This window comes from Microtus pennsylvanicus, chromosome 15 (assembly GCF_037038515.1).
Source record: "Microtus pennsylvanicus isolate mMicPen1 chromosome 15, mMicPen1.hap1, whole genome shotgun sequence".
NCBI classification, from domain to species: Eukaryota; Metazoa; Chordata; class Mammalia; order Rodentia; family Cricetidae; genus Microtus; species Microtus pennsylvanicus.
The window spans coordinates 19144629-20298061 of record NC_134593.1 but is presented as its reverse complement, the minus strand read 5'-3'; the positions used below and the strand labels follow the sequence as shown (position 1 = coordinate 20298061).

At 44.4% G+C, this 1153433-nt stretch overlaps 9 protein-coding genes and 3 pseudogenes across 33 annotated transcripts; 6 read left to right on the top strand and 6 right to left on the bottom strand.

The window, feature by feature from the left end:
* Window positions 1-35869: 35869 nt before the first annotated feature.
* Window positions 35870-38639, bottom strand: Amer2 (APC membrane recruitment protein 2). 2 transcript variants are annotated; one of them, XM_075948971.1, is made up of 2 exons: window positions 37865-38639; window positions 35870-37486 (listed from the first exon to the last, which is right to left on the bottom strand). In XM_075948971.1, the coding sequence occupies exons 1-2, from the start codon at window positions 38637-38639 to the stop codon at window positions 36618-36620; spliced, it is 1644 nt and encodes a 547-aa protein (XP_075805086.1). In that variant the 3' UTR covers window positions 35870-36617. The 2 variants fall into 2 exon arrangements, with proteins under 2 accessions (XP_075805086.1, XP_075805085.1); XM_075948970.1 differs by having other exon boundaries at window positions 36477-38639.
* A 56635-nt stretch (window positions 38640-95274) lies between these two features.
* On the bottom strand, window positions 95275-134733 carry Mtmr6 (myotubularin related protein 6). Of its 2 annotated transcripts, XM_075950329.1 has the most exons (15): window positions 134583-134733; window positions 119800-119916; window positions 117282-117444; window positions 114765-114922; window positions 111466-111594; window positions 107303-107437; window positions 106190-106303; window positions 104866-104998; window positions 103920-104029; window positions 103444-103569; window positions 101076-101125; window positions 100512-100712; window positions 99193-99324; window positions 98435-98561; window positions 95275-97373 (listed from the first exon to the last, which is right to left on the bottom strand). In XM_075950329.1, exons 1-15 carry the CDS (start codon window positions 134604-134606, stop codon window positions 97125-97127), a joined length of 1968 nt encoding a protein of 655 aa, XP_075806444.1. In that variant the 5' UTR covers window positions 134607-134733; the 3' UTR covers window positions 95275-97124. The 2 variants fall into 2 exon arrangements, with proteins under 2 accessions (XP_075806444.1, XP_075806442.1); XM_075950327.1 differs by lacking the exon at window positions 106190-106303.
* A 10880-nt stretch (window positions 134734-145613) lies between these two features.
* On the top strand, window positions 145614-178258 carry Nup58 (nucleoporin 58). 2 transcript variants are annotated; one of them, XM_075950054.1, is made up of 15 exons: window positions 145614-145874; window positions 149182-149324; window positions 151190-151339; window positions 151821-151958; window positions 152799-152909; window positions 156037-156061; window positions 157313-157378; window positions 158120-158294; window positions 161913-161992; window positions 163758-163876; window positions 164262-164344; window positions 167590-167791; window positions 173089-173187; window positions 174738-174833; window positions 176226-178258. In XM_075950054.1, the coding sequence occupies exons 1-15, from the start codon at window positions 145768-145770 to the stop codon at window positions 176393-176395; spliced, it is 1764 nt and encodes a 587-aa protein (XP_075806169.1). In that variant the 5' UTR covers window positions 145614-145767; the 3' UTR covers window positions 176396-178258. The 2 variants fall into 2 exon arrangements, with proteins under 2 accessions (XP_075806169.1, XP_075806170.1); XM_075950055.1 differs by having other exon boundaries at window positions 145623-145874; window positions 173089-173136.
* A 14956-nt stretch (window positions 178259-193214) lies between these two features.
* LOC142835985 (pumilio homolog 3 pseudogene) lies at window positions 193215-195282 on the top strand (annotated as a pseudogene).
* A 36929-nt stretch (window positions 195283-232211) lies between these two features.
* Atp8a2 (ATPase phospholipid transporting 8A2) lies at window positions 232212-774712 on the top strand. Of its 4 annotated transcripts, none has more exons than XM_075950134.1 (37): window positions 232212-232562; window positions 314394-314538; window positions 355770-355869; window positions 356472-356570; window positions 357384-357429; window positions 358006-358046; window positions 363099-363172; window positions 364655-364724; window positions 366956-367083; window positions 368483-368594; window positions 373571-373736; window positions 376546-376673; window positions 377416-377493; window positions 382869-382957; window positions 383201-383245; window positions 386165-386240; window positions 388648-388753; window positions 389415-389497; window positions 391625-391674; window positions 393291-393360; window positions 395600-395684; window positions 396922-397061; window positions 400365-400503; window positions 408640-408704; window positions 483488-483660; window positions 545070-545253; window positions 548642-548752; window positions 599236-599310; window positions 606674-606796; window positions 609154-609232; window positions 626397-626458; window positions 626648-626704; window positions 628456-628563; window positions 712457-712545; window positions 719656-719760; window positions 758247-758338; window positions 767555-774712. In XM_075950134.1, exons 1-37 carry the CDS (start codon window positions 232487-232489, stop codon window positions 767650-767652), a joined length of 3567 nt encoding a protein of 1188 aa, XP_075806249.1. In that variant the 5' UTR covers window positions 232212-232486; the 3' UTR covers window positions 767653-774712. The 4 variants fall into 4 exon arrangements, with proteins under 4 accessions (XP_075806249.1, XP_075806246.1, XP_075806247.1 ...); XM_075950131.1 differs by having other exon boundaries at window positions 232335-232496; XM_075950132.1 differs by lacking the exon at window positions 232212-232562 and adding an exon at window positions 314114-314263.
* LOC142835618 (eukaryotic translation initiation factor 4B pseudogene) lies at window positions 771223-773173 on the bottom strand (annotated as a pseudogene).
* Window positions 774713-784234: 9522 nt separating the features above from the next.
* Window positions 784235-790715, bottom strand: Shisa2 (shisa family member 2). Its single transcript, XM_075949780.1, has 2 exons — window positions 789630-790715; window positions 784235-786170 (listed from the first exon to the last, which is right to left on the bottom strand). The coding sequence occupies exons 1-2, from the start codon at window positions 789961-789963 to the stop codon at window positions 785617-785619; spliced, it is 888 nt and encodes a 295-aa protein (XP_075805895.1). The 5' UTR covers window positions 789964-790715; the 3' UTR covers window positions 784235-785616.
* Window positions 790716-794228: 3513 nt separating this feature from the next.
* On the top strand, window positions 794229-794791 carry LOC142835617 (small ribosomal subunit protein uS4-like; annotated as a pseudogene).
* Window positions 794792-821789: 26998 nt separating this feature from the next.
* Window positions 821790-848348, top strand: Cdadc1 (cytidine and dCMP deaminase domain containing 1). Of its 4 annotated transcripts, none has more exons than XR_012907985.1 (11): window positions 821790-822000; window positions 823138-823235; window positions 826135-826209; window positions 828652-828829; window positions 831125-831694; window positions 836517-836566; window positions 838339-838508; window positions 839908-840097; window positions 844128-844188; window positions 845080-845263; window positions 847925-848348. XR_012907985.1 is itself a non-coding variant. In XM_075949930.1 (11 exons), exons 1-11 carry the CDS (start codon window positions 821937-821939, stop codon window positions 847934-847936), a joined length of 1575 nt encoding a protein of 524 aa, XP_075806045.1. In that variant the 5' UTR covers window positions 821790-821936; the 3' UTR covers window positions 847937-848348. The 4 variants fall into 4 exon arrangements, 3 of the variants coding, with proteins under 3 accessions (XP_075806045.1, XP_075806046.1, XP_075806047.1); XM_075949930.1 differs by lacking the exon at window positions 845080-845263 and adding an exon at window positions 847500-847606; XM_075949931.1 differs by lacking the exon at window positions 845080-845263.
* A 22793-nt stretch (window positions 848349-871141) lies between these two features.
* Window positions 871142-976400, bottom strand: Cab39l (calcium binding protein 39 like). 6 transcript variants are annotated; one of them, XM_075949925.1, is made up of 12 exons: window positions 976280-976400; window positions 965265-965403; window positions 964013-964112; window positions 936204-936398; window positions 924300-924441; window positions 921040-921204; window positions 909843-909961; window positions 900211-900379; window positions 892192-892251; window positions 890106-890171; window positions 881284-881427; window positions 871142-872139 (listed from the first exon to the last, which is right to left on the bottom strand). In XM_075949925.1, the coding sequence occupies exons 5-12, from the start codon at window positions 924408-924410 to the stop codon at window positions 871960-871962; spliced, it is 1014 nt and encodes a 337-aa protein (XP_075806040.1). In that variant the 5' UTR covers window positions 924411-924441; window positions 936204-936398; window positions 964013-964112; window positions 965265-965403; window positions 976280-976400; the 3' UTR covers window positions 871142-871959. The 6 variants fall into 6 exon arrangements, with proteins under 6 accessions (XP_075806040.1, XP_075806039.1, XP_075806041.1 ...); XM_075949924.1 differs by having other exon boundaries at window positions 964013-964082; XM_075949926.1 differs by lacking the exon at window positions 936204-936398.
* Window positions 976401-976479: 79 nt separating this feature from the next.
* Window positions 976480-1040308, top strand: Setdb2 (SET domain bifurcated histone lysine methyltransferase 2). Of its 5 annotated transcripts, XM_075949922.1 has the most exons (24): window positions 976480-976770; window positions 977528-977733; window positions 979300-979633; window positions 983014-983139; window positions 984419-984478; window positions 987828-987921; window positions 995294-995854; window positions 997799-997915; window positions 1000219-1000388; window positions 1001423-1001621; window positions 1002429-1002528; window positions 1003056-1003146; window positions 1005716-1006053; window positions 1009391-1009479; window positions 1010909-1010996; window positions 1020146-1020265; window positions 1024291-1024398; window positions 1030734-1030867; window positions 1032797-1032846; window positions 1033912-1033979; window positions 1034915-1034978; window positions 1035551-1035682; window positions 1037438-1037509; window positions 1039644-1040308. In XM_075949922.1, the coding sequence occupies exons 3-24, from the start codon at window positions 979618-979620 to the stop codon at window positions 1039823-1039825; spliced, it is 2979 nt and encodes a 992-aa protein (XP_075806037.1). In that variant the 5' UTR covers window positions 976480-976770; window positions 977528-977733; window positions 979300-979617; the 3' UTR covers window positions 1039826-1040308. The 5 variants fall into 5 exon arrangements, with proteins under 5 accessions (XP_075806037.1, XP_075806033.1, XP_075806034.1 ...); XM_075949918.1 differs by lacking the exons at window positions 1020146-1020265; window positions 1024291-1024398; window positions 1030734-1030867; ... (4 more) ...; window positions 1037438-1037509; window positions 1039644-1040308 and adding an exon at window positions 983884-983898 and having other exon boundaries at window positions 1010909-1011839; XM_075949919.1 differs by lacking the exons at window positions 977528-977733; window positions 1020146-1020265; window positions 1024291-1024398; ... (5 more) ...; window positions 1037438-1037509; window positions 1039644-1040308 and adding an exon at window positions 983884-983898 and having other exon boundaries at window positions 1010909-1011839.
* Window positions 1040309-1042270: 1962 nt separating this feature from the next.
* Rcbtb1 (RCC1 and BTB domain containing protein 1) lies at window positions 1042271-1085357 on the bottom strand. 7 transcript variants are annotated; one of them, XM_075950161.1, is made up of 14 exons: window positions 1085223-1085357; window positions 1084231-1084378; window positions 1073041-1073109; window positions 1072758-1072927; window positions 1072305-1072455; window positions 1068201-1068367; window positions 1063499-1063657; window positions 1061078-1061185; window positions 1060570-1060712; window positions 1058915-1059105; window positions 1057478-1057604; window positions 1052878-1053029; window positions 1052118-1052248; window positions 1042271-1044525 (listed from the first exon to the last, which is right to left on the bottom strand). In XM_075950161.1, exons 4-14 carry the CDS (start codon window positions 1072881-1072883, stop codon window positions 1044385-1044387), a joined length of 1596 nt encoding a protein of 531 aa, XP_075806276.1. In that variant the 5' UTR covers window positions 1072884-1072927; window positions 1073041-1073109; window positions 1084231-1084378; window positions 1085223-1085357; the 3' UTR covers window positions 1042271-1044384. The 7 variants fall into 7 exon arrangements, with proteins under 7 accessions (XP_075806276.1, XP_075806277.1, XP_075806280.1 ...); XM_075950162.1 differs by lacking the exon at window positions 1085223-1085357 and adding an exon at window positions 1084960-1085156; XM_075950165.1 differs by lacking the exon at window positions 1085223-1085357 and adding an exon at window positions 1084960-1085156 and having other exon boundaries at window positions 1072758-1072924.
* Between the last annotated feature and the right edge of the window lie 68076 nt (window positions 1085358-1153433).

The following is a 1153433-nucleotide window of genomic DNA, read 5'->3' as shown; positions in this document are numbered from 1 at the left end:
CTGCAGGCCGCGGTGAAGTGCCGGCTGAAGTCCAACGTGGTTCCTTAGAAACAAGGCAGGGTAAAGAACTTCAGGAGAGAATCCGAAGGTGCCTCAGGGTTGGAGGGCTTGCCTCTTCATGGATTTGATTCCCAGTACACACAGAACACAGTAAAAATGACGGGATCCCTATGACCTCAGAAAAAGTAAACAGGTTTTTAAAAGAGACAACAGGGAAGAAGGAAGGAGGACGGGAAGGGGAGGTGTGGGGGACTGGGAGGAATGGGGGTGGTGGGATGGGATGGGATGGGAAGGAAGAGTAGAAAACTAGTCTTAAGGAAAAGAGGCATATTAAGTGCATGCATATTTTAGTCTCAGTTTCTCTGAATTGTGTCTTAAGTTTGGGAACAGGAAGATAGACAATCCATCTCTGAGAAATCTTTGACTGTGAGTGAATTGCTCCTGTATACCTTTGGCTTTATTGCAGGAATGCCAGCACCTTAAGGCACTCCTTGCTATAGAGGAACCTGCCTGACTCCATTTTGAAGGCAGGAGCCTTTATACTGAATTGTTAAAAAATAAGTTTCTATTTACTGAATTGTTCTCTGTTTCCTGAAGCCTGACCTTCTCCAACCTATGTCCTTGACTTGTTTTTGAGAATACCCTAACCTTCCCTGAACCCTTCCTAATCACATGGTGACCACATGATAATTTTTTAAATATTTTTTTCTATATTTCCTTATTGCTCCCTTGTCTCTGTTTTATAAAACTATTCGTGATTTTATTTCTTAAAATGGGCCCAGGATTCACTACTGCCCTCCCACTTAGGAGGCAGTCTCTGGCCAGTTCTTCGGTGTACCCCAATAAAAAAAATCAAGCTTGCTTCAAATTTGGCTCAAACTGTGGTAATGGTCTTATTCTCACTGTTGGGATTAGCATTTTCTGGAGCTCCAGGAAGATTCAGACCACCTATCCAAATCCTAAACCCAGACTTTCCCTCTAGAACTTGGGGTTGAGGGGACCTGGGGGAGCTGCCTTAGGAGGCATGTACCTTGAGAGGTTCCAAGGCTCAGAGACTGCCTTTGGTGTGCTGGGAAAAGCAGCAAGCATCTTCGTGGGCCTCCTGGTGAGTTATAGTGGGCTTCCATTTTGTGGGATCCCTAGATGGGATGTGGATGGGGTGTTCCTGTCCAGGACAAAAAGTGGAACGCCGTACTGCCCACCTGAGATTATTGGTGTGTTTTTATGTCCTGTTTGTCTGGTACATCTTGTCTTTGAATTATTTTGTTTCTGTTCTCTTTCTGTCTTTTATACTTTCTGTGTTAACTGGTTTATTTTGGACTTGGGGAAACCGAACTGATCAACAGTAAAGGTAACAAGGCTAGAGAGTCTAACCACCCTCTAACCTGTGTTCTGAAGAATTCTGATAAACTTGATCTCCCTAGAGTTAAGGAGGATTATGATTATCCTATTACCAAGTGTCACCTCTGAACATTCTGTGAAACTGAGTGGCCCACATTCAGGGGTGGCTGGCACCCTGGGGGACTTAGATTCTCAGATATCCTGGGCAATGTTAATGCCACCCTCAGTGAGCCCAGACACCCAGATCAGATTGGATACCTCTTGCCTTGGGCTAAAGCAGCTTCCATCCTGACCCCTTGAATGATGGCCTGTGCAGTCTGCAAGAGGCAAGGTGGCCAAACCCTGGCTGTTGGCAGATGGAACCTTCGAGGGCCTGTAGCAGAAACCAAAAGACCCCCCTCCCACACTGCCTACCTAAGTTCTGCCCTATCAAAAGGCCAAGGCAGTTTCTTTACTCATTAACCAATGAAAACAACACAAACAGAAGGACCTCCTACACCCTAGATGATTTATTATTGACTACTAAAGATGAGGAGGATTGTTTGAGAGCCACCAGGGACTTTTGGAAACTCTAACCCAGTTAGGCTATAGAGTTTCTAAAAAAAAGAAAGAAAGAAAGAAAGAAAGGCCAAATTTGTTCACCCCAGGTTAATGACTTGGGATATGGTCTGAGAGAAGGGAAAAGACTGTTGTCCCGGGCCTGCATGGCAGCCCATAGTGCAAATCCCAACTCCAACCACCCAGAAACAAGTTAGGGAGTGTCTGGGAGCTGTTGGATATAGCCATCTTTGAATACCTGGGTTTGCTGAAATTCTCGAACCCCCGTACTCTGCTATAACGTCCCATTGGAATGAACTGAGGACCATGAACAGCACCGTTAAGAACTTAAAAGAGGCCCTGGTACAGGTCCATGCATTAACTCTCCCTGTTATTTCCAAGCCCTTTCATCTTTACATCCATGAAAGAAAGAGCATTACCAAGGGAGTCCTGACTCAGACCCTGGGTCCCTGGAAAAGGTTGATAGTTTCCATCTTAAAGAGATTGGATCCTGTAGCCTTTGGCTGTCCCCCCTTTTTTTAATTTAATTCAATGTTATTTTTTTTAATAAAAATTTCTGCCTCCTCCCCGCCTCCCTTTTCCCTCCCCCTTCCCCCACTCCCCACTACCCTCCCCTCCCTCACCAGTCCAAAGAGCAGTCAGGGTTCCCTGCCCTTGTGGGCAGTCCAAGGTCCTCCCCGCTCCATCCAGGTCTAGGAAGGTGAGCATCCAAACAGGCTAGGCTCCCACAAAGCCAGTACATGCAGTAGGATCAAAACCCAGTGCCATTGTCCTTGGCTTCTCAGCAGCCCACATTGTCCGCCACGTTCAGAGAGTCCGGTTTTATCCCATGCTTTTTCAGTCCCAGTCCAGCTTGCCTTGGTGAGCTCCCAATAGATCAGCCCCACTGTCTCAGTGGGTGGGTGACCCCATCGCGGTCTTGACTTCCTTGCTCATGTTCTCCCTCCTTCTGTTCCTCATTTGGACCTTGGGAGCTCAGCCCATTGCTCCAATGTGGGTCTCTGTCTCTATCTCCATTCACCGACCCCCTTTTTAATGAGCCATCACAGCCACTGCGATTCTTTTTTTTTAATTTATTTATTTATCAAAGATTGCTGCCTCTTCCCCACCGCCGCCTCCCATTTCCCTCCCCCTCCCCCAGTCAAGTCCCCCTCCCTCATCAGCCCAAAGAGCAATCAGGGTTCTCTGCCCTGTGGGAAGTCCAAGGACCACCCACCTCCATCCAGGTCTAGTAAGGTGAGCATCCAAACTGCCTAGGCTCCCACAAAGCCAGTACGTGCAGTAAAATGGATGGAAATAGAAAACACTATCCTGAGTGAGGTAAGCCAGACCCAAAATGAGGAACATGGGATGTACTCACTCATATTTGGTTTCTAGCCATAAATAAAGGACATTGAGCCTATAATTCGTGATCCTAGAGAAGCTAAATAAGAAGGAGAACCCAAAGAAAAACATAGAGGGATCTTCCTGAATATTAGCCGCTGCGATTCTTATAAAAGAAGCTGACAAGGTCACGTTGGGACAGATTCTAACTATAACAGCTTCACACACTGTGGAAGCCCTGCTGAGAGATAGATGCCATCAAATGCCCATCTGGCACAGTACAAAACCCTTCTTTTAGGTTAGGACAGACTGACTTTTGATAAATCTTTGGCCATTAATCCCACCATCTTGCTACTGGATGATGACCCTGAGGAGCCCTTCAAGGGCTCTCCAGAGATGCTGGACGTCAACCTAACCTGACAGACATTCCTTTCACTACCAGAGATGCAGATCTCTATATGGGTGGCAGCAGCTTTATTCAAGAAGGAACCAGGTCTGCAGGGTGGCAGTGGTTGTAGGCCAGAAGGAGGTCATTTGGGCACAAGCCTTGTCGAGGAGCACATCTGCCCAGAGGGCAGAAATAATTGCTCTGACACCGGCTTTAAGATGGACTGAGGAAAAGAAGGTGAACATCTACACAGACAGCCAATATGCGTTCGCCATGGCTCATGTTCACGGACAGATATATAAACAGAGGGGCTTACTCACCTCAGAGGGAAAGACTATTAAAAATCAGTATGAAATTGTCCAGTTCACGGAGGCCACCTAACTATTACCTGAACGGGTCATTATTCATTAGCCAGGACCCCAAAAAGACAAAAGCCCCCACACTCAAGATAACAACCAGGCAGATTGCCAAAGAGGTTGCTCTAGGGGAACCCAAACCCCAGATGGTTCTGGAACTATTCGCTACCCCAGAGCCCCAACTCTGCCTCAGTGAAGATGTTCCAGAGTACGATGCCACAGAGATCAAGTCATCTTGTGACTTGGAGGCTCAGCAGAGCTGCAATGCATGGTGCATCTTGCCTGATAGAAGAAGTTAGCAAAGCTGACTAACTGCCTTGTGTCACGCCATGCGCTTGTCAACTGAAGATCTCAGAACTCATTTCTCATGTCTGGCCACCTGGACACCCAGAAAAACTCCAGAGCATTTCCTGTGCCCAGGTAAAGGTGAAGAATGATATACTTCATCCAGGTCAATGGAGTCAGGCACAGAACCCTGTGAACTTTGGGAAATAAAGTTTACTAAACTCAAGCCCGACTGGATGGCTACAAATATCGGCTGGTCTTGTCAATACTGTCACAGGTTGAGTAGAGGCCTTTCCATCCTGAATGGGAATGACCCAAGTGGTAGCTAAGAAACTAATAAAGGAAATTATGCCCAGATTTGGCCTCCCCATATCTCTGGGATCCAACAATGCTCAGGCCTTCATGGCCAGGTTATCTCAAGCACACTCTAAGGCTCTTAACATAAATTGGAAAATTCGTTGTGTGTGTCATCCTCAGAGTTCAGGAAAGGTAGAGAGGATGAATAGAACTTTAGAGATTTGAACTAGATACACTCTTGAGACTGGTGCTAATGGGGTTGACCTCTTGTCTTGCACCATTCTCAGAGTCTGATGTACCCCTATCAAGAAAAATTCAACCTATATAAAATAGTCTCTGGGCGACCACCTCCCACGATCTCTCTGGTACATGCTAGACTGTTATCAGATTGCCCCACTCCAATATCTGGGTCCTTCTAAGGATTGCAACTAACTTTGGGTAAGATTCTCCCTAAGGTCCAGGCTGCTTGGCCTGTTGGGTACCACCCACCTGATCTCCCATTCCAGCCTGGAGATGCTGTATTAGTCTGCTGCTTCAAAACTGACTGGCTTGAACCTAGATGGAAAGGACCTTATGTTGTGTTTCTCCGGACTCCTACTGCTGTTAAAGTCACTGGTATTTTCTGTCTGGTTCATCACTGACATCTCAAGAAGGCAACTAAGGAACCCAAACAAGAGGAGCCCAGTCCCCAGAGGTGGAAAGTGATTGAAAAATGACCATTAAAAATCAAACCATCTGAGGTTTGACTGTCTAATGTAACTTTGTTCTTGCTGTTAGAATTTGCATCATGATTGTCCTACGGGTAACAGTATTGTTTTCAGCCTATGGAAACAGAACCTAAACGCATCTTGACATGGGAAATAAGAGGCACCCCTATCATAGGAAACACCCTGATATTGTCTTTCCATGCAAAAGATCACTTTTATCCACCAGGGCCCATAGTTTGGACAAATAATCTTTAGCCAGGAGAATGGAGGATACTTGGGATGGACTAATCTAAATGTCCAATCTCCACATAATAACACAGACTTCAGCAAAACCAAATATTCTTTAAAGGGTTCTGATAATGGAAATCACAGGTGTTCTAAGATAAGAAGGGGGGGAAGACTCATTAATCACTTCAATTGAATTTAACATGCCCAGAGTAACCCTGTCTGTAACAATAATGTGGAATATAATGCCTGGGTCCATCTAGCACTAAAAAGCCAACAAGAAATTTGTATGTAATTGGAGTTTCTTATGAAAATTATACAAGATAAGAGGGGACAAAATGGAACAATGCCCCACTAATATTTTAAAAGCTGCAGCTGATAAGCTGTGGCTGATGTTCCTGTTGATAATATCTTTTTCCTCCACTGTCTCTGTTTTGATTGCACAAATGCCCTTCTTATTGTGATTCCACTTCTTATCACGCCCTCCCCTTTGGTAAACCATTACTCTTAGGATGGACATGTTTCTGTGAAAATAATACTTATTCTGCACTCCCAGCAGGATGTAAGGGCTTGTGCGGCATAGGATGTGTTACACCCATTTTACTCAGCCAATCTTTACAATCTCTTAGTAGAATTACAAGAGCTCTCCTGAGACGTCCTTAAAATCTGTTAAATTCCACTATAGTTGCTGCTACCACAGCCTTTCTGCTACTAATATCACAGCAAAAAATATTAGCTGTAATTAATCAAGAAACGGGAGAACCGAGAGCAACTGTTCTTCAGAATAGAGCTACCGTAGATTATCTGTTACTTAAACATAATCTTGGTTGTCAGCAATTTACTGGAAGGTGCTGTTTTAGTATCTCTTGATTTCTCTCATATTATTGACAACCAAACTGATGATCTACGTAAAGAAACAGACAAAGTATCTCAAATAAATTTAGACTGGCCAGTATGGCTAAAATGTTCCCCCCCTTACTGGCCCTTCAATATTATTTCTACTAATTACCATAATTGGGCCCGCCCTGTGCCTGCCAATATGTCCCTAACTTGATCACCCACCAGATAATTCCAGAATCATCACTGCTCAATGATATTATTAAGACATCTCCCTATCAAAGATTTGACAGGGAAACATAAGTCAAGGGGTGGGGGGGATGAGGAACTTGCCCGGCTCCATTTTGAAGGCAGGGGCCGTTAGGCTGTTGTGTTGAAATTAAGTTATTGTTTACTGAGTTGTTCTTTGTTTCCTGGAACCTGACTTTCCCTAACCCATGCCCTTGACTTGTTTTTGAGACTACCCTAACCCTCCCTGCCCCTCCCTGAGCCTTCCTAATCACATGGTGATCACATGATTTTCTTTTAGGTTGTTTTTTTTTTTTTCCTGTATTCCCTTTTCTGTATTGCCCCCACTGTCCCTCTTCTGTAAAACTATTTGGGCTTTTACTATAAAAAAGGGGCCCAAGAAATGGATTCACTGCTGCTCTCTTTAACCTGAGTTAGGAGGCAGTCTCTGGACAGCTCTTGGGTGCTTCAAGTTTGGCTCAAATCGTGGTAGTGGTCTTATTCTCGCCGTTGGGGCTAACAGTATTTCATAAAGTCTTATCCAAACTGAAAAGATCCTTCCATTCAGAACCCTCTTGTTTTTAAGTCACCCTCCTTTGAACACACTCTAGAGTGAAGCCCCTGCAGCAAAATCGCCCATAAACATCAATCACTGTGCTGGCTAGTTTATGTCAACTTGACACAAACTAAAGTCATCTGAGAGGAGGGAGTCTCAACTGAGTAAATATCTCCATAATATCCAGCTGTAGGGTGTTTTCTTAATTAGTGATTGATGGGGGAAGGCCCAGCCCATTGTGGGTGGTGCTATCCCTGGGCTGGTGGGCCTGGGTTTTATTAAAAAAAAAAAAGCAGAATGAGCAATCCAGTAAGCAGTACTCCTCCATGACTTATGGAGGTTCCTGCCCTGTTTGAGTTTCTGTCCTGAATTCCTTTAAAAATGAGCAGTGATATGTAAGTGTAAATCAAACAAAACTTTTCCTCTATAATTGTATTTTTGTCATGGCTTTTGCAGCAATAGAAACCCCAACTAACACAATCACTAAGTCAGTCAGTGGTCCAAACAAGAGCACAGCAGAGGATAGCTCCTCTAATTAGAACAAGTGTTTTCGTGCCTTGCACAAGTTCATAAGACCAAAGAGAATGCTTTAGATCTCACACTTACCACCATTATCATTATCATCACCACCATCAACATCATCATCATTACCACCATCAACAACATCATCATCACCATCAACATCATCATCAATACCATCAACATCATCATCATCACCACCATCAACATCATCATCATCATCATCATCAACATCATCACCATCACCACCATCAACATCATCATCACCACCATCAACATCATCATCAATACCATCAACATCATCATCATCACCATCAACATCATCATCAATACCATCAACATCATCATCATCACCATCACCATCATCATCATCATCACCATCAACATCATCATCAATACCATCAACATCATCATCATCACCATCAACATCATCATCATCACCACCATCAACATCATCACCATCACCACCATCAACAGCATCATCATCACCACCATCAACATCATTATCATCAATACCATCAACAGCATCATCAATACCATCAACATCATCATCAATACCATCAACAGCATCATCATCACCACCATCAACATCATCAACATCATCACCATCACCACTATCAACAGCATCATCATCACCACCATCAACAGCATCATCATCACCACCATCAACATCATTATCATCACCATCATCAACATCATCATTATCATCACCACCATCAACATCATCATCATCAACATCATCATCACCATCAACATCATCATCAATACCATCAACAGCATCATCATCATCACCATCAACAGCATCATCATCACCACCATCAACATCATCACCACCATCAACATCATCATCATCACCACCATCAACATCATTATCATCAATACCATCAACATCATCATCATTACCACAGTCAACATCATCACTATTATCCTCACCATAATCATCATTCTATAACCTAGGCTCCCTTGGAACCCATTATATCACCTACAATGACCTCAAACTTGCAGCAATCCTTCCTCCTCAGAGTCCTGATCCTAAAATAACAGTTGTGAGGTAACACATCTGACTAATAATACTAATCACATATTATTTGAAGAATAGCAGTTTACCAGTACTTTATTAGCTATCAGGATGAGGTCAAACAGAGCCAATCTGATAGATATGTACATCTTCACATCCACATTCATATAACACCACCATAAAGACATATTCTCCATTGAGCAAGGATTTGTTTATAGTTGTCATGGGAGCCTAAGTATATAGGAAAATGCTAGTATATGTTCTAATACCTAGTTTACACATGTGTGTGTGCACGCATAACACGCACACATACACACATATGTGCGCACACACTTGAATCAATATCAGACTCTTTTCTTTGAGTACAAATTGTTGCTGATTAATCTTTGATTCTCCCTTTTTGGAGTACACAGTCACTAGTGCCTGGTCATACTTCTTAATGGCACATAGAGAGTGTGTGCCATATGCTTGTTCTTGGCTCTTCAACTTGACTCCTGCTTAGAGACTCATGGTCTGCCTAATGCGGGGGATGGGTGTCACTTTCTGTTTCTGCCCCAGGACTTGAGTGTCCAAGACCAGACTGGAGCCAGCCTTTGATACTCCTTTACTTTATATGTTTTGAACTTTAGTACCCGAGAATGACAACACTCCTCTGAGCTCTTCTGAACGTGACCCCTCTGGGCCTCTTTGAACATGATACTTGACCTCGAACTTTTCCTTAGTGCCAATGGTTGACACTGGAGCCCAAATGGTCTCTGATTTGCTGAGGTCCAATCTACAGCTCTTTGTATGCTGGTGGGAAGAAATACTTGTTCAGTCACGGCCACACAGGTTTTTTACAAGTTACATCCTTGTTTATTTTGTGTGGGGGGAAAGCACGTGCATCTCATGACACACCTGTGGAGGTCAGAGGGCAGCTTTTTGGGATTCGGTTCTCTCCTTCCACCGCGTGAGTCCCAGGGATTGAACTCAGGCCATCTGGTTTGGCACCAAGCCCATTTACCCACCAACCCCCTGTATTTGGAATTTTGAATGTGGTTCTTTTCCTGAACAGTCTGATCCTCTCTTGATGCCAGGCGGTGGCAGCAGCAGCAGCAGCAGCAGCAGCCACAGCTCCCAGCCAGAGCCACGTTCACAAGCACACAGCTGCTGTTTAGAATCCGCTGTGTGGCTGAGATAGGTAGGGCGCTCCACAGGTTTTGAAAACTCAATGCAATTTTGACTTGGGATACTTCTATCCTAGAGTGGGTTTGCAGGATGTAGCCTTCACTGTAAGTCAAAGAGTTTGCCTCAGAACGTACTCAGTTGCATGTCTGAACATGGCAGTAGAGCCAGGGACAGGCTACATAATATGTTCTTTTAGTAGCCCCAAAGTAGACTTCATCTGAAGTGATAGGCACAGCAGCGCTCATGTGTCCTGCTTTTCTTTCTTCTGAAGAATTCCATACCCTTCTGAGAACATGCCTTAGCCAACGTTGTGTCTTCTCAGACACCAGAGGAATCCTGGGGAACTGCATAAGATCCAGGCATATAGAGGAGCTCATTTCTCCTAGAGCCTGGCTTTGGAAGGGTGGGGGGGACTTTGCAGACTCTCATTGCTCCCCTGCATGTGACATCCCCATGTTCAGTGGAGACCCTGAGGACAGAGACTGTCCAGACTGGCTCCTCTTCTTTGGTAGGGACTGTGATAGAGGGAGTAGACGCCTTTGCTCGTCACGCATGCCTAGTGGACTGTGAGCTCCCCTCTGCTGCTAACTCCTTTCTGGGTCGTGGGAAAGCTGTGTCTCTTCTCTGAACTTTGGTCCCTGGCAGAGGAAATCACCTACCCAGCATTAAGAGGAGGAGGTGGGTCACTGAGATAGACACTGAAAGTTTCAAACAGCCTGCCTTCCCAGGACACCCTGGTCAGCCACCTAGAGGTGAGGAGCCCTGCCACATAGTCCCACCACACAACTTCCCCATCCGTGTGGACCACACCCTCTAGGTCTGTGAGCCCCAGTGTTCGTCCTCTCTCAAGCTACTGGTTGGGGAATTCAGTTGCAATGATGAGGTAAGTACCTGACACGGGGTGATGATGGGAAATGAATATTTCACTCGATGTTTCATGAGGAGTCTATACGGAGGACTCCCAGCACCCAACACTCAGAAGAAGCTGTGAATTTCCTCACTAGACACCTTAGTTCTTCCAGGGTTTTCCTCACCATGATCAACCTCATGTCTTCTGCTTCCCTTGCAGTAGAAAATGTAAAGATCTCACCAGATGCACCCCCCAGAAATCAAGTCCCTGCCCTCAGCTTTGTGCCCGGCACAGACATGGACTGAAAATGCAGTCAGCTTGGACCTAAAGCTTTTCAGTTTGTTCTGACTACGTCTCTCTGGTACTTTCCTCAGAGATAAAGAAAAACAGAGAGATAAACGAAACAAGATAGTCCCCCAAGTAAAAAGGAAGAAGTCCCTCTTATTTCTAGATCTCCGGGGCCTCTGATTCTAAGGTCTTACTCGTTCAGTCCCCTCTATATGCTACTCCTGGCCTGTAAGAGATGGTTGGTGTTTCTATCCCATCATGCCTTGGGACGAGGTTAACAGGAACAATGGAAGTGTGTGGTCAGCAGCTCCCGGCTGCCATAGGAAGTGAGCCAGAGCACGTAGGCTGGGCAGTCCTCTGAGCAATCAAAAAAGTGCCCTGGCTTCCTCATGGAATAAAACCCTCCACCACAGACTCCATTCCCACCTAAAGTGTGCCTCCTTCTCCAGAACTGTGCCTGCCACCATGCTCCCCACTACGCTGGGTATGGACTTACCCTCTGAAACTGTAAGCATCTCCCAGTTAATACTTTCTTCTGTAAGTTGCCTTGGTCATGGTGTCTCTTGACAGCAACAGAAAAGTAACTGACACAATGCATGTTTCCATCCTCAGTGGGCTGTGGTTGGGACCCAGAACCTGACATAGCAGAGTGACAACCTCCTCTTGGTTGCTCTGGACCAGCTGAGGGTGAGCTTCCAGTCCCCACCGGATTGATGTCATTATGAGGGTTAGCCTCGTGTCTTCCTCAGAAGTTGGCTCCTCTTTCCTGCTGGGATCTCCAACCATCATTGTTTTTCTCAGGTAAGAGAGAACAAGCCAGTGCTCATCACCTGGGAGCCTTTTGCTAAGCCTCCAACTCCTATGGGAGGCTTGGGGATGCCTACAGACAATTTTGGCTTTTACAGTTGGGTGGAGGTGCTAATGGACAGAGGTCAAGGATGCTGGCTGAACTCCCACGGTGAACAGGACAGACCACCATGGCAGAGGATCCCCACTTTGAAATGATGACAGGACTGAGTTGAAACCCCTCAACTGAACCTAGTGGGTCTTTGGTTTTCATCTATGTCTTGAATGTATATGTTCATAGATAATATGTTTTTATTAAGTGGGTAAAGCTGTCAGAGGTATGCTGTAGGAAGTCTTACAGCCAGTGGTTACCCGCCCACTGGGGTGTGGCCTCTTATACTATATATGCCAATGTAGAGCATGCCTCTGGCCTCTTTTCTGGCTATGGGATTCGGCTTCTCATCTCCGTTCAAACAGAGGATTCTGATTTGTGAGTCTACCCCTAAATAAATAACCATCTATTTCTCAGTTTTGAGCTAGTGTGGGATTTCTTCTAAGCGTCCTTCTTCAGAGGCAGCTGTGTGAAGGGTGTCCCCAAGGACAAATTCTCTGGGGGAAAATACCAGTCATTATCAAGGAAGTAGGTTCTGAGATGATCGTCCATCTGTTTACTGGTTGTCTGCCTGTGGTGGTGGGGAAGGAACCCAGGGTCTTGGGGACATTAGGGAAGCACATTACACTGAGCTACATTCCTAGCCCTGGATTTTTTTTCTATCTTTTCCTTCCTTCCTCCCTCCTTTTCTCCCTCCCTCCCTCTCTGTCTTTCTCTCTTTTTTCTTTTCTTTTCTTTTTCTTTGACAGGATTTCTCTGTGTAGCTTCTACCTCCTCTCCTCAAGTCCTGGGATTACAGATGTGTCCCACCACGCTGGAAGGTTCCCTCGTCTTTTAAATCCTGCAATGTGATTTGGACAGTAAGGATAAACACCAGGCTGGGAGTGTAAAGCCACAGGCCTATTCCTGCAGACCCAATGACCTCCAGTCTCTGTCCACCAGCTGAGCCATCTGCCCATACCCAGTATACTTTGAAAATGCATGAGATGAAGTCATACTGAGAGTGACTAGAATTTGGAGAGCAAGCAAATCTATACATTAGAAAACAACTTAAGCAGGGTTTTAAAATTCATTTCGTTTTTAACTTCAGCGTTCAACAAGCCAGAAATCGGCAGTGGTAATAGCCATACATAGTGTTAGATCACTCAAGAAAAATTTCTAGTTGGCTCATTTTTTTTTCTTTAAACATCTTTTGCAAGAATCAATTTTACTCTGTCAAGTCATGAAATAATTGCGAGAGCAATTTGTGTATAAACAGAGTCTAGGTAGAAGAGTAGAGCATGGGTGAAAAGCACTTACGATACCTCCTGCATTGTAGGACATGGAGCTTTCTTAATAGTGAAAGAAAAAAAATGACATTTATAATGAAGTGAAGTTGTGATTAAAGAGGGAAAAGACGTCAACGGAACACAAAAGGTTCATCGGCACAAGACGCTTAAAAGTCCTATTCATTCAAAGCCATTGAGAGACTTAGATCCCAAAATACCACTAAAGGACTAGTCACTCCCCGCAATTCTTAGCTGAGCATGTGGGATACAATAAGTGCTGTTCGTCACTGTCAGCAGTGGGGGTAATTTGCATACGATTTACATACAATCTTTCAGCGGGCAGATTAAGGCATTCACAAGTCTAATCTTTTCTCTAACAGGGGATCCATGGACAAGTGGCTGGTTTTCACTGTGTCCCACTGACATCAGCTCTTGCCCCTGCCTCTAACCACTGGATATTAGGGTGCTCAGAGATTGTCCTTTGGAGCTGTGTATTACGATTCTGATCAGGAACAGGAGACTTGCCAGTATTTGATCTTGATCACCGCACTTGGCAGTGGTCAGAGAAGAGAGGGCTGGGTTTGGTTCTTCACTGGGAAATACCAATGTTAAGAAACTATAACGCACATTATTTATGAAAGAGAACCATGCCCCGCCGTGAATTAATGTCAGTGTAGAATTCTCTAATGGACACAATTGATTTGATGAGCTTATCTTACCCCGTATATTCTTGCTATAATCATCTACTTATGTACTCCTTGATTCATTTATTCTGCTTCCCACAAATGATTCTGGGAGGAACTCATGTACATCCAATATATTAGCTGCTGGGCGAGTCCTTTTAGGGTCAATCTCTTGTGCTTGTAGGGAGTAGAAGAGAGAGAGAGAGGGGAGAGAGAGAGAGAGAGAGAGAGAGAGAGAAAACGGCTGCCTCTTTAGATGACTGGCAGTGCACCTGCAAAGTTGTGTTTGTTTCAAGTAAGATCTCCAAAACAGCTGTGCTGACAGAGCCGCTAGCGGCATCGATACGGCTCCCTATTTCCATCGTGTTGGAATTCACTGGAAGACAAGAAATCACTCTAAGTTGGTTTTTTTCAGCTCTCGCTCACCATGTATTCATTATTCCCTTGAAACTTGTAGCCACTGACACACACACACACACACACACACACACACACACACACAGGTCCTTTTAACCTAGTTGCCAAACCAACTACCATCACATTGAGTTTCACACAATTCACAGCTGCGGAACAGCTAAGGAGGGGTTAAAGCGTTTCACAATTCAAAGGGGTTGATACATAGTATACTCTGTACTGGACTGTGGCAAAAGTCAGGGCACAGACTGGACGCATCTTGCTCACATTGGGGAGCCTCAAAATCAAGCACCAAGAAGGAATTGGCATGTGGTACATACGGAGGACTGGATTGGGGAAGACGTTTATGCTCCAGTACATACATTGCTGGCAGATGCATTGCTGGTAGATTCGTTGCTGGCATATACACTGTTAAAGGGCAGCATTACAACCACTCTGCGTTTATAGATCTTAAAGACTTTGATCTGTGATTCTACAACTGGGCCGCTCTCCGAACCCAAACAGGGCTGGGAAGCTGCTGTCGACTTGGCGGTTTGAAGGCAATTATGAACGTAAGGCAGACATAAGAAAGAGGAACCTGATTTGCAGCTCAGCTTTTGCCTTATTTGATTGCTGTTTAAATATTTGCCAGCCCGGACTTGACTAAGTCTGGGCTGCTGTGATTGGCTGAGACTTGGACATTTGTTACAAGAGTCTACTCCTAAACCAGGCTGTTGGTTAAGGCTCATACAAAGTAAGATTAGAGTATAAGTAAGGATCTAAATTCGGAAGCATCCTCAGGCCTAAACTCAGTGAGACTCAGCAATGTCATTTTAAAATATATGTAGCACACATACATGAACACATGTACTTACCTGTATGTTCAGATGACTCATTTTGGTTGTCAGCTGGACTACATCTAAAATCAATTCAAACCCACGCACCTGGCACACCTGTCGTTTGATGTGGGAAGACTCCTAACGCTGGTGTCAGCCCACATTAAAGGTCACAGAAGAAGGAAGCTCTTGCCTGCTTGCCCTCCCTCTCACTGTATTGTATCTACAGTGTTTCTGTAGTGCTGCTAAGGCATTTCTTGACTGGTATTAGAGCCTACTTCTCCTGGATCCCAACATATGCTGAAAACCAGCTGAGCCATCCAGCACTGTGCACTGAACAGCTACTTGATTCTCGGCCTATCGTTCGGGAGACAGCCATTGTAGGACCAACCAGACTATAACCCATAAGCCGTCTACTTAAACTCCCTTGAAATATGCTTTTTCTGTCCATTGCATCCTCTAGAGGAGCCTCGCTAACGCAATGCACAGATGGAAAGGATGCATGACTTCAGGACAGGGTATCCCTGGAATGCAGTAAAGACAGGGACATGGTGGCCGTGCCATTGACCTCTAGATGGGTATGTTAGGCACTGGACCTGTAAGATTCTCCTCAACTGAGCTTAGAAACAAGTATGAGAACCAACTACTCACGTTCTAGTCTTGAGCACGGGAGCCAGATACCTATTATATCCTTCTACAGACTTTTCAGTGTATGGAACTATTTAAAGTTTAAATGTGAAAACTTAAAGTGATACAAAAGGAAGCTTGAGGACTGATTTTTTTGTTGTCCTCTTGATTCTGTAAACCAACGGTTCTCAACCTTTATAAACACTCTTCCTGTTGTGGTGACACCCCCACCCCGCAACCGTAGAATTATTTCGTTGCTGCTTCATTACTGTTACCTTGCTACTATTATGAATTGTAATGTAAATATTCTCTATGCAGGATATCTGATATGAGACCCCCCCCCCAGAGGGGTCATGACCCACAAGTTGAGAGCAGCTGCATAAGAAGAATGTGGAGCAAGCTGCTGCTCTTGTAGAAAAATTGCTCTCCTAGCCACATAGGGAAGAGCCTGTCCTAGGAAACTGCAACCAAATCTCTCCTGAGATAGATGCTACAATCTACTGCACATTTTAGAACACATGCAAATAAATACCGGCTTTCAGAATATAAGCTAAAGTGTTGCTCTTCTTGTTACTGTAACACACAGCTGACTCCATCACTACACTCAGAGGTCCTGTTCCCAGATGCTGTTCTGTGGGATTATTGGACACTACTGACCTGTTTCTCCAGGTTCAGGGGTCCCTCCGACTCAAATACAGATTTGTAAAGAAGATGCTTGTCCTTACTGCAGAAAATGAACACCAAAAACAGAGGCTGGGAGGAGGGGGGATGGAGATCAGAAACCAAGGGACACCGCTGCTGTTATTAAGAATGTCCATGGGGAGCAACGTAAAATTAAAATAGAGAGAGGATTTGGGGCAGATCACGTGCCAGCCCCCACAGCCATCTCTTTCAAAGGTTGGCTCAGATGAATATGATTAACCCGAACACACCAAATCCGAGAAGGGTTTGGACTCTCGCTCTCCCATTAAGGCCCTAGCCACGCTAAGTGATCCTTCCAAGGGACTCTTTGGAGTCCATTCACCTGCGTGAGAAGCTGCAGGTGGTGTCTGCTCTGCTCCCCACAAGTTCAGGCTCTCCTGTTGAACCTTCCCTTCTAGTTAGGCTTTGGAGGGCAGTGGGTCTATTTCTACTAACGTTTCTGCTCTCTCCACTCACACCCCAGGGCTGGCTACTGAGTGCTTTTAAAGATAAAAATTAAAAGGCCTCCAAAATGGTGCTGATGGACTCAATCACGTGTCTGTACTATCTACGCTGAAGGCCCTCCAGCTGTATTTAAGCATCTCCTCCTCCTGTAGGTCTTCCTGGGGCCTTTTCAAACTGTGTGGCATCCTAAGTTCTCCCACACACACTAAGAACCCAGGCATCCCTTGTTCAGATGCTGGCAGCTTGCATTATTCCCTTGCCTTCTCCACATCTTCTTGGGGTTCTAGGAAAATGGTTAGTGTGTGACCTAGCACAGGACTGAGGGGTGGAACTTGTAAACAGGTCTTGCTCAGTCACTGAGGGAAATCCCAGCCCAGACTGACTCAAAGGCGATTATATGTCCCAAAAGCTGTCTCATAAGAACAATAAAAATCCCTGCTTTCCACTTTGATGTAGTATAGGTCTTTGCCTGATCCCTAAGACGAAATCTTATTTCTAACTGTTCTGTAGTCTCCCCTTATCCACAGATCCTTGAAACCACAAGTAGTAATGGACACTGTATAAAGTTTAATTTAAAATTTAAGAAGGGCATGTTGGACTAAGTCGGTAACAAGCCCAGCACCTCAGGAGGCTGAGGCAGGAGGATTGCCACTGTTAGAGGTCATCCTGGACTGCATAATAAGAACCTGTCTCAAGCCAAACTGTCAAATAAGTAGATAAAAAAAATAAAATTTAGGTGCAGTAAAGAATAAGCAAAAACTAGCAACATAAAAATAATTATTATAATATGTTATATTAAAGTTTAATGAAAGTGTTGAATTGTTTCTGGGACATACTGTTTGATATTTTCAGACCACAAACTGAAGCTTTGGAAAGCCACACTACCGGGGAGAAGGGACTGCTGTACTTGATCTTCAAAGGTTGAGTTAGCGTTGGCCAGGGACTGGGCAGTAGGCCTGACAGCTAAAGCCAATGCCAACAGGGACAAGGTCCGGAAGCATTATTGCCGCGGTGGGGCACCATGCTGAACTAGCCCTGGCCTCTTCTGCCCTGCAGAAAGCAGCGACTTCCCATCCAGCTAGTCAAGCAGCTCGCTCTACAGGGAAAATGGAAACCCCCTGGGACCAGGTCCTCAGCCTTCCTCTGCTGCTGCCCCCGCCTACCCACGCCCTCAATGACTGGGATATCATAAAAACTTCCCTTTCTCCTGCCAGCAGAGACCTCACTACCTCTGCCCTGGATCCTGCATCCTGCCCTTCCCTGGAGCTTGGCCTTGTCGGTCATCCCTCTTCCTTTAACTTGAGTCTTTCCTGCTCAAGAATGTATCTTTATCCTCAACATATAAAAGGAGGGGAGGAGAAGAGGAAGAAGGGGAAGGCTTCCCTTCTTCCAGAAAACCAGTCCCCTCCTCCCCAGCCTCCTATGCCCTCCAGAATGCTGCTCTGTGCAAATGCAGTCTCTGCTTGTTCTTTCTCGCCATCCGCTCAACTCCCCAGCCTGCTGCAATTAGGATTCAGCCCCTCCGTTTTGTCCAAATTTGCCAAGTGCAATAGCCTACTTTCAGCGCTGTCCTGTCTTTCACAGTTGGCCTGGCAGGCAGCCCCCTCCCGGATCTCACCGCTCCAGCTCAGTGGCTCTTCCTTTGCTTTCCTTCCCTCCAGCCTCTTTCAGATCACAAAGCCTGTTGACATGCTGGCAGAATCCACCCTTGGTTTCCCTAGAAACAACCAGTTTGTATGGGGCTGGTCCAGATCCACAGCAACAGACTGCAGCATCCCGGAAAGAAAGGAGGTTTGTATAGTAGTAAGCAGGGTGGAATTATCCAAAATCCAACCCACACAGCAGAACTGGCCAGCATCCGCCCAGGGAGAAAGCTTTTGAAGCAGAAACTGCCACCCAGCTGTTGACATAGAAAAGCTGTCTCTCTGGAGTTCGTGGGTCCGTATCCATCAACTCCACATGTAAGAGGTTTCCTGATTTTCTTAAGTAGCCATCTACCTGAAACCCCCTTAGTCTCACCCCGAGGCCCAGCTTCAAAAGAGCGTAGAGAGATGTTTCCACCTTTCCAACCCCTTCTGTTAGCTTGTGCCTCCATGCGATCAAATTTCTTGTCATACACAATGTACAGGAAGAAGTGTTCATTTGGGCTCATGATTTCAGAGGTTTCTTTTCAGTTCATCGTGGCAAAACAGCCCAGTTTGTGATTGCAGGGGAGTGTAGGGGACGCTGTTCACATTATGGAGAACTAAAAAGTAGAAAGCAAGGCAGGAAGTAGTCAGATAATATAACCCCCCAAGGACCCACCCCCGAGTGCCCTCTTCAATAGTCTCAGAATGTCCAAAGTAGGATTCACCACTTAGTAATCAGCCGTCTGAACAGAAGCCCGAAGAGGAGGCGCATTTCAAATGTGAACCCTAACACTTTGCCCCATGAAGGGTTGTAAACATCCATTGGCTGTACAGCCTCATGCGTGGCTTAGTTACGTTATCCCAGCAAGCCCAGCTTCAGGGAAGAAGGTTTATTACCTGAGGTAGAGTTCACCATGACCCGGAAGTCCTGGCAGCAGGAGTGCGAGAGAGCCAGTCACAGCGTGCCCACAGTCCAGCTGCAGAGAACCACATCTGGAATTCAGCAGCTCTTCTCCTTCGTGCAGAGATGAGGGCCCCGAGCTAGGGAATAGTGCTGCCCGCTGCCAGGGTGGGTCTTCCCCCTTCATTTAACCCAGTCCAGACAGTTCCTCCCCGTCGTGAGCAGAGCCTAGAGGTGTGTCTCCTGGGTGATTTCAGATCCCATTGGCCATCAAAAGTGACCATCGTATTTGTAGACAAAATTCAGAGACCAAGGCTCAAGAACTAAGTTTCAAATGCTAATGTCCCAAGGGCATGAGGAAGGAGGGTTTATATAAGTACCGGAAAGCACATGCGAGATCACCTTTTCTTTCTTTCTCTTTAAGAAAGGTTTAATTTTATTGTGTATTGTTTGTATGTTTTGCCTGCATGCAGGTCTATGCACCATGTGTGTGACTGGTGCCCTCGGAGGCCAAAAGAGGGCATGAGATCCTATAGAACTGGAATTATAAATGGCTGTGAGCCACCCTGTGTGTGCTGGGAAAGGAACCCAGGCCCTCCAGAAGAGCACCCAGTGCTCTTAGAGCCTGAGCTATCTCCCCAGCCCTGAGATCATTTACAGCAGGGAAGTTAGTCATTGGCCCAGACAGGCAGAAACTCTGAGAATGATGCTGGCTTTAGGAAGGTTGAGTGTGTGAGCAATGGGTTTTTCTGTCTAGACCCTCTTTTCCCTTCCCAGGCCTGCTCACCTGCTTTCCCTCCGCGTCCGACTCCCACTGCAAGACTAGGATAGCAGTTCCCAGTTATATTCTGATCAGCCCACAACACCAGCAAGCATAGGTCCCTTCCCCCAAATATTCCTTGCACAGAGGGATGTCTCCCTCTCAAGTGGGCTCGGTGGGTTGCTTCAGTGGAGATTCTCAATGCTGTAAGACATTGGTAAAAGATTCCGCCTCCTGTCGACAGGAAGCTTTACTCTTTAGAGGCAGAAGGTGAGAGCCTTGAAACACAGCAAAAAGTGTACGCAGCAAACGCACATCCAGCTGCAGTCATGGCTGTTCTACTCACCGCTGTGCACAGTGCTTGCGGTGGGCACTGCAGTCGGTCTGTGTCCATGGTCGTCACCACGTGGACTTTGCCACAGCCTTCTGAGGACTACGGCAGATCCATTCAGTTCCATTGCAGTCTTGTAATGAGTTGCCTGGTTGGTCACTTTTTATTTTTTAGAAAGTTAATTGTGAGGTGGCCTGTGGCTAGACACGTGACTTAGCAAGTGTCATTGCATGTTCTTTAGGTTGTGTCCCGTAATTTAGGAAGAACAAATACCAGACAGACGTTGTGGTTAACGCCTCTAATCCTAGTACTTGGGAGGCTGAGGCAGGATTGTGGTGAGTTAGAGACTACGCTATAGAGTGACATTCTGTCTCAAAACAAAGAAAATCCCCAAAGGAAGAACAGAATAGGAAGTCCCTAGGAAGAACGCAATGTGTCCTACCTATAAAGTTTAAGGAGGAAACAGGTTCATACAAATGGATGATAAAATATGGAAAACCACTTTGCAAACCTTTCGAATATTTGTTAACTGTTGAAATCAGGCTTAAAGAACCAAGCAGATCTCTTCTTTCCTTCTTCATGAAAGTTCTAAGGAGGGCAATGAGTTTTGAACTCAGCTGGATTCTTTGATGTTGAGCTTTTACAGTGGAGCACTCTGCTCTGTGCTTCTCAGACGTTTCAGAGTACCGGCCACACGCCAGCAGAGTGGTTCCGAGTGTGGTCCAGACCCCAGACGTCAGAGACTCGGTGAGGCTGCCACATCTCCATCGACAAACCAAGCCCTCTCCATCTCAGTGCTGGCTCAATGCTAGCTGCAGAGACCCCCTCCTTGGATGTCTCCAATACAGACACCTTAACCAGCCCAACCTCCCTGTCCTGGCTAGAAGCAGAAGAAGGATTTCAAGCATTGCCCTTCCCAGGCCTAAAGTCAGCTGTATTTCCCTTCCCAGCCTTGAAGGCAGCCCCAAGTGTTTCCTTCCTAGCCCTGCAGGAAGTCCCAGGTGTTCCCTTCTGAGCTTGCTGGCAGCCCAAGATGCTCCTTTCTTTCCCAACCCACAGGAAATATCAGATGCTCCTTCCCCAGCCCTGCAGGTAGTTCGAGATGTTTATTTCACTGTTTTGCTAGCCTCAGGGTACCCTGCATAAAATGGGATTAGGTAGCCCTCTAGCCCCTTGGTAGGCCATCTCTGTAGCTGTCCCGGTGAGTGCTGTGTAACCGTTTCTAGAGTCAGTTTCCGGGACACACCCTTGAGAAATCTCCAGTTAAAGCAGTAAATAGGAAGTGGAAAGAGGGCTCTACACCCCCCTTGGTTTGTCTGTTTTTACATCCAGACCAAATTTCCCCTCCCTCCTCTCCTCCCATTCCTTTCTCCCACCTCCACTCCCCACCCAATACTAGTCCACTTCTCTTCAGGAAAGGCAGGGTTCCCATGTCTCTCAACCAGATGGCTACATATCTAAGAGCACTTGTTGACCTGGAGGAGGACCTGGAGAACCCCAGTTTGTCTCCCATGGACCCATCTCTGGGCCCCAGCACCCACACCAGGTAGCTCGCCACTGTTTGTGATTCTAGTTCCAGGGGAATCTTATACCCACCTCTGGTCTCCTCGGGCACCTGCATACACATGGTGCATACACATGGTGCACACACATTCAATCGGGCACACACACACATACACATGAAAAAGAATAAATAAATCTTTTTCGAAAGCTGTAAATCTGAATTAGAAATAAAATTCTTTAAGGGTTCAGAGAGATTCCAGCCTCACAGGATAGCCAGGAAACAAGCATCACTGTAGAGCAGTTGGGCATGCAACCTATGAGAAAATGACATCTATTCTTATTTATATTATGACAAAAATAAAAATGGTGCTGCTGTCTATGGGTCTGATAAAGTTAAGCTTTTCTGTGTCCTTAAATGCTGCAGTCCAACCCTGGCGTTTGTATTAATTCTCTGACCAACTGGCTGCAGGTTTGGGGCTTCTCAGACCCTCTGTCCAGCCTTGAGAATTCCCCAGAATGACTGAGAGAGCTCTAAGGGAACTACATATGCTACTGCACTTCCTGTAAAGGACACATGTGTGATACAGCCAGATGAAGAGACGCATGGGGGGAGTCCCCCCTGGACACTCTCAGGGGGGATGGCACATAAGCCCGGGATGCTGGAACGCTCCCCAAGCTCAGGTGAGATTTTATGGAGATTTTGGTGAGCGGGCAAGGGGCATTACGTCACCTACCATGTGTTCGGTGGTATTTCACTTTCGGTTACTGTAACAAATACTGGAGATACATCAGCTTATGATGAGAAGGAGGTGAGATCTGGCTTATAGTTCTGTAGGCTTCAGGCCATGACTGGGTGACCCCACTGCTTTGGGGTCTGTGGGGTGGCAGCTCATGGTAGCAGAGCATGGCTGAGAAATCTACAGAGAGGCAAATAGGGGCACAGTCCCAATTTCCCCTCAAGGTCTGCCTCCCCGTGATCTCATCCCTTCCCATTATGCCCTCCTACCTGTTAAAGGCTCCACCACCTAGCTGTGGCATCATGGTTGAGGCCCATGCCTAACACAAGGGCCTTTGGGAGACACTGAACTCAATCCATACCTTCTTCCCTCCCCTGGAGTTTGGAGGTCAAGAGGTCAAGCTGATGATGTTTGGCCCAAGCCCCACCCTCTGATCCCACAGACAGCCTTTCCGGCCATAACCAGCTTTATCCTAAATCGCCACTTGTGAACTCAGTGTGACTTCAGGGCACACCAGAAGCATGGAGATGCTCCCGAGACATTCTAAAGCCTTGCGGACTCTCGCTCAGAAAGCAGAAACAAAGACCAGACAAACACTTTATTCTGCCAAAATCCCCAAGAGAGTATCAGTTTATAACCATAAGACAAAAAGGCAGATAAAGCTGCAATGGTAATATGAAGCAAATGGTCGATTAAAATGTGCCAGCCCTTGAGCAGGGAGCTCTCAGGCCTTTTATCGTCACTTAAAGATCTACAGGCTGGCAAGTACCACTATCCGAAGGCCAGTTTATTCTTGAACCAAACACTGAACTCGTACTTGCTGGCCAGTAGGACGGTACACCTGTTATAGAAAAGCAGAAATCCCTTCGTACCCCACAAAGGCACATAACAGTGGACATGGTCAACACGTTGGGCCTCTAGCATATCTGAGAGGCTGAGAAAGCAAGATGAGACACCAGGCTCCTGAAATTCAGTCCCTCGGGTCAGATCAGGAGCTGGGAGCTTGTTAAAAACACATCGCTGTCTGGGAAGGCGCACAAGACTTGGGACTAGGAGAAACTGGTGTATCCTGGGAAACACTGAGGTGCCAGCAGCTGACAGAGAAAGGTGACAAGGCAGTCGCTATAAGCTCGCCTGCCCACTTGGGAAGACCAGGTATCCAGCATGCGGACCATTTGCTTGGAAGTGCTTCCATGTAAAATAACCACGTGTGCCTTCCTGTTTCTGCCTGGCTGTGTCCTGACAGATGTGCAGTGCCAGACGAATTTATGTTGTTCCGAATGTCTGACCGCTTAGTATGCAAGAATAGCTATCTTTTCCTAGGGAAGCCTTACTCTCCAGATACAGAAGAGAATCCTCACTAAACTTTCAACAAATGGGGCTAGGGAAATAGCTCCATCAGCAATGTTCTGGCCTTATAAACACGAGGACCTCAAGGACCCACATTTTAAAAAGAAGAAAAGAAAGAGAGAGAAAAGAAAAGAAAAGAAAAGAGAAGAAAAGAAAAGAAAGGCTAGGCGTGGTGGTCGGCACTGGGAAGGTGGAGACAGGCAGATCCCTGGGGCTCACTGACCAGCCAGTCTGACCTGCTTGGCAATCTCTTGGCCAGTGAGACACCTATCTCAAAACAAACAGACAAAAGGTAGACACTGCGCGGGGAATGACACCCTCCATTGTCCTCCAGGTTCCATGTACACTTTCACATGCATGTGCTTCCACACATCACACACGTGCACACACACACACACACACACGAACACGCACAGTTCTGAAGAAATGCACCCTTCTAAGTCACATACTTTACAATTCTGTCTTCAAAATCGTGTGACTCTTTCAGCCAATGGAATCTTACCGTTGTAGTGACAGTATTTTTCCTTTCCTTACGCTAAACAATAGTGCAGCCTTTTAGATTTAGATGACATTGAAGCAACTGCTGCTTAAAAGTGCTATGAGACAAAGCATTTAATGTTTAAAGCGACTCACTGTCCTGAGAGGGCGTGCCTGTCAGAACACGGGAAGAACAAGGCAGCAGGTGGAGCTCTTTAAGGTGAATTCCAATAGGGTTTTTAAATGGAAAGTTATCTTTCCATTCCTGGAGTTAGCCCAACCTGGTTATGATGCAGTGTTAGCTTTACAGACAATTCAGTTCCATTTTTTTCTTTTCTTTTTAAATCTTCTTGTTTGTGTGTGTGTGCGCACGCGCGTGTGCACAGACCATCATGCGTACATTCATGTTCAGGTGTGTGGGTAAGGTGCGCGCGCCTGCCACAGAGCACGTATAGAGTTCAGACACACTTTGGATGTCAGCCCTTCCTTTCCACTGTGAGCCTCTTGTTTACTGGTTTGTGTCACAGGGTACCGTGGCCCTCTGGCCTCCAGGCATCCCCAGTCTCCACCTCCTGTTTCACCATAGCAGCACTGGGATGATGGACATGTACCAGCATGTCCGGCTTTGTATGTGCATGTATGCAAGTGCATGCACTTGGAATTTTTTTATCTAATCTTATTTTAAAATCTATTTACTTAACTATGACCAACCTCCATTAGTCTTTATCTCCCCACGGCCATCTCATTCTGAATTCTGTATCTTTCCTTTTTCTTTCTTTAAAAATATGTTTTTTTCCAAGACTGATCCACATATGAACTCACAGAGACTGTGACAGCATGCACAGGGCCTGCAAGGGTCTGCACCAGATGGGGTCTCAGCTGAGAGTGAAGGGGGACACATGGCCCCACCCCTAACCCGGAGCTGTCTCTAATTGATAACCATTTGCAAAGGGAAAACTGGTTTTCTCCAATGGCATCTCACTGGGTATATTAGCCACACTAAGAGGGCGGTCCCATGCCCTGCAGAAAATGACCAGAACAAAAAAACCCTCAACAGTAGTTTTGTAGAGTTTTTCTCTTATATGATTTGTTTGGTCATTTTTTTTTTGTTTTGTTTTACTGCCCTTTGCTTGTATATTATGGTTTCAGATTCTATTGGTATTTTTTTTAACAGATTTTGCTTTGTGTTGTGTGTTTCTTTGTCCCTTTGTATGTTTTTCTGCTTTTTATTTCTTTTGTTTGCCTGTTTGTTTTCTAAAGAGAGAGAGAGAAAGGATGTAGAGGGCCTGGGAGGAGTTGGGGAGGGCAAAGAGTGATCAGAATATATTATATGACAAAATTGTTTTAATTAAAAATAATTTGTGGCAAAATTTCTTTTCAAAGACTGATTTATTTTTATTTTATGGGCATTTTTCCTGCATGTATGTCTGGGCACCATGAGCCTGCCTGTGCCTTCAGAGCCAGAAGACGGTGTCAGATTCTCTGGAACTGGACTTACAGATGGCAGTGAGCTGCCGCGTGAGTGCTGGGAACTGAATTCAGGTCCTTTAGATGTCAGTGCTCTTGACCGTGAGACGTCTCCAGCCGCTCTTTTCTTGATCAACGTTGTTAGGTGTTTTTGTCATTTTGACTAAAGTATCTGTTTTTGTTTTATTATTTTCTGTTGTTATAAATAGCTTGACCCTAAAACTTTTATTCACTTTCTGTCTGTGTGCGTGTGCTTGAATGTATGCATTACTGCACATGCATGTGGGTTCTGAAGAGAATATTGGCTTCCCCCAGAGCTTGAGTTACAGGCAGTTGTACCCTGCCTGGTGTGAAAGCTGGGAACTGAACCCAGGTCCTCTGAAACAGTAGCAAGGGCGTCTAACCACTGAACCATCTCGCCAGTTTCGCCCTGGCATTTCTCATATGCCTATGAGTTTACGCGGTCATTCTTTCTCTAGCTGGTCTGCCAGGCTGGCCTTGAACTCTGGTGATCCTCCTGCCTCGGTACCCTGAGTGCTGGGGTGACAATGTGAGTTAATGGGCCCAGCCTGAATCTGTCTCCTGCCTGCTCCGAGCTGTCATGAAATAGTACTTTAACTATGTACAGGTGTGTTGTATTTGTTTAATCATGTCAAGATGTGTTGCTCTTTCACCTTGTCTGCTAAGGCATCTGATTGGTCTAATAAAAAACTGAACATCCAATAGGTAGACAGGAGAATAGATAGGACTGGCAGGCAGTCCTATCTATTCTCCTGTCAGAATAAGACTGAGGAGGAAGCTAGAATCCAGAGAGGAGAGAATGGGGGAGAGAGGGAGAGAGAGAGAGAGAGAGAGAGAGAGAGAGAGAGAGAGAGAGAGAGAGAGAGAGAGAGAGAGAGAGAGAGAGCCACCCAGGGCCAGTCAGGCAGGCAGCTGCCAGCCAGTCAGACCCTGAAGAAGCAGGAAAAGCAGGACATACAGAGTGAAAGACGGGTAAAAAGCTCTGAGGCAAAATGTAGATGAAGGGAAACAGGTTCAAATAAGTTTTAAGAGCTAGTGGGACAAGCATCAGATAAGGCTGAACATTCATAATTGTAATAAATATCCGGGTCTTGGTTTGGGAGCTGGTTGGCAGTCAACTGCTACACTGAGCAACACTCCTGCACACACTACTGTCCTGGGAGGCTGTTCACCAGGAAGCTCTCACACTACTGTCCTGGGAGGCTGTTTACCAGGAAGCTCTCACACTACTGTCCTGGGAGGCTGTTCACCAGGAAGCTCTCACACTAGAGTAGATGTTGGCCATGCTCATAGATCTCTAGACATGCGAGCTAAGTGAACTTCTCTATAAACTGCCCAGCTCTAGACATCTCGTTACAACAACAGACACCGGATGGAGAGATGTGTATCGCTGACTTCACTGCTGGTTTCAGCACTTGCGAGTCTAACCTTCGCCATTAGATTCCTCCCTGTCCTTCCAAATTAGAACAAAGGCTGAGAGGAAGGGGAGGGGCTGAAGGAAGGGGAGGGGCTGAAGGAAGGGGAGGGGCTGAAGGAAGGCCTGGGATGCTCATAAACCTGCTGTCCACTATTATTGCTCTTCCGTGATATCTGCACTGCGAGCAATCAGATTCGCCTTGCAGATTACTTCTGCATCACGTTCTGCAGATAAGCATGAACTTTTCTTGTCCTTTAAGAAATTATAAGACTCCCTGGTCCAAAAAAGCTTTTTTTAAAGGAGACATACTTCAAAACAACATTCATGGCCTTCCAGTTTTATCTTCCAAACACGAAACGCTACGACTTCATTTTTCTTCACTCAGCTTCTGTGAACTTGAACGTGTAATACACAGGAACTGGAAATCTGCCACCAAACACGACGTACACAGAAAACAGCTCCGGAAAGACACCTGTGACCTTAATTTGACTGTTACCTAAGAGTCGCACAGATTAGCTGGTCTCACAGGGGATTACAGGCAGGGAGAGTTCCCCAGCAAAGGGCTCGGGAGCCAGGGCCGGATAACAAGCGCACTTTCAAAAGGCAGCTGCCTAAAGCAAACACTCTTCCGTTGTTTACAAAGTGTGGGAAGAAATGTAGGTCTCCTATTGGTCTTTACACTTCAGTAACACATACAAAACATACATTACACACACACACACACACAAACCATACATTTCACCGCAAATCACACATCACCACACATACCACAGGCATATGACACACACAGAGGTACATTATAGATGTGCACACACATACACAGATCACACATATGTGTGATCACTCACGTGCCCTCACGTAAACGCGCACACACATTCCTCAGTGTCATTAATACACGTTCTAAAAATTTAAAAGTCTAGGGGAAAGAAAAAAAAATGATCCTGGAAAAATAACAGCCAACAGATTTTGCTTTAACTGCAAAGGAGCAACAGAATTTATTGGCGGGATTTAAACACAACAGTTAACGTGACAACGTTGTATTTTCAGTGTAAGGTGAATGGAAGCAGAGAGTGCGTTAGTCCAACCTGTTTACATTTGTTAAAAGAGTGGCTATCAAAACCAGCAACATGCACAATAGTACATATGCACAAAATGGAAGTATATCAACAAATATACAAAATATTCAAAATAAAAATATTTACAGGTTTAAAAATATAAACATCGATTCATATATCCCATTAGACCATTGCAGTAGCGAAGGATAAAGGACCCTATCGGTGTTTAGAACCCTTCTTTGAAGTAGGTTTAGAAAGCATAGAGTTCTTTCTAGGAGACTAACTTTTTTGATGTTTTTCAGAGGATTAACATTCTATTATAAAAATAATATATATAAGCCTACCAATTCCTAGCCATTTTCCTCCTGTGCACAAAAGTGATGCAGCCAAGCCCTGTCCTCAGAGGCTCTCCCGCCAGGAAGGCCCTTCCATGAGGAAGGCTGTTCTGCCGGGAGTTTCTGCTTGGATTTCCTTAGTCACCGTTGCCCAACATCACACTGAGATGCTGCCTGGGGATCAGACAATCTGAAGCTCATCAGGGGCATGCTGGGCCGCTGATGACAAATGACAACCACAGGGCTTCTACGTCAGAGTCATTCTCTCTGACATTCTGCTGGAATCCACCGCTAGCTATCAATCAGATGAGCTCCGCTAAATTTATTCTGGAAGCAGTGAAAACGGTCAGCAGTTCTTTACTAGGCAGTTAAGAGCTCTCGTTAATGCCACCTGGCTTCCGAGGCCGCGTCACAGATACCAGCGTTGTACACGCCGTACACAGTGACGATGCTGCATTTGCCCCCCCCCCCCCGTGCCCCTGTGCTTCGGGGCCACATATGTTCTAGTATTTCTACTTTAGTTTATTAAATGATCCAGATATGAAGATCTCTGAGAAGGTTGGATGCATCTCAAAGACCCAGGCACCACAACTGCATCCGAAATGTGTGTTCTCATATCCAGCAGAAAGTTAATTATTACATACAACTCCTGACTCCTCCTAGCTTACAGTTCAACAGGGTCAGAAGGACCAGCATCGATTTTCCCACTGTGTCCCGTTACACTGACCAAAGGCAGGTAGCATATATACGAGTAAAATAATCCTTTTAGTTGTGATATTGATGCAATTTCAAACTGATTTCCCCTAAACACTGAGAAAGGCATCCCCCCTGGGATCAGAGAGAAAGAAAACAAGGCTTATGGATTCCCCACTGACATTGCTTTTCTGCCTTAATTATTGGCAAAACAGAGATAAGATTATACAGTCCATAAGTACAATCTAAATAACTGGGGACTATGACCCCCAGTTTTAACTGACCTTGATAGGAAAACGTTTGCTCGTCCCTGAATCAACCTTTTGGACACTAACATAGATTTTTATGAAGGCCATCAATGGCTATTTAAAAAACCAAGTCCGGTTTTACATGAAAGAATCATTTAAATGACTTCCACCATCATAAAAATGGAGTTTGAATCTTATAGTTGAGAACATCAATCAGTTTCTAACTTAAAATGAGTAATTCGAAGCCGGGCGTTGGTGGCGCACGCCTTTAATCCCAGCACTCGGGAGGCAGAGGCAGGTGGATCTCTGTGAGTTCGAGGCCAGCCTGGTCTACAAGAGCTAGTTCCAGGACAGGAACCAAAAGCTACGGAGAAACCCTGTCTCAAAAAATCCAAAGAAAAAAAAAAAAACCGAGTAATTCGAAAGGGGTGTGACAGCCGAACAAAGATCTCGAATTAAAGCCAGAGCTGTGGGGTCAGGTTCAAAGGCTACCCGTTACTCCATGTGTGACTCAGGCCTCAGTGATCCTCAACCTCCTCAAGAATCAGTTTCTTCGTCTGGAAAATGGAGCCCAAACAAGTATTACATAGTTCTTGTGAGCTATCGAGACAAGGGTGTAAAGCAAAGTAGAGAGTTTCCTTTCTAACACTATAGGAAGCCCAGCCTATGGACAATCGTAGAATTAACCACAAAATGATCGGATGTGCTCAGTAAGTACCAGTTGAGTGCATTAATGAGTCTGGAAAGGTAGATGGAGGTTCCAGGGCCACTGGGGAAACAGAACGGATGACTTGTGATGGTAGGTGCTTGCATCTAGAATACAGATTTGAACCGGGGCAAAGGGCATTCAGCTGCTTCCCATTTAAGAAGACAACAGACAGGCAGTTGACAGTGGAGAAGCTGGGCCCTTGTGTGCTGACGTTAGAGGTGTAAAACGCCGCACCTGCCATGGGAAACACACCATGAGGGAAGTCCTCAGAGGCTTAAAATTAAAATTACTGTGTGGTCCATCAATTCCACTTTGGGGTATTTATCTGAAAGGCTTGAGGTGAAGATCTTGAAAACCTATTTCCATTCTCATGTACAGTGGGACATTATCCACAGTCGCCAAGATAGTATCATGTCCATTGACAGGTGACTGGAAAAATAAAAGACAGTATCCAGGCAGCACAACGGGATCAGCATCCAGAAAGAGAGAAGCCCTGAACATGAGACAAGGTGGGCAAGATGTCTGGGAGACATTACACTCAGTGAAGCCGTGAGTCACACAAGCGTCAAATCTACCAGATCCTACTGCTCTGAGGTATTGAAAACAGTCCGATTCCTAGAATCAGAGAGCAGAATGGTGGTTAGCAGGGTTGGAGGAGGGGGCATGGCTGATCAGTGAGCAAGAAAAAGCTCCTTACTCCTGCGTGTGGAAACTCTAGAGGCCTGCTCTAAGTGGTGTGCCTGTAGTCACGTGTACTGGATTGTACACGTAAAAACTGAAGAAGGCAGACTTCATGTTGAATGTTCTTACTACAATGAAAGGAACACAGATTACTCAAGGCAAAGCGACTTTAGGCTTAAGGTAGGAAAGCAAGTGAGGCGTGCCTGGAATGGCCAAAATCTTATTGGGGAAGAGGTGTTGCCATGACAACAGAAGAGCCTTGTGTCTGTACTTTCCATGCTAATCCCTGGAAGGAGAGGGTGCTCCAAAGAGAAGGAAGCCAGTTGTTTGTTTTTGGGGCACAGAGGAACAAGGAGCTACAGGCTCCCCTGTATGTGACCCATGCACCAATGTCTTAGACACAAAGCTAATTTTATGAGCTTGGATGTGAGCTAGCTTTTCCTGTTAGAAGTGAAGTGAGGTCAGTAACGTCAGCAGCTCTTAGCTCCTGTGTTACTACATAGGACACTAAACAGTTACAGCTCTGCCTCAGAGACTAGGGAAAGAGGAGGAGGAGGAGGAGAAAGAGGAGGAGGAGGAGAAGAAGAAGAGAGAGAGAGAGAGAGAGAGAGAGAGAGAGAGAGAGAGAGAGAGATCAATGAAAGGGTCAGAATGTCTGAATCAAAGTCCCATCAGGGAGACAATGTCACTTCATACAGCTGTTAAGAAAGTGGAGTTACTCAGTGCTCCCAGGAGCACTGGCACACAGAGGCAAGGGCTGGGCCACTAGAAGCTTTCGTATGACTTGATTTACCACCATTCTGCTCCAACATACAAACTATAAGCAATAAGTACAAATGCAAAACATGCAAAGATGAGATGGGTCAAATGAAAGTGTTTTAAAGAATATGGAAGAAAATCCAATAACAGCACAGCAACATGTAAGCCCCCAACTGGACTGGATTTTTTAAATTGTTAGACACGGTGACTATCCTGGAAATATGCTTTGGATTGTATTCAAGTCAATACCATAAAAGCTGCCGTCTGTCAGCTGGAGGCTTTGTGATGCTTTAACCTTCCCTGTTTCCATTCAGGAAAGAACTCCTCTCCCTAATTCAATTCCAAACCACCTCTCTAGGGCTTCATCTCTCTGCAGGCAGAGCAATCGCTTCTTTTATAGGTGGCTTTTGTTGCAGCAAACTGTTTCTCTTGAACCATCACCAGAATAGAAGGGCCAGAGAAGCGCTCTAGAACTGACAGCCACTGAAAGTCTTGAGAGCAAAGACCCAAGTGACACAATCAACGACCACTCTGAGGACACACTAAGCACCCTGAGGTCCTCCTGAGCAGGCCCACTTATGCCACACAGCAACTAAGGGACACTCTGCTAAGACCTTGTTCGTCCCTCGCTGGTTCATCAATGTTTTTGTATAGCGAGTCAAAATGTCTAAGGTTGAATTTACACAGATAATTGAGTTCTTTTTTAGTGGGCCCCAAAAGGGTAGGACCAAGGTAAGCTGAGGTGTTTGGATTCTCTTATGCTGAGCCTTCTTACTGGCCATCCTGGTGACAAGGAAAGGCAACGGAAAAATTCTTGTGTTAATTTTTTTTGACACTCATGAGGGAAGCAGAGTGTAGATGACTCTTTATGTCTTAGTAGGGGCCCAGCACAGAGAGCCCAGTCCTCACACTCCCATTGAAAGAAAGACATTGACAATGACTGAAAAAGCAAGGATCAAAACATGCTAACATGGTCCAGAAGGCCAACAGCATATGATAGTCTCATGATCCCAAACATGCTAACATGGCCCAGAAGGCCAACAACATGTTATAGTCTCACGATCCCAAACATGCTAACATGGCCCAGAAGGCCAACAACATGTTATAGTCTCATGATCCCAAACATGCTAACATGGCCCAGAAGGCCAACAACATGGGGAGTGTGATATTGTCACTACCCCAGGGTGGCAGATAACTATAATGAAAACAGGAGAAATAAAATCACTTGAGTCAAAATCTTTAGGTAACGCTCTCAATAAAGACCTCCCTAGACAGATCAGAGAGGGGAAGAGGGAAAGTCTTAGAAAGTTTGGCCAAAGAAATCTTAACCCTGATAGAGCCTTTGACTTCAACAACTGAGTCATCAAAGGGCTCTTTGTATATTAATTTCAATAAGTGAAGAACTGAGACAAGAGAGCAAGCCCTCTAAGCTGAGCAAGACGTTGTCTGCACGGATGAAACACTGAATTTGCATGACGGTAGGCAGGTAAGTTTTGTGCAAAAATGCATCTCAAAGTCCTGATGGTCTGCCTTGCATTGTTGGTACGTGAAGTCATAAAAATTCCTTTCCTCTAGTGATTATTGGAGATGCTGTGGTAAATGAAATGTCTCCCACTCTGTGACGGAGGAGAATAAGAGCCTCCACTGCCAGCAGAGCCATGGCAGGACTAAATTGGCTTTAAGTAGTGTGTGCGTGGTGTGTGTGTGTGTGTGTGTGTGTGTGTTGTAGATATTAAAGATACTTGTGCAGAGCCATTAAACAGACAAATTCCTGCCCCACAATTGATTTGGGTGATTTGGGGCACTCTTTACCAAAGAGTGCCAACCCAATAGACCTTAGAACTATACATACCAAGAAATCCCCATGTGCTCATGTCTGACCTTTCTCTAAAAAAGTAAGCAAAGAAATCTGTCAAATTCTCAGAAGACTATTAGATAACACATTTACAAACAGTCGCATGTAAATCTAGAAATTTCTTTCAAACACAGATAAGACAAAGTAACCCTTGGCCCAAGAAAGCAACTCTGACCCCTACTCTGCATTTGGAGAAAGCTGACCACTGTGCTACCTGCTAACGACTGAGAACATTTAGTTCATTGTCAAGTCCTTTACTGGACTGGCAGAGTGTTGGTCTTAAACGTACAGGATAAAGGGGAAAAATCAGGGGCCGGGGGAAGTGTGGCAAAAAGAATTTTATAAATCTTTTAGGTCTTTTGTAACTGGTCAATTGCCAGGGGAAATTAAGGTAAATATTGCTAAACTTTTCCTTAACTTCTAAAGCGAGGATGCTGTAGAGGGTGATTGCAGATAAACCCCCAAGCTGGGAAGGCTTGAAGGAGTGGCTTCCAGGGCCTCAGCAACCACCTGCCATTCCTCTGACAACCGCTGAGCCCGCTCTTCACACGCTACCTTTCCTGCACAGCTGAACAAGCGCAAACAAAACCCAGCCATGGAGAGTGCAAGGTGAACTTAATCTTTGTAGGGAAAAGCACAAGGAGAAAGTTCCTTTGTTTTCCCGCTTACAGTATAATTTATATCCTCTCTGGTTCTAGGGGGAAGCAAACGTATTTTGGAGGCTATACATTTCTATCAATACTAATCAAATTTAAAGTTTGTTTTTTCTCAAGGGCAAGGTGACTTTCAAAATATTGTCAAATCCCCAACTATTCTGAGATGTCTTCTGTGTGGTAGTTTTTATCCAGATGGATTCCTGAGCATGTCTAAGATGCTTGTATGGTTTCTGAGAATGAGGCCAACGCTGAGAGTGATGCGCACGTGGAGGGTCTCATCTCTAGACACAGGGACATTAAAACTTAACGCATTGCTTGGCGATAGCATCAAGGACCTGAGACAACACAGTAAAAGTCAGTAATCTAACTCAGGGGTGCAGCAGACCTCTGCCCCCTCTTCTAAGGGAGTCGCCACAAACTGAAAACGGGAACAGGTTCCTTTATGCCTCATCAAGTCTTCCTTGATGTCCACTTACGTTTGCTTCCTTCATACTATTAAAATAAGTTTTTATATATTTAGCTTCTTTTCTTCTTTTACAAAATAGAACTAAAATCTTAAAACACAAAATAGCAGACCTTTCCTTAGGCATCTCTCTGGAACTCGAGTTACACTGTGCTCATCTCATTCACACACATGCAGGGTCACTGGGCTATGTTCCATCTTCCTGATGGACCGTAGCACCTCTGGGAGAAGCTCCAGCCCTTTGAGTCAAATGCATCTCCAGAGGACATCAGTTTAATCATCAGACACTAAGAGCATTCGAGGAAACCCTTCACTATATTGTTCAAACTGCCAACGCACTGGCGTTTCAGCCTAAATATTAGAAAGTACATATTGAATCAAACCACTTCTCAAAAATAATTTAGTAGAATTACTTAGGCCTGGCAGTGTCACAGGAAGCACACAGCTGTCTCAGGCACAGGTTTATACAGCAGAAGCCAAATAAATAGTTTCAAACTTGTATTTTCTATTACTTCTTCATATGTTCATTGTGCACTTCCTAACCTTGGGGAAATGGTTGGATTCAACATTTGATAAGTAAGGTAAAATCTCTGGTTTGGGCTGAGAAATGGACTGTTAACCAAGGCCAGGCAATGCATTGTTCAAGGGCATCAGTAACATACATACATACATATATACATGTATATATATGTATATATATAGCATATCTATATAGATATATATGCAAATAACCCTCCTAAATCAGAAGTATCCCTGCCCCAGGCCAGAGTGCATAAAGAATCACAATGGTTTGTCATCATATCCCAGCTATAAGACCAGACTCTAAATTCTACATCATTGACGAGTTGTAAAATGTTAACCGTGAGGCAAACTGTTAAAATATGCATTACCTACAGGTAAGAAGGTTGAAGTTCACACATGACAAAATACTGGGTATTTAGCATTTAGTGAGATCATTCCCTGATCCTCATTTTTGCACCAAGAGGAAGGAATAAATCCAAAAATCAAAAACAAGCAAACAAACAAAAAAACCACATAAACTAATCATTAGCTTTTTATTTCTCCTCAGACAAGTGATCTGAACCAGCCAAACTAGAATCTTTCTGCTTTCGTAGAGACAGATCTTTACCTATTTGTGTATCTGGCAACTGGACGTTGTGAGGTTCTCTGCAGCCAGCATGCCCCTCCTTCCATCACATAACTACAGGGATCTTTGAGCTTTGCAGGTATTTCCCACACAGTGATAAGCAAAAGGTTTTTTTTTTTTCCTTTTTTCCTGGAAAGAGAGGCAAGAATCCTGTTGTTAAGTGATTCCTCAAGGCCCTCTTAACTCTAGAACAACCTGATATCCTAGTGTGATATTTTCACTAGATTTGGTTAAATTCTGTTGTTTAGGGATTCCTCAAGGCCCTCTTGACTCTAGAATAGCCTGATATCCTGGTGTGATATTTTCACTAGATTTGGTTAAATCTTATTTTCTGCACTTCTGAGTGATCCACGAGTTAAAAAGAAAAGGAAAAAAAAACATTTTTTTTAAGTTTAAAAGAGAAAGGAAAGTGCTAGAAAAGAATCCTCAGGAACTTATCTGAACTCCAGGTGTAACATTCCCTTCCCAGGGTGTCCTACCCCTGTCTCCAACAAAGACTGCTAGGGCATGTGGAGAAGGGTGGGTCCTAAATTGTTTGCTTTGGGCAAAGCGAGCTTCCTTCAGTGGTTTCCGAGGGAGTGCTGTATTCCTTAACACATGGCCCATCCATCCTCCTTGGCCTTGGAGACCTCACAACTTTTTGGCACTGTCATGGCATGCTGCTGCCCTGATGGTGGTCCCAGCCAAACCCCGGTTGCTGACCCTGCGGACCAGCACTTTGGAAACGGGGATTTTTGTTCTGGGCATCTCACTCCTGGCTGGTTGCTGGTGCACCACAGGATGGCTGGACGGAAGGTTGGAGAGATGTTTGATGCTAATAGGGATTTTAGAGTCCTTCAGCAAGCTGCCTGGTGTTCTCAGTGGACAGGTGATGGTGCCTGGAGACACCGGCTTTAGCCGGGACAAGCAGGGTGGGTCCTCCGTGGCAGGAACAGCAGCTGAGCTTCCTTCGGGTTCAGTGTAGAGATCATAGAGAGCATCGCCACTGTCGCTATCCCTGGGAATGACGGCCTTCTTACTGCTGCTGGCGCTATCTTCTTCTGGACCAGGAGTGGTGGAGTCCCAGTAGCCCTCGTCGCTGTTAGGGACGCCTTCTTGATGCTCCTTCTCGGGGTGCTTGGGCTCCTCCTTCTGCTGAGGATCAATGGGGATCTTGTGGAGCCTCCTGCGCTTGACAGAAGACACGTCCTTGGCTACTTCCCCGCACCGAACATCATTGGAGGTCTCAGGGGCCAGCTTGGTGTCTGAAGCAGTGGCCGCCTTCGCGGCGCCCTCTTGGGGCCCTTGTCCTTGGTCCTCGGTCTGGGACAACATGTCCCAGAATTCCGGGAGATAGGTGTCGTCCACCTCATCTGGGCTGGCCATCTCCTCCCCTCCTCCTTGGTAGGCCACCTCGCTGGGGTTCTTTTTAGAGAGCACTGGCTTGCCTGGCCCGGGGGCATGCTTGTCACAGCTGGGACCTGCCTCTTCTTCTGGGTCTGCAATAATATCTCCACAGCCTGTAAGAGAGTCAAAGCTTTTCAGTGAAGTCACGTCAGAAAACATCAAACAAATACGATCTGCCGACGGGTCTGAGGGTGGATCAACAGAGGAAGGGTCAGGGACGGCAGACGCCCGGCCGCTGCCACCTTCGGAGTCGACAAGGGGGACGGTCTTTATTGGAACGTCACCTGTCCTGGAAGCATCCTCGGCCGCCTGGACCTCACCAGCTCCCGACTCGAGGGCTGCCCCGGGCTTCTCCGCGCGCCAATGCCCCTCGGCGTCCTCTCCCCGGGCGCTTTGGTCGCCAAGGCCGGCGGGGCTCGCGGCCTCGAGGCAGGTCCGCGCCGGGGCGCGCTCGGCGGACGCGGGCGCCTGCTCTCCCCCTTCGGGCTCACCTGCTGCGTGTCGCGGGGCGTCCTGGCCCGGGCTGTCCGGGCGGCGCGCGGTTCGGGGCGGCTCCTCCTTGACGCACTCCAGGCTGGCGGTGAGCGAGCCGGGCAGGACTAGGCTGCCCGGGCCCGCCGCGCGCGCCGCCTTCTCCTCCTCCTCCTTGCCGCGCTTGTCCCTCCGGTGCCAGCGCATGCTGCTGAAGATCCCTTTCAGCCCCCTCTTTTGTTTGCCGCCAGCCTTGCTCGCCTCGGCAGGGTCCCCCTTGCCGGTCTCCGATCGCCCGTTCTTTTTCAGCAGGGAGAAGAAGCTGTGGGACTTGGCCACCGAGCTGCTGGCCAGGGAGCCCAGGCCAGGCCCGGCGGCTTTGGGGGGTCCGGGGTTTGGCCGGGCCCCACCGTGATCGCCTCCGCCGGGCGGCTCCTCCTTCTTGCTGCCCTCCAGCACCAGTACCTCCGCTAGTCCGTCGTGGGTCCTGCTTCTCACCATCCCCGTCGGCCCCGCGCTCTTCCCATCCCCTTTGTTTTTGACCCGAAAAATGCTGGGCATGGTGCCCCCCGATTTCCTCTTCTTGAATAACTTGAACGCAGCCTTATTGATCTTCCCCGACGGCGGCTCTGCGGCGGGCGTCTCCGCGGCGCACTCACAATGCGAGTCCATGTCTGCGGCGAGGGCCCCGGCCTGCTCCTGCCTCCTGCAGACCCCCGCGCGCGCGCCGCCGCCGCCGCCGCGCTCGCTGACAGCCGCGCCGCCGCCGCCGCCGCGGCTCCTGCCCGTCTCCATGGAAACCGAGCGGGATCAGCGGCTGTCGTCAGCCGTAGGCTCGCGCCAGGCCACTGTCACCCGCGTTCTAAATCAACCTGAGCGGCTCTCGTTGCTGCTGCTGCTGCTGCAGCTGCTGCTGCTGCTGCGCCGTGGCTGCTGCGACTGCGGCGGTCGAAGCGCACAGACCCGACTATCTCCACTCCTGCCGAGGGCTTATATAATACCCTGGGCGCCGCATAGGTTTTTTTGTAGCAAGAGCCCTCGTCAGAGACTTGAGCTGAAAGGAAAAACAAAATGAAATTCGCAGTTATGGGACTTCGGATCCCAGTGCCTCGACTCTCAGGTTCCTGCTCTAGCCTAGCTTTTTCTGGGAGTCCAGTTTCAGACATCAACACATGTTCGCCCACGCCCCAAAAGAACAAGTCCATTTCCTTTTATCATCTATCTCAGAATCCATGCAGCCTCCTGTCTCTCTCGGGTCCTTCACATAGGTCTTAGCGTGTGATCTTTAAGCCCAGAAAGAGCCATGCCAATCTGTCCACGCCTGTGTCGGATCCTGTGCTAAGTGTGTCCTCCGGGTTGATGCTGCATTCGGATCGTGTGGATCTGATTCCCGTTACAGAAGCAACAGTCAGATGGCGGTTAGCAGCTCTCAGTAACGAAAGTGTAGTAACAGTCCCTGGTCCTTGGGAAATCCTGAAGCTTTTATCCCACACTCCAGTGACATAGGGCTGAAGTCACAGAAGTCACTGTCCAGCCTACAGTTGGTCACAATAGAATAAGCAGACTGAGAGCTGAACTTGGAAGGCTCTGGTTTCCCTACAAGTGGGCCTTGGAGGCCTGGGTTCTACCTTCCTCTTCCATTCAGGGGTGTGGTAAGTATGTCTGTCCCTGCTGTGCCCACCCTTGCCCTGGATCCAAACACCCCGGGACCCACTTGCCATCCTCCCCAATGGCACAAGAAAAAAAAACAAAACAGACAGGCGTCTAGAATCAAAGAAAACTCATTGCAGAGAACAACCCTGTCTGGGGAACTTTCCTGTGTTCTGACTTTGAAGATGTCGGATAATATTGTAACTTTTCTTAATCAAGGGCTTATCAGCAAAATAGGGAGGGATTTGGAAAAATATTTTTATAATGTTTAATAACGTTATTCTTAAATGTTATTTGCTTATAAATACTATTTACATATGTATACAAGCGCCAGTCTTTCCTACTTCTCTTATACTTATTTTCTACGGGTTATTTATATTAAACAGATTCTGTTGTCGGCCATGGCAGCTTCCATGGTTCACGTCTAGGCTGTGGAGTTCAGAGCAGTACACTGCCCTTCCTCATTTTGGTAAAAATGCTTGAAACTGAGATTGGGTTCAATGGAGCTTTCTGCTCTGAGTTCTAACCCCACCAGCTCTCTCCACTTGGTAACAGAACCCTCCATGAACAGGGATGTGAGACAGACTTTTCTCATTATCGCTTTTTAAAATATGATATTTCTTTTCAAAATACTTCTTTTATAGTGTGTTTGGGCACACATGTGCCACAGCAAAGGACAACGTACGGGAGTTGTCATCTTCTACCAGATGGGTCCCAACAATCAGCTTGCCTGGCATGGTGGAAAGGACTTTACCTACTGAGTTATCTCATTGACCCATTTCCTGATATTCTAACTGCCCATGTGACAGGGTGGAAAAGAGCCCTATTTGCCATGCAAAAGATGAGGTATATTATAAAGAGAAAGCCATTTGCTATTTCTTTGAAAGCTTTTGCAGGACAATTGGAAGTCTGTCTCGGTTCTTTACACACACACACACACACACACACACACACACACACACACACACACATCATGCTGGCTAGATATATGGGTTACTATATAGGTAACTATGTCAGTCTAAAACTGTTTCAGACCACGACCGGGAAGAACAAGCAGTCTAGAAAAATCATAGGTCTCTGAGCCTAAGAGTTGGAATAGGTGGCCTGCTTATTCAGTGGAGCGCTGTCCACTACCCAGACAGGCCAAATGTAACTCATCTACATAAGAATTCTTCAATCCCCAGGGAGAAAACTGACCAAGGACACTGGGACAGCTACCGTTCCTTTGGGAGGTAGATACTTAAAGAGAAAGGGACAAAGCAGCCTTCAGTGCAGGGAAGGCGTCTTGGTGCCAAGTCATCTACCTGTAGAGGAAGGAAACTGGGCACTTAGAGCCATCTGCTAGGTCTGTGCAGCCAACAGGCACGGCGAGCTCCAGACTGACTGAGGGCGACCCAGGTGGGAGAGAGCAGCTTACAAGGCATTCATGAAAACCACCACACAGGTTGGACAGAGGGCAGGGGCAGCAGGTTGGCCTGGGGGTTAGGGTTAGAGGCATACTGTTGAGTGGCAGAATAAAGAACCAGGGCTAGCAATCTAGGCAAAGATTTCTACAGACCTGAAACTGCACTTTGCTCTTCATAGCCAAGAGATGGGCAACAGCCAGGTCTGGTGGTGCAGGCCTAGAAACTCAGAGTCTGAGTCTGAGTCAGGAGGACTGAAGGTTGAAGGCCTGACTGGGCTTTAGAGAGGGGTCAAGACCAGCCCTGGGCAATGTAATGAGACCCCGTCTCTACATGAAAAGTCAGAAGAGGCTCAGGATATAACTAGGAGAGTTTTCTAGTTTGCGAAAGGCCCTAAAAATCAATCCCTAGGCTCACCACCTTCACAAAGTGGGGCCAGAGACCATATTTGTGCAAAACAGAAGTATTTTTCAAAAGACAAACAAGAGATGCAAGATGATTTTACCAGAAGCACCCCAGTTTTTTTTTCTAAATTGTATCTCCTTTCATTACTTCCCTCTGTGGAGATTTGATTTCGAGAGGGAAGTTGGAGAGGATGAAGAGAGGGACTGAGGGAAACGGCCGAGCAGCACAGCTGCTCCAAAACAAGGAGGGTCTCCACAAATGGACGAGCCGCAGACTTTAACAGAAAACCAGTGTGAGCGGGACACGGGAGGATTCAAATTGAGTTGGAACTTTTCTCTTTGAACGGGGGCACTCAGAACAAGAAAAAAAAGTCGAGAGAAACAACCTTCGCCATCTCGCATCATCACGGCTGCTATCATTATTTCCTTATGGAGTGTTGTCTACACAGCCGAGGCCCTGTCCCTGTCCTAAGCTTGCCAAGTGGAATTTTCTGTCCGGTGAACCCCAAAGAGCACCACATGTAAAGGGCTGGCTGAAGGTTCCCCTCAAAGTCCCCGTGGATGACGCTGGGAGACGCTGAAGGTCAGAATTTAGGATGGAAGAGCTCACTGGTTCTATGTTCAGCAGGCCTCGAGTCTTTAAAGTATTTAACCAAGGAGGTTTGGGAATGATTCCTATATTAGAACCAGCACTGGCCACCTGAAGACCAGTTGGCCAGTCTGGATCCCACCCTAGATGGAAATGCCCAGCTTCTGTTCTTGTTGGTTCTTGCCTGTGATGCTTCTCCAAGGTGTGCTCTTGAAGTGGTCATCCCGATGAGAATCAAAGGTCCAGCCTAAAGTATTTGTGTGGGACAGTATCAACAGTGTCCATATGCCCAAGGCCAGAATATCACCTGGATCCAGTCCTCATGGTTTTGTACCTGAATCAACAGTATAAGTGAGCCAATACAAATAGAAGCTCTTCTCTACAGTTCTAGTGGGCACCCAGGGGACACAGGCCAGGCATCCGGTGACAGGTCTGGCTTTTCTAGCAGCTGCAGTCTGTTTCCAGGGGCTACCATAGCAGATGACCACAAGCCTAGAGACTTAAAGACATCAGGGCTCTATCATCCTATAGTTCTAGAGGTCAGCAGTACAAACTCAAGGTGGCGGTAGGGTTAGCTGTGACTGTCAATCCCAGAAGAGACTGTCCTATGCCTATATCCTGGCCCTGGTTATTGTTCAAATTCTTGTGATCCCTTGGTAAATTCACACCGAACATGGGCTCCTCCAGTATAAAGTTCCTCTGGAAGATACCTGGTCTGTGGATGGCCTTTCTGGATATATCAGCAATGTGTCACCATGGCCAGCCCGAGTAAACACAAAGAAAATGGTGATGACTAAGAGGAGCAGGTGTTTCTGTACACCGTGAGAGCCATAAGGTGCCCCAGGACTACCCAGGAGAACCATAAGTGGGTATGAGAGCTCCCACACGGTGGGGAGACTAGAACAGGGACATACTGATGGCAGCTCTGCCAGGGGTCCTGTTCATGTGCCTAAGCCTGAAAAAGACCTCACAGAATCCCCAGCAGTCTGTTCTTCCCTTTGCTCCTGCTCTGTTTCGTCAGAGACGCTCCCAGAAAAGATTCCTTCTTAGAATGCAGGGTGGGATGGGGTCCCTTCAGCTGTCAGCTCCAAGGCAAGGCCAAAATCCGAGCAAATGAGGTCAGATAGCAGAGGGTGTGCGGACAGGATGCCAGGGCTCTGGCTGCAAGCAACAGTGGTAGAAGGCAGTCACGCGGACTGTGGAAGTCAAGAAGTCAGGTGATCCCGATGGAGGCAAGGAGAAAGCCTGACAGGAGAGTCCACCATCAGCCAGGAGCTGGGGAGCGAGGCTGGAAGGGGCTGCGGAGCTAGGCTCTATACAGTGGAATGAAGAAAGCTCTGCAGAGTCTACGCCCTTGCTCCTTGGGGTACATTGGCTCATTTCAGGAAAACTCTCCTCTAGCCCCACTTCTGACAAAGCCAGCATTACCCAGAGGCTCGATTCAACCCACTCAGCAGATATTCAAGCATGGACCACTCAGAGGGAATAGAGGAGGCCCTCTGTTCAGGCTCCTCACCTTCCACCACAGCATCCAGCCATTACAGCAAGTGGCTCTGACATCCCAATGACAATCCTGAGAGCCTTCTGCAGTTCCTGCCCCCTTTCTCAGTCAGTGGCAGAACCCCCCTGCTCTGGAGTCTCCGAGTTTAGAGAGAGAGAGCATCTCCGTCATCTTTTGGAGCTCACCAGGGCGGAGGATGCAGAACAGAGCCCTTCTTAAGGACCCTCAGCTGGGCTCTTACTATCTTCCTATGAAGCAGGTTCACAACATACAGGAATGGAGTTGTATGTGGCAGGGGGCAGGGGGGATTCTGAACATTCAGCCAATACCGCATACCAGCTTCCTTCCATTTACAAATGCTCAGAGAAGCAGACCTAATGCCACAGTTAAGTGAAGCAACCACATGTGTGCACCTGCTCCAGACACCTTACACATACAAAGAGAGCACACACCACACGCGCACGCAGATACACACACACACACACACACACACACACACACCAACCTCCAAAAGCTAAGTCTCATCTTTTTCCTGCACCTCTGTCTACTTGCTCCAGTGAATACCCCAGTCCTGGTCCATCACCGAACCCCAACATACAACAATAGCATAGGTCCCAACTACTATAAGCATGTTCCCTGAATACGTTCTTGTTTTGCTTTTATGTACTCTGCATCCGACTCCTGGAACACGTCATCTCACCTCTGAAACTAGCGATTTTCTATGTACCCCACGTGGCAGTTGGGACCACAGTTATCCTGTGTCCCTCCCAAGTCTTGCAAATTTCTGTGATAGGTCACATATGGAGAGAGCATTTTCTGCATAGTGTCAGTCAGCTTGGTCACTTCCCGCAAACTGATTCTGACTGGACTGAGCTGGTGGCTGGCAGGGCTGCTATCAAATGGCCCTATCACTTCCATTAGGGGCTGATGGATAATCTTCAGGGTAGTGAGCGCTACCAGTATTGTCACATGGGAGGTGGGTTACTTCCCTTGGTCATTTGATATGTTATGTAGGGTTTCGGTAGCTTGTGTGTCAGATACAGCCCCAAGTCACAGGCGTCAAGCCAGCAGAGGCCCGTTTCTTACTTTTTTGGTTCATGCATATTAATATAGCAAAATACTGCAGACTGAGTTGTTGGCCATTGCATTTATGATCTTATTTGTATTTATTTATATCTCCTCTCTTTTATTAATAATAATAATATTTTATAGTATTAGGTCATGACTGAATCACCCCCAAGGGCCATCACCTTGGGGTCTAGCATTTAAGTCCCAGAGTTTGAGGAGTATACAAACATTCAGACCACAACACTCACCTCCCTGTTCTAGACAGGGCTACAAAGAGAGGGATGGAAATGCGTTCTGACCCAGTCATATACCAAAGTCCAGGGAGGGAGCACATAAGGCCAGACCCTGATAGACATCCCACTCTCCCTCTCCTCAGCAGACATACTTTCTTTTATTCTTCATGGGCCTCAAAACCTATTCAGTCTCTACCACCTGCTGAAAGCAAAGGAAACACCCCCCGAAAAAACACATGTTCTAAGCTTCCAGATAAATATTTTGTCTCCACCTCCTGTAGTCACTGGCTTTTAGGCAACCATGCGTACATATATAATATTTTTTCTTTTCTTTCTTTTTTCTTTTTTCCTTCTTCCTTCCTTCATTTATTTATTTTTTTTATCCAGCAGTGTTGAGGATCAAACCAAGAACCTTGCACATGCTCAGCAAACTCTGTAACTCTGACCTTAGCCACTTAAAAAAAAAAAAAACAGAGTCTTGTGTAGCCCAGGCTAGTCTCGGACTTTATATGTATTCCTCTGGAATAACCTTAAACTTCTGGTACTCCTGCCCCTGCCTCCCAAAGTCTAAGCTTAGGCATTTTGGGAACTGACATCAGGGCACCAGGCCCACTAGGCAAGTTCTCTGCTGAGCCTGCTGACAGCTAACACTTGTGATATGTGGGTCACGGAGATGGCTTCCTGATGAAGTGTGGTCGATACTCGATCTAAAAACAGCCCCCAACCTTTTCCTAAGGAGACCTACTTGAGACTCCTTCTCCTGTGCCACACCCTTGGCCCCGTTATAAAGGAAGCTGTTCTCTTTTTCCAAAGTCATTGGCTCCATGGTTAACCTGACACAGGCCTGGCTTAGGAATTCCACGCCCAGCTTGGCTCTTCAGTGTCAGTTTGCCTTTTGGAGAGGAATATTTTGGGTTAAAGGAAATACACTTAGTACCTGTATGAAACAAGCTAAATTTAACGCCTGGCTGTGGTTTACAACCACCCCCAGGGTATGCTGGGAAGGGCTTCCATCTAGTCCATTCATTCCAGCAGCATGCTGGGTGCTGCTCTTCACAGAAGAGTGCAGAAGACGCCTGCCCTTGGCAGCACTGGGACCCTGGCCCAGGTGAGGCAACATGTAACCCTCCAGCTCATTAGGCTGGCCGTGCCTTTGTTCCTTCATCAGACGCTAGGTCAGGAAAACCAGGCTCAGCGGCCTGGGTGTTGTGGTGTTATTTTGTCTCCTTGAGGGTGGGGGTAGGGGTTGGACTCTGTTTTGCTCCACAATGGGTTAATCCCCAAATAGCCAGGCTTCCTTCTGTCCCACATCCTAACCACCTACTGGGTACTCTGGGGTAAGACCCTGATCTGGATTTGCCGGTCTTTCTTTTGTGCTTCTCTTGCGTCTGCCCCAGCAAGCTTACTTTTTTCAAAAGACAGAAATCTCAGCAGATGCATTCACTCTGGGTTTCATCCTGGGCTCATACCAGCGAGCTCATTAGCTGAGTTAACTGGGGTCTTTTTTTTTCCCCCTTCATTTTAGTTGGTAGCAGAAACCAGGATCATGTGCTCCCCCTAGAAGCCCTCAGTCTGCTATGTTTGGGGGGATAGCGACTCAAATTTCCCCTAAGCAGGAGAGCTATGCTTTCTGGGCTAGCTTTTTTCTTATAAGTGTCTGTTTGTATTTAGCAGAAGACTGAAGCTCCAGCAGGAAATTTGTAGGTCAGCTGTACTTCACACTGGAAAAAAAAGAAAAAAAAAAAAAAAGCAACTCCAGCCAAAAAGAACAGCAAAGCTATGGGCCGGGGCTTCTTGGAGTGTCCCGTCTGATTACCCAATTGTTACGGCCTAGATTAGGAAGGATTAAGCCCGGAGGTTGCACAGATGGAGAGCACTATTAAAATACCCCATGTGGGGCTTCAGAGTAAGTAGTGGTAACCACCTGTCCCCATTTTGTAGATCAGTCTGTCCTCATTTAGAGCCCTAAGACCATTGGCTTTGGTGCCCATGTCTGGAGAAACTGAATCACACAGGGCCAGCCCTGTCTGGCCTTGCAGCTCTGCCCTCCTGGCCTCTTGCTGTCTCTCCCCATGCCCTAGATTAGGGTGGAAGAAGAGCACCCTGCTGAATTCCATGGGACTTTGGGGTTATCTCCCAAGGCCCTGGGGAACAGATCTGGGCATGTTATGAGACTCTAAAAGACGGGGAGTTTTCAACTCCCGCCCTGTTTTGCTTTTATTAGCTGTTAAACAGTTGGTGATCCTTTCACTGAGTGTCAGGAATGGGGGCTTCATCCGAGCTATGGAGTTGCGACTTCAGAAGCAGGCAAGAGGAACGTGCTCCTTGAGACCTTGTTCCTTTTCAACCCCACACACTGGGAGAAGGGGAGGCAGGCACACCAGCCTGGGTCTGTTATCCACCTTGACTTTATAGGGAGAACAATGTAGAAGGGTCTGTTCAATAACTGAAAATGCACAGGCCCTCCCCACTTCCAAGTCTTTCATCTTCTAGAGGCTGACACTACCCATTCATGATCAAGTGTGCTCAAGAAAACTGACTCCACCACTACCTCCAGGCATAGCTCTTTCTATGTTTGCTGATTCCACCAGAAATGTTTGGTAATTGAGATAAGTGTTGGTCAGTCTTCACAGCTTCCTCCCTTAGTGGTTTGAATAAGAATGGCCCCCACAGGCTCATATATTGGAATTCTTAGTCACCAGGGAGTGACATTATTTGAAAAGATTAGAAGGATTAGGAGGTGTGTTCCTGGGTGTGTAGTTTGAGGTTTCAAAGGCTCATACCAACTGCAGTAATCTCTCCACTTATGGATCAGCCACGGTGATACTGGACCAAGCCTCTGAAATTGTAAGCAAGCCCCCAACTAAATGCTTTCTTTCTTTTTTTTTTTTATAAGAGTTGCCTTGACCGTGGTGTCTCTTCACAGCAATAGGACAGTGGCTAAGGCAGTCCTGGTTCTAAGCAGATTGGGTGACATATGTAGGCCAGGGCTGTTCTGGGTAATTCTCCTGTGTTCGTTCAACCACACAGTAGTCACGGGAGACTGGATTTCCTATTTCACAGATGAGGAAATCAGCACACAGAAACTATATGCTTTGTCCAAGAATGAAGGTCTAGGAAGCGGCAGATTAGAGGGCTCCACAGCCTCTCTTCAGAATCACTGGCCACGGACTTCCAAGGTTCACCGGTCAGACTGTCCCTTACACAGGCATAGTCTGGTCTAAAATTCAGAGAGATGGCTCTGGCATCTTCCCAGCATTAAGGAAGATCTTACTGCTACATCACAACATGGCAAAGTAGGACAAACAAGAGCCTGGGTCGCTCCTTCCTCTTGTGAAATCTCTAATGTCATTATGGGGCACCAGTCCCACATCTCATCTAAGTATTTCTCAAGGCTCCTGTTGTGAGAAGCCTCTCTGGAGCAGACATAAACAATGTCATAATGTCCCAGCTACTATCTAGGATTTCACCAGAGCTCATCCTAGGGGTTTACTCCCAGAACATGAATGAAGAGTTACTCACAGAAGCCTGGGTAATCCTAGAGCAACCAGACCACAAAGTCTTCCCAGCGTTGATGATGGCTTCCCCCAAATTTACATAGATGGAGCCCCTTCATCTAACTTCCCCCTGCTTACAGACTCTAGCACCTCCAGAGATCTCAGAGGCCATATGCAGCAAGGACAGAATCACATACAAGTGTCCCGGAGAGTGGCTGGACCCTCAGATGAGGATTCAGACTTCATCATGTTCTCCCTCTATGAGGGAACATCAACTGTCCGTGGTCCTGCTTCCGATGGCGGCTTCCAAGCAGGCACAGCTGACCTGATAATGATGGCAGGTGCTTTGCTTGAAGGACCACATTCAACAATAGCGCCACAATAGCCTACATTACGGAAGACCTCTCTTCACATTAAGATCATTCAGGGATCTGCAACTTTTGCAAACTAATAAGGATGATTGTGCAGGTCTAGATTCACCAACCTTGCTGTACATGAGAGACACGTTTTCATACCTTGCTATACTGGATAGTTTTTGTCATTCTGATATAAGCTAGAATCATCTGGGGAAAGAAACCTCAACTGAGAAAAATGCCTCTGTAAGATTGCCTTAGGCAAGTCTGTGGGGGCGTTTCTTGATTACTGGTTGATGTGGGGTGATGTACCCAGTTTACTATGGACAGTGTCACCCATGAGCGGGTGATCCTGTGTTGTATGAGAAAGCCGACTGAGCAAACCATGAGGAGCAAGCCAGTAAGCAGCACCCCTCCAAAGGCCTCTGTCTGCATCAGCTTCTGCCTCCAGGTTTCTGCCTTGAGTTTGTGCCCTGATTTCCCCCAGTAATAGACCATGATGTACACATGTAAGTCAAATAAACCCTTTCCTCCCCAAATGGCTGCTGGTCATGTTTCATCACAGCAGTAGTGGTCCTAAGACACCTGTCTCAGGAGCACGGTGACAAACAAAGCCAGTCCCAGACTCTCAGATGTCAAAATGTGTTATCTTCCTTTCCCTGTGTGCCACCCATGATCCTGGTAGTAATGGTAGGATTAGGGTTGTCTGAATGCCCCCCCCCCCAGAACTCTGGGTTTCTGGGGATGACAAACTGTGGCTTCCACCCATTTCCAGCCCTCCCAGCTCTCCAGAGACTGGCTTCCTTGGGGGCAGCCGCCAATCCGTCAGTATCTCTTTGAACTTGATCCTCTTACGAATCTGGGTCAGACATAACATCATAGTGACAGGGGCTATCCACACTTTTCTGCTGCCTTGTCTAACATGGTGTGGCAAGCCCGAGTTCCAGCAGAGGAGTCCAAGCTACTCACTGTAATTCTAATCTCTGCCACTAGGGGCACCTTGCTAGCGAATGTGAAACATTACGGGTCACAAAGGGCATTGTAGTGACTACAAAGGGATCCCGCACAGTAAGCCAACTATCTGCTAGACTATAGACCCACACTTGCTTGATGACATTCGGGAGTTCACCTGGCACATCCCTTCATAAAGCTTGTGCCATCTGACCATATGGTTCTGAAGTCCAAAGAACTAATCCAAACACAACGTGTTATTTAAATGAGACGTGTTGGACGTTCGTGGCACTCAGAGCAACTCTCCGAAGCCTGGAACTATCGGCCTGACACCCGCTGAGGCAGGCCTTTCCTGTGCTCTGATTAACACGCCCTATTTCTCTAAACCACAATTGATGAAAAATGCATATCCTCTGCATTAGCTTTGTAGATAGCAGAGGGCTTCCTTCTCCGGGCTCTTTCTGCTCTGCCGCGCCCTGCTCAGGGCCACTCTGTTTTCTGTTGCCTTCCGGTTTCTCATGATGCGGTGATGGACGGTGGTGGTGCGGTTCCACAAAGGGCCTGGGACTGTGTTTTTCAGCTCCATCTCCCTCCCCCCTCTGGCTCACAGTTCCCTGGAGCAACTAACAAATTAGTCCCCGTGCTTCTCCCCAGAGCTTTTCTTATTTTTTTTTCCCAAAAGCTAAGTTTTGCCCTAAAAGGAATTCTTTTGTCAGTTACTAATAATATACATTTCCCCCCTGCATTATCGTATGAAGAATTTTTTTGTGACATGGGAAAATGCTTATGATAACATGAGCTAAGCAGGAAACAAGTGAGGCCATCTTAAAGCTATCCCCGATATAGTCTTAACTATGGAAAAACAAAGTGCTTCAAAGGGAATTTAAGCCAAACGTCGCAGGGTGATTTTTGTTGTCCTGTTTACACACTGCTACTTCCCAGGCCTTCAGTAGTCATGTAGATATTTGCAGCCAAGGTATCTGGGAGAATTATATTACCATTTAGGAAAACAAAACCAAAGCAAAACGAAATTAAAAATTCTTAAAAATCAAGAAGTGGGCTACAGACAGTGTGGGAAAGGTGGGCGTGGCTCCCTTCCCTCTCCAGGAGCAGACACTCCTGCCCCAGCTGACACCCTTTCTTCTTCTGATTAACCCAAGCCCATTGTCCCAGATGTAAATAACACACCACAGTGCAGTTGACAGACATGGATTCAGGAAAACGTGAGAGAGGGGCTCCTTTTTCTGTCCGAAGCAGTTTCCCTGGACTTTCAGAGGAAGCCTTGGAGCTACACAAACCTTAAAGCGTCTGCATGTTTTCAAAGCTCTTCACGATAGACACAGAGCTTGAAGACAGACAGAGAAAACCTCTCCCTTCTCTTCCTTTCTCCAACAACATGCCGGGATGGAAAATGGTCTTCCCAATAGCAGTGAGCCAGAACTTTCTCAGAAATGGTGTGTGCAGACGCTGTTCTGTAGCGTCTTTAAACCATCATGGGAGGTCCGTTATCCTAACACGCAGGATGGATTTCTTTCCTGCATTTGTGAAAATGATGCTGCTGTGTCATTCCAAATGGGTGGAATTCCTCTTGTTTGTAAATGGGGAATTGTATTTACATGGGGCTGACCCATCAACTCCTCTCGTTCTCATGGGATGCTGGAGACACAGGTGCTGCTCACTCTCCTTCATCTGCCAGCAGAAGCAACACAGTGGGAGGGGAGCAAGAATCTTCATAGAGCATTGGAGCATTCCCCTGAAGCAGGGCATCCTGGCTAGTCTAATATGTCAGCTTGATATGAGCTAGAGTTATACGAAAGGAGGGAACCTCAGTTGAGAAAATGGCTCCATAAGATCAGGCTGTAGGCAAGCCAGTAGGGCATTTTTCCTCTGTTTCTTTTTTTTTCTTGTTTGTTTTTGTTTTTCAATACAGGGTTTCTCTATAGCTTTGGAACCTATCCTGGAACTGGAACTCGCTCTGCAGACCAAGCTAGCCTCGAACTCACAGAGATCTGCCTGTCTCTACCACCAGAGTGCTGGGATTAAAGGTGTGTACCACCACAGCTTGGCTAGGGCATTTTCTTAATTAGTGATTGATAGAGGAGGGCCCAGCCCATTGTGGGTGGGGCCATCCCTGAGCTGGTGGTCCTGGGTTCTATAACAAAGCAGGCTGAGCAAGCCACAAGGAACAAGCCAGTAAGCAGCACCTCTTCATGGCCTCTGCATCAGTTCCTGCCTTCAGGTTCCTGCCTTGTTTGGGTTTTTGTCCTGACTTCCTTCAGTGATGAACAGCAATGTGGAAGTGTAAACCGAACAAACTCAAGTTGCGGTAGTCATGGTGTTTCATCACAGCAATAGTAACCTTAACTAAGACAGGGGTGGTCCACAGACATACACCTCACAGGAGAAAGAGGGATGGGGGGCGTGTTCTGAGAGCACAGAGAGGGATTGTACAAAGGAAGTGGGAAGGATCCAGAAAGAAGTTCCTATTTGGGAAGATCCTTACCCCAACTAGGCTTCACAGGTAAACACGTTGCAGGTGGGAACCAGATACCAGAGCAATGTCGGGAGATTTGTGACTTCTTCACCAGCAATCCCAATTTCTTATACACTGTGATGGGAATGCAGATAGTGTCAAAACACTTCATCTCCCTTCCCAACCAGGTTACGACTTCCTCTACAGAAGCTCTAGAAGGCTCTAAACAGAGGCAACAACAACTGATTTAGCCTTTAAGAAGGTTACTTGACTGCCATGGAGGGAGTGGAGTTGGGGCATAGAGTATATATAAAGGGAGCCATTAGGGTCTGTTTTGGTGACCTGGGGACAGCTCGTGCAGGTGGCAGCATCAGAGGCAGTGGCATGCCTGCGGACCTTGTTCTCCGCCTCATCACTAGTGACAGCTCTGCCTAACATTCAGCCTGTCAATAGAGCCATTTAGAGAGCGCCATGTGACCCCTGTGATTGCCTCTTTGACATTTGTTCATTAATATTCAAAACTGCTTACGGAGCCCAGTGGAATAAAACACAGTGCATGTTCCAAGTCAGGAGTCTGGAAGTGTACTTATGATTCCAGACCCGTGGGGGACTGAGAAGGAAAGATCGCAAGTCCCTAGCTAGCCTGGGCTACAGAGCTTACAAAACCTAGCATGGAAAATTTTTACTATGACTAGATACAAGGAGGGACAATCCAGAGGACACGCAGAGGGACTTGAGTTCCTGTAGGTGTGATGACCATGGGGGCTTCCTAAGAGCAGCCTCACAACACTGAGCCATTGACAAAGGAGTCTTGCTGAGCTACTGTGGGAACCAGGCCTTCCTAGACCCAGCACTGGCATTGGCATGTGAGACAAGATGGGAGGACAAAGGGAGGACGTGTGTTCTGAAGTTGTGTGTGACACTTTGGGTTGTGAGGGAAGACACAGAACCAGGCTCTACATGGAAAGCCCAAGCACAGATCCAGGCATGTGAAGGAAGCTATAATTAATAGTAGGTACATCTCTCTCTGGGGACGAAGGAGAGGGAGCTAAAGGATGCTGGGAGTCGGTGGCTAGGACAACCAGGGGTCTATTTGTTTCTGACTGATTTTCAGCTGCATCACATCCACAAGAGTAGATGTGCCCTGGAAACATGCGGAAACGCTCTCCTAACTCAGGAAGGCAGAGAGAGCCGACTTCCAAATATTCTCCTTAGAGATAGCAGTCAAAGCAATGGAAAAGCATGGACTCTGGAGAATGCCGGAGAACCAACCAACAGAGACAGAAGGAGAGGGTGTGCAGGGCTCTGCTAGGACAGAGCTTACAGCTGAGAGCTAGAGGAAGAAGGAAATGCGGGGGAGTTGTCCAGAGGAAGCTCATGCCGCTGCTCGGTAGACCTCAAAAGTGCCAGGGACCTGCTGCTGCCTTGACAGCACAGTTGGTTTAAGGGTGTTGCAGATGGCCTGTGCCTTACCTGTCTGGATAAACTGTTACTTCCCTAGACAAGGTGTTGCCCAATAACCGAATCTGCTGTTGCTGAGAACAATCTTCCTTGGGTATTTGTGTTTCTGCACCAAGTTTATGTGCATCTTCATCACCCAGTGTGGCACCAGACCGCAGTTCTGCACCTTCAGGTTTCCAGAACTCTGTGACTAGTGTTTATGTCTTCATGACTGAGCATCTCAAAGACATTTGATGATGATGTAGTCCTAGGCTGATGTGCCTTTTGGAAGTCTTTGGTTAGCAATAGTACATCTCTTTCCACGGTGGCTATTTCTGTGAGCTCCATCATACTGTCTGTGAAGATCTAGGAGAGAAGAAAGGTCCTCGCCTGGTAATAACCCTCTCATCTGTGCACAGGTGTGCATCACCACGATGACAACAATGTAGACTGTAATTACGGTTCAGACAGAAAGCCAGGCTGGCTGTCAAATTGCCCAGGGTCAGAGATAGACCGATGGCCCGCTGTTGGGTTTTGAAATGCTTAATACCTTTGAACAAGGAGCTTTGCGTTTGTGTTTTCCACGAGACACAGAGCTCAGCACATGTCCAAGTTATAGCAGAGAAGGTCAGTGGGGGGTCTCGCCTGGAAATAATGTTTTAAGTGGCTACATAGGGCCATGGAAGCTGGGACCATAGGACATAACCCCAGGGGCTTTCTAAAGTCCTCCTGGAGGTCAGCCTTGGAAGGGCAAGGACTCAGCCACATTGGTTCAGGGGGCATCTCCTTTGACGCCTGGATCTGGGCAACAGCTGCTGGCCCTGTTCAGCTGACAATTTTAGTTGAAAAAAAAATCTAATTTGGAGCTCTCTAATGAAGCTAATGGAGTCAGCTCACTTTAATCTGCTCTGGGTCCAGCTCGGTCTAGTCCTAGATGAATAGGTAATTATAACTCCACGGCACATGTATCCACATGTCTCCCTTTTCATTAGGATGTCTGAGCCAGGCAACAAAGTGTGTGTGTGTGTGTGTGTGTGTGTGTTTCCTTCAAAACCTGTGGCAAAGAGAATGAGTGACTTTCCTTAACCAAACTCAGCGTCTGAAATACAAAAACTGCAACACCTTGAAGCTAAATCACTCACAGTCCCATTTTTACAGCCTCGGGCTGGCTACCAAAAACAATGCAAGCCATTCCTTATTCTGCATGGTCCTGTCTGATGCTTATTTCAGTGGATGCTTATGGATTAGAAACACTGCCATCTGGAGCTGTCCCCCTGAAACAAGCTCCAGTTAGTGAAGTTCACACCGGTCCATCCCCTCCTCTTCTAACCTCGCACTCCGCAATGCTTCTAACCAGGGAACCCTTTGCACAGTTAGGTGGAAGCTGATATAACTGACAGACCTGGAGGTTTTCATGAAGCTGTATAAAGAATTCAAAACCAGAAGAGAAAAACAAACAAACAGAAAAAGGCAGCAGTTTTTCTTCCACTATTATATTGATACTCCTTGTCAAACAGGCCTTGTTTACAATCCATCGGGAACATTTTCAATACCCATGATGATGTCTGTGACAGAGCCCAAATGTGAAATGAGACCATTGTAGCCACAGATGTGCTGCTCGGGGCTGGACTGGGCTCCTGAAAGAGGGAGGCCCATCAGCCGGGCCACAATGCCCTGCTCTGTGCTGTCTACCGCAGTCCAGATGGAGAGCTGCTCACTGGAGCTCTGAAGCCCTCAGCAGAGAAAAGTCTGGGGAGAGAGGAGGGAAGGGCCATTGCATTTTCATAGATGCATTGGGTTTAAGTTGAGGCAGACAGGGAGCCCTTGACTGTGGCCAGTCTCTGGTTGTGAACGGGCCATGCTTGGTTTCCTATGTAACCATGTCTTCTGGAGGCTGCAGATGCCTCCGTCCTATATAAATAAGCTAGCGTCTTTAAGAGTTAGATGAGCCTGGGTTAAGTGTGACTCTTGAGTACCATTTCTTACTCCTGTTTTAATTTGAGGTTAGAATGGGATCAGTCCCGAAAACAAGCACAAATCTCACGCCTTCATAATCTCCCAGCAGGAATATGGCACCATTATGAGAACCCATGCCACCAGGCACTGTCTATCTTCTGGAATTAACAGAAAAATCACATAGTAATTTATAAGGAATCTGTCTATAAGCAAGCATCCCGTCTCATTTTTATTCCTTACTTATTGTCTGCATTCATGACTGGATTAAAATTTCTACAAGAGAGACAGAACCTGTCTGTATCCTTTATGTCCTATAGTACCCAGCAAGCACTACATAGCTCCTCCAGTCACCTGTTGAATGTATAACTACATGGATGATCATAGTTTATTTGAGGCAGGATTCCCAACCTTATATTACAACTATACATTATTATATATGTCTTTAATATATATATATCATATAAAAGTTATACTAATTGACAGACAGCAGCACCAACATTCACTCAGTCAACAAATATAGTTGTGCTTCAATATCTTGGTGGGTAATTAGTTCTACAACCTTCTTTGGATACCAAAAATCATGGGTGTTGTAGTCGTTAAAGAAAACTGTGTAGAATTTGCAAAACAAAGTCAAAAATGTGTATTTTCTAATCATCTTTAAGGCTGCTCTAGATGACATACTATGTAATAAAAGTGCTGTAAAAATGGATTTTATACTAAATTGTTTACTAAATAAAGAAAGAAAAAGGCTTTGCCTGCCGAGTGCAGATGGAATTTTGAAGAACATTTTTGGTCTGTGGCTGGTTGAATCGCAGCTACAGAACCCACCAGGGTCTTCACCGGGAGCCAGGAGGACAAAGCAATGGGTTAGGTCATTTCCTTTGCCGTGACAAAATACGCAGGAAAAGGTACCTTCCTCGTCCAGCGTCTACGGCTGCACTGCTTCTTCACCACGGTGAGATGAGGCAGGGAGATGTGCTGGGGTAAAGCTGTTCACCTTGTGGGTAAAGGTGCAGAGGCAGACAGGTTAGATCCAGATATACCCTACAGTAATTTGTTAAAAATTAAAATCACATCATTCTAGCAAACTAGAAATACAGGATGACTTCTTTAACTTGGTTAGAAAAAAAAACTACAAAACACCCACAGACAACATATCTAATGTGTGATCAATGACGGGAAATTAAGATCTTTCATGGCAACGTCAGAGGTGTGATGAGGGTCTTCTATGAAGAAAATGTGAGAAAACGGATAAAAAAAAAACCTCTAGTACTAATAAGTGATTATAGCGAATCACAAGATGAAAGGGTAAGATGTGAGAACCAGCTATGGTCCGTATGCCAGTAGCAAAAAAAGTGGAATCTGATATTAAAAACATAATGCAATTGATATTGTATCCTAAAAAATCTAATTCATATACATGTATGTATTTTATAAATATGTAAACACACATACACACACATGTATGATCTCTGTTAGATAAAAAACTGTTGAGAAAAATCAAAGAAGAATGGAATAATGGAGTCAGAATAAATCTTTCCATGGGGTTTTGAGAGATGGTTCTGCCATCTCTCAAACCTCTTATAGAGGACCCAGATTTGGCTCCCAGCACCTACAGGGTGGCTCACAATCATCTGTAGCTCCAATTCCAGGAGATTGGACCCCTTCTTCTGAGCACCCCCCCAAGCACCATGCATACACATACATGCAGACAAAACACTCAAACACATAAAATAAAGTGGACCTTCTATAATCCACAGGTAATTAAGGCATATTAACCATCCTAACAGATATAAACAATGTTGACAGTAGGGTGAGTTGCATGCTGGGTAGGTGTGGGAGACCACAGTTTTGAATCCATTCCATCTTGACTAAAGGTCAGAGTTCAAACCTATTCTTGCTCCTCAAGCACAAAGAACAGGATGTTTGACCAACCAAAAGTGTGGCTATTGGACATCTCGCTACTCAAAGACCCGACAACAGGATGTTTGACTTAGGGCGTAGTTACTAGATGTCCTTGAGATGTGAGGAGGTAATTACACTTGTTTGTTCCTTGTATCAGGGGAGGGAAAGCTTTTGCCCTCCTTTTTCAATTGGGGTCTCTAAGGACTATGAGTAATAAACTTGAGGCTGTTACAGTATTCACTAGAAGCCCTCCCGACTCTATCTTCTGCTTCTTGTCTGTTTCCTCAATCATCAGTCCTCCTTTCAGGAAGGTGTGAACAAGTCAGCCAGTCCCGACAGATAAGGAAGGAGATCTCTGTGTCTCCAGCTGAATTCTGCCTTGGACCTAAAGCTACTATTAAAAAAAAAATAAAGTCTATTAAAACATTGCTCAAAAAAAGCCAGGCATGGTGGTGCACGCCTTTAACCAGGGTAAAGGGCACCATGGTTCCGGCTCCAGCACGGTTCACTTCTTCACCAGTCCTTGCCCTTGTGTCCTTTTGCGCAGGGTTCAGGTTGGTGACGTCACTGAGGACCCCTAAGTGACTTCGCTGAGCAGGTCTTTGTTAACCCCAACAAGAAGCTTCTTGGTCATAGTGAACCCCTCGGAGTCCTCAGCCTAAAAAGCGGAGTCTCTGCCTGCTTGCTTGAGTTACTGACAGTCCTACCCAGTGCAAGTTTAAGATTTATCTCCAGCTGAGCAAGTTTCCAGTTCAGAGAAATTCTGGGCAGTGCCAGGCTCCCAGTGTTCTGGCAGGACGACAGCCTTTGCTCCACAGAGTGCTCCTGTTAGGCTGATGGATGCCCCTTGTTCTGGCAAAGCCCTAGCAGTGGTTGCCAATATGTGTCAACCCGGCCAAGGCAGAGTTCCCGGGTTACAGCCTCCAACTCTGCCCCAGATCGCAGCGCCCCCATCCCTGCCCCAGATTACAGTACCACCCCTGCCCCACAACACAGCGACCCCACCCCTACCCCACGTCACAGTGGCCCCACCCCTGCCCCACGTCACAGTGTCCCTACCCCTGCCCCACGTCACAGCGCCCCAACCCTGCCCCACGTCACAGCGACCCCACCTCTGCCCCACATCACAGTGCCCCCACCCCTGCCCCACGTCACAGCGCCCCCAACCCTGCCCCACAACACAGCGACCCCACCTCTGCCCCACATCACAGTGCCCCCACCCCTGCTCCACGTCACAGCACCCCTGCCCCACGTCACAGCGCCCCCAACCCTGCCCCACAACACAGCGACCCCACCTCTGCCCCACCCCTGCCCCACAACACAGCGACCCCACCCCTGCCCCACGTCACAGTGCCCACACCCCTGCCCCACGTCACAGCACCCCTGCCCCAGTCACAGCGCCCCCACCCCTGCCCCACATCACAGTGCCTACACCCCTGCCCCAGATTACAGCGCCTCCACCCCTGCCTCACATCACAGCGACCCCACCCCAGCCCCACAACACAGTGCCCTCACCCCTGCCCCACATCACAGCACCCCCACCCCTCCCCCACATCACAGTGCTTACACTTCTGCCCCACATCACAGTGCCCTCACCCTTGCCCCACAACACAGTGCCTACACCCCTGTCCCACATCACAGTGCTTACACCCCTGCCCCACATCACAGTGCCTACACCCCTGCCCCAGATTACAGCACCCCCACCCCTCCCCCACGTCACAGTGCCTACACCTCTTCCCCGTCTAAGCCTTTGCCCCCTGTGCTTTCCACTGTCTAAAGTCCACTGTCCACTGTGGTCTAAATGCATTCAATGAAAACCCAGAGCTGGGAGAGCTGGGAGCTGCAGCCACATGCCTTCTGAAAGCTGGTAAAAAAAAAAAAAAAAAAAAAAAACCTTTAAGAGTTCTGCTCTATCCTGCCTGGACCATGAATCATCTCTCATCTGGTTTGTCCACACCATGTATGCTACCTGCCCATTAGTCACTTGGTGGCTATCTCTGTTTGCAGACAGGCTGTCACAGTGCCTCAGGGCTTATGCTCAAGTAACTTACTTTACTTAATAATAGCCCAAAGAACAAAAGTAGAGATGTTGGCAGTTGTACTACAATATATTGATGAAACTGTCCTACGTATTATTACTTATTGTTATCAATTTCTTACTGTGCCTAGTTTACAAAGTAAATTTTAATGCTGCTGTGTATGGGAAAAATTGCAATACACATAAAGCCCAGGTCCACTTAATGTCTTAGGCGCCATTGGAGATGTTGGAATGTGGGCCCTGAGGGTGGCAGAAGACGGATGCCTTTAATGACGAGATTATTGTTATTGGTTAAACTGACATTAAAGTTATTAGACTCGGGCTAGGGAGGTGGCTCAGTCAATATGGTGCTTTAACATAAGCTTGAGAACCCAAGCTTGATCCCAGGTATTAACAAACCAGGCACTGCGGCACACACTTGTAATTCCAGCACTGGGGAGGTGGACACAGCAGGATTCCTGGGGCTCAATGGCCAGCCAGCCTAGCCCATCAGCAAACCTCAGGCTGATGAAAGACCCAGCCTCAGAAAACAAGAGGGGTTGCTGACACATGACACCTGAGTTGCACCTGCACACGTGTTCACACACATCATCAGACCTCACTCAGGGCAGTCCTTCAGAAAGCACACACAGCCCCAAAGAAGGATTCTTCTACCACAGTTGGCCGCCAGCCTTGAGCTTCACGTCCATCCTTGCCGGGACCTGCCACAGCCCGTTTGCCTTGCACGACCTGAATTTGTGAGCTCCCACAATGGCACGAGCCACTCTCTTGTTTGTTTTCATGACAGAGTCTCAATATATAGCTCCAGCTGTTCTGGAATTCATTATGTAGACCAGGCTGACTTGGACCTCACAGAGATCTGCCTGCCTCTGCCTGCTGCTTACTGGGATTAAAGGTGTGGGCCACTACACCTGGCTATGAGTCGATCTCTTGAGGTACATTTGTGTATATACAAATGTGTGCCCTCTTGGAGAATCAAGATTGACTGGAGCCTCTGGTTAAAGAACTCTGCTGAGCGTGACTTGCAACGCCAGCCCAATTGCAGAGCTGGGCAGGTGGCTCCAGTTCTTCCTTGGGGAACATGACTCCCAAACCACCCTGCCTGCTATAACTTGTTACAGAGGCAATAGGGAACACAGTCCAGTCTGGTGGGAAACAGCACCACTGTAGGGTGAGGTGGGAGAGGCATAGGTGTCCCATCTGGGAGGAGAAGCAGAGAGGTGGCGATAGGGACTTCAGTCTCCCCAGGCTCCTAGGCACCTTCTGCCATCCCTACCCACTGCAGTGCTCACAGGATGGGCACAAAACAGAAGGGCATTCTAAAAGGCTTGAAAAGAAAAAGAAGGAGGAAGAAAAGAGAGGGAGAAGGGAAGGAGGAAGGAAAGAAAAGAGGGAGGTAGGAAATTATGTGGCCACATGTGTCAAAAGACAAGAACAGCATGAGCGGAAAAGCAAGGTTTGTTCGCCAGCCATGCTCTGCTTTGTTGTTTCGCAAATACTGTGAAATTTGTCAGAATAAAAATGAAGCCACATCTGCTCGCAAAGAAAAGAGTCTCACTGGGTAGACTCCCACAGACAGCAGCAGATACCGGCACAAAATGATTCCAAAGGGGTTTGGGTAGACTTTTTGCTTGCAAAGAAAAGCTTAGTTTCTCCAATGGAGTCTCACTGGGTAGACAAACTGCACTCCAGGGCAGAATCCCATGGACAGCAGCAGATACCAGCACAAAATGAATTCCAGTGGGATTCATGTACACTTTTCATCTCATGTCCCTTTGGGCATTTTTTGGTTTACTTGGGTTTTTTTTTTCTGTTGTTTGTGTTTTTATGGGTTTTATTTGTGTGTATCTCTCTCTCTCTCTCTCTCTCTCTCTCTCTCTCTCTCTCTCTCTGTTCTTAATTGAAATAGAATTACATCACTTCCCCCTTCATTCCCTCCCTCCATCCCTTCCCAGCTACCCTCCTTTAACCCCTTCCCATGTCCTCCTCCCACTCTCAGGTTTTTTTTTCATTATTGTTACATACATGTATTTACAAATATATCTGTTTATATACACATATAAATACAACTGGTGGCTGAGTCTGTTTTGTTGTATGTATATGATTTTAGCTGCAGTGGACAACGGTAAAGGGATCATGGGAAAGGTTAGTTCTCCCTTTCTCAGTGGTCATTAGTTGACTGTATTTCTTTGCAAATGAGAGGACCCCACAAAATTTTCCTCCTCCCGTGTTAACATATCCATCTATTGTGAGGTACCCACCAGAGTAGATTACTTGGAAACAGGTTTAAACCAATAGAAAGTCTTTTAGTGGGCAGGCAACTACTCTGGGTGTTTAAACCAATAGAAAGTCTTTATTAGTGGGTAGGCTCTGGGTGATCAGGATCCCAGTGTAGCCCCAAGCCTTTCTCAGGATGAGCTTTAAAAAAAAAAAAAAAACGCATCCTGGGTCAACACACCTCAGTGAGCCAGAAGCAGAACTACAGAAACAAAAAAGCAAGGTTAGCACTTTTAGAGGCTTGCCCAGATCTGTGAACTTTGATGGATTAGGTCTCTGTTCTCATTTTGGCAGGTGGTGCTGCCTATATTCTGGTTTCCAAGACTTGAATGGTGTGTCCATCTTGGTGTCTGCTGTGCTAAGGTCTGGGAGTGTGCATTGCTCCTGGTCTTGTTTGTGCAAACAATTCTAGCAGAGACTGTTTCACAGCACACTGCCTGGTATTCTGGCTCTTACATCTTCCTGCCCCCTTTTCTGTCATGTTCCCTGAGCCTCAGGTGTAGGAGCTGTTGTGTAGATGTAGCTGTTGGACTTGGGTTTCCCACAGTCTGTTGATCTCTGTATTGTGTCTAGTTGTTTCTCTGGGGTGGTCTCCATTTGCTGTAGAGAGAGACTTCTTTGATGAAGTTTGGTAGCTACTGAGAAGTTTTTTGCCCTCCCCCCCCCATAGATTTCTCTGCCAATGCAGAAAACCAGATCAAGACTAATTGAAAAAGCCTGAGAGCAGATTTATTTGAGCAAAGCAACTCCCAGGCAAATTCTCCAGTCCCAGAGATTGAGGCAGGAGAAGCCACGCCCACAAACAAAAACAGCAAGACTTTATAGGTTGTAGGCAAGGGGTGGTGACTTGTCCATCACAAGTTGGGTTTGTGCCCAAGTATGTTCAAAAGCTGAGTGCTTTAGGTGGGGTCTTGGGTATCTGGCAACCACCTGACTTGGAACAAATGCTACAGTATTTACTCCTTCCAAATTCATTGACTTTGGAGACCGTTCTGTGTTTTTATTTATATCAACAGTGATAGTATTTATTTACTGTTGTAAAATGGCACCATGTATGTAGCAGTGAGATTTCATTGCAAAAAAGAAAAAAAAAACAGTAACAAAGAATCCCAAATCTTAGTGGATTTCAACCAAAAACCTTTATCCCTCATAGCCTTGCTTCTTTTTGAAGATATGTTTTTTCACATGGAAGTATTCCTGACACCCACAGCTCCTTTAAAAGCCTGGTAGAGTCCCTCGGTAAAAATCAGATTCAACTTCAGCTTTATGGGAAGAAGCAAGCAAAACCACAGCGTCTAATGGAGGCCAGACATGTGGTTAGTCCTCCTTTTCTTTTCCTACTCAGTGCAATCCAGTGTTAATTATTCTAAAAGGTTGACTGTTAACCCAGGCATTCTCAGGATTCCAGTGTCTCCTGGGCTGAGTTCATGTGTAATCACCGGCAATGACAGCCCGTGCTGTCTCACTGGGACCATCAATCCCACAGGGTGGAAGCCCTGCTGCAGACATCAGTGTAGTTATCAGTGTGTGCTCCCACTGACCCTTGGTCAGCTGCAGAATTTTGGGGCCCACTCTCAACTGTTATTCTGAACTCATTATCCTTGGATAATTTCTTGTACTCCATACCTTCGTAGTGTTCTACAAGACAAGACTCCTCTGGGTTCCAGAGAAGACAATGCCCAGCTCTATCACCCCACTGGGTGAACCTGCGTTAGCATGGCATTTTAATATGTGAGCTCTCTTACTTCCTTTCCATTATAGCCCATCCGGGTACACACGTTGCAAACAAAAACCCTCCAGGATACATATTTAGTTCATTTTCCCAGAGCTAGATGTGAATTAGGGTAGGTCCCTCGACTCTCGTCTGCTGGAAGTCTTTCCACCAGTGTCTCGTTTTTGTAATTAAACCTGTCCATTTTCATTGAAGTTCAAAGCTCTAGATTGATTTGTAGGGAACTGCTTCTTCGTGTAGAGTTGGCCTTTAAATAACATTTTTCACTAGGAAGAGTCAGGCCTCCTGGGAGAAACAACTCATGAAAGATTTGGGGCAGGAAGTCTACAGGGGGAGCCCAAGGCATCTTGAGCAAGACAACAAAGAAGTCATAAAGAGGATTTAAACTCCATGGGACCCAAATTAGAAGCACACTGTAGAGTGAACTGCTTAAGCACCTTAAAAACAAAACAAAACAAAAACAAAAAGATAGATGGCTGTCAGATTATGTGAGCTGCTTTTCTTACGTGCTCTTGGGCTAACAGTTTGAGAGGATTCAGTTCACCTTGGTAAAGTAGCAGAAAGAAGTGACTGATGACTCTCAGTCTGCAGTTAGAAATGAAGAGGGGCTGAGCTATTAAACCTCAAGGCTAGTCTACAGTGAGCACTTCTTTCAGCCAGGCTCCACCACCTCAAGGTTCCACAGTCTTCAAAAAAATGACGCTGCTGTTAGGATTCAGACATTATGCTGGTCCCTGTCACCTGGCAGGATGAACCCAGGCAGCACCCTGGCCAGTCCAGGGTCCTGTGGTTTCTGCTTCACTACATAGTCTGTATGCAGGTGCAAAGGTCCCTTTAAGAGACAAGCTCCACTCACTCCCATTCTGTCTCTCTCTCTCTCTCTCTCTCTCTCTCTCTCTCTCTCTCTCTCTCTCTCTCTTCCAATAGCCTTCCTTCTCACGTAAACTCTATCTGATAGCATATCTCTCCCTCCCCCATCATGGGCTCTCACGTACCACATGGCTCCTTGACCTGCCAAAATCCACCCCGCACCATTTGCAACAGTTACTAGCTGTGGGCCAAGTACATACACAAGCCTATGGGAAGCATTTCAAGGCAACAGCCAAGACATGAGTGCTTAGGGTACAAGGTACTGTGAGGCCACACAGGCTGCACCCCACTCCTGCTGCTACCACGCAATGCAGGCTGACTCCTGCTGAGGGGCCAAACAGACTGCTCTCAGAGCACCTCGGTATTCAGCAGGAGAGCCAGCCTCTTAGGGTCCCTGATGGGGACACATTTTCACGAAGACTCTCTCCCTGCCTAAAGCAATCAGATGACTGAGTTTCTTCGTTTGGGGCACTGAAGAGTTACATGAGATCATGTCTGGACACTTATTGTTTTTTCAGCTTTAGTTTGCCACAGCTCAATTTTGAGCCTGAACCAATAATAATGTGTTTCAGGTAGTGATGTATTTTCTAGTCTGAATTCCCAAATGCTGCAATTGCTGGTGTTGCCATTAGTGAACAATGTGTGTCTGGAGACAAAAATAAATTCATGTATGGGCTCATTTATTGCACACATGTGATAGGTACCTATAGATGGGCCTTCCAGCCTTTCAGGTCTCCTGGTGGGGGGAAAGCTGGGAAACCTGAGGACAAGTGAGTGGCGACAAAGACACTAAAAAGATGTTCTGTGGCTTGGAGAAGAGGGGAATAGAGAAGCCCAGCTGTGCTTGAATAAGAATGTCCTCCATAGGCTCATATTCTTGAATGCTTGCTCTAATTGGCACTGCTTGAGAAAGATTAGAAGGTGTGGCCTTGTTGGAGTAGGTGTGGCTTTACTGAAGGAAGTGTGTCACGGGGTGGGCTTTGGGGTTTCTAATACTCAAACCAGGTCCAGTATCTCTCTCTTCCTGCTGTCTAGGGGTCCCAGATGTAGGGCGCTCAACTACTTCTCCAGCACTGTTCTGCCTACGTGCTGCCTGCCAAGTTCTCTATGATGATAATGGACTAAAACTCTGAAACTGTAAGCCACCTCAATTAAATGCTTTCTCATATAAGAGTGGCGGTGGTCATGGTGTCTCTTCATGGCAATAGAACGCTGACCAAGATACCAGTCCATCCCCCACTGGAGACAGAAGGGAAGTGCAGGAACCATACAGTGCAGTAGAGCATAATAACATTTATTAAAAATTTATGAACTAGCCGGGCGGTGGTGGCGCACGCCTTTAATCCCAGCACTCGGGAGGCAGAGGCAGGTGGATCTCTGGGAGTTCGAGACCAGCCTGGTCTACAGAGCTAGTTCCAGGACAGACTCCAAAACTACATAGAAACCCTGTCTCAAAAAACCAAAAAAAAAAAATTTATGAACTACACCTGAAATTTTCCATTTGCATGACCAGGCTTTGGTTGATTGGATAACTGAAACTTCCAGAAAAACGGGGACTGTAGAACAGTACAATTACGCTATACTTCTGCACTCAGGGGAGAAGGGATGGGATGGTAGATGGTGTCCTCGTTCACTTCTGTCGCTTTGATGCAACACTAGCTCAAACTTACTTGCGAAGGAGAGGGTTTGTTTTAGCTTACAGACGAGAGTCCAGCACAGAGGGAAGCCAGAGCAGAAGATTAAGGCAGGGACTGGAAGCAGGAATCACAACCGAGGTCATGAAGGAGTGCCGCTTACTGACTGCTCCCCCAGGTTTGCTGAGTTAGCTTCCTTTTACCACCCTGGACTGCCTGCCCAGGGATGGCACCGCCCACAGTGGGCTTGGCCCTCCTACATCAATTAACAATTAGCAAAATGTGCTACTAACATACCCATAGCCCAGTCTCATGGAAGCAGCTCCTTAAAATGCCTATGTGATTGCGGCATTTCTAATCAGCTGCCCACCTGAGGTCTTCAGGCTTCTGCATTGCCCATCTCTCTGGGTATCCTAAGAAGCAGTGACATCTCTGGTTTCCACATGTTGGCCACAGGACCTTGGGCCAAATCCTCAGTGCCTTCCAAATGTTCCTTCTTTTGAACCATAGGCTCAGGCTAGCCCATCCCTGGGCTGTGAGGAAGGGCAAAGGAGAGGGATTGTGGGGTACTCCACACACCAGGAAGCTCTGCCCTGCTATAAAATGTAACCCTTCCCTCCTGAGGGGAAGGTTTTCTGGCTTTCTCTGACAGCTGGTGTATCACTGTGTGCCGCAGGGTGGTCTGGAGAATTGGACCCATGCAAGAGTGTCATATGGCTTTTTCTGTTCTCCCTCAGGCTTCTCTCCGGCAGTGTTCCGAGTCCAGAGAAGCAGAGCAGGAGGCAGATTCTACCTGCAGTGGCTCTCAGCAGAAGCCCTGGCTCGCCCGAATACATGTCCTGCTCGCACCAAGCTCTGGCCAGAGAGCACTGGTGTGACTGATAGAATATTTCCCGAGCAGCGTTTCTTCACATCTCCGTATAAAATAATATTTATGGAGTATTTTAAGCTTTTTGGTTGAAAGTGAAACATGAGGGTCATAAATATAGCATGGAGCTCATTAGGCAGGTCCCAGGCTGCAGAAAATTGGTCTGTAGCTCCAGGCTCCATTCATCACACTGTGGCTATCCTGACACCCATAGAGTCCCCTGCACGGGGTGATGATTGAAGATGACATTTCTCTTGGAAGCACAGAAGCACAGCTTACTGCTGATATGAGAAGATTTCTGGGTACAGGAGAACCTGTGGAAAGGTTTGGGGGTGTTATCCTGGACACAAACTGTGCGTTCGGAAAACTCAGCATGCAGGAGCAGGTCCCACATGTCCTCCTTCCACACACAGAGACAGTCTCTGCTTTCTTCACAGTTCAGCTGCTTGTGCTCAGAAAACCCCAGGACTTGAAGGGAGGCAGGGTGAAGTTAAAAATGTGCCAGGATTTAGCCAACCCAGTCAGATGGAGTCACCTCAGTTTTACCTTCAGTGTGTGCTCAGTCGGTTCATGGAAAATGCCCGAGGCCTCTCTGAGGTGTCCCCCCCTCCCCCTCCTGCCCTTCCAGTTCAGTGTCTTTGCAGGGAAAGGCATGGAACACCCAGCTTCCCATCCTTTGCTATGACAAAATACCCGAGACAAACCATGTAACAGGAGGAAGGCTTTATTTGGGAGCACAGTTTCAGAGGTCTCAATCTGCAGTCAATGGGGCGGGAGGCAGCCCACCATGATGGGCAATGCATGCTAGAGGAAGCTGCTCACTTTATTGTAACCAGGAAGTAAAAGAAAGAGGATGGGTGGAGTCTCAATACTCCCTTCAAGGATACACCCCCAATGTCCTAACTTCCTGCAATTTAGCTCCACATCCTAAAGGCTCAAGTATGTCCCAATAGTGCCATAGCCTGGAGTGTTAGCTTTCAATATAGGGACCTTTTGGGGACATTCTAGACCCACACCATAGCTCATGAAAGCACATAGTGCTGGGGAAACTGCTCCCTCCCCACCGCAGTCTTCCAGAGAGCCCCCAGTGGTGACTTCAACATAGCAACTGCGATGGTGGCCAACCCCAGATCCACCACAAAGTGGTGCATAGACTGGAAAGGGAATGAGGAGTTCATACGCACACAGGACTCCTCGTAACTGTCATCCCGCTTGGCTTGTGTGAGCAGTCCTTCCTCCGCTCACAGGGCACTCCAGGTCCCTCACACACTACAACCAAGGAATCAGCACTCCCTTAGAGTGCCACCATCACCTCACAGTATCCCAGAAGGACCACTTTAGAACTAGTGGCAGTTACAAGGATGGCGTCAAAGAAGACATATATGTGTGGCAGCAAACCTGCCGGGGAAAGCAGTTACAGCAGGTGACATAGCCAGCGAGTTTTCAAAGACAACTCCACAACTAGGAGCAAACAGCAAATGCTAAAAGTCCCTGTCCTGGTTGCAATGATCGGTTTCCCCTCAGGAAGGAGGCCAGCCATTGTTTCACAAGTAAAAGGATATGAAGAGGAGCTCAGATGCCAGCCTGCAAGACGCCTTCCTCAATCCCAGAGATGTGGGGACAGCTAGCCTGGCAGAATAAGGCATACTGTTTCTTCTACGCTCCCCTGACTGGGGGCTTATGCTCTCAGTACTAGCTCCCACACACCCACTGCTGCCTGAGCCCAGCGGATGCTCCTTCTAGCCAGTGGCCACTGTCCTGCTGCACTGGAAATGGTCCTTTAGATAGTTTCCCCGGGCCAGAAGGAGGAGACTGCCTTGGGTAAACAGAGAGCAGAGACTTGGAGGACCATGACCGCCCTTCCCCCTTATTTGTGACCACATAAGGATGAAGACTCCAACTTGGACCACATTAGCTGATTTCTTTGAGTCGTCTTTCCCAGGAGACCTGTTATTTCTACCATGTGCTGTTGACTAGGAAGTCACTAAGGCCAGCCTGGACTCCACTCTAAAAATATAGGTGGCTGTTATGGCCAAGAAGGGAAGGAATAGAAACCAGTGTCTGAGGGACAAGCTACCCCTCTGCTGCTACTTTTTCTAGAGCCACTGACTTCTTCCAGACCTACATTCAAATCTTCACACTTGGAAATTTTTTAATAGTAGATGCATTTCTGACCTGGCCTTGTTTTCCATGACTATCACAGGATACCCAAGACTGGGTAGTTTATAAACAATAGAGGGTGTTTTTGCACGTGGTTCAGGAAGTCTATGACCATGGTGCTGGAATCCAGGGAGGGTCATCTTAACGTACCACAGCATGGTGGAGGCCATCATCTGGTGAGACAGGGAAACACGTTGGCTTGGGGCTTCCTCTTCTTATGCAGCCACATTGCCATCTCCAGAGCATCACTTTCACTGTCTCATCTCGTCTCAACCATCTCCCAAAGGCCCCACTGCCCAAACCATCAACATATGAATTTGGAAATTAAGTTTCCAAAGGATGGATTTAATGCACACATTTACAGTGTAGCCATTTGCAATCGGAAATAGCGTCAATGATGAAAGCTTGAAGACGGGACTATTAAAACCAGTGAGATTATGCTGGTAACTGTTTCCTCCAAAACTGAAACATTTTGCAAAGAAGCTCTTTAAGCATGGAGATAAACAACTCAAAATAGCTTTAGGAAGTCCCTGAAACTGACAAGATTCACTAGGTCCCTCCCTCCTAGAGTAAACAATAAAGCTAAGAGTCACTCTTAGACAAACCAAGATGCTAAGAAGACTAAAAAAAACAGACCAGCTGCCTAAAAGAAGTAGAAAGCAGTAGAGTTGCTTGCAAGAAGTTTAGTTCAACTGAGCCACTTGGAAAGGGAGTTCTCCAACCTGTAGAGCTGCCTGCAGGCTGTGCATTGCACTCCAGGTTTATGGTCTTTGTGAGCTATGTTGGCTTGGGTTTTGGTGACGCTGCTGTCTTTGAGCCATTTCTGTTTCTGTGAGCATCCCCAATAAAATTTATTGGTTCACCAAGCTGGGCTTAGGTGATACGGTACTTTGATTTGTTATGGGCTCCCTATATGAGGTGAGTAGACTTCGTGTGTGTGTGTGTGTGTGTCCACAGGTAAGTTTTATCATACAACAGATGATAACTCTTTACTATCCAAAATATAAAACAAAGAAACAAAATGTTAGTTTTTACCAATATAAATAAAGAATGGTCAGGTAAGAGCTGAGGTGAGTGTGCCTTACAAAAGAATCCCAGACTGCTCATGTGCCCACTCTCTCTACAAAGAAATGCGTTCTCACTGCCCCAAGTCACTCAACAGTGGAAACACCTCGCCATCACTGTTCCAGCCCAGTGACCGCCATCAGCACTGACAATGAGTCCCGCTGGTTGCATGAACCCTGACATGGCACGATGAGAGACGAGTTCTGCCTTCTGTGGGCTTCCTCCCAAAAACTCTAGTCTCAATGGGAGTAAAGTATAGGGGAAGCTTAGCAGAAGCAGTTCCTATGAAAACCCTGGACACTCCTCCTCGAAGTTATAAAGGCCATAAAACAAGGACAGATGGGAATTGTCACAGAGGATGAGGCCATGGAACTTGGACAGGCTCCTGAAATGTGAACAACAGGTAAGGACCAATGACATCCGAATAAAGCACATGTTTTAGTGAACAGCAATAGGCTGACGCTGTGACATAAATACTATAGGATGTAAGATAGTAGCCCTCAGTGGTAGCATATACTTACAATTCCACAGGACATCAAGGGGAGAACAGAATCAGGAGTTCACGGCCAGTCTAGGCTATATATAACTTCTGTCAACCCTCCTCCCAAAAGCCACAAAAATTCTAATAGTGGGGAATGAGGGATAGAGGACACGGATTCTCTAAGACACATTTACAGTTGTCTTATAAACCTGACTATCCAAAATCAAAAGTTTACCTGAGGAGTGGAATTATAGCTCTATGGTAGAACACTTGCCTGGCCTTCCTCAGCACTGGGGGTGGGGAGATAAAAAGTCAAGCAGGGGCCAGGGAGACGGTTTGAAGGGTAAAACACTTGCTGTACAAGTGTGAGGGCTGGAGTTTGGGTCCCCAGAACCCCCTTGTAATCCTAGCCTGAGGAGGCAAAGAAGCAGCTAGACTGCTAATCCTGGGTTTAGCAAGAGACCCTGCCTCAGTATATAAGGTGGGAAGCTGTAGAAGACACCAGTCTAGTCTCCACATGCATGAGCACACATGCACACACACTTGAACTCATATGCATGCGCATCACATGGTATTGAAGCTAAAATAATAAGTATAATTTATAGGAGGCCAAGGAATAGAAAATGGGCATGTGCCACCTGGCTCTCTCAAGATGGCACAAACGAAATCAAATGTACTTAATGTCTTTAGCAAACCTTAATTACCTCTGACTTGGGATTCGGGATTGTGAAATTATCAAGTCCTGTATGTGGGGTCATTAATTATGAAAGATTAACTAGACAGTTATCTGATTTAAATCTGTAGTTCACAGCTTGCTCCCTTTTCTCCTGGGAAATCAGTCCTAAGTTGCATTGGCAAGAACAGCAAGGGAACTGGAGTTACCCGGTCCTCCCTGCAGGATGATAACTGTATTCATGAGCGAGATGGTAATATTGAGTCCTCTCTGCTGCGGTGCCATTTAGCACACCCCTGGCAGGACTGTTGCCAGAGACGAGGATTTGCCTCGCCAGAGTTTCGGCTCCCAACATGTTGGAGAAGATCGTGCTGGGAATGCTGGGAGATGGTCCACACAGTTTCACTCAGCTTTGCCAAGGAGGTTGCCTGCTTCCAGCCCATGGCATTTGAGTGGCCGTTCAGAGAGAGGCCAACCTGAGCACAATGCCGGCCCTGCTCTTCAAGACTGACCCGGTAGCCATGGAGCTCCTGTCCCAGGCCAATCGTGCTGTGTGAAGGCCGTTATGTACTGCTTCCTGCTGTTTAATTTCCCATGGCAGCCTCCTTCGGTAGTCTGGGATAAAGGCATGCAGAGTGGTAATAGCTCAGTCTTGGTCCTGTATTTGCTGGTGTCTTCCAAAGAGGACAGAGATCTTTTTCATCATTCTCTAGTACAGCACTGAAGAGAAAGGCTTCATATATGGGTCCATATAGGGGAGGGGGTTTAGATTTCATTTCACAAACTCCAGGAACTTTTTAAAAGGTTCAGACATGCAAGGACTCTGTGTTGAGGAACTTCAGAGACCTGCCAGGAACTGGGACAATGTTTATTGATTCTGTCATTGCCCTTTACAAATTTTAATGACATGGTAGAAAACTGGGATCAAAAGAAAAAAAATCCCCATAGTCTTTGTCTCCTGAGAGGGTTTGAGCAGCTTACATGAGACCCCACCATACACAGGATCTAGATCTGAGGATGAAAACAGGGGCCTCTGGGCAATGGGAAGCATCTTCCCACTTACCCAATCAATGGACATGTACTTGGTGCTAACAATGTTCTGCATAGGCACTGTTATGAGCCATGAATTCTAATGAGCTGCAAGCTTCCAGACACAGCTCAGCTCTGCAAGGAGGCAGGAGACAAAACACAAGCTGAGAAAACCAACCTGTCATAAGTGTTGTTAACTTGACCTGTGACCAGGCAGCAGGAACGTCAAAGCAAACTCCTTATGTATTCAGATTTTTACATCATCTGTGAAGTGATTTAAGAACGAATTCCTGAGGGATAGGCAGATGGCTTGGTGTTAAGAGTGTTTCTTGTTCTTTCAGGGGACCAGAGTTCAGTTTCCAGCACACCCATCAGGCAATTTATAAATACCGGTAATTCCAGTTCCAGGGGATCCGATGCTCTCTTGTGGCCTCTGCAGTAACTTACACTCAAGTGTGCCTATGCACATGCACACACACACATATACACACACATACACACAGACACACACAAAGAATTAAAATAAAGAACTTAATGTCAACATGAATGATTGGCCAACATGAACAGTTGACCATGTAGATGCCTGAAAAGACAGTGCCTTGACAGCTCCGTGGCCTCCAGTTCATTTCTCTTCTTCCTTCTTTAGAATTCTGAATGTCTCATCTGTCTCCTTGCTCTATCTTCTTAGAGAGACTCTAAAACCTAATCTGAGATTTAAGGTTCAGAGGACTCCCAAAGTCTATCTTAATGAGGGCAATGACACTTTTCTAGCTTTAATCTAAGCACTACTAACTTCCCCGTAGATCTTTAGTGTTGGCCTCATGAGGCCCCGTGTAACTTCCTGAGCCTAACTTGAGTTTGGAGAGGAGTGATTCAGCACAGCCTGACCTAGGTCCACCTCTCCCCAGCCGCCACTGACGTGACAGGATATTATTGGCCCTTATTCCTCACTCCACCTTACCCCATCCCAAGACTCCAACCCACTCCCTCAGCCCTATATAAGATCCTGCCCTGATGCAATAAAGTGAGATTCTGTTTTGACAGACTCCCAGGTCAGTGTGTGTTGAAGAACCCGGCACGTTAGTATATGCTAAATAAAATAAAATTACATGGATAATTTGAACAAAAAATTAAAAATAGAATAAAGTAAGATGTGTTGTCCTGAAGCATAGCAAATAGGATTAATCAGACTGGACAGCAGCATTCCACTGCTCCAAATAAGTTCGTTAAGCAATCAACAACCATAATCAAAGAAAGAGTATTATAATAGCAAAATATAGAGAGACAACATGCTCACGTGCAGAAGAATCATCCATGAGGGAATGTACTTAGCAGCCTGATCCCCATACACAGACAGCTACCACATTGTTCTTCATTTCAGCAGAACCTGCCAAAACTTCATCACGGTCTGAGATCAGCAGCCTATAGCATACCTGGAATCTGAATCCACTGGCTGGAAGAGGACCTCAAAGACAGAAGTCACCTTTCTTTCATTTTATCTTGTGTGTATGTGTGTGTACTCGTTCACGTGTGTGCAGGCACATGGAAGCACGTGGAGGTGGGGACAGCCTCAGCTGTTCGTCCTCGGGCACCATCCACCTTGTCCTTGGTCTGGAGCCAGTCTAGTAGGCTACGCTGGCCGACCAGAGACCTCCACGGATCCTCGATTCTCTGCCTCTCCAACACTGGGATTCTAAGTGCACCCCCATGCCTGGCTTTGTAAGATTCTGACCCTTGTGCTTACAAGGCAAGTGCTCCACTGTTGAGCCATCACTTCACCCCCAAACCCTCTTTAAGGAAAAAGATGTGTCAGCTCTGTGCTGCTGTGACACAATCCCTTAAACGGCTGAAGTGGAGGTGAGGGATGTTCCGACTCACACTCTAGGCGCTGCCGCCACGGTCAGCTGGCTCTGCTGCTGCGGCCTTGAGTGGGGCAGGGCACTATGGAAGGACATAGCAGAGGATGAAGCTCACCTTAAGGCAGCCACAGGTGTGAGGAGCCGACTTCCAGCACTGTCTTCCAGGCACACCCCCGGGAACCTGCTTCCTTCCTGCTAGGCTGCAGGCCTGAAATTTCCATCACTTCCAGGGACCAAATTTTCAACAGATGCCAGCACTGCAGGGAGGTGCTCAGACAGCATCCTTCTGCTCCCTCGGTGGGTGCAGCTCTTTCTGAGCGGCAGTAACTGCTACTGCAGAGGCGAGGATATTGAGCTCATGATTTCCTAGGTGCCTTTGCCCAGAAAGTAGAGTCGCTGCCTGGCCCTTTTGATTCCTTTCCATTCCACAGCTTCCTATGATGCATTTCCTGCCAGAGCTCAATGAACCCTTGATTTCTTTTTCCAAAAAGGAACACTTAATGGTCTTAAATTATTCAGCTTGCCCAATTGCTATCGACTTCTAAGGTAATTCTCTTTCCGGCTAATTCTTTTCCCAATTATGCTTTTTTCCAAAGCATAAAGATGTTGCTGTGTGCTATTTCCCCCCAACACCCGCCTTAGCTGGCTATTGCCTTTCAGATTAGTTTTTAGCAGATAAATAACAACTCTGTGGGTTGCCATCATGTGACAAGTTACCCAGAGGAGGAAAGAGACGGAACCAGATCCCCTGGCAATAATCTTCTCTTGATGGGGCGGCTGTAGTTTTCAGTCATGATAAACTATTTGTTTCTAAGTAAAGAAGGGGGCAGTTGGCATGGGGCTACACAAACCACTTTCAGATCTATGTCTCCCATTCAGGATCTTTGCTGAGTCTTGACCGGATGAAATGCTTTTTAAATTGATGGTCAGCGTCTCTTGGGTAGATGATAATGCTGGCGGCCCATTCTCCTTCTAAGTGGTTTTAATAATTCTGTGTTTATCACTTTTTGGCATCTAATTGTACAGCTCAGAACTTCGGGCAACAGCAAATATTGATACTGAAGTCCTGGGCCTTGCTTTTTGATTTTCATAGAAATACTTGTGTTTGCTGGGTGGTGGTGGTGCATGCCTTTAATCCCAGCACTTGGGAGGCAGAAACAGGTGGATCTCTAGGAGTTTGAGGCTAGCCTGGTCTGCAGAGGGAGTTTCAGGATAGTCAGGACTGTTAAACAGAGAAACCCTTTTTGGAAGCCAACACACACACACACACACACACACACACACACACAAGTTCTTTGCAGAAATGCCCCTTTCTAGCCTTAGAACTTTCAGATTTTTTCCAGTCCTAATGAGACAAGAACCCTAAATTTCCTAAGTATCTCTCTAGAATCTAATAAAGTAAAATTTATCCTTTCAAAATAATTGACTTGTGACTATACTTTCAAATAGCAATTCCTTTATCGCTGTAGTAGGTCCTACATGATCACAGTCAATTGTCTATTACTCTCAATATCACTGCACATTGCTTTGTCTCTATGTCTAGAGGTGGGGTGGGCTATCGTTCTGCCTTGGAGAACTTGTCTTAGGGGTTTAATTGTCCAATGCTGGCTGAGTTTGCTGATCCCAATGCCATGGGAAACTGGCAAAGTCCCATTCTGAACTTGCTTGATGCTAGACAGCAACCACAGGTGAGTGTGGCTGTCGTCCCAGAGGCCATAGATAAGATCTCTGACCAAGGAAGGAGCAAAGACTTAAGGGAAGCCCACTTGGCAAGATTGGCGATGAGCATTCCTTGGCTAGGAAAACCCCATAGTGCCATGGTTCCCAAGCCAGAGCAAACATGGCAGGTTAAAGAACAAAAGAAAGGCTGGCAGTGACAAAGGATGCAAAGAGGCACAGTGGAAACACAGGGCCTCCAGGGTGTGGACTGCAGGCTAGACATATCTAAGGGAACAGAAGGATTGTGTGCTGGAAGCACACTCTGTGATCAGCGGAAGTCACTTGGAGTTGTGGAGCAGAAACGTATTGCCCACCATTCTGGAGGTCGGACACCCAGTAAATCCCATGTTCGGCCTCTGTTTCTTCTAGCCGGCAGGTCCCTTGTGCCCACACATGGTGGAGGGGAAGGGGCCATGGCATTCGCCTGAGCTGCTTGCTAGTGAACTATCCAGGTCATAAGGGCAGACCCACTCGGTTTAACGAGCTCCCAAAGGCTGTGCTCACCTCCTCATGCCTCCCACGAAAGCACATTAGTCCTGACACCTGAAGACTTGTCGGGAGACAGGAGAACGGGGAGAGCAGGCGTCTGTGGCAGTCCCTGTCTTGGGAAGTTACGGTCTTGTCCTTCTCTTGTTAGCTCAGTTGTCATTTCAGATGTTCTGAAACTTTACCTGACTTGTGGTCGTCTCCTGGGACTCTATTTCTGGTTCATTTTTCAAGAATTCAATGGTGATGTTTTTAACCCTGAAGTTGTTCTCTCTCTCTTTCTGCTTTTCCTTATTTCTGATCTTACGTTTAGCTCACTTACTCATTGCTTTCCTTAAAACACAGATTTCCACGTATCCCACAAACCTGAAAGGCAGTAGAGCCTTAATTTCAGCAAACATCAGCAGTATTCTGTGTCTTGGTCTCGCATCAATGACTCGCATTTATTTCAGGTCAAGGTTCAACAGAAACAATTGCCATCTTCTTTAACCTGCTTACGTTTGAGAAACTCCCCACAATAAAAACAGAACTCTACCTTCAATAAAAATATCAAATATTTTGCTAGCTTCCGCTGTGCTAGGATAAAGGTCCAGATAGCCAGAGCCCAGGGACAGCAAGAGCCACGGCCACGCGCTGTGGAGATGAGGTGCCTGGAAGCTGGAGGCCAACATGCTGTGAAACAGGGCCAACCAAGCACACCAAGAGTTCTGAATGAGTGTGGTGGTTTGAATGAGTAGTGCTATTAGGAGGTGCTGCTTGTTGGAGAAAGTGTGTCACTGGGAACTGTGTCACTCGAGCCAGGCCTAGTGTTTCACTGTCTTCTCCTGCTTCCCGCCAATCTGGATGTAGAACTCTCAGCTACCTCTCCAGCACCATGTCTTTCTGCCATGACCATAATGAACTAAACCTCTGAACTGTAAGCCAGCCCCAGTTAAACGGTTTGCTTATGAAGAGTTGCCAGGGTCATGGTGTCTCTTCACGGCAATAGAAAACCTAACTAAGACCATGAGCCAGATACAAGGAGCAGCGGACCCGAGTCCTCAGAGTGGAGGCGAGGAGCAGATGCTTAGGTGTTCCTTCCAGTGCCATTTCCGTTCTCAATGAACAGAGAAGGAAGCCTGTCCCCTTGCCAAGCAGGGAAGAAGCTGGAGACCTGAGGAAGAATGTCTATGGCAGGCACTGAGAAGAGGCTGACGGCTTCCGAGCTCAGCGCCTTTTGAGATTTCTCCGCCTTTGCAAACATCCCCAGCATTTGAATATTTTCATAGCAGTAAAATCCTTACCACACATGTGTGGATTTTCTTTGGAGAATTCTAAAATAAGAGGTAAAAAAAAAAAAACCTGCATAGAACTCTGGTGCCAGCCCTTAGGCCCGCTATAGAACCCCCTAGTAGCTGAGAGAGTCACAGAACCCCCAGACGGTCTAGCTTGGGCAGACATGCTGAGCAGGTGATGAGGGCTGAGCCTGAGTGACCCCATAGAGATTGGGCCTTGTATGCCTGAGACTTCGGTGTAGTTTCATCTTCTGTGAGAATAATTTAGCTTAATTTGATTTCAAATCGCTTGAGTGTCACTGTCATGGACATATAGGTGGGGATCATAAGATGGAGATAGCCTCCCATATATCCCCTTAAGTCCCTAAGAACTTGTGAAGCCTATTCCACATACCCACTTGTCTCCTGCCTCCCAGTGAACTGAACCCACATTTTTAGTGTACCCTCATCAGGAATCTCTATTGCCCTCTATTGTCTAAATGCTTATCTATTTTTCACTTTTGGAAACTATATTTTTATGAGTATGGGAGTTTTTGCCTGATCTGAAGAGGGCATCTTGTCCCCCTGACCTGGAGTTACAGATTGCTGTGAGCCACCATGTTTGTGTTGGGAATTGAACTAGGATCCTCTGGGAGAGAAGCGCGGGCTCTTAACCACTGATCCATCTCTCCAGCCCCCTAAATACACTCTTAATCCAATGTGTAAGTTAGAAGAGGTTTATAAGTACTTCAGATGACTGAAAGCGGACTTTTCCTGTTTAAACAGAAGCCTTACCGGGCTCTGCCGCTGGCCTGCATGGCCCTGGCTACACATCCACGCTTTAGTGTGGAGTTGGTTATTGCTCCACTATTAAAGGTGTAGAAGAGGAAAGTGTGATGGTATGCATCTGTGATTCCAAATCAGGAGGATGAGACAGGAGGACCGTGAGTTTGAGGTCAGCCTGAGCTACTTCCTACAGGGCAAGACCTTGTCTCAAAAGCAACAGGAAAAATGAGGAAAGACGTTCTCCACAGGATCCCCCATGATGTTAAGTCTCCATGGCAAGAAATTATTCATGAATTGGCTCTACCAACATCCAGTCAATAATATAATTGTAAAGGAAATTCAGGTGATTATAAAACGTATAATTATAGAAATGAAGTAAATTAAAAGTCAAACCTATGAACTGAAATCTACAGAATAGATTGAGGCTAACTATACACTAAGGACCCAGGTTCTAGCTCTAGCACCAATGTACAAGCTGGGCATGGAGGAGCATGCTTGTAACCTCGGCTCGGGGAGTTGGAGGCAGAAGGATTCCTGGTGCTCGCTGACTCCAGTTCATCTTAATCAGTGAGCCTTGTGTCCTGGAGAGAGGCCCTGTCTCTAAAAACATGGCAGAAGGCTCCAGAGGAACAGCACCCAAAGTTAACCTCGGGCAAGACACACAGACACACACACACTCGCGTGTGCACACACACGCATGTACACACATGCACAAGTGCATGAGCGTACAGCAATTCAAACAGATGAGAACCAATTATTTGTGACTTTAGTTTCATCAGAGCACATACAAATTCAAACCCAAGGGCAGAAAACGCAGCTTTCAGGGGGAAATGAAGTGACCAGAGGAAGCTAAGTGTGGCTTAATTGTAGACGCACAGCAAAACAGCCTATAATTCAGAAGCTGATTCTTCCCCCAGTGACCTGTAAGTTATGAAGTTACCCGTCAGATACTAAGATCTCTGATGCCTTTCAATGCCCTTCACATGTCCATGGTTGCTCTCCCTTCCAAATCTCTTGTCTTGACTTCCTGGACAACTCCTAACTCATTGTCCACTGTGTCTTAGGCTGCTGAGTGACATCACGCATGTGCACACGCCTGTTCTGGTGGACTACATGTTCAGGCAAGCATACTGATAGATTAAAAGCATTGCCTGTGTTCTACTGAAGATGTTCTAAAAAAACGTGGGCAAGAGAAGGGACCACAGAGACGCCAGCATCTCTTACTCACTGTCTTGCCCATCACTCTTTCTGTCTGGGGTTCGCTTCTCATCAGTGCCCCCTCCCACCCTGTTTCTCCCACATAGCCTCTTGGGTGAGGCCATGCCCCTCTATGTACACACAACCTTCCCTTCCTCCTAAGCCCAAGGAGTGGTTTTTCTGTCCCATCCCTCAGTTTCCACCACACAACATTACTTAGCCTCAGTAACTTGATTGTAGCACCTGCTGATTCTCCTGGCCACCCGGGCACCTCTTGTCCTGCCTTTTATATGCCATCGGGTGTGCTAAGTTTGGGTTGAAGCTGATACTTTAGGTACCTCGTGAACTTCAACCTAACATTCCGTCATGTAAAGACTGTAACCTACTCTTGTATGAAGCTGTTGAGTCAGTCAAAGCCTCCAACCGCTCGACAAACTCAGTGAAGGTAGCACAGAGGGACAACCTCACTTCTCTTTCCTGTTTGTTACTTCTTTCTGTCTGACTATAAACATAACCTGCCTACATGTGAGGTGGCGTGCTCTGAACTGCATTTGGGTTTGAATTACCGCCATTTCTATAATCTCAGATGTAACCAGTTAAGATCTTTAAAATTAGATTTGTTGACATCTTTTTTTAAAGCAGGTGTCATACTCGTTTCTTCTTGTGATTTAGTACCTGGCATGGGTGTCTGGGGCTACAAAGATGAAAGAAGCCTCAAGTCCTTGTCTTTAAAGAGCGGTCAACTCATGGTGAGAAACATCTTTTTACATGCCTGCATTATGTGCTGTTAGTCGGCTCTTCATTGCTGTGATGAAATACCTGAGACAGACATTTGCTGTAAATATCAAATATAGGTCAAAAGCAATCTTACAAAATGAATATCCGTGAATGTTGAAAGCAGCATTCTGGTACTGCTTAATAGTGTTTGTCATCTGTGAGAATTGGGGTTGGTTAGGGTGAGTGACTTAATCTCTTATTTTAAAAATATCTGTTGAAGATTGCTGTGAAGCTTTCCTCATTCTTCCCCCAATGTGATGCTTTCTGTGCTATCCAACAAAAGAGAAAGCCAAGCCTTTGTGAGGGGCAGGGGCAGGTTCACAAGACATCCCTCAGGCAGGCACAGATTCGGATCCATACAACAGACAGACAAGGGTGATGAGAGACACAGAGAGGGTAAAGTAGGGAATTCAAATCAGGGCCCATTCTCCGTTAAACAAACCAAGAGAAAGTGTTTTGATTCCTTTATGTGATACTGCTGCATTGTTGGTGACCACGCGTTTATTACTAGTAAATGCGAATGGACACAGGAAGGATGGGCATGGACATCTCATACCCGCTTCAAGGGAATGCCCCACCTCTTAAACACTTCTCCATTTTCTAACAGTGGCCAAGTACTTAACACACGTGCCTTTGGGAACACTGTATTACAGTGTAATGAAGCTCTAGGTTTATATGAACCCCATTGTCTTGAGGCAAAATAGAAAAGATTCACAGAAGTTAGTTAAAAAGAAGGCCAAGTGGGGCACAGTAAGGACATGGGTTACACGGCAAAGCCAACCCACTTCCCTACATTCAGACAGACGTCTTTAACTCACACCCACACTGCTGAACAGGTGGGCTCTTTGCTGGCTTCCTATCCAGCTTGCCCCTCTTGCCTTTTTTTTCACAAAGGTGGACTACAAGCTTTATTTGAGCCCTTGTTTTTTGGAAGACAAAACTGAGTAATAAGACTATAGCAATACAGATCTTTTTTTTAAATGAGTTGGGGATGTGGCTCAGCTAATAGCAAGTTTGCCTAGCATGACCAAGGCCCTAGGTCTGATCCACATATAACCAGGCATAGTAATACATGCCTGTTTCCATGTGTATTTCCATCACTTGAGGGGTGGAGGCAGGAGGATCAGAAGTTCATAGTCAACTCTATCTATACAGAAAGATTGAAGCCAGCCTGGGATAGCAAAGACACTATAAAAAGGGGGGGTACTTTCTTAGAAATAAGCAGTAAATACATAAATAAATCAGTGATAAAGAAATAGAAGTGAAATGTAGAAAAACAGGGAGTTTGGGAGCACAGTCAACCACCAACAAATGTAGGAAGAGCTGTAGCTGTGTAATGGTTGGTGCCTAGTGAAGTCAGGCACCTTGTACATTCGGGAATCACAAAACTGCTGGGCAAAGCCCTCTCTTTTGAGCTCCACATCCTTGAGTACACTCCTACAGCCAACACTGTTGATTTCCACACTTTGCCTGCACCTCCGTGAGAAGTGGAGCCCAGGGTCAGCCCCTGCGCACACTGCGCTCTGGCAGCTTGAGTCCTTATCTTGGGTGATCATGTGACCATCCCCAAGAGCTATCTGTCTTCTTCCCTACCCTCGTATCAACTTGGTCCCTAAGTTCCTTTGTCTCTTTGGTCCCCACAACCACCACAATACCCTCCTTCCTCCTTTCCCTACTGGACATTGGGTACAAAGTGTTACTTTCGTGTTGTGTGGTCTCACTTCCCCTCTGACACCTGCTGTCCAGTCAGAACCCCTTTCCTCCCTCCCCTAGAGCTGAGAATGAGTAGAACCTGGAAGGCTGGAGTTGCTATGGCAGCAAGAATAGGGGAGCCAGGAGGAAGAAGATGGAGTAGTGCTGTGGGACAATGGTTTGAACCCTGTCAATTGTATTTTAATAAAATGCTGTTCGGCCAGTAGCTAGGCAGGAAGTATAGGTGGGACAACAAGGCAGGAAACAGAGGTGGGGTGACGAGAACAGGAGAATTCTGGGACGAGGAAAGCTCATTCTGCAGTTGTGACCCAGCCTCAGAGGAAGCAGGATGTGACTGCCTCGCCAAAAAAGGTACCAAGCCTCGTGGCTAACTCAGACAAGAATGATGGGCTAATATAAGTTATAAGAACTAGCTAATAAGAAGACTGAGCTAATGGGCCAATCAGTTTATAACTAATGTAGACCTCTGTGTGATTTCTTTGGGACTTAACGACTACGGGAACCGGGTGGGACAGAAAGCTCAGGGAAGCGGCTTGACAATCCGCCTCTCAGCAGTTTAAATCCACGTGGGCGCCAAGTGAAGGCAGAGATATCGGGTGCTTAAAAGAAATCTCACACTGGCTCAGAACTGAGAGATAGACAGTTATTTATTTAGGGGAAAAACTTAAAAATCAGGATTCTCTGCTTGAACGATGGATGAAGATCGGATCCAAAACAAGCCAAAGGAGCAAACAGGAACAAGACGGGTGGAGAGAAGAAGAGGCAGGACACCATGCACTTGGGCATCGCGGTAAATAGTCTATGAGGCCACGCCCCAGGAGGCGGGTAAACCTTCCTGCAGCAGTAATGTGCACCCAACATCACTACCACAGGTCTAAAAGCAGTGGGGGCTGGGCTGGATCCCCATTTCTAAATTGTTTACATCCAGTATATGCTGAAGCAACAGAAAGTTGCCCACAGCGGCCTCTCTGCATTCCTTACTGAAGGTGAGCCAGGAGAACATTTACTCACTGCCCCAATCGTTCCTGAGGAGGTTAAACATCCTAGAGTTCTAAGCTGGGTTAGGACTCTGAAGAACACTGTGGTGGTTTGAAAGAAAATGCCCCCCAAAAGGAGTGGCACTATTAGGAGGTATGGTTGGAGGAAGTGTGTCATTGTGGAGGTAAGCTTTAAGGTCTCATATATGCTCAAGCCATGCCCAGTGAGACAGACCACTTCCTGTTACCTGTAAGAACTCTCAGCTCCTTCTCCAGGACCATGTCTGCCTGCGTGCCACCATGTCCCACCATGATGATGGACTAAACCACTGTGAGCAACCACAGTCAAATGCTTTCCTTTATAAGAGTTGCTGTGGTCATGGTGTCTCTTCACAGCAATAGAAAGCCTAACTAAGACACACACCCAGGGTGGAGAACACGAAGTTTGAGTCACGCCTTTGATTAAAGCTTCGGTGTGGGTGTGCCCGAGCTGCAGAAGTGCCCACTGCTGGGAAAGTGACAGAGGTGTAGTGTAGGAGAGTTTCCTGGTGCCTGTAGCCATTCTTGAATAACTATTCAGAGTCTTAATATTATAAATGTTCGGCCCATAGCTCAGGCTTGCTATTAGCTAACTCTTATATTTAAATTAACCCATATTTCTTATCTATACTCTGCTACATGGCGTGGTATAGTGGTGTAGTTTCACTACTTAATGGTCAGCTTGCTTCTCCCTGTGTCTGCCGGAGACTCCAGACTCCACCCCTCCTCTTCCCAGCATTCTCTCTGTGTCAGGCTGTCTAACCCTATCTCTTCCTGCTCAGCTATTGGCCAATCAGCGTTTTATTAACAAGGAGAGCACATATTTACATATTTACAGTGTGCAAATATTGTTCCACAGCCATGTAAGAGGTACATACCTGTCAATCTAATTCACAACTATTCAAAATGTCTTCCTAAAGTGCAAAGCTCTGTGACACGTGCACACATTATTTAAAATCCTTCAGCTCAATGAGACTTACAACCCAGCTCCCACACCCTGCAGAGGAAAGGCCACAGAATATGGCTACCCCCTTGTGCCTGATTTCATCACCACCTCCCACCCCATCACCGTGATGATCTCAGCTGTCCGAGCACCTAAAGTGCAGTGGACTGGCATGGTCTATCTCAGTCCTTTGTGCTCATCCACCTCTCCCTCTTAAATGTTCCTCGTCTTCAATGAGTGGATTCCTACCTACCTAGTCCAGCTGCAGCTGTACCCCTACAACCTCCCTGATTCCTATCACATGTCCTCCCCTGGCTCACAGGGAGTGCTCCCTCCTGGGTCTCTATGGAAACCATCACGAGTAAATGTGACAGACAGGGCTGGAGAGATGGCTCAGAGGTTAAGAGCATTGCCTGCTCTACCAAAGGTCCTGAGTTCAATTCCCAGCAACCACATGGTGGCTCACAACCATCTGTAATGGGGTCTGGTGCCCTCTTCTGGCCTGCAGGCATACACACGGACAGAATATTGTATATATAATTAATAAATAAATAAATATAAAAAATGTGACAGACAGATCCCATGTACGGCTTCATTGTATTATATGCTATCTCATGAGACTGTAGGGCAGAGATCACAATGTTCTATTTGTTTTTCTATGTTTAGTCCTTACACAATATCTGAACCATAGGTCATTCACTAAGTAGTCTTTAAGAATGACGCATGAGTCGGTCACTTGTTCAGGTGCTTTGCTGCGTGTTTAACGCACACGCCACTTTACAGTGTGGAGGACATAGAGGTGTGTTCAGATAACATGCACCAGAAGCCAGTGTGCAGCAAAGGCATTAAATGCACAAGGAGGTGGCTTTAAATAACCAGGGTTCCTCTCCATTCGCCCTGCTCATCTTTTCCTTTTATATTTTACCCATTAAATTACAGTTCTGGAAGGGCAACTGCTATAAATTTTATTAGCTCAAATCAAAACCCCAGGAACTCAAAATGGAATGCTAAATGAGAGGCTTTGATGTCAGAGGCCCTGGGAAAGGGTAAGGGAGAAAATGGAAGAGCAAAAAAAAAAAAAAAAAAAAAAATTGGGTCAAAACAGTCAATGGGAAAAATTGAGAAAACAGCCAAACCTAAGCTTTTTGCAAAGAGGAAACCTCTTCTCTAGCAGCTGCATAGGAAGGAGGAACATGAAACATTTATTAACGCTGCACATTTTCAGAACCACTTGGCAAAGCACCACGTGGCCTGCCTCCTAGTGCTGAGGCCCTGCTGGCTGCTTCAGAGTGCACAGGCTTGCTAAGGGCCAGCTCCTATGTCAGACAGCACAGGGACCTGTAGCAATGTTAAGACATCTCCATTATCCAGTATTTCCTTGGTGTCTGTGGTCAACATTCACATTTTAAAGTTCCAATTCATTTCCAATTATATAAGGCACTAAGATATATGGATTAAGTACTTGCCTGCAATTATGAGGGAAGGAAGGGAGTATTAAAAGAGCAATTCTAGTGAGCTGAAAAAGTCCAGGCTAGTTAAGAATTAAAAGAATAATGTTTGGTGTGCATCCATATTTTAACATGGTTCTCTTTAATTCCTTCTCCTTTAACTTCATTTTAAATTAGGGATAAATGACCCTGAGATGTCTGGAGTCATTTTATCCATCCTCCTAGCCATTTATCATCTCTCCAATCCCCTTCCTTACCTACACACCTCATCCATACATCCATACATCCACACACCCACTTAGCAACCCATCCATTCATCCACCACGTATTCTCCCATCCATCCATCCATCCATCCACCCAGCAACTCATCCATTCCTCCACCCACTCATCTTCCTATCCAATATCCATCCATCCATCCATCCATCCATCCATCCATCTGTTCGTCCATTCATCTGTCCATCCATCCATATCCCACCCATCCATCCATCTTTTCATCCATCCATATCCCATCCATCCATCCATATCCCATCCATCCATCCATCCATATCCCATCCATCCATATCCCATCCATCCATATCCCATCCATCCATCCATACCCCATCCATCCATCCATCCATATCCCATCCATCCATCCATATCCCATCCATCCATCCATCTGTTCGTCCATTCATCTATCCATCCATCCATCCATCCATCCATCCATATCCCATCCATCCATCCATATCCCATCCATCCATACATACACCATCCATCCATCCATCCATATCCCATCCATCCATCGTTATCCCATCCATCCATCCATATCCCATCCATCCATCCATATCCCATCCATCCATCCATATCCCATCCATCCATCCATATCCCATCCATCCATCCATCCATATCCCATCCATCCATCCATATCCCATCCATCCATCCATATCCCATCCATCCATCCATCCATATCCCATCCATCCATATCCCATCCATCCATCCATACCCCATCCATCCATCCATCCATATCCCATCCATCCATATCCCATCCATCCATATCTCATCCATCCATCCATATCCCACCCATCCATCCATATCCCATCCATCCATCCATATCCCATCCATCCATCCATCTGTTCGTCCATTCATCTATCCATCCATCCATATCCCATCCATCCATCCATCCATCTGTTCGTCCATTCATCTATCCATCCATCCATATCCCATCCATCCATCCATATCCCATCCATCCATCCATCCATCCATATCCCATCCATCCATCCATCCATCCATCCATCTGTTCGTCCATTCATCTATCCATCCATCCATATCCCATCCATCCATCCATATCCCATCCATCCATCCATATCCCATCCATCCATCCATCCATCCATATCCCATCCATCCATCCATATCCCATCCATCCATCCATATCCCATCCATCCATCCATCCATATCCCATCCATCCATATCCCATCCATCCATCCATACCCCATCCATCCATCCATCCATCCATCCATATCCCATCCATCCATATCCCATCCATCCATATCTCATCCATCCATCCATATCCCACCCATCCATCCATATCCCATCCATCCATCCATATCCCATCCATCCATCCATCTGTTCGTCCATTCATCTATCCATCCATCCATATCCCATCCATCCATCCATATCCCATCCATCCATCCATCCATCCATCCATATCCCATCCATCCATCCATCTGTTCGTCCATTCATCTATCCATCCATCCATATCCCATCCATCCATCCATATCCCATCCATCCATCCATCTGTTCGTCCATTCATCTATCCATCCATCCATATCCCATCCATCCATCCATATCCCATCCATCCATCCATATCCCATCCATCCATCCATATCCCATCCATCCATCCATCTGTTCGTCCATTCATCTATCCATCCATCCATATCCCATCCATCCATCCATATCCCATCCATCCATCCATCCATATCCCATCCATCCATCCATCTGTTCGTCCATTCATCTATCCATCCATCCATATCCCATCCATCCATCCATATCCCATCCATCCATCCATATCCCATCCATCCATCCATATCCCATCCATCCATCCATCCATATCCCATCCATCCATCCATATCCCATCCATCCATATCCCATCCATCCATCCATATCCCATCCATCCATCCATATCCCATCCATCCATCCATATCCCATCCATCCATCCATCTGTTCGTCCATTCATCTATCCATCCATCCATATCCCATCCATCCATATCCCACCCATCCATCCATCCATATCCCATCCATCCACCCATCCATCCATCCATCCATCCATCCATCCATCCACTCACCTGTCCATCCATTCATCCTTGAGATCCGCTATGAGTATGGATCTACTGTTGAATACTAGGCATTGTGTTTAATCCATGAATAAAAAAATCCTTCCCAACATAAAAAAAATTTATGTTATAACTCAGGACAAAACAAAATTCCCTCATGAAGTATCTTTTTTTTCCATATCCAGTCTCCAGGACATACTCAGTCAAGTTTTCTGTTTTGATGGTCTTTAATATAATCATAGTGGGAAAGTTACACGGGTAAGTAAAGGCATGCTTTTCTTCCCATATTCATCCTATCTGCTCATCTCCATGGATTACAGAACCATAGGAAGTTTATTTCTGTGTCTACTACTTACTGCTGGAACTGATTTTACCCAACAGTGAGGACATGAAGAAGTCCTGCTTATGATGTTTAATTCTGATTGTCAACTAGGAGCAAGTAATTGTCACTAAGGATACAAGCATCTGGGAGTGACTGTGAGGGGTTCTTCTTCCTCTTCCTTCTCCTCTTTCTCTTCTATGTGTGTGGTGGGGAGCGTAAATTAGGTCAACTGAAATGGGATGATACACCCCAAATGCCTTGTGATGTGGACTGTGTCCCCTGGAACTGTGATCCAAACAAACCTTCTCTTCTTACCCAGATTGTTTTTGTTAAGTATTTTGCCAAAGCAATGAGACAATTGACTGCTATCCTAGTCTTAAAATGAAATGACCACTAGGTGGCATTTGAGATTGTTAGTAACTTTCTGCCTAGTTGAGTTTCTCCGGTTTTCCAGGGTTCTGCCTGCCCCAGCTCCCGGTCTGCCCACCAGGGCTGCACACTCGGATACTTAGACCGCAATCTTATTCTAAGATGTCCGGGAAATTGTACACACTTCCTTAGCTTAATTCCCTACTGTAAACTGGGGAGTTCCGGATCCCCTCTCTAATTGAGGTCTCTTCCCCAACACCAGCTTCATAACCCAAGTGTTATAAAATAGCCCCTCCTGGGGGGGGGCGGATGTCGCCAACACCACACACCTGAAACCGGAACCCCCTCAACCTGTACTGATCTGCTTAGGCAGCCCTGGCCTCACTACTGATTTTTCCTGTGCTTATGCCTGGGTCCAAACATTTAAGTCTGGTCACTGTCTCTCTCAGTGACGACCATCTCCAGCTCCTAACTGAAACCAAGGACAAGTCCTGCTCCCGTAGCTTTAGTCCTCCATTTCAGCCCCAATTTTTAGAGGCCATACAGCTCAGCAGTGCTCCCCACTTTCTGTGCAGCTGAAGGTACCCAAACATGTAGATCTCAACGGTATCGATCAGGTGCACTAAGGGCTACTTTTGTCTGCGTCAAATCAACTGAAACCTCCCGCCTTTCGCTTAGTTCTGTGCAAGAGTCTGATGGATGACCTTTGACCTCAGGGGCCGGAACCTTTACCCTTAAAGCACACTAACACAGCCATTTAAGAAACAAACAAAAAAAGAAACCATGCTCCTCTGAAGACCCAGAAACTTTGCACATTGGCACAACCCTGCACCGCTGACCTCTCTTATCCCTGTGCTTCAGACAGTCCGTCCTGATGCTTCTTCCTGCTTCCTGTAAACATTCCTGCCACCATAGGGCTCACAACAAAAGATGACAAGTCACCTGTGGACCTCTCGAAGTGCTGAGCTGAAGACCCGTGCCAACATTCAGACCAAGTGATTTGGGACTGGGCTCAAGAGTTTCCATTTTAACAATACATCTAAGTATTAGTATACAGCTAAGGCAGCTGATCAGGAACCATCTTCTGAAAGTCACGGCGATAACTGGCTCCCCTCCCAGCCACCTGACACATGTAGTACTAGTAAGGTAGTTTTGTGATTTTGAAATATCAAATACCAGCACCAAATATGATCATGTGAATCAAATGTACCAGACAGCTGACCTCAACCCGCTGAAGTTGCTGCGGAGACCAACGGTGGTGGAGGGTAGGACACTCTATATTCCTGGTGACAGGATTAGGATTAGCTCTTGTTCCAGGATATCATACACTGCATTGTTTTCTGCTGTAAATGAGCAAGAGCCAAACTTTTCACTGGCATTCCCACTGCAGTGACCTGACTCAAATCGTTGGCCCGGGTTGGATGGCTCCCAGCATCTTCCCCCACCCTGTTTCATCCCTATGACGGCTCGTGTGAACACCTTCTGACCCACTTACCACCATCATCTCTTATATTTCATATTTCACCCCTTCTTGTGCTTTCTCCTCTAACTGTTCCTGGTTCAGTGAGAGACCTGTCTCAAAAACCAATGTGGGGAAAACAACCAGAGAGAACAGATATTGACCTCTGGCCCCTCCACATATACACATACACGCGTGTGTGTGCACATATACATGCAAGTGCACACTCACACAAACACACTCACATATGCATTCATATATGCAGACACACACACACACACACACACACAGAGGCTGATTTCCTTCTTTCCATTATCAGAAAAAGGAAAGAACAGTTTGCTCCTAGGAAGAAGCTTCACGGAGGGAGGGGACAGGAACGTTTGGGCTGGATGGAAGTGACGGCTGTGAAAGCAGCCAACACTTGCATATATTTGGACAGAATTTCATTAAAGAACAAAGCCTTACGGAATTGTTCAGAGGAAGCCTCTAGATCCACTCAAGGGCAATCTGGAATCAGTAGAACACGATGAATAACCCCAAAAGAAACGCAAGAAGTGTGAGAGAGACATGTGGTCAGGTATGACGCCACACTCCTGTCAGCCTGGTACATGGGAGTGAGGCCAGCCTGGCCTACAGAGAGGAACCTTGACCCAAGAACAAAACAAAACAAAATCAAGCAACACCCCTTCTCCTTTCCTGTGAGCTCCACTGCCTTCAGCTGACGTGGGAAGACGTCACCGCTCCACACCAATTCCGTGTACACGGAAACGGGCACTGAAAAAAGACGAAGTTTAGCATGGGCGAGTCATCTCAATGAAGCTGTTTGCCATTAGAGATGGAGGGCACCCAGCTTAGAGGCACAGATGCCCATCCATGTCAGCAGGGCACAATAGTGAACCAGCGGATTCCCCGTCAAGCCAACGGCCCCATCTTTATTAAATGTTTTTCCCACTTCTGTGACAAATAACTGGTAAAAGGAACTTAATGGAGAGTGTGTTTGGGCTGACAGCCTGAGGAGACAGCTTACCATGGTGGTAAAGCGTGGGGCAGCTGGCAGGAGCTTGTGGTGGCTGCTTGCTGACATCTCAATGGAACAGAAAACAAAACTTCCATGCCCAGTTTCCAGTTTCAGCTTGATTTTCCTGTCCTGCAACCAAGGCATGTGGTACCTTCAGCAGTAGGTTTTGCTGCTGGTTCTGAGAGCCAATTGACTGTATTGTTTTGGATGCTTCAGGGGCCACTCTGACCAACTCCCAGGGAGGCAGCCCACCCTTGGCACTGGGGTTTTCATTGAATAAACTATGGCTTCTGGGAGCAGCTTTTTTGTTTGCTTTTTGTTTTTGTTTGTTGGTTTGTTTTTTGGTGTGTGTGTGTGTGTGTGTGTGTGTGTATGTGTGTGTGTGTGTGTTTGGAGACAGGGTTTCTCTGTGTAACAGCTGGATTGATCTGGACCTAGCTCTTGTAGACCGCACTGGTCTCAAACTCACAGACACCTGCCTGCCCCTGCCTCCTGAGTGCTGGGATTAAAGATGTGCACCACCACCATCCTGCTTCTGGGAGTAGCTTTATCCACTGACAAAGGTACAGTTACCCTTTTTCAATTTTTTTGTGTTTCCTCCTTTATGATCTGATTAGCTTATCAAGAATCAGATTTGTGGCTTTTTCATACACCATTAGTTTTGATTCTCCCTCATCCCCACTTTCCGCCCTAGCCTTTCCGTCTCCAGGATTCTCCTTTCCCCTTTCATCTGTCATTGTCCACTACCCTCCCCACACTAAAGAATCTTTCCCCCTTCTCATGTGCCCCTTTCTTCTTTCCTGAGCTCCAGACACTCACTCCTACAGAAATATGCACATACGTAATTGACTCAGGCATATTCCTAGCTAGCTCCTACATCTTAAATTAACCATTTCTATTAATCTCTGTATCACCACGAGGCTGTGGCCTACCGGTAAGGTTCTGGCATCTTTCTCCTTTGGCAGATATATGGTGTCTGCTTTGACTCTGCCTTCTTTCTCCCTGCATTCAGTTTGGTTTTCCCACCTAGCTCTACTCTGCCCTGCCATAGGCCAAAGCAGCTTCTTTATTAACCAATGGCAATAAAACATATTCATGGAATATAGAGGGGAACCCCACATCACACATAGAAAAGAAGCTAGGGTCCAGAAAGGAGAAAGAACATGTGCTGTTGTCTTACAGAGCCTAAACTACTTTACTTACTGTATTTTCCAGTTCCATTCATTTTCATCCATTCATATGCTACCTCTGTCTTTACTATTGTGTAGACCAGCAATACCAAGAATATACAAGTATCTCTGTAGTAGGATATATAGAAAGAAAAGCACTCTGCCAACTGAACCACATCCTCAGAAACTTGTTCTGATTGAAGACACTAAGGACACATGGAAGCCAAATTCAACATGTTCTTTCTTGAGACATGGTCTTATGTAGCTCATGTTGGCCTCAAATGCGCTATGCTCTTCTGGGTTCCGTCTCCTGAGTGCATGGGATCAGCATTTTATTCTTGAAGGAGCTCAGGAAAAAAGCACTACCAACCGTCTTTGCACCTATGACCTATGGTTGAGACTGCTTCAAAATGGGGTGGGGTGGGTGGCAAAGAAAGCCCCGAGACCCTGAGAGAAGAGGTAAAATCAGACCACACAGCCTTGATAAAAACAACTGTGTCACCCTTTTTGTTTTATTTTGGTTTGTTTTGGTTGTTGAGTTTGTTTCATTTTTTTTTTTGAAACAGGATTTCCTTATGTAGCCCATGCTGGCCTTGAGTTCAAAATCCACCTGTCTCTGTCTCAAGAGGGTTGTGACTGCAGGTTTCTACCACCATGCCTGGCTGTACGGGGCTCTGGCATATGGACAAAAACAAATGCTACAGAAGATTCCAGAATTACATAGAAGTGATGTATTGTGAACAAGAAGATAGTTAATTAAAAATCAGTCATTTTGGAAAAAAAAGTTTGGATCCATTCTTCTTTGTATATACAAAAACAAAGTCTATCTAGATCAACCAGATACTTGAAAATATTAAATACGTGAAGCAATGACACTCCTTCAGCAAGGAGCACACGAGAATGTAGTTGGGGTTCTAAATGTCATCCCCTGGTTACAAGGGTTGAAGCCTCATTGGAGTCACAGTTGGTTTCCTATTCACAATAGCAGGCCACTTCACCGGGTGTCACAAAACTGTCACAGCTGGAAGGTGAGCGGTCCCCAGCTGGTGTCGCTGTTTTGGGAGTTTGTAGAACACTGTGGGTATAGAGTATAGTTGGCAGACCTTGGGCAGTAGGAGCAAGGCTAACAAACTATAGTCGGCCCTGTTCCTGCCAGCTGGAGATGTCTCACTCATGAATTAGCTGCTTCACACTCCTGCCACAGCCACAAGGTGCGGAATTCTGCCGTGCCTTCCCCACCGGAACTCACTGCATTTTCTCAGACCGTGAAACAAAATAAGTCCTTCCTCTCTCAAGTCGCTTCTTCAAGTATTTTATCAGAGCGGCAAGAAAAAAATGATGATTTTCCAACTTTGTCCTTTTGTTTGAGTATGCGTCTATGTGTGCATGCCATGTGTTTGTGGGTACCTGGGGGAGAACTAGACGGGAGAGTCAGAACCCCTGGAGCTGTTGTGAGCCATCCAACATGGGTTGCTGGAAACTGAACACATCTCCAGTCCTAACACTGCTAACAGTGCTAACTCCAACACACATTCCTATCCAATGCTTACCGCTCCCGAGTCCCAGCATAAACCCATGGATGAGATGGGGACTTGAGAGTCTGTCTCCTGAACCCCACTGCTGCTGTGCGCGGGGACATTTCACTTTCCTGGGAACACTAGGTTTCCCGTTTTCAGATCTCAAGCACGCGATGTACAGTCTTTAACTGCTCTAGGCTGTAGGTTGTCTTTCTTCCAGACAGACTTCCTAAAGTTTAAGAGTTGCATACATACCTGAGTTGTGCTAACACTCAGACTTATACATGAAAAAATAAAGACAATAATTAAGATTTGGCCAATAAAAATGTGAAATGATGTCCGTAAAAGTTGTTGGGTGAGGGGGTCTTACCTTTTTTTGAAATATGACACTGTCATCTACATATATGGTGGGCTATGGTCATACCTACCCTGGAGATATGAGGTCCGCAGGGAGCAGAACATACCTAAATGGTTATGTGGGTAACTCAGGAATGCTGATGTGCAGAAAATTTTCATAAAAAGAGAGGCTCCTCCCATATCTGTCTCATCAGATAAACAGTGACAGAGGGAAGGAGGGAGAGGAGATCATGCCATCTCTTTTCTCATGGTTCCCCACATTGCTTCCCACCCAGAAAACTGGTTCCTAACACTTCTAGCAAAGCTGCCCATTTCTTGGCCCATGATTTCCTCTCTACACTGGCCCGCAAACCCATCTCTGGGACAGTTCACCTTGAATGGGTCTACTTGGTGGACCCCACCTTCCCCCTGCAAGCAGGCAGTGGCACAGAACACACACCAGTGACGAAGGGACTTCCCACAACGGTCCACTGAACTTGTCCACCACTCACCTAGGTTAATTATTCAGAAAGCATTTTAGTATTTGCAAGGCACTTATTAACAACCTTTGGAAAATGAAATGCTAAAAACTTTACTATGATGGTAAGGTAATATTGTATATGACTCTTTGTCTAAGTGAAGAAGACAACACTAAAACCTGGTGCCACGTGTCTTGTTTAGACTTGCTTGGATGTACACGATTTCAGAGCTGACCATTTGCAATTGAATAACCATTTCCTGGGCTCACCCCTGCGACAGACTGAGTCTCCCTCTCTCAGCAATCGTTAGTTTCCTGGAGCTCTGTGTCAATGCAATCCTGTGAGATGTTCCCATCCACGCTGCCAAGCCAGCTGTGCTGTCATGGTTCAGGTCTTGTTTACACGACCACATAGTTACGGTATGATAGGTGTAGCTTGTGCCATTTCTAAGCACCACTCTCAGAGCCGATGTCCTGGTCCCCTGGCTCTTCCAACTCTTACACTCTCTCTCTTTTTTTTTTAAAGATTTATTTATTTATTATGTATACAACATTCTGTCCCCATGTATGCCTGCACGCCAGAAGAGGGCGACAGATCTCATTACAGATGGTTGTGAGCCACCCTGTGGTTGCTGGGAATTGAACTCAGGACCTCTGGAAGAGCAGCCAGCACTCTTAACCACTGAGCCATCTCTCCAGCCCTCTTACGCTCTTTCTGTGCACCCCACTTCTGCTTTGTTCCTTAGGCCTCACATCTGGGGCTGTGCTGCAGCTGTGTTGATGGGGACTGGACACCCCATGGTCAGTTGTTGATTTCTGTTATGGCCTCCCTCTGCTACACAGAGAAAAGTTTCCTTCATGAGGGATGAGGGAGAAACGCATTAGATCTGCGGGCAAACGACAAGCACTCAGCACGCAGCCAAGAATCATGCTGGTTTAGTAACATAACGGTACTGGGCTCTCCTCTAAGACCCTCACTTGCTTTTTCCCAAAAGAAAAACATTCAAAGTAAAACATGAACATTTAATTGCTTTTAAATAATACATGAAATAATTTACATGCTATACATCCCAAAACACAATGAACATAAATCCAATTTTATAAGACATTCACACAGACTTTTGCCAACATATGCCCTGTACATCACCCAGGATGTTATCTGTGTGTGAGCACACAAACACGTATGTGTATGTGAAGCTGGAGATTAGCATAATGAACCAAAATGATGACTATAGGAAGTCTGCCATAGAGGAGTCTAAAACCACAACCTGGTAGAACCAAGGCACAAAAGCTTCCTGTTGTGGCCACAGAGATTAAGTTTCCTTTCCCAATGTCTAAACACCATTAATTATATGTTATATTTTTATAGTACATTTCTGTTACTTTTTAAAATGCAGTGTTTTTATTACATAGATTTTACAGAAGTGAATTGTAAAAATAAACAGGACTAGAGAAAAATCACATACAATAAAGCTTTCTTTTCCTTCAAAAACAGATACATATGTTCAAAATTAATACAAGAAATATTATAGATACAGGTGTAATCAGGAGATATGTATGATAACTTATGTAGACTTCTTAGTGCCCTTGAACTGTACCTCATGTCTTCCATGGTATTAGACTGTTTTAAAGCCAGCTGGTAATACTGTCAATTGGAGGTGATTTTTGGAAAAGATGCGTACGCCCTAGTGCACAGAATAAACAATGACTGTAACAAAAGAAAACAAACCCTTCCCAGAGCTAAAGCTCCTTTTGTTGGCCATTAACTGGCTCCCCTCAGTGCTCCCTTTCTGTTCCGTCTATATTTTAAGAGAAAAGAAACATATTCCACATAAAAATGATTGCTTCAAAACTCACATAACCAAGCAAAGTCCCCCACTACCAGTCCGCCCCTTTTGACCTCACCTGGAAGTTCACAGGCAGGTACATGACAGGGAAATGCTCTAGGAGATCAGGCAGTTCAGAATGTAGTTAGTACTCAGAACACGTTAGAGCTTTGCCACTTTAAACGTACAGTTATCAAAGGATTAAAGCCAACCACGAAGCAAGAATTAAGAGAATGCAGTAATCCGAAAGCAAATGCCAAACGTGCTTTACTAGTCTAAGAAATCAGTCCTCTAAGCTGTAAATAATGAACTGTCAGCTGCAGCTCGAACCAATGACAACCAGAACAAAGCCCTCGGAGGCCTTAGCGCTGAACATGGGTGGGCTTGGCCAATTGCGAACTACCAGAGTCTAGGCTCTCTATGTAGGAGCGCCGCCGCAGCTTGCGACCGTCAGGGAATGAGAGTGCAGTTCTTTTCATGAAGTAAGGCTGACTAAGGAGAAATCAGACATCTTGTCCATGGCTGTAACACCAAAAGAAAAAGCTGAGAATTTACTTTAAGGCTGTCTCAGAAGTACTTCTCATGGCACTTCGATGTTAAAATGTCACTATGTGGCAAAACACACAAAGAGTCACACATCTCAGACCTGAAAGCACATGCCGCGCCAGTCATCCAGGGGTCACACTGTCAGGTCTGTTTTCTCAGTTAAATCACACTTAAGGAAAGCTGCTTGAGCTTGGTTGTAATTAAGATCTGAATCAACAGCCTGTCACTCACTGGTGTACCCTGTAAACCATTTTCAGTAAGTGCGCCCAATACCACCCACTTCCCACAGAAATGAATATCGCTCTTACTACAAATGGCACTTAGCTGACTTATTCTTCTCAAGAGCAGTCATGATCCCTTTCTCAACTATTCACCTGCTGTTAAGCCCCATAGTCATTCAAGAAATCCCCCTGCCACGTGTACAGAGCATCATCCTCCAGCGACACATTTCTTACACGACAGTCAGTCCAGGCAACACTGAAGGGGTCTAACAAGTCATTCTTGCCACACCATACTCCAAGCTGACGACACCAGGCTCCGACTTGGAGAACTCCTCGGGGTAGTCACAGTACCGATTATCCGCTGGGCTGCTGCCCTCTATAGCGCGAAGCGTGTCGTTCACCGGGAGCAGGCTCTGCTCTTTCAGACACAGGGAGGTTTTGAGGGCAGGCGATTCAGGGTGAACGCCAAGCAGCAAGTCCTTCGTTAGGATGCCATTTTTGCACTGCGTAATTTTCTAAGACAGAACATGGAGAAAACATTAGTAACTGCAGATACTAGGTGATCAGTCTAGGTTAAATGAAGAAAATCTGCTTCTGCAAATGTTCCCCTTGTACATGAGACACAATTATAAACTCAGCAACTAAAAATCCCAATAGTTTAAAATGTATCAAAGAAAATTTGTCAAAGGAAACTTCATTAACTTTTTACATTTGTCAACTGAGTCAACCAGATTTGACTGGAAAGATCGCTAGGTTTTCACATGCCGGAAGCACAAATATACTTAAGTTTAACAAGCAATCATTTCATAAGGACTCGGATGTAGAAGACATGCTCAACCTGAAGTCACTATAACACAACAATGATCACACATTATTCAGCTAAGGGTTCTGCTGATCATGACAAGATTCCCAGAGGGTGTCCCTCACTAAGGGCCGCAAAGTGACCTTTGGGAGGTCACACAATCTTCTTACATTTTCTTTTTCTTTTTTTAAACATAAGATTTAAAGTGCCCTTTGGCAGGGCATCACACTCTCCAAATCAACTATCTCCAGACAATTGTCTCATGTTGTCTGTCTTGCCCCTCCTCGCTTTAACACTAACATGTCCCTACAGCTGCCTCAGTGGCAGACAGGACAGTTCCCCAAACAGAAACAACTGCCGAGCACTTAAACATATATATGTGTATATGTATAATTTGTTCATTTAGTTAATATATGATGGCAGAGAAATGATTATAGGAAAATCTTATCATGGAGCAAGATTTAATACACACATGTAACAGAGCATAAAGATAACAATAGTAAGGTAGAAAAGAGAACAGGCCAGACAAAGTTATTTTCATTAAACTGAGCAGAGAATTAGTGCCTCATATATAAGGAACCCTGACAAATCATAACAAAAAAAAAAGGCAAACAGGCCAAGAGAAAGTGAGACAATTTGGAAGTTTATTCTCAACAGAAAGAAGTAAAATGTCCAATTAACTTTCTTCATCTGCAATTGAGGAAACCCAAAATGGAAGACACCTTCATGCAGTACATTAAACAAATGTTTTATTAGACAACCCAAAATACTTACAGCTTCTAGGTCTTTAATGTCTTCCTCTAACTGCTTGTTTTGCTCATTCATATTCATAATTATATTCAATACAGACTGTCGAGGATGGAGCGTCCGATCAAACTGGTGGTACATGTTTCTCCAAAACCTTTAAGACAAAGAAGTTTTTACCAAACACCATTGGATGGAATAGTGAGCTCTGAGGCTCTCAGCACAGCCGAGTGGGAACAGCTCACATGGCCTGTTCTGAGCTCTATAAACAACTGAAAGTAACTCACACACAGTAACGATGCTTCAGTCTGATTAGGACATGCTGTACCCAGGTTCTAAAATAACACACTGTTTATAAATATACACTGTTTGTTCATTAAAATCAAGAGAACAATGTAAAAGCATGGGAATGCTATCTTCATTTGGTCATACAACAATCACATTGCACCCCATAAATATGCTTAATTAATGTAATAGTTTTAGGGGCTGGAGAGATGGCTCCATAGTGAAAAGCAGTGGCTGTTCTTCCAGAGGCCCTGGGTTAAGTTCCCAGCACCCACACAGAAGCGCACAACTATCTGTAATTCCAGTTACGGGGAATCTGATGCCCTCTTCTGGCTTCCATAGGCTACACACACACACACACACACACACACACACACACAGTACAGATACCCACACAGGCAAAATACTCATGCAAATAATAATAATAAAATAAATACTGTTTAAAGTCCCTAAAATTTGTTTTAGAAAAACCACATATAAATGCTTCAAAGGTGCCAACTTACTTAAAATTGAAAGAAACCGTATTTGGCTCCAAGACTGTCAGTCTCTCAGATTTGGAACTGTAGAGAGGATTTAAGTACTTCTGTCTGTCATCCAAAAGAAAGGGCCACAGGGAGTAAGTCTTCTCCTTCAACCTTTGAGAACAAGGACAACAAAGAAGTCTCACCAGGTGCACAGCATGCCGCTAATTCCACAGATGAGGCTGTGGCTTCCAGTGACTTCCAGCTGTAGACTAATTGCTCCTGTCTGAGCTCTCCTTTCCCTGTGTTTTCTTTCTCATTTGTGACTACGTGTAATAGATGTGTCCTGAGCACAACACAGGTCAAGCACTGTTTCTCACCCTTGTTCATATGGGGATTCTTCTCATGCACCAGGACTGCCCAGCCCCACCATGTCCACTCAGGGATTCTTCTCACACACCAGGAATGCCCGGCCCCACCGCAGGGCACTGATGCAGCTGCTCCCCCTTGTTCTCATAACCCCATGCTGGGCCATGAGAGCTATTACACAGGACAGAAACACACTTCAGGGGAAGAATTTGAAATGCCAGTTACATGCTTGTCTAAAGCACACAGACAGCTGGCTGCAGAGGAGGCATCTACACAGCAGGTGAGCCTTACAGATGCTACAGGCATGTACCAGTGCCATGTGCCCTAAGATGTATGTTATAAGAACGACTACTGAGAAATATCCATTGTTATATCCCTCTTCTCATTGTTTGAGGATGTTTGGTACCAACTGAGAAGGTTTTCCTAAAATAGATTTTTGTACCCCAAGAAAAGTCAGCTGGCCAATTATAAAACGCAAAGCTAATTGCTCATCTCTGCACAATGCACTCATCTCTTACTCCCTGCACACCTTTAGAATTTCCCATGTCTCCTCGGTTCTGCTGTCAGCTCTCCTGGAAGTGTGGGCATGTGTCTGTCTTCCACCTACAACCAGGGCCGGCCCCTCTCTATGTCACTCGGGAGATCTAGATTCACTGTTACTGTAATAAATCTAAACTCCAAATCCAAACCCAAAACACAGTCTTGTTAGGAAAGATCACGCATGTAGGCAGTGAGATTTACTGAGCTGGCTACATATCCTACATGCACTCTTTTGGATACTATTATTCTTCAAAATATATTTCAAAATGTATTTTTCCTATTACCTGGGAAGACATTAGTAGGGTACTTTAACTTCAAAACCATATACAATAAACTCTGAAGAAAACTCAGTCTTGTCTGAAACTGTCGAGGCCTTTCATTCTGCAGCCATGACCAGGGTGGGCTGACTTGGGGCGTGCAGGAGGAAGAGGCCCATTTTATCATCCACTTACTTGAGTTCCTCTCTTTCCTTTTGACAGTTCCCAATGAAGTTCCCGAACTGGCATGAATGAACATGCTCGTGGATCTGAAGGAGAAACGCTTCGTTGAACTCAAAGGCTTGTGGGAACTGCTCAGTCAGATGCCACACACACTCCAAGAACTGAGTAAACACCGGGGAGACTTCCTTCGGGTCACCGTCCAAATGGCCACACCTAGCCCCCGCAGAGAGCACATGCTTTTAAAAATGCCTCTGAAAGACGTTCACTACTTAGGTATTGCCAATGTAAACACACAACACTAATACATACATTGCACATGATACAGACATATAAAAGTCCACTTGTAACCATCATTTTAGTGCACATCTGTAACCACTGCAGGAGGACCAGAAGTACAAGGACAGCATTGCTACAAGACTGTCTCAGAAAAAAACTCAATGGCCATGAGAACTAACAGAGACGCTACATCTGGCTTCATTCAATTCATAGCTACAGTTCTCGCACCACAGAGATGCAAAAATTCCCAAGAAAAGGGACACAGTGGTACAATTTTGCAAAGACAGAACTGCCACTCACCTCTCTGAAAATTTATGCCCAAACGATATCCAGTCTTTTTCTATTAAAACCTAGTGAGAGAGAGCAAGAGCAACTATATGATTATATGTAAAAAAATGTTGTGACAAGTCTGCTAAGAACAGAAATAAAAAGATAAAATACTACTGGTAAAAACATGGCCAGACCATAGACTGGAGTAAGGGCTACAGGAGAGTGAAGATCCACATGAAGTGGGCTCAGGACAGACTATTCCTGTTGTATTTAAGAGCACACCTGGTAGGGCAGAATTACATTTTTGTACCTATAAATTGATACCAAAAGGGCTAGGAAAAGCCAGGTGTGATCCAGCACTCAGAGGCTCAGGTAGGAGAACAGAGAACAAGACCAGTCAGGGCTTTATAGGGAAACCCTGTCCTCAAATAGAGTTTGGGCTGGGAGAGGGGAACTAGGAGAATGGAAACTAAAGCTCTAATAATGGCCAACTCTGAGTAGTACAGGGGGATGGGTGTTTTAAGCCATTTGGCTTATTTGCACATTGTTTACATAAATGTAAGAAAATAAAGAGCAAGACTCTATCTCTTGGAAAACAAAGCAAAGTCAATAAAAGTGACAGCCTTTACTCAGATCCCAGAGCTGATGTCCATACCTGGCTGAACTACACACTTGAGTCTTTATGTCATGGATTCTCTACTGAATAATCCCACCAAAATAAGAGCTCTTCCCTTTTTTTTTTTTTTTGAACCAGCTTCTTAATATGAAACCTAGGTTGGCCTGAACGCTCCATCCTCCTGTCTGAGCTTCTGAAATGCAGGAACTAAACATACACACCACCACAGCCAGTGAGGGAACACATCTCTAGTGTGTCCAGTCAGATCTGAAGCAACCTCTTAGACTCTCATCACACAGCCACCAAGCACGCTCTTGTCAAGATGGTCATCTTTTTTAGCATTGCCAATGTTGTCTTAAATCCATTTAACATAGCAAACTGGTCACTGATGCAGCTTCTCAAGCACATTCCCAGCTCTATCAGGGATGGCTTTATCACCTCCACCCTGTGACTGTGGGTGGGAATATGGATGTCACACCGGGCCTCCGCCATCCTATGCATTCTAACTTGGTATTCTCTCGAGCCTGCTGCTCTCCTTAGCTTGGAAACCTAGGCGAGGACTCCGTTCCTCCAGTCTCATTAATCCATGGCTGCACTGGTCCTCCTTTGCCATGTCCCCTGAGCCCATCACCTCCGTCTACTTGTGTGTGTTCTGCTGCCTTACTTTCAATTCTCCCTCTTCAGTGGGCCTAACAGCTGCTATCCTGGACCCCCAGCCTCCATCCCACTCCCTTCTGACTTCAAGATGCCAAGGTAACTTTTTACAGAGCATCTATCTCTCATCAAGCAACTGTAGCTTTTTTGTATTATTTAAAGTACATATCCCAGCATCCTCTTCTTCAGACTCTCGCCCTACAATTCCTGGGTACTAGGCTTACTCTCACACTCCCTCACGCATACCTATATCTCCTAAAGGTGCTCTGCTGTGCTCCTGGTCATTTCTTACACAGCTTCATCCAATTGTCACTTATATTCGCAAAGTAAGCTTAATTGTATTGTTATTAGCACCACTTCCATGTAGTTTCCCATTTCCAGTTAGCTTGTTATTTCCATCTGATTCAGTATGATAGCTGAGCCAAATAACAGTGTTGACCCTTGTCACAGGACACTATTTAATAATTATAAGCTTAGAAACTTCTCTAATGTCCTGTCACACACTCACCATGTATTTCTATGTAAATTTTTGTTTTGGTTTTAGACAAGGTTTCAGGTAGCTCAGGCTGGTCTCAAACTGATAACACAGTAAAGGATGACCGTGAACTCCTGACACTCCTGTCTTCATTCCCGAATGCTATGCTTGTAGGCCTACCTTAATACAGCTGGCTTAAATGTAAAATTTGAAAGTAAATCTAATCAAATACAAAACAGAGGATAAAATCCTTACTAGAAGAAGACTGTTCAACTAGAAATTCGGTTTCACAGAAAAAATGACCCCGTGGTGTTTCCCTTATCATCACGGTAATGTAAATAAACATGTGGGGGAAAAGATCAACAGTTTTGCTGGTAACAATTTAGGATGGTGGTGGTGGCGGGGAGACGGGGACGATGCATACCAACCCTAGATCTGAAGTGTTTTGCCAAAAAATGTGGCACAAATGGAGATCAGTCTAAGCGCAGGTCCTCTGCCATAGAAGCGCTGACACCAAGGGCCCCAGGATCTTTAACCAGAGCTGTCCTTTGCAGGGTCAACTGCCCAGCAGCATCTCCCAGCTGTACGACCTTAGTATAAAACTGTCTTTGAATATTGCCAAGCATCCCCTGGGCAGATGGATAAGTCCTCACCATGAATCCTTCCATCGTCCTGTAGTAAGGCTCCAACAAAAGCGAACCCAGGGAACAAACTTGGGAAGTCCGATCCCAGCCATCTGAACAGTGCACCAGCACGCTCGCATTTTCAACCACTATTGCCTGAGGGGAAACGACACGTTCAGAGTCCTGTAAAACACCCTTCACACAAATCTGCAAGGCTTGGACTGAAACCACACCAGAAGGTATACATTATAAAGAAGAGCTGGCCCTGCAATGACACTGTGGCCACAGCAATTAAAACGACAAAAAGCAAACGAACAAAATGTTGTTTCTAAGTACTTGGGGATTGTAAACCTCTGTATTAGGTACCACTTCAAACTGAAGTGAATTCTATTAAAAAGGTGAAGAAGAGCGAGCAGAGGTTGTTTGAGCAGAACAAACCTCTATACCAAGGCTAAGTCCATTCCTTCCCAAACATGACAAACCCCAAACCAATGAAAGACAGTTACCTTGGCTAAGAAGATTGCAGCATCCAAAACAGCCTTGATATGGCGAAGCCATCCCGAGCTCTCCAAACCAGAGTAGAAATCGTTGACAGACAGTCCCTTGTTGCCATTCACTATGAAACAGGGAGCAAGGTGTTCAATTAGGATGGGGCTAGAGCTCCCATTCATCCTTTCGGGATATCTCAAGGGGAGTGAAGTGGAGAAAATGCAAATAAATGAAAAGTGCTTTAGAGGCTGAATAACACTTTGGGGGACATTTTTCAGTCCCTAGGTGGAAAAGCAATGTTCAATCACCTTAAAAATCGTAGTGCAAATGTTTCAATGTTTTTAATTACATCATAACTAGGATGTGCTGAATATTCAATGATCTCTAACAACAGCGATTTGTAAAACTATTAGAACCATGCAGATAGAGCAGCTATCACCCAATGGGGCCACTGAGCACCTGAAATGTGGCTAGGCCAAAGTAAGCTATAAGTATAAAAACATTACTGCTTTCTAGGACTCGATGACAAGGAAAGATGGCGTTGGCTGTGGCTGTGCAGACCTAGAATCCCAACACCTGAGACGCTGAAGCAAGAGGACCAGGACTTCAAGGCAAGCCTTGGCTACAGAATGAGTTCACGGAAACCTTGAATCAAATAAAACCCTTCTCAAAAAGATATGAGCAAGCAACTGAGTGAGAAAGAGAGAGAGGGAGGGAGAAGGGGGAGATGGAGAAAGAGAAGGGGAGGAAAGAAGGAAGAGGGAGGGGAGAGAGACTAATCTACCAGTTTTTATACTGACTAGATACTAAAATAATACTTTTACCATCTTAAGTATATTATCAGCATCAATCCCATGTTCTCTTGACTTTAGGAGTGTGACTGACAGAGAATCCAGAGCCCTATGTGACCACCACTGTATTTCTGTCTCACAAAGTTTTCTAAAAGGTGTACAACAATCATACCTTCTAGTAATTTCTGAAGACTGGATCTCATGACATGAATATTTTCTATTCCAACAAACTGAAATCTAATATTAGAATAGTTGTCTTCATTTTCATAACCTTTTCCGGCTGCTCTGTTAGCCATTGCATTCAGCTAAAATTCAAAATTTTAGAAATTTACAATCAAATTATTTTTATCTTTAGTTTATCAAAAACACTAAATCACACATTTTAGGCAGGAGAGCATTTAAACAAACTCATCAAAATTGAGTTAGCTACTACTTTTTAACAAACAAAACTGCCACATCCCCAGCAGTGACAAAGGGCAGTGTGGGGGGAAATGTGGCTGCCAGAAGAAAAGTCTAGTCCAGCAGACTTGCCAACTCAGGAGACAATTCATCTACATTCTCATCAGCTTTCCATGTTCCCATAACAACTCAGAATTGGAACGGAAGGAATGGTTCCTGGAGAGCTCGGATTGCAGAATCAGACTGTGAGCTCAAAGCACAGGTGCCCTGAGAGCCAGATGTGGACTATGGCGCCATGCCATGAAGCTTGCACATGGAGACTCATCGCTGTGCTGTGTGCAGCATCACCCACAGTCTGGCACAGCTCCGAGAATCGTGCCTCTCATAAACTGGTCTCTAGAGGAAAAACAGACTGTTGACTCATCGGAGACCTTTAGGGTACGGCTTGCTGGCTTCTGTCGTACAATATGTTACTATAATTAGCATTCTTTTCATAGGAGTATGAAGAAATAAAATGATCTAAACTGGCTGAAACTAATTTTTCATTAAGTGAATGGGCCTTGGGTTGGTAACAAGTACAGGGAATTGGACCCACTGACTCATGAGTTACCAGCATCTATGGTTGAAGTGAAATTTAAAATGTTTCCACATCATCACTAATTAATTTTAATGTAGAAAAGCAAGTGAAAAAAATGAGTATTTTCTGTATCAATGACAATTAGATAAATAAAAACTATTAGGTCTTAAGCTGCAAATCAAAGTAGGACTTCATCTTCAAAATGTACATATTATAGTCATCTTTTATATCTAACATCGCCTAAAGTTTGGTTCATTAAATTATAAGCCTACAGTAACAAGGGAACACAGTTTTTCTTATGAGACATTACCAGCTCTTGAGTCCTCAGAAAGTCTTTTATACTTAACAAAAGATTATCAATACCAACGTCTAATTGTTAATACTTTCTAATTTACTCGCGCTATCCTCATCATCCCTAGTCCCACGGGCTTGGGTGAGGCTGCACAGCGTGAGTGTCACTGGGAAACAACGTGTCCCTTCCACAGTCTGCCTAAAGTCGCTCGAGGTCTACAGTGCTCACTCGCTTTCTCTCATCGCTTTCTCTTATTTTCTCATCATTCCAGATCTTTGAAGAGATCCTCACTATAATTCTGCCAATGTCCTTTTGTGTATCCCACCAGCTCTGCATGCGATGCTATAACAGAAATCAGAATAAAGTTAGCTGTCACTGCTGAAGACTGCAATCACTCTAATTTCACGGTCCTATGAGAATCAGCTCTCTACTGCGCAGAGAAGCACAGACTCAGACTCGGTCTCAGTAATAAGAATTTAGCCTCGTACCACAGATGCCAGGAGAGCAGCAATTTCCTGTTCATTACAGTTCTCTAGTTCAGTGTTTCCTACATTAAATAATTTTTCCTCGAGTTTTTAATCTTTCAAATTATGGCCAAATTATTTTAATACTGAGTGTTTTGTCAATCGACAGTTTTAGTAACAAAGGGAGTAACCAGCTGGGGTTGGTGGCACATGCCTACATGTCTATAACTCCGGCATTTGGGAGTGGAGGCAGAATGACCACAATCCTTAGCTACACAGTACAAATGTACAGAGACCTTGTCTCAAAAAAAACAAAACAAAACCAAAAACAACAACAAAAAAAAACCCTAAAACAATAACAACAACCAAAAAAAAAGAAGAAGAAGAAGAAGAAGAAAACTAGGGGGAGAGTAGTATGTAGTATTAAGATAAGACTTAAAACATCTTCAAGAGTTCCATATGTGGCAGGGCGTGGTAGTACACATCTTTAATCCCAGCACTTGGGAGGCAGAGACAGAAGATCTCTGTGAGTTAGGTCAGCCTGGTCTACATAATGAGTTCTAGGACAGTCAGAGCTACATAGTGATAGCTTCTCATGAAAAAACAAAAGCAGAAACAAAACAGAATTCCATATAGGTATGTACAGATATGTGTGTGTGCGTGTGTGTATTTCAGGAGACAGAAGAAATCATGACTTAGGGCATTAAGAACTGAGAACTGGTCTCCTAATTAGTATTCTTCAGAAGATTGATTTTCTTCATAACATTAGTCTCTGTTAATTTAAAACTACAATTCAAGTATCTCTGGGCACAAATATTTATTCCCATCAACTAAAGACATAAACAATAAAGATAAGAGACTGCACTTGGATACATACCTTGGGCCTGGTATCCACAACATACATGTAATGGTTTCCTGAGTTGGCTGCACTAATGGCTTTAAGCAACTTCTCATCCTCCACGCACCTGGCACTGAAGCCTGACAATGGCTGGCTACATCGACAAATGGCAGCCTAATTTTAAAAAGACAAACCAGATTATACAGAGACTTTTAGAAGTTTTGAAAAAGGCCTGAAGTGTGAAAAACAAACACACTATATATTTTAAAGTCAGCAAGAAAATAAGAAGGCATTAACTTTTGAATACCTGTCAGAATCTAGGTGTTGTCTACATTTCCTTTGGTGTTTGAATGAAAGAGGCTCCCACAGACTCACAGGGAGTGGCATTATTAGAGGTGTGGCCTTGGAGAAAGTGTGTCACTGAGCTTTGAGGGTTTAGATACTCAAGCCAGGCTCAATGTCATACTCTCTTCCCATTGCCTACTGATCTGGATGCAGAACTCTCAGCTCCTTCTCCAGCACCATGTCTTCCTGCATGCCACCATGTTTCCCACCATGACAATAATGGACTAAACCTCTGAACCTGTAGGCCAGCCCCAATTAAATGCTGTCCTATATAAGAGTAGCAGTGGTTATGGTGTCTCTTTACAGCAATAAACCTCTAGGGCACTTCCCAATATTCTCTTCTCCTAAGAAAACTAAATGTTTCCATACCTAGTTTGTACACACACACACACCAAATTAAAAACACCATGGCCCCAAGAAGCAGCACTTGGCCAACTGTCTATCAAGGAAGAAACACCTGTATTCCAGGGGTCCTATGAGCTACAAATAACTTTCAGCTCAAGTTCAAGTAAAGAAGATGGGCTAGCAATACATATGGAACAGAAAATTCTAAGATGCTGCTGGGAATACTATGAGTGCTGGGCACTGAACTCAAGTCCTCTGAATGAGCAGGAAGCCCTCTTAATCATGAGCCATCTATTCTGCCCTTAAAGGAACTTTTAAATTAAGAACATCTCGGGCTGGAGAGATGACTCAGCAGGTCAGAGCACCTACTTTTCTTCCAGAGGACCAGGTTTTGGTTCCCAGCACCTGCACAGAGACTCATAACCTTTTGAAACTCCAGTTCCAGGGGATCCAATGGGCACCAGGCACACACGTGGTGCACAGACATACTTCCAGGGGATCCAATAGGTACCAGGCATGTACCTGGTGCACAGACATACATTCAAGAAAAGCACCTATACATATAAATAAGAATTAAAGTATAAATTAACAACATCTGAAATTTTATTTCCCTACTAAAAATCAGAAAGCTTCTTATAAGGTGAGGCATAAAGATGAGGAAAGATGATCTAAGAGGAGGCATATCTATAAAAAAACCAGTGGTTTGTCTTTTACTATATTTTACTTCCTTAAAAAAACTAAAACATTTAGAAGCATATATCTTTCTTCACTATTCTCCACATCCCTATCAGCTTAACTCTACAGAAACACTCCAATAGAGTAGCATTGGGGGAAAGTGTTACAAGTACATATCTGTATATTTTTCTTGCACACACAAAATACTATCATAAAAACTACAATGACAGAAGAAATGAGGACTGTGATGTTGTTTTTAATGTTCTCCCCTATCTTCTGACAATACACAACTTTTAGTCAGTTTCCTGTTGTCTAATGTGGTGTCCTAGCTCTCTGAGCATAAACAGGCTTCTTGTTGGGTTTTTTTTTTTTTGAGACAGGGTTTCTCCGTAGCTTTTTGGTTCCTGTCCTGGAACTAGCTCTTGTAGACCAGGCTGGCCTCACAGAGATCCGCCTGCCTCTGCCTCCCGAGTGCTGGGATTAAAGGCGTGCACCACCACCACCCGGCCTTGTTGTTGTTTTAAAAGAACATTCTACATGCCTTTTACCCCTAGCCTCTATTACTAAGTCAACCCACTGATTATTTTTAGCATCTGTCCAATAAACAATGTGCTCTAAAAGGGTGTGCCCAAGAAACTCCCTATGGCTTAAGGTACTAGAAGTAAGTTAGAAACTTGTTTAAAAATTTACCTGAGCAAAGTTCTATGAAATACAAGGCCTATGAAGCCACCAGGACAATCAAGGACAAAGAAATTCCAACAGAGGTGTGGTGGCATTTGGGGCAACAGCAGACTGACAACATGCAACTGGTCTGGCAGAGGAAGTGCCTGCTACAGGAAGGAGCTCGGGAATCGAGCAGCAAGGCAAGGTCATAGCTGACAGCTGCTGGAGCAGAGTGTAGCTCAAAAGACAAGCAGCTAAACACACATAAAGAGGAGCTGTGACTTCCAGATCTTCCCTTGCTGAACACAAAGTTTAGTCTACAAAGAGGATTAACTTCACGATTGGACCCAGCAATGGAAGAGAACGAAGCCTTGAACTTCTCTAACAAGAGGATAACATATAGTCTACCCAGCAGAATGTGGGCTCGCACCACACTGCAACTGTGGCACCACACGAAGGCCTTTGGCTGATCCACCAGCAAAAGCACACTGAGAGGAAGGCAAATGCACAGAAGAAAAATAAAAAGTGCAAAGGCTTCAGACTCCTAACAGAATATGAGGAGAGGCACACAAAATTCCATAAACACACACACACAAAGCCTGTCTGCTTGAGAGCTGTTGACATCAAATCAGAAAACAGGAAATAAACTAAAGAAATTCAGAAAAGGGAAAGAACAAGAAATAAAGAACCTGAGAGTTAGACGAGAATACAGTTAAACTCTTCCAGAAAACAGAAAGATATGGAAAGCAGGAGGAAACCTATAGAAATGGAGGCTTACACTGGAAGCCTGTCAACTTTAAAAACCAAAACTACAAAGAAAATGAACAGAGAAAAGAAAATGTTGCAGAGACGGAAGTGTCTTCTCCAAGCTGAGATCAGAGTTTCTGAGTTGTCTGTAAATGACATGCACATGCTTCTCTGTTGTAATTCATTTAACGTCACAAAGAGAAGCCACACCATGACACCATGCAACCATGTTCTCAAATAGGTCTACTGGAAGAGGAGAGAGAACGGGGCAAAGAAGCGGGGTGGGGGGAGAACGGACCACACATACCAGTTCCTGGGGACAAGAGTGGTGGAGGACAGAGAGAGAGGGAGAGAGAGAGAGAGAGAGAGACAGAGACAGAGACAGAGAGACAGAAACAGAGAAAGAGAGAAACAGAGAAAGAGGGGAAAGTAGCAAATGTGCACAGGGGTGCTCTTAGTGGCAGCAGCTGAGGATATAACCTGTCAGGCCCGTACAGATGCCTGAATACTAACAACATCACGATGAAATTCCTGAACCCAGGAAAAAAACCTTCTGGGTGGGGAGGGGAATGTGTATAAAAGTGTGTTTACAAAGGCTTGGGAGTCAGAAATGGCAAGGTACTCAACCCACCCGTGTAGAAGCTGCCTCTGAACCTCAGCCATCAGCAAAGCCTGCTTTCTGAGCTTGAGAAGATGCACACAAGACACATTTAACACAGCACGTAAGCTGGGAAGGTAAGTTCCCAAGGGGTGAGGATGAAGCTCAGGGCAGAGCAGGGGACCCTGGGTTCCAGTATCAACAATAGGTGTGACCAGACACACAACATGAGCAAACCCTGCCATCACAGCAGTGTGGAGATGCTCCTCTACCTGCTCCTCACCAAATCTTCCCATGGGAAGGGCTCACACTGTTCAGACAGAGCCCAGATGCCCTGGGTTCCCCTCCTGCTTTCAGTGCCTGCCTTGGCTCAAGCAAGCGATTCATTTTCTCTAAGTACACACAGGACTAAAGGAAAACTACAGAAAAGAAACAGACCTATCTATTCATTGGCCCCATTATTAAAGAATTTCTGGAAGAGAAAGGTAGGAAAGGAGAATTTCAGGGGAATTTTCTTATAAAACTTCAAAAACAATAGTGAAAAGTTAGCATGTTTCTGTTAGCAACAGTTTAATGACAAACTTGTGAAGTAAAAGCTAGCATTCACTGCCCGGTGTGGTAGCATATGCCTTTAATTCCAGCACTCAGGAGGCAAAGGCAGGCAGATCTTATGAGTTCGAGGCCTGCTTAGTCTACATGGTGAGTTCTAGAACAGCTAGAGTTACATAGTGAAACTCTTATCTCAAACAAACAATAAGTTAATATTCTTCTGAATACTTACAGCATTACCTGAGTTCACTGCACTTACAAAGTTAGAGAAGTCTCTTACCTCAGTGCCCTGCCGGCAGTAGGACAGGACCGGAAGTCTGCCCTTGCTCCGAAAGTTGGAACTGCCCATGATCATTGGCGGGGTGGCTGTTTTTGGAACATACAGCTCTCTTGGGTAAGTCTCACAGACCTGGAAATATCAAATGAGAGTACTTAACTCCAACTGGAAACCGTGAGGACAGTGGAAGCAGATGGCTTACTGTAGATCTTGAGCTCTCCTCCATCCATCCGTGTGCAGTCCCCAGGGCGCATGCCTTCTGCTGTGGCCCCCCTCACTCTGTGCCCACATTCTCAGGAAGCTAAGCAGACCCTGGTGGAACACCCTGCTTTCCTCCCTCCTATGAACCCACTCATGCCTCCAGCCCATTCCAAAGTGTCAGCTCCCAATACCTAGAAACACATTTTACCTGCACCACCAGTGACCACACCTACCAGGCAGCACACAGTGATCACATTCTCCTAAGAACCAGAGAGGAAACAGTAACCAAGGAACAAAAGACCCACCCAAGAAAGACAAAACCAGACATCAGCACCTAGAATTACAATCACCCCAAAACTAAATGGCTAGATGTCAGAGTGAAAGCAACGCTACCAGAAGGCTGTGAGTATTCCAACACCGATGAAGCACAGGAGAAAGACCTTGAAACAGTCTCTGAATATAGTAGAAGTCTTCTAAGAGGAAATGAGTAAATAAATCCCTTAAAGAAATCTATGAACACACACACACACACACACACACAAAACCCACTAGAAATAAATAAATAAAACTGATCAAGACCTCAAGGTGGAAATAGAATTAATAAGGAAAACCCAAACTTAGAGAAGTGTGGAAATGAAAAATTCAGGAATTCAAACAGGAACATCAGAGGCCAGTTTCAGCACCAGAATACAAGAGATGAAAGAGAGAATCTCAGACATTGAAAACATGGTAGAAGAAATGGATACATTGGTCAAAGAATATGTTAGCTAAAGAAACTCCTGCACAAAATATCTAGGAAACCTGGGACACTATGAAAAGACCAAATTTAGGAACAGAAGAAACCCAGATAAAGGGCACAGAAAATACTTTCAACAACATCCTGGAAGAAAATTTCCCTCACCTAAAGGAATGCCTATTAAAGCACAAGAGGCCTACAGAACAGCAAACAGACTAGACTAGAGCAGAAGGTCCCCTCAGCATACATTAATCAAAGCACTAAATATACAGAACAAAGAAAGAATATTAAAAACTGCAAGGGAAAAAGAGCAAGTAACACATAAAGACAGATCTATTAGAATTACATCTGACTTCTCAATGAAGATTCTAAAAGCTACTAGAACCTGGACAGATATTCTGCAGACTCTAAGAGACCACAGATGCAAGCCCAGACTACTATACCCAGCAAAGCTTTAAGTCACCATAGATGGAGAAAATTAGACATTTCATAATAAAACCAAATATAAGCAATATTTATCTATAAATCCACTCATACTAAAGGTGCTAGAAGGAAAACTCCAACCTAAAGAGGCTAACCACACCCAAGAAGACACAGGAATAAATAATCCCAGACTAGCAAAATCAAGAGGGGAAGTGCGCACATGCTTACAATCACACATGCATGTATAAGCATGCATGTGTGCGCGCACACACACACACACACAAAAGCCCCACCACCACCATTAAAATGGCAGGAAACAAAAATCATTGGTCACTGATATCTCTCAATATCAAAGGTCTCACTTCCCCAATAAAAATACACAGACTAACAGAATGGATGGGAAAACAGGATCCATTCTTCTGCTGCATCCAAGAAACACACTTCAACATCAAGGATTTATCGCCTCAGTAAGGGAAAAAAAATAGAAAAAGATATTCCAAGAAAATAAACCTAAGAAGAAAGCAGTGTAGCCATCTTAACATCTGGCAAAATAGACTTCAAACCAAAACTAATCAGAAGAGAAAGGGAAGGACACTACATACTCATCAAAGGAAAATCGCACCAAGAGAACATTGCAATTATTAACATCTACGCACCAAACACAAGGGCACCCACGTCCATAAAAGAAAGACTATATCTTAAATCACATATTGACCCCCACACACTGAGAGTGGGAAACTTCAATATCCTACTCTTACAAGTAGACCGGTCATCCAGACAAAAACTGAACAGAGAAATGCCGGAGCTGATGGACACTATAAACCAAATGAACCTCACGGATATTTCCAGAACATTTCATCCTCACACAAACAAACATGTCTTTTTCTTTGCATCTCAAATTTCTCTAAACTTGACCACATACTCCAACACAAAGCCAAGTCTCAACAATACAGGAAAATTGAAATAATACCTTGCACCCTATCTAACCACCATGAATTAAAGCTGGATATCAAGAACAGAAATAACTGAAAGCTTGCAAACTCATGAAAACTGAACAACTCATGACCTAATATGAGTCAAGAAAGAAATTAGACCTTCTAGAATTGAATGCAAATAATATACAATATACCCAAACTTACAGGTGTTGCACAATATTTGACCACACTATGAACCCCAAGATTATGTTATTTACTGGAAAAACCTGCCTCTAGCTGCAGTGTGGCCCAGCTCTAGTACACATCTTTAATCCAAGAGCTTTCTGCTTATGGTAAACAAAATTAAATAAAATCAATCATAGGTCAAGAGGCAGAGCAAACGACCAGTTGACAGGAAGTAGTCAGAGAGAGTGAGAGAGAGTCAGGAAGACGGATAGATGCACAGGAAGTAGTAGGGAGGGACTTTGAGTTTGGCAGTCCTTTTTGGTTTGGGGCAACAGAGAAGGAAGATCAGATGGCTGCTTGCTCTGCCTTTCTGAGATAGCAGGTTTTCACCCCAGCATTTGGCCCTTCAGTCTTTATTGGTAAAATGAAGGACAGAGACATAGTTAAAACAACATTCATCTCTCTAAATGGAAGCGGCCAGGCGGTGGCTGCAGTGGCTCAGTCAGCAGCTGAGGCAGAGGTAAGATCGGGTGTAGCGGCTGTGCCTCAGACATAAAACAACATATGGGACCCAATGAAGGAAGTTCTAAGAGGCAAGTTCATAGCACTGTCTACATAAAATACTGGCGAGGTTAAAAAATTAGACAAAAACCATGAGGCTAAGTTTAAAAAAAATCCAAAAAACTTCAAGACATTTAAAGAAGTGACAGCAGCACACTGTTCAGATGGCTGGAGCCCTGCCGCATGCTACCCGCTGGAACTATGTCTTGACCTGCCCCAGAGGCTGGCTTACCTTGTACTCTCGGTTGGCATCAGACAGTCTGCCCCAGAGGCTGGCTTACCTTGTACTCTCGGTTGGCATCAGACAGTTTCCAGTTCTCATTGGGCACGCCCATCCTCTCATATTCCTTAGCAAGGTCAATGACCTGCCAACCCTTCAGTCGTTCAGAATCATTTTGTTTGGGATTATAAGAGAATGCATAGAGATCTTCATATTTTGCTATAAAACAATAAAAATCAATACAATGTAATTTATAAGGCAGTAGACTACTAATTTCCAGGATTTTTCCCTCCTATTTTTTTCTTTAGAATTTTCAACAAAGAGGAGGCTAAGACATGTACATATCTGAATTTAATATTTTCTGAGTTCCATAAAACCAATGACTATAGCTAAAGACATATGTATAGACCCAAGATTTATGTCATAGCAAAAGGTGTCATCAAAGTTAAATCTTCTATTGCATGCTTTTCTTTTTTCTTTAATATTAAATTTGTAAAGCAAAAATAGACACATCTTACTCATCCTTTTCCCCAAATGCAATGGAAACAAAATGCCATAACAAAAAACTAGGAATGGCCAGGTGTAGTACCCGCCTAAAGCCCAGCATGCACAAGACCCAGGAGGACTCTGCTTGACAGCAGCCTAGACCACACAGTGAGCGCACATCTAAGAAAGACAGGGAAGGGTCAAACAGTAACTAACAGGATGGAGACGGCAGAGAATAGGAAACTGCATTACACATTGTTCCCAATTACTCTAACGTGTATGGCTGTTCTGTTTGCACCTAAGTATGTGCAACACTTGTTCCTGGTACCTGTGCAGGCCAGAAGAGGGCATCAGATCCTCTGGAACTGGAATTACTGATGGTTGTGAACCATCTTGTGGGTGCTGGGAATCAAACTCAGGACCTCTGGAGGAGCAGACAGTGCTCTTAACCACAGAATCATCTCCTCCAGCCCCAGAATCACCCAGTCTTATAGGTCAGTAGAGACCCAAACCAGTAAGGCCATCGGCACATAGCTATCTCTGTTATATACATATACCTTGATTCCACTAGGACAATGGAATGTATCAGGCTCTGTGTGCTCAGAGAGAACATGGACCTGCTCCTAGGTCATTCATGAGGGCCTCCATCTAAACTGAAATCCATGCTAACAAGTAATCCAAGTCATGCTGGGGGCAGAAGTGTGGGGCCCACAGAAGGGGGTCTGCTCTGCCTTGACTGGAGGTCAGAGAGCTTAAGCCTACTCTTGTTCTTTCAGAGTCATTGAGAAGAAGTCTGACGTAAGGAGCGGCTACAAACAAGATATCCTGACCTAGGGTGTGGTTACTTGGTGTTTTGGATATTAAGATGGTCCATAGAGGTGGATCTGCTCTACCTTGACTAAAGGTCAGAGAATTCAAGTCTATTCCTTCAAGGATATGACAGAGATTTGAGCCAGGAAGTAGCTGCCTACAGAATACTTGGTCTAACTGGTTATTACATATCCTGCCTAACAGAATACTTAAACTAAAGGATATAGTTGCTTGATATTTCAAGTACTGAAGCAAGAAATTGTTTCATTTGTCCTTTGTGTCATGTTAAATCAGTCTTCTGCCTTCTTCCCCGCCCCCTTTCTGGATTGGAGTGTATGGAGAATAAATGCGGACTTATTCGGTATTCACTGGATAGCTCTCCTGGTACTATCCTATGTCTCTGCATTCCTTTTGTATCTCTGTCGTTCCTCCCTAATTTTTCTAATCCAGTCGCCCCTACCCTGGAAGGTGCAAGCCCTGTCAAGGCTGGACCCCAACATAGACACCTTCAGAGTCCTAGGCCTGGGTAATGGTAAGATTCATTTTTAGGGCTTCTATCCTTCCCAGCCCTCCATCTACTAAGACGGGATTCACTCTTGTCTCTGATACATCTACCACCCTCGCCACTGCTGCTAGAGGACCATGACCTTCTGGTACCTTCCATTTAGTAATACCGCTTTCATTAATAGAGAACACCCACATTTAAAACACAAGAGAGCAGCTAGGGAGGTAGGCTGGTCAGTAAAGTGCTTTCTATGAAAACAAGAAGACCTGAGTTCAATCCCCAGTGTCCAGGTGAAAGGCCAGGTGTGATAGCACATGGCTGGAACCCCAGTGCTGGAAAGGTGGAGCTTGCAGCAAGCCAGCTTCACCTAGGCTGGCAAGTCCCAGGTCCCAAATGACTGTCTCAAACAACAAAGCAATGGCTCCTAAGTAAAGGCACTGGACCCTGGCCTCCATACACACAAGCACACATGTGCCGGCACATAGGCACACACATGAAGTGCTAATATAATCTAATAATGTAATCTAAAGTAACATCAGGCCATACTATATAAAAGTCTTCCCTTAACATTGTTCCTTCATTGGACACCATTCTTACAGTTCAAAGCAATTGTTTCTGTTATTTCTAAACCATTGTGGGGTATTTCTAGACCACTGAGGGGGTTGACAGTACATACAACCTAACTATAATGTAACGATAAAATAATAGTACCTTAAAGTACGCTGGAAACCCCATCTCAGTTGAGATTGAGAGCTTGGCTCTCTAAGAAGCACATACCTTGTTTTGACAGTTGCAGCAGAGAGTTATAGATATCATGGCAATCTCTTTCCCTGGGAACGATGAAATGCACAATCCTGAAGTTTTTGCACTGGATCACGAGTGGGCATCCAGAAGTGGTGAGAGCAAGTTTCTCCACAGAGGCAATATGGTGGTGTAGTATCTACGGCACAAACACCCGCGTCATCAACACACAAAGCACTGACACATGCTCTTCTCCCGAGTGCATACATGTGAATGTTCCAATGACACCTCAAATGCTATGTGCTATCATACTTAACACATTTCGATGACTTGATGCCTGAGCCAAGACTAGGTTGTCATTTTTGCTAGTTTTTTTTTTTCCATGTCAGTATATGCTGGCTGGATGAGGAGCTGGGACACAGCTCAGCAGCAGAATGCCTACCTGGCATGCACAAGGTCCTGGTTTCCAGCCCAAGCACCTCAAAAATTTTAATTAATTAATGTTTACCAAGTGTAGGAATAAAAAAGTCTCACTATAGACTATGGCTTGATGGCATTTTGAAAACATAAGATCATCTCCACTGCTACTGACACTCTGTTTGCTACTAAGAAATTTTACTCTTTCTTAATACCATTCCTAGCCACTTAAACATTTAAAGAAAAATTCCTGGAGAAGAGGTTTTAGGTTCCTGAACGATAAAAACTCAGTCACAGAAGAGCTCCAGCAGTTCTAAATGCACCTTAAAATGCAGCAAAGGCTGCAGCAGCAAACTGCACCCTGCTGAGTAGGTTTTGTTTTGTATCTGCTCGTCCTCAGTTGAAAGGTGAGGGAAGGATGACTTAAGTATGGTTTTATAATGCTAACATTACCAGTTATATTAACTGTACATATTAAACCTAAGGCTCACATGCAGAATAAGCACACATAAGTAATCAAGGAAAGCTTGAAAGCGCCTTAATGAGATACCGTGTCCATGGAAACTGCACAAATGGCTCACACACAGAGAGCTCACACTCAGGAACTAGCTCTACTAACACTTGCACAGAGTTGCTCATAACCATCTGACAGTGCCGTCTCCACAGGGAACTAGGGACAAGAACCTACAAGATATATGATGTAAAGAGAATATTGTATCATCATTAGGATCCCAGCTAAGATCCCAGATCATTTCAGGAGAGCGACAAAGGGGCCTGACATCATGTGAGTGTAAAGGAAGCCTATCTGTACTGACAGAAAGAGGGCCCAGTGTCAGAAAGGCTGCTTCTAGGACCTCAGTGCTCCTGCTACACAGACCCCAGGAGAGACCAATGGGCTACGACAGTGAAGGCAGGAGAGACAGAGGAGAGGGGAGCAGCAGCATCTCTTCACTGTCCCTCAATCTGCTAACTCTTTATCTTACTCACTGCACTCACGCGTCAACGATAACCAACTCTACAAGAGAAAACAAGAGCCTGCGTACTCTGAGCTGTACTGCAGGTGTGTGTGGTTCCCTGGGAGGCAGACACGACATCTCATCTCAGTTCTGCTGCTCAGAAAAGGCTAAGGATAGCTGGGATTTACTGAGCTGCTACTTTAACAGATGCTTTGCCTATTTTCTCTTATTTAACATTCACAAAAGTGTTCCATGATGAGTGACAGATACTGCGCCCTTCACAGAGAGGTGTCAAGCAGAAACACTCGGTCTGCCATTCCCTTCCCTTCTCTCCTTGCAATCTTCCATCTTCACCAAGATATCAAAAATGTCAGGACAATGCTGGTGCACACCTTTAATCCCAGCACTCGGGAGACAAAGGCAGGCAGATCTCTGTGAATTCCAGGCCAGCCTGGTTTACAGAGCAATTTCCAGGACACGCTCCAAAGCTACACAGAAAAACCCTGTCTTGAAAAACCAAAAAGAAAAAAAAAAAGTCAGGAACCTGTATATATATATAATTTATATAATATTCTGCAATGTTTAGTTACTGTATTTAATTACTATACTTAAATATTTAACACTGTAAACATCATTTTGTAATGTTTAGTTACTTCCCCCTCCTGAGGCTGACCGCCAATGTCCATCTATCAAAGAACTGAAATCCAGCAATCAAAAGCCCCTTTGACCCTAAAAAATAAATCTCCTAGTTGTAATTTGGCATTAAAATGCTATAGAATATGCTATATAATCCATATGATTATTAATGTGCACAAACATTACCTAGACTTCTAAAAAAACTAAAGGAAGAAAGAGGTATTTTTTACAGATGTTAAAAAAGTCTAATATTCTACACAATTCCATATTACAAATGACATAAATGACCTATAAAAGGGAGGCAGAAGTCACTTGAGAAGAAAAAATTTGATCTGTGAGTGGTAGCACAGGCCTGTAATCCCAGCTCTCCAGAAGATGACAGACTGCAAATTCAAGGACAGCCAGGGCCATTTAGCAAGACCCTGTCCAAAAGCAAAACTAACAAAAAAAAAAAAAAAACTGGTTAAGATAAATAACGGGTGATTAAACAGCCGTTAGCCCATTGTTACTGCGACAGCAGACAGTCCTGCTAAGGTCCACCTTACCCAGGTTTCTTTCTGCTGAGTGTCAATAAACAACAGATGTGTGGCCGTAAGATACAGGGTTCCCGTCAGTGACTTGTTGTTGGTACTAAACCGGTCAAGTAACTTCACTTGTTCAACCTAAGAAAGAAAAAGATGTTATTTTTCATTTCAAATATAATTATTTTTATTTCTGTTGCTGACCAAAACACTGACCAAAAGCAACATAGGGGAGAAACAGGTTTATTTGGCTTATAGTTCTAGGTCAAAGTTCACCACTGAGGGAAATCAGGGCAGAAACCTGAAGCAGAAGCCACAGAGAAACGCTGCTGGCTGGCTTGCTCGCATGCTCCCAGGCTGACTTAGCTGGCTTGCTTACACAGCCCAATACCATCTGCCCAAGGAATGGTGCTGCCCACAGTGTGCTGGGCCCTTCTACATCAATTAACAATCAAGACTCAAAGACATGACCACAGAGCCATCTCATCCTGGCAATTCCTCCATGTGGATGACCCTACTCTATGCAAAGTGGATAATCAGGCTCACCAGGACAGTAGCTGAAGGGCTCTAGTAGGCCTGAGCACGGCAAACAGGGCTCTGGCAGGCCTTGCCCTTCCCCCATTTCCTCTGCCTTGCTAAACCATTAGATAACATTTCTAAAGCTGGCCACCAAGGTCCATTCCCTCATTTGGCCACTTCCTTCTACTGAGGCTGACCACCAAGGTCCAGCAATCAAAGTATTGAAATCCAGCAGTCAAAAGCCCCCTTTTGACAACCCTAATTAACATGTCCAATTAAAATGAACTAACTCATCCAAACACAGGGTTTCCCCGTTTAACTTTATAAATTGCCATTTGCCTATATCTGTCTCTTCTCTAATCACAGGCAGTCCTTTGTCCCTCTGGGACAAATATCCCTGCCCTCTTCCCCTTGCTCCCTCTTCTTCTATCTCCTGTCTTTGTCTCTTATTCCCTGTCCTCTGGCTCTCTGAAGCAAATAAATCTCCTTTGTGCTGAGAACTTGGTCTTGGGGTGTCTTGTCCCAACTCTGAGGTCCTTTCAGCAATATAAATGAAATTTTTCTAAGCCCAGAAACAGCATGCAACATTATGGCTTTTTCCTCCTCTTTGTCCCCAAACACAAGAAGTTAGTTGATTAATATTCAGGGTAAAATTTCATCTGTCCTTGGAAGAACACAAAAAAGTCACAAGCAACACAGGTAATATTTAGATGCCAATGCAAACCAGGGAAGGTTTTAAGAAACAACAACACTAATATACAAGGAGTGTGCATTGTGTGAGCAAAGTACTTTTCACATCTAAAAGCCCATTTTACTGTATGCGTTGCCAAGGAGAGTACCTAGTATCTGTTGTGCAGCAGTTTCCTCCAAGATTGAAACATTCCCATTCTCCTTAATCAAGAAGGCAAACAACTCAAAAGAGCTTCAGGAAGTCCCTGAAACTGACCAGATTCACTAAGCCCCTCCCTTCCAGAGTAAGCAATAAAGTTGCTGAGAGTCACTCTTCAGACAAGTCAAGCTACAAAGCAGACTCTGTGCCCAGATCCTCTGCCTGAAAGAAGTAGAGACTAGAAACCAGCTCAAAAAGGTTTAGATCAACTAAACCGCTTAGAAGGGACACTCTCAGCTGGGCAGTGGTGGCACACACCTTTAATCCCAGCACTGAGAAGCAGAGACAGGCAGATCTCTATGAGCTTGAGGTCAGCCCAGTCTACAAAGCAACTACAGAGCAAGTTCCAGGACAGGCAAGGCTACACAGAGAAACCCTGTCTCAAAAACAAAAAACGGGTACTCTCCAACCTGTTGAGCTGCCTGCAGGTTGTGCAGTGTGTTCCAAGTACCAACTTTTATGTAGTGTGACCAGTGTTGGGTTGGGCTGTTGGTGTGGGAGGTCCTTCTGTATATGTGTTACTTTTATTGGTTAATGAATAAAGAATCTGCCTTGGCCTGTGATAGGGTAGAATAGAGCTAGGAGGGGAAAACTAAACTGAATGCTGGGAGAAGAAGGCAGAGTCCAGAGATGCCATGTAGCCACTGCTGCGAACAGACATGCCGGAACCTTGCCAGTAAGCCACAGCCAGGTGGCAATACACAAATGAATAGAAATGGGTAAAATTAAGATGTAAGAGTTAGCCAATAAGAAGCTAGAGCGAATGAGCCAAGCAGTGATTTAATTAATACAGTTGCTGTGTGGTTATTTCAGGGCTGAGCAGCCGGGAACAAACCTCCTACAACAGGTTTGGTGATGCAGTTGTCTTGGAGCCATGTATGACGTTGTGAGTAATCCTTCACTTACATTGCTGTAAGCAACTCAATAAAACTCATAGTTCACCAAGTTGGACTTCGGTGGTATCCTGTACTTTGGTCTGTTGTGGGCTCCCTATCTGAGCTGAGTAGAGATGTATGTAATGTCTCCTCAGGAAGTTTTGTCACACGACACTATCTAATTATATAAAGTTCTAGAAGTATACGACTGGGCAAATTAAACCAAGAAACCACTGTTTGCAAGCTCCAGCTTATGCTCTATATTCTCCCTGCTGCACAGACATGGCTGCTGTGCAGCCAGCTCTGGCTCTTGCTCTCCTACAAGACTCTCTTCCATTCAGTCCAGTGACAAGCCCTATCCTAGACTCACCAATGCCCTACCACCAAAAGTAACTCTTACTTAGAAAGTTAATTTGTTACTTATGTCACCTTGTCTCTTTGCTCAGTTCTCTGACACAAACTATCCTAAGTTGCATTGGCTTCCTATGGTATCCAGGATGCTGAGATCCACAATATGTTATACAGGAGTATAACAGCATTCATGTCTATTCATACTGGTGTACACACACACACATACACACATACAGAGCTGCTATAGGAGTGCAGAGTGGAATTGGGACTAGTCAGAAGACTATAGCTTTAAAATTTAATGCCATCCATTTTATAGGAAAAACATATAAAAATAAGTGTTTAATGTCCAGCTCTGTCACAGGAGGTGACCAGAGAGCTCACCATTATATCATTAATTCTATACTTCCCTGACATGTTTACTGTTCTCCTACCAGCTGAAGAACAATACACTCCCGTTATAAAGTGATTAATCAATAGCCACCACTCAGAAGGCTGATCACCTCACCCTTCTTCACTCTCTATAATTTTCTTCCATGGAGAATGAGTACTTATAATACCACTGTTCAAATGAGTCAAAATTTCAATGTAATTAAAAATGTTTAATAGAAGACTTTATTTGTGTGATTAAGACAATAAACTTATTGTGGATACTTCCCACTGGAAACTGAGAGATATGATCTAATGCAACTCAGGTCTGACAGTGGATCTGACATATAACAAGTGATCATTTTACATAGACTCTCAAGAACACAGGAAAGCCAGGTGTGGCGGTGCCCTGGAGCGGCTGAGGAAGGAGGATCAGGGGTTTAAGACCAATGCATGGGGAGGGGGTGGTAAGAAAGTTTTGTGCTCATGAAGATTTCTCCTAAAGGTCAACATTTCTTTAATTGTCTAGGCCATTTATTTCTCAAGTAAAAATATGTGTAGTGATATTTCATTTGTTTTTTAATAAATAAAGCTTGCCTGGAGTTCAAAGAGTAAAACAGCCGCACTGATCAGTCTTACAGACCAGGCAGTGGTGACACATCCCTTTAATCCCAGTAGCCACACTAGTTTGCCAAAGAAACCGGGCGGTAGTGGTGTACACCTTTAATCCCAGCCCTAGAGAGGAATATAAAATGGGAGGAGACAGCTCTCAGGCCCAGTCTCATTCTGAGATTTCTGGAGGCAGGATCGCCATTTCAGACTGAGGTAGAGGTAAGAGCCAGTGGCTGGCTGTTTTGCTCTTCTGACCTTCAAGCTAAACCCCAATTTCTGTCTCTGGGCTTTTATTAATCATGCTATCAATATGGCTTCATTTTATCACACTGAAAACTGAAACTTTAATTTATATACCTTTAAAGACAAACATTCCTCTCCAACTCTCAAGAGCTGGCTGAAAAGGGACAAAGCCAGCAAACAAGACCAGACCACAGTGGGCTCTCAGGGCAGGCTTTCTCTTACCTCCCTTCCTTTCACAAGAGCGGTACTGAACACACATGGAGCTAAAAAGTATCAACACCACTGGGAAGATCAATGACTGGAGTACTTCAAAGAGCTCCTCAGAGAAAATAAAACAGGGTTTTAAAGGGTGTGGCTATGAGCAAACAGGAAGTCTGCTTTAAAAGGAAGCCCATGTGAAGCTAAGGACAGAAATGCTTCTCTAACTCCAGCCTTAAACTGTCATTTTTTTTCATATTTGGTGCAATTTCTGCAAAGCTTGTCTGTAAGGGAGACAATCCCAGTTTCCACTCCAGTTTTAACTACCGATCCCTCGCAGCTCTGCATTCCCAGTACAGACTAATACATCCTACGCTGTGCTGTGCTGGCCTCCTGCAGTGCTGGAGACAGGGAAGTGCTGCATGTGTCTCTATGGAAACTAGTGCACATCAACAGCCAGTTTCAAATTGAGGGAAGAAGAAAGATAGGAAGCATCTTATTCACCCAGATGAAGATTACACCTACTATTCACTATTACTTTTGATCGCAGGCTCATTCTCCTTTTTGGAGGGTACAGGAATAGTTTTGCTACGTAGCCAAGGTTACATTGGACCTTTCCATCTTCTTGATGCAAACTCCTGAGACCTGGGATTGAGGCATTACAGGCACACCTTGCCTTGAGCAGCTAAGGGTCTATTTTCCATATGAATCTTATCCATTACAATTATATTACAATATATTATCACTATATCATTATATATCCCCAAGCTCTGACTGAACTCTCCGAGTTCTTACTGTTTGCTATACATGTAAAAATATTTCCTTGCTGGGCAGTGATGGCACACACCTTTAATCCCAGCACTCAGGAGGCAGACACAGGCAGATGTCTTTGAGTTCGAGGCCAGTCTGGTCTACAGAGTAAGTCCCAAGACAGGTCCATAGCTACAGAAAAACCCTGTCTCAAAAACAAAACAAAACAAAAAAAGAATATTTATTTCCTGACATAGTAGTATGATAAATTCTTGCCATCCATTATTTTCATTTTCACAAGCCCAGTAGGGACTTACTACCGACACACAACTAGCAGCAGCTAGCTGCTAACCAGGACAGATGTTCCAACCTTGTGTGGGTTCACTCCTGAACTACAACACTTGGCCTGGCATTATGTTGTCTGCACTTGAACATCTTAGGAGTCACAAATCGCTGATTCCCCTCCCTCCCCTCACAAACACAACCCTAATTCTGCATTTCACATGTGACTTATGTTATGCCATCCTCGTCAAGTTGCCAGCACTGGAAATCACCCTACTGACTTCCTGACTCATCCATCACCCACTCAAGCTCTGCTCCTCCCACCAATATCAGAGTACTGACAGAGCTAAGATGACCGTCTGTTCCAGTGCCCGTCTTTTCCACTAAAATTGGAAAGTATCTCAGTGCCTCCTTTTTCCTTCTGAGTTCCTCCAAAAGGCTAGAATAGTGTTTGATACAATGAAAGTTTACTGACCTAGATGAACTGCCACTGAGAACTTACTTCTCATAAGGGAAAACCAAATGGAAGATGTAACACAACACCTGATGATGGAAGTCACAAAATAATCCCACACCAGTTCAGAATTATGAATAATAAAAGGGTTTTTATTTAAGGGGAAAACTTATAGATCACTGTCCTAGACAACAGTCCTCTGCACCAACAGGAGTCAAGTCTAGCAGCCAGAAGCAGGAGCCGAAAGCAAGAGAGCAGGCACATGCTTTACAACTGCTTTTAGAGTATCAAAAACCACGCCCAAGTGGGCTGGTACCTTAAAGGCTATTGGCTCAAGGAGTAGAATGTACTCCCACAGCACCTCCACCTTTTGTTTAAATAAGAGAGTTCTAAACCCAATACAAAACTATATACACTAGGAACAGATATCAAGTATAATTAGAATTACAACCAGCATAAACAATATTAAGCAAGGAGCATATGTTAAATGTTTTAATAAACATTCGATCCTAAGGAGTCTAAGTCTTGTATAGGAAATGGCTTGGCTAGATCTTAAGAGGGTAGTAATTATGACTATCTTATCTTCAACCCCATTGAAGGCCTAGAAAGGAGATAATATTACTTCAGCAGGCAGGAAGTATAACCCTGCAGCTTCCAAAGCAAGCAGTATATGACGGAGACAATTGGCTACCTGAGCAATCACCCAAATTCTCATTTGCAACTGGCATGGACACAGCACAAATATGATAGCAATAATCTGGAAAATGCCCTAGCAAAGATAGTCATTGTACAAGACAGCCACAGCAGCCGTCTGGCTGATGGCAATTCCGGAGCAGCCACTACAGCCACAGTGATCCCAAAGTCTCTCTCAGCTGGGGCAGCTCCACCAGGCCGGGCACCACTGGGCTGGGGCAATACGCCTCCCACCACTGCTAGGGGAGCTGAAGAGATTGCTCAGTGGTTAAGAGCACTGGCTGCTCTTCCAGAGGTCCTGAGTTCAATTCCCAGTAACCATATGGTGGCGCACAACCATCCATAATGAAATCTGGTGCCCTCTTCTGGCCTGCAGGCAGACATGCAGGCAGAACACTGTATACATAGTAAGTAATTCTTTAAACATACACACAGACATATGTCCCTGAACATGTGCATAGATACACAGTATTAAAGAAAGGGTACTTAATGGGTCTCTCAGTAAAAATCTATTGGCTATGAACTCAAGGCTAACCCATCTGGGTCTCATTCCCTAGCCTGGAACACAAAAGCAACTATTACTAAGGGAGGAACAGGTTATATAGTGAATGCCAAGTATTATACCCTGGGTGTCCTACAAATAGAGGCAATAAAATAAATGAAAGAAACCTTTGCAAAATTACAACAGTTATCTGGTAAGGCAGCCTGTGGCCTGCATGTCCTCGTTTTACCTATCTAAGCTCAAAAAGAGAAAGGAAAAGTGTACATGGTGTTTAAGGAGCAAATTCAGGGGCCGGCAAGTAAAGGTGCTTGCATCTCTCCAGACATGCCCAGCTGAAGCCAATTCCTAGGCCCACACGTGGTGGAAGGAGCGAACTGGCACAAGTTGTTCTTTGACCTTCACACACGTGCCATGGCAAATGTGTACCACAGCACATATTCCTCATCCTACCCTCCCCACACACAAAATAATTTGTTTTTAAAAAGCAAATTTAGTACTTAATTAATTAGGCTATAATGTAGAGCAAACAGAACTGTCGATGGAGGAGCCACAGCAGTGTTGTATCTGATGGAGGAACACAAACCGGCTTTTAAGTGCCCCAGTGTCAACAGGGAGGGGAAATGCTGGGCCGGGCGGAGTAACCATCAGAGACTAAGGAACTGCAGGTGTGGATGAGGGCGACAATCGGGCCTGAAGTAAGCAGAGCAGAGAGTCTAATAATTCTGGTCTAACAGCAAAACTGATGTCAGGAAGGAGAAACTGAAGAACCCTGTTTATTCATTAGTGTCTCCTTTCAGTTTGTCAGAATGGGCACCGAGAAGGGAAAGCGAGTCAGAGAACAGCCAGTCTTGAGAACAGTTGATGATGGAGTTAATCGCTACCTTAGTAAGGGCCAGGTTACGTTCAGACCAGGGACTACAACGGTGAAAATAATGACATAACCAGCAGGTTCTACAGCATCATGGCATACAGATGTTACAAATGGAGACATTTACTCTGAAGTTAAGCCAAAACATTTACTTTCTGCTTAAAGTTATAGAGAATATAAGAGTGGTTTGTGGGAAACACACTCATCATTCTGTCCTTTGCTGCAAATCAGCCTCCAAAAGACAGAAGTGCACCATTTTCTCTGCTATAATCATCAGCATACAAATGACAAGCCAGACTAGGGCCCAGATACTCCTTTCCATTTCCCTGCCCTGCGAGGAAGTACCCAGCTCTTCTTTCGGGTGCCTAAAGGTACCTGTTTTGGAAGCAACTACAACTATTTTAGGTCACTACCACTGAAGCATCATAAAAACAGCGTCAGGACCCTTAGAAAGCAAAAAGTAAGTGGGGAAAAGGTAAAGGCAAAAGAATGAAAAAGTAATGGGGCAAGGAGAAAGAAACTGGAAGGTGTGGTCACTTTGTCCAGAGGTGATAAGTGCCAGCCACGTTACTTAACTGAACTGTTGCCAACTACAGGCTAAGGGCCTAGAGGAGAAATTTAAACTTAGCTGACACTGGAGATAAAAACACAGGCCATCACAAACAGAAAATTATAGTATAAGAAGTTCAGACCCTGTTCTTCCTTCTCTGCGAGGGGAAGGGACCAAGGGCCTCCTTCGACCAAACTTCTGCAACCAAGAACTGTGGCTACTCTTAGCTATGCTACACTGTGGGCGATGGCTCGGTGCACAGACCACAGTTAGCTACTGGGAGGACTCGGCTTCCTCCCTCCAGCCAGACCGCTCCTAAGACATTCAGACTGTTCCACAGACATCCTATGCAGAACTAGCTGTAGGAAAGGAAGAGGACATTACACTGGTGTGTATGCAGCAGACATTAAGTGAGGCACCGCCTCTTCGATTCTGTGTCCTCAGTTGCTAGGACATCTGGCAGCGAAAATTACCAGTAAAGCAATTACAGACTTCATAAGACAGGAAAGAGCAGTCTCGGATCATAAGTCCAGTGGGGACTTTTCAGTTCTATTTCACTTGCTCTTCTGCAGTGTTGAGCACAGAACTTCCTATCTCAGAGAGAAAGCGAAGGTTTATAGAGGTGGCTCCATGGGTAAAGTCACTTGCTGCCAAGCCTGATGACCAGAGTTCAAATCTCAGGACTCAAGGATGAAGAGAAGGGTAGAAGAGACATCTCCTGAAAGTTGTCCTTTGACTTCTATACATACACTGCAGCGCGCATGTCCCTGTCTGTCTCTCCCTCTCTCTCTCACACACAAAACTTTAAAAAGTTAAAAAGGTTTTACAGTAGCTTGCCCTCCCCCAATTTTAACACTCTATAGAAACCTCCTTTACTGATCCCGCTCTGGCTTCCTCACTAACTAGTTCTTAGCTACAAGGCTGGCAAAGGGAAACGTTGCTGCCTCTGCTGCCTGCCCCCCACCTCCCCCTTCCGACTGATTTCTGTTGTCCATCCCACAGCGCCCTGGTAACCTCCAGAGTCCCTGCTTGCTTCATTTGCTCTCCCACATTTTCCACCACCTATCGCAGCGTAGACCCGATCCATCAATTCTATTTATTGTTGTCTTTCCTGATTCAAAATACATTTTCTCAGAGCAGCTTTTGTCTGTGCAGTTCGCTGCCATCGGCCTTGTTTCCTAGTGTGTAGGACAGTGCCTGGCCGGAGCAGACGGCAGAGAGGGGCACAAAGAAGGGAGTTAGGGCAAGGATGGAGCTCTCCGGCCATCTCACTCACAGGTGAGGTGGCTCCTCCACCTCAGCGCCCTGACTTTGGCATGCACCTGTCTGCGGGCCCCTGGACCCTAACACTCCTCTTTTCTACGGAGTCTCAAAGGGTACTCTTACACACTCTCCATGATTACAGAGATCCACACTGCTTCTCTCCCTCAGCCTCTCCCCTCACTCAACAACCTCACTGCCTAGCTGCTCTCATACATCTCTCGGTCTCCACCCCTACTCAGCTGCCCTGCCCCCACCGTCTAACCTCTTCACCGGGTAACTATTCTGTTACGCAGGTGACTGTGGTGATGAGAGAGGCCTTGTAAGAAAGACCTGGCTGGCAGAACCCAGCTCCTATCAGCAACCAGTGAGCCAATAATTCTCAGTCAGCTGATACAGGATGAGTTAATCTGACAAACTGCAGGTTTCTCACCTGTAACATGGGATAGCACTAAAGACAGACAAAATGGTGTCCTGCTTGGGGCAAATGTTCAAATGTGTCTCAAAATCTAAGATCTCAGGGGCTGGAGAACTGGCTTGGGGGTTAAGAGCACTTGTGGCCCCTACAGAGGACCTAGGCTTTGGTTCCCAGCACTCACACAGTTGCCCACACTCATCCCTAACTCCCGTTCAAAGACATGACCTCTGTGGGCACCAGGCATGCGCGTGGAACACATACACCTATGCAGGCAAAGCACTCACACACATAAAAATAAATCTTTAAACACAACTGGGGACTAGAGAGATGGGCCATGGGTAAGGGCATTGTTGCTCTTATAGATGACCCAGGGTCAGTGCCCATTACCCACATGACATTTCACAACCATCAGTAACTCCAGTTCCAAGGAATCCAACCCTCTTGGCCTCCTTGGGCACCAAGCATACACATGGTGCACAAATATATACGTGGGCAAGCATTCACACGTAAAAGAAATAAATCTATTTTTTTTACTGTGCTATACATTTTTCTCTGCTCCCCTCTCTCCTTCTACTCTCTCCTGTGACCCCCACACTATATTTAGGAAGGCCATGAATTTGGGAGTATGGGGCAAAGGAGGAATTGGAGGGGGATGAAAGAAGTTGGAGGGAAGGGCAAAGCTTATGTAAACAAATACAGTACTTATGTATGAGGTTCTCAAAAAAACATTTTATTAGATTGATTTTTTTACGTTTCCAGGAGGTGTTAACTAATCACATTCCGGATTGCCCCTCATCCCTGCCAGTAGTCATTTCCCAATCTGGAGCCTCTAGCTGAGACTTGCAGAGGAAGGTACTTGCTAATCGGGATTCTAGATCTAAGCCTTCCATTAAGGTTCACTGTGTTTCCTTCGGCCAGCCTTGACTTCTTCATTTGGTAAATAGGTGTGGCTGTCACATAATTAGCATCGGTACAGCACCAGTAATAAAGTGCAATTGGATGGTGCCACAAAACTAAAATAAAAAATAAATCTAATAAAAAGAAACTTAAGGTTGCACGGCTGGGTAGATAGCTCAGTGGGTAAGAGCAATTGTTCTGCAAGCACAAGTAACTGAGCACAAGACTCTTAGTCTCAGGGTTGTCGGTTCGAGCCCCATGTGGGCACCATTTTGTAAACAGACTGCTCTTTTGTTGCCAACCCAGACCCGAAAAATAACACAAAAACTATATTAATTACAACACTGCTTAGCCTGTTAGCTCAGGCTTCTTACTAACTCTTACATCTTAAATTAACCCATTTCTCTTTACCTGTGTGTATCGGCATGAGGCTATGGCTTATTGGTGAGAGTCCAGCGTCTGACTTCTTCAGCAGCTACATGATGTCTCCCTGATTCCGCCTACTCTTTCTCTACATCTCTGTTCAGATTTCCTGCCTGGCCTTGCTCTGCTAAGCCATTGGCTAAAACAGCTTTATTCATCAACCAATAAAAGCAACACATATACAAGACATCCCACATCAGTTTGAATTTCCAGCACCCACTTAAAAAGTTGCACGGTCATGCGTGACTGTGGCCCCAGCCTTAGGGGAGCCAGACAGGAGACCAAAGGAGCTCAGCCAGCCTGTCTGAAAGGTTGAGCTTCTGGTTCAGTGAGAGACACTGTTTCGAGGCAAATGTGACGAAAATAGGGCAAGATACTTAACACTGAATTTTGGAGCTAGTAAATTATTTAATTAGTACTCAGCTAAAAAACTAATCTCTAAAGCAGACCACAAAGCAAATAATAACTCTAAATGATGAAAAAACAAGAATATAAAACTACTACTTATTATAAATTTAAAAAGGAAATCCTTTTAGCCATTATTTCCTAAGTGAATACTAATTTAACAATTTTATTAAAACTATTCATTCTGGGAAAAGCACACCTAGCTTTTGAAATGAGGCATCAGTTTAAACTCTGACCGCCGTACTGTATGTGGCTAACCTGGCAGGTCGTCCATACTCACCAATGTCTTCCTTCTCTACAAATGGAGATTCTAAAACCACTGCCAGCGTCCATTCTTAAATCAGTGACTGTCCTAGTTCCATTTCTGTCACTGTGATAAAATACTCTGGCATAAAGCAAGGGTTGACTTGACTTAAAATTCCAGGTCACAACCCACCATTGTCGGGAAGTCACAGGAGCAGGGGCTTGAGAGTCAAGAGCAGAGAGAAAATAAATGCACGAAAGCTGTCCCCTTACTTTCTCTACTTTATACATTCAGAACCCAGACCACAAAATGCTGCTACCCACATCAGGATGGACCTCTACCCCAACCCAATTAAGAAAAAAAATCAATTAGGAAAAAACAAAACCTCTCACAAGCATGTTCTCAAGCCAACATGATCTAGGCAGTCCCTCATGTTCTCAAGCCAGTGCGATCCAGGCAGTCCCTCATCGGGATATGCGTGTTCCCAGGCCAACGTGACCCAGGCAATCCCTCACTGGAACAAGCATGTTCCCAGGCCAACATGATCCAGGCAGTCCCTCATTGGGCCTCCCTCCCCAAGTGATTCTATACTGTGGCATGTTGATAATTAAAAGGAACCACCACAGTCATAATATCTAATGAATTAACATATTTGTGAAATGTCAACATTGGGGAATTATGACAATATTACATAACTGTGTCCACTGATATAATTACCAACAAAAGGTAACTATAACTTTTCAAAAACAGCTGTTAAACAACATAAAACATCACTAAACAGTCATACAGCATTATAGCCAATTAAAAATGTTTATTACTTTTCCTTGGGGTGGGGCAGGGTGGGCAAGCACAGGCCATGTGTGGAGGTCAAAGGGCCACTTTCAGACATCGGTTCTCTCCTTCCACCACGTGGGTTCTGGAGAACCAGTTCAGGTTATCAGGTTTGGGGGCAGGCGCCTTTTCCCACTGAGCTATCTTGACGGCTCTACAAACAATTTCAGACCATGCTAACTAAACTACGCAGCAGAGTTGAAAACAGCAATCTATTTCCAGCTTTGAAATACAATTTTTTTGTAGCAAATTAAATATGTCTAGATGAAAAATACACATAACAAAAACAAAAATGTTGGCTATGTTTAAAGCAATCGTGTAAGAATATGCTCTTTTTCCAAACAAGGACTTACGGTAATGGTATGGTCTATATGATATATACACAGTATCAGGCTACATGGCGAGATTCGTGTTGATCTTGCTGTGGTCTGCCTAGTGTCAGTCAAGTGTGTACACACTAGTACCTAGCAAACCTCTGTTCCACTGTAGTCCACATACACCCACTTAAGATTATTCCAGAGAAGTGACTGGATGCCACAACAATCACACACAGTCACAAAGGAGCTCCCCTGAGAAGCAACTTCAGTAGGAAACCAGCCGAAAAGCTCTTAGCTTTTAAAAAGACCTTAAAGGACCCTTTTCCAAACACCAGCAAAAGCAGCCTACCTAACGCCAGCATGGGCCAGCCATGAAAAGTCAGGCTTAATCAAGAACAGTCTTCAAGATCATAAAAGCTCCAGTTACACACACACACACACACACACACACACACACACACACACACCCCAAAGCCAGAGATATTTATCAATCATAAGCTGAAGGAGGCCATTTCTTAAATAATAAAGCGAATCATTGAGATTTTTTCACCAGTGTTGACTCTCGCCATTCACTTAGGGATAGGGCGTGTTCTGCTCAGTGGATTCAGTGTGCTTTCACTGTGTGTGTGTGCGTGTGTGTGTGTGTGTGTGTGTGTGTGTGTGTGTGATTCATAGCAGCAAGCAAATGAGAGCTGCAATGAGGTTCAAAGAGTAGAAGGCAGTTTCTGCGCCAACAGCTGCTAGAGCCCTATGACAGGGACAAGAACTGGTTCTCATGCCCACTGATCCCTTCCCTACCTTAGAGCCTTCTACTGGGTATCTAATCACCCTCCCGTTTCAAATTTTAAATGTCAGCAACTTAACCTCCCCAATTATTTTATTTTCCTTCTCCTTAAAGAAAAAAAAAGTCTTGGAAAAGGATTGAATTTTCAGCATTTCCAATTTTACTATAAACTGGTTAGGCAAACTCCAAAATAAGTCCTAACAACAGTCCGTGTTATGTTATCCACAACATAGAGAGCTGCGAAATGTTTTGCAGAACAGTGAAGATAATTCAGCTTGTTCCCAAATGACCGGTAACTTTAAGACCTTTAGGACAGGTAGCAAGTGACTGGTATGGCTTTGGCAAAGCCAGGAGAGCTAATTTTCCCATCTTAAAATGATATTCAAACCTATTGATCTCCGTTTCTGCTTTGGTCCCTTATGAAGCTGGAGTTTGGCTAACACATTGTTGGTAACAGTCCGGTGTCATTTCAGCTTTCAAACTTAAAACAAAAATCATTTTTAAAAATCGTTCATTCTCTAAATTTCTTTCACACAGAAAAATGAAGCACGGACTTGACAAGCTCAGTTACGGGGAAATTCCATGGACCTTTTACAATATGACACAGCCTTTCCCCTTCTGCATAACTGCTGTCAAGCTGGCTCCCGACACTTAGGACAATGCCTAAAGTTGGAAGCACAGAAGTACCAGATCTAAGTGACTGGCGGACTGGAAAAGTGAGCGGGCTTGGATGCTCTAACATTAGCACCCCGAATGAGCGGGCGAGGTACGTAAGCTAGAGTATGGCCAGTTCATCCGGCACATGATGCAGGAGCCACCCGGCCTGGGGCGAGCCAGTCGGCGATCGGCCGAAACCCCAAAGTAAAAAGCAGCCCCGATCTTGCCCAAGAGAGTGGAGCTCCCTGGGCTGCCACCGTCCGTCGACTCCCCAAGCACCTCCGCCAAGGCGCCTGCGCCGTCCTCACGGCCTCCGCACCCCCAAACTGCCGGCCCGCAGCTGAGGCCCCGCACGCCTAAACTGCCCGCCCGCCTCCGCCGGATGGGCCCCGGCGGCCGCGAGGATCTCCGCCGGCTACCTTGGTCGTCCGGATGTGCTCCATCACGGGGCGACGCCCGCAGGCAGCAGGCTTCAGGAGCGCACCATCGGGAGAGAAACGGGGCGGTGACAGCCACCGGCAGGAACTCCCTCAACCCGCCAGCGTCAGCCAGCTCGCCGGCGGCGACCACTGCGCAGGCGTCGTCCGCGAGCGCTGTCGCCTAGAAACACTTCCGCAAACCCCAACCACCGAGGGGATCCTGGCTGCGAGCAGAGCGTCTCCAACAGAGATGGGCGCTGGCAGGGTCGCACCCGTGGCAGATTTTACAGCGCCCTCCCTGGTGGAGGACTGACATTGCCAAGGCCGACCCTTGTTCAGCCAGTCAAAGACCAACAAAGCTGGGTCCCTAAGGGGCTAGAAGACATTTCTAGTTTTGAAGATCTGTCCGAAATGAATTGGCCAGTGAGGGAGAGACTGGGTGTTTCTGAACTCCATTACCATGCCAGTTTAAATCACATTTAGAAACCCACGGGGCACTGGGCTGGTGTAATGAACTATTAAAATCTATTATGGTTATTAGTATTAAATCTGAGTACATTTTATTTGATCTCTGTTGCCAAGAGTTAGGATATAACGCTTAGAGGTTTGTAGGCACGTCTGTGCTTTGACTTAAGATGCTACATGAATGCCTTTTTTTTTTATTTGAAAGACATTTTTTTCAGGGCTGGAGAGATGGTTTATCAGTGAAGTTTGTATTGGAAACTTTCCTGATGTTTTGCTTTCCCGTAAATAAGCAAAGGTAGCTGGGGATAAACAGTTTAACTTCCTAATAGTTGTAGACCCTTGCTCCTCTGGCTGCCTTCTGCAAAAGACTCTTCAATTAAACCAATGCTTTTAAAACTGTGCCAAAGCAACACAGAGAAACCCTGTCTCTAAAAAACATAACAAAACAAAACAAAAAAACTGTGCATGGGTGGGGATTAGCTGACCAAAACTTAATTAAAAACCAAATATGCAGTGAATTCGAAGGATACAATTGTTTCTGGCATTACTTCTCTTTGTGGACTTCGTTCATGCCAGTAACCACGGGTGCAGTGCCCCTGCTCAGATTTCATCTCTATATGTTAGGAACTGAAGTGTTTTCACCGTTTGTACAAAATGTTCTGCTCTTACAGAAACAGTGATTTAACGACAGAAGGCAAAAACTATCATATTTTCCTGTTATTGTTCTTTAGTACTGTCAAATTAGTGTATCTTTTGTTTGAGCTGTGTTAGAAAAACATACCCATCTCTCTTTGAGTTCTTAATAAGTAGTTACAACAAATGTATCCAAAAGAATTATTTTAAGAAACAATTTATGCTCAGGTGTATTGGGGCATGCCTTTAATCCCAGCGCTCCAAAGGCAGAGGCAGGTGATTTTCTTTAAGTCTCAGGCCACCCTGACCCACACAGTGAGACTGTAAAGAGCAAACAAAAATATGTTCAGCAAATGTCTGATTTGTACACCCCCCCCCCGCGCCGTTAACACTGCCATTTTCTATGCAGACTTTTTAAAATCCCTTTTTAAAAGTCGCTAGCACATCATTGGGCAAATGCCCAGATGCTGAATTCAGCATTATCTTTTCTTCTCCTTTCCCGTTCTTCATTTCACCATCGTCATCTCCCTTTAAAATGCATTGATTGCTATGTGGACATTGATAGTGCAGTAAGTCAGTGCTGCTGCGGGCAGCATCCTCTGAGCTTAAGAGCTAACATCTTCATCAGGGCAGCTGTGATGCTTGCACGCTCAGGCCTGTTGACAAGCCCTCAATGGAGGAAGGAGCGAGGAGGGTCATGGGCCCATGAGATTCCAGCCAGTCCCTCCAGTACTTCCCGTTGTCATTTGTCGTATGTTTCTGCCCCAATTGCACATGGTCTCAAGTCTCCAAACATGCTGGAATATGTAGTGTGTGAAGGTTCACTGACAGAGGGACTTCATCTGTGCATCTGGGGAAGTAGGAGGCGAGAGCTGCTGGGAACATGAGAAGCAGCATTGGGGTCGTCCATGCTCTGTAATTCGCTAACTGGTTTGTCAGGTTAGACTTTGGTGGAATCACACTCGGGTTTGTTGGTGGTGTCCTGTAAAGAAGAGGCAGACATTTGTTTATGTCTCCCCAGAGAAAGAGTTCCTCAAACAGTTAAAAATAAATTAAATGGGGCCGGAAAGGTAGCTCAGCAATTAAGAGAACTGGTTGCTGTTCCAGAGGACCCTGGTTCAATTCCCAGCACCCACATGGCAGCTCACAACCATCTCTCACTCCAGTTCCTAGGGATTTAATACCCTCTTCTGACCCTCACAGGCATGTGGGTACACACATACATGCAGGCAAAACACCAGCATACATAAATGTATAATATATTTTTTTGAGATAGGGTTTCTCTGTGGCTTTGGGGCTAAGGGGCCCTACTTCTAGGCTCATCCCAGAACTGTGACAATTACACAGCTTTGCATGCCAGTACCTGAAGCCTGCATGGAAACTTAACTCTTAGTGGAACCTGCCTGTGGAGGCTTTCACCAAGTTGTGCTCAGCTATCAGACACTGAGGGCTACCCAGGCTGTCAGAAGACCAGCTTGTTCCTGCTCACTCCAAGATCTGCACAGGTCTATGGTGAAATAACCTTTTTGTACACTGTGAAGATGTGTCTTTGCCAAGGCGCCTTCTGATTGATTTAATAAAGAGCTGAATGGTCAAAAGGGCAGGAGGTTAGGTGGTACTTCCAGGCAGCAGAGGGCAGAGAGAGAGAGAGAGAGAGAGAGAGAGAGAGAGAGAGAGAGAGAATAAATCTAGGCCGAAGAGAGCTGCCAGAGGACATGAAAACAGGAAATGCAAAAGAGGTAAAAAGACGTGAGGCAAAATGTAAATTAATATAAATGGGTTAATTTAAGTTATAAGAACTAACAGGACAAGCCTAAGTCATAGGCCAAGCTTTCATAATTAATAAGTCTCCATGTTTTTTTGTGAGTTGGCCGCCCAGAGAAAAATCTGTCTGCACAGATCAATTTAAGGGACCCAGCCAGTTGGTCCAAAACACTTGCATTTCAGTTTGAGAAGCAATTCTACTACCCCTAGGATTTACTTCAAAGAAATAAGACACTGTAGTTTTATTTGAAACCAATTCCTCATTTCCTCATAACTGCAGTGCATTCATTCAAACGTTAGGGTAGACATCCATTAAAACTGACCCTGGGAGCCGGGCAGTGGTGACGCACGCCTTTAATCCCAGCACTCGGGAGGCAGAGCAGGCGGATCTCTGTGAGCTCGAGGCCAGCCTGGTCTACAAGAGCTAGTTCTCCAAAAGCTATGGAGAAACCCTGTCTCGAAAATCAAAAAAACAAAAACAAAAAATAAACCAAAAAACAAAAAACTGACCCTGTGGAGGATGGGCAGGGGGGATGTGTAGTGGGGGAATGAGAGAGTGGGGGGTGGGCTGGGGCTGGAGAGGTGATTGGTGGCTTAGCAGATAAAAGCACTCGCCGCTGTAAAGCAGAACTCAGCTTTCAGCACCCACATCAAAGTCAGATGTGGTAAACCAAAAGCTGAGGGCAGATGAAGACAGGATAGCCAAGGTCTGCTGACCACCAGCCTCACTGAAAAGCACCACCTTCAAGTCCAGTGATAAATCTTACCTCAGAGGAACAAGGTAAAAGTGATAGAGGTGGTCACCTGATGCCTGCCTCTGGCCTCTGTGTATGCATCCCCCCCCCACACACACACATTTCATACACATAAACTCTCTCTCAACCGGCGATGATGTATTTCTACAGGAACAAAAAGCTAGCCACAGTACAGCAAATTCAACGAGACCATAAAATAGTTTGTAGGGGTTACAAGCAGAGCCACGGGCAACTTTTGTAATTCCTCTGACACCATTTAGGAGTGTTTTCTTTCCATGGGAGGTAAAATCTGAAGGTGTTTTTGTTGTCTTGGCTGGGGGTTTGAACATAATACCACTGACATCTAGTGGATCCAAGCCAGCTGCAGTGTGCCAGAGAAGCCCACACAACAAAGTCCTCCTTCCTGCCCTAGAGGGCACCAGTGGAGAGGTGGAGAAGGCTGCTCCATGCCCTTCAAGACTTCTAACTCAGCAGCTTCACATTCGTAGTTAGAAAGTGGTACTTTTAGGTGGCTCAATGTGGAAAGCACTTGCAACAAAAATTTAACAATCCGAGTTCAATCCCCAGAACCTCTATACATGTCCTGTGGCGCGTGCACACACACACACACACACACACACACACACACACACACACACACTGCTCTGCAAAGAATGGAAATGAGAAGAGTACAGAAAGGCAAATTCCACTGCATAACACATAGCAAGACTCCTACAAGGGAACTTTCATGTCGTTTTGATTCAATCTCTTATCTGCTTTTCACCCCCCTCCCCCTCTTATTTCATGACAGTTCCCATTCTCTCTCTTCCAAATGATCAGGCAGTAATCCTGATGTTAGCTAATGTCTGCTGTGATTATAAGGTGACAGGAGGGCTGGAGAGATGGCTCAGAGGTTAAGAGCACTGGCTAACTTTCCATAGGTCCTAGGTTCAATTCCCAGCAACCACATGATGGCTCACAACCATCTGTCATGAGATCTGGTGCCCTCTTCTGGCCTGCAGGCATATGTGCAGATAAAACACTATATACTACATAATAAATAAATAAACTTTTTAAAAAAATTAGGTGACAGAAAGGACACTAAGTATCATTTCAGTGTTATAGGGCAAGTGCTGTGACATCTCTTATTTCAAAGATGACAAAGCTGAAATACAATGAAGTAAGTTGTCTGATATGACAGAGTAGAAAAAGCCAAGAGTCATGGCAGAAAGCCAGACAGCCTGACTCCAAAGCCTGTGTTCTTATAAAACATTCTATATTGACTTGCTTTTCAAAACCCCTATTAAAGTTCCATCTATTGGTAATATGAGAAGCCAGAAAATCATTCTGCTTAAAACAAAGCTCAAGTAATGGAAAACAGAAACTCAAATTCCATGAAGCACTGAGTAACTGGTGAGATAGTAAGAACGTGTATATAGACATCTGAAGGGATGTGTGTGTCCTCAGAGGCGAGCAGGACACTGACGTTGATGCCGCAGGAAGACCAATTCAGTCAGGCCAGTTGACTGTTTCGATACTCTCCCAGCACGCCCAGTTAAAAGCCCGAGTGCAGGGCCCAATTTAGACGGGAATCTAATGGGAGAGCCACCTACATAAAGCCATAGTCAGAGAGACACTCAGACAATGCAATGCCCTGAAGAAGGAAATCTACCTGGGCACTGAGACAGGGAAATGCCTGACATTACAACATGACAATGTCACGAGACAGATTTACATCCTGGATTCATTTCCAGTTACCCAAGAACTGAAAATCAAGTTCTTTAGAGGTAAATGGAGTTTAAATGGGCCGGGGTTAATTGCACCTCAAGACCTTATTGTAGCAAACACAAATCCTTCCTGGTAGAAAATGCCTCTTGTAGTAGGAGAGAGAGCGGGCCTGCTTTTCGTCCTGGCCACCCGGCTAGCTTACACCCGGCACCATTCTGTAACAGGAGGAGCGGGCTGTGTCCCTCTGCCTGGCTAGCTTAACCCCCAAAATAACCACACAGAAATTGTATTCATTAAATTACTGCCTGGCAGGGCTGGAGAGATGGCTCAGTGGTTAAGAGCATTGCCTGCTTTTCCAAAGGTCCTGAGTTTAATTCCCGGCAACCACATGGTGGCTCACAACCATCTGTAATGGGGTCTGGTGCCCTCTTCTGACCTGCAGACATACACACAGCGGAATATTGTATACATAATAACTAAGTAACTAACTAAATAAATAAATAGAAAATATATTTATATAAAAAATTACTGCCTGGCCCATTATCTCTAGCCTCTTGTTGGCTAACTCTCACATCTTGCTTTAACCTATTTCTAATAATTTGTGTATTACCACAAGGTCATGGTTTACTGGGAAAGATTCTAACCAGCGTCAGTCTCGGGTAGGAAAACCATGGTGTCTGCCTCACTGTCCTCCTTCCCAGAATTCTGTTCTGTCTTCTCCTCCTACCTGAGTTCCACGCTATCAACTAGGCCAAGGCAGTTTCTTTAATAACCAATGAAAGCAACACAAATACAGGAGGACCTCCTACACCAGCGTTTGTAATGAGCCTCAAATAATTCTTATAATTAATCTCCTAAGGAATTTAAATTAAAACCACAGCAAAGTATCATAGGAGGAAAAGATCTTGAAGTAGGAGCAACATGATGACAAAAAGAGATTATATAACGATCAGGCTTAGCTTACTAAAATAATATGCTAGATATGTATAAGAAAATAAAAGACAATAGAAATATGTGTACTTAGACCATCCTTGGAGAAGGCCTTATTGCTTACACCAGACTAGGTTCTGTGTGACCTTGACCTAGGGAGCTATGAACGAACGCCACTCTCTAGGTAGAGCACAAAGGACACACCCCACCCAAGTCTAGTTTGGGCAGCCAACAAATTCATTGGGCTTACTTTCAGGAACAGGCTGAGGGCGGTTATGAGCACAACACAGCTGCACACTGAAGTCTTAGCTCAGTACAGGGAGTGACGTCTCCACAAGTGTGTAGATGTCGTGCCCGCTTCACATGGTGTATCTTTACACACTACACACTCCAGCACCTCCTGACACCACCTGCTGCCGGAGCAGAACTACTACGAATGGGAAGTGTCAACAGAGACAGGACTTTTTAAGTTTGTTGTTCCTGGTAGCATGCCATAGGTAATACCTCTGATCAAACATTCCAGGTTGTTTTTTGTCTATGCCCTGAGTCTCTGTGGAATATGGGGCAACTTATCACTGTAGAATAACTGGACTTCGCCATACACCAAACAAGAATATATGAAAATTTTATTAAGTTGAAAGAATAATTTTCTTGTTAACTTGGAGGGCTCATCTGAGAGCACAGCTTTTCTTCTTTTTCTATTTCTTTTCCTTCTCCTTCTGCAAAACCTTTTATTCGAGTTAGGTTGAAATTTTTAGTAAACTTTGAATTTTAAAGTTATAGATTTACAGATTACTGAGTGTAGTTGTTTTTTGTTTGTTTGTTTTCTTTTGGGGGGCCTGCCACCCAGCTCACAAAGAAATACATGAAGACTTATCTCTACTTATGAATGCACGGCCTTGGCTTGACTTGTTTCTAGCCAGCTTTTCTAACTTAAATTATTCTATTTCTCTTTAACTACAGTTTGCCCCTGGGCTTTTTAACTTTCTTTATTTATATCTTTTTCTTTCCTTCTTACCCCATGGCTGACTGTGTGGCTGTGTGGCTGGTCCCTGGCGACTTCCTCTCCTTTTCCTTTTCTTGATCTTCCCTTTCTTTTCCCCAGATTTCTCCTATGTATTCTTTCTGCCTGTCAGTCTTGCCAATCCTTTCTCCTGCCTAGATCCTGGCCAGTCAGCTCTTTATTAGACCAGTCAGGTGTTTTAGACAGGCAACGCAACTCAGCTTCACAGAGTTAAACAAATGTAGATAAAAGAATGCAACACATCTTTGCATCATTTAAACAAATATTCCACAGCACAAAAGAAAGTAGCACATCTTAAACTAATATTCCACAACAACTGTTCCAATATGCCCACAGCCAGTTTTTCTAACCATGAACTTGTTTGTCTCTACTATATTTTAACATAATCAACCCTTCCCACTGACTTCATGTGTCCTAAATGCCAGACATGTTGCTCTTGCTAATTTTATGTTGGTATCTTCAAGCTTTGGAAAGAGTACATTTGAGAATTAAGAGACTATCTTTCTATAAAAATTTGGACTCATCTTTAAAGTTTTTTTTTCAGTCAAAAGGAAATATTCTCAATTTAAGACAGCTGTCCCACTCCCCTACCCTCTAGCTATGATGTTCTCTAGAATTTAAACACATAATAACTATTTGTTTTCTCCATTTCAGCAGCTATGATTTTTCCCTGTACCAGTTCACATCCCTTTTCTTTAAAAAAAATCATTTCTATTATCACTTTTGTTTCAAGTGCTATTTACTTTTCCTCTAACATAAATTTTTATTCATTCTTTGATAATTTCATACATGTAGATAACGTGTTTAGGTCATACTACCCCCATTCCACGTTCAACTCCTTCGACATCCTCCACCACCACATGCTCCCCCCAACTTTACAGCGTCTTTTCACAGTTCAGTGAGTCCCATCAGCACTTTCCTTGTGTGCATGTGTAGACCACACACTGGAGCACGGGTGCTCTTATAGAGGGCGCCTCTCTGAAGAAAACAGACCCTTCTACCCCAGAAATTATCAACTGCCAAAGCTCCCTAGCTAGGAGCAGGACTTCACGAGCCCTTCTCTCACCTGCACCGGCATTTTGGCTGCTTGATCTTGTGTAGGTCTTGTGTGGCTAACCATATCCACTGAGTGTAATGGATCTTACCTCTCTAGAAGGCAACCTTCCTAAACCCATCTTTTATCTTCTTTTAAGATGTTCTCTGAGCTACGTGTGTGTGTGTGTGTGTGGGATAATATAAATATCTTATTTAGGAGTATGCATTCCAACACCACTCATTTTCTCCACTCTGCTAGCTGCGGGTCTATGCTAATTTCTGTCTGCTGCAAAATTAAGCCTCTCTGATGAGGATCGAGTGCTGCACTAATCTTTGAATATACAACTAGGCATTAGAAGGCAGTTTGTTCTGATACTATGCCTGGTTAGCAACATAATATCAGATTATCCTCTTGGCCAACCATGGGTTCTTGGCCAGTTTTACAGTGCCAGGCATGAGTTCCATCTATGGATTGCATGTCAAATTCAAGCAAAAGGGGACTGGTTACCCTATATCCTTCATGCCACTACTGCACCAATAGAGGTATCTTACCAGGTTAGTTCTTGTAGCTTGCACGGTTCACTGCTGAGAAACTGTTGATTTTTCTCACTTAGTAGACTCCAAAGCACCTTCTGGGCACTATGTACACTAGCCGGCAGGGAGGAAATTTTCAGGTCAGTACCTGCTTTATCCCTTCATATTCTGTGATCTAAGTGTGTGTGTGTGTGTGTGTGTGTGTGTGTGTGTGTGTGTGTGTGTGTGATATCTTCTCCGACAGGGTCTTACCACTAGTTCTGGTGAGTAACCATGAGAAAATGGCAATAGCCCTTTTTGTTTTAGTAGTCTATGGGACCCCTTTTTCAAGGCATAGATGGTATGTTAGTATGCTTGGGCTACTGTAACTAAATGTGTTCTTACAAATGCAATATACCAGAGTGGTAAAATACTTGCTTCTCACTGCTTTGGAGTTTGAAAGACTAAGATCAAGGTGCCCACAGACTGAGTTCCTGCAAATGGTCTTACTCCTACCTTTCGGAAAGCCCCTCCCAAGGTGGAGAGCTCTGTAATCTTAGAGGGTACTAATCTCATCATACGCAAAACACACCTTCTGATGTCATCTAACTTTAATCACCTACCAAAGGGAAATGATGAGGAACAGTGCGTTAACATTGTAAGTGAAGGGACACTAGCCCACTGGAGCACGTGGCTCTGGCTCGCCTTGCCCTTCTCTCCCTCTGCCTTGCTAAAAACCCTTATATTATTACATTTGGAAAGCTAGCCGTAAAGTCTGTTTCCTTATCTGGTCACTTCCTCCTTCTAAGGCTGACCACCAAGGTCTAGTTATCAAAGTACTGAAGTCCAGCAATCAAAGCCCTGGTTGGCTCATCTAATTAACATGTCCAATTAAAATTAAAATTAAACAGCTCATCCTAACCCGGTGTTTCCCCTTTTACCTTAATAAACCGCCATTTTTCTATGGGCCATGCTGTCTCCTCTCTGTTCAGAGCCAGTTCTTTGTCCCACTCCAGAACAAATATTCCTGCCCCTCTCCCTTATGCCTTTTCCCTTCTCCCTTGTCCTCCTTATTGTCTTTGTCTCTTGTTTCCTGTCCTCTGTCCCACTAGGACAAATAAATGTTTGTGCTGGTATCTTGGTTTTGGTGTATCCTTAGCCTATATACCCTTACAATAAGTATTTGGGGGACAGGATAGGATTATACTATGGATTTGGATGATGCCCTAATTCAGTCCACTGCAGGTCGCAATGCCCAACACAAAAGAAGGGCTAAATCACGGTTGAGTTGTAAGAAAGGAAGTTTCAAGAATTTGTCATATAGAGGGCACTGAATGCTAGATCTAGAGGCCTGTGAGCTTTTGTTCAGAGCACGACCATGGTAGATTGTGCTTTTGAATAAATCTGAGGGATGGGATGGGATCAACTTGGTTGAACGTGACCCTGCAGGTAGGCAAAGCATTTGCAGGAACAACACGCCAACTTCCCCAACTTCCGATGGAGAGCTAAGAGCCACTTCATGATGGCGGCGCCTCTAGACCACCTCTAGGAAGCTTTCCTTGGTGCTCACGTTACACCAGGTCCCCGAACATTCTCTTAGACAGTACGTTTCTGTTGTTGTATTTTCCACTTTGCAGTTCCTCCAGTAAATAGCCTAAGGTGTGGGAAAACCACGCGACCATGAAGCAGCCACTCGGGATGGTCCCCAAGAATGGCAAACGCCACACCCCCAGAGTGGCAGCGGAGACAGGGAGTGCAACGCCGCTCGAGAGCCCCTCCGGAGGCACACCGTGCACGAGTGTGGGAGCATCGGGAGAGGATCTGGCCGGAAGCGTGTGTGAATTAAAACCCGTGGGTTTCCGGACCATCAGAAAACACACACCCTTTTATATGGGGTGCAATGACACCCAACGAAACCCAGATATCCCCTTGAAGGAAATATGAGGGGATGACCAAGATCCTTTCCAATTCTCCGTAAAGAAACAGCCCTTGGGGGTCTTTATTCAGGAAGTGAGGCACAAAGTACCGCGAGAATCTCTTGAGCAGTCGGCACTCCGGTGTTTATCTCTTCAAGAGAGTAGGCGGGGCGCCCAGCCGGGCAGCCAGACGCTAGCACCACCTCCAATCCTGTCCCAGGGTTCCTTGCGTGGAGGGTGCGCTTCCGGTTCTTTCGGCGCGCGCGGACGGCGGCGCGCATGTGGCTCCGCCTCCTCCGGTCTCGCCGCGCAGCTGCAGGGGTTGAACTTCCCGCCTGGTTCCTACTGGGCCACGGCGATGCTGCAGGTCGTGGCGCGGCAGTGAGGGGACAGAAGCGTCCCAGGTCTCCAGCGTTGTTGACGGCGTCGCGCCCAGGGCCGCCATGTCCACGGGGTTCTCCTTTGGGTCCGGAGCGCTGGGCTCCACCACCGTCGCCCCCGGAGGGACCGGCACGGGCAGCGGGTTCTCCTTTGGGACCGGCACGTCTAGGTAACCGTGTTAACAAGTCTTCAATGGCCTGTTGCTTCCCCGCGTGGCTCGGCTTGTCGAGCTCTGCCTCCAGGCTGCCTGGCTGCCCTGCCAACCCCGCAGCGGGCCGGCGACGGCGGGGTTGGGGACCTGTGATGCCAGGGCTCTGCGGTCCCCAGCCGCGCGGAGGCCCGACTGCGGGAGGCGGCCTGGCATCGCGCCTACGCCTTCGCGACACCTCGGTCTCAGGAGTGAAACGGGTGTCGAATGAATGACAGCTTGTTGCTGGCTTTTCGGAGTAGAAAAATAGGAGGGGCTAAGTAAACATTTTCCCTTGATAAGATTTCATTAGTGTTTACGATTACGGTGCATTTTGAATTTGTGATTATTTTTGTTTCACGAGATTTTCAAGTCTTTGTGCCACAGAGGAACCAATCCAGTCTTTTTAAGCCTTTATAGCACTTATTAGTAGTAATTTTGTACCGTATGCATAACATCCTAAAGAATCTTGTATTATAACCATCAACATTATTGTTTCCTTTCACTACAAGCTTAAGTAGTACATTCATCAGTTTGTGTAATATATTCAGGTCAAGTGACAGATGCATAGCTAGGGATTTCAGACGGCCATTTCAATGAAGGAGCTACAGGTTAAAATGCAAGTCTTTGATAAAATCAGGAGCTGTGTACTTGAAGGACGGGGTATCACCTGAAGCATAATGATAATGCGGATGTAGACTAAAATGGCTAGGGACTTAATATCCCAAGAAAGCTCATTTTTTCCCCATCCCATATTAGATACAGAAGATCAAAAAGAACAGTACTATCAGATATGCCTTCTTGTACTACCTGTGTGCTGTCCGGACACAACCCACTGTATGCTATATTGTCTTTTTTTTTAAACTTTCACTTTTTTCTTGTTTGATTAATTGGCTTTAGGTTTGTCTTTTTAATGGTGTATCTCACTTAGTTCTTTCTTATTGTTATTGTTTATTGTGTGTGTGTGTATGTATGTGTGTATGTTTTGCCTGCTTCTGTGCACCATGCATGTACATTGCCCTCAGGGGCCAGAAGAGAGTGTCAGATTCTCCCCAGGCCTGGAGTTAATGCCCACTGTTGAGCTCCCACGTTTTAAATTTAATGTGTGTGTGTGTGTGTAAGTGTAAGTGTGTAAGTCAGACCGTGCTTGCTACAGATCAGAGGCTGTGTTAAGTCATCTTGTGCGGGTGCTGAGACAAGAAGCACTTTACCTTGCTTTTTTTACACTGCCCCATCTCTCTAGCTCTACTTGGTTTTAATTGTAGTCAATAGTATGTTTTACAAATACTGGTTTCGAGCCGGTGGACGACCAGCAAAATGGAGTGCTCCTGCTACTGAACTCAATCCCGAGTTCCAGCTCTTCAAGAAGCTCCTCTGTCACTGCGAACCACTCATTAGAATTCATCTGCTACTTCAGCTTCCGTATTGAATTGCAGCTTTCCCCCTTGGGCTCCTAAAAGTGTGCTGAAAGCTGAATGACTCAACTGACTGGGATTGATGGTTTCTGGACTTCAGTAACTTGGAGTGATTAATATTCTGACCAGGACTGTGATTGTCTTAATTTAGCTAGCCAATAGTATTTTCGTTGAGTAGGAGCTGTCTTGGGGGTTGGTTGCACCTGAGGCTTTGTGCTTGGTAGGTGAGCCTCCACTCCTGAGGCTCCACTCCCTGCCTCTTTTTAGGGTTTTCAAACAAGTATTCTGCATTCAGCTGAAGGTGTTACCCATGTGCTCCATTACTGAACTGTATCCCCAACATCCTTTTTTATTTCATGGTAATCTGAGATATCCAGGTTGACCTTGAACTCACTCTCTGTAGCTCTGATAGGCCTTGATTTGGCAACTTTTGAGACTCTCTGAGTTGCCTAGGCTAGCCTCAAACTTGTAATTCTTTAATTCTCAGCTTCCTGAATAACTGTTTGCAAGCATGTTAGCACGCTTGGCATGATTTTGGTTTTCTGAAAGGGCAGAATTAGAAGTAATGAATATATAACGTGAGTAGTAAGATTGTAGCATGAATAATAAAACCCAGAGACAGGTATTGGGGTTCAACCTGAAGATCCGAAAAGCAAAGCAGTCAGCCGCTGTCTCTTACCTCCTCTACCTCAGACCGAAATGGCGGTCCCACCTCCACAAATCTTCAGAATGAGACTGAGCTGAGACCTGTCTTTTCCTGTCTTATATTCATTCCTCTTTAGTGCTGGGATTAAAAGCGTGTGCCACCATCTCCCAGCCTCTATGATTAACTAGTGCGGCTACTGGGATTAAAGGTGTGTGCCACCACTGCCTGGTCTGTATGGCTGTTTTACTCTCTGAACTTCAGGCCAGCTTTATTTATTAAAATGCAAATGAAATATCACTACATAAAATTTCCGATTGTGTTTTATGTGTTTTATATATAATCTATTAATTTCCTACATGATTTTCAAGGTGTCAGATTGTTGAAACTTTTTATTTTCATAACCCCCTCCCCCCATGGATAGCAAACACGGGCCTCTGAGGCTTGCTATGAACAATTAAGAAGTTTTGAACTTCCCATTCCCTGTTTTTACCATCTGTTCTTTATTCAGGTTTCCAGAAGTCTGTCCAGTTTCTTCTGTGAATACAATCTTGACAGAGGACATGGTACTTACTATAGCAGTGATGGGGTAGCAGTGGAGAGACCTAGAATATTGGACTGTGTGTCTTTCCACATGTGTGTTCTCACAACAGCTATGTGAGCAGCTGTTGAACTGTTGTACTTAAGTGTGAACTGTATTTAGGTAGTTCAAAGGAAAAAACAATCATTTCTGGCAATTTCAAGTATTCTAGGGTTCAGATTAAAAACTTCAGAGCCACATGTTTGTGACCCTGCTGCTGATTGTCTTACAATCCAGTCCTCATTGCTGAAGTAGTGAAGTGGAAGGGTCACGTGCTCCCTGCTGCATAGTACCTCAAGCCACACAGTTTTCTTAAGACGTGGTCTCATTAAGCTGCCCGGACTGACCTTGCACTCACTCTGTGGTCCAGCCGTGAAGTTGTGATTCCTTTGCTTTAGACTCCTAAAGAGCTAACAGGTTCAGGTGTGTTTCCATATTGTATTATTTAAGATTAACTTTAGATTTGGCTTGTTTTTAAGGAGAAAAGGGAGGTATTTGAACTTGTTAGGAATATTCTTTTTAATATCTTTTGGATCAAGATGTTATGAGATAAAACAATTCTAAGCAGTTGTTTTTTTTTTTTTTTATTTTTTCCAAAGTAAATACTAGCCTTCATAGCCTTTTTGTTTTGTTTTGTTTTTTATAAACAAGCACACCCTCTGTGGGACTCAACTTTGGAACTCTCGGGAGCTCTGCCACCCCGGCATCTACATCTGCTTCTACCAGTGGTTTTGGAACAGGACTCTTCGGAGCTAAGCCTTCCACTGGCTTCACTCTAGGAGGAACAAGTTCAGGTAAGGTGGATAGTTTTGTTCTCCGGGGTAAATGAGGTATTTCTTTCCTGCTTTCCACCTCTCTTTAAGAGGCCGTCACTGATTGTAGAGCTCTAAAAAGAAGGAAAGATTTGGAGGATTGGGTGAAGGAGCAGCTCTAGACAAGCACTTGAAAGTAGCAAGTGTGAATCAGGATGATTCTTGTAGTAGATTATATAATGCAGTATATTTTTCTTCTTTAGTAAAGATTGCTTAAGGCACTTTTACCTATTTGTTTTAATTTTTGCTATTAAACCAGTTGTTTTAGCAGAAAAATGTCATTCTTGAAAATTTCTGATACTCATTTGAGTGACTAGATGCTTCAGATAGCTGTTTCCGTATTTACCTTTAATTTCTTATCTTCAGAACCTCTTGCTTTCAGGTGCTGCCTTTCATTGGTTCTTCAGTGTGTGGAGCCCAGGAAACGAGACAGCAGCAGGAATACCAACCAGTGATCATGATGAGCTAGTTCTCAGTCTAGGGTTCCCCTCGGAATAGCACCCCCCCATACCCTCCACACCTGCCCTTAACTTTGTTATAACTAATACTTGTTTACATTTTATTCTCTTTTTAATCAAATTATACACAGCTTGTTTTATCAGAACCATTGCCCTAGAAGAAATGTTTGTGTTTGTTGCTAGAAAACACATAATTAATCTTATTAGAAGCATGTTAGTTTCTGAAGGTGGGGTCTAGAAGGAAGCTATTGTCATTGGTCATTCGATTTTATCTGTTTGTTTCAGGGAGTAGCAGCTACAACCATAAAATTAATTCTGGGTAAGAATTTTTGAGAAGAGATCAAACTCTGGATTTCTAGTGAATTGAATAACTTTTCTCCTCTCATCTAGTATTTCAGAGTAGGAGCAAGGAAAATAATTATAAAGAATTTTTTTGGATCCCACATAATTGTTTTTCAAAACCTTTTCAGTATTTGAGTATATATAAAAAAAAACAATGCTGGTATACCGTGCCTTTTTCAGTTACAGAAGAATTTTAAGCATACATGGCTTTTGATGTGGAGGTTTATGTCACACTATATTTCCAGGTATATGACTTTAGAGGGAAAAGTACCAGACTAGGGGAGAGGATTAGGATTAAGCTCTGGTTGCATCTCTGAAAAGCTTTGCGTTGTTAATTGTCCTATCCTATCTTGGAGCAAAGCTTTTTGTTATCTCTAATATTATAGAGTTATTGGACTTGGGACATAGCTCAGTGAAAGAGCACTTGCTCATTTGCATGTGTGCGTGGGAGGCTTAATCCTTGCTGCTGTCAAAATGAAAAAAAAATACATTAATGAAAATTTTGGATTGTCTTCCCCCTTGAAGACATGGTAGTTTCTTAGCGATAAGCTTAAGGGAATGTGAACAACTAGAGTGTCAGCCTGTCTTCAGGCTGGGTAGCAGCAGATAATGGGTGGCTACAAAATAGAAAGAGTGAAGGGATGTTAAAGCCCAGTGTGGTGTATGTCTGTAGTCCAAACACTCAGGAAGATCACAGGTTGAATACCAGTGTGGGCTATTCTGTGACTCCTCAGGCTATCCTGGAACCCACTCTGTAGACCAGGCTGGTCTAGAACTCACAAGAGATCTGCCTGCCTCTACCTTCAGAGTGTTGGGACCAAAGGTGTGTGCCACCACACCCATCTTGCGTTTCTTTTCCAAAGGACCATCTTTTTTTATATTCAGCATAATTTAGTCCCAACTTAAGTCTTTTGTTTCATACCTAAAATCCTTTTATCCTATTTATGATAGAGAAAAGGATCACAGACATAAGGATACTAATTAAAACCAGCCTAATATCTATATGGTTGAGGTAAAATGAGATTTTGTTTTTGTTTTTTAAAACAGGAACACCAGCTACTACATCTGCATCTACAACAGGCTTCAGTTTAGGATTTAGTAAACCTGCAGCATCTGCCACACCATTTACCCTGCCTGGCACTTCTACCTCAGCGAGTGGGCTCACTCTTTCATCTGCTCTCACATCCACTCCAGCAGGTGAGACAGAATGGGAAGAAAGTTGAATTAGAAGAAAATTACATTAAAATTTTATCCAGTTAGAGAACATCAGTAACCATTTATATTAAACATAATATCAGGCAGGGGAGATGGTTCAATGGGTAAAGTGTTCATTGTACAAGCATAAAAAAATTTAAAAACAAGCATTCTTTGGAAATTTTCTAATTGGATTAGTTAGCAATTTTGTCTTACTGAACTATTGGCTTTTTAGAGCCAGGTTTAGTGGTCCACACCTAATGATTTGGGAGGATGCTTCAGTAGGATGTGGAGTTCAAGGCAAGGTTTGCCTATGTAATAAGACTTTATGTGGAGTATTTCCAAAGCTTTCTTGAGCAAGTGGTTTCCCCAAAGATTCAGCTGTGTCAACGGGATTCTGTTTTTGAGAATGTACTGTTTTTCTGTGGTGTTAAGTGCTATTTCTATATGAAGGCTTCTTCTTCTCTCTCTCTTTTATTCTCAGCATCCACAGGATTTACTCTAAATAACTTGGGAACAACACCAGCCACAACTACAACAGCATCAACAGGGCTTTCCTTAGGGGGAGCCTTAGCTGGTTTGGGAGGCTCACTTTTCCAGAGTGCAAACACAGCAACATCGGGTAATTGATTGTATTTTTTTCCAGAATAGTGAATACTTGTATTTAAATTTACTTTATTTTAGCTTGTTAAAAAGAACACTTTTTAAAGATAATCTATTTTTCCTTAAGTATGAAAACCAAAATAATGGTTTTCCCATGTAAGGGAACATCTTGGCCATGTTTTAGAATAGTTGTCCTTTGTCCCCAGTGAGCCTGTTTAAGGAAATATTCAGAAAGCATCCTCAGAAATTTGTCTTTTAAATGAATGTCAACTAAGTCTTGGGCAGGGGATGTGGCTCAGTGGTGAAATTTGCTTAGTTGGAGTTATAAGAAAGGCTTACATCCTCACTTCATGTGGTATAGCCAGGTAAGCCTGACTTTTAAGCGTGGTTTTCTTTCAGGAAGTCTAGAGAGGGCATTTTTGAGAGTAAGTAAAGCTTTCCTGCTACTTGAAGACATTGTGTAATTATTTCACATAGGAATGTAATTTCAGGAATTTCTGGTTAATGGTTCATGAATTAGAAAAGGTTTATATTATATTTGTTTAAATTACAAAACTTGAAAATATATCATGGGAAACAAATTTTGTAGAAAAAGTTAAGTAAAAATTACCTATATCAAATTAGATATAGTTGGGCCCTTTGATAGTGAAAGATCCCCAACTTCCAAACTAAATATATTGTTAAATCTAGCAAGATTATCAATATTTACCCAAATTCTTTGCTACAGAGTTGTTTCATGTTATCTTCCTAAAACAGATAGTAAGAAAATTTGTATCTTAAAGTATTGAGTCTTTGGTCAGTAACAGGGGATTCTTTTAAAGTCAGGAAAGTTGATAAGTGGTATTTGGTTCATTTACAGGCCTTGGACAGAATGCTTTAAGCTTATCTTTGGGAACTACGGCACCTGTTTCAACTGCAGGCAATGAAGGCCTTGGTGGTATAGATTTTAGCACCTCCTCAGATAAAAAGAGTGAGTGATGTTACTCCAGTTTCCTGTAATGACAGCACTGTGAAGACGCTTCCTCAGTTTCCTGCCTGAAAGATCACTAGCTGTATAGCCATTAGTACCTTTAAATTTGTTTATATTATCATCCATATTTCACAGTTTTGAGCATAACGTACTGGCTTTTGTGAATAGTTTAAATTTGCATGTGTATATGTCTTACATAGCTACAGTAATGTGAATGTCAGTGCTTATTTATAAATCAAGATCATGATCAGTGTGTTTTGTAATCTACTCTTACTCAGCTAACATTGGAAATACTTATGTCAGCAATTTTAGTTGATTTTTTTTTTAAACTCTGAAGAGAGGAGTAAGAGAAATGTACATCTTTATTTCCTTTCTTTCCTGATCCCTCCCCATTGTCCTACTTTTATCCTGTGTCTGCGCTGGAGTAGAACAAAGATGATGTGAGAATAAGTACCCATAGTCACATGTACCACCTTCCCTTTCCCTTCGTTGGAATTGTCTGTTAGGAGTAGTTTGTTAAATCACAGGATGTTTTCCCCCTTTTTCTGTTATGTGTATATGTGTGTGTATTGGAAAATGTAAAGGCTCACAGAGTTCAGAAAAAGAATCAGATCCCCTGGAGCTGGAACCACTGACACGGGCTCTAGTAACCTAACTGGGGTTCTGTGTGAGAGCAGTATGTGATCGTAGTCCACTTGTGCTGGTTAGTTTTGTCAGTTGAGAAAATGACCCCCTTAGATTGGCCATGGGCAAGTCTGCTAGGTATTTTCTTGATTGTTGGTTGATACAGGAGGGCCCAGCTTACTGTGCACTGGGCTGGTGGTCCTGGGATCTCCAAAATAAACCGTTTCCCCCATTGTTGCTCCCATTGTTGATTTTGGTTGATTTTTTTTTTTTATCACAACAGTAGAAGCCTAAATAAGATACCATTGATTGTGTCTCCAGCCCCGGGTGTCTCTTTTTGTCTAGTAGCTATAGCAGTTAGCTCTGGACTTATATCGATGGGATTTAGCCAAATGGAGGAAGAATAGTAGGAAATAAAGAAGAGGCAACATGGAGTAAGACTTTGCCCTTCTGGAGAATTAACAGAGGACAATATAGGCACAGGCATCAAATGTCAGAAGTTATTAATGACTTTTTATACCACATTGAGTTTTGTAATTAAACTGGAGGGTTTTGATGGTTTGTTTTAAGATTTCAGAATATTTCTTACTGTTCATTTTAGTCAAGAGATGAAACCAGCCTAGATATCAGCAGATGAATGGACAAAAAGAAAAGGTGGCATATTCACAGTGCAGTTGGGTTCAGTTGTAAAGAAGAAGGAAATGATGATACTAGAGCAGAATTAGGTGATCCTGGAGATCATGTTAAACAGATAACCCAGATATCCCTTGATTCCCTCCTGCTTCCCCTCTCGTGTAGGGGGTGGTGGTCATGAAAGGAGAAGAGGACTAAGGTCTAAAGGAATGGGGGAGCAGGAGCAAAAAATAATCAAATGTGTATGCCATGGAAGCAGGAGTGGGAAGTGTTTGAGGGGAAGAAAGGGACCACTGCGACGAGAGATGGGGAGTGAGGAAATAAAGCAAGTTTAGTGATAGATGTGTGTGGAAAATAAAAGGGAGTGAAGGGTAGAGGATGAAGAACATTTGGCTGCGTGAAAAGTAGCAAGCCAAAGACTGCAAGAGTAGGATAGGAATGTTTGTAAGTATATTTACTGAGGCAAAGTGGGTGGACGGATAGGGCCTATGATAATGTAGCCCTTTTTACATGTTGTATGTAGAGAATTATAGCGCAAAAGTAAAGTATCAAAGAAGCAGCACATGATCAATTACTATTCTATTGCTGTGCTATAACACTGACCAAGGCAGCATCCAGAAGAGTTTATTTGGTTTACAGCTCCAGAAGGGTAATAGTGTATGTAACAGAGCAGAGATGGTCGGTGGCAGGCAGCTGGAACAGCACTTGAGAGCCCATATCAGGAACAGCAAACAGGAAGTGGGGAGAACAAACTGGGAATGGCGTTTGGCTTTTGAAAGCTGAGCCTGCCCCTGGTGACACACCTTTCCAGCAAGGCCACATATCCTAATCCTACTCAAAAAGCCCCACAAACTGGGATCCAAGTATTCAAATTCCCTAGTTGATGGAGGACATCTCAACTCAGACCACCATAGTACATCAGTTTTAAGAAAATGTGCTATTTGGGTTAAAAAAAATTAAATTCTTATTTTTATTATCTTGTCTCATCAAATCTTATACATCATTTATAGAAAAGGAAGGTTCCAAATTCAGAAACGTTGAGCTGTGAATGATAATGATGACCTAATCCATATTCTCATGGTAAAATAAACATGAGTAGTCATATGGAAGAACTAAGTCAGAACTCATCTGTATGTAAAGATAAGTGACATTACAAAGTAGAGGACTTGATTTTTGCATGTGTTCTCATATTTTAACATCCCTGAAATCAATATGTGTCTTATAGATCCAATTTTAGAAACAGATGAATGAAATGTGATATGTCTGAATCAAAAATACACTTAATATTGAATAGCTTGACAGTAATGTATGACTCACAGGCACGAGCAGTTCACAAATGTAGGAAGCGTATTTATATAAAGAACATTTGAAAAAGTGTTTCCCTCATTACTGCTGTAAGAGAAAGGTAGATTGGCATTTAGGAATGATGCCCGTTGCTGAGAGTGAAATGTGTTCTGTGTTTGGGCAGATGGAAATGTACATGGACACAGTTAGCTGTCTTCAAGGATTGACAGAATGTTTTATTGAATTGTTTCAGGTTGGAGGCTTTAGGGCATCGATACTGGGGATGGTGGTATTTAAATGTCTAGAGTTAAATTGATGGACAGAGACATTAAAAACTGTCCATGCAGGAAACTTTTTTGAAAAGTTTCTTCTTGAGGGAAGTGGAAGCAGCTGAGCTCTGTAATGTGTTTGTTTGGTGTCAGATCACCATCATCATACTGTGTTCTTCTTCCGAGTTTAGGACAGGGAAAATCACATTGCATGATGTTAAAATACGTGTGTTTGTATTTTATTTAATTTCTGTCCATTTAGAACTTGGAATGTGTTAATGTATTGTTAAATGACCTATTTTTACATTTTTATCTAGGTGATAAAACAGGAACAAGGCCAGAGTAAGTTTAAAATTTGACTTTAAAATATTTTAATTACATTTTATTTGTTGGCAGATTGTATAGAAAGAAGTAAATTATTACAAAGTATGCATTTAGAAGGCAAAAATTAGTGTCTACCAAAAATGATAAATATATGTTTGGGAAAACCTGAAATGTCAGATATATATAGAATATAAATATAGAATATAAAGCCGTTTTTCTTTTTTTGGAAAAGGTAGTTGACATTTCCCAAATAATACAAATACTTTAGTTTTAGCCTTCTCAGTATTGAGTATTGAGCCCAGGGCTTTGTGCTTGCTAAGTGTGGGCTGCACTACTGAGTTATTCCTGCAGCTCTTACACTATTGGTTTTCCACCCACAAATTACTATGCCAGTACCATTTTACTCCCTCGTGTCTTCAGCCAAGATCATGCCTTCCATATGCATTATGTGCATGTCTGGAATATGATCACTGCTTTACTCTCCAGTCACTGAATCTCTTTATTGCCAATTACCCACCCAGCTTGTGTTCTGTCAGTCATTGTGAGGACATGTCAGGTCCACTTCTCAGAAATGTGCATTGCTCTAACCTGTTAAGGTCAAGTATCCATGATACCAGAAGTGTTTCAGATTTTGGGTATTTGTATAGATTAACAAGTTGAACATCTATCTCTAACCCCAAATTCAAAGCTGTAAAAGTTTTGAATGAAGCGCCTGAGAGAGATTGGGGGTTCTAGCCAGCATTGTAAAATGACTTTCTTAGAGTGTGCCAACCTTTATTCTCTGTGTTATTTGTAATTAAGTAAGTAGGCTGTATTTTCCCATTTCAGAGAAGGTTATAAAGTACTAAACTATGTTGAGTACCTTGTGAAAAATGCTGTAGGTTTTCTTTAATTAATATCTTTCTGTTTTTTTAATTGAATATCAGTCATAGAATCTTTGAATAAGTAGAAACATAGTTCAACATTTCATTCAGTCTAGTATTTTCTGATTTTTTTCAGGCATTTATTTAAATATTTGTAAGGATATTTATGATGGACACCAGTCTTTAGTAACAAATGTTGGTGTCAGATAAATTAATAAAATTATTTACAAGTCAGCAAAATTATTTTCTTTATAAAGACTTTGAAATCAAAGAAAATATTAGTAGATAACATTGTTATATTTTCATTTCTTAATATAGAAAAACACAACTCTTTGTCAGTTCTTAGAATCTGCATAGTAGTGATGCATTTGTGGATGGCATTAATGTAGGTGTGACTCTTTCTTAGGGATAGTAAAGCACTGAAAGACGAGAATCTGCCTCCTGTCATCTGTCAGGATGTTGAAAATCTCCAGTAAGTACCAAGTGTAAATAGATAAATAAAACTGGAAAATTCTTGGGTACATTTTAGGGAAAACATCTTTGTGGTAACTATTTTGTGGGCTGGGCCTTCCCACATTAATTAAAGAGAGAGAGAGAAAGAGAGAGAGAGAGAGAGACAGAGACAGAGACAGAGACAGAGACACCAACCCAACAGACTTGTCTACAGGACAATCCAATGGAGGCAATTCCTTAATTGAGGATCCTCTTCTCTTTATAAGTGTCTCTAGTTTGTGTCAAGCTTGTAAAAATTAGCAGGCACACACACAAATAATGTTGAAAAAAATTTAAGGGGAAAAGTAAGGATTATAACTCTTAAGTATCACGCTGTTAAAAAGTGTGAATTGTAGTTTTGAACATTAGACTTTTGACCAACTTATTTTAAATGTACTTCTTTTTCTCTAGGGAAAAAAACTTTTTTTTTAAATTTTGGTTTCTTTTAATTTTTATTTATTTTTTTGCTTAAACTATTCTTCTGGAGATTTACTTCACATGTATGAATATTTTGCCTGTCTGTATGCCTGCATTGTGTGTGTGCCTGGTGTCTGCTGGAAGAGGACCTTGGACTGGAGTTAGAGCTAGTTGTGGGCTGAGTGTGAGAATAGCATATTGCTCTTCCCGGCAGAGCTGTCTACATGTATATCATCTTCCTCCCTTCCCCAGCTCTAGCCCCATCCCCATTCCTGTCGCTTGTTGTGTTCTTTTGTTCTTTTAGGAAATTTGTCAAAGAACAAAAACAAGTCCAAGAAGAAATTAGTCGAATGTCTTCCAAAGCGATGCTTAAAGTCCAGGAAGACATCAAGGCTCTGAAACAGCTTCTGTCGCTGGCTGCCAGTGGGCTGCAGAGGAATACCCTCAATATTGACAAACTGAAGTTGGAAACAGCTCAGGTATGCCAGTCATCAGCCGTATTACTGTGTGCATTTGGTTTGATTTTTTTTCACCCCGAAATAAGAGTTTACTTAAGTATAGAGTTTGATGTGTACACACTAATAAGAAAACTAGAGCATTTATAAAACTTTAAATTGCTATTTAAAGTTATATATGTGCTCGATACATATGTGTAACAATATCCTAAATAGCTTATACTCTTTTTAGTGTAGGTTAGTGTTTATGTCAGCCATTTGGGGTAGATACTGTTGTCCTTATGCAATTAGGTACACAAAGAACTTTGTTAAGAGGCTGAGGAGCATTCCCTGCTAGTCTTAGCCTTAACCATGAGCTCACATAGAAGCTTCTTGCTGAGATTATATGACAAAGGAGGAAAATAACTGGACAGAAAGTGTTTTCTCTCGTTAGTTATTAGATTAAAAACTGGTGGTTATCTGCTAGTCTTGGTTAAACTCACCTGAGAATAACAGTGGGACTAATGTCATCTGTCACTTGAGCTTACCGAATTTTTCCACCTGTGGCATCATATAGATAATACAGTTAAGTGGTTCTTCTCTACACCATGGAAGAACAGTGATAATATATGACTGACTTGTGTTTTAAGTATTGTAATTAGAAAGTCATCTTTTCCTGTTGTCTTGACTGAGTTTTGGTAAGTCTCGTGTGATGACTTTTTACTGTAGACTTATCAATGCTGTGCTCTTCAGAAGTGAAGTGATAGAATTTTCACATGGATTATGTAGTATCTCATTAAGTCATGTCATTAGAATAGTTGTTTTAAACTATGATATTTGCTGGACAGTGGACGCGCATGCCTTTAATCCCAGCACCTGGAAGACATGGGCAGGCAGATCTCTGAGTTCAAGGCCAGCCTGGTCTACAAGAGTGAGTTCTAGGACATCCAGGACTACACAAACTATGATGTTTAAAAAGAATTGGAAAACTTTGTTTTCTGTTCTCAGATTCCCATATTCTAGTCTTTTCATTAAATATGAATGCAGTATTCCTTTGTGTTTTTTTCTTAGTCACGTTTCCTTTACCATTAGGTACTTTTAAGGAAAAACAATGTTAATTATGCTTTAGAAGAGTGAATATTTAGGCATTGATTAAACATAAAATCATATGAAACTGAATATTGTATGTAAAATACATGAGTTTACATATGTTTATAAAAAGTTTTAATTAGCCAATAATGGAGGTAGCAAACTAAGGCCACCTGTATTAGCCAAGGTTTTCTATAGGAAATATAGAACACACATAGACACAGACACACACACATCCATATACTTGTTCCATAAATGTATATGTAGAGAGAGAGTAAGAAAGGAGATTTATTAGAATGACTTACAAACTGTGGTCTAGCTTGTCCAATAATGGCTGTTTACCTACTAGAGATCCAAGAATCTAGTGGTTGTTAAGTCTATAAAGCTGGATGTCTCAGTATATACTGGAATCTTCAAAGAGAGCCCTCCTAGGAAATAAAGGGATTGTTCAGTAAAGGGTGACAGACCAAAATCTGATGGATACAAAGACTCATAAATACTTTGTTTATTCTTGTTTTTGGCAGAGTAACTCAAGAGTTGAAGTAGGTTCTCTTGATGGCAGGAGATGCCAGATGGTTTTAGGTGCTATGTTGTTGGGTTTAGTTGTCATAGCATTCAGTGAACTCTGTTTTAAAAATCTATATTTTTCAGGGACTTTGGGTTTTAGGGACCAAAGGACTAATTCTGCTAAAACAACAACAAAATCCAAACAAACAAAACTTAAATAAATGAAACATTATATGTTAGGGCACAAAGGGCTTAAGTCGACACTTTTACCTTGAGTCTCATGTGTGATATGTTTGAATCTTGAAGGTTTTAAGTGTTGCAAGGGCTTGTGCAGGACAGAGAAGGGGCCTGGAGTGTGACATGGGTGTGAAGACCTACTGGCAGCTCATTGCTGCAGTGCCTGTCCAGGGCCTTGCTGTGGTGGCAGGAGTCCAGGGGTAAAAAGGCAGGAGGTTGAGTCAGGGGAATCAGGAGCTGAAGCTTGTCTGGGTTACTGTTTAGAGCTTTGTCTTAAAAACAAACAAAAAGGTCAGGCCGTGGTGGTGCACACCTTTAATCCCACCACTTGGAGACAGGTGGAACTCTGTGAGTTCAAGGCCACTTGGTCTACAGGGCGAGTTCCAGGACAGACTTCAAAACTACAGAGAAACCCTGTCTCGAAAAACCAAAAAAAAATTTTTTTAAATAAATAAAAAATAAAATAAAAGAAAGAAAGAAAAGGAAATCAAAAAGTAAAATGGTACAGAGAGCCAGTTAGACTTAATAGTTTGGTAGTTTAATAAGGTAAAAAAGTTACTATTGGGAGCATAAATTTAAGGTACTTATGTTAAAAAATAAGTTAAATGATGTAAGTAGCTGGGTAGTGGTGGCATAAGCCTTTAATCCCAGCACTTGGGAGACAGAGACAGGTGGATATCTGAGCGTTTCCGGCCAACCTAGTCTATAGAGGGGAATTCCAGGACAGCTGGGCCGGGGTTACACAAGGAAATATTGTGTAGAAAAACTACCAACCAACCAAACAAACAAAAAACCACCTTGCAAAAGGAAAAGACAAAGGAAAAAAGAAAACAGTGGAATGACAAGTGTGTGGGTATAAAGTGTTAAAACAGAATATTACTCCTAAGGACTCATGGGATAGGCATTCAGATGACAATGTGAGCAGGAGGAGAGGACCAGTATTCAGCTCTCAGGCTTCCTACATACTGTATTAGGCAAGTGAAGTCTATGTAGACCCACTTCCTCATTTAAGAAGAGAAGCAGCTAGCCGGGCGGTGGTGGCGCATGCCTTTAATCCCAGCACTTGGGAGGCAGAGGCAAGCGGATCTCTGTGAGTTCGAGACCAGCCTGGTCTACAAGAGCTAGTTCCAGGACAGGTTCCAAAACCACAGAGAAACCCTGTCTCGAAAAAACCAAAAAACAATGGCAATGGGTTTCTGATCCTACTGCACGCACTGGCTTTGTGGGAGCCTAGGCAGTTTGGATGCTCACCTTACTAGACCTGGATGGAGGTGAAGGTTCCTTGGACTTCCCACAGGACAGGGAACCCTGATTGCTTTTCGGGCTGGGGGGAGACTTAATTGGGGGAGGGGGAGGGAAATGGGAGGCGGTGGCGGGGAAGAGACAGAAATCTTTAATAAATAAATAAATTAAAAAAAAAAAAAAGAGAAGCAGCTGTGCTAAGGTCTGCTACCCGGATGGGAATCCCCGCTGGTACTGCCCGGCCTCTGCTTGCTTCTGCCTGTTTGCCTTTCCTACATTTGCTCCTGGAGGCTCTAAAACAGTACCATACTTCTTTTACTGTGGATGAATTCATTTTTATCAGTTTACAGAATTTCATGCATAGTTCTTCAAAAAGAATTTCAATAAAATTTATTGAAAGTTTAATTTGTCTTCTTTAGAAAGAGTTTTCAGCAATATGTATAGCAGCTTGTTCTATTCCATTTTTAAAGCATGTCTATCCAATTGTTTGACATCTCAGTCCAGAAATGGTTTGTATGCTAGCCTAACTCTTACCCATGCTTTTTTGTTTGTTTCCTATATGTGTTTAAAAAATCTCTTCTGTATTAGGAGTTAAAGAATGCTGAGATAGCTTTAAGAACCCAGAAAACACCTCCTGGACTTCAACATGAAAATACAGCTCCTGCTGAGTAAGTTATTGGGTCTTTTTTTTTTTAATGAAAGTTTTTCATTTAAGCAGAGCAATAATCACACACAGAATTTTGAGAAGGCTTAACTTGAATCTTTATTTTGATTTCTCCTAATTATCCTAAGAGGCTAGTTTATTTCTGGCTCACTGCAAAGAAAGGCTAAGTAAGATCTGAATTTCCAGCCGTCTTTGCTAAGATAGCAGCATGAAGTAGTCCACATGCTCACCTTGGTCCTGTGCTACCCCATCTTTCAGTCTGTGACTTCTAGTCTTCATAACCTTGGAGTTCACAGAAGCTGGTCAGAGTGTGTGTGGGGGTGTGCATGTGTGCCTGTGTGCGTGTGATTCTTGCCCCTGTACTTTTCCACTTTTTACTTTTCCTTCAGAAAGTTATTTTAGAATTGCAGAAAATTTCAACAACAGAAATTTCCTATGTACCTTATCCAAATTCCCTACTTCCTAAATTTATCTTGTGTATTTTGTTTTTATATTCTGTATGTTTACATCCCTCCCCCAACACCTTGCATTATTTGCAAACATAATAGTTTAACTGTGAATTTCTAAAAAAATAAGGATAATTGCTTATATTATGCTATAGTTACTCAAGTTGAGGCAATAACTGTGATACTGATCTTACTCAGATTAACATGACATGCATCCATAATGATTTCATCTTGCCTTTTTCATACCAAAAACAGAGTTCATGTTGCCAAAAGCTTTCATTCTTCCTGTCCCCCTTTCCTCTTTTTCCCTCTCCCCTCCCCTCTGTCCCATTTTCCTGGCAAGTAAGTGCTTTATCACTAAACTGCCCTTCTATCTGTTACCCATTTCTTACCCCCCCAAAAAAAAATACAAATTTCCTTTATTATTCTAAAAGCTGTTAAGTACTTTATTGTAAAATTTAGTGATAGCCACACTTTAATTTTAAACTTTACACTTTCAGAGAACTTATAAAAATAGTAGTACAAAGAATTTGCATAAATTCCTTATTTCGTTGTCACCAATATTAACATATTGTAGAACTATAAAACTAACTTTGATAAAATGATTTTTTTGTTTGATTTTGGTTTTTGTGTTTTCCGAGATAGGGTTTCTGTGTGTAGCACTGGCTGTCCTGGAACTCTCTCTGTAGACCAGGCTGGCCTAAATTTAGAGTTCCACCTGCCTTTGCCTCCCAAGTGCTAGGATTAAAGGTGTGCACCACCACTACCCAGCTATAAAATGTTTGTAACTAAAACAACTTATTAGAATTTTACTGATTCCTCTCCTCCCCACCTAAGCTTCTGTTGTGGAGTTATATTGCATTTATTTGTAGTTTCCTTAATCTCTACCTGTCTGTAATAGTTAAGTTCTAGCTTGTGTTGGATGACCTTGCTGTTTCTAAAGACTGTGAAGTCACTTTGTGTAATTTGTCCTCCGTGATTGGAATAGTGATACATCAATAATGTTTAGTGCTTGGGAGTTGCTTCAGTGCTATCTGTGAATTATATCTTCATCCTAAACTGAAAGCCCCACTTAAAAGAGGACAATTACTACTTACTTTTTTTTTTTTTTGCTTTTTCAAGACAGGGTTTTTCTGTGGTTTTGGAGCCTGTCCTGGAACTAGCTCTTGTAGACCAGGCTGGTCTCGAACTCACAGAGATCTGCCTGCCTCTGCCTCCCAAGTGCTGGGATTAAAGGCGTGCGCCACCACCACCTGGCCTACTTACTTTTTTTTTAAGTATAAAGGAAACAATGTTTTAAATATTTGATCTAACTTTTTATAGCTACTTCAGAGTCTTGGTTCAGCAGTTTGAAGTACAGCTTCAGCAGTACAGGCAGCAGATTGAAGAACTAGAAAATCATCTTGCCACTCAAGCAAACAATTCGCATATAACCCCTCAAGGTAATATCCCTACCATGGCAGATTTTGAGGGCACCATTATGTTTATTGGTGGGTGGTTAAACTTGGATAGTAGACATGCATACAACTCCTAGTGCTTGTCCTAAGCTGCTTTGAGAAAATTTCCTAGAAAGTTTTTGGTAAGTCTTGGTTCCCTGGAAATTTACAACGCTTTTATTGAAAGTCATTGCTGTGGTAACGGGGGTGGGGGGCTTGGGGTGGGGAGCCTTTCCAGGTCACTGATGAAAACGGCCTTCTCTCAGGCTTAGTCTACTGTCTTCTGTAGTTGTAGAAGAACATTGATAGAGTCTTTTCTAAAACTAGGACTGAGTAGTAGAAAAACAAAATAAAAATTATTACATATTTGTTTCATAATTTTCTCTTATAGATTTATCAATGGCTATGCAGAAAATTTATCAAACGTTTGTAGCTTTAGCTGCACAGCTCCAGTCTATTCATGAAAATGTCAAGGTAAGTGTTCATTGTCAGTTCACCATCTGCGTATGTAGATGCCAATATTTACCTGGTAACGTTGCCGTGCTTATTCAGGAACAGCTCAAATGATGTGTAAGTAAAAAGGCCAGTACTACTCTAACTCATGATCATACCCAAACACATTCATTAATAAAAACTGAAAAGAAAGAAAAAAGCTTTAAATTAGTACCTTGGGAATAATTTCGATATCAATGCCCATTTTCCCTCATTACTATTTTTGATAATTTACAGTGATTGTGTGTTCGTGTGATGCCTGTGTAACCACAATTCAGGTTTCCATCTCTTTCCCAGTATAAATAGCACTATAGAAAACAAACATCCATAGTGGCAAATTCGTTTTTATGCTGACCTAGTCTAATTGTGTTTTATTAATATTTATTTATCATAAAGCTAAAGAAAACTTGCTTAAAATTCCTTCTAAGTAGAGGAAATCTTCTTACCAAATAATATATTTGTTTAAGTACCGTATATTGAATAATGTAAATGAAGTAATTTTTCACTGAGTATTTTGATCTTTATGTAATAATGCTAATTTTAAATTTTATTTATGTACAGACCAGACAGATGGCCCTCTTTTGATTTAAGTGAAACATAAAATAAAGTACACTTTTCTTATTTGCAGCTAATTAAACAAATATAAGTTTTTAGTTACCTATACTACAGAAAAACCTTGAAAATTCAAAGAAACTAAACCTGAATCTAAGTAAATTACATGAACATGTTCATTGAGTATGATCATATCTGCTTGCTTTGTGATAATGGAGTTTTTTTTAAAGTTAACTTTTAAAATGGGTCATTTTAAAGTTTTTAGCACTTGTGAACAGATTGGAAACAAAAGCATTTTTAATTTAAGTTTAATTTCTGAATGAAGGTTATAAGATTCTTTAAAATCTCATCACTATAACAAATGTTGCTTTAAGATTTTAAACTGATAAAAATGATTTTGTGTTGAGGTATGTGATGATATTAAAATTAGTTTATCATGAATGTTTCTAAAACAAACAAAATAGTAGAATGGGTGCCTAGGTTCCTCTGCTTCCCCTCAGCCATCACCAGAACCTGATTGTTTGATAATTATGCCACTCTCAGAGCTTTTGCTTCTTTGATTATTTTAAATTTTTTTTAGAAGTTATTTTTATGTGTATGAGTGTTTGCGTGCATATGTGTGCACCATGTCTGTGCCTATGGAGACTGGAAGAGGGAGTTACCTCCCCCTCCCCCGGAACTGGAGTTAGAACTGGTTGTGAGCTAATAAGTTGCACAAGTCAGCCTTGAGCTCCCTCTACATCCCAGGCAAGCCTTTAGTTAGTTATATCCTGCTTATCCTCTAGAGTATCTGGTATTGTAGACCTTTGATGCTAGGCCTCGTCACAAAGTTGTCTGCAATGGACTTCCTCCCCTCTGGTTTGAAAAATAACCTTTTTAGTAATGAGACCAGAAAATGGCTGATACTGCCATAAATAGATATTTGAATAGCCTGTTTTCTTTAATCTGTTTTCTATTTGAGTCAGTGTCTTGTATATCGCTAAATAGGCCTGGAGCTCCTGTTGCAGCTCCCCTAGTTGTTTCCAAGAACTAAAGATTTTACTCTGATCAGATTCGTTATGTGTCTTAGGGTTTCTATTGGGGTGATAAACACCATGACCAAAAGCAACTTGGGGAGGAAAGGATTGATTTCCTCTTATAAATCTCTGGTCACACTCATTACTTAGGAAAGTCAGGATAAGAACTGAAGCAGAAGCCATACAGGAGTCTTGCTTACCAGCTTGCTTCTTATTGCTCGCTCATACAACTCGGGATCACCTGGCCCGGGTTAGCACCACTCATAATGGCCTAAGTCCTCTCACATCAATAACTAATTAAGAAAATACTTGATAGACTTGGCAATAAGTCAGTTTTCTGAAGGCATGCTCTAATTTGAGAGTCCATCTTTCCAACTGAGTCTAGCTTGTGTCTTGATAATTAACAACTATCTAGGAAAGTATGTTACCATTTATCTTCAGCTGAAGTAGTAAGTGAGCTAAACATAGAAGCTCTATATTTGTTCATATTTGCAAATCTCACAAGAAATTGTCCAGCACACCCCAGTGACATTAACAAAGTGGGAAGTTTGAGAATTCATCATATAATCCGTGACTGGTGTTAGGTATGTGGTTGGTCCCTCCCCCCCCCATGTTTTTGTAGTCTTAGGCCATTATTTCTCAATGGAAGTTGTACTATATGTGGGAATGTATATGAAACGCAGGGAAAGTAAGAATGGATTTGAAGACAATAATGAGATTCCTTCACCTGCTGCTAATGCCACATTTCTTAATATTCAGTTCTTAGCAGGTCCACTTTGGTCCTTTATAACAGTAGTGAAGCTTGGAACTGGAGTATTAAAAATGGACAGCCACACAAAGGGATGATAATAACTTTAAGTTCTATAAGTAATAGTAAAATTTTAAGTGTGTTTCTGGTAGTGGTAAAGAGCTTAATGTTTAAGAAAGGTAAGAAATATTAAAACTCTACCTCTCTTTAGATCTATATAACTAAGTTACATCTGTAATAAAAATGTTTAATAATTAATGTGAAATAGGGTTAGTGGCTATAATGGGGCTTTATATTGCATTAGGTAACTTGGTAATTTTTTTTACCCTGGAGTTGTAAAACTCAAATCTTAGGGGTGAGAAGGAAGACTTAGGTATAAAGGCTTACATCTCCATTGTGTAATAATAGATTAGAATTAACAAAGTTGAAGCTCTGCTTAGACCCTCAGCCTTTCTGTGCTAAAGGTGTAAAATCTTGCTTTATCATGTGGTTCCCACTCATTTAAAAATGTTTACTTAACTGGTATATATTTAGTACTTCCATCTAAAAGTTATAAAAAAAAACTGGTTGCTTAAGGGGAAAGTTAGGTGATAAACTATAGTATCTATTTAAATATTCTGCTTGCCTATAATTTTAGCCTATGAAGCCATAATATTTTAGGTGGAATATTCTAAAGATTCGTGACAGCAGTAACAAGCATTGTTCACGGTAGTGCTAGCGCTCTCAAGCCCCACCCTTGTCTTGTCAGTGTCAGTGGGTCAGTTAGTAGTTTTATTTGTAGCTCACCTGGAGCTGGAATGTCTAATATGGCCATTGCCTTGGACTTTTGACAGCTTATTTCATATGAATACATATTCTCAACCTAGAACCTAATTTTTTTTCCCTCCCTCCACTCCTTTTTTTTTTTTTAGGTGCTTAAAGAACAGTACCTTAGCTACAGAAAAATGTTTTTGGGTGATGCAGTAGATGTGTTTGAAGCCAGGAGAACAGAAGCCAAGAAGTGGCAGAATGCACCCAGAGTTACTACTGGACCTACTCCTTTCAGCACCATGCCAAATGCAGCAGCCGTTGCCATGGCTGCAACACTTACACAGCAGCAACAGCCTGCTACAGGTCTGAACGCATTCAAGTTATAGCTTCTTACTGTTCAAATGCAGAGAACATTATGTGCATTTTTATAAGTCTTCCTTTTGTGTGAGCACTGACAAAATTTCTATCAATAGTTGTTCTAATACAAATCTAAAAATTGTGGTAGACACAATTATAAACACACCTGAAACAAAAGGCAGGGTAGTCTAGCAATAATTATACATCAGATGTTGAATATTGTGAATTTAGTTACTGTTATTTGCTGTATTGCTATAGATGCCCTTTAGAACATAGTGTTTCACTGCTGAATTATATTTAAGAAAACATTAGATTCTCAAGTTGTGATTGTATCCTTTATTGGTTTAAACTCAGAGGTAATCCCACCCATACGTTGTGTTTTTTAATGATAATAATAGATGGTGCATTCTTACTCTCATACGTATTGATTGCAGAGTACTTGTATTCTGGATGCAGTATCTTTCTGTTGACTGTTGGTGTATTGAAGGTCAGTAGGTTCATTTGGATGTTATTTGACTTGAAACAAAATAACAGGTTCTCTATAGGAGTCCAAACCAGAGTTAAAAAAGATGCATGCTAGGGTTTTTATAACTCCAGCATGGACTGAACAGTAGCAAGATTAGGAAGAAGGTTTGAGATGGATTGTACATTATGTAGACCTTAGTGGTTGAACACCATTTGTAGTGTTTATGAGGTGTGATTCCTTGGTGATTTATTTGGAATTTTGGAAGTTGCTTAGTTGCCTTATTCTTGGTAGTTTTGTTTTTTTTTTTTTAAATTAGGTTTCATGTTTGACATAGAAAGTGCAGTCTTAATAGTTTAACTTTTTTCCCTTGGTCATTTACAGATTTTTGAGTGAGGCTTACTTATTCTGTAGTATATGTCTTTCCGACAAATTCTGTATAATCCAGTAAATTGCAATATTAAAAAGTGAAAACCAAACAAAATCCATGTTTGGGTTACATTCAGGCCACCTATACTAAAGAAGCATGCTCTAGTTACTGTCTTCATATTTGAATGACAGCATTGACCCTCCATCAGTAAAGAGTTGTTGATGGACTTAGTCCAAACCCTCCACATTCCATCCCTGCATCTGTGTAAATGGTGGCTCCCATGAGCACTATCTAGTAGCTCTCTAGCTAGCTGGAATATAGACTTCTGTGGACAGATTGTGGGGAGTCTTTGCTCTATAGTAGGATTTTTCATTTTCACTATTTAAACAGCTAATAAGTCACAATTAGTCCTAAGATAGGTCAGAGAAATGTGATCTGGATAAGTGTTAATAAATTATAGTTTATTTTCAAGAGAATAAACAAAGCTTGAGAAAAGTGAACTGTCCAAACTCTTGTGCTTTAAGTTAATCTCTTCTATGGTAAATAGCTAAATATGAAGCAAAATCACTTGTCAAAGGGCTTTGTTTTTTTTTTTTTTTATAGACTAGAGTTTCTCTGTGAACCCCTGGCTATCCTAAAACCAGAGATCTGTCTGCCTCTTTCTCCAGAGTGCAGAGATTAAAGTCATGTGCTACCATGCCTGGCTTTTTTTTTAATCGTGTAGACTATAATCTCGATGTTTGTAGGGCGCAGGCATGAAGACAAATGCTTATTCTATAAATGAATGTCTCCTATGAGGGAGGTTTGTGGAATGCAAAGGTAGTCAGTGCAAGAAAGGCCTTGGCTTTGTGTCATTTAAAGAATATTTGTTTAACCTTGCAAAAATTATTGGGAGCTTTTGCTCATGCGCTTTAATTTTGCCTGTACTTTTACCAGGCTTTGCCCTCCCCACACCCCACATCCTCCCACCAGGGGCAATAACTGCTTTTAGTGTGTCCTTGTAGTTTTTAGGGTGTATATAAGACTTTCTAGTTAGGTAGCGGGAATTGGAATTTATCAACCTCAGAAATATTACAGTATGTACTTTGGAGTTGTATCAAGTTGTTGAACTATTGATAAATAACAGTGCTTACAATGATACCTTCTGTTTCTTTCCCTTTTTTATTTTTTCCCTAAAAGCTTCTCCCAGGTTCTGTAGTCACTCTATAACCCTCCCATTACAAATGCTTGTTTAGTTCTTCTTAGGACGCTGGATTGTGGCGGTTAGGAGTTTTGTTAGGTCCATGGGTAATGGTGTTATCAACTGCATCCCATTTAGTAAAGCCCTGTTATGTTTTGTTTTGTATCCAGGGAGGCACTCCTGTGCAGTACTTTTCATGAAATCCTTCTAAGTCCCAATTTAAAACAACTTGCATAATGTTTTTATACACAATCGTTACTGTATAGATGTATTAAAGTATTTGCTTCATTTACATATGGATTCTTGATTTAATTGGTGTGAACAGGGACACAAGGACGATAGCTTTTCTTAGATTGTTGCCTCTTTTTGAAGGTAGCTTTTTTTTTTTCTTTCTAGAAGGTGGAAAGGTGGACTTAATTTTAAATGACTTGCTGGGTTTTGTTTTGTGGTTTTTTTTGTTTGTTTGTTTGGTGGTGGTTCTGGGATTGAAGCCAGGACCTTATTTATATATGCTAATAAACACATACTCTACTACTGAACTCCTCCCCAACCCTTCATTCTTTTTAAATGAAAACAAATATACATTTGGGCTTAGGCATGTTCAATTTGTGGCTGTTTGCTATGAAGGCTGAGTTCATAAAAACCCAATCAGCTATTCATGCATAAGATAAGCATCAATGCATGAACAAGTTCATGTACACTCGCCCACAAATGCTCCTCAAACCTCCCAAAAAACTTAGTAGATTTTATATTGGGATTTTCAATATGAACTTGATTTAGGATGGATTTTTTTCAGATATTGAGGTTGAATTTTGTTGTTGTGTTTTCACACTTAAATGTTGTTGATGTTTACATAAGACTTTTCTCGTGTGACTTAGCTGCTGCTTTTACGGAGAGCTGAGGTGTTTGTGAGGATTCCTGCTTTCTGACTCTAGGTGAAGGTTTGGACATTTAAGGTGTAGAGTTAAATCAGAAATGTTAAGTATTTCATCTTAGTTTCTTATGGATTTGTGATTTTGTTTTAGTAACCAAAGGAACATTCCCCATTAGAAGTAACAAGAATAAATTTTTCTTACCAGGGGAAGACATTTTTGTTATTTTAAAAGGTAACTTATGAGCAATGTTGGTAGTTACACTAGACATTTTTTGTGACTATGGAAAATTATAAGAAATTCTAGCACTTTAGCTATAAATGGAAGTTTTACATTAAATAAGGTAATATTTATTCTAGAAAATACGGATTACAGTGCAAACCTGATTTTGTTGTGTGAATTTATCATGGAAACTTTTGTAAAATGTTTCTTTACATGGAAATTTCACTCTAGGCAATCATTGGTTTATATTTATTGATTTGATTTCACTTGTGAAACTAAGAGCCTCTCATTGAATGACTATTCAGATTTCAAAGTGACTTGAATTGTTTACATAGCTTCTACCTGAAGGATTTAGAATCTGTTTTCAGATAGTGAAACTAATATATATATATATTATGGCCAGAGTATCATATGTTAACACTTTGGCGTGGGAGATAAGTCATCATAAGCTTTTACTACTTAAAATGTTATACATTTGCCTACTAGTTTTATAAATGATGTTGCCTTCAGAATTTGTATGAAGGTAGAAACTCAAACTATCTCGCATCTATTGTGCAATGGGAGTCTGTCACTGTTAGATGCGTTCTGTGTCCTTATATGATGATTGCAGAAACTGTTTTGTTGCTCTTAAAAATGGACCCACACATATCAAAACCATGGATTTGGGTGACTCCCCATTTGTAAGGCTGAGGACTGTGGTGGGCATTGGTCTTTAGCGTCTTCACCAGCAGTGCCTCCTGCTAAAATGTGACAGTCTCCCAATGTTAAAGAAACTGGACATGTGCTCTCTCTGTTATTTTTGTTACATGTAGAAAGTAATAAGCAAATTTTTTTTCCCTGTTGTAACATTTTACAAAAGAGTTGCTAGTCAGGTCTTTATTCTTAAATTAATCTCAAACTGGATGTAAAAACTTAAAAATATTTTTTAATTTATTTTTTTAATAGTAGTGTAAGAACTCTGGCTGCTATTTAGTTATTCTGTTTTCTGGATAGAAGCTATTTGAAAAGTCCAGTTTCTGTCCCAGGGTAGCAAAATGTACTTCCTCATTTTGTTGTTTTGTGCTTTATAACTTTACACTACCTTTTGAATATACAAACCTCATTCTTCATTGAACAGTGTGAAGACTTTGATTTTTTTTGAAGTTAAATTTGAAGATGCATATGTCTTTGGCATTCCCTTGCCTCTGAGATGTACTAACCAATGAGGGCAGAGGCCAGAGCTAAGACTGTACTGTGAGACTTACTGAGGAGTTTCCATAAATCAGTATCAAATAACAGTCCTTAAATTTTTGTATTCTGCTTAGTTGACAAAAAAAAAAAAAAAAAGAAAGTGTAGTTACTGTGAGGGGCCTAGTAATGCTGTTCTTGCCAAACAAACTCAGCCAAAATCCCTGAAGTGGCAGTGTGGAGAGGACGACACGTGGCTCTGAGTGCATTTTCACCAAGTCTTGAATGTATCGGGTCTGTCAAGGTACACACGTGCCTTTGTGAATATTCATTCTGGATCTCACGAATCAGGCGATGAGTGGTGGAATGTAGCAGAGCTGGAGGATAGAACTCAATAACCTTGTGAACAAGTTGGAATTGTCATGTTACTGTGTAATTGGTTTGCTTTTAAAATGAACAATAAATTAAATAAAATAAAACATTGTCTTGTTTTTTATCTATTATATATACCATTTCTATACTATAAGAAGTCATGCCTAATTTTTTGGGTACTTTATGAAGTAACATGATAGTTTTGCTATGTTAGTGTCAGTCTCTTGATTATTGGGACTTGACTCTAATACTGGGAGCTTGTTTTTTTAAAAAGGAAAGTGAAATCTTACTTATTACACCAAATAGTTCTATCAGAAAACAAATAGAACTAAAACAGTTCTAGAAATAAAAAAAAAACCTATAATTTGTGATGCATTAAATATTTCAGACTATTAGTACATTAAACATTTGAACATTTTTCATTGTGGTAAGCCTCTTAACTGTGTAGCTATACGCAGATTAATTAAAAATTCTTTTTCAGATAAAACATTTGGGATAGATAAGCTAGGTCAGAAAGGAATCTTGAGATCAAAGTTTTAACATGGAATTTGTTTAAAAAGTAATCAATGTTCAGTTTTAAAATAATCTCATATAGGAACTTTAATCTTGAAAGAGTAAGGCAAATTTGTTTTCCCCCCGTTTTTTTTTTCATACCAGGGCCACAGCCATCTCTGGGAGTTAGTTTTGGAACGCCATTCGGCTCAGGTATTGGCACTGGCTTGCAATCAAGTGGCTTAGGTTCTTCAAACCTTGGAGGTACACTTTCCCTTTTCTCCTATTTCATTGAGCGATGACATTTGAACTGCTGGTAGCTATAACACATCTCTGAGAGGATCTGCTGCTGCTTGGGAAGTTAAGGTTCCTTCCACCTGGCAAAAATGATTCTCCAAACATAATCACTGCTTTCTAGCATTAGCTTCAGAGCTTAAAAAATTCTGTCCTCTATGGAAAGTAGATTTAAAAAACAAAACAGAAAACCTAAGTGGCAGGGAGGGTGTTTTTCAATCAGAATGCTGAAATGTGAATTTGAGAATTAGTTTAAATCAAATTAGTTTTAAATATTAGTTCTAATGTAACTTTGAGATCCAATCTACACCTAGATTATATACATACTCCTGATCATTATCTTTTTACCTGATAGTGACCTCTTAAAATGTAATTAATTGTATTGTAAATTAAATAGCTCAGCTTTTGTCATTTCTATGTATGCTAGGCATATTTGACTGTATGCATACATAAGCAATTCAGATTATTCTAATTGTTTCATAAATTAGTAAGGTAAGTCTATAAAACATGTTAATTATAAGTGCACTCACAATTCTTTGTGCATAATTGGGAATTTATTATATTTTGACAGAAGTATGATATTGTAAAGAAGGTTCCTGTATGAAGGTTTCACTAAAATACAAAGAAAGGCTACATGCTATCACAGTTATTTCATACTGTCTGTTCTAAATGAGAATTTTAGAACCACGGCAGGTAGCATAATCTCTTGACTACCATCCACTTTCCATAGTGTTTTTATAAGCAGTGATAGTTCGTTTTCAACTTGGCTTTCCTGGAGGGACATCTTAGCTGCACAGTGCTTATCCAGCACATGTGAAGGCCTGGTTCCCTCCCCAGCTGCAGAGAGAGAGTGGTGGTGCGTCCCTGGAATCCCCGCACTCAGGAGGCAGAGGCACCTGGGAAATAACATAAGACTGTAATAAAAATAATTGGAGTTTGTATGGAGAATTTCTGGTGAACTATCTTTGAGTACTTAGAATTTCTTCATGGGCTTTGTATGACAAAAATTTTTAAGAGGGAAGACAGTTTTGTTAGTGTTAATACGGAGAGTAACATGGCGAGATTGACTGTAACACATAGAATGAGGTAGCTAACTGTCCTGTACTTAGTAATGAGTGGAGAGCACACACCTTGGAATATTGTAGTATTTACACTGTTGTGCAAGTCACGCTTGCTTATGAATTTAGTCAGCCTTTTTATTTTTCCAAAATGAAGTAATGTTTTAGCTAGGTATATATTTAACAGTCTAGTCATTTCAGTGGTCAGAATACCAATATGATCTTGACTTTAGTAGCCTCGTTTTTAAAAATTGCTGCTAGGTCATGAACTAGTCTGGATAAAGTAGTGTTTTATTCAGAATTAATCTGCTCAAGAAGTCTTAGGTAAGGGAGTAGGTCAGTAGACTTGCTGAGTCGTGTGTGAACACCGTTGACTTGACCTGTGGTGGTGGTTGGTTTTCTTGAGTGCCCTGTGAACTGTGTTTTATGCGCACTGTGTATCTCTCTGTTACCTTCCACTAGGATTTGGAGCTAGCTCTGGTTTCGGATGCGGCACCACAGGGGCCTCCACATTTGGATTTGGAACAACAGATAAACCCTCAGGAAGTCTTAGTGCAGGTTTGTGTGCTTCTGCCTGAATTCCAGGCAGGCTAAAAAGTACAAATCATTTTACTAAAGATTACACACGTTCTTATTCCCAGTAACCCCTGGAGATCCCCAATTTACTTTCTACTCTGGGGAAGCATGTTCAACTGACAACTGACTAAATTGTGTAGCCTTACTTTTTTGTTGTATGTAACAAGACCTGTAAACAGTTAACTAGAGAGTCATTTGAATCCTAGTGAGTGACTTTATGGTTAAGGCTTCTTTCCTCCCTAGTAACCCAGTAGTTATAGTTGGTGCTTTGTTTTTCCATGCTGGAGAACTTTTTTGCACTGGGGGTGGACATTATGGTTTTACCCATGATAAGCAAGGAGTATACCACTGAGCTATTTCTCCAGCCTAGTTTTACCTTTCACCTTGAACCACAGTCTCACTGAGTTGTGCAGGCTGCTCCTTCCTCAGCCTCCTGAGTAGCTGATACAGTAGACCTGTACCACCAGGCAGCCCAACTAGGAGATGCATCTTAGTCCAAGCAGGTCATCTTTGGTTGTTAGTACCTCTGATTTTAAGGTATAGTGTAGTTTATGAATAATGGCTAACTTGGTTCTTTGTTCATTTTAAATAGGTTTAATCTACTCCTAGTAGAAAACTCAAAATTATGTTTGCCTTTCTATTCACTTTATATTTGTAAATATTGCTTGTTTTGATATGTAATGTGTAGGGATAAGTAGCATGTCTAAAATAATGATATAACTGTTAAAAATGTGCTCAAATTTAGGAAATTCCACTTATTATAAGAAGTGTTTAAAATCAGCACTGCCAATGGAGTAAGATTTGTAATCATTGGTATCAGGACTAGAATCTAAATACTACATCGGACAACCAGGCAGTCAAAACACTTGCTCTTCATTGTAAAGGTTCTTATAATACACACTATTGCCTTCTCTTGAACATTGAGGTGGGTTGAGGCTTTGCTGAAAGGGCTTGGAATCTGAGGGCAGGTCCAGATGCCATGAGGCCTTTTCTAAAATATTTTTGGTGAGCTTGAGTAGGAAGGTACTAACAATGTGTATATAATGATATAAGGTAATTTTGTACACACAGCACATAAAATGTTAGCATACAGACAAGGAAGTTTCTGGCAGCTTTAATTTCCCTGCAGATTTCAATTATCTGTGCTAGCTTGCTTTTTTGGCCTGTATCACTGGACTTCTATCTCAAGATGCTCTTTAGCTGTTATCTAAATTACTTTTTGTGAGGTTCCATGTTAGAAATTCAAGGGCTGTAGACATTTTCTACTCTTAAAAATTGTATATTCTCAGGTAGAAATTTCCACTCATCCTTGTGTTTTATAGTTGTTTTTGTGATTTAACTTCTCATTTGAATATTTTCTTCCTTGAACATAAGGCTTTGGCAGCTCAAGTACGTCTGGGTTTAACTTCAGCAATCCTGGCATCACGGCATCAGCTGGTTTGACATTTGGGGTGTCCAATCCTGCCTCTGCGGGGTTTGGAACAGGAGGACAACTCCTTCAGTTGAAGAGACCTCCAGCTGGAAACAAAAGAGGAAAGAGATAAACATACGGGTCGATGTGTTGGGAATGCTTAGCAGGCGCCGCTCATTCTATGATTCTATTTTTCTAATGATGTAGTAATTGAACTGCATCTCGGGAGATTTATAAAGTTTTGATATTCTTACTCTGGAAATTGAACTTTGTTTACCTTACCAACATCTTTCTTGTGAATTCAAAATCCAGTTGCAGTTTTGTTGCTATTATTCTTGACTCTCCATGTAAGAAATATTGTGAAATTACTGATTGATAGCAGTTAAAAAAAAAAACATCAACCTATGATTTATTCTAGTGTTAATAGCAATGCTTTTGTGGCTAAGGTTTATGCTGTGAATACATGCACATTGATTTCTTACACAGATTGTATGAACTCCAGGGCTTTTGTTAGAAGTAGTTTGTTCCTTGACAAGGCCTTTAGAACTGTGCTGCAGGGCATTTTGTGGATATGTATGTAATTATATATAGCGTAATGCACACAACGTGTGTGCACATGAAATATATATTTACACACCTACAACTCTTGCCTCAGACTGTTCTCCTTTTCTAGTGTACTCAGTTACTCATTTTATGCTTTAGATCCTCAGTGCTTATTGGAGGAGCTCGGGGTACCTTGTCATTTCATTTGTTCACTAGAAGTGATTATTGGCATAAATATTTAATCCATTCAACTTTATTTATATATTGACCCTTAGTAGTTACTCCAACTGAGGAATGCTCTAAGGTTCATCAAACAGATTTTAGAAACCTTTATTATCTTATATATTCTCATGGTACTACTATGGAATCTTTTGTCATAGATGTGATGGACTTTAAGGAGTGTATGTGAACTCCAGACTCATGCTCTGGGGCAAAGAGCTATTAAGCCAAATTGAATCTATGCAGGTAAAGGATGCAATGTTAACTGAGTGAGAACTTGTTTAGCTGTTCCAATACAGAATTCCTTTTTATAGGTCTATTGAGAAACCAAATGAGGTGGCTTCTCAGCCTCTTAATATCTTAAGTGCTTAATTTGGACTAGAGAAACTGCATTTTAGGATAAGTCATTGTAGCAACCGTAAACTTCCTGGTTTCAAGAGTGGGTAGAGTTCCAGGGAGTGCCACAGAAGTATGTTAGGTTGTGTCTGTGACCTCTGTCTGTGCCACCATCTGGTGTTGAGTGAGTGGAGAACATCGTAGAGGGAATTGCTATAGGACTATGTCAGCATGAAATGTCGCTCGATAGTTTCCCGGTGTAAGGAAAACATGGAATTGTAAAAAATAGGCTAATTTTTTATGTAGAACGTTTCATACATAATGTTCATCAGTGAATATTTTCAGAATCATTTTTCACCGAGGCACCTTTTTTCTAAAATAGGTGTGGTGTATATAGATGCATATATACACATATATTTTTAGTATAATGTTAGTTGGGTTTGAAGTATTGTTGGTCTGTTTTATTTATCTGCATATAACTGATTGGCATTCCTGAATTCAATATTTGCATCTTGATGTATTAACATAAGGAGAGCTATCTGTCTCTGAGTACTAAACTTGTTTTTATTTGTATATTTTTGTAATTCTGCAATCCTCAGTCTAGATTACAGGGGAGGATAGGAAAAAGGTGTACTTTGACATTTTAAATTACTGTCAGTTACATATACCATTACAAAAATAATACTGCTTTGTTGTTTTTTAAGGACATTGTAATGTGTGCTGCAAATACCTGAATATTTATATTTCTCTTTTTTCTTTATATACATTTTCATATGTTGAACCACTGGAGACTTGTAATGTTCATTTGTGGTAGGAGTCAGTGTTGTCCTTGTCTCCTTTGTCTTCACCTTGTCCAGAGCCTGTTATGGAAACAATAAAATGTGTTAGTTGCTTTCAATCCTTGTAGGTCTCAGCAGTTGTACATATATAATTTTGTTATTGCTTCTTTATTCTCTCTCTGTCGTTTCTTGAGACAGAGTTTCTCTGTGTAACCGCTGTGGCTGTGCTGGAACTTGCTCATGTAGACCAAGCTGGCCTCACTTCCTTATTCTCTTTGGTTGACTTTTAGTGTTTTCTACACTAGTAAGTTATAGTCTTGCTTTCTTCTTTTGTTTTTAACAATCTAAAGAAAATGGAGTACATTCTGTCTGGGCAAATGGCCCAGTTGTTAATGTGCTTGGCAAGTGAGCGCTGTGTGTGTGTGTGTGTGTGTGTGTGTGTGTGTGTGTGTGTGTGTGTGTGAGATGGCCCGCCTGATTTCAGCCACGTGAGCTGGTTAGGGAGACTAGCCACACCAGCAAGCTCTGGGTTTGACCAAGAGACCCTGCCTCAATGAATAAGGTAGAAAAGCATTCAAGAATGAGTTCTAGCTTCAACCTAAATGTACCCCCCCCCATACATATAAATGGGAAGAGGGAAAAGGAGGATAGTAGGTTCTTTGTTTGGTGTTGTCTTCTAAAAAATATCATTACACGTCATAATTAGGCAGGTGGACATGGGAGTAAAAAGCTAAGGCTCCTTCAGTCAGCCTCAGTCTTACCTGACCAAGTGTGCTCTTTAATTGCTTGGGTCTGTCTTGCCACACTGTTCTACAAATACCCTTTCAGTGTGTATGAGTGATCATTCTGCTTTTTTTTTTCCTGCGGTATTCTCATTTTATTTTCTCTTAGCTTCTTTTCAACAAGCAGGTTGCTAACAACAAAACTATCTTATGACTTTGATTTCCTCCCCTTTGTGGTATATTAACCCCCTCTTCCCATGTCAGTTGACGGAGATTGCCGTTTGTACACTTTCCCTCTCCCTACCCCAATGGCTATTCTCTGTTGTTGGTCAGTTGGGTTCAGTTCTGTAGTTGTGGTGAGTATCCTTGCACATGGCATGGTAGGAGGCCCCAAGAAGTTAACAGGAAATGCCTGCAGCTGGTCAGCGCTTTGCGGTATCTCACTATCCTCTGTCGCTAGATTCCTTGCCCCTGCACTACAAATGGCTTGTGGTTAATTCTGCTGCTTGCTTATGCGGCAGTTGAGCAGTCTCTATTAAACAAGCACAGTATAGCCAATCAAAATACCTATCCCTCTGAGTTGCTCTGGCTGTGGATAAGGGATCAGAGCAGGTTAAAGGCTCTCTCTGTTCAGCTGGATGGCCTTCAGCCTGTAGACTGTTGTCTGCTGGGCTGTTGTATGCATACAAGTAAAACTACTTGTGGCTCTCAGCTTGGGGTTTTCATCCCTTGGTTTCCTGTGGCATTTCTGATGAATTGACCAGGAAGTGGTTTCACTTCTTTTTTTCCTTCTCCCCCTCTTCCCCGGTGTGTGGGGGCTGTGTTTTCAGGGCTTCGGGAGTGGCTACTTGTCTGGCACCAATGGGCCATTTAATCTGTAAGATCTTGATTGACTTTTCTGGGGAACTGGGACAAAGCTGAATGTGCAGCTGAATCCAGACCCATGAACCAGGTCAGATCTCATCAGATTGGTAAGAACTCAGTTCGTATGGTTTTGGTTCTAGTTAGCTCACTCCATTGAGTGGGAGAGAACAGTTGTCTAAGAGTCCTAGAGCTGTCTGTGTAACCTGGTTACAAACAACAGGACAACAGCTCTGCAGTGACTGAATATCAGGCAAGGGGTGGGAGTGGAGTGAGTGTATTCTAACTGTGGACAAAGGGTGGAGAATCCTGTATATTTGAAGAACTGAGAAAGAGCTGAGTGTCGTCTACTGGGTGGCCAACAGTAAGCCTACACCTGTAGATTGTATTACAAACAATTTCCAAAAGGGGTATTCAGGGTTTGCAGTGAATGCGAAACTCCCAAAAATTTGGGCTTTTTGTGAAACATACTGGCTGAATTTGGAGGTGGGACAGCCCCATGATAAAGAGATAGTAAGGTGTTTAAGACAGGAGATTGAGAGCACCCCGGCCACAGGACACTGCCCTCTCAGTATGTGCTGCCTAAAAGCCTGCTTGGAAAAGAACTGTAAAACACGGTGGTAGGATAATAGTCTTCTTAATATAGATCAGAGCATAAGCCTGCCATGAAACCTCTTTGAGCTGAGGAGCCAGGAGAAGTCCTTCTACCATATATACAGTTGTACCCCTCTCACTGCCATCACCGATGCCATCCCCACCTGGGGGAATGGAGCCCTGATACTCCAGCCCTGCCAGTGCCAGCATCATCACGAGCACTCTTCAGCAGAACCATCATTTCTAACTCCCCTCCTTGGGAACAACCATTCCTTCCGAGACCCCTGGAACCACTGGATATAACTTCCTACACGCCAGTGGGAAAGAGTAGAGAAAGCCAAATCCCAGCCCATTGGACATGATAGATGCCCTGGATGCTCTGCAGGTACCATTCTGAGAGATTTGAACAAATAAGAACAGGTCCTAGGAGACAGTGTACCAACCTTTCTGCCACTGACTTCTTAAACTGGAAAAATCACACCCCTCACAAAAAAGGCCCAGCCTTGACTCAGTGCATCTCTTATCCAAACCCAAGTTGGTAACACATGGACAGGTTGCTTACCACTACTCCTAAGCATGCTTAGCCCCAAATGATGACATCCAAGGCCTGCTTCCTCAGGAGGTCCCATTGGGACCCCATTGATGGGGGTGGGGTGGGATTGGAGAGGTCAGGTGATACACTGGAGATGCTTTTAATCTGAAACAAGAGGTAGAAAGGCAATAAACATGGGGGGGGGGATCTGAGAAGTGCTTTGGGGACCTGTGGAGAGCTTCTGAAGCACCCCACACTCCATTTGACTTAATAGCAGCTAAGAAAGTTGCTTTCTTGGAAGGATAACAAAGTCAATGCAACCTGGGTTGGCAAGGCTTAGAGACATCAGATGCAAGTTGCAGAAACTTGGGGAGGTTTTGAATGGGTGCCTTAGAAAGTTTCTGAGACTAGGAAGCCAAATGTGAGACCGATCAAAGGTTAAAAAGAAAAGTAAATGTGCTGTTGTTGCCCTGGTAGAACATTCAGGGCACGCGTGGGGCAGTGTTCACCAAACTGGAACTGAGGCCAATAGGGAGGATGGCAGGACCACCTTGATCGGAGGTGGAATCGGTTCAGCCAGTGCATATTGCCATAGAAAAACTATTGGAAAAATGAATACCCATGCAAAGCAGAGAATGCCTGCTCAGGTCCCAGGCAAGGAGAGCCTGGATGGTAGCAGCCTAGACTCTGAAAGTCAGAGGACCCAGGAAAATGAGATTATAGGCTTAGCTGATAGAGAAAACTGAGGAAGAGTAGACTAGGTCTATTCCATTGGGCCTGAATACAGTCAACTTCTGGAGCTGGACAGTTGACCTTATATGGATGCTGCGACCACCTATTTGTTAGTGACCATGGCCCCATGACTGGCTGTTGGGCGTCTAGGAAACCATGAAGTTATCTGTTACTTTCTGTATCATCCTGATTGTACAGTGCCCCTGCTGGGTCTACCTGGGAAAGCTGCAAGCTCAAATAACCTTTATTTAATTCCCCAGGACCAGGAAACTTAAACTCCGGGAAGACCTGAAACAAAAGTGTTGACTCCTACTGTCCACTGAGGGAAGGAATGATGACTCTTTGGCCTGGCTGAGAAGCCACAACAGTCACCTGAGCTCCCTCTCACATTTCTTGGGTTATGGACTGGGGTCAGCTCACTAGGGCTCCCCTGAAATATTCCTCCAGTTAAGACCAGGGATAGCCCTCTCGTCAGAGGCAATATTCCTCTCAAAGAAGCATAAGTTGGGCTTTAAAATGTCTAGAAAAACTCCTAAAATACAGAATCCTTTAGTCCTGTCAAAGAGGTTGGGGGACACCTCTCCTGCCAGGCCAGAAACACAGGACTGATGATCACAGGACTTAGGGGCAGTGGATCACAGTAACATTTCATCCAACTGTCCCCAGCCCGTACATCGTCCTTGAGTGTCTGATCCTGCTGAGGCTGTTCACTTTAGATGGAAAGAATCAGCTTCTGGATTCACACCCCCCATCCCAACAGCCTATTTTTGCCTTTCAATGGGAAATTGCTGAAAACAGTGACAAAAGTCAATTAACTTGGACCAGATTGCCCCAGATTTTAAAATTCCCTTACCATTTTTGGCACTGTGCTCATTGACCAGTGTAACTGTAGACTGCTCCAATATGTAGATGATTTACTGCTGGCCGGAGCCACCAAAGGCTGGAGAAACAGCACGCTCTATCCTGCTATGGAAAACTGAGTATTAGCGCTAATAAGAAGCCCCTATCTAGCCAGGTTTTCTGACCTTCAATCCCAGGACTTGGGAGGCAGAGGCAGGCAGACCAAATTGAGTCTGAGGATTTCTGGTTTACATAGCAAGTTCCAGGCCAGCTAGAGCTACATAGAGAGACTGTCACAAAACAACCCCCATGCCATACACACAAACACACAAATCTGACAAGAAAAGGTTAAATATCTCAGGTTCTAGTCACAAGGGCAACTCCAGCTTGGTCCTCAGAGAAAACAGGCCATTCGCTCTGTTCAGTTCTGCAGACCCCCGTGTCAGAGGTTTCTTGGAGAGATTTGTCAGGGTTACCAAATTTCTCTGTTCTGGCAGGGGGGTGGGGGACACGTCAACAGCTTTATAAAGGGGCAGAGCAGGGAGAAAGCCTTGCTGTGGAGAAAAAGGCCAATAAAAAGCTTTAGAAGAAATCAGGCTTCTGGTTTCTTGTGTGTAAACATGCTGTCAGATGTGGGGTCTCTGCCTTCCCCCATAGCTTATCTTCATAGACTGTTGGGGCTGTGACTTTGTGCCGGCCGCCCTGCCTATGTGCATCCATGCCACAGCACTCTTGGTAAGGCAGACAAATTGTGAGGATTTAACTCTTGGCTCCATTTCTTTTCCATATTGGGTTTCATGGTCTAAGTTGATGAGGACAACTGACCGGGTTTCTTCCTCAAGAGGGCAGCAGATCTCATTGCAGATGGTTGCTGGGAATTGAACTCAGGACCTTTGGAAGAGCAGGCAGTGCTCTTATACTGACTCACAAATGCTAGGATGGCCAGATAGCAGGGAATGCTGTGTGAAGCCCATGCATTTGCCTACAAGTGGTTCAAAATCTAAACCCTGCAGCATTGCCTGTTGGGCCAGGTTAGCCACATCATGACCCCGTTGATGCCGTGATGAGGTATTTTCTGGCAGGCCAGATCTTACAGACATACCTAAAGATCCTGATGTAGCCTGTCTTATTGATGGCAATAATTTTATAGAAGGAGAAGGGTACTCTGATGACCCTCAATTCTTCCACGGAGGCAAAGAGTCTGCCCAAGGGGACCAACACAAAAGGTAGACCTCAGCTTCCATAAGAGTGCCGCAGGTGGCGGTGGGATGAACGGGAGCAGATGTACAGGTTCGGGTGCTGCACCCTGTTGCTTGTGCTCAGGGCTGTATATAAAGACAGGGGTTGATCAACTCAGGAAGGAAAGGTATAAAACACAGCAAAGAAATCAGAACTCTTAGAGGATGTGTAGCCCCTAAGCAGATGGCTGCTGTGCAGTGCTGGGGACATCAGAAGGGAAGTGCAGAGAGGATCAAGAGGTGAAACTACCGGAAGGGCAGGGCTGGCAGGTGCTACAGTCCTATTATTACCCAGCCAGCCAGGGAAATGGCTTGGCTTAAGACTGAAAATGGGCACTCCCGTGGGGTGGTGGAAATTTCAAAGATGAGGATCACCATTGCTGAAGCCATTGCCTCTGTATGGGACATCATGTCAGCTGGACGTCTCTGGAAAGTATGTCAGGTTGATACTTATATTCCTGTTTCCCCATGTGGCTTGACGAACTTGTGAACACGCATGCCTGGAATAACCTGTTGGAGGAACCCTATTTGAGACTGTGGTTGTTGACTTTACAGAGCTCCCCCAAGCTAGGGGCAGCAAATGCTTGTTTGTCTTCGTATGTGCATCGTCAGGTTGGTTAGAAAGAAGTCTTTTTTATGCTTATGGGAAGGGCATCTGAAGTAATATGGCTTCTAAGAGAAGTAATTTCTGGGCATGGGATTCCTATTGCTCTAGGGTCAGACATTAGACCAGCATTTGCAGCAGAGGAAGTACAATTGGTAGCTAGGGGGTTAAAAATCACCAGGAAGCTACACAAATCCTACCATCCGTAGAGCTCTTGAGAGGTGGGGTATGTGAACAGTAAAATTACAAATAAGCAAACCGGTAAAAGGCTCACTAAACATTGGGACCAATTGTTGACAGTTGCTTTGTTAAGAATCAGATCCACTACCAAACAGACAGGGTTTTCTGTTTATGAAATCCTTTGTGGGCATCTTCTTGTCAGAGGAATACAGGGGAATGTAAAAGGATCGGGCAATAGCACTTTAAGACAGTAGATGCAGGGGCTACGCTCAGCCCTGCTCCCATTCCTCACAAAGCCAGGAAGCCTAACTCCAAACATACACTCCTTTAAGCCAGGAGATTCAGTCTGCATAGAAGAATGGAATGCCCAGGCCCTGGAGCCTTTGTGGAAAAGTCAACTCACTGTTACTTTATCCACTCCCACTGCAGTAAAGGCGGCCAGCGAGACTCCCGGGATTCATCACAGCCAAGAGAATCCAGCCTCCCATAGCTGGGAATGTGCTCTTGATCCAGCGACGCCGTGCAAGCTGACCATCCAAAAGAATCTAGCTGCACCACGAAAGGACTTGAAGAGATCAAGAGACACAACTAGACCAGAGAACAGCAGCAGCCCAGCTCCAGCAAGCTGACTGACCCACTCATGCTGGAACCTTGGGGAATCAGCCATCGGTGGAACAAAAGCTGCTGCTCTTCCTACTGGCTCGTGAATGCATTACCAATACCTCGCTCTTAGCTCTTGCAATCCTCCTGCTTTGGGTGTTAGCTACAGGTGGCTGCCCCAGCGGACTGGTTGCCAGAGGCTCCTGTTAGCCATCTCTTACCTTTTGCAATCCTCCTGCTTTGGGCCTTAGCTACAGGTGGCTGCCCCAGCAGACTGGTGGCCAGAGGCTCCTGTTAGCCATCTCTTACCTCTTGCACAAGATGCATGGCTGTCAATCTGGTTCTGGTAACTTGGCTCTCTGTCACAGTCTCTGAACCATTCTGTGATTCTTGCATGGGGTTACCTAGATTCTGTTCTGTCACACCCATCTTGAATCTCAGGAAAATACCTCAAGAACTTGACTCTGAAGACCAGTGTACCTGTTTTAACCCCCAGTACCTGCCCCCTTTTGTGAGTGGTTAGAAATTCAAAGATGGGACAAAACCCTTTTACAAAAACACAGCCTCTGACCCTCTGCATCAAAGACAATCTCTCTTGATGTATATGGAATCGTAAGACAAGCTCAGTCCATTACAGCGGCTTATGTGGCAGCCTCCAACAAGGACCGTCATACAGTCAATAAAATAATTCCCATATAAACAACCCTAATTTGTGCTGGGTCTAGAACAAGCTAGCTATAAAATTCTCGGGGGCGCCCGGTTCCCCAAAGAAACTGAGGACAACAGAGTAATGACATATCTTCAGTTGAGTAGTTGGGGTGCCTCCAGGTGGATGTAGCCACACCTTGCTGTGAGTCGGCCTGAATAGCATTTTGACTTTACTGTCTTTGAACCAGGAAGCCCAGAATAGAGAAAGGTCCTCTGTTTGAAATATACATAGTCAGTTTGAACTCAAGGACTTTCTTGTAGGTTGAAGGGTTAATGTCTTGCACTGAGCCTCTGCCCATGCAGCCTTTTTTTTCCTGTGAGGGTATACTATAATGAGATCAGATACCCCACCTAAATACAGGGGTCTGGCTCCTCAAAACTTAAATCACTGGGGAAACTATCACTTCACCTGTGGAAATCTTGGCATGTTTGGGCCAGAGGCTTTAGGATGCTACCACCCAAAGAACTCTGGTGAGTATCTCCTCACTGCTATGAACCCAACTCCTATCCACTGTCACACCGTTCTCGCCTGACAGGGACGGGATGATGTGGAGTGTGTTGGCTCTTTGGGAAAATAGCATGAACTCCACCAAATTAGCCAGACCTCTGCGTAACGATGGTGCCACATGGCCTTTCTCCTTCCTACTCCCTCTGGAACAGAGAACAGACAGAGGATGCGTGTGCAAGGGCTGGATATTCAGGGAAAGAAAAAACTAGCTGTAAAAACTAGTGACCAGTTTTTATGACTCAATATTCTCCGGTCCAGTCACTAGGATAGTAGATAGGTCCCGGAGCTAGCACACTGTCTCTGTATGTTAAACTGCAACATTAGGTCACACACTGTCTTTAGATTTATGATTAATACAACTTAACCCTGCTCTTGAGTTGCTAGCTAATCAACAAGACAAGATATATAGTGCAGTTTGTCAAAACCACTTGGACTTGCGTCTGTGGAAAGTTCAGCCTACGCAGAACAGCAGAGATTGTAGAGGGCATCGCAGATGGGGTGACAAAGCTTGCTCGTCCCCAGTCCAAATTTGAAAGACATTGGGATCCCTGGGATTTATCGGAAGATGGTTTTGGTGCTTGGGGGAATTCAAAAGCCTCTTAGGTGCTGTGCCTTTTGATCCTGGTTGGTTGCTTGATTCTGCCCTCTAGTTTCCTTGGCTAAAAACATCTGTGCTCATAGTAGAAGGCACAATTGAGATAAAAAACTGACACTTATGATAAGATGGGAATAAAAGCCTATAAGCCAAGACGATGTGTTGTGACCCGAAAAGGGATCTAGCATCAAAGCCGGGGAATGGAGCAGAAGGGCCTCCGGAAGCAACAGGCTAACATTCCTGAGATATCTCACTGTGCCTCTTCCTTCCTGCACTATAAATGGCTTGTAAATTCTGCTGCTTGGGTGAAAAATTCTGCCTATGGGGGAACTGGGCAAACTCTATTAAGCAAGCTCGAAAAACCAGTCCAAAATACCTATCCCTCTAGATTGCTGTGGCTGGGGGTAAGGGATCAGAGCAGGTTAAAGGGCTCTGTCCAGCTGGAGACTTATCTGCTGGGCTGTTGTATTAACACAGTAAAACTGCTTCTGGCTCTCAGCCTGGGGCTTTCTTCTCCTGGTTTGCTGTCTCTTGTGTCTATGTTTAATGCTTCTTTGCGATTGATTCTCAAAAGAATTTGCTAAATGGCGTGTAAAGTTCGTTTTAAAATTAGACTGTCTCCCGCCATTGCCCTGCACATCACTACCGGTGTGTAGCAGCATCCATTTCCTCAGATTCTTTGTAATTCCAATTCTCAGCTGGAAATCAGTAGTTACCGGAGTGGAGCTTTTAAATACGCGTGCCCACACATCTTAGCTGTGTGCATTCGTGTAATTGCATGCAGCAGCCTTTGCCTTCTTGAACACCAAGTCACCTGGCAGTTTTTCCTTGGTTTCTCATAGGATCTCTGTTAATGGGTACTGAGATTTTTTTTTTAATTGCTGTGAGATGTCTGGAGTCAGCTGGGTTCAGAACCGTGTCTTCACACTGCGTGATCTTTTCTAACCCAGGCCTCAGCCCTTTCAGCTGAAGGTGAACCTGATGTGCACGGTGGTTGTATTAAGAAAACCGTGTACTGGAAACAGCTCAGGAAGAGCCCTGTCTTTTGCTCATTCTCTTTGCTTTTGTGTGAGGTGTCTGTTCTAGGACACATCGATTCGTGTGTTAATTTTCACTGACAGTTCCGCTCATTTGTGAACTTTAGCTGTTTTCACCCCACCCTCCTTTCTCCTCTGCCTCCTCTCCTATGGAAGCCCTGTTTCCCATCAAGCCCCTCGTTAACTACGTGTGCATGGGGGTTTGCCTGCATGTTATGTCCATGCACCACATGCATACCTGGTGCTGTAGGAGCCCACAAAGGGGCACTGGATCCCCCGGAACTGGAATTACAGACAGTTGTGAGCTTCCATGTGGGTGCTGGCCGCTGAACCTGTGTCCTCTAGAAGAGCAGCCAGTGCTCTTAACCACTGAGCCATCTCTCCCGCCCCAGTCCCACTCCTGTCATTTCTCCCTTTTGTGTCATTTACTGAGTCGAGTGTGTTTTTGCCTGAGCACGAGTGGGAAGCTCTTTACTGGAACCGGGACCACATGTCACAGCTGTGGGAGGAGTGGGACCTTGCTGGATGTTCTCATTGTTCACTTTATGGTTTGCTATGTCACTCAAAGTCATGTTTTCCTGGCTCTGCCCCTGAAGCCTGGGTTACAGGTGCTCACCATTAATGGTCAGCATCTGGGACATTTGCTGTTTAAGCTTTTTGTTTTCTTTTTGTTTGTTAGGTTTTTTTTTTGTTTGTTTGTTTGATTTTGGTTTTTCAAGACAGGGTTTCTCTGTGAAATAGCTCTGGCTCCCCTGGAACTCACTCTGTAGACCAGGTTGACCTCGAATTCACAGAGATCCACCTGCCTCTGCCTCTGGAGTGCTGGGATTAAAGGTGTGCGCCACCACCACCCAGCTAAGTTTTTTATCAAGCTTGATTTTTCCTTCTAAAGTCTCAACTGAGATTTTGATTGTATTCACAGTTGGCATGCTGCTCTGAAGAGAAGTGACATCCATGGAAAACAGCGGCAGAGCCCTTGTCTGGCATGTAGAAAGCCCGAGTTCCATTCCCGCTTCCCTTCCAAAACCGTGCATCGCAGATAGCTAACGTCCTATCCATCTCAAACTATCTATCTATTTATTTATTTTTCCCTCAAATGTGGATTTGGTACCTAGGAAATACTGTTCTAAGATATTTATTTTGTGATGATATGCTCTGTGCCAGTGCTGGGCTTCCATCTATGTCCCTCTCCTGTGTGTAAGCCAGTCTGAACCCAGTTGAAGGCTTGTTCAGAAAGTGGTCCTTCCGCAGTACAGGGTGTCATGTTTACCGTGTAGAAACCGTTCTGGCTGCCACACTTGGCCCTCACGTGCCTGACCTTATACATAGGTCCTAGTACCACCCCATGAGCAGAAATCTCTCGAGGTGCTTCCTTTGTTTCATTTGTGCCACAATGAGATTGAACGCAGGACCTCTCTTAGGAAGGCTCTACCACTGAGCTATGCCCCCAGCACTTTTTTTGTTTTATCTTAAAACCGGGTGTTGCCCAGTTGCTCAGACTGGCCGTGCACTCTAGCTCAGTGGACCTTAAGCTTGTGATTCTCCTGCCTCAGCCTTCAGAGTAGCACAGGTTATAGACCTGTGCCCCCAGGCCTGGCTGGAAATCTTTAGTTTATAGATGAAGGAACCGAGGCTGGAGTTAAGCAGCTTGAGGTCATAGGACCGGCAGGCCACGGGCCTGAGGGTCGAACCTGGATCTGTTTAATTTTGAAGAATGGTTTACAGCCTTTGCCTGCGTCTTGGCACAGTGCGTTGATGATGTTCATGCCCAGCTGCTACAAAGCACAAGAGGAATGGAGTCACATGACTTATGTGCATGATTGTAAGCAAATCACAGACTGTAGATCAGGGAAAGGGAGGTAAGTAGCCAAGGCTGTGGGATTTTTAAGGGGAAAGTGGGTACAAAGGGTGTCCTGAAAAAGAGGACATCACCGAGAGTTTCATGGAGAAAATACACTTACCCTAGCAAGCAGGGTTGGGGGTTTGTCTGCCCTGGAGAGGGTTGAGGGGCGGCTGTAACTATTTGATTTTTAGGAGATGTTGAAGAGATGTTTACAAGAACATCTACAGGAAGCTTGTGTGACTCCTGCTGCAGACTGGCTCTCTCACCTGTGGCTAGAACTCCAGCTGGCCCTTGAAATAGCCTAAGAGAACCCATAGGATGCAGAGAAATGACTACTGGTCTAGAACGGCCTGCTGCTTTTCTTTCTCGCTCTCATGCATTTCTTGCTTTTCTAACTGGTCTACTTGTCAACGAAATCAGAATGTCTTCAGCGGCTCAGCAAGGTCGCAGTGTTCCTGTGTGTTTGAACTAGTGATACTTTCTTGTCCGTTTCCCTTTGTGGTAAGTTGACTTCAGTACACATTTTTTGGTCACATGGTGTTGTCAACCACTAGTGTGAAGTTAGTGCTGTCTGTATTTACTGGAAGTTGTCAGCACCGAAGCAGGCAGGACCTCCTCTAGGTGCTCCATATATTATTCCCCCAGCCCTATGCGGTGAGTACCACCTCTAACATGAGGAACTGGGCACAGAGACAAATACCCCAACAGGGACTGAACGAATAAATGGATAAGCCTAGATTCAAATGAGCAAGCTATGATAGGCTTTTAACTACACACTGTAAGAAAGGATTCTTGTTAATTGATAGAGTTGCAATTAATCTGCTTAAGTGGCAACAAGACAGTAGTTGGTTTATAGCAATGAGGATGAGTTTGGTTTATGAAGCATCACAAAATTAAAGAGCCAAACAATTTAAAGTAATCCTTGAGGTTGCAGGGGTAGCTTAGAGGTGAAGCATTTGCCCAGTACACATGAGGGCTTGGGTTCAGCACTGTAAATCATCTACATTTGACCATATTAAAAGTGCTCCAAAATTTAATTTGTGCTCCACTCTCCATGTTCCTGTTAAGCTTTTTTTTATCTTGTTCCATAGTTCTTTGTGGCTTACAATTGTTTCTTTTGTTTACAATTAGAAGTTGTCCTTCTGCTAGGATAGTTGACTTTGGTGTCTAGTCACGGTAAATCTAGTTTACCGTGTGTGATCTCCTTTGCCCTTCATCTGGCGACAGAAGCAGCTCAGTGAATGTTGTGCTAAGTCATGATGCTAAGACACACTCGCCCCAGGTACCTTTCACGCAGAACCTTGCAGTCTGTAGTTCCCCGTGTTAATACTGCTTGCTCTCTGTGTTCTGAAAAGTTGAAAAGGCAAAAGAAAGCTTCCTCTGTGGCCAGTAAGCATTTTCCCCACCTGTTTCTTTTGCAATTTTGCCCTGTAACTGAACACAAGGACTTAAAGATACGGAATCCAGATAGAAAGCACGAGTGTGAATTCCACATCTCCGCAGGTCTTGCTTGGAGAGCGAACCCCACTGGACCTCCGGACTGTGCTTGCTGGAGGTAATGGTTCTGCTGAACTTTAAAAACTGTCACTTTAAAGCATATTTTGTACTGTAACTACTATGAGTGTATACATAAACTTGAATACAATTTAAAGCATGATTGGAAATTATCCCTGTCTTTATTTCTTATTGAAAAGATATGAATTAGCACACGCCATCTTATTATGGTATTTCAGATAAAACTGTTGATTTTCACCCCTTCTTCTCAGCCCTCCAGCCCCTCATGCACTCTCCTGTACTCCATAGCCCCCTTGACACTTTCCTGTCCTGTGTGCCCTGGTGCCCACCCTCCACTGCTCAACTTTGTATCTGTGGTCTTTCTAGTTTCAGAAGTGTGTCGTCTCTCACTTAAGTGTACACGTATATTATAAGCCAGGATCCACATATGAGATGACATGATACTTTGTCTCTGTGAGTCTGGGTTGCTTGATTTAATCTTCACGCTTTCAGGGGTCACCCATTTTGCCTTCATTTCTGGAGACGCCCCACAAACACACAGTCATCCTTTGAAATGTGCCTTTAATGAGAGTTTCAGGCAACGTGCTGTGGGCATTTGGGCCCCTACCTTCCCACCGACCTCCTCCCAGGTCCACCCCACCTTCCTACCACAACAACCTTTTAAATAACCTGCTGGCTCTGCTTTGTAACTATCCATACACTTGTGTATGTGTGTGTGTGTGTGTGTGTGTGTGTGTGTGTGTGTGTATGTGTGTGTACACATACATACTGGGGCTGTTCAGAAGGACACGGTCAGCCTACCAGGAGTTTGCACAAGCCTACCTAGTCTGCACCCTTGAGGAAAACTCACTCTCCTAATCCCAGAAGCCTGTCCATTGCTCCTCAGGGGTGGAGCAGCATGCACCCCTTCCAGTCCATTACAGAACTTTGGCCTACTTGATTTTGTTCAGGCAACCACCGCTGTTGTGGGCTCATGAATACCAAGGCCTGTCGTGCCCAGAAGACCCCATCCTCCCTGCTCTCTGGTGCTTCCAATCTTCCCACCTCCCTCTTCCTCAGTAGTCTGTGAACCTTGTGGAGGTGGTGTGGTACAGATGTCCCATTGTGGCTGAGTGTTCCACTCACACATTCTCGGCACTTCGACCAGTTGTGAGCGTCTGTGATACCCACTGTCTACTGCAGAAAGAAACCTCTCTGGTGAGGTCAGAGCTGCACCAGTCCACTAGTCCAGCTAGGAGTTGAGAAGGTGGTTTGACACTATGTGCATTTAGTGGGGTAAATGCAGTAGGCTCACCTGTGAGTGTGTAAGCTCACCAACTGTAGGTTCTTGGCCAGATTTACTGTACCAGGCACATGTTTCTTCCTATGGATCAGGGATTAAATCCAAGCAGACAGCAGTGACTTCCCCTCATGACAGCTGTACTTCTATTGCATGACCTATCTTGCCACGGTGGTCATTATTGTAACTCATAGAGTTCACAGCTGAGTAAGGCCATTGATAACTTTCCCCTACAGCAGCCTGCATCACACTCTCCAGTAAGAAAAACTAGTCAGCAAGAAGGAAGCTTTCTGGTCAGTGCCAATTTGACCTCCCTGTGAACTATGACCCGGGTCTGTGCTGTCTTCAGCAGTGGGGGTCTTACCATCAATTTCTGATGAGCAGTCAAAGCAATGGCAATATCCCATATGTTTGGGGCTTCTCTGTTTAACAGCTCAAGGGAAGTACCCTGTACCTGACACTGGAATCTTTATTTGACAACCTAGTCTTCTGGAAAGAGCATCACACCTCGTAGAGGGTAACACCAGTTAAACTCCTTTATATAAATATATATTCATATGTATATACATTTATGTATATATATCATGTAAAGGAAACTTTAAAAATTATAGGGTTTCCATGTGGTTTTTTTAAAAAAATCCTTTGTGGGGCTGACTGCGAGCTTCTGCCCCACGTGTACGACTTGATATGATGGAAGTCAAAGAGAAGAAAAAATTCATTGGGCAAAGGCCAAAGACAGCACAAGGAAAGAATAGATTTCATAAAAACAGTGATTCCGCTTCTTCAAAAACCATCCCGAGGAAAGCTGGTAAGGAAGGTGGGCCTAAAGTCACATCTAAGAACTTTGAGAAAGGCGCCACCAAATCTGGCAGAAAGGGTGTAAGGCAGTTCAAGAACAAGCCACAGGGGGGCAAAGGACCGAAGGACAAATCCCAGAAGCTAAATAAATTCAACAAGAAGAGGAAATTCCAGCCAGATGGTAAAAGCAATGAATCAGCAGCCAAGAACCCCAAATGGGATGACTTCAAGAAGAAGGAGTTGAAGCAGAGCAGGCAGCTCAGTGGTAAGACCAACTATGACATCATGGTTCGAACAAAGCACATCTGGGAGAGCTTGAGAAGGAAGGACTGTGACAAGGGAAAGAGAGTGAAGCTGACTGAGTGACCTGCAGAAGCTGATCCAAGGGAAAACCAAAACTATTGCCTTTGCACATAACTCAACACGCGTGATCCAGTGCTTCATCCAGAATGGGAATGAAGAGCAGAGGAAGCAGGCTTTTGAAGAATTGCAAGGTGACTTGGTTGAACTAAGTAAAGCCAAATATTCCAGGAATATCTATCGTCAAGAAATTTCTCATGTATGGGAGTAAACCTCAGATAGCAGAGATAATCAGAAGTTTTAAAGGTCACGTGAGGAAGATGCTGCGGCACTCGGAGGCATCGGCCATCGTGGAGTATGCGTGCAGTGACAAGGCCATTTTGGAACAGAGGAACATGCTGACAGAAGAGCTCTATGGGAACACGTTTCAGTTTTACAAGTCGGCCGATCACCCAACTCTGGACAAGGTGCTGGAGGTGCAGCTGGGAAAGCTGGAGCTTATTATGGATGAGATGAAGCAGATTCTGACTCCCATGGCCCAAAAGGAAGCTGTGATTAAACACTCACTGGTTCATAAAGTATTCTTGGGCTTTTTTACCTTTGCACCCCCAAAACTTCGATCAGAATTAATTGAAGCCATCCGGGAAGCAGTGGTATACCTGACCCACACACACGATGGCGCCAGAGTGGCCATGCACTGCTTGTGGCAGGGGACACCCAAGGACAGGAAAGTGATTGTGAAAACAGTGAAGACCTACGTGGAAAAAGTGGCTAAGGGCCAGTACTCGCATTTGGTTTTACTGGCAGCATTTGATTGTATTGATGATACTAAGCTTGTGAAGCAGATAATCATATCAGAAATCATCAGTTCCCTGCCCGGCATAGTAAATGACAAATCCGGGAGGAAAGTCCTGTTGTACTTGCTCAGTCCCAGAGATCCCGCCCACACGGTTCCAGAAATCATCGAACTTCTGCAGAAGGGTGAAGGCAATGCACACAGTAAGAAAGACACCGCCATCTGCCAGCGTGAGCTCTTGGAATCCATCTCCCCAGCTCTGCTAAACCACCTGCAAGGACATGCGCAAGAGGTGGTGCTGGACAGGTCTGCATGTGTGTTGGTGTCTGACATCCTAGGATCTGCCACTGGAGATGTTCAGCCTGCCATGGATGCCATCGCCAGTTTGGCAGCTGTGGAACTGCATCCTGGTGGCAAGGACGGAGAGCTGCATGTTGCTGAGCATCCTGCGGGACATCTCGTTCTCAAATGGTTAATAGAGCAAGATAAAAAGAGGAAAGAAAATGGAAGAGAAGGCTGTTTTGCAAAGACCCTTGTAGAGCGCGTTGGCATGAAGAACCTCAAGTCCTGGGCCAGCATCAACCGAGGCGCCATTATTCTTTCCAGCCTTCTTCAGAGCTGTGACCAGGAAGTTGTAAACAAAGTCAAAACTGGACTCAAAAGCCTGATTCCAACGTTGGAAAAAAACAAAAGCACCAGCAGAGGAGTGGAAACTCTGCTGGAGAAGCTGACCGCATAGGCGTGCTGGGCGAGAAAGCTGGGGCCCGCTTCCATGGAGAAGAGCGGATTCCCATACTCATAACTGGACACTCTGTACGTGCATTCTTTGTTAAAGGACCTATTTATATAAAATTGTTTCTGAAAGAGAAAAAAATCCTTTGTGTTATTTCTCAGCCTTCTTTTCTTTCCTACCCTCCTATCCCTCTTTCCACTCAAACCTGATCCCTTTCTAGGTTCTTGAATTCCACAGGAATCTGTATAAACACATAAACATATAAATCTGTGTATATTTACTATATAAATCTGTATAAAGATCCACACAGGAGTGAGAATGAGAACATGCCACTTTTGTCCCCCTGGGTCTGAGTTCATCTTGTTTATTTTATATAACAGTATTGTTCTCTCAAGTTAGTGGTAGTATGGTTGGTTTAAACTCTTGGAAATACTATAATGAGTTTCCATTTTTAAAATTCAAAGTTATTTTGAAACTTTGGAAAGTAGGGTTTTTTTTTTAGGTTTTACTCAGAGATACGGCTTTTTAAAACTATCTTGAGAATTTTATAAAACATTTATGGTTTGTTTTCTCTCTGACCCCTTGACACTTTGGCATACTGTAAACATGTCACTATTAAACCATATCTGTCCTTTTGTTTACCTCCGAGATCTCATGTTAATATAATATAAAATATAGTCCAACTCAAAGTTATATGATCATTAAAAATTTTGATACTTTTCATGTCCAAGTTTCATTAAAAAAATCCAACTTCTCTTTAAAAGTTCAATGTCTCTCAAGAAAAATTAATAAACAAATTACAAAAACACTCACATTATATACTTTTTATTCCAAGAGGAAAGAATGAAGGCATAAATCTACTACACTTAGGAAAACCAGTATCCAGTAGTGTAGCTCCAAGTCTTATGGTTCAGGGTCAGACATCTGGTACCTATGATCTTCTGGACTTCAAAGGGTTTGGGCAACTTCGTTTCTCTGATGCCATACATAACATACACAGCTTGTCTCACAGGCTCAGGCCAACTCCATTCCACATCTGCTATTATCCTTGGTGGTCATAGCATGTGTGTACTGTGCCATGGTCTTGGCAACTCCATTGTGCTGGAGTCTCTACTGCAACGGAGGCTGCACCTTCACCAGCGTCCTCTCCTGGCCTCAGCGGCTCTCCATGGCCCCTTCGTGTCTTTAAAGCCAGCACCATCTGGCAAGCTCTTACCTATTATCCAGTTCTGCTTCCAGCTTGAGACGACGCCGTAGTCCCCCTCTGAACCCTTGCTTCTGTGTGGTGACCCTGAGTAAACACTTGGAAGAAGATATGACCTCAGTAACGCTGGTCTCCCACAGCCACACCTGACATTTCAGCCATGGCTAGCTAGCACTAACTGTCCAGTAAGCAAAGGTTTCGTTGCAGAGGCGCTAGTCTCCTGTCAATCACAGCTGATTCTTCCGTCTCAGCTGACGACGAGAAACCACAGATTCTTAATCCAGATATATCGCATGAATAACCCTGAAAGAGTCTTGGCTTCCCTCTGAAACTTCACGTTCCAAGTCTTTGCCATCTGCACGTCTCTCTACACTCTTCTGAGATTTCCAAACACTTCTACAAGTCCTACCTAAAACAGCAGGGTCAAGTCTGACACAATGATACTCCAAACTCCTGGTATCCGTTTTTATCCTAATGTGTTTTCTATTGCTGTGACGAGTACTGTTACCCCAACAACTTGGTGAGGAGAAGGTTTCTTTGGCTTACACATCCCAGTTACACTCCATCTTTGAGGAAGTTGGGGCAGGAACTTAAGTAGGACCCTTTGGAGGAAAGCGGCTTGCTTGGCTTGCTCTCCATGGCTTGCTTGCTCAGCTTGCACCATTCACCTAGGGGTGGCACCACCCACAGTGGGCTAGGCCCTCACATCAACCATCAGTTTACAAAATGCCCCCCATCCCTGCACCACAGGCCAATTAGAGGAATTTTCTCAACTGAGATCCCCTCTTCCCAGGTACTTTAGTTTGTGCCAAATTGACAAAAACCTAGCCAGCACACTCTCCTATTCTTTCCAACTCCAACAAACACATTTTCTTCCAGACTTTATGTTCTTTTTTTTTAAAGTTTTTTTTTTTTAAATTTTATTCTATGTGATGGGTGCTTTACTTGCATGTATGTTTGTCCAACCGTACGACTGATGCCCTCAGAGGTCAGAAGAGAGCACTGGGTCTTTCTGTAACTGGAGTTTCTGATAGGTTGTGAGCTGCCACGTGGGTGCTGAGTGTTAAACCCGAGTCCTGAGTAAGAGCAGCCAGTAATGCTGAGCCGTCCTTTCAGCTCCGTGTTCTCCCTCTTTCTCTTTTTCTAAATCCCGCTGAGTGTACTTATTGCTGCCAGAATGTTCATGTTGTAGAACCACATAGTACTGGAGCTTGGGTAGCCTTTCAGAGACTCTCCTAGAAGAAACCAGACTCTTCTCTAAGCAGGCATCAGCTGTCGATAGTTCCTCAGCCGGCGCTGGTACTTAATGAGCCCCTATCCCTCCATGCCGAAATGCTGGCTGGTTTGATCTTGTACATGACAACCACAGCCTCTGTGAGGTCAGAAGCAGTTGGGGAAGTCTGATAGGACTCTAGGGTTTCCACAAAGAAAATAGTCTCTAGTTTCTCTGTTTTGAAATGACCATTTTCAGTCCCATCTTTACACTGGTAGAAATACAAAAGACAATTAAGGTTAAAATTTAGCTTTCATGATCTCCTGATTTGGCCATTTCTTTCTTTGCTTGCTTCCTGTTCTCGGTGTCTTTGCAGTTTGTGGGCACCCTTTGAGGTTTTAATGTCCTTATACCATTATTCAAAATTTATCTAATTTAAGCTTCTTTCCTTTTCCACTTTTAGAAGTTCTCATTGGTCCCTTAAAAATCATGTCTGGCCACTTTTCAATAATAATACTCAACACATTTGTATTTGTCATTGATAACTTTAATATTTAAAGTGATCAAGAGGCTGGGCATATTGTACATGCCTATAGTCCTAGCATTTGGGAGGCAGAGGCAGGAGGATCTCCCTAAGTGTGAGGCCAATACAAGTTCTAGACCAGCCAGGACTACATGGCAATACCCCATCTCAAAAGTCAAAGTACTTGGGAGGCAGAGGCAAGTGGATCTCTGAGTTTGAGGCTAGCCAGGTCTACAGAGTGAGTTCCAGAACATCTAGGGCTACCCAGAGAAACTCTGTCTTAAAACCTGCTCCCCCACAAAAAGTCAAAGCAAATGTTTGAGGGTTACCTTGTGTTTGTGTCTTGCTGACTTTCGCTCAGCGTGACTAGTCTGCCCCCTTTTGTATTTATTCTTTGTGAACTTGTCTTTGGTGGGCATTTATCATTTGGAAATTTCTTGAGGCTGGTGATAAATTCTTCAGAGGAAATTTCATTTGTTTCTGTGAGGTTCCTGAGCACATACCCCAACAGGACTGCATTAAAATAAATCCCACTTAGAGAGTCTTCTTGAGAAATAGGTAGTTCATGCCACAGTATGCCTCTCTTTTCCTTTCCTTTTTAGCCTGCTTGCTTGATTTTTTTTTTTTTTTAGTTTTGAAATATCCCTGGCTGGCCTAGAACTATGTAGCCCAGGCTGGCTTTAATCTTGGCCTAGTCCAACCGTTTTTGTAAATAAAGCTTTATTGGAGCACAGCCATGTCTGTTTATTGGCAAGTTACCTTTGGTACTTCTGTAGTATGTGGTAGAGTTCAGTTGGGAAGGCAAACACAGTCTTCTGCCTCATTGCAGAGAATAACTTGCTGATTATCCTGGTTTATGGGGTTCACTGATCTCTCCACACATGGCTTAAATAGGGCAGAAAGCTTTGTTAACTGACTTAAATGTCATGGTCTAAAGGTTATTTCTCTGACACGATCATTCAGGCCGAGTGGGTGTGGCTGCTCCATGGGGTCAGATGCTCAGACTCCTCTAGGGAAGACCTGCCAGTCCTCGAGTAATTTCTTCTGAACAGCAGAGTCAGTGTGTTTTCTGGCTTCAGCACAGAAAGGCACAGTGGAGAGTCTGCCTTCTTTCTTTGTAAGGCTGTGATCCGAAGGTGACCTGCATCCCTGCTGCATACCACACTGACCAGAAATTCGTCACATGGCTGCATGTGGGGCCGTGACGTGTCCTTTGATAGGTGTCATGAACTCAGAATCCTGCAGGAAAACAGAAGGGGATTTACACTGCCACAAAGCGCCTGGCCTTGCTTGTCCACTGAGAGCCACTAGAAGCTTTGATGGCCACCAGTCTTGGTGCACCACATATGTGCCTGGTCCCTGTGGATGCCAGAAGAGGCCATTAGATCCCTGGAATTCTCTATGTTTAAATCCCCTCTCAGAAAACAATGAGATATGTGTTATGAGGTACCATGAGATTCAAGCCCTGCGTTGAGTGCCACTTGTTACAAGATGTCACAAGAGTCTGTTGAGTGTTCTCAAGAATTTATTCAGGTATAAAATGGCTAAACACTCACTGATACAGATGGTTTAGACACCGCCCCTGATCCAGCTGCCTTCATCCAGAGTTCTGTCCAGGGGTGAAGAGCAAGCCGCCTGCTCTGCTCTGACCACCCAAGAGAGCACAGGAGCAAGAGAGGGCGAGACCCTCTGCCTAAGCTTAAATGTTGTCACGTTTGCAGACGGTACCATGCCCTAGGATTTGAAATCCCCCAAAGCCATTGACTAAAGGGATCGAAATCCCATAGCATACCTGTTATAAGCTAACCAAGAATTTGGTAAGTAATTCTTCTGTAGGTGAAAAAATATGGAATCTGCGCCATCTAAAATGGTAACTCCTGGTCACATGGGACTTGAAGTATGGCAAGTTCAACTAGGAATGGAGCTTTAAAATGACATTTTAAAAAGTTTAAAAAATGCATTTAAAATGACACTTATCTAAAATATTAAATGTTCAAATGTGTTTAGAACAACTTGGGTTTAGGAATCTGTATTTTCTTCTTTATTTTTTTGAGACAGGTGTTGGTTGTCCTGAAACTTGCTTTGTAGATCAAGAAGTCCTTGAACTCACAGAGATCTGCCTACCCCTGCCTCTCCAGTGTTGAGATTAAAGACATATGCCACCATTGCCTGGTTTAGAATCTGCATTTTCAATTTATTTATTTTAAACCAAATGCAAACCAAGTAATTTTCAGGAAAACCTGAGGTCATTTACATGTAAAATTCACATTGGATTTTAAAGATTTATTGTAAAAAATATGCAAATTTCATATGAATGGCATATGTGTATTGGTTATAATATATTTTGCTGAACCTAGGGCTTTATGCATGTTAGACAAGCGCAAGCCACATCTCCAGACCCTTAATGCAATCAGTGTAACTTTTAAATTTATGTAAACAGTTTGTCCTGTACCTCTGTCAAGCCACGCTGTTTTCTTTCTGTGCTACTAGCCATGATTGTAAGACCACCCCAGCTTACATACTTTAAAGAGGAAGGAATTCCAGGTGTTTAATTCACTCCTTGTCTTTTAAACTCTGAAATCAATTGTTCACTCAGCGTCTGGTCTGGGATCCTGCTCTCATTGCTATACCCCTATTTCTCCTCAGAGTTCGTACACCTCATCTCTTCAGGATGCAAGGATGACCACGTGAAGCCCTTACTCATGGCTCCTCGTTATTCCATGTTGTAGCTCATCACACACAAGGGCCCTCAGTCTGACCCTTACTCCCTTCGCCAAACCTTTAGTCTGGACCTCTCGTTCAGAGACCTTTCCAAAACCTTGTGTGCCCTGGGACAGTCTCAGTTCACAGCATGGGTAGTTTCTCTCATCTGAGAAAAACATTAGCTTGTGGGTGCCCCCTTTCTCTATGCTTCCTCCGATCCTACAGCAGACAGTCTGTAGTAAAAGGAGCGGGCCACGTCCCACCACCCGGCTAGCTTACACCCGAAATAATCACACAGAAATTGTATTAATTAAATTACTGCCTGCCCCATTATATCTAGCCTCTTCTTGGCCAACTCTCACATCTTGATCTAACCCATTTCTATTAATCTGTGTTTACCACGAGGTCATGGCTTACCGGGAAGGATTCAGCATGTCTGACCTTGCAGCTTCATGGTGGCTCTCTGTCTCTCTTCTTTCTCCCAGCATTCATTTCTGTCCTCCCCGCCTACCTCAGCTCTGCCCTATCAAAAGGCCAAGGCAGTTTCTTTATTCAACCAATGAAAGCAATACAAATACAGAAGGACCTCCTACACCAGGTCTGCAACCACCTCACTCTGGCGGATGGTAGACCTGTGTATGAGAAATACCACATTCATAAGTTTTTTGCTGCCATGCCCAAGGCAACCTACAGAAAGAGGAGTTTACTTGGTTTCATTAGTTCCAGCAGGAATGAGAGTCCATCCTCATCAGAGGGGGGAGGCATGGCAGCAGACAGGCCTGGTAGCTGGAGCAGCAAGCCGAGAGCTCATATCTTGAACCACCAGCATGCAGCGGAAAGAGTGAAGCGGGAACGATGAGCATACTTAACTTTCTCCAACAAGGCCACCCTTTCTAAGCCTCCCCAAACAATGCCACCAACTGGGGACCAAGTATCCAAATACATGAGACTGTGGGTGATAGCTGGTTCAAACCACATCTGCCATGTTGTAGTTTCTATTGTTTGGTGATACACTGACGTCCCTTGTTAATCCCAGAGGTCCTATCTTGTTTTTATGTGTTTGGGTCCGTATCATCAATACTTAGCATGAGATTCAATTTTATGAATATTTCTTAATTGGTAACTAATCACCCTCCTCCATACAGGCATTCAACTGTGTGTCTAGGGTTGGATCTCATTACCACCACTAAACAGAGCTGCCATTAGGTCAATGGTTGAACATCCCGTGCCTCCTTAGTAAAAAGGAGGTAACACTTGCCTTATAGAGCGAACATTTGGATAAGTTAGCACTGGCAAGTGTGTAAATGTGGGCCTTGTGCAAGGCCAGAATGTGATAAATATTCACACATTATTTTCGTAGCAGTCTAAACTATTTCTCTCTTTCTCTCAGGCCAAAAATCACATGTTTTAACTGGATTTCGAAAGCCTAGTGTTACAGAAACCAATGAACTGGGAAGAAAAATCCAGTTCTGAGCAGTCACTGAAATCAACAATATCTACTTTGCAAGGAACGTCTGGCACTCCTTTTGTGACCCTTGTTATTTCAGAAGAACGATGTGAATGGCTCAAGATGCTTAGAGTTCAGGAAGGAAAACTTGGCCTCCATGTTTTAGAATAAACTAATAGATCATGTATTAGACCCGGGGGTTGGGAAGATGGCTACCGACTCAGTTATAGTGGATTGTGGGAAATACTCAGATGACGTAGGCAGCATTGATACAAAATAAAATGGACCAAGTAGAGTGAACTGAATATTTATGATTTTAATTGTGCCACTCTGAAAGTCTTGTTGAGATACAATGCATGTTTGTCTAATAGCAGTTTACAGTTCAGTGGTTTTTTTTATTTATTTACTGACCACTCAAACTCCATTGTCTTTAGCTTTCATCCCCCATTTTCCCCACTATTTCTCTGCCTCCCTTAGCTCTCTGTTCCCCACCTCTCTATAGTTTCCTATCTGAGGATTCCATATAGCTTCCTTTCAACTAGCACGATGATTTCAAGGACATTATGTATCAGTACTTTGTTCCTTTCTTTGCTAAATGATATTTGGTTGTGTGGCTCTGATCTGTTGATCTACCTATCGGTCAGCAAACATACAGTTTACTCTTTTCAGTGAGTACAGCTAATGTTACTGTGAGCAATTATGGACAGGAGTTTCTGTATGAACAAATGACTGTGGTTGTCCCGGAGTCTGTACTAAAAAGTAGAAATTCTGGGTCATGTGGTAACTATATTTACTATCTTAAGGGACTGTCAAACTTTGCAAAGCGGCAGCACATTCTCCGTTCTTGCCAGCACTGCATGAGTAACCCGGTTTCTGTCTAGATTTTGTTATTGTCACCTGAGGGGTAGAGAGAATAAATAGGAGGAGAAATCCATGTTGAAAAAGTGAAAAGGGGCTCTTTCTTCCTATCCCACCCAGCTTGCATCCAGAACCCTCCCCACTTCGGCCCCCCTGCCCTCTGTGGGCACATAACATCACCCAGCTCAGCCTGTCTGGGCGCTGGGTCCGAATCCTCAGGGCAACCAAGCGGGCGGGAGTTCCTTTGTTTCAATACCCTGCCTGCACCAAGCAAGGTAGGCGCTTTGTTTGTGAGCTACCCAACCAGCACGGAGACCTGATCTTGGCACCAGGAGAGCCAACATTGGGGTGAGTTTCTGACCCTGCAGCGGCAGCCCGGGACAGGGAACTCAGAAGTTCCTCAACCCTGTATCCTTCTTGGGCTCTCTGCAGGGCCTCTACTCCCTGCATACTGCCTCTTTCTTCCTATCCCACCCAGCCTGCATCCAGAACCCTCCCTACTTCGGCCCCCCTGCCCTCTGTGGGCACATAACATCACCCAGCTCAGCCTGTCTGGGCGCTGGGTCCGAATCCTCAGGGCAACCAAGCGGGCAGGAGTTCCTTTGTTTCAATAGCCTGACTGCACCAAGCAGGGTAGGCGCTTTGTTTGCGAGCTACCCAACCAGCACAGAGACCTGATCTCGGCCCCAGGAGAGCCAGCATTGGGGAGAGCCATCATTGGGCACGGAGATCTGATCTCGGCACCAGGAGAGCCATCACTGGGGAGAGCCATCACTGGGAAGGTACATCAGTAGGCAAGGAGACATGATCCTGTAAAAGAAGATCCATAGGGGAGCATTCGGAGGAAGAGATGGGCAGGCACCAATGCAAGAATTCACCCAACAATCTGAAAAGCAACATGAAGCCACCAGAATCCAGTGACCTCACAATGGGAGGACATGAACAACTTAAGAAGAAGTAGAAAAGATTGACTTCATGAAAGTGATTGACGCACTTAAACGGCATGTAAAGAACGCCCTTTTAGAAATGGATGAGAAATATAACAGAAAGTTTGAAGAATTGAATAAATCAGTGAATGACACCTTAGAAAACCAAGGAAAAACAATCAAACAGATAATGGAAACAGTTCAAGACTTGAAAACTGAAATGGAGGCAAAGAAGAAAACACAAACAGAGGGCCGGCTGGACATGGAAAATTTAAGTAAACAATCAGAGACTACAGAAACAAGCATAACCAACAGAATACAAGAGATAGAAGAAAGACTCTCAGATTCTGAAGATACCATAGAGAAAATAAACACACTGATCAAAGAAAACAGCAAGTCCAACAAACTCTCATCACAAAACATTCAGGAAATCTGGGACACAATAAAAAGACCAAACCTAAAAATAATAGGAGTAGAAGAAGGAGAAGAAGTGCAGCTCAATGTTCCAGAAAATATATTTAATAAAATTATAGAAGAAAACTTTCCAAACCTAAAGAAAGATATACCTATGAAGGTTCAAGAAGCATACAGAACACCGAATAGGCTGGATCAAAAAAAAATCCCCTCACCATATAATAATCAAAACACAAAGCATACAGAATAAAGAAAGAATATTAAGAGCTTCAAAGGAAAAAGGCCAAGTTACTTATAAAGGTAAACCGATCAGACTTACACCTGATTTCTCTATGGAAACAATGAAAGCCAGAAGGTCCTGGATAGATGTACTGCAGAAACTGAGAGACCATGGATGCAAGCCCAGACTACTATACCCAGGCAAGCTTTCATTCACTATAAATGGAGAAAATAAAATTTTCCAGGATAAAAACAAATTTAAACAACATGTAGCCACAAATCCAGCCTTACAGAAAGTAATAGAAGGAAAATCACCAACCAAGGAGTCCAACAGTGACCACAATAACTCAGACATCTAGAGACCCTTCACCAACACAACTCAAAGAAGGGAAACACACAAACTCTACGACTCAAAAAGTGACCGGAGTTAACAACCACTGGTCATTAATATCACTTAAGGTCAATGGACTCAACTCACCTATAAAAAGGCACAGGCTAAGCCGGGCGGTGGTGGCGCACGCCTTTAATCCCAGCACTCGGGAGGCAGAGGCAGGAGGATCTCTGTGAGTTCGAGACCAGCCTGGTCTACAAGAGCTAGTTCCAGGACAGGCTCCAAAACCACAGAGAAACCCTGTCTCAAAAAACCAAAAAAAAAAAAAAAAGGCACAGGCTAAGAGATTGGATAAGAAAACAGGATCCAACATTCTGCTGTTTACAGGAAACACACCTCAACCACAAAGACAGGCACCTACTCAGAGTAAAGGGCTGGGAAAAGGCTTATCAAGCAAATGGACCTAAGAAACAAGCAGGTGTGGCCATACTAATCTCTAACAAAGTTGACTTCAAACTTAAATCAATCAGAAGAGATTGGGAGGGGCATTTTATACTCATAAAAGGAACAGTTCATCAGGATGAAGTCTCAATCCTAAATATCTATGCCCCTAATATAAAAGCACCCATGTACATAAAAGAAACATTGCTAAAACTCAAGGCAGTCATCAAACCGCACACACTAATAGTAGGAGACTTCAACACTCCTCTCTCTCCAATGGACAGGTCAATCAGACAGAAACCTAACAGAGAAATAAGAGAATTAATGGAGGTAATGAAGCAAATGGACTTAACAGACATCTATAGAACATTCCACCCAAATAGGAAAGAATATACCTTCTTCTCTGCAGCTCATGGAACCTTCTCAAAAATCGACCACATCGTCGGTAACAAAGCAAACATTCACAGTTACAAAAAAATATTAGTAACCACCTGTGTCTTATCAGATCACCATGGATTAAAGTTAGAATTCAACAACAATGCTACCCTCAGAAAGCCTACAAATTCATGGAAACTGAACAGTCAACTACTGAACCATACTGGATTAAGGAAGAAATAAAGAAAGAAATTAAAGTCTTCCTGGAATTTAATGAAAATAAAGAAACAACATACTCGAACTTATGGGACACTATGAAAGCAGTCCTAAGAGGAAAGTTCATAGCACTAAGTGCCCACTTAAAGAAAACAGAGAAAGCTCACATTGGAGACTTAACAGCCCACCTGAAAGCTCTAGAAAAAAAAAGAAGCAGACTCACCTAGGAGGAGTAGAAGACTGGAAATAATCAAACTGAGGGCTGAAATCAACAAAATAGAAACACAGAAAACAATCCAAAGAATCAAAGAAACAAAAAGCTGGTTCCTGGAGAAAATCAACAAGATTGACAAACCCCTATCCAAACTAATCAAACGGCAGAGAGAATATGCAAATTAATAAGATCAGAAATGAAAAGGGGGACATAACCACAGACACAGAGGAAATTCAGAGAATCATTAGATCTTACTACAAAAGCCTGTATGCCACAAAACTGGAAAATGTAAAGGAAATGGACACTTTTTTAGATAAATACCATATACCAAAGTTAAACCAGGACCAGGTGAACAATCTAAATAGACCTGTTAGTCGTGAAGAATTAGAAGCGGTTATCAAAAACCTCCCTACCAAAAAAAGTCCAGGACCAGATGGTTTCAATGCGGAATTCTACCAGAACTTCCAAGAAGACCTAATACCTATACTCCTTAATGTATTTCACAATATAGAAACAGAAGAGCCATTGCCAAATTCCTTTTATGAAGCTACAGTTACTCTGATACCAAAACCGCACAAAGACTCAACCAAGAAAGAGAATTATAGCCCAATCTCACTCATGAACATCGACGCAAAAATCCTCAACAAAATACTGGCAAACCGAATCCAAGAACACATTAGAAAAATTATCCATTATGATCAAGTAGGCTTCATCCCAGAGATGCAGGGCTGGTTCAACATACAAAAATCTATCAATGTAATCCATCATATAAATAAACTGAGAGAAAAAAACCATATGATCATTTCATTAGATGCTGAAAAAGCATTTGACAAAATTCAACATCCCTTTATGATAAAAGTATTGGAGAGATTAGGGATACAAGGGTCATACCTAAATATAATAAAAGCTATATACAGCAAGCCGACAGCTAACATCAAATTAAATGGAGAGAAACTCAAAGCCATCCCACTAAAATAAGAACAAGACAAGGATGTCCACTCTCTCCATACCTCTTCAATATAGTGCTTGAAGTTCTAGCAATAGCAATAAGACAACATAAGGGGATCAAGGGGATTCGAATTGGAAAGGAAGAAGTTAAACTTTCGTTATTTCCAGATGATATGATAGTGTACATAAGCGACCCCCAAAACTCCACCAAAGAACTTTTACAGCTGATAAACACCTTTAGTAATGTGGCAGGATACAAGATCAACTCCAAAAAATTAGTCGCCCTCTTATACACAAAGGATATGGAATCAGAGAGGGAAATCAGAGAAGCTTCACCTTTCACGATAGCCACAAACAGCATAAAATATCTTGGGGTAACTCTAACCAAGGAAGTAAAAGATCTATTTGACAAGAACTTTAAGGCATTAAAGAAAGAAATTGAAGAGGATACCAGAAAATGGAAGGACCTCCCTTGCTCTTGGATTGGGAGGATCAACATAGTAAAAATGGTAATTCTACCAAAGGCAATTTATAGATTCAATGTAATCCCCATCAAGGTCCCATCAAAATTCTTCACAGATCTTGAGAGGACAATAATCAACTTTATATGGAAAAACAAAAAACCCAGGATAGCCAAAACAATCCTATACAATAAAGGATCTTCTGGAGGCATTACCATCCCTGACTTCTTGGGAATATACCCAAGAGATGCCCTATCATATGACAAGAGCATTTGTTCAACTATGTTTATAGCAGTATTATTTGTAATAGCCAGAACCTGGAAACAACCTAGATGCCCTTCAATGGAAGAATGGATGAAGAAAGTGTGTAATATATACACATTAGAGTACTACTCAGAGGTAAAAAACAATGACTTCTCGAATTTTGCATGCAAATGGATGGAAATAGAAAAGACTATACTGAGTGAGGTAACCCAGACCCAAAGAGATGAACATGGGATGTACTCACTCATAATTGGTTTCTAGCCATAAATAAGGGTCACGGAGTTTACAGTTGGTGAACCTAAAGAAGCTAAGTAAGAAGGTGAACCCAAGGAAAAACATATAGTTATCCTCTTGGCTATGGGAAGTAGACAAAATTGCTGGGGAGAAAATTGGGATCTTGGGGGTGGGTTGGGATGGGGGTAAGGGGAGATGGGGAGAGAAAAGGGAGAAGGGGAGGATGGGGGGAACTTGGGGAAAAAGGATGATTGGGATAAAGGAAGGTTGGATAGGGGAGCACGGAAGCACAATTCTTAAGGGAGCCACCTTAGGGTTGGCAAGAGACTTGAACCTAGAATGGCTCCCAGGAGCCCAAGGCAATGTCCCCAGTTAGATCCTTGGGCAGCTGAGGATAGGGAACCTGAAATGACCCTATCCTATAGCAATACTGACGAATATCTTGCATATCACCATAGAACCTTCATCTGGTGATGGATGGAGATAGAGACAGAGACCCGCACTGGAGCACTGGACTGAGCTCCCAAGGTCCCAATGAGGAGCAGAAGGAGGGAGAACATGAGCAAAGGAGTCAGGACCACGAGGGGTGCACCCACCCACTGAGACAGTGGGGCTGATCTATTGGGAGCTCACCAAGGCCAGCTGGACTGTGACTGAAAAAGCATGGGATAAAACCGGACTCTCTGAACATGGCGGACAATGAGGGCTGCTGAGAAGCCAAGGACAATGGCACAGGGCTTTGATCCTACTTCATGTTCTGGCTTTGTGGGAGCCTAGCCTGTTTGGATGTTCACCTTCCTAGACATGGACGGAGCGGGGAGGACCTTGGACTTTCCACAGGGCAGGGAACCCTGACTGCTCTTTGGACTGGAGAGGGAGGGAGAGAGGAATAGGGGGAGGGGGAGAAGGGTGGGAGGAGGGGGAGGGAAATGGGAGGCTGGAAACTTTTTTTTTCCTTTTCTCAATAATAAAATAAAAGAAAAAGTGAAAAGGGAAGGAGAAGGAGAGAATGAGGAATACACCCAGAGCAAGAAGCCAGGCAGATGCTAGCCAGACATAGGGAAGCAGTGAAGGTTAGATATACAGAAGTAAGGAAGGTAATAAGCCCTGAGACAAAAGGTAGACAAAGAAAAACAGGTTGATTTAAGTTATAAGAGCTAGCTAGAAACATACCAAAGCTAGGCTGAACATTCATTACTAATAATAAGTCTCTGTGCCATGATTTGAGAGCTGGTTTGTGGTCCCAAAGAAAAACCCTGGTACACATAATGGTGGCATTTGGCTTTCTGCTTTAGAGAGGAAGGACTCAGGACTCAGGATGGGGAAGAGCAGAGAGGCTCAGTAGCGAAGGGGTGCTTTGCCCCTTTTGAGGCTGCCGTCAGGGATTCACCACCCTGGTAGATATGGCCAGTCATTCTCCTTTAGCCTGGCTGATTTTGGCATGTAAGTGACAGTCTTGGTTTGAATCAGGTCTCAGGTTCTTTCATGCAGGGACAAGTGAGCTGGAGAAGGATGGGGGAGGGTGGGGTTAGACTGTAGAAGAATACTAAATAAGGATAATATGATTGCAGATTCTGAGGAATGATGATATACATTGTTGAAGTCAGTATTCAATTTAGAGTGTAGAACAAGATAAATACTGCTGAAACGTGGGGGCTGGATTTGGTCTAAGCACATTATATGCATACACGTATGAATGTTAAATATTTAAAAACGTTATTGAAACTACCTTCTCATCCAGCCTTGTCTCCTGAGAGGATAAGCCAATGTCCTGGGATTTAATTTTACATTTTCTTTGATGTCTTAAAAATAACTGTATGACTTGTGCATATTTCCCTAAACACTTCCCTTTTATTATTTTTTAGTGCTATGAGTATATTGTTTGTTCCTTTACAAATCGCTTATACTTGCTCATATTTTTCATATTTGCCCATGTTACATTTATGCACAGTTCTTGAGTTCTTCCCTGTACTCGTCAGTTGTGACTATTTAGCTACCCCTTCTCCAGACAGCAGACACCTACTGACCCCACATTGCTTCCTATTATGAAAAATAGTTGTCATGAATGTTTTTCACGTGTTTCCTGAGACATCATGTGAGAGATTATTATCTTGGGAGGTGTTTTGTCAAACTGTGGGTCGTGATACATAAGCCATGAAAGTCAATTTAGAAGACAGCATTAGCATTACAGAAGCAAGGGGGGTTTAGGAGCCTGTGAAGGTTCCAGGTTCCAGCCAGATCTGCATCTGTCCCAGGTCTCTATCTGCTCAGTAGGAAGCCACACACAGGAGGCTGTAGGCATTCAGGAATGAGGAGGGGCCTACCTGGAGACCTCACAGACGTTTCCATGGCAAAAGTGGAATCTAGAATGTCAGACACTAAGGCTGAGTTTGGTGGCTCCAACAGCTGCTTGCCAAGAGTGTGATCTGAGCGTCTGGGCACTGTCACAAGCGGAGACAGGTTCCTGAAAGTGAAGAGAAACCATGGACGCCAAATGGAAGCCAAAAGAGAGAGATTCGCGGGCTCAAAGGAAACAGCTGAGCGCTCTACCCCCGGGAAGCCGCTTCGTGAAGCACCAGGGTAAGAAATCAGCGCACCTACATAAATTTCTGCGGGGAGGGTGTAAAAGACGTGAAAACCCAGAAAATGTCATCCTGTATCACACATAGTAAGAGCAAGTGCGTTTTCGTTAAACCAATTTCACTTGTAAGCATTCTGAGCTTGCTATTTCTAGCTCTGCACCGAGGCTCGCTCTTTTTCTTTTTTCCTTGATTTTTTTGAGAGAGGGTTTCTCTGTGTGTCCTGAAACTCGCCCTGTAGACTAGGCTGGTCTTGAACTCAGAGATCCCGAGGTACAGGTTATTTCTTACCCACACTGAGGTACAGGGTATTTCTCATGGTGGTGGTGTCGGTAAGAAGACAGAATGGGGGATGCGCCTGTGCAGTTTTTCCATGTGAATTTGTGCCTGCACTCTTCCCGTGTTCCTGCCGTATAACTACGCTGGCATGCTCAACAAGAGATCCCTTGACTGTTGGTAATCTAGTTGGTTCTCAGTGGTGTCTCCTGGTGGTGCTCTAAAATTTTAAAACTCGCGTTTTCAGATCTATCCCTAGTACACGAGCTGGCTGTTTGGAGCCCATTTCCTATACAGAGACACCTTGCTCAGCCTAGACACAGGCAGGAGGGTCTGGGTCAGGCATCAATGCAGTGATGGAACAGACTTCTTTGACTCCCCGTGGGAGGCCATACCTTCCCTGAGGAGATGGGAGCAGGCCAGGGGAAGGTGTGGGGAGCCAGATAAGGGGGAGGAAGGAGAACTAGGATTAATCTGTAAAATTAAGAAACAAACAAAAAAACCAAAGTATTAAAAAAAACCCTCACATTTTCCTTTTCTTATTAATGCGAGCATCCCAGCTATTCACCTTTGGTTGGTTATGTTAGTCCTTGTTTGTGTCTTCTTTTCCCCACCTATGATGTCTTCTGATGGATAGAAGTAGTTCTTGGCTTTAATGCCATTGGACTTCATTTTTTTTTCCTTCATGGGTTTGTATGGTTTATAAAAATGTTTCTATTACAAAGACACAGGACGTTCTTATCTATTGTATTATTGCGGTTTTAGCCTTTCTGATGGAAACAGACTTAACGTGCGATGCGAGAAATCAAACCTCTCTCTCTCTCGCTCTCTCTCTCTCTCTGGAAACTCAGCAGTTTATTGACTCTGTTCACTCCTCACTGCTTGAATGTGAACTGTTTTATGGAGCTTTCTGGTGTGTACTGTGTGTGTGTGTGTGTGTGTATTGTATGTGTGTGTGTGTTGTGTGTGTTGATTGTATATGTGTGTGTATTTGTATTGCAAGGACCTGAACCTCAGCCCGCTTCACGCTAGGCCAATCCTCTCCCGCTGACTTTATCCCAGCCTCTCATACTCCCTTCTCACCTAATGTGTGTTCAGCCTTTTCCGGTTCTACGTGGAGTTGGAAAGAATATTATTATTTATTTTAAAATTACTTCTATGTATTTATTTTATATGTACACATACATACTTAAGCACACCATTATATGTGTGGAGGTCAGAGAACAGCTCGTGGGAGTTAGTTCTCTCCGTACCATGTGGGCTTGGGCTTGAATCTAATCATCAGGCTTGGTGGCAAATGCCTTAACATGTTGAGCCATCTCAAAGCCCAGAAAGCACGTTGATTATTTTCAATGTGCAAAATCCTTATGCATATCCTATACATCCTGCTTTATTGGTTACATTGCTTAGGTCGTCATCCCTATTTTTGCCTATATCACTTGATTTGCACTGAGAATGGTAACTAAAAATAAAATCTATTATTAGCTTGATGTCTTTCTCTCCTTACATCTCCTATAGCTTTATGCTTTGTAAAAGTGACTGACAGTTTATTTGGAGCACAGATCTTCACTATCTCCGTTGTCAAGGCTTTGAGAATTATGATGTTTTTGTTATATGTAATACTTTTATGAGCTGAAATTCTGCTTTGATGTCATAATCTCAATGTTAGCGGTCTTATTTTACTTTACCCTTCCCTTTGGTCTAGCCCTTTGGAGTCACTGTGTTTTGTTTTGTTACAGGCAGCATATAATAAATCTACTATGTGAGCCAAATTGAACCCCCCCTTTATAGTGTGTTAAGTGAGCCCATCACATTTATTGATACAGTTAGTATACTTAAGCCTAACTCAATTGTGTTTTATGCTGTAATTATTTTATTTTGCGTTTGTTATGTTTCTCCATATATTGTCCATAATGGTTGAGATTTTAATTTCTGATGGTAAGAAAGAATTCGGTTTAGGGGAGCTAAAGATGTCTCAGCAGTTAAAAATACTGGTTGTTCTCCCAGAGGACCTGGGTTTGGTTCCCAGCACCCATGGCTCACACCTGTCCATAACTCCAGTCCCAGGGGATCTGACACCATCCTCTGTCCCCCTTAGGGATATATATATATATATATATATATATATATATATATATATATATATAGTTTTATTTTCTCTGTAGCTTTGGAGCCTTGGTGTGGGAAGGTCATATGTCTGTTGATTTCATTGGTTAATAAAGAAACTGCCTTGGCCCATTTGATAGGCCAGCCCTTAGGTGGGTTGAGTAGACAGAACAGAATGCTGGGAAGAAGGGAAGTGAGCCAGATGTGATGAAGCTCTGGCCCAAGATGGACGTAGGCTAGAATCCTTCCTGGTAAGCTACTGCTTCGTGGTGCTACACAGATTATTAGAAATGGGTTAGTCGAGATGTGAGAGTTAGCCAAGAAGAGGCTAGATATAACGGGCCAGGCAGTGTTTAAAAGAATACAATTTGTGTGTTGTTATTTCCAGGGCTAAGCTAGCTGTGCAGGAGCCTGGCGGAACAAAAAGCAGGCCTGCCCGCAGCTCCTTCTACAGAGCCTGTCCTGGGACTAGTTCTTGTAGACCAGGTTGGCTTTGAACTCACAGAGATCTGCCTGCCTTTGCCTCCTTAGTGCCGGGATTAAAGGTATGCTCCACCACTGCCCGGTTAGCTCTTTATTTTTTGACAGCAACAAATTATCACAAAATTACTTATTCAGGACCAAAATTTCAGTGGCTTGTAAGTATGTATTGCTGAGCAGATGGAGCTTCAGGTGCCTTACCTGGCGCATTCATAAAGCCACATTCAGCTTCTGGGTTGGCTGATGACAGGGATGGATAGCTTGGTCCCTGTGTCCCTGCAGCCTTTCAGCTAAATGTGACACTCTAAGAAAGTGTCAGTGGAAATTGTGAACATGCGTGAGGCCTCATCTCAGACCTTCCAGAGTGACAATTCCATTCTGTCCTGGCAACAGAAATCACGGTACCAGCCGAGATTCAAAGGAAGGAGAAATCAAGGCCCCAGGCATATTGAAGAGACTTAGGTAGCTGAGAAGAGGGGTTGGTGCACTAGTCCTTGTGAATAGCACAGGAAATTCCTGGCTCAAGGGGGCAGTGTGTATGAAAGAGATGCAGCAGACACTGTGTGTTATTCTTCTGAGGATGCTAAGGCGACAGCTCCCTTGTCTCTCTCTGGCATGCTTTTATCTTTGGAACACTGAACCCACTACTACTCAGCATTAGTTTGTTACCTCGTTACTAACTCTCCAAAAGGGAGCTCACTTGCCAATCTTAGGTCCCCAAGGTACCAGCTCAGGTCTCACACACAGCTAAGCCCTCCCTGTGCTCAGAGCTAGCTGTCATTTTCAGCATTGTCACCCTTGGGAAGGAGTTTTCTCCCCTACTGGGTTTTTATTTTGATTTGTTCTTGAGACGTGTCTTATCTTCTATTCCAGATTGGCCTTTATCTCGGTGGTCCTGCCACAGTCTCCCTAGAGCGGGAATGGCGGGCATGCAGTACCATGCCACCCAATTTTAGGTAAATCTTAAACCCTTGTGTCTTAGTTACTTTTCTATTGCTGTGATAAGACACTATGACCAAGGCAACTTAGAAAGAAAGAGTTTGATTGGCTTCTGCCTCCAGAGGATTAGCGTCTACGATGGCAGAATGAAGACATGGCCACAGGTATCTGAAGCAGTAGCTGAGAGCTCACATTCTACCCACGAGCAGGAGGCCGAGGTCACATTGGGGCCACACCCCCTCATCCTTCCTAAACGCTTCTACCAGCTGGAGAGCAAACATTCAAACACAAGAGCCTGTGGGGGTCATTCTCATTCAAACCACCACATCTTGCGTTCTTTGCCTTCTCTTCCATGGTGACTGGTGACTTTCCTAGTCTCCTGGCAAAGGCTGGGGCTGGGATCTTAGTTACATCTTTCCTGGATGTTGCTATTTAGTTTTCTGTGTTCAGGTTATTTGAGGTCTGTAGTCCTTTTTGTCGCCAGTGTCTACAGCTCACATAGATTAGTTTATTTGTCCTTCGCTGTTTGCTGAACATTGTGTAGAGGTTCAGCTGCTGATGGCCACCACTGTCTTGGCCTTTGATGACTAATATTTCTGTCTTCTTGTTCTCCATATTGAACATCTAAATAACATTTTCACATTTTCTTACAAGTCCTCTTTCCAGCTGAAGCAGCCATTTTTACTTAAGGTATATTTTTGTTTGGAGGTTTCCAGCTTACCCAGGGAGTTCAGTTCTTACATTGGGTTTATGGGGGGAAATACTGCCTCAGGGGTATCCTTACCCATCTTACAAGTTTCCTCATGGCTCATGGGTCTTATTTTGGCTCACTGCTTTTCCTTGAAAATGTTTCCAATCTTTTTGTTTGTTTCCAATCTTTTGTACCCCACGAACCCACATTTGTCAATACCCTTTTCTGTAAACTTTCTTTTAATGCTTTCAAAAGTTTGATAACATCACTTATGAGGCCCAGGACTCGTCCCCGTGGGCTATTTTCTATGACAGTCATCTTCATTGTCACTGGGCTGGTGGCAGCCTGATGAGAAAGAACCATTAGGAAGAGCAGAAGGGATTGACTAGACGCGCAGAAACAGAAGAAATAAGTTTTAGATAGACTGAGGACTGACGTAACTTGTGACGTGAGGCAGACCAGGGTAGGACCTAGGAATCGTTTGTGTCTCCAGGGTCTGCCTCCGAGGACACGGCTGCCAGGCTTATGTGATTGAGCACGCTGTGGTCTGATCTGACGACTATGGAGGCTTGCTTTAATCCATTCATTCGCTGTCTCAGCGGATGAGACTGATGACAAGCCCCAAAGCCTGTCCTCTATTTATAGCTCGAGTGTGGTGTGTGTGGTTCCAGCTCGCAGCGCAAGATGCCTTTCGGGTCTTCTGAATCCTCTCTCCAGCTCCCCAGAGACTGTTCTGTGGATTTTAGCCATTTTTGCTGAGCAATCTCGAAGCTGCCAGTTTCTGATGCAAAGACTTTTTAAGTACCAATCCTTTCATTTCCCACAAGGCTGACTCACTCTTGTCCCCTGCCCTTGACTTCCACCTTTCTCTTTTATTGACATAATTTGCCATTTGATAGGTATGCCCATAACCTAAGCCTGCCTGCATCCCTCAGAACAGGATGGTGATGATTCTGTTTGGAAAGAGAGAAACTGAAATGACTAGGGCCAGCCCACAGCCGGAAGCGGCACCATGAGCGAAATACAGAGCTCTTTCTTAAAAGATAGCTCTGTAGTTGGGGTCATTGAACCACCACAACTAGACAAATGTCTTGGATGGGGGATGTGGGATGGGAAGTTACATTTACTTATTTGCTTGTTTTGTGTGTATGTGTGTGTGTCTTGACATGCTCATGGGGATCAAAAGACAACTCTCGTGAGTCTGTTCTCTCATTCCTCCATCTGAGTGCCAGGGATGACATTTCAGTCTTCAGGTTAGGCAGCACACACTGTGCCCACCGAGCTACTTCACAGGTCTGGCTTGGGGCAGGGGTGTTTAGTAGCAATCTGTTTTCCTCTATAGGCCTTTGGGGCAGCTCTGTGGGTTAACAGAACATCCTTTCTGTGAGCAGGGCCTGGATGGCACATGCCTATAACTTGGCTCTCTAGAGAAGCTGGGGTGTGAGGCCATCAGGGGCTATATAATAACCTGTCTAAACAAACACCCTTTCTATGGCCTAGGGGAAAGAGAGGGAAACAATTCTGAAAATTTAAATGCCAGAGAAAAGCTCTCCTAAAGGGTCCAGCAGAGTGGCTGAAAATGCAGAGTCATGACAATTAATGCTGCTTCCGACCTGAGTGGTCCCATGACGGAGAAGGACATATACAGAGCTCGCTGCCCACTTGCCCTTCTTCTGCAGCAGTGGCCGTCTTGTTAGCCGGTGTCCCTTCAGTCTTTAGGTCTGACAGACAAAGATCAGGACGTCAATGGGGGATGTTTTTCAGGAAGTCAAAGGCTCCGTCCCTGAGAAGGCCACATAAACACCCCACCTTCTGAAAGACAAGACCATGACTGTCAATGGTAGAGACAGATGTGGCTTTTCAATGAGTTCTCTGCAATGGTTTTTTTTTTTTATAGGGCCCTGGAACAACCTACCCCTGCCTTGATTCGGTGGCTTCATAACTAAACAGGCAGAATGTCTCTTAACTCCATCTCTGTGTCCCCAGTTGCCCACCATGGGTGGCTTCTGCAGAGTCCATACCGTGTTATGCACATCTTACCTGTCCTCCCCTTGCCCTCTCAGCATCCCAGGGGAAATACACAGTCCACTTTCCAGAAGGATGAGAGAGATCTGGGTCCAGACTACACGGCTCCACTTGTTCCTCCAGTTCACTAACAAGACATTTTAGCACCCCTCAGCCCCTGCTCTTCAAAGAAATACATGCCTATTGGGAAAACTGGAAAAATACAGAAGGAAAAGAGGGAGGTATGGAGGGGAGGAAGGAAAGCATTAATGCTGGGGTGAGATCATCCATGGGTCTCCAATTACAATTTCAATTGAATAGTTTAAAATGCAATAACCTAGTGAAACATTAGCAGAGAGACTTTGGTACAGGAACATTTCCTGGTGTGACCTGAGCACACAGATCCTTTATGAAGATCAGGGTTAAAAACCTTACCGTGAAAACAAGTTAAAGACCAAAGCCATAAATGATATTGCTTTCCCAACAGCTTCTCAGGTGATGAAGGAAGACCACCCTAAACAGTGATTATTGAGTACACGGGGTAAAGATCGGCAGCTGTGTCCTCTGCCATCACAGTCTTTATTTTGCTCCCTGGAGTTTAGTAAACCTTTACTATCCTTCTAGAACCATCCTCAAAAAAGGAATGAAGGTTCAAGTTTGAACAGGGAGAACACAAACAATAACTTGAGAAACGGGTCATTGCTTTAGAGGGTGGCCTGGGATGAAGAGTGTTCTCCAACATGAATTCCATAATGTTCAAGGTGATGCCCTGAAAGAATTTGAAGGCCTGAAGCATCTTGACGGTCTGTAGGCTTGCTTTCCTGGTCCTGTATCTCCTGGGTCCTGTGCTACCTGTGGTCGTCACCATTGACAGCCTCTTCCAACTCCTGCAAGCTCAGCGGCCTGTTTAATCTTGGTCCCTCAAGCTCTGTCCAGGAGGTGTGTGAGGGCACACCATAGTATCTGTATCTCGGAGCACCTAGGCCTTGCCCTGGCTCAGTGGTTCACTGGCTTTGGGTATCTGAGGGTCATGCTCTTTCATTAATTCTGTGGGGGTTCACCATAGTCAGCATCTGAAAGGAATCTCTAACAGATAATTGTTCTTGGGGTGGGGGAATCTCATGCTCAGCTCTGAAACAAAACAAAATGGAAATAAAAATAACACAATATCGTGTGAATAAAGTGCCAATTAGAGAAACATAGACTTGAGAATGTCAATGGCAGCTAGGCATGGTGGTGCGGGTTTTTAGTTTTAGCATTCAGGAGGCAGAGGCAGGGGAATCTATGAGCTTGAGGCCAGTCTGGTCTACAGAGTTCCAGGACAGCCAGGGTTACCTAGTGAGACCCTAAGGTTCTGTCTCAAAAAAAAAAATTACAAAAATGGATGCTATCACTAACAAGCATGAAAAAGCGTGTCGTTTTCCTGAGCAAAGCTACACAAGCTTTCCAAAAAGGGCGCTGGATGACTCTGACTAGCTACACTATCAGGATGAGCCACTGGCTGCCTTACAAGGCTACTTGTTTGCTCTCGGGGGACTCTGTTCTGAAGTGGAACTCTACGCCCTTGACTTTCATTAATGTGTGGTTTTTCTATGGCCAGGTCTTTCCCATTTCCCTGAGCTTTTTCTCTTATCTGTAAGGGAGGAGGGAAGGGAGATGTGTGGGCTGGAGTCTTAGAGTCTGCTGAGTAAGCCTGGGTACTAGAGGAAAGGGAGAGAGAAGAAGGGAGAGACAGGGGTAGGGTGAGTAGAGGCCAGAAGAGGCAGCATTGCCTTTACTTGAATGCGCAGGGCCCTGTAGCGCCTGGTGACCTCCTCCAGCATATGAGGCCAGAAAACACCAGGATGCTGTCATAACATGCAAGTGAGCATGTAGGGGTTTGTTCCCAAGATCTGAAGGCAGCCTATGAGTGAGTCTTCCAGTCTCTGACATTTGGAAGTCAGCAATGCTCTTACCGCATCCTGTTTGTTCCTACTCTTTATTTGTAAGTGAGCACCATGCGCCCCATAATATGAGAGGAGAATTGGGCTGAGTATATTTAATAGGCTTGTTTTTCTAAAGGTCAATGAAATGGTATCTATCGGCAGTGTTTTCCGGGGAGAAATAATTGGATTCATTCTGGCAAATATTCAAATGCGTGATCCAAACAGAGCTGCTCAAATGCCACAGAAGTGGGGTTCACCTGCTCTGTGCTGGGTAGCCTCTGGCAGCCGAGGCCTCCCACTTTCTGGTAGGTTGCAGTTTGGTGGGCTGCACAAGCTGTGTATCGGGAACCTACCTTGAACTTTCCCTCTCTTGTCTGGTCTAGTTCAGACCTATAAAGTGTTAGCTCCTCCTCTTCCTCAATGGCCATCACATTCAGAAGGCCCAGAGATTGCTCCATTCCCTCAGTGTGCAACCCACAGAATTTTTGGATGCTAAATTATTCAAGACTGGTCTTGGCTGAAATGTGTCTGCCTTTGCTATTTCTTTGTATTCAGCTAAAGAGATCAGAAAACAGTGAGGGAAAGATGTGGACACACATGGACACCGAGCTAAAGTGTTTTTAGCCCCCTGAAAACAATGGATCTGTCTGCAAATCAACTTCACAAGGTGACTGGCAAAAATACCTTTAAATTTTGCCCATGTAGGAAATCCTCACCACTGAGGAGCCCCTTTGCCGAGATGGAAATGTTCCTGTTGAGGGGAGAAAGGAGTGTGTGTGTGTGTGTGTCCCAATACACACTTTAATGTGTTTAGTAAATTCCAGCGTAGGCGCTCTGAGGTCCCCCCACCCTCACTTTCCTTTTCTCAAGTGGGAAGAATTCCCATGGCCTAAATCAAGCTGCAGTCCAGATACTGGGTGGAGGAAAGAGACATATTGATTGTAACTGATAGCATCGGGCTGGATCAACAGAGAGAGCAAACACTGCTGGGTGCTCTTCTGAGTGCTGAGGCCCCGCCCTCAAAGCTGCAGCTCTTGGGTCTGCTCTTGGAGCCGGTCTGAAGAGGGAGGGGCAGGGGGCCTCCCCTAGACCCACTCCTCCCCAGGCTTTTTTTTTTTTCATCCTGACTTACTCCTCTTCACCTAATAACCTGTGCTTGTCTCCGTAATTACATCATAGAACAGCCCAGTCTTTTCTTCAGTCTGCTGTGCATTTCCCCAGCTGCAGTGGGCCAAGCTGTTGGTAGCACAGGAACTCTGCCCTGTGGACTTAGTGTCTGTCTCCTTGCTCTGCTTGCACAGCTGTGGTCATGGGCATGTTTGCTGTGCCTGCTCTTCTGGGCAGGTCCCGGGGATGGATATCCACACTTCTCCCATGTCTGTCTTGGGCATGTAGGGGAGAGGGCAGTCTTTGCATCCCTGACTATTTGGAGGTACTGATTACACGATCTGATTTCAACTGTAGCAATGCTCACACAGTTTACAAGTTTGCTAAGAGAAAAAGACTGGGGAATTACAGTCGTTATTGGTAGATGGTGTGGTGTTGCAAGGTAACTCCTTCAGGGAACACACAGGCTCTTAAAGCTAATAGAAAGTCTTTAGATCCAGGTAGCTCTCTCTAGTTTCCTGTTTTAGGGTGGAGACATCTGGAGCCTCTGGCAAAGATGGAGGAAGTTCCTGGGACCCTGGAACATCTCCCGTTGCACCTCCTCTAGGAACTGTCCATTACTTACACTATTGACCCAGGGAAACCAAGCTTCTCCCACCCCAGTCTCGCTGGGGCCTCCAGAATGTTTTGAGGTAATGCCTTCAGATAACACACTGAACTTTTTTTTGTTGTTTTTGTTTCATTTTGTTTTCATTTTTGTTTTTTGGTTTTGTTTTACAAGACAGGATCTTTCTATACAGTCTTGGTTGTCCTGAAACTCACTACCTAGACCAGGCTGGCCTTGAACTCAGAGATCTACTTGTCTCTGCCCCCCGAGTGCTGGGATTTAGGGCATGTGCGCAGCCTCAAACACGTGGGCTCCTAAAGCCGATAGAAAGTCTTTATTTACTGACTAGCGGGCTATGTAGGGAACTTCCCCAAATGATATAGCCCAACCTCTCACTGTTCTTTTGCCTTTTATGCCTAAAAACCACATTGTAGTAGACACACTCTGTTTAGGAAGACCAGTTAATGAGAAGCAAAACTACAGAAGACCAAAAAAGAAGTTGGTACAAATATAATGTAGAAGTCATTACTTCTACACATCCTTTTGTGTTCTATACTCTCATCCTTCCTCCCTCAAACAGCAAGTCCTCCTGAGAGGATTTCACAGAGGGTCCAGTATCAAAGTCACCTTTTAGCCTCTGACTACAAAGACAGAGAGGTAAGAATGGTGTGGGTGGCAGCTGTACCTCCAAGGCTGTTTTCCTGATTGTTTCCTGGAGCCCTGTGTGTCTTAGGGCAGGGCGACAAGTATGCATGCCCCTACTCTCCTTCTGCTCACCGGAATGCCATAGAATAGGTGCTTGGACAGCTGCCTGTCTGCTCAGTCACAGAGAAACACCCCTGGGTTGAAGACGACTCTTGTTCTTGGTCACATGTGTATGCTCGGTGCCGTCACACCTCCCTTGAGATCACCGTGTTCTCATCTCAGCCCTCTTTCTTCTCTGGGTCTCCACACACCTATCCCTGCAGTTGTGGTCTAGGGTTCTCTCCATCTGAGCCCACCCACAGTGGTTCTGACTCTGCTAACCAGGTACCTGAGCTTTGCTCACCACTGGAGGCCCCAGGAGGCAGAGATCTATCTGCGGGGTCAGTGACAGGAGAGAGCACACCTGCTTCCTGCTGATGCAAAACACAGATGACTGGGCCAAATCTGAAGTCATTTTCTCAGAGTGAGGCACAGATTATGCATATGCAAATCACCTGGATGCTTCTAAAACTCAGATACACCGGACTCTCCAAAGCCATAATTAGGCAGAGGTAGGAAGTGGGGATCTGCAGGTCAGTAAATGCCCCAGTTTAACTAGAGGAGAAAATTATGAACAAAAGTTGGACATTGACTAGCCTAAGACCTGAGAAGGAAAGGCGAGTGGACTGAGTAGTTCTGCCATAAGGGGAGGAAGAGGCTTTGTACCGTGGTGAGTACAAACCAAAATACAGAGCCAAGATGTACACAAGAGGCATTGGGTACCTGAAGGGGTCAAGAAGAGCAGAGCGGTCATTTCCAAAGCAATGCCCTAGTTGCCACAATGGGAGTGTGGGGATACCCATTCCTGAGCATAGTCAGAGGGAGTCCATTGCCGAGCACGAGCAGTTTCAGAACCCGGAGCCTGTGTGAGAAATAGAAACACCTCGGGGCATGTTCAGTTTGTGCCACGAAATGTTAACTGACAATAAAGAAAAGGCTACCGTGGAGGCACAGTGACAGAGGAGTCTGTCTCTAATGGCACCGTCCTTATTTAGTGGCCAGCACTAGCTGCTTTATATAATGTGGGTTTGTCATTTTGTAACCATCGACTTTCAGAGTTTGAAGGGATCTACTCACAGCATTTTTGCTGTGGAGAAACAAGGCCAAAATTCATGTAGTGACTTGGCCAAGAAGCCACATTCTTTATCTCACATGTTCTCGGTGACAGCTTCATGAATGATTTACTTATTGATGGGGGAAGCAAATCGGTAAAAGAAAGGCCGAGGGAAAGAGAGATGAGTAAGCGAGGGTGGTATTTATGCACCAATCACCTTCCAAATCCTTCTGCAAATGGGAGACCAACTTCCTCTGGTGATCAGATTGGCTTAGGGTAAATACAAAGTGAAAACACAAGAACTGGATGGTCAAAGCTGTCAAATCTGTTTTGCTCCACATTGAAAGGCGCTTAAGTCATGCAACTTGATCTTTTAGAAATAATATATTCAGGCATGGTAGTACAAGCCTCTCATCCCAGTACTCAGGAGGCTGAGGCAAGACTGGGAGTTTGAGGCCAGCCTGAGCCACATCATGAGTTCAAGGCTAGCTTAGGATTGCAAGAATTAGCATGCCTTGCAAGAACATGTAGTTTTAAAAAGCATTTAAAAGCTTATATATTTCTGTGACATTTCTAATGCCAATATTTAAAAATTAAAGAAGAAACATTTTAAAATTAAGAAAAAAAGCCCAAGCCGGGCGGTGGTGGCGCACGCCTTTAATCCCAGCACTTGGGTGGCAGAGGCAGGCGGATCTCTGGGAGTTCGAGACCAGCCTGGTCTACAAGAGCTAGTTCCAGGACAGGCTCCAAAATCACAGAGAAACCCTGTCTCAAAAAAACCAAAAAATAAAAAATAAAAAAATAAATAAAAAGAAAAAAGAAAAAAAAGCCCAGAAGACTGTCATGTGGGTGCTGCTTAGACACTGAGCCCTGAGTTTGTTGTAAGAGAAGCAACAGATTGAGAAAATGTTTGATGAGCTGTGTCATTCCTGAAGCGAGGAGGCGGTCACTATTTTGGCTTCAGATTTCCTGTGTCACTCAGCACAACCTTGAACCTGTGATCAGTCTGCCTCTGCCTCCCAAGAGCTGGGATTACAAGTCTGCTCCATCACATCGAATTTGTGTGGTGTTGGGGACAGAATCCAAGGCCTTATGCACGCTAGGCCTGAAGCAGTTACTTTAGTCAAGGAAAATGAGATAAATGAAGACTGCGAGGGAGACTTCTCAGAGCCATGTTAAGCTGTGGTCTTAATTACTTTTCCCGTACGCTTTACACACTGGGAAACAAGAATACTCCAATACGCATGCAGGTGCGAGGTTACAGTTTTTTGTTTGTTTGTTTGTTTGCTTTTGAAGCATGATAGGGCAAGCATGGTACATTGGATATGGCTCACCTAGAGCCGGGCTAATCACCACATCCAAATGAACTAGGGTTCCAGGGCTCTAGAGTGGGGCTCCACCGTGGGTTACTAGCCGATGCTCATAAGAAAGCATTGAGAGATGTCTTGAGAGGCAGTGGGTGGCTTCCCTTTTATGTCGACACGCTTGTGTATGCACAGGTTCCGTATAATGGCCTGCTCCAGGTGAGTGCGATGAGGAGCAAGGACAACAACGAGTCCATACTGTTCTGCTGATGGATGTTACGATAATTTGTATTGTCCTGGTTGTAGCTTGAGGACGGTTACTTCCCATTCCCGGCCATCTCCATTCTCCTTCCAGACGTCTGTACCCTAAGTGAAGCAGTCCTAGGGGTGAGCTATTCCATCCTTAAAACTTTTCCATACACGTATTCTAGAGCTGTAGATATTCTGGAAGTAACTGGAACTTACTGCCCTGTGAAGTCCAGTAAAGCAGATGGGGCCTCAGAAGGGCTGGTTACCTGGGGCAAGCTGCATCATCAGAAACTCAGTCCCCTGACAGCTGAGATGACCATAGAGTCTCCAGGAAGCCCCCAGTTCATATCCTCTCCAAATGGAAAATCTCTGCCTTTTGGTGTCTTGCTCTGCCTCTGAGTCACAGCCCCAGCCCTCTGGCGGGTCCTGCTTGGGTCACGTGATCACCTCCAGATGAAGTGTTGGAGAGGTGGCCCTGTGCGGTTGTGCTACTGTTGGACTTTGAAGCCCATCCCTAGAGAGCAAAGAGCCAGCGATCCATAGATGCGTTGCCTTGTCAACCTCTGGGAGTAGCTGTCACAGAAAGCTAGCTCAGATGCTCAATTGAAGCTTTCTGTGCTGCTGACATTAAAATACGGCTTTTGATTTGTGCTCTTGACAGTCGAGAATTAATGTTTGAACTTGCCAATTCTCTGTGGCAAGTCTACTTTGGGCTAGCTCACATTCTGTTTGATGATGTGGGTAAACTCTTTAACTCCTCTGACCCAGAATTCCCTCATCTGCAAAACAGACACCGGCACGCTTAGCCCTTCGCATTGCTTTGAAACTTAATGGAGAAAGTGCTAGCAATCCATTTATCCTGTTAGCTGATCTGGAGTAGGCACTCTGTCATCACTGTTGTAGAAACACACCATACGCAGAAGACCATCTGACATCACTCAACTGCTGTGTTAGCAGAGGAAGTCCCCACGATCCTTGGTTGTGTTGTGTCTACCAAAGAGATGCCATGTCTCTCCCTGTGGTCCGTTGATTTCATGGTGCTGGGAATCAAATGTAGAGTCACTCACAAGCTAGGCAAGTGTTTTGCTAGGGAGTCACAGCCTCAACCCACCCCCATCCTCTCGTCTAGACATTCGTCTCTTCCCCATCACTCCATACCCACACTACTCCATTTTCTGCTGATACCCCAGTACCACAAATGGGGCAGATTATAAAGAGCAGGGATTGCGGCTCTCTATTCTACCCCAAGGTTGATTGACAGAGTCCTGGGGTGGTGCAGACCATTAGCTGGCAAGAGACAGGGAGGTGCGCCTGTGTCTTCCGTTTTCTCTTCCTCCTTACAGGTCTAGCAGCGTCCCATTGTGGGGGCTCTACCCTGATGATCTTATGGGATCCTGAGTTCCTTCTCAAGATTCTTTCACTAAGGACCACAGTTAGATTGAGGCCTTCCCGTCTTTCCCTTCACAATGAGCAGCAACGATTACTGTGGTTCCTTCAATATTCACTGCAGGCACAAGTCCAGCCTTGGATGGAAGCAGAGCCTTTTAGGGCAACAGTCCCTCTGTAATCCTATATATCATCGGAGATTATGTCTGTGACCCCAGTAATTAGGAGATTAAAAATTAAGGCTTTGTTGGAAAACAACAAAAAGAGGACTGTTTCCTATTGTGTTTTTAAAGTTGTAAAACTGGCCTGTGAAATGACCAAGCCTGATGAATTAAGTTCTACCCTTTGAGCCCACTTGCCAGTGGGAGGGAAGTGAATCCTGCAAATTGTCCTCTGACTTCCATATGAGTGCTGTGTCATGAATATATTCTCACCACAGAAATAAATAGAAATTAAAAAATGTATAGAATAAAGAAGGATCTAGAAGTTTTAATACTCATTTCTCTAGATGTGGACATAGATACATACTATAAAAAACATACTGATGATGACAAGTGTTCATACAGTTTGCATATATCTATTGAAAATAGGTATATATATATACACACACACATTATATATGTATACATATAGATTCACATCTCCACTCCCATTTTTGGAGATAAGATCTTACTGTATATAGCCTAGGTTGGTCTCTAACTCAAGATCATCCTGTCTCAGCCTTCTGAGGAACTGGGACTACATGTTTGAGCCCCATGACAGACATTTATTCTTTTTTCATTACGGGTTATATTACAAGCACTGGAGAAATGGCCCAGTGATTCAGAGCAACTGTGGCTCTTCCAGAGGACCTGGGCTCAATTCCTAGCATCCACACAGTAGCTCACAACCATCCATCACTCCCGTTCCAGGGGATCTGAAAGCCTCTCCTGACCTCTGCATGCACCAGGTACTTATATGGTACACATACATCCATGTAGGCAAAACATTCATATACATATAATAAACCTAATCTGAAGATTTAAAAAGGTTATATTATAAATACTTTTCAATTTATCAAATACTCTTAAAACTTTTGTATTTAAAGACTATCAAGGTTCTCTTTCTACACTGATGGTGGGAATGGTGCAGTTACTATAGAAATCCACAGAGATTCTTCAGAAAACTAAAACTAGCATGTGATTCAACTGTACTACTCTTGGGTCTGTATCTGAAAGATTCTGATTTAATATACCAGAGACACGTGCACACCCATGTCCATTGCTCTAGTGTTCACAACAGCCAGGAAATGGAACCAGCTTAGCTGTTCATCAACAGATGAATGGTAGAGAAAAAGTGATACATATGTAAAATTTTATTCAGTTATGAATGAAAATGAAATAAGGACATCTATAGGCAAATGCATGCAACAGGAAATCATTGTTAGGCAAAATAAGTCAGACTCAGAAAATATGACATTTTTTCTTATATGTGGAATGTAGGTTTAAATCTCTCTCTCTCTCTCTCTCTCTCTCTCTCTCTCTCTCTCTCTCTCTCTCTGTGTGTGTGTGTGTGTGTGTGTGTGTGTTTTGTGTGTAGGTTGTGAAAAAAAAGCTACCATGAGAGGGGCAAACAGCATCTTGAAGAAGAGAAGTGTTAAGAATGTAGAATGTAGTTGGCTGGGCATGGTGGTGCACACCTTTGATCCCAGTACTTGGGAGGCAGAGGCAGGTGGATCTCTATGAGTTGGAGGCCAGCCTGGTCTACTTGTCAAGTTCCATGCCAGTCAAGGCTGCATAGTGAGATTCTGTCTCAGAATAAAAGGAATTGACATGAAAGGACTGTCATCTAGGGACAGACAGGGGCTTGGAGAATGACCGTGGAGGAAGGGGATGAAGTGAGCAAGCTATATATGTCTGAAAATGCCACAATGGAGCTTCTCTTTCCATGGCACACCAACTTTAAATATTAAAATAATTCAGGGCATTTTATTTATTTGCACATCTTCTTACTCACTGGGCTTCTTCTCCAAAATTTTCCTCCTGAAATAACGTGACCACTACAGCATTTAAAATGTTATTTCTTCTATTTGTATTTCAAAGGTCAAGACAGTGAACTGTGAGCCTCTTGACTATACAATTTGACAGTCTTAGCATACACACCTCGTATGTACCCTTTGTTGACAATAGTCTTAGCATATGCACCCCATATCTACCCTTTGTTGACAAACAAGTTTCTGTGACCCTGGAAGTTCCCTTGAGTCCCTTTCCCTCCCAGCAAACCTCCACAACTTGACCTGGTATTGTTGTGAATCCAGCTGAGTCAGGTCACTCAGTCATGTTGAATGGGTTTCTAGATTTATCTCCATTGTTTGATGATCTGCTCCCCGTTTCTGAGTCACCTTCCATTTTAGGACCAGACTCCAGTTGTGCTTCCGTGACCTGTTAATGGCTGTTTGGACTGTCTCCAGTTTGGGGCTATTATGAACAAGGTTGCTATTAATACTAATTTTGAGTATTTCTGTAGAAATGTTCACTTCTCTTGGGTATCTGAAAGTAGACTTTCTTAGCCACAAGAAAGGTGCATATTGATCTTTCTGAGAAACCGCTAGGTCTTATTTGTCTGTCCTTTAAGAGGTTATACCAATCTATACCCCCACTGGCAATATATAAGTTGAGGTAGCTCAGCATCCTCCACAGTATTTGGAATTATTTTTTGATTTGGATATGCTGACCATGGCAAAATAGATTACTATTTTAATTTTCACATTCCCGGTGACTACTGACAATTGTCACCTTTCAGGTGACTATGTGCATTTTGCTTATCTTCTTTGATAAGTGTCTGTTTAGGTATTTTGACCAGTTTTGAAAAACTTGATTTGTGGGAATGATTTACATATAGAAAGTCCTTTGATTTAAGTGTTGTGGAAAAATCTCTTCCCAGTTCATGGCCTGCCTCTTCTCCATCTTGTCCTATCTTTTGCTGAGTAGAAGCTTGTTTCTAATGCTAATAATAACGTTTACTTTTATGGCTAGCACTTTTCATGTCCTTGCATGACATCTTTCCCCCATTTTTCTTGAAGATTGAAATACTTTTTTTTTTAGTATTTATGATTCATTTTAAGTGTTGTGCATGAATAAAAGGCTACACCCCCCTCCCCATTCTGGGCATTAAGCTGCCACAAGATTGTCTATTGAGAAGATTGTCTCCACTCTACTGAGTTGCTTTTTAGTGTCTTTACCAAAATTCCTTTACCATATGGCTCTGGGTCTATTTCTAGACTCTCTGTTCTGTTTCAACGAGCTAGTTCTCTATTTATTGCTGACACTCTATGGTCTCCTTGCTTTTACCATGTTCTCTGGGAGTCTGCATGCCATGTAGTCAGCATATTAAGTGTGGAGAACTTACACATCTTTTATTAAGTTTTCTATACACTGTACAGTGTGCTTTCAGCAATATTTTAATAAAATTAAATGAGCTCGTTTCTAGTTCTGCTAGATTGCATTTCCCCAAATGGCTGCAGCGATGTTTCTACCTCCCATGCTCTCCCAGCATCTTGTCGCTCTGTCTCCTGCCTGCTTGTGCCAACTGGGCCTTTGTGACTGTCTGGACAACCAGGATGTGGCAGAAGTGGCACACCCTGCGTTCCCAGGCCAGTTTAGGACAGGCGGCCCTGTGTCTTGAACTATCTACTCTTGGAATCCCATCACCTGGTTTCAACAGGAGCAGAGGTCCCAGCAGCAGGCCAGTAGCAGATGCCAGACAATGAAAGGACGAATAGAATAATTGATGGGAGGAGCTCCTTGGTGACTGTCCTGTTTTCACTGGGAAGACAGGGAGCCGCAGCCTACTATGTCTTTATTCTGTGCACAGCTTGGGGACACCGCTATCTTTCAAAAAGAAAAGGAACTCTTTAGAAATGAGAATTCAGATAGAACTTAGGCCATCAAAATGTAGCCGTGGAATCTTTAGTAAGAATCTGTTGAAAACAGATTTACAAGACGAGATTTCCCTTCAAAGACCGTTTACCCAATACTGTCAGAATTGACTGTTAGCTTGTTGGTCTGTAAATAACAAGCAAGAAGAGAAAGTATACAAGGAAGGAAGGAGTTAGTCTGTGGACAGGAGGAAAGGAAAGAATCAGGTTGGGTTATAGGCCTGTGCTGGGATATTCTGATTGATATTTTCTTTCAATGTGCTGTATGCATGCCCTTTTCTTTTTTAAATATTGCATATGTATAATAGTCACACGCACTTGAAAAGAAACTGTTCTAGGGCTGGTAGCTTAGTCAATTTCAGTAATGCTGGCTCTCCCCAGGCATCATTCCTCCCCTGACAGGCTGCTCTGTTCTTGACTTGGGAAAACCTGCAGCCATGGCCAATGAATTGAAGCAACGATCTTGAAGGTAATGTCATACTGCTTCCAAAAAGTGGAATGACACACACCTAACGGACTGTCCTATTGCTCTGGATTTTGTGCCCGCTTTTCTTTCCCCCTGCTGTTGGGTCTTCTATACGTCTAGCCCAGACTGGGCCAGGACAAAAGGGTTTCTGTTCAAAGTCAGCATCAGTTGTGTGCGATTCATATAGCCATAGGATTCTATGCTTAGGAAATGATGGAATGCCGCTCATTGCTTTGTTTTCTCCTGAGTGCATATGATTCCTTTTAGTACCTGGATGATGGGACTGAGGTCTGGATTCTGGGGCTGGGGCCAGTCTACTCTCTTCAGCTTTGTAAAAGGCAGTGAGGCGAATTTACCGTGGAGATAAGTGCAACTCCCATTTATGGCTCTTGATGTGCGGCAAATGAGCTGCCTTAATGCTCCTCCTACATGCATGAGGGCTCACACCTGTAACCTCCACACTTGGGTGGCTGGGGCAGGAGGATTAGCACCAGTTCCAAATCATCCTGGGCTACACAGTGAGCCCCAGGCCAGCCAGGGCTCCAGCACGGTAAGACTCTTTTTCTTCTATATCACCACCCATCACACTTCTCCAGAGCATTTGGCCAGTTTGGTTACTGGAAGGTACCTAAAAAGTCAGGAACAATAAACTCGTTTTATGCTCTGATTCTGTGAAATCAAAGGACAATCAAAAATAACCATTGCCTATTTTGTTGTTCTCATCTAGTTCTCCTCAATTTTTTTTCTTGTTTGGGGCATAATAATAACAAATAAGTTTTCCTTCAAGCCCCTTTCAATATTTTGCATATTCCTCAGGGCATTATCACAGAAAGCGTATGGAACCAATAGTGGTCCATTTTTATATCTGCAGTGCCATGGTCAACCAAAGCTATGAAAGTACCCTTCCTTGGTCTGGGAGATTCACTGAGAAGTTCTGCCACCCCGAACCTCAGCTCAGCACTTGAGACATTTCCCTCTTGGACCTTCCTGCTAAAGATTCGTTTCTTCTCAGAACCGTGTTTCCTCTGAGGACCAGAGCTGAGATTTTTTTGTAGGAGGCACGGGGGTCTCCGTGTTCACAGATAAGCCCTTGGGGAACCTGGAATGTTAAGCACACAGGGCTGTGTCTTCAAGGGATGGAAAGTAAGGCCTGTTCTTGCCCAGAAGGCTGAACGGCTTCTCCAGCCTGGTGACCTTTTGTCCGGTCTCTGTGGCCAGAGACTCCTTCAGGACCAGACCCTGACCACAGACTTGTTTCTCTCAGTCGATCTATAGAACCCATCTGTACTGACTTTACAGAAAATTTTGATGTAGACGCGTTTGATCTGTATTTAGCTGCCTTTGTTTCTTAAGACGATTTGTGTATGTTTTGCTGTGCACGTGGGACTGAGTTAACACCAGAATAGTTTTCACCAAATTGTGCTGCGCTAAATATGCCTAAATTAAACCCCTTGCCTGCCGTCAGACTGGGAAGTTTGAACCCACATGGGCTACAGAGTTGTGTTGAGCCAACTGTCTTCCTACCTCCTAAGGCTCATCTCTCTGCAGCCCCCTAAGTTCTCAGAGACACCCCCATTTTTATGCAAAAGGAAAGGCAAAGATCACTTCTGCAAGCGCAGGAGCACAATCAGGTTGGCTGGCTTGTTTTTTGCTCTTTTAGTCTAAGGTCAAGATTTCATCAGACATAGTAAAGATTTAGTTGGTTTCTTCCTCACTACCCCCATGGAACTGCGCTCAGAGGGACTCAGCTTAAACATTAAGGGAAGGGAGAAATCAAACAAAAGCAGGTCGAATGACCTTGGGCCGGTCACCCCTTACCTCTCAATGGATTTGTTTGCATGTAGAAGGTGCAGTGCGTGTATCGTGGGCGTGGATGTGTGTGGTGGGTGCCCCTTACAGCGTTCTGAAGGACTGACGATTGTGACAAGCCGTGGAGGACAGGGGCTGCAGACCCAGCACTTCTTTGAGTTTCAGGTCCCAGCTTGGAAATTCCTGTTCTGCGCAAAGGACCCAGGAGGACCCCATCGGACTGGATGCAAAAGAAAAGAAGCTGCTAACGAAAAAGGGAAGGGAGTAGGAGGACCCACGGCTGCACAGCACAAGTGACAGGCAGGGGAGATAAGGTAGCCGACTTCCTGAGGCCCAGAGCCGTCCAGGTGCGCCCATCCCCTCCCGGAGCCCGCACCCAGCCCCGTAACCCTGCCCGCTCCTCCCGCGCCACCTGCCAGGACTCCGACTGGAGGCGCAGCCTCCTGCGGGCCCCCGCCCCCGCGTTGCCGGGCCAGCGAGGCCGCCGCGGCGTTCGGGGCGCCGCCGCATTGGCCGCTGCGGTGCGGGAGGCGCGGTCGGCGCAGCCTCGGGGCTGCGGGCACAGACTGGAGCGTCCCGCGGCGCTCGCTCTGCCCTAGGTCGGCTCGCCCATGGCCCTGGCTCTGTGGCCCTGGCGCCCAGCCCCGCACGCAGTCTCCATCGCCCGCCTCTGGTTGTCCAGTCCGCCAGCCGCGCGCGATGCTGAACGGTACGGGCCTGGACCAGTCGTTTAAGATGTCGTTGCCGCGGAGGGCAAGGATCGGCGCGTCCGTGGGTGAGCGGGGAGGGTGGGCCACTGGGGCAGGGGTGGCGCACGCGGCTGGGAGACTCTGCTCCGCCCTTCGTCCTGTCCCCTCCCCTGGGCGCCTTGGGCTGCGGGACTCTGGACGCCACGCCCTACTGCCCCCTGGCTGGACGTCCTTGCACCCACCCGGCACTAAGCCTCCTGCGGGAGCGAGGGAGCGGCAAGTGTGAGAAGTCTCAGGCCCCTGGCACCGTTGTGTATGAATGTGTGCGTGTGCATGTGTCCGTGTCTGTGTGTGCATGCGTGTGTGTGTGTGTGTGTGTGTGTGTGTGTGTGTGTACACAGGCTAGCGCGCGCGCGTCAGGTCCGTGCGCACTTACGCGGTGATGCGGATGCCGGAAAGGACCAAAGCATCAGTTTTCTGCCCTGTCCCCAGTCCTGGAGGGCACAGTTTGGTCACTGAGAGGACTTGTTGCCTCCCAGGCTGTCTGCTACAGAGACTTAAGGGAAGCAGAAGGTTACTAAGAGTGTTTTCACCACCTGGGGCCCAAGTGCTCAGGCTTACACTAAGGACTTAGGCTTACATTACACGGGAAAGCTGCGGGAAGCTGCGGAGACTTGGTGCACTCATAAACACCCTCTGGCAGTGGCTTGGCTGGGATTGGAAATACAGCTTCCCCAGCTAGTCACTTTAGATGTTTTTGTTGTTTAATACTCTTAGACCAGGCACATCCAACGCTCTGTGGCTACAGCACTTGATAGGTGACCTAGATGCTTATGTGTTGCAAAACTGGAGGGGGAACCTCCAAAATAATGCCCTGTCTTGCATTTCAGGCCTCCTTGAAAGGAGTCTGGGTAGCTCTCTGATGCAGAGGGTTCAAGGTTTAGGTTCGGAGTTGAGGATTGTGTGTTTTGAGATAATAGGCATATAAAAATAAATGATCTTTCCATTTCCACTGTTGAGCAATGTAAGGGAGAAGAAACTCATTTTAGCTAGTGTTTGCTCAAGTCAGGACAGCGTCACATTCCTTTCAGCAGAATCCTTTCCTGAAAGGGTCACTAGGCAACACACCAAGACTACGAGGTGGGGAGTCCCAGGGGCATCAGGGTGTAGTGTCAGAGGGACAGCCTAGGTGCCAGCAGAGGGAAGTGTGTGCTTTTCAAAGCAGTGCCACGGATGCAAGGCTTTGTGAAGAAAGAAGCATTCCCGGATGGGAAGGGTACAGAACTTCTTCTTTGGGGGAAGAAGGGAGAATGTAAGATTTAGTTTTGATCATGTCCCATCAGAGATGAGATGCCCACTGGAAAGCAGAGTGGGGATGGGTTGGCTTATGAGCCTGCGTTCACAGTCAGAGATCTAAGTTTCAGAGTGCTCCCCAGGATGCCTCAGTGGGTACCTCCCTGCAGGTATGCGGGGCCTCCTCCCAGAAGAGCCCCTCTTTAATGTTCTGCATCGTTTAAGCTTCAGGTCTTGATTTCTGCACAGGGCTACACCATCTCATTGTTCACTGGGTCCCCCCAAATTATGTAATTAATACCAGAGGATTCTGAAGGTGTCCTGAGCATTCCAGTATTTTCAAATTTGGAGGGTCTTAGGGGCAACAGAAAGGGACTGGAATAGGATGTACCGGATCCCAGCAAGTCGGGAAAGCCGCCAAGAACTCCAGAAAGAATCTGGGCATTGATGCTTGGCTTCATCTGTGGAGGTCACTGATGCCCTTGGAAGAGCTGCTATTGTATAACTGTGGGGCAAAATAGCTATTAGAGGGGGTGCAAGAGAGGAAGACAGGACTTGAATACAGACTGTCTATGACACTCTTTAGGGAAAACTTTGCAGAAAATGGAGGGAAAAGCAAACGGAGTGGTAGCTGTAGAAAGTAAATTCCGGGGAGGACGCTTTGCAGACTGACTGCCTGGTCCAGCTGTGCAGTAGTATGAACACTCAGTCTAGAGTTTCTCAGTGGTCTGCGGTGTGAGCATCAGTAAGGAGCAGGGTTCAGAACTCAGCAGTTTAGAGAGAAAGGTCTAGGAGTTTCTGAAGGTGGAGGGCTTTGGGACCTTGTTGATGACAGGTGTGGGATGCAGAAGAGAAAATGTGTGGCTTTACAAGACGGGTCTATGTAGAGCACATAAATCATGGATGGGCAAGAGGGAGGCTGGGGTGGAAACCTGGGCAAAGGCCCTGACAATTGCCTACTCCCATAAAGTAGAAGGGACGTGTGACTTTCGAAGAAGCCTGCTGCTTCTCATTTAGTGCAAACTAGCAAAGGCAATCTGAGGCTCATAGCTCCTTCAAGATTAGGTGCCACACAGTCGACTGTTTACTAAAGCACTTCCGGGATCGTTACTTCTGGTGACTGTACCTTGGACTCCTATCTTATACTCTGGGTGCCCTGGCATACCTTTGTCTGCTCCTTTCTGCAGCCATCTGTCATTCACCAAATGATGGGGATCCAAAGACCAGTTGACTTTGGTTGGCTGTAACAAGAGTTCCTGGATATGTATTGACCACCTTCCATGTGCCAGACACTTCAGGGCCCTGGTGATGGATCCCTGGACAGTATAGGTGCTCTCTGGATGGAGCCCAAGGTCTAGGGAAGAGTCCAAAGCATACTGTCAGAGCTCTCAATCATACCCAGCCTTGAGTCTACATGCACAGGCAAAGCACACAGTTGAAGAGGGAAGTGAAGCACACATGTGTGTATAGGTGTGTGGGCAGTGACATGGGGGAGGAGGACAGAAGGGAAGGGAGAGCTGTGTTCTGGGGACAACAACATTCGTGTTCTCCAGGGTAGAAGCTTCTTTCCTCTTGCTGAGTTTCTGAATTTGGCTTCATGAAAGATTGGCAATAAAGAGCAGGCAGACAGCAATCCCCGGGCCTGTGCCTTTAGTTAGATTAAATACAGGACCTGGAGGGCTTCAAGGCCTACTGAGGATGCCCTTGCAGGTCTGTTCCAACTTCTTTACCCAAACCCTTTCATCTCCCCTGGCCTCTTCAGGTCAGTAGTGTGTTTTGTTTGTCTGTTTGACTGGGCTCCTGTGTGGGTCTAGTTTTCTTGCATCTCCTGTAACTGCCTGTCCTGAGTTTTAAAGGAAGGGCGTGGGGACAACAGAAGATGCCAGAAGCTGTGATATAGAATCTAAGAGCTGGTAGATGGCATAGAAATGCTTTAATCCCTTCCACTTTACAGCAAACTATTTCAGAGCAGCTGGTTCATTTCTAGCAGAACCAACTAATTTCCAAGGCCCAATGGTGCGGTTCAGGATGAGTTCCAGTCCACACAGGGCAAGCTCATTCTACACTGTTTCCTCTGCTCTGGTAGAAAATAAGGCAGACACGGGTCTCATATCTCTCGCTTCTGTGGTCTGCACTACCCAGTGGGCACTCTACACACAGACTTAAACCATCTTTGTCCTAGATACTTTTGTACTTGACCTGAGGGTCTAGATTATATTTGGGAGTTCTTGGAGACAGTGTCTGTTGGGGGTAGATACCAGACTAGGTTTAGAGAGAAATAGGTTCAAACTTTGAAATTGTCTTCTGCTTCCTATGGGCCATTTCTTTACTTACATTATAGAATGAGGATGTGAAGAAAGAGTCTCCTCCCCAGAGCTCTTGTGTGTGTGTGTGTGTGTGTGTGTGTGTGTGTGTGTGTGTGACTTGCATAGCACAGCAGTGCACATATTAATTACTGGATGCATGATCAAGTAAGACAGTCGCTAGTTCTTAGGTTGCCCATCACAACCTGACATGGTCTCCTCTACCTAGACCCCTATTTCAAGTGATACAGAAGCGGGGACATCTTCAGCTGTTGGATTTTCTCCTCTAAATCTAATGATGGCTTACCCAGGATGTGGCTGCATAAAGGTATTTCTAGGTTTGCATGACGCAGAAATCCATACTCACCAACTACCCAGATCCTACCCTGCCCGTTCTCTAGTGTCTGACACTTGTCACCTTCCCTACACTGTCCTGTCTTATGCCTGCAGGTGGCCACGATGCCCTTAATTTGATGACTTTAGTTGTTTAATAATTAATTCCCTTTTACAATGGCTGCTTTATCTTAAATCCTCATCTGATCGAGGTGCCAGCTAGACAGATGGATTACATTAAAATTATTCTCTTAGAACCTTTGGATGGTTTATGAGAGGATGTTCAGACAGTGCCTCTGAAGCCCCTTGTCCCTGGGGCTTTTCACATTTGCTAAATATAACCCCCGGTCAATCGCACACCGAGACAAGATGTTATTTACATCCTATTAGGCCAGTGAAAGTGCCCAGGGCAAATGTTAACAACCACTAAGAAAGGCTAAAAATAAAAGTGAGCTCACACTCATGCCCTGGCAGCTTCTCCATATCATTGTCAAGGGCAGACACAATGCCTAACCTGCCGCGTGGCGCTGGGACAGTTATGTCCGTGTCCCTCCCGGGCTATGTATGCACTTAGGTGTGTCTATGAGAGTGCATCCAGGTCTGGCGCGTCCCCTTGTTCTAGGGACTTTAGAAGGGTGAGGCATGTAGATTTCCTGAACCCGATTTGGGACAATGTGGACCATTCTGCGAGAACTTGTGTCAACAACAAAAGTATAATAAGAGGAACATACATATGATAATTGTCCATTAACATCAGTGTGGTGGAGGGCTCAGTATGCCGGCCTGCTTCCTTACGCCTGTGTGTGTTCTGTGTCTGTGCTCCTTGCACTGAAGGAGTATCTCTCACCTGCTTGTGAAAGAAAAATGGGTATGTCGTAGCTTCTCCTAAAACTGTGGCTTCATCTTCGCTCATTTTGATTCAAAGATTTCCGCGTTTGGAACGTAGTTCCCTGCATTTGAGTCATTGTGTTGGGCAATGAGCACGCGTTCATTTCAGACATTCTCAAGGAGCATCTGAGCACAGCTTCATCGCCAGAGACACCACGTCAGCCAGAGGGTTCCCAGGATTACTGTAGATGTTTCAAGCACATCACTGAGATTGGTTGTGCAGAAAACTGGGGCAGCAAAGGATTCCTTGGTGTGAGCACTTTTGCCGTGCAGAATCTCACTGCAGACGCCACGTTCAGAGACAGTCGCTGGCGTCAGGTCCTGGCACCTTAATGGCAAGGATCTGTTCATTCTTATTCAGAGGACGCGGTCATGGCTGGTCCGCGGTTATCCAGTTAGTGAGAGATTAGGCCTCCTGCAAACCGTTTTCAGGTCAGCTCCATAACCCGTTATCCCCATTTAAGACTCTTGTCAATTTTCTTTTTACTTTCTTCATCCTAATGCCCCGAGCATGCATATCTTGATTTCAAAACTCTGGAGTTTTTGCCTTTAAAGTCCACACTAGTGGTCACTGTCTCTGTGACAAGCAAGTTAAGTGACAATCCCTTCTTTAGAGTGCCAGGGGACCTGCCCAGCAGCTAGGTTTTAGCCCAGCAGTTGGCTTAGGGTTTACTACAGGGTCATTGGTGTCATGCCCCAGCTGTACGCTGCTGCCCAGATGACCATGTTGTTCTTTTCTGCTGGAACACAACCTAAGTTTACGCAGCTTGAGTCCATCTTCCTTGTTACTCTTTCTAGATGTTTGGAAATGGATTTTTTTCAACTCTATTATTTATTCCATGGTCTCATTTTCTGGTGGTAGGGTTTGGGAAGAGATTTTTTTTTTAAAGGGAATACAGAAATGTGGGCAGGTAAGTGGGTGGGATCTCCCAGTGAGAATCAGCTAGGCTGGATACAAACACGGGGGATGAGTGGAGGCTGTAAATGAAGTCTAAAGTTTGGTCATGACTTGGCAAACACAGAATGGCAAATATTAAATGGTTGTTTGCTTTAGTGGTGGAACCAGTGGGGTCAGAGGGGAGGGGAGAGGCTTTTCCTCCTCACAAGAAGTGGTTGTGCTGACAAAACCGAAATGTTTATGGAAGAGGGAACTTCAATTAAAAAATTGTCTCCATCAGTTTGGCCTGTAAACATATCTGTGAGTTAGTTTTCTGTTTAATGATTGATGTGGGAGGGCCCAGACCATTCTGGGCAGGTGGTCCTGGGCTGTATAAGAAAGTAAGCTGAGGGGCTGGAGCCATGACTCAGCAGTTAAGAGCACTGACTGCTCTTCAACAGTCTATAACCCCAGTTCTGATGGCGTCCTCTGGCCTCTAGGCACTGCATGCATATAGTGCACAGGCATATATGCAGACAAATACCCATATACACAAAGATTAATTTACAAAATGAGAGAGAGAAGGAAGAAAGAAAGAAAGAAAAAAAGGAGAGAGAAAGAAGAAAGAAAAGATCTGAGCAAGTCATGGAGAATGATCTAGTAAGCAGCTTTCCTCCATGTTTCCTGCCTCTGCTCCTGTTTAAATTCCTACCCGACTTCCCTCTAGAATGGATTGTAATTAGGACGCATAAATCAGATAATCCTTCTATCCCTAAGTTACTGTTGGTCAGTTTATCATAATGGAGAAGCAAGCTGGACAGTGATGTTTGCACCTCACTTGTCTGATAACGTCTTAGATTTTTTAAATGTGTATGTAGAGGCATCTCTCTCTCTCTCTCTCTCTCTCTCTCTGTGTGTGTGTGTGTGTGTGTGTGTGCGTGCACGTGCGTGTGCTCCTGTACTTGCCAGGGCACACTATGAAAGTTGCACAAATTGCGGGCGTGGGTTCTCTCCCACCATGTGGGTGAGATTGAATGTAGGTCATCAGACGGGTCAGCTAACACCTTCACCTGGTGGGCCATCTCACTGGCCTTATGCCTCACGTGTTTTATATTGTCTTTGGGAAAGTCCAAGATGTCATGGGTATGGTAAACAATGCTTTGCAGACCGCTGTCAACAGATGGTCAAAGAGGAAGGTGAATTTGTAGATGTCCGCCAGCCAGGATGGGGGCACGAGCTCTGTGGGACTGACTGATGGTGAGTCAGAACAGAGCTGTGCAGTGATGTAAAAATACACACCGAATTTACAGGACTTAGTATGGAAAGGAAATCTGTGGGGCATGGTGGCCCACATGGTTAATCCCAGCACTCAGGAAGCAGAAGCAGATGGGTCTCTGTGAGCTCCATCCAGACTAATCTACACAGCAAATGTCAGGCCAGCCAGGGCTACACAGAGAGTACACACACACACACACACACACATACACACACACACATGCACGCACACACACACACATACGCACACACACTCACACATTCAACGTATATATCATATGTATATATATGAAAGTTATTCATCATCCATATATTCAGTTATACATTAGTGATAATGCTTTCTGTTTACTACATGGTGAAAAACTATCTAGTGTATATCAGGTTAAAAATGTACTAGTTAATTGTTTATGTAATTTTAATTTTTTTGAGACAGAGTCTTACTGTATAGCCCTGACTGGCCTAGAACTTATTTTGTAGGCTAGGTTGGCCTTGAACTCACAGAGAGCCACCTACATCTGGCTCTGAGATTAAAGGTAAGCACTACCATACCCAGCTTTTAATTTTACTTTTATTTTGTATGCCTACTAGAAATTAAAATAATTAGTATACAGGGTATTAGATTTTATTGTGGTATTTTAAATCTAGTGTTAAAAAATGTAAAGGATGTTCATAGCTTGTGTCATATTTCTGTTGGACAACACCTTTACAGATCAGGTTCAAGATTTATCTTATTCTCTGACAGTTTTATTCATGTCACATTGATCATACTCACTCCATGTCCACTCCAATTCTCCCTCATCCTCTCATTTTCGCTCTAAATATCCCAACATGTCCTTTTCTACCTTCATGTTCCTCGCTTTTGTAACCCACTGAGCCCAGTTTGTGCTGCTTGATAGAATGTTTATTGGTCTTGTTGTCTTGATACAGTGCAGGCCTTGTGCAGGTGACCATAGCTGCAAAGGAGGCCTTGTGCAGGTGACCATAGCTGCAAAGGAGGCCTTGTGCAGGTGACTACAGCTGCAAGGGATTCATGAGTCATGTCTGGTTCAAACATTTCTGCTCTGTTGTACTTGAAATTGTGTACTTTCTAATGTAAAATGATCCAAGTAGGAAACTGAGATTGTGGGAGGGTGGGTTCCAGATTCTTGCCTAGGGTTCTCAGCTTCTTCCTAGGGAAGACATCAGAGCCCACGTTCTTAGATTCCTACAGAATTCCTTCCAGGCTTATATTGTCTTCTTACCTTGTATGAAATTTCCTTTGGGAACAATCTATTTTAATTTTGAAAATAAACTAGGTCATACTACTGTGAAATTCTATTCTATTTCTTTGAACCCAGTCTCTGACGAAATCAAACTGCTTCAGTCTTTGACTGTTGTCTGATAATTTTAGCCAAGGTTTGTAGAGATTGTTGGATATGATGATCTATGAATTCATGGGATAAAGGACTCATGACCTCATGTGGCACCTTGTAGAGAGAACAGCCTCACATCGTCACTGTGCAGTCCCAGTCCCCTTCACAAGACCAGTGACTGTCTCAGATGTCATTTCTTTTCTAGGTATTAATTAGTGTTGAGCTGGACTTGTTTTAGAGAAACAGGTGTTACCCCACCCACCCTCTCTCCATGTACTTCTTCTCTTTACTGCGTTATCTTCTCACCTAAGTGTAACAGAAAAGCTCAGGAAGTAAACGCCAAAGGGGGAAAACCCTTGAGTAGATTTGCTATAGTCTGGATATGGTTTGAGTCTGTCCCCAGAGGCTCTTGTGTCAGAAGCCTGGTTTTCAGTGTGGTGGTGTGGTGACTTGGGGGCTTAGCAGAACATCTTTAAGTCAGTGAGAATGTGTTCTCAGAGGAGATTGAAGTCAATTCTTGTGCGACCTCTAGTTAGTTCTCCCAGAAGGTTGCCATAAAGGATCAACCTGGACACTCAGCGGCTTCTCTTGCTTCTTCTCATACCATGTGACTCTCCTCCACATGTGTGTGCCTGCCAGTGCAATACTAGCCATCATGAGGTCCTCGGTAGATCTTAATTGAGGCCCAAACCCTTCAGAACTGTGAGTTAAACAAACCTCTTTTCAAATTAAAGTTATTTACCTTCCAGTGTATCAGTAGAGCAGCCGAAAATGGACCAAGACTGTGTGGAAGCACACTGGGGCTCTCAGCATCCCCAAGTCTTGTGGAGGAGAAGACAAAGGTAGGTTTTATTACAAGGGATAATGCTGAAATGCTTTAATTGTTCAGGATTCTGAGAGCTTAGGGATTACGTTTAAATCACACATTCTTAAGTTTTTCTTAAGCTGTCATAGTAAACAGTGGCGGTGGCCAGGCAGCAAACACCGTGTGATTATGTTTAGCTAACATTGCCTGGGTAGTGTACGGTTAGTGTGCTTGCTCTTTGGATCTATGAGTCCCATATATGATGAACGGCTGACTGTAGTGTTCAGTAGCTTTCAACAGGGAGTCTTAGACTACACACATGGGGATAGAGTGAGGCTGAGGGGCACAGGGAAGGGGAGCCATTCTATAGTTATAAGTATCTCATCTAGACTTTTTAAGCATGAGGAATATGCAGGGCAATGCCAGTAGTGATAAACTGAGGGTGTGTGATGACATCACAGTGTCGCATTGTGGTGTCAGCACTATGATGTCAGCATGGTAGTGACTGTATGAGGACACACTTGTAGTTTTATGTGGAGACAATGTTGTGGCATGTCTCCCCACAACGGTAGCATACAGAATAGCTCTCCTGCCCTAAAGATCTCTGTGCCGCATTCACTTGTCCCACCCTCCTTCCTGACCCCTCGGAGCCCTTGTGCATTTCACATTTCCATGCTTTTGCTTCCTGTAAATGTCAGACATTGGGAGTCAGCCCATCTCTAGACTGGTTGCTTTCACCTTGTAAGATGTACTTAATGTTTCCTCTTATTTTATCTGGCTTGGTAATTTCTTTCTTTCTTTCTTTCTTTCTTTCTTTCTTTCTTTCTTTCTTTCTTTCTTTCTTTTTTCCCTGAACAACAGTTAGTTATCTGCATATTTTCCATTCATCCACGGGAGGGACATCTTGCTTGTGTCCAGATGGACGGAATGTGCTGGCTAGTGGTTTGGTTTTGCTTTTGTCATCTTGACATAAGCCAGGGTTATCTGGGAAGAGGGAACCTCAGCTGAGGACTTGCTGTTACCAGACTGGCCTTGTAGGCAGGTCTGTGGGACATTGTCTTAATGATGGTTGTGGGAGGATCCAGCCCACTATGTGATACCACCCTCGGGCAAGTGGTCCTGGGTTGTATAAGAAACCAGCTGAAGCCATGCGGTAGTGCGCATGCCTTTAATCCCTGCACTCGGGAGGCAGAGGCAGGCGGATCTCTGTGAGTTCGAGGCCAGCCTGGTCTACAGAGCTAGTTCTAGGACAGGTTCCAAAGCTACAGAGAAACACTGTCTCGAAAAACCAAAACAGAGAGATGCCTGTCAGCAGCGTTCCTTCATGGGTCCTGTTTGGGTTCCTGCCCTGCCCTCCCTCAGCAGTAGACTACAAGCTGTAAATGAAATAATTCCTTTCCTCCCCTAAATTGCCTATGGCCGGTGTTTATCACCTTAAAGGAGAGCACACAGTGGGGGGAGTTATGGTTTAAGCTGCTCTCAGAACTTGTGTGCAGGCTTCTGTGTGGACAATCGTTTTCATAACAAAGCAAAATTGCTGGGCCATATGGTGAGAGGGTTTTGTTTTGTGAGAGTGTCTGTTGCCTTGCAAAGCATCTGTAGCATTTTGCACTCCTGTTGAGAGTTCATACCATTCCATGTCCTCATCCACCCTTGGCCTTGTCATTATTTGGAATTTTAACCACTCAAAGGGCATGTATTAATATTCTGTTCTTTTAACTTGCAAGTTCATGACAATATGGGATGGGCATCTTTCCATGATTAATCGCCATGTGTATTTCTTTCCATTCTTAATTGCCACGTGTATACCTTTCTTTCCATACTTAACTACCAGGTGTATACCTTTCCATGATTAATTTGCCATGTGTATACCTTTCTTTCCATGTTTAATTACCATTCGTATACCTTTCTTTGATGAAGCACCTATCCAAATCTTTTACTCCTTTTCAAACTGAGATGATTTCTTACTAGTGATTTTCAAGAGTCCCTTATATGTTTAGGATTCAAATCTTTTATCAGAGATGCATTTCCCAAATGCTTTCTTCTAGCTCATGGGTTTGCTTTTCATTAATGTAACAGCGACTTCTTGACAAATAGATTTTTTTTTAGTTTTTAAGATTTTTTATTGATTTTATTGAGCTCTACCTTTTTCTCTGCTCCCCTCCCCACCTCTCTCCTCCCCTTCAACCCTCTCCCAAGGACCCCATGTTCCCAATTTGCTCAGGAGATCTTGTCTTTTTCTACTTCCCATGTAGATTAGATCCATGTATGTCTCTCTTAGAGTCCTTATTGTTGTCTAGGTTCTCTGGGATTGTGACTTACAGGCTGGTTTTCTTTGTTTTATGTTTAAAAATCACTTATGAGTGAGTACATATGATATTTGTCTTCTGGGTCTAGGTTATCTCACTCAAAATGATGTTTTCTAGCTCCATTCATTTGCCTGCAAAATTCAGGCTGTCATTATTTTTTTCTGCTGTGTAGTACTTCATTGTTTAAATGTGCCACATTTACTATATCCATTCTTTGATTGAGGGGCACTTAGGTTGTTTCCAGGTTCTGGCTATGACAAACAAAGCTGCTATGAACATAGTTGAGCACATGTCCTTGTGGCACGACTGAGCATCCTTTGGATATATACCCAAAAGGTTTCAGAGGTGAGACCACACAGCATATGCAATTCTGAGGCTGGAACTCACTAGGCAAACACTCGACTCTCTGGGCTGTATATCCAGTCCCCAACATGGAGTTTGATTCTTTGTGTCTTAGAAAATGCTCTTTATGTTCTTGTAGTCAAGTGATGGTTTTGGCTTATGGGATCTAGGCACTGCTTACCTTCAGCACCTGGACATACTGCTCTCCGGTCGCCTGCCCCAGGTTTGCTGAGTGGAATCCTTGTCCTCATTCTCCTTCATTTCATTTGGGTTAACTGCAGATTCGCCAGTCTCCAATGATGTAGCTGTTCTTCGCCTTGTGAAACCTCAGCAGGTGTTTCCCGTTACCTCCTCAGGGCTGAGAATTCCCATTTGACCTGAGGATTGTCTCTGTCCTTGTCTTTGGGGGAGAACTTTTCAAGTCACACAGCTTCAAGTTTTCTCTCCCTGCAGCTTCCCACCATGCTTCGGAGACACCATCCTCTCCCCAGTTCCCCCTTTGTTTTCTCCATCTCCATTTGTTTCGGACAAATTACTTGACTTTAGCTACTTTGTAATCCACAATTCTTCTTTTCCTCTCCACTTGCCAGAAGCTATCAGGCTTTCTTCAAAAAGTTAGTCTTTTTTTTCTCTTTTCTTTGTGACTGTAGGACAGTGTTGAATATTGGTGCCTGGCTTCTGTCCTGGAGAAGATGCATTATAGTCACACGAGGGCCTTTTCTAACCACTTTGATATTTGAGTTTTTTGAGAAGCGAATCATTGCCTCCTTTCTCACGCACAGAAATTGCCTATGGCTCCAGAACTCCATTGTTCCCTTGAAGTCAAGGGTTCCTGGAAGGTGCAGAGAGAAGCTGCAGGGGCCTCCAACAGTGTTTTTAGTGAGCGCAGGGTTGGGTGGGACCCATTGCCCTGGTGGGACTGCACTGGTGAGACTTGTTCCGTGAGCCTGGCTGCTCATGGTTCCTCCCCTTGCCATTGTCAGTTCACAGTGCACTATCTGGTGAATGGAACCCCACCAGAGGGAAACAGCTTCCCCACTGCCACAGGCTGACATGTCGAAGTGCATTGTGGGTCATATCAGCCACGTGAGGTATTTCTCTTAGTCTTTCCTCTTTCCTTCCTTTTTCTGGATTGTGTGCTTCCCGTGATGCTATTTTTGTTTGATTTTGTCTGGCATGGATTTTGAATTCAGGCAATTCCGTGACCCAGATGACCTAGACAACTTACTTCTTAAGTATCCTCAGGGGAGTTACCTAATTCTCTTAGTCTCGCCATCTCCTGTCTGTAAAGAGTGGCTGCTAATACCTTTCTACCCTGAGTGAATTCTTGAGCAACTTAAGCAAGGTAACCCCTGTAAAGCATGGGCCATGACTCAGGACTTAGTGTTGCTTATCACTGTGAAAACCATTTGCTGAAGCTATGGCTACTAGTGTGGTGGTGTGACATTCTTGAGTGTCACGCTAGCGGCCCAGGGACTGAACTGCCTCCCCTACCTCACTGCATCTGTATCTGTGCTCTTCTTGCCTCTGTGCCTTTTGAGCTCTGCATGGAATCAGCAGCATCGTGGGGACAGTCCAGCCATCACCACATTGCAGAGCAGTGAAGGTGTGGGCAAACCCGCCTCCCACGGGAGGAATAGGATCTTGTCTACATGATTATGGTATTTTGTTAAAACTTAGAATGGTGATCAAGTGGTGTCTTGTTAAGTAGCCCCGTGACATACCCTCGCTCCTGGAATGGATGCTGAAGCAGGCTGAGTCGATTCAGTAAAGCTGTTCTTGGCTGTGTTCTGGACCCAACCACTCCCATCTTCTCCTTACTAAAGATGGAAGGCAGGAAGGACCACCAAACTTTGCAATAATGTAATGATGTCCCATTTTCTTCTTAATTTCCACAAAGCACATCTTAATGAGTGATCTTCTGCCTTCCTGTCTCTTCCTGTAAACACAGGATTCTGTGTCTTCTCTCTCAAGCCATAGAGATGTTGATGGTCCTAACTCCTTGAAAGCAAAGCAAACAGGATTATTGTGAGCTTGGGACCAAGGGCACTACAATAACCAGAGAAAATGTTGCTGAGCTGGTTCTACCTAGAAAGCAATTGAGGATTTCCAGGACAGTGTAACAGCCACGAGCCTCAAATGACATGCATTAGCAAGACTCAAAATAGCACAAATCCGTCTGAGCTGCACGGGGGCAGTGCTATATGTTTTTCTCCTCCTAATGCCTTTCCTCTCTCATTTAAGTACATTCACCTCTGTTCATGCTTCTGCCTTTCTAGGAGACTCCGGGGTGGCAGAGTTTACATCCCGGTTGTTTGTGGGTTCCAAGTGAGCTGCTGGTGGTGTTTCCTTAGCAGACCCCATGTACAGTGGCAGTTGGCATCATTCCTAATCATGCAATCACAGAACCTCTGCCTCATATGCCTTGCTGGTCTCTAAAAGGGGTATCAATAACAGACCACTTTACCAACTCATCTCAAGGCCCCTGTCGTGAGTGTGCTACATCAGAAACATAGATGGAAACACTTATGTCTTTCCACAGTGTCAGGATTTATTGAATAGCAATGGTTTTACAAGCTACCTTGATGCCAGCTGAGGTAGTTTTTTCTTTTGTTCCTGTCTTAACTACTAGTATTAACTGCGAGAATATATTACATACTACAAAGTAAATCTATTATCTATCTATCTATCTATCTATCTATCTATCTATCTATCTATCTCCTATCATATAGCTATAATCTATTATCTATCAATTATTTATTGTAAATGAAGGCTTTTCCCTCTTTCCTGGTCCCACATCCACTTTAAAAATAGTCACTTGAAGGCTTAATATTAATTACAAACCATTTGACTATTGCTTAGGCCTATTACTAACTAGCTCTTACAACTTGAATTAATCCATTTCAATTAATCTATATTTTGCCATGCGACTTCTTGGCATTATCTGTTCTTTATTACATCTTGTTTGGCATCTCGGCTGGCTGGCATCTCCACTGACTCTACCCTTCATCTCCCCGTGTTCCTGTATCTCTGCTGTTTTCTCATCTGGCTCTATCCTGTCTTGCTATAGGCCAAATTAACTATTTTATTAACAAATGGGAATCAAACACATTCATAGCATTCAAAAAGGTTATCTCTCACAGCAGTCTATTATGTTTATCTGTCATCTATCTATCAATTATCTATAATCTATCATCTACCAATTATCTATTATTTTCTATCATCATCTGTCTGTCCTTTTGTCTGTATTACAGAGTGACTACAAAGGGTTAAAGGGACTGTAGCCAAGTTCAAGGAGCTTCAGGAGCCTGGTTGGAGGCAGTAGGAGGCTGAATGGGCTGCAAAGAAAGAATGTGAAGGGCTCAGATGAGACACTGTGCTGGCATTCCTCTGAAGCGTAACTGCAGAGATAAGCCAGAGTCAGGGTCAAGATGACCCTTGGTGTCACACTTAGATGCTGTATTGAAGTACAGGCCTGTGGAGTCTGTGGAGGTGAAGGGTGGGACAATGTTCAGATGGTGACCAAACATAATGACAGATAGCCATTCGGGTAGACCTTGACAATAATGGAGATCAAGCTGGATTGAAGCCCCTGAGACGGTCAGTGAGGAGTTCTCTGCCTGTTGGTGACTTGACAAACAAGCCAAGTGGTGAAATGGTAGATCAGTAGGAGCTGCAGTCATGGACATGGCAGGAGTCCTCCCTCCCTCCCTCTCACAGGGCCCAGGTGAGAGTGTTGCACCCTTTCCTCAGTCTAATAGGTTTGGTGGTTTCCTAGGGCCAGTTTTTCTGATATGATTTTATTACCTCCGTAACCCCTATCACTCCAGTTTACTTAGATAAATTTCTAGGGTGGCACTATTTACTTTTAGAAGTTACCAGTGTGTGCTTTGTGGGGACCAGATAGATGGTGCTGGTTACGGGCTCAGTCAGACAGCCTCTGGATTGGACTCAAAATGGAGTTAAGTGCTGCTTGTAACACGTAGCTCTCAGAGGGAAGCATAATCTGAAAACCACTGTTCTACCTGATATAGCAGGAAGGATAAGGGAGAGAAAGAAGGAAGAGAGATAGAAGGGAGGAGAGAGAGGAGGAAGAGGGAAGGAAGGAAGGATGGACCTGTCTCAGTGAAAAGTTGGAGGGAGAGTCTAAGGCATAGTAGTATGTCCCAGGAACAGGTGTGTAGCCTGTACTGGGTCTGCAAAAAGTCTGCAGCGAGTCTGCAGTGAGTCTGCCAAAGTCTGCAGCAAGTCTTCAAATGTCTGCAGTGAGTCTGTCTGCAGTGAGTCTGCCAAAGTCTGCAGCAAGTCTGCAAATGTCTCCAGTGAGTCTGTCTGCAGTGAGTCTGCCAAAGTCTGCAGCAAGTCTGCAAATGTCTCCAGTGAGTCTGTTGTCTGCAGTGAGTCTGCCAAAGTCTGCAGCAAGTCTGCAAATGTCTGCAGTGAGTCTGTTGTCTGCAGTGAGTCTGCCAAAGTCTGCAGCAAGTCTGCAAATGTCTCCAGTGAGTCTGTTGTCTGCAGTGAGTCTGCCAAAGAGTGCTTTCTCTACCTGTTTGAATGAAATTGATTTGCCAAGAAGGCTAAGAGAAATCTAATAAACTAAATCAGGGGTCTCAGACAGAGCTCCGTGATGTGAAAAGATCATTCTGCAGCCGCAGGGGATCGATGACACAAGACAAGCTGTCTGCTCACGATGGGAGACCAATAAAGACATTGCCTCATAAAATGAAATGACAAAGCAAACAGTGGCCTGGGTAAGATAGTGGCTGTCAGTGAGACCTGGAGGACTGGGGCTGAAATCTTTGCTTTCCTTCTCCGAGCTGAAGATAAGCAGGGAAAAGGAAACCCCAGCTGATTTATTTATTTACTTATTTTTTTTTTCGAGATAGGGTTTCTCTGTGCTATTTACTCATTTTAATCTACTCCTTTGGTTAGCACACAGAGAAGTTGGTTTCACTGTGACATGCTCACACATGTATGTCATTCTACTTTGTTCTGCCCCTTCACTGCCTTCCCACCCCCCCTTTGCTGTTCTCTGCCTCCCTCAAATCATTCCAACTTCTGCTTTCATACCACGTGCATCCTGCTCTCCAGTATTCCTGCTCCTCCTCTCTTTAGACGCCTTCCTTACTTCTTATGGGGTTCAATCTCCGCTCTCTCTCTCTCTCTCTCTCTCTCTCTCTCTCTCTCTCTCTCTATCTCTGTCTCTCTCTCTCTCTCTCTCTCTCTCTCTCACACACACACACACACACACACACACACACACACGAGTCTAGGTTTTTTATTTTAAGTCAGGCTTATTTTGCTTTAACACAATGATCTCCAGTTCCATCAGTTTCCCTTCAAATGTCACGATTTCTCTTTTCAACTGAATAGAATTTTATCATATGTATTACCATGTTTTTCAAATTCTTTCATCTGTTGATGAGCATCTAGGCTGGTTATACTTCCCAGCTGTTAAAAATAAACACGGACATGCGAACATCCCTGTGTGTGGACTCATAGTCCTCTGGGCATATACCCAGGAGTGTACGTATGGTCATATGGTTCTAGTTTTAGTGTTTCCAAAAATCTGTTGGTCACTTGTATTTCTTTCTTGGAGGACTATTCAGTTTATCAGCTCAATTTATTGACTGGATGATTTTTTCTTCGTATTTAATTTTGAAGCTTTTTATGTGCTTGTTTATTAAACATCCCCTGACTCCCTGACGTTGGATGTTTAGCCGGCAAAAGATTCTTTCCAGTTCCGTAGCTGCCCCTTCACTCTGCTGGGTTTCTCTTTTGCTTTTCTATTCCATGCAATTCCAATTGGAAAATCCAACATTTTAGATGCAAAGGAAATAAAGTAGAAATTCTTAGGCTTTATGGTGTTAAAGCAGAAATAAAACTTTATTCATTTGAAATTTTATTTTTCTTGTATGTTCTCCTTAAAAATATTAAATCTGTACTTAATAAATATTTATTAGCTGAGGAAATAAGAAAATGAACTTAGCATAAGGTCAGACAAATTCAACACTTTCGGTGAGGCAGGCCCCAGTGGACCAGACTCATTGGGACATCTTCAGGCTCCTCTCTCAGGTCGGTGATAAATCAAGTAGAGTGCAGAGGGATGAGATCTACAGATGAGGGACTTAGCTGCTCTGAGTGGCTCCAGGAAGCATTGTCTTTGGTGACAGATAAGGAAGTGTCTTTGGGACCCTGTTTATCATGTTCAGCTTTGCAGAGAAGTACCAAAAATATCTGTCTAGTGAGTTCTTACTCAAACCCTACCAAGCTTTATTGAATATTTTTCATGTCTAATGTGTCAAGCAGCGACCTGGATTCAGAGGGTGATAAAGGATGTAAAATTTGGTTCTCTTTGATAAAGGATGCATGGTTTCTGTTTCCAAAGAATTTGCCTTCTTGGGCTTGAGAGATAAGACCTGGACAGAGAAGCAAGGATAGAAAATAAATGCTATGCCAAGGTAACCATGGAAGGTTCCACACAGTGTAATTCATGGCTGATGACTTCACAATGATACACGAACACTGGAAGCAGAGACCGGACATGGCATGTGCTTTAGCTTTTAATTTAAAAAATTACTTTGAAAATTTTTATGGGGGGGGGGAGAGAGGGAGGGAGGGAGGAGAGGGAGGGAGGGAGGAGAGGGATTTGTGCGTATGAAGAGGGCGACTCTGTGGAGCTGGTACCTCTCCTGCCTTACGTGAGTTCCAGCGATTGAACTCAGGTTCTCAGGCTCTCTTGGGTAGCACAGCTTTTTACCTATTGAGTCATCTTGCTAGCATAATGATATGCTTTTAATAAGAAGATTTGAGTTAGATTCTCTTTTTGGAGTTATTTAATTCAAAATGTCATTCTAATGGCATAGGCAATCTTTACCTTTTATTTTTTTCCACAGAGTGTCACTGTCTATAGCTCCATCTGGAGTTTGATAGGACTAGTAGGCCGGCCTTGAACTCGGCCTCAATCCTCCTGCCTCCACCTCCAGAGAGCTGGAACTCTAGGCACAGATCACCCCATGCTTTTGCTGTCTGGCCGCTTTCTCTTACCACATGGTTGTAATGTCCATCTCGGTGATAGCACTCAGCAATATGAAGAAACCAACATACACTACCCATGAGATTTCTTGGATGGAGGAGGAGGTGGTGGTAGTGATGGTGACAGGTGGTTTGCGGGGGACAAGGGGAAATTTCCTTCGCTATATGAAGGTTCACTGCCATGAACTAATGACAGACTGAGACAAGAACACAGAAATGCATTAATATGTGGTATGGGTTGGACGTGAAATGACCCTCAAAACTCATTTTGATGGTCTTGTTACCAATGCAGTGTTGGGACGAGACTGGATTATGTTTGCCCTGACTTAATTAGTACATTAATTAATTGATGGATTTATAATATGATAGTGTTCTTTAGAGGCAGTGAAAAGTAGGAGGGAGGTGTCACTTGAAGAAGTCACTAAAAGTGTATCCCTGAAGGATGTATCTTGCTCTTGATGTGAGCAGCTATTCTGCCTCTAACTGTTGTCCGTGAAGTTTCTGCCTTGCCGTGGGCCTGGCCACTTACACTTTTGAAAGCATGAGTCAAAGCAAACCCTCTTTTAAGTTGCTTCCTCGGGTATTTTCTCACAGCAGTGAAATGTAACGTGCACAGCATGAACAGGGAAAGAAAACACAGCATGCCTGGGGTAACACCCAACAGCAGCACTTCTGTGGCATTTGAATGTAATTGCCCCCCTAATCTCATAGGGAGTGGCGCCCTTAGGAAGTGTGGCTTTGTTGGAATGGGTGTGGCCTCGTTGGAGGACAGGGCAGGCTTTGAGGTTTCCTATGCTCAGAATACTGCCCAGTGTCTCAGTCAACTTCCTGTTGCCTGCAAGATGGACTCTCAGCTCCAGCACCAAGTATGTCTGTCTGCCTCCATGCTTCCCACAATGATGATAATAGACTGAACCTCCAAACTTTAAGCCAGCCACTCTCAATGAAATGTTTTTTTTTCTTTCCATAGGAGTTATTGTGGTCATAATGTCTCCTCACAGCAATAGAAACCCAAACTAAGACAGCTTCCCTGCAGAGTCCAGACTTCTGAGAAGAACAGATGCTTGGTTGGGGGGAGAATTTGGGGTGTCTTGGAAGTGGCTGAAGGCAAGCCATAGGAAGGACACAGACACAGGTTGCCTTAAGAGACAAAAATCTCTTAGGCTAACTCTGAGAGTTGACTTCACATAAATGAAAACCATGCTGTCTTGGGCCCATTGACCCAAACCCAAACCAATGGTCTTGGCTTTGTTTTTGCTTGATGAACAGCAATTCTATTCTTCTGAGAGAGTGTTACCAGAAGGTCTCCCTCCCACCTGTGGAAGAGTGAAGGTATTCAGAGACAATGTGGGGGATGCCAGAGAAACTTGGAGGTGCTCCTGTTAGTTCCTCCACTGTTTCCTGAGCCCTAACTCATGGGTGGCGTGAGTCAGAGGACTGTGCTGCTTGCAGAGACGTGGCCTGACTCTTACAGAACCCCTGAGTCAGAGAGCTGCACTTCCGGATACTCAGCTCTGCCTCACTATGAACAAATCCATCCCAATCCAGTTCCTTCCTTATGCTCTCATGCGCCATATTTTCTCCCCACCCTAAGTCCGTTTGCATCTTCCCATTCCTTGTCTATCTGCCTGCACATCCATTCTACCATTGTCTGCTCATTTCCTTATTCATTATTTGGGAACCTTTGCTGAAGGCCTCTGCTGTGCCAGGCATTGGGCTGTGAGCAGGTCAAACAAGCTAAAACTCACAATCTCTGCTCCCAGGAGCTTCTTAATGTCCACTAGAAGGGACAGCATTAAAGTGGACAAGGAACAAAATCAGATAAGGTAACAACTGCTCTGTATTCTTGTTCCCTTTCCGTGTGACTCGTTGAGGGGCGGCAGGTCACTTGGCCTTCAGTTTCATGCCTTGAATATCATCATAAGTTTAACTGGTAAAAATAACTGGAGTTAAAGCCTTTTAGGGTTTTTGTTTGTTTGTTTTTTGTATCAGGGAAATAATCCTTTGAGGTTCTTGACCCTGCGTGGTGACATTCAGAGACCACCCTGAAGAAATCCTTAGCCCATGGGGACTCTTGCTTAGGCTGCCTTAAGTGAGTTTTAAGGTCAGAAAGATGAAAATGTGGTGGCAGTGACATTGTCCTCATGAAGGATTTGGAGCTGAGAAAATGGTCTGTGATATGCCAGTGGGCAGCAATCTATCATAACGCACGATTGCAAGTACACGGTTTAAAAATAAGACTATCAAATGCACTTGCCCCAGGATGTCCCTGGGTGCACTCGTCGATGCTGAGCCATGTGATGGGAACATCATTCCATGTCCCCTGCCTGGAGAGTAGAGATGCTCACTAATGCCCTTGCAGACTTAGCCAGGCTGGGGACTGCAGCGAGAGAAGCTGTGCCCTTCCCGTAGGTGCACACATGTCTGTCCTGCCCCGACAGTCCTCATTGGTGGTGTCGGCTTCCCTGATGGCGATGGGCAACTTTTCTTTCTCCATGTCGCTGTGGTACTTTATATCATGCTTGAATTTATGGTTGCTTAAAAAACAAAACAAAACCTTCTCAAAAGTATTTAGATTAAACTTGACACCTTTCATTGCCTTGAGGGAAGAATTCGAGATTGGTCCCATTGTATTCTGACCTGAACTGTAGCAGATGCTCAATCTTCAGTTTAACTCCAGGCCTCGGGAGGGGTCCAAGCTTCAGCACCAGACGGATGGAAGTTGAATTTCCAGATACTGGCCCTGAATCTTGGGAAAGGCACGAACTTTCTCAAAAGTCAGTAAACCAACCTATAAAACAGGAACACCTTCTCAGGATAGGGGGACACCAGACAACCTGTGAGTTGCCTGGCTTTTGATAGCTTTCCCATAAATACTGTTTTTGTTCTTTGGCTGCTGTTGAGCAATTAAATGAATTGTCAGTATAGCTGTCATCACCTTAAAAGCCATCTTAAAAATGGGTTGCAAGGGCCAGGAGAGTAACTCTCCCCTAATGTGTGGGAACCTGGGTCAGTCACTAACACTGCAAAAATGAAAACCAGTTTCAGAGGTTTTAATGTACAGTTTCTATTATCTAAGTCTACCTTATGGATTGTATATGGGCTGGGCTTGTGGTTAGTGCCCAGCAAGACCACTGATGGAGAAAGAGGGCAATGTGACTGGTCCATTGGATGAAACCTCAGCGGAAGTTAGGAATGATGCAGAGAAGTTGGACTGAGGCAGGCGTCAGCAAAGATGCTGCCTTAGGAGAGTTCATAAGCCATGAGCTTGCTCTGTAAAGTTCTCAGTATCTGTATCTATTCTGTAATCAAAAAAGTTACTGTTTTGTAGCAATGATGTAGCAATCAGAAAACCCAAGACAAGTGAAGTCTTAAGTGTGAATAGAATGTAACAGTTTAGAGCTGACTTGACTCTTGGGCCTGCAGGGTCCTCAAGTCAGAGCAGGCAGAAGGGAAGACTGGTTGCCGGCCAGACAGCTTGGATACAGGCTGCTCTGATTGTGAGCCCTACTGATGTGACACCTCATGTAAGTCTGTTTGATGGAAGGACCATTTCAAGATGAGGCAGCTAAGAAACAGCAGACAGAGAAGAAAGGCGAACTACTTTGCCCATGTTAGCTTAAAGGAGGACATGCATGGCCATTTGTGAAGGTGTCTCCAATGGACTCTCAGCATCCTAGAGCATGAGGGACTCCATGATAAACCTTGCTGAGCAACCCTTATCTTCCACGGCTTTCTCTGAACATTTTCCTTCTTACAATTTCCTGAGTCCGGAAATCGTTCCTTTCTATCTTGTTGAAACTGTGCAGTTACTATCTTTTGTTGAGATGGTGTGCAAGTTCTCTGGACAATGTCTTTCTCTGCCTCTTTCCCTTTCTTAATGTATAAAAAAAAATCCTCCATATGCATCTAAGATATCAAAATGCCATTAAAATTTTAAGATGGAACTCTTCCAGTTCTCAGTCTGAATGACAGGGCCCAGCTGTTGAACTGGCTGGGCCTGGCAGAGGGAAGGGGTTTTGTCTCTCCCCCCTGCTTGTCATCATTCTCTGGCTGCTCCTCAGTTGGCACTGGTCCAACTCTGACGTGTCCACAGTAGAAGCCATTTTTTCAGGGACAGGCCTTGGTAATACACCTGAAGGATTCGAAGCCAGTGCGCTGCAGGCAAACCTATGACCTCACGTTTATGGTGGCACTGTTTGTAGCAGTCACGTTATTGTGGCAACCTAGAAGTCCAATGGGGGACGAATGGATAATTACAGTGTGGTGTATGAACATAATCAAGTTTTATTTACCCAGAAAAAGAAGGAAATTCTGCCATTTGCAGGAAAATTAATAGAAGTGTCTCTTGTTAAGAGAAATAAGCCAGACTCAGGAAGACAAATGCTACATTGTCTCTCCTGAACAGAATGTAACACTTGTATACATGTCTGAAAGCCTATGATATAGTGATATGAAAGTGTCATAAACTCCTGCTTTGTACAGTGGCACCTAGTAAGGAAAGGCCTTGGTGCTTTCTGTGTCACGCTTACTTCCGGCTCTTGGGTTCTGCCTCTATGATCCTGGGCTAATTTGCCCTTGACCCCAGGTAGCCCCAGATGGCCCTCAGCCATGCAGTTGCTCTTCAGTGCCTGCTTTTCTTCATGGTCTCCACCTTCCTTCTTACTAACTGGATCTTGAGGCTGATATTTTGGTGATTTTCAATGCTGGCTCTGAGCTGGGGGTGGGAGGGAAAGCCTGCTTTTCTCATGGGTGCATTTGCTTTCTCGTCTACTCTCAGACAGACGACCAAAAAGCAAGCTTGCCCTGAGCCAAGATCAATCTCAGGGGTTGAGGCAAAGCACTCCAGTGATGTCCTTCATGGCTATCAATCCACTGACACTGGAGTGTCGGGGCAGGACATTCAAAACAAGGGAAGCAAAGCAGCTTTCTTAATCACAGACAGGCAGCTGAGGACACTATCAACCTGGGACCAGGGTGAGCTGCTTCCCCAAGGCTCAGGAGAGTTGCTCTTGGCAGAAGGAGTCTTGTCTGCACATCCCCCACCTGCGTTTAGTTCTACCAGGGTTTTTACAACGAGGGCTCACAGGGGTGGCTGGCTAAGCGCTCCATGATGGTCCTGGGAGGACTGTCAGAGCCCAGCCTGTTGCTGGTGTCGTGCTCATGTGTTTAGGTGGAGCCCCAAAGAGCCAGTGTTCTGAAACACGTGCTTCAAATCTAAAGATGCACAGGTCCCTTTTAACCTTCTTGTCGCGCTGCCGGTGAACAAGGAGTGTGTGACTTCTCAGTCTGACACAGGGATGGGGGTCTCTGCTCTTCACCCACCTTGACTCAGTTCGTGCTCACCTTGCAGGACTAGCCACTCCTCGTATTCTACTTCTTGAAACTCATTTTTCTTTAACAGAAATCAGCCCCTTTTAACATTCTCCTTTATAATTTACGATGCTCTTTCCATGTTTACAGCCAGCTGACTACTGTAGGCCACTGTGTAATGGTCACCTCCTATGTTGCTCCTGCACCATTAGACACTGCGGACTGCGTGCTCTGTGGTTGGAATCCCAGAGATACAAACTTGAGCAGCTTCTGGCCTGTCCTTGAGAAAGCTGGAGGGAAGGAAGATGCTGTCTCTCAAAACCTATGGATAATGTGACTGGAGAGGCGCTCAGAGGTGGAGGGCAGTTGCTTTCCCAGATGACGCGGGTTCAGTCCCAGGACCCAGTTGGTGGTTCACAATCATACTTAACGCTGGTTCCAGGGGATCCAGTGACCTCTTCTAACCTTTACTGGGTTATACAGATGAAACACACATAAAATAAAATACATCTGGAAAATGCCTTTTAATAAACGCTTAAAAAGCTATAGATAAGATTGAGAGGAGGCAGAAAAGAGGGTGTCTATTCTCTCCTGGGATGGAGGGGACAGAGAGATGAGAGAAAGTGATGCCATCAGTCACAAAACCTCCTTCCTTAGCAGTAGCCTGTGCACACATGTGTGCCGTTAGCCTTTCTGGTCTTTATCTCTACTTGAGAAGGTTGCTGCAGGGGACGGCCATGACCCACATGTGTCCGTCTGCAGCCTGACCGAAGCAGAATCCCACACCTGCAAATGAGAACTGGGTATCTAATCTACACGTGTGACCTCGGGGATCATACATGGGGAATTTATCCCTGGGGATCATCCCTGAGGAACTCATACACTGCCAGGCAAGGGACTGCTGGGTGCAGCCTAATTCTCAAACTGAAGTTTGCATGGTGTAGCCTGGGTCTTGTGGTGTGGGCATGGCTGGGCCCCACCTCCGGGGGCTCTGGCTTACGTGGTCTTAGAGGAGGGCAGAGAACTGTGTTCTAACCGTTCTGTGACTATACTTCGGATACTACTTGTGTCTGCTAAGATCACAGTTTCTTGGCCCCTCTGGGAAGCACAGTGTTTCATATATGTAGCCAGACCATGGAAACTTGTCACTTCAATGAGGGCCTTAGCTTTCTCCAATCTTGAGAGCACTTACTTCTGGAAAGCTTTTTCCTTTGGATGCTTTCTTGTCCCGAGGGATCTGAACGCCATCGGGTCTTTCTTGCTGACTCACGTCCACTGTAGTGAGCATCCATTATGGTTGTTCTCAGAAATGCACATGGGGTCACATTTAAGCCATCTGACTCCAAGGAGTCTGAGACTGCGCCAGCCAGCCCAGACTGCCGTCATAACAAACCAGGGCAGGCCTGGAGCCAGGGAGGGGTGCGTGTGTCCTTCTGTTCCTTGGCAAGTACTGGTCTTGTGATTGTGTGCTTATGAAAAGGCTTTGGGGGTGCCAGGAAGGGACCTGAGGGGGTTGGGCTCTGGAAAGAGCTTGACAGTGGCCGTTTACCTCAGTGGAGAGGCATTCCAGTGTTTCCAGAACAGTAAGGCTGTACTACTAGCCAGCTTACCGTTCGTATAACAAAACACCTAAGATAATCAGGTTATAAAGAGGAAAGGTTCATGCCGGCGCATAGCTTTGAAAGTTCCAGTTCATGACTGATTGGCTCTGTTGATATGAAGCTGGGACAAAGTGGCACCTTATGGTGGGGAGTGTGTGGTGGAACAAAGCTTAGGGCGACTGGGAGGTGACCGCTGTCTCACAGTATCTATCCTCCAAGCGACAGACATTTCCCAACAACCTAAAACCTCCCACCAGACCCCATTTCTAAGAGTGTCTATCACCTCTCAAGACAGAGACCAAGCCACGACCATGTGAGCCTTTAGGGGACATTTTAGATCCACACTATAGCGAGGCAGTGGTGTCAAGCTTCAGTGCCCGTCAGCTTGGTGACGTCCTATTGAATGACAGGTTTGGGTTTCATGTTTTTTCTTTCTTGCTATCAGGTCCTCATTCATAGTTATCTTTTGTTATCCACCGTCAGGCAGACTGGGTTCATACCAGGATGAACCAGGCACGCGATGAGTGTGCTGCCCGGCTGGAAGGGATATGTGTCCTTGGCTTTCCTGAGACATTGGATTCTCTTGGTAAAGTGTAAATGTATTTGTGGTGGTTTGCATAAGAATGGTCCCTGTAGGCTCATATTGGAACACTTGGTTCCCAGTTGGTGGCCTGTTTAGGAATGTGTCATGTGTCCTGGGGGGAGGAGGTGTGTCCTGGGAGAAGAGATGTGTCACTGGGGGTGAGCTTAAGGTTTCAAAAATCCATGCCAAGGGATAGTCCCAATCTCTGCCTCATGCCCATGGATAAGATATAAGTTCTCAGCTACTATTCAAGTACTATGCCTGCCCGCCAGCTGCCATGCTTCCTGCCATCATGGTCATGGACTAAGTAAGCCCTCAATTAAATGTCCACTTTTGGATGTCGCCTTGGTCATGGTGTTCTTCACAACAATAGAAAGGTAACTAAGACAATATTCATACCTTTAAATCATTACAGACTGTCTGTGTGGCTGTTTTTTGTTTTTTGTTTTTTTTTTTTTGTCCTTTTTTCCGAGACAGGGTTTCTCTGTGTAACAGACTTGACTGCCCTGGAACTAGCTCTTGTAGATCAGGCTGGCCTTGAACTCAAAGAGATCCACCTACCTCTGCCTCCCGAGTGCTGGGATTAAAGATATGTGCCACCACTGCCCAGCTGCAGACTATCGTTTTAAAAGGCTTTTCTCAAACAATCCCAACCTGGTACAAAATAACAGATGCTTATATTATCAAGTTACACATTTAATTAGACAAAGACCCATTGCATATTCCTAATAGATGCTGGCTTAAAATGTGGGTGAGGGGGCTCTTGTTCCTCTATATCACAAAGTTTTTTCCCCTTATCTTTGAAAATAAACATTTCTCATACTCCTTCCATGATTTGATCTGCACCTTTTAAAAAGCAGTTTAGGATACATTGTGATTGATACAGATGCTTGGGTCAGGAAGGGGAAAGCAACAGTTGCCTGTGTGAGATGCGGTGCTAGCCGGTCTCCATGGCTGTAGGCTTGCTGTGTGGCACAGGGCGTGCGTCTTTTTATTTAGTTCTTTTAGAACATCTCTGGTTTGCCTTGGCACTGGCTTCTGGGTTATTGGTTCATTTTCCTCTATTTGCATGTTCAATAGGCAGTAGCTGAGTCAGACTGGGTGCTAAGAAGACCCCTGCGGAGACATTGTTTGTCATGTCCATCTGAAGTTAATGTTAGCCTTGAGTGTAAGTGTTGGAGTGTGTCAGTGCCTGGCGTGCATAAGGCCCTGAGTTCAAGCTCCACCACTGGAAGGAAAGAAAGCAGGAGGGAAAGGAGGGAGGGAGGAAGGAAGGTAGGTTCCATTGGTGAGAGTCAGTTATTGATGTAATAGGGGGCAGGGCTCTCAGAAGGTCGTTTGTTTCTGTCATGGAGGGCCCTGTCTTTCCCTCAGTCTCTTCAATGTCCTCTAACAAAACACACTGTGAAATAGAATTTGCCTTTCACAGTTTGGGAAGCTGGAAGTCCAAAGTCAAGGCACCAGTAGATTCCATGTTTAGTGAGGTCTGATTCCAAGATAGAGCCTCGCAGCAACATCTCATGACCGTAGAGAGAGAAGTGAGCACGGCATACCTGGGGGAAGAGATGAGAGGAGCAGGAGATGAACTTGCTCCCCGGAGTCATCTCTTAAGGATGCTAACCCCATCTGTGAGGAAGACCTCTTATGATTGATTCACATCCAAATGAAGTTACATTAGGGGTTAAGGTTCAACAAGGAGTTTGGGAGAGATTCAGACACTTAAACCACAACACCCCATTTGGTTCTTCTGACACATAAACACTCTGCAGTCTTGGGAGCAAAGTAAGCTATTGCCAGACCCTGGATCTGCAGGGGCCTTGAACTTGGACAGCCAGCCTCTCTCACATTATGAGAGATAAGTTTGTATTGTTTATAAATGGTTCAGGCTGTGGTATTTATCATCACAACAGAGCTTAGGCAATGATCCAGGCTGTGGTATTATCCTCACAACGGAGCTTAGGCAATGGTTCTCAGTGTGCTGCTAGACCCTTCTATGGGGGATTTCTGGGGAACAGGTTCTTGCTGTCCAAGTCCAGCCCAGCTTGACTAGTTACATTGTGCTAAAAGAGACTCATGATCTAGGGCTGTGAAAGTGTAGAATGAGCTTTAAGGAGGAAGTTAGAATTGTCTCCTGCCAGAGAATTCAGAAGGAGCTGCGCAGCCTGGCTGCAACTCCACCAGAAACTCCCTAGCCCACTTTAAGCAAGTTTTAATTCTTTTGCATCTAGATTTTTCATTCTGTATCAGATTAGAATTTTTTTTTTCTGTACAGTGGTAATCATGTCCCTGCCCCCCCAATCTAATGGGAACACATATTCTAGAAGTATCTTTTGTCCTTACTTGTATCTGATTTTAATGGAATGTTACCAGTTGGTTACCTTCATCTGGTTACATCTGATGTCTACCCTTAACAATGGTTTGTTTCTCCAGTGAGATGCCGTTGGAGAAAACTAATTTTCCATTTGCAAATGACAATCAACTGGAGATAGCTTCTGGGTTAGGAATGAGCTTGTGTCTTCTACTCTTAGCTCTAGGACCCTGTCTGATGTAGATTCATAGAGGTCTTGTGCATGCTGCTGCAGTCTCTGTGAGTTCGAATGTGTGCCTGTTCTTTGTTTCTTTGGTGTCCTTCATCCTCTCTGGCTCTTATAATCTTTCTATCTCTTCTTCCACGGGGCTCCCTGAGCCCTAGGGAGAGCGATTTTATGGCAACACCCCTTTTGGGGCTGGGTTTTCCAAGTTCTCTCACTCTTCTGAAGATTGTCTGGCCATGGGTCTGTATTTGTTCCCATCTGCTGCAGGAGTAAGTTTCTATGACGGCTGAACAAGACACTGATCTATGAGTATAGCAGAATGTCATTAGGAGACACTTTGTTGCTCTGTCCCTTTCATAGAACTGTAGTATTTGGCTTTCACCTCAGTTCTTAGCTTGTCTTGTCTCAGGTTCTTGACCACCCAAGCAGCATGGGGGATGGGTTCCATCTCATGGAGTGGGCCTTAATTCAAATCAGATATTGGTTGGTTACTCCCACGAGCTTCCCGCCAATATTGCATGTGAGTGTCTTGCAGGCAGGTGACCTATGTAGATTGGAAACTTTGTAGCTGGGTTGGTATTTCTGTTTCTCTTTTGGTAGTGTACAGAATACCTTTCAGTGAAGGCTCTAGGTAGGCACCAGTCTGTCTTCTTCAGGTTCAATGAGTGCTGTAGGTGTTGTCTTCAGCAATAGGGCCTTACTATTGGTTTATAGAGAGACACCAATGCCCTTAACAATGACCTGGGTTGTTTGGGTTTTTCTACAGGACCGCTTTGGCTAAGAAATCAGTTATATGTAACCCATTCCTAGAACTTGAACTTTCATTTCTTGATGAGAAATATCTAATTAGGGCTCTGTGTCCCTCATTAGTTGGCAGTTTCATTCAGATCCCCCTTCATATATGTATATATTGTATGAAGCTTCTACTGTGTCAGATTTCCATATGACCCTTCAAATGGTTCTTAGTTTTACCTTTCCCTCCCCACATTCCCTCCCTCATCTCCTTCTTCCCTTTCTTGTTAGATCTTCCTAATCTAGTACCCATCCTCATTTGTAACAAGCAATTCTATTTCCCCTTCCTAGGAAGATCCACCCTCCACCTCAGTCCCTTACTCTCTACCTAACCTCTGTGGTTATATGGATTGTAACTTGTTCATCAGTGATAATATCAACATATAAGTGAATACGTGTAGTGTTTGTCTTTCTGCGTCTGCTTTACCTCACTCAGGATACTTTTTTCTAGTTCAATTCATTTATCTGCAAATTTCATGATTTCATTTTTTTAAAAAAGTGGCTGGAGTGATTTTGCTCAGTAAGTGTACCCCATTTTCTTTATCCGTTCATCCATTGACAGGCATGTAGGTTGTCTCCAGTGTCTGGCTAATATTAATAGAGCTGAACACAGCTGTGTAAGTTTCAACCATGGTCAAGTGGTAAGATGAAGTGTATTTGGGTATATACCCAAGGGTGGAATAGCTGGAATTTGAGGTAAAGAAAAGAAAAGAAAGTGGGAAGTACACTTGAATGCATTGGCACAGGGGACCACTTCCTAAATAGAACCCCCCAGTAGCACAGACACTGAGGGAAACAACTAATAAATGGGACCTCCTGAAACACAGCTGTCCTCCCTTCTCCAGCCCCGAGTTATTTATTCCCACATACACCCACATATTCCCCAGTGACATATTCCCACAAGGGTTCCAAGCTAGAATCAGCTCACATCGACTGGAGCAAGCATTTCCGCAGAGATGTGAGTATCACCAAAGGGAAACCTAGCTCTGAAAATGAACCTTAACCTTCTCAGCTCACACTACACTGAGGTTAATATGGTTATATGGAGTGTGAGGCAAAGGAGGAGAGCTCTGGAAGCCTGTCATTTCGCTCTTTTATCAGCCTATTCCCAGAACCTTGAGGAACCTTAGGCGCCCAAGATCCTTCCTCATCATTAGGAGTTTCACTCATTTTATTAGTTATTTTCTCGTTTCCACAATAAAATACGTGCTGAGAAGTAATTTATGGGAGGAGAGGTTTTGGCTTATGGTTTGTGAGTGCAAGCCATGGAGGCTTGGGAGCCCTTCTGGCACACCACACCTGAGCAGATTGGGAAGGAGAGAGTAGCAGGAGGAAGGACTGGCTAAGGCCACCCCATCCATTTCCTCCTCCAAACACTTAATGTTTCCATGACCTTCCCAAATGAAGCCATCAGCTATGGACCAAGTACTCAAAACTGTAAGCCTAGGGGGGCCTTTCCGTATAAAATCCATGGCACATAAAGAAATAAGTTTTAAAAGCCAAATTATTCCCATTGTAATTATTTTGGAAATGAAGTTTGCATTAATTGCAGGAGTGTTAAAATATAACCTATAAGATAACAAGAATTACTTAGGACGGTCAGGTAATTGAAGTGAACCAGTAAATGGGGACTCCAGAGTATTTCTGTCCATTTATAGAGGCAGTTATGGCTCTTTTTTGTAGATTTGTTTGCCTGGCTTCTCACTCCCCAGAACTTCCATTCATAACATGTCTAGGGAAATGTCTATGAGGCTGGCAAACAGGGTTTGCTTCATTTAGAAGAGGCTTATTCAAGAACAGCGTGTGGAAAGTGATAAGCCGTTGGAAGACATTTCAGAGGGGAAATGACAGAGGGATCTGAAAGCAGTGGATGAAATTGCAAAGGCTGTTGCCCACCAGGGAAGGCTTCCTTGTCTCTGTTAAAGTTGAAGACGCTGTCTCCCATCAGGGGAGGTTTTCTGCCTGCCTTTTGTTGGGAAGTTCTACATGGATTCCCAGAGAGGTCACGGTCACTCACCTGGTGAATAATTCAAACATGGCAGCATCATTTCAGCACTGTGGCAGGGGTACCAAGCTGTCTTAGATGTGAGCTGTGATAACTGGGAACTCACACAAGGAGGCCCTGTGGGATCGTTCATTCTGAGAGCAGACTCCATAAGCTCTCAATTTACACGAGAGAATAAATGATTGTTCTAATAGGTTTAAAAAAATAAACATGATATGGTGGTTTGAATGATGTCGCCTGCAAATCTTGGTCATTTTAATAGTTGGTGGCACCGTTCGGGTAGATTTAGATGGACGAAGTCTGTCACTGGGGGGGCGGCTTTGTCGGGCACTGCCCCTGTGCTGCCTGAGGTTTGAATGTGAGTACTCAGCTGTTCTTCCTGCTCTCTTCACCAAGCCTGCCAGTGGCCATGCTTCCCCGTCCCGATGATGGTGGACCCTGTACCCACAAGCCAAAATAAACACTTCCTTCTGTAAGCTGCCTTGGTGGGGTATTTCAGCACAGCAACAGAAAGGGAACAAATGGTAGAGAGTATTTATCATCCCAATCTGCCACCAGCCCAGCTCAGTCACTGCTCAATTCTTTCTTCCAATCTTCTCCATGATTCTTCCTGATTATCTCAGTCTTTGGATTCAACCCTTGTTCCAGCATTGTCATTTTTTTCTTTTGTTCTTCCTCAGACTGCACTTAGCAAGATTAGATAGAAAGAAAGATAGATAGATAGATAGATAGATGATAGATAGATAGATGATAGATAGATAGATAGATAGATAGATAGATAGATGATAGATGGTTGATAGAAGATAGGTAGATAGATGATAGATGGATAGATAGATGATAGGTAGGTAGATAGATGATAGATAGATAATAGATTGATGATAGATAGATAGATAGATAGATAGATAGATAGATAGATAGATAGAGTGCAGAGATTTTTCTACTCTTGATTTTCAGTCTCCCCCCTCTAGTAGTGTTTTAAATCACAGTGGTGCATTTGTGTGTGTGGTGTGTGCATAAACATACATGTGTGCACATTTGTGTACAGGAACATGTGCACTTCTGTGCATGTGGAAGTCAGAGGTCAGTGTTAACTGTCTTCCTTTGCTGTTTTCCACTTTATCTTTTGAGACACGATCTCTCACTGAACTGAGAGCTCAATGACTCAGCCAGACTGGCTGCCCCATGAGCTCCAAGGATCCGTCTGTCTCCAACCCTGTCCCCGCATGCTACACATGCAGTGATTCTCTCACTGTTTACATGGATGCTTGGGACCCCAACTTTGGCCTTAGGCTTGTGCCAGCACTTTAACCAGTGAGCCACCTCCCCAGCTTATAGTATGTTTCGAATATCGTGTTCTTATCACTCAGATCTAATGGCTGTCACTGGGGTTCACTCTTGGTGTTTGTACATTTTATGGGTTTTGACAAAGGCAGAGAACATATGCCCACTATTACAGCATCCCATGGAGCATTTCATTACCAAAACAGTTCACTGCTTTGCTTCCCTTCTGGTTGAGCGCCAGCAGCTCCTGCTTTGTGTTTGTGCCTTCCTAGCTTTGCCTTCTCTCGACCACCAGAGTTGGATGGAGTCCTACCATGAGCAACCCTCGTCAGTCTGGCTTCTTTTTCTTGGTAGCATGAGATTATATTTCCTTTTTGTCTTTTCAGGGCTCATTTCCTTTTAGTGTTGTATACTCTTCCGGCCCCGCCCCTCCCAGCTCACTAGATCTCCCAGATGCCTCCTGGTGCAGAGCCAAGAGTCAAAGGGTCAACATCCCTTGGGCACTGAACTTGAAAAGTGCCTTCACTGGGGGGAAAAGAACCTCTTTGAAGCTGTTCCGCATGATGACATTTGACAGTTGTTTCTACCCTGTTGTAATGGATGGAGGAAGCCCTGGCTTCTTTGTGCAGAGGACTGTCCTGCCTCTGTGGTAGTACAGTCAGCATCAGCACCTGCCATTACTGCTGCAAGTCTGTGCTCTGTTGTGTGTTCTTGCCCAGGGTGATATGGCCAGTCCTGGGTGTGGGCTGGTTTGGCTGCTGCAAGGTCCTCACAATAGGTCTGATTTTATTCATGTGGTCCTCCATGGTCAAATGTTACTACTTCCCCCCCTCTGTTTCAGTAATAAAATCTTAGTTCAGGATCCCAAGTGAGCTATTCCTGAGCTCTAAGGTTCTTGCTAGACCAGTGGGTCAGTGGGCAGGAGCTCCCTGTGGTGTTATGTAGGGGTGAGTGGGCAGGGGCTCCCTGTGGTGTTCTGTAGGGGTGAGTGAGAAGGAGCTCCCTGTGGTTTTCTGTGGTGAGGTGATGCACTCACCCCCGAGAAAGACTGACTCTTTGTTCAGTTACTGCACGTGCCCTTTGTATCTAGGTTTCAATATAGCAAAGCAATTGCAAACTGTCACAAGAGTATCTCATTGGTTAGTGCTGCCTGTGGGTTAGACTTAAATTGGGGAACACTCTAATCTCTGATGCGCCCTCATTCTCCGTTCTTTGATTGGATACCTCAAGGAAACTAATTTTGCATATTTAACTTTTAATTTCTGATCTTAGATGCAGAAAAAAATTTACCAAGATCTCCTGAAATGCTGCAGAAGGAAGCGCTTAGGAATTAAAATAATGGACTCTCGGCAATGATACAAGGGTTTTAAGAATGCGTTGGGATAAAGCGTGGCTGTGATGCTTGATTCCAGGGCCCTTAGTTACAATTTGCAAATCCACATATTTCATGACATTATAGTTGGACAACCTCTGTTGTTTATTTTCCCTTCCTGTCTGGATTGTCCTGAAAACAGTATTTTCTAGAGATAACATGGCTGGCCAGACCAGCAGGCTCTCGTCTCCTGAGGGCTGTGACGCAAGCTGTCTGCCAAGAAATAATGGCTGCAGGCTTCATAATGATATCTAATGATAATGTCTATTATGTCTGTTTATAGGAAAGGAACTCAGTGGGTCTCATTTCCTCTAGGGAAGGAAGAAGATGGTCACAGGTGTTCGGGTTGAGCATAATGATGTTCAAGCATGAAAAATATGAGAAACAGGATGGGGTACTGGACAGCTAAGATTTAAGATCTCGATTTTAATTCCAGACACCACACGAAATACTTGAGTTGTAATAAGAACAAGATGGTAAAATAAATATCTTGAAAGAGTTGGTGATTGAAAAGGTGATTGAAGCCTTTTTTTTAAAAAAAAAATTGTGGGTTGGTTTATTTTGCCAAAGTGGCATTTTACTTTTCTCTCTCAAAACCTTAACTGTAATGTCAAGGTACTGTGCCTTTGGGGGCCTCTTCAGCGGGATGGCCTTGCCTCTGAGATCCCTTTTAGAAAGATGTTCATTTTTATTATTATTTTTGAGACCTTCATGCATGTGCACCACATCTACATCACGCCACCCCTCCCTCCCACATCCTCCTGCCAGATTCATGATCTCTCCTTCCGTGCCACTGTACACGTATATGTATATGATGTATATATATACATATATGTATATGAAGTATATGTATATGATACATATGTATATGTGTATGTATATGATGTACATGTGTGTGTATATGTAGCTCATCCTTTTAGCTCATGTACATGTGACCAGGGATGACCACTTGGGATTGGAGAGCCTATGTAGGAGTTTGTCTCTGGAGGAAACTGATTCTCTCTCTCTCCTAGCATCCACTGATAACCCGTAACTCTTCATCTGTGGGTGGGGACATGTGGAACTGCCCCAGCCATGTTCAAATGTCAATGTATGATACCTTTCTGGGCTTGTTCAGGCAGCCCATACTGTTGCAAGTTCCTGGGTACCTTTTTCTTGTCCTATCCAGGGGACACTGTCTGACAGCAGGTGTCCTGGCCTCTGGTTCTTACACTCTTCCTGTCACCTCTTCTGTGCTGTGCCCTGAGATATATAGGTGTAGAGTTTTTGTTGCAGATTCATTTGGGACTGGACACCTGCAGGCGTTTATTCTATGCATTCCGGCCAGTTGTGGGTCTCTGTAATAGATTTTCTCTCAGCAGCTGGTTGGGTCCACATTGTCTTAGAGATTCTACTTTTGGCAACCTGTAAAATTGGGTTCTATCCCCTCTGGATCTGCGGCTCACATTCAAATTCTCGTGGTCAGATGTTCAATCACCTCCCTTTGTTGTGGCAATTGACACTGTCATCTATCCAGTCCTGTGAACCGTACCCAGCTGTTCTGCTGAGTTCTTAGCATCTCTGCCGGGCTGACTGTCCTCGGGGATGCTCCTCATCCCCTGCTCCCCCATACTATTGTTCTCTTTGTCCATTACAACAATATTAGCAAATGACAATGGCTTATTTATAATGCCATCAAAGCTTGACGAGTGTTTTTGAAGCGTCTCATTAGTTTAGAAGTGGGCTACACAAGCTGGAAGTCTAAGCACCAGCAGATTCATTTGCCAGTCAGAGGGTGACCCTGGAGCAGCTTGTGCTGTGCCCTTGCCAGCCAGCCAGCAGCAGGGAATCCAAGGTGCCTCCACATGGGCTGGTTCTTGTGAGGAACAGGGCAGTCTGAGAGGAGCCCTGGACGAAGAGGGACAATATGGCAGCTACCGTTGGCCTCCCACTGGCTAGACACACGACTTTTCACGAACCCCGTGACCTTCTCAGGGTCTTGTACATAATCAGGACTAGTAGACCCTGCCATGAGTATACTAAATGTTGATCTCCATCATGCGACGAAGGTGTTTATATTGCTAGGTGATAGGAAAGACCGCCTTAATAAACTAGGCATATCCGTATGGTGGGATGGAGGATCAGAGTTTGGCAAAGTTTAATGTATAAGTTGGGCATACTAAGAGAGTAGCGATTTAATAATATGTAACAGTTTTAGCAACAGACTACCACAGTGTGTGTTAGCAGATGGAACGTGGGGCTCAGACCCGCCTGCAATCTCTGGCATTTGTGGGATTTCTAGAATATACCCTGGAACGAACCAGGGGTACCTGTGTTAGAGCCAGAGGCAGCTTTATCAATGAGTGTCTGTCTTTACTTCTCACACTGGGAAACTGACCCATGGAGACCAAGTCAAGACTTGTCATAATCAGAGCCATGTCTGGACCCGGTGCTTCTGTCTATGTCACCACAGGTCTGAACTCCTAAGCAGGTAGAATAAAGAAAGACTCCGGTTCACAAGATCGAGGTGGCTGTTCTCAACCCCAGGAGTGGCCCGAACATTTTATAAGCCAGTCCCTGAATTCCTCTTACATATGTTATTCCATTATGGGAGTCTCTACTTTCCTAATTCAGGCTTTCTACATACTAGATAAACCTGGTAGGCATGGTAATTTTGTTTCTCAAAGTTCCAGAGTACAAGCGACCCTGGATTTTCTCGCATAGTTTGTGGCTGGTTACCAAGTGGGCCCTTTGTTCTTGGAGAATTGTCCGTGGTTAATTTATCTTATTTTCCTCTCCTTCTGTGCCCTCGGCACCACCCAGCTGGTATTTTGTCTTTTCATGAGTCCTTTCCCTGGGCACAGTAGCACCGACTCATGTGACAGGTACCTTGTAAATAATTAACCAAGGAAAGCGCGTATTTCAGATGCTCCAGGCAGAAGAGCATGGTGATTTGTCAGTCCAAATGAAATAAGGAGAGGTTTTTTTCTGAGACATCTGTCACCGTAAGACAGTGACAACCACGATTCCTGAGCTTTCCCCTTGAATTTGCGTTTTCAGCAGTACACACACACACACACACACACACACACACACACACACACACACGCTGTGCACAGAGTGTGGTTCACCTTCACATGTTTGTCTGTGATGGTGTTGGACTACTTGAACATTTTTTATTAATTTATTTAGTAACAATTTATTAAATTAGCATCTATACTTCCTTATTGTCTTCTTGTGGTGAGCCCACAAGTATTTTACAGTAAATGTACAGCTGACAGAACTATTGGACTATCCACGGGAAGTGTATACAGACACCCCTCTTAGAGTAACCCAGTTTTGAAGAGCTACTGGCACATCTGTCCTTTGGATAAGACACTGTCGATTCCACAAAAATCTTGTGAAATCATGGCGTTTCTTCCTTCTACAGTATCCCAGCAGTGTATAAGCCTGACTTTTCCTGTAGGGCAACTGGATACCTCCCCACACACCATGAAGCCATGGTGTGAAAAGGATTCAGTCAAGTCCTTGTTCTGTAGCCAAAATCTACATAAAAATAGTCTCCCACAGATTTTCTTTATTGACATTAGTCACTGATTAGAAAGGAGCCTCATACAGGAGGTAACATGTCTGCTCTAACAACAGACTCAGGAAGATGGAATCTACTGGGCTTCTGCTCTGACTTAACAGGCTACTAATATTCTGTATTAGCTTTTTTTTTTTTTTTACCTTTGTTTCAACTAATATAAGATCATAACCCAGGAAATTAACTGTTTATACAGGAAAAAGGCCTGAGTCTCTAAAACTAGCTTCAGAGAGAAAAATTCTCACCTGGGCACCCTGCTAGAGTCAAAAGCAAGGTTCCCAGAAGAGATTCCTTTTAACTCAACCTGCTAGATGCTAATACAAATCAAGCCCGCAGGTTAGTGTAGCTCCCATGATGTGTTCCCAGCTGCAGGGGAACTTCACAACTTTGCTTCCTCTGAGACATAAGGAGCCTTCTTGCCAGATCCACTGTTTTTTTGTGATCCTATGAAAATGCATCTTGGTCCTATTGTTACAGTCTATGGGATCTTTAACTTGTCTGTATGCTTATATAAACCGAAAGCTTTGTGGAGATCTCCCCCCTTTTATTTACCCTCTTGCCCTTAGCCTCATATGTTGCCCTTATGTCTTATGCTTCTTCTTTTGACACACACACAATCTTTTTTTTTTTTTTTTGCTTTTTTAAGACAGGGTTTCTCTGTGGCTTTGGAGCCTGTCCTGGAACTCGCTCTGTAGACCAGGCTGGTCTCGAACTCACAGAGATCCGCCTGCCTCTGCCTCCCAAGTGCTGGGATTAAAGGCGTGCGCCACCATCGCCCGTGCGCCACCATCGCCCGATAATCTTTTTATTTATTTATTTATTAAAGATTTCTGCCTCCTCTCCGCCACCGCCTCCCATTTCCCTCCCCCTCCCGCAATCAAGTCCCTCTCCCTCATCAGCCCAAAGAGCAATCAGGGTTCCCTGCCCTGTGGGAAGTCCAAGGACCACCCACCTCCATCCAGGTCTAGTTAGGTGAGCATCCAAACTGCCTAGGCTCCCACAATGCCAGTACGTGCAGTAGGATCAAAAACCCATTGCCATTGTTCTTGAGTTCTCAGTAGTCCTCATTGTCCGCTATGTTCAGCAAGTCCGGTTTTATCCCATGCTTATTCAGATCCAGGCCAGCTGGCCTTGGTGAGTTCCCGATAGAACATCCCCATTGTCTCAGTGACACACACAATCTTGAGTCATTCCTACTGCTTGATTTAAATGCAGATTTTTCATGCTGACCCAAATATAACAATTCAGAAATTAAATAAATATTAAAATACTCTGAAGTGTGTGTGCATGTGCGTGCATGTGTGTGTATGTGTGCAACCAGAGGTGAAACTCAGGGCCTCATTCTTGCGAGGCAAATACTCTACCCCTTAGCTCTGTCCTCAACTCGATTTGAGGAAATTTGTCTTTTAATACAGTGAGCTGTGATCTGACGAGAGTATCCTGGGATAAGGTGCCAGGGACACGTGCCCCCACACAAGTCCCGGAACTCTCCGTTTTCTGACAAACTGTGATGAGGATCTTGAAAGGCTCAAGGGATCGGACAGGTGTGTGCATAATTCTAGGTGGAATGAACACTTACATCACATCAGCTGTACATGCTGGCCTCGAATAAGTGGCTTCACTGCATCCCAGATGTAACTGATGGTTTCCAGATAAACCCAGTCATATGTGTGTTCTCAAAGCTACAGTTTGGGAGCATCTCAGAATGGATATCATTTTGAAATATGAGTTGAGAACTGCATGTTCTATTCCTTTCTTAGATCTGTTCCTTTCCACTTGCCCAATCTTTGAAGAAAAAGAGCCTTGACACAGGCCAGCAGGTGGTATAGCTGGGCAGTGATCAGAGACACTGAGCTGGGGGAACCTGGAGTGCCTATGGCTGGAACAGAGGCAAGTGTGAATAAGGGAGTTGTCTCTCTGGATAGCATCTTAAACATTGTTTCTACACAAATGTGACATCTCCAAGATCATCACATGACAAAAGGGATGTGCTTGTAAACACAAACTTTGGGTGATGATAACTGAAGTGGGCTTAATATTTTACCTGTAAAGACAGACTTTCTTAGCTCTTTCCCTTGGGTGTTTAGCTTTAAGAAACTCTTGATGATCCCTCAACAACTAGGAAGCCAATGTCTTCCTGCCCAGCACATAACTTGCTATGAGGATAAGCCCTCAGGTGTGCTCCTGGAGGAAACACTGATCTCCTGTATCAATGCCTCTTGCATGGTCCAGGACCATGAAGGGCCTGTATCAAAGACAAATGCTCTAATAAACACAAGTAGTCTCAGGAAGTATTTGGGGTACACTGTGGTGGGCGCGGGTAACAGAGTAGGTGGACTATGTCAGTGTGACCCCACATTCACCTGAAAGGGCTGCCTTCTTTCGGGAAACTGGGTTGTGAAAGGACACACGCCGCTTTTAAGATTTAAACCGGCATAGCCGCAAACAATTCTGTACAAATTCTTTAAAAATATTATATCCATGGGAAGCCTTGCAGTTTTCACTATGTTTTCCTTTCATGATCTCTCGCTCTCTCTGTGCATGTGTATAGAGGCTAGAGTTCCATCCTTAGGTGCTGTCCCCGTGGTTTATGAGACAGGCTCTTTCATTGGCTTACAATTCACCAAGTAGGCTATGCCTCCTGTCTCGGCTCCTTCAGTATTGGGATTCCAATCATGTGCTATCATGCCCAATGTTTTATACATGGAGGCTGGGGGATTTTACACATGGATGTAGGCCCTTTTGGTTATACCACAACCAATGTTACTGGCTAAGAATCTTTAGAATTCTCTGTACTTTTCCCTGTTCTTCTAAAAAGAAATTAACCATGTGGCAACTTAAAAAAATTTGCAAATAATATTACTCCTTACCTGCATGGAACTGGAAATCGATGGCGGAGAAAACAAGATAAAAGTGGTTGGAGGCTGAGCATGTAGTTCAGAGGCGGGATACTTGCCTAGCACACACAAGGCACCAGCTGCCATTTCAGCGCAGCAGAAACCGAACAAGTGAGCAAGAAAAGACAGCCCAGTGACTCTGTGGGCTGCTGCAGGAGATGAAGCAATTGGGAACAGACATTTATTACCAAAACTTGAGGTCCAGCAGGTCTTCAAGAGGCAGAATCTTACTCAAGTTCCTTTTGGAGATAGCTGAATAATAATCTCTTCTTCCTCCTCCATCTCCTGTTCCCTCTCCATCTTCCTCCCCTCCTCCCATCTTCGTCATCCACCTCTCCCTTCTCCTCTTCCTCCCTCTTAACAACCCCTTTTCTCGATGACAGAGCACCTAGAACTGATGCTTGTGCTCCATCCTCCTTGCCCCAGTCCCATCACTTACAAATGACAATAGGAAGCAATTATTAGCAATAAGTACGATGGAAGCTTCAAGTTCTGGAGTTTAGAGTTGGCAAGAAATACTTCCCCAGTCTGTTTTCTGTTCCTGTGGAGAACTACACGAGACTGGGTGATGTCCAAAGCAGGAGGTGAATTCAGTTCAGAGTTTTCAAGGCTGAAAACTCACACAGCAGACTTCAAGCTCTAGCTAGAGGTACCTTGGTCCTTCTTATCACCTCTTGGCGGATGGCATCATAAGAGCGGGTATTGTTCTCTTTTAAAAGGCTTGTTCTTCAACTGTAGCATTACTTTAACAAACAGATCACTTATGAATAGAAAACACACACATATAAACGATTCCTTAAGGATTTTAAGTATACAGAAGTCTTTCTGAAAACACGCCCTATTGATCTCAGTAATGTATCTTTGTGTAAGCATTTGCCTAGTAAACCTACGGGGTGGTTATTTTAAAAGCATTGATTGAGGGTGGGAAATTGGTTTACTATCTCTGTGCATGGTTGGGTATGTGCACAAGTGTCTGAGGACAGACAGAAGCCCCTGGTGTCAGCCTTTGCCTTCCACACGGAGACAGTCAACTGTTGTTTGCTGCTGTGCACACGGGGCCAGCTGACCCATGATCGTCTGGGGATTCTCCTGTCTCCATCTCCCATCCCTCTGAGGGAGTGCTGGGATTACAGATGTGAGCCAACCACTCGTGCAGCTCTATGTGGGTGCTGGGGATCCAAACTTAGCGTTTCGATTTGTACTTGCTAAGTGATACTTAGACACGGGTGGTGTTTTTGTGTGTTTTAAAGTGTGTTTGTATGATATAGCCTGAGAGTAGAACTGAGTCTTGAGTTTTATTGTATATTAATTTCTGTTGCTAAGGGTCATACTGGTCCATTGGGTATGTGTGTGTGTATGTGTGTGTGTGTGTGTGTGTAGGTGTGTGTGTGTTTGGGGTGTTGAGTGAGAGAGTATACTATGAAACTAAGATTTATCTTAAGCTCATAATTTTTTTCTGCCTCAGATTCTCAAGTGCTGAGACTGCAGGAAAGTGCCTTCCATATTTTTGTGACAATCTCTGAGAGTACTCATTTCCACTTATTATTTATTGTCATTCTTAAATATTTCCAGTCTGGAGGTATCAAATATTTCCCAATTCTTGGTTTGTGTGTTACTGTACCGCTGCTAGGTAGAGGAGTAACATTTACTATGTTCATGGTGGTGTGTCTTGTGGAAGGTTGCTATGGAGTGCAGATCTTTCCTTTCAGTGAGGTAGTTTAAGGTCTCCTGGAGGCTCACTTCAGTGAGGTAATTTAAGGTCTCCTGGAGGCTCACTTACAAGCAGGCCTTGGTACCCGAAGGTCCACCCAAATTGACCACATTTCTTTCCTTCATCCTGGGGAGAGCTGGAGAGAAGCAGAGCTTGGTGAACTCCACCTACCTGGAGAGATGGGTCAGTTCTGATGCTGTTCCCTTCACAAGGACTTGACAAGTAACTTCCTCTCACGACTGGGAAACATTCTCAGGTTATAACTCCAGGCTAGGGAGTGGGTAACACACGGTTTTGAGTAGGCAGCAAGCTGTTGCTGTCACGGACATAGAGGTTGCAATCTAAAGAAAGCAGTTGGAGTGTTCATTGTTTAGGAGTTCTCTAGATGTGAGTCCCCAGGAGGAAAATGGGGAGCTAGACGGACGGGTGAAAGGCTGTTAGTCTCTGTGTTTCAGCTATTTATTTCCCTAATGTTTTTCCTTCCAAATATGTGAGAAATTCAAGAAATGAGTTGTTGAAATCGTAGTTGCCAGCTCCCCAGATCCTCTAGGGTCTTTTGTGTGCTTGGGCAGACCACTATTTGGTGATCTGGGAAACAGTACTTTTAGCTCAATGGTAAGGGCCTTGTCTGATTTGCTGAGGGATTTTGGTTTCCCTCAAAGGGCAGGAGAGTCAGAGAGTCTCATCTGGAACCTGAAGTCAGGTTAGCAGGTAGTCCAGACAGGGGCCAGTCAGCAGCCATGAGCCAGGCAGAGGACAAAGCCCTGAGGGAGATGGACAGTTAGGTGTCCCCCTTTGAGGAAGACAGGTTTGAAGAAATTTGTAGGTGACACTTAGACATATCTATCCTCCAGTCACCTCGGAAGCAGAAGGTTGTGTTACCCTGATGGAGGAAGGTCATTGGTTAATTAATAAAGAAACTGCTTGGCCTCATAAGTTAAAACATAGGTGGGTGAAGTAAACAGAACAGAATGCTGGGAGGAAGTGAGCTCAGATGCCATGCTCCCCTCTCCTGGGCAGACGCGATGAAGCTCTGACCCAGGATGGACGTAGACTAGAATCTTCCTGGTAAGCGCACCTTGGGGTGCTACACACATTATTAGAAATGGGCTAGTCCAGATGTGAGAGTTAGCTGAGAAGAGGCTAGATATAATGGGCCAAAGAATGGTTTAAAGAATACAATTTGTGTGTTGTTATTTTGGGTAAAGCTAGCCGGTGGTGGGAGCTGGGTGGCGGAATGCAACCCGCAGCTTCCACAACATTACCCTCATGCTTTTTGCATAGTTGGGTAAGGAACCCTGGGATTGCACAAGCTAGGCAAGTGCTCTGTTGATTCACATTCTAATCATTTCTTTATGCTTTGACAAAAAGTAAAATGATGGTAATTTCAGTGTGTGTGTATGCATGTGTGCATGTGTGTGTGTGTGTGTGTGTGTGTGTGGTTTGTATGAACAGGTTCTATTATCATAATTGTAACCCTCCTTCAAGAAGGGATCCTGTATCATTTTATGGGATGCCATCTCGTCCCTGGGAAATGAGGGAAGTTTAGGAAAAAACAGCACATTCAACTTTCTTGGACTCCAAATATTCTCCTTAGGACCTACACCCTTCCACGCTGGGGTTCTTTGAGCTTCTGTTTTTGATTTTCAAGACTGGCTTTCTCTGTGTAGCTTTGGAGCCTGTCCAGGAACTCGCTCAGTAAACCAGGCTGGCCTCGAATTCACAGAGACCCGCCTGCCTCTGCCTCTCGAGTGCTGGGATTATAGGTGGGTGCCACCACTGCCCGACTGCCTTGAGCTTCTGTGTTCATTTGCTGGATGAATTTATTAGCACTTGATAATGGAAATACTCAAAGTCTCAGAGCTGCAGGAGCTTCTGGGTGGAAAAGTCTTGTGCAAGAATCTTTGTAGGAAGACAGTCTGAAGTGGAGTCTGCTGATGCTGGCAGAAATAGGCGAGATGCTTGCTTGTACGTCCTGCCTTCCAAAGCATGTACTTTCCATACAGAAATAAAGCACTAAAGAGTGACAGGCAAACTATCGACAAAATGAACGGGGATGGACGTTTTGGGTTCTCTTCAGTATGTATTAGTTCACGTTCTATTGCTATGACAAAATATTTGATGCTGTGTATAAAGATTTCTTCTGGAATCATCTTTACCCAAAGTATGGAAGAAGTGTCCAGAATGGATGGTATAGGTTACTCCTTGCTTTTTGTGGGGTAAGACTTTCTGTTCCCTCTGAGCCTTATTTGCACAGATAATGGATCTTGTGGTTTCTATCCCCCACAGAACATGCACTGATGGTATTATATTGATTTGTGTTTCTGTTCTTCTTTAAAAGGTTTGCATTGGGAAAATATGAAGTAGACTATTAATTTTAGGAACACCTACTGGAAAAGCATCTTATTTATTCTTCCCCTAATTTTATCTTAAACCATAGGGCAAACTGTTCTCATGAATAATTCAACATCATTGGGGGGAGAGAGAGAGAGAGAGAGAGAGAGAGAGAGAGAGAGAGAGAGAGAGAGAGAAGCCCCTATGTGGGCACACTTGTGCCTTTTATGAACAAATCTAAGCGACTGGTCATCTTTTCATTGGGTTGAGACCATGTCACTTGGTTGTCTCACTGGAGATTACAAAATTGCCTCAAGTGAAGTTGCAATAACTTTAGTTGGCAGTAATCTTCAGTAACATCCTGGTCTAGATTAGAACTACTTAGTAAATAGTGAACAATATTCCAGTGTTGCTTGACTGACTTAACTCTGGTAAGAATGGAGACATTTATATCTTTTGCTTCTTCCTGCCACAGGTATATGTCCATGCTGAGAAATCCAGGGCTGTCTAACAGATCAAAGCCCTGTGACTTCAGTGGTCAAAAGCTTTGAGACTATGGCACATTCAGAGTATTGGTGTACGTAGATCAATATGACTGTCTGAAATAGAGCTTTTCCTGGTCTTTCTGGGATACTGTATTTAGCATTTCTAAAAGATTTCTTTTGCAAGGTAGAAGCTTTACTGTCAAACAAGATTAGCAAACCCTATTAAAGCTCTTATTAAAGACACCATTGCAAATGGGTTTTAAAGAAAGTACATGAAAGCGAATCCCTGCTTTACTCAAAGGCGAAAAGTAAGGATGTCAGGTTGGGCAGAGTGTGTGATTGCTTTAGAGAGAAAATGAGCCCTGGGGTTTTGCTTATTTGGTTTTTTAATATAGAGTTTCATTGTATAGCCCAGGTTGGCCCCGAGTTCGTGATGATTCTCCTGCCTCAGCCTCCCAAGTACTGGGCCTGCAGGTGTGTTCCATCACATCTGTCAGAGATGTGTTTTAAATCTGTTGATAATCTGTAGTACTCATGCTTCCGGATAGACTTCTTCACCATAGCTCCAGTGTAGGCCTAACATACCATGCATTCATGATGGATAAGACATATCTCCTCTACTCCCTTGTTGGCTCCTGAGTGTAGGCCTTGCCCCACTCACCAGCCCACGTCCACTCCTGAGAGGCTTTCCATTTCTTAATAAAGGGTCTCCATGTCTTCTTCTAAGAAGCAAAAGATACTATTGTGTCAGTGGTGTTGTTCCCAGATGGTGGTCATGCCGCAAGATGGCTGGTTGATCATAAGGTTGCTGACAAGTGACTCTTAGGAGGTGTGGCCTAGGTGGAGGAGGTAGTTCACTACAGATATGATTCCAAAGGGAATACTTGTTCCTCATGTCTCCCTCCACTCCCTCAACTCCTTACACCACTGCTCAAGGTGAGCAGCCTCCTCTACCCATGCTCCCCCGCCACCATGATACTTTGCCCTGCCTCAGGAAAGAGCTGACAGAATCGAGATGAATGGGGACTTCTGAGGCCTTGAACCACAGTGAACCTTTCCTTTTAAAAATTGCTTCCTTGACATTTTGTCTCAGGGACACAAAGTCAACACCGTGTGATAAAGTGAGTGTGATTGATTAGTTCAGTGTTGAGAAAGCCATTTTATTGAAAGTAAGATTGAACAGAAATGAGACAAGCTTTCCCAGGTCAGTCCTTTTCTATTCATAAACATATGGGTTTTAGAAGCAGGAATAAAGAATCATTGCTACTCTTCCTAAGTATGCCTGAAGATGCCGTTATTAACATGGCGGGCTTTTCATTTCTTTTTGCTATATTCGTTGCCTCACTGTTTAATGTATTAATTCAGACACCGTCTTTGCCATTCCGTGATCCTTAGTGGACCTTTGAACTGTACAACTGTGCAATCTAGAGGGTAGATGAGAACACTAAGTAGATTGGAGACAGGCAACCTAGAAATATCCAGTAAACATCAAAGAAGACCACCTTGCTTTCCAAAGGGCTTTAAAGTGTATCATCAGCCTTCACAGTGTTTCTGTGGGGGTTGCTGTCTATAAATAATTAAGAGCTAGAAGAGACGAATTAGATAATGTGATCTCTGTGTCCTCGCGTTGGACAAACTGACCCAGTGCATGTTGGCTTTTATCCCCATATTTAAAATTATTTCATCATATTATTATTTAACTGTAGTCTTTTTTTTTTAATACGGAGCTTTACTATATGACCTAGGCTGGCTTTGAACTTGAGACTCCCCCCTCAACCTCCCCAGTGTTTAACGTATAGGTGTGAGCTGCCACAGTCACCCTATTGTGGTCTGTTTAAATAATTATTTATCCTCCATGTCAACATGGCGCAGTAAGTTGTAATCAAAAATAAGTAGAAAATAGTGGAGAAGAGAAAAGAGGAGCAAGGAAGAGGAAGACGAAGTCGGAGGTCAAAGATGCATTTGGCTGGCAGCCTTCAAGCAGTCAAAGGCTGGAGGGGTGATCCATCACAAGACTCCATGTCCATTAGAGAGAATAGTTGTGCTCCAAGATTCAAGGGTATACTGAATCCAGAGCTGGGTATCTGCACTGGGATACTGTGAGAGGAACTACATCCATACCCCATTTTCTAGGAGAAAGGTAAGGAGTGGGCCATCAGGTTCTAACACTTGAACCTGTGCAGAGCAATCCCAGAACAACCCACAGACCTCGCTACACTGGGACTGCTAGAAAGGCTATGGCCTTTTGCTCCTGCTGGAGCTGATCACAGAAAAGCCCCCGAGAGGCAGAAGCAGCTTCCGTTTGGGAAGAATCGCTGGGAAGCAGCATCTTCGGCAGGACTGTGGTACTTGCGAACTCACAGTGGCTGTGGCTGCTGCACCAGACCTGTAGAAGATGAAGCCATGCACCTCCCATCTTAGATGGAGGAGGAGCTCCTGAAGCCCCACCCCTATCTGGCGAGCTTTGGAACTTGAAAACTGCTGGGTAAGAGAGTGTTCCCCTCCGGAAAGTCTCTCCTGATAGGCTGCCCATGATCTAACGAATACACCGTCAGCAAATAGACAACACTAATTTGGATTCAGTGGACTGTGCAAGAGGACATTTAGTCAGGAGGGGAATGTGCTGGAAGGTGGAGAAGTTGGAGGGGGAATAGGAGGGCTGATATTGATCTGAATCTATCATATACAAGCCTGAAATCCTTAGAGTGTCCTTAAAAGAGATGCAAGACCTGCCGACTCAGCTTCCCTCACCATCCTGGCCTCTGCCGTGTTAGTGGGGCTTTCTCAGGCCTTGTATATACATAAGGACGAGCCTGCTCTGCCATCGCACTCAGTGGACATTTCCCATCACTTCTGTGCACCTTGCTCTTGGCAGGCGTTGAAAGTGGCACTCACTTCCACATCTGTTTCCTGGTTTCCGCTAGACACACTTGCCATATTTTGTCTTGTTAAATATACTGCGCTTGAGGACTGGGATGTTTTCTGTATGAATGGATGTCAATGGAAGGTTCTCAGGCTGAGGCAGCCTAGTCATCTGCAGAGCTCCTTAAAATCCAAGGGCTGAGCCAGGCAGGTGGTATACAGCTGTAATCTCAGCATTCAGGAGGCAGAGAGTCAGGACTAAGAGTTCAAGGCTATCTTTAGCTACATAGTAAGTTTGAGACCAGCCTGGGATACATAAGACTCTGTCTCCAACAGTATCTCTCTCTCTCTCTCTCTTTCTCTCTCTCTCTCTCTCTCTCTCTCTCTCTCTCTCTCTCTCTCTCTCTCTTTTCCTCTCTCTCTCTCTGTCTCTACATCCACATCCATATCCATATCTATATCTATAGAGAGAGCGAGCCATTTTTTGAGAAATTAATGAAGGAAGAGGTCAGAGGCTGTGTCACACACTGGCCTCTTCTCTACCCTCCTCTCCCCCTTTTTTTGTTCCCTTCTCCTTATTGTCTTCTCTTCCTTCCTCTGCATTTCTTTTCTCTTCCTCCCTTTCCTTCTCTTCCCCTACCACCTTCCCTTTTCTTCCGTTTCTTGAGGTGGTCATACTATGTAGCTCAAGCTTGTTCTCATAATAAACCCGGGTCCGCCTCCCACATGCTTAGATTACAGGTGTGCACACTACTTTTGGACATTGCTAGCACCGTCTCCTCCTTGTCTTAGGTTTCTTTATTTTATGCTACAGGTGTTGTACTGTTTGGTTCTGTCAACTTGGCACACACCTAGACCTATCTGGAAAGAGGAAATCTTAACAGAGAAGATGCCTCTGTAAGAGTGACCTGCAGACTAGTTTGTAGGATATTGTTCTGATTAATGATTGATATGGGAGGGCCCAGACACCGTGGGTGGTGCCACCCCTGGTGGTCCTGGTAGTATAAAAAAAAGCAAACTGAGCATGCCATGAGGAACAAGCGAGGAAGCAGCGCTCCTCCATGGCCTCTGCATCAATTCCTGCCTTGAGTTCCTTTCCTGACTTCCTTGGATGATGGCGTGTGACCTAGAGTTGTAAGCTGAAACCAACTCAGATTTAAAAGCTGCTCCCTTAGATCCGGGCTAACTCTCTACGCTCCATCCCGTTTCTTGCATTGAGGAGCAGGTGCATCAGAAGAGGGCAGTGGCAGGGATAATATAATCCTCCCGGATTATCCCAGGCTCTTAAGCTTTCTAAACACTCAGAACCCGAGTGCACTGCTGCTGCCTTTGTTTGCAGGCCGCGGGGTGAAGGACTAAGCGCCATGCCTCCTGTCTGCGGCTGGAGAAGATGCTGCTCCATAGGTAATGGATGCCACGGCCTTTTTAAAACATAGACCTTGCGTCTCTACCAGGCACGGGGGAGAGGAGGCAGTAGCAGAAGCAGCAGGGTGCTGGGCAGATGGCTGCAGTGAAGAATTCTCAGTGTCACACCCTCTCAACAGGGACTGTAGGCCAGAAGTTTAAGACAAAGCGAAACAGCATCGGTGTTAATGAAGGGAACATTTTCTTTTTATTATTGTTAGCTTTATGTGTTTTACACATGTCGAAACCCTTGAAATAGTGTTTAAGGCCGTGCAGATCAAAGTTTCAATCTTTATGTGGATAGTAAGAAACCCATACATTCTGCTTGGAAAGGGTCTTGGATTTTTCTGTCATCTTGAAGTAGTTTGTTTGCTTGAATGGTCACCAGAGGATAGTCGTAAGGTCAGAACTATAGCTTAGATTGGAAATCATGATATTTTTCTTGTTTTCGGCTGTTTTCCCCCCCGGACTCAGCAGCAGAGCAGTTGTTAGCCGAGGGTGGAGTGCTGGGTTTGTTCCTCAGCTCTGCCGAAGGAAAAATGAGTTTTTCTTCCCACCTGAACTTGTTTTGAGACTGTTCCTTTTGGTTTAATGTCAGGCTGAGTTATCATTAGATGTCCCATTTGTTTATGTGGCTTAGGAACAGTAACGCGCCAAAGCCCGGAACAGATAAACCCTGAATTTGAATGTGAATGCATTCTCAACTTCTGAGCATTTTTTAAGTGGCAACAATGATTACGGATAAAAACTGTATTCAAGAGATAGTTCTAACCTGCTGCTTGCCAGGAGGCATTGCCTTTTGCACCTGAACGTATTAGTTCTTATTTTATGAGAACACCACTCTCAGGAACCTGGGCACAGGGAAGTGGCAATGGTTGTGCTGAATCTATCTGGCAAGACGATGTCCTGAGGAAGTGGCTCAAAGTTCTCACGGGGCATGAGGACCTCCCCTGCTTCTCTGTCCTCTTGTGCCCCATCAGCTCACGTACTGGTCCAGGCTAACTTGGGATTCAGGTGTTTGCAATCAAGATACGAATCATGACCCCCTTGGACATATTTATCAGCATATTGGATAGACAAGAAAATCGCCACAGTAAACAATATCCATCACTGTAATGTCCTTCTTTGTATCCACACACTTTTTTTCCAACTGTTTCTTTCCTAAATTTTTGGTTATGTAAAATACTCATAAAATTCATTGCCATTAGCACTTTTAAAATGTTTTTAAGATTTATATATTTTTATTTTATGTGTATGAGTGGTTTTGTGTGTGTGTGTGTGTGTGTGTGTGTGTGTGTGTGTGTACCGCATGTGTGCCTGTTACCTTGGGAGACCAGAAGAGGTGTCAGAGTACCTGGAACCGGAGTTACAGATAGTTGTGAGCGCCATGTGGATGCTGGAACCAAACCCAGTCAATGCTCTCGTGGCCAACTGAGCTCAGCGCTGAGCTGTTCCTCCAGCCCACCACTACTGTGTTTATATGTACAGTTAAGGGCATTGAGTACATTCAATAATTGTGTAATTATCATATAGAACTTTTTGATTAGTTTATATCCTCAAGCGCAATACCCTCAACTTTCCTTCCTGGTGTAGCGTATGCTAAGATTTCCCTCTCTTTAGTGGTCAAGAGGTCCTCCTCTGTACATATGTACCACATTTGGGTTATCTCCTGATCCGCCCATGGCCGCTAGATTGTTCTGTACTTTAGCTATTGTGAGTACTGATGTAAGCATGGGCATAGACGTAGCTCACACATCCATATTTTCAGTTGTTTGGAGCGCATACTGAACGTGGACTTGTTAGGACATATGACAGTCCTACTGTGAAATTTTGAGGAACTGCCATAAAGTTTCCCTTGATAGTGACATGTTTCCTATCTGCCAAAAGTTCGGTTTTCCTATTTTTTTTTCTTGTGGAACCTCAACTTAGTTTGTGTTCATGTTTTGCTGGTGAATGATGCTCCTGTCTTCTTCCTGCTGGTGAATGATGCTACTGTCTCTTCCTGCTGGTGAATGATGCTACTGACTCTTCCTGCTGGTGATGATGCTCCTGTCTCTTCCTGCTGGTGATGATGCTACTGTCTCTTCCTGCTGGTGAATGATGCTACTGTCTCTTCCTGCTGGTGATGATGCTCCTGTCTCTTCCTGCTGGTGATGATGCTACTGTCTCTTCCTGCTGGTGAATGATGCTACTGTCTCTTCCTGCTGGTGATGATGCTCCTGTCTTCTTCCTGCTGGTGAATGATGCTACTGTCTCTTCCTGCTGGTGATGATGCTACTGTCTCTTCCTGCTGGTGATGATGCTCCTGTCTCTTCCTGCTGGTGAATGATGCTACTGTCTCTTCCTGCTGGTGAATGATGCTACTCTCTCTTCCTGCTGGTGAATGATGCTGCTGTCTCTTCCTGCTGGTGATGATGCTGCTGTCTCTTCCTGCTGGTGATGATGCTCCTGTCTCTTCCTGCTGGTGATGATGCTACTGTCTCTTCCTGCTGGTGAATGATGCTGCTGTCTCTTCCTGCTGGTGATGATGCTCCTGTCTCTTCCTGCTGGTGAATGATGCTCCTGTCTCTTCCTGCTGGTGAATGATGCTACTGTCTCTTCCTGCTGGTTATCTTTTTTGGAGGAAGCTCTTGATTATGTCCTTGCCTCACGTTTCATTCTGCTTGGTTTTTGTTACTGTTGAGGTCATGAATTTCCTGTGTATTTTGGATATCCATCCTTTATCAGATATTTGATTTGCAGTAAATGTTTTTCTTCCATTTCCTAGGTTTCCCTTTTACTGTTGATGCCTTTTTACACTCAAACCCTTTTTAATTTTAGCCAAGCTCAAGTTGTCTGATTTTTCTTTTATTGACTATGCCTTTGGTGCTATCCAAGAGACCCTGGCCAAATATAATACCCTAAGTTCACTTTTAACAATTTAATCTCATCCCTATAACTGTGGGGCAGACTGATGCTTCCTTGCCGTAACATCACATATAACATCATATATATCAAGCAAATAAAAATGTAAAAATTTCTGCTCTAACAATTATGGCTAACGCTAACTTCAAATGTAAATTTATAGTTATTTTAACATGAAGAGTGTTTTAGGACAACAAAAAACCACTTCCTTGACCTATTGAAGGACAAATGAATGTTCCCTTCTTCCCTGATGGCGTCCTCTTACAAGGCAGTCACATCAACCAACTAAGCCCCAGAAGCATCTACTCCTCTTCAGAAATGTACAGTCGGAAGAGGTACGTGACAGGCAAAGGTGGAGGAGACAGCCACCGCACTGATCACGTGTGAACCTGTGCCACCCCTCACTGCAGGAAAGTGACATTGATACCCCTAAAATGTCCAAGTCAGAAATGGCCGAGAAAATGCATCGCCACGACATGTGGACTGGAGACACCATTTTAACAAGAAGAAACATGGTTTTATCTGCTGTCAAAGAGGGCAAGCACATTCTGTGCGGGAAGGACTCGTAATCCTCCTGCCTCAGACTCCCAAAGGAGTCTAGGATTGCAGGTGCATACCACTGGGCCAGATGGAGTTCTTAAAACGGAGCCTTGCAGGGAAGCTGCCTTGAAATCCTGCCCATTCCGGAACCCAGTTTTTTTTTCGTGTATTGTCTAGTGAACAACCTGTTCTGAGGAGGTCTTGTAGGATCAAATATGAAGAACCCTCTCTTTTCCTAGGCAATATTTGTTTCATTTTCATTTGTTATTCTCAAGTGTCTAAGAGGACATCATTCTTAGCTCTGGTTTCCTCTCTCTGGTGATTGTTCAGCCAGTTCTGCTGTGCCTCTCACTTGTCTCGTCCCCACAGTGGTTTCCCTGATCATGACCCTCCGGGACCTTCCAGTTTTCTGCTTCTCCCTGTCTGTTGAGGCCATACCCCTTCTCGCTTCTCTTCCAGAAGGCTGGAGTGTTCTAGATGCTCCCCAGGGATGAGAGTCCTCAGCCTGGACTCTGCCCTTTGAGCTCACCCTTCCCTCAGCACACAATGCACACCGTGTTTCTTTTCGTCCTCCATGATGTGACACACTGAGCATCTAGTCTTGTCTTGGTAGACTTTACGTACGTTGTTTCTTTTATCCAGATGCTGTTTTGTGGCCCCGAGAGTTATTGTTGTTGTTGTTGTTGTTATTCTTAAAATAGGAGCCTAGTGATTCCCTGCCACCCCCACCCCCCTGCAGTGGGCATTGCCTTGCTTGGACTTGCTACTATCTATCAGGTCACCCTATGTGCTTGTGTGAGTCTGTGCACACAAGCTCCTGATGGCATTTGACACTCTGTGTCCCTGTCTCCTTAGCCTGCAAGGTCAGTGCCTGTCTCCGGCATCTCTGCCCTAAGTGCATTCCTAGCTCAAAGTGGATCTGGTTTTATTGACTGAGCTGAGGTATGCTGGCTTTAGTCAACTATTGATTTTTTTTTCTTAACTTTCAGCCAAAATCTCCATCCTCATGTACTAGCATAAACCCCTAGTATATCCTTCTTAAACAGAGACTATAGGCGGAGGAGATAATTTAAAAGTAAAGGGGCTACTGAGAAAAATGGAAGGCGGACTTCTGAGTCGCAGACACCAAATGGGACTCATGTAGACAGTGGCTGGGCTTCAAGAGGAAGGATGGGTACAGGAAGCAGGGGCCCACAGTGCTCCTAGACTCTCAAGACTGGGCTGCCTTCCACACTTGCTGCTACTGTCACTGGATGCCCCCTCTTGTCCACGTGCCCAGGCCATCTTCTCCCCGTCATGGCTCACTCACAGGAAAGCCGGCTGGGCTACTGCGTAATGCACTGTGCATAACTCTTGTGACATTTGTTCCTCCGTAGAGAATGTGTGTTGATGGGTGTCACCCCTCTTTCACTTAAACAGCTCCAAGGGAAAGGAGGACAGAACGTGTTTTACATGTAGTTCTGTGCCAACTTCCCAAATTGCTGCTTTGTCCCATCGTATCGTCAACAAGAGCGTCTCAGCGGTCAGTAGGACCTACTTGTGCCGAACAAGTGAATCTGTTGCTTGTGGAACTGGTTAGGATAGACTTGTGCTTCTCGGGGAGGGGGTATTATTTTGCAGGAACACAGTCACTTTGCTAGCCTCATGCCATTTTCCAAGGAGACCGCAGTGTGGAATCACTGGGTAATTTTATGAGGTTTCTCACCGAGTGAAATATTTATTATGGGAAGGACATTATAAATTCAGAATTTATCTAAAACAAATCTGTCTGACTACAGCTGAACATATTTTTAGGCTAAGCAGAAGAGAATAAGGAAATTCTTTTGCTGCTGTGTGGGGAAGTCTTAGAGGTGCACAGTACTTTTATCTTCTTAACCTGATTCTACGGAATAGTGGGGAAGCTAGAAAGTTCCTAAGTATTTACACGACAAAGGTTAACTTCAAATTGCTTTTCAAATTAAGTGAGTCAAGTAATGCTATAACTTTTTTCTAATTCCTATTTTTCTTCCTTGTTAAAATAGCATGAGCTTAGGTTTTGACAAATAACATTTTTACTGTAACTCTATTTACTATGCCACCCGACCTTAGCTGCTAATTAAGAGGTGTTTTAATGGGTGAACTGGGGGGCTCTACCTCTCTCTTTGTAAAGATGACACATAGGAACTGTATGTATTTATGCTGCAGTGTGAGATTTCAAACCATATATACAAGGTCAGGGTTTTGGGTATCTGTATTTGAGGGAATTTATGGATTGGTTTTTCTGTTTATCTTTGTTTTTGGAAGGCTGAAATTTGACTATATTGGGCTAGGAAATCTCCAACTTTTTTTTTCAGTTTTATTCATCCCTAACGTTTAAATGGGCCTCATATAGATGATCATAAAGTGTTCCCTGAGAATAATAAAATAATTTATGTTTCTCAATTATCAACAGTTGGAAGAAAATCCCTTACGACTTCTGTCAGGTATATGTAGACAGGATGAGAATCTTTTCACAGATTCGATTTTGACTTCAAAAGTCTGCAGTCGACCGTTTCCGATTTCACTGGTTTCTCTTCTCTATATCCTTCCTTTTACTCTACTTAGGCTGTGCATGTGTTTAATTGGTGTCTGCGTTGTATGTGTATACGTATCTACTTTTCTAATATAAATATTTAAGCTATAAGTGTCTATATTTAAGCACATAATTTTTGACATATATTTATGTTCAGTCCATAATTGTTCCCTGATTTCCCCAAGTATCACTTGATTTTCAAATATCTGTGGATTTTCCAAAGAGCCTCTGGCCACTTTCTGGCTGGAGCAGAGAATGCCTTATAACCCTCCAGTGTTTTCGTTGCAGAGACAACAGGTGACGGCGTTGGTGGAGGGCTGCCTTGCCAGGCAGTGTGCCCTGTGTCTGTAGGATGGAGTGCTCGGCAGGAGGCACTGGTGTGCAGTTGCTGTGTGGTGTTTTGTTGTTGTTGTGTCGGTGACTGTGGACTGTAGCTGTCTCTTGGTCTACTTCCACACATGAAAAGATTACCTTCCCTCCATGTTTGTTAATAGAAGCCAAAATATGTGTTTCTCTTGCTGTGATAAAGGACACGATCAAAAGGAACTTGGTGAAGAAAGGGTTTATTTAGCTTACAGTCTGTTGAGGGAAGATGGTAGGAACTCGAGGCAGGGATGCGGAGGCAGAAAGTGAAGGAGGAATGTTGCTTACCGGCTCACTTAGTTTGCTTTCTTAAACAACCCAGGAGCACCTGCCATGCGTGGTACTGCCCACAGTGGGCTGTGCCACCCCGACATCAATCACACCAATCAAGGAAATATCTTGCAAGCTAGCGCACAGGCCAACCTTACAGAGGTATTTTCTCAGGGGTGGTTCCCTCCTTTCAGATAACTCTAGTGCATGTTAAGTTGACAAAGCAAACAAGAGACAACTAAGGCAGAGTTGCTCATTCCTCTTGAGAACTGACCACTTACTGTTATGAATGGAGTCTTTTAACTCTAATCCTTCCTACCCTAAACTTACCACTTATGATGTCTAGCTCTTTTTGATGCTATGTGTAGTATATTCATTCATTTTTCCTTTAACTAATCTGGGTCTTATATTTAAGGTGGGCTGCCAAAAAATTGAGCTGTAGTTGGAAAACTCTTGTTTAGTCCAGTTTGACTTTCATTTGGCATATTCGGACCATTTATATTTAATGTAGTTCTAAGGGTAGCTGGATTTAAATTACCAATTGGCTGCTTGTTTGCTATGTGTCTAATTCCTTCTTTGTTCCTTCCTCTCCTTTTCTTGATTGAGTATTGATAGAGTATTTTAATATGAAGGAGAGTGGAGAAAGGGCCTACATGGGAGGGTTTGGAGGGAGGAAAGGAAAGGGAGAAAGTAATCAAAATATAGTCTCAAAAAAATTTAGAGCATTTTAGGTGCCTTAGTTGAACTCCAACCTGTGTTTGCTAATTGTAGCTCCTTGATTTTTGTTGTTGGCTTTTATTCTTTTTTTTGTTTGTTTGTTTCTCGAGACAGGGTTTCTCTGTAGCTTTTGGTTCCTGTCCTCAAACTAGCTCTTGTAGACCAGGCTGGTCTTGAACTCACAGAGATCCACCTGCCTCTGCCTCCCGAGTGCTGGGATTAAAGGCGTGTGCGCACCACCGCTCGGCCTTGTTGTTGGCTTTTATCATTGGTTCAGGATTTCCTATATGAATTTTTCCACTTGTCTCTTCCTTTCTCTGTATGTCCATTTTATAATGTTTATATTATAATAACATTTATGAAATGTATGTATGCCTATTGTAAGAGTATATTACAGTATTCTTTTGCGTATTCCACTTTTATTCTTTGCATCACACATTTCCCTTTGGGGTATTTTAAAGTCCCATGATATACTGTTGGGTTTATCTTTCTTTTAAATGATATTTTAAAAAGTTTAAAGGGAATGTCTCATTTTCCTATGTGTGTCTTATTTTAAATATTAAAAAAATGAACATGACTGAACCAAGGGCCTGGGCCTGCTGGCCAGGTCCTCTGCCATTGAGCCACCCCATGTCTTCTTTTGGCGTGTGTGATCTGAGTTTCTGATCCGTGTATTGACGTTTTTCGTGGTTCATAAACACTGTTAGCCTTTGTACGTATGAAAGATTGGTGGAGTAGAATGAGAGACTGGCAGTTTCTAGAACTTTTGGAAGCTGTTGTTTCAGCGTCTTACTTGTGTTATGGTAGGTCTGCCATCCCTTCCCCTTAGGAAAGCATCGCTAACTCTGAGCACCACACTGTAGTACCATAGATCACCAAACTCTGTTCCCTGTCTGATTGGGAAATCGGGTGTGGCTTCTATGTTTCTGACATGTCATGTCTTCTCTGGTTATTAACAAACTATTTTCTTTTTCTTTCTTTTTTTTTTTTTTTTGGTTTTTCGAGACAGGGTTTCTCTGTGGTTTTGGAGCCTGTCCTGGAACTAGCTCTTGTAGACCAGGCTGGTCTCGAACTCACAGAGATCCGCCTGCCTCTGCCTCCCGAGTGCTGGAATTAAAGGCGTGCGTCACCACCGCCCGGCTTAACAAGCTATTTTCTTTACTACTGGTTTATTCAGTGGAATATGATGTACCAAGATGTGTGTGTGTTTAAAATATTTTTCTTATTTGGTGTTTATTATTTCTGAGCATTTGAATTTATAGTTTTCATCCCATCTGAAAATAACTGATCATATTATTTATTCAAATATTTATATACTTTTCTTCCCACCTTCTAGTTTTCCTTAGACTCCACACACACACACACACACACACACACACACACACACACACACACACACTAGACTCTCCTGGGGTCACCTCTTAGGCTGTGCCTCTCCACCCCTCTTTCCCTTGGCAGCCTTTTTGTCATTGGTTTTCTCACAGCCGTGGGTTACCTGTTTCCTTTGGGATTTCTTCTCAGGCCAGTTTGTTTGACCAATTCTGTACCTTGTAAACAAAGCTCTGGGTTTCGGTGATTTCTGTTTGCTGTTTTGTACGTCCTTCTGGCTTAGCTACTTGCAGATCAGTTGATCATGTTGAGGCTAGTCTGTAAACTGTAATACAGCAGGATTGGAGTAGCCTTCCCCTTAAGTCCACTTCTCTCAGTGAGGTGTGTTCCTGGAGCCTCTTAAAAGTCTGGCCTTTTTCTTCCACTATCAGTAATTATTCCTTCTTGGGTCTTGACAGATTTGCCGTAAATCTGTGCTGGTTGAAGGGCAGAAATTCAGGTCTATCTGTGCATGTCTCTGGAGCCTCTGCTTTGTATAGCTTCCCTAGGGCTCCGCTGTGTATTTCTTCCCCAGGGCTTTGCTCTGTATAGCTTCCCAGGGTTCTGCTTTGCAGGTTCTTGCCATTCTAGCCTTGCCAAACTCAGGTTTCTAAGCAGGTCTTGTTTGGGGTGGTCATATTTTTGAGATTTTTATGGGTTCAGCTTCCCGGTCCTATATAGAAGACACAATCTCCCAGCTGACGTCCTGGTCCCATGGCTCTTAGTCTTTCTGCCCCCTCTTCCGCGATGCTCCCTGAGCCTTGGATGTGGGGTTGCACAGCAGATGTGTCACCTGGGCTGGGCACAGCAGTCTGTTGAGCTCTGCATTTTGACCATTGTGGATTCATAATGGTCTCCATCTACTGTACAAGGATTTTCTTTAATGAGCACAGAGAATTACACTTATCTGCACATGCATATGAGTTTTTAGGATAGAGTTAGAAACTAGTCTGGCTTAGGAAACTAGAAGTATTAGGGTCTTCTCTAGGGCCTCTGACCTTACCAGCCACTGATGCTCAGTTAGGTTAGCAGTACCAGGCATGGATATCCTCTTATCCAGTGCGCCTTAATTCTAATTAGACAGCTGCTGGTCATTCACAAGATGTGCCATTGGGGATACCTTGACAAACTGGCCTTTTTGTGGTCCGTAGGCTTTATACCTGTGTAGAAATTATCCCCCTCCCCATTGAAACTCTGAGGTCTTTAGGGATGAGGCTTCTCGGTCAGTCCCAGCTCCATTGCTCTAATTCTTGTGACTGAAGTACGTGATGTCAGCAGTGATAGTCTTGCCTTCAAGTTCTGGAGGGAGGGAAACCAAGGGCAACAGTATCAGGGTCTTCCGGTGACTGCTGCTGAGGAATTGAAGTCAAGGCATCTCCATCCTCCAGCGCCTGTTGCCAAGGAGTTGAAATGGAATTCAAGAATCAACATAACAGGGAACTCCAGGCAATACTTCTCAAAAGGCCTTTATTGGGCATTCCTGAAGCTTTTATTCCAAGATAGTGCAGGGTTCAAAGCAGGGGCAGAGAAACAATGGAAAACATACAATATTTCTCATTACTCTCATCAGATATGCTCATGATACAGAGGGTCTCGTGGACTAATGGGGGCTGTTTGCAAGATGCCCTTTAGTGTGCTAAGCTGAACTGATGGCAAGGAAGGGAGGGAACTGCATGGCATTCCTTGGCTGGGGAAGACACTACTCACGGGAGTAAACAGAGCTCTAGGGGAACAGAGTTCACACAGCAGGATGGTGTAGGAAAGTCTGTCCTGTGCAGGCTACACAACAGTCTGTAATGTTTCTGAGGCTTCTCTTGGGCTACACTGGCCAATATCTCCAAGGGAGGTTTCAATGCCTGCCACTGGGGTTTTGTTAAAAAGTCTATAGCTTTATTTATTTATTTATTTATTTATTTATTTATTTATTTATTTATTTATTTATTCATGATATTTATTGAGCTCTACATTTTTCTCTGCTCCCTTCCCTGCCTCTCCCCTCTCCACTTCAGTCCTCCCCCAAAGTCTCCATGCTCCCAATTTACCCAGGAGGTCTTGTCTTTTTATACTTTCTACTTCCCATGTAGATTGGATCTATGTAAGTCTCTCTTAGTGTCTGCATTGTTGTCTAAGTTTTCTAGGATTGTGGTTTGTAGGCTGGCTTTCTTTGCTTTATGTTTAAAAACCACCTATGAGTGAGTACATGTGATTGTCTTTCTGTGTGTGGGTTACCTCACTCAAAATAATGTTTTCTAGTCCCATCTATTTTCCTGCAAAATTCAAGCTGTCATTATTTTTTCTGCTGTGTAGTACTCCATTGTGTAAATATACCACATTTTTTTTCATTCATTCTTCGGTGAAAGGGCATTTAGGTTGTCTCCGGGTTCTGGCTATGACAAACAAAGCTGCTATGAACATAGCTGAGGACATGTCCTTGTGGCACGATTGAGCATCCTTTGGATATATACCCAAAAGTGGTATTGATGGGTCTTGAGGAAGGTTGTTTTATGATTTTTTGAGAAATTGCCACACTGACATCCAAAGGGGTTGAATTCCCTTGCTTGCATTCCCCATCAGCAATGCAGAAGTGTTCCCTTTTCCCCACAACCTCTCCAACATAAGTTGTCATCAGTGTTTTTGATCTTGGCCATTCTTACAGGTGTTAGATGGAATCTCAGAGTTGTTTTGATTTGCATTTCTCTGATGACTAATGATGTTGAACATTTCCTTAAGTGTCTTTCAGCCATTTTAGATTTCTCTGTTGAGAGTTTTCTGTTTAGGTCTGTACTCCACTTTTTAAAATTGGATTATGTCATCTTTTGGTGTCCAGTTTCTTGAGTTCCTTGTATATTTTGGAGATCAGACCTCTGTCTGATGTGGGATTAGTGAAGATCTTTTCCCGTTCTGTAGGCTGTCCTTTTGTCTTTTTGACCATGTCCTTTACTTTACAGAAGCTTTTCAGTTTCCGGAGGTCCCATTTATTAATTGTTTCTCTCAGTGTCTGTGTTGCTGGGTTATATTCAGGAAATGGTTCCCTGTGCCAAAGCGTTCAAATGTACTCCCCACTTTCTCTTCTACAAGGTTTAGTGTAGCTGCTTTATGTTGAGGTCTTTGATCCATCTGAACTTGAGTTTTGTGCATGGTGATAGATATGGGTCTATTTTCATTTTTCTACATGTTGATATCCAATTATGCCAGCACCACTTGTTAAATATTCTTTCTTTTTTATTTGATATTTTTTCAAGTATCAGGTGTTTAAAGATGTGGGGATTGATATCCGGGTCTTCTATTCGGTTCCATTGGTCCTTCTCTCTGTTCTTATGCCAGTATTAGGCTGTTTTCAGTACTGTAGTAGAGTTTGAAGTCAGGGATGGTGATGCCTCTAGAAGTTCTTTTATTGCACAGGATTGTTTTGGTTATCCTGGGTTTTTTGCTTTTTCATATGAAGTTGAATACTATTCTTTTGATATCTTTTAAGAATTTTGCTGGGATTTTGATGGGCATTGCATTGAATCTGTAGATTGCTTTTGGTAAGATTGCCATTTTTACTATATTAATTCTGCCTACCAAAGAGCATGGGAGGTCTTTCCACTTTGTGGTATCTTCTTCAATTTCGTTCTTCAAAGATTTAAAGTTCTTGTCATACGAGTCTTCCACTTGTTTGGTTAGAGTTACTCAGATATTTTATGCTATTTGTGGCTATTGTGAAGGGTGATGTTTCTTTGATTTCTTCCTCAGCCCTTTTATCATCTCTGTATAGGAGGGTTACTGATTTTTTTTTTGAGTTAATCTTGTATCCTGCTACATTGCTGAATGTGTTTATGAGTTGTAGAAGTTCCTTGGTAGAATTTTTGGGATTACTTATGTAAACTATCATATCATCAGCAAACAGTGAGAGTTTGACTTCTTCTTTTCCAATTTGTATCCCCTTGATCTCCCTTTGGTGTCTTATTGCTCTAGCTAGGACCTCAAGAACTATATTGAATAGATATGGAGAAAGTGGACAACCTTGTCTTGTTCCTAATTTCAGTGGAATCGCTGGGAGTTTCTCTCCATTTAGTTTAATGTTGGCTGTTGGCTTGTTGTATATTGCCTTAATTATGTTTAGGTATGTTCCTTGTATCCCTGCTCTCTCCAAGACCTTTATCATACAGGGATGTTGTATTTCGTCAAATGCTTTTTTGGCATCTAATGAGATGATCATGTGGTTTTTATTTTTCAGCTTGTTTATATGATGGATCACGTTGACAGATTTTCATATGTTGAACCATCCCTGCATCTGTGGGATGAAGCCGACTTGGTCATGGTGGATGATGGTTCTGATGTGTTCTTGGATTCAATTTACTAGTATTTTATTTAGTATTTTTGCATTAATGTTCATGAGTGAGATTGGTCTGTAGTTATCTTTCTTAGAATTATCTTTCTGTGGTTTGGGTGTCAGGGTAATTGTAGCCTCATAAAAAGAGTTTGGCAATGTTCCCTCTGTTTCTATTGTGTGGAATTATTTGAGGAGTATTGGTATTAGTTCTTCTTTGAAAATTTTGTAGAATTCTGAGCTGAAACCATCTGGTCCTGGGCTTTTTTTGGTTGGGAGACTTTTTATGATTGTTTCTATTTCTTCAGCAGTTATAGGTCTGTTTAATTTGCTTATCTGGTCTTGATTTAATTTTGGTAAGTGATATTTATCCAGAAAGTTGTCCATTTCCTTTAAGTTTTTCAATTTTGTGGAGTACAGATTTTCAAAATATGACCTGATGATCCTCTGTATTTCCTCCGTGTCTATTGTTGTGTCCCCCTTTTCATTTCTGATTATGCTAATTTGGATATTCTCTCTCTGCTTTTTGGTTAGTGTGGATAAAGGTTTTTCTGTTTTGTTGATTTTTCTCGAAGAACCGTTTCTCTTTGATTCTTTGTATTGTTTTCTTTGTTTCTATTTTATTGATTTCAGCTCTCAATTTGATTATTTCCTGATCTAGTTCTCTTCGGTGAGTTTGCTTCTTTTTGTTCTAAAGTTTTTAAATGTTCTGTTAATTCACCACAGTGTGGGACTTCTCCAGCTTCTTTATGTAGGCATTTAGGGCTATGAACTTCCCCATTGATACTGCTTTTATGTGTCCTATAAATTTGTGTGTGTTGTGTGGTCAGTTTCGTTGAATTTTAAGAAGTCTTTAATTTCTTTCTTTCTTTCTTTCTTTCTTTCTTTCTTTCTTTCTTTCTTTCTTTCTTTCTTTCTTCTTGTCCCATTGATAATTCAGGTAAGCATTGTTTAATTTTCATGTGTTTATGGGCTTTCTGAAATCAGTGTTGCTGTTGAATTCTAATTTTAAACCACATCACCACCATCATCTCCACCACCACCATTACCATCACCACCATTATCACCACCACCACCACCGCCACCATCACCACCACCACCATTACCATCACCACCACCACCATTACCATCACCACCATTATCACCACCACCACCACCGCCACCATCACCACTACCACCATTACCATCACCACCACCACCACCATTACCATCACCACCATTATCACCACCACCACCACCACCACCATCACCACCACCACCACCACCGTTACCATCACCATCATCATTGTATATATACATATACTCATGTACTATATATGCATTTTAGATTGTTAAAGATGTTGAACTTTTTCAGATATTTATTCCTTTGAGAACTCTGATCATATCTGTAGCCTACTTTTTAATTGGGTCAGTTGTTTTCTTCATTCTTGGCACTTTTAGTTCTTCATGTATTCTGGGTATTAATCATCTATTAGATGTATAGCTGGCAAGCATCTTTCCCATTCCATGGGCCTCCTCTTTATAAAATTGTTCTTTTGCTGTACATTTATTAGTTGTTGGCCTTAATTACTGGGCAAATGAGTTTCCTTTTTGGACCCCTTTCCTACAGCCTTATCTTATAGGGTACTGCCTATGTTTTTCTCTTGCATTTTGGTGTCTAAGGTTTCACATCAAAGCCTTTGATTCATTTAGATTTGATTTTTGTTCAGGGTGACAGATACAGGTCCAATTTTACCCTTTTATAACAAATTTCTCCAGCAGCATTTGCTGAAAATGCTGTCTTTTCAGAAGTGTGTATTTTTGGCATCTTTGTCAAATATCAAATGACTGTAGTTTTGTGTGCTATTTGAGTCTTCTGTTTTGTTTCACTGATCTACATGTCTGTTTTTGTGCCAGTACCATGCTGTTATTTTATACACTTCCCACAGTTTACTTCCTTCTCTTCCAGGAATTTCATCATGTCCAGCTTCCCGCTTCCGTCTCCTTCCAGATCCATCTCCCCACCTCTATATCTCCCTTCCCAACTTGATGTTCTTTCTGTGTCTGTCTGTCTGTCTGTCTCTTTCTCTTTGGTAAGGAACTTAATACAATTAGTGCTGTCCATATGTGCATAGATTTGGGGCCATCTGCTGGAACAACCTACCAGGGACCATAACCTTAAGAAAACTACTTTTCCCTAGCAGCCAACAACCATCAGTAGTTCTCAGCTAGGTGTGGAGTCCGTGTTCCCCTCTTCCATTCATGCCGGAACATTGACTGGCTTGATCTTGCTCGTGTCTTGTGCAGGTAACCACAACTGCTGCGTTCATGAGTGGACTGGTCTTGTTTCTAGAAGACATTGCTTCACCTCAGTTCTCTCCACACTTCAGCTCTGACAATCTTTCTACCCTCCTTTTAGCAGCGTGGGGGGCAGAGCCTTGGGAAGAGGGGATCATTCCACAGACAGTTGTTCTCTGCTCTTTGACCAGTTGTGAGTCTGGTGAAGATCTTTATGATTTAGTACCTTTTACAATAAAAAAATTTGATGCAAATATCTAGTACAGCAATTTTTTTTAAAGATAAACTATCCCATCACAGTAGGTAAAGAAGCTTTCTTGTCTAGTGGGTATTTCTGTACATGGAAAACATGGCATTTAGCATTCTGAAGGACAGCAATTCCATGGCTATTAAGGAATGGTGGACACACTGATGGCCTGCACCCTTGGGATCACAATCCAGGCCCGGCAGGGGACCGTGCAGAAGCACTCCTGGTGGAATGAAGAGTGTGAACACCGAGGAGTTCTTGGAAGGAATGACTTGGACAAATGTGGCTCATGCAAACCCCGAGGAAGTAAGCTAGCTCTGGCTCAGGAGTCCAGCAAGTGCCTTTGCGATGTTGAACCTTCTTTGGCCACAGCCATCTCAGTTGATAGGCTCTTTATTGGTTTCTTGCTGATAGAATTACACATCGTAATTTGTAATTATAGTAAGTAAATTTACACAATTTACTTAGCTGTGCTCTGTTCTACTCAGTAGCCTGTCAGTGTCTGGGGTCATGGTCTTAGGTTTCCTAAAGCATGCATTGGGGTCCTAACTGTGGGTTATACTTGTTTTATTTATATCTATATCTATATATCTATATCTATCTATCTATCTATCTATCTATCTATCTATCTATCTATATCTATATCTATCTGGTGTGGTGGCTGTGCTGAGACTGTGTTAACAACCTCTGTGCCAGATGTGCAGACATTTCCATAGAGTTCTGAAAACTTATTACAGGGCTGAGGGTTTAGCTCTCAGCAGCAGTCAACAGATGTGCAGCCTCCTAACAAAGGGCAGCAAGAGGCTGAATTATGCATTACCTAGCTCAGGGCTGCGTGGATGATGAATTGCGTGTGACATGAAGTTAAATTATATTCCTTTTAAGAATTCCATTTGGGGAGATTGACTTTGGGTTTGGAGACCCAAATAATAAAGACCAGGAGATGTGAAGGAAGTCCCAGCTGAGCTCACTGTAGGCAAAGGGAGCAGGGGTGAACCAGATGTGTGTGTGTGTGTGTGTGTGTGTGTGTGTGTGTGTGTGTGAGAGAGAGAGAGAGAGAGAGAGAGAGAGAGAGAGAGAGAGAGCGAGCAGAGAAGGTCTTGCACTTAGATTAGAGCCTGGGGGTGGGGCTTGAATGAAGACCCTAAGGTCTGTGTTGGAAACCCAATCACCAATGCAGCGTGGAGAAATAGGCTTTGAGAGGTGTTGGGTTATAGGGGCCCAGCTATTGCGAGTGGCTTCATGCCATCAGTGAGGGAAAGCTTCATCGTTCTGAGAGTGGCATCTTTATCACAGGCGAGCCTGATACCCTGATTTGCTCTCACGGACCCATATGATGCCTTCATGTAAGGGGATGGATAGCAAGATCTGCTGCCCATGGAGCTTCAGACAGGGAGTTCCCAGCATCCAGGACTATCGGGCAAATACATTTCTGTCCATTATAAATGACCCGCCCTGAGGTTTTGTTATACTACCATAAAACTTAGATAACGAGGAGTTTTCTCTCCACTCGAGGTGCCTCAGATGCTGTCAGTCTGCTTGGGTGAGTGATTGACTTAGGTCTATGTTTTGAAAATCCTATTGGCTGCTGTGTGGCTGTCACTCCTCAGGGGAAGAGCAAGTAGAGGCTGAGCAAGAAGTTACTGTAGTGTCGGCATGTGGAGTGATGGGGCGAGATGAGCATGGAGGAGGAGGGTGGAGGTCGCGTTCAGAACCTGTTTCTCAGTTACGGGGTGTGCGTGTGGTGTGCAGGTATAGCTAGGATTCTCTGACAGTTAGATGTGGGCTTAGGAGATGAATCCACACATTTGGAAGTAATTGCGAAGGTAAATGCTACACTACTGATTCAGGTCAGCTATTACTGAGGTCAGGCATCATATTTCCACACAGAATAAGGAAAATGATATGTTTCTTCAATTTCAGCATATGGTACAGGTCAGGGACAAGGAGGTGCGAACTAAAGCCATCGTGTGGAAAATCATACACACACACACACACACACACACACACACACACACACACACAAGCACATAGTTATGCATGTTACACACCATGTTTACCATGTATAGCGTTCAGACCAGGTTCTCTAGTATTTTCATCTCCACAACATTCCCTTGTCTTTTGGACAAGGGACATTGAGCGGCCTCTCCTCTAGCTGGTTTTGAAACACATGACCATCAGCCATCATCTCTCTGCTATGCCTTACACAGAAGTTCTGCTGCTGTCAATCATTTTCTCCAGATCCTTTCTTCAAGCCTTTGGTGGAAAATACCCAGAGATGGGCTGGGTCATGTGAACTGAAGAGATTAGGAATCATAGTAAGTGCTCATAGCTAGCAACTTTTATGAATTTCTTGTCCCCTTATTCTTGGAGTAAAGGATGAAGTTGTCATCATCATCATCATCATCATTATCATCATCTTCATTATTGCTCCTATTTGAATTATGTGTTTGTAAATATGATATTACCCTAGGCTTGAATTACCTAGGCTATTCCTATTCTTTGGGTTTGGAGCCACCTCAAAGGTCTGTGTGCTAAAGGGTTGGTGGCCTACTTGGCGTTATTGGAAGAGAATGAAGCCTTTAAGAGATTGGGCCACAACTGAAGTCTGTCAAATCCCAGACTCTTTCTCTTTCTGTCTTGTGTCCTGGTTATGAGGCGAGCAGTTGAGGTCCACCAGAAATTTCTACTGTGTATTGGGGATGTGGTCATAGGCCCAAGACAATGGCAGGACTGAAAATGCCAGGAACTGAGAGTCAAAAATCAACCTTTGCTTTTCTTCCTTTTCCTTCCTTCCATCCTCCCCCCTTCTTTCCTCCCTTTCTTTCAATTTTTCAAGCCAGGGTTTTTCTGTGTAACAGCCCTGACTGTCCTAGAACTTGCTTTGTGGACCAGGCTGGCCCTGAAATCACAGAGATCTACCTGCCTGTTTCCCAAGGGCTGGGACTAAAGGCGTGTGCCACCACCACCTGGCTCATTTTATCCTTGTATTTCTTGGTGTTTGTTATAGTGACAGAGAGTTGACTGGAATAACTGTGGTGACTCTATGGCAGGAGAGAGTTGGCTGTCATAACCTGGACAGCCTGTGCTTTGTGTAGTAAACAGAGTCCTGTGGTTTCCATTCCCACTTTTCACACTGCTGATATGAAGAGGGTCCATTCCCGGTGACCTACAAGCCTGCCAGTATCCAAGAACCCCCTTCAGGAGTTGAGGACCTTGAATCATGTAGGAGATGGTGTCCAGTTGATATGGCTCATATGATAAGGGTCATAGAAGGGTTTAGAGCCTTCATCCCTGCCAATTTTCATGTCTGAGGATAATCTAGGCGACCCCAGATAGATGTAGTTAGATCACCATAGGACCATCTGAGGGTAAGTTGGCTGTTTAGGTAAGGAGATAGAATTAATACAACAGTTAAGCACAGGCTCCAGGACTAATAGGGTTTGCTAAATTTTGATTGGTATTATTTATAAAGTAATAAAAATTATCAGAAAAAAATAAATGTGAAATCAGAAAATAAGATACATTGTAATAGGAATAACTCATTTTACTATGAAAATTCCAAGATCCAATCCCAAAGCTGTTCACCTAAAGTGATGGTAATTTTTGATGTGATTTGACTGCATAGATCATTTAAAGCAGATGAGACATTAATAGAATTATTGGGACTATACACACAGGATTTAACCTTGATAATAGAAAAGAACCTCAAAAGGGCTTAGGACAAGTGCTAGTTGTACAGACAAGGACTCTAAGGAGGACTGTTGCCTACACCACAGGATACTGTAAGAGCAAAGCGATGGACTCCCATGGTCCAAGGAAAGGCAGTCCTTACCTGTCCATGGTACAGAAAGGCAAAGGGAGTCCGACTACAGCTGAGTGGGATCTGTGCCCCCTCAGCTTCCCAGTCCTTGCAATCCCCACTGGAAGATCTCGTGTGAGATACAATCGTGTGGACACTAAGCATTTCTCACAGAATAGAGTGAAACACTCTTAAAGGGCGAGAGTGGATAATGGACAAAGGGAGCATTGTAGAGCTGCGAACCCTCTCAAGAGTGAGGACAGGCGTGGCCAAAGAGACCACTGTCTGACGTTCATCCCTGGCAGTGCCTCTTGCTAGCATTTCATGAGTGTTGCTGCACTCACCGCGTGGCTACGGGTGGCGTGGGTGTGCGAGCTGTAGCAAGGTGTTTCTTGGAACCGTATCAGCTGCACCTGGAGCAGGGGCATCTAACCCGGACTGGGTTATTAGCATAGGACCTCAGAGAAGAGAAAACTTAAGCCATGTCCTGATGGTGGGTTGTAGGCAGACACGGCACAGAGTGAGGAAAAGGCACTCCAGGTGGAGGGCGGCACTCAGTATTCAGTGTTGTGTGGTTTTCTGGCCCTCATGTTTCCATACCAGATTAGAAGAACTTTAAATGCAAGAGCCTTTTTTAAAAAAAAATTGGATTTTTAAGAGTGTATGTTAATTGCACAAAATTATGGGTTTCACTGTGGCATACACCGCATCTGATGTAATTTGATCAGTGGCTGCTATTCCCTCTTTAAGCCCCCGTTCTGATAGTCACTTCCCACTCTTACGTCTTTTCTTCCCAGACTCCACGTATGAGAGGAAACTCACTTGCCGGTTTAAGCCTGGCTAATTGATTCTCCTTAAGGCCATGTTCTGTGCTCCCATCCACTCTCCTCCTAGTGGCGCAGCCTCGCTCTGCTCTGTGGCAGAGTCACGCTATGGTGAGTGCATATACGCTTGTGTATATGCGCATCACATTGACTCAGCCCGTCCCGCTATGGACAGCCCTTAGGCTGGTTCTGTAACCTGGAGATTGTGACTCACACCGTGACAATCCTCAGCCTGCAGGTGCCCTTGTTGTGTGCTTGTGTCTGCTTTCTTCAGACGTGGTGTCGCTGGATCCAACGGTGTTCCTACTTTCAGTGTTTTTGAGAAATTCTAGACCCATCCTTGTAGTAGTTGTGCAAGCCTGTGTTCCCACCCCCGGGGTCCAAGGTTCCTTTCTTCTGTACCCAGACACAACTTTGACTCCTGCACTGATGCACAGAAGGCCTAGAATTTCCCGTGGATGGATAACTGCTTGTCTTCAATATTTTGTGCATCCTGACATCCTGTTTTCTTCTGTGTGTTCCTGACTCCAGGGTAGCTAATCTCTAGCAGTTGGGGTTGGCTTTCTGGGCTTAAAGTGGTTAAACTTGGATGCCTGTGAGCATGTGGAATCTCTCTCTCTCTCTGTCTCTGTCTCTCTCTGTCTCTCTGTCTCTCTCTCTCTCTCATTTTCTTTTCCTTGGTCTTTAGTGCATAGACTTCAGTAGTAAACTTTTATTTTCAGACAAGAACTCAGAATGATAAAAGATTCAGCTGATAATAAACCTGATTGTGATTTTAGGATACGCCTTGAAACAGTCATAAAATAACTCTCATAAAAATCAGGAAATTAAATTTGGATGTTGGCTGGCTGGTTCATTACTGGCTGCCTTATTGTTAATGATCTCCACAGTGAGTGTATTGACTGTTGAAGGGAGTAGATGGGTCAGGGAAAATAGGGTGCTTAGAATAATGGTAGGCTCCACAAAAGACACACATTTATTTTTGTTTTCCTGAGGTCGTGTCTCCCTATGTAGCTCAGGCCGTCCTCAGACTCACTATGTAGCCTAGCCTGGCTTTGTACTAGAATTCCACCTACCGAGTGCTGGGGTCACAAGCCTGTGCTGCTGTGCCCGATGCGCTTTTTAGAGTTGTAATTGCAAGTGGCCCCTCTGTGACATGGCAAACCTGGTTGGTCTGACGGTGCTGAATGGGCTGAGGATATTGTGAGGCAGACACTCCTTCTGCCTTTGCCTTAACAGATATTCCTATATTTAAGCATTCTCACTTCTGTGTCTGGGAAGAAAATGTGATACGCAAAATGTCAAATCAGTGAGAAAGTCGGGAAAATCCAGAATACTGGGGGAAGTGTGTTTTGCCAGGGTGCTGAGGATGGGGGTGACGAGCTGGCCTCCGCTGACTTGCTAATGTCTGACTACTACATACACTCTGAAGTTGCACTAAGATCGCTGATGGAAGCGGATACTGGGCTCCTGTGACCAGTGAGGATGAGCCGCTATGGCAAGCTGGGGTGTCTTAAGTGATAGTTAAGAAAATGAATCTGCCTTGTGCATGACATCTGACTTCCACGGACTTGGAGCCTCCATCTCCCCAGGGAAGAAAAACCATGTCAAGAAGCACAGGGGCACGGACGATTAACCTTTGGTTTTGAGCCGCCTGTGAATCTCCCAGTCTTTAGCATACATACAAAGTTCTTGGACGGTTCAGAACCTGGCATTTTCTACATGGAAAGAGAGGTGCCTCAGTGGGATTTTAGGCATCACTTAGAGAATGGCATCAGGAGAGTGCAGAAGAAGCTGCCTCTGCCTTTGCTCTTTGAGAAGTTAAAAGGGGAGGGGGGAGGAAAAAAACACAGGTATTGCGTCTTGGTTCCTTTCTCTGGTGTGGGAGAGAATTAACGATGATGTGAGGGTCAACAGGGTTTGCTCTCCTGATCTGCCAGACTACTGGAGGTTTAGGGTCTTTCTGGACAGCTGCTGAGCCTAGGGACCCTTTAACGAGGCTGTGAGCAGAGGACTTCAGGAGGTGGCCGATGCAGCTGTCTGTATGGGTGGGGCAGAGCCACTTGGGGACACTCCTGCCTTTGATAAAGCCAAGCAGACTGTGCAAAGGCTGTAGATGCGAATTCAAGCAGGAAGAACGGGTCATCATCATTCTGTAGGCCAGAGGAGGCGGAAGGCACTCTGCTAAGGAGCCCAGCTCTTCTTCATATCCCTGTCCCTCCCCAGCATCTACACTGGATCATTTAAAGGAGCCACACAAGAGAAATGAAGTGGAGCCAGAGCATCGTTCATCAGACACGCTGAAAGTGGCTCACACGAACTTTCCCAATAGCGTAAGCTCTGAGCAACCAGACGTTTTCATTTTCCCAGCTGTCTCGGGAGAGGGAGGTGATCAGAGTAGCTGCATAGAATTTGAGGAGTTGCATCTTCCTGTGCCCAGTTAAGGGTGAAGGTGAGGTTCCTGTGTTTACTTGGCTCGAGCCCTCAGCTTGTCTACTAGATGTCTTCTGTGCCCCATGAGGAGACACGTGGCTGGGGTGACCATGAGCTCTGCCTCCCGGAGCACGTGTCAAAAGCTGAAGTCAGAAAGGGAACGATGTTTCTGCGAAAGGAGGTTGAAATGGCGACATGTGTGACAGCAAGGAGTTCGCTCTTCTCGTGGGATAAACTTGGAAACTGGAGTTGGTGCTCTGTGCCGGCAGAGTCCGTATCTGAGTGTTCAGCCAACCGTGGATAGGAAATGTGTATTAAAAACAACAATGACTGTCAGGAAGATAACCAAGAAGCATGGCACAGTGTCCGTATGCATTTAGGCTGTGTCAGGCATGATGCATGGTCTGGAGGCGAGCGAGAGGATGGGCGTGGGTGTTGTTCAAATGGTATGCCATTGTGGAAGGGGCTCAAGCATTAGTAGACTCTGGTGTCTATAACAGAGAGGAATATCTTGGACCCAGCCTTCTGTATCAGCAGCAGGTGATGATTTGTCCCTGTGAGATTCTCAGTGGGCTTGAAAGCTGATACCCATGCCTGTATCCCAGACTTGAGGTCCCAGGAGCAGTGGAGAATCTCGCCTAACAGAGGGGATTGCTATAAAAAGTGACTACACTTGTATTTAATCCTTAGCTAACCCAGCCTAGAATAAGAAAAAAAGTCTTCTTAGTTCAGAATATGAAAAATAGATTTTTTTTAAAAGTTTGGGTTTATCTATGGAATACGTTTCCAGAAAAGCGCATTTATCTTCGCTTAATCTACAGGATGAGTTAGCAGAAGACACAGAACTGGTTTTGGGGACGGGAGCCTGTATTGCAAGTCTTATTGAAACCAAGGTGTCCCAGTTTGGTTCTCTGACATGACGAACACCATGAAGGAAAAGGTTTCTTTGGTTTACCTGTCCCAGCCCAGGTTTATCACTGAGGGAAGTCAAGGCAGGAACTGAAGTAGGACCAGAAGCAAGAGCCGAGGAAGAATGCTGTTTACTGGCTTGCTTAGCTAACTTTCTCGTACATCCCAGGCCCATCCGCCCCAAAATGGCACCGCCCACAGTAGACTGGGACCTCCCACGTCAATCATTAATCAAGGAAATGACCCACAGACATGCTCAGATGGAAGCAGTTCCTCGATTGAGGTCCCCTCTTCCCTAGTGACTGCAGCTTGTGTCGAGTTGACAGAAAGCTGTGCCTTTCGCTTGTGCTTCTTCCTCCCACTGCCTACCAGAATGCCTCACATGTAGGAGGTATTTAATAACTGAGTGAATCCAGCGTCCACAATATTGCAAGTCATAAACAGTCCACAGGCAATTACTTCTGCCGCATTTTCTTTGTTCCCGTGGAAAAAAGATAAAAGAATCCAGTAAGTGTTGACAGAAATAAGAAGCCCTGACCCATCTCTGTCATCTTCCCTTTGTGCTCTGAGCTCTGGAACTCTTGGTGGGAGTGGATATTTGGAGAGAAACAGTCTGTGCAGAGTGGGGTCTTGAAAAGCCTCTGAAACGTGTCTGCCAAGGCGAAAATAACCACGTTTTGAATTTGCCCAGCATTTCCATTGTGTCTGCTTGATTAGGAGAGCTCATCAGCCCCAGTGCTCCCCGGCACCAGAGCTGCTGCTGTGTGCCTGTGTTCTCAAGAGTCACGAAACAGCTTTGTCAGTACGGTGTGGAAGCCAGAGCGGAGCCTGAAACTTTGAGGAGGGTGTGTGTGTGTGTGTGTGTGTGTGCACGCGCATGTGCATGCCTCTGTAACCAGCCATGGGACTGCTTCCTTAGATGGGAAGTGTGCCTGGAGACACAGGGAGAGCCACCTTTGTATGCTTTTCAAGTGAGGAAAGACATATTAATCTCTTATCCCTCGTTATAAAAGTCCAAATAGTCACTTCTGCTAGAAGTGTGTGCGGTAATATCCAAGCTATTATTTCTTGGAGGTGGAGCTAGGGTAGAATCTAACTGAAAAAAAAACTGCTTATGTAAGTGCTTAGCAAACTGTGGCTTGGAGGCGCAAGCTGAGCTGTAAGGTAAAAGGGGTATCAGTTCCCATTCCAACACTGTGACAAGATGTCTGGGTACATAGTGTAAGGAGAAGTTATTTTGGCCTAGGTATTCAGAGATTTCAGTTCATGGTCGCTTGGTCCTGTGGACTCTGGTCCAGCAGTAAGGCAGAGCATCATGGAAGGAGCCCATGATGGAAGAAAGAGCTCACTTCATGGTGACTGAAAGGGAGAGACCTGGGTCCCCATATCCCTTCCAGCCACTTAACTCCCTTTCGTTAGGCCTTCCCACCAGTAGGTTAAAGCACCTCCAATAACGCCGCTGCTGGTGGCCAAGCCTTTAACACAAGGGCATTTGGGAAACTCTGAAGAAATACACAATAAGAAAAAAATTTAAAGACGTTTGTGCTCAAAAATGAAGGAAGAGAAGAGGATGTGGGAGGAGGAGAAGGAATACGAGAGGTCACACATGGCCCACAAAGCTTAAAATATTAGTGACTTGCACTTTTCAAAAACAGTCGTCAACCCTTGATTTCTATAATCGATTTCAGTTTTGTGGATGAGGAAACCAGGGCTCAGCAGGCAGCTGCTTGGCTAGGCTCACAAGGGTAGCCTGTGAAAGGGGACCAGGACTCAAGTTCCTGCAAAGCTGGCTGTTAGTCCTGTCTTGCCTGTGCTCTAAGGTGTTTTGCGATTGTTAAGAAGGCTTCGTTTGTGAGTTCATCATCAAGAGTTCACAATTGTAGGGGCCATGGCTTAGCTGCTACAAGACTCAGGACCTGAAATTGGATCACTAGTTCCCACAGAAAAGCCACAAGTTGAGATGTGATTCTGTAATCTCAGAGCTCAGGGGTGGAGACAGGAACATTTCTGGAGCTAATTGGCTAGTTACCTAATTGAATGATAAGCTTCTGGTCCAATCAAAGTTTTTGTCTAAAAGATACGGTGGAGATTGTGTGAAGAAGTGAGCTGATATTGACCTCTAGCCTCTGCACTTAAGTGTGCACCTATAACACATACACACACACACACACACACACACACACACACATACATTTCCACCTCCACACACTAAGATAAAAAGAGTTCACGGTTATAATGTGGTTATGACTGGCCAGAATTAAGTCATTGTCACAGGATGAGGACACAGACACCAAAGCCTGCACTCCCTGGTGACACCAGCCCCAAACTGAGGCTCCCAGACTCTCAGAAGTTCTGATCAACCGAATATAGAGGACAAGTTTTCATGAAGCCCTTCAGGGACTTCAGGAACATAGTACACTTGTAATGAGTTTATTATAAAGGGTAACTCGGGACCACCCACAATTAGAGGTGGTAGGGTACACTGTGGGGGACCCCAAGTCTGAGGTGTAATATGTTCACTTGTCTCCACATTAATATGAACCACCAACCTGTGTCATTAGCCTGAACTTGGGTATCCAGAGTGGCTTTTGTTTCCTTTTGCTTTTTTGGTTTCACTGTGTCCATGTGGGATCACTGACTGCATGATAGAGCTCAGTCTCTGACTGCGTTACACTTTGGGAAGTTGGGCTGATAGACCTGATTCAGAGTCTTGAACTGTTCATCACGTGGTTGGCATTAGTTGCATTGCCTAGATACATCTAAAACTAGAGGCCCACTTCCAGCCCTCTTTTTAACATAAATTCGAGAGTGGATGAACATACCCACCATGAATAGTAAGGGCTCCTATGTTCCTGTCACTCGGCACGTTCCAAGGGTTTCAAATATTCCCTGGGACCCCAATATACATACCAGATGGGTTCTTTTTTGTCATCTCTCTGATTTTGTTGTGTAGGCTGTCTTTAAACTCAAGTCTTGCACTGGTCTTTTGGATCATAGGAACATACCACCATGCTATACCCAGACGAATTCTCTACCTTCCAAGCCGGGTCTGATTCTACTTCTGTTTCCTCTCCCTCCACAAGACTTTCAGAACTAGTTACAGACTATAAGACAATTTGAGTAAGGAAAACTAGGCTTCTTCTTTCTCCAGATCCCTACTTTGAGATGGTAAGACTTTATCACAGGGGTTGCTTTATTAGATAAGTCTTGGGCCTTGTTTGGAATTGTGGACATATTGACTGATTATGTTAGGGAAAAATGCTGCCATTTGGAATGAAGGGTCTTCCCTCAAAATGTTCCTTACATCAATGAAACACTTTGTAATACTTTAGCTATGCTAATTTCCATTTTGCATTTAATTCCTTACTTAAAAGCCCTTAACTGCATGGATCTGTTTAGCTTATTATGCTACTATTATTCATAATGCTACATAGCCTTAAGTAATCAAATAATAAATAGGTGCAAGATATTTACTATTCTGGTTTGTATTGGGGAGAAATGATAAATCTCACTAGGAGTTTTCACTTTGTTAAAGCATGGTTTCTAAGATGGCCAGAGTGAGCCGTCCTCCTCCCCTCTGGCTGCTTATGTCGCAGGGGAGGTTTGTGGTCCTGCTTCCTAACTAGTGAGCACCACAGTCTTGCCATCACCCACGCGTTACAAGCGAGTGAAATGCTAGGGGACGTGTGGGTCCCTGAAGTGAATGTTCTCCCACCACATGTGGATGCCACCTCCCACTAGCATGGGGAAAGAGATGGACAGAGGAGCCAGAGCTGAGAGGAGGGCAGGGCTGGCTGGAGAAGCTATAGCAGCTCGTTGGCTATCCCTGTCTATCCAGTGCCCTCGGAGCTTGGAGTCACTTGTGTGTCTACCGTAGCAGGCTCCCCTCTGCCCATTCCTTCTCTCCACTCATTGTCTCATCCATGATCACTGGTTCAGATATCATGTCTCATCTCTCAGTTACCTTCCAACAACTTAAGGGTTCGTTCACACAAGCAGATGGAATGTTGTTATGGAGACTGTCTTCTTGGGACCTAGCATCTCTAGGTCTGAGCACTAACATCTAATGCAGTGGTTCTCGACCTGTGGGTCACGACCCCTTTAGGGGAATCATATATCAGATGTCCTGCTTATCAGATATTTACATTGTGATTCATAACAGTAGCAGAATTGAACTTATGGAGTAGCAGTGGAATAATTTTACGGTTGGGGGGTCAACATATCATGAGCTGTAATAAAGGACAATAGCATCAGAAGGTTGAGTACCACTAATCTACTGAGCCCTATGTCTGAGACATCTAGAACACTTGAGAGTGAACTATAAGTGAATAGCAGTTTGCTCTTTCTGGCTCACTTTCCTTGCTCTCCTGTCTTATAGGGTAACATAAGTTCTCTATGGGCTCTTTCATGCATTAGTTGCTATACCTGGTTCTGAGTAATGGATGGAATGATCAGGGTATAGCTCATGGAAACCAAAGACCTCAACATGGCTGGGATGGAGTGGGGAACTCAACTGCTTCATATTTATTTCAAAGGAAACGCTTCCTCTGTCTCCTGATCCCTTTGGTGGGCAGGAGAAGCCTTTAGACCTGCCAGAGTGTGCCCACAGGTCAGCCACGGGCAGAGACCATCCTTCCTGGTTCCCGTGCCAGCTAATTCACTGTGGGTCACCTTGGAGCATTTAGCCATCATCAGTCCAGAGAACTGCACTGAGTCCACAGACTTGCCCAGCACGGATGTGGCTGCTGGTGTCTGGCTTGTCCCTGAGAGGAGAAGGGTTCAATGTCTCAATGTCCTGAGAAGGAAGAAGTCCATGGTTCCATGATGGATAAGTGCCTTCCAGAGGTATCTGATCCATTAGGTTTAGATGCATTCATCCATCATAAACTTACGACTGCTGCTGATGTGGTAGCCACTGTTCAGGGTTAGGCAAGGTGAGTTCCTCAAAGCCTGGGCCATCGATTGTCCTCTGCGGGTGGTCCTCTGCGATTGTCCTCTTCTGTGGGTGCAAATTGAGCGCTTGTCAATTCACCTAGTCTTGTTCTCTTAATCCCTTACCTTCCTGTTGGTTTCTTTCTCATCTACCACGTATTTATTGACCCCCTCTATCTGCTGACACTGTGCCTGTTTATTTGGGGGAGTTATCAGCATACACTTGGCTTTTGTGCGGTGGTATCTGCAAAATGCATTAACTCAGGGTTTGTCTCAGGAGTCCAAATTTGAAACCTTCACCATAATGGGCTCTGCTATATATGGCGCAGTGTTCCCTTTAGGCAATACAAATTTGTTTTCTTTTGAAAACGTATCTTCCAGCTCAGGGGTAGGTCAAGATGAGGTCATGGCAGTAGAAGAATTTATCTGAATCCTGGCATTAGGGAACTCTTGACTGTTTCTTCATAGACTCAAATCTCCCAGTCTGGCTCCGGTGGGTAAAGGAAGATCAGCACTGTGGCATGCTGGGAACTTGGGAGACTCAATGTCAGTCTTGTTCTTTCACCTCATATTTGTGTCAATAATCTTTTGCCATTATTAGTACTTATCAGATTGTAAATGTTGGGTAAACTATTGTTCTCATTCTTTTATCATTTTTAATCATGCCTATGTGTGTGTAAATATGTCGCATGCTTGCAAGTGCCCACGTAGACCAGAAGTATCAAGTTGCCTAAAACTGGATTTACAGGCCATTTTGAGCCACCTAACAAGGGTGCTAGGAACCGAACTCGAGTCCTCTCTAAGAGTAGTATGTACTCTTAACTGCCGGCCATTGCTGTGTTGTTTCTATCTTGTCCCAGTCTGCTTTAAACCTCAGGTAACTCATTCTCTCCCCTTATAACCCACACAACCAGTTTCCCTCTCTCAGAAGACAGTCTTACCATTTCCTCCTGGGATGGTTTTCATTCTTCACTCAAGCCATGCACTTACTGGCTTGCAGCTAGACTGCACAGTGGATCTCTATAGAGCCAGCTCGCTTCTGTCTCCTGCTACTTTGTCCATCGCTGATGAACGCTCATCGTTCTTGCTTCGACATTGTCTGTGCCCTTCTAGACCCTGTATGTCATCTGCAGTCTGCCCTGGCTGTATTCCCAGAATTTCTTCTCTGCTCTTCCTCAGTTTGAACCCTCAACACGGATTTATTTTTCAGTCGGCCCCCAATACAACTTTTGTCTACTTATTATTTCAATTGGGCTTTCATCCACAATGCCCTCCTCTTTCCTAACATAAGGGTCCATGTCCAGCCTGTAAGGGTCTTATATCTTCCAACCACTTCTCCAATCAAAGCAGAAAGTCATGACCTCTGACCTCGCTCACCCTTCAATCCCACTCTTCGTTACTTGGTTAAAGCTGTCACTCACAGCTAGGTAGCTCTAATGGTGTAGACTGTCAGTTGATTCTTTAAGCTACTTGATATTTTTGATGACAAGAGGCGAGACCTCCTGTTTTGTGATCCTAGCAGCATCTAACTGACTTTTCAGGTGTGGCTGCTTATGGGTATCACTTACAAAGCCGTACAGTGGAGAATCGGGAACTATGTGGTCCACAAAGTAGGAGACAGTGGACGTTCCCTTGGTGATATGGGTTTCATGGAATTGATGCTTAGAGGAATGGAGAGCCACGAAGTGAGTGCAGTCCTGGCAACGGACTGTTTGATCCACGCTAATGGTAGGGCTTTCCTCCTCTGTGCCTATCACGTAGGTCTATCTGGGAAACTCAAAGCCATCTTTTATGGGTTCCCATCACGTGGCAGGTTGTGGAACTCTGGGAGTCTCATTCAGGTGACTGTAGTAGACAAAACAGATCCCTACTGTCCTGGAGCTTGGGCTGTTGGGTCTGGGAAAACATCGCCGATAAATACTATCAGGTGATGTAATGAACGCTGAGGCAGAAAACAACACAGGTTAAGTGGCAGAGAGACAAACTGTCCTTTTCTACCAACTAGTCACAAAAATAGTCTCCATCTGTCTGCAAGTAGCGGGGGCTTTAAAATGCAGCCTGGCTGGGGATAGGGTTCAGTGGTAGAGCACTCACAAGGCCCTGGGCTCTATTCCTAGCCTGCAGAAAGAGGAAAATAAAAGAAACCTAAATCAAAACAAAACAAAGCCTATTCTTCCTTGATTGAAATCCAGGAAGCAGAGCTGATGGGGTAGTTAGGATGGAAGTAGACACTCTTGTTTCCTGCTACCCCCTCTCTGCAATGAGAGGGCTTGGCAGTGTCTTCTGGCCAGGGCAGACCCTAGAAAGCAGGTGGCGAAAGGGGAAACGGTGAGGGGATTGGTCCTGCAGTAAGAAACAGCCTGGGTGTGGTGCACCCTTTCATGAAGAAGCAGAAAGCAGGTGTGTTTGGCTTGTGAACCCAAGCGTGAGCACCGAAGCCTGAACCTACCACGTTGCTCTGGGCATTACCCTATTGCAGGCTTAACCCTTCTTCACTAGTCTAATAGCATGTCAGCTCTGGACACTCACTTTGCCTTTCATTTCCCATTTTTCATGTTAAGGATTGTAATCCTTACAGTCAATTTAAGATGATTTAACCCAGCCTTTAGTCTTCCAGATTTTCTCCACGTCACTAACAGGTTTCTGTGTAGCTAGCAAGTGGAAGTTTACTCCAGTAAGATGCACGCTTTTTGAATGAAGTGCAACATACACCTCTTTGTTAGGTAGAGAGGACGATGGTATTAGCTGGATAAATATTTAAGGAGAACAAAGTTCCACCCGCAGAGTTGGAGATTGTGTGTATGTGTGTCTCTCCGTGTGTGTGTGTGTGTGTGTGTGTGTGTGTGTGTGTTTGCATGAGTGCAGTGTGTATATCCTTCTGCATACACCTCAAGAAAAGTGCCCGGGAGTTTAGCTAACTCAAAGCTTCGAGACAAGGCTTGCTATCAGTTTTATAGAACTGGGAGACAGGGAAGCTTGTGTGGGAACCATGGAAACTACTTAAGATTGAGAGCTCGTGCTCTGGACCGGAGCTGGCCATGGTGAAATTGAGCCGCTGGGATGATCTGACTTGTTTGTGAACATCAGCTGCAGAACTCTGAAGGATGGCGGTGGGAGCAAGTTCTGCCCACCTGACTCGGGACTCTGATGCCACAGCGCAGAGGTGCTTTCACCTCCCGTTTCTGGGATGAATGCACTTGGGGCATCTCCCTAGGGCCCAAAACTCAGCTTCTGAGTGGAGTCCTTCGGCTAGGTGGATGTCTTCTGGCTTTACCGCTGACTCCCTTGGCTAGAGAGGTCTCAGACAATCTAAAGTGGCCCTTCTGCCTTCGCCCCCCACCTGCCTGGCCAGCGCGGGTACCGCAAGCTACAAACGCGGCCAACTCCATCCTCGCGTGCGCTCTGGGTTGCCGAGACGCACCGGAGCGCTGGGATTGGGCTAGCGGGGCCTCCTGAAGGTCCAGGGCGGGGTGAGGTCTCTGGCAAGACCAGATCTAGAGAAGCCTGGGGAACCTTCTCCACAAGTCCAGGTTGGGTGGGGCTTCCGAGGAGGGGCGGGGACTCTACTGGTCCACAGAGGGGCAGGGCGTCAGGCAGGGGCGGGACCTCGGCAAATCCACGGCGAGGCGGGGTCCCAGGGGTGGGGCCTATTCACAGGTCGAGGTGGGGCGTCTCAAGTCACCGAGGGGTGGGGACTCACAGGTCCAAAGCCCGGCTGGGTGGGGCTGGGCCTGCCGCTGCTGCCTTGGCGGCTGTGGCTACAGTCTAGTCTCCAGGGGCAGCCAAGGTACATAGGCAGCCCTAGTCTCTCCAGAGCATCCTTTGCGGCTGGTCCCCGCCTGCAGCGCGCTCGCAGCCTCGGGCCTGGAGGCTGACTTCTTTTGTGTTTTGTTTTCTGCCCCGCGCCTCATCTGCAGGACCCGTTCGTTCTTCTGCGGGCTACAAGAAGGCAGAGGATGAGATGTCCCGGGCCACGTCTGTTGGAGACCAGCTAGAGGCACCGGCCCGCATAATTTATCTCAACCAATCTCATCTCAACAAATTCTGCAACAATCAGATAAGGTAGGAGAAGCTGCAGCTGGGGGAAGCTCAGCGCTCACCTTCATGGGATGGCTTTTCAGTCACCCTGCCAACCCTTAGTCTACTTGCTTCCCCCAACACTTCGCATCTCTTCCTCCTGCACCCACCACGAGCCCAGAGGTCCACACTCGGTACCCACCCACTGGGCCATGTGAGCACAGTTGCTGTGTCCTCTTCCTTTGCAGTGCTGTGCCCAGTCCCTCTGTGGGCCCCGCAGAAGTTATCCTAATGCCAAAAAGTGAAGGTGTCCACTGCCTGGACTGCCTTCCAAGAATCCCCACAGTCTCCATGTAACCTCATTGATGGCTGTCTTTGTCGTAGCTCTCCTGAGGAGTTTGCGAAACGTCTGTAGGGAAGTGCTTTTCACGGGGAATCCCACAAGCCACAGGGGCTCACATTCATTTCCCAGGGACCCAAGGGTCTTATTTGCTAGGAAACTTTGTCCAGAGTCAGCAGAAAAATGATGGGAAGGTAACATTTAGCATTGTAGTGTGTGCTTAATGTCTGTTCTCTGTCTGCTGGCCACTGTGTTAGAGGCATTAGCGGTGCCAGCATCTCCAGTGTCTCGTGGAGCAAGCCATTAGCTTCAGATCAGGAAACTGGAGTGCAGAGATGTGACATGTTGTACTAAGCTCATATTATATACATATATAGCTACTGGGTGGGAAGGCTAGAAATCGAACCCCCTCACCTGACCAGCAAGCACATTCCAGCTGATGTGCAAAACCTGTTTCTTAGCTTGGTGTTAGCCTACTTTGAAATGTCATTGAACTTTGGGGCTTTGACCAGCTTCACCTCCGAGAGTGGTTTCCAAGGATAGTTCTGTGAGCTACATAGATCACCATAATCAGGTCTGGAAGGCACTGACGGATCAGGTCCCGTGCAGGTCATTGAAATGCAACCTCGTGCACGTGCGATCTCTCTCTCTCTCTCTCTCTCTCTCTCTCTCTCTCTCTCTCTCTCTCTCTCTCCCTCTCTCTCTCTCTCCCTCTCTCTCTCTCTTTCTGTCTCTCTCCCCCCCCCTTGGCTAAAACTTTGTTATTGTTACATATCTAACTATTACACTACCCCAGTAATGCCACACTGGCTGCCTAGCTTGCGGCAAGGTCTGTTTGTTGGTCGCTTCTATAGCTGGATTAAGATTTGGGAAAGAATAACAATACACCTATGTGCATTTATTTTATTACGGGAGGGTTGGAGGGATGTCTCAGCCGTTAAAGGCTAGGCTCACAACCAAAAATATTTTATTAAAGGAGCATCAGGTTGTGTGGCTTTATTTTGTGTTTCAAGAATGCCCTTCGAACACATTTTATATTTAAAAAGTGACGCTTAGGCTATCTGAGTCTTCATTCCTGAATATGTAGTCTTGTTTTGAACTAGGGAACATTGCAGATATTACAAACAGCCCATTATAGTTTTACAAATCAGGGTAACTGTAATAAAATAATAGAGGGGAAACTGGAGCCTCATACGTTGTCAGTAAGAATGAGAGATGGGCTGCTGCTGTGGAAAGCGGGTTGGCATGGCTCCAAAAGGATCAGGGGACGGTTAGCACAAGAGCCAGCAGTTCCAAGACTACATACATAGATAATGCACGTGGAAACAGAGGTCCTCACAGACACTTGCACAGAGATGCTCATAGCAGCAGGACTATGGTGTCCAACACACACACACACACACGTCTTCATTTGGATGAGTCAGTGAAGTGTGGATAAGCCACACAATGGAATATCGTCTGGCTATAAAATGTTACAACATGGATAAAACTTAAAAGTTCTTAAATGAGAGAACAAGCCATGAAAAGTCTCAATTTGTATGAACTGATTTATGTGAAATTCTTAAAAGAGAGATGTATCTCAAGGTCCATTAGTGGTTCCTGGAGCTGGTGAAGGAAGGTGACGGTATGGGAGATGCAGAGTGACTGCCGTGTAGCCTGGAATGATGGCTGTGTCACTCTGAATACACGAAAAGTCACTGGAGCCTGGCATTGGCCATGTAGTGCTAAATCTGCATGCCTTTCATATTTTTATTGAGCTCTTTGCAGAAACCACTAAGGTCATTTTTTTTAAAGTTAAATATTATGTGAGGAGATTAGATTGGAGCATCACTTTAAAAAAAACTTTAGTACATTTTCAAAATGTATTTTTTGCTTTTTCCACCAATTTTAGTATCTCTGTGGTGATTCAGAACAGTGACAATAAAATGTGGATCCCCCACCCCATCCCTAGTTTCCATAAGAGGTATGTTGTTTAGTTTCTTGTCAACTTGACACAAGCAAGGGTCACCTGAAAAGAGGGACCCTCAGTTGAGAAAATGCCTCCATTGCCTACAGCAAGTTCACAGGATATTTTCTTGATTAATGGTTAATATGGGTGAGCCCAGCCCACTTGGATAGTATGATCTCTGGACAGATAGTACTTGGGTGTGTAAGAAGCAGGCAGAGGAGCCATGGAGAGCAAGCCAGGAAGCAACACTCCTCCATGGTCTGCGCTTCAACTCCTGCCTTAAGTTCCTTCTCTGACTTCCCATCATGATGGCCTGAAGACCTTAGACTGAAATAAGCCTTTTGCCCCCACGTTGCTGTGGTCTTGTGCTTATCACAGCAATGGAAAATGAACTAGGAGCGGAGGCAAACATTTAAGAGCAATTGGGCCTCAATACTTGTCTCTATCAGGGCTAGTTTTAGCCTTAGAGGGATTCCAACGTGTTACACGATAGTTTCATTTGTTCTTTTTATCCAAGAAGGGTTTGGAATAAGTGTGTGTATTGAACTGGCTAGGAATAAAGCAGGCATGTATCAGCTGTACAACTGGATGGTTGGATTCATTTAAATGTATCATACTAAGTATTAAAATGTCAATTTCTGACTTTGTGGCTTATCCTGTAAGAATGTTTCTAAACGCACTCGACCTAGGCTAAGAACTTTACAGTGAGGTCCTTGAGCTTCTGTGTTCCATTGGTGCTATTAATGGAATCACTAATGGTTGTCAATGACTTGTAATTCATTAGGAACTGATTACAAAGCTTGACCTTAGAGTTTTGGCTTTTACAAATCACTGAGGTAGGGAACTGGGGCACTTCAGTGATGTTAAAGTCAACTCTAAAAAAAAAATCATTTTTTTAAAAAAACTAAGCTATTCAAGTGAATGTTTTCATAAAAGGGAATTGCTAAAGAATTTCTTTTTCTTCCTATAATTTTCCATGTGAAAAGGTTGATACTCTTTTCATGGGCAAGAATGGGGGAGGGTGTTTTCTCAGACCACCCTCTCCCACTCGTGCTGGGGACGGAATCTGCCTTACACACTCTAAGCAATGCTCCACACTTAGGCATGTTGCCTCTATATTAAGCTTTTTGGAAAGAGAAAATCCCAGGGGCAGCTGAGGATCCTAACGGTCCATTGACTGGGGTGTCTTTTCAAAGCCTGCCTTCTCCAGGTCAGGGTTCTCTGACTCCCCCCACACCAAGCCCTTTCTGACTGAGAATTACTATGTATTTGCTTTTGCAGGTGCTTGACAAGGTTGTATTTAAAGACAGCGAGGAAGGGGGCGGTTGAGTATTTGGGGGAAGTGTGTGAAAGATGATGTGCTGTACTTCAGCATCGGAACTGGTGGGACTCAAGGGAGAGGCTTGACCTGGAAGATGGCTTGGAGAACGAGTGAGCAGTCATATCTGGTTGGCCCTACACTTCTGGGGGATGCCCTACATGGGAATTCTAAAATTTGGTCAATCACTGTAGTCCTGAGAGCTGTGTCATGTGTGTGCGAGTCCTGGACTCAGCACTGATGTCGTATCTGATCTGCTGCTTGCTGACGTTTTCCACCAGGAAGTCAGGGAATCAGCATCATCACCATGGTGGTCAGCTTTGAAGCAGCACCTTTCTCCTAGGCATGGGTCTCACCTAAGAGGACAATGATTTTCGTCATTGTGTAGAAATTAATGGTCAAGTTGGGCGTGGTGACGTACGCACTTGATCCCAGCACTTGGGAGGCAGAAGCAGGTGGATCTCTGTGAGTTTGAGGCCAGCTTGATCTTCATAGTGATGTCTGGGACAACCAGGACTACATAATGAGACCCTGTCTCAAAACAAAACAAATCAAAGCAAACAAAAAGAAATGGATGGTAATCAATGGGGTGTTTCAGTGTTCTTATACTTTGGGAGGACTGTGCACCTAACGAGATCTCTTTTCTCTGGCCTACACTCTCATCTCCTTTAACATTTAAGTGCATACTTGAGACACCTAAAGTTATAGCTCAGTGATGTTTTTGTTTAATTATGAAATTGTGTAACCATTATAATTGTAAAATTTAGACCATTTATGTCACTTGAAGAAGAAACTGTACCATCTGTCAATCATCCTTCTCCCTCACTGTACCATCACCTGTCAGTCATCCTTCTCCCTCACTGTACCATCACCTGTCAGTCATCCTTCTCCCTCACTGTACCATCACCTGTCAGTCATCCTACTCTCTCCCTTCTGCCTCTTCCCTCCCCCTCCACACCTAAATAACCACTAATCTACTTTATGTTCCCCTGTGTCAGGCATTTCCCATGAATGGTACCATATCCTCTTATGTAGTTTATTTAAATTAAAGCGTAACAAAAACTTGCTCTGTAGAGGGATGTGATGATAACTCTTTAGTTGTATATATCTTGGCGTGATTTTCCAAAGGAATGATGAACAATGTTTGTGGCCCCACAGTCAGCAGCATGTCATCTTTCTCTGTGGCTATCAATGTATGTCATTTGGAATTCTGGCTTTCTAAGCTGTAAGAGTTTTCATGTTTGGAGTCAGGTCTTCAGTGCAAGTTTTAGATACTTCATTTGGGCTTGGAGTGACTCATTTATTTCAGGTGGGTGTTTCAGCGAGCAGCATTCTGCAGGAGAGCAAGTGAGCTGTGTCACATTAGCGTGTTTCTTCAGGCTGCTTTGTCTTAAGGGAAAATTGCTTTCTATTTAATGTAAATATATATTGCTGTCTTTGCAATGTAAGTTTAAAATAAAGTCTCACCTGTCTAGAGAGAACTGAGCATCGGGTGCTGGGTGTATATAGGCTCATCATTTTAAGAAGCAGGTTAGGCATTCCTAATTTGAGAATCCAAAATGAAATAAAAATAAAAACTTCTCAAAAATCTGAAACTTTTTAAGAATTGACATGATATCAGAAATAGAAAATTCTACATGTAACCTTACCTGGTGGATCACCATCTAAACATAGGCACAGCAAAGATATCCAGTACAGTTACTGGCGGGTTCCAAAGCACGAGATACATGTGAGACACAAATAGATTCTATGTTTAGACTCAGAAAAATCTCATTGTGTCTATGCTGATATTCCCAAGTCCAAGAAAGACAAAACAGAACAAAAAAACAAGTGAGCAAGCCAGATCAGAAACAGCTATTTTGGTGAGGGGTGTTTAACCCATATACTGGGACCTAAATGTCACAGAGAGTATGCTTGTTGTAAGAGATGGAGAGAACATAGTAACCTTTAGTGGTCCATTGGAGGTAGACTGTGGTGCAGATGGTAAGTGTATATGGTACCAGAGCCAGTGGCACTGGGCACTATGAAGATAAAGAATTCTCTAAATTTTTAAGCTTCAAAATTTAGTCAGAATCTGGTTTCTGTTAAACCTGCTTATTATTTAGTAAGGAAATACCACCCAAATCTTAATAATTCTTTTGTTGATTTCCAAAAGATCATTATTTAAAGGAGTTGGGGATGCAGATCCTTCTAGAGTTTGCCAAGCAGGCACAGAGGTTAGGTCTTCCACGTGGAACAAACCTGGCGTGGTGCTGCATGGCTGTAATCCCAGCATTCAGGCGGTGCTGGTGGGAGGATCCGTGGAAGGTCATCCTCAGGCGTGTAGCAGACACAGGCCAGTCTGGGCTACACAAGGTGTCTCAAAACCAAACACACAGGGGCTATGACTCACTTATCTCAGTGCTCACTGACTGAAGATGAAGACCTGAGATGGGGTCCGTAGCACTCACGTCGAGTCAGGCTTGTGAGAGAGAAAGATGACTCGGTGGCTAAGAGCGGAGAACCCGAGTTTTGTTCTCAGCACCCAGATCAGGGGGACCTGCAACTGTCAGTAACTCCAGCTCCAGGGAATCCTACACTCCTGGCCCCTGTGGGCATATGGGTATGCGTATATGAGTGTTGGTGTTCAATATTCTGGCAGTGGGGAGGCAGAGACAAGCGGGTCCCAGGGTTTGCTGGCCAGCTAGTCTAGCCAAAAAGTGAACTCCAGGTTTAGTGAGAGACCATGTGTCAAAAAACAGTGATTGAAGTCGACACCCAGCGTCTGGCCTCCACATGTGTCATGTACACACACACACACACACACACACACACACACACACACACGCGTGCGCACGCGCACACACACGCACACACGCACACGCGTGCGCACACACACGCACACACACACGCACGCACACACACGCACACATGCACACACACACACACGCACACACACACACGCACGCACACACACACACATGCACACACACACGCACACACACACACGCATGCACGCGCACACACACACACACACATACACACACACACACACACACACACACACACACACACACGCACGCAAATAAATAAATAAATCGCAAAGCTTCTGTGCTTCTGACCGGGGACAGCTGTACTCACCAAGTTTGTGGAAGATAAAATAACTCATTGATTCATTGCTTATGTTGAACACATCTACCTTCAGGCCCCTTGAGGGTCTCATCTCTGTCTCTGCTGTTCTTACTTGAGAGTCACATACTCTTGGTTAATCTCTAAAGCAGATGGTTTCTTGAGTAAGTGCCGAGTTCTCTGGCAGAAAGAGCAGTGAGTGGGGGGGAGGTGCAGAGCCGGACCGGCCAAACTCTACCTGCGGCTGGGTGGGATGGTAATGGTGAATGACCCAGACCCTTGGTCACTGGGGAGAAACACACACATTGAGTTGGGATCTCGTTTAATGGTATTAGGCAGATGTAGGCTTATATAGGCTAAGGTAGGAGGTGGAGAAGCTTAGGATGGGCTGAGGCAGAGCAAGGAACAAGGGCTAATAATGCTCTGCCATGTTAGTGGTTGGTGGCTAGGCGTAGGTGGACCTAGGTCAGGTAGTCAGAGACAGGTTTCCAAACGCTAGCTAGGCTCAGGAAATTACACTAGGCCTCACCAAACTCAAGTTAGGCTTAAGAAATTACAATGGGCCTCATGTCCAGGCCTCATGAAGCCCAACAAGTAGGAACATCATAATAGATCAGGAACACTTATTTTTATATACACTAACAGCAAAGAGTTGACAGGAAAGTCTGGTAATTAAAAGTGTTATCTGATTTATGCCTGGGGCAGGATTTTGAGGTATCTTACAGTTGGAGATATTGAAATTATCAGGTGCTTGGCATCATGTATTTCAGGAAACCACTAGATGCCTAAGTTGTCTTGACCGTATTTTTAGAAACAGGAAGAAAAAAAAATCATGGCAGCCTTGGGCTAGTTAAGTATTTGATGTTTCTAAGGAAACGACAAATGTCTGGGAGAATAGACTTTGGTGGTGATATTTATCAAGTTGACCTTTGTGTGGGTGCATAATGGAACCAAAACAACCTCTGTGCTGCTCCTGTTCATAGTCAGGCAAAGCCATTCTGTTTGAGATCAGTGACCTATTTTACTGCCTTCCCTTCCCAAGTCCTTTCCTTTCCTTTCTTCCTTCCCCTCCCCTTCCCTTCTCTCCCCTTCTTTTCCCTTCTCTTTTTCCTTCCCCTCCCCTTTCCTTCTCTTCTTTTCCATTCCCTTCTCTTCTTCCTTCCCCTCCCCTTCCCTTTTCTCCCCTTCCTTTCCCTTCTCTTCTTCCTTTCCCTCCCCTTCCCTTTTCTCCCCTTCCTTTCCCTTCTCTTCTTTCTTCCTCTCTTTCCTCTCCCCTTCCCTTCACCTCCCTCCTCACCCTCCCCCTTCTTTTAAAATTTGAGCCATGTTGTCACTCTATAGCTCAGGCTGTTTTTGAATTCACTTTTCCCTCTAGGCTGGCAGAATTCTACAAACTCTCTGCTTTCTGCAGACTTAAAATCATATCTTAGTCTTGCTGAATTAATCAGAGGTTCATTAATCGAAAAGAAATGAAAATTTAACCAGAGTTTGAGGAAACCAAAAAGAGATGGGGATTAGGGCAGAAGGAGAAGGTTCCCGCCAAGCCTGAGAAGAACCTGTGCTGGAGCACGATGCAGTGTGTGATGGTCTTCTTCCTTTGCACTGCCTGCTGTGATGGTAATGGTAGGGTCGTGATCAGAGTTGAAAGGCTAATAGCTTGGGCAGTAATCAAGGTTTACCCACCTGTCCCCAGTATATCAATTAAAGAAGCTAGTAGACGTGAGATTTATTCAACATAACCACATGAGGAAGAGGAACAAAGGGATCCATTGTCCACCATGGTTCATCTTCAGGGTGCTGACAAGTTGTTAGGGTTTAACAGAGGACCAGGTGTATGCAGAATTAGCAGTACTAATCAAAGCATGGTTGCATACTGATCTCTGATCCCTCCTGTCCTGGCTCTGGCTGTGGTCTGTCCTGTGAGGTACTCTGGTAAATTGTCAGGAATGTGGGAAATCTTTTTTTGGAAGGCAAGTTTCTCCTGTGTCCGGCGCAATGGCTTCAGCCTTTCCATTCCTTAGCACAGGATGTCTGGGGAAACTTTCAGTCTTCAAGGTTCATTGTTTCAATAGTCTGATAGGCAAAGCGAAGACTAGCATCTCTCCTGTCTGGCTCTCCTGACAGGTGCTTACCGAATGCTGACACCAGGATAGTGGAGTGAAAAGAAAGGCAGACAGCTATTCTGTTGTGTCTTTTGTAAGTTTCCACAAGTCTATGATTTTCTCAAGATTAAGAAAAAAGCAAGAATAATAAACTTAAAGTCGAAAACCCCAGAAATCATGTAGGAGAATAAGGATGGTAAACTCTCATCTTTCTGCTGGATGGCTTGGCAGATGCCTGGGTCTTTTGTTAGAACAGGGGTGGAAACAGAGCTTTAGAACAGAGGAGAGAAAAGGACTGCGCCTTGGGACTGGAGATGGCTCAGTGGTTAAGAGCATGTCCTGCTTTCTCTGAGGGCCTGAGTTCAGTTCTCAGTATCCATGTTGGGTGGCTCACAAGCATCTGCAACTCCAGCTCTGGGGGAAATATGCCTTCGGTATCTCCATACACCTGCACTCACGTGCATATATCCACACTCACACACATGGAGTTAAAAAAAATAACAACCGTTTTTCTTAAAAAGACAAATGAAAGGGGCAAAGTCTCTCCAGATTGCTGTACTAAGTCAATGGGAGAACACTTGCTCTCTGGTGTCCAAGAGTCTCCCCTAAGCTCCCTGCCCACAGTTTGCACACAGGACATCTGGTCTGGGTGTACAGAGGCAAGAGGAGGCCTCAGCACTTAGACCATGGCCAGTTCTGCTGTGGCCAGCGTTCAATCTTAGATCTCGGGTTCACCTTCTGGAAAACCACACCGAAGAGCCTGCGGTACCGTCTGTGGTCCCTCGGCACATAGCCCATGCGCTCTCAGAAACCGAATCAGCAGCCCTTTCCAGGACAGTGCTCAGAGATAACAAAAGGGGAGTCTGACCATTGTTGGGGTGCTTTATCAGGAAAGTTCCTGAAAACCATGAGGTCAGGGTAGATTCAAATGCTGACCCAGTCTTTTTCTCTCGTGAGAGCCAGCTCCACAACATACATCAGAGGTTTTCAGCTGGCCATCTCGTTTTATATTCAAGGAGATCGAATGATTGGAGGTTGAACTTAGAACATTGCTGGCCATTCAGGTGGATTGTTCTGTCTTTTCAGGACTTGCTGTGTGAACCGTCACTTGAATGGCTCTGGAGAGCCACCGCCCATTGGTCAGTTTCGGCCTTCAGGCTTTTGAGAGCCAACTCCTCGATCTCGTCTCTCTTTCTGAAGTGTTGATGATTTTAGTGTGTGAAATGTATCAACAATAGGCAGGTTGGCAGGGGACAGAAAGCCACTATAAAGGCTCCTGCAAACACTTGGGGACCAGGAACAGAGGACAGGCTTCACAGGAGGGACACAAATGGCCAAACATTGTACAGCTAAACAAAGGGACAGGGACTTGCTCTTGGGAGGGGTGTGGGCTGTGGGAGGCTGGTGGAAGATGGTGCACAGCTGTCTTAAGATGCAGATGAGGTTTCTCTGGGGGACAGCTGCCAGGGTCATCCGTCTAATTTGGGTGACTGAGTCCTCCGATCTTCCTGTGATATCAAGTCAGAAAAAGGGTATCAAGGAAAGCCTGTTTGGACGCCCTGCCTGTCCACTTCACCAGCAGAATAAATTTATCAAAGCACAGCCTCTGAGACAGTGTTGTCTATAGCTAGAAATGAAGAAGGCTAGTATGGGATGTTGTATTTGGGGTGACATATTGTGGGACCCCATACAGTCACATAAATTCTCTGTATCAGTGGTCTCCAAACATTTGGATTTTAGGTCCCCTCAGTATAATTTGTCAACACAAATCTTTACCCTTGTGTTTAGATATCTGTACACGGTATTGTCGTCACGTCTCAACCCTTGGCGTGCATTTGCTAAGACTCTCAGTTAAGCCCTGTGGATTTATTTGTCTGCGTGCTTAGTTGTTTTGAATGTCTGTGACTATCTTATCAGACTTAGTTACTTTCCTTTTGCTGCACCTAGATAAAGGCCTTGGCGAGTGTGGATTCAGAGCAGATGCGTCTATGCTGACTTTTGTTTGCGGGCAGCTGTGCAACGGTGTCATCATTTCTGATGTGCATTCATTGCATAGTTCTTCTTTATGGGAGGATCGGTGTCATTGAAATTAGATAAAATAACCCATAAATCCACCTGGCTTGGAGACGCAGACCGAAGCACAGAGTCATAAGCAAAGAGACAGATGGAGGGGTGGGTGCCGCTGCCACCCTGAATTTGTCAGCCTAGGCTGCCAGAGCCAAGTGTCATACACTGGGCCCCGTGGCTCGGAAAAGAGAAATGAGCTTCCTCCCAGCTGTTGCCGCTGGAAGTGACACCCTCATCGCTTCATTTAAACCATTTGTCTTTCCAAGGCCCCAGCCGCAAATATCAGCATGTTTAGAGCTTCACCTGTTTAGAGGATGTAATTCACTGGGTGCTTTCTTGTAACTCTTCCCCTCCAGTCACACCATACAGGACCAAGTGGCGAGGGCCACTCCAGTGTGGAACTAGCAACAGCTACAACTGAGGGATTTTGGATAGGGACATGTCAGCATAAGCCCTGGGGATAAGTCCTTTCTAAGCCTTGCTGTAGAGTCCTGCCTTGTAATTCTGTGTCAAGTGGGGCTGTTCCCTTTCCTTGGAGAAGATGGGGGTCACTTTTGCTTCAGACCACAGCCACCTCGAGTCTGATTACACAGGGACGTGGGAGGCAGTTGAGTGTGGTGGCCAAGTGTATCTTTTCAGGTATGGGTCTGCCCATAGCCAGCAAAGGTTTTTACAAGGAGCAGGGACAAGGCCATCAGCCGGGTGCCTTGGAAGAGAAGGAGGGTCCCTGAGGATGCCCAGAGTGGGACTTGGAGTGGGTGGGTAGACATACGTGCTTCTAGGTTCAAATTTCAGCGGCGGGAAGAGCACTCATGGTTTCTCCTGCTTCTGTGTTTTGTTCTCTTTGGAACTGTTTTGAACAATGTATTGAAAAAGGGGGCTTGACCTCACAATAACAGAAATCCCTGATTCCCCTCAGTATTAGACCTACTGGGACGGTCAGAGGTGCATGGGGCCACCTCTGGCAGTGTGCCGTGAGGGAGAGTCGCTGTCTTATGTGGGGATGCATGAACTCTACTGGAGAGACCTCCAACATCCTCTGTCTGCAGAGCAGGAATCCTCATACTGCAGTTAAGAGCTTGACCAGAAGGCAACTAACCGCAGCTACTTCCCTGCGATAGTAATCAACGCTGTTATTCTATTTGGCCATTCATGTCTCACTCTTTTCTTTGTTAATCCAGTAACTTGATGATCTGGGGAAACACAAATGGATTCCAGTATGACTTGTTCAAGGGCATATGTTGTCTAGAGAATAACCGTGGGCTAAAGAATAACTTGACAGATTTGGGACATTGGGGTCTTCTCTCTGTGTGTAGATTTAATCTATTTACCTATATGATATTTAAACATAATTAGTTACAGGTTTATTATGTAAATACAAGTATACTTAAAATATATACATATTCAATATATCCAGTTTAAGCCTGCACATGCTATACATGACCAGGCTATGTTGAGAGCATAAGAAAGGTGGGGAGTGAGTGAGTGAGTGTATGTATGTGTGTGCATGTGTTTGTCTATGTGCACATACATGTGCATGAATTGTTAAATTGTGAAACTGATTCTTCCTTTTGGTGTGCTGGAAGAACAAGGTTATATAAGGTTATGTTAAGTTCACTGTCACTTCCTGCTCTGCAGCAGAACACCCAACAAGATTCTTCACTATAGACTGGTTAAAAGCTCAAGCCTAGTCCAGGCAGATAAATAGAGTCTTAGGGTGGGTGAGAAACTGTCTTTCTCTCATTCTCGCTGGCACCAGGTACTGAACCCAGGGCCTGATCAGGAATCGGCAAGTGCTCTATGGGGCAGCACCGCATACCTTTTATTTTGAAATAGTGTCTCACTAAATTGCCCAAGCTGGCCTCAAATGACTGACCCTCTTGCGTAGCTAGAATGTATGCATGGGGCCACGCAGCTTGGCTCCTGCCCTGTCCTCTTTATTTCTTCTTTTCTTATCCATTTCATGGCATCCTGGACTCTACTTAATATTCCAAAGGGATCCCGAATTGTGCGTAGTATTTAATCTGAAATTTAAAAAATTATTTTATGTGTACAAATATTTTATCTTTGTGTATGTCTGGGTACCATGTGCCTGCCTGGTGCCCTCAGAGTCCAGAAGAAGGTGTTGGACCTTCTGAGACTGGAGTTACAGATGGTTGTGGGTGCTGGAACTTGAACTTGAGTCCTCTGGAAGAGCAGCCAGTGCTTTTAGCCACTGATCACCTCTCTCCGGACTAATCTAGATTCTTAATAGGAGAGTCCATTTTACTAAGACATGTTCTTTAAATTACCCAATAAAGTGTTACACTTCCGTATTTCCTCCAGTAAGTGGTGGCGTATCTGAAAGTGTCACCTTCCAGAATGTGGAATGAGTCCCGAAACTCCTGTCCTCTGAGAACCGAGCTCGCTCTTTGACAGTAGTGGGTTGCTTTCTCAGGAGTATCATTGCTGCTCTCCAGCACCCGGACAGGTTGTTGTTAGAACTGTCTCAGGTTAGTTTTTAATGGTACCTTTAAATGAGGCTTCATTAATCATTCTAGTGCTATTTCACCAGAGCAAATTAAATTATTTCCTAGAATGAGGATGTCAGCTGTCTCACGGGCTTCATCCTACACCCCTTTCATTCTATGCTAGACAGCAGGACTTCTGCCTTTTCTTCTCTTTTCTTAACCTTCCCCCCTCCTTCCCTCCCTCTCTCCTCTTTGCCGTTCATGTAAAGGCCATAATATAGAGGCTGAGTTTTGGCATGTGACTGGGTGGGATTTATATAGTTATACAATAATCATCTGCTCCTCCCCCCCAGCAAAGGCCTGACTGTTGGGCTTTCTCCACAGCTGATAGGAGTAATTTTAAGCCACCGAGTGATATGGAAAGGAGGAAGGGAAACCACAGTTGTGTCTGTTCAGAGGACTTGATTTGACTTACCCAGATAAATTTGTAAGTCAATCATTGCTATACTGACATAGCTAGAGTCATCAGAGAGGAAGGAGCCTCAGTTGAGGAAATGCCTCCATGAGATCCAGCTGTAAGGCATTTTCTCAATGAGTGATCAGTGAGAGAGGGCCCAGCCCATGGTGCCACCCCTGGGCTGCCGGTCCTGGATTCTATAAGAAAGCAGGCTGAGCAAACCATGAGGAACAAGCCAGTGAACATCACCTCTCTATGGCCTCTGCATCTGCTCCTGTCTCCAGGCTCCAGCCCTCCTTGAATTCCTGTTCTGACTTCTTCCAATAATGGACTACGATCTGAAAGTGTAAGCCAAATAAACCCTTTCCTCCCCAACTCGCTTTTTGGTCATGACATTTCTTTGCCTCAACAGAAACCCTAATTAAGACAATTGCAAAATTGTAAAGTCAGGCAACTCCAAATAAAATGATAATATAGCAGAGGACTCTCATTTTTAATTTATTGTTGACTGTTTTCCACTCGGTTGTATGAAATGTGGCCTCGAGCATACACATCCCACAACTTGCAATGCTTGCAACTTATGTGGCCCTCACATGAGCATCAGCCTCCAAGAGTGTGGTGGTTTGAATGAGAATGGTCCCCATAGGCTCATATATTTGTGTGTTTAGTTCCTAATTTGTAGAACTGTTTAGAGAGGATTAGGAGGTGTGGCCTTGTTGAAGGAGGTTGTGTTATTGGGGGTAGGCTTTGAGGTTTCAAAAGCCCATGCCAGCCACTATTGTTCTCCCTCTTCCTGTTAGCAGTGGATGTAAAGCTCTCAGCTGCTACCTCAGCACCATGCCTGCCTGCCTCCTACCGTGATGATCGTGGACTAAACCTCTGAAGCTGTAAGCAAGTCCCCAGTTAAATGCTTGCTTTCGTAAGCATTGCCTTGGCCATGGGTTCTCTTCCCAGCAATAGAGAACCAGGACTAGAAAGGGGGACAGTCACCTGGAGAACCTTTCGAGCCCATGGATGCCTTGTCTATAAAATCTTCCATCGACACCAAAGCTTCCTGTGACTCCCAGACCCTGTTTCCAGGTTGTGGCCCTAATCTTACAAAGACGGAAGTGGCAAGAAAGCAACCATAAACCTCTGTAGCCGCCATGACAAAGTGTTCATCCAGGCACCGTGTTTGGATTAGCATTCGTGAACAGTCATGCCCTAACAGTGCCGTCGATGTTTAGTGCAATAGTCATGGGACCATTTACAGAGTATTTCAGTATTTCCCAGGAAGCGGATCTGAGTTCCTCTTTTGTGGGATCCACTGTTGTGTCCTTGGGCAGGAGTGAGGCTTCTAATTTCATCAAGGTCCCTGGTGGCTTTTGACATTTACATTAAGCGTATATCAACAACACTGAGAGACAACATATTCTCAATGTTTTGCCCCTTAAAATTGTTCCTGGATGCTGTGAAACCCCAGGTTAATGCATGCACTTGGGAAAATAGTGACCAAGCTGGAAGTGTCCCATCACCTGTTGATACGCACTTGATTCTAGTTCCTCTTCTGGGGACCACAAGCTTTTGTTTGGCTGGTGTTGTCTTTGGCTGTTTCATTGGTACAATGAGGGTTCTTGCCTTTTTGTCACATGTCATATGATTGACTAGATAAGAAGCTGCTGCAACACAGGGCTGGTATTTGCTCAGGAGCCAAATGGGTGTCTTATGTCACCGGCCTGTGATGTTTAAGAGCTGGGTGTAGTAAGGTGCCTTTTTGAGATGGCACCCTGGGGTGAGTTTGAAATCACAGTGTCTCTCCAGTCCCAAATCATCCATCCAACTTCTCCTTTCACACTTGCCATCTTACAGGTGACTTCATGCTAAGTTGATGATTCCTCATGGTTTTGAACTATTGTGCTGTGGGACGACATGGGTTTTGATATTTTGGGGTGCTGTTATTAGAAATGACAGTAAGAATGTCTTGTCTTGGGGGCTGGAGAGATGGTTCAGTGGTTAAGAGCACTGGTTGCTCTTCCAGAGGTCCTGAGTTCAATTCCTAGCAGCCACATGGTGGCTTGCAAGTATTCATGGTGGGATCTGGTGCCCTCTTCTGGAATAAAGGCATTCATACAGACACAACACTCAGTTTTTAAAAAAAATAGTATCTAGTCTTAAGAAATCCATGCCCCTTTTAATTTTAAAATATGTTGAGTATTTTCAAATTAGGATGGCATAACATGGGTCATATTTACCCGAGAATGGCAGCACTGTGGCCCGTTTCTGCAGGAGTGAGAGCTCTGCTGTTGTTCATAGGACGTGTCCTTCGCCTGGTAAGACTGAAGAGATTCTGTGTCTCACAGAACAATCAAGTGCAACTGGGTAGTGTCTTTGCAAGGCGCTATCAGTGTGGGTGTTTACTTTTCTCTTGGTCTCACGGTCATGGCTGTGGCTTGTTTGCGTTCCCTTTGCTGCAGTGACCTGTTGTGCACAGAGCGAACCTGGTTAGCAAGTCTGCGATAAGGTGCTGGTGTTTAACATCAGCGCGTTTGCAGGGGCAAGGTTCAGGCTGCTCTTTGGCACTGTTGTGATTCCATTGCAGGTGGTCTGTCACCACCTCCATCTTTTGGCGGGCATCTTATAAGTGTCCTCTGGACATTGGATGAATACTAAGCATAAGCACTTTAAGCCGTACCCACTGAATGTCTTACAGGTTTCAATTTAGCCTTTGTTTGCATACTGTATGTTTGAGAACAGTGCTCCCACCTTCTTGGTACATAGCACTTGAGTTTTGAAAAAATAGACTTTGCATTGTATTCGAAGAGATTAAAGGCAACACAGCAGTTGAGTGGGATGAGTGTGTTCAGGGAACAGACTAGAAACATTTTCTCCCTGCAGTGATTTAACTTCGAAGAGTATTTCTAGCGTGTGTCTTGAGGTTTGTACTGGAAACATTTGTAGGGAAATATCTGAGTTAGAATAGCTAGAGAGACAGACTGATGAAAGGGGAGGTGTAGCCCAGGGCACGGCACTTGCCTAGCATGTGTGAAGCCTGGCTTTGGAGCTTCAATGCTGAAAAAACAAACAAGCAACAACCCCCCCCCCCCCCCCCCCCCGCCTATCACAGTAGGAGTCTTGACTCTATCAGCGTCAGCAGTTTCACAAGCCTTGTTTCTTTGTCTGTGAGATGGGAGCATGCTCCCTTTCAAGGTTTGTCCGGAAACTGAGACAGGGGGAGTCTAGAGCATAAAGGATCACACGCCTTGCATCTCCCGTCTTGTTTGCCATGGGTAGGTTTATTCCTCCTTTTTAACAGTTATGAAGCACAGATAACACAAGACTTTACCCTCTCAACCTTGTCAGTGCACAGTTCAGTGGCAGTGTGTTCATACTGCGGGATAACCTGCCCCCTAAAACCTTTTCATCTGGCAAAGAACATCTTCTCCCATTCCATTTGTCCCTTGCCCCCACCAATCTGCATTCTGTTGCTACGTATTTGATTATTCTGAGTTTGTCACAGAAAGTCTTACTTCACTTTGAAACTCTGCTACCGAGTCTTGCTGAGTTATCAAATGGCCATTTTTAAATGGCATTTCTCTTCTTTCTACTGTGTCTCTTCTTATTTAACTATTTCTCTCTCTCTCTCTCTCTCTCTCTCTCTCTCTCTCTCTCTCTCTCTCTCTCGGTGTGTGTGTGTGTGTGTGTGTATGCGTGTGTGCACTTGTCTTCAGAAGCCAGCAGAGGGCATCGGATCAGGATCTGGAGTTGTAGGATATGCCAGTGTGGGTGCTGGGAACCCAACTGCTGTTCTCTGAAGGAGGGGCAAACGTTCTTAAGTGTTGAGCCGTCTCTCCAGTTCTCTCTGGGCTTTTTCTTATGTCTTCTATCATTGTAGTGCACACGGTTCCAAGAACTGGCATAAAAATGGGTAAAGAAAATGGCCCCTTTTCAGCCCTATGAAAGAATGCGGTTGTGCCGCTTTACAGGAAACTGGATGAAATGGGAGATAACCTTGTCAAATGAGTGAAGCCAGTCTCAGAACGACAATTGTCGTATGTCTTCTCAGATTCCTCAGTTTTATGTAGCTACATAAGATCATGTATGTGTTTATGGCACGAAACTAGAACGTAACTGTCCAGAGGATCATCAGGAACTAGGCGGAGAGGGTGGAGAAAGGGAAACTAGGGGCTTCTGGGAGGGGATGGGCAGTGCATAATATATCCTTGTGTGATTAAACATCTTTAAGTTTAAAAATCTGTAAATGGTTTATAGAAAAAAATATTTAAAGGGTAGTTCACACGAGCCATTCACCTTCTTCTGGGTGGCTGACTTCACTGTCCGCATCTTGTCCCTAAGACCGTTCTGGAACGGAATGGTGATAGTATTCTGGAAAAGATGCTTCCCAAGTTTGAGATTTTTCAACCAGATCTGCCTTAGGACAATGAGGGTTGTTTTTCCTCTCTGAAGCAGTCCAGTCTCTGATGTCTCCTCTTAAATGGGATTCCTGTCTCAACACTGTTTCCTTCCCTCTTCCGTGTTGATGGAGGATCCCATCCAAAAGAGTAGATTCTGAAGGTGGTCTTGCTGAGGAATGCATTGTGATTCTTCCTGTTCAGGGACCACTGCTGACTGCTATTTTACCTCCTGGGACATCTACAAGGCCACTCACATTCTATCCTCACTTTCTGCTTCATCTCCCAGAGTTCCTTTTCTTCCTGTGTTCAGGCTACTGCCTTGGGTTGCAGAAAGTTCTTTGGTGTGCTCTGCTCTTGTCTTCTCTCTATAGCTTTTCCTCCCTCTGTACTGAGGCTTCTAAGGCCAAATTCGTATCTCTCTGAAGTGTTGCCTTGCTTGTCCACCTTCCTGTCCTTTGCAGGTGGGAGTGGCCCATCCACTCTCTGTGGACCATCGGGAGGCCATGTCTGTTCTTGCCCCCAATGCTCCAGCTCTGCTGTGTCATCCTTCATGACAAAGACATCATCTTCCGCATCCTTCTCAGTGTGGGTCTCGCTCAGCTTTCAGCCAGTGGGAGGAGCAAACCCTTTCCCAGAGGACTTTGCAGAGAGATGGAGTTCAGAACAGTCCAGAAAGTAAGAGTTGCCTCAATCCTGTGCTATACGACTTTCCTTCCCACTCATAACACAGTGCACAGAGCTGCCCCCCGTGGTGACGGACAGTCCTCAGGCATCGGGAGGGGAAGTGTGTGGTTTCGACATGCTTTTATAAACAAGCCACTCTTGAGAGAGCGCTGCCTCAGCAAATGCTTTTAGTGTCAGTTCTTCGGAGACAATAGATTGATGTCTGTCCTCAGATGCAGGCACGTTTGGGATTTAATGTGCTCCTTGGCATCCTTAGGACTTTTATAGCAGTTGAGGTTTAAAATTTGTTCATTCAACAAATACATTTTTGGTACTTAGCATATAATGGTGTATACCTTTGATCAATAACCGGACAAAGTGCTGGAGACCAGGGCTTGGCTGGGCTGCCGCGAGTTTGAGTTTCCTGTTCCTTTCTAGCTTTCTGGGCAGGAGGCAGGGAGCGTTAGCGGTGCATTGTCCGTTTTTGGAATTCTGCTTGGTGCCCTTGTTGGCCTCTCTGCTCTTCGTCTCAGTCTCTTGAAGGAGAAGCTACTTTCTGGGTGGAAAGATAGAGAGCAGCCTTCCAGCATGTTCTGCCCGGGACACGTGGGTCATGCCACGCCTCCTTCTTGGGTTTTCTATCTTATAGTTTAAATGCCATGGTTCTTGTCCTTTAAGCTCTCCTTGGGGGGAACAAAGTCACAGAAGCCGCTGCACCAGCAGAGTCCCAGGCCTTAGAGAGCCATGAGAAGGAAGGTAGAGCCATTTCTAACTCTTACCCGCATCACACAGATGAGGATATGAGTGATGAAAAACTAATGTATGCATTTAAAATATCTGCGCATGCGTGTTTCAGATGGGTACCTCTTGGTTTTACTCACATGATGCTATGTTCTCCAAGGGAGTCCTGTAGGAGAGCCTCTGACAGCACAACCCTGTCCCCAGAAGCCCACAGCGGAGCCACTAAATCATTCCGCAAATTTCCATCCTATTTCTTTTGATTGGCCCTGAATTTTAAAACAACAACAACAAAAATGATCAGTTGTCTGCTTGGAGTGTAAGATCCAAAGAATAGGGTGACTTAAAAATTCACTTTGAGCTAAGTGTGGTGTCCTCACGAGAACCACAGTGCCACATATAGCTGAATTTCACAGCAATTATAAAATCAACAATGATTATGTAGCATTTACAAGCTCTGAGGAAAGTAGAATCTGAGACAGTTCAGTTCTGTTGTTATCTTTTTCCCATAGCTGGGGCTCAGACCCAGGGCTGCGTCATGCCTGCTAGGCACATGCTCTGTCCCTGAGCTACATCCTCAAGTCCAAGTTCTCTCGTTTTTCTGTGACCACTTGGATCTAAGGATCTAACATTTAAAACACTGAGAGTTATAAATTACGAGGTGTAAGATGTTTGTTTGAGCATTATAAATTTTAACCTTTACAAAATTCTATTCAATCGTATCCTAAAACTTAAGATTTATTGGTAATATTTTATTGTTTTAAAATTGAAAGCCAGATCAAGAAGTTGGGCGAAATCGGAGCGGTGTGGTTTGGTTGCCGTCCAACTTGGATCGCACAAGTGCTCTGCGTCAGTGAGCTTTGTTTACTGGTCACCTGACGACTATTAACAAAAGTTTTCCCACCAGCCTGGATCTGCTATGTGGAAATAAGAATAGTGAATATGTAATTTTGTGGGTTTTTACTTTTTTGTAATGTAATAAATTTTTATTATTTTACTTGGTGTAATTTGATCATATACTTTACTTCCACCACACTTAGCATGATTAAATTTACCACAGCTTAATAAAAGTGAGTTTTGTTTTGTTGTAGTGTGGGGGCTGTACCCAGGACTTTGTACATGTTTTGTACAGGAGGACTCTACCACTGGGCTGTACCCCGGGCCCTAATATTTTTCACTCTCTGTTTCTTTCTGGTCAGTTTTTATATGTTTTTGCATTGTAGTTGCTGCTAAAATGAGTTTTGCTGCATAGAGGAGGGGAGGGGAAGGTTAGCCATGACAGGTACCTCACTGTAAGATGCCGGATCCCAACTGTGTTCTCAGTCAGCTACAGTGGGGCGCCATGCTGGGCTCCCCTGGCTGCATTCTGAGGACCAAGAGCTGCCGCGGCTGCTCCTGAGTAGGTGTCCTCCTGAAGAGGCGACACTTTATCTTTCAAGGTGTCTGTGTCTTCCTGTGTAAGATGATGAGCTCACACTGGAGTGTCCATGGTCCCTCTCAGTTCTGTGTGCGGATGGCCCCTAAGCTGTGACCTGACGGTGTGGTCTGTCACCATTCACTTGGGGGCCAGCTAGCATGGCCATCAACATTCCTGCCTGCTTGAAGAGATGTGGCGGACCCGTTGGAGTTTGCTTTCAATTTCTCTTGTGCCTTGGTGTAGTCTGTAGGTTTGGTCACCTCTCTGCCCTTACTGCTTTAGTGGCTGCAACCAGGAATAGGACAACCGCTCCTGATTTTCTTTTCTTTTTGCCAATTTATGCATGAATTTTGTTCTGTTTGAGACAGTCTCACTGTGTCACCCAGAGTGGCCCGGAATCCACAATCCTGCCTCAGTTTCCCAAGTGATACGGTTCTAGTTTTTGCACTACTTGCTCATGATTTTTGATATCCATGTAAAACAACATTTATATTTTGTGTAAAACTTAATTGCCCATAAAATAAAATTCACCACAATTCTGGTAATATCAAGACAGTTTTTATTATCACCATGTGTTTATCCATTATTTTGGCCTGGGCCTTGAATGTTTTTTATTGCCAACATAATTTGCTACAGGTGTCTGAAGGGTGTGAAAACCTCTCAGTGCAGAGTCTCACACATACATTCTCCATTTGAAGAATGAGATAAATCAGTAACCCTTCCCTGCACAGTGACACTTGTCACCCCATTCTCTTTTGGTCCTCAACAGTGAACGCAGAGAAACCATTGTTTGAAATGAAATTGAGACATGAGACCTGGTCTCAAAATAATAAGTATGTAAATAAATCTTCCTAAACCAAATGATTTTAAAAAATGAAATGAAATTGAGAACCTGCTCCAGAAATGCCCTGGTCCAGGAGGGTGTGGTCATGTTGTGTCCTGGGCTTTGCCTAGCAGTGAAGATTTTCATAAATGGGATGTGGAGAGGACATGGCTTGACCTTGACTTTGATGCTAAAATCTCTTGCTTTCTTTTCACTCAAGTTTGTGCTATATAGCTGTACTCATAATTTTTTAAAGAAAAACTTGGAATTAAATAAATGACTTCAGAGACCCTATGGCAGGGGGTCTACTTAGTCTATTGTGACAACTTTGTGATTTTTGTTTTATCCTCCTGAATGTTGCTTCATTGGCTTTTTTTTTTGTTGGTCAGTAAAATTTATTGTAGGATTGCTAAGGAAATGAGAACAGCGAGGGGTTCAGACATCACTCCTGGTCCTGTTTACTTGGACAGTCCGTGGGGCATTTGGATAGGCTAATACAGTGGTTCTAAGAGTTATACACAGTAAAATAGTCACTGTGGGCTGTGTGCACATGACACCAGCTCTGTAAGACTGTGGCAGAGCTGAAAACTCTTGTCCGTTCACGACTTCAGCTGTACTAAAGTCTCAGAAAGCATTCTTCGGGTAATGTGTAGAGAGAGACTTTTATTTTAGTGACTTTTCTCATTTCAAGGAGTCTCAAGGATGTTCATAGTGTGGGGCAAAGCAATGTAGAAGGAAGATGGATAGACAGGTGGAATATGTTGGTGGGGGAGCATGCAAGTTTGGATCCTATGGGGCATCTCTGAGCTCAGGCACAGTGAACAGATGTGGACAAGAGGAGAGACCTCTGCTTGGGTCAGGATGGTCTTCCGGCAAGATTTACTTATCAAAGTACAAATAATAATACCACTATAGGACCGAGCAGAGCACTAGGGCAAAGGCTGTAGAGATATGGAGGAAAGGAAGGGTAGAAATAGCCAGCCTGGAGCCTGGAGAGGAAGTATCTAAGGTTCCCAGCACCTAGAACCTAGGTGTCCTGGAAGTTAGTTTGTGGGGTTTGATGTTCAGAAACCCACTTTGCAATTCTGCACCAAATAAAGTAGCTTCAGTATCTTGCAGACAAAAACTAGTAAGTGCAGCAAAAGACCAGCCTGGACTTGCTGCATTGACTTTGCATGTAGCATGTAAAACCTCCCAAGTGGGAGGCACAGTTGGGGATGTGGCTTTGACCTTCCTGCCACCGCATTCCTGCTGCCAGTATTGAACCAGTCATAGATAGTCTGTTAGTCCTTAACCATGCTGCCCAGGGAGTGAAAGTGGGGTGTATGTGTGTGTGAGTGTGTGCGTGTGTGGTGTGCATTTGTATGTGTATATGTATGTGGTGGGGTATGTGTATGTGTGTGGTGGTGGCGTGTGTATGGGTGTGGTGTGTATCTGATGGGGCTGAGTGTGTAGTGTGTGTGTGGTGTGTGGGGGTGGGTAATGAATTGTGTGTGGTGGGGTGAGTATGTGATGTGTGTGTGTGTGTGTGTGTGTGTGTATGTGTGTGATGGGTTTTATGTGGTGACTGGGGTGGAGGTTGCCTAGCAGGTTACTTGGGAAGTGGGGCAAGACTGGTTGTGATGTGCTCTGGTTTGGAGCCTGTTATCCCTAGTGTCAGCACCCATGTTTAGCGGGATGTTGCTGTTCCGATACTTACAGGAACTTCTGTTTTAAAAAGTTGAAGCATAGGCATAGAGACTTATAACATTTTAGTAGTTATTTTCCAGCACCATCTTGTTAACGCCATCTTCCTATGTATTGTTTGAACACTGTCTGAACCCCCCCTTGGGAGTGAGTTTGGCATTGTGATGGTTTCTTTTGTTGCAGAGATGTTCCAAGGTCATGCTGTGTTTGGGTTCTGTAGAGGAACAGAACTGACAGATTCGATCTATATTTAATCTACACACGTCTATATACTTAAAGGGATTTATCTGATGATTTGCATGATATGGTCTGGGCAACCCAGCTGTGGCTTCTCACTCCAGAGAGGCTGAGACCCTAGCAGCTGCTCGTTCTGCAAGGCTGGGTGCTGGAGACTGGGGGCATTCCTGGAGAGCCTCTGCTTTTCTGGAGAGCTGGTTCTACTCCCCGAATCCTGAAGAAGCTGGTTCTGCTTCCTGGAATGCAGCAACCACAGCAGTGGCGGCGGCAGCAGTAGCAGTGGCGGCAGCAGGGTAGATGAACTTACCAGCAAGGGTGAGAGAAAGCTGTCAAGAACACAGCTTCCTTCTTCCAAGTCCTGTTAGCTGGGTGTCTACCGGGAGGTGCCACACACATTTAGGTGCGTCTTCCCACTTTGATAAATCCGACCAACAAAATCTCTCACAACAACTCCAGTCTTGCCTTTAATTGAGTCCAAGTGCCATCAAGTTGGTAGCAAAGATGAGCCATCACAGTCTGAAGTTCCGCCAAGCGACCTTTCCTCCACTTAGCTGCATGAATTGCAGGCTTCCCTTCTAACATTGCCGTTCTCTAACAGTCTGAGTCTGGTGTCCCTTCAGATTTTGCTTTACTAGTGGTGACTCCCAGAGCTGACACCCCTGCAAGTCACCGTTGGTGATAGGGGTTACTTTCAGAAACACAACTGGGCAAACAGTGGAGCAGGAAGCTGATCTGGTGACAGTCTTTTACTCCAGCAACTCCTTTGTGTCTATTAGCGCCCATCTCACCTGTCCCGTCTTTGTTCAGGAAAAATCAAAGGGTATCATTAGCTCGGAAATGGATTTCAAGAGGTTGGGGGTGGGGTAATTGGTTCTGAGAAGCCATAGGATTAGCTTTTGGAAGGACGGAGGACTGGACCTGGTATCCCCTGAGTGTCTCTTCGGGGTTAGGAGAGGAGCAGTGTGCAGGAGCTGAGTGTCTCTTCGGGGTTAGGAGAGGAGCAGTGTGCAGGAGCTGAGTGTCTCTTCGGGGTTAGGAGAGGAGCAGTGTGCAGGAGCTGAGTGTCTCTTCGGGGTTAGGAGAGGAGCAGTGTGCAGGAGCTGAGTGTCTCTTCGGGGTTAGGAGAGGAGCAGTGTGCAGGAGCTGAGTGTCTCTTCGGGGTTAGGAGAGGAGCAGTGTGCAGGAGCTGAGTGTCTCTTAGGGGTTAGGAAAGGAGCAGTGTGCAGGAGCTGAGTGTCTCTTCGGGGTTAGGAGAGGAGCAGTGTGCAGGAGCTGAGTGTCTCTTAGGGGTTAGGAGAGGAGCAGTGTGCAGGAGCTGAAGGGGCTTCTCAGCCTTCCTCCACCACTCTCCAGTTTTGGTGACTTTTCTATGTAGCTGAGGCTGGCTTTGAACTCTGAGTCCTCTTGCCTCTACTCCCAAATGCTGATATTTCAGGTGTGTGTTTCTATATCTCTATATCTGGCCACCTGGTCTGTTTTTGTAATCTATAATAATCTTGTGTGTGTGTGTGTCACAGCCAGCTTGTCACAGATCCATGCAGAGTGACCCTTGGTTTGAGCTGCACAGCCCAAGCTCAGGGTTTCCCCCTGGATCTAAGTTCTTTGCACACAGGGCCCGATCCTGTCTGTCTTGACCTGAGCACTGCATCCACTAGAACCTCACACACATTTGCACACAGGGCCCGATCCTGTCTTCTCTGCCTGAGCACTGCATCCACTAGAACCTCACACACATCTGCACACAGGTCATCACTCCCCACAGACAACACGCCCGGTGTCCCCCCATGGAGTCACCAAGAGGGTCCATGGCCCTACTTTTTATTTCTTTGGAAGTGGCAGCCTGGTGGAGGGAATGAGAGTGTGTGTGCTCAACAGTCCCACAAGGGCAGTCTTATAATGAATGGTTTGAATAACTGTGAAAGAGGAGAAAGAGGGGTAAGCAAAAGCCAAGAGCCTCCATTCTGTAGAAGAGGAGTGAACTGGTATACTGGACTCAGCCCCAACTGCCCCGTCCCCATCTCGACCTTCACAACCTCATCCCTTCCCTCGCACCAATTCTGGCTTATTTTGAACCTAAATTGTTTGTATGTATATATGTATGTTTGTTTGTTTTGAGACAGGGTTTCCCTGTGTAACAGCCTCGGCTGTCCTGGAACTAGCTCTGTAGATCAGGCTGGCCTCAAACTCAACAGAGATCAGTCTGTCTCTGCCTCCCGAGTGCTGGGATTAAAGGCGTGTGCCACCACCTCCTGGCATTTTTGGAACCCCAAATTTAAGGCGTCCTGAAGGCAGAAATAGTTTTTGCTGTTTGTTTGTGTTAAACTCTGGACAGGGACAGCTGTAATTATAGACACTTAGAAAAGCAGGTGGCAACACAATCTCAGTGGGTCTCAACTTCTTCACTAGGGAAATGAGGAGTGTGGAACCAGGGGACTTTTGAACCTGAGGAAATGGATACAAAAACATTTTGTCCACATGGTGACAAAATGCTCAGAGAAAGCCTAGGATGCTTGGTTTCAGGAAATGCCTCATCAGTAAACTGGGAGGGCATATGACTTATGATTGACAGATACAGTGATAGCCATCCACCTTCCCTCCAAATTCTGCTTTGAGAAGATAAACAAAACACGGGGTTTTAAAACTTCTACACAGAGGGAGCATTTCTTCTTGGAGCCAGACACCAGTAGAACTGAGCACTGTATGAAGATATGAACTGAGCGCTTTTGCATTCATGGATTTTGTGTGTGTGTGTGTGGGGTTGTGTGTGGTTGTGTGTGTGTGTGTGTGGTTGTGTGTGGTTGTGTGTGTGTGTGTCTGTGGTTGAATCCGTAACAACCTCACTGGGACTGGGAAAGTGTAACTCTCAGTATAGTTGTCCCTTGCTATTCATGGCAAACTGGTACCAGGACGCACTCAGATGCCAAAACCTGAGGAGGCTCAAGGCCCAAGAGTAAAATGGCTCAGTACGCACGCAGAACCTATACATATCCTGCAGCAACTTCTGTCCCCTCTCAGTGAGGTGACAACCACTGTATTGTCCAAGTAAGAGTAAGAATGTCTCTGTATGTTCAGTACATGTACATTTCCCAAAATATATCTTATTATTTAATTTATTTGTAATTATGTGTGGGGCTGTACATATGAGTGCACATACCCTTGCAGACAGGAAGAGGGCGTGGGAGCTCCTGGAGCTGGAATTTCTGGTGCTTGGGAGCTGCCCTGTGTGGGTGCTGTGAACTGAGCTCTGGCTCTCTCTGACAGCAGCAAGCCCCCTAACCTAAGTTTCTAGCCACCCCCTTGTTTATTTGTTTGCATCCGAGGTTCCGGAAGGATGGACACCCAGGACTGATGTTAGAACCTGTCGGTGTGAGCTTTTGTTTTGGTCTCCTGTACTGAGGCCTCCCTGGAGCATTGTTTAAGTTTGGTTAGCCTGGTGTGGAAAAGGTAGAGCTAAAGGGATCACAGGATAAGTCCTGACCCTGTCCCGGGTGGGCTCTGGATCCCACAGGTAATTGGTCACTTCTGGCAGGTGCATGTTCCCCATGTGAGGTTGGGCTGCGGTGCACGATAAAATGGCTGGCGTGTGTTAGTCTCATGTTCTGAGAATACTTTGCAGTCTGAGACAAGCTGTGAGTATCATCCAGAGAATACCGTATGTGGCTAAAGCGATGGGAGGGAACTGTCTTTCTGTAAGGCGTGTGGGCTCTACAGCTTCATGTCCTTGTAAACGGAACTGAACCTAGAGGAACTGAGTACAGGAGCTGCATTTTAGGATGACTTAACACCTCTGTAGAATGGCTAGTTTTAGGGCTGATTTTTGCCCAATGAGCTATCTTGACTACTTAGGGAAATTAGAAGTTTAAGAAGCTGGATAAAAATTGAATTATCTCTACCAAATTTGAGTAGATAAAACCCTTTCAGGTGTGAGAGTGAAGTAATTTTTTGTGGAATATAAATTATGACTGTTCCTCAAATGGGAGGAATTGTCGGACTGTTAAGTCAGTTTTAAACCGTTATCTGTAATTGAGACTGTTGCTTTTTCCTGGTCTCCTTTGACTCATGAAAATAGCAATGAAGTCTCTATCCTTTGGCACTTGGCTATCACAGTTGTTGGCTGGTCCATCCACTCATATGGACACTCACTCTGAACACAGGTTGATGGTTGGGTGCCTTGCTCTGTGTTAGGTCCCAAAGTCAGAAGGGGAATTGTGTTGTTGCCCACTGGCAGAGTGCTTGCCCAGCATGAGTAAAGCCCCGAGTTTCATCCCCAGCACAATGAGAAATAACCACAGGTAAAGTTTGGGGTCTCCATGTGGAGAGGTGAGCAGAGCTTACCCCATGCTGTCTTCAGGAGAGAGGCATTGCTGATCAGGCCACATGTTCTGTTTGGGATCTTGCCTGCCTTGTAGATGGTTGACTGCCATTATTAGCATTTGAAATTTTACCTCTAACGCCCCCATCCTGGAGAGAGATTGGAAAGCTGGGTGCTGTTCAGTGATTTCCTGCTGCACAGTGAGTATCCGTCTCTGGTTACCACGGAGTCTCCGGTGACGAGACTGATTCAGTCTCCAGGAAGTGCTCTTTATTGCGTGGATGGTGAAAACCTAACAGGCTTCCCCTTCTGGTTGTGAGACAGGCTGAGTGTGTGCCGTAGCTTGGTTAATTTCCTACCTTAGCTGACTTCAGAGGATGCCGGGACACAGGGATATGGGTGTAAGGTAAGAGTCTCATCTGAAAAGGTTTTGAAGTAAAAATTCAGAGCAGGGCAGGAAGCTCAGTGTTAGGATACTTTCTTGGTGTGTGTAAGACCCTGGGTTCTGTCCTTCTGTCCCCAATCTCTCTCTCCCTCCCTCTCCCTCTCTCCCTCCCTCCCTCCCTCCCTCCCTCCCTCCCTCCCTCCCTCTCTCTCTCTCTCTCTCTCTCTCTCTCTCTCTCTCTCTCTCTCTTCCTCCCTCCCTCTCTCTCGTCAGTGGTTTCAATATGGAGTAAGATCTAACCTTCGCTGAGACCCACTACATCCCAGATATAAGGGCTGTATTTCTGTTAACTTACTTGATAATTTTTTATTATCAGATACGGAAACCAAGACCTGGAATGGCTGAATAACCCATCCAGTGTCTCATAGCAAATCCAGAAGTCTGGTTTGTGGCAACCATGATTTGCCAGCAGAAAGATACTGAGACCCGAATGCTGAGAAACTCACATACAGGGTCCTCCTCCAAATCAGTGCATAGAGGGAATGACCTAAGAGAAGGCAGATTGAGATATTTCATGCTTGATTGTAAGCTTGGGCTTTGGGATGCCAGGGGATAAGTACCTCTGAGCTGAGCAGGTGGTGTGTGTGTGATGCTGTGGCTCACGCTGATCCAGGTCCTGGGTCAAGAATCCAGCATACAGCATGTTCTCCAACACTAGCTGTTGTTGGGTCCTAGAGTGGTTTTGAATATGGCACTATTCTGTTGGAAAACAGTTGGAAATGAATTGGGAGATGGTGGTGATGGGAATGTCTAACTAGCCAGAGTAGCCTTGGAAGTGATAAACTATGGGAAAAAATGGCTGAGTATCTCCAGAAATCTTTAGGCGTCCAGCCTTATTGCAACATGATATCATTAAAAATGGTTTTACTGTCAAATATTGATGTCCATTACTTTCAGTGAACATCTGATCATGTTTCTGCTACCTAAAGGAGACTAGATTTCAACAAAAGTGGCTCTTAGTTCAGGTTGGACAGACATAAGTTGAAGAATGCCTATCTCACCCTCCTGTAGGGTGATGTATAGAGGAAAATGTTAGGAAAATGTCAAACTGACACAGCACCTGCAGTCAAAGAGCTGTGATGTACGATGGTTACACCCAGAGAGGGTGAGCAGTGTAGTGTATGCATTGTGAGTGCGTGTGTGCATGCGTGTGTGCATGTGTGTATGCATGTGTATGTGTGTGGTGCATATGTACATGTCTGCATTGCCCATGGAGGCCAGGAGGCAAGGATACCCTGGAGTTATGGGTGGTTGTTAGCTAACTGATGTGGGTGCTGGGAACTGAACCTGGGTCCTCTGAAAGAGGAGCAAACACTCTAAACTTCGGAGCCATCGCTCCATCAAGCCCCATTTCTGTTCCTATTCCTAAATGTTTTGATCATTTTCTAATTCAGTTAGACTCACTTGAGGGGAGATGACAAATATATTTTTGTTGTTGTTTCTTTTTCTGTCTATGCAGCACATACAGAGGTCCCAGTTCACCTTGGCACTTAACACTGACTCCCTCTGGGGATGCACTGGGGACTATTCTATAAATAGAGCAGGGAGGCCATATCCAGGAGACATGTTGTCTTGGGAAGGCGTTGTAACAGGGACTCCTGAATTGTGTTCCAAGTGTGCCTCGTGAAGAACACTCAAAACTAGACATGGCTGTGGGGTTGGATCAGGGCCTACAGCACGTGAGCTGAGGAAGCTCGAGGACGCCCAGAGAGAGGTGTGCCATCCTCTGCTTTCCATCCTGTGGGGCTACAGCCAGGAATCAATCGAGGACCCGCTCAGGCTATTGTGATGCGGTAGAGAAGTCTGGGACATTGTCACTCATGCCAGCACTGGGTCTCCTGACCCTACAGAGTCAGGGAGTGAAAGTAACTCACTGTGTTAGTGGAGTTACAGGAGTCTCTTGTCTAGGGAGGTAATTCAGTTTCTGGTGAAGAACTTCTTTTGTTCTAGCAGAGCATTTGTGCCTTTGTCTAATTTATGTGTCTTCATTGTTTGCTTTCCAGAAACATTTTGGAGTCGTTATTGTCACTGACTTTCAGTAAACAAAGATTTTCCCTTTTGAGTCATAGAATCTGTTTTGCCTTGGAAAAGTGAGCAAACTGTTGGGCAAATACTATGGATTTATCTTAGATTAATGAGGTTTTCATTAGTAGTAATTGGAATCATTAATCTTCGTGTAGAAAGTTATAGAAAAACTCCAGGTGCGTATTACCAAAATGATGACTTGGCAGTGTTAGGAGCCCTGTCTTCTGAGACTCTGCTTTAGCGCAAAGCATGTGGTGTATGGCTTTAAGGGGCTCTCCGGAGAAGCTTAGAATGGAGACGCTTTCATATTGTCATGATGTCCAACCCCAAATTTTGTTTCATGATTAAAAACTGACACTAACCATAGACAGGCAATTGAAGAACATACAAACACACACACATTTGTGGAATAAAGAATTTTAATGCATATTTTATTAATTCCTTGAGGATTTTACACCTTGTACTTTGATCATCTGTGTACCTCCTCATCTCTTCTCAGATCCACTCCATCCTAACCCCCCCCAAATTTGAGTCTTTTTAAAAAAACTCATCCAGTACAGTTAGTGTTTCCCATGGACTCTTGCGTGCATGGCTGTCCACTGGAGCATGTTAGATCTGCCAGGGATCACACACTTATAGAAAACCAACTTTCTCTTTACTGGTAGCTATGGATTGTCAGTAACTTCTTAGCTTGGGGTAGGGCTTTCCTTCCTATGCTGTGATTGTTTTTTTTTTGGCTTAATTTTTCAAAAGTCTTGTGCTTGCTTTCATGACCTCTGTGAATTCACACATGCAGCTACCCTGCTGTGTTTGGAAACACTGTTCCCTCGCTGTCATCTGCCACCTCTGTTTTGCCTCCTCGACTGCAATGATTGCTGAGCTTTGGACAGAAGAGAGTAGGTTATAGATGCCCCATTAGGGATGAATACTCCACTGTCTCTTGTTTTATGCACCTTGACCAATTGTGAGTCTCTGTATTAATTTCTATCTGCTGAGTAAGACATTCTCTGCTAAGGTTTGAGAGCTGTACTAGTCTATGGGTACAGTGATAAACCAGTAGGTGTCAGTTTAATTCAATGTTCCTTTAGTAGAGCAACAGTAGTAGATAGTCCCCTAGGGCCTCTAACCCACCTGGACCTCGGTTCCAGGTCTCATAACTGTGCCAGGTATGGGTTCCCCTGAAGGAGTTGGATCCACTTGTAAAGTGGTTGATTACTTCCACGACAGCTGTGCCATTGATGCTTGAGTGGGTGTGTCTTGTCAGGCTGGTCGTCGTCATGGCTTAGAGGGTTTGCATCCAGATAAGACTGATGATTGCTTTTCTCAGCAGTAGGAAAACCAGCCAGCAGGGATGAAGTTCAAGAGCTGACCAACCTGTACCTGTAGGACTAGGGGTCCCAGATGCTAAGTGGGAGGACTGGAGATTGAGGAATAAAGAAGACAAAAAGCAACAGCTGTGACCTCAGATAAGGTGGTCTTGGGTAATCTGAGGATGTATTGTAGGGAAATGTGTTACAGTTGTAGTGTTACAGAGATATCCTGACTTATGGGGAAGCCAAGTAGGACTGCTCTGGAGGCTGGAGCCGCAATAGGACAGCTCGGCCCTGGAGGACAGGTGTCTTGACTATTGGGAAGTCAGGCTACCTGAACTGGGGTACAGTGGAGGATGGTCTTGATGAGGCTCCCTAGGGAGTATCTCAGCAAGGTTTTTCAGCTCAATCCCCTAAGGGACGTCTCAGACTGGTTCTTCTAGTCTGTGCTGGCAGATGAAGGTCACCATCCAAGATTCTTTTGAGAAAGAGATTTATTTGGGAAGGAGGAGTCCAGGAGAGTGGCTGCCCTTCAAGGGCTGCTTCTCCTCCTCCTCCTGTGCGCTCTCTCTCTCTCTCTCTCTCTCTCTCTCTCTCTCTCTCTCTCTCTCTCTCTCTCTCTCTCTCCCCTCCCTCCCTCCCTCCCTCCTTCCCTCCCTCCCTCTTTCTCTCTCCCCCAAGACCAGGTTTCTCTGTAGCTTTGGAGCCTGTCCTGGAAACTAGCTCTTGTAGACCAGGCTGGCCTTGAACTCACAGGCATCTGCCTGCCTCTGCTTCCTGAGTGCTGGGATTAAAGACTTGTGCCACCACCGCCTGGTTTTATATAGGGCTTCTTAGGGGCAGAGTTTTCCCAGGGAAAAGGGGGATTGGTTAGTTTTTTTCCTGCTCAGGGATTGGTCAGTTTAGTTGGTCAGGAGCAGAGATGACTCTGCCTTCATTTTTCTTTCACTGGTCCTTTTTAGCTTTTTGACTCTAATCTTAGGACTAGGGCATATTTCTTTTACTGGTTCTGATTCTAGGGACAAAGTGTGTTTATTTGACACTAGTTTCAGAGTCAGGGCTTGACTCTGGTCCTGGGCTCAGGGATAAAGGTGTTTCTTTCCTGGCTTAGGTCTCAAGTACAGGGGGTGTTTCTTTCACTGACTCTGGTTTCAGAGCCAGGGTGCTCAGTGATTGGTTGGTTTCCTGCTCCAGTTGTCCCCTTTACCCTACATTTATGCCTAACGAGTTTGATAAGAAGTATGGCATCATATATATTGTTTCCGGGGAATAGGGAGATGGCCAAGGTCAACAGAGTTAAATCAGACAATGCTGATGAAGAGAAGATGAGATATCTCAGAAAAAGTTACCTGAGGACTGATAACGGCAGCCCAAAGGAAGAGCTGGCTCCCCAGAAACCACAGCCTTTACCCTTGAAGGTCTGGCTCCATCCCCAAACAGGCATAACCAAGTCTTAGCCTAGATAATGGCATAGAGCTGAAGTTCACTTCATCTGTTCATCAGGACCTTGGAGAAGGTCTGAGGTCAGTCTGTCTCTCCATAGCTGACACCTGAAATCTTGCTCTGGCCTCCATACACAAGTGCATGCATGCAAATGCGCGCGCGCACACACACACACACACACACACACACACACACACACACACACACACGAGAGGGTGAAATGAGTAAAATGTATGAGGAAATGATACTGGAGGAAAATCATATGCCCTAGACTTATGAAGACATGTTTGACTTTAATAATGATCAAGAAACAACTGTGTAACTTGATACATTACTGACATGAAACTCAGCACTGTAAAGGAAACTACTGACAGCTATTGCTTGCAGGCTATTATATAAGAATGTATAGTAAATGCTTCCATCCACTACAGTTAGACGTGACACAGCTAGGGGTGTTGCTCGTGGGGGATCACCCTTTGTCTGCCATGCTCAGATCCCGAGTCCCCAGCATCACAGGACAGAGACACAAAATAGCAGTTGAGTTTCTCCTGTGTAAAGTATGACGTTCAAAATATTTGGGGATGTTCTCTACTGCATATTATAATCAAATATCTGTGATCCTCTGGGAACAGAAACGTATTAGTTAGAACTTAGGAAAGTGACTTGCTACTTTTAAGATGCCACATTCCCTTTGGAGTCGTTAATCCTCCTTCGGGTAATGTGTTTTATGGAATTATGCTCACAAAAATACATGAGTATATGAGTGCAAGTATTTATTGTGTAAAATGAATTCTAGTTGTTCTTAATAATTAACAACTCGGAGTCAGCTATCAGGGGGCAAAAGCTAACGGATCAGAGAAGTAGAGCAGCCAGCCACTAGAGAGTTCTTACCTCTGCCAATGCTCAGACCAGAGGGGCGATTCTGTCCTCAGACCGCATTCTCAGACTACACTGCTCCTCAGACTGCGTTAAGTTCTTGTCTCCTCCCATCGTATATTTCTCTCTCTGTCCAGCCACATCACTCCTGTCTCCACCTCTCTAGGGCTGGGATTGAAGGCCTGTGATCCCAAGTGTTTGGGTCACCTTTGTGTGAACTCTGTTTCTCTTTTAGACTGGATAATTTTGTGTAGCCCAGAGTGACCTTGAACTAACAGAGATCCGTCTGTCCCCTGGGTACTGGGATTAAAGGTGTGTGCCACCACTACCTGGCCTCTAGTGGCTTAACTTTGCACTCTGATCTTCAGGCAAGCTTTATTTGTTAAAACACAAATGGAATATGAATACATATTGTGATGTATAATAAAGCCATGTTCATGATAGAATCACAGTAAATTATAGAATATTTATGTAACCATTATAAAGAAGGACTTGCAAGGATCTTTATAATAGTGCGAGGAAATCTCTTATGAGTATTTGCATTGCGCTGTGAGCTGTTCACGATCACACCCACTTCTGTATATGCAATTGCATCCAGGACCCACAAAATCAGAATATAGTTCTGGGTTTTTACATTACAGTATGTTAAATGAAAAGGTCAATAGAACGTTGTAGGAATGGCTAGCATGTTGTTTTTGTACAAAGTATCCATCAGAGGATGGATAAGAACAAAGCATATGGAGACATTCAAGTACTGTAGTGTTTCTCAACCTTCCTAATGCTGCAACCCTTTAATACAGTTCCTCACGTTGTGGTGACCCCAACCATAAAATTATTTCATTGCCGCTTCATAGCTGTAATTTTGTTACTGTTATGAATTGTAGTGTAAACACCTGGTATGCTGGATATCTGATATGTGAACGCTATGAAAGGGTCATTTGAGCCTAATGTGGTCATGACCCACAGGCTGGGAACCACTGAAGTAGTGCCTTAAGCATCCCGTCTAGGAGGATTTGTGTAGTGTGGTGTTGAACCACGTGCTGTTGTAGCGCTGGCCAGCAGAGGGCACTGTGCTGTTGGTCTGTCTGCAGAGTCCTCTTAGGCTATAAGGCACAGAGAGGCGCTAAAGAGGATGTTTGATGTGGCCATCTTAGAGATAGCCACATAAGAAAAGAAGCTACTTCTGCAGACCGTCTGTCTGCCTGCCCCCTCGCTGTCTCATTAACGCTATGTTGACATGGGTGAGTTGATACACAGTGTACATTTTGCCTTGACCTGAATGGAGAAAAGCTTGCTGGAGTAGATGACCCCTTGGGCTGTTGGCTCAGAAAAGGAGGATGTGGTTTGATGAAAAGAAGGAAGAAAAATGTCACGGGAATTTGGCAGAGGATGAAAGGAGCCAGAAAACGTCGTAAGAACTAGTACTTCCTCTCTCTCTCTCTCTCTCTCTCTCTCTCTCTCTCTCTCTCTCTCGTGTGTGTGTGTGTGTGTGTGTGTGTGTGTGTGTGTGTCTGTGTATTGTGGAGAGCAGGGGTGAAAGGGTAGAGGAGCAGGGAAGGGAGCCTGGAGCTGAAGTCCAACCAGCTCACCTCCAAAAAGGATGACGAGAAAGTTTATCCAAATGTGTATTAGAGCGCTAATGCCGGCCAGGCCCTTGTGGAACTGGCCAGGATTCTCCCCCCTTCCATCCGTGAGCCTGGGGCTCCTCCGTGGCTGCTGGCCAGAGGAAGTGGTTGTTGGGTGCTGATGGGAAGATATGGATGGGAAGAGCTGCCAGACCATTCTGTGGTGGAAGCAGCAGAACAACAAGCTGGTCTTTAGCCCGACGTCATCTTCTAATAACAGCCGCTGAGGTGTGGTCACTCTGAAATTACTCCAAGAACAACTGTTCCTTCCTAATTCTATCTGGAGACTCTTTAATTTTTCACAGATGATATAAAACTAGTATGAAAAAAAGCATATACAGGTGGTTAAAAGTTCAAGCGGTTGGACTTATCATGGAAGTCAACTTATAATCTTCATTTGGAATACCCTTCTAGAAGCAACCACTTTGGACTCTGTCTTGATTTTTTCTGTTGGTTTCTATCGCACTTCAAAGTTAGAATCAGAAATGTAGTTATTTCCTGCATGCGTGTGCACATATTTCCTGCATGCGTGTGCACATATTTCCTGCATGCGTGTGCACATATTTGAATGTGTGCGTATTACGATCATTGTGCTGAGGACGGAACCCAAAGCCTTACAGGTGCTGAGAAAGTATTCTGCCTCTGAGCCACACTGTCCTTCCCTGTAAGTTTTTAGAAATTAAGTTTAGAAATTGTCTTCGTGGACTTCTTTAACAAATGAAGATCCAACTTACCGACCTTAGCGCTAAATGGTGAAGTGGTGGGTCGTGGTTCCTTCTTTTGTAGTTTAACTCATTTTCCCATCCTCACCTTTCAGCTTCAACAATTTTTGCATATTAATATCTCTATATATTTATACTATCCATCCTCTCTATATTTGTATTTTATTTTTGCAGTGCTAGGCATGGAACCTGGTCCTTGACACACCAGGGGAGCCCTCTAGCGCTGTTTCACGCTGGCTCTTCTCTGTATTTTGGAAGTAATCCTGTCAAGTGGTCTGTATGTCTACACCAGCAAGCTCCTCACTAGACAGATTGGTCACTGTAGAGCGATGTTCTAAAGTGGTTATTGCAAGACTTTCCTGGGTTATATCCCCAGGTTTTGGCTGAAATGTATGTTTCCTTTCTTTTAAAAAAAGTAATTGTTTGCAATACTTATTTATGGTGTTCATTGGGATTCTTCAATTTATAGGCAGTGTGCAGTGATCCAGTAAGTCAGTAATTGCTACCCAGTTCTGTTGATGCCCCTGGTACAGTAAGGAGCATCCTAAGAGCGTGAAATGTGTGGAATACAGTGCAGTCTGGCTGGGTTATAAAAATCTGGCATGTTTCTCTAGCTGTCTGTGTTACTAGCAAGAAGCCCAATGTCTAATTGTTTTTTTTTCTCTTTGCAAATATGTTTTTTTATAGCTTTGTGTCTTTATGAAACATGTGTTATAGTACAGTTATAAACCTTTGCAGCAGGCTAGCACCCTTGTAATACCTTACCCTGACTCATGTGTAAATAAATTCCTTCCTCCACTCTGCCCTATAAATGGCTTATGGCAAATTTGCTGCTCGGGGGGAAAAGTTTCTGCTTCTGTAGGGTACTTCGACAAATCCTTTTAAGCAAACTTAGTTATCCAATCAAATGTATGTCACCCTAAACTTCTATGGGGGGAAAAAGAGGGCGTAGAAAAGCGGTTTAACTGAACTTGGGGCCCAGTTTTGGAACCAATGTCCCTGGCCCTGTTGCATGCACACAATACGCCACGTCCTGGCTTTTAACTCAGTTGTCTCATTGCATAGTCATTTCCAGCAACTCTGTCATCTCCCTGCCCCCTCTCCATACATTACCTTCCATGTTCATGTCTACCTGTTTTATTTTAGGATTTGCTGAGTTTAACCAGGATAATTTGGACATAAGTAAGGCAGCGATTCTCTTTCAGAATCTATCAATAGACAGCACTTCGGTGGTAAACCTTAGGGCACTATGAGCCCCTCCCTCTTCTGTGACCGATCGTTGCCAGGGCTAGCCTTATGTGAACCCAGTGGGAGAGAGCATAGTTATTGTGAGCTAATGATTACAATGGTTGTGTGAGTCTAGAGCAGTGGTTCTCAGCCTTCCCAATGATGAGATCATTTAATACAGTTCCTCGTGTTGTGGTGACCCCCAACCATAGAATTATTTTGTTGCTAATTCTACTACTATTATGTATCGTAATGTAAATATCTGATATGCCACCTGCAAAGGGTTTGCAACACACAGGTTGAGAATCACTGGTCTAGAGAATAGCCTTCCATGGCTCTTAACTCCTATCTTCCAGCTCTTAAACACTTCCTGCCTCCTCTTCTGCAGTGCTCCCTGGGCCTTAGAGGGGGTGGTGAAAACGACTCCTTTGGGGGTGAGCTCACAGCTTTCACTTATTCTGAGAATCTTGAGCAGCCAAAAGTCTGCATTCATTGCTGTTCATTGTCAGAGAGGCTTCTCTCTTAAAGGATGGGGGCAACTTTTGTCTGTGAGAATACACATAGGTATGAGAATTCAGACCGCATACTTTGGTTTTATGCCCAATCCTGTGTGTATGTGGGAGACTAACAGGAGTCCTTCAGTTAGAACTGAGCACTTCAGTAGAACCTGTTACTCTTCATCACCATAAAATGAATAAATAACAAATGAATTAAGAATAAATAAACTTATAGAGAGACATGCATAAGTTCTTAGAACATTTAATATTGTCTTCTTTTTTCCCTTCAAATCTTGGTAGTCTACAACCCCTAGTGACTTTCCTTGCCCTCCCCTCCCTTTCTCCTTTCCCCATTTGTCTCTTCCTTCTCCGTCAGTTTTTGACCTGTTGACTTACTATGCAGCTTAACTTGGCCATGAACTCATGATCTTTGGTCTTGGCCTCCCTAGTGCTAGGCTTATGGGAGTGCGTTATCATGCTTGTCAGGTTTGGTAGCAGCTTGGTTTGGTTGTCCTAGGGATCAAACCCAGGCCTTGAGCATGTTAGGAGAGTACGTTCCACTGGGTTCACCTCCACTCTGCTAAACAAGCATCCTCAAGAGGAGATGGGATGGTGTCTTCCAGGGAGCTGGGAGGATGTGGGGCTCCCAGAACATGGACCTGAAACATCAGTCTGTACATTAAACCAGCATCTTATGCAGACTTCAGCTTGGCCTTCTACTCTCTCGGTGGCTATTAAATGACACCTTTACTGTTGAGCAGATAGATGTGTGTTCTGCATGTCTACAAGAGAAGAGGTGGTATGGCTGCCTTCAAGGTTCTTGTGGATTTACTATTCACGGTTGGGACATGCGTGCTAAGCCGGTTCAACAGGCAGGTTTCTGGAGGCTTCTTCGGGGGGAACTCACACTTTGAGCCACTGGTGAAACTCATAGTTATCAGTCCCAGTCTTTCTTGTTCTGGGGAGCCAGTGCAGCCAGCAGCTCTTCATGTGCACGGTCAGCATTATAGATGGTCTTTCTCCTGCCACCTGGCTGCTAAGCCCCTGTCACTCTGTTCCCCTCACATTGTAAAATCTCACAATGTGAATTCCACAGCTGGACTACACCCAGATTGGAAGTGTGAACTACCCTGCCTCCTTGGGAGCTTCTCTAAAACCCCACTCCTGCAGCCATGGTCCCTGGACCAACAGCACTGGCCTCCCGTGAAAGCTGGATTTGGTGTCTTCGGAGGGACCTAGAATATCTCCTCTGTGCACCAGAGAGACAAGTGTGTACTGAGTTATTTATTTATATAATTTTATAAATAATCATATCCAATGCCACACAGTGATTCTCTCCTAGAGGAATGGGTTGCTGGCCTTGCTCATTCTGCCTCAGGAGAAAACCTCTGGCTCTTTTTTCCTGTATCCAGCATATTTCCTGTTTTTATTGGTGTGAGGAGCACTCCTGTCCTTTCCAGCTCTCCACCTTCATGGTATGGGCTCCTGAAACATACTCAGAACTCTGCTGAAGTGGAAGGTGTTCAACCTCGAAAGAGTCATTTGTTAGATGCGTATGTATGTATGTGTGTACTTGTGTGTGCATGTCTGTGCACTGTGTGCATTTGTCACACAGATGGAATTCTAGGTTCTAATGTATAATCAGGTGCTTTCTATAGTTTTACCTTACTGGTGTGAGCTTTTGTGCTTTTTAAACTGATAATTACTTTCAACTACCAGTTCTTTTTTTTTTCTTTTCTTCCCTCTGGGAACCTTGAAAGTAAGAATGTGTTCTGAATTGTCAGCCTGGCTTTTGCTCTGTTGCTCTGGCCTCAGTTGCTGTCAGGGCCGACAGCAGTTCACATCATCCTGTATATGCTGACTCTTGGGTTTTGGCCCCTCTGCTTTGGTTCTTCTGGTGTGTGCATTTGGAACCTGCTATACCTTGCATGACTATACTCAACAACAGGCTTAGAACCTTCAGTCTCAGCACTTGAGAGGTGGAGGCAGGAGAATCAAGAGTTCAAGGTCACCTTAGCTACAAAGTGAATGTGAGAGTACCCTCACCAACATGAGACCTTGTTTCAACAGCCAACACATAAAAATAAACAATACATAAAAATAACCAAATAAAGGAAATAGTAGGCGTAGGGTCATGCTTTCAGAGAGCAGGCCTGGAGTCACTCTGGCTCTCATTTTCTCTTTGGTTCAGTTTACTTCCTTGTTCATTAACTGCTATGTCCTATGATGGGGAACAAACATAGGCAAAGTGCACATTTTCCCTGTTCCAGTAACCTCTTCTGGGGCCCAGAGAAATAGTGTCATCCCTCCGTATCCAGTCAGGATTCATTCCAGACCTCCTGAGATATGAAAATCTATGGCTGTTAGTCCTTTCTATAAATGCAATTGCTTGTGCATAGAACCCACACACTTCCTCCCATGCTCTTGCATTACATCGAGAGGACGATCAGATTATATCTCAGTGCAATACAAATGCCATGGCAATCATCATTATAGTGTGCCTATTAGAGAATTCGAATGGAAAAGCCTGTATTGTTCAGTACAGATACAGTTTCCTTCCAGTCTATGAATGCAGAGGACTGATGTATGAATCAAAGCAGAGGCAACATGATCGGAGAATAACCACTGGGGGTTTGAAGGCAGAAGGGTGCTGTCGAATTTGACCAAATTTAATGGAAGCTAATGATGTAACTGGGGTGAGATAAGAGAAAGATCACTCATTAGAAGGCTACAGGGTGAAGGGAGAGGGTGGCCAGGCGAAGCCAAAGTCTGAGCAAAGGACGGGGAATGGAAGCTCTTTAGGTGTGGGTGAATCCACAGCGTGTCATGTGCACGGAGCTTCACTGAACTGCTTTTCACACGTGTTACTCTTAGCATGTAGCTCCCAGATGGGGATAAATAGCCTGACCACTACATGGGAAGGTTGAATGTGCGTATCAGAGTTTGAACTGAAATCATCTGGGAAGCTTCTCCTATCAGCTGTGCCCTCCTACACAGGACATGCTGTTAGGGGTCGCTTTGTTTAGTGGTCTTTGCTTTGTTCTTTCAGTACGGCCAAGTACAGCGTGTTGACGTTTCTACCTCGATTCTTGTATGAGCAGATTAGGAGAGCTGCTAATGCCTTCTTCCTCTTCATTGCCTTATTACAGGTAATTTTTTAAGTGCTTAAAATTTGCAAATTCAATTACATGTAAAGTGAGATTTCGCAGGAGAGAATGCCTTGAGAAGAGTCGTTACTACAAGAGGAGGGGGAACCCGTTCTCATGGGTCATGCTTTTTATGTTCGCTTTATCTTTTTGTTATTAATACACATTTATTATAATAGATACTATATCCCATTGTGATATTGTAAACATATGTACCATACATGTATTTTGACCACCATGGTCATATTTTAACCCATTTTCCACACACGTAAACTACATAATTATTTTTGAATTAGCAGGCCTTTCGTTGTATAACAGAAATGGACTAGACTAGTGAGAGCAAGGGTTGAGCTCCATGCTTTCCTGGTACGGGACAATTGTCTATATTCTGTCAATTATGTTTTAAATAAATGCTGACTGGCCAGTAGCCAGGCAGGAAGTATAGGCAGGACAACCAGACAGGAAGTAGAGGCGGGTCAGTGAGAACAGGGGAATTCTGGGTACTTAACGACTGAGGGAACCAGGCAGGAAAGAAACCTCAGACAACATTTTCTGTCTTTGTGGAGACGTCCATGTGCTACATTCTCTATTGTGTTCTCTTCCAGCAAATTCCAGACGTATCGCCGACCGGACGATACACCACCCTGGTGCCATTGATCATCATTTTAACAATTGCAGGCATCAAAGAGATTGTAGAAGACTTTGTAAGTTTTCGACTCTGCATACTAAAACATGGTGTTATGACATTTGTGGTGTATGTGACTGGGTGATATTACAGGAAACGGCTACGGCTTAAGCAGCTGCTAATGGAGCGGTAGTGTTTGCTGGGGAGGAAGGTACATTCCAAGAGCCCCAAATGCCTGTGCAGCGGCTCTGAGATGCTTCTATGTCCTGGGTCATTTGGTTAGAACCTTGCTGGTGTCTATCGCTGTTAGTCCTTGTATCCTACTTTAGAGTCCTGTATTCAGGTATGAAATGAAACCTTTAGTTAGCACTCTCTCTGCAGGCAGCATTGTGCATGTTGTGCCTGAAGTAATTCCCCAAGACTCTTCCTCCTAATACCTCCCTCACACCTCATTGGCTACTACCATGTTGCCATTATCTCTTTCTGTCTCTGTTTTGCATACACACACCCATACACACACTTGACTCTCCGCCCCCCCACATACATATTTCATGGAATACATAGTAAATTAACTTGAGAGTGAAACCTGCTCTTTGTTGTCAGGTTTATAATACCCAGTCATTGTTTCAGGCTGTCCACAAATAACTGTGAGGAATTTGAAACTTTGAAAGGCTTGTAAATGATTAGAACTAAAAGTCACTTAAGCTCCAAATCGCCACATCTAGATCAAGTCAGTGCCGACAGATGGCGAACCACCCAGCTTAAATCTACAGCATTGGCTTTGTAGGGTTCTTGGCCCCTATCACACACCCCTCGATATTACTACTTTCCATTTCAATTATTCATTTGGAACATTTGAATGTAAGAACCTTTGCTTCTTTTCCTGTGACAGAAACGACATAAGGCAGACAGTGCAGTTAACAAGAAGAAAACAATAGGTAAGCTGCCAGCTCATTGCTCTTTTCAGTGTTGATTGAACGATCAGTCCCAGGCTGAAGTAATGCTTGATCATGGCTATGGACATTGAGATTAAGTCAGAAACATTATCTATCAAATCTTTAAAGAAATGGGAGCGTGCTAAAATAAGATGTTCGTCTTTATATCAATGGGATTTGTATACTCTGGAAGACAGGATTTCTGTTTCTGTCCCTACAAGTTTCACAGCTTCCCCACCATGGTTTGTTACTTGCTTTCCTCATTATTTTGCTTTTTGTATCACTTCAGTATTTTGTTGCTATTGTTGCTTCTATTGGAATTATGTAACACCAGGCCTTTCTATTCCTGGCTAAGCATAAATTTGGTTTGCTTACATGCACACAGAAGCTCTTATCTTGTAGAGGGACACATATGGAGGCCCATGTTGGCATGGTTGGTCATCTACCATTCTACCAAGGATGTGATTTGATAGGATTAATAAGTGCAAGCTTCCCAGAAGCCTTTTGGGTTTGTAGAAAGCTGACATTTTATTTTGAGTCTTGACAATGTTAACCAGTGCCTTATTTCTTCTCTTACAGTGTTAAGAAATGGTATGTGGCATACCATTGTGTGGAAAGAGGTAAGAACCAATTTTAAAGATAATGCCAGAAAGTATTGATTTGGAGACTTGTCACAAATTGCCGACGTTAATGGCAATATAAAATTTGCTCTAAGGCCCAGGTCATGACCATTTTGTAAGAGTTTTCTCATGTAGTCTGCTTTCCTGTGAGAACTGACATGCGCTTCCTCCTTTCCGGCTTCTTCTATAAGGACGTAATGTTCAAGCTATGACCATCATTATTCTCCGAGGAGAGTTCCAGAACTTCATAGCTCTTCTAGTTTGAAAATCCCATGTGAGAAACACCCCACCCTGCCTCCTGTCTTTTCTTCACCTAAATTCAAATGTTTAGAGCTGTTGTCTTTTAACTTCCGAGAGTTTCATTTCAGATGTGTTTGGTGGAAAGATAGCTGAGTGCCAGCAGGTTTTCCGTGCAGGGTGTGGAGCCAGTTGCTGCTTTTATCCTTACAGTGGTAGCAAGGGTGGTTTTCCTCCCTGCTGATGGCAGTGGGAGGGTTCCGTTCAGGGAGGAAAGACGTTGTTAGTTGTCAGCTGAAATCAACTGTGCTGTCTTGGTGTTTTGTACTTGGAAAGTCAGCTATTCATCTAACTATTTTAGCTGGGTTCTGTTGGTGGACACACAGTATTGATTTTGGAGATGCTGTTCATCATTCTGAAGTCCAAAACTGATGGTTTTGTTTGTTTTTTTTTAAGAGAAAACAATGTTTTAGAAGGGCAACTTCAAGTATTGTTTCTTGCTTAAATATATCTAAGTTCCAGCAAGTGCCTCCTGTAGCCCTTGTGTGGGAAACAATGTTGCCAGTTTGCCCACAGCATCGGATTTCATTTGATTTTACCAGGTTTATGAGAACCATCTACCCTTTCCAGAAAACGCCCCTTTGTAGTGTTGTGGAACACTGTAATCCTTGTGGTCTCCTGGGGCTCCTGAACTTGGGTAGTTCAGTGTGATGGTTCTTGGTCAAAAGGCAGAATTTCGGGGGGGAGATCTGGTACCTGCCAGTGGGAAGTGGAGAATACTCATACATAGCTCCTCCTTTCCCCAGGAATCTTCTGGCTGCTCCAGCCTCAGAAAGGCACAAGCAGTGGCCAGATAAAAAATGACTTGCGTCCAAGTGTCTTGACAACTTGAAGTAGTAGCAGGACCTGAGTGGTGGTCATTGATTTCTGAATCCAAGAGCTGGTGGCCTCATGGACACCCGAAGTTCCTTCCTCCTCCCACATGGTGCTTGGAACGTCACCCCTTGTTATAGGCCTGGCAGGATAGACTGTGATTTCAATTTTCAGTGCTTTATGGTGAGCCGTCTTAAGTGGGTCTGTTAGCAGAGGCCTGAGACTATCAGGCATGGAGCTCATACTGGAGTGGTCTTGTGGAGTTGCCCTCAACCAGCAGGTACTCAGCACTGGTCAAGCACACACGCGCCCTATGCCCAGAATATAGGGGCCCTGGAGCTGCCGTTTTAAGTTCACAGGGAGGCTACTGCTGTCTACGTGGGCAGCTCACTGTAGCGCAGTGCCCCTGGGTAACTTGGCAGGGGTCATGAAAAGATGTTCAAGGCAGAGGGTAGGAAACGCCCAGGTGTCCTGGAGAGCCACACAGAGCTGTGCTCCACTGAATGTGTTCCATTTCTAACAGAAGCCCCTGGGTTTTGCCCGACTCTGGGACTCTCAGAGAGGAAGATCTCATTAGTGGGATCTACTCAGAAGGGTGCTTTAGCTGTGTCCAGTTGAGAGACAGGAGGAGTCTTCTGAGGCTGCAGTGAATCCAAGGGCCCAGAACAGCTTGCTCACTGTGCTAATTCTTTCAGCGAATACCACACACACCGGAACAGTTGGTCATGTGTTAGGACATCCACAGAGAAAACCATCTCCAGGTTAGGAGTTGGCAGCTTCTTATTGCAGTTGGAACCTCTTAGCACCCAGTTCCTGGGACGTGAGTGTCCTTTGGAGAAGAGCGAACACTATCTTGCTTGTCCTCATGTTTCGAATCAGGGAAAGAGAATCCAATTCTTTTAAAAGGACTAATGTTTCTTTCTAGTTTTTTTTTTATCAATTGCTCCTTTTTCTAAACTGTTTATGCAATATATTTTTACTTAAAAACATCTTCAGTGTGCATGAGCGATCCCCGTGTTTGCTCTGTGTTATTAGGAATCAGCTTTGGTTTGTGCCTTCAGAATGCATACTGACTTGTGATCTGATGCTAATTTGAAGTGACCCGGGGTTTGGGTTTTAATGTTTGCTGTTCTGGCCTTTTGATAAGCATTCTTCTGTACCTGTAGGATAGTTGTTTAAACACCTCCCATTTCCCAACAGAAAATCAGTGGGTTTAGTAGTGGTGGTGGTATTAGAGATGGAACTGGGCCTTGTGCATTCTGGGTAATTGTTCTTACCACTGACTCACCTCCATCGCCCAAAAGAAAGTTCCGTGGCACCTGCTGGTGTGTGTGATCCAGTTGGTTCCACAAGGGTAGCTTTTGAGATTCATTATGAGTAGACTAGGAGCAGAAGCCTCCGCGCCTCTTCTCTACTCTCACCTATTAGTGCACTAGGAATTATGTCCCATGTCATCAGTGAATTCTGCTGGCTTTGACCTCCACGCCGACACAGTCCGTTAAGCTATACCCAACCCCCTAAGGGAATCTCTGCTTATCCTGTACCTGTACCGTGCCTAAAGCCATGGAGCTGCGTTCACTTCTTAACCTCAATAAGCGGAGGCCAGTGAGGTGGCTCAGTAGGGACAGGTGCTTACTGCCAGCCCGAGTTCCATGCCTAGGACCCTCACGGTGCACGGAGATAACCCCTGGGGATTGATTGTCCTCTGACCTCCACCTGCGCGTGGGGGCATATATGTTCATGCTCACTCAGATCTCTCTGTGTCTGCCTGCCTGTCATCTGTCTCACAGGAAAACACACGAATAAGTAAAATAGAAAACAGCAACCAAAAATCCAAAGTGAAAGATGAGGATCTGAAGTTTTAGTGAACTAATTATGCACACAGCTACCATTCTGCACACATGCCACAACATTAATGTATACACACACACATACACACACACACATACACACACACGCACACATACACACTCATGCACACACATACATGCTGGTTTTTAAAAAAAACTTAGTTTTTAAAAAACTAAATATTGTGTGCTACCCATCCGAAGGTGTTGCTCAATTTCAAAGTGAGGGTCCCGGAGCCTGTTAGAATGCACTTCCCGTGGAGGATGCAGTTGGTTACCCTCTAACGGGTGCAATGCGCTAGTGTCCCCTCAGTTCTAAACCGTGACTGTATGGAGAAATAGCCCAGAGCGCTATTTCTGTACTTGCCATGGATTATTGACAGCCCGAGTTTAGACCCCCAAAACCCATGTCAAAGCCAGATGTAGCAGCGTGCGTCTGAGATCCCAATCAGAGCAGACATGGCAGCGTGCGTCTGAGATCCCAGAGCTCCCATAAGGAGATGGGCCGCAGAAACAGAAGAATCTGTCAGAAGCTGTGGGCTCCCTAGCTTGGACTGTGCAGCGTAGTGAGTGGCAAACAGCAAGGAATGTCCTGTTTCAACAAACAAGATGGAAGGTGAGGACTGGAGCCTGAGGTTGTCCTTTGACCTTCATGCAGACACCATAAAATGCACACACGCCAATAATACATATTTACATAATAACTAATGTCTGTAACACTCCAGTTTTGTGACCTTTGTCAGTTATTTTGCCTTCGGGCTCAGTTTCTCCCTTTGCAGCGCAGGAGAACTTAGTTGATCCATCAGCAGTCCCGTGAGATGTGTGCAGCTCGGGGACCTAGAGAGGGACTCAATCCAGCTGCACAGGCCAGCTTCAGAGCCACATGTATAAACCCCCTTACCACGAGCAACTGTTGAGACATTTGAGTATATGAGACAGTGGATAATTGGAAGAAAACGTGTTCTTTATACTTGTCTATCTCTTCCTCCCTCCCTCCCTCCTTCCTTCCCTCCCTTCTTTCCTGCTTTCCCTTCCTTCCTTCCTTCCTTCCTTCCTTCCTTCCTTCCTTCCTTCCTTCCTTCCTTCCTTCCTTTCTTCTTTTCTCTTTATTCCATCCTTTTCAGGAAACGGCTGGGCCTAGAGGGTTGGCTCAGTGATTGAGTGAGAACAACCTACATCTACCTGTAACTTCAGCCCCAGGGACTCTGACACCCTCTTCTCCACAGGCACCTACACTTTGGTACATATATATGTGCACATAGACACCGAGACAGACAGACAGACACACAGAAGCTATTATTAAAACTTAAAAAAATGCAGTATGGTAATTTCTCAGTGTCTGTAGGGACTAGTTTCAGGTTGATGACAACCAATGTCAAAGAGTGTGTGTGTGTGTATATATATATATATATATATATATATATATATATATATATATATAGTAGAGAAACACTGCACAGAACGTTCATATGTCCTCCCACGAATGTAAAACCTCTAGATTACAGGAAACCCAATGCAATGGAAACACCATGGGAACATTTCTGATTTCTGTAGTGCACAGCTTAGGGGACAATGCCAGGGAAATAGTCAGCACACAGGCAGCTTCTGCTTTCATTTGCTAATGTCGATACTTATCTTTTATTCCTTTGTTTGGTTTTGTTTTTTTGAGGCAAGGTTTTGCTGTGCAACTCAGGCTGGCCTCAAATCTACAAACTCTGGGACCCTGGGTGTACACCACCACTCCAGGGCAGATGCGCTGGGACCCTGTCTGTGCACCACCACTCCAGGGCAGATGCGCTGGGACCCTGTCTGTGCACCACCACTCCAGGGCAGATGCGCTGGGACCTTGGGTGGGCACCACCGTGACTCCAGAGCAGATGCACTTGGCTTGGCAAATATTTTGCATTTATAGCTGGCTGAACTCACAGATGTGGAGCTTGTGGGTAGGAGGCCAGCTGTGGTGCAGTAAAAGCATCTGTCCTGTGTTCTTGTCGGGTGTGGCTTAGTTAGAGACTAACTTTCTTCTTCACGTATTTAACCGCCCTTATCACATGTGTGCTTTCTTTGCTTCCTTGTCTTCGGCCCTGGTCTCTAGGTGGCAGTGGGAGACATCGTGAAGGTCCTCAATGGGCAATATCTTCCAGCAGACATGGTCCTGTTCTCCTCCAGGTCAGGTGTGCCGGTGGGCACATGTTTCGAAACGAACGTTAAGGACAATAAAGTACTAAATGAACTGCAGAAATCTTGATTCATCTGTTCTCTTCTAGCCCCTGAGTTCCCCTCCCACAAGCCTGACCTCCTTTATGAGCTGAGCATCCCTAATGAACTATAGTTTCGGATTTGGGGAGCATTTTGGATTTCAGATGTTGAGATTTGAGATGTTCAGTTGTTACGCAAGTGTATGCAAACATTTGCAAACCGGAAGCAGTGGAAGTCGGGAGTATATCTAGCCTCCAGCGTTTGGCTAAGTTAGGGATCCTCAGCCTGGAGCTTTGTCAACTGCCTTCCCTGTTGTGAGCCTTGGCTGGTGCTTTTTGGTTTCGCTTAGTTTTGTCCCCTCTTCATCTCATTAGGTTTTTAGAACCCCTTTGCTGGTATTCAAGGCTTTAGCTCCCAGCCACTCTAGGGTAGTCCTCACTGGTCAAGACACGGATTAAAGGGACTGAGTGTTCAGTGACCCCGGGAGGCAGCGTGGCTGAGACCTCAGCCCTTTCTTGGTCAGTCCAGCCAGCTGTCTGTCTTCTAGCTCTTAGCGTTGCCTGGGAACAACTGTTCTAGAACCTGAGGCGTTTTCTCAGTGTAGACACAACCCAGAGGAGGCCCTGCTCTTCACTCTTGCTCCAAACAGTTGCTGATCTCTGGGTAGTGTTGTCCTAGAAACAGTCATCACCACACAGGGATGGGCGGAGCTGGGTATTATTACCCTTGGCTTTCAAACAGTTATCACCACACAGGGATGTGTGGAGCTGGGTCTTGCCACCCTTGGCCTTCTTGGCTCTATATGTGGAACACACACAGCAAAGAAAGAAAGCCAAATCCAGGGTCACCAAGAACTTCTGTTCTTTAGTTCAAGGTTATAGGATGCATTGTTAAGACTCTAACCCCGCTATTTATACGCCACTGGGAAGTGCAGGTGTTTAAGCAGTTTGCATTTTCTTGGAATTCAGCCAGGTTTCTTGTGTAGGATTTGTCTTGCGTTGGAAACCAAGGGATAAAGGGTTTAAAGATAGAACCCAAACAAATGGAGGGAGAAAGAGCCATAAGCAAGGGGTGCGACTCATTGGCCCTATTCAATAGTGACGAGAAAACTATTAGAATATGAGTCCGTTGGCAGTTTGGCCAGGAAACTAGTCTGTGACCTCAGGTAAGCTGGCTCACCATAGATGGTTTATCGCACCAACAATAGCTTTGGGTACTCCTTGTTTCTGCGTGGGTGTTCTCTGTGAGTAGCCTTTAACCTCTGACACCTTTCATATTAGTACGTGGAAAACCCAGGCACAGAGAGCTTAAATACCATTCCAAAGTCATATGGCCCCTAAAAGTAGCATCAGGAGGCTTAAACTCAGCCCCCGGATTCCACATCAGAGGTTTTGTGAGCTGGGGCTTTGTGGAGAAGATTGTACTAACCTTGGCTTTTCCCCTTCCTCATAGTGAGCCTCAGGGGATGTGCTATGTTGAAACTGCTAACCTGGATGGAGAGACGAACCTTAAAATACGACAGGTAAAGTCACTTCGTGACTCACGTTGTTACAGGAGGTCAGGCCACAAATATATGATACAAATATCCCCCACGCACTTTGTGGAGAAAACATTGTTCGGCTGTGAACAACATTACACGGTAAACCCTCGTGGGAGCTCGAGAAGTCTGTGCCTTGGATTAGGAGGGAAGAAAACTCAGAAAAGTGAGGTTCTTCAGCTCAGTGGGTCATGACTCATTTAAATCTTCCTAAGTTCTGCCCACTCCGTTCAGGTTAGGGGCATCTTCATCCTCCTTTCGGAACCCTTAACTATTCCTACTACTCTTCCTGTAAGCTGCTGGGGCTCACCTGTGAAAATATTTCACTACCGTTTTTCCCCCCGAAAACCCTATAAACCATGCAAAACAAAGGGTTCAAGTCTTTGTGTTCATTTTAAGGACACTCAGGTTACTGGCCAGGCTCCCAGGGATCTGCATATCTGCAAAGCTTTAAAGTATCTGAAAGATGTTTAAAGACATTTCGATGTCACAGTTGGGAGGCTGGTAGGGGTGTCCAGGCCAGACCTGGGCTCTCTGACTGAAAAGGGCGCTGAAAAACACAGAGTAACACGCAAGGGGAGTTTAGCTATAGATTCTCTAGTCGTGAAGATCTCTGGATGGGCCACCACCTATACAGTGCCCTTGGTTGAGTTAACCCTGCTTGGGCTGTGAAACCATTGTTCCAAAGCCAGAAGAGGAAGTTGCTGCAAGGAAAAGACATCCTAGGAGAAACTGATAGAACCAAGCCTTATGGCACAGGGAGGAATAGGGGGAGGAGAAAAACATGGTCAAATATACCAAATGAAAAACTTTTTTTCAGGAAAAAAAAGGACCTTATGTCACAGAAATAAATTCAGCACAAAATAGATAAAATTAAAAATATTCTTACCACATGTTGTATTGAAATATAAAAAAGTCGTAAATAAAAATATTAAGCATTTAAGTGAATTTTGTGAATAAAAAGTACTAAGTACTTAAGACCCCTGAGGGTTTTTTCTTTTTTTTTCTTTTTTTTTTTTTTTTTTTTGGTTTTTCGAGACAGGGTTTCTCTGTGGTTTTGGAGCCTGTCCTGGAACTAGCTCTGTAGACCAGGCTGGTCTCGAACTCACAGAGATCCGCCTGCCTCTGCCTCCCGAGTGCTGGGATTAAAGGCGTGCGCCACCACCGCCCAGCGGTTTTTTCTTTTTTTATGTTTTTTTCTGCTTCTAAAACTGAATTTAATAATTCTGTCCTTGTATTTATCTTTTTTTCTATGATATAAATTTTATTCTGTTTGAAGAAGCATTGATGAAGTTTGTCAAACTATTTTGATAGGAAATTTCAGACTAAAGTGATGAAAATTTTAAATGTAGCAAGCTGTATATGCTATAGAATATTATATATTATAGAATATTAAAGGACCATCTGAGTATCTGAGCAGCAGTGGTATATACTATAGAATATTACATATCGTAGAATATTAAAGGACCCCCTGAGTATCTGAGCAGCAGTGGTATATACTATAGAATATTATATATTATAGAACATTAAAGGACCCCCTGAGTATCTGAGCAGCAGTGGTATATACTATAGAATATTATATATTATAGAACATTAAAGGACCCCCTGAGTATCTGAGCAGCAGTGGTATATACTATAGAATATTATATATTATAGAATATTAAAGGACCCCCTGAGTATCTGAGCAGCAGTGGTATATACTATAGAATATTATATATTATAGAATATTAAAGGACCCCCTGAGTATCTGAGCAGCAGTGGTATATACTATAGAATATTATATATTATAGAATATTAAAGGACCCCCTGAGTATCTGAGCAGCAGTGGTATATACTATAGAATATTATATATTATAGAATATTAAAGGACCCCCTGAGTATCTGAGCAGCAGTGGTATATACTATAGAATATTATATATTATAGAATATTAAAGGACCCTCTGACTGTCTGAGAAGCAGTGCAGGGCGGTGGTAGCAGGGCTTTCTGTCCTATGTTTCAGTACCTAGACTATTGTTTAAATATGGAGGTTTCTAGCAGGGGTTGGGGCTTCCTCTTCTGTGCCATTGAAATCGTGGCATTTTGTGCCCACTGTGTGCAGCTTTGGGGCAGGGGCAGATGGCTCATTATGTCCCTGTGACTGGCAGACCATCGTGCTGTCTTTTAAACACGGATGTCACCGTTTGATCTTCTCTGTGGGCTTGTTGCTCCGTTTCAGGGCCTGAGCCACACGGCCGACATGCAGACCAGGGAGGTGCTGATGAAGCTGACGGGAAGGATAGAGTGTGAAGGGCCCAATCGCCACCTCTACGACTTCACCGGCAACTTGCACTTGGATGGGAAGAGGTCCGAATCGCCTTCTCTTAATGATTTTTCTCTCTCCTCTCCCCCCTCCTCCTTTTTAATGTGGTCAAGAATTCCTGGAGCTTTGAAGAATCCTAGTTTCATAGTATTGGAAAATAGTGAGATTTCTTCATGCTTAGCTCATTTCTGAGACACTGACACACTGTTTAGATCCATTTAAAACTTCCCGTGCATTGAAGGACAGAAGAGATTTTTATAAAGAAGCAAACCAAAGACCTCAAGCGGGGTACATAGACAGGGGCTTATTCTTTCTTGCTTGTGACTGCTGAGGCCAAGCAGTCCAAGTTGCCTTAAATGATGCTGTGGATGTGTACTCAGCTTACGACAGATGCATAGAGGCAGATGCACAGTTTCTTGTTAGCTTTCCTCTAAAAGCGTTGTTTCTATCTTATTAATTTATTGTGTGGTGCTGTGAATTGCAGCTGGGCCTGGCACATGCTAGAGCAACACTTCCCCAGCGAGCCTCACTGCAACTCTGCTTAGCTTTAGAAAGCTGAGTGAAACGGGGCTGTGAGTACGGCACAGGCACAGGCAGTGAGATGCCTGTTCTGCATGACTCCCAGTCTGCATCAAAGCCACCCCAGTGCTGAGGAAGTGCAAACTGGCTGATGCCTGAAGCCCATTGGTTAGCCAGCTGGATCAGTAAGAGTGAGAGGCTCTGTCTTGAAATCAAGGTGGAAAGAGGAATGATGTTTACCTCTGGCTCCCACATGTGTGTATGCACATGACCATGTAAACATCACACACACACACACACACACACACACACACACACACACACACACCACGTTGAATGATTTACTGTTTGAAGTTATGTTTCATTGTGATGTTGACATGTAGTCTGCTTGCTGATACACCATAGTCCACTGTCTGAGCTCTTCCCCATACTTCGAATAGATTCTTAGCTGTGGGGGATTGGGGTGGACAGGAATCTACAGGGGCTCAAAGCAATAAGCAAGGGTAAGGCTGCTTCTCGGTTGACATTTTCCGTCCATCCATCCAGCATCTTCCCTTCTGTAGAGCATCCCTCAGATGCTCGTCTGCTCACTACAACATTTACTGCTGTTTTTTTCTTTCATAATCTATAAAGTAAATTGAATTTCAGAAATGAGTAAACTCATGGCTTTTAGCATTCCCTTTTTCAGTATTCATAACAGGATTATGAGACATAATCTTCTCTGATATTTTATAGGAAAAAAGTTCAATTCTATTCTACAGCAAAGAATGAATGAAGCAGGCATTTGGGGTGGAATAAGTAGATTAAACAAAGAATAAATTCACAGATTTGACTTTGGTTTATGGTAGGCTTATGTAAAGGAAAATACATAATTATTGGACAAATTATCAAAAAGTACAAATGTTTTTCTTATTTTTTTTTCAGCTCTGTTGCCCTCGGGCCAGACCAGATCTTACTAAGAGGCACCCAGCTCAGGAACACTCAGTGGGTCTTTGGTGTTGTGGTATATACCGGCCATGATAGCAAGCTCATGCAGGTAAAATGTTTCTGTGGAAATCTCTGCCATTTTTGCTTGCCGTATTGTTTGGTTCACCCTTATTCTCTGCTCTCTTTGAGGGTGGAGAATAAAGGCAAGTATGAGGCTGGAATTTACCCAAGAACATAAACTCTGGGGAAAATGACAGTTTCATCTCCTTATGCGATTCCTTCTGACCCTTGTTCATCGCATTCTTGGCCACAGTCTCTCTGGAAAGAAGTGGTCTTTGTTGTCTGGGTTCAAGTGGGACAGCTGACTCTAACTCTGCCTTCTGGGTGTAAGGAGGCTTAGTAACCCTTCGAGAACTGCTCCATTTGTCCTCTGACTCCCAATAATTAGGATGTTATAGTAAACTCTTACTATATGAATTCTAGATCATTTCAAAGAAAAAGACTTTGAACTAATGCTTATTCTTTGTATACCAAAGAAGCAGTATTAATTTAAAAGAATTTTTCTTTCTCACTGTTAATGCTTTTTCTTAAATTTTCATTTATAGATTCACAGCCCATATTTATATTTGACATATTTGGACAAATATCTCCTATATAATACATAACTATATAACTTCTACATAAGTCTCTGGATCATCTCTTACATTCCTCTGATATATGCTGGCTTTTGTTGTGTGCCACTATTCCTGGACAGATGTGGACAAACCTCTGCTCACCTCTGACAGGGAACTATGACAAACCTAAGTACAGCTACCACCAAAGTCCAACTTGGCGAATCAGTGCATTTATTGGGGTCACCCATAGGAATATGGAGGAAGGATTACTTAGAGGAGCAGAACTGACTCAAAGATAGCTACATCCACCAGAGTCCACCTGGTGTAGGAGTTCCTTCTGTTTGTGTGTTGCTTTCATTGGTTAATGAATAAAGAAACTGCCTTGGCTTAGTTGATAGGACAGAACTTAGGTAGGTGGGGAAGACAGAACTGAATGCTGGGAGAGAAAAAGGCAGAGTCAGAGAGCCGCCATGGAGCCACCAGCTCAGACATGCTGAATCTTTCCCTGTAAGCCACGACCTCGTGGTGATATACAGATTAATAGAAATGGGTTAAGTCAAGATGTGAGAGTTAGCCAATAAGAGGCTAGAGCTAATGGGCCAAGCAGTAATTTAATTAATACAGTTTCTGTGTGGTTATTTCCGGTGTAAGCTAGCCGGGTGGCTGTGAAGGACAAGCAGGCCCTCCCTGTACAACACCCACCCAGCACTGGTGATGGTTCACAGAATCTGGAGCACATCACACAGTCTGTAGTCAGCTTAGTGGACCAAGGGAGTCCTTTCCAGGCCCCTTAGTTGGCCTGTGCCTTGTCTGTTTCTTCCAGGAAGCTCAGCTGATCTGAGCCTCTTCTGAGCAGCTCAGTGGGCTCAAAATATCTTTCAGCACAGTCCTTATTATTTGTAGATTCTTGGGAAGGGAAGAGCCTAGTGAATCTGATCAGCTTCAGGGACTTCCTGAAGCCTTTGGGTTGTTTACCTCCCAAGCTTGCTTCCCTGAAGCATGGAATGTATCACTTCCCCTTAGAAAATCCTGCATCTTAATGAACAAACTTTCCTTCTAGATGAAAGGTTTTACATCAGAGGAAATTACCGCATACCAGCATTGTATTTCCTTAATTATGACTATTAAAGATATTCAGGCCTTTTGCTGTTTTGTGTAACTTCCAGAGTCATATTTGATTTGTGTCTTGGCTGAAAAATGTTTATAGTCACTCCCCTCTGAGTCTTGTGCTAAGAAATCTGGGCACATTAGCATAAAGGCTAAATCTTCACCTCTGGGGGCTGAGTAGTAAAGGAGTAACATGGACAATGTAGAAAGTAGGGATGCACTTATTGTAAACTGTGCCTTTGTATATAGTTCTGTGGATGTATATGCAAGAGAGTCACCAATTCCAGGCCTAGAGTGCTGGTGAATGCAGTGAAGGCATGGATGGAATTTGGATTCCAGGGCTCCGAGAGTTCCTGAAGCTGAAGCTGACCCTTGGAGTTGAGGGACAGGTGGATGTGAGGGTGCAGTACTCACCTCTGAGTTTCTCAAGTTGAGGAGTCGTAGATTGGGAGATGTATGGCTGGTCCACAGCGGTGGGAGCTCATGGTCCATCTGGGTCAGGTCCCCGATGCTGAGTAGAAAGGGACTCAGAGCTTAAGGGAGACGATGGGCTGGGATTGTGACGTAGGCTGAAAATGGGGGCTGGAGCAGAGAAGAGTTCTGCGAGCTAGCTTCTCGAGTTTGCAGTGCTGGCGAGGCTGGCGAAGGTTACCCCCTGGGGGAAGGGAATGGCAGGGACTTAGAGGAACAGTGGTTCAAGAAATACTACAATCCAGGAGCACTACCTCCAGGTGCCAATGGATGTGAGTCTTACAGAAACATCACCTTTTGGGAGAGGTGTCTGATTTGGGATATCACATGTCCTTAGCTGGGTAAGAGAAGGGACGGGACAGGAGGAGAGATCCAGAAGCATGGGGAAGACACACAGCATTTAGGGTGTACCAGGGAGGCCTCCAGGCTCAGAAGAGTACTCATAGAAAGTGTGTGTTGGAAGGGCACTCATAACAAGTAGAAAAACAGCTGGTTGGTGGCCACCACGCAGCCCTTGAGTGACTGGAAATTGTTCGGTGTGCCCGAGATGCGTCTGGTCTACTCTCCTCCTCAGCCCTCATTCACTCAGGACTGAAACACTTCAAGTTCATTGTCTCTGAGCAGTCTGCACACAAAGACCATCCTGACAGGTATTTTCACACTCTACCACCTCTGAAGCAGCTGTGAACATTCGCAGCCCATTTACTGGTAGGCACAGCCAACCCTTGCAGCTGCGCTCGCCCCAGCTTCTGTCTTTTTGTAATGAAGTGGTGAGGAGACCATGGGAGGGTAGCTCACATTTGGGTAGAGTCCCAAGGCTAGGGTTTAGATCAGGATTATTAAAAGTCCAAGCTTTCTCCAAGTTCCCTTGTACCCTGGATGATTTTTCAGGGTATAATGTTATTCTTCTAGATCACATATTAATATTACAGCTTTGGAGATCAGGCTGACTATAATTTATATCAGAACATCACCATTATGTCTTCAGGGGACAAGATGAGTCTATGCCGTTTACATCCTGTGACCGTCACAGGGCACTTCCCTGCCCTCTGTGTTACAAAGCTTGGCAAGACTTACTGTTATTGACATATGGAGAGTGATGGAAAACCCCAGAAACATCTGTGCTAGACTTGCTGTCCCTTTAGGGCTGAAACAGCAGGAACAATGAATTTCGAAAGGAATATAAAATAACACACACAGCTGAAAGCCGTTCTGTTCATGAAATAACACTGTGTCTACATTTGAGTTTTGGACGGCGGTGAAGAAGCTGGGTGCCCCTAGGGTTCTTGAGTTTCCACTGTGTCTCCCTCACCTTCCAGAGCTCCCTCAGTTCATGCTTAGTGTGGTTATACACGGCGAACACTCAGATCTTTTCTGTTGGTCGGCTTACGGGGAAAGAGGTAATCAATAATTATAGGACACACTGATTATAACAAAGCATACATTGTTTTGCGACTCACATATAAATGAGTTTATGTATTCTTTGGTGTGAGGAAGGTACATCCATTATTAAAATATTTATTTTTATTTAATTTGTATAGGCATTTTGTTTGCATAAATTTCTGTGTGCCATGTGTGGCCAGTGTTTGCAGAGGCCAGAAGAGGGTGTCAGATCCCCTGGAACTGGAATTAGAGATGGTTGTGGGCCACTCTGTGGGTACTGGGACTTAAACTCAGGTCTTCTGCAGGAACAGCCAGCGTTCTTAACCGCTGATCCATATCTCTAGCCCCAGCCCTGTTATTTTAAAGACAGAGCAACTAAAGCACAGTGTTGAACTAACCCCAGCTTAGCTTACAAATCTAGAAGGAGCAAAAACCGGACTGAAATCCAGGTTGACACACTCCAGGCTTATTCCGACAAACATTCTGATGTTCTCTTTCTCAGGAGGGATAAGAGGTATACAATTCACGTCAGGTTCCAGTGTTGTGCAAAATCTTCAAGTTTGACCCATTTTTTATTGTGGTACTAGACATCAAAGTGATAGTGTCCTCTAAGAGTTTTGTAAAGGAACTTATTATTCTAATAGGAATTGGGCATTAAAAACTTGTGGTTGCAAGCAGACATATTTGGAAAAGGGGGTGAGTGTGCCAGACTTGGCTTTCCATGCTGGGTGTGTGTCAAAGCCCGGAGTGTTAGGTTGTTTCCTTGTGTTGAAGGAAAAGTCGGTTTTCCTAACTCTGGTGACAGGCTGATTTTCAGTGACTTCAGCTAACTGACAGGCTCACGGAAGTGACAGCTTTTGTCATTTTCTTTTTCCTTCCTGAAAATTAAATGACTCAGTTAAACACAATCTTTAAAAACTTTGAATAATCAGTCTTGTAACAGAAGAGCTCCTGGCTCTCAGCATGAGGTCAGAGTTGGGTGTGCTGTCCCAGGAGCCTGCCTGTGGTGCTTGACCAAGGCAACTATTGTAAGTGACAGCATTTAATTGGATGCTTACTTACAGTTTCTGAGGCTTAGTTTATTATCAGCATGGTGGCATACGGTCTGATGCTGGAGCAGTAGCTGAAAACTACATCCTGATCAGTAAGTACAGAGAGAGACTCTGCTCTTGGCGTGGGCTTTTGAAATCTCAAAATCCATCCCTGGTGACACACTTCCTCCAACAAGGCCACCCCTCTTAATCCTTCTAATCCTTGCAAATATTGTCACTTTTGATGACTAAGCATTCAAATATATGAGTAATTCTTATTCAAATAGCCACAGGTGAGTTCTTTAAACTCTGGGATGCTTACTCAAGAGTATGATGCATCTTTTAATTCCATCCTTAATTTGGAAGAGAAATAGTATTTTTCATTTCCATCCTTGTATGTGGTTGTCTTATTCAGTTTCTCCTTACCTTTACCCAAGCCTGTTCTGTGATGGTTACTGATTTTCAATACCGGTTTACAGAATTCAACAAAAGCTCCTCTCAAGAGGTCGAACGTCGAGAAGGTAACCAACGTGCAGATCTTGGTGCTGTTTGGCATCCTCCTGGTCATGGCCCTGGTGAGCTCGGTGGGGGCCCTGTTCTGGAATGGGTCCCATGGTGGAAAGAGCTGGTACATCAAGAAGATGGGTGAGTACTGGGATGGATGCTGCTGCCTTCTGTGGGACAAGCCTCTGGGGAGGTCCTTCCACGTAGGGTCTGTGGGTGATAACCATGCCCTCTCTGTTCCCATGGCTACCCTGCCTATGCCAGATCTTCTTGGAGAGAGAACAGATTAGGAATCACAAGGAACAGAAATGAATATGGGTGTATCTGGGGACTGTTTAGGCTCTAATAATAGTTTCTCAGCTTTTTTTTTTTTTTTTGAGACAGGATTTCTCTGTGTATCTCTGGCTGTCATGAAACTCACTCTGTAGGCCAGGCTGGTCTCAAACTCACAGAGATTTGCCTCCCTTTGCCTCCCTGAGTGCTGGGATTAGAGGCAAGTGCCACCAAGCACCACCTGACTTCTCAGCTACTTTTAAAGACACTCTCTCATGGTTGCTCTAGGGATGACAACATGAGCATCCTTTGCATTACCACTAGCTTAATTCACCAACACCAGTCCCCTGATCATCCTATTATTTCCATATATATGCTGTGTGTATGTATTATCAACCTAACAACAGAGCATTATCATCAGTGCTTTGTATAATCTTGGATATCTTAAAGAGCTAAAAAAAAATACATGCTTATGAAATTGTTTCTTTCAATCTACTTGTTTACCATTCCTGGTAGTCCCCATGTCTTCCTGTGGATGAGTTACTAGCTAGTATCACCTCCTTGCTTCGTCCATCTCCCTGTCTCCTTGCTTTCTGTGCCAGCATCTTGATTGTCCATAGTCACAGTCTTCTGTGCTGACCAGGGTGAACTTAGTAGAGTTCTTCCCTGGCTACCCCCAGTTTTCTGTTTTTCTCCCTGCTATTATATAGGAACACCTGCCTTCCTTGACCACTAGCCACTGATATCTATTGTTTTTTATTGGGCATTGCATATAGTGTTTTCCAAACTCCATTCCTATGATGTGAGTTCCCTAGGCGTTCCTGTCCTACGCTAGGGTAGAATGTCTGCAGCTGGGGTAAGGGCACATAGGTGATGGTAGTCAAACCAGTAACCACTGCCACCCCCTAGAGCAGAACCAGCACAAAGGCCTGTGAGTGACATAATAGCCCAAGGCACAACTGTTCTTACAAGAGTTGGCAGATTTTCTTAATATATGCATTTGATCCATTTTTTTTGAGACTTAACTTGATTTTGATGATTCTGTCTCATTTTGCTGCTTGACTAGGAAATAGAAGGAAGATCTGCCATTCTGTGATCTCAGCAAATCAAGAAAAATAATATAATTTAGGGATAAAAAATTTTATGATAAATCTTAAAACTTTAAGGTATCGCCTTGGCATTATTGTGATTGATTTCTCGATTATTTTTAAATAGATTTAGACATGATTTTTTACTTCTCCAGTTTCTTTAAGCATAAGACTCTCAGGTTTTGAAATGCAGGAAAACTTATGTTGCTTGTTTGTTTTTAAAGAGCATCTCATGCGGTATAGGCTGGCCTCGGACTCAGTCTGTAGCTGAGGTTAGCCTTAGATTCCTAGTCCTCCTGCCTCCACTTTGCAAATGCTGGGATTACAGACTGGAGCCCCCGTGCCTGTTGCTCCTTTACGAACATGGGCACGCGACTAAGGTTTGAGTCATAGTTGATCAGATCACTTGGTGTTGGTTTTTGTTATGTGGCTTGTTTCAGACACAAGACTGGTTCATATTAATGTAGTTATCTAAGTAAACATGTGGTATGAACACAGCTTTGGGGAAACAGGCGCTTGAATTGTTCTGATCACTCCAGGCTCCAGTGTCAAGAGTGTGGTGGTGTTCAGGGAGACATGGTCCATACATGCACCTACTCAGAGAAGTCAGTTTCACGTTCTGCTGCCTCTGTTGGTGCTTGGATTTTACTTCCTACCAAATCTGGTCCTGTCTTAACTTCCTTTTCATTGTTCTTGTTTGGCTGAACATTTTACATAGGGGTAGATATTCTCCTTTTATGGACATCTTTGGTTTTTGATTGAATACTCTTGGGTTCTGAGGCTCTCCATGTAGGGTTCCTCTGCATAGTCACGGCTCTTTGATATCATATGTGGTCATACGTAGTGTTATAAAGCATTTTTGACTAGTATTAAGCCATAAAGTTTTAATTCATTAATAAATTTTATTGGCAGACAAATCTTATCCCTACACAAATGCTATACTCTGGGGCTACTTGAGTCACTGGGACTTAGGAGTCCTGTTCACCGGCTCCTTGACTCCTGAGAGAAGCAGGTAGTAAAGCAGTATGCCAGCCAAGAGGGCCACCAGCTGGAGAGTGGAAGGCCAGAGCGGACAGAAATGAAAGGTTGGGGAGGTCAGCTGGCCAGCCAGGGCTTGCTTCCCTTCCCATCACCCTCCGGAATTCCAGGCTTCATCATCTGCTCCCTGTGTCAAGCCCTCTTGCTGAGATACTCAACTGTGGCTTGGAGCCCTCACAAATTCCTGATTCCCAGCTTCAGTCTTCAGCTTGTCTCCCTGGAGCTTCCTCTTGTTCCTGCCCTATTGACTGACCCCCTTTGTAATAGCCACATCCTCCTTTGAGGCCAAAGAAGTGCATTCCCCTCCCAAAGGAGAGCTGTCTCTGCTTCCTCCTCTGCCTCCTTCCCCAACCTCTAAAGAGAAGCTAGCACTGCCTACAGGGACTGAATTCAAATAGTCTTAGGAGTTTGAACTGGCACAGTAACCCCTCAGTTTCAAGATGGGTACATAGGTTTTTTTGATGAGTTGGGGGAAGTCTAAAATAAAACGGAAAGAAACGAGATGTAGCCTTCTACTAAAGCTGTGTGGATGTCTTGGCTTTTATCCATAGACACGAGCTCAGATAATTTTGGATACAACTTGCTGACATTTATCATCCTGTACAACAATCTGATTCCCATCAGCCTGTTGGTGACGCTGGAGGTTGTGAAGTACACGCAAGCTCTCTTCATAAACTGGGTGAGTTTCAAAGCGGTGCGTGGAACATGAGCTACTGGCCGCCTGCCAGCTTCTGCTTTCTAGTACACTCCCTGAGCAGCCTTTGTCATTTCATTGCGTCCCAGAAATGAAGTAACAGGGGCTCTTTATTAGGTCATGGATTAAGCCAGCCAAACTGATGACTGGCAAGCCATGCCATAACCCCAGGGGTGGGGAGAGTGGGGGAGGATGCTCAGTGCGTGCTTGTCATCTGGGCACCATGGCTGTGCTTCCCAAGTCTCCTTTATGCATGAAAAGGCCTCTCAAGTGTGCTCACCAGAGCGTCCATCCTGCATGGATTTCAGTATGACAGTCACCCTGGATGGATTTTAGGGTTGAGGTGGAGTTCTTAAGGGACTGTCATGGCCATGGCCATTAAGCACTGGGTCTTTTCAACGTTTTTTCTTTCCAAACCAGGCACTTTCATGTGTGTATTGCTTTGATTTCCCCAAGCCTCTGAGTGAGGCATTGACCAAACGCACAGCTAGAGCGCAATCTGATTGTCTTGAACCCAAACCTAAATACTGTGGTCATATTGTGTCACGGGGTTTGCTATCCTAATTGCAACTTCATTTTTCAACCCGAGTTACAAGTTAGCATTTGAATAAAAAATGAAAAGATTTGAAGTTGCCAGGGTCTGTGGTAATCTTAATGAAATATTAGAATTACATGTTTTCTGAAGGCTTCCTACCTTCTTCCTTCCTTCCCCCATGTTCTCTTTCAGGACACAGATATGTATTATATTGAAAACGACACTCCTGCTATGGCCAGGACATCGAACCTTAATGAAGAGCTTGGGCAGGTGAGAGCCTCTTTGGGGACTTTGGGGACAGTGCTATGAGCAGGAAGCCAGTGTTAGCAGAGGAGCCCTGGGGAGATATCTTGCACGACTGTGTTTGTGACATCTGGTCTGCAGGTGGCAGTGAATGCAGCTGTCACTTGGTTTTGGAGGCACATGTAGATCATTTTGCCAAGAACATATCTGGGGAAAAAGTACAGAACGTTGTACAGCAATATAATATTAGGTTGGACCCTTTTAAACATGTTTCTTAGAACAGATGACAAGGGAAACGGGGAGGACAATGGCTGCCAGACCACTCCACAACGCATATGGGGCCATTAGAAGGACAGGGATCGTGACATAGTTCAGAGAGTCAGCGACTTTTGTATCTTTGTCTTGATTTCTGCTTGTCTCTCCTTTCATGTTGTATTATGTCTGCCTCTTCCATTGAATCACTGCAGTCTATAGCCCTTTTGAATACATAATACTTACTCTTGACCTAAAGTAATTAAAAACTATGATTTTTTTTATTTTATGCACCTTAAGCTTCCCAACAATCCTATGGAAGGGTGGCATGCTGCATCTTCATTTTCTAGATAAGAAAATAATTAACTTACCTCAGGAAAGCTGGTTCCCAGGACACCCGCCTCATGGCCCTCTGGGAAGATGTAAACCTGACTTGTCATTTTCTGGGCCAGAGTTGGGCCAGGTGCCCTCTTCCTCTTCTCCCCGATTAAGGACAAAGTCAGTTCTGGATTTGTGCTGGAGCGTTTTTGAGTTCATTGCTAGAAAGCTGAAGCTCAAATCTGTCAGTCTGGTTTTGCAACAAAACGTAATTCTGCAGTCACATTTTCTTTTCCTTCCTTCCTTCCTTCCTTCCTTCCTTCCTTCCTTCCTTCCTTCCTTCCTTCCTTCCTTCCTTCCTTCCTGTCTTCTGGTTTTTTTTCAAGACAGAGTTTCTCTGTAGCTTTGGAGCCTGTCCTGGAACTAGCTCTTGTAGACCAGGCTGGCCTCGAACTCACAGAGATCTGCTGCCTCTGCCTCCCGAGTGCTGGGATTAAAGGCATTACTTGTTTATTTGATGTAGGAAAGAGATTGTCATTTAGAGAGAATACTGTCATAAAGCAGAAAGCTTCCTCAGTGAGACAGCATCCCTATTTTCACCCGAGCACCTGTACTTCATGATGAGAAGCAGAATCGAGCGCTACCTGTCTATCATCTATTCATCTGTATTTCTGTCTAAATATCTACCTATCCACCCATACCGTCCGTCCATCCATCCATCCATCCATCCATCCATCCATCCATCCATCCATCCATCCATCCATCTATCTATCTATCTATCTATCTATCTATCTATCTATCTATCTATCTATCTATCTATCTATTCATCCATCTCTCTCTATCATCTATCTATCTATCTATCCATCCATCCATCTATCTATCTATCTATCTATCTATCTATCTATCTATCTATCTATCTATATCATGTGTTATCATTTGTCTGTCTGTCTGTCTGTCTATCTATCTATCATCTACCTGAATTGTTTCTTCCTTCAATGACGTTGTCATTGGTAAAATTCTACTCCTATAACAATCCACGAGTTGCCACTTTTGAATCCTTCCCAGTATTTCCAGGCAACATTAGTGTCTGTCTGCTCTTTTCTCTTAAGCATTCTTTCCACACACATACACACATACACACACACACACACACACACACACACACACACACGCACGCACACACGCACACAGTGAAATGACAATGTGATTAGTTAAATGGTATCTGAGTCCATCTGGAGCAGGTGTGAGCCCTGTGTAGTCAGCCAACTGCAGGTCAAAAGTGTGATGGTGCCTATGATGGTTACGCCTGTACCAAATATACACAGAAGTTTCTTGTCACTGTTCCCCAGCTGCTACAGTATGACACTTCTAATGTCTTAAGTGTCATACGCCATCTAAGATTATGCGAAACACACCAGAGGTTGTATGTAGGTTTTATACAAACACTACACCATTTTATATACTGGACTAGAGCATATGATAATTTTGGTACCCATTGGGGTTCTTAGAACTGCCCCTGGGGATAGTTAGGGACAACTACATTTGTAGCCTTCAGTGAGCTTTGTCAGTTCCCAGGGCTAAGTATATGGTTGTTCTCGTGTGCTGTGGTCCAGCCTCGATGGAATTTGCACATTCCAGGGGAGGGCATGTGGATTAGAAATGCCAGGCACACAGAACAGAGATACAAAAAAAAAAATTAGACAGAGACACAGAACAGAACTGGGAGGTCAATCCAGTGAATACTGAATTCACCTGTGTTTATTTTCCATATGATTATATACCACAATCCAAAAACGCGTGGGGAAGGGGAGAAGACAAGACTGCTTTTACACGACACAAAAAGCAAACAGAACAATTGCCTCTCCAATACCTGAAGCACCATGAACCTATACCCTGAGTTCAGAATTCTGTTTTTTAGGCGGAATATTCAGCAGTCACACCTTAGGCCAAGCTTGCTGTAGGCAGCCATTCCCTAGGTCAAACCTCCTGTCTTATCCTTGAAGGAGCAGGAATAGGTCTGAACTCTCTGATCTTTGGTCAAAGTGGAATGGATCCGCTTCTGTGGGCTCCCACAATATGCCATTGAACTGACCCAGCAAGATGGACTGAAGATGTTTAAGAAAGTGCCCAGGATGAAATGCCCTGTCCTGACCAGGCATGGGTGGGGGTTACCTAAGGAGGAGAGGTGAAAAGTCAAGAGTGAGAGGGATCACAAATTCTGTAATTTATTATAAGATTTTTCTTTTTACTCTGTTGATAATCTTCCAATTCTTCTTTAAAAAAAAAGACAGAAGGAACTAATTCTATTATGTTTTTAATGTTTCTAGATTTTGCTCTGTGTGAAACATAAAATTTCTTGTTAATTGAAAACAACAAATATTAATTATCCCATTGATCAATATGATCAGCATGTATACATGTTTTGAAATATTATGTATATATCATAAATATATATAATTATTATTTTTAGATAAGTTTCCATGTAAAGGGCATGGAAAGCTGCTTGTCATGATTTTATAATTATGTAATCTTAAAAAACTATTTTAATTAAAATGTAATTGTATCAGTTTGCCCTTCCCTTTCCTTCCTCCAATCCCTCCCTATACAAATTCTTTCCTTACTTTTATCAAGTCAATTCCTTCTCAAATTGATGGACTCTTTCTTTGACTATTATTGTTACATATATATGCATGCAGATACAACCTACTGAGTCCACTTAGTGCTACTGTGCATGTATGATTAGGGATGACCACTTGGTATTAGACGACCGATTAAGAGGCTCATCCCTGGGAAAAACTAGTTTTCTCTCAGAAGGTGTGCTGGCTAGTTTTTAGGTCAGCTTGACACCAGCTAAAGTTATTTTGGAAGAGGGAATGCAAACTGAGAAAAATGATACCACCAGATTGGCAAGATGTTGGTGCATGTTCTCAATTGATGATTAGTGTGGGACAGCCAGTTTACTGTGGGGCATGCTACCCCTTGGACTGGTGGTCCTGAGCAAGCCATGGAGAACAAGCTAGTAAGCAGCATCCCTCCGTGGCCTCTGCATCAGCCCCTGTCTCCAGCTTCCTGTCCTGACTTCCTGCTCTGACTTCCTTCAGTGACGGAGTGTAACCTAAGAGTTGGAAGGTGAAGTAAACTCTCCCTCCCCAGACGCTTTTGGTCACGGTGCTTTACTATGGAAATAGAAACCCCAAGACAGCAGCCACTAGTTACCTAGTTCTTTGTCTAGGAGTGCAGTCAGGTGAGGTTTTTCTCTTTCCGTGTTAGCTCTCTGTTGGGTTGTCATTGTTGAGGTCTGCTAACAGCCTTATTGTCGAGGTACCTTGGGTTTAGCTTCCCTGTCATTTCCAGGAGACACTGTCTCACAGCAGACTTCCTGTTCCTCTGGCTCTTCCAGGCTTCTCATCTCCTTTTCCTCAATGATCCCTGAGCCTTAGGAATAGGAGTGTGTTGTAGAAATAACCCTTGGGGTTGAGCTCCCCTGTTGATCTCTGTATTTTGACCAGGTGTGGCTTTCTGTGGTGATCTCTGTCTGCTGCAGAGAGCAGGTTCTTTGATGAGGGGTGAGAGCCACACTTAACTCTGAGTATAGGCATTTAGAATTTAGTTAGGAGTTATGCTTGTCGGCCCAGGCGTGGTAGCACATGCCTTTATTTCCAGCACTTGGGAGGCAGAAACAGGAAGACATGTTAGTTCAAGGGCAAAAAAGCATGTTCCAGGCCAGCCATGGTTATACTGTAAGAATGCCATAAAAAACAGACAAACAAACAAACAAACAGCTAGGAGATATGCTGGTCTGGGGTGGTGGGTGTTCTTCTAAAATCTGTGACCCTACTAGCCCTAGGTAGTTGGTTAGGTTCCATCGTGTTGATGCCTTAGATTCAGTTAGACAGCTGTTGGCTACTGCCAAAATCTGAGCGCCTTTACTGCATCTTTAGGGGTATCTTGCCATGGTGACCATTGTTAATCTAGTCAGGGGATGGACTCTTAAAAAGAATTGCACCTTCTGTGAGACCTGAATGCCGAGTGACAGACCCGTGGTGACACTTATGGACTAGAAACTCTCAACCTTTGCTGTGACACCTCTGCGGGGGGGCAGACCGTGACCCTTTCCCAGGGTCGCATATCACGATATCTGCATATCAGATATTTATATTACAATTCTTAGGAGTCACAAAATTGCAGTTATGAAGTAGCAACAACATAATTCTATGTTTGGGGGGGTCAGCACAACACGAGGAACTGTATTAAAAGGTTGCAGCATTAGGAAGCTAGAGAACCACTGTCATAGACAGTGGCCAGGGCAGTTATGGAAGCTTTTATTCTTTATTACCCAGCTTTTAGGATTAGTAACAGAAAAGGTTTTGCAAATGGTCTGTGATTTAAGGTTCATCATTTATGTGTTTACTTTTGTGGACTCTCATTTAAACGTCATTCTGATTTACAGACATATGAGACAACTTATTTCTTGATCCTTGCATCTTATGACATTCTTTTGAAATCCTGACTGCTCTTAGGACTCGAGAGGGAGGGGGAGGGGAAGTGGAGGGAGTGGGAGGGAAATGGGAGGAGGGGAGGAGGTGGAAATTTTTAATAAATAAAAAAAAGAAAAAATATAAAATATGGAGTGTTTTGACCATGTGTGTATCTGTGTCCCCACGTAATACCTAGTGCTCTCAGAATTCAGAATTCATTGCGTCCCCTGGGACTGGAGTTGCAGATGGTTGTGACCTCCCCTGTGGGTGCTGGGTGCTCTAGAAAAACAGCCTATCTCTTAACTACGAGCCACCCCTATCGCCCCTTATTCATTTCGTTCGTCTTCTGTTTAGGTCAAATACCTGTTTTCCGACAAGACTGGAACGCTAACGTGCAATATCATGAACTTCAAGAAGTGTAGCATTGCCGGCGTGACCTATGGGTGAGCGCGCTCATCAGTTCCAGGAAATCGCATTTCAAGTCTCCCAGCAAGGCACAGGGGTTTCTATTTTGTCAAGTGTTGTGAGTGGTTTGGGTGTGTAGCTGCTATTAAATAGGTGTGAAACTTATTGAAGTCCTTGGGAACGTGTTTCTTCACCTTTCCTGAGAGGTAGCGGGCACCTGTGGGTTTGCGTGTGTACGTAAGAACTGACTTACTGCTGACCGCTCTGTTCTCTCCTGCCAGCCACTTTCCAGAACTAGCCAGAGAGCCGTCTTCAGATGATTTCTGGTAAGTAGAGTCTAGGATGTCTTACTTCCTTAGCTGGGATGCATCAGGACAGTTTTAGGTCTAAGTGTAAGTTGTGAGTATACTAGTTTGAAAAAGAGCCAGGATAAGATTTAAATGGAGACATGGGTTAAATCCACACCACTAAGCCTTTGCTATCAACAATATGCCTCTTGTCCAGTCCTTTCGTTTCCAGCCACCTGCAACCTTTGTACTTATTGTCTTCAGATTCCTGTGGTTCAAAATAATACTTTTATACTAATTAAGAATTATAGACATTGTAGGACTTTGTATCTCTGGGGAAGATTCAACCCCCTGCCCTTTTGTGGCCATTCCATCCCCCAGGTCGTCTTCCCAGAGCCCATCCCCCAAAACCATTTTACCAACCTCCCCCCATCTTTCCCAGCCCTTGGAAGTGCTTATCATTTTCTGTATTTCTTTAGCATACGAACTTAAACTACAGCCCTTGGGTAGGCTGTGCTTTCTTTATTGTGTTTGGTGGCTAATTCACTTTCTGTTGGGCCACTTCTGTCTGTAAATTCCTCTTATTAATATTTGGGAAATGTCCTTGTGTTATTTCCGTAATATCTGTCTCCCCTCCTGTCTCTGAGTTGATCCTCTGATTTTGTTATCTGTCTTGCCTTCTTGCCATGGATTTTTCATCATTATTTTTAACCTTTCATCCTCCTTAATAATTTTTATGGATGCCTAATTCCAGTTTTCAGGAAGGCACTCCAATTCTTGCTCTTGCTTGCCCCTTCCCTCTGCTCTGTCTCCTGTGCCCAACATCTGCCTCTAGATTTTCTTCACAAACTTGGTGACCACTGGCTGTGGGCTTATATTAATTTTTTTTTTTTTGGTTTTTCGAGACAGGGTTTCTCCGTAGCTTTTGGTTCCTGTCCTGGAACTAGCTCTTGTAGACCAGGCTGGCCTCGAACTCACAGAGCTCCACCTGCCTCTGCCTCCTGAGTGCTGGGATTAAAGGTGTGCACCACCATCGCCCGGCATATTAAAAATTTTTTAATCTTTAGTTTTCTTTTGTGTGAATGGGTGTTTTGCCTGCACGTGTGTCTGTGCACCGTGGGCCTGCAGTGCCCTCGGAGGCCAGAAGAAGGTGCTCCATCACCTGGGATTGTACTTACAGACCTTTTTGAGCCACCTTGTGGGTACTGGAAATTGAACCTGGGTCCTCTGGAAGAGCAGTCAATGCTCTTAACCACTGAGTCGTCTGTGCGGAAAGCATTTTCATTGTGGCAAGCATAGTAAATGGAAAACCAACCATTTCAACCATTTGAGACCAGTTAAAAGAGGAGTTTTGATTTCCCGGTAAAATCCCAAAAGCACAGGGTTTTCTCCATGACCTCCAAGATGGAAGTTCCCCACCACAGTGCACACAATTCAGGGACCAATACAACTCATGATCGCCCAGTCTACTTCTGATAGCAGGGTCACTCAGTGCTCTGTATCCTGTGAGTATGGACATCTGTTTACTAATATACATCTGTCATCGCAGCCTCGTGAGGGTGTTTCCATTGCCTCTAAAGTCCTTGCTCTGCCTGTCCACCCCCCGTCATAAACAGCCCACCCTCGGTAGCCACTGGGATTTCTCCTATCTCTGTGGTTTTGTCTTCTCCAGAAAGGCAGTGCTGGGATCCTACAGCATGCTGCCAGCTTAACTTGACTTCTTTTACTCGGTATTCTACATTCCCTTATGGCCTTTCTTGGTTCAGCAGCTTCGTGTTCCTCATGTTCCTTTCAAATATCTTCAGTTCCTCACTTCATACATACCTCATACCTCTCACAGGTATCTGACATCCATCAAAGGTACGTCATGCTCCGCACAGGTACCGATACCCCTCACAAGTACCCATACCCCTCACAGGCACCTGATATCTATCACAGGTACCAGATAACCATCACAGGTACCTCGTGCCCCTCCCAGGTCCCTGATATCAATCACAGGTACCAGATGTCCATCACAGGTACCTCGTGCCCCTCCCACGTACCTGATATCAATCACAGGTACCAGATGTCCATCACAGGTACCTGATATCAATCACAGGTACCAGATAACCATAACAGGTACCTCGTGCCCCTCCCAGGTACCTGATATCAATCACAGATAGATGTCCATCACAGGTACCTGATATCAATCACAGGTACCAGATGTCCATCACAGGTGCCTCGTGCCCCTCCCAGGTACCTGATACCCATCACAGGGCCCTGATGCCCTCACATCCCTCAGCTACCTGCCATGCATCACAGGTGTTTTGCACTCTTCACATGGCGCCCTTCTTCGGCTTTCTCTAGTGTCCTGTGGTGGTGTCAGCTGGCATTTCATATGTCCCCTCCCCATGAGCTAATAGTTGTTTCATCTGCTACATTAATCTCTGATGTCCATTCACACTTAAGACTGGCATCAGTTGCCCTTTGGTCTTTCCCTGTTGTGGTTTTGGAGAGTGGCTTGCAGGAGCTGGTGGAGATGAAGGTGTGTGTGATGCTCTCGCTTGCTCCAGCCTGATGGTCCACAGCCGTCATATCCAGTGTCTTCTCTTCTCCTTGCTCGCTGCCTTCTCTTCTCCATGTGCACTCTGGCTATGAATGATGAAGCATGGCGCAGTCTTCCTCTGTTTCCCCAACGCCCCCAGATGAAGGCTACAGTGTTGGCACATAGCTTAGGATCCTTTTCCCTTGTAAATCTGTTGGTTTCTATAAAAACTCGTAACACAGTTTCTTTATAGTAAAGTTTAGGAACCTGAGATGTTTTAAAGCTTGATATAATATTCACTATTCCAAATCCTTGAATGGTGAGTGTAAGACTATGAACTTTTTTTTTATGGTTCTTTCTGAGGGTGGATTCTCTCTATGTGTGAGCTGTCATGACTTTGAAATTGAATGAATGAATTTTGTTCTTTCTTCCAGCCGGATGGGTCCATGCCCCAGTGACTCATGCGACTTTAATGATCCCAGGCTGTTAAAGAACATCGAGGACCAACATGTGAGTGTGCCACTTCCCTCTAGGACAAAGCGTGGCTTGCGGGTCACTGTTTTATGTGACATATGCTGGCCTGCTCTTCTACATGTCTTAGCAGAGAATCACAGCTGCAGTGAGTTTGTGAGTGAAACATCATTGTCCTGTCCAGAAGACAGCATCTCCACCCTGAATGATGACCCATTTGAGGCAGGACGTTCACTACCATTACTTCCCAGCGTTTTGTTCAATTGCAACTATAAACGGAGGCAGAGCTTTCATTTCCTGACTACAAGGTCCCCAATAATCACACAGAAACTTACATTAATTAAAAACTGTTTGACCTATAGTTGAGGCTTATTACTAATTGGTTCTTACATTTAAATTAACCCATTTCTATTAATCTATGCAATGCCACGTGGCCATGGCTTTTGTCTCTTCTCCAGCACACATTGCTGATCCAGCAGCTTGCTGGTGTCTGTCTCAGACTCTGCCCTTCGGTCTCCCTGTATTTTCAGTTTGGCTTTCCCGCCTGGCCTTATCCTGCCTTGTTACAGACCAAATCAGCTTCTTTATTAACCAGTGGGAGTAAAACATTATCAAAAACTTTAAAGGACCAGCCTCTAAAGCTTTCTCTCAGGATTCAAAAAAAGATGCAATAATAAGCAAAAGGAAGAAATCTAGTCATGGCACGTTCTTTCTATTCATCTCTTTCCTGTTCTCTATTCCAATTCTTCTGTCCTGTCTATCATTTCTTAGCTCTAATTCTCTGTCTCAATCCTAATTCCAACTCCAATTCTCTGCTACTTTCTCCTCCACCCCCCCCCCATTTTCTTATCTCTGCTAATTTCTAGGATGCTTCTGCTCCAACTTCTGCCCCAGCTCCTCTTAACTCTCTTTGCTATAACCCAGCTATAAAGACGCACAGAATCCTTCAGGCATACAGAATAACCAGGCAACTCATGTACACAGACAAGGGAAGTTTATGGCCTTTGGTCCATTAGCACTTTTGCCAAATGTTGCAAGGTCTAAGGGCCCTTTAGATATGAAGTTTACGCAATTGACTCTAAGTGGTTGAAACAAAGAGGAGACCCAAGCCTCTAAATGGTCAGATCCTGGGCTTCATGCCTATCAGCTGTACAGTTGGAGGTTTGTCTTCCTCCACACTGTGGGTAGATGGTTAATTATTTTTCCTGCTATCCCTGAGAGTAAGACACAAACAGTAAATTTCCTGGGCTAACCTCATCAGTAAACTGAGGTGAAGGCGATCGTGAGGAGTTAGGGATCTTGTAACGCAAGGTTAGTTTTAGGTCCTCGTTTTTTTCTTATCTATAAGCGAGGTAAAACCAGGGCATGCTTGTTTTCGCTATCTATCTGAGCAGCTATGAATCAGCAGGTTTAGGCATGTACTAATTCTATGTCCTTGGATATCTGGGAATGTCTTAAATGGAATACTTTTGCCTGAACCCTAAACATTGACCAAATTCCTCCCAATAAAGATAATCACAGGAAGGCAGATGGGGTGTGACCTGAGGGTTGAAAACTGAAATAACCCTTTTCTCCCCAAGTTGCTTTTGGTCCTGGTGGTTATTGCAGCATTGGAAGGCAGCCTAGGGCCAGGAGGTGTTGGTAGCTTTTAGTGCATGTGTTTAGTCCCCCCTCCGCCCCCAACCTTGCTGAACATAGTGCTTGATCACACTGGCTACCTGAGTATGTTTGAACAAATAAAATAATATGTAAGCCCCAGGTTCTAGTTTATAAGACTGAGAAGTCTTTAGGAAATGTGAAAGTATATTGTAGCCCGAGATTTCAGTTAAAATCCTTAGGATTTGTTTTTCTTAGGGATGGCAGGAAAAGATTGATTACACAGGGACACCTTGGATTTTAGCTATGGATACTAGGAAAATCAGACATTCAGAATACTAGCCAGCTTAGTGGGTAGAAAGGACAATGTCTCCTGGTGGCACAGGGTGACTTTGCTCCGAGGCCCAGCACAATAGGCTTGCAGGATGTGACTCAAATGATTGTCCAGGCAGGTAGAGGGCTGTGGGCCTGAGGGACACTGAGGAAGGATGTGGCTTGGTTGAAGTTCAGAGTGGCAGGAGGTGGGCTCCGTGGAGCACAAGTGTCTGGTCCTAGAGTTGGCTAGCTAAGCATCTAAAATCTGCATAAGCCAATGACAAACTCTTACCGGGTTTCTTTTTTCTTTTTCTTGTTTTGAGACCAGTCTCATTCTATTTCCCTGGCTAGCCTGGAGCTCACCATGTGGACCAACCTAGCCTTGGACTCATAGAGATCCTCTTGCCTCTGGCTCCCAAGTGCTGGGGGTCAAAGGTTTGTGCCAGTGACTTCTCACTGGCCTTTAAAGCTGGGATGGCTTGAATCCACTGAGTTACACGTCTGGTGACTGGTTAACTGGTTCTTCTGCTTTTAGCCCACAGCCCCTTGTATCCAAGAGTTCCTTACCCTGCTGGCCGTGTGTCACACCGTAGTCCCTGAGAAGGATGGGGATGAAATCATCTACCAGGCTTCCTCCCCAGGTGAGGCTGTTGCCGGAAGTGCCTTGTTGGTTTTTGGGGGGTGTTTTCTATTATTTTTGGAAGATACTTTGATGCACCTTGCCCCACAAGACCTGCTGTTTCCCTTTGGCCCGACGGCGCCTCCAGTTCATGATTAGAGGTGTTAAAACCAAGGAGAGCTGGTACCCGGATGTCCTGACTCTCAGGGTGCTCTGGTGGCAAGGAAGAGCCTGGGCTATCTTGCACATCCTGGTATACAATCTTGGGCTAGACAATGATCTCAAAAGGGAACCAGGCTGGCTCCATGACTGCCTCATCTACCACACACCATGGAGCATCAGAGCCATTGCCCTTGGCCCATTTCCTGGCCGTCTGACCCACACAGTACTGCAATTGAGCACTGCCTTGCTGAGAGATCGGCAGAGGGAGTTTCCTTTGAACTGATCCAGCAGAGCCCAGCAGGAGTGTAAAATCCTGCAGTCCTGGAGACTTTGTTGTTGGTATACAATCTGTCCAAAAGACATCTCAAGCCCCACTGTGTGTCAGTGTGTCTGTCTCAAGTCCTTGCTTGTGTGCGGATAACGCCAGGCCCCACCGATCATGATGGGCTTTGATTTGACATTTAGCAGCATTCTGTCACTACAAGGGATGAACCTGTGTGTTGTTGGCTTATTGTTGATAGATGAAGCTGCTTTGGTCAAAGGAGCTAAGAAGCTTGGCTTCGTGTTTACAGGCAGGACACCGTACTCTGTCATCATTGAAGCGGTAAGCAGCCTGGTACTTTGGAAGGTGTGCATATGAAATAGTGTGTTGATCATACATGAGACGGCGGACTTTGTATTTGTCTTTCAGTGAAAGATTACTTTGTGGGAATGCCATGGTCACATGGGAGGCAGCAGTATAACCCTGGGGCTTGGGGCTGCTGCTTGGAATCTTTTTCTCACTCCCAGGAAATTATTTGTAGTAAGGGAATTTTCCAGCCTCCTCTTACTTCTGCCTCCATTTCTAAGGCTGGCCCTGTGTCTCTGTAGCCCCCTCAGTGTCACGGTTGACCAGTAGGGCTTCAGACCGCTGGGCATCCATCTCTAGCTATGAGAGAAAGATGTTAAAGCTTAGGATTTCTCTTATCTGGATGAGTGTTTTCTCCTCCTGCATCTATTACAGTTCTTAGCTTCCTGAAGAAAACAATTCCACTGAAAAGCACAGTCATTTTAAGCAGGTTGTTTATCAAAGACAGCAGAGTGAGCATCCTCAAAAGAGACTGGAGTAGATGTCCCAATGGGCCATAGCTCACCAGCAGGGGCTACATTGTGAATCTTACCAAAGTTTAAGGCCACGTTTTTTTAGAGGTAATATCCCGGTTAATTAGGGCTCATCAACAGCCATTAAAATGCCATTCAGTCACTAGTTCTGGGGATCACTGAAGCACAGAGTCTCCCTGCATCACCTCGTATTTACATGAAGTATCTTCGCCGATAATCTCAGCAGCACATGCGCTGTACGTGGGCTGATCATGGCATCAAGGCGCAGAGAGGAGGTGGCTCCTGGCAGTGAGCAGGAAAGGGGCGCTGGGTGCCTCTCTAGACAACATCCTGATATCTTGGGTGGGTTGAGGGGTAAGCTGGTGGGTATAGAGAGGTAAGAGGATCTACAAGGCTAGGTGAACTCGGCTGCTGGTTATATTTTAGGATGTAGCCAGAGGAGAGTGTTGTAAGTGGGCAGGTAAGGCAGTCAGGAGCACTGTTCCCATTCACAGAAAGTCTGTCAGCATTTAGTGTGTATGGATGCCCAAGTCCCCATTGTTTCCACTGTGATGTGTTAAAAATAGCAAATTAAAGTGTTTGGAAATGGCTCACACATATATTGATGCTTCCACTGCAACGAACACAGGGGAAAAGAGTGTTTGATTAATTGTCCTAGAAAACAGGTTCAGACCCAGAGTCCCTTACGTGGAAATTCAGAATCTCCAAATCCTTATATGTCAAGGTTTTCCATTAAGTTTGAGGACAGTACTTTGGAAGAGCTGTCCTGAACCTGCTGGTTGCTTTTTCTGATGCTAACTCAGTGTGATGGTGTCGTGGTGAGTGTGGAAATGCTCAGACCTGCTGGAGACCACCTTAAGTCACGTGTGGATTCCTACATCATTCATAAGCAGAGCTGCCCCCAAGGTTTCAGATGGTGCTGCGCGGCTTGTATCTTTCATTTTCAAAGCTTTGTAGTGATCGCACAGAGTTTAGGAGCCTGTCTCAGAAAGACAATGAGAGCTTCTGCCAGAAGAGGGCGCCCTGACCCCGCCAGACTGTGAGAACGCAGTCCAGGCTGTGAATTCTGGTGTAGAGGGCTAGTGGAGGGTAGGCGCAGCGTGTGTGTGTGTGTGTGTGTGTGTGTGTGTGTGTGTGTGTGTGTGTGTGTGTGTGCGCGCACGCGCGTCCCCCCACCCCCTGCACTCTATGTGCTAGAATCCAGTTCACGAGCTTCGGGCAAGGGGCTGGAGGTTGAGGAAACACACACAGAGACAGACAGACACACGGACCTCCAATCACTGGTACAAATGCCCTTCTTTAATAGCACCATGGAGGCTTAAATACACAGCAGTCAATGGCCAACAGGTAAAAATCCCATCCTCTGATCCTCTAGGCAAGGCACAGCCTTTAGTAACTTCAATTAGAATTCTCTAGCAGGGAAGAGCAGCTGAAGGCCAGGACTCCAATTGGTCCCAACGTATGTGTGTGTGTGTGTGTATTTTTGTGTGCGCGCGTGGGTGCATGTGTGTGTGCGTGTGCGCATGCGTGCATGTGTGCGTGCATGCGTGTGTGTTGGTATTTAGGAGGGGGATTGATACAATATTTTTCCACTTCAGGTAAGAGCCCCCCCTTTTGTTTTGTTTTGTAGATGGGGCAAGAACAGACGTTTGGAATCCTCAATGTTCTGGAATTTTCTAGGTATGTTTCTCTTTCATACATTAGACATGAAACATTTCATATATAATTGCTTCACTTAAAGATTTTTCTGATTGTGTAGCATGATTTGTATTTAGGCATTAATCATGATAAAAGCCACCCCCCTCACAAAACCCCATCTTAGAATTTAAGGGTTTCACTGAGGAGACCGAAGTCCACCACTTCCCTCCGTTTTCTCTGAGAGATCCTTTCACCATTTTGAGCTGGGTGCTCTTGCATTAACAGCTGCAGACACAGAGCGTGGCTGGGAGAACGTGGCCAGGGCGTTCGTTGCTCTCATTGTCTTGGCCCAGGTTCTGTGAGATCACCCTCCATTGCCATCTGACCAAGAAGCTAACGTGTGACCACAGAGGAGAGAGAGTCCATTCACCCTCACAGGAGGCTAGGCCCTCACAAGGCCCTTCCCTTAGGGCTCCCCTGAAGCCTTCACACCCAGCACAGTTTCTTTAAGATCTAGGAATATCTGTCAGATTCTATGGCTCCCCTGGAGCATCCATGGTTTATTCTGAGGAGCTGTGTCTGATGTCTCTCTCTTGCACATTGGATGCTCAGGAGTAGAGCAGAGGGATGGCATTGTGGTTACGCCATGTGAGCAGAGCTGCCTTCCAATACTAGAGTGACTTTTTCTTTTTTGTCTTGAGACCACCTTTTCCTGATATCAAAAAATTGATGGAGCTGGGCATGGTTGCTCAGGCAATGTAATTCCAGCCTGTGAAAAACTGAGGCAAGGCCTCAAGTTTGAGACCAACATAAGCTACATAGTGAGTTCCAGTCTAGTCTGAAAAAAAGAAAATGAAAATACTTAGCTTCCTAGAACCTTTGTTAAATGGTTCCCCATGGCTTGGAAAGTGCAACGTTTTCCTGTCCTCTCTAAGGAAATGTTTTCCTGCCTAACTTGGAGTTCGGAGCCATGAGCTTGGCTCTGTGGGGAGAAGCCCTCGGGGTCAGATGAGCCACAGAGAAGAGGATGGCAGCAGTTCTTGTAGGGGTGGTGATGGTGTGCCTGCCTGGAGCTTCCCGCCATGCTAGATGCCTCCTGGGACTTTCTGTATGCTCCTCCTCCTCCTCACCCCTACAATCCTCAAGTGGGCTTGACCCTGAGGATAAAGGGTGTGTAAGGAAGGGTCTTTGCTACAGCGAGAGGAGAGAAAGTAGCTGGTGCTGGGCCAGCCAAGTTTATGAATTCGTAACTTCCTTATCCAACAAGGGGCTTCTGAAGTGTGTTGACTCTCCCACCTGGCTGTTTGGGGGGGGGGGCGACTCTGGAGCTGTGAAATAGAGTGGTCCCGGAAGGGCTCGATAGTGCTTCCGCGTGCCCGGCTCATGCGCAAATGTTCCGTTTCTGGCTCTTTGGCGAACAGCCATGCCATGAGTCCTTATGGCACAGCAGGGCATATGAGCTTCTGTCCGTTTGGGATAAATGAGTAAACTATACAGTTGAAGTTTTACTTTGAGGACAAAGCTGTGGAAAGAAAGATGGAGCTCGCTGTTTCTAGACTCGGCACCTTTTGTTTTGTGCTCAGTTATTGGAGCTGGGTCCTGTAAAGCAGACGGGTGATGGCTTTTTCCTCCCCACCCCCACTCCTTTACTATTCCAGTGACAGGAAAAGGATGTCTGTCATTGTTCGAACTCCATCGGGACAACTTCGACTCTACTGCAAGGGAGCTGTAAGTACCAGTGCCATAATGGGCTTGGCCAACTCCTTGGAGGCTGCTTTGCCAAAGTATTGCTTCCCAAACTGCTGTGCACATATCCTCCACAGTCTGCCCAAAGCTGAAACACAGTTCCAATAGGACACCAAGAGCGTGGGTTCGAGGCGCCATTAGATAAGAGTGGGTAGTGAAAAGCCTGCTTTTATCCCGTAGTGAGCTTTGGACACACGGTGCACCACCCTGAATCCTCGCTTGGCGTCTGTAAAGGTGACGGCATTGTGCTGGCCTGTGGTAAACTTTCCGTCCTCCGATATTGCTGGTTCCCCAGCAGCTGTCTTCCCATCTGCTGGATCATTTTCTTCCTCATGGCAGAGAGAGTGACGCTGTGGGGACAAGAGTGTGTTCGCGTGTGGATCTATTTTTATAGTTCCTTTTGTACTTCTTTCCTACGTCTGGCTTTTTCTCCAGTATCCCTAACAAATAATAACCCAATGCCAAAGACGTTATTGCTAAGGAAAGCTACTACTGCTTATGAATTATATTTGTAAAATTATACCCTGTTATATGGTGGCTCTATGGGGTGAAAGGACAAATTATCCAACTTAATTTGAGACAATGCCGTGATATACCTGGCTCAGTGATGAGCAGCCAAGGTTACTCATCTTCAGTCATGGTTAGGAACGCAATGTGTGTAACAGCTCTGGCTGTCCTAGAACTTGCTTTGTAGCCCAGGCTGGCTTCCAACTCACAGAGATGCGCCTGCCTCTGCCTCCCAAGTGCTGGGATTAAAGGCGCGTGCCACCACCGCCTTGGTAAAGGAATTCTACCTTTATGGTAGTGGCAGCTTTAGTTAAGGCCACTGAGGTCACAGCATCACATGACCTTGTTTTGGGGCTGGCTTTGTGTGCTGCTTGTAGCTGCAGCAGCTGGAAGAGACCCGTGATGAAAGCAGGCAGTGTTGATGTGAAATTGCTGCTTGTGCCCGTAGGACTCTTGTGGGGTCAGTTTTGTCCAGACCTTCCCCTCCCCTCTGAAAAGATAGTTTAGTTTAAAAAAAGTATTAGTGTCTTAAGATGGTAATTTATATAGTGGGTTATCAGGAACATACAGGCACCCATTCCTGCCTGTCAGTCATGAGGTGCAGGCTGTGCCAAACTAGGTATTTCTCATCAAACATTAGTCAAAAGCTCCAGGCCCGTGGTCACTTTGATTATGGGAACTTCCATTATTGGCAAGTAAGGTTGTATTAGAATAAATTAGGGTATTGCTTTATTATTTTCACTTTTGCATAAAGATGTTACAAGGTGAACACCCTAATAAAGACATCCCAGATTACCTGGGCATGGTGGCTCACACCTTTTATCCCAGCCCTTGAGAGGCAGAGGCAAGCAGACCTCTGTGGTCTCCAGTGAGAACCTGCCTCAAAAAAGCAAAAGACAAACAGAAAACAGCCTCCCACATCTGCACTGATTGGATGCCTCAGCAGGTGGGGGGGGTGCGTGCTGCCAAGCCCAACCACGGGAGTTGATCCTTAGCCCGGAGAGAAGTGACTCCTGCAGGCTGTCCTCTGATCTCCCTACGTCCCTACCTCCCATTCCGCCATTCTCTCCTTGTGGTCCATCACATCACATCCAGACACACAAGCACAGACACACACAGGCACAGACACAGGCACACACACACACACTACAAAAACGTAATAAATTTTAAAAAGCTCCAATCCAAAACTTTGTAAGCACTGACATGGTGTAGAAAATTCCACATCCAACTTCATGGTATGAGTTCCAGTCTAAATGCAGCCAGGGGAAGGGTACAACATTATCTTCAGGCTGGATGAATAGGGTGGACACGAAACATAAATGTTTAGACGAGCTCCCATCCCTGAGATATCACATCATATGTGTACACATGTACTCCAAAATCTGCAAATACCCCAAATCTGAAACACTTCCTTTCGCGGTTGGAGTTTTGCACGTGTGTGCAAATGTGAGCGCTGAGGTAGCCTTGATCGTGTCTCTGCTCGCAGAATCTCCCCATTGTTTCTTTTTGACTTTTTACATGCACACAACTTTTGATATTGTTGGGCACATTTTGCAAAGCTCACGTTTGGCCCAACTGAGCTCCACTCTTTGCCCCGTCAAGTATTTTCAGGTACGTTAGGTAAACACTTACGAAGAAAGCCGTGCTGTGCGTGTCCGCTGGCAGATGTTCTCCGGGTTCTGCCCGTCTCAGTAAGTGTTTCCCTCTTTCGCAGGATAATGTAATCTTTGAAAGACTTTCAAAAGACTCAAAGTACATGGAGGAGACATTGTGCCATCTGGAATATTTTGCCACAGAAGGTAAGTAAAAAATTTTGATGCTGAAGCTGAGCTCTCTTGTGCCTGTGGCTGCTACATGGGAAGGCAGGCATGCCTTTGGACAGATGTGTGCTTCTCATGTAGGATCAACTTGCTTTGCAGGATTGTTTTCAGCTGCCTCCTTTGTCCCCTCCCATCTCCTGTGACAGTGAGGAAGCAAGTGGCAGAGTCCAAAATGAATGACCTGTGTTTGACTCTGCTCTTCCCAGGTAGCACGGAAACAGGAGGCAGCTAACCCACAGCATACAGAATCACAACTGTCCCTTTGCTCGGATACTCTAGGGGTCCTTTCCCTGACATGGTGCTATCACTGGCTTGTCCAGGGCATAAGCAGATAATAACTCTCATGGCTCACTGTAAGCAGGAAAGGAACTCTCTGGAAACCTTGGGATAATGGTGATGTCAGGTTTTCCTGCTGGAGAATGTGTAACCAATGAGTGTTCCTCTCGGAGTGTAGCATGCTTCCATGTCTAGACACATGCACACACGTGAGGACATGACTGCTTGAGGACCCAGCTTCTCCGTATCATAGCACGATAGGCTTCTTATGGATGCCTTAAAATGTGCTTCCTGACTCCTCTGCTTCCAGCTGCCAGTAACACACACTCATGAGCTGCACAGATTATCTATACCTGTCTGGAGTGGGAAATTCACTCACGGGATCTCATACACTCCTAAATTTATAGGAAGGACAGTTTATGTTAGTTTATATGAAAACACAGGGGGGATATGAATTACTTTTCTTAATGCTACAACAAGATACTTGGCAAAAGCCACTTAAGAAAGAAGGGGTTTATTTTGGCTCAGAGTTCGAGGGTGCAGTTCACCATGGAGGTGAAGGGATGGTGACTGGAGTTGAGGCAGCCTTTCGCATTGCATCGTAGGAAGCGGAGGGAGATGAAGCTGGTGCTCACCGCTGTCTCTGTGCTGTATTCAGCGAGGGACACAGGGTATAGCCCGTGGAATGGGACATTCCTCCCTTCACCTAGAAAGTCTCCACAGACACGCTCAGAGCTGTGTTTCCTAGACGACTCCACATCCTAGCAAGTTAGCAATCAATATTAACCATCACGATAGTCAATTTTCAAATTCCCCTGGTAGACGTGTGAACGTTACATTAGAGGGGCCTGAGAAGCAGGTGACTTTTGGGCCACCCTGACATAAAGAGTGTCATATGACGTGTCCTTCTCGCCACCACTTACCTGCGGCTGTCTTGCAGGCCTGCGGACTCTGTGTGTGGCCTACGCGGATCTTTCTGAGAATGAGTATGAGGAGTGGCTGAAAGTCTATCAAGAGGCCAGCATCATCCTGAAGGACAGAGCGCAGAGGCTAGAAGAGTGTTATGAGATCATCGAGAAGGTAATTCCACGAGTCAAAGCGTCTGCCCAGTGAAGGATGGCACACTTCTGAGCAGTCTTTGGATAAGACTCCGTTTGTTATCTTGGAATGTTGTTGCTTTTTCTAACTGTCCCCATGGATCTCAGGTTTTCGTCATCCCTTTGTTTTGGGATGTTCTCAGGTTAGGTTGTCTGAAACGTCTAGTCACCCTCAATCAGGTATTGATGAAACCTTAAATATCTGGTCAAAACTAGTACTGATGGGCTGAAACGTTGGCTCCGTCTATAAAGGGCTTGTCCTGCAAGCGCAAGGACCTGAGTTCGATCCTCAGAACCTTTATTTAAAAAACCAAACAAAAGAGCAGAGAATGATGGCACCACTGGGGATCCCAGTACTGGGGAGGTGGAGACAAAAGAGTCTCTGGGACTTGATGATCAGCCGGATTAACTTATGTGACAAGTTCCAAGCCATTGAGAGACCCAGCCTCAAAACAAAGGGTAGTGGGAGAATGATACCCGATGAACAAGGCTTACGGCTGTCCTCTGGTCTCTGTGAGTACACACAGCATATTCTCTCTCTCTCTCTCTCTCTCTCTCTCTCTCTCTCTCTCTCTCTCTCTCTCTCTCTCTCTCACACACACACACACACACACATACACGTCAGTATATAAACATGTGAACAAGCACACATGCAAAGCATGTGCATACACATATACACATACAAGCGCACACACACACACACTCATTTGCATCAGTATATAAGCATACGAACAAAAACACACATGCAAACCAGCTTTGATGGCTCTGGCTTTGCCTGAGTTTGGCCCTAAGATTGGCTCACTTGCTGAGCCCCATGCATGGGGAGCACTGTGTATGCTGGGTAGACCCTGTATCCGTGGAGAATTTCCACACTCACTCAAATGATGCCCATGCTTTGTCTTTACTGTCCCTTGGCTGCCTGCTTTGCTTTCTGTCCTGGTGTTTTCTTTTCTGTGTGTTCCAGTATGTTAGGTAATTTTATATTTCTTATTTCAATACCCTGAAATCTGGAAGTTAGATTTCAACCTTTTTGGGTCATGTCAGCAAGCTCTGGACTATCCATCTTCTGGTTTCTGTACCTTTGAGGCCATCGCCTGCTGTCCTTTCTCATTCCTTTTCTAGCTTTATAATTTCACCTTACTTTTCCATATCCAGTTTCTGCTTGAGTTTGATATTCAGCTGCTTATATCAAGTTATTTGATGGAATTGGGGTTAGGAAATAGAACCAAATCTAATCATCTACCACTCTGCTTTATTGATGGAAATCAGTTACGTTTATCAGTTTACTTAAAGAAGACAAGATCCTGAGTGCAGCAGCATTACTGGTGGAAAAAGATGCCTAGGATGTCCCACCACAATTCGCTTGTGGATTACATATTGTCAGATGGCGACGTGACATATACAAAGAACTGTGTGCTTCTGTCACCTTTACCTTTTATGGGTGTGTTTCTGTCCCTGGTTGGCTAGAGGACCAGTTCCTCTGATTGTCTAGGACTTGTTTCTTTGATTATTAGGATACTCTTAGGTTAGGTTACAGTTTCCTTGCATTTCAAGTGATGTTCCTCTTCATTTCCTATGTGTAGCATCCATTTAAAACCACATTATATGACCCAAATACAGAGAAAAGTACAATGAACAACACTGGAAATATTGAATATTATGTTTATGGTCAGAAACGTGACGAAATTGGTGTTATGCCCGTGTAGTGGGCAATCACACAGCAGTTGGGTTTTTCTTTGCTTGGATAACTAAACTGAGGTACTGTATTACAGACTAAGGGGGATGAATAAGTACCAAGGCCCTCTACACAGTCTCTCAGGTACCTGCCAGATTGTCAGGCATAGTGTAGGCACCTAGGGAGTCTGACACATTGACACTTGCCCTCTGCATGAGTTGACTTTCCTCTGCTTCGAAGAGGATGATGGGGCGGCAGTTTGGAGTTTCCTTGACCTTGAGTTTATTCCACTAACCATTGCATAGTTCTGGGGATGGAAGTTGGGGCTGCTTGCTGTACCCCTGTGCTATACTTCTAGCACCCTACTATTGAATTCTTCAATCACAGGCTTTTAATTCCTATCCTGCCAGATAACTGTCACAATGGGACTCAATTCTTTGATAGGTAAATTTATCTCGATAATGACCTCATTCATGTGTTTAGTATAAGGCCAGCCCCCACACACTCTGTTTCCAGATGATGCCCAGTGTCTCAGTTTGCTTTCTGGCACTGTGATAAATGCTATGACCAAAAGCAACTTGGAGAGAAAAGGGTTTATCTCGATTTACAGCTAGAATCTATCATGAAGTGCTGTATCCAAGCCAGCTTGGGTTCCCAAATCCCGACTAGGACAGTGAGGGGGCGAAAAACTGGCAAACACACAGACACATGGACACAGAAAAGCTGGGATTGGGCGTCTGAACTCTTGGTTGGAGAAGTGCAATGTGCTTATTATAAAGAGTTGAACAAGGGGATGGGGTTGTTGCATATAGCTGGTCAGGGAGGCAGGGTTATCACATACAGATAAGGAGACAGGCTTATTGCATACAATTGAACAAGGAGACAGGTTTAGCTAATCTCCATAGGAACATTTCTGTAGGGGAGCAGTCTTCCTGCTGTAAACATCCAGGGGAGGAGAAAGCTGTGGTAGACATTTCTGCACACACTGTCAACACTTGCACTGGGCCCAGAGGGAAGTGTTGTCGTCCATCTAAGCCTCACCCAGGGAAGGCTTTGTCATGCCTGTGGCCTGAAGCATTGGTCCATGATGTGACCGTGCCCATGTCAAAGAGTACACATTCAGGATTTCTCTTCTTCCCCACAATGGAGGGAAGTCAGGATGGGAACTCAAGGGAGGAACTGAAGCAGAGGCTATGGAGGGGTGTTGCTTCCGTGCTTGCTCCTTCTGGCTTGCTCAGCCTGCTCTCTTATAAACTTAGGGCCATCTGCCCAGGACTGGCACTGCCTACAGCGAGCTCCTACTTCAATCATCAGTCAATGCAAAAAGTGCACCAGAGACCTGCCTACCCGTCAATCTGATGGAGGCATTTTCTTAACTGAGACTTTACTTCCCAGGTGATTCTAGCCTGTGTCGAGTTGGTCAAAACTAAACAGGACACCCAAGTACCACTGAATGATTGACGGGAGTGTTTTGAATAGCTCAACACAATCAATGGTTTGTGACTGCTTCACCGTTGAATGTCATTCATGGGCAACGATCCTATCAGGGGTGTCAGCGTCTCTGCTCCTAAAGATGAACTGTCCTCTAACTGATGCTATTTTCTGATCTAGAATTTACTGTTACTTGGAGCCACAGCCATCGAAGACCGTCTTCAAGCCGGGGTTCCCGAAACCATAGCTACTCTGTTGAAGGCAGAAATTAAAATATGGGTCTTAACAGGAGACAAGCAAGAAACTGCAATCAATATCGGTAATCAGTTCTATAAAATTCCGGGTGCTTGTTTCTGTTGTAAAAATGTGTGGCCTTCTACTGTGTTGGCAGTTTACAAATCTCTCTTTTGTTTCAAAGATCCACCAAGACTCCAATGAAATGCTCATATGAGTCTGTTCTGCTTGTTACAAATGTATACACACACTCATGTGTGCACACACATGTAAACATGTACACACTCATGCAAACAAGTCACTATGGCCTCTTGAAATGAATTAACCACTCTTAGGTAGGAAAGAGAATTTAATCATGTAGATAATTTTTGATGGCTTTCTTTCCCGAGTTTTCTTTGACAGATGATCTCACTAGGTTTACAGGTTCTTTGCTACTTTCCATCGTTATGGCCAGTGTGAGTGACTTTACTCCAAGCGGGCCTCTCTGGGGGCTTTTCACCTTTGTCTTCCCTACCCTTTCCACTTGAAGGAAAAGGACTTCAAGTCACTGACATTGATAATGACACACATTCTGTAGAACTGCTGTGTGATCCAGCTACACCATTTCTGAGTATATTTCTAGAGGAGACAAGCACGTCCATGTTTACGGTTGTGCTATTGGTGGTAGCCCAGATGTGGACCAGCCTCTAGGTGACCCCCAGCAGACGAATGGGTAAAACGCAGGTGTTGTATGCTCAGTAACCGTAGCCTGTTAAGAAGGAAGTGATGTCATTTTCGTGAAAATGGATGGAACTGGAGAGTCTTAACATATTAAGCCAAATAAGCCAGCCTCAGAAAGACAAATGCCACATGTTTCTCTAACGGGTGCCATCTCATAGGTGTAAGTCTAGATGAACACACACATATGATAGGCAGGTTAAAAGGGGAATGCAAGGGTGAGGAGGGAGTCTGAAGGGGGAGGCAGGGAGGAGAAAGAGAGAGTTCTGCACATGAACCGTGTGAGAACCTAGATGTAAATCTAAGTGTGTATACACGCAGTGCCATGAGAGCCGAAGGGGACTCCATTTAGGGAATGGAAGGAGGACCCCTAGGGGTGAGAGAAAGGTGATGAGGGGCGAAATGAGCAAAGAACAATAAGGTATATGCATGAAAATATAAAAAACCACTATTGGTTGCTTATTTAATGAGTTGTTAAGAAATTAGATAAAACCAAATCACTTTTAGGCTTAGGAAGGAGTTGAAGCTGCTACTACTTAAAATAAATATAGCTCCTCTCATTTCAGTTAACATTAAACCACCTGGCTCTTTGGCATTCTGGCTTCATGAGACCTGGCATTTTTGTAGTAAAGCAAATTCATAGGTTTGTAAACCTCGTGGGCTGGAAACGTAACTGGTGGTAGAGAATGCTTGCTTGGTGCACACAAATCCCCAGCATGCCAAAAAGGAAAAAAATCCAAGCACTATGTCTCTTATTTATTCATGTACATACTCTGTCCTGGCTCATCTTTGAAGAAAGTATGCTAGAAACTCTGACGTCAGCAGCCTGGCCCTCCTCAGGCTAGGTCCCTCAGGCTTCTGTGCCTTATGCCAATGGCTGCCCTTTCTTCATGTCCTTCTCTTTGGAATCAGCTGTCCCCAGACAACCTCGGCTACAGACAACACCTTCCCACGGGGGTGAATTTTATTTAAAAACTAGGCAGATCATTTTCAAAATTTTTAATCATGTTTAAAAATCTGAGATAATTACTAAATATATGCACTTTAGGCTCTCAAACATTTGACACTAGACTCACGAGAGAACAGGAAGTGCTTGTTGGGTCTCTTGAGACACCCACAGTGGACACTGTACATCAATGCCGCTGTCACTCAAGTGTATGATATTAGACAGTAGTGTGGTGACATTTCTCTACCGACCCATTGCCATTACTAGAAAGTAAACCTTCAAGCGTATAGCCCTTTAATGTGCCAGTAACAGTCTCAAATGAAGGGAACGTATTTGCTTTTTCAGTACTGTTTTTTTCCTTGCATGTATTTATTCTGGTCCTTCATGCATTATTTCCCTCTGTAAGTTTGGTCTTAAGCAGGGTTTTCCTTGCTGAAACCTATGAGCCCCATCCCAGAGGGCAGAACAAGTTGACTGCTGCCCTGGGGTGGATGCCTTCTGCCTCTGATGCTGATACGAAAAATGTGCTTAACCTACTAGGGGCATGCATAACCTTCCTCATCTCCCCATATCCTGAGTGAAATGCATCATAGCAAGGAAAATGGCAGACGTCAAGCAAGTAGGTGATGACTTTGAAGGAAAGGGTTGATCGTGCTCCTAACGTGAGGAGGAGCCTGGATTCTACCACAGAGTATCTGAACACAGAGTATGTGTCCATGCGCACAGGTGCTGAACTCGGCCAGCAGACAGGCGCTGGACTAGTGGACAGGAGGCAGAGTTCAGCACGGATGTGTCCTGTCTGCTCCACGGTATTCTTTCATCCCTAAGAGATCCAGTGGTATCGCCCAAGCTGTTTAAGTTACATTAAGGGAACGTCGTTATTTCTCTGGTTAAAACTACCAGGTGTTTTTAAAACAAAAAGAGATGGAATCATTTAAAACTCCAAAACCAGATGGACAAATAAACATGTTAGGATCCTTTTAAAAAGATTAAAGACAGGGAGGTAACTAACACAAAACGGTTTTGTACACGGATACAGACCCATCTTAACTGCAGCGGTGGGTAGCGCTGAGTGGTTCTGGGAGTCACAAATGCTTTCTTCCCTCTTGTACGTTTTTAGATTAGCTCCAGAAGGAAGGGCTATATCTGATTTTCGCATTCAAAAGGGAGACATTTTGAGTAACTGTTTCCCTGCTTGTTGGCCTACCTCTTGATCCCTAGGGACTTCCCGCAGCTCTAGGCAGCCCGACTGCTACAGATTTACTGGCGCTCTTGCGGAAGGATTTACTGGAAGTATTTTATTTGACCAACAGCTGCTGAAGCAAGCTGTAATTTTTAAACCCTGGGTTTCTGCTTCATTTTCGTAGTTTGCAATTTAAGCAAAATGCTGTTTGACAACTGCGGGTCCACAAAGACATGGTGGAGAACCCCCTAAGTACTTCCGCTCCAGCATGGCGGAGGGAGCAATGAGTAGTGAGTGACACTTGAGTGTATTTAAAGAGAAAGCTGAAGGCTCCTGAGGAGAAGCAGATTAAGCTGTTTTGTTTCATTTGGAAAACGAAGTTGGGTTTCGCTCAGAAAATTATCCGAGACCACCTGCCCTCAACAGATCTGTGACGTTTAACTCTGTGAGCACCAACCCATGTTTGTTACTCTTGATGCTTAATGGTTTTGGATGACATGAGATCAATTCTTGGAGAAGAGCCAGGTAAAGAATTCAACCCACGCTTGTAAATTGAGATCTAGCTCTTTAATCTCAGAATTCGTAAAATGGCAGAGGGGCTGAGAGCGACACCTCTGGGGTGACTTCTCACCACAGTTAAAATTAACATCACGCAGGAAACGTTTTTATCTTCTCACAACCTAAAGCTTTCAGCTCTGCCAACGAGTGTTCGCCTTTGGAGGGAAAGTGGAGAGAGTAAGCTCACACTCCCAAACATGTCTAAATCTAGATTTCTATGAAGACATGTTTGAAAGATTGGAAAGAATTTATCTATCCTTCCTGATTGTACATTCTGGGATCGCAGCAACAGCAGGAAGCCACCACTGTGCTTCAACATGGTGCCAGTCCACAAAAGTGGGCTGTGTTGGAGGTCCTCAGTTGTTTCCCAGAGAATCTGGCTAATGAACGCCTGCGTGTGGATGGATGAAAACCATTGGTAGGCATCACGACACAAGATGCTCGCAAAGGCTACTCCAATAGGAACCAGAAGGTCCAGGCAAATCAAAACTATCTGTGCATCTAAAGAACCTGATTAGTCTAAGTATAACAAATATGGATGATTATTGACTTATAATTCTTTTTCTTTTTGACTTATAATTCTTAATACCTATATAACTTAAAGACTAAGGCTTCATATTAAAATGTTAAATAATCTTTAAACAAATATGCAGCAAATGAGGACAATGACCTCAAAATGTAAACAGTGTAAAAGTATCTTGATCAGAGGTAGAAATGTATGGTGCAGTATGATAAATATATCCTAAAATTGCATCCATATACAAAATATCTTAAGCAGAGATAAAAACATACATAATACAATATGACAAAATAACTTTGCATAGGTATACAAATATTGTCAACAGAAATAGTATCATATTCAATATAACAAATATAATTTGAATTTGTGTCAATATACAAGAATCTATACCAATGTAAATTTTCTATAAATAATAACTCACGAGTATTCTCACTGTTACTCACTATTATTGTTAGTGTGAACTTATTCACACTAATCTACCTATCTACCTATTATCCCATCCAATTCCTTTTTTTTTTTTAAAAAAAAAGGGATTCCAGAGCCTACTTAATTTCCACTCCCAATCCTATACCACTTATAACCAACTTCTAATAGATGTCCCAAACCCTGAGGACAAACCTTATTGGGAGAGAGGACATCATCTTCTAGAATTACTTCCAGCTGTCATGGGGCAATGTTATTTTTATGGGATCCTGTAAAACTAAAATTATGGTTAAGTTTCAAGATTAGTGTCTGGTACAATTGCAGATAGTCTCTGAGTAGTCGATAGGGTGTTTCTGAAGTTCTTATTTGAAGTTCTGGCCAGAACATTGCAGTCCTATGAACACTACTTTCTAAACATTCAGTACAGAAGCACTAATATTAGCCTAGCAGAGAAACGGTGAGATCATTCTACTTCTGAATATAAATAATAAGCAGAGAGGAGCACACCTTTAAAACCAGAGCTTTGGAAACAGAGGCCGGTGGATCTCTGTAATTTTCAGACTGGACTGGTCTACATAATAAGTTCCAGGTCAGCCAGAGCTACATGAGACCCTATCTAAAAAGCAGTTATAAATATTAAATTACTGACAACTCAGGAAAAAAACAACTAAGAATATCCTAGAAACAGACTGCTTTATCTGGCAAAATGAATTGAGTGAAAATTAATTTTAATCCCTGTTTTACTTAGCTAATATCTTTGTTGCAAAGGAAATATTTCTACACTCGCCCAGAATGATGTATAATAAAGGTTTATTTATTAGGGGATAAACTCACAGAGTTGATAGCCATCTGCAGTCCTGTGCAGTGTGCTGGGAACCAGAACTGAAGCCAGGAGCCAAAGGGCCCATACACTCCTTTGTTATGCATATATAGTACATGAGACCATGTTTAAAGTGGGCCAGTATCTTAAAGGCTATTGGCTGAAGGAGTTCCAACAGCAGGATCTGAGCAGAAGTCAAGAGCCTGAGACTTGGCACACTTTAGAAAACCTTAATCCTAAATTTAAAAAATCTAGGATTGTGAATTGTAGGCTGGTTTTTCTTTGCTTTGTGTCTAAAAGCCACTTATGAGGAGTACATGTTATATTTGTCTTTCTGGGTCTGGGTTATCTCACTCAATATGATGTTTTCTAGATCCATCCATTTGCCCACAAATTTCAAGATGTCATTTTTTTTTCACTGTGTAGTACTCTATTGTGTAAATGTACCACATTTTCCTTATCCATTACTCGGTTGAGGTGAGGGGCATTTGGGTTATTTCCAGGTTCTGGCTATGACAAATAATGTTGTTATGAACATAGTTGAGCACATGTCCTTGTAGTATGATTGAGCATTCTTTGGTTATATACCCAAAAAGGTATTGCTGGATCTTGAGGTAGTTTGCTTTCTAATTTTCTGAGAAATTGCCATACTGTACCAATTTGCCCTCCCACCAGCTATGAAGGAGTATTCCCTTTGCCCCACAATTTCTCCAACATAAGTTGTCAATCCCAGAGAATCTAGAAAACACTGAGGACCGTAAAATAAACAGACATGGATCTAATCTACATGGGAAGTAAAAAAAGACAAGATTTCTTAAGGAAATCGGGAGCATGTGGATCATGGGAGAAGGTAGAAGGGGAGGGGAGAGAAAGGAAGGGGAGCGGAGAAAAAATATATAGCTCAATAAAAACAATTTAAAATAAATTAAAAATCTGAAATGCTTCCACATCCAAAACTGATCAGTTTCAGATTTTCAAGCATTTTATATTTTAGACTCTTCAATTAGAAATGCTCAACCAATAATATTTATGCAAACATTTCAAAATTAAGGCTTGTTTTGAATATGCATACTTAAAAATAAGAAAATCTGAAACATATCTAGTCTCAGGCCTGTGGAATAAGGAATGCTCACTGTATACTAGCTTGGTCTTTTAAGAGCAATGTTACTTGAGAAACTCTGAATTACTTATTTGTGTAATTAATAAACTTTTGGATATGGTTTCAAAAGTAATGTTTTTATTGGAAGCTATTATGTTTGTCTTTGTAATTTGTTGTCTGAGGCACTTTACCAAATATTTCTCTTAAACAAATAATAACCCTGAGTGAAGGTTCTGGTGTCCATTCAAAAATAAACAAGTGAAAATATTTATTGTTTACAAAAAAGCCAAAAATCAACCTACAACAGATTTTCTTGGTCTTTCTGTCTGCTTTGAGTTCTGTTTTGTGTCTGTGATGGGGAGTAGCTTTTTTCTAAGAATCATGCATGACCTCACTAGCCCCAGGTTGTTAGCTAGGTTTTGTGTACCAGGCATGATCTCGGTCCTATCAGGTAGACCCTAAGTCCAATCAGACAGCCATTGGTTACTGCTGAGATATGAGCGCCATTCTTATACCATTAAAGATAGTTTGCCGTTCTGGTCATTGTTAACGGTTCATTGGCCTCACAGCTAGATAGGAATGTTGGTTGTGTCGCCCACATGGAAACTTGCATGGTATTTTCTGATCCTATGAAACTAGACTGCAGGAAGGAGGCTTTTAGGTTAGATCCAGCGTGAACCTTCTGAGTCTGGTGTTGGAAGTGTATGCTCTTCAGCGACAGGAACTTAGTTGCCTTCAACCACTGAGAGGCAACCGAGGGCAATGGCAATAGCCTGGATTGCTTGGGGAGTCACATGGCCTAGCCTGTCCAAAAGTTTTCTCATGCATGGTACTGGAGTTTTTGTTAGACAGTCTATGGCTCTTGGGGACTATTATTAGTCCAATATGCATAATTTCATTTTAATATGTAGACATATGTTGTATATATTGCATATAATTTAACTTTAAGTAAATATAAAGTAATACAATTCTTTGAGGCTTTGTCTACCATCCTTAGTGAGAGATAGTTTGATTTGAGAACAAGATTGACATTGTTGATTCTAATTGAAAATACTCTTGTTTTAAACATCTTTATTTATTTACTTAAAGTTAGGCTCCCTTCTTTAGATGGTGATTGTGTTGATCTTTTGGCAGGAGCACAACTCCCTTGGTATGCTAGCTAATATTCCTTGAGACTTCTGAGAATTGCCAGCTCTAGCAAGAAAAAGGTTATCTTGCTTGTGCGGTGGCCATGCTAACTAGGAGCATAGATTCCATTCATCTCCATAATCTGTTTGCTGTTATTTTAGGTAAACCAAAGTTTGTCTTAATGTTATTCCAGAATATCCAAAATAAAGAAAAAATTCACAGAAAATTGGCAAGTACTTATTTTAGCCATTAGTTATAAAGACCTTCCCAGTTTTGTCTTTTCAAGCTGTTTGCAAGGTCCAAAGTGAGCCTAGGCTCATGCCCCTAGTCCTCTAGCCAATAGTGACGAGATTGACATAAGGGGGAAGTTGTGAGATGGATCTCTGAGTATGTGTGTAACCTTAGCTTCAAGTGGGGCAGAGACAGGAGGATGGCTGGGGTTTATTGTGATGAGGTTGACAAAATGAGGGAGGTTGTGGGATGGATCTCTGAGTATGCGTGTAACCTCAGTTTCAAGTGGGGTGGAGACAGGAGGATGACTGGGGTTTATTAGCTTCCAGTCCAACTGAGAAAACATAGGCTCCCTCTTCAGGGGAGGACTCTGTCTCAAGGAAATGGGAAGAAGGTGGTTGGGGAGGACCCCAGAAACCCTTTTCTGACTTTTGCTCAAGTGCATATGTTGGGTACTGCACACCCGTTTGTGCAAACCCTCACACATACACAAATAAAAATTTAATAAATCTTCAGAAGAGAAGAGAAGTCTCAGTCACTGAATTAGGAATTCCCGGGAAGGATGAAGTTTACATGTTGTCCCTTCTCCATTTCAGGGTATTCCTGTCGGCTGGTGTCACAGAACATGGCCCTTATCCTATTGAAGGAGGACTCTTTAGACGTAAGTTCTTTGTCAAACATTATGTTTGATACAGCTGCAGGAAGGTATTTACTATGATTATTAATCAGTTCAATTTCTGTGAAAGACAATTGTAAAACTACTCTATTTAGTATGTCCTTATGAGTACATGCCATAAAGCCTCATCACTAAACATCAAGATGTTGTGGGCTTAGAATATTACCTCCTGGTAATATTATACTCACATAGTCCCAAACATTTTCAATGGGTCGGTGTTGCTCTCGTTTGGCTTTGTTAACTCTGAAGTTTTACATGACATAATGGCATCTGTTGATTTGCATAAAGTGGCAATGGGAGGTTCCTAGGGAGGTTCTTTTGGGTAGATGCCTCCCAATGCGGCTAATAGTCAAGTTCTGGTAGCTGCTTAGTTTTATGCAGCAATAGGGTACAGGTGCATTCAATTCCCCAAAACCAGATGCCAACAGATCATGGAGAATGGTACACTATGGGTAACAGAGTATTTTTATAGGTGTGTGTCTTCCTGGCTGTGCTGGCTACTTTTATGTCAACTTGGCATAAGTTAGAGTCACTGGAGATGAGGAAGCATCAAGGAAGAAAGCACCTCCATAAGATTGGACATAGGCAGGGGCTTGGTCCTGCCTCAAATGATGTAACAGAGTGTGCTGACTCCCCCATGGGAGGCCTCACCCTCTCTGAGGAGTGGATGGGGGTGGAATGGGGAGAAGTTGGGGAACAGGGAGTATGAGAGAGAGATGGAACTGGGATTGGTATGTAAAATAAGATAGTTTTTTTTTAAAAAAATAAAAAAGTCAATACTTAAAAAAAAAGATTGGACTGTAGGAAAGCCTCTAAAGCATTTTCTTAATTAGTGATCAACAGGGGAGGATCCAGCCCATTGTGGGTGGTGCCATCCCTGGGCAGGTGGTCCTGGGTTCTACAAGAAAGCAGGCTGAGCAAGCCATGCGGAGCAAGGCAGTAAGCAGCACCCTTCCATGGCCTCTGTGTCAACTCCTGCCTCCAGGCTCCTGCCTTGCTTGAGTTCCGGTGATGACTTCCCTTGATCGTGAACAGTAATGTGGAAGTATAAGCCAAATAAACCACCCCCTTGCTTTTGGTCATGTGTTTCATCACAGCAATAGTAACCCTGACTAAGATAGGCGCCAGCATAATGGACTATTGCTGTGTTGGTGTTTGGAGAGGATCATGGAAGGACTTGGGAACTTGGGGCTAGAAAAGTCACTGAGTGTGGAAAGCTCAGTGGGCTGTTCTGAAGGAGCGTGGAAGATAAGAATGTTGAAGGCAGTGCAGATGATAAAGGCCTGACTTAGGAAGTCTCAAAGGGAAGAAAAAAACTCTGCTGGGTCATTTGTGTTTAGAATCTGTAGTGTCTCGTCAGCTAGAGCTGAAGAATCAGCTGTGGTTAACAAGAGGCCCAAACCACTAAGGTAAATCCTTTGTTTTGCTGGGACAATGGCTGTTGGTCTGCTGGGGTTGGAGAATCTGCCATTAGGAAGAGACCAGCATCACTGAGGTGAGATCTTCTGGGAAATATTTCCTCAGAGTCGGCATATGTAAGATGTGTTTAGAGGTGGCCAGAGTTGTACTTGGTGCTGGCAGCCAAAACTTGGTCCTGTAAGTGTTGGGGGTAAACCCCACTAATCCTCTCAGGGTTCAGAAGGATTGCCACAGCAGGCAAAAACCAGCTAAAGATAATCTGAGGATAAATAAAATAAATTCGCTCACAATAAGTCGTTTTATCATGTCTCATTTACTTCTCCTGTGCTATCTTCAAAGCTTTCTGTTTCCTCTTCAGTGTTTCATGCTGTTGCTTGCTTTGCTTCCCATCCCATGTGGTTTGCAGGTTGCATACCCACACAGAGTTAACAAGCACGCATTTCATAGAATCATAAAAATCAGGTGGACCTGGCAAGGAGGTGCCTTGTGTCTCAGAGGGGTCGTGGCTGTGAAGCTCCCCAGCAGATACCGGGAGGATTAATTAAGAATCAATACAAAATTTTAAGAAGTCGTTTTCATGCACTGACTACGTTTCTTAAGTGTGACTATTTAGGCTGGAAGTTTGTGATTAATTATTGTAGAAAATGCAGCCGTGCTGTGGCACTTTTTGAGAACTTTTGCTTCTTTCCCTGGCGGCTGAGAACACAGCGCTGGTAACCATAGTAACCCGCAGGCCTGGGAGAAAGGCAAAGGTGTTTGATTTGCATCCAGCTACCCGACTTACCTGCTGGCACCCAGGGAAGAAGGAATTTTTTTCTCTGGGTCTGGTTTAGTGACCCAAGCCTTTTTCCTGCATCTCTAGGGGTAAAGGCATAAACAGTTAATTTTCTGGGCTGTGATCTTACGTTAATTGAAACCAAGGTGAAGGGTAAATACAGAATATTAATAGCTTGTTAGGTTAGAGCAAAAGGCCAGTAGATTACACCGTCCTGAGTCTGCTGCTAGAGAATTCAAGGCCACCCAGACCTGTTTATCAGTAAGAGTAGACATACTGTCTCTGCTCAGTGCCTCCTGCTTGGGACTCCTTTCTTGTCAACGAGTCCTGTCAATAAAGGTACTTGTGGGGCATTAACTTATATAGATTTGACTCTGAGAACACAGGCTTGACTGAGAGAATGCTTCCACACCAGGACTTCATGGTGTGGATAAAGGTATACAGTTGACTGTACAGGAAGAAGTTATTTCAGTGAATGGTTTATACACTACTGGGATATTTTGGAAGGGAGAAACGTCATGATTTCACAGATTTCTGCAGAATTGACAGTGACTATCCAAAAGACAGGTGTTCCCGAAGTTTTGCAAGTCGGGAGTGTCCACACTCCTGTGGATTTGTCTAGTAGAATAGAGCTGTCAAGAGTACATTCACTGTATACTATTTGGGGACTCTCATCATGTAAGAGTGCCCCAAGTGGCACAGGTTTTGAAAACATGAAGCGGCCATGAAGAACAGCTGAGTCTTACCACTGTGAGAGGCCATTGGAGAAAGTAGAGCCTCAGCAGCAGATGAAGACCCAGAGCTAAAGGGGTCATGGAGAGAAACTGAGGCTTGGCACCATCAGGAGACCCTAGGAGGGGGAATTGGTGAAAGGAAGTACATCCCAGGGGCAGCAGAAGACCCAGCATTTTGGAGACGCCAGCACCATGGGGTGACCACTAAGAACAGCAGCAGCAGTGGGGTGGAGCCTTCCAAAGCCTGGAGGACACGCGTGTTGCTGCAGAGAGCAGAGCTGGAGAGATGACCCAAGCCCCTCCCCCCAGAAAACATGAGTGAGTCCCAAAGAACTGGGCACTGAGTTATCTACACACTTGGAGTTTGGCTTTGCTTTGTTCAGATTGTGCCTGTGCCTCGGTTCTTTCCTCTTGAAGTAAGAAAGTATGACATTTCCATTTGATTTTTACACAAGTCCACAGCTGAGAAATTTTTAACCTTTAAAAGAGATTTTGGATTTTTTAAAGAGACTGGATATTTTAAAGGGACTGAACTTTTAATGTGTTTCAATTGGTTAAGAATGTGGACTTTTAAAGGTCCTCTTATTTTTCATGTGAGATCTTGTTTTTTTTTTCTTAAATATTTATTTATTGTGTTTACAGTATTCTGACTGCATGCATGCCTACAGGCCAGAAGGGAGCACCAGATCTCATTACAGAAGGTTGTGAGCCACCATGTGGATGCTGGGAATTGAACTCAGGACCTTTAGAAAAGCAGGAAGCGCTCTTAACCACTGAGCCATCTCTCCAGCCTACTTCATGTGAGATCTTGAGGATGAATAAGAAAACAAAGGTTGTATCTTAATAGTGATATATTTGTGTGTCAAGTGATAAGGGTCAGTTATGCTGGCTAGTTTTATGTCACTTTGACATAAGCTAGAGTCTGGTCCTGGGTTCTAAAAGAAAGCAGTCTGAGCAAGCCATGAGGAGTAAGCCAGTGAGCAGCACCCCTCCATGGCCTCTGTGTCAGCTCCTGCCTCCAGGTTCCTGCCCTACATGAGTTCCTGTCCTGACTTCCTTTGATGAAGAGCAGTGCTGTGGAAGTGTGAGCCAAATAAACCCCTCCCATGCTTGTTTTTGGTCACGGTGTTTTATCACGGCAGTAGAAACCCTAACAAAGGCCCTGGTGTAAAGCCCCTGAGAAAGTAACAATGGGGGCTGACTCAAGGGTAACCAAGGACCCTGTAAAGTTGTTTGATATAAAAATACTAGTTTCATTTCATTGCCCAGGCTTCCAGCAGGTTCTGTTGGTATTCACAGTGCTCCTTTCAGGTGGTATATCTAGTGCCAGTGCTGGGAACAATGCCTGCGCTGGTTACACTTTAAAAAGGAGAGAGAGCATGGAGTTTCTGTTGGTGAAAACTTGGGAGACCCCCTACTATGAAGACCAGTTCTTTGTACTCCCTTAGGGTCTCATGGGTCAGCGTGGAGTTCAGGACGTCACGTGTAAGATGCCTGCCTTGCACTGAGCGCTTTAGGGTGCTTCTGCGTGAGGCTTGTTCTTGTCTGTGCAAACTTCTAGTCAACTCTATACCTGGGACAATCAGCTTGCAAAGAGAAAAGCTTCATCTACCTCACTCTTTGGGGGGTTTATTTGGCCCTCATGGTTGGGTCTCCCCATTTCTTTGGGCTGTGTCTAGACAGAACATTAGTGGGACCATGTGGTGGAATACCGTCACTCACCTCAGGGTCAGAAGGCCAGGAAAGCCGAAGAACGAAGTCAGAGTCCGTAATCCCCATCAGGACATGCTCCTGGTGACTCGGAGACCTTTTTTTAGGTTCCACCATCTGCCAGTAACACCACCCTAGGGACCAAGCCATTAGTTAGCACGGGGGCCTTTGTAGAGTTTTCAACAACCAAACTAGGTAGGAAGCCCAGGATCCCAGGTCATGGAGCATCTCCCAGACTCACTTCCTGCCTTCTCGGGAACTCTAAGGAGACCTTCCTCGGACACAGTGTCCTGATGTTCCCAGCACTTGCTAGCACATGTGTCTTTATTTTGCTTTTTATGACTGGAAATATGTTGTGCATGTGCATGCATGCACACATGTTCACATTGTGAAGTAAACCATAATCATTTTGACATTGACGTACAGCTTGATGACATTGGGGACATCCACATTGTCGTGTAACCATCACCACCATCCCTTTCCAGAGCGCCTTTCTTCATTCTAGACCAAAATTCTGCACCCATTAGATAACATCTTCCTGACTGAGAAGATGGTTTGGCGGGAAAGAGAGCTTGGTGTGCAAGCATGAGGACCCAAGGGCAGTGGCTTTCCAGCTCCCAGGTCAAAAGCTACACATGCTCCATGTGTACCTGTAACCCCAGCTGGGTTTGGGGAGCAGACGCAGGAGGATTACTGGGACTTGCTGGCCACCAGCCTAGCTCCGGGTTCAGTTTTTGAGCTTTTCTCAAGAGAATTAGTCAGGGAATAAGGGCAGGACAGTTGACATTTCCTCTGACTTCCATGAGTAGATGGGCACACACGCACACACACACGCACACACACACACACACACACACACACACACACACACAAATGATAATGTGTTATAGAAGTCACTGTTCTACTCATATATCCAGGAATTTGATTTCTTTACATTATTTGACCACTTCTTGGAGAATTCAAACCTCCAACCAATCTTACTCATTTGATCTTTCTACACTTTGTTCAGATCTTTATACCTCACACCAGGAACTTCAGTTTAAAACCAAAATAAAACGAAATGATTGGAAGAGCCACGCGTCTTCAATAGTTAGTGTTTGGAAACATGAAAACGCTTCATGCCTCTCTGTTTCTCCTCTCTCCCTCTCTCTGTCCCTTTCCTTTTCCTGAGAGAATCTCACTGTGTAGTCAAGACAGGCTAGGAGGGGGCTTGGAGAGATGACTCAGTGGTTAAGAGCATTGGTTGCTCTTCCAGGGGAACCAGGTTCAATTCCTAATACCCCCATAGGGACTCACAACTGTGTACTGTGTGTAGCTCTAGTCCTCAAGGGTTCCAACGTGCTTTCATGGACTCCAGAGGCACGGCGTGCTCGTGGTGTGCGGACATCCATTCAGGCAGACTCATACACGTCAAATAAAAATAAATAAATTTTCAGAAAAGCAAAAGACTGGCTAGGGACTTGCCTTTTAGCTAAGGTTTGTTCGGGACCCATGATCCTCCTTGCTCAGCCTCCTGAGTGCTGGGCTTTCACACCTGTGTCTCTGCTGACCCTCAGGTAAATTGCTAGCTAGGTGTGGTAAATAACCGCTGGAAACTGACCAGGTTTCCAGAAAAATTGTCAGTTGCAAGTAAGCTGGATTTCGGTGGCTTCATATGGCTGCTAGCTCCCACACTGAGAGGCGCAGTACAGGTAACTTAGAAACTCTCAATGCAGGGGTCCAGTCAGGTTCCAAGTACGCACATCGAGTTTGTAAAGTTTTATTGGAAAACAGCTGTGCACGCTTGTCCATGTCCTGCCAGTGACAGCTACAATGCTGCCAGGGCAGAGACCAGTGGAGGGCAACACAGCCCACAAGCAGGAAATGCTGAAAGTCACCATCCTGTTCTTTACGGAGTTCACTGCCCTGGCCATGTCTGGCAAGTCGAAAGGCCCTCAATTGTAGGCACATGGCTCAATTATCCTTCTATTCTGACACGGTGATTTTAAGAGTTCAAATGAATTCTTGGGAAAGTGGGATCTGTGCTAATTTGGGGAAATGCAAAGCGATGGTTAAAAGGAAATGTCTGGAAACCCCTCTACTAAAGGGAGTGGGAAGTTATTTAGGAAAAACGTGGAACTTGCACAATCAGACTTGAAGACATAGGAAATGTGTGTGGGTGTGCAACTAGAGAGATGTGGGCCACAGCTTACAGTGTGTCCTGCAAGGAGAGTGCCACAAGCCATGGGATGCTTGTGGTACCATTTTCTAGAGTACCCAGAAAGGAGAGAATCACAACTGTACACAGTTACCCATGGAACAGGGAAAACCGCACCGCTTTCTAATATGGTTTGATGCTGTTATAAACTTTAGATCTAAACCAATAGAGGCAGGGGAAGAAAGAAAAGTTTCCAATTAATCTCAGCAATGAAGAAGGAAAATAATATAGGATTGATTAGCAAACCAAATCATGTAGTATAAAGGAGATATATTATGCTTACAGAAGCATGCATTTTCTTTACCAAGTGTATTAAGTGTTTTAGTTAGGGAAATCCTTTCATTTTTTTTAAAAAACTTTATTCTCAGAGAAAAGAAGAAAACCATAAAATCATTTTACTTGATGTAGGAAAAATCCAACACTCGTTTATGGCTAAGCACCAGGAAGACGCTTGAAATCCTGGCAGTGGTGTGAACCCTATTAAGCTAGTACAGCAGTCAGGACTTAATCCACCCATCTCCCATCAATGCTTGTGGTGAAGTGATAGACAGTTCTTTGAGAAGACAACCATGATGTAAGCGTGTCCCTGTCATGTTCCTTTTAACAGTATCCTGCAGGTACCTGACTCATTATGGGGGGCCACCTCTCCTTAATGGTATGATTGGCTATGCCGAAGTTAGAAGAGAAGCTATAGATGAATCATAATTAGGGTCTAAAATAGATTGTTGGGTATATCTGAAAGAAATAAGCTTCCAGGACAATTGAAGCTTCTTTGTACCCTCCTTTTGTCCAGTTGTTTTGGAGACATCACTGAATCCTGTTTATAATTTTCCATAATGTCTCTAAGTTATGGGTAAACTTGTTTGGATTTTTGATTTTCATGTCAATGAAATAATATTTGAGAAATCTTTGTACAGTTTGCTGTCTGGTTCATATTTCTGTCATTTTTCTCAGGTAGCTAGATTAGTGTTTAGATGAGACAGCGTTTGATGTTTTAAAGCTGGTGGGAGACAGTTTGGAAGTTTTTCACCTTTCCTGTCTTCCCCGAGTGCTGCAGAGGCAGGCATCTCCCTGGTTCACATCTGCAGACAAGAAAAAGCCACTCAACTGTTCTGAATGCATCTAGACGTGCTCAATTTCTAGCCAGAGTCTTCTAGCATGTTCACCTTGTCCAGGAGTTACCTTTGTCCTATGTCATCAGTGACAGAATCCTCAAACCTTAGTTCATCAGGAATTTATGCTAGGATTCTCCGTTAACTCCTGCATCGTCCACTGAAAGTGAGGGGCACTGCTTCCTGACTGTGGGGGTTCCCAGTGGGTAGCTTCCCTCTGATTCAGGACAAGTCTGCCGGGCTGTGTAAGGCATCACCTGTCAGCACTTGGAACATCTCTCTTTCAGTAGCGTGGTCTCAGTGTGTCTTGGTGCCGTATGGCCGGCCTGCTGTGTACTGCTGTGTGGTTGCAGGCCTTTGGAGATCAGGTCTTTCTTTCCCAGATGATAAATCTGGATTCTTTCTTTGTTTCTGCTCTTTTATAACCAGCTGTGAAACTAAAATTTGGGGAGCATCTGCTTGTTCAGGTTCTCGATGTCCCTCACAGTCCCCTGCTTGGGGGAATCTAGAGAAACAACAGCAGTCTTAGAGGGTTTTGCCTCTGTAACATTCACTTTTTATGCCTCAATCATGATTAACAGGGATCCAAGTGGTTTTTTTTGTTTTGTTTTGTTTTTTGTATTGTTTTGTCTTTTTTCCAAATCCAATAGGTCGAGTTGGGTCATGAGCCGCAAAAATCACCATGTCAGCCCCATGTACATGTGGCTCCCATTGAACTTAATAACAGCCCCTTGGCTCCTCCCGCAGCTGCTGCCCAGCCTCAGCCGCCATCGCGCTCCAGGGTGGCGCAGGTGGATTTTAAGCAAACATGTAGAGATTAAATAGCTAATTGGAAATGATTTTTGCAGAGTAAAGCTCAAGTCTGGCATACCCTGCAAAGGAAATCATTGCAGACATACAAATAGCTTACTGTTCATTTTAATTAGAGTTTGAGTGGAAGACAGGATTCAACTGATAAATCTCCACCAGATTCAAGCAGGACCGAAAACCCTGGGCGTTTGTATGGAAATGGCAGAGGCTGCCATGTCAGACTAGATGGAGAAACGGCTTTATTTCCTCTGTTTTAATTGTTTTGACTCCGGTATTATAGTTCTTATCTAGTGGCCATGTCCACTTTTAAAATATAATAGTCTAATAGATTTTGTCTTTTCCTTATTCTCAAACCATTTACAAAAGTGAGCAATGTGTTTTAATTCTTAGAGTTGACTTTAAAATTTTTTTATACTTATTTATTACTTTATGTTTATGACTGTTCTGAGTATTTGGTATTTTAGTAATCTTCTCTGAGAAATGACTGGATTACTTCATCACTAGGCAGCCGCCTGGATGCTTGGACAGAATAGAATTGAAAACTCAATGGTCTATTGAGACTCTTCAGGAGATAACAGCAGATATTCTGCTGACCTTGCTGACCTTTCCTGACCCTTCCTCCTTGAAGCATTCTTGATTTGACTTTTTATAGTGCTCGCATTTATGGGTGAATTGAACTGGTTAGTTTTTGCCAGAGTTCCATCATGTGACTTACTGGAATCGCCAAGGTTTCATTCCTTCCCTTTGGATTTTCTTTCTTAATGCTGAAAACGCTAGAGCAGTGGGGGGAAACTGGCGTGGGCAGCAGCCAGCCCCTCCTCTGCTTCCCTCCAAGTGTCTCTTCTTTCATCCTAAGGCAGAGGTTACCATTGAGTGTCCGGGTAAGAACACACGCAGCGTGAGAAGGGCGCGAGGTCTTTGCACACGTTGCACACCACAGAGGCACAATGTGCACACACATTTGAACTTAATGTCTGTTTAACCAATGACTTTTGCCGCTCAATGGCTTCCTGTTGATACTAGTTTATACATTCCCATGTTAGAGACCATAGAAGTTGCTTATTGGTCTGTAGAATATGTGCATGTTCCTAACATGCATACGTGTGATTTTCACAGAACTGTTCTCCAGAAGTGTGCTTAGGAATTGAAAGGTCATGTCTGTGAATGTATAAGGTTACAGTTTTAGAGACGACTCCTCGGTGTGCTCAAGAATTGAAGACATTGATGGCCCAAGTAATTTACTGAACTTAGATCCCTGGTTTTGCTACCTCTCGGTAGACGTTGTACCTGGCTATACTTTAGACCAGAACTTGTCATTCTTCAGTGAGTTTTTAAAGTGAAGAGAGGAAGAGAGATCAAAAGGTCACTGCCATGGCTGAGCAAGGCTGCTGGGACAGAGCCCTTTGTGTATGCGTGCAGGATGAGAGAGCTGTGGGGCAGCCAGGGGAGGGAGAACATGGAGAAGGTTCTGCCACAGGTGGACAGTTCTGTGTGGGAGTGCTGTAAGTGCCAAATGCTACATTCTTCCTTCCTGTTTTTTTCTCTATTACATTTCAAAATTATTTTCAGAATTCACAAGCAGTGTATTTTCCTTGTATTCTTCTCCTTCCTTCCAATTCCTTCCAGATCCTTCCCACCTCCTTACCCACCCACCCAATTTCATTTACTTTCTCTCAAAACCAAACAATAGTAAAACCCCACAAAAGAAAAAAAAACAAAAAAAAGTTAAAAAAGAGAAAAGCAACCCACCAAACCTTAACAACAATGAAGGCACACAGAAAACGTGGAGTCCATGTTGTATGGCTCACTGACTGCTGCTGAGTACCAGGCCTGGAGGTAGCCTGGGTGACAGCCCAGTGTCTCTCCGCTGGTGAAATGGATTTTCTCTCACCCAGCAGGTATCAATAGCAAATAGCGTCTTGGTTAAGGGTGGTTCTTTGTGCCCACTGCCCCTTCTCCAGTAAGACTGTGTTCTTGCCCCATAAGATCTCTCCGTGGGAGAGTCAGCTGGCACAGCTGCCAGCTGGGTAGGTAGCATGTGGCTGCTCCCTGTGTAGATAAAATCCTGCCTGGTCCTGTGGTCACACTAGTTGGAGTCTGTGCTTAGGATACTGGAGACTAATCTAATTAGGTAATTTGTGACTGCCAGGCTCTAGAGCGTCAGTTCTCAACCGGTGGGCCGTGACCCCTGTGCCCATCGGAATATTTACATTATGATTCATATCAATAGTGAAATTACAGTTATGAAGTAACAACAAAATAATTTTTATAGTTGAGGGTTCCCACAACATGGGGAACTGTATTAAAGGGTCACAGCCATTAGGAAGGTTGAGAACCACCACCCTAGAGCGATGGAGAATTGTAATAACGGCAGTAACCAGATTAAAAATGAAATGGTCTTTTAGGAATCTTAATAGTTACCATGCCCTTTCTAGTAGAATTCCTGTGTGTGTGTTTTGGGGGCTTGCATCCTGCTGGGAGAACTATGCCTAGATGTAGTTAGCGACTGCCTTGAGCTGTCCCAGTGACACATGGGGTGACATTTCTGCTAGGAATATCAGCTGTATGCTCTGTGAGGTCCTCGTGCAACGGAAAAAAAAGCCTTGCTTAATCATCTGCTTAGCACCGAGAGGAAAATAACTCCCGTTCTGGACATGGCAGCAGTGTACTAATAAAGAGCTTGAGCTTCTTCGTTTTCGGTTTACACGGAAGGAAGGCGAGGTCACCCTCCTGCCGAAGGAAGGTAGTTGTAGGAGGAGCTCAGTTAATACTTAGGAAAGACGCTGCCAGTGTAACTTGCTCTGTGAATTAATGAGCAGGAACTCTACAGAGCAGGTTAGACTCAGGTTCCTGGTCTGTTGTGTACATACAAGAGGAAATTAACCTCGAAATCTGTCCTTTTACTGAATCTAGTTTCGTTTTATTTTATTTTATTCAACCCCTTTGTAATGTCCTTGCTATTGTTCTGTATTGTTCATAGTCAGACACACACGGGTTGTAACCTGTGTTCTCTCCAGCCAGGGCCTTATGGACAGAGAATGTCATTTCCTGCAGATGTCAGGATGATAGTTACAAACCCAGTGCTGATATATAATAAGCTTTCATCACTTACAGTGCTGGAAAAAAGAAGTAGCGTTGCTGCTGAAGCACAGATTCCTTCCAAGGGCTTGGAGGTTTGTCCTGTTGTCAAGACTGGAAACTTAGGGAAAACAACAGTTTATGGACTGGAGCTAATTCTCCTCCAGCTCTGTTGGCTCTAAGAGTCATGGCGAGGGCCTGGGGGAGGTGGTGGATCAGTGATGGATCAGTGTGTAAGTTGAGGAGTTCCGTCAACACCCACCTGGAAACCAGGGTGATGACTTATGCGTGTGATCCCAGAGCTGGATGGGGAGGTAAAGACAGTCTGGCCCTGGGGCTCACTGGCCAGCCAACTTAGCATACTCAGTGAACTCCAGGCCAGTGAGAGGCCCTGTCTCAAAAAACTGTATAGTTTCTGAGGATCATTACCTGAACTTGACCTGTGGCCTCTACATGTATGCACACACGTACAAATGCACATACATCCATGCAAGCACACTCCACATGCACCAGCACACACATGTGCAAACACATACATATCATGTAAAGTGGTGTTAAAAGCATTGTATTACCCACTACATTGTATGTGATGGGGATTCATTGCATATAGTGGTGCTTCGTTAGTAAAGGCATTTTAATTTACTTGCATCTTGATTTTCTGTACAGATCTAATTGCAGACTCTGAAGCCATGAAAGGGTTTTCCCTCCATTTCTTAATTATGCAGGATTTGGAAATATCAGCAAAAGTAGAAAAGTCATACAAATCTACAAAATGCCTATTCTCTACATGTTTTTATAGAAAACTCCTTTTTGTCAGCATGGCCAGTTTCTCTCTTTCCCTGGGTCAGCCCCTTGGTGACTTTAGGACACTGGACTTCCACTGAAGGAAGTTAAGGTCACAGATCTTGCTTATGTTGTAGGCCCCAAGCCTATCATTCCATATCTCCCTGGCACCTTGTTTAGTAGCGTAGCTGGAGCCCTTCACATCTTGCCACAGTGTGTGGCTCGGCCCCTGACTGGGAAGGGTGCTCTGAATACCTGAGGGGTCAGCTGCCCGGTCTTTAGGCTCTGTTTGCCATCTCTCCCTCACTCCTGGATAGCCCTGCCTCTGCTCCTGTGAAATAGGATTGCTTCCCAACCATTTATGAAGCTGCCTGTTTCTCACACTAGATTTAGCTCCCCATGGATCCCTGCTAAAGTATGTCTGCTCTGTGCTATGGTATCCAGCTAGTCTTATCCCCTTTGCTGGAATGCACGCTTCTCTGTCAATGCGAGTCACCCATGTGTAGAGATGTGCTTTTAAAAAAATGTCTTTTGGGGATCACAAACCACACAGTAAAAGCAGGTCAGCACGCAGATGCTGAGGAAATAGCTTTGTTTGTGCACCAAGCTTTATTACTCATCCATTTCACGGGTTTGTACATTACAAGTACAAGATTTTCAGCTGCAATGCTCTCAAGGTCACAGTACCTTGGTTTTAAGTGATATTTCATGTTAACGAGCTTTCCTATTCCCCGAATGTGGCCACCTTCTCCTCTCATTGACTGCATCCAATAGGAAAGAGATGAAAAACTACAGACTGCCATTAAAATAAGTGGAGTAGTCATTTGAAAGAAATGTTTGGCTGTTGCCAGTTAAAAATGGCAGCTTAGGGCTGAGACGTAGGTAAAATGAGAGACCCCATGTCTAAAAACCAAGGTGGAAAGCAATAGAAGAAATATTACATTCATCTCTGGTTTTCACATGCATGGGTGAATGGCACACGTATACACACACACACACACACACACACACACACACACACACACACACGAGGCATTAAAGTATGGCAATAACCAGGCATTTGACTCACTCCTCACTGTCCGTATAAGGAAGCCAGATTGATACTATTTCTTGACAGTAGAGAAACTGTACTCTATCTTTAAAATGTACATATAAACGCTAATTACATATGTGTGATTGCTTCGTTTGCTTGTGGGTTTTGAGCTGGGAACTCAACTTTGGAACTTTGGGCCTCTGTCACACTAATACCGAACCACTGAGCTTCCTCTCCGGGACCTCGTCTTTAAAACACTTGGTGCCAAGTGAGTGCTTCAGACACTTTCTGAATCGAGTGGCCGTGCTTCTGTAGGAGAAGCAGCACAGCTTGCTTTCCCTAGTCCTGTGTTCAAGGTCATGGTACCCATGGTTTTGGCAGACACTGGTGAAGAGGCTGGAACTCCTCAGTCACTTGCACATTGCTCGTGGGTTACAGAGACAGAAGAGAAAAGGAGAGGAAATGGGAGTGTAGAATGTGCCTCCAGTGACTGTGTTATCACCTCCAGTGACTATTCCTGTGGGCAGATGCTCATAGTGTCTCATAGCGTGTCTCTCTGTAGCTTACATTTTGCTAAGTTGTCAGGTGTCCCAGGTAATCTTAACAAGATAATTTAATGTTTTAGAAAGCACGAATATGATGGAGTTGAGCATACATTGAAACAGTTTACCTCCCAAGCACAAATTACAGTATTTCAAAAAAAAAAAAGCCCTGCTCTAAAAGCAACGGAAGCATACACATGGTTATGTGTTTATCAAGTGAGTGATTTGCTGTTATTAGTTGGATAAGCACAAGCTCTGGAAACTATGCTTGCCCAGGGGTGGTCTTGTCTCTGAGCTACTTTGCAGAAAAATAGTCAAATTTACCCAAATAAAGTGATCGGTGCAATTTTCCTGCCGCCTGGCCCTCTCCAGTTCTTCACTTCTGTTTCAGCTCCTGTATGTTTAACCGAGGATATTATTTTAAAAATTAATTTCTTCCATCTGCAGGAGTGTGCTGCCTTTGGCAAACTTGAGGTAGCTGAGATCTATAAGGTCTTTTGCTTGTAACATTTCTCCAGAGATCCTAAACATGTGTGATCTCCTTCCCCGGTATAAGGAAATCCTAGCCACAGTGGTTCATGCAGTTGTGTCTTGGGCTAAGAAGGTGCTGAAGGTGAGAGCGGACCAATCAGAACTGTGGTCGAAGGGTAACGAGCTCCTCAGGTCCTAACCATTGACTGTTCTCATCCCAGCAAGTTGAAGATTGCGCCTTGGCGGAGACTAGCATGCAGAGGCCTGACAAGTGCTAGTTAGTTAATGAGAGACTAGCTTTCTACCTTTGTCTGATCTCTTTCTGGAAATGAGCAAATTCAGTCTCTGAAAATATCAAATATTCATGAAAGGGTGAAGAAATGCTATACTCCGAATGCGCCTTGAAGCGCACGGGCCCCGTGCTCCTGCACGCCGGACGTAATTGTCTTAAATTACGAGTGCTACCCTAGTGCCCGCACTCTAGTGCTAATTGACCCTCCGGGTTCTAAAACACACAGGCCTCGGCAATTGAAAGCTTATTAAATTATGCCTTCATGTGGGAACCAACACGGTGCGTTGGAGCAGTGAGCAGGGATGGTTTGGGGAGAGGCAGGAGTGATGGGGGTCTCCTTCCAGCCTCCACCCTCCACAGACTCTGGGTTGTTAGCGTTTCCGTTCGTAGAATGTTTTCAAAACTGGAGGTCTCTCGCATCATTTACCTGTTCCTTTGAGTTCTGGATTGATCTTCTAAATAGCTAGAAATTAAATAAAATTACTCATGAACCAAAAGGTCTCGGTATGCAGCCGGTTGTTTTAGTTTAACCCTTGCGATGGCACGTTTGCCTTCACACATGGGACTGCCAGGCTTGAGTCACTTTTAAAGGGTCACACAACCAAGAGCCGACCTCCTGGCTCCAAAGTAATTATCTTAGATTCTCCACCTCAGCTTTTCCGGTGCTCCCAATATTTCACAGTCAACATTGACTCTAGGGTGAATTTGAAGCACCGGTCTAGTTGAGGGAGGGAAGCCTGGGTGTCGATGGGATAAGGGATTTATTCGCTGTTTCCTAGTTGCTAAGCAGACTTGTGAACAACTGGAGATAAACAGAAAGGACACAGAAGGACACTTGAATGGGACTGTCGGTCTAGCTGGCAGCTGACGAAAGAATGAACATGATAGCACAAGCGTCTTGAAGGGCCATTAAGAAGATTCTGGGTGAAGGTGTGCTTGCGCTTGGGTAAAAGGGAGGGGGTGGGGTTGTTTCTTGGGACACATATACTTGTTTTATAGACAGTGCCTCTCACTTGCCTGGAACTCACTAGGTTAAGAATCCTCTTGTGCCCATCTTTGCCCCCCCCCCAGCATTGGAATTCTATGTGCATGCTACCAAGCCTTTCATTTTATATATGTGGTTTCTGGGGATCAAGCTCAGATCTTCTGGCTTGCAAGGCAAGTACTTCATCAACCAAGTTATTGCCCCAGTCCCACAGACAGCATCTTTAGACAGGGCAGATAAGAGAACCCTTGGCAACCTCCAGTATTAGCCAGTGCGCTATCTGCCCACTTTGACCAGAGATCTAACACAATTAGGAAAAGAGGAAGAAAGATTTATTTTGACTCATGGTTTTAAAGTTCAGTCTGTGGTGGCTTGGCCCTACACTCCAGGGCAGCACATCACAGCAGTGGGAGTGGATCCTGTGCCTCACTGCAGACAGGAAGCCGAGAAAGGGAAATCAAAATTGCTAGTGCAAGACATACTCCTATAGGGCACGGCCCAACCGCCTACTTCCTCTAGCTGAGCTCCTATTTTCAGCAAGCACTGATAATGCCGTTGTATTATGACTCTACCAGAGGATTAAATCATTCACCGTCAGATTATCATCTCTAGAAACATCGTTACAATCACATCCAGATAAGTACTTCCCTGTTCTCCCGGGCAGTCCAGTCAAGTCGACAGTCTAGGTCAGTGGTTCTCAACTTATGGGATGTGACCCCTTTGGGGGGTCAAATGACCGTTTTACAGGAGTCACCTGAGTCCATTGGAAAACACAGACATTTGCCTTGCGATTCATAACATAGCAGAATTACAGTTATGAAGTAGCAATGAAAGTTATTGAAACTACAGTTGGGGGTTTAGCACAAACTGTATTAAAGGGTTGCAGCATTAGAAAGGCTGAGAACCACTGGTCTAGACTGACCATCACATCCCGTTGCAAACCCATTAGAGGGCCACAAACAATCCTCTAGCTGAAAGCCGGGAAGGGAAGGACTTGCTAGTCACAGAACTGCCTTGATCCTTGGTTTAGGCTCAGCCCCTAGGTTATAAGAAGCAAATGTCTGTGGCTTGCGCTGCATGGTCAGCACTCTTAATTATGAAAACCCGAGCCAGCACAGGAAGGTATGTTGTCATTGATGAAGAGAGTGTGGAGTTGGCGTTCTGTCACCATGGAAACAAAAACTCTGAGGTAAGCAGCTTATGAGGAAGGACATTTATTTTTGGATCACACCTTAAATCCGGGGTCATTTGGCCTGGATGCTGGGGGGCCTGTGGTGAAACTGCACTCCGCTGTGACAGGTGTGCAGGCTCAGGCAGAGCTGTTCACCTCCTGCCAGCCAGGAAGCCGAGAGGGATCCAGTCGTCCTGGCAGCTCTTTCCAGGCCTCACACCCTGAAGGCGCCACCACCTTCCAGTAGTTGCCAAGCCTTTGACACAGGATCCTTCGGGGGACATTTTAAGACTCAAATCATAGCAGATGAGGAAGCCTGCTATTTCACAGTCTAGCTGGACATCTTGTCCATGGCGGGCCACGCTAATGTACCCTGTGCCCTGTGGAACTCAGACTTGACAACGTATGGAAATGCCACGCACCAGGTGCCAGGGGGCAAACAGTGAAAACATTGTTGAGGGCCGAGGATGCTGTCTGAGGATCCGCATTGTCTATCAGACGGTTGCTTAGGGAACCTGGGCTCCGGAGGATGCTTCGTTCTGTGACTTAGACTTTTATGGCATGAATTGCACAGCTGTGTCTGTGACACACTCCTGCATGCCTGGCGGACTCCCTGGCAGCCTCCACTTGTGCTGGCTTAGAAACCTGTGCTGTTGCCCCTAAGACTCTTGAAAGTCTTTGACTTGGGGCCTCACATTTTTTTTCTGATTCAAGTTTTTGCCTTGATGTAAGTTTCTGCAGACAAGTTCCAGTTGTGACCACTGGTGTAGGAGCCAGCCATTGTCCTTATGATGACGTTGAATGGCTTTGCTTGGGCCCTTTGGGCCGAGCTGTTTCTTTAAGATCCCAGGCACTCCTCTGAGTCTCTTCTGCAGCTCACACTTGCAGATGTGCTGTTCCCTACCTGTGTGCATTCTGTTCCCTTCTCCTCGCTCGCTGCCCCTCCCCTCTTCCCTCCACAGCACTGCCTATGTGCCAGGGCTGCAGAGAGAGACTACCCCAGACCGGGAGATAAAACAGCAGAAAGTTACCCTCTTATTATAGCCAATATCAAGTGTATTTGTTAGGGTTCTCTAGAGGAAAAGGACTTATAGAAGGAATCTGTCTATCTATCTATCTATCTATCTATCTATCTATCTATCTATCTATCTATCTATCTAAAGTGTGTGTGTGTTTGTGTGTGTGTGTGTGTAGTTTATTAGAATGGCTTACAAGCTGTGGTCTTGCTAGTTCAGTAATGGTTGTCTATGAACAAAGTTCTAAGGAGCCAGTAGGTGTTTCCATGAGGCTGGGTATCTCAGCTGGTCTTCTGTATACACCAGAATTCAAGAGAAATAGGCTCTAATGCCAGTGAAGGGATGGACTTGCCAGCAAGGGGGAGAGCAAACAGGCAAAGAGAGAGCAAGCTTCCTTCTTCTACAATCTTTATAGAGGCTGCCAGCGGAAGGCGTGGCCCAGTTAAAAGGTGGATCTCCTTACCTCAAAGATCTGGATTAGAAGTGGGTCTTCACCCTCTGCATGATTTAGTTAAGCAGAAGCCCGTCACAGGTGTAGTCAACCATTTAGGTTTTGGTTAATTCCAGATATAGTCAACTTGACAACCAAGAATAGCCATCACATCTAGGTGTGGGGGATTGCCCCCCTCCGAGGCTATGAAGGAAGACCTGTTGCAAGGTTCCCTGGTGTCTGGTGACTTCTGCCCTCTGTTTTGTAAATAGCTGTCTTTCTTTAGCATCTTCTCATTGCCTTTTCTCTGTGCACAGCTCTGTGCAGATTTTCCCTCTTCCTAAGGATTGGGCTAGGTGCCCTGATTCCTTTATCCTAACTACTGCTTACAGACCGTGTCTCCAAATAAGGTCATATTCTGATGATGCTGGACATCTATCCTTAACATGTCTGTTACTGTTGGACATGCCCCACCCTGTAACCCTCTCCCTTCTTCGTGGTGAGTATAGGTGTTACCTTGGAAACACCTCGAGCCTGTTTGATAAGAGGATGGACCATCTCTTATGGATAGCGCAACCTAGGTCAGTTAAAAACTGTCTGGGCTCTTTCTGTTGACTTGATACTGTGACATGTTTGCTATTCTCTAACCCACATTCCTTTTGAGGACCTGAACTAGGAGCAGTGCTGCAACCCACTCTGGGCACTTAGAAGATGCCTGTAGCCATGGCTACTGTCAAGGCACACGGTGGCTGTGGGTTTCTGTAACCATGTCAGTTAGCATTGTTGAACTCCACAAAATTTGGTTTATAAAGGAAAAGAATATATTAGTTCTTATAACTGAAAAGTATAGGTATTAAACTATTCTAAAAATTAAACTAATATCCAGGATAATTGAGTGGTATCATTGGAACTGCTAGACAATCATATATATATATATATATCCCAATGGCATTATGTTTCCCCTTTAGATTATCGGTTAGATACCGATATCTGCTTGTGACCTCAACAAATAGAATCTGGATTTCCCTCAGGTTTGGCCCTTATTGCCCATCCCCACCAGACATTGCATCGGAAACACAGGCACAGGCATCTGTTGTCGGGAGGGCATTGCCAGTAAGACAGTGACTCTAAGTGACTTCCCTTGCAAAGTTTTAGGTGTCCAGCCCTCGTGCAGAAAGCTGACAGAGTGGACAGTTGTTTGCAGTTACATTGCCATCTGTCAAACAAAACATGCCCATCAAACAAAACATGTCAATCAAGAGGTGGAGAAGTCCATCTCCCCTGATTTTCATCTTCTGTGGAGCTCTGGAGCACGGTCCGCCCAGCTGTAAGATTGCTAAGTTAATCATAATGCCAAAGAATTTTCCTCATTAACCCTGCCTCTTAATGTTCCCCATGGGATTGTAATGGACGAGACCTGACGGCTGACTTCTGAACTTGCCCTGCCATTGGAAAGCGTCTCAAGCTCTTAAGCCAAACCATCAATCTTGCTAATGCCTCTGATTAAACTGCCAAAGGTTCTTTGGATGGTTTTCTTGTCTGCCCCCTTTCTCTTTGGAGGCTAATATGCCCCAAATATTTTCCTAACTACGTTCCCAGCAGGGATTATAGCCTTACCAACAGCTCGCTCTTTCTATAATTGAGGCTCCCTCACTCACATAGCGTGCTCCAGGAAGGCACCCTGTCACCACAGGCTTCTCTTAGGTTTTGGACCTTTGCCATCTGTTAAGATTGATCCTGAGCTTGGGAATCTCCGTTCTGGCTTCACTCCTCCCATTTCAGACCCTGACCGCCAAGGGTCAGCTCCTCCCCCAGGGCTCATCAAGACCACACCTACAGGGTCTTGGGGCCTATAGACCAGCTATGTGCTCTCTCTCCTGCCTTCCTGAGAGTCACCCGGGAGTTGCTTTACTCTGTTCTGTTTATTAAACCTGGATTTATCAATTCGGTCTGATTTGGCTTATTTCATTGATGGAGAAACCCATCAATGGGGCTCCAGTACTTACCAGTGACCCCTCTGATTGGCCCTCCTCTGAGTCACTCGATGGGTCACCCTTCTGCATTGCCCCCTTCGTTGTGTCAGAAGCAGTTAAACTGCACCCCTAAACTCCAGACAGGAGTTAAGGTAACCCCTGAGGGGGGAATGTGGGAGTAGGGTTAGATGATTCCCTGGTAGACTGACAGAGACAGAGAGGAGCCATGACTAAGTAACAAGCAAGGTGAACTTTCAAGCTGGATTGGCTTCTTCCCCATCCTCCTGACCTGAGGCAAAAGCCCGGCAGCTTCAAACAACTGATGGATTGTCTCAACAAGTTCAGGGCCAGATCAGGGCATGTTTCAACAGTAGTTGTGAGCCAATCAGCTTCCCTATCCTTCTTCAATCTGACCAACCCTACCTAAATCACTCCAAAGACTTGAAAACTACCAGCCGTCAGGGAGAGGCCAGGCTCTGGCGTCTTGAGTACCCCTTGAGCTTTGCAGAGGGTCCTAGCCTGTGTGTGCCTATTACATGTGTGTTTCTGCATTCCCTCCCCAAAAAGCTTTTTTTTTTTGCCAGCAAAGCCTAAAAGTCCACTCTAATGAGTTCATAGATTCCATTAGCCTCATTTTCACGCTTTAAAAAGATGACCTTACCTGTAGTCTTCAATTAGTTTTCCAGTCTTGAATGCACAGTCTTCATAAATCCCTTATAATCCTCTTCAGGAATATTATTTCAATTTTAAAAGTAACAACTGAGATAAACGTATCTTTAGCTGAAGGCCCCGCTGAATGTTTTGCTCCAGGTAGCATTGTGTAGTACCGCGGTTTTCCAGCTTTGTTGAAAATACTCTGTTGTGGATGTGTAACCCACAGAGCAGGCCTCGGTCATCTTTGTTCCATTTTCTGCCATTTCTCTCAGGGACATCTTCCCTCCCTCCTTTCTTCCCTCCCTCCTTTCCTCCCTCCCTCCTTTCCTCCCTCCCTCCTTTCCTCCCTCCCTCCTTTCCTCCCTCCCTCCCTCCCTCCCTCCCTCCCTCCCTTCCTCCCTCCCTCCCATCGTACCCCACTCCCTTTTCTTTGGAGTAGCAGCTTCCATTTTCCCTTGGCCACAGGAAGAAATGCCGTGGTAAAGGATAGCACATATTGTTAACCTTGTAACTTATATTAATAACATCAGCCTCTGACTTACATTAATATGTTTAGCCCACCATCTAGAAGGCATAGAAAGGGAGAAGACAGTGTCCCATTTGCTTCTATTCTCTACTCATTGGCTTACTCGGCCTGCTTTCTTATATAATCCTGGACCACATGCCCAGGGGTGGCGCTGCCCACAATGGGCTAGGCCCTCCCGCATCAAATCAAGATAACTCCCCATAGACATGCCCACAGGCCAGTCTGATGGAGGCAGATCTTCGATTGGGGCTCCCTCTTCTCAGGTGACTCTGTGTCGAGCTGGCAGTCACTACCCAGCCCTGACAGTGTTGTAATTTTCGTGGCGGCACAGATTAACCGTACGGTAAAACCAGTGGCTGTCTGACTAGTGCAAAGCCTACCTTGCTGGAAGCGTCAAACTCTGCTGGTGACTGCATTCAAAGCAAATGGTTGTTATGCTTCCAGCAGAGGCAACCCCACCACCTTCATGCAATTAAAGGCTTTTTTCTTCTTCCTCCCCCTGAGCAGGAGAAAACCAGGCTTGAGATTGTGTGTCTGATGTTTTATTTCTACGTGAATTGGGGCCATCTGGTCATGGAAACTCCAAAGTTTCATGGCCCTGGGATTTAGTTGCGTGACTAGGAGCGCTCCTAGTTTTGCTTGCAATTAGTGAAAGATAATGTGTTCTGCGGCCACGTGTAACTCCCAGGATCCTCTGGGGGAAGTCCACTCCAGGCACTGTGATGTGTCCAAGAGCCGTGACAGCGCCGATCTCCAGAGAGATGACTAATTGGTTGGAACGAAGGCTTTCCCCCCTTTCAGGAGGCAACACTTATATGTTGTGACACTAATTTCACAGTGTCAGCTTTCCTGCCAGCGGGCCCCTGCTTTAATCCTCATTTCATGTGCATCGTTGTGCCTCCCTCGTGGATGAAACTTGGCCAGAGGCGAGCAGTTTCAAGTGACATTGCTGTGGCTCGCTAAGTACAGCTAGCTGACACTCACACATTTATGAATGGAGGGACCTTCTGAACCTTCTTTAAGGGAGTAGCTGCACAGGAAGTCCTGAGATGGGCCATGGTGCTGATACCTGCCGAATGTGCTTCTTGCTGTGCTCGCTGGTGACACTCCCTGTGAATGCTGGTGGCACTGACTGTGCATGCTGGTGGCACTCACTGTGTGCTCTGGTGACACTGTGCATGCTAGTGACACTCACTGTGTGCACTGGTGACACACCCTGTGTGCACTGGTGACACTCCCAGTGCATGCTGGTGGCACTCACTGTGTGCACTGGTGACACACCCTGTGTGCACTGGTGACACTCCCAGTGCATGCTGGTGGCACTCACTGTGTGCACTGGTGACACACCCTGTGTGCACTGGTGACACTCCCAGTGCATGCTAGTGACACTCACTGTGTGCACTGGTGACACTCCCAGTGCATGCTGGTGGCACTCACTGTGTGCACTGGTGACACACCCTGTGTGCACTGGTGACACTCCCAGTGCATGCTAGTGACACTCACTGTGTGCACTGGTGACACACCCTGTGTACGCTGGTGGCACTCCCAGTGCATGCTGGTGGCACTCACTGTGTGCTCTGGTGACACTGTGCACGCTGGTGACACTCACTATGCATGCTGGTGGCATCCAGTGAGTACAACATTGGAGGATGACATGAGTGTGTCATTGATTGGCCAATGAGCAGGATTTGGTTTTCTCCTGATTCTCTGTGTATACCAAAGGCCACTGCCTCATGTAACGGGAGAAACAAACAAACAGACTCCCTCAAGTTCCATTTCTCATCCTTCATCCTAATTTAGGAGAGCAGTAACTACTTGTTACTGATTCGGGTGTTTTCCGGGGACTGATTCTGGTTCAGAAGTCTTTGGCTCTGCCAGAGACCACGGACAGACAGTCGCTACTGCTCAGTTACAGCGTCTGCATCTTGGGTTGTTGACTCTGTGTTTTCTAAAACTTTGTCTGTCTTATCATGATTTGCTTTTTTTTTTTTCAGTTTCTGGTCCAGCAAGCAATACTTTCTCCTGGGTAATTGCTAAATGACAAAAGGCAGAGTTGTTAGTATGTTGAGGGTTGGGAGGAGCTGATCTTCAGCAGGGGCAGTGGGACATCTGTGGGTGATGGCAGTGCTCGCCATTGGACCCATGGGCTAGTGCTGCTGCAGAAATGAAGTTTTACGCTTACTTAATTCTAATTTAAATGTAATTAGCGCCACGCAGCTCCTAGTGGCTACCATGTGGGATGGGGCAGATGAGACTATTCTTTAGACTGAAGACAGCTGGACTTGGCTTTAGGCCAGGGTAGGTCTATCTCGTTGCTCCTTATGGTTTGAGGAGAGGCTTGTGGATTGGAATCTTGGAAGCCTTTATTTCCGCGGCAGCATTTTGTCCAGGGCTGCGAGGGTTGTCTTTTTCCCAAAGCAAAGGCTCGCAGCTCATCGGCAATTTCCTCATTGAGATTCTGGAAAGGACACACATGAAGGACATCTGTTGCTTGTTTGCCTTCCAGTGACCCAGGGAACATCAGAATACGAGTTTGCCAAAACATTTAAAACTGCAGCCCCTCTCAGTTCTTTCAGCTTTCCGTAGTTTGAGACACAAGGAAAACCCTTCGGTTTTCCCCCTCCTTGCACACTCAAAATAATACTTTGCACACCAGCATTTCTCAGCTAGAAGGCACCGTGGGAGTAGCACAACTGAACTCAGTCCAGACATCAGATACAATCTATCTGGAGCTGGAGTCACATCCTACCTGGGAAGGGCTCACATATCTGCCCCAACCTTCTCGGGTGCCAACCACAAGCCCTGGATGGCGACCTGTAGTTCTCACTGGCTAGCTGTATATAAATCAGTGAGTTCCCCTTGTTTGGTGATTGCCTGGGACAGTTCACCTCACTCACGGGAGCACACTCCTCAAGCATGGCCACCGTCAAGGAAAGACATCATCAGAGACACAGCTGAGGGAGATTCAGAGGGTGAGGTGAGAAGCAGAGTGGAATCCCGTGCCTCTCAAGGCACCCCTCCCTCCCGGAGCACCCAGTTCAGCTGTCCTCAGTGGTAGGCAGCCTTAGTTCAGCTGTCCTTGTATCTCTGTGGTGGGCAGCCTCTTGTCATGTGACACAATACGGAAGGGAAACAACTTAAAGGGGGGGGGGACTGGTGGTCTGCTCAGGCTCACGGTTCTTTGAGATTTCAGACTGTGGTCACATTGGAGGATGTGGCAGGGCACAGGGCAGCAGCTTAGCTCATGGCGGCCAAGAAACCCAGAGAGGAAGGTGCCATATCCCACTTTTCCCTTCAGTAAAGGTCTTGCCCCAGGGACCCAACTGCTTTGCTCCACCTAAAGGTTTCTCCACCTCCTCCCAGCGGTTAAGGTTTGGGATCAAGCTGCCAATGCCTGGCCTTTGAGGGACCTGAGATGTCATCTGTAATACTCTGAATCTTGCCCTTGGGGCTTTTGCGACTGCCTTGTCACATGGCTGTGACTGATGATGTTGTGGGCTCCTTAGGTCAGCTCACGCTCTCTTCAGAATTGAGGTCGGATGCAGCTCACTGTGCTCTCTCAGCCCTCCCTGTGAGGAGCCTGACCCTCTAAGTCCGTTGTGCTGACACATGGGAGGTGGTTAACCTCCGCAGAGTCTCAAGGCCTTAGGAGCTGTGTATCTGGAGAGGGAGGTGATGTGTTTTTCAGTACCACACACATTCGTACACAACTCCATTGCCTCCTTCTGTGACGTGAAGGCCCCTGTCCTGCCTGGCTGCTGCCGGTCTAGACTGAGGTTCTAACCTCAGAGTCCCACCATGGTTAGGATGGCGTTAGATAGGAGTGGAAACCAGCTCTTTTGAGGGTGCCTTCCAGTCTCTAACTCAACCGGGAAGCTGCTCTTTCCTGTGGGAAAGTTGGGCTCCACCTGCTCCCCACCAGGGATCTCTTCAGCTTTCCGTTGTGGGGACTGCAGAAGACACTCTCGGGCCACACAGGCTTTCCTCTTGGCAGGCAGCTTAACTACGCTTGTATGCCAAAGTGACAAAATGTTTGTAATTTGGCCTTTTAGGTAAATATATCGAGTCCCAAGACATGTGTTTGGAATGGCAAGTGTTCAGCTGAGTCCTTAAAGACTGTTGGTTTGTTTAATTCTGCATCTGTTTTATCCCCTTGGCCAAGAAACTAGATGATTCCTCCTCAGGAGCTCAGGGGCATCCTTTGCAGTAGTCCCCGGAGACGGTTACAGATGCAGACCCGAAACGGCCTTGTTCCAAAAGGAATAAGAAAGCATTCATTCTCAGCCAGATATGAGTGGCCATGCCCCAAGAACACAGATGCACGTTGCTCTGAGTGAGCGCCCTGCTCCAACACTGAAATAGTTCTGTGCAGTACTAGTTCCAGAACAAAAGAAAGTCATGGAGACCGTGGTGGGAACATAAGAACGGCATATTGTGTAAAACAGCTAAGTCTCTGCTGCAAGTTTCAAGTGCTGTCTCTTGAGTTCCCAGTTCCTGGGTGTTTTGAAACTTACTGTGTTAAGTGAGTGCAATCCAAGGATTTTCCTTTGGTCAAAAAGCATATCAGGTCAAGGGGGGGAGGGGGGGCAATGAAAGGGACTAAGAAGAGTTCAATGTCATCTTGGTTTTTGACATGCAACATTCCCACTCTCCAATACTCCAATACACACACACACACATACACAAAGAGAGAGATACACACACACACACACAAAGAGAGAGATACACACACATACACAAAGAGAGATACACACACACAAAGAGAGAGATACACACACACATACGCAAAGAGAGAGATACACACATACACAAAGAGAGAGAGATACACACACACACATACACAAAGAGAGAGATACATACACACACACACACAAAGAGAGAGATACACACACATACACAAAGAGAGATACACACACACAAAGAGAGAGATACACACACACATACGCAAAGAGAGAGATACACACACACATACACAAAGAGAGAGAGATACACACACATACACAAAGAGAGAGATACACACAAAGAGAGAGATACACACACATACACAAAGAGAGATACACACACACAAAGAGAGAGATACACACACACATACGCAAAGAGAGAGATACACACACATACAGAAAGAGAGAGAGATACACACACACACATACACAAAGAGAGAGATACACACAAAGAGAGAGATACATACACATACACAAAGAGAGAGAGATACACACACACAAAGAGAGAGATACACACACATACACAAAGAGAGATACACACACATACATAAAGAGAGAGATACACACACACACAAAGAGATACACACACACACACACACACACACACACACATATATATATATATATATAAAATCAGTTGATTGGCCTTCCTAATCTTCAATTTAAGTGTAAATTTTAAAATGGATTTCTAGTTCATACAGCTCTACAATGATGCACTTGACAGATTCAGGTGTGCACACCAGGTACGTTAGCCTTTCTTACAAAGCGGCCTGCTAAGAAGTGTGCAGGCCAACTCCTGAATATCCATCATGGACTCCACAGGGAGTGCCGGCAGGTTTGCTTTCTGGGTGACTGATCTTACAGACAATGGTTTCTAAGATACGGGGTAGTAATGTGTCTTTATGCTGAGAAGAGTTGGTTTGAATTTCAGCCTTGCTTTCACTTTTAGAGAGATTGGGGCAGGGGAGACAGACAGATCCCCCCCCCTCTCTCTCCCTCTCGGATAGGGCATTAGCAAGATAATAAAAATCTGTCTATTTGATAATCTTGCATGCCAGCAGCAAGTCACCTGGCATTTTCTATGATTTTTAGTCTCAGTGACATCACCATGAAAATGGACTGTCTTGCAGTAGCCACTTCCTGTAAGTTTGTCCAGTGGAAGAACTCCATCCTGAAATTCGGCTGTGAGATAAACTGACTGGCTATGCAGTGCCATTAACCAATCAATAATCAAGATCATAAGGATATAGACTATCTCACACATATTTTTGATTGATGGGAAAAAGCCTAAGTATTGAGTGATGGGTTAAAAGGCCAACTTTCATGCTGTTCTGAAAGCTATGAAAATGTTGCAGGAACTGTAGGAATTTGAAGAAGATTGACTCAGCTGAACTTGTCATGCCTGAGACGGCACCTCCCAGGGAACTGTCAGCAAGCCTCCAGTCTCCTAGTGAGGCAGAAAGAGAGCAGTTGGGAATTGTGTTCCCCTAGAATGAGGGAGAAATGCACAAAGTATTAGTAGTTCCTTTAAATCTCTGCACTAGAATGCTGTCCCTGTGGTGGGGACGGTACAGGTGTGTGCGCTAACCTGTCCCTCGCGGTGCTCCTGCAGCCCCAAGCTAAGCTAGGAAGCTGATATGGGGGAAATATTGGGGTTCTTAGTCTCATTAATAAGAGAATTTAAGAATGGATTCAAAGAGAAGCTTAAGGACAGTTTCAGTAGAGTTTAAAAGAAAAAAAGCATCAGGGCAGGGAACAGGCAAATCTTAGCAGCTTTTCAGAAGAGGAGGGCAGAGGAGAGAAGGAAAAGAGCCCGATAATCTATCATGGCAAGAATGAAAAGGTACAAAATGTTAGGGAAAGCATGCTTAGAAAAAGACAGGAGCAAAAGGAAAGTTGCACTACTCTTAGTAAGTTAGAAAAGCTGGCAGACTGCGTAGCCACATGGCTGTGGTCCAGTAATCCACTGCGCTAGAGGGGAGTTCTGGGAAGGAAAAGTACAGCATCTCATCAAAGGACTATTATTCCATCTAGTTCTCCAACATGGCTCAAGGTGAGGCAGCCTTCCAGGGGGTGCCCTTGGCCACAGCTGCAAAGTTAGGTCTCCACCTAGGCCAGAAATTCTTGACCAGAAAAAGTTTATCCTTAATGAGTCTTTATTGCTTACTCTAACAAAAACCAAACAAAATATATTGAGTTACAGTGTATCTGAAGGTATTAAACAAGGGCAGATATTATCTCCTAAGGCTTCCCTGAGAAGTTTGAACTAAGGTTTGGTTTTGCTCTCCCTCACCCAATGGTGGCATTGAAAGTCAACCTTTGCTGTTGCCTCCTGAGGTTGTGGGGTTTTGGTTTGTGAGTGTGTGTGTGCGTGTGTGTGCGCACGTGTGTGTCCCTGAGTGTAGAAGGAATGAAAGTCTATACTAAACATTTCTTCATTTCCTTCCTCTCACTCCCATTATAATTAACTGTGGTCAAACATAGGCCTCTCAGAGTGTGTTGGTGACATAGTGAAGAGGAAACTTAAGACGCTTATCATGGCGTTTAGCAATTAGTTTAAAAGTTATGAAAGCAACTACTTGGCGCTCTATTTGTTTATCTAAGAACCTGCAAACTGTCTTGCATAATCACCTTGAGGAATGCTCCCTCTAACCTGAAAAGTGAAGAAGCAAAGCCAAGAGAAAGCATCCCCGGGCGTCCTGGAAGAGCATCCTCAGCTGGGAATAGCATCCCTGGGCATAGCAACCTTGTGCCGGTGCTGCCAGGTTGTGTGGAGCTCTGTCATGTGCTAGGGGTTTTGCTCTGTGCTGGTGATACAGAACCATTCTCTCATGTCCAAAGAGGATGGCCCACATGATGTTTTAAAAGTTGGAAGCACATAAGTAGACATAGAGAACGTGGTAGAAGGTAGAAGGATTGAGGAACAGGAGTGTGCTCAAAGTCGGAGAGAAAGCATACCGCAATATGAAGCAGGATAAACATTCCTTATGGGAAACCTTCGTGGTTTGGAGACTTTGCTGTTGCGTGCGGTTACAGACTATGCCTGGAGGTGCCCAGGTGAAGGGGTGACTATAGTGAGGTGAGATCCAGGGCTTAATGTCTTAGATCCCCTTGGGAGAGCCTTGGATCACAATGGCATTGTCAATTCTCAGAGATGGCTTCTTGCAGGACTTCCAAACTTTGCAGCATGTTGAACTTTTCCACTCCACAGAGCAGTTCCTGCTGGTGGGTTTCTGGAATGCTGTCTCTTAGGTCTGGGTGAAAAAGCAGCTGGAGGGTCTGACCAGGGCTGGCTGCTGCAAGCCTCTCAGGACATGCTGGAGTTGGGAGTCTTTTCTGTTGTCTAATAGCTTGAGTGCATCCGCGTTCCTAGAATGGAATTGTGTGATTCCGGGGGGCACTCATGGCTTTGGAGGGATATAAATGGAAATGCTGGACTCCATCCTCAAGAGGCTCAAAGATTCATGGGAGGCAGACATGCAAGCTTTCAGGCTCCCGGGTTGATATTTGAAGTTGAACGTTTGCGGCATTATCCGTAGGGTCATGTGCTCCTGTTCTACGCTGGGGAGTGAACTGTGGAGATTGGGAAGACTAGGTCTGGGTCTGAAGGCCTAAAGGCATGACCAAGCTGCCTCACAGGGAGTAGAACACATTGCTATGCCAGGATCAAGGCCGTGGTTGTTGAGAGAGACAAAGAAGGTGGAGCTGCAGGTTTGTAGGAATGGATTTTGGAAACAGGAAGGACTATCTTCAAATTCTGCACATTTTTATGTGAGGTAACTTGCTGTCAGGTGCTCTCCCTTTGGGCAGAGCTGTAAAGAAACAGCCATTCCATGCCTTCATGTGCAGTGTTACTCTGTGCACGGTGCACGCCAAGAAGCCGTGATCACTGTGGGTGACTGACCATATGCATACATGAAAATGTCACGATGGAATCCAATAGCATGTATGTCTTATTTACTGTTCTCCTGCTCTGGCAAAACACCATGACCAAGAAAACCTATAGCGAAAAGCATTTAATTAAGGTTTACTTATAGTTTGAGAGGGTTACTTAGTCCATGATTAGCATATTGGGGAGCCTGGCAACAGGCCAGCATGGTCAGGAGCAGTAGTCGAGAACTCACATCTGATCTGCAAGTTTCAGGCAGTGAGATAGAAGGAGACTAAGCCTGGTATGGGCTTTTGAAACCACAAAACTTACCCACAGTGATACGCCTCCTTCAACAATGGCAAAAGACCCTTCTAATCTATCCCCAACAGTGTAAAATACACAGTACATTTTGAAGACCTAAAATGAAATGCACATGATATCATTAGCAATTCTAAAATCTTAGTCATGTGTTGAAAATAATTTTCATAAGACTTTTGTCTTTATTGTATGCGTATGGGTGTATACAGTGCCCATGGAGGCCAGAAAAGAGCACTGGAGCCCCTGGAACTGGAGTTATAGATGGTCGTGAGCTTCTGTGTGGGTGCTGGGAATTGAACCCGGGTCCTCTGGAAGAGCAGCCAGTATTTTTAACCACTGTGCCATTTCTACAGCCTGAATTGCAAATGTTTTGATATCACTGCATTAAATAAAATATATAATTATAATTTACAAAGCAAGACTGAGTAGGGACTTAGGAGATAGGTAGCTCAGGCACAAGGACTGCCGTCCAAGCATGAGGACCTGAGTCTAGATACTCAGCACCATACAGAAGCCAAGTGTAGCTCTCTCTACTTGTCACCCCAGGGCTGGCAGCCAGACACAGGTGGGTTCCAGGTGCTCACTGGGCAGCCATTTAACGGAACTAGTGAGCCACAGGTTAAGTGCAAGACCCTGTCTCCAAAGCTTAGGGAGAGGCCAGTGGAGGTAGACACAATCACCAACCTCTGGTTTTTGCATGTTCCTGCACAGGTGAGCACACCCACAGACCCAAGTGGTACACACACACATACACACACACTCATACACACACACACACTCATACACACACACACACAGACTCAAATACACACAGAGAGACTCAAGCTGACACAGACACACTCACACACACATGCATACAGACCCAAGTACACATAGTACTTCTATGTGTAAGTTGACAGATTCCTATATTTTGCAATATTCAATGTTCTTATCTACTAAATATCAGTTACTTAGTGATCGATACATAATGGCATCATGTTTCTGTATTTTGTGGTTAATGCATAGCAAAATCGTGAGCGGACTGTCAGCACTGGCCACATACACATTTCTGTAGTCTTGTTTTTTAAGTATTTTCTGCCTCTTATTTGTTTCTTGGAGGTAATGCATTCCTACCACTTTTGGGGAAAATCTATTATCAATAGTGCATAAAAATTGATATTGTAAGCTGTAATATGTAAACATGAACCCAGCACCCACCTTGCGGACTCCTATGTGACTTCCCCTGCCACGGTCTGTCTCCTTTCATACAGACCTTGAAGTTTCTGTCTTATTCCCCTTGACTTTATATGCAAGTCTTTTTCTATATGGGTGGGTAAGCGGCCTGGTAGAAATGAAGATCTGAAGAATCACTTGTGTCTCTTAATTTGATTATCAGACCATTGAACCAATGAGAGTTTCCCCAGGAATCTTATGCTGGCATCAGGATAAGGGTCTAGCCAGAGAGAAAGCTTGTCTCCAGGAAAGACACTTCTTACAGGTCTAACCTGGCGACCACTGAAACCCAGGACACTGAAACCCAGGCAATGATGGGTAAGTAGTGGGTGGGACCACACCTTGACCTAGGACCACTTAGGTGTATATATCCTGGCCTTGTGTTTAAACTTCAGTCTCACTTCAGGACCCACAGACAGCTTTGGGGTAGGGGTAGTGGTAGGGGTCATTCACTGGATCGATCTCTTTATCCCTCTTCCAGAGGGGCCACACTGAATAAATCTCCTATTTCTGCTTTCCGTTATTAATTAGGTTCTTTAATTGGCTTGCTGAGGACAAGTGTCCTGACCCAGCTCATGGGCCTAAGCTGTGAGCTCAAGTTCAGTAGCAGGTGTATTGTATGGTTAGGCTTTGGTTGACGTTGAGGCTGGAGAATACCGTGTGTGGTCTCCCAGCTTTGTTTGTTTTCATTTAACTTGATGTGGAAATGTGCTTGTGTTCTCGCACAGACATGGTCCCTCTTTCTGCTTTACACCGTCGGTCATGTTCTCTTCCTTTCTCTTGTTGACAGACATTTGGGGTCTGTTTTTCTGCTAGGAGCAGTGTCTCTGTGAACATTATTACACCTCTCCTGACATAGTAACATTCTTGTGCCTCCCTGGCATCTGTTTAGGGGTGGCCTGCGGAGTCATCAGACTTTTTGCTGATTATCAAAGTGTCAGCATCATCAGGACACAGGTCACTGCAGGGCACTTCATTGATCTACCTGCGCAATGTTACCTGAAAAGATGCTTGGGAACACTGCTGAAGGGTGTCCAGGTTTAAAAAGAACAAGGCTTCACCCCAAGTTGGCCAACAAACCTTGGCAGATTTGTCCATGGGGAATGGTTTTGTAGGCATAAAAGATGGAGGACTGTGGGGGATCATGGAGTCTTACATCACAGTTCTAGAGTGCTGCTAAGGCCAGGCAATGTGTAGCAAGGTGGTAGTTCCCACAAGAAAACCCTGAGGGGCCACTGCATGACGCTGGAAAGGTGAATTCTAGATTTCAATAGAAACCCCAGGATGTTGGAGATGCTAGGACCATGTGATGCCCATCGATGAAAGATACAAGTGTGGAGTGCAGCTGACTCACAAGAGAGGCTGTGTGTGCGTGTACAAGCGTGCACACGCATGCTACAGGCAACAGCATTAAGCCCTTTGGTTCCCAGATGATTTTGTCATTGAGTCCCAGGTACCAGATATGCAGCCGCAGGGTTTATTGCTTTCCTTATTGGTTTTCCATCTTGCTTTGGTTTGATTATTTCTTGCTAAGCTTCATCCTTGCCTTTGGGACAGGAATGTTGACTCTTCACCATTGTATGTCAGAAACATGTAACTTTTTATTTATTTATTTTGATTTTACAGGAGCCACAGTTAAGAGACTTTTTGGGTCTCAGGAAAGACTCGGTCCTTATACCAATGAGTTGTATTAAACTGTTAAAAAGTATGGGGGTTCTGAAGTGGTCTGAATGTGTTTTTGAATTATGAGATGGCCATATGCTTATGGAGTAAGAGATGGAAAATTTTGGTTTAGTAGCAATATGTTTATATGTCAGTTTGGCAAGGGCATTTTGTAATAGTTTATATATATTGTCAATCTGACAGGATGTAGAGCCACTCAAGAGACAAACCTTTGGGCGTATCTATGAAATATTGTCTAGATTATATTAAGGAGTATGAAAACCCACCTAACTGTGGGCAGCACCATTCTGTGGACTCTTGTGCAGACTGAATAAAAGGGAGAAAGAGAGATTGCTACCAACACTCATAACTCTTGTTTCTTGACTATGGATGCAGTGTGGTCAGCTGCCTCAAGTTCCTTTTCCCACTATGATGAACTGTATCTTCATACTATGATCCGAAATAAACCCTTCCTCAAAGTGCTTTTGTCGGAATTTCCTGTCACAGCACTGAGAAAAGTAGTTACATCTATGAAGGAAATGAAATCACTATCAGACAAATGTCTGCTTTACTACCTCCATTGTGTGATTACTTACAATCACCAAGATATGTGATCAACATAGTGTCTATTAACACGAAAGTGGATGCAGAAAATGTGGTACCTACACAGTGGAAATCTTTTCAGCTTTTAAAAGTATTCTGATGTGGGCTTCTCCTCTATAGGTTGTTAATATTTTATTTCCTGGGTGGCCAGGAAAACGAAAGAACAGTTTCCAGTTACATGGTAAATTCTATCATTGACAAAGCAACATGAACCTTGTGGAGACTATGCCAAAAATGAGAGAGGCTAAGAAAGACACATATAACATAATCTCATATGTGGGATAAAAACTATCGAATTCATGGAATCAGAGATCAGAGAGGGGATTACTAAGGATGGTATCATTGGCGCAGTGTTGATCAAATGGTACACAATTTCAGTTAGGCAAGATGAATATGGCCCAGAGATATTTCATACATGTAAGGTAAGGACCATATTTAATAGTGATGTGCTGTCTACTGGGAAATTGCTAAGAGAGTAGATTTTAGATATTCTTAATACACAGAAAAGTTAATATATGAAGGATCTGATTGCATATATTAACCTGCCTTGATCATCCCACACCATGTGTGTATATCAGAGGATCACATACAATACTGCTTCCCACCACCCAGCCCAAATTTAATTTGTACAAAATAAATACTTGTGGAAAATTACCCAAAGAAGTTGAAAAGTACTTGGGCAGCTGTCCAGATGCCTTCTGATTGCAATATGTCAATAGATAGGTTCTTCTTCTCCCCTGGGTCTTAGTTTTAAGCCTTTCAACAAATTGAAAGAATCTCGCAGGCCGCAGGCCAGGTCACATTTCTGGGGCTTAAAGTGACCCCATGCTGTGTGATCTGGGACTAAATGCTGAGACTCTGTGTCTCAGTTTCCTGTCTTAAAAACTGGGTTCAACAAGTCTCTAGCAGGTTGTGGGGATAACATAGGACAAGAGTGAGCAGGGTTCAGTGAGCATAGTGCAGAGTATGGGAGAATCTCTTGTCCCCAAAGCCAGAATTTTAAAAATATGTGCCTTCCATAAACTAACACTTACAGGGTATTATCGGAGGAGCCAAATAAATCATACCTTTAGGTTAGATCCAGGCTGAGGGGCTAGTTTGCAAGGTCTGCCATGACAGGGAAATATTTCTTCTATTTAGTAATCCTCCCTAGAACATCTGTCCTTTAACATGTAGTATGTTAAAGACAGGCTGTCCGGTAGTTACACTTGAATTTTTTGTGAAATTTATTGTGCCAGTTTTTGGTTATTTGGTGCATACCTGACGAATGAGTTAACACACAGTGTAGTTCACATTTTCTTGTGAGAGTGAGCAACTTGATGGACACAGGCCCAGAAGCAGAAATCGCCCTTCTGTAAAGTGTCTGAGCTGCCTGTGTTTTGTTTTATGTGTTTTTCCTGTTTAGGACGCGTAATTGATAGCACCATCGTTTCCTGAATGGCGGCCTTGAACTCAGTGAAGCGTTAGGGTCTAACAGAGACGGCAGGGTATGTCAGGCCCCTGGGTACCAAGCCCATTGGTCTAGATGTACAAACTTGTGCTTCACTGAGTCACAGTTGATTGAATTACAGAATGATTACCTCAGCAGACTAGTGCTTGCTTTTGTCTATAAAATCCCCGAAGTTATATTACTCGAAAAACAAGAATAAAAGCAAAACTTAGCAGGCAGATGTGCATATAGAATTACTTGTGCCCAAACCACAGAAAAGGTCCAGGCGGTTTCCTTGGCTATCTGAAGTGGGTGGCTGCCTCTCTACTCTTTGGCGGGGTTTTGTATGACTTTATTCAGTCGCTGTCACAGAGTGCCCAAAGCAATTTTAAAGGAGAAATTCTGACTCCTGGGAATGGCTTTCAGCCAGGTGATGGTCTGGCTCCATTGTTCTTAGGCCTCTAATGGAGGCAGAGCTGGCCTAGAGGAACAGCCCGGTGGAAGAACAGAGCTCACCTCATCTCAGCCTGTAAGAGCTGGCTGCGCACTCACCTTTCCCATTCTCTCTGGGCCTCTAGCCTGAGGGATAGAGCTCACCGCCTGAATTCAGTGTTGGTCTTTCTCCTTAGTCATTTGTGGAAACCTCCTCGCAGGCACCCCAGAGGGACTCAACTTATCCAGGCACCTCCCAGTCCAATCAACTGGAGCCACCAATATTAGCTCTCACCTTGGGTCAGTCTTTCTGTTGTCTTCTTGCTTCTGGATAAAATCCTTTGCTTTAGATACCTCCAAATTCAGAGCAAAGCCCAACAAGCCCAAACCTGTAGCAGGTTCCCGGAGGGCCCGGAGCCCGTGGGGGGGGGGGGGGCGTCACTGCAGTAAGCTGATGAATCGGACCTGCTTTCTCTAAGTTGATGCCCAGTGACCCGTGGGTGAAGGTGGCTGTGTTGGCTGTTTACGTGCTGCCCGTGAAAATTTAAGGTGTGAAGTTGTCCTCTAGGGAGCAACGTTTTTTAAAAGAAAGATTTCTGGTGAAAACATGCTGGTGTTTGTAAGTAAAAGCCATTTAGCAAGCAGTGTCCCCTGAAAAGTTGTGTGTGTGCCCCTTCTTGGCGTCCGGGAATGCTGGTGAGTAACACCAGGGAGGTTTGCTGACACGGTTTGATTAGCCTTGCAGATAGAAGATGATGTTTGGAGACCCTCTTAGAAAAATTTCTTTCTAGAAGCTATCGATTGCACTGATTACAATCACAGCAGGTTTCAGCCTGCTGCCCGAGTCTGGAACTTTAGACAAGTTAAAATCAACAAGCATTCCGCGATCAGATTTCATTTAATTACAGTTTGCTGCCAAGTCCTGGTTTCAAGGCCAACTTCCCTGCCAGGTGTCTTTCAACAGTGCCCAAACCGAGAAGAACCTGTGAGGGCCCTGTGCTCTGTAGCCAGCATCACTCTTGAGACCAAACCTCGGATTTATCTCTGCTCACCGGAAAGCAGACTGCCTTGCTGCTGACCAGAGTTTGGGGAAGGAAGCCAGTCCATCCCAGTCGACTGTTCCCTAGAGAAAGAGAAAAGCGTGTTAGGTCTTTATCAGGAAGGTGTTTGCTGGAAAGAGAGCAACGTAGCTTTTATTTTCCCGGATCATTTTCCTAGCAAGCTCGGGTCCTTAGCCCCTCAGCCCAGCAATATCCCCCTTTGCAAAGAGGCCACCTCTGCTGGCCAGCTTACTGCCTCATTGAATTAATAGTGCTAAGAAGACTGGCTCAGAAGTCAATTTGGCAACTGTGCCTTTGGGGAAATTTTGAGGCGAGTGACCTTCTCTCTCTAATAAGCACGCCTTACACTGAGAACTGAGTTACTGAGGCCTGGCTACTCCCTTGAATTTGTGTTAGTCTCTTCCCAGATTCGTTTTTATTAAACTTGACTGACGGGACACCAGCTGTTCCTAGTGGGATACAATGAGCAAGAAACTCAAAAGCCTTTCTTGTCAGATCCTTTATTCTGAATTACTTTGATTCTTGTAAATGATAGGATTTGAAAATTGTCTTCTCTGAAGTCCGTTTCTTACTTGAGTGAAATGGAACAGGACAACCCATTACTACCCTCTCTGCTCAGGGGATGCGCTTGAGTTTTCTTCCTTATGGTGAAACAATGCAGCTTTATTGAAACTTCTTTGTGACTCTAAAATCCATATGGAATCTTAGTGGACCAGAAATGTCAGTGACAAATTGCGGAACAGCAGACCTGAGAAGAGGGGATACATTACACTTGGTAGGACTCAGTGGGAAATACCCAGCTGGAAAGCAGGGCAGTGCTAGGGCTGATGAAATGGCAGACGCCCCACCAGACAATTGAGAGGCCACTAACTTTAACATCACATAAGAGATTTTTGTGACCCATGTTGGCCTAGAGTGTATCTCTAGACTCTGAATCTAAAATAACAAGAAAGATACTACAGATAGGTTGGGATTGAAAAGGATCACACTATATGTATTGGAAAGAATAATGATACTAAACTGAGCCACAATGTTAAAAAAAAAATCTTATTATTTTAATAAGACCTCCTCTAGTGGAGTTCCCGGCAGGGCCACAGCTGCTTGGGTGAATCTCCCACACCAGCATATCCTAGGCCAGGTTAACAAATGCTGAAAACACTTATGGCTTTGTCGCGCTCACAAATGTGAATGGGTAAGAGAATGTTCCCAAAGAATAAGTTTCTTGTGGTGATTGCATTGCTGATGCCTATATAGAAAAGCCCCTTCACATGTCTCCCTTCCCTTTCCTTACTCTCTTTCAAATCATGATCCCTTTCTTTATTAATTATTGTCACATACATTTATATTCCTAGCTAACTACAGCCTTCTCAGTCTGTATAATGTTTCTTGTCTGGGTATGTTACATTTTTAGCAGCAGTGAGCACAGCGCTTGGTTGAGGTCATCCTTAGGTACTGCTGAGCAAATGTGCCGTTTACATGAAGACGTTTATAATGACCACATAACGTTAGATTAAAATATGAGCGGAAGTAGCAAGATGCCAGCTGAAGTGGCTGCATGAAAATGTGGCTGGATGACTTGGTTCGTCTGGAGAGCCCGTGGGAACAAAGGGTTTTATGCACTCAGCTCTTTTCTAGGTAGTGAGGCATCGGATTGCCCGTCTTTGAAGTCCCTGTCATTGGTTCCTAGTTTCCCTGACCAGGGACCTATGACTTCATGTTTCTGTGCCCAGGCTTCCCCGTGTGGGAAATGGCATCACAATAAAACCCACCTACACTGCTAACTGAAGTGACTGGGCATGTGTGCGTCTCTGAAGGATGCACAGCCTGGCGTAAACACGTGCTCACACACATTGGCTCACTCGCTGTGATGGGCAGACGTTCAGTGGGACGGGAGGGCAACTCATAGAGTCAGAGCGAAAGCGTCTGGTGGAAAGCCTCCTTGGTGAAGTTTGGGCTCCCGAGATGAACTTCCCTTCTCATAGGAAGAAAGAGTCTGGAGGCTAAAGGTATGTGTGCTGTAGCCTTTGTGTAGTCTGGTTCCAGAGGGGGTGTGCTTCTCAAGTCAACCTCACCATTCCAGCTTCACCTGGGGAATATCAAGCACAGGCAAGGTCTAGCTTATTTATGATTTATGATATATAAATACATATATATTTTCTTGTAATGTTCTGTATGACTGACTAAAATCTTGACTGGAATTGCACAGTGGTATAATCAGATAGAAGCACAAGTTCACAGTCACTGCCCTAACAGGAGTTAGGGATCAGTCCTCAGTGGGCCTGCTGAGTGAGGTGCTGCTATTGGCTCCCAGACACTGTTCTACTAAGAATGCCCAGAAGACCGCTCCAGACACAGCGAACAGTTGCCGTTGGGCAAGGGTTGCTGGTGCTGGGGAGCCAAACTGAGTTCAGATAGGGTTGACTCTGATGGGTCCAAAGAGCCCAAGTTAGGTAGTGAGAGGAGGACATTTGATCACGAAGACAGAGGAGACACGGGAAAACCCCAGAGAGGAGCAAAGGTTCCACTGAGGCGTTATGGAAGCTTTGCTCCACTTAGTTACTGGACTCCCCAGACTTGGCTTTCATTTCCTCCCACCTAATTAGTCATTCCACACCTCTCCCCATGAGCTAGTACAGGACAACACCAGTCTTCTTGACTGCTAGAGAGCTTTAACTGAATAAATTATGCCATTCTGAACAAAACATCTGCTGATATACTCAAGAAGATCCACATTTTGGTTCAGAATGTTAGGATGACTTATCAGTCTTTCCCTATCACAGATCTCCTCTGGACAGACTTTATGTCCCTTTTATATGGCTTCCATTCTCATCAGTAACATGTATGAAATAAACCCAAGGACGGGGGACATATGGGGAAGGATACTCACATGTTTTGGTATGCCTGTGTCCATGCTAGAGAAGGGATTAATCATGATCCCTCGTCATTTCCATCATTTGGTCTAAATCATCCAAAAAGTTGGGCTGCACAGCAAATCCGGGATGCACCACACCTGGGCTGCACAGCAAATCCGGGATGCACCACACCTGGGCTGCACAGCAAATCCAGGATGCACCACACCTGGGCTGCACAGCAAATCCGGGATGCACCACATGTGGGCTGCACAGCAAATCCAGGATGTACCACACCTGGGCTGCACAGCAAATCCGGGATGCACCACACCTGGGCTGCACAGCAAATCCAGGAAGGACCACATGTGGGCTGCACAGCAAATCCAGAATGCACCACATGTGGACTGCACAGCAAATCCAGGATGCACCACTTCTGGGCTGCACAGCAAATCCAGGATGCACCACATGTGGACTGCACAGCAAATCTAGGATGCACCGCATCTGGGCTGCACAGCAAATCCAGGATGCACCACATTTGGGCTGCACAGCAAATCCAGGATGCACCACTTCTGGGATGCACAGCAAATCCAGGATGCACCACATTTGGCTGCACAGCAAATCCGGGATGCACCACACCTGGGCTGCACAGCAAATCCGGGATGCACCACATCTGGGCTGCACAGCAAATCCAGGATGCACCACCTGTGGGCTGCACAGCAAATCCAGGATGTACCACACCTGGGCTGCACAGCAAATCCGGGATGCACCACACCTGGGCTGCACAGCAAATCCGGGATACACCACATCTGGGCTGCACAGCAAATCCAGGATGCACCACATCTGGGCTGCACAGCAAATCCGGGAAGGACCACATGTGGGCTGCACAGCAAATCCAGGATGCACCACTTCTGGGCTGCACAGCAAATCCAGGATGCACCACATGTGGGCTGCACAGCAAATCCAGGATGCACCACTTCTGGGCTGCACAGCAAATCCAGGATGCACCACATTTGGGCTGCACAGCAAATCCAGGATGCACCACTTCTGGGATGCACAGCAAATCCAGGATGCACCGTATCTGGGCTGCACAGCAAATCCAGGATGAACCACATCTAGGGATGCACAACATGGAGGGTAGATCTTCATCTAGTCTGTTTCCTAAGGCTAATGTATTGATAAAATGTGTGCAGAAATATTGAACATAAGGCTGATCTTTCCTTCCTTTGGTTATTGGTCAGTGGGAAGGACATCAAGGAGTCTAAGTGGATTATGCATTTTCTCAGGCCAAGGTTGGTTTGCCTTCTTGTATTCAAGCACATGGCACAACGCAGTTACCGGAGGCTTACGGAGAGCTGTTCCTTAGCACACGTTCTTTGTCAAAGCTTGAGTCTGTTCATTTTAATGATTCTGGATTCAGGTTTGCTGAACTGAGTTGAAAGGGAATTCGGCTTCTCCTTCTGTTCTCACGAGAGTCAATACAGCTGCGTGCCTCTAAGTCACTGGTATGCGCGCGGATCTCTGCTCGCCAGTTCTGCTGGAGCCGCCATCTCATTTAACTCATTTCTGATGCCAGCGACTTGAAGTAGCATCACATTCCACAGACTGAGACTGTTTCACAAGATTGTCTCCCCACCCCACTTCAGGTGCCAGTTCCAAATCCCACACTGTCTCCTCTGCCTCTGCTTGAGAGGCTGTCAGTTGGAGTTCCTGTGAGCCTTTTGCGGGGTTCAGTTGGTATGCCAGCTAGGCTAGTAGATGTCAGGGAAGTGAATTTCTGATTTGTTCTAGAGGATGCAGATACCCAGCGAGAAGGAGGGATATACAGGGTAAGGCGTGGAAGAGCATGAAGGCGTGGTACAACACTTTGATGCCTCTCTGGGTACCACCTTTCAAGAACTTCCACGTGGCCAGCTGAGCCCAGGCATTTTTGGGTTGCGTGGAAGTTTTCCGGCAGACACACGCCTGTGTCATTGGCTGTCGGTGACCTACATGTCTTTCAGCCCTTCCCTGCTCCTCAGAGCTTCAGTGAGAGTAAGTGGACTACAAGCCCCCACCTTCGATGCCTCACTCCCCCTTTCAGTCACCAGCCCCAAACTGGTGACAAGGGACAGTCACCAGTCAGTTCCCTAGCATACACAAAGACATCAGTTAGAAGATTCCAGGAATTTGGGCGCTGTGCTCCAGGAAACATGGAGAGCACCAAATGTGTGCTTCAATGTGTCACATAAGGGCTAACCACAGTCACAATGGCTTGATAAGGGGAAGAAATTCATACTGAGTCCTTTGGTGGTTCCGGTCCTCTTACTGCATATGTTGACCACACACATGGACATACTCTGAACTCTGCCTTCAAGGGGGTTTGGCTGAGGAGTAAAACTCTGAGGTGGGTTGTGAACTGATCCCAGGGTCCTGGATGGAGGTGAGGCTGCAGTGACCCCGACTGCTCCATGCCCTTTCTTTAAGGACTGCTCATTGGAAGGATAAGCTTTAGTCATTTTATTTTACCACGAGCAGGATGAAGAGAAAGCTAGAGCTAGTAAATTTTTTTTCCAGCTTACTTTTTGTTTATGTATCGTAAACTGAGCATCTTAAAATGAACTATTTGGTTATACTATATGTGTTTGGTAGTGAGTACATATCCAACATTGTGTGAACTCTGCCACTATTTATTTCTGCCACATTCATCACCCCAAATTTAGCCCTGCACCCATCAAGCTGCTACTGAGCCCTTTCTCCCCCTTCAGGACCTAGAAGTCACCAGTCTGCACTTTGACTGCCTGCTTTACCTATTTTGATTTTTTTCATATCATGAAATTAGATAATGTGTGACTTTTTTTTGTTTGTTGTTAGTGTATCTATAGAGCCCCTTCCGTTGTCTCTTTCTGCACGGCTTTAATTATAGAAAATAGTGACTGCCATGGGAATCATAATTAATGACATTCGTTTACACCTGTGTAACCCGAATTAGCACTAATTTAGCTTCAGTTGCGTGTGAGAGCGCTGTCTGGGCCTCTGCCTCTGTGCTGTATTGTCCCAGATTTCATCTCGTTTATTGTGTTCGTGTGAATTTATAATTGGTGACTCCTCCTGTCCTTTAATCACACAGTAGACAACATGGCGCATCAGGCCCAATGCTAAGCCACACCAGATCTCATGTTTGCCTGCACGGTCTTACCAGTGGCCTTTATTTCTAAGGCTTTAGCTGGTTCCATCTCTTCTGGAAGCACTCATCTTCACCTCCTCTCTAAGAGGGTCTTGTCATGGGATTGCTCAGCTTTTGCCTACCGTGGACCATATTCATTTCCCTTCATTTTAGTAATTTCTTTCCTTTTAAGTATTTCATCCCAGTGCCTTGGGATGCTGTGATTTCTGCTGGGAATGTGGTAGCCTTTCCTGCACATCACTTCACTGCTCATCCCTTCTCTCTTTGGCTTCCAGATTCTTGCTTCGCCTTTGGTTGTGACAGATGGGTCTCACTGTAGGTTCTTGGGTTTCTCCTTCATGGAGGTTGTTAAGTTATATGGATGTGTGGGTTATGTGTTGTAAACCTTGGGGGGATTTTAACCAGTATTTCTTAAAGTCTACTTTGTATCCATTAATATCTCTCTCTTCCTCCTGGAAGTCCCATGTGCATATTTGGCATGCTTGACAGTGTCCACACAACCTATCAGTCTAGAATTTCACTTGTCATGTCTTCACAATGGCCGACTCCTACTCGGCTCTGCTGATAAACTCCCCTGGTGAGGTTCTTATTTTGGGTGTTATACTTTTCAACTCCAGAATTTCTACTTGGTTCCATTGTCTAATCTCTTTGCTGATGACCTATTTGTTTCTATGTTAACATCCTCTACTTGTTGTTTTTATAGTACTGTGTGTACAGATAGCTAATTAAAGTACACGTCTATCAGGTCTGATATTTAAATTTTTTAGATAGCTCTTGCCAGCTCTATATTGACATTATTACTATTTTACTGTTTACTATTAGGATTGTGCTGTAATTCAGGAAATCTGATTTCTCTCTCCAAATTTGGCTGTTATTTGTTGCTGAGGATGGCTGTGGTGGTTTGAGTGAAAATGGCCCCCCTAGGCTCATAGGTTTGACTATGTGGTCCTCAGTTGGTGGAACTGTTTGGGAAGGATTAGGAGGTGTGGCCTTGCTGGAGGAGGTGTGTCACTGGGTGAGTGTTGAGGTTTTCGACTGACAGCTTACAGCTATGGACATTTATGGCCTCTGGCAAGGCATAGGGAATTAGTGCCCAGTAAAGAATATGATGTCACTTGACAGGGACAGTTTGGAATCAGTATCTGCCTCTCTGCTTCTCTTTCTCCACTTTGATTTTGTGTTTGAAGATTTCCTATATTCCTAAAGGGGCAACCTGATAGGCTCATGGCTATCCAGGTGTCATTTCAACCTGTCCTTGTAAAAGCCCCGAGGAAAGATGTCCTAGGTCTTCTGTGTTCTCAGCTAGCAGTCAACAGCTTTTCTCTCAGACTGCACTGCTTCTTAAGATGTCACTGCCATGTGTCTAGACACTGGCAGAGTCTTTTCGTTTCTCTTAGAGGTGTGTATGAAGGGTGGGATATTCTTTTCTAACATACTTGATGGTGGGTGTTTGCTCTCCACTTTAAGGAATAGTTTCTTCAAATGTGTACATTCAGTTCAAAAAGATATTGTACTTTCCCAATCCCTTCTAAACTTATAGTGTGGAATGCTGTGTATTTTCTTCATTCTCTGCAGTTTTTTGTCAGTAACATTTCTGGAGCCTCTCCCCGTTGCCAGGCGCTGTTTCCCTGGAGTAGAGAAGAGAAGGCTACACGAGTTACAGCATCTCTATGGCCAAAAACCTGTACTCAGGCTTGTGTGCACGGTGACTCTGGTACATGTGAATAAACAGGGCATTGGTAGAAAAGAGGGAAGTGGGCTCAACACAGTCATTGTTTAGCTGCCCCTAAAAATAATCTCTCTACCGTCCCTCTTCCAGATAAAGATGTGGGTAACAATTAAATTTAAAACCACAGGATCCTCGAGTCAATGGCAAGTCCTGGTCTCTGTCTGACCATGGTGAGGACTGGAGAGGCAGACGGCTCCTACCTCTTGTGCTGTTAGCAGGGTGCTGTAGAAGTTGTGCTGGGCAACATGAGGCTCTTCTCTGAATACCTGTGGGTTCTAATTGGTAGTTCTTGTTTAACTTCCCAGAAGTTCTGAGTAGGCTAAAGAAGTTTGCCACGCTGCGGCAAATGACACTGCCTGGTGTAGCTCGGAGGCCAAGGGTGATTTCGACATACCACCCAGGGGACAAGTCTCAGTACTCCGACTCTAGCCTGTGGACAAGTGTAATTACAGGGACAGAACTCAAAAACATTTGAACAAATGTGGTCCTGAAAATCATACCAGCCTACCAATTTCCCTTGATTGCATACTTTACAAATTGGCCTTTTATTCTCCCGTGCGTTCTGGGAGAATTCTGCTCCTCTCCTAAGCTTTCTCTTTCCCACCCCAGCCATCAAACCTGCTCAAAAAAATCTTCCCTGTTCTTGTGAAACACAGCTGTTGGTGATAGAGAAAATGGTTGTTTGGGCTCATGAAGGCAATTTACAAAGTAGAAAATGAAGCAGGAAGCCATTGAACTAACTTACCGAAAGAACCCGGTAATTAGAAAATATGTGTCTAATGTTATTTGCCTGTGTGGGCCTACATGTACTTAGTTTCATGGAAGGACAGGAAGGGCACCAAGGTTAGGGGAAATGATAAGGATGGTGTCAGACGTTTGGTAAAGATTAAATTGTCCGTAACCTTCTTTGCCGTCATGAAGCCAGTGTTTTGAACTCAGCAGCGAGGCGGCAATTATGGGGTCCTGTTGGGTTTTGGCTCCAGTGTAACTATATTCTGCTATGATCATGAGACTTTGGAACTGTCTAGGAAAGTTCGTGATGATGGCAAATGCAGCTATGCAAGAGCTGTCATTTCCTGGCTAACAGTTTTGCAATCAGTGCCCCCTTTGGGGTTTGCGTAAACAAATTCACCTTGTCCATGGTATCTTGCCGGACTGATCTGAGAAACATCATCTGCCCTCTGACGTCCTGTGCACCCTCTTTACCTGTTTTCTTCTAGTTTTCGGCCATGTGTGGGCACAGTATGCAAATTTGGCCTTTGAATAACTCACCCGCCCTTAAATCATTGGTTTACTTGTTCTGGTCAGTTTCGGGCTCCCAAGTCAAACCACAACCTCTCTGGGGTTGTCAGAGACAAGCTTCACTGAGTGTCCCTGATCCCTGGAGACCCTGTCTGTTAGTGTGGGTTACAATGTCTCCCTGTAGGGGTGGTCCCTCCACCTGTGTGTCTTCCACCACTCTCTTTCCCCTACAGCATGTGAATTCCTCCTTTTCTCAAAGAATGTGAGATTTTCACCAGACACAGGAAGCTACATGAGAGCAAAGCTTCAAGCCCAAGGGTGCTCAGGGGTAATGTTTCCCCAGCTCTCGGTGGTACTGTTCCTCCGACTGTCTCTCTGCCAGCAAGTCAGTGAAACTTGAAAAAAAATCTCAAAATTATAAGCTAGTTATAACAGTAAATAGAATATAATCAGAATGGTTTTGATTGAGAAGTTGCTTGTAGGGTCAAATTACTCTTCTGTTATCTCTCAAAGGATAATTTTAAAAATGAAAAAAAGTGCATTTAATATGTGTGCATGTATGCTCACAAGATCGTGTGAGGGTCAGAGAGCAGCTGGTGGGAACTGGTTCTCTTCTTCCACCATTTAAGTCCTGGGGCCCAAGCTCCTGTGGTCACACTTGGCAGCAAGTGCCTCTCCCTGCTGAGCCTTCTTGTTAGCCTCCCAAAAGCATTTTACTGGTGGCCTTTTAGACACATACGGTTCAAAGGTTATGTTTCTGAGCTAGGCGAGAGCAAATTACTTAGCTACCAAAGGAATGTGGAGTTTTTCTAGAAGGCCCTTGTGGGGGTAGCCCTGGCTTTCCTCTTTGTCTTTGCCCTGTCCCTAAATTCCAATCACGTGCTTGAGTGAGATCTGAGCATTCAGTTCTGTGAAGGGGAGCAGATGGAGCAGACGTGGTGGAGCCTTGACACCGCAGCAAGACAGAATTTTTGGAATGGTGTTAGTGTTGTGTCTATAACATAGGCTTTGTTTGGGGCCCCTGCTGTCAATCTTTAGGCGCTTTCGAATGTCTAGCATTCTATTCGTCCAGAGGGCACCCCGTGTTTGCTCACACATGCTGTGGAAATCAAATCTGGACTACAGAGTCCCTGGAAGGAACAGGCAGAAGCCAGCGAGGCCAGGCGAAGCCTGACAAAGCTCCTCTGGCTATTTGAGTTGCCTGTGAATCGCTGGAAGTTGTCGCCTGGAGTGTGAGGTTTCTCATGTTAATATTTTGGGAACGGTGACAACGCAGTCTTTTCTGTTTCCTGTCTTTTGTATGGAACACACTTACATACCTTCTTATCTTTTAAATCCTCTCTAGCTGACTTAGAATAATACCTCGTGTATTGGAAATACACAAATAGTAGATTTACTATTTTGTTTAGGGATAGTGGCAAGAGAAAGGTCTATGTATGTTTAACGCAGATGGAATTTCTTTTCTGATATTTTCAACCCAAAATTAGTTTAATCTGAGTATACAGAGGGCTGTTGTGTTTGTATGCGCATTGATGATGTTATGTGTGTAAGTACATATAAGGACACTGGTTTCAGGGATGACATACAAAATCAGCAATGCCATGAAAGATTCATATCACATAGATGGTGACCATATACATAAGTGGCAGGTTTGGATGACGTGTTGAAGAATTGGAATTTGAAATTAGGGAGTATGTTCCCAACGGGACAGTATAACAAAGATAGCTTTAAATGTCTTTACTATTTATGTATTTAATATTTAAGGAAACTTGAACTAGGTTGTTGTTTTGTTTTTTGTTTTGTTAATTTTTTTGGTCTGTATGGCTTATATAGGTCTATATTTGCTCTACTTTACAGATTGTCCTCTTGCTTGAGTTGTATCTGTAAGGTACAGACCTGCAAGAGGCTGGGTGTGGCAGTGCACAATGTGATTATAGCACTCAGGAGACGGAAGCAGGAAGGTTGTGAGTTCAAGGTCATCCTGGGCAGCATAGTGAGCAGTGAGTTCAAGTCCAACCAGTGCTACACACTGAATGTATATCTTAAAATACAGGAAAATATCTGGGGAGCTGAGTCTGCAGATAAAGTGCTTGCTGTCCCCCAGGTGGCTGGGGCCAAAGTACCCAGCACCTACATAAGAGCTAGGCAGGTGTGGTGGCTGCCTGTGATTCTAACACTTTGCAGGTAGAACACAGGTAATCCTCAGGGGCAAGCTGCCTGGTTGATAGGCAAGATCTGTGTCCAGCGGGGAGACTTTTCCTTACTAAGTAAAGAGCAATACAGGGAGACACTGGGTGTCAACCTCAGGCCCCCATATCCATGTGCACACATGTGCAAGGGCAGCCATCTTGTAAACATGCATATGCACATATGCAAAATATCGGTAACACCAACATCAACAGAGACAGAGAATAAATAAAGGGGAATACATGAAAGAATCCGAGGAGAAATCAAAGGGGAGAGGGGTGATATGATACAGTGGCTGGAGCACTTGCCGGGCAAGCATACAACATGGAATCCAGAATTCTAGATCCCACATCAGATCCAGAGGAGATCCAGTGTGCACGAGGCAAGATGGGAAGTAGAGACAGGAGAATCCCTAGAAATTCATGGACTGGCTAGCTTTGTATATGCAACAGCCAACAAGAGGCTTTGCCTCAAACAAGGTAGAGTAGCGAAGACTGACATTTGAAGTTGTCCTCTGACCTCCAGATATGCACTGGGGCATGTAGATACCCATCCCAATTCCCTCAGAGAGATAGGGAGAGAGACAGAGAGACAGACACAGACATAGAGAAAGAGAGACAGACATAGAGAAAGACAGAGAGAGGAGAGAATGGCAAGGAACTATCCATGAGCCCTCATGGAAGCCTGCTGAAAGATCACCAGTTGTAAATCTGGCCTTCCATCTCATCTCATGTAAGCAAATCCTGTGGCCCTCCTGCCTCTACCAGCCTCAGCATGCTTCATTGGAAACCCGCTGTATTATGTACTTCTAGGTTATTAAAAACTGACTGTGACATTGAAAAGGAACAGATTGACAGTCTATGAAGTGATTTCTCTGGAACGTATATAGATCTTCCTCGGTGACTGTGACTGTCTCGGTGAAAGTATAGCCACGTTCAGAAGTCTGTGCCAAGTCAAGCTATTCAACAGGAAACTTCCAGCTTGACAAATGAAGACACCCAGAGTAAACTGCACTCTGCGCTCTTGTTCTTTTGAAAGGATTTAGGAAACTCCCCACTCCTTGTGTCGAGAATTTCAAAAACCTCACATCCTCCCAGTCCTTCCCTCCCCTGGCCCCGTCCCTGCCCCACATTTATGTCTCAAGATGTAAGCTCTCAGCTGCCGCTCCGGCACCATGTCTGCCTGCCTGCTGCCATGCTCCCCACCATGATGACCATGGACTTACCTTTTGAAACTGTAAGCAAGCTCACCATTAAATGCTTTCTTCTCTGAGTTGCCTTGGTCATGGGTCAGTAGAAAAGTAACTAAGACACTTACGGTCTAGACCCATAGTGACTCCAAGGGTTTCGTTGTTTGTTTGGCTTTTTATTAAAGCTTAAAAGGTAAACGTTTTGCTCACCTTCCCAGCCTCATCAAATCCCACCAGCTGTTCAGATTGAACATAATGGAGGAGCTGGTGAGGAAAATGTAGTGGGCTCAATGCACGAGGGACTCAGTGGTAATTGGTTCTCAGTTCCTTCGGGAAGAGTGTAGAGTTTCCTTCCAGACAGAAGGCAGCAGGAGATGGTTCTAGGAAAGGGTATGACTGTAAAGACCAGCTGGAGGAGCATGGAACAGCTTAGTCTCATCAAGAATGTCTGGATCAAAGCCAAGTGGGGAGAGCCAGGTGGCCTGTGTTCTCCATCAGGGATTGAGACAGCTGTCCTCATGGGCTTGGTTGTCATCTTCTATTCGATGTCCGTCATCTTCAGTCTTGTCAGTCATTAAAACAGAACACAAGGAGTGTGTCCCACGTTTGCAGAGAAGATGGGAGCCAGGGTGGCAGTTGACAGTGTGGGCTTCGGAGGGAAGATCAACAGTGATGGAATCTTGATCAACACTTGATGGCCATCTGTTGAGAGAAATGGGAGATGGAGAGTGGTGTGGGGTCACACAGGGTTAAAACGCAAATGGCAGCTTCAGAGGAAGCCTGATTTTAATGTCTTTTTAATGATTAAATGAATGAAGGAATTCAAGACGTTGAGGATGAAAAGTGTTCAATCATGGCATCTCAGGGCTCCCACAGGGTTCAGCAAGAAAGATAATGGATGGATCTACACATAGGTTTTTGGTTGCAAGATAGCTTCCAGCCATCTGTAGCATCTGTAAATTATCTGGTGATTAATGGACTCTATTAAATGTTTCCTGGCAGGGAGGTTGGGCTTCCAAGGTGAATAGTTGTGGGAGTTGGGCGCTAAATGGATTTCCAGGCCTCCCCCTCAGGTGAGACTCTCAGGAACAGATCTGGTTGGGGAGAAGAGAGGAGGTGCCTAGCAGGTGGCCGACAGCAAGAGGATGGTGTCATTGGGAGCACTGATGATGTCACTGAGGCCAAAGTCCTCCTGGGGAACCGCCATATTGACTGGATTCCCTAGATCCAAGATGCCAGAGTGGTTGCTGCTGCTTCAGCTTCCAACACTTGCCCATCAGCCTGACCTGGCTGTGAGAGCAGGGCCTCGGGCAGGGCTGTGTCTGAGACAGAAGGGCACAAATGGTGGGATTGTGCCACCACACCTCGACAGTCATCCCTGGAACGTGTGTCCCAGGTGCTAGTTTGCCAATGAAGACTTGTCTGAAGCAGCCTTGCTGTCCCAGCTGTTCTGTGGAAGGATAACGTTGGCAGTGGCGTAGCTATGGATTTGTGTAACTGACATCAAACCTGAGGGTGAAATACAGCTCTTCACTCACTTGCTGGGTGAATTTGGGCAAATCAATTAGAGTCGTCAGGATTACTTTCGCGGTCTGTCATCCAGACTGATATAGGGACCAAAGGATATATGTGCTATGTGTATGTGTGTGTGTATGTATGCTTTCATATAAATATATATATATATAGCTTTAATATGAAATGCTTTCATATATATATGAAGGCATTTAATACCTTTATCCTACCAAATATAATCTCTCTCTCTCTCTCTCTCTCTCTCTCTCTCTCTCTCTCTCTCTCTCTGTGTGTGTGTGTGTGTGTGTATGTGTGTGTGTGTGTGTCAGTATCAATGGGAAAGGTTTTCATAGAAAACCCAGTGAGAGAATGTCTTCATAATAATGGCTGTACTACAAGTTTATGTAACTAGAAATCAATAAAGGAAGAATTGGGGAGACAAAAATGACACAGAGTAAAGGAAAGGGCTGAGAAAGATCCCGGGCCTTTGAATTTGAATTACAGAGAGAATGGTGTTGTAATTAGCTGAGGGATGGAGATTGGGAACTGGGTAACAGCTTTTGCCCTGAACTTAATTCCAGGTACTGCTGGAACATCCTGATACAGGTGGCAAGGGGGAAATGTGACTGTAGTCTCCGAGGGAAAGTTGAGGCTGGAGTTGGGTGATGGTCTCTGAAAAGAAGTGCTGAGATGTTGGAATGGACTGTTGTCAGCAGGGCAGAAGAGTAGCAATGCTTTGAGGAAGGCAGGGATTGACTCATAGACATGTAAGCGAGTTAGCATCCCTTGTTGGGGATAGACTTAGAGGCACCTAAGCGTGTTCACCTCCTTTATTGGAGATAGACTTTACGGCATGTAAGTGAGTTAATTAATGTCCCTTGTTGGGGGATAGACTTACAGTCACGTAAGCGAGTTCACTTCTCTTGTTGCTGGCTCTTCCTTACACAGTCATAATTTCTGTTCTTGTTAGGTTTCTGTTGTTATGATAAAGCACTGGCCAAAAACAACTTGGATAAGGAAAGACTTTATTGTCCTACAGGTTACAGTCCATTATCAAGGGATGTCAAGGCAGGAACTGGAACAGAGACCACAGGGGAGCGTTGCTTACTGACTTACTTTCCTGGACTTTCTCATCTTGCTGCCTTATACAACCCAGGACTGCCTGCCCAGGGGTGGTACCATCTACAGTGGGCGGAGAGACCCTATCAATCATTAAACAAGAAAAGCTCCACAGACATGTCAATGAGCCAGTATGATAGTGGCAGTTGGGATTCCCTCTTCCTAGGTGGCTCTAGTTTGTGACAAGTTGACAAAGACTAACCAACATGGTTTCTATACTTGACGACTGGATTACTTGTCACGTTTCTTCTTTGGTTCATTTTTCCAGTACTCTTCATTCTGGGAGCATAGGGATTGGGTTAACTTCAAAATCCCAATGATAAGGCAAGTGTGCACTGTCCCACAGTGAATATTCCTGTGTTCCTTGTAGTCAGCCTGTGACTGAAAGGGCGGCGTGATCTGAAGCTGAGGTGGCCACTGTGAAGGGAATTCAGGAGAGAACTGGGCCAAGGTGCTCACTGTTGGGTGACATTATGACAAAGCCCCTGGCATCCAGTGTCTCTTTAGTCTGACGGTCTGTGTGTAGCGGATATGAGTTGAAACACTAGACTGTTGACTGTAGATTAAAAAAGTAGAAGTAACAGGGGTCCAGGAATTAGGACAGTTTCAATATCCATGAAATTCAGAGTGGTACAACCGGGAAGCAAAATTGCAATAAACTCAACTACAGGGTAGGTCAGTGGTGGCTTAGTAGCAAAATACATTCTCTTAAAAACTGGATAGGAAGCATTATCGAGAGGCAGAAGTGAGTGGAAGAAGCTTTATGCCAAAGCCTCTTGTTCACAGCCATGGCGATTGTGTTGCTTTTGTGGGTTGAAATGACTGTGTCCCACAGATAATAGGACTTTATAAATGTAGTCATCACAGGCGACTTAGAATGAGGTTGTTCTGACTTGGGATGAAGCTTTAATCCAACAACTGGTATCCATATCATAGAAGGAAGAGACACACAGGGGGATTGTCGTGGTTGCCAAGGGATGACAGGCAGGGATTGAAATTGGCTGTAACTGCACATAGCTAATGATGTCACCCAACGTGTGAATGAGGCCCCAGACGAATCACAGCCCCACCGACACCTTGAATCAGACATTAGCATTAAGGTCTGCGAGAGAATAACTTTCTTTTGCATTGGTCCACTTAGTTTGTGGGATTTGGTTATGGCAGCCCTGGTAAAAAGTAACTGTGGCACAAGGTGAAGAGGAAGAGAAGGCCATGGAGAAGACCAAAGTGGTATGAGTCTTCAACAACAGTGGAGGAGTTTAGAGACCAGTGTGAGGAGATGGAGGGAAGCCTGCAGGGGCAGAGCTCTGGGTCTCCATCCATCCTCTTTCCCGTCTCCACTTCTGCACTTGCCACCAAGGAGCCGTCTACTTTCACAGTGTTGCCCACGTTGGTAAACAAACCTGCTAGTTCCTGGCATTTGAGCTCAGAGGTTGCCTACTGTGGGCATTGGTTTGTTAAGGAAAGAATTGGGGAGAGATGTCTGTGATTATAAACGAGACTGAATGTTTCTGGATGAAGCAATTCAAAGGCCTCCTACTCTCCGCCTCCACAATTCCCACCACAGAAAAACAAGTAAACAGTCAGCCGCAGAACATCACTCTGAAGGAAGAAAACAATTAGTATAGAAGTGGCTAATTCCTCTCCAAGAAATCTGAGAATTCTCGGCTGCTCTTCTGGAGAGAAGAACCGTGCTAGCTGGGGAACTACATGGGGAGAGAAGGAAAAGGAAAAAGAAAAATGGTGTCTCAGAATCCGGTTGGCAGCCTCATCCAGGAGAGCTGGTAGCAGTCAAGGGTTGGTGGAGCTGAGGAAGTCACTGTCTTCAGGGGTGTGGCCACTGATGAACTACTCCTGCTCCAATGCACAATTCTATACCCGTGCCCATGTGGGCAGCCCTATCTGAACCCAGTGGACCACGAAGTAAAGACAGAAACAGGACAAAGAGACCTGAGAGTGTGATGGGGGCTTGGTAGGGGTGACGGGCTAGGAGGGGGAGAAGAGAGGCACGGGGTAATGATGAGCAGAACATATTATATACATGTATGGAGCTGTCAAGGACTAAATTAATATGAATTATTAAGCACAAAAAAAGAATTCAGTCTTGACAGTATTGGAGATTTAGAGCGACTGAGGGTGTGGCTCGTTCTATTTCTCTCCCAGGGCTCCAGACACTGTCTCGTGAAAATGAGTGTCTTTATAACTTGTTATCCAAGCTCCTGCACTAGGAAATGAGTTTGAAATGGATTTTAGGAGAGTCTGCAGATACTGGGAACAGAATTAAGTCTTTGCACGCCCCTCACTCAGCCTTCAACTTCTTGATGCTAATAATTCTTCCAGAGATTGGCAGATCCTATTGGAGGTGACAGCTTGGACTGCCTGTCTCCTGCAGGCTCTGTCCCTGCCGGTCCAGGGCAGGCGCCTACTCTGTTCAGTCTATGCTTGAAAAATAAAATAATCCAGCAGGGGCCGCTCTGTGCAGCCATTGGCATGAGGTGTGGGAACAGCTGCTTGAGGCTGGTGGAGAAAGAGCTGGAACCAGGGCGACCTTGTAGACAGCCTTATTCCCTCCCCGTTAGATGAAGCATTTATTTCTTCTCTCTCTAACTCTCTGAGACACCTGTGAAAACAGCAAACAACTCCTTTAAAATGCTTTCGAAAATTTGTTTGCCCAAGAAGTGTGAAAATGGTGCTCTTAGAAATTAAAAGAAAAACCTAACCCTGGGAGGCTTGTTCCATCCGTGTGCATACCTTCTAAATGAAGTGAGACTAGACAAGGACTTTGGGCTGGCCGCCTTTGGAACCGACAGAGATAGGTCCCCACTGAGTGGCAGTGTTGGAATGTGATCCCGACCCCAACCAGCAGTCTGGTCCTGGGCCAATGTATGGAAGAATAAAAGGCAATATGACTGTGGCCTGTGTACGCCAGAAAAGCAAAATTAATGAATATTGTTGTTTTAAAGAGATGATTTCTTCATTTGTAGAGGTGTGTGTGTGTGTGTGTGTGTGTGTGTGTGTGTGTGTGTGTAAGACTTTAGGGAAAATGCCAGAACCTGTTGGACCTTGCCTTTTCCAAGGCTGCTGTCCCAGCCTGCTATGGCTCCCTGTGGGTTTCATGGTTAACTGGATCTTTCCTCCAGCCCCTCTCAAGTCTTCTAGCTTTGGGTGAGCTAATTGGGGAATAAGATCCTTTCCCGCATCTGTGCTGGAACCCCAGGCACTTCCAGGGGTGAAGCTGCAGCAGCCCTGCACACTCTGCCCTTTGTTTTTATCAACCATGTCTCTGCTGTCACGAGCCACAGCTCTTCTTGTCAGTCAGGAATTCTGGAGCTCGTCTCTCCTCCTTTCCACCTCCAGTGTTCTCTTTCAAGAGCACACCTCTGGCCCTCAGGTGGGCTCTTCTGTTCCCCCTCTTTAGAACACTGCTGGCGTTAGGTGAGTGTGTACGGGCCCAGTGACTGGGTCCCAGTCCGAGACCTTAAACTCCTTGAACTCCGAGCTCAGCTGTGGTTGTCTTTCCCTGACATTCTGGCCCTGTCAGGCCTGCCCCGAGGATTCACACATGTAGAAAAGTAAAGCATTCATCCTTCAGTCAATAACGCTATGAGGCAGGGCATCCTTGGGGTCAGAGCTCATGGTTGGCTTGTAGTGATAGCCAGTTAGTTCCCTTTGGCTGGTTCCATGGCCATGTGGGGCTTCCTTTTATATCTTCTAGTCTTTGGTTTTCAAGGAGAAATTCTTCATGCAATTAGAAAATCTGTGGACATTTGCCATAAAAGGTCAACAGTATAAAGTATATGAAAATATATTTTTAAAAATACCAAGAAAGTAAATGTTAAATGGGCTATAATATTGTATTTGATAGAACACAGAGTCAAGGGCCATAGAGAAAAATGATTGGCTATCATGACATTTTAAGTATGACATGTTTATATAAGCACACACTTGGGTCAATATTATAGTATTTTGGTAATGGGGTCTAGGATGAGCTAGCTGGGCAGACAATTTAGAAGGAAGAGGGTTGTGTCCACCTATTGATATCTGGTACAAGCCTGAAGCATTCACAGTAAGGTTCTGGTTGAGTGTGCAGGTGAGGGGCTCGCTGTGGTCCTCATCAGTTCTGACTCTCTGGACGCCTGTTGATTTTCATGGTTGTGTGTGTTGTAGATGCACAGGTTCTCGGAACGCTTGGGTTGGTAGCAGAGAGCCACACTTCTGCTGGATGTCACGTATGGATGGGTACGTGTATGCGTGTGTGCACACGCATCTGTAGGTTTGCTCGTTGTTTCAAGCCGCGCATCTGTGGTTTACTCATCAGTAGAGCCGTGACTTGAAAGCTGGTAGATCAAGAGTTCCCACCTCAGCTGAGCTGCCTGGTGCCATTAATCTCCTCTAGTCAGGAGGGGGAGGGGGACCAAATGCAGACTACAGATGGTCACTCCCATGGACATGTGTTGAAATGTCCAGAGCCCTGAACCATCCTTTTCTTTGTGTCTGATTGTGCCTGGCTTTGGCCGACTGTGGACCAGCAGGCCACACTTGGCCTGTGATGCTGTAGCCGGTGATGCTGTTCTGTTCAGATGATGCTGAGAATACAGCCAGGTGAGGCAGGTGCTTGGCAGGTGAGCTCACTCTTTAATGTTTTGGCCACACCTTTATTTCTTTCCTGGTGCACTGGCTCATTTACCTATGTATTATGCCAAGTCCCACGTTTATTCTCCAAGGCAAAAAGAGGACATTTTTTAAATTAGGTTTATGTCATCGTTTGGTTTCTCCAGCTGTCTTACAATGATTTAAAACAGTGAAGTGTTCAAAAGACTTGAGCGGAAACTACATTACCACAGAATCAACCAAAAAAGCCTCTGTTCAGGACACTGTTGACTCACTGGGCTTCAGGCTGAGGCATTAACGTTTAGGGTGAGTTCAGCAGACTGGGGAGGCTGCTTGTTGTGAGTTTGTTGTTGGGCAACGCAAGTGCTGGAGGCTTTGCTCCACCATGCTCTGACTCTCTGGAAGCATGTTGTCCAGACATCTCCCCTATCACTCAGTGCAGCTAAATGAACATGGGCCTTGGAAAGGCCTGAGAAGTCACCATCCATTCACACACACATGCCTAGCTCTTTCTATGGAAAGTGTCAATCTCCAGACAAGCCGAAGTCAGAGGCGGACCCTCTGATCTAGCCGGCCAGGCGCTCCCCGGCCAGCCTTTCTGGAAGACCGTATCAAGTTTGCCCAGTGTTGTGAATGAAAATAACCCGCTGGTGAAAGCCCCAAATTAGAAACCTCTTGGTATATTTATTTCTGTGTCTCAAGAATTCTGATTTAAAGCAGACTTTATTTCGAGTAATGTGAACAGTAGGTTGTTCAGGAGTCTTGGATGAATCAATGTTTTCTTCCCTCCAGTCCAGGAAAATCTATTTAAGGTAAAGGTCAACCCTGGGCTGGAGTTAGAGCCCACTGAATGCAAGGCTGGGGAGCAAGACCAGGGCTGCTCTTTTCTGTAGAGTTGTGAGCAGTGGGGACACGAGTCTTATGCAAGCCATCATTTTCCATACAGCCCTTTCCATGAGACCTTCCTCTACCTGGAGCTTGCTGTGGAGCCAATAGTGTGTGTTACACAGGAAGATGAGCTCTCATGGGACTTTGGAATAATTTAAACCTTGAAATACTGTCTGAAGACTTTGGTGCCCCTTAGTGATACCTAAGAAGGAAGCAGTAATAAATATAGTAACATGCATCTTTGAAATGCGCCAGCCCTTCCTCTCACTCCCCCCTTGCATCCTCCTGCTCCAGCCTTCTCCATCCCTCTCTATGAAGGTTATCAGTCATTGTCTCAGTTAACAAACCCTGATCCTCTGCATAGGCTCTGACCGATCTCTGCCCCAAACTGTGCCTCTCTGGTCCTGCCCCTCATTTGGCTCTGGCCTCAGTAGCTATGTAGGAACTGTTTTGGTCTCTGAACTTGATTCTCCACTTCTAATCTCTGCCTCTATAACCCTTCCTTTTATTCCGTGAGAATGTGCACATATTCCATGACTTTGTGATGCTCTTTGAAGACAAAAATAGTGAAAGAATTAGCCAAGAAATAGCAGGACCCCAGAGTTGCTATTTTAATGGGGACAGTAAGCAGTGAGAGAAGATACCATCAAATAAGGGTGAAGAAATTGATGGTGGACCAGAATATCTACCCCATGAAGACCGAGAGTGGATGGGCAAAGAAGGAGCCAGGATGGGGAGAGGGGTGAAGACCTAGCTGAGAAGGTGGCATCAGGGAAGCAGGAATGACCAGGGTCCTGGGAGCTTACACTGTCCCGGAGAGGTGTGCTCCTGGTGTGAGTGTGTATTGAAGGCAGAAGTGGTGTTGTCGATGTTCCTGAACTGTCCCACACAAGAGAAAAACTGGCTGGGGGAGGGAACCACAGCTCTGTTTGGGACATGTTGTGCTTTGGATGCCCGACTATGTGGAGGGACAGTAAGATGGCTGGAGCTGGAATTGGGGGAAGAGTTTGTACCCAGAGATAGAAAACCGGTAGATGCTATTTAAAGTCAGAACAGAGGGAGGCACCATACAGATGGGAAGCATCTTTGAACTGAGCCCCAGACTTTTTTTTTGTAGGATTCAAAAGTATAAGATTTAGAAGTTCCTTCCTTCCTTCCTTCCTTCCTTCCTTCCTTCCTTCCTTCCTTCCTTCCTTCCTTCCTTCCTCCTTCCTTCCTTCCTTCCTTTCTTCCTCTCTCTTTCTTTCTTCCCCCCTCTCTCTTTCTTTCAAGTTTTATTTATATGTGTATTTTATGTATATGAGGACTCTGTTTGTATGTCTGCACACCAAAAGAGGGCATCAGATCCCACTATAGAAGTTTGTTAGCCACCATGTGGATGCTGGGAATTGAACTCAAGACCTCTGGAAGAGCAGCCAGTGTTCTTAATCCTTGAGCCGTCTCTCCAGCCTTAAAGTTTCTTATGCTGGAACCTTTCTTTTATGGCTGAAGGCTTGCTCTCCAGTACCCTGCCTTTGCATCTGTATGAGCTGCTCATGGGGCACAGTGGCCATACATGGCACAGTCAGTTGGCACCATGACCAGGGAGTGCTGTGGTGGAAAATACAGTGTCTGGATGGCAAATAGTGATTAAGTGGCATAGTGGTTGAGGGATGGTGGTGTGTGGATGCAGTGGCCAGGTGACATAGTGGTTGGGAGATCCAGTGACCAGGGGATATGGCGGCTGGTTCTCATGGTGGCAGAGTAGTGGTCATAGGGTTGACCCTGTTGTAAAATGGGCCTCAGTGGGGGAAGTAGGAATTCCTGCTTCTGGGACCTGTTGCCCTTTGGATGCCCAGCTATGTGGAGGGATAGTGAGCTGGATGTTGGGGCAGACCGTCTTTGCTGCTCTGCCCTTCCTTGTGTGTTCCAGAGCCATTCCATTTGCTTCCCTGCATGCAGAGCAGAGGCAGAGGCAGGAGGATCTCTGTGAATCTGAGCCTAGCCTGGCCTACATAACACAAGGCTATGTAGCTAACTCTGTCTCAATCACCCAACCCCCCAAAACTTTTTTTTAATGGTACAACCTTTACCTTTCCAGAAGTTTCCTCTTGCTCCTGGCCCTCACTTCTCATTCATTTCTGTCATTCTTTTAAAGACGTTCTGTAGTAATATGGACATAGTAATATGGATCTGTTTGTCTCTGCCTTCTAGGCACTGGGATTAAAGGCGTGTGCTACCACACCTTGAAGTCAGAGAAGTTTACTTTAAGAATTTTAACTTTTAGTCTGTATATATTTTTAACACTGTAAATCATTTAAATTTTTTCTCTGTCTTTGAATCTCTTTACTGTATCTCTCTCTGTTTTTCTGACCACAAGAGCCTTTAAATTACTGAGCAATATCAGTAGGACTAAAGGCGTGGCTTTGCCGGCTGGATCCTTAGCTTTCCAGCCTCATGGCTGAGGTATTGGCTGTAGCCATGTTTATAGCATTTCAAGGTCCCTGCCAGCCAGCAAGCTACAACAGACAACACTCAAGTCCTCTCTCAGTAGCCGGCCCTCCTGCCTCAAACAGTCAGAGTTTGCCCTGGCAGGATGGCCCAGAAAGCTGGCATTTTTAAACGGCGCAGCTTTTTTCCTGCTACGGCTGAAAACCAAAAGCATGCGTTCAGCTTTTCATCAACACTGTTTAAGTGTTTTGTGGCAGGACCTCTTAATGAGCCGCAGGGTTTTGCAGCTAAAGCTGAGTCAGGAAGCCTCTTGGGGCTACCAGGTAGGAGCGGCACTCAGCACTTTAATTCTGAGACTGAGCGTGCAGCACAGAAATTCTTTTCATCCAAGTAACATCCAAATCTGACACGCAGAGCACTGTGCAGTCTAAAAACACGTCCCTGTATGGCGGCAGGAATCCGCCATGCTCTTCTGCCTGCCCAAGCCTGATTCTGCCTTCTGCCCAGGAGCAGGCGGGGAGCTCTGAGTCATCGTCTCAGAGCACTCTCCTTCCGATCCCAAGCGGGAATACAAACATAAAGCCAGAGTTTGCACTGGCGGCACAGCCCCAGGAAGCCACACTTTGAAATGACACAGCGTTTTTTTCTGCTGCTGTTGCCGAATCAGGAAATCTCTCTACAGCACGCCACCAACAAACAGCAAAAATCTGTGTTAAACTCTTTCTCCCTTATTTTTAAGCCTTCTCAAGTTTTTTGTGGACTCAGTTAGCCACACGTCTGGGCGTCATTTGTAGTAATATGGGCGGCGGCAGGGTTGCGTCCCCAAATCCCCAGCCGCCTGGCTCGCCCGGCTAGCTTATGCCCCGAAATAATTACACAGACACTGTATTCTTTTAAACACTGCTCTGGCCCATTTCTAATCATCTGTGTAGCGCCCCTAGGTGCGCTTACCGGGAAGATTCTAGCCTAAGTCCATCCTGGGTCGGAGCTGGGGCATGGTGTGCGTCTTCCCTGGAGCAGGTAGCATGGCGTCTCTCCTGCGTCTGCTCCGGAGAGTAGAGCTGCGGAGTCTGCCCAGGAGCCGGGAGCATGGCGGACGTCTGCTCCCGAGAGGAGAGCTGTGGAGTCTGCGCTCACTTCCTCTTCCTCCCAGCGTTCTGTTCTGTCTACTCCTCCCACCTATCTTCTAACCAATGAGATGGGCCAAGGCAGTTCCTTTATTGCTTAGCCAATGAAATCAACAGATTGACATATGACACTCCCCCATCAACGTTCCCTGTCATCATCCTTGCCCATTGTGTCATTGTTTCTCTGTGGTGCTGGGGATGGAACCCATGACCTCACATATGATAGGCGAGAGCTGGACAGCAAACCACACTGCAGCCTCGTGTGTTCTGTGTTTCTGGTATAAAATGAGCTGCTTGAAGTTGAGGGGGTGGGGTACCAATGTTTACATCCCCAGAACTCAGAAATCTCTTTCATGAAACAGCTTATTAAATGTTGAACTGAGAAGTCTAGCTTAAAATTTGCAAAAATGGTTTTAGATAGCATTTGTTAATTTAAAACACATATACATTAGGTATACACATATTTGTATGTGTCTGTGTATGTATGTATGCATGTATGTATGGTGTATATATATGTATGTGATTATCTGGAAGGATGATGAATGAACACACCCATGTTCCCAGGCACTCATGTCAGAAGCAGCGAGAGTTTCATATATAGTGTTTTTTTACCTTTATACAGCTTATCTGCTCTTAAATGAAAGCATGTGCTTCTTCCCTAGAGTAGCGACTTTTTAATTTCTTCTCTCACACCTTTTGGGATTAAGTCTTGGGAGTCCAAAGGTACATACAGGAAGAAGGACGTTGTCAGTCACATTAGAAGTTACCAGCTCCATTCAATTTACTATTTTATTTAAAATTTAAAATAGTAAGAGTGATATCTTATTTTTTTCCTATAGAAATTCTGGCTACCTGGAATGTCATGTGTGTGTGTGTGTGTGTGTGTGTGTGTGTGTGTGTAGATGGTGGTTTTGTGTGTGTGTCTCTGTATTTGTGTGTACATGCATGCATGTATCTGTGCGCTTCTATATATGTATTTGTATGTAAGTGTGTCTCTGTGTTTGCATGCATGTGTATGCTTGCAAGTGTGTGATGTATGTATTTATGTGCATGTGTGTATCTGTATGTATGTATTTATATGCATGTGTGTGCATGTGTGTTTGAGTACTTGCATGCTTGTATATACATGCTTATGTATGTTTTTATTCATGGGTGTGTCTGCATGCAGAAGGTAAAATCTATAGAAGGCAATTTAAGATGCTTCAGGAAAACTTTGGATACCTTGTTGGCTTTTAAATCTTGGTACTTGATATTCTGTAAAATTTTCTAGTGTAATTTTGTATTCTGAGCCTTCACCCATTGGGAAAATAAAGAACATTTTGTGTGTGTGTGTGTGTGTGTGTGTGTGTGTGTGTGTGTGTGTTGGAAACAACCTGTGGTTCCCCAAAAGATGTTTGGAGCCATTGTGACACTCAGTGTTTGTGGACAAGTTTTATCCAGCCAGAAATGAAGGGCACAGTGTTCATAAAATGAGCAAATGTGACAACAGTCTACAGACAGAAACGCTGAAGTAGTGCCCATGCCATGTTGACTCATGCCAACTGTCTGCAGCCACTGTACTGATTGATCTTAGTCCCACTTGAATGGAGAGCGGGTTAATGAGCAACAAACCAGCTCATTTCCTAGTAGCCAGCAGGCCTTTGTAGCCTGGAATAGGAAGGATGGGGACTTTGAGCTAGAAGGCCACCATCACATAGTAATATTCCTCAGTAACAAGGAGGCTATACCTGTGTGACCTGGGTGGAGGGCTCCCATATAGGATAATATTTCAAGAGAATCTAAATGTCTGGTTTTTGTGAGAAGTCTCCTTTTAAATGTTGAATACAAAGCTTTTCTTTCCTTTGACATAGTATGAATAGTTATTATCTGCCCAACCTCATGGTTTTCTCTCCTGGGCACACACAATGGTCAGGGACCTTCTGTGTCCCTTGGTATGACCTTTGTTTGCACTTGGGGCCCTGAGCCAGTTTCAACCTTCTTCAGTGAGGCCTCTCTGTCTCATTCTCGGCTTCAGCTCTCTAAGCTGTGTGGGAATTTCCTCCAGCACTTGCAGCCCGTGCGTTGTCCCATGTCACTTCTACAACGCCCATGTGCCCACTCGCCTTGAGAGCGGATCCCTTGCCCTTTTGTTGCTTAGTGCGTCGTCGTGGTTACGTTCCATGACTCCATCCTGAATGTAAACATCCCCACTCTGGACCCATGTTCCGAGTACTCTTCAGACTTTCAATAGAAGGCCTTTGCCTCATCGTAGCTACAAGTAAGAGTGGTGGAGTGGAGGATCATGGGACCCATAGCTGCCAGAGTGTAGTTGCCCTGATAGGGTCAGAGTTCAGGCCGCAGCAACTATTTCCCCAAACAAGAGTTGGCCAGCATTGTTTTCAACACCTGCTCTAGGCTAGATCATTTGCTTGTTTGTTTTTTGACCAGGGAGCATGGTAAGAAATAACTCAAGTGGTTCGTCTTTTCTTCTTTATCGAATGCCAATTGAAAGTTTGCGTGATCCACTTAGCGACAGCTGCTAGATATTCCATAGGAATGTGCTGACACTCGTGAGGGGTCCTGATTGGACAGACTTTTCCCGGGGGGTGGTGCCCTATGTGGCAGTGTCCCCAAGGGCAGCTGAGGGCACAGTCCAGGCCTTCTATGATGGGCCTTCCCACTGCCACCTGGCTGCAAGCAAAGGTGAAGTCACAGTCACCTCTCAAGCAGCGTCAGCCTCAATCCCAGTCACAAACATCCTACTTCCCCTACGGCATCTCCTGCTGTCTTACCAGTGGCAGAAGTCTTTTCATGTGGGCCACCACCTGTCCCCTCTTCCTCACCCTAGATGATTTGCCAAGTACTGTTTCGGCTCTCACTTCCTCTTTGATCTTTTTGAGATGGGGCTGGAACTCCCTATGTAACCCATGCTGTCCTCACACGTGAGGTTGTGCCTGTGAGTGCTGGGACTAACACAAAAGCTCACCCGGCTTTTAAACATGCTTTGTGTCTTCTCACAGAACTAGGTCCATGTCCCCAGAAACCTCTTCATGGGTCTGTCTCATTTAACCCGGTCTGCCCTTCACACTGTGGATGGAGATGCTATAAGAATCAAATTATGAATATTGTGCTTTTGTCCATGAAAGTCTCCACGGGTCCCCTACAGACTCCGGATGAATCCAAGGCTTCTCGGTACCCGTGAGACTCCCCACAGCATAGCATTTGCTCCTTTGACTCGCAGTTCACCCGCCTTTCATGTCTGGGACATTCCTGTCTATATGTGACAGGCACACAGTGGTTTGGCTCCTTTGCGTGTTTGTGTACGTTACTCTCTGTCTCTGGGGCCCCATACGTCCTAGAATTTTGTGTGTTTCATAGGCCCCTACAGGTAAAACACTATTTCTAGGATTTTTTTCCTGCTCTCTTTTAGCTTTGACATCAAGTCCCATTATCTCAACTCTGCCTGCCTATGTAGCAAAATGGATGGGGTTGCAGTCTGCCCAGTGGTCCATTCATTGCCTCTGCACCACCAGGACAACCTTTAAACCAGAAACGTAGGTTACTGGGACTCTGTCCCTAGTCTTTCTTCAGTGGTGTGTACTCCAGAAGAAATTAGATCTTTACTCTGCATTTGCCTGTTTATTTAGTTTCCTTTCTGAACCTATAGTAGTACATGGCACTGCCTTTGTTAACTAGAGCGGGTCTGTTTAAAATAATGAAGTTCAAAGTTTCAGTCCTCAAGGGGCAGGGGCTGAAGGAAGCTTAGCTGCTCGTGTTTATTTCCTTACACAGCCTCAGAAACCTAGCACGGCCTGTTTGGGAAACCGGCTGGCTCGTGAAGCAGAAAGTCTGTCAGTCATTAAAGCACAGTGTGCTTCTTGTGACGTGCAGCTCGTCTGGGCTGGCGGAGATTAGCATGTGTTCTCTTGGGTAGATATTAACACATGTTCCCATGTGCAGGCGGTAATGTGATTTATTGTACTGTCTTTGCTAAAATTTACCTGAGCTGCTTAATCACACAGTTCTTTGAGATCACTCTACAAACTGTAGCTGCCCAGATAGCAGCCTCTGTTGTAGTTTCCTTGATACATTTGGCTCTCGCTGTGTTTGGTTTAGGGGCTGTAGCTTCCTCTAGGAACCAAGGGGTTTTAGACATAGTCAGCACAGTGACTGTACTGGACATGTTACAGGCAAAAGTCTTACCCCTAAAAATGAAAGACATTGGTGATTATGTAGAAGTTCTTAGTAGAATTATTCCTACCAAGTGTGCAGATGTTAAACATGGCAGATGAGTCGCTGTGTGTCCCCTGTCCAGTATTTTCAGGATCACTGTGCTGCCAACTGCGGGTCAAGCACCGCTCTAAGGAATCACAGCGGTCATCGTACCCTAGCTGAGTGACAGCTCTCAGGTGCCGCTGTCACATTCTCCTGTGACTCCTTGAAAGAATTGGCCTGTGGGAAATGTTTCTCTAAAAAGGATTACACGTTCTAAAGAACTGCTTAAAAGACCCACAGTCCAAAATCAGATTGAAATGCATGTAAGCATTTAAGTTTGTTTGGAGATCTTTTTGCACACAGCTATTTGAGAATATGTTTGCTACTTGTGCAAGGTGATTCATGGGTCTAAAATGAAAAATCTAGTTTTGGGGAAGAAAGCAAGTGAAGCTATTATGCTTACTATTATTATCCTTTGGGAAGAGAAGGACATGTTTTCAGGGTTCGTCTTTTAAACTTGGAGAGGTAGCTGTGTCAAATGCTGGCACATTTTCCTTAGATAAACAAGGTACTTGGAGGCGGTCAAATTCTGCAGGCGCCAAAGCACAAGTGAATAAGTAGCCTCCTCCTCCTCCTGAGTGTTGTTTGTGAATTCACAAGCAGGTACAAAAAAATCTTCGTTTACCACTCCCCAAATCTCTCCTCTGGAGTTCTGTCTGGTGTATCTTATTAGGAAAATGAGACATTTCTTAGAGAATTGAGATGAGGAGGAACAGGGGAGAGGCAGGAAGAAGAAGGAGAAGAAACCTAAAAACAGGATTTCCCATTCACCATGCAATGAGGGTCTTTTTTTTTTTATGTGCATTGGTGTTCGCCTGCATGTACATCTGTGTGAGAAAGCTGGATCCCTGGAGCTACAGCTACAGACAGGTGTGAGCTGCTCATGGGTGCTGGGAATTGAATCCGGGTCCTCTGGAACCAGTGGTCTTAAACTATTGAGTTCTCTAACCACTGAGGCATCTTTCCAGCCCCCATGTAATGAGACTCTTGAGAGGGTCCTGTGTGTACGGTGAGCTATTCCATGACTCCTCCTTAGTTATATTTTTTGAAATTTCTGCCAAAAGAAATCCATTTACTTCTGTAAACATTAAATGAAATTCAGAAATATATAATTACTAGTAACTTAAGACTTCTGCTACATTATATATCTTAAAACATATATACAATAAATATATACTATTTTATTTTCAATTAAGTTAAACTCTAGCAAATATTCGTTATTTATCATCTGGGAAATGCAAAGTAAAACCAATTGTCACCCCATATAATCCCTAGGTGAACAAAAATCAGATGTTCCACCCAGGTTTTGGTAAAGATAAGGAATGAACGGGAGTCTCACACATGATTGCTGGGGACCAAAATGGCACATGCACTTCGGGAAACCCTCACAGGTTCTGTAAAGTTAGAGATGCCCTTGCTTTGTGTCTTATTAGGCTTTCTGTTGCTATGACAAAATGCCTCGGATGGACAACTTACGGAGGTGGAAAGTCTATTGGGCAGTTGCAGTAGTTTCTGTCTGTGCTGCTTGGTCAGTTCGGTTTGGAGCTCTAATGAGGCTGTTCGTCATGCTGGACGCACCTGGTGAGGTGACTGTGGAGCCCATGGTGGCCGACCATAGAGGGATTGCAGCCCAGGCCACACTGGGATAAGTAGATAAGCAAAGTGTGCTCTCCATTGTCTTGAAATGCTACTCAGCCACAAAAGGGATGGATGCTCTAATTGATACAAGCATAAGCTTCAGATAGATCACAAAGCATTCGGTTAATTGAATTGGCCAGACAGATGAGACAATGTTTCTTTTTGTGTGATCTACAGGAGGTAAAAATCTAACCAGCAGACTCAGGCCAGCATGGGCATGGTTGGTATGCCCTGTATCTTGATTGTAGGACGGCCTATCGTTGGAAACACTCACAGAATTGTGTTGTACCCTAGGTTAGTTGAGACACAGGGACACTAATTAGCAACCGCAACAGTCATAGTGATAACAGTGCGGAAGTACATACTTTAAGTGTTTTAAACATTATTTTAGGATTGCGTGTGTATGAGTGTTTAGCATGAGTGTCTCCCTCTGCACCACCATGTGTATATGGTGCCCTAGGAGGCTAGAAGAAGGTATTGGATCTCCTGACATTGGAGTTCCAGACAGTTGTGAGGCCCACTCATGCATATGTGTAAATATGTGTGTATGTGTGTGTGCATGCACACATGCTCTTACCATTGGGGATCAAACCTCTGGAATAGCAGTCAGGGCTCCTCCCTGCTGCGATACTCCTGTCAAGAATTCTGGCCTAGTAAATGTAGTAAATTGAATTGATTTCGTCTGAGGAGATGCGCTATTTAGAATGAAAGTAGAAACATTTTGTGGTAGGGAAGGATGGGTGCTATAGGGAAGTGTACAGTTGGGAGTTGTAGCACAGGAATACCCAGGGGCACCAGCGTTGGTAGCATGTTGGAACACCTGGAGAGGAGTTCCTGGTGTTGCCTGGTTCTTGCCTGGTATTCACAGGCAAGAAGACATGTGTCTCTTGTCAATGGTGGAGTGATTCTTGCAGAATACCGCCACCTTGTCTCTTTAACATGATTAGAAATCTAGGTAGTTTTGGAATCTAACACATTTAACCAAGATTCAGCCTGTGCACTCGTGGACTTTATATCCAGGGATGTTCATGCATGAGAGCAAAGCAAACATCCTGAGCATAAAGGCCCGGCTCCCTTCCTCTGGGGTCGACTTTGGCAACCTGTGACAGCCGACAATGGCTGTGCTGTGGAAGGGCCAAGTTTTCCAAACTCAGAATGTATCCGTTAGGTTTCCTAAGTGCAAAAGCATCAAACCTCAGGGCTATTGAGAAGGAGGTATGATTTTCTTAGACGTGAATATGAAGAAAAGTAACAGAAGAAGAATGGTAGGAAACGATGTCTTCACCTACCACAAATGTGAGAGCTAGGCGATAAGAGGGTCTGAAGAATGGGTGTGGGGGACAATGAGGACAAGTAGAGCCCATGGCAGGGCACAGGCAGAATAGGACAGGATGCTAAAAGCGGCAACAAAACCCAACTGGGCCTGTGGACTCCGGAACATGCATGACCATTAGATATCCATTAGCCCAAGGTCAGTTTGCAGGCTGTCTCCTCTTCACCTAAAAGACTAAGTATGGTCTGGTTGGATTGCTGCAATGAAACTTGAACCCTTCTAGCTTTCAGCATAGTCAGCTCAGAGGCCCCCTTGGAATTTGCAGAACATCAAAGTGACGACCAAGGCAGCTGCTGCTCCCAAGGTTTCTAAGAAATCCTTTATGGCTCTGCTGAGCTCGAGGAGGGAAAAGGGTTCTCAGCCTCCACGGATTGCAGAGCTGCTGAACAAGATTGATTCTGAGGAATGGCCCTTGCTTGCTGCAGATTGGAAAGAATATAGCCAATGTCTGACAATGTTCCATTCTCCTGGTTTGTTTACTAAATCTAAAGGGATTAAGGGCTGAAGTACTTTAGGGGCCTTATCTGCTCAGGGACTGAGCAAGTCTGTTCCACAGTGGTGCTCCAGGGACCATTGGATGAACCTGGACTTGGGGAGTGTCTGTAAATGAGCAATAGACCTCAGTGGTGCTCCAGGGACCATCAGTACCTGGGGTGAGGGAGCATCTATAAATGAGCAACTGCAGAGCCATCCCCTGAGATGGCTGGTGGCACTGTGGATTTACACAGTTTTATTTAAACACTGGAGAGGCAACCACAAGCACTGGCCTCATGACAGCAACCCAGAGTAATTTTTCAGCACGACTAAGGGACAACCATCAAGTGTAGTCACCCACTTTTGACACTTAATCACGTATGCTTCTAATCCCAAGAAAGATGAGATTATGGAACACAAATGAGCAGCCAGAAACAGAAAGTTCAATATTAACACCTAGAAGGCAAATGCCAATTAAGAAGGGTGGAATGTGTTTTATTCCTCTGCGAATGAACTCCCCTCCTTCAACTCCCTATGGCCCTAATAACAGCAAAGTCCATTGTAACTTTTAGTAATTGGGTTTTTTTTTATTAAAATAAAAAGAGTACAGTATAAATTTTAGCATCCAGGCTAAGTAGGCATTAAAGACCCTGGGATCCAACCACAATGCATAGCATCATTCCTTTGGGGAAAGGATTCTAAGTGTTCAATAACTACCTTACAAATAGACTTTAGGATCATAGTCCTCTTGAGACTAAGGAAGTGTACGCAATGGCAATGCCTTCCATTGACTCACCCGAGAATGGCACCAAAGGGACCTATATTCTTCCATACATGTGTGGTGAATTCAGCTAGTCTGGGTTTGATCAAAGATTATTGCTGAGTATACAGGGAGAGCATGAGCGTTAAGACCAAGGCATATACTCAGGAGAGTCAAAGGGGGAACTGGGAGGATAGAGCCACAGATGTAAGGAGCTTGAAATCTCCAAAGCAAAGGTGGAATTGTGAATGACTAGAGTCGGGAGGGACCACTGTGGAAAATGAACTGACATTGCAGGCAAGAAGGCCATGAGGTAAGAAGAAAAAATTGAAGAACCAATCATTTAAAAAAAAAAGACAAATACAACTAAATGTGTCCCCGAAAGACTGGGTAGACTATAAGGAAGGCACAGAGCTGCCTAAGACCTACAAATATTTTCCCATGGCTATTGAAGGGGAAGATTTAGAAGCGATGCCTAAGTATATCAGCTCATTTCTGAGTGGAGCACAGTCAGAGTGCACCTGCCATGGCGCAGGGTGGGCAAAGGTTGGCAAGAAGAGCTAATGACGTCATCAAGCTTGCAAGTTCATATAATTCCAGCCAACCACAGACGTGAACCAGAGTAAGGTGGCGAGGCAGGACATAATGGTGGCGACACATGGAATGTTCAAAGGAATGTCAGACTTGTCTGCCTTAATCTTTCCCTGTGTATACGCATCTTTTTTAGACTTGCCATTTTGGTTGTGCGGTAAGATGTATAAGAATAGATTACATAAAGTGTGTATGTCTAATTGCTATGTTGTTTTTATTACCTAGGTAGATGGTAGCTCCTCTGATGAGTAGATGTGATTCGTTGATTAAAATGATTAAAACAGGGTTTAGCTCACATAACTTGAACTAACATGGCTGATTTCTTTACTTGAGAAAGCAATGCATGCATTTTAATCTAAGTGAGAAAATTCATGATCAATAGGATATAAAATGCGAAACAGCTTAGTATGTTTGGTTCTTGCTGTGGGGAGTGTATCCATTCATATTGCAGTATGATGTTTAATACAGCCATGGGAGGCCACCATTCACTTTTACATGTATCCCAGCTACAGGAGCATTGTCTTGTCTTCCCACTCTGTATTAGTGACTGCTACTGTGTGAATGTGTCCATGGAAATCCATGTGGTGAAAATTTAATCCCTGGTAATGATGTTGGAAGGGAATAGTGAATGGGTTAATGCTACATAGAAGAACTTAAGGCTTGACGTTTTTCTCTCTCTCCCTTCCTCTTCCTCTCCTCTCTCCCTTCCTCCTCTTCTCCCTCTCCCTTCTTCCCTCCATTCCTCTCTTTCTTTCTCTCTCTCTGCCCTTCCCCTCATTTTCCTTCTTCCCGGAGATAACACAATGCAAAGGCTTGTCAATCAATGCTGGCTCCTTAATCGTGGACGTTGAGCCTCTATCATCATGAGCCAATCAGTTTCTGTTCATTATAGACTCCCTAGACTAAGTTATCCTGCATTTAAAGCACACAGCTTCTCCCAGGCTCTGGAGCGTACTGTGCATGTGGTTTTCTTCCATGCACTCTGCAGGCATCTATAGTGGAGGTCTTCATGGAAGGCCTCTTCCAAACACTCAACATGATAACAGTGTTGCCCTCCAGTCACTTGTGGCCTCACAGTGCTGTGCTGGCTCCATTCAAGTATCTGTGATGACAAGAACGGTGGAGCTCACCACCTTGCCTTTTAGTCAGCTCCTTCGCTTATAGCAGAACCACCACAGGCCCTGAGGCTACAACAGGCATTTTCTTTATGGTTCTGGGGGCTGGGAAGTCAAGATCAAGGTTAGATGCTGGTTTGCAGATGGCTTTCATCTTGCTGTGTCCTGCACATGGTGGGGAAGAGGAAGAAGAAAAAGGCGACAATGGGAGGGGAACGGAGGAGAGGGGAGGGGAGGGAAGGGGAAGAAATGCAAGTACACTTCCATCTATTGCATGTACTAACCACGTCACAAGACTCCACCCTTGTGCTATGATCAGCCCCTCCAATCTCTGCTTTATAATAGGGCTTGATTTAGCAATTTGGGAGGATTCCAGGGACACCTTTTACGGTTAAGACCTTTGCTTCCTGAGTTGTAAGATGGGAAGAGACTCTCAAAGAGTGGGTGTGAGTGCTGCTCTGTCCCAGGGCCTCTGTTGCTGTGGAAACCCCAGTACTTTTTCAGGTCTTTTCTTCTGCTTGCCTGGGAAAGGAAGCTTGTACTCATCTGAGAATCATAGGTTTCCTAGGCATCTTGTCTTAGACTACTTTCCTTTCCGTGGCAGAGAACCCTGACCTAGGGGTTTATGAACGAAAGGAATGCATTTCCCTCGTGGCTGTATGGAATGAGAAGTCCTAGTCTGAGGACTGTGTCCAGCAAAGGTCTTTGTCTGAGTTAGGTTTCTGTGATAAAACACCATTGCCGCTGTGATAAAATACCATGACCAAAACAACGTGAGGAGAAAAGGGATTCCTTCGGCTTATGTCACACTCCATCTCTGAAGGAAGTCAGGCCAGGACCTCAAAGCAGGGACCTGAGGCAGGCACTGAAGGAGAAGGCATGGGGAGGGGAGGGGTGCTGCTTCCCATCCTGCTCCTCATGCCTTGCTCAGCCCGATTTCTTCTAGCATCCAAGACCACCAGTCCAGGGGTGGCACAGCCCACAGTGATCTGTGCCCTCTCACACCAGACCAGTAAGCTTGCCCACAGGCCAGTCTGGTGGGGCTTGTTTTATACTGAGGTCATCTCTTTTCAAACGATTGGCTCAAGTCAAGTTATTGCAAAGCTAGCCTGCCCAGTCTTCTTGTTGGGTCTTCCTAATTAGAAGACTGGAAGAGCAGGAGACAGACAAGAGTGAGCTGCTTTTAAAAAACACTCACTCTTGCAATACTTCTGTCCATTCATTCTGGGGACAGTAACACAATGACCCGGAATAGGTCCCACCTTTCACACTGCAGTATCGGGATGAAGTTCCCGAGTGAACTCTGGGGACACATTCACAACATATCACCTTTCTGCCATTCATCTTCCCTCTGCTCGTTCTTGTTTTGAAAACACCCTCCTTCTTCCAGCCCCAGAGCCCGCCTGACAGTGTTCAGCAGCCAATGGAGCCTCTACCTCCAATGGTGACGGGTGGCTAGTGTCTGTCTAGTCTATCCTCATACATAATCTAAAAACAGTCCTGATATGAAAACTGCCCTCCCCAATTCCACTCTCCCAGATATGTCTCTGTATGCTATGCCCTCGTACAAAAATGTGATCTCTGGGTCTCAGGAAATTGTATGCATCAGCCTTTTCCTTTTTGGGCCAAGACATACCCATGGGGCAGCGATTGGGATGGAAGGCACTGAGCTAGAATGGTCTGCCAAAACAACAGGACCATGTTCCATCAGTGATGTGGTCTCAGGAAGGTTTCCTATTTTGGATGAATAAAAGCCTGTCTTGTCAAACCAGGTCTCGGCAAAGTGGAAAAGCTTTTCTTCTATCCCTCTGAATGCTGAAGGCCAGGTTGTTTCTATAGATAAGCATAGATGTTTCCTGGCTGGAGAGATGGCTTCGTAGTTAAGAGCACTGGCCACTTTCCAAAAGGACCCTGGTTCAATTCCCAGCACCCACGTGGCGTCTCACAATTGTCTGTAACTCCGGTTCCAAAGGTTCCAACACCCTCACATATGCAGGCAAAACACCAATGCACATAACATAAAAATAAATAAATCATTGAAAGATATAGACTCAGAATTGTAGAACTAAGGATAAAATGCCTTAAGTTCTATTTTTAATAGAAATCAGTGTAATTTGACTGAGAGCACATTGTTCTATTAATTACTCATCTCTCAAGCCTCCCTTGGAGGTATTTATTCACTGTCTTGTGTGTCTTCCTCGATAGAAGACATTCCTCATGAATAAATAAGAGGAGGACAAGAAAGGGCTTCATTCAGTGTTAACTGGATGCCAAACTCGTGCTCAGTTCCTTATTTGGGTCAGGTCATTTGCTCATAACGAAAGTGCTGGCAAGTGTTCCTAGTCTCTTTTTATACATGAAGAAAGGGCAGTTGAAAGACATGAAGTCTCTTGCCCAATGCCAAAGAGGTGGTAAGTGTGGATTTCGGACTAGAGCTAAGTTATACAGATTTTCATATAAAAGTAGGATTCTAACCTTAGTGGGAGGGGCTGGAGCAGGCATCCTTACAAATCCTTCTGTGTCTTTGGATCTTATTGATCATGAACGCTGGGCATAGAGACAATGGAAGTAGTTTCTGTCCGCACCAGTAAACTTCAGAAAAATGCCTGTCCATCAAACTCACTGCTTCTAAACCATAATTTAGGTTACTATAAGGTAAATTACACGAAAACGCAGCTTCACTGATAAAAGATCCATTGTCCGGGAAGAATAGTTTTGGTGGATTTCCGTGCTTTCTGAATAAACATAAGCCAAAAGGTGCGTTCTTCTGGCTGGGCCCATGCATTCCTCCATGCACGAACATCTTTTATTAATCCCGGGAATGACTTTGTTGTTTTGCATGTAACAACAGACACCTCCCGATGTTTGATTAGGCGGGCATTGGTGGCAGTGGTCTGGTTGGTATGGGCAGTTTAACTTGATTAGAGTTCCTTCATGTGAGAATGACCAGCTCATTTCTTATCTCCACGATACGTGGAGGCAACCGCAGAATCTGAAGTGCTCAGTAGGTGTGAGGGTTAATCGTCATGTAAAGATACATTTTGGTATCACACCCCTTCTGGGCTCTTTAAAGCTTTATCTTGTGCAAACTGAGAAATGTTAGTGTTTCTCATGTAAGTTCCAATAATGCTTTTTTAAAAAAAGCATATGTGCATTGGTTGAGGTTCCTTTTAAAATAGCATTAAAAGAATGTATATGTCTATTTGTACATCACACACATGAGAGAGAGAGAGAGAGAGAGAGAGAGAGAGAGAGAGAGAGAGAGAGAGAAAGAGAGAGAGAGAGAGGCATTGGGGAAGAGGTTTTTTGGCATCACTAGACTGTACACTTCAACCAGGTCGGATCATTGTGAATATCACAGGGTCTCTCACTCTGAGACTGTTTTGCCCGTCAAACAGCCACAGAGGGCATTGCCAGTGACTGTACCAAGTTGAACCATGTGTTTTTCTCCATGTCCCGTCTTCTCATTTCAAGAAACTTTAAGTCCGCCTTCTGTGTATGAAGCCCACAGACATCGCCCTCTTTCACTTTTTCCAGGCAACAAGGGCTGCCATCACTCAGCACTGCACGGACCTGGGAGAGTTGCTGGGCAAGGAGAACGATGTAGCCCTCATCATCGACGGCCACACCCTGAAGTACGCCCTCTCCTTTGAAGTCCGCAGAAGTTTCCTGGATCTGGCGCTCTCATGCAAGGCGGTCATCTGCTGCAGGTGAGAAGGCGTAGGCTGCGCCCAGTCTGCGAGCTTGATGTGTCTGCGCTGTGGGCTTCTGGAGGAATCGAGGCACAGGGACTCTAGGCTTCAAATTCTACGTTAAAAGAAATGGACAAAGCTAAACAAAGACAGGAGTTTCTCTTTGACCGTTGTTGATTCGTAGGTTTTTGATCAAAGCAGCAGGTGGCTTTTGCGCCTTTGTTTCTTGGCACTCCCGTCGGGTGGTGGCATGTCCATTCAGGGTGGGTCTTCCCTCCCCACTTAAAGCTCCCGAAAACACATTCACAGACACAGTCAAAGACGTGCTTAATTATGACAATAAGTGTTTCTTAACCTAGTCAAACCAACAATTAGAATCCATCATTGCACCCCCCAACTGAAAGTCCTCATTGGTTTTTTATGGCATCCGAGAAGACTTTTGAGGGTGGATGTTGCTAACATTTCACTGACAACATATAACATGGAGGTCCACTTCTCTAATAGGAGGATAAGAGGCCACAGTAGGTAAAGGGCCCTTGACAGCCAGAAGAGCGACAAGCATGCCGGGAACCCAGTCTTCTGTTGTCTCTTATTGTGTCTAAGATGCGCAGTTGCTAAGTGGGTGGGACCTGTCTTCCATGGGTTTTTCAAGACTTGGAAGTTACTATCGTTCTACCTGATCCATAAGTACTGTCCGGTCCCTTTCCACCTGCTGCTTGCATTGTTCATCAAGAAACAGTCCCCAGCTTGTCAGTGGCTGAAGCAAACAGTGGGACCAGCCTAGTAAACTGCAGCTCAAAACCAGCACACTAACCCCTTAAAGAAGCTTTCACGGGCCAATCAAAAATGTGTCCGTCTGGGTCTCCAGACTGCGGGAATAGGCTCCATCCTAGCTGCTGTGTGCTGCTGCATACACATCCGGCTGCTGTGTACTAAGGAAAACACCGTGTCTTCTCGCTTAGGCTGCCTTCACCTGGCTTTGTGTGTCCCACAGGTGCAAACCTTAGGTTGGCACAGGAAAGAGCTCGAACTTCAGTAGGCACTGAGAGCCAATTTCACATTAAATACAGTGACCATCTCCTACACGAAAGTGTCCATCAGAAAGATCCGAAGGGGTTTCCAGCATCCCTGCTCTCAGACATTTCTTGGCCGATGTCACACCTCTGATTTAAAAATGGCAGTAGCAAAAACTGAATACACACTTCATAAACAAAACGTTCAGTTGCTTCGTCTTTGTTCAGAATTGTGAGCCAAATTTCACGTGTGACTTTCCACAGAAAGTTGGGCTTATTTCATCTTCCATGTTGAAAAGATAATCATTTTGAGTCATTCTTTTCTCGAAACACAGAAGAAAAAGTTCTGGTTTTTTTTTTCTCAAAAAAAATAATTTTCTGGGAAATCGTTATGTATTTTCTTATTAGTATGGATTTTTGTAGATGGTTGAATGTTGCATAAGAATTATAATGTAATATAAAAATTCCCTTAAACTAAGATTTAAGTAGTGAGAAGAGGAATCTCACCCACCCCCACAGGTCCCCAGGGAGCCCAGCCACTCTCAAAGATCTCGTCTCCACACTGAAAAATGTCCCTGTATTCCAAAGGCAGTAACCCCATAGGAACCCCCTCCAACCAAGCACATGGGGATGCCACTGTAGTCCCAGATACTCAGAGAACTGAGACAGGAGGATTGCTTGAGCCGAAGAGATCAAGTCAGTTTGCAGAGACGTGCAAAACCCATCTCAGTCTAGGGTCCTCCTTAGTGATGTCTTTGGACATTCAAGTGTGCCTGCCTCAACCGATACACGCTCAAATACCCGCTCCATAATATTTAGCTAAATGGGAATAAATTCATCTTTATTTATATAATTTTTGACCTTGGAAGTCTATTACATATTTTGATTAAATTATACTCAATTTTGATAATTACAGTTTGCTGTACTCCAGTATTTTCTATGCAGTTAAAAACCTAACAAGGGCCTTTGTAGTCAGCAGGATGGGTGCCATTCAGTTTCCTGTCGGGATTCTTAGGTGCTGCTGTATTGCTTGTTGACCCAGTAAACCTCCACCTAGAGACAACCGCAGTTGTAGGTTTGATATTTGCACTGTACATGCTGGGTGTTGTGAGAGAATTGAAGATGTGTGATCTCTGCTCTTCCAGGTCAGGGTGCCTTAGCGTATCGGTGTTAATGCCTTGCATCCCCCTTACATCCCTGGTCTTGGGCTCTGGCCTTCAGTGAGCCTATGGTCTCACACACTTCCCCTCGTCATAAGCAACTGCCATGTTCAGTTTCTCATTTGACTTCTAGTTCCTTTTCGCATTTGTCGTTGATGGTGTGTCCTATTCTGCTTCCCTATTGCCTTGATGGAACAGTTGATGGAACCTGACTTGGGGAAAGGGGTTTATTGGACTTACGGTCACAGTCAATCATCAAGGGAAACCAAAGCAGAAACTCCAGGCAGAAACTAAAGCAGAGACCGTGGAGGAACTGCGTTTAATCCCTTTCATTTGTCATACAACCCAGGACCACCTGCCCAGGGGTCCCATGCCCCACAGTGGACTGGGCCCTCCCCATCAATCATTAATCAAGAAAACGCCTAATAGACTTGCCCACATGCCAATTGGAGATAATTTCTTCAACTGAGGGTCTTTCTTTCCTGGTGACTCTAGTTTGTATCAAGTTCACAAAAACTAACTAATACGTAATTTCTCCATCAAAATTAATTATTGTTTTCATTGTTGTGTGTGAGAGCAAGAGAGGGGTGGACGGTTGCTTGCACCACAGTGCACCTGTCAAGGCCGGTGGATAAGTCCATAGAGTCTTTTCTCGCGCACCTTTACCTGGATTCTGAAGCTGGATCTCAGGTTACCAGGCTTGTGCAGCAGGCAGGTGAGCCATCTTACTGGCCACTGATGGCTCCTCCCTGAGGTGGTTTGCTTTTTCTATTTCTGTGACATCTCTATCACCTCCCTATTTATCCCGCCGTGTCTGCTGTATTTCTGGAAGCCTCTGGATATTTCCCAGAGCTTTGGTCACAGAGCCTGTGATGGCCTCATCTTTGTCTCTTCTCCCTACATGCGTCCCCCACATCGGTCTCAGCTTTGCAGAGAACCATCCAGAGAGCTTTACAGAGTGAGGTGTAATGGGAGGAGTGTTCTAATGCAAATGTGCCAAAGGATGAAGCCATTTTATTCCTAGGAATAGACACAAAAGAATTCAAAACAGGTACTCAAGCAAAAGCTCATATACATGTATTTAAAGTAGCATTGTTCATAATAGCCAAACTGTGTATACAACTCAAATGTCCATCGGTTCAGAAGTGGAGAAGAAGAATGGGGTCTATCTGTATAATAGTATTCAGCCGTAGAAAGAAGTGAGGCCCTGATACATGCTGCAATGTGAGGAACTCCAAACCTATGCCTGGCAAAGGGAGTCGATTGCAAGAGGTGGTATACGGTGCTATTCAAACCCTATGGAATATTTGTAGGGGACAAACTCATAAGCTAAGCAGCTAGAAGTGAAAAAGAGGGAAGCTGCTTCATGAGTGCAGACTTGGCTTTTGAAGCTGGTAAAATGTTCTGGATCTACATGCAGAGGATGGTTGTGTTGTGATTATGCTAAATGCTATTAGACGTTTATTCTTTAATGTGGGTAATTTTCTAAAGATTCATGTGTGTGTGTGTGTGTGCACATGTGCACACCACATGTGTGTGGTACCTGCAGAGGGAATCTTATCTCATGGAGCTGTGGTTACGGGCAGTTGTGAGCCGCTCAACTTAAGTAAGAAGCCAGACTCAGGTCTTCTTGAGAACAGCAAGAGTCTTAACTCACCTTTCCAGCCCTGAAAGGGTGAATTTTATGTTCTGTGAATTTTTATCACAAGAAAATCTGTAACTTGTGAATAAAAGAATTTACCTAATTCAATTAAATTTCACTGAGTTAAAAAGAATGAAACATAGGTCAAGTGAAAGAAAAAACGGTTCCTAGGCCATCCCTCCCCCTCCCCCCACAGAGGAAGCAGTCTGAACCTGAGAGCTTTACAGATTGTGATGGGCAGTCAGGACGGGGGAAGCCTTTTGTTGATATCAGTAGATACAGCTTCACACACAAGTTAGGAACCTTTTGCAAGACTGAGCCAAATACAAAGATTATGAAATTGAGGTCAGAAATTCAAGTAATTTCATCTGTCATTCCTTAACAAGCATCACGTTTGGTTTTTGTTTTTGTTTTTGTTTTTAACAAATGAGTAAATAAAAGCCTCAAAAAATGTTTTCTTGCACATGGCCTGAGATAGCAGGAAGACCCTGTGGCATGGGGAGCGATCTGACTAGTGCCGGGGCCTATCTAGCTGGCTGTGCCTGTTACTTCAATCACACGTGCATAATACTGTCAGTGTTCACAGTTTCACTAACAGTTTGCCGAGTGCAGGGCTCTCCCCTTCTAGGGTCCGAGGATTTGTGGCTCTCCAGAGGGAGAATGTTGTAGAGAAAATGTGTAAGCCATTTTCATGTGTGCAAGAACGACTTCTCTGTTTTCTCTTCCCCCCTTTCCCCTTTTTCTTTGAAGCTCTTTGTTTCTTGTCAAAATGGAAATAAATTTCATAGCAGAGACTAGTGGGGGGCGGGCAGACTTTCGGCCTCCCGGGAGCATGCAGAAACGTTAAGTGGCTATGTCTCATCAGGAAGAGAGTCGTGAAAGGCCCATCAGTGTCTCCCATGTGAGGAAGTTAGCAATGGCCCCTCCACAGACCCCTGCAAGTGCAGGTGACGATGGTGGTCCCTCAGCAGTGCCTAGTTAGCCAGGGTGATGGATGACTCCAAGTGTCTGGGCAGGAGATGAAGTGGAGACGAGGCCCACAGTGGGGTTCACTGTGGATGTGCGTGGCGAGGATAGCAGAGGTGGTCATTTATATTCCTGCACGTGTTTAGACTTCCGTCTCTCAGGATAGATTTAAAAGTAAACATGAAAAACCTGGTGGGAAGCCACAGAACAGAGACAGCAGTGAGTACCACAAGACGCACTGCATGTCTTTCTAGACTTTGGAGGTTTATTTCCCTACCTAAGAATTATTTATATTTCTCATAGAAAAGAAAATTATAAAATAGAGATATACAAAACAGAAGCAGCATTCACAGAAGTGACGCTGACTATCTGTTCTCTCTTAAGAATTGGGGCTATGGGGGTGTTGTCAGAAGTTTCTGTCCTGCCCGGTCCCATAGCCATTCTGTCCCAAAGAAACACACAGAGGCTTATATTAATTATAAACTGTTTGACTTATTAGCTCAGGCTTCTTATTAGTTAATAAGAAACTCTTACAAGTTAAATGAACCCACAATTCTTGTCTCTGTTTAGCCACATGACTTGATAGCTTTTCTCAGTGAGGCATTCTTATCTTGCTTCCTCTGTATCTGACTGGTGACTGTGTCTCTCTGTCTTTCCTCTTCCCAGAATTCTCTTAGTCTGGTCACCCTGCCTATACTTCCTGCCTGGCTACTGACAGATAGTGTACAAAAGCCTTATCCACAGCGGGGGTGAGGAGTGAGGGGAGGGAGAGGGGTGGGAGGGAGAACTTGGTTGGAAAGTAAATGAAACTTAAAAAAAAAAGAGTTGAATCCTTAAATAAATAAATAAATTAAAAAAAAGAGTTGGTGCTATGATCTATACTCTGCCTGCAGAAAGATGTTTTCTTGAAGGGACACAGGTACAAATTGAAAGTGTGTGAAGTAGTAAATAGAAAACACATTTGTAAGAGGCTGGATAATGAGATTGGGATGTGGGAAACACTGTACTTGCCTGCATGTTTGAGGCCCTGGGTTCAACACATATGCACACACCACTGAATAGTGTTACACACACACACACGCACACTAACACACACATACACACATACATGCACACACGCACACGCACGCACACACCACTGAATAGTGTTTCGTTATTGTGACCAGTGCTGTAAAGACTTTTTACAGCTATACTTTTAGGGAGGACACTTGAGAATTTCCATGAGATGATAATGAGTCCAAGAGAAGCAACCTAGAAGTGTGTCACATACTTTGCGTCCTTCGCCCGAGGAAGTGAGGCGATTTAGAGCAAGGGAGGTGGCAGTAGCTTTGTCCTTGTTGGGGCAAACTTGGTTTACTCTGTTTGATAGACAGGCCTGGAGTCTGAGCGCGAGTTCTATGACAAGATTGTGTGTGTGTGTGTGTGTGGTGTGGACATATGTATGCTATGTGTGTATGCCAAACAAGATGTGTATGTGTGTGTTTATGAACCCACCACCACACAAAAATAAAACAGTAATCTAAAAAAAGGCAAGAATCACCCCCATGCTGCCGTCTTGAGCAGAAGTGCCCAGCTTTGATTAGTTTAGTCAAACCTCATTCTCACAGCTGGCTCAGCCTCCTGTCATGTTCTGGACTCAAACCTGTCACTCACTCAGCCTGCGTCCAGAACCCTGAACATCTGGCCTAACTTTGATTATTTAGAAATGGCTTCTAGTTTGCTCTCTTCCCCCATTTAGCTTTCTACGTTAATGACTTCAGCTCAATAACAGGAAATCAGAACTCAAGGTATTTTGTGTGTGGTACCCTTCAACCTTCAAGTGACATACAGAATTATGTCAAAGCAGAGTTCAGACCCGGTAATTGGAATTGTATCACCAACCGTGTTTTCATTGGCCTGCGTGTTGGTAGGGATCCAGTCACACACTTGCAAAAATAAAACTTTGCTTTAGTGTCTCACACGGCGTGATTTCTCAGCAGTGTGTATGTCCGGTGTAAGTCAGCTTCCTGGTCGGCATTTCAATCTAAGTAGCATTAGTGACTTTTCCGGGCTGTACACCGTCCTCTAGACTGTACTGTGGCTTGGTGTGGTTTCAGATTTGCTGATTACACGCAGTTATGGCAGAATTCATCACTTGTCTTTTTTTCATTTAGTGCTAACACAGAGTTATTTGCAAGGTTAAGGCAATTTTCTTTGCTAGTTTTTTGTTTTGTTTTGGTTTTTGGTTCTTGGTTTTTTGAGACAGGGTTTCTCTGTAGCTCTGGATCCTGTCCTGGAACTAGCTCTTGTAGACCAGGCTGGCCTTGAACTCACAGAGATCCACCTGCCTCTGCCTCCTGAGTTCTGGGATTAAAGGCGCACACCACCACCACCTGGTTTCATCTTTGCTAGTTTTGATACTCTTTCGAGGCTGAGTGCTCTCAGATGGATTGTTTCTTGAACAAAAATCATTTTTAAAATCTGAGAATCTTAAAAGTATTTTCCCTATATACTTTACCAGAGTATCTTCAGTGTAAAAATCACACCTCTTTGCATTTATTGGTCTGTACAAACATAACTCAAATATTTAAGCCATGGGAGGAACCCGAAAAGCTTTCATCTTTGCAGTGTTAATCCAAACTAGGAAAAGGAATGATTTCTAAGTAGTTATTTCTGATGCTGAAAAATAAAAATTAATATTTTAGGTCTAAGAAAACATGTTTATAAAGGAATGATTGCTTTCATATTAAATAATTCCTACAGCAAATAATTAATACCAACCCCCTACAAGAGCAACTCTTGATTAGCTAGGGATTTTAGTTCCCTTCCAACCAAATATTATAGATTTGGTGGGGCTTTGTTTTGTTTTTATTTGTTTTGTTGGCTGGTTTGGTTTTGTGTGTGTGTGTGTGTGGTTGTATGTGAGAAAGAAAGAGAAAGACAGAGACAGAGGGAGAGACAGACAGACAGAAAGAGAGAGAATCTGGGGAGATTTAACCTGGGACTTTGTGCAATGAGCTGTCCCCACCCACCCTCACTCACCCACTCAGGAAAGTTACAAACTGTCACTGTGTTAAACTCAGAGGGAAACAAGAAATAACTTAGCATATCAACTTAGTTGCTTATTTGTTGAACTGGGCAGAGTTATCATATAACTGACAAAAATATTGACAACTAGGGACGATGGAGGAATGGAGAGGCTTGGGGCAGACACTGAGGTAAACAGGGAAGCCCAGGGGGACACTCCAGGGCTGACCCTTGGCGATGTGCGGTGCTGCTGGGGAAGCAGCTCTGGGAGAGCTCTCCCTGCTTGCTTTGGAAACTGTTAGGTCAGCTTCCTTTCTATGTTGGTCAGAAACCATAACCCTCCCATGACTGTCACACCAGGGTTTCTACACAGAAGCCAGGTCAAGAAGGACAAGAGAAGCCCGAAGCCCTTTCCTGGGTGGAGTAATCTAGAAACTTCAGTGGTATCCACTGGCTCTGCCCCGTGTCCGTGTGCGGAACCACGTGTGGCGCTACAAGAGCAAACTGGGGCGTCCAAGCTTTTGCTGTGTTTTCCTGCTGCCTGGGTTCACGAGTGATGAATTCATGGCTGCCTGTCATTCCTGACAGTGCTGCTTGCCAAATGAAACAGGGTGATTCCAGGCCAAACTGTGGTGCAAAACACTGAAGTAGAAGCTCCTAATATTGGGTAGTTTTTTCTACTACAAAAGTGAGAATGAGAGAGGGAGAAAGAGAGAGAGAGAGAGAGGGGGGGGGGAGAGAACAGAGCTTCATTACGCATGTGGAATACATCACGAATGTGTCTGCCCCAAGTCCTGCCTTGTGATGATGTTCATACTTCAAGAGCATTTTTGTTCATTTTGTCCATTTCTGAGGAGGTTCAGGATGGGATTCATCAATACAAAAAGTTGTCATGTTAACTTTGGTTATGGGAAAGTTTCTCCTCACAGTGCTTTCTAGCTGAGAGAATACAAGCCCTTCTTATATTAATTGGCCCCGTGGAAGATTATGTTTTCCATTTTTTTTGTGTGTACATCTGGCATGTTGTCTAATGTCCTGCTCGCAGAATTATTGACATGCTTCCCTTTCCTGACTTCTCCAGCCACTCTGAGAACCACTAACCACTGGGCCTTCTCCATCCCAGACACTCTCATAGCTTGTGGCTTTCCTAGGATGCCCCAGAAAGTCACGTAGCGACATGAAACCTGCACCCTCCACACACTTCTTTGACTCAGCCTCTTATTTGAGATAACAAGGGAATGGTACTTAAGGGTTCCCCACGTAAATTTATTATTATTATTATTATCATAATTTAATGAAATCACCTTATTGTAATGAACTCAGGAACACCACACTGCTTGACAAAAGCAACCACTAAATAAATTCTCTATTTTCAGTTGACTCCCCCTAGGCCATAGCTTTCCCCAGGCGCTGTGGTAGATGAAGGAGCTAACTAAAGTGGCTACATTTTGGGAGCCTGTGCTGGGCTCGTTTTCTGATGGTAATAAAGTCTCGTCTTTGTTACTGAGGTCCTGGAGCAGCCGAGGGAGCATGTCTGCTAAATGCCTGGGTCCCCATTGTTTTCTGTTTGAACAGTTGTCTGAGTTCTGCCAGGTTTCCAGGGTCGAATCTCCTGTGGTTTGCTCCCTGTCAGGCATACAAACGAGAGAGGGGAAGACAGACAGACAGACACCCCCCTCCTCACACTTGTCCATCAAGTTCTTGACACCTGGGTCATCTGAGAAATACAGCAGGCATTTGTTCTCATTCTAAGCAAGTGTTCCTACGAGTGTCTGTCACCACTCGGACACAGCAGTCATTAAGACCAAAGTGGCCCAGTGTGGAGATAATCCCTGTACAAACACACAAGCGCTGGGCTAAATCTGTCTGTCGGCCCTTTGCTCATTCTTCCTTACTTTCGTTTGTTGTAATGGGTGGGTGGCCTTTGAGGGGATTAGAATTTTAGAAATTAGTCCTGTGTTATCACAATATTTTTTCTTTCTTATAGATACTTGAACCTTATGGTTTTGTTTTCCTCTTAGAAAATCATGATAAACACACATTTAATTAATTTTCCCGAAATAGAAGATAACAACAGTAAGAGATTAAAGGCTTCTATCTAAAATGTGAACGTGTGTGTGTGAGTGTGTGTGTGTGTACCTTTGAGCCCAGCGCTTCCAACTCCCGATACTCTGCATCAAGATAACGACACTGAATTATCAAACCCAAGAATCAATGTAAAGGGGATAGAATCAGTTCGAAAGGGGAATTTTTTGAATGATGGCCATTTTTAGTTTCTTTTTAGTGGAGAGAAAAAGCTATTCATCCAGTACACATGTACATGTGTGCTGATAAGATTGGAATAGCTGGAGTTTACATTTGGATCCACTGTTCACTGCTCTGTCTGGAGACAATTCTGATGTTTCAGTTTTAGCTATGTGAGATATAACTTGGAGAGTGTAGTTGTCCCGCTGCTGTGGAATAATAGAATTAATCCCTCCTGTGTATTTTGGTACCCGAATCTCACTTCTTTCCAGTCCTCTCTGCCCTTCCAGGTCTCCAGTGACCACTATGTCTTGGTTTTCTGCCCTTGGTTTCTTTCCCTTCACGGGAACAACTCCTGTTCTACCCACAAGGCTACAAACGACTGGACTTCATCCTTTATTAAGTGGCTGGATAAACCCTCTTTCAATCCGCTCGTCTGTTGTAGGCACTGTAACTTGGCTGTTTTGAATAGCTGCCGTAGACATGGGCGTGCAGGCATCTCTACTATAACAATGTGCTGTTCTTTGGGCTTATTCATAGAGGGGATCATTTGGGAGTTCTTTTCTTTCCTTCTTTCTGGGATTTCCTAGAAAAATCTCCTAATGATTTTCATAATGAGTATACTAATTTGTATTCAAAGTTCCCCTTTCTCTGCTTTTTTACTTACTCTTTTCCTTCCTTCCTTCCTTCCTTCCTTCCTTCCTTCCTCCCTTTCTTCCTTCCTTCCTTCCTTCCTTCCTTCCTTCCTTCCTTCCTTCCTTCCTTCTTCTTTTTTGTCGTTTGTTTGGTTGAAGCAGGGTCTCACTCTGTAACCTCCTTAAGGAGCCCAGGCTAACCTCAGACTTGCTATGACTGTCCTGCCTCATCTCCCAAGGACAAGGATCACAGTGTGAGCCACGTCTCCTGGCTTTAATTTCTGTTTTTATGAATGCAGGTGCTTTAGCTAGGGTCAGGCAGGCTCTCACTGCTTTGTTAATGTGCTTTGATGGTGATCAGGGTGAACTTCTGTCCTACAGTACTGTAATTGGATTTAGTTCACTTCTGTCCTATAGAACTGTAATTCGATTTAGTTCAGTTCTATCCTGTAGAACTGTAATTCGATTTAGTTCACTTCTGTCCTATAGAACTGTAATTCGATTTAGTTCAGCAACTGTGAACATAGCAAATAATGAAATGAATTAGGATACAGATCAATCATAAGCCATGAGTTTAAAATATTTATCATTAGGAAAGGTAAAGAAATGAGCCAGATTTTCCTTTGCGTGTATGTATTTTATGTCCTTGATTTGAAAACTGCTACCAGGAATCTTCAATATGAGTCTGTGGTTTGGTGCCTGGCATCTCTAGGCTTCTCCCTCAAAAGCATCACAACATGCCTGGTCCCAATATCATACACATTTAGATCATGTAGAGAAGAAGCATAGTCTTAACCCCACCCCATGGACCTTCTTCTGTTCTGTCTTTTCTGTGAAGCACTTGAGGCTATGATGTTGATAGTGGTAATCATGATGGTGTTGATGATGATAGTGACAATTATTGTGATGATGATGATAGTGGTCGTGATGATGATGGTGATGAAGAAGGTGATGGTGGTGGTGATAATGATGGTGATGATGTTGGTAATGGTGGTGATGATGATAATAATTATGATGATGATGGTGCCTCTGAGCATATGCAGAGTAAGATCCTAGAAAGCAAACTCATTACCCCAGTTTATACTCTTCAAAACTAAGACACAGAAGAGCTGTGTTTTTCCTGAGGTCCTGTCTCCATTAGCAAATGATTCCAAGTTGTCTGTCAGAGTTTGTATTAAAGGCTTGGTCACCAGCTTGTGGCACAAGTAAGCGGTGGTGGCATCCTTAGGAGGTGGGGGCCAATGGAAGGAAGTTCGATCAAGGGGAGCATGGCCTCGAAGGGGATGTTCTGGTTGCTGGCCCTCCGTGTGTGCTTTGCTTCTCAGCGGCCACAAGGTAAACAGTTGTCCTCCATTGCATGAATGGGCTCCCTTCCCTCAGGGCGACACAGTAAGGCAGAGTGACTAAGGGCTCAAATGTGAGCCAAACTCTTTCCCGCATGAGTTCATTAGCTCAAGCATTTCTGTCGCAGCAACAAAAATCTAACTAACACTGAGTTCAAAATCTGGCTAAACAACGTTAAAGCTAACGAAGTTGAAGGCTTTTGAGTGCTTTAGTATTATAATGGTTTGAAGAAGGCAACACTGTAATGGTCACGTCAGATTCCACGTGTGACGCTCTGATCATGCTTCAGATCAGCAATGATGAGGCCTTTAGGATATAGTCTAAGTCTCTGGCACACTTGTAAGTATTAAAGAAAAAAATGAGAACTTCCTAGCTTTCTGGAAGATACTATGATTCATATTCAAAGTTATTAAGCAGTAAATCTTAGGGAAGCTGGTATTCAGAGGACTGAGGGACAACTAAGGTTACTCTAAGGTGGGTGTGTCAGAGCAGAGCCTGGAGAGGGGACACAGTGCCAGTGTTTGGTGCTGTCTGTTGTCACCTGCACAGGGTGGTACAATTCCCCACTAGAAGAGGATCCTTCCTGCCCTCTCTTGTGAGGAACCACAAGAATGCCTGTCTTCCAGGTGCTGCAGTGGCATGCACCGTCTCGAGATGTTTTGTCTGGGACCATGGGGTGTCTAGGATCATGTAAGAAGTCCCTCTATGCAAGTGTCCTTTCAGGACATGGGGATGAAAGATGCTTTCTCCCATAACTCAGTCCTTCTGGGAAGGCAGCTTAGAAATGTAGAGGTGTAGCAGCAAGGTTTTAGGGTTGGCCAGACTTGGAGAATCCTCTCTGAGAAATAAGCTTACTTGCTGAGGATCACGTGCCACTAATGACAAGGGTAGACCAAGGACCTAGAGGGATCAGATTATTCGTGAGGAGGGATATGAGGGCTGATTTCTGCCCATGCTGCATCTGCAGACCACAGGCAGTGAAGACGAGCCTGATGCCAAGCCCAGGGCCCCGCAGGGCTCGGGCATTAGTAAAGTCTTCACTGCTGTTTTGATCAGTTCGAGTTTCTTTAATACGCTCGGCGTTTGTGTAAATAAAAGGGCTGGAAAGCAGGATGAGAGAAGATGGGGATACTGTGAGCAAGAAACAGTAGCTTTGCATGTATTTCCTTGCAAAAGGGTCATTTGAATTCTTGTCTTTAAAGCCCTGCCACTCCAACAAAAGGTTTCTTTTCTGGTCGGAGGTAATGGGAAACTATTCTAACAGGACCAGTGGGATGGCTCTGTGGGTAGAGGAGCTTGTGGCCATGCCACACCGAAGAACTGGACTTTAATGCCGGAGACTCACATGGTGGAAGGAGAGAACCAGTTCCTGCAGGGTGACCTCTGACCTCCACGTCCCAAGTGCTGGGATTACAGGCCTGTGCCACGATGGTTACAGGCCCATGCCACGATGCCCAGCTTCTTTTCACTTCCTTATGGCATCATTTGCTGTACAGAATCTTCTCATTTTGTCGAGTCTCAGTTTATTTCCCTTTTCTCTTACCGTTTTCATCTTTGATTTTGTGCCCAATAAGTCTTCTCTGGAACCAACGTCATGACAGTTTCCTCTGTTCTCTCCCAGGAGTTTAGCTTAAAGTTTCTAGTTTAGTTCCTCCATGTGATCATTTGCTCAGTTTCGAATCACTTTTTATGTATCATGAAGCATGAGGTTCCAACTTAACACTTTTCCGTGTGAATATCCAGTACCGTGTTGCAGATAGTGGCCTTTCATTTCTGAATAGTCTTAACCTGGTATACATTCATTTTTTTCTTTTATTTTTGAGATTATAATATAATTAAATTATTTCCCCTTTCTGTCCTCCTATACTTCCCTTTCAAATTCATGGCCTCTGTTTTCATTAATTGCCATTAAATGCATTTTATGTATATGTATTTACATATAAGTTTCTAAATCTAACCTGCTCAGCCTGTATAATGTTAGCTCATCTGTGCATGTTTGCAGGGCTGACCATTTGGTACTGGATAACCAGTTGTTGTGCCCTTTCCTGGGTAAGACTGCTTCTCCCTCTCTCCTCATTCCTTAGTGGCCTGCATTCCTTGTGTAGGGTTGACCTCCTCGTCTTTCCCTTTTCCACTCCAGCAAGCCCATTGTTGTTGTCTTTGTTCAGCTCATGTTGAGGCATTTGTGTTGGTGGGAATTTATGGGCTGTAGCTTCTGACATTCTAGGAGGTGCAGCAAGCTCCCTACCTGGTCCTCTGGCTCTTACCATCTTCCTGCCTCCTCTTCCACCATGGTTCCCGAACTGCAGGTGTAGAGAGGGTGTTTTGCACTCCACCACTCTGCATTTTCATTGGTTGCACTTTTCCATAATGGTTTCCATCAATTACAAAACAGCGTTTTCTTGATGAGGGGTGAGGACCACACTCATCAGTAGGTGTGAGGACAAGTATTAAGAGTGCAGTTATGGATTATACAAGATTATCAAAGTGGTGGTTGTAGGTTCTTCAGGATCCATGACTTCATTAGCCCTAATTAATGGGCTAGATTTTCAGTACCAGACATGATTGTTCTTTTGCTCAGTTCTTAAATCCAATCAGAGAGATGTTAAGGTTTGTGTGCGCTACTGCAGCCTTAGGGTTATTGTGCCACGGTGGTCCTTGTACCATAGGCGTCACAGCTGAGTGGGACTTTTGATGACTTCCTTCCTGTGGAAGCTTGCATGATGAATTCTGGTACCATGAAAGCTGGTCCCTCAGGGAAGGGACATACAAGTCAGTTCCTTCTCCAGGTTCTCTGGGCACTATGTCTGAGGTGCTTGGTGTCTTCAGCAATAGAGGCTCACTGTCTACCTTTGGGGACAATCAAGGTCAATAGCAATCAACAGCCTGTTAATTTTGGAAGACTCTTGAACAACCTGACCAACAACTCAAAAGAGGACTTTTCATGCCTGATGTTGGGATTCTTGTTAAGTGGTCTTTGGCTCTTGAAAGAAGCATTTTTATTCCAGAAAGTCTTATTTATTTAAACAATATATGGATATCTATACACAGATGTACTTAAACTATAGCTTTGCTTAATCATATTATTTCTTGTGACTTTTTCCAAACATCCTTACTGGTATTTTGCCTTCCTCTCTCCTCCTCCTGTATTTATCTCCATTCTCCCTCCCAAATTAGAGCCCTCCCCTTTCCCATTTCCTGAATCAATGACTTATTCCTGCTATTTCTCTCTCTATGCCCCTACCTCAGCAATGGTCCCTTTTGGTTTTCTTGGTTTTCAGGATTTATACATTCACACCTGAAGATCTGGAGTTAGGAACTCTGATGAGAGAGAACTAAGATGCTTGCCTTACTGGGTCTGGGTTACCTCTCTGTCTTAGTCAGGGTCACTAGTGCTGTGAGGAAACACCAAACCAAAACACATTGTGGAGAAAAAGGTTTATTTGGCTTGCACTTCCACATCACAGCTCATCACTAAAGGAAATAGAACAGGAACTCAAATTCCATGCAGAGGCCATGGAGGGGTGCTACTTACTGGCTTGCTCGTCATGGTTTGCTCAGCCTGCTTTCAGAACAATGAGCCCAGGGATGTCATTATCCACAATGGGCTAGGCTCCCCCTCGTTAATCACTAATTAAGAAAGTGCCATACAGGCTTGCCTACAGCCCCATCTTACCGAGGCATTTTCCTAATTGAGGTTCCCTCTTCTCTGATGACTTTTGCTTGAGTCAGGTTGACATAAAAGTATCTGGCACACTCTCCAATAGGTTCTAGCTGTAAAGGACAATGAAACCATAAACTTGGCAGGGAAATGGATGGAATAGAAAAGACCTAATTGCTATGCATTTTTAAAAGATCACTCTTAAGTGCATTGTGGGAAGGGCTTAAAGGGGGCCAGAGCAGAGAAGTATACAATTGACAACAGCCCATGTGTTGGATATTACAGGAGACACTGGACCTCTGGTAATGAGCAAGGCAGACATAGCCAAAACCTGTGGCCAGAGGCATGCTGTCATCAGAGATGTTCACTTGGTGGTATCTAACAGCCGCAACTTTGCCAGGGCGTGGCAGACTGACTGAGGTCTATGCTGACATTAGGTCATGGCGGCTTGGGCTAGTGGTGGCACGGAGTCACAAAAAGTGAGGTGAGGAAGGGGGAGCCGACAAGAATGGCACTAGTGGTTGTTCAGGATTTTGATAGTCATGCCAGTTAAGTCCTGAGGAAGAGCTAGGCTTTCTGCTGCGCTCTGTCCAGGCATTATTTTATGTAACACTCAGAAAGTGACCCAGACCTTCAAACTGAGGGTAGCACCTTCATTGGCCCAAACCTCTGCTTAGGGAAGCAAGTCACTCACTCTAGACCCCGAAGCTGTAAAGCTTGATAAATACAACGGTGCCTTTTACCAGTATAATGCATTCATTCTACATTGTTAGGTCTTTCTGAGCAGCACTGGATAAATAGCAGTTCCAATCAAATACCCAATAGCAAGGGAAAACTCAGCTAAAACAAAACCACTTGTGGCCCATACCTTCAGAGCACGCACAGTGACAGCCACAAGTCCCTTCCGAGAAGTCAGCCCTAACCTGATTGCTTCTGGTATCCTTGCTTCTAGTCTTGTAGCTCATGCCAGGCATCTGGTTCCTCAAGTTGTGGCACACACCTAATGCATAGAGGTATTATTTAAAAGTTGAAGTGAAGCCTGCTTGCTCTTGACACGTCCTTCCTCCCATGATGCATTTCTGACTGATAATACTTACAAGTCCAGGCTGAGGAGGTAAAGGAAATAGTGATTATGCATCAGTAGGCAAGGGTCGGGGGAGTGGATACAGGAAGGCTTTGCTGTGTGTGTGTGTGTGTGTGTGTGTGTGTATGTGTGTGTGTGTGTGTGTGTTCTACAGTTATGTCATGTGTACCCCAGGACCTGCTTTCCTCGTGTGCTGGGTTTCACAGCAGAATAATGATGTTAAGAAAGTTGGGATGAGATTACCATTTTGCCATAAGGGATAGCAAATATTTCAAAACTTGGTGCTTGCATATATTCCTTGAGTTGAAACAAGTCCTGAGTTGTTAAGTTTATTAGGGAACTTCTTAATATCTCAGTGTCTGGGACATAAAAAAAATATAAATAACTACTAGGAATACATGGGTTTTAACTTACTATTCCATTTTTTTTTGCCCTTATTTTTAGCCCTAGCATCCTGAACCTCCGGTTTGGCTGTGAGTGATGACCGATAAACAAACTGAGTGCCCATTTGCTTTTCCTCTGCCACTAAATAATTAACAATTTCTTTTTATGTTTTCTTGGATGATTTTGTGGTGCTTTGTTCTGCTCCTGATGAACTGTTAACACTGCCCTGAAAAGCAAAACAGAGGCTGCCAAGGAGCCAGCAGAACTGGGGAAGATCTGCCGAAGTCACCTCGTGAGACATAAAATGTGAATCCCAGGAAGGAAGCCAGGGCTTCTGTGTCTTTTTAGCCAAGAGCAACAAAGATTAAGTCACCAGGAAATTGTTTTAAATAGAGGTTTCACGTTTTTATTTCAAAGGGAATATTTATACACACATGTTCTTTTACTGAACGACAGCAAGGCTGTCTGTTCTAATTAGCTTCTGGCATTGCTTAGAAACGGACAGACTGCCATCTGTGGCAGACAGACAGACCCTGCTGCCACAGAATGGTAGCGGGAGTGGAAGGGAATGGGCCTCTCTCTGTTCAAGTGGCAGAACATTCCTGCCTGAGTGGACACTCGGGACTGTTTCAGTGAGCCTTTGCCCTGTTCTCGTTTGAATTAGGACTACAGTAAAGGGCTCCTGGGTGGCTTGGGGATGTAGTGCCCCCTGGGATTTCACGGTGGACCACTGAGATCTCATCCCCCAAACCAGTACAAGAAGACTGTCTGGTCAGCCTGCACACTCCCTTAGGGACTGGCCAGATGGGTCAGTTGGCTCTCAGAAAGAAAATCAGACTTCTGTCCCCTGCAGTATGATGAGCTCTCTCAATGCTTTCCTAAGGAGATTGCAGCTGCGCTTCCTCCCCGTGGACAGTTAATGAGGAGAACGCTCAGAATTGGGGGCCCCTGTGGGCAGGCATGTGTCTTGTGTGACTATTTCCTGAGGTAAGCAAACATCTCTTCGTCCCAGACTGGGTACCAGAAACAGGTCAAGGAAACAATTCCACTCAAGGGGAACTTGGTGAGCAAAAATTCAAGTTATTACAGGAGTATGGGCAACTTACCAGTGGCTATACCACTGAAGACAGTGGTTCTCCCTGCAATCGAACACATTCTCGGATAGTGGTAAAGTCTTGTGAGTCCCTCTTTAGGTGGCTGTCTGATCCTTGGGGACAGGAGCGACCTCATGAGCCTCCAGCTACGTCCAGGATAGGTGATTAAAGAGCTGAATCTTCTGTGTTTTGTGCAGTTATCCTGACTGCCAGGAGAAGAAATGGCTTCTTCTACACAAGGAGTTGGACACCAAACAGAGCCCTAAGGGGTCTCCAAGTCTCCACTCCTCATTGCCCCACCACACGGTGTCTGAGGATCAAACTCAGACCTTCATGTTTGTAAGGCAAGAGTTTTACCAACTGAATCATCCCCCAGCCTGTTTCTTGCTTATTGATGAGAGTTATGGCCTTCAGCAAGCTCTGTGTTGTGGCCTTGCTGAACTCAAACTTCATGAGCCTCCTCCTAGTAAATGCTTACAAAACTTTGTGCTATGTCTCTGTCCCAACCTCAAAACTGGAGGCAGAGGCCCTGGTTTTGAAAGTTCAAGCCTTGTGTGTACTTGAAGAAAATAACCTTATTGAAACATAAGGCATATACCAACAGCTCAGCCATTTAGGTGTGTGGTTCAATTCTTGATAATCCCCTTCCAGATATACACACCCTCATCTCAAATCCATTCTAGAATACTTTCATCACCTCAGAAAGAAACCCTGTGGTACTTTGCAGTCTCAGCCCTAAGCAGTAACTTAGCTACGTTCTGGCTCTATGAGATGCAATCATTTAAGCCTCCCGCGCGAAGCAAATCCTATAGCCAGTAATATTTTTCATATGTCTAATTTTATGTTAAATGTACGTAGCATATTTTATTTATCTGGATGATTCCAAGCTTTTCTTTCTGTGAACATCTGTGAGCCAGTTTTTGTGTGGATGTCTTCTCATTTCTGCCGGGTGTATGCCTATCGGCGTACTGTGCTGCCGAACTGTTCCTGCAGCCACCATTCCCCTTCCCACTAGTGTTCAGGGTTCCCTTGGGTTGTCACCACCGCTGGTTGTTGTGTATATTATTATATGGTAATGTGACATAGCCTGTGACTCTCAGGTTAATGGCCATCATGTTGGATGTACCCTTGGCATCTCACTTGAGGAAGCCATGGATCCGAACCCTGTAGCAGTGCCTACCGCTAAGAAACGACTCTCAGTTGAGATTCTCTTTCCTCTGGGTGGCTTTGGGTTGTCTCTCTCTTACTGGGGACTCTGAAACTAGGCTGTACTCTCAGTCCCTGATGAAGGCCCATATGGGAGGTCCCCATTTCCTAAAGTGGGGTCTGCATTGGCGAGGACAGGAACTCCATGACTGGCCTCAGCCTGGTTCCTGTTTTCACTCTGATGCGTTCATGCATCCCATGTGTGTCACGTGCTTTGAGACATCTGACCTTCCTTCCCACAAGTCTCTTTGACATAGTGACTCTCTGCCATCTGGAAGAGACTTTTCCCAGACTACTACAGCACTTACTAATGTGTGGACATATGTATTGTTTTGTGTTAGTTAGGACTGATGTTTGTACACACAGAGAATGCATGTGGTGTCAAAGCCACAATAAAACATCCTTCTTAGTCTCTGACCAAGGAACCCTTCTTTACCGAGGCTGCAGATGATCTGTACGCCACAAATCATATCCTTCCTTTATCTTCAGTTAGCTACTTCCATTATCTTCATTGTTCCATAATAATAAAACATTTTATCTCTATTCCTTATTTACTTAGTGAAGTGTGTGTGCACACACATGCACATCCACAGCATGCATTTGGAGGGAAGAGGAAAACTCACGGAAGTCCGTACTCTCCTTCCACCATGGTGGAACCCAGGAATTGAACCTGGGTCATCAGGCTTGTTAGCAAGCACCTTTACCCCTCCTTGCCCCCAGCCCCTTCTCCATATTTTTTATCCTATCTGTTAAAGGCATATAAATGGAATTGTATTGTTTTCTACAATTCAGCTTTTTTCACCGAAGGTTCCTGATGTTTAATCCATATTAATTTATTTAGTCGTGGTCCATTCACCTTCACTGCTGCAGAAATTCCATTGTCTAATGACTAGAACAACTTATTATTATTCTCCTGGCAATAGATATTTGGCCTGTTGCCAGACTTGGGCTTTTCCATGCAATGTGGATTACAGAAATAGTAAAAGTCTCCTTGAACAAATATTTTTCTAGTGTGGAGTGTGTGGGAGTAGAAATGTTTGGGAGTGGAGAACACACATGTTTAACTTCACGAGATGATGCAAAACTTATATCCTTGAGCAAGTGTGTAAAAGATATTTAGTGTGAATTCTTGCCTGGATTACTGTAAGGGTTTTTCAGATCGGGCTATGAAATGGTGTCTCCTGGGTTTCTGTCCCTCTCGTTGCTACTGAAATGACTGACTGTCTTCAGCAGTAGTGGCTCTCATTCTACATGAATCAGACACACAAGCTTTTTTCTAGTTACCATTTGGCCATAACTTCTTTTCCTATCTTTTCACATTAGAATTTTCTGAATTCTTTTAAAATATCTCTTAGCTGGAGTTTGGTTGTTGTTGGAAGATCTGCGTAGCTAGAGACTTGTGTCTGCTTGTGCAAGGTCTGCGCTGATTGCCGGTGTCCGGGGTAGATAGTGAAGGAGAGGGGAGGGTTTGTAGCTGCAGTGCTGAGCAACTTTCTAAGACGCACCAGGATTCCCACCTCTGCGTAATCACCAATGATGGTATGGGTTTAGCTGCATCGTTAGGTTCTGTTACTTGGTACACTTGATCTTTAAGAGTTGGAGATTACTGGAGTGGGCCTATGCTACTGCCTAAGTCCTTTAAATCTGGGGGGTGGGAGGCTGTGCCTGGGAATCCAACTTAGTGTGCATGCTCAGCTTGTACAATTCTCTGGATCCTATTTCCTTTTTTTTTATTTTTACTTAAAAATTTCCACCTCCTCCCCTCCTCCCATTTCCCTTCTCCTCCCCCCACCCCCGTCTCCTTCCCTCTCTAGTCCAAAGAGCAGCCAGGGTTCTCTACCCTGTGGGAAGTCCAAGGTCCTCCCTCCTCCATCCAGGTCTAGAAAGGTGAGCATCCAAACAGACTAGGCTCCCACAAAGCCAATACATGCAATAGGATCAAAACCCAGTGCCATTGTCCTTGGCTTCTCAGTCAGCCCTCCTTGTCCGACACGTTCAGAGAGTCCGGTTTGGTCACATGCTCCATCTGTCCTAGTCCAGCTTGCTTTGGTGAGCTCCCATTAGATCTCTGGATCCCATTTCTACCACAAAAGTAATCTGTCAATCAATCAAGCCACGTAGGTTTTTAAAGTGAATAGAATTTGATGGGCTGCTGTTTATTTGAAAAGAAAGAGGCTGCACACTAAGAGAAGCAGGTGGCCTCTGGGAACCTGGAGTGGTCCAGGTGACTTCTGGCATGATCATGGAGATCTCACCTCCATAGCTATGTGGATGTGAATTCTTCCACGGCAATGTAAGTTTGGAAGGTGATCCAGCTAATTCAGTCTGTGTAATGACTGGAGTTTGACGCCAGGAGATCTTAAGGATAAAACCTATTCTGATGAAGTATAAAATGGGGGGTTTTAGATGTTTTCCCACCTTTTAAATGTGAAATGGTATTTCCCAGTTCCAATTCTGTATTTTTCTACTTGCTAACGAGATGACAGAAATCCTGGTGGCATCTTAGATAACTGCCCCAGCCAGGGGTGGCGGTGCACACCTTTAACCCTAGTACTCAGGAGGCAGAGGCAGGCAGCTCTCTGTGAGTTCAAAACTATCCTGGTCTACAGAAAAAGTACCAGGGCAACCAGGGTGGTTATACAGAGAAGTCCTGTCTTGAAAAACCAAGAAATAAAGAAGAAAGAGAGAAGAAAGGAAAGAAAGAAACTTCCCTATGCCACACTGATAAACTCATTTCTCCCCTTCCCTGTTTACCCCAAACACTCACCTCCCACCTTACAATGTGTATGTAAAGTTACTGATAAATAGATGCTGTTATTACGTCCTGTGGCGAGGGAGTTCAGTGCTGACTATCCTGTGCCTTGGAGAAGATCCTTTGACACTAGCTGAGCAGTTTCGGAAGATGGCTAGCACAGATGTGGAGCATCTGGGAGACAGCTCTAGCAGTGGCTGTTGAGCCCAGAGGAGCTGCGAAAACATGACCTGAGGGTTAGCTGGGCAGGCAGCTGGTGAGCACAGAGCCTGGAGCAGGACTGTCTGGTGTTGAATGGGAGCCAGGGCCGGAGGGGAAGAAACTCCTACCTCAGGGCAATGTAAGTTATCAAAACTGTGAGTTTTCATCATGGACTAACTGCTTTCTAAAAGAACAATGTGTCCCTCCCGCGCTGTTTCTCCATTTCACAAGCTGACTTTGGCATGTGGCCCCACGGGACCTACCTCTAATCCTTGGGCTATTCTATTAGATAAGGGAGACACATAAGTGGCTATTATGTTGATGGTCTCCTTCAATAGGAATATCTTGTACTGGGAACAGATTAATTAATGAAGACATGTCTGTGTCTTTAAGGTGTCACAGGACCAAGGGCACAGCTTGAGTCCTCAGTCTGGACAATAAATATGAAGGCCACATTCCTTTTGTTTTATACCAGTGTAGGATACCAACTGGCTTTCCTTGTTTCTACTTATCATAAACAAACATTACCAGAAAAAGACTTACGTGCCACACTATGTCCTGGGTGCTAGAGCAGAAACATCACACAAAGACCACATGTTCAAGCACTCTGAAGAAACTGAGATAAAATGCTACCTACTTCATTATTATCATCTCTGAAGGTCATGGTCACCCTTAAGGAGGCTTCCTCCTCCACCAACCAGAGAGTACAGAAGAGCTGAAGTAGCCTTGTCACTGCAAGGCTTCTTCAATCTTCCAGTTAACCGTTCTGCATTCTACCTCCTGTAGAATGGTCACATATCTGGGAAATCTTGCCAGAAGTCATAGCTCAACAGTGAGAATGGGCCTAGAGGTTCTCCACAAACTCTGAGATCAGGGTTAGGAATGGTGACGTTGGCCACAGTCATGTATAAGTCTTCTTCAGACCTTTGGTTCAGTTTGTTCTGTCCAGGCCTTCTGCAGTGAGTGTTCCCAGAACTGAGAGAAAGCATACCATACAGAGACTGTTCTTGCCCCTCAGCAGGATACAAGCACCGTGGGGAAGAGAATAGGAGCCATCTTGGAGATACGGTCACTTATTCTTTGGGCATAAAGTTGTCTTTCTGATTAAGTTGGCCAGGTCACCAAGAATGACCCTCACAGAGTCACTTGGGAAGCCTTTATCAGATAGTGACTGCCTTTATCAGATACCATCACCGTCAATGCCACGTTGCGATAGCTGGCCTTAGCCTTGGCGGATTATGGATGTGGAGGGGACATATCCTGCAGTGGACGGGATGCTGAGCTGGCAGGTGACAGGATGCTGGGATGGTGGTGGGTAGGGCTGAGAAGCCGAGACTTGCTGTGCCCTAGGGCGGGTAGGGCTGAGAAGCCAAGATTCCCGTGCCCCTGTTCCTGGAGCTTCAGCTCCATTGCTCGGTTAATGCTGGATGCTGCTTCCTGTGTGGCTTCTTCTTTGTCTCCTTATCATGGACTTCAACTTTGTTTTGTGTCAGACATCCCCCTGAGAACAATTCCTTGTACATTCTCAGTTCCGTCCCTGTAAACTACTTTGTTGTTTCTGGTGTTCAGCCATGACCCCCATATCGACATTGAGAAGGACTTATCCATGAGGAAATACACATAAATACACGTATGGTAAGATGGCGAGAACCAGACAGGTTGGGAGGGCACTTGTAGATCAGTTTGGTAGTATTAAATCATACACCCAAAAGGACCACAGAAGTTCAGTCTGGTGACCTTATGGTTAGACATGAGGTGCCGTGTGATAACAAGAAAACCAGCATGTATTGAGCATTCGTATTGGGCTACACCCTGCCCTAGCCATTTTATTCATGTTTTTTATCCCATTCATGTGGTTTTCTTGTCTCATTCGACAAGAAAACCAAACTTCAGAAAAGGTGAGTGGCCTAGCCAGCTAACACATGCCTGTCACGTGGTACCTTTCCACATGCGGCCTTGCCCATAGGCTGAGCAGGAAACTAAGAACATTATTTTGCATTTGTCCCTCTCAAATGTGTCAGCAGCGTGTGCTTTAAAGAAGCGCTTTGGTGAGTTCTTTTGTTGGAGAAATCATTTTCTTATTGTTGTGAAATGGACGGTGTTGTCTTGGTCTTATGTAGGGACTGGGAGGAGTCTCTATAGTGAGAGGGTAGGAGGAGTGGGGGACCCTGAGGTGAGATGGTGGATGGGACTGGGGGCACTGCCGTGAGAGGCACAGGGTACTTTGATAAGATGATAGGAAAGGCCAAAGTCACAGCAGGTGTTGCTGTTGCTAACTTTGTAAATCATGTGGCAGGGTAAAAGGGAAGGACAGGAGAGGGTAGAGATGTGAAGGTGTTATGTCCCTCCTCCCAGCGACCCTCATTTCGGTCCATTTCAAATGGTATTCTCTGAAGGTTCTGAGACCTCCAGGGGCAGAATCCATTTCCCTGTTTTCAGCTTCCAGAGGATGCTAAATTCTAAAGCTGTTTCAGTTCATATATTCCTTCCTCCCTCTTTACAACCTACCAGTCCAGCAACCCCTGCATCTCTTCCTCAGGTACAGTCTTCAGTGGTAAAACCCCATCTATGCACACTTAAGATTACATTTATTGTTCACCCGGAACATCTCAGATCATCACCCCTTCTCGAGATCCAGAATTATAGATGAAAATTTACATTTTGACATTTAAGGTAAAACTGACAGTTTCCAGGGATTAGGATATAGACATGCTTGGGGCTGTTGCTCAGCCCACCCCACCATGGCTAGTTTGAAAGTGGTCCTTCTCCTTGGAGCTCATGGACACGTGGTAGAATGGATAAACCAGGAGACTTGACAAGTGCTTAGGCTTGACCCTGTGTAACACACTTTTTCCCACGCTGCTAATAAATGTTACTCAGAGCCGGGCAGTGGTGGCATGTGCCTTTAATCCCAGCACTTGAGAGGCAGAGACAGGCATATCTCGGTGAGTTTGAAACCAGCCTGGCTTACAGAGCGAGTTCCAGGACAGGATCCAAAGCTACAGAGAAACCCTGTCTCAAAAAACAAACAAAACAATGTTATTTAGTATATCAAAAGAAATCTGTGCCTCTGTTGGTGTTTTTTAAAACACAGTAAAAGAGTGGGAGGAGGTGGAAATTTGTTTTTTTTTCTTTTCTTTATCCTCCTTTTATCAATAAAAAAATTTAAAAAAAAAAAAAAAAAAAAACACAGTAAAAGATTATACCCCACAAAAAGCTGTAGGCAACCAGAGAGATGAATGTGGCATTGCCACGCTTGTGCTCCCTCCTCTCGAAGCCAAAGGAGCCCCACATGGCAGATCCATATTGCAGTTCTAGAAAGCAGATTTCGAAGCCTTTGGACAGCGTGATGCCCTCCCGCGTGCCCATGAGAACCTGTGTCCCCGAGGTGAGAAGTGCTCAAGTCAGGCCTCACCCAAATAAACTTCCCCAGGGGGAAGGTTTCCAACCCAAGCAGCAGATCAGCAATAAAACACAAACTCGAAGTGTCCTTCAGCAACAAAAACACATGGAATGTTTTTCTATATAATATTTCACATTCAATGTAATTGTAGATTAACTTTTATAGAGAAAATATTTATTCAGGCCAGATCTGCTTAAATCCTTTCATTTCCTCCAGCATGACAAGCCCCTGGGAATATAGTTCCCTTTGTAATTTCCTACCCACCTTCCCCAGTTACGGACAGGACGTTAACTCTGCAAAACCTCCACATGGGAAACTGCCCCAGACGGAAGTCTTTAACTGGCCAGAACCCTAGCTTTGGGGAGGAAGCCCTGGCCTGGGCCAGGCATTGCTTACAAGCCAGAGTCACAGGACCTGGCTCACCTGCCTGACTGCTCTGTGCCTCCCAGTTCTCAGAGCTTAGGGGGGCAGCAAGCAGGATCAAGGCACCTGCAAGGTTCCTTCCTGCACAGAATGCCGGGCTCGTCTTTCAAAGAACCACATCCCATGTCCCGTCTAGTTAAAACACAAGCCTGTTTTTATAATCTCTATCACATGTCAAAAACTCAGAATAAATTTAACAATGCCCACATTCCCAGTGTGAAGCTCCGACGGGAAAACAGATAAAGCTTGGAAGTAAACCACACCTGGCTTTGGATCCTGTCTCCAACGTTTACCAGCTGTTGAGGAAGTGACTGGGGTTGCATTTGTCGTGGGTACCCCAGGAAAGTGTGGAAGTGTAGGGAGTGTAATATATAGCCAGTAAATGCCTTTAAAAGTGGAGGTGAAAGCAGGAGCGGTGTCTTGTCCACTTTTTGTCTGCGCCGAGCCCCTATCTTCAGTCAATCCAGGAATGAAGTTTGCATCATGTTTTCCCGATGGTGGGTGGTGTGCGATCCACGAGATGATAGCGCATCTCTGGTTTAAGAGAGATTAGTGTTTTAGGCAGTAGTACTCTCTGTCTCGCTAGCAGATATTCAAGGTGGTCCCCTGGGCATCTCACCCTGAGGCTGCAAGGGCCTACAGGACAAGCCTAGATCCTCCACAGAGGGCTGCATCTGTAAGTGTGGGCTTCTGGGCAGACATCCTGCTGAGTGCCTGGTGGGAACCAGGGAGTAGAGATGCATAAGGGGGCGTGGCATGTGAACTGGGAGGCTATTCACACTGATTCCATGGGGGGTGGGTGACGGGGGTTGCAAATAACTTCCTTTCAGGTGCTAGAAGATGGAGGGTCTTTCACAAAACATGAGTTCACCATGTTTCACTAGTCAGATATCCCCCCGCTTCTGTGTAGGGTTTTCCTTGGTGTTGGGGGTTCTTTTCCGTGACTTTGCCTTAAATTCCTCACCCTGTGTTCTAACTGTCTTCTTTCTGCTCTGGGATGGCAAATGAAGCCCTACAACCCAGAATCACAGAGTGCCTTGCTCTGGTTTCAGAGCCATTTTCTCACCCTTCTTCCGCTCCTCCACTCTGAATGCCCTCGGGGCTTCCAGGCCTTTCGCCTGTTGTTTCTTTTGACCTTAATTAGTGTCCTTCATGGCTGGCCTTGATGACCCCATTTAACTGGGCTTCAAAGAAACTGGGTCATTTATGCCTTTTGTCCCTTTTAGGAATTGTTTAGTCAGAACCTGGGTCTGAAACCAATAATGACACCAATTATTTAAACTCTGGTGACTATTTTTTGTCCTTCTTTGTATCAAAATTATTAAATAATGATGTAGTGATGCTCCCATACCCAGGCTTTCTTGGGGTCAGTCCTGTTCTGCACCTATTGGCATGTTTGTTTAATTTTGGTTTCCCCTTTCCTAAGGTGGAAGGAGAAGCCAGAAAGGGACATAAAACAGAACATCCGTCCCCAGTTGGCTTCTCCTGCGTTCTAGGACTTTATAAGCCACAGTCAAGGGAGATAATTTGGAAGCTGTGGTGCACGTCAGGGGCCGAGTTTCCATGCCCAAATAATAATAAACAATATATGATTGGCTTGTTCTCTAGAAGCCTTACTATGCTAACGTGCATCCAGCTGGCAGAGACGGAAGTGGCCACCCCTCTGGTGGAAATGCCTAGAAGCAACGCAGATGGAGATGGGAGGTAGGTAGAGATTGGCAGCTCCGCCTGTGCAAATGAAGATGTGCAACCGGTACACCAAGGCCCCCTGTTTTTCCTCCTGGTATTTCAGAGGTAGTAAACACGTGACCTGAAGGAAGCCTCGGGCGTCGCTGCTCCAGCCTTCTTAGTGTTGATAGCCACAAGCGGTGGACACCAGCCACCCACAGGTCGCGCTCGGCACTTTTTCCACCTCAGGGTTGAGCATCTTTATTTGATCTCTGTTCTTTTCTCATGTTTAACACCCCCCCCCCCCTTAGAGAAGCGCCAGTGTGGAATTCCTGCCTGTTACCTAACAGCTCACTATGCAAAAGGTGGATGTTGAGTTCTTGGGCCGCATGGGCCTGTTTGTTGTTTTAAAGAGGGAATTCAGATAAGGATTCAAACCACAGTAACTCAATGTGGCTCTTGTGCCAGCAGCCTCCTCATTTTCTTCACAAACCCCTGTGACCAGAAGGCTGTATATTTAGGATAAATGCTTTCTACTCTTGGCTTTTCTATCTTCTGGATATGACGGGTTGAGTCTGTGAGTGCTGATATAAACATCTTGGGCCACCCAGGTGCTGCTGTAATCAAATGGACAGAGTGTAGAATGGAAAACCATCTTCGGCTTAAAAAATAAACTCGAGGGAGCCAGGCTTGATGCTGCGTGTCTGTAATCCCAACACTTAAGAGGCTGGGGCAGGCTGAGGCTGGGCTACATAGTGAGACCTTGTTTCAAAAGCCCAAGGGCAGAAAGTATACTTTCCTAACGTGTACACACACAAGGCCCTGGATTCCGCCCCTCCCCCCAGCACCAGCAAAGCAAAACAAAACACCAGATTAGATCACAGAATTCAAATACTAAATGCATGCGCATGCACACACGTGCGTGCGTGCACACAAACACTAATGCACACGTGCATGAGTTGCAGATGAAACTGATGTTAATATATGACAGTTAGATCAAGGAACACATTATCTTAGTATGTGGCCATGGGCTTGTTCACTTTACTTAAACAGAAGTCCACTAAGGGCTTGTGAATGTTCATATGTTTATTTCAGCCACATTTCGGGTTATAAAGAGTTTATTTAGACTCACCATGGTAGCGGTTGCTTTGATGATAGCGTGAAATCCAGGAGTATCTACCGTTGGTCGCATGCACAGTGCTCTGTGGCTCAGAACTCTGGTGTCCCTGGTGGTCTGTGAGTGAAATGAGAGCATGCCTGCTCCAGAGGGATGCTGGAAGGGAAGAGAAGGCTCTGACTATAGATGTGAGGGAGAGTGCAGTTCAGGAGCTGCTGCCTTGTCTATGAATCGCTGTTGTCCTCTCACCAGACTTCTGCTTGAGCAATTTCTGAGAAAACAAGCAAGCAAGCCAACAAACAAAAACAAAAACCAAACAAGCAAAAACAAAAACCAAGCAAGGAAACAAACAAAAACAAAACAAACAAACAAGCAAAATGCCAACCTTTTTTTTTTTATCAAAGCACTGGAGACTGAGCTTTCCCTGCCTTATCACTGTGTTCTCCTAAGGGAGACCATAGTCTCCCCAAAGCTCTGCATGGAAGCGGAGATCACAGTGATCTTCTCCTGACTGTTAAAGCGACAGCACAGGATGTATGTGTTCTTTAGCTGGTGTTTGGAGACAACACCTAAATTTCAATGCTTAGAGAAATAAATGAAATACATAAACTAATATTTATGAGGGTAGAGAGGGTAGACAGGGTAGAGAGGGTAGACAGGGTAGACAGGGTAGAGAGGGTAGAGAGGGTAGACAGGGTAGACAGGGTAGACAGGGTAGACAGGGTAGACAGGGTAGACAGGGTAGAGAGGGTAGAGAGGGTAGACAGGGTAGACAGGGTAGACAGGGTAGAGAGGGTAGAGAGGGTAGACAGGGTAGACAGGGTAGACAGGGTAGACAGGGTAGACAGGGTAGAGAGGGTAGACAGGGTAGACAGGGTAGACAGGGTAGACAGGGTAGAGAGGGTAGACAGGGTAGACAGGGTAGACAGGGTAGAGAGGGTAGAGAGGGTAGAGAGGGTAGACAGGGTAGAGAGGGTAGACAGGGTAGACAGGGTAGAGAGGGTAGAGAGGGTAGAGAGGGTAGACAGGGTAGACAGGGTAGACAGGGTAGACAGGGTAGACAGGGTAGACAGGGTAGAGAGGGTAGACAGGGTAGACAGGGTAGAGAGGGTAGACAGGGTAGACAGGGTAGACAGGGTAGAGAGGGTAGACAGGGTAGAGAGGGTAGAGAGGGTAGACAGGGTAGACAGGGTAGACAGGGTAGACAGGGTAGACAGGGTAGACAGGGTAGACAGGGTAGACAGGGTAGACAGGGTAGAGAGGGTAGAGAGGGTAGACAGGGTAGACAGGGTATAGAGGGTAGACAGGGTAGACAGGGTAGAGAGGGTAGACATAAACTACCTAAACTAATATTTAGTTTATTGTCAAGAATGTTAGCTGATATAAATGAATCATTTCTGTGGGCCTGCATTTTGCTTGCAATGTTTTGGTCCCGTTGTGTCCTCTGTAAGGGATTCAGTCCCTAAGCTGATGAGGCGCAGCACAGTCCCTGATGACAGGGTGGACTGTCAGCCAGCTTGCAAATGGGTAAAACTTTCACACTCACCTTAAAAGCATAGTTTTCCCCAGCGAAATAACTCGCCTATTGCTTTAAAAGGAAGCGTGGTCCCCCACCTTGGTGTTATTTTGTCCCAAGGGTGTGAACAAACCTAGAAAGCATAAACATTTGGAAGTTATTGACAACGTTTAAAACTCCCACCCAAAATGCAGGACAGTTGTGGCTGGGTGGAGTTTCTGTTTCATATCAAGGGTGCCATTTCCCCACACATAAATAAGTCAAATGTGTGTGATTTAAGAACAGCGCACAAAAAAAAAAAAAAAAAAAAAAAAGAACAGCGCACAGTCATGTAACAACGCTCCGTGCCTGTATGATAGCTGAAGAAAGCCATGTGTGTGAAAACCATCAGCGCCCACAAAGGGAACAATCTGAATGACGGCAGGTGTCCTAGTGAGCAGAGAAGCCATTGAGAGCATAATGAAGAAGCCCAAGCCAGAGCTGTGGACATGAGGAGACAGCCCCTCCCCTAGATGTTTGTAGAATTGGGAAGCAACGAAGGGAATAGAAGTCCCCAGCAGTGTCACCTTTCCTAGGTAGCCACTCTCTTTTTGTTATGGACACTTGGCAAATATCAGTGAGCTTGTTCCTATATGTACCCTTATTTGGTCATGGGCGGCCGAGAGGAGACTGGGACCCCGTCCGTAGCCCCGTGTTACCTGCGTCCCACGAGGAAGCTTAGCCTTTAGCTTCTGTCAACTCGGTAGTCACATCTCTCCATTCCGTTCCCTTTAAACGTAGTCCGCCCTCTCACACCCTCGATTTTAATAGTTTTTCCAATGACTTGGTAGATGGCAGCTGAAAGGACGGGATCACATGATCTATTTTATATGGAGGCCTGGATAAGGAATAAAATCAGTCACCATCAGAAGAGGCATCTTGGTATTTTAGCTCATTCCTCCAAAGCGCTGCCCAGGACCTCCCATGCTGTCCAAGGACCTCTTGGGAAGAAAACTGTAAGCCACACACTAGGTTCTGTACCTTTGCCTTCTGGTGTTAGCGTCACGTTCCCTTCACCTAACTTCAGAACGCACCTGCGCCTTAGCCTCACTCCTTTCGGTTTGTCTTCATTGGTAGAAGGGAATAGTGATTGCCCATTTTGTAAAATCACCTTTTCCCAATATAAAGACAAAAATCAAATTACCCTTCTGCTTTCTCTTTGTGTTCAGATTCTTCTTCTCCATCCTTTTCTTTCACCATGAGAAATTCACTAGGCACAGCACAGGTGCCTGACATGTGGTTAGCCTTAGGCCATTTTGATTGTATAAAATTCAGTGTTAATTGCTGCTGCTTGAAGGAAGCACCACCTTTCTCTTTCTCCCCCATTGCCTTCTCTACATTCTACCCCATCTCTATCCTGTTGAGGACACCAGCCATGTGTTATGTTGAGAACTGGCCCCCTCCTGGGATCCCCAGGAAGATCATCTGTAAGGCGAGATTGTTCCTTCTTCAGTTTCTCTGCAGTTGAGGTGAGCAGTGAACTGAAGCTAGAACACTCAGCAGTGTGGGTTTGTGTCTCCTGCACTGGTGTCTAGAGAGCTCTGTGTGGTTTACATTTCGTTTGTGTGTCTGTGTACATTGAGTGTCCTCTGTACTTCATCGCTTCCAATGTACAAAGACTACCCTCTGCGAGCTCACGAGCTAGTGGAAGAGACAGGCTGTAGCCCAGTCATGATTCATGATGATGGCTTCTGACAGAGAGAAAGAGAGACCCATGCTCACAGAATGGACTGGGGATTTAGTCTACCTGACGGTCAAGACACATTTAAGAAAAGGCGGTTAATGTGGGCTCAAGCCCAGCACCTAAAATTATCACTCAGTTATCAGCTCCAGGTCCCCATTTTGAAGATGAGCGCTAGCCTTTAATTTTAGGAATCCCAGTGCAGCTGACTCTTACTGGCTAGTGATATTACCTAATGCCAAGGAACGCGCCATTGTGGATATAGATGGGGAGCTGGTGGCCGTGTCCTAGAAGACCCTGATGAACAGGTAAGTGTTGGGGGATTTATGTTGGGAATATAACTGATGAAGGAGGTGGGTGGATCCCACGGGTGCAAGGGAAAGGGCTGGAAAGGCAGAGTCATGGGGTATTGGGGAGCCTTACAAGGTCAGACAGACTCAGACTTGGCAGATGTGTGGTAAGGATGAGAGAAGGCCGAGTCTAGCATAGAGCTGCTGTTCCTGGGTGAGATTCATATGTAACTCAAAATGTGACATGAGGGAAGGTGTCTGTGTCGTTTTGGAGCAGCCCGTGAGACAGGAGGCCAGCAAGACTGCCTGGAGGCACAAAGTCAAGTGTGACTTCGGAGGCATGTCTGCACCAAGAGCCGGCACGCTTTTTCTCCAGTGGGTTGGTTAATAGGTATTTGGGGCTTTCTGTCTGTGCCGCCACGTTTCCGTTCTCACTGTACAGAAGTAGCCATGGGCGTGTTATGTACCAGTCTGGGTTCCAATAAAACGTGATGAAGTTATTTATAAAAGTGAGCGGTGGGCTGGATTTGACCATGGTGCGGACACCTGCTCTAAGACAGGCCACGGATTATCACAAAGTGGTTGAGCAAATGGCCCCTGAGTGTGTAAACACAGAACGGGGGCTGGGGGCTCCAGCTGTGGTGAAGTAAGCAAAGGGAGATCAGATAAGTGCGGGAGTTCAGTGCGACGTGTGTGCGCACATCGGCTAGCGTAGCCATGATGACTGCACCTCTTTTGGATTCGCTTGGCAGACAGGAGGGGAGTTTTAGGGGCGTGCCAGGAGCAGTAGTTTGAAGAGCGACTACAGGGCAAGGACATAAAGACAGAGATCTAAGTAATGTTTCATGTATGTTGTCCTTCAGAGTCCACAAGTTCCCTGCAAGGGAGGAAGGCAGGGATGTCGTTCACTGTTCGAATAGTGGGAAATAGACTCTTGCGAGTGTAAATTATTCAGGTGTACACCGAAACTCACGCTCCTGTGTTTACACCTTATGCTTGAGGCGTTGTTGTTGCTTTGCTGTGCTAGTTATAGCTTGGTGGCCTTTTTGTTTTTTTTGTTTTTTTTACAACTTCAAGGTGTCTTCAGAGAGAGTCGCGGGCTGGGTTCCAATCCTGAGATTCCAGGGTTTCTCACAAGCAAACACTGATTGAAAATCCCGGTCCATAATGCTATCTACCTCCTGCCTTGTTTGGCTATGCGGTCTCCGCCTTTCCCTTCTTTTTTTCCCCCTTCTTCTGCCAGTATTTGCCGAAGTTTAATCTTTAAGAAGGTTATAGGGCTCAGGAATTTTGTTACATCCTGTACTCTCATTCTGAGGTCTACCGCTGTGGCTTGGGCACGTGAACTCAGCCCGGTAGCAGATGATAAAAGTATGTGGTGATGGGCGGGGGCTGGGGGGAGCGAGTGTGGGGTGGGGGAGTTCAGAGGAGGAAGTAGGAAAGGATTTGTGGTGAAGGGGCCTGGATATGAAGGGCCCACAGATGTGTCTGCGTACCCTAAACACTTCAGTTTGCATCTGGCTTGCTTCGGCTAACAGCTTCTCGATTTACATATGGTGGAACTGCAGGCAAAATGGCTGGGATGGGGCACATGCCACCTGGATCCTCGCCAGAGTTTGTTTCCGTCTGGCAACTTTCTGGATGTCCTACAAGATTCCTACTTGTTTGTTCCTTCTAATGAGGTGGCAAGATAAGTCTGCATCTGTCCCAGCTGTGGCCCCAGGCGATCCGACTATGGCTTTGCTTTAGAAAGAGGAATGTGAGCACAGGAAACTCTCCGAGTCTGAAGCAGTGTTGGAAAGCAGGCTCACTCTTGCTAGGCAGAAGGAAACTCTTTCTACCTTGTTGAGAAGAAGGGGAGATTGGGAAGCACCCGGATATGTGAAATTAGTGACAGCGAGGGCTTTTTTCTCTTGAACGGCTGCAGGAGGCAGGAGAATGGCCACACACATTGGAGGAAGGAAGAAATCTGTTTAGCTTGAGTGTCTGCATGATTCCCGTGTGACCTCATCACGTCACGTATGTTGGAGCACCAGCCTACAGCGACACAGCCTCCACAGACTCCAAGTCATTGCTCACCCATTTTATCCAGCCCCTTTATTGTGAATGACGCTTAAAGATCTTAGGCTCCTGTCTATAAAGAAAAAGAAGTTCTTTTTTATTATGAACTAGTCATATCAGAGAATAGTATATAATAAAAACAGCTAAGGTCATCAGATATACTGGAACAAAAGTGGTGCGGATCAGAAGGGGTTAAAGCCCGAGCCTGTGAGTTTTTGCTTGACTAAGTCAGTGGGGAGGACTTGAGCACCGTACTAATAAAGTATAGGTTGGGGTATTTTGTTTTCCTTTTTCAACAGCAAAATTTCAGTTTACTGTATTAGACGATGGATTCAGCTTGGCTTGAAGATGAGACACAGATGGAGAGCAGCTGAAAGGCAGCAGACAAAATGAAGCATCAAAGTCAGTGAGCACTTGCGGCTTGAAGCCGTGGGGTTTGCGTATTGCATCTCACTTTATTAAAGGAGGAATAAACGTCACGTTGATGAGGTTGGCAGATGATCCTGGATCACAAGGGAGATGTCAAGAATCTGTGAGGATGGAAATATTATAATTATACCTTAAGGAGATCAAAATATAGGAAACATACAGGAAATAACAAAATGAGGTATGGCTTGGGAAATGCATGCGGACACAGCTGTGGGGAATAATGTACAATGCAGATTCTGGGTGAGCAGAAGACAGGCGCACCCAAATGTTCACAGAGACACTGAGGAATAGTCATTGAACTGCAAAACACTGGGATGAGCTGACCAGCAGGGACCACCCAGGCTGTGCCCCCATCAGGGAAGGCTGATTGTGCAGAAAGCCAACAGTGTTTCCTTCAGGTCCTGCGAATTTATTGTTTAAGAGACATCCAGTTATGGGCAGAAAGTGACACAATCAGGAGACTGGAATAGAACAAGAGGAATGATGATCGGAGCTGAGATGGTCATTCTGGGGTCGGTTCTTATGGCGGACATGACTTAAATGTAGGCAGCAGTCTTGAATAAAAAACAACAACATCAACAAAAAAGACACTGGCTTCAGTATCTTTCTGCATAATAACTGGTTGTTGATGAGTATGAGAGCCAGAAGTATCCCCCAGGTACCCAAAATACATACAAACACACACTCAAACATGGTTTTGCTTCTTAAAATTAGATGATTAGGAAACTAACATTCTTCAATAACAACATGGCTTCACAAAACGAGGGCATGGCATCATGCTATTTTAGAGAGGGTGATATATTCAGAAGTTAGGAGAACTGAGTTGTGGGGTGAGATCTGTTAACTTGGGTGTTTGAGTTTGACAAGGCTCCTGGTGCCTGAGTCAAGTCCCTGATGCCAGAGGACAGGCAACCCCTCCTCTTGTGTGCCTCGTCATCAGAAACTCTTAGAACCTCCAGACTGTTATTGATAGAAACCCCCAACCTTACCTTCAGGTGCACATGCAAGTCGTGAGCTGCTCCTGTATAGGCAGCGTGCACCGTTGATAGCTCCAGAGTCGATGCGTCTCTTTGGCCACGTGGAAGTGTTAGAAGTGGTTAGAAACAAAGGCTATATGAGTCTCAAAATGTTTTTTTGTTTGTCTGTTTGTTTGCTTTGCCCTACTCACCATCATCAAAGCGACACCTACTGACACTCTTTTTCATTTTCAGAACAGGGTTGTATGCTATGCTGTGGTTCACAAACGTTTCTGACTGAATCTCTTTTTTTATCTTTGGGCTCACTTGGTTTAAGGAAACATGTTGGCACTCAACAGGGATCTTACTTAGATCAGCTAGAAGACGCTGAACTAGGCATGAGTCTGAGATGTCCCTGATAAGGCCGACATCCTTTGGTCCCCTGGATGTGGAACATGGGACAGCATGTAGTGCGAACAACAGGTCTTCCTGCTAAGCTGAGCTGTAGTGTGGGAGGTGGGAGCTCATTCAAAGAGCGAAAGCTACAGTAGTCCCCCATCCGAAGCTTTGCTCTCTCTACCTCAGTCAATGTAGTTCAGTAGTTCAGTACAGTAGGGCCCAACCACACTCACAGAACTTTATTCTATTATATTACTATAGTTAGCTATTTCCATTATTATCTGAGAGAAGACATTGCCTAATTTATAAGTTAAGGTTTATCATCAGTATGCATGTGTGATATTTAATCTTCTTTGTCCGCTTGGTTAGATTTAGAGTCACCTAGGAGATACACCTCTAGCCATGTCTGTCCAGGGTGTTTTCAGGTAGTTTTGACTGAAGAGAGAAGACCCTTTCTGGATGTGGGTGGCATCACCCAATGGACTGGGGTCCGGAACTGAATAGAAAGGGAGAAAGGAGAAAGTAAGTTACCATCAGCTTTTTCCTGCTTTCTGATTATGTGATATGAATCTCTGCCTCACGTTCCCACCGCCATGCCTCCAACTGTGATTGACTTTATCCCCTCAAATGGAGTCATAATGAACCCTCCCTCCCTTTAGATGCCATTGGTCAGGTGTTTTGTCACAGTGGTACCAATGGTGACTAATAGAGTTTGTGTAGGGGAGCGGATGCCACGAGTGCCCCTCCCCTGACCACGGTGTTACCTACCCTGGAAACCCATTGTATGCTGGAAGTACATCAGTGGAAAGTAAAGGGTTCTTTACTAACATAACCTGCTGAGCATCCTAGCCCGGTTGTCCTCCCTTAGTTGTGCTCAGAACATTCCATAGTCTATGATTAGGCAAAACCATCAGCACAAAGCTGGCTTTATAATAAGTGTGTAATATCTCACACCAGTTATTGAATTCTGTACTGAGAAGTAAAAAAGAAAAAACCAAAATGTTTGTATGTGTGTGTTTCCTCACCATTGTAAAGGTGAACGATAGTGAGTAGGGAACTCGTGTGTGTGTGTGTGTGTGTGTGTGTGTGTGTGTGTGTGTGTGTGTGAGTGATTGGGGATTGTAAGTTGAAATGTAAGTGTAAAATGGGTTATAATCCCCTCCTGTTTGGGGGGGTTGATATTTTAGCCCTCAATGCCCTATAATATGACTTTATTGGGAGTAGAATCACTTGTAGAATTAAGATAGGTTGTTAGGATGGCGCTAATCCAATATGACTGTGTCTTGTAAGAAGGGAAATTTAGACACAGGTACACAGATGGAATTCCCTGTGAAAATAATGGCAGAAACCTGAGGGGCCATCCTCTAAGGAATACCAAGGACTGCCAACAAGCCCTGGAGAGCAAACAGGGGAGGCCTGGAGGAAAAGGCTCTCACCGGCTAGGGAAGGAACCCACCGTGCCAATACCTCAGACTGCAGCAATGGGAAGCTCATCATGTTGAAGCCGCCCAGTTTATGGCACTGTTATAGAAGCCCAAGAACCCATTAAAGTGGGGGAGATGGTCCCGCACAGGCTGTTCTAGAATTCTAGCAAGTGGTGGGCCACATGCTCAACGGTGAGGAAGGAGGTACTGAGAACCGTTCCCAGTGTGGGTGGCCGCAGAAGTCTGGGAGCTGAACTGAGCTTTCACGGGAGGAATTTGGCAGTTGCATTTTTCATCTGTAATGGGAGACGGTGCACCAGCTTCTGGCAGATGTGGGGTAGGAAAAGTATAAAGAAATAGTAGACAGATGGGCGTGAGGTATGGAGCGACGCTGTGAAGGGGGTGATCCGTTCTGGCGCTCTTGACAGGCTGCCCGCTTCCCTCCACTTCACCTGCAGCTCAGTTGCCCTAACCCTTGGCAAGAACACTGATTAGTTGTGAAAACTTATATTGATAAGTGAGGTAAAGGCCCTCCAAGGAGCACACGTGCTATTGGTTAGCCCTTGATTTATTCGTTGACGGGCTGTCCTTGGAAAGAGCAGTTTGGGTTACCAGGAAAGCCGGAGGATGGATGGAAGTTAATCCTGTGGCTGCACCTGTTACTTAGGAGAGATGAAGCCAGCGCCGCCCTTCGGTGTAAAACAGACATCTGAAATCAGTCAGTTATCTGACTGCATGGATGTGCTGTAGTTCCTTTTCTTACATCTACCAATGTGGGCCTTGATCTTGTAAGACAGAGAGCATGTCCTGAATGTGAATTGTCTTAGGCAGCTGCCTGGATCCTCTTCGCTTCCCTGCTTCCCAGTCAACAGCAATGCAGTAAATTTTACTTAGTGATGAAACTATAGATAGAATGTTCTTTCCTTCATCCCCTTCTTTTTATCACTAGTAAAATAAAATGTCACCACTTTGCCCAAGGACTTGCTTGCCTCTCTTTCCCCTGCACACGTGCCACTCTGCGAGGGGATGGTTCTGGCTGCAGGCATGTAGGTTTGGGGGCCAGAGATGCTTCCTAAAGGTCTAAAGAACATGGATCAGGGGAGGGGAGGGTGTAATATTTACAGGTAGGGTTCCATATTTTGAATCATGACACACTACAATGATATTAATAATTAGAAGTGATAACAGGATAATAATAGATTAGGCATCAAAATGGTAATATTGATCCTAGCTACATTAAGTCCTTACATGATAATTCAGTAGAATTCTCAAAATTAAAGCAGTGGCTGGGAGAGTATATTAGTAAGAGATCACATCCTTCCTGTGTGTGGGGCCTCTTGTTCAATCCTTGATGCTGCAAAACCAAACAAAAGTCACCATGGTGATATAACCTGCCTCAAATAAATATTTGTAATAATAATAATAATAGTAAAATCCCATTACAAGCTGTGCTTTGATCTTAAAGTATATTCACCCCAGGGAGAAAGTGTTCTGCCTCTGCCAGCCACACACATTTTGTTTTCAGGGACTTGCCCCACAGTCATCCTGCAGATAGCAAAAGGGAAATGAGCATTGTTGGAGAAAATTGCAGCATTTTGCGGTTGCATTGTGTGGTTGAGGGGAGGCTGCAGGAGAGCAGTAGATGGAGGCCTCGCTGTTCTGATTTGCCTGGGAATTTGAGCTGTAAAGGAGCGTGCAGGTGGTGAATGCTTTGCCTGCCAGGTGCTTCCCTGACACTAATCTGAGGGGCCACATGCACTATGCCACAAGCCAGTCAGCACTAATGAGAACTGGCATGCTCATCAGTAGAGGATCTGTCTAGAAGTAAAAGTCAACTAATAGTCAACTTAGCTTCCCTACCCTGTTTTAGTTCCCCAGACCGTTATGACATCATTGTAAGATCATTGCATGGGGTTTTTGAGTGATTCTGTTTGTTTGGTCTATGATTGCCTATGCTCTGGGTGAACGGTCCACTTGGTGACCAAGCATGGCATCCTTCTGGTAGCTGGGGTGTGCGGGAGTATTTTTGTGAAGAATAAATATAAATTCAACCAAGATATAATTGGTACAAACAAAAAGACAATTCTTGGAGTAAATAATTTTGTGAATGAGCCTGACACTAGTTTCCAATGCTAACAGAATATTGGTTGTTTTTTCTCCAAGCAAGAGTACTTTAAAGCAAGCAAGCAAATAAAAGTACCTAAATATTTTGGAATCTTTTCTATGAATACAGTATGGCTGTAGTAGTTCGGAGCGGCGGGGCTGCGTCCCCGGCACCCAGCCGCCCACATGGCTAGCTTTAGCTTATGCCCCGAAATAATTACACCGAAACTGTATTCTTTTAAACACCGCTTGGCCCATTTCTATCTAGCCTCTTCTAGGCTAGCTCTCGCACCTGGACTAGCCCATTTCTAATAATCTGCTGTAGCCCATGAGCTGGCTTACCAGGAATGATCTTAACCTGCGTCTGTCTGGAGTGGAAGAATCATGGCGACTCCCTGACTCAGCTTCTTTCTCCCAGCCTTCCGTTCTGTTTACTCTACCCACCTAAGGGTGGGCCTATCAAATGGGCCTAGCAGTTTCTTTATTGCTTAACCAATGAAATCAACAGATTGATATATGACACTCCCCCATCATATGGCTGCTGCTGGTGGTTTTCAAAAAGAATTTTAGTGAGAAAGTATAAGTTCTGCTTTCCCCAGGCCTGACAGAACACTGAGCTGAGTCTAAGGACCCTGAGATCTACCTTTTTATATGTTCCTGTGGGTTCTGCCTAACTCAGGATGCTGTCAGGACTGGCTTCTTATCCTCTACGGTGAGCTGTTGTCAAAGTGCTCTTCAGCACCTAAAAGATACGCCGTCAAAAATGCTTTTCAGACAACTGAGAACTAAATAGAATGGCACGTATGATGAAGATGCTAGGTCAAATCCCAGTGCTTTGTATGCCAATCAGGAGATAGATAGATAGATAGATAGATAGATAGATAGATAGATAGATAGATAGATAAACATTAGCCTATAAATGAATAATGCTTTTCAGAAAAAATCCCTAAGCACACGCTATTCATATTGATACTTTTCCAGTTGGGATTGACATTCTCAATGGCATTTTTAGTGAACTGATAACATAGACAGTTCAAGACCAAAGAACGTAAAAGCAAGCAAACATTCCAGCAACAAGAAGGGAGACTTGGTGGTGATGATTTCCAGACTGTCACTGGCTTTGGACGAGGACATGGCTGTGAAGTGGGATGTGGGATGATTGTGTAAAGGTTTCCTGTCAGTGCTCAGCTCGGGACATGAGGAGGAAGTCTGGCATTTGGGTAAACGAAGCCTTTTAGACTGAAGCTGAGCAAAGACTTTGAGCTTGAATTTGTACTGTTGGTCCTTCGATACAGGCAATGATCTTTCTGTAGAAAAATCTTTCAAGTAACTTTGTACAGTATCTCATAGATTGTATATTATTTTCTGTATAACTTTGTATACTTGTGCAAGTATTTATGAGATTGCACTGTAGTTAGAAAAGAAAATGCAGCTGTAGTTGAGACTATTATGTTCTCTCACATGGACAAGTATTATTTATGCCATCCTGATCCCATCCTTAATAAAGCCGAGCATCTGACAGTGCTCACCAGAAATTGGAAGGAAAGTCTGTCAGATACTGGGCTGCATAGTCAGGTAGCATAAAGCTGATTGTACAGCTGGGGTCCAAGTCCTTGCTGAATAATCCATAGATGTTTCTCAACTTTAACTTAACAGTGTAGACACAGCTCCAGCTTTTTGGACTGTATGTTCAAAATATCACTGTGACTAAATTGTTGCCGATGAAACCATCTTAGCTGTATCTCAGAGCATTTCAGGGACCACAGGGAGCCACTGCTGAGTTCCGGCCTCCTCTGGAGCCTGAGAATCCTTCCTCCCCGTGTTTCCTGCTCTCACCCAAGAGTTTTTAAATTGTCTTTTTAATAGGGATGGTGTCATTATCTTTGAGAGATTTAGAATAGCAAATATCTTTTTTTCTGTATGCTTAAATGAAATGCAGACTAAAGCAGGAATCGGCATAAAAAGTGGGGATATGTATAAGACACCAGGGAGGAATCAGTGCAGGCAGGATGCATTCCAGGCAGAGAGAATGTGCTGCAAATAGTTCAACAGAGACTTCATGAACATTATCTTCCCCCACCTGTAGTTTCACCCTGCGCGGCCCAGTTGCCCATGGTCAACTGTGCTGCAAAACATTTCATGGGAAGCTTCATAAACTATCACCGTTTAGCCCATTCGGCCCTGAAGCCCACGGTCGCAGGACCATAATGCCTGCTCTCGAGTCACCCTTAGTTGCTCGGTAATGACCCACAGTGTGAGATCAGTCATGTCGCTGCCAGAGAAAAGTTTGTGAAGGGTTTCCCTGGAGTGGAAAGGTGAAAGCCCTCGACCTGGTGAGAAAAGAAGGCTTCTATGTTGAACTTGCCGAAATCTGCGCTAAGAGACTCTGCTCTCTGTGAAACCGTGAAGGACAAAAATAGAAAAGGTTGCCAGTTGTGACGTCCCGTCTCAGACTGTCAAAGTTAGGGCTACAGCACATGGTGAGTATGAACTGGTGTGTGCGTGCCTGCCCGTGTGTGTGCTTACGTGCGCGCGTGCGTGCTTATGTGCGTGCATGCTTATGTGCGTGCATGCATGCATACGTGCGTGCGTGTGTGTGTGTGTCTGTATGTATGTGTGTGTGTGTTAATATCACTGACTTCCACACCCACTGTGAGGGTGGTGAAACCCATTTGTTGCAGAATGTAGGGCAGAATATAATCTGCTAACGTCTGTAGATATACATTACCAATATTTGTTCATCTCAGAAATCTTATAAAGTATTCATCTCCATCCCCAGTTCACAGCCTAGGGTACAGTAGTATTGGGCTGCCCAAGAAATGCTGGTACATTCTTTAAAATAGTGTACAATGAACTTGTGTGGTGTTCACACCTGCAATCCTGGGATTTGGGAGGTGGACACAGGAGAACGGCAAGGTGGATAATGAGTGTTGACGTCAAATGATATTCGCAATCATAAAATTAAATTACCTGAAAAATGGTCCTCAGAAAAGGAAATGACCCAATTTGGACTTTGGAGTCCAAATGATGACAGTTTCCTCTGACTTCATTATGACCTTTCTCTACAAACACGGAAGTTAGCTTCGCCGCAGAGATTCTTTCGATGTCTAGAACCTAACTCAGCTGGTCATCCATTAAAGTCTGTGAGAGGTAAATACTTCCTCATATGATTTTAATTCCCTTTGACTGTGGCATTACTATAGTGTTTAAAGCCCAATGTGGAAAAGGAAATCAGTGAGTAAGCAATTCCTCTGCATGGCTACATTTCTTTTCAACACTGGGGGGCGGAGCCTGGAGCCTCACACAGGCGTGCTAAATGCTCTACCCCTGAGTGGTAGCCCCGCCTTGTTTCACGGCAGTGTATGAGTGGCCCTAACATGAGAAGTGAGCTCTACTTGCTTGTGTTAGAAAGGTTTCTCTCCTGGGCTGCAGAGGTGGCACAATAGTGGAGGGCTTGCTGCCCACACATGAGGACCTGAGTTCTAATCTTCTGCTCCCAGGTAGAAGCTGGGCACAGCACCAGGGAGGCAGAGTGAGGATCCCGGGATCACTGCCCAGCCAAGCCAGCTCAGTCTGAGCAAACTCTAGGTTGAGTTGGGGATCCTAGCTCAAAAAATACAGTACAGAGTGATAGAGGAAAATGCCCAGCCTTGGTAGGAGTGTACTATATAAGCAAATTTATTTTATTTATTATAAAATTTAAAAATAGAAAAAAAAACTATGGTAGAAAATTTATTGATGAAAAGAGATATTTTTTTTTTCTGTGAAACTTCTTTTTGGAAACATTCCAGCAAAGCAACCAGAGTTCTGTCTACCTCATGTTTTAAATGTTCCTTAGAGCTGTTTGGAGTGACCTGATTCTCCCCATGACATCTATCTGAAGTTTTTTTTAAGCTTACTGGAACTTTTTAAAAACATTATGTAAACTCTTTGGTTGAGCCACTGAACGAAATGCTGTAACACAGAGAGGGGAAACCCCATAAGCATGAGGCAACATAGAGTGTTTGTTACTTTTCCATTGGCCCCACCCACCTTTCACGGTTGGCACTCCAGGAGAAGGCAGCGGCCACTTATGTAATTGTGTCTTGTGGAACATAGTTTCTTTCTTGTGCTTTCGGTATTAGTAAATTAACCAAAAGAAGTCCCCACTTGCGGCCCCAGCTGGGGAATCAGCAGTGGGGCTGTGGTTGCTTGGGTGCAGCAGTGACCCGCTCAGGTGGCACAAGGCATCTGTTTGTATTAGCACTTATTCTCGCCTGGCTCGTGGCATTTGCAAGATGGGATTTTCTCTTTTTCTTCTTCTTCATATGTTTGGGGTGTAGTGGGGAGCCACTCCCACCGTCACCACCACTTATATATACTTTTGGCATTTCATCAACCATATGCAGAGGCTGAAACAAATGAACATTGTCCTAAGCTTTGAAAGCAACGGTATGTTTGGTAGCCGGAGGACGGTGAAGTTGTAACAGCAGTAGACATACTGCCGTTCAGAGTAGCTTGCCATAGTGATGTGATGGGGGCCTTAGCACTTACTGTTTTTCCTTCCTCTTAGAACTGGTTGACATTTTTATTAGGATAAGGGCTGGGTGCACGGAGATACTGAAGGAGACAGCTTTACAGCTTTCCCAGGTAAACAGTGACTGTCTCTGACTTATCCTTTCCCTTTCCAGGAGGTCTTAGGACTTAGAGCAAGACGGTGAGGAGGTGGGGCCAAAGGAGAGCCTGCAATTTGTAGCCTGGGAGCTAGGGAGGTGACCAGAAGGAGGTTTGATTGACAGAAAAGGCAGGACTGGGGCAAGTGCTAGAGGAAGAGGCAGTGGGGAGTGGGGTGTGCCAGAGGGGGCGTGTTTAGAGGAGAAAGTGGGAGGATCCCCTGGAGGGGCTGCCTCCTGAACCAGGCTTGCCTGGGAGGTCACAAAGGATTTTCTGAGGGAGCTAAGCTTCTTAGGAGCAGAGGGAGGCCTTGGAGGTAGCTGGGCAGCAGATGGCAGTGAACCTACACTCCTGAACGTTTTCTATTAAAAGCACAGGCAGAATATTCTTGTCATCGAATGGCTTAGTCAGCTGTGACACATTTCCTTTGTTTCTGATAGTTAACATCTATGTTTACTTCAGAGAGAGCATTTGCATGTAGATGAACCCTGACTTAGTATTTCATGTGTAGAGACGTGTCACTGTGTTAGTGGGTATCGGCTCCTCGGCATCCCTCTAGAGCCCAGAACGGAGACTTTGGTGATGCTACTGCTTGGGTGGTGGTGTCAAGTGGTGGAATCCGTGTGTCCAGTGGTTTGTGGCTGGGATGTAGTAGACTGTTTCATAAGGGCTCTCTGGAGCACACATTGCACTTTTCATCAAACACGACTGGGTAACATTCCAGTTAAACACAGATGCTTCTGAGCCTGCAATGGCTCACACCTCAATAAGCCCACAATAAGTTGAACACATGGGCAATGCATTTAATATGTGGAATCTACTGCACACCACATCTGGACCCAGCTTACCTTGAATATGTTCAGAACACTTCGTTAGCCAGAAATGGAGCAAAATTATCCAGCCCAAGGCTTATTTTATAACAAGAGTGTTGGCTATCTCATGGAATTTATTAATATTATAGTGAATATGGAAAAAATAGATGTGTGTGTGTGTGTGTGCTTTCACACCATCAAAAAGTCAAGCAGGGGCTGGAGAGATGCCTCAGCAGGTGAAAGCATGGGCTGCTCTTCCAAAGGACACGGGTTCAATTCCCAGCACCCACATGGTGGTTGACTACCTTCTGTAAGTAACTCTAGGTCTGGGATATCTAGTGCCCTCTTCTGGCCTCCATGGGTTCTGCACACATATGGTGCACAGACACAAAATAGATAATAATAAAAATGAAACCTTGGTCTGAGAATGTAGGTCAGTCATGGGATACTTGTCTGGAATGCACACAGCCACACTGAAAAACTGTAAGAAATTTTAAGTTCGGGACCTAGGCAGTCAATCACGCGATCATGGGGTCAATTCTGTGATCTATCCAACTCTTAATCATAAGATGGGCTTTGCCCTAGGTGGTTTTGCCTGACTGTATAGGCAAATAGACATGTTCCTAGCCCTATTTTATGAGGTGGGTCAGGCCAAACTAGTGTGATGAGCAGGTTAGCAATGGTTAGTCTTATTCTTAAAAAATATCCCTGGGGTCCCCCCCCCCCCCCCCCCCCCCCCCCCCCGCCTCGCAGCAAACTCCGGCGGGTCCCAGCAGTGCCGGGCGCCGGCTCCAGCACCCGAGCAAGCGGCTACAGCTTCTCACCAGCGGGAGGGCACGCACGCGGCGGGTCAGACATATAAACACAGAAAATAGCCATAAATGTTTATTAAAAAGGGGGGAGGGGGAGAGAGAGGGGGGGGAGGAGAAAGAGAAGGAGGGAGAGAGAGAGGAGGAGAGAGACAGAGCCCCGTGTGTACACTGGGATAGGAAAAGCAGGAAGAGGGCGCAATGGTGGGCGAGGTCAGAGGTTAAAAGGAGTGGGCGTAGCCAGGGCAGGGACCGAAAGAATAACAGGATATTTTTTAGCACATGGTGGGTTTACCAAGCTTCCACAAATAATGGGAAAGAATCTGAAGAAAAAAATAAACAAACAAAAAACAAAAGAAACAAAAAGCCCACAACTGTGAGGACTGACCAGAGTCAAATTTGGAGGTCCAAAATGTGACGTCCTCCCCTGGAACAGCCCTCCTGTGGAAAACGGTGTTTGTCTGCAATTCCCGATCGGCGACCCGCTTAGATAGATAGCCTAAGCCAGCCCCCCTCAGCCTCTCCTGTCACCTCCACATCAGCCGTCCTCACCCCAATGCTGTCATCCCCTCCCAGTCTAGTCCCTGAGGTCAGGTGACTTCAGTTCCATGCCAGACATGTCATGTGTTTTCAGAAATCAATGCATTCAGGTCCCAGAGACGTAGGCTTGGGAGCCTGGGGTTTTTACTGCATCGCTGCATTCCTGAGCAATGACTTTGTGCCCAGCTACATGGGCACAAAGGAGCCAAAGGTTTTGTGAGGCATACTCCTGGGTTTATAAACTCTTCTACTATATTCTCCAAGCACCTTTGGGATCATGGCTAGTACCACCATTTTCTGCATACAAAGACCCCCCCCCCCTTTCCTGGGAAAGCAGCTTTCTGTGTAAATAGGACTCAACTCGCTTGTTGGGTTTTCTGTGCTGTGAGGGTAAATTTTCACTGTCAGCATGACTCCATTTAGGATTCCTTAGAGGTACAGCTCCAGGCATGTCTGTAAGGATACTTCCAGAGAAGTTTAACTGAGGAAGTTTAACCTTAGATGTGAGGGAGGCATATCATGGATTGCCATCTTGGACTGAATAAAAAGGGGAAACTAAGGAAGCTAGCCCGGCACACCAGCATCCATCTTCCTTTAGAGCCTGTGTGTGGATGCAGTATGGCCAGCTGCCTCTGTTCCTACTGCCACAGCCAGAGTCCCTCTGATCACCATGCCTTCTCCGCCATAATGGGCTTTACTCTCAACTGTGGTTCAAAACAAGGTTCATGGCTTGGTTTTTTTTTTTTTTTTTTTTTTTGAGCAAGCATTTTGTATAGTTCCAGTCTGTTTATGTTCTGCCAAAAGTGTCGCTGGTACCAAACTTCTTTGGATGAGGCTTGGCCAGTACCTCTGTCCTTGATTTCAGAACCAGCTTCCTGAGTTTTTCTAACTTGTTTTCCCCTGTTTCACCTGCCTCCTCTGTGTACCTAGCTGGGCTGTGCATAGCGGCAGCCTGATACGGGGCAGGAGCAATATGTCAATGAATGCTGTATCCCCCACTTCACTGGGGAGCACCAGCAACAACACAGGGTCCGCTCTGATGGGGGGAATTGGGCCCTCCCTTTGTGGCTTCAAGCTTGCTTGGCAAGAGAAGGGACAAGCCTAGACAGGACAGAGACACTGTGAAATAAGGGTGAAAATGGCAAGCGATGCCATATCCCAGACGGCTATGCAAGAGAGAGGTGACAAACCTGGAAATCAGAAGCCCACCGCGAAGTGTGGCCTCTCATGGGTACGATCCTCTGATAGTCTAGCTTGGTGGCTTATTGCTGTTATTTCAACATGCTAGAGACTGTGGCAGGAGAATTGCCATAAATTAGAGGCCATCCTGGGCCACATAGGAAGATCCAGGTCAGCCTGAGCTGTGTTGTGAGAATCTGTTTTAAAAAAATAAAAGGAAGACACAGTCAAAGTGACTTTCTACAGCCTCTGATGATATTCAAAAGGGTATGAGCAATTTCTCATGGCTTAAACAAAAGTGCAAAACATCTTAATTGAATACCGTATTTGTAGTAGAATTATCCAGTTCTATGTGGTGGAATTCTACCTATACAACTGAAAACAGAAACACCATGCTATCGCATATCTAGTGGAAATAAGAAAAGTGTCTTCATGACCTCAGCACAGGCAGCAAGGAGGCCAGTTACATGGTGTCCTGACTTTCTTATGATGCCTTTTGAACATGAGATTACAGAGAGCAGGCAAAACTGCTCAATCGTGAAGTGTGGTTCAGTCTAAGTCTCCATACATAGTTCCACCTTGCGAACGCAGAGACCTTTCTGTGCTGTTGTATATGTTACTTAAGTGCTGTTATCAATGTTTTTTGTAAATATTTAATATGTCTTTCTATTCAGCTTAATTCCAACAATTTTGTACTTTAATAAGTGTTCTAAAACATAAAAACAAACAAATAAAAGGAAAAGCAAAAAGAAGTCGCTTGTAGCTCACTTGCAGTGGAACTCGGGGTTGGCCAGACGCTCTGGGCAGTGTGGTTCCTGGCTTCGCTCCCTGCCATACACACAGAGCTCTCTCTGCTGTGCAGAGTGGAGCTAGTGCAGCTGTAATGGGGTCAGTCTCTGTGCTGGGGCAGACCACGGCACGGCCCCAGCTCTGTACCAGGGACGGACACAGGACCCACCTGCAGGGAGGTGACTGGAGGGGTGGGCGCTTCTCTGGCATCATCTCTGGAAACTGGCAGCCCATGGGAGTCTTGTGGTAAAGCCCCAGATTACGTCGAGGGTCTCCTTATTCTTGTGCTTAGGGTGAGCTCAAAAGATGAAAGCCACCCGCCACAAAACTGAGGCAGCGTTAACTCACCAGAGTGAGGGGAGAGTCCATTTCCTTTCCTACCACACCATCTGGGAGACGTAGGGGTGGGCTCCCTCCTCATGACGGTTGAAGCGCATTAAGCCAACATTCCTGTGCATTTTTCTCTTTCCTTTACTCAAGGACTCAAAAAGAAAGACTCCCCTGGCAGAGCCACAAATCTGCGTGACTTGTCCAGCAGTCATGGATTGCTGCCATGGATCTGCTCGCCCCAAGGAAGGCCTGGCACTCTCCTCTCCATTTCGGTCAGCCTGAAAGTCCATTAGTTTTAATAACTGAATTTCATTAGGTCACCCAGTGGAGTGGACAGCTGTGCTCTACGCTTGTTAACCATCTAGTGCTATTTTACACAGTTGGGCTTCCTTGCGTATATGTTTGCCTGTGTACATCTATGTGATGGGGGCCTAGGTACATGCAGGGTGTATGCACTGTGTGCACATGGCGGTCAGAGCACAGTCTCCTACCACCTGGCACTGTCCACTGTGTTGTTTGAGACAGGGTCTCTCACTGATCTGGAACCTGCAAATCAGAGCAGGCCAGCTGCCCAGTGAGCCCCGGGGATCTGCCTGTCTGTGTCTCCCCAGCTAGGCTTACAGGTGCACACCACCATGTCCGCTTGTTTTAACTCGAATCCTGGGGATTGGATTCAGGCCATTGGCTTGTGAGGCAAGCACACTTTACCTTCCATCTCCCCTGTCCTCTGAGGGCTGGAAATTGTTTCCTGTAACGTCTACCATGCCCTCCTAGAGAGCAGACTAGAGCCTTCCCCTTGTATACCTGCATCACCACTGCCTCTTTGGCCAGCTAGGGGGGGTTCTTGGTTTTGTTGTAATGGCGCTGTTGAGAGTAAGGGGGAAACCTGTTCCAGCACTGAAGGGAAGAGAATCCCCCTGTGGTGGGTGACATCATAGAGGTGATGCCTGCGGTGCGGCTGCAGGTGTCCCCTGTTTTTCTAATTTACTCTAGCAGACAGCGGGTGTGGGTTTAGGGCATGAGGACAGATTGATCTGATTGTCCCATTCTGTCATTTAAGAAAAACCATGATATCACAGTCTGCAGAGGTGAGTTGATACCATGTACTTCTCAACTTTATGGGGGGACAAAGCCACCGCAGGGAGAATGGCCAAAGCCTTTCCTCCATCCGCCCTAAAAATTCCCTGCTCCAAACTTGTGGGTTTCCTTATAACCCATGCTTGTTGCTGGGCTGTGGTTGCTGCTGCACAGGGAACTGAAGAGAGCGAGCACACTGTGAGAGTGTGAGCAGCCAAAACTCCGAGCCCCTGGTCTTCTCCTGAGACCTGTTCTGGCTTCGTCATCTCCAGGGTGTGCGAGGACAGCAAGCTGGCCTTCCTCAGGAAATGTTTGGCACCAGACTGATATCAGGTTTTAGAATTTTTCAGATTTTGGCATATTTATGATAAAATCTCTCGGTAGTTGGACCCAACTCTAACCCTGAAATTTGTTCATTTTGTACACACCTCATTTACGTAGCCAGACGGTAAAGTTACAGAGTACTTTTAATAGTTTTGTGAATGAAACCTTGTTGTGCGGAAGTTTTTACTAGTGGTATCGTGTTGGCACTCAGAAGGTTTTGCCTATGAGATTTCTAATTTTCGAACTTAGGGATGATTAACTTGTACTGTATCTTATAAAATTTTCTATAAAATTCTGCAAGGAAATTATCTGTAATGGGACTTAAAGGGAAGGGGAAAAATCCACGTGGGAACATGTCAGCCAAGATTCCTCTCCTAGTTTTTATCCATCTCCATTCTGAAGACCTTAAGAGGCTCCCAGGCCGGGTGCCCAGCAGGAGAGAGCCCTTACTCTAAGACTATCTGGGAGCCTGCGGGGGCCCTCAACAGAGATAGTGGGTGGTGCTGGGTCTCACGGGCAGTAGAGGTGCTTAACCTAGCAGTGAGGTAAGATCCAGGGAGGTGTTTGTCTACTGTTAGTAGTGGTTAGGTCTTTGTAACTGTCTTGTAAGACAGATGGCAATGCTGGTGGCGCCATGTTATAAGAACTGGAGGAGGAGTAAAGTTGTTGGCTTTGGGTGGCATTGGGATAGACATTCTTCTGTTGTACTCTGCGCCCTGCACTCAGCTGAGCCCCAATTGCCCAGCAGAAGGGCACAAAATCTTCTGGATATTCCCACAGAAGCTAAGATCATCCCAGCTGAGGCAGACCCTGGAAGCCAGCTGCCTTCAGGTCTAGAATAGGTACGTGACCTTGGACACACTGAGTCACCCTTTCCAAGCTGGGTTTTTTTTTTTAACCTGTAAAATGGAGAGAATGATAGATGTGTTGTGGTGAGGATTGGATTAGCCAGAGTGTGGAAAACACTCCACTCCCTCCCCTGCCCAGGAAACAAGATACGCAGGTTGGCATTTCCAGCCTCCTTCCGGAGTAGCGTTTTATGACCCCTTGGTTCTACTCTGTCCTTGGAGGTACATATCACAGCTGATGGGGACAGTGAGGATGCCCTTGCTGCTCTCCACAGGGAGGAAAACAGAACACCAAGGCAGAAGTACATCCAGATAGGGAGAGGCCAGGTCCCCTTCATGGCCTGTCAGGATTTTGCCCACTTAATGCTGTCATCCCCTACATCCCCTGGTCATTTGCCACACATTGCAATTTGAGAAATATGGTTATTAGTGTCTTAGTTCACTCTGAAAAGTCTGGCTTCCAGGTGGAATTGAAACTTGGAATCTGAGATTGTCATCAACTCAAAGTCTTTCTCTTTCACATTCTTTTACCAAAACTGCAAAATTGTCAGTCCTTATATTAATGTGATGACCGTAGCTTTGAACATAAAACAAACGGCTATAATTGAGAGAAAAGAGAAGAAGATATATTTGAAATATGTAAGGCCATTACAAAAAGAAGCTGTAATTCAGCAAAATTTGTTAACTATTTTATTTGTGCTAAGGGATCTGAAAAGCAGGTCACTGACACCAAGTAGCTCATGGCCAATGGAGGAATAGCCCAGCTACCTTTCTTTTTTTGGATTTTTTGAGACAGGGTTTCTCCGTAGCTTTTGGTTCCTGTCCTGGAACTAGCTCTTGTAGTCCAGGCTGGCCTCGAACTCACAGAGATCCACCTGCCCCTGCCTCCCGAGTGCTGGGATTAAAGGCGTGTGCCACCACCGCCTGGCCCCCAGCTACCCTTCTAATCAGACGTTGGTCCATTATGATGTTAAGAATCAGGAGACAAAATTGCCCATTAAACTGCAGAAGTGCATGCCAGCTGCTGCTGTGATTGGCGTGTCGGGTACTTGTTGCCATGACAAAACACCTGACAAGACCCAGCTTGACGAAGAAAAGGTTCATTTCGGCTCCCAGTTGCACAGGACAGCGCATCATCATTGCAGGGAAGGCATGGAGGCAGGAGGAAGACAAAGTTGGTTTCATTGTGTCCACAGTTAGAAATCGGGGAGCAGTCATGGTGGTACCCAGCTGGCATAAATAAATAAATCCTTGTTCAGTCTGGGACCTCGGCCCATGGAAGGATGCCTCCCGTGTTTCTGGTTTCCACCTCTGCTTTCCCATTCTAGAAAATCCTTCACATTTGTGCCCAGAAATCTGCCTCCAAGTTGTGCCTAGATGCTCTCGGGTTGACTTTCAACGCAAACCGCCACCATCAGTGGGGCTTCTTTCCCCTGGGTGTGCAGTGCCTTGCAACCATTTCTACTGAGCATCCAGACCTTCCCGTCGTGAATCTTAAATCCCATCTACCACCTCTGTGTCTCTGCACCATCGACCTGACGCTTTTCCGTCTGTTTTTCTCTGTCGTTCTTTTGGGGGTGTACTAGGTGTGTATATTCTGTGGGTATCACTTCCATGCTGGTTTGGAATAAGAGAATGCCACCAGCTTTGTTTGTTTTTGACAGTTTGACTGAAATGGTCACGGAGCAGGAAAACTTCCTCTTGCCCTGCTATTGAGATCAAGGATTAGTAAATGGTTAAGTATAGGCTTAGATCTTAGAAGGTGTGTGTGCTGCTTGTAAGGAAGAACTTGGTGAAACCCCTATTCCCACTCCACGAATCCCACTCTGAAAAAGATAAAAAAAGACAGGAAACAAAATCAGGAGAAAAATCCTCTGACCCGCAGGTGGCCTCCAACTGAGGCACATGCATGGCATTGGCCCTGGCTGTTCCTTTGGCTCTGGGGTCTCTCAGTTGCTTCGTTTAGATGGAACAACAAGATGAGACAGACTGACCCCCTGTTTTTCAGAACTCAAGCCATCATGGTGGGCATTTGCCGGACTGGCAGTCAGGTGACTTTTGGCCCCTGGCACAGGTGGCGGCAGAAGGGAAAGTCTAACTGAAGCCAATCGAAGCCTCTCCTCACCATTGTTAATTTTCAGTGCCGCCTGAGCTCACGCGGCTTGGTCCTGTAGGGACCGTGAGTAACTCCAGCGCTTCTCAGCTTTCCTCGGCTCTGTTTCTTCTTCCCACCTCCCCCACAGCGGAGGTCAGACGCACTGTTGGGAAACAGAGTGAAGTCGCAGTGGGGACAGTCTATGCGTGTTAACTTCGAGGAAGGTAGACACTCCTGAGAGGGTCGCGGGCCTTCATGAAGCACCTCGAGGAAGCAGAGTATCAAATTAATGCTTTTTGTGCTAAAAACATTAAGGTATTTAAATGTGTTATTCTAATCCCCGTTCCAGCCTGGGAACAGGGGGATCTAATGTCTTTTACTTAAATCCCAGCCTTCCTGGACTGTTCCTTTCTTTTCAGCCTCACTGAGGAAGAGGCGGCCTGTAGCCAGTTACTTTCAGTGATTGTTAAACCACGTGCAGGTCGAAATGGGCACTACACTCCGTTTTCACCTCAAGTGAGGTCACCCAGATCTTAGAAAATTCCACACCGTTTCCTGGACCACTTAGGTGTTCAGACACGAGGTTCTGTTCAGATGATGAGAACATCACAGTAATTGTTCTGTATTGATAAAGTTGCCTTTGATACAAGTACGAATGTGGGCATATTCTGAACCGGCAAACAGCTCTGTGCTTCATAGTCGCCCTTTCTCAGTGGCAGGGTAAGCTGATCTCAGGCAGGCGGGCAGCCTCTCCTTTTCTCACAGCCCCTTTCTGAATCTCAGCTGCTGAAGCCGCTTTTACAACCTTAGGCAGGATCAAGTTATAGAGATTTGCTCAGCTAATAAAGAGTATCAAGTTGCCATGACTACTCACAGCAGTAGGACAATGTGTGGTGCCTAGAAGAGAAGGCTTACAAGGGTCAGAGCAGCCGCCAGTGGCACAGTCACTGATATCAGTCAGGTGGTAGATAGATAGATAGATAGATAGATAGATAGATAGATAGATAGATGATGGTAGATAGATAGATGATAGGTGATGGTAGATAGATATATAGATAAAAGATAGATAGATAGATAGATAGATAGATAGATAGATAGGTAGATAGATAGATGATGGTAGATAGATGATAGATGATGGTAGATAGATAGATAAATAGATAAATAGATAGATGATAGGTAGAGAGATGATAGATCGATAGATAAGAAGATAAATAGAAGATAGATAGATAGATGATTGATTGATAGATAGATAGATAGATGATAGATAGATAGATAGATAGATAGATAGATGATAGGTAGGTAGGTAGATAGATGATAGATGATAGGTAGATAGATAGATAGATAGATAGATAGATAGATAGATAGATGATAGATAATAGGTAGGTAGGTAGATAGATGATAGATAGATAGATAGATAGATAGATAGATAGATAGATAGATAGATAGATAGATGATAGACAGAAGATGGATGATAGGTAGGTAGGTAGGTAGGTAGGTAGGTAGGTAGGTAGGTAGGTAGATGATAGACAGACAGACAGACAGAATCTCTAAACCAGTTGTTAGGGGCTTTCTCCATTTAAGTCTAGATGTTAAAGAAAATGTTTGTAGTGTTGAACTAGTTGACTGGCTGTAGATGCGATAGAATAGCTTTGGGTTACTAGAGTGGCTAGTCTTACATCCTTATGTTCCAAGAGTTATGAGTAAGTAGCTAAGTGCTAGGGCACCTTCCCTCTTGTTTTCCTGGAACCGCAAGAGAAAGACAGATAAAATGCATCAATCTATAGCTCTGGGTAGGTGATTCAGAGTGAGAGCTCAATGTACCAGGACGGTTTACAGAAGAACCAAGACTATGTCTTGTGGGTTATGTGTGCACTGGAAGAACAAACTGCATGAGTAAAGATTCTATATAGACAATGACTTTAATGCGCCTTGAAAGTGCACACTGTCATAGCAACATAGTTATACAAGAATGTTTTTGAAGCCCACATCCCCTTTTCTGTGAAGTACAAGCCAGAGTTCAAATATTGATTTTAAAATTTTGGGTATGCCAGACATGATGATACCTGCCTGTCACCCCCCAGGACTTGGAGAGATAAGACAGGAGAATTGAGAGTTTGGGGCCTACCCTGGTATACACACACACACACACACAAACACACACATGCACGTGCACACACACACATATTTTGCTATCCTGGGCTACCTTCCTTCCTGTCTCAAAGTGGAGAACATATGGCAATGGTCTATCCTGGAAGATGGAAACATTGTACCTTAGTGATTTTGTTAATTAATACTTATACTTTATTGTTAATAAGCTTCAGGGCTTAAATGATGTCATAGGAATTGTAAGCTCCTGCAATTTAAATTTAATATAGGTGTGAAATTCCCAAAGTTACTGGCTAGTTACACTACCAAGACAGAAGTCAGTTGCTCACACTGCTGCCTGCTCTCCATGACTTTCTTGCAGACTCTTGCTGCTTTGACCATAGCAGCCTCTGCTGCAGAACCTTGTGACTGATAGGGAAGAAACAGAGAGAATGCTATTAGATGTTTTCTGGTCTACAGTGCACAAAGGTGCCTGGACCACACCAGGGATCATGTCATATTTTGCCAGGTTTTATTACAAATATAGATAGAGGTTCATCATTGCATTTAATCCACAAGTTAAATACTTATCCTACCAGAGACTGCTGAATAGTTCTTAATAGTGCCAGGGTCCTCGTGAGGCATGCCAGATGGCAGGAGAAGGTGATTCTAGGCAAATACTGATGCACATTTTCCAATGCTGCCAAACGACGATGTGAGAAGTCCTGATGCCCAGAGAGCAAGTATCTACAAAGCCCATCGAGTGCTTGTGCAAGATGATATCCAGGGGCTAATGGTTGGCCTCTAACAATCAAAGCATTGTGATCTGCAGAAGCGAGGTGGAAGAAAAGACCAGGCTCACATGTTAGCCCTTCCCAGGAGAGCCTTGGTGAGGCCAGAGATCGCTGCTGCCCATTTGTCAATGGGAGCTGTCAGAAGAAGTCTGGAATGTTTTCAAGGACCCTAACAGGAAATAGAATCGGGACCACCAGCGTGTTGGTCAGGAAGTTTGCAAACAGGGTCTGTCCCCGGAGCATGGTAAAATGACGTATTTTTATCTGCTTTCTGTGAACTATCATTCATGGAAAATACGGATTTCACGGAGGTGTCCAGACAATCTTGAATTCTTTGCTTGTCTCCGTGGTCTCTCATGGTTGTCTGACAACTGCATGGTCCCGGGTCTGCTGCTCGTGTGGGACTCTGAGGCAGCTTTTTGCCTTGCTTTGTAGTTAGGGCTAGAGGTGAACTGCATCTGGGGAGCAGGATCTAAATCTCAACGTTATTCATGGAATCTGCTGTATGACACAATTTGGTGTTAGGAGTCTGGTGGGGAGTGGAGGTGGTGGAGAAGCAATCTTCACTGCTTTGAAGGCACCGTGTGAAAGGGGTGTGCATGTATGTGGGGGGTCATGAAACAACAAAGGGGGCCGTGAGAGGCGAAATCCAGCCCTTGATTTCAGCATAGTATGGAGGTGCCTTTTTCAGGATGACTTATGAGAGGGCTTCTACAAATTACGTATGTATGTGTGTGCTTAAAATAAGATAACTTTAAATTATATGAACTATTGTGTGGATATATGTATATATGCATGATCACAAGTATGTCACGGTGTATATGTAGAGATCACAGGACAACTGGAGGAAGTTGGATCTCTTCTTCTACCATGTGGGACCCAGAGGTCAAACTTGGGTCACTGGGCTTGGCTGCAAGTCCCTTTCCCCCACTGAACCATCTCAAGACCGAGATACGAGACTTTCATGGGGCTGGAGAGATGACTTCATGATTGAGAGCCCTTGCAAAGGACCCAGGGTCAGTTCCCAGCACTCCCATGGCAGCTTCATGCTTGTTTGTAGACCCCGTTACAGAGAATCTAATGCCCTCTTCCCACCTCTCCAGGCACTGCATGCCTGTGACACATTTACATACATGCAGATACTGCACTCATATGCATTAAGTAAAAATAAATAAATCTGGAAAGAAACTGTAACCTTGGAAGATAAGTGGCAGCTAGAAGGAACGTGTCATAGTCTTTTATTTCAATGCTTCTCTACTCAGAGAAAAATCCCCATTGTGGAATAGTTTCCACTACAGGAAAGTGAACACTTTTTCAAGTGAAATCTGATACGTTGGCAGTGTGTTGCTCAGTCCTTCTGGGCTTTAGACTTCATATAGATAGTCTTCCACAGCATTGCACAGGAAAGAGGAGGGTAAATATTATCTCTCTCATTCTGACGCCCCCCACTTCCATCTTCTGTGACAGATTCACACCTGTAGACTATCTTAAATGAAATACCAGCCTAAATTGAGGCTACGTCTTGATTTTGAAGAAGACTGTGTAAGGTCTGTAAGAACTAAATGAGGTTCAATGATTTTTGCAGAACTATTATTTATTGTTGTTGTTATCATTATTATTATTATTATTATTATTATTTATCTGACCTTTTCTGTGTACCTGTGGTATCATTTAAGTGTGGCTAGGAAACATGGGAACCAGGAAGTACTTTCGTCACCCCGACACAAACCACCTCGGCCCATCGCAGGCTCTCTGTGACTTCTCCGTTGCTGCACCAGTGTCCTGACACAAAGCAGCTGAAGGAAGAAAGGGTTGATTTGGCTCCTGTTTCCAGAGGGGATCCAGCGGGAAAGGTGTGGCAGCAGGAGCACAAAGCATACTGATTATACTTCAAAGACACACAGGAAGTAGCAGGAACAGGAAATGGGACCACAGGTTCTTAAACTCAAAGGCTGGCCAAGTGCTGTACTTCCTAAGGGTTCTCTAGCCCGCACAAAGAGTGCCACCAGCCAGGGACCAAGTGCTTGAATCCATGAGCCTATGGGGGACATTTCTCATCCAAACCACGGCACAGGCCCTTCCCTGGCTTTCCGCATGAGGGTCTGCCAATGACTTTGTTCCTTGTTTTGGCTGCTTGAAAAATCACTGATCTGGCACAGTGACCTGAAAACCTCTTGTACGTTGTCTCATTAATCGTCTGGGATCAGCTAGGGAAAGGTGTCGGTGAGTCTGGTTTGTCGGTTGGTGTCAGTGATCTACCCGGCATTCTCTTGGATGTTTCTGAAAGGAATCTTTTTCAACCCCTCCAGCTCGCGGGAACACTGTACTCCAATCCATAATCTAGACCCAGCCCCGTCTGAAAGGGACTTGCTAAACTCACTTATACCACTCTGAAAGATAGCTCAGGTGAACTAATGTTTGACGTCACTCCTGTGGAAGCATCCACCCTTGGTTTTACTTACGTATTATGTTCGCAGTAACTTGAGAGAATGAGCTTTAAAAAGTCGAGACACAAAAAAGGAGATGCTGTGGGGGCACTGAGCTTTTCTTTACGTCTCAAGAGAGAGTTTTTCATTTGTAAATCGATTGCATTCTCTATATACGTAGATTACCTCTTCAGTTGATGGAACTTTTTCGCGTTTACGTTTTTCATTCATAACGCACCAAAATTGGTTGCAGAAGTGTGCCAAGCTCCTTGCTCAGTTCAGATGTGGTCTGGGGCTTTACTTTATGGGGTGAACACATTATATGCTGGGAATGCTTATTAAGTATGGTACGTGGTTCCAGGTCCCGAATTAAGATGAGGAAAGAGCTGTGTTCTGCTCCGTGGCAACTTGGCATCCTCAAGGGCTCCGCGAGGCTGAAGTGTAGCGGTGCCCCGTCGGCTCTGTAGAAATTGGCCATTTGACATCTGTTTTGAACCCTGAGCAAGGGCTCGACTTACATTTTCTCAAGGTCTTATAGTGTAAGAGCGTAATAAAGTCTTGATGAGAATTTCATGCGCCTCCAATGCCAGGGAAGCACTTGCCTTATACGCCTCTGGCTTTTGCTAGCTGGAAAGAGACAGCTGGTGGATATTCATGGGGTGTACTGCCAGCCATTGCTGTAGGCTTAACCGAGTGACTTCAGAGCCAAATCTCAGAGCCAGACCGAACAAACCTGGTGACTTGCAGCTCGCTCCTGTTGGTCACTTTAGCCTGCTTTCTGTTACTATAAGGGAAGTTATTTGGGATGAAAGGGGTTTTGTATTGTTGTTTTGTTTTGTTGGTTCTGGGGGGTTTGTGGGGTCTCACTCCATCATCGATCATCCTTGTTGTCTGGGACCCATGGAAACAGAACACCATGGCAGGGAGTACATGACCAAAGATGTTTACCTCAAGGCTAGGAAGTAGAAAAGAGAAAGATGAGGAGCTTGGTCCCACGACATCATGCTCGTCATAAGTGAGAGACCTCCCACTAGGCTCCATCTTTTTGTTAATTAAAAAAAAATTCTTTAAGATTAATTTGCTTTTTGTGTATGAGTGTTTTGCCTGGGTGTATGTCTATGTTCCGTGTGTGTGCCTGGCCCTTACAGAAGTCAGAACAGGGCATTAGATCTTCTGGAACTGGACTTACGGATGGTTGTAGACATAATGTAGATGCTGGGTATCAACCTCAGTGCTCTTAACCGCTGAGCGATCTCTCCAGTCACAATCCCCATCTTTTAAAGGCTCCACCACTCCCAATACGTGGGGACTAAGCCTTTAACATGTGGGCTTCTGTAAGACATGTTAAAAACCAAACTATAACACCCAACAGAAAACGAACAACCTTCGGCTCAAGTGACATCCTTGCACTATTTAGCTCCATCCTTATTTCATGCCCACAGTTCTCTTAGCTCCTCCTTCAATGTGCAGTGACCACCCTCCAAGTGATGTCCCCTCTCTCTACACCAGCCCACTCTCAGTTGGGTGACATATAAACCCAGGAAGCTGCAGCCCCACATCTGCCCAGGGTGCCCTTGATCTTGGGGGTCAAGGACAACTGTACCAAGTGGTGCAGTTCTTAAGGAGCAGGTCTTGGGGCTGGAGAGATGGGTCCCCGGTTAAGAGCACTCACCCAGGTTTAATTTCCAGCACCAACATGGCAACTCACAACTGTCTATAACTCCAGGATCTAAAATTATCACATAGGTATACATTCACCAATATAAAATGCCAATATCCACAAAATAAAAATAAATAAATTACTTAAAAGCAAAAATGCAGGTCTAGTGTATACACAGCCCACATGTGAGTACAGCCACTGTGTCCTTCCCTCTGGAGATAACTGGGGGCTTCCTTGTAAATTCCCCAAATCAAATGTCAGTTTACCAATTCAGGATGAAAAACAAAAACTCAGGCCTGAGATGTTCGTGGCACTTTTCATGCCCCTGAATCATCCTGGCTTACACTGTGGTGTAACCGTTTATTAACCAACATTGCTGCCCACGGGGTCCTTAGATCATAGACGGCCTCTTCCCAGAGTGCAGAGGGATCTTGGCATCTGTCCATCCTCCCAGGCAAGGGCTACTTTTGTCTTCCCATACTGGGCTGTGCTCCTGCCCCTCCAGTAGCAGAAGGCCTCAGGCCTGGGAATATCCAGACTCAGCCTCTTGCCCTGGCTGCCTGGCAAACACATCGTCATCTCTGGGTAGAGATAGAGAAAATCTTCTTTCCTGTCACTCTGGTTTCTCCTTGCCCTTTCTTGTGCCCTGCCCATTTTCTTTCTTTCCTGTGAATTCTCTGGAATTTTCCTTGCAGTTCCAGCTCTGTACAAAATGCCTAGTAAAATACAGGGGTAAAGGGGGGAGGCTCTTCCAGTGTTCTGGTTTATTTGGGAGATATTTTCACTTCTGGTAGCTAGATTACCTGTGTTTGGTCTTGGGCAATGCCCGTACCCCCCAGAGGGTTTGCTTGCCACTCACTCCACGCAGCCTTGGATGGCAAACGGGCTGCTTTAGAGATAAGATTGCATCGGTGAATCTGGCAAACACTCGAAAGCCACAAACCCCCGTTTCCTCAAAGCTTCTTCCCATGTGAGCGGAAAATGTACACACTGGATTTGGAGGTTGTCTGCTGTCTGCCTCTGAATGCAGCCCGTGTGCCGCAGCTGTCCCCTCAGGAAGGGTGCCTGCTGTCCTCACTCCTCCCTCTTCTCTCTTCTCTCACAGAGTGTCCCCTCTGCAGAAGTCTGAGATTGTGGATGTTGTGAAGAAGCGGGTGAAAGCCATCACCCTGGCCATCGGGGACGGTGCCAATGACGTGGGGATGATCCAGACAGCCCACGTAGGGGTCGGGATCAGCGGGAACGAGGGCATGCAGGCCACCAACAACTCAGATTACGCCATTGCACAGGTCAGCCACCCCCCCTTCCCATCACAGTGATGGCAGCTGGGCACAGGAGCTCAGCCCAAGGGCTCTGCCCACTTTAGGAGGTTACTGTCTAGATTAACAGCAGGTACCTGTTGATGTCTCTGTTGTTTGAGTCTTGAACAGTTTGAGACCCCTTCTCTGGATTGGGTTTCCTTGGGCCAGAGGTGGGACTGGCTCATGGAGCTGTCATTTCAAAGATGTGCCTTTCCTGGGAGACAGGACCCTAGGCCTCTTGAGCTCGACTCCTGTTCCTGCTGATATGTGTGTGTGTATGTGTGTGGGTTTGTGTGTGTGTTTGTGTGTGTGTGCGCGGGCGTGCCTGTGTGCGTGTGTGCATGTGCATGTGTGTGCTTGTGCGTGTATGTGTGTGTGCATGTGTGTGCATGTGTGCGTGTGTGCGCATGTATGTGTGCATGTGCATGTGTGTGCATGTGTGTGTGCGTGTGTGCACGTGTGTATCTGTGTGTGCGTGTGTGCGCATGTATGTGTGCATGTGCATGTGTGTGCATGTGTGTGTGCGTGTGTGTGCATGTGTGTACATGTGTGTGTGCGCATGTGCGTGTGTATGTGTGTGTGCGTGTGTGTGCATGTGTGTGTGCATGTGTGTGTGCATGTGCGTGTGTGTGCCTGTGTGTGTGCATGTGTGTGTGTGCATGTGCGTGTATGTGCATGTGCGTGTGTGTGCATCCCCCACTGAAGAATAGCTGTTCTCAGAGTACCCGTCTCTGCTGGACTCTCACTCAAGGACCTCCCTTCTTCTGGAAGGGCTGGCATGCTCCGGCCGAGTGGTTCAGGCCAGGACAAAGCAGTCACTTACAGATATCCCTCCCCCCTTGGCAGTCACGCCTGTGAACCACCTAAGACCCCTGCTGTGAGGTTAACTGGGAGGGCAGGAGCCAGGTGACTCATCAGCAGTAGCAAGCAGCCTCCTGCAGTCAGGCTGAGTTCGGTCCATTCCTCTCTAAACTGAGTGTCGCCAGCGTGTTTCTGATAGGCTCTGTGGTCGTGGACACTGATCTGGTTCCTAGTTTCCTCCCGTGTGCCCCGAGAATCCAAGAAACGTCTAACTCTTCATGCTAGTCAGAAGAGTCTTCCCTCCTGTGGAAGATCTGGGCTATCTGGCCCGACGGATCATCCAGATGTGTAGTCCAGGGAATACTGGCATGTTCTCCAGTTACCCAGTTGTGGGGTCATGTGCCTAAATGCCTGTATTTGCTGAAGTACCAGCCACACACCCCCAATTCCTTGGACAGCCTTTTGAAGAACATGCCAACCCTAACTGCATGGTTACGAGGAACAGTGGCTTTGTCACCTTTTCAGCTACAATGCATAGAAAACCCTTCTTCCAAGCCCCAGGGCTCGTGGTCTGGTCCTCTGTTCCTTTGGGGGGCTCCCCATCCCTGAAGGAAGCTCTGTTTGTTTGCCTCTCAGGTTTCCTTCTGGTTTGAGGTTCGGCAAAGACAGCAAGAAATTACCCAGACCACATGGCTTTGAAAACGGCCTAAGTCAGTTTTTTTTTTTTTTTTTTTTTGTGCACGTCAAACCCCTGAGCTGATTCCTGAAGTAGGCAGAAGGAATTCTGATTTTACCGGTGAGAAATCTGCAGGTCCTATGCACCCAACAACTGGCCTCAGGGCTGAGCATAGGCCCAACATCAGAGAACAGCAGACCCCTGTGAACTCGGGGGCTGCCACACACACCTGCTCCTTTACTTTGCCGAATCAACTGTGCAGAGGCCCGTGGGACCCACGCTTCCTGTCTGCTGTCAACAACTGTGGATGTTATATACCCCAGCATTATTAAATACTTGAGTTATAACATCATGGGGCTGGAAGGGAACTTAAGAGGTTTCCTAGGAGTTACAGGCAAATATTTGTCTGCTTTTCTCTTTAGGATGTCTAGGGAGCAGGGATTCCTTACTGAAGCTGCACATGGGTAGGATGTGGAAGGTGAAGCAACTGCTTTTATTAAAAGGAAGCATCTGAGAGGGGTGGGACAGAGCCTCCTGCGTCCGCTTGGGGGTTTTCTTTGCCCTCCAGGGTAGTAGCCACAGCTCTGAAAGGAACCTAAGGCAACCGCTGATATCCATGCCTGAATCTCAATGTTCATTGTCCTGCAGAGGCATGCTGTCATCTCAGGGCTGAGTCTGTGCCAAGCACTAGACTCTAAACTGCCTCTTCCTTAATTACTATGCCAGAAACACCATCAGTGGGGTGAGTTCTTCTGCCCCATTGAAGTGATAATTGTGCCTGGTTGAAGTTAACACCATGTTCTTTATTATTTTGATATGGGTAGTTGCTTTTTTCTTAAATTTGTTTTTTGAAAAAAGTACCCATAAGGTAAAGAAAAGATACCAAGACAGTCTTGTAGTGGCCAGAGCCCTGGTTCCAAGCCCTTGCTGTTCGCCTTACGCTTGCACGCACAGCAGCTGCTGGCCAGGTGACTGGCCACTGCTGGCCTCCTAAACTAGGCAGAGGGACTGTACGGTATAGTGTGTGTCCACAGCCCTCTGTTCCCAGTCTGCCAGAGAACATCCCATCTGCCCCCGCTTTTGTCTGTCTTGTCTGACTCTGGGGAGACAGCTGCTTTACACTACATGCCCCTGGAATAGTGTGGCTTTGTCTCGGACGACAAGAGCTCTTAAATCACTCCTATCCAGAGCTAATCAGTTGCCCCTGATTGCACAGGTGGGTGCTCTGAGTGGAAGATAAAGGACTATACCACGGATGTAGAAGGGGAGACAGTGTGTGTGTGTGTGTGTGTATGTGTGTACGTGTGTGTGTGTTACATTTTTATGTCTGTATGTCTCTATATCTATGTGCCCCTGGGTAAGTCTGTCCCGGTGCCTCTGTGGGGTATGGGAAGTGTAATTGCTTTTAGCTGACAAGCTGACAGAACGCTGTCCTCAAGTGCATACCCTTTCTTGAGTAAAACCTTCACTGGGTGAGTGTCCCTCCTCCTGTGGTCACCATAAAATGTGTGACCGGATCGCGTGGAGCTGTCCCATTCCCATTTGACTTTCTTACAGTTCACACCGTCACCTTCCTTGCCTAATTAAGTCCCTGAAAGGCATTTAGCTCAAAGAATTCCAAAACAGTCCTAGTGAGAAGCCAGCAGCTTGTTTGGGGACAACAATAATTAGTCAGTTGAAGAGATTTTTTTCTTTTCCTTCTCAGCTGCTCTGAAAACCCCACCTGGGCGGGGGGGGGGGGGGACGACACAGGTTTTGTTTCCTTGTTTGTTTGTTTTGTTGGTTACCTAAGGTTCTGGGCTCCTCCCCTTCCCTGTCTGTTTTCTGCTCATGAAGACAGCCATGTCCTCTATTCCTCCGTGGCAGGCTTCTCTGAACTTAGTCACTGTCCCTTTACAGTTTTCCTACCTGGAGAAGCTGCTTTTGGTTCACGGAGCCTGGAGCTACAACCGGGTGACCAAGTGCATCCTCTACTGCTTCTACAAGAATGTGGTCCTCTACATCATCGAGGTAAGGACATCCCTTCCCTCAAGGAGGCAGGCTCTGCAGAGGGCATCTTTAGACAGTAGTCCATCTTTCTTTCCCTTCTTTTTTCACATTAAATCCATCTTTAGAAAGGGTTTGGTTAATGGAAATTTAAAGGTACTCTTGAGTCTTACTAAGATCCGTGTCATGCAGCTTCCTTTAAGCTGTACCATGAGACTTGTAATAAGGAACCAGGGCTAGTGCGGCCTTTCTTCCTCGTCCAGCCATGCATTCTTCCCAAGCTCCCCCTCCCTGCCCTGATCCTGGGCTCCTTTTCCTTGGCCCTAGCTTGTGTCAGTGGTGACAGAGAATACTTGCTAAGGCAAGCATTCCACTTGCTAAGGCAAAATGAGACCAGTGTGGTCAGTGCCAGGAAATAGAGATGCCCATCTTTCTAGGTGGCTCTGAGACATTTCCGGGCAACCTGTCCTGTGTTTTTCTTTCCTTGAATGAACGGGCACAAATGGGGCATGATTCCCTGCTGTGTTTCTCATGGCATCTGCTGTTTCCTGAACATGTCCTCACTGCCCCTGCGATTTTTGGATGCTAAGACTCATGTGGCAAAGGTGAGAATGGGGGCGGGGGACATCTAGTAGGAAGCTGATAAAAATTAAAATCTTACGCTCAGTTCATGTTCTATTGTCCTTGTCTTGTTTAGTGCTGTGATAAAATGCTGACCGAAAGCAGCTTGGGGATAAAAGGATTGGTTTAGCTTAGTTGTGGTCCATCACCAAGGGAAGTCAGGGAAGGAACTGAAAGCAGAACCCTGGAGGCAGGAACTGAGGCAGAAGACCTTAAAGAGGGCTGCTTGCTGCCTTGCTCCCCGTGGCTTGCTCTGTTTGTTTTCTTACACACCTCAAGACTGCCTGCCCATGGGTGACATCACCCACAGTGAGCTGGGCCCTCCCTCATCCGTCATCAGTCAAGAAAATGCCCCCACAGACCTGCCTATCTGATGGAAGCCTTTTTCTCAGCTGAGGTCCCCTTTCCAAGATGACTACAGTTTAGGTCAAGTTGGCAAAAGCTAACCAGCACAGGTCTACAATTTTCCAAGATGCTAATTCATGTATTGCTACGTGGAGGGCAAGGTCCCAGAGTCAAGGAGGCTCTTTAAGTTTGGTGCTCGGTACTGGTCTCTTGGGTTTTCCCTCCTGAGGAGAGCTCATTTTGAAAGTGTGTCTGTGAGGCTATCTTGACTCCTCAGATTGTCAAATGCATTTGGAAGAGAGGAGAACTAGGGATAGGGGTCTATGGTGGGGGTAGGGGTTACGTTAAAGCTTGGCGGCTGTCAATAAGACCATAAACATGTTTTAGCCAGACGGGGTGGTTCATGTCTGTAATCCCAGCACTTGGTAGGTAGACAGGAGGATGGGGCTTTCATGGTCAGCCTCGGCTATTCAATGAGTTCCAGATCAGCTTGGGCTACAGGATGAGGAGGAAGAAGCAGTAGAGGAGGAAGAAGGGATGGGAGCCCATCTTAGAGCAATAGAAATCAATGTTGCCTCTATTTTAATATCTCATTTTATTATGGTATAGTTTTTCAACTCTTAGCAAAAATACTAGTGAAGGAAGAAACTGGCTTTTCCCGGTGCTGTCTCCTAAAGTCCCCAGGTCGAGCTTGTTAATGTAACAGTGACCAATTACTACTTTATCAGCATGCTAACTCCTTCCTAATGAAGCCTTCAGGTCACATGGACAGGTTAATGTTACTTGTCGTTGAACCACACCAGGACGGGGGTTTCTGAAGCTGTGTAGTTGTTTATACTGCATGGCTCCCCAGCCGAAGGCATCAGTGGGACAGAAGCAGTCTGTGCCTCCGTGATCAAGCCCACCTGGAAACAGCATTTTGCTGGCTTACATAAAGGCAGTTTCTTTGCTGCTCTGCGTACCCACAGTGTGGCTGCCTCAGCATAGAGGATGGCTGCTCTAATTGACCCAGTAGCTCCTTCTGTGCTGGGAGCACCCTGATCCTTAAAAGAATCTTACAAGTGATTGGAAGAGACCTGACTAACTTCCTGCAGCCTGGCCTCTTCCCTACCCTGAGTCCTCTGTGTCAAAGGTCCTGCCTGCTTACAGTGAATAGCAAGTATATGCAGAGCAGGACCTGGGGACGTTTGTAGGTGTGATTACTATTTGGTTCAGGGTAGGGAAGTTCAAATCCATGTAGATGTTCATGTTGCATGTTTTGTCATCATTATCTTCCCCCATTCTCATTTTTACTGCCCCCTTTGGAATTTGGAAATGTCTGTCCCTCTCCTGCAGGGACAGCTTTTTCCTTTCTTTCTTTCTTTCTTTCTTTCTTTCTTTCTTTCTTTCTTTCTTTCTTTCTTTCTTTCTTATTTTTTTTTTTGCACGCATGATAGAAGTCACTCCTTAGTGTCACTTGGGGTCACAGATAATAGCATGGGCAGAATAAAGGGAGCTGGGATCCTACACCTCATCCCAAGTTTCCCAGGACTCTGTCCCTGTAGCTGTTGGCTTTATACAGCTTCTTTATAATCTGGTTTTCCTCAGCAGGTTTATAATCAGCAGATGGCTGATGAGCTAGGCTTCTTATCGAGACATTCTACGTGGGGCTCCAAGCCTTCCGCTTCCCAGAGCAGTGCTCAGGGCCCTCCTAGTCACTTAACACCTACTATCTTACTTCTGTCTCCTTTTTTTTTTTCTCCAAGTGGGCTGCAGCTTAGTAGAGCACCCTTTTAGTCTGTCTGCAAAGAGCTGCTTGGAACCGGGCCCCGACGGCGCTGAGTGAGTGCCTCAAATGACTAGGCTAAGAATTGCTAAATGGTCTGCTGCAAAAGGCTCTTCCACACACTCCCCAGAACGCTTTTAGGAATGTAAAACCCTCGCAATTCTGTGTCTCCATTTCTGGTTAGGATTTCTGGGAGGTTCTAATTTGGAAACCAAGAGAACAAAGCCCTTGACTGATTCATAGTCAGAGTGTCCACTCAGACACTGCCAATGCCCTGGAACCAGCATGTTTTTCCAGAAGGGCCTTCGGAGTGGGAAGGTACTGCTCACATGCTATTTTAGTGGGTCTTGAGCTGCAGGATCCAAGATTGCTACAGAAAGACGTGCTCATTTGCAATAAAATAAAATAAAATACTGAAGATAAGGCTATATTTAATGATTTAAGTGAGAAGAAACTAAGCATGCTAGTTACGTGTTTTAAGGGTTTCCTTGTGGCTCACAGAGGCACCTGCGCAGTAGTAATATGTACTCATCTCAAACGCCCTCCAATATATGTAACTACCAGACATTTTAAAGTATAGTCTAAAGGCAATGTGGGTAGAATGCATATGCGCGCCCACTCTGTGGCCTACCTTATTTAATGAGGACTATTGTCTAGATTTCCAGTAAAAATTGGGACATGACGGGTCCTTCCTGTTTGGTGTACTAGTCCATAAAAGTGGGGTTCCTGTATAAGGAAAATATGCATTATTCTGGATGCTGTATGGAATGCATACTGGAAGTCTCCACTACTTACATGCTATCTGCTCTTGCCTGTTTCTCTACAGTCACACATAGATTTTTTTATACTTTAGTGTTTTTAATTAAGCTATATGTTTTCCCTACTCTCCTTTCTTTCTCCCCTCTCCCCTTTCACCCTCCCCCCTGCCTCACACACTCCCAGTTTGCTCAGGAGATCTTGTCTTTTTCTCCTTCCTAGGCAGATCCATGTATGTCTCTCTTAGGGTCTTCTTTGTTGTCTAGGTTCTCTGGCAGGCTGGTTTTCTTTGCTTTATGTCTAAAAGCCACTTATGAGTGAGTATACATTATATGTGTCTTTCTGAGTCTGGGTTATCTCAGTATTTTTTTCTAGTTCCTTCCATTTGCCTGCATATTTAGAGATGTTATTATTTTTTACCGCTGCGTAGTACTCCATTGTGTAAACGTACCACATTTTCTTTATCCATTCTTCAGTTGAGGAGCATCTAGGTTGTTTCCAGGTTCTGGCTATTACAAATAGTGCCTCTGTGAACATGATTGAGCAAATGTCCTTGTGGTATGACTGAGAATCCTTTGGGTATATGCCCAAAAGTGGTATTGCTGGATCTTGAGGTAGATTGATTCCTAATTTTCTGAGAAACCACCACACTTATTTCCAAAGTGACTGTACCAGTTTGCACTCTCACCAGCAATGGAGGAGTGTTTTTTCTCTCTATTCTACATACTCTCCAGCATAAGTTGCCATTCATGTTTTTTATCTTGGCCATTCTGACATGTGTAAGGGTATCTCAGAGTTGTTTTGATTTATATTTCTCTGATGACTAAGGATGTTGAGCATTTCCTTAGGTGTCTTTTTAGTAATTTTAGATTCCTTTGTTGAGAGTTCTCTGTTTAGGTCTGTACCCCATTTTTTATTGGATTATTTGTTCCTTTAATGACCAATTTCTTGAGTTCTTTGTATATTTTGGAGATCAGCCCTTTGTCTGATGTGGGGTTAGTGAAGATCTTTTCCCATTCGATTCTGTAGGCTGCCATTTTGTCTTGTTGACCATGTTCTTTGCTTTACAGAAGCTTCTTAGTTTCAGGAGGTCCCATTTATTAATTGTTTCTCTCAGTGTCTGTGCTACTGGGGTTCTATTTAGGAAGTGGTCTCCTGTGCTAGTGTGTTCAAGGCTTCCTCCCACTTTCTCTTCACATAGACCCTGGAAATGCACCCTTGAGAAACATTGCCCTCCTCTTCACATAGACTCTGGGTATACCACCCCACTATATGATCCCCTACAGTCTGTTCAGTCCCTTCTGTATTGATTGAGCATTTGTGTTGTCGTCTTCAGTTCCAGAAGCTTTGTAGAATAGCAGTGTTCCTGCTCCTGAGGTCACAGATATTCCAAAATGGTGTTGGTCTAGTTAGTCTATTTCATCACACTGCCTTGAATAGACCATGACCTTAATGTGGGGACTTCTGTCTGCATAACAGATTCACTGTTGCTGACAGATCTACTAAGCACTCAATTGAATGCACCACATAAAATTTATTGAGATGAAGTGGCTATTGTTCAAGAAATTTGAAATAAGAACAAAAGGTGGCCCTTGTGACTTCCCCGAGGCTCCTGTAGCAGGCAACACTAAGAACAGATCATAGCCATCCCCTCCGTTCCTTCGAGAGCACCTCATTCTAGTACTTTCACCCCTGATGGTTGCACTTTCTCAGCTGTCTCTTTGGAAGCTGGGATAGCAAACACATGACCAGTTCCAGCGGCTGGCAGGGAGGCTGGGGAAGAGACGCTCAGAAGCACTGGCCGTGAGCTGCCAGGTACCCGGGATGCCAGTGAGCTCTCTCCATTTGCCTGCCCCCGTGTGAGCCTGTTCCTCATTGGCTTCATTTCTGATAACATCACCTTCCTCTGTTTTCAGTCAGTGCTGTTGGAGTATAACTAAGATACTGCAAGATGTGCCCTTTTTAGTGTACAGCTCCATTAATTAAAACTGATTTTTTTATTAGAAAAAAATCCATTTTTGTCTGCCTCCCACAAGTAGTAAGAATGTCACAAAGAACTTTGGAGAAGAACGGGGTGGTGGCTGTGCAGTGATGTGAATGTCCAGAGCGGTGTACTTTAAGAGAGTTTGTGTTAGATCTACCTTAGCACAATTGAAATAAAGGCTAGGAGGGGGAAAGGGTTTCAACACTTTGCCCCCTTAGCCACATTGAGGGAGATGCAGTATAAAGGCAAGTGGTATGGAATTTTACATGGAGTTGTGTTTTGCGTTAAACCAGTAACGCTAAGTTTTGTAGCAGCTGCCAGATGGGCTGTCCTGCAAACATTAAACTGGCTAAGGCCTGGGAGATTGCAGTTCCGTGCAGAAGGGCTTCCTGGAGCCAGCAGGAGAAGAGCATCCCTTGCCACTGCACTGGCTTCCAGAGTTGGAATGAAACAGTAAAGATCAGGAGAGATGGCTGGCCAAGATGCGTGAGCGTCTGAGGCGTGTAAGCTAATAACAGGGCAGGACTTCTGTTGCTTTAAGAAGCTGAAAATCCCTTCCTGTGTTTGCAGCAGGCAAATTCTGTGGTTAAAGTGATTCCAGAAGAGTTGCCTATCAATATGCAGGGCAGACAGCGAGCGGAGAGTTTAAATGGCTTTTATAATGTTAAGCCTGGATCAGAGCTCATGATCCTGATGCAGCTATCTCCTTGTGTGATTTGTAAAAAAGCCAGAGACAGAGTTTCTGGAAAAAAAACAAAACAACAACAACAAAAAAAAAACTCTTTGATTTTGATAATATGAAGAATTTGCCTTAACTGCAAAAATTAGGGATAAAGAAGCTAGGGAAGCATGCGTGTAAATGTATTTGAAATCCTGGTGGGTCATCTATGCGGTATGTCTCAAGGGGGGCTATTGGTTACCCAGTTGTTCAGTTTTCTAAATCACACACAGCTTGACTGACCACCAGCAGCATTTGAAACATTTTCTGGAATGGTGCTACCCCACTGCCTCCCTGAGCCCGTGGGAAAAATAGTTTTGGGACAGAATTTTTTAAAAAGTCAGTACTGACTAGATTTGAGTAGATTAATAGAATCATTACTTGCATATAGTTGATATTTCAGGAGATAATGGCACTGGCTCTTTGTAAGCTCTGATGTCTCTTAGGAAGGGTGTACCACATTGTCTCAGAGAAGACATTGGTCTGGATGTAGAGAGCATCGGTGATGGTGGCTGTTATAGTTATTATAGGGATCTGAAGTGCCAGCTTACTTGAGGCAATGCCTAGCAGACATTTGGGGCTTGGGAGGGGGGCATTAAACTGCTCCAGGATATGGGGCTCTAAGCCTTGCATTTATCATGAAGGTCTGAAAATAACACCGGTGGGTGAAAGAGAGGTTAGTAGGCATACGTGAGCCTGAACTAGCAGAATTTGGCTGATGGCCAGTGACAATCTACCTTGCCTGACAAGCTGAAAACAAGCAGATAAACAACAAGCTCCCTCCCCCTCTTCTTACCCCCCTCAGCATTCCAGAGCAGAAGGAGAGGCTTAGCAATGTCTCAACTTCTGTGCTTCTCATTTAAAAAGTAAAATGACTTACAATTATGTACACATTGCCGTTTCTAATCCAAAACGTCTCGGGATATGAGTGCTTTGGATTGTTTAACTTAAGAAGAAAAGTATTTATATGATATACATAATATATATCCTTTAGTATTTATGATATATATACTATATATCCTGTAGTACTTATATGATATATATATTATATATAATATGTATCCTTTACTATTTATATGATATGTATATACTATATATCCTTTAGTTGTGTGGCAGCACTGAGTAGAAGACTTTGGGGTAAGTTTTGCTTCGAATGTTAGCATCTAGGTCTGGGGAGACGCCTCAGTTGTTAAGAGCACTTGCTGTCTTGCAGAGGACCCCGATTTGATTCTCAGCACCTTCATGGCAGCTCACAAGCAGCTGTAACTCCAGTTTCAGGACATTCAGTGCCCTCTTCTGGCCTATGCAGGCACTAGGCACACACATGGTATACATGTATGCATGCAGGGGAAAAACATATACATGAAAAATAAATCTGTTAACACCTATAGAGAATAGCTGTCTAAAACCAATGCCACAAAAGAATTCATCCAAACCAGGCCTGTTGATTCAGGCTTTGTAATTGCAGCTGCTTAAGAGACTGAGGCAGGAGGATTACAAATTCTTGGTTGAGGTACACTGTGGGTTTAATGAGACCTTGTTTTAAAATTAAGAAATTAAAAAAAAAAGAAATTAAGAATATAGTTCAGTGGTAGTGTGCCTACCCAGGATGCACTAAGCTGCTAGGGCCCCGCCTACCACACACTCACACAATCCATCCAGTGACCCAGTCTCTTGCAAACAGAACATAGCTCAATGACCCTCAGATGTGTGTAGGGATAGGGACATGGCTCAGTAGGTGAGGTGGCTTCCTGCACAAGTCTGAGGACCTGAGATCTTTTGTGTCCACCTAAAACCATGATGTGGTGGCACACATCTGTAATCTCCATGCAGGGCATGGATCCCGGGGCTTACTGGCTAGACAGTCTCGCTGAAACGATGAGCCCTGGGTTCAGTAAGAGATCTTGTTTCCACAAAAGAAGGTGGGGAGTGATTAAAGATACTCGGCGTTGACCTCTGACCTCCACGTGTACAATGTATGAGTGTGTGCAGTCATACTACATGTGCACATAATGTGTACACAAACAGGCATGTGTGTGTGTACATCTGCGCACACACACACACACACACACATGGTGTTCTGTTTTTAACACAAGAAATGTCACTGTATCAAAAGACAAAATTCCTGAGAGCTGAGCTCTCTTGTGAGCCGTGCGCCTGCCCTGCCAGTGGTGACTTGATGTTTCTTGATATGTTTTGGTGTGAATGGGCAGCTGTGAGCTTAATGTGCGCATGGTAGCCATCCAGAGGCACGGAAGACAGCCGCCTGTTGGCGTTTCCACCAGAGATGTGACCCCATGACAGGTACAGACCATGCATTCTCTACAGAAGCCCTGTACCCAGTGAATGCTAAGATTAGGGGACACAGGATAAACGCTACCATGTTCCCATCTGTGATTGGCAGGTGAGTATAGCCTAGTGTCCTGGGGACCATGTATCCAGGACACTGCATACACAGACTTGCATTCCAGTTTATCGAGCCCATGAGTACCTGGGTGGTTCCAAAACCCATTCAGAGGGGTTTCCTATGGGGCAAAGAGGAAACTACCATGAAAAAGAAGTTTTCTGGAGTTTACTTTTTTGACCTCATTCTTCAAGTAGATGCTCTAGGCCCAAGATCTGTGATGTTGGAGGAGAATGGGGATGTGATGTGGGAGTGTCATATATCAATCTGTTGATTTCATTGGTTAAGCAATAAAGAAACTGCTAGGCCCATTTGATAGGCCCACCCTTAGGTGGGTGGAGTAAACAGAATGGAAGGCTGGGAGAAAGAAGCTGAGTCAGAGAGTCGCCATGATTTTCCCACTCCAGGCAGATGCAGGTTAAGATCATTCCTGGTAAGCCAGCTCATGGGCTACAGCAGATTATTAGAAATGGGCTAGTCCAGGTGTGAGAGCTAGCCGAGAAAAGGCTAGATATAATGGGCCAAGCGGTGTTTAAAAGAATACAGTTTCTGTGTAATTATTTCGGGGCATAAGCTAAAGCTAGCCGTGCAGGCGGCTGGGGTGCCGGGGACACAGCACCGCCGCTCCTATTTCAACAGGGGTGCAGGTGAGGGGTCCTGCAGTCGCATACAATGAGTTAGCTGCTGGCTGGTCAGAGCAAGCAGTGCTTGATCCAAGAAGTGGTGCTTCACAGCGGTCATGGGTGTTGGAGCTGTTGGGTCCCGGGGTGAAATAGGTTAAGATAGATGGATGGGAAGGAGCCATGCGGAGCAATGACTGGGCAAGGGGAGAGGCCTAGATCAGTGTGCCAAGAGAGGCCAGCACCTGTCTTCCCCTCTGCACTCAGCATTCATTCCAGCTCAGATAGATGGCAACGTTAGCGGAGGCCTGGGTGAGGAACACGGGGGGTTTTGTATTTCAGTCAGAAGATGGCTGTGGACGTCGTTAGCCGTGTGCTGGGAATGTTCTCTGAGAGCCAGTGGCTTGCTGCAAGTGCAGAGAGCCGGGAGTTTATTAGCACAAGGTGGAGAGGGAGCAGGGGCAGGCGGGAGGCAGGCCCAGCGGCAGAGAAACAGCCGTCCAGGCGTCCTCAGGGATTCCTCCTCAAGATTCACAGTCGCTTTGAACTTTATAAAAATAGACTCTTACTGCCTTTTACATGTGACAGTGTGAACTTTTTTTAATGATGTTTTTGCAGCTGTTTTATCTAAGAGGATCATTATAAATACCCAGCATTTAAAAAAAACATATTTAGACATTGATGGGTTTAAAATTGAGAATTTGAAACTCTATAAAATGCTTAAATTTCCTTGGAATAATAATTTTTTTTAAAGTCTGAAAACATAGCTGAGTAGAGGACCTGCCGGACTATGGGACCTTGAGAGGTCGTCGTGGTTCCAAAGCCCCACTTGGTGCCCACTCCTTCCCTGACTGGCACTGGGGAGAAACAAAACTGTGCGCCAGCTGTGTGGGATGGCGCGCTCCACTTCCAAGTGAAAGCCTCGAGAATTTCTACTCTCTCCCCTTCCTGTTGCACTGCTTGCTTTTATGTTAGAAATCGGCTGTGACTTCTCAGAGAACAGGATCAATTTCCTAACTCTTTGTTCCTGACTAAACAGGGTGACCGCACTCAGTAGAGACAGTCACGTGAGGGTCTGCTCGTCTATTGTTGCTGCTCTGTGTTTTCAGCTATGGGGGATTCCTAAGAGGGCTGTGCCACATGGCTCACCTTTTGATGAAATGGCTTTCTGATTTAACCTAAACCTTCCGTAGCAACATTTTCTTACAGAAGCCTATACCCCCTGAGAACCCAGAGTGTATATTAGCATCTGTCAAGCATTGTCTTTTCGGAGAAGAATGAATCATTTTAATTGTTCATCTTGAGTGCATTCCTGCCCTTTCCTAATTTTTATCTTGCCTAAAATTCTCAGGTTTGGATCTTTGTGAAATTGACTTTAGCAATGGTCTTTTTTTTCTTCCTAGTGTTTTTTTTTTGGTTTTTTGTTTTTGTTTTTGTTTTTGCTATTTATAGTTTTTTTTGTATTATTCTTCTTTATGGCCTCTCTCTCTCTCTCTCTCTATTTCTCTCTCTCTCTCTCTTTTCTTTTGGCCACTAGAGCAGTGGTTCTCAGCCTTGCTAATGCTGCAACCCTTTGATAAAGTTCCTCACGTTGTGGAGATCCTGACCATAAACTTATTTTCCTTGCTACTTCATAACTGTAATTTTGCTACTGTTACAAATCATAATATAAAAATCTGATATGCAGATGGTCTTAGGTAACCAAAGGGGTCATGACCCACAGGTTGAGAACCACTGCACTAGTGACATACCTAAAATTTTCACTGTTTAATTTTTAAAGCTGGTTCTGCTGGACTGGGGAGATGACCTGATCTTTACAGTACTTACCAAGCCATTGTAAAGACCGGAGCCTGGGCCCTTGGTGCACACCTCACAGAGCTGGCTGTGGTGTCCTTTGCCTGTAATCCCAATACTGAGGAGCTAGAGCACGCTGTCATGTTAGCTGAGTCCGTGAGCTCAGCATCCATGGAAGCTGTCTCAGAGAATAATTGAGGAAAACACTTATCATTCACACTGCCCTCCACACACGTGAACACACATGCACACACACACATGTGTACACCACATGAACACATACACACTCCAAAATTAACTCTGGTAGAGTCTGAACACAGATTTATTGATCATGCCAGCCTCTCCGTCTTGGCTCCTATGTCCCTGAGAGGCTCAATTCTGAGCAGGTGGATTTCATTGGTATTTGGTTAGGAATGACAGAACGTCCAAGCTCAAGAATGGACACTGTGTAATAGGTAGTAGGAAAGCTATGGCCCAGAAAGAATGTGTTCTGTGGCAGGAGCAGACAATCACGGCACGAGACCATGCGAATGGCTGGTGTCTAGAATACCGTCACTGAGTGGGAACCCATCACCAGCATCCGACAGTTGAGTACTGGCTTGTGGAGAGTCCCCAAGCAGGGTGTGTGCTCCTCTGCTCCTCTCTTGCTATTGGTTGTCACCCCAACTAGGGAGGGAGATGTTCCAAATGTTGGCAGCCTGTTTCTGAAGCCCACTTAGGTGCACAAGTTCAATCTAACTGTGTTAGCACACTTGTTTTCTTAGTCCTAATGTTGGGTTTTGCCGCCTTTCCTCTTAGTTCAAATGGCTTCCATTACATGTGTCACGTCAGGAAGCTCACCTCTCTAGTGTCTCTTCTTCCAGTGTTACATTATATCGTCTGTATTCTGACTATCACCTTAGCTGCTGGACCGCTTTCTGACCGATGTCCTAGGCTGCTGGGTTGCCTTCCGCTCCTCCAGTCTCAAGTCCTCATAGGCCAAGCGCCCTTAAAGCAGAGCCACGCAGAGGAGGGATGTACAGGATTTCGTGCCCGGCTTTTCAAGCCAACGCGGGGGGAAGGGAGTGATGAAGGGGGTGGGGACTGTAGTACAGACTCATTCTATTAAATGCCATTTCTGCCTCCAGCATCTGCCAGTAAAATATCGATTAAAATATTGGCCTCTCTTTAGTCCGGGGATTATAGGATGAAGTTTATTGCCGCTCTGTGAACAAGCCGCATGTTGTTGTGGTAATCTTTTCGTCAGCCCCTTGCCAATTTGAAAGTCGCTTTTTCATAACATGACCTATTAACTAGAAGCCTTTACTCCTCATTAGCCTCACCATAGAGGTTTCTTTAATTCTTTTGAAGGTGTTTATAAGTACGGTATAGCCCCTTTTAAATAACGTATCATTTACTTGCACTAAATTAACCCTTTTCGGTGCACGGTTCTCTGAGCCTTACCAGATAAACTCACACAGTCAGGTGCAGAATCGCCCACTGCCTCAGAGATTTCCCAGGTGTCTTTGCTGCCATGGCTCAGCCCAGCACCAGACCCTAGAGGCCACTGGTGTGTGCTCTGCCTTGGTTGGAGTGTCATGTGAATAGGATGTACATGCATCGCTCCTTCCACCTGGTTTAATGCACTGGAGATTCCCCCTTGCCGCTGTGAGCTTCGGGAGTTAATTCTTCGTTCCCATCATTGTCAAGTAGTGTTCAGTGCATGGATGCGCACAGATGTCCCTCAGTTCATATCATCTACTGAAGGACATTCGGGCCTCTTCCGACTTTCTGCAGTTATGGTCATAGATATTCACACATTAAAACATTGGAGAGGATAAAGTGTAATATCACGAAAACCCATGGCAAAGGTCACGTAGTAAACCCGTAGAGTGAACAGGAGCGTCATTTTTAGAGACACAGTGTTAGCAGGCACAACTGAGAACTTGTGGCTACTCTGATCTAGGTACTCCTACCCCATGTTCAAAATTCTGTACCCCAAAACAGTGATATAGTCTGCTGGAAACCTGGAGGAGGAGGCAAGTCTCCCCTCATTACGATACATTCTAACCCTGTGTTAACTATACATTCTAACCCTATGTTAGTATACATTTTAACCCTATGCCGGCACCATGGCAAATAAACATGGCCGCCTCTGCTAGATTAAGCTTCCCTGCTTCACGTCTGTGTTGCTAATAGCCAAGACAGTAACCAACACTGGAATTTCCAGTGGTCTCCTGTCCAAAGTCAAGAAATCATTTTTCTCACACATCTGTGTCCTTGCCTTTGCACTGGCCCAGGAATAGTTTTCAGATGTGGTCATCAGTCTAGAATCAGGCACCTCATCCTTTCTGAGCTCTACCCTCAGGAGCAGGTAGATGAAAGGAGGAAGCCGATGGGCTTGGCACCTTGCACCTTCAGCCCGTCACACGGTCCCCAGCAGTCCTGTCTACCTGGATGTCACCATGAAGGAATGCACTTGAAAGTGATTCCACTGTTTTCAGAATGTGACTTGGGATGGTTTCTTTCAAAGCCAAAGCATCTCTTGGGGGCCCAAACCCCTTCTCCAGGAAACACTGAGTCAAGATGCCTGCCAGAAAGCAGGCGACAAGACCACCAGCTGTGGGGAACTACTGATGAACTGAAGATATGCTTCCTACCTCTCTGAGGTCCTGGTAGTAATTAAACTACTAATAACAATAATGCTCCGACTTCCAGATGGGCAAATTGCTGTGTTATTCTGCATTTCTTACCAGGGACAGTTAACCTATGGCTGATGATGGAGTTCTGTCTTGTAAGTTCACAATAAGTTAAAAAAATATCATTAGAAGCACATGCAATCTACCTAAGCAACAAGCCACAATACCGCTCAGCAGCACAACACACTGTAGAATACTCGTTGCTCACTCCAGATGCTTATGGGCGTAACTAGGACCTGTGGTCATCATAGCTGCCCGGCAGAAGATACCAGATCACTCAGCAACAGTCTGGGCAAAGAACAACACTCAAAATTCAACATAAGCCCTAGCAAATGCATGAAGCAGTATAAGAAAACTGAGACATTGTGCGTCAAGCCATCCCAAATCTAGAACATTCGTATAGGTTTAATGGGTCAGAAGTTTGTCAGCCACATTGTCTCATCATTGTTGCTCTTAAATCCTTGAGTGTGCACACGCACAGACCTCACCTGCTCTGTAGCACCCACGCATAAGAGCAAGCCAGTGTGTGTATCGAGTAACTAGTGTGTAATAGGAAGATGTAAAGCCGACTTTACAGACTCACTGTGCTGGTTTTGGGGATAAGTGAATTTCAATTTTATGAAGCTCAGGTGTATTTTGTATGTGGTGACTTTTTGGTGGGGGGAACTTGTAAGGGAAATCTACACCCAAGGGTAACTTAGCCGTAATCAGTTTGCAAAGACAAAGAGAAGAAGAAGAAGAAGAAGAAGAGGAGGAGGAGGAGGAGGAGGAGGAGGAGGAGGAGGAGGAGGAGGAGGAGGAGGAGGAGGAGGAAGAAAAAAGAGGAGGAGGAGGAAGAGAAGGAGGAGGAGAAGATTTTTTCTTGTGCTCACTGACATGCTAAGACCTAAACCTAGTGGGCCCATTGCCAAAGGGTTTTCTCGCCTTTGTCTGCATCCATGACCAAAGCTGATGAACTCAATTTGAGGAAGCAGAAAGGGAAATGAAACAATAAGCCCTCATCTCCAAGTTGTAAAAGCTGCGATTCAAAAGCCATGCATGAAGAACGCGTTCATTCCAGACACCACTGGTGGGGCAGATGTCTTTGCTGCATAACTGAAGTTAAAGACCCAGATTTTTCACCCCAAATTATTCAAATAGCAGAACAGTGCTGTGTGCCACACACACCCAGCAAGGCATGCTCACCCCCAGAGAGGACACTGTCAGTGGGGTGTACCACGTTCGTCAAGGCCCAGGTCAAGTGCCTCAGCTTTGCTAGTGTCCACACAGCCTCTCCTGCCTGTGACCTCCGCTTCTCTGACCTCCGTCCACCCAGTGTGGTGAAACACACCACTTCTGTAAAGCATTTCCAAAGTGGTTTCTAATCCTTCTAACTAGACCATGAACTCCCTAGACTGCCAGAACTGAATCTTCTCCTTATCTCATTAATTGGCCCCAAGCAATTTGGAAGTGGCAATTAGGAAGTCATATGCACTCAGCCAGCCTCTCTTTTAATCTGTCTCACCACTCACTGGTCTCTTTGGAGGTCCTTGGGATGATTCGTCACCCCTCCTTTTAGCCAGACTTTGTTGTGCCCTGTAGCGGACACCTCGGATTCTTCCTGGACCCACCCATCTCTGGGAATAGCTGACCGCAGGCATTTGTGGCATCTGCCTCTGTGACTTCAATTTTGAGTTAACATTTGACACGGTCCCCATTGCCTAAGAATGTGTGGCTCTGTGGCTCTTTCCAGTGACTCTCATGAGAGAATGTCCTGATCGGCCTGTTTAATTGCTCCCGCAAAGGCCTGCTTAGCTGCCTCGTTACCGCCCCCTCCCCGCAAAGACTGCAGAGAATTCGTTGGTTTGGTTTTTGAGACAGTGTCTTATGTACCCCATCCCAGGCTGGCTTTAGCTCTTCCTCCACCTCCCAAGTGGCAGGGTCACAGTTGGGTACCACTATGTCCTGTTTATGAAGTACTAGGAATGACACTCATGCCTTGTGCATGGTACCCAAGCACTGTACCAACTGGGCTACATTACCAGAGCGCCCCCTTTCCTACTGTGAGTTGTCTGCATTTTCTGTATATCTACATGTATGTATGTAAACATATGCGGGGATACACATACAAATAAGCCCAACACACCTTTAAGCTTTGAGGGGGGGGCAGGGAAACATAGCATTCTTCCTTTCTGAATCTTCCCCGGGAAATTTTTGTTGGTTATAAAAGAAAATGTTTGTGCTGACCATGAATGAGGCAACAGTGGGTACGAGTCATTTGGCATCTATCAGTCTGGGGTGAAGGCCACTGGAGTTTCTGCTGTCCCTAGTGTATTCACGATGCCATTGTCTGATGCAGAACAGGTCTTTCAGTCAATCATTCTTCCTGGGAATGTTAAAGGACTGCTCTGGTCCAGGCTGGAAGGAGGGCCCCGGACTGTGCCCTCTGCCTGCCACAGACTTGCAGAGGTCAACAGTGTGTTTAACCTACTCTTCCGGATCTTACCTGGTTTCCTCTAGAAAACGCTGCTGCGGGGTTGGATAAAGTGCAGAAGTAAAGCCTCCATAAATCATGGAGCATAATCATGTCAGTGACTCTGAGAACTGCCAGGAACAAAAGGGAAAGAAGGGAGGGAGGGAGGGAGGGAGGGAGGGAGGGAGGGAGGGAGGGAGGGAGGAGAAAGGAAGAAAAGAAGGAAGGAAGGGAGGAAGGAAGGAAGGAAGGAAGGAAGGAAGGAAGGAAGGAAGGAAGGAAGGAAGAAAACTCCCCAGGAGATGGCGGGACACACACACACACACACACACATGACTGAGGCAGGACACACATGATGGAGGGGGACATGACTGAGACAAGACACACACAAACAGCCCCCCTTAAGTGTCAGCTGCCAGCCATGAGAGAGAGGCATCTAGGATGCAGCCCTAGCCCTACAACTGATACTGAATTAATTCAATCCCTGGTGAGACAGACTTTGTCATTGTTTAAGCCACTTTGGGGGAAGTGAGTTAAGAAACCCTTCCAGGCTTCCCCTCCCCTTTCCCTCTATCTCCCTCAGCTCTCTTTCTTTTCCCTTGTCCCCTCTCCTTCCCTTCCCTCCCCTCCCTTTCTTTCCTCTCCCCTCTGCTCCCTTCTCCACCTCTCTCTCTCTCTCTCTCTCTCTCTCTCTCTCTCTCTCTCTCTCTCTCTCTCTCTCTCTCTCACACACACACACACACACACACACACAGGTAAAATTTCTATAATGAATAGCAAGTTCCCAGTTCACCACATCCTTCTGCATCTTTTGTAGTTAGACCTATCCCTGGCTGGGTTTTCATTCAAGCAACAGGGCTGTGATCACAGTATTGCTTCAATACTTTCTGAACACGGAGAACATTAGAAAAACTCAACACTTACCCTCCTGCAAGACAATGAGATCCTGGAGAAGTCCGGGAAGTGCTTTCCATTGTGTGTGTGACTAGTCACAGGAGATTGTCTCCAATCCCATCGTCTCATTCTGGGAAGGCAGATGGTTGAAGACTGTCGGGGAGAGATCTTCTTTTGTACCATTGAGCCACCCACAGGTTCATGTTCCTCGTTACCTTTGACCTGCAAAGATAGGATCGCTAAAATGCTCGTGTGTTGTGTATATTTCCTTAACCTTCCACTGTGACTGTTACAGCAACCTGCAAGCCACGCTCCTGCATATAAGCGCCTGCATGCCACACTTGGCAGATCTAGTCCGATTCTCTTCCGTATCCACCCAGCGACAGCTGAAGGGCCTCTCTGGTGTGACAGATTGTCAGCAGACTGACAAAGATTGCTTTAGATGCAGAGTTTTAGTGGGAATGGATGATTTTAGTGAGCTTTTCCAGAAATACAAAAAGAATAATTGTTATTCCATGTTATTCGATCTGTCAAATTTACAGGACTTTTTTTCCCTTTTAGGGTTAAGGTCAATCTAGTTAGTATCTATTAACAAATGTCTTAAATAAAAGTTGTCAAGATTATTCAGAAGTATTCTGGTATTTAGAAGATAGCTGTGGAAAAAACAGTTAAAAAAATTTACCTCCACCTCCTTTACCTAAGAGATAACAATTAACTTAAAATAGTCTCAATTTTTTTTTCTGGTGCCTTCTTATCAGGGGGAGGGATTTCCCTCTCTTTTTATTGTTTTTTTTTTTTTTGAGCTATGCATTTTTCCCACTTCCCTTCCTTCCTTACCTCTCCACTTTCACCCTCCCACAGCCCCCCAAGCTCCAAATTTACTCAGGAAATCTTGTCTTTTTCTCCTTCCTAAGTGGATCCATGTATGTCTCTCTTAGGGTCCTTTTTGTTGTTTAGGTTTTCTGGGGTTGTGAACTGTAGGCTGGTTATCCTTTGCTTTATTGTCTAATATTCACTTATGAATGAGTACATATTATATTTGTCTTTCTGGATCTGGGTTAACTCACTCCGTATATTTTTCTAGTTCCTTCCATTTGCCTGCAGATTTCAAGATGTCATTATTTTTTTACCGCTAAGTAGTACTCCCTTGTGTAAATGTACCACATTTTCCTTACCCATTCTTAGGTTGAGGGGCATCTAGGTTGTTTCCAGGTTCTGGCTATTACAAATAATGCTGCTATGAACATGGCTGAGCACATGTCCTTGTGGTATGATTGAGAACCCTTTAGATATATGCCCCAAAGTAGTATTGCTGGATCTTAAGGTAGATTGATTCTTAATTTTCTGAGAAACCGTCATACTTATTTCCAAAGTGGCTTTGCACTCCCCCCAGCAATGGAGGAGTGTTCCACTTACCCCACATCCTCTCCAGCATAAGCTGTCATCAGTGTTTTTGATCCTGGCCATTCTTACAGGTGGAATCTCAGAGTTGTTTTGATTTGCATTTCTCTGATGGCTAAGGATGTTGAGCATTTCCTTAAGTGTCTTTCAACAATTTGAGATTCCTCTGTTGAGAGCTCTCTGTTTAGATCTGTACCCCATTTTTATTGGATTATTTTTTCTTTTGATGTTTAGTTTTCTGAGTTCTTTGTATATTTTGGATATCAGCCCTCTGTCCAGTGTAGGTTTGGTGAAGATCTTTTTTCATTCTGTAGGCTGCTGTTTTGTTGACCATGTCCTTTGCTTTGCAGGAGCTCCTCAGTTTTAGGAGGTCCCATTTATTAATTGTTTCTGTCAGTGTCTGTGCTACTGGAGTTATATATTAGGAAGTGGTCTCCTGTGCCAATGGGTTCAAGGCTACTTACCACTTTCTGTTTTATGAGGTTCAGTGTGGTTGGTTTTATGTTGAGGTCTTTGATATATTTGCACTTGAATTTTGTACATGGCAAAAGATATGGATCTATTTTCATTCCTCTGCATGTTGACATCCAGTTATACTGGCACCATTAATTGAAGATGCTTTCTTTTTTTTCTGTTTTATAGTTTTAGCTTCTTCGTCAAAAATCAGGTATTCATAAGTATGTCAATTGATATCTGGGTCTTCAATTTGATTCCATTTGCCTTCCTGTCTTTTTTATGCAAATATCAACATTGTTTTCAGTACTGTAGCTCTATAGTAGATTTTGAAGTCAGGGATTGTGATACCTCCAAAAGTTCCTTTATTATGCAGGATTGTTTTGGCTATCCTGAGTTTTTTGTTTTTTCATATGAAGTTGAGCATTGTTCTTTCAAGGTCTGTAAAAAATTGTGTTGGGATTTTGATGGGTATTGCATTGAATGCTTTTGGTAAGACTGACATTTTTACTGTGTTAATCCTACCTGTCCAAGAACATGGAAGCTCTTTCCTTTTCTGATATCTTCTTCAATTTCTTTCTTTAAAGACTTAAAGTTCTTGTCATATGGGTCTTTCACTTGTTTGATTAGAATTAGTCCGGGATATTTTATTTCATTTGTGGCTTTTGTAAAGGGTAATGTTTCTCTGACTTCTTTTTCAGCCCATTTATCTTCTGTATATAGGAGGGCTGATATTTTGTTGTTGTTGTTGTTGTTAATCTTGTATCCTGCAATATTACTCAAGATGTTGATTAGTTGTAGGAATTCCCTGAGAAAATTTTTGGGGTCACTTATGTATACTATCATATAATCAGCAAACAGTGAAGGTTTGATTTCTTTTCCAATTTTACTCCTTGATCCCCTTTTGTTTTATTGCTCTAGCCAAGTACTATATTGATAGATATGGGGAGAGTGGACAGACTTATTTTGTTCCTGATTTCACTGGGATCACTTTGAACTTCTCTCCGTCTAGTTTGATGTTGGCTATTGGTTTGCTGTATTGCCTTTGTTATGTTTAGGTGTGTTCCTTGTATCCATGTACTCTCCAAAACCTTTATCATGAAGGGGTGTTGAATTTTCTTGAAGGCTTTTTCAGCATCTAATGAGATGATCTTTTTTTTTTCTTTCAGTTTGTTTATATGGTGGATTACATTGACAGATTTTCAAATGTTGAACCATCCCTGAATCTCTGGGATGAAGCCTACTTGGTCATGGTGGATGATTTTTCTGATGTGTTCTTGGATTCAGTTTGCCAGAATTTTTTTTTGAGTATTTTTTCATCAATGTTCATGAGGGAGGTTAGTTTGTAATTCTCTTTCTTAGTTGTGTCTTTGTGTGGTTTGGGTATCAGGGTATTTGTAACCTCATAAAAACAGTTTGGCAATGTTCCTTCTGTTTCTATTGTGTGAAACAACTTGAGGAGTATTGATATTAGTTTTTCTTTGAAATTCCGGACAAATTCTGCACTGAAGCCATTTGGCCCTGGACTTTTTTTGGTTGGAAGACTTTTGATGACTGTTTCTATTTCCTTGGTAGTTATAGGTCTATTTAATTTGCTTATCTGATCTTGATTTAATTTTGGTATGTGGTACTTATCCAGAAAATTGTCCATTTCCTTTAAGCTTTCCAATTTTGTGGAGTACAGGTTTTTGAAGTATGTCCTGATGATGCTCTGGATTTCCTCCATGTTTGTTGTTTTGTCTCCCTTTTTATTCCTGATTTTGTTAATTTGGATATTCTCTCTCTCTGCCTTTTGGTTAGTTTGGATAAAGGTTTGTCTATTTTTATTTTCTCTAAGAACCAACTCAATGATTCTTTATAGTCTTTCTTTTTTTCTACTTTGTTGATTTCAATTCTCAATTTGATTATTTCCTGTTGTCTAGTTCTCCTGGGTGAGTTTGCTTCTTCTTGTTCTTGAACTTTCAGGTGCTCTCTTATTTTGCTATTGTGGGATTCCCCGTCTTCTTTATGTAGGTACTTAGTGCTAAGAACTTTCTTCTTAGCACTACTTTCATTGTGTTGCATAAGTTCGGGTATATTATGTGGTCATTTTTATTGAATTTTAGGAAGTCTTTTATTTTTTCCTTCATTGGTAATTCAGTTGAGCACTGTTCTATTTCCATGCATCTGTAGGCTTTCTGCAATAAGTGTTGTTGTTGAATTCTAACTTTAAACCATAGTGATCCAATAAGACACAGGGGGTTATTCCAGTTTTTTTCATATCTGATGAGATTTGCTTTTGTTACTGAGTATGTGGTCAATTTTAGAGAAGGATTCATAAGAAGGTATATTCTTTTGTGTTTGGGTGAAATGTGCTATGGATGTCTGTTAAGCCCATTTGAGTCATAGTATCTGTTAATTCCTTTATTTTTCACTTAAGTTTCTGTCTGGCAGACATATCCAGTAGTGAGAGTGGGGTGTTGAAGACTCCCACTATTAGTGTGTGGGGCTTGATGTGTGATTTAAGCTTCAGTAATGTTTCTAAATTTCTTTTACAAATGGGGGTGCCCTTGTGTTTGAGGCATAGATGTTCAGAATTGAGACCTCATCTTGATGGTTTTTTCCTGTGATGAATATGAAATTAACTTCTTCATCTCTTTTGACTAATTTTATTTTGAAGTCTATTTTGTTAGATATTAGGATAGCTACACCAGCTTGTTTCTTAGGACCATTTGATTGGAAAATCTTTTCTCGACCCTTTACTCTGAAGTAATGTCTGTCTTTGTAGTTGAGGTATATTTCTTGTATGCAGCAGAAGGATGGATTTTGTTTTTGCATCCATTCTGTTAGCCTGTGTCTTTCTATAGGCGAATTGAGCCCAGTGATATTAAGGTATATTCATGACCAGTGACTGATAGCTCCTGTTACTTTTGTTTTTGCTGTTGGTAGTGGTATATTGTGTGTGTGTGTGTGTGTGTGTGTGTGTGTGTGTGTGTGTGTGTGTGTTTCTTTTGGGGGATTTGCTGTTATGGGTTTTTCTATTGCCTGTTTTATTGTGGGTGTAGGTAACTTCCTTGGATTGCAGTTTTCGTTCTAGTACATTCTATAGTGGTAGATTTGTGGATAAGTATTGATTAAATCTGGTTTTGTCATAGAATATCTTGTTTTCTCTGTCTATGTTTGATTGAAAAATTTGCTGGATATAACAACAACAATAACAATAATAATAATAATAAAAATAATAAAGCAGGGCTGGCATACATGGTCTCTTAGTATATGCATAATACCTGACCAGAACCTTCTGGCTTTCATTGTTTCCACTGAAAAGTCAGCTGTAATCCTGATAGGTCTGCCTTTATGCTATTTGACATTTTTCCATTGTAGCTCTTAATATTATTTCTTTATTCATATGTTTAGTGTTTTGATTAGTATGGGGCAAAGGGACTCTTTTGGTCCAGCCTATTTGGTGTTCTGTAAGCTTCTTGTGTTTTCATAGGCATGTCCTTCTTTAGGTTGGTAAAGTTTTCTTCTATGATTTGTTGAAGATATTTTCTGTGCCTTTGAGTTGGACTTCTTTTCCTTCTTCAATTCCTATTATTCTTAGATTTGGTCTTTTCATGGTGTCCCAGATCTCCTGGATATTTTGTGTTAAGAATTTGTTGGACATAACATTTTCTTTGACTGATGAATCTATTTCCTCTATTGTATCTTCAACTCCTGAGATTCTCTCTTCCATCTCTTGTATTTTGTTGTTTATGCTTGCTTCTGTAGTTCCTGATAGTTTACCTAGATTTTCTGTTTCCAGATTTCCCTTGGTTTGTGTTTTCTTTATTGCCCTTTTTCAGTTTTCAAGTTCTTGAACCATTTCTTTCACATGTTTGATTTTTTCTTGGTTTTCTTTAAGGGATTTGTTAATTTCTTCCAATTTTTTTGTTTGTCTTTCCTCAACTTCTTTAAGGGAAATTCTCATTTTCTCTTTATGGTCCTCAGTCATCTTCATAAGTTATTTTTAAGGTCATTTTCTTCTGTTTCATTTGCATTGGGATGTTCAGTTCTTGCTGTTGTAGAACCACTAGTTTCTGGTGGTGCTGTATTGTTCTTTATGTTATTGAGTGCATTCTTACCCTGTGTCTTCCTATCTCTTCCTCCAATCCGAACAGGAGGAGCCTGTGTTTCAGGGGGGTCGTCATCCAGTTGGTGTAGTTGGTGACTGTGGGTCCATTGAACACTCCTTCAGGTGTGAGCAGGGCAGAGCACTCAGTGATCATCCCTCTGGGTACCTACAGGCTCAAGGCTGAGAGTGTCACTCCTCCAGGTCCATGCATGGTTGAGGCTAAGGCTCCGGTGGTCAGATAATTTCTGGAGCCCACTGCTGTTGCCGTGGCCCACTATGCTGCTGAGGCTTTCTCCTGGTGGTCTCTAGTGCCTTCTTATGTTTTATTAGACAACTAATCAGTACCTTTAAATGGAGGACTGGTTATAACTTGGCAGATGGAGAAAATATTTCTTTACATTTATTTGTTAGATTTCAAGCTAAAAATCTAAAGTTTATAGGACAGTATTTCCCTAATGTGTTTATATTTTTTAAAACTGTGTGTGTAGGCTCACACCTGTAATCTGTGCACTTGGAAGGCTGAGGCAAGAGTTCCAGAACCTTTCTGAGCTTTCACACACCCCTCCCGTGATCTCTTTGTAACTTCTGGCTTCTTAAGAATATTTCATCATGACTAGGGAGTAAATTGAGGCTATGACTTGGCTACTGCTAAGACCATTCAGTACCACAGACCATTGAGTATGAGATTGCATCTTATACCTCTGACCACAGGGACTGTCCCCTGTGGGTGCTCTAAGGATGGATGACCCTCTGGAAAGGACATCCGGGCACTGATGAGCAATCCCTTCCCAGAGTATGAAATTAGCCCAGACCCAGCCTGGAAGGGCTGTTTCCATACCTGAGAATGGGCCCGACCTCTCTAGGAACTGTCTGGGGACTGTGTCCACTCCCCCACAGTGACCCCAAAGGATGCTCCTTCAGAGTCGTCCAGATCACCTCTCTGTGTAGACACAGCCTTTCCTGCCGCTGATGGCCTTCGCCTGATTCCTCTTAAGCTGCTGAAGTGTAAGGAGCAGATCTTAAAGAGTGTGGAACCAAAGGAGAAAAGTCACCATGGAATAAATGAAGATGGCAAATCCTTCAATGGCAGGGAGCCTGTGGTGTAGTCCTTGGCAAAGCTGTCCCAGATAGATCCAGACTTCCCGAAAGGATGAGGGTCCCTGGTGGCCTCAGAGGACTGAACAGAGCCCTCAGGGTACCAACAATCCAAACTTTCCGATGGGAGCCCCTCTCTGCTGAGTAGGGGGAAGCAGAAAGCCTGAGGACGTCTGGCAATCTTGGGATGACAGTTTACACAGGGTAGCAGAATGAAAGGAGTAGGGAAATAAAACCATGAGAACAGAAGTAGAGAAACAAGACTCTGCTCATAGTCTCTTTTTCTGCCCCGAAACCACACCCATGCCAAGCTGTGCAATCAGTCTTTCTGCTGTCGGATCTTTTCTTTAGCCAAAGCAAGGTCTGGACCACAAATACTTATTCCTCACTTTATTTGCGGGTACTAGGCCCCTATGTTTACTTAAAAATAAGATTAATAAGCATTTTAATGACCAAGAGGAAGCTTTGTTAAGGTAAAGAGTGATATTTTTACACCATAGAAACTCAGGGCACAAATATATGTGCATATGAAACACATTGGTGGGTTGGGGGAGAGGATATTAACATGCATGCTATTATTAGACTACCAAATTTATGGATGGTATGTTCTGTGGTTTTACAGAATTGTTTTAATGTCCTAAAGTGATATGTTGATTTCTATCCTGAATAAAGAACACACGACTTAGTCATACATGCTTTCGTGTTGTAATGAAGAAGATTAGAGAGAAAAGGGACCAGAAATTGTATCTGGCTTGCATATTAAGGTAAAAGTGATTATCCTTAGACTCCAAGAGCAAAGATGGCCCGTCAGCACAGAAATAGGGCACCATGAGTCAGGTATCATGGGATATGTCTGAGGGCCTTCCACTGTCAAGGAAGCTACTATTTGCATTTACAAATAACTCTCCAGACTAGGGAAGAGCCATTCAGCAGTGTCCCACCTGTGAGCAGGTATCGAGAATCATCTGTCTGTCTAGTGGACTTTCACTCTTCTGCGTGAGCTGGCTTTAAATGATGAGGCCATGAACACCATGATGTGGTGGGAAGACAAAATCGCCACCCCCACGTCTGTCTTCCGCATTCATTGTTCTTGGCTTTCTTATTGCTGTTGTTTTTGAACTTTTGACCATGTTACTAACCAGGGGGCTCAGTTCCTGCTGCACTCACCAGTTCTGTGACTTCTTTGTTTATTCCTTTGTGTCTAGTCAGACCTTTAGCGGGATCAAGGTTTGCATTTACTGCAGTCTCATGGAGAATGATGGGCGGCTCCGTAGACTGTTAAATAAGCTGCACACAACCATTTTCCAGCAGCCTGATTGACTGGTCATCCTGATGCTATAGGCTTTGTTGCATGTAGGCCCTTTTTATATCCTACCATATCTTAACATTCTAGAGAACCCTTGCTGGTTTGTGTAATGGCGGAGCTGTTTACAGGTAGAGTCCTCAGGGACTGTTGCTGCTTGGGGCAAGGTCATCACTCAGAATGACACATTTTTGGAATGTTAAGGCTTTGTTAAACTTCCATGGTAAACTCCTGAAAAGTGAAGCCCTTGCTGCTTCATTATATTCAAAAGGAAAGCAGCATATAACCAAGCAGGCTGGTTCCATTTCGAGTGTGAATGATGAGACACAGGAAGCCAATTTTGGTTAAATCTGACCCATCTTGAGAAGCTTAGAGAATTCGTGCAAAAAACTTTAATAGTCAACTCTCAGTTTTATTTCAAGAATTATTTGACCCTTATATTGTGTTCCCTATTTAATGTGGTGGAGGCCACTAACAGCCTCATGAGCCGGACAGTGAGCTTCCAGGCTAAAAACAAAGCAAGTTGCTTCGTGTGCATTGTAGGGATGTGTGGTAGTGTAAAGACATGATAAAAACTAGTACTGCCCCTAGGTGAAAACCCCTCCGGGAAATATCTACCCCTTGAGGGAAGCATTAGCTGGCTCTCTAAAAAGGTCCTTTACTCTGTGTCCTCTAGACAGAAGCACAGGACCGTGATAGGCTGCTGTGCGCAACTGGTGACCGCAGCATCCAGCCATCTGCATCCATGTGCTTCGATGTAGACCTTTGGTCCAACTTACCGCCTAAGCTACTTTATAGATGGTTCTAGGTGTCTCCTCACAGTGGGGAGAGGCTGTTGAAATGGTTCCGAGTGCATAGTAAGATAGCCGTCGAGTTGCTTTGCATGAAGACAGTGCTTGCACGGACAGATGCTTTCAAAGTCAATCCTCGGGAGGAGCTAGATGGGAGGACTTGCATAATGCAAAGAGCTAAACTCTGAGGCCTGAAGGGAGATGGCAATCTAAGTGACCTCTCAGGGGAGCTGTGGCCCTAAAAAGTACCAGGGATGCAAGGATGACTCTATCTTCACGCTCGAGGTTCCAGCTGGGCCTGATGAACAGGAAGGAAGCATGGGATTCTGTTGGTACAAGGGCTTCACATGGTCTCTAAAGACCCAAAGCTTCAGTCCACGTCAGTCACTTATAGTCGGGATTCACAGAGCATGCTGAATTGTGCGTGGGACAAGTGCAAGGGGCTGGGCTTAGGGTAGCTCATTGTGAAAGTGACCAGGAAGGTCAGAGTTTCCCTGGGTTTGCATGTAAAGATGTCCTCTGTGAACTGCTAACATTATCTTGATAGGGTTTTACTTTCATTCGCTTCGTGATTCAGGAAGAGCCTCTTGAAGGTGGAAACGTCTCCTGCTTTAAGGAACCAGAGAAAGGGCAGTGTGGTCTTCTTGTGACCACTGTTTCTATGATGCCTTTTTTGGCAGAGATGCTTGGGTTGGTCAAGTCACAATTAACCCACTGCCGCGCTAATAGATAAACTCCCCCAGAGTCTGGGGGTTGTGTGATTCACTCCCATGCACAGGGGCATTTCAGAGAGCTGTGATTTGGGGGCTGAAAGAGTCCATCACTTGCGGCCTGCTGCTCTGGAAGCGGGGACAGACTGTGGGCTTGCTCTCAGCCAGCTGTATATAGAACAATAGCTCCAGCCCCTAATAAAAACCCGGCTGGCTCTGTGTGTGCCCAGGGGGACTCCTCTGGGAAAACAGCCCTCCATCACTGCCTTCCCATAGAGGAGACAAGCTGTTAGACCCACATGCGGTGAACTGTTACAAATCATGTGTGTGAAAAAGAGTTTGAATGGAAGGTAATTTGTATGCCTTGGGTAGACAGAAAGGTGAGTTTGGGAAGGGGAATCGACATAGTTATAGGTGAGATGATTACAAAAGCCTTTACAATTCACGAAGGCTCTGTACTCAAATTGGCTTACATATTTTCCCTTTCCTAAGGCTGCAACCTGAGGGCAGACATCTGTGGCTGGAGCGTGCTGCTGGGTCGTGGCAGCTGTGTGTGACGGGGAGCAGGGCACTCCAGCCTAGCGTTCTTGGCCACGGGATCAAGTTGTGATGGATGAATGTACACTTGTGTATTCTAACTTAAATACAATATTTATATATCAGGTTTCGCTGCCTTTCCAATTGTAAGTGACTTATTGCAGGTTGAAACAAAATCACTCGATGACAGAATCGTAACAGATCGGTAAATGAGCTTTCTATAAATGCATTAAAACCATAATCTCAGTATTGGGGGGATATTTAAACCTACAGCACTGTAATTTAGTAGAGGTTCGTGGTGCCAATTATATATAAATCTCTAAGTGTATATTATTAAATAGCACATTTGTCAAGACATGACCTAGATACAGATTCGATTTATCACCACATAGCAAGTACTCATTGCCCAGGTTTCGGGTGCCAAAACTGCCCTCATGCTCTGGTTCACACAGGCCTGTGAACCCCAAAGGTTTTACCCACCAATATTCATGTCTTAACAGTAAAATTCTACCCTTCTTTTTCAAACCCCAACTAAGATGCTACCTTTGCATCAAGACCTCTGCTGGTTCTTCTGCTTCGTCCTTAAGATTTGTGCGCAGTAGCTCATCAGACTGTGGCCCACGGCATCTGTACAGGAGCACCCTCTGTCCCTAAGTACCAGACCCCAGCCCTCTCGCCCTCCTGATGTAAGACCACACGCCACATGTATGTGTGCGCACACAGATGAGGTGGGAGAGAGAGATGAGGAGCCAGCACATGAAGAACACTTGCATCTCAGAGATGACAAACTGTCATTTGCCCTTTCTGGGCAGGAGGAATATCAATAATAATTCCATAGAGAGATGATTGATGCAACTAGTATTCTAGACTTTGACCAAGCATCTTGTTCAAATGCAGAGACACTTTTGGAAAGGTTTAGTATAGTTAAAAATGATTTAGTATTCTTTAATATTGGCCAGCATGGAGCTAGAGAGATGTCTGAGAGTATAAGAATCCTGGCTGCTCTTCCAGATGGCTGAGGTTCGGTTCCCAGCACCCACATGGCAGCTCAGTGCGGTCTGTGACTCCAGTCCCAGGGGATCTGGACCTTCTTCTGCCTCTGTAGGCAATGAGCACATAGACATAAACATAAGCAAAACATTTATCCACACAGAACAATAAAAATTCTAAAACATCTTCCTATTGACCAACTTCATCTAATGAGTCTTGTAGATTTACAGATATCCAATGGAGCAATTAAATGGAATTGATCATCGTCTTTTGAGAGCTAGTGTATATGGCTAGCTTCTTCATTTATCACTGGCTCCCAGAATCTGTCGCGGACTTTCTGTAAACACACTCTAAGTCTAAAAATGTCTCAATATAAACTTTCCCTTTTCTTTTTGCCCTGAGCTGCCGTTGTTTGCTTCCTGGGGCTCCTGAGGGAGGGGCACTCTGAACCAAAGGGGCCCTGCTACCGAGCTGCCTGCCCTGGATTGGACTGGGGCCCCACTAAGTGGCTTCCTGACTTGGTATATACAGACAGGAATTCTGTGACACTAAAAGCATACCTCCCATCTAAGGGAGCTTCCAGCATTAAAGAGGAGGCAGAAGCTAGCTGAGCACAGTAGCCGTTTAGGAGAAAAATGAGATATGACACCCTGGATAACACCCATAGGTGTCTAGCCATGTTAATGATTGTCAACTGATGGAGTCTCAGGACTGGGGTGGAACTGTTAGCCGAATCACCAAGGTTAAGTGTCCAGTTGCCAGCTTCTGTCCTCCTGGTTAAATTGTAGTCTCCGTTGTGGGCTTTTGCTAAAGATTTTTTTAAAAACATCTCTTGTTTGCACCCTCTTTCCCTAAACTTTCTCTTTGTTTTAGCCTCCACCAAGGGAAAAATTATTCGAATCCTCTTCCTTCAACCCCTTTATTTCAGGCCGTGAGACAAGACATCTTTTGTCTAGTCATAGAAACTCTTTCCTTTGTATATTTACTCAAAAGGAGTGATTTCTTTGAATGACCACCCCCCCAAGTGTGAAGCTCACACATGCACACACACAGCCTCTGTTTGTCCAACTGAAATCACAGTGGCACTCAGAGGACATACGAGCCCTGTTCATAAAAAAAATGACACATGACACCCTCAGTTTGTGAAACTGGAAATATTTAAATTACTATTCAGATGAAGGCTTCAGATCAAGGATGGCGAGGACAGCTCTTAGTTTCTTATTGTTGTGATTGTCGTGGTCATCATAGTGCTTAATTTCCACTCTGTATAGCTCATATTTGTAAGAAAGTAAGACAATTACAGACTTTCTTTCCCCTTAGAGACACCGAGGTTACACTTGCTACACAGCAGCTCTATGCTCTGCAAAGTAAACCCTCAGAGCAGTCACTGAGTGGTAGGCATGGTGGGGTCATCACTCATGTGTTTAAACATGCATTTTACTTCCAGCCTGGAGATGCTGTGTGTGCCCTAGGAAGCCATGCAGGGCTAGTTTCCTACCCGAAGTAACCCACAGCAGAACAGTACGGCTGTCTGAAGTGAAGGTGGGGGAATACCAAAGACACCGTGTGGAAATGGAAGACACATGTAGGAAAAGAGGAGACTTCCGGAGAGGAACCTGTCTGGGGGAAAGTGCTACATTGGCTGTAGAGGCCTGAAAGTCAGGAATCACGTCATACAGGGGAAATGTTCTGCATGACACTGTGGTCACGGACACAGAATGTCATGCTCCTGTCTACACCTGTAGAACACTGTAATACAGACTGCACCTAGTATAAACTGTCAGCTGCAGTGAATAACAGTGAGCCAGATACTGGTTCGTCAGTTCTGACAGACACTGGGCCGAGGAAGGATGTTTGTGGTGGGCTGAGTGAGAATGGCCTCGCAGTCTCACGTTTGATACTTGTTTCCCCGTTGGTGAACTCTTGGGAAGGATTAGGAGAGGTGGCTTTGTTGGAGCTGTGTCACTGCGGGGACGGGATAGGGGTGTGCTGTGGGACAACAGTCTTTTATCCTGTCACATGTATTATTTTTAATAAAACGCTGATTGGCCAGTAGCCAGGCAGGAAGTAGAGGTGGGGCAATGAGAATGCCAGGAAGAAGGAAGCACAGTCTGCAGTCCCGACCCAGCCTCAGAAGAAGGAAGATGTGACTGCGTGTGCAAAGCCCTGGGTTCCATCCCAAACAATGAAAGCAAAGAACCATGAAGATACCCAGCAATAGCCAACCATTAACATAGAACTGAGGGCATATAACTCAGTGGTGACAAGATACCCCCCAAAACCACACACACACACACACACACACACACACACGCACACGCACACGCACACACTTCCTCCTCCATTAGGAAGCAGAGAGAGAAGAACAATGATGCTTAGACCCCAGCCCGTGGAGCAGTGCTGCCCACAGTCAGAGTGGCCCTACCTCTCCCATTTAAATCTTTCTGGAAACAACCTTACAAACATGCAGAAGTATGTTTCCATGGTGATTTGTAGTGCAGTTGGGTTGATGATGAAGATTAACCATCGCAGCATGCTTACGGGGCTGATCACCACAGAAAATCACCATCATCAGATCTACGGAAAGAATTGGGATCTCAGGAGAGATGTGCCCTCAGAAGAGAGATTGAGGAGCCATGCACGCACGCACTAGGCACGCAAAGGCCTGACTTCCAGCCCTGACCCCCATCCCCGCCATGTTCCTGGACAGAAAGGACAGGAGGCTGGCTCGAAAGGCCAGAAGAAATGGAACTACAGCAGAGAACAGTTGCCACAGCAGAGTCCAGCAGGCAGGAGAGGGAAGCGTTCGGTGGGGAATTGGTCGTTATTAGCACTTTTTCCAAGACAGGAAGAATAAAGAGGACTGAAAATGTCTACCAAGCCTGAGGATGGTGAGGAGAGACTTTATCATGATGAGGGTTAGGGAAACATTTAAGACTGTGACGGTGAGAGAGTTGGGCTCAGGAATGGAGACTCCTTTGAAGAAACAAATAGGCATCCTTTGAGGGGATTGGAAAGTGGCTTTTTTGCTTTTTTTTTATTGACTGTTTCCTTAAACTATAAATGTCAGTCTCCAAGATGAAGCTGTGGAAACAAATCTGTTAGAGATAGAAGTTGGATGAAATGGTAGAAAATGGTGGACCTTAAGACACCGCCCTGCCAACCGGGCAGTGGTGGTACAGCCTTTATACCAGTACTCGGGAGGCAGAGGCAGGTGGATCTCTGTGACTTTGAGACTAGCCAGGTCTACAAGAGCTAGTTCCAAGACAGCTAAGGCTACAGAGAAACCCTGTCTAAAAAAAAAAAAAAAAAGAAGGAAAGGGAGGAAGGAAGGAAGGAAAGAAGGAAAAGTAGCCTGGCAAGCAGAAGAAACTGAGAGATTTATTATCAGAAAAATATATAAGGTGGTTTACTGGTCCTGCTATACCCAAGATTTGGAGTTTCAAAGAAAGACGCTAGCAGAGCAGGCCAGCATTTTATCATCTTTGTCTTCAGGCAAGAGATGAAGTTAACCTCACTGATGTCTTTGCTGAGTTGAAGTTCTGAGGCCTTTGCATTTGAAATCCCCCACAAGGGGAAGCATTCTCCACTCCAAAGAAGGAGAGCATCACACAGAGAGGCTATAGTGACTGTCTGGACATCCAGTGTCCGCTGAGGGGCAGAATGTGGGCGAAAGCAGAGGACTTGTCTCCAGCAGTGTTTTATTTCTTCTTCCCCATTACTGCACAGAGGAGACTGTAAGCTGAGTCAGCGAGGTCCCTGGTTACTAGCTGTAGACAGACAGCTACTGGAATAGGGGTCAGCGAGGCCCCTGGTTACTAGCTATAGACAGACAATTACAGGAATAGGGGTCAGCGAGGCCCCTGGTTACTAGCTATAGACAGACAATTACAGGAATAGGGGTCAGCGAGGCCCCTGGTTACTAGCTGTAGACAATTACTGGAATAGGGGTCAGCATGGCCCCTGGTTACTAGCTGTAGACAATTACTGGAATAGGGGTCAGCATGGCCCCTGGTTAGTAGCTGTAGACAGACAGTTACTGGAATAGGGGTCAGCAAGGTCCCTGGTTACTAGCTGTAGACAGTTACTGGAATAGGGGTCAGCAAGGCCCCTGGTTACTAGCTGTAGGCAGATGGCCGCTGGAATAAGGAGGGGTCAGCGAGACCCCTGGTTACTAGCTGTAGACAGATGGCTGCTGGAGTGGGTGGTGTGAACTGAACAGCACAGTTCTGTCACGAAGCTAAGATGCGACTTCATACCAGTAGAGTTGCCCTGTTGGAGAACAGAGCTGAGTGGTTCCAGAAGACTCTCAAAGTAGCGTGGCTCTATCATTTCAAAAGGAAGCTTCCATCTGTCGGCAGCCGCTCTGCCTCCTCCCTGGCCTGAGCACCTGGCAGTGTCTAATCTATCATCTGTCTGGATGGATTTTCTCTTCTGGATTTTTATATATATGGAATCATATACTGGGGGTTTTTTTTGTCTTTTTTTTTTCACTTTGTGTACAATTCTCAAGTTTTATCCCTGTTGGGCAGCAAGTTCTTAATACTTCATTTCTCTTTATGGCAAAAGACCTATTGAGCAGCCGGACAACATGCTAAGCCATCCTTTCCTCTACTCCCCGTGTCCACTCTGTGTAAGGCCGCTGTGACTACGCATGGGCAGATATGGTGTGGAGACAGGTGCTTTCCGTTTTCTTGCCTCCATACATGGGACTGGAATGGCTGCCATTCTGTTGTCTCCGCCTCTTTCTTCTCTTTCTGTCACACCACCTCATCCGGTACTGCTGAAGTAGGCAAGGAAAGATGTCTTGTATTGGGCCTAATGCCGCTCTGCCCGGGAAGGGCAGCCCAGGAGTGCCTCCAGGTCAACAAGCTGGGTGAGCCTGTGGCTTCTATAGCCCAAGAATGGGAGTTTGGGCCATCACTGCTGTTGATTGTAGACCAATTCAGCCATGTGTTAGGGCAAACCACAGCCGTGTAGCTTAGAACCATTCACAGAAGTCCTCCTACCACTCTGGCCAAGTGAAACCTCCACAGGTCGTCTAGAGTTTGTTGAGACCTGTGGTTGCAGTCCTGGCTGGGGCTGGGCTTCAGGAGCCAGGACAGTGACCTGTGACCTTGGCATGGTTATCTTAAGGCATCTTGGAGCATTAAGGAAATTGGCATTGGCATAAGGTAGCCTGTCTATCTGTTAGGTGGGTAGTCTGTTTACTCTGGGCAGTCAGGGCAGAACAGGAAAACACAGCAACTTCTACTTAAGAGATTCACATTGCCCTGCTCCCAGTGTCTTTGCTCATTTATGGAAACGTGAATATCAGGAAGAGTACTTACAATGTGGACTCAAAGATCCAATCATTAATGCAGTGGTTTCTACCCAATGTTTCACATCTGCCCAGCGACCCAGAAGAGGTGGGTTTCTTTCCTGTCTTATTTAAGCCATTTAATGTCTTAGAATTATTATTTCTACCTATTTAGTGACTTGTTCTGCCTTGCTGAACTTCTTTCCCCTCTGCACTCTGGGAGATAGAAGGAGCCCACAGAGCATCATGGCCTGTCAGGACACGTCTCTCCCTCACAGATGCAAAAGCAGAGAAAGGAGTCAGGTGTCTTGGATTTTGTAGCAACCTTGGTCAACCATAGGAACGGAATTACTCAGTGTGTACCCTGCTGAGGTTTTCCATCAGCTGGGTGCTTTAGTCTGTACCCAGTACACACTTGGAGGCATTTTCAGCATCACTTGGATTCACAAGTTGCCTTAATTTATTAAGGGTAAGAAGTGAGAGCATTCTGAACCAAGCAAACATCTTTTAAAGCAAGGTTCAAACCATTTCCCTTGCTCCCCAAAGCCCTCTTAATACCAAAATATCGATTTAAAGTATGTTTCTACTATTTCTACTTAAGTTGCTTTCTTTCAGATCTTTCAAATACCTGCACTCTAATACCCGTGACTTAAGTTTCAGAAGCCTCTGTGGCCATATAAACGGATTGCTTTAGAACTAAAGCAGGAGTCCATATGTTCACAGGCAAGAGGTTTTTTTTTTCCCCCCGGAGAATTTAAGAAGACAGAAATACAACCCCCCAGAAGGAAGGATGTGTGCTATTTAAGAGCCACCCAGGGGAAATGGTTTATATTTGCTAACCTTTATCATGTGATGAATACTCGCATGCTGCGTTTTAGATGATCTGATTGGGGCAGTGAGTTGGCTGATGTATACACGATCAGCTTCGCACGATCAGGCAGCGCCATACTGCTTTTAAAAATGAAGTGTGTTAATGAAAACTTTTATAGCTTGCCCTTTCAAGCTTTGAGGGCACAGAGCTGTGGACTCTTTTGTCTCAGAACCTATTCTTGCTGCGGGTCTCCCTTGAAGCCCTTCTGCTCTACTCTCTGCCTATACCGTTCACCCATGGGCTTGGCATGCTGCAGCTGGTGCCAGCTTTACTGTGACCTGAACAGAGGAGGAGTGTCCTCTCCGTCAGATGGCATGGGCCATGCTTTGTCCCCTCCGAGAGGCTTCTCTTTGTCACGCTAAGGGTCTGATTTCACTCCAGCCTGTATTGCCCATGTGTCCCCCTCCATCATGGCCTGGGAGGCAGGATGTAATCTACATCCGTGTATCTCTAGCACTTGGAGTGAAGCCAGGTCTCGTGTTCAATGACCGATCAAGCAGTATTCCAGAGGCTGGAGCCCAGAGCACCTGCAAAGAGGTAACAGATACGCCTCACCGCCATCCGGGTCTAGTCACGGCAGTGCGCTCCTGAGGAGACAGCTCCGAGCAGCTTGAAGCATCTGAAACACAGAAAGTTGCTTGGGTTTTGTTTCATTTTGTTTATTTTGAGTCTCCTAAAAATAGTGGCCAGGACAACTTTTCTCCACCCCTATAGTCTGACCGTTCACCGCTGACTGTCGAAGGAAAAAAACCCTTTTTCTGAATGAAGTTTCCTCCTGCTTCAGAACTGATCCACCCTTCTGACCTCGGCTCCCAATTCACTCAGAAGTTTGTTTCTCTGGGTAGTGAGGTTAAGATGGCAGCTTGAGGGAAGGGTGCTCACTTCTCTGCCTTTCGGCCTCGGTCAACAGGGCCTCTTCTTGGGCATCCTCCCATTTAGTTGGGAGCATTTATGGCATTCAAGATAAAAGAAATCAATTATGCAGTCTGCCGCTGCCTCCAACCCCAACCTCAAAACCTCTGAGAGTAGAGAGGACTTTCTCTTCACTGGTCCCAATACCTGATATAGTAATGGAAGTAAAAACAAATTGAATTCATCTCTTCCAGCTGCCCAGTGCTGATAACTGACTCAGAGATCCATTTCCAGCCTCGGTTTCATATGACGATGCTTATAATAGTAAATGAAGTTCCGATACAGAGAGGGGCGCTAGTGGCTGCATTAGAGAGATGGGGCATTGAAAAGGAGAAAGGGTGGGGAGAAGAAAAGAAGCCAGAACTAACCTAGAGTTACCAGCCACTCAGGTGTTTCTTAGACCAGTGTGTGTGTGTGTGTGTGTGTGTGTGTGTGTGTGTGTTTTAATTGATGTGATCATTATGGCATGTCAAATCAATGAACTTTGTCAGCTTTTTGGAAAGTAAATATTAAAAGAACTATGAATTAATTGTACATTTTATTTCATCATTTTATTATCGGTTTGTCTGTGAGTTTTACCTGTAGCATTATAGTTAAAGATCGCAAGGGACTATCTAATAGAGTTGTAAAAACTTTCTGTGATTTACTGTCCCTTAAAGACAAAACAAAGGACTGTGTGTCCATTAAACGACCTTGTCCATCCTGATTAGGAGGCAGCTGCTTCCATACTTGTTTCCCCATTTCATTGTATAAACTACTCTGACTGTGAGGTAGTAACACAACCTCAGTTGATAATCAGCGTGGAGAATGCACTTGGCAGTGCGATACAGCAGTATCAGTGGAATGACTTTGGCAGTCGAAAAACGCCAAGCGTGATCCCACCGCCGGTGTAGAGTTGAACAGTGCCCAGTAGTTCTGGACTTACTCAGTGTCCCTGCAAAGTCTGATCAATTACAGTGTTAAATCAGACCTCACAGAGAAGCCCCCGAGGCGTAGCGCGTATGTGTACATCCGTATATGAACAGACAGTGTGATGGATGTATTTACATGTCGTTAAAAAGATGTTTCCTCCTAGTCATAAACTCTAAGGAAAACTTTTGGATTGTTCCTCTCAAAATTATCGGCATCTTTCTAAATAATGTGTTTGAACTGATGAGCCCAGGCGAAACACCACAGGGCTGACTCTTATCCTGGTGGGTGGGGCTTTTCTGTGGAGCCACAGCCTCCTCCTCCCTAACAGAGTGTGTGTTAACTCAGGGAGTCCGCATCAGCTTCTCTAAGACTATGCAAATAATGCTTATTGTAGGGCTGGGAAGTAGGGCTTTCTTCTTGTTCAGTGTGAGTGGTTCCTTATTTGTATTGTATTCATTCATTCGTTCATTCTTTCATTCATTCATTCATTTTCACGGTGCTGAGAATGGAACCCAGGGCCTTGCTTATTCCTGGCAAGTGTTCTGCCGCTGAACTAAGCCTCAGGCCTTGATGTTTTACAACATGGTCTCACTCTGTAGCCCAGACTGGACTAAAACTAAAATTCTCCTGCCTCAGCCTCCTGAGTGCTAGGGTTATAGTTTAATATAAGCCTATGGCCAGCTCCTGGGCACTGACCCTCTTTGGTCTCTTGTCCTATCTGAGTCCCATGTGCATTTGACACTCTCCAGGATTTCATTTCTATGGGTGTTTTTAACTCTCACCTCCACCTTCCCCTGCCCTCTTTATCTGGTCCTCCTGTCCCCATCCACACTGCTTGCTCTGTAGGCCTCTCTTTGGTGCTGGATTCTGCTTCTTTAGTGTTTTTCAAGGACATAATGGCTCTTGGATCCTTTCTTTCTTCTGTTTCCTGACTTGTGTCCGTGAAGCCCATATATCAGTAGGTTCGTAAGAAGTGTGCCGTGATGTTTCTATGCATCTGTATTCTAGAATTTCATTTGGCTGCTAAACTGGTTAGTTGCAAATGTTTAGGTTGACATTCTTTTCTTTCAGAACTTTGTGTATCCTTTAGCTTTCTGTTGGTTGGCGGGAGCAAGATGCTCACTATAACTTTGAATTTCTCCCCTTTATTTATACCCTGATTTTTTTTCTTTTTTCTGTTTATGTTTAGTGTTCTGACATTTTTCAAAGTTGTTTTCTTTTTCTCTCTCCTCCTTTTTAACCTATAGACTTGTTTTTTTTTCTAACCTATAATTTTTGTTCTTTTTTCTTTTTCAATAATGTGATCCTCCTGCCTCAGCTTCCCAAGCAGCTGGGATTGCAAGCAGATGCTGCTGGGTCTATCTTGCTTTTGTGTAAACTATTCCTTTCTATTTTATGTATTCTGTCTTCCTTCAGCTTTTCTAGAACCTTCCTAGATTTGTACCCTGCACTACTTACACGAGTTGGTACAAAACAACTGGTACCAGAAGTGGGGTATTGCTGTGACAGATATGATTGTCTTGTTTGGGGAAAGATTGTGGAAGGGCATTGGAACTTTGGGCTAAAACAACCCATTGAGAGCTCAGCGGGCTGTTGTGTGGGAGTTTGGCAGATAAAAATGTGGAGAGCAATGCAGCCCTCCATGGCTTCTGCATCAGCTCCTTCCAGGTTCCTGCCCTGCTTGAGTTCCTGTCCAGACTTGCTTTGATGGTGTGTGGTGATGTGGCTGCATAAAGTGAATAAACTCTTCCCTACCCAACTTGTTTTGACCAAGATGTTTTATCACAGCAGTAGAAACCCTAAACCAAGACATAAGTTGACATTTTAGTGAGACATGGGTTCCATTCCCCTAGACATTTTTTTATATAAGTGGAAATTTCTCAAAGTTCAAAGCATATACATCTGAAACCTAAAACCATTTGGCCCCTAGTATTTAGAATAAGAGATTGTTAGGCTGTAGCTGCAATCTAGGTGTTCCAGGAAGAGTGCAGGATCAGGAGGAGAGTGATGTACTGTGTGGTACAGGAAGAACACAGGATGGAGGAGAGTGATGTGCTGTGTGGTACAGGAAGAACACAGGATGGAGGAGGAGGTGATGTACTGTGTGGTACAGAACACAGGATGGAGGAAGAGGAGAGTGATGTACTGTGTGGTACAGGAAGAACACAGGATGGAGGAGAGTGATGTGCTGTGTGGTACAGGAAGAACACAGGATGGAGGAGGAGGTGATGTACTGTGTGGTACAGAACACAGGATGGAGGAAGAGGAGAGTGGTGTACTGTGTGGTCCAGAACACAGGATGGAGGAGGAGGAGAGTGATGTACCGTGTGGTACAGGAAGAACACAGGATGGATGAGGAGAGTGATGTACTGTGTGGTACAGGAAGAACACAGGATGGAGGAGGAGGTGATGTACTGTGTGGTACAGAACACAGGATGGAGGAAGAGGAGAGTGAAGAGGAGAGTGATGTACTGTGTGGTACACAACACAGGATGGAGGAAGAGGAGAGTGATGTACTGTGTGGTACAGAACACAGGATGGAGGAGGAGGAGAGTGATGTACCGTGTGGTACAGGAAGAACACAGAATGGATGAGGAGAGTGATGTACTGTGTGGTACAGGAAGACCACAGGATGGAGGAGGAGGAGGAGGATGTACTGTGTGGTACAGGAAGAACACAGGATGGAGGAAGAGGAGAGTGATGTACTGTGTGGTACAGAACACAGGATGGAGGAAGAGGAGAGTGATGTACTGTGTGGTCCAGAACACAGGATGGAGGAGGAGGAGAGTGATGTACCGTGTGGTACAGGAAGAACACAGGATGGAGGAGGAGAGTGATGTACTGTGTGGTACAGAACACAGGATGGAGGAAGAGGAGAGTGATGTACTGTGTGGTACAGGAAGAACACAGGATAGAGAAGAGTGATGTACTGTGTGGTACAGGAAGAACACAGGATGGAGGAAGAGGAGAGTGATGTACTGTGTGCTACAGAACACATGATGGAGGAAGAGGAGAGTGATGTACTGTGTGGTACAGGAAGAACACAGGATGGAGGAAGAGGAGAGTGATGTACTGTGTGGTACAGGAAGAACACAGGATGGAGGAGGAGGTGATGTACTGTGTGGTACAGGAAGAACACAGGATAGAGGAGAGTGATGTACTGTGTGGTACAGGAAGAACACAGGATGGAAGAGAAGGAGAGTGATGTACTGTGTGGTACAGAACACAGGATGGAGGAGGAGAGTGATGTACTGTGTGGTACATGAAGACCACAGGATGGTGTGTGGGGGGAGTGTCCTAATCTTGGAAGTCAGAAAGAGAAAAACTTAAGCTGGACTAGGTCACACCTACCTGTACTTCCAGTACTCTGGAGGCTGAAGCAGGAGAATAATTTTAAGTTCAAGGCCAGTCTGAGATACTTAGTGAGACTGTCTCAAAATGAAACGAAAGAAAGAAGAAGGAAAGAAAGAAAGAAAGAAAGAAAGAAAGAAAGAAAGAAAGAAAGAAGAAAGAAAGAAGGAAGGAAGGAAGGAAGGAAGGAAGGAGGGAAGAAAGAAAGAAAGAAAGAAAGAAAGAAAGAAAGAAAGAAAGAAAGAAAGAAAGAAAGAAAGGTACAAAGAGAAATGGAAAGGTTTCCCTATGGCATGCAGATAGACTCCCCACTATCCAGAACAATCGTGACAGGGAAGAGCAAAGTTTAGGGGCCCAGGAAGCAATATTCACTGAGGTTTCTGTCCTGCCGGGTTCCCACAGTCATTAAGTCCCAAAGGTCTACATTAATTATAAATTGATTGTAGTACACAGAGGTCTACATTAATTATAAATTGATTGGCCTATTAGCTCAGGCTTCTTATTAACTCTTATAACTTATATTAACCCATAACTCTTGTCTGTGTTAGCGACATGGCTTGGTGCCTTTTTCAGCAAGGCAGTCACATCTTGCTTGTTCTGTCTTCCTTTGTCTTCCTCTGTGTCTGGGGTGATGACTGCAGGCTGAAACTTCCCTCTTCCCAGAATTCTTGTTGTCCCACTTCTACTTCCTCTCTGGTTGCCCCACCTATACTTCCTGCCTGGCTACTGGCCAATGCAATTTTATTTCAAATACAAGTGACAGGGTACAGACTCTTGTCCCACAGCAATGTAACTCTGGGAAAAGACAGAAATGGGAGCCATGGAGGTGGGGAAAGGGCTAGACACAAACCCCTGCAATGACTGTCAGTAGGAGTGCCAAGACTGCTCAAGTGGGAAAGTCAGGAACTGACTCTGAACAAGAGGAAGCAGTCTCATACTATTTGATTTTCCTAAGATTCCTTAGATACGACACCAAAAGTACATGCAACAGAAGGAAAAGAGGACTGGGAATTTAAAAGAATTACATGTGTTTTGTATAAAGGATATTATCAACAGTGAAAAGCAAGAAATGCAATAGGAAAATATTTGCAAAACAGGATAAGGAGTTAGTATTCTAAATATAGAAAGAACTGTGATACAATAACAAAAGCTAGATTTTTATTTAAAAAAGTAAAAAAAAAAAACTTTTGAATAGACAAGGATGTGGAAGTGACCAATTCCTATATGAAATTGTTCTCAACGTCACTCAGCATTGGTGTCGCAATGATGTCACAGCGTGCCTGTTAGAATGGAAACTGGAAAAGCATGGCAGGAAATAAAAGGACAGGAAATAGTGTTGCTGAGGATGAAGAGAACTCATCCTGCTGCCGAGATGGCAGCGGGAAACAGCTACTGTGGAAGAGGGTTCCGTGCAGTGGTTCTCAACCTGTGGGTCATGACCCCTTTGGGAGTTGAATGACCCTTTCACAGGGGTCACCTAAGATCATCAGAAAACACAAATATTTACATTAAGATTCATAACAGAAGCAAAATTACAGTTGTGAAGTAGCAATGAAGATACTTTTAAGGTTGAGGTCACCACAACATGAGAAGCTGTATTAAAGGGTTACAGTATTAGGAAGACTGAGCACCACTGGTTTAGTGGGTCCTTTGTGTTAGTCAAATTTCCCTAGTTTCAGTGGTTCCTCTCTACCTCAAGATCAGAATATCAAGGACCCAAACAGATATTTTGCATTGGTGTTCGGGGCCCCAAGTAGAGAACAACCCAAGTATTCATATGTGGATGAACCCACCTTGGCATTTTAACTTTAAAAAAGTCTCTATTAGAGGACATATGTGCAGCTGTTGGGAAGAACCTGCTAGTTGAAGGTCCTCCCTCTTCATTCGTCACCCCCAAATCCACACCCTGTACACCCCTACAAACTGCTTCCTCTATTTCCAAGCCCCCATCTTCTGGGGCCCTATCCCCCCTTTGCCAATGCTGTGCTGACTCCTCCAGAGAGATGTCCACCTTCCCTCTATGATGTCCCCAAAAGACTTTTCCAGTCCCCAACCAGACTGAATTGTTTCAGCATGAAGGTAGCTGCTGCTGGCAGTGTAAAGCATGAATTGAAACGAGGTGTACGCAGATAGCTTGATTATCAAGTGTTTTTAAAACGGATCGGATGGATCAGAGAATCATTTGCCTTGCAAGCGTAAGTCCTTGAGTTAGGTCCCCAGAATCCACAGATAAAAGCCTGATGGTATGAGCTTGTAATCAACACTCGGGAGGCAGACGCTAGGGGCGTGATGGCCACCAGGCCAAGCACAGTTAATGAGACTCTGCCTCAAAAAAGATAGAGTTTCTGAGGATGATACCCATCCTCAAATGATGATATAGCGGTTTTCCTAACTTTTGTATACTTGAGCGCTCTCTCTCTCTCTCTCCCTCTCTCCGTTTCTCTCTCTCTCTCTCTCCCTCCCTCCCTCCCTCCCTCCCTCCCTCCCTCCCTCCCTCCCTCTCTCTCTCTCTCTCTCTCTCTCTCTCTCTCTCTCTTTTACTCTCTCTCTCTTATACATATTCATGCAAAAAGAAAAAAGAAAGAAACTAGAAATCTTCTCTTATAGTACTCCTCGGAGAGAGTCGGCAGTGACCTTTCCCTCCACTTCCCAGAATAAAACACAAAGCCCACAGCTCACCCGGAAAGTAGCTTGAAGCAACTGATGGAGACGCAGTAGAGCACCTAAGTTCTCTCTGACCATCCTGGTCTGCAGAGCCAGGCACTAAATCTTACTGTCAATGAGTTAAGAGCATTGTTTTATTGCTTATAAAACTCATGTTCTCAAATACTTGCCATAGGTCCTGCCCATAAATGAAATGATCTTACACATATTTCTGCTACCCTTTGCATAGCAAACCCCCGCCACCGTTCCAGCATCAGGAGGTTGAACGCAGCTGCGTCATTAATGAACGATAGCAGATTCTAGCCGGTGACCTCCAGATGGAAGGCTCATTACTTCCTTATGGGTCTCCAGAGCCGTTCGGTCCCATAGCATGCCAACACGGGATTGGGACTGAGGAGCTGAAGCCTTGAACTATTTAAAAAAAAAAAATTCGACATAGTCCTTGATACAATTTAGAGCGATTACATTCTATTGTGCCAAGAGTTCCTTATTAAAAATCAATTTAATTGTGCATACCCCATCTGGTCAGAATTATGGTCTTTTATGGGGAGAAAACACGACTTCATATTTACCTAATATTCTATAGTTTAACAGCATAACCACGTAATTATGTAGAAACAGAGGCATTTCATAGTACTGAAAAATCAGTAATTAAAGACACTTTTAAAAAATGTTTACCAGACTTCCCTTTACCAACTTTGTGGCTTTGGGCCATAACATTCAACTTGTTGGGTCATCTGAAATTTGAATGGAAAAGAAAAAAAGGTAATAAAATGTATACTCACACATCTTATGCTCTATTCATTTGATGTGATAATTTCCAATTTATTTTATGCTTTTTTAGACTCTGGTCCTTTTAAACAACATCGATTGTTTAGTCCAAGAGCATTCGCTTGCATGTTTTTATTCAAGGAATTTGGATAATAAATACTACTTTTGAAGTTTGCTTTTTGTTGTCTGCTGGGTCAGTCTCAGCTGTGTTAGCAATAGATTGGCTCAGAATATCACTGGGAACTACTTCAAACTGGACTGGTGAGGAAGACTTTTGTAACCTGCTTCCCAAGCCCCAAAGAACCTCTGCATTTTTAACTTGGAATTTGAGAAAAATCTAGGTTATTCTCTCAATGAGTTTTCCATTTGGAAAGTGTTTTGTTGATATTACAGTCTTAAAATATCAGAAGCAAATTAGTTATAGATACGGATTTGATATTGAATTGCCTCCACTTAAATGTTTTGAAAATAGTTTATTCGATATGCACTATTTGCCATGTGGTCTTTAGGCATTGGTGTAGTGTGGACCTTGTGCCTTTCTCTTTTCTGTGCTCCGATTTCCTCACCATGAGATGAAATTATAGTTGTGAAGGTGGAGATGAGGTTCAAGTGAGCTAATCCACTGGGGGTGTAACAAGGCCTTGGACTCCTTAGCATCCTCATATTTCTTTCTGTTCTTTGGAAAGTGAAGAGAGTGATCCATTGTGAGAGTAAGGACCCATTCTCAGAAAAAAAGTTAAGTCAAGGTAAATGTATCACGTGCTCACTAAGCTTCCTCTTTAAGTGTTAATACTCTGTGAGCATCCATTGCTACTGTATTCCTAGCCCTGGGCCAGGTCTGCAGGATGCTATCATGAATCAAACCCATACAACTTTTGGTCATATGGCGCATTCTGAAAATGCAGCAAATATTAAAGAGTATGACATGCTAAGAGAAACACGAGTGTAGTTGGTACACGGAAGACTGAGCTCTATGTAATTTTCAAAAGTTGAAGTAACATCTGTGTGTTGTGATGATAACGGTGATGCATACAGCTGACAGTATTCCTCCCATCTGCCTCTGCTTCTGCTCAGCCATCCACAGAAACGGTGGGAGTGCTCTCTCTTGGGTTCAAATAAATGTATATGAATGTGCCTCTTTATACGCTCCTACAAGACCTAGATCCATGCACACCGTTCTCCTTTTATTGTTCGTTTTATAGGTCTGCAGTTTTGCTTCTGGTTTTTGCCCATCTAATATTGACTGAACAGGGGAAAACTCTCCCAAGAGTTAAAATGGGGCCGTGCTTGGCTACCACATCATCTTTTTGAGTCTCTGCTTCATTTTGGCTTCTCGGTCATATAACTTATCAGACAAAAGATCACTGAGGGGAAGTTTCTAAAGCCTGTCACCTCCCTTGCTGTTGCGTCTCATACCCCTTCCTCTCTATTACACCTTTGATTTTGTTTTCCCCTTGATTTCCTATGCACGTTTTTTAAGTGCTTAATATTTTGTAGATCTGCTGCAGTCCCATGATCTCTACTGATGAACTTTAGTGTCTGGACCAAAGAGATGGTACAGCACTTGGTGAGGAAGCCTGATCACCAGCAACAATTGCCTGAACACACATCAACCATAAAGTGAAAATGGATTCCAGCATTGTTCTTTGGCCTCACACACACCCAATACATATTGATCATACACAATAGCAAAAATTTGTTTAGAAAGAGTCTCAGCCCCTTACCCTTTGCCAACAATGTTGTAAAATAAGGCAGTGATTTTATAGACCAGTGCTTTTATCAATGGGAAATTGATTTCCAGAAATAGAATTTTAGGCAAAGGACATATTTAGGTTTTTGTTTTGTTTTGTTTTTTGCTTTTGATTCAGATGATCGGGTTAAGTGGGAGAAAGAGGAAAGCAGCAATTTGTCATTAAAACAAATGTCTTTAATCCCAGTTCATTGTCTCAGACCTGATGTGCAAACTCTTAGATCATGTTACAGTTCCCCTTCAGGATGAAATCCGATGGCTAATTTATTCCATCATTCTCTGTAAGACATTTTCCCCTCCCTTATTCTTCCAGGCACCTGGAAGGACAAGCCATCCTTTCCCCAGACCAGCAATTACCTATTAAACAAGATGGCTGTCAGCGGGAGCAGTGACAGGTATGAGCATTGCTCCTCCGAGGTTGAACAATGGCAGCCGCTCCTCCAGACGGGAGCCCGTACCATTAACTAGCAAGGTTCCTGCTCTTTTCAGTCCGGCAACAGTTAAAGCAAAGAAGGATCTTTCTCCAAGAAGGAAAAGGCGTTTAATAAGTTTGGGTCAGTTTGCTCATAACAGCCCAACGTTTGAGGACCCAAACCCCAGGAGCTTGGCACGCTGCAGCGCTTGGCTCGCCTCCCACCATCCCGCTGAGTCTGAGGCTGGGCAGTCTAGGCTCTGGCTAGGTTCGTTTAAGAGCATTCCTGGTTAATAAGAAAGCTAAGGCAGAGGAATCTTCTCCCATTAATCCACAGGAGTAGAGCACAGCGGCCGCAAGCTCGCTGCCCTCTGGGAGCCGCCAGTTGAAGGCACAGGCCATCTGTTTGCACTGAGGGCGGTGTTTGGTCTCCAAACCTGAGAGCCAGTGGCCCATCCAGAATGACCTTAGTGTTCAGGAATTGGGTGGTGCTGTTTTTTACGTATGAATTAACATTTGTATATGACTAAGGGGTGTGAAAGCCTGATTTTATAGTGTGTCAGAGAGGCATCGTGTACCTGCCTCACCAGTAAATAAAATAAAAACTAAGTCCGTTGGTATAAAGGTTTGAAAGTACAGTACCTTTTCATACTTTCCCTTTACCTGTGGAAACCTTTCTAAAATGAAATCAAGTTTGAATGTTCACGGGGGGTGAGGGGGGACGAACCGCTCATGGGTTGTGAAATTATAGAATGGGTTTGGGGGAGGAGCTTGTTCTGTGTATTTTGGGTTTCATTTTTCTCTACCCCGCCCTCCCCCCAAAAAAGAGTTCTGATCAAATAAGTGCGCCTAATCATCCAGTGACTGGTGATTGCAGATGAAAATGTTAAAATGAGTTTGTTTACACTCCAAACCCCGGCAGCACCTGCAAATGATAAAAATGCGCGCCAGCCCAGCCAGACTGTGAGGAAGCAGGCCTGTGCCAGCTGAGCCAAGCTGTGGGAACAGCTGCTGCTGCTTGGAGATGGGGGGAGCGGGGTTGGGGCTGGTGATCAAAGTCCTCGCTCTGAAGTGCCCCCCCACCCAGAGGTGATTGGTAGGAAGAGCGCCATCACTGTGCCCGAGTCAATTCATAGGAGACTAAGATTTTTTTGCCTTCCTTCTTATTAGAAATTTTCACCAGTGTGCGTATCATGGTCACACAGAGTTTGTACTTGCTCTTTGAAGTAAACTTTTAGTGATTTATTTTAGGAATATATGACTGTGTGTAGGCTCACATTTGTGAAGTTGCCTAACTCACTTCCAGTGCTACGCCGGTCCCTCAGGAATCTGCCGTGGTCACAGCGTGATGCTCCAGGCTAGCCTATAGGCAGCATTTTCCCCAGTGTGTTACTGACAGTTGGGGGTCAAATGAGGTCATTGTCTGTCGGGGCCGCCTGGGCTTTATAGAGGGTTCAACAGACTCCATGACAATTAGCACCCTCCTTCAGGCAGTGACTGTGGAGGGGATTTCCACAGTGTGAAATGTCTCCTCCTTGGCCACTGGTCTCTAGCTGAAAACTGCTTGTGTAAATAAAGCGCAGATGTTTTGAAAGCTCAAAGCACTGGAAGGGCACGTGTGAGTCTCACTGGAAGGGCACTTGTGAGTCTCACTGGAAGGGCACGTGTGAGTGAGTCTCACTGGAAGGGCACTTGTGAGTCTCCCTGGAAGGGCACGTGTGAGTGAGTCTCACTGGAAGGGCACGTGTGAGTCTCACTAGACAGGCACATGTGAGTCTTCCCTTAGTCACTCAGAAAGAACCATCTAGCAATAATGGCTGATCAGGTCCATGATGTATCCCAGCAAGATGTCCTGGGTACTTGAGTTTGCTCTTCCTTTTTACAGTCCTGGCTTTTCAATGTGAGTTTTGTTGGATTCAGGGGATTTTAGGTTTAGCCTTGATTTTGTTGTTGTTTTGAAGGATTTTTGTTTGTCTGTTTTTTATGTCAGTTGGTTTCGTTGTTTTGAGACATAGAGTCTTGCTGTGGAGTCTAGGCTGACACTAAGTTTAAGATCCTCTTGCCTCAGCCTCTGAAGTGCAGGACTTTCAAGAGACATCCTTGTTTTGCACCTTGATTTTCTTTTCTTTTCATGGTGTGTCTAGGAGCTTGCTTTATGACAGTCAATGCATATGGAGTTATAGCATTCTTCTAGATGGGTTATTGTGCCTGTTGAACAGATGAGTCCTCTACAGCCATCACTGTGTGGTGTATGCAGGTCCTATTTTTCAAATAATGTCAAAGCAATCATTTTTTTGTGTTGAGTACCACATGACTAAATCTAAAAACTGTGGGAGATATTTAATTAAAAATGAAATTTCTGAGGGTCTCAAATGTAGTTGAGTGATGGAGTGTTTGGCCTGGTCTCTGGGTTCATTCCTGGCACCACAATTACAGAGCAAAGAGGCAGACAGTGCAGTGGGCTACTGGGGCTCTGCTTGCTGCTTCCAGGGAGGAAGAAGGAAGGAAGGAAGGAAGGAAGGAAGGAAGGAAGGAAGGAAGGAAGGAAGGAAGGTCGGAATAAAAGAAGAAAGGAAAGAAAGAAGGTAGTAAGGAAGGAAGGAAAGAAGGAAGGAATTAAGAAAGGAAGGAAGGTAGGTAGGTAGATAGGAAGGAACGAAAGAAGAAAGGAAGGAATTAAGGAAGGAAAGAAGGTAGTAAAAAAGGAATTAAGAAAGAAAAAGGAAAGGAAGGAAGGTAGGTAGGTAGGAAGGAAACAAGAAAGGAAAGAAGGAAGGAGAAAGAGAGAGAAGAAGGAAGGAAGAAAGGAAAGGAAAGGAAAGGAAAGGAAAGGAAAGGAAAGGAAAAAGAGGGAGGGAGGGACTGGAGAAAAGAAGGGAAGGGAAAGAAGCAGCAGCAGGGTGTGCTCTGATTCTGCTAGCTTGTGCGACAGGGTTAGGAATTTGAATTTGACTTTATTCTAAGTATTTTTCCCATGCTTTTAAAAATGTCTCTCTTGGTTAGAATACATGTTTTAGATTTTGTTTTTATCTGCTGGGCAATCTGAATTTTAACCAATGTAACAGACAGATGGTATTACTTCCTTCATCCCTTTATGTTGTCAGGGCTGGATTCTTTTTAGTTTTTGTGACTTGCTAAAGTTCTGGCCACACTGTTTCATGGAGTCTTCTAAACTTTAGCCTCCTTCCTCTGTTCTGATGCCACTCTGGGGAGAAATGGGAAGCCAGCTTCATCGTGTCCCTTTGCATGTTAATGGCCTCTTCTCATTAAATATAGTCCATTAATTTTATAAGATTTCAAAATTCAGGCTGGGGGGAGAGATCTAGTTAAAGAGCATGTTCTTAGCGTGCATGTGGCTGTGGATTAGAAGTGCCTCAGCCCCAGCAATCAATAAATAATAAACACGTTATCTCCTGTGTCAGCATCTGTGTGAGTGGTGACTGCTCCATTTCTATCTTCCCTTTCCTAAGTCAAAGGATTCACCCTCCATTTGCATAATGAGGATTTAGAAATTTTTCTTCTACTGTATCTTTAAATACTTTTCTATTTTTTTTGTTATTTTAATATACTTTACATTTTGTGGGGGGGGGGTCAGAAAGATAATTCAGCCAGTAAGGCACTCACTGCTATGCCTACATGACAGAGTCTGTACTAGGCCGTTTTAAGATCTCTTCCCTGCCAATGGAATAAATCCAAAACTCTTCACTTTATCCTGAGGCAGGTTCTTTAGACAAGGACAAAAGGCAGTCACATTCTTCACCAAAAAAGTCACCAAAATGATCTCTAGGCAGTATATCCATGCTCCTACTAGTATGACCCATTAAGCCGTGCTTAAAGCATTCCACCGCTTTCACAGCCCAAAGTACCAAAATACAAATTTCTCCAAACAACAGCTGGTCCAGTCTATCACAGCAACATCCAGTCCCTGGTACCAACCTCTGTCTTAGTTTTTTATTGCTGGGAAGAGATACCATGACCACAGCAACTCATAAAAGGAACCATTTAATTGGGGCTGTCTTACAGTTTCAGAGGTTCAGTCCATTGTCATCATTGTGGGAAGCATGGCGGCCTGCAGCCAGATGTGGTGCTGGAGGAACTGAGAGTTCTACATCCAGATGGGCAGGTAGCAGGCAGAAAGTGAGACACCAGACCTGGCTTGAGCCTTTGAAGTCCCAAAGCCTACCCCCAGTGACACACTTCCTGCAACAAGGTCACACCTCCAAATCCTTCTAAATAGAGCCACTCCCTGTTGACTAGGCACTCAAATCTGTGCTCCTCTGGGGGACATTCTCATTCCAGCCACCACAGTTGCCATTCCTTCTCTCTCTGCCATCGTTCTGATTGAGATTGTAGTTTAATCCGCATATCCCTGACGGCTAAGGTTGCTGACTTTTCTCATGTGTTTACTGCCCTTTTACATCATCTTCTGAGAACTATCTGACCAATGAACTCATTTTCTCAATCACTGATCGAAGTGTTTGTTTATTTAGTGTTTAGTTTTTCCAGAGCGTTGTATATTTCAGATATTAATCTACTGTCTGGTGTATAGCACTTTGCTCCATAACTGCTCATGAACAATAATCCAGCGTTTTATTCACTAATACCCACAGGTCATCATAAAAGATGATTTAAGTGTGCTTGCTCCGTCTCATCCCATGTTGGCCTTTGCTGAGGTAGAGGACAGCCGATCAAGGAAGTTACTATTGTGTCAATTAAAAGCATATATGACCAACAGAAGTGTTTCTTGGTTTTTAATTAGTTATGATCTTTAGCTTTTTTTATAAAGTCCTACAAAGAGAAATCATATTTATCCAATCAGTTTTATAGGAGGAAATGCATGAAGTTCAGACTCTTTCGGTTAACCAGAGAGTTGACTTTCTGGTATAAATTTGTATTTGGTATAAATTCTTTTCCCTGTGAACACGGCATATATGACCTCCCAAAGTCAGTGCATCCTTAATATAAATATTCTTTAAGATATTGATATTTATGATATTGGGAATTTATAATCCTTGAAAGGATAATTGCCGCAGTCCTGGCACACAGTCTCTCCTGGCAGCTGTGTCCAGCTGGTGGTCCGCATTCCTGGCTACTTCTCTAGTGAGTGGAAACATTTAGGTCAATATTGATATAAAACTTGATGAACTTTGTTCTCTTGCAGCTTTGGTTCGCCTTTGTTAATGGATTTTCTGGGCAGATCTTATTTGAGCGCTGGTGCATCGGTTTGTACAATGTGGTAAGCATTCCCCCCTTTCTGTCTGATAGCATGCAGGACTGCAGGGCATTCCTTCAGTGTTTATGTCTGGGAAGTGTATCTAAGCCAATCATCTGTGTACTTAGCAGGCAGCGCAAATAGATCTTCAGGGCCTTTGTCGCTGCGACACATGCTGCAGAAGCCCAAACTCTCCACACATGGTTTCAATCATAGCAGATCATTCTTGAGGAGCCCCGTGAAATTATTAACCCATATATCTTGGTAATAGACCCCTGGCTACCCCCTTTGCTAAACGCTGCTGCAACATTTTCAAGTAAAAATTTCTGTCCTGCATAGATATGGGCAAAGGACGTACGCATACGACCTAGTGAGTTTTCTGCCCTTCTTGGAAGAAATACCTTTGACTTCTGACTTCTAGCTCCTTAAAGAACACTCAGCAGTGTTTTTGAGTTTTGTTGTTGTTTGTTTGGGTTTGGGTTGGTTTTTTTTTTTTCATTACTTGATGGACAAACACAAAAGCCAAAATTAACTATAAAGTATAAGCTAAAATGTCTAGTTTTCTTGGGTTTTGTTTCTCTGGCAGAACTAAGGGACAGATGTGGCTAAATGCCCTGGTACCCCATCTATGGGTCACTGTGGTGATTCTTCTCTTGAATTGCTTTGATCTCTCCTACCGCTTGGTGTACCAATCCTGGCTTCTTGCACTTCATGGAATTTCACCTCTGAAGTAGCTGCCCCAGGGAGGTGTAGATGGAGTCGGGGGTGGGGACCATGGCTAAAACAGCTCATGGTACTGCATGCCTTGGTGGCTGTTTAGCCACATCCTCCAGCCCACTTTTCTCAGTAGCTGTAAAATGCTGAATACACAGTGTGACCTGGACCTGTGGACTTAGCTGTGAGAAGGATCAAGTGTGTGGGCTCAGGTACTGGCCAGGCTGGGTTCTGCTTTTGAGTTGAGCTGTGATGGTTAGTTAGTGGACCGTGTTACCTGCTGCAACCTGTACTACATGCTTGTGCAGATCTACTAAAAGGTGAGCCAGAGAGAGAGAAGGGCTAATTTAACGAGTTAAGGCTCTCCTCAAACCTCCACCCCCACAACCATGGCTCAAGGGCCTCACTTCTGTGTGCTGACGAGAGACTAGAGATGGCTAGAAACTAGACAGATAGATGATAGATGGATGGACAGATGATAGATAGATAGATGATAGTTAGATAGATAGATAGATAGATGATAGATAGATGATAGATAGATAGATAGATAGATAGATAGACGATAGAGAGATAGATGATAGATAGATAGATAGATAGATAGATAGATAGATAGATAGATAGATAGATAGATAAACAGATAGAGAGTAGAGATAGCTAGAGAAGCCACATAGAAACCATGCCATACAGCTAGCTCAGACATGAGGCTGATCCCTTGAAGGATAGGCTTCAACATTAAGGACAGCCTAGGATGCATGTCACCCTATGGAGTGAGTAGAGTTTAACCTGTTTTCATGATCAGGTTATGGTTTTCTTAGCTCTAGATAGCTTCAGAAAATTCAAATTAAACCTAAGAAATTTTAGGGGATGCCTGAGCCCCATGGGCTGAAGGAGGCTGAAGGGCAGTGTTGATCAAAACAAGACCCATAGTCCACTCACAGGAAAAAAAAAAACAAGGATTTGTTTTTAAAAACACAGATTCCTGAGCCCTCAGTCACTCAGTAGAGAGTGTCTCCGAGATGTGTATCTTCTTAAAGGATTGCTCCCAGGGAGTGCCCCGCCTGTGCAAGGTTAGGAATCACCTGACCTCTAATGTGTAGGGTAGGGAACATGTTTTGTGTACACAGTGCCCACCAACCAATAGAGAAGAAGACTCTGTAGCAGATAAATCAGTTCTGATGTGAACCAACCCTAGGTTACCAGAGTCCTAGAATAGGTATTAAAGTGAGTGCTGGGGCATGATAGAAGTGCTTGACTGCGCTTAGGGGGCTAGGGGTGCTGGGGGTACTGGGAGTGCTTGGGGGGTTGGGGAGCTGGGGGTGCCGGGGGTACTGGGGGTGCCTGGGGTGCTGGGAGTGCTTGGGGTGCTGGGGGGCTGGAGGTGCATGGGGAGCTGAGGGTGCTGGGGGTGCTTGTGGGAGTGGGGTGCTGGTCAGAAAGGTGTTTCTACTTGCACCAGACCAGCAGTCCTGCGGTCTCTTCCACTAGACGCTTGAAACCTTTTGAGAACATGAAGGGATTTTCATTCATTTGTGAGTATCATGGCATACTATCCAAGGCTGAATTTTCTATATAGAAAACAGGCTTAACTGGTCACAGTCTAGGAAGCTGAAGGTCCTACAGTGGCCAGCCTGTATCTGTTCAGCCCCGGTGAATCCCTCACCTGGTTCCCTGACACTAGGCCCCACCTCTTGAAGCAGAGGCAGGCAGATCCCTGTGAGTTCGAGGCCAACCTGGTCTACAGGAGCTAGTTCAGGACAGGCTCTAAAGCTACAGAGAAACCCTGTCTCAAAAAACAAACAAACAACAACAAAAAAAAGTAAAGTATTTGACAAAGCAAGGCTGATGTCATGAATTCAAGAGTTTCAAATTAAAAGATCAACCTAACTATGTCACTAAAATGAATAAAAATGAAGTCCCATCAGTAAGTGCCACACAAGTGTTTGAAGTAGTTCAGCTGGTGTTCCCAAGATAAGACCTGGCCAAAAATAAAAATGCAGCCACACAGAAGCCAGTCAGCCAGATTCCAGACGCTTGCAAAGCTGCACACGCTGCCATCCCCAGCAAACTCCCTGTTGGTGGACCAGCCATCACTGCGGGGTGGGGGGCGCCGGCCATCACCAGGGGAGCGGCCATTATCACTGCAGAGTTCAGCCTCACCCTAGAGTTCTCAGCAGCCACCAATAAATTTAGACAAGGGTTGCAAATGCTAGGAAATTCACGAGCAGCTTCAATGCTTATACCAATGCTCCTGCAAATGAAACAATGGTCGCATTAATGCGGTCATTTACGATTGTCTATCCAGAAAATCCAGGAGAAAACAATGAAAAACTACTAGACATGTGAGAGAATTCCAAAAGAGCCAGATTAGACTTTTTTTTCTCTCCTTGTAGCCAGTAATTCTAGGTCTATGAGCTAGTTCTAAATTCTAAATCTCAGTCTTTTTCTATTTCAATGGACTCCTAAAAACTGCAGAAATAGTAAGAAGTCCTTTCAGAAAACAAACTTGTACATTGCTGGCCAGAGCATCCAATGGCCAAGTTCCAGCTGCTTGAGAGACTGAGACAGGGAGAATTATTTGGCCTCAGATTTGGGGACCAGTCAGGTAGCACAGTATGATCCTGTTGCTCATATAGTTTATATAAATTACATAGTTGCAACTTTATGGTATCCCTATGAAATGGCCCACTGTCCTCATGACTAAGTCACCTGGGCCTCAGAACACCTCCTGTGGTCTCGGCTACTACAGAGGCTAAGACCAGAAGATGTTAAATTCCACACCTGCCTGGTCTGTGGAGTGGCCCAGGTCACTTAATAAGACATGTCTCAGAATTCAACAGTAAAGTAAAACAGAAGCAGGGCTGGAGATCCAGCTCAATGTAGAGTGAATGCCTACAGGACCGCTGAGAAAGGACAAGGAAATAAAGACTTAAAACCAGGGCTTAAACAGAAAACGTACTGGGTTTTTGTTGTTGTTGTTTTTGACAGTCTGTGTGATGTATTTGAACACTTTTACACATAGCACAAATGAGAACAGAAACATATGCAGGATTCAACCTGATTAAACATTCCGTTCAGTCCTGAGCTTCTCATGGTTAATATAATATAAATTCATAGCAAATTTTTTTAAAATGTGTATCTCAGGCTGGTTATGACTGGGGGGGCTTTGGTTTGATTTTACAGAACATGCTCATTTCTAACATGATAGAGGAACTTATTCCAGTAGAATCCTTTCCCCACACTAAGAGTCAGCAATAGTGTTCTGAATTACACGCAGCTTGACGTGGGCCGTCACATTTGTATTAACCCATGATTCAAAAATCATCTTACCAACTCAATCACAAAACCATATGGGCGAATAAAACTTTTAATGTTCTTAAAAATATTTTTAAAGGTAGAATTTATTCTGGACAGGATAAAAAGAATTTAATATTTAGCTCTCAAGTTTGGATTATCAGTATATTATTACAGTTCTATATATCAGACTTTTAAGTGTGAGAGATACAAAAAGGGTATTACTTGTCAAATGAACAATGTTTAGCTGAGTCTCTGTAGCATACAAATTAAGTACACTTTATTCTTTAGTACTCATCTGAGACTTTTTGTATTACAAAAAGTTAGCAATAAATCTGATGATCATAAAGCTGTAATACTCCAATACAGCCTCTTGTAAGCCCAACATTTAAGATGGCCAGAACTGAACTATATATTAAACAGAACATAAATAAGACCATAAATAAGTAAATAAATGAAAATAAAATCGTATGGTACAACTGCACAAAATTCTATGGACATGTCCATGGGCGAAACTCTGATGGCTTCAAGGTCATTACAAAGGTTCATGAGCTAGCGTACACATGTACACAATGAGAACAGGTCTGGGGGTGCAAGAGGAGCTATGTGGTACTCTAGGAAGTATAAGTGAAAATAAGGAGGACTTGAACACAGACACGCTGCACACGTTCAGAAGAGACTGTAGTCTATTATCAGACCAGCCCGGAGGAAAGACCATCAAGAACTGTGTGTTTCTCACAGGCTCAGGGACTCTACAGCCGCGTTCCCCTTCCAGAGTCTAAACAATACATCAGAGTCTAATAAGTGCTAATGGTGATTTTTTTTTCTTTTCAACTTTGTGGGAAAGTGTGAATTAATTGTGTTTTCACATCTGGTTCATTATCTGGGGAAAAAATGAATACTTTGCGTATTCCTCATAGAAAAATAAGTTCTAAATGCATTAAAGACTTAAATGGGAAAAATAAAACCATGAGACTCCCCTCACAGGCTCCTAAAAACTACACGTAAACTCCAGGGTGGGAAAACCATTCCCACGTGGGCCGTCCAAGGTTCTTTTTTGACCACTTAAAACTTGAAAACTTTTAGGTTTCAAAAAAACCATGTGGGGAAGAAAAGAAGCTGGTAAACAATGAACGCAACTGGAAGACCCCACTGGGACCCCATAGGGCTCCCCGGTTCATGGGCGGAGAGCAAGAAGGGACTGAGGGTTGCTGAAGCAGGCAGACCCAGATGGTCAGCATGTGCAGACTCACTAGTAGACAGGGAAGTGTAAAAATTTTAAAGGAAGAGTTAATATCTTGACTTTTTGAGACAAGAGAATAATAAACGTAGCATATAACCCCTGCCTGTCAGGAAGCCGGCGAAAGGTCGTCCTTGTTCTTTGCAAAGGGGGATACAAAAGGCTGGAACTCTTTTTAGAGTGCAGGCAGGCAACATCTTATAAAATTCAAACTACATGTTTCCTTCCTTACCCGGCAGCTCTTCCTCCCATGCAATAAAAGAAAAGCATATATGAGACCATATAATAAATGTTTGCCGCATGTTCATGGTAACCAGAAAAGGATGAATGTCTGCCGATGGATTAATAACTCAACAGTACGGCACATCCCTGCTGTGAATTATTATATAAACACTAAAGAGCACTAAAAAGACTGCATTTGTGTTAAATCCAAGAGGCTTGAAGAGCTTTCTGTGATGTATTGTTAAGCAAAATTTATGATGAAGATAAGTGTATGTAATGTCTCCATTTTGTTACAAAAAAAAATGTCCCCAAGCAGGCTACATAGGTGAATGCAGCATGCTTTAAGCAGGATGAAAGTGTGGCAAAGCTTGCTGGGCTATCCCCCAGTAATGAGGGGTAGAGAGGGCTTGAGGTGTATTGAGGAGAGATTCAAATACAAGAGAGAAAGGAAAAAGGTAGCAGAGTCTATGTACGATGCGTGTACCGATACAGAACAGTGGAGGTGAAAGATGAACCCAAAATGCATGCGGAGCTGCTGAGACAGTCCTTGGCCACGCCCTCTGCTCACTATGAAACACCAGCTGCTGTCGCCGTAGAGAAGTGACAGCAGTCGTTCCTAGTCTCCTTGTAGCCTGTTGAAATCGCAGGGCTGCTTCCCATTGACCCTGAGCTAAAGCCAGCGCTTGGGAGAGTCCCTGGCCTGGCTCGCCTGTCTGACCCCAGCAGCCCTGGGGAGGGTGTGTGTCATTGGTCAGACTCTCAGCCTCCAGGTAACTGGTGTAGGTTTGAGACTCTCTTAGAGGGGCTTGTTCTATTCCATGACTACAGAGCTGACTGGGTTTGAGGGTAGAGATTCCATCAAAACAGAGGATAAAATCATGGGCCAAGTGAGAGAGTGACCCACGTGCCCGGGATGGAGACAGCTCATTCCTTCCAAACGTGTCTTCATCATCTCACTTTATTTTGCAAAACAGAAACACGGGCCCCTCTGATGCCTGAGGAGAGCATGTGAAAGTTGGCACCTCAGAGACTCTATCTACTCAAGATTAGTGCCCCCGGGAGTGTTTCTGTGGTCTCCCTTCACCTTTGTACTGTGTCCCCAGCCAGGTACACCCTTCACATGCTACAGGTTTCCCCAAAACACGTTGTCAATGCCTGAGAGTGTTAGAGGGTACCCTTCTCAAAGGAGGCACCAGGAACACACTTCACCATACTCAGCATGCATCACCCTGCCAAATCCTATAGGTCCCATGCCCTGCAAGCCCCGTACTCCGATGCACTGAGTCCTTATTTCACAACGACATAGGAACATCCTTGGCTGACCAACCTCGCTGAGCCCCCACACATCACACCGTTGCATCCCCGTCACCCGGTTGTCACAGGTTACTTCCTCTGCAGTACACACAGGGGCTCAGAAACTGCCTGGGCTTTCTTCCTTGCTGAAGCAATGTCTGAATTCTCAGTGCTGCCCACACTGTCTGCCCCCATCTTGTTCACAGTAAGTGACCACAGTAAATGAGGTACCAGTGCCTCCTAAGCCATGCAGAGAGAGAGACTCAGGAGGAAAAGTTGTACAACCTGCTCTGACAGAAAACACGCCACTTCCTGGAGCTACCTGTAGCGTGAGCACCATCACGGCTGGTTCTAGATAGGAGGACAGCCGTTCACCTCTGAGTTCTTAGCTCATCGGGATTTATGTTCTTAGCACTCCATGGATTCATTTGCATGGATTAACAATAAAGAATGGTTATTTTTAATTTTTTATTTCTTTTGTTCTATTTGACAGATGAGCGGCAGGTTGTGAATCATGGAGCCTCGGGTTTGGACTTGACTAGAAATTAAGTCATCGCTCGCAGAGCCGAAACACTGGCGCAGTGTGAGGCAGAGGGCTGTATTTAATGGCTTATTGTCTCCATGCAGATCTTCACTGCGTTGCCGCCCTTCACTCTGGGAATCTTTGAGAGGTCTTGTACTCAGGAGAGCATGCTGAGGTTTCCACAGCTCTACAAAATCACCCAGAACGCAGAAGGCTTCAACACTAAGGTAAACAATATGATGAAACAGCTCTCGCCTACGAAAGGCACAACCCTGCCTCTCCTTCAGCTCTGAGTACCCTCCCATGAGATGAGTGGTCCTTTACAGAGGGCGCTGACACAGCCCCTTCCCATCCGGTCCTGTGAGCCAGAGGCAATTCCCTCAGGTCCAGCCAGCGTCTCCTGCCTTCTCCCCACAGCTCTGGTATTCTGTGGGCAGCAGCATCCCATGTCCCTTCCCATTACAGTCAGCCGTATGCTCTCATGCGGCCCTTGTTAAGGCTGGCTACAAACCTAGCTTACGGGTTTTAATTTTGTGTGTGAGGTATATGCATGCTTGCACATGGCGGGAGGAGCACACAGATGCAGGTGCATGCAGAGGCCAGGGGAGAACATTGGGTGTCTCTCATTCTCCACTCTATTTTTTGAGATGGAATCCTTCATGAAGCCCGAAATCCACTGATTTGGGTATTTTGGGGGTGACCTCCTGTCCAAAAAGCTCTCATCTGCCTGTCTCTGCCAAGCACCACCCAGTGCCAGGTTTAAAGAAATGCACGGCCAGTTCTAACTTTCAAATGAGCTGGGCATCCAAACTAAGGTCCTTCTGTCTTCTGGGGATGCCTAGAACTCAAAGTGTTGTGCATGTTAGAGGCTTTTTCAGGGAAAGGGTAGAATTTGGAATACTTGCCTTGTATAATATGTCTTAGAGATGGAATCATGTCTAAATATTCAACGAGTGCTCAACAAGTTTTGGGTTTGGGAGGAGTCAGGATTTGCTACTTTCAGAATAGAGATGCTCAACCTGGACAGATTATACTGTAGGGGCCCAGGAATACCAAGGTGGGTCCATATATACATGCTAACAGTGGCGGTGCCATTGGCCAATGTTGCCTGAAGGGAAGCCATGGATCTTCTCTGCAGAGAAGGCAGACGATGAGCATGGCCCTGCTGCTGAGTGGGCAGGGACTACAAGGCTGTAGAGGACCGCCCACCTCTTGGGCAGGGACTACAAGGGTGTAGAGGACCGCCCACCTCTTCAGGCTGTCCCGAGGAGATGCTACTGATGGTCGGCTGTCACGGCTGCCTTATCCTTGGGCAGATGCAAGACTGGAGAAAATTAGAGGCAGGAAAAGGATGGGCAAAAGTGAGCCCATAAGGGCTGAGCTTAAGGAGCAAAGGTACAGTTTTCCGAGCACACACGGGGCCTGGATCTGATACCAGTCATCAGGGTAAAACGACAGGTAAATAAAACTGGGGACAAATCCCGTTGTCTCATAAAGTGATATCTCGTGCCGTTTGGTGCTCCCAACTGCGGTTCAGTCACCTTCGTGACATTCTGCAGCCACCTGTAGATCACTGAGCATGTGTCTCCTGGATTTAAAAGTAGTATCATCTCAGCTGGGCTGGGGCTTGGTAACACAGCACATGTATAACCTGGCTTCAAACAACAACTTTTAAAAGCATCAAAAGGCTCATGACAGTCTCATTAAGGGTAAGCAGAACTCTGTGCCCTTTTGTTGAACGCTGCAAACATTAAAGGAGAATTTCACATTTTTTATTTTGTATCTTGGGAAGCAGTGTGCCATGTCACTGTGGATGCATGGAGGTCAGAGGACAACCCTCAGCCATGTGACTCCTGGGGATTGAACTCAAGTCCTCAAACTTGGTGACAAGAACCTTTGCCCACTGAGCCATCTTGCCAGCCCCCAAAGAAATTTTTTTTTTTTGGTTTTTTGAGACAGGGTTTCTCTGTGGTTTTGGAGCCTATCCTAGAACTAGCTCTTATAGACCAGGCTGGTGTCGAACTCGCAGAGATCCGCCTGCCTCTGCCTCCCAAGTACCAAAGAAAATTTTTTAGTGTGTGTGGCATTAACCTCCAAGAAGACTTTAAAAAAAAAAAGAATGACTAGGGTATTTTAAGATATTAGGAATTTTTTTTTAAAAAAAGACATTAAGGCGAAAAAATTGAGAATTTATACATAAATTGAATTTTCATGTTTGCAAAGTAAACAGAATTTGGGTTCTTTTGCTTCCCACTTTTAACCTATACCCCCTTTTCTGAGTGATTGTGAAGTGTCCTCTTCACACACTGAAGCTCAGTTCTCAGATGTAGGTGCATTGCGTGTCATCTCCATGAAGGTTGTCCTGAAGTAATATTATCTGGAGATCGTCCTGCCACCTACATGGAAACAGGAGGGAACAGTTTTTTTGTTTGTTTTATCTCAGTTTTTTTTTATGGGAGACTAGCAGTGCCCCTTGCAGAAGGGACCCCACCATACCAGGGGCCTTCCCCTTGCCTCAGCTGTCACAAGCTACACACGAGATCCCAGTCCTGAACGTTCTGACCCCTGGTTTGTCTCCCCGCAGGTTTTCTGGGGTCACTGCATCAATGCCTTGGTCCACTCCCTCATCCTCTTCTGGCTTCCCATGAAAGCACTGGAGCACGGTAGGCAATGCTTTCGTGATTTCCACCACCAGCAAGGAATGTCGCCTGCCATGGGGCCAGTGTGTGTACCCTTTCCCCCAGCTGTGCACCGCACGAGATTAAAGACAGGGAACACAGACCAGCCACCCAGCAGGAACTGGTTCCAAGTCTGTCGCGTGCAAGTTCTGTCAGTTCTGGAATTTTCTTTGAAATAGCTATGTAAATACTAGAAACTCCACACTCCGTTTGTGATAACTGAGTCTTTGACCTGGAGGAAGCACTTACGTCTCTTTCCCGTGAATTTAAAAGCCTCTGCCACTCACTTAAACTTTCTGCTTCAAGTTCCTCGTATCTGTATGCAGGTCTTGTAAATGTAATCCCACCCCGTGTTTCCTGAGAGCAATCTCCCCGACACACCTATCTGAAGTCATAGCTGATTCTCCAGGTTGGCTTTAGTCCTGCACAGGAATAGCCTGTGCTAGTTCCCTCTTCTTGATGAAAACACACCATAAAAATGCCATCCCTCTCAAATCATCAGAAGCTCCTTGGGAGAAAAAGTCATTGCTAAAGTTGGCTAGGCAAGGCCCTGGATTTTCCGAAGGACATAGGAGTATAAGGTTTACAAACTGTTCCTGTCGGTGTGCCCCGTGTTCCACCGGAATGGCTCATCACACTGATGCTGTCTGGCCCATCCCATGCTGTCAGATGGACAGACAGCTGCTTATGTCCCATGTGCTTTCCTTTCAGACATCTTACAGCTCCCTCTCTTTAGAAGGCCCTTAAAGATTTAGGAAAGAAAATGAAGTTGTCTGCTTCTAGATCCCTTACTCCCACCCCCCCAAAAAGAGAACTTTCTAGCAAAACAATTGTCTTTGAACTCCAAAGGCCCCTTGCATTTCATCTTTATTTGTGGTGGATTTGATTTCTGAGGGCTCTTTAAGTCAGAGTTCATGAGTAGAAGGGCCTGGGCTGAGGTTTCTGTTCAGAAGCTGTGGCATGTTGGTGACAGGAGCGGCTGTCCCCTTTGCAGGGTTTGACTAGTGACAAGAGTCCAGAGCGCTCGGCGGCTGGAGTTGTAAATCAGGCTTGTGCTCACATCGGGATAACCCTAGAAGAGTTTGCCTTCCAGCAGAGTTTCAGACGGCCATTATGTGCTACAGGGTGGCTCTCTGATGCTTGAGCTTGTGACCTGCAGGTGGTGGCGGCCTTGCTACTGTCTGCCTAGATTCCATCACTCCGCAGATGTGGCCCGTGACTAAGAGTCAGCATGCATACACGTCTAGCAGGTGTCGCTGAGTGAATTTAAAGTTGGGGTTTGCTTCCCTTACCTGTCCCTTCCAATTCCGTTATTTGCCTAACAACAGGTGAACCAGATGGCACCGGGGGTTCTGCATTTGTTGTCGCTGTCAGCATGGGTGTCATCTGGCAAATTTTTAGCATAAGAGTTTTCTTCTAGCAGAGTTGCGCATAGCCTAAAAAGTCAAAGTGTCGGAGGGAACTAAATGACAGATATTAGCTGTATTGGCATAGGGGCCATTTTTGTTCTTCTTGATCTGATTTCCCTAGCAAAAAAAGATAACTCTTTTTTGAGCCAATTTGTAAAGTTTCTCACTTAGTTAGAAGCAAGAGTTGTTAATACCACAGACCGTATGCATTCATGTTTCCATGACTCAGAAACTGTGCTGGATTTCAAGGGTGAAAGATAAATTTAGGGGCCAGCAAGATGGCCTAGCAGGTAAAGGTGCTTGCTGCCGAGCTTGATGACCTAGGTTGGATCACCTGAACCCTCATTTCAAGAGGGGAAAACTGGCTCCCTCAGTGTTTCCCTTGACTTCCACATGCTGTGGTGCACATTCCACGGACACACAAAATAAATAATACTTATAATTTTACTAAAGAAAGGTCAATGTACAAGTGTAAGCTGAGTGTCTTTTCTTTTAAGACTTTGTACTTTAGTACACGGGAGGAAATATCTCGAGTAAAGTGCAAGCGGCATGTGATTGAACACAGAGCTTAGGAAGACATTTCATTTGGGTTGTTACTACCTTTAAAGGAGGCCACACTTAGGGTTAGCTGTGACTCTGAATAGGACTCAGTTGTGCAGGAATGGCAGAAGATCCAAAGTGGGAAATGGGCTCTTTGTCGTTCCCTGTGATCCCTATATGGAAATCCTACCCCCAAGATGATGGAGAGGCGGGGCCGCTGGGGTGGCAAGGTCATGAGAATAGAGCCCTCTTGAGTGTACTCTTGAGAAAGAGACTGGGGAGCGTGTCCTCCAGTGTGTGAGAATGCAGAAAGAAGAGCCCTCTGTGGGGGAATGAAGCCCCTGCCACCCTCAGTACCTGCCAGTGCCTTGATCTTGGACTGTGAGGAATAAGTTCATGTTGATTGTCCCAGTCTGTGGGATCTTGTGGGATCAGTGGACAGTGTCATCCCCCTCTCCTCCTCAAGCCTTGTGACTCTGTACCTGAGAATGTGTGAATGTGTCTGCACATGCCTAGCATTCTATGTGGAAGGCTGAACTCTGAGAAGACTACAGCATAAAGGAAAGAATGGTGGCTAGATGGGGCCCTGGGGGAAAGAAGTGGGAATGCAAGGGAGCCTTTTCTTACTGAAGGGCTGGAGGTAGGAGAGGGGTAACATAAGGCTTTGCTTATGACTCAGTTAAGACTGTTTTATAGAGAAACACAGGACTTGGCAAAAGATTTGGCATGAATTGCTGCTGCTGCTGCTGCTGCTGCTGCTGCTGCTGCTGTTGCTGTTGCTGCTGGTGGTGGTGGTGGTGGTTGTGTGTGTGTGTGTGTGTGTGTGTGTGTGTGTGTGTGTGTGTGTAGGCGGGGACCAGATGTTCATTTCCCAGCCAGTCAGGCGCAAATAACCACACAGAAACTAAATTAATTACAACAATACTTGGCCAATAGCTTAGACATATTCCTGGCTAACTCTTACATCTTAAATTAACCCATTTCTATTACTCTATGTATTGTAACGAGACTATGGACTATTGGTAAGGTTTTCTGGCGTCTTTCTCCTTAGGCAGCTACATGGCGTCTCTCTGACTCTGCTCTCTCTTTCTCTCTCTCCTCTGATTTCCCACCTGAATTTACTCTGCTAAACCATTGACCCAAACAGATTTATTCATTAACCAATAAAAGCAACACATATACAGAAAGACATCCTACATCATCTCCCCTTTTCTGTCTAATTCAAAAGGAAGGTTTTAACTTTAATATAGTAATACTACATATAATAAAACAGGTCAAGCAAGAATTACAGTTGCAATATTTAGTGTATTTATATCTGACAAAATTAAAGAAAATATTCTATCATCTATCTTATCTTTGTGAGTCTAAAGTTTTATATCTAATTTATCTTATATCATAATTAAGGAAAACTATAACTGTCTTCAACTCCACCAAAGACCCCAAAAGGATATGATATTACCTAAGTAAACAGGAAGTGCATTGTAAGCAACTTTCAAAACTCTAGAATTAGCAGAGACATCTTGCTACCTGGACAGTCACACAAAGTTTTTCCATAACATTGGGGCATCTATCTTCAGCCTATAGGCTGATAATACCCGGCAGACTTTTCAGTGAAGCAGGAAATTTGAAGATCTGTCTTGTACTGGCAAAGTTCATCAGTTGCTTTCTTCTGTGTCCTGCAGAATGTCTGGTAGTCTCTTCTATGGAGCAGGAACCCTGAAGGACCATTCCATCATTTGGAAAGTTCAGCAGTCACTTTTCTGTGGGTCCTGCATGCCCAGTTCATATAGCATAGAATAAAGCAGTCTAGGCAAGAGCAGTTTCTTACCCAAATGGCTAGCCTTATCACATTGAAGGCAAATTCCATAACAAGTTTCTTCAGTGCTCTCCAATCTCTCTGAAATAATTGGTGCTGCCAGAAGCAGACATGTCTCACTGTTGAGAAAAGTACTAAGTTCTTAAAACATTTTAAATGCCATATTCTGTAGTCTTTGGAGTGTTGAAGATTATCTATGTAACTGAAAAATATCTCTGTATAGCTAGAAAACCTAACTAAGATGACTACAAGTTTGACTATTATAAATGACTATTTATCTGTAATTTTTAATTATACATTACATTTTTAATTGAACTGTATAAACATAATACCGTAAACAGAGTAGAAATACATATGCACAATGTGATAAAATCAACATTAAATTTGTATTAATAGACCAAGATCCATACCAATGCAAAGTAGTCATCTCTATATCATATCCTATTTTTTTAAGAAATTGACTATAACCATTAATTACTTTTAATCAACCCTTTTAAATGAAAATAAACATTTATAAACAATCATTTTGGGAATTTGGGTGTAGTTTTCTCCAAACTACTTTCTACTATTTGTTGGGCAAAGTATTTTTAGGGGTTCATGGAGACCTTTCAGGGGTCTTGTTTCATCAAACCACATTAGCCTGAAAGGAATCCACAGGTTCTCATCTTCTGTGGAAACAAAAGCTAACCTCTTTTCCAAAGTAACATATCCTTAGACTTAAATTTTTAAGTCAAGATACCTTTAAAATATATATGTTGGTTTACCTTAGCAGCCCCCAGAATCAAACATTTCTCTGCAGTCAAAAACTTCAAAGAAAACACAATAACATACATAATCCAGACTCTCTGTGTAGTATATTCCATCTTTATGTGGCTTATTTTTTTTTACTCCTTTAATCTATGACTGTACTCTTTTATATTACTTTTACTGTCTCTTTAAAGGCTTTACTCCTTTTTATAACTGTCTATATCTTACATATACTTTTTAAACACATGGTGACCTGTTCAGAGGTTTATATTTGTCTGAATCTGTCTTTATTGCATATCTGTAGTCATTTTCTGACCAGGAGCGCTTCTTAAAATATTAAGCAGCATGGCTAGGACTAAGGATGCTTTGATTTTTTGGCTCTGCCCAGTCCAACATGGTGGAGATATGTTTATCACCAGCTCTGTGAGCCATGCTCACTGCTCCAGCTCCAGAGACGCAACAGATCTCTGTTGTCAATAAGCAATTTGTAACATGCTGTTCGCAGACCCCTTTAAGTGCAGGATCTCCTGAAAGAACCAGAGTTCATTCTGCCAGCACAAACCAGGAAGCCAGATCTTAAAGAAGCCATGTGATTTTTTGCTGCTAACACTGAATCAGGAAGACATTCTTAAAGGAGCTGTGCCTTTGCTTGCTGCCAGCAAACAGAGCCTGTCTGAAAAACTGTGGCTACCAAGAAGCTGTGCTTAATCTTTTTCTTTTGTGTCTAGAATTCCTTCCCAAGCTCTCTCAGTTATGTGGATGTAGCTGCCCTCCACATTGGCATGCCATTTGTAAACAGAAACTGCTTCTTCATTTCCTGACTGCTCAAACTCAAATAATCACACAAATATTATATTAATTGCAACACTGCTTAGGCATATTCTTGGCTAACTCTTAATAACCCATTTCTTTTAATATATATACCACTACGAGGCTGTGGCCTACCAGTAAAATTTTCTGGCATGTTTATCCTTAGGCAGCTACATGGCGTCTCTCCAACTCTGTCTGCTCTCTCTATCTCTGTTCTGATTTCCTGCCTGGCTTTACTCTGCTCAACCATTGACCCAAAGAGATTTATTCATTAACCAATAAAAACAACACATATACAGAAGGACATCCCACATCATGTGTTTTTCATTTTATTTGGACAGATAGATTTGGTAGGATGTCAATGGTAAAAATCCAGAAAGTGATTTAATGTCCTAAATACAAGTGAGCTATTTTCCCTCCCTTCCTTCTTTCTTTCACTCCTTCCTTCCTTCCTTCTTCCATTTCCTTCCTTTCCCTCCCTCCCTCTCCTTTCCTTCCTTCCTTCTTTCTTCCCTCCCTCCATCTGTAACTCCAGCTCCAGGGAATCTGATGCCATTGACTTTCTTAGGCACTTACTCTCCCATATACAAAACCATACAGAAAGAAACACACACATACACATGAAATATTAAAATAATAATAGTAGTAATTATAATAATAAATCTATAACTAAGATAATTGTAATAGCAGTAATCATAATAATTGTTTGGCTTTTCAACACAGAGTTTCTCCGTGTAGCTTTGGCGCCTGTCCTGGAACTCACTCTGTAGACCAAGCTAGTTTTGAACTCATAGAGATCTGCCTGCCTCTGCCTCACAAGTGCACCACCACTGCCTGGCAATAAAAAAAATCTTAAAAAAAATAAGAAACATGTACTCTGTCTCCAAGAGTAGAGTACAGAAACATAGTGCCAATTTGAGACAATCCTGGGTGCTCTCCAAAACTAAGAACCCCATCTAGTACAGAGTGTCTTCAAGCCTGCCTCCCTCCTTCCTCAGCTGCTTCCTGAAGCCCTTCCTCAGCATCACCCCTACTCAAAGTCTGGAGGAACCTTTGTTTGACCAGGACTAAGGTCTCTAGAGTGACTTTGCATCTTCATATGTTACCATGTAAATTATGTCACAAAATCAACGAGTGTTATTATAAAACCCTCTCCCAACCATTGGTGGCAAAAGGCTCGGGCACCTATGAGCTCTATTTATTTTTGCCAAGGCAATATGATCTAGGGAAGAAATATTCTTAAGGTGTGTGCAGGTCATTCATTTTCTAGAATGTTTCCAAGAATTTTCCTTTGCTTATTTTTGCATGGTTTTGGATAGACTTCCAAAGCAGTCGTGTTCATGGAGTTTGTGGGGACTCCTTCCAAGTTTCAAAATAAATTTTTCCTCTCAGGAAAATCAATAAATCAGATTTCTCTCAGTGTCCTACCATCAAGCACCCAATGCTTGATCTGAAATCTGCCACTGCTTTGATCTGAACATGTCCATAGGTTAAGATTATGGATGGTGTGGTCTCAGGTCCCACAACTCCAGGGCCATGTTGGCTGCTCTTGGGCTTCCACTGGCATTTCCAGCCTACACAGATGGACGGCCCTCCTTGAAGTGGAATGTGATTATTGGCAAAAGAAGATAAAATTAATTTTGATTTGAATTTTGTTCTGATTTTCCTTGATGAAATTTATAAAGAAAGAAAAGAAGGAATGTTCTTCCCAGAAGAGGAAACTTCCATTAAAATATTGGTGCTGGCTAGTTTGTTTTTGTTTTGTTTGTTTTTCAACTTGACACAAGCTAGGGTCATCAGAGAAGAAAGAACCTCAGCTAAGAAAATGTCTCTGTTGGAGTAGCCTATAAGGAGGTCTGTGGGGGTGGGGGTGGGGCTCTTAATTAATTATTGATGTGGGAGGTCCCTAAGCCCACTGTGGGCGGTACCATCCCTTTGCAGGTGGTCCTGAGGTATAAGAAAGGGAGCTGAGTGTGAGCCTGAGAAACAGAATTCCCTTATGGTCACTGCGTCAGTTCCGAACCCCAGGTTCAAGCCTTGAGTTCCTGCCCTGACTTCCCCTTGTGATGGACTGCGATCAGAGCCTGTGCACCAAGAAGCCCTTTTCTCCCCCAATTGCTGTGGACTGCAGTGTTTTATCACGTCTATAGGGAGCTACTCCAGTGCTGACCTCAGTTCCCTGGAGTCCAGAGTGGAAGTAATCAGTCACTTTTAAGAAGAAAAGGTAGCACGGAGATACTTCAGTATTGACACTGGTTAAGAAACAGGCTTTTCAGCATTGGAGAAGGCAGTTATGCACCAAATGTGTCACCACGGTGAGATCGGGTCTGTCGCAGATGCTGTGATCTTGCTAGCCTATAATAGTATGACTGTCACTGCTGCTGTGAGCTCCGATGTGCAGCCTGTAAACACTCATGACTTGCTCCACACTGAGCTGGATGTAGGCAAGTCTGCCAGCATTCTGTGAGCTCTTAAACTCAATCACACCTCTTCATGAGACAAAGCAGAGGAATGGGCACATTCTCTAGACCAGGGGACACCCAAGTGCTAGAGATGCACAGAACACATGACCCTTTCTGCTCTGGAACTCACAGCCAGAGAAGACTTGAAGAAGGGGGCCCAGGTCAGATGAAATGTGTTCCCAGGAAACCTAACATTCTCAGGACACTCTGAGACACTAGACCAGACGGAGGCAAACACCTAAGTGAATAAACAGGTAAATCAGCATTCCACGTTTCTGTTTCTGTAGTTTGGCAAAAAGCTCAAGGGAATATCTTCAGCCAGGATGCACTCCACTTGGGAGTGTTCTGGTCAGGGGTATGCACTGGTCGGGGGTGTGCACTAGTCAGAGGCGTGTGCTGGTCAGGGGTGTGCATTGGTCAGGGGTGTGCACTGGTCAGGGGTGTGCACCGGTCAGGGGTGTGCACCGGTCAAGGGTGTTCATTGGTCAGAGGTGTGCACTGGTCAGGGGTGTGCACTGGTCAGGGGTGTGCACTGGTCAGGATTGTGCACCAGTCAGGGGTGTGCACTAGTCAGAGGCATGTGCTGGTCAGGACTGTGCACTGCTCAGGGGTGTGCACTGGTCAGAGGTGTGTGCCAGTCAGGGGTGTGCACTGGTCAGGGGTGTGCACCGGTCAGGGGTGTGCACTGGTCAGGGGTGTGTTAACTGTATGTTTCCTGTGCTCTTGGCACTCCCACTTAAGCCTTTGATCCTGGAGAAGCTGTTCCTCCAGGGCGGGTTAATTTCTGTGGGTGGCTGGTGACAAGCCTCCTGGTGACAAGATTTCGGTAGACAGACAGGCCTCCAGGCGTCTCCTCATCAGACTCTATACACCCGTACTCCTTCTTATGTTAGCTCTGGTCAGTGCTCCTAGCATCAGGGAAGAGCCCTATGGTCCAGATCTGCTGACGTTATTCAGGCTTCCCAATCCTAACAGTGCTCAGGGTGCCTTAACCACCTCTTTCTCTGAGAACCCTTGAAGGTTCTGGCCCATGTTTTGCCCTCTTCTCCTGCAAGATTCCATGGATCCTCCATGGAATTTTTCTGTGTACCCCTCTGGCCCATGATTTCCATTTTAAGGATGTCTTAAACAACATAAAAGTCTTGATGATTCTAGTCTATCAAGTGAAGAGAATATGTTCTTTTTATTTGGGGTGGTAGTGGGTGAACCTAGGGCCTTGCTCATGTTAGGCAAGTCCCTACTTGTGGACTGCATCTCCAACCCTCTTCTCTCTACTACTGGACTGCATCCCCAGCCTTCTTCTTACTTCTTACTGTTTCTCTCTTTTTTTTTAATGTAGAAGTAGAACCTTGATAATTTGGCCGAGTGACTCTGATTTCCACACTCACTCTGTAATGCCTCCAGCTTTCAGTCTTGCCTCTGCCTCGAAAATAGTCAAAATGACAAGCCACCAACATGTCATTCCCATTGTATGCCTAATCTTGGGAGCCTTGTGGACACAGAGGGAAGAGTGCCTGAACACACAGCCCTTAACAAGGAAACAGGCACGTGCTCTTTTGGTGGGAAGGAGATGCTTCCCTCTATGAGAGACTGAGGAAGGAGGGGCACCGCTGCTGTTGAGATCTCACAATGTAGGTGACAGCCACCTGCTTTCTTCTGTGTGAGGACCACACATCAGACCCTCCATCTATTCGTCCTGAGCCCAAGTCCTTCCTAGGCAGAGAAAGGATAGCATAAAAGCTTCCGTCTCCATCTGTTGTTAGCTGATATGGCTACCAGTGGGTTAAACAGAAGGACAGCTTCCCATAGTCATTCTTGTGCTTAGAGAGGACTGCGGGGCACTGCACCTGATGCCAACAGCCGTCAGGTTCAGTCCCACAGACTCCCCTGAGTCCACAGCCCCTGATCTCACCCTCAGCTTCCATACAAGCCAGAGAGTTTTGTTTGTTTCTTCATAAATGAATCTCACACTTCTATTCACCACTCTTGGCAGGATTTTGTCGGGGGCCCCGTCCAGGTACCAGCGCCTGGGGAATGTACATTATCTGCGCACCAGAGATAAAAAAAAAAAAAAAAAAAAAAAACCTGTCCGTGACCACATTGATATTAGGTGTCACCACCAAGTTTACCTTCTCTCATTTTTAACTTCCCTTTTCATGTCTATTTTTAGTAAACACAAGGGGAAAAAGATACTGAAATTTGAGTTCCGTATCCTTAACTTCATCCAGCTGAGATGGCAAAGCAAGAAGAAAACCCCAAGGCTCATGTAACCAGGAACTTAACCCAGCGCCGTCATGAATGTAATTATAATCGCTACCACTTGTATAAACCCTTCCTTTTAGAGAGTGCTTTCCAACATTTCATCCCACTCTCTATAGAGACAGGGAAGAAAATAAATGTCCTCTTTATGAATGTGTAGTTGGGAGCAGAAATGACAGTGCCGGCGGTAGCGATAGTGGAGCCATGTCCACAGGTTCGGTTCTGAACGTTTATTTGTAAAAGTTATCTGAATCCTGGACAATATCTCTGCTCTGGATATAAACCCGGGAGTAGCAAGCCGTCTGTAGCTTCTCTGAGCCTCTGGAATCTTAAGAGGCCCAGCTGCTTAGGCAGGGGGTGGGGTCCCGCCTGAGAGTCTGGAGTCTGAAATCATTCTGCTGAAAGTTTCGAAGCAGAGGAAGAGAAGGCAGCGGGGACTTGGCATCGGTTCCAACCAAAATGTCTTGGCAAATACCCTTATGGCAGGAGAAGAGGCCGGTGTTCCTGACTGCTCCCTAATGCCTTCTCCAGGACAAGATGCCTGTGGCTGCCACTCAGCTGTCCCCTGGTTCTTACTCCAACAGAAGTACACATACGTATCTCTCATCTGCTTTCGTGATTGCCACGTCCTGTCGTTTTAGCCATACAGAACCCTGCTAGGACCTTTCGCCTTTTGTTGGAGCCATTCCTGAATGCTGTGGCTTGGCTGGGTAACGATGTGATGTTTTTAACGAACAGTTAATTGCATCTTTGTGAAGTGTCGTCAGTCTCCCCTTTGGGGGATTCTAAAGGGGTTCCCTCATCATTCTGTCTGTTCAGAAAACGAGACATACTTTTCTTATAAATTGTGGCTTTTCCCACACTATTTTCAAAGAAATTTTGCATACAGCGTTTTAGGAACTGTTACTACTTAATACGGAAGCCAGTGTGGTTTTGTCCCAGTTGTCCACAGAAGCTTGCTATAATGACTGCCTCCACACCTCCTCTGTCTAAGCCTACCTACATTATGCTGGTCCCTGAACCCACCGTAGAAATCACGAACAACATGTGTCTGGAAGAACAGACTCCCAAGCTGCTTGCATGGGGCTCCTCTTGACACCTTAGACTGTCCGCGTCTCAGAGAGTGCCCTGTTCTCCAGGACAGCTCTCCCCTTGCACAGAGCCTGAGCACCATCATGACAGAGGAGCTATCACTTACTGCTAGCTGCAGTTCAATCTAAAGGCGGCTCAGCTGTGGCAAGCCAAGTACATAGTAAGTTGACTATTTTCTTCACCCCGTGCAAATCATTCAGTAGGCTTTAGAAATAGATATTGAATGGTCTCCTTTTCCAGGTTACTCCTCCCTCCTCCTCAGGTCAGCCCTCCCTCCTCTCTCAGGTCTGCCTTCTCTCGTCTCTCAGGTCTGCCCTCTCTCCTCTCTCAGGTCTGCCCTCCCTCCTCTCTCAGGTCTGCCCTCCCTCCTCTCTCAGGTCAGCCCTCCCTCCTCTCTCAGGTCTGCCTTCTCTCCTCTCTCAGGTCTGCCCTCCCTCCTCTCTCAGGTCTGCCCTCCCTCCTCTCTCAGGTCAACCCTCTCTCCTTTCTCAGGTCTGCCCTCCCCCTCTCTCAGGTCAGTTCTTCCCTTCAGGGCAGCCGTCCTTCCTTTCAGATTATCCCTTCCTATTATTTTACAGTGTGCATACAATGCGGACTGCACTCTGAGCCCTCTGTATTAGACAAATGCTTCACGTTTTCAAATCTCTTTTAGTCCAGGAATCAGCCTCCACTGGAGATGGAGACACTGATACCAGAGGAGACTCAGAGTGAGTGTGGTTTGCACACTTGTGATTCCGACCCTGGGGAATCTGAGGCGAGAGTAATAAGCTTGATGCCAGCGAGGCTACAGCAATACCCTGTCTCAAAAACAAAACAAAACAACAACTGGGCAGAGGGGAGTTAGAACTCAGCAAGGAGCACTTCCCTAATATGTGTAAGGTCCTGAGTTCTGACACCAGCACCGCAGATAAAAGAAAAAAAGTGTCAGGCCAGATGTGGTCGTGTATGTCAGTAACGCTGGCGTTTGGGGATTGTCCCAACACTCAAACAACAGCCAAAGCTGTGAGACCGTGACTGAGGGCTTTGTGTTTTGGCTCAGTCTTCCTCTCCATCTAACTCCCACCTGGCCAGAGATTTTCCTACGTTCCTCAGGCTTGGTGTAGATGGACCACCAAGGCTCAGATCACTGCTCATCCCAGCTAAAACTCTCTGTGCTTGTGAAGACACAGGATGGGTAAACTGGGAAATCCATCTGGACTGAGTAGAGGAAGAGGAGCTGAGGCTTGCATCTCTGCCACTGAATGCAGGGGGCTGATGGAACAGCTAAGAGCATGGTGCATTTCCTACCCAAAGGGAACCTTGTGGCTCATTTCAGTCATTGTCGCTGCATCTTCCTCTTTAATCTCTGTCCCTCCATGAAACCTCCATGTTAGAAATGAGGCTTGTAGGGCTCAGGCTCAAATCTAAAAAAAATCTCTCTGCCAGTGGAATAGGGTAAGAAAGCCAGGTTGTACCAGGGTCTCCTAACTCTCATGACCCGGATTTGCCTGCTAAGCTAATTCCTTCCCCTACCTCGTTTACCAAAGTCTTTCTGTTGCATGCAGTCATGTTTCATGTTGTCCATTCCTATCATGAATTTCAGACGCTGCTGCAGGTCCTCACGGCTCCTCCTCCACCCAATCTTCCTACGGCAAAGACTAGGTGACTGTCTCCATGACAAGTCAGCCACCCATTTACCTCCCTGCTCAGCCTGAGGTCCCTCACACTCCCTGCCACACTCCCTCTAAGTTGTGAGCAAAAAGAGAAAAAAAAGCATTCTACTTTGAAATATTTGCCAGCTTCTGTCACTTCTCAGTAGCTCTGACATGGCCTTTCTGGCCCGTATTGTCAGTTGGTCTTCAGAAGAGGGGGAGATGGCGCATGTATCTGCTGCCCAGGTCAGTAGCCACTGGCCACCTGCGGCTTCTGAGCCTCTAAAATGTGTCCAGTGTGACCAGAGAACCAAGTCTCTGTAGAAGCTCCATCATTATAGAATTGTATCTCTATATGTGCACTGTACAGTTCACCCAATTCAAGGTATAATTCCATTACACAACCCAGCCACGTCATCGTCATTAACTTCCAAATGTTTCATCACCCCCAAAAGCTGTCACCCAGCCCCCAGCCCCTCAGCTCCTGGCAACTGCAGCGTGTCTGTGCAGATCTGTCCACTCTGGACGTTTTATATAAACAGAAGCATGCAGCATATGGCTTTTTGATCCTGGTTTCTTTCCCTTTTCAAGGTTCGTCCGTACTGTGGCATGTACCCGTACTTCGTTCCTCGTTATTTCTCAATAATGCTCTATTGTATTGATGCGCCCCTCACTGAGTGATGGACAGTTATTTGTTCATTCACCGGTTGATGGACATCTGCATTATGAATAGGCTACTGTGGCTGAGGAATAATGATGCCCATTGTTTTAGGCTTCATGGGCAGCTGTGAATAATGCCGCTATGAACAGTCGTGTATAAGCTTTTGTGTTCCGTTCGCATTTTTATATTTCTTGGGAATTACTGGGCCGTGTAATAAATGTGCACAATCTTTTTTAGGAAGTGTCAATAGTTCCCCCAAATGTCTGCACGGCTTACTCAGCTTCCGGCCGTGTGTGAACGATTACAGGTCTCTGCACTTTTGTTGACTCTCTTTTTTTGATTTTGCGAGACAGGGTTTCTCAGTGTAACAGTCCCGGCTACCCTGGAATTCCCTCCGTAGACCAGGCTGGCCTCCAACTCACAGAGCCTGCCTCTGCTTCTCAAGTGTTGGGATTAAAGGTGTGTGCCACCATCGCCTGTCTATGACCCTTTGATTGTCATTTTTGGTATAGCCGTCCTAGTGGGTATGAAGTGATTCTTCAAACGGCTTTGAGATTGTTTCCTTTACTCCAACCATGTTGAGTTTCTCTGCATCCCTGTCAGCCATTTGTGTATCTTCTCTGCTGAATCTATCTATCCGGGTCCTTTGCCCATGCTCATATTGAGAAGTTTCATGCTGTTGGGTTCTTTCAATGTCCTAGACACAAGCTTCTCATCAGACACATGATGTACAAGTGTTTCCTTTATTCTTTTGTTCTTTTTCTCATTTCCTTGATGGTGTTATCTGAAACACAAAAGTCTCTAGTTTTGCTTCTAATTTTCCTTGGTTTGTCACTACGCTTGTGGCATCTTTTCTTGAGATCATTCTTAGATCTGGGGCTAGGAAGATGTGCTTCTTTCATCTATTCCAAAGTTTCTATTATTTTGGCCCTGTGGTGTTTTGTTAATTTTATATTGTAATAATAGGCATGGACATAAGGAAACTCTGAAATTCGAACCCTTCTCCGTGTGGAAATAGAGACCCTAGTTACACTGAGCTTGCTGGTCTAGCTTTTGCAAAACTGTTTCTTCACCTCAATCTTTTAGCTCTGTGCCCCTCGAGCAACATCTCATTCTCCCTTCCTCCTCCTCCCAAGTCTCTGGGGTTTCTTTTTGAACCAACTTTTTTTCAGTTAACTTAAAGGTAAAGTGGATGGCGCCGGCGGCTGCCATAGCCCATGTGCCGCTCTGCTGTTACCAGTACCGCTCTTCGTCACCTTCACAGCTGGCCACCGTCCCTTGCCAAATTGGCACTGTACTTGTCATCATCCCTATCCTGTTCACCCGTGAGTCTCACTGTTCCTCTGAGACTATTCGAAACCACTTCACCGAAGGCTCAGCACCCTCCAGTCATCATCAGCCATGATTACCATAGAAGTGCAGATGCTTTGGTACAGCCCGCCTCTGTTGGTCTCTGGCTGCTTCCTCTCTCCCTGTATCTCCAAACACACTGGTCTTCGTAATAGACTTTGAGCTCGTCAAGCACTGATTTCATTAAGATTCTTAGCCATTCCTTTTCTTTCCCAGAGCCTGTGTTTAATCATCATCGAGTTAACTCCTCTCTGTCATTCTGATTTGTTCATGTGTTACCTCTCTCAAATAGTATATCTTAAATTTCTTCATAGCTGACTATATGTCAATTTGTTCATTTGTGTATGCTCTGTCATTCAAACTCCATGAAGGTGGGAGCCTCCTCTTCCCAGTTCCTACAGTGCCTTGCACAGGGTAGATTTGAGTACATAAAAGACTGAACTTACTCCTTTCATGGCTACGATCTTTGTTAAATAAGCTACCCCTGTCTCATGTCACATGACCCTCAGTGGAGCGTGTCTTTGAAGTGCTGTATCCACTGTTACGATAACCTCAGACCCAGTTTCTAGAAATAGACACTCTCAGTTTAGAACGGCTGTCCGCAAGGACAGGATGAGTATCCCCAACTTGGGACCCGAAGCATTTCCTTGATCGAAGATTTTGAACTGTGGAATGATTAACATAGACTCCACCCATTGACTGTCCCTAACCCAACACCTAAAAGGCTTCAGTGGGATTTCAAAGCACTAAAGATTCTAGGTTTTCAGATGAGGGATACTCAGCCCACAGGTCAGTGTGTTCTCTTACTGAAATTAATTTATCGGCTCCCTTTTCCAACTTTCTCAATGCTTACTTTAAATGGAGTTCTCCCTTACCTTCTCTCCTTTCTTTATCACCTCTCCCCTCGGTCCCCAGAGCGTTCTGTTTATGGCCATGGTGGAATCTCTTTCTGAACTCCTAGTGTGACTCTTAACAACCCCCAACAACAGTCATGAAGTTGAGGATTGTGGTTAATGCAGTCCTAGTGCCTGCCACTCTGGGCACAGACTGACGTCTCAGGGCCAGTAGCAAAGCTGGACCCTAGAGCTGGACCCAGGGACCATCCCACAACCAGAACTCACCTGGAACTCAATCCGATTAGCACACCACAGATTAGATGAGCAAGTCAGCCCAAATACGTGTGGGTAGCAACAGCTGCGCTGGCAATGTGAACACAGACATCCCTGAGACCTGGCTCGTGGGTTGTCATCATTCCCTGCCCCCTCCTCCCAATCTGAACCTGAGAACCAAGGAGGGACAGAGATGGAAGCCATTCCTGACTTGAAACTAGTTTAGCACACTCAGGATCAGAGTCAGGTTTCCACAGAGCGGGTGCCACCAAGCAGGGTCTCTCAGCCTTTGTAGCTACTAGAAACATTGCTAGGGACTCCTGGGAAGAAAGAAGTGTGAAAATGAAGCTTTAAAGTCCTAGCTAAGCTTAAAACACCTCTCACTGAATCGCTTTGACTCCCAGAAGCTCATGTGATTATGAGAGAACAAGAACAGTGAATATCTCCACAAATAGAGTCAGTCACTTTGCACCAGCTTTGATGCTGTACAGCCCTGCATTAGCTAAACTTAAAAGAGAAAGGTTCGAGAAGGTCCTCTGGCTGAGGCACTTGGTGTGCTCTTAGACCAGTCCTGGTTCTGCTTGTTTTCAAGCCAGACCAAAAGATAACTTTGTTGTAGGAGTCTGCTTGTTTGTTTCCCGGCCACCCAGACTCCCAAAATAATCACACAGAAACTGTATTAATTAAATCACTGCTTGGCCCATTAGCTCTAGATTCTTATTGGCTAACTTTTACATCTTAATTCAACCTATCTCCATTAATCTGTGTATCGCCATGAGGCTGTGGCTTATCGGGTAAAGTTCAGGCATCTGTCTCTGGTGGGGCTCCATGGCTTCTCACTGACTCCACCTCCTTTTTCCCAGCATTCAGTTTAGTTTCCCCACCACCACCACCTAGCTCTGTTCTATCCTATCAGGCCAAGCCAGTTTCTTTATTCATTAACCAATAAGAGCAACACATAGACAGAAGGACCTCCCATACCATAACTTGGTTTTAGAAAACTGTACATTCAGTGCAATCAACCATTAGGTTTGTTTGAACATCTGCCACTTTGTTTTATTCATTTGAGGAAAACATAAGATGATAAAACGATACCATTATAACGAGAAAGTACCTTTAGAGTCACGAAGGAGTCTGTTTTGAAATGACCTCAGGCTTTGAGAGATGTTCCTACCGCTCCATTTTCTATGTTCTTGGGGGGGGGGGGAACAACAGATTGTACTGTAGCCTTCTCAATACTGATAGCACTTCTTTGCTTTCCAGATACTCCGCTGGCCAGCGGTCATGCCACAGACTATTTGTTTGTTGGAAACATTGTTTACACGGTAAGTTTAGCACTGTTGAGCCATCCCTAAAAGAGCACACATGTGGCTTATACCTCCCCAGTTATGCAAGGCTCTCCACATTAAAGTGAGATACTCCATGTCTTTATGGCTATCAGATTCCCTGAAGTTCAGACTTCCGATCAAGAAATACTTGCGTCACACCAAACTCTTCTCTTTTTTTTTTCACAGTACGTTGTGGTTACAGTTTGCCTGAAAGCTGGTTTGGAGACAACAGCTTGGACTAAAGTGAGTTGTCTTTGGAATCATTTCTTTCTCCATGGTAGATAGTTGTATGCAATCACTTCCATTTAATCCTTGGAGAAACAATAAATACTATACAGTTGTCTTGTTTCGAATTTTGCAAGTAAAACTGTTGTAGATCTTTATGAAGGCAATTTGGAATTTGGAATCCAACTACTCCTGGTGCTCTATTTGCTCGGCGCCTAGCAAGCTTACTATTATCTGCCTGAAATGAAAACTGTCATTATAACTGAGGGGGGTGGGGAGAGAGGAAGAAGGAAAGGAGTAAGGAGAGTGAGGGAGGAGAGAGAGAAAACATACAGAAGGAGAAATGAGAAAATGTAGTATTTGCACAGAACTTTACTATGGCACTCTGTGCTATCTTTCACTCTCTGACCTTCGTGGGCATTCTCCAAAAAGAGGGCGCATTGTGGCATGGACAGTTTTGTCATCTTTTTTTCTCCTTGAATCTCATGTTCTGAGTCCTTAAAGCACACTTCTGTGAAACTATTGCTCATGAGTAAAGAATACAATTTGCATAGCTATCCAGGTTCATTCTGTCAGCATCCCATTTCTTATTATTTCCAAGATGGGGTAACAATCACCCTTCACAGTGTCTGTCTACCAAGGTGTAACTGTAGCTCACTGACCTCCCGCTCTGGTGATAAACAAACAGGGTAGGATGGAAGGTCACCAGGGAGCCAGGGCATCTCTTAAAGGATGATGGCAGATGGGAGGTGGGAATAGCGACTTAGCCAGGAATATTGCAGGAAGAGGCAGTGAGTGTTGCAATACAGAAGTGCTTGTTCAAAAATAGAACCTGAAAGGCAGAGCTTGCAAGGGATTAGAGGGTAGGCTGTAGAGAGAGACGTCGGGGATTGTATTAAGAGCACAAAGGAGAAAGACCAACAACTTAAAGGGGCATAAGCTGCCCAAGGTTTATTTCATCAAAGTGAAGTATAGAGTTTTAGTTTCTAAAGCGAAGGAAGAGAAGGAGGCGGGTACACACAGGGAGATCTAAGGGGTGCAGAGTGGAACAGGGTAGCAGGACTCACTTTAGTGTTCTGTAGGATATGGGGTAACTGTACTGAGTACCTGCTTTCAGAACAACTGGAAGGAAGAATTAGATGTTCCCACCTCCAGAAATTATGTTTTGTGGACGTGATATGCCAGTTACCCTGGTCTGATCCTTGCTCACTATACACATGCATTGGAGTGTCACAGTGTACCTGTGAATGTGAACGACTGTACGTGGATTTTTAAAACTCTACCAAATATGCTATTTAAAGTTTTTATAATAGTATTAGCCATTCTGAGTTGTTTTTAAATAATCTCTGCAATAAAAAGGACAGATGCTGTCTTTAGTTAATAAGAATGTTCTGTCCATTTGTCCAACTCACCTCTCTCTCACTAGATGGCTGCACCCTTGCTTCAAAAAGCAGACCATTGAGATAAGCCCAGGGATAGGTGGGTCATGGCTGGGGCATGGATTTTAGAAGAAGGTGAGACTCACAGCATCTTCCTCTTTAGGATAGTGTAAGCCTGCATTAATTAGACGTTATCATTACAAATCCTAAGACAAGGAACTTACTGAGAAAGGCAGAGTTCTCCAGTAACTAGTATATCCTCAGTTTCTCCCCATCAAGAAAGGGTCATGGATGTGGGATGGGGGTTGGTCCACTCCTATGGGCTGGAGTGGACCCTGCCCCCGCCCAGGCCAGCAGAAAGTCCTGCCTAAGCATGCGTTTCCTCCACAGTTCAGTCACCTGGCCGTGTGGGGAAGCATGCTGATCTGGCTGGTGTTTTTTGGTGTCTACTCAACCATCTGGCCGACCATCCCCATCGCTCCTGACATGAAAGGGCAGGTCAGTACTGTGAATCGTGTGCGTCTCTCCACTGTGGTTGTACACATGTGAGTGAACCGGCTCTCTGTGTCTTGTGACGGTGAACTTCAGCAAAGTCTATTGCTGTCTGCTTGCGTCAGAACTTAACAGTAGATGAACCAATTCAATCGCAGCTGGAAGAGGTTGCCTCATCCACAGAAGTGGTATGAGACATTTAAATACCGTGACAAATGTCACCCTGAGTCCTCTGACTTACACGGTGTGCCCACATTTCCTTAGTTATGTGTTGGTTGTGTGCAACACTGTTTGTAATTGTATACAGAATGGGAGTGGTTTTGAGGCCGTCATGATCAAAGCTTGTGTTGATTACAGGTTCAGTGATAAGTATATGATTGCTTAATTGCTAACTGGTCACTTGTAAAATATCAACGTCAGAACTCTAGTAACCAGATACTTGGTGTGCCAGAATCTTTCTCTGTGTTCATCTCATCAAGCCAGCCAGAGAGGCTGAGGTTAGAGATCGTACATTTGTTTGAATTGTTTCTGATTTGACTTTCCATCACCTATGCCCAATTGTCTAACATTGAGCCACTAACAATGACCAGTTAGGTCACTGAACTCTATCACATTCGGTGTGGAAAGAAAGGATTTGGTATGGCCTATAGCGCTAGCCTCCTCAGTTCCCAAGTGAGACAGTATGAGTCTACCCCATAAGTGCTGGACTACACATAGTCAGGATCCTCTTAGATCTCCAAGAGAGAATGCTCCATGCCGTAGGCTTTCAGAGCTGCTAGGAGCCTCACTAGCTAGGCTCATCCCTCTTTGTAAAGTAAAGCACCATTGACCAACTACTTTAGGCCCATTCTCTAGGCTCTGTGTTTCCTTCCCAAATAGCCAGAAACCTGCTGTCAGGCTCTGCCTTGGCATCTCTCTGGATGCAAACCAACATGTACAAACCTAGGTCTCAATTATCAGCTAGACTGTCATTGTCACTAATACTAGACATCTCTTATAGGGCATATGCTCTTAGAGTGGATGTCCGTGCTGGTTTAGCCTCCTGAGTGTGCAGTTGGGTGTTTACAATACTGGAAACAGAAACAGGGCTAGGAAGAGATTACCTGAGCATCAAGGCATGGCAATCCCGACAACCGGCTCTGCATTGCTCTACAGAAATGAATACAAACCCCTGGGTCTAGAGACATGTCCAAGAGCTTATGTTCATGAGATAGCCCGGAGCTATTATCACTTGTCTTTTACCTGGTAAATCAGTCAGACAATACCCCTATGTGTGCAGGACCTCCATGAAGGCCGGCCCTGTCCTGCAGGAGGAGCCTTGCATGCCCCTCATTGATGTCTGTAGAGAAAGGAATCAAACAGTATGCACATGACTAAAATAGCAGAGAGCCACTGCTGGCAAGGATGGGGTCAGTGGGTGCCCGGCTGGCAAACAAAACCCTTCCTTGGCAAAGGCTTCCTTTCCTTGACTGCTCCAGCAAGCCCCGCTCTGTGGATGTTGGCTTCGGTAACTCCAGTTCTAAAGTGGCGAATCAGGCCGCTTGCCAAGTTGCAGTCTCATAAAGTGTCTGACTTTTAGATTACAGAGGGCCGAGTTCATCGTGCAGCCGCCAGGGTCCTCGCAGCTCCCCAGGGCTGGAGCAAAGGTCATGTGTGTCTTATGCTGGCTGACAAGAGTTCAGTCCACAAAAGACACCATACCTTTATAGACAGTCCCATGGTATCATATGTCCCGGTGACATCCTATCTTAGTCATCTTGGTATATATAGGCACTCTTGAAGGGAAATGAAGGGGTCACCTTAGAATCCATCTCCCAGATGTCCCCTTCATTAAGTGACACTTGGCACTCCTTGCAGACAGTAAGCTGTTCTCATCAAGAAGGGGCCAAGAAGTGCTCCAATTTGGCTAAATTGCACAGCACTTTGGTATGAACACTTGGTATTTTACTTAAACTGTGGCATATTCTTCCTGCCTGAGCGGTTTCGACAGGAAGCAAATGGGTCGTGTTGGAACAACACATCTGGGTAAGACTGAGGCTTCTGCTCGGCATCAACTGAGAGGACCCATAGAGCTTTCATCAAAGACCTACTTAGCATCTCTAGTCTTCCTCTGGGGAGAGATCCAAATGGGAAGGACTTGAGAGTACTGTGTGTGGCTTTCAAGCCATGGCCCATGGCAGCATCTCACCTGCTGCCTGATTCGGCAGTGTGTTGATTCTCTGAGTAGTAGCAAGGACCTATCAAACACCGTGCCATGGTGCTGGATAGACAGATGTCTAGAGCGTGTCCGGAACTAGTCTGACATCCTACATGAAGGCTCAGAAGGGCTCGCTCCAGTCACCAGAGGAACTACGTCATCAAAGGAGACAGCGGTTGAGTTTAGGTGTGGTCAGAGAAGGAAGAGTCCCAAGGGGCACTGTTGCAAGCAGGCCCAAGCCACATACACTCCCAAGATAAGGATCATTCTAGAAAAAAGGATGCTTTTTGGAAGTTACTATTTTAAGAATGTGTCTAGTGATTTTCATAAACTGGGCTTTGAAGTTGACTCCACAGTGGGGTTTTAGCAGATGAACCTAATTCTTGGAGGCTCCAGGACTGAACTAGGATCTAATGGTAAATGGTGTCCCTCCCCAGAGCCGGGGACAGCAATAGCAGCAAGCGTTCAGTCTATTCATAAAAGCTTCAGCCATTGAAAAGATGCATTGTGTCTGCTGAGATTTCCCCCACCCATGTGATTAGACATTTCTTTGTCTAGGCAGTCCTGTTTGGAGTTTTTCTCACAGGGTTGAAGACCCTTGCGGGCAAAGGGAAGGAAGGGCTGTAGAATGAAGGGCGGCTTTCCCACTGTCAGAGTTTCCCTTTCCCCACGGCACCTTATGGCGTGGTGAGGAAAAGCCCAGCCGCCGCCCAGGAAGTCTCGGTGAACATTTGTGAAATCAAAGTAGCTACCCATGGACTCTTCTAAAGACACGGCGTTCCTTTAAGGGACACCACATCTCTTCATTTTTCTAGGAGCACTCTTAGATCTAGGGAATTTGGCTTGCGTCTGTCTGTCATGGTGAATGGCATGGCCCTGGGCTATGGAGAATTGATGAGGATGGTTTTCCCAGGATAGCATAGCCATGCAATAGAAATTTCTCTATCACAGCATAAATACGCTGAAGTAGAACACAGCTAAGTTTCTTAGTTTACCTCCGTCCCCAAGGGTCCCTGCTGGTGTGGGGCTTTCAGGGAAACTGGATCAAAAGCCAGGACAGGAATGTGCTGGAATTTTCTCTAGGCAGTTCCCAGGGCTTCTGACTTCAGGGCTGTGTGAAGGGGGGGCCCACATTTCACCTTTGTTCCTAAGTCAGGAGATGGAGACCCTGCCCCAGTCAAATGCCACCGCCCCCTTGGCACATCTCTTGACCTGCAGTGACTTCCTAATCAGCCAAGTTGGAAGAAGGTCACCCAGTCTAGTCACTCTGGATAAACAGCCCGTGGCTGGGAGCCTAGCCTAGAATGACTGAGCCATCTCTCCAGCTGTGGAAATAGCCTATGGGAAGTCAAGAGCAGGCATTCTCCTTTCCTGGAAGAACAAATGAGTCTGAATCTTTCTGCACAGAAATATTCTGAGCAATGTAAAACCCCAATCTTTTAGCCAACGAATCTTAAAGATTCTAAATGAGTTTTTCTCAGTAAGGACTTGCATTGGACTCACCCAGGTTGTCTGTTAAAATGACAGTCCCTCAAGATAATGTGCGCATGTAATTATGCATACACAGAGACGCGGAGGGAGGAGAGAGAGAGCTGGGTGTGGAGGCCTGGTTTGGAAGTCATTGCTCTGAAATATCCCGCTGTAACACTGTAGCTCCTATAAGAGATGGTCCGCTGAACATAGCCACACTTGACCAAGTTCTCCCGAGCAGGAGTTGTGTGAGCTACCCCAGGTAGTCCCAAGTGCCTCAGGGCAGCTCGGCTTTCTAAATAGGGAATTGTACCAGAGACATTACGTGGCTTGCCATGGAAAAATACTCCTCATCAACTTTTTTCCCTTTAAAGTTCATTTCATTGCTAATAAAAGAAGGCGAAAGCCCTCACACTTCAAAGCGTACAAACTGCTAATTCTGACTTCAGTGCCAAACACCAGGCCCCAGCCAGTCAGTTACTGGCATGGCATGGAGTAGGCTTTTCCTTTCTTCTTCTTCTTCTTCTTCTTCTTCTTCTTCTTCTTCTTCTTCTTCTTCTTCTTCTTCTTCTTCTTCTTCTTCTTCTTCTTCTTCTTCTTCTTTCTCCTCCTCCTCCTCTTTCTCCTCTTCCTCTTCTTCATCTTCCTCCTCCTCTTCCTTTTCTTCCTCATCTTCATCCTCTACCTCTTCTTCCTCCTCCTCCTTCTTTCTCATCCTAAATATTGGGAGCGGATTTATTTGTGAGCTTCCCAAACACACTTGGGGATACAGTGTACACCCCACTGGGCTAAGTGCCAACAAAGGGAGACATGGTGGAGGCACGTCATTTTGCTGTCACTAAGTCAAAGTGATCTGTGGTTCTTCTTCCCCAAGAACTGTTCCCCTAGATTGTATCACCCATTTGACTTCAGGTCTGGGAATGCCCACACGAAATGAGAAAAGATTGAGTTGGTTTGTAAGTTGTGTGTGCTCCAGTAGGCAGGCTGAGAAGGCATGCAGGCCCCCCCTGCTCAGCTGCAGTCCTTTCTCGGTGTCTCCCAAGGACCAGGGCTGCCAGGTGGGCATTGTCCAGGCACCAGGTGAGGCACTGTCTTCAGGTGGATGTCTGTGGTCTGGTATGGGGTCGTCTGCCCTCCTTCACCTTTCCCAAGGCATTTTCACACATTTTCTGACAAGTCGACATGTTGAGGGGTACAGCCCCTCAAGGGTTGTTTCTTCCCCTCACTAGTAGTAAGTGGTTCAGAAGTTTGGGGGAGGCATTAGCTCACAAGAAATCCAACAAGAACCGCCCACCTTCTCAATAGTGTGGATGCAACTGTGAGCCTGATGCAGTTGGAATTCTGAATGTTCCTCAAACGCTAGCATATATCCAGTTTCCCAGCCTCTGGCTCTAGTGGCAGGTCTTAGGTCCCTGGAAGTGTCTCCTTGGAGGGACAATGGGAGTCCAGCCCTTCGACTTCCTTTTGCTTCCTCTGGGGAAGGAGGGAGCTTGTTCTGGCATGTGCCTTCTTCATGATATGCTGCATTGCTACAAGCTTAAAGCAACATGGCCAACCTCATAGATCAAAACAGTGAATCAAATAACATTCACAAGTTATTCATTCAGGAATTTGTTATAATAATGGAAATCTGGCTACCGCAGACCTGAGGTAACAGAACTCAACCCGCCCCCAGAATCCTAACACTTGCGTGAAAGACAGACTGTGAAGACAAAAACAAAAGTCTCAAGGGCAGCTATGGAGGAAGGAGGAACCGAATGGATGGCAGCTGCCACTGATCCACCCTGGTCAGTCTCTCCTGAGAGCTGCTCCGCACATGTGCTGTGTGGCCTTTGTGTGTAGACCCTGGGAAAGAAAGATTGATTCAAGCTTGAGGGGAGGTTGGGATGCTCCTTCTATCGTGAGCATAAGGTCAACCACGAAAATAAATGCGTTTGTGCTTACTCTTCTCATTGGCTAAGAAACGGGGGGTCTGTATATTTAAGTTGGAGACCCTGTGAAGTGGCTTCCAATTCTTGCTAGTGGCAGTCGTAAAAGCTCACCACTGCATCCTACCTGCTTCTCAGCAGAACTTCAGAAGTGATTGCATCGCTGTGATAAAAAGAGTCGTGTCCAACTTCTTCCCATTCAGTATGGATTCTATCTGTAACTGTGCGACCTGCACTGAATTAACCTGAAACCTTTATACAGTTAAGTTCACTGTTTGTAGTATCCCTGCTTGTGTTATTTCTGATCTTCCATTTTGTCAAGTATGCAGAGTCAGAGGTATGTAGAAAGAGAGCGTGTGCCTGGGGACTAATAGAGAAACCAGAGAGAATGTAAATAACAGTGAGTAGTGTCCAGTCCACAGTTACTGATTGTCAGACAAGATTACAGTTGCTCTGTTCTTATGTGTTGGTTCCAGAACCCTTCAGTTTGTCCTGTCTCTCTGCCTCCCTGCGCTGGGATGACCAGGGAGTGCCACCATGTCCCTTTATCTCTGCCTCCCTGCACTGGGACGACCAGGGAGTGCCACCATGCTCAACATTTCTTCTTACCTGGGTAAGAAGATGCAGGTCCTCTTGTCTATGCAACAAGCACTTTATGAAATGAGGTATCTCCCCAGCCCCTGCCCACAATTTTCTAAAAAGGTTCTCTGCTTATAGTTGAATGCTCAGATAGACAGTGCCCATGTAGAGGGTTGACTGTATACAGTTCACATAGATACACTGTACATGTGCAATTACATACGTAACGAATGAAACAGCTCATTCATGAATCTGCCACTGTCTGGTGAGACTGAGGCTTAGACCGAGGAAGCTCTGTGGCCGGACAGAGTAAGCATGGGGATTCTTGTGAGTCTCTTAGATGCCAGGATCTGAGCCGCCTCCCTCTGGCACTGCAGACAGCAGCAAGGATGATAACAAACCAGCTATCTTCCAAATGCCAATCAACCCTCCTTAATATGTTACATTTTCTCTGAAGAGACCTGGCCTGCAAGGAGATGGAGTCTTAAACACGGGTGTGAGGTTGCAGGCAACAGGAGTGTTTTTGGAAACGTAATGGAAAGCACCAACTTTGGGAGACCAGCTCTCCCCTCCCCCAGTGGACGTTTCTCTCCCCTTGGGGATTTTATTTCGTTTTGCCCTCTCTTTCAACGGTGCTGCGTGTCAGAAGCCAGGTGGCCTTGATTGTTAGTTATTTTTCTCCTCAGTGAGACGCTTTGCGGTGCTCCTAGCATTTGTCATCCATTCGTGTTCATTTCTTTAAAAATCTTTTGGCAAATTAAAGTACACGTCACACGCTGATTTTGTTTGTTTGTAATATTCAAGCCCGGTGGGCACGGAGTCTAATTCATGTGGTTTTGAGCTTTTCCTTTCACAGAACATGTGGAAATGGGTTTTCACCAGTTTTGTTCACGTTGCACAGAGAGGCCTACTTCTCCGACATCTTCAGAGGGTGGTGGCCCTATCTGCTGGCAGGTGACCAACACAGCAGCTGCCCTTCCCTGCGATGGGGGGAATCTTCCGTTGCCCTGTTCAAAGGCAATAGGGGTAATTGAGAAAGCCAAGACCTATACAAGACCAAGATAAGTTAGATAAGAAGAGGGTCTTGAAACGGAGGTACAACATACTATTAACCATGGCCAGGACATGACTGATTTATATAAATGGTAGTAGAAAGCTTTGTGTGAACGCCAGTGCCAAGATAGTGATGGACAATTCAGCAAACAGGATCTAAATAGGTATGATTTGCAGGTGCTAGTAGTTTTAAGTAGTTAGTGTTCCTTTGGCTAAACATAACAAAAGAGAGTTAACAGCTGTTTGGGATTAGGCAGTCTGGTATTATTGTGTGTGTGTGTGTGTGTGTGTGTGTGTGTGTGTGTGTGTGTTTGCCCATATTAATGGTTGAGTCCTGATTCTGATGAGGGGCAGGAGGACTGGAAAAAGGCCTGTTACCCAGTGTGATCTGAGGGCTATTCCAACCCACGTGACCCAGAAGCAGTTTGCAGAGTCCTGCGGCTTATCATTATCATCTGCCTGCCCTGATTCTGTCTCCCTTGCTTGTGCTCCCAGGCCCCCATCCCCTCTCTTTCAAGAAGTACTCTTCTGGGGCTGGAAAGGGGTGAAGAAAATGTATTGCTTTTACAGAGGCCAAAGTTCGTTTCCCAGCATGCACTTCAGATGGCTCACCACCATGTCAGGCGGTTTAAACCTGCCTATAACGTCAGTTGAAAAGGATCTGAGTGAGGTAAGCCAGACCCAAAAAGAGGAACATGGGATGTACTCACTCATATTTGGTTTCTAGCCATAAATAAAGGACATTGGGCCTGTAATTCATGATCCTAGAGAAGCTAAATAAGAAGGTGAACCCAAAGAAGAACATATAGGCATCCTCCTGAATATTAACCCTTATCAGGCGATGAAAGGAGACAGAGACAGAGACACATATTGGAGCACCGGACTGAAATCTCAAGCTCCAAATCAGGAGCAGATGGAGAGAGAGCACGAGCAAGGAACTCAGGACCGCGAGGGGTGCACCCACACACTGAGACAATGGGGATGTTCTGTCGGGAACTCGCCAAGGCCAGCTGGCCTGGGTCTGAAAAAGCCTGGGATAAAACCGGACTCGCTGAACATAGCGGACAATGAGGACTACTGAGAACTCAAGAACAATGGCAATGGGTTTTTGATCCTACTGCACGTACTGGCTTTGTGGGAGCCTAGGCAGTTTGGATGCTCACCTTACTAGACCTGGATGGAGGTGGGTGGGAACCCTGATTGCTCTTCGGGCTCACGAGGAAGGGGGACTTGATTGGGGACGGGGAGGGAAATGGGAGGCGGAGGCGGGGAGGAGGCAGAAATCTTTAATAAATAAATAACAACAAAAAAAGAAAGGAATCTGACACCCTTCTCTGGCTTCCACGGATACATACACTCATATACACATAATACCCCACCAACACTACCATGTGTGACCAATGGTACATGTGTGTTCACTTGTGTACACATACAAACACACTAATATATATATGAGAGAGAGAGAGAGAGAGAGAGAGAGAGAGAGAGAGAGAGAGAGAGAGAGAGAGAGGGAGGGAGGGAGAGAGGAGAGAGAGAGAGAGAGAGAGAGAGAGAGAGAGAGAGAGAGAGAGAGAGAGAGAGGACACTCTGGTACCTCTGCTCTGATCCTAGACTCTGGATCTTCAGCCTGGGATTGACCCCAAGGTTGTACCTTGTCATAAACTGCAGCGCTCAGTGAGGAACGGCCACTGAGCTCACGCCAGGCTGCCTGGGGATACGTCAGGGATTCTTATAAAAAACCAATGCTGGGAATAAAGTTATGGGCTGCCAAGTTTGCTGTATGAGCCTGGAGTTACCAGGAGCTGTCTCTGAATAAGAGAAGTTACTTGTCTGCTGTGGGCTCAGCAAGGAGCACAGCTGAACTGGGGCTGATGGCAAGGTGTGCATCCCTTAAGCGGCCTCTCTCTGGAGCCGTAGCCATCTCTGGACTTTCAGATAACCATAGGACCCTGTATTCGCACTTCTTCTGAAGATGATTTAAGTTCGGTTGCTGATACTTCGGTAAAAATGTCTGACTAATGGAAAAGTTGATCTGTCAAGTTACAGACATGGAAGGCAAAGTTGTCTGGGTCTAATTAAGGTAGAGAGGACTCTTATTCCTTCTGGAAAAATCTCTAGTCATTATCATATGGTAGAAAAACAGCTGGTTAACTTGAATCTATCACATGAAATACAAAGTGATCTCCTCTTATTGAATGTCCTTCTTCCAACTACTTTAGAAGCTAATTATTTGAAATTGTAACAACAACAACAAAAGGAGCTTTCTCCTTCTCCTGGCAGCCAACAATTCAAAAATGGCTTAGAGTCCAGGTCCCTTGAGACTCCAGTGAACTCTTTCATTTGTTAGCATTTGGAAGAGCCCAAACCAAAGACCAGCACATGGAAAGGGATGGTCACATGGATGGATTAGTATTCTTCCTTAGAGAAGTATTTTCAAGAAGCTGATGACAAGCCCATGCAATTCTCCTACCTGAGGAATGGCTGAAGGTTTCTGGCTATAATTTTTTCTAGCTACCCCGTAAGAATATATGGAATGTCACTGATATTTGTATTTGTAAAGAGTTAGTTAATAAGCATATGTCACTATTTCATGGAATGTATTTGTTTGGAATGTGGTAGTGGGGAAAAATGGTAAAAATGAGAACAAGATAAATTTTGAAGTACCTAATTCCAGGAGCCTTTAATCTAGTCCGCATCCAGTGTATTTCTGATGGGCTTACCCCAGACCACACCAGGAGAGAGAAGTCACCAACACATTTCTGGACAACATTTACAAAATGATGTTCAAGGGTCTGGAATATCTGGAGTAATAAATTTAAGTAGCTGTGGAAGTGTGGAAGAGGCTTGGACAGAAAAAATGTCAGGCAAAGGCTTTGGTAGCATCTGGTCTCCAATAAATCGTGGCGGTGATTTCATGGGTGAAGTGAACTTCCTGGGGAATTGCTCTTAGGGGAATCAGGGACCAGGAAACTTCAGGTCCCTGGCTGCTCAGCACAGCTTGAAAGTAGTGAGTAGATCTGGCATCCCTGCTGAAGGGGATACAGGATTCTTAGTGCCAACTTCGCTGATGTGGCAAGAAAAGAAAGCGCCTTTTATCTGGAAGTCTGTCCCCAACATTGTGTCACATTGAAAGAAAAAAAAAAGCAGTGCGCACTGCGGTTGGTCGAGAACTCTGTTGAACAGGAAGATGCAGGGGTGGGAAAGCGCAGAGGCGGAGGACCAGCACCGAGTGTGATGGAGAAGGCCAGGTGGAGGGAAAGACCTGCAGGGAGAGGCTGAGGCTCAACGACCAGCCTGACGGGAAACTTCGCCAGGTCTGGTAAGGAAAGAAAGAGTGACCATGGAAAATGTCCTGTAACCGAGTAAGTCTGGGTTTTGCTCTTTGATGATAAATGTGGGAAGAATAATTCTGGAAACACGAGAGAGCATGAACATTCCTGGGAGCTGACTGTCTGACTGCTAGGCTGTTTAGAAGGGTCCCTTCGAAAGGCCTGTCCTGTTTGGTTTGTTTTTGTTTGTTTATTGTTTGTTTGTTTAAGGACTATCTACTGTTCAAAGAGAATCAGACACTACATTAGGGTGTTTTAAGACTTCCATGTCATATAAACTTGATGATAATAAATAACATTTTGAAACTCTGGCATTTTGATTCTAAAACTTAATATTGATTGCCAAATAGATGTTCATTTGGGTTTTTTTTTTGTCTTTGCAGTGCTAATGATAGAAGTCAGGGGCCTCACAAGCTACACAGGTGCTCTACCCAACCCTTGGCTTTGTGAGGAAAGAACCTTGTGGTGTAGCTCAGGCTGGCCCCCAGGTCACAATCCTCTTACATCAACCTCCCATGCACTGAGATTATTAGTGTGTGCCACTGTGACCGGCAAACATGGGATTACCAGTGTGTTCCACCGTGGCTGGCAAACATGGGATTACCCGTGTGTTCCACCGTGGCTGGCAAACATGGGATTACCAGTGTGTGCCACCGTGACTGGCAAACATGGGATTACCAGTGTGTTCCACCGTGGCTGGCAAACATGGGATTACCAGTGTGTTCCACTGTGACTGGCAAACATGGGATTACCAGTGTGTTCCACCGTGGCTGGCAAACATGGGATTACCCGTGTGTGCCACCGTGACTGGCAAACATGGGATTACCAGTGTGTTCCACCGTGGCTGGCAAACATGGGATTACCAGTGTGTTCCACCGTGGCTGGCAAACATGGGATTACCCGTGTGTTCCACCGTGGCTGGCAAACATGGGATTACCCGTGTGTGCCACCGTGACTGGCAAACATGGGATTACCCGTGTGTGCCACCGTGACTGGCAAACATGGGATTACCAGTGTGTTCCACCGTGGCTGGCAAACATGGGATTACCCGTGTGTGCCACCATGACCAGCAGCAGCTTTGTTTTTAGTACAAAACAAAAAAGTCAGGAAGCAACTGTAGTTAGCAGGGGTTTTCTCTGAAGGACTTATCATTGTTTAAAGACTTACCCTATCCCATGTTTGGTAAATTTATTAGAGTAATATTCTCATTCCCAGCATTAAAGTGACTTAACTTTATGTAGTTCTGGCTTGGATCATCTTGGTAAGAATACCATTTACCAGATGCCATTTTAGACCACTTTCTCAATTCTTTTTCTTAAGAAAAGTAATTATTCCTTGTTCCCCTGTGTCCCTTATGTAACTCCCTCAATTAGAAGTGCTGTTCTTAAGAGGTATACTTGAGGCCCTACATTCAGCAGAACCTACCTTTTTAGTCTTTAAAATCCTGATACGGTGTAGGCCTATGGAAACGGCTCGGTTGGTGAGAGTTCTTGCCGTACAAGCATGAGAGCCTGATTCCAGTCTGCAGAACACACAGAAGAGAAAAGCCCTGGACAACAATAATTGGCTTTATTCCCAGCACTGGGGACACAGCAACTAGAGGCTCCCTGCCGCTCACTGGCCAGCCAGCCAAGCTGAACCAGTGAACACCAGGTTTGGTGAGATGCCATGTCTCCAAAGAGGAGGTGGAGAACAATTGAGAAGACACCTAGCCTTGACCCTTGAACACTGCATGCATATGTGCCTATACACATAAAGCACACATACTGCACACATACACATCTCACACACAGAGCACACCCATACACACCTCACACACACATCCACACATCTCACACCTCACACATATACCACACACACACACACCATACACACATATACCATACACATATGCACAGGCTTACACACGTGCACATACCACACACACACACCTCACTCACATACACCATACATATACACAATGCCACACACACACCACATACACACACACATATATATATATATGCCTTCTACATACACTCACACACATACACCATATACACACCTCACACAACACCTCTTACACACCTCACACACACATACACCACACATATATACCTCACACACACATCCACACATCTCACACAACACCTCTTACACACACACACACACACACCACACATACACACCACTGAGGGAGTTAAATGAGCTTCCAAACCTTGGAAACTCTGCATCTTGAACTTGTAGGAGACACGTAGTCTGAGAAGAAAGCGTGGTTTGTGTGTTCTCCATGTCTCTCTCGGCTTTCCAGCGCTGTTGACCTGCATCCCTGCTGCTGGATTTTCCACTTTTAAAGAGAGTCCTCGCTAGTACTAGTCCAGCTGCTACCTCTGCCCCTCCCGGTCTCCGCAGCTCTTTACAGCATGCATCTTTTGAGACCCGCATGGCTGCTTACGTTTCAGTTTCAGGTCAGAATTTTGCTCTGCTCTGGCTTTGCCAAGAGAGCCTTCTCGAGCCGTTCGTACCGAGAAATCCTCGTCACGTGAATCTGGGAGCCTTTTTCTGAGCCCCGGAGCCTCCAGGCTGCTGGAGGAAAGCAGTTCTGCTCATTAAGGCCTCATTAAGGACATTACTTAGGATCGCAACTGCTGACAAAGGGGAAACCGGTCCTTTTCTAATGACTTCCTAACAGAGCCTCTATTGTGCACAGAGACCTGAAGTGTGAAGGGCACTCTGAGAGGGTTGCCTGAGAAAATAACCAACTTGCTAAGTACATTGTAGATGAAAAGCTAACAGTTTAGCCACTTGCTTTCGCTGGTCAGCAAAACGGGTCCCTGCTGCCCTTTAAATAGGACTGTACAGATGGCCCCCACGGAGACAGTGAGGACAGGGGTAACCTGGGGGAGGAGATAAGCCACAGGAACCCTCCCCCAACACCATTCCTGATTGTCTTGCCATGTGCTGTGGGGCTTCCACGGAAAGCAGTGACTAGTGACTAATGATGGGGTCACAACCACACTGTGAACTGAAATAATTCTGGCTAATTCCATGTCACCCATGCATGCAAATGGCTTCTTGGTCCCTCGGACTCCGGACACTTCTCTTTCATCTCCTTACGCTACCCTCTGCTTGGCGCCATTCTCTCCCCATCATGCCCAAATCCTTCAGTACCCTTCCCCTGTTACCACTCTCATCAGAGAAGCAGGTGCCCCTCTGGTTAGAGCATCCATGGCAACACAATTTCCACCGCACCCACATCTGCCGGGACCGTAAAGAAGGAGGAGGGTTTGTGTCTAACACCAAGGATGGTGATTACAGCAAAGTCAAGGAGCCTGGGCTCGGGATACTGTATTCTGTGTGGCTTCTCTCCACAGAAGCACAGCTGAAAGCTGAAACACATGTCAGCATTTCTCTTAGGAGAAAGTCTTCATTGTGGTGGGATCAAGTAGGGGTGCTCAGCTGACGTGATTTAGGGCTTCCCCTAAACACGCTGAATTCCATTAGCTACCATGGTCAGAATCCTTGAATGTAGTGAATGCCAACAAACCCCACCAAAATGGCTTTGAGCTACGAAACAGACAAGGCCATCATGGGATAAAACTGTGGCCCCAATAATATATGAAAAGGCTGGGTGGATTCTCCACTGGGGGAGGGGAGGGGGGAGGTCAGTTGTGGCAGCACACAGCTGGAATCCCAGGGCTCAGGAAACTGAGGCAAGCAGGTTAGAAATTTCAGGCCAACCTAGGCTACATAGTGAAACCCTGTGCCAAAAAGAACTAGGAAGAGATAAGGAAGAGGTAGCTTCCAGAGTGAGAACCTGAGGCCCGTGGGGCCTGGCCTGGGATGCCTGTGGGGCTAGGACCAGATTTTCCAAAAGTCAAATTTAACTCCGTGTATAACAATTCATAACTTGCCAGTATCTAAAGCAATTTGAAAAAAAAATAATTTGTGTTTTCGCTCCAAGAAAATCCAGCAGCTAATTCACAGGCTCCCTTGCATTTCCTAAACTGTCCAAATATCCCACCATATTTAAAAAATGCGCTCTTTTCCATCAAGATGCTATCAGGTCAGGAACCACCAGAATGGAAGAGGGAGGGGAAGGGTGTGTTTAACACTCTTTCATCTTATTTATAGAAATTGTGACGCTTTCTGTCGGAGCACGTAAGTTACTTACAGAGAGGGAAGCTGCCCCTGATCCATCATCCTTGTAGGGAGGCCTTTCTGGGCAGTGGAAGATTTGAGGTGAATTTGGGTTTGGCTGCGTGGTTTAGGTTCCTTCTAGATCATATATTTAGGTCAGCTCATGTCACTCTGCCGTGAGAATCTGCAGTAAGGAGATGGTGCCCGCGCAGTGCCCTTTCTGTTTCTCGGAGCTTCCATTAAGGACAATGCCATCTCCTATCTTTCCCTTCCCCAAACTGCTCAGTAGAACTTAACCTTTCCAACAGACGTGGCCAACTTTCCCAGCAAAGGAATCCACAGCCTTTGTGGTTTGGGTAAAAAGGTGGTTCGTTTTACTGGGACCTTGATGAAAAATGTTTTATGATAAATTCAATCTTTCCTAAAAAAAAAATCCCCCAATCTACTTTTCTGGGTGGAATTCAACATGAAAGCTGTTTCTATAAAAGCAGCCAGCGGCTGAAGCTGTGTGAACCTAGGAAAACAGTCTTGGGTCCAAGGTTAGGGTTTTATTGGTCGAGGCACTACGCATGTTTGCATTCTGGAAGAACAAAGTCCAACACATTCATGTGAGGTTCACTTTTAATTCACTTTTTGGGTATTTTAGAGGGAAATTCCCCCCCCCCTTTCCCCTTTTAATACTCTTCTACACTTGGTAGAATGTGGAAGGGAGGGTCTCTGCCAGAAACAAGTAGCAGAGGTATACAATGTGTCAATACACAGGACAGCCGCTGGCTTCCTCACGCAGGCTTCAGACAGAGTTACTTGCTCTCAGATTCTGGCATAGCACGCAGGAAATTCCTCATTGGTGTGCCCAGGGCAATAAACAGACCTCCTGCATCTAACCACATCCACGCTGAAGTTTCTCATGTGGGGTTACTTTAGCTCTCTTCTGTGTTAAAGTTAAGGGTTCCAGCATTCCTGTCCCATGCTTCCTTTAGCTCCTCAGCTTTGGAATTTGGGTTTAGGAGTCGGTGGGCAGTCAATAAAGGTAGATGAGGCTAAACACATCACCTATAGAGAGGGGAAAAGATGCTGTTGGTGTTTGTTTGGTCTTTTAGACCTCAGGTTCCCCATCTGGGTATTCACCCACCCACTTCAGATTGGAACTATTTGGAAAAAAAAAACTCTAGAGAACACCTAACTGCTTTTTCTTTGCCATTCCATCTTAAACAATATAGCCCAACGTTGATTTATGTAGCCTTGCTTCCCATTGGGAGCTTGAGTCACCTACACTGACCTAAATGAACCAAAGGATGCATGTGTGTTCTATAGAAACCATGCCCTACTTTCCCACAGCCCAGTCTGCCTGAGCCCACTTCAAGAAGGCCACCAGGGAAGGTGTGGGGCACAGAGGAGGAGGGCCGAGGAGCAGAGAGAGAGAGAGATCTGGGAAGGACACCGCATCGGCTGAGTCAAATTATACTCATTAATTCAATTTGTGTCAGGAATGTGTGTAAATAAACGCCGGCAGCTGCAGGGCTGTGTGTCCTGCAGGGTGCAGGCAGGATGCAGGGCCAGAGGGCCAAGGAGCCTGGCTGGGGCCTCTGCAGATGATGCTGCCACCATGGGATAATGACGGCAGGGATGGTATTATCATTATCGCATTAAGGGGCTTTAAATGCAGAAATCACTGAGCCAAATGGAATCAGAGAGGCTGCCCCGGTGCAGATAAAATCTTCACTATTTGAAGAGATTAAGCTTCCATGACCGCTCTTTCCTGGGCGGGGGGTGTGGGAGAGAGATAACTACAGATCCGATTTCCTGGGTTAATGGACACAGGACGGTGTCTTGTCTTCCTCAACCTGGCACCGTTTCCAGACAACCTGTTCACAGCCACACTCCCAGACAGAACAATTCAGAAGAAGCGAGGCTGAGAGCATTGAATTCACACAGCCCTGCCAGTGAAGGACAAGCCCAAGGTGCCATGAGACTGTAAAACGTATTTGGGTTTGATTTGGGGCACTTCACATTCATGGACTGTTTGGGGGGCTGATTTATTAAGCCCCATGTGGAATCCTGAGGAAAGACATGCTTGACCCTAAGAAGATGGTTCTTACTACTATCCTGACACTCTCAAAGGTTCAGCAAGCACTGTTTACTCTGAAGAGTTGCCTAATTCCCAACATAATCAGCATAGAGCCTTTGTCCCTGCATCCTGATGGAGTGGCAAGTAAAGGGAGGCAGCTGCATCTTTAAAACTGTCTGGAATTCCTTTGTGCCTGGAAGGGAGTCAAGATGATGATGATGATGATGATGATGATGATGATGGCGGCAGTGATGGTGCCTAAGCCAGGGGCTGCACAATTTTCTGTATGCTTCATATATTTAATCTGCACCATAATTGCTGCTCGTACAAGAAACGGAGGCCTTGTGGGAGTTAAGGCACATAGTCATGGACATGAAACCTGGAGGGCAGTTGAGATTTACCTTCTGGCAGGTCTCAGGATCCTAACAGCAGCTGGCAGTCCCCGGAAATACCTCCTCTTTGAGCCACTACAAATATAGCCCCCTCCTTTGGCCTCTCCTCCGCCTAGGCTCCATTGCCAACTGCATCATTTCATTGTGAAAAATGTATTTTATAAGTATCAGCGATGCGAGTCTCTCACTAAGGACCCACAGGTGAGGTATGGCAGGGACTAGCCCCTCAGTGAGCAGCAAGTTGCCCCTCCCAAATGCTGGTAAGCCAGTATCTCCATCTCTATGCAGGTCCTGTGGGAATGGTGTGAGGAGCAACCAGCATGTAGTGGAAAACCGAGGAGGAGCAGGGCTTGTCATGTGGCTTCTTCCCAGCTTCTTCAAATGACTCAAAAATCACCCCCTGTGGGTGCCTCCAGGCAGGACTAAAGAAACACCAGCACTGCAGGCAGCTGCTGACCACCGTGGGAGACAGCGCAGTTGACATGGCCTGTATAAGCCAGCGTAGCGCTAGCCCCGGTGCTTTGAGACACTAATGGGCCTTTTGGGTGGACACATTGCTTGTGGCTTAGGAGAGGTGAAGCAAAGCCCAGCAAGGACAACAGGGACCAAAATAAGGCCCTCTTTCCCTCCCCTCCCAGGCACTGGGTCCTGGGCATAGGACCTGTGGCCTTGTAGACATCAGATACCTAGCTCTACCACCTAGTCATAGCCCAGCCCAAGTCAGTGGTGTAGTTTATCCCATTTTACAATGGCTCTTCTCTTTGTAAGATAGGGACACCCTGGTCATAGGATGTGAGATAGGGTTCTTCTGGTACATCCACCCAGCCCACCTTCAATAATGGTCTCTTGTGAGGACATCCTGGAAGGATGGTCAGTGAGAGGACAGAGACCTTTCACTCCTGCCTTACACAGATGTCCACCCTTAGGAGGTCGGTGACCTTCAGTAACCAGAGCAAGCAGAAGTTGGTTCCACCTCTGTGTCCTTCTCCATCACAGAGTGGTGGCACAGGAAGCTAGGTTTACCCTCTCAGAAATGTGGTGTGGTTTGTGTGAGAGGTATGTGTGTGGTGTTATGTATGTGTGTGAGTGTATATGTGTGTGTGTGTGGTGTATGTGTGTGTGAGAGTGTATGTGTGTGTGTATGGTGTATGCATACGTGAGGTTTGTGTAGTATATGGGGGTATATATGTGTGTATCTGTGTGTGTATGGTATATGCATGTGTGTATGTGTGATGTGTGTGAGGTAGGGGTGGTATAGGTGGGGGTGGGGTATGGGGGTGGTGTGTGTATGTGTGTGTGTGTGCCTTGTGTAGATAGGTGCATATGCATGCAGAGTTCAAGGGTCAAGGTTAGGTGTCTTCTCAATTGTTCTCTGCCTCCTCTTTGGAGACATAGCATCTCACCAAGCCTGGTGTTCCCTGGTTCAGCTAGGCTGGCTGGGAGCCTCCAGTTGCTGTGTCCCCAGTGTTGGGAACAGAGCCAGTCATATTGTCCAGGGATTTTCCTCTAACCTATGCATCATTCTCTCTTATCTGCCTCTTGCGTCTTCTGTCCCTCCATCTGGCCCAGTCACTCTCTCCTTCCACTTTTCCACGTGAGATGACTGAGCCACTCTTTGACCAGAGGTGGTCAAAGAGGCTGTAACTGTGTGAAGAAATGTGGTCTCCCCTTCCCGGCACACTCATGGGAGTTGCCACAGCCTGAACAGAGTCTGTCTTGAGCCAGGGAAATCTGTGCAACCCACTGTTCCTGATTACGACATTTTCTCCCTATTAAGTCTATAGTCTTGTTTATCCTAGAATTCAACAATCACAGGCCGAGATGAGGGGAATTTGATCAGAGCTGGGTATTTGTGGAGCAGGGGCATTTATCTCCACTTAAAATTGGCCTTTTCACAGCCATGGGGGTTGTTTTCATGCATTGTGCCTTAATGATGTTTTTATTTACCTAGCCTGACACGGTTCCCGCCTGCCCTGGGTAATCCAATATAAACTGGTAATACCCAAGATTCCTACGGGCAGGAAGGGACTTTTCAAAGAAAACCAAGGAAGGCTCCCAGTTTAAGATTCCACTGATGGAGAGAAGGAAAGTCTAGTAAAGGAGGCCAGGCAGCAGCTGTCTGAGCAGGAGCTTCCGGTTCAAACAGTTCCCGGTGCTGCTGCCCACTCTTACGGGCTCCAGTGCACATGGTCAGAGGAAGTTGGGTCCTTTCTCCATAGAACAGGATAACTGCTAACTCCGAGATTGGAGGGCAGCAATGTAGTGACTCATAGACAAGGTGTATATTTTCATGTAACTGTCGCCATCAATAACCACGCTACCTGATACACTACCTACCCCCAAAAGAAAAGTTAGGACGTGAGGGCAGTAGTGGTAGGATAAAGTATTTGTTGCTGGCATTAGATAGCATCTAAGTTATCTTCTGTTCTGGAAGATTCGCCCTGTGGAAACAGTGGCACGCAGCTCTCGCTGGGTTAGACGGCATATGTCCAGTGAGCCTTTCTCATTGGGAGAGGGTTGTATGTCTCTGCCTTCTATAAAATGCCATGTGGGAGGTACCCCATGGTCAGCTGTACTCTTCTGAATGCCGCCTGCGTGCAGTCTCTGCTGTGTAAACGGCTCGCTGAATCCTGACCCAGGTGTGAACCACGGCTGCTACCACACTCTCAGAAGACTCTGGACATTGACAGTGAGCTAGGCAGGCCTCAGCCTGACAGGGCAGAGCGTCTCCCAGGCCAGCCCATGGAAATCCACATCTTATGACAGCCCCGAGCCTCTCAGTGCCACAAGAAGCTGAAAGAGTCTGAGACTCTAGGCCTCTGAGAGGACAGAGTCGCGCTGCGCTGTGGACAACGTGAGCAAAGTATGAGGAGGCTGCCAGCCCCAGCCGTGTTTTTATTCTGTAGTATTACAGGTTGTTCATCACAGAACTGAGTTTACAGTGAAAGAGTGAGCCTGAGGGCACCGCCAAGAGCTGGCCGCACAGTGGACACGGAACGCGTCTCCTTCTCGTAGAAGGCAGCCGTCCACAGTGTCTGAGACGGCTCCCCAGATGTCAGTATCTCCAGATGTGCAAAACCAGCCTGGAGTCTTAGCGTCGGGAGTGTGTCTAGGCCGGGGTGGGCAGAGATGAGGAGAGAATGGGAGAGGCCTGAGGAGGCTTGCTGTGGGATGTCCTTCTCTGTGTGTGTGTGCTGCTTTTGTTGTTGTTGATGATGATGAATGTAGCCACAGAGGCTTCTACTAAGTTTCTGGGGATTTTGATCTGAATAAGTCCACAGCATGCATTTTGTTGTACCGGCACAAAATAAAGGCAATGCAGATATCAAAGAATATTTACCAGTTTATTGTTAAACTTACTGAACCAAAGTTCCAGCGTAGCACAGGTAGCGAGGAACAAAAGGGACGAGCCGCCTCTCCGCGCACCTTTTATTGGCATGGATTCGCCTGAGGCAAACCCCGCCCTCTAAAGGGAGCTGATTTAACCCCTTTATCTCCCCCTTTTGTCTAAATAAGACACAACTAAACCAAATATAACTATAACAATAATAACAAATGATAAATATAACAAACAATATTGAGAGCAAAAGTTTTGCTAAAGAGTAACTACAATTAAATAATCTTCAACTCCATCAAAGATCTGAGAAGGGAGTAAATATTACTTAACAAAAAAGAGATATCCAAAATGTGCAACAAATGACAGAGACAACTGACTGCCTGGGCAATCACCCAAAATCTCGTTTGCAATGTTGAGTCAACCAACTTTGGCTAAGGCCTAACATAACTGACATACCATTCTCAAATGCAAGGAACTTTCTTAGGATTATCCTACCCTGTCTTGGCAAGATAAGACAATCCTGTTTATATCTTAGTCAGTAGTTGAGGTATGGGTTTTTCTTAACCCAAAGGCCAGTTCTGCCAGGAAGACAAGCTCCCAGTGGAGTGTCTTTGGTGCTCAACGTTCTCTCGGGAGTAGAGTGGTGTTGCCAGGAGTAAATTGTGTCTCGATGGCACAGAATTCTAGGTTAGATTAAAGGCCATTTTCTACAGCTCTTCAAAGAAGCTGAAGATTATACTATCTATACTGAAAATAATCTCTATGTATCTAAAAAACCTGATTAACCTAAAAATAATATGACAAACATGTAATTCTCAATACCTATCTAATTTGAAAACTAAGGGAATAAACAATTGTGCAATGTATGAAGACAATGATCTTCACTTGTAAACAATGTCATTACTTATCAAATGTAAACAATGTTATTACATAAATAGTACCAGAGGTAGAAATGTACATTGTGATATGATAGATGTATCCATACAATATAAGCATACTCTTATACCAAAATAGAGGTAGGAACACTCACATTCAATATTCAATATATAAATATACAAAAAACAGTACCAACATAATTTTCTAAAAACAGTAAGTCACAAATACCAATCATCCCATCAACCCAGTTAATCCCCCTCTTTTTTTTTTTTTTATATATATCCCTAATTCCATACAATATCTCCCCGTCCCCTCACCCCTAAACCAACCACTAAAAGATGTCCCTAACCCTGTGGGCAAACTCTGTTGGGAGAGGGGACGTCGTCCTCTTAGATTGCTTCTAGCTGACATGGGGGCGACGTTCTTCTTAGGGGCCCCTGTGAAAGCAAACGATGGTAAAATTCCCAAATTAACCTTTGACTTAAGAAGACTATAACTAGTCTCTGTGTGTTTCGAGAAGGTCCGGCCAGAGCGTTGTCAAAAATGTGCATCATATGAAATTGTCTCTTGCAATTGGTACCAAAAAACAGATCCAAAATTAGTGCTTAAAAAAAAATTCATGACGTCATAAAAACCAGATTGAGTTGATGTTGTGGGGCCCCATCTTCATCCTGGAAACTTCAAAAATTACTGTAGGAAAATATGTTGCTTGTTATGGGAAATTTAAACATTAACAACAAGGACTTATACTGACATATAAAGAAAGACACAGATGTGAGGGAAGGCAAAGAAAGTTTATCAAGTATAAAATTATTCTTATTCTGTCCCTTTTTACCCTTTGCTCTTCTTCTTCAGAATTTAGAAATTTCTCAATCTTTTTAATTCTATTCATCATTGCTTTTTGTAATGTCTGAATCTCCTGCCCAGAATTATGTTCTAAAGCCTTCATTGAGGATTCTAGAGTATGAAATTTGTCCAGTAGAGATAACTTGTCATCTTTGGACATAATTTTTATGGCATAAACCGTGCCTTCTTGTATTGACAATCTTTCCGCCAATCTGTCATACGCTTTAGACAAAATTTGATTGTCATATTCAGCAGTTTTGATTCTCTCAGTTAACGTTTCAGTTCCTACAGAAAGGGACTGCTGAAACTTACGATCCAATTCAGCTGTTCCTTCTTCCATAGTAATGAATTTCTCCTTAACATCAACCTGTATTTTTTTTAGATTTTGCTCAGTTAACCGAGTCATGTTAAACAAAGATTTGTTTTTTTCCTGGAGAACTTCAAACTGATTCTTGAGAAGATTGTTGTCATTCTCAATAGTTTTTAAACGTTCAACCTCTGCCTTAAGAGATTTGATCATTTTCCTATTATCAAACCAAATAGTGCTAAGGAAAATTAAGAATCCCAGGAATATCCATATATGTGGTGTGGTAGACACCTCTTGTAAGATCTCCCAAATGGTGCATTCAAAAGAACTATTGAAATAGGCTGAGGTCACGTTGTCAGACATTATTTAGAAAAGAAAAAGTTCTCTTACCTGTAATAACTGGTTCCTGCCAGTGGTGGCGAAAGAGCCCAGTTGAATCCACGTGTCCTAAATCTGAAATAAAAGGACTCAAAAACAAAATTGAAACAGACACCAAGCTGATAAGTATTTTTTTTTGCCGGGGCTCTCAGGCCGCTGTCACGTGACCTGAGCGCTGGCGGCGGTGGGGGTGGGAGGGGGAGCAGACACAGGCAGCGCGCGCCGGCGGGCGGTTGCGCACGGGAAATCTGGCCGGGGCGGCTCGGAACAGAGTCTTAGGCGCTGTTAAAAAGGCTCTGTCGAATCAAACTAACTGCTTGATACTCTAACAAGCAGCAGGGAAAATCGAGCCGCTCAGAATCTCAGCCGTTTCAGCGTGCGCCCAGAGAGACCGCTGCAGCGGCTCGGGGTGCAAGAGACTCCAATTCGGGGCCGGTTCTCGGCAAAGCCCCACGTTGGGCGCCAGATGTACCGGCACAAAATAAAGGCAATGCAGATATCAAAGAATATTTACCAGTTTATTGTTAAACTTACTGAACCAAAGTTCCAGCGTAGCACAGGTAGCGAGGAACAAAAGGGACGAGCCGCCTCTCCGCGCACCTTTTATTGGCATGGATTCGCCTGAGGCAAACCCCGCCCTCTAAAGGGAGCTGATTTAACCCCTTTATTTTGTAAATGGAAGGAGGGAGGGAGGGAGGGAGGGAGGGAGGGAGGGAGGGAGGGAGGGAGGGAGGGAGGAAAAAGATCTGAGATGCACATATGCTTCTTTATATAGAGGGCACTCTGATAAAAGTTTGCATTAAATTTATTGTGAGGTGCCAGGTGGTGGTGGCACAGGCCTTTAATCCCAGTCAGCTTGGAAGGCAGAGGCAGGCAGATCTCTGAGTTCAAGGTTTAGCCTGGTCTACAGAGTCAGGACAGCCAGGGACAATAGAGAAACCTTGTCTCAAAAAATCAAAAAAAAAATCTTTCTTTGGTCAGCTGTTGTTAATAGTCACTGCCTACAAGAGAAGGAAGGGGGCAGTGGATGCCTTCAGCAGGCAGAATCGTGGCACCAGGCTTCCTTCATACCCACCCTGAGCGCTGTACTTTCTCATAGTCATCTTAGGAAGTTTTGCTTTGTCAGTTAAGAGTACCCGGCTTTGTTTGCCTATGTCTGAGTCAGAGTTTCTACTGCTGTGAAGAAACACCATGACCTTGGCAACCCTCATAAAGGTAAATATTTGATTTAGGGGACTGGCTTACAGTTTCAGAGGTTCAGTCCATTATCATCATGGTGGGGAGCATGGCAGCGTGCAGGCAGACATGGTCTTGGTTATATTTTGATCAGAAGGCAACAGGGACAGGACCATGTCACTGGGCAATATTTTGAGCAAAAGAGACCTCCAAGCCTGCCCCAACAGTGACATACTTCCTCCAACAAAGCCACACCTGCTCCAACAAAGCTACACCTCCTGATTGTGCCACTCCCTATGAGTTTATGGGGGCCAGTTACATTCAAACTACCACGGCCTACATGATTTTTAAAACAGACCAGTTGTAAGCACATCACCATTTTCGAATTCTGTGAAATGCTTTGGAAGAAATGCTTCATTTGGCTACATTGGCAGTGCATAATCTTCAGAACATTGTTTCAATATTGTGACGTGGAAATTGCCACCATTGGAATCCTGTTGAAGGTCATGGACGTAGATGACACTGGCCACCAGGAGTGGGAACCTCCATGCTGATTTCTATAGTGCCTGGGCTAGCTCACATTCCCAACAGCTCAAAGTGCATTATACATTTGCAGGAAAATGGCCTCATCTAACCCAGTATGATGATTTTTTAAAACTTGGGTAAAGAAGCTTGGAGACATGACTTAAAGGTAAAACTCGGGCCTATTATGCACAAGGCCCTGGCTTCAATTTCTAACACCCATTTCCAAACGTGGTGAAAGACAAAAACAGCCAGGACCTAGGGTCCCTAGTATTTGCTAATAGCATTTTTAAAGGTAGGTAAAAGACCTTCTGCTCTAGCACGGGTTAGCCAGACACGGCACAGCGGTTGCATTATAAGTGGACTATAACTAAATTGAACTTATTTTCCCGGAATACAAGTAGAACGGCAGGTAGTTCCTATGAAAGCACCCATCTGACGTGTTAATTCCCCATCACCACAGTTAATTTAACCTTAAAAGTAGCTGAGCATTTGTGCAAAAGTTCTCACGTTGCCTGAGAGAATTCACTCAAAATCAAGTCCACGGATTGCTCTAGATTCCCACGTAAGTTAAGTTTACGTGGAAGTTCTATCTCGGAAACATACCTCCTGGAGAATTCTTTGCCTTGATATGGTGTTGGGTTGTGTATGTTGGGGGGGGTTGTGCACACATGCATGGGTGCTCATGTGCATGCATGTGAAGGGGTGTGCATGCATGCATGGGTGCTCATGCACATGCATTTGAAGGCCAAAGTTTGACACCGGGCATCTTCCTCAGCAGCTCTCCACCTTGGTTTTTGAGCTAGGATCCCTTCACTATGTGACTGAGCTAGACTGGCTAGCCAGTGAGCCCGAGGGCTCCTCCAATCTCTGCCTCCCCATGACTAAGATTCTCGGTATGCATCAGGCTGTGGGTGTGGATGCTGGGGATGGCAACCAGATCTTCTTGCTTTGCATCTCAAGCCCTTTACCCTAAGTCATCTCGCTAGTCCCTCGATGTGGCCTTTTGCTTTTCCTTTGACGGTTTCAGCACTCGGCAGGGAAGCAACAGTGTTTGTGCTCCATCACTGTGGATCAACATCCTGTACCAGGGAAGAGATAAATACTGTTTGCCGTCTTCAGACAACGGTCTATTTCCCCATCTTGTTGCTTCTTCCCTCGTCTTTCCCCCTTAACAGAGACCAAAGTCTATTGGTTGCCCTTAGGTTTGTTTTTATCGCTCGTTTGTCACATTGTGACAAGTTATAATATATAATCACATATATTTATATAACAAATCATTTAAGTAAATATTTTACAATATCAGAAAGTTGGGCGTCCCTTAGGTAGAGGATTGTATGAATACGTTTTATTTACATCAATTTACTTTTTCTTGGTTTCTTGGCAAGAAGACTGTTTGGGAAATAATTCCACGGCTCTTTCAGAAACATTGCCATGTGGTCTGGCCACAGTTCTGTTCCCAGGTATGGAGTCCTGGGGTTAATGAAGGCTTCCTCTGCAAGGGCTGTTATTTTAGGCCTACGGTTGATTTTTATGCAAACCTTAGCTCCCTTCCGGGAGGATGTTGTTCTAAGCACCTGCATCCTTCCTCCATACCCAGAGATCTGCTTCACCTCCCAGCACTAGCTCTCCTCCGCCCCGGTTCTTCTCTCTCTGCTCACCTCTCCAGGGCTGGCTCCTAAGATATGATTCTTTCCTATGTCCTATGACTGTTAATTTCCTAATACTTTGGGCTAGTCTTCTTCATGGCCCATTTCTTAAATATAATTGGTCTAAAGGACCCTTTTCTTGGTGACTTTATTTAATTTTTTACTTTTATTTCTAATTTCTATCATAGCCACTCAAATATCAATGTCAGTAAGGAAATTTATTTACTGTTAGTGCAACATTGTTCTACAATTTGATTGACAGCTGGCCCTCCATATCTGTGTGCATGGGAGTCCCTATCTGTGTATCCAACTAACTGTGAGGGGGACATGGGCAGAAAAACATTGTACCTGTACTGAACAGGGAGAGGCATTTCTCTAGTTATTGTTCCCCAAACAATAGTGCAGCCCGACGACTCCCCCAGCAGGCGCACTGTATAGGGTGTCACAAGTCATCTGGAGATTATGAAAAGCGTACAGGTTCTACGCAGACACGGTGCCAGTTTTACATAAAGGGCTTTCACACCGATGGATTTTAGTGCGGGGGAAGAGGTGGGGGTCCCGAAATCCATCCCTTTGAGGGTGCTGGGTTGTGGCTGTTCACTGAAAGTGGAGACAGATCTTTTTCACGTTTTTGTATTTCTTCAAATACCTAGTGGTACCTTCGTAATAAATATCAGATGGCTGGGAAGCATGCTTATATTGGTTAGAGTTCCTTAGCAGCTTCCATTTCAGCCTCAGAATTTTGTTCTAATGAATTATCCTTTCTTGATATACCGCCAGGATGAATGTAGCCTTTTTCTCTCCCTGCTCCTGATTGTACCCTGTCACATCTGGTCCATTCTTAATTAGAGTTTCTATTCGATTTCTTGCAAAAGAGTATTGTGGGAACTAAGATGACACCTTACTGAAGGATTTTCTTTATGATGCTGGAACATTCTGAGCATAAGTCTGCAGCGTAGAAATGTCACCACCCTTGGGAACAGGTTTTTTCATCACAGAAGCCTTCTCTTGCCAGAGGGGAATATTCTGTAGAGCTAAAGCAAAGACCTGTGAAATTTAGCCTCTAAAAACAAAATTGTGTTGAAGTTCAGTGGAAACAGACGGTATTGCTTAAAAATGACATGGCAGATGTTATGAAATTTGTTTTAAAGCATTACTCTCAGGTTAAGTCATGTTTGCCTTCTTACAACCTGGAACACATTTTTACAACTTCAGAGACGGAGGATCTGCAGCCCCGAGGACTGCAGTGTGGGCTGGACCACGGGCTCCTGCCGAGCTGGAGATGAGGAAATGAGGTTCCTGCGGCTATAGAGGGACCTTGCTTGTTTCCCTAGGTTGAGCCAGTGAAGACCAAGTTGAAAATGCAGGTCATGCTGTCCTGAGGGTTACCTTTTCTTAATGAAAATGAGCGTTCACAGATACTGTGCATTGCTATCGGTTTCAGGTTATCTGTGGTTTTTCCTTCCATGCATCCTCAGTGTTGCTTGAAGGCATTTCCACTGGAAAACGATCATGTTCCCAATTCATCCTACTGGGAATGGTCTAGAAATAACCCTGCTTTTTAGATCTGAACCATATGCTCTCTCTCTCTCTCTCTCTCTCTCTCTCTCTCTCTCTCTCTCTCTCTCTCTTTCCCTCCCCCCCCCCATGAATTAAAAATCTCTATGCATGATGGAACCCCATGAGATGGTTCTGATCCACATTGTCATGCTACATGTCTTCCTCCATACCTAAAGGACCTCAAGGAAAACCAAAGTGAAAAGCCACAAAGCTTGCCTTTTGGCTGACATGCTAGAAAATACCTTTGGGCGTGGGGGGGGGGGCATATTTAGCAATTGGATTGGATTGGTGGTCTTTTGCTGTTCACTTGATTTTAAGACTGAGTATACTGAAGTATGGGACTTTCAAAGTCTCTCTAATCCTACAAAGGAGACAGATACAGAGATAGATAGATAGATAGATAGATAGATAGATAGATAGATAGATAGATAGATAGATAGATAGATGATGGATAGATAGATGGTGGGTGGACAGATGGATAGATAGACAGATGGGTGTCAGTGGGTATGCATCTCTTTGATTATGAGAGATACAATATGGTTTCAGAAGTGAAACTTTTCTGATACTTAGAAAAAATTAAGTTAAAAAGCAATGGAGATGTTGGGCAATGGTGGCGCACACCTTTATTTCCAGCACTTGGAAGGCAGAGGAAGGTGGATCTCTGTGAGTCTGAGGCCAGCCTGTTCTACAAAGTGAGTTTCAAGACAGCCAAAGCTGTTACACAGAGAAATCTTGTCTAGAAAAAACAAAAACAAAACAAAACAAAAATAGCAATGGAGACAAAAGTCGCTTTCCTGCTTCCTCCTCTTTCACTTCCTCCCTCTATCCCCTGCCCCCCCCACTTCTTGTTGACCCCCCCACTTGGGTCACTTGTGCTCTGAGAACCCAGTATTCCCTCTCCTTTGCAGATGGGTCCTTTTCTCCTCCTTCCCCATGGTCTAGTTGATAGCACCAGTGACTTACATAGGGCCACAAACTATGTTGCTTTTATATAAAGTCCATAGGGTTTTGATTAGGGGGTCTTACTGTTTTGAGACAGGGTCTCTCTATATAACCCTGGCCTGAAACTTTCTATGTAGACCAGACTAGCTTCAAACTCACAGAGATCTGCCTACCTCTGCTTCCCAAGGTGTTTGCCACCATGGCCTACAAATTTTGTTTCGTGTCTGCGATTGCCCTTTGCATGAACGTGAAGACTGGCTAATTCCCAGATGACTACTGATAACATTTCTAGACGAATGCCCAGAAGCGAAGCAGTCAGAGTTTGTGCCAAGTGCTAGCAGGGAGGGAACCTTCGACAGGCTCACATTTAGGACTGTTTCCATCCAGCGTATTAGACCTATTAATCACATGGCTTTGGTGTAAATCAGCAGAGATTATTGTTGGCAAGCCTAGACGTAGCCCACCATGGTTCCCAGTCTGGATGCTGGGCCAGCTCCTGATAAGCCTCCTGTGTATCCTAACAGACTCCATAGAAAGGATCTAAGTAACTGGCCCTGTAACATAACATCTCAGGGCTCATTCGGTGTCATGACTGAGCAATGGAGGTCATGGGACCAACCTCATGAGAGTCTGTCAGTTATAATGGGCAATAGTCCAATGACTCCTAATAATGGCTTAGTAAATGACACATGGAAGATTTCTCTTCAGACTGTCATTCAGGAACACCTCCATTAACACCTCTGTGTGTATACATCCACTACATCAAATACATGCCTAGAAGGTATAGGCATTCTTCTGAGGCTCATGGACCGAGTCCCACATAGACCATGATGCCCATGAGGCATCTCTTTTATTGATGGCAGGCAAGTGGAGCTAAATGGTGTGCAATCAGGATAAACAGAGGAACAATGATGAACATCTCACCAGATGTCCTGGATGTAGAGGCCTCTAGGGGGGCTGCTGTGTTGGCAGGGACCTGATGGAGCAGAGCCTATGTCCCAAGAACACGGTGGGTGTGTGGTCGTAGTCAGGGTAGTGTAAGCCAGGTGGGAGACAGGGTGGGGAGCGCGGAAGAAAGAGGAGAGGATAGAAGGTATGCAGAGGCCGGAGCTTGGAGGTCTTTGTAAAGGGCAGAGTGACAAACGGGTTTACTCTAAGTGAGATAGATAGCCTCTGTGGGAAGTAGAGGGCTCAACAGAAAGGACAAGCAGGGAGGCCAGATTAGCGTGTGGGCGGGAAGCAGTGAGGGTGGTGGCTGTATTCCGAATGTACAGAGCCCATGCAAGGCGTGGACTAGGAGCTCAGGGACCGAGTGACAGAGAGACATCAGTGGAGTTTTGTCCTGAGCAAAGTGTGGGTAGGAAGGCAGTAGGGTTGCTGACTAGGGCAGAAGGCCTAGAGCGGAAGGGTGTGTATGCGCATGCGTGCGTACGTGGGTACATGCGTGTATTGGGGTAGGGATGGGGATGACAAGCCGCTTATCTCTACTCCTGCCATGTCAGCTGCTAATTAGAAAATGCACAAAAACAGCCCCAGGACCGGAGAGTGTCCTTGTGAAGCTTGGACCCCGATGGAAGAAAACACCAGCTCTTCAGCAGTCTGAAGCACAGCTCATCTAAGAATCTAGTGGGCAGTTTGTTTCAGTTCGTTTTCTGTTGCTATGGCAAAATACCTGAGGCTGGATGGTTCATGTAGAATAAAGATTATTTTAGCTTCCAGTTTGAGAGGATGGTAAGAACTTGCCCTTGGCCTCTTACAGCCTGGCTGAGTCTTCAGATGGCGACAGGGCCAGTGTGCCCACTTAGGGTTCTCTTCTTTCCAATCCACTATTGTGATCATGAGGATCCATGCCGTGACAAGTCACCCTAACCTCCACGGGCCTCACGCCCGAGTGCCACCAACACATGAATCGAGACTCATTTTCCAACATGTGCATGTTGCGGTCCCAGCAGCCATGGGATGGGGGACAGAGACGCCACTGAATGATGTCACCTGCAGCAGCCTGAAGTGTTTTTCAACCCAGGTGAAGTGAGCCTTTACCCACTGAGCCATCTCACCACACAGCAAAGGTGAGGTTCTTGGCTGTGCCACAGATAAGAATGCCAGGGGGACAGGGAGGAAGCAGAGTGGAGGTTACTAAGAAGGGACTGAATGTGAGTACGTGCCTGCTAGAAAGGTGATGGGGAAAAGACTATAACTCGCAGGTGCCCAGTGGCTTTTCAAAGGACACACTACCTGAGTGACCCAGCAGTAGCCATGTGCGTGACTTTGATGGCTCCAAGTTTTACCTCAAGATATTGCTAAGAAACTTTTTTTTCCATTTCTGCCTCCTCTTTTTTGATAAATAAAATTATAGGAAAGAATCAGGAAACAACTTCCCATTGAGAAGCTGGGGGGCTGAAGGGAAGCTGGGCGGGAGAGAGAAGGTCAGGGCCCCAGAGTGGCCAACCTGAGTGGGGCTGGAGTAGGCTGAGGAGGAACAAGAAACCTGGCAGACCTGGGGGAGAAGCAGCTCTTGGGAGCTCTGCCAGCAGCCTGGGTGGCACTGGAAGTAGCTGCAGGATAATCTTGGGTTATAGGCTTTGCGAGTATCTGTGTTTGTGAGGGAAGCAGGCGAGGGGGGTCAGAACCTGAAGGGCCGTGGGAGCTTTGTGAGGCATGAGGGCTTGACTTAAGTAAGGAGGTGCCGTGGTGTTTGTTTGCCTGTAAATGAAGAGATTAGACATGGTGCTCAGAGTCAGGAAGCTGCAGGTGCATGCGTGCATGTGTGCGTGTCTGTGTGTGTGTGTGTGTGTGTGTGTGTGTGTGTGTGTGTGTGTGTGTATGCCTTCATAGGAATGAAGTTTTATACCTGTAGGTACGTATTTTACTGTAAAAATACAATTTCAATAACAGATCTAAATTTACAACTGCATTACATGCCCTCCTCGAATTTGTGTATTTAAGGGGGAAAAAATTAAATCAGCTAGAAAGGAGAACATACGAGATTGAATTCTGTCTTTCAGAAGCAGGAGCAGGGTGCTTTCAGAGAGGAGTGAGCCTTAATGCTGGCCTGGATCGTGGGCCGCCTTGGAGGCCTGAGGTTTCAGCATTAGGTTTGGTTTCACTCGGCTAAGCTAATAAGGCCATGGAGGCTTCTTCTAGCCGTTTGGCCCGGAATCTGTCTCCAAATAGGATACAGTGATTATTTGTAAATGATCGTGCCTCTCTGACAATGATCTCAAAGGAATATCTCTTTTTAAACAGAGGTAGCGAGATGATTTGAATGAAGACATTGTATGTACAGCGTATAAACACTAGCGGTCCTGCCAAATTTGAAAATGACTGCTTAGAGCAAATTCACGGTGCTTTAGTTACATAGACCTGTAGAGGACCTGGCCCGGTGGCTATAGAAAAGGCTAAGAACAATTTTGGCAATCAAATGAACTAAGCATGTGGGGTTGTAGAGGGACAACAGAAAAACCCAACCACCTAGCAGGAAAAGAATGGAGATTTCCGGGTTTGGGAGCCGGTCCGTCACCCTCTCTGCATTCCAAAACACGCATGCAGGCTTCAGTGATTGCAGAGCAGTATGCTAGCTCAGTCTCCCCTCCCCTCCTCCTTCCTTCACCCCTGAATGTGGGTCTCCACACAGGTTTCTCCCTCGGGTGTCCCTCCATTTTCAGGCCTCAATGCACGGTGCTTCTCAGACCTCCTCCCGAGAGCCTCAGGCTCATTCTCACTGAACGAATTTTAACTTTAACTTTACTAAAAGGTTGTTCCCTCTTAGATCACTAAGGTCTTCAGATGCTTGAAGACAAATTCAGTAGGCAGAGACAGATCTCTGTGAGTTTGAGGCCAGCCTGGTCTACATATTAGGTTCCAGGCGCTAATTCTCCTTGTCTTCTCCTGAGCCAGCAGCGCCCAGAGGACGGGTTTAACCCTCTGTTGCCCTGTGCTTTCTTTCCTTGGTATTTTGTCTGTGCTCTAGTGGTAGACTCCTGCCTGAGCTGACTGCTCTGCTCCGTTCCCTCAAGGCAGCCCTCCCTCCAGTAAGTATCCAGACTCCCTGGCTTCCTTCAGTCCCACCCTTTATGTCCCCCCAGCCACCACCACCTCCAGTGTATCCTCAACTGCCATCGTCCTGTTGGAGCCTAAGTCATTCAGGCTGACCACCTGTCTATCAGAGTATAAATCAGATTTCCCCCATGATGCCCTTCTCACCTCATGCCTCCTTCTCTGCACTGTTCTCCGCACTCATCTGTGTCAGGTAGGCTCTCCTTGGGGACACTGAACTAATGTCCATTCCTCCGTCATGCTGTCTACCCGCTTTGCCAGTTCCTGGGTCTCAACGCTGTCTTCTGTGCAGCTCACAGTGCCCTCTCCATCCGTACCCACCTCTATGCCGTTGCTTATCTCCTGGCAAAGCATACATCGTAGCCACCACCTACCCAGTTCCTCTTTCTAGACTGTCAGCTACCCATACACTTGAATGATCCAAAATATTATAATAATAGGAAATTCCGAAGATAACGACTCCTAAGTTATTCATTCTAACTAGTATGCTGGATTTCTGTTCCATCCCCAGTGAGACACGACTCATGTCTTTGTTTAGCTTGTGCCTGCTGCAAATCCTATCTACCTGCCCCATGAGTGACTTCAGAGTTGGCTCCATTATCAGGACAGCTGTAGGTATTGTAGTGATCAAGTCACCTTTATTTTGCTTAGCAAAGGCCTGGAATGGTGACATAAAGGAAGTCACAGAACAAAAAACCATGGAGGAATAATTAATGCTGGTTCTGCACGGCAATTCTGCAGGGCATATAGCAGGAAATCACAGTATGGGTGTGTGGGATGGGTTTGGTATTCTGCATTGCAGACATCCAGTAGGTATCTTGGAGCATATCTCCTATTAATATGAGTCTTTGGTTTCGTAGTTCTAGGAATAAAGTTGATTTAAAAGAAATAAATGAGAATCTTCTAAGGAATATTTTTAGAACATTGTGTGACACCTCGGGCTCAGGGAACATAGAGAAAGGGAGTACAGGAAGATGGTCAGAGCCAGAGGCTCAGGGATTTACTGTGTGACTGTGTCTCCAAGCACCTGTAGAAGCTATACCCAGAAAGTCTCACCAACATGGCTGCCCAACTCAAAGATGAACAAGGAAGACACCAACAAACATGCCAAAGTAGACAGAAAAGAAGCCCTCGAGGCCTCAACCCTACACAAAGATCTCCAGACAACCGAGCAAGGCTGGGAGAGGTGGTCCTAGCCAGGGAAAAGCACAGTAATTGACTGTTTAGGGCTAAATGGCTAGCCTCGAAAACATACATACAAGCAACATGATATAGACTCGACAGGTTGTGTGTGTGTGTGTGTTTATATGTATACAAATACTTGTGTGAATGCAAAAACAATCCATGAAGAGAGGTCATGAATTTGAAGTGGAGAGGAGCACGTGGGAGCACATGGAGAGAAGGGAAGGGGGAAATGTGGTGATTAAAATACAGTCTCAAAAATAAACAGCAGCAAAGACAATTTGGGAATTCTCTCAGACCTCCGGAATCAGAAGCCTCTGGTGTGGAGCCCAGCAAAGGAGACATCTTCGCACGGCTCCCCTGCCCGCTGTCCTGTCTGACTGAGCCACTGCTATCAAACTTCTTAGGCCTTTGACCAGCTCCAGTTCCTTCCAGAGTCACGCGAGATTTTGAAGAGGACATCCAAGACCCTTTACCTCTTGGGCCCCAGAGGGGGGCGGGACATTACAGACTCGTGACCGCCTCTCACCTGCCCGCACTCTTTCCCACCTGGAGAAGCTTTTGTCCTCTCTCGTGCGCCATGGTGTTCTGCCCTCTTCAACCCAAACACGGGCCATTTTCTGCCTCCAGTGCTTCCTTCCCACCGTGCTGGGTAAATTGCTCGTGGATAAAGTCCTGATTCAAATGTCAAGGTTTAAGTATAGTGTTGTCTTACACCTTCCCTGCCCTCCCCTCTCTCCTGTAATTAGTGGTCACTTTCACAAGCCATTGTCTGATCCGTCCGGATCGTATTCCATTATAACCTACAGTTCTTGCATCTGCTCCTCATTATCTCCAGTCCTAAAGAACGATGAGAACATTCCACTATTTCACTTTCAGCATCTAGCAAATGATTAACATGATACGCTTACCCCGACTCTCAGAGACATTTTTTCCCAGCGCCGGTCCATGTTGCCTGCTACACACAGAATATGCTAACCTTATCTTCCGTGTTACAGGCTTCAAATACAGCTTCTCTCTTCCTCAGCCTTCTGAAAACACATTCTTCTGAGAGTCCTCCTTCTTGGGCTGAGGGTGTCTCAGTGGCTGTGCCATTGCCTATAGCAGGTATGAGGCACTAGCATCTATACATAACTGTACAGGTTTGAGGGGTATGATGTCATGTTTCAATGAAGCGCAATTATCACAGTCTTCACTTTGAACACATCATATGTGCTCACTTTTTGTATTAGCTTTATTTACTGTCCTGTGGACCCGCCCCACCCCCCACCCCCCACTCTCTCCAGCTTCTGGTCACCACCACTGTGCCCACATCTTCTGTGAGATCAACTTCATAGCTTTCATGTGTGTCCTACTTTGCTTTCTCTGGCTATGATAAACTTGACCAAAAGCAACTGAGGGAGGAAAGCCGGCTTTTGGCTTCCACGTCTCCATCACAATCCACTGTGAAGGGAAGCCAGGGCAGGGATTCAAGCAAGGCAGGAACCTGGAGGCAGGAGCTGATGCAGAGGCCATGGAGGGTGTTGCTTACTGGCTTGCTCCTTGTGGCTTGCTCAAACTGCTCTATTATAGAACTTAGGACCACCATCCAGGGGTGGCACCACCCACGATGGGCTGGGCCCTCCCCTCCCCTCCCCTCCCCCATCGGTCCCTAATTAAGAGAATGCCCTACAGTCTGGCCTGCTGCAATCTAACGGAGGCGCGTTTTCTCAGTTGAGGCGCCTTTCCCCAAATAACTAGCCTGTGTCAAACTGACATGGAGCTAAGGAGAACAGTGTGAGTGAGCTCATGCAGTGTTTGTCTTTCTGCGTCTGGTTTATTTCACTTAACATGATGGCTGTGTTATCACAAGTGATAAGACTTTATTCTTTATTTGTGGCTGAGCAATGTTCTGTCGCGTAGAGACATCACTGGGTTTCTGGGTGACAGAGGTCCTGGACCTTCTTTGCTAGCTTTTCTCAGACTTTATTGACTTAGCCCCTTAACAACCATTTCATGAGTATCTACAGCGGGCCTTATTCATCTTTAAAGAGGCCTTTCAGCCTTTGAACTTTAAGACAACAACAGCAGTTCCCGAAAAGGAACAATTAAAACCTCACTCAGTTAGTAAGTCTGGGAAATCTTTCTCCGTTTCGCCATTACAGGCTTTCTTCATGCCTCTTACAACCTCACCTCCTACTTATTTTAGATCTTAATTTTATGTCTTCCACGAGACGGGACCCCTGCCCTTCTAGCTGTCGGCTTCACTCTACAGTTCAGAATCTACAGAGAGGAACAGAGAGTGAAGAGGTCTGGGGGATGGTACTTTGGCTCGGTGGTCGAGTGTGCGCTTGCTCGAGGATCTCAGCTTTAAAGATGGTCTTAAATAAAGGGAACACATCTTGCGCTATATAAAAGCAGGATTATTTTTCAGTTGAGGACAACAGGGGAAGCCGGTGCTGGAGGCTGAAGCCTGTGCCAGCGCTCTGCCCTTCAGGCTACAGAAGTAGAGTCTAGAAGGTGGTTCTAGAACTGCCTATTGCGTTGCTTTCCATTTTATAATTGACTGCTCTTTTGTGTGCTCAGCAGGTTTTTCTTTTCTCTGGTAAAGAAGCAGAGATGAACAGTGTATGGATCGTCTCTCAATGGTGGAAATCAAAAATAGCTAAAGCACCATAGTATGAGACCATAGAGGGCTCGCTCACAGGTAGCCTTCTCGCGCATGCTCTGTGGGTCTGTGTTTGGAGAGACTCTGTTTTGCTCCTGGACTGGCTACAGCAGACCTTCTAATACAGCTTCTCTCAGTCAGCGTCACTGTGCATCACAGAGTGGTCAGCTCTTACGGGGACACCTGTGGCTTGTGGTCACCACGACTTGGGTGTGCTGAACACAGTTGCACTTAGTAATCCAGTCCAGCTGGGACTGTGCAGGACATCAGAGTCTCCGGTTGGTCAATCCCGACACCACTCCTCCAGACTTTCTTAATTCAATTTGACCTGTACTGGAAGGGACTTGTCCTCCCTCCCTGGACTACACAAGGGTGTCCCTGAGGCCTGAGTCCCCATAGGTGTCCTGTAGCAGCATTCCACAGCAGCTGTTCCCTTTGAAGGCTCCGTGCACTTGACAAATTCCAGACACCCACAGCTGCTCCAGTTGCTAGACCACTGGTGACTTCAGGCCTCACTTGGTTTGGGCCTCAAGGGAGCTGAGCTAAAGTTGACATGGCTTACTATTCATTCCAGCATCAAGCTCCAAACAGACAAAACATTTAAATACCAACTGCCCCAGCCTCAAAAGAAGTGATTTCAGAAGGGAGGTTTGGGGTGCAGCACTTTAGTTTCCTTTGGGGACAGTAGGGACCCTGCCCCGCTAAATGATTATGTTCCGGGAGCCTCAGATTTTATGTAACAAGCCTATAAAGCAGAAAATATTATTTGGATGAAAATAGGGGCTAATAGTGTTGAGTCTGAAAATTTAGACAATGTGTATGTGGCTTTTATTGAATCGGGCTCCTGAAGTTTTAGAGTTGGGTTTTTTAGTTTGGTTTTTTTTGTTGTTGTTGTTGTTGATGTTTTTGTTTTTTCCTTTTTCCTTGAGTCGTCTATTGGACTCACTGCGAGGAGACAAGAGACTGAGCAGTGACTGTAATGCCTCTGACCTCCTTTCTTCTTCTTTTTTCTTAATGTTTAGGTTTCATGGTGCAAACTTCGGGCTTTAAAGATTCTTATTTACTAATAATATACACACACTATATATTTATTTAAACAAGATACATCCTAGCTATGTATAAAAATTCTACCATATAGTAACTGATTGATTTTCTTACAGTTATCTCTTGCAAATAACATATGTTAAATATCTTTACAAATCATGTTACTATAACAAAAACAATTAAATTATTCCACATAATAGCTTCAGAGGCTTAACGACATGATTCATCCACAAACTGTAGCTAGTAAGATAAATTATGACAGAGTTTATCCATGTTGTCTTTTGTTGTATTAATTTTAATCTTCTCAGCCATTTTTATTCATACAGTTGGTTGGAGCTGCATGAACTGATCAGCTGATACAGCCACCATTACCATATATTTGCTGTCTCTATAGATTTATCGAATCCAGAAGCCACCTAGGAACAGACTCCCACAGGGTATTCATTTGTGCCTGGCTTTTCTCAGGGAGCATTGCGTTCTCTCTGTTCATCCTAGCACACAGCAGCGTTCATTTCTCCTTCGGGCTAAGGAACTTCCACCCATACACGTAAATTCCGTCTTTGTGTGCTCTTCTGCTGAGGGTCATCAGTGGCTTTTCCCTTTGGGCTTTGTAAGTCCTACTGCTAGGAACCTGCTCTGTGCCTGTCTTCATGTAGATTTGTTTCTAAATGTCCCTCTCTTCATCTCTTTTGATAGTGGTGAGGTCTGGCCATTTGCTGCTTTCCAGGGGAAAACACTTGGATAGGAAGCCACTGTGGTCTCGAGTTCTAGCTGACTAGTTAGCGGGGTTGCTGCATCCTCAGACCTCATTACGGGCTCCATCCATCTCAACAAGATCGTTCGCTGTACCTAGAAATGACTAAGTAAATGGAAAGAGAAGAGGAATCATCTGTCTGTAGTCAGGATGGGAGACTTGTGAGAAAGATGAGCTCATGTGTGAATGAAGGAGAGCTTCCAGGGTGCCCCTGAAAGTCACAGAGTCCAGAATGTGGTTCTCTCAACATAATGGCCCAGGAGCACATGCAAATAGTTTCCAAAGGTTCTGCATAGAACAGAGGTCTTGTTAAAACTGGGCTCTTTCCATCTGCCCCATGTGAACCTAGCTGGTGTCAGGTGGGGAGCAGAAAGAAAGACAACAGTTTCTTCTTCTTCTTCTTCTTCTTCTTCTTCTTCTTCTTCTTCTTCTTCTTCTTCTTCTTCTTCTTCTTCTTCTTCTCCTCCTCCTCCTCCTCCTCCTCCTCCTCCTCCTCCTTCCTCTTCCCCTTCCCCTCCTCCTCTTCCTCCTTTTCTTCTGCACTTCTGTATTTTAAAACACAGGGAACAAAAGGTGCCTGCTCTATTTAGCTGGCTTTGATCTCTCCGAGGACCGGATTAGCGCTTCTGCTTTTGTTTTCCACTTAGGAAAACATACTGTTTTGCTCACCAGATTGAATGGAAGTGGTCTCCGCTCAGTTTCTTCAAATATGAATACATTAATAACAACTGGGCTTATATAATAAAAAAACTGTGACCTTCCAAATGATCTGAGCTGTCTGCTGCACGTCAAGGCTGCCTTTTCAGAGAAGTGCTAATTCACCTTATGTCCGCCTGAGAGGTTTGTTTAATGAGTAGATTAAATGGATGATTATCCTTCTTTTTTTTTTTAAGGAAGGGCTTCTGTGATGGCCCTCTGCTATTTGGCACGGGAACACAGAAGGGCCTTTTAAAATTACCCCTGCAGGGTCACTGGGACCCAAGCTGTTTCATTAAACCACAGTCTCTTCTTCAGAGCCCACCCCTCCCATCCACCCTGACACAATTGTATCTAAATTAGCATCTGACCGTCCCCCCTTTCTCTCCTCTTTTCAAGCCCCTGCTGACAGGGATTGGCAAAAGATGTTAATTGGTTGGGCCTGGCTCGGAACAATGGGCTTGCCAAGCTGACAAAAGGACTAACGGTTCTTTCAATACGCGTCCAGATTCACATAAGTACCTCTTTTAATTACCGGGAATTATTGTAATGTCTGGTCAATGGAATAATTGACCCTCAACAGCTAGTGCTGGTTCCATAATAAATAATGACGCAGGCCTAGTCAGCAGAGCAGGTAGGGGAGTGATTTGTCCAGACTAAAGAGCCATTTTCTCAGCCAGTGTTCTGTGCTGTACCAAGGCTGCGCAGTGGGAGTCCAAGAAGGGGACTAATTTGTGCTCGACCGGGAGACGTCGGAATACAAAGGAGCTGCTAGTGAGTGAGTTCTGAAGGCCTAGCGCAGTGTGATGAGGCTCCTGAGGTCTCCTGAGGTCCTGAGGTTGTAGGCCCAAGGGCTGGAATACGGTAGAAGTATGTGCTGTGTCTGCTTCCACCTGGGGCAAGGCAGTGCCCTTCCAGCTGTGTCTGGGTCTCTGCTTTCAGGTCAAGTGAGCAAAACCTAGTCCCAGTTCATCCTTAGCATCACCTGCAAATGATCCAGCCCACATTTTTTAGAAAAAAAAAACAGTAAGTTTGAAAGGATTTGTTTTAAAAAGTGATTGTGGAGGTGTTGGGGTGAAGCTCACTGGAGCAATTCTTGACAGAATTCAATACAGAATTGGGCTCAGTGCCTAACAATATAAAAACTGGATAAAAGGGAAATTGTATAGCATTGGATGGGAGAATAGACTATTTAAAAATAAATATTATTCTGTATATTTGAAGTCTGCAAGATTATGTAGATATAAATAGTGAAGTGATAAGATCCTAGTGAAATCGCCCTGACCCACCTGTCACCTCAGAGACACTTTTTGCTTTGTTTTGTAACAAGAGCATCTAAAAACTACTTTACTAACAGTGACCCCAATGCAAATTTACATGCTAGTCTTCATTAAATTGTTAAGAGAGTAAACTGAGAAAGAAAGAAAGAAAGAAAGAAAGAAAGAAAGAAAGAAAGAAAGAAAGAAAGAAAGAAAGACACGAGGATTAACATATTTTTAAAAATCCAGTTGGCAGAGAGAGCCCGAAAGTCTCTTCCACTGTGTAGCCTCTTCAGGTCATTTTCCAGACAAAAGACTAGAAGCCTTTCCTCATATGGGTTTCATTTAAAAAAACCAGAGCAGGCAGAAGTGGACAAAGCTGGAGACACTTTGGGGAATTATCTTCATGTTCCCGGCCCACTGGGACCGTCTGAATAATCTCACTCTCTTTCCACCCCCTCTACTGTTGCTGCCCCATTGCAAAACATGCTGACTTTCTTGGACCTTGGCTGGGAAAGACGTGACTTTCCCTCTCCCCCTTCTCCATCCCCTCACCCCGGAACTGCCTGGCCTGTTGTTTTTCTCTCAAAAGCTAATCAATCAACTATCAGGTCCTTGAGCATCCTTCTGTGTCTGTTTTTAAATTGCTTAATTAGTGAGACTAAAATCCCACCAAACGGATCCTGGAATTTCCTAGTAACAAGAACCAAGGATTTCTGTTCAATGTATCTTTTCTTCCTTTGGCTAGGAATGGAGCTGGGGCTTTGCACTTGTGTGTGCAAGGCAAACACTCTACCATTGAGCTCTGCCTCCACCCTGCATAGCTTCTGTTTTTAATCCTTGCACCTAAACATTTCTGCATCCCCACCCCATGGAAGTGAGACCGTGCAGTATTTTTCTTTTTGTGTCTGGCTTATTTCCCCTAGTGTAATATCTTCTGTCACCATCCACTCTGTGGCAAATGGCAGGATCTCCTTTAAAGAAAAATCATTTATTTTTCCTTTAAGGTTATGCGTGTTTGCCTACACATATGTAAGTGTATCAAGTGTGTTTGGTGTCAGTAGAAACTGGAAGAAGGAGGCAGATCTCCTAGACCTGAAGTTACAGTGTTGTGAGCCACCATGTGGGTACGGGCAACCAAACCTGGGTTGGTACCAGTGAACCATCTCTCCAGCCTCAGGGTCTTCATTTTAAACAACTGAATGGTGTGTGTGTGTGTGTGTGTGTGTGTGTGAGAGAGAGAGAGAGAGAGAGAGAGAGAGAGAGAGAGAGAGAGAGGGAGAGGGAGAGGGAGAGAGAGAGAGAGAGGAAGGGAGAGAGACTTAAACTTGGTCTGTTTCAGCATCTTAATATTAGGTGCACTCTGAGCTATGGTTTTCGTCTCCTTTGGTTGTACATTAAGGAGGATTAGTGGGTCATAAAGCATTTCTACGTTTAACTTCCTTAAGAGCCTCCATGTTGGTTTCCTTTTACCTGTATGAGTGTAAATTAGCACAATCACTATTTTTTAAAAATACGAAAAGTTTAAAATAGAACTTCTCTATGATTCAGAAATCCCACTTCTGCGTATTGATTTAGAAGAGAGACATCTACACCATGTTCATTTCAATACTCTTCAGAATAGTCGTCATGAGATCAACCTGTTAGTTAGTGGATGAATGGGTGAAGGTAATGTCAACAACACACACACACACACACACACACATTGCAACCTTATTATTTAACCTTAAAAAAAATAAGTTCTGTCATTTGCAAAAACGTAGACAGACTTGAAAAGCAGATCAGAGGAAATGGGCCTAACCCAGAAGGGCAACCTCAGCTGCTCACTTAGATGTGGAATCTAAAGCAGCCCAGCCCACAGCAGCAGAGTCATATGGGGGTTGTGGGGTGAGCAAGCAGAGAGGGGTAAAGAGATAATGGCCAAGTCCAACAGCTAGGAAGATGCGATTCTGTTCTTTCATAGGTGGTACACAGTGTGACAAGATGAATCTAGTTAGCAATAATGTATGACACCGTCAGAAGATAGGAAATTTAAAATGTTCTCACCACAAAAACTGGTGACTACTTGAGGGGATGGATTTATTAGTTTTATTTCATAATTTGTTATTATATTCATAAATTCTTTGTATTCTTTGTACCCCATAAATACATGCCAGTATAACTTACTAACATGCAGTTGAAATGTTTAGATTAAGTCAGGCAGGCATAGTGGCACCTGTCTACAATCTGTCCACTAGAGGGGCTGAAGCAAGAGGGTTGTGAGTTTGAGGCTAGCCTGTGCTCTGTAGTGAGTTCAAAGCTGATCTAAGCTACATAGTGAGATATTGTCTCAAAAACAAAAAGAGCCAGAGATCTAGCTCAATAGTAGAATACATGCTAACTCTAGCCCCAGATTGAAAACCTGGTTCAGTTCATCACTCTAGGATACATTTCCACCGTGCAATGAAGGAATAGAACCAGACAGTCTGATGTGACTCCTCAGCTTCTCACCAGAAGATAGCAGAACCTCCCTTGGTGGTTGTACCCTGAGACTCTCGGAGTAGCTTCTGTTCCTCAAAATTCTGCTCTCCAAACAACCTAATTGGGTCTTGCTCACTTACCCCCTGTCTATCCAGATCATCTATTTGCTTCTAATGCCGGTCAGGTATGTTGCGCTCTCTCTCCCTCTCCCTCTCCCTCTCCCTCTCCCTCTCCCTCTCCCTCTCCCTCTCCCTCTCCCTCTCCCTCTCCCTCTCCCCCTCCCTCCCTCCCTCCCTCCCTCCCTCCCTCCCTCCCTCTCTCTCTCTCTCTCTCTCTCTCTCTCTCTCTCTCTCTCTCTCTCTCTCTGCAATTGTGTGTGTGTTTCCATGTAGTAAATAAAGACATCTAGCCAAGACCTTCATTGAATGCCCTACTTGCATTTCTAGGGCCTCTCATATTCTCTCATATTCTTCACCAATGCGGTCACTTAATGACCTGTGGTGGTTTGAGTGAGAATGCCCCCTCCCCCAGGCTCATCCAGTTGATAGACTGTTTAGAAGGGTCAGGAGGTGTGGCCTTGTCGGAGGAGACCTGTGTCTGGAAGTGAGCTTGAGGCTCCAAAAGCCCACGCCAGACCCAGTGTCACTCCGTGTGTGTCTGCTGCTTTAGATCAGGATATAAAGCTCTCTGCTGCTGCTCCAGGACCATACCTGTCTGCTTCCCACCATGATGATAATGAGCTAAACCTCTGAAACTTCAAGCAAACCCTCAATTAAATGCTTTCTTTTATAAGAGTTCCTTGGGTCATGGTGTCTCTTCACAGTAATTGAACAATAACTAAGACACACCCCTAAATCAAGTTCATTTTCTACAATCTACAGGCATCACTAGTCATCCCTGGACTCCAACTTGAGCCCTCTTAGCTGCATTTTCCCCCTTCATTCACTGTGCGTGTGTGTGCGCATGTGCGTGTGTGTGTGTGTGTGTGTGTAGCATGTTAGAAACACACGGCAACATCTCACACAATTTTAAGTTGCTCCGCCCCAGCCTCAATGGCGTGTATTTTACGTACACTCCTCATTTCTACATTTCTAATGATGCCATGTTGGCTGCGGCCTTGTCCCCTTCAGCTCTACCAGAACTGTCTCAGAACGAACAGTGCCAGGATCTCTCTCACCTGAGGCTTTATCCTACAGTACAGCTTGCCATGGTTCAGAAACATGGTCATGGTCACAGCTATGGATGGAGCATTCCTATTGTTCTTAAACTAGAGCTTTCGAATGCCCACAATGGAGCCTCCCTCTGCCAACCTCCCTGTAGGCTCTTTACCTGTGCCTGGACTTCTCCACATTCCCTGCTAAGATTCAACTCACTTTGCCAGCACCAAACCTTCTCCTTTCGTCAAGGCTCTGCCATGAAAGGTATACTTCCTATATGGAATCCTGCCCAAACTCCCCGGCTAAATCCGTGTTTCTCTGTGTGTCAAGCCATAGATAGATAAGTCAGAATTTAGTTAAGGACCAGAAATCAGGCTACTTAGTTTAAAAATGTTGTACTAAGTCAAAAATTAGTTGCTGAGGTGATAAAGAGGCTGGGAGAAAACCTAGAGGTGAAAGCAGACCACCATCATCCTAGGCTGGAAAGACAATGGCAAGAGGTACTATTATTAGAGCTGGGAAACTTGAACTTGGTTGGGTGCCACTCTGTAGTATGGAGGAGCAGGCTGCGTCCCGCCGCCTGGTTATCTTAACCCCTGAAATAACCACACAGAAATTATATTAATTAAATTACTGTTTGGCCCATAAGCTCTAGCCTCTAATTGGCTAACTCTCATATCTTGATCTAACCCATTTTTAGTAATTTGTGTATCACCACGAGGTCATGGCTTATTGGAAAGATTCTAGCCTATGTCCCTCTCAGGCAGGAGATTCATGGCATCTGCCACACTGCCCTTCTTCCCAGAATCCTGTTCTGTCTTCCCCGCCTACCTGAGTTTCGCCCTATGCAGTTTCTTTAATAACCAATGAACCAGTGTTGTGTTTTGAACCAACACAAATACAGAAGGACCTCCTACACCAGGTCTCTGCAGAAGAAACCATGAGCAAACTGTAGCAACTTCTAGAGTTCCCCAGGTGGGCCAATGTGGAGGGACATAAACCTCTGGCTCCTCCCTCCTTCTGGTCTCTTGCCAGAGTTTCCCACCAGCAGAACCCAGTTGGAAGTCTCCAGAAATCGCAGCCTGCTTGAGTTGACCTCTGCAGGGCATGAGGAGAATAGACTCTCATGCAAAGGGGACCAAGTGGGGACACGGTTGCCTCTGTCTCTTAATGTGTCATGAGTTGCTGGAAAACAAGATCTGCTTCTTAGTGGGTTTTACAGCCACAGTGCTTAGCACCACATTGGGGTTAATGTTTAGTGCACTGGAATGAACACTCATGTTTCCTTCTGAGATGGACATTATATTATTCTCAGCCATACATGGCCCCATTTATCATACTGTTGAAACAAAAACATTAAACACTTCCCTGAAATTTTTTTCTTTATAAAAATCATAGCCTTTGTGTAATTATTTACTTAAACCCATGCTTGAGTTCAGTCTCAACCCTCTCCTCTATTAACATTAAGCCAGGACTATTTATCAGCTCCAGCTTGGTTTTGAAAACATTTCGACCAACTGTGCCTCAGATTAAATACAGGAGCAGAAATGGAGACTTTGCTCTAACCCACACTAACAGTGTGAGAGGGGAAATGGATGTGCTGTGGGCACTTGTTCACATAACTCGTCTTAAATGTACCTTTGAACCAACACCTTCCCCCCCACCCCCACCCCACATGTGCTCCTGGGCTCCCCTGTACCCTTCAGACCAACCCTTCAGAATTATAGCCACCTTTACAGAGGCAGAACACAGCTGGCCCAGCTGGAAGGGAGAGCTGGCTCACGGCCCCAGCAGCCTTCCAGCCTTCCTTTCTATGAGGTCTTCCTTTCCCTGAGAGGGAAAAAAAATCTCAGGGACAAAGGCTGTCACCACAGTGGCACCTAGGCTGTGACATCTCGCTGCATGGGCTGCTGGAAGGTGCCAGAAATCACAGCGTTCTGCTCTAAGGTTACAATGGACAGTGTGACATAGACCCCACATTGGAACCATGCGACCCCACAAAGCTAGGGGAGACCTTAGAGAACATCCCACATCCTTTGTTTCTACGAGAGAAAGCTAAAGCTAAGAAAGGTGACAGAGTGCTTTGTAGCCACCATAGCTTGACAGGAGTGTGCTTGAGCCAGTACCCAGTGTATCCAATTCTAGAAACCGTTTAATTGTGAATTGTGGACCGCCTCCTGTGTCATCACTGACTATGTTCATGAATTAGTTTGCAGCTCCTCTTTCTGATCATCCCTTCTTACCTGTAATATGTCTACACTAATATTCGGTACATACTTCTTTTTAAAATCTTGTTATGTATGGTGTATGTGTGTTTGTGTGAGTCACAACGCACATGTGGCGATCATAAAACAACCTTGGGGGCCAGTACTCCCTTCCACCATGTCTAAGACACAGTCTCTTATTCAATGATGGGGTGCCCAGGCAAAACAAGATGCTATGGGGTAGGGCGAGTTGGCTACAGGCTCAGGTGTACCTGTTAAGAAACCTGGTACACAGAGTAGCAGCAAGAGATGCTGTCTGAAACATGACGTACGGTAAGGACTGACACCCATGCTTGTCCTTTGACCTCTGTGTCTGTGCTGTATCATGTGTGCCAAGCTAGCTGCCCCACAGGCTTGCAGGGATTTTCTGCTAGCTGCATCCCGTCTTACCACAGGGTGACTGGGATGACAGAGGTGTGCCATTGTGTCTGCTCTCCATGGGCCCTAGGGATCTGAACTGGAGTCCTAATGCCTGTGTGGCAAGTGCTCTGCCCACTGAGCCATTTGCACAACCTTTTACACTTCCTGTATTAGATGACTTTAGACTGAAGTCATAAGTCATGTATTGGACATGTACTGAGTGCAGGGCTCAGGATGCATCTCTTTCCTTTTTGTTTCTACTATGAGTGTCTATATCTTTCCTATTGATTCAGTTATTCTCACACCAAAATAACCTACTCTTTAACTTTAATCTCACTTTAATCTCTCTTTCTTCATTGTCGTCGTCTTTTTCTTCTTCTTCTTCTTCTTCTTCTTCTTCTTCTTCTTCTTCTTCTTCTTCTTCTTCTTCTTCCTCCTCCTCCTCCTCTTTTTCCTCCTCCTCCTCCTCCTCCTCCTCCTTCTTCTTCTTCTTAATACATGAAAATAAATATTCATAAGGAATTGGACCTAGCCACCTTCCCCTTGGGGCAACCGCCATTGGCAGATAGAACCTTAGAGACTGTGACTTCATCCTGTAGTCTCTTTCTGGTCCAGAGTAATGGCACCTCTGTCCTGGCCATTGCCATGGATACAGTAATGGCACCTCTGTCCTGGCCATTGCCATGGATACAGTAATGGCACCTCTGTCCTGGCCATTGCCATGGATACAGTAATGGCACCTCTGTCCTGGCCATTGCCATGGATACAGTAATGGCACCTCTGTCCTGGCCATTGCCATGGGTACAGTTAAGCATAATGATAGTACACTAGTTTCCTCCCTTCCCTTCCTATTCTCTTTGCCTCCCCTCCACTCATCTAATGACTCTGTAGGGTATGTATAGTTTAGTGGCAGACCATGTGCCTAGCACATACATGACCCTGGGTTTAATTTCCAGTACTAAGAACATCACAAGATAAATAACTAAACAATAAAGACTTCCTCGGTCTTCAGTGACCCAATCTGACCGACTTGGGCAGGTCAGATAACTGAGTGCCTAGTTGAAGACAACACAGACAGCGGTTGTTTTCTGTTGTCTACATCTGCTCTCACAGAGCCCTGAGGTGTTGTTTCTATGGCTGTGCTTCGGGAGGAACAGGGAGAGAGGTAAGTAATGAAGTCAAGGTCACAGGGCTGATGAGCTGCACAAAGCTGGGGTTCAAGCCCCAAGTCTGATCGACTGTGAACCTGACCACTGCACCATGTTGCTAACTAGACTATATTGCACTCAGTGCTGTGTTATAATATTCATAATCAACTGGCTGTGATAGCAATTACAATTCATATAAATATAGTTTCATAAATAATCACTAATGTGGGCTTAATTTTCTCGAAAATTCTATCATAAGGTTTAAAAATAGCAAAATTGTCGCTGTACTAAGAATACTTCAAGAAAGATTTATTTCCCCATTAAATAAAAATAATTTCTTTATGTATTATTTAAAATAACAGATGTATCATAAACATATGATGGGAAACATATTCTAAACTTTCATCATACTAAAAAATATATATTTGTCTTTGTACATTAGAAGCCCCAAAAGGCTACTGCGTACGAAGACAGATGAAAGCAAATAAGAGAAGGTGGATGTTTGAAGAGAATGATTGTCGCAGAGGGCCATGTGCTTTTGGATCAGTGAGGATGTCTTTTATGAAATGGAGATTCTGGCCAAACACACGAATAGCCTGGAAGTGTGAGCCAGGTCAGCGCTGGTCAGAAAGCAGGGACAGCGCTACAGCCCAAAGGCAGCGTCCCCAGAGCGCTTGGGTAGAAACCAGATATCTCAGGATGCTGCAGACAGGAGGTGTCCCTGGGGAGAACACCAGTTCCTGAAATAGGATAGGAGCGGAGGATTTGCAACAGGAAACAAGCAGGCCAAAAAACTGCCATCCTCGTTGATTTGACAGCAAATGCTCCTCGCTATTTGAGAGTCCAGTCAGGTGGTTGCTCTTCGCCACTGCTTGTCCCAGTAAGAGCCAGCTCTGTAGCACAAAGGGAGAGGTCAAAGTGCACAGAGTACCTACCAGTGCGAAAAGTGTGTTACCTGGGGCGCCAAGAGCCCATCAGTCCAGAGGTCCATCTCACTTATGAAAGATATTGCACACACACACACACACACACACACACACACACACACACACACACTTATGCCCCTCCCCCCCACATACACACAATCAGGTTAATGTGAGAGTGTGATTTGGGGTTCATTTGATTGGCAGTAGTCTCCCACCCCTCCCAGAAGCCCATCAGAAGCTGTTCTAAGTTCTTAAATGTTAGTCACCTGTATCTGAGCCTCATAAGTGAATATGGGGATCACACACACACATAAAACAAAAACTGACAGAAAAACAATGTGGCAACAGCAAAAGACTTCTGAACATACAACAACCCAAAGTTAATTTAAACCCAGAGGTGTGATGAGCCCAACGTGACACTGACAGTGTTCTTGGCATGTTGCTTCCCGTGACTACAACCCTGGCCCTGAACATAAAACATGTGTAGCTTGCATTGTGTGGGCCTTCTCACCACGCAATGATAAAAAAAAAACCCACAATGGTTTAATTACAGAAAACAAATAATTAAATGTTTTCTTACCATTATTCCTATCAAATTGTGTCTTTGGCTGTGGTGTCACAGACAAGCAAATACACCCAGTAGACAAATGCACTCTTGTCTTTAGTGGATGATAAAATTAGACTTGCAACAAAGAATTGTTATGATTTATCATGAATAAGTATCTGATTTGCATACCCATTTCATACACCTCTATGTTTGGGGTCACATGAACATCTCTCAGGCGAAAAGATCTCACAAAAAGAAAAGGCTTAAGAAGGGTTCTTCCAAACAAGGGCCTTCACATTTCATTCATTTTGTTTGGGCCTCACTTGAAACGTGATTGTTGTCCCAGAGGAGGGGTTGCTGTGTTATTTACTGTGGCTATTATAAATTAATACCTCAATACAGTCTTAATAAACGATTGTTTTTTAATTGTATAAACTTTATTATTTAAAAAAAACTTGCAAATGAAAACATCAGACACCAAAATTAGCAAAAACCAATATATGAACTAGTACAGTAAAATGCTGCCTGTGCATGGATCCTGGTTGGAGGTTAACAGTAGAAAACGTCTAAAATAGAGTTCCGCTCCAGCGAGGCTGCTGATGGGCACGATTGCCGCAGGAGACTCAATAACATTGAATGCATTTGAAGACAGCATAAACCGTGATCATGATTGCCACGGGAGACTTAATAACATTGAATGCATTCGAAGACATAATAAACCGTGATCACAGATAATAAAAAAAAAAAAAACCTTTTTAAGAACACTTAATTAAATCCCGTCTGGAAAGATGAAACTCACATTTAAGGGGTGTGATATTATTCCGCATGCTCCTTTTCACTACAATGCTCAGATGAGCTTATAGTAAGACGAGGATGAAGGGAAAATGACTCCCGTTCCCCTGAGAGACGCAGAGTCAAGGTCTCAGCTAAAACACTCAGCATGTGGCATGTAGCCTGTTCTCTTCTCTGTCTTTAGCATGACTCCAAACCTGCAGTGGAGTGTGGGATAGGAAACTTATGTTTCATGACCTCTAATTCTTGCTAGATATAAAATTTACCTTTGGTTAGTTTTATTGTAATACACACACACACACACACATTTATCCTTCAGTATCTATGGGGTCCCAGGAACCCCTGTGGATATTAAAATCCATGGATGCATAAAATGGCATGGTATTGGCATGGACGCTATATCCATCTGTAGATTCTCTCTAGGTGACTTACAGCATCTAGTACAGTGTAAAGGTCCTTCATGTCATTCTTATGCCATACTGTTTAGGGAATTATGACAAGGAAAACCTGTATGCATTGAGTACAGAGAAAGTTTATTTTTAATAATATTGTTCATTCATAGTTGGCTGGATCCACGGATGCGGATCACATGAGCAGCGAGGGGCAGCTGTGCTGTGTCAGATGCAGTTCATATATATGAGGAAGATCACAAAAGCTGCCCTGTTAGCCTCTGAGGACAGAAATGCATCCATGTGTATTCATGAAGGTTGTCACGCCATGAGGCTGTGCCCTGAGGACGTCTTGGTCCCCAGATCATTGGGATGGCCTTTGAATGGGCTTGAGGACTCAGGGCCTTGGCCGTGGTTACAACAGCCCTAAGCACATGGCCACTCTTAGTGTGTTCCCAGCAAGGTCCCTGTAAATAGGGAACAGTCCTATTTACAACTTGTTAGAATAGAGGCTATTCTATGTATTTTAGGATATAAAATGTTATCTGTCTGTCATGACTAGTACCTTGATTACAGTCTTCTCTCTTTATTTAAACATCTACCTTTTAAAATGTATTTTAGGGACTGGGGGGATATGACTCTGTTAATAAAATACCTGTTGCATAACAGTGAGGGTCTGGGTTCACACCCCAGATACTCTTACAAAAGCTACATGTAGTGACGCATACCTGTAACCCTAGTGCAGGTGGAAGGAGAGACAGTCAGAGTCTATTGGCCCGCAGAGTAGCTGAATCCATGAGCTCCAGGTTCAGCCAGAGACCGTCTCAAACAATAAGGTTGTTGGTGATTGAGGAAGGCACCCAGTGTCAGCCACTGGCTTCTATACGCGTGGATATTTTTCGTCCAAATACTCAGGCATATTTATTTTAAAATAAATAATGTCTGTCGCTGTGCTATGTTAGAATCTATTTTGTCAACTGGCAAATTAGAATCCATAACATAGAATCAGGAATAGTCACTCACATTGATATAAATAATTGACTAGAAAATTCCATATTGGTGAAATCTCAAAATACTATAATGGCGCATATTACATTGTATCTTCTATATTGCAAAAAGTACCCTCAAACCATCAGCCACAGTAATCACAGGACTGGTGATTCTTATCTGAGTGTGGCACCTTCTTTTAAATCATATTTGGATCATTGTACCTAAGAGATCTGAGGAGCAGGGCATGGGACTTTGGTTCTAAGATGTAGCAGTGTATGTATACTCTCATGGGCTGAGAACTGCATGCTGGGGAACCCTGAGTTAGCAAGAGCGTCAAGCTGCAAGCAGGGATATTGTCTCCTTCTTCTGGCACCAATCCTGAGAGACTCACGGTCACTCCTCGGGGAGTCCTGTCCTTGCTCAGCCATACATACCTTCACTCCCAGCTCAGGCCTTCAGCGGGCTGCGACTCTCATTCCTTTGAACATCATCTCACTTGGGTTACACCCAAGAGTGCAGGCAGCTCTTCACTGCAGCTCCGGGCTTACTCTTCCTTCCAGATCTCTCTGGCCTTTTCATTTGAACTCACACTTCCTTTGTGCCATTATGTTTTCCCCTGAGAATCCTTCCACCTCCCAGCCCCCCTTCTCCTCTGTGATGCTCCCCAAGGCCAGCCCTTACCCTTGGCTCAGCTTTCCTACGCAGTGTTATCTACTCTTTCGGTTCTTCCTGATGGCCAGGCATTGCTGCTCTTCTGACCTAAAAGAAAGCTTACGTCACTCTTATACCCACCAGTCTCAATGGCCCAGAACACCCAAGACTTCTCACTGTGGATAGTACATGTCCTAGGTCACACATTTGTGACAAGAGTCCCCATATCCCCCTGGACGCCTCCTTGTCTTGTACACTCTGTGACTCAGTGAATGGGTCCTCTGTCTACCAGCTGACAGAGTCAAGAACCAGTCAGCAGTTGGCCATGTCTCCCTGCCTGCTGCTCCATCAGCCTAGCACGAACCCTACAGTGACCCCCAGGGTCTACATTGCATCTGAAAAGTTTACCCAGCACTCTGAAGCTCTCAGATCCTTCAGGAGATAGGGATAGGAATATCCAAAGTTCAGGGTTATTCTTGACTACAAAACGAGTTCAAGGCCAGCCTGAGATACATGAGGCTCATTCTCAAAATTAAGTGGTTAAACTAAAATTAAAAATCAGCTGCATTTTCAGAGTATTGGAGTAGGTCAGAAAGACCTTGCCATTCTGATTGCCTGTCACTTCACATAAAAGGAGGTGGCGAGGGCACCCACACCGTCACTAGCTCCCTCACTACTATAAAATGCTGCCCACAGATCTGTCAGCCCAGTCCTTAATGTTTTCCATTCGTCTGCAGCGCTGGGGTGAAACCTAGGGTTTTACATGCACTAGGCGAGCCACCTATCTCCTAGCTACAGCACCAAGCAACTGAAAAGAAAGGGTCAGTATCATGCTTGGGGGGAGTTCTTATTCTAGAGCAGTGGTTTCAACCTTCCTAATGCTGCCACCCTTAATACAGTTCTTTGTATTGCAGCGACCCCCAACTAAAGTCATTTTCATTGCTACTTCATAGCTGTAATTTTGCTACTGTTATGAATCATAAGTATCTGTTTCCCAGTGGTCTTAGGCGACCCCTGTGAAAGGATCATTTAACCCCCAGAGGGGTCACGACCCACAGGTTGAGAACCATTGGAGCTGGCCAAGGGTGTGACACAGTGTTAGAAGAGTTGCCTACCTTGTGTGAGGCTCTGGGTTCAATCCCCGGCATCACCAAAAAGAATATGGGTTTTTCTTGTAAAGTAAGGTTCAGAATTTGGATACTCTTAGGCAACCCCATTGGCATCCCAAACTGAGACTTAGATGTTTCAGGTGAAGGAATGGGGTTACAAGAATAAGTGTGGCTTGCCTTGTGACACTTTCGCTCCAGGCCTGAGCCATGTCTGATGACAAGATGATGAGCTCTTTACATCCTGAAGTCCCAGTGAGCCGTGAACACAAGGAAACGCGCTGACAATGATCGCCTCATGGAATCGCAACTGTTCACAAAGATGACAGAAAAGGACATCTGTTTCCAGTCAGTGGGCAGGGCAGTTGGCTTCCTGTGGCAGCTGCCTGCTCCTTCCATGGAAGGCCACCAAGTGCTCAGGGTTATAAATAAGCGCTTATGAGAGCTCCTTCGGAAAAGCATTCAGCAGAAGGGCTGGCAACTTTCTGTTCTTTTTTTGGCTCACTCTTGGTATTAGAAGACCACAGCTAATATGCCTGCATGTGTCCACATACCTCACACAAGGGTATTGAGGGTGCAGGTCCCCAAGAGGGGGCGGGATCTTGGTGGGCTCCGGGCACATGTGTTGCTCTTCTGTTCGTATCTAAGGATACTGTGAGTCAGCCTTCTCCCAGCCGTACGGGCTCCAACTCACTGGAGCCCTGCAGCCCCTTGGCATGAACTGTGCCCAGAGCCTTGCCTGTGAGGAAGCCCTGGCAATTGGTTTTCTGACGGGGAGCAGGCTCCAATTCTGGGCTGTGTGGTTCCCGGATTCTGAGGGGCATCGTCCCTGTTGTTATCCCAAAGAGGGAAGAGCCATGAGACTGTGGAGGCAGACACCTCAAAAAGCCAAAGAATGACCCAGGAACTCATGTCTGCCTGGGACTACAGGGGAAAGTGGCACCCACACTCGCTCACACTGGGGAAGGTTTGGTGATTCTCCATTTCAGCTGAACCATAACAGTGAAGTTTTCCCATGAGCAGATCCACCAGGGAAGCCCTGCCAAGAGCCGCTGCACTGTGATGCCAGTTCATGGAGTCTTTTCTAAAATAGTCCTTTATTAAAGTCTTGTGTTTCACTCTCGGTGAACAGTTATTGTTTTCCCACCCCAAGCCAGCACTCCATCCGTCCAGGGACAGAGAGGACGAGCTGGTCTATGGCCAGAGGGTCAGCCTGGGGTTTCGAGAGCGTGAAATGCTCACTTCCCAAAGTCATTTCCCACCTCTTACCGTAACTTTTTGTAATTTGGGAAACATGGCTTGCTTCTTGTTGATGGCTGTCCAACCAACACCTAGCTTTACAGATTTGAAACTCAAATCTCGGTGGTCAAACCCGCATTCCATTCTGCCATCCTAGCTTGTGCTAACTCAACTTTAAGCCTATCAAAAGAGCTGAGGAGGAAGTGCTTGCAAGCATCTCATTAAGGAAGCCACATTATCCAGGCTAGGAACATTTAATTATGGGCCCTGATTTTTCATCTTTCAGGTGGCATAGGGTTGAATGATTTAAATGTTTCTCTTCCTTTTTTTATCTAGCAAAATGATTCTCTACCTGTGGGCCCTTTGGGTCATGATCCCTTTGGAGGTCGACTGACCTTTTCACAGGGGTCACATGTCCAATACCCTGCATATCAGATATTTACATTACAGCTCAGAACAGTAGCAAAATTACAGTGATGAAGGAGCAATGAAAATAAGTTTATGGTCGAGGGTCACCACAACATGAGGAGCTGTACTAAAGGGTCGCTGCGTAGGGAGGGTCAAGAGCCAGTGCTCTAGCATCTCCTGTCTATAAGGTTGTTCTTTGCCTCTATACACGAGTACCAGAGGGTTCTAGTAGATTCCCAGTGCCTGGCTGTTTAAATGGCAGACCTTCCCATTATTGAAGAATAATTCTTTTCCAAGTAGCTGGCATGGATGAAGGAAACAAATGCAAGCCAGCCAGCTGCCTCTCCACCTACTTTCTTCTGTCTTTGTACAAACAGGATGGGCTCACCAGGTCCTGCAAAGTCTATCCCATAAAATAACCCTATTTCCAACAGGGGTTTGCTGGGCCTTTTCCGTTCAATACAAAGCTACTTCGGGCTTGATAAAAGCAGTTAAGTTATGGAGAACGTACTCCCATGAATACCTGGGTTCATTTCCTAAGCTGGTAGATAGTGCCACAGACATGGTGGCATTCACATCAGAAATGATTGTCTCCCCGCTCTGGAGGCTGCAAGTCTGAGACCACAGACCTGGCAGAGCTGGTTCCCTTGGCAGGCTAGAAGAGCCAGTGTGTGCCAGACCTCGCTCCCTGCTTCTGGAAGTTTGCTAGCAATCTCTGGTGTTCCTTGGCTTATAGAAGAGTACCCTGTGTGCCTATCTTTGTCCAAATGTTCCTTTTCTATAGAAACAGCAGTCACTTTGAGTCAGGGCCCACTATTGTAATAACCTCATTGTAACTTAATATGTAATAGTTTTTCTCTGAATAAAGTCACACACAGAACCTCTGAGATACTGGAGATACTGGGATGCCGGCATTTGCATTTTTGTTTAGTTGTTATTGTTGTTGCCTTGGCGTTTTGGTTAGTTGGTTGGTTTGGCTTCGTCAGTATCATCTTTGAGAAGTTCTTTCTTTGCCCTAATACTAGTGATCACACCCAGGACTTCACACACACAGACAGGCGCTCTCCCAGTGACTGACTCCCAGAAGCATCTACATTTTAAGGGGGCACAATCTATCCTATAATGAGACCTTAGCCGGCTTTCCACAGAGGTGTTTAGAGTCTCCCTCTAAGCACCCATTAAATAACAGACTCTACTACACCTTTTTTTTTCTCCCTCTGTGTCTCTCCATCCTTTCTTCCCTCCCTTCCTTCCTAAGGGGGGCTGAGCTCCTGTTTCTCAGATTTCTCAGTTTATTCTACAGAGGCACAATGACTTTGAGATGCTGTTCTTACCTTATTAATAATAGTTCAGGAAAGGAAAAGAATCGCAGAATGGGTTTCCTTTCTGCAAGGCATTGATTGAGCTAGGCTCAGGCTATAAAAATGTCATGTTTGATCACTGCCCGCAAAATGCTCGTGAAGGAAATGGACCCAGAGTTCAGTCTATTCTCTGCATTCACGCAAGTATGTACATGTGTGCACACGCAGCCTGAATTTCCATGTAAACAGAGAGAGATAAATAGTCAACGTTGTGTGCACACGCAGCCTGAATTTCCATGTAAACAGAGAGAGACAAATAGTCAACGTTGGGAGCCAAAGAGAAGGATGATAGTGGCACTCGCTCCCAGAGAGGTCTTAGAAGGGGCTGCACAGGGAGATAGCTTGTTTGATAAAGTGTGCAAATGCTCTCCAGAGCCTGTGCTAAGAGAGACAGAGACAGACAGACAGACAGGAGACTAGGCAAACTAGGCATAGTGGCATACATCACGCCACTGAAGAGGTAGGCTCAGGAGGATCACTGAGGCTCAGTGGCTTGCTTCAAAGCCTGCTTACTGAATTTGAACGCCAGTGAGAGATATTGTCTCAAAGACAAAAGTAAGTGGCGTCTGAAAAATGACATAAAAAGTTGACCTGTGGTCTCCACACATGTGTACATGTGTGCACACGCATGCGCGCGCACACACACACACACACACACACACACACACACACACACACACACGAAATTCTTTGGGGAAATAAAGAGATCCACCCCCAACCCTGTGGTATCTAAAGGGAAGAACTGCATCTCAGTGGGAGAGAGCAGCACAGTTCAAGACCTGGGGAGATGAGATCAAAGAGGGAAGGGGCAGGGCCTCCCACTCCTTTGGGGGCAAAAATGCTTGACAGACTCTGGAGAGAAAGGTATGATGCGAGCAGGTGTCCAGGATGAAGATTAACTTGTAGGTTAGGACTAAAATAAATATAGATGTGTTAGTAGATATATTCCCAAGTCCAGCAACTTATACTTGTAAAACTATCTTCAGAGTTGAAGGTTTCAGACTAAAGTCCTCAGTCAAGGGGAAAGTTCCAGAATTAAATCACCTGTCGTAAATGTGATCTGAGTGTGTCATCTTTATGTTAAAACTATTTGCACCTTGACAGTGTGAGACGCTCCAGGATCCCTGCCAGGGCGTGAGGACCCTCAGCACTCAACTCTTCTAGCCTCTCTCCTGTATCCTCTGTGTTAGCTTCTCAAACTCCCGGTTGGCAGTCCCAGCTCTGGGCCTGCATCCCAGGCACTCGAGCCCATGCATAGAACAAGGTTTTTGTTGTTGTTCCTTGGTATGCTGTGACATTCCTGTCATCTGATCAAGACCAATTTGCCTTTCAGGCTTAGAGGAAGTCTTTCCTGATTGCTGCCCACCTCTCGCAGCCACTCCCAACTCCCCAGGCACCCGCCTTGTTCTTGAATCTGGCCTTTATTAATGCCTTTGCTTCCCAGTGGACGGGACACTCTGGAGGCAGGAGCTGTGTCTCCTGTCTAGACCAGCTCGTCTCCTGCTTGCAGTACTCTATCTGGCATGGGACAGGTGTTCAGCGACTGTTTTTGCTGAACGAATAAATGAATGAATGAATGAGAAATGAACAATAGGTGGATGGGTCCTGTCCCAGAAATAAAGTTTAGAAGGGAAAATAGTTTGCAGTCACAAATAAGTTACATTTTTAAATCATGGCAGAACCGATGCAGTTTGTTTTTCATTGGTGCTCAGAAATGCTTGAAGAACGGTGGAGTGGACGTAACTGGGCAGTCACTTGATGTTGGTCGGTCATGATGCCTCAGAGATAGGAGAGGGCCAAGGAACAGCAGACAAATGCCTTCCCTCAGCCCCCAGAGCCTCTCTCTCCTCCCCTCGTTTCCCCTGCTGCTGTCTTCCTTCACTTTTCCTCCTCTCCACACACTAGTTTCCCTTCCCAGTGGCTCCCGTGCGCCATCGATGCTGATCTGAGTGCATAGATCACGGCTCAGTACTGCTGTCCTTGCTGCACCCAGGCTGGCCCTGCACTTGGGACTGTCTGTCACCTCTACATTGGCCAACAGTGGTGAACTGCGCTCTTAGCATGTAGGAGGCCCTGAGTTTATCCCACGGCACCAAGGGAAAAATGAAAAGTTTGTACTGACCAGTGACGGTGTGTCGGAGCCCTTCTGGATTTAAGCATTGCGATTAGGGATGCTCAATTCTAAAACTTGAAAGAAAGTATCTTAAATGTTTCTTTCTAGATAAAGGATGCTCAGTCCTGTATTTCATCTCTTTCCTTGAGCAAGTTAATGGCCTCTTCATGTCAAAAATGACTTCCGTGTATGGTTTCGTCTGAAAAGATAAAATCAGGGTTTGAGGAGATGGTTTACTGGGTTTGCTGTGCCAACGTGAAGACTGGTGTTCAGATCTCCACAGCCACAAGCCAGGAAGGGAGGGAGGCCTGTGTGAAATGTCAGCACTCAGGAGGCTAAGACAGGAGGAGTTTTCAAGGGGGGCTGGCTCTCTAGACGAGCTGAGTTGGTGAGCCCTGGGCTCTGCAAATGATGCTGTCTCAGTAAGTGAACTGGAGAACAGCGGAAGACACCCTTCTAACGTCAGCCATTAGGTTACACACGTGCATTCATAAACATGTGCCCACATGGGTGTGTGAATGCGCAGCGTGTCTGTGTGCGTGTGTGCGTGCACACACACACACCAAGTTTGACTTTGGGCAGTTCTGAATAATTTTCAAATCCAAAGTAGCTTGTCTACTCTAGCATCCCATTCCAAACTTCATTTTTCTGTCATATATTGTTTCTCCCCCAGTCCTGGGGCCGCTGTTGAACTAGCAGAGATTGAACAGGATGTGCGTTGCATCGTGGAGACCTACGCACTGGAGATTTAAGAGTGTGAATATTCATAAGGTCTTATCTAAGCTGCTCACTGGTTATTAGTTCTTCGCATTATGTTAAAGATATGCAAATCCTCAGAGGTTCCTGGTGTATCCAGGCCAAATCAATCCGGACCATTACAGACTTTACAACGGAATTGGCACTTTGAATTTTCAGTAAATGTGTCCCCTCCTCTCCTCAAACAGCAGCGCTGCTCACTGCTCATTCTTGGCCGCCCCCCCCTTCCTAGGGTAATGGGGAGGGAAGAGCCAGAGTAAAACTGATCTCGCTTCATCTCCACAGCCCGGCTGGCTTTTACCCTGTGTTTATAACATCTATCTTCTTCTGCTTCAAACATTTGACACTGATGGAAACAGCTTTGAAAGCGGAACACCCACACTTGATACCGCCGCCTTCATTTTTCTTATGTTTTGGCTTCAGTTACAGCCCTTTTTTAATATTCATGAGGTTTGAAAAAATAAACATTCCAGACTGTTTCCTCTGGGTGGAAATGTGATGGTTTCAAGCCCCAGAGAAAAAAGGGAATGAGTTCTGCAGTCCCACATCTTCCCCATCAGTGAGAAAGTAGCTCCTGCTGGTAGAAAAGGTGACCTCCTTGACACCAGGGGCTTCTGGAAGCCTGTGACGGGGGGGGGGGGGGGGGGGGCGGCTGTGGTAGGGGAGGAAAGAGGCTAGTCCTGCACATGTTTGAAGCCTTCCTTTGTAACAGTAGATAAAGGAATCTTTTCAAACGTTTCAGAATTATCACTTCCCATTACTGATGAGCATGGAAGACTCATTCATCAGCTTTTGTTGTATGATCCCAGTGGGGTTTTTTCTTAGTCCTCCCTTCTTACATGGCATGGACATTGTACTTCTCCCCTCCCTCTGGAAGGTGATGTCATCAGTCCTGAACTATTTGTAAAGTGTGGTTTTTATTATTTAATTGCATGTATGTATGTATCTGTGTGAGTGTATGCCATATGCGTGCCGGTGACGGGGCAGTCTGAGGCATCGGATCCTCTGGAGCTGGAGTAATAGGCAGATGTGGGAAGCCTGACGCGGGCTCTAGGGACTGAACCCAGGTCCTCTGCGAGAGCAGTGCACATTTTAACCACTCAGCCATCTCTCCTGCACAAACCACCCTCACTGTGGTCTGCCCTTAGGGGTTCCCTGTGCTCTTCTGTCTTTGTTCCTCAAGGTGAGACACTCACCAACCCCCTCCTCTCAGCCTGTTTCTCTTCCCAGAAATGAACCACCTCCTCTGGCTGGTGATCAGCCAGCCTCACACACCTGCAGGTTCCTGCCTCTATTTTTCCAAATTCCTCTGTGTGGTCCATCTTCTCCTCAGGAACATGATCTCTCTGCATCAAGGCCTAGCAGCTTCCTCCCCATTATTATAGTCTGCACCCACATGGCTGACTCAGACAGCTTTAGATCCTGTAACTAAACATTGAGATGATCTGCTTATTTTATAATTCTTATAAACCTCTTGGAAAGGTTTGTTTTAACTGATAGATTATGAGAGATTTTATCCCATAATTAATTATCTCATTTGGGGGGACTAACTCTCCTGTTGCTAACTCATAGTGAAACAGCACCACTCACCTCATACAGGGAGACAAAAGACAGACAGAGAGGCCAGGATCCTGCCGTCCTTTTCAAAACTATGCCCCCCAAAATTATAAGGTCCTTCCCCCAGGCCCTGTTTCCTCCAGGTCCCACCATGTCTCAATGACACCTTCCTACCCTAGAGACCAAGCTTTCAGTGAACACTCACCCTGGCCATGACTAAAACACTTTTCAGATCAGCCACGTTCTTCGGCAGTCGCTGAAAAGGGGATGTGTTTCCCAGGCTGCCTCGTAGCCATTTGTGGTCATGTGACTTGTCCAGTGGGTACTAGAGAAGGTGGCTGTAGCTTCTAGCGTGAGAGTGGTACCAAGTGGGCTGCCCTCCCTCTCTTCTTTGATGACAGATACAGTGCAGATTGCCGCAGCAAATATCCAAGAGGAAGGAAAGAAAGCCGTTGGTGAATATGGTGCTGCATCAGGACCAAAAGGACCTGGGTACTTGGTAGCAGCGAGAAGCGATTCCAGAATTCCACACATACCCAGGAAGGGAAGTCGTCACGCTGTCCACATTGTTAGCAGAATTCCCACTGCACACAAATAGAACCTCACAGGTCTCTCTGCCCCAGCTCAACCCCAGAGCAGAACCCATTAGGAACTTTGCCTAAGCCAAGATCTCAGTCTCTCTCTGTCTCTCCCTCTGTCTCTCTCTCTGTCTCTCTCTCTGTCTCTCTCTGTCTCTCTCTCTCTCTGTCTCTCTCTCCCCCCCCCCCGTCTTTTTTTCTGCTTGCTCAAGCTTCTCTTGTAGGAGCTTCCCAAACACTTTGGCCCCATCTACCTCACCTCTGCACAATGCTGCTCCATTGCATCCTCCCCATCTTCTCCACATCTGTGCCCTGCTGTTCCATTGCATCCTTGTCTTCTCCACCTCTGTGCCGTGCTGCTCACTGCATCCTCGACCCCGTCTTCTCTGTCTCTATACAGTGCTGCTCCATTGCATCCGTAAGCTTGTTGAGTTACCTCACTTGCTCCTCTGCCATCCTCGCGTCCTCACATTCCCTGCACCACACCGAAGCACTTTTCACTAGGCCTCTTTCTGAGAAATCCCGAGCATCCTTTTAGCCTTGGGAAGCCCCTCTTATCATTTTCTGTCCTGTCCAGTGGCACTTGATGTTGGCTCTCCCCTGCTCTGGTCCAGCTCCAGCCCCTGGTCCTCATCTCCTGAGAGATTCATGGAATTCTGCCACAGTTCTCACTCCCATCTGTACTATACCTGGCTTCAAACATCATGTCCATACGAATAATCACCCACTGTTTTCCCTTTCCGTCCACCTCCAGCTGCACATTACGGCTCTCCGAGCCCTCCTTGAGTCCTCATTCTCTTCCTGCAGTGCCTGTCTTCAGTTTTCACCAGCAAACTTCCTCATCCTTTTCCTGAAACGTCTCCCCTCAATGTTACACCCCAATAACTCAGTTGATTTTCCTATTTCGGTCTATCCTGAAATACCAGCTCCTTGGTACTTCCCCCTCCCTCCGTCCGTACCTAAGCATATCACTAAGTCCTGTCCGTTTGTCCTCATCACCACTGTCCTCTCCTCCCTCAAGCCACCACCATGCCATTGCCTCTCACGTGATGCTCTGTTCCTAGTCTCGTTCCCCCATGTTCTGTTTCTACAGTGAACCCAGAACATTCTTTTGTAGTAACTTCTTTATTTTGTTTCTTATATGATTTAGCTTTCAGTTATTTTGAGGCAGAGTCTCCTTTTCAAAAAGATTTTTTTATTATGTATACAATGTTCTGCCAGCGTGTATGCCTGCAGGCCAGAAGAGGGCATCAGATCTCATTATGAATGGTTGTGAGCCACCATGTGGTTGCTGGGAATTGAACTCAGGACCTCCGGAAGAGCAGCCAGTGCTCTTAACCACTGAGCCATCTCTCCAGCCCCAGAACATTCTTTTAACAAGGTGAATCAAATTATACACTTCCCTTGTTCAAACTCTTCACTGATTTCCATTTCCATTTACAACCAAAATCCTTTACAGGGTTGGACCATCCCTGTCACCCTGGGGCTCGTGGTGAGGCACCGTCCATCCACACTGAACATCTGGCTCCTCACATTCCCGAAAGCCCTTCCAGCTCAGACCTTTGCTCACACTGGTTTCCAGACCCTTCTCCATTACTTTCACATCATTTGGAAGTTGCTGTCAAATACTATGTCCTAAGTAAGAGAAGGCCTAAGCACTCTCTTTATGCTTGGTAATGACACCAAAATATTTTCCTTCCTTTTACCACTCAAGACAATAATGCCAACACCAGGCTCCATTGCCCTTTTCCCAAATCATGAAACATCTTGGAAATGAGGGGTCCTTTTCACTGTGTGTCCAGCAACCTCACAGAACTTGGACTCAAAAGCACATTTTGAATGAATAAGAAAGGAAGGCTCTGTATTACCTCCGCACTTAGCAGACAGAATCTGAGCCTCTAGGCTTGGTGAGTGACCTCTAGGTCTGACTCCAGCGACCTTCCTTCTTTGTGCTGTCTGCCTGTGTGAAGGAGACAAATCCCAGCCCTTCATGGTCACTGCATGCCTTCCCCGTTGCTGGTCCTCCACCTCAGCCCTCTCTCCTCATTATCAAAACCCAACCTCTCCTTTATGGCCCCAAGTCCTGTCATTTATGATGCACATTGAATTTGTCCCCAGCAAGAAGCAACCATGGCACCTGGCCCATCGTCATGTGTTTGCCCACCGCTGTGCAGCTGTGCAGAATGCGTGTGTCTCCTCTCTGCTGAACTAGAATATAAGATGCCAGAGAAGCAACTCTCTCTGTCTCTCTCTCTCTCTCTCTCTCTCTCTCTCTCTCTCGCACGCACGCAGGTCTTAATATTGTCCCCACTTCTCCATAGCAAGACACAAGCCTTGTTTAGGAAGCAGGCTGGGTGCTCCGGCAGCTCAGTCAGCAATGCTCTTCATGCCGCAGCCTGGGGGAGAAACCTGAAAGAGTTTTTTTCACAATAGCTGAACCAAACTGAAGTCAAACCGAAAAGGCTTGAAATCAGAGAAGAATCTTTAAGTTCATGGCCAGCCCCCGCAAAGGGAGAGATATTTATTTGGTAAGAAATTCAGAGTGACATCAGAGCTAGAGAGTTGAGAGTAGGGAACTGTAATAAATGCACCCTCAGGCCCCGGGCCTGCTGGGACTTGAGTTCCCCCTAAGTTAGCCTAAGTTAGTGGGAAAAAGTAGTGCCGGAGTGTATTGGTTCAGCCAGCCTGAGATGGAACACCGGAGAATATTCTGCAGAGGGAGTCCCTGTGCCTGTTTTGTCATAGGTTCCCACAAGAAAGAACCCTTTTCATCACCAAGACAATCTCTGTCCCCTCCTTGCAAAGGAAAATAAACAGAAAACTTTCCCTTCAGGTTGCCTCTGAACATCAGCTGGGGCTGCCCAAGGGAGAGCTCAAGCCAGGATGCGTGCACCTTGTGGTCCTTGGCATCAAAGGCTGCAGGTTTTCTTTCCACTAATTTTAATATACTCGTGAGCCTTGGGAGGCTTAATTAAAACTGCAGAGGAGCCAAGGTAAGCGCAGAGAGGAACTGTTTTGATGCCACGGAAAACCCAAGCAAACAGAATCCGGATTATTTAATTAGGTATGCGTATGGGATTTGTCTTGGGTGTTTTGATTGCTCAAGGCCTGCTCGGGAAGTCAGCCATGAGTTTAGACCTGAAAGGAGCCATAGTTGCTATCCCCCAATTCACTTTCCTTCTTCCTGTTCAGCCTCCCAAGGCTTCGTGCCCCCCGTGGGAGTTCTGCATGGTCACCTCCTCACACCTCTGTACAGCTCATTGCTGGTTGATAGCAGGCCAGTGTCTCACTTTTCTGATTGGGCTGGTAATCACGCTTCTGGATTATTCTTCTTCTCACTGTGATCTTTGTTGTCATAAGACATGAGGTTGCCGAGAGGAAGGGTAGCAGGGTTCAAAGATTGACCCCTCCTTGCCTGTCTGACCTTCTGTGTGTCACCCAGACTCTGTATCTGGTGTCTGGTTTCATCAGCTGCAAAACAGAGATCAGAACTGAAGAAACTGTGACGATATCCTAAGGTTTAGTGGCTAATTCAGATTTTTAAAAATTCACATTGCGGGGCTGGAAAGATGGCTCGGAGGTTAAGAGCACTGACTGCTCTTCCAGAGATCCTGAGTTCAATTCCCAGCAACCACATGGTGGCTCACAACCGTCTGTAATGAGATCTGCAGGCATAACACGGTATACATAACTAAATCTTAAAAAAAATTCACATTGTGTGCCTGACTCAGAGGAGAGCTCCCTAAGTAGTGACAATGACCATGACAGCCCCACTGTGTGCCCCATCCCTGTCACCTGCAGCCAATGGGTCCGGGAGACAAAGATGCTGGGATGTCTGTGCGATTTGCCTTCCCAAAGACGTGAGTGACTTGGTTTCAAGGCCACCCCACAAGCCCAGTTTAAGGCAGTCACACATGTAGGCCACACAGTCATTAGTGTTATCTCCCCCAAACCTGGCCTACCCACCACGTGTGACAAGAACCCCTCCAGCGGGCAGTTTGTACTACATCCTGTGACTCCTGTCTGAAGGAGGACTCTAGAGTCAGACCTCCAGGGCAACTGATCGTCAGCATCGTAGCTCTAGCTGCAGAGGTTGCGGCATTGGGCTAATTGGGAACACACTGTCAACCCATCAAACAGACCATGGGCAGGCATTGGACCTGACTCTGACCTGCTGGAAGCCAGAAATGAAAACTTCCTCTGAAGGCACGCCGAGAATCCTAACCAAAGTACTTAGGGACACTTGTGTTCAGGTGCTGGCCCCAACCACCTCCCCACCTGCTTAGACCTCAAGGAAGGCGACCCCATGGAAGTTCTATCTGTAGGAATAGCTTCCCTAGACAAACTTCCCACAATGCCTCCAGTGCCTCCATTCACAGCTGCGAGCTCCTAAGGACCCAGGAATCCTGAAAACGTGTGCCTCCTTTTAGAAGGTGGTCACATGGAAGAGATGCCATCAGCAGGTAACCATGGTCATCATCCAACACTGGGAGGGACACTGTGGTAATGAGACTAGAGACTCAGAGCCTAAAAGAGATCTTGCAGTACTGAGTCCCAGTGCAGAGAAGGGTGGGCTTGCCAATCAAGCGCAGAGGACTGGTTTTGTAATTCTAAGTGCAGGCCTCTCCTATTGCTCATTGGCCGAGCACTCGGGGTTCCATTCTTGCAGATCATCTGCTCCTGCGTCTAGTTCTCATCAAAGTCTATGCATATGTTTCTCTCTGTAGATTTTGTGGTGGTGTTCGCTTGCTTTGCTTTATTGAGTTACTGTTCTTGAGACAGGTCCCATTCTATAAATCAGACTGTCCTCGAACCCACAGACGTCCTCCTGCCTCTGCCTCCTGAGTGCTGGGATTGAAAATGTGCACCACTATACCCGGTAGTCTCTATGCTTCACATCCTGTGTGTTTTAAATCTTTTCAAGCCCGTGAACGTTGGAAGTATCTGCAGGTTGTTAGGCAAGCTCGGCCAGTTTTGATGAAGGTAGTTATAGTAGCATGTCCCAGTAGGGTCTGGAATCTCCTGTTTATCTCTAGCTAGCCCTAAGCTGATTTAAGACACTTCATCTTGAAAGTAGAACATTTTTGTTTCTTACCAGTATTAGAAGATAACGGGCCCAGTGGTAAGAGCAGACTCTGTGAAACTGTTGGCCTTGAACCCCATGGTGGCGGTTCCTAGCCCTGCAACACTGTGACCAGGGGACGATTATTTTGCCCTCTCTGAACAAAACTGTCCTCTTCCATCAGAAGAAGACAACTTTTTTCTAGGGCCATCTGTGTACGCTGCAGGAGGGGGGGGGGTTGCACAACAGGCACGGGGCCTGACAGTTTCTTTTCTTTTATACAAAAAATATTTGCTCATTATATTTTATGTGTGTAAGTGTTTTGACTGCCTGCATGTATATGTGTGACATGCATACCTGGTGCCCAGGGAGGTCAGAAAAAGGTTCTGGAACTGGAGTTCTGGGTGGTTGTGAACCACCATGTAGGTGCTAGAACTTGAACCTAGGTCCTCTGCAAGAGCAACAGGTGTCCATATCCTTTAAGCCATCTCTCTGTTCCCCTGACATGTTTTCTTTGTTCCACAAATGGTAGCTATGGAATCGTTGTCACCTTAGAGCAGTGGTTCTCAACCTTGTGAGTACTGCGATCCTTTAACATGGTTCCAACAATAAAAGTCTTTTAGCTGCTGCTTCTTAACTGGAACTCTGCTACTGCTGAGAATCATAAGGTAAATATTTTTAGAGCTAGAGCTTTGTTAAAGACCCACAAGTTGAGAACTGCTACCTTAGAGGAACTCAAGGGAAGGAGCATGTATTCTGCCCAAAGCTGAACAAGTGAGATTAAAGCTGAATCTTGAATAAGGCATTTTCTCAAAGATGGAGCAGAACACTGTCAGCTGAGAGGACAAGATGGCAATGACAGGCTCGGGTTGGGGGAGGGGTGGGGACAGCCAGGATCTCAAGAAATTCAAATGGTTCAGCATAGCTAGACTGGGCTGTGGTGTTTGAGGCCCGGGAGTAGGGCCCTGAATGATCAGAGCTGTGCTAGAAATGACCTAACAATATTCTAGGGAGCTCAATGTTGCTGTATTTCAGAAGGGTGTAGCAAAAGCTCCAGCTCGTTTGTTAAGTACTATACAAAAATATTTGTGTATGTAATTGTCTGCTTAACAGCCACAGGGTCAGATTGCATGGCCTCTGTACCGGTGGGCAAACCTGGGCATGTAAGGATTAGGTTACTTAATCATCGAAGTCACCGCATAGAGTCCCAGCAGGCTTGGCCGGTGCCTGTCTGAGGACACATTGTCTCACGAGTTGTGGCATCTGTCATCTTGTTGCCTCGTTTCTTAAAATGTCATCTCCATTGTTGTCATATTCACCTGGAACCAAAGAAATAAAAGAAACTCTCCACCGATCTCAACTTTTGAGTGCGTCCCTTCCCCAGCAGGCTGTTAGCTGGGAGAAGTAGAGAGGAGGCTCACTAGCCTACTTCCTGATACTGAGTCATTGTTACCTTGATCCGTATCATTCCCCCACATAAATCAATCACCATGTTTTAAACTGTGTGAGACACTTTGGTGGAGGTCAAAGGAACGGGCTCATGAAAATTCCCATGTCACCGAAGAGTTTAAACCAGTGTCAAATGTACCATCCTCTGCCAAAAGATTAGGTGTGATGCCATTGTCCTAGAAATCTGGAATGTGTGATGTCACCATTTACCCAGTTCTAGAACCTGAACTGTTATTGGTTCCACCCAGTGAGCGTCTCTAGGCACATCTTCCCTGGAAGAGTGCTAAGCAGGTGCCTCCTCTAGGTTATAATGTCTTAAACCAAAGTCGAGCACATTCAGCTGGAAACCGGTCCAGCTGATGTGAGCACACTTGCTCATCTGACAGCAGGTCCTGGCCGAGTCCCATGTTGGCCAGCACCGAGCACAGGACAGATGTTGGGGATTACTGAGAAGGATTTGAGGAGGCTGGAGGCTGTAGTGTCTGTGGAAGTAATTCATTGTCGAGAAGCAGACAGGCCTTGCTGAACTCGAGTGAGAAGTTTGAGGAGGCAAGCTTTAGTGGGCCCGTGTCCACAGGCTCAGAACAAATGTTTCCCGTGTTCAGCTGAAGGGCACAAGCAAGGCAGTGTTTTTAAGGCAAACTGGACAGAGAGGAGGAGAAGTTCCCAGCCACTCAGATTTCCAATTTCATCAGGATCTGTGAAGCAGGACCTTGGTACCAAAGCCTTGGAGGAGCATCCTCTGGTTTCCATGGAGACTCTTAGGAAGAGTTTGCAGTGCATGGGTAAGTTCATCCCCTAGGCTGAGCCCAAGCTTCCCCAGTGTGGCATTTCTTCCTTGGTGCCCTAAGTTTATCTAGTGGCCTCCACTCACGGCGTCGTTCCCTAGTGGCCTCCACTCACGGCGTCGTTCCCTAGTGGCCTCCACTCACGGCGTCGTTCCCTAGTGGCCCCACTCACGGCGTCGTTCCCTAGTGGCCCCACTTACGGCGTCGTTCCCTAGTGGCCCCACTCATGGCGTCGTTCCCTAGTGGCCCCACTCACGGCGTCGTTCCCTAGTGGCCCCACTCACGGCGTCGTTCCCTAGTGGCCCCACTCACAGCGTCGTTCCCTAGTGGCTCCACTCACAGCGTCGTTCCCTAGTGGCCCCACTCACAGCGTCGTTCCCTAGTGGCTCCACTCACAGCGTCGTTCCCTAGTGGCCCCACTCACAGCGTCATTCCCTAGTGGCCCCACTCACAGCGTCGTTCCCTAGTGGCCCCACTCACGGCGTCGTTCCCTAGTGGCCCCACTCACGGCGTCGTTCCCTAGTGGCCCCACTCACAGCGTCGTTCCCTAGTGGCTCCACTCACAGCGTCGTTCCCTAGTGGCCCCACTCACAGCGTCGTTCCCTAGTGGCTCCACTCACAGCGTCGTTCCCTAGTGGCCCCACTCACAGCGTCATTCCCTAGTGGCCCCACTCACAGCGTCGTTCCCTAGTGGCCCCACTCACAGCGTCGTTCCCTAGTGGCTCCACTCACAGCGTCGTTCCCTAGTGGCCCCACTCACGGCGTCGTTCCCTAGTGGCCCCACTCACAGCGTCGTTCTCTAGTGGCTCCACTCCTGACATCATCCACCCTACCAGCAGAAGCCTGCAGGACTCCAGTGGCGAAGGTCAGAGCAGAGCTGGGCAGTTCTGATCCATAGTCCTTTGCAGACTGAAGTAGTTCTCAGTAAGCGCCTTCACCTTTGCTGAAGTGTTTCCATGTAGCCACTCTGACTTTTTTCTGAGGTAGTCCCTTGTAGTTCAAAGATACGCTTAATAGTCAAGGTTGACCTTGAACTCCTGATCCTTCTGCCTTTGCCTCACAAGTACTGGGCACCACCATACCTGGATGGTCTTCATATTTTAAAAAAAAACTTATTTATTTACTTACTTATGTATTGCCGTGCTGGGGATGGATCCCAGGGCTTTGCTGCCAAGCTAGGCAAGTGTTCCACAGCTGTATCCACGGCCAGCAGTGCACTGCAGAAGTCATGAACATGGTATACTTCTCAGAGCAACCCAAATATATTGGTAACTATGTTTCAGTATGTGCTGTAACTTTAAGAACCAGATTGCTTGCCAAGAATTCACATAAAGATTCTTGAAGAAGTAAATTTCAGAAACCATCTTCATATTTCTCCCCCAGTGGCTCTCATTGCCGATTTATTTACCATGCTCCGAAGTCTTGGTAGAATGAGGAGCAGTGAGGGACGCGCCCAGCTGGGCTGGTCAGAATCAGCGTGACATCGGGGTTACTTTCTGCAGTATAGTTGATATGCCTTTTTCTAGATTAAATATGGAGATGCTTCTGCTAAGGAGGAACATCTCATCGCTAATAAGGAGAACAATATAACTGACAACAGATCATTATGACATTTTCAATGAAAAGCAGATTAAAGTCAACATAAAATTATATCTCCTTGGGGTTGAGCACCCTTGTGAGTTAACAATCTAAACTGTACTAGTGGAATTCATTCGAATGGGGAACAAAAACTCCCGTTTTTGTTTTGTTTTGTTTTGTTTTGTTTTGTTTTTGTGATCTCCTTGGTTCTGGCTATGAAAACTGCAGGAAAACGCTAGTTGTATTTTGTTTCTCTTTCTCCGAAAACGTCAAGTTTCCAGAACTAGTGGAGAAACAGGAGACCGTTCTCTAAAAGCCTAAGCAATGCTTCCGTGGGTGAGCAAAGACATAGAGAGATCTAGAGGCTCATGAAGCTCATATGATAGCAAGTGTGATGTACATATTAACTCGGCTTTCAGATGGGGACGTGCCGCAAACAGCGGCTGTCCACCACCAAAGGGTCACTGCGCCGTATTTCTGCCTGACTGTGTCTGAGAACTTTGAAATGAGGGACGATATATGGGAAAGATAAATTGAAATAGATTGGAGAAGGAAACGGAGCAAATGTGTTTCCATTAGGCCACGATGAGGAAAAAGGAGGTCTGTTTCATGTAAATTTTCAAGAGTGACCTGGGGAAGAGAGTCAAAAGTACATTAATTAAATTTACAGAGCCAGGGAAGGTGAAGCCCCAGGAGATTTGATGTAAAATATACAGATGGGCTGAGAGAGAAGAGAGGAAGTGAGCAAAGCTTCAGAACACGATATTCCACTTGGAAACGGGCGAGCTAATACAGCGGGGAATACCAGCCCAGAGACAGAGAGCTGCCTCAGAGAGAAAGCCAATAACATGTTGAGTCTGAAAAACTGTACAGACCAAAGCCAGGAAATTGTAAAGTATGGATCCCGCAGTAACTATAAATTAATTCCTTTGCATATGTGTAGTATTTCATATCACGGTCTGGTGTTAACTTTCACACCTAAATATACGTGTGTGTGTGTGTGTGTGTGTGTGTGTGTGTGTGTGTGTGTGTGTGTGTGCATGTGTGTGTGTTTGGCGGGAGTCACCGTTGTAACGGGAGCAGAGGTGTGAACAGGAATGGATCGCCTGCCGCGGTACCAGGTCACTGAGGGACCTCGGAGCCCAGCTGCTCAGCACGTTGCAGCAGAAGGAGCTGGGGAGTGAACTTGCATGGAAAGGGTTGCACATTTCCAGATAAACACTGACAAGTTAGGAGGAAAGGCATCTGTAGCTCACCCCAGGGGGCCCCATTAGCTTTAAATGCTTCCCCACCCCTGATTTTCCTTCCCTTGGAAAGCCTCCTGTGGACCACTCTGTGTTAACTAATACAATCTCGTTACTGGCAATCAAATCGTGTTTTCCTTTGAAAGCATCCGAACCATAGATCTGGATGTTTGACTTTTTGCTGCCCTTTGCTGCCACAGACCTTCAGTCAACTTTTAGTGGTGTTTATTCCAGGGTATCTCTCTTTATCCCCATGGGTGTAGGCGCCCAGACTTTTCTCCTGACTCATCATTTGGACCAGCTCTCTTCCACTCTGTGGCCTTCCCTTCACAAAACACTGACTTTTCACGTTTCTTTCTGACTGTTGCGACATCGCTGGAGGTTTTCCTATGTGGGCCATCCATCTATTAGCATGTGGGCATGATCCTCGGACCTCCTCGGTGCCTGCGAAGTCCCCCTCCTCGGCTCCCTCACCATCCTGAGGAAGGCCCCTCCTCTGTAACCCAGTTTCCTCTAGGACCTTAAAGGTGATTCCTGGGTTCCCCTTGACCTCTGGCCCCTGTTGCCTCAACCTCTCAGTCCCTCAGTCTCCCCTCTCCTCACTGCCATCAGCCAGTTTCTCCACTTTATAGTCCACAGCAGGCTCTGACCATTCTCGTCACCACCGCCATCTTTAGCTCCCTTATTCTGTCATTAAGAAATTGCACTTGCTTTTCCCTTCTGGGTTCCTACAGTTCCCCACATCTCTGCCAAGCACATGCATGGGGTTCAGGCATCCACTGGGGGTGGAGTAGGACCCTCCCTCTCACGTAGGAGCAGCTGTGCTCATTTTCCCTGCTCACGGTCACCTTCAGCTGTCTCAGTGTGTTCGACGCCTCTAAACATCCCATTCCTGCCTTTTTAGGTTCCCTCTGGACCCTGAACCTTCTGACTCCTCTCTAACAGACAGTCGCTGGGCCTCATAGCCTTGGTCCCACCTCCCCTATACCCAGTCCATTCTCCCGCAGGGTTCCACGCTCCCCCTCTGACACCTTCCTGCCAGCTGTAACTGCAGCTCATGCCCAGCTGCTGAAGAGGCCTCCTCTTTGGCATAACTCCTACCCTCACCTGGACGGCTCTCATAGCTGGTGCCCTCAATTCATATTCCCTGTCCAAAGTGAACTCCAACCAAAGTTCTCTTCTCTAGACTCATCGGCCCTAACAGAGCCCTGCCCCCTGACACTGACCAGGTTCGCTTTACGGCAAGCATTATTCCTTGGGTCCCCATGAGTCCTGGTGGCAGCACCTGCTCAGCTGGACCTTGTTGTCTGTGACCAAGAACCACTTGAGTTTGGAATCTCAAGGTCTTGGGTGGGCTCAGTGGTAGAGCATTTGTCTGGTTAGCACCAAACCCTGGATTCTACCCAAACCCAGATTCCAACTTTACTACCACCAAAACAACAACAAAAAACCAAACCAATGTGTATGTGTGTTTGTTTTAGAGCCACATACTAAGCTTCTTCTTTGTGTGTCGCCAGCATCTGCAGAAAGGGCCACCTAAAAGCTGCTGGGGTGCAGAGCTTGCTACGCTAAGAGGAGCAAGACCTTGTCCCCCAGGGCATCCAAGATGGACCTCCATGCCTGTGTGGCTGGTTTAGCCTGTGGAGAGACTCTTAGCAGATTCCCAGTGTCTTCCCTGTAATCACGACTGAATGATCAAAACTGTAGAGCCAAGTCGCGTTTCTCTTGTCCAGTTACTGTCCTTTTAGAAAAATGGTATTTCAGTCCTTGTGGACACCCTCTGGGGAGTTTGTAAAAAGCGAGATGACATGTTCTTCATGGTGGTCAGTTTCAGGAGTGAGAGTAAAAGCCAGTCACACTCCACAGCCTGTCCAACCGGCAAGAGTCAGCAACTTTGCTGTTCAGAGTACAGACACACTGCTGCCGGCTCATAGTATACAACAACAGCCCCAGAAACAGTCCAGCCCTTATAGCCACCATCCTAAGGGGCTACATTCTAGGGACAAGACACACTGCTGCCTGCTCAGAGCATACAACAGCCCCCAGGAACAGTGCAGCCCCTACAACAACCATCTTAAGGGGCTACATTCCAGGAACCACAGAGGAGGGTGTGTCAGTAACGCTGGGCTGGGATTTCTGGAAAGTGGAAGCCGGGTTGTACATTTTTAAAAATTGGCAGTTCGTTAAAATAAGAGCTATGAAAACTCCAGCAGATGGTACGAGGGGCATACGGGCTCAGCCCCGAGTACGGGCTCAGCTCCGAGTCAGCCTTGCAGCTGCTGTCTGCAAGGACGGGCAAGACAGGCCCCAGCTCTAGAGTTCACAGCCTGCATTCACATCCCAACTCACCCCAGTGACCTCAGACAAGCCTCTCAACTGCTGCGCCTTGGTCGCTTCCTCTGTGAAGCAGGAACAATTAGTGTCTCCCTTGTGCGAGGTCCCCTCCCTTTCTAAGGATCTAAACAGTAGTACGCAGGGGAAGCCAGGAAAGGGGTTTGATGGAGGAATAGAAGCTGAAACCAAGACCCATCTCTGAGTGTATCATGGGCTGGTGATCTCACTGATGGGCACAGAGACGGAGGAGGAAGTGAAGATTGGTTTTAGACAATGTACAGGTATATTTTTGCGGTAACCCTATTGGGAGTTGAGAGTTTTTACAGGATGTGCTGGCAAACCCTGGGCACCTAATAGGGTGGCCATGCACAAATAATTGCTTGAATGTGTACCAGGTTCTATCAGATGTCTGCCAAAGCCTTGATGAAGGTGTATTCTCTCTCCTGAGTAACGAGAGAGTAACGCATGATGAGGCCTCAAACACTGCTGTCAAGAGGGAAGGCCGGCTGTCACTGTGCAATGTACATTCATGGGAGAAATAAATGAACTCGCCAAGCAGGAAGCAGGCTGGAGAGATGGCTCAGGGGGTCAAGGCACTTGCCACCAAGACTGACAACCTGATACCTATTCTCAGAGCACACATAGTAAAAGAAAAGAACTCACCCTCACAAGAACGCTAAGACCTCCATGTGTGCACGGTTTATATAAATAAACCAATACATTGAAAAGTAAAAGTCAGAAAGTCCTGGTTTAGGTTCTTAATCCAGTCCTCAGGATGGCAGAGACTTTCCAGTCTTCATCCATAATCATAGATTCGTCATCAGTCTTCTTCCAGGGGGAACTTTCATTAAAAAGAAAGAAGGAGACGAGGGGAGAGGAGGGAGGAATGAAAGAAGAAGAAAGGAAAGAAGGAAGGGGGGGAGAGAGAGAGAGAGAGAGAGAGAGAGAGAGAGAGAGAGAGAGAGAGACGGAAAGAAAGAAAGAAAGAAAGAGAAAGATGGAGACTTTGGTTTAGAATGAGGAGGGAGGGAGAAAGAGACAGGAGAGAGAGAGAGAGAGAGAGAGAGAGAGAGAGAGAGAAATACACAAGAGGAATCTCAAGGGGGCTGCAGGCTGCTGCTAAATTTCAGTTGCAGTTGTCAGGGCTTAAGAAAACACTGGAGAAAATGTCTCATCGAGGGGTCCCTGGATTGTTCTGCGCTGGGCAGGCAGCTGAGGGGTGGATGACAGCCAGCTGGCAGGGGCTCAGACACCAGGTACCTGCGCCAGCCCCTGAGCTCATTTGCTCCAGAGAAGTCATTTTACAGGCAGAGCTGTCTCGAGATTAGCACACTGCTGCGGTGTGCAGACACGCGGGAGGGGAGGAGCAGCCCAGACGCGGCGGAAACAAGCTGTAGGTGCTTATTTGTGAAGGGCTTGCCCCAGGGCTTCTCGGGTTCTGGGGAGACAGAAGGCAGTAAAAGCACAGTTAAGTGAATGCTAGGCCTTTGCCTCCATGAGGAGGGCACTGCGCTGTCTTGGTTTGAGGGAGAGGAGCTATGCCACCAAGAAGCTAAGTGACCAGGGTCAGTGGTGTTTCTGAGGCTACTGAATATGGAGGTCCGGTCCCTACCTCCACCACTCAGCTACTGGGAGTCATGCTACAAGCCCTACCACTGCCCTTCCAGCACCTTCTTCTCACTGCAGGTGAGAGCCCCAGGGCCTTGTCCCTGAGGGGACATCCTGTGCACATCCTATGTACTCACAGTACATAGCTCTGAGATATCGAATAAGAGGCAGACTGAGAAATACCGCCTGATGCAAAGAGAGAAACGACTTGGACTCTCAGCATCCACCAAGAAAAGCCCAAGTCTCAGGAGAAGCCTAGAATACAGAACAGATTTAAGACATCCCACATCACCCAAGCGTGCGCGTCTCCTGTGTGTCACCACCGTGAGCCTCCTATGCCAGTCAGATCACCTGAGGTTCAAGCACCTTTCAAAGACTGATGTTCATTCCTGGCTCTCTGCGTCCTACTTCCCTTAAAGTCGTCTGAGGGATGGATGCCTCTAATAGTGGAGGACAGAGGGCACATGCCTAGGAGGCCAGTCATTGACCCCCCTGACACTGATTCTCAAAGGTCATCTTAAGCTGCTGGTGTTAGGTCTAATGGTCCTTGAGAGGTAAAACTATCTGCTTCCCAAACCTGTCGTTGAGATTGAGGATGATTAAAGGACTGAGCGGTAGGGGCTGTTGAGTGAGATAAAATACCTCACAGACAGGGTGTTTGTGCATTCTAAGATGCTCTAAATTACCTGGTTTCCTTTGCTGTGTCTTCCTTCATTCCAACAGGAACAGCAGAGGTTGGGAGGTGGTCCTTCCCAGCATCATCCCTATCAGGCCAATTATCACAGCTTGTCTTCAGTACCTGGACAGCCAGCACTCCGGGTGGGAGCAGAATCTGTCACCATCAGAGGTGGTGGCTATCTGTCTCCGGCTTGGCTCCCTTCTGTCCGGAAGCCTGGTGTCTCCAGCTCTGAAATCTGTGGAATTCCAGTTCCACCCAAACTAATCCTTAACCTCAGCTGAGGCACTGGAATAGTTTGCACTCAGCATTTCCTCCTTCCTGTTCTGGAATTCCAGGAGGTGCCATCTGCAGCCTTTCTGATGCCCAGCCATGGGGGTGGGTGAGGGGGGGGCATTTTCATGAGCAAATACCTCCCATTTCTCCTCTTTTCTTGTTGAGTACAAAGTTATTGCTAACATCCTTCCCAAGGGGCAGCTCCCGAGCGCGTGCCTGGCTGTGTCTTCAGAGGTTAATAGTACCCAGCATGGCAGCGCTCATGAGCAGTGCAGAGCCTTGGATAGAGAGAGCTCTGAGAATCCTCTTTGTGTCCCCAGTGAGCAACTCCCCAGTGATGTAGTGTAGGAACTTGGTAGCATGCAACTCCACAGGTCAACCACCTGAGAACTGCAGTGTCTGACCCTCAGCACAACACCACAGCATGTCAGAGTCTCTTGAACCCCATTAGTTCCCAAATGTGATTCAGGAATCATTGTGTGACGATCTTGACCACTTCTAGCATGTTGAAGCAAAAACTGTGATTGGAGTCATCTGGATAAAGAAACCAGTGAAGCCTAATAATCCGCATGGCATGGTGCCGTTCACATGTATTAACTCATTTAAACCTCAGATAACTGTTCCTCAGGTGGGCCTGATATTTTCTTCATTTTCAGAGGAAGGAACTGAGGCACCGGCACTATCATTAAATAAGAAATAAATGGCAGCGCCGAGGTTGGTGGCAGTTTATCCCTGTCTAGTGAGGCTTGAATATTCGTGACACTCCCCAAATTCAGATGTAGAAGCATTCACTTCCACTGTAATGGGCGGAAGAGATAGGGCCATGAACAGGTAAATCCATTCAGAACAGTCGCGTATTGGTTTCCTCTGGTAGCTTGTGCGCCTCCTCAGAGGGGCAGCCAGGAGCTCTCTGGCACTTACTCTCCGTGCACACTGGCAATAGAAGTCCAGCTTTCTGTTAGCAACCTGGAAACGAGGTTTGTTGAACTTGACTGTAAATAAACATGATATCCTGCCCGTGCACGGGTCCCCAGCAAGGTTCTGGAAGCCACAGATGTGCCCCGGCCAGAGGAGTCGCAGCTTGCTGAGGTTGGCCAACAGGCGGGATGGACATGTCAGAAGCATCTGCCGCAAGCCTTGCTTCGATGCGTCACTCCTGACGGTGGAAGCAGGGACCCCCATGTTTTACACTACCCAACACAGTGTTAACCTTGCCCGGTTTCGCCCAGGAATGAGAACCACACATGTCGGCAGCAGCCGTTTCCTTGCCTTAATTCTCCATGCCACACCCTATGCCCTGCAGCGTGAGAATTGTTGTGTCTCTTGACATCCAGATCACTTCAGCCCTCAGTACCTGTGTATTCCATACCAGGGGATTCAGCCAACCATGGTTGGGGGAAATCTGGGCTGAATCTGCACAGGTTTGTTCTCTCCTCAATATTCCTGAAATAATACAGCCTGACATCCGTTCCAATAGTGCCCGCTTGGTGTTTGGTGTCACAGTCACCTAGAGAGGGCTGGAAGTCTACAAGGATGCGTGGGTTCTATGCAGAACTACACTGTTATATGTGACCAGCTTGAGCACCTATGGGTTTGGGTATCCCGGGGGTCCCCAGGATATAAAGGACTGTGGAAGTAGTTACTGGAAACCAAACAAATACAAATAACCCAGGAATGTAGTGAAATCAGCCATCCTTTCTCTACAACAAGATCCCCAAGAGAAAAATGGAGAAACCATATGAGCATTTGAAAAGAAAAAATAGTTATGAATTTGCAGAATTTTAGATTCAATCTAATAAGAAAATTGCTGTCCATACCCCTGTTTGGGCAGTGTTCTCTCACCAGCCTGGTGACTGTCCTGGAGTTTAGCTGTTGTTGTTCCAAACAAGAGCACCTTGTGTTGTGTGTTGGAGAGGAAGAGGGCCTTGTTTGCTTTAGTTTTTTTCTTCTTCCAGCAGCATGTGTTTGTTTATGTGTTGCTTACTTGCTTCTTTCTGATTTTCTGAGACACAGTCTTAGGTGTTCCATCCCAGCCTGGAACTCCATATGTAGCCCCGGCTGACCTTGAACTCAAAGCAAGCCTCCCGCCTCAGCCTCCAGAGTACTGGGATTGACAGTAGGCATGAGCCACCACACTTGCTCAGAAAAGATCAGCTTCCCTCTCTCGGGGAGCTTTCTCATCTTTATCCCCAGGCGTGGTGACCCTTAGTGAGAGTAGTCCCACTCTGTGAAGGATGTCATTGCTCCAGGGAGCCACTGGGGTGACAAAAAGCCAGTCACCGCTAGGATAAGGAGCACCCGGAAGGGCTCACACTGTTGTGTTTGTGTGGCCGTCAGTGGCCTCCTGGACTTCCTGTGAGGTGAATCACGGGCTTCCTGGTGACGGGGCATTCCCACCCTAGGTGTCTACCTGAAAGGAATGGAAACGTGTCCATAAAACAAGACTGTGCACAGCAGCCTTATTCTGAGCAACAGGCCCGAGGTGGAAACGACCCAGGTGTCCATCAGCAGGAGAGAGAATAAACAAGATGCCCTAGACTCGCACAATGCCTGCCAGAGAGAGAATGGGGGTGTGGTGCAGATTCACCGTGCAACATGGCTCAGCCTTATGTTGAGTGAAGAAAGCAAGATCAAACAAACCCATACTCTGTTTTGTCATTTAGATGACATTCTAGAATCAGCCAGACTGCTCCAATGCCATAAATCAGGGCAGCCATTGTTTCGTGGGACAGAAATTGGCTGGAAAGGATAGACACAGGAGAGCCCTATTCCCAGGGATGTGTGCACAGTGCACTTGCCGGTCGGTCAGGCCTCCCGAGGGCCACACAGCTCCCGTCTGTGTAGGCTGCTGCCCAACAACCTGGGCAGACCAAGCTTGTCACCACCCCGCAGAGAACAGCTCACCCTAAAGCTGACTCCTCCAATTCCAGCACTCAGAAGACCGAAGCAGGAGACTGAGGCTGGGGTCCAAGGCCAGCCTGGGCTAGAGAGTAACACCCAGTTTCAAAAACCAAAACAAAATAAGCAAACCAACAAAATCAGCTCCCAGTAGAAAGGGCAGAGAACGTCCTAACCCTTCGCCCGCACGTTCATAGACAGCACAGCTTTGGAGAGACGCACTTCGAAGCCAGACTGAAGTTCTTTAGCCTTTGACTTGAAAATCAGTTTCCAAGCATGGGGTAGGTGACAGGTCGAGAAGGTTACAAGGGGCCACAAGCAAAGCCTAGCACAGGCTGGCATTCTAATCTATCCTTGTGTTACTGGGCAGGGTGGAGCTCTCGTCCCCTTCAGTGTTTCTGTTTTTATTATTTCCTACATTCTACAGAAATTCTTTTATTTAAAATGTGAAGCTGGTACCTGGAGTTTCTGGCGGAAGCAGATGCCAAGGCCCCGTAGTGAGACCTGTATTCACCTGGGACTCTGGGGCTTCCTTCCTGTGTGGACACTCACTCGGGGAGAGGGGAGGGGCTGGTCTCCCTGAAGTTAGGACAGGGAGCTGGTTCAAGGTTAGGTCACCACAGCTGGGGGGGATTCCTCTCTGGAGACAGGGGTGTGAAGATAGCGCAGTGTTTTTATTCCTTTAAAAAATGTCTGTAGAGGAATAAGTACTGCACTTTAAAGGGACGTCTGATTACACAGTGGCACCCAACAGCCTTGGTCCCTGTTCCTTGAAGGGAAACTGTAGCCTCTCCACACTCACCACATCTTTCCAACGTTTCTGAGACACGCCTTTAATGTCAGTTCTGTGTGTTTCATAGTCGTAGCCCCTAGCTCTAAAGACCAACCATGGAATAGTAGCGTACCTATGGGCTCTAAAAACCAACCATGGAATAGTAGCGTACCTATGGGCTCTAAAAACCAACCATGGAATAGTAGCGTACCTATGGGCTCTACAGACTAACCATGGAATAGTAGCGTACCTATGGGCTCTAAAGACCAACCATGGAATAGTAGCATACCTATGGGCTCTAAAGACTAACCATGGAATAGTAGCGTACCTATGGGCTCTAAAAACCAACCATGGAATAGTAGCGTACCTATGGGCTCTACAGACTAACCATGGAATAGTAGCGTACCTATGGGCTCTAAAGACCAACCATGGAATAGTAGCATACCTATGGGCTCTAAAGACCAACCATGGAATGGTAGCGTACCTATGGGCTCTAAAGACCAACCATGGAATAGTAGCGTACCTATGTGCTCTAAAGACCAACCATGGAATAGTAGCGTACCTATGGGCTCTAAAGACTAACCATGGAATAGTAGCGTACCTATGGGCTCTAAAGACTAACCATGGAATAGTATGGCTCTTTGAGTCTTGGACTCAGTTTGAAGCACTGCATTGTTGTGGGGTGACTGAATTCTTTAATCAGTGAACCCAGCAGACATTTCTGTCCATATCTTCCGCAGGAGAGCCTGATCCCATCCTTCCACGCACCGAGCACCAGCCTGGCCATTCACAGTCACAGTGTATGTGTGGACTCTGTAGACAACATTAGTCACGGAGCTGGTCCAGCCCCTGCCTAGGATGCCTGGGTGGAGAATGGAAGTTGACCTTGCTGTCACTTACTAACACTTGTTTTCTATAGAAAAACAGGAAGTAGAGATAAACAAAGAGATGTGAGGATACAGTTCTTTATGGTTGCCACTCAGACACATGTTCGACGTGTCATTCGTGTGCTTTTCCCAATCGCATAAGCAGCTGCATGTATGACGAGGTAGATCCTGTCCAGACCACCAGGGTATGAGCCACTCCACGAACTTTGCAATCTGGAAAGTTCTTGTTTGTTTGGTTGGTTGGTTTTGTTTTCTTTTTGAGGCAGGGTCTTCCTATGTAGCCCTTCCTAGTCCAGAACTCACTGTAGACCTGGCTGGCCTCGAACTCACAGAGATCAGCAAACTCTGCTCCTGAGTGCTGGGATCAAAGATGTACTCTACCACACCGTTCCACCTTGTTAAATGTGGGGGTATGGCATGACACAATGATATCATGACGATGCGTGTTGATGGAGACTAAGATACATCCACTGCCTACTAGGCAAGGTGCAGACGCGTGTCGGTCTGTCATTGGGGGAAATATCCTTTCTCTTTCCCCTTCAACCAGTGACTTCAAATCTACTGAAATCAACTGGCAATGGTATAGTCTCTGGGGAAATGTGTGCTTGTATTTTCCCTCTCTTTCTCAAGAAAGAGAGCTCCCAGTTATCTCTGAGATCTAGAAGCTTCACAGGGGAGTGGGAAGGGGGGGGGCACACGGAGTTGTCAAGGAAGAGAAAAACCTTCAGGGGTGGGAATGGGCCTGAAGGGCCAAAGTTCTCTGGTGTCCTGTTGGACCCCGGTGTCGTCTTCCTCTGGGAGGGAAATTTAATCCTCTTCACTGATGGCACTCCAGGGAGAAGACTAAATAAAGGCCACCGGGATCCTAGTTGCTGGATCTCTTCTCCAGGTGGAAACAGGAAAAGCAGAGAAAACTCTCATCAATACTTGCTGACCCTTATGTGTGGGATTAAAATTCCTCATTGTTCCCAGATGCAGTTTTGGGGTGATGTTCCCTGGGTTTCTTCAGTGTGTCTGGAAAGACCACTTGAGGCTTAGCTTGAGGCTTGGATCAGTGGCCCTGCCTTCTCCACAGACCCTGTGACAGCATCCCTTGGAGGGCCTTCGAAAGCATCTGGTTAACTTAGCGATGTGATGTGACATCTCTATGTCCGTACAGTAACTGTAATGTTTCTTTCACTGTGGGCTGTAATCCATTCAGGAAGCCATTGTCTCCCTTCTCGTTTCTATGCTAGGAGAGCGCTTTCAAGAATATTCTTGCCTTGCCTCTTCATACTTCCCTTTCGTGGGATGAATTCCCAGAGGGGTGATCGATAGGAAAACGGACTCGCATGTTTGCATACTCTCAAATGTCTCCTTCACAAAAATGGATACTCTCAAGTTTGGGAAAAGTCAGGGACCGAGCTGTGCTTTTGTTTCCCCTGCCTCAAACTTCACTGTGGGTCAGCAGAATTGTCATGAATGCCAAGAGCCACAAGCAGGGCCATGTGTATGATGGAGCTCAGAGGCAAGAAGCTGTGATCAGATGTGGGCTTGTCCAGACAGGCTGCATAGGTGCTCTGACCAGGGGATGCTCTCACAGAGGCGCTGCAGGTAGAAAAAGCAACAAGGTAGCCTGAGTTGATGCTCGGATGCCAGGCTGCAACCAGGTGCATCTGTGGGAAAGGAAAGAGTTGCCCTGGGATCCCCCTGATTCTCCACCCCTGCAGTCCTTGTGAGGTAGTGAGATGACAGTCTCAGTCCCTCTGCTCTTCCCCCCCCCCGTGACCCTCACCTCGGCGGCCCTCACCTCTGTGACCCTCACCCACCCCTCTGACCCTCACTCCTGCGGCCCTCATCTCTGCAACCCTCACCTCTGTGACCCTCACCCCTGTGACCTTCACCTCGGCGGCCCTCACCTCTGTGACCCTCACCCACCCCTCTGACCCTCACCCCTGTGGCCCTCACCTCTGTGACCTTAACCCCACTGTGCACTAAGTTCTAGCAAAACAAAGTTCTAGTCAGTGAAATGGAAAGAAACCCAGGGAGCAGCAGGACCCAGCTATACTTTAGCTCCGCTCCCTTAGCCAGATAGCTGCCCTGTGAAACTGCCTTGTCAGTCTTCAGCTGGTTCTGTGCTCCTGACCTTTGTTTACTCAAAACCAAACTATGAGGAGTCAGGACCCCCAGTCCCCGTCTCTGTTCAGAGCAAGCTGTTCCCGCCCTCTGCTTCAGTCCCCAGCATCTCCCTTACTACAACTAGCTGCCACTCTCTGCCTCCCAGGCTCTGTGCTGCCAACCCAAACTGTCCTGCGCTTACACGGCTGGGAGCAAGAAAGTCCACCAAAAGCTGTGTTCCGTGCCCTCCGTCCCCTTGCTGTCATCTCCCTCTGTCCCTCTCTAGCTGCCCTTTGGTTTGTGGTGTTTGGGGTTGGTTTGTTGTGTGCTGCTGGTGCTGTTGTTAATTGAGGGAGGGGATATTGGCACAGCACCTCACATAGCCAGGCTGGCCCTTGAACTGACTCTGTTGTCTCCATCACTGGCTCACTCTGCCTTCCTTACCTTGTCTTCTTAAGCCCAGCATGTGGTGTACACCTGTGATCCCTGCCTGGGGCCAGAAAGGCTGTAGGCTCAGGAGTTGAAAAATGAGTTATAAGACATAAAAATAGAAAAAAAAATTAGCAATAAAACTTAACAAAGGAGTTCTCCTATAACTGCCTCGCTTGCCCATGCCAGACTCCATGTTTCCAACCCCCTGAAGCCAGGTAACAAGGACATCTTCCACTTCCAAATGGAGGGAACCAATGGCCTTTGCACTGGTCAGCCATGGGATGCTGGGCCCATGAAGAGCAGTAAAGGGAAGTGGGCCGCTGCATGGTGAACAAAGGGAGCCTCAGGAAGCAGTTGATTCCACAGAAGGATGGTGCTAATATTTCTCTCTGGGGAGACTTAGAAGAGCATTCTGTTCAGGAGGGAGCTTGAGGTTCCGAAGCAGGGACAACACCAGAAGTCAAGCTGAAAGGATAGAGGTGAGAGCTAGCGGAGACCAGACAAGGAGCCAGGCCAGCTGTCCCCAGCCTCCCCATCGCTTCCATGTTGTGCGATGCGCCACGCTGATTAAATCGCCTCCTGCCGTAACACGGACAACCTGTAATAGGCTGTGACCTGTGTTTCTTGCAGGCGACCATGGTCCTGAGCTCTGCATCCTTCTGGTTGGGATTGTTCCTGGTTCCAACTGCGTGTCTGATTGAAGATGTGGTGTGGCGAGCGTAAGTACACAGTGACGTCATGCCGTCAGGCCTTGCACCTCTCTCCTTGCAGCTGCCTCGCACTGGGGGTGATGGGAATTAAGAAGAAATGGGACTTCTAGCGCTTGCCAAACAAAGGGGGTTATTTATTTATTTGGGGGAGATTGTTTAAGTTTAAGATTGTGCTTCATTTTGATAGGAGAATCCAGAGGCAAAGGAACAGAGAATAGAGGTCACGTGACAGCCAGTAGGGCCATTGCCTTGTGTGACTGTTAGTCTGTTTCCAAACACAGACGCATCTCATCACGTTTAGGAAACACGACCGAAGACCCTTTCCACACCTTAAAGCTGATGCCAAGCAAGCCCAGATAGTGCCTGGCTCTCAGCCCCGTGTACAGTAGAAAATCATAGGCACGTCAGTCACTCCCCTGACAGAAGGGAAGGAGACCTCATCCTTCTAACCAGCTCACAGCAGGAGCCCTGCCAATCAATTCTTCTCAAGAGCCGATTTTACACCTCTGTAAGAAAATCTCATCACAAATATAAAATTATAATTCAGATTACATGGGAATTAGCTCAAACTTGCTTCCCGCTCCTCTGTTTTCCGTTCATACCTTTCCTAAAATATAAAGAAACACTGATGTCCCAAGAAAATCTAGCCTCTAACTTCATTCAGGCAAAGGTGAGAGATGGCTCTAAGGCCCATAGTACTGGTTTAGGCTCAGATGGGCCTGGTTCCTCCTAGAAATATGGCCAATTTCCCTGAAAATTGAGACTTCTAGCTTGGGCAAACTACAATTATTTCAAGGCCCTGAGGTAGCAAAGTGAGATTTTTAACCCAAGCCTTCCAGGAAAAGACACCAGGTCTCATTTTTTTATCTCTTCATTCCTCCCACACTCGGCAGGAATTATTCTTGCCTGACGGGATCTCTTGTGAAAAAGTCTTCATTTGGCCACTATCTTGACAGCTGATTGTGCTGGCACGGAGAGAGGGGAACAATAATTTTCCTAGAATGAATATTTGCTTTGTTTTTCTTCCGCTAAGTTTTTCGACTACTACCAAAAACCAAATCATTTGAACTTCTTAAATTCATTTACTAACTAACCAACTGCTTCTGTTTCATCTGCTACGGCTGTGTTCTGTAAACGGCACAGTTGGAACCTGCAGGATGACTAGAGCCAGGAAAGATATCTCCTTAACCTACTAGACGCCCTGTGAGGAAATAGTCATTCCATCACGTGTTCCTTGAGCCAGTAGGCCCAGTTTGGGCACAACATGTTTATTCCCTAGCTGAGTTTGTACAGCTCTGCAAATAAGTTAGCTTCAGGGCCAAGCTCCTTTTTGACTTGGCTGCATCTGACGGGAAGTAATTACGGGCTTACAAAATTTGTCCCCAACTATCTTAATTCAGCTATCTTAAATTAATGCCATGAAGACAGAGTTTTATTGAGGCTCATTCCTTCCACCAAGTGGTTCTTCAGCAAAAGTATCTTTGTTTCATTTCAACAAGAGAGTTTTGCAAGAGGGTTGCAAAGGCTCTGCCTTCCCCTGTGTCTTCAGAACCCCTTCCAATACATTTTTGCAAGTACAAGTCCTCTGTCACCATGAAGCAGACAGATGATCTCTTGCCTTCAGCAAGCTTGTCTTGGTCCCATTTGTAGGACCTAGGCTATAAAATTAACACCATTTACATTTTAACAATGATAAATCATATGATACTACTTCCAGCTCTGGCATATGGGAAGAGTAAAAATCACTTTCTCTCCAAGGAGCTTGCCAGCTGGGTTCCAACCGGGACCAGAGCCCCACAGAAAGGTCTGAGGAGCCAGCAGGGAGGGCTACCCTTGCTGGTTGTATTGTTAGGGCCCTGGCAGGGGCTGCCTGCTGCCTGGCAGGGTTGGTAAGCACAGCTTCTCCTAGAAATGGCATCCTATCATTTGACAGAGCCAGAAGGGGCCCTACTGACTTACATAACCACTTTCCGAATGCATTTTGCTCTTGCGTTATTGAGAGAAGCTAAAACAGTGTGTTAAATTAGCCCAAACTATATGCCCATTTGCGTCTTTGTTTTTTGTTTTTGTTTTTTTCTAGTCAGGGTTTCTCTGTGAAACAGTCCTGACTGTCCTAGAACTCACTCTGTAGATCAGGCTGGCCTCGAACTCACAGAGATCCACCTGCCTCTGCCTCCCGAGTGCTGAGATTAAAGGCGTGCGCCACCATCGCCCAGCATATATGCCCATTTGCGATATCTGCTTGATGCCTAAACTTCTGCTGTCCCCATCCTGAAGAACAAGAGTTTCGTGAATGTATGTGGGCCTATATTATACTGAGAGCTGGAATTTGCCAAGGCCAGTGAATCTGGTGGCTCCCCCCAAGGACAGAAAGTATGTGGCAGACTGATTGCCCCTGGCAAAGCCACAGAGCTCCCCTGTGGCCCTTGTGTCTGAACTGCCATTCTGCAAAGCTTTAGAAAACGTTCTCCACACTCCCATGGCCCACCATGCTCTACACAGTGATTCTCAACCTGTGGGTCGCAACCCCTTTGGGGATCACATATCTGATATTTACATTAAGATTCGTATCGGTAGCAAAGTTAGTTATGAAGTAGCAATAAAATAATTTTATGTTTGGGGGTCACCACTACACTGAGGAACTATATTAAAGGGTTGTAGCATCACTGTCTACATCCACCCATCCTTTGATCTCTGATGTCTCGCTCACTTTCTCTAACACAGCCCTCACACTAACAAAAAATTCTCCCACTGAGCGATACTCCCAGCCCTTGTTTTTTTTTTTCGTTTTTTTGGGTTTTGTTTCATTTTGTTTTAAGATAAGTTCTTTCTGCATAGCCCAGGCTGGCCCTGATGTTAAGATTCCCCTGCCTCAGTTCATGAGTGCTGATCCTGCAGGCGCTGCCAAAGGCTGTTGCCCTGTCTTTGGAAACTTTTTTACAGGGCAGGCCTGGCTTTTCAAGGGGACATCACGAGCACCTAAGAGGCTGAGTGACTCACTTCTAGGCACCTCTTCCTTCCTTTAGCCAGCCCCTTATCTCCATTCCAGGACCTGGCTGCTAAGAGTAAAAGGAGAGAATCAGGATGAGGTCATTTGCTCTTCCCACAGTTTGTCAGCTTTCTGGATGAAGACCGTTGTTAGCCTATCTGAAGTCAGATTTGGAACACCATAAAAAGCCTGCCCTATTATTTCTCCAAAGTTTGATGAGGGCCCAAATGGCCCTAATTGTTTATTAACATAATTGACTCTCTGTGACCCCTGGCTAGTGAGGAGTCTTGTCAGATGTGTGGAGTGTAAACCACCGTGCAGAACTGTTTTAATATCGGTTAGCCTGCGCTCTCCCAAAACGCTTACCTGTGACAGTGTAAGCAAACTGCCAGGTAGGTGTGGCTCTGCATCCAGAAGAAACTGGTTACTGTCACGCTCTAGAAGAGGTGCAGAGCTCAAGGCCACCGACCGTGGTGGAACACCCTTCCTTATATGAAACGAGTCTCCTGTCTTTTTCACTAGGCATCATACAATACATTCCCCAATCCCAGAATGACTTCATTTCCGGATCGTTTCCGATAGGTAGTTAAATGGCAATAAAGGCAATTTCTGTGTACAAATGGGCCTCGGTTGTATTTTAACATTCTAACCAAACCAATTTCTGTTGAAGCACACTGTGTTTCCTCTTTCAGTCACGGAATGTGATGTTTCTGATTGGCTGGCTGTTCTTGAGTGCAAAAGAACGAGCTCAGATCTTAAGTTCTAGAAACAAAACTATGAGACGTTCAAGATGCCACCACAAGGAACCATAAAAGCAGAAGAGGGCTAGGACCAGGGGAGGTGGACTACAGAAGGTAGTGGAGAGCTGAAAATGATTTTACACACACACACACACACACACACACGGGTGTTTGAAAAATCTGACAGTGAAACCCGCTCCTTTATACAACTAAAGCTAATAAAAAAGATAAAAGTCCCTTAAAACCTAGAGATGCTCTTTCCTGCCCCAGAAAGCTCAGAGTGGCTCATCTGTCGGCCCCCAGATAGCTTGAGTCTCTCCCTCCTGTCTTGAATTGGGATGTCTTGAGTGGGATGAAATTAAGGAAGCTGGGGCACTGGGGGAAAGACACAGATAATAATCTGACTTCCGAGCTCTCGGTGAAACGTGACCACACACCAACGGCAAATGCATCTAGCTTTGCCTTGATAGCAGGTCAGTGTGAAATCACTACACACGTATGTTACAGGGAGACTTAAGATCGGTATCCTACTGACTTCAGCCCTTAGTAGGTCATAGTCCTTGAGGAAGTGCTTTTAAATTTCTGGCATCCTTCTACTCCGGTGCTACGTGCCTCCCTAGGCTTACAACCCAGGGCTCTCAATAGGGGCTGAGTCCCAAACCTAGCTCACAGAAGCCAGCCTGACGCTGCGTCCTCAGAGAAAACAGAGTTTCTGGCTTTATGGAAGCGAGCAAGCCGTTGTCCTCCCGAGGCCAATGTCTGCAATGCTGGGTGTCACGTCCTTTGTTTCTTGGCCTAGGCTTCAGGTTCCATTATCCTACGTCCATTCCGTGTCTGTTCTTCCTGTCTCAACCCCCAGCAGCTCTGTCTCTCCTGACCCAGAAGACAGCAATGGGGCTAGCCCAGAGGTGCTCTGTCCTGTGCAGAAGGGAGGGCAGTGTGGGGAAGCACGCCCACCCTAGTGGAAAGTGACTTTGGAAGGTGGAGCGTGTCACTTTGTCTATTATCAACACAGGAACATTTAGCAATACTGGACAGTATACATGTAAATGTCCTTCTCTCTCCTGCAAAATATTGGCCATATTCTCATTTGTTGTTTAACTTAAAAATTCCATGGCTCCCACTTTGAACTTGGTATTTTATCGATACTGAGCCTCAGAACTCCGTCTGAAGTAATTAAGGTATCATGTGTTAAGGCCTGTGTGGTTTTCACTTGTTTACTCTGTGAGGAAGGATGGCAGGCACATCGCCCATGTCTTCCTGCTAGTACTCCATTAGAGATTAACATGAAGTGCTGGGTGAGCCGCAGTATCTGAGCAGGTCCACTGTCCTTATGTGCGGAGGGCTGCTGGGAGGAGCAAACCCCATCTCCCAGTCACCATTTCCACTGCTGCGCAGTCACGCTCAGTTATTTCTGAGTCCTAGCCTTCTACAGCTTGGTGAAAGAAAGAAAGAAAAACTCCTTAAACACAGTTCATCAGCATGAACGGCAGAGCCGTTCCTAAGGAGACCACCTGCACTGCTGCCTTAAGATTATCGTGACTTTCTGTATGCAGCATTTTGTTTCCTTTATCTGGCCTACGTTTTCCCTTTTCCTTTTTGTTGTTGTTGCTGGTGGTGATGGTGGTGATGGTGGTGATGGTGGTGATGGTGGTGGTGATGGTGGTGGTGATGATGATGATGATGGTGGTGGTGATGGTGGTGGTGGTGGTGGTGGTGATGGTGGTGGTGGTGGTGGTGATGGTGGTGATGATGATGGTGGTGGTGGTGATGGTGGTGGTGGCAGTGATGGTGATGATGATGGTGATGGTGGTGGTGGTGGTGATGGTGGTGATGATGGTGGTGGTGGTGGTGATGGTGATGATGATGATGGTGGTGGTGATTGTGATGATGGTGGTGGTGGTGGTGATGGTGGTGGTGGTGATGGTGGTGATGATGGTAGTGGTGGTGGCAGTGATGGTGATGATGATGGTGGTGGTGATGGTGGTAGTGGTGGTGATGGTGATGATGGTGGTGGTGATGGTGGTGGCAGCTATGGTAGTGTTGGTGGCAATGGTGCTAGGAATTGAGCCTCAGGCCTTGTGCAGAGGGATAAATGCTCTACTTACTAAGCTACATTCCCAGCCTATTTTTTGTTAAATCCCTTTTCTTCATCTATATGTTTCAAACTAGAGGATCAATTTTAGTTTTGTGTAGTTTTGCTTAGTTTCAAATTAAAAAAAAAAACTAGCGCATAGACATAAGATTTGTTTAATGAGGAAACAGAATGGAGAGAGAGAGAGTTAGTAAGCTGGGGTGGTAGAAGGGTCATTCAGTGGCAAAGCATTTGCCTAGCATGTACCATGCCAGGGCTCAATTCCCAGCATAGCCAAAACAAAAAGAGATAAAATGTCTTGAAACCGGAAAGTTAGTGTCTCTTTTGAAGACACCGCCTTGGTGATGACGATGTCATTTTTAGTTCCACCGAGTGTGCATGGCCGTGGGGTGCAGCGCAGGAGCTGAATATATGTGTTCAACAGGTTATAGTTTAGCTGTAATTTAGAGGAACCTGAGACCGACACATTATTTGACCATTGCGAGGGATTTCATTTAGCCAGGAAAAGGGAGTGGGTAATTCCTCTGCTACCCAGGAGGGACCAAGCTTCAGGCCAGGTTTCTCACTGTGGCAGGAAACCAGCCCTGGGTTTCCTGAGTAAGCCGAGGCCAGAGGAGGATGGGAAAGCTGCACTGGATAGGTATTGATTCCAAACCTCAGACCAAGGTTTCTCACTGAGAGCATGAATTCTGGTATCCTAGACCTCATCTCTGCTCAAGCAGGGGTTCTTGTGACGGTAAACAGGGAGGCAAGTACTGCTAGCTCCGGTCTCTGTGACCCAGCCGAGCAGGAAACAAGGACCAGAACCTGTGCAAAGAGAAAGGCTTAACATATCTCATGGGCTTCATAGCCTACAGCGGAAGCTCTAGGGACCAACTCTTTGATCTCCGGGGCTCCTCTTGTCCTTGGTTAGAATTGCCTGGTCCCCAGCTTTTATGTGTTTCACAGTCCAGGTCTCATCCGAAGTATTCAGGATGATTGGGGCTGGGGAGGTGAACCCCTGTGACATGCCAGGTTATCCAGAGGGTACCTCGCTGTGCCAGGGGTGTCCAGAGAGCACCTTGCTGTTCCAGGGAGAGTGCCCAGAGGGCACCCTGGTGTGCTAGGGAAGATGTCCAGGGAGCACCTCACTGTGCCAAGGAGGATATCCAGGGGGCACCTCGGTGTGCCAGGGAGGGTGTCCAGGGGGCACCTCAGTGTTCCAGGGAGGGAGTCCAGGGGCACCTCGATTAGCAGTCTTCACAGCTATGTCACGGTCACATGCCATCTTCTCCTGTCTGTTTCTTCTGCTCCAGGGCCAAGCACACCTGCAAAAAGACGCTGCTGGAGGAGGTGCAGGAGCTGGAGACCAAGTCCCGAGTGATGGGGAAAGCAATGCTGCGAGACAGCAACGGAAAGAGGTGGGCAGCCCACAGAGTGTTCTCCTGTCCCCCGCCGTCTCGTGTTTCTTCTCGCTGGCTGGTTTTCAAGGGGAGCACGGTGGGCTCAGTTTCAGGCATCCTGATTACTTGCTAAGAATGCGGTCGTGATGAGCTTCAGATTGCGTCTACTCAGAAGCCATGAGAATCGGAGTTGCTGGGTCACTGGGCTTGTCCCCAGGTAATAGTCGTGGTTTTGTTGGGTTTGGGATGTTGACCAAACGGTCTTGTGCATAATCGACAGCAGAGCAATATTTTCTTAAAGGGGAGGAGGTGGGATTTAGAGTGGATTCAAGAGCCAGGCCTTTTGGTTTCAGGCCCAACCATGTTACCTAAGGCTGAGTAAGTAGAGGAGCACGTGGTTAATAATGGAGAGCCTTAGTTGTCCATAAAAGTTTCGTTACAGTCTACGTCAACAGACCTGAGGGGGTTTCCTCTTTATTTATATTTTATGTATATGGGTGTTTTACCGGCATGTAACATATGTCTGTGTACCGTGTGTGTGCGGTACCCACAGAGGGTACCAGAGGGTGTGGGTACTGGACACCGAGGCCAGAAGAAGGTATAAGATCTGCTGGGTCTGGAGTTGCAGAGATAGTTTTGTGAGTCACTATCTGGGTACTGGGAATTAAACCCCAGTCCTCTGTAAGAGCAGCCAATGCTCTTAGCCTCTGACCCATCTTTCCCGTCTTCTGAAGGGGGATATTTTTCATGAATTATCACAACTTAGTAGATTGGAGAAAGGTTGAGAACACTCTTGGCATATGTCTTAGGGTTTCTATTACTGTGAAGCGTCACCATGACCACAGCAACTCTTATAAAGGAAAGCATTTAATTGGGTGGCTTGTAGTTTAGAGATTTAGCCCGTTATCATCATGGCGGGACATGGCATCATGCAGGAAGACATGGTGTTGGAGAAGGAGCTGAGAGTCCTGCATCTTGAGCCAGAGGCAACAGGAAGTGAACTGTGACACTGGGCGGTATCTTGAACACAGGAGACTTCAAAGTCCACCCCTACCGTGACACACTTCCTCCCACAAGGACATGCCTACTCCAACAAAGCCACACCTCCCAGTGGTGCCACTCCCTGTGAGCTCATGGGGGCCAAATGCATTCAAACTACTACAGCCTAGAAGCTGCTGCTTCACCTGCTTGCTCACCAAGCTGCTCGGCCCTACACCCAACAAGTACCTGGGAGGAGTACACAGTTCTCTAATCAGGATAAATTTATCAGGAATCCGTATGGTTCTGGGCCAAGGATCAGCCGCAGTGTGGAAAGATGGCCGTGTTTAATGCGGAATGTCTAGAAACTTCTGAGTGTTCTTCATCTAAGTGACTGGAAGGAAATCTGTAGCTAGCTTCTAGTGAAACACGGAATAGATAGAAGTACTTCAAGAAGTTTCTATTTGGTGTTATGTTGTATTTGTTAGAATCTTTTACAGCAATGGAATCAAAGATGCTTGGTTTGTAACAAAGGGGCTTTGGGGCTGGGAGTGTAGCTCGGTCCATAAAGTGTCACAGGCAAGCAGAGGGACCTGTGTGTAGCACCAAGCCCAAGTGTGTAGAAAGCCAAGCATGGCAGCACTTGCACGCCCATCACTGGAGAGATTTCTGGGTAAGATGATGGATTAGAAGCCTCACCATGGGAGGTTCCGTGAAAGAACTGTGTGCAAGAACCCTGGCAGTTCAGGAGCAAAGTAACACCGTCTCTTCATCGGTCATAGACAGCTAATACTTGGAGGGGAAGAGGGAGGTGTGTGAAGTAATACAGACAGCTTGAACCACTGTGAGAGTGCAGAGTCTCAGGTGTGGGTCCGGCCAGAGAGGTGCGGGAGGGAGGGAGCTGTGGACTGTTGGCCTGAAAGAAGAGAGAGCCCCGTCCTCCTTCGTAAAAAGATGGGCTTCTTTTGCTTTGTTTTCTCTGCTGTACTAGGAATTGAATCAGGACCTTGCATATGCTCCACCCCTGAGCTACAAAAAACCCTTGGATTTGTCAGCAAAAAGGGGACAGAGACACAGCCACAGCCTCACGCCGTCACCCTCAGCAGCCCGAGGAGTCTCCCTAATCCAAGGAAACTCAGGCTAAGCCTGGATTTGTGGCTCTAACTCAGAAAAAATTCTTAGGCTTAGCCACTATGAAGCAGATTGGAGATTTGTATTAAAGGTATTTTAATAGAGTCTCAAGCATGAGAATTAGGAGAAGACACTCAGAAAGTCGAGCCCATGTGTGGGCCCCTGCTTCTCAAGGGGGAGTGGGAGGAGACCGAGGCATACCCAAGTTTTGGTACAGGCTCCTAGAGGGAGAGATGCGATTGAGCGGTTTAGGATTACACCATTTTGATTGAGCGTTTTAGGATTACACCATTTTGATTGAGTGTTTTAGGATTACACCATTTTTTGGTGGCTATAAAGTTGCATTTCAAAAAGTTTTAGGAACCCTCTCTCTTTACTCTCTTGATAAGAGAAATGAGAAGGTAGTCGGGTGCCTTGGGCTGATTTATAATCTGATAAAGTAAGACCAGGAGCCACTAGGGTTGCGCAAGGCATGTAGTCCATGACCTTTCTGTGTCTGTTGACTCTGGTCAGATTCCGAGGAAGCTGCAGGTTTGCGGTGGGGAAGGGAGAAGTCGTCAGTAGTAGGTAGCTGTTGGGATTCCTGCTTCATTGCTAATGAGAGGCCAGTGAGTGTGCCTTTCTCTTCTCACTGAGGTTTTCCTGTCTTTCAGTCTTGCCTTGAACATGTATCTTCCTGTCCATCTAGTGGCAGGATGGTGGGCATGTGCCGCCCTGCTACATCAGAGCCAGCTTTCTGTGACAATGGGAACAGCCAGGGCTTTGGGCACACAGGGAGAGCACCCTACCCCCTCCCCAGGTTTTGTGAATATGTTTTAAACATCTGCCAGGTGTGGTGGCACACACCTTCGATTCCAGTACTCAGGAGGCAGAGGCAGGCAGATCTCTGAGTTCGAGGCCAGCGTGGTCTACAAAGCAAGTTTCAGGAGATCTATGTTCCTAAACTAGGGTGAGTTTCATGACTGGACTTGTTGGGATTACATGTGCACATCTAGATGAACAGAGATGTTCAGAGTGTGCACGCCATCACAAGGTCAGTCTGTCCTTTTCTTATTGTCCAACACTTCATTCTGGGATTGCTCACCAGGGTAATGTGGGGGACCACTGGCCTCCCCAGTATCTACCCTTTGTTTTCTCCCCTCTCAGGCCACCAGGCTTGCTGCAGGCGGTCTGCCTACTAGAAAGTAGAGGCGTGCTGTTCTCTTCAGGAGGCGATTTCATCCACTTGACCTCCTGAGAGCTGCCTCATCCCTGTTCTTTGATCACTTTTGTTTGCTTCTCCACACCAGCTTGGATGCCTGGACACCTCCATGCTGGAAGGGACCAGTGGGGGATGGGCAGAGGGTTGAACCCAGCCTTCCCTTGGAAGATATTCTAGACTCTGGCTAAAGTACTGATCAGACTGTCCTTCCATCCCATCCGACCATCAGTTCACCAGTTCACCTCCCCTGATTGTGTGTGTGTGTGTGTGTGTGTGTGTGTGTGTGTGTGTGTGTGTGTGTGTGTGTGATATAGGCTCATAGAGGAAGTTCCATACATATTAGTTGACTGACCAGCAGGATATGCAAAAGTCCAGCTCAATGAGGTGCCAGCGATGAAGGAGGTGACCTGGTGTCTGGTTTGCTGGCTCATCTTGGAGGTGGCCACAGAGAGAAAAAGCTAAGAAAGATTCAGTTACTTTGTTTCCAGAGACAAACCATTTCTCTTGACAGTTGAGACTAGAGGAGTTGGAGAGTTGGCTCTGCACCCCTAACAGGCTGCTGATAGCCAACTGTAGCTCCAGTGAAGGGGATCTGACCCCCTCTTCTAGGATCAGCAGATACCTGAGTTCATGGACATGCTAACACACAGGTGTGCATGTATACTCATTATTTTTAAATAGCAAAAATAATTTTTTTAAAGAATATATTAGGGGGTGGTGATTTAACTCAGAAGGTAAAGTTGCTTCCTGCCAAGCCTGCTGACCTGAGTTCCATCCTTGGGACTCACATGTAGAGGGAAAGAACCAGCTCTCAAAAGTTGTCCTTTGGCTGAGCAGTGGTGACAGGCACCTTTAACCTTCAGCACTTGGAACATGAGGGGAAGACAGGTAGATCTCTGTGAGTTCAAGGCCAACCTGGTCTACACAGAGAAATCAAAAAAGTTGTCCTCTCTGATTTCCACACATGTGCTGTGGTACACCAAAACACATACACACAAATATATATATATATATATATATATATATATATATATATATACATATATATATATATATATACATATACAAACATACAGACACACACACACATACACACACACATGCTTAAATTAAAAAAGAGTGGCACTTGTTCCGTGCTGTGGGTTAAACCAATAGTAGCAGTACCTGCCTTTGTCCCCAGCATCTGCACCCAGTCCCCAGCCTCCAACCCTCACACCATTCTCCAGGGACCTCTTAGGGACATTCTGCTGAGTCACGACATCTAGGTCCAAGTCACTGACAGAGTCCAGCACTGTTCATTAGGATACTACTCATGGGAAATAAAAGGAAAACCTTTAAAAACCCTGTTGCACCAAACTTGTAGCTACAGTCTTGAGCTGTATCTAGGGTCCTTCTGTAACTCATTCACGCAACAGACTTCTTAATTTAACTCAATAGGCATTTATTTACGGGGCGGGGGTGACACAGGCAAGCCATTGCATGTGTGTGGAGGTCAGAGAACAACTTGTGGGAGTCAGTTCTTTTCTCCCACCATGCAGGTTCCGAGAATCAAACTCAGGTCATTGACATAGCAGCAAGCTGAGCTTGACCTGGTGAGCCCTCTCTCCAGCCCCAGGAAGCTGATTTGGCCAACCATTGTGATTAATTAGCACAAATCCCAGTTGTAATGAATTAAGTAAAATGTTGCAGATCCCCAAGTGGCTGCAGTGGGCAGAGTGTGGAGGGGTAAGGGAGAAGGGGAGAAGTGGCAGAGAGAGAGAGAGAGAGAGAGAGAGAGAGAGAGAGAGAGAGAGAGAGATTGAGAAAGAAACAGGGTGGGGAGGGGAGGAGAGGAGCCACAGCAGCAGCTACCTCTCTGGGAGAGAGACAGAAAAGGGTGGGACTCAGACTGGAAGCTGAAGATCAGCTTGCCTCTGCAGAAGGTGGGAGGGAGAAGGTGTGGCCTGTCTCTTTGTAATGGTAAAAGTAAAATGCTGCGGATCCCTAAGTGGCTGCAGCAGGCAGTGGTCCAATACCACACCGCAGGTCCCAGAAGTGGCGGCAGTGGGCAACGGGACATGAGACCACATTGCAGGTCCCTGAAGTGGCAGCAGTTAGTCCCAGGCAGGGATGGCACAGTTCCCAAGTGTCTGCTGTGGGCCACGAGTCCCAGGCAGGGAGCAGTGTGGTCGGTGAGAGATCTCAATGGGGCAGCCAGCCCCACGAGGAGAGACAGGCAGATGGGCATGCCAAAAGACCACGGCGCAGGTCTCTCCCAAAGTGGCTGTTCCCAGGAAGGGAGCCATGCAGCAGGTGAGAGACAAAGACATGGATAGGCATGCCATGCAGAGTGAGGTTGGATATTTATTTAGTGAGTTATGAGGGGAAAGGGAGAAGGGAAGAAGAGAAGAGAGGATAGGAGAGGGGAGGAGAGGGGAGGGGAGGGGAGGGGAGGGGAGGAGAGGAGAGGAGAGGAGAGGAGAGGAGAGGAGAGGAGAGAAGGGGCTCAGGCTGGAAGCTAGACATCAGCTTGCCTCAGTGGACAGGGGTTGAGGAGGTGACTTGCCTCTTAAAGGGACAGAGCAGACCATTACACCAGTCTTTGCCTATAGTTCAATTAGCTGTTACATTTTCTTTTGTTTCCATTTGAATATGAATGTCCTCAATAGGCTCAAGTTTTTGAATGCCTGGTCTCTCATTCTTGTCGCTATTTTGGGAGGTTCTGGAAACATTGGAAAGAGGAGTATAGTTGAATAGAGTAAAATCTCTGGAGGTGTACCTGCCCAGGCTTCAGCCTCACTGCTTCCCAGTAGGCTATGAGGTGGACAGCGATCTTCTCACGTGTTCCCACCACCATGGCGTGAATGAACTGAGATGTTCCACCACGTCTTCCTTTCCCTGTCAGGCTTAATCCCCCTTAAATGGTTTCTTTTTCAGTTTTGTCATAGTGATGGAAAAAATAGCTGTTTCAACAGTTCAATGCTATTCCTTCAGTAAATCAAGTTAACCTGTGGGTTTCATGCACAAATAAGTCCTGTGCTTAAGACATTGATCTTAAGGATGGGTCAGAGGGTTGGAGATGTGGCAAGCACAGGGTTATAGAGAGGAGCTTGGTAACATTGTCTCAACCTTCTTTGTCCATAGCAGAGTTTGCTCCTTGTGTATGGTTATGCACTGTAAAAATGCTAACACTTTTTGCTGTCTGGCTTGGTCAGAACACTCCCCTAAGCCATCCTCCCAGGAGCCCTTTTGCAGGCACGCTGATCTCTGTAGAAGGGCCACCCTGGATAGCATAATGTTGTTTGTTTAAGAAACAAAGGCTTAAATGAAAGAACTCTTTCTTCAGTGTTTTAATACTTTCTCTTCTTTATTCCTAATATGTAACTCAAGATTTTTTTTTTCTGGTAGAAGAAAATCTACCATGACTACTTACTTTTATAGATACTACAAACCTATGTCCAAAACAACACTTACGGGAACAGTGTTTTCTCTTCCTGGGTGTGGGATAGGGTATGTTCTGTGATGCTGGGTTTCACATACAGCAAGGAAGCAGGTGAATAGTGGAGGAAAGGGTCTGGGCGTGGTGTTATCTTAGTCTGGATAAACAACAAGGAGGTTCTTGTTCCTTCTAGATCCTTCTCTCTGTTCATCACAGTTGGTTCAAGGAGGGCAGGTGGCCAAGCTGGCTGTCTCCGCTTTCAAGGCCAAGCGTTCTGGTTGCTGCCTCGGGCTTCTCAGGAGAAGGCAGATTCTCTTTCATCTAAGTGCTTTCCCTGACCTAAGGCCGGCTGGGCCTTGGGTAAAGATAGCAGCCTGTCTGGCTTGGAATCTTCTGCCAGCGATCAAGTGTCTCCCTCTGGTTTTGTGTTCTCTGAGAACATTGATGCCTGGCTCTGGGGCCTCTCATAGGGCGACCTCAGGAGGGAATCTGATCCCAGCTGGGTGCTGCAAAGTCTGCATTCTCCCTTTCAGCCTCCATGACAGACTGAATGTACGCTGACAAGCCGGGGCCGGGGTGTGGGGGTAGGAAGGTGGGGGGTGGGGACGAGGGACAACATGGATGGATTACTGCCCATGACACAGTGCTCCCTGCTGAAGTACAGGGGCCAGCGCCTGCCTGCAGCCTTCCCAGGATTTCCAAGTCCACCAAGTCGTCCTTCCACAGCACGCTTTCCCAGGGCTACCTTTGAAACTGGTGAATATGGTGAATATATATAATTATATATATTCATAGCATATGTAGATTCACAACACATGCGGAGAGTAAGTTCCCATCTCATCCTCTAGCCTGATAGCTAGACAACCCACCTCTACTGACCATTCCTAACTGACCTTTCTTAAAGACCACAGGCTTTTCCTCAACAGAGGATGTGAACACAGTAGGCACTCTGTTTCCTATTGGGTCCTTGCAAAAATTTAGCTGAGCCTCGGGCATATCAGGAGGGTGGAGGCATCCGGAAAGAGGTTTAGTTTTTTGGTTTGTTTGTTTTTTGTTGTTATTGTTTTTGTGGTGCTAAAGCTAAACCCAGAGCCTCACACAGGCTAGGCAGGTACTCTACTACTGAGCCACACCCCCAGGCCACAGATTAAGTTTTGGGTTGGAGAAAAGGGTGGGTGCATGCATGTGTGCGTGTGCGTGCGCGTGCGCGTGCGTGTGTGTGTGTGTGTGTGTGTGTGTGTGTGTAAAACAAGAAAATTCCTAATACAACTAGATCATCCCAAAATTCAAAACACCTGTTAATTGTGACCTTTAAACAGAAATTCTTGCATCTTTCTATGAGTATTTAAGGATTGGGTGTGGCTCAGGAGAAGGGCTCTTCACTTTCATAAGGGGCCCTGGGCTCCAATGCCAACGCCTCAAATGAATGAGTTAAGTGAAATCATAATACCGCTGAAGGTGTTTGGTGGTGGTACGACGGCCACGTGGAGGCGGGATTTAGGCAAGCCTTTCCCGTGAGAGCCCACATCAGTGCAGGTTTCTCCAATGTTGACTTTACATCAGCTCGGGGGTAGGGGGAGTGCATTTTCTCAGAGTTATGGCTGTTGGCATCATGTACCTCCATCTTCTCCTTATTTCCCTCCTACCCCATCCACATTTTTCTCCTAAAATGACTATTAGTTTTTTTATTGGCCAAAAGGGTAGGAAATTATGGCATCATTTCAGCAAACTTCTCCAGGCCAGGTGGCAAGTGTCTGCTTCCAACACCTGGTTGAGATTTATTTGCCTTCCAGCTGCATTTTTTCCGTGACTGTGTCATGAAGCAGAGCGAGGAGCCCAGCGGTGAGACAGACGGGACGGAACGGGGCTCCAGGCCCTGCCACTCTCTTAGCTCTGCGGACCTTGGTTGGGTTATTAACTTCTCTGAACTTTCCTTTTCCAGTCATGAGTCTGCTCTGAGGGTGAAATGGAAAAATCCACAGTAAATCTGCAACATGTATAGACATGGAGAGAGTAAACTCCCATCTCAGCCTCTAGCCTGATAGCTAGACAATCCACCTCTACTGACCATTCCTAACTGGCCGTTATTAAAGACCACAGGTTTTTCTCCAACAGAGGATGTGAACACAGCAGGCACTCTGTTTCCTATTGGGTCCGTGCAGAAATTTAGCTGAGCCCCGGGGCATATCAGGAGGGTGGAGGCATCCAGAAAGAGGTTTAGTTTTTTTTCTGTGGTGCTAAGGCTAAACCCAGAGCCTCACACAGGCTAGGCAGGTGCTCTACCACTGGGCCACACCCCCAGGCCACACCCCCAGGCCACAGATTAAATTTTGGATTGGGAAGAAGGGGATATCTAGTGACATCAGCTCACCCAATGTGCTTTTGGGTCACTGCCTCCAGGAGCTCCTCTTACACATAAGAGGCTGGGCCCATGCAAGCTGCCCCTTACACTCCGGGCTGTCCTGATGGCTGCCTGAAACAGTGTCCCAACCGGTCCCTGTCAGTTGTCCCAGTTATCTCAAAGCCTTGGGAAAAAAGTGCCTTCTCATGGACATCACTCATAGGTTTGGTCTTTCTCCACTGTGGTCACGTCAGTGTAAGCTGACATTCAGCTGTTGTTGTTGTTGTTGTTGTTGTTGTTATTCAAGGTGTGCTGATGTGCACCTGTAATCTCTGCATTTCGGGGACCAAGAGCAGAAAGGATGGCTTGAACGCAGGAGGTAGTGGCCATACACATAGGCGGTATAGAAAGACCCTGTTTTGAAAGAGAAAAAGAAAAGTACTCAAGCATTAAAACACACAAAAACAGAGAGACTGTCACAGAGGGGTCCCCATGTTCCCAAATCACAGATCCAACAAGTACCAAGATTTTGCCAGAGTTGCTAAATTTAGCCCCGTTTGGCCCTTGATTTCAGTTTGCTGAGGCGTGTCAATGCAGATCTTAGCCATCGGTACTGTTTGTGCTTCCGTACTAAAGGATTTTCCCCAAATAGTGCAGCCTGCATTAGAACACCTTTTACAGTGTGCACCATGAACAGTGTGGTGCCACCGTCTCAGGTCACATCTTATTATTGGTGATCACTCCCCAGTGCCAATCACATCCTTGTCCTGTAAACAGACTTTCCAGATGGTCTTGGCCCTCCCTGACTTTGCAGGGCCAGCGGGCTTATTCTGGAACCAAAGCAAGGACCACATTAACCTACTCAAGTGCTCTCTCTCCATCTACAGACGTTATTTTTAATGTCACGGACTGACACATTGCAGTCCCATTTTATTAGTCATAACACTGCGGCCACATGTGACTGGCGGAAGCAAGAGAACCAAGCCTCAAAGAGGAGGGAGATACCTACTCTGTTCAGTATTGTCCACTAAAGAGAAAGGAAAACACAGTCCCTTTTATACCAGGCTTATTTGCACATGGTCAGGGTAATACATCTCTCCAGTGCTTCCATTTATAATTTCATTCTCCCTGGGGTGCTCAGCAATCTCTGAAGCCCCAGTAGCCAGATCAGGCTACCTGCCTGTCTGAGACATCTGATGGAAAGGGTCGGAGCAGACAGGCCTGCCAAGAAGGTGTGAGAACTTGGAGGAAATGATGGAATGAAGGCTGATGATGTTGCCTGTCTTGTTTTGTTCTTTTTATCTTTCTTTCTTTCTTCTTTTGTTTGTTTTAAGGTAGCATCTTTCTCCATGTCATCCACATGTCTGGATGTCTTGACTGCATAAATGTCTGTTCCTCACCTGCATGCCTAGTGCTGCCTGATGACCTGAGACCAGGGCATTGGATCCTCTGAGACCAGAGTTACAGACAGTTGGGAACCACCATGTGGGTGCTGGGAATTGAACCCAGGTCCTCTGGAAGAGCAGTCAGTGCTCTTCACCACTGTCGCTGTTCCCTGTTGCTGTCTTCTCAAGGCCTACTAGCAGGAGGATAGTGAAGCAAGCAGAGAAACTGTCCCCCGACTCCCCAAGGCAGGCTGAAGTGAACAATTCAAAGTAGGAGGAAAACGCTAATGGGCCGATCAACTGTCCTGACTTCCAGACAGAACTGCTTTCAGGGGCTCCAGTAGGGTCTGTGAAAGAAATTAAAAAATGCATTTCATTTTGGAAGGGGGCGGGGGGGGGGGGGGGGGAGAAGAACCAGTAAGGCCTACCCACAAGGGAGGGAGTGTTAGAAAAACAAGTGCAGAAATCAACAGCTCAGGCAGGCAGGGCGAGAGCTGCCCAGTCTGGTGGGGGAGGGGGGCTGACAAACACAGGTGAGGAAAGGCATTAGCGGAACAAAGGGAGTAAATGGTCCAGGAAATTGCAGAAGGGCTGACTGGATTACCCACTGGGGGATTGCTGAGACCTGCAACCTGGGCACAGGAAGGAAGGAGGAGGAGGGTAAACACTTACCAAAGTAAAACACATCATTAGCGTTCAGGGAACCCCTCAGCTGCCCCTGTCAACCGAAAAGAATCAATTCTCTGTTACTTTATGGCGGTTAAATCCCCAGAGCCTTTGTTTTGATGGGCTAATGTTTAATAATTTGAAACAATTTTAAACACTGGTTGATACTGATTACTGAAGCAAGCAAAAGCCGGCTTGTTCCCCAGGAAGACGATGTGCTGGCTGATGAGACATCAAACAGGCTCGGCTGCTCCCTGCTGCAGAGACAGACCAGACTGTAGGAACTGCCTGGGCAGAGCAGAGAGGGAGGCTGGCTTGCTGGGGAAGTGGGACTGAGGGTCAGTTGGTAGCTTGCAGCAACCCAGCCTCAGAAGATGCTAGTAAAGTTATTTCGGAGTCACATGTTGTTAGTTTCATGCCCACTTTCTCTACCTTTCAAGTATCATTTCTACTCAACATTGAATGTCCCCGTACCAAGCTCAACCAGGACTCACAAGCTTGTGAACTCCCTGGGAAGTACTGACAGGATACTTGAATCCCGGTGAATGTACCGACGGTATACTTGAATTCTCTGTTCCTTGCAACTTGGTTCTACTTCAGCCATTTGAGCATCGATGGGAGACTTTTGATGTTTTGGGTGGTGTTTCTGCGGATGGTATACTGAACACATTCCAGGCAGGAGCTGGTTCCTCAGACACTCTCAGGTCTCTGCTGAGCACTGTTAAGTCCTGGGGAATTGTTTGCTTTTCTAGTTGACCCCTCTCCTCCCAGCTCCAAACTCTCTCAGGCTAAGACATTCCGGGCAGCAGAAGGCAGTGACCACCTGCAGCCCTCCTGAAACTGAGTTAGCAATCAACATTCCCAGGGTCTGGCTGCCTGAGAGGGCGGAATGGCGAAACTCTAGTGGGGGCATCCTGGAGTTTAGAACCGTCTGATTTGTGCACAGCATGTAGAATTTCCAGGGTCTTTGGTGCATAGACTGTGGGAGGAAAGGAGAATACACAGGGAAGTCCTAGACAGCCGGCTTCACAGACACACTGCACCACACAGGGTGCCTGCCCTCCCCACGTGTGGCCTCTGGTTTGGGTGCGGACGTTCTATTTCCATCTGGCTTTAGGAAAGCCAGGCGAGGCCTGTCTTAGTAGCCAATGAATATGGTGACTACAGACCCGATGGCTCAAAAGCGCTTAGAGAATGTCAGTTACCACTGGTAGACAGTCCTCAGGATTCAATGCATTTAGCAGACTACTTATAGGAATTTTGGAGATATTTTTAATTAACAGAAGTAGAATTCTTTTAAAACAGCATCCCAACCCTCCCCTCTGAAGGGAAGTGGTTGTAAGATCTTGCACAAGAGGGACCTTGGTGGGTCCCATGACGAATGAGGAGCGTCATGCAAAGACAGCTTAGGGAGAGATACAGAGATGGGGGTGGGGGAGAGGAGAGGAGAGGAGAGAGAGAGAGAGAGAGAGAGAGAGAGAGAGAGAGAGGGAGAGGGAGAGGGAGAGGGAGAGGGAGAGGGAGAGGGAGAGGAGAGAGAGAGAGAGAGAGAGAGAGAGAGAGAGAGAGAGAGAGAGAAGGTGAGAGGAGGAGAGAGAAGAGCCCCCCTCTGCCCCCAGAGGAGCTTGCCTGCCTAGTCTGGAAGAGAGATTGGGAGCAGGCGGAGCTTGTCTCTTAAAGGGACAGAGTACTGTCTGGGTTTATCCTGCCAGGTGACTGGGAAGTCTGGCATAATCCTAACAGTTGTTCTTGGTTCTGAATATAAATATCATGGCCCTCTTCAGACCTTGACCCACGGTCTGCTTACCATGGTGTTCCAGTCACCAGCGACACACTGAACTCCAGTGAAGTCTTCCCCTTCTGGCCTGGCAGGGATGATAAGCTCATTCAGTGTTTATTCTCTTCCCTCAGCAATTAGGATGCTCCCCGGGCTCCCCAGGTGGTGGTAATTGGGAGTCAGCCTTACTAATGAGTAAACAAGTTGGCTTCATTGCAGATGCAGCCCGCAGGTTGGCCTAATACAATAGGGGGCGAGTCCATCCAAGCCACAGACAAGTATGGAAAACCAAGGACGGGCCAGGGGAGGGAGTGGCCAACTAGACAGCCATGTAGCAGGTTCCTGCTGCCTTGGAGTAAGAACTCAGTGAGAAGCAAGAGAAGGGAGGGCTGCTGGAAGGAAATGAGCAGAGGAGACGGCTGCAGGGTTCTGTGGAGCCTAAGAGGAAGCATAGGATGGAAGGTCTTGTCTTTTCCTCACCAGAATGTGCATGCTGACACCGCTATAGCAAAGCACAGACTTGTGAGAGAACAGCAAAGCCCATCTACTTACCAAGGTTGTGTGTGACATGAGAACCCTCAGAAGTGAGTACCCAAAGGGCTAGGAATAAGTGGGTCCTTTGTGTTTAGGGTCCATGAAGCAATATGATTAGACAAACTAGGGGGTTATCTAATGGTAATCAGCCTTGGAGACCTCTGTAAGGCCACTGTGCGCTGCATCTTCTGCCCCCATGTGGGGTAGGACTAGCTCAGTGGTTCTCAACCTCCCTAATGCCATGACCCTTTAATACAGTTCCTCATGTTGTGGTGACCCTCAAACATAAAATTATTTTGTTGCCACTTCATAATTGTAACTTTGATACTGTTATGAATCACAATCTAAATATCTGGTATGTAGGATATCTGATTTGGTACCCTCAAGTTGAGAACCACTGATCTAATCAAACTGGCAAACTGGGTCAGAGAACCCCCTAGCTTCAGTTGGCACAAGAAGCCGGCAGTGACTTTCCACTCTTCAGGCCTTCAGTCTCCCCCAGTTCACGGTACTCTGCAGTGGTGTTTTGAGTGATGGGAAACCCTCATGTATGCTAATTAGTGTTAGGAATATTTTTTTAATATTAGCTCCCTGACGACATAAAAATTCCCAATCAAGCCAAATTAAGAAATATCCAGGTTTAATGGGAGATCTGTGCTCTAGGGTGGCCCAGAGGGGGAAACCGGGATGCCGCAGGAATGCGACCACCAGGAGGAAGAAAGGGAGACCACATGTTCTTCTTTTGGGTGGGGATCACTTAAGTACCCTGGGGAGTGGTTCTGACCCCACCTCCAGGGAGGGGTCAGGACCTGACCTGCTGGGATTTGAAGTCCAGACCAGGCCTGGGGGCTGGGATAGATGCGAGGGACTGGGACCTAAGCTCCCAACTTAACAATTAGTATCCAGTTTTACATTTTCATAGCTCACTTTGCTGCCTCGAATGACTTTTCATTTGTTTATTTCTCTGTGTCTAATTTAAATCTCTTATCAAAATGTACAGGTCAGTACCAGAACTCAGAAATAACAGTGATGGTGTTCTTGTTGTATGGCGAGCTTGTGCAGACAGGACTGCAAGCCCATCTCAATGCTTTGAACAGAACCAACTCATTTCCCTGGGTGTGATGGCAAAATCCTATAATCCCAGCACTGAGAGGTAGAGGCAGGGGGATCTTGAGCTGGAAGCCAGCCTGGCCCTGTCTCAGGGAGAAAAAAAGTAAATGGATGAATTGCCATTCTTATAAGAATGGTTTTTTTGTTTGGTTTTGTTTGGCTTTGTTTTGAAAGCAGGGCAGCCTGTGGTTCAAGCCTTCCTCCTCAATGCCCTGTTTGTGAGACCAGGAAGAAGGCCCTCTGCCCTGAAGCCTGTTCATGAACATCTTCACATAGAAACATCTGTGGGTCATAACACGTTCAAACTGGATGTGGGTTACATGAAACATGTACTCTCACTTGGTCCCTTGGGTTAAATATTCATACACACACACACACACACACACACACACACACACACACACACATATATATATATATATATATATATATATACATATATAATTTAAAAACCAGTGTTGAAAGAACAGCTAACACTGGTGGAACTCTACAAACATTTATTAACTTTATATTTCAACATGGTCACAAAATTCAGATTTATGCATTCTTCAAAAGACTTGAAATATTTCATAACAATATTTATTTTAGAGAGAGTAAAGCACATCTAATTATTTTATGTTAATTATACATGAGTTCAGAATTGAGGACAAATTGATTATAACTGATCATAAATTGATTACTGTTAATACTTAGATAACTGTTGATACTCGGGTTGAAGGGTGTAGCCCAAGTTTTATACTGAATTTCTTAACAATGGCAACCTCTCAAGGCAGCAGCTTCAGCTCTTTAAGTCTTCTTCTGTTCATTCATCACACAGCCTAAGAATTTCCAAATGGAAGACATTTTAGATATCATGGTACTTCTTTAATGGCGGCTGTCTTGTTTTCTTACAGCATTGATCTGTCACCCAGGTCTTTCATGACCCTGCTTTGTCCTTCACCTATTCAGAAAGCATTTGCCTTTTAAAAAAGACCTGGACTTTGTTGAAAACACTCTTGTGTAGCCACTGTGGGCCTCCTTGGGTAGATTACTATCTTTTCAGCACCCTCTCAAATCTTTTCAAGGCTAGAGAATGGCCCAAGTTGTCACAAGCTGGCAATAAAGCCCTCCAGCTTGTACCCAATTTGTGGACAGTCCTTTTCATGTCACGCAGAGGAGACATACAGAAACCAGGAGCAGCCTGGCCTGGTTCAACGCGTGTGCTGTGCTCCAGACAGATGTGTTCTGTGATCGACAGCTCTAGGTATGCGCTGGATAAGGAGCTTCTGACACACCAGGACCATTTCCCAATAAGGTCCCAACACGCTTTTCAGTCCATAACCCCGAGGAATGGCACTGCCGTCCTTTTCTGCCGCTCCTCTTCTGCTCTTGCACCAGCAGCGGTGGCGATGCAGCCCTCTGGTGTTGCCCTTCTGTGGAGTTTCCACTTTGGTTTCTTCAGCATTTGAAAAGGAAAACATATCCTCAAAGACGGCTGACCCCTGTCCGTTCCCTGATGCACACAATGTCTACAGACAACTGTGTCACATGACTCCAGGAAAAGGAATCCATCAGGCTCTTGGGGAATTCTCTCACGAGGCCTGCGGAAGTCCTGTTTGAGCTCTAGATCGCAGTGCAGACTCCATCCTGTGTGATTCTCCCCCTCCTCTGTGTGCTTTCCAAGAACAGAAGTGCAGCATTCCCTCCAGTTTCCTCATCGTCCCAGCCATTGCTTTGTCCTGCACATTTGCTTCTTGAACACGGCAGGCAGCGTGCAGCACCCACTGATTTTCCTGCTTCCTAACTCTTCTTTTATACAGCTATGCGGGAGTGTCCGGCCAGGACAGCAGCAGCCACAGTGTTCTGGCTCCCAGACGCACCTTCTGCCTGTCCGTTTTGATTTTCTTTCTCATCTGTATGTTAGCTTCAGGAGGAAACAATGACAGCGGAGTGAGAGGTGGTGTTTGCAGTGTGATCTTATGGATCTTGGTGCATGCCTCTGGGATCAGATCGGCCACCATCTTTCCCCTAAGTACTTGCTCCTCCATAACTGCCACTCATTCGTGTACTAGGCCTTGCAAAAGTTTTGCCCACAAATACCGGCTGGATTTATAGCATCATAATTTCTGAGAAGTCCCTGTGAGGATCACATGCTATGAAAAAGTCCTGCTCAGAGGCCAACATCTGATCAGCTTCCCTCCTAATCTTCAGGGTCAACTGGGATCAGAGAGCTTGTGTGAACATTTCATTCATGTTTCTCACTTAAAATGCCAGCTGTTGCTTTTCTATTTTGTTTGGTTAGGGGTTTGTTTCACTGTGGTGCTGGGAATGGAAACCAGGGCCTTTTGGCCGCCATCGAGCTCTGTACGACTGAGCTATTCCCCTCTTCTCCCTTGAGCGTGCTGGTGCAAGCAAGTCCTTGGGCTAAACCCTGACAGTTTGTCAGACATCAGAGTGGACAGTAAAGATAGAAGGTAACAGTAACAGGTGACTAGCCCAGGAATAGAAATTCATTGTTAACTGTGTTTTCATACTGTACTGACTAGTCCTAGGTCAACTTGACACAAGCTAGAGTCATCCGAATGGAGAAATCCTCAGGTGAGAAAATGACCCCAGAGACCAGGCTGTAGGCAAACCTTAGAGCTTTTTCTTAATCAGTGAATAATCAGGGAGAGTCCAGCCCATTGCGGGTGGTGCCATTCCTGGACTGTAGTCCTGGGTTCTATAAGCAAGCAGGCAGAGCAAGCCATGGAGAGCAAGCCAGTAAGCAGCATCCTCCTTGGCTTCTGCATCAGCTCCTGCCACCAGGTCCCCCACCTTGCTTGAGTTCCTCTCCTGATTTCCTTTGACAATGAACAGTGATGTGGAAGCCAAATAAAGCCTTTCCTCCCCAGGTTGCTTTGATCATGGTGTTTCCTCACAACAATAGTGACCCTAAGACACACAGTGATGGGGAGAATCCCAGGACAGTCCAGAGTGGATCCCAGTTTCTTTCCAGGTAATGAGGTAGGAGAGGAATTCCAGCTACAGAGAATGACTTGGTAGATGTGCCCACCTGGGTACCTTGAGATTTCTGGACTCTACAGTTTGATTCCAGAAAGATAATAAGAGGTAACCTGGATAAGTAAGAAAGGCTGGATAGTTCTGCGTGATAAAGTTGGCGCTTTTGCACTGTAAGTTACTGGAGCGCTGCCTACAAGGCATGTCTACAGGTAGAAATTGTGAGTGGAGAATATTAAATCTTGCCTTCATCAAAGCCACTGCAACATAGCCATGTAGAATCAAAGTCACAGATCTCCAGAAGTCTTTTCCCAAGCAGAACATATTAGGGAACACACATTTCCTTTGAGAGCTACCTCCTCTCCAGAAGAGTTTGCACTGTAGGAAGGTTTTCTCGGAGTCACCTCATGCCTGTTGGGTAAGGAAAGAAAACTGTAGTTTACTAATTGTCTTTCCCTTAGTCACTTTGGTAGTTTGGATGTAACTGGTCTCCATAATCTCATAGGGAGTGGCACCGTTAGGAGGTGTGGCTTTGTTGGAGTGGGTACGGCCTTGTTAAGTGTGTCACTATGGGGGTGGGCTTTGAGGTTTCCTATGGTCAGGATACCACCCAGTGTCTCAGTCAGCTTCTTGTTGCCTGCCTGATGTAGGACTCTCAGCTTCTCCTCCAGCACCACACCTGCCTGCACACCGCCATGCTTCCCGCCATGATGATAATGGACTAGAGATGCCACCTCAGTTAAATGTCTTCCTTTATAAGAGTTGCCATGGTCATACTATCTCTTCCCAGCAATAGAAACCCTAACGAAGACAACCACAAAACAGCCAAATGTGTGACTATAGAGTGCTGCCCCCTGGCTGACCTTACTAAAGGAAACATGGCTTATCGTTCAATTGCACACACGTAGCTGCTTGCTTCATACAAGTAACGCATGCTCAGCACGAGGACGGAAACCATGACAGCTGTAAAATCCAGCAGGTACGAGTCCCATCTCTGTCGCTTTTCTTATTGCCATTTTAAAAAATACCCGACCAAGCCAACAAAGAAGGGCTTTATTTTGAATCATTATTTGAGGGTACGGTCCACCATGGCAGGAAGGCATGGTAGCAGGAGCATGCGCAGCTTGCCACATGCATCCCCAGACAGGAAGCAGTGGGAAATAAATGTTGTTTCCCCCCTGGCTTCCTCCTTTTTATTCAGTCCAGGACGCCCCCTCCAGCCCATGGAGTAGTACTGCCTGCATGCAGGGTGGGTCTTCCTTTCTCATTTATACCTCTCTGGAAACGCCCACACAGACAGACACAGAGGTGTGTCTCCCAGGTGATTCTAAATCTAGCCAGGCTGACAAAGAAGATGAGCCAACATCCAGGAAGTACCCTGTAAAAATAGTAATCGCTAAGAATCTCACAAGGTCAGAAGGCAAAACCTTCTCCCTGCAACCTACCCTCGGGTTCCTGAAAGTCTGTCCCAAGTAAGTGGTCCAGAGTTGGTCTGGGGCAGTAACTTCTGGGTCAGAAGAACATGCTCTGAGTGCAAGTTAGAGATAGTGTGAGGAGTGATGCCATGTCAGTCAGAGTCATGAGAAGCCTACTAGTCTCTCTCCGCCTTTCCACAGGGTGTGCAACCCCATTTCCTGGTTCCTGGTATCACAAGGAGATTGTCCTTGTGGCGGAGACCAGGTTTGGGGTGGGGGGTGTTGATATGACAGTCTTGTGTCAGTGTTTCACGTAGCCCAGCCAGGCCTCAGACTTACTGTATAGCTGAAGATGGCCTTGGACTGAAAAACACCGCCTCCCAAATGCTGGCCTTGCAGGCATGAGCCACTCTGCCTGGTACTGTGTGCGCCCTTATTCACAGGCAGGTAACAGAACTTCCTGTTTTCCTCAATGAGACCATCAAAAGCTGGGCCATTCAGTTGTGCAAACGCCTTTGGGTTGCTTAAGGCTTGAGTTTCCAAATCCCTCCTTGTAGGGGAAAGTGGGTGGAATGTCACTCGGGTGTCCTCAGGGTCAGGGTGGATATTAACATGTCACGTGTCTCCTCCAGACCACTGGAAGCAGAATGCCAATCTCCATCTCTCTCAGAACACATTTTGACTAGGATTTACTACATCCTTGGGGTCAGCAATTCTTTAATTTTTCTCTTCACACTTGCTGGGGTGTAAGCGAGAAATCAAAATCGTGTGTCTCGGTTGTATGTTCCAAGTGATCTTGGGTCACGGAGTGCTATTGGTGCTGTGACACAATTGTCACCAGGAAGCCAATCAGCATGTGCTGTCCTCACAGTTACATGCATGTTCACCCGTGCAGTGATTCTTAGTGAACCCTTTCAGCAGATTTCAAGCATACATCATCACGAATGGCAGACACCACCCTGCCCACTGACTCTCCAGAACCTGCTCAGGGTAAAGTCAAGAGTTTACACTCTAGATGGGTCTACTCCCTGCATCCCAATGACTCTCTTTCTTGAAACCATGCAGCTTTTGGCTCGTGTCCCCTCGTGTACTGGCCTTCACCTTCATCCGCAGTGTCAAATGAAAGGATTTCTTCCTCTGTAAGGCAGAAGAACAGTCAACTCTGTATAGAAGCACATTTTCTTTATCCTCTTGTTAGCTGTATCATAGCTACCATGAACACTGCTGTAAAAAAATGCCAGAGTGCAGGCAGATGTTTCTTCAATATTAATTTCAAACCAGTCATTGTTATACTCTGTGGTGGGGTTGCAGTTTAATGGCTTGTTATTTGAAGAGACTCCATAATGCTTCTATAGCAGCCGTACCCTTCTACCTCCCTACCAACACTGTGCAGGAGTCACTTAGATGACCTTGCCTCTCCTAGGCAAAGTGCACCTTGCTCCTCCATTCCAGCATGTTTCTGGAGTGATTAATCTGTCAGGGAATATGGGGAGTCAACATTGAAGTTAAATGGTGAATTAAGTTCTTTTTGTATCACTTTTATGGGTGGTATAGAGAGAGGACATGTAACTTATGAACACTTAGTTTCATATATGCGTCCCTGTGGTGGTTAGCTCTGTCAACCAGACAGACCCGTCAATCAGTAACCTACACCAGGTTAGAATGTAGGCATGTCTGGGCTAGGGATGGGGGGATTGTCTTCATTGCCTTAATTGATATGAAGACCTAGCCTGAAAGAGGGTTGTATGAATGCCAGGTTTAGGATTCTGGACTATTTGAGTGGCGAATGCTAGCTGAGTATTGCGCATGTGTGTGTTTGTTTCTCTCTGCTGTTGGCTGTTGGCGTCATGTGATTCGCTGTTTTAAATCCTGCCGCGATAGACTGAAACCTGGGATTGGGCACTAACATTCCCTTTCCCCACTAAGTTGCTTTTTGTTCAGGTATTTTTATCACAGCAGCAGAAATTAATCCAGACCAACTTCATTCTTAAACCATCTCGTAACTCATGGATCCTTTGTCCCCGTGGGCGGGAACAGTAAGCGTGTTTCCCTGCTAGTTTCTGCGTGGCCAGTTTCTGTGGATCTTCCCACACACAGGGAGGTACCGAGAGAAAGATGATTTCACGATACCTGTCTGCGGGGACAGCCTCATTTCACAGGACCCAAAAGAAGCGCCCCAGTGGAACTCCCATCACAGCTTGAACAGCAGGCGCTCTGGTGAGGACAGGCATCTCACCTCGGAAGTGAAAGGCCTTGCCAGAAGTCCTGGGTGGGCTCAGTGCTGCAGAAGGGAGACAGGGCCATGGCTTCTGAAGGGCTGATCAACTCTGGATGGCTTTGAAGGCAGTGAGAGAAAGGTTGGCAAAGGCAGTCTGCTGGTGCGTCACACTGCATCAACCTAAGTCCCTTTAAATGCGAGGCCCGGAGATCATTTAATATCACGGGGCTGGGCTCACCATTCTTAGCCCAACACAGCTCCACTACAGGCCTGATTCTCTGTTGAAGATGGTCTGCAGTGGGTACCATGTTAAACCATGTTAAAAGATAAATGTTCCTTCCTCCCCTTATTTCTTCCTTCTTTCCTTTTTTTGTTTGTTTTTGTTTTGTTTTGTTTTTTTGAGATAGGGTTTCTTGTGTAACTGTCCTAGCTGTCCTGGAACTAGCTCTGTAGACCAGGTCGGCCTTGAGCTCACAGAGATCCTCCTGCCTCTGTCTCCCGAGTGCTGGGATTAAAGGCATATACAACCATCATCTGGCCTTTTTTCTTTTTTTTTTTAAAGCCAGGACCTCACATAGCACAAATTTGAGCTGTCTGAGACTGGCCTCAAACTCATTTTGTAGCCAAGGACAACCTTAAATTTCTTGCTTCTCCTGTGTCTAGCTCCCAAGAGCTAGGATTACAGATCAGTGCCACCATAGCCAGTTACTAAGGACTGAACCCAGGGATTTGGTTCATACATGCTAGACAAGCACTCTGCAGAGATACACCCCCAGCTCTATCCTTCTGATTCTTTTATTCCTGTTCTTTTGTGGTGCTGAGGATCTAACAGGGTTTCCTGAATGCTGGACAATTGCGATGAACCACATCCTGCTTACCATTTACCATAAACCTTAACGCATACCTGCAACGAGAAGGCAGCTGTGGTAGCGTCCTGCTCGCTGCCCCAGGAAAGGTGGCCACTGCATGCGTTTCTCCCATTACTCTTAATCTAAAATCCACAGGTTAATTTGTTCATGTGAGGCACATTGAATGATTAAAAGCGAGAATTTCGGATTTCTAGCCCAGCCCTTGGAGCTCTACCACAGAGCAGCTCAGTCAGTTATTAGACCAATATAGGCAGTGTCCAGCCGGGCCTGAGCATGGATGAGGATGCTAGCCTTAGCCTTTTGTGACCTGTGGTGGCCTTGGCCTAGCCCTGAGGACCCTTGGATAGGAACTTCGCTTTGGCGTGATTACATAGTGACAGCAACTCCCCTGGTACTCGTGGCGGTGGCCTTGCACAGTGAAGATGGTGCAGCCCCGTGCTGTTTTCCTGCCCAGCCTGCTCTGCAGTGCCTAGCGACCACCTGCCCAGTGACTGTGTTCTCCTGCTTAGAGCCCAATCACTGGGATGCAGGAGGCTCAGCTGCAGACCGTGCACCCTCTGCCTCCTCCTTGGCTCTTCCTGCATCTGCCAAGAAAGTATCCCAGCGTCCTCACCCGAGAGGAAGCAGAAGGTGGACGCCAAGTCTGTGCCTCCGTGTATTGGCTCTAGGAGACAAAAAAAAATAGTGCCCCTGACCTGAGTTTGTTCACCCTTCATGACACCTTCTCCTCCCATGACTGATGTGTTCTAGGAAGGACTCCAGGCAACCCAAGGCATGATTGGAATTTAAAAGACAATTTCTGCCATCCTCTGACGCAGTCTGTATGCTGAGCTGAGCTGAATGTTCACCTGGGATCAAAAGTGCTGTGACCAGTACTCCAGCTGGGCCTGGCAGAATGTCCCATCTGTAATTCTTGCGTTACTTCCCCCATCTGGGTAGGAAGTCTTCCCAGGGAGACGCTCAGAGCGGACACCTGCATCCACTTTGTCCTCGCCCTCTGTGCGGACTCTGCCAGTGGGTCAGGCTGTGCCAAGCACCTTGAACCCTCATTATCTTTAATTAGTGTTTAGGAGGTTAATTAGTGGCAGGGCTCATCTTTCTTTAATTACTTCAGCGGTTGAGGCAGGGGGTCCTCGAAGCCAGCTTTGAATTATTCTGTTTGTCTTCGTGCTAATTTGAATTGATAAAGTCGGATGTTTACCACGCAGATGAGCATTGGTGGGGTGCTAGGGAAACTTCACAGTGGTGGACACAGTTGTTTTTAACTGTAATTAATTTGCAGGTTTAGGGACCTCGGGAGTGTAACCGTCAAACAGACAACAGTTTCAAACCTCATCCAAACCCAAAACCCCAACAGGCAAATGTGTTTGTCATGTAAGGGCAAGTTCTTAAAAGAATTTAATTGATTATAAACTAGAGCTGATTAAGTTCATCAATAAACGAATGATAAAAAATACGACATGTATACACTCTACACAACAACTATGTGTCGTGTGCAGGAGAATGGTTAGAACCGATCTATTGAGCTAGAGAAGCCAGACCCAGAGAGAAAGACCATGGTTTCTCTTCTATGTCAAATTAGGCTTCAAAACAGCCAGACATGAAGCGGAAGGGGGATGATTTGTGGAGACAAGGGAGCCAGCAAGAGGGGAGGAGGAGGGAGGAAAAGAGATGGTAGTGGTGTATCAAAGTGCATGACAGACACACATCAAAAATGCCATAATGAATCCCGTTTCTGTGTACAGCGAATGTGCGCAAAACGTAAGACTATGTGAAAAATAGGTCTGACAATGCAGCTAAAAGACAGAAATGGAGAGAGGGAGTTGGGGGAGGCGAGAGAGACCCAGAAGTCTTACAACTTATCTTTACATGTCATCAGTGGTACCTGGTTGCCAGCACTCAAAATTCCGGTGTTGACATGAGAAGCTGTCCCCCCCCCCCCGTTTCGCATCCCTCCTCCACCCGCCAACACACACACACCGTAGTGTGAGGACTGACATCCCAGACCATCAGGCTGTGGTCCAGAAGCTAATCTGCATCCTTGGCTGGCTGAGCATTGGAGATGGATTGTACTGGGCAGGCATCCGCCATTGAGCCTCGCCCTACCCAACTTCCTTTCAGCACCCAGTGCTTGCTCTCTCCCCTGCCTCTTAGCTGTGACATTGTAAAGGTTTATCTTTGCCTTTTTTTAACATGTGTATTTTATGTATATGAACACTGTATTTGCTTGAATGCTTGCACAACAGAAGGGGGCATCAGATTCTATTAGAGGTAGTTGTGAGCCACCATATGGTTGTAGGGACTTGAACCTCTGGAAGAGCAGCCAATGTTCTTAACCACTGAACCATCTCTCTAGCCCTATCTTTACCTTTTTTTTTAACATGCTCCTGCCACCATCTTTGGCTCCCTTCTTCCCTCCTTCATCCCTGACAAGAGGTATGCTCATCCTTAGGGAAGACTGAACACTGCACCCAGGGGACATTCCCACCTGGCAGGAAATTGGATGCCAGCGATGTGAGGAGGTCTGAGAAATAACAGTGACAAGATGTGGACCTGGTCATCCCATCGTCCTGGAAATCCCATCTTATAAAAAGGGGTTCCCTTCAACTGCATCTTAAAACAGCTGTGGTCCAGCTTCTACCAGTGAGCATCTACAACTCAGCCACTTGTCAGTCACCTGTCAGTCCAGCAAATAGCTCTGAGCATCCTCACTGTGCCAGGCACAATGGTGCTGGAGATAAAACCAAGCAATGAACTTCTTGCTCTGTAGAACATAGTTCCCCACAGAGAACCCAAGAGTTAATGCTAGCTAACATGGTCAGAAAACCAAGCCAAATGTGGGTGCTGTCATGGAGAGTTCTGTGGAGGGGGCTTTCATCCTGCTGGACAGGAGGCCGGGAGGAGTCAGTGGAATAAACCTAGGGAGAGCACAAAAGCAATTATAGAGGCCTGGCCACGGCGGGGATAACAGTCGTGTGGCTGGAGCAGAGCGAAGCAAGGGAAGCAGTTGGAAAAAGCTTGAGAGGAAGCAGGTCTTTTGAGTTTCTGACTGTGTGGCTTTGAAATAAACACTATATATGGTCCTGTGTGTGACTCCGGCTTCTGCAACTGAGTCTCCATGCCTAGCTTCCTGCCTCATGGGTCCTTCGCTTTGCCCCGCTGGCAAATCCACACAACCTAGACTGTCCCTCGCCCCACTCCTCCAAGCCCTCCTTAACCTACCATATAGCATTCTCCCGGGGCCTCCTAATTTATCTGTTCCTAGCAGCCCTGTGACTCCAGCCTGACCTCCTCTAGGCTCACCCACCGTACCATGGAGCCCAGCCTGCTTCGAAAGAGGCCTTCCTACCTCATTTCGGGTCATGGAATGAGATAATGGCTTCCACATGTGCTGCCTCTGTCATTCAAATTCTCCTTTGCCTGCTCAGCTAGTGAGTGCCCGCAGGAGGTGGAGGCGAGAGATCTGGCCCTCGGGGAAGCTTGGCAATGCTTAGAAAGGCCTGAGGACAGAGGGACAGAATGAAACAGGAGATACATAAAAAATAGACAGGGGTTTTTACCTTCCTTTGGAGATTATTAGAGATTCATATGCAATCAAGGAATAACGTAGGGTCACAGGTCCCCTTTCCCGTTTCCCTCCAGTGGTGACATCATTCAAAGCCTTAGCACAACATCAGGACCAGGACCAGGAAATTGCCATTGATATGGTCACCGTCAGAACGTTTCCATCCCACCAGCGTCCTGCCTGTGGCTCCTTTGCATTCGCCAGCTGCTGCCCCTGATGCCAAGCAACCATTGAGTTGCTCTCTAGGTTGACGATGTTGTCACATCAAGAGTAGTGATATAAGTGGAATCACATCATGTATTCCCTTTGTGCCGTGACTCTGCCCCCAACTTAATTCTCTAAAGGTTCTTCCAGCTCGTTGGTTCTTTTACTATTTTCGTCACTTGATCGCTGAGTAGTATTCTGTGACATTGGCATGCCATACTGGTTTAACCATTCACTCATAATGACATGTCGGTTCTCAGTTTGGGCCTGGAGATGAAACAAGCAATTATAAATATTCACAAAACTTTTGAGAGCATTATCTTCATCTCTGTAGGACAAATGTCTAGGAGTACAGTAGCCATGTTTATGGTAGCTACATACTTATTTTTAAGGCTTACTTATTTTATACCTATTAGTGTTTTATATTATATGTTTAAGATTTATTTACTTGATTAGTGTATTTTCTGAATATGTGTATGTGCACAACATGTGTGTCTAGTACCCACAGAGGACAGAAGAGGGTGGCAGATCCTCTGGAACTGGAATTATTAGGAGCCGTGGTGCTCTAAGAATTCTTTGCACTCCACATTGCCCCCTGAATCTATTTTTTTTCCTCAAAGTCTTAACTCTATACTTTGCTTTAAAGTCTGCATTGCATATTAAGTTAACCTTCTATGAGGTTCATGACTTAAGGCTTCTTGTGTTGTTTTCTTTTATTGCCTGTGTGTACATGATTTTTCCAGAACCATTTGTTGAGAAGGCATTTTCTTCACTAAGTTTCCTTTAATCAGTTGTCAAAAGTTAAATGGAGGGCATCAGTGTGTCTCTGTGGTGAAGAGTTTGCCTGTCACATGTGTCTTAGTTAGGGTTTCTATTGCTGTGAAGAGACACCATGACCATGGCAACTCTTATAAAGGAAAACATTGAATTGGGGTGGGTTAGAGTTTCAGAGATGTAGTCATTATCATCATGGTGGGACATGGTATCGTGCAAGCAGATATGGCGTCGGGGAAGTAGCCAGGAGTCCTGCATCTTGCAGGCAACAGGAAGTGAACTGAGTGTCACACTGAGTGAAGCTTGAGCAAAGGTGACCTCAAAGGTCACCCCCACAGTGACACACGTCCTCCAACAAGGTAACACCCCCTAATGGTGCCATTCCCTTTGGGGGGGCATTTTCTTTCAAACCAACACTGCCCATGAAGCTCTGGACTCAATCCCTGCCACAGAACAAAGGAAGGGAAAACAATTACATGGGAAGCATTTGGGGAGGGTTATTGTTTCTGGGTTATTCTACTCTATTCAATTCTATTTTTCTATTCCATCTATATCCGTGTGCTTATAAAGCCCATGCTATAGCCACAGCACCTGGATAACTACAGGACTATCACATACCTTTGAGTCAGGAAGACTGCTACCCCACTGCCCTATTTTTTTTCCAGAAGGATTGTTAACAATTGCTCGTGCTTTTCCATATTTAGTATAATCTTTTCTGCATGTGTCTCTGTGTGTGGTGCAACTGTGTATGTGCATGTATGCTCACAAGTGGAGGTCCACACATTATTCATTGAGACAGGGTCTCTCAGCTGGAACCCAGAGCTGGCTGGTATGGTTCCTCTAAACAGCCAGCTTGTCCTGGGGATCCTCTGACTCCATCCTGTGAGGGCTAGAATTGCAACGGGGCACCACACACTCATAGTGAGTATGGGTTCTGGAGATCCAAACTCCAGTCCTCACATTTGGTGCTCATCTAGCAAGCATGTTAACCCCTGAGCCAGCCGTGTTGGATAATCTTACCTATGCCACAAAAATGTTGTTGGGACTTTGTTAGAAATTTCAGTAAACCTTTGCTTTAGCAAAGTGAGGAGAGTTATTTAGATCCTGACTTGAGCCATGAAGCTTTCAGTTCACAATAGTATTAATGACTTGTTAGCTTTGCATATAGATATTTCAGATATTTCTTTGAGCAGTTGTAAGCTGCATATTTTTAGTTCCAGAGTCCATATGTTCATTACTACTTGCTCATTTTTGTATTTTTGGGTGTCTGTATCATGTGACTTTGATGAACTCACATATTATTACTAAAAGTGTTCTGACTAAATGTTGATAATGTATTTCCTGAAATTTTCTAGACATTCTATCAACTACAAATGCAGGCACTGTTATTACTTATATCCTGAACCCCAGGTTTTTCTTTTCTTTTCTTGCCTTATTGCATAGTCTAGAACTTCTAGCACCATGATAAATAAGAATAGTAAGAACAGCCAGGTGGTGGAGCATACCCTTAATTTCTGTACTCAGGAGGCAGAGGCGGGTGAATCTCTGAGTTTGAGGCCAGCCTAGTCTTACAAAGCAAGTTCCAGGACAGTCAGGGCTACACAGAGAAACCCTGTCTCGAAACAACAACAAGAAAGAACAGTAAGAACAAATGCCTTTGCTATGTTCCCCAAGGGGAACACTTAGTCTGTTTTCACTGAGTATGATTTTAGCTGTAGGCTTTTTTTGTAGATATTTTCTTGTCAAGTTAAAAGGTTTCCATCTAGCCAGGCAGTGGTGGTGCACACCTTTAATCTCAGCATTTTGGAGGCAGAGGCAGGTGGATCTCTAAGTTTGAGGCCAGCTGATCTACAGAGTGAGTTCCAGGACAGGCAAGGCAGAGAAAAACCCTGTCTCAAAAAAAATTAAATTAAAATAAACAAAGAAATAACAAAAGTTCCCATCTAACCTGCTAAGAGGAGTTTCGTTTTTTTAAAAACCATGAATGGGTGTCAAACTTTATAAGATGTTTTGTCTGTGAAAACAAATAGCATGTTAACAAGGTGGGTTACTTCTATTGATGTCTGTATATGGAACTATATCCTGTGTCCCCACTATAAAAACGTGTTTTCAGAATCCCACTGCAATGTATCTATTGTGATTGTGAGTTCTGACTTAGAATCCTTTTTTTAGATCTGCTTTAGGCACTTGGTTATCGATATGTAACTGCTCACTCTATTGCTCGTTTTGCCAGTTCTAGTGAAGCAGGGAAACATTCCTTCCCTTTATATCCTGTCTCTGTCTTCACTTACAATTGTCTCCTCACCACACATCAGGTAGTGCTTAATTTCTACCTATGCTCGTCCACTATAACTTGGAGAACTGCAGAAGAAAGACTCGTTCTGTTAGGTTCTCTTTCCCTCCACCGTATGCCCCAGTCCGTTCTTTCAGCCTCTCGTGTGTGTGTGTGTGGGGGGGGATGTCTTTAGATACAAAGTCTCAATTTCCGTTTGAGAATGTCTTATTCCTTCTTGTTTCTGAAGGATGGTTTCTCGGACTGACAGTTCATTGGTTGACTGGCTGCTGTCCAGCAGGGGGGAGACTGTCCCTCCTCCTGGCCTCCGTAGTTTTCATGAGAAGCACATTAACGTTCCAATTAGCCTTCCCTACAGATAAGGTGCTGTCTCTCTTTGGCTGCTTTGGAGATCTTACCTTTATCTTAGTCTTGGTAAGCCGAATTAAAGCCTTTCTTGGCTTGCATTTCTTCAGTGTTTCTCTCTTTTCGAATTTGCTTTGTAAGTTTAGATTTCCCAACAAATTTGGAACTCATTCAGCCATGATTTCTCCCAGTGCCTTCGAGCCCAGTTGCTTCCTCCTGTCTGTGACTGTGAAGAGACCTTAGATCTTCAGCCACCCCTGCCCCCAGGTCCCCAGACTTCTTCAGTCCTTTTGATCTGTTTTATCTCTGTGATTCCAACTGGGTGATCTCTGCTACTCCGTCTCCTTCTAGTCCATTGACTATTGCTATTCTCCAGCCATTTTCATGTTGAGCCTGTCTGTTAAAGGTTTTTTATCTCAGTTATTAAGTATCTTGGTTCTAAAATTCTTTTTATCTTCTGGCCAAATTTTTTGTTGTTGTTTTAAGTTTGCTCATAATTGCTTGTTGAAGCATTTTTGTCATAACCACTTTAAAGTCCATTAGATAATTCCACTGTCCCTATCATCCTGATGATAAAATCTGGACGTTAGAGACTCTGGGTTTTAAATGGCAGCCTATACTTGTCAAGGGTCTTCTCTCTGCTGATGCCCGCTGGGCAGGAGGAGAAGTTCCTGCTCTTTAGATATTCTCTGTAGATACTATAGGTTCTGGCTGTCTATTTGAGCTCCCCTGACTCGCCGTGAGCAGGGGGAGGAAAGCCACACTGGCTGGCTGGAGATAGACATCCAGGTCCCTGTGGACATCCCACAGGTCTCACTGACCCTTCAGGGAACAGGACTAACACACCATTGGCTGTCAGGGAGGACTATGGGCTCTCTGTTTGCAGGAGGTGCTGCCGGACAGCCTTTTGATGTGTCTTCGGGGTACAAGCCCAGGCTTCCCCTTGGTCACAGCTGGCACGGGTGGGAGAGAATCACAGGTTACTCTAGGGTGTCTGGCTGGGATTAAGAGGGTTATCACCTGCTGTTTCCCCCACTGTGGCTACAGAGTAGTGGCTGAGCTCTTCTTTATCTGTTCTTGCGAGCATTTGGGATTGTGAGCTCTTCAGCTCTCAGCCTGAGGTATGAGGTCAGTGGACACTTAGGTTTCCATGTTGTGGCTCCTCACGGCTCTCCCTTCTTCCCACTGCTTTTTCAGGCTTATTAGGTTTTTTCACACCTGACTCCAGAATCATCAGCAGTACCTAGCAGGAGTAATGGAATGTCTTCCTCCACCTTCCTGCTCTCCAGGTCTCTCCAAGCAGAGATTTGACATGATGGTTGTTATTTTCCTGAGCTAACAGGCTCTGGTGATAAAATACCATTTAGAAGCAGCCTATGACCATTTCTGTCTCGGCTGCTGCTGCAGGTCCGAGGCCAGGGTAACTGCTTGCTGTCAACATGTTTCCTCTTGAACTTCCCTCCTGACCTCACTGAATTGTACACATTACTATCCCAGCTGCCAATCACAACAGAACACTCTCAGATGTCAAGAGCACCCTGCCCTCAGCATCCTGCTCGCACTGACTGTTAGCCCTGTAGGCGGGCTGATACCACCCATTCTGAGGCTGAGGATCTGTTTCTTTCCCTTTTACTCTGCTGACCCATTTGGTATTGTCCTTCCTAGACAAATTCTCCTTTTGGCAAGAATCTGCCCAAACTACCTTGTGAGAAAATAAGGTTTTCTTCGACACTCGGAAGCATTCCCTAGTCCCCACCATCCGACAGCTTGTCTAAGTCACCTAAGCAGTAGACCACTGCCAGCCTCTGCCCCCTAGCCCCCAACTCTGATAGTGAGATGGGAGGACAGGAAATATTGCCTACTTATTTTTGGAATAGAATTTAAGATTGTTCATTAACCTTGTCACACGCTCAGCTACACTGGCTTGCTGCAATTCCTTGCAATCTGAAGTTAAAGAAAATACAGTGTTTCTTCTCTACAAATTCAGACTTTTGTTCACATTCTTTATACTTTAGATGAGTTCTCTTTTTTAGGAGACAATAGATACTCTGTGGTTTTCAAAGCACAACACAGAGGTATTGATTTGGGCCACTGCGGCAAATGTGCTGTAGCCTGAGCTAGGTACTGTCCTGGAAGACACATGAAGAAGCAGAAGTTGGCATGATCACATCATAGGTACATACAAGAAGAGGAGGAACAGTCACAGCATAGTCCGTGAAACTTCTTACTGTTAGCCAAGTTCTCTGTGCTCAGCTGGTGTAGGCACTGGGAGAAATGCAGAAAGAAAGACAGTCTCTGAGGAATCTCACTGTACACATAAATAACACAGTATAAGGCTATGAGCATGCTAGTAGAGATTGTGGTAAACTCAGCAGGGTGAAATGGAAAAAACAACTCAGAGAAGATTCTAGAAATTCTACAGAGCAATAGGCACTAAAGCTGTAGTCTGAACAGTAGATAGATCAAGTCTTTGCTAGAATGGGTTTTGTGGAAACACAACAAATTCTGTTCTAGATGTGAAGTGTCCCTGTTGCTTCTGGGGTCCATTAGTCAGGCTTCCCTAGAGTAACAGAACTCAGAGAATAAACCTCTCTCTCCCTCCCTCTCTCTTTACGTGTGTGTGTGTGTGTGTGTGTGTGTGTGTGTGTGTGTGTACACATGGAATTTATTAGAGTGGCCTGAAGGCTGTGGTCCAGCTAATCCAGCAACGGCTGCCTGCGGATGGAAGGTCCAAAAGCACAGTAGCTCTTCAGTCCATCCAGCCTCGTGGACGGCTCAGCTGGTGTGCAGTAGACGCTGGAATCCTGAAGAAGTAGGCTCTAATGCCAGTGAAGGGATGGACTTGGCAGCAGGACGAGAGCAAGCAGGCAAAGCAAAAGCTTCCTTCTTCCAGGTCCTCATATAGGCTTCCCGCAGAAAGCGTGGCCCAGATTAATCTGGGTTAAAGATATGTCTTCCCACCTCAAAGATCCAGACTAGAAGTCGATCTTCACACTTCAAATTAAGCAAAAGTGCCTCACAGGAGTGCCCCACCATTTTTGGGTTTTAGATAATTCCAGATGTGGTCAAGTTGACCACCAAGAACAGCCGTCACGTGAGGCAAGGGAGACTTTGCAGTGCCTTCTGAGTTGGGAGGTGCCTGGTTCTACCTGAAGGGAAGGGACCTATCATAATCATCTCCATGTTCTTGTTATTGCTGGTTTTTGTTTTTTAGGGTGCTGGGGTGAACCCAGGGTCTTGAACCCTTTAGGCAAGCCCTGTACGTCTATGTTTTCAAGAATGCCCAGCGGCTAATTTAATGATGAACTTCTAAAGCTTATCTCTTAGAGGTTTTGTTACAGCATCTTCTGTGATGTGGGATCTGCTGGGGGGAGGTAAAAACAGGCCAGTAGTCACGGGCTGCAGTGCGCTCTTACAATTGGGCAGCTCAATTTCCAGGCTTATGTGACTTCGAGGGGAGGGGAGCTCTTCCTAGCAGAAATTTGGACGTGAGAGTTTATTTTTCTCCAGCACAACCCTACCCAGCATGCCCCTCCTTCCTCAGACGACTTATTTTCCAGGACAGGAACATAACACCTCCTCCAAGGTATGTCAGCTTCTAAAAAAGGGCCCGTTTGTGAGGACTTGTCAGAGCTTCAGTTTCAACGTCATTATTGGGGAGGCACCAAGACCGCACGTAGCGCATGGCTAGGCTGAGTTCATGTTTACCTAACACCTTCCATACCAGTAGATCCCAGCTAGCTTACCTGCCTGTGCCAGCACACAGTGGGGAATAAGCGAAGACAACACTTTATTTCAACACCCCCGTGGCGGGCGCTGGAGAAATGGGCTATCAAGATGCCAGCAGTTTGGAGGATGGGAGGGAACTGGTCTTGAGTCAAGACCTACTTCTTCTTTTTTAAAATTGAATTTTCCTGCTTTCAGTAGTGATCAAATTTACAGAACTTAGAATTTTCACTTTAAAGCCTACAGTTCTGTGGCATTTGTGTTTCCAATATTATGAACCCTGCCAGACTTTCAGAGCATGTCCATCTCCCTAGAAACTCACCATACTTGAAGCATTCATTCTATCCCCCCCCCCCCACACACACACCCTGTGGTCACTGGCAACTTTAACTTTTCGTTTTCTGTTCTCACACATTGCCTAGTCTGGAAATTTTGTATGTTCATGCCCAGTCTTTGGGACCAGGTATGTTTTTAAAGTATGTCCATGTGTTGTGGACCATGGCTGAATTCCTCTATACTACACAACATAATAGTCCTTGTATGAGTTCCTAGGGAGATGCCACTTTTTGTTCATTAATTCATCCGTTGATGGATATTTGATTTTCACCCCTTCATGTCTGTGAATAATGTTGGCATGGGTGTTGGTATGCAGGGATCTTCTGATTCCAGTCTCAGTTAGAGTGTTTCTAGGAGTGGAATGTCTGTATCTAGGAGTAGAGCGTCTGCATCTAGGAGTGGAATGTCTGTATCTAGGAGTAGAGAGTCTGTATCTAGGAGTAGAACGTCTGTATCTAGGAGTAGAGCGTCTGTCTGTATCTAGGAGTAGAGCATCTGATCTAGGAGTAGAGCATCTGTATCTAGGAGTAGAGCATCTGCATCTAGGAGTAGAGCATCTGTCTGTATCTAGGAGTAGAGCGTCTGTATCTAGGAGTAGAGCATCTGTCTGTATCTAGGAGTAGAGCGTCTGCATCTAGGAGTAGAGCATCTGTATCTAGGAGTAGAGCATCTGATCTAGGAGTAGAGCATCTGTCTGTATCTAGGAGTAGAGTGTCTGCATCTAGGAGTGGAGCATCTGCATCTAGGAGTGGAGCATCTGCATCTAGGAGTAGAGCATCTGCATCTAGGAGTAGAGCATCTGTCTGTATCTAGGAGTAGAGCATCTGATCTAGGAGTAGAGCGTCTGCATCTAGGAGTAGAGCATCTGCATCTAGGAGTAGAGCATCTGTATCTAGGAGTAGAGCATCTGCATCTAGGAGTAGAGCATCTGTATCTAGGAGTAGAGCATCTGTATCTAGGAGTAGAGCATCTGTATCTAGGAGTAGAGCATCTGTATCTAGGAGTAGAGCATCTGTATCTAGGAGTAGAGCATCTGTCTGCATCTAGGAGTAGAGCATCTGCATCTAGGAGTAGAGCATCTGTCTGTATCTAGGAGTAGAGCGTCTGCATCTAGGAGTGGAGCATCTGCATCTAGGAGAAGAGCATCTGTATCTAGGAGTAGAGCGTCTGTATCTAGGAGTAGAGCATCTGCATCTAGGAGTAGAGCATCTGTCTGTATCTAGGAGAAGAGCATCTGTATCTAGGAGTAGAGCATCTGTCTGTATCTAGGAGTAGAGCATCTGTATCTAGGAGTAGAGCATCTGTCTGTATCTAGGAGTAGAGCGTCTGCATCTAGGAGTGGAGCATCTGCATCTAGGAGTGGAGCATCTGCATCTAGGAGTAGAGCATCTGTCTGTATCTAGGAGTAGAGCATCTGCATCTAGGAGTGGAGCATCTGCATCTAGGAGTAGAGCATCTGTCTGTATCTAGGAGTAGAGCATCTGATCTAGGAGTAGAGCGTCTGCATCTAGGAGTAGAGCATCTGCATCTAGGAGTAGAGCATCTGTATCTAGGAGTAGAGCATCTGTATCTAGGAGTAGAGCATCTGTATCTAGGAGTAGAGCATCTGTCTGCATCTAGGAGTAGAGCATCTGCATCTAGGAGTAGAGCATCTGTATCTAGGAGTAGAGCATCTGTATCTAGGAGTAGAGCATCTGTATCTAGGAGTAGAGCATCTGTCTGCATCTAGGAGTAGAGCATCTGCATCTAGGAGTAGAGCATCTGTCTGTATCTAGGAGTAGAGCGTCTGCATCTAGGAGTGGAGCATCTGCATCTAGGAGAAGAGCATCTGTATCTAGGAGTAGAGCGTCTGTATCTAGGAGTAGAGCATCTGTATCTAGGAGTAGAGCATCTGTCTGTATCTAGGAGAAGAGCATCTGTATCTAGGAGTAGAGCATCTGTCTGTATCTAGGAGTAGAGCATCTGTCTGTATCTAGGAGTAGAGCGTCTGCATCTAGGAGTGGAGCATCTGTCTGTATCTAGGAGTAGAGCGTCTGCATCTAGGAGTGGAGCATCTGCATCTAGGAGTAGAGCATCTGCATCTAGGAGTGGAGCATCTGCATCTAGGAGTAGAGCATCTGTCTGTATCTAGGAGTGGAGCGTCTGCATCTAGGAATGGAGCATCTGCATCTAGGAGTGGAGCATCTGCATCTAGGAGTAGAGCGTCTGCATCTAGGAGTGGAGCATCTGCATCTAGGAGTAGAGCGTCTGTCTGTATCTAGGAGTAGAGCATCTGTATCTAGGAGTGGAATGTCTGTATCTAGGAGTAGAGCATCTGTATCTAGGAGTAGAGCATCTGTCTGTATCTAGGAGAAGAGCATCTGTATCTAGGAGTAGAGCATCTGTCTGTATCTAGGAGTAGAGCATCTGTCTGTATCTAGGAGTAGAGCGTCTGCATCTAGGAGTGGAGCATCTGTCTGTATCTAGGAGTAGAGCGTCTGCATCTAGGAGTGGAGCATCTGCATCTAGGAGTAGAGCATCTGCATCTAGGAGTGGAGCGTCTGCATCTAGGAGTGGAGCATCTGCATCTAGGAGTAGAGCATCTGTCTGCATCTAGGAGTGGAGCATCTGCATCTAGGAGTGGAGCATCTGCATCTAGGAGTAGAGCGTCTGCATCTAGGAGTGGAGCATCTGCATCTAGGAGTGGAGCATCTGCATCTAGGAGTAGAGCATCTGCATCTAGGAGTAGAGCGTCTGTCTGTATCTAGGAGTAGAGCATCTGTATCTAGGAGTGGAATGTCTGTATCTAGGAGTAGAGCATCTGTATCTAGGAGTAGAGCATCTGTATCTAGGAGTAGAGCATCTGTATCTAGGAGTAGAGAGTCTGTCTGTATCTAGGAGTAGAGCATCTGTATCTAGGAGTGGAATGTCTGTATCTTGGAGTGGAGCATCTGTATCTAGGAGTAGAGTGGCTCAGTGATATCATTGATTCAGGCTAACTTCCAAGGGACCATCTTGTAGTTCCACTAGTGATATAAGAGGGTCCCAGTTTCTCCACACCTTCTCCAACCCTCATCCTTTCCTGAGAGTTTGTTTTGGTTGTGTTCATCGCCATCCTCGTGAGTGTGAAATGGTGTCTCATTGTGGTTTTGATTAGCATTTTCCCAGTCATGAATATGTTGGATACCTTTGCATGTGCTTGCTGACCAGTGTGTATCTTCATTGTACAAAAATGTATTCAAGTCCTCTGTTCATGTTTCAGTTGCATTATTCATCATTTTGCTGTTCATTCGTAAGAGTTACTTATGTATTCTAGGTGCCAGGTCCTTATCAGATATGATTAATTAGCAATTAATTAGCAATTGTTTCTTGGAGCATGAATAATAAAAACCAGAGAAAGAAATTGGGGCTTACCCCGAAAACCAAAGCAAAGTAGCCAAGCCACTAGAAAACTCTTACTTCTACTAAGGCTGGGTGACCGCAGACTGAGCAGCCCAAGCCTTTCTCTCCTTGCATTTTATATTCCCTCTAGTGCTGGGATTAAAGGCATATGACTCCATAGTACTGGGATTAAAGGTGTAGGCTGCCACCACCACCTGGATTTGCTTCTGCATTGATCTTGTGTAGTCCAAAGTGTTGGGAAAGGCTACTTGTTTGTTCCCTGCTGCCCAGACCCTGAAACAATCACACAGAAACCATATTATTTTCAATACTGCTTGACCAATAGCTTAAGCATATTTCTAGCTAGCTCTTCTATCTTTGGTTAACCCATTTCATTATTTTATATTTTACCATGAGGCTCATGCCTACCAGCGAGGTTCTAACTGGCAGCTCACGCTTTCTCCTCTGACGGCGCCTTGGCTTCTCACTGATCCACCTTCTATCTTCCAGCATTCAGTTTAGTTTTTCTATCTAGCTCTATTCTGCTAAGCCACTGACTGAAAGAAATTTATTCATTAACCATAAAAGCAACACGTAGACAGAAGGACTTCCCCCACCCAGGGTAACCTTGAACTCACAGAGATCCGTCTGCCTCTGTCTCCCAAATCCTGGGATTAAAGGTGTGTGTCACCATTGCCTGACCTCTAGTGGCTTTAGCTTTGCCTCTGGTCTTCAGGCAAGATTAATTTATTAAAATGCAAATAATATACCACTTTAGTTTCTCCCATTTTGTAGTTTCCTCTTGCTCCTTTGTAAGGTCCTTTGATGTATTTTAACTTTTCTTAGAGTTTTAAAGTTTCGTGTGTGAGTGTTTGACCTGCTGTGTGTATGTGCGCCACATATATGCGCAGTGTCCAAGGCCATCACATCCCTTGGAACTGCAGTTATGGATGATCGTGAGCCGTCATGTGACCTGGCATATCCATTACACAAGAAACCACTATGACTTAGCAGCAAAAAGATAAACAGTCCAGCAGAAACACAAATATGAATGAATGAATTGGACCCTCGGTCCTCCGCAAGAGCAGCAAGTGCTCTTGACCATTGAGCCATCTCTCCAGCCCTCCTTGTTTTGGGTTTTTGTTTGTTTTATTTTGCTTTGTTTAGAGTGGATCTTGCTACCTATTTGCCCAGGCTGGCCTCAAATTCCTGGGTAGATGTGATGCTCGGGTCTCAGGCTCCGAGTAGCTGAAGCTACAGGTGTGCACCACTGGGCCCAGTTTAAAGTTCTTAATTTTATGAAGTCAATTCTAGTCTCTACTGTTTGGGTACATGCAGGGGCTGTGATCTGCACAGGTATCCTCAGGCTCCAGGCTCTTAGGGTGCTTGAGCTTTCGGCAAACAGCAGTGGGGGGGGTGGACTTGTCTTCTCGGAATTCCAGCTGCTTCGACCAAGTGCCTCAGAAAGGACGAACGCCTCTCTGTCCTGAGCTCTGAATCTAAGCCAGAAATGTCCACAGGGCTGATGTCTGCAGCTTCCCCGTGTCTTCTGCCTGGGTACTCACATAGACTTCCCCGTGTGTGTCTGTCTGACTCATGATCGCCTTTCCATCTGAATGTCATTTTACCATACGACAGGTCCAGTCTCCAAGTCCATAACCATTCTGGGGTTGGCTTTAACATGGAGAGAGAGGTGGAGGGAGGAGATAGATATCGTCCTGGCGTGAAAGGGCATACATACTGCCTGGTACCTCTAAAACAGGAACAAACATTCTGATAAAGGAGGCCATGCTACCCCTTCTCTCAGTCTGAGGCTATCTGGATCCCTCAGAGAGGTGTTGGAGTGATCTGGCCCCTGACCTTCTTTGTTCTCTTGCAGGATGAACGAGCGTGACCGTCTGATCAAGCGACTTAGCAGGAAGACACCCCCGACCCTCTTCCGAGCAGGCTCCATCCAGCAGTGTGTCACCCGTAAGTGACAGTGGGTAGCGGTGGGTGGCAGATGGCAGGGGGAGTGAGGCAGCCAGGCCAGGGATGGCTACCACACCTGATAGAGTGAGAATACTTTCTGGGAACTGAAGGTTGGAGCTCACAAAGAGCACACTGATGGTCTGCTGCGCAGCTCCGCTGAGCTCTGCCTGCCAACAGGGACATTCTCAGTGGGCAGAGAAGGATGGTATTATGTTACCCACCAGCCCTCGGCTCCTCCCTATTTCCCCATGGCCCAAGGAGGGTGTAGCAAAGCTCTGAGGGCACAAACTCAGAGGCTCAAGCAGAGAGCACCTGTATGCAACAGGTCGTGGTGCTATGTTGTGGCTTCTAGGTCATCATCATGGGCTCTGGGTACAGCCATGTTGAAGGGGTGAGGTAGAAGTCAAGGCATGAGGATTGATGGGATTCTCCAAGCACAGCAGTCTGTAGGAGTGCCCTCTGGACTCTCACTACAGGGGTCCGCTCTGAACTCACACAACAGGGGTCCCCTCTGGACTCTCACTACAGGGGTCCCCTCTGAACTCACACTGCAGGGGTCCCCTCTGGACTCTCACTACAGGGGTCCCCTCTGGACTCATACTGCAGGGGTCCTCTCTGGACTCTCACTGCAGGGGTCCCCTCTGGACTCATACTGCAGGGATCTCTCCTCTGAAATCACACTGCAGGGGTCCCCTCTGGACTCTCACTGCAGGGGTCCCCTCTGGACTCTTACTGCAGGGGTCCCCTCTGAACTCACACTGCAGGGGTCCCCTCTGGACTCTCACTGCAGGGGTCCCCTCTGGACTCTCACTGCAGGGGTCCCCTCTGGACTCTCACTGCAGGGGTCCCCTCTGGACTCATACTGCAGGGTTCCCCTCTGAACTCAGACTGCAGGGGTCCCCTCTGGACTCTCACTGCAGGGGTCCCCTCTGGACTCTCACTGCAGGGGTCCCCTCTGGACTCTCACTGCAGGGGTCCCCTCTGAGCTCACACTTCAGGGGTCCCCTCTGGACTCTCACTGCAGGGGTCCCCTCTGAGCTCACACTGCAGGAGTCCCCTCTGAGCTCACACTACAGGGGTCCCCTCTGGACTCTCACTGCAGGGGTCCCCTCTGGACTCTCACTACAGGGGTCCCCCTCTGGACTCACACTGCAGGGGTCCCCTCTAAGCTCACACTGCAGGGGTCCCCTCTGGACTCACACTGCAGGGGTCCCCTCTGGACTCTCACTGCAGGGGTCCCCTCTGGACTCTCACTGCAGGGGTCCCCTCTGGACTCTCACTGCAGGGGTCCCCTCTGGACTCTCACTACAGGGGTCCCCCTCTGGACTCACACTGCAGGGGTCCCCTCTGAGCTCACACTACAGGGGTCCCCTCTGGACTCTCACTGCAGGGGTCCCCTCTGGACTCTCACTGCAGGGGTCCCCTCTGGACTCTCACTGCAGGGGTCCCCTCTGGAGTCACAACACTGGGTTCCTGTCCGGCCACTTTTCCTCTCTGTATAGGCATGTGTAAAATGGCAACAGTGTGAGAACCCAGCTGGGGTTGTTGGGAGGGTAAAATGAGATCATATATACAGGGCTCTAGGGGAGTGCTGGACCTAACTAAAGAGTTCAGTAGATGCTAGATATTGTGGCTATTGTTCAGTTAGCTGAGTAGCTCTGGACAGTGTGTGGACTTCTCAAAGTTTCGACTTTTTCCTCTGGAAAAAGAAAATAGAATTGTATGCCATCCTTACACATTATCACAGGAAGTATGTACAGCCTTAGGATGGATAAATTCACACTATGAACCACACTGCTTCCCTAATAAATGTCTCAGAGTAATCACAGAAAGAATATGTGCAGCCAGACCAGGGGACTGAGGCAGGAGGATGACAAGTTCAAAGGTGCATGAGCTACAAAGTGAGTTCAAGGCCAGCCTGGGCAACTCAGCAGGATCCTGTCTCAGAAAGTGAAATAAGGGCAGGAGACAGGGCTCAGTGACAGACCTCTTGCTCAGCATGCACAAGGCCGAGGATCATGTTTCAGTATCAAAACAATTACATATGTTCTCTTACGTCTAAAAGAAAGCTAGAACTCTTAACATAACCTCATGGTTTCCTTAAGTCAACTCTTGAAAGTCAAAATTAAAAAAGTCTACTGAACAGATGCAAGAAATAAGACAGCTTCTAAAATCAGACCACATTACCACATTGATTTCAAGCTTTAGTAGAGGGCTGGAGAGATGGGTCAGCAGTTAGGAACACTAGCTACTCTTCCAGAAGACCCACATTCAATACTTAGCGCTCAGAACCATCTGTGACTCCAGGCCCAGGGAATCTGATATCTTCTTCTGGTCTCTGCAGGCACACAGGGTGCACAGACATATATTTAGACACACACTCGTACACAAAAAACAAAAATAAAATCTCAACAAAACCTTAAACCCTCAATAAGTAGTACTGGAGCCTGTTAAACAGCTTAGAATGCTCCTGCTGTTCCCAACAAGACTTTCAAGTGCCCAGAGCTAGCTCTGGATCTCAGAAGGCCTGTGTAATGTCTCTGAGCCTTGACTGTCCCCCCCTCCAGCTGTCCTACTGTCCCAGACCCCAGCCTCCCGGAAACCTGGGAGACTGTGATCTTCAGTGCTCTGCTGTCACCATGGTTTGTAGAAGGGACAGAACTTAAGTCAGAATCTTTAGCAATGGTTAGGGTTAGGGTCGGTCATCAGGGCGGAGCCCTCATAACTGAATCCTGTGACTCTATGGGGGCGAGGGATAGAGAGACAGAGACCAGAAGTCATGTGCACATCCCTGTCTCTTGCCATGTGATGTCCTGTGCTACCTTGGGACCCTGCCAACATACACATCCGTAGATATGGTCTCTCAACCTCTAACTTCCATCTGTGAGATGAAATAAATCTTCTTTATAAGGTTCTCAGCTTTGAATGTTCCATTGTAGTGATGAAAACTAGAAAATTACAGCTCTCATTACTAGCCAGCGTGCAGCACTAATGATTGAGATCAGTATTTCTTACACAGTCTGAATTTCCTCATCAGCACCATGGTTCGCATCACCTCTGAAATAATACTTTCGTTAAACTACTATCAGATTTCAGGATCAAGGAAATGGAGAGAAAGAATTTTATTCTAAAATGGGAGGAGGGGAAAATGACTTGACTTTGTCGACTTGACTTTCACCAAATGTTCCACCCCAACAAAACAAAACAACTAAAGAAATAAACCACATACCCCTCCATCGCTGCCCCTCCCATGAGCCCTTCATAGATTCTGGTGGGATCTAGGAGCAGGAGCCAGGGAGGGTGGCAAGTTGGATCAGAAAATGCTTCCTCAATGTCCCCAGCTCCCCACCAAGACGTCCTATGATGAACTCAAGTGGGAAATACAGAGAATTGGGGATTCCCCTGACTCCCCATAGGGGTGCAAATACCAGATAAATGTTCTCCAAATTAATCTAGAAAGAAACCCTGTTTCCTGGCCAGGCTTTGGGGTCGGCAGGTGGAGTCAGTGAGTGACCCCGTGACCTATGTTTTCGCTGGACCTGTGCCAGCCTAACTCCCATCAGGCATGGTTTCTAAAAGGAGAGATTTTCTGCCTGGGAAAACCTTACCCCTCCCTAGGATAAATCTATCAGCACGTGGTCCTCCCTGCCTCCCTGCCTCCCTGCCTCCCTGCCTCCCTCCCTCCCTCCCTCCCTCCCTTCCTCCTTTCCTTCCTTTGCATTCACAAGGGAACCAGAACCTTACACCAGGCAAGCCCTCTGCCATTGATCAAGAGTGCCAGAGCTCTTGTCACTTCCCATTGAGATGATTCTCAATCTGTTGCCCCACCTAGCTTTGAACTTACTATCCTTCCGCCTCAGGAAGGCCATTTGGTCACACTCTGCTCACCTGAGAGCAGGTCAGAATGAGAAAGAATAATTGCCTGTCTCTCAGAAGTGAAGCCTAGAAACCCTCACACAGAGTTAACTGAGGCAGCCCCTTACCTGCCTCTGTAGCCATGAAATTAAGACTCTTCCAGAGTTGGGTGTCCAAAACAACACCCCTAACTAGTCTTTATTATTCATTTACTTCTGTTTTGATTACTTATGTTTGTGTTAACCCTAATAATATTTATATCTTAACATTCATTCATCCATAACCCCCTATCTTAGTTAGGGGTTCTATTACTGTGATGCAACACCATGACCAAAATGCAAGTGGAAGAGGAAAGGGTTTATTTGGCTTACACCTCAGCATTGCTGTTCATCACTGAAGAAGTCAAGGACAGGAGCTCAAACAGGGCAGGAACCTGGAGGAGGGAGCTGATGCAGAGGCCATGGACAGGAGCTGCTTACTGACTTGCTTCCCATGACTTGCTCAGCACCACCTTCTTATAGAACCCAGGACCAGCAGCACAGGGATAGCACCACCCACCATGGGCTGGGCCCTCCCCCATTGATCACTAATTTAAAAAATGCCTTACAGCTGGGTCTCATGGAGGCACTTCCTCAACTGGAGGCTCCTTCCTCTCTGATGACTCTAGCTTGTGTCAAGTTGACACACAAAACCAGTCAGTACACCCCCCTACACACATACACACACACAAACACAGATACACACAGAGATGTAAAAAGTTTAGCAGTTTTCGAGGTGAAGCATCCTGGAGCCCTCAGGAAGGACTGGAGCTATTAGAGGTAGGACTTGCCTTGTCCCAGGCCATTTCATCTTACAGAGAAGCAAAGCCAAACCCAGACAGCTTCACCAGTCCAAGGTTACAAAGCCTAGTAACGGTCAAGCAAGGACAAGAAGTTCCCTTTTGTGCCCCTGGTACTCCAGCCACCTGGTCACCATCCAGGATAGATGCCCAGCCCTCTGAGAATGCCATCTTCTTAGAGGGAGACAGTAGTCCTCTCCCCTCTTGCCTCATTCCTAGACTCTCTCTGGAAAGCCTGCCCTTGACCACAATGGCTTCCTTCAGACTGAAGGGTCTCCCCGGTGGGTTGCAGCAGCCACAGGCACAGCCGTTATTCCAGCAGTACATCCCATCCAGGGACAGCTGCGGGGACCTGATGGCCCTCAGGGGCACACAAAACATTCCTTGTTAGAGACCTAGAGAATGCACATCGTCAAGGTAAACTGTGGTAACACAGCCTTGGTACCAAAGAACACACTAGGGTTTCGTTGTTGTTCTTGTTGTTTTGAACTAGATTTTGCTTTAAACTATTCCAAGAAAGACTGTCCTCTTGGACCACAGTAAAAATGCCTCACAAAGCACACCTTGTGCGTGGTCAGGGCAGGGACCTGGACAGAGATGAGGCAGAGGGGGAGAAGCCCCTCCTCTTCACAGAGAACTCCAGCAAGCCATGGCCCATTTCTAGAAGATCTTTGGGAACAGGGGCGAGACACAGCCTTTGTTCCTTACCTCACAGAAGCAAGATGTGTGAAGCAAGGCCACCTGTGTGGACAGCACCATAAGGAAGCCCCTTGTTGACAGAGGTTTCTGCCCATCCAGGTCCAGTCGTTCAGTTCCAAAGAAACACACAGAGGCCTATATTAATTATAAACTTGTTGGCCTATTAGCTCAGGCTTCTTATTAACTCTTTTTTTTAATTTTTATTTTATTTTATTTATTTATTATGTATACAACATTCTGCCTGCGTGTATGCCTGTACACCAGAAGAGGGCACCAGATTTCATCACAAATGGTTGTGAGCCACCATGTGGTTGCTGGGAATTGAACTCAGGACCTCTGGAAAAACAGCCAGTGCTCTTAACCTCTGAGCCATCTCTCCAGCCCCCATTTATCTATCTATCTATCTATCTATCTATCTATCTATCTATCTATCTATCTATCTATCTATCTTATTAACACTTATAGTTTATACTAGCCATAATTCTTGTCTGTGTTAGCCACATGACTTGGTACCTTTTTCGGCGAGACAGTCACATCTTGTGTCAGGATAACGGCTGCAGACTGAGTCTTTCTTCTTCCCAGAATTCTCCTGTTCTCATTGCCCCACCTCTACTTCCTGCCTAGCTACTGGCCAATCAGCATTTTCTTAAACAAGTACAAGAAACAAATCTTTACAGGGTAAAACCATTGTCCCACAGCAGCCGCTGTCCCCAGGGCCTGAGAACAGGGTGTGGCTTCAGTGGAAATTCCCAGCCAGGCTGGCTTCTGCCTCTACTCAGGGACCACCCCACTTCTGGGAAGTACCAGGTGTGTGTGTGTGTGTAGGTTAGAGGACAACTTTGTAGGCTCAGCCTCTCCTTCCACCTTTATGTGGGTTCCAGGGATCAAAGTCAGTTCCCCAGTTTGAACAGCAAGCACCTGCTGAACCCTCTCCCCAGCCTCCATTTGGCTTTGGCCTGGCTATGGGGCCCATGCTACACTGGGAGCTGCTTCCTACGACGACCACATGGTGGATGCAGCCCCAATAATAAAAACCCAAAGACAGATATAGGGGTTAAGGCTGAAGATCAGAGAAGCAGAGCAGTAAGCCACTAGAGAGACCTTTTACCTCTACCAATGCTCAGACCAAAGTGGGGTGATCCTCAGACTGCCTAGACAGCACTGTGTCTCCACCAAACCTCAGGCTCCACACTCCAGTTAGTTCCTGTCTCTTCTTTATAGATCTCTCTCCACCCAGCCATATCACTCCTGTCTCCACCTCCCTAGTTCTGGGATTAAAAGTGTGTGCCTCTCAAACACTGGGGTTTAAGATGTGAGCCACCACCACCTGGATCTGTTTCTGGATCCACCTTGTGTAGCTCAGGGGGTCCTTGAACTCACAGAGATCCGTCTGCCTCCTGTCTCCCAAGTCCTGGGACTAAAGGTGTGTGCCACCACTCCCTGGCCTCTAGTGACTTAGCTTTATACTCTGATCTTCAGGCAAGGTCTATTTATTAAAATACAAATAAAATGTCACAGGTGGGACTTCCTGTTTGGGGGTTTCATTTTTGCTGGAAGTGGGCAGCAGGCAGGAGTCTGTGTCTCTGCATCTCTGCTCACACAGGGTCAATCTTCCCACTTCCCCTGCTTTCTCAGTCTCCCTGACTTCATCTTCCCTCCTATGACTGCCAGGTCTGAAGTTTCCTCCCGACTGCCCAGACCCTGTGTTCTCAGGGACCCCCAGTGTCTGTACCCACTATGCCTGAGAATCCTTGGGGCCCATCCAAGCCTTTAGAATTCTGTGAAGTAGCTGGCAGGCTCATTCTCCTGAAGGACAGGAAGCCAGCCTAGGGACAGGTGTTGTTCTTAATTGCTGGCTGTCTGCAGGTTAGAGGGTAAAGACTTTACGCGAGGAAAAGACACAGACACGCGGTGGTCCCACGTGGGTGCACTTTAATGGGGGGAGGGGTAACAGGCAGGTAAAGGGCGTGCCAACACAGTAGGAAAGGCAGGGGAAGAAGAGAGGGCGAATTCGTGATGACCTTCGCTTTTAACGGGGAATGCAAAGGCTTCTGGGAAATGTCCGTATCCAGGAGAACGCTGGGAACTGTAGTTCCGCAAAAGAACAACAGGTATTCTGGGTTCTGGCCACACAAATGAACAACAGCATGGAGTTTTCCCCTACAGCCTTCTGCCAGCCTGTCCTGCTTGTGACTGTGTCTTCCCACCCTGCAGACTTTACTCTCTGTAAACATCTGAGGAGATTACCAACCCAATCAACAAGCTGACAGCTGCCTGCCTTTTCTGATTTCTTCTTGTCCTTTTAGAGAATATGGAGGGAGAGGGAGGGTATGACTGAGTGCTTACCTAGGATGCAGGAGGCCTTGGGTTCCATCCCCCACACTACAAAAAAAAGAAAAATGTTTAAAAATAGCACATCAGTAGTCAGACAGCTCCATTGATAAAGCACAGTAGGAAGACAGGATCCCGACAGCTGTCAGGACTTGACTGTGCCGTCTTCTGGCGGGGACGTCTAACTGATGAGCACTCAGACTTCTGTCCCTCTGCCACAGCAAGAGTTCTCAGGAGTTGTCACACTGCCCAACTTTGCTTCCTGGATCTGTGACTTAGGGAAGTAAAAACGTCTCTGGGCCTCAGTTTCCTCAGCTGAGAAGTGGGAACATAGTATCGTGTGTCACCAATGGGCGGGTTCCTTGAGCCATTTTCAAGCTGTGTATAGAAGTGATGCTTGTTTTATCACCCTGTGAGGCTCAGTCCTTCTGTGGTCATGGAACTATTCACTAAATCTGCCCTCTTGCATGTTCTTTCTCCTCTATTACTCAGCAACAAACCCACTTCAATTACTCACCTGCCGGAACCAGTCTGACATATGAACTGGGACTCTCCCAACATCCCGTGTGCTTTGACAACTTCGCTCTTAAGGGTGTCTTTCCTGACGGGTTTATAAATAGCATCAGGCCGATGAGGGACCTTGCGTCTTGATAGATGGTAGGGGAGTGGGATCATGGCCCACTAGTCCCTGTTTACATTCTCTACATTGAGCCCCCCGAAATTAGAAAACCTGCCTGCTGTGGTTTGAGTGCCCTGCAGAATACATGTGGGCATGCAATTGCTCTGATGACCGAGTGGAGGGGGACGCTTTAGGGGTGACGGTGTCACGTGAGCTCTATGGCAGATAGTAGATTAACATTGTTGTCCAGGAGTGAGTATGATACCCTCCATGCTGTGTGGCAGGAAGGAAGTCCTCACCAGGTACGGCCTCCTGACGTTGGACTCCGAGTCTATGGAACTGTGAACCAAACAAACATCCAGTTTATACTTCACCTGGGCCATGGTATTTTTTCCAGCCACAGGAAACACAGTCCTTCCACTCTGAGCCATTCCCACCCCTGTTTGATCAGCCCCCTGCCACCTCAATCCCTCTTGACCATGGTCCCCTTTGCTTTCACAGGTGTCTTCATCTCAGGTACCTGTATCCATGGCTAAGAAAGTGCAGTGACCACACAGTTCAGTGGGGTTTTCCTGGAAAGTAGCTCATCCTTAGTCCAGAGCAGCATTTCTCAACTTGTGGGTCGTGACCCTTTGAGTCAAATGACCCTTTCACAGGGGATGCCTATGACCATGGGAAAACACAGAGATTTACCTTATAATGCACAATACAAACAGTAGCAAAATTACAGTGATGAAGTAGCAACAAACAATTTTATGGTTGGGGGTCAGCACAACATGAGGAACTGTATTAAAGGGTGTCGGCATCGGGAAGCTTGAAAACCACTGGTCTAGAATGTTCCCTAATCCACTTCTTCCTGTGCGTTTCCTTGTAGACGGGTATGCCTTTTCCCAAGAAGAGCATGGAGCTGTCACCCAGGAGGAAATAGTCCGAGCTTACGACACCACCAAAACGAAGTCGAGGAAGAAATGAGGCGACTTTCCCGGATGGCTCTGGGCAAAGGGATTCTGTTCGGCACAAGCAGTGTTAACATGGCTTTGTCAGAGAGACTGGCGCCCACAGCCCAACACCAGAAGACACATTTCTGTGGCCTTAGCCGACCAGTTTGGTAGCAGCTGTCTTGTCCCCTTGCAGTCCCAGGGTGTAGGCATCAGGGAAGCTCTTCTCCCAGCTTGTCCGCTGTGCTTGGCCCAACTTCTGTTGACGGTGTTATGAAGCATTCAGCTGGGCTCTCTGAGGTGTGAAATTAAAAACTACGTTTCACCAATGCTCAAACATCAACGCTAGTGGTTCTGGGAGAAAGGAAGGGGGCATTATGTTACTAGAGACCAGTCCTGTGTAATTGGAACAGGGTACCCTTACTTCCTGTTCGGTGCATGTTCAGATCACACAAGCCTCGCTTTCTGCAGACTGCTCACTCACTTGGATTCCTGTTTTCTTTGCGTGAAGTCGGCATAAACTTCTTGATTACATCGAAATCAGAAATCCTTACGGTTGAAGGACAATCCTGAGAACATTTCTTTGGCTCTTTTGGCCCCAGCCCCAGCCTCAGCCAGGCAACCAGCCAGAATTCCATGCCTTCTGCGCCGATTTTAGGTGCAGGCCTTTGGTCTTGCCATGGCCGCCCTGTGCTCTTGTCCGCAGATCTGCACAGCTGGCCCCTGGATGTGGTGCCCCGCAGCTGGCAGCCACCCATCCAGGTCCCCGGGTGTCTTTATTCCTCTCTCCGTGCTGAAGTGGACAGGAGAATCTTCTGACCTAGCCTCACCTGCCCCGCCCCGCCCCTCCCCACTGCTGCCCTTGAGCTCTGGGACTGAAGAGAAGTGGCTGAACCACACCTGGCCTAACACTTAATTGTCTTTTTTGAGGGGATCCCATGGGAAGGGGAGCAGGCCCTGCATATCACTTCTGAGCTAGGCCTCTGGCAGCCTCTCAGAATCGATACCTGCCTCTAGTTGCTCAAAGCCCATTTTAGGCTTTCCGCCTCTGTGCACTGAAGGGACAAAACTGGCACTCTGAAATTCTAGAATCTGGGTGAGCTTAGGGTGGGGGGTAAGCACAGGGCACCCCATCTGAGATCTCGCTGGAAGGTGACCAAGGACACCTGACTCAGGAGGCAGACACAAAGCCCGTTTTCACCATATCACAGTGAAAGTTCTCAAGTCCTACTTTTGATGGACAGTTGTAATGATCAGCCCATGTATGCTGTCGCAGAAACCAGACCTTTTCCTGCAGACATTTTGTCTGGTTGATTTTCTTAAGACGAGTCTTACACTGGATGCCCACCTAGCATCGAATGCACTTTGTAGTCCAGGCTAGCCTCAGACTCTCAGCAACCCTCAGCCTCCCGCATATTGGGGTTATAGGTGTGAGTTACCACGCTCGGCACCATACACATCTAAGGAAAACAATTCCAAACATTGTCAAGATCATAACTTTTAAAAATAGTCACATGGTCTCCTTTCTGTATCCGGCAAGTTTTAGGCCCAAGGGCCTCTTTCTGGACAGTGACTTGGTCTCTCAAACAAGGAAGGGAAGTGCCTGTTCCAGGCTTGGGCCACTGCAGGCCCCCACTCTGAACTGGAACAGAACCTGGATGCTCCAAGCCTGCATGCGAGAACTGGGGGCTCTCAGAAAATGCGGGCCGGCCTCAGCATGCTTTCTTCCCTTTATTTTGGCTGCCGAACCGGAGTTTTTGGATGGCTTAAAGTAAATACCCCTGGGCACTTGTTACCGGGTGAACTGGTACCATACCACCAGGGATGTATGCTAACTTAGAAAATAAGGCAGCATTGGGGGGATGGCTGAGCAGTCCAAGGTGCTGCGTTCAGAAAGAAGAGATGCTACACTTTGCTTTACTTAACGCTTTACTTTTGGAACATCAGAGATGAATGGGCACCAGAAAACAAGCAAGCAAACAAAAAAAACTTGGTTATGATTTGAGTAAGAAAACTGATTCTCACTTAGGGCGTGGCCAGGATGCTGAGATGGCTTGAAGGGAGGCAGAGTGGTACAATTAACAAGAATCTTGCAAATGACCTCTCTTTGCTCCCTGAGGCAAGAAAAAAATCTAGCATGCCCAGCAAGCTGGAATCCCAACAGACTGTACCATGTGGGAAAAACAGCAGGAAGTGTGCCTCAGATTAGGGGGGCCAGCCATGGTGTACATTTTACCCAGAGGGGTGGGGGCAGAACTGTGGGGAGCAAAGGAAAACCAACCGGATGTGCCCTAGGCTCTTTGAGAGTTTTTTCTTCTCTTCTCTTCTCTTCTCTTCTCTTCTCTTCTCTTTTCTTTCTTTCTTTCTTTCTTTCTTTCTTTCTTTCTTCTGTTCTTTCTCTTTATTTCTTTCAACTTTAAAGGCTAGATTTATTTGAAGGAAAAAAAAATACACAACAAACCCTCAACCCTAAGGATGGGATTTTACATCTCAAGACATCCCCCAAGTAATGTCTACAGGTTACAAATAATTTTCAAAGGAGATATTTTTGCACAAATTTTGATGTATTCAGGAATGTGTAAGTTGACCCCTGATTTTATTTTAACAGAGGAGCAACACAGGAGAGTGGGGCATGGCGGCTTCCTTTCAGATGCCTCTGTCCAGAAGGGAAATAGACATGAAGAGGGCTAGTTACCTCTCCATTGTCCACAACCGATGGGTTTTTACCCATTCAGCTGTGGGTACCTCTCTAAAAGCCTGCTTCCTAGCTATGGCCAATCAAGCCCGCTGGATAAGTTCTTGCCATGCCCACTGATGCAGCCCACTAAACCAACGCTCCTGCTCAGCAAGCCCAGGGCTTACACGTTAAGACCAAAGTCTCATTTGTCTGCAGGGGTCCTGACTTACTGCAACAGGAAAACCTGCAGTCTTTGGAGCTGACCGCTACAAAGGTGCACAGCAATGCGGATAGGTCAAGCCACTGTGTTGCAAGAGAAGCCTTATTCAGTAGTTCTTTGCATTATCCTTTATTCTTTTTTATCTATTTTTTATTGATCTCTACATTTTTCTCTGTTTCCCTCCCTGTCTCTCCCCTCCCCTTCAACCCTCTCCCAAGGTCCCCACGCTCACAATTATCCTTAGCTTCTTGAGGGAAGCTAAGAAACCAACCCTCTCGAGCAGAAAAACCTCACAACATAGGTCACCTTATAAACCCAAGCGCTAGCATGGGCGCCCGTGAAGGAAACTTACAGAAACCTCAAACCACCCCAGTCAAGGCTGAAGGGCTCCAACTCCATCCTCCTCGTCTATACACCCCTAGTCACCACGCATGTCCATCAATCGGAGTACTCTGACCTCCAAGGGTAGAGAAGTGAAGCTCCAGGAACAGGCAGACGGGGGGCAGGGTGGGAGCAGGAGTCAAGGACATCACAGAGCTGGTTCACTTGAGAGAAACAGTGATTCCCTCAGACCACAGCTTCTGGTGCCCAAGATAACAGGCCTGTGAGACCAGGTGTGTGATTTACAGAGACCGCTTTGGGGAGGCTGACACTGTCATTAGGAACATGAGGTGACCAGAGGGATAAGGTTTTTAAAGAATGTGGACATATTTGAAAGTTTAGACAGGGCAGTGTTTAGAAGGGGTGAAACAGGATGTGCAAGACTAGTTTGATTTGCCCTTGAATGCTCCAGGGCAGAGAGACTAGGAGAAAGCACAGGATGTGGAGGTCTACTCAGTGCGGTTTCCTCTCTCAATTCTGTCTTCACCATCCATGCAGGGAGAAGCATTCTTGCTTGCAGAACTGAAGTTGGAGGCTGGATTCTCCTCAAATATCTTTTGCTTGGGCAGATCCAGAGTCTTGAGTCTTTTTGCCAGCTTTCCTCTCCAACTCATTCCCGTGGTCCTTGTTTTCTCCATCTCTAGGACCACAACTGGAGTTCCCACTTTGGCCTTTGGGACCTCACCCCATCTACTTTGCTTTCTTCTTTCCTTGCTGGTCCTTCCTCAGAGGGCTGAGCCAGAGCTATTTTCTCTCTGTTGCTGTGTCTGAGCTCTGTGTCGAGCAGGAGGGTTAGAGCATCGCTTTCCCCGTGCATTCTCCTTTGGTAGAGGGGCTGGCATTACCTTTAGAGGCCAATCAATTTAGGAGGTTTAGAGACTGGAAAAATGGCAGCCTTCTCTATCGAATGGTTCATTTTCGAGAGCCTCTTCTTTGTGTATTTCTACCAGATGTAACTGCGGCCCCAGTCTGCCATGACTCGCTTCCTGTCCTCAACTGTTCTCTTTCTTGAGCTTCTTCATTTGGCCCACCAGGGTGAGTCTCCTGGGGTCGGCCATCTAGTTTTGGTTCGTCCAGCTGATGCTGCAATGCCTCCTGTTCCTTCCGTAGCCCCGCCCCCTTCTACTTTTCTTCTCTAGCAGCTGTGACAACAGCCCTTCCAAAGATAGAAGCTGCTCAACTCTACTGGGAGGTACTAGCAAAGGAAGCATCTTCCTTGGGAATATTCCAAGGCTTTAGATTCAGTTTGGGGTTGGGGGTTGGGGTTCTGCCATCATGCCTATAATCGTCGGGAGAGTAATCAACCGTGGAGCTCTATGACCAATCGTCCCATCTGTCATCGCTGTCATAGCAGTCCCCACCTTCTCTGTAGTCAGCAACCCTTCAGTACCCACTACCAAATTCTCTTCTGCCACTGCCTAGCCTGCCGTCATAGCCTTGGTCGTCATAGTGATCCTGGCTTCCAGAGCAATATCCACATTTCAGCATGGGCCATCCTGATACCTGTCTGAAACCCATCCTGATTCCGCTCTGAATCGTCTGATACCTGTCTGAAACCCATCCTGATTCTGCTCTGAATTGTCTGATACCTGTCTGAAACCCATCCTGATTCCGCTCTGAATCATGCCAATCTCAACACTTGTCTCCTAAGTTATCGTCACCTCTTCTAAATGGGTACTCCTCAAAGCCATCTGCAGCAGGATGGGTCCTCTGGTCTGTGTTTTGTTAGATACCTAAATTTGTGTCTTGACCCAAAGAACAATCATCCCTGTCTTTGTCCAGGGCTTGATCAGCAACCCATTTGAGTTTTCCCCTCTTACCTAGAGACACAGAGCACTGAGCAGATCGCCCAGGTTCTCACACTCGGCATAGCCCAACCTGTTTAACCTGTCTGGATAGCTGGGTTCACGTGACGAGTGTACCACACTGGTATTTCATCCTCTAAAGAACTCCGTATGGAATCTTCTGTAACATCACAGGGCAGGTTCCCTAGGAAAACAGTGCAGGGTGGCAAGTTGGGAAGACAGCTCTGGTGGGTGTTTGGTTTCTGAGCAGCCTGCGGAGCAGTGGAGAGGACGGAATGGTTGGTTGGAGGTGCCCTGTATGCGCCATCATTGGTACCATGCGCGTCCTTGACACCTCTCCCGGATCATCTGTTACATCAGCCCAGCTGGTGGTTTGGAGACATAGCTGCTTCCGCCAGCCATCCTCAGCCAGAAAGTCTGTTAGAAAGATGGGCCTCCCCTTCCGAATTTTCTGTTTTGCTGAGGCTACCATGTTGGGGGCTGGAGTGGGTGGGGAAGAGAGGAGTCAAAATTCATTTTCATTTGGGAACTAAACCCATTTGGAAAGATGGAATTAAAATTCAGCTTTTTGTCAGATACTTAGCCCTCTCTTGAGCTTGAAGGCTTTTAAACCAGATTAGTGAATGAAAGTCTTTGTTTGGGTCCTTTGTTTGTTTGTTTTCTTGTCTTTTGACTTTATGCTATGTTGTGTATTTTTCTGGAGCGTATTTTCTTCCTTTGAGAAGCAGACTAAACATTCTCTGCACTAAACTGTCTCTGCAGTAATAAGGTATACAGGCAGGAGAAAACACTTCTGGGAGGGATTGTTTTCTATTTTTTTTTTCTGTCCTGATTAAGCTTTCTCCTAGCCGAATGACTAAATTGGGTTTCTAGGCAAAGCAGCTGTCATGGTGTGTGATGTATACTATTTTTGCAGGGCCCACTGGGGAGCCGGGTCATTTGGGCTATCTTTAAACTGAGGTCAGAATGTCTCATACACAACCCCTCCCTGGGGAACAGAGTGGACTGGACTAAGTTATGCACACTGGCTATCAGCTCAGTGGAGATGTCATGTGGCCCATGACACTCCTGTCACATAGCTGGGGCTCTTGAGCTGGCAGGTCACATTTGGTCAGCACTTCCGGAACTGCCCCGGGTTTGCGCTAAGATGGGGCTGGGGCTGGGGCCGCTCACAGAGGTTCTTATGTATGGCTCAATCCTGTACTTGAAACCGTAAACAGTGCGGCCACTGTCCCTTGGCTTAGTTCTGGGTTCTGCTGCTGTCTTCACAGCCGCAGGGATGATTGCCAGGAGGACAGCCCACGCTATAATTGGAGGCAATACCCTGCTCAAGTCTACCGGGCAGCCTGGCAACACCGCCTAGCTGGTCAGGGTCTGCTGTGTGCTACTCCAGGAAGCAGAGCTGATGTATCTGCTCTGTCTTGGTGCAGAATCTTCCAGATTTCTGGGTCAGTGTTACTTTCCCCAACTCCCCACATTCATGCAAACACAAAGACAAAGGCGTGAGAGCGAGGTATGAACTGCTCTGGTGAAAAGTGACGCTGCTTCTTCAACATTCAGAGAGAAATGTACCGGCCGGTGATCCTGGGCTCCGGCAGAGCCCAGCTGGGCATTTGCTTTTCTTTGCCAAGCCTTCAAGTATGCCCAGCGAAAATCAATGGTGGCTGATCAAGAAGCAGTGAGTGATTTGGTTGTTGTTTTGAGATAAATTCTTAGGTCGTCCAGGCTGGCTTTGAACTCACTATGCAGCTGAAGCTGCCCTTGAACATCTGACCATTTTGCCTCCTTTGTGTTTTATGGAATGCTTGTGTGGCTGTGCTGGGAATGGAACTCAGGACCTTGTGAAGGCTGGTGTTTGCTGTTGAGCCACGTATGTTCCCAATCGGTGAATGTTTTTGTTTGTTTTGTTTTTTAAGTGAAACTAGGTAATGAGAGTCTGAAAATGTAAAAGAATATGTAGGCTTTCAGGTCATTTTTTTTTAAAATAAAGAAAGCTATCCTGTATAATCTCTCATTTGTTATCATAATGAGCCTTTCTTTTGAATCATGAGGACCCTTTCCCGTCAGCTCATTCTGTCTGTGTGTATGCCTGAAGGCCAGAAGAGGGCACCAGACCTCATTACAGATGGTTGTGAGCCACCATGTGGTTGCTGGGAATTGAACTCAGGACCTTTGGAAAAGCGGGCAATACTCTTAACCTCTAAGCCATCTCTCCAGCCCCCGTCAGCTCTTCTTGTCCTGGGATTTTGTCTTGAGCCGCAGTTCAGTGTCTGCGGCCCTGCTGGCAGAGGAGGTGCCTTTGTCTGGAACGCGAGAAAGGGGCTGCACAGCACAGCCATGGTGTGACCCTGCCCAGGGTCATTGTCCCCAAGTCACTCAAGGGGTGCTTTAGCTTCAGTGTTTGGAATGCAGCCTTCACCTTCTGGGCTCTTTAAAAATTCAACAGGGAAACTGGCCCGACAGATCTGAAGTGAGAACTCAGTAAAGAAATTGGTTTATCAGGTCAAATCAAGAGACTGGCGTGCCTTCTGGTGTGACAGGGCACACCTGTGGTTCCAGCCCTCAGGAGGCTGAGGAACAAGAATTGGAGATCTACCTGGGCTACATGGTGAGTTCTAGGCCAGCCTGGGCTACACAGGAAAAAAAAACTAAACAGAACAGATGTCATATTCTCTGCATGAACATGCTTGAATTATCAAATGTGCCAATGGGAAAGTTAAAATAAAGGCCCTGCAAAATAAGAGTGTGTGCATCAGTTGGCTGCGTTAGTAATTCTGCGTTGGCTCGAAGGCCGTTGTCTATGTCAGTACAGTAAGGGGATATTAGCTCAGGCTAGCCTTAACAGAACATCATCATGAAGGGTTTCTCGTGGGGAGCAGAGGTACCGGCTCAAGATTCCCACAGTGGCACTATTAAGTATGCCTAGAAGCGAGAGGCCAGCACTCAGCATGGTGTGTGGTACCCTTCATTCACGCATGTCTTCTGAGCCCCCTGTCCATCGTTTCCGCTTCCCTGCGCTTCACTGACTTCCACATCTCAGACTGCGTGTGCCCTGGTGTTTCTAAAGCTCCCCACTCACCCCAGATGCGTGATTTCTTGCGTGGGAAGAAGAGGGGATGGAAGCAACACAAATCCAAGTAGTGAGAAGCTCTGTGAGCGTGAGCGAATGCCTTGAGCAGAGAGGGGAGAGGTCACCCCACCCCCAGCCCAGCCTAGCCTTAGCAACACCTCTCAGCCCTCCCCAGGGAAAGGAGACAAAGGACTGATTCTTCCTCCACCCAGGCTGGCTCCTGTTCAGAAGACAAACTCCTGCTCTCGCTGCTGCCTCTGAGATAGCTGCTCTGCTCCCTCTCCCAGGCATCGGACCAAGAAAAACATGCTCACAGGATTCGCCCACAGGCGTTTCTTCTGACCTGGCTCAAGAGAGGAAGGAGATCTGTTTGTTTGAGAAACCAGGAGCAAAGTGTCAGGTGCCTGCGATTTACGGCAGAGATGGAAAGAGGAAAGTTGAAACAGCATCACCACCCCAATCATCCTCTCCTGGAAAGCAGGGGTCAGGAGGGCTTATCAAAAGCTGGGAGCCCTTCCTGGCGGTACATGCCTGTGATTCCCTGTGCTCTGGAGGCTGAGGCAGGCAAATCAAGAGTTGGAGGCCAGCCTGGGCCTCAAGCAAAGTCCTATAAAATAAGATAAATACAAGGTTTGTGCGGGGACGAGTTTCTGATTTCCTGTGTGAGAAAGAGGGGAGGAAAGCTGAGGAGTAGACAGACAGCAACCCACTTGCCGTGGGCCTGGACTGGATCCAGCTGTGTTCCTAGAGGTAGCTTGGTATGTGCTTAGAGGGAAAACAGCAAACACCAATTTAAAAAAGAAAAAAAAAAAGAGGAAACATGCCTGCCTGGTCACGGAGTTTCTCTCCTTCCAGCAAGATCCCGGCAGCATAGCCCATAACTATGTACAATTATCCCATGGCAATTACAAACAAGATCCCTGTGCTGGTAAAGACTTGTCTGGTGTTCGAGTCAGAAAGTCTATGCAAGGCCTGAGCCTGCTGCTTCCTCTCCCTCCTTGCCAAGGATGACCAAGTGCAGCCCAGCACCGGGGCTCCTCCCTCTGCACCTCCCTCCCAGAGCAATGCAGCTTGCACTGCAAGGGTAGAGACCCACATCCTACATGTCTCTGAACCCACAGTGAGGGTGTATCTGTCATGTGAGCAAAGCCATGTGCGTCCTGGCTCTTGTTATGTCTTTTCTGAGATTGCTCGGATACTGTTTACCAAGGACAGGCCCTAATCTAGCCATGCAGAGGGAAGCTGGCTGGGGGTCCTGTTAGACTGTCTCTCGGGAGGTACCTGAGCGCTTCCGTGACATATGCAGGTGTTTGTTCCCTCTCTCTGGAAGAGGAGTCATTTTCAGTGTTGTTAATGTTGGCCCTTCGTTAAGTGACAACAGCATAGTGGTGTGAAGTCAGTCTCCTTCCTGGCAGGGGATCCATGCCAAGGATATCTCCTTGTCCATTGGTTGTATTAATCAGGCTTTGACCAATCCTGTTAATTGGCGTGTATCTGCACAAATGCACTTCAAATAAACCTTTGGTTAAAGCAGGAGACTGGACTGTGTTTTATTTTGGAATGCCCTTTTGCACCCAGGGGCGGTTACTGTAGCCAGGACCCTTCGTGAGGAAAGGTTCCAGAAGCCACACTAGCCTTGGATGTGTCAGCCAAAGGAACGAACTGTGTCTAGAACAATCTTTCCTCCTGGGTCGTCTCCGCATACCTGCAAACTGGGAGAGAGCTGTTCAAATTCCGTGGGGGGGCTGGAGAGATGGCTCAGTGGTTAAGAGCATCACCTGCTCTTCCAAAGGTCCTGAGTTCAATTCCCGGCAACCATATGGTGGCTCACAACCATCTGTAATTAGGTCTGGTGCCCTCTTCTGGCCTGCAGGAATACACGCAGACAGAATATTGTATACATAATAAATAAATAAATATTTTAAAAAAAAATTCTGTTGGGAACATCATCAACCCACGACATGGGCATTTTACTCTTTCCTTCTTCTAATGTAGGATTAAACCCAGGGCCCAGCACATTCTAGACAAGCTCTCTGCCACTGAGCTGCACCCCAGCCTGGTGGTAGTGTTTCCCAGGTCTGCCTTCCTTACACACATCTATTCTGAAAACCAAAAGATCCTCCTCTGTGCTGCCCGCCCTCATTTCCCTTTCCTTTTTCCTTCTGTCTGCAGTGCTAGGAGTCAAGTGCAGAGCCTCCCACAAGCGAGGCAGGCATTCTACCACTCAGCGACGGCCCTGGCATCCGAATCTAAAAGCTTTAAAACCTGAGATAGTGGAAAAGTCACACTATGGAATTTTATTTCGTTTACAAAATTATTTTAAAAGCGTGATATAAAGCTACCTTCTAGGATGCTTCTGTCTGCAGATGTTTCTGATACGGAATGCTCAGCCAGTGTCCTGGTTTCGTTTCCCTTGCTGTGATAAAAGACAAAGCAACGTAAGGAGAAGGGGATTTATTTCAGCCCCAGGTCCAGGTTCTAATTCCATCGCTGTGGGGAAGGCAAGGCAAGAACTTCCAATACAGGTGGTCACAACCCATCCACAGTCAGGGACAGAGAGAAATAGACGCATGCCTGCCTGCTCGCATGCACTATGCTTTTGCTACACAGTTCAGGACCTAAGAAACAGCCCTGCCCACAGTGGGCTGGTTCCTCCATCAGTTGACTTCATTGAGACAATCCCTCACAAACATACCCACAGTCCAACCCAGTGTAGGTAATCCCTCATCAAGACTTCCCAGGTAACTCTGGGAACTGTCAGGCTCACAATTAAAGCTGACCATCACAGTCGGCATTATCAAAGCCAGCTGCAACCCTTCCCTTACAACGCTGCCTACAGCAAACCCACTTGGGCCAGCTCTTGGATATTCACCCATTAACAGTGTGTCATACACATAGGTAAAATTACGTAAAATTCTTAAAGTCTGGCCAGAAACGTCCATCGTCAGCTGCAATTACATGCCCTGGATCTGATACACCAGAGTGGCGGTTGTCAAAGGGAAGGTGCCACTCTAGACTGAGCCCCGTCTCCTCCCACACCTGGGTTCTGAATGGCCTAACCCAGCAGATGCTGTAACATTATCAATGAGTCGCCCACAGACTTGAATGAGACTCGTGTTCTTACCATCTACTCTGAACCTTTTAAATGTGTTTTGATTTGAACTATTTGAACTATCTAAATTATTTGCAGAAAAATTGTTTTTGATTTCCCCCCAACTTTCCAAAAGTATTTCTTCGTGCGTTATTTTCTGTGGTCAAAAGCCTTTCTGCCTGGGCTAGAATGTGGCTCAGTGGTAGACAACTTGTTTAGCATAGAGGAGGCTCTGGGTTCCATCTCCAACACCAGACAAACACATGCACGCACGCACACATGCGCGTGTGTGCACACACACACACACACACACACAAAGCATATACACAGCACACACACGCGCACACACATGCACACACACACACGCACGCGCGCACACACACACACACACACACGCGTGCACACACACACGCATGCACACACACATACACACACGCACACACACACACGCACACACACACACACGCACACACGCACGCACACACACACGCACACACACACACACAGCATACACACAGCACACACACACACACGCACACACACACACACAAAGCATACACACAGCACACAGACACACACCCTCATCTTCATCTGTTGTCCAACTTGTAACTGCTGCTTCTCCAAAGGCCCCAAGTGTCAGAAGTGACTCCCTGCTAACCTCAAAGCAAGCATCTTGGGATAAGATGGAAAATTTCCCGGATGTCCATTAACAGTAATATAGATAATCAGGTAAGAGTCCTGCAATGGAATACCACACCACAATTGAAAGACACAAACCATTGCTCTGTCCAACAGTGGTCCTTACATGGAAGGAAAAACAGACACAAAAGAGTCTGTGCTGCCAAGCAGTGGTGGCGCACGCCTTTAATCCTAGCACTCAGGAGGCAGAGGCAGGTGGATCTCTGTGAGTTCCGGGCCAGCCAGAGCTACACAGAAAAACCATGTCTTGAAAAACAAAAACAAAACAAAACAGAAGATATGATGCTGTGGAATTTCTTATATATGAGGCTCAATTCTAGGCACAGCTCGTGTCCCAAGGAAGAGAACTCTTTTACCTGGGGATGGTTTGTTGAGCTAGATGGTTAAAATTGGGGGCTTGCTGTGTGCGAATATAATTAACTAGATAGGAAAGTTAAATGAAAGATTCAGTGTCATTTAAAACTCAAATTAATAATAAAATTAAATGTTTCAGAATGTGAAGTAACCGGGGAGAGGACATGTGGTATGGTGTGTGTGTGTGTGTGTGTGTGTGTGTGTGTGTGCATGTGTGTGTGCGTGTGTGTGTGTGTATGTGTGTGCGCGTGCATGTGTGTAGGTGCATGCGTGTGTGTGTGTGCGTGTGTGTGTACGTGTGTGTGTGTGTGTGTATGTGTGTGTGTTTTGCTGGAACATAACTGCCTGCCTGTTAAAGGTTCCAGCATTCAGCCCTAGCCCAGCCCTTACTCTATGATTTCCTGAATCTGGTTCCCTTCAAGAGAGGGCTTCAGATGACCAGCCATGCCAGAGAGAGACTCAGGGCTGAGAGAACCCCTGTGGGTTATAAAACCATCATGTAAAGAAACAAGACTGGCCCACCAGGCATATCACAGAGAAAGTACTGATCAAGGGACAGAGAGCTGGGAACAAAACACTTAGGTTAACCCAGGCAGAGTGTATCACTACTGATTGGCTAGTGGAAGAAAAATAAGGACCCTGCCCTAAGTTACTTCTAGGGTTCTTTCTTTTTTTGATATATCTGTTTATATAAATATATGTATTTCTCTATATTGAACAGTTAAAAAATATCTAGATAGGAGCTGGTGCGTGCAATGTGATGTCCTTTTGTCCCCCAGAGGTGAAAATTACAACCCTCAGGTTCAGAGACACTGGGCTCTCTCATCAGAGGTCACGGGGCATGTGGTATTAATGGTTCTAAATTGGTTTTGCCTGATTTTGAGTGGGTCCAAGCAAGCTCGGCACTGCAGAGTCCTGTGTGAACAACCCAAACGTGCATAGTCCATTGTCCTCAGTATGTCCTGGGATGAGTCTGCATGCATGTGTACACACCCTGCAATTTTATATTGTAGTTACAGATGACAATCGGTGGCCTATGGTTGTTCAGTCTCTTGAATAAAAACTATGTTATTAAGGTATGATTTTTCTAAATGGCCTACCCTTCAAGATGGCTGAAATTAAAAATTTCTGTGTTTAAAAATCAGTCTTAGAATGCCACCACCATTTTTCACTTAGAAGGTCCTTTAGGGCATTCCTTTTTAGTTTCTTGTTCTGGACATTTATGATTTGAGTCCAGGTGCCCTGATTCTGGGCATAAATGTCAGAAACATTTGGAAGACACAGCTGTAGGAGGTGAAACAAATGACTCTCAGAGCCAAATTCTCCAGCAAAACTTTGCAGCGTTGCAGCCGGAACTGATGTTTCCCAATTGCAACCCCTGCACATGCGAAGCAGAAGCAAGAGGATGGCCAGAAGTCTGAGGCCTATCCTGGGCTACGCAGTGAGCTCCAGGCTAGCCTGAGCTACATGGAAGACCTTGTCTCAAACTCCCCCAATCATTCTTTCACAGTGTGGAAGTCTTACACCCAATGTCTTTACCATGAGGAACTTGAGGGTTTTCCTAGGGATCTCTCTTCAGGTTTCTGTTGATCACTGATTCCACACAGAAGAACAGAACAGAAAAAGGGCAGCGAACCAAGGCAGCAAAACATTCAGGGAGTCAATGCCACAGTGGTCAGGAAGAGATTCAAGAGTTTCCAATTCTTACTTAATCCCTGGAAGGCTCTGGAGTCAAAGGAATATCCGGGCTTTTTAATTAATGAGGAAACATTTTGAGATAGCAAAGAAATGTTGATTGATTTGTGTGGAGGGTGAGCGGGAGGGGCGTGGCGCTGGCATGGCACCGGGCACTCAGGAAGGTAACCCTCTGCGCTGTCACCAGTCCTCTGGACACAGGGCCTCTGGACTTTTGTCAACCTGTGTTCCTGGACTGCCCTTTTAAGCACAAGAAGGTCTGTGAAAGTCCAGTACAGAGCGCTCCCCCAGTGGCCTTGTCCAGTCCGCTCTGGCCCCTGCCCTGTCTGTGGCGTGCCCCAGAGAGTCCCTGAAGGTGCCTAGTGTGTTGAAATGTTTAAAGCTTCCCTGGTCCCACGCCACGCATTGGATTTTCTGCTCAAGACCTTTCCCCTCACCACACTGGGCTTTATTACTCAAAAAGCAAGAGGAATATGTGGGAAGTGGCCAGATTTTTTTTTAATTCTAGAAAGTTCGATACCATTAATACAGACTCATTATTTATTCAGCAAAGTCCTGTAATATTAGCCCATGCTTAGAGACTTGCTTTTTGCCCAGATGACCAACAGGACAATCTGATTTCTCTGCCTGTGGTCACCCTTCTTCCAGATCCCAGCAGAATCTGATTCTAAAACCACACACAGAGGTTTGCCCTGGGTTTCGCAGTAAAACACACTTCAAGGACGCCATTCTGACTGACCAGGCTAAGTCAACAGGAGTCACAATTCCCAAGTCCATTAACTTCATCCCTTGGGAGGCTAGAGCAACCGAAGTGTGTGTGCCGTTTATCAGTTGGCTGAACCACTTCAAGGAATTGCTGTGCGTTTGTGGGCTGGGGGCTTGGCACCCTAGAAAGGTCACTGTGCTAGTTCAAGGTGGGATTGCCTGAGGAGAGAGAGCATCAAGCTCCAAAGTCCTTCTGGGCTCAGCTTTGAGAACTACCCCATCTCCCTCCCACAGTCCAGGACACTCGTGGACATACAGTTTGGTTGTCAACTGTTCCGAGGGAATTGTAGATTCTAGTTTAAAACGAAACAAGGGCCATGTGGGTCACTGAACTCGGGAAATAAAACTCTAATCTTAAAAGCCTGAGGCCAAGGGGCCTGTGGGAACTCGCTCAGAAATGGCCGGGTAAGGAAGGTGAAGGCTGTAGAATAAACCTGTGAAGCACATGTGTCTCTGCCAGCTGACCACCCTAGATGCTGATGTCATTGTTAATTTCTGAGGCTGGGGATGAAACTCAGGGCCTCCCACACATAGTCAAGGCAAGTCTTAAGCTACATCCCCCAGTCTGAGATTGGCACATTTTAACTGCTCCCCTGCAGTAGAGATAGTAAAAGTGGAGTTTCCCCTTGCATTTTGTTTTGCTTTTCTTTGAGACGTTTCACTGTTTAGCCCATGGGAGCCTCAAACTGTCCTGCCTTAGACCCGAAGTGCTGGGATTACAGGGAGAAGCCACCATGCCCAGTTCACAATTGTTTGTAGCCGGCTCCCTCTGAACCAGGTTGACCTTGAACTTGTGGCAGTCCCCCCACCCCCCACTGCCTTCTGAGTGCTGAGATTACAAGCCTGAGCCACTGAGCTAGGTCCACACTTTTCAACACATGAGCTGGTTAATTTCTTCTTCCTTGCGAAGATCTGATTTTTCTCTCCTAAAATCTAGAGAAAAGCTGCTGGCTTATACACAGTAGAAAATGTGACTATTTTTCCATCAGCAAATGATCCCCCTTTTAGACAGATTGTAAAAATGTTTCGACTGCATGTAAATTACATCATAGAGGCTCAGAATTTTTATATTCTCAAGAGAGCAAGGAAGGCATACTCGAACCAGGTATTTGTACTTCTACTCACTAGCTAAGTCTCTCCAGTTCCCCCCAAAATCCAAAAGCTCAGCAATTGCTTCTGGTGACGTCATCTTTGGAAAAAAGGATGAGGTTTCATTGGGCAAAAACTCCCATTTTATTGAATAAAACTTACTTCTTTAACACCCAGAAAAGGGAAGAAACTCAGATACAAGCAAGCACCCACCAACCACCCTCTGTTTCAGAAGCACACAGAGGTTACCCTGCATCAAGCAAAGTCCTGGTGTCAGCTTAGGAATTGGCCACCTACAACTCCTTGGGCAAAACTGCTTTTGCCTGGCTTTGTAGAGATAGCGTTTAGACTGGGTTTTACCCTTTGGGATGGCTGGGATGAAGGGGGTGGGGTGAAAACTGATTTGAGACACTGTGATTTCATGAACTTCAAATCTCAGTATTTTACACACACACACACACACTAAATAGGTGTAATCATAAATAAGTATATAAATAAGGTCTCGTTTATAAATAAGGTCTTGTTGGAGCTCAAGTATTTATGAAGTGCCATCCCTGGCTACTTCTGAGATGTTTCAGTTCACTGGTCTCTGAACTTTGCATTAGCTTGATGACAAGCGATCCCAAAGAAAAACAGTCTTTGGCGTGCCAAGGTTTGCCACAAATACATCTGACTTTCCTAGATACTAGCTACAGTGAAATTTCACGGTAGTTATGATTCTAAGTATCTGTTCTACTAACGACTAATTATAAAGAAAACACTCCCCCAAGGAATTCACACCATAAATTTATTAGAAATTTAAAGTGATTTTCTCCTGCTTTGGCTATGAGAACTCTTTGATTCCTATCTCTGCTGATACCGGTTGCCAACAACAACGTCACCCAATCCCCGTCATCATGAGACGACGGACAGATGGCAGATGCTGTGGCCAGACCTACAGAAGACCAAACCTCACAGTTATTGAACCAATTTTGGCTTTTCTAGCAGTTGAAAACTTATTGACACACATTTAATTTTTTCCATAAGCAATCAACATACAAATTCACTTGAATTTGATAACTTAAAACATTGGCAGTGATTGCAGAGTTTGCTGAAGACCCAGCAGTCGTGTCTCCTTGGAGAGTTTTTCTTCTGACTTTCCTAGCTCCTGCTGCTGGAAAAATAGACCATTCTGATAACAAGAGTATAAAAAAGCCTTCTGATTTGCAAAGCGATTCATGTCTGGGGTCCCCGTGATGACTGAAGACCTGTACTGAGCATCTCCATAGTACCTTTCTCTGCATTTTTTACCAATCTTTATCCACACATCGAGAATTCCCTGCCCTTGGTACTACTTAGCCCAAACCTGGCAGAAAAAAAGAGCCCCAGGCCGCATCGCCTGGCAAAGTCAGAAGTAACTAGGAACACAGCAGGTGGCAGCTCATGATTGCAATACAAAAGCATCAAATTACTTCTCGGGTGCCACTGGAGAGCCAGGAAATAAAAAGACTCCATGGAAAAGCATTGCCACCCCGCCCCCCAGAATTCTGAATGTCTTTTTTAGATACATACATTTTTTTCATCTCTTTAACATAGAAAATCACTTCGTAATATGATCTATACACACGGTTATCAAATTAAAAAATAGCACAAAATAGCTCCCCCCCAAAGCATAAAAATAGACAAACTGTATCTTTCACAATGAAATTAAGACAAGCGTCTGGAGGACTGAGGCTGCTGACTAGTGTCCGAGTTCAAATCAGCTTTTTTTCATAATAATTATATTATTTACATCTCCTTTCAGCCTTGAACACTGATTTAAAAACCAGCCTAGGTGAAGGGGAGGTAACAGGTGTTCTCTCCTGCAGCTGAAACAGAAGGAAACAATGGCCACAGAGAAGCTCTGACTCCGGCAGCCACACCTCAAGGGCACTTAGGGGCTCAAGCATTTGTCACATGCTTGAGGGTACAGGTGGCCACTCCAGGGGTTGTGTCTTTCCATTGTGAGTCAGGAACTGTGCACAGAGAGGCTGCTCTGGAGACGTTCTCCTATAAATGAAGTCATCCAGGAGAGCACCGAAGAAAACACCATGGACTCGTGCAGCCTTCTGGTGCAGGAACCTGGCCTTGTTTGGCTCGGTCTCATAAAGGAGTCTACTCGGTGCCCTGCGAGCTATACGGTCACCGCAGGGTACATCTTCTGTTCACTGTTGGTGTGGGCAAAAGAGGGCTGGACTTGCCTGTAGCCGGGCTGCAAGCCATCCATGAATGGGGGCACTGGCGTCATGGGCACAGAGTCGTGTTGTACCGCATACCCCACATACGGGGTGTGCAGGTACTGCCCTTGATGGGGGACAATCTGGGTGGCCTGCTGACAGTTCAGGACAGAGAAGTTTGTGGGCATGTTGACGTACACATTGTTCATGGTTCCCTCAGGCAAGCAGCAGTTGGTCTGTGATCTGGTTGGGGGAGCCCGGGCCCCCGAGTTCGCACTGGAGCTGGAACTGGCAGCTGTGCTGGATTGCCGAGAGGATGACCCCCGGGACGTGCTGGCGCTGGGGATCATGGGGATGGTCTCCATCAGGCGGTTGCCCCCTGGGGCTCGGCTCTGCTGGGGATCCTGCTTTGGCCGGAGACATCGGCAACAGCAGGCAGCTACAAGGGACCCGAGGATGATGAAGGCGACGAACACAGAGCCGACGATGAGAAACGGCACATAGATGGGGACTGGAGAGAGAGCAGAAATATAACGTTATGGCTCACATATGACTATCATAAGACCCAGTGAGCGGCAATCGCCAGGGACAGGTGTGCACAAACAGTGCACTCAGAAGCGAAGGATGAAGGCTGGGTCAGCTTGGTCACCAGTACGCAAGACGCAACTTCCAGGGCCAAGTGCTTTGGAAAGTGGCCAAGGCCCCCCGCAGGAGTGGCAAGGCCCCCCCGGAAGATAAACTTCATAATCCCGCTTAGATTCCCCTAATCTAACAGCAGACCCCTTTCAGGTTGATCTAGATGATCGTGCAGTAGCCGAGCAGCCTACATGTAAGTCTTTCCTAACAGGAAGCCCCAGGGTCTAAATGGAACCGAGTTTACATGTCTCTAAATCTGTCTTTTTCTTCTAGGAAGTTCTGCACATTCTGACTTCTTCTTGACATTATTTTTAACAAGTTTCTTCTCTTACAGGCAGAGCAATTAAAAAAAAAAACAAGTAACTTAGATCAGATTATGACCCACTATCATTTCCAAACAGAATATGAGACATAGGTGTCACGGGAGGGGAAAGACAAGCAAACTAATTAACACTGGGGCAGTGAAATGGCCCAGCAGATAAAGGCTCTTGCCACCAAGCCTAACGACCTGAGTCCAACCCCCAGAACCCACACGGTGGAAGGAGAGAATCTCCTCCTAAAAACCTGTCCTCTGATCTCCACACACATGCCACAGCACAAACACGCATGCACGCGCGCACACACACACACACACACACACACACACACACACCAAAAAAATAGACAAAAGTTTTTTTTAAAAAAAGTAATATTTAAAAAGTGCACAAATTTCTTAAAAACCCATCTTAATAAGAAGGGAGAATAGAAAAATAGTTACCAGAGGCTGAGGAAGAGGGGGAAGAGGGAAGGATAGGAAGAGCCAGTGGGCACTGAGTTAGTCTGAAAAATAAAACTGTAAAATAGCAATAAAAGCCTGTTAGTAAAACCAGTAATGAACTTCATTTTAAAATTATTTAAAAAAAAATAAAACTAACCAAATGAACATTTTGGGGCCCCAGCATGGTGGCGCACAGTTTTAGCCTCAGCACATGGGCAGCGGAAACAAGAAAACCGTCTTGAGTTCAAGGCCAGCCTAGGCCACACAGTAAGTTCCAGGCCAGCCTGGGCTATAAAGTGAGACTTTGTCTTAATATATATTTTTAATTTTATATTATATTTTAAAATAAATAAAAGTTAAAAATGTTTGTGGAAGCTATAGGAATAGCAACTCTATAGGGCTAGCAAGTTATGTTAGCAAGTGGTGTGACAACTGTTCCGGACACAAGTAGGCAGGAGGAGCCTGCAGAAAACCTCCGAGGCACTCCTGTGGAATTCTACCTACATCCAAGAAACTTGCCTTTGGTGAGTTCCTGATTCCCTTTGCTGGCAGGGGTTGGGCGTGGGCATGAGGTTTTGGGAATTGAACCTGAAACCTCACCCATGCTAAGGAAGCGGTCCACCACTGAGCCAGCCCTCTCTACTGCATTCCACGCATGGGTGCCACCAGCCTTGGTGGAGCCCAGCTGCCAGCGCTTCTGATGGGGCAGCATGGAGCCCACACCTCAAAGGTCAGATCTGCGAAGACCCTTCACTGAGACTCCGTTCCAGGAGTCACGCTGTTCACATACCCCACGGAACCACGGAGAAATAATGACTTACAACTGAACATATCTCATGGGTACAGAACAAGTGGGCAGTGGCCATGGCTGAACAGAGCCACTTGTACGCTTGGGGTCCCTTCAGCAGACCAGAAGGCTTGCTGCCATCTGCAGCCCAGCTGGCTCCCACAGCTGTACCGCGCTCATTAGACTAGCCCTGCAGGCCAAGTAAGTCCGGGACGGGAGCAGCGAAAGCAAGCTTTTTCCTACACACACTATAAATGTTTCACTCCCTAAATTGAGATAGCAGTCCCCGCATGTGGTACAAGGTAAACAAAAAGAACACAGGTGAGGTTCACCTCCAATATGATAGCAAAAACTAGCTGAAACCAGTCTCGGATCACATAATGAGTTTTGGGGAGAAATAACTGTTCTCTTTCCAGGATTTTTAATTGGAAGTGTAAATAACTATACAGGGGTAAAGAATGCGGGGCTACCGGGAGCCAGCCCCTGGTGGCTTAATTGGGCACGTTGTCCTTCACGGCAGCAGGGCTATGAAAGGAGCAGGACATTTAAAGGGAAGGTTTAGGAGAAGGGCGGAGGGTACCCATGACCTAGGAGCAGAGCGGAGGGTACCCATGACCTAGGAGCAGAGCGGAGGGTACCCATGACCTAGGAACAGAGCGGAGGGTACCCTTGACCTAGGAACAGAGCGGAGGGTACCCATGACCTAGGAGCAGAGCGGAGGGTACCCGTGACCTAAAAAAGAGTGGAGGGTACCCATGACCTAGGAGCAGAGCAGAGGGTACCCATGACCCACAGCGGCAGTAAAGCACAAGCTGCTGCCTCCAGCTTTGATCAACGCCATCCTGACTTTTTAGAAAATATTAACAAGCCCAACTTAACAGACATCTTATTGTAGCCATTTGGCTCCTTTCTGCAGGCTTTATTCCCAGACCACACACTCTGCGAAGCCGAGCTGGAGTTCAGATGGTACCTTCTCTAGAATTACCCTCAGTTCTCTTCTCTTCAGACTCTGGACAGCAGGAGCGGCGAACTTAAAAAATGCTTGACTGCTAAGACACCACCAACTGAAAAGAGCTGCTGGGCGGGAGGCCCTGTCAACCAGAAGCCAGCAATGCCAAGGCTCTGGCAATGCCACTCCTACACACACACACACACACACACACACACACACACACACACACACTCGATTAGGCAGCCTCTCCACTGAGGGCATGCGTCTCACGAGGAAATGCAATCTGCTAAGTTATCTGACAGGCTTCTTTTCAAACTCTGGCTTTGACTGTTAAATAATCAAAGCCTCAGTGAGCAAAGTTGGGCACCGCTCCAATGTCACATCTATCAAGTCTGCCTCAGGAGACCAACCAGATTCCTAGAGGCCTAGGTGGGCACCGGGAACTGTGCACTGGCTCATGCGGAAGAGGTGAAGTTTCGCCCACGGGAAACTGCCCCCCACCCAGCATTACCCTCCCAACTGCCTTCCTTCTGAGGAGCCTTGGAGGAGAACCCTGGGCAGGTCTTCTCCAGAGAGGGGACACACCCTTGCCATTAAGTTCCCTGAAAACTGGTGACACAGGGAAGGGAAGGCCCTGAACAGAAGCAACGTGTTTTGTCTCGAGTTTTTTGCCCCACTGCACAAAAGTTAATAAGTAGGGGGCAACAAAACAAAACCAACAAAAAACTAGGTCTTTCCTGCTACCAGGCCCTTTCCTAAACTCTCCAAGCGTCCAGGTCCCTGCTGCCCAGGTAAAGTAACTGCCTTCCCCTTTTGCACTTGGTCGCTGATGCCCTACCTGCCGAGCTGTCTGGGCCTTCTCTGTCTGTCCGGCCAGGCTCCCCCACACCCTGCTGGCGGTCGTTGTCACAGCCTCCTTGGTCCAGGCGCGCCTCGGCGCTGGAGCAGCAGTAGCGCAGCGCACAGCTGCCGCAACAGATGGTGGCATCGCCACCGTCGAAGCGCTCGGGGCACTGGAAGCCGATGCGCCAGACGCCCTGCGCGTCCAGCCAGCCGTGGCAGTACTCGCCGCTGGCCCGCGCCCCCGCCGCCAGCAGCGCCGCCAGCAGCAGCTGCAGCAGCGACGCGAGGTGCCCAGAAGAGGTGATGGGTGAGCCGCGTCCGCCCCACATGGCACTGCCCTGGGCGGGGGGTGATGTCTCTGGAGGATGTAGCTCTCCCCAAGAAGTTGTGGCTCGGCGACGCCAGGGACCTTCTGTGCGGGCCACTCCCCTCTGCCGCGACACCCAGGCTGCAGAGCCAGGGTCTAAGTCATCCCTCCTTGCTAGTGAGCCGGTCCAGGCTAGACTCGGCCTTCCGAGGGCATCACAGAAGGAACGTTCCTGAAGGCTTGGCGTGCGATCCGACCTTCCCTGTGCATCCCCGAGGGGACGCGGCGCTGCGGATCAGGAGCCAGGCTATCGCTGGAGCGTTTCAGTGTCAGGGTCCCGCGCGGTTGGGGTGCGTCTCTCCTCTATTTACCTCCAGAGCTAGAAGCCGCCAAAGAAGCGGGCAGTGTGCGCAGAGCTCCGGGCAGCAAGTGCAACGACCGGTCGTCCTCTAGCTCCTCAGCCCCGGGCTCGATCCTCCTCATGGCTCCGGCCACCGCTCGGGACGCTGCGAGTGTCCGCACCTCCCCTGCAGTCCCGGAGCCCGCCCGGCTGGCGGCTGCCGCGGCTGCTGCTGGGCGCGGGGCCAGCGGGCTGCCCGCCCTGGCTTCTGCTGCAGCTCGCGTCCCGTCTCCTTCTCCCTGTCGCTGGTGCGCCCGGGACAGTGCGCTCCGGTGGGAGCCGCCCACAGAAGTTTCAGTCCCTCGGGCTACGGGAGCGGAGGAGCGCGCGGCCGCTCCACGTTCACCCTGCACGGCTACAAACCAGCTCCGACTGCCCGGCTGCGCGCTGCGCTCCCCTCTTAAGAGGGGCTGGCGGCTCCCCTGCGCGCATGCGTGCTGCGAGGGCTTCCCTCGGCCTCGGGACGCCAGAGGACACCCGCAGCCCTTCACTTTCTTACACCAAAGGTGTGGCGGTGGCCAGGCAGCGCGGCGAGTAAACTGAACAGACCAGACGTGTGGAAAACGCTTTTTAAGCCGGCCACGCCTTGAAAGCACGGTTAAAACAAAGAGAGCAGAAACAAAAGTTTGCTCCAACATCCAACATTTCGAGTTACTCTGACAACCCTCCAAAGGATAATTACTAATTACTTTCCATGTTACAGACGACACGGTCGTCACTCGGATAGACTTGTCTTGCTTAGCTTCCAGCCTCCAGGCTCACGAAAAATATGAATACGATCTAAGCTGCGTGCGTGACCTCCTGGTGCCACTGCACGGGACAGTGAAGAGGTCAGCAGGGACATCAATGGTATGGTCAGTCTAAATGATCTATGTCACTTTTTTTGCCTCCCCCATAGTTGGGTGTGGTGCTTGTCGAAGTCCGGCAGAAAGGTGCCCCCGTGAAACATGTGACCTCGGAGGCTTAGACAGCTGCAGCCAGGAAGGCAAGGATCCAGACACAAGAGACTCTAAGGAACGAACAGCTCCGCCCTTGCAGAAAGGAACAGGTGCTGATGCTATTGAAGTAGCCATGAGTATTTTTACAGGACCAACTGCGCCTTTCTCAGCCTGGAGTCAGTCCGTGGATATTCTGGACCCAGCCCCTGAAGGAGAAGCCCTCGAGTGTTGCTAGACTCTATTTCGTTGTGTATTTAATGAAACACTATCTACGACCAACACCCATGCCCTGTTCAGGTCGACAGCTACAGAATATAAAGCAATTTTATCCATGGCAAAGACATTTTGGGTTAAACCATTATAGGGCTCTTAATACAACCCCCTCACCTCAGACAGTGAGAGTTAGCCTTCCGGTTACCACCCCAAAACGTTTGCAGAGAAAACTGGACTGCGTGCCTGCTGTTCCCACAAAATGCTTTATTCTTATTTAAGCTGCCTCCAAGTACCACCCCAGGGCTTGCACCCGATGAGCAAATGTTCTACCACTGAGCTCATCCCAGTCCTGAAACCATGCACTTTAAATGAACCAAATAGCAACCTTCTATAAGCTCAGAAATGAACACAACTCCAACATGGAGGAGCCATTCATTTCATAAACACATTCTGTGTAGCGTCCTTGAAGCCAGACACCTTGGTCATTTCCCTCGAGCAGGGTGGTCTCCCACCCACATACTAACCAGGCCCAAATCTGCTTAGCGTCAGTGACCAGATGACATTGGGCACAATCAGGTTGGTCTGACCATAAACTCAGGCAGACCCTAAAGTCTCTGAGATGAGAGAGAATTTGGACTGAAACATAATCAAACAAGTAAAAACAATACAGTATGATGGGACCTACGAGAAGCCATGTACAGGGCCAATCTCTGTGTGAGAGAGAGGTGGGTATGCACATGTATGTGCACATACCTGAGCATGGGTGTGGTGGCCAGAGATTGATGTTAGGCCTCCTTCTCAATTACTACCCATTATGAGACAGGGTATCTTACTGAACCTGGAGCTCACCAATTGAGCTAGACTGATTTTGGCTTATTATCTCCAGAGATTTGCCTGTCTGTGCCCCTGCGCCCCAGCTCCTGCCCCAATGCATGCACGCACACGAATGCACGTGTGCGCATGCGCACACACACATATATATATACACACACACACACACACACAGACACCTCCCCACACACACTCCTGTGATAGGGTTACAGGCCAATGCCACCACACTTACCTTTTTCTGTAGGTGCTGGGGATTCAAACTCAGGTCCTCAGGCTTGTATAGCACACGCTTTACCGATTGATCCATCTCCCTGCCCTTTACAGCACAGAGTTGAGAGGAAAGGCCAAGAGAAACATCGGAGGACTGGTATTTAAGTTGAGGCCGGGACAAGCCAAGGTTTGTCAGAGGGAGTCACTCTCTTGGTCAGTATTGTCAGCTACCATCTGCTGGGACCTGGCTATATTCCAGGCACCTTGTCAAGAGTTTCACATCTGAGGTCTCATTTAAGCCTCACAGCCACCCTAGAAGGAAGACATTGCTTTGCTGATTTAATAGGTGAGGATAAGTTTCCCAGCCCACACTGAGAGAAAGTATCAATTTTGTTGTACTCGCTCATTTCTTGCTTGACTCCAAAGACTGTTTACCAACCTGCTGGTCACCACACTTAACCATGTCCCATATCAGTATAAGTTGAGGGTTAAATACTGTTCTAAATTTATTTTATTTTTATAATTATGTGTATAAATGTTTGTCTATGAGTGGGTATATACACGTGTGAGTTCAGGAGCCAGAAGAGGACGTTAGATCCTCTGGATCCGAAATTACAGGCAGTTGTGATCTGTCCACCTGGGAAAGCCGGAAAACTCCAATCTCCTGTAAGTGGGTGAGCACCTGAAGTCTTTTCCTTGATTGTTGTTTGATACAAGATATTTGTACTTAGTGCAGAAAGCATTTGCTCTGTACCCCCTTTTCCTGTCCCATTTATCTGGGTCTCTGAAACTCATGGCTTGCCAGAATTCATGAAAAAAATTCCTCAGCATTTCACATTGAGTTGGTCAGATGGTTTGGTTTTACCGTGGTTTAAGTACAATGCTTTTTTTTTTTCCAAATAGTCAACTATTAGACTATAATAGGTAAATTTGGAAGTATGGTGCTTTGAGGGGATTCATTTTCTCTTTTAAATAGTTGTATATCTCTTTAGTTGTTTCTCTTCATTTCTAACCCAGGGCTGGGGGTTGGGCCCAAAGTCGTGTCCATTCTAAGCAGATGTCTGCTATTGAGTCACTTCTCCTTTAAATTAAGGAGAGACTTGTGTCGTTGTGACTCGATGTGATAATTGTCTCCAGTGTTCAAAGGTCCCACTCATTCTATCTCATCTCCTGGCTTGTTTTTATTTTTACTGTCTACCTAATACGCTGTATTGAAATTTTATGACATAGATTATCAATTACTTTTCTCTTGTGGGTGCTGCAAAGAGGGCTTAAGATGGCCTTGCTCTTTCTGGGGGAGACCTAAAGAAATTCCTTCACTCTCCTTCACAGGCCAGCTGACTTTCTCTATTATTTTCTCCTAAGATACCCAAACTAGCTCCTGTAGTGTATGAGTAGCAGCAATAAATAGTTGTGCACCTCTTATTTGCTTCTCTTTGTTTCTAACCCAGTGCTTGGGGTTATTATAACCAAAACCAAAATCTAGACAGTCTGACCAAGACATATTTAAAACATGCAAAAGTCTGATCCTTCTCTTTTAAAACCTGAATTCTATAAAACACTCTTGGGCTATTTTTCCTTCCCATAGGTGCATATACAAACGCATTTATGTGAACAAAATAATTTTTAAAAGAAACTTCTGGTCTTTGTCACGTGGGTAAAGTTTGTTGGCACAGCAATCTTAGGGAAGTCAATATGCCGGTTGTCCAAAGTAGGGTTTGTCACAAGACCTATGTGACCCCGTGGAAATCTGTAGAAAAATCATGTCTCAACCAGGAACTGTTGCTGCTCAGAGACTCTGGGCTCTCGAACAAAGGTGAGGCGCGGAGGGTCAGATTTAGCCTGGTCAAGATCATGCGTCTTTTTTTATAAGGCCCGAGACCACTTGTTCTCACTGGAGTGCTGGATGAGAACAAGATAAAGCTGGATTACACCTTGGGCCTGAAGATTGAGGAATTCTTGGACAGGCGGCTGCAGACCCATTTTAGATTTGGACCTGGCCAAATCTATTCACCACGCCATGCCCTTGTGTTCACCTGCCAGCATCATGTCAGGGTCCGCAAGCACCGTGATCGGTGAAAACCCATCCTTCGCTGTCTGCCTAGAAGCACTTTGACTTCTCCCTCCGCTCTCCTTAAGGTGTCAGCTCGGGCTGTGTGAAGAGGAGGAACGCAAAGAAGGGCCCTGGTGGTGCTGGAGGAGGTGATAAGGAGGAAGAGGATAAAATTAACACTTTCCTGGACTGGAGGACTGTCTAGTTGACTAATGAAACAGAATCGACACTTGACAAAAAAAGAAAAGAAAAGAAACTCCTGACATCTCACTAGCACCTGTTGAAGATCATCTGTCTCCAGAAATGATGAGAGTGGGCTGTAGCAAGCGGGAGAGCACTTGCCTAGCAAATACAAGCCCTGGGTTGATTGCCAGCACTACAAGACTAATTAATTAATTCTGACTAGTCCTAACTGCTATCTGGAGTTGATGTGAATCATATGAAGGCCATCGTATTTCGGCTGGCTGGTAGTCGTAAAAGCTTCAGCTCCACCTGATTTTCTGTGGGTTTTAGCAAGACCGGAAATCTCTCGCCTTCCACACACACAGCAGCAGTCTCTTAAAGCAGGATGATGTAATGTTCATTCACGTTTCTCCCTTCTTTTTTCATGAGTAGGAGCAGTATTGTAAATTTCACATTTCTTTTTTTTTTTTGAAGATTTATATATTTATTATGTATTCAGTGTTCTGCCTGCATGTATCCCTGCATGCCAGAAGGGGGCACTAAATCTCATTACAGATGGTTGTGAGCCACCATGTGGTTGCTGGGAATTGAACTCAGGACCTTTGGAAGAGCAGGCAAAGCTCTTAACCACTGAGCCATCTTTCCAACCCCTAAATTTCACATTTGTTATGCTAAATGTTCTTTGAAGCTCCAGTATTTGTTACCCAATACACGCTCAAATCTAAATAGTTATGTTATTTTTTTATTTCTTTTTTTGCTGTTGGTTACTTTAACTCTACCTCTTGCTCCATCTTTTTATACAACTCCTGTTAGGATGTTTACTGCTTTAAATTTTCTTTTTAGAAATGTGGAGTTAGAAGTCATCCAGAAATTTTGTATACATGAAGGCAAAATGGGCAAGTTTATAAAAAATGATTGCAACAGGGCTGGGAAGATGTCTCAGTGGGCAAAGAAGTTGTCATGGAAACATGAAGGACCGGAGTTTATCTCCTTCAAACCCACTGCTGTTGTAGACTATAACTCCAGCAGGTCTACTGGCTACCCACAATGTAGCAAGCTTTGTAGGACCGCCAGCCCCCAAATCATGACACAGAGACATATTATTAATTATGGAAGTTCAGCCTTAGCTTAGGCTTGTTTCTTACTTGCTCTTATAACGTAAACTAACCCATTTCTATTAGTCTCTGTGCTGTAGTATGGCTTGTGGCTTTTATCTCTCCTCCTCGATGTCCTGCTTCCTCTATGTCTGGCTGATAACTCTGCATTTCTTCTTCCCCAAGACCTCTGTCCCCAGAGTCTCACCGCCTGTGAGCTCTTTATTAAACCATTCATAGTGACACATCTCCACACATTGTAAAGAAATATTCCGCAACACCACAATCCCAGAATTTAGGAGAAAGACTGGACAGAATTTGCAATCCGTGTGTTCAATGAGAGACCCTATCTCAATATATAAAGTGGAAAGTGATCAAGAAAGACATCCAGCATCAACTTCAGGCGCGCGCGCGCGCGCACACACACACACACACACACACACACACACACACCTTTCAGCTTTCCATAGCTCAAGAATGAAAATAAAAACAACCCAACTTACAAAAGCTTTGAACAGTTCCCTCACCAATAAATGGTCAATCACAGGGAAGGATATTCTTTGTCGTTAGTCACTAGTTGCCATAATCAGAACCTCAAAATATAGTATTACTCCTAGGATAGAAATAATGATGATGAGTTCCCAATAGAACATCCCCATTGTCTCAGTGTGTGGGTGCACCCCTCGCGGTCCTGAGTTCCATGCTCGTGCTCTCTCTCCTTCTGCTCCTGATTTGGACCTTGAGATTTCAGTCCTGTGCTCCAATTTGGGTCTCTGTCTCTGTCTCCTTTCATCGCTTGCTGAAGGTTAATATTCAGGAGGATGCCTATATGTTTTTCTTTGGGTTCTCCTTATTTAGCTTCTCTAGGATCACTAATTATAAGCTCAATGTCCTTGGTTTATGGCTAGAAACCAAATATGAGTGAGTACATCCCATGGGTCTGGAAAAGCCTGGGATAAAACCGGACTCTCTGAACATAGCGGACAATGAGGACTACTGAGAACTCAAGAACAATGGCAATGGGTTTCTGATCCTACTGCACACACTGGCTTTGTGGGAGCCTAGGCAGTTTGGATGCTCAACTTACTAGACCTGGATGGAGGTGGGGGTTCCTTGGACTTCCCACAGGACAGGGAACCCTGATTGCTTTTCGGGCTGGGGGGAGACTTAATTGGGGGAGGGGGAGGGAAATGGGAGGCGGTGGCGGGGAAGAGACAGAAATCTTTAATAAATAAATAAATTAATAAAAAAAAGAAATAATGATGATGACAAAAAATAGTGCTTATGAGAATATGGTAAAATTGATACCTGCAAACTCTGCTAGTAGAACAAGATATGGCTTAGCCATTGTACAAAGCAGTTTGACAGTTCCTAAAAAAATTACGTACGGAATGGCCATGCGACCTTACCATCCCATTGATTCAAATATATGTGTGTGTGTGTGTGTGTGTGTGTGCGTGTATTTCAAAACATTGAAAGCATACGTCCATACATAAACTTATACATTAATTTTCAAACACCACTGTTCACAATGGCCTAAAGGTGGAAATTACTGGCTATCTGCTAACTGGAGAGTGGATAGACCAAATGGACTAAATTCATACAATACAATAAGATTTTACCTACAAAAGGAGTAAAACCCAGGTACATGCCTCAACATGGATGGACCTTGAAAACACTGTGTAGACAACAGACAGATGCAAAGAACGTACATTATATGAATCTGCTTCTAGCAGAGGCTCTCAATCTGTCTGTTGAGACACCTTTGGGTGTCAGATGACCCTTTCACAGGGGTCACCTAAGACCATTGGAATACATATTTACATGATGATTCATAATAGTAGCAAATTACAGCTATGAAGTAGCAATGAAATGATTTTATGGTTGGGGGGGGTCACCACAACATGAGGAACTGTGTCAAAGGGTCGCTGCATTAGGAAGGTTGAAAAGCAAGACTTTCAGGAAATGTCTAGAAAAGGCAAATCCAAAGAGACAGAAAACAGGCTAACGATTATCAGATGCTGAGAGGACGGAAGAAGAAGTTTCTCCTATACTCTCACAATAAAAAGGGTTTCCATCCCTCTGAGCCTTACTGAACCCCCGCCCTGGTGGGGTGGAGGACAAGTCATTGCCATTTTCCCATGGTTTGGTTCTGAGATTATGGTGTCCTCACGGCCTGCTCGCATCAAGAGAACGCTTCCCTTTAGGACTTCGCTCAGAGCTTCCTCTGCTCTCCACAGAAACTGCTTCCTCCATGTTTCGCAGAAAAGGAGAAGAGCCAAGCTCTATAGAGAGCTGTCAGCTGCTCTATGGGAAAGGTGGCCGCTGGGTTCTACCCTTGGCTTCCTAGAGACTGATAAGGGCGCTCTCGGGCTAGCACTGGTTGTAAGCACAAGTCTCGCTCTGGAGGAGGTATTGCCGAAACCTAGTATCCCAACCAGGAACCCCCATACCCTAGGTGATCACCAGATACCAGAGAAACACTTGCCTGCAGAATGACAGGATTTCAGCAGAGAGCAGTTTCTCAGTGAGGTGGGGCCTCGTCCCAGCAGCAAGAAGTGAAGAAATGTCTGATGTCATAATATGGTAAGAGAGTACAGTCTTGCAGTGGTAGCACACGCCTTTAATCCCAGCACTCGGGAGGCAGAGACAGGAGGATGTGAGTTCAGGGCCAGCCTGGTCTACAAAGCAAGTTCAAGGGCAGGTCCCATAGCTACAAAGAAACCCTGTATCAGAACAAAACAAGAGAGACTATGGTCTCACATTCAGGCTGAGAAACTGGATTGTGCAAAGATAATTTCATTGTCTTTCACTGAAATAGCGCAGAAGGTGGTTTTGGATCATATTCTCCTTGGGATTTTGCATTAGCAAGGCCATTGTCTTTCTCTGACCATGTCAAAGAAGAGGAGGAGGAAGAAAAGGGGAGAGGGGAGGAAGACGAAAAGTCCCCCTTATTGTAGGTGTTGAGATTTGATATAAACAATAATTTCCCTTATCAAAGCAGCCTCCCCAGATAAAAGAGTCATTGTGCTGCCCGTGGCGGCAGGAAGTCGATGGAGGGATTTGCACTGCCTGAGAGTAGGAATAATTATCCCGTCCTGTACACGAACATTTCCACCCGCTCCTGAGTTTTATAGTCTCAACCTAGTTTCATACCTTTTGAATTAATCTGCGATTTTCTTTGGCTTTTGCGAGAAGCCAATCTCTCGGGAAACTATTGAATTAAACTTTGTTTGTTTAAAGAGTTCTTACGTAGCAATCCCTATCTGTCCCAGGGCTGGGGCTGTAGTCATTGGCAGAGTCCTGACCCAGCATTTACAGGGCGCTGAATGCTGTGCCCAGGACAGAAGAAAAAAATAGTGGGAGGGAGGAGGCCTCGCTGGAAAAGTAGTAGAGCCTTTTCTGTGTGGGGCAGCGTTCTAAGGAGTGGGAAATGTTTAATGAAATCCATCTCAAGTACGCGTCAGCATCCCAGTGGCAGCTGAAGGAAGACTCCTTTGGGATTTCAGACCTTCTATAACGTATAGTGTCCAAGACGCTTCTTGCTTTGTAGCGTGGATTCTTATGTTATATAACAGTTAGCTGGAGGGTCTCCAACGCATGAGCTTTCAGGGCCTAATTAGAAGGAAACATTTAAAAATGTTCTCATGCTAGAAAATATGGTGGGACAGACTATAGCTCAGCTCAGGTCATAACCGCTGATTCGGCATCAGACATATCCTGGGCATCTTGCTGAATTTCTTGGCACCATCATAGTGGCTCTTGTAATAAGTCATTAAGGAAGCTTTGAGGGGTTTTGAATTCATCCCCACTTTCTAGAATTTCCTAATAAGTTCAAAAGAAATTCCCAGTTCCTGCAAAATGTCACGCAAGTAATTGTGGCGCAGGTAATTGCTAGGTTCCTTTACCCCTTTCCATTCGCAATGGGTGTCTTCTAATATTGCCCAGATGAGATGACGTCTCAATAGGAAATGAACACGTCACCGACGCTCATACTTTCCAACACCAGTCTCCTCGTTGGTGCACACGTTAATTTTTATAAGCTAAACACACACACACACAAATGTGTGTAGATATATTTGATATATGTATTGTTGTAAAGATGCACACATACACACAAATATGTATATATATATATATATCTTACATATATTTGTTGTAAATATATATACATACATACACATCTTTCGTTATTTTATTCCTGGAAGTGGATCAATTTATGCTGGAAACAAGGTCACAAAGAAAACACTGAGGGGAACTGGAAAACAGGAAAAGGTAGACTGAGATAATTATCCTTGTGTACAAAGAAAATCATGGGCTAGAATACGAAGGAGTGGTCTGGAGGTGCAGCCGGGTGTCTCGAGAGCTTGTCTAACGTGCAAGATTCGGTCCCCAGCCTGCAAAGCAAAACCAGACAAGCCTTCCCTTGCAGGTGCTGAGGGATCTTGAGGTGTAATTACTGCAGTTGATAGAACAGAGCAGTACATGCTCAGGACCTCTCCCTGGTATTTCCTGGATAGCACCAATCGGTACAGAACAAGAATGTTGAGGTAAAATAATAAATATGACACTTAGGACACTGAGCAAACTAGCAAACTTTCTCAAGCAAGCATTGTATACACGACAAACTGTGACCTCGGTCATTTACATCCAACAGTGTTTCAGTGAAAGTTTTGGAAATACATTCGTACTTAATGTTTTATTACTATTTTGGGTTCACACTAGGAATGAAAAACACAAAATAAAACAGGCCCCGAGAATCTAGGCAAGCGTTCTCTCATTGAGGATCACCACAGCCCTGCCAGTTAGTGCTCCTAAGAGCAGGCAGGAAGGGAGATGGAAAGGGCAGCCTTCTGTTGGGGCCCCAGGAGACCTGGTACGTTCTTGCAGGGTGCTAGTTCACCTGTAGAAATTGTAGAATTCCAACACACAGTCCAAAGCCATCCAAGTCTCTTTCCGACATAGGCAATTTACGTTTATAGACTGGGTCAAGCAAATTGGACAGTTTAAGTGAGCATTGAATGAGCAGAACATAAATATGTTGGGGCTAATAAATGGTCATATTTATGGACTGTAGTAAAACCTCTGTCTTTCTCCACTTAGAGAAATCTTGCCGGCTGGATTGAATACACTGGTCATGATATTGAGCACAGGAAAGGCAAAACTGAAGCAGAATTTCCAAATTCCTTTTTACAGTTCAGACACGTTTGAGCCTTCGATACCGGATGGGAGCAAGTGGGCGAAGGCACTGAGACCAAAACACATAAACAATGTAAAGCTAAACAAACCACAGAGCAAAAGGCCCACTTATGCATTCCCAGAATACAAGTCAACTGAATTTTTGAGAAACTACTATCCACCGGGCAGTGGTGACACATGTCTTTAATCCCAGTGCTTGGGAGGCAAAGGCCAGCCTGGTCTACAAAGCAAGTTCTAGGACACACAGCACCCAGAAACCCTGTCTTGAAAATCGAGAGAGAGAGAGAGAGAGAGAGAGAGAGAGAGAGAGAGAGAGAGAGAGAGAAGTAACCATATAAACCATATACAGCTTGATAGAAAGAATCAGACTCTAAAATGATTTTTTTTGAAAGCATGAAGAACCAGTTCTCCAGTACAGAACTCACTCTGTTTTATTCATCATGACGGGTCCTAGATGTGGACCCGCAGGTGAAACAGAAGGTTTGGCCTTGGTTGACTTCAAGATCCAAGTGTCAGTTGGGCGTGGTGGTGCACACCTGTCATGGCAACTACTCAGGAGGCTGAGCCAGACAGGAAGACTGCTTGAGCTCAGGAGAGATGGGCCAGCCTGGGCAGCATGGGGAGACTCTACTGCAAATGCAGAGAAAAGGCCAGAGTGTCAGCTTAGAGTCTGCCTCTCCCACTCGCTCACGACGTAACCCTGCAATTGCTGAGCTCCAGTCCAAGGGCCAGCATGCTATGACCCAGGCTGATATCACCTTGACGTCACGTGAGCAGCAGCAAGGGCTCTGAGCCAGGAGGTTCTTTCTCTCCAACTTCCACAGTTGCTAGCCAGCCTCACCTCTCTGTGGAAACATACTTGCCATTGGCAGTCATGTCTTCAAAGCAGGAGAGACGCTGCCACTCCAAGAGTAAAGAAAACTTGAATTCAGATCATCCGTGAAGACCAATCGTTACACCTCCTTCATCAATGGTAACTGTGTTCCGCTTGACAGCCAGCTACAGATACAGATCCCTGCCGAGTTATTTTCTCTACTGCTTCCTGACCCCGAGAAGAGGGTCCAAGAGCTCTGACTTTACCAAATAGTAAAATCACCCTGGGCCTGCCTGACTGACCAAAGCAAATGAGAATTTTCTTTTCCTTTCCTGCTTACACCTAATTTCAAATGTAGCAAAAAAAAGTTGCAAGACTAAGAATGAACACAAAAGACTCCCGACTGCTCCTCTTCCAGTTCACCAACTGTTAGCATTTGTGGCAGTCTGGTTCCCTTCACACTGTGACATAGAAATCGTTCAACCCTTCCCCTTCTGATTCGGCGCTCTGTCATTTAGACACTAAAGGGTCAGCATTCCTGGTTGTGCTTGTTCGGCAGGCTGAAGCCAAAACTCGTTCTTCAGTATCAATGGCTGATTTATGATTTTTTGTTTTCAACAAATTATTAAGTCTAAATCATGTGTTGTTAAAACACGGCTTTGGTAGCCCATTCCAAATGCTAAATTGAAGAATAAAATTCCAGGTGTTTCAGAACAGAGAAAAATATATGAAATTCATAAAAATATTCTCCAGAGTTCCCTGTCGGGGCTCTTGCGCGCCCTCTTCTGGCTGAAAGACAACAACAGACCCGCGACACTTAAGTTGAGCACGTCAATGGCTACCCTCTTGAGGGTAGTCCAGTTAAACAATAAGGAGTTGAGATGCCGCCAGAGAGTACAGGAGGGGTTGAAGCCGTGGCGTCCTCCTCTGTACTCTCTTTGTCAGAACAATCGTCTTCACATGACTTTACGGTGCCAAACCCAGAAACTGAGACCACGTGGCCACGTGTTGGGGGTGAGAAAAAGTGAAAGTTGGGTGTGAGGCAGTGCAAACAACCTTCTGATTATCATGATTCTACTTTAAATTATAAGTATACTTTCTCCAAACAGGATCTAGGCTCTTTGAAAGCAAGAGCCTAGTCTACTATACCTCATATAGATAATAGCAATGTGTCATCTATAGACTGTGTATTTTCTTGTTGAGTGAATTCAGAATGATCAAATAGTTTATACGGGATTTGTGAAAAATGAGTATATTTTAGCTGCTCTTGCAGACAGATATCTAAAATGAGTAATTATGTGAGATAAATAACTAATTTTTTCACTTTAATAAACTTTTAACTGAATATATACATCCCATAACATCATATTTTATTTATTAAATATGCATAATACTTTTTTAAAAAAGTATCTATGAAAAAGAATAAAAGGGTGATCAGTGAATGTATCTGCTTTTCTTTAACATGCAGAACTTTGCCAGTTAAAGTAGTGATATTTCATTGTTATTTTAATGGATAAAGCTTGCCTGAAGTTCAGAGAGTAAAACAGCCACACTGGTCAGCTTTACAGACCAGGCAGTGGTGACACACACCTTTAATCCCAGTAGCCACATTAGTTTGCCATAGAAACAGGATGGTCATGATGCACACCTTTAATCCCAGCACTAGAGAGGAATATAAGACGGGAGGAGACAGCTCTCAGTCTTATTCTGAGGTTCCTGGAGGCAGGATTGCCACTTCAGACTGAGGTAGAGGTAAGACCCAGTGACTGACTGTTTTGCTTTTCTAACCTTCAGGCTGAACCCCAATTTATGTCTCTGGGTTTTTATTAATCATATTACAAGTTATGTTTAATCAAAAATATAAATATTAAAGTAATAATGGGAGACAAAGGCAAGAGGATCCTGTGGCCCTTTGAATGAGATGCTGCACAGTCTCAGGCATTTGAATACTTGGTCCCCAGCTCATGGTGCTGTTTGGGAGATTTAGGAGATGTGACCTTGTTGAAGGAAGTGTGTCCCTGTAGGTGGCCTTTGAGAATTTGAAGACTTTTGTCACTTCCAGTTAGTTCTCTCTACTTCGTGCTGGCTGTTAAAGATGTGAGCCTTCAGCTTCTTGCTCCTGATACCATGCCTTTGCCCCATCATCCCGGACTCTAACCTTCAGGACTGTAATCCCCAGTGAATCCTCATCCCTAAGTAGCCTTGCTCATGGTGTTTTATCATAGAAATAGAAAGTAACTAATACAGATCCTAAAATTGAGGGTAGCCTGAGCTGTGCAGTAAGATCCTATCAGAAAGAAAGAGAAATAAATGAAGGAAGGAATGGAGGGAAGGGAGAAAGGAAAAGGTGAGGGGAGAAAACTACTCTCTTACACACACACACACACACACACACACACACACTGTCTTAGAACTGTGATTTTTAGTACCCTAACTTAATCACGTAGCTCTAAATTGTCACCTCTCAGCTTGCGACTAAAAACTACTCGCAGAAATATGATGCTTGTTTAAAATTGTAATATTGCAGATCCAGCAGGACCTACAATGATTAACTGCTTTATGTTCAACTCTATACCTATCTACTTGGTTTTTAATCCACCATCCTAAATAATTCTCTAAGTTCCAGCAGCGAAGTCCAAGCCCTTTGGGAATCTGCTCTGGGTGGAGTAGCATTGACGTGCACCCGTGCAAGAGGTGAGGCGGGGCTGTGATGACGCTGTGGCCTTGAGAGGATCCACACGGTGAAAGACGGCGGTTCTGGACAGCTGAAGCAACAAGGCCCCGAGACGGATCTTAAACACACTCAGATCAAATGCCCCAGACGTCAGGACCCTTTGATTTCTGCAGATGTCTCCTCCTACTTTTCCCCCTCCTCTCTGCTTTGACTCAAGAAGCCTTGTTGATGAGCTTCCCCCGCCCCGGGAGGGGGCAAAAAACAATATACTATTATAACTACTTCTGACCAATGGCAAAAATGGCAAGGATAAAAAGATTATCAGTCATTTATCAAAGGTCTGTTATACCCCACACATTTTTTACATCCACTGTCTTTTGGGGCTCAGCTCTGGTTGGGTAGTATGCTGGAACCCTGCCATCTGCATTTGGCTTCATCTTTGGAAGGGGTTGGAATGATATTGCTGGCCTTTCTGAACTTGTGGATGATTGACGGTCATCTGCTTGTATAAATTTCCATTGTAGCTAGTTATATAACTTCAGAAATAAAGATGATTGGATTTGTAAATGTTGAGATACAGTTTCCATTCTCAAATAAAGACAGGCACTCCATGTGAAGTTCAGAGTGCGAATTCTCCTATATGTGTACAGTCGTCTGGGTCAGCTGAAACGTGAGTTCATTTTCGTTAGCGCGAGACTCTGATTAGTGTGACAGTCACTCATTTTACACAGAAGCAAGCATGCTAGCTTTAGTATACATACACTTTTAGATTTATTTTTACTTCTAATTGTGTGTGTATATGTGTGCATGTGAGTATGTGCACACATGTGCAGTTACCTAAGGAGGCCAGAGCTGTTGTGGGACCCTCAGGGGAGTTAACAAGTGGTTGTGCGTCTCCTCAAGTGGGTGCTGAAACCCAAACGTGGGTCCTCTGGAAGAGCAAGAGGCCCTCTTAACCACTGAGCCATCACTTTTAAAAACAAGTCCTACGTTTTTAGTCAGAAAAAAATGTTCATGAAAATTTACGTAATAGTACGAAGAAGGGTGATGAAGGACACCAGACCAGATCCTAATCTTACCCTTCAGGGCTTGTTCCGGCCACTAGCGTTCTCATATTAGAGTCACATTTGAGAACGGAGTCTAGCTTTCTTATAAATTCTGCTTAAGTCATAATTTTCTCACAGGAAAATACTGCTTCGAAGTATTCTATGAGCGCTATACAATCGTCTTGTTGACCTCGTCGCTTAGACTCTCACAAGGAAGAAAATCTCCCACGTGTTTCTGCAGCAAAGCCCGTGCTAAGTCATCCCTGACCCGGATGTAATGACGACGAAGGGATGAACATGGGGTATCTATTGTCAATCAGTGCCGCCTTGCTTCTGTAGCAAAGCCGAAAAGGAGCCCCGCAGATGAGTGTACTGGCAGCTGCCACAGAAGAGAACAGCGGCTGATAATGGAGAAAGCATTGCTCCTCTTGCACACATCAAGTGCACAGCTCCTACCTGGCAAAGGACTTGAGGAGTTTGCTGTTGGGTGGGGAAAATCAGATCTGGGGCCCATAAATCTTAATGATAAAAAGTATGCTAATATACGTTGTCTACAAAATCACACTAATTCTTTACTGTCCCAAGGTGATCTTGGAGTCACCTGATGAAGGCCTTCATACCCAAATTTGAATTTGTGTGACTTTAGCTAACAGAGTGCAACACCAATTACTGATGTGTGGGTCCCCAGCCCAGTGCTGACGAGGACTGGTGACTGGCTCCTTCTTCTGTCGGTCTCTACATTTGTGTTAGTTATGTCTCTGCTGCCCTGAGAAAACACCAGGACTGATGCTACTTATTTGGGCTTACAGTTCCAGAGGCATAGGAGTCACCAGCATAGAGAAGCGTGGCAGCGAGCCGAGGGCACGGTGGCCACGGCAGTGAGCGGAGGGCATGGTGGCCACGGCAGCGAGCAGAGGGCATGGGGGCCACGGCAGCGAGCGGAGGGAACGGCAGCAGAAGCAGGAAGCCGAGAACACACATCTTCAGATTCAAGCTGAAGTAGAGTGGAGTCAACAGGAAGAAGGGCAAAGCTTTAAGCTCTCAATGCCTGAGCCCAGGGACCTCCTTCCAGTAAGGCCACACCTCCGAACCCTCCACTAACAGTACCACTAACTGTTCAAATGTCCCCATCGAGGACATATCTCATGCAAACCGCATCGTACCCTCCCGTGCCACCATGAGAGCAAGCTCAGTTCCCCGCTAGAGGATGGGTAATGCAGGGAGATGACAATGGGGAGCAGCCTATACCAACCAGGCCCCCCAAGTGACTATAGCCACAGAACTAGAGAGACCAGACACTATGGAATTTGGCCCAACTCAGCAGAAGCAGAACCACCCAGCCAACCTGTAGGATGGTACAGGACACAAGATTATGATCAAACACCATCAAGATGTCTCATCGCTGGTGGCACAATCTTGAGAGCTATGGAATAATGGATAGAATCAATGATTACATCTTATATTTGTTTCAACTTTATTCTTTCTTTTTTTTTCCCAAAAATTTGTGTTAAGGTGGTAAGTATTGGCTTTAAATTTAATACTTGGCTGTTTAGAATTTGGAGAAATTGTGGATTTGTTACATTTCTATTAGGCAAGGACTATCTCCAGTTTGTGGTTACACACACACACACACACACACACACACACACACACACACACATGCTTACCCTGTAAGTTCTTTTCTACCTTTTTTTAAAAATGGTGGTAGGGACAAACTTAGGTCTTGCACATACTGGGCAAAGGACCTACTGCTGAGCTGCCTCAAGGGTCCTAGAGCTCTGTCCTGAACAATCCACACCCATTCTCTAACTCCGTGTCTGTAAGGAGCCTCAGTGAGATGGATAAGTCCTCTCACGTGACTCCTTCCAGGTAGGAAATGAAGGACATCGCTTCCCTTTGAAAACTGGCCTCTTTGTCTTAAACTACTAGCTTGCTTCTTGGGAGAAAGGTTTGAAGAGCAGGAAACATCCCCAATCACACAGTGGTATACAGATGTTCTGCCCATAAAGCACCCGAGTGAGTGAGGCACTCTTCAGGGCAATGTATGACGGGGCTCAAGGAAAGGCAATCCCTTAAAATGATCTCACAGCGTAGCCCTTTCAGTTGCCCTCCTGAAGCACAATGGCACAAGAGAAATAATCGAGCATGTGAATCGTCATCAGCCAATCCCCGCAGGTCCTACCAAACTGACATCTACAGAGGCGAGTCCAGTAAGAGCCATGTGTCTCGTGTGCAGGCAAAGAGAAGAGGCTGTGGTTGGTCAGTAAAGCACTCGCATGGCTTTGCTAGGCCTGGGTTCCATCTGTGGAACCGCACAAAACAAACAAACAAAGAAACAAAACCGTTCCCTCACACAGCACTATGATAAAGCAAACACTTTGGTGAAAGAGAGCAACATTCTTGTGGGCCGTTCAGGACCACCGGCAGCAAGAGTGATGCCAGGTCTCACTAAACACATCATATCAGAGCTCTGCAATCGACAGTTGGCTGCAGGAGGAGTCGTTGTTTGGGGACAAAGAGTCAAGAAGACCAGACCTCTGCATGCTAAACACACATTTCATATCCCCTCTGCTGAGCACAATGATCCCAGAGTACCAGAAGTATCTGTCTGTCTGTGTCTGTCAGTCTGTCTGTCTGTCAGTCTGTCTGTCGGTCTGTCTGTCTGTCTCTCTCTCTCTCTCTCTTTTTCTGTGTGTGTGTGTGTGTGTGTGTGTGTGTGTGTGTGTGTGTGTGTGTGAGCTTCTTAGACAGGATCTTCTCTGTAGCCTGAGCTGGCCTAAATCTCACTACACTGCTCAGGCTACCCTGAAACCCGAGGCCATCCTCTTGCCTCAGCTTCTCAAACCCCAAGTTCACAGTGTGAGCCACCACACCCAGCTGTGGTGTGTTTTAATGCAACCTTTCTGGATTAAGGTGCTCCGCAGGCCCTGGGGGCAAGAGAAAGTGCCTGCTTTACCCACATTCAAAGTAGGTCTTGGTCGCAGACCAAAAAGGCTCCCACGGAAGTTCTTGAAGTTGGGTTCCTTCGTTTCTGGCTCAGTTTGTCAAAAATGGGAGTGGGGGTTCAAGAAGAGGCAAAGCCCCCAAGAATGCAGCCGGTCTCTGAGGCCTGGATGCCTGCAGCCATCTTGTCATCACCACAGGCTCCGAGGCGGCTTCTCTGGTTCCCTCAGAGCCATGGTTGCCCTGATGAGGTCAGAGCACACGTCCTGTGCAGAATGCTTCCTGGCAAAGTGCTCTGCCTCCAGCTGTGAAATTGATTAGTGGCTTAAAACCCTTGAAGACTGTCTGCCAGCAGCTGCGCTTGCTATTTTAAAGCTGGACAAGAAGTGTGTGCGTGTGTGTGTGTGTGTGTGTGTGTGTGCGCGCGCTCAACTTCTTACCCCCAGTGCTAAGGAGTAGCACATACAGGGAAAGAAATGTGCAAAGAAGTGTGATATCATCTTCCTACGCTAGATTTTTGTGTTGCTCAAATAGGCTGAGTTTTATAAACTTTATTGTCACCAACTTCTTGTGTCGATATCAAGAAATGGAGCTGCCATGCGCTCTTGAGATGGGAGAGGTTGAAGAGGAAATCTGCCGTGTGGCCTCTGGGGAAGAGAGCCCTTGGCTGGCTGCTTGGCCTGGGTTAGCATCTGCTCATATTCTAGAACACTCGGAGAGATACTAGATGACCCAGAAAATGCCTTGCAGAATAGATGTGACAGTTTTAGCCTCTAAGTTTACTCTCCTTAAGAATGAGTTTTAAAGAGCCATGTAAAGCCGGCTGATCACCATTGTCCAAGGACACAAGCTACCGCAAAACAACGCAGCTCAGGCCCACACTTTATTGATCCAATGGTCACTTGTTGAGCTAGATGCGGTGCTGGTCACCGGCGATAACAGGACATTGGTTACAGGAAGGAGCAAATGGGGGGTTAAATGTGATATGGCAAGCATGTAGTAGGCAAACCCCTTTTCTCCATCTCAGGGTCACAGCCAAAAAACCCATAAGGAAAGAGGTTAAAAAAAAAAGAAAACCATAACAAATAAACATCAGCAGAGTTTATATGATAAGGGAACCTTCAGAAACAAGAGCATGCGGACTCGGGACACGTGCATTTTAATGCCTAGGTTGGATGGAGAGTAGAGAGCCTTGCAGAAGTGTGACTGGACATTAGCGAATGGTAGTGGGCTGAGTGTGGATCCAGCCTGGCTGCTGATTCTTCTTGGCCTCTGCGTGGCCTTCTGGGATCATCTGATGAAAAAGTTAGTATCTTGAGACCCTCTGGGATGAGGTCCTCAGAGGACAAGTGAGAAGGGGAAGGGTGGAATGAGCTTCTAAGATGTCCACTTCCTACATGGACAGCCATTGGAGGTTTTCTTGGTTTATACAGACAGGCTTTGAGGGAGAAAGGAGGGAACCCTCGCTTCTGGGGCCTCCCAGTCTCTGGGTGTTCAAAGCCAAATACAAGTGAACTGGGGCATCCAGCTGAAAGACCCAACAAGATTGCCGTGTGCTGAGTTTAGTTCCAGCCAGGAGGAGGCCAGGAAGGGAGCTCCCCTGGAGAGGTCATTTCTCTGCTGGGGGTGAAGGACAGAAAGGCATTTCCAGCAGCCAGAGGAGTGAGCCCAGAAGACACAGACAAAAACTGCCCGATTGACCCAGATGTTTTATTTCCAGCCAGTACAGGGTCATTTAGATATTTACATAACGCAAGAGGGCTATCAAGATCACCACAGCACAACTGTACGAACCTTCAGGAAACATGCAGGTGTTACAGGTGGAAAAACTGTCAGCAAGTGTGCAGACCTCAGTGCCTCATCCGCAAGCTCGGCTACAAATGAAGCCTCTCCTGCCCCCTGGTGTCCACAGCCTGACCGAAGCGGTTCAAAATCTGAATGACTGGAGAAGAAGATTCCTGTAATTTTCTTTGATCCAAAGCGCTTGCCATCACTGTTAATGCATTTAATTCTCTATCATTATCTGTAAAAGACTCTGTCAGTAAGGTAATTCAGATATCTAAGTGGGGGAGCCAAGTAGGGCTGGTGCTTGCTGGTGGCTGTGTCACTAACCTGATGCTAGCTGTAAAATGAGGTCAGCTGAAGAGTTAAGAGGAGCCGGAGAACGCGACCACTATGCAGTTACAGTGAATGGATTGTGATGTCATCTTCTGACATCATTACTGAGAAGGGATGGAGCTAAGCAGCGCGCGTCCATGGAGAGCAGTAGATGTCAGAAAACCTGGAGCAGACCTAAGCAGAGACCACAGCCATGATGGAAAATGCTCAAAGCTAGAGAGGGTGCTTTGTGGGAAGTCAAAATACAGAGCTGAACACAAAAGGAAGAGAAACACGAAGAGAAGGGCATTTGGAGTTTAGTTCGGATCTAAGGCACAGTAGAACTTACATGCCTCAGAATACTCGAGAAAGAAAACTGTTTCAGAGAAGTAGTTCATCTGTCCAAACAAATGGTGACAAACGATTTCTATACATCTACACTTAGCAGTTGGATTAGAAGCCTCCGGAATTAGGGACAGAAGAAGAAGAAGAAGAAGAAGAAGAAGAAGAAGAGGAAGAGGAAGAGGAAGAGGAAGAGGAAGAGGAAGAGGAAGAGGAAGAGGAAGAAGAAGAAGAAGAAGAAGAAGAAGAAGAAGAAGAAGAAGAAGAAGAAGAAGAAGAAGAAGAAGAAGAAGAAGAAGATGATGATGATTATTTGGGAGGGGGGAATAAGTGTTTGGGTGAATGTGGGTTTGGGTGGGAAAAGGAGACAGAACACAGGGTTCAATAAATTTGTTGTCTCATGCTGCATTGAAAGTCAAATTTCCACATCCTTAAGACCAGAGCCCGAGCCCTGCTGTGGTGACTGGCGCCTTACCTCGCAGTCAAGGCTTGTTTTTGTTTTGTTTTTTAAGTGTTTTGTTTTGGTTTTTTTTAATTTATTTATTTGCTATGTATATGACATTCTGCCTCCATGTATGACTGCACATTAGAAGAAGGCACCAGATATCATTCCAGATGGTTGTGAGCCACCATGTGGTTGCTGGGAATTGAACTCAGGACCTCTGGAAGAGCAGCCAGTGCTCCTAACCACTGAGCCATCTCTCCAGCCCTCAAGGCTTGTTCCTGTACTATCTATTCTAACATTCACTTACCGGCATGAGGGTCTCCGGGAGGCCAACTGCTCATAGCTGAGGAGTTTTAGAGTCCCGCAAGATTTCTTTGCCGGCCAACTCACCTACTGCTCCCTCCCGACAACCAAAGACATTTCCAGCCTTGCCCAGATCTTCACTTTTCTACAAAAAAAAAATCATTATTTGCATGGCATTTTGGGAAAGGCCGCACTGACAGCCCCCACCCTCCATGGCTCAGTGCTCCCCTATCGGTGAAGACTTCTTCCCGGGAGATGCTCCACTTTGCCAAAAGATAAAGCCCGCTTCTTTTGAAGCCACAGGCTGTCCTTTTGACAGCCACAATAGGATTGCCTCAGCTAAAGGTTGCACAAAGGGGACAAGCCTGAGAAACTGTTCCCTTACAAGAACAACGTCTTTCCCCACCTACTAGAGCTAGAATGAAGGAGCAGGGGTGCAGCTGGCAGGGAAGGTGCGGGGAGGCAGAAACCCAAAGTTTGTCTCCTGACTTTGCTTAACAGTTTTGGTAATTTTCTCACGTCAGATATTTTATGTTACTTTTAGTTAAATAATATGCTGTGGGCTGCTAGAGATGGGTTAGCAGTTAAGATTTCGTACTGCTCTTCCAGAGGAACTGAGTTTCTACTCACAACCATCTGTAACTTCAGCCCTGGAGACCCAAACTGCCTGCTGTGCCACCACACTGACATGCACAAACCCACACACATGTACATAACTGAAAATAGTCTTAAAAACAAAATACTGTCAATCTTTTAACATTTTAAAGGATTCATTTGTTTTTAATTTACTCGGATGAATGTTCATTTGCTTGTATATATGTATGTGCAGTGGGCACCCCAGGTGCTGTGCAGGAGGCCAGAAGAGGGCCTCAGATCATCTGCAGCTGGAGGTAGAAGTGAATGTGAGCTGCCTGATTTAGTGCTGGGAACCAAACTCAACTCTTCTGGAAGAGTCGCTACCTTATTTAATGGATGGGCCATATCTCCAGCTCCTTGATGAAAATTTAAAGAAAGCCCCTGTAATCTCAGCACTTAGGAGGATTACATTGAGTGCCAGGCCAGGCAGAGCCATACTGTACGATGTTGTGATAATCTCTGTACACTGTGAAGGCGTGTCTCTGTTCTTCCTCACCTTCCTAAGGCACCTTCTGATGGTTTAATAAAGAGTTGAATGGTCAATAGCTAGGCAGGAGAGGATAGGCAAAGTGAGATAGGAATTCTGGGAAAGAACCAGAGGCACAGGAGATTTGCCAGCCAGAATTAGAAGAAGTTGGACATAGGTTCTGAGGAGAGGTAACAAGCCACATGGCAGGATGTAGATTTTAAGAGCTAGTTGGGAACAAGCTTAAGCTAAGGCAAAGCTTTCATAATTAATAGAAAGTCTCCGTGTCGTTATTTGGGAGCTGGCAGTCCAAAAAAAGGCCTGCTACAGTAAGACCCTGTCCCAAAAATAAAAAAAGGAGGAAGGAGAAGGGAGTTTATTCGTCTAAAAAAGAACAAAATTGCAGCAAAGTGGATGGAACTGGAATCATCATGGTAAGTGAAATAAAGCAGAATCAGGAAAGAAAAATGCAACATTTTGCTCATCTGTAGAACCTATGTTATACATACATATTATATGTACCTATGTTATACATATATACAGAATCTATGTTATACATGCATACTATATATACCTATATTATGCATATGGCATGAAAGCAAATTTCTTGGGAGGAGAAAGGAAACTAGCAAGAGGCAGGCCAGGAGAAGGTATTGAGAGGTAAATATGGCCAAGGCTGTGTATTTGAATGAAAATATCATTGTGGGACCACAACTTTGAACAATAAATACACTTTAATAAAAATTACAAAACTTTCCTGGTAGGTACAATAAAATGCTCTTATAAAATATGTTCAAAATAATAAAATTTCTGCAGTAATAACACAGCCTTGATAGCTCTCGTATCACAATGAAGAAAGAAGCTGAATGAAACAGTTGGGTTCCTTCCCATCCACTTCTATTTAAAGCCTTGATGGAGGTTTTGCATTCCAAAACTCTGGAAACAAAACACGCACAGGCTCAATGCCCAATATCACTGTTATCTACCATACAGACAAACTCTAAACCAGGGCTTGGCAGAGCCCAGCAATATAGGCCTGTAATCAGTACTACCCAAAAGGCTGAAGAAGGGGGAGCTGCAGTTCAAGACCTGCCCGAGCTTTAGAGTGAATTCAAAGCCAGCCCACAACTTAGTGAGACCCTCTCTCAAAATACATGGTAGATGAGGACTGGTTTGTGGTTCAGAGTGCTTGCCTAGGAAACAAAAAGGCCTCGGTTCAGTCCCCCATGGCACAAACAAGACAAGAAAAAACAAGCTAAAGGAAAAATAACTAACATATAATAGCAAATGAGGGGCAGAACCTGAATATGCTTTTTCTTCTACTTTGGGTCTCCATACTCTCTCTCAGGCCCCTCCCTGCTATGTGGCTGCCAGCCAGCCTTCATGTGGCTGAATTCTGTGCAGCACACACACATTTTCCCCTACTCAATTTCCACCTCTGGGCAGCTGCTGAAATTCACAGCTTGCCTTCCCGGTAGCTTTTCTTTTAAACACTAATCAAGGACATCAGGTGTTGGTGAACGAGCTTTTTAAAAAGTAAATAAGTGAACATCAAACAAATCACTCTGGTTACTACAATACTCACTATAAAACAAAAACAACTCATAGCGCTTTTTACTGATTTTGTAGATTAAATTTATAAGCTGTCATCATTCATTCTATAGCCCAAACGAATCCCTGAGGAAGACTATCGCCTCAGTTCAACAATAATGCCGATATCACAAAAGAACTTTCAACCACTTCCTTGCCCTACAGGTGAAAAACAATATCCCTAATTCGTTTCTAGGCATGCTCACAACCCATGTTCTACTGTATCTTTAGTAGTGCTGTGTTGTCAATTAAGTCTACTTTTGATGGAGGGAACTCATTGCATCCGACTGGCTCATAAAGGAAGTAAAGACTTAGTGTCTTTGTGTTGTTGGCTGTCCATGCCGTCTGTGCTATGGTAAACATCTAATCCTTTCATCTCTCCCCACTGTGGTCATGGTGCAGGGAAAGGAGTTAGAGACCTGCTTGTGATAGGCATCATGATTCCACCATCAAACTTAGAGCATCTCCTAATGTTCCTTGATACTTCCCTTTAGTAAGAATCAGATATTCCCCCACCCCTTACCCCAACAACTTTTAGAGGGATAAAAGGTAAGGAAGCCTTAGAGATGTCACCTTGGGAACCAAAGGAATTGTGACCTGAGTGACTTTACCATCTGCCACTGCCTGTGGTAATTTGTTGGGGACTGCAGACCCTCAGACCCTTAATTTTCTATGACCCCTTGCCTGCCGGAGTAAACAGTCTGTTTTCCTGTGCTTGCAGCTGCTCTGGGCACAAGACCCTCATGAGTTCCTGATGGCAGGAGAATGGTGTCTGGTGGGCTTGCAGCTGAGAGTTAGGGTGTGGCCATTAGTCAAGAAGACCCTATATAAGCTGCTCTGGAACACAATAAAGATATAAAGAAGGCTTCAGTCCAGCTGTTTTACTTCTGAGTTCCAAAAAAAATGCCCAGAGTGGTAAAAGAGGGATGAATTGGACAGCCCATAGTCCATCAGTCCCCTTCCAGAGGTCATCAAAACTGCTCTCAGGGGTTTGGGAGTGCTGTTTCAAGGTTGAAAAAATATTGCTAAGGGGAGCAGCAATTGAGTGCTTCAGAAGAGAATCCATCCAAGGGGCCATGCTAAATAACTGTTTAACTTTAGGGAACATTAAGACATCTTACACCAGTTAATGTTCTTTTTTGTTTTAGGGGGGTAGGGGACATGAGTCAATATAATGTCAGTTTAAACACAATTGCACAACTGGCTGTACCATGTACCAAAGTTCTGCAGAAGGGTAAGATAACCATAATTAGCTCTTTATTACACCAGATTCTTGCATGAGTGACAAGCATCTGGGGCTTTATAAAAGAAGTCAGTTAAAGCCACCATCTAAGGAACGACTCTGAGCATAAAGTGTGTAAGGGGTATTCTTTACTTCCACATAGATGAACTTTATATATTTGTTCACATATTAACATTACCAGCTATTATTTAACAAACAAAAAAGAGTATCTTAAGAAAATTCTGGATTAGAAAAAATTTGATAAGGTATAATTTTAACAATTGGGATTATTGCCTTAAATGATGATGTCTAGTATTTGAAAACACGACAATACACATTGTGCTAACATAAAATTGTCATACTTATATTCCAGGTTATAAATTAACATATCTAACATTGTCAGGCTATGTTAAGAGACAATTTAATTTTAAGTTGAATTCCCAATAAAGAATTATTTCCAATTTCCGCCCTAAAAAAGTCCAAGACAGCAACTGTCTTTCTCCTTTCTCAAGGGCACAGGAAGAGAAGGGGAACATTCAGTTTGAAGAGTTTTGTTTTGAGACAACATTGAAGAGAGAGGCGTCTGGGATGTTGGCTGAGGAGGAAGGTAAGCTGGGTGCTTTCTCTGCCTCTCTGAGCTAGCAGGCTTTCACCCCAGAATTTGGCTCCCAAGTCTTCATTGGTAAAATCAAATGATTGAGATTTTATTAACAACACAGGAATAAGGCCCCTAACTGGTTATCCAGTACCAAGTGATTAGTCCCCAAAGCATATACATACAAGCACCACTAAACAGACCCACCAGCTTTTCAAATGTATTTATTCATTATATATATACATATATAATGCATATATATATATGCAGCATTTTACTTTTACCATTACAATATTACTATACATTACATATATACATATATATGCGTATATATATAATGTATAGTAATATTGTAATGGTAAAAGTAAAATGCTGCAGGTCCCCAAGTGGGCAGTGGGCAGCAGGCCCCGAGAGCAGCCAATACCAGATAGTAACAGTGCAGTTCCCCAATTGGCTGCAGTGGGCTATCAGGGGCAGTGAGTCCCAGGCAGGGACATCAATGGGGCAACCAGTCCCACAAGGAGAGGCAGACAGATGGGCACAGAAGGAGACCATGCTGTAGGTCTCAGAAGATGGCTAATCCCGGGCAGGGAGCCACGGGCGGGCAAGAGATGGATAGGCCTGCCATGCAGAGAAATTGGATATTTATCTAGTGAGGGAGGGACAAAGTGGGGGAGGGAAGGGGGAGAAGAGAGAGACAGAAGCTGCCTCTGTGAGAGGGAGATGGAAAAGGGACTCAGGCTGGAAGCTGAAGATCAGCTTTCTTCATTGGACCAGGGAGGGAGTGGGCATGGCTTGTCTCTTAAAGGGACAGAGCAGACCATTACATATTTAAAAGTGAGTGGGACCTGGGGGAGGGAGGAGAGCTGGAGAGAAAAGGACTGACACATTTTAATTAAAAATAAGACAATTTTTAGAATTTGTATTGAAAAGAGTTTCTTTTCTAGTACCCATGGCCCATGCTGTGGCAGAGGGCAGTGTTGATGTACACAGTCTGTACTGCCGCTGGAGACCATGTTTAGGGCTGCAGCTCATGCTGATGCTGCAGATCATATGGATGTTTGTGGTTTGTGCTGTTGCCCAGAAACTATGGGGACATCCATGGAAGATACTTTTGTGTTATGGAATATTCCTTTACACTATGTGAAGATGTCGCTTTGAACAGTTTAATAAAAAGTTAAATGGTCAATAGCTAGGCAGGAGGTATAGCAGGTGCTTCTAAACAGAGAGACCTTTGGGAAGACAAAAGTGGGGGGGGCCAGCCAGATGGAGAGGAAGAAGGACCAGCAGTGCAGAGTAAAGGTAACTGAGTTGAACAAAAAGATATGGGTTAATTTAAGTTATAAGAGCTGGTTAGAAACAAGCCTAAACTAAGATCAAACTTTCATAATTAAGAATAAGTCTCCATGTCTTTTTTTGTGAATTTTTTTTGGCAGCCCAAAAAGAAAATTCCATCTACAAATGGAACCCAATGTCCAGCCACATAAGCCTGAAGAAAGCTAAAAAGTTCAAGACATGGGGTCTAACACAGCATCCTGGTGCAGTTTCCTGGTGACTGAAGTCACTCAGGTAAGCTTGGCATATGGAAACTGTCTGCTGGTTGGAGCCAGCCAACAGCACCATGAACCAGTGCCATGCACCAAGCTGAACTGAGCCAGTAGCTGACATAGCAGTTTAAAATTTGTCTCACGTGATCAGAGAATGCTACAGATGCTTAGTAAAGACAGATTCAGACAAAAAAAAACTCTAAACAGGCTACAGTGTTTAAAAAATGTGCATAGGTTTAAAAAAGAAAAAATAGGTGTAGACAGTCATCAAAAAATTGTTTATAAATAATAAGATAAAGTCCTTAAAGAAAAAATAATATAAAAAAGAAGATAAGTCAAGTAAAGATGGAAAATACACAGAGAGTCTGACTCCTATATAGTGTTTAAATTTTTTGATTGTTGATAAGCGAACAACAGCTGCTGGGGGACACTGGATTATAAAACTACTAAATTAAACCAACCTACATGTTTTTAAAATGTCTTCATTTCAAAGAGGAAGCCAAAATTATTTTACACTGGGGAAGAGGTTATGCTTCTGTTTCCACAAAAAAAAAAAAAGACTTTGGATTCATTCAAGGTTGATAGAGATGAGATTTGATTAAAGGAGATTATCCTGAAAATCCTGGCTACAAAGAAATAAACCTAGAAAAACTACAAGACAGGTAAGGTATACTTTTACCTGCTCAAACATAAAACAAAAAATCATCTTTGGCAGGCTTATGTACAAGGGACAGTCTACACATGTGTTAATGCAGATATGTATGTTACCTTTGAAAGTTTATATGTTTTCAGAGCAAAGTGACCAGACACCAATGAAAACATGTGGCCCAGGTGATTTAGTCTCTCAGAATATCTCTGTTGCAGTTTTCTCAGAGTTCTACATCCAGAACAGCTTCAAGGCTGCTGGTTGAGATGGTCTAGCATCATAGACTATTCTAGCCAGGACTACAGATAAGCCTTGAGCTCTCCCATTGCAGAGACTGGACAACAAATGTCATGGCTAGCTCTCCCATTGACCCCCCCAGCAGGTCCTAAATTATTCCAGGGTCTGAAGAGGCACTATCTGAAAGACATGGGTGAGAGAGAGACGGACGCCAAGCGGTATTTTTTTGTCAAGGCATCCGTTTTTTGAAGCAAGTTCTATGTCTTAAATACTCCTCAGTGAGGAGCTGGGGCAGGGGGAACTGAGGAAAGAAGGGGGGGAAGGAAAGGAGGGGCTCGGTAGCTAGGCCACTAAGCGGAGCAGTTGCAAGGTCAGTGGCTAGAACACCTGCTGTTAGTGATAAGCAGCAAACAAAGAAGACACTCTGAGGTGCCCTCTGAAGCTTGAATCTCCAAGGTCAGCACACGCTGTCTTAGTTAACTTTAAGTTTTCTGTCTCAAGATTTTTACTTCAAGGCCCTGTGAGAAGGGAGAAAGGAGAAGCCTGAAATGGCTCCTGACATCCCAGGACTTGACCATTTTCCCAATTTTCTCAGCATCCTGTAAAGACATCATCACCCCCAAACAACAGGAAGCAGCATAAGAACATAACATCCACATTCCCAAGAGGTAGAGTGGGTGGTTTTAGGTCATTCAGTAGGTATGGATGTTTGCCATCATTTAAAGATGGCAAGTTTTTTTTGGTTATGGTCAAAGAGAAAACTAAGCAAAGGATATTAGATTCAGGGATTTCATTCTGAAAAGAAAAAAGAGGGATATAGAAATGATAGGATAAAAGGGTAGATTATTGTTTTCTACCTTCAAACTAAAAAAGCAACTACTAGTCTCAAATATTTTATATTGGTATGGATTTTTGTATATTTGCTACAAATTTAAGATTATTTTTGTTATACTATTACATGTTTCTACTCTTGTTTAAGATATTTTTGTATATTGATACAAATTTAAGGTTATTTTATTAAACTTATATGTTTCTATTTCTTATTTAAGGTATTGTACCTATGCAGCTCATTTAAAAATGTAAATTCTGATCCTTAAAAGCTATTTAGGCTAATAAAAAAAATATTGGTTAATAGTTATCTATAACAATCAAACTTATAGTAATGTTAGGTATGTTTTCAAGGTCACATGTGGATATATTTTAGATAAATGTGATTTTCAAACACTTCAAAGACCTATAGAATATCACATTTAAAATATTTTAATAATTTAAGGTTTTTCATGACAGTGAGACATGTCTGGTAGCACTAATCTACTTCATAAAACAATGGTGGGCAAGCCAGGCAGTGGTGACACATGCCTTTAATCCCAACACTTGGGAGGCAGAGGCAGGAAGATCTCTGTGAGTTCCAGGCCAGTCTAGTCTACAAAGCAAGTTCAGGACAGGCTCTAAAGCTACAGAGAAACCCTGTCTTGAATCACCCCCCCCCCCCAAGGATGATTTGCATCGAAGACCCTCTACATGGAGTTTTCTTTTGTAGCAAAAGCTAACCATTTGGGCAATTTGCCTTGACTACTGAAAGTTTGATATCCAAACTGGACAAGCAAGACACAGAGGAAGAAGACTGCCAAACTTTGCCAAGACAAGGTAGGACAATATTTTAAAATCCCTGCTACACAGTAAAGTCTGCCAGCTATTCTAGGCCTGTAGGCTGAAAACAGATGCTTCAACATTATAGTGGAAACTTAGGTGACTGTCCAGGCAGCCAGCTGTTTCTGTCATTTCTTAAAGTTTGGAAGTTTCTTGCTCTGCACTTCCTGTTTGTTTCCTCAGGTAGTTATTTTATCCTTCGGTTTCTGACAGTGAATGAAGACTTGATAGTTATAGTTTTACAGCTTTCCTTGTTACCAAATTTAAAAAGAAACTTATATAAGAGATGCAAAGTTTATAAGGTTGAGAAACATAAAAGCTTAGTTGTTTATCTAAAAAGATGTTTAAGATCTAAAAGGACATTTTAAAAGGTGTTAATACAAGTTATTACAAAAATGGTTCAGGTATAAAACTTTGGACTAAGATAGGATAGATAATGGACCATTTTCTCCACATTTGCCAATGCAAACAGACTGGACATTGTAAATGTAATTCTCATCTGATCATTGTTCTTATGTATAGTTTACTGTGTTAGCTAAAATCTTTATTTTTTATTTAGACAAAAAAGAGGAACCATGGAATATTCCTTTATAGTGTATGAAGATGTGTCACTGTGATTGGTTTAATAAAAAAGCTAAATAGCCAATAGCTAGGTAGAAGGTATAGATGGAACTTCTGGACAGAGATGGTTCTGGGAAGTGAAAAGGGAGTTGCCAGCCAGATCGGGAGAGGAAGCAGAATGGGAAGTATAGATATTGAGTAAAGATAACCGAGCCATGTGAGACGATGAAGACTAAAAGATATGGGTTATCTTAGAAGAGGTAGTCAGAAACAAACCTATCATAATTAACAAGTCTCCAGGTATTTTTTTTTTTGTCAACTGGAGGCCCAAAATGAAAAGTCTGTCTACACGTTTGCAGTGGCATCGATGTCTGAGAAAGAGGGACAAAGGCTTCTGTGACAACCCCTATCCCACCATATCTCCCCCAAAGTAACAGCCTAGACAGTAAACCAATAAAGAGAACTCTCAAAAATTGTGAAAAAGAGGCCAGGCGGTGGTGGTGCACTCGGGAGACAGAGGCAGGCGGATCTCGAGGCCTGCCTGGTCTACCAGAGCTAGTTCCAGGGCAGACCCCAAAGCTACAGAGAAACCCAGCCTCAAAAAATAAATAAACAAACAAAAAAGAAGCACAATTAAATCCCCTGGGACGGGTTCTGGTTGCCCTGCTTCTCTCGCCCACTCCGATTCCACGCTCACCCCTCTGTGCCCAAGTCCGCCACCCTGGTCCCTACGGCGGGCTGCACAATCTACGGTCTCTGGCCAAGCCAACTTCAAGGGCCTTTTTTTCAGCAGAAACCACTGAACACAGCCAGATAAACACCGCCGCAGGTTACCGACTACGAATACAACCACCTCCGCCCGCGTGCCCCGGGTTCTGACGTCACATCGGGCGCCGGAAGCGACGAGCATGCTGAGACGTCATCTGGCTGCGCGAAGCCAGCGGTTGTTGACAGGCTGTGGAGGCGGCTGGCGGGGAGCTGCGGTGTTTTCTACCATGCCTGAGTGGGCGAGCTGCCCCTGGCCGAGGCCTCTGGGCTGGGGTTAAAAGAAGCTGATCAGATGCAGAGTCTGGAGGGCTCAGGGACCGGGCGGTCAGTCGGGACGCAGACTGGCAGCATGACGGGTGAGTGCGGGGCGCGGCCCTGCTGCCGTCCTCCTTCTCTCCCGCGGTGCCTCTTGCTCTTGTCTGGCGCCCCGCCTGTCCCTGGTGTCCTTCCAGGTCCGCGTCCTACTTACACTGTGTCCCCGCCGTGCTTGCCTCGTGCGTTTATCCCTCTCGGCACCCTCCCACCCTGCCAGCCCCGTGTCCTCCTCCAGCTCGGCACCCTGCCTGCGCTGTGTCGCCCTCCAGCTCGGCACCGGGTCTGCCCCGTGTCTCCCTCCAGCTCAGGACCTACGTGCACTATGTCTCCTTCCCGCCCTGCTAGCGCTGTGTTGTCCTCCAGCTCGGCACCCCATCTACCCTGTGTCGCCATTCAGCTCAGCACCCTACCTGCACTGTCTCCCTCCCGCCCTAATAGCCCAGTGTCTCCCTCCAGCTCGGCACCCGGTCTGCCCCGTGTCCTCCTCCAGCTTGGCACCCTGTCTGCCCCGTGTCCTCCTCCAGCTTGGCACCCTTCTTGCTCTATGTCTCCGTCATGCCCTGCCAGCCCTGTGTCTCCCTCCTTCCCCGCGCCCTGCCTGCTCCGTGTCTCCCGCCCAGCGCCCGGTCTCTCTCAGCAACTCCCGCCAGGCCCGCTGCGCCCCGGCCTCCTTGCCAGACGCGAGTCCTGAGGCTGTGCATCCCAGGCTTCACAGGTCGCACACCCTGCCCTGCACTCCTGGTTGTGGGGCCTAGACACAGTATCCCGGGGCTGAAGAGCCTGGAATTGCGCCTTTGCTTTAATTCCAAATTCACCGCATGTGATGCTTTTCTCGAGTTTTGCCTTATGGTTGAGAATCAGGCGTGTACTAACCATTTCCTTTTTAGCAATGCCTTCCAACGCTAACAAAATAAAACAACAAAGGAACAAAAACCTTCCTCCACGACAACGACGTCAAAGGCGAGGACTTGCTCCAGTTTATTTCCGGAGCTTCGGTGTCGGTTGTATTATTTTATCTATGGGGTGACCTGGAGGGAAAAAGGGACCCACGTTTGGAAGGCTCTTGCTAATGAAGCTATGATTCTCCTACCGCCAATCTTTTTTGCATCTCACAAGTAGGTTTGAGCTTAGCTCCTTTGCCATCACTAGTGAAATTCTGAATGCCCTCTCTTTTGTAGGTCAAATACCAAGGCTTTCTAAAGTCAACCTTTTCACTCTGCTCAGTCTCTGGATGGAGCTCTTCCCAGGAGTAGAAGCCCAAGGGCAAAAGTCTCAGGTATAACTTGTTTTTTACCCTTGGAAAAAGCAGTAGTCGTACGTTTGATTATATTGCCTCTTGTAGTCTGCATAGTCAAACCCAACTGGCCTTAAGACTTGAGAAATAGCGTTATCATGGCATTCTGCTTGTAGCTCATAGCATCATAGCTCATCTTTCCAGTCTGAAAAGTTAGTCCTAGCATATTCCTTGATTATTGGATATTAAAATGTACATTGTAGAAGTCAGCTTGTTATAATTGAATATTAGAATTGAAAATCTTTTTAACTTCATTAGCGACTTTTGATCTCAGCATGAATCTGTTTATACACACATAAATTGAGTCCTTTATTGATGCACAAGTTTTTTTAATTAGTGGCGTGTAATATGTAAGTTTCTATTACGAAATGTCATTCTGACAGAGATAAGGCTATTAGCATTCTGATGAAAATGCCTCCAAGTTTCAGGGCTGTAAAACTTTGTTAGAAACAAGAGATGATTCAGCTTCCTGTCTTATTAAGCAACTACTCTGTGCCTCCTCCTCACCCTGAGGTGGCCTGCTTTTCTGACTTCCTTTCCTTCATCAGATAGATATGAGGAAGGTTTTGTTTGTTTAAGAGAAACAAGTTAGTTTTATTTAAAATATTTTATTTGAAATCTTGTTTAGGAATCTGGCCCATACCTGTATCAGTTTACGGCTATTAAATTAAAATCTTAACTAGACATAGAAATAATGACAGGGGTCATCAAAATGAATTCTTGTTTTCTAAAGCCAGCCAACTTGGGAAGAGGCTTGGCCTAGGAAAGCTTACTACTTATATATCCTGACCCTTCCCTGCTACTGTTCACTGTGTTAATGTCTAACCCACTGTTTCACGTCCATGTTCCCCATAGCTGTCAAGCCAAAGTGTCAGGCAGGCTTCCCTCTTGTTCCTTGACTATAAGCCTTGCGACCCACAGTACTGAACCGAGGCACCTTCAAGAGTACTCTATCAGTGCACGGTAGCTTGAGGACTTGGTTATCACTTTTAACTTGTCTCCATGGAAAATGTGTTTTAACTACTAAAAATGCAAATTTACAAAATGCATAGATTATCGTTACCACTTCTGGACGCATCTACTGTCAGGAAAGCAGATGTGCACATTAGTTTCATCAGTTCCAGGTCATGGCTGCTGCAGAGAAGAAAACCAGTGATGGGTTTGGGGAGAAACAAATGGAAGGGAGCACATGACACCCCATTTTCATCCTTTTTGTTTTAGCATTTTTATCGAAACTGAAGATAACTCAATTAACCAGTAGCATTAAAAACTCATACTGCACATGCTTTCAGGAGGGTTCTCTTTGTGCTAGTTAATGTCCTTAAATAACCTTTCAGTGTATCTAGCCCTCTTTCTTATATAATCCAGGACCCCATGCCTATGGTAGCGCTGCCTACCATGGGCTGGGCCCTCGCACACCAATCACTAATCAGGAAAATACCCTAATGGCATGCCCATGGGCCTGCCTGATAGAGGCAACTCCTTAACTGAAGTTCTCTTTTCCTAGACGCCTCCAGGCGTTTCAGGCTGACAAAACTCATCACACAGAGTAAGTCACAGAAGCTCCAAGATGCAGTTGACATATAGCTGTATAAAATAGTTTCATGAGTTCCCAAATGAGTATGTGTTCATTATTTTAAAAGGAACAGAAGAAAAAGTCTTCACACTACTACCTAGAGACTGTTGACATGTTTGTATTATTTTATCCTTTTTCTTTTTTATTATACTTGCTTGAAATACTTTATTCTGGATCTTTTCCACCAAAAGTAAGATATACATATGCTGTGGCATTGTGTGCGTGGCAGCAACTTGGTCTAGTGTTTCCACATCAGCCAGGCTGACTGGGTTCCCATTCCAGCTCAAGCTCTTGGTAGTTTGTGTAACTTTGTGTAAGGTATTTTGTTTTTGCGTCAGCTTCCTTTTTAGTACAGTGGAAAATCACGTGCAACATGCTTTGCTGTGTTCTGAGGTTCTGTCCATTGAGCCCATAGCCTTGTACATGCAAGGCAAGTGCTCCAAACCCCGAGCACACTCCAGCCCGTGTGCTCTTACACGCAGTGGATGAGCTGACAGCTCTCTTCATGCCTGGCACTGTGTAGACTGTGTTTGGATAAACTGTAGAAGAGTCAGTTGTGTTGATGGACATTTACATTGCTACTTTCGCCAAATTTAATATTTAACAGGTTTAATATATTTGCAAATATGACTAGAGTCTGAGTTCCTCTGTGCTATCAAATACTTACATTGTTCAGCAATAAAAGCAGAATTTTAAAGTGTCCAATCAACAACTGGAAAAGAACTTGTCTATTGAGACTTAGAAGATTCAATGGTAATAGTGTATAAAAAAGAGAGAGAGAGGGCTGGAGAGATGGCTCAGTGGTTAAGAGCATTGCCTGCTCTTCCTAAGGTCCTGAGTTCAATTCCCAGCAACCACATGGTGGCTCACAACCATCTGTAATGGGGTCTGGTGCCCTCTTCTGGCCTGCAGACATACACATAGACAGACTATAGTATACATAATAAATAAATAAATATTCAAAAAAAAAAGAGAGAGAGAGACTTAGAAGAAGGCTGGGGGACAGTTAATAAACAATTTTGAATTAGAAGTTAGGTACTGTGAAGATGGCTAACATTACTTTCTTTCGTACTGGTCCATGCTTTCCTTGTAGTGTAAATTATGTGGCCTTACTTGCTAGCTTGGATATGGTCTGAGTCTGTACCCGAGTGAAGTGAGATGTCAACACAGAGCTTCGTAAGGGGGAAGATGATCCAGAGGAAACCAGCCCTTAAATACTGAAATGTATTTATCCTATTGATTATACATTAGACATATATAATTCATCATATTAATCATTTTCCCTCTTAATCTGATTTTAATTAGAAAAACGAAGAGGAAAACCGTGGCCCCTTAGGAGATAATGAAGAGTTGGCCAGAGTATCTGCTGACAAAAAACAGGTGAATTGTTATGATTTTTAAAAAGATGTAACAAGCTCATAATCAAAAGCAAAAGGAATGGATAGAGTCCTGTACAAGACCTCCCATGCTCCTGGGAGCTGCTCAGATTCTCCTAAAAGGCCTCTTTTGTACTGACAAGCCTGTATGCCTTTCCTGTTTAAAAGCTCAAGTGAGAGTTGTCTGTAATGTCCTCCTGCTTGTTTTATTTGCAATATAACTTCTAATCCTGAGTCACACGGATGGATTGAGCAATGTGCCCGAGCTTCTCCACATATGTGTATCTTGGTTATTATTGTGAGAATTCAAAGCTTAATTGGTCTTTATCTTGGACATTTCTGAAGAGCTGAGGTAATATCTCCCTCTGGGACAAACAACAGGTTGGTTTGCTTTTTCCCTTCAAACACCAGGATACCAGCCTTGATGTTTCTCTCCGCATAGCCACTGTGGGTCCAAGCAACCATGTGATGGCAGCTGCATTCTGCCCTGGGGAACTAGAGGGTGTGGACCACCACAAATGTGCTCTCACTCTTTGGAGTCCTCTGTCCCCGACCCAGAAACTTCATGTTTTCTCTTATATCTAAGAAACACGGGCCGTCAGACCAAAAGACCTGGTATTCCTTGTCACGCTACCTGTAGCTTCCAGAGATGGCTGTTCACATGCAGAGAATAAGAACATGTGTTTTGTAGAGTTATTATTCTGATGTCTGTCTATATAAGTTTCCTGATTAGTTCTGGGAGTGAGTCTCTTCACTGCCTGGTGTGATTTAGAAATAATTTGCTAGATGCTTTCAGTATAAGAGAAACACAAAGGGAAAAAGTAGTGAATCACCTAAGGAAATATACTGAAAGGTGGTCCTGTTTCATCATGTTTTAATGTAAACCCACATGACTAAAATTACATAGAAACCACCCAAGATGTGCACGAAGTGAAACAAGCCAGGACCCAGAAGAGCAGTTCCCAGAAAGTAAGTGTGCTGGGGCTGTAGCAACTAAAAGTCCCAGGCTAGAACACAACTTGGGCTTCCCATTTGGGATGAAAAGTTTTATCTCAAACTAGATATGTTGGCTATAGCTAGAAGCAAAATTAACAATTTTTTGTTTGTTTGTTTGTTTGGATGGGGGAGCAGTGTTTTGTTTTATTTTTGAGATGGGGGCTTCTCCGTGTAGCCTTGGTTGTCCTGGAACTCACTCTGTAGACCAGATGACCTCAAACTCAGAGTTCTGCCTGTTTCTGCCTCCACACACTGGGGTTAAAAATATGTGCCATCATGTCCAGCTATTTTTACTTTGTTTTAAAAGGTCTCAAGAAGTGATAAACTTGGCCTGAAAGATTAAATCGTTCTAGTAAGAGGTTGATAATGCACTTCCTGTGTATTGGGAACAGTGTCACATACAATCATTTATTTCTGGTTTATTTCTGTCTGCTGACCGTGTAAAGCCAATGTCATTCAGCTGAGTTGCAGCCACTCTGTTGGCCATGTTGCCTCAGGTTCTTTTGTTTTGTTTTGGTTTGGTTTGGTTTGGTTTGGTTTGGTTTTTCGAGACAGGGTTTCTCTGTGGTTTTGGTTCCTGTCCTGGAACTAGCTCTGTAGACCAGGCTGGTCTCGAACTCACAGAGATTCGCCTGCCTCTGCCTCCCAAGTGCTGGGATTCAAGGCGTGCGCCACCACCGCCTGGCCATGTTGCCTCAGTTTAACAGTGCCAGCTCTGTGCCCAGATCCTTTGTCAAGGCAATTTTCAGTGGTTGCTTTCTAAAGTGAACAGTGTTGCACTCAAACTTGCTGGAAGAAGGTAACATACAGTTTGTATTCAGGGAATGTACAGTTATACTTTGGGATGAAGAGGGGAAGGTTTACTTTTTACAAGTTTGGAGTCAAATGCATTACGTTTTAGTTGTGCCCTTACCTTTAATAGCTGAGCTATCTTTTCGGCATAAGTTAAGGCCAGCCTGGGCTATATAATGCAATCCTGACTCAAAAAAGAAAAAAATATCTTGTAATTTTAGAATTGAGATGATGCCTGCTTTAGTTCTGCCTTTACCATCTGTGATTCTTTTGAGGTGTGTGTGAAATTCAGAGGATTTCCTTACACCATCATGAAGCTTGTAGTAAAATAATCCTCACCTGGATGGTGGAAGAAACCAGTCAGCTGACTCGGCCTGTGGCCTTTATTAGGTTAAAATGAGCTCATCTTTTACTAGAACAAAGTATTAATAGCCACACATGTAATTAACCAATGGAGTCTTAATTTTGGAAGTTTCTCTTCTAAAGTCAATATGAAGCTCTCAGAAATTCTTTGTGGACCTAATTAGAAATCTGTTTTTTATGAAGACTGTGTTTAGGTAAGAACTAAGCACAGCTTTCATCATTAGAAAGTCAAGTATTACCCATGAAAGGACAGTATTAGTCATAACTAATAATTTATTATTTTGTGTCTAATTAGGTGAAGAAAACTGGTCTTGTGGTGGTGAAAAACATGAAAATCATTGGTCTTCACTGCTCTAGCGAAGACTTACACACTGGGCAAATTGCTCTTATCAAACACGGGTCCAGGCTGAAAAACTGTGACCTCTATTTTTCAAGAAAACCGTGTTCTGCTTGTTTGAAAATGATTGTGAATGGTGAGTACAGATAAGGTGGTGTTGGAATTCAGCTCCTTTATCAGAGAGCAGCTGTGAGGGAAGACATTGCCCAAATACACAGAGATAACGTGGGAGTGGAAATGCACGTTTGAAGACCATTTACACATTGTCAGAGGATAAGTCTGCAAACGTCGACTCTGAGCTCAGCTCTGCCTGCTGATCAGCTAACTGACCCTTGGTAAATTATAGGCTGATGCTAGTTTACAATGGAACCTCAAAATTTCAGTGGCTTGAGACTGCATTTCACCCCTACGGTTGTCAGACACAGGCACTGACAGCAGCAGGCGGTTTTGTTCACGTGGTTGGTTTGTGGGAGTAGACATCATTCTTCTCCCTCCTTTCATCAGAACTGGGGTCTCACTTGAGTCCTCTGCATTCAGAGAAGGCATATCTGCTTCTTAAAATCCTGCTTGGGGGAGAGCGGCTGGGGATTGTAGCTCAGTGATGGAGTGCTTGCCTAGCATGGGTGAGGCCCAGGTTTTTCCCAACATCATAGAACAGAACAAGAGCTATGACCCGGCAGCCACATAATATCCTTTCTGTTCATGTCGCTGTGGGAGCTGTAGGCTCTGGCTGGGCAGCTGTCTCTCTGTTCTAGTTTCGTTTATGTTGTAACCACCATGACCAGAAACAAACGTGGAAAGGGGATGATTTATTTGGTTTTCAAGTCCAGATAAAGTTGATCATTAAGAGAAGTCAGATAGGAACTCAGTTCAGGAACTGCTTACTGTCTTGCTCCATGGCGTGCTCTGCCTGCTTTCCTGTAACAACCCAGGCCTGGGGATGGGACCACCTCCTGGCCTGGGCCCTTACACACCAATCATTAATAAAGAAAATGCCTCACAGACATGGCCACAGTCCTGGATGTGGAGGCAATTTCAAATCAAATTTCAAATCAGATGGAGCCAATTTCCCAATTTCTTGAGATTCCCTTTTCCCAAATATGTCTCAGTTTGTGTAGAGTTGACAAAAACTAGCCAGCACACTCCCAAAGGTTACTATATACCCTGGAAGGTCACACAACACGTGACTGCTTCTCATTCTATTTTATAGGTAGGTAAACATGCAGGTGATTGTATCATTTTAAAGAATGTATCTCACATATGGGCACCTGGTAGCTCTAGAAGAAAGAAGACAACAAATGTGACTCCCCATCCTTTTCCTCAGGGAGACTTGGTATCAAATAAGGCTGTAAGTGCGGCAGGAACTCAGAGGCCTGGCTGCTGTGTTGTGAAAGCTGAGGCACAAGCCTGATCTCCGTGGCTGTATTAGTTATATTCTATTTCTGTGATAAAGTACCATGACCAGAAGCAACTTATGGACAAGTTTATTTGGGCTTGTGGCTCCAGAGGATCATAGCACATTCACGGTAGGGAGGCATAGCAGAAGGCAGACTTTAAAAGACTGGTGATGCCCTTTTCATCATTCTATGACTTCTTTCTGTTGAAAGTTCTTTGTGGTCAACAAGAACAAAGTGTGTACAAAAAATACCATCATGAAACTCATACTTCATATGCTAATTTAAAACTCGTTAAGAAAACCAAGGTTAAAGAAAATGAAAGCAACATGTTTTAAAACAGAAACTTCTTGGAGGGCGTCTTGGATAACGAGGAGGGGTCCCATCGTGTGTTCACCATCTTGATGGTCTGGATGAGGAGTCACATTATTTATTCCCCTGTTTTGATTTCTGGAGTTGTTTTTAATTCGAAGAATGCTGCATTAAAAGCATGTACATTTTCCTCTCTTTAGAATATAGCTTTTCAGAAGAATTCTGAATCTGAGACAGGAACATTTTGAGCGCATAAATGTAGTATTTATAGTTATTTAGATACAAAACTACTCTAGGCCTTACCATGCATTGGCTATAACATTTCCAGAGCAACCATGGCAACATGGAAAACCTTGGTGTATAAATATTTCAGGTTTTGCATGCAGTATAGTTTCTACTGTGTTAGTCAAGTCTGCCATTCCAGGGTACTCATTACATATGTGAATGAAGGGTTGTGTCTTTGAATAAATACAAACACTGAAATTTTAATTTCTCATAATCTCATATGATAGAGAATATTCTATTGTAAAGCCCATATTTAACCCATCAACTGAAAAAAGACTAGCCATAGAGCCATTTTGGCCTGTGGGTATTTGTTTGCTAACCCTCACATTGTGTAAATGACAGTGTAGACGTTTGTCTTGGTAATGGTAGGCTGGATTTAGATAGAAAGCCTCTATTATGCTTATATCAAAACAATGACCTTTTATATTTTTATATTTTAGCTGGAGTTAACCGAATTTCTTACTGGCCTTCTGACCCAGAAATAAGTTTGCTCACCGAGGCTTCTAGCTCTGAAGATGCAAAGCTGGATGCCAAAGCAGCAGAAAGGTTGAAGTCCAACAGCCGGGCCCATGTGTGCGTCTTACTCCAGCCGCTGGTGTGTTACATGGTGCAGTTTGTAGAGGAAACCTCTTACAAGTGTGACTTTATCCAAAAGACTGCAAAAGCACTGCAGGGTGCTGACACTGATTTCTATTCTGAGTGTAAACAAGAAAGATTAAAAGAATTTGAAATGTTATTTTTGATTTCTAATGAAGACATGCATAAGCAGATACTGATGACTATAGGTCTGGAGAACCTGTGTGAAAACCCCTATTTTAGCAATCTAAGGCAAAACATGAAAGACCTGATTCTACTTTTGGCCACAGTAGCTTCCAGTGTGCCCAACTTGAAACACTTCGGATTCTACTGTAGCAACCCAGAACAGATTACTGACAGTCACAACCAAAGCTTGCCGCAGGAAGTTGCAAGGCACTGCATGGTGCAGGCCAGGCTATTGGCATACCGAACTGGTGAGTTCAATGCTTAGTTCATAAACGGGGGCTGAATGGTTGGGTTACCAGTGACACTGAAGTGAAGTGGCTTCCTATCGTCCGTGGTAGAGTTCCTGGACTCTTAGATACTAAAGCATTGTTGCTCCAACAGCGTAAAGGAGTTACCTAACCCCTTGTGTATTCTGTGTTCTTAATTCAGCACTGCATTTACAAACCAGGACCAGGAGACCTAAGTCCTATTTGCTTCTTACACAAATAATCCCATTACCCACTAAGTCCCTCAGTAAAAATGGCACAAAAAGAAAACTAGAATTTCTCATTTTTATTTACTCCACAATTTTTTTGTTGATACTCAGTTTTTTAAAAATATGTTTTTTATATATGTTAGTGATTTGTCTGCATGTATTTTGTTTGTGCACCACATTGTTTGTTCCTGGTGCCCTTAGAGCCCAGAAGATGGTGGAGTGCAGTCATGGACAGTTAGTTGTGAACCACCGTGTGGGTGCTGGAAATCAAACTCAGGTCCTCTGTAAAAACAATAAGGGCTCTTAATTGCTGAGCCATCTCTCCAGCCTGTGTATTCTATTTTTATTAAAAAGTTAGAATTCTGGGAATTTTTAAATTTAGAGGGAAAGAAATGAAGGTAAAAGAATGCTGTTATTCGGTTTCTGGTGATACGTTCCTATCAGCAAGTTAAGTGATCTCACTCTGCTGTGCATGCTACTTAGTGATGTTCTTTATTTTGATAAAAATGTAGCATTATCTTCATATCTAAGCTAATATAATGTTTTTCAATGTAGAATTGCCACTTTGTAAAATCCAGTTTTGAAGTAAGTAGGGAAAATCCAGACAGGAGAAGTAGTAAAGACTTATTTGGGACATATGCTATAGTAGGACTTATTTATTCATTCATTTATTTATTTACTAGATAGGGTCCTATGCAGTCCAAGCTCCCTAAGTAGCTGAGGATGACCTTGAACTTCTGACCCTCCTACCTCCACCTCAAGTGCTGGAATTAGAAGCATGCACGTCCTGGACCTTGTGGCTGTGCTGAAGATGAAAGGAACCTAGGGCCTCATGCACATTAGGCAAGCACTCCACCAACTGACCTACATCCCCTGCCCAGAAACTTAATTATCCCAAGAAAGGAGGAGAAGAGAAGGAGACTAAGAAAGGCCTGTACAGATGGCACTGGTCTTTAAAAGACCTCAGGTCGAGTAAACGGAATGAAGGATCTCAACCGACAATGTACAGAATCTCCATGGAAACTTTAAAAGGTACAGATGCTCAAACGCACCCAGATCTGGGTACAGCCTAGGTCTTTAAAAGTTCTGCAAGGTGTTCTGATGTTCATCAGGGTTGATAATCCGAGTCTGATTTGTAATGTAGAGTTTACATACTCTAAATTACATTTTGTATTACCCGTGTGTCCACTTACTATTGAGTTTTATATATAAATCCGTGCTGGTACATTTGAATTAAAAGGTTTTCCAAGGAACAGTTTTTGACAGTGGATTTTTTTTTGCAGGGGAAAGTTCTGGACCTCAATGCCTAGTTAAGATGAAACTTGACTATCACTCACGTGTGTTCTTCCAGGGGAGAACCACCGGCATAATTAGCATTTTCCCTGAGAACTAAAGAGTGGTTATTAAATGGGGGGATCTTTTCATATTCAAAATACTGGTTCAGGGGCTGGGGAAGTCGCTCAGCAGGTAGAGTGCTTGTTGTGCAAGCATGAAGACCTGAATTTGGGTCCCCAGCACACCCGAGAAAAGCAGGCTATGGCTACGTGTTTATAGCCCCAGGCCTGCAGCTGAAACAAGATTGATTGTGTGGACTCACTGGCCAAATAGTCCAGCCAATAAGTTCCAGTGAGAACTTACTCCTAAGTAAGGTGAAAAGTGTTGTACAGCATCCAACATCAGCATCTGTCCTCTGGAGGCACACACGCACACAGAGTTCATAATCATTACAGCCCTTGGGGCGAGTGTAAAGGAGTTTAGAATTCAAAGGTGTTAATGTAAGGTGGTGTGTGCTGTTCGGGCAGGCACTCTGGATGGAACAGTGCTCTATAGGCATGTTGTTGAAGTAGGTGAGAGTAACCCCAAAGCTGTTCTAACTCACTCCATTGAGTCAGATATGAATGTGACAAAGCATCAGGAGGCAGCTGTGGATAACACAGGTCCCTGGCCACTTTGCTCTGATGGACCAGGGCTCTTCACTAGAGCCAGGAGTCAGCCTTTTTATCAGGCACCCAGCAATGTTTATCAAGTGTTCTGTGAAACACAGTTAGATCAAGACCAGTGTTAACACAGAACTATCTGTAACAGAAACTGGCGTGTGTCGGGCCAGCTGGCTTCTTGGAGAGTCAAGGACCTTTTTGCCAGGCCTGACAGGCTGAATGCAGCCTGAGGTGGAGCCCAGGTTCTCTTCTTCCGTGTTGTGGAAGTTGTCCTCTGACACCTACAAGTGCACTGTGACCCCCACATGTATGAGTGCACACACACAAATAAAATTTTAAAAGTTAAAGAAATAGATGTGCCTGTAGGCATGAACAATAGACTAAAGAATACTCTGACTTCAGGGGTCAGTGAGCCTCAGGAATGAGCCTCAGGAATCTGTTCAGTGGTCATAAAGTGGCCTTTCCTTCGAAACTGCAGGAAAAAAAAAACCTGAAGAATAATCAGATTATAAGGGACAATTTTGTAAGAATTACAGATATGGTAGATGCCTTTAATTCCAGCACTCAGGGAAGCTAAGGCAGGAAGACTGCAAGTTCAAGGCCAACCTGGGTTATCCAGAAAACTCCTATCTTAAAACTGGAAATCAAGGATCATCCCTACTTGAAAAGAGGTAGTGAATGTTCTCGTACAATTAGCCCTTGCCAAGAGGCAGAGATGCTGCCGATGGGAAAATGCTCTTTCCTTCCGTGAAAAGGTCCAGTCTGTCCCCAGACTGAGATAGAAATGGTAGCTCCCCAAACCAAAATCCGAATATAAGAAAGGTATTTCATTTGGAGAATTTCTGTTTTGTTTGGTTTTTATTTATGCATGTATTAAACTTTGCTTAGGTTTTGATATTTTAGGTAATTATAATATTGTGGTTATAATTTCCACCACTGCCTTAGACATGAGCATGAAGCATTAATTTATATTATTCCCCTGCATTAAACTATAAAGGTCTAGGAAGCAAGGGAATTTTGCGACCAAATCTCGCCCCTGACACTATAGAAGCCGTCGCCATAGGCTCCCCAGTGTCACAGGCACCTCCTCTTAGTGCAGCTTCCTCATCCCTGCCAAGCCCCCATTTGGCCATTAGCTGCTTGAGGATGGGACTGTCATTCCCCTCCCCACTCAACGGTCAGCCTTTCACCATGCTTTGTACATCTGTGACACTCAGAAAATGAAAACCATTTTTAGGGAATCCTTAATGTCAGAAAGAGATGGAGAGATGGAGAAAAGGCAGCTAGGTTGGGTTAAAAGAACTAACTTTTAGTTAATTCCATATATAGAAATGGAAATTTTAACTATTGATAGGCAAAAATGAGAACATATATAAAAATACTTCCCAGAAAAATACTTATTTTATACTATAATTTTGAAAACCTGAATGTGCTTGAATTGCAAATAAGAAATTTTATTGCATAACTACAATTTTTTTCAGTTAACTCTAAGACAAACTATAGTTTAATACAACAATGGCAGGGCTTCTGTCTGTATTGTCTGTAATAGAAAAGTAGATGCTTAAATGCACTCTGATGGGAGAGCTTACCTTGTAGGAAGGTGTAGGAAAGACAGTTGTACTCAACCCTCTTCAGTATAAATGGCCCTCGGTAAGATAATTCTGTTTTGCTTTGTTATTTTCTGTAAATGTGATGTGGGATTCCCCTCTGTATTACTATGAATATGTTTTATTACTACTGGTTAATAAAGAAGCTGCTTTGGCCTATGACAGGGCAGAATATAGCAATTGGGAAATCCAAGCAGAGATAAAGGAGGAAAGAAGGTAGAATCAGGGAGATGCCATGTAGTCACCCAAGAAGCAAGAGGTAACAACCACGAGCCTCATGGTAAAATATAAAATAATAGAAATGGGTTAACTTAAGATGTAAGAGCTAGCTAGGAATACCCCTAACCCATTGGCCAAACAATGTTGTAATTATTATAGTTTTTGTGTGATTATTCGAGTCTGGGCAGGTGGGAACTGAAAGTGCAGAGTCCACTTACATAAATGTACCTACTCTGTCCCTTGCTGTGGTTTTATAATTCATTCAAATTTGTTTTAGAAATTTGAAACTCACCCTAATGTACAAGGAAAACAAGACTTTAAGTAGAATTTCTACTTGAACTTTTTTTCCAAAAATATTTCCATAAAGTCAATTTTTCATGAGTAGAGTGTAAAAAATGTCAGAAAAAAATAAACTTAAGTTTAGCACATGTTTATGCCTCTAAATCCATCATTCAGAAACTTCCTATTCATTCTGCTTTTTCATGTGTTAAAAGCGGTCACTTAGATCCTGACCAGGTAAGAAGAGTCAGTGAGGCTGGGCTGTCACAGTTACAGCGTGGGTAGAATGCACCACAGCCACTTGAGAGGTTGTTACAGGGACATGATGAGTGAGGGTGGACAGTGGCCCTGCCCTGTCTGGCTATTTGGTACCTCATTCCCATATTCCACACCAGAAAGGTTTTATCTCAAGAGTTTTGTGTAGTTAGGACAAGGGATTACTGCTGTTACATTTATGATGTCTGTTGCAGTAAATGTGTTTTTATTGTTTGGGAAGGATGGACTCATGGAACTGGGTGTTGATTTTTACCGAGAAAAACATCCTGTCTTTCAGAGGATCATAAAACGGGAGTCGGAGCTGTCATTTGGGCAGAAGGGAAAGCTGTAAGTATGAAACCATTCCCTCTAACATCTGAGTGATAGCAACTACAGCTCATGCTGTCTGACCTGCTGAAGTCTTGGGTTGTATTGACCTGTTGATAGAATGTATTTTACCAATTCGTATAAACATCTGCCCTTCCCTCAACTGCTGACCGAGGTTTCTGTCCCACCTGGTCCCTGGCTGCCTTTCCCTCAACTGCTGACCGAGGTTTCTGTCCCACCTGGTCCCTGGTCCTTCATCCGTTTAGTCACAAATAAACACACAGAGGCCTACATTAATTATAAACTGATTGGCCTATTAGCTCAAGCTTCTTATTAACTCTTAAAATGTATATTAGCCCATAATTATTGTCTGTGTTAGCCACATGTCTTGGTACCTTTTTCAGCGAGGCAGTCACATCTTGCTCTGTGTCTGGGTGACAACTGCAGACTGATTGTTTCCTCTTCCCAGAATTCTCGTTGCCCCGCCTCTACTTCCTGCCTGGTCACCCCACCTCTACTTCCTGCCTGGCTACTGGCCAATCAGCGTTTATTTAACATACAATTGACAGGGTACAGACCATTGTCCCACAGCACTCAACAATTTTCAAGGTTCATCCATTAGCAAACATTTATTGAACACTTTCTGTGAGTTTGTTGAATATTGCCACAATGAACACTAGGCAATTTAAACATTTTTAATTACTTTTTTTTTTTTAAGAGAGGAAGAGGCTTATGTCAGCTTAACTTTGAGGTCACATTCTGTCACCGAGGTGGAGCCCGTAGAGGAATGGCGCTCACTCCTAGCTGTCTCGCCCAGCCCAGTGTCACCTGCCTGAGGATGCACTGTCCACAGTGGGCTGTAGCCTCCTGCAGTCAAGAAAATGTCCCACAGACATTCTCATAGACCGGTCTGATAGAGGCAGTTCTTCTGTTTACACTCTCATTCCAGGTGACTCTAGTTTGGCCAAGTTGACTATAAAAAGTAACCAGTACACTGGGCTTCTCTTTAATAATGCTAACCCCTTTACCAAATACCACTCATGGTTTCTCATCTCACTTCCCTTCCCTAAAACTTTAAACTTACTCCCGAAGCTTCATGTTCTTATCCTTTGCTCCCCTCTTTGCCCTTCCTCACTGGATGAGAGCAGTGAGCAGTAACAGTACACAGCTTGAATGCCATCCTGGCATGAAGTAACCTCCACCAAACAAGAGAGATCATGTCTTTAAATTCAGATCAACCAGGTTCTTAGGATTTGGGAAGAAAGCAGCCAGACTGTTTTCCTATGATATCACAGTGTGAGCACATAGCCCAGCTCCTGATGGAGTCCTTGGTCCACAGGAAGCCTTTTGAACCAGGCCTCTACTCTTTGTTTGTTTGGGGTTTTTTGTTTGTTTTGTTTTTAGCGCTTTAGTTTTTCAAAGCACTCTTGACTTCTGAGGTCCCACTAGAACTGCTAACATCAAAGACCATCTTGAAGTTACCTCTGAAGATGGCAGACTTAAGATGTTTCTATTTCAATTTTAAGATTTTGTTTACTTATTTGTGGTAGGTGATGTTTATGCTTCCAGACACACAGCCGTCTTCTCCTTTCACCTTGTTGATTTCAGGGATGGAACTCAACTCCCCAGGCGTGGTGGCACATGCCTTTACCAGCTCAGCCATTTCTCCAGCTCAGATCTTGTATTTCCTGATGGCTCCATTTATTATAGAAATGGAGCGAACCTTCTTTACATGGAGTGTGAGGGCTTTCAGAATGCGCAAACTCACAGGGTGCTTCTGCTGACCCTTGCAGAGAAGCTGTGATGGAACTGGAGCTATGTACTTCATAGGATGCGGCTACAATGCCTTTCCCGTCGGCTCGGAGTATGCTGATTTCCCCCACATGGATGACAAGCACAAGGACAGAGAAATACGGAAGTTCAGATACATCATACATGCCGAGCAGAATGCTTTGACATTTAGGTACGAGATATTTTTGCCTTCTTTCCTTTAAGATAGAGCAGATGTTGGTTGGAGCTAGTTTTCTTTTATTGTCTTCTGTTCTTCTTTTAAAACTCTTAGAAAATGTTTTCAGAAAAAGAATTTTGATAACGCTAGGTCCTGCTCCTGGACTGGAAGTATGGTCACAGATTCCCAGCTCTTTCCATTTCTTCAGAAATTCTTTCTTCTTACTCTCTCTAGTAGGAACTACTAGGAGTTTGTCCTTAGGGACTTGCACAGTTATTTCCAGTTTTGGATGTTAGTATCCCCTTTGTTTTCTAAATTCAGAGCACGTCTGTTACATATATGAAATACTGGCTCAGTTATGGTTTTTATTGCTGGGATGAAACATCATGACCAAATCCATCTGTCACCGAAAGGAGTCAGGACAGGAATAGGGCAGTATCCTGGAGGCAGGAGCTGGTGCAGGAGCCATGGCGGGGTTCTAGGAGGAATGCTGCTTACTGGCTGGCTCCCTATGGCTTGCTCACTCTGTTTTCCTATAGAACCCGGATCTACCAGCTCAAAGGTAAGACAAGTGTGATCATGGTGGGTTGGGATGGGGTAATGGTGAACTCTGAGTTTAGACTGCTTAGGAGGCAGTCGTGGGTTTAGGGACATATATTCATAGAGCAGACCCCTTAGGTAGCAGGTGGGGTATCCACAGTCCTCAGCCAGGTGAGCAGGAATGAAACTCAGCAAGATAGATCCAGAAGGTGCATAATTGAAGACAGTTGGCTGAGGGGAGCTATCCACCAGACCTGGAGGTACAGTCCCTGCAGCCACACGAGAGCCTCTAGCCCAAGCTTCCACAGCATGCTACGAATATTCTCTGCTCTCCTTCCATCATCTTCAATGTAGGTTTCCTTGCTGTATTCTGGATGAAGGTTTGATACATCATATCAAAACATTTTTAAAAAATTATGGTTGGAGAAGGTTAAGAGAACTGTAGCTGAAAACTGGGCATTACCACTTACTCATTAAGGAAGCACCTGTCAGTGTATGTCCAGGTAGAGCTCAGTCTTTAGCTGCTGTGGTGGCCTAAGGAGAAGCGAGCCCCATTCTCCAGGATCATGATGAAGTGCATGTGCAGAGAGGACCTCCCATGTATGTGCACTCATTTCTCCCTCCCCATCCTCTGTTCTCACTTCCTTTTTAATATGATGTCCAACATACCAGTATCTTACTGTGCAATCAATGAATTTCAGTTATGATGATTGTCATATTTTTGCATATTTTGAACATTTGCTAATTTAGCAAGAACAAGACTTAATCATTATTTGTAATGTTGCAAAATCTCAAATTTAAAATTTAAGGATTTCTCTACAAACTTACTTGTTCTTTCATAACAGCTTTTGTAATATTTTATAATTTTTTATAGGTGTCAAGATATAAAGCCAGAAGAACGCAGCATGATTTTTGTGACAAAATGCCCTTGTGATGAATGTGTGCCTTTAATTAAAGGTGCAGGCATAAAGCAGATCTATGCTGGGGATGTCGATGTGGGGAAAAAGAAAGCAGACATCTCTTACATGAAGTTTGGGGAGCTTGAGGGTGTTCGCAAATTTACAGTAAGTACCACATTTTTTCCAGAGTACTTTCTGTCTGGTAACCCGCTGAGCATTGCAAAGTAGAGATTCTCACTCTTCTGGGACTGTGAGTGACTTGTCATCACTGGCTCATCTTTATGTGTACAAATTTACCAAACTGTAAGTGTTCAGCCCAGGACCCCTGCCCTGCACAGGTGTTTACAACTTGCAGAGTTGCTCTTTGATCTTTGAAGTCTGGGTGCCCTCTGGTGGCTTCCCGTCTCTTTGGGCTTGGGTAGAGGTGCAACTCATTTAAGTTATCACACCACACAAACACACCGTGTACACATTCTCATGAGAGAGAGCCCTGAAAACTACAATGTCATATGTTATAATTTTTTTCTTTTCTTTTTTTCTTACTCTGAGGCAGGGTTTCTCTGTGTAACAGTCCTAGCTGTCCTGGAACTAGCTCTTGTAGACCAGGCTGACCTCAAACTCCCAGAGATACGCCTGCCTCTGCCTCTCGAGTGCTAGGATTAAAGGCATGCACCACCATCCCCCAGCTCTACTTAATATTTAAAAAAAAAGAAATAGAGATGGTTCATGGAAAACTCAGAATTTTTAACATACTTCTTTCTACCTAGGCTTTTAAAAAAGTGTTTTACTTTGGAATACTCTCAAGCATACAGAAAAGTTGTAAGAATTCTGCAAAACACTTTCCCCAGAGGTTGTTGACATGATATCAAGTTACCCTCTTGTAGCAGGAGGCTGCTTGTTTGTTCCCAGCTGCCCATACTCAAAATAACCACACAGAAACTGAATTAATTAAATGACTGCTTGGCCAATAGCTTAAGTGTATTGCTATCTAGCTCTTACATCTAATATTAATCCATTTCCATTATTTTGCCTACCAGCAAGGTTCCAGCTGGCAGCTCACATCTTTGCCCTCTCACAGCTACATGGTGTCTCCCTGACTCCACCTTCTTTCTCCCAGCATTCAGTTTAGTTTTCCCTGCCTACCTCTATTCTGCCCTGCCAGGCTCAAGACAGATTCTTTATTAACCAATGCTATTCACCGCATACAGAGGGGAATCCCATATCACCCTCTGTTTCCATAATGCAAGGAGCATGGTGGAGCCACAGAATCAAGAAATAAAGTGAGACATTGCTACAGTGAATCAAGATTTTAGCTGGTCTCCACTTATCCCAGTGATGCTCTGGTAGAACCATCTTGTCCAGGATCAGAGTCCACTCAGTGTCATCCAGGGGCCTGATCCTGGCACCTAGTGCTCCATTGGTAGTCTAGAATTTCAGTGAGTAGGAAAGTTTATAATGAACTGTTTGTTCCTGTTATGTACAGTTTGAGCACAGGGAGCCAGAGCATATGTGTACTGTACACACATGTATGTTATTAAAGCAGTATGTGCTCACTGCAGAAGACTAGGAACATTTCAAATTTTATGTTATTCCATAACTTAGAAATGCCACTGTCAACACTGTATTTTCTGTGTTGTTAAAAGTTCCTAAAAATTATATTTACTAATCCAACATATTCTAGCCAGAATACCTAGCTTATATAATTATTTTCTTTGTTGGATAACTATATTACCTCCATTTTCATAATTATAAAAATCCTTTCTATGACTATTTTGAAATGAAACTTTTGAATTACTGATTTATACTGTTTTGCTCAAATTAATAGATTTTGGTGGCTTGGTGTATTTCAAAACATGCCTTTTTGAAAATTTCTTATGTAACTTCTCACACAACTTTGAAAAATCCCTCCCTCATGTGTGTGTGTTACACACATGCATATATGTGTGAGCTCACTGATGAATTCTCATATACAGGTCAGAGGCTGATGTCATTTTTCTCTATTACTCTCCATCTTGATTTTAGAGACAAGATCTCTTACTGATTCTAAGCTCAGCATTTCAGCTATACAGGCTGCTGGTGAACCCCCAACTCCAGGGGTACAGTCACCCCTGTGCCTGGCATTTATGTGGGTACAAGGCATCTGAACTGAAGTCCTCACGCATATGTAAGAGCACTTTACCCACTGAGCCATCTTCTCATCCTCGTGTCTCTTTCTTGGGACTAGCCTCAGCCTGTTTTTAGAAGTGACCAAAGTCTGAGTCACATTTTTATTCTTTAGGCCTTCTTTAGCGGATTTAAATTCCATAGGTGGGCTGGAGAGATGGCTCGGTGCTGTGCAGACTGAGGACCTGAGTTTGTGGCCCTGGAATTAACATGAAAACAGGCATGACCACATGTGCCTATAACCGCAGAGCTGGGTGAAGGAAGACACAAAGACAGGGTTGCTAAGGGTTGCTGGCTACCAACCTGGTTGAAAAACAGAACTTCATGTTCAGTGGGAGACTGTCTCAAGGGAATGGGTGAGGAGCAATAGAAGGGGACACTTGAAATCTCCTCCGGCCAATACATGGGCACTCAGACATATGCATCTGAACAACACACACACATACAAAAAACACAGCAACAACAGACAACACAGACATCTACTCTGTCAGAAAAATTTCTGCAGCAACCATGGCACCTTCATGGAGCTCAGTACCAAAGCCAAGATGGCCATTGTGGGCATGTAGAAGTCTTCCCCAGACCAAGTCAAGAAAGCCATGAAGGGGGCCATTAATGCAGGGTAGGGCCACGTTGACTGCATATGCGTATCATTACAAGAGTGAAGAGGGAGGCCATCCGAGGTCAGGTGAAAGAGAAGGGTGTGAAGCGAGAGGACTTCTTCATTGTCAGCAAGGTGTGGGCCACCTGCTTTGAGAGGAAACTGTGAACAGAGCCATCAGAAGCCCCTCAGCATCTGGAACTGGACTATTTGGGCCTCAGCTTATTCAGTGGCCACGGGGACTTGAGCCCAGAGAGCTTTTCCCCAAGTGATAAAATCAGCGTTCTCACCAGTAAAATAACCTTCTTGAATGTGTGGAAGGTCAGGGAAGACCTGGAGAATGGCGAGTTAGTGAGAGCCCTGTGTTGTTGCTGTTGTTGCTGTCGTTCTTTGCTTTGCTCTTTGAGGGTCCCACCTCCCAGCTACCAAATAAATACACCCGGAGACTTATTACTTGTAAATGCCCAGTCTTAACTTGGCTTATTTCTAGCCAGCTTCCCTTAAATTATCCCATCTATCTTTTGCCTCTGGACTTTCATCTTTCTCTGTTTCTGTATACCTGTCTTTACTTCTTCCTCTGTGGCTTGCTGTGTAACTGGATGGCTGGTCCCTGGTATCTTCCTCTTCATCTTTTTTTTTTTGCTGCTAGATCCTTTTTGCACAGATTCTCCTCCTATTTATTCTCTCTACCTGCCAGCCCCACCTATCATTTCTCCTGTCTACTTACTGGCTGGTAAGCTCTTTACTTGACCAATCAGGTGTTTTAGACAGGCAAAGTAACACAGCTTCACAGAATTAAACAAATGCAACATAAAAGAATACAACACATCTTTGCATCATTAAACAAATTGTTCCACAGCATAAACAAATGTAACACATCTTAAAATAATAATCCACAACAGCCCTGGGTGTCTCCAGCTTCAACTACTTCTAGATTGAAAGGCTCCTGAGCAAGCCTGGATGGAAACATAAGCCAGTGACCAACCAGGCTGACTGCTACCCATACATCAACCAGAAATGTTTCTTGCACTAATGTGATCTGACCAAATGTTTGTCAAACACCAGGAACTCTGGTAACACTGGGGATATAAAGATAATAAAAATATCAATAATGACAAACATTAAAAACAAAAGAAACAACACCTCAGTAGGTCCTGGAGATAGACAGGCTGTGTTGCACCTCATGGGCATGCAGATTCTAATTCTGTCCCTGTGACCTGGGACAAGTTACTACGCACCTCTAGTAATTCTGGTTTGGATGATCCTGATTGAGGGTCATTCAAGGTCAGTGTCTTATTAGGCAGGTAAACATAGACATAGACAAACTAACTCCATTTCTTATACTTTTAAAAGCTATTTTAGTGATGGAAAGCAAGGTACTGATATGCTGTTATTACTTCATTTTAAACATACAAATATTTGTGTCTCCTACAGTGGCAGTTGAATCCATCTGAAGCTTACAGTTTTGATCCAAATGAGCCGGAAAGGAGAGAAAGTAAGTATTTCTGAATGCTCTGTTGAGGCTGTGTACTGAGGAGAGAGAGCAAGTTCCTAAGATCAGGAGATGGGCTCATGTGTGGGTAGATGCAGGATATTCTTCTTGTAAAGATTAGGTCCATTAGGTCCATTGAGTTTGTTCGTAAATGTGTGCTGTGAGTGAGGAGCTGTGTAAAGTGCTGCCCGCATGCTAACTACTCCAGTCATGTAAATGACTGTGGACAGATTGAATGTGTAGACTGCATTTGTTTGAAACAGTGAGCAACAACACTCTTCTCCACCAGTGTAAAAGCTGCTTGCGAGTGAGAGAATCTTAGCACAGATATATGGGGCTAAGTGGTGAGAGCATCTGTGTTCTTCTAGAGTAAAGCCACAGTAGCCCAGGCTGCTCAAGGAATGGAAAGGTTCAGTTTATTCAATTACTTAATTAAGCCAAAAATTGCAAGTGAGTCACTAGTCTTCACATTTGATTATTTACATACTAAGAAAAGCCATACTGAATGTAATATATCCTTGAGAGTTCTTACAATTCCATAAGGGCATGATTTTGAACATGGTGCTCTGCAGTTTTATTTTAAAATAGTATCTTGGTTGTGACTGGGTTCTAGGTAAAGGGATACTCCTGTATATTTTCTTAAGAGCAGCAATGATTTGATTATCTTGAAAAATCCAGAAATACAAAGGTCTCTATGAAAACATAAATGTTTTATTTATTATTTACAATCTGGAAAAACATAACTGCTACATTTTATTTTTTAAGATTTTCTTAAGCAATAAAAGATGTGACACCACCAAAGGTGTTTGGGGCAGTGAAAGTGTTGCTGTGGCTAGGGAGAGAGTGCAAGTGCCAACTGTAGAGAGACGTTCCTTTGTCTGTGTTGAAATTAAGAGCATCTGTCCATCAAGAGATCCCACTAAGAGGGTGCAAAGGCAAGCCACGGAACAGAAGACCTGTGCCACTTACTATCAGCTAAGGGTCTGTGTCCAGGATTTCCCACACGTGCGTCTCAGAAGGAGGAAGACACGCCTGCGGGCGCCATCGTGAGAGGACACAAAAGGCTGCTGGTTATCAGGCAGGGGTTTTTGTTATTGTTTAAGTATTGTTTTTTTAAGCTTCTTTTTTGTTTTTTTTTTGTTTTTTGTTTTTGTTTTAAATTTATTTCAACTTTTTTTCCAAATTCCCACTCCCTCCCCTCCGCCCACTCCTCTGCCTCTCCCTCCACAGACCCTCCCACCCCACCCCCTCCAATCCTGAAAGAGGGCCATGCACCCCATCAGGCAGGGTTCTTAACCACCCAGGCAGTTGTTTGCTTTTGTGACAGTTCATCAAGCTCAGCTTATGTTTGATGCCTTTTTAAACAAGAATTTTATACCAATAAATAATATTCTTATCTCCTTTTCAATTATGGAATAGCTTCCTAGTGTATAATTTACTTACCATGAATTTGCCTCTTTAAAGAACAGAGCTACCTGGCCTTCACGTGTTCAGAGCTGTGTGCCTGTCACCACAGTGTTTCATTGCTTTACAAAGAAACATGATACCCGATAGAGCCGCCCTGTCCTTCCCACCCCAGCCGAGCCAGTGCTAGCAGCTTTATGGATTTGTCTCCACTGGCCGTTTCATATACATGGACTCATACAGTATGTGGTTCCCTTTTAAACTTCTATCTGTTAAGAAACAGGAGAATTAGACAAATAAAAGCCAAACTTTAGCTCTGTTGCCACACAGAAGCTTGACGCCAGGCCATATTGATCGTCCAGCTGTCGTGCACTCTCAGTGACCGTGGCAGGAGCACACAGCAGGGAGGTGCAACTGTGGATGATGTCCCAAGCATCCTGTGCTGTAGAAATGGAGCCCAAATAAAGCACTTTTTAAAAATTGATACTAGACTTTGGAGACAGTACAGGGACCCAGATGCCCTCAAGAAAGAAGAGGTAAGCGGAACACGTTGCTAGAATCTGAGTAACAAAGTAAGCAAGCACTGAAGTCAGGTAATCCAGGACTTGTGGAAGCGGCCACGCCCGTCAGTGGGGATCTGCTGGACCGTCGGGAACCGAGCCTGAGGATGCTTTCAGGTCTCCCAGGGTCTCCCAACAGAAGCAGGTGCAGTCTCTCCTAAGAGGAAGCTGCAGCATAGGCTCATGGGATAGGATTTGCCATCCTAACTGGAAGGCAGCAGCCCTGCAGGAGATGGGCTCCATGCATGGGGTGACAGAAGCAGCTAGCCCCACAGTTAGACCTGGGGACTCGTGAAATGTCAGGAAAGAGCCCATTGAAAAGGGAAGCTACATGTGCTGACATGTGCGCTAATCTCTGCTCCAGGGAAGCTAAGGCAGGAGGATTGTGATCTGGGGACAGCATGCGCAAAAATGAAGAAAATATGAAAAGGGATCAGGCGATTTTGAAAATAGAGTTTTGGGAAATGAGAAATTGTTGTTAAACAGTAGGTGAGGCAGCTGCTGTTTATAATAGGCACACTGTTGGTATTTGAGGGGTACCCCTTAACAGTAGACCACCTAATGCATACTGCTGCCAAGTGGGTTGTTCATGTAGAACACGATGATGAGCTCATACCTCAGTGATACTCAAGTCCCGAGAATTAAGACTAGAGAAAAAAAGTAATTTAAAAGTTAGGGGATTTTTGTAAAAAAAAAAATTCTTAATATTATTTAGGCCTGTAGACATCTACACAGACAGAATATTGTATACATAATAAATAAATATTTTTTAAAAAAGAGATTAGATTTTTAAGGGAATACTTAGCGAGTGACCCGTGGCTACATTTGTCAGCATGGATGGATCAGAAATACAGTGTTGAAGATAGTGAGCTGCCAGTGACAAACTGCAGAATACTCAAGAGGAAGCCAAGCTGTGCACTGTTTCCCATATATGATAGAAGTGTTTACGAACCAGTGAGCTAATAAATGAGACAAGTGCTTCTGAGTGAGCTGAAAGGGGAGGGGCTGAGACGGGACAGCATGTGGGAATTAGTGGTGATGTGGTTGTTTTGGACAGCAGGTTCTTTTGTCCCCATACAAAGTTGCTGCAAATTTAAGCAAGAATCCTTTATGGATAGTAGATTCTTAGGTGCTTGTTTTATTACCTGGCTAAATTGTAAATATATTCTGAGAGTTTCAAATATAGTACAAAAAGTCAGGGGTAGGGCTCCCAGCTGCCCTCGGGAAGACAGTTGTGGCAGTTTTTATCAAGAAGCTGGAAGGAGAGGGTGGGGGGAACTTGACTGGTGGATACACAGTTGTGTGGTGATGCCAAACTCACTCGGTTTTACCCTCTTAATATCTTTTAAGCACATGTATGTTATGGTGCCGGTAAAGCTGTTAGCAACCAAAAGCTTGAAGCCAGCCCTTCTCCTGGCATGCCCCTGCCAAAGGCCAGCTTCCCATGCTGGGGGCCTGTGAATATGAGTCTGTGTCTCTTCCAGATGAGTAACGCCTCCTGTGTACTCCCCACCCCAAGAAATTTATGTGTTATTGCTATCCGTTACTGAGTGAATCCGGTGTTTCAAGGGTTCACAGATACTCTACTCTCTGAGCTGTCTAGAATCAGTATAGACTGGATACATTTAGAGCATGGGATGTTGAGATAGATGAGCTGAAGGTCAAGCTAAAATACCTTTGCCATAAGCATGATGTCTCCTCCCAGCCTCATGGCTGGAATAGGTCCCCATGGGTTCTATGTGTGCTTCCTGACTTGAGTTATTCTTGCATGCTAGACGGTGTATTGAGGCGCAGGTCTACACAGGAAGAACAGCGCAGCAGCAAGAGGCCGCGTCTGGAAACCCGCTCTGCAGGCCGGGCTACGCTGCAGTAACGTGCTTTCTAACCGCACCTCTCCAATTCAGCCTGTGGGCTTGGGAATGACTGAGAAACCTGTACGGAGCTGAATTCTAGTTAGCCTATGAGCGATCTTACCAAGGACGTGTTTCTCAGCACGCAGCATATGTTTTCTTTTCATTAAATGCTGTAGCAATAGTTTGAGGCCAGTATAAGACCAACAGGACCTGTTACTGTTTATCCGGACTCTGTGGAGCCAGTTTCAAAGGGGCTCGTTCACAGGAGGGGATCTTCTTTGACAAATAGTAATTCCTTTGGTTGGATTCAGGGATAATGATCAATAAACTGCTCCAGGAAATAAAATGGCACGGTCATCTTTTACAACTCCATGCACAGCTAACCAACCAGCTGCATCATGCTAAGTCCAGCTAGCCAGAAGTTGCTGCAATAGGATTGGCTCTAGGTGGCTGTGCCCCTCCTTCATTTGGAGTGTGTTTTGTAAGTGGTCTGGGGATTAGACCTGTGGAGCAGTGCCGTGAGAGCATGCGCAAGGTCCCGAGTTTCTTCCTTAGCACCACAAAGCTAATAAATCATCAACCGCACCTAAACGAGTTGTTGTTTTGATGCAGGGACTTACTTTGTAGCTCACTCTCACCTCAGAAATCATCATTTAGTCCATACTGGTCTCGAACTCATGGCTGGTCTCCCGCCTCTTTCAGCCCCCAGAGTAGTGCATTCAGAAGCACGCACCACCATGCCCATCCTTTCCTCATGTTTTTGCTGTGTCAATTCATGGTAGCTTGTTGGACCACAGTGCAGTTATGCCACTGATTTGGGTGGCAGCAAGAAGAGACTCTGACTCTCAGGCAGTTCTGCTATCTGATGTCAGTGACTTCTGAGGTCACTAATGGTGAACCTCAAATTTGATCATGGCTTAGGGCTGGGAAGATAGCTCAGTCAGTAAAGTGCTTGCCTTTCAAGTATGAGGACCTGAGTTCAATCCCCCACAGAACAAACACAAACCAAAAACAACCTAGGCATGGTGGCGAACACTTGTAATCCCAGCATTGGAGAGGCATCTCTTGCTGACTGACTGACCTAGCCAACTGGGTGAGTTCTGGCCCAGTGACTTCTGTCTTGAACATCAGGTGGATAGCAGCTGAGGAACAAGGGCTCAAGTTTCTCTATGTGAGCACGCACACGTAGCCCTGCACATACACACAAGCTTTGATTATGGTGTGGATGGGGAAGAACCATTTGCATGCATGGAGACTGTTTAGAATTCTTCCTCTGTGTGCCACCTCCTACATGACTCCCCATCCATGTACCGAACAGCCGTGTCTGATGACTTTGACTTTGGAAGAGAAGGACTTTTACATTTGTGGACCTCAGAAATACTCAGTCTTAAAAATGAACATAGCCAGAGGCTGGGGAGATGGCTCCGAGGTTCAAAGCACTTGTTTCTTTTATAGGGGCCCCAGGTTCTGTTCCTGGCACCCACATGGCGGTTCCAGGAGATCTGATGCCCTCTTCTGACCTCACATACACACGTGTAGGCACAACAGTCAGCTATAAGATAAAGTGAATAAATCGAATCAGGGTTTTAAAAGATAAACAGATCCATCCCTAACTGTGCCTTGTGAGTTCTCTTTATTTGATGAGAAACTTTCAGAAAATGAGTCCAAAGATGAACATACCTGGAGTGGGGGAGGGGGAACAGCTGGCTCTTGGGTGGGAGGGTGTCTCATGGCGGGGTAGAAGAGATTGGTTTTGCCTTTTCTCCTGCCCCCTTCACAGCATCATAGGGGATGATGCATCCTCCCACTAGCCTTTCAGAGATAAATGGGACAAACCAGACCCCTGCTCATGTAACAGCAGCCCGCACGGGTCCAGGACATGAAGAGGAAGTGTGAACAGCATTACAGGTAAGGAATGCTGCTCTGAAGACCACCAGTGAAGTCTTTCCTGTTATTAATATAAAACCTTGAGATTGCCCACTGTCTTAGCAATCCTGGATTCTTGGTTGCTATAGCCATATATGCCTTAAGTTCTTGCATTATTATTATTTTTTTATTTTTTTGGAATATTGTGTCTATGCCAAGTAGATTTTAAATCAACCAGCAAGTGTTTACTTGGTCTTTTCCTCCCACCCCTTCCCAAATGGATCACAAAGATTATCTCCAGCCTTCCTTCCCCCAACTCATTCCATCGTCCCAGCCTCCAACACCAGCAGCACTCCCTGGGAACACAGCAGCTGAGCTGACCAAGGAAGTCAGTAAGCCAGCTGAAGACTTGAACCCCTTCCTCCTCTCCCCCAAATACAATCCGCCAATCTCATCCCTAGCTCTGCAATAGAACACCTGCCTGCTGCAGCCCTCCCTACCCCGCCCCCCTGTTGACAGAGGCTGCTTGTTCATTCCCTGGCCGCTCAGACCCAAATACTCACTCAGAAACTATATTAATTACAACACTGCATGGCCTATTAGCTTATGCATATATCTAGATAACTCTTACATCTTAACTCTTTTCTATTAATTTGTATCGCCACGTGGCTGTGGCTTATTGGCAAGGTTCCGGTGCATCTGTCTCCATGGGCCACATGGTTTCTCACTGACTCCGCCTACTCTCCTATAGATATCTCTTCCAGCCTAGCTATATTTCCCCACACCATACCTCCCACACACATCTCCTATTGTTCCCGTAGGTAATCTCTGCTAACCCAAGGGCCGCTCCTGCCAGGGAAGCCGGTGGGTTGACTGTAGATCTTCACCTTCCAGCTCCTCCAATCCCAGTCTCATCCTGAGCTCAGCAGCAGAACACCTGCTCTTCTCCCTTTCCTCTTTGAGCCCCATCCCCAAGGAATCACAAACATCTCCTCCAAGCTTCCTTTCCCCCAACCCATTCTAGTATCCCAACCTCCAGTACCAGCGGACATTTCCTGGGAACCCACCACTGAGCAGGCCAGAGAGTTTCCTGGAAAAGGGTTCAGGGAAATCTTCCTACTAGGTAACAGAACAGCCGTCACACTCCCATAAATCCAGAGCGAAACAAAACAACTGCTCAACAAAGACAAAAACCAGATATCAGCACCCAGAACTTTGTCATCCCGATCCCAGAGACCTAGTTGTAGTGTAGAAACAATAACAGCCAGGACTTCGTGTCTCCACAGGAGCCTAGTAACTCTACCACAGCAGGTGCTAAATATTTCAACATAGCTGAAGTACACAAAAATACCTTAAAACAGCCTGCATAGAGGTGATAGAGGTCCTTAAAGAAGGAATGAATAAATCCTTTAAGGAAATCTGGGGCAACATAAACAGTGTAAGGAAATGAATAGAACTCTTCAAGACCTGAACATGGAAATAGGATCAATAAAGAAAATCCAAACTGATGGAAATCTGGAAGTGAAAAATTTAGGAATTTGAACAGGAACCACAAAGGCAAGTATCACCACCAGAATACAAGATATGGAAGAGAGAAGCTCAGGTGTTGAAGATATGATAGAAGAAATGGATACATTGGTCAATGAAAATGTTAGATCTGAAAAACTCCCAAAATATGACATCTAGGAAATCTGAGACACTATGAAAAAAAACAGATCTAAAAATAATAGGAATAGAGGAAAGAGAAGAAAGCCAGTTGAAAGGCCCAGAAAATACTTTCAACAAAATCAGAGAGGAAAAATTTTCTAACTAAAGGAGATGCCCATAAAAGCACAAGAAGCATTTAGAACACCAAATAAAATGGACTAGAAAGAAAGTCCCCTTGTCACATAATTATCAAAACACTAAACATACAGAACAAAGAAGATATAAAAGATGCAAAGGAAAAAGACCAAGTAATATGTAAAGACAGCTCTATTAGAATTATACCTGACTTCCCAATGGAGACTCTAAAAGTCCAAAGGGCCTGGATAGATGTGCTGCAGACTCCAAAAGACTATAGATGCCAGCCCAGACTATTATACCCAGCAAAATTGTCAATGATCATAGATGATATTCTATTATAAAGCCAAATGTAAGCAATATTTATAAGTCCGGCCCATAGAAGGTAGTAGAAAGAACTACAATCTAAAGAGATTAACTGCACCCATGAAAACACAAAGATAAACAATCTAAGGCCCATAAAATCAAAAGAAAAACACAAACTCTCTCGTTCCACCACCGCTTGGTGGGTCTCCGATTCTTATGACTTCTCTGAGGGTACTTTCTCTTCTGTTGGTTTGCCTTGTCAATGTGATGGTTTTTGTTTTATCTTATTATATTTTATTTTGTTTAAAAAATGAAAAAAGAAAAAGGCACCAAAGTTATGCCAGCGATGTAATAAAATAATAATAATAACGATAATAATATTAATAAGTAGCGATAAGATACTGTCTTCATTCTAAATTTGATAAGCAGGACATGCTTCTAACTCAGGAAATTCAGGACCCTTCCCTGGCCAACCATCCAGGGAAATCAATACAATTCAAAAGAGGAGCTCTCCCTGGGGTTACTCCTGGATGTGGCCTCTGATTTAAAGGTAAAAGAAGTTTAGTTTTTAATTCATGATAAAAAAAAATGTTCAAATTTTTTACCCAGAGAGAAATTTGACCCTCTGCCAATAGGATCCATGGGGTTCTTATTAGGAAAAGCCTTTGAGCGCTTAAAGGTTTAAATGTCTGTCCAAGGGCAACTGATTCAGATAATCAAGAGTCAGATGATCGCCATGGCATTGGTAGACAAAGCCCTCCATCTGCTGGCCTAAAAGGAGATGTACAGCTGTTTCTATTGCCTTATACAGTCCCCAACACCGACCATGCTCGCAGACTGGCTGGCGGCACAATATTTTAATTTCTAAAGAGATATATGAATACATGATCTGCGTAGCAGAGCCAGCGCCACGGTTTATTGGCTACCCATGCTCATTTGTTAATTACTGCCTTGAAACACAGGCCTACTAACTGGACCAAGGGGGAAAGTCCAAATCTGGTCTTCGATGGAGGGATGGTATTTCAAACATGACAGAGCTTCAGCATTTCTTAGACACCTTAGATGGAAAAGAAAAAAACAAACCAATTAGCTGTTTCAAAGCCTTTGATATTTGATGCAACCATAATCTTGTGGGGATACCTGAATGCAACAATGGGAAACTATGCTCCCAGTAAATAATAGGGAAGACCCTGTTTGATTGGGATCATTGATCTAGAAAGATAAAAACCCATTGCTCTCCTAGGGAAAATGCACTAACACATTTGGGTGGAGCAATGGCTCCTTCCTAAGGTGAAAACTGGATGTCCTACAAAAACAATAACATAGGCATATTGAGCTATATACTATCTCTTGAAATACCCCTGTATTTGTTGTTAAGAACAGAAAACAGAAATCAAAAGGTTTTTCCAAGATCCTTTTTAAAAAGTTACTTAACCTAAAAAATATGTATTTAATTACCTAATTCTGATATGTAAAATGGCACCTAGCATAGCATAGACACTCAGTAAAATTTAAGATTTAGTTTGTGTGCTAATATGGGTGTTTTCCCTGCATGTGTGTATGTGCTAAGAGTTCAGAACAGAGTCATGAATGGCTGTATGCTACCACGTGGATGTGAGAACCCAGCCCCAGTCTTCTGCTAGAGCAACAAGTGTTCTTAATGCTGAACCATCTCTCCAGTCCCCTTGATCAGCTGGGTTTCTTTTGTTTTGTTTTGAGTTCATTGAGTGCTGGCTAGACCATCTGAACTGCCCTCTGTACTCTAAGCTCTTTGCTGGTGTCCTCCTGCCGCAGGGTTGACACTCTTGGAGTTCATCCCCTTGTTTTTCATAGCGTAAGAAAATTGATTTGGATCAGAGTATTTTAGTGCTTGACACTGTTGGCATTTGGGGGACTGCCTGAAGTTCAAGGGCTGTGCTATGGGGACCACCCTCCAGCATCCACCCCAGAAAACAAGTTGCAGTGGATGCAAGTACTTACTGTGCAGGTTAGCATGTGTTACCATGTGGGATCTTAATCACATATAATTTCCTGTTTTCAGAGCAGATGTCAAACACCACTGACATTAAAAACTATCAGTATTTGAGCCGGGCGGTGGTGGCACACGCCTTTAATCCCAGCACTTGGGAGGCAGAGGCAGGCGGATCTCTGTGAGTTCGAGACCAGCCTGGTCTACAAGAGCTAGTTCCAGGACAGGCTCCAAAACCACAGAGAAACCCTGTCTCGAAAAAAACAAACAAACAAAAAAAAACTATCAGTATTTGACTTTTAAAAAAAAAAGGTTAGACAGAAGGCCCATCACATTCTTTGTGACCACAGTACTAGAGTTTTTTTTTTTTTAAAGAACTTATTAAAATTTGAAGATATTCCAGGACAGGCTCCAAAGCCACAGAGAAACCCTGTCTCAAAAAAAAAAAAATTGAAGATAATGGTTCCATTATCTGGTGTTGAAAAGGCTTTTTAGAAATCAGGTTTGGTGTTGAGTAAAAACAACAGAAGGAAGCAGAGATCAGCTGAGCTGCCTTGAAGCTCCAGCTGCTTGGAAGAGACTTAGCCCAACTGAGCTACCTAGAAGGGATATTCTCCACCTTGTTGAACTGCCTGCTGCTGTCAGTGTGGTCCAGGCTTCCAGCTTTCCTTAGCCATCACCTAGTCTGGGGTGGGCCTTGGTGATGCATATGTCTCTGAGTCACTTCCGCTCCTATAAGCAATGCCTCACCCATATTCCCACAAGTAACCCCAATAAACTCATTGGTTCGCCAAGCTGAACTTTAGTGGTATCTGTACTTTGGTCTGTGTCAGTTCTGGAGTAAGTAAATGTTATGCATGGCTCTCTAGGAATAGCATTGCACAACAACCTCCATTGAGACAGGGTCTCTAATTGACCAGGCTAGGCTGCTGCCTTCGTTAGGGTTTCTATTGCTGTGAAGACACACCATGATCACGGCAGCTCTTAGGAAGGAAAACACTTAATTGGGGTGGCTCGCTCACAGATCAGAGGTTTAGCCTGTTGTTGCATAGCAGGACTTGACAGTGTGCAGACAGACATGGCAATGAAGGAGCTGAGAGTTCTGCTTCTTGCAGGCAACAGGGAGTGAATTGAGACAGTGGGTGTGGCTTTGAGACTCAAAGTCTGCCTCCACTGTGACACACTTCCTCCAACAAGCCACACCCACGCCAACAAAGCCACACCCCTCATAGTGGCACTCCAGATGAGTTTATGGGAGCCCATTACATTCTGACAGCGAGTCCCAGGGACCCTTCTGTCTCTTTTCCAGTGCTGAGATTACAAGCATGCACCATTATGCCTGGCATTCTCACATGGGTTCTGAGGACAAAACTTGGGTCTTTAGGTTCGTAAGGCAAGTGCTTTACCCACAGAACCATTCCCCTAGCTCCATGCTTTCAATCCAATGATGTTATCTTTCAGAGAACAGCTGAGGAGGGAGGCAGGGCGATTGGCTGTCACCACGCTCACCACCATCACCATCTCATGATGGCATCCGGCCCTCACACTGCAGCTTGGTGGTTCATATGCAGCTGCGGCTGCCAGAACCACAGCTGCAGTCTTACTTGGTGAACCTCAGAAATCCCAGGCAAATGTGTGTGTGCTACTGAAAAGTTATGTTCCGTGTGCAAGGAGAAGCCCCTTGGGAGCCGGCTAGCAAGACTCCACCCACCCTCCCCGACAGCAGAAAGCCACATTGCAGATGAATGTCGGCCAGGGGGATGGATATCTATCTTTCCTGGCTAAAGTTGCTGCCAAAGTGACAGGCAAATCCCAGTTCCTGCCTCTGCTCCCTGGGAATTGGCCAGAACTAGAAAGGCAGCCGTCCAGCTGCCGGCCCAGTGGTTCTCTATGGAGCCTTTCAGAGCTCTCTGTAAGCAAGTGAAATAGTGATTCAGTAAATGTCCATCATTCATTGCAGTGAGCATAGTTTGTTTTCGCTTTGAAGTGCTGGGGGTGGATAAACTGGGGCTTTGTAAACAGTGGTCTACATCTCGACAGCCCCACCCACTTTACCTCTCTTGGCTCGTGCGGTGTCTCCAAGCAGGGTTCCTGGCTCTTGTTTCATACATAATAAAACAACCAGTTTAATTATTGTGCATGCCTATGCCTTTCATATAACCAAATATAATATTCCTGCATGGGTGGATTATATACTCTTTACTTCTGTGGCTGCTTATTGAGTCTTATGTAAGGCTTATCTAAGGTCAAATACTTTCTTAGTTGGGGTAGCAAAGTCCTGATGAAACAAAGGGAAGGCTTGCTAATTCTGGGACATGCATTCATGCAGACCACTGACATCACCTGGCCATGGCTTATCTGTAAGGGGCTCCAGGTGTCCTGGGTGTGGTCACTTTTCATTATCAACCAGAAAGTTCGAGACCAGCAGGGCCCTCACACTGAGTGGTGCGCTTGATGGATGGCCCTTGTTCAAAAGTAGTGGATGAATCTACCCACCCCATCTGTGTGGCCAGGTGTGACTGGTCACTCAGGCTGGGCCATAAGACCCCGATGAGGAAGAACTCACCCTGTCTTTAAACGGCATCGGGACAGACCTCTGTACCACACTGTTAATTTTGTGGAATCGCCTCGCCCCGGTCATTCCCTCTTCTCTGTTGATGCCTTCAGCAGGGATACAGACCTCTTTGTTTCCTTGCCCAAGTGACTACCCATCAGTGTTTGAAGATGACCATTGTGTTCCACCATCCCATGACAGCCTCCCACCCATTCCGAAGACTCTGTGCCAGTGTGCAGAGGTCCGCACAAGACCATAAAGGACTTGTCACGCCAGGGGTTTAGTTTCACAACACAAAGCAGGGGTGATTTCCAAACAGCATCAGGACAACTGACTCAACCCCTGTTTGATAGTGGTTGACAGAGCAAGGCCCGCTGCTCCTAATTCCCAATCTGCTGGAAGTCATGACTTTTGTCCCGCCTCTCCCTCTGATGTCATCTGATGCTCATGAGGAGCCATTTCCTATGTGAGAGACATCGATGGTCCAAGTTTTAGCTTTCCTATCTTCACACTTGTCTTAGTCACCATTCTGTTGTTGTGGAGACACCGTGACCATGGCAACTCTTATCAAAGAATGCGTTTAATTGGTGGCTGGCTCACTTACAGTTTCAGAAGTTTAGTCCATTGTCATGATGGCGGGAGCATGGCAGCAGACAGGTATGTTGGTAAAGAAGTAGCTAACAGCTACACCCTGATTCACGGGCTAAGAGGAGAGACAGAGAGACACAGAGACAGAGAGACAACAGAGACAGAGAGACAACAGAGAGACAGAGGCAGAGAGACAACAGAGAGAGACAGACACAGACAGAGACAGAGAGACACAGAGACAGAGAGACAACAGAGAGAGACAGACACAGAGAGAGACAGAGACAGAGAGACACAGAGACAGAGAGACAACAGAGAGAGACAGAGAGACAGAGAGACAACAGAGAGACAGAGGCAGAGAGACAACAGAGAGAGACAGACACAGAGAGAGACAGAGACAGAGAGACAACAGAGACAGAGAGACAACAGAGAGAGACAGACACAGAGAGAGACAGAGACAGAGAGACACAGAGACAGAGAGACAACAGAGAGAGACAGAGGCAGAGACAGAAAGTGACACAGACCAAGAGACAGAATGACATAGAGAAGAGAGAGAGAGAGAGACAGACAGACACACACACACACACACACACACACACACACACACACACACACAGAGAGAGAAACAGAGACTAGGCCAGGCATGGTCTTTGAAACCTCAGAGCCCACCTTCAGTGACACATTTCCTCCAACAAGGCCACACTTAATCCTTTTCAAATAGTGTCATTCCCGGATGACTAAGCATTCAAATATGTGAGCCTATGGGGGCCATTCAAATCACCACAATGCTGTGCTGTTCACCAAATGGCTTTGTAAGTTCTTCCCCTCAGGATTAGAGCAGATTTGACCAACCTTGACTTTGGTTGCAATAGCAAGAGGTAGAAATGACCTGATCCAGTTCTGGTATCAGGTCCCTACAGGTTTTTTTATTTTTTATTATTTATTTATTTATTAAAGATTTCTGCCTCCTCCCCGCCACCGCCTCCCATTTCCCTCCCCCTCCCCCAATCAAGTCCCCCTCCCTCGTAAGCCCAAAGAGCAATCAGGGTTCCCTGCCCTGTGGAAAGTCCAAGGGAACTCCATCCATGTCTAGGAAGGTGAGCATCCAAACTGCCTAGGCTCCCACTGTTGTTCCTTTTTAAAAATGCTCCAAGATCCCCGCGGCAGTAGGCAGCAGAAATGCTGTAGGTCCCAAATGGTGGTGGCGGGCCATGTGGCAGCAGACAGCAGGCCCTGGGAGAAGCCAGTCCCAGGCAGAGACAGCTGCTGGTCCCAGAGCAGTGGTGGCGGGCCATGTGGCAGCAGGCAGTGGGCCCCAGGCAGAGTAGGCTGCTGGTCCCCAAGCAATGGCTGGTTCCAGGCAGGGAGACACATGGCAGGCGGGCAGAAGACAGAAACATGGATAGGCACGACATGCAGGGTGAGGTTGAATGTTTATTCAGGGGGTTATGGAGGAGGAAGGGGACAGAGAGAGAGGGAGAGAGAGAGAGAGAGAGAGAGAGAGAGAGAGAGAGAGAGAGAGAGAGAAGGGGAGAAAGAGACAGAGAAGGAGGGAAGCAGAGAAGTGGGGAGAGAGGCAGAAGCAAAGCTGCCTCTCCGAGAGGAAGATGGAAAAGAGAGCAAGCTCAGGCGGGAAGCTGAAGATCAGCCTGCCTCAGCGGATGGGGAGGGGAATGGGTGTGGCTTGTCTCTTAAAGAGACCAAAACCATAACACCCACAAAGCCAGTAGGTGCAGTAGGATCAAAAACCCACTGCCATTGTTCTTGAGTTCTCAGTAGTCCTCATTGTCCGCTATGTTCAGCGAGTCCGGTCTTATCCCATGATTTTTCAGACCCGGGCCAGCTGGCTGGTGAGTTCCCATAGAACATCCCCATTGTCTCAGTGTGTGGGTGCACCCCTCACGGTCCTGAGTTCCTTGCTCGTGCTCTCTCTCCATCTGCTCCTGATTTGGACCTTGAGATTTCAGTCCAGTGCTCCAATGTGGGTCTCTGTCTTACAGGTTTTTTTTAATTATTATTTTTTTAATAATAGAAAAATTATTTATGGCCAGGCAATGGTGACACACGCCTTTAATCCTAGCACTGGGGAGGCAAAGGCAGGCGGATCTCTGTGAGTTCAAGACCAGCCTGGTCTACAGAGCTAGTTCTAGGACAGGCTCCAAAGTCACAGAGAAACCCTGTCTTGAAAAACCAAAAAAAAAAAAATTATTTATTATTTAATTTTATTTTATTTATTGTTACACACACAGCCCAGGCAGGCATTGAGCTGGAAATCCTCCTACCTCAGCCCCTTGAGTGCGGGGGTTGCAGTGGGGCCACCATCGGGCCTAGCTCTTGTTTGTTTGTGCTGCTGATGCCAGTGGACACTCAAGTGCAGCCTGGGCTACTGACCCAAACACTCTCCTGGGTGTGATGAAGTCACTGTACTTTGGAGAACTTGTTGTGTGGGTCTTACTCAACAAGCATAGACTTCTCTTAGCCCTCCCTGCTCCTGGCTCTTCCTTCCCTGGGAGCATGGGCTGGGAGCACAAGCTGGGAGCACGGGCTGGGAGCACAGACTGGCTTCCTTGGCATCCTCATCTTCACTCATCACAAACCAATAGCTGGGAAAATACTTCCCACTCTGAATAGCCAAGCAGCTTTTACCCCCTGGCCATCTTATCTTCTCACTTGCCTCTGGAGGCTCCTGCCCCCCAGGTTCTTGGCTCCCTCAGCCCTGGTCCAGGGCTGACTCTGTCCCTGCCTTCTCTTCCCAGGTCCCTCTCACACCTGCTCTGTCTCTTGCTTGGTGTCCCTCTCTTAGGAACCCTCATCTCCCATACCCAGAGGTTCAGTTCCCAGTTCCTACAGAGTATATGGTCACTGAAGTATGGGTGGGGTGGATGGGAGGGAAGTGACCCAGGTCTAGACATGAAGATACTGCAAGAGTCCAGGCTCAAGGCGACAGCCTGGCAGGCATCCAAGTCACCAGAAGTCCTTGTCAGAGTATCCCCGAAGAGGTAGAAACCTGCAAGTTTAGGATTTTCAACTCTATTTCTTTCCACCTTTAGCTTTTATAGTGCTGGGGAGAAACTCAGGGCTTCCTGCAGACCAAGCAAGTGCTTGGCCTAAGCGTACCATGAGGCTACCTTCCCTGCTAGGGATTTTGTTTGAGGACTCAGGGATGTGACAGTGTATTGACCTGTGGTCACAGTTAGTCCCGCCTTGCAGCTTGCTAAGCTCCTTGTCAATTTGGCTATATGTGCTACCCCAGTGGGCCTCTCAGACTGCTGACACGCAGGCATTTGTTAGCTTCAGTTAGCCAAGTCACACAGATCCCGTTAACTCTAGTCCCGCAGGACTCAGGTAAAGCGCATGGTTTGTTTTAGCCAGCAGAGGGCAGCATATACCAGAAGTTGAAGGGGAGGCCCCTTGGAAGAGAGGTACTACAAGCTCAAGTTCGCATGTATTACAATGTATTACATTCTGGAATGGAGGAGAAGAAAGGCAAGAAGGGACAGTTCTGCCCAAACCCCCGCTGCTGAGAGCCTATGAACTATCGACAGGCAGGAGCATCGAGAGCTCGGAGGTCATTGGTCACTCAGGAGCCATGAAGTCATCAGTAGATTCTGAATGCAAAGGAAATGAAGACAAGCGAGGGTGGAACGCCAGGTGTATGTCACTGAGAGGTAGGGTTGGTGTGGCCCTCACGGCGATCATTGCTGCCTAAGTTCCAGCGTTTCGACTCTGCGGATCACAATTCTCCTGCAGCCCTTTCCTTTCATCTTTAATGACTCCCACTGTGTGTGCTGGGAGTTCCCTTAGGCCACCTCCTTTGGGAAATTTTGTGTGTGCTCTGAAGGATGAAAATGTATAAAACAGCAGCCTCTTTAAACAAAAACAAAATAAGTTTTTGGAAAAAAAAATCCTCACCACTGCGGAACCATAGGTGTGAAGGCTCTTGCACACAGAAATCCTATAGTGTCCTCCTGATTACACCAAGAACTGGAACATTAGGGGTTTACTAGACACACCTGAGCCCGAGGATGAAGTGCCTACAGTTCAGATCCAGTGCCTGAAGCCATGAAGGGCAAAAGTTCAGTAAGTATAGAGAGATCAAAATGACGTGGTCTAACGGGAAAAGAGGAAGACATCAGAGCCTTCCCTGTGGGGAGTAAATGAGGGCAACAGGCCCATACAGTAAGATGAGGACACAAAGGGATGTGGTTAGGGGACAGCTCAGCACAAACATTGCATCATGTCCCCTGAAGAGTGAAAGTGGCTTAAATTATAGAGTGGTGTCTGGTCCCCAGAGGAAGCCTTTTCTTCAAGGTCAGGCATTTGGATAAGGGCCCCCTTTCCCCTCAGGGGCTTGAAGAAAGTTCCTGCTGGCTAAAAGCAGTCATTTTCCTTATCTCTGGCAGGAGGAACTTGTGGCCCTTCAGTTGGTGGGGTTACCGACCCTTTGAAGACAATGGGTATTTAGATACTTGCTGAACTTGCCTTTGTCTCAGGAAAAATGCTGTGCTGAGGCTGTTCTCAGCCTGGAGTGCTTGAGGTGGGCAAGCTCCCAAAGGGAAGGGTTTTAATGTGGGTTGAGGAGCGCTTAGTGAAGAGCAGAAGCTAATGAGGTCATACCGATGCCTGTGACTAAACGGTTGGGTATGAAAGGCGAAGCCTTTTTGCAGTAAAGGGGCAGCCATCCCGATTCACCCTCAGATCACGGCAGCCTCCTCCTTCCCCCTGCAGACTCCATCCCTCTTCTGTGGGACCTGCGCTCCACTGCAGCTGGACTCCAGCATAGGTTCAAGGAGGGTGAGACCGGTGAGAGCTGAGAAGGTAGAGCTGTGATGAGGATGCCTATGGGTTGGGCTGTAGCTTAGTTAGTAGAGTACCTCCCTAGCAGGCATGAGGTCCCAGGTTCAATCCCTGGTGTAGATAGGACTGTAATCTTCACAGGTGGCAAGGACAGAGGGCCAGAAGTTCATGCTTGTCCCATGCTACACAGGGAATCTGAGGCCAACTGTGGGACACATGAGACTCTGTCATAAAAGAAAGGCTGTCTCTTTCCATGTAGCTAGAAGGGAGGTATGTGTCTGACGAGCACAGGACATGTCCCACTGCAGAATGTGACCTGCTGCATCCGGAAGGCCTGGAAAAAAGAGGATATCAGGGGAAGGGGGAGGGCGAAGGGGGAGGGCAGCAAGGGTGGCTCCTCCAGCTGAGAAGAGATGACAAATGTACTCAGTCAGAGTTGAGGGACAGAAGCAGGGTTTGGGGTGGGCAAGCTCTAGAAGGGAAGGGTTTTAATGTGGGTTGCAGAGCACTTAGTGAAGAGCAGAAGCTGATGAGGTCATATGAATGCCCGTTACAATGGAGACAGCCAGGGATTGGAAACATGGATCAGTATATATGACATGGGGACAAAGTGGCAGTCCAGGGAACAGGAAATTTCAGGTCCCAGGCCTGTAGAGTTATGTGGAACTTCTGGGAAGTGACTGGACCATGAGGCTGCTGATTTCATCAATGGGTTCATCAGTGGTAGAAACCACAGGAGGCAGGGCCAGAGGTAGGGCCTATTGAAGGAAGTAGGTCACTGAGACATGCCTTGGAAGGATTGATGGTCCCAGCCTCTTCAAGCCCCTCTCTGTTTCCTGCTGCCATGAGAGAAGCATTTTTCCTTGTGTGTCCTTCCAATCATGCTTCTTTCTCACCACACACCTAAAAGCACAGGACCAGACAGGGCCAAACCAACTCTTTCCCTCCTTTCTCTTGTTTTCCTCAGGGGTTTGTCACAGTGAGGAAAAGCTGACTACACAGAGATCCATGAGGGGAAGAGGGAGGGAAGAAATGGGTCCTGTCACAGGGAGGGAGATCTGACTACACAGAGGTCCACGGGGGAATGGGCCCCCTGGTTTAAATCAAGAGTTTGGGATGATGGTCAAGCATAGCTAAGGGCAGTCTGAGAGTCAGGAGGAGAGAGCTATAGAAGTGCGGGTCTGCAACACAACTTGTGCAGGAAGGCCTTCTAGAGAGGAGCCAAGGAAGAGCACCAGACTGGAAGACCTTCTAGAGAGGAGCCAAGGAAGAGCATCAGACTGGAAGACCTTCTAGAGAGGAGCCAAGGAAGAGCATCAGACTGGAAGACCTTCTAGAGAGGAGCCAAGGAAGAGCACCAGACTGGAAGACCTTCTAGAGAGGAGCCAAGGAAGAGCACCAGACTGGAAGACCTTCTAGAGAGGAGCCAAGGAAGAGCACCAGACTGGGAGACCGTCTAGAGAGGAGCCAAGGAAGAGCATCAGGCTCACCTAGAGGGCGGAGAAACAAGGGACTAAAGTGAGAACGGAGTTCTTACCCTAAGGCTGCTAGGATGGCATGAAGGACCTCATACAGTCTGGGATTGCTCACAAGGAGAGACTGGTGGGTGGGCACAAACACTTTCCTTATCCTGATATTCACATGGACCTAAAGGGATACCAGAATTGGCTGGGGCTGTCTGGCACAGTGCATGGAATAATATGTAGCATGAAGATACACATTATTAAATAACACAGAAAATACAGATAACACAGAGATAAACTGGGTCACAAGACAATGGCTGCGGCTCAGTAGCAGATCACTTGTCTAGCCTGTGTTTGGCCCCAGCTCTGTGGACAATAAGCATTTCAAGTCTGTGTTAACATTTTAAACAGCTTTATTACTATTTCACACACTTGTTTAAACTAAAAATTCAATGTTTTTTGAGTGTTAATTTCCAGATATGTGTGCTTGATTGGAACCTCCAGCTTGCCCTTGCGTGATCCGGAAATCCCCATTCCTGTCTCTCTCTTCAAACTCCACCAGCTCCCAGAGCCACCAAACAAAGGGAAGGCACCAGTTCTGCATTCTTGTTGGCTACTGCAGCTTCCTCCCCTGTGGCTAACTGTCCAAGTTCCCACCTAAAGTGCTTAGCTTTGGACCACACTTGAGCACAAACCCAGCTTGTGGCGAACACGTCACCATCCCTCACCAACAACCTATACAGTCTCCCCGCTTCAGTTCGAGGGGTGTGCCCTCTCTGGCTTCCATCTCTGAGACCGGAGCACTTGTCTGAGAGTTGTTTTGCTCAAATATACCTGTTGTTACACTTTTTCAATTCGGCTTGATCTGGCTTACTGTGTGGAGAAACCTATTATGGGGGACAGAAAACCGATTAATGTTCAAGCACTATGATATTGAGTTAAAAGATTTCTGTCCCTTCAGAAACTCCAACCTTTAGCTGTCTCCTCGCACATCTGTCTCCTACTCCACCCCAAGCCTCAGGCCATCAGGAAGCTTTCTGTCTCTAGACTCCTGGGTTGGACTTTCTATGTGAACAGATCATTTAATGTTAGCTTCTGTGACTTCAATGGTTCTCCCAAAAGTTGCAAAAGGAGAACGTTTGTTTGTTTTGTCCTAGTCGGGTTTGTTTTTATTCTATCCTCTCTTTTAATTTAGATGTCTGCTTTTAAATGACAGCAGGAAAGGATATGGTTTTGGGAGGGTGGGGGTGGAGAGGACCTGGGAGAGGGGAATCAAACTCCGAACCTATAACAATCTACAAGACATAATGCTCAGGACATGGGCTCTGCTTTCATGCACGGTCATGGTGCTGCTGTCTGGTTTCCGCGATCACGTGTTGATGTACTGAGAGGGTCCTTACAGATGCTGGTGCTTTGGCACTGAACATCCCAGCCTCTGGAATGGTGAGCGGAAGCATTTCTGCTCCTTTCACAGGACTGGAGCTCATACACTCTTTTACAGCAGTAGAAAATGGGCAGACAATGAGCTTTGGTGTCTGGCTTTTTTCACTTAGCACAGTGTGCTCGAGAATCTCACACAGTGTGTTGTGGATCAGAGCGTCCTTTACTTCTGTGACTGATAGTGTCACTGTGTGGCTACAGCAGATTCTGTCCATTTTCCAGCCTTCAGCGCTCATCAGAATGCCTCTATACACAATTCCTTGTGTGAGTTCCTGTGTGGGCATGTTTTCATTTCTCTTGAATGTACAGCTGGGAGGGAAATTGCTGAGTCATTGGTCAGCATGATCAGCACTGTGCTTCACTGTATGGGGAACTGCTAGACTGATTTCCACGATTTCATATCCTTACCCAGAGCATGAGTCTCAATTTCTCTGCATCTGTATGTTAACTAACCATTTGATTCTAGCCATTCTAGTGAGTATGAAGCAGTGTCTCTGGTATCTTAGCTTGCTTCTTTATTTGTGTGTTCTTTAAGGTTAGCATGGAACTCACTATGTAGTCAAGGCTGGCCTCAAACTACAAATCAGACTATTTTATCCTCTTTATCTTGGCTTGTTTGTCTATTGATCATGATGGTTCTGATCTGTGTTTAGCTTCCTGAGCTAGGATCCTGGAGGAAGTGAATGAAGTGGCACTGTTGGTATCTCTCTACTTCTCCTCTCTGGAAGCTGCATGTCTTCCCACCATTGCTATGGTAAAAGTAAAATGGCGCTGTTTCCCAAGTGGCCCACTGTCCCCCAAGTGGCCTGTGGGCCACAAGAGGCAGCAGATATCCGTCAGGGAGCCATGCAGCAGGTGAGAGACCTCGGCGGGGCAGCCAGTCCCATGAGGAGCCACAGCCACAGGTGAGAGGCAGACAGATAGGCACACTGTGCAGAGTGAGGTTGGATATTTATTTAGTGGGTTATGGAGGGAAAAGGAAAAAGGGGGAAGGGAAGAAGGAAGAAGAGAGAGAGAGAGAAAAAGACAGAAGGGGAAGGAGAGGAGCCATGGTACCAGCTACCTCTTTGGGAGAGAGCCAGAAAGGAAAGGGGCTTGGGCTGCAAGCAGAAGGGAAGATCTGCCTGCCTCAGTGGTGGATGGAGAGGGAGTGGGAGGGGCTTATCTTTTAAAGGGACAGGACAGATCATTACAACCATGATTGACTATACCCTGTAGTAAGAATTTAATTGTTCTCAATAATAAAAACCCAGAATCAGATATAGGGGTTAATGCTGAAGAGCAGAGAAGCAGAACAGTCAACCACTAGAGAGTTCTTACTTCTATCAATACTCAGACCACAGGGGTGATCCTGTCTCTATGAATCCTCAGACTGCTGCTGTCTCTACAAAACCTCAGCTGCATGCTCAAACTGAATCCTCAGACTGCAATGAGCTCCTGTCTCCTCCCAATTTATATTCCCCTCTCTGCCCAGCCATATCACTCCTGTCTCCACCTCCCTAGAGCTGGGACTAAAGGTGTGTGCCACCACTGCCTGGCTTCTAAGGCTAACTAGTGGCTTAACTCTGCACTCTGATCTTTAGGCAAGCTTTATTTGTTCAGATCACAAACAAAATATTGCTACAATACCCTTTAACTGTGACCTCTCCCTTCGCTGTCAAAAAGAAAATAAAACAAACCAAAACAACCCCCCCAACTCTTTTCTCCTTAAGTTGCTCTAGTAGAGCCTTTATTCCAACAACAGGAAAAGAAGGACAAAGTGCCAAATTGCTCCAACTCCATAGTGCCCTGTTCCTGGCCTCGACATTCTCTCTGTATGTGACAGTTTGCACAGGTCAATGTTCAGGGGTTAGCATGGTCATCAGTAGCCATCAGAGCCTCATCAGGAGAGGAGCTAAACAGAAACTGGGTGGAGGTCTGTCTCCTTTTCAATGATGTGCCACTGTGTATTGGCCTTGGGAGGTCAATAACACCCTGCTCAACATGTGACACATCTTGTCTAGGAGTACAACTATATATTTAGGGTTGTGGAAAAGGGCCCTAATGATGGGGCTTGAGTCTCTGGATTCAGCCATACCTGAAACTGGATCCTAGGAGGTCCCAGGTACGTGCGTGCATGTGTGTGTGTGTGTGTCTGTCTGTGTGTGTGTGTGTGTGTGTGTGTATATATATATATCCCCTTAAGCTAATTTGAAATGTGTTTCTATCTCCTGCAACTTACAAAAGTCCCTTTAGCCACTATGACTTGGTGCTCCTGAGCTGAATGAAAGATTGCTTTATGATGAGTCGGAGTGTAAACCCTTCATAGGTTGCAAAGGACTTAGAAGGGGGCAGGGAATCTCTGGCTGGCAAAGGCAATACAGTGAAACAAGGAGCTGTTAGGGGGTGAGTCCCTGGGCTGGCAGGGCAGGAGAGGGTGGTGGCGAACTAGTAACTGAAGATGCACTCTGAGAAGTTCAGTAATGAGCATGAGACAGGCTGAAGGGAGAGCCTAGTGGTCCACACAGGTAAGGTAGTGGACTGTGGGAGACATCTCTCTCTGTCTAAGCAAGCTGAGGTGTTAAGCGAAAGCAGCTGCCTGTAGATTCAGTCTCTGCAAGGACAGATGGAAACCAGGTCTCAGCTAAAGCAGTGCTTCTCAACCTGCGGGCTGTAAATCAGGTATCCCGCATAGCAGATATTTATATAATGATTCATAATAGTAGCAAACTTACAGTTAGGAAGTAGCAGCAAAATAAGGAACCGTATCAAAAGGTCACAGCATTAGGAAGATTGGGAACCATGGAACTGATGGGTCTGGTTGAAGACTCAGAGCCATGGAGAACATGCAAAGAACTCGGAGAGGCAGAGGCAATGCCTACTACTCGTGAACACCAGTCTCTTTCTGTCTCCAAGGCAGCCCTTCTTTCTTCCATGTGGGCACTTTCTTCTAAACTACATTTTGAACAATCTGAGCAGAAGGTGCCCAGCACCAGCACAAAGGGTTAGAGCAGATTGCCTTTGAGTATGGATGTGCAGACAGGATCCCAGAGCCAACCAGAGCCCTCAGGGCGAAAGATGACCTCTCTCTGTGCTCAAGTAAGAGTGACACCAACTGCCCTCTTACCCACCCAGTTCAGGACAGAGCAGCAAATGTACCTGAGTGCCAAAAATGTCCCCTCCCTCTCCGAGTTGGAGAGATGCACCTGGGAAGAGACAAGTGGAGACACTCACAGTTGGACACAGGCTTCTTGGGGCTCTGGTTCTCTTGCAGCCTTTGTTCCCAGATGAGTCACTGTTTAGAGGGCAAAGTTAGCCTCACTGCAACCCTTGACACCGCTCCAAGCTTAACCCCCAAGGAGGTCTCATTTTATGGCAAATGGCACACTAGCTTTAGGAGGTTGGTATCCCCCCTCCCCCGAAGGTCCTGGTAGGAAAGGGACAGCATCTGGCCAGTGGGCTGTGGTCAGAGTGGGAGCGGCTCCCATATGGAGGCTCAGGGTGCTGTTCACTTCCTTTGCCCTGGCTTTCTCATCGTGTATACCCTCTGGCTGCTAGCCACACGCTCCACCTGGATTCAGACGGGCACAGCACACTGACAGCTGGGTAAAGTTGCTCTGCCCTAGTCAAGGTGAAGGTCACAGCTGGAGCTGCCAGCTGTGGGTGTGCCCTTATTTTTCCTCCCACACCCAAGGCAATACAGAGGCTCATTCATCCAGGCAGGGCAGGGCACAGCCATGTGAATGTCATACTCTGTGCCTGCAGAGATGGCAGAGGCTTTTTCCCCTCACAGAGACAACAGTTTGCAGTTAGAGCTTTGCCCTTCCTCTGAATCCCGGGTCAAGAGGGCAGGCTGGGCACACAGAGAGTCCCTGGTCTGTGGTCAACTACTTGGACATGATGGCACTTGGATTTTTTGTTTGTTTGTTTCTCTTTTTCTGGTTTTGTTTGTTTGATAGGGTCTCATGTATCCCAGGCTGGTCTTGAACTTGCTATGTGTTGAGGACGATGACTTTGATTCTTCTGCCTCTATCTCCTGAGTGCCGGCATGCCTGGTTTACGCAGGGATTGAACTCATGATTTCAGGCTTGCTAGGTAAACATAACTAACAACTCAGTTACACCTCCTGCCTTGACATTCCCTTTGGAGACAGGTCTGAGGATGCTGCCCAGGCTGGTCTGAAGTTCATGAGCTCAAATGAAGGAAGGAAGGACCTGCCTGGGAGGGAGGCTGAAGCAGGGCCTAGTGGAGACAGCCTATCTTCCAAGATTCAGACTTTTGGGTCAGAGGTGGCCCTGATCCTGTGGCCTTGATCCTGCTGCTCTTTCTGAGGCTACGTGTTCCCTGCCAGGGCAGGTGTGGCTAAGTCTGCATAGTCCAGCATAGGTAGGCTTAGCTCTGCTATCTTTAATCATGGCAGACACACACAGACATTCTCCATACTTCAAAACTAAATCACACTCCTGTATGCGTCCTTCAGCCTGTCCAGTCGCCCCAGGCAAACCAAGTCTAGCCTTCCAAGGTCTTTATCCAAAAACCTTCCGGAAGGAGTGTCAGTGAGGAGGTGTGGCTATTCACACCACACATGCAGGTAAGCAGGAAAAGAACCAAAACACATAAAATGCTAACTGTCTCTGATACCATAGTCGTCTGCATACTGAAACAGTTCACAGTGGAGAGTATTAGGGAAGAGGAAGGAGAGCAGCGGGCCGGGGAGGGGATGGAAGGTTAAGGGTCACAAATACACTCAAAGTGTATGATACACGCATGAAGATGTAATTAAGCCCATAATTTGACAGTGAATACACACTAAAGACAACAACTGTGGTGGTTTTGAATTCTGTTCCCTTCACATCCTAACCACTCCTGGGACTTGTGGACTTTTCAGGTGCCACCGTGGCTACGGCAGCCAGCACGGCTAGTGATGGAGACTTTGAGATGCTCACACATCACTCCCCAGAGGCACCGCAGGATGAGGAACGGCTGAGGCTTGGAGTCAAGAACATTTACGAGGGGCGTATGCTGCTTCTCAGCCTTTTCTCCAAGAACAGTCCTAACTTTGGGCAGATGCCTGGCTTTAGCCGAGAGCCTCATCCAAGAACATTGTGATCTCAGTCCCCACGGGCTGCGTTCCAGGACCCTGACACTGAGAACCTCCCAGGTCTCAGTAGGGGAACACCACATAGCTCCAACGCCACGACCTTTCTCAGGTCACTCTGCACGCCTGTGTGGTGTGTCCCACCCTAGGTCTGGAACATTCTTCTTATGACTTCCACATCTGTTGATGGGAATGGCTCCTAACTGAGGAGGCAGCAACAGTGGCTAATGCTTGGTCACGGGATGCAGACAGGGTCTCTGTTGTGTTCAGTGTGGCCCTGGGGTACTCCTGGCCTGGGCCCTTTCCTGTTTGGAGACAGGACAAGAATCCAACCGCACCCTCACGAGTAAAGAGAGAGGAACAAGACCAACAGAGTGTGTGGTACTTTTTATTCAGTCTTTAAGTTGTGCTTCTTATTAAATGTGACCTTCGCCGAGCTCCAGTCTCACAGTGTGTGCGGTGACCTTTGTGTGCGCACAGCGTGAGTGAGCTCCAGTGCCATTTCGATTCAAACCCACACCCGGGCCACCTCACTGACTGTAGAGCATCTCAGGCTCTACAGTTCCCACTGGGCAGGCACACAGCCTCCATAAAGGGATGCTGGGAGAGAGCCAGTTCAAACGCAGAGAAAAGACATGTTCTTAACTGAAATAAAATTAGTACATGGCCTTGTCTGTGTTCCACGGTGCTACAGAAACACATTTAAAAAGTTTTTTTTTTAAATCTCTTTTAATCAAATAAGCAAATCCAGAAAAGTCAAAATCTAAGGGCCTCCATACTATCAGGAAATATTATAAAAATAATCTGACTTCTGTGACTGGAAAATGCAGGTTACAGGGGCTGCACGGAAGCAATACACCTGAACCGTGGACAGAAGGCAAAGGGCCCTGCTAGGGAGTTCTCTGCATGGAAAACCCACTAGAGGCATTTACACTGGAGAACACATTCCCTTCCTGTCTCTGGGTGGAGACATATGTGGCCAAAGACAAGAAAGACAGCAGTTAAGAGTCACGGGGACTCAGGCAATGGAGAGCAGACAAGCAATCGCAGCATTAGCGTCTGGGAAATACCACTTTCAAATTCCATTTCAGAGGTTTGACGTTTGGAAGCCAATCATGGACTTAAATGAATTTTTCTTTCTATGCCTGTGAGGCACAGAGGAGCGTCTCAGTTCCTCTAGCACACAAGAGGGTGTCTGGGAGCAACACTTTCAGGCTTTTTAGCTTCTCACAAAAGACACCGGTGGGCAATTACGGAGTGCAGTTTATTACAGAACAAACTGGACGAGAGAGAACCTTCGGTCATTTGAGAATTTTTATGCATGAATCACTTCCCCCTCTACTGATGAAAGCCTACCACAGCCCACGGTTTGCCTCCACTATGACCCCCACCTCTCCAGTCACCACAATGCATTCTTCCCACGACAACAGATGCTCGTGAAATACCCCCACACTCACCGACCCTCCCGAGGGGTGCACAGAACAGTGCTCTACAGCCACCTGTCTCTATCTCTCTTCTGAAAGTCACACCCACGGATGCTCTCTGCCCCCGTGGCCCTCGCTGACCTCACCTGGTCCTCAGCTGCTCCCAGGCTAGCCGTCTACAGTGGGAATGGGCATGAGCCCTGGGTCAGGCTTGGGACACAATGCGGGACCGTGAGCGGAAACTGAGCACTGTTCCTCTGCGGCTAGGAGGGAGCAGACAGAGGTCAAAGTGTACACACATACAGCCTCGTCTCCTGTCTCTTTGGTGTCTGAAAAATCCTGTCTAAATGAATACACATAGACAGGGTTCCCTCCCCGTTCTGTCCCAAGAGACACTTGTGGTCCTTCTACTTGGTGGCCTGGGTGATCCAGGGTCCAACTCTGGAATTACACTTGCTTTGATCAATGTTTAATATAATGGCTGATTCCATATAAGCAATCAGAGATTTGATTAAAATGAATATATTATTCTAGATTGATTTTTTTCCCATTCAAATGTTTATATTCCATCTACCCTGAACAATCAGCTGAGGAAACAGGCACCTCCAAAGCCTCCCCAAGAGTAGAAACTGTTGAAACAGCATTGTACACCCTGGGCAAGGGAGACACACAGCCGTCAGGGCAGGGGCCACCTTCACGGGGCTGCTCTCTTCAAGTCTCGAATCTGTTTAATCAGGTAGTTCTTCTCGCTAGCAAACTGCTCGTCATCCGTCCTTTCTTTCTGGAAGCTGCTCAGAAAGTCAATGAGTTTGGGCTGATTTTTTAACAGAATCTCCACAATAGGCTGCGTTTTGTGAGGGCTGGCCACGAACACCTAAAACAGAGGGAAACATTTCAGCAATGTCTTTCCGGAATGATTCACACGCCAGCGACAGGAATATGACTCAATAATGCTTGTTGCTGATTTCCTCCATCACCAGCCTTGGGGCGTCTGCTTCCTCGACAGGAGGGAGCAGCGCAGCTCCCCCGAGAAGGCCATGGTCTCCCTGGTCCCTACAGCTCATGATGGAACAGTCTCTAGCATTGCTACCCACAATGCCTCAATCCCTAGAAGGAAGAGGCTCCCGAGACTTCTACCCAGTAGGTCCAGAACCATAAGGTGACAAGGCTTTGGCCTCCTGGTTACACAGTATCTTGGGTTCTTCCTAGCCACCAGAACAAAGAAAGCACAAAGGTGATTAGTAAACACCGTAAGACAAGTGAAAATGAAAATATGAGAAACAGCACTCAGGCAGGCAAATCGTGGCTGTAAATGCCTACATTCTGAAGAGAGCTAACTTCACACTTTAAGAAACTAGGAAAAGCAGTGAATCGAAGCAATAAACAGAGGAGCAAGACAGAGGAGAGAAATGACTAAGCCAGAAACTGGCTCTTGAGATGAAGCACCTTGACAGGCCTCTGTCTAGACTGTTAGGAGCCGGATTCTGAAAGGTTAAACTTAAGAGTGGAACACTGTTAGCAACTTGACTGAGACCAAAGCTGACCAGCAGTGGTCCCGTCCAGATAACGCCTACTTCCTGGTCTCCGTGGAGGCTGCAGAGAATGTGAGGCCAGCACTCCTGTCCCCTCCTCACCCAGTCCCTTACTCCAGCCACAGGAAGACACTGCCTACATTTAGGGTGGGGCTTTCCACCTCAGACAAACTGATCTAGGTAGTTCCTCACAGACGTGCCCAGAGCCTTGTCTCTTCTGTTATTTAGGTCCTGTCAAGTGGACAAGCAATATTAACCACCACAGATAGCTGAGAAAGATATTTAAATTCCTTAAGAAATAGAAAATTTCAGCAAACTTATTATAAGAGATCAAGTCAGTAACCGAAACCCACAACAAAGAAAAAGCCCAGGCCTGCTGACTTTCACTGTTAAAATTTCTATCGAACATTTAAAGAAGAAAATGAATGTAGTGTTTCTCAAATTCTTCAAAGGAGGAGGAGCATTCCTAGCCCATCCTATGAGGACAGCAATGTCTTGACATAAAGCCAGACAAAACAAGGAAGAGAGCTCTCAAAGGCCAATATCCCTCATGAATGAAAAGGCAATTAACAGAGTCACACAGAGCAACCAAGTGGAACTTAGTTCCTTGTAAGACATTGAAACACCAGATGTACTGTGTTCCCCATCCAGATTCATTTACAGCCCAATCCTTAGCACTGACGGTGTCATTTTCTATGGCAACATGAACGTTACAGATTCATCAGGCTCAGATGATGTCATACTGGGTTAAGGGACCCCAATGTCACGACTGGTAACAAGGAATTTCAGATACAGAGGTGCATGGGCGCAGAGAGGAATGGAGTGATGTGCCCACGAGGAAAAACTGCTGGCAAGCACCAGGAGCTAGGAGAGAGGACAGAAGGATTCTCCTTGAAGCCACCTTAGCCTTGGACTTCTGGTCTGCAGAAGTGGGAGAGAATACATTCCGCTCTTTAGTACTCTGTCATGCCCTAGGAAGCTGATGCCACACCGCGTGAATGCAGGAAAACCACACGGTTATCTCAATTTTTTTCAGAATTTGACAAAGTTCAATACTTTTCAGATAAAAAAATATTACAGAATGAAGCTGGGTCCTCACCTCATACCCTAAACAAAAATTCTTAAAAATGAACCAAAGGACTAAATATAAGAGCTACTGGGATACTTGGAGAAAACTACAGAGGATGCAGTCGTGACCTTGCCCATCAGATGAGCGGCACTGAAGTTAACTCTTCGGTATAAAGGACCCTGTTAGGAGGGAGGCGGAAATTATCTGCAAGTCATAGATTTTACGGATCTCACATCTGAACTATTGTAGCTCAACAAGGCATACTCTATCCACGGAGCAAAGGACTTGAGTAGAGCTTTCTCCAAAGAGAAATAAAAGTGATCAGTAATCCACAAGAAAAGAGATAGGGCAATGCAGGGGTGTACAAGCATTGAAATATAAAACAGAAAACGTGTGCCGAGCACAGGAGACCCTGCAAACTGGGATGCACATGGTGTAGCTGCCATGGAAAAGTCTGGCATCTACCTGGTCAGCTAAGCAGAGAGGGAACGTGTGACCAAAGCATGCTGTCAACCCAGGCAGAAGGAATGTCCAAATAACACCCGTGTTCAGTGCTGACCGCAGGAGCAGTCACCAGCCCAAGTGTTAACAGCCCGGGGACCCACCAACTGATGAATGATATCACGCCATGGGGTCTGCCATGGACATCACAGGAACAATGTGTTGAACAAGACACAACATGGATTTGACTCCATGTATATAACTGTCAGAATAGGCGGATCCAGAATGAAGAGCAGCCTGGTGGCTTCCAAGTGCAGCGGAGAAAGGAATGGAGAGGCTCCCTAGTGCACAGGGCTTCCTTCTGGGGTGCTGGAACACCCTGACATAACCTGTGGGGGGGTGTGTGACAATTCTAAACACAGCTCTGCCTTTTCTGCCTGCTGTTCACACAATACCTGTCACGATCTGGCCTTTTCTGGTTGACATTTGTTTATAGGAGAGCTGCTAAAGTTCTCACTACAAACGGCCTGGCGTTCTGTGTGAACTACAGAAATAACTCACAAAAGCTCTGCTTACAAAGGAGAGAGACCAGCGCACTGGACAAACCAGGCAGGCATGCTGGAGGAACTCTAGAGCCCACACCCTAGACCCAAACCTGCAGAAACGGTCAGGAGCTTGCAAGCTTCAACATTGTCCCTTCTATTTCTGCTGATGACTCCCGAGCCCTCTGGTCAGAAGGCAGTTGGTCACTAGACTCTCACACTGCCACTGTCCAAGGCTTTACTGGTGGGGTGGTAGGACCACCAGTTGACGTGTAGGAGACCTCAGGGTGGAAACTCACTGCTGACTGATGTATACTGAATAGCTGCTGTAGCTCCCATCCTACATGCGATTTTCAGAGTCCCGCTAAACCATTGTAAACACATGAAAACTGCCTGCTGTGTTTTGGATTGTTGTCTCATGGCCTGCATCCCTCAGTTTACATGACAGGTCTCAGAAATGTAATTTACGAAGTTTTCAAACACAAAGGAAAAGGCAGTAGCCACATTCAAATATTTAATTCAGGAAACAAAATATTTTATTCTTCATTTTAGATTCGAATGCTTCTTATGAATATTAAACCTTGCATACATCTTCACTGATCTTATCCAATTTTTTTTTTCATCAGTAAGGATTGGAGCTGATGAGGCACAGGAGGGCTTTGCCCAGCTTTGCTGTCCACTGAACACTTTGTACATGTGACATGGAGTTCCACAGAAGTAAAAATAGTCATTCTTACACACACACACACACACACACACACGCATGCACGCACACACACCCCTCACACGTGCACACATATACCCCCCCACATGCACACACACACACACGCACACCAGAAACTGGTGATCTTAGAGACGGCTAGCTTGCTTCTGTTACAGAGTGACTGGCCAAGCTCTACAAGGGAGGTGCCCATGCTATGGACGACTAGGCTCCCTGAGCACCAAGGCAGGAAGCGAGGGTGACAGAGGCCAGCGGGCTGGAAATTGACTCCCAGAGCGCTCACAACAGAGACACTGTTCTGTCACTGCTCTCTCGTTGTGATGAGGAGAGAAACCAGGGAAATGACACGTGAAGTGAGCAGAGCAGCTACAGTGACGGGGAACTTGTAAAGCCCTCGGTTCCATCCCAGCACCACAATAAATAATACTAACTCAGTCCTCCAAACCCCTCCACTCAGACAGATTCACTACGAAGAAAGACTTACGCAGTCTTTCATCTTAAAGAAAACTGAGCTTGCATTTTTTTTTTTTACACACTGGTCTGTACTCTGTTCTATCATTCTGCATTTTTGCTGTTTTGTTCTGTTTTTGTGGTACCAGGGGTTGAAGGTAACACCTCATACATTACAGTCAAGCCTTCTGCCTTTGAGTCACACACATGCCAGCCCTGTTTTACTTTTTGGGACATTGGTCAGACTGCTCCTGAAACCATTCTATAGCCCAGGCAGATCTTGAACTCACGATCTTCCTGGTCAGCTGGAGCAGCGACTATTACAAGCCATTACAGGCCTTCAACACAGAGTCTCAATCACAGAGTACGGAGCTGGTCTCCACCTGAACAAAGCCAGGGTGGACTCACTGGGAACTGGCTAGCTGACTTATATATGCCATAGGCTCTCATTATCACTGGTCTGGGGTAGGGTAGGGTGGGGGAGAGGCTGCTTGCTGTTCTCTAGGTGAGGCTTAGAGCACGGATACAGGCAATGGCTACTGCTGATTGTCAGGCCAGCACTGTGCCACACACAGGCAGATCATGCCTTTGGTTTAAAGTGCGTGCTCTCACCCACAGACAAGAGCAAGGAGAGGGAAGGGTACAGTCACAACCCTCCTCTTCTGTAAAACAGCTTCAAAAGCCAAGAGCAGGTCAAGGGAACAGGAGTGCCTCTGACCTTCCTTCTGAAGTTTTTTTTCCAGCTTCCTTCATATTGTCCTTGGATGTCTCTAGGAATTTACTTAGAGATAATGAATACATTAATTTGACTCATATAAATCAAGCCTTGCAAGTCTGTTGAACGGATATGAAGCTTTCTGATGACTTGCAAGCCATTTATGTTTTAAAGTTTTTAGAACCAATCGTATCGACACATAATTCATATACCATGTAGTCTGTCCATTTAAAAAATATATCCCAACAATTTCTGTATGGTCACAGAATTGTGTGTCAACACATTCAACTTTAAGATACTTTTGTCAACCCAAAGAAGCCCTACACCCAGGAGCAGTCACATCTACTGTGCCCCCCCCCCCCCCCCGCCACCTACCTCCTATCAACAGACAGTCTACATCAATGACAATGTGGCTCAGCACGGCGTTCTCATGACCTGTTCGTGCCGTGGCAGCAGTAGTTCCCCGCATGCTTATTGTCAAAACATTACTGAGTTTTGAGAAGGATTAGAGGATGCCATTCCTGCAGTCACCCTCACACACTCACTGCTGACTTCATTATTATCTATCTCCTTTCTTAAATTGTCACCAAACCACACAGCTCTTTCCCAAATACCCAAGGTCACACTACAGCCCCACAGCTAGGAGATGAAGTTCAGTGGCAGAATGTATGCTAATAAACTTGTCCTTGAATCTCCCACACAAACAGCTTCCTCAGCCACCAAATGAGGGTCCTCAACCTGCCTAACTTTAGGAGCGTGAGAGGCATCTTCTGCCGGGGAAAGCACTGACCAACGCAGACGATGCAATGCTGGCAATGCCCTTGACTAGCAGGTATTCAGATACATCTTGGAGACTTGACACAACTGGGGAGATAATGTAGGAGATGATGTATCCATTCCAAAATTCTATCAAAAGCAACCTAAAATTTTCTAGCGCTGAAGTCTACTCAGGTTGTAGAGTAACAGCTAAGCATGCATGAGGTCCTGGGCTCAATTTCCAGTACAGAGAAAAATGGTTATTTTCTTATTCTGTGTTACAGGTACTAAATATGGGCTTCACTTTTTATTCTCCTAAAAATGTTTTGGGATGCTCTGAGTACTTTCACAACACCAAGCAGAACCCTACTAAGCTGTACACTCTACTTTCACGTTAGGAATTTCTTTTTTTATTGAAAAATTTATAAAATATATTCTGACTTTGTTTTTCCCCTCCCCCAATTCTTCCCAGATCCTATCCACCCGACTTTATGTTGTTTCTTAAAATCAATCTTTCTCTCTGTCTCTCTGTCTCTCTGTCTCTCTCTGTCTCATGCACGCACGCACGCGCACGCACGCACACACACGCACACACACACAGCAAAGAAAACCTTTGATGACTCTCTTAAGGGAAGCACGTTTTAAGTAGGAAGAAGCAGCGTCTTGACTGCGCGTTCTCACTTCCCTGCTCGGCCTGTGTTAATAACTGAACGGAGCCAAGCAACACCAAATGAGGACAGCATGAAGTCGAGCACTCACTGTTTAAATCATGCCTCGAACCATTAAACCAGCAGAACTATAAACAGTCCGTGTGTTTTGAGACAGTCTCACTAGCTGCCTAGGGTGGCACCAAACACCTGGACTCAGGCGACTGTCCTGCCTCAGCCTTTGGAGGAGCTAAGAAGGTCAGATATGTACCACCACGCCCAAATACACACTCCTTCAGGTGCTGTTACAACATGGGATGTTAGTAAATCATTGCCAGTCCTCAGGCTCACTTAGTCCAGGGATGTCCTTGGAGCTGCTGCCAGCAGAGCAGGTGTTCTGGGGAAAGCTGTCCTCAAGGAAGTGAGTGATTCATGGCTGGTTCTTCAGCAGCTGACCTACGGTCTGGCATTCCTTCCAGAGCGACTGGTAGGAAAGCTATTCCTGTCCAGAGGCACTGTGCACCAACTTTCAGCTGGACTGTCAGGCTGGCTTCTGTACCTGACATTTTCATATACATGTCCGTCTGTAGTAACTGGGGCTTGAGTCTTGTCACTGGCCATATCTGAGTTCCAGTGGCTTTAGGGGTCAGTCCATGCCATGGACAAACCCCTCTCAAGGTTTGGTGGGAAGTGGCAACATAGCTCACTGTTATTGGGGAAACTGGAAAGGAAAGGAGCAGGGAGAGGTGAGCTAACAGCGGCTCAAGTTCTTTTCTGGGACAGCAAGGACACAAAGACACAGGCCTCAGAGCCCAGTAACTTCGTTTTTAATTTAAGCACTTCATTTTCAAATAAGAGAGCAGGTGGATATGCCCATGCCTTCTGCTGGCCCTGGTGCACAACCCAGACTGCTTCTCCTGACTCTCACCCCAGGATTTCCCATGTTGCGGCTGCACTGTCCAGGGCCATGGACTTCCTGAAGTGGAGTTGCACAGAATCCCTGAACTCAGCCAGGTAATGGGATTGACAATGTTGGCCTGCGAAGGCATTTCCAGGAGCCTGTCCCAGATTCTGTAGCTCTACAGAGGACCCTTTGAGGGGAGTGCAACTGTTCATAAAGAAGTGACAAGGTCTGGGCCTTTTGCTTTTCTAAATAGCAAAACATTATTTTTGGGAAGTAAACAAGTCATACTTGAAGTGGAAGAAAAAGCTGAGGTGCAGGGTAGGCCCAATTCACACACACAAGTAAACAGTGGTCAACTATTTTTAAACGTTCCTACTCTGTCCACTGATTAGGGAAATGAAATTCGGATTGTCTGAGGACAGGAGCAGGCCATTTCTGGTTGGCGACACGCTAAATCTTTCTATATTCATGCTTTCTGAACAAAATGAGGCACAGAGCAGCCTGGCACAAGGCTTTCTGTGCTGTCATTCCTCAGGAGAGTCTGAGGCACGTCTGCCGCTCTCTGCCACTTGGGAGTTTCCCGGAATCACGCGGTCACACTTTGTTTCACTGTTTGTTTACTGTTCAGGAGACAGTTCTAACACAGAGAAGAATGTAAGATGACACGCGGCACCTCAGACACACACAAGCTGTACATCACCAGCCTGGGCTGCTTTCAACCACAGTGCAACTGCTGGACACCTCCCCTGTCCCCACTCCTTTTCTCTGTGCCTGCAAATGTATAAACCTAGGCAGAGGCAAGTTTTCAAATTAAAAAAAAATCAGCTTGTCAATTGTGGGAATAAATGAAAATTTTAAGTTAACATTTTAATTATTCTAGTGGCTTCTTGGAAAATACCTGGAAGCAGAAATACTAAGTTTCTAACTTGTCAAAGCAACCATAGCCTTATAAACTGCTATGCCCTCCACTAAAAGACAAAGAACTCTGTCTCTGAATATACACTTTTAAGACCAAAAATTCCTGAAGCTCACTGAGCTTTTTATGTCTACTTTACACATCAACTTCCAGAAAACAACCTGAAACTGGCAAAAGCTGGCCAGATACAGAGTGTGAACTGCAGTAGTAAGAAATCACTCAGAGCCGTTTATCCTAGAATAAAATGCCCAGTGACTAAGGAGGATGCCTACTGTTCCGACATTACACATGGCACACATGTTCACGGATGGCACAGCAGGATGTGACGAACTAGGATACATTAGTGGGATAATGTCAATACAGCCGAAGGAACTGTGTCCATAGTAGTTAGGAGCACGGGATTACAAACTAACATTTACCTTCTATCTGTATATATTTAAGTCTATTATCTAAAATTTCCAGGAGATAGTTTTATTACTCAATATTAACAAAAAGACCCCCATTTCTATAGAAGTAACAAATGAACCCTAGGAGCTGGGTGCAGTCTCAGGACGTGCCCTGGGGTCAGAGAGGAGTCTGGCAAAAGCAGAAGGCAGCACTCAGGTCTTCCATGCTAGCTAATCTCGGATCACACTTGTAACCTGTGAAGGAAAAGAAGTCTTTCTTTTTAATTATGTGTAGGTATGTGTGTCTGCATATGGGCATGTGCATATGGCTGCAGGTGCCTTCAGAGACCAGAGGCATGAAATCCCCTGGAGCAGGAATTACAGATGGCAGTGAGCAACCACATATGGGTACTGGAATCTGAACTTCAGTCCTCTGGAAGAACAGCCAGTGCTCTTAACCTATGAGCCATCTCTCCGGCCCTATGAGGGAAGGAAGCACTGAGCTGCTAAGTATGGTGGCAGAGCCACAAAGCTTGGCCTCGCTGCGTTTCCCATCCTCTTGGCTTCTAGTGAATGCTAAAGAGGCCTTTACCAGGCAGGTCAAACATCATTTACTTTTCAGTGGATTTTAATTTGAAAACAACTGCTTATCTTACTGCACGATACTGGGTGGCAGACCCTCTAAAGTTAGATCAGCTTGTTGCAGATGTCAAACTTCTCTAAAGTTACATGTAAAGACCAGAGGCAAATTTAAATTTGCCCAGTTGTGGCTAGAACTGAAGCAATGGTTTTCTGCAATTAGATTAGTGGAAGAATATAATCTAAGTTTGCAAAACAAAAGAATTATCTAATTTTCTCCCAAGTAAAGTAAAGGAAAAAGCAGATACTTTGCCATTTCACAGCTGAAAAAAAACTCAGTCAGGTATCAGCTCTCTTTACCTTAAAGACATGGAAGGCTTCAAACTGGATGTTAGGACTTTTGTCTCGAAGTAGGTTCATCATCAGTTTCAGGTTCTCTGGCTTGCTGATGTACTTGGTCATAATGGCAAAATTGTGGCGGTCCAGGATTAGCTCGCCTAGCAGCTGCAAGACACAAAGCCAAAGCCATTATCTGACTCTTCACATATAGCTCACCAGGAGGGAATCAAAACCCAAGGCTAGTGTGAAAAGTTGTGAGGCACCGTAAATGACAGGTGTGTGCCAGGCACAGTAGTGCTTGCTGCAGCCCTAGCTACTTGGGAGGTGGAGGCAGGAAGAACACTTGAGTCCACAAGCTGCAGACCAGTGAGCATAGCAGGGACCCTATCTCAAACAAACAAACAAACACAAACAAACAAACAAACCAAGAGATAAAGAAACAACAATCAACCAGTCTGTAGTGATGAGGCCAGCAGGCCGCAGCTCGGCTCCCACATGGCTAGCTTAACACCTGAAATAACAACACACAAATTGTATTCATTTAAACACTGCCTGGCCCATCAGTTATAGCCTCTTATTGGCTAATTCTCACATCTTGATTAACCCATTTCTAATAATCTGTGTACCACCAAGAAGTGGTGGCTTACGGGGAAAGATTCTAGCCTACGTCCATCTTGGAACGGAGCTTCATCGTGTCTGCCTCACTTCCCTTCTTCCCAGTATTCTGTTCTCTTTACTCCGCCTACCTAATTTTCTGTCCTATCAAAGGGCTAAGGCAGCTTCTTTATTAACCAATAAAAGTAACACATAGACAGATGACCCTCCTCCATCACCAGTCAGGCCTAAAAATGATATTGTTGCTATTTCGTTAAGCTTTCCTATGGCTTGGCTACGAAATGATTATTATTTATTGTTAATTCTTGAAGCAGTTTTTCAGTCACTCACTGCTCAGCATACTAAGAGATAGCCTGATCCACATCTGCGTCCGTCACCTTGCTTCCCAGCTCTAAGAACATTCAGGCAGAACACAAGTAACAAAACTGATGCATGAATGCCTGGTTTGCTGAAAGGGTTTCATGTTAAGGAAGTCTTATTTTATCCTTGTCTTAATTTTGTTTAAAATCAGATGTGTTTTATTTTATGTGTGAGTGTTTTGCCTGATTGTATGCATATGTAGCATATATATGATTGGTGCTTAGAGAGATCAGAGAAGGGTGCTGGATCTGTCTGCCTCTGCTGAGGTAGTGTGTTAGGGGTATGTCACCACAGCCTGGTGCAATATATGTTTTTAACCACCGACTTTTATTATAAAACCTGACCCAAGGCCAAAAAATAAACAAACATGTATCCTGAATCTATATGAGAAGTTCTCATTCCAAGCGCCCCTGGAGAGGGAGACAGGAGTGTCGTCTTCCTGAACTAATTTAGGGCAAAGGGCTCTTCAGCCTTCAAGATAAAGCAGCCCTGACTGTCAAGCCAGCAACTGCTTTCCAGCACTAAAGCTGGAACCTTTCTACCTGGCAAACACACAATAAAACAATGCGACACAAACACAACACAAGTAGCAAAGGGAAGCTCTAACCGTGTGGCTTCATTTCATTTTTATCTCTAACCATGTGGCTTCATTTCATTTTTATCTCTAACCGTGTGGCTTCATTTCATTTTTATCTCTAACCGTGTGGCTTCATTTCATTTTTATCTCTAACCGTGTGGCTTCATTTCATTTTTATCTCTAACCGTGTGGCTTCATTTCATTTTTATCTCTAACCGTGTGGCTTTATTTCATTTTATCCCTAACCGTGTGGCTTTATTTCATTTTTATCTCTAACTGTGTGGCTCTGTTTCTTTCTCTGATCTCCCATTCTATGAATCCGCGTGTCTGTTGTCATTATGACAGCTCTTCAGATTAACTCGGACACTGGTATGATGATTCCTCTGGCTCCCTTCCTTTTACTCCCAGGTAGCCAAAGCTATTCTTTAGCTTTGGCTACCTGGGAACTTTGGTGATTCTATACAGAGTGTATTCTTCTATTTGGTACATATTGAAGAAAATATGAGATACATATACAATTGATTCTCTTTGAGAAATGTTTCACATAGCCCAGGCTGGCTTAGAACACACCGTGTAGTTAGGATGACCTTGAAATTCCGATCTAACTCCCTAGTGCTAGGATCACAGGCATGTGTCATAACATTTGGACTATGTACTTTTGGTGACTGAATCCAGAATTTTGTGCACATTAGGCAAGGACTCTTCCAACTGAACTACAAAATCCCCCTACGGTGGAGTTTCATTTAGTCATAAAGAAGAATGAAGTAAGTTCTTTGCTAGAAGTAAGTTGTTAACAACTGGAGATCTCCACACTAAGCTAAACAGATCAGAAAAACAAAAATCACCTGTTTTCTCCCATTTATACAGACACATAAAATCACCTGTATGCACATGTGCCCTGGAGATTAAAGTCAAGACTAGGAAAATGAGGGGACTACAGGAGGTGGAGAGAAATGAGTATGTTCAAAATGTGTAATATACTAGTATGTAAATGAATCTTTATGAAGCCCCCATACTACATACAATAAGTATACTATAAAAATAAATGGGACCTGCTGAGACTGAGAAGCTTCTGTAAAGCAAAGGACACTGTCACTAAGACAAAAAGGCAACCTACTGACTGGGAGAAGATCTTCACCAACCCCGCAACTGACAAAGGTCTGATCTCCAAAATATATAAAGAATTCAAGAAACTAGACCGTAAAAAGCTAATCAACCCAATTATAAAATGGGGCACTGAGCTGAACAGAGAATTCTCAACAGAAGAACTTCAAATGGCCAAAAGACACTTAAGGTCATGCTCAATTTCCTTAGTGATCAGGGAAATGCAAACCAAGACAACTTTAAGATACCATCTTACACCTGTCAGAATGGCTAAAATAAAAAACACCAATGATAGCCTTTGTTGGAGAGGTTGTGGAGAAAGGGGTACACTCATCCATTGCTGGTGGGAATGCAAACTTGTGCAACCACTTTGGAAAGCAGTATGGCGGTTTCTCAGGAAATTCGGGATCAACTTACCCCTGGACCCAGCAATACCACTCTTGGGAATATACCCGAGAGGCCTTATCATACAACAAAAGTATATGCTCTACGATGTTCATAGCAGCATTGTTTGTGATAGCCAGAACCTGGAAACAACCTAGATGCCCTTCAATGGAAGAATGGATGAAGAAAGTATAGAATTTATACATATTAGAGTACTACTCAGCAATAAAAAACAAGGACTTCTTGAATTTTGCATGCAAATGGATGGAAATAGAAAACACTATCCTGAGTGAGGTAAGCCAGACCCAAAAAGAGGAACATGGGATGTACTCACTTATATTTGGTTTCTAGCCATAAACCAAGGACATTGAGCCTATAATTAGTGATCCTAGAGAAGCTAAATAAGGAGAACCCAAAGAAAAACATATAGGCATCCTCCTGAATATCAACCTTCAGCAAGCGATGAAAGGAGACAGAGACAGAGACCCACATTGGAGCACAGGACTGAAATCTCAAGGTCCAAATCAGGAGCAGAAGGAGAGAGAGCACGAGCAAGGAACTCAGGACCGCGAGGGGTGCACCCACACACTGAGACAATGGGGATGTTCTACTGGGAACTCACCAAGACCAGCTGGCCTGGGTCTGGAAAAGCCTGGGATAAAACCGGACTCTCTGAACATAGCGGACAATGAGGACTACTGAGAACTCAAGAACAATGGCAATGGGTTTCTGATCCTACTGCACGCATTGGCTTTGTGGGAGCCTAGGCAGTTTGGATGCTCAACTTACTAGACCTGGATGGAGGTGGGGGTTCCTTGGACTTCCCACAGGACAGGGAATCCTGATTGCTTTTCGGGCTGGGGGGGGGGGGCTTAACTGGGGGAGGGGGAGGGAAATGGGAGGCGGTGGCGGGGAAGAGACAGAAATCTTTAATAAATAAATAAATTAAAAAAAAATTTTACATAAAAATTTACACCGATTCTTCAGTAAGGATTTGTTGAGGTTCCATTATGACTTCAATTGGATTAAATCATTCCAATTTTATTTTCTGCTCATACAAGCTTTAGCCAGGTGTGTGGTGCACTTAAAAATCCCAGCTGTGGACACAGGAAACAAGTTCAAGGCCAGCCTAAGCTCCCTGAGGAAACCCTGTCTTGAAAAACGAAGGGTGGGAGTCTAGCTAGGTGGAGGAGCACGCACAACACGCTCACGGCCCTGTCTCCAGAATCCTATACTCTCTCACAGACACACATGACCTTGAGCTCAATGTGTTCCAAAACTGCTAGTACTAGCTTTCCTTAAAATAAGCATGTTCAGGAATGCATTTTTAATTGAGCATGTTCAGTAGTACACCCACCCCTAAAGTGATTTCCTACATGGATATTCATGGATATGCATAGCTTATATCTCTAACTCAATTGGAATTAGTAATTAGGGCATTACTTTGGAATGACTCCCGTGTTCTCCTTAGTGCTGCAGGCAATACATATTTCTCTATTCTTCTATTTTGGGGGGCTTTGTGTTAATTAACATGTGAACAATATGTTTAGTTTTTTAAAGTCTTTTGGCCATTAGCTGTCAATCTACTTTAATTAGCTTTGACAAGGACAATGGTGACGCACTGCCGTGCAGCACAACACATCACAAAGCCGCATTGTTCTAAGGAAATGGAACACATCCTCATTTTACTTAATCATGAGGCTAGTGTAATTAAGAGGTTCTCCTCTAAAATGTGCTGTTTTAATGAAATTGACCAAAGTGCCAAAAAATTCCACCAAGCTTCTTTTTAATCACAGTCTTTCTTGCTAGTAATTAAAGCCAGGCTTCTGAAGGTCAGAAATAAGGTCCTAAGCTCCAGCGCATGAGGGAAAGGAATCTCTCTCTTAATTACTTTTTCCTGGCCCAGGAGTCTAAGCATCCCAAGACCAAGAAAGTCTAGGAAACTTTAGAACATGATTGACAAAAGGCAGCAGTAGCCAACGCTCTGGAAGCAGAAAGTGACTTAGCACTTCAGCCTGTTCATATGATGAAGCTGTTTGCCCCTATGACTATCTCACTTCTCATTTCCTACAGCTGGGGACATCACAGACACAACCTTACAGGGTCCGTATTTGTAAATGTGGTTACTGGGACAGCAGCTACTGAGACCGTACATCTAATTCCTCAAAGGAAAACTCACGCTGGCATCAGCAGAGCTCCCCAGAGTAGCGCTTTTCTCTGAGAAGGGAGCCAGCATTGCTGAGTAAGCTTGACACTGACATGTGGACCAGTTCAGTCCACCACCCTTCAGCTCCCTTGCAAGGGTGGCAGCCGCAGCACTATTTTCAGCAGCATCCCTGCTTCTAAGCCAGCATCTGAAGCCAACTTGCCCTTTCATAGCTCTGCATTTTGACACACACTTTGGTCTGCTCCTCCCCGTCCCATTTAAGCAATGTGTGTCCGCCAAATTTGAGATACCTGGTCTAGAAAGGAATTCGGACAAGAAAAGCAGGTCTCAGGAGATTAACGAAGAACAGCAAACAATATTCTTGGGTACACAGAAGCATTTGTAAATCAGTAGGAAAGGGAGAGTTACAGGTGTTTCTGAACTAGGTACAAAAGTCTGCTCCAGGCCTGAAGTGGACGTCTAGCAGGGGAAGGGCACTGAGGCAACAAGGACAGAGAACTTCTTGCCCACTCTACTGTCCATCACTCTGTTGGAAGGAGGCCACTAGTTGGTTCCTGGCTGCTTAGCCCCGAAATAGTCACACAGAAACTGTATTAATTAAATCACTGCTTGGCCCATTAGCTCTAGCTTTTTATTGGCTAACTCTTATATATGAATTTAACCTATTTTTTTTTTTTGAGACAGGCTTTCTCTGTGGTTTTGGAGCCTATCCTGGAACTAGCGCTTGTAGACCAGGCTGGTCTCGAACTCACAGAGATCCGCCTGCCTCTGCCTCCCGAGTGCTGGGATTAAAGGTGTGCGCCACCACCGCCCGGCCAATTTAACCTATTTTTATTAATCTGTGTATCGCCACATGGTGGTGGCTTGCTGCGGTGGGGCTACATGATTTCTCTCTTGATTCCACCTTCCTTCTCCCAGCATTCAGGTTAGTTTTCCCCACCTACCTCTGTTCTACCCTATCAGGCCAAGCCAGTTTTCTTTATTCATTAATGGTAACCACAGCATACAGGGGGATCCCACATCATCACTCAGGTGCTGGATGGGTAGGTTCTACTCTTGGGTGCAGATGTGCACTGTTGGAACCAGTTTCATAAGCCCACCAATCCCAGCTTTACCAACAGAACATCGATGGACCCTTCCAGAGACTGACTGAGAAAGGTGAATTCTAGGGTTAATGACTAGCAATATTTACTTGAACAACTTAGTTTGATTCATTGAAAAAATACCTATAGTTTCTACATCTGAGCAGGGATGTAGCTCAGTGGTGCTTGTTGACCCAGGCCCTTGGGTTCCATCCCCCGTACTATAAAAATAAACAAATAAATTAAAAAGCCAGTATGTTCTTACAAGTAAGGCTCTGTTCTAATCTATTAAAATATGGACAGGAAAAGAGGACAAGATGGGGCAAAGCCAGCTAGAGAAAAGAAATGGAGAGGTGGGTGGGGAGGCAATCTGCTAGAAAGAAAGGGCAAGACAGGCCAGAGGGAGAGCTTTCTGACTGGGCCTGAGGTCTCAGAGACAGGAAAAGTTTGGTCTGGTTTCTGGTCGTTGCTGAAAATGGTTTGAGGATAACATTTTACGGCCGAGGATAAAGTCCAAAGACCCCCATCTTTCCTCTTTTAATTTGGCTCAACCACTTAGTGTCATACAAACTCTACTTTGGCTCAGTATCTGTCAGCCTCACATTGAAAACAGGGACTGGAGGCTAAGCAATGGCAGTGCACGCCTTTAATCCCAGCATTCGGGAGGCAGAGGCAGGCGGATCTCTGTAAATTCGAGACCAGCATGGTCTACAAAGCAAGTTCCAGGACAGACAGAGTTACACAGTGAAACCCTGTCTCAACAAACAAAGAGGGACTTGGGAAATATCAAAGGCAGTGGTTCAACCTTCTTAATGCTGTGACTCTTTAATACAGTTCTTCATGTCATGGTGATGCCCAACTATAAAATTATTTTTCCTGATATTTCATAACTGTTTATTTGTTACTGTTACGAATCACAGTGTAGGTGTCTGACATGTGAACCCCATGAGAGGTCTGTTCAGCTCCCCAAGGGGCTGTGATCACAGGCTGAGAACCACTGCTCTGAGTCACCTCTCATGCTGGTCTTAGGCACTCTCGCTTTCTTTACTATTCGAGTGCCACTCCCCTCCAGCACCTCTCCTATACTTTCTCCGGCTGTCCTTCTGTCCCTTATAGAGGTCTACAGCTGTGACAGTAGGGTACATCTTAATTTTCTTGCTAATTTTCTCTGTGACAACTCTGTGTGTGATACATTTCTGTTACTTTTAGCCCCTACTCTCATCTCCCTCCTGTTAAGCCCCATTCATCCCCACAAGTTCTTTTCCACATTCAGGTGTTTCTGTTTAACCAGGGCCATTGATGTGGTCATGGTTTGGAGCTATCCAGTGGAGCTCTGATGGGTACACCAGGAGATACACAACTAAAAACAAAGATTCTGTCTCAGAACTTTCAGCAGTGGCAGTTAAGCAGGGGGCTTCAGCACATCTCTGGACATAGTACAACACAGTTTTGAGGTCACTGCTCTGCCTAAGGTCAGTTCCTTGGCCTCAATATGAGGAGCTCTGGAACAGGATGAAGTTTCTCTAAATGGATCACCTTTCATTGGTTTCTACGCAAGGGGACCTCAATAACAAGTGCTGAATGATTGGCTGAAAACTGACGTCAACTAAGTCAGAAGCTGGGACAGTGAAAGCATGAATAAAGGGAAACACAGCGTGACTAACGCAAACCACAGGAGAAGAAATGTAGAAGTCTTACAAAACAGACTTAGTTCATTACCTTACTTTAAAATTGCATCGAATATTGAGAATATATGCACTGTCTGTCCTGTGGTCACCACCATCCTGACATCCCAAGTGAGCTGTGCAGTGGCTAGAAGGTATACAACCTGCACGGCTGATTGAGGATTACTAGCTGATAAAAAGGGTTCTGACAATGAAATGTGGTTGGCAAATGCATTTCAGGAAAATAGTTACAACCCTGGGGGAGAGATGTTTCTCCTAACATAGAAGCTCCACGACAGTTCAACGCTGTAAGTCTGTATCATAGCTAGAAGCAAAAACATTAGGTTTATCATCTCCAAACTAAAAGCATTGAGAGGAATTTAAACATTTGTGTTTTGTGTGCTATACTTTGGAATTGCCACTTCTCTGAGTGTCCTGCACAGAGATGCAGGAGAGGCACTGGATTGGTTCATTCTGAAGTTTCTGTTGTGAGGTACACTGGCATGATTTCTAGGGGCTTTACTGGGTTGTCCTGATAGTCACCCCATCCCAGTCACTGTGACCAGTTTCTTTCTCTTCATCTCTAAAATATTCTCAGAAGAGACCATGTGGTTCTGCTTAAGTCAGCTTAGGTTTGGTCATCTTCCTTAGTGAAATATTCCACATCTGACTTCAGCATATATTTATCATTCATGTTGCTGTTTCCAGAGTATCTGAAGTAGGACACTTCCATTATTTTGTGGCAAAGCTCAACCAGAGCATAAAAGCATAACCGCTGAATTACTTCTCAAACTGAAGGACCCTGAATTTTCTGTAGTTACTTCTGCAGAGTAGACACTGTTTGTTAGCAAGATGCCAGCTTACAAGGACTTAAGAAAATTTGCTATTACCTTTAAAGATTGTCTCTTAGTCACGTAATTCTCTGACTGCAGCAGTTTCTCATACTCTTCAAAGACCTAAGAAGAAGAAAGGAAGTCTGTAAGATCAGCAGTGTGCCCTCTGCAGCAGGAGGGTGCTCACTCCTCCAGAGGTCCTCAGACCCAGCCCCATCACCGCTGCACAGAGGACTCAGCAGCTCACTCCTCATCTGGACACAGGACCAGGACAGGAAACTGAAGGCATATGGAATACATGCTGACCATTAGTTCTACAAACCAGAAATTCAAAAAAATAAAAAAATAAAAAAAAACCCCAGAAATTCAGTTGAAAGATAGAATAATTTTGAATCCTCTAAATCTATTAAAAGCTTCAAAAGAACACATTTTAAAGAAATCTGTTTCTGTCATTTGGAGGCTGCAGGTCCACACTTTGGGAAAAGAGTAAACTATACTTAGGGCTTGCTTAGGACTGTCGAATCCATAATGTCAACAGGTGAGGCTTGAGCTATGTAATGACCATATCACTCCTTTTGGCCCGTGTGAACTTTCGCCATTCTCACAAGAAGCCATGACCCCGGGACATGGATCTTCCTGCATTTCATTGCAGTCACTGGTCATGGGCTAGAGCCTTTGGAGCACAGAGCACAGCAGCTGGGGAAGCTTGTTATCCACTTCCCTCCATTTGTGGGCGCATCATTCAGAGAACATTAGAGCTGGAGGAGCAAACAGACAGAAACAAAAACCCAGGGGATAAAGAGGGACAGGACAGCCTCAGGGGGCTGAGTCACAGGCTTATGTGCACACCCATCAAAACTTTTGATTTAGAATTGAGAAGTACAAGTATGCAGTTCAGATTAAAGTCACGGCACTATTCTCTTTCATAAGCCATTTTGCTCTCTTGAACGCAGGGAAAATATTATCTATGGCTCAGCTACGGAGGTTCTCCCTAAAAACCCATGTATTGAAAATCTGACCCCCAGCTTGTGGTGCTATTAAGAATGATTAATAAAAAGAGTGTTAATTTCATCAATAGACTAATTCCTTGATAAAGTCATAGCTGAATGGATTTTTACGAGAGGAGAGATACGCTTCTAAGGGTCATGATCTCTCTCTCTGAGTGTGTATGCAGTGTACACGTATGCTTGTTCACATTGGTGGCTGTCTTCTTTGATTGCTCTGAAGTATATACTGAGACACGGTATTTTATTGAACCAAGAGTTCACCAGTTCAGCTAATGGCTAGTCTGCTTGTTCCAAGGATCGTCTGTTCATCTGTTTCTGTCCCCTATCTACTGAGATTGCTGGGGTTCTGCTCTGCCCATCTGAGTTTTTAAGTGGGTTCTGGGGACCCAAACTCCAGTCCTTATGTTAAACCTGCTGAGCCCTCTCCTCCAACCCCAGGGGCATGCTTTTAAAGGGTGCATTTGTCCTGGCTGCCATAGGGTGAGCATCTTTCCAATGCCACATGCTTTCCACCGTGAAGCTCTGACCCCAGAGTCAGTAACAGAGCCAAGTGACCATGGTCTGAAACCATATTCCAAAATAAACTAAGTTATTCTTCTTATATTCTGTCACAGCAACAAAAAGAAGACCAACACTTGACATTTTATAGATTAATATATTCACCAGGCAAATTATGTTCACTGTGAATCTAAACTGTAAACACAGCGGAGCCAGAGTCCTCCTGGTTCTTTCCCACTGTCCCTCTCAGCCTGTCCTTCTGGTCCAGCTCCATTTCCTTGTGACACCCACCCGCTGCAGAAACATTTTCTAGCACAGCCACCATATGGGGCTAGGAATCAGAGTGGGGTGACAGCAACCAAAGAGGGAAACACCCATCCAAAACACACAAGAACAGATATCTATGCTGAACACGCTTCCTTCCAACGGGCAATCTGAACCCAGAGCCGTAAGCCTCTAGAACTGCAAATTTCTGGCTTCAAAGGACACGGCCTTTAGTTCTCAGGCCTCTGAGACTGCCAGCTCAGGCCCCAAGCCTTCTGCATTTCCTACCTATATGCAGGTTCCATCTAAACAGCCAGCCATGAATAACAAACAAGAGATAGAAAGAAAGAAGTCTTAAAAATGATTTTACTTACGGTGTCATAATTTTGCTCTAAGAAGTCCGCTACCAACACTTTGTGTCTGGTTAACAAATCCTAAAAAAGAACAAGCAATGAAGACATATTACTACAGCTAGTGACCTTGCTCATTAAAATGGAGGATAATCTTTGCTTCTATGGGGTGATAAATCTATTCACTTCAAACACAGAAGTTGGAAAAGAACATTTTCATTTACAAGACAAAATTATTTCCATCCACACCTTAAGATAATGAAGCCCCAGTTTGTTTCAGATTAAAACAATGGCAAAACACTGAGTGTCAAATCTAGTGTTTTAAATAGTAGAAATAAAATTTAAGTGCTAAACACATCATCTATGAGGTAACTTTACAGAATATTTTTACATTATGATTATAATCAACATCCAAATAAAGTCTGATGATCTTTATCAAGGACAGTAACTAATCGTCAAGCCCCACCACAAACACAACTTTGGAGAAAACTGCACAGAACCATGAAGGAACTTCTGGTTGTCTTCAACTCACACCTAAATCACATCCCTATTTCACCCCAATGTTTGGAAAAAGAAAATAAGCCTCATCTAATCTCTTTTATATACTTAGAGGCTAAATGCCCAACTTAGGTTATATGAAAAATTTAATTAAAAACAAATTTTTAACCTGTCCAGAATAAGTATAATACTTTAATACAGTTAATTAAAATTCTCCCCCTCCCTTGATACACAGTAGGTGGGGGGGGGGGGATGTGAGTGGAGCTGCCTGTGGAAGCCAGAAGAGGATACCGGATCCCCTGGAGTTAAGAGTTACAGCTGTGAGCTGTAGGGCAAGGTGTTTGCGACTAAACTCAAGTCCTCTGAAGACATCCCCTGAGACGTCTCTCTAGCCCCCTACTTCTATTTAAATAATAAAAAAGGAAACTGTTTAAAGCAGTTTGCACAGCCTTTAAGCGACCTTGTCTGTTGGCTGTAAACACCTTCACCTTACGTGGATGATATCCTGGCGCACTGTGGCTTGCTGTGCTTTGGATCATCTCCCCATGGTGCTGAGGATCACCTACACACCGCTGGTTAAATGACCCCGAAATGCCATTGGGGAGGGAGGGAAATGAAGTCTCAGGCTGGTCTTGAACGCCTGGGTGGCAGTGGGACTTGTAGCTAGAACTACAGGCTGTATACACGAGAGCTCAGCTGGACGGAGTGGGGACTTTGAAGAGACCGCACTTCCACTCTCTTTCCTTCTAACTGAAGTGTACAGCACTGATCCACCACACCCTCACTGCCAGGAGGTTTTTGTCTCACCACAGCCCCAAAGTACCAGTCAGCTAACCATGTTCTGAAACTGTAAGTGAAGATGAAGTTAAGGTTGTGTGTCTCAAGTATTTTGCCATACAAAGCTGTGGAAAGGTAACACATGAAGCAGTCAGGTCATTTTAGCATATGCATTACCTAATATATTTGCTTATTTGCGCTGATAACAAAAATACACTCTTAGCGATTTTCACAACACAACACACTGCTATTAACAGGCACCATCATGTTCCATGATAAACCAACATATATTTGTATACCTAATGGAAATCTTGTATCCCAGGACCAAGCTCTTACCCCAGGACCATTCTGGTATTTTGCTTCTATGAGTTCAATATCTTTAGATTCTACATATAAATGATGCCATGATTTCTCTTCCTGTTGTGTCTTATTTACTTAACATAATTCCTTGAGGTTCATCAATGTTGACACAAATGGCAGGATTTCTTCCTTTTTATAGCTAAATAGTACTCCATTGCGATGAACAACACATTTCTTTTGTGTGTGTGTATGATGTGTATATAGTGTGTGTCAGTACAATGCAATAATGGACATCAGAGGACAGTTTTGGGGGAGTTGTTTTTATTTTGTCTTCAACCTTTGTTTTGAGCAGTGTTCTCTCATTTCTCACTGAGTGGCACATTCCAGGCTTTTGGGTGATTCTCCTCCCTCTGCCTCCCATCTCACTATTGAGGTGCTTCCATCATAAATGCATGCTACCACATTTGACTTTTCATGTGGCTTCATTGTGGGGATAAAATTCAAGATGTCAGGCTCGCAGTGGGCCATCTCTCCAGGCACTACATCATCTATGCATTCACTTGTCTGTCAGTGGACACTTAGGCTGATTCCTTTCCCTGGCCATTGTGATCAATGCTGCAACAATTACCCTTCGACACACTTCATTTTCTTTGTCAACACCCATGAATGGGACTGTTAGGTCCTATTATAATCCCATTTCACATTTCTGAGGTTCGTCCATACTGTTTTCCACAGTACTTCACTATTTTGAATTCATATAAATAATATGCAACCATTTATTTTTCTTCACATCTTTGTCTCATGCAGTCAAGGCTAGCTTCAAACTCATGTAGATGAAGCTGGTCTTCCTGTGTCTACCTCCCAGCTACTGACATGACAGGCCTGTGTAGCTCAGCAAGCTTCTGTCTTTCTTAGAATACACTTTCTTGACGATGAGAGTAGGCTATTTGTAGTTTTACAGTCTTCAAGCTCAACCACAACATCATGAACCTTTAACCTGACTGGTCCCTTTGCTGATGTGGTGAAACTTTTCTTAGTGGAGCAGAGCACTGAGAACTGTTTTGGTCTCAAGTAGGGAAACACTCTATGGGCTCCATTCCTACCCGACTGGGTCCTTTCTAATGAGTTCTGTGTCATCCAGGAGACATTAAGCTGTTGCAGAGCATTTGGGGCAATCTCTAAGCAGATATGGGATCTTCATCTGTAGCTGCAGCTCCCCCCACATCTGGCAGGAGCCCCTGTGCAGCTTGGGGAATTTTCCATGCTCAGAGAAACAGAAGTTGTGTCTTTATGGGTTGCAGCAGACACTGTAAACTGTGCACCTGTGGGGGCTCTCTAACCGCTACATTAGTCTCTGAGCATATGATAAACACATCAACAAACCCTCAAGTTCATATATATGGAGACCATGTGCTAATACTGATGGATCATATCGCATGTGCATGCCTATGTACACGGTTGTTAATTTACTATAGATCATAATATAATATGAGGAGGGAGACACAGAAACATTAGCTTGGATCCTACCCAAGAAGGAAATAGTAGAAGCATGCAAAGTAAAAACAAGTGAAATTTTAAAGAATTTTAAATTAAAAAAAAATTACTGAGTGAATTCTTTCATTCTATTTCTTAACAATTTGGTTTGATGGGGAAAGTTCTTCACAGTATCAATATTAATTTTAAAAATCTGCTGTTGACATTTCTAATGAGTCTGCCGTGGAGAAAGTGGTATGAAATGACAAAGACACCTGACAGCAGGGGCGGGTTAGAAAGTCAGTGGGGAGGTGCCACCTGCTGCGGTTTCTCCAAATCCCACAGGAGAAAAATGAAACTCATAGGCTCAATCTACCTCAAGAACCATTATACAACCCATCCTACCACAGAGACACTTGTTTAACCATGTATACTCACTGCTGCTCTATTTACAATAGACAGAAATTGGAAACAACCTAGATGTCTGTGTATGGATGAACAGATAAAGAAAATAAGCAACATTTACACAATGGAACGACATTCAATCATTAAAAAATGAAATCATTAAATTCTCAGGTGGATGGGTGAAATTAGAAAAATTATTCTAAATAAAGCTACTCAGATCCAGAAAGACAAATATGTATTTGTTTATATGTGGGTTGTCGCGTCCACCCTCGACCAGCAAGGAAAACGCAACACCCGCAGCTCTTCTTGCAGCAGTTTTCAGGACTTTATTTACAGCAATCTATCACCTTCTCCTTCTCTTTCTCTCTCTCCCCCTCTCTCCTTCTCCTTCTCTTTCTCTCTCTCTCCGGGCAAACCTCTCCCAGCCCTTAAGTAGGCATGGGCTGCCAACCCCGAACTGCCAGATGGGCACTGCCCATAGGTTCACGCATATGCAGGCAGCTGATAATCATTGCGTGATCATAGCATAGGTCAGGCCTTAGCCATCTCAGGAGTTGATTATACATCTCCATCAGGTGTGACACCATGCAGCTTGCTACAGTGGGTGTTAACTTTTAAGTTATTCATAAGCAAGCGACAACTCCTATAGTCACAGAGTAGTGTGTGAGGGACTAGGGCGTAAGGATGGATTCCCCTAGGAAGGGGAGATAGAATAGATCATTAGGGATAGATGAAGAGGGGCCCTGGAACAGGAGGATTAAAACAAGGAGGGAAAGGAAAGAGGGTGGGACAAGGGAGGGAATACAGAGAGGGACAGATAAAACTAAGCTATTTGAGATGTAATATGAAAATATAATACAGTATAAGCTTCTTAAAATATATACATATATGAAGGGGTTCCAAATGAAATTGCCAAATAATGGGGGAAGACAGAGACCCAACTGGCCGTCTCTTGCTACCAAATGAAGCTGCCAATACTGGGAACAGGATATATCTAATCGAGTTCTTGGCCAAAAGGGTCCCACGGGAACACCCAAACAATCCAGGCTATTGCTCAGGCCATTGGTGGCTCCCACAAACTGACGGTAAGGACCTACTGCTAAAGACAATACCTGCACAACCCACTAAACATGGAGAAATCAAGAGTGCCTGCCTAGAGCCTTCACCACCCCTATTGACTAATGTCCATGGTACATAAGGTACTCTGCATGCTAGCATTCGAGAAAGGTACATGCCACGCCAGTTACAAATTCTTCAACCTACAATGTTGCCCTGCCTACAAGAAACACTGGTGCAATACTAGCATAAAGCTTGTGAAAGTAACCAACCAATATTTGATTTGAATTAAGGTCCACTCCATGAGATGGAACCCATACTCCACATTGCTTGGGTGGCCAAGAACCTGGATTAGATAGGCCAAGGACCTAGGAGAAAACCATATACTACTGTTCTACTAAAGGAATATAGCAATAAAAGGATTCCTAATGACATTCTGGTACACTCATTGATCCAGGCCTTGCTCAGTTATCATCGGTGAAGCTTCATCATCTAGCAGATGGAGACAAATACACAGACCCGCAGCCAGAATGCTTTGCCCTTTCAGAGGCTCAGTTGTGTGTTTTGGTAGTAAGCGTTTGAAGCCTCCACACTTGGCACAGTTTGTTCCCAGGCTCTTCTTCCTCTTCTCTGGTCTTGCCAGTTTTCTTTCTTCACACTGCATGCCTTCCTATGATTTTCATGGTCTCCTTAATTCTTCCCTGGATGGACCCAGCTCAAGATGGCTACAGAAGTCTTAGTTGTTACAAACATCTTGCCTGTCAGGGAACCTTTAGGAGTTCCCAAAGTCAGAAGGGTAAATCAAACTGTTAAGATAATTGGCCATGCTTTTATTGATGGCCACCTGGGTCTGAGCTGTTTCCTAACTAACGCTTGACATGCTAATTGTTTTGGGGAAAGGTCAAGTACATTTCAGTTGGTCACAGCTCACCTTTGCACAGCTTACATGTAAACCCCTTCCTCCTGCCTGAGGTACAATCATTCTCTCTCCCTGCTGCCCAAGACTTGCTCCTTTCCATGAGTTCCCAATAAGCTGCACTTTGTGTAGCTTTGAATCTGTCTGTTGTTTTTGGTTCTGTCATTTACCACCGACTCTCACACACTAGGCCTGACTTCTGAAATAGTCCCCTACCCCACATCCTCAGTCTTGCTAGACTTCCTGTTCATGCAGACTAGCTGAGATAAATCAAATAACCCTAATGGGCTGTGCTGGCCCTGCCTTCAAGCCCCATGTTGTTTACTGCAGGCCAGCCTGTAGTTCCTTTCTTCTATAGCTCCTGGAGATTCGGCATGTCTACCAAGCAAATACACCTGTTGGTGCCTATCAATACTTCCATCATCTTAACCTGTATTCTTCTGATGGTTCTTGTCAGGTCAGTTTCCATTATTTCCTAAGATTCCCAGGCAGCTGCTCGGACTTGCTTTCCCCGTGACCATACTTTGGTTTTGCTCACCAGCTCCCATCATCACGGCCCCCACTCCACTCCAGTTTCAATCCTTTCCCTATAGCAACTTTCCTTTTCTTCAGTCCCCACTTCTGCGTTTCCCAGCCCAGTCTGAGCCATCTCTGGACTCTTTCCATGTTCTGATATTTTCCCCTACTTAGTTTTCATGTGCTCACACACTGCTATTTTTTTCAAACATTCTCAGAATAGGCTAAGCAGGTTCTTAAGGTGCAAGTAATAGTTTCCTGAGCTGAAAACCACTGTTCTCCTTTCTCCACCTCTAAAGAACTACTCTATTAAGAACTGTTTATCACCCAGTCATTCCAACTGTATAAACTCTAAGTTCACCATGATGTACAGAATATGGGACCGAGCAAGGTACTATCTGAATGGATACTTTAATTTAGTTGTGTGATGAGTTTCTTACAATAGCAGTTTTATTAAAAAGTAAGATTAGAGTATATGTCAATATTAGAATATAAGTGGTATCACTATTGCTGTAATGCATATTTAAGATAATATACAGAAATTAAAAGTGACAAGTTAAAAGTTTTCTAAAAGATGTCATGTATTTATACCCTGAAAAGAATAATAGAAGTACATTTAGAATTATGTGAATGAATAAACTGCTGAAATGTTTTTGAAGAAATGACTCAATCTATATATTTAAATGAGTTTTATCCACTTCCCAAAGTCTACGTTTCTAATGATGCCTTTACACAATTTTTGGAATTTCTTTTCAGAAATTACCTTCAAAAGAAATGTGATAGACAGTGGAGAAAATCAGACTCGATATTAGTTACCTTAGAATTTACTTTTTTTCCATTATGACTTCTGCTATAAGCCAAAAGAGAAACAGCTGTAGCTAGCGAATCGTTTGCCTCGTCCTCTTAAGTTGGGTGTCAAATAGCTTTATGTTCTTAAAATTTAAAAAATATATATCTGCTTACTTATATATTTTATGTGTTGGTGCATGCACCCAAGCATACACATGGGAGTTGGTTCTTTCCTTCTACTATGTGGGTTTCAGGGTCAACAGGCTTGGTGGCAAGTGCACTTAGCTGCTCAACTACCCTGTATGTATGACCATTTCCAAAACTTTCAGGTGTCTTTGAAGGAAAAGGTTTTCCATTATAGAAAAACTGAATATATAACTGCCATTGATACCAATTTCAAACAAATTAAATAATAGCAGAATCATAACCATAAATGGATTGCTTTCTAAAATGAAATCCTTAAAGGTGAATGCATCATTGAAAACATAAGTTCCAGTAGCTTCATTTGCAAATTAGCTACGCTATTTTCCGACATGCTCTCTGAACATCCTTTTGATGGTAAAACACATAAAAACAGAGAGTGGAATCATGGTTGGGGACTAGAGGGAGGAGAGAAAGGGAGGTTAAGTAGGACAGAGTTTCAATGCTGCAAGATGAAAAGCTTCTGGAGAGGGATGGACAAAGACTTAGCCATTTAAATATGCATAAAGAATGGCTAATGGTACATACATTGTACCATGACTAAAACATTTTTAAATTAAAAAACTAGGTTATGTGACATATACCCACAAAATGACAAAGGAGACAACAGATGATTAAAAACACAGATGATTATACTGTCAACATATAAAACATAAGTACACATAGATGACCGATCATATCAAAATATTAATATACTTATTAATATTTTGCTTACCCCATGGAAGTGTGAAAGCTACACCAATACAGTGACTTGATGTCTTCATACTCCACGGTGCGGGTGCCCATCTCCTTCTCTCACCCAGTTCCGCCCAGGAGGGAGCCTCTGCTGCTGGCTTCCCCACAGCCTTCCAGAGCTACCCTGAACACGTGCCTGAAGCGGGGGCTTATCTCCTTAACCTATTCTTAATGTGCAGCAGCGCTAACACACGGGAACATATTCCTTCTGTCTCTTCAGGGGACACCATTCCACTAAGCTTGGGTTAAGTCCTTTACATACTCTTCTGCAATGTGAAAGGCTGGTCTCACCTCATCCGTGGCTGGCGACATTTGGGCCTAAGGAAGGTCAACTTAGTTGAAATAAATATCCTCTCTGACTTAGGGGGGAATTTTACCTTAAAAGTAGCAAAGGCATCTGAAGCGATATCAAATGTCGACAGCTCCACATACTTGAAGAAGTCTCTGAACTGACTCGAAAAGAGGACGATTTTGGCAAGTGGTTCGTGCCGAATACACTCTCTTAGCATAATCCCACAGCGTAGGGCAATCTGCGGGGCTTCATATCTAAAGCACAAACAAGAGAGAAAGCAGAACAGTTATTCCACTAGCAAAATCCATCAATGGCATCAGGAGCACCAGCTCAGTTGTGCTGATCACAGAAACACAGACACTATTTGTCACAGTTCATTCGAACACCATTCATTCAACCCACGGCCTGCTATGTGCTGGGCGCTATTCCCGATGTTGGGGACACAAGAGCACACAGGGAGGTCACTGTCACTGCAGCCCCAGCATTTTAGTGAGGGTGTGTTTGTTGGGAGGAAGAAGCTGAATAGAAAGAATATACAGGTCATTTGCTATGCTCTGAAGTGCTGTGAAAACTGAAGGCAGTAAACTCGGCTATCTCAAGTGGACTACTTACATGTATGCCTGTGAGAATAAGAGGGAGTATTTTAATTTATACTGAAGGAGGAGGAAGAAGCTTCAAGGCAAGAACAAGCTTGGTGAGTCAGAGGAGAGGAAATGTAGCCAGCATGGTGGGATGGAGAAGGCAGTGAGGAGGATCACGAGAGGGCAGATCATACACATACATTTGAGAGCTAAGGTGAGCAGTTCGGTTTAAGTGTGATGGACTGTTTAAAGCAGTAAGTTATTTTGTTTTCAATAGAATGCTCTGGGGGTGGGGTGTAGTGCAGTGAGAGCAATTTTCAGGCATGCTGGAGGCCCTGGTTCGACTCCCAGAATCATCAAAATAATTTAAAAAGGCCCTGGCTACTTGTGAATAAGGAGTAGACTGGGCAGCTAGAGTGGAAGCTGGAGGCAGTGAGGGTGAGGAGGGGATGCCTAGCAACAGTCATGACAGCTTGGTACGGTGGCCGAGGGAGAACACAAGACTGTAGGTAGACGTTGATGATGCTGCCTAAAAGAAGAGCCAACAAGATTTAGAGATACAGGAGGTGGGGTCGATGAGGAATGAATCCATGCTAAGGATTCAAGAATGATTCCTGTGCTTTTGGCGTAGCTGGGTGGATGGTGGCGCCATGCACAAACTGATAGAGAAACGAGATAGTGAAAAAGTTAAGAAATTGCCACTGACGGTCGGCCTCAGTTTGGAGATGGCTAATACATAAGCATTGATGACTCCTTGTCAGCAGAGTACCTGTCTTGAATTAAAGAAAAAGACAGGAGAGAATTATATACAATATAGCCTGCAAGCAACGGATGACCAGTAGAGGACTACCTCCTGACTGGCTCACTGACATCATGAAGTGCAATTATGGCTCATAGAAAAGTACACTAGAGAATTTCTACAGAAGAAACAGAAAGGCTGGCACACCAGATCAGCCCCATTTCCAAACAGCATGTCTTTCAAATGTTAAATTCAACATCTGAATGAAGATGGGACTGCGTTACATTCTACTTCAAGAAAATGGTAACAGTCCAGATAAGACAATTCCTGTATTGAATGATCCAGTGACAACCATGTGCTAAATTCAGGGAGACAGAGCAGAGGCAGCTGCCGCTGGAGAACACTGGAGGAGCAGAGTCAAGACAAAATTCTACCATGGTTTTACAGATTGACATTTTCCATTTCAATCAAATTCGCACTAAGATCTGGTTTCAGTGCAAGGCCTACAGAGAAGACCGCTCAATGTCTCTGCTCTTGAAAAGGCATCGAGTGCAGTGGTCTCTAAGAACAGGATGGTGTGGCACCCACAAAGGAACAGGCTTATCTTTCAAACTTACCACAAGTTATGAAAGGGGATATACAACTTATTGTTCTTCTAGCTCTGATTTTAATATGGATGTTTTGGGTTTAGTGATGGATTAAGTACATAAATTATATGTAACACAGAAAGTATAAAATTTAAGGTGAAGCTTCACAACTTCCATTTGAATGCCAATTCTGTTTATAAGCTCATTAAGCTATATAGATTTTGGGTCTGGTGTTTGATGTGTTTTTTTAATTTATTTGCAAATGTTTTTATAATAAAGTTTATTTTAAAAATTTAAAATGAAAAATATCTACATAAATTAATTTGTCACAGATTATGTTTTTGGTAAATAAAATAAAAAAATCAAATGTCTGAAAGCCAAAACTAAATAATTCTTAAATAAACTCAAAGAGGCTGGGGCGAGGGCTCAGCGGTTACAAGCACTACTGTACTTGCAGCGGAGCTGAGCTCGGAGCCCAGCATCCCTGTCAGATGACTCACAGCACTGGGCAGCTCCAGCTCCAGGGGAAGGACAGCACCTCGGCCTCCAGGGCATTGGCACTCATGTGCACATTCCCACACACAGATGCGTTTTATACATAATGACAAGTAAATATACAAACTTTAAGATAGCTTATGAAAACTTACCAACTACTAATGCTAACATTTTGTTAAGTAATAAAAAACAATGTACCCTTTTTCACATGAGCATATTATTTTTGCATGAAATTCAGATACAAAAAATAAAATTCCCTTTCCTACACTTTAGGAAGTACGCTACTTTACAAAATTCAAATTACCAAAAAACCAAAACCAAAAAACCAAAAAAAAAAAAAAAACCAACAACAACCAAAAAACAGTAAGGTAAATAGCAAAGAAAATTCAGGGTGGTACGGATTTAGTTTCACGTATGCTAAATGAGAACCGCTTTGAGTACTTTTTCAGTTTTCCTTCAGTAGATCACAGCAGCACAAGATGCCAATACGTTCAGATAGACGTAATTCTCTTTGGAATAGAAAGAGTGGCCATTTCTATTAGCAATCTCTTATAAAAGGAATGTGGAAATCAGCCTACTGGCATTCACTGCTGTTAGATATGAGATGTTATAAAGATGTAAAGAGGGGCATATTTTCTTAAATGTCACGGAAAAAAATACTAGTTACACTTACCTTACTATGAGTAAGAGCATTAGAGGCCATAAAGTAAAGGCCAGTGGCCTAGAGCAGTGTCCTCAACCTTCCTAATGCTGTGACCCTTTAATACGGTTCCTCGTGTTGTGCTGACCCCAACCATAAATTCTGTCACTGCTACTTCATAGCCGTCATTTTGCCACTGCTATAAACTGTAAGGCAAATGTCTGACGTCACACTAAAGGGGCCCTGACTCACAGGTTGAGAAGCACTGGCCTAAGGGGTGAACAGAACTAGATAAACACACTATCTAGGACCAATTAAAATCTACACTCACTGGTGAGATATCTGTGACCTTACCGGATCTGGCTTGAGGCCACCAGTTTTCTGTCCCATCTCAGCCCTTGTGCCCATAGAGGACGAAGTTCTCTCGGGCGGAATGTCCCTCATACGTCTGGCACCACAGTGCATCTTCCAGCACTTCCAGTGCCCATTTCAAGTCCTTTGTGCTCTTCCTCTGTGGCACCCACAGAGCCGTCCCTAACCTCACACCCGCACTCTTCCCATCCTGCAGTATCCTGTCACACGGTACTAAGTCCCGACAAGCCGGCTTCTATCACTTCATTTCAAACAACTTCATGTCTGGGGATGTGTTCCACTCGCCCTTTTACATTTCCCTATTCTTCCAGTCCCAGTGGGCGTCTACGTCCTGCTTATTGTTACTTCCCCTCCCCCATGAGCTCCAGTGCCTAGCATGCTTTTCAGTGTAGGCACATGATGACTCCAGTGACCCTCAAGCTCAGACTCAATCAACTGATACCAGAGAACCCTAATGGGAGTCCCTCTGCCCTCAAGCTCAGACTCAATCTACCGATACCAGAGAACCCTAATGGGAATCCCTCTGCCCTCAAGCTCAGACTCAATCTACCGATACCAGAGAACCCTAATGGGAATCCCTCTGCCCTCAAGCTCAGACTCAATCTACCGATACCGGAGAACCCGAATGGGAGTCCCTCTGCCCTCAAGCTCAGACTCAATCTACCGATACCAGAGAACCCGAATGGGAGTCCCTCTGCCTTACACAAAGGCTGAACGATCTCCAGCCAACATCTCTCATTCCTGAAGTTAGTTTCCAAGCTGAGACCATCTATAAAAAGTTTCCACTCCAAGTTTTGGGTATAATTAGTTCTATTTTTCCTTTCAGTTCAAGAAGTTTATTGGAACCATCTGTGATGCACTGATGGTTTATTTTTGAGAACCAAGAGAACATTTAAAAAGTACTCCACTGGGGAGAATACTTATCAATTCATCCCGGGAGTTTATTCCCAACAGTGGAAAATGTCATTCTCTGACACAGCACTTCTTAAAGTAAGGAACCCAGTGGGATGTTTGGGAATTTTCTGATTTTCCTCAATATCGTCTATGGGGTCCATAACTCACATACATCACTTCAACCTGACAATCCTGGTTTCCTAAGTTAATGCTTACTATATAAAGACATGTTCCATGCACCAAGCCTGTCTTAGGTTTCGAAATTAGTCTTTATCCTTCCTAATCTGTTCTATTCCTGTCACAGGGCCTGTGACTAACCACACCACAATGGCTAGCCTAGGGCGGGTCACTGTTTTATAAAGCTGAATCATATCTTCCCTGATTTATAGGTTAGACAACCACAGTCTGAACCCAACTAGTTGTGTCGGCATGGAGAAGGCGCACTACAATATATGCATGTTCACTGTGGCAGCAGATCAGAAGGTCCTTCTAAACTTACTTAAAGCAAAACGGAAGAGTGAGCATCTTTAGAGAAATCAACCTCAACTGACCAGGAATCTCTCTCCCTGCTGTCTAGCTTAGGAAGTAGAGGAGCGTACTCTGCACGCTGATGTAGGAGAAAAGACATCAACAGTCTCACCCACCACTGGATCCCGTATGTCAGAATAACAACCTGGCTGGCAAGATGTACCCATTGGTACAAACAGTGGTATGATGGTTATGGGGGTAACAAAACACTTTCTTTTTCTTTCTTTCTTTTTTTTTTTAAATTAGATAAGAGGTCTGGTCCATAGGAAGGATTTCAATGACTGGTATTGTAAAACTGGTCAAAAACCTATGGTCAGGGAGATCAAAGGCTCTACAGGGAGTACTTACTATTGCTATTAAATGGTCATACTGTTAAACTGCTTTCTAAATGCTTGTTTATACCCACAGATTTGTGTTCTTCTCAACTTTGCTTAAAGAAGTCGCTTTTTTGCACTGCACAGCATTGAATGCAGAGTCTCACATCTGGTCAGGGTGCTGGGTATAAGAAACCCTAAGTGTTCAACTGAAAATCTCTATTAACTCTTCAACTCCGACACAAGGTACAGGGAAAAGTTAGAGAGTGGCCAGAGAGAATATAAGAGGTGATTGATGGGGAGGATAGCTGTGGAGTACAGACTTCTGGACATGACATGACATGACAGCAGCAACATCAATTCACAGCACCTGTGGTTATTTGCATAATACCTGCCTACGATCAAGCCAGTAAGAATTTTACTCGGAAGCCCCACCCTAGGCAAAGGAGCTAAAAGCAATTCATGGTTACTGAAGGAATGAGAGTCACTCTCTTTTGGGGATGCAACCACTGCTAGTTTGCCCATACCTCAGTGGATGGTTCCATATCTGTGTGCATGTGGACAGCCTTAACTGGACTCAAGGTGTGATTTTTCCTATATCATGGTGTTATTAATACCAAAAGGCATTCATTGATATGATAAAAATATTTTATATAAGTATATAACAGTTTTAAAGAATAAAAAGCATTACTAAAATAAAAAGGATAAAAAGAGCAAATGTTTCAAATGGTCATGAGTGCAATGACAATTACATAGAAAGTGCCAGAAGAAAAATCTTGTGTAAGAGCATCTCAAGAACAAAGACTGTATTATACAAAAGAAAATGACTTGTTGTTACTGCTGGGAACAAACAATGCCATGTGACAGCCGTTGGCAAATGTCTTATAAAATGCCATTTACTGAACATTTTACCTACTTAATAGTCAAAAAGATCTACTTCTAATCTGGAAGCATTTGCATAATTTAAAAATAATTAATTACCTTGTCCACTGTGAAAGGTTAGGAATGGTAACAAGTCAATTTAAGAACTGGGAGTCTAGACTAATTTCTCTAAGAACTATTCTTCATCAAAGAACCAGAGGCCAGATCTGTGTCTGGAGATGGGAAGTTGGGTCTAGTAGATCTTCTTGCATCAGAAAGCAAAGAAGTTCTTTCAGAATATTTTGGTGAGGTGAAAAGACTGTATCCAGAAAAGGCCACAGTTAATTCAATGTTAAGAAAATTCTGCACAATACTGAGCTATGTTGGAACATTTCCTCAGTTAATAAGATGCCGGATGGGCATGCTTGTGTATGTGAGGGGAGATGGAAGTAGAGTAGAGACAGATGCAGACAGGGAGAGAGGAGAGGCAGGAAGTTACCGACACCAATGTAAGTTCCCAGGACAATTACTTATCCAAGCTGAAAAGGAAAATAAGTATTTATTCTGCCTTTCTGATATGAATTCTACTTGAAAATAACAGTTATGGTGTATAAAAGTTATTTTTCTTTTTAGAAAACTAATTAACAAAGGATTGATTTTGAAAATTACTTTCTGTGACCCCTAACAAAATAACTAAATTAGACAATGCTTATCACTGGTTGATAAAAAGATCAATGTAAGGATGACAGAAGAGCCTTATGATTAACTAGATGCTACCATCTGAGCCCAGGACCCAGTCTCAGCATCTTTAGAGAGATGTCTACTGATGTGATGGGAATGTTGACTACGGGGAACTACCAGTATAATACTACTGCCAAAATAAAAGCTCAGTTTGAATCTAATAAAGTCTTTAAACAGACAGAGTCTAGAAGCAAGTAAAAATGGAAAGATTTACTATTATTTTAAAAACTTATTTAATTCAATATTATGGGGAGGGACAATACATATGCCATGCATAGAGGGCAAAGAACATCTTTCAGGAATGGGTTTAGTGTCAGGCTTGTACAGCAAGCACTTTTACCTGCTGGCCACCTCATGCCAGATTAAGTAACAATTTAAATTACTCTATAAGAACGCAGTGTGACAACTCGACAATAGAGGACACTGTGCAGGACAATCACTTATCAACAGACTCAGCACAGAAATGTGTGGACGGATGAGGTGTTGAGTGAGAGGGACTTAAAATTTTTTGGCTAACAAAAAATCATAACCAAATACACTAAGTAGACCTTGTTAGGATACTTATTTCAATATGTGAAGTGTAGGGAAAAAAAACTATAAGGAAAATTGAGTGTAGGAAGGGAATTGTTACAGAATTTTATTAACTTTTAACTATACTGTGGATAAATGAAATTATCTTTCTTTTTGAGATGCTTATTAAAGTGTTCAGGGAATTGCTTTTTAAAATACCTCAACTAAAAAGGTTGGGTGCCACAGAGACGCTGACCTGAACTCCTGGGAGCTCACAGTCTCTAGACAGGCAGCTGGGGACTCTGCATGGGACTGAACTAGGCCCTCTGCATGTGGACGACAGTTGTGTGGCCTCATCTGTTTGTGTGACCACTGGCAGTGGGACCAGGATCTATCCCTGGTGCATGAGCTGACTTCTTAGAGCCCATTCCCTATGGTGGAATGAATGCCTTGCTCAGCCTTAATGCCCATGGGAGGCCTTACCCTTTCTGAGGTGTGGATGGGGGGATGGTGGCTTGGAGGGAGGTGGGCAGGGAGCAGGGGAAGGAAGGGGAACTGTACTTGGTTAAAATAATAAATAATAAAATGAGTAAAAAAATAATTTAAAAAAAGAGGGTTGGGTGCTGCACAGCGGCAAGATGGTGTGCCCCAAGCTAAGCAGTGATGGCTGAGTGATGGGAACATGAGCTGCTGCATTTGGTACTTTTGTAGATGGTTGGAAATTTTTGCAATGAACTTAAAAACGAAGATTTGGGGAAATAGGTGTGGTTTTAACATTAGGTAGAACATCTCATCATAGCTTTGATTTCTTTATGGAACACCGAGAGAACTTAAATGACCTCATTTGCAGCTGGAATGTCACCTGTCTCAGCCAGGAAAAAGTTAATTTAGAATGAAATGGTCCTTTAAAAAGTCTTTTTCATAAAATGTGGGCACTAAGTTCCTTATGCATCACATGTAGATTCTTCTTATTATACAAGTATCAATTTCTTTCTACGTGATATTCCATGTGGCTGGACTTGTGTTTAGTGTAGCATATTACCATTGAGCCCCTAAACAATGCCACTGTTTGATATACAAGTTATAGCCTAAATTTTCAATGACCTTCACAACAGGTAATTTAGTAAAAATGCTGACTTTAACAAAGGGCTAAACAGGAAGTGCCCCTTCCTACACTGGGTGAATTAAAGCTATTCCAGCCAATGTGTCTCCTTATCCACCCTGTCCCCAGAAGCACCAACAATTTAAACTCCTCCCCCCCCCCCCCACTTACATCTGAATGAGAATTCCTGGAAAGAAGTGGTGTCTGCAGAACTGACTGGCTGAGGACTTCAGTGGTGTGGGGGGGCTTTTGTACTGCAGGTCTGAGCCTTATCTTGGGGCTGGATTTAGCCCCTAACTAGTCATTTTCTTGCTTACTTCTGTGTCAGAACACCCTGTGACTGACAGATGAAAACCTTTAGGAATCTATTAACTTGATAAACCACTAGATTCCACCAACTCAAAAGCTAAGAATTATTTGTAATGCAGAGGTAAATGTATGATTTTTAAAACTAAATAAATAAATAAATAAATAAATAAATAAATAAATAAAAGAGAACGGTTGACATTGGGCAACGGGACAGAGGGATGGAGAAAGAAAGAGCTCCTGTTTGTTGGACAGCTGACTCTCAAACTGTGTATATGCCACTAACACAGTAAAATATTTACACATAGGCAGGGGAGGAACGCGGCACAGGTGGAAGAGACTTCACGTGCGGCACAGCATTGGAAACAAGAATATTAGGCAGTGAAATGAGCTGTCCTGGCTTGAGATACGGAACAGGAACAGAAAGGGAGCACGGGGGGCGGGGAGGACCGTCACCTGCTGTCTGCATGTCTCATGGCACCTAGAGCACCAATGTTGAGGATTCAGAGTAGCTTCAATATGCTCAAGACACACATGTGAGTAGACTAAAAAAGCAATAACCAGGAATTCCTGGAGTTCAGTGTTCCTCTCCCCCTTTATAGCTCTGTGTAAACATCTGTTTATACCCACAGAGATCATTTATCTCCACTCTGACATGTTAGCTACTGCAAGAAGGCTTAGCCCTATCGTTTGAGTTGGAGAACTAGAATATGTATGTGTGCCAGTGCATCTGTGTGTGCAATGATGGGACATAAGATCATGCAAGCAGAAAAACAGTAATAGGGCAGTTATGCACGGGGAAGACGAGGAAGCAAAAGAAGTATATAGAAAGACATGGACAGCAAGAAGGCAGAGGAAAGAGAGGCAGGAAATGCAAACAACACTGACGAGGGGAGAGCTCAAAGGAAGGACGTCCTCTAGGTTTGCGCCATTTAGAGTCAGATCTGGAAGGCTGCTCTTACATTGCAGACATTGACCCTGCAGTTCTGGGGTCGGGGGCACACTGCATACTTTTTAACAGCTACGCCTGAGAAGCCAGGTACCTACCCTTTGAGGAGCATGGACAGGATGTGAGGGTGAGAACTGATGTACTCCACAGTAGGACTCCGTGCACCAATCTGTCTTCTCAGGATGTTGTTGAATATGTGGGTCACATCTTTTTTTCCCTGTTAAAGAGACATGTCACCATTAAGCAATATACTTTAAATGGATGAACTGCATGACGTGGGTTACAGACACAGACTCTCATACAGATAGTGTCACCCTACATGAAATGAAGAAGCAGTAGTTTATTCTGTTCATTTATCTTCACAAAGTCCACTAACTGGGTGCAACGCTTCACCCAGTGCACACAGTGGGGACCTTAGCAGGCTAAAGTCCATTTGCACAACTGGAAACAGGAAGGCACAGATGGGTAGAAAGTAGCAGCAAGAATTGAATTTTTATGCTTTTTCTCCTTTCAGTTCTCCCAAGAAGAAAACAGTAACTGATATTTTTAAACCTCCATAAATGAGAGAAAATAGAACAGAAGTTAAAAATAAATAAAATGCGAGGGTCAAATTCTTCTTTCTTGACATATAAATTCTGGGGAATACTATCCCTTCAGTTTATCTACTCTTTTACCTTGGATCCTTTAAAAAAAAAAACTATGTTTTAAATGATATATACATTTAAATTGCAAGTTTTCCATATGTAATATATAGCTTGCATGTATATGTCTTACCTATGTGAAAATAGACTAGAGGAGGAGGAGAAGAAACGTTTGGTCCCAATTGACTGAGTGAGAACTACTGCCAATCTTGGAGAGAGACGGCTTTTGAGTCCTCACACATCTTACTACCTGAGCGGAGCCTGATCCTCTAAAAGAACCCATGAGCTTGACCATGCTTCACATATAGAAAGAGAGGCAAGAATGACACCAATCATCCTGTTCTTTGTCAACTGATGGCCAAAGGCGCTCACAGTTACTCTGTGTCCCCTTCAAAGCATCTTCACTCTGCAAAACCAGCTACCAAGAAGTGATGGCAGTCTCTTCCCCTAAGATCCTCAATACCCCCCTTAGGCTTAGAAAAGTCCAGTGCCTTCCATTACATGGCCCTGCCTGTTGCTTTGCATTTCTGCACCAGGCTCTCTTGCTTCCAACTGACCGTGTGGCGTATGCTCACAGTCTTCAGTGTTCGTGCAGCTCTGGCTCATGTTCTCCTTGTGTCCTACATGCAGTTCCACAGTTCATTTTCTAAGACTCAACAGGGTATTCTACTCTGAGATGAATGTCCTTACTATATTTAATAATACATGCAGATCTCTGAGTCTGAGGTCTACAAAGTGAGTTCCAGGACAGCCAGAGCTGTTCCACAGAGAAACCCTGCCTCAAAAACCCAAAAACCAGACCAAAACAACAACAACAAAAGGTAAACAAACAAACAAACAAACAAATAAGAGTGTATCATCAGATACATGGAACACCCATATATCTCTTACCATAAATAGGGAACTGAACCCTCTCATTTTTAAATTTGTCACTTTTCAATACAAAAGACACACTTAAAAAAAAAAAGACCCAAAACCCAAAAATGAGATCAATAGGTTATTCATTATTAACTCAGTCTTAAAACTGTTCCCGTCCTCTCCAGGATCTCATATATTCCTAGTTGGCTTCCAACTTGCTCTAGCTAATAATAACTGTAACTTGTAATCTTTCTGCCTGTACTTCTGAGTGCTGGGATGATAGGTCTGCACCACCACACCAGACTGATGCAAGATCTATGATTAGGCAGAAAGTTCTTAGCCTTCACAGTAACAACATATATGAAGTAATAAACTGATTTCATGCATGCCTTTAATCCCTGGGAAGCAGAAGCAGGTAAATCTTTGTGAGGTTGAGGCCAACCTGGTCCACAGAGTGAGATCCAGGACAGCCAGGGCTATGTTGAGAGACCCTGTCTCAAAAGAACACACCCACCAAAACAAACAATCAGGGGCTGGGGAGATGGCTCAGCAGTTAAGAGCACTGATTGCTCTTTCAAAGAACCTGGGTTCAATTCTTGGCACCTACACGGATGGCTCACAACCACCTGTAGCTCTAGTCCTAGAGGATCTGATACAACCTCTGTGGGCACTATCCATACATGGTGCACAGTCGTATGGGCAGGCAAAACATAATACACATTAAAATAAATAAAATTAAAACCTAACAAACAAGCAACGCTGAATCCAAAACAACTTTTGTTCTCAAAAAGTTTCTGTCAATAAGATGAAAAGAGGGCAGAGTGGGGAAAATACTGTAAAAAGCATCCACAACAAAATACCAGTAGCTGGAGTACAGACTTAACGGGTGAAGACATGAAAGATACTTCATTCACCAGAGGCCATATAGCTAAAGACAGGAACATCATAACCTTTAGGAAGTGTAAGGCAAAAAGCGCCACGAGATGTATATTACTCATTCTGACAGATATGGCTGAAACGAAAACTAAAGACAACGGGAAATACAGCAAAAATGAAGAAACTCACACTGTTAACGGAAATGTAAAAGATGGGGCCGGGAGATGGTTTGGTGGATAAAAGATAAACGCACTTGCTGAGGGCCAGAGTCTGATACTCCCAATCATGGCGGGAGTGGTGCAGGAGAATTGACCATACAGCCAATCCACTGTGCCAATAAAGCAACCTTGATGGAGTCAATGATTGGCTCACCAGGACTAGCCATAAAGTTTTTGGAGGGTTTAGGAGCCCCTCCCCCAAGAGGAAGAAGAAAAGGAGGAGGAGGAAGAGGAGAAGGAGGAGGAGGAGGAGGAGGAGGAGGAGGAGTAGTTCTGGGGAGTTTCTGCTGCTGGTGGTTCAGAAAAAATGTGGAGAGAGGGTCAGTCAATCACTCTGCTTTCATTGGATTTTTCAGGTCTTTATTTCAATTTCTGACTTACGAGGTTTTATTATACTAGAATAAATTGGGTAATCATTACATGTAACAGCCTCATGGGAGAGAACCCACTCCTGAAAGTTGTCCCGACCTTCACAGGAGTGAGCTGTTGCAGGTGTGCCTATGCACACATACAAAAATAGAAATAAATATGAAGTTTTAGAAAGGAAATGTAAAACATTTCAGCATTTGTCTAAGAAACACATAACTAGCTAGCCCATCAGGCACTTAGGCAATCATGATGGAGGAAGAAGTACATGATTACCCGACCGTGATGCTCATGCATTACTTGTAGTAGCTGAGCTGGAAACAGCCAGAAAATTCTGCAGCAGTCAAATGGTTAAAAAACTGTGGTCATTCAGCAGCCAGAGTAATATACAGATTTAGTTTAGTAACTTCGATGGGTCTTGAGAAATTTGTCCATTATGAAAAACCAGAAGGAGAAGGTTCCACACTAGAAAGCTCCATCTATATGAGGATTTTGAAATAATCAAGTTCTAGAGAACAGTCTAGTTTGAACAGCTATAAGTCAGGGATGTCTGTGGTAATGGAAAAGATCCACATCAGATGCTGTCAGCGTAGACAATCTGGCTGTGTCAGTTTTGCAGGACTTTATTCTCCCCAAAAGAAGGTGAGGTCCATGGAAGTTCTCTGACCCATTCCTTACATACAGGTAATTAACTACTTCAAAACAAAGAGGTTAAAAAACAAAGAGGTGAAATTTTTAAAAGGCATTTTTCTTTGTTGATCATGTTTTAAATAACAAAATTCAGCTCTATTTTTATGTAGACACAAAGAACTATCCTAGTTGCTATAATAAAGAGCAGCCAACTGCTCGGTATGGTAGCTCACAACCATGATCCTAGCTTGAGCTACACACTGAGACTGTCTCAAGAAACAAATCAACAAAATAACTAAGCAATAAAAGACTTAGTAATGAACCTAAGATCAATCCTGGAAGGAGAGAACCAACATCTGCTGCAGCACACACCCACAAATACATGTGCTAAAAACTGTGGTCTAACTAACTAGTAGAAGAAATTGGAATGTCAAAATGTCAACAGATGATTTAATATCCGAAATAGCTACAGTTTTCCATTGCTGTCACTTTCTTTCAGAAATATTAAGAAATTAGGGCAGAAGGGGAAAAGAGGGTGGAAAAATTAAGTGTGTGGGTGTGGGTGTTGGTTGATTTAGGGGACTGAGAAGATAGGGAAATAAAAACTCAGTACTGTAAAAGCAAATTATTTCTTTCTTTAAAGTATCTCACCATACCCAAATGCAAATTTTAATAAAAAAAAAAGCAGGACTCTTGAGAGCCTGTGATGTACTTAGAGGAGATGGACTGAGAGGCATGCCCTAGCCCCATCCTACCCCCCCTTTGGGAGGGGAGCACTTCAGTCCATAAAAAATGTTCATAGTACCGGAACTTCTTTTATGGGCGTTGTAAGTACTATATTCGTTGTATTAAAGAGGCATTTCTGTAAGCATAAATGTAGCTTTAACTGAGAGCAATCCTGTGGTATGCAAATCTTCCTAGATTCTGCAGGGCAGTACCGTGGACTAAATGCCAGCCCTGTTCGAAATGTCCTAAGGCTCTGTTTTTCATACCTCCCAGTAAAATGCCACAAAAACATTTCCACACGGCATCCCGGTGACCAGCAGCAATGCAGCTCCACAGAGCTCCGTCCAGCTTCCACACAGAGGGAAGCATTCTTCCAGTTCCTTAGCAAGTACGTGCAGAGGCAGAGGGAGCCCCTGTGGGTAACAAGTTTTGCTACCAGAGACCACTTCTCAAACCAGACCAGAGGGTTCAGATAAAGAGAATTAGGGAAAATGGGAATGCAGAAGTTGCCAGAGAAGTAAAAAAAATAGAAAACCACTAACATGTTGTAGATTATAATGAAGCTACATTCCAAAAATGAACCAAAATTATGCAGTAATTTAGGATTACATATTAATTAATGGATTTTCAGCCTAAAGAGCACTTTTCAAGCAGGATTTCGCTGTAGCTTTGGATCCTGTCCTAGAACTGGCCTTGAACTCACAGAGATCCATCTCCCTCTGCCTCCTGAGTGCTGGGATTAAAGGCATGCACCACCACCGCTAGGCTCTGAAAAGCACTTCTTAGCTGGCAAATCCATAAAAGGTCACAGCTATTTGTTTAATGAATTAATGAATGACATGTAAGGGAGTATAGACTGAAATCAAACAATAAAATGAGCAAAGGAGTAAAATGGTCAGAGTAACTGCTGGTAAGTGCAGAGACAAGACACGAGAGGAGAGGGTTAGAAAATACTTGATTTAAAATTGCGGGTGTTGACTTATAGACAGCATGCACTAAAGAATTCCTGGGCCAGCAGGATGGTTCAGCATGTAAAACGCTTGCTGGGAAGCCTGACAACCTGAGCTGGATCCTTGGAACTCCACAAAAGTGGAAGGAGAGAAAACTCCATGAAGTCATTCTCCTGTCTCCATACACATGCTGTGGCAGGCAGGTCCACACACTTACACAATAATAAGGAAAACAAAAGTATTCTTCAAAATTCAGCTATCGAATAAAAAAGGGACAAAAGAGCCCCCACTGTATAACAGATATTATGGTAAATAAACTCATTCTGATTAGTTATTAAGAAATTACAAAGCGAATCGGCAGTGAGAGAACACTAGCACCTGAACAGATAAATGAAAAGACAGAAGCAAACAGCAACGCCCAGCCTTCTCACTCATGGGCACTTTGTCTACGGGAAAAGAAAATCTGAACAGATAAATGAAAAGACAGAAGCAAACAGCAACGCCCAGCCATCTCACTCATGGGCACTTTGTCTACGGGAAAAGAAAATCTGTTCTCATATTGAAAAACACTCTACACAAATGGACATACAGCTTTCCTTGTACATGATAAAACTGGAAACATAGCAAGTATCCCCCAGGGAGGGATGAATGTCCAATGTAACATCCATACAATGAACCCATCAGTGAGAAAGAGTCTGGGCAAGGCAAAGGCTGAGGAGAATCTCAAGGGTGTCACACCGAGTGACAGTGAGTTAATTTCTCAGTGAGAAATCACCACACACTTAGAGGCTAACAAAAGGAAAATCTCAAGTATCCTGTAATTCAACAACAACAACAACAACAAAACAGACTAACTGTAACAATATTGTGGTACTGTGATTACTTTTAAAGGCCTGTTCAGGAGGACCCAAATCCAGTCCCCAGACCCCATGTAAAGGTAGAGGGATGGAACTGATTCTATGAAGGTATCCTCTGACCTCCACAAGGAAGGTTTGGACTGTCAGGTTTTATGATTTCAGTTTTTCAAAGTAATAAAATCAAAAGCAAAGAATGGCTTTAAATGGGGCCAGAGAGGAGGGAAATATGTTTAGTGACTAAAGATTTTCATAAATTTTGGACAATGAAGCATCTTGCTGAAATGATGAGGAATCTGTTTTGTGGGGCTTTCTACCATGGTGAAGCTACATATAGAGGAAGAGGGTTTGAAAGCCCCCACTGTGCCAGGCAGTCATGGTTACCATAGCAGCTGCATGCTCTGGGCCTCTGAAATCTCATGATCTGGTTAATTGAACCTTGAACTGGTTCATCCTGGTTCTGTGTCGAGAACTAGTACTATTAGAAAGAGTTAAATAGCTTGAAAAATGCTTTCTTCCAGCTTATCACCAGTTCTTTCCTTGAATGTGTAACACCAGCGAGCAACAACCGGTCAAGAGCTTGTGCTAGTCTTCGCAACCAGCCCAACTGTACCAACCAGTTCTCTGCACCCCCCTGTTCCGCTTATCCTTGGCTCTTCAGGTGGCTCTCCTCATCTTGGCTTGAAACCCTTCGCTCACACACTCTTGTTGGCAGTGGCTTGTTTTCCCTTGCGTTCTAGTTTGACAATAGTAAGAAATGACCCCTAGATCGCAGCGTCATTTTCTGCCACGTTGAGTTGCTTTCTCATTCAGCCTGAACACTCGACTTTTGCACCCACCCCTACGTGGCAAGGCATACCTGCCTTTAAAGCAAATGTATCAGTCCTGTCGTGCAATACATTTTTAACCCCTTCATCTCTTACCACCTGCATTACAGAATATGAAATGACCTAAAGCTATGTCTTAAGTAGTGGCCAAACTTCAAAAGACACAGTTCTAAGTTTAATCTTGAGCCCACAATATCAGAGGTCTTGACATTTTAGTCTTAAGTGCCATGTTTTCTTTCGTAACACAGGGTCTAACAATGTTGCCTGGCCTGGCACTTAATGTATATGCCAAGCTGGCCTCAAACTCAGAGTTTCGGTGTTTCTTCCTTTTGAATACTGGTACTAAAGAATAAGACGGAGCCACCAGTTACAAAATGGCACCATATCACTAGTTTTTGGAGAGAATACAATAAACTTTCTGTTGTCTTTTTTGAGGATCTGGAGCATTATAGGAGGCTGATCTTGCCGCTGAAGCTGAGGCTCTTGGAGCAACGGCAGGAAGTAGCAATGGCATTGCTTATGGAAAATTCATGTCCTAGGACTCCGACCTAGTGCTACTGGATCCTTTACAACAATCTCCAGTGAACGGGCTCACTGCAGTTTCCCAAAAGGAAAGAGCATGCCACAGTCCCCTTGCTGGTCCACGGGAGTTCAGCAGCATCACAAAGAAGGTCTGGAAGGTCACCGCCCTCCAATCTGTATCCCAGGATGCTCTGGAGAACCTCTCTGTCAGTACAAAACATGCCCACACTCCTTAGTCTCTCCTGCCTTACAGACAGTACAATACACATCCTGTAAGCTCAGTCAGTATGTGCAACTCTTCTTCATGTTCACCTGACTGAGATAGATGCTGGCAACCGCTCTGGACACCGCATGACTCTTCCCTTCCTATTTAAACTGCTTCTCAACCTCCAGACTCCAGGGCCAGTCCGTGGTCTAACTGAACGACTTTCCTGTCCTATTTTCCTTCACTTACTATCAGCTGTCACTCAAACTTACAGTCTGAATAAAGCAGTCTCCAGGTTTTCCTCTCACTGTGCTCCAAAATGGGCTCTGTTCTAATGGGGTCCAGGAAATGTCGAGGCATTTGAAGGGAAAGCTGCATCAGTACCCCTTGGCTCTATCAGTCTTTCTGAATCCAGTAAAGGAAGGTCAGTCTATCCTTCCTTCCTACCTTCTGTCCCTCCCTAAACCTTATAATATACTCAAATGGTTATTTTCTGTCAGCAAATTTAAGGCTTAAAGGATTAGATAAGAATTTATGGCTGAGTAATGAGATTTCTTTTTTACACTCAGGTCTGTCTTTTCGCTCTTACTTACTGATGGCAGAATCTTCCCCTCTTGTCCCATTCCCCACAGGTCACTTTCCTCTGGATTCTTGAAGGAGAAATGAATTTGTCACATACTCCTGCGTTAGTCCCAGATGTCAACTCTGATGTCACTGCTTCCTGAAGCACCACTGTGTAGTGTGAGCTCTGAATCTCTGTCTCCCAGTTTGCAAACCCTGTTAACTGTCTTGGTCCAGCAACAGGTAATTCTCATCCTTCTGAGCGTAGAAAAGCATTCTTTGTCCTTCCCTCAATATACACCATTCACACCAGTCCCTAAGAAGGCTCCAGGACAATAACGGTGAAGCCCGGACCCATGAAAAACATCTTCAGTCTGCCCAGTCATCATTTTCCTTATACTCCTTCCTTCCTTTCTGGTGGTGGTCTCAAGCCTTCTCTTTCTGTGTTCCAAATGCTTCTCTTCTGCTAAAGAAGACTACTCTCCTGTTTCTGTCACCATTCTCTGAAAGGGGTAGCTAAGTCCATTGCTTTCCTGCCAGTCATTGCCCAGAGACTGTATACAACCTGCCTCATGCCCACCATGGTGGACTCTAAACAAAAGTTCATACTTTTGTTGTTCCTTCCCCCCCTCTCTGCAAGGAATGTTTCTTCCCCGGGGTTATCTGGCAAGAACAGGAGCCCATCCCTAAAACAGTAATTTTCCTCCCAGTTATACAAACATCAGAAATTCTAGTCAAATGCCTGCTGTGCTCTTCAAAGACACACGGTGAAAGATTTCCCCCTTTGGGAAATACTATAATCACCATTCAAAAGAGCCTGAATTGTCTACCAAATAATTTATTAATTCCTTAAGAAAAATGGCTTATTGATGTCTTTTTTTTTTTTTTACAGTTTTCTAAGTAGCCCCAACAAGCCTAGAACATCTGATCCTCTCAGCCCAGCCTCCTTTCTGATTGCTGAGGTTGTAAGTGTGCAATTGTGCCTGGCTAGGATACCTTCTTTTATTCTACCAACCAACCTAACATTTGTCCCTTTCCAGAGGGCTGCTGGAAAGAATATGACCAAGGGCAGGGGCAGAACAGCATGTTCAAAGTGCTATGTAACACTGGACGGAGTGCACCAAAGAAAATTCCAGGTGCGGCACAGCTTTGATTAGCAGTAGCTCAGTTGTAGGAAACACAGTCCTAACATCCAAGGTAGTTTCAAAACAAAAGGGGCTTCTGAATGCTACCTATGACCCGAGAGACAAGGGTTAGGGGTTCTGTATGGTTAGAATACATTTTGAAACAAGGAAGAATTTTATCAAGCAGTCATTGGCTTGAATTGATACTCTGGTCTGAAGAAGGAACAGTGTGGCCTCCAGGCCGCAGGGCCTTGCCTGCGGTTCATGGAGATGCATAGCACATTCCCGTAGGCAGGCTAGGAAAGTTGGAGAGACCGCCTCCATCCTCACAGCTCTGTGTGCACGTGACGGGATGCATGTCTTCACATAGTTTAGTACTGTTAGAAGTATCATCAGTTCCCGTCATTGCGCTACAGAGATGAGAAGATTTGGGCTAGCAGAGTCCATTTGCTGGCTTTACAATGAGCAGCAAAGGCTGGACTCCAGACAGCTGCATCACCAAGTCAAGTGTTTTCCACTATGCCAAGCTTCTACTATGTTCATGCTATCTAATTTTAAACTAAATAAGGAACATTTACATATATGAGCATAGTAAAGGCATGCTTTGATTCCATGCATAGCCAGGGTGAAAAGGAAAATGAGAACAAGTGGAGGGAAATGGAGATTTAACAAGTCAAGCCCAAGGAACAGAAGACACTATGCGTCAGAAAATGTCAGATGGAGAAACAGAATAAGGGAGAGAAAGAAAGAGACAGCCAGTTGTATCTGAAAGGAAGAATGAGTTAAAGCCGGGATTCTTTGAGGCCCTTCTCCAGCACACCCTGATTTTATACCCCGCCAGTCTTGTCTGCACTTTTTATGTCCACCTTATCTGTCCAGGGAGCTGTGGGTTAGTTTTCCACAGATTCCTAGAACCCTGACCTTATGTCAGCTGAATCACTGTAGTTAATTTTCTTCTGTTTGTAAACAAAGATAACATCAATTTGCTTTAAAAAAAACCCTGCATTACCTACTGTCCGTAAAAAGCAACAAAAAACAAAAAACAAACACCTGACACTACCAAGTATACTGGTAGAAAGAAAGAGATAGGAAAACAGGCTGACTACCATCTAAACAGTGGATATACAAACCTGCCTCAAATATTCCCATTATTCACTATTAGATAAGGTATACAATAAATAATAATATAATAATAAAATGCTTATAACATACTTACCGCTTTTATTTTATCTAATTGCTTGGTAAATTTGGTTTAACTGCTTTCAAAATGTCAAAACATATGACCATATTGGCATTTAATAAATTTTTGGTTTTGTATAGTATTTTAATGAGAACAGGCTTGATAATACAGTCTTTGGATCACAGCTGCAGCTTAGCAACTCCATGGCTTTAGGAAGATTACTTAAAATCTTGAGTTTTGGGTTCTTTATCTATACCATGGGATAAACAGGGCCAATGAGATGGCTCAATGAGAAAAGGTTCCTGTGCCTGATGACCTGAGTTTGACCTCCTGATCCCGCAAGGTGGCAGGAGAGAACTCACTCCAAAGAGTTGTCCTGACATGGACTAGGACACACAACTACCTGCACACACACATACACACACACTAATAAATGAATACAATTTATTTGCCATAAAGGTTGTTCTAAGAATGAGTTGTGCGCTTGAAATTGTACCTTGTGTACCAGTAATTGTTACCTCCTGTGAACAGTGGTCACTGACCCAGCTGCAGAAAACTTCATGACAGTTTGCCTTTTTGCCTGCTAATGAGTCTGCCTGTAAAGGTTTTATGAAAGCTGTTTGTACCATACGTGGACATTAACTGTGTTAAGTGAGAACTTGTTTACTGCTAAGCCCCAGGAGGAACATCAGTCACTGTAAGTCAAATACAGACGCTCAGTAGTTACTCAAGAAGCAGTCTCGGACAGAGCCTTCACCTCAAAGTCTATGAGCTGCAGGTCAGCGATCAGGGTCACCAGCAGTCCACTGCTGTAGAGCTCTTGTGCCAGCTGGGCCACTGCCTCTGTAGGGGGTTCCTTGTCATTTGTACCACACAGAATCTCCTTCATTGCTTGCAGGGACTTCGATACTTCTTCTGAAGCCTAGTGACCAGAAAGCATGTTAACAGTTAGAAAGAATACAAATTTTAGGTTGTAAGGGAGCACACAACACACACAGGGAAAACAACTTCCAACAACAACAACACACACACATACACACAAACATTTCTTGGGCCTTGTCTATTTATAACCAAAGATCATTTTCTGACTATAAATAAACAATGGCAGCAACATTAGTAGGTATTGCTTTCTTTAATCTTGAAAAAAAGTTACTAAAATTTATGTAAAAAGATTCCTTATATTTCCTCTTAGAAATATAACTGAAGTCTCAAACAATATTATTCAGTCTAATTTGAGACAAGCTAAAAACAAAGTGTATTCTTGAAAAGTCGAGTATTTTCAGGAATTACCAAGTGCTACAAAGTTTTTGCTACAATTTCTCAATGGCTCCCTACTCTCTTGGTCTCCCAACAGTCCAGGCATAAACCCCCAAGTTGTTATATACAACTCATAATCTTTTGACATGTTTACTCCTCCTACACAGTTGTATTTTTTCTATTTGTAAAACTTGTATCGGTTTACTACAGTTCAAGAATAATAAGCAGAACTATAGAGGCAGAATGCAGCCAGTGTCAAGTCGGGGAGTGGGATGTGAGGAATGACTACGAATGGGTGTGGGTTTCTTTCGGGAATGATGGAAATGTTCTTGATTAAATAGTGGGGATGGTTGCACAATCTTGTGAGTTGTAAAAACCCAGAGTTGAGAAATTATATGGTATGAGAATTCTACCTCAAAAGCCCTCATTAAACTAGTACAGTTGACAAAAGAAAGACTAATTTAGTAAACAATTTGTGTTTCTATTTTTAAAATAGTTTATTTTGGTTGATTTTATATTGCAAGTATCACATCACTAAAAATGAGAAGAAAATGAATGGAAAATAAGACATGATTACAAAAAACAACTTCTGTCAGCATGGCACTACTTTTTAAAAGGCATTTCTCAAATTCTTTAGCTTATTACAGGCTTACGAATACCTATAAAGAAAAGCTCTTTGCTCTTATGAGTCCAAGCCAGGGGACCATATTTTCAGCACTCTGTCACCTTGTGCACCTTTTTATACTTCATGAGATTATAATAATTTGGATTTTAAATGTTCCCCAAAGGCCCATGTGTTCAGTGTGGCAATCCTGCCGGTGGCGGGGCCTCAGGGGAGGTCTCTCCTAGTCACTGAGAATATGCATTTGAATGAGATTGTGGGATGGGCCATGATCTTTTCCTTTCCTTTCCCATCCCAGCTACAAGCTCTGTCACAGGTTCCCTATATGATGATGGGCTGTCCCTACAAGAGGCCCCAGAACAATGTGGCCGATTGGTCATAGACTGAAGTTTCCAAAACTCGGAGAACAAATAAACTTTGCCTTTGTATAAGCAAGTAACCTCAGGCATAATGACTGCTTCACCTTTCTCTGCTTTCCTTACCTCTGTGCTGCTGTAACCCCTCTAACTTGGGAATTTAAGGAAGACCTGTACCGTACACACTCTACTCCTTTCACTCAGCTTCCCATTGGGGGAACTCCTCTCTGCCGCTGCATAGAGGCAGCAGTTTCTCAAGTGCCCCATCTCTACTCCTCCACTCACAGCTGGGTATGCTGCAACGTCTTTCTTGGTCCTATTGTTTGTGAATTTGGGGGCTGTTCTCATTAAGAAGCCGTGAACTACAATATATTCGCATGTGTTTCTCCCGGTGTGCTGTTGTGGAATATTATTTTAACTAGGCAAAGATATGTTACATGTGTTTATGCTGCGGAATATTACTTTAACTGTATAAGGTGTGTTGCTTTTGTTTATGCTGTGTTTGTTTAATTATGTAAAGATGGGTTGCATTTGTTTCACCTTGCCTGCCTAAGACACCTGATTGGTCTGATAAAGAGCTCAATGGTCAACAGCTAGACAGAGAAAGGATAAGTGGAGCTGGCGGGCAGAGAGAATAAATAGGAGGAGAAACCAGGCTCGAGAGAAGAATGAAAGGGAGAAAAAGAGGAGAGAACAAGAGAGATGCCTGGGGCCAGAAGCCAGGCAGTCGCCAGCAAAGGAGACATGAGAAGCAGTGAAAGGAAGATATACAGAAGAGGGAAAAGTAAAAAGCTCCAAGGCAAAAGGTAGCTAAAGAGAAGCGGGTTAATTTAAGTTAAAGGACCTAGCCAGAAATGAGCCTAAGCTAGGGTGAGCATTCAAAGTTAATAGTAAGTTTCTGTGTCATGATTAAGGTGGTGGTTGGTGGCTGAAAAGAAAAAGCCTGGTATAGCGGGCATATTCAAAAGCATGCCCACAGAATGTGTCCAGGTATCATTAGTGGGCCAGTAGGATCTTCGCAATGCATATTTCCCACTCGTCAGATAATATTGAACGTGTCTCCAAAGCTCAGACACATGTGCACGGTCACTTGCAGCGAGCAGAAGCGGCCCTGCTCCTAATCCTCGCCTGCGGTGCTGCGAACGTGAATGTTCTGGGCTTAACTGACCTTCTCCCGGTTAGGAATGAAAACCTGGAGGCTTTTAATTTTTCTTTTTAATGTTTGCCATTTAAATACTTCATGAAGGTTATTTTTAGTTTGTATTTAAACCAAAAATTGGCTGTCTCAAAGACTGTCCGAATTAGAACAAGATATTTCTCCAATTCCTTAGAAAGGTTAAGGGTTTATCACATACTGAGATAGAAGCACACTATGACCCTAAGGTCTTTTATTTTATAACAGGTCATTTTGAATCTAGTCATTGCAGAGAGAACCAACCATGTGGGGCTTAAAATTCCTTCAAAGAATGAACAAAGGCCTCTCTATGAGAAAGTCCCTTGGTCAGACCTCAGAACAATGTGGAAGAACTGAGCCAGTTCTCTCTTTCCCATTACCATAACACAGTACAACGAGACAGCTCTGATGCCTACAGAGACTTGGGCTGGGTCAGAGGGACACTGAAGAAAGGTTCAGTACAACAGACCCAACATTTACTAGCTGCATAAAAACCCGAAACAACCTATGAACATAACAGGGACCACACTTAATTCTTCATTAAGCTTTTACATGGGCGTGGCCTTGAAATACACACATTTTAATAATGGCTTTGTTTTAAATCATACCTTGTCTGTCTTTTTGTCTTGCTTTTCCAAAATGGCCAGGTTGTCTTTCAGGATTTTCACAATTTCTGCTGGATTTTTGTGTGATTTACTAAACAAAGGCATTTTTTTCATGTCTAAAGATCTCTTCTTCCAATATGGAATGCTAAACAAACAAAGAAACAAAAGCAAGCCAAGTTAAAAGATGGTAACTTTCAGCTCCTAGCATGTCCACTTCTCCATGGATTGGCCAGTCCCATCCACTCTCAACTGGATACCTTTCCCATGGCACACACTTGGCTACTGATTTTACTCTCTGGGCACTGTTTGACCTGTGTCTAGTTCACCCACTCACACTTAAAACGAGCCAACTGTGACGCAGAACCATTTGCTACATAAACACAAGCTCAGGCATGTGGCTCAGTTGCCTAGCATGTGCAAGGGCCCTCCACTCTATCCCCAGTACTGGGAAAACAATACTTAGTTCCTATCTAGTCTTGATGAATGGACTAGATTCAGAATATTCTTGACTATCATTTTTCTATTTTAAAATGAAACGGCTCTTAAAGTAAAGAAGGAAAGGTTAGATAATGATAATGGTAACTTTTTTTTTTTTTTTTTTGGTTTTTCGAGACAGGGTTTCTCTGTGGCTTTGGAGCCTGTCCTGGAACTAGTTCTTGTAGACCAGGCTGGCCTCGAACTTACAGAGATCCGCCTGCCTCTACCTCCCGAGTGCTGGGATTAAAGGCATGCGCCACCACCGCCCGGCTAATGGTAACATTTTTAAACCTAAAATGATGGCAAAGAATATAAATGTCCATATATATTATTATATGTGTGTAGGTACTTTATAGCAATATGAAGAAAATAAAGTGTTATCTTAAAAAACCTAACAGCAGAGAGGGTAGTGGAAAAGTCAGCCACAACAAAAGGAAACAAGGAATAAAATCTCAACAGCAAAAGATATAATGCCTAATATGAAGAAGAATTCTTTAAACTCCATCACTTAAAGGACTTTTCTAGTCAAGATTAATGATCAGATATAAACGTAAATTTGTCTTGTGGCTTTTAAAAGAAATAAAAATCCTCTTTCAAAGCACATTCCAACAGAATGGCCTTTCAAAAACAACAGCAATGTGCAAAAAAAAATTAAAAAAAAATCTTTGGACTGGGCAGCCCCATACATTCTCACAGAACCATAGGAAAATAAACATGGTTCTGGGAAGGAAAGTATACAGCCCCACAATTAAATCTCTAGCTAATACACAATGTCTGCACACAAAGGTTGTATATGTCTACAAATATAATGCTGAAAAGATTAAATGGAATCAAGCCCACAAATAACTCAACAAAATTAATGCTAAAAATCTGAAATGGTTCTTGAAAGGAAGCCTTCATATAGTTGGCAGGACAAGTGGGAGGGTGTGAATTTACAATTATAATTCATTCATATGAGAAGAACAATAAAATAGAATTTAAAAAGTTAAAAAGGAAACCATGCCAAATATCTCCAAGAAAAGAATAGAAATAGTGACAGAAGCAGAAAGAACTAAATCAGAGACAAGGAAACAATCCCTGTAGTTACTTCATCCCTGTTCTGGTAGCATCTGTCTGCCTTGGGCCACACCCCAACCCCTGGGAGGGAGGGATGACCACCTGCGCAGTGCCAGGATGCTCCGCACCATGCTCCACAATTAAGTCTCAAATGAACTGTGACACAAGCCAACCAAATACAAAAAGATGAAAGGCAACAAGTGTTAGTGAGAACATGGACAAAAGGGGACTCCTGGGTGCTGGTGGTGGAGATAGCTGGAATAGCTGGGACAAGAAATGGTGTGGAGGTCCTCAAAAAATTAGTGGTAGAACCACCAACTAGTTGGTCAATATTTTTCCTCCAGGAGACATATCCAAAGGGATAAAAGTCAACGTGTAAAGGGGTATCTACATCCCATGATCACCGAGCACCACTCCCATGGCCAACACACATCACACTTCATAACACACATGTCTATGAATGGATTGATAAAGACAGATATCACATAATGCTATTTGATCTTAAAAACGAGGGAAATCAGGCCAATGAGATGGCTCCGTGGGTAAAGCACTTGCCTACGCAAGTCTGACAACCTGAGTTCAAGCCCTAGAACCTATGTAAAGGCAGAAGGTGAAAACCAGTTCTCTGACATCCACATAACCCACTGTGGTGCACGCATACACACGAACAATACTGAAGGGGAGACGGCTATGTCACATGTGACAACACAGATCGTTACTGTATTATGTCAAGCAGAGAGAGAGACAAGTATTCTAAAACAAATGAATTCATAGAAATTGGGAGTACCATGATGGCTGCCAAAGGCTGGGCAACTGAGAAGGGAGGGAATGAGCAGGTGTCAATTGAGAACTTCAGATAGACAGAAGGGATTGATTTTCAGATCTAATACTATAGGGTGACTAAGAGCAATAATAATGTGGTCTATATTTGAAAGTAAAATTCTTCACTAGCACTTTCCTCAGTGGTACTTTAAGCTAAATGAAATAATGTATTCTAATCTAAAGAAATTGCTATTTTACTATGATATTTTATTATAAAGTTCTAAGGCTCTAAATAAAATGGTTAGATCAATTTAAATAATTTAATTTTTTTCCCATCACTTTTAATTATATGTATGCATGTGGGTCTGTATGTGGTACGTGCATATGAGAAGTGCTTGTAGAAACCAGAGGCAAGAAGACCTCATGAAGCTGGAGTTACAGACATTTGTTAGCCAACCATCATGGAAGCTGGGAACAGAACTCCAGTGCTCTGAAAGAGAAGTACATGTTTTAACTGCTGGGCCATCAGGTCCCTAAACATAATATTTTTAAAGGAGTAGAAAGCTTCCTATCCATCTCTTAGAAAGAGGTGAGACAGAGCAAGCTCTCTGGCTGCTCGTGGAGCATCCTAATGTATAACTATGTCCCAATGATCTCATCTGTCCTCCAGATTCTTACTGCTCTTCACTACTAACAACTGCAAGAATTACCCTATCACATATTCCTTTGCCTGTCTGCTTGCACATATGTACCGGGGTTTCTCCAGAGCAGCAGTTTCAGTGCTTGATTGACAAGTCTAAATAATATCAAAACACCAATGATTCCTAAAATTTATGGTTTGATATAGTTATAATCACAGCTTTAAAAAACACCCCTAACTGAAATTATTAACGAATAACAGGTAAGCAAGCACAGTAGATTTTTTTTTTATATTTTTGCAAATGTAAATGAAACTAGGGTTATGAGTATCCTAAGCTTGTTTCCTGCCACTGCATCTTTCTTACAGTCAATAACAAAATTTAAAAAGATTAGCAGGGAGGAAATGAAATGAAAAGTGCAATGAATTACTGTAAGTAAGTAACAGTGTCATCAAAAAACACACAGATTAATGGAGAAATTCCCAAAACAAATGCAGATAAATTTCTAAAATTTTAGAAGCAATGAAATAAATCTCAAAGAAGGGGATGGGGTACAGCTTAGCAACAGAGTGCTTGCTTAGCCATGAGGCTCAGGGTTCTATTATTTCCAGAACAGCAAAACAAACAGACAAACAAACAAACAAACAACTCAAGCAATGAGATTGGAAAGTCAATGTTATTATAAATAGACTACAAACACAAAAAATTGAATTTCTTTACAAAATTAAAACTTCAGGCAAACAAGAAAATTCTGTGCTAGGAATTCTAAAGAGAATTGGTTAGCATCCCTCTAAAGGAAGACCTCAGCCAGGTCGAAGACCATCGTGAAGTTGAGGCAGGTCATGAGTTCAAGACCAGACTGAGCTTCACAATAAGACCCTGCAAATTAACCAGTTAAAACTGAAAATCTCTTTGAGAATAAAAACAATCCATCAGAGAAATAACATATAGACAATAGAAAAACACAGAAATACAAATACATAGTAAACATTTAACCACTCTCTTTAATTTAAAACTGAAAACTCAAAGTGAAAATTATTTTCCCCACAACACAATAAAGTGAGTTTTGGTTTTGTTGTTTTATTTTGTTTGAGGCAGTGTCTTACTCAGTCCAGACTGGTCTTACAATGACTACATAGTTGAAGCCTTGAACTTCTGATTCTTTTGTCTCTGTCTCCTAAGTCCTGGAATTACAGGGGTGCAGCGCTATACCCAGCTAAATAATGCAGCCTTTTGTTATTATGTTGACAAAACTCTAACTGAACGATGGTGCAATGCAACTGGCTCTTTCATTACTAACTGGTGAGGGTTAAAGTTGCACAATAATTTGGCCTTATGGTTCTAGAATATTAGATACAACTTCTGACTTAGGAGTTAAACGCATTTCTGACAACCTAAGATAATCAAAATATGAATCTTATTATCCCACCTTAATATTCAAATTTGTATAGAGCAGGTTTATTGCAATATTTACTGTAACAGTGAAAAACCCAAAAAGAGTCTAAACATCTCAAAAAGAGAAAATAGTGCTATAGCCACTCTATATACTAATAGTGAATGTTGCGAGCTTTTCCAACTTGGAAAAAAAAAGTTTTTTAAATACTAACACCCCCCAAAACGAGGTGCGTCTCTTGGTTGATAGTGCTTCACACTAACTAGCAAGGTCCCACCCACCCTCCTTTAGTGACAGATAAATTAGTCATGTTCTTTACCACCAAGAGCTTCTTAAATTTGATGAACCATGGTTTATGACCATGATAATGTTTCTAAACAATGTGAAATAGAATGGAAATTTAATGTTAGAAACACTGTCATGTTCATGTTATAGGGCACAATTGCAACTATGTAACGCAAACAGAAATACAAACCCACAGAGCCTATGCACAATAAGAATACTTTTAAAAAGTGAATAGTTTGGCTCCATTTGCAAAGTGCTTATTGCACTAACATGAGGAAACACATTCAGTCTCTAGAACCGACCTAAAAGCTGGGTGAGGTGGTATGTGCCTGAAACTCGAACACTGGGAAGTAGAGATAGGCGGATGTCAGGGCTTGCTGGTCAGTCAGACTAGTCAAAACTAGTCTAAGGTCCAAGTGAGAGAACTATTTCAACAAGGTTGAGAGCCACCCTGAGGTATACCTCAAGCTGTCTTTAGTTTCCAAACATACGCGTGCATGTGGATCTACTCCACCACACACACACACACACACACACACACACACACACACACACACACACACGGAGCCAATAGTAGCAAGCTCTGGATAACACAGTCAAACTATTTAATAAAAGGCCAATGCATTCATCATGAAAACACCTCTCATATAGTACTTAAAACTACTAAACAGCCTTTTTGTTTTAAAGTCCGCACTGGAATTCTGATCCTCCCCATCTTTTCAAGTCATCAGTCAAATAAAATTTCTGAGGCTATGAAGTTTCATGAAGAGTGGTACTTGGCTCAGGTTCTAGAGAGAAAGCCAAAAAGATCGTTTAGCTCTGTGCCCAGCGAACACAGGTGGGGAGGTTGTGTGGAAGATTTTGGCAGCACTCCTACCTTGTGTGTAAGAGCCACTAAGGATGGCCCAAGGTCAGTCATCTGAGCAACTTCAATGGAGAGGTGTGCTTGGATAGGGTGTGTGAGACACTGCAGGTCCCCGTTGGTATCTTACGTCAAACATTTCAACGGGGTCTAAGTATCTGGCTGGGGTGGGTAGTGAATATTTCTAGACCTTTTTTTCCCTAACTTCCAACTGTGCTGTTCAATAACAATTCTCAATTCAAAGGTTTCGTCAGCATTTTGAAGGGAGTGGTAAGTCTATCTCTGAAGAAATCTTAGGCTTTGAACAAGCACAAAAGCATCTGTATGACCTCTACTGCCAAACTCGTTATTTTAAAAAACTCAACTCAGGTTTTTTTTTTTTAAACCTAAGTTTATTTTTCAACCGACAGAGAACACGCTGAGACCATTTCCAAGGTTCCCACAGCTCTTTAGTTAAAGCATGTGTGCGTGTGTGTACTTGTGTGCGCACATGTTCATGGGAACTGAGTGTGGGTGTCTCTGTACGCTAGGCAAGTGCTCTATTGAGCCACATCAACAGCCCCAAACAAACCCAAGTTACTACTTCTGTTGCCTTTGCAGTGCTAGCGATGACGTTCTGGCTTCACAATTGCCTTCCACTAAGCTACACCCCAGTCTTCCAAATGCACCTTTCTTAAACACCCTCAATATCCCCACCAATCACCACATTAAAAAACATTCAGGAAGTCCCAAGGGTTGGCATTCTTTTACCTGTGTTCTAAGAGGACCACAAACAGAAATAAATACAATAAAAATGCATCAGGAGCAGATGACTAGGCATATAAAGATGTATTTTTAAACTCAATGGCAGGGAGTTATATCTTGAGTAAACAGTGCTAATTAAATTGTTCTTTTACAATGGGTAATTTGATTAGATGTGAATTAGAAACTGAAAAGTGTACCTAAAAGTTCTATATTTGCTGTGTCCAAAAATACCCCTACCAAATAAAAATTGAGAAATGCTGTCACAGATAAATTACAAAATGCATCACTATAGTTAGATAGGCCACAGCACCAAGTATTGTATGTGGCAAAGTATCTTCCAACCTTATTTCAACTTTTAAATATGCATACCAATGTTATTAGAAACCACACTGAATTTAAATATGCATACCAATGTTATTAGAAACCACACTGAATTTAAATATGCATACCAATGTTATTAGAAACCACACTGAATTTTGTACTTTGACAGACAAGTGAAAATCAGCAGACTACCAATAAAATATAAAAATGATTTCACAGGTAACTCTTACTCTAGAGCAGTGGTTCTCAGCCATCCTAATGCTGCGACCCTTTAATACATACAGTTCGTCATGTTGTGGTGATCCCCAATCATAAAATTATTTTCGCTGCTACTTCATGACTGTAAATTTGGCTACTGTTGTGAATTGTAATGTAAATATCTTTGTGCTCTGATGATCTTAGGTGACCCCTGTTAAAGCATTGTTTGACTCCCCAGGGGCTTGTAACCCCCAGGTTGAGAACCAAGGCTCTAGAAGTTCAAATTAATTTGAATACCTCCTTTTTCTGGGCTCTTAATAGCTAGGATTACAGCTGTGCACCACTAGGCCTGACTTCACTTAGTTTTTACGTTTTATTTTGTTAACAGTGTCTGTGGGGAAGAAATATTTTCTAAAAATGAATAATTTACACAGAAATAGAATATTTGTGGAAAATGTCTTATGAATTTTCATTCATCTAGACACCTTGGGTGACTTATATGAGAATAAAAACTCTTTTATGAGAGACTCATGTCTTTTAGTAATTATGCTTTATTTCCAGTGCACCATGTTACATAAATTTAAAACAGAAATAATATATGAGCTTAATTAAGAAGACATAAAACTACTCACATGAGTTTAGGAACATATTACTCTTCTAGAAAAGGCCAGGAACTTTATTAGTTCCACATTACTATTTCTGCTGACAGCTTCGGCTGTTTACAGGAGCAAAAATGTTCTACATTTAAAAACTATGAATGACTTTTAATGAGGGATATTTTGCATTAGAGTTTCACAGTCGCGATTTGTAGTTAGATCAGCATTCTCCCAAACCAGTAGCCATAATGACAGCATTCAAGCTCACTGAAATCACCAAATGGTTTCCTTTACAACATAATAATCAAGGGCTGCTGAGATGGCTCAGGAAAAAATTGCTGCTGAACCTGGTGACCTGAGTTCAATGTGGTTCAATGGAAGAACCAGCAACCTCAAGTTATTCTCTGACCTCCATAGTCACGCCATGGCACATGAGCAAGTGTATGTGCATAACACACACACACACACACACACACACACACACACATACACACACACACACACACACACAGTAAATATAAAAAAATACTCAAGAGACTGATACTCCAGCATTCTTCAGTCTTCTGCAAGCACTACACAGTGTACACAACACTTAATTGTGGTTAGATCCCGTCCTTGACATTAGTCTGATTTCTAGGGATACTGTAAAAACAATTATTTCATAGCATCAGGAAGTTCTGCCCTTGTTACTGTCAGTCTATAAAAATATTACCGAAGGGTATAGACATGAAGGTGACTCAGCTGAAGCTACTTACTCAAAATACACCCACAATAGGTATAGTTTTTCTGGCTGATATATTAATACAATCCTTTGTCTTTCCAAAGTTGGAAGAAATTTGTTGAGTCTCTGCTAGAAACTTAAATTGCAAAGTTAGGAAGTTTGTTTTCTCACTTATAGACAGTAAATATTTCTGTTTAAGCCATTCTTTTAATTACCAATTGAAGAGTATGACTATAATATGCATGTCAATAAGGTCATAATAGATCTTTTTGCTTCTAGAGGAAATAGGCTAGTTTCTCTAAGTTGCAATATAAATATGTATTTATGTGTATACAACAGAAAGTATCCAAATCTATTAATTTATTTAATAAGTACTAATTAAGGACCTATTATATGTCACTTAGGACAACTCAAAATCACTACTTTTAAATTATTCTGGAGTGGAAGGAAGAAAGGGTGGTTCCAGCTAAGTGTAGCCTACAACTATTTATTGGCTCGTGAAAAGCATAGATGGTACTGCTAGCTTTCATATTTTATGTATTTTGTGTATGAACACTTTAAAGAAATTCCAGATCCAATCTAACTGAACTGGATAGCTAAACTTGGATAGAGTTAATCTGAATTTTTCAAGTAGGCCATGTTTCTTCATATTGTTCCTAGTATACATATGAAATAGATAATCCCTTTGAGCTGACACCTGACTTCTGACTTCAAAATGTTTCATGTATTCAAGATACTTAACACATACCCTGGCCTCCTTTCATCACCAAGTCCATTAACTCAGGACTGCCACCTAGATGGGCTACAGTCTTTTCTAAGTTATGACCACTCTGTCCTATTTTGCTTGTTCATATCTCATAATTCAATCCATTTACGTCAGGCCATCTCTTTCTTATAATGGAAAATGTGTGCCCTTAGGCCCCTATACCTCTTTGGACACTTTGAGAAAGCTATTTCTCTCTCTCTCTCTTCCCCTCCCCTCCCTCCCTCTCATGGGAAAAGCTTGAGTGTGTTGTTCATGTATGCATATGTATGTGTGAGTGGGTATGCATATAGGTACACATACAAACAGAGGCCAGAGGTTAATGTTAATTCTCTCCACCGTATTTTACTAAGACAGGGTATCTCATTGAACATGGAACTCAGCAGCTCGGCAATTCAGCAAGACTAGCTGGATAGCAAGCACTGGAATCCGATATTCACCTCCCCAGTACTAATATTGCAGGAGTGTATTACCACACCTGGATTTGTAAATTTTTTAAAAAAGATTTATTTGTTAATTATGTATATAGCGATCTGCCCTATGTATCCCTGCAGGCCAGAAGAGGGCACCAAATCTTATAGATGGTTGTGAGCTACTGTGTGGTTGCTAGCAATTGAACTCAGGACCTCTGGAAGACCAGTCAGTGTTCTTAACCTCTGAGCCATCTCTCTGGCCCCCTACACCTGGATTTTTAAGAGGGTGCCGGGGTGGCAAGCACTGTACCAACTAACCATCTCACCAGCTTCTCCATTCCATTGATGCAGACCAAAGACACAGGCCAGTCCTCAGGTGGTCTCTTATCAGGCACCTACGGTGTGCTACTCACACTGTATTGGACTCCAGAACTGCTACACAGAGAAGCAGAGGCTAGACCGTTTCATATACCGAACGAAATCTCTGACAGCAGTGTTAGATTGGGCACTATAAAAACTGAAACCAACTTTGGAAATAACTAAGAATCCCATTTAAGCATCCTTCCAAATGTACCGACTTTGTATCATACTTGCTGTTCTTAAGCATTGATACGTGGCAGAAATAAGCACCTTCCATTGTGGTAATAAGGAGCGGCGGGGCTGCATCCCCAACACCCGAGCCACCTGCTCGGCTAGCTTTTGCCCCGAAATAACAACACACAAACTGTATTCATTTAAACACTGCTTGGCCCTTTATCTTTAGCCCTTACTGGCTAATTCTGATATACCCATCAACCCATCTCTAATAATCTGTGAGCACCGGTCTTAGTGGGAAAGATTCAGCATGTCTAACCTGGCGGCTTGCTTCATTGCGTGCATCTTCCCGGGAGCTGGGAGCATGGCATCTCTCTGAGGCGTCTGCTCCCGAGAGGAGAGCTGTAGAGTCTGAGCTCACTTCCTCTTCCTCCCAGCGTTCTGTTCTGTTTACTCCTCCCACCTATCTTCTAACCAATGAGGACCAAGCAGTGTCTTTTTATTTAACCAATGACCTTCCTCCATCATCCCATGGTTGGTTCTCATTTGGTTCTGGCACTAGAACTGACTTTTTAGTCTCTTGAAAAGTGGCAATGGTCTTTCTATAGCATGAATAAATTATATTCTCAGCCTAAAATAAAAACCTAACAGCCACTTGATGAATGATTTCCCAGGGAAACGGGCTCTTACATTCAGCAGTCTGCTTACAAAGGAGCTCCTGAAATAAAGCGTTTGCAAACTGTGATGGCACTCTCTCTCTGTGTTTACATTACTGTGTGCCTAAGAAGTGGTGACATCACTAGGTAACACTAGCAAATTACTAAAGCAATTTCCCCCAGAAGACTGTCAAATTTAATGTAAATTCCATCCATCTAAGGATGGGGTATTGAGATTATGTAAAGAAATAAAAGTGCTGACTTTAATTGTATAAGAGTTTGTTCAGAAGTTTCCACAGGCCAACTGAGTTGCTTCTTATATGTTAGATCAACAAACTGGAGGGGGAAAAAAGCCACAAAAGAAAACCTGTTCTACAGGCTCTGTACACGTAGACCAGAGGAGCTACTGGAAAAAGCAAGCCGTTCTATGTCCAGGCTCTACGCCTGTCCAGAGTTTACTGGCTCTCTGCAGGAGTCTTCATTTTCATTAATTTTTTCTGCCTTAAAAGACTCACTTGAATCAATAGCTGAAGGCACACATTTCTTGAGGCTAACACAGGGTAGAATAGAAACTTTGCTCAAAATAGTTGTCTTTATGCAATGAATCAATTTAATAGTTAACAATATATATACTTCCTTCTACAGAAGAATAATCACACACTTTATATGCATATCTTTTTATATAACACCTATATGCAGCTGTAGAGAATATACAATATTCTTTTAAAGATTATACAAATGAAGGCTCTATAGAAATGTAAATAAACATAGCAAGAATTTACTTTTTTGCTCTTTACACATATACTTCTAGTTATATCTCTGCAAGTGAGCTACATGACCGACTATATGGGAACTTGGTGTCACTATAAGAAGAAAATGCCTAACTCTTTTAACTCAAAAATGTATATTTATTCATCTTACATGAATGATAAGTTATACAGGTAAATTATCTCCTTTTTATTTTTCTCACAGAACTTTGGAAAAATCAGGTGTTACTTTGGGTTTCATAGTAGCATCTAACATTTAAATTATATGTACTTTGAATTAATGCTAGCAATACTTTAAGCTGAATTATGGTAGAAGGATGTAATTCATAATAACTTATAATATCAAACACTATGACAATAGCTTTAAATTTCCTGACAATATATAGATAGATAACTTCCAAATTTTCAAACACGTGATAGGAAAACATGAAGAACAGAAACTGCCACTATTTTTAGAAACTGTAAATAAAAAACCATTTCCAAAATAAGATATTTGGAGGACACAGAAAAGTTGGTGAGGATTCAAGTGCCTTAGGCAACAGAGAAGTACTGTTTTGTAGTTGTTGTTTTTCCGGACCTCTCCTAGTAACAGCAGTTCATCGTGCAGAGAAACAAGCAACAGTCCAATTTAACATATAAGTATTGCTGTAAAATTCAATTATCTCTTATTAATTCACTTTCTTCAACCCAAACCAATACAGAAAACCTTGCTGTTACTCACCAAGGGCTATAGAAACTCCCCAGCGTGTCTAAGCAACAAAACGTAGAGCCATGGTGAGGTGCTGAAGACAGCTCTTTTCTCAGGGTCAAAGCACTTCAGATGAAGTAGCCTTTCTCTTCCATTTAATAAAGGATGCCTCCTCCTCCTCAAGTGTGGTGGAGAAAGACTGCACAATTCTGTCTTGACTTTCTGACTCTCTGAAGAGTAACAGTTACCGCCGGAAAACGTTAGCAGAAAATGATCACTTGAACACTCACAGAGAGCCGCAGTAAATTTCCACTCTGCTAGCTCTCGGATTCCAAGCCTTGCTTGTCTCTTAATCTGTCACAGGCAGTTCTGTTTCTGGTCAAACCAGCTTGCTTATTCGCTCGCTCTCCCTCTCTAGCACGGGGCTTGAGATGCACACCACACAGTCACAGCTCCTTTCCCCCCTCCCTTCCACCCCTGTTGTGTAACATTACAAGACTGCCTGTCTGTAAAGCAATTAACAGAGACAAAATTAATTCTCGGGCAAAAAGAAAAGTCTGAAGATAAACAGAAATTTGTCATAACTTTTTCCCTCTACGTCTTGAACCAATTCCTGTATGGGATTTTGTCAAACGATTAAGCTGGCTCAACCATCTTACTTCAAAATATAAATGTAGATTCCCAGCAACTGCTCACTGACAGTAACAATAACAGGCCTGATGGCTAACGTGTGGGCTCCTCAGGGAGAACGCTGTCACAATGAGAACGCGCAGTGAGGAGATGTGCAAGCACTACCAGTGTAACCAGAAAGCAAGGGAGACCTCAGAGTGTTAATAACTGAATTTTAACAGTGTAATTTTTATAAAAAGGCAATCATTTTTTTAGTACTTTATGTTTTCAAATGCAGAGAAACACTTGCAGTTATAATGAAAAAATTATAAAAACAGAAAACTACAGACACCAGAAATCTAACTAGAGTCTCTTATGTGTTATTGCAAACTAGACGCAACTATTTCAACAGAAAGTTTTCTATCTAAGCATTTGTGGTCAAGCTCCGCTATTCCTATTCAGTGAGAATTAGAAAGGCCACAGAGAACAGTTAAAAATTCTCACATCCATATTCGTATAGTAAAACACTTTCAAATTATGGCTTCGAGACTAGGCTTTGGGGAAGGCAGAGTGGAAAGGTGACTCGGACGACATTTTCAGGATTCTTTGGAATTGAATTCCCAGGTCTGTACTGAAGCCAGTTACAGCTGCTTTGCAGTGCCAGCCCCCAGCCTCCAATATGCAAAAGTCCTTGGTTTCTCTCCCCAGAACTCCCAATTATGGACCTGACAACAGTAGTTATGGGACCTATTACTCAGACACTAATGCTTCTCGACAGAACTAGTTTCTCTCGGAGTATGAGCTCAATTAAAGTCTAACTACCTCTAACTAGCTGTTTAAATGCCTGAAGAAAAACAAGCATATAAAATTTGGCTTTAAAATAGAGATTATTGGGTTAGTGGGAGAGCTAGGAAGATAAAGGTGATTGCCATTAAGCCTAGTTCAATCTTCAGGACCAAACAGCAGGAGGAGGGAACTGACAACCCAGGTTGTCCTCTGAACACAGGTACAGAGCGGCACATGCACAAATACACACAATAAAATAAATGGAATATATATACTTAATGAGGTTCATTTAAAGCAGTGAAGTTGGGGGTAGTAAATTTTGTTTTCCCGAGCTGGCAATCAAATCCAGAGGCTTGTGCTAGGTAAGTGCTTTATCATTGAGTCAAAGTCCCAGCTAAAACATAGTTTTGAATTTTAAATATACTATACATAATTATTTAGGTATTTCTTAACATCTAAGAATAGGTATCAAATTTGTCTAGAGATCAGCCAAAAATTATTCTTTCAATCACATTTGAAAATAAATCAATTTTATGTCCTAGTCTGTAAGTCTTCCTTTTTCTCACCTTTCAAAACAAGGCCTCGATGTTTAAGTCAAATCTGGCCTTGAATTCCTATCAGCCTCCCAAGTGCTGGGTTAACAGACATGACCAGATCTTGATGTCAAATGCAAATTATTCTAAACTGGTAAGGACTATTAATGCCTTGTACCCTGGATATATTTTCAAGAGTCCTACCACAATCAAAGAAATTCAAAATTTATAAGAGTGGTTCTTAAAAAAACTTCAAGGTAAATGTTTTAAAGTATCTTTGAAATCAGAAGACCTTATGGCTTCAAAACTCAGCACAGAAAGTAATATCCATAGGGGATAGGGATAGGTGCAGAGCACTATCTAAGGGCAGAGCACTCACCAATCTATCCTGCATCTACAAAGGCCCAGTGCTCCACTCCAGGCCCCACTGCCCCTCTCACATGAATACATAGACTTAGTAAGAAGGCTATTAGACCACAAAGACATCGATTTTACTTTTTCTAAAAGACAAAATGGGATGGGCCTCCTTCTCTGACCACAGTAATAGAACAGATGTTATAACCAGAAGTCGCTGGCCCCACTCAGGCCTGATTCACTGGTGGACACAGATGGCGCCCACTCCCCCCACCACTTCTGAGTCTGCAGGGGTCACAATCAACCAGGAGCCCACATGGTGCCAGATCTCTAGGCCTAGAAATGGGAGAGAGGAAAAACAATGGCTCCTCACTATACCTTGTGGCTGGGGCAGAAACTCAGTCAAGTGCCACCGTGACCCAACTAAGAGCCCAGGCAGTGGGCAGCTGAGCATCAATGTGGTGAAAGAGTACAGGGTGGGATATGGAAGAGAGGGAGAGGCAGATCAGAAGAGGTGAGGGTGCTGAGGAACGAGCTGATTGAATGGCCAGCTGGCCACCCGAGTCCAGGGAGATATCAGGGCCTGGGCTATGACTGGGCTTGATCTGTGGCCCTGGAGCAGCCAAGCAGGCTGTGTTGATTATCTGTGTTTCATGTTGTGGCTAGGGGCCATCTGGGGCCACGTTGATATCTGAGGGTTGTACTGCTGCGGAGGTCACATTAATCTGGGTGGCATGCACAGCCACTTGGGGCCAACCTGGCCCAGGCTGTCAAGGACCATGTCTGGGTCCATAGTCCTGCTGTGGCTGGGTTCTGTGTTTATATCCCTGGCCCATGTTAGTGCTAAGGCCCACATGGATTCTAGAGGTCTGGGCAGCAAGGAACCTGTGTCCATGTTGGTGGCTGAGGGACGATTGTGCTGCGGCCAGGGTCAGGCCAATTGGGTGACTAGGGCTGTCAACTGGAGCCATGTTTATGTCCATGGCCCTGCTGCAGCTAGGATCTGTGTTGATGTCTGTGGCTCCTGAGACAGTCAAAGACCATGGCCATGCTGGGGGTCTGGGGCCACCTGGGACCATACTGGTGTCGGAAGGCCACGTTGATGAGGGTTGCCTGTGCTGCCATCTGGGGCCATGGTGACATCCTGGCTGTGGCCATGGTCCTACCACACCCAGGGACTGTGGCTTGTATTGCCACCAAAAGCCACAAAAATGCCTGGGATCTGGGCTGCAACCTATAGCCATGAGGGTATCCGAGGGCCATGCTGCCACCAGGGGCCATGATGTTGTCCAGTGACAGGCCACTGCATAGGGCCATGCCAGGGTCTGTGGCCCTGTGAGAGCTGGGGTCCTGGGTGGTGTCTGTGGCTCCAGTTGCCACCAAAAGCTCTGTGGATGCTGGGGTCTGGCTAGCCATCTGTGACCACACTGGTGACCTGGGGCCATGCTGATTTGAATGGTCTGTGCTACCACAGGGGCCATGGTGCTTGGGCATCTGGGCCCAAGCTGCTGCTGAAATCCCTGTCTGGGCCTGTGGTGATGTCCATTGCCTGGATTAACAAGGGGTCACTGGAACTATGCTGTGCAGAGCCAGCCCCACCCTTCACTGGCCCTGCCTCTTGCCTGATACTATAGCAGGTGAACTGGCCAAACCCCTCAGGGGAAAGCTCACCCCCTCCCCTGGGAAAGATGGTCCTATACCTCTCATCTACCATGTGGGGGCATGGGTGAGAGAAAGATGTTCTCCCCGTCTCACCCATTACCACTTATAGCAGATGAGAGAGCTAGGTGGCCCTGAGGTCACAAGAGTGGGAGAGCTAGCCCTGACCCCCACCGGCTACAGTGAAGGAGAAAGCAGCCTCTGCTTCCCCTATGGCAGCACACTAGAGCTGGCCTGCTGTTGGCGAAGCAGGTGAGCCAGCCCTGAGGGTGTGAGAGCAGCAGAGCTGACTGCCCCCATCTGCCGTACGGTGATGTAGCTGAGGAAAAGATGTCCTCCCCTCTGTCCCTTGCTACCTTTGACCCGCGACAGAGATGGCCCCAGGGTCATCAGAGGGAGAGAACTATCCCTGCGCCACACCAGCTGCAGCACACTCAAGAGAAGGCTCTGCTCCCCGCCTAGGCAGCACACTAGAGCACACAGTGTTGTTAGGGGCAAACGTGAGCCATCCCCGAGGGCATGAAAGCAGGAAAGCTGAGCCCACTACATCAATCACCTTGCCTAAGCACAACAGTAGGGCTGACCCTGGTGATGACAGTGAGGGAGACTCACTCTGAGGGCTCAAAAGAAAACTGATCCAGCTCCTTGCTGTAGGCTGCACTGGGTGAACTAGCCGACACACTGCTGGAGAGCTCATCTGGGGAGTAAGGATGAGGCTGACCAACCCAGCTACTACCCAGGCTCAGAACCAGGGCTACAAGTTGGCCTACCCCAATATCCACACAATCTATTAACTGCTGGAGCATGTGAAGGGGATGAACCGACAGATCCAAAACAACAGGATCCCCATGACACAGGACAACAACAGTATATCCAAGAGGAGTCCCATTGGAGCCCATTATTGGTTATGTAGCAGAAACCCGAGGCCTGGAACTGACAGAGGCCTTGTGGCAATGTGTTGTGGAATACTAGTTAAAGATGTGTTACATTTAATTATGCTGTGGAATGTTTGTTTGATGATGCAAAGATGTGTTGCATTTAACTCTATGAAGCTGTGTTACCTTGCCTGTTGAAAACACCTGATTGGTCTAATAATGAGCTGAATGGTTGATAACTAGGCAGGAGGAAGGATGGGCGGGGCTAGCAGGCAGAGAGACTAGGAGGAGAACTCTGAGAAGAGAAGATGGAAGAGTGAGCAAAGAAGGGGCCAGTCACCCAGCCACACATGAAATAAGAAGGAAAAGCCTGGTGGTGGTGGTGGCGCACACCTTTAATCCCAGAGGCAGAGTTCAAGGCCAGCCTGGTTTATAAGAGCTAGTTCCAAGACAGGCTCCAAAGCTACTGAGAAGCCCTGTCTCGAAACCCGCCCCTCCACAAAAAAAAAAAAAGAAGAAGAATACAAAAATAGAGAAAGGTAAAAGCTCAGAGGTAAAAAGTAGGCAGAATAAGTTAAGAAAAGCTGGGTTTTGAAGATGCTACAAAAACTGTAATCAAAATAAAACATTAAGAGAAGAACCATTTCCAAACCAATGGATAGAGCATTCTTAAACTATGGGAAACCCCAATCAGACTAAAGTATAAACAAAGCATTTGGATCTCAAAAAGAGAAACAGAATAGGACACACAAAGCAATGCCTCGTGGATGAATTTCTAAAAAACTTTAATTATATTTACTTATTCATGGTGCATGGCCAAAGCCACTACTGCATGTGTATGAGGCAGAGGACAACCTGCAGGTTCTCTCCTTCCACCATGTGGTTTCCAGAAATCAAAGTCAAGTCGTAAGTCTTGCTGACAAAGCCTTTCTTTACCTACTGAGCAATCTTTTAGTGCTGTTTTCAAATTTTCATGAAACCATAAACACATAAATCCAAGTACAAAAATCACCAAATGTAAGAAACAAGAAGAAACTAATTCCAATGAATAGCATAATCGAATCACTTAAGAACACCACTAAAGTACTTTAAGAAAAAATCTAGACAAGAATAATTCAGATGTGCACATGTACCACATATGGTGCATCATACAAACATGCATGTGTGCAACCAAGGAACTAAACCAATGCAAGAACCAAAGAAACAATAAAGAACATATCAACTAGATGAAAAATAGAAATAAACGAAAGAAAAATAGATCCTTTGAAAAAATTTGATAAAATTTAAAATATCTAGCAATGTGTCAAAGGAAAAAAAGACTAAAACATTAAATTATAAAACAACTAAGAGAGACTATCAGGAAATATTTATCTAGTTACTAGATGTGTATGGTAATTATTCAAGCTAGACATAATTGTTTGGAAATCACCCCTCCCTACCTGCTTTTGAAACTGATTCTTTGTCAAGAAATGAAGTATAGTCAAGCATTAGATAAAACTTGAGAACATGCTGAAGGTGGTATCATTTAACCCGCTCCTTTATCCTGTGTGTCCTATAAACAAGAAACTAGATATAAAAAGTATAGTAAAATAAATGCTTTTGTCAAGATAATTTCATTAGTCCACCAAGGATACACTTGATAATGTTTCAAGATGTTCTTGATTGTCATAGCTATTATCTACAGAAAAAAGCCCAGGAGTGGTGGTAATCATCCTGTAATCAGAAAACATACATCCCCAACGAAGGATGATCCAGACTAAAACGTCCACAGTAACAAAAATGAGAAACCCTGGATTAAAAGCTGACTCAGTTCAAGCTTAAAGAGCGTCATGGAGTTAATTATTTTTCTGCATTCCTATCTCCTGAACTTTCTTCATTCACAGTTGCAATCTCTCCACGTGGTGATGGTTCTGATAGACCCTTGGTCATCAGTATCTCAAAAGCCTCTTGATAACTGTGTCAGTCTTTGAATCAGGACCCTGGCCTTAACCATGGACCCACTGGCTAGGTATACACGAGTGGTATGAGATTGAGAACTCTAAAAGGTGAGAAAGGGATACATCAAGAGGCTTCTATTATATGGCCCTTAGGGACTGAGGAAAGAACAACTTAAATCTTCTATTAGTTTCCTGTCAGACATTAAAGGGAACACTGGGCAAGATCAAATGCACCATGATTTAACTGCAAGGAGCCCACAGTTAGCTGGTCACATTCATATACCAGTCCAATCTAGCTGCTAAGTATCCATTCCTATCCTTTCCCAAATCTATACTTTCAAGAACAGTTCTGCCTAACATTAGACAAGTTTTCCAGATGAGATTAATAGTGTGCTCACCCCAACCTGTCGGCTGGCTATACCAAAATTATAAAACTACTGCCTTCCTCACACATTTAATGACAGGAATGAGGAGGTGTGGCCTTGGTAGAGGAAGTGTGTCACCGAGGGTAGGCTTTGAGGTTTCAGAAGCCCACGCCAAGCTCAGAGTCTCTCTCTAACTGCTGCCTGCGGATCCAGATGTAAAACTCTCAGCTACCATCTCTGCTCGCACGCTGCCATGCTCCCTGCCATGAGGACAATGAACTCAACCTCTGAGACTGCAAGTCAGTCATATTAGAAATGGTTTCCTTTATAGGAGCTGCTATGATCATGATCTCTTCATAGCAATAGAACACTGACTAAGACACACATAAAAAAGCAAAGATGAAGAAACATCAACATATATAGTCCACCCTATAAGGGAGGAAATATGTTTCTTTTGACAGGCACTGTCGGTGTTCCCGTCTGAGATCTTTCCTATCAAACAAGTTGGTAGGTGTGTGTGTCTATGTGTATGTGTTTATGGAGACCTCTGAAACTGCCCCAAAGCACACAAGATACCTACATTACGCTCTAATTATTCTCAAATAAAGCAATCATAATACAAGTTTATGCTCAAAACAAGTTATATTGGAAATGGCTGTTGTACTTTACCTTCATAAAATACATGTATATACATGCATGTTTTACACTATGAGATATATTACAAATGTGCTGGAGACCCATCAGTCTCTTCTAAAATGCATAAACACAAACCTTTGGCTTTTAAAGTGACATTTATGTCTCTTTTCTCCCCACTGTCTTTCTAAAATTTAATTTTCAGAAAGACTTTAATTTTCAATTAGGTGAATGTGCAGGTCTGTGAGGGGTATGGATACATGAGTGCAGGTGTTGTGAAAAATAGAAGAGGGTGACAAACCCCCTGGAGCTGGTTGTGAGCTGCCTGACATGGGGCTGGGAACCACACTCTGGCCCTTAAGGGAGTAGTGTATGCTCTTCGTCCCTGGGCCACTCCAGTACCCTCCCACTGTCCTGCATACTCACTTTCCATTCATGTTTTATTTCAATATTGTTTGAATCCTTAAGCAACAGAGCATAGATATAAACTATTATGGATTTACCTTTGGCTGATATAGAGCACAGGATTAATTCTGCAATAGCCGGACACAAGAAAAGAGCCACAGAGCAAAGAACCTGCTATCTGCCTTTTCTCCTGGCAGACTGCTGGAACATCTGTATGTGGAGATGCTTCTAGGTTTTCTCCTGGCAGACTGCTGGGACATCTGTATGTGGAGATGCCTCTAGCTTTTCTTTCTTTTCATTTTTATTTTAGGAAGAGTCAACTATGTGGCCCTAGGAGTTGCTAAAGATATTTAAATCAGAATATGGAGGAACCTCTAAATGATAAATGCTTTGGGAATATCCCAAACCTTAACTGTTCTGGTTTCTCCTGGCTCACTTCCCATTTGCTATGGCTATTTTTGGGAAGGAGGAAGCTGAATAACAAATCGGGGAATATCCCATTCTAATTTAATTGGTGGTATCTGTAGCTGAGAAGTGATTCTTTTCCTCTTTCCAGGATAACTGTCTTTTTGCTACAGTGGGACAAACAGACATAGGCACAGACTCTGAAGGAGCAATAGACCTGGATGGACAGCTTGTTCAGCCAGTGGAGTGTGAGAAACAGAGACAGTATGGGGCTGAGAACAGTAGCGAAGACACAATGGCTACGGAAGGAAAGAGCAGAGAGTATACTACAACACCACTGTTGTTGGGAAGAGACCTTCAAGAAGAGGAAGTGTTCGCTACTGACTGAGGAGGGCACTCACTCTGGTGTCCATTTTTAATTGCTTCAAGGCCTTCAAAGGAAAAGGGGCCTTCAAAGAATCCCTCAGGAAAACAAAAAGGACTTCTTAAGAAGTCATGTTCTCTAAATTCCTAAAATGACAAGCTCTCTCTATGTATCCCATGCTGCCTTGAACTCATAGAGCTATTTACTCCTGCTTCAGCCTCCTGAGGTTAGGAGGGTGTACCACCACGTCTGCAGTTTCTTTTCAGTGAGAAGGAAAGTGTGAGGTTAGGCACCGTCCAGGTAAGAGGAATGAAGTTAGGAAGCTCATGTTGGTTTCTGTCCCCGCCCCCTCCAAAAGTAGAACCCAAATCATAGAATAGAATGTGCCACACCAACTCCAGTGTCGTCTGTGTGACATGATATATGTCATTATGCTGGATGGGAGCTCCGTGTCCCATGGGACTAGGCTCCCTGGAGGTCAATGGTAGACAGCCCGGCACTGGCCACCCTTGGGGCATAGATGGATTTCTCGATTAGCTGGCTATGTGGGATATGGGCTTTGCACAATCTCTTTTATAATAATGATATTCTATATATCTACAAGACAAGGATTATCTCTTCAGGAACAGCTCTGGGATAGGAAGCACAGTATGGGGATGTATAAGACTACAGCAGAACCCTTGCCATACACAGGGTGTATGATGAGCAAGGGAATAGATGGGTTAATGTTGATGGACAAAGACTGTTATACTTTGAACTTTACGGATAGGCTTGCTAGATCCCAACCCTCATGGTGTCTGCTGCATAAGAAGGTACTAAAAAGTATATTTCAACAGGTACAGAGAACTGATTAGGTATATTTGGTCACTAGATGAAATAAAGAGTTAGAAAGATAGCAATAATGAGACAGAAACTTTCTATTCTTAGATAAGATGAAACCACTTGTCTGAGGTTTACATTCCCAAGGACAAGATTTCCTCTTCTAAGGATGCTTTATGTCTAACACCTGTTCCTGATAATATACTTTTCTTAAATATTGCTGATGTGACTAAAAGAAGCTTTCATACTGTGCCAACCAATGACACATGACCTTCTGATTTGTTCTTTGTTGAATGCTATATAATGAAAACACGAATTCAGTAAAATCGCAGCAGATTCCAACCACTCTCTTGTGTGTTGTGTCTGTCTGTCATTCGCCGAATTTTTGCCTTCCTGTTACCAAGACCCTGCTTCTCCCACGGTCTGAGTGGCTCCTCTGAGCCAGTCTGTGGAAAGAATGCACTTAGGTAAAGCTGTTCTCAAAAATCAGAAAAAAACATATGAAAAAAATATAATTCATGTATGGCATATACTGAATTCAACAATTACAGTTCCAAACAATATCACAACACTAAGTGAAATATATTCTATGGTCTTCCATTAAGTTCTCAATTTCAAAAATAACATACCAGCATTATAACCAACAGAATGGGCTCAGTGCTATATCTACAGACCACAGTAACAATATTCATTATCCCTTTTTTGTTCCTGGATCAATTTTCTTCAGTTGTTTATGTAAGAATGAACAATACATTTTAATAAAAGAGTATGAGGGCGGGTCAAAACTATAAAATACCCTTTAATAAATAAACAAAGAGGTTGTAGAAGAAATGGTTCAATGGTTAAGAGCTTTCCCTGCTTTTCCAAAGAACCCAACTTTGGGTCTCAGCATGGATTACAACCACCTGCAACTCCAGTTCTGGGGGATCCAACTTTCTCTTCTGGTCTTGACCTCCAAGAATATCCTGTATGCATGCAGGCACATACCAATACTTACACATAATTAAAAACAAATCTTAAAAATAAATGGAGATAAAAAAGTAAGTCCCACCCTGTGGAGATTATATCTTTTCTTTTTTTTGTGTGTGTGTGTGTTTTTTTTTTTCGAGACAGGGTTTCTCTGTGGCTTTGGAGCCTGTCCTGGAACTAGCTCTTGTAGATCAGGCTGGTCTCGAACTCACAGAGAGTGCTGGGATTAAAGGCGTGCGCCACCACCGCCCGGCTTACCTTTTCTTTTTTAATATGGGGCATAACTCTCTAATTTTCTAAGTTCTCACAAACTTTCACTTTTCTAAAATTCCTACAATACTCTACAATACTGTATACTATACTACAAAATACCTATAATATTCTTTTTCTGGACAAGCATATCTACTGTAATAAATCTAATGCTCTAAAGCAAGACCAAAAATAGGATCTAATAAAAATACAGGGAAAAAAAAAACCCTCACAAAACCAAAAACAACCGGAAAAAGAGGAGGCTGAATAAAAGGACAGAAAACCTTGAGTTAAAATTTAGTTGAAAATGTCAAGGGAAACCAGTCTCAGAATGTCTCCTTCAGCAAAGTTAAGAACTGGTAATAGGAATACTTTAGACAGCATGGAAACATCGGACACAGCCATAAATAAACACAGTATTTGAATAAAGCGTATTCAGAGTTCACTGAACAGCAAACCCTCTACAAAACAATCATATCGGACTTCATTGTCATTGTATGTGGCATTGAGCTCAAAGTAGGATCTCACCCAGCAATGGTGGGTTGAGTACTATGACCAGAACTCATTTCCAGTCCTCCTGCCTTGACTTCCTAAGGATCACCTTCAGGAGGTCCTACGCACAACTTCTTTTCAAAACTATTAATCACAGAAAACAACTTTTCTAACTGCAATCAGAACTACATCTTGCTCCACAACTCAAACACAAAATAAAGCTTTTCCTAGTTGATTAAAAAAAGTGTTTTGCAACCCCATCTACTGTTTGCAAATGCCCTGCTCTCTTCTATTGCGCTCCAATCACCCACAAGTACCAGCTGCCCTCTGTCCTGCAGACCTTTTTCTTGGGCACACACACATACATGCCTGCTTGAATTCCTAATGAGATAAGTCTTTAAAACTGAACACACTGCTTTATAACTTATTTTTATTTCTTTATAGTAGATCTTAGATTTCTTCACACACTAGATTTGCTAGATCTTCATTCTTTTAAAAAAGCAGCATGGTGTTCACTGTTGAATCCAACTATTTCTTTGAGCCATTTAGGTGTGTTTTCCTAATTTATACTATACTCACTTATAACAGGAGCACAAATCAGGATTTATGTTCAAATTACAAGAAATGATCATCTAAGAGAAACAATCACTTTCTTACAACTGATGTGGGCTCCTGAAAACTGGTAATCATATAGGAAAAATCCCCTAACTACCCACTGTTTTCAATACACTCTTATCAAGAATTCTGAAAACTTACACATAGAACTGTTTCTCAAATTAGCTATATACAAAGCCTTCTGCAATGCACCGCATACCCAGTGTGATTTGAGAACTGAGTCTCACTAATTCTCCACTATTGTTCCATCATGCTGAACTCTTTTCCAGTGTTTTTGTAAGCCTACTATGGCACAGTGTTCTCTAAAGAGTCCCAAAGAAGTCTGTGACAAAGGACAATTTAGAGAAGCTTGTACCACTCTGGGGAGAAGGTGAAAGTTAGGAAAAGAAAATGAGCGGCAGAGCAATGCCCTATTGCATGTTGGCTCCTGGATCAGTCCCCAGTACAGAAGGCTAGAAATTTGAAATACATTAGTTTTGTTTCTTAATTTTTTTCTTTCCTTCTTCCTTCCCACTCCCCCTTTCCCCCTTTGTTAGTACCAGGAATCAATTCTAGGGCTTCACACACGCTAAGTAACTGCTCTACCATTGAGTTACATCTCCAGCCCTTCAAATTCAAATTATGTACACACATATACATGCAACTGCATATGGACATGTACATACAGCCATATGTATATTACATGTACACATAATTTTATGCAGCTGAAATACTAACAGTAAATACAATAAATTTTTAATGGTACTGTCCTTTGATTCTTAAGATTATGGATTATTTTTTTGTTTTTCTATACTAACCAAATTATCATAGCATAGAGAATTATAATGAGTCACATAAAAATGGAAAATACATAGTCTGGATCGTGTATACTACTGTGTTTTCTTTAGATTTTTTGACTATTAATGAGCTAACTGCCGAGAGACATTTCATTGTGGGGGCTGCTAAGCTAAACCAACAAAAAGGTATCTTGACTTCAAAATTTGGGTCTAAAGATATGTTGCTTTGGAAAAGAAGTTCTGCTTTTGCTTTCCCAGAAGATGAGAAGCTATGGATTCTTTCCAGAATAATATGGTTTGATCAAGTAACATCCCGAGAGGTCTCCATGGGAGTCATGGCCCAGGTGAGCCAACATCCAGAGCAGGCAACTGACTGAGACAATGCAGCCTCACAGACTACTACAGCCAAGATGTAAGCATAATTATAAATTTTCTCAGGATCCCCATAAGATTACCAGTGCCCCCAATCAGCAGGAAGTAGTATAAAAAACTACACCTAAATTCCCAAAATATTGCTTATACATGTTTGTTTTCATTTCAAGGGTGTTGGCTATAAATAGTTAATGGTCACTGTCCATCTCTTTCTAAAGAAAAAAAGAGGATATGATATAGAAATGATGAAAAAAGGCAGATTGAATCTACTTTAATTAGAAAATAACTGTTAATCTCGAAAAACTTTATATTGGTATGGATTTTGGTTTATTGATACAAATTTAAGGTCAACTATACTGTATGTATGTTATAGTGTATATATATTTCTACTCTTGTTTAAGTCATTATGTTTGTGCAGCTCATTTGAAATGTAATATAGAGTAAAGAAATACAAATTAATAGTCATCTATAACAGTCAAACTTATGGTCATGTTAGTTTGATTTTCTAGATATACAGAGATATATTTCAGATGGATAAGTAATCTTCATACACTTCAAAGACCTATAGAACACAGCTAAAATGTTTTAAGAACTTAGACTTTATTTGACAGTGAAAGACAGCATCAATTACTTCAAAAGGATGATGGACATCGAAGATGCTCCTTACGGAGTTTGCTTTCAATGTGGCAAGGCTAGCCATTTGGGCAAGAAACTGTTCTTGCCTAGACTGCTTGATAGTATGCTGTATAAACTGCACATGCAGGACCCACAGGAAAGTGACTGCTGAACTTGCCAAAGCAAGATGGGACAGTCTTTCAGGGTTCCTGCTTCATGGAAGAGACTGCCAGACATTCTGCAGGATACAGAAAAAAATGACTAACAAACTGTCAATATAAGTGTGACAATTTCAAATTTCCTGCTTCACTGGGAAATATGCCAGATACTCTAGGCATATAGGCTGAAGATGGATGTCCTGAACTTACAGAATAACTTTGGGTGACTGTCCAGGCAGCCAAAAATCTCTGTTATTTCTAGAGTTTTAGAAGTTGCTTACAATGTACTTCCTGTTTACTCAGGTAATATTATAGCCTTCTGAGGCCTTTGATGGAGCCGAAGACTAGATAGTTATAATTTTCCTAAGTTATGATAAACAAAAAATTACATATGAAACATTAGACTCACAAGGAGAGAATAGATGATAGAATATTTTCTTTGATTTTGTTAAATACAAATAGATTAAATATTGGAACTGTAATTCTTGTCTAATAACCATTTTGCTTATGTAATTTTACTATGCTAAAGTTAGAACCTTATTTTTTAATTAGACAGAAAAGGGGAGATGTTGTGGGATGCCCCTCTGTATAAGGTGAATATGCTTTATTACCATTAGTTAATAAAGAAGCTGCTTTGGCCTATGGCAGGGCAGATTATAGCTAGGCGGGAAAGTCAAACTGAATTCAGGGAGAAAGAAGGCAGAGAAGTGGGAGATGCAAACAGTCATTGGAAAAGCAGATGTGAGGTAAGAAGTCTCAAGCCTCATGGTAAAATAGAAACTAATAGAAAAGTATTAATTTAAATGGTAAGATCTAGTTAATAACAAGCCTGAGCTAACAGGCCAAACAGTATGTAATTAATGTTAAGCCTCTGAATTGTTATTTTAAAAGCAGCTGCCAGGACCAGGTGGGACAGGAAAGCTCCTGTAACAGTTAAGATTATGGATGACTTTTTTTGTGTGTTTTTCATTTATGTTTATATAACCAAATTCTCTATCATAGCATTCATAAATAAAAAATAATACATCTCAAAAACAGGAGCTAAGTGTATAAATAGCTTAGACAAAATATGGACTCTGCTGGGCACAGTGGCTCATGCTTGTAAATCTAGCACTTGGAATAGTAAGACAGGAAGATTGTGCCAAGTTCAAAGCCAGCCTGAGGTACACAGGTAGACTCTGTTTCAAAACATAAGAAAAAACATGGGCTCTTACAAACTAAGCCCTCTGCACTACTGTTTAGTTATTTTTATTCATCAATTGGACAAAATATTTTACATAAAACCAACGTAAGGAGGGAAGGATTCATTTTGGCTTGTGGTTTAAGGAGATCCACCCCGTCACAGCAGGAAAGGCTGGTGATGGGACTGTGAAAGAGCGGGTCACATGTCTGCAGCCAGAGAGAAAGGGATGCTAGCCCCCAGCTGCCTTCCTCATTTTCCCTTTCTTCAGCCCAGGACACCAAGTCATTTGTGGTCTTCCCTGCTCTGTCCACCTACTCTGGCAATGCCCGCAGAAATGCCGCTGACTCTAAATAGCATTGAGTTAACAAGGAAGATTAACCATCATAGCCATGGTATCTTATGCATGCACTTTATTTAGTGAGACTGAAGGTTTGTGTTTCTGTTACAACTCCATCCTCAGGAAGGGTCTTGTTGAAGCGAAGAGCTGATGTCAATGCCTCTAGGATATAAGCTGTGTGAAGGCTGGTTCCGTCTGCTTTGTTTACTGCCCCATTCTCAACTTCTAGAATAGTGCTTGACACATAGTCAAACAAATATTTGTTTAAAATATTCTATTTGAAAAAATTGTTCATTTATTTTGTGTGTTTGAGTGTATGTGCGTGTGTATGTGTGTAAATAGTGTGTACATGCCATGGCAGGCAGGTGAACAGGGACAGCTGGCAGGAGTCAGCTGTCTCCTACCACGTGGGTTCAGGGGAATCGAACTCAGGGTGTCAAGCTTGGTGACTTCTCCTGAAAGACATTGGAGTACTCGGGTTCATTCATAAGTACTTGACTTTAGGACTCACCTGCCTCATAATAAAAGAATGTATGCTAAACCTTATCTTCTAGGAAAGTCGTGTTTTTATCCCATTGTCTTGCTACTTACGGATGAGCAGAGGTATCTAACCTGGCTCACAGGAAGAGCAGAACATGTTGTTATTTCTTCTAAAGAGGCTTCAGAACAAACACAGAGCGGCAGCCTGGTTCCAAGTGAGAAGAATTTGATCCCCTCCCTGTGCAAACCTCTTCCACCTGCACCATGACCCCTAATAAAAAAGTACACCTCACTCAAGCCCCAACAAAAACTAGCATGCGTGTAATTAAAGTACAAGTCCCACAGAACACTTCATGAATTACAGCTGATACACTCTGATATTGTTGAAGTTATTTAATTTCATATTATTAAGATACAAATTATGACCTACCATGCTGAATCTACAAGGTTGGTCAGTCAAGGACCCTTATCTTGGCTAAAAGGGCAATATCAAACTTGTAGAAAACATACTGATTCAGATCCAGAAGCTCCTAAGCATATAAGGATGGTCACCATGACCTTTTCCAGGACAAAGTTTGAAGGGGCTGTGAAGTTAAGGTTCTCTAGAGTAGCAGAACTTATAGAATGAATATCTCTCTCTCTCTCTCTCCTCTGTCTCTCCACACACACACACACACACACACACACACACATACACACACTATGCAAGCAATTTATAAACATAATTATATACAATGCATATAAGACATTATATAATATATATTATATAGATATATGTGGAATTTATTAGAATGACTTACAGGCTGTGGTCTAGCTAATCCAACAATGGCTGGCTCTGAATGGAAAGTTCAAGAATCCAGAAGTTGCTCAGCTATGAGGCTGGATATCTCAACTGGTCTGCAGCAAACTCTGGAATCCCAAAGAAGTAGGCTCGAAAGCCAGAGAAAGAAGAATTTGCAAGCAAGGAAAACTGAAAAAGCTTCCTCCTTCTACACCCTTATATAGGCTTCCAGTGGAAGGTGTGCCCAAGACTAAAGGTGTGTCTTCCTGCTGGATCAAAGGAGTGTGTCTTCCCACCTCAAAGGTCAGGACTAGAAGAGGATCCACCCACTTCAAACCAAGCCAAAAAACAAATCTCTCAAAGGTATGCCCTCAATTTCTGTATTCTAGTTAATTCTAGGGGTAGTCAAACTGACAACCAAGAACAGCCATCAAGGCTGTAAGAACCAACCATTCCCAGCAGGTAAATATAGCACATAAAGTTTATAATGACTGTGATGGGAAAGATACAGACAGACAAATTATCATCTTTGTTCAAAACATCCATGGCCAGGGATTTAGGGCCACAGACTTTATTCAAAAAGGAAGCCCAGTATACAATACATAAAGAAAATAAGACACTGCAGAAACAGCTGTCCTAAACTCCAACAAAAAGGGTCAGTCTATTGTGGAGCTGGGCAGAGCGCCAGAAGACAGAAGAATGGTGCCTTCACCAAGGACTAAGGAGTCTCATGACTCCGAAGGCTGTGATCATTATCGCCCCACAGGGCACACAGGTACAACTGATGGTAGGGATGCTCACTGACTTGCTCGCCAGCTCTAGGGCCATAAATCCCTAATGTTGCATGTTCTGAGCAAAGATGGTAGACTGCCTGTCTCTAATCGCTCTTAATTTTGTTTTTGTTTTTTTCAAGATAGTTTTTCTGTATAGCTTTGGTTGTGCTGGAGGGACTTACTCTGTAGACCAGGCTGGCCTTGAACTCAAGAGATCCACTTGCCACTGCCTCCTGAGTGCTGGGATTAAAGGTGTGGGTCACCAATGCCCAACTGTGAGCTCATAACTTTGACAACGAATGTTAGTGTGCTTTGAAAACTCTCAAAAAGGACACTTGGTGTGCTTCACGCATCTTTAATCCCAGCACTTGGGAGGCAAAAGCAGGCAGATTTGTACAAGTTCAAGCCCAGCCTGGTCTACATTTAGAGTTCCAGGCCAGTCAGACTACCCAATAAAATCCTGTTTCATTAAAAAACAAAACAAAAACGTAATAGCTCTCTAGGATGGTTTGTGTCTGCCCCAAGTTTGAAACTCCAAAACTTAAAGAAGCCATTTAAACTACCAGTAGCAAGGGCACTGACAGGCAAGTTCTCCTTCAGATAATGGGAAAAATTCTTCAATTTGCACCAATTTTTCAAAAACCAGAGTACACCCTCTTACTGCTGGGCAGTAGCAGCTGATGGTGTTTTCCTAAAGGAAACAAAAAAATTGTATTTATACAGTTAAACAATTATCTCTGAGCCACAATGTTTTACTCTGATGAGAACAAAGGGGTAGATACTGGCAAATTACTAGGAAGCTATGTAAATAATATATCCTTCTAATGCGACCCTTAAAACAATACCAGCATTGAATGTTGTAAAAAAAAAAGCCAACTTGTTTACAAAAGAAAACACTAAAGACCTCTAAAGAGAAACTTAAAAAGATGAAAAACCATGGAATAACATATTACAAATCTGAAATGATGTCAATGAATGTTGTTCTATCTAGCAAAATTACATTAAACATCAAGTGAGAGAAAAGAAACATTTCAAGACACACACAAACTAAATCAATTCATAACCAGCAAGTAGGCACTGCAGAAGATACATAGTGAAATCCTGAACACAAAGGGTAAAAGGTCTCACCCAGGAGAGCACAGCATGGAACTTCAGAGAGAAACAGATGAACAGCCGGGCACTGGCTGCTCTTGCACAGACTCAGGTTCAGCATCGACATGGCAGGCAGCTCACAACTGCCCATAACTTCAGTTCCAGGGAATCTAATGCCCTCTTCTGGCCTCTGCAGGCACCAGCTATATACTCGGTTGCATGGATATATATGTAGGCCTGCTCCTGGGGTCCCGACAGGCTATGTCCTCAGCTGTAGCCACTAAGAGCACCTCCTGTGCTCATTCACTGTGTTCTCTTTTAAAAGGGCCCTGCCCACCTCCCATCTCTCTGTCTCTGTCTCTCTCATTTTCTGCTGCTCCTGTACCCAGAGGGCGTTTCCCACTCCCCTTCCCTCTTTTTATAATCCCTTTCCCCTAATAAAAACCCCTCCACGTGAACTCTGTTGTATAGTGTCTTTCTCTCATATGCTGCTTTTTTCTAGATTACAATAAAGACACCTACACAATAGAACAATTAAATTTTTTTTAAAGATATAGACATAAGAACTTTCTGAAAAAATTCCAGTGGGTCAGGAAACAATAGCCAGAATTGATAAGTGGGACTGAGATGTATATAAAAATATAATAAAGACACCCATAACTTTATACACTTACTAAATGAAACAATAAAAAAGTAAGAAAATTCCAGAAATCGCTAAAATAAAACAGAAACTACCTTAAAAGAAACTGTGACCTTAAAGAAAAATAACAAGCTCAGATATTTGAAAACATCAAATTTTCTGTATAATTAATTAAGCAAAAAGACAGGATAAATTATAAGACTATAGCCCATTACTCCAAACACTCCCTATGAAAATATGTATGCTTATATACATAGAAAGATGAATATAAAATTCAATTATGTTTAATCAAGAGAATAATTTCTAATACAACAAGTGAACCAAGACACAGAAAAATGTGTTGTAGGCACATTAGCTAAATGATTTGGTAAATTCCAAGGGCAGGCAAATTTACAACAGTCGCCCACTATATAAGGAGAGAATAATTTCCAAGACATCTAGTGGATATCAGAGTGTTTAGATAACAGTGAACCCTGTCTATTTTGATTTCCTCTAATATGTACATATTTGTGGCAAAGTTTACTCTATAGATTAAGAGATTAACAATAACATGACAAAATGGATAACTCTAACATTAGATTTTAAAGCTACTGGCAGCCTGTTCTCTCCTGTACCCTTAGGCCATTACTGAAGAAAGGAAAGTTTATTGAGTGCAAAGACTGTGATGAAGTGTGGACACCCTGAACAAAGGGACGACTCCTGCCCCAGACCGGACAGAGTGACAGCAAGAGGTCTCATCACACTATACAACTTACACTTTTGAATGATTTATTTCGGGATTTCCTACCTGCTACATTTGAACCATGGATCAATGAAAGTGAAGAAAGCAAAACCACAGGGAAAGAGGACACAAAAGATGATACACCCTTCAGCTACAGCTTTCTGGAAAGTAACATGGCGATAACTCTATAGTAGTGAACATATCCAACCCCCATTTACATAAAAACACAGAAGTAAACGTAAGAGGGAGAAGTATTATCTACGGAAGACTCTAAAAGCAATGCTATTTTTAAAAATGCAGTCTTTGTTTTATTTTTATTATTTTATGTGTATGGGTGTTTTGCCTGCATATATTTCTATGTACCTCTATGCACCTAGTGCCTGAGGAGGCCAAAAGAGGGCTTCAAATGCCCCGGAACTAGAGTTGCAATCCACCACGTGGATGCTAAGAATCAAATCCAGATCCCCTGGACAAGCAGCCAGTGCTCTTAACTGCAGAGCCATCTCTCCAGCTCCAGCAACGCTAACTTTAATTAAGAACATCTTGAAAATCTCAAAAGTCTATGTGGTAGTCTGAACAAAAATAGGGAGTGGCAAAGGGAGTGGCACTACTAGGAGGTGTGGCTTTGTAGGAGTAGGTGTGGCTTTGTTGGAGGAAATGTGTTATGGTGGAGGCAGGCTTGGAAGTCTCATATATGCTCAAGTCATGGCTAGTGGTTCAGACCACTTCCTGTTGCCTGCAAATCAAGATGTAGGAATCTCAGCTCCCTCTTCAGTACCATGTCTGCCTGCACTCCACTATGCCACACCACAATGATAATAAACTAAACCTCTGAAAATGTAAGCATCAAAACTAAATGATTTAGCTTAATAAGAGTTACTGTAGTCTCTTTGCAGCAACAGAAACAGCAAGTAACACAGCCTAAGAACTAGTAAATTATAAAGTAATAAATTAGTTATAGTTATAAAGAGAAAAATGTGGACCACATCAGCAAATGTACAGTTATTTTTCTATCACCTTTGTCTGCAGTTAAAACAAACTGCCATGCTAACCAGAAGAACTCTTCAATGAACCCACAGAACACACATAAATACTGGGTGAGCTTCCCACCCATAACTCCAGCCTCACCAGGGAGACAGGATCCATGTAGCAAGGTGGCTAGTTAGACTAGCTTATTTGTAAGCTCTGAGTTTGACTGAGACCATGCCTCAACAAAAACACAGAAGATCAACTGAGGAAGATTCTTGATACCAAACTCAAACCTCTATTCACTTGCTGCATGCACATGCGCACCCCAGATAAAAGTCAACCTGAAAATCTATACATGTACACTATGCAGATGTGAAAAGAATAAAAAAAGGGACGTAAAGGACTTAAAGTAATTCACCTAACAATAGAACAGTGTATTAGTTCTTTATTGCTACATGATAAACTACCCCAAACTTAGTGGTTTTAAACAAGAAGTGTGTACTGTGTCACTCAGCTTTGGAGCCATCAGGAATTTGAAAGGGGCTCTGTGAAGTCTTCTGCCTCAAAGCATCTTCTGAAGTTCCAGGGGACCAGGTATCTGGGAAGTCCCATCTTTAATTTGGAGACCTTCTACTAGGGCTCCTCAATCAGCTCAAAGCCCTGCCCTACTCCTCCCTCCCAGAGCTGCTTACAGAAGGGCAGGTAACCTCCCCCACAGAAAGTGTTCTCTGTGGGAAAAGAAGAACCTGCAACCTTCATAACAATCTCAGAGTGATGCTATCATTTCTGTCACTTTGTCCAACCAATATACCAATTCTGGTTCACTGTGTGTTGGTATGGGAAGTGTTAAAGGTAAGCATACGATCAGGCAAGGACATTGAGGATTATCTTAAAAGACTGGCTATTATGCCTTCTGACCCTTGGCAATGTGATGTTTTATGCTGAATTCACTTGTCAATTTGCAAAAAACCTAAAATATCATCCGTATCTCTGCCTTTAACTCAGATCCAGGTATCAGGCTGTTCCTGGCCTGTGTTTCCATAAGCATTCCCTAGGATGGTTTCTGTTGTGCTATGACAACAGCACTTGGCAAGCCAAATCTGGGCCAAGTCTGGTCATAGTTCTCCATTCATTGCCTATAGTTGCTTTTATGCTATAAAGTTTGATAACTGCAATGATAACCAAGTGGCTCACAAAGTCAAAGTTTGTTTGGCTTTTAACAAAAAAAGAATATCTTTATCTTTTATTTATTATATGTATGGGTATTTTTATTGTGCCTGACCTAAAGAAACTGGTTAATTAGCTTAAAAGATTTGCTTTTGGTTAGATACAGATAACCCTATATATAATCCTATTCAAAAATGGGAGAGGGCCAGGGATACAGTTCAGTGGTAGAGCATGTACTTAGCAAGTTTGAAGCCCTAGGTTCAATTCTAAGTTTGAAAAAGGAGAAATGGAAAGTACATATGAGGAGGTCACTGAAATTCAGCCATGTATAACTTCATTCAAAATTTTTATCTTATTCCTATAACTATATATATATGTATTTTTATTATTTATTTATGTATAAGTATCTGTCTAATGTGTGGTTGCCTGTAGAGGTCAGAAGAGAGCATCATAGTTCATGGAGCTAGCAAACCAGGTGTCAGTCATGTGGGTGCTGGGATCGAAACTTCAATCCTCTGGAGAACAAGGGCTCTAACTACAGAGCCATCTCTCCAGCCCCTATATATGCATTTTCAAGTATAAAATAGTATAGTTCCCCATGACTTTTTCAATCAACCCTGGTATTCTTTATTTTTCCTCCTTCCTCTCAATCCTTACAAAGCTCCCTTTCCCATTTTTCTCTTCATAGTACCTTTTCCTACTATCTCTGTCTCTACAGCTCCTTCCTCTGACCCCCCACCCCCACCCCACTGTGGTTCCTTTTTATTTCCCTGGTTTCTGTGGCTATTCCAGGTCATATACTCACTCTCTTAAAGATTTGGAGATAGGATCCATGAGTAAGAAAATCATGTGACATTGTGCTGACCCTCAAGAGCCATAGATTAACAAAAGCCCTGGATCTAGGCATTAGAAACTACTTCAAATTGCTGATCAGGGAAGTCAAGAGACTCCCGAAACAATATTGCCCTTGGTTACTACCCAGAACTTGAAGGAAAAACTCTAATACTGAAGATATCACACACTTGAGACACAGGACTTCAAGGAATTGAGCCACAACTGATCTAGATACCTCTTCTGTGATGTCGGGCTCTCACAGTTTCAGAGGGTGTTATGTAAGCTGGCAAGAGAGAGAAGCCATCAGCAGCTCTACTCAGCTGTAAAGCCTATGAACCACAACAATGCTTAGAACAGTAAGTTATCCACAATGGTGCAATAGTGGCACTTTTATCTTGGTGGTAACAAGCAGCTGTCTAATTGGATTTAGAGCCTACTCAGCAGAAGGGAATTTATGTCCAATACTGCAAACCTAGCCAAAGAGCTATGGCTGGAGCAGTCATAGACCTTAGAGATGAATCTTCAACTGCCATGTTCCTAAATCAATATAATTTCTAACTGTATTCTAAATATCTTTACACCCATAAATAATGTAGCTCTCACTCTCACATTTTGTCTAAGAACAGTTCTATTGGGAACTATTTCTGGTGGAGGCAGAACGGAGTCTTAGCAACCTTACAGTTGCGGCCTGCTTAGGTTGTGAGTTAGGGACCCCACAATCACTTATTCTCTACATTCTGACCAGTTGTGGGTCTCTGTAATAGTCTACATCTACTGCAAGAAGATTGTGCAATTTTTTAAATACTGCACGAAATTCTCAGAAGCTAATAAAAAACACAAAAAAGAAATGAAACTGAGGTAGGCGGGCAACTGAAGTAGGTGACTGCTCTTTTGTTTCCCAGCTGCCCAGACCTGAATAAACACACAGAAACTATATCAATTCCAACATTGCTTGGTCAATGACTCTAGCAGCTAGCTCTTACATCTTAAATTAATCCATTTCTATCAATCTGTATATTGCCACGAGGTTGTAAGGTTTGTAGGGTTCCGGCGTGTCCTTCTCCTTCAGCAGCTACATGGCATCTCTTTGACTTCACCTACACACACACACTCTGTGTGTGTGTGTGTGTGTTCTTGCCTAGCTATATTCTTCCCTGGTATAGGCCGAAGCAGTTTTATTCATTAACCAATGGCAATAAAACATATTCACAGCATACAGTGGGGAATCCCACATCAGGTTACAGCTGTAAGCTCCTTATTAAGACTCTACCAGAAATAGTTCCTCATAGATAAGGTCAATATCTTCATGACTCAACTCTTTGAGTCATTCTTTTCCATGAATGTTAGCACATGTTGAACTGCCTTACTTGCTCTTCCTATTTATGTAAGTCTGGGAGGAGAGGTATCTTTGCATTTTGTACTCTGTGCAGCCCTTAAGTTCAAGGTGGCATGAATCTTCAAAACATAGTTTTCTTAAAACTTTGCAGGTCTCTTAGGAGTCTCGCTTTTTTTTTTCCAGCATTAATCTTGACATTCTGATGAAATAGCAGAGACGAGGATCATTCCCTTAAGATTCTTAGAAGACCTATTATTTACTAAATGAATTTGCCAGTAACAAACACTATTAGCCATTAAGGTAGTAGGACTCAAAAGAAACTCAAGGGAATCTGAAAATACATCTGACTGGAAAGCCCTTTGGGGCAGTACCTTTCTTATCAACAAAGGATTTTTTGACAGAACTCTCAGCATATCCTCAGAACTTATTTTCCTGACAGCTCCTTGGACTGAAACCAGCTTCTCCCTACCACAGCTCTGTTGGATATGGAACCCAGAAACAGCCATGCTGGGAAAGCACTCTACTACTAAGCTAAATTTCCAACCATGAACGGAGCTACTTCTTAAATTTTATGCCATTTGCTGAGTGATATTCTTCATGTTTACTGATCCCTTTGCTTGTTTTTGAGTCTGATTCTACCGAATGCAGTCCTGGCTATCCTAGTACTCACTAGATGGGCCAGGCTGATCTTGAACTTGCAGCAAATTTTTGCCTCCACCTTCTGAGTGCTGGGTTGCAGGCATTCACCACCCTACCTAGAAGACCTTTCTTTACACACTTCTCTCACATTTTACTGTAAGAAGCAACAATAAACTAGGCAACACCTTCAACCACATCACCCAGTTCATAACATACCTTTTCTAGTTTGTTCATAACTATGGTGACAATGCTATAATGATCCTCTTTCCTCGGTTTTAATTAGATTCCCCTAAGTTTCCTTTGAGTCCTAATTGGCGACCTCATCAAAGGACATGAGTCTACAGTTTCCTTAAAACTGGGACTTCATGCTTTCATTCAAGTGGATCTGCAAAACCCACTATAATCATCAGTTACTCAAAGCTGTATCTACTTCAAAAGCTATTTGTTCTGAGGGAGAAGAGATGGTTCAGTGGCTAAGAACACTGACTGCTCTTCCAGAGGACACATTTCAATTTGTAGCACCCACATGGCAGCTCTGCAATTCCAGTTTTGGGGAAACTTAAGCCATCTTCTGGTCCCTGCATGCATTGCATGCATGTGGTGCACAGATATACATGTAAACAAAACACCCATATACATAAAATAAACTCTTTTGTTCTGACAGCATCTGTCTTGATCTGCTTAAGCTGCTACGATGGAATACAGATATTTCCACCCTGGTTCTGAAGGCTGGAAAGTGGAAGATCAAGGCCATAGCAGATTCACTAACAAATAAAGCTTGCCTGAAGATCAGAGTGCAGAGTTAGTAATTAGTTAGCCATAGCGGTCAGGCAGTGGTGGCACAAACCTTTAATCCCAGCACTCTGCACAGGCAGACAGGTCTCTGTGAGTTCAAGGCCACCCTGGGCTACACAAAATTGATCCAGTCTAAAAGAGAATCAGAGCCTGCAGTGGTGGCTCATACCTTTAACCCGAGTACTTGTGAGTAACATCCCAGCACTAGGAAGGTGGAGACAGGAAGGGATATGGCTGGGCAGAGAGAGGAATATAAGGTAGGAGAAGAAAGGAGCTCACAGCATTCAATCTGAGGTTTTGTAGAAACAGCATTCAGTCTGAGGACTTTGGTCTGAGGAGTTCGTAGAGATAAGAACTAGTGGCTGGTTGCTCTGCTTCTCTGATCTTTCAGCTTTCACCCCAATATCTGAATCCAGGTTTTTATTATTAAGACCAATTAGAATTCGTGCTACATAAAAATACTTAAGTACTGGATATTTCTAACAGCTGAAATCTTTTTTTTTTTATTAGTTTTTCGAGACAGGGTTTCTCTGTGGTTTTGGAGCCTGTCCTGGAACTAGCTCTGTAGACCAGGCTGGTCTTGAACTCACAGAGATCCGCCTGCCTCTGCCTCCCGAGTGCTGGGATTAAAGGCATGCGCCACCACCGCCCGGCAGCTGAAATCTTAAAGATGCTAGTTTTTTGTTGTTTCTGCTGAGTCCTGATCATATAGTACCTTGATTTTCGCTCTTACATTCTGTGATTTTCTCCTAACATTCTGTGTAAGAGTCTTAACTATAATTATCTTATGGCCGCATATATCAATCCACAGAGAATTTGTGATTGTTTCTACCTAGTATCTAAGAGTATTACAGAACTATATCCAGTTTTGATTAAACTTCTCCATTTGTAGAGTTTTAGAACTGTGAAAATATTATAATTCGAAGCTCTAAAGTTCAAGAAAGTAAAAGCTCATGGCCAGGGCTTATTAGCAGAGTTATTACCTACACGTAGACCTGAAGCCTCAGCAGATGGCCTGACCATCCTTCCTACTTTACTGCAGAACACAAGATGTTTTTCTCTAGGACCCAGCCACCACGTACAGAAGATTTATGCCAACAGAAATGTGTCGGAGGAAAACATCATTCTGGTGTTACAGTAGAAGGGAAATGGTCCTGAAAGGGCCATGTGGAGTAAAGGAAGTAACTGTGAGTGAAGAGAAGGCGACAGACAAGTGTGTCAAGCCAAAACTGGATGGAGGAGGAGACAGTGACAAAGTTAAACTAACTATTGTATTAACTGTCAGTGCCAATCCCCTACCCGACTACTCCAATAGGTAGCTGAATTAAAAAAAAATGCCATATCATCAAGGAAGACAGTGGGAATGCGAAGGGCCAGCTTGGGGAGGGAAACTCAGATCTCTGTAATCTCCACCAGCACCTGAACCCAACATCAGGAAAGAAAACTCATTTCAGGCCATCCCTTGAGAAAGTCTTTGCTGGTGAGAAAACACTCTTTCTGTTGGCACTCTGAGGATATCCTCAAAGTACCCAGTGACTCCAGCACCCGATTACCTTATAAAATACATGGGTTTTGGTTCTACCTCCAATCGCTTTTATTTTTTTACATGCCCATCCATTTATTTTAAAGGGCATTTTGCCTGTTTGATAGAGGGGGGAGGTCCAACTCTTGACTGAACACTTCAGCAAATGGAATTCTATTATTTCTAAAATGGTTTTGTAAAATTTCAGTTTTGAATAGTATATTCATTCTTGCTAAATTCTTAACGTTCAATATAGTGAAGGCATAAGTCATAAACAATGCCACACCAGTTTGGAATTATGATTAATAGGGTGGTATTTATTTAAAGGGGAAAAAACTTACAGATCACCGTCAGCCCTATGCACAACCAGGAAGGGGGAAGGGAGTCTAGTCGCCAGCGGAGCAGGAAGTGAAGAGAGAGAGGAGAGGGAAGTAGCAGCTTTTTTAAAGGGAGAGAGACCACGCCCCAATGGGCTGGTATCTCAGCAGATAGGCTGGAGGAGTGGGAGGACCTCCCGTAACAATATAGTTAGCAAATTGTCAAGAGAAATGATAATCCAGACCTTGGGCTGTTATTATCTCACCTCAGAAAGCTTGTGTCTTCTGCAAATCTCTTCCAATGCGTGCAGCTTCCAGTCACTGGTCAGCACAGTTCTGACAACCAGAAAATGCTCAGAGTTAATTCTGTAAACCATATAGAAAAGATTATAGCAAACCTAATACTGTTTACCATACTTTTCAGTTATAGATAATTACAAATTACATTCTCTAGCATAATCAAATACAGAGAAATCAAAACAAAACAAAACAAAATCCCTACTTAACTACACCAATAGGTAGCTAAATTTAAAAAGTGCTTTATCATCAAGGAAGCCAGTTCCCATGAAGGGTCAGCGTGGGGAGGGGAACTCTGGGACCAGCACCTGAACAATAACACATTTCAGCCCATCTTGTCTTCTACAAAAGGATGTCGAGAACGTTGGCTGATGTAAGACTATTTTCTTCTTATCACAGCCTGGTAAACTTCAGCTCTATTTCACAGCAACAAACAAACAAGAAATAAAACAAAACCCCCACAACTTTGACTTGTCACAAAGAACATCTGGGCTTTAAAACTGTTTGCTCTTTTATTTTTCAATGTTAATATTTATGTGTGTGTGTGTCTGTGTGTGTGATTATGTTCAGGGTGTGTATATGAAGGTCAGAGGACAATTATGAAGTTGGTTCTCTCCACGTTTTTGCAGATTCTAGTGTTCAAGCTCAGGTTGTCAGGCCTGTGTGGTAGACACAATACATGATGAGTCTACATGACAACCAAGTTTTGTTCTTTTCAACTTCGCCATACTTTTAATTCAAACGTTTTACTCAGCCATTTGGGACGTTGTAATATTTATCTCTACATCAATAACAGTTGTGTATGCATCAATGTGCTGGCTGGTTTTAGGCCACCTTGACATACAGGGTCAGTGGAAAGGAGAAAACCTCAGTTGAGAAAATGCCTCCATAAGACCTGGCTAGAGGGCATTTTCTAAATTAGTAACTGATGGGGAGGGCTGAGCCCACTGTGGGTGGAGGCCATCCCTGGGCTGGTGGTTCTGGTTCTATAAGACAGTGGACTGAACAAGCCATGAGAGCAAGCCAGTAAGCAGTACTCATCCATGCCCTCCATATCAGGTCCTGCCTCGCTTGAGGTGCTGTTCTAACTTCTTTCAATGATGAATAAACCAAATAAGCCACATAAACCCTCTTTCCCATGTTGTGTTGGTCATGGTGTTTTATTACAGCAATAGTAACCCTCGCTAAGAAAATCCCCTATCAGAAATTAGGAAAACTTACACTTCTCTCCTTTAGTACACTACTCTTGCATGAAGAATATATAAACCACCAATCTGGAGTCCGCATCTTCATTGTCCAAGCAGGTTTAAACTGACCCTTGGCTCCTGATGTTCTTTGTTCTTCAAGGTGGATGTTTATCCTGCAATAATGTATAATAACAAATAAAAGTAATTTAGGCCTGAGAGTCTCATGGACCTGGGTTTAATCTCAAATCTTCCACTTAATATTTGTATAAACTAATCAAATTACTTGAAAACACTCTGGACCCATAAAAAGAATCCTAGGTTGCAATGTATAGATCAAATGACACAACAAAAATGAAAAAATAAATGCCAACATAAAATAAAACTGCAGCATAATAGGTCATGTCCTCTCTGCCCCCTAACCTTTTCTCCGATCCTTCCCTCTGTCTCAACAGGTTCTTGGTCTGTAATCCAGGATGGCCACAAGGTTTCCCTTTGCCCACCACCACCTTGCCAGTGCTGGGGCTACAAATGTTGTGAGAAGACATCTGACTAGGGGGACAACTATTATGTTTGGTGCTCTTCTAAGTCATTTTGACTTAATTCAGTCTGTACAAAATGCCTTTCCAGTGTAAATTTTCTTAAGTCATAGACTTGATGAACTTGCTTCGAATGATTATCAACATTCAGCAACACAAAATATACCTAGTAATGCATATACCCCTCTAAAAAGTAACACACCCAAACTCTACTGCCAAACATACCACACACCACTGTATAGTCCAAATCTATGCCCAAAAACTACTAGAAAGTTCCTTTTGTGTTGATGCTCCCAAAGTGTAAAAATCTTTTAGTTTTCAGGTTTTTTCTTTCATTCTATCATTTTATTTAATTTTGTGGCTGAATGTGTAAATAGTAATGATTCTGAGGTCAAAATATAAGCAAGTTATCTTAAGAGAAAGCTCTCTTTAATTGTTGGCATCGTCTCCTGTCTTTAGGGGATTCTATGTATTGTTTCTCCGGAGAAAGAGGGTGATTTGGAAGGGCACCACCAACCTAGAAACTGTCCTTTTATTTATTGTTTGGCTGCACTACACAACAGTATATCCAGTCAATCTCCTATTAATGAGCACTTGAAATGTTTCTGATTTTTTAATTAAGTGTGATGGTTAATATTAAACGTCAATTTGGTGAGATACTGAGTCAATTAAGAGACACGATTCAGGGCAGTTCTGAGAGGGTTTCTAGAAAGATCTAGGTGAGGGGAAAAAACTCTCCCTCAGAATGAGTGCACCTTCCAACAATTGGCCCAAATATAGGGACCAGAGAAAAAGGTGTAGTGGCCAGACTGCCTTGTTTCTTGCTAGTGAGTATGGATGTCACTGCTGCTGCTGCTGCCACGTTTCAGAGCTCAGACTCCTGCTCCTTTGGCCTTCCAAAACCGAAATCCAGAAATCCTCCGAGAATCTTCAAGGTCTTGAGCACCAATTAGGACAGAGGCATCCAGTTCCATAGATCAAACATCTACCGGGTTCTTAGCCTCTCCAGCATATGGATAGTCATTATGGACCTGCTAACATGTAAGTCACTTGAATGAATCTTTTTTAAAAAATGTATTTTACTGGTTTTGTCGACCAGGGCACCCTGTCTAGTACCAGCAGTGCTCAGTGACCAACAGTCCAGAACAGTGAGAGTGTATTTTCATAGTGTTTCTAGAAAAGACTGCTAAAAGTTTAATGCCTGTGCTAAAGGATACATGCATGTGAATTTTCCTGGATTCAGCAGGATTCCCCCCACCCCAGATACTTTGTTAATATATCCACATTTACAAGCAATGTACCCATGTGCCTATTTTCCCACCAGCTGGTCCTAGATTTTGTTGAGAAATGCTTAAGAGCAGTTTTAATTGTGTATAAACATTTGTAGGCACATGGACACGTAGGCAAGAAGTTTGTTTTAGTGTCTTCCTCTATCATTCCATGCCTTAAGTTTTGAGATAGGAATGCTCACGGATTCTGAGTTCACCCACTGGCTAGGCTGGCTGGTTAACTCCAAAGACCATATCTCTACTACCCTGCTTCCTAGTCCCTCACTTCTCCCAGTGTTGGAGCTGCAGAAACAGGCTGCTCTTTCTGGCTTCTATGTGGGCTGGGATCTAAACCTAGGTCCTAACGCTCGCAGAGCAAGCACATTACCAATGAAGCCATCTCCCTAGCCCTCCCTCAACAGTCCTGGCTCTTCAGCACAGCTTTAATTTGAACTTCTTTGTGATTGAAGCTGGGACCTCTTTTATCCAGCTATTATTATGACTCCTCTTCCTGTGACGTCTCTTCAAATCTTCGCATGAGTTGCCTAGATTTTCAGAAACTAGTTTTAATTTACACTAGCTTCAAACATTTACCTCATTTTGTCATCTGTCTTTGCTTGCATTTTTCACCATGTAAATACTTTTTTTCAACACATTGGGATTTATCCTGATTTCCCCAACAGTGAGTCATGGTTATAAAAACCTTGGCTTATAATTTCACACTTTAGCCAGGTTGTACCACAGCTGTTTTGCTCAGTGTTGCTATTGAGAAGTCTGTTGCTAGCCTCTTTTTTTTGCTGGAAACCCAAGGGAAATTTTCTTCACTGTTTTGAAAGTTTCCCTAATCTATAACTTGATGCTGATCACTATGGGTCAACGTTCCAAACACATAGGATCGCTTTTAAAATGGGGGGAGGGTCAGCATTGCCTACACAGTTTTGGTCATGCTAGGTCACCACTGTACCAATGACACCTTTAGTCTGAAGGCCTTTTTAGTGTGAACACTTGAGTCGTCTCTATTTAAAGGATGCTTCCATGGACAGAAGTTTAAATATCAGCCCTACTATTGTTTTACTTCTCAGGAACTTAAATCTTTCATCTTGTATCTTAATCAACTCCTAGATATTCATGATGTGACTTTGAAGGAGAACACATACCTAAAATATAAGGCCCTGGGTTCAATCCTTAGCATAATACACATCTGTCTGTTTCTTTGCTGTGTGCACACCCACCTGTGTATCTTTCTAGTCCCATTTTCTTTTCTTTTTTTTAATGGCTGTCTTCATGACTTGTTCAGTGTGCCTTATTTCCCTTTATGTACCTCAGAGTTTAGTTTCATTTTAAAAGATATATTTTCTTAGTTCAAAAAATTCATCTTCATACCCTTTTTGTTTTTGCTCTTTTGGGGTATGAGTAGGCTAGGTTTGTTGGCAAGGGGACCCCCAGGAACCTACCATATCTGCCTCCTTAGCAGTGGGATTACAAGTCTGAGTCACCAAATCCAGCTTTTTTACTTGCGTTCTGGGGACTGAATTCCTCTCTTGTTGCTTGCTTGCAAGGCAAGCACTTTCTGATTGAGCTATCTCTCTAACCCTAGAAGTTCCAATTATCTGATGACAGTTGGTTCATCAGGCAATCAACCCCAATCTTACAAGCTTCTTTCCTGGTGGCTAGCTTACATGTGCTAGAAGCTGCCATGTATGTAGGCTGCCGAGGCAGGGAAAGTCATCAAGTCTTACCCACTTGTGGAACCTGTGAGCGATAACATTTGGCCTGGAAGGTGTGTCCATTAGTGCGATAGTGGCACAAATGTTACAGAGTTAACCAACAACTTTCTATTTAGACTTCAGTCTCACTTCATGTCTGGTACTTTAAAACTAGGCAAGAACCCAAGGCAGGGGAGGCCATAGCCCTACCACTATTATTTCGCTCAAGGAAATCCAACTCCCTTCTACATACTTATCCTTATACCCACAGACCAGTGCAACTCTCAGCCCTCATTGCTTCTTTACGTAGTAGACAGAAGTTAGTACAAAGACTGGCAAGTGGTCAAGAGCAGAGAATAAATGACTGTGCTTGGCCTAAACGGGACCTCTGCATCACACCCCTTAGTGCCCTCCCTCAAAAGGCAGGGAACAGTGCAGGAAGGATTGGCGGTCTGGTGACTGCTATGAAGTGCTGTCTTTGGGAACTGGTGACACCACTGCACTCATGAACTCAGAGCAGCTGTGGCCACGAGATATGCACAAGTTCCAGCAGATGAGCAATCCAGCATGGAAAAGGGGAGGGGCGCATGAGGACAGTAGACAGAAGCTGGAAAAGGAAGTCTTCCTCAGGGGTACGGCCCAGGGCAATCTGCCCATACGCCAGTGGATGGTAACCTATACCCATAGGTATATGGGCAGTAGTTAAAGGACTTGGGGGGGAAAAGAGAGGGGGAGGAAGACCTACGCTGTTGGAAGGGGGATGGAGTCTGGGATGAGTTGGAGAAGGTAGCAGGAATGGATATGATCTGACCACATTACATTGTATTTGTAATGAATTAGCAGAGAATAAAATAAATTTAATTGATTTATGACTTTCTGTATCTATAAACTTCATGCAGTTCCTTCCAGAAAAGACCTCATCATCAGAACAACCTGAATCCATCCATCTTCCCAAGACATGGCTACTCATATTCAGCTCGGGCACATCTAGAACTTCTATTTCCTCTAAAACAGATTTCCTGACATTTTTTCCAAGTCACTTGTCTTTTTTTTTTGTCCATAACTGAAAAAAGGTTCAGTTTTAAAATCCAACCATTTTACGACTACATCTCAGTGTTAAGTGTTCTGGGCTGAGTTCCAGATTTTGAGGTACCTTTCAACATAGCCAGCCTTTAGTGTTAAATGTTCAGGAACTGTGGCTCTGACAGTTATTGTAGTCCAATGCTTTGCTTTACAGGGTTCATTATGAAAACATGAGCACAAAGTTCACCATTTAAACCACTTTTAACCTTTCAATCTACTGGCAGTAAGTATACAATGTTATACAGCCACCACTGGACTTCAGTTTACATGAGAGAAACCCTTTATTTGGCCATCTGTCCTGTCTTTTCTTTTAAGAATGTAGTCCCTGACTTGCTAGGAACTCACAGAGGAGCCACCTGCCTCTGCCTCCCAGGCTCTGGGGTTAAAGATCTGTATTACCCATGGCGGTTTTTGTCCTCTTTTGAGTCCTTATTTCTTTCTCTCTTATTGTGCCATCTGTGGTGCATATTTATCATTTTCTAATTGGCACTAAAAATGCCTGCTTTTCTCAAAATTTCCCTGAGTTCTATAAGCCCTCATTTGTTATTCTTGTATGGTATAGCTATGTTACTTCCAAGATCCCTTTCTTTCTGATATTCCTGTGTCTTTAGAAGATTTCATTTAGACTAGACACAGTGGCTCACACCTGTACCTCTAGCGTTATGGAGATAGAGGCAGAAGGATCAAGTTCAGCCAGCCTCAGCTACAAAACATACAAGTCAAAGAACAAAAGATTTCACCGTCGTTACAATTTTTCTAAGCTGAAATACTTAAAATTACCATTTTTATCTCCTTTGAGGCCACATTGCTATAGTATTTTTTCATAATATAATCTAATGTATGAACTTTTATTTTTCCTTATAATTTGTTATATATTTACATATTTTCCTGATTGAAAGAGGGCTCCTGTGTTAGTTTTACACATGAGTTGGAGCTTTGGAAACTGTATTTGCCCAATGACCCGAGTTGTTTCCAGTTTTGGCAGTGGTGACAAACAAAATTGCTATAAAGACCTACTGAGAAACAAATACAGGTTTTCATCTCTTCATCAGAGAAGAACATCATTAAGAGAAATGCAGATTAAGATGTAAGATACCAGTCTCTCTCTCCTGCTGTAACAGCAGAAACATAAACAAAGAACCAGACACTGCCAGTATCAAATGCCAGCTGAGCTTTCAATGTGCAGATGTACTTCCCCAGGACCTGATGGCTGCAGCGGTGCGCAGATGCTCACCCAGCCGAAGGCTGTGCTCTTTGCGCTATACATTAGAACAACAGTCTAGTCCGTGCTCTGCAATGCTCTTTTTATCCTCACAGGCTGTTTCTCCAGATACCCACGTTTTCATTGGACATAAACAGCTACCCCCAAAAACCCTTTCAAAAAGTCACGACTCAACCCACCATGATGATCATGCCATAATGCACAATGTATAGACCATTCTGGTAGCTCCATTTTCTCACAAGGATAAAGCTATAGGAGAGCATAAAACTTGGATTTAATTTCTTCAGGACTCTCCTAGAAAAGGTCAAGACAGACTTCTTGGTTGATGCATCTTTGAAAGGTGCTTCCTGAAAAATGATGCAAACCCACCTGAACCAGTTACTAAGGACTTTTATTTCTTATATCCCGGACTTATTTATCTAGAAATTAAAAAAATAATAATTTCACTGATTCCATTATGTCCTTCAATTTTTACAAGTTCTTGTTGTTTTCTTTTGAAGAAGTTGTTTTTCCTCATCCCTTTGTGTTCTTTTCTATTTGGTTTTGTCATTGATACTTACTTTCAAGAAAAAAACAAGACTATGAATATACAGACTTTCTGCACCAGTGTGTCCTACGTTTTGGCACTGCAATACAATGCTGTCAACCATAAACTCAAGTCTGCCCTAAGATACTGCACAATCAAGTCACAAACAATAGCTTTCCTGGGCCTCAATTTGGACACCTAACTGTAATGCCTGAGAAAGTCTTTATCATGCCTCTCCACCGAAGCTTTGATTTGAGACATACTTTAAATGAGCAGACATTTATCACACAGGATATTCGCCATTACTTTTAGTAAGAGGCATTTCTTCTCAAGGAATCCCAGCTGGCTTAACTAACTTAACTTCCTTAGCTGAAGGAACCCTTAAGAGCTGAGCCTGGCACAATAACCCAAGGATATATAAGCTCTCCTGCTTCGCTTTAGTTGTTTTCATTTTAAATAAAGCAAAACTTGACTAATTCTGTCTGATTTGTTAGGTTAGGCCCTAGTCCCAGCATGTGTCAGGCAGAGACACTCTCAAGTCCCAATCTAGTCTGGACTACAGTAAGACCCACTCTCAAAAATAAACCAAGTAAACAATCCCCAGTCTCGAACACAAAACAAGCAAACAATCACTGATGGTGATAAGCATTGATAATGCAAGCGCTCAGGAAGTTGTCAACCTGGGTTACATAGAAAGATTCTGATCAGTCTCCCACTAGCTCAGCTGGAGCTCCTAATAGTCTCAAATTATGTCTTGCTATTTTCCTTCAGGAACGTAAGCTTTCTATTGTTTTATGTCTTCTAGTTCCAGTTGGTCTGAACCTCATGATCCTTATGCCTCACCCCGGCATTGCAGGCATGAGAAAACATACCTAGCTTGCTACTAGTAGCTTAGTGATTAACAGCAAGGTTAGCTATTCCTGGGCAAAGGAACTATCTGCAGACAGACATCTTTTTTTTTAAGAAGTCAGTGACACTGTTCTTTTCACAGCTAAGGTCCTTAAAAACAAAAACAACAAAAACCATTTACCGTGCGTGTGTCCGTGCATGTGCAGTTCAGAATGCAACTTGTGCGAACTGGTTCTCTACATCCACCATATGGGTCCTGGAACTGAACTCACTTCATTGAGCCATCACTCAGGCTCCAAGGCCAGCGTCTTAAAACTTTCTTTTCTCTAGATTTAGAGAACTCAGGATATCTATCTTTGGACGGTATCAAAGTATAGATTGTTGGGGAATGTTATTTTCAGGTGTGTGACTTTTGTTTACACTGCATTTGTTTAACTCTGTTAAGTTGTGATTCTCTGCCTGTCTAAACACCTGATGGTTTTAAGAAAGAGCCAAATGGCCAATAGTGAGGCAGGAGCAAGGACAGGCGGGGTTGCCAGGCTGAGAGTATAGAGGAGAACTCTGGGAGGAGGGAGAATGAGAAGTGAAGAAGACATTAGTGCCCAGCCAGTCACGGAGAAAGAAGTAGAGAAAGGTATACAGAAGTTAAGAAAGATAAAAGCCCAGAGGCAAAAGGTAGATGGGTTAATTTAAGAAAAGTTGGTTAGCAACGAGCCAAGCTAAGGCCGGGCATTCATAACTAAGAATATGCCTCTGTGTTGATTTACTTGGGAGCTGGGTGGCGGGCCCCTCAAAAAGCCAAAAGAGTAAAAGATCACACAACAATAGATCATGGATTTGCTAATCTTATTCTCTAACTAAAAATAAAGCATCTTTAACTGGCTCAGAAATCATCTGAAAAACTACAAAAATTGGCCTAAGAAGACAAGAGGTGATTGATGCCTCAAGGCTAATCCAGTAGAAGAAAAAACAAAACCCAGGCTCTGGGTAACAGAGAACCTACTTATCAAGAAGACTTCCTGACCCTTGCTTCTCCCCTACCTCTCTAGTAAAGCTCTTTGCACCCAAATTCTTCTCTAAGTGGTCTTTGCTGGTGGCAGTTTCCCATCTTCTTTGATATCTGTCTTTCCAAATCTGTTCCTGAATCACTGAGGAGCAGTGGGGAGCAGCCAGACCTGATCAAGTAACAGCAGCAATTACTTCCAAAGGAATGTACTTGTTAGTATTGGGAACCACTGCTGCAAACACAAATAAATGAAAATCAAAGAAAGCTCTATATCCATAGATAAATAAGGGGCCATACACATGATTTTTGAGGGGGACAAATTCGACCCACCTAGCCCCAGAGAACCATCATGAATGGTACCAAAAGGGATAAAATTATTACATGAATTTGCATGACCATGTACATGAAATAAATGAAGGTACAAAATTCAGTTATTAGCATTTGCAAAACTTGTCCTCTAACAGAATAGATTCTATCATTCCATTAGGAACATGGTATGTACACATACACAGGACACGAAGCAGCCATATCGGTTCATAAAGGGAGCACGTGGTGAGAGCGTCGGAAGGGTGGGAGTATGGGCACCTGCATAGCTAATATTTTTCTACGTGGAAAAGTTCATTCTCTAAGATCACATTTACTTTTTAGTATCTATATTATAGTAGCCAAACTGTATCTTAATTCCAAGCTAAGGACTATAGGACTTGTCATGAATATAGTGGCATATAAATTGTTTTACTAAGACAGGGTCTCACTACAAAGACTAGACAAGACTCAACATTGGAACCTGCCTATCCCAGTCACCTTGGGGACTGAGACCTGCACTGTCACACCCAATAAAATGTTGAATTTAGTGAAGGAGAAAGAGCAGAAAGACAAAAGGAAAGTCATTGCAGGAACTGCAGCTATAGTCAAGTTATTGCGTAAAAAAGGATTAATTTAATTTTAAATATGACCACACAGAATACTCCCCACATCAATGATCAGGATAATGCAAAAAACATGAGGGAAGAAGTATGTTTGTATGAAGATCTGTCAAGACTATCTGAAATGTGTTTTTAGTGCTTGAGCAAAAATTTGACATATCGCTCTCACTTGCATTAAAAAGTTAGTTTAAGTAACAGGAACAGATGAGACTGTGAACAGAGTTAAAGGATAACCAGGAAAGGGGGCCTCTATCCTTTAAAAAAAGATAAAGCAACAAGAACAACAAAGGCTTCCCAGGATGCCTTCCACTTAATCCCCAGTAGCTAGAGGGACACAAAGCCAGAGCTAGGATGTAGATGGGAGATCAAGTGCTCAACCTTTTCTTTTTTCCCCCAAGAAAAATTTAGTACGGCTCGTGGCTTTGAAAAGTAAATTAATAAATTCGGGGTTTTGTTTAGTTATTTCTGTCACAAAAGACCCCCCCCCCCTGCCCTGTTGACTCAGCAGAACCTCCAGGTAACCTTGAATAACTAAAAACCAAAGTGAAGGAGCTGAAGAAAGTCTCAGCTTCTCAGTATATCAGAGCTGCGAAATTAATCACAAAATATTTCTAACTGGCTAGATTTTCAGATCTGGCAGTCTCTTCCAAGAGAGATACAACAAGTGTTTTCTACTTCACAAGGGGGAGGAGGTGGGAGTCAATTTTTTTTCAAGAGCAGAAGAATCGGAAGAGGAAAGGGTAGTTAGTGTCCTGCTCTTCCCAGGACCACTGCAAATTTAAACATTCTCCTTAAAAAAAAAAAAAGTCTTCTACGATGAAACCACCAGGCATAGCAATGACAGATCCAGAAACTTACGACTCTGTCGTGGATATATTTTGGTTGTGGCTAAGTGCATTATCACATATTCAATATGTGTAAATTCAAGGTGAAACTTCTCCACTCCATTTCTGAAAGCCAGTTATGGTTGTATTGAAGTTCATTAAGTTGTACCGAGTTGAAGTTCGGTTAATTTTGGTGTGATAATTTTACTTATTATTTTTATTTATTTATTTGCAAGCTTTCTTATGATAGTTTGTAAAATAAAAAAAAATGTGTAAAGAGGAATTTACAATAAACTTTCAACGCACTTGAAACAAGAACAGGTTCTGCGGTGAAGCGATCCTGTAAACCCATAACTTGGGCAGTGGCGGCAGAAGGATCAGTTCAGGGCCAGCCTCAGCTACATACCTAGCTTGAATCGAATCTGGAGTATATGAGTTTTGTTTCACAACAAAAAAATTAGTGAAATTCTCCCCTCACTTCCCGTTTCTGCAGACCAACAGTTTCTGTTTCGTTTTGAGCCACTGAAAGAATGTTGGCAGTACACTTATGAATAAAACTCTCCCACAACCTGATGCTCACTGAAACCAAGGGATGTGACCACAGTCTAAAGGGCTACTCCCACGAACTCTCGAGAAGGACAATAAATAGTTCAGCAGTCGGTCCCTGGCAATTGACAAAAAAAGAAGGGTTCTCTATCGCCCCGGGGATCAATTGCTGAGACATCTCCCGCACCCTTCCATGACCGGCTTTTTCCGTTCCGAATCTCGCAGTCAACCTCCTTCAATCAGGAGAGGGATAGATCGATGGCGGAAATCTTCCCGCCGCAAACGCTGCCGAGAGAAAGCTCGCAAACCCCGGAACCAAGGTTAAGGCATGAACGTCTCTAAAGAGCAGCAAGCCAAAGCCTGGGCTCGCCGCAGCCGCCACCCAAACCCGGGGAGAAGACTGCGGCTGAGCAGAGCCCCTGCTAGGGAGGGCTCCCCAACCATCACTCCCGACAGTCCTGTCCCCGCGCGGGGTCTCCTAGAACCAGCTGCTACACACACTTCCAGGGCAGCAGGCCCGCCGCCAGCCACACACAAGATGGCAGCCCCGCACCTACCGAGTGAAGAGCCGCACCGCCACTCCAGCGAGGCCGCTCTCTAGACTGCGGAGAGCCCGATTGGCCGCAGCATGCAGCGTGAGACCCGCCGAAAGCGGCGCTGACCAATCAGGAAGCGACGCTCTCCGAACAGCGCCTCGGGGCCACGGGACGCGCGTGTGGAGTCCGAGCACTGAGTGGCAGGAGCTGTAGCCAATGAGCGTCTGGGGAAGGCGGGCGCCGCGCACCGGCAGAGCTCGCTGTGGGTTCGCGTCTCCCCGGTAGAAGGGAGGCCGTCTCTTGGCGGGAGTGTCAGAGTGTCGCGGCGTGCGGGGCGAGCTGCGGGTCCGCCCGGCTGTCCCTGCGCGTGGGGGAGGCTCGCAGTCCCGGTAGCTGAGGCGGCCCGGTTCCCGAGCAGCTCGGCTGTAACGGGCTGTGTGCGGCGGAGTGCAGCGTGAAACGCCGGAGCCGGACTCGGAGGGTGACTAAAGCCAGGTCCGTCCGTTCCACAGGTAAGATGGCACACGCCCCTCATAAATAAAATTGCTGAAGTCGATTGATGTCGTCGGAGCCACCGACGGACTCCCCACCCACAGTCCGCGACCAGTAAAGACAGGGACAGAGTCCGTGATTGACAGCTCTCAGGCGTCAGGAAACTTAGGGCGGTTCTCTTTATGTGAGTGAAGACCAAAGTGGGGAGCTTTGTTTACGTTTAGCCGCGCTAGGCTGCCACATGCGGTCTGACATGCTTTCTACCCCAGAAGCTGTTTTCCCTTTATTACTGCTGTGTGGGTTAAATGGGAGCCCACGGCGTAACTTAAAACCTGCCCGACCCCTGACTGACACGCGTAAATGTCATGCCTGTCAAGGAACCAAGGGGGTAACGGTAACTTAGCCTTCTTAGTTTAGAGCCTACTCCCCCTCCACACACACACTAATAGCCTGAAAAGTAAAAAGGAAACTTAGATCTAGGTAAAAGGGGATGTGTTTTCTACAAGATAAAAGCAGCACGAGACTGGAAAATAGCCAAATTTGCAATTTTACTGCTAACCTGGTGGAGGTGGCTCACGCCTTTAATTCCACCCCTCCGGAGGCAGAGTCCACCTAAGAGTTCAGGGCCAGCTTGACCGAAAGACAAACAAAAATTCCTCAATGAACTGTTAGTCTTATCTCTGGAAGATGAGTCTGTGGTTTAAATTTTTTCCTTAACGTTTCTGTTTTGCAAAGTTTTCCAGTTAATTATTGTTTTTTTTTTCTAATGTAAATCAGTCCCTAGAGAGAGCTGCTTCTTCAGTTTCTTGTTTGCTACCTGGGAGCTCAGTCCAGCAGAGGATGACCTTGAACAACTGGGGCCCGTCTCCACCCACCCTTTGCTGAGTTACTGGAACCACCCTGGAAGGCAGCTGGGCTGTGTCTCTTAGGGGTCCTTGGACACCTGTAGACTTAATTTACAATTGAAAGTTTGCTGGCTAGAGGTACAGTTCCTGATTTATATTTACCTTTTAACATTTTGCATTTCTGATGAGTCTCATTACCAGTCTGATACACACCCCTTTTTGATTAAGAGATTTTTCTTAAAGTTTCTAAGAACTGTTTCTTCTTTTGGTATGCGGAAGCGTCTTGTGATTAGTGGTGGCTGCGGAGCCTGTTCTAGGGTTTCACCTAGGTAATAGCCCTGGCTTGGATCCTGTGCACCTTTGTAAATCCAGTGTGGTGGCACGTGTAGGTTAATCCAGGACTCAGGAAGATCAGAAGTTCAAAGCCACCTTGGTGTAGTAGCCGATTTAAGGCCAGCCTGTCTCAGAAAACAGAAAAAGTGTATTCTACTTGGCACTCAGTGGACAGCGGCTTATGTTTTCCATTTTTGAGAAATTCTTAGGCATTATCACTTCATTATTTTTTTCCCCATAATTTACCAACTGTGATTTTCTAGAGTACTAAGTGGCTTTTCCCATGAGTCCTTGTTGTTTTTACCTAAACAGTTTATTGGAAGAAATGTTTTTATACCCACGAGACTTCATTGGCTATTTTCGGAATTGTGCATCTCCTCAGCCCTTTGAGGAGATCAAATACATTCACATTTGTCTTAGAAATATTTAACCCTCTTTAAGCACAACCCCAGCAGTTTCGTGGGCTTGTTACTTCTCATTTTCACGGTATAATCCTCTTCATGTATTTCGGAGCTCTCATCTCATGGGGAGGCTTCCTGTCATCCTTTTGTGTTACGATTTTGCTTGGCATATCTTGAGTGTTTCCTGTTTCATTTCCTCACAGTGGCCTCACAGCCTGTATCTGTTGAGAGTTCTCTTTTAGTTTTAAACATGACTGTACATAAATTTAAAGTTTTCTCATGTTCCTCTGGTTTGTGATGTAGAAAAACCAGGAAAATCTATCATGTATTTACTGACATTTGGATAATTCAAAAAAACTGTATTCTATGCTAAGGATACAATCAGAAAAATGCAAGAAAAAAATCCAAAATGTTTGTTCCAGTATGATGTATAACAGTTTAAAAAAATAAATTTAAATGAATGATACAGAACTTTATATTGCCAATTAATAATTTTAAAATATTTATTAAAACTTTTTATATGAATTATTATCCAAACCATATAAAGTGGCCATATAGTTATATAAGAATATTAATGAGGGGAAAGAATAGATATTCTGAGCATGGAAAAAACATAAACACTGAAATCTAAATTTTGTTTTAGAATTCTAGTCTGAGAATAATGGTAACATTGAATTCCTCCTATGTGTCAAATACTATTCTGTGTGATAATTTTATTCTCACAACAATATGAGGCAGATACTATTATTACTCCTAGTTTTTAAAGTTTTATGAAGTACTAAGAATAATAGTTTGTTGATTAGTCATGCAGTATAAGGTTAACTAACATGTTCAGCATGGGCAATGGGATTATGGGTGATTCTTCTGTACTTTTCCTAATTTTGGTGTTTGGTAGTTTATTTTCAAGTTAACGTATATTCTTTTCATAATGCTTTATATTATTCTTAAAGATTCTTTGTTTTCCCTGCAGGATGTTTCATGCATTTGTGGACCAGAGCATAGGATTAATTTTCATATTTGAAAAGACAATGCCAGTGGTCCTGCTGCAGCGGCCAGTTTGGCGTTGATGAAGATGCTGTGCCTGTCTTGCTTGGACTCCTCGTCATTCTGAACGTCTTCTCAAGCACAGCTTCTGTTTGAAAACTCAAGTATCAAAGAATATTAGGTAATGGCATAGCAACACACTGAGTTCATAGAGACGCCATCTGGACTCCAGTATACTCTCCAATCAAAGTGGTTCTCTTGGTTCACTGAGTTTTGAAGAATTTTATGTACGTAACAGCAAAAGATGGGAGAAAGAAATGGTAGGTCATGGAGCGTGTTGTTATATCATGTCCAAATGTCCGTAGACAGTCTGTTCTAAACTGTGGGCTCTCAGCGTTTTTACTCTCAGGCATGTCATTTTCCTTCCTACCCCCATTTGGTGTGTGTGTGGCCTATATACACATTGTGTGTAGAAGTCCACACTCATGGATGTCAAATGTCAGAAATGGGTCATCTTCCTGTGCTTACAAATTCGCCTTACTTCAGTGCACAGTGTTCTGTCCATATTGTTGCCTGAAATCGAACAATACAGGCCATTGTCAAGTCTTTCCCAACGTCTTGGGTGATCTCTTCTATGCAGTCCAGACTAGCCACGTCACCCTCAGAGTTGTGCTCCTCCTTCTTCTGCTGTTTACCCAGTGCTGGGGTCCCACGTGTGTGCCAGCGTGCTTGGCTTCTAAGTGCTGGAAGAAAGGGGCTTATCTAATCACAACACAGTATGCTTAGACCTGAGGAGCCTTATCTAGAAAAGTAAAGTTGGCATGACTCTCGTATTGGAAATGGCTTGGCTAGATCCTAAGAGGACAGTAACTACAACTATCTAATCTTCAACCCCATAGAAGGCCTGAGAAGGGAGATAATATTACTTGAGCAGGCAGGAAGTACAATCAGGCAGCTTCCAAAGCGAACAATATATGACAGAGACAATCAGCTACCTGAGCAATCAATCACCCAAAGTCTCATTTTGCAATGTTGAAGCAACCAACTTTGGCTAAGGCCTAGAGTAACTGACAGACCATTTTCAGAGGCAGGAAAATTTTTCAAAACTGTCTTATCCTGTCTTGGCAAGATTTGACAGTCCTGCTTATCCATTTCCAGACATCATGTAACTTGTCAGTGGTTGAGGCATTGTCAGTCCCTTGCCCAAAGACCAGTTTTGCAAAGGAGAAAACAAGGTGGAGTGTCCTTTGGTGCTCAGCATTTTCTCAGGAATAGATTGGTGCTGTCAGAAGCAGTTGTGTCTCATGTCAACAGAACCCTAAGTTATTTAAATGCCATGTTCCACAGATCTTTGAAGTGGTTGAAGATTACCTATCTAGACAGAATACAGGCTCTATATATCTAAAGAACCTAATTGATCTGACCGTATATACAACAAACATGAACAACTATTGACCTATAATAATTAATACCCGTATAACTTAAAGACTAAAATTTTATGTCAGAATATTAAATAACCTGTAAACAAATGTGCAACAAATGAGGACAATGACCTCAAAATGTAAACAATATATAAGTATCTTGATCAGAGGTAGGAGTAATATATAATGCAATATGAAAATATATCCTAAAAGTTGTGTCAATTTACAAAATGTCCTAAACGGGTAATAACATACATATATAATCTGACAAATAACTTTGTGTAGATGTGCAAATAATGTAAACAAAACTAACAAATATAATTTGAACTTGTATTAATATACAAAAGCTATACCAATGTAAATTATCCATGAATAATAGCTCACAAGTATTCACTCTATTAGGCCCTTGGTGTCATCGCCCCTTCCTGGCCTGTAAGTACCACTTGCCATCCATTTTGCTCTCTCAAGTTTCTTTTGTTTCAAATCTTAAAAAAACCTTGTAGCTATGCTATGGGGAATTACAAGTAGGCTTCATCTTGTGGAGTACGTATCAGAGAAATAGCACCCCTCTTGAGGCTACTTGGCAGTAGTTCTAATTAACTAGAGATCTGCTTTGGGAAATCAGAGGGCTCACTCAGCCTCTTTCCTATGAAGATTCTGCCTCCATTGTCAAACTTGTGCATTTAGGACTCAATTTTTATTAAGTATACGATTTATGTAACTAAATTAATATATCAATGTTCGCAGGGACTACTCAAGTGGCCTTTCCAGATTACAATTATTTTCTTGTTTGCTTAAGATCCTAATAATGTTAAGTAATTTTATTTTGTTGTTGTTTAAGACAGAGTTCTACTGTGTAGCCTTGACAAGCCTGGTACTCAGAGGTCTGTCTGCCTCTGTGTTTGACATTTTAGGGTTTTCTGTTACATTTAAGTGTAAGGCAAATGTGAGATTTGGGTCTTGTTAACCTTGGTTACATGTGTCACTTGTTTTCAACTTGAAAAACTTCAAGAAAAGTTTGCTGTATAGCAGAAACGATAGCCCTTAATTTATGTAAATCCCCTTGGAAAAACCAGGTAAAGTTAATATAAAATACTTTTAAAATTATTTTGTAAATATTTTAATGTAATTGTGAGAGACTGAGACATAGTGAGAGACTGAGATATAGTCAGAGTGACAAAGACATAATGAGGGAGTGGGAGAGACAGACGTAGAGAGAGACAAAGTCATAGTGAGAGAGTGAGATAGAGATCGAGACAGAGTGGCCTTAAATGCAGGCATCTTTGGAGGTCAGAGGCATCAGAACCAAACTCAGGCCCTCTGGATGGGCAGTATGTACTCTTAACCACTAAGCTAACTCTCCAGCCCTGATGAAAGACGTTTTAAAAAGTTATTGTTAGACATTTTATGATTTCAACAGTCATTGAGATGTTTCTTTTTTTTTTTTTTTCGAGACAGGGTTTCTCTGTGGCTTTGGAGCCTGTCCTGGAACTAGCTCTTGTAGACCAGGCTGGCCCTGAACTCACATCCTCCTGCCTCTGCCTCCCTAGTGCTGGGATTAAAGGCACGCGCCACCACCGCCCGGCTGAGACGTTTCTTTTCAGATGATCTACTTCTACACATAGTGGAGGTTGTATCTTAGGAATGTTAAAGATGGATATTATTTGTACATATGCCCTACTATGATTCTAACCTGGAGTCATTCTTGTTTCCAGTTAAGAAATAGTGGCATTGAAGTTTTTGATTTTTTTTTTTTTTTAAGATAAGCTGTCTTGTAGGCCGTGCTGGCCTTGAACTCACAACACAGCCAAGGATGACCTTGAAATTTTTCTCCCTGCCTTTACCTCCTAAGGGGATTATAGGCTCTACTACCACCTAAAATTCAGGGCTTCACACGTGGCATGCAAGTACTCTCTACCCACTGAGTTATATCCCCAGCACCACTTTCTGTTTTTGTTGTTTTTTGAGAAAGGGTCTCTCTGTGTAGCCTTAGCTGTCCTGGAACTTGTTCTATACACCTGGCTGGCCTGAAACTCATAGAGATCAATCTGCTTCTGCCTCCAGAGTGCTGGCATTGAAGGCATGCACCACCATAGGTAAGATACTTGGTTCATATTCTGTATGTCTTCATAAGGAAATATGACCAAATTTTTTTTCCTCAAGAAAAGTGATAGACCAAGTGAATCTTAATCTTTGTTTAGAAATGAAGTAGATTTTTTTGTAACTTACGCCTTAGAGAAAGTGATGCATTTCTATTAAACTTACCACTTTTATTTTAGGTGATGCAAGGACTTTCTGGCTGGAGCTACAAGATGATGGTAAAGTGGACTTTATGTTTGAAAAAACACAAGATGTGCTGCAGTCTCTGAAAAAGAAGATAAAAGATGGGTCTGCCACAAATAAAGGTATGAAAAATGAAACCTTCTGACACTTCCTACTAGTGTTATATATAACATAAAGTGTAACTCTACTTATCTAAAACCCTAATTTGAGTTTTACCTACTTTGTATATGCTTTGCTTCTACAGACTTGCTTTTCACATACATCCCGTAAAAGAGGGTAAACTTGATTTTTGTAGATGATAGCTATTGAAAACACACACACACACACATATATGTGCAGTTTCCCACCCCCCCTTTAGCCTCTTCCCTAGTAGCTGAAATCAGGCCACATTTTTCTCCTTTATTTATACTTCATATCTTTGAAGTGGAGGGGAAGGATGTTACATAGATAATACCTGCTTCTTGTATAAGTTTAGCATAAATAGGACAATCCAACAAAAATAGTCTTCTATCATTTAGACAGCTGGTCCATGTGGTCTATTCATGGTAGAAGGTGTGGTCAACATGTGTAAGGCCCTAGATCCTATGCCAGCATACAACAGCATAAATATTGCCTGTTTCAAACAGAACTTTCTGGACTAGTTTTATGAAAACAAAATTTTAGTTCTTGATTTTCCTATGTGTTTTCAACTCTAGTTGGTTGCAGAACATTAGGCTCTAAATGTAAGCTCCTCCTCTAGCTCATGAGGATATAGTTGTAAAGCAAAGAGGTCCCCAGCTGTTGATGTTCTCACCAACTGTAGCCCTTGATCTTAAAGAAAATCAGAAGATGGACTGGTAATGGGAGGATTTTTTTCTTTTTTACAGTTTTGTTTATAAGTGGTAAGAGAAGAACTCATATTTCTCTACCTATCCTGGAACAGTATTAAATTGTATGTGAAAAATGAAGTGCAACCAGCATATAAAACATATGTAGATTTAGCAAAGATACAGGTTAAAAGTTTCTTTGGGAAGGAACAGGTAAGGTATCTCTTGTCACTGCCAGAAGCCTTTTCTCTCAGCTTGGGGTCTCTGCTATGCTATGCTAATGGCATTCCAGACTATGACAGTTCCACTGTTTGTTCGGTTTTTTTTTGTTTGTTTGTTTGTTTTTTATAAAAGAAACTTTCAATCCTTCATGGGTCAGATATATGTAAGTTTGAAACAGTTCTATCACTTTTAGTTTATTCACCTAAATAGCTAACCTCCCAGCCTCATTTTTTTTTTTTAAATTACAGATAATCATAAGGTTCTCCCAGGGGAGTCGTAAAGATTAAATGTAAATTGTTTAGTATTATAGCTGGTAACCTGAATAGAGGTGATGGTGATTGTGTTTATTCCTTTATTTTTTTTATTTTAACAGACTATGTCCAAGCAATGATTCTGGTAAATGAAGCAACTATAAGGAACAGTGCAACAAAGGGTATGTTCATTACTTACTCCAATCCTAATATCTCTGTTTTTTCCTTGCCAATCTTAATCTGTCAAGTTAATTAAAGGTAACTTGAATTAACATATAAGATTTGCATTGTTAAGTTTTATGAACCACAGTTTTCCTTTATGAAAAATCCTACCCCTCCAGAGATAGGGGAACACAGTCATGCCAAGGGCCCAAGGAAAACAGAACTTTATTTCTTTTCTTCCTAAATGCCATGTAAAGAGGGCAGACAGATTTCTATAAACAGCACTGTTAGGAAGGTACATCCCATTATAGGTAAGTTGATGGCTAATTTTTTTATTCATCTTGGTTTCAAACTACCAGTCTTTGAAGAGCCAAGCATGTTTGGTTTTAAAAGATCAAAGATAACAAATGAAAACTATTCATAAGACTTCTGCCATCAGATGTGTGCGTTTCCTGCAGCAAGCAAATTTCCAGTTTTATGTAGCTACCTGTGAGATGTGAGATGTCACATGTTAAGTTGTCAATGCCCCAAGCTTTATGTAGCTACCTGTGAGATGTCACATGTTAAGTTGTCAATGCCCCAAGTTTTATGTAGCTACCTGTGAGATGTGAGATGTCACATGTTAAGTTGTCAATACCCCAAGTTTTATGTAGCTACCTGTGAGATGTCACATGTTAAGTTGTCAATGCCCCCAAGTTTTATGTAGCTACCTGTGAGATGTCACATGTTAAGCAGTCAGTACCCCAAAACTGGCCCTTGAAATGTCAATCGCATGCCCTAGGCCTCTGTTATTTCTGACTTGCCTGAAGATTGTTGTGGGGAAGGCTCCCCATAATACCCACCATAGGTTTAATAATTTGCTGGAGAGGTGGTTTAGTTGTTAAGAATGCTTTCTGCTTTTTCAGAGGTCCTAAATTCAGTTTCCAGCACGCGCACTGGACACCTCACATGCACCTGTAACTCCAGCTCCTGGGGCTCTGACACTCTACTCTGGCCTCTGTGGGCACCTGCACTTGTACATGTCCTCCTCCACACATCCACACACAGACAGACATGCATGCACATCATATGAAAATAAATGTAAATCTCTTGAAATTTTTGCTATAATTAACTTAAAAAACTCAAGTAAATGCATTCTGTCCTCTTAACAGTTTATTATGAAAGTGTTACAAAGATTAACAGCCAGATGAGGAATGTGGGAGACATTTGGCAGAGCCTGAATGCAGGTACTCCAGCCTCAAGTTTTGGGAGTATATGAATGCTTTCACCAACCTAAAAGCCTCTGACCCACATTATTAAGAGCATTTGTGGAGATCTCATTACATAGGCATGAATGCGTGAATCACTGGCCACTCGTGATTGACTCTGTCTCCTGCCTTTTTTACTTCCTGCACTTGGTTGAGTCTGAAAATTACAACCCTGTAATTGTGCTTTTTTTTCTGTCTTTCTAATGGAATAGCCACCATCTGAAGCTCTCTAGAGATTCTAGGTAGCAGTCACTTCACTAGCAAACGACAAACATCACCCTGGAGGGCCAAAGCCTTTGGCAGTGTTTGGAAGTAAGAACAGAAGTTGTAATAGAAGATGCTGCTCTCACTGTCACGGGGGAAATCACAAGGACTGCAGTAATTCTATCAGGAACTAGGACAGACAAAATATATAATTCTTATTATACCACATATATCAAGAGTAGAAAGCACAGTTTGAATTTATTTTATCAGCTATCACCATTCCATAAATTTTAATCTATCATAACTTTGCTGTAAGTGTTGAAAGAGCATTTACCAAATCTTCATTTGTACTGTTAAGTATTCTTAGCAGATTTTGCTGGGCTTTATTTTCCTATCAAAATTTGGAGCCTTAAAGTTTTTAACTATGAAAAAGTTGTCTAGCATGATGCAAGTATATTTTGGGATTTTTTTTCCCTCAGTATTCTCCATTCAGTGCTAATGTGTATTTTTAGGATAGGTTTTCTTAGAAATTCTTTCTTTTCAGTATTCTTCAGTAGCATTTGGAGTTATAGGAGAAGAGTGTGTTGCGTGTGTGCGTGTGTATGTGTATTGGAGCCTGTAAATTAAACTTGTAAAAGAATGTTTGCAGTCTAAAAGGTATGCAGATGTATTAATTCATTGTACATAGTAGTGGATACTCAATGTAGCTGCAAGCTTTGAAAGCTGGGGTCATGTTAGTAGGGAAGGTGGACAGAAGGGCACTCTAGGGCAGGTGACTTCTTAGAAGAGAGTGGAGAACAGTGAAGAAGGTGTGACTTGAAAGGTGAATGAGCCCTGAGGAAAATAGATGGGAAGTACTGTGATAGGGTCTGTATGGTTGTGGTGTGAGCATCCTGTGTTTTCATGTGATAGTCTTCTGGTTGGATCTTCGGGAAGAGGAGGTTTATAGCTTTCCTTCTTTTCCTTTGAGGATCCCTGTTTTAGAATATTAAGGGGAGAGAAAACCTTTTCCTGCATGTGTTGATTCTCAGATATTTCAGCTCAGAGCAGTCCTTTCGCTACTTCCTGGAGCACCTCTGTGTCTTTCATAATGAACACACCCTTAAGGGACTGCAGTAGTTTTACAGGAGAGGAAATGGCGACAAGGAATTAATCCTAAGAGATATTTGTTTTCCTCTCTAAAGCATTTTATTTTCAACTCAGTTTGGAGTCATTGTCAATAGAAATACTATATCATAATTCTAGGTTTTATATAGTCTGTTCACCTGAATTGGAACAGTTTTATCAGAACAAAAATATATCTATTTTCCAGTATAGAAAAACAAAAAGACTTGGTGTTGAGGTCAAAACAAGCCCTTAGAGATCTAGTCTGTACTCCCTAGATACTGATTAAGCCACTAGTTGCCCTTTCTTCCCTTGCTTAGTTACAACTTTAATCACTTGTTTCCCGGTTAAAAAAAAAAAAAAGAACAAGCAAAAAATAGACTTGGGTTAAAAAAAAAAATAAGAAATTACAAATAGATCAAAAGAGTTAGTCACATGCATTAAACCCTTTCTCAAACAAAAGGAAACAAAAGTTACCCAAACTTAATGCTTTTTGACCTATTTGTCTATAAAATGTAAGCAGAACTACCAGCACTTGATATTTGCCTGGAATAACTTACTTTGATTAAGTTGATATCAAACTCATTCTCCAGGAGTACTTTCTTCAAAGGTTTTAAATTTATATTGAATTTATTTTCTTGGTACTTTTGAAAATATCTACAATCTTACTGCCGAGTCTCAAAAATCTTAGTATCTTTGGAAATGTTAGTGTTCCATATGATCATGATTTCTAATCAGTGAAGACACTGTTTGGCTGTTTTAGTGAATGATTTTTAACTCTGTGTTTGTTTTGCTCATTACTTTTTCCATGTAGATCATATACCTGTGACTCAGACTGAGCAGGAACACAGATCAAATGCATGTCCCTCCGCATCATGTGAGAACTTTCCTGAGGACTGTACCACTCTGTATGTATATTTCCATGTATATTATCCGTGTTACTGCCCCCTTAGTATGCTATTTCCTAAATATCGCTAGGGAATGACCTCCTTCTATAAAATTTAGCTTAAGATGTCTGTGTTTTGTGAATCGACTGAAATCTGCCAAATCACCTTTGAGAAAACCCTTACATTTGGAGTATTAAAACTGCCTCCATTGTCAGCTCAGCGTTGACGGCGCCTGTAAGAGTAACAGGTGTGAGGAGAAACCTGGCTTCTTTACCCCTGAGTTCAGTGAGCGTTCCTTAGCTCTCAGGAGACTTAGGCAGAGCAGATCTAACACCTGACAGACTAGGTAAGGCCTGCAGCACAGCCTCCTGCCGTTGTGGTGAAGCTCCTGGTGTGTTGCTCTGATCTGACCCTTTCAGCTATAGAGTTACGCTGGCCCTTGTAAATAATTCTCCAGAACTCCAGTCTGTGATGATTGTAGATAAACACTGTTACATGTGATTTGTATAATTCTATGGACAGTAGAGCTGTCTTGTGGGGTTTTGTTGTTTTGTTTTTCCAGACAAGGTCTCACTAAGAGCTAAGACTGTCCTTGAATTGGGACCTTAACCTACCAGTTGAGAAGTCAGTGTAGTTTAAGTCTCAAAATAATTTAATATGCTCTTACAGAAATCTAAGTTCTTATAACTTCTTATAACTCCCCTCACTGACTTTTAGTAGCTCACAAAACTTATTATTATTAGAAGTGATAACTCAATATACAGCATAAAACCTTGTTAGTTTTTCAACACAGACCCAACCATTCTAATATAAGATTTCTTTTTTCACAAAAATTTCTGCCCAACAGGCTACCGTCCAGTTTCTGTTAGGCAATAACATATTTTTAAGGATACATTTTGTTTTTTAATTATGTGTATACGTGTGTGGATATGTACACATGTGCGGGCAGGTGTGTTGGGGACACCAGCCTTGTCAGAAATACCTCTCGCCAGGGTAGGAGGGTGGGGATCAGAAATAATAGCAAAGAGGAAGAAGACATGAATAAAACAATAAAACAGAAAGCAAAGGATAGTATCTGGAGGGAGTTCCAGTGAATACTGTAATGTTTTTTAAATGCATTTTTATACCCCATTCCAAAAGGGGGAAGGCAACAAAAGACTTCTTTAACATGACACAAAAGACAACTTGGACAATTAATTGCTTCAGTACTTTGAAACATTAAGTCATTAGCATTCTTTTTCGGTAGTGAAGCCACCCTACACCAAATACCCTGAAGGCAGCCGTTCTCTCCTGTTACAAAAGAAGGAGCAGAAGTATGCTTGCTTATCCTGATCACCTGTCAGGATGGAGTGGATCTACCTGTATGTGCCATCTTAATGTCAAAAGAACCAAGTAACCACATCCTGGGTCAGGAGTGTACCCCTGGTCTTGCAAGCTATTAAAAAAGCCAGTGAGGGAGTTATAAAAAGTGTGAAAACTGAGGCCTCAGTTCTCACAGAAGCCAGAAGAGGGGTCCAGTCCTCTGGGACTGGAGTTACAGGCAGTTGTTAGCTACCTAGCATGGAACTGAGCCATCTTCAGCCCCAAGCAATTATATTTTAAACCTAAATTTAAGATTTGGTTTATTTCTGATAAACTTTACCTTTTGGACAAGTTCATTATAACAGCATACCAGAAAGCTTTTAATTTTAGACTTGTTTGTAATGCTCTTTGTCTTTCTAACTTTTCTTGTATAAATACTTTTTGAACCTTTTATTATGATCACTGAAAATATATTGAAGTGTGGCCAAAGCCAAAACCCTCTTGCTTACTTACTATATCAGAGACTCTTTTTTATCACTTTTCAGAAAGATCTGTTCAAACAACTTTAAATTTGCTTCACTCTGTTACTGTCTTACATACATGTCTCTTGCATGGCTGTCATGAGAAACTAAAGTTTACTGCTCTAGAATTCTGAAATAACATCACACTCTCTTAAAACTTGCATACATACACACATAGAGTATTCTGATTGACCTAGAGTTTTCTGACTTAACTGTTGGTTGACAACAACTAGTGTTGGCTTCTTTTTAAATTCTAAATACTTAGAAGTCATGTGCTTGGTGCCCTCTTCTAGCAAATCAGGGTAGCATTTTCGCCCCCCCCCCCAAAAAAAACCTCTGGAGTTGAATATAGAGACCTTGATACTTTTAATACAGTCAAATTCTATTAATTCTTGTAATTGTTAGACCCTCAGTTCCTTTCCATTTGTGTCTGATCTTCATTACCTGAGAGCCATATTTAACAGGTGAAAATGGTAGCAACAAATGGATAGAGACTCTTCATTCTGTTATGTGCCATCTTTCTCCTAATATTAGTTTCTTGTCCTAAGCCTAGGATTAATTTTTAAAATTTTTCATTTGCACTTTTGAAAGCCTCAATTATTATCAGACTTGGTCTTAACAGTACCTTCCTTACAGATTTAGACCAGCATTTTTGCTCATAACCGATCATCCTTCCTTTGTCCTATTCTTTTAAAATTTCAGTGGGTCATAGAGCACATAACTGTCATCTGAGCATTGAGGAGGCAGAAGTAGGAGAATCACTGTGAGTTCAAGGCTGTTAGTGAGTTCTAGTCCAGTGAGGTCTCCACTGGGAGACCTTGTTGATTGAGTAACTGATTGATAGGTAGGTAGGTAGGTAGGTAGGTAGGTAGGTAGGTAGGTAGGTAGGTAGGTAAGCTTCCCAGAGACATCTGATTAGCCATGCTCGTGATTTCACACTCAAACTTCATTTCTGTACTTCTGAGAGCTCTCGAACTGGGCTGTCACTCAGAAATAAGACCCAAGTTTGCAATCTGGAGAGATCTTTCCAGATGAAAGTACATGTCTAATTAGACTCATAATTTTTTTCTTTGTGTTAAGAATTCCAAAGCTCACTCTTGACTAGAATTCTGCTTCTTTCTTTCTTTCTTTCTTTCTTTCTTTCTTTCTTTCTTTCTTTTTTATTTTTTTCAAGACAGGCTTTCTCTGTGTAGCTTGACTCTTCTGGACTGCTCTGTAGACCAAGTGACCTTGAACTCAGCAATCTGCCTGCCTCTGTGTCTCCTGAGTCCTGGAATTTTTAAAGGGAAGTGCCATCACTGTAGAAACTAGAGTAATTTTAAAATAATTCCATTTGGATTTCCCCTGGAGGTTATGGGGGTATTTTGTTTAGGGGTGTGTATGTATGTGTATTTTGTTTGGTTAGTGTGTTTAGTTTTTGTTTTTTTTCAGTAGTTAAACTCCTTAATGGATAGTAGTCACATAGGCAGACTAATAAGCTACATGGTTGATTCTCAGCCCCTGAATTGCTCAAAATAAACAATATGTCCATGTCATAGTGGCAAAACCAAGTATGAAAGTCTTAGGGGTAGGCGGTAGACTTTCAGCATTTCGGTTTTGAGTTTAATTGGATTTCCATTCCATATAGGCGATATTTCGAATTGGTAAATGTAGTAAAACACTTAATTTTTTTTAAAGGCTCTCTCCTTTTATGAAAACTAGCTTAATTTATTTTTCTTAGTCAAGTGCTTTGGTTTATCAAGAGCATTTTGATAGAACTTATTAGGTGCAGTTCTGGCCATCACATAGTGACAGTGAACTTGCAGGTGCTAAAACACATGGGTATAAATATAAATCACTTGGTTTCTATTAGATGAGCACATGAATCTGGCAGATTAACTTTTATATATGTATATACACGTGCATACCTGCATACATCACAAACGCCCAGAGTGTGGCACAGCAAGCAGTGTAGGCACTAAATTGGAACCAGGAAATGGGTGCTGAAATGTTGCTTCCTTGTTCCTAGTTCTTGTTGCCACAGTATTTTACATAGCTGCCCAACTAAACTCTTACGAATTCCTAATTTCACGTGTTACTTCATGATGTATTTTTAATTTATATCTTGAGAGATATTTAATGATTGTATGTTCCTAGTGGCTGCTCAGCCTACTTTCTTATAGAACCCAGGGCCACCAGCCCAGAGGTAGCCCAACTCACAATGGGTTGGGCCCTTCCCCATCAATCACTAACTTAAAAAAGGCCTTACAGGCTCTCAAGTGCAGCCCAATCTTACGAAGGCATTTTCTCAGTTGAGGTTCCTTCCTCCGCTGACATAAAACTAGGCAGCACAGTTTATTAAATTATAAATTCCATTCATTCTTAATCACATTAAAAGTCAGCCTGACACTTGCTGCCATATAGCCCAATTATTTTGGATATTAGTACATAGGAGAGAAGGCATCAAACACTATACTAGTTAATTTAAGTACCAGGATAACTCAAAAGAGTTAGGAAATTTCTTCTTTGTAAAATAATTTCAGCCAGTGAGATGACTCAGCAGGGAAGTGCACTTGTCTCAAACCTGACAATCTGAATTTAATCCTCGGAATTCACAGGATGGAAAGAGAGGACAGACTCCCAAAATTAGTCCTCTGACTCCACATGTACACACAATAAACAAATACATGTAAAAAGACAAGTGTTTAACCACCACAGCCCAGAGAAGCCCATAATAAAGATGTATTGGTTCAGTTGCAAGTCTGTGTCCTCCATAACACAAGCGGGACCAGTAAGGTGCCTCCCATCTAGTGGTGAGGACAGTGTTCTGGTTTGAAAGTTGTAGGGCGTGAAGAAGCAATAGTCTTATAAAATGTAACTGTAAAAGTTTTCACGCACTTTAAATGATGGCAGGGCCTACGTGAAGCAATCCTGACAGTTTGGCTGAGACCCAAGCTCCACTTAACAGTCTTTGCATCTGGAGGAGTGACACCAGTGCCGGGGATTCATTCCTTCCTGCCCTCCTCCCCCACAAAATTGTGAACTTGAGTCTTAGTTTCTAGGACCACCAACTAACTTACATTATTGTAGGTAGAGAATTGAATTAAATATCGTCACCACTAGGTGACATTAGCTAATTTCCAAAATGTGACAAATGACATGGAACAAGTGACAAAATTCAATTTTAACAGATATTATAAAACGAAGGGGAAGATGCACTGATACTAGGCTAAAGGAAAAAAAGTACTAGAAGCATGAAGTTTGGGTTTGGACAAATAGGTGATGTGGGTCAGTAAAAAAATCTAACTCTGTTAGAAACACCTGCTGAATTGTTTTGGGCAAAAAGATGTGATGACAGAAGTTTACTTTAAACCATTTCAGAAGAACGTGGGTGGGCAGGAGAAAAAAAAGAATAGAATAAATTAAGTTAAAAGGTCTATAATTAGTATAGTCCATTGCCAAAGATCAAAGTTAAAGGTTGGTACAGCCATGTTAGTGAGACTTCAATTAATAGTTACTGACAGTAAAGAAAGAACTAAATTCCAATCTTTATTGTGTAGGAGTGACTGGGCATCTAACAGGGTTATGAATTAGCGAGTAATTTGGGTTCGCGTAAGCACTTAGGAATGTTCGGTTGGTGTGAGTGATTAGAACAGCTGTGTCTATTAGTTAACATTTAACATTATTTTTTAAATTTATTTATTGTATTACAGTATTCTGCCTACATGCATGCCTGCAGGCCAGAAGAGGGCAACAGATCTCATTACAGATGGTTGTAAGCCACCATGTGGTTGCTGGGAATTGAACTCAGAACCTTTAGATGAGCAGGCTCTTAACCACTGAGCCATCTCTCTAGCCCCCTAACGTTATTATCAAAGTGAGGATGTAGTGAATTGCTCGAGCTCATGACTACCATGCACAAGGTCTGCTATCTTTAGCTCAGAACAAAATACCATTGACATTGAAGTTAGAATTCCATTCTCCTTCAGAAACTGGAAGACTGATGATCTCAGAATTACTTTTGTTCTCCAAAAGCATTGTTTTCATGTCTTTGAGAAAGCAAATTTTGTGTTAAGAGACACATACATAGTAAACTGGAAGGAATAGGAAATTCATGACTATTAGCTCCTAATAGTCCTCTGAGAAGGTGTGGAGAAGACTGGTAGTATATCTTCCCATCGTTATATCCTGGAACAACTTTACATTCTCCTGGTAGTATGGACCTTCCTCAGGAAGAATTTGGGTTTTGTTAGTGTTTTGTTTTTACCATTCTGTATAACCAACCGAAAACCTATACATGCATGCTAAGGTGTAGTGTATCTCTGAGCTGCAATCCCAGTCCCTCGGGCTTTTTAAAGGAAGGCATGGATCATCATGGGTGTGTATCCTTATGCTTACTAGAAATTATGCCAGAGTTTAGTTATTCTAGTGCAGAAGTTTTGATAATGTCCTTATTTGCTAAGATATCTGTAGTTCTCAAAGAGACATTTGGGTCTCTATAAGAAAATATATTCTTGTATGTGTTTGATTATTTTTATTAATCAAGATTTTGTTGTTGTTTATGTGTATTCCTATTGACTAGTAATTCCTCTAAAGGGATGCAAGAATAATCAGGAACTTGGTCAAGGATTTATGTCTGAAGATCCTCATCAAAGCACTTACACAGAGACAAATTGAAAATAGTTCCAACATTCAAAGATTTACAAACAAGTGGTAGTGTATTGTTTTACCCATTAGACTGTAATCCAGAAACAGAGACCCCCTTCATTGATGAAACTGTGTATATAAGCAGTTGAAGGAATTTGTCCCCTGAGGAAAAAAAAATTGGCAATATTAACAAAATTGTTATACAGTAGTATAATGTGATTGACTAATAGGAATGACAGGGACAGCTGTACACCATGAAGTTGCTTCAGATGCCACTGGTCATCGACTGATGTGTAACCTCAGAAAGTTCAGTGTGTTTCAGTGTCTAGTACATACTAAGATGCAGGTGTTTGGGACAAAATAAAATACCTATTTTAATGTATAATGACACTTAGTGAAATAAAATTCAAGTTCTTTGAAGAAATTTTAAAATTGGGTTCAAAATACAAGAACTTTCTTTTTATACTTCTTCCCCTTAAATTGAATACTATCTTTTTTTTTTGCCAGTTTACTATTATTCTCAGAGTATCAATATGATTGGCAGCTGGATTACATATTATGGGGAAAAAATCAGCTAAATAGTTGCTGGATGAAGGCACTAAAAAGGGATCTTAACAAATTTTCTTAGCTACCTTAGTTTGACGAGGCAAAGGTGTGACAAGTCCTACATGAAGAAATGCTGCTCCCAGCTTGTGAACAAGGGCAGGCTCTCAGTGTGTATGTCAGAGCCTAGGAGAAAGACACAGCTAGCTCAAGCTCCCTGGAAGAGTCTTAAGTTACACTCATCTTTGAATGCCTCAAGGATATATGAAATGTTTCAGAGTCTAGGTTATCTTCCTGCTGTCCAAGAAGATACAGTGAAGCAATTGTCACCTTAGTCTGCATTTTAAAAACTGAAGCAGGACTATGAATTTGAGATACTGATGATTAACTTACTCTAATAGGTCTCCTGGACAGAAAGCACTCCTGCCTGCGAACAGTAAGGCTGCAGACCTGGGGGAGAAGGAATGCCCTTTGAGCGTATCTTTCCAGAGCCACATCTGCTCCAGTGCTTGTCTGATGGAAACACCGCTGTCCTTGAAGGGAGAAAACCCTCTGCAGCGACCAATCCGATGTCACTTCCAAAGACGGCACGCAAAGACAAACTCTCATTCTTCTGCCCTCCACGTGAATTATAAAACGCCCTGTGGACGGAGTCTACGGAACATGGAGGAAGTTTTCCATTACCTCATTGAGACAGAGTGTACCTTTTTATTCACAGACAACTTTTCCTTCAATACTTATGTTCAGTTGACTCGGAATCACCCAAAGCAAGATGAAGTTGTTTCTGCTGTGGATATTAGTAACGGAATGGAACCAGTGCCCATTTCCTTCTGTAATGAAGTAGACAGTAGGAAACTCCCACAGTTTAAGTACAGAAGGACAGTGTGGCCCCGAGCATGTTATCTAAACTCTTCCAGCATGTTTTCTGTCTCATGTGACTGTTCTGAGGGCTGCATAGACGTGTAAGTAGAAGAACGTGATGTTACAGACAATCCGCACCTAGACGCATTTGTCTCTTCTTACTGTGTTCCTGGTTGTCATTTTGTCTGTCTAAAACCTGTGCACAAATTGTCTAAAATAGATGAAAAGATAACATTTCATTAATTATAACTCTGCCAAAAATGGTAATTTGAAATTTATTTTCTCTAAGGATGAGTATTTCCTTTTATGTGGTAATTTAGTTATAATAGCAATTGCAGTGCTGTTTTTTTGAGTATCACGCATGCCCAGACTCTTGAAATACATTCATTCTCTTTGTCACCACACAAACCTGTGTGTTAGGTGATGTATTTCTATCACACAGATAAGGAATTAGTCTATGAAACAGATTCAAAGAGGTCACAGCAGACAAGTAGGAGAGGCAGTATTTAAACATTTATTCCTAATTTCTATGTCATTTGTTATATTTTACTTTTACACATTAAGTATCATTGCTGGCTAATTTTTTAGAATGCCAGTGTGCTCCCAGCTTCTATTCTTTAACCATTGTATTGGCATTCCATCAAGAAAATGAAAACATGTTCTGATACGTCAAGACCTTGAGAAACATTCTTTTAAAGATGTGTAATTCATATGCATCTGTAGGTTTGCAGGTAATAGGGTAGATATGTGTTATATGTATAGTTATCTCTCTTCAAATTATCTACCTATACTAAGTAAAAGAGAAAGGGAAGTTATTTTAATATCATTTTTCCATTATTAGCTGAGAGGTACATTCAAGGATCCCTGAGTGTTTAAAATTTTTTTTTTTTTGTATTAGTAACAAAGTCTGTTCATTTGTATTTCCCGTACATACCCTGAAGCACTACAGGTATCTTGATCTGATAACCCCTATGGTCGTTTAGTGACTGACCGACTGATAAGCCATGGGGTCTGCCTGTCATTTTTCATTTCATATTGAAAAGATGATGAAGACTATCTACACTACAGCAGTTCCTTTACTGTAGCTTCAGTTCCTATGGTCAACTGTAGTCTAGAATTACTGTGCTGGAGAGTTGTTTCAGAGATTAAGAGCACTGACTGCTCTTCCAGAGGGCCCAGGTTCAATGCCCAACACCCACATATCAATTCACATCCAGTACCAAGGGATCCACTATCCTCCCTAGGCAGCAAGCATCAGGCACACAAATGGTACACAGATAATAATAATAATAATAATCAATAGTCATTAGGTGGAGAATTCTACATACACTCAAGTTTTAAACTACATGCTGTCTGGAGTCATGTGTTGGAATGCTCCACTTCATCCCCCCTGCAATGTGAATCGTCTCTATCCACACTGTTCATGACCTGCCAGGTAGTCACTTAACAGCCACATTTATCATCAGATCAAGTGTCATACTTGCAATATATCCAAGTAAGACTTATTTTACTTAATAGTGGCTCCAAAAGACACAAGCAATAAATAATTAACATGCAGGAAAATAAAGCATGCAAGGGCAGATTAATTCTGGCATCATGTGGCAATGTTTCAGACTATTGAGAAAAGCACAAATAAATAGACTTTGGTACTAATATAAGACTTTAAGCATTCAGAGGTCCTTGAATATACCTCTCAGCTAATGAGGGAACAACTATTAAAATAACCTATGATGGACAAGCAGAACTACAGCTTTCAACAAATGAGTATTTGCTGGATAAAATGTCCATTTTGAAAAATTAAAACCCATATAACTAAATATCTGTTGCATGGTCAGATAGCTCAGTGCAGTTGATATTAGTTGTAATAAGCTTTTTGTTGCTATTATTATTCATATTATGTCTAGAGGAGTTTCCATATAATCCTTGAGCAAAAGCCGTCTTCTAAATAAAAGTACACCACGTTTTTATGTCATTTACACTTTTATCGAGTCTCATAACTTGGTGATTTTTTTTTTATTCTGACTTCTCTACTGCCTTTCTTTTAGACAAAAATGTGCATGTCTTCAGTTGACAGCAAAGAATGCCAAAGCATGTTCCTTGTCGCCTGATGGAGTATATACTGGATATAATTATAAAAGACTGCAGAGACTTATACCTACTGGGTGAGGAACCTTAGAGATTTGTTGCAGGGTGCATGTCTGTGGAGGATGGTACTTTTGTAAGTTGTGTGCATGGTGCGGTCGTCCTTGTGCCTGTGTGTGCACACACTGGGAGCCAGAGGTCAAAGTCCAGCATCTTCCTCACTCACTGTCCACCTTATTTTTTTTTTTATACGTTCTCTTTCTGAGACAGGAGCTTCACTTTGGCTAGACTGGCTGTCCAGCAGGCCCCAAGGTCCTACCTGCCTCTGTTGCCCTCCCCATACCTGGGGTTGCATATGGTCTCTACCGTGTCCAGCTTGTATAAGAGTTCTGAGCAGCCAGGCGGTGGTGGCACATGCCTTTAATCCCAGCACTCGGGAGGCAGAGGCAGGCGGATCTCTGGGAGTTCGAGGCCAGCCTGGTCTACAGAGCTAGTTCTGGGACTGGCACCAAAGCTACAGAGAAACCCTGTCTCGAAAAACCAAAAAAAAAAAAAAAAAAAAAAAAAAGTTCTGAGCAGCTGAACTCAGGGCCTCATGCTTCCATAGCAAGCATTTTAACTGCTGGCTCATCTCCCAGGCCCAGAAAGTACTGGCTTCCAATATGGTCTACAGGCTTACAGGTTTTGTTTACATTTGTTTCTCATACTAAAAATCTAAATTACTGATAGTAGCATAAAAGCATTGTATATTCTTAGAACTGGAACTCAGACACCACACATATATCAAAATATATAACACTCATCTGCTTCAAGCCTAGGTCCTCAGGAAATGAGTGACTCTGAGTTGTCAATTTTCCCATTAAAACTTACACCTCCAGCACATGGGAGGCAGAGGCTGGATGATACTGAGTTCAAAACTAGCCTGAGAGAAGCTGTTTCAAAAACAAATGAAGGGGCTGAGGAGCTAACTCCGTGGGAAATAGCATGAGGGCGTGGGTTCAAATACCCAGAACTTAGATAAAAAGCTATACACGCCTATAACCACAGAGCTATTCAAGGCTCAAGATACAGGTCCTCGGGGACTTGCTGGCCTAGCGTGGCTTCAGGTTCAGTGAAGAGATCCTGTCTATAGGGACCAATGCAGACAGTGGTGGAGCAGGACACCTGACATCCTTCTCTGGCTTCTGTGCTTGCATGGCTGTGTGCAACACACGCATGAGCATGACCGCACACACATACATACACACGCGCACGCACATACACTAATATGTATTTATTAAAAAGAAGAATGAAGGAAACTAATTTGTCAGTCGATAATTTTCAGTCTATCAAAATTGATGCTAAGTAATAAAACAGAACTAGAATTAGAAGAGTTTCATCCTATAAATTTCCTTTACACATTTAAAAAGCTAACATTTCCCGTGTGCTGAGCACCATGTTACATATCCGGGAAATATTGTGATGTTGAAACAGTCCTGTAGGTTAAACTCTATTATATAAACTTCTCATTTGAGGTTGGAAAGATGCCTCAGTGGTCAAGAGCACTGGCTGCTCAGGTTCAAATCCCAGCACTCAAATGAGGGTTCACATTAGACTATACTTCTGGTCTCAGAAATCCAGTGCCCTCTTTTGATTTCTGTGGGCACTAGGCATGCAGGTGGTACAGTTATGCATATAGGTAAGACAGTCATATATATAAAGTTAGATAGATAGATAAACTCCATTTTAAAAACATAAACTATGATGTAAGCCATGTTGGGCTGCCTTATGCCATACGCCACCTTTTTGGGGTGACTACTGTTATCCTAGTAACAGAGAGTTCTAAGTCCTGAGTTTGCCCATATTTATTTTTCCATATACTTTTAAAGGCCAATATGAAAGGGAGGAAGAAGGCAAAAGACTGCTTTAACGTGATACAAAGGATGATGGGAACAGTTACTTGCTTCAATACTTTGAGACATCAAGTCATGAATTCGTGAGAAAAACATTCTGTTGTCTAGGCAGTGGACCCTTTAGGCATCAAGTATCCTGAAGGGAGCCACACCTCCTAATTTAGAAGCAAAAGCAGAAGTATGCTTCAATTCTCTGACCTTTGTTCAGGGTGGAGAGGATATACCTCTACGCACCGCACTGTCTTAATGTTCAGAACACCAAGAGGTCACACCCTCGGTCAGGGTGTGGAGCCACAGTTGTTATCAACAACTGTGAGCAACCTCAAAGACTCTGACCTTCAGACTAGGTGGAATAGGCTCACATTTTGGGCCTCCGCAAAACTAAAGCTAGTAACCCAGGCAGTCTAGCCCTAAGTTAAGTGAAGTACAATACACATTTCATCTTGCTTTTTAGGCCATCTAATTTACATTGTCTTCTGTGTTATTGCCAGCATTTACGAGTGCAACCTGTTGTGCAAGTGTAGCCGTTGGTTGTGTCAAAACCGAGTTGTCCAGCATGGTCCCCAGGTGAGGCTGCAGGTGTTTAAAAGTGAGAAGAAGGGCTGGGGAGTGCGCTGCCTGGATGACATTGACAGAGGGACATTTGTGTGCATTTATTCAGGTAAAGCAAAGGTTTGTTTTCTGGTTATTTCCCAATTGCATCTGCATACATCTGAATCTATGTTGTCCTAGTCAGCATTGGCTCCTTTTAGCCAATGCAGGGGAGAGCACCAAAGGAGACGAGTCACTGGGTCTTGTGTCCGAAGGCCATAGGTGCTTCAGAAAGGAAAGGCTGTGTTGCACTAGGACTTGGGACTTACACTGTCTTCACAGCCACAGACACTCTGGAGTAAGGTAGGGAACATTCTAAATAAGAGATCTGCATGGCTCACTAAGGTAGAAACAATCAAACCAAAGCTCCTCAATGTTAGTATTGTAATGAGTATTTGCACATGATGATTCAGACAGTTGGTCTAAGCATCTCACTTGGTTCAGGGACTCCACACCACTAACTACACTACTCCACCCAGCCTGCCTAGACATTCGTCCTGTTTCTCAGAGTAGCTCTCGAGTGGAAGCTGTCTAGCTGTCTCTGCACCCTAAGTGGTGTAGACTAGAACGTACACCTAAGGCTGACCTAGAAAGATGAGTGGAATATCTAGTTACTAATTCTAACCTAAGAAGTATAATTTTGAATCCTGAAAAAAATGCATTCAATGAGACAAAGATTTTAATATTAAACTGAGTGTGAGCATAATAGGTAGATCTCACACATTTTAAATAGATCATTTTTCAAGAGTCTAAGGTTTCAAACTTAAAAAGAATTTAAACAAGTTTGCTTTTCATTGTCTAGAGGACTTTTTTCGTTTTTATTTTACATTACTGTGGATTTCTTACTTTTTAAATTGCCAAAATAAACGACTACTGCTTCTTTTAAATAGTTGATATTTATTATGAATGTAAGACATTGGCCTTTTTTAGTGTCTTGGAATGGTTTTCTTGGATGAGTTACCTCAAGTCTATACTTTGTAGGGTGAGTTTATCTTTTCTAGAAACACAGTGCACTTAGCACAGAGTTTTTATTTACAGAGAAGCTGGTGCCTACTTGTTGGAAGAGGTTGTTTTCTGTTTTGATCACTGTCTGTTGTATTTCAGGAAGATTACTAAGCAGAGCCACTCCTGAGAAAACCAATACTGATAAAAACAGAAGAGAACAACAAAACCATATGGAAAATGAGCTTTCCAAAAAGAGGAAAATAGAAGTTGCATGTTCAGATTGTGAGACACAACCTAGCAGTCCTAAAACGGAGCAATGTTCTCTTAAGTCTATCAGTGATCTCAGAGAGCCTGTAATGTAAGTGAAAACTTCAGATCATGGTGTCCTCCCTTGTTAAGGATCAAGAATGTTTGGGTTTTTCCCTGTTTGTGTGTGTGTGTCTCTCTCTCTTCCCACCTCTTCTCCCCTAAACATCTTCTCACCTCATAAATTAAATTTAACACTCCTAGAAAATCCAGCACTCTAACCTTAAAAATCTGGCCAACACATTTCCTTTGGTGTCCCATTTCTGAGTTCACTGTGGATAACTTTCATCTGACTCTATAAATGTTATAAATTTTAATTTTACTTTTATATCAACATTCTATTTGAAAAGCTTTATTGGAATCATTTTTTAAAACACATTTTAAAATTATTGGTAGCTACCCGGGCGGTGGTGGCGCACGCCTTTAATCCCAGCACTCGGGAGGCAGAGGCAGGCAGATCTCTGTGAGTTCGAGACCAGCCTGGTCTACAAGAGCTAGTTCCAGGACAGGCTCCAAAACCACAGAGAAACCCTGTCTCGAAAAAAACCAAAAAAAAAAAAATTATTGGTAGCTAATGATTACCTTTTCCTTCCTCGAATAAATAATATAGATGTGATATAGATTAATTTCTTTTTTAAAAAATTTTTAATTATATTTTATGTATATGGTGGTGCACTCAGGGACCAGGGTGGGTGCTGGGAATTGAACCCAGGTCCTCTGGAAAAGCAGCTAGTGCTTTTAACCAATGAGATATCTCTACAGTCCCTAAATTAATTTCTAACAATAATGGAAGTTTATGAAGTAGAGATGTTACCTATATTTTAGTGATATTCAGAATAAATTTTCTTTTCCTTTTCAGAGAAATGAACTGTAGAAATATTTCAAAAACTCAGCGTCACTCAGTCATTAGAAGTCCTAAATCGAAGACGACTATTTTTCACTGCAATGAGAAAGACATGGTAAGAACTATAAGAACAGACTGCATGGTTGCATGCCTACTGTGCTAGTGCTTGCGAGGCCAGTTCAGGAGGATCATGAGTTTGAAGTCAACTCAGGCTACATAGCAAGACATTATTTTCAAAACAAAAGGAGCTATGCCTTTCCAAGGCCATTAACTATGATCTTACCTTTCTAGCCTTCACTGAAGTATTTATGCTACATAATACAATGTAGGATTGACATTGTTTTGCCATACAGGCTATTCGAGTCTGAGATACACACAGATTTATTTTTGTATTTTTAGTTCAAAAAGTATCTTGACAGTTGTTGCAGTTGTCACTAAGGTGCCTAGAAATAGACAGTAGAAAAGGGGTACATGTGTTGGCTCCACTTATGTCAAGACTCCTTACAATATCAGCTCTGGGGCTTTTCAGAACTAACCTAGTATGTACGGCCTATAAAGGGTGATTCTTGGTGCAAGAGGTTCAGCTGCTTAGTACTTTCTCCTGACTTGAGAGTAGAGCTGTCTTTCTTATTTTCTTTGAAGGGTTTTGTTTCCTCAGAGTCTACCACCCCTGAAGATGAGAATGGATTTAAGCCAGCTCCGGAACACCTAAACTCTAAAGCTAGAGCTCACGGTAGGCTTTATTTCCTCATGGCTGTCCCTCTCTTGCCTCTTTGTCCCTTTTGTTCAGTGTCTACCACTTCTTTCCATAGACTTCATAACAAATTGGTGGGTTTGTCATGTGGAAACTGGTAAACTGTATCCAAATCTGACCTGCCAAATATTAATTATGGTTGGTAAAAGATGCTTTTTACATTTTTAAATAATTGAAAAATCAGATGGTGCATAATATTTCATAACACTTGGGAATTATATGAACTTGTAACACCAGTGTCTGTAAAAAAAGTTTGGGTAGAATGTAGCTACAGGCATTGATTTACACGTTTCTACTTTCCCTCTACATCAGCATAACTGAATAGTGACAACACAGATTCTATGACCAGCAGATCCTTGGTGACCAGTCCTCCGTTCACAGGAGTTTGCAGACGTCTGGTCTGGTTTCAGCAGTGACTTACTGCATGGCAGAAGGGGTAGAGTGCATGGCTCTCACCATGTGGTCTGCAGGTGTTGTCTGTGGCTCTGGAAGCTCTAGCTAAAGCGGCCCACTTCAATCTTTCCCTATGGACCCCTAAAGATGCATTCCTCTAGCAGTTCTGCCCATACCACTGTATAGGGTCCTCAGTATAATGCTAGCGCGGGTACAGACTCCCTCCACAGAGTACTGTCTTTTGGAGTACAACCTCTACATGACAAATGTCACAGCTTGGGCAGACCGGGGTTTGCAACTTTTGTATTTTGATGAGTCCCTCAAGAGGGAGATGGATGACAAATGCCCTGTTTTGGAGAGCAGGCCGGCGACAGCTGCCTCTTCTCCCACCTCATACCCTTAATCTGCAACCCCAACTCCCCAGGGAGTGTTACAGGGTAGATTGGTGGAGGTATGGTTGCTCCTTACTGGGAAATTCTATTAAGAAAGAGCATTTTACATAATAGTTATTTTACCCTTTAATACAGATGAGCCACAGTGAGTACAGTTGCTTTGGCTCTTTCCCCATTTTCACCAGTCGCTAAGTATATATAGCAGGTAGATCAAATAACAACACCAAACAGCTAGTAGAAACTATCAGAAATCTTTGACTAAAATACAAGTACCGTAGGAGCAGCATCCACATGATAATGAGTAAACCATGAGCTTTTATTTTTTAGTAAGTAGAATTTCTTTCTAAAAATATTTTTACTAGTTGCATGTATTTATGAGTATGATAAGACAGTCATTATACAGTGTGTAATGATCATTTACCTCAGAGATTTGTTATTTCTTGATGCTGGGAACATTTGAAATTGTCCTTATTGGCTATTTGGAAATATATCATTAGTTATTGTCAACCATTGCTGTCTTACTGTGCTGTCTGGGACATTAGAATTACACCTCCTATCCTACTGCGCCCATGCACTTACTAGCCACCTCACTCTGCCCCCTCTTCCTCAGCTCCTTCCCAGGCTCTAGCAACCACTGTTCTGTTTCCGGCTTCTTTGACATTAACTTTTGTTGTTCTTGAGACAGGGTCTCTCTGTGTAATAACTCTGGCTGACCTAGAACTCACTCTTTAGACCAGGCTGGCCTCAAACTCAGATATCCGCCTGCCTCTGCCTCCCGAGTTGTGGGATTAAAGGTGTGTGCCACTGCCACTCAGCTAGGAAAATACCTTCAAAGATTTTTGCCTTCCCTCCTTTAAAAACAATATTTGCCCATTTATTTGAGGGAAAGGAATGTTCACGTACACATGCCATGGCATGCCAAGATCAAAGGACAGCTTTTGAGAATCTGTTCTTTTCTTCAACCACATGGGGTAGCAAGGGTTGAACTCAGGACTTCAGACTTGGCAGCAAGTACTTTTACCCTCTGTACCATATTGGCAGACTAAGATCAACTTTTTAACTAAAGTATAATTTGGGGGGAGGGCACCGAATTATAAAGGCCTGAGTGGGTTGCTTTTTTTTCTTTTAAGTACATGAATTTAGTTATTCTGCCTGACATGTATTCATCCTTTGGATGTTCACTAAGGGTTAGTTCCATTATTGATACAAAAACTGACTAAGTTCATCTCCTTTGTTGGTTTATAATAGTCCAGTTTTTGACTGGTCTTAAAGGCACCACACATCAGTGTGTGCAAGCCCCTGGAAACACGGTTGTTTTTGCTGGAGTTTGAGGAAAAGAACTCCTGGCAGTGTTCTTAGAACATGTTAACGGCCTCTCCACTCTCTTGTTGCCTGAGTCTAGAATATACTTAAATACAGAGTCCAGAGTCAGTGAAATGAAAGCCACTTTTACCAAATTTGATATTAAATACATTAATGCGGAAACAACACGTAGATGCATGAAAAGCTGTGATGCCAGGCAAAGAAAACGGGCTTTAGAATTTGGGCATACTCGTGCATTTCTCTAGTTCTCTGTGTGAGTCAGGGGAATCTTTTTAGTTCTCGAGACTCAGTGTTCTCATTTATAAAAGTCAGGTAACACTGCCTACCTTAACGCGTGATAAGGGTTATGCGATTTAAAGCAGTTGTCTTCTAACCTAATCTTAGCACTGTGACTCAGCCAAGTGTATGCCCTGACAATTCTTCCTAACAATGTCTACTAGAGGACTTAAGTTCAAACCAAGTTGGTTACTCGGAAGACGGACAGCTGGTTGAATCAGACGTGATAGATACAACTAGAAGTCGAGAAGACACTTCACCAGAGGGCAGGTGGAAGCACGTAGCCACGGTGAATAATGAGAAAACTGAAAAGGTGCTTGAGGTTCCAGTGAAGTCCCGAGAAGAAGGACCTGCATCCTCTCACAGTCAGCCGGGCTTCTGCGATGAAGAGTTGCCAAATGAAAGGACAAAGACGCTGTCACCTTCTGTAATGAGCCTCGGTAAAGAGAATGTGTTCCTATTGGATGCTTCAAAAGAAGGAAATGTGGGCCGTTTCCTTAATGTGAGTATCAGGGTTAAGATTCCTATTTCTAAGCACCCCTTTCCTTAAAATTTATCAGGAAGGTAGAATTAATAGTTTCTAAAGACAGACCGAGCCAGTCTTCTGTTTATGTACCTCTGCATGCTACTTCTTGATACTTAATTCCTAATATGGAATTAATATGGGAATGACTATTTAGGGTTTTTTGAGGATCATACTAATTAATATAAATTGCTTGAAAGTGCTACCTGATGGAGGAAGGTTATTGGCTAATAAAGAAACTGCCTCGGCCCATTTGATAGGCCAGCCTTTAGATGGGTGGAGTAAACAGAACAGAATGCTGGGAGGAAGAGGAAGTGAGCTCAATCGCCTTAGCTCTGCTCTCTGAGGCAGACGTGATGAAGCTCTGACCCAGGATGGACATAGGCTAGAATCTTCCCGGTAAGCACACCTTGGGGTGTTATACACATTAATAGAAATGGGCCAAGCAGTGTTTATATGAATACAGTTTGTGTGTTGTTATTTCGGGGCATAAGCTAGCTAGGCAGCTGGGAGCAGGGCGGCAGGAATGCAACCCGCAGCTCCTACTACACTTACCATACAGTAAACATTGGCATTAGAAAACTTAATAAATGGGTGGGCATGGTGGCTCATGCCTTATAATCCCAGCACTTTTCAGGCTGAGGCAGGAGGATTTCCCGTGTTTTAGACTAGCCTGGGCTACAGTGTGAGAATCTGTCTTTAAAACACAAAACAAAGCATAAAACCAAGGAAAAATAAATACATCAGTCAGTTTTCAGGGCTGGGAAGATGGCTCGGTCAGTAAATGCTTGCCAAGCAGGAGGACATGAGTTTGAATCCCAGCATCCACATAAAAACCTTATGTGGCAATACGCATACCTGTAACCCCAGCACTCTTTAGGGCTGGAGATAGAGGCTTGCTAGGTCCAGTTTCAGTGAGAGATGCTCTCTCAAGGGGCTATTCTGGAGCATGATAGAGTTGCATCCTCTGGCGTTCTCACGCACATACACAGACACACATATACACAATACCACACACAGTACATCATATACAAAGACACACAAAACGGGCCTCATGGCATGCACTTGTAATCCTAGCACTAGGGAGAAGACAGGAAGATGCTGGGGCTTCCTGGCTGGTCTAGCCAAACATCAAGCTCCAAGTTCAGTGAGACCTTGTCTCAAAAAATAAGGTTAAAAAAATTACTATATGATGAAAAAGTAAGGTGAAGAGCAATCAAGACATCCGGCACTGACTTCCAGCTTCCATACACAGGTATACATATATGCATGTCTTCACACATAGGTGCATAAAACACACAGTTTTCAAATTCAGTTGTCCAAGTTGCACAAAAAGTTGAATAGGAGCCGGGCAGTGGTGGCGCACACCTTTAATCCCAGCGCTCGGGAGGCAGAGGCAGGCCTGTGAGTTCGAGGCCAGCCTGGTCTACAAGAGCTAGTTCTAGGACAGGAACCAAAAACTACGGAGAAACCCTGTCTCGAAAAATCCAAAAAAGAAAAGTTGAGTAGGAAATAATTGAAACTAAGTGATGGACATATTCAAGGGTATTGGAGAGACTTGGTGTCTCTGAGTCTTGTGATGTCAATAATAGATGTCAATATTGAGAAGACAGTGGGCAGCTAAGAACTGGGGCGATGGTATTGAGAGTACTGCCATGTTACAAACCTTGGGAAGGGTTACACGGCTGTGTTGAGAAATCCACTGTTTATCCGTGTCTATTCTTCAGAGATACTGGTTTGGATTAGGATATAAGAACTATATTGTGTGTACTCTCTGTGTTAAAACTCTGTCTTGCTCATTTTCAAGTCCTTTCCATGTATGTATGTATGTATGTTTTATGTTTTTCAGGACAGGGTTTCTCCTCTATGTACCCCTGGCTGTCCTGGAATTTACTTGTAGACCGGCCAGTCTCAAACTCAGATATCCCCCTACCTCTGCTTCCCAGTGCTGAAATTAAAGAACGATGTGCCACCACTCCCCAGCCAAGGCCTTCTCTTGAAAAGTAGTATGCTGCCAATTTCCCTGATCCCGTTGTATGGCTCTTGTTTCTTCCGCCTCCAGTCTGCAAATGCAAGTAAATGCCCGTGTGGTGTCCTTTTCCATATAGCTTATTATTCACTTTGGGATGTGTATGAGTGCACGGATGGTGGCTTCCATGCACTTGTGTGCCTGTGTGTTTGGGAGACACAGGGCAATTGTGTTATTCATGCAGTGCCGTTCACCATGGTCTTTTAAAACAAGAGTACTTATAATAATGGCCTGCAACTTACCAGTCAGGCTGCGCTGTCTGGCAGCAAGCCCCAGGGATCCTCCTTTCTCTATCTCCCAAGCCCTGATATCACAAGCGTGTACCGCCACACCTGGCTTTTTCACATGGGGTCTAGGGATTGAGCTCAAGTCTACTTAGTCCATTATTAATTGAGCTCTTTCTCTTTTTCTGAGACAGAGTTTCTCTGTATAGTCCTGGCTGTTCTGGAACTCACTTTGTATACCAGACTGGCCTCGAACTCAGAGAGGATCTGCCTGCCTCTGCTTCCCTCTGCCTCCCTCATGCTGAGATTAAAAATGTGCACCACCACTGCCTGGCTTGACCTACCTCTTATATTTGCTTTTTGAGTGAACAATACTATCCTGAAGATCAATATGTATCAGTACACAGGAGCTCCTGGTACTTTCTTACATTTATTTATTTTGTATATAGGGTGGGGATATATACATGCCACATACATATGTAGAAGTTAGGGAATAAACTAGATTGTTGGTTCTCCCCTTTCTATCATGTAAGTTCCAGGAATCAAACTCAGGTTATCAGGCTAATTATTGGCAAATGCGTCTACCCACTGAACCATCTCATTGGCCCCAATTCTTCTTGCTAACATGTTTCTCCCTTTATGCTGCGTAGAATGCCATTGTGTCAATTTTAACTAGCTCCTTACAGGCAGCTTTTATTTCCAATTGTTTCCTGTTTAAAAACTGTTCATTAACAATCTTACATGTAGATATATCTATGCAGAAGGGTCTGTACAATACATTTTCCATATAGTGTTGTTGAATTGAAATATAAATATATTTATAATATTAAGTACTGAGAAACAGCCCCCATTTAGGGGGTTCTATCTTATACTTCAGTAAGATATCTGGCTTTACTGAATGGGTTCCTGCTATAACTACACTGTGAAGAGCTGTGGTAGATTGAATATTACTTAAAATGAGAAAGACGAAATCAGTGAGATATGTAGGGTATTTACATATTTTAAATAACTAGGTTCTAAATTTTATGCTCTGTCTAACCTTTAATTCTTTTTTTTTAAACAGCATAGTTGTTCCCCGAATCTCTGTGTACAGAATGTTTTTGTAGAAACACATGACAGGAATTTTCCATTGGTCGCCTTCTTTACCAACAGGTTTGCAATTGTTTTGTTTATACAATTATTGCTGCAGCTATGACTTTTAAAATAGTAGATATGAAAAAAGAATGAAAAGATGAAATATAGCCCCAAATATCTGATATCATAAAATACTCAGTTATCCTAAACTGTTAACTATTCAGTAAAAATTTAAACAGTTGGAATTTGTATTCTTATTCTCATTTAGAGTTTTGTTTGTTTGTTTGGTTTTTGTTTGGTTTTTGTTTGGTTTTCAAGACAGGGTTTCTCTGTGTAGCCCTGGCTGCCCTGGAACTAACTCTTGTAGACCAGGCTGACCTCAAACTCACAGTTCTGCCTGCTTTTGCCTCCCGAGTGCTGGGATTAAAGGCTTGCATCACCACCGCCCAGTTTAGAGTTAATTCTTAAGGGGCTGAGGACATGAGATTGCGTAGTTCGGTTCAGGAGAACATGAGGAAAACTGGTTTATCCTTTTTGTTTTGATCAACAGAGTTCCCATTTTTACTGTGCATACTCAGAATATAGTATTAGAACAAACTTCCTTATGTAGTTTTATAATTTGACTTACTACTAAATATAAACATTTTCTTTTACAACAGTTAATAAAATTGTGTATGTTGGAGAAAACCTTCAGTAATTTTGCAGAAGGTAGACGGGTCCTGAAGGACCCCAGGATGCAGATCCCTCCATTCAGACAGCAAGGTTTATTTAACAACTTACTGCAGGTTTCTCCTGGTTCTGACTGCCGGGTTTCCCAGCCCAACGCAGCAGTGAGTCCCAAAACCACACTGAATGAGAAGTACAGTCTTCCACAGTTCTTAAAAATGTAGGAGAGGGGCTGGAGAGATGGCTCAGCGGTTAAGAGCACTGACTGCTCTTCCTGAGGACCGGGGTTCAAATCCCAGCGCCCCATGGCAGCTCACAACTGTCTGAAAATCTATTTCCAGGGGATCTGACACCTTCACACCAATGCACATAAAATAAAGCTAAATAAACTATAAAAAAAATTTTAAAAAAATGTAGGAGAAAAATACAAGAAGAAATATTGAGAAAAAATAGCAAATGGCTTTAATTCATAAAATCATTGTCAAAACACCCAAAGGAAAACATTAGTATCCCGAAGTAAAAACAGCAGTTGAAAAAGGCAACTGTCCCACATAAGAAATATGCCTGTTTCCTGTATCTGCTTTAAAGTCTGAATTACTCCATCTGCTTGTGTGCCACAACCTTTATGTTTGCACAACACCATTCCTCATAGATATACTTTGTTATATAGTATTTTGGGAGGCTTGAAATAAAAGTCAAATGATTAGATGGTGTGGAAAGAGAATAGAGCAACTTGAGGATGGTTCATTTTGTGAATATGAAAATTGGCATATTCAAGGTTGATTCATGTGGAAGAATTATTTAGGGTGATTTAGGATTCTTTTTTATTTCTACTTTCTAGGTATGTGAAAGCAAGAACAGAACTGACATGGGATTATGGTTATGAAGCTGGGACCGTGCCTGAAAAGGAAATCCTCTGCCAGTGTGGGGTTAATAAGTGTCGGAAAAAAATAATATAACCTTGTCTTGACCGTCTCTCGTCAAGCTGGACCTACATCAGTTGTCAATGAAATCATGGTTGATTCTTTGGTTTCACATGCTCAGGGTATTCATGTTTTATATCTAATTTCCTATAACGTAGGTCAAAACAAAATAAGGACACTCTGATATGCATCAAGTAGCACTTGTTATTGTTACTTAACTTTACTTGAGTAGAATGTAAATAATATTTTATGTACATACCATTGTATAATTTATAACTTTCTAGTTTATATATTTAGACAAAAATTACAATAGAATTTGTATGTTTCTAAATTGTTTTTGTGATTTGTTTTGTTTTTTGAGACAAGGTTTCTCTGTAACTTTGGCTGTGCTGGAACTCCCTCTGTAGACCAGGCTGGTCTCAAACTCACAGAGATCCACCTGTCTCTGCCTTCCGAAAGCTGGGATTAAAGGCATGCGCCACTACCATGCCGTATGTGTGTGTGTTGTGTATGTGTGTGTGTTGCCCCAAAGGACAAAATTTTACATCTTTAACCTACAAAGTTGATGTTAAATTCCTGACAGTTCACTGACCATTATGAACTACACATGAGGGGCAAGAGTCTGAAGAACGCGTAGGCACTAACTATATGCACATTAAAATTGAAAGTATTGTTCCTTGTTGAGAATTGAACGCATGGCCTTCTGCATGCTAGGCAGTCACTCTAGCAAAAGCTACATCTTTAGCCCTCCAAAGTTATTTATTACTTCATTGTCCCGTTAGCCACTCCGTAGGAAGTCGTTCTGAAACTTCCTTTCCAGTTCCTCTGTGGGGGCTGCACAAGACCGCAGGAGCAGAGAAACCTGGAAGAACATTCCTATTTTTTTCTACACAGATAGAGCTACCAGTAAAGGAATCTTGAAGCTAGTGAAAATTGGGTTATGTAGAATGAAAGGAATCACATTACAAAGAGAAACAGCAGTTGGCGCTGCAGGCAGGTGAGTATTCACAGTAAGTTACTAAAATGAAGTGAGGAGACCGGATAGTTATGGGGAATTGCTTGTCCAAAGGGGACTGTTGGGAGACAGCCTGCCTCCTTGAGTTCTTCCTTAGGAGTCCATTTGACTTTCAGAAAAAGATGTTTTATCAATGTCATCCTCTTGGAGAAAGTTTTTCAGAAAGCCCGAGTACGTTACCTGGTGTTGGTCACTGCCAGCACACTCCACTTGACAGCCTAGACTTATCCTTTTCCGTGTGTTATTTTTTTTTCCCCAAAATGGGTGAAACAGTCACTTTTGGAAATAAAGACTGGGAAGTAAGTGTTTTGAGACTATACACTCTTGGAATGTCTGTTTTAGACTTTCTGGGTGTTTTGGCAGGGTGTAGAATTCTTACCCACTTGACATTTGTAGTATTACCTTTGTCCTGCTGCACTGTCTCTAGACAACGTCTGTTTTCATCCCTTCTGTCGGGTACTTGGTGAGTTTTCAGCTTGAAAACTTTGTCCTTCCATGAGAAAATCTTAACCAATTTAAGGATTTCTCTTCTTTGGGATTAGTTACCAAAATGTTAGAATTACAAATTGGCTTTCCAATTTTTTAATGGAATTTTTTATTAATTCTTTGAAAATTTCATACAATATGCTTTGGTCATATTCGCCTCCGCCCATCCACTATTTTCCCACTCCCTCTCAACTTTTTCTTTCTTATTTTTTATTTTTCTTATTTCTACATTTTCTTTCTTATTTTTATTTTTTTTTTAAGTAACCCAACTCCAATTTATGCTGTCCATATATTCCTGTGGCCATCAGGTGCCACTCACTCTCCTTTCCCCAGAAGCCATCAACTGTGAGTGTCTCCTCAGGGTTGGGGCTCACGAGCCCCACCTCATGCTAGAAGGCTGCTGGTGGTGGGTTTGCTCTTTTGCAGGCAGCCGCAGCAGAGAGCGTGTTACGTCCAGAAGAGTCTTTCAGTTCAGTCCTATCGTTCTGCCCCTTCAGTAACAGCCCGAGCCAGCTTTCTGATCTTTTTAATGATAACTTTTTGATTTTTGCGATTATAATAAAATACCATTCCCCCCACTTCCCTCTTCTCTCTCCAGTACTTCCCATGTACCACCCCACCACTTGCTGTCAAATTCATGGTCTTTTTCTTTTATTACATTTGTGTGTGTATGTTTATTTAGGAATTTGTATATATTCATATATATTATACACATTCCTAAATAAATACATGCATCCTGCTCAGCCTGTGTAATGTTACTTGTACGTACCTGTTTTCAAGGATGGTATTGGATGACCAATTGATGTGGTTTTCCCTATTTCTTCTGCTTTCAGCGTTCCTCAGTAACCTGCAGTTCTTTGTCTAGAACTGAGACCTGGGCTTTTCCCTTTCCGTGCTGGCGTGTCTTGGTGTCGTCCTTGTTCAGCTTATGTTTAGGCGGCCATGTGAGACTGTGTGTAACTGTTCTGTGTGTGTCTGCCATGTACCTGTGTATGTGTGTATTGTATGGTGTTCCCCATAAAGAGCTTTATTCTGTATTTACTGAATAGCACAGAAAGGAACATATGAGCAAAGGGATAAAATACTTTTCAGAAACCTATAGAAGAGTTTTACAAAGGATTGAGTTATTGGCCTCCATTGATCCCTACAAGAAGCAGCACTATAAATCAGCTAGTCTCCATAAGTGCATGCCTTTGGCTTTTAAGATAGCTGGTTGCTGCCCTCTTCCAAAAGCTTGCACAGAAACTTCTGGTACCATGGAAGTTAGTCTAAAGAGGTTCTCAAGTCAGACCTAAGTTGGGTCCTCTGGGACCTATGTCTGAAGTACATAGTGTCTTTAGCAATAGGGATTTAACATCTCATCTCATCTCATCTCAGAGCAACCGAGGGCAATAGCAATAGCCTGTGTATTTTGGGAGTCTGGCCAACAAATTAAAAGGGCTTCCCGTGTGTGGTGTTGGGGGTCTTGCTAGATAGTCTTGAGGGAAACACTGCCAGCCCAAATGGTGAAATTCCATTTAAACTTACATGTGTGCACAGACTGAAGTGTATTATAGTTCTTTTCACTAGATACATTATGATTCTTAGGACTTGTTCAGACTTCCTTCCTGTTATTTTAAGGTCTTCCCCTCTCTCCTGTATTTATGCCTCCTGCCCCCACACACTTTCTGATTTCTTACCTTTTTATTTGTACTTTTGTCTTCCTCCTCTGCTTTACGAGTCTTCAAACTATCTGTTGCATTGTGTTTTTCTAGTCTGCTAATTTTTATTGGTTGATGTAAATATGGTCATTGTGTGTTCCACTTTATCAATCTCCATCCCGTCCCCTTGAGACAGTCTGCACTGAACCTGGCTTGCCATTTTATCCAGACTGGGTAGGCAAGCAAGCCCAGCCTTCTCTGTTGCACATTCCACCCTTGACTGCCCGGCGTGAGTTTTGTTTCTAAGAGCTTTCTTGTCTTCTTTGAGAATTCTTTTTTGAGACAGGGGCTTACTGTGTAGCCCTAGCTGGGCTTAGAGCCATAGAAATTGTCCTGTCTCTGTTTCCCAAGTACTGCGGTTAAAGGTGTGTGTCCCAATGCCCAGGGAGAATCCTTTAAAGAATCCCATTTTGGTCCATAGCTGTAATAGTTATGTCTTTTAAGATATTATTTATGGGCCAAAGAGATGGCTCAGCAGTAAAGGCACAAGCTGCCATGCCCAACAACCTGACTTCAGTCCCTGGTGGTATAAGTATGTTGGTCTGCCCAGTCACCCTTTAAGAGACAAGTTCTGCCCACTCCCAATACCCCCTTCCCGCCAAAGCAAGCTGGTCTCCCTTCTGTCTTCCTCTTTCTCTGTCCCTTCTTAAGAGACAGCCTCAGCCTCCCTCCTCCCCCTCCTCTTTCCTCTCTCTGTCCCTTCGTCTCTCTCTTTCTCTCTCCCTGCATAATCCTTGCCTACCCTTACACCCTCTCAATATCTCCTTACCCAAACTCTTTTCCAAACATGGTGTATCTGTCTGTCCCTTACCTGCCAACTGTCGCGTGGTCCCCTCAACAGCAGGGGGACCTTCCAGGGTCACTCGTGCTGTACGTGCTGTAAGTCTTTAACCTGGGACCCACATGATAGGAGAGAATTGCTGTGATCCGAAGTGACTGACTGCCATGTGTATGCCATAGCACGCATGTGCACATTGAAATGTGCACTAATAAAAATATACTATTTAAATGTGTATGTACCTGCCTATACAAGCAGTCATGTGGATATGTTCCTTTAAGGCCTCTGTTTTTCTGTAAAGATCTGCACCTTAAGCCTCTCCACCGATTCAATAATCTGAATCAGACGAAATCAAACCAAATTAGAAAAAGCCCAGGTTTAATAAGATACCCTGCAGAGGGGAGACTGGAAAGGAAGACCAGAAAACCACGTGTTTATTCTCTGGGGGACAGTTTAAATACCCTTTGGGAGTGGTCTTGACTATTCTGGGGAGAGGTCATTGTTTGGAGGGCTTTCTCTGGGGCAGAGTCTGGACTGAGGCAACTCCTAGGGGAGAGGGGGTTTGGGGTGGAACTTTCGTCTGCACATTCCAGACTCTTTGGATATATGGCTGCCAAGGACTGGGTTGGGATTTTCACCCAAACATTCTAGACTCTTTGGATATATGTATGCCAAAGGCTGAGGTCTTCAATCTGAACATGCCCCAATCTTGCTATGGTCTTTATCTGTGAAGTTAGAGGCTTTCCTCGGAATTACAGATTTTGCTCTTTAGGTTTTCCGAGACAGGATTTCTCTGTGTAACTCTGGCTGTCCTGGTACTCACTCTATATACCAGGCTAGCCTTAAATCCTCCGCCTGCCTCTGTCTCCCAAGCGCTGGGATTAGAAGTGTGCACACCACTGCCCAGCTTGCTCATTTATTCTTTTTTTTAAGTATTTATTTATTATGTATACAATATTCTGTCTGTGTCTGAAGGCCAGGAGAGGGCACCAGACCCCATTACAGATGGTTGTGAGCCACCATGTGGTTGCCGGGAATTGAACTCAGGACCTTTGGAAGAGCAGGCAATGCTCTTAACCACTGAGCCGTCTCTCATGAGCTCATTTATTCTCTCTGAAGAGTGTGAGAAAGGACTTGTCTTGTACCCATCCTGTGCTAGGACCTTTCATTTTGCCCAAGCTGTCCACGTTGCCTTGTCTAGTTGCCCTTTCTTCTGTCAGGCCATCTGCACTTTGTCCCCTCAGTGCAACCTCCCCGAAGTTTATCTTTAAGTCCCCAGCAAAGCCCTGAGCTTTTCAAATTATATTTTCTATATGTTAGTACCTACGTGGATATTTCTGTTTGTCACACGACTGAAAAGTCTGGATTTGCATGGTGCTTTGTGCCACATTGATGTTAAGTAAAGATTCCTTACTGGCAACTCTGTCTAGGATTCTTAATTTTGTTTTGTTTAAAGATACTACTGCGTAGGCCAAAGGGTGTGGTAGAATCTTCAAAAATACAGATCAGTTGTTTCTTAAGCTAAAAACAGGAAGAATGGGGGTTCCTGGTGTGGTTTTTGCTTATTATTATTATTTTTTTTTTTAAAAAAAACTTTTTGAGGACGATTTGGGGTTGTCAACTTGACACACCTGGGAAGAGGGAACTTCAAGGATTTGCCTCCATCGGATTGGAGGGACTTTTCCCTGACTGCTAGTAGATGCAGGAGGGCACAGGCCACTGTGGCAGCTCCACCACTGGGCAGGTGGTTGTGGGTTGTACTGCAAAGCAGGTTAGAGAGCCAAGGGAGGCAAGCCAGAAAGCGTGGCTGCTCCTGCCTTCTTCCTTGTCTTCCCTGGATGACGACTAAACTGTTGGTCAAAAACGTCCTCTCTTAGCCGGGCGGTGGTGGCGCATGCCTTTAATCCCAGCACTTGGGAGGCAGAGGCAGGCGGATCTCTGTGAGTTCGAGGCCAGCCTGGTCTACAAGAGCTAGTTCCAGGACAGGCTCCAAAGCCACAGAGAAACCCTGTCTCGATAAACAAAACAAAACAAAACAAAAAAATGCCCTCTCTTCCCCTCAGTTATCTTGGGCCATGATGTTCATCAATCACATCGACAGAGAAACCAAGCTGCTACCGCTGCAGCATTACGCTGGAATTGCTCAGTCATCTTTTCATGAGCAACTTATCAGAAAAAAAGCTAAACCAAAAAGCAAGGCTTTTAGCATTATTGCTTTGTGAATAAAGTGGCTGTCCTTTGTTATAGATTTTTGCTGTAGCTGACTTCCCTTCTGTTAGATGTTTGGGAATTAATTCCCTAGTTCAGAACAGTTTCCTACTGCCAGGCCTCATTCCTCTCTCCTAGTTAAGTGTAGAGATCTGCCTTCCTGCAGTTATCTTTATCAGCAGGCATTTTGCCAATGCTTAGTGTGCAGACATAGAGCACCCCATCTAAGATAGTCACAAATCTCCAAGGACATAGAATTACTACCTGTCCAAGCTGCTGCTCTGGTTTACCTCACTCAAAAGATTCCTAACTCCTTAGGCTCACTTTAGCCTCAGTTTACTGATGAGTTTTAGTTCAGGACTCTCAAGGACAGCAGAAGGGATAATTAACTGTAACCCAGAGAAAAACCCACAACCCCCACGATCAGAGCAGCTGATAACAGCAAACCCCAGAACTGCTAATTTAGAAGCCTGGGTCTCTTCTTCCCCTAGAGCCATAAGTATAACTCCAGACTAGACCCATATTCTCTACAGCATCTGGTGTCTGTGCTAATCCTATCAAGAGCCTTTTATGTAGGTTGCTTGGTTACCTGATTCTATGGATGCTTGGAGAAGAAAACAGCGGATTTAAAATACAATCTGCGCCCTGTTCATAATCTTACTGAAAATAAACATTTTAGTTCCTAATTTACCACCTAATAATGCAGCATAGTGCACTAACCTTACCTCTAAGAATCCCCGGATGATTTAATTTCTTTCTTAATTAACTTTATCCATTAAGTTCGCTGGATGTCTACTAGCCACTCCCATGGATTTCTCTCTCTCTCTCTCTCTCTCTCTCTCTCTCTCTCTCTCTCTCTCTCTCTCTCTCTCTCTCTCTCTCTCTCTGTGGGGGGTGTGTGTGTGGTAGAACCCTTATCTGATTTTCTATGGGTCTCTGGAGCCTGCTAGAGCTGGGGAATTGTTGGTTTTATGACCGGGAACATTTGTAACAGGTAGAACAAGGTAGAACAAAGAGCAAGGGAGAATTGATAGAAACGAGAAAGAAGAATAAGGAAACGTAGACAGATGATTCCTGTTTTGAGTAGATTTCTTACCCCTCAGATCTTTACCCCTCCCCCTTTAGCTATTCATGGCAGCATCTTTAATTGAACCCTGAAGGGAAGCTTTAAAGGCTAGAACTTTAAGGCTCCCCTTACCAAAGGAGAACACCATAAAAAAAAGGGAAAAAAAACCCCACTATTCAGAGCTGAAGATCTGCAAGCAAACTGGATTTGCACCTCCTCCCAACATCCTGCTTGCTCTCACCACTCAGACTTAGAGAAACGAAACTAGAAATTAAAACTAGAAATTAACTTATCAGTGGCACTTCCTGGAGCACAGCTGCATAGCCATGGCCCAAGAGACACCATCGGCTGGTGGCCCGGTCCCTGCTGGTGAGTACCAGGTGGTGGCCAGCGGGAAGGGACCACTCTCCACCTACCCCTTTCCCCAGCCCTGGGAGCCTTGATTACCATGGAGACTGTAAGGTGTGGCCAAGGGCAGAGCTGGGCATACAGCCACTGGGAGAGCTGTAGGCACTGGGGACCTCGGGAGGCTGAATCTTGTAGGCTGGCTGGTTCCATCCTCTGGGGTCCTTGCTTCACAGGTTCGGAAGCTCTGCACTTTAAAAGTTAGTACGTAAGATGTGCTGTTGGGAAGGGAGGGTAAACTTTATCGGGGATGCTAGAAACCTGGACAGGAGAAAGAGTTTGGCACAACTGGGGAATACCGAGGGACAGCTTGTGGGGGTTGCAAGTAGCCATCAGTTTCTGAGAACCCTGAGGTGTGCGGGCTGATGTTTCAGGTCTACCCTTAGTGACAGTCTCCTTGTGATGATATGATCTTCTCTTGAGGGCATGGTATTGTCAGTTTTGTGATCCAAAGATTCCCGGGATCCTCTTAGAAAGACACGTAAAGAATGTAAAGGAAGGGCTCTTCCAGGACAGGAAACAGAAACAAAGGCCGGTGTTGACAGGCTTTGATTTTGTGCCTGTCTTGTGCAGGCAGCCACAGCTGCAAACACAACTGCTTTGAATTTATGATTATAGCATTTCTGTCATGTCTAGAAGACACTGTTTCTATAAACCTTAGAATCTTTCCGTCCCCTTTCCCACAGTGTTTCCCGAGCCTTGGGAGGTTATTGTGGTTGTCTCATTTATGGCTGAGCATGCCACAGACACTTATTCTCTACACTTGGACGAGTTGTGAACTTGAAAATAAGACTCCATTGCTGAAGATGCCACATTTTTTAGTCAAGGGACACAGAAAAATTAAGCAATTACCAGGAAGTTCTTCCGTATTGGCTAATTCTCATAGTTGTGGAAATTGCCATGTAGACTGTTGGGGAAAAAAAGGAGTCAACAATCTTACACAGCTGTGAACACTGTAAGCTCCCATGACAACCAGCACAGCAATGCATGTTCACGGGTGCAATAATGGCACAAGTGTTATAGGGGTAGCCAACTGATTTCTACCTGGACTTAAGGCCCACAGGAGGCAGCACATACCTGATACTGTAAGTCTTGACCAAGAGCTCGTAGGCCCCAGAGGTGGGCCTACTACTACTATTTTTGCTAAATAGATATGGTATCAAACATCATTCTAAATTCTCATCTCTGCCCAAAGATAAGTGCAGCTCTCAGACATCAGAGAATTTCCTTGTTAATTTTACACATTCAGTAAGGACCCTGGAAGCTTTTCAGTGACACCACAGCCACCTTTGTGGCTTGTTCTGCTTCTGTTGACAACACTGGTCTAGAACACTGCACAGTGGCTGTACCACACAAGAAACACTACCTCTTACACTGCTGATTTTGTCATTGTTCCAGGAGTTAAGGCTGTCATAAAAACCGGCTTCCTTAAGACTGGAAGAGCTAGCAAGGCCATGAAATGCTTTTCTGTTTTTAACCTGGATGTTATTTGTAGAGAACTGTCAGGCTCCAGAAATGATGGAGAAAAAGATCTGTGCCTTCTGCCCTGAAAACCATGACTGGAGTGTGATATACTGCGCACGATCAGAGAATATAGCTGCTCATGAAAACTGTTTGGTAAGTTACTTGAAAACACCTTTAAAACTACATGTGTAGGGCTGGAGAGATGGTTCAGTGGTTAAGAGCACTGGTTGCTCTTCCAGAGGACCTCGGTTCCATTTCTGGGACCCATGTGGTGTCTCATAACTACCCATAACCCCAGTCTCAGGGTATCTGGCCCCTAAGGGTGAAAGACCCCCAATGAGGGCTGCCTTTCAGTCTGGGGAGACCCCTCCCAAGAAACAGCGAAACCACACGTTCGGATGCAAACAGCAAGAGGCTTTTATTCGCAGGTACCTGCGCCCGCAGACTGGGGAAAAGTCTTTTTATAGGAAAGAGGGTAGCAGAAGCAGATTACAGAAGCAAATGCATGGTTATTGGTCAGTTGGAATGGGGCAAGGGGCACAGGTGGTTTTTCCTTTCCCAGAATAGATGTATGGGATCAGATATCCTGTTTTTCTCTTGGTTCTTCCTTTCCTAGCCCAGATGTATGGCAACAGGTTTCCTGTTAATTGATTCTATAGCTATAGACATCCTGCCTTGCAGCCTGGAACCCTGACCTCACTCTGCATTTACATTGTTCGTCAAAAGCCTTGTGAAATGACGTTACAGCAGCTAAGCTGGGATCTTCTGTAGGGGAGATTGTTTCTCCTGTGAATTGCTGATATATTCTAAGTTGGGCACATGTGCTGACTATAGGCATCCTGTTTCCCCTAGGCAAACGGGATGTTCTCATGAGAGCCGGCTAGCTGCAGGTCCTGAGAGGGTCCTGAGGGTCTCAAGCGGACAGGATGTTTCTCATGAGAGCCGGCCAGCTGTGGGTTATGGGGGGGGGGGGCTGGGCTCGTTATTGCTGCTAACTTAATGCTACTAGGTAGGGGTCTGCTAACTTAATGCTACTAGGTAGGGGTCTTTTATTCTTTCAAGGGCATTTATTACACATGTGGTAATCGTCTTACATGCAGCCAAAATGCCCACAGATACAAAATAAAGATTTAAAAGCATAACATGACGCCTACGTGAGCACTTTCACCTTGATGACTCTGTACCCACTGAATCATCCTCCAACCCCCAATTTTATGATCTCTTAAACTATTTGTTTCATTGAGTTTCTCTGGAGAATTCTATTGTGGTGATAATTAGGAGCCTTGTCTTGTTTCTATCAAGAGTATTGTTTTTATCAGGAGTATAGCTTTTAAAGTCTCATCTAAATTTGCATATACTTTAGACTGTAATATTTCATTTTTTAAAAAATGTCTTGACTATTCTTTCTACACAGATGTCATCTTTTACTTATTTTGTGTTGAAAGTTAGCACATTAAAAATGTTTTCTCTCCATCTATTGAAATGATCTTCTAGCCAGGCACTTTAATCCCAACACTCAGGAAGCAGAGACAGGGGTATCTCTGTGAGTTCGAGACCAGCCTGGTTTGCAAGAGCTAGTTCAGGACAGCCAGGGATGTGACATAGAGAAACCCTGTCTCGAAGAACCAAAAAAGGAAAGAAAAAAGAAACGATCTTCTACATTTATTTTTTAATCTCTGGCTACAGCAGGGTACATTATTTTATTTCAGGTTGGTTTGCTTGTTTGGTTGTTTTTTTCTTTGTTTGTTTTTTTTTTCCGTGTGTGTTTTGAGACAGGACTCCCTGGCTAGCCTGGATCTCGGTATATAGAGGAAACTGTCCTCAAACACACAGAGATTCACCTGCCTCTGCCTCCTGAGAGCTGAAACCAAAGCTCTGTGCCACCACACCCAGCTGTCGGGTCTGTTTGGGATTATGTGCCATCTGTCCTGTAAACTTAGTGTTTCTACAAGCAAGGACATTCTCTCATTTAGTTAGAATTTAGCCAACAAGATCAGACATAGCATTGGGTCTGTAGTACCATCAGTCCTCAAATTGGAGTTTCGCCTGTTATCCTAACACGACAGGTTGAAGCATATGGGTTCCATGAAACTTTCAGCCCCAAAGCCTTTTTCTTTTAACCTGTGTGTACTAGATTTTTCCCTGTTGTTAAACCATTTCTGATGGACTGTGAATTCGCCAGTATTTTTAGCAAACTTTATTGGCATACTTTTCTTCCTTTTTTTTTATTGATAAAAGGAGAGTAAAAAAAAAAAACAAATTTCTACCTCCTTCCAGCCTCCCATTTCCCTCCCCCTCCTCCCACTCTTCTCCCCCTCCTCCCACTCTTCTCCCCCTCCCCCCACTCCTTTCCCCCTCCCTCTCCAGTCCAAAGAGCAGTCAGGGTTCCCTGCCCTGTGGTAAGTCCTAGGTCCTCCCCCCCTCCGTCCATATCTAGGAAGGTGAACATCCAAACTGGCTAGGCTCCCAAGCTTCCTGAAGTGTGCAGTTGAGTCTTGAGAGATGTAGGTTCCCATGTGATCACTGTCACTCTCCAGAGAGCTCCCAGGACTCCAGAACATTCCGTCATGTCTCTTTGCCGTCAGCTCCCACCTCCTCCAAATCCTTCTAGAGCGATGGTTTCTCAGAGAGCACGTGACAGGACTCTTTAGTGTGCAGAGAGATTCTTCTATGTCATGTGTGCATTTGGACATCTTTGGGTTCTGTATCTACGTACTCATTCAAAATAGAAAAAATGCACCTGCTACTCAACATACATGTACTTTTCCTTAACCATTATAGCAGACAACATGTCCACAGCATTTACAGTGTATTATTCCAGACATGCGCCACAGTAGGGCAGGCATAAGCTGTCTTAGTTAGGGTTTCTATTGCTGCGATAAAACACCGTGGCCACAAAGCAAATTGGGGAGAAAAGGGTTTATTTGGCTTAAATTACCATATCTCTGTTCATCATTGAAGGAAGTCGGGACAGGAACTCTCAAACAGGGCAGGAGCCTGGAGGTAGAAGCTGAGGCAGAGGCCATGGAGGAGAGCTGCTTACCGGCTTGCTCCTATGGCTTGCTTAGCCTGCTTTCTTATAGAACCCACAACCGCTAGCCCAGGGATAGCACCGCCCACAGTGGGCCCAATCCCTCATCAATCACTAATGAAGAGAATGCCCTACAGTCAGATCTTATGGAGGTGTTTTCTCAATGGAGGGTTCTTCCTTACAGATAGCTCCAGCTTCAGTCAGTTGGGAGCTGCCCCAAGTCGGTGCTGGGAACTGAATGTTGGTCCTCTGAACACTAGAAGAGCGATACACATTCTTAACCACTGAGTTACCTCTCCAGCCCCTAGAATATTGAAGAGGAAAGAAACTCGTGCCTGCTAAAACATACAAGGGGGTTTGTGGCCAGCTGTAGTAGCCGATACCCACATTTCCACTGCTCAGAAGGCTCAGAAAAGAGGTCAAAGTTCAGGTAAACTTGGTGGATAGCAAAATCACTTTTTTTTTTTCTGAGACAGGGTTTCTCTGTGTAACGGTCCTAGCTGTCTAGTTCTTGTAGACCAGGCTGGCCTTGAACTCACAGATATCTGCCTGCCTTCCCCTCTGAGTGCTGGGATTAAAGGTGTGCGCCGCCACACCCCAGCTGCAAGATCATATTTTTTTTAAAAACATCATAAAAGCCAGGTGTAGTAGTGTATGTCTCAGATAGCAGAGACAGGTTGACCTCTGAGTGAGTTCCAGGCCAGCCAGGCTATAGGGAGACCCTGTCTCAACAACAACAAAAGCAAAGGGCTGTGGAGGTAGGTATGGCTCTTGAAGTTAAAGAAATGGGCCCTGGAAAGCCACCAGGAATGGCCTCTTGTCCTCCTTGTTACTACTCTGACTGCAGGGCTTCAGCCATTGCGCAGCCTGCTGCACTTTCCTCGGCTAGGAAAAGAGTGGTGTAGCGGCCACTGTCTGCCTGGGTCCAGAGTCAGCGGAGGTGAGTTACAGAACACACACCCTGAGAATGAGATTACTCACAGCAGGCCGATGGCTCATGTGTGTTCACATACCTGCAAAGTGGCCAATACCCAGGGCCATCTTTCACTCTGCATTCCCGGTTCGGCCTTTTCCGTACCCTCTCTGACTTGTACCCATCAGGACTACTTCATGCCAACTCTGGACTTTTTCCTCTCCCAACCTGCAGCTGTATTCATCAGGACTGGTGGAATGTGAAGATCATGGTCACCTGAGTAAAGCCAGAAATTTTGATGTGAAATCAGTGAAAAAAGAGTTCAGGAGAGGAAGAAGATTGGTAAGTTGACATGTTTTTATTACTCATACAGAATGAGTCTTGGGGGCTGCAGTTAAGGGAAAGTCTATCCGGGACTAGAGAGATGGTTCAGCAGTTAAGAATGCTTGCTGCTCTTCCAGAGGGCCCGAGTCTGGTCCCCAGCAACCAAATGGCAACTCACAACTGCTTGTAACTCCTGCTTGGGGGTATCTGACACCTTCCTCTGGCTTTCACGGGTGTCTGCACTAACATACTCACTCAGACACACATACACAGAAATAAAATAAAAATTCTCATTAAAAAAAAGTCTGTTGATAAAGTGGGGTTAGAGAGACATCCTGGAGAGCTGACAGCAGGACAGAGAAAGAGACTCAGCTAAACTCTGTCTAGTTACCACAGACTACCCCACCCGTCAGTCCAGTAGGCTTACGATGTTTCGGTGGAGAGAAAACACTCCAACCAGACAGACAAGGCCCTTGGGGGGGTCATTTCACCACAGCAGACCTCAATTTGAGCAGCTCAACAGCACCATTTAGGGTCTTCCTTCTGCTCTCCTACCCCCAAGGCAGCTAGCAGGTCCTCTGGCTGCCCTGAAGTTGCAGGCGGTAGAGCTCAAGCCTCTATCCTTCTGTCTACGTGGTTGCAGTCTTTCTGCACCAGCAGCTGGGCTGCTTATCACCGATCAGCATCTACCTTGGAGCTGTGGTCATGGGGGCCTATCCAGGAAAGGACGGCTCAGACCGTATCCTCCCGGGTTCATTGGGCCTCCAGGCTTCCTTTGTAAAAGTAAGATGGTAAGGATTTGAAATATTGAAGGATTTAAAAGAGTGTAGATTAATAAACAAGATAGCAAGTCTGAGTGCCTCATGGCTGACCACAACCACTGTGAAGTGCTAATGACTGGGGACATACAGGTATGTGCTTTGTGAAGTGTCAGGGTCTGTCCCAGCAGGCTCTATTAAACTCTCTGATTACACAGTGGCAGGACCACCTCAACGGACACATTGCTTTTATCATTTGCTAATTGTATTTGAGGGAGTTCATGGATAGTTAGGGAAAGGTACTGTTAAGATTCTGGAGCAGCGGTTCTCAACCTGTGTGGGTCACAAGCGTCGGAAAACACGGAATTCTGATAGTCTTAGAAACCACCAACCATAAATTAGTTTTTGTTGCTACTTCATAACTGTGACTTAGCTGCCGAGCAGTGTCTCGGTTCCTAAGACCATCGGAAATACGTTGTTTTTGATGGTTGCCACCCGCAGGTTGAGAACTGCTGTTCTAGAGAGTGCCTACAAACAGCCCAGCTGCAGAATGAGGGCAGCTGGGTACAGGAGAATGCCGAGAAAGAGGTGGTTACACCTGAGCTTCCAGAGGCTTCCCTAGTGGGAGAACTTGGAGATGCAGGGGAAGGGAAGGGTATCTGGAAGGAATGCAGTCATGTGAGGTGGTGGTTACCCACTCACTGGCAAGCGTTTCCAGAATCTTGCTACCTGCACAGATGCTCGATGCGTACTTCATGGGGGAGACAGGTCAGTCCCCAGGCAGTAATAGAACAGATGTGTACATTAGTATCCTCCATGGGAAGGCTTCCCCTGAAACGGGGCCTTTGAACCCTTTCCGAGTGTGGAAAAGAAAGATAAGGAATTCCCAAGAGAACTATTTCGGGTTATGAAACACTATGACCAAAGCGAGTTGGGGAGGGAAGGGTTTATTTGGCTTACACTTCCACATCATCATAGTCCATCATGAATGAAGTCGGACAGGAACTCAAACAGGTCAGGATCCTGGAGGCAGGAGCTGATGCAGAGGCCATGGAGGAGTGCTGCTTACTGGCTTGTTTCCCATGGCTTGCTCAGCCTTCTTTCTTATAGAATCCAGGACGACCAGCCCAGGGATGACCCCAGCAATGGGCTGGGCCTTCTCCCACCAATTACTAGTTAAGAAAATCCCCACAAGCTTGCCTACAGCCCAGACTTCTGGAGGTTCCCTCCTCTCAGATGACTCTAGCTCGTATCAAGCTGGCATAAAACTAGTGAGCACAGGAACCAATGTGCAAACGTGTTAAAGGCCAGAAGAAGCTGGGGACACTGGATCACTCAGCCTGGTATGCTACTGTTCTCTTTCCCGGATCCTCACTCCTCCATAGCAAGGTCATCGCCTCTCAGTGACAAGGGTACAGCTATGTTTCGCCATCACAGGCGACATTTCTGCTTGACCTACCAGTGTATCTCTCAGTGTATACTGATAGTTCAGAACTCCATCTTAGAATGCTGGCCTGTATGGAGAAACTGTCTCTGGAGAAGGCTATGCCCATTTAAGCTTCTGTGTGTGTGGTGGACAGTTTCTGCAGAGAAGCAAGCCTCACCTTGTACCTCCAGGATCCCTGGAGAGGTTAAACGTGATTCCTCTCCTCTTTCCATCCCAGCTAGAGCAGTTCCTCGGGAAGCCCTTTGCAGTCTGTGGACCACATCACAGTCCCAGCCCACCAGCATGGCACCCCTTCCTCAGTCAGTGTGACCAACCTCCCTCTCTATGATCTGTGTAGACGGAGTAGCACCAGCCCTCACACAGTGCAGCCGCTGGAGGAAAGTCCCCTCTGCACTGATGCCCAAGTCACAGCTACAAACTGCAGCAGGGCCTTGGCCACTTCCTGTTTTACACCTCGCCTTTCGCAGCTGCTCCTCTGAAACCTCTCCCCACCCAACAGCAGGCTCAAGGGGCCATTATTCATCAGGACTCATCACTCATGCACACCACACATCTGCTAGTACCTTATTTCTCTTTCCGAGAAAACAGGCGTTTCCTGCCAGGCTCCTCCTTCCCATACGGCCCGCCATTTTCTACTCCTCTGCTTGGCCGAAGAGATCTGGAGACCCAAACCTGTGCTGGGCTCCTTCCATGGATACCTAAGACAGCTCTCATTCAACTGGCTAAGAGCATCACCCCCCCCCATATAAACCTTTACCCCCCCTCCAAAAAAAACCCTAGCACCACCATTCATCTGCCCTCCAAACTGTAGGCGTAAGGGTCATCTTTCCCTTACCCCCTCCTGCTTGATGCCTCTTAGGTACGTCCTGCATCCTCCGGTAACTTGCCTCTCAACACTAGTCCATCACAGAGAAGGGGCTGCTGTGGTTCTCCAGAGCTGCCAAGGGCTACCACTTGGTTTTTCTTTTCCACTGTCCCTACCCAGTTTATTCTGCTCCTCCAAGCTTGTTCTCTGCATGGCAATCAAAGAAAATATTGATGAGTTTATGTCATCTAGGTGGAAAAATAAACATCTTCATACTCTTGCCAACCCTATATGACCCGGCACGTTCCTGACATTGCGGCTCACTGTCTGTCCCTCAGTGGCAAGAGGCCATCCTTCTTGTCCTTCTAGTAAATTTGCCAGTGGGGAGGCTCATCTTTCTCATCAAGCCTCAAAGACCTCTGCTTAGAATATTTCTCTTTTGGTTTTTTCCTTTCTTTTTTTTGTGCCAAAGGCTCTTAGTATTTAAGCTTCTGCTTCTCTACTCCTCTGTTCAGAGCTGACACCTCCTTGGTCTGAAGTTTGAGAACATGGCACTACTGCTTTGCTTTACCCCCACTGTTCTGAGTTGATTTGTTGCAGTCTGGGAATCAAACCCAGGTCTTGGGCTTTCCAGGCAAGAGTACTTCTGCTGAGCTGCAACTGTGTGACATTTGAAATTTTGCTTTATTAGATCATGTAAATTTTCCTCCCTGCCCCACTTATTTTTTTATTTATTCTTATTTTATTTATTTATTTGTCAACTTAACAGAAGCTAAAGTTGTCTGGGAGGAGGACTCTGAATTGAGACAATGTCTACAACTAGATTGCCCATAGGCAAATTCTATAAGGCATTTTCTTTTTCTTAAAGATTTCTTTATTATGTATACAACATTCTGCCTCCATGTGTGCCAGAAGAGGCCACAAGGTCTCATTATAGATGGCTGAAAGTCACCATGTGGTTGCTGGGACTTGAACTCAGGATCTCTGGAAGAACAACCAGTGCTGCTCTTAACTTCTGAGCCATCTTTCCAGTCCCAGGGCATTTTCTTAATGACCGATGTGGGAGGGTCCAACCCATGGGGGGAGGCAGGTTGTCTTGAATTGTGTAAGAAAGTATACTCAGGGCTGGAGAGATGGCTCAGAAGTTAAGAGCACTGACTGCTCTTCCATAGATCCTGAATTCAATTCCCAGCAACCACATGGTGGCTCACAACCACCTGTAATGAGATCTGGTGCCATTTTCTGGCCTGCAGACATACTTGCAGGCAAAACACTACATAATAGATTAAAAAAAAAGAAAAAGAAAGTACACTGAGCAAGTCATGAGAAGCAAGTCAGGAAGCAAGCAACACTCATTCATGGCATCTGGTTCAGTTCCTGCCTTGACAGTGCTCAGAGATGGAATATGACCTGGAAGAATAAAATGAAATGAACCAAACCCTTTCCTCCTCAAGTTGCTTTTGGTCACGGTGTTGATCAGAGCAATAGAAAGCAGGCTAAGACAGCCCCTCTAGATTGAGTGTAACTTTCATATGAGCAGGTACCTTCTCTGCCTTCTCTACTCCTGTCTTTCCTTGTCCTAAAACAATGGCTACAACATCACAGCCATCATGTCTTCAATAACCTGTGCAGACTTTACCTGGGTAAATCTTACTAGTCGTTTGCATTTCACCTTCCATGATTTACTACTGCTGTTTTTCTGTGGTCCACACACGTGGTACTATAGTTTGACTCCGACTCGGCTACCGAGGGCAAATCCTTCACCACTGAGCTGCTTGTCTACCCCTTTCCCCTTTCGTCCTTTTCCAACCAGGATCTTGTTAAGATGCTCATCTTGGCCTTGAACCTGCAATCCTCCAGCTTGCACTTCTTGGAGAGCTGGGAGTGTGAGTGTGCACCACCATACCAGGCTGGGGAGTCTAAATCGTAACCCTCTAATTTTCTGTGAATACTTTCCTTCCTGTCTTTCCTCACCTTTAACATCTTCAGGTTTTACTCGTTCCTGTAGGAAACAGAACCACCAGCCCTTATGCTTTTCTTTCGGGGCTTCTGTTTGTTGCCCGTGTTTCTTTATAGCTATCCTTTGCTGTAAAGCCATGCTTTCTCCTACTGTATTTCTTAGTTTTCTAAAATATGTTCATTCTTCTTCTAACTTAAACCATTGCAGAACTGACAGCAAGTGTATTGTGAGGTAGCAGTCTCATGCAGCTACACTGTTAAGCAGGCAGCTTCACAATTAAAAATAGCCGCTCCTGTATGCTCTGATTTAGAATTCTACCTATATCTTAATCTTGTTTTTCAGCTACATTCGAATTTTCCTTATGTGCTTGCTTGTGCTTACCTGGGACACCATGAGTGCCGAGTGCTGTCTCTTGCTTTATGGCATAGTCTCATTGGCTTGGAGCTCATTCAGCCGAGGATGGTGCCAGTCAGCCTTGGTCGTGGCTGGGTTGCCTCTCATCAACAGCATAAGAACTAGCACTGCTTAGTAGGTTTCCTGGAGCTACACAAGGCCTAACAATCTCTATGTCATCTTCATATAAAACCCAACAGGGAAATAAGAACAAGGGAGCAAGAAAAATACTGTATTGTTGTGTTTTTGTTTAGTCTCTACAAATTTGAAACAGGTTTCCTTTATTCCATAATATCCCCAATAGTAACTCAGTAGAGCAGTCACCACCACCCCAGGGATGAATGTCTAAGAGGAAGTCATAGCAAGTGCCAGCTGAGGTCACACATCTCAGTGGCACAACCAGGAGCCGTTCTGGCTTCAGGTTCTGGGTTCCCCAGCCAACTCCCTACCTAGGGATAAAGAAGTCTGCTAGTTTTGCTCTTTAGAAATCACTATTAAAATGGAAAGGTTGTTTTTTGAAGCCATCTACATGTTCTTGCATTTACATGGACCATGATGTAACTGTCTATGCCATGTCTTATATTCCAGTTGGCTGCATTTTTGCTGAAACTTCCACATGGGTAGCCAAATCTAAGTCACATTTAGTGTGGGTATGGAGGCTGGTATATACCAGTGACAGCCAGGATAAAAACGCAGGGCTTCTGGCGTAAATGACATTTAATGACATTCTTATTTTTTTTAAAAAAAGATTATTTATTTATTTGATTTGCACTGGTGTTTTGCCTGTATATACTCTACGAGAAGGTGTCAGATCCCCTGAAACTAGAGTTACAGACAGTTGTGAGCTGTTATATGGGTGCTGGGAATTGAACCCAAGTCCTCTGAAAGAGTAGCCAGTGTTCTTAATCACTGAGCCATCTCTCCAGCCCAACATCCTTCCTTTTTATCAAAGAAACAGGTACTAACACAGTCTGATCTATCCTTCTACAGACTTGCACACTTTGTAATAAAAAAGGAGCCACTGTGGGGTGTGAAGAAAAATCCTGTGTGAAGAATTACCACTTTTTCTGTGCCAAGAAAGACAACTCAGTTCTACAAGTTGATGCAGTTAAAGGAACTTATATGTAATTATGTCCTTTAAAACTACATGGTGGAGGGGGTGGGTATGAATGGCTAGATTAAGACATACTTCTTTTAAAAAAATATTTATTTATTATGTATTCAGTGTTCTGCCTGCATGTATCCCTGCAGGCCAGAAGAGGGCACTAAATCTCATTACAGATGGTTGTGAACACATGTGGTTGCTGGGAATTGAACTCAGGACCTTTGGAAGAGCAGACAAAGCTCTTAACCACTGAGCCATCTCTCCAGCCCCTTAAGATACTTCTAAAGTTTAGTTTATGCAAATGCTTTTCACATGAGAACAGGACTGAAGTCACCCACCAGGAACTCCGCTTCATGACATTTCTGCACAGAACCGGAAGAAGGCCACTCAAGGTTTTCTTTGTACTCTCTTCTTCCTGCTGGAGAGGCTCATTGTAGGTAGCATGGCCTCCTAACCGGTCACTAGGAGACAGGAGCCAGTTCATGCCTGCTGTTCTGCAGCAGGAAGATCTCCCTTCGGGTCACATTCACGGGCACAGGCTTAGGGGTCTATACTTCCACCTGGTGGGAATGAGTTCTCTTCTTCCAGTGTTGGACCCACATAGAGAACTCAGGTTCCGACCTGATGGCAAGCACCTTCACCTGCTGAGTCATCGCACCAGCCCCCCCCCCCCCCGCCCAGTCATTAGTTTTTAAAATTCCATTCAGTTTTGCGCTGCACTTTTAATATTTGATTTGCTGTGAAACTTATACGTAGTTATATTCTTGGAACTTCACTTCCACAAAGAACTCGCTTTACTATTAGTCTTAAATTAATCAAATGAAAGAGACCGAAGACCCTGCTGTATCTACTTTTTGTTTTTGAGACAACATCTCACTAAGTAGAGCCTTGAACTCTAGGAGGTGCCTTAAAAGTTTCGCTTTGTTTAACTTAGACCATTTCCATAAGGAAGAGGCAGGCTTCTCAGCAGTTCACATTTGAATTTAAACATTGAGGTGCAGAGATTACCTCACAATGGACTAAAGGACACGAAGGTAGAATGAACCTAGAGGGTGTCACAGGTTAGGGGAGGGACAGAGAGAAGCCACTGTGAACACTAGCACATGGGAGGGGATAAAGTAGGAGGAAGGGACTTTGCCTTGACTTGACTGACCCTGGGGATGGGAGGACATTGTGGGAGGGTCTATTCTAAGACTTCCTATAGTTTTTTACATGTTTAGAAAACCTGTAGCCAAACATGGTAGCACATGCCTAAAGTCAAAGCATAAGAGGTGAAGACACAAGTTCGAAGTCAGTCTGGGGTTACAACTTGAGACCAAATGCGAAGTACTCAGAGTATCAAGTCTAAGGGAGAGGAGTCTGAGCTGGGTGCTGCTGGGGAGGGTGCATGGAGGAACCTGGTGCAAAGGGGAGGAGGACATTAGGTCCCATAGGGCTAAGACAAGGCAATCCCAGGAGCCAGGAAGTCCCTTAGAACGTCAGCTCTCTACCCCGCTATGATGCTGTCCTGGCGACACCCTTCAAATACAAGCTCTGTGAAGATGTGCTCTGTGAAGGCGTGTTCTGGTCTGGAAAAGTCCTCCAGATTAATGCATGTGCTTCTGTGTTAGCTTTCAAGAGCAGCAAAGTTCTGGGTAGTAAGACTGAAGCTTGAAGCCCTCAGACATTAGTTCTTTAGACATCCCTCAGCACAGCACAGGAACTAGTGCTGTTCAAAATACTGAGAACAGAACCCGTTCTAATGCTCAAAGGGCACAAAGATATGGCCCAGTCTCACCCACACTTGATGTGGGTCAGTCATTTTACAGACATACACACATTCTTTTTAAAAACAAATAGTTTAGCTGGTGTAGTGGAATACAACTGTAATTCCAGCACTGAGGAGGCAGAGGCAGGCGGATCTCTACAAATTAAAAGATTCAATGACTCTGAAATTCTGCACTTTCAGATTGTTTTGCCAACAACATGCTCCAGAACTGCCAGGGACCAGTCAAAGTGGTAAGTTTCTAAAGTAGGCTTAGGAAAAGTTATTTAGGCAAAACATGAAATAAGCTAGTTTCTTCTCAGTTGTAATTTCATGTGTACCTGTTTGTATGGATACCTTAGGTGACAGATGGTTGTCAAGAGCCACCATGTGGGTGCTGGGAACTAAACCTGGGTTTTCTGGAAAAGCAGCAAGTGCTCTGAAGCACTGAGCTAGCTCTAGTCACAGTCATTATGTGTTCAGGTCATTGGAAAGCACCATGAAAGGGTTGTTTGCCATCACTGACAAGGGATGAGGGAATGATGATAATACGCACGCGTGTGTGTACATATATATATAACACACAGAGAGAGAAAGAGAGTTAGTTCGTTCTAGGCCAGCCTGAGCTACATAATTAGATCTTATTTCAAACAAAATTAACTCACCATACAACTTTGTCCCACTTCCTAACCACATTGTTAAGTACACTTGCTAAAGAAAAATCACTGGGCCGAAGAACACAAATGGTAAAACTCTGGCTAAGCAACCACTGCTAATAATCTTCTGAAAAGCCAACTCTAGATGAGGAAAATACGAGTGCCCAAATCCCTGCGAGCATTAGCTAGAACAGCTCTGAGGTGGACGCGCATTACTGTATCTTCTCAACACCTGCCTATGACCTGAGCTAATTTTCCTGTTCAGTGAAACACCATCTATCTATACCACTTATCAATGTTATATTAGCTTATGAGCTTAGAATTAAAACTAACCCTTTGTTGTAAGTTCACATACCCAAGTCCAAATTCACCCAGTATTCTGATTCTGTAGCAACTCTTGGCATATATTTTTTATTTTATGCAAACAGGAATCATATATATATATATATATATATATGTATGTATGTATATGTATATATATATATATATATAGGTATATAGCGTCTCTGTGTTGCCCCGGATATCCTTGAACTTGTTCTGTAGACCAGACTGGCCCTGACTCAGATTTCTCCTGTCTCTGTCTCCCGGGATTAAAGGTGTGCACCATTACTACCCAGCAATCTTTTGCTTTATATTCTATGTTTTAAATGGTTTCTATTTTAGCTGAGGGCCCAAGCTTACAAAAGAAGAGAGGAAGGAAGAAACGCCTCCCATCAAGCATCCCCGAACAGGTAATTTGACTTATAGATCTAATTTCCTCACTTAAAGTTCTCACTTAAATTTTGAACACTTTTCAAATCATTGGAGGAGTTGGCATTTGCATACCACCCTTCATGTGTGTTGATGGAGCTGAAGCTAGTCTTCAGGTAACATCTTGGAAAGAATCTGGATGTGTCAGTATACTGAGATTAGTAAGATGCTAAAAGCTCAAGAGATGACATTATTCCCTTGGCTTCTATCAACCATCTCTTGGCACCATTTTAGAGAAAATATCCAACCTTACAGGATACTTAGCTCTAAACAGGCTGAGATAACAGACAAGCATTCATTCAAAACCAAGTGTTTTCCAGCTATGTGTCCACACTTGGAGCTACATGGCCGAATTTCTAATTTTCAAGTTCTAGATTAGTAAATCTAAAATGTAAAAGAATTGAGAGATTTGAAACAATATTTTTTTTAAATATTTATTTATTTATTTATTATGTATACAATGTTCTGTCTGTGTGTATGCCTGCAGGCCAGAAGAGGGCACCAGACCTCATTACAGATGGTTGTGAGCCACCATGTGGTTGCCAGGAATTGAACTCAGGACCTTTGGAAGAGCATGCAATGCTCTTAACCACTGAGCCATCTCTCCAGCCCATTGAAACAGTATTTCTATCAGTTCATATAAACTAAGTTAGTACAAGATAGCAACCCTTCCTTCTTATTGTTCATTCAGGCGTTGTTTTCCCGGCCCCAGCCAGCATACCCCATAGGTTTTATCTATTTGAGAGTGCCATTTGGATCCTGGAGTTTGCCAAGACTAAACAAAACAAACAAAAAGTTTGCCTAATACAGATCTTTTGTTACATTTAATTAATACAATTAATTATATAGCAAAACATTTTTATGTGGTATTCAAGGCCAACATGAAGTGTGAGCATAATCTGGTTTTCTCTTCTAGCCAACAAACATGAAGTTTAGTAGATTCAAGAAACGCATGACAGAAGAGGCCCTCGACCACAAAGGTTTGTTTTCAGTGACAGTTGTACCAACATGGTGGCCTCCAAATACTTATAAAAATGTTGGCCCATTTATTCTAATGCTGGTGTTAGACTTTTGTCTTTATTCTTCTGGACTCTGGTACCTGGCATGTCTTTGTTTTTATCACTACTATGCACTCTATTAGAGCCCTGCACATGAGATTATTTGAGTTGGAATGGCCTACTTCTCAGTCTGAGGCACAATTAAAAAGGAAGGCAGGTTTGCCTGAGGTCAGAATTCAGTGGTGTGCTACCACTCAGGTGACAGGTGGCCTCTGATCTCTGAGAAGGGGATGTCCTTATAACACAGTATCTGCCACAAAAATGAGGGCTGTTACCACAAGCACTTGAAGCTAAATTTTACAAAATCACATGTATTCCAAATATTACTATAAGTAGAGAAAAGTTTTCATTTTTTTGTGCCATTTACTATTTGAAGTACGAAAAATCAGACAATTTACTCACCCATCAACTGGTAAAGTATAGAGGAATCACCATATAGCACGAACAGCTGCCCTAAGACCATTTCCTGCTAATGATGCGTTCTTTGTTCTTAGATGCAACTGTCAAAGTTCCTTTTATTAAGAAATGCAAGGAAGCGGGACTTCTTAATGAATTATTTGAAGGGATGCTAGAAAAACTTGATTCAATTCAAGAAAAGCTCCTGAATGAGACCGCTTCAGAATCAGGTACTGAATTGTTTAAATGTAAATGAAAATGTAAACATTTTCTTTCCAAGCTTTTCCCTTCCCTTCTTTACCCCATTCTTTAAGAACACTCATTGTGGGCTGGAGAGATTACTCAGTGAAGAGCACTTACTATTCTTGCAGCAGACCCAAGATCAGTTCCTAGCGTCTACATGGTGGCTCACAACAGTAACTCCAGTTTGGGGGAAACCCAACACCCTCTTTTATCCTTCAGGGTCACTGCATGCACATGGTACACATATGTACATGCAGACAAAAACACTCATACGCATAAAAACTACATCTAAAAAAATCAAGTTATTGCCCTATCTACTGTCCACAAGTCATGAAAAGTCAGATACTTTAGTGACGAGAAAACTGCATGAAAGCCCGAAAAGCTGTTCCTCAGAGGCTCCCAGAGTCATTGCAGCTGGTTGTGTTGTCGCTGCTATAGTTGATGTTTTAAAGTATACTTTTTAAAATATGTTTTAATTATGTTTATATGTGTGTGGGGGTATGAACATGGGGGTACAAGTGCCCATAGAGTTCAAAACTGTCTGATACCCTGAAGCCAGAGTTGTAGACAGTTGTAAGCTACCCATCATGGGTGCTGGGAAGCAGCCTCCAATTTTGATGTGCCTCAAATTCTATTCCTTAATAAATGAAGGGTTTAAAAAATTATTACAGGGCCGGGCGGTGGTGGCGCACGCCTTTAATCCCAGCACTCGGGAGGCAGAGGCAGGCGGATCTCTGTGAGTTCAAGACCAGCCTGGTCTACAAGAGCAGGTTCCAGGACCGGAACCAAAAAAAGCTACAGAGAAAGCCTGCCTCGAAAATTAAAAAAAAAAAAATTACTACAGGGACTGGAAAGACAGCTCCGTGAAGAACACATACTATTTTTGCAGAGGATCTGGGTTCAGTTCCCAGCACCATGTCTGTCAGCCTAAAATTGCCTATACCTCAAGCTCCTGGGGATCTGACACTCTTATGGACCCTGAGGATACCTACACCCATGTATATGTGTGCGTGTGCACGTGCACACACACACAAAATAAATCTTTAAAAAATCGTATTGTGCACCTGACACAGGACACACGTGGAGGTTAGAGAACAAGCTGTCGGAGCTGGTTCTACTTCCACCGTGTGGGTTCTGGAGACTGAACTTAAGTCACCAGGTGGTAGCAAGCACCCCTACCTGCTGAGCATCGTGGCAGGTCATGGAGTAGTTCTTTAGATCAACTCTGTAACAGAAGTTTCTTTCTTAATGAGTTCCTAAGGAATCAAAAGGTCCACTTACAGCGTGCAGGTATATAGTTACTGTGACCTCTTATAACCTACAGAATGAGCTAAAAGCTTTAGAGTTCCTTGTTAGGGGAATCTGGATATTTCATACTGTGACAATGTAAAATCTGGACTTACTTAAAAACAATTTATGATAAAACCAAGAGATAAACTACAGCTAAACATTTCCAAGAGCTCAATAATGCTTACATAATGCTTACATTCTGAAGGCCAAGAACTCTCAAATTTGTGGGTGCCTCATAATCAGCTGGGGGTTCCCTGAAACATGGGCATTTCCCCCCAGAAGTTCCAGCTGCACAGAGATGCTGAGCTGATGCTTCTCATGGGTTCCCTGACGGCTCTGCACTGTGCTGCACTCCTCCTCTGCTTACTCTTCCTTATGGGGCTATGTTCTCGTCTCTCCCCGTGGGATTTAGTCACAATAAAATTAACATAGGAAGTTGTTTCTCCCTCTAGACTATGAAGACATTGAAACTTTACTATTTGACTGTGGAGTGTTTGAAGACACATTAATAAAATTCCAAAAAGGTAGGTGATTTATAAAATGATGGACAGTGTTGATTGAGAGACATTTATGATTCAGATCAAAATGACAGGTGACCAAACAATAATCATGACTTCTAAGACAGTTTTTATCTAATGAAAAGAGCCCATTACAAAAACAGCATGACACACAGAGAAGAAATACATGCAAAAAACCGTAGTTATACACACACACACACACACAACCACACAGATGATAGAAAGACCACACCCTAGAAACAGCAGTGATTTGTAGGATTACATACACTTCTGCTTTCTAGGGAGATACGCACATGCTTCTGTAACCAGAAAAACTGACTATAAGGCAGGAACACAACATGCTTTTGACTCTAAAATTGCAGAGTATTTTAAGCCATGTATAGACAGGCAGAGAGACATCCTGCAACCTCTCTGCCCTCGGGAGCAAGACAGAGGCAACAGTGACCCACTCTGCAGTGTGCCTCCCTTGCACTTAAAGAAATGTCATTTCTTTTCCTAAGGTTTACCTTCAGAGCTCATCTCCTGAAGCAGCGAGTACTGGAATCCTAAAATTCATCAGGGGAAAAAAAAAGCAAGAATATTGTTTTGTTTTTGTGTTTTCTTTATTAAAAAAAGGTGATGTAGGTAGCTTGGTGTTGTGGTCCACACCTGTAATTCCAGCAGTTGAAAGGGTGAGTGAGGTAGGAGGATTGCCAGCCTAGGCTACACAGTGAAACTGTGTCTGAAAAACCTAACAACCACGCATTTATTATGCCCCCCCCCTCAGTACTAAATACCTCTGTGTGCTGCACCTATGGACTGGGTGAGGGCCAGATTCCCACAGGATTGGTAAGAATAGCTCATCTCGTTACTGCATAACACACTGCCCTAGACTGGTCTTTTCTACAGGTGCGCCTATCAGACATAATGATAAGACAGCAGGTTTTTCTGCCCAAGTCACCTCAATACTCACAGCCTCTCTCATTTTGCTTTTCTGTTACTCATTCCTATTCGAATTCTGAAATATTCATTTTTAGTCAGCAGAAAAATTACTTTAAAAGTTGCTTGAGCATGTCTGCTAATAAGAATAGTTCAAAAGAGTCTTCAACGAGCTGTGTTTCCTTTGGTAATGGCCTTGCCAATTGGTATGAAAGTTCTATGTCTGACACATGTCACACAGCATATGATGTGGTTTCCTCAAGATCCTAACCAGGACTGCACGAGAACCTGTGGGAAAGGCCAACACCTGACACAGGCCCTTCTGGCCTGGCTGATCTCACCCAGTATTTCAAGCTAACTGCGGGTGTGTGGTCCCTCTGGCAACAATGAATTCGAAGCTTCAGCTGTGAAACTTTTAGAGCTATCTAAAATGACCCTGGGAGGTTTCCATAGGAAAGCCTTTTCCTCCCTAAACACACCCACAGCTGTGATGTAACCAATGTCCTTAGTGCCAGAGATGTGCTCACGAATGAGTTTCCTTGGCAGTCTAGCTACATCCTCTAGTCTCTGACGAATGATGCGTGTAACCGTGTTCTACTGTAAAGGAATGCACACTCACGTGATACACGTTGGGGTTCTGTAGAAAGGAGCTGTGGGCTGCATTTCTGCCACCCGTCTCCCGGCTGCCTGGCTAGCTTATGCCCCGAAATAACAACACACAAATTGTATTCTTTTAAACACTGCTTGGCCCATTAGCTCTAGCCTCTTCTTGGCTAACTCCCATATTTTGCCTAGCCCATTTTTAGTAATCTGTGTAGCACCAGTCTTACTGGGAAAGATTCAGCATGTCTGACCTGGCGGCTTGCTTCATCGCATCTGCCCTGGAGAGGAGAGGCATGGCGTCTGCCTCACTTCCTCTTCCTCCCAGCATTCTGTTCTGTTTACTCCACCCACCTATGTTCTAACCTATCAGGCCAAGCAGTTTCTTTATTAACCAATACAAGCAACGGATCTATGACACTCCCACATCAGGGTTCCATCCTGAGTCACAAAAGGAAGCAAAGACGTGGGAGGAGCCGTTTCTGTTCGTACCACGGTCTTCTCCTTTGAGGAACAACTAACTACCATGGGGTGTATATCTGAACTGACTCAGATTAGAGACAGTACATTATTTCTAATCAAACTAGTGCGTAAACTAAAGATACTTTATTTCCTTTCAAAGCAATAAAGAGTAAAGCTTGTGAACAAGAAGAAATGCAGAGGCAGCTGAAGCAGCAGCTGGAGGCACTTGGGAACTTAGAGCAAACCTTGTGCTCATTTCAAGAAAATGGAGACCCGAACCACTCAAGTTCTACTTCAAGAGTCTCGCCATCTTCCCTGTTCGAATGCGAGGACTCTGACTGAAACGCAAGTAGGCTCAGAAGACAGGCTGTGACAGATGCAAAGTCTTCCCTCCCCATCACCCGCTACTGCTCATGGCTATTTTATACCTGACTGGGTGTTTCTTGTCACCTCTCGTCATCTCACTTGTCCTCCTTTCTCCTTGTTAGTAAAAACTGTTCCTCAGGTCAACTGGATCAGCTGAGAACAGATCTTCCCATGTATTTGCCAAGGAACAAGGAAGTCTTATGTATTGGTTGATGCCTTCCCTACTCACCCCAGTCAACTGCAGCAATACCAGAGCCTTTGCACATCCTGCTGTGAAATCTTAGAACTCTTCCTTGCCTCTGCTGGCCCTCCAGGTCTCACAGTAGTCTCCTCTCAGTATTAGTAACTCCATTACAACAGAGCAGAAACTCATTCCCATGGCTTGCTTACTGTTAACCTGGGTTCCTGCTCTCTACATTTCCAAGACTTAGCGTACTCAATAAATGTTTGTAAAATACACTGTACAGAGTGGACGGTTTATTTAATACAGTTCACAGCAGCCTCAGCTGTAACACTGTAGAATGCACTGCTGTTTTAATGATTTTATGGGTCTTCGTCAGTCTTTTTAGAAGTGTCTTTTTGGTCACAGTTATTATTACAAGGGCATGTGTTGTCTTCAAGACAAGCACCAACATTTGAAACTTGGCTCTCTGAATAAGAGCACCATTAGGAATATGGAATGGGAAAAATGAAGACTTTTCCCTTCCTAACAATAAGCAATTCAGATCTGTATGCCCACATCACTCTTGACCCTTGACTCCTTCCCATTCACATTTCTCATTTCCTACCATGATCCTCTCAGGTCTACATTAATGCTACCAACAAACCAGTACGGGACTGAGCCGTGTCTCCAGCATGGTGTCGAGTCTGGAATCATTCCTGGTGCAATACTGTGGTTTCCAATGTCACTTCATGAAGGGTGAACTGGAATGACTGCAATATGACCACCCGTCAGAATGAGCTTGGAATTTTTATATTAAAGTTTCCCCTTCTGCCTTACAATTCAACTTTAATTTGTTAATCACAGTAAATTGTATGGCACAAGGAAGCACCAGTTGTTTGGGTTCATATTGTTTGCACATATTGGGCAAACTGATCAAATAAGCCTGGCTCTTTTACTACTGGAAAATGAGCCAAATAATCCCAGCCATTATTTCTATATAAGAAAATGTATGGAAGCCCAGGGTACAGAAGATGGCACTGTGGGAAGTAACATTAGGGACTGCACACACATTCCCTTATTCAATGATGAATTTTGTAAACCTAGGGGGAGGCACATAAACTGTTTTATAGATGAGCTAAAAACAACCCCCATTCTACACAAACCAACTTCTGAACAATTGTTGGGTCAACTCCATTTGTTTCCATTATTTAAAAAAAAAAAAAGACGGTGAGATGGCTCAGCACTCACCTCCAAGCTCGATGACCCGAGTTTAATTCCAGGAACCCACACAGCAGAACTGACTTCCACAGATGCCCTCTGATCTCCACAAGAGTGCTATGACATGCATACTCCCTGTGTACAAAATTAGCTTTAAAAAACTTTACAAGCCGGGTGATAGTGGCACACGCCTTTAATCCCAGCACTTAGGAGGCAGAGGCAGGTGGATCTCTGTGAGTTCGAGACCAGCCTGGTCTACAGAGCTAGTTCCAGGACGGGCTCCAAAGCCACAGAGAAACCATGTCTGGAAAAACCAAAAACAAACAAACAAACAAACAAAAAAAAACCCCAAAAACCAAAAACTTTACAAATATCCTATTATATCATTGATTGTTAACCCAATCTCCACTTTGCCCTAATAACTGCCATGTATAACAGGGACAGCGGCTACTACTTTTCATCTTTAAGTACTTCCAATTCAAATGCATTTCCCACTCTGATAATTCAACTATACTCTTTTAACAAAAATAAAATCTTTGGGTTGGGGTAGTTGAGAAGTAGTCGACACATTCATAGTGGTATCTTATTTTTATTCTAATATGGTTTACTAAAATTGTGATATATGTAACAAAATTTACCATTTCAACCCTTTTAAGATTATCAACTTCTTTGTCTATGAAGCTTTGCTAACTGTAAAAATAATCTGTGCTTAATTCATACAGCTGTGAGACTCAAATCCTGTATGTGAGAAAAAATATAGTTCAGTAACATTAAATGTAGTCAAAAATTATCATTCATCCAAAACATCTTCCTCTTGTAGAACAGAAAGTACCCATGTAAGAGCTCCCTCTCCCAGCCCGACAACCACTCTTTCCACCTCTAGGAACACATAATTGTCTTTTTGTGACTTGACTTTTTTCTTTTTCACTTAAGTCCACAAATTAATCCATGTTGTACCAAAATAACAAGTTCCTCCCTTTTCCAGGATGTATATACTACTCTACTTTAAAGGGAGAAAACAACCACAACTGTACACGGCCTGCCTTAAGAGATTATTTATTATGTCATTCAAGAAATTACACAAATGCATCCTAAATACTTGAGTATCAAACATTGTTCCAGTAAGTTTAAGGATACAGTTTAGACTATTTTAAGAAACTGTGACTTCTCTGGCTTCCATTATTGCATCAGAAGAGTACATTAGTTTCAAGAATAATTTTTGTTTTCTATGATTAAAAACAAAACCAAATAGAAAAATAAAAAGATTGCATTAAAAAAAATCCTCCAACCCTTCTGAAAGGACTTGCTCTTTCACTGCCATACACTCAAGCCCCCAGTAAGCTGAGAAGTGTGTCTACAGCTGTCAGAACTCAGTAGGTTCTTGCCAGGTGAATTATCTATGGATATGGATTTATAGCTGTAGTTTGTGCTTTTCTGTGGAGAGGTTTTCAAGTAAGAATAGTAAACATATTAACGTTACCACCTTGGGACTCCAAGTCTAGAGAACTGTGGTTATTCAGATGGCCTATTCCAGCAAATTGTATCAATGTGCACTCGTCATCCCAGGAAGGAAACTGTCACTGAAGAGCCAATTCTGACTTACCAATACACCAGGCAACAGTCACGTGTGACACGATCAAGAAAAGGGGACGTTGGGTTCTGGGTTGGCATGTGTCTGGCCTGTCAACAACTCCTGCCTTTGGTGCCTCCCTCAGCGCTCCGCCCCTCAGCGCTCCGCCCCTCAGCGCTCCGCCCCTCAGCGCTCCGCCCCTCAGCGCTCCGCCCCTCAGCGCTCCGCCCCTCAGCGCTCCGCCCGACACATCCGACTTAAAGCACTGCTGCACAGCGCCCGCAGCATTTCCTCCCTGTTAATTGGCTCTAACGCAGCCTAAGGCCAGAAGGTCCTCTGTAAGCAGGAAACCGAACACACTAAGGGAACACACACACATAAAGGAGTTCATGGAGCAGAGAGCAGACAATGGCTCAATGGGCAAAGCTGGGACAACAACATTCTACACCCCAGTAACATTCATAACCAGACTGAAAGACAAAGTCTTTTTAAATGGTCTTTTTAGGAAAACTATGACTTTGGGAACCCTATTTCAAGGCTAAAATAAGCCAAAAAGTATTCCTAACACAAGTAAAGCAAGAAAAACACAAAATGGGAAGGTGAAGTTTCAAATAAATTTGTGATGGAATGTGGCCCAGACTCCCCGGCACAAAGTGACCATTCTGAGTCCTGTAAGAAAGGTGGTTTTAACAGTCATGTCAAGTCACAAAAGATCAGATACAGAGAATGTGTGTGTTTACAGGGTGAGGCTGAGGGGTAGTGTGTACTGCACTCTCAAATGCAACCTAATGAAACACTGCTGAGAGTGAGTGTGTCAGGCTAAGTCCAGAATTAGGAGTTCTAAACCATTCTCCTTTACCAAACAAAGCTTCTTTTATCGTGTCTCACAAGTAGTTCTAGCCATTACTCTTTCGGTACCTAATCTTTTAATTTTTATTACACTTTTTTATTGTGTGCATGTGTGTAGTCACGGTGCATGTAGAGCGATCAGAGGACAACTTTTAAAGTTTGCTCTCTCCGGCATGAGGGTCCTGGGGACTTAAGTCATCAGGCTTAGTCATAACAGTCTTTACCTGCTGAGCCATCTTTCCAGCCTGAGGTGCCCACATCTTAAGAGAATCTCAGCAAACCTCAACACTTCTTGACTGTTTATGTGGGTCTGATGCATATTCGACAGTATTTCTTGAGAGCCTCCCACAGTCGGGTGCCCCACAGGGAAGGTGGTGACAGCGAGCAGCACTCAGGAGCAATGGCAGGGCTTGTCCTCCACATGCAGTGTGAATAGGCGTGTCGCCAAAGGTCCAGGAACATCTCACCAGCATCCTTAGTCCCAGTTCAAAAGATCCTCTCATCAAAATTAAAAAATCAAAAGCAACTAAGCTTTCATCCTTTCAGAGCATTCAGCCAAATGTAAGGAAATCCCATTTCAAGTACACATATCCAGAAAAAAGAGCTGTGAAAAACAGGCTCATGAAAAGCATCCTTCATATACTCCTACTGTCTCTGATGTGACAAAAGAGACCTGGCGGGTTTTACCTGCAGTCTCACATCACCCACTCACACCCAGCCCAGCAGCCTTGGGTTTCAGTTCTTAAAGGCTCCACATTTACTGGCTTTAGCAATGAACTCCTTTAGCAGGGGGCCATCCATTTGCCAAAATGCCGCAGTCTGTGTAACGTCTGTCAAATGATTGATGCAAAACTTAAAGCAGAATTCTTCTAAATCCTGGACATACACAACAAAAATAAGAACAGGAAGAGGCCTTTGTTTATTAACCGTGAACTGTTTCTCTGAAAATCCCCCCATCCCAATTCTCTCACCCATCCCAGAAGAGATACTTGAGACCAGATAGCTCCCACGAGGCAAGCAGGACTGCATCTCGTCAGAAAACCGCCTGCCATCCGCTCACCAGAGGGAAAGCATGGTTTCTGTAACCCAAGTGTGACACACAAGCAAAATCATCGGCGGCCTTCCATGCCTGTCACCTGGCACAAGTATCTCAAGACACTGTACAAAGCCCAATGCCACTTTAGTCCATACATATTTTGTTACATTTAAGAAAACAAAATATGGGCTAGTTTAAAGAACAGGTTTTAGGAAACAGATGAAAATTTATGGTCTACCTAAAATTATATTTAAAAAGAAAATCTCCAAAACTTTATTTTCATGGTCTAATAAATATGAATTTATCTTTATAGCCCCCACTAATATGTCTTCCAGCATGCTATTAGTAAGTTCCCTCAAGCCCAGACAAGTGTATTTATACAGACTAGAGTTCTCAGGCAGATGAATCAAGTCACCAATAGCCAACATTAATCAGTAAAGCATCATATAGATATGGTGTCACACTCACTCATCCCCGAAAGCCCCCAGTAAGCAGGAAGTCCAAACACACACTCATTACAGAAACTGGTATGGATATAAAGAGCTGCTGCCCAAGATTTACTTCCCAGACAACTCAAAGGGCATTTACAACATCAGCATATCTCTGGATCCAGGTTTTGTTTTTATTTTTTGTTTGTTTTTGTGTGGTTTATAAATAATTTTAAAGACAAGGTCTCACTATGTAGACCAGGCTGACCCTGACAAAAACTCACAATTCTCCTGCCTCATCCTCTTCAAGTTGGGAGCTTATAGGTGGGTCCCACCACACCTGGCTAGATTTATGTTTCTTTCTTCCTTGGATTTTAATTTCTTTATTTGTGGTGGAGAGTAGCACAGGCAAACCAAGGTAAGCAAGCGGAAGTCAGAGAATAATTTGCAGGAGCTGGTTCTCCTTTTCTACCACTTGTGTCCTGGGGATTGAACTTATGTTGTCAAGCTTGGCACCCTAACCCACTGAGCCATCTCATCAACCCTGGATACATAAGTCAGTTTGCTTCTGATGTGACGAGGTCAACCTCACCTTCTCTTCAATGACCTGGACATTGAAAATGCAACTAGATACAAGACCACAGCCTTTACACAACTAGAAACCAACCATCAGAAACTGCTATGCTTCAAATATAAAACATTTTTTTTTAAAAAGGGGGCCCTTTTTACCAGCAGATTAAAAAAGGTGTTCACAACAAAATCAAAGTAGATGAAGAGGCATTTAATCAGCAGGTGAAAAAAAATTCATGCATAATAAACTAAGGACTCTTAAGCTTCATGGACAGGGAAGAGGAGAGAATACAAAACTGAGAGTCTTTGTACCAGGAACTAAGATGTATAAATCTGTGGAGAAATTACAAAGTGGCTCCAGGCAGGTTCAGCACCACACTTACTGTAGTTAGCAGGGAGCAACAACACACTTGTAAATGACTACTTTGAAAAAATATTCCAAAATAAAAAAAAAGTACCTGGGGGAGGAGTACAGGCATGGAACTCAGAGGACTTTAGGAGTTGGCTCTCTCCTTCTACATGAGTGGTTCCAGCTGAGTTGGATCCCTGCTGGGGATGGTGGCAGGTACCTTTACTCACTAAGCCATCTTACAGGCTCTTGGTTCAAATCTTTTATGCTGAAATCATTCCAATCATTACACAATCTGAAAACCAAATTGCTTTTCCTTTCTACCAATTTCTTAAAATATTGGGCTGGAGCCCTAACATTCTGTTTAAGATGCTAAAACAGCAATTAGCAGAATTCTTGCAGCCCAAGACTTCCACAGTGTAGTCAAACTCTGCCCCTTCCTTGAAAGGCCCCTCAGCTGGCGTTTCCCTCGGTGTTTAAACACGTGTCCTCCTGCAGCACTTAACTGCTACATGGAGGCAGTGCTTCAGCTCCTCATGGCTCCGTGCTGGAGGACCGTGACTCCTCCCAGTGCACTGTAGAACACATCAAGTCTGACAGTGCACACCCTAAGACTTCCACATGGCCTTGCTTTTCTAGGTACAATTATTAAGCCTGCACTTCTTTTGTACATTAACTTCACGTTTCCCTCAAAGAGCACATGGAGGAGTCAGTCACTGTAACTGAGCAGCAGGTAGCCTTCATCTCCTGAGCACCAGCCATGACCCAAAGGCAGCTGCTACCCCAAAGTTAGGCTTCTAAAATCAGTTTTCACTGTTGATTACCAGTCTCAGTCACTTCCTATCACCTAAGGTATTGATGTAGGTGGGTCTTATATCTATCTGTTGTTTCATTGGTTAATTAATAAAGAAAACTGCTTAGTCTGATAGGTCAGAACATAGGTAGGCGAGGAAGACAGAACAGGATGCTGGGTAGAAGGCAGTGAGGCAGACGCCTGAGGCAGTCGCCATGATTCTCCTCTCCGAGACAGACGCAGGTTAGGATCTTTCCTGGTAAGCCACCACCTTGTGGTGCTACACAGATTACTAAATATGGGTTAAAGCAAGATGTGAGAATTAGCCAATAAGAGACTGAAACTAATGGGCCAGGCAGTGTTTAAAAGAATAGTTTCTGTGTAATTATTTTGGGTAAAGCTAGCTGGAGGGCGGGAAGCAACCCGCCACACATTCTACATTTGGCACTCCAACGTGATGGACTAAATCCACTTAAAAACCTGAGAGGGCTTTAAAAGAAGGGAGAAAGAGTTTAACACAGCTTTTTGCTGTTTGCTAGGACATGCCGTAGAGAGATTTCCTGTTTCTGCAATAGCGGCAGAAAAAAAAAAGCCGGTCATTTTAAAACACAGCTTCCTGGGGCTGTGCCACCAGTGGGAACTCCGGCCTTAAAGTATTTCAATGGCTTTTATGGGACTGGATGTTTGTGTTCCTGCTTGGGATTGGAAAGAAAGTACTCTGAGACCATGCCTGCACTCCCAGCCTGGGTAGACGGCGGAATCAGACTTGGTCAGGCAGGAGATTGCATGGTGGATTTCTGCCGCCATACAGAGAGATGTTTGCAGGCTGCGCAGTGCTCTGTGTGTCAGATTTGGCTGTAACTTGGATGAAAAGAGGTTCTGTGCTGCACACTCAGTCTCAGAATTAAACTGCCGAGTGCGGCTCCAGTGTGGACTTTCTGTGTGCCTGAAATTGTGAGCAGCTCAGGGGCACCAAATGGATCTGAGGCAGGAGCGGCTGCTCCACACTGAACTGTGCTGATCTCAGGCAGGAACTTTCATAACTACCATAATAACAGTGCAGTTAAGGTTTAGACTGGGCAGGAAATAGGCGGTATCATATTACCTCTACACGGCACAACTTAAGTTTTTAAGAAGTGCTTAACATTTTAAGAAATGCTCCTGGATAGTAAAAAATTACAGATTCAGACATAGAAGACCTATATATGGGTCACAATGTTGGATGAGTGTATGTAGGCTTGGGAGAGAGAAGTAAAAGAATATAGAGAATAAAGTTAATGCCTTAAAAAAAGGGGTATAGTCTTCAAGAGACAGAATAAAGTGATAGAGTAAAAATAAGCCACATAAAAATAGGAAATTCACAGAGAGCCTGGATTCTGTGTATTATTGTGTTTTCTTTAAAATTTTTGACTGTGAAGGAGCTAAATACAAATAGACATTTCATTGTATGAGCTGCTAAGCTGATGAACCTGCTTATATGTTCTAAAGGTATCTTGACTTCAGAATTTGGATCTAAGGATATCATGCTTTGGCAGTTTCTTTTGTTTTCACAGAGGATGAGACCCTGTGGATTGCTTCTATCCCGATATGGTATGATAGACCACGCCCTCCTGAAAGGTTGCTGTGAACACCCTCAAAAAATTACTTCCCTCAACTGCCAACTGAGATAAACCTGACACACATGTTACACCCTAAACGATCTGATTAACAGCACCCCATTCAGCTTGAAGCAGTTTGGAGAGAAATAACTGCGCCCATATTCCCAAATATTGTTTATAAATGATCTTTTACATTTAAAGGGGAATATGATATAGATATGAATAATTTGCATTGGTATAAATTTTAAGGTCAATTTTGTTATAGGTGTATGTATTTCTGATATTAAGGTATTGTGATTGTGTAGTTCATTTAAAAATGTAATGTATAACTAGGAAATATAGGTTGTTAATGGATAATCATCAATAATAGTCAAGCTTGTAGTCATGTTAGATTTTCTAGATATCTAGAGATATATTTCAGTTAGATAGGCATTCTTCATATCTTTCAAAGACTACAGAATATGGCATTTAATGTTTTAATAAATTAGGGCTTTTCATGACAATGAGACACGTCTGCTCCTGGCAGCACCAATCTACTTCAAGAGGAAGATGGGCATCCAAGAGGATCCTTAAGGAGTTTGATAGCCATTTGGGCAAGAAACTGCTCTTGCCTGGACTGTTGCATAAACTGGACACAAAGAACCTACAGAGAGAGGACTGCTGAACTTGCCTATAGGTGAGATGGTCTTTAGCGGTTCCTGATTCCTGAAAGAGTCTGCGAGACATTCTGCAGGACACAGTAGAAAGTGACTGAACTGTCTTTGAATTTTCCTGCTTCATGGAAATGTCTGCTGGATACTATGGGCCTGAAGGCCGAAGATGGATGCCCCAACCATACAGAAGAACTTTGGGTGACTGTCCAGGCAGCAAGATGTCTCTATCATTTCTAGAGTTTGGAATTTGATTATTTCTTGTTTGCTTAGGTAATATTATATCCTTCTGGAGTCTTTGAAGGAGTTGAAGAATGGTCAGTTATAGTTTTCCTTAGCTATGATAAAAGATAAAATAGATATAAATATTGTAACTGTAATTTTTGCTTGATAACTGTTTTGTTATATGTAATTTTACTATGTTAAAATGAAAGCCTTTCTTTTTTGTTTAAACAGAAAAAGGGGAAATGATGGAGGAGGGTCATCTGTCTATGTGTTACTTTCATTGGTTAATAAAGAAACTGCCTTGGCCCTTTAATAGGACAGAAAATTAGGTAGGCGGAGTAAACAGAACAGAATGCTAGGAAGAAGGCAGTGAGGCAGTCGCCATGATTCTCCAACCCTAGACGGAAAAAGGCTAGAATCCTTCCCACCTCGTGATGCTACGCATATTATTAGAAATAGGTTAATCAAGATGTGAGAATTACCCAATAAGAGGCTACAGATAATGGGCCAGGCAATATATAAAAGAATACAGTTTCCGTGTAATTATTTTGGGTAAAGCTAGCCAGGTGGCGGGAAGCGACCCGCCACACATTCTACAAGGTATGTAATGGGTTTGATCTGAACACCCAACATTATGGTCACTGACTACACTCCATGATACTAAGGAAATAAAATGTGCAAGTATACCCGTTCATCAGATAGCTCAGTATCGAAGTCCTAGTGTACCGTAATGTTCTACTCTATTTCCACACTCAGTATGTCATGTCTGTGGAACTTAAGGTGTGTCTGCTATCATGAACACTTGTTTACAAAAGTGCCCCTTTGTACTGAAGTGCTTTAAACATTTGTTCACTCAATATTAATTTTTGGTATTTCAAACATGTCCAATTATTTGATTCAACATATCCCTTTGAGTGCTGACTCTGTCTACTTGGTGATAAACTCCAAGTAATCACATTTATTTGTAGTCTCTCTAAAGGAAGAGTTTTTTTTTTCATTCAATAATTTACACTTCCTCCCCTCTTCTCATTCCCCTCCCGCTCCCCCACTCACCCTCCTTCCTTAAGAGAGGGCAGAGAATCCTGCCCTGTAGGAAGTTCAAGCCCCCCCCACCATCCAGGCCTAGAAAGCTCCCAAAAAGCCAGTACATGAGTAGAAACAAGTCCCCCCCCCCCCCCCGCTTTCTTTTGTTTTTTTGAGATAGGGTTTCTCTCTGTAGCCCTGGCTGAACTGCAATTCACTACACAGAACAGGCTGCCTTAAGCTCTCAGAGATCCTCCTGTTTCTATCTTTTAAATTCTGGGACTAAAGGTGTGTGCCTGGCCCTATCCTGTAAACTTTTAAAGGTAGATTTTAGGTCAAAGTGGGGAACAAATTTCCAGTAAGAGGGTCTAAGCTGCGAGCCTCTCGTCAGGTTGTTGTGACCGTTGTCATCAACAGACTGCGCACAGAGCATGGAGAAGTGTGGAGACACACAAGCAGTCTGGAGTCAATCCCCAATGGACAGAAACACCATCAACCCAATTTAAAGTTACATTGTTATGTGGCAATGAAGGCTAAATTAGAGACAGCACTAGTAACAGACAGGCTCAAGGTGTGACAGCAAGGGAAGAAAACAAACCACACCTCCATTTTCCATTCGATACAGTTAACTCTGATCATCTTTCCATTTGTCCTCAGGCTCCAGAGTCAGCTACACTTGACCTTCTGAAATATTTATCATAAAAGAACCTCAAGCAAAAATAGGATATGCTTTGAAAATAAAAGGCATAATGGTCAACTCAATCCCTAAGTGTGACAGATAGATAGGAAGTTTATCCTCTGTTATACCTCAAAAGCCACAATATGTATCTTTAATAAATTTCCAGCTAGCAGAGACTGACTGTCGGGTCAAATGACAAAATACCTCCAAAAGAGAGGCTTATGGTGTACTTAGCAAAGCTAGCCATTTTGGACCTGCTATTTTTTATGGATCTGTATAAAACTAAGCAGGTCAGCTATGAGTTCATTAACTATCTCTGCTGCACCCCTTTGTGGCACTCTCTTCACAATTCAAGAGCATCAGCCACGCCTCCCTGCTTGTGCCAGGAGCTGCAGCATGGGTGAATCAGGTGCAGCGTCTGCTCATGATTTGTGGCTCTGTTCAACTACATACATACTACAGAACAGCACTCATCAGACTCTAGAAATCTGAGAAACCCAGATTTGACATTCAACTAGTATAGAACAAAGTAGGGACTACTGAGATGGCTCAGTGGGTAAAGACACTTTCTGCGTAAGCCTAAGAACTGACTTGGAGTGTATGCAAGGGTGGAAGAGGAGAACTGACTCCTGAAAGTTGTCCTTTAGTCTCCAGACATGTTCACACACAAAAATTTTTTTTTTTTTTTAAAAAAAGAGGGAATACACAGTAAGCTCTTTACACAAGAATGATTGAGCTACACGACAGTGACGGAATTGCAGGCACACAGATGTAAAGCAAACAGTATCCTGGGCTTCTGAGAGGTGAACTTTAGCAAAGTGGCCTTGAGAAACACAGATGCACTGACATCAGAGGATGGAACTAAAGCATGCTGTCTGCCAGTCCAGGGAGTCCAGCACTCTACACTCCCACTGTGCAGCCTTCAGGCAATCAGTTAAAAGCAGAAACAGAAACACAGCTGATGCTGAAACAGTGAACAGAGATGTAAGAAGCAAGGCCGAGTTCATCTGAGGCTTTGTCGCCGAGTCACTAAGAGAGGCGAAGCTAGCCACGCTCCGTGTCAGAGGAGAAAGGGAGGTGGGCTGGTAGGGAGGGAGCTGGGGCACTTCTATGTTACCTCTGCGTCATATCTGACTGCAGCAGAGAATAAGGAAAATGCGTTCTCCACAGTGATGCCTTGCTTGATGATGTGCTGACAGAGTCTCTTCAGTCTGTTTTCACAGTATGACGTTGCCAGGTCCAGAAGACCTAAAAGGCAGAAGCACTGGGTCACGCCAGCTCACAGCACCCACGGCAGCTGGTAACATGCCATGTTCAGTTCGTGAGAGCGATTTCTTAGCAAACACTATTCTGAAGGTGAGTAAATATCTTTTTATCTTTTTATTTCATTCCTCATATCTCCCAAAATCTACCTGTCCTGTAATTAATTACTGTATACAATTTCTTCCATAGTACACAGAATAAAAAAGGGAGTCTCTTCCTTATTTTGTTTACAAAAGGTTAAATGCAGTAGAAACTTACACTTTCATATTTTAAATAAGTCTACAGTTACAAAGTATGTCTATAACTTTAAACAAGAGCAGCAGTTTAGAGATGTTTACTTTAGACATTATTTTTGGTTTTCGAGACAGGGGTTCTCTGTAGCTTTGGGGCCTGTCCTGAAACCAGTTCTTGTAGACCAGGCTGGTCTCGAACTCACGGAGATTCACCTGCCTCTGCCTCCCAAGTGCTGGGATTAAAGGCATGTTTCACCACCACCTGGCAAATATTATTTTTAAGTATACAAAAGTCAATATACCTGTAATTAACTATATATCACTGCTCTAAGACTAGGACAAAGTCTCGGGCACATGGCCTGGTCAGGCCCTATGCAGTACCTATGGCATCCTCAGGTGGCAGATCAACTGTGTCTGTGTAGAGGTACTGGAGAAAGGCACGGTACACTGGGTAAGAAAACTGGTCTATCTCTATCACCTCCTTCATGTCCTCATTCCAATAGGACTGGAACATGGATCGGAAGTGCTCACACCTACAACAAAAGCAAACCATACCAATGAAAGGGTTGAAAGCAAGTAAAAGGTATTACAGGTATCCTTTTCCTCTGGGCTGGCACAAGCTGGGATCATTCACTATTAGCACCAAAAGTATTTGTTATGCAAGAACTTTTATGTGCAATGTTGCTAAAATCACTCTCATCTTGATATTACCATTTAAAAGTTGATGTGGGAGTGTCATATATCAATCTGTTGATTTCATTGTTTAAGCAATAAAGAAACTGCTAGGCCCATTTGATAGGCCCACCCTTAGGTGGGTGGAGTAAACAGAAGGGAAGGCTGGGAGGAAGAGGAAGTGAGGTCAGACTCCGCAGCTCTCCTCTCCGGAGCAGACGCCTTCAGAGAGACGCCATGCTACCTGCTCCAGGGAAGACGCACACCATACCCCAGCTCCGACCCAGGATGGACTTAGGCTAGAATCTTCCCGGTAAGCGCACCTAGGGGCGCTACACAGATGATTAGAAATGGGCTAGTCCAGGTGTGAGAATTAGCCTAGAAGAGAATGGGCCAAGCAGTGTTTAAATGAATACAGTTTGTGTGTAATTATTTCAGGGCATAAGCTAGCCGGGCAGGCGGCTTGGGGTGTTGGGAACGCAGCCCAGCCGCTCCCTATCACTACAAATGACGCCCAGACGTGTGGCTAACTAAACCCACTTAAAAAACCTGAGAAGGCTTAAAAATAATGGAGAGAGTTTAACACAGATTTTTGCTGTTTGTTGGTGGCGTGCTGTAGAGAGATTTCCTGATTCAGCAAGAGCAGCAGAAAAAAAAGCTGCGTTATTTTAAAGCGCGGCTTCCTGGGGCTGTGCTGCCAGTGCAAACTCTGGCTTTATGTTTGTGTTCCCACTTGGGATCGGAAGGAGAGTGCTCTGAGACCGTTTGATGACTCAGAGCTCCCCGCCTGCTCCTGGGAAGAAGGCAGAATCAGGCTTAGGCAGGCGGAAGAGCATGGCGGATTCCTGCCGCCATACAGAGACGTGTTTTCAGACTGCACAGTGCTCTGCGTGTCAGATTTGGATGTAACTTGGATGAAAAGAATTTCTGTGCTGCACGCTCAGTCTCAGAATTAAAGTGCTGAGTGCCGCTCCTACCTGGTAGCCCCAAGAGGCTTCCTGACTCAGCTTTAGCTGCAAACCCTGCAGCTCATTAAGAGGTCCTGCCACAAAACACTTAAATGGTGTTGACGAAAAGCTGAACGCATGCTTTTCGGTTTTCAGCCGTAGCAGGAAAAAAAGCTGTGCCGTTTAAAAATGCCGGCTTTCTGGGCCATCCTGCCAGGGCAAACTCTGACTGTTTGAGGCAGGAGGGCCGGCTACCGAGAGAGATTTTGAGTGTTGTCTGTTGTAGCTCTCTGGCTGGCAGGTACCTTGAAATGCCAGTTGTGGCTATAAACATGGCTGCAGCCTGTATTTCCACCATGAGGCTGGAAAGCTAAGGAATGGACTGGATCTAGCTGGCAAAGCCACGCCTTTAGTCCTACTGATATTGCTTGGCAAATTAAAGGCTCTTGTCGTCAGAAAAAGAGAGATATACAGTAAAGAGAGATTCAAAGACAGAGAAAATTTCTGAATGGTTTACTGTGTGTTAAAAATATATGCAGACTAAAAGTTAAAATTCTTAAAGTAAACCTCAAGTAAACTTCAAGGTGTGGTAGCACACGCCTTTAATCCCAGTGCCTAGAAGGCAGAGACGAACAGATCTCTGAGTTCAAGGTGTAGGAGCAAACACCTTTAATCCCAATGCCTGGGAGGCAGAGACAGGCGGATCTCTGAGAGTTCAAAGACAGCCTGGTCTACAGGTCAAAGATATACACTCAAAAAGCAAAAAGTTAATCTAGAAATGTCGCAGCTTAGATTCTTAAGCGCCTAGTGATTTAAAGGCGCAAATCAAAAGTGCTCCTGGATAGTAAAAAATTGCAGATTCACAATAGGACAGATTCAGACCACTAAATGAGTAACACTGTTGGATGAATGTACGTAGGCTTGGGAGAGAGAAGAAAAAGAATATGGAGAATAAAGTTAATGGTTTAAAAAGAAAAAAGTAAAAGTAAAGTCTTTAAAGAGACAGAGTACAGATAGTTATAGATATAAATAAAAATAAGCCGCGTAAAGATGGAAAATTCACAGAGAGTCTGGATTTTGTACATTGTGTTTTCTTTAAAATTTTTGACTGTGAAGGAGCTAAGTACAGAGAGACATTTCATTACCTGGGCTGCCAAGCTAAACCAGAATGGATATAAGGGTATTACGATTTCAGAATTTGGGTCTAAGGATATGATGCTTTGGAGAGAGTCTTCTTTTGTTTTCACAGAGGATGAGACTCTATGGATTTCTTCTATTCCGATTTGGTATGATGGACCACGTCCTCCTGAAGGGTTGCTGTGAACATCTTCAGAAAATTGCTTTGCTCAACTGCCAACTGAGATAAACCTGGCACACAGGTTACACCCTAAATAATCTGATTAACGACGCCCCCATTCAGCAGGAAGCAGTTTGGAGAGAAAAAACTGCGCCCATGTTCCCAAATATAGTTTATAAATGTTCTTTTACATTTAAAGGGGGATATGATATAGATATGAATAATTTGCATTAGTATAGATTTTGCTTTATTGATAGAGATTTACGGTCAATTTTGTTATATGTATAAATGTTTCTGATGTAACTTTTACTTGATAACTGTTTTGTTATATGTAATTTTGCTATGTTAAGGTTAAAGCCTTCCTTTTTTTGTTTAAACAGAAAAAGGGGAAGTGATGTGGGAGTGTCATATATCAATCTGTTGATTTCATTGTTTAAGCAATAAAGAAACTGCTAGGCCCATTTGATAGGCCCACCCTTAGGTGGGTGGAGTAAACAGAAGGGAAGGCTGGGAGGAAGAGGAAGTGAGGTCAGACTCCGCAGCTCTCCTCTCCGGAGCAGACGCCTTCAGAGAGACGCCATGCTACCTGCTCCAGGGAAGACGCACACCATACCCCAGCTCCGACCCAGGATGGACTTAGGCTAGAATCTTCCCGGTAAGCGCACCTAGGGGCGCTACACAGATGATTAGAAATGGGCTAGTCCAGGTGTGAGAATTAGCCTAGAAGAGAATGGGCCAAGCAGTGTTTAAATGAATACAGTTTGTGTGTAATTATTTCAGGGCATAAGCTAGCCGGGCAGGCGGCTTGGGGTGTTGGGAACGCAGCCCAGCCGCTCCCTATCACTACAAAAAGTATCGATTAGACAGAGAGCCAGGAGTATAACAGCACTGTCTCCACCAGTCTCCATCCTAACTAAGTGTTTGAATCATTTGCTTTAGGTTTTATGTATACAGAAATACATTTTAAACAATACAATGAGGACTGGGGATGTAGCTTAGTGGCAGAGTGAGGTATGGTACAGAAATACACAATATTTACTCAGAGTTCTAAAAAAAAAAACCATATTCAGTGATAGTTACTTTGAGGGGTTAAAAAATATTTCTAAGCAATGCAGAATGGATGTAACAGGTTAGAAAAGCTATGAGAAAGACACACACAGCCACATTGACCACAGAGTCATAGGTGAAAACATGCCTATTTTTTTCTGTTTGGAAAAATTTAATCTTTAATAGTAGAAGAGAATATATACTGAGATTTACTCACAAATTTAATATGCAAACAAAATTGAGTATCTACTAGAGCTGCAATTAATTTATTAGTTCATTTATTTTGAATGTTGGGGAATCAAACCCATGCTAGACAAGTGCTCTACTATTGAGCTATAGCCCCAGCCAAATCTGTAATCTGAAAAACAACTTAAGAATTAGTGATGTGGGATGTCCTTCTGAATATGTGTTGCTTTTATTGGTTGATAAGTAAAGCTGTTTCTGCCAATGGCTTAACAAAGCAAAGCCAGGCAGGAAATCCGAACAGAGATAAATAGAGAAAGTAGGCGAAATCACAGAGAGGCCATGTAGCTGCCAAAGTGGAACCTTTCTGGTAAGACACAGCCTCATGGCAATACACAGATTAATTAATTCACAATGTAAGAGCTAGCTAGAAATACGCCTGAGTCATTGGCCAAGCCGTGCTGTAATTAATATAATTTCTGTGTGATTATTTGGGTCTGGGTGGCCAGGAAATGAACAAGCAGTCTCCACTTACCAATCAGGGGTATTTGCCTAGTATGCGCAAGTACTGGCTATAATTTCTAGTACTACAGAAAACTAAATGACAGAAAAAAACATAGTTATATGTCCCAAAAAAGTTGCATGAATACAAGCAAAAGACAGTCTTTGATAACAAGTAGAGCTGATAACTATCTGCCCAAAATACTAAATTGTCAAACTTCTTTGTACTGTGATAACAAATTTTTTTTTAGTGTCTATTCTGCAGTGTAATAACAAACAGAAATAACAAAAGGGAGGTAAAGTTACTGATGGCTCTAAACTCATGCAAAAATACCTGATTTTTAAAACAGCTTTATGGACATGAATATATTTCCCATCAATTCGAAACTTCAGATCAGCAGTTTCTGGACTATCAAATTCTTTCTTCAGTGAATCTGCAACTGTTGAAAAGTCTTCATGCTCTGAAGGCAACAGACATACCATTAATACAAAGCTCAGGAGACAGAATCAGGCATGAGAGGCTTTCAAAAGATAATTACGGTACCTAATTCCACTCTATTTCTGGTCAATAAAGCTCATGAGTCATTTAACAAATCAAACTCACAGTATTAAGGTAACTGATCTATAAACTACAAATGAAACAAGATGAGTATCTGGGAAAACCAAATAACAGTCTTCAAATATAATTAAACATGAAAATATGCACTAAAACTAAATCTCATGCCAGGCAGTGGTGGTGTGCACCTTTAATCACAGCACTCAGAAGGCAGAGGTTGGTGGGTCTGTGTGTGTCAGAGGCCAGTGTGGTCTACAAAGCAAGTTCCACAATGGGCAGGGCCACACAGAGAAACCCTGTCTTAAAAAAACAAACCCCTGGGCTAAGAACAACGACTGAGCCTGGAGTGTGGTGGCTTTAGAAAAAGACCAGCCTCCCCTGACCCCATAGCCTAAAGTGCTGAAGAAAAAAGAAAGGAGATGACTAAGGTGTCCAGGATTCAGGTGATGGCTAACCACTCACCCAAAACCAAGGTTTTTATAGGTGTCTCAGCATCTCATCACAGCATGGAAATAACCTTCCCTCTTTGTCTGTGATGGCCAGTGTACCCTGCTTTTAGAGAACTACTTCTAACAGGAGAACTCCCATCTACAGGAAAACCCTCTTACTTAGTGGCCAGTTTGAGCAGGACATGGAAATCCCAGGCTGTGGTGTATTGGCCTATTTGGCTGTGCATGCTAAACATAAATGTGATTTCAATCAAATAGTCCCATTCACTGAACCAAATGTGTCTTAGTCATTGTATTTATTGCAAATATATACTGTATTACACTGAGTATAGTAAAGTATTTTTAAAAAATATTCTTTGTTTCTCCTGAAGTTTAGTAGCAGCTTAATTTTTCCTGAACATCCTCTTTCCCCCAAGAAAAGGGGATGTGAATGAAGTGTGGCTGCTTAGTGAGTTGTGGTTGCCTTAAAAGTAATAAGAGCATTCAGAGCTTAATACAAACAGTGAGTGCAAAGCATTATGAATGCACTACATTCCACTTGATTGTATTGGTTAATTTTGTTATTTAATATGAATTCAACTAAAATAGAAGAACTTAGGGAAGAAAAAAAGAGTCTCTGAGAATGTTTCATGACCAATGAATAAATCTGATTATTATTCAGGAAGAACATTAAAACTAGCTTACAGAACCTAAGCAGCTCACAGGTATCAAATATGCAAGCAACAGTATTTGGTTACCCCAGGCAGAAACAGCTTGAGTGGCTTACCCACAGACAGGAGGTGCCACGAGACAGCAGGACTGGCAAAGCAGGCGAACACATCGTCGGTGCAGGAGAAGTGGGTGAGGTGGGGAAGGGTCACTGACTGGCCCCGGCACTGGCCCCACATGTACACGTGCCCACCCTGGGTCTTAGCGGCAGATGTGTGGGTGGTGTGACAGGCTGCAATCTCTATAACCCTGGGAACATCGAAGAAACACTCATTACTTCTTTATCAGACGTGCCTGCAGCACACCCTACAGAGTAATTTAGAATTCATGCTTCAACACCTCACAAGTCAGCCCAAGGTCAGTGATGTAAGCCACAAACCCTGCCTACAAAACCAAAGGTCAGGAAAGAGCTCCCCTAATCTCCCTCCCTCCTCTCTCTCTCTCTCTGAGGGCCTACTTCTCACCTAAGTTCATCTTGAGGTAGGAATACATAAATAATACATACTGTTGAGACAAATGTGGAAAGAGACTGGAAGTTAAAATCAATGAGGACAGTGGACAATGACAAAATGTCTTCACTGCTCTGGGAAGATAAGCCGTAAATAAACAAAAGATACTGGGGATGGAGAGATGGCTCAAAGGTTAAGAACACTTCTTGTTCTTGTACTGGACCTGGGTTTGTGTCACAGCATCCACATGGTAGTTCGCAACTATCTGTAATTCCAGTTCTAGACGAACCAACACAGTCTTCTGACTCCACAGACAACAGGCACATACATGGTGCACATACATACATACAGGCAAAACACTCATACATATAAATCTTTTTAAATAAAAAAATCTATTGTGTGTGTGTTCATGGGGGTGTGTAACAGTAGTGTGCACATCTGTGTCAAGGCCAAAAGACAATAACCTCAGGTGTAATTCCTCAGACACTGTAAAACTTTTTATTGGGATAGGCTCTCTTAACTGGCCTGGCACTCACTAAATAGGTTAAGCTAGCCAGCGGGTACAAGTGCACACCAGCACATGTGGCTTTTTAAATATAGGTTCTGGTGATCTAACTCAGGTACTTAAAAGCGCTTTCCTGATTCGAATATCCCTCTCATCTCCACCATCCCCCCGTAAACATTATCTTCAATAAACATTTTCTTATATTTTTCCCTTATCTTCACCCAAATCTCAACATCTTCATTAGGATGACTACCCCTGGGCTGAGGGTCCTGGTCTCTGAAAACTGCAAACTAAAAGGTCATCAAGCCAGATCAGCTTCATTTCTCACAGGACTAAGGCAGGGTACCCTGCATAAAACCTCACAATCTGATGAACAAACACTACACACCTATCCCAGTAGCATACAATAAACCAAATTAGTATTTAAATAATGTCCTTTAAAGAAGAATTTTTCTTATTTAAAAGTGAATTTAAGTGGTACAAAGTTAGTGCTTTGAATTTCAGTGTGATCACAGACCCTAAATAATGTCCCTACAGCTCCAAGCCTTTCAGAGCTAAGACGCCTTAGTTCCCACCAATCGCGGGTGGGTGCTTCGGAATACAGGCAAGCTCACACATGTTCATTCTGACTTATAAACCATTTGGATCAAAACAAGAATGTTAACAAGTATGAGTCACAAGCTGAATACCACAGCCCCACCACACAGTCCCACGGCCACACACACACATAGTCTCCAAGACACGGCACCGCAAATTTACCTTTCTTTTTCCACCATGATGTGTGTTGGGTTTAGCACATTAATTTTAGTGCCATTTCCCAGCTGCCCATATGAGTTAGCTCCCCAGGTATAGAGCAAGCCCTCATCTGTTAGTGCTAGAGTATGTGCGTACCCGCAGGCAATCTGAAAGTAAACACACATGGTTACCATCCTAGCAGTCAAGGCCGAGCAACCACCTGCTTAGGCCACAGTTGGCCTATGCAGAATGCCAGGCCAGCAGCATGTGTGGACTGGCATCTGCTGGAGCACTCAGAAGCCTCAGGGGGAAGTCTAATTCTTTACCCACTGGTCGACTTCATGTATTTCTTTACCCTGTGAAGAAGACCATGGCCAATATCATGGGCTCCCCTTTTCTAACAGAAAAAAAAAGGAAGGCTAAAATATTAAATGTGAAAAGTGAAGGCATAAGGAATTGCCAGAAATGAATGACAAAAGAATTAACCTCCAATACATCTGCTATAGAATGTATGGCAAGAACTGCAGTATACCTGGTTCACACACACGTTGTGCAGGGCTGCCACCCTCACTGGGGTCAACTGGTTGCCATTGTTTCCCAAGCCCAGCTGTCCATTGCCATTATAGCCCCAGCCATACACCTGCAAGAGAGAGAGGACAAGTTGTAGAAACTGCCAACGGGAACTACATATCAAGTACCAGAACTGCAAGGGCTATACAGCAAGACACCACCTCAAAAAACAAAACAAAGGGGCAAACAAACAAATAAAACAGAAAGTGAAATATAGTTAAGAATTTTACTATACTATTCAAAAACAGAGATTGAATTTTCATTTTTAAAAGATCACAGAGACAAAAAAAATCCCATAAAATAAATAAATAAAAGTCAGGGGGCAGCAGCTGGCACAGGCTAGTCAGGAGGGCCAATGGTTTGTAATATTCAGAGTGGGCCATAGTAATAAATTCTAACCAAGAACAGATTTTAAAAGGTCAAGTTCAAATTAAACGCCTACAACTTCTGGTGGCACCAAGACCCACATAGATGCATGCAAATGCACAGCGGGGCTTCCAGGACAAAGTAAAGCAGAAAGGTCAGAGGGTGAGAGGTGGCTATGTGCAATTTAGTGTAACAGGTACTGGCCTTCTGGAAAGAAATTTGGCAGCAGCTATCCATATTCTTAATGGCATACTTCTTGACCTAAAAATTCTATGCTGAGAATTTATTCTATAGAAATGCTTATATGATGTACCAAGATAAACATACAGCAACAGAAATCAGTGCATCATAATTCACAACAGCAAAAACAACCGAAAGTCCTCCAGAGAGGTCCAGGTGTCCGTCACCCATAGAAGCAAACTAAGCAGCAATCTGAGAAGTGCTACAGAGACAGTCTCAGATAGTGCACAGACAACACAATGCTGTGAAGTGCAGCAAGGAACAGAATGACAGAAAGAGGCAGCAATGTATAGGTGATTGAATAAGGTAATTAAACTCATCTGTAGATAACTGCTTAGTGTGGGAAGTTCTTCTGTATATGTGTTGCTTTTATTGGTTAATGAATAAAGAATCTGTTTTGGCCAGTGGTGGGGAAAACTAAACTGAATGCTGGGAGAAAGAAGGCGGAGTCAGTGAGATGTCATGTAGCCGCCAGAGGGGAAAGACCCGAGCTGCCAGCTGGAACCTTACTGGTAGGCCATGAGCCTCATGGTAAAATATAAAATAATAAAAATGGGCTAATTTTAATATGTAAGAACTTGCTAGGAATATGCTATAGTGATTGGCCAAGCTGTGATTTAATTAAAGCAGTTTCTGTGTGGTTATTTCAGGAGTCTGGGTGGCTGGGGAACAAACAAGCAGCCTCCTACAACAATTGCTTATAAAGAAAAGTCCACAAGGACACATATGAAACTACTAACGAGATTAGGAAAAAAGCTTTTTAATGCTTACTTTGTAGGCTTCATTGCTTTCCCCTTTGTAAAAGTAACCACATAATAATCATTTTAAAGTAAAAAAATCAGTGAGGTTCAGCAGTTAAACCAGGGTACTGCTCTCAAAGACAACCTAGCTCAGTTCCCATTAGAGGGCTCCCAACAGCCTGTAATTCCATGTGTTGAAAACCTGATGGCCTCTTTTAAACTCTTTGGGCACACTGCACTTGTGTGCACACATAGACACTCATATACACATATAATTCAAAAATGATAAAAATAAATCTTGAAAAAATAAAAGCATGAAGAATACTGAACAGAGGATATTAGATGATTGATAGCCCATAGATTCTGAAGTATTCATGGATGATAGCAGGATTGAATAAAAAAGGAAAAAGTCAACTTATGTGAGGTCTCAGTAACATGTACAGCACCCCAAACCCATCACTGCATGACGCCACACGGAAGACTGTATAGTCCCCACGCACCAAGGAAAGCATAGGCGGTACATGGCCCATTTAAGTGACATCAGTAATTTCACAGTAATTTTCATCAGCTCAAAAGGGGTCATGGTTATAGGGCAGAGGGTAGGTTTATAACAAGTAGCTAACGATGATCTTCCAATAAAACAAGATGCCTCCTCCAATACAACATGAGATGTCGTGGATGGTTTTGTGAAGAATTCATTAGCTGACTTTAAAACTGTACAACTCTTCCACTGGAAGGAAGGTCGTTCTTTCTCAGTCCCAACATTAAATCCAAACACCCACACTGATTAGACTGCACGCTCTAACGTTGACCCCACCCTGCCTTTACTATGAAGCTACAGGGATCTTGCAAAAACTAAAATTAAGACACATTAGAATTTTTACTTGACATCTTCAGATTTGAGTCATTCTGAGGACTGAGCAAGCACTCGTTAGCTGGTCCTCCTTAGGGGTCAGTAAACAAGACAAACTCTCCTCCTCTGTATGCTGGCACCATTGCATGCAGGTGGAAGGGACAGGGAAATGAAGAGGACGAACCTCACCACTATCCAGAACAGCCATGGATGAGGTCTGACCACAGGCAATGCCGACCACTCTCTTAGCATGTAAACAATTTGTAACTTTCCGAGGAGTTGGCTGGTTTGCTGTAGATCCTGACCCCACCTGACCACAGTTGTTATAGCCCCATGCAAATACCTACAAGAGAAAGAACAAGGAAACCAGTCGTTAGACCTTCGGCATGGTTTTGAATGCTTTACGTGCACTTACCCACTGATCTTCACAGTAATCCCATACAGGGGCCCTGGGGTCAGTATTCCCATTAGCTGGGCAATGGATGTATAGAGCCCAAGTACTGTACTATGTTTTCAACAACTTACTATCAACAAACCCTCTGAGTTTGGCAACAAGATAGACATGTACATTTGTTAATTTTGGAACTAGTAAGGCGAAGCGTTGATGATGTAAAAAGCATGCCTAGCTCTTCGGGCAGAAATTCTTTTGTTTCTCATGGAAAGCTTTCCAAACCATATTGTTCTTTTCCCTGTCTCACTAATCCACAACTGAAGCCTCAGGACAACTGTTGAGGTCAGGCTGTGCCCTGCCCTAAGTAGCTACACATTGTGTAAAATGGTTTTCAGACTGTGCCTTGCCCTGAGAGGGTCCATCTTATAAGCAGCTTTTTACTCTACTAAGGATGACGACTCTGCACTTGGTGGACACCTAAACAGCACCATCTGTCTGGCATCATCCACATGACACAGAATGATAAGAGTGCTACTGCATAAATTCATAAACATAAACTGGGACCAGAACCGCCCATTAAAATTCTATCAGAAAAACCAGGCACAAGAACTTATCAGACACACCAGCGCAACACTCACTCGGCAGTGGTAATAATGACTCTACAGCTTGTCATCTGACCAGTGTGTACAGGAAGCAGAGAGCTCCCAACTGCCCTACAAGTTCTATTCAAACTGCTATGCACCTGTATGGACCTACTGTCCATCCACCTGCCATTCATCCCTCTGGAACCAATCCTACCCCTGGCCTCTAGAGCCTCTACTTTGCTTCACTTCTGAAGCTCAATTCTGACCCCAAGCCTTGACTCTGGCAGCAGCAGCAGCAGCTCTCACCTCTCCCAGAGAGCTCCAGCCCAAGTTCATGTTAACTGCCAGAGACTCTCTTTGACTTCTATCAGCTTTTTTGCCTCTCGGGTCTCTTTGGAATGCTATGGCCTCTTTAATTCCTTTGTAATATTTATGTTTTACACACGCGCATGCACACACACAGAGCAACATAATGTGTGCTCTTTGAGCTAATATAAATAATTAAGACTGGAATGTTAAAAGACTGGAATAAATAATTTGTAACAGCCTTCAGTTAGGGCTACCAAGGAAAGCAGGGCTACTTGACAAATTGCTACAAAAGTTGCTGTACCTAGTGAACTTATTGTTACTCAATAAAATCTGACATGATGTAGACACAAACATGTTAGCCTATTTCTGACAGTACAAAAACCACCAAGCTTGTAACCTTCCATTGTAATTTCTCACCATAACACAGTAATAATAGTCGTAAGTACTAAGGATGTATCTGTTCCTACAGAAATAGCATTGATTATTAGATCGTTCTTCTAAGTACATGAGTTCTCTCTTGCTACCTGTCAACTTTGCACAACCTACTTTTGCTATTATCTACCACAATCTGAACACTAGATTTTTATTGGAGACACATAGGCAGGTTTCTATGCTTGTCAAAAACCAGAAACAAATATAAGAAATGGAAAAAAAAATCTGCCAATGGTCACACCCTTAAAAAAGAAACAGTGATTCCCCCTGCCTCTCCCACAGCAGCTACCAACTACCAATAGCTCTCAATAAGAAGTGGAGCCTGGAGATGTCTCCCCATATCTTGTGGGAATCCAGGCTGACTTGGTCTCATGTGGGTAAGCACAGCTGTTGTTGAGTTTCTGCATACAATGGAGATGTGTCTGGGAAGGATATAGGGCACTTGGAGGGAAAAATAGGGACTGGAGAGGCTTAAGGGCAGAAGAAGAAAGAACCTCTTCTAATACTAACAGGATTTCTAAGACCCTACATTCACCCCATTCCTTGGCCTGGACAAGCAGTCTTCACACACCCTCAGTCTGGCTTCTACATCTTTCTTCCCTGTCAATACTTTCTAATTTCACATGTTGACAACAGTCCAACATATTGCTGATGTCTTGACTATGAAAACCCAGATGAAATACACATTTTTCAGGTAGAAGAAAAGTAACATATACTTCACCAAGGGACAGTCACAGAAACATCTAGTTTAATAAGGCAGGGATTCTGGATTCTGCACCATTATTAAAATTAATACATGCTAACAATTAAAACAAAGCAAGAATCCAGGCTTCAGAAATGAGCAAGATTTGTCTAACTTCAACGATCATTCCTCAGGTATTTCTGGAGCATTCCAAGTTCCTTACAAACACCACTGTCTTTCACTTTAAATTGGGGGGGGGGGGAGAGACCATGTTTCCACTCAACAAGCAATGGGCAAGGAGACAGCAGGTTTGGACACAGCCTGTGTGCTATGCCTACCTCTGGTATATCCCAACAATAGAACCTGGGTCACCATCAGCTTTGTGGTATTTTCTCTACCTTGTTCCCAACTGGTATAACTAATTAACACCATTGGAGAACTTTAAACAGGGAACAAAGTGACTAATTTGTGCTTTAGAAATCACAGAGGGCCAAGGAAGACTGGAAAGGTGAAACTCAAAGTTATTAACAAAGACCAATGTCAATAGTGCAATGTCAACATAAGCAGAGGCATGGGGCTGAGCAAGTTACTCTTCTCCGAAATTACTACATACACTGAAAAACAAAATCTACCTGAAGACTGGGGGTCCTTAGAAGCTTACATAGCACATCTATCTGAGATCATGGCAAAGAGCATGAATGTGAACACTGAGTTCTCACATCAAAAGATGTCGGTGACCATGTCAGAGGAGCAGCAGGTGGCACTTGAATTTGGGAGTTTGGCCCACCAGAATGAAAGACACTGGTGGATGAATCTCAGATAGGCAAGACCCCTGGGTTTCAACTCCAGAATGTCTCTTGCTACTGCTGTGCCTTTGTATATATTTCCAATGCTGTTCTTCTCTGGTATCTGACACAGTGTGAATGGGCATGGGGTATCCCCATTGCCTTTAATATAGTGTGATTATTTCATGGAACTATTCCACTCTACTGACATTTTTACCTGTGGATTATTATGAAGATTATTTCCTCTTAATATGTACTGTTTAACTGAAGCAATGACTTTATACAATAATAGTGTTAGTTTAAATAAAATTTTGATGATTGAGGCTTTTTAATAGAGTAAAGGATTACAATAGAGGCTGGTTTAGTGGGAAAATCAATATAGGTATAGGTAGGATATAATGTTGCCTCCACCCCTGATGAAGCAGGGGTTGTAGAAGATAGAAATAGGAACAAGGAAATATCACACAGCTAGGACTTATGAGTATATCTGGATAAGCAGTATAGACGTGCCTTAGGTTAATAATTAAGGAAAACAACTCAGTCCCAGCTGGGCTACCTCAAGTTCTTTCAGTATTAATGTTGGGAGATGTGTCCACGGGTTTCAGTGTGCCTCACAGCTGAAACAAAGCTTTACATAATGACTTAGGGTTATGTTGTTTGTTAATGGCTTTGAGGTACAAAATCTTGGGGAACAATTTAAAGTTTAGAATGGCATATTTAAAGGTTTTTGTTAGTTTATTTTTTAATTTGTTGAAACAAGTTCTTCCTCTGTAACATAGGCTAGCCTAGAAATTTCCATCCTGGTTTTAAGTCCTCGGTGCTGGGACCATGGACACGTACACACCAAATGCAGCTAAGGGTGATTCTGATGAGACTACACAAGTATTACTGGAGAAAGAACATATTCACACGTGTTTTATTGTTTGTTTTTAACTACAAAGTCTAGTAAGTAAGACCAGGGGTTTTCACAATGGCTGTATAGTGGAAATGTCCCATATATACATCAAGGTGAATGAAACAGACTTAGGGTAGAACACTTGCCAAGTATATGTGAGACCATGGGTTCAATTCCCAATACCCCTTTCACACACACATGGACAAAATGTAACATATTTACAATGGAATAATGCAATGTTATTAAATCTTGAAAAAGAAATACTTGGAAGAATACTGTGAAATGTCTTGTGGACATGACACAGAGGCTGCACTAATGAACTCATTGCAGTTATGGCTGCCTGCACAGGACTAAGGCAACAAGATCAGTCAATAGTCCAGGAGCACTACCGAAAAAGAAGACATAAAGGTAGGGGTAGCATGCTGGAGGGGCCTAGAAGAATGGAAGAGTGAGGTAGAGAGGATCAAGATATGTTGTACACCTATGTACAAAATTGTCCCACACCAGAGAAATGAATGAACTTGAGGACACTATGCTAAGTGAAATCGGTCACGAAATGACCGATATTATCTGGTTCTATGCACAGGCAGTACCTACAGTGGTCACTGTTGTAGTGTCAAGGAGAAATGATATTTAACAGATTTAGAACTTCAGCTTTTTTAGATGAAAGAGGTTTGTGAATAGACAGAGCCAACAGTGTGAATGTACTTAATGCTATCAAGCTGTGCATTCGACATGCTTATGATAAGAAGCTTTGCATTGTGCAGTTTATCACAATTCTTTAAAAGGAATCAAAGTGCAAACTTACCTCTCCATCAGCTGCTAAGGCCATCGAATGATGTGAACCACAGGCTACCTCAACCACCTGCTTGATCAAGAGGTTAGTACAGACTTGGACAGGAGCAATGCCTTGATTGGTGGTCCCATTCCCCAGCTGGCTGTATCCATTATGGCCCCAGGCGTAGACAGCTCCATCTAAACACACAAGCACATGAAGCACTAGCTCCGACAGAATTGGTAACCCCTTTGCTCTAGCGTTTGTGCCCTCCTCTCTGTAAGATAACCACTAGTAGGAGTCAGGGAGTGAAGGATTACAGAATAGAGGACAGAAGCAAACCTTTCATCAAAGGACTTGGCACCTATATACAAGATCAGTTTGGTGGTCAAAGTCAAAATTTATGTATAAAAATAGGCTTCTCTATATTGGCCTCTTGCAGTAGGACAAGAGGATCTTGAGTTCACGTCATTCTTGGTTACATGATGCATTTGAGAACAGCCTGGGCTACGTGAGACAAAACTTTGTAGATGGAAAGCAGACAGATATTGTAGCTAACAAAGCAAACCAGAAAAGAAATCAACCAGCAGCTACAAAAGGGAAAGAGGGTGCAGAGCCAACTCCAGCTGAAAACTCCAAAAAGATGTGCCATCAGTTATGAGAAATTCATAGCAAGAATATGTCGTGGTTCTGTTATCACCAGTTGGGACTGGGTTGTGTGGTGCTGCAAGAACTGGGTGAGGACTTGGGGTACACACACAGACAGACATTGTACAAACATGGGTGTAAGTAAAATTTATTTATATATGGTTTTAGTAAGTTAATTTTCCAGAACACATAAAGAAAATCAAGAAAATTAGATCATAATCTCTTTTATAAGAAAAAGTCCAAAAAGAATGGAACAGGAAAAAAATTATCTATGAAAAGTTATAAAAATGTTAGAGATGAAGGCAGGACCTACAGATTACTAATAAACTAAATGTTCCCACTACAGAGCAATCATGACTCTTAAAAATATTTGGAACAAAGAAAAAGATGTCTCTAATGTTCAAAAAAGGAGGAAACAGTCACACACAACGGAGCACAAGTGGGGCTGAGCAGATGGCTCTATGGATAAAGTGCTCGCAACACAAGCATGAGAAACTGAGCCCAAATTTCAGCACATGTGTAAAAATCAGGGTCCAGCAGCATACACAGTGATCTCAGGGCTGGGAGGCAGAACAGGAGGAGCCCAGGGGCTCATGGGACAACCAGTCCAGTCAATGGATGAACTCCAGGTTCAGTGAGAGACCCTGTCTCAAAGATACAGGTGGAAAGAACACTGACCTCCTGCCTTCACATGTGCTCACGCAGGTGTGCACTCACACACAAGGAGAGAGTGGAGGTCTGAAAGGAGTTAGTGTCCGTGATAAATCTTAACAAGCACCAGGGCTTGAAAATGATGAGAAAACAGACTCCCACCTTATAATTCTGATGTCAGCCAAGCCACTGAGTCACATCTGTGAGAGGGAAAGACCTTAAGACAGAGACTCATGAATTTCTCTCAGATCCTTTTCTTGAAAAGTTCTAGAGAATGTGTTTCCCAGATACGGGTGGAATTCGAGGAGAATGACACGAGACACACATATACAAAAAGGGCTCGAGAGGAAAAAGGAAAAGACTTTTGAAGATGATAGTGCTGGCACCTGTGCAGGCAATCTTGGAGTGTAACCGGTCAAGATTAGCAGTTCTGGAGGAAAGATGAAGCTCCAGAGAGCATCTCATCCATGCTACTCTGTAAGAGGTGGACACATGTTAAGGATAGATGTGTATAGGTGTAAGTGAAAATGCACAAAGCAATTATCAACCTCAGAAAGTGGAGGTGGGGGTCAGACAAGAAGGGAAAGGCTTCGCTATAAATAATACTTACACAGTCCCCAATAATGAAAACATCAACACTAATTTAACCAAAATACTAGTATCCATGTGTTTAAAGGATAAAGGCAAGAAAGACAGAGGACAAAGAGCTACATTCTATCTGCCCCAATACAAAGTTGAAAGCAATACCCAAGATCGGAAACTCAGAAGTAGACATATAAGTACCCTACTTTAAAAATCAGAAAGAAAACAGGCTTGCAAAATAGCTCAGTGGGCAAAAGCTCATGCTACACAATCTTGAAAACCCATATAAAAAACGAAAAGAAAAGCTGGATGTGATGGCACACACGGGTAATCAGCACTACAGGAGGATGGAAGCAGAGACAGGAGAATCTCCCAGAAGCCAGTGGAGTACACAGCACAGCAGAAACAAGAGACTGCCTCAATAAGGTAGAATGATGGGCCAGCAAGACGGCTCAGTGTACGAAGGTACTTGTTACCCAAAAATGCAAGCCCAAGAGAAAAAAAAACCCAAAAGTTATCCTCTCAATTCTTATGCACACTGTGGCACACATGCTCACCCTCATACACATACACAACAATAATAACATGAGAGATCAAATTCCTGAAGAGACATCTGAAGACTTAAAGTGGTTCCTTCTAAACAGTAGTTGAATCTCCAGCAACCCCACATACACACACCCTATACCTACCGGAACTCAAACATGAATACACGTACACACAAAGTTTTTAAAATGATTTGATTGGTTATAACCACATAATATAGACACTGTAATCAATCATAGATATGGCACACAATATATAGTATGCTTAATATATATTGCATAAAATATACTATAAACATAAAGATTAAACATAAGAAAATATTCCTCATCAAACCCTAATTATTTGTATACTAAATTTAATACTCAAGATACTTAAAACATATTGTCTAGACTATAGCATAATTTCAAAAGAATCATGACATATTCCAAAGGTCACAACTTTAAAGAAAGGCAGTAATTTGAAAATATGTCTTTTAATGTGTTTGCAATATTAAAAATGTTCTTCAGTATTTAGAATCAGATATCAAGCACTGATTGCTGTGTTTGAAAACTTCAAATCCTTAGGCCATGATGGTTGAGAGTGAACCAGCTGGTAGAATATCAGCTGACAGGGCTGAGTGGTGGGAGCCACATGATGACTCAGAGCAGGTGTGACATAGCTGCCATACTATGCCCAAATCCTGTCAGACTGCTGTGTGGGCACTGGCTCTCACAGCCTGAGAGAGATGGAGAGAACATGGAGTGGATTCAGATTGGAGCCACTGGAAGTCAGGTGGCCACAGAGGCTGAGGCAGCATCCGTGGGAGCTGAGGCTTCCCTAGTGCAGACACAAGCAGAGATGCACTGTCTCCCACAGGCTGCCCTACAGGATCACCTAACAAAACCTGAGGGCCTCTGTAAGGGATAAAAGGCCTAAACCCCAAAGGGAAGCAGTTACACGTGACAAACTTTCAGAGTGCTGCTTGCCCACAGTACAGACAATTACCAAAGGAGAATAGCAACGCTTCTTTGGTGACCTCGGTGAGAGGCAGTCTAAAGGACAAGAATCTGTCCATCTCTTCTAGCTCTTCAATATGTTAGCCATACGGATGCTCTTCAGAATAAACTAAGATATCCTGATTCAAGATTCAGCAACTACATAATGGAGAAAAGCCAGATTATGTGTGTTTATAGAAATATACCAAAGAGGGCTGGAGTGATGGTTCAGTGGTTAACAACATGTATTGCTCTTCCTAAGTTCAATTCCCAGCACCCAAATCATATGGCTCATAATCACCTATAACTCCAGCTCCATGGGGATCTAACACCTCCGGCCTCTGCAGGCTCTGTGCTAGCATGTACATCCCCCACGCTGCTTATACATATAGTTCAAATAATAATAAAAATAAATTTAAAAAATATATAAAAGAAACCTTCTCAAAGTCACCCTGTAACCACACAGTCACTGAAAAATTAGACTGGAGGAACCACATCCTTTGACCTTTCAGCATTCTGCAATTTACACTGGAAGTCTAAGAATCTTAGAGACTGTCTGTATACAAGACACACTGCTGCTATCCCAATTGTCCTCGAGTGTCCTAAATTTTATCTTAATTATATACTCTCCCACAAACAAAGAACAATTCAAAGTTAGTTACTTGATACAGCACTTTTCCTTGGCTCAGAATGAACTGTTCAATTACTCACAAAACCCAACACAGAGTTTTCCCTTTACCTTCAGTGCTGAGGAGGACATGGGGGCCACTCCCATAACTAAGGCTTTTGATTTTTTTTCCACACAAGGCTTCTAGTCTTTTGGGCACCAGAGTGCTCTGGTTGTCTCCAGTTCCTAGACAGTTACTATAGTTCAGTCCAAACACGAAGACCTAGAAAACAAATACCTTTGTCTAATCACATATAAAGCTCCTTTCCCTGCTCAGAAAATAAGATACATTCAAGTCTAGTTTGAGCCAAGGCAGCAAGAAGAGACTAATATAGCAGGAAATGTCCAGCCTTTGCTGAGAACACTCAGGCTTTGCAGTATTAGTCCATACTATAGAACAGAAGACATTTAAACAGGAAACTGGAATGCATCAGAGTTACTGCCCTGAAGTTCAAGTTCTCTTTATCCCAAACCTACCCCAAAGTCCAACCCCAAAACAGGCCCCAAACTAAACTCCAGTCTTACCTCATCTTTGTCAGTGACATAGATCGCCTCGTTGGCAGAACCACCAAAGACACATGCTTTTCTGATCGACGCAGTTTCCTGGGGTGAGAGCAGAGTGAAGATTGGCCACTTTCCTACATCCACCATGACTCTGGCTTTGGGTGATTCCTATAAATAAGCTGACATCTCTGCTGCAAGAATTAAAGAAGGATTTCAAGAAAAAAAGTAATAACCACTAAGCAAACTTTAATAAGAGTTTCACTAATTATTAATAAAAGCTACCAAAAGATAATCCCAGACCCACCTTTATGGAAATGGAACAATCACTTCCTCAGTCTGTCCAATCCTCTAGCCTTCAAAACCAGGTCTCTCTCTGAAATGAGAGCACAGCATACTATAAGGAGTTTCTCTTGCCAAATTCCAGCAGACTTACTGTTACACACATGCACATATTAGTATCTAACAAAGAGAAAGCTGGCTACCTACATGGATCTGGACTCTTCTAGAAATATTTCACTCAGGGATTCAGATAAATATTACAATACTAAACCAGGCATGGTGGTGCACGCCTTTAATCCCAGCACTCTGGATGTAGGGACAGGTGGATCTTTGTGAGTTTGAGGTCAGCCTGGGATATAGAGCAAAGTTCCAATACAGCCAGAGCTACATAACAAAGAGAGACTGTCTCAAAAAAATAAAAATAAAACAAAAAAATACCATCATAAATTGTCTGTCAGTTCTTAACCAGGAGAGGGAGGGAATTAGAAAAGTCAGAAGTATTATCTCTACTTCCACACTCACACATGCCCAAACCCAGGGTACCTGAAAAACTCATTTCTTGCAGAAACCACCTGGCATACAGAGCCACTGCTTCACGACAAGAATGTGGTAACCCTCCTCAGAAAGCCGAGAGGAGGTAAAGCTGCAAGAGGAACTGAATGAAACTGTCTACACACTGAAACGCAGCCCTCACCTCACATTTACAAAGATAAGACAGTTTATCCCATCTGGGTGCTGAGCTGGTGACTGAACTTCAGGCCAGGTTTGGTTAGCTTAAATTGTGCCATAAATGAAGCAGATATGATTCTGTTTATGGAGCTTTATGCAAAGAATCCTAGGTGGGGCTCTTATTTCTGCAAGGCTGAAAAGAAGGGGTGGGGATATTAGGGAGTCTGTGCAAACTATCAAACTAGTGAATTTCCACTCAGCTCTCACCTCTGCAAACAGAACAAAACCAGGCTCTCATAATGAGGACCCAAAACTGTCAAGCTCCCATTTCTCACCTTGGCTCTTTGAAAACAGCCAGGAAAGGCAGTTCTCTCTGCTCTAACACCTCCCTACTTAAGACATTCTCTGGGAGTGCTGTGGCGCTTCAGCACACCAGCCAATGCTTCAGCTCTTGGCATCCACACTTCTAACAGCACTGATCTGAACATATCACACAGTCAAGGAGGGGCGAACACCACAGAACATCACTAGGGGTGTCTGTCACTGCTGCCAGGCATGAAACTTAAGCATTCTTAAGGACATTGAGGGAAGGCAAAACACATAAGCACAAGAAAACTGTTCCATATGGTACAAAAGAATACTAGAAAGAGAATTCTCCTTCTACGTGAAAGCAATCACTATTATTAGTGGTTTGTAATTCCTTCCAGGGGTAGTGAATACCCGTGAGTATAGTGAGTGAGTGCGTGTACACAATCTGCGTGTGTGTAATGGCACGTATGTGTTTTAGAACAAAACACAAATATCCTCTTTATCCCCATCTTACTAATGGAAATTGCTCCTGCTTAGCAATAGGAGAGCTACATCACTTCAACCTTAGAAGGTATTCCATTATACTGATGTAGCAATTTGTTTACCTCTTACTAATACACAGTTAAGTACTTGGCAGTTTTATTCTAGAACACTGAAAGTACTGTTCGCATACAGTACTGAGAAAATGTCACATTTGATACATAAATGTCTAAAGTAAATTCCTAAAAATGAAACTTCTGGGTCCCAGGTTTAATAATTTTTTTACCCTTGACCACTATTTCAAAGTGTCCTTTATGACTCACCATAAATGTAGATCGGCATCTGTTACCCTTGATCTGTAAGCAGGGCTAGATTATTGTCAAGACAGAGACATAGAGGGGGGACATGGAAGATGAAGGAAGGAAAGAGAAGAGAGAGGAGGAGTGAGCAGGAAGAAATGTCCCCAAAATGTCAGGTTTCTGCCTCTTACAGAACAAATGGGGCAGAAGCCATGTGTGATGTAAATGCCTCCAAGCAGGTTGTTGTCAAGAAAATTTCGAAGCATCTTTTCCTTTTATAATGCAAACCACACAGAATTCTTCTTAACCATTCAGAATTTTACGATATTCAATTTATTGAAAACATATGATTCAGGGTCAGCAAAATTGTTCAATGATTGGTGAAAACTGGTCACCTCTTGTCAATCCTGAAGACCTGAGTTCAATCCACAAGATCCATAGGACAGACCAGCTTCCAAAGCGGTCCTATGCCCTGCATATGGTAGAAGGAAGGACAGACCAGCTTCTGAAGCTGTCCTATGTCCTCCATATGCACAACATGGCACATTCACATCTTCCCACAAATTTTTTTTTTAAATGTAATTTAAAAATTGTTAAATTCAAGACTCACAGGCTGTGGACTATAGCTAAATTGATACAGTCCTTTCCTACAAGCACAAAGCCCTAGGTTCAGTCCTTTTAGTCCCAACATGATAGAATGGAGGCAGAATCACAAATTTAAAGGCATCCTCACCTACACAACGATTCTGAGAGCAGCCTGGGATGTCTTCCTGTCTGTCTGTCTCACACACGCATACACACACAAATCAGGCATGCCAGGGGGTCAGTGAGAGACTGACTCACTCTGCTCCTCAGAGACCACAACACAGGGGCATCACCACTTGAAACCACACAAATTCCAATGGTACAATTACTCTGAGACTGGCAACTCTGCCTTCAGGGCCTGGCAATTTCCTTCAAGATCAAGTTTACCTTCTAAATGAGGGTTAATTTTATGAGCTGAGTTTGCATGTGGCTAAATTAGGTGAAGCTTTATTTTACAAGGCATTTCTCCAAAGGCTGGTATTTTTTAAGAGTCAATAAAAGAAACTGCTCAGACATCTCCACAGGCACACAACCCCACAACACAAGGAAGAGTATCACCAGAGACCTTTGTGTAGAGCAGGGACAACGTCCTGAGCAAGGTCTGTGCTGCAGGCTCACATTGACATCTCTTGTCAGTGCAATACACTTTTATGTTTCTCGAAACTGTTCTAAAACTATATAATTCCTGTTCTAGAACTATATAATTCATATTCAACATATAAAAAACATCTGTGGGGGATTTCTTGAGTGCATGAAAGTCAGTGCTAATACTGGTCAAGTAGGACTCTGTCTTTAAGATGAACCTGGCTAACAAGACCATTGTCTATTATATAAAGAGCAATATTAGTTAGGCTGACACAAACAGGAAACACAATTATTGACAGATTTGCTATTAGCATGGGTTATTAATTATGCAATCGTATAATTCTAAACATATTAATTTACTTATGGGGTATGTGGTAAGTAGGCATATCTATGCAGGTAGATACATCTGTGCATGTGGAGGTCAGAGGTCGAGGTCAGGTGTCTCCCTGTCTTCTCTGAACCTAGAATTCACTGACAGGCTAGACTGTCTGGAGCAAGTCTCCAGGATCCACCTGTTCCCCCCACACACTCCTGCACTAGGATCACAGGCCAACACTGCCACAATCTGCTCTTTATGTGACAAGAACTCATGTGTGCACAGCAAAGTACTTTACCTACCGAGCCATCCCCCAAGTCCCACTTTAAAGACTTATTTTTATTATTTTTAAAATTGTGTATGTATGCATGTGCATGTGAATCCAAGTACCCATAGAGGCAAGAGGTATAGGATCCCCCTGGAGTTCCAGTGACAGGAAATTGTAGGAACCTGATGTGGCTGCTGGGAAATGAGCCTGTGTCCTCTCAAGATCAGCAGTGCATGCTCCTAACCACTGGCTCAATACTCCAGCCCTTCCTAAGCCTCATTTTAAAAGAATGTAAATATAGTTCAATTAAACTTTGCTTACATCATCTCAAAGGCTGTAGAGTAATGTTGGTGCTTCACAGGGTAAGACATGAAGTGATTCTACTGAATGCTCAAGAGTCACTGCTAACAGAAAGCAGCTTTAACCGGCCCGCTTAGCCCAGCCTCCAACAGGCATGGGCTGTGTAACGTGTTGAAAAATATTCAGCCATGTTTCCTCAGACACATAACCTCATGCTGTCCTTTCTTAGGCAATCCTGAGACCTACAAACCAAGCTACTCCTGAGGAAACATCACAGAGAAAATCTTACATAGCCAAACCATATGCTTAGTCAAGTTCAAAATAAAATCAACACAAAAACATAAAAAGCACCTATGAGATTTAACAGCTATGTCACCAAGTACTATACACTGTATAGTTACAGTTTTGAAATACAAAGAAAAGGCTAACACATATCTAGAAGTTACAGGAGACATTTCTTTTATTTTAAAAATATATCCTCAGATTTCTCCAATACTTTCTGACCAATACAAGTTAAGTATTTTAGGGTCAGCAAAAATGGCTGAGAAGGCAAAGGCGTTTGCCATGCAAGCCTGGTAAACTGAGTTCAATTCCTGGAATCCACATAAAGGTAGATGAGAACCAACTCCATGAAGTTGTCCTCTGATCTCCATGGTGCTGTGGCATGTGCCCCCCCCCATACATCACATAAACTCATGAAATAAAAAATAAAAATTTACAGCCTTTAAATATGCATTATTTAAATAAAAATATAAGTTTAACTATTTGGGAATTGTTTGAAGGTTCTAGCACAGGAGAACCCATCTTCCTTTATTCATGGGGGAGGTCGTCACCCACCACGCAGGGGCAAGCATATAGTTTCAGGAGGAAGCACATGGAGCCATGAGGGAGGGAGGAAACACCTGCCTAGGTGGCCAATCAGCCAACTCATCCATGATTATCAGTGGGGTGACAGAAGCCCCAGTCAGACTATCCTCACATCACATCTATTTGAATTATGTTTTAGTCTCTAATTCTTCAAGAATTTTAAGATTTATTCCTGTCTTAGGTTTTTAACTTAGAACAGTAGACTGTTTAGACAACAATCTCTAAAGTTGGGAGTTGGGGGCAAGGCTCAGTGGGAAAGTGATTGTTATGACGGCTCAGTGACAGATTTCGGCCCAGAGGAATAGAGAAAAGAGTCCTAAAATTGATCTCTGGCCTCCAAATAAATACAAATACATACATACACCCCCTCCACAAATCTCTAGTTAAAATCATGTATTACTAATATTATCATATGTAGTTGGCATGGTGTGTCTGCACATGTGGAAGTTAGAGAACTTTATGGGATTGCTCCTCATTGCACTGACGCTAAAATCTCTAAACTTATTAACAAAAATTTAAAACGTAGGAGTATCAAGCTGGGCATGGCAGCACATGCTTATAACCTTAGCACTCAGGAACCTACAGATGAGGATTCAAAGTTCAAAGCTAACCTGGGCTACATAACAGGACTTTGTCTCAAAAAAAAGTTGGAATGTAAGATGATGACACAGTTCTTCAAATGAATGAAATATGATCTAACAAATTCACTTTTAGTATAGTCAAAAGAATTAAAAGCACAAACTCAGTTATGCAGCAGGGGACAAGCAATATTATTTGACAGATGAATAGTTAAGTAAAATGTGACCTACCCATAAACTTCACCTTGGGAAGAAATCCTGAACATGCTACAGCAAGGATAAACTTTGAAGTCCCTGTATTACTATGAAACAGGCCAATCACACAGGACAAATGCACAGTTCCACTGTGTGGTATCTAGAATAGTCAGATCAGAAGCACACAGGAGGCAGAGGCAGGAGGAACTCTGAGTTCAAGGCCAGGCTGGTCTACACAGTAAGTTCCAGGCCAGTCAGGGCTATGCAGTGAGACCCTGTTTCAAAAAACAAACAAAAAATGAAAGAACAGTGGTTGTCAAGAACTGAGCATCAGAGGAAATAGGAGGGATGGTTACTGCTCTGGGGGCACAGTTTTAATTTGAGATGATAAATGTTCTAGAGATGAATGGTAGGGTAACTGAACAAAATTATCAATGTAGTTAATGTCATTAGACATTTATGAATGTTAAAAATGATACAGGACTGGAGCGATGGCTCAACAATTAAGAGCACTAGCTGCTCTTGCAGAGGACAGGGTTTGGTTCCCAGCACCCACATGGTGGCTCAGAACTATTTGTAACTCTAGGTCCAGAGGATCTGGAGTGCAAGCATCAGGCACACACATACAGTGTGGAAAATTCTCATACACATAAATTCTTTAAAAAAAAAATGTTTAGGTAGGTGGTAGTGGCGAACACCTTTAATCCCAGCACCGAGGAGGCAGAGGCAGAGGATCTCTGTGAGTTTGAGGCCAGCCTTGTCTACAACAGCTAGTTCCAGGACAGCTAGAGCTTTTAAAGAGAAAAACCATGTCTCAAAAAACAAACAAACAAAAGTAAACTTAATGTTACATACATTTCACCATAATCTTAAAAACTCCAGCGATTTGATGGGCTGATCACAAGTTCAAGGTTCTCTTCTGGCTACAAAGTGAGTCTGACACTAGCCTGGGAGATCTGAATCCCTGCCTCAAGAAAAATCCAAGCAATAACAGGTTTACATTAATCCTTCAGTAAATTCAAGTATACATTATTAAAATTAAGCAGAAAAACGTTTTAATCCTAAAAAGATGTACCTGCTAAAGTGTAATTAGAGATATATTCAAAAGAATATTTCTAAAAGAAATAGTTTCTTAGAATTTTTCAGAAAAAAAGGCTTTTCCAGCACATACAGCAATATAACAGACCCAATAAAATTGCAAAGGCGATGAGTTTCCCAGGGCTGGACTGATAACCACAACCAGGAGAGGTAATTAGCACATTCAATAGCTATTCCTGTATGCTTAACTAAGATAGTCATTTTTGCTATTTTTCCAAACCTGTATTTTTTCCTAGGAAATGCTTTCTCATCAACAGCATTAACATGTTATTTTTTTTTTTTTACTCTGGCGATAATAAATAACGGAAAGAACAGAGAAATGACAAGCAGAGGCAGAAGACGACTTTGAACACCTTTCACCCAGTTGGTTCTTTGGCACTGAAAACAGATCCTGCCTCCTCTCTGTCCATTAGCATTGCAGATCAATAACCCACTCCCAAACATGGCTTTTTCAGAGAGCCTGTGGCATACGGAGGAAAGATTATTTTATTTCCTATTCTCAAAAGTAAATTCAGGAAATACAAACACAAACCTTCCAAATTTAGAACCCTACATTTAGAACTAGATGGCCGAAGGAGCAGGGAATCAATCCCCGGTGCCCTCTTAAAAGCCCATTTATTTTACTTTCCCCTAGGAATCAAGTATTAAGGCCAAGACGGGGAAAATTTTTATTTTGCTGACCTGGCAAAAAAACATATTTGAATTTGTTTAGAGTTTGAAAAACAGGAAGTTGAGATCAATAGTACAAGAAAGTTTGTTTTTGATGTAATAACTCAATATTAAAAAAATACTAAAAATGAACGGCTGACCTATAAGTGTATGTCTTTGATAGACCTCAGGGCTCCTCTTCCAGACCAACCAGAACGTATTTGGAACAAAGGGAATGATGTCACCAACAGGACTTTCTCCCTCTGAACAGCTTTTCCGCTGACCTGAAAGCTACTAAGGAAAAGAGAGTAAAGAAAGCAACTCTTCAAAGACAGCCAGCACCAGAATTCTAAGCAATTGGGTGTGATCTGTGGAGCAGGAAGGAGTCTCCACCTTCTCCAGCATGGAAACACTGGGCAGTGAAAGCACAGGACCCCATGGGCTGGATATTCCCAGCATCTCCTCTAAGGCCAAACTTATGCTATTAGAAGCCTCAATGCCAAATACACCAGGCCTCTAAATTCCAGCTGTGTTTAATTAAGCACTTTAATTAAGATACATGATGAAGATTCCTTCCACAGTGTTTCTATTTTATAGGCTGAATGAGTTGTGATTTGTGTCATCAGTTTAAGAAGTTAAGCTGCCTCACAACTCAGCTGTTTTTGTAGCTCATGGGCTACTGATAGACTCTAAGGGGCCTCACAAAAAAACTCCAACACAAAGTAATAATGTGAACCAAATTAATAGTAGAGCTAACTAATTCCTCTGCAATCACGCTAGATACCAGTCAAGCTAAGGACATTGTAAAGAGAGCAATACAATCCTGGCCCATACCCTCTGAAGGTCAAAAGCCCTGATAGAGATTCTAAATGCAAAAATAACAAACAAACAAACAAACAAACAAACCCATACTGGTCTAAGCAAATGATGGGAAACAGCAAACAAGTATACAATCCATGACACAATCATGTGCTAAATCTGCAAAATAGGACAATTATTCGAAAATTATCACAGAAATGCTGGCATATGAAATTCTAGAGGTCAAATGCTCAGGGATAAATAATGATGAAGCATAAGCATTTCCTTAGGAAAAAACAATGTATTCTCTCCAGAGCGAGCCTCCTTAATTTTCTTCCTTTCCCATCGGTCTTGTAGGTACTGGGAGGACATGAATATGCCGCCCTGCCCAGCTCTAAGTGCCCACCTGTGCATAAAGATTTAACAATATGGTTGTTGTCTCCATTTCTAAGCTTACTGTATCCGTATTCTAGGAAAACTTTCTAATAAAAGGGTTCCAGGGTTTGGGGCAAACTTTTTGGAGTACAACCTTGCAACTATCATCTGTCTATGTTACAGCATAAGATCAAGAAATCCTTTGGCTTACTGTAGAGCCAAATGCTACCTATAGGAACTTCTTACCTATTCTGGTGGGCTTTGGGATACCAAGACGCTATCCCTCCTGATCAAACACTCAGTGTGTTCAGGTCCAGCCTCTAAGATAGACCATCCTCAAATCTTTTAAAACAGAAATGCACCTTAAAACTTCTCTCCTTCAATATTATAAGGGATACAAATAAAAGGCAACTTCAAAATTTTTCTGAGACACTAATTCTATCACTACCTCAGCTGCAAGGATTGCTGACCGAACTAGAAGAATCAAAGGGAAAGCATGCCCTGAGTCTGGCTAAGACTTGACACCTGAGAACACAGCATCCGCTCCTCATCAGCCACAGCTAAGGCCACCTGTACAGAGGTCACTGAGGATCACTTCCCACCTTCGTTTAAAGCAGCATGACTACAGTCCTAGAATTTCCCAACACTGACAGTGTCCACATTTTGTATAACTGGTTTGTTCAAATTCATTACTTAAGATGAGAATGGAAGGTCCTATAGCTGTCCTTCCCTAAGAGGCAGAAATTATCTGACTTGAAGCATAATCTGCAGTAATGGCCCCTGTCACCCAAGGGGCTTCTTTCATTTCACTGCCCGGAAGTTTCTGGCAATTCTAGGACAGAGATTCTGACAGCTCATTGATAAGTGAAAAAATAATACTGAACTCATATGCTCTGGTTGGAAAACAAACGACCCAAGTGCTTACAGGGTTAGTCGGAGAAACCAGATCTTGTAAGGCAGGCTATGATAAAGGATACTTATCTTTAATCCCAGCACTCAGGAGGCAGAGGCAGGAAGATCTCTATGAATTCAAGGCCAGTCTTAACTACATAGCCAGTTCCAGGTCACTCAAGACTACAGAGTAAGACCATGTCCTAAAACCAAAGAAACAAAATAAACCAGGTGAGGCGGAGCCCCAAAACTGGACACCAAAGTCTCTGGATTCTACAGTCTAGAGGTATAGTCTGATCTCAGAATTTTCTTCTCCAAGAAAAAGGTTTCTCTTTCTGTTGTTCTTTTTTAAGCTCTAGCCTAAAACGGAACAGGAAGCTGCTCAGAGGATCTTTCTCAAAGGCAGAGACAAAAGTACTCCTAAGAAAACATCTGTTTGCTCAAGGTCTGGTGGTAAACACATTAGAAATGACAGTTTGCTTATATGTGTTATATGTGAACATATGTGGTCACGAAAGATCTAACATCTTTTGAAAACAAGGATTTAAACTACACGCTAAGCTTCAAGAAATAACAAACTACAGAGGGAACATCACGCCCTCATCTTTCGGATAACATCACAAAGCATTCAAGTAAAACCAGTGGTGGTAATCACATCAGTAATAGCCAATGACACGGGAGGGAATTGGCCTAGATTGATAACAAGGGTTTTAAGGTACAGGAGAGTATGCTGTTCCAACTACCTAGGTTTTTTTTTTTGTTGTTGTTTTGTTTTTTTTTTTTTTTTTTGGTTTTTCGAGACAGAGTTTCTCTGTGGCTTTGGAGCCTGTCCTGGAACTAGCTCTTGTAGACCAGGCTGGTCTCGAACTCACAGAGATCCTCCAACTACCTAGTTTTTAAACAATGTCTCTTCACAGTTCAAGGCAGCCTTGAACTCAAGGTTCTTTCTCTCAACCTCAAAAGTGCCGAGATTCGGTTATCTCTTGGTACGTAATTTACCAGCCTGGAACTGGCCCACCGACTTCACCAGAGCAAAAGCTAAAGCTGCCACGCCTCTTAATGGCCATTCCCAGAACAGGTGAACACCCTTCAAAAGCCTAGGTTCAAATGCAGCAGAGAACACCATCTCCACCTGCTGAGGAGAGAAGCAGGCAGTGAGGCTGCTCTAGGTGTCGCAGGAAAGAAATTCCCACAGCTGTAAGCAATGGCACCCAGAGGCCTCCACCATGCTGAGCCCAGGATTGGCCGGACCATCTGAGAAAGCACAATTCATCTCCGCAGCCACAACTTTTTCCAGTGCATCACAAAGCCAGTCCAGTGAACAGGTGGACACTTGGAACGCTCACCTCTGAAAACCACGGACTCCCTAAGACTTCAGAGAAGGTTCCAGAAGAGGCCTCCCTGAATGAACTCCAGTGCTTCCTGGAGTCACTTCACACCTTGCCATCAGCGAGTATGGGAGCATGAGTATGACCGTATTTTAAAGAGTATATTTGCTATCTCAAACCCCCTGTAGCAAGCCTAGTTACTTGAACTGCTATTCAAACTATCAAAATTCTAGAGTCAAGTAGACTTTGGCAGCTTGAATCCCCAAACACTAGCTAGTTTACAAACTGAAATCTAAGTGAACTCTGCCAACTCCCCAAATTTCCAAAATAAATAGAATTCACACCCTAAGCTAGGAACTGTTTTCTCTAGGTAGTAAAACTGCAGAGGATGTACACTCTTCTTCATATTAACATTTCCTAAAGTCTCCTCCTCTCTCTGCTTGTAAACATTTTACAAACAGTACAGTGTGGCCTAGATGTACCTGAAAACTGAGTTCATTATTCAAATACATAACAGAAAATTATTAACTGACATCCTAGGAAATCCATTTGAGCTAAAGTCAAGAAATTCTCATCACATCCCTCAATACATACATACAAGGTAATGTAACATTTTAAAAATTTACCCATAGAACCTAGCAGGGAAGAAAAATGTGTCTCGCGGTCTTTTCTGGCCTCTAGACTCTTGTTTCCTTATGCTTCTTTAAAGTACCGGATACAAAGCAGCCCTTCAATTTCATCACTGGCAGATAAAGATCACATATTTTGCAGCTCCTGGAACACACGGGCACTCAACTGAAAATCTTAAGAAACAAACTTGAAACTACAAGCGCCATAGCTTTGGCTTTCTATATATTTTCTGAGATTTGTGTTACTCAACGCTTTGGATCACAAGCCATAAGAGTCGCTTGCGGAAGAAACACTTCAAAGATGAAGGCATCACTTCTTCAATAGGCACAAGTTCAGAGGGGAAAGAAAAAGACCCCCTTAGAAGTACTAATAAATTCACTGGTGTTCACACAATAGGTTAAAAGCCAGCCCACAGACGAAGAGAAGCTAAACAGAGTTGTGATTTAAGTTGAAGTTAGAATTCACAGCACACTCTAATCTCCTGTCAGGGTCCAAGCGGCTTCTCATGCCTGCCAGCATCCCTGGCTTTTGATGCTATCCCCGCCACAGCACACACCAGCCTCAGAAACCCAGGGTGCGCCTCCTACTAGCCATGGACCTCGTCAACAGCAGGACAGAGGCAAAGGAGACCCTGCGGGTTCTTTTTAAAAAGCGAGGTCGACTGTCGTCTGAACCGGCAGCCCTCGGCTTCCCGAGTCCACAGCGGACAGCTTCCCACCGCTAACCGGCCCTCCTCGACGGTCCTCTCCGGCGGGGCGAGGGCCGCGTCTCGTCGCCAGCAGGCCGCGGGCGACCTCTCCTCAGCTCGCCGCACTCCTGGGGGCAGCTTCCCGCACGACACACGGGCTATCCCGGAGTGCGGGGTGCGCGGCGAAGGGGTCGCGAGCGCGTCTGCTAACCCCTGACCCCGGAAGGCGCCGGTGCGCGGCCTCCGCAGCCGCCTGGCTAGGGCCCCGCCAGCCCGCCCCTCCGCCGCGCACCGCTCTACCTGCCAGGCCGCTCCGCCGGGCCCCGGATCTCCCTGCTCCTCAGCGCCGCCGCCGCCGCCGGCTCCGCCCGCAACCCCGGTGCGAGCGCCGGGGCCACCGGTCACGTGGGCGGTCCGCGTCACGTGACGCCCCGGCGGCGCGCGCCCTCCGGCTCCAGAAGCCTCCCGGCTCGGGTTTGGTAGCAGGCCCGGCCTGAGGGGCGGTGCTGGGTTACGAGGGCACGAGTAGCCGCGGCCAGGACTTACTTTCTAGGGAGAACCTGAACCCGAAAGCTACCTTGCGTGGCGGCGCATTGCCGCCTTCCTCCCGCCCCGCGCCCCGCCTATTCCTGGCGGCTGTTTATCTGAACACGTGTTTGTCCGTCCCGCCCTGGCCCGGATTGAAAGCACCGGAGGTAAAGTCCGGACACCTGGGCCAAGCAGACAAAGAGGCCAGGATCCTGAAAGCTGTCTGCCTCAAGACGTTCCTAGTGCTAAGCGGGTAAACTGAGGCCGGAATGGGCGTGGGTGCGTGTGCAGCGCTTCCGAGAGTAGTAGGGGACTTTACAACTGATAGCGTTCCTTCATGTTGGCTAGTGCCCGTTTGGCGTTAGAGAATAAAGTCCAAACTTCTTGGCACAGTATCCAAGCAATCTTGTTCAGGCTCACCTTTCCCCTTGGAGCTCCCAGAAGTAAACACAAATCTCCCTCTTTTTCTGTGCGCCTCGAAGCCAGTGGTTCCCCACCTAGCGCTGTGACACTTCAATACAGTTCCTTATGTGGTGACCGACCCCCCCCCCCACACACACACCATAAAATTATTTTGTTGCTACTTCAGAGCTGTAATTTTGCTAGTTAAGACTGGTTCTGGAAATCTTAGACCCCTAGGTTGAGAACGAGCCCTAGTAAATGGATGTGTTCTTACAAAAACCTTACTTTCTGCTGGGACTTCCTTGACTACAACACTGCGTTCTGCCTTTCGAGAATTCTTGTTTCTCTTGAGTATTTAAACTTTCGGTGGATTACATTTTCCCTTAACTTGCTGTAGGCCTCTCTGGATTTGTTCACTCTTTTTCTTCAATCTGCAATGTCCAGAATCATCACCACCTTCCTTGAAGAAAAGCAAGAGGAGGACAGCCATTTATTTTTAATAGGATAGGCAGGTGTTGGGGGTATTCAATCACACTGTGATTCCGAAGTTTGCATCTGAATTAATTAAGTAAAATTAACTTTGGACCAGGAGGCTGAGTCAGCAACTAATTGACAGAAAGTAATCCGAGAGTATCAGAGGGCATCTGGAAGAGATAGAGAGGCACACTGGAAATAGTGGGGAGGGATTTGGAGTGGCGCCGACTTTTTCTATTTTGTTTTGGCAGAGCTGAAGGGTACTCTCTTGGGGAGACAAGCAAGGACAGAAGGCTACCTAGTTGCTACTCAACCTCTCTTGTAGAGATATTTCATTTGTATTTTAATAAATAAAGCTTGCCTGAAGACCAGACACACTAGTCAGCCATGCAGACCAGGCAGTGGTGGCACACATCTTTAATCCCAGCAACCACACTAGTTAACCATAGAGACCAGGCCGTGGTGGTGCATGTTTTTAATCCTAGCACTATAGAGGAATATAAGGTGGGATAAGACAGGAGCTCACTCTCTTTGCAGTCTGAAGATTTCGTAGAGCTAAGAGCTCTCTAGTGGTCTGGCTGCTCTGCTTTTCTGATGTTCAGATTGAGCCCCAGTATCTATCTCTGGGCTTTTATTGTTCGTGCTACAATAAATCACTCAAACTTTCACAGGTGCTCATCCCCAGCAAGGGTCTGGAAGACACAGCATAGAAGGGAGAGGGTTATTGTCGACTGTGGCAGTAGGGGCACACTACTCATTACATTAACCTTCTCTGTCCGTTGTTACCGTGGAAAGATGGCCTCTAGTATCCTAAAGGAGCTGCTCCAGAACTCAGCTGAGTTCTGAGGCTTTGCTGCCTGTAAACCATTCTGGATGATGTATCGCCCTGCCTTAGTTACAGCTGTTGACAAACAGACATCTTTGGATCACTTCAGCTGAGGAGAGCTGCCTCACCCAATGGAAGGCCTCTTCTGGGGAGTGAATGTCCACTGATTGACTCCCAATATTGTTTCTTTCCTGTTTCCCCAGTGTTGATTGCATGACTTCTTGAGTGTGTTCATGTGTGTGTGTGCAGATACATGTGTCATAGTATGCGTGTGGAAGTCAGAGGACAACTTTTAGGTGTTTGCTTTCTCCTTCTGAAATAGAACTAGGTAGAAAAGACCCATTATTGGATATTGATTTACTAATTTATTTAGTGATTTACTATAGCACTGCTTATACTGCCTGTTTGCCAAGCATGATGCTACCTGGAACAGAATGATTTGGAAAAATAGCTGAACCCACAGGTCATAGACTTTAACAAACTGCGGAATGCCATGTGTAAATCTGTAAAATCTAGCTTGCTCGCCTGACCTTGTGGTTTTAGAGTATAAAACAAGAATACAAATTAGACTTCACATTGACCCTTTTTAGGAGCTTTAGTCCGCCAGTGACAACCCCTCTCTTCCCCTCTCATTGGTGTCAGAGTGCTTATTCTAGGAGATTCCATAATGCTGGTACCCTCAGAGGTCAGAAAAGGGCATTGCATCCCTGGGAATTGGGATGGCTGGTGGCTGCCATATGGGTCAAACCCAAGTTCTCTGTGAGAGCAGCAAAAGGTCTTAACCATTAAGCTCTATCTCCAGCACTTGATGACTGAGATGTTACTTAATACAGGGCCACTTGATGGAGGCTCAGGGTCCAAACTGTAGCATACGTGCCTTCGTATCTTCTATCTGACAGCGACCTTTTCATAAAGTTCATGTAATTTTTTGTGACGTCCATAGAATGAGATAAATAAATCTTACCATCTATCCCTCGCTGGCCTGAAACTCATGGAGACACACCTACTTCTGCCTCTGCCATTTTACAAGTGCTGGGGTTAAAGGCCCTTATGTGTTATCATACCTGGTTGAAGTCCATGTTGGTTATGGTAGACCTAATTGATAAACCAAGATAATTGTCCAGCGTAAGATCTTTAATCACATGTAGTAGTTTTGTCACCTGACACGATACGTCCGTCTGAAGCTTAGCTGTCTTTGAGCACTGTTCAGTTTATTGCATCTTTTGGTCTTACTGGAAGGTTTTACTAACAACATGCTTAGGAAGTTCCCTTAGAATTGTCTACATGATCCCCGTATGAGCTAGACAAACAGTTTCGCTTCCTCTATTGAATTCTCTTTCACATGTATCCTGTGTGCCCTGCCTAGAACATCCCAGGAAATAGGCATAGAGCTGAAAGTGAGCATCCTTGTCTTGTTCCTGATCTTAAGGAGCGTCTTAGTTTGCTTTCTGTTGCTGTGATAGAACATCATGACCAAAAGCAATGCAGAAAGAGTCTTATTTCCAATTACAGGTCTATAAACAGCCCCACATAGAAGGGAATCAGGACAGGAACTAGAGGCAGGAACCTGGAAGCGGGATCTGAATCAGATACCATAAAGGAACACTGCTTAATGCCCTGACCTCAGGCTCACGTTGAACTCTCCTTCTTATACCTCTTGGGCTCAACTGCTCAGGGGTAGCAGCACCCACAGTGGTCTGGATCCTCCTGTCCCAATCTTTAATCAAGTAAATGTCACATAGACATGCTTACCTGTCAACCTGATAGAGGGATTTTTTTTTAAAGGTTCTCTTGTTCCAGATGACCTAGATTGTGTAAATTGAAGAAAACAAACAAACAACCTGACCATCACAAAGAGAAGGCGCCAGAGTCTCACCATTCAGCACGATGTCTGCTATGGGGTTTTGGTGATGTATTTTGTCACAGTGAGATCATTCCCTTCTAGTCCCAGTTTGCTGCAATTTCTTTCTGTCATTGAGGTACTAAGATTTGTCACTTTCCCTGAATGCTATAATGTGGGTTTGTGCTTTATGTATTCGATTCAGTATTCTATTGTGTCCTGATGTTAATTAAATCTTGTTAATTAATTCTATGTGGAATATAATCCTTTTTACATGATGCTTCATCTGGAGGCTTTTCTTAAGGCATTTTTTCATGTACATTCAGAAGAGAAAATATATTTTTTTGTATTTTAATTATCCTATGAGAGCTATGTTTGGCTTTAGCATCAGGATATTTCTGGCTTTATATACTGCATTGGGAAATGTTTACTCCTCGCTACTTCTTTTGAAAACTTGGTACCAATTATTCTTTAAATGTTGGGTGAGCTCAATGACAAAGCTGTCTGTGGATGAGACCTTACTGTAGGAAGTTTTAAAATGACAAGTCTCTTTGTAAGACATCTGTCAAGGTAGTCTATGTTTTTAAAGAAACTGTTCACACAGGGCAAGAATCTCAGCACTTAGGAGACAGAGGTAGGTGGATCTCTAACAGTTCAGGGCCAGCCCGTTCTTCACAGAAGCTGAGTTCTGGAGCAGCCAGAGCTACATAGTGAGACTGGGTCTCAAAAATCAAAAATTATTCTCATTCATCTAAATCATTTAACTCATTAGCTTGCATTCATTCATCAAGTTCTTAATGATGTCTTATGTTCCTATAAAATCTGTATTAATGTCTACAATAAGTGATTTTAACAATTTAAGTTTGCTTTCTTCTCGATTTTTCTAATTAAAAGTTTGCCAATCTTATTGATCTTTTCTAAGGAATCGCTCTTCACCCTACTTACTCTGTTCTGTTTTCTTTTCTAGTGAATTAGTTTTTCATCTGAACTGTATTTAGCTCTTCATTCTGCTCACTTTCTGTTTAATTCTCCTTCTTCCGAATGTGAATGTGCAAGGCAAAGTTGCTGGTATGTATGAGACCTTGCTTCTTTTCAAACATAGCCAGTTGTGGCTGAGGGGAGAGCGGGGAAGAGAATAGGAGAAGAGGAAGGAGGAGAAACTGTGGCCAGATTAAAATAAATCAATAAATTTAATTCATAAAAATTGTGCCCATTAAACTATAAACTCCCTCCTTACCACACTACATCTGCAGCTGATCCATCTAGAGATGTCTCCATTCTACACGTTTTCAGAGTGTTTTCTTGATCTCCTGTAATGTCCCTTTTGTTCATCTGATACCTGGGAGTGCACCGTTTCCTTCTGTCATGGGTGTGGTGGCTAAAGAGAGTGTACCCCAGTAGGATCAAATATTTGGAAGCTTGGTCTTCAGTTGGTAGAATATTTGGGAAGGATTTGAGGTATGATCTATTGGAGGTATGTCACCAGTGGACGGGGACAGGGGGTGGACTTTGAGGTTTCAGAAGTCAATGTCATTCCAGTTGGCTCTCTCTGCCTCATGGATGTTGCCCCAAGATGTGACCTCTGGGCTACAGTTCCGGCATTATGCCTGCCTAGCTGCTTGCCATGTTTCTGGCCATGATCATCATTGACTGACCCTCTGATATTATAAACAAGTCCCCAACCAAATGCTTTCTTTGGTAAGTTACCTTGATCATGGTGTCTTTTTGCAGTGACAGAAAAATAACTAAGACAATGAATTTCTAAATTCTTCGTTTTATCAAATACACTGAACTATTAGACACTCATCGCAACCACCACAGAGCCTGTCATCTGTTACAGTTTGTCAGAGAAACACACTATGAACTGATGGATGGATCTGGATACAATTTGCCTACCTTTAATGCTTCTGTAGAGAACTGAGTGGTTTAAATGGGATGTTCAAGCACAGCTCAACCTCCGAAGCCACCTTGGGAAATGATCACAGGTCCATCACAAAACTATCACGGAAGTCTAAAGCGTCCTGTCGTGTCAAACCTCCTAGGTAAGTTTTCTCTTCATGGAGATAAGTTCTAGGTGCTTTCTGTCACAGTAGCATCAACTACATTTCCCCAGAAAGAATTGGAAATGGATATAAAAGTGAGAGCGTGTGTCTTGCAAATGGATCACTCACCTCAGCAAAAAAATCACAGAGTAGGTAACTGACCAGACGTGTGTAATCACGTGCTTCTCTCTGTTCAGTTACTGCCAACACCACAAGTCTACTGAATGTAAAGTGTGGGTTTTTTAAATCAGTTCAGCCAGAGTGACTCTAGATTAGATGAAAATAGCTCCCCCAATTTTCCTCTTTTAGGACATTTTCAATTGTTTCCTGTCAAGGTAATATTTTTTTTTTATTGAAGCAATGTCAATAGATTTGGAAGTACTTAGTTGAAAAGTAAATTACTTTTCTCTTTGTTGTGATAAAATAGCTAACTTACAGAAAATAGCATTTATTCCGGCTTATCTTTCTAGGGGATCATTCCATTGTGGCTGAGACCATACACACACACACACACACACACACACACACACACACACAATTACATACCTAAGTTAACTAGACCCAAAGACTATATGTGAACTTCTACATAGAGTAGCCATGCAGAATGGAAATTGTAACTCCACAAGAAGCATAAAACTCTCTTTACTGCTACATAGTATCTTACAGGGATTATTTTCAATGTGTATCTTTTGTGATTAAAAATTCCCAAGGAACCTGGCATACTGGCTTTTGCCTTAAATTCTAGTACTTAAGATGGAGAAGCAGGAAGAGCTCTGTGTGTTCCAGGCCAGACTGGTCTACACCTGAGAAATCCTGTCTCAAAATAAAAAATCCCTGGGAAAATATGAACACCATAGAGATCAAATAGAACATGTAAGTATAAATAAAATATAAACTAAGGAAAGGTAGACCTGGGATAATGGCTCAGTGGTTCAGAACGCTGGTTACTCTTGCATAGGACCTGTGTTCAGTTACCAGCACCTACACTGAGTGGCCCACAACCACCTGTAACTCTAGTTCCAGGAGATCTGATGACCTCTTTTAGTGTCTGCAGGCATTAGACATGCACATGGTACACATACATATATGTAGACAAACAATTGAACTAAAGATCTTTAATCATTTCTATTTATCATATTGTGTAACATGAAAACCTTTTTATTTATTTTTTATGTATTTTATTTATTATGTATACAATATTCTGTCTGTATGCCTGAAGGCCAGAAGAGGGTGCCAGACCTCTTTACAGATGGTTGTGAGCCACCATGTGGTTGCTGGGAATTGAACTCAGGACCTTTGGAAGAGCAGGCAATGCTCTTAACCACTGAGCCATCTCTCCAGCCCACATGAAAACTTTTTAAAAAGGCACTTAAACTGGCATCCACACATTTTCCCAGTTCTTCTTGTAGAGCTGCTACCCTAAAACCCAGGCACATGGACCTAGCCCATGTGTCTGACTAGTCTCCACCAATGAAAAGAAAGCATTATGCAATGGCAAAGACATATGCCACAGCCTCTGCTCAGTGCTATTTGCCATGGTCACGCCCACACCTAGACCCTGAGCCCATTTCTCTGGGAGGGGAGGCTGCTGTCCTCCTGGAGCATAGGGAGGGTGTGCGTACTTCACAATGGGCATTCTGTCACGGAATGAGGTGAGGGCTGACCTGTGTCATAACTGCCACAGCGGCTCTAGCCAAGCTCAGTCACTAACTGTCATTAGTAAAGTATGGCTCTGCAGGGTTCTGGGAAGATGAGGAGACAGCATCCAAGAATTTTGGGAAGTCTACGCAATCCTCTTCCTCTTCAGACTCCTCCCCTGTATTTTTTTCCAGCCAGCGTCCACCTCATCCCTTCTCAGCCATCCAGCCTTCATCCTGCCATCTATGTCCATCCCCTGTCTGTTTTCTACCCTACGTCTTTCCCTACTCTGAAAAACACTTTCTACTTCCCCACCTTGATGATGGCCATGCCCAGCTCCTCCTGCCTGGCCAAACTTTCCGCTAATCGCCCCACTGTCTTTCAACCCTCTTCCTATTTGTCCACCCTCATGACCACCCCTCCTAGAAGAGTGCCACTGGAGAGATACCTAGGCTCTCTTTCCCATCCGGAAGCTGACTGCCCTCAACTAGACTGGGTAAGTCTAAAGCCTCAAACAAGGGATCCTTACAAATGGTTCACATCTCCCATGATTTCTGCATTGATCTTGTCTCTGATGGATTCCAGCTCTACCCAAGAAAAAATAGTTTTTAAAGAAACCAGAAACCTAAGCAGGGCCTTTTACAAGCATCAGAAAGCCTTCTTGGGAGGGATCCACACGTGGTTTTTTAATGTCTTTCCACATATTCTTCAGGAGTTGAGGAAGAATTCTCCAGACATGGATCCTGGAATTGAAGGAAACGAATTGGCTCCCACATCCCTGGTAAGTAGGGCAGTGCTGCCGGTGACATCTGAGCGGAGCGAGTCTGGCCTGAGTCTGGGTTCTGGGTTCAGTTTAGCAATACATTAAATTGTGGGGAAATTATTTTCCTTTTATTGGAAATGGGTTTTTTCCCCCACATAATATCCTAATTATAGTTTCCCTGCCTCTACTCCTGGCTCCTCCCCCACCTCTCCTCCCATGCAGACCCACAACCTTTCTCTTCTTCTCAATAGAAAACAAACAGGCTTCTATGTGATAATAATAAGAGAAAACAAAAATGAACAGTTTTTGTTCATTTGGAATCGGACAAAAAAACAGAAGGAAAAGAGTCTAAAAGAAGGCACAAGAATCAAAAACCCACTTCTTTACACACTCAGGAATGCCAGAAAAATGCTAAACTGGAAGTCAAAAGATATATACTGTAGAGTAAAAAAACCAAATAGACATAAAATAATAAGATAAAATTTTAAAACGGAAGAGCCCTGACATGGCATTGTGAGGCAAGGAACCTCCAAAGAAGCCTTTGAATTCTTTTTCTGTTGACCTACTGCTGGGTGTCTGCCCTATCTTTAAAAGTAGTTTGTTTCCTCAGTGACGCCCCTGGAAGAAGTTTTTCTTTGCAAGTGGCTGTCAACTGGAGATGGCTTCCGTGTCAGGGATGGGGCCTGTGTCCACTTATTTCTTCTCTAAAGTCCCATCGCATGCAGACTCGCTCAGTCTCTCTGAGGTCATATGAGCATGGTCATCTTGATCCAGGAGAATGGGTTTTCTTGATGTCGTCCAACTCCTCTGGCTCTTAGACTCTTCCCTTCCTCTGGAAGGCTCTGGTTGGGGAGCAGCTTGACTTCTCCATGCTCAGTGATTTGTGTAGGTGTTGCCATGAGCAACAGAGCCTTACTGTCAGTTAGTACAGAGCATCCTAGAGTCTTGGCGATAGCCTGGGCTATTTGAGGGTTCCCATGAACCCCTCTGGCCAACTACTCAACCCAACCCCCTTTGTTGTATGTTCCTTGAATCGCTAATCTCTCCAGGACTTTTATCATGAAGAGGGGGTGGATTTTTGTTAAAGGCCTTTTCTGCATCTAATAAGATGATCATGTGTTTTTCTTTTTATGTTTGGTGTGTTTATATGGTGGATTAAATTTATCTATGTATGTTGAACTCTATGCATGCCTGGGATGAAGCCTACTTGATCATGATGGGTGATCTTTTTGATGTGCTCTTAAATTAAGTGTGCAAATAAATTACTCAGAATTTTTTCTTTTTTTTTTTGTTTGTTTTTGTTTTTTGTTTTTTGAGATAGTGTTTCTCTGTAGCTTTGGAGCCTGTACTGGAACTAGCTCTTATAGACCAGGCTGGCCTGGAACTCACAGAGATCCACCTGCCTCTGCCTCCCAAGTGCTGGGATTAAAGGTGTGTACCACCACTGCCTGGCTAAGAAGGCATATTCTTTTTTGTTGAGGTGAAATGATCTATAAATATCTGTTAGGTTCATTTGATTCATCATTTTCTTCTAGAATTTCTCCACTTAGTTTTAGTTGGATGTTTCTTTCTCACCCACTAGTTGCCAAATAACCACTCAGAGGCTTAATTTTAATTACAAATGCTTGGCCAATAGCCCACTTAAATTAACCCATATTTCCTATTTATGCTCTGCCATGTGACTCGTGGCTTGTTACCTTATTTTCTACATGTCCTGCATCCTCAGTGGTTGCCTGGCATCTCTTGTGACTCCACCCTTCTTTATCCCAGCATCGTCAGTTTGATTGTCTCACTTACCTTTATCCTGCCTTACTATAGGCCAGTCAGCTTCTTTATTAATCAATCTGAGTAATACATATTCACAGTGTACAGAAGTATTATTCCACAGCAGGTCTGGCTCATGCAAAGTCCCTCTCTGCTTTTACTGAAGAGAGAGGTTTGGAGAGTCTTCTGGAAAGATGACAAAATGACTCTCTAGCATTTTATATATTAAACCTAATTTCCACTCCGCCCCCCCCCCGTTCTTGTTCTAGTTGTCTTTACCCCGTCCTGTCCTTTCAGCTCTGTAACCTTCAGCTTGTTCCCCCCCCAATCCATCCTTTCTGTCTTCTGTCCCGCCTTCCCCCTCTGAGCCACACTCCCCACCATTATCCCACCTTATCTCTATGCCCGGCTCTCCCTCTTTTCCAGACCTTTCTCCAAGCATCTGTCCACACCGTCCCCTTCACTATTGGGCCCGACCTCCCCTAACACTTCAGTTCAGTAGCCCCCTCTTCTTTTATCCCCAGCACAAGCCAGCCACCCTCCACCAGACTGGGTGAGTCAGTTTTCCTCCATGGAGGGTTTCCCCACCATACCTGAAGTTTAGCAGTCAGGGCTATGCCTTCCAGCCTGTGTACACGCGGAAGGAGAGCCATAGCCAGCCTGCTGCCCAGAGCATCACTTTATCCATTGCCTCACTGACCTTTTTCTTTACCTGGCCACACCTAAAAAATATCCCAGGTATTTTTCAGGAAAGAGTGAAACCAGTGCTGTAAAGATTTTGCTGCCAACTGTCAAGATAACCGCCTAGCTTTTCCCGATAAACTGAGGGACTCAGAACGGCTCATGAATCCCATTTACTGTTTCCTCAGGTACAAGGGAAGCAGCCCCCGGAGACACAGACTGGAAACCAGGAAGCGGAAGAGAGTCAAGCCCTGGTTAAGTTTGGTGCCTTCACTCAGTAAGCCCTGGCAAGTACCGCAAGTACTGGAAGTAACACCTAAAAAGCCAGGGCGGAGATCCAGTCTCGCTGGGGTTTAAATCTGGTCTCAGGTTACCACGTGGTGACCTTGGTGTGGCTGGATAGCCACATATTGGTTCAGCATCCTTCTGAAAATTTCAGATCAGAGGCCGCACTGGTTCAAGCCGCAAAGTGTCAACTAATTGCACCTGCTTGTCCATCATTATAAAACTGGGGACAAGGCCACTTGGTGCTTCTAGCAAACACAATAGTTCCATAAACATTAGACCTAGGAGTCCCGGACTCAAGAATTAATATGGAGTTTCAGAAATATGTGTTGTGACTACCTGAGACTTGATTGGCCCCATGTGGGCTTCACTGCCTGTTACCGTCTTCAATATAGGGAAACAGGAGGTCACACTCGATGGGAAAGCTTGCCTTGTGTCAACTTGTTACTTGTGATGAATGCATGTCGGTCCTTCCATTTGCTTTCTGTTGTTGTATTGAACATCATAACTAAAATAACTTGGGGAAGGAACAGGGTTTATCTTACCTTACAGCTTATAGTTCATTATAAAGGGAAGTCGGGCTAGGAGCTCCAAGAAGAAATTGAAGCCTGGGCTTTGGAGGACTGCTCTTTACTATGCTCCCCATGTCTTGCTTTCTTATACCAACCAGACCGGGATGGCACTCTCCACATCCAGTCGGGCCCTCCCATATAAATCATTAATCCAGAAAATGACCTATAGACAAGAATATGGAGGCATTTTCTCATCTGAGGCTCCCTCCTCCCATGTGACTCTAGCTTATCAAGTTGGCAAAGCCCAGCCTAGACCAATGTCTTTTCTATTATTAATTGCACAGTTTAGATTCTCTAAGTGTTAATTGAAAATCTGCTTTTTATTCAGTTCAGTGAAACTTCAACAGACACATTCTTTTATTAAATATGTCTTAAAATGGAATCCCCACCATAAGCACCATTTTCTAGGATCTAGGCAGACAAACATAAGCTGTAGTTTTGCATTCTGGGACCCTACTTGGTTTGGGCTACACATGTACTACTTTCTAATAATGCACCCGGCAGCCTGAGAGCCGTCTGCATTATGCAGATAGACAGCGCTCTGATTCAGTAGCCTTCCTCCTGCCTTAAAGACCGTCAGACTTCGAGAGTTTCTATTCAGATGGATTCTCAAGACTTCCTGATCCAAGGATAGGAGAAACAATCTGTCCTGAACTGGTTTTAGGTACATGTATGGTAAGGTAAAACTGTCCCCTTATGAACTTTAGGACAAATTGCCTATTCACCGTCTCATGCCTATGCATAATTGGGTATGTATATAATAACACACTCACTACACCCAGGAGTAACCAAAAACCTGTTTCTCTTGAAATCCATGAAGAGAAGCCACATACAGATACCAAGGATCTTGTGTAAATCCAATCTGTGGCCCTTAACCCTCTTACAGATACCAAGACTCTTGTGTGGATATTCACTTCGTGGCCCTTAGCTCTTGAGTGTACTCACTCTGTGGCTCTTGGCTGTCTTACATTGTATTCTGTCCGATCCTTTAGATGTGCTTTGAATACTTCTGCAAACTGTAGGAGCCCTACTTCAAATACTGGAAATGCCTGGCCTAGTACCAGCCAACAGCAGCACCAGGACTCCAGTAAGACAAACGTAGCACCGGAAGCAGCTGCCTCCCAACATCACGTTCCCCTTGAGGGTTTTGCTGAGCTCCCATTGGAGTGAGCTCTCTGCTGGAGTCTCAGACTCTCGCTGCAGATTCTCCTTCCGCTTCATCACACTTTTGATGTCATATGACATTATCGTCACTGCAGAAACAACATTTAGCAAGGAAAGAAAAGACCAGAGCAATCTTTAAATCCTAGTCCAGATAATTCAAATCCAGACTGTTCCAGTCCCTGATACTCATCTGCCTTACTTTTTTTTTCCTCCCTCACCAGAGAAACATGAAATTCCAAATTGACAAGATCCCCACGTGACTCCAAGACCCAAAGTGACATCTCTGTGTAGGGGACAAGATCATGAGTGAAGTAGAATACCTCTGGGCATTAAATAAACAGAGTGGACACCGTTCACAGAAATAAATGTTTCATTTGCAAATAAATCAATGACTAAAGATTTATTGACTTTAGACAGAACTGATTCCAAAGAGGGAACTATTTGGAGTTAGTACTCAATGAGGAAAAAGAATCGAGTATGTGTATCTGTATGAAAAAAAGCGACAAGTTGCTTCATGGGAAATTATCCTAAAAATGAAAGTGGAAGCAGGTGAGATTATCTTCAGTGGCCATTTCAAGCTCCCCTTTTCAGAAGTGGAATGAAGGAGACAGTGAAAATCAGCCAGGACACAGCTTTACTTGATCGTTTGTTTCCAGGTCGTACATTCACCGCATGCTCACCACAGGCCAGAGTCAAGGTCAAAGCACATCTTAAAAAAACCGCCAAGAATAGAAATCAGACTTTCCCCTCTCAAATCACTAAACTAGAAACCAGCACTAAGACATAAAATTTTACTGGGCACTTCGAGGGGAGTTAGTCTATCAGGACAAGGGAGAAGAAAGAAATTAAATTCTCAAGAGGAATTTAATTAACAAAATTGCAAACAAATGACGTTTAGAGCAAGGACTGTGGGCTGAAAAGATGACTCAGCTCTTGCAGAGGACACGGGCTTGGTTCCCTATACCCAAAGCTACCTGGTAAGTCAGTTCCAAGGGATCTAATGTTCTCTTCTGGCCTCCTGTTCACATATGTACACTCACATACACACATGTATATGTAAGATATCTTTAAAACAAAAATTGTGTAAGTTTGTCTGGATGTTAAAATAAGACAATTCCTGAAAAAATAAAACTAGGTAATTTTTTGTTTTTGTTTTTTTGAGACAGGGTTTCTCTAACTTTTTGGAACCTGTCCTGGAACTAGCTCTTGTAGACCAGGCTGGCCTCCAACTCACATAGATCCACCTGCTTCTGCCTCCCAGTGCTGGGCTTAAAGGCACGCACCAACCGCCCAACCAAAACTAGGTAAATTTACACACAAAAAAAGACATTTTGAATAGATCTGTGTGGATTAATGGAATAGAGTCAGGTATCTACAAACTCAGAGTGTGTCTTGGTTATAGAACACTTGCCAAGCATGTTGGTGGTTCCTCAATATTATCAGAAAATTATAGCTCACCCAAATAGAAAATACCAACCCTAGGTGGACACACTGGTTGGTCTATCAAACATTTTCAGAACAAAGTTGCCAGATGCAGAAAAGGCAGTTGATACAGTGACTAGCGAATTAGACATGATCCATATCAGAAAATCTGGAAAACCACTGTGAAGTCTATCACAGAGAAAGTATCTACTTAGAACTAGTCTGTGGATAAGGAAGGGGGACGCAACAGCATCCTTCCTTTTGACCAATGCACTTCCATTTAAAAGTTCCTACAATTTTTTTGTGGATATTGAGGAGTTGATTTTATAAAACCTTATGAATTGAATTTAAAAGTTTTTTTCTGCAGTTATAACCAACTCATTAGTAAAGACGAATCAATCAGAGAACGGGCAGTTCCTGGAATAGCAACCTCTGACGTCCCAGAATGAAGGCAGAGTGGGTTTCTTGCAGAATAGACAGATCATCAGTGGAGCACGAGAGCCCACAGATGCACAAATACAACCAATGCATCTGGCGAGCAAGAAAAGGCAGCACAGAGGAACAAAGAATTTCAGTCTAGCAACTGTTATGGAGCCATTTGACATCTGCATAGAAAGTCAGTCTTGCCAGTGACCTGGAGCTTCATGTGTAGACCAGGCTGGCCTGGAACTCCAGGCTGGCTTCGAACTCACAGAGATCCACTTGTCTTTCTCTACTGCCGAAAGGCATACACTACCACACCTGGATGACTTTTGCTCATTTGTTTCTTTTTGTTTTCTCTCTGTCTGTGTCTCTCTCTCTTTCTGGTGTTTTGAGACAGGTTTGTTTGTGTTTTTTTTTTTTTTTTAAGCTTTGAAGCCTGTCCTGGAACTAGCTTTTGTAGACCAGGCTGGTTTTGACCTCACAGAGATCTGCCAGCCTCTGCCTCCTGAGTGCTGGGATTATAGACATGTGCCACCACCGCACTGCTGACTTTTCCTCATTTCTAATCAGGGTTATTCTTAATATGTTTCTCACAGTATCATTAAGACTATCCTTGAATTCTTGCCTCATCTCTCAAATGTTACACGGAGCCAAGCTAACAATTTCTTAATTCGAAGATTGGAAATTCATTTTGTGTTTAAGGTAATTCATTTTTCAACTATCTTAAACAATATTTTTAAAACATTACTTTTTAAGATTATGTGTATTGGTACTTTACTTGTATGCCTATGGCCACCATGTGAGTGCTGGGGACTGAACTCAAATCCTTTGGAAAAGATCCAGTGCCCTTAACTTCTGATCCAGTCTCTCTAGATCACTTTGCAAACATTTTACCTCAGTCTGAGGTTTGTCTTTTTATCCTATAGACTGTGTTTTTCACCCAGCAAACATTTTAAATTCAATAAAGTCTAGGTTATGTCCCAATCCCCTGCCACACTTTTTTCTTCTTTTTAATCTGAAAAGGCATCAGCATAGTTTAAACAAATAACTTTTCTACAGGCTCAGGCGTTACAGCTACTGGTGTTGTTTGTAGGGGCCCTGGAACCTTTTGTGGTCCATCTACAAACCCAGGGTGTGTTTTAGTGATAGAGCACTAGATACAGGGTCTTGTATCTTGTTGCACTCTCTGTCTCCTGGCCAGCACCATGTCACATACAGATCCTACCCTGCGGCTTCCATAGCCACAGTTCCTCATTCCACTGTCTTTCTCTCCACAATGGCGTGTATCCAGAACCCCAAGAACCAGCTGAGCCCTTCCTCCCTTAGGATGCCCTTGTCAGATATTCGGTCACAGTTATGAAAACAAAACCAACAAGACCTAACAAGAGGAGTGGACTCTGCGTCCAGACAGTGAGCAAAAGCATTACGATTTCTCAATTACTAAATGTTATTTCCCATACACTTTGCAGTTTCCAGCACGACTGAGAAGAATAGTGTTTTCATGAAGCCCCACTGAATCTCTCAACAAACATTTGGTAGCACAGTGGGGCAACGGTTACGAACAGTAAACATACAATGACCTGTTATCCCCCAGTGTCTTTGGTGTACTGAAAAAAAGTGACAAAGTCCAGAGAGAATGGTTGCTTTTTTTTAAAACAACTTTTAAACCTTCTATTTAAAATTTATTTTAAAACCTACCTTTTCTCATTTTACATGCCAAATCCAGTTCCCACTCCCTCCCCTCCTCCTGCTCCCTCCACCTTCCCATCCCACCTCCCAGTCACCCCCTTCCACTCCTCAGAGAGGGTAAGGCTTCCCATGGGGAGTCAACAAAGTTTAACATTGTTCTGAGGCAGAATCAATGTCCTCCCCTCTATATCTAGGCTGTACAAGGTATCCCTCCAGAGAGAATGTTCTCTAAAAAGCCAGAACAAGCAGTAGGGATAAATCCTGGTCTCATTGCCAGTGGCCCCACAGTCTGCTCCAGCCACACAACCGTCACCCACATTCAGAGGGCCTAGTTTGATCCTATGCTGGTTTTCTTGCTGTCAGGACAGAGATGGTAGGCTCCCATTAGCTCAGGTGAGCTGTTTCAGTAGGTGTCCCCTTCATGGTCTTGACCTCTTTGCTCATGTTCTCACTCCAGCTTTTCAGCCCAGTGCTCCGCTGTGGATCTCTGCCTCTGCTTCCATCAGTTGCTGGATGAAGGTTCCATGATGACATTTAAGATAGTCATCAATCTGATTAGAGGGCAAGGTAGTTCAGGCACCCTCTCCACTATTGCTTAGGATTTTAGCTGGGGTCATCCTTGTGGATTCCTGGGAATTTCTCTGGTGTCAAGTTTCTTGATAGCCTCATAGTGACTCCTTCAATCAAGATATTTCTTTCCTTGTTCTCTGTCTTTGTCCTTCCCCCATCTTGACCATCCCGTTCCCTCAAGTTCTCCTCCCCCTTTCCCTTCTCCTTTCCTCTTCCTCTTCTGCTTTCCCTTCTCCCACTCCCATAATTTTAATTTTGTCAGGAGATGTTATCTATTCCCCCTTCTCAGGGGGATATATGTATGTTTCTCTGAGGGTTCTCCTTGTTACTTAGCTTCTCTGGGGTTGCGAACTATAGGCTCACTATCCTTTGCTTTTTAGTTAGTATCCATTTATGAGTGGGTACATACCATGCTCATCTTTCTGGGTCTGGGTTACCTCACTCAGGATGGGTTTTTCTAGTTCCATCCATTTGTATGTGAATTTCAAGATGTCATTTTTTTTTTACTGCTGAGTGGTACTCCATTGTGTAATGTACCACATTTTCTTTATCCATTCTTTGGCTGAAGGGCATCTAGATTGTTTCCAGGTTCTGGCTATTATGAATAATGCTGCTATGAACATAGCTGAACAAGTATCCTTGTAGTATAGTTGAGCATCCTTTGGGTATATACCCTAAAGTGGTATTGCTGGGTCTTGAGGTATGTTGATTCCCAATTTTCTGAGAAACTGCTATACTGATTTCCAGAGTGGTTGTCCAAGTTTGCATTCCCACCAGCAAAACCCAGAAAACAAAACAAAATAGCAAGAGTAGGTCAAACAAACCAAACCAAATGACAGAAGAGCCCAAAACCATAGGACAAGTCCAAAAGGGTGCCACTCGTCTGCCATGGGACAAAGAAGAGAGAAACACAACACCATTTAACAAGAGAACATCCTCTAAGCATAGGTTCAGACAGGTTACAGAGTAGTGAATGGGAAAACCCTTGAAAAACTACAGTTCAACAGTGGACTTGGAGCTACTTCAAAGCAGGCTAAGAAAAGAATTGAAAGTATCCAGAAGAGGGCAGGCCACCTCAAGCACTGGGAAGCAGCTGTAGGCACTGAATACCACTGCTCCAAAGAGACCTCCAAGCAAGTAAAAAAAAAAAAAAAAAGAGTACACTATTTAGCAATCAGAGGAACAAAGCCCACCAACTTAGAATCCTGTACCCCCAAAATCTGTACTTTAAAATCAAAAAGATACAAAACCATACTGCCAGGCTAAAACAGAAGTCCTCTGACAGCTAACAGTCTAGTCTTGCCAGGAGACCGATGACCAGTGATGGACAGGATGATACAAGAGAAGATATATAATCCAAGTGAGATCTTTAAATCTCCAGGATGAGACTGATTGTGAAGGAGAGTGAAGTGAAACAAAGGCTACAAGCGCATCCCTGTGAGCAGTGCTAACGGGTGTGGAGAAAGGTACTGACGATGCACTGCGTTATACAGAACCTTCTATGCAGTTCCTGCTGATAGTAAATACGAATAAGCTTAGATGTTACATACGCGCGCGCGCGTGTGTGTGTGTGTGTGTGTATGCATACAGAAACGAATGATTTTCTCTCACACCTCACGAGGTAGGTTCTTGTCTCCAAGGAGATAACTCTCAGGTACCACCAGCAGGAACTAAGACTGACCCAACTTTCCTAGCAATAGAAATGGATGGACTTCCCACTTGAAACTGTTACAGTCTAGTAAACTGTATTACAATCTAATAAAGGTATTACAACCTAATAAACTGTATTACAGCCTAATAAAAGGTGAGGATAACCTTAAAAGTTAAATCCTAAATTTTATGTGAAGCGTCACAGAAAACAACCTTGACATTTTAAGTATTTTAGATTTCGAGAAACACAAGTCATCTCGTACTGAGGTTTACTTACTAAGTGGCTTGCCTAAAGGGACCTTGCTGTAGGCTCCATTGTTGATGGCTTTCCTTATGTCCCTGTGAAGCTCAGAAACACCCCACCTGCCTTTCTACAGGTGTGACCAACAGCGGTAACACTGTCCTCCTCACAGTTCATCCTGAGTATGGCCTCTCCTTATGTCTACATCTCATGGGTCACATTTGTGGTCAGTTTGGTCTCTATTGCCTTCATATTTTTGTAGGCATTTTTATCATAAACGAGACACACTGGCAAACTTAAGCGACCACTTGGCAGCAAAAGAAGTCTTATAAAATGATTTTGAAAGAATGTATCGCTACTGGTATTTGACATGGCTTGCTCTGTTTGCTGGAATACGGTGTGAGCAGTAGGCTCCTCCATGAGCTCCTCAGGCCTGTCTCTGGCCCCTCACCAGAGCCCCAAAGCCTGATCTTGAACTAAAATCTCTAGGACCATGAACTGTGGACCCACATCCTCTCTGGAAGTTAACTCTTTCAGATGCTGTGACACTGAGGCGAAGTCAGGCGAAGATGGACAAGTCTGAAGTCTTTCAGGCAAGGTGGCTCAGTGGGTAACGGTCCTTGCTGCCACGCCTGACAACCTGAGTTCCATCCCCAGTTCAGCCATGGTAGAGCAGCTCATATGGGGAGCAGGTGACTCCTGAGTGAATGTGTATTGTTGACATGGCTTTGGCCATGGTGTGGACCCCAATGCCTGGGACTGTGTTGGACACAGCTCATTACTGGATCAGGGCCAGAGTGTAAGCCTAAGGTTTTCACTGGGGCTTTTGGCTTCACTGGCCATGGACTTTTTTGTCTAAATTCCTAATAATGAATTTCCCCCAGTGGGTGGGCCTTAAGTCGAATCAGAAAGCAGGGTTCTCTCCTTACTCACTGGCACCACTATTGCCTTATCACCTCTTGCATGGGTCTTCCACTGTGAAGCATGCAGGACCTGAGTGGGGCTTTGAGCCATAGCTCTCCCTGACAACCTTAGGAGCAACCTTTAACACGGCAAGGACTATGCTCAGGAAAAGGACACCTTTAGCTGAGTGGTCACTTCCTTTCTGCAAATCCTACAACCAAATCACGCCACGTCTTCAGCAACACAGTCTTACCTTTGCCAATGAGAACTCCAGAAAGAAGTTGTGTCTGCAGACTGGCTGACTGGGACCGCAGTGATGTGGAGAGGCTGCAACATTACATGTCCTGAGGCTAATTAGCTTACCTCAGGCTAACTTTAGCTCCTTAAATAGCCATTCCTTGCCACCTCTGTGACATTTTAAGATTAACAGATAAAAAGTATGTGCAATCTATTTATGTGGCAAATCACTAGCTTCCACCAACCCCTGAGCTAACAACATCAGATAGCATCTGAGGCCTACAAAAGAGCCTCCCCCATCTCTCTGTCCCCAGTTCTCCCATGTATCCCCAATGTGTTTTAAATTTGGTTTATGACTTTCTTTTTTCTTTAAAACTATAAGACTTCACGAGGGGCTGGAGAGGTGGTTCAGTAGTTAAGAGCACTAGCTGCTCTTCCAGAGGACCCAGGTTCAGTTTCCAGCACTCTCATGGTGGCTCACAACCATCTGTAACTCCAGTTCCAGGAGATCCAGTGCCTCTTCTGTCCCCCCCACACACACCCCAGGCACCAGGCACACATGTGGTGCACAGAAATAAATAGAAACAAAATATTTATACACATAACAAACTTTAAAAAAAAAACTGTTGAGGGAGGCTGCTTGTTTATTTCCTGACCACCCTGACTTGAAATAATCACACAGAAACTCTATTATGTGCAATACTGTTTGGCCAATAGCTTAAGTGTATTTCTAGCTAGCTTTTATATCCCCAACTAACCCATCTTCATTAATCTGTGCATCACCAGGAAGTCGTGGCCTACCAGCAAAATTTTGGCAGGCTCCAACAGCGGCTACATGGCTTCTCTCTGACTCTGTCTACTCTCTCTATATATCTTTTCCAGCTGGTTTTATTCTGTTAATTGGCCAAAAGCAGCTTCTTTATTAGCCAATGGCAATAAAACATATTCACCGCATACATCACCTCCCACATCACAAACCTTCATGAAGCTGCTTCAACATAGGAACACAGGGTTTGGGGTAAACTAATCTGTGTTCCTGAGCCATGGCCACTCGAATATGGCTCCAGAACAAACTTTCAGTTTCCCTTTAAGGAGAGAGCCATGCATTTTGAGTTAATACCTTCAAGTTATGGAATGCAAGCAAGAGCAATGGCAAAAAAAAGTCTTTATTGTTTTAGGGGGCGCTAGGGCCTCTGTGACAAGCAACTCCTAAGACAACCACACACACACACACACACACACACACACACACACACACACACACACGATTCCCAGTCAACAGACTATGGCTTCTGGTAGATGTTTCGACTGTCACGGGACACTCTGCTCATTGTTTAGCATTTGCAGGGCCCAGGCTGTTGCAAATATTTCTCAGTCACCTTGGTTGTATCGTCTGTGCCTTAGTCAGCCATAAAGTTTCCAAGAAGCTCACAGCTGCGCCTGGCCTTGAGCCCTTTGTGAACCAATTTCCCACAGCTGCTCTTTCTAGTGCACTCACTCCCATGATTTGCAAAGGGATTTCCATATCTTCAAAAATACTCAAAACTTAACGTCATCTACATAGCAAAACCTTGTCACAGAGGATAAACAAGACAACGATGCAAAATCCTGACCCCACCCCCTACTTCTGCTCCCGCCCTGTGAAGCACTCCGACAGGTCACTGCCATCGATTTATGTTACTAAAGCACAGCATAAAATCCTCAGTTCTCCGACTGCCTCACCCTGCAACGGTCTCACAGGGTCTCCAGGCATGCTTCCCATTCCTATAAACTCTGTGGAGGAGGCTTTAGCTGCTGAGTTAGGTCAGGGACAAAGGAGGAAGAGTTGCCCATCTCTTTGGTTATGCCTGCACCCACCCCCTTGGCTACACCTGCTTGTCAGTCTGAGTGAATGCCTGCCTGGTTATCAGGACTGGCAATCTGGGTTGCTGCCTGCTGCCAGCAAACAGGGCTGGTGAACCCATGGCTAGCATAACCCCACAGCAGCAGCAAGCTGATGCCTCCATTGGCCATACCTTGCTACCGAAAGCCTCTGGCTGGGCACAATCTGTGTGCCCAGTGGAGAAAGGCATACAGATTACTCAGGGGTGACGATCCCTAGATCAAGTTCAAAAATTTTCAACTGCCCTGCTCTCGCTTCATCTCTGTCAGCTGACAATTACCATCTGTCATGTTTTGGGGGACACTGGTGACTAACACATACCATGTCCCAGCTTCTACCATATCCTAACTTGGAGGAAATCGACATTTAACAATTCAATATCAGATGTCCAGTCATCCTGCACGGTCCTCACCCGTTGGCACCGCTGAGTACAGGGGGAAGTGGTTATTGGGTTCTCATTCCTCAGCATCGCCTTCCTCCACGGCAGCTGGTACCGTTCAGCTCATCAAATCCACTAAACCATGGCCCCGTCGCCAGGCCTTGCTGAACCAACCTCTTTCTCTGAACTCCAGTTAACACAGTCCTATCTTGCCAAGTGACCAGGGTGTCAAACAAACCTTAATCCATGGAGGGAGGGACAGCTATGTCAGATTTTCCTCTGCCGAACCTCAACCCTGAGACAGCAGAGTTTCCAGCCACGTGTTTCATCACTCATAGCAGGGATCATAACATTGCTCCTCCCAAATTAATCCTCGCTTCTTTTTCTTATCTTACCCACTCTACCAAGTGTTGCTAAATTACTTCCCTCAGGAAGATGTGAACAAAGCCTACCCTTTGTTCACAAAAGCCTAAAAATAAGTCCAAGCACGAGTCCGCCACAGTCAGTCACGGAGAACCAATGAGCTTATTGGTCTGGCTTCCAGAGCACTGTGAGGTTCCTCACAGGTCTGAGTGTGACACCAAAGCAGCTTCCCACAGAATGCATGATGGCTTCTGCATGGTTGCACAGGTGGAGCTTCCTTCTGCTTGTCTTCCCCCACCTGCATGCCGTAGCCCCTCCCCGAGGATCTGAGTCCACGGATTACATCAGATAGGGAACAAAGGATAAATAAGTAACAGATCCATCAGAGTTCAGCTTAGCAAGCTAACCAATGTATTCTTTAGCATTACTTAAATGGGCATGGACCACTCAAAAAGCCCCAACACAGATGACGAAACATGAACACTGTATTCCCTGTACGCTCAGTGTGACTTGCAGGCAGCTCCACGAGCCATGGCATCATCTCTCTTCCCCAGTGTCCTCACTACTTCTAACTTTGGGGAGGGGCCTTGTGAGTCTCACAAGTTTCCCTTTCCTGGACTAGAGGTTATTGACTTCCCTAGTCTCCTGAGGCTCTCTCATACAATGCTCCGCCCCCTTCTTCTGGCTTTCACATTCTTCCCCCTCTTCCCAGATGACCCCTGAGCCTTGGAGGTGATAGAGACAATTATTTTCCTCCATCTATGACTAAACACTGTGCCACTCTACCCGAGTCACCTTTTCTAGGGGCCTGACAGGTTACAAGCCTCTGTGATACCCCATCCTCTACAAAAGGAGCCTTCCTTCCAAGACACGCTGTAGCCAGCAGCACCGGTGATGCATTGGCTTAGGCACAGGAGTTGAAGAAAGCAGTTTGATACAGAGCGTCACATCCATTCAGCAGACGATACCAGTTGCTTCCCTGAGAGGCCTGTGTCTTCTCCAGTCACAAGTTTTTTGTCCTGACACACAGCACCAGACATGAATTTCTTCTTGTGGGTGGTGTGGTCCTTAAAACACAATTGGAAGCTAGTTTTTGCATTCGTAACGCTGGGTACCTCTTGTCTGGCATGTTGGCACTGTACCAGGAGGGTATACAGCTGGGCAGGGACGTTGGCAACAATTCTCCCCTAGTGGCCCGCATGGCCCCTTCTGGCGTTATGAATGGCAGCCAGCAGACAGGAGGCTTCACGTTAGTCTCAGCTTCATTTCTTCACACCCTGCAACCAAAGCCGCATTACCTTCAGCAAAACTGTGGCATCTAGTTTGTGCTTAGAAACAACATCAGTAAAATACCCTTTGTCATTTTGTGAGACTGTGAGAGTTCCCCAGGCTGACAGACCACAAGGAAGTAGTCTGTGAGGTTCTGGAATGTTCACACAGTAATCTTTTTCTTTCTTTCTTTCTATTTTTTTTTAACAAAGTTGACAGTGGCTTTTTTCTTTTCTTTTCTTCTTTGGATTAGGGCTTCAACATCTGAAATGACACAGATTATCCAACAGACTCTTCAGTCCTAGGGTCTAAGGAACCTGCTTTGGTGGAGAAAGTCCAGAGATCTGGAGCAGACACATTCCAGGCTGGCCACGGGCTGGCTCCCCTTTGCAGGGACTGACTGTCAGGGGAAGCAGAAAGGTGGGGTTCATCTAAAGCAAAGCTGGATGATGCACCAACCCTGAGTTTCTCCCTTGCCTGCCTTTCTCATGTTCTCCTCATGGGTACTGGACCCAAGGCTAGTGGTGCCACCTATTCAAGAGCATGCGGATTGTAGCAGGGGGCTCCAGACCAAGGGATTTGCCTTCTGTTTGCTGCTTGAAGCACCATGGTAGGGGGCAACATCATGTTCTACCCCTCCACATACGAATCTCATGGCTCTTAATTGTCCATTATCATTATGAAAAAGTACTGTTTTTTTACAAACCCAATTGCATACACTTTTTGTTAATGATTGAGTCTTCTCATGCTTAAAAAGTGATTCAATTTGTTTTGGGACAATGTAGACATGAACATAATGCACTCAGATTACTCTGTGAGCAATCTTCACTCCTTTCTACTTCTGTTATCTCTTTCCTTCCTAGGGAGCACATTTCCAACATTCATGGGCTTTTGTTTTGTTTTGGGTTCCAGTGGATTTAACCAGGACCCTTGGTAAATGTGGCTCACTCACTTAGAAAATATGGTTAGTCCCAGTAGTAAGGGACACGGGCTTAGAAGGGGAGGAAAACATAGGTATTTCAACTTGTTGGATTTAAAGCTGGATACAAGCTACTGGTTAGGTTACATTAGTTAGCAAACCATTTGTGACTCAGATGCCCTCCCATGAAGAAGAGACAACAAATGCCTGACTGATATTATGAGACAATGAACCTCCAAAGATGCCGTGGAGCTCAGTTTCTGTTGGCTGACTATGGCTGGGCACGCACCCTGCCCTCTGAATAGTTTGTTTCTTCCGTTAGGATCCCTTGGAGGAAACGAAAGTTTCATTGGCAAGTGCTTATCAGTAGAGATGGCTTCTGGATTAGCCATGTGGACATTTTCCCACATCTCCTCCCAGTTCTAGGGCCCCAACTGGTGCAGATCCAGTTAGGCGCTATGCATGCTGCCCCAGTTTCTGTGAGTTCATATGAGCTTGGATCATGTTGATTGGGAGGGATTTGTTAGCTTGGTGTCCTTCATCCCCTTTGTCTCTTACATTCTTTCTGCCTACTCTTCAGTGGGGTTCCCTGAGTGCTGGGGGAAGAAATTTGATGGAGGCATTCCATTTAGGTCTATGTTCCAAGATCTCTCACTCTGTATAATGTCTGGCTATGGGTCTCTGTATTTGTTCTAATCTGCAGCAGGAGGGAAGCTTATCTGATAACTGAGAAAGGCACTGATCTATGAGTATAAGAGAATGTCATTAGGAGTCATTTTATCATCACCTTTCTGTGAGCTCTGTTTCTCTTTTAGACAGAATCAATCAGGTGTAGCCCAAGTTGGCCTTGAACTCATAGAGATCCCTTGTCTCTGTCTCTTGAGTCCTGGGATTAAAAGTGTGCATCACCACTCCCTGGCCTGTATGACAGACTAGTACGGCTGCTTTGCCCTCTGATCTTCAGGCAAGCTTTATCTATTAAAACACAAACAATATACCAGCATAATGAACATGGTTGAACCAGTGTTTGTGTGGCAGGTTGAAGCATCCTTTGTGTATACGCCCAAGTGGTAGAGCTGTATCTTGAGGTAGATCGATGCTGATCTTCTTGAGGAGCCACCACAATGATTTCCATAGTGGCTGTACAAGTTTGCACTTCCACCAGCAATGGGGGAATGTTCCCCTTGCTTCATATCCTTGACAGCATGAGCTCTCACTTGTGCTATTGATCTTAGTCATTCTGACAGGTGTAACATGAAATCTCAAAGTAGCTTTGATTTGCTTTTCCCTGATGGCTAATGGAACATTTCTTTAAGTATTTCTCAATCATCTGAGCTTATTTTTCTATTTAGATCTGTATGCCATTTTTGTTTGCTATATCCCACCTGTTTTGTTTTTGGATATCTAGCTTCTTTATAGATTTTGTACAGTTGCCCTCTATTGAATGTGTCATTGGGAAAAAAATCTTTTCCCATTTTTTCTGAATGATTGCGTACTTTGCCTGGCAGTTTCATGAGGTCCCATTTATTAATTGTTGATCTTAGTGCCTGTGCTAACAATATTCTGTTCAGAAAGTCTTTTCCTGTGCCAATGAGTTCAGGCCTATTCTTCACTTTCTCTTTTATCCAGTTTAGTGTATATATCTGGATTTATATTGAGGTCTTTGACCCATTTGTAATTGAGTTTTATGCAGGGTGATAAGTATGGATCTACTTTGATTTTTCTACATGCAGACATCTGGTTTAGTTAGCACCATTTCTTGAAATGTATTTTTCAATAAAAAATATAAAATTTTAATAAAAATTTTGAAAATTATTTGTATTACCCAGAAAGTGTTCAAAGGCTATAGGCTTGGGGGGAGATGCAGTATGAACTGGACAGTCTTTGTCTAGGGCTCCGATTGGACTGAGGATTCCCCTCCCATTGTGTGGGGTCCTGCCATGTTCCCTTCTAGGAATTACATTTCTGCTAGAGTGGTGGACTGAGGTAGACTCGCATGTGGTTTGCTCCTTCAGCTTTCTCACACTTCAGATGTCATTTGATCCTGGCACGTCCACATGGAAAGAGCCAGGGGGCTAGGATTGTAGAGTTTCAGGGGCCACCTCAGGACTCCCTTCTTCTATCCAGGATCCACCTGCCAGAAAGTTCCAAATTTTTCAGACAGCACCACCGAGTATTCTAATAGACAAGGAAAAACGCTACACTACCCAGTTCCCAGAAAGAATAAAAGAAAGCCTTTTACCATACAAACATCTAACATCATGTTGCAGTGTATTAAAATCTGTTAGGTTAGTCGATACACCAGCAATTGTCAGGACAATTTTTTTTTTTTATTGAGAAAAGGAGAAAAAAAAAACAAGTTTCCACCTCCTCCCAGCCTCCCATTTCCCTCCCCCTCCTCCCACCCTTCTCCCCTTCCCCCCACCCTTCTCCCCCTCCCCCCACTCCTTTCCCCCTCTCTCTCCAGTCCAAAGAGCAGTCAGGGTTTTCTGCCCTGTGGTAAGTCCTAGGTCCTCCCCCCTCCGTCCATATCTAGGAAGGTGAACATCCAAACTGGCTAGGCTCCCACAAAGCCAGCACATTACATAAGATCAAAACCCCGTGCCATTGTCCTTTGCGTCTCATCAGCCCTCATTGTTCGCCATGTTCAGAGAGTCCAGTTTATTCCATGCTTTTTCAGTCACAGTCCAGCTGGCCTTGGTGAGCTCCCAATAGATCAGCTCCACTGTCTCAGTGGGTGGGTGCACCCCTCGTGGTCCCGACTTCTTTGCTCATGTTCTCCCTCCTTCTGCTCCTCATTGGGACCTTGGGAGCTCAGTCCAGTGCTCCAGTGTGGGTCTCTGTCTCTATCTCCATCCAAGCCGAGGTCCCCAGTTAGTTCCTTGGGCAGCTGAGGATAGGGAACCTGAAATGACCCTATCCTAGAGCAATACTGACGAATATCTTGCATATCATCATAGAACCTTCATCTGGTGATGGATGGAGATAGAGTCAGGACAATTTTTTAATGCACCAATATCAGTTTTGAAGTTGTGGATCAATGACAAGAATAACAATAATTGTTAAGGAGTCAAACACTGTTGCTTTTCCAACCCCATGCTACCATGAGAATGAAGCCATCACTTAACTAAAAACTGACAAAGGCATTTATATAGCCATGGTTAAAATCCAGGACTTTGTTGTACTCAAAACTCAAAATGTCAACTTCATTTCCAAATCACCACACCCATTTCCTGTAATGTTTTCAAATAAAGTAAGTGAATTCTTTTATTTCTCTAGAAGCCATACAGCAGTTCTGTGAGTACTGTTTTGATTTGTTTGGATAATCTTTTCACTTTTATATGTGATGAGTTATATATTTTTCAAATTATTTTTATATTTTTTTCTATTTTAAAATTAAAATATGTCATTTCTCCCTCTCCTCTCTCTCCATCTCCTCCAACACCTTTTCTTCTCAAATTAATGGTTTCTTTTCCTCTAACTTTTATTGTTACATACATGTGGGGGCTTGAATAGGAATGGCTCCCATAGGTTCACTGCTTGCCCTAAAGCGAGTGGCACTATTATCAGGCATGGCCTTGTTGGAGTAGATGTGGCTTTACTGGAGGAAATGAGTCACTGGGGAGGCGGGTTTTGAGGTCTTACAAGCTCAAGCTATGCCCAGTGTAACTCACAGTCTCTTTCTGCTACCTGAGGGTCAAGATGTAGAACTCCCAGCTCCTTCTCTGGCACCATGTCTGTCTGTATGCTGCCATGTCCTGCCATGATGACAATGGACTAAACCTCTGAAACTGTAACCCAGCCCCAATTAAATGTTTTTCTTTATAAGAGTTGCCAAGGTCATGGTGTCTCTTCACAGCAATAGAAACCCTAGCTAAGACAATATATAAGATAAATACATAAGTGTAACGTGCTGAGTTTGTTTGGTTTTTCTTGTATGTATGTGATTTCAGAATTGACCAATGGGGGCTCATCCTTGAGGAAGCCTTATTCCCCTCTTTCAGTAGTCATTAGTCAACCAATGTTCTTTTTCTAGGGGTGGAGCTCCATGAGATTTTCCCCTTCCATGTTAGCATGTCCAGTGATGCCGCTGTTCACATCTCCTTTAGGCAGCTATAAACTTCCCTGGCATTTCTAGGATGCAGACTCTCAGGGAGGACTTCCTGGTCCTCTGACTCTTATGCAACTTTTCTGCCCTCTCTTCCAAATGCTCCCTGAGCTTTAGGTGTGGGAGCTGGGCTATAAATGTATCAACTGGAGTTGGGCACCTCACCATAAATGCGCCTCTGCATTTTGAGCAAATGTGGCTGTCTGTAACGTTCTCTGTTATCTTCTGAGAGGGGCTCCTTTGATGTGGGGATGAGACAATAAATGCTTATCCTTATTTGGGGGCATAAGGCTAAGTATTTAGAATGTAGTTAGGGGTTATATTTGTCTATTAATGTGGTGGTAGTAGGTCCTCCTCTAAGACCCATGGTCTCACTAGCCCAGAATAATACATAGCCATAATTTGACATTGTCAAGAGACAAAATTATCATTTAGTTCAAAGAGACTTAGTTGTTTCTTATTTATGGTTCACAAACGTGGAAGCTTCCTTTGTACAGTATTTGCTCTTATTGGGTGGTATTAGGGCAGTGTTAAAGCCAGTTAATGCTGCTAAGACTCTGTTTTGATTTGAACCCAGGGTCTTATACCTGTTCAGGTGTAAAGCAAAAGGGGCCTGCAATGGTTGAGGCAGAACCTATCATTAAATTTTATCTTAGGCGGAGAATATAATTTAATTTCACCAGGTGCCCATGAGTTTTGCCAATGGAAAATTAAATAGGTCAGAACACCTCCTCCACTTCTCAGAAAGTGACAGGAAGGACAGAGGAGCTGTGTTACAAGGTGGAGCCCTCCCTCCCATGGGCATCTGTCTCCAGTGACTGACGACACTATCTGGCACAAGGAGTATTCAGATGGTTAAGGGCCAGGCCCCTTTGCAGGTAGAGGGCTAAAAGCTTTGTATGCAGGATGACAGAGAATATTATTGCTGATTTAATATGTGATTAAAAACTAGAACAATTGGCTTGATTTATTTCTCCTCCCTTGCTTGAAATTTGCACTTTGTTTTAAAGGAAGACAGTGGTGAGGCTGTGCTTGCAGTAGGTAGGCCTTAGCCCCTAGGAATGTCTCGTGGAGTCAGAGCTGTAGCTCCAGTAGACAAGATGCAGTGTGGTGTAGAGACCTCTTTTGGCTTCCTCTAAAGAAGCAGTTCTCAACCTGTGGGTCAGAATCATCAGAAAACATATATCTCTGATGGTCTTAGGAACTGAGATACCCACTCAGGAGCAAAACTAGTTATGAAATAGCAACGAAAATAAATTTATGGTTGGGTGTTCGTTCCTAAGACCATCAGAAATATGTGACTTCCAACAGTTGCGACCCACAGGTTGAGAACCGCTGCAAGGCTGTGGAATTCTTGAGCTGTTTGTGGCTTCTGACAGCTGATACAGATGGTCACATTCATGTGGAGATGTCAAAAGCTCCCCCAAGCCTATGAAAGTGTCTCTTGCAAGTGGAGAAAGGTAGGAAAAGGTGCCGAGAGCCAGTGTCTGGTGAGAACTAAAGGTGAGTGGTGGAGAAGAGAGGAGGGAGGGGAAGGAAAACTGAGGAAAGAGTTTTGAAAGAGGAGTTGAGATTTAGACAAAATGAAAAGAGATGCAGACACATTCTGAAAAGCATTTCTAAGTCTCTGTCATCACTCAGGAGACTATAAGGTACCCTCTGGAACACAGATACATATATATATATATATATATATATATATATATATATATATATATTCCCATTGGGTGGAGGCAGAGAAGTCTAAACTCAAGATTCCAGCAGGGGAGGGCTCTCTCTTGATTTGCACCTGAGTGCCATCTGTCTTCCCTTACCTTCTTATGGTAGAGAGAAAAAATTAGGAAAAATGTATCACTCAGTAATGGTGGCTTATTAGTGTATGTTAATGCTGTAGACACAGAAATAATTCACTTAGTTTACTTCACTGGGTAAGTAGGTGTTATAGGTGTTTAAATAAGATAATATTAAGATTTAATGAATGGGCTAGAGAGAGAGCTGGTGGGTAAAGGCGCTTGTCACCATGCCTGATGATTTGAATTTGATCTCTGTATTCACAGGGTGGAAAGAGAGACCAGATAGGGGCAAACTGTCTTCTGACTTACACACACACACATACACACACACACAATCATACACAATCACACATGCATACACCCAAGAACATACACAATCATACATGCACACACTTAATCTCATACACACACACACTCAATCACACACATACATACACACATTAAATCACACACACATATACTCAGACATACATATGTATACACACAGAGGTGAGAAGAGAAAGAGAGAGAAACAGGTAAATTTAAAGCAACAAAGAAATATTAAAAATATTTAATAAGAAACATTAAATCTAAATCTAGAAATTCTGCAAATAAAGATTTAGTGACTAAATTCACCAATCTGGAAAACACAGTATTGAAGGGGAATTTTCATCTAGTAGCAGACATCACTATCCCAAGTCATCACAAACCATACAGAAGGCAGAGATCAGACGGATCACTGTGAGTTCAAGGCCACCCTGGGCTACACAAGATCAATCCAGTCTAAAAGAGAATTAGAGTCAGCAGTGGTGGCTCACACCTTTAATCTCAGTATTTGAGAGTCAAATGCCTTTTATTCCAGCACTAGGGAGGTGGAGACAGGAAGGGATGTGGCTGGGTGGAGAGAGGAATATAATGCAGGAGGAGACAGGAGCTCAAGACACCAGTCTGAGGATTCCTAGAGACAACATCTTGTCTCTTTGGTATGAGCATTCAAAGAGATAAGAACTCTAGTGCCTGGCTGCTCTGCTTCTCTGATCTTTCAGCTTTCAACCCCCCATATCTGACTCTGAGTTTTTATTTAATAAGACTAATTAGAATTGTGCTACAATAAACAGAAAGTATAAGGTCAGGTTAACAATGGAGAAAAGTAATTTATATAAAAGTTCAATTAAAACCATGATGTTAGGAAATGTGCATGTTATTAGTAGGAACATAGAGCAGGGGCAACAAACAGGAAAGAGTAAGGGACATTAGATACTGTTCCAACTAGTGTCAATGATTACCTTTCATGGTAATACTTTAAACATCAATGAAAACACAGATAGTCAAGGTTGAACAATAGATCTCATCTACATGCTGCCTTTGAGATTCCTAGTTTAAATATAACCACATGTATGTAATTAAAATTAAAGGATGGGTCTACCTGCCTATGTCATTTCCATTCTGGGTGGGCAATGTTCTCCTTGTGGGTTTAAATGGACAGAATATCCTGTTTGATTACTCAGTTATATAAGAAGTAGAAATACTAGCCATGAATACATATGCTGCATTAGCCATATAGAAAAAAAATGGTTACTTAAAAAAATTGTTCTTTGACGAGGTATTTTCTCACCACATCCCCCCCTCTTTTTGTTAAAACTATCAGATCGTTTTATTATAGTGTTAATATGTGAATTACATTCTTACACATAAAAATACGGCACTTGTTTATTTTATAGAAAAATCACTTAACAGGGCTTGTGGTTCCAGAGTGTTAGAGCCCATGAGCACCATGGCAGGGAGCATGGCAGCAGGCAGGCAGGGCACTGCAGCAGTAGCTGAGTGCTTACACCAATCCACAAGCACCAGGCAGAAAAAGTAAGCCAACTGCAATGGCATGGGCCTTTTGAAACTTCAAAGGCTGCTTCCCAGTGCCATACGACCTCCAAAGAGGACACAGCTCCTGATCCTTCTCCAACAGTTCCTCTACTTGGGAAGCAATATTCAAACACATGAGGCTATGGAGGCCATGTTCACGCAAACCACCACATCGCATTCCCTAGCCATCGTAGGCATACATATATCTTGATATGAAATGCAGTTAGACCAGCTTCAAAAGTACCCATAATCTTTCAGTCTTGACAGTTTAGAAGTATGTTCTGGGACTCAAGCCCGTCTCTTAACTGTACCCCTATATAAAATCAAAGACCAGTTACATACTTCTAACTCACAATGTTACAGAATATATGTTACCATTTAGAAGGGAGGAAAAGGAGCTCAGTGAGGAAACGCTGGACTAAAGCAAGGCTGAAAAGCAGCAGGGCAAATTCCAGATCCTACTGTGAAAGGGCAGAGACGGTCTGTGCTCCCAGCTTTCATGACTGCAACATCTCCCTCGTGCAGGTGGTGCTCCCTGTGTGCAGCATCTGTTGGCAGCCATCCCTCAGCCCTGGCATCTCTAACACCTTGGAGTCTCCAACACAACCAAGGTCCACTGTCATGGCTTCACGAAATGACCACTCAGGACCTCAATGCAGAGAGGAGTCCTTATCCACTTGCTAGGGTTCAGCAGTGATCCTTAAACATGGATGAAGATTCCACAAGCCCTTTATTTGTTTATCCTTCATGTCTGTAAAGCCAGAACCAGGTTGCCAATGCTTTCCAATTCTGCTGCCCACCTGGGATGGAACCTGGCCCCCCTTCCTTTAATTAAATTGCATAAGCTTTGATTTGCTGTTACTTTCTAGGGACAGACAATTCCGTAGGATTAAATGGATGGGGACCGACCCTGAGGGTAATGCTCTTTTCATTTCTTCTTATCTCTTTTAGCACAAGCCTTAGCTCTAACATTAAATTTCCTGGTGCCCTTTTTCTCTTCAAACTATACATTTTTTATTTGTTTCTGCCCCACTTGTTCTTTTTCGCTGTAGACCTACATAAAAGTGAGCACGAATATATGTCACGGTCAATACTAGAGTGTCTTAGGATCTCCTCTACCAAAGAAATGAGTTCAAACCTCTTTGGTTGAGCTTCAGGCAGATTCTTAGGGCAAAGGCAGAGAGCAGCCACATTCTTTGCCACACTATCACCAGAATGGTCTCTAGCCCAGTTGCAAACATTGCTTCCCTCTGAAACCCCTTGAGCTGCTGGGACTCCATAGTCCACACTGCTCTTGGCAATATTGTCTTCCACGATCCTACTAGAAGACACCATTAGGTCCTAATGACCATGTTTAACTTCTTCCCTAGTCTAAAGCCCCGAAGTCTTCTCATTGCTCCAAAGCAGCATGATCAGGTCTGTCACAGACAAGACCAGCACTCTCTGGTACTCCATCTGTCCTAGCTGCTGGGAAGAGACACCATGACCAAGCCAACTTACAGCAGAAAGATTTTAATGGGTTTACAGTTGCAGAGGTCGAGTCTGTGACCATCATGCTGGGTAGCATGGCAGCAGGCAGGCCTACGTGATGCTGCGGCAGTAGCTAGGAGTTGACATCTGATCCAAAGGCAGGAGGCAGACAGAGAAGAAGGATTTTTAAAAGGGACACACCCCCACACAAAGATCTGCAATCATTTCTATTTCTCCTATTGTGTAACATGAAAACCCTTTTAAAAGGCACTTAAATCGATGTCCACACATTTCCTCAATGAAAGGAAAGCATTATGCAATGGCAAAGACATATGCCACAGCCTCTGCTCAGTGCTATTTGCCATGGTCACGCCCACACCTAGACCCTGAGCCCATTTCTCTGGGAGGGGAGGCTGCTGTCCTCCTGGAGCATAGGGAGAGTGTGCGCACTTCACAATGGGCATTCTGTCACGGAATGAGGTGAGGGCTGACCTGTGTCATAACTGCCACAGCGGCTCTAGCCAAGCTCAGTCACTAACTGTCATTAGTAAAGTATGGCTCTGCAGGGTTCTAGGATGATGAGGAGAAAGCATCCAAGGATTTTGGGAAGTCTACGCAATCCTCCTCCGGCTCAGACTTCTCAGTCCTCTGTCCATCCAACCAGCATTCGCCTCTTCCCGTCTCAGCCATCCACCTGTCTGCCTGCCTTTAATGCAAACCCCCTGTCTGTTTTCTACCCGACCTCTTTCCCTCCCCTGAAGAACACTTCCTACTTCCCCACCCTCATGATTACCATGCCCAGCTCCTCCTGTGTAGAAAAACTCTTCTCCAGTTGCCCTGCTGTCTTCCAACCCTCTTCCTCTTTGTCCACCCTCACGACCACCCCTCCTGGAAGAGCACCGCGGGATAGTAGCCTAGGCTCTCTTTCCCATCCGGAAGCTGACTGCCCTCAGCCAGACTGGGTAAGTCTCCAACAAGGAATCCTTGCGGTCGGCTCACTTCAGAAATGCCATGATTGTTTTCCAGGCCACCCATCATTGTGAAAAGGGGAAAGCAGGGTACGCCGTCAGCTGATAGCCTGGATCTCATTTCTCCCCATTTCTGACTGCCTCCTCTGACTGAATCTGGCTGTAACAAGACACAGCCTAAGAAGGGGTTTCCACAATCATCAGAAAGCCTTCTTAGGAGGGATCCACACAGGGTTTCTGAATGTCTTTCAGCATGTTCTTCAGGAGTTGAGGAAGAATTCTCCAGACACTGAGCCTGGAATTGGAGGAAACAGATGGGACCCCACACAGGTGGTAAGCAAGGCTTAGTGAGCATGAGGAAGCTCAGCACTGCTGTAGGGGACAGCCGAGAGGAGCAGGAGCCAGCCTGGCCAGAGGCTGGGCTCAGCTTAGGAGCAGGCTCTATTGGGAGTATAACCTTAAGCCATTTCATGACTCAGTTTCCTTGCCATGAAATGGAGATACTGTGGAGTAAGTCCTTTTCACAGCGGCTAGTGATGGAGTGATGAGTGCTCACAACGGATGCCAGTAAACGCTTAGGCTACTTCACAAGAGAGGAAAGGGAAAGACAGGCAAGGCAGGAGAAAGGTATTCAATTAGAGGACTTCAAACACACAGTCACACGTTACAGAGAGAAGCATTACTGTCAAATGAGATAACAATGCAACAACTTTCAAGTAGAATGAGCGTGTTGTAGGTAGGGTGTATTGTGCTTTGAGAGCGTATCTGGACTGTAAGCCTAGGGCAACCAGCAAGAAGTTTACAAATGACGCATAACTGACAGGAGAAACAAATGCTTCACATAAAGACACTCATGTAAACCTGGGGAATGACTTGTGCCGAGAGGAGAGCAACATATCACAGGAAGAACAGACGCTCGGCAGTTCCAGTGCAGCAGATAACGACCCGAAAACTATGTGGTGCATTAAATCCACCGGTCAGATGACTGAAAAGGCCTCCCTGAACAAAACAAGACCCACCTATTTGTTGTCAGCGAGAAAACTGGTTTAAGTAAGGGGACATTTATGTTAAAAATCAAAGGCAGGTATGCCTTCTGAGGAGCCCTCTCTCCATTCCTGGTCTGCGGATTCCTCCTGCTTAATAGAATGGAAGAAGGGTCTCCAGTTGTCTGAGACTCACAGGTGCTGGAAATGGGATGAGAGGCCTTTGGAGATGCGCGCATGTGGAAGTCACTCTTTTCATAGTTCCTGATACAGGGAATCTCAAGGTCCAAATCAGGAGCAGGAGAGAGAGCACGAGCAAGGAACTCAGGACCACGAGGGGTGCACCCACATACTGAGACAATGGGGATGTTCTATCGGGAACTCACCAAGGCCAGCTGGCCTGGGTCTGAAAAAGCATGGGATAAAACCGGACTCACTGAACATAGTGGACAATGAGGACTGCTGAGAACTCAAGAGCAATGGGTATGGGTTTTTGATCCTACTGCACGTACTGGCTTTGGGGGAGCCTAGGCAGTTTGGATGCTCACCTTACTAGACCTGGATAGAGATGGGTGGTTCTTGGACTTCCCACAGGTCAGGGAACCCTGATTGCTCTTTGGGCTGATGAGGGAGGGGGACTTGATCGGGGTAGGGGGACTTGATGGGGGGAGGGGGAGGGAAATGGGAGGCAGTGGCGGGGAGGAGGCAGAAATCTTTAATAAATGAATAAACTTAAAAAAAAAACCTAATTTCCACTCCGACTCTTTCCCCCCGTTCTTGTTCCAGATGTCCAGATGTCAGCTCTGTAGCCTTCAGTTTGTTCCCCGGCCCAATCCATCCTTTCTGTCTTCTGTCCCGCCTTCCCCCTCTGAGCCACACTCACCACCATTATCCCACCTTATCTCTATGCCCGGCTCTCCCTCTTTTCCAGACCTTTCTCCAAGCATCTGTTCACACCGTCCCCTTCACTATTGGGCCCGACCTCCCCTAACACTTCAGTTCAGTAGCCCCCTCTTCTCTCATCCCCAGCACAAGCCAGCCACCCTCCATCAGACTGGGTGAGTCAGTCTTCCTCCATGGAGGGTTTCCCCACCATACCTGAAGTTTAGCAGTCAGAGTTATGCCTTCCAGCCTGTGTACACGTGGAAGGAGAGCCATAGCCAGCCTGCTGCCCAGAGCATCACTTTATCCATTGCCTCACTGACCTTTTTCTTTACCTGGCCACACCTGAAAAATATCCCAGGTATTTTTCAGGAAAGAGTGAAACCAGTGCTGTAAAGATTTTGCTGCCAACTGTCAGGATAACGGCCTAGCTTTTCCTGATAAACTGAGGGACTCAGAACGGCTCATGAATCCCATTTACTGTTTCCTCAGGTACAAGGGAAGCAGCCCCCAGAGACACAGACTGGAAACCAGGAAGCGGAAGAGAGTCAAGCCCTGATTAAGTTTGGCGCCTTCTCTCAGTAAGCCCTGGCAAGTACCGCAGCACTGTAAGTAACACGTAAAAAGCCAGGGCGGAGATCCAGTCTCGCTGGGGTTTAAATCTGGTCTCAGGTTACCACGTGGTGACCTCGATGTGGCTGGGAACCAGCGTGATGACACAGCAATCATGTCATCACTGGAGACTTGACTGAAGTCTGGAACTGGTTAGGAGGGGCAAATAAGTAGCCTTGGTGATTTCTCTCAGTGCTGCCTGACACACTGAAAGACCTCAAGAAATGTAAGCGTGCACTTGTGGATGTGGGCTTACATGACTAACACTGGCTTATATGGACATGAAGTTGGAACTCTAAAATAATCAGGTCAGCTTGAAAAATACCTCAGGATAGTCCTAGTTGCCTTTGATCAAGAACACAATTTTTATCAAATAACCATTTTGGGATGAGGAAGGAGAGGGTAAGATAAAAAGCTTACTCCATTTGCTTGTGTTTTAACAAATAAAGTTTGCCTGAAGATCAGAGAAGCATAGTGGCCAGCCACTAGAGAGTTCTTACCTCTACCAAAGGGACCACTCTGTACTCAGACTGACTTCTCAGAATGACTGCCTCAACTGCACTGCTCCTCAAACTGTATTGAGCTCCTGTCTCCTCCCTCCTTATAGTCCTTTTTCTATTCAGCTGTATCACTCCTGTCTGCACCTCCCTAGAGCTGGGATTAAAGGGGTGTGATCCCAAGTCCTGGCAGCACCATTGTGTGAATTCTGTTTCTCTTTTAGACTGGATCAGTTTCGTGTAGCCCAGGGTGGCTATGAACTAACAGAGATTCATCTGTCCCCTGAGTCCTGACATTAAAGGTGTATGCCACCACTGCCAGGCTCTTTTGGCTTAGCTCTGCACTCTGATCTTCAGATAAGCTTTGTTAAAACACGAACTATCACTGCACCCATTAGCAAGTCAGGAAAGTCAGTCCCTCTCACTACTTCCCCTTCCGCAGATGACATCTGCAGGGGCAGACACTGGCATGTGCAAGGGTTGCAACTTGAATCTGCCAGGACATTTCACAGCCCCTTCATCAAGATAAGAAGCCCAGCTGGGTGCTGGGCAGTGGTGGCACAGGCCTTTAATCCCAGCACTCGGGAGGTGGGGGCAGGTGAATCTCTGTGAGTTTGAGGTCAGCCTGGACTGCGGAGAGAGTTCCAGGACAGCCACGGCTACACAGAGAAACCCTGTCTCGAAAAAAACAAAACAAAACAATAAACCAAAGCAGCCCAGGTGTGGCTGTCCTGGCCAGGAACACAGCCCAACCCCTTCCACACATTTCAGATCAGAGGCTGCGCGTGTCCAGGCGTGAACCAGTTCCATGTGATTGTTCATCCTCACGAAACTAGGACATCAGCCCTCGTCGGCACGATTGGTAAACACAGTACCTTAGAAACATTAGATCCAGGAGCTCAGATCTTTCTGAACTGTGGCCGGAAAAGACTTGACGGTCCTCCCTGTGGTATTCGTTGCTCTGGAGGGTCTTACATTCCTCAGTATAGGGAAAGAAAAAGTCATACCCAGTGAGAAACTTTGTCTCCTGTCAACTCCTAACATTTGCTGAATATTTGTCCTTTCCATTAATTGCCTAATACAGATTCTCTAAAACTCCTCTATGAGGTTTGTTCTTTTATTCATTTCTTGGTGAGACTTCAACAGATTCATCCTTTTATTAAATATGCACTTTGATGGCATCCCTCCCATAAGCGGGGTACTTGCCCAGGATCTAGTAAGGCAGGCAAGCATAAGGAATGGGCAGTTTCAGTCTCTTCCGCAGTACTAGGGAAGAACCACGTGAACAGGTTTGTCCCAGCCCTGGCCGTTCACTCCTATTGCTGCCCTAGTTCTATTCTGTTGCTGGGATAAAAATACCCTGAGAAAAAGCAGCTGAGCCAAACAGGGTTTGTGTGGACTCACACGTCATCTTACAAGTCACATCATTGTGGGGAAGTCAAGATGGGAATCTGGAGCAAGCTAGTCAATCATATCCGTAGTCAAAGAGCAGAGAGACCTTTCACTGTGGCATGGGAATCTAAGTGACTCTCCCTCCCTCCCTCAGCAGTCACCAACAGCCAGTAACTCCTCCACTCGCACACCCAGGCCAGATTTTGACTGGCTTGATCCTGTAAGGTCTGTGTAGGAATTATAGTGGTAATGTGTGCAATCACCAAGTCATGTTCAGAAGCTGGCATTTCACAGCTCTCGCACCCATTCAATGGCTCTGACGTTCTTTCTGTACCCTCTTCCAAGATGTTCCTTGTTCCTTGGATAGAGGAAAATCTATCATAGATGACCCCTGATGAGCTTTCAGTTACTCCCGTGTGGTGCTTTGACCAGTTATGAGGGTCTGCACTAACCATTACCAATTGTAAAAAGAAGTAACCACATCCCACCTCCCCTCAAATCCCATTAAAAGCAAGTGCCAAGCAATAGTCCGGGCCCCCGAGTAACTTTCCTTCTTGGCCATTGGCTCACTTGCAGTGTTTTCTGGCCCATTCAGTGGTTTTGCTTACAATGTCTCTCTGTTACTTTTGCAATGTATAAGGCATATTCATTTCAACTCTTGAATAACTGGTTGAGGACATGGAAACATCCAACCCTGGACACTGATCACCAGTAATACTAGAATCCTAAGAAGACTTATGCACCAACTACCTTAAAAGAACTTATCCCCAAGAGTTCTCTAATTCTTCTCTCTCTTGAAGCTAGCTAGCTCTCTATGTGGAAGGTAGAGAGACTCAAATAGGCAAGCACATTCTCCTTCAACTTCATTATCCTTCTGATGTCGTGTGCTAGCTCCACTGTGGAAAGCAAATCCGGAGGCACAGGTTAAACCAGGTCCAGATCATTCCAATCCAGACTGTCCCTGCTTCCCATGAGCTTCCATTTGATCCTGTTTTCTTCTCTCCAGGGAAACCTGCAATGACAGGACCTCAGATTCCCAAGTAACTCCAGGACCCAAAGATGACGTTACTGTCTACAAGGCTAACATATAACATCTGGGACATGATGATCCTCAGAAGTTGCATGCTTCCCATGTAGCCATTATATGTATAAAATAAAGTGGACATGGTTCAGAGAAATACATGTTTCATTTACAAATAAATTATTAAGAATTGAATCAATTTTAGACTACATATTTCTAAGCAAGCTAAGAGGGAGAAAGAGTTATTTTATACTGATAATGGCTCAGTACCAAAGAAAGCATAACCTTTTACCTGTGTTGAAAGAATATAATGTGTCAATTCTTTTTAGGGAAAACTATGAAAAAATAAAAGTGGAAATAAGGAGAAATTACTATTTTTATTGGGCATTTCAATCTCCTCTTATCAAAAGTGGACTGAAGGAAAGAATGAAAACCAGCAAGGATGCAGCTCTACTGGAAAATTGACTTTCTGCATCATATAGCCTTCTCAAGTTCACGGCAGACCAAGTCAAGGTCAAGCCACATGGTAACATCCGAGAAGAATAGAAATCAATGTAGCAGCGTAAATGAATGCAAAACAGATCGTAAAATATATACACAGCTTTAATGGGGAAATTAGACTTACAGTACCACGGCCCGCGGAGAACAGGAAGCAGGAAGGGGCGCACCGGCTTCCGCGCACCCGATTTATAAGTAAACATTCGCCCGAGGCAAGCCCACCCCCTAAGGGGCTGGCTTAACCCTACATCTCCCCCTTTTGTCTAAATAAGACAGAACTAAACCAAATACAACTATAAACAATAATAACAAATAATAAATATAACAAACAATATTGAGAACAAAAGTTTTGCTAGACATTCTATCTCAAGGAGTCTAAATAATGTAGAGAGTAACTACAATTATATAATCTTCAACTCCAACAAAGATCTGAGAAGGGAATAAATATTACTTAACAAATGAGCAACAAATGACAGAGACAACTGACTACCTGGGCAATCACCCAAAGTCTCGTTTGCAATGTTGAGTCAACCAACTTTGGCTAAGGCCTAACATAACTGACATACCATTATCAAATGCAAGGAACTTTCTTAGAATTATCCTACCCTGTCTTGGCAAGATAAGACAATCCTGTTTCGTATCTTAGTCAGTAGTTGAGGTATGGGCTTTTCTTAACCCAAAGGCCAGTTCTGCCAAGAAGACAAGCTCCCAGTGGAGTGTCTTTGGTGCTCAACATTCTCTCGGGAGTAGAGTAGCATTGCCAGGAGTAATTGTGTTTCGTTGGCACAGAATTCTAGGTTAGATTAAAGGCCATTTTCTATAGCTCTTCGAAGAGGCTGAAGATTATACTATCTATACTAAATATAATCTCTATGTATCTAAAAGACCTGATTAACCTAAAAATAAATATGACAAACATATAATTCTCAATACCTATCTAACTTGAAGACTAAGAGAATAAACAACTGTGCAATATATGAAGACAATGATCTTCACCTGTAAACAATGTCATTACATATCAAATGTAAACAATGTTATTACATAAATAGTATCAGAGGTAGAAATGTACATTGTGATATGGTAGATGTATCAATACAATATAAGCATACTCTTATACAAAAATAGAGGTAGGAACACTCACATTCAATATTCAATATATCAATATACAAGAAACAGTACCAATATAATTTTCTAAAAACAGTAAATCACAAATACCAATCATCCCATCAAACCAGTTAATCCCCCTCCCTTTTTTTTTTTGAAAATACCCCTAATTCCATAAAATATCTCCCCATCTCCTCAACCTTAAACCAACCACTAAAAGATGTCCCTAACCCTGCGGGCAAACTCTGTTGGGAGAGGGGACGTCGTCCTCTTAGATTGCTTCTAGCTGACATGGAAGCAACATTCTCCTTAGGGGCCCCTGTGAAAGCAAATGATGGTAAAATTCCCAAATTAACCTTTGACCTAAGAAAATTATAACTAGTCTCTGAGCGTTTTGAGAAGGTCCGGCCAGAGTGTTGTCAAAAATGTGCACCATTCGAAATTGTCTCATGCAGTTGGTACCAAAAAACAGGTCTAATTTTAGCGCTTAAAAAAATATTCATAGGTTTGTGGGTTAAAGTCAGGGTCTTCTATTCGATTCCATTGGTCGACTTCTCTGTTTTTATGCCAATACCAAGCTGTTTTCAATACTGTAGCTCTGTAATAGAGTTTGAAGTCAGGGATGGTAATGCCTCCAGACAATCCCTTATTGTATAAGATTGTTTTGGCTATCCTGGGTTTTTTTGTTTTTCCATATAAAGTTGATTATTGTCTTCTCGAGATCTGTGAAGAATTTTGATGGGATTTTGATGGGGATTGCATTGAATCTATAGATTGCTTTTGGTAGAATTGCCATTTTTACTATGTTGATCCTCCCAATCCAAGAGCAAGGGAGGTCCTTCCTGGGTCTGAAAAAGCATGGGATAAAACCAGACTTGCTGAACATAGCAGACAATGAGGACTACTGAGAACTCAAGAACAATGGCAATGGATTTTTGATCCTACTGCACGTACTGGCTTTGGGGGAGCCTAGGCAGTTTGGATGCTCACCTTACTAAACCTGGATGGAGGTGGGTGGTCCTTAGACTTCCCATAGGTCAGAGAACCCTGATTGCTCTTCAAGCTGATGAGGAAGAGGGACTTGATGGGGGGAGGGGGAGGGAAATGGGAGGCAGTGGCGGGGAGGAGGCAGAAATCCTTAATAAATAAATAAATTAAAAAAAATATTCATGACGTCATAAAAACCAGATTGAGTTGATGTTGTGGGGCCCTATCTTCATCCTGGAAACTTCAAAGATTACTGTAAGAAAATTTGTTGCTTGTTATGGGAAATTTAAACATCAACAACAAGGACATATACTGACATATAAAGAAAAACACAGATATGAGGAAAAGCAAAGAAAGTTCATCAAGTATATAATTATTTTTATTCTGTCTCATTTCATGGCTCCTGACCTGAGACAGAAACTCTGAGATATCTCTTATCAACAGGCTTGGAATTGAAGAGGGACTCAGTCATAGTCCAACTCCAAAACCAGCTCTACATATTTATAAAGAAGTGTTCAATAAAACATATATATATATATATATATTTACAGAATGTATAGAATTTTATTGTTGATCCTTAGTGGGTCATAACTATTTTCCATCCATCAGTAATTAAATATTCAGGGTTCCTTAAATTCTTTGAAGATGAGTATTTTCCTGTGGAGATAAGAAAAGAACCCTGCCCCCAACCTATCTGTATTCCTTACCATCAGTATGCTCGCCATCCTTGTGAATGAATTGTTATTTATTTTTTCCAAGTGGCTTCTCTTCTTCAAACTGAACCTTTATTAATTTTGACGGTATCCACAATTTTTCCTCACCTGTGGAGATAAGAGCAAAACCCCTTCCCCAACGCAGCACATCTCCTGGCTTCCATTGTGAAGTCAGCACATCCTTGAAATAAACTGGTTGATTTAGTTCAGCAGACTTTTCCATTATCCAATGTCTTTCTGCAGCCATTGTTCCCTTCTCATTAGCGTTGAGAAAATTCAAGGTTAACAAAGCATTATGTAACCTATTTCTGGGGGTGTTTTCCACCCCTTTCTGTTTGCTCAACATATCCTTTATAGTTCGATTTGATCTTTCTATGACTGCTTGACCTGTAGGATTGTATGGTATACCTGTAACATGCTTGATATTGTAATAATCAAAAAACCGTTTCATTTTCCTAGAGACATAAGCAGGACCATTATCTGTCTTTATTTGTGTAGGTATACCCATGATAGCCATGACTTCTAATAAATGAGTGATTACTAAATCAGCTTTTTCAGAACTTAAAGCAGTTGCCCACTGAAAGCCTGAATAAGTGTCAATGGTGTGATGAACATACTTCATTTTGCCAAATTCTGCAAAGTGGAACACATCCATCTGCCAGATTTCATTCCTATGGGTGCCCTTCGGATTAGCCCCTGCTGGCCCTGGCATTTGGTTATAGAAAGAGCAAGTAGGGCATTTCTTTACAATATCCTTAGCTTGTTTCCATGTAATAGAAAACTCTTTCTTCAAACTTTTGCTATTAACATATGTTTTTTATGAAATTCAGAGGCTTGTAGCACACTACCAATCAATAATTGATCAATTTCTGCATTACTTTGTGCTAGAGGACCTGGCAGACCCGTATGGGATCAGATGTGTGTTATGTACATAGGGGAAAGCCTGTTCCTGATCAAATCTTGAACCTGGATAAATAATGAAATTAGTTCTGTATCATCAGGTAAAAATTCAGCAGTTTTAATATGTAAAATAACTTTCTGTATATTGTGAATCAGTGACTATATTAATAGGTTCTTTAAAATCCCTTAACACCATAAGAATGGCATATAATTCTGCCTTCTGGACAGAATCATAAGGACTTTGTTCCACCTTACCCAAGTCTTCTGATTTGTAACCTGCCTTTCCTGATTGATTGGCATCAGTATAGAATGTATGGGCTCCAGTTATTGGAGCATCACGGATGATTTGAGGAAGGATACAAGAAGTTCTCTTTATGAAGTTAAGCCTCTTGCTTTTTGGATAGTTGTTACTAATGTCTCCCAAAAAAATTAGCACAAGCTCTTTGCCTTGGTTCATTATCTTCCCATAATTTCTTTAGTTCATCAGCAGTGAAAGGCACTATAATTTCTGCTGGGTCTATGCCTGCTAGTTGACGAAGTCTCAGCTTGCCTTTTATAATTAACTCAAGGAGACTTTTTCCACATAAGTTTTCAGTTTCTTACTTGGTTTATGTGGTAAAAAGATTCATTCCAAGATAATATCATCTCTCTGCATTACAATTCCTGTAGGAGAAATTTTTGATGGTAATATGATGAGAATACAATCGAGCTCTGGATTCACCCTGTCCACATGTGCCTGTTGTAATTTCTCTTCAATCATTGTCAGTTCCTTTTCTGCTTCAGCTGTTAATTCTCTGGGACTGTTTAAATCTTTATCACCATCCAAGGTTTTGTTCAAATGAATTATTAGATCAGGTGTTATCCCAATAGCTGGTCGTAGACTGGAAATGTCTCCTCACAGTCTTTGAAGGTCATTAAGAGTCCGTAGGCAATCTCTCCAAATTTGTGCCTTTTGTGTCTTAATTTTTTGCAAATCTATTCTATAACCTAAATAATTAACAGAATCCCCCTTCTGAATCTTTTCAGGAGCAATTTGCAATCCCCATTTAGGTAAAAGTATCTTTATTTCTTCAAACAGTCTGTTCAAGGTATCCATGTTTGAATCGGATAACAAAATGTCGTCCATGGAATGATATATTATCGATTTGGGAAATTTCTTGCGGATCATTTGCAATGGTTGATTCACAAAATATTGGCACAATGAGGGTCTATTTAACATACCCTGGGGGAAGACGGCCCAGTGGTACCTCCTCGAAGGTAGAGAATTATTATAAGTAGGCACTGTGAAGGCAAACTTTTCTCTATCTTCTATTTGCAAAGGTATAGTGAAAAACCAACCCTTTAAATCAATAACTATGAGAGGCCATCCTTTTGGTAATAAAGAGGGCAAAGGGATTCCAGATTGCAGAGGGCCCATAGGTTGATTAACCTTGTTGATAGCTCTGAGATCTGTCACCATTCTCCACTTACCTGATTTTTTTCTTAACCACAAATACAGGAGAATTCCAAGGGCTGGTAGATTCTTCTATATGTCCAGCATCTAATTGCTCTTGTACCAGCTGTTCTAAAGCCTGTAACTTCTCCTCAGCTAAAGGCCATTGCTTTGTTCATATTGATTTCTCAGCTAACCATTTTAGAGGCAAGGCTGTTGGTATCTCTGAAGGGACACCAATTGCTTGTTCTTGAACAGCCCGAATGGCCGGTTTTCTTTGTTTGTAATATCTTTTAATATTATTCTCATAAATATAGGCTCTAGAAGTATCAGGAATGTTAATTTGGGTATTCCATTGTTGTAATAGGTCACGACCCCATAAATTCATTGCAATATTGGCTACATATGGCCTTAATTTTCCTATTTGTCCCTCTGGCCCTATACATTCAACCCATCTTGTGCTCTGCCTTACTCAAGATAGGGTTCCAATTCCCAGGAGCTGAACATTTACATTCTGAAGAGGCCAATATGGATGCCAAGATTCTGGGGTAATGATACTTACATCAGCACCTGTGTCCAGCAGGCCAGTAATAAAAATGCCATTTACACACACTCTCAGCTTAGGTCTTTGATCATTTATAGAAGTTTGCCAAAACACATGTAACTCATCTTTCTGATCATTATTGCTTGTAACAGTAGGCATGGGGCTTCCTAATTGTCCTGACAAGGCACGTTCTCTGTGGAAACTGGAAATGACTGAACCATGTTTGCCATGGGGGTCTGTGTGGCCCCCCTCTCACGTTTCCCATCTGTATCAGGTTGCCTTGTCTATCTCTTGTAGATCTGCATTCATTTGTCCAATGTCTGCCTTTTCCACACCTTCTACATAAACCTGAAGGCTGAGTCTTCCTATTTCTGTTATTTCTAGAAGACGCATTATTATTATTTCTGAAAATCCGTTGTCTACAATTCCTTTTCATATGACCCATTTTGCCACAATTAAAACATTTGGTATTCTGGTGTCTCCTTTTACCATTGGAAATTGCTTCTTCTACCCATGCTTCAGTGCCATAGTCAAATGTATCAACATTCAGTGTATGCAAGACCCATTCTTCCAAGGGTGCTGATCTGAGCTTTAAAGGCCCCAAAATCTTTTTGCATTCCACATTTGCATTTTCATAAGACAAAGACTCAATCATTATACGTCTTGCTTCTGGGTCAGATATCCCTATTTGTACAGCCTTAGTTAGTCTTTGTAAAAAGTCACTAAAGGGTTCTCTCTGACCCTGTTTAACTCTGACAAATGATTCCATTCTCTGTCCTGGGTCTTGTACCCTGTCCCAAGGCTGCTGTAGTACACATGGAGAGTGTGTTTTCATCCAAATTAGCTTGTTCCTGAGGGTCGGAAAAGAGCCCTTCAAATAGAATTTTATCTAGGGAAACGTCAATTCCCTTCGCCTTTTCCTGCTGTTCTAAAAGTCTAGCCTCTTGCCTGAATAAGCATTTTTATTTCAATTGCAGTCCACTCTCAAGGACCGCGGAGCTCAGGTGAAGCCAGTCCAGGGGGGTTGCTCTGCTTGTTGTGGCCCAAGATTTTAGCATCTCTTTAACAAAAGAGGTGTGCATCCCAAAAGTCATGACAGCCTGTTTAATTTCTTTGAGATCATTCATACGGACAGGCTCCCATGTATCTTCCTTGATGACCCTAGGGTTTCTGGAACCAATCACCTTCTCTGTTGTTATTACTGGAAAGGCAGGTAGAGCTGTAAGTAGAGCTTTGTGGAAATTGTCCTGGAGGGATTTACCCAAAGATGTAGTTAAAATTTGCCTTTCTACCCTTTGCTTTTCTTCATCAGAATTTAGAAATTCCTCAATCTTTTCAATTCTATTTACCATTGCCTTCTGCAATGTCTGAATCTCCTATCCAGAATTATGTTCCAAAGCCTTCATTGAGGATTCTAAAGTATGAAGTTTGTCCATTAGAGATAACTTCTCATCCTTGGACATAATTTTTATGGCATAAACCGTGCCTTCTTGTATTGACAATCTTTTGGCCAATCTGTCATAAGATTTAGACATTCAGCAGTTTTGATTCTCTCAGTTAATGTTTCAGTTCCTACAGAAAGGGACTGCTGAAGTTTACGATCCAAATCAGCTGTTCCTTCTTCCATAGTAATGAATTTCTCCTTAACATCAGCCTGTACCTTTTCTAAATTTTGCTCAGTTAACCGAGGCATGTTAAACAAAGATCTGTTCTCTTCCTGGAGAACTTCAAACTGATTCTTGAGAAGATTGTTGTCATTCTCAATAGTTTTTAAACGTTCATTCCCTGCCTTAAGAATCCTGGATTCGTCTCTTAAAGACTTTATCATATTTCTATTATCAAACCATATAGTACCAAGAAAAACTACGAATCCCAGAAATATCCATAGATGTGAGGTGATAGACACCTCTTGTAAAATCTCCCACATGGTACACTCAAAAAGGCTGTTAAAGTCCTGAATTGTAATGTTTTCAGACATTTTATTTATAAAAGAATTTTTTTTTTACCTGCAATGACCAGTTCCTGCCAGTGGTAGTGAAAGAGTCCACTTGAGTCCACGTGGAGAGACGGTCTGAAATAACTCAAAACCAAATGTTATTGTTCTGCCTGAGGAGTTAGAGTGGTGGCAGAAGGGGTCACTTTGAATCAGACCAAATCTGCCACTGTGGCGGCTTTTGTTGCAAAACCGCAGGTACTTGAGCTTCCGGATTTTGTTCCAAACACCAAGGCAGGCAGGGAGGGGTTAATTGCTCCAGTGAGCAGGCAGGGTGGAATGGGCATGTGTGTGGCCGAGTGTATCTCAGACTTGGCACTGGGGCCCGAGTCACGAACTAAAAAGCAAAAGTGGCACCTGGGAGCGTGCTGTGTTAGCTAGCGGGCTACACGCTTGATTCCAAACGTGCTTCCGGTAGCTAATCTTGCTCGCAAAGGCTGGTAAAGATCGAGCTCGCGCCCCCAGTGCCAGGGCGGGGGCAAGTGCCCGACGTTGGACGCCAAAATGTAGTGGCGTAAATGAATGCAAAACAGATTGTAAAATATATACACAGCTTTAATGGGGAAATTAGACTTACAGTACCATGGTTCCCGCAGAGAACAGGAAGCAGGAAGGGGCACGCGGGCTCCCGTGGCACCCAATTTATAAGTAAACATTGGCCCGAGGCAAGCCCACCCCCTAAGGGGCTGGCTTAACCCTACAAATCAAAGTTTCAGCTCTCAAGCCATAGGAAGTTAAAATAGAAATCATCACCAAGAAATAAATAAAAATTTCCTAGGTACAGTGATAAAATTATATATTTTTATATAAAGTAATGATGAATAACTTAGGAATTTAAAATTATTTTTAAATAAAGGGCTTTAAAACAAAGTTTGTGTGATTCTGTGTGAAGAATTTTATAAGAGGAAAATTAACATCATGTAAAATAGGCAAAAGGAGAAGAATTATGCTTTTATATTAAAATACAGACACTAAAAATGAAATAAATCAAAAGTAAACATGAGGAAAAATATAATGGTAGCCAATGAAATCTTAGAAAAAATAGAACAATATACATAGGCCAGTTATGTGAAAAGATCAATCATGTCAAGTTTCTAGCTAATCTAAGAAAACATGAGAAAAACAAGGGATATTAAAAGTAAATAATTTGCCTCCCTCTAAGATAACATATATTAGAAACAAAAACAAGCTATTTCTGAAAAACACAATAAGGAATAAATACACGAGGCACTGCATCAATGTACATATATTAAATCAATTCTTGGAATTCAGGATGTAACTTGTTGTTAGTGCACTTAGCAAACATGTGACTGTTCAGGTGTGCACAGAGGCTAAACTAACCTTACAGGCATGAGCAGAGGTTAAACCAATCTAGACGGTGCCTCATACATGCCCCGGGAGGCTTCGTATCCTTCGAGATTCTAGATCCTGTCAACTCAACAATACAAACATTCACTGGCAGCTTCCAACCACCATATAAGACAAGACAAGATCTGGCACATTCACGGTGGTATGGCTGGAGACCAACCATCATATAAGAAGCGAAAGGAACTTTTCATGGGCCAATGAGCAAATAACACAGGGACTAGACAAACTCTTTGAGAACAAAGAAGTTACATGAAATTTCTGGTATTAGAATTAGTAGGAAAAAATCAAAATAAAATAGCAAAGATTCAGGAAACTAGAAAACACCCATTATATGTGTAGTAGAACGCCAGAAAGAGGAGGGGTGGGGAATGGGCATAATATTTGAGGCACTAAGCACAATACTTTAGGCTCTAATGGGTAAGAATTTTCTATAAACTAAGGCAGGGCGAGAAACAGCATCAGAAGGTTGCAGGGCAGGTAAACACCAGAAAGTTCTACTTACTAAATGATAAATGATCAAATGATACCCATTGCCTCACATAAAAATTCATAAAAATAATGATTAATAAAATACTTAAATGAAGGTTGGGGTCACATGACCTGCGAGTGAGCGACAGTCTACCTCTGGATCTAGGGTGACAGTTCAGGGGTGAAGTGCCTGTTTCCCCTACACAAGTATTGAAGCTCAGTTCTCAACTCTGATGGGCACAGCGGGGCAGGTGCAGCAGTGTGCACCTGTAACCCTAGCACTGGGTGGACACAACATGGACATCCCAGGCTCACCTGAGGCCAGACCACCTAAAAGTGCTGAGTTACAGTTCAGTGAGAGAGACTGTCTCCAGTCTCAATATCCAACAGTCACACACACACACACACACACACACACACACACACACGAACACCAAAACCAAAAGGAATTACATGTAATTTTATACAAAATACCTCAGAGCTTGGAGGAGAAGAGTTGGGTTAGAGTTTCTGTTTGCTGTAAAGAAACACCGTGACCACAGTCCCTTTTATAAAGGAAAACATTTAATCAGGGCTGGCTTACAGTTTCAGAAGTTCAGTCCATTATCATAATGGCGAGAGACATGGCACTGTGCTACAAGTTCTACATCTTGATCTGCAGGCAGCAGAAGGAGACCGTGTGTCACACTGGGCATAGCTTGAGCATATGAAATCTCAAAACCCACCTCCCCAGTGACACACTTCCTCTGACAAGATCACACCTACTCCAACAAGGTCACACCTAATAGTGCCATTCCCTACAGGCCAAGCACTGAAACACATGTATCTATGGGGGCCATACCTATTCAAACCACCATATTCCACTCCCTGGCCCCCATAGGCTTGTACCCAGAACATAATGCAAAGTGCATTTAGTTCAACTTCAATTGTCCCAATAATAGGTCACAGTCTCCACAATGTTTAAACATCCAAAATTCAAAGTCTCCTAACTGTAATCCCCTACAAAATCAAAGTCAAAAAGCAGATCACTTACTTCCAGCATATAATGGCACAAGATATACATCACCATTCCAAAACATAGGGAAGGGAGCATAGTGAGGAAATAGTGGACCAAAACCAAGACTGAAAACCAACTGGGCAAACTCCAAACTCTGCATCTCCATGTCTGATATCAAAACACTCTTCAGATGTCCAACTCCTTTTATTGTTATTGATTGCAACACACTTCTTTCCCTTGGGCTGGTTCCACTATGTTAGCAGATTTCTTTGGCAGGTATCCCGTGACTCTGGCAACTCCAACATGTTCAGGTCTCCAGGCCATCTAGGCTTCAACTTTTTCCTGGGCCAGCCTCGACAAAAATACCTCTCACCAGGGTAAAGGCGTAGGGATTTAGAAATGTAGTAAAGAATATGAAGACGCGAATGAAAATAATAAAGTGAAGAAATATATAGGATAATATCGGGAGGGAATTCCAGTGAGTACTAAAAATTTGCCCGTGTTCAATTTCCAACTGGTTAAAATATTCCTGACCCCAAAAGGTAGGAGTAAGACAAAAGACTGCATTAACACAGGATACAAGGAAATGAACATACCAATTAACTACATTCATAGTTAAACATTCTGTTGCCAGAACAAAACAAATCACCAAGTCAGGCTTCCACCCTACACCAAATATTCTGTAGGCAAACCACTACCTGGATGGAATTCAAAGTTTTCTTCTTAAGGGAACTGGAATTTAGCCAGATCTTTATACTCTTGTTTGAGGTAGGTACAGATCTGCTTCTCTATTCCTGGAGTACAAGGTCTGGCTATTAGCCACACCTGTTGACAATAGCCTTGAGAGAGAGCAGAACTCTCCAGTCAACATCTAAGTTGGGCCTTTGTTTGAGGTAGAAGCATAATAACCTTGAAAGAACTAGAAACAATTTCCAACTCTCTGACTTTTGGTCAAAGTGGAAACAGGCTCGCATTTTGGGGCCTCTATACAACTTCATAGCTTCACACAAAGGCCTCCCTGGGCCTCTATTCAGGGACACCCCTGACACATGCATGACCAGTGGCTTTCCTGAGTCACAGAAGAAGATTCCATAACCCCTTCTATCCTTGACTCTAATGCCAGAATCACATGGCCAAAGCTGCCAAGTTCTGCTGCTTGCCGGGGCTGGAACATGGTCCCCTTCTTCAATTACATCTTCACCAACTTTCTGTTTTCAACTGTTTCCTTCGCTGATTAAGCTTGCCTGTTTTGAAACTGGATCTGTAGACCAGGCTGGCTTCAAACTCGGAGATCTACCAGCCTCTCCCATCCCAGTGCTGGGATCAAAGGTGTGTGCCGCTAAATATGGTCCTAAGCTTTTCATTAATTGTTTTTCACAAGTTGGAATCTTAGCTGGGTGGGATTTTGCCCTGAGGTTACCCCTACCTTTATTCCAGTTCTTAATCTATTTATCTCCTTGAACACAGGATTTAGCTCCATTCTACTTCCTGGTGCTGTTTTTATCTTTAAATTATATATTTTATGTTTTTACTTTCTCAGCTTGCTCCTTTTCATTATGAACCTTATTCCTTTTCATTATAATAACCACATCACAGAGTCTATACTAGGCTGCTTTGAGATTTTCTCTGCCAACAGAATTAATCCAAATCTTTCCTTCCTTCCTTCCTTCCTTCCTTCCTTCCTTCCTTCCTTCCTTCCTTCTTTCCTTTCTTCCTTCCTTCCTTCCTTCCTTCCTTCCTTCCTTCCTTCTTTCCTTTCTTTCTTTTTCTTTCTTTCAGATTTCTGCCTCCTCCCCGCCACCACCTCCCATTTCCATCCCCCTCCCCCAGTCAAGTCCCCCTCCCTAGTGAGCCCAAAGAGCAATTAGGGTTCCCTGCCCTGTGTGAAGTCCAAGGACCACCCACCTCCATCCAGGTCTAGTAAGGTGAGCATCCAAACTGCCTAGGCTCCCCCAAATCCAGTACGTGCAGTAGGATCAAAAGCCCATTGCCATTGTTCTTGAGTTCTCAGTAGTCCTCATAGTTCGCTATGTTCAGCGAGTTCGGTGTTATCCCATGCTTTTTTAGACCCAGGCCAGCTGGCCTTGGTGAGTTCCCGATAGAACATCCCCATTGTCTCAGTATGTGGGTGCACCCCTCGTGGTCCTGAGTTCCTTGCTCGTGCTCTCTCTCCTTCTGCTCCTGATTTGGACCTTGAGATTTTAGTCCCAGGTGCTCCAATGTGGGTCTCTGTCTCTGTCTCCTTTCATCGCCTGATGCAGGTTAATGTTCAGGAGGATGCCTATATGCTTTTCTTTGGGTTCACCTTCTTATTTAGCTTCTCTAGGACCCAGAAAAAAAAAACTGAAAAAACCCTCAGATTTTATCAATGCACCCTTTAAGTAATTTTTTAAAATTATTTTTTCTTTTAATTTTTGAAAGCAGCTTAACGTAAATCAAAAGCAGTCCCTGAGTAACTGCAATAAACAGTCTTTAAATACATATACATGTACACATACATATATATTCACAACTTAGCTCATTTTGGTTCTGCCTTAGTTTGCCTCCCTAGAGTTAGGTGAATCCCACCCCTTTCTTCTTTCGGTTCTTATGTGCAAGTACAATAATATCAGCTCTGGGAATCGGCATGCAGATGTTTCCCTGGTGTGAGCATCTGCTAGTCTTCAGCTAGGGGCAGGATTTCACAAGCCCTCCCTATCCCTACTGCCATTCTGACTGGCTTGATCTTGAGCAGATCTTGTGTGCAGTGAGTTCACATTGTAACATCTCTGTTTTGCTGCACACTCCAGTTATTTCTGACTCCAACAATCTTTCTGGCTCCTCTTCCGTGATGGTACACGAGCCTTAAGAAAGAGGACATGATACAGATGCTCCTTTTAGGCCCGAGTGGTCCATGGTCTCTTATTTGCACACTGAGCAGCTGTGCATCTCTGAAACAATCACCATCCACTGCAAAGAGAAGCTTCTGTGATGGAGGCTGAAAGATGCACCAATCAAGGGAGAGACTTTAAATCCAGTGCTGTAAAATCATCAACTAAAGAGGATGCATAGGAAAAGGTAGAAAATATTATTATTTTTTGTTTGTTTCTTTTTTTTTTTTGAGACAGGGTTTCTTTGTAGCTTTTGGAGCATGTCCTGAAACTAGCTCTTGTAGACCAGGCTGGCCATGAACTCACAGAGATCTGCCTGCCGAGTGCGGGATTAAAGGCATGTGCCATCACCACCCAGCAGAAAACATTAATTTTGATGATGTCTGAAAATTACAGTTTAAATATGATCACATATATGTGTTTGAAATAAAATAAGTCTGCCTGTAGATGAGAAGAATTAAAATTTAAAAAATGGCTATCTTTTCAAAACAAAGCTGCAGATTCAACACGATCCAAATAAATCAAATCCAACACCATTTCTCACAGACATAGAAAAAAATGACCCAACAATTTATAGGAAGGCACACAAGAAAATCAAGGATGGCCAAAGCAATCCTATACAAAAAGATTAACGCAGGGGATCATCACGCCTGATTTCAGATTATACTACTGAGCCATCATAATAAAAACAGCATGGCATTGGCACTAAGCAGACACACATATCAATGAATTGTGATTGAGAACCCAGATATGAGGCATGCAACTGCAGTTATTTGACTTTGACAAAGATGCTGAAAATACACAATGAAGAAAGAATGGTGTTTTCAACAATCAGTGCACGGAAAATTGGATTTCAGCATGCAGAACAGTGAAATGAGACACCCGACTTTCTCCCTGCACAAAACTCAGCCCCATTTGGATCAAGAACCTCAATGTAAGACCTGTTACCCTGAAACTGTCAGAGGAAAAAGCAGGTGTTCTTCCATTCACGGGAAGAGGTAAGGGCTTCCTCATTAAGAGAAAGTATAGGGAGTAAGACTGACAGAGTGGGAAGAATGGAAGAGCTGGAAGATGGAGGAGAGCTGTGGGATGCTGTCTTCTGGATTACCTGCACAAGACCTGTACAAGAAAAAGCCAGCTAAAATAGGAGGAGGAGAAGGTACTTCTCAGGGCCCACTCCATCCTGGAGCTATTGGCAGGTAATAACTATTGGATAGCAAATCATTCTATTTTGAGGGCGTGGCCACTGGGAGGTTTCCCATGCTCCTGTAGATGGCACCCTACCCATGCTCATATTGGCAGCACCAATTGGACTTAGTGGGTTATTAAAAATTAATACAAAAAACACATATGAAGTTGAGAGGGGAATGTGTTAGAGGAGACATTGGGAAAGTTGGAGAGGAGGAGGCTATTGGGTAGAATATGATCATATTTTATTTTATGCATGCATGAAATTATTTATTATGTACACAGTGTTCTGTCTGCACTCCAAAAGAGGGTACCAGATCTTATTACAGATGGTTATGAGCCATCATGTGGTTGCTGGGAATTGAACTTAGGTCCTCTAGAAGAGCAGTCAATGTTCTTAACTTCTGAGCTATCTCTCCAGTCCCCATGAAGTTCTTAAGAATAAAGAAAAAAATCAATTAAAAAAGGAGAAAAGAGAAATCAAAGATTTAAGTCAAAAGACATTCTTCATAGAAATAGAAAAAAATTCTAAATTTCATATGAAAAGGCAAAAGACTCTGATAGCCACAGCAGTTTTGAAGGAAAATAATACTGGAGGGATTACCACACCAGATTTCAAGTTATATTCTAACAGGCCCAGAGCCCTCAACACAACTGAAGCCATGTTGGAGGCACCATTCCTACCTTAGAACCCAACATGTAGGCCCCAATATCTGTCAAAACAGGAACCAAAATTTAACCCATTGAAGACCTAGTCCATACTTCCAGAATCTGAAAAGTCTCTAAATGTATTAACCTTGCCTTTTCACTTCCATAGTTTCTCTTCTTGCCAACTGTTCTTGCTAACCTAAGTATGTCAACCAGGATGTGGGTTTTGTGCATAAAAGGAAAATAATGGTGAGCTTCGGGGCTGCATGATTTGGGCAAGTTCCCCAAGCAGTCACCAGCTGACAATATAGACTTTCTCTTTCGCTTTAGGACTGCAAGTGTTCTCTGGAGACACAATATTACAGAGTCATGGTAATAAAACTGGTATTGGTACAAAAGTAAACAGGAAGAGCCAAGTAACAGAATAAAAGTCCCAGTCTTAAGCATATTGAATTACAGTCATTGACATGACAAAAACACACACTGGGGGAAACACAGCATCTCCAACAAATGTGCTGGGATAACTGGATATCTACATGCAGAAGAATGAAATGAGACCCGCATAGATCACCCTGCATAAAATTCAACTCTAAACAGATCAAAGACTTCAATGTGGAACCTGAAACCCAGAAGAAAGCACAGGTAGTGCCCTACATGACATAGATATAGGAAACAACTTGCCAATGAGTGCCCCATTTGTTTGGAAATTAGTTCCAACAATTGACAGATGGGCCATCATAAAGCTTCTGAACAGCAAAGGAAACAATGCAACAGCAAATAAAGATGAAATCTTGAGGCAATGGGTGGGACTGGAAAATACACTGAGTGAGTAACCTAGAATTAGAAAGACAATGCTTGTACTTGCTTATTTGCGGGTTTGAGGAAGTCTACAACCTCAAATAATCATAGAAGAGAAGAAATTAGACGTAGACTATTTGTGGGGTGGGAGAAGAGGGAGATGTAGACGGGGGATAGCAAGGCACAAGTGCAGTAAAGGAGGAAAAGGGGAAATGCATGTGAGTGCTTAACAGAGTGGAAGGAGGGTAATGTGGGGGAGGGGTAGTTAACATTAAGAATGTTTAGGAAAGCTTTAGGAAAACTCACTATTTTATAAGCTTACTTACACACACACACACATACCCTATATCACTATATAAATAGCTTGCCTGTGTGTCACGTAAACACACACATTCTGTAGCACCACATCACCATGAATAGCTTGTGTGTATATCACATAAACACACATACAGTTTTAATGCAGTTACTATACAAGATAGGAAAATGCCCTCCCTCCCCACACTCTCCAACCAGTCATAGATCTAACAAAAATCCACACTAACAGATAGGGACACATCCCTTTGAGTTGTTGATCAGGAGGGTCCAAGGGACCCTCAAAACGATCCAGGTAATTATGATTGCTCTTGGTTGTCTGTTGGAACATGAACACAAGACTCTACTGGAAAGACCATACATTTCTGCCACAGGGATTGGAGAAATCAAGCTAGACCTGACCTCCCTGAAAGCTGACCCTCACAGTTTGGGCAGTGCTATGCAGGCTGCAAAGGGGAGAAAAGCTACCAACAACCCAAGGCAGCTGTAAAGACCGAAAAGCACAGAGATGATGGCACAAGTAAGCTATCTCCAGTGGTGCAACAGTGGCATTTGTACCTTGGGGGCAACCAACAGCTGTCTTGCTAGACCTAAATCCCACTTAATGCGCGCGTGTGTGGGGGTACTCACACCTAGTATTGTAAACCTAGGTAAGAATCCATGGCTAGAGAGATCAAAGTTCCTAGAGGCAACCTAGTGCTACTATATTACTGAAGTATTAGAGTTTTCGACTGCCTTCTGAACATACATCCTCATACCCATAGGCCAGTACAGCTCTCACATCTCATCAAAGCAGCTTCTTTATGCAGCAGACGAAAACCGTTAGGGTCATCCATGATGACTCAAAATGCAGAGAATAAGTGATTGTAGGGTGCCCAGCTCCAGGGGAGACATCTGTAACCCCACCCTATTTCTAAGGTTCAGGAAACTGAAGGGGCAGAAAGGTTTTACAAGTCTGAGGTCCAGGAGGACGACTGAGTAACAGGTTCTTCTGGACAAGACAGGATGGTTATTCCTGTCAATATGCTCACTAAAGCCGGGCGGTGGGGGCACATGCCTTTAATCCCAGTACTCGGGAGGCAGAGGCAGGCGGATCTCTATGAGTTCAAGGCCAGCCTGGTCTACAAGAGCTAGTTTCAGGACAGGCACCAAAACTACAGAGAAACCCTGTCTTGAAAAAAACAATCAAAACACCAAACAACAACAACAACAACAAAAAGAATATGCTCGCTAAACAAGACAAAACTAACTGATATGCCAACATGGATGGAGGAAAATTTCAAAAAACCTAACCCCTAGATGAAGATCTACAGGCAGTCAGTGGTTACTGATGAAGAGGCAGTGTTTCTTTCCTTTTCCTATCCTTCTTTCCTTCCTTCCTTCCTTCCTTCCTTCCTTCCTTCCTTCCTTCCTTCCTTCCTTCCTTCCCTCCTCCCTTCCTTCCTATCATCCTTCCTACCTTCCTTTCCTTCCTCCCTTTCTCCCTCCCTTCCTCCCTTCTTTCCTTTCTTTGTTCCTTCCTTCCCTTCTTCTTTTCTTTCTCTTTCTGGGAAGAAAGCCCAATCCTAAGGGGCCAGCTCTAAAAATAGATTAATAAGGGCAACACTAATTAGACTCAGTATGTTAAATGTGTGCATGTATACTTATATAAAAATAACTTCATAAGAGATAATAAATTTGAGATGGGTGGTTGGGGGACCAGTAAGGAGCTAGACAGGGAGAAAGGGGGAAGAAAGGATAAAAATGGATTGTACTCAAGTATAAAATCCTCAAATTAAAAAAGGGAAAACGTAGGGACTAAAGATAGATTATGAATATATATTAAATAAAATGATGAACAGGCCTGCCTACCATGGCTCCCTCCTGGTGTACAGAGCTATCATGATGAACAGGGCCGTTTCTCTGAAATTCTCTTTATTTCCACATTTCTAAGTTCTGAAAAAGGTAGAAGGTCCTGGAAAATGCATAGTCAAAGTGGGGTACTGGCTTGTTCCAGCTCCAGGTCCTGCAAAGTTCAGGAAAGCTCCTCAAAGCCTCAAGCATATGGGCATATGCCATGCGTGGGCCCACCCTTGACCAACAGACAGCCAATCTCCATGTGGTCCTGGGAGCAGTGCCATTGTCAGCATCCCATTCCTGCCCAGCACACACCCTTACCCAGACCCTGGCTTGGCTAGGCTGGTGCTCTGTACCAGAGGGAGAGGTGTACGCATCACAATTCGTACAACATCATATGTAAGGTCATTGGTTACCTAGGAGATAGCTGCCACAGTGTTTCCCACAAGCTCAGTTGCTCACAGACTTTAGCTGTGTCTTCTCTGAAAAGATGACCAGAAAGCTTCCTAGACCCCTGGGCTCTCTGCGAAACCCGCTTCCTTCACCTCCTCCTCCTCCTCTTCGTTCAGACTCCTTTCATTTCCTGTCTCTGCCAGTCAGCTCCCCTAAACCTGCTGCAAAGACCAAGTCCCTTTCTGTTTACCTTCCTACCCACTTCCCTTCTATAAAGCACACTTCCTTCTTTCCCACCTTAATGGTTCATATGCCCTCCTCTTCCTCCGTTGACAAACTTCCTAAGTGCCCCGATATTTCTTCCCCTTCCTATAGCTCCTCTAAGTGTCCCCCAACTCCTCCTAACAGCCCTACCAAAGCTCGGTATTTTATCTCATGCTCACCACGAAGGCAGCTACTGACTGCTACATTGGGTAGGTCCAAGTTTGATTCTGGGAAGACTTAGTTGGAAATGGTGCAGACCATGGTTTTCAGGACGTGGGGTTCTTAGCAGCCTGACATGCTGAGTCCAGGGAAAGCAAGGAAGATGAAGCCAGTACTCAGCCTAGAGCCTCTCAATCCTGACTTCTCTGCTGGGTTCTTCTCTTTAACAGGTCGTCATGAGAAACACCCCAGACATTCCAAGAGAAAGCAGTGTCCTTAAAGGCTACTTTGCAGAGTCACCAAGAAAGCCTGTTCATTCATGGGGCAGTCTGGAAGACTTTTTCTATGGTGACTGAATATCCTTCAGTGTGTTTGTCCTTCAGGACCAAGGATGACATGTCCCAGGACATAGAGACTGTAAGTGAAGAAAGTGGGTGGGAACTGGAGTGTTGAGCAAGTGTATAGTTTCCTCACTTGTGAAGCCCTGGGAGGCACAGCAGCAATGCGGTATGGGCAGGAAGCCGAGGGCTGGGCCACAGTCTCCTGGTAAGATTTGGGATCTTTACTATCATATGTGACTGTGGAGGGTATTAAACAGCTTCCTGTCTCAGTTTCCTTGTAACTGAATGGGGGTTTCATGAGTCCGAGGCAGTGAACGAGGTAGTACTGTCAGTGTGTTCACTAAGTATAGATAATCTTCAAAGTGAAGGAAGTCAGGCAGTGGGGGAGAACGGACTCTGCTGATGCCTGTGCTCTGCACAGCTCATGTAAAATGTGGCAGAGAACATGTTTCGCACAATTCCTAGGAGTTAAATATAGAAAAAGTTTAAGGACTATTTTGCTCTAACAATATCTTGCAGCACCCGAGACACAATACTGTCATTGCCAAAGCGAAATTCAATGGCTTTGACTGTATGTAAAGCATTTGCCCTTGTTTCCAGTTAGTTACTTGGTTTCTATCTCTCTTCCTGCCCTCCTCCTCTTCTGGTTCTCCTCTTTCCAATGCCAAGATGATGTCATTGGTAAAAATCTGCACAAGCTGCCACCAACTATATTTCAACTGAGACTGACTGAGGAATTTTATGCAAGAATTTCAAGGTAAGAGTTAGAGTTTCCTGAAAGGAGTATCATTGATAAGGAAGGGGGTGATAAAATGGTCTATCTAGTTACTCAGTGGATGCCAACATGGCAGACAAGCTGTCGCTAACAAAACAGGAACACACAGGAGGGACAGCCGCTAACAAACTGCAACAAAGACAGAAATACGTGTCTAACTGGAATGAGTTACTACCTTAAAGTGACCAAGTTTCTGATGAGACAAGAAAATAGGCCCAATCTACATGTTATCTCTATTTTATATACATATGCACATATACATAATATATGTAATAGCTATAGTTCTCTGTCTATGACAACTCCACCCACAGTGGACAGATGGTTCATCCTATTAAAAAGGACAGTGTCACATGTCTGTTCGCCTGCCATTCACCCAGTGATAATGACAATGACAGCAGCCTCTGGAGAAATGCACTCAACTGTCTTGGGTGTTGACTCTTTCCATACTCAGTTGACACCACAGTGCCAGGCAAGCTGCCGTTGACAAAACAGGAACATGCTAGAGGGACAACCGCTAACTAAGCATCTTGAGATGCTGGGTTTCTTGCATCTCAAGATATCCTCAAATATTTCAGGATTTCTCTCAGACTGTGGAACTCAGATGGAGCCTTCAATCAGCCTATGGCATCTCTTCATTGATGAAGACCCCCATTGGATACCTAGTCACAATGGAAAACCAGGCAGATTTAAAGGGAGTAAGCCCTGTAAGATGCAAGCCTATAGTCCACAGAAAGCCTATGTTACACATTGGAGGGACTTGTGTATGGTTCCTGAATGTCATTTGGTGTATATCAGAGACCAAAGGAAAAAACAACCAGAGCCACAGACTGGATTTCACAAGCACAGGTGTCAGAGTCCTTGGAAGTATGGTTCATTTCCCTTAGTAAAGACTGATTGCTCAATAGTAAGGTAGGCGTGGCTTAGAGAGGTGGGAATTAGACTAAGCTGTATAGAAGTCTAGAGTCAGTCCACTAGTCTAATGAAGCAGGTTGTCTGTCGGTGCTGCTTCCCTCATGAGGTGAGATGTGTCTGGACGCATCTCATGAGAGGTAGGAACACAAGGGACGCATGATTACTGTTGTACCTGAAAGCAGTCACGGGAAGCACACCATACCTGTAGGGCTACTGGAGGAAGGCTTGGTCTATTTGATTTGGGAGGACTGGTGCTAATGTAGAGATGAACATGAAATTACTCTGTCTCAGTTGGAAAACAGTTGGGGACAGCCTATGCAGATTTTTGTCAATGACATCATCGTGGTCACTGAAGGAGGAGGACCGGAAGGGAAGGAGGGCAAGGAGATGGGCAGAAATCAGGTCGCTAACTGGAAACTCAGGCAAATACTCGGACTGTAAGTTACTTTAGCTCACCCTGCCTCCTTTCCTAGGGAAGCCTGGCCTGGTGTGTGGAGCTGGAAACGATGCAGGGGAAGCACTGACCTTCCAGCACGGTTCATGTAAGCTTACCACACCACAGGAAGCAGAGCTGCGGCAGCTCAGCCATGGCACGGTTCAGGCCCTCCATGAACTTCAGGTGAAAGATGCATTTGTGCATCTTGGCAAGTGGCCACACGCACTGTGTGCCTGTTCACCATTACAAAAGCGAAACGAGCTACGGACCGTGGTGAAACACTTACTTCACAGAGAGAGCACTAGACTCATTTAGACTATGCCAAAGATCTCCAAGCTCAAAGTGGAAAATGAGATGCTCATTTGGAGATAGGCAAAGCAGTGCACAGACGTTTCACAGAAGATGTAACTTCATGTACATGGAACTACAGACTTGGATGTGGTCATTCTCTAAAAGCCAAGAAACCTAGGAGCTTCTACTTTGGTTCTAGTCCCTCTCGTATTGTTTTGGATTGTTTTATTTTATGTCTAAAGATACTGCAGAGATAGTAAAACCTTTATACCCTCATTGTTTTAATCACTTTGTTTTGCTTTTTATCTTTTCTTAGAAATTACAATAAAATATGCTATATAAAGCTACTACAACTCAGATTTTCACCTATAACGTTTAAATAATAAAATGTTTCCTGACTGGGGGGATGGTTCAATGGTTAGGCACAGCAATAGCTACCATCTGCAGAAAACCTGGGCAATGAACGGGTGTGGAAAGTGTCTCTGCTATGGTCAGGGCTTTGTACTGACTGTGAAGGGAATTACCACAGTTTCTTTTCTGTGGGTACAAAGACCTGATCTAAAAGTTATACAGAAGGGAAACAACTCCAGGTAACCCAATAGGAAGGATGACCTAAGTCAGAGAGTTGGTACTTCTTGGGATAACAACTGCCTCCAAAGCCTCAGAATCAGGGCAGAGAGGCCTTCCTGAGACAAAATGAATCACATATATCAGCAGGGCAAAAAGAGGTCGGACATAGGCAGGCAAATGTGATAAGTTCGTCTTTGCCACCAAAGAAAAGGCAAAAAAGTGGAATAAAGAATTTCAGTACAGTAGTTCAGACAGAAACATTTGAAATTCCAACACTGTAAATCTTCTCGTTCTCCACAAAGTGGACTTGAAACCTACTGTAGACATGAATGAAAATCCCAGTAAGAAACTGTTGTGAATTTGCAGTCCTTTGAAACCAAAGCATGCTGCGCATGACAGCAAATAACTATGCTGGTCAATATCTTAAGTGTCCAGTCAGATCAGGTTCCACACACCGCTTCCTGGTTGTCACCACGTCACCAGCAGGCTCCACTATACTACTCCCATGCCTAAACACGCTTCTTACTACACTACCATGCCTTCCCATCTACTAGGCATGTATCTAGTCCCCCTGGAGCAAATTAAAAATACTTTAATTATCTAACTATTTAATTATTTCATATTTTTAAGAGAAACCTCATATTGTAGACTTGGGCAGCAGGAAAGGTGTTGTCTTGTTCACTGAGTTTTCTGTCCTGTCAGGTTCCTGCAGTAGTTAAGTCCCAAAGAAATCATACAGAGTATGCATTAGTTATAAACTGATTGGCCCATTAGCTCAGACTTCTTATTAACTCTTATAACTTATATTACTTAACTACTTAAGTTGAGAAAAGCAACTCATAAAGAAAATTGGGACTGTTGTGCCCAGATTACGACCCCCAGAGAGAGACACCACCAGAGAGGTCCAGACTGTAATAAGCAAGGTTTAATCAGCATAATACAAACATGTTTGGAACTCATCTCCATCCCCATTACAACAAAGTAGAGAGGAGTTGTAGCTCCTCTGTGGGGTAAGCTTTTAAAGGCATAACTACAAAGAGAATCTTTGAAAATGTTTTGGCATGGGTACAAGGACTTTTGCTCCCTCCCATTCTGTTAACTTAGCTTTTTCCTTGTTTTTAGAGCAAGGTCACTGTTCTTGAGTTAGGCCATCTTTATCAGCCTATACCAGGTGGCTGGCTGGGCTGAGCTAAGTGACCTTGTGCTTAGAATCTCCTGGGTGGGAGAGGGGAAGGCCACTATCTTCCTGAGAAAACATTCTGCTAGGAAATTTCTTCTTGCCCCTTTGAGAATAAGGGGTGAGGGTCCCACAGGACAATACAGTGTAGCCATTGGTGTAACAGTAATTGTTAGAGATAATCACAATTAAAGTCATATTGTAGACTTGGGAAGCAGGAAAGGTGTTGTCTTGTTCACTGAGTTTTCTGTCCTGTCAGGTTCTTACAGTGGTTAAGTCCCTAAGAAATCACACAGAGTTCTGCATTAGTTATTAGTTATAGGCCCATTAGCTCAGACTTCTTATTAACTCTTATAACTTATATTAGTTCATTATTCCTGTCTATGCTAGCCAAGTGGCTTGGTACCTTATTTAGCGAGGCAGTCACATCTTGCTTCTTCTGTGGCTGGGTCACGACTGCAGACTAGGACTTCCTTCTTCCCAGAATTCTCCTGTTCTCCTTGACCCACCTCTACTTCCTGTCTGGTTGTCCTGTCTATACTTCCTGCCTGGCTACTGGCCAATCAGTGTTTATTTAAAATATAATTGATAGAATACAGAACATTGTTCCACACCATTGGTAGCAGAGGATGGTTGTTTTTAAATAGCCTTTGGCTATTAATCTGCTGAACCTGTATCAGCACAATAAAGCTGCTTCCTGGAAAAAAAAAAGTCTAGGTGTCCTGCTTTTTCTCTGTATGAAAATCTCCTGATCCCAGGCATGGACTTTTGTTTTGTGATCTGCTGATTTTAACTAGGGTTGTCTGGGTTTGGAATTACTCAGCAGAGCCTGCTGGGCTCACTGTTGGTTATACAAATGAGGAAAATGTTTGCCTTCCCCTAGAATCCTCAGTGGTCCATATTTCAGCAGAGATGGGCAGGAGTTCATGAGCCCCTTTCTGAATCATGACACCTGCTGATAGGCCCAGTCCTATGCAGGGCCCAGTGCTGGCAATCTCGGCTACATGACATTTGCAATGGTTATTTTGTACCAGGAGCTACTGAGTCCCAGCACTCTCTCAGAGTTCAGAACAGGACTTCTATGACAAGTGAAAACTGGCTTGGGAACAGGATTTGAGGGGTAGAATGAACTGACTGACTTAGGCACATTTTTTTATTCCTTGGGGGAGAATGGAAAAAGGGAAAGAAGATGAAGCATAGAGGCATAAGGAATAAGGGTCAGGACAAAGCACAAGGGTAAAAATGGTGTGATCTCCACAAAGCTTTCAGTTTATATAGGCAGACGGAAAAGCTAGCAATCCCGTAGGTGGTAACAACAGTATCAAGCATGCATTTTCACAGAATCACAAGAAACCCATAAATAGGGCAAGGAGCTGCTTTACATCTCAGGGGGCGTGGCTGTGAAGTTCTGCAACTGGGAACACAGCCATGGTAGCTACACTAACCTGCAGGCTTGATTTGCATTAGCATCTAGCTGGTTGAGTTAAAAGGAATCTCTTCTGTGGACCCTGCTCCTGACTCCCAGCAGGGTGCCCAGGTGAGATTTTTTTTTTCTCTCTGAAGCTAGTTTTAGAGACTCAGGCCTTTTTCCTGTATAAACAGTTAATTTCCTGGGTTTTGTTAGTTGAAACCAAGGTAAAGGCTAATACAGAATATTAGTAGCCTGTTAAGTCAGAGCAGAAGACCAGTAGATTACAGCTTCCCGAGTCTGCTGTTAGAGCAGACATGTTACCTCCTATATGAGGCTCCTTTATTATCAGTGACTACCATTAGTAAAGTTTGTGGGCAACTATTTTTTTTTTTTAATTTTGACTAGGAGAACAAGGACTTGGCTGAACCCCTTTCACACCATGGCTTCATGGTGTAGGGGTAGGTATCCAGGAAAAGTCAGGTTTATACACTGCTGGGATACTATAGAAGGGAGAAACACCATGATTCCAAAAGATTTTACAAATGGACAGCGACTTTCCCAAAGGGCAGATGTGCCCGTAGCAACATCTACACACAAGTCCGCAGTAACCACTGTGTGTCTCTAAGCTGTCATCTGTAGCCAACATCTCCCAACACACAGCCCCTGCCTATTTATATGTCCACCAACCCAATCCGTAATAAACATCTCTTCTCACCCTGGTAACTAACATGCCCTCTGCTACCAAGTCATTGCTGTAAAATAAGCCTTCTGTACACTGTGTGAATCTATATCGCTATGATTGGTTTAATAAACAAGCTGACTAGCCAATAGCTGAATAGGATAAAGTTAGGCAGGAAAGCCAAACTGAGAATGATGGGATGAGGAAGAGCGGAGTCAGGAGTTGCCATCCAGAGGCAGAGGGAGGAGATGAACGTGTCATGCTAATAAAGGTACCAAGTCATGTGATAGAGTGTAAAGAGGGAATATGGATTAACTTAAAATGTAGGAGCTAGCTAGTAATAAGCCTGAGTTATTGGCTGAGAATTTACAATTAATATAGGCCTTTGTATGATAATTTGGAAGCTGCTTCTAGGATGGAAAAACTCCAGCTACAGTCCTTGGAAACCAATCTCTCCACATCCAGGCCCTGATAATCAACATGTGTTATGCTACCAAGACCTTGGAAACCAATCTCCTCACATCCAGGCCCTGGTAACCAAGATCACCTGCCTAGTTTCTCACAGCCCTCACATACATCCACACTCTTCCATGTAACCAACTTCTTTCTCTTCTCTGTCCCCATTTAACAACTTCTCCTCTCACCAGTCCCTTACAACTTGGTTCTCACTGGTTACCTGTCACCCCACTAACTAACTCTTGGTCATGGGAGATCCCCCCAACCAGTTAGTTAGTGTAGGGTAAAAGGGGTCAAAGAAAAACATTCTGTCCCTGACTTGACCCTAAGACTTGAAATCCTACCAATCCCTGACCTTTCCCCAAAGTCAGACCACAGAATCCCACCAATCCCTGAGGTCTCTGAACATGAAAATCCCACCAGTCCCTGAGCCTGCCCTAAAATCAGGCCACAAAATTCTTACCAATCCCAAGCCACCCTGGAAAGCTTCCTCTTACCCCACAAGAAGCCCAATATAAGCTCTGTATCTGTTCAGTTTGCTGCTGCTTCTCGTCCTAGCACATATGAGGCAAAAAGTTTTGCTTGGTGATGGGACTGTGCATAAATAAAAACATGCTATTGTAATAACCACCATGTAAAGATCTGCCTGATATTCAGACCTCAGTTTTGTTGTCCATTTCTCTTTAAAACTTCATCAAGTTTGCCTGAACTAAAGGGTCCCGAAACAAAGGCCATTTTGCTCTTATGTTTGCAGCTCTATCTGTGGCCTAAGGGGCAGCACGTTGAACTGGAGTGTTGACAGTGGTTTTCCGCAGGTGCCCCTGCATCCCCTTGCCTGCGCCTTGCTCTTGGGAAGCTTTCTGTCTTGAACTCCAGAGGACACTAGGAGGTTGCCAATTTTGCCAGGATCTGCGTTAGCTAACTAAGAAGATGGATGTGCTCAGATGTAAACAGTTGTGTTCTGCTGTGAAGTGTGCCTCGGGGTCTGTGGGCTCAAAGTGAAGAGATGCTGTGGCCGCACTTCCGCTGTCCATGAACTGGGCCTCGGGAGGGCTCTTCTTCACCGTTAGCGCTTTGTTAGCTCTGAGAAGTGGCCAAAATATTTTCGTCCAGAGTACATCTTACCCATCTACTATTTTTTTTTCAAATGTAACAATCTTTCACTTTGAAATATGATGATGTCTCTTTCTTTGGATCTTCATCATGATTTAATATTTATGATTGTGATATTCATGTATAGCGTAGAAATTTTGAGAAATACGCTATAAAGGAAAATTAATATAAGTTACAATCCCAACACTCAAATGTTTTCATGTATTTTCTATGTCTTTAAAGTTTTCTATATTAAATCTAGTCAAAAGGCCAGTGTTTTCTGGAGGCTGCTGGAAACTACCCATTAAGTCTGGGCTGGCAAGATGGCTCAACGGATAAGGATGCTCGCTGCCAAACCTGCGGAGCTGTGTTTAATCCCTGGAATCTGTAAGATGTAATACACAGGGT

Coding starts and splice junctions, on each gene's coding strand:
- Amer2 (XM_075948970.1), bottom strand. CDS start 38,639: ATGGAGACGGGCAGGAGCCGCGGCGGCGGCGGCGGCGCGGCTGTCAGC.
- Mtmr6 (XM_075950329.1), bottom strand. CDS start 134,606: ATGGAGCACATCCGGACGACCAAG. Junction 104,999..106,189: donor AAAGCGATGAGAGAAAGCGA/GTGAGCACTGTA, acceptor TTTGAATTTTAG/CTGAATGCAATGGCTAACAG. Junction 104,030..104,865: donor TCTTCAGAAATTACTAGAAG/GTATGATTGTTG, acceptor CCTGTTTCATAG/TGAATGGCAACAAGGGACTG.
- Nup58 (XM_075950054.1), top strand. CDS start 145,768: ATGTCCACGGGGTTCTCCTTTGGGTCCGGAGCGCTGGGCTCCACCACC. Junction 152,910..156,036: donor CACCTCCTCAGATAAAAAGA/GTGAGTGATGTT, acceptor ATTTTTATCTAG/GTGATAAAACAGGAACAAGG. Junction 156,062..157,312: donor AAAACAGGAACAAGGCCAGA/GTAAGTTTAAAA, acceptor ACTCTTTCTTAG/GGATAGTAAAGCACTGAAAG.
- Atp8a2 (XM_075950134.1), top strand. CDS start 232,487: ATGCTGAACGGTACGGGCCTGGACCAGTCGTTTAAGATGTCGTTGCCG. Junction 628,564..712,456: donor CTCCTGACATGAAAGGGCAG/GTCAGTACTGTG, acceptor TGTTTCTTGCAG/GCGACCATGGTCCTGAGCTC. Junction 712,546..719,655: donor GAAGATGTGGTGTGGCGAGC/GTAAGTACACAG, acceptor CTTCTGCTCCAG/GGCCAAGCACACCTGCAAAA.
- Shisa2 (XM_075949780.1), bottom strand. CDS start 789,963: ATGTGGGGCGGACGCGGCTCACCCATCACCTCTTCTGGGCACCTCGCG. Junction 786,171..789,629: donor AGGCCCAGACAGCTCGGCAG/GTAGGGCATCAG, acceptor CTCTCTCTCCAG/TCCCCATCTATGTGCCGTTT.
- Cdadc1 (XM_075949930.1), top strand. CDS start 821,937: ATGCAGAGTCTGGAGGGCTCAGGGACCGGGCGGTCAGTCGGGACGCAG. Junction 831,695..836,516: donor GCTATTGGCATACCGAACTG/GTGAGTTCAATG, acceptor CCTGTCTTTCAG/AGGATCATAAAACGGGAGTC. Junction 836,567..838,338: donor TTTGGGCAGAAGGGAAAGCT/GTAAGTATGAAA, acceptor TGACCCTTGCAG/AGAAGCTGTGATGGAACTGG.
- Cab39l (XM_075949925.1), bottom strand. CDS start 924,410: ATGAAAAAAATGCCTTTGTTTAGTAAATCACACAAAAATCCAGCAGAA. Junction 890,172..892,191: donor TAGAGCAAAATTATGACACC/GTAAGTAAAATC, acceptor TCTTCTTCTTAG/GTCTTTGAAGAGTATGAGAA. Junction 881,428..890,105: donor CTAAGAGACAATCTTTAAAG/GTAATAGCAAAT, acceptor TGTGTCTTGCAG/CTGCTAGGCGAGCTAATCCT.
- Setdb2 (XM_075949922.1), top strand. Junction 1,002,529..1,003,055: donor ACTGCAATGAGAAAGACATG/GTAAGAACTATA, acceptor TTTTCTTTGAAG/GGTTTTGTTTCCTCAGAGTC. Junction 1,020,266..1,024,290: donor CTGCTCATGAAAACTGTTTG/GTAAGTTACTTG, acceptor CCCAACCTGCAG/CTGTATTCATCAGGACTGGT.
- Rcbtb1 (XM_075950161.1), bottom strand. CDS start 1,072,883: ATGGTGGATGTAGGAAAGTGGCCAATCTTCACTCTGCTCTCACCCCAG. Junction 1,060,713..1,061,077: donor ACAACGTGTGTGTGAACCAG/GTATACTGCAGT, acceptor GTTTACTTTCAG/ATTGCCTGCGGGTACGCACA. Junction 1,057,605..1,058,914: donor GTGGCACCTCCTGTCTGTGG/GTAAGCCACTCA, acceptor TGTTGCCTTCAG/AGCATGAAGACTTTTCAACA.